This window comes from Astyanax mexicanus, chromosome 16 (assembly GCF_023375975.1).
Source record: "Astyanax mexicanus isolate ESR-SI-001 chromosome 16, AstMex3_surface, whole genome shotgun sequence".
NCBI classification, from domain to species: domain Eukaryota; kingdom Metazoa; phylum Chordata; class Actinopteri; order Characiformes; family Acestrorhamphidae; genus Astyanax; species Astyanax mexicanus.
In genome coordinates, this window is record NC_064423.1 from 3763805 (window position 1) to 4917237 (window position 1153433).

The window sequence follows — 1153433 nt, forward strand, 5'->3', positions numbered from 1 at the left end:
TTTTGATGGAATTCCATGAAATTAAATGATCATCATTATCATTCATTCAATCATCGTCAGACTCTTTGATGCTTACTCCATTCCAATCCTGGCTGCCATTGGACGGAAGGCAGGATACGCACTGGACAGGCCACCAATCCATCGCAGAGCCTGTTGGAGGAAACTGGAGCACGCAGAGGAAAAGTAATGTGGAAATGAGGAGAACATGCATGCATGACTTCACACAGAATGCTGTTGGTGGACTATTCTCAGTCCAGCAGTGACTCTGAGGTGTTTAAAAACTCCAGCAGCACTGCACCAGCACAACACACACTAACACCTCATACACCACCACCATGCTAATCATTGCTAATCACTGCAGCGCTGAGAATAATGATAGTGACCCAAGACCCAAATAATAATAATAATAATAATAATTAGTAGCTGTATCTCTGTGGTGTTTTTCTCTACTGTGGTTATTCTGAGTATTAAAGAACAGAATGAAAAGAGGATAATAATAAAGTATACAGAGAAACAGATACAGGATTACAGTCATTTCAAGTGTAATTGTCATATAACTACAAAATTGTAATACTTATATTGGATAACGCATGTAGAAAGGATGTAGAAAGGAGGTCGTCATAACGTCATGCTTGACTGACCAATGTGTGTGTGTATGTGTTTGTGTGTGTGTGAAGCAAATGAGCAAATGAGTAAATAACGAGTTGCACTGATCTGAATTCAGCTTAATAAAATCATTTATTGTGCTCCAGAAGAGTAAATCCTATTTAACCAGAAATAAAGACAAAATGACAAATAATCTACATTACAACTGCCCTCTGATATGGTTCCTATGAACAAGCGTTTTTGATCATCCCTTTCTGAAGCTTAGACAGAAGAACCAAAAAAAACTAAAGAAAATTAAAGAAAAGAAAAGAAAAGAAAAGAAGAAACAATAAGAAAATTATATGGTTTGGTTGCTGTTTGTAAATGGCACTCAATATTGTATTACATTCAGTCATGAGGCTTTGTCCTGTTATGATTGTTTATGATTGTTTATGAGTGTGTGTGTGTGTGTGTGTATACGTGGAACTGAGCTCTGGAGTCCTAAATGGTTACAGATGTATCCCAGCTTTCACCTTGGCCCTACACGCGATTGCACGGCGCGATTGCTCGGCGCAAATCCTCCGAGCGGCTCCCGGTATGAGCGGCTCATTAAATTTGAACAGTGCTGAAGCGGGGCCTCGTTTGGAGAGGACGGCTCAGGGCAGGGCTGCTTTGCATATTCATACCTGTATTGATTGAGTGCGTGGGGCTGCGCCGGGGGGCTTTTAGTTAATGGTACAGTGTTTTGGGGGGTGGCGGGTGGGGGGCTGAGGGGGCTCGTTCCGCGCTGTATTTACCACGCTTTAACGGGGGCCTGAGCGGGGAGCCCGGGGAGGCCGCTGTAGACGGGAACATCTTGTTTGGGACTTGCTGCGTTTCACAGGTCGCCGGGGCGGAGGGAGAACTGCATAATTCGCTCCTTTTTTCTTCGTCCTTCTGTTTTTACTCTCCCTCTTTGCCTCGCCGGAGTTTCGCTGTGTGTCACTGCGACTTTCCAACTCCTAGAACTTGTGTTTCTATGAACTTGTAGAGTGAGTCATTAAAGCGATATTTCAGTTCATTTTATTATGTTTTCTGATCTAACCCTCGATCTGCTGTGCCTGTATCATAGAGTCGATTAGCATAGAGAATACCTTCAAGACATTTCCCTGAAAAGTAGAATAGAAATTCAGTTGAAAGTATAATTTTCTCCCCAACCCACTCATTAGGACTCTCAAATCACTAGTGATAACCCAAAAAAGGAGTGTAAAGACTAGCACACGCCTCCTCCGACACGTGTGAAGTCAGGCTCCGCCTCTTTTTGAACTGCTTTGATGAGTAGCATCGGAGGAAAGCGCAGCAACTCGGTTCTGATACAACAGCTCACAGATGCAGCCTTGTGCTGATCCACATCACCCTAAAAGTGATGAGAAAGAAAGAGCGCCATCTACTGTACCCACCCAGAGAGAGCAAGACCAACTGTGCACTCTCAGGGCTCTGGCAGCTGATGGCAAGCTGCATGACCGGGATTCAAACCAGGGATTCAAATCTCCCGATCATAGTGGAAGCACCTCCTGATGTTTTTTTAGTTCTTCTAGTTTGTTTTTTGTTTTTTTAAGTTCAAGGACACATTTTTAATCACTTATTATCTGTGTTATATGAATATACAGTATGCTACAGATGGCCTGTCACAATAGCAGCCACTCTACATTACAGACTTTATGTGCAATACATGCACATAAAATTGATTGATTGATTTTTGCAGTCCTCAGTTTCGCCCATTGTGTTTACTGGTCTCACTAATCTTAGTTAAAAGCTAAAAAGTAGCATGTGTAAAACTAACACGTCTCTTGAAGAAGCAAAGTGAATAAAATACTGATAACCTGATCTAAACATGATTCGATCCATCAAAAACTGTGATTTTTTTATTAACAGAAAGTTTTGTGATCTGATTAGAGCCCTTTAAGATAAACAAGCTGGTATGTCGATGTGGACTTTGCTTAAAAATAGTGTTTTTAATATTTATATTTACTGTATGTCTGCATTCCAAATGTAAAGTGTGATTACATCATTATTCAATGCTAATATATGATTATTATAAATTATATCAGTGGCATAGAATAATCTATTGGATAACATTTTCTATGAATGCCATGTCTATTAAACTCTATAAACATATTCATAACATATAAAAATACATTTATAGGGCTTTATAAACATGGCTATAAATATTTATACAAATGTATAACATATTATATATAGCCATGTTTATTATTATGTATAATTACAATTATGATATATTGTGATTATAATGCATCATAAGCTGTCCTCGTAATATGTTGCACATCTTAATGAAATTATCATATATCTGTCACTACTTATATATTATATATTCCCGATAATGGACATCAGTCACTTTACTTAAAGTGTATTATTAATGAATATTAGCCATTATAATATTTAACTTAAGAAATTCTAGAACATTTTGTTAACATCTTATAAACACAGCTAATTATGCATAATGATCACAATTTACAACGTATAATAAATATGAATAAAAATTTTTGTACATTTTTATACATATGTATAACCATGTTTATAATGCTTTATAAATGCATTATAATGTGTTATGGGTATGTTTATAGAGTCTAATAGACACAACATATTTATAATATAATTTGTGGTACACTTTATTATCTATAAAAAATAAAACTATAAGTTATTGTGACAGGCCTAACTACAGACACAGCAGATAAAGAATCTGGGATGAAAACTGTTGGAATATTGATCATTGATTTTTTAACCCTTTCAGACCCGAATTATGTTCCAGTGATGGAAAAAAAAAAATAAGAAAGCTCCTTTATACGGCTTCTTTATAAAGTGTTTATAAATAGTTTATAAAGGAGTTTATTAATGGTTTAAATGGTTCATAATCCATTAATAAGCAGTGGCAATACTTAAATAGAAAGAGCAACATTTTACTTTGTCTTTTCTATCAGTCACTGATAACATTTCTGTTAATAACTTTATTTATTTAACTATATATAAATATATATTTTTTACATATGTTGTTGTTACTGTTGTTCTTTCTATTTATGTATTGTAAGTGCTTTTTAAAATGTTTTTTAAAGTATTTAAAGTATAACTTCATTTATAAGCATTAATCCTAAACTCCTTTATAAAATATTTATAAACCCTTTATAGATATTATGGTAACAATGTCTATGAATGTATTTATAAGACTCTATAAACATACTCATAACACATTATAATGCATTCATAAGGCATAATAAACATGGCTATACATATTTATAAAAATAAATAATTCTTCATAAACGTTTATTATTTATTTATTTATTTATTTATTTATTTATGCATCATGAACTGTGATTATAATGCATTAATAGCTGTGTTTATAACATGTTATGACTGTATCATGACTAAAAAAGCTTCCAACTTATAAACACACCCTCAATAATCCTATAAATATATTTTAACCACTCAGCAATCATACTTGTCTTGAGTATAATATTAGTTATAGTCAATTATAATGTATTATAGCACTCTAAGTAAAGTGCGAGACTTTCACTGTTGGACTATATTACTAACAATATATATTTACTATTTTAACATAAATCAGCTTTTAATGTATTAGCTTATAATGTATTATGACAACAAGTCATAATGCATAATATACATGGCTGTAATGGGTTATTTTAATTTTTATAAATATGTATAGCCATGTTTCTTATGCCTTATGAATGCATTATAATATGTTATAAATGTGCTTATAGAGTCTAATAGAGAGGACATTCATAGAAAGTGCTACCTATATTAGAATTATAATCTATATAAAAAATAAATCCAGTTAACTAAATGTTTTAATCCTAAACATGATTAAAAATATTCTAAATTACAAAAAATTGCTAATTTGTATTATTTATTATTTTTTTATAATAAATGGGGCGTAGCTACCATTTCATTGGTTGGTTTATGATCTATTTTAAAAGACTCGATTAGTGTTCTCTGCAACAAAACATTAAAAAAATGATGTCTATTGTAATAAAATAATTTCAGGGTCTGAAAGGGTTAAAATCTTGATTTTTTTATTATTCTTTCTGGTTCTTTCCCCTTAAAACTAGCAGCATCTTTATGTTAAAGCTGAAATACAGGCAGCTGGTTAACACTGACAGTAGAAATGGAAAGGTGGCTGGATTCTTATCTGTGATAATGGAAAAATTAAGCTTTTATATTTATAGAAGCAAAACAAATCAGAGAAAACACAGTGTGTGTGTGTGTGTTGGGGTGAATGTTGGGCTCTACTAGTACGGATTCTGGACCCGGCACAGTCCTGGTTTTCCTGCTGCACTCGCAGGACGCAGGGTGCAGGACGTGGCGGGTGAGACACAGAGAAATTCTATAATAAGCATCCATCATTAAGTAGTGCTACAGCATGACTGACTTAATAAAGGAAGGGCATGAGCAGAAAAAAAAAAATCAATCAATGCAACCAATCACCAATCCAAGAGAGCTCAAGATATGCAGGACAGTTCTCAGCAATATATACCTTCATTTCTTCATTCCTTCACACTTCACAACCCCAGGGCATCAGTTAAGCAGGGGGATCTTTCTTATAAGTAAACCCCCGAAAAAAAAAAAAAAAAAAAAAGAAAAAGAATAAGACTTAAATAAACAACGCAGGTCGCAATGCATTTGACTGTCAAAAGCCAGAAATGACAAACAAACAAACAAACCCCAAAATAAAACATAAAAAATAATTAAAAAAACCAATGTGTTACAGCAGAGACCGATAAATGCGCAAATGAAAAAAAAAAAAAAAAAAAAAATTAAAAGAGTACAATGAATGGATCCCACACATGGGATCTCAAACAGCAAGTGATTCACCACTATTAAAAAGTTTTACCAACACACATTGTACAAAACTAGTCCTTATAACCAGGTTCACTCAAGCTAGTCGTGAATGCACTCTATTTTAGCGTATACCCGCCCCGCCCCCTCCCCCACATCCAATCACATCCGTCCCTCCCACCGCCTTGGCTTGTCTCAACGTAATTCCGATTTCGGTAGGTTTGTGAGCCAATCAGAGCAGAGTATTTCCTCAAACAAATCCAAATGGGGACGAAAATTATTTCTCTCTTTTTCTTTTTTTTTTTTTTTTTTTTTTTAATAATGACTTAATCAGCAGAACAGCCACCAAGCAGATAAATTGTCATGCGCTTCGTGCTAAAAATATCCAGCTTCCCTTTTTTTGTCCTCCAGTTCTTCGTATAGACAGCACTTGTGTGATGAAGCTGTATTATCTGCCAGGAAACCAGTGAAATTCCCACCGCTAAATGAACTGCTGGCAGAATTAGTTTTTTTTGTTTGTTTTTTTATGTTTTTTTTTTTTACGTTTTTTCTTTTTTTACTTTTCCAGTACTGACGCCCCCAGTCAGGGCTTAAACAGCATTGGTGCTTTGTGTACATATCTAGATATGTAAATAGATTCTATACAATAAAACTGTTCCCAAAAAATAAACTGACAAAAAAGATTCCAAGACATTTGGTGAATGTCTCTATTGTGCATATTTTTCCAGGAGTTCCTGCGCTCCTCTTTTTACTCCGCTTTGCGAATGTTTTATTCCGTATCTTACAATTCCTCATCCGCAGTCATCCGCAGGAGAACACGTGCCTAAATTGGGTAAGCAGCGTCTCCTCTCTACTCCAGAGAGAGTAATCTACAATCCGATGCCTCAGGAAAACAATATGCTTTCTTTCATTTACAAAGAACCTCCCACACGCCGTTCCCGTAGCCCGCCGCCCGTCGCCTGCCGCCGCCGCTGCTGCTGATGCTGAATCTGCTGCTGCTGCGGCTGCCGCCACTGTTTCTGTCGCCGCCGCTATTGCTGTTGTTTCCTCCCTGGGTAACTGAATCAAGTCGTCCTTCCAAGCAACCTGGAGTGATATCTTTCCACCAGGAAATGACCCTGGCTTTGTCACAGCAACAGCAGGAATGGAAAAGAAAAGGGGGGAAAAAAGGAGAGAGAGAGCGACATCCATCTGTTTGTTTTTCATTAAATTTGAAATGTTTCCGCACATTTTCTCATTCCTTTTTTCTAATAGAAAATGATAGTTTTTCCTCCCAGGGAGCCACAGAACAAAAAATCCCAGTGTGTTCCTCGAAACAGCGAGCGCGCACATACTCTATAGTATATCTCCCAATATATCCAAACATATTCCCGGGCTCGTGTGGTACGTTGCGTTGCGGTACGGTAGAGTACGGTGCGGTACGCCTGTGGGTGTACGTCAGTTTGTGTATTGTCCAGAAGTTAATCTATCTGTGTGTATGTGTTTTCTTTTTTTTTTCTCTCATATGTGTGTGTGCTTGAAAGCGGCGCCACGTTCGAGGCTATACTCTGGTGGTGGAGTGTGAGTGGGGGTGCGGGTGAGGCAGTGTGTTGTTCTGTCCGCTGGGGTAGCTGTTGAAGGGGTGCAGCGAGCTGAGGCCGGGCATGCTGTTGGGGATCATGGTGATGGTGTTGGGGGTCATGAGCGGGATGTCATCGGGCGAGCGGCGCATGGCCAGCGTGTAGTCGGGCGGGCAGGCAGTCCTGAGGACCACCTCGTGCGGGTGCATGGCCTCGCGGCACTCGCGCTCCAGGTCGCTGTGTTTCATCTGCAGGGACATGATCTCCTCCTCCTGGGTGTGAGGCAGCTCGTTGGCCGTGGTGCGCTGCGGGCTGCAGCGCCGGTGCACCTCGTGCCGCCGCTTGTCCTTCTTGTAGTAGAGCGCGGCGAAGGCCAGGATGTTGAGGAAGAGCAGCGAGGCGCCCACGGCGATGGTCACGCTCAGCTCCGTGGAGTAATCCCGCTGGTCCACCAGGAAGGGCTGGTTCTGGTTCTGGTTCTGGCTGTCCTGCGTCTCCGTCGGGAAGGGCGTGGGGAAGGGACGCTTGGTGATGGCCGGGTTCTTCTTCGCCGGACGTGGCGTGACCTCCGGGGGAGGCACCTTGGTGGTGGTGGAGATGAGCTGGGTGCCCTCGTTGAGGCTGTGCAGGTGAGGGACCAGCTCCAGCCAGAGGTTGACCTTGTTGGCGCGGTAGTGTTCTTTGACTCGAGGCTTGAGGCCGATGTGGAGGTAGAGCTGGTCTTTCTGGTTGTAGCGTGTCCAGGCCACCTCCTCGAAGCGGTTGGGCTTGGTGTGGATGAACTTGGTGTCCTGCGGCACAGGCTGGTTGGGATCCCTGCAAGAAAAGAGAGGCAGATCGTCGTTAACATCCCTTCTACTTGTGCAAAGTCAGCATATAGAAAACTGCGTTCGCTGTGAAAAAGCCCATCGATCTTATTAAGATTCCATGTGCAATGTGCAAAATGCCAATTCATTGTTATATATGAAAGTCATTAGTGGTCATAGGGTCCCACGGGCTGCGTGTGGCTGCGTGTCAGAGAAAAGGCTAATCTTCTTTATTATTGCCAGAGAAAACAATTACTGACATGGAAATACGCTTAAAGGCAGCGAGCAGAGATACTTAATATTCTCCGGGTGAAAATAACTTGACGATCTCTTGACAAGTGCCGCTGCTTCTTAATTAACAGGGAAAAAGTTAGAGGACATAAATTACACGTTTGCAAGTGGCGCAAATTGATTCGTCACTTAAACATCCAAGATGAGTTTAAAAAAAAAGGACTACAAGTTCACGTAACGAGTACACGCTGAACAGTCATACATAACTAGAACGATTTAAAAAGTCAAGATAATAATCAGGACATATCAGGCTCATAAATATAGGCTGTGACCGAAATGGCTCCCTACTTCCTCATTAGTGAGGGAGAGACTATTTAGTTCACTAAGTAGTGATTAAAGATGATTTAATTCTGACGCTTCCTCATTAAAAACATACGCTCACTTCGCTCACTTAAAAACAAACACACCAAAGGCTGAACTCAAGCCTGTTCAAAACTCAAAAACTGAATTAAAGCTAGTAATCTCACAGTTCTACCTTGTTTAGAAACATAATCCACACACTAATAAGAAATGTGTGAGATTAACAGCATCTAGCAGCTCATAATGTTGCCAGATTGGGTGGTTTCAACCAAATTTCGAGCTGTCCTTTGACGGGTAGGCAAAAATACGTTTTAAGACTGGAAATTTAACTCATCAGTATCACAGATACTGTATATAACCAGGCAGAGATAGAGCTTTTAGTCCTGCTGATGGAAACGTTACTCATCAGTATTGTAGATAGATAATGCTAACTTGCAGAAACAGAGCTAGTCCTGCTAATGGAAACGTTACTTATCAGTATTGTAGATACTGTATATAACCAAGCAGAGACAATTCTAGTTCTGCTGATGGAAACGTTACTCATCAGTATTGTAGATACGGCAGATAACCAGGCAGAGATAGAGCTTTTAGTCCTGCTGATGGAAACATTACTCATCAGTGTTGTAGATACTGTAGATAACCAGGCAGAGATAGAGCTTTTAGTCCTGCTGATGGAAACATTACTCATCAGTATTGTAGATACTGTATATAATAAAGCAGAGATAGAGCTTTTAGACCTGCTGATGGAAATGTTACTCATCAGTGTTGTAGATACTGTATATAACCAGGCAGAGATAGAGCTTTTAGAACTGCTGATGGAAACGTTACTCATCAGTATTGTAGATACTGCAGATAACCAGGCAGAGATAGAGCTTTTAGTCCTGCTGATGGAAACGTTACTCATCAGTATTGTAGATACTGTATATAACCAAGCAGAGACAATTCTAGTTCTGCTGATGGAAACGTTACTTATCAGTATTGTAGATACTGTATATAACCAAGCAGAGACAATTCTAGTTCTGCTGATGGAAACGTTACTTATCAGTATTGTAGATACTGTATATAACCAAGCAGAGACAATTCTAGTTCTGCTGATGGAAACGTTACTCATCAGTATTGTAGATACTGCAGGTAACAGGCAGAGATAGAGCTTTTAGACCTGCTGATGGAAACGTTACTCATCAGTGTTGTAGATACTGTAGATAACCAGGCAGAGATAGAGCTTTTAGAACTGCTGATGGAAACGTTACTCATCAGTGTTGTAGATACTGTAGATAACCAGGCAGAGATAGAGTTTTTAGTCCTGCTGATGGAAACGTTACTCATCAGTATTGTAGATACTGCAGATAACCAGGCAGAGATAGAGCTTTTAGACCTGCTGATGGAAATGTTACTCATCAGTATTGTAGATACTGCAGATAACCAGGCAGAGATAGAGCTTTTAGACCTGCTGATGGAAACGTTACTCATCAGTATTGTAGATACTGTATATAATAAGGCAGAGATAGAGCTTTTAGACCTGCTGATGGAAACGTTACTCATCAGTATTGTAGATACTGCAGATAACCAGGCAGAGATAGAGCTTTTAGTCCTGCTGATGGAAACGTTACTCATCAGTATTGTAGATACTGTATATAATAAGGCAGAGATAGAGCTTTTAGACCTGCTGATGGAAACGTTACTCATCAGTGTTGTAGATACTGTAGATAACCAGGCAGAGATAGAGTTTTTAGTCCTGCTGATGGAAACGTTACTCATCAGTATTGTAGATACTGCAGATAACCAAGCAGAGACATTTCTAGTTCTGCCGATGGAAATTTGAATTTGAAGTTTGCATTGGTTATTATATATAGTTATTATAAATATTTACTTATTTTGTTGCTTCCAAGTTTATCTTTATGTACTGTAATAACTTTTCTTTTGGCGTTAGTTCTTGTGCCTCATATATAATACAAACATGCAGGTAAAATAATTTAAATGTATTTTTTTTTTTTTTTTTTGTAATTAGTAATATTTAGGATAATGTATTTTATTTAAAATCATGTTGGAATGAACCCTGTAATACTTTTGATCTGCTGAACATCAGCTGTTTTTTTAGGTGGTTTTCTCTGCATTTTGGTGGATTTGAAACACGTTTTACCCATAAACAACCTATAGTTTTATTTTACCCAGTGACTTGGTTTTATCTGGACGCCAATGTAACAAATCTGGCAACCCTGGTGGTTCGCCGCCCGCTCCGTTTGTTCGGCTGTCTGTTGCTTAGTAGCAACAGAGACTTGCAATGCATTTTGGGATGCATTTAGCTCATGTAGTAAGCAGGGATGTGTACTACAAATCATGATGCATTGTGGGATTTTATAGTGCGCTCAAAATCACGTTCCAAATCCACTTACTCAACAGTGCCCTAAATAGTAAGTAGGAAGCCGTTTCAGTCACAGCCCAAGTTATGAAACATAAAGTAACTGTTCTCCATGCAGCTTCATTTATACTGTACAGTTTCCTAGCAACAGCGTACACAGTAAAAGGGAAATACAGTACATGTAACATACACTGACATTACAAGACAAAGGCAAGACATAACAAGACAAACATACTAAGGAACACTGCACTAACTTGCAGAATTTATTTGTAGAATTGTCTTCTGCATTGAAAGTGTAATTAGTGTCCGAATTTAAGTCGCCTGTCTCTTTAAATGGACATTTTTAGCCAGATGCCGCCAGTCACGATCATTAGCTCCCACTGCGCTGTCCACTGACATTTACCTGAGTTAAATGCCCACACATCTTCACAAAAGGAATAGTCCATATCCATCTGACACCCACTAACAGACCTCACTTCAACTCCCATAATTCACAACTAACTCAATCAAAAGGTAGCACCTCAAAACTTATACAGGCGTTGGCATTTTCAAGCATACTCAGAGGTGAGCAGATCTATTTACCAGTGATTATAAAGGCAAACAAATGTAAAAACTAGTCTGAAATCATAAAATCTTCACGTAATTTCTTACAGAGTAAAACAAGCAAATATATAAATTGGCTAAATATATCTGGCCCCAATGTACCAAGTAGCATGGGAAATATACTGAGTCACTTGTGCCAAAACCCCAGTTGCATGAATTGGCCTAAGCCACATGTGCCAGCACTCCGGTTGCCAAGTTTAATATGGGAATTGGCCCAAGCTACTTTTGCAAATTCCCTGTTTGCCGAGTGTAAACCACATTCAGCCCAATTTCAACATGGCCAATGCCAATATATATTTATGTTTGATATTTAATTGGGTAAAACCAAAATGAAAACAAAGAAACAAAGCCACATTTCCCGCTGTGGCGGGACAATACAACTATATTATATAAATATCATTGCTTTATCAGGCGGATAATTATGTGGCATTCCATAATATCTAATATTATTGTGTTATATTAACAACTCCACGACTAGATATTCTCAAAGTTTAATTTTTAACTTTTAAACTTTGAAATCTTAAAATGCTAGCTACAGCACAGGATAAATGGTCTATTTATTGTGAGAAAACTTTATTTAGAACAGGAGAGAACATGAAAAACTACCAAATGGGCAGCAGTTCTCACATAAATTGGCAAATCTCTGGTGAAGATCCTTATCCAACTTTCAACCCAACACCAATTACACCAGTGGAACTGACACAACTAAATCAACTAAATCCCATTTATCAACAAACACATAACACACACACAAACACACAACCCCTACAAACCTCCAAATGAGTGGCAATTATCTCATAATATGCCAAATCTCCAGTGGAGACCCTTATCCAACTTTTAACCCAACACCAATTACACCAGTGGAATCGCCACAACTAAATCAACTAAATCCCATTTACCAACAAACACATATAACACACACACATACAAATACACAACCCCTACAAACTTCCCAATGAGCGGCAATTCTTTCATAAGATGCCAAATCTCTGGTGAAGATCCTTATCCAACTTTCAACCCAACACCAATTACACCAGTGGAATCGCCACAACTAAAATCAACTAAATCCCATTTACCAACAAACACATAACACACACACACACACATACACAACCCCAACAAACTTCCCAATGAGCGGCAATTGTTTTAAAATAAGCCAAATCTCCAGTGGAGACCCTTATCCAACTTTCAACCCAACACCAATTACACCAGTGGAATCGCCACAACTAAATCAACTAAATCCCATTTACCAACAAACACATATAACGCAAACAAACACACACATATACAACCCCTACAAACTTCCCAATGAGCGGCAATTCTTTCATAATATGCCAAATCTCTGGTGAAGATCCTTATCCAACTTTCAACCCAACACCAATCGCCACAACTAAATCCTATTGACCTACAAACACATATAACACCCTTAAAAATTCAAACAAAAAATAAGGGACGTGCAGAACATGCTGGGAGGGAAGCAAAATCAAGAAGCAGAGCCTTTTAAACCAATTACAGTCTGGGGGGATGAATTTTAACACCAAAAAAAAAAGACTTACCCGGTTTTGGCAAAGTTAGTCCAGTAGGTCATGACCACAGCACTGAGCATCACGTCGTTCTTGGAGAAGTTGCAGGGGAAGAGCTCGGTGGGTCCGATCATGGGCAGGCCGAACACGTAGGGGATCTCGTCCCCGTGCGCCGCGTCCGCCCACGCCGGCACCTGCTCCGTCTGGCAGTGGTGGTAAAACGCGTAGAAATAAGTGGGAGATCCGAAGCTGGAGTGCAGGTCAGCGGTGGCCACTGCAGGCGCCACCCACTGGTGGTCAGTAAAAAGGGCCAGCAGGGTCTTTCTCCTGGTTTCCGGGTTGTGACGGTCCGCCCAGTCGGTGTACATGAACTTGATGGTCTCTCGCAGGATGTCCTTGCCCTCCGGGTATCCGTACAGGTCGTCCACGAAGCTGGACACGGCGTAGTCGAAGTCGTTGGCCTGCACGCCGTTCTCGTTATCCACAATGAGCTCCACGAACTTCAAGCCCTCGCCCTGGTTGACCCCCAGCATGATGTCGTAGTTCAGGAACTCCCCTTGCTCCATGAGGATCTGCGGGTCGTCCGGAATGACGTCGCCGTCGATGACGGGGCCGAAAGCGATGTGGTAGCGCGCGGGCTGGATGTCCTGCTCCACCAGCTCCTTGTAGTGCTTCTTCTGCAGACACTCCACCAGTTCCACCGTGTCTTTCAGATTGCAGCCCACCTTCTTGGCCAGCATGCGGGCGTACTTAGCAGGCTGGAAGCTGACAGCCCAGCTGGACAGGGCTGTACCACTCTGGGCGATAGCTCTCTGGAAGAGGCCTGTGAAGATACAATGGGATGTATTTAAATATCAAAATATCATCAGCTCAGAAGATAAGTAAAGTAAATATATAGAAAATACTACGAGGAACGACAATTGAAAGAAGACAAAAGACATAAGCAGACACATGCCATGCAATAAGAATGCATGAGAAATACAAGAGGACATGAATTAAAAAAAGATGAATATTGTAATTAATAGAAATGGCATTTCAGGTCTTTATCTTTAGAAAATGTCAGATTGTATATAAATGTGAGAAAAAGTGAAATTGTACCAAATGTGGTCTAAAATTGTTTATTGTATTTTGCATTTATAAAATAGATAATTTTAAAGGACCAATATACTATGTCTTCTTCTAATTAATTAAACATGAATTTGGATTTAAAGAAAAATGCTGAGCTTTTTTGAATTGTATAATTGTATATTAAGAATGGGAAATCTGTTTGTGTTTTAGCCTCTGATCCCACCTAATGCCACTTCCTCACTTCCTCGATTTCCACACTCCGGGTTGCCATAGCAACCATGGTAATTCATCACCACTACTAGTAAAAATGAGTATTTTTTTTTTTTAGTCAGTTCAACATTTGAGTGTCACAATTATACCCAATAGTATGTAGCCGGATTCCTGAGGCAGTGAGAATTTGAGATAAAGTAAAGTAAAGTGACCCAGACTAGTTTTAAGTATTAGACTAGATAATGCAAGTAAACACAAAATGCAGTTTTTAAATAAAGGGTTTTTTTTTGTATTAAGAGAATAAAATATACCAAACCTACCTGGCCCTGTGTTAAAATGTGTTTCTTCCCTAGAACTAATAACTAGTTGGGCCACCCTTAGCAGCAACAACTGCAATCAAGAGTTTGCGGTTACTTGCAGTGAGTCTTTTACAGCGCTGTGGAGGAATTTTGTTTCACTCTTCTTTGTAGAAGTATTGTAATTCCACCACATTGAGTGATTTGGTCGTATCACAGCATCTCAATAGGAGTAAGGTCAAAGTCTTCACTTTGTTTTTTTCCTCAGCTGTTCAGAGGTGGATTTGCTGGTGTGTTTTGGGTCATTGTCCTGCTGCAGAACCCAAGTGCGCTTCAGCTTGATGTTATGAACATATGGCCGGATTTTCTCCTTAAGAGATCTTTATTTATAAACTGCATTTAGTGTTTGTTTGGGTTGTCTATTAACACAACTTAGCTCTGAATCATACTAATTATTCTGTGCCACTGCAAAAGTTCTGGACCTAATCGTTGGGCTCATTTAAGAGGTCCGGTGTTTTTAACCTGGAAACCTGCATAAGCTTCACATCCACTCTTTACAGTGTTGGGAAAAATGGCGTTACAAAAGTCATTTTACACACTTGCTGTAATTTCTAACATATGGTTCTTGTATTACTGCAATTGTAGTTTTTAAAAAATAAAAATATTCAGTGAAACATATTAGGTGTCAGTAACAGAGAAGGGCTTGGTTTCCCAAATAGTTCTTAACATTAGGATTATTCTAAGGTGGTTAAAAAAGCTTTACACTCAGCACTATCTCTCCATGTTAGGATGTTTTAGTGCTAAGATACGTCTGGGAAACTGACACAAGAACAGTTGGTATTGTTCCAATTCTACTACTTAAAGAATACTAAACTCTACTACACTGATATAAAAATCTGCTATGATTTGTACGTTTAAGCATTGAAGGAACACATCAAATTGTGTATTATCAAATGTATATAAATTATTTTTATAATTGGTGCATGCCAAGGAGGAACATCAACCCTTATGCAAATACCTCAAAAAATAAAAATAAAAGCAATGTGCATGGATGAATTTGAGCTCTTTGATTAGCAAAATGAGAATTTTTGAGTATTACTTATTTTTTAGCTTTCCCATTTTCTTACAGTTTATCTAAGTCCCACTTATTTAGCTAGGCCCCACCCATTCAGCTCCTACTCAGCTGTATATCCCCCATCACTAGTGAAGCCACAACATCAGGGGGGGTGAAGACTAGGACACGCCTCCTCCGATACATGTAAAGTCAGACTCCGCCTTATTTTGAACTGCTGCTGATGCTGTAGCATTGCCGAGTAGCATCACAGCAGCGCTAACACTTGGAGGAAAGCGCAGAGACTCGGTTCCGATACATCAGCTCACAGACGCAGCCTTGTGCTGATCCACATCACCCTAGGAGTGATGAGGAGAAAGAGAGCCATCTACTGCTTTAGACCGCTGGACCACTTAGCGTTCTTTTTTTTTAACTGTATTATTATTATTACAATATCTAACATGTTATTATTATTATTATTATTATTTATTATTATTATTTTTTTTTGCTGCTTCAAAAGCAGATGAACCAACATGTAAACCAACAAAATGTCTGAAGTCTGACTGTTATAGTGGACATATAACAGTCTGGCAGTGTGGACAGTGTGCCAGTTCCTGCTGGAAAATGAAGTTGAACTTGTAAGCTTAAAAATACAGTGGATCAACACCAGCAGATGACATGTCTCTGGTGGAAACTTCACACTAGACCTCCAACAGCTTGGACTGTGTGTCTCTCCACTCTTCCTCCAGACTCTGATCCCTTGATTTTTTAAAACAAATGAAATGTAAAATTTGTTGATGATCAGTGATGGTTTGTTTGGAGAGACATGTCATCTGCTGGTGTTGATCCACTGGGTTTTATTATCAAGTCTAAAGTCAGTATATTGTAAAAAAAAAAAAAAAAAAACTTAAAATAGATCACTCTGTGTGTAATACATCTATATAATACTGTATATATATATATATATATATATATATATATATATATATATATATATATATATATATATATATATATATATATATATATGTATATATCAATTTTCTAGTTTCTATCAATTATTCCACATCTAGCAATTGACATTAATCAATGAACCACAATGCTTGGCGGTGCTGCAATAGCGTGTAATTCACAGGTCAATGGCGAGGGCATCTCCAGGTTCATTGGAAAGATGTTGATAATGTCAAGGCATGCTGATGTGGAGAGACCTTTGCAGTTCTGTCTCCCATGCAGAGACACAAATGGAGTTAATTAATTACCCTTTCCATGTCAATGGGTTATTTCTACAGGAAAAATGCTACTGTTGAAGTGTGAAAGCGTGCTCGTGGAAAGCGTGACGATCGGGATGAACTCTCGCTGAATAAAGATGAGCCGAGAGAGACCGATTCGGATACATTTTTCATAAGCAACTGGTTTCAGGTCAGACTGATTTAGCCCCTTAAAGTGTGCCAGTGGAGGTGGAAATGATGAATGATCTGTTCTAACGCGGGAGCAACGAGTGGGCTGCGACTTTGCCCGTAACCTTGATGCTTTGACAATTTTGGATCACACATGCATTACTGGGACTATCTGTAAAACCCATGGCAAATGTTGTAGTTATCAAGATCCATAGCAGTAATGGCTGCAGATGATAAATGAAAGCATGGTTGAGGAATATGAATCTGAACAGTGATGCTGAGCACAACGAGCAGATACTAAACTACAAAATAGTCTACGGATGGGTGCCGCTGCTGTACACGACTGCTTAACACTGCAGCGTATTCCTTCTACAACTTTACCCGGACCTGTCTACACGGAGCAGGGTATTTGGATAAAAGAAGAAGATGAATAGAGCGTTCCCTGAGGATTTCCTTTGTGAAGTTTGGAAGAATGTGTTGTAGTTATCAAGTAAGTTCTTTTAGCACACTTTCAGAGTACACAATGGTGAAAAAAAAGGTTAAAAAAGCTAATTCTGTCATTGAAATAAGATCCCTGTGAGATTAATCAACTGATTTTATTGTTTTAATGTGTACGTTTGACCATCGGCCACTAAAAGGAACATACCCCCATCTCTGCAGACACAACCTCTTAGATGCCCTGTTTTTATTTTTTTATTATTTTAACCCGTTCTGTACATAGCAGATGAACACAGTGACATTTGAGAAGTAAAATGAAGTTTTCAGATATCAAATAAATAAAAAAAAACAAGTTCATATTCATAAAACAAGTTTTAAGAGTTAAGAGAAAATCAATATTTGGTGGAATATCTCTGGTTTTTAATCACAGTTGTTGTTGTTTTTTTCATGCATCTTGGCATCATGTTCTCCTCCACCAGTCTTACACACTGCTTTTGGATAACGGTTTGTGATCATCCATCTTCCTCTTGAATATATTACAGAGGTTTTTAATTTGGTAAAATCAAAGAAACTCATCATTTTAAGTGCTCTCTTGTTTTATTTCAGAGCTGTATACTAGTGCATCTAAAAAAAAATAGAATATAATTGAAAAGTTCATTTATTTCAGTAATTCAGTTCAAAATGTGAAACTTATATATTATATAGATGTATTAAACACAGAGTCATCTATTTTAAGCATTTATTTTTATTTTTTTTATTGTTGATGATTATTTTGGCTTACAGCCAATGAAAACCCAAAAATCAGAATCTTAGAAAATCTGAATATTATATAAGACCAATTGATATTTATGGCAGTCTGGGCAGTCTGCCAAATCCTGCTGGAAAATGAAATCCATAAAAGTTAAAGTCAGCAGAGGGAATCATGAAGTGCTGTAAGATTTTGTGGGAAAACAAAACTGCACTGACTTTAGACTTAATAATAAAACACAGTGGATCAACACCAGCAACATGGCTCTGATATATGATATACAGTATTTAAATTAAATTGCTGATCTGAATGACCAATGATTTTGAAATCAAGGGAAATTATGAAAATTATTAGGGTTGCCAAAATACTCCAGGTTTTTCAATTCCAACTAGGAATACAGGTACGTTGTGTAAGTTCTGTCAGCACACGTTGACAGAATAGGATAGAATGAAAAAATTGAGGAACTCAATAAAACCAAAGATTCCATGCAAATTAAAAGGGTATGTATGAAAAAAGCAAAAGCACGATGCATCCCAAACACGTACTGCATTAAAACAGGCCTGACAAAAAAAACAAAAAAAAACGCAGAAACGACAGAGCATGCAAACACCGAAAAATGGTCAAAAGTTGCAACCTCTGCATTATACCTTTGGTCGAATTGCTCCAGCGGTTACCTTCAGAATAATGGGACAGAGTGAGGAGGTTCACGCAAGAGGCCCCGGCCCCAGATCCAAAAACAGTAATGCGTAAAGGGTCACCGCCAAAAGCAGCGATGTTTTCACTAGTCCAGCGCAGGGCCTGGATTAGATCTAGGAGCCCGTAGTTCCCTTTGGCCGCCTGGTCCCCCGTGCTCAGAAAACCTGCAGAAACAGAATAAAAAAGACAAGAAAAATAGGTTATAAAAACAGCGCTTGATCATTGCTCCATTATGTTCAACACTGTTTAGATTAGTGTAGAAGAGAGACAGAGAGAGAGAGAGAGAGAGAACAACAGAAAGAGACAACAGCAGAAACATCCTCGCTCTCCACTTAACAATCCTTAATTGCTGTGATGACAGTTGGCCACCTCTGGAGAGCCGAAGTAACGGCCTCCTAATGGGTGTTTATATGGTTCAGCTCACGGTTTACCTGACCTCCCCTGACAAACAAAATAGAGCCTGGTGACATCATTAACCAGGAGAAGAGCCTCGCTGGCTCTGCACTTTTGGTGTGACCTTCTTTGTGTCTCTTGTCTTCTTCCCTCCATCTTCATCAGGGTTGGTAATTGCATGCTAATTACTATGCTATTTTTTTTGTGTGTTCATGATACTGATCCGACAAATAATCCAAGAAATACATGTACCTGCTCCTGAACAGTGCTACCAAATACAGGATGCTACAGTTAGATGAGTGCTAGATGGCGCTATCTTATCGAGAGTAATAAAGTAAAATAAATGATGTTCAGAAAAGAGACATTATATTTTGACATATTTAGCAGATTTACTTAAATATATATATATATATATATATATATATATATATATATATATATATATATATATATATATATATATATATATATATATATATATTTATTATTGTCTATTACAACTACAATTATTATGTTCCAAATCAAACATGAAAGCTTTTTTTTATGTAATGCTTGAATAGAAATCATCAGGATTTAGTGGTGTAATGTGAGGTGTTCAGGTGTGTTCAGGTGAATTTCTGGTGTATTGCTAGCTTGGCAATGCAAAACACTGTCAGGCCAGGTGCTCCACTGACTGATTTGAACAGTGACAACAGGCGACAGTCAACAGATGTTCATTGCTATCTTGTCAATGCAAGGTGTGCCATGTGCGCTTAACGCACTTATGCTCCCTAAATGCCTTTTGAGCATGTCAAGCTGCACAAGGCATACTTTCCCTGTCGTTACGATAGCAAAGACACACTTACACCACCTAAAACCTAAACCAACCTGCATGGATGTTTTATGGTGCATCTAACCAAAATATGCTCAACTATTTATGTCGCGTGCTGTGTTAGCACTGTAAGCATCATCCATCCATCCATCCATCCATCATCCATCCATCCAACTCATCTATAACAATCATCTCATCTCCTCGTATATGTTTTAGCATAAAATATCAAATATGCTCATCATGATTGGCAGTTTAAGTGATTGGCAGTTGGTTACAAGGTACCAGCCCTCATTTGGGTTGATAATCAATCATCATAATTCACTGGTTGACCAATGATTAACTTTGAAGGCGGGCTGTAAGACTGTACTGCTAGTTTCTGAGCCTGATATAATTAATATTTTTTTTTACTTTTAACTGATTGGTTGGGCAAGATGCACATTTAGATGGACTGCCGCCAGCCTTGACTGTTTCTATGACTGATTTAATGAGTTACAAATAGATTGAAGTGTCAATAAACTGTTCATTCATCTAAAATCCAGAACTCAATAAACGTTCCTAACGTGAAATCAGATTTCCTATTCGAAATTCCAGCATCCCAGTTGAAACTGAACGCAGCATTATTGTAAAATGTTAATCATGACAGTACAGAAAAGACTTTTTTAGACAATTTAGGCAATACATTATGTGTTTTTTTTTTTTTTTTTTTTAGCTGTGGACAATAGGCCTGTCTCATGTCTTCGCTGACTTAAATTACCTCCACAATACAATCACACACTCACACACTGAAGAATAGCATCTGAGTGCGTCGCACAACCTAATTATACGTATGTCTCCTTTTGAACCACTGTTATATAAAAGCATTGTAACTGAAACAATATGACGACTCTGGGGAGGAGGAGGAGGAGGAGGAGGTGGAGGTACACACACACACATACACACACACACACATACACCATTGGAATGATGATTTTAAAGCGAGACTGCATTATTTGCATTTTATTCACACAGTTAAAAACACACCAATGACTTCTTGCGCCCTGTGAATGGTGGTATTGCCACCCTAGTCTATAGTCTGAAATTCACTGTAGAACAGTCAGAATAAATTCCCTGGGATGTTTAGGACAAATGGACCCCAGACAAGTACTGTAAGCTAAAAGTATAAAAGCAAAATAGTAAAAAAGCCATTTACACTCACTCACTTATAATAATACTGTAGAATATCTTCTATATACTAAATATTCCTCTGTTATACATTGCAGAGTACAGCAGAACACTAACTGCTTTTTTGTATCATCCTGCAAATCAGTCAATGTATTAGTTGTCATAAAGACAGGACCTGCACCCAATGGGATTTTGTCCCAATCTGTTCATAACTACACCACATAGTGTGTTAAAAATTACCCCAAAAGCACAGTGTCGATTCATCCAAGAGGTCACAAAAAAACCCATAACAACATCCAAAGAACTGCAGACCTCACTCGCCTCAGTGAAAGTGCCACTAAACCCTAAACCATATATTTTTTCTATTAATAACTGAAATGTGTTCCTGTGTTTCTGTCATGCTACAAATTAGGACTGGAGTGACATGTTGATATATTCAGAGTGTGTTAAAAATAGTGCACCACCTTTAGAAGTGAGCTTTTTATTTGCACTAAGGAAAGCATGTTAGAGTGTGATTTGGGATGCAGCCATTGGTTTACCAAGACTTTTTAAACGATTAAAACTTCATTTTCATGTTTTTGGACAGAGAAACATTAATATGCATTAATAAATGCTTTATACATGGCTGCATTTGCAGCACAAGCATCTTGCTGCACGTTAACTGTTAAAAAAAGAGGAGGAGACTGACTTCATATGTATCAGAAGGGGCATTTGCTGGTCTTTAACCTCCTAGTGTTGGGGGCATTACTAGTGACAGTGGAGGGGGTAGTACATATAAATAGGGTTTGGGTAATTGACCAAACACAAACCAGTAAAGTAATGGTAGCATGCTGGAAAGTTCATTTTGCTTGGGTGCCATGCAGTTCAGTATATGTCTTCATAATAACTAATCTGTATAGCATCAAAAAATCCATAAATTGTCTTCTGGATGAGATTAGAGGAAGCATGCAAACAAACATTGAACAATGTGGAACAGTGGTGAACCTTCCCAGGAGTGGCTGGCCGACCAAAATTACCTAAAGAGTGCAGTGATTACTCATCCAAGAGGTCACAAATGACCCCATAACAACATACAAAGAATCAAGGACTTTTAATGCTGAACCACCTCTTAAAGCTTACTTAAAGCTTCAGGTCCATATCTACAGGAGTTGGACAGTGAAACTGAAACACCTGGTTTTAGAGCACAAAAATGTATAGTGGTGACGGACAGTTCTGGTGGAAACAGGAGAGTTGAGGTGCACATTGAATTCTGCCGTGATTTGATCAGCCGTGGTTTAATGTTTTTTGGATACAATCCAGGTTAGCACCCGAACATCCCTTTCAGACAGCTTCCTCTTACAGCGTCCACAGTTAATCCTGTTGGATGTGGTTGGTCCTTCGTGGTAATATGCTGACATTACCCTGGATACCGTGGCTCTTGATGCATCACAAAGACTTGCAGTCTTGGTCACAGATGCACCAGCAAGACATGCACCAACAATTTGTCCTCTTTTGAACTCTGGTTTGTCACCCATAATGGTGTGTGCATTGCAATATTTAGAGCAGAACTGTGCTCTTACCCTGCTAATTGATCCTTTACACTCTGCTCTTACTGGTGCAATGTGCAATTAATGATTAGTTTCATTGTTCAACCCCTGTACATGGCTTATATATAATACTGCTGCTACGTAATGTAGGCTGATTCAATAATTGCATTGAATATCTTAATTTTGTTGGCATTACTATTGCACGTTACACTGTTTTTCCTCATAAACACGCACACAGGCGTGACCCACAGTGTGGCACCGAGTTCTCTGTTCATTTTAATTAATGGAGTTTTGTTGCTACATCAAAAGGCTGATCTCCTGAACGTGGACGAGATCTACAATCATACATTTAATTGATTCCATTTAGCCAAAGTGTTGTGGAGCCCAATCAAAGGGGGGCAGGCAGAGGCTCGAAAATGATTAACAATCAGCTGGCAGACAGACAGGCAGCAGATCTGACCGTGCAGACAGGCAGCAACACACTTTCCATCCTCACACTGACAGAGACATCACACCATCCCATCACACTATCACCGCATGCATATATACTGTGTGTGTGTGTGTGTGTGTGTATGTATATATGTATATATATATATATATATATATATATATATATATATACAGGGATGATATATATATATATACAGGGATCAAGAGCCACGGTATCCAGGGTAATGTCAGCATACCACCAAGAAGCACCAACCACATCCAACAGGATTAACTGTGGACGCTGTAAGAGGAAGCTGTCTGAAAGGGATGTTCGGGTGCTAACCCGGATTGTATCCAAAAAAATAAAACTACAGCTGATCAAATCACGGCAGAAATCAATGTGCACCTCAACTCTCCTGTTTCCACCAGAACTGTCCGTCACCACAATAAATCATTGTGGTCTAAAACCAGGTGTTTTAAGTTGGTTGAGGAAATAGGTTTGCTATAGTTTAAGATGCAATTCAATGTGTTTTGTTTAGCTGACTTAAAAAAATCATATTAAGGAGAACTTGAAGACAATTTTAGGTTTGTTTTCAGTTTTAGCCACACCCCCTAAGAATGGACAGGACCAATAAAAAAAGGCTATTCATTTTTGGCCCCGCCCTTCAAACAGTCTCTGAGTTTTCTGAGTTCCACTGATTCATCCTTCATCCACATCATAATCACAGTTTATCTGTTTGCTGTTTTATTTCCCCTGCTTTCATCTCATGGTGGTCGGGTGGTGCCAGATTAACTGTTTGGAACAGATGGTTTGTGCGTTCGTCGTCAGGTCTTTGGAGATGGATGACGGCTGTGTGGTGACAGAGGGGGGTAAAAATATGAAGGTGTTGCCACACTGTAAATATTTTTAGGGACACAAACACTTTGACGGGCTCTATTTGTTCCCCTAGCGTTTGGGAACAAGCAGAATGAACTAATAAAATACTGCCACCGCCGCAGCTGCAGTGTTTTCCTTCAGAAAAAAAAGAGAAAAAGAAGAAGAAGAAGAAGTGCCAAGAGCTATTATAGAACGTCCCAAGGACTCATCCGGCTTCTGCTGCTTCGATCTGTCGGCTAACCTTGAAAAGAGTGGAGAATAATACTATACCTCTCTGACACTTCCGACGATACAATGGGAGGGGATCCCAATTTGCTTCTTACTCTGTCACTTTTTTCTTTCCTCCAATGAAGTGAAGATTAATCCAACACCTCAGCTGTACACAGTAAAACTGACACTGACACTACACAAAAAAAATACTGCAATAGTTCTACACTATACACTATATAGTGTCATATATTAACTCTATGTAACAGTCTATGTTACCAAAAAAATCAAATAACACACAATGAATGATCACTTAATTTAATTTTGTGTATAAGTAATTTATTTGTAAATAATTTCCTTACATGCACCGTGTTATTTTGACAAAACTATTAAACTATATCCTTTCCTCCAATTAAGTGACAATTAATCCAACAAAACATCCCTTTCAGACAGCTTCCTCTTACAGCGTCCACAGTTAATCCTGTTGGATGTGGTTGGTTCTTCTTGGTGGTACGCTGACATTACCCTGGATATCGTGGCTCCTGATGCATCACAAAGACTTGCTGTCTTGGTCACAGATGCACCAGCAAGATGTGCACCAACAATTTGTCCTCTTTTGAACTTTGAAATTTTTTTACCCCCAAAGAAATCGTTATTAAAAACGTTATTCAGTTCTATTCAAAACAGGTGTGGATATTGTAAAAGGGCTGGTTATGGGCAGGACCAAGACATCAGCTCCGCTCCGCTCCGCTCTGCAGCCTGTGACCTCGAGGCAGCCCTCAGGGGCGGGGTTATTTAAATGAGTAGGCTGTCTCTCCACAGTCTTTCTCCCTCCTCTGGTCTCTACTGCGCAGATCGCCAACATGGTGGAAGATTTTCATTGAATGAATGGGAACGGGGACACGACGTCCATCTTTTTTTACAGTCTATACAGTAAAAACAGTATATTTTACAGTATATATATATATATATATATATATATATATATATATATATATATATATATATATATACTGATTCAATATATATTCAGTTATCATCTAGCTTTAACTCATGGCTTTGAAGATGAATAAACTTAAACATATTGCATAGATTTAAAACTTAACTGAGTCAAAACAAAATGAAGACTGGGTTAAGTTGAATGAACCTGACTTAGTTAAAAGTTAAACCAATTAATATTTTTTTACAGTGATGTGGAGAGTTAAATTTTAGCTTTGAGACGTACAGAAACACCAGTTATGTTGATGGTTTAACACTGAGGGTTGTTAAAATAACTCCAAGGGCATCAAAAAAGGCCACATAGTGATTTAAACACTAGATTTTGTTGTCTATTGGCATTCAGAGAGAAAATTATTATAGAACGAGTTGCTTGGAGATAAAAAATAAATCAGTTCTTCTTTTTCTTTTGTTTCTGAATCGTGATGTTTGACCCACAGATACCCATCAGATATTTTTTATTCATCTATAGTATAGAGAGTGATCATGTGGTAGCATGCCTGTCTGGAAGCAGAGCGTAGATTCCCGCCGTGCACGGCGGCTGGTGTGTGTAGACGTGGTCACGGCCTCATTTTTAAAGCAGAAGACGCGTGCGTTCACCGCGTTTATCAGGACGCGCTTTCATCACGGCACAACAATCGCCTCAGGCCTTTCAGAATGACACACTTCTGGTGTTAAATGTTATTCATATTTAGAGCGTTTGCCATGACAGCCACACTAGGGACCGTTTTTTTTTTTTTTTGTTCTATACTTGATATATGAGGTGATAAAGCAACAAATTTGCATAAAACAGAGCAGGAAGCTGGAGATAACAGCTGCTTTTATTGGATCTCGAGTTGTTAGGGCTCTTTTCAGGAACGGAATGTGCACATTTTCATGTGAACATGGACTTTTTGTATCGCAAAGTGTGATCTCCATGAATCTTAAGAACTGCCGCTGCCACACAAAAGCAGAACATTACCATGTTTGTGGTAATTTTAAGTTGTTTTTCAAAGTCGTTGTGTAAAGCTTGTCTTTTAAACTGATTTCTATAGAAATAGTTAGTTTTGAGATACAATGTTTTCACATGACAGTGACAGAAGAATGCACTGAAGGAACAGTATATGCACTGGAAGAATACTATATTATTTGTTGCATATACCTGTACATCCCAATTGCATATTTATTTTTTGTACCTCTGATTTCTACTTTTTGACAAACATGTGTATCTGGCAATGATTTAGTATTTAATAATAAACGGACCAATAGAAACAAGAAAACCCTAAACAACTTTGAACACTATGTTTCTATATTAATTGTTTTAATTGTTTGTTTTTTGACCTGGTGTACAATGACATTGTATTTGGTTTGTAAGCGCTGCATCACTGCTAGGTTACCTTGAATTCTGCTGTGATTTGATCAGCCGTGGTTTTATGTTTTTTGGATACAATCCGGGTCAGCACCTGAACATCCCTTTCACACAGCTTCCTTGTACAGCATCCACAGTTAATCCTGTTGGATGTGGTTGGTCCTTCTTCGTGGTATGCTGAGCTGAAATTACCCTGGATACCGTGGCTTTTGATGCATCACAAAGACTTGCTGTCTTGGTCACAGATGCTCCAGCAAGACGTGCACCAACAATTTGTCCTCTTTTGAACTCTGGTATGTCTCCCATAATGTTGTGTGCTCTAAACTGTGCTCTTACCCTGCTTACTGAACCTTCACACTATTACTGATCTTACTGGTGCAATAATATGCAATTAATGAAGATTGGCCACCAAGCTGCTCCAATTTAGCCATGAGACATCTCACACTAAAATAACAGGTGTTTCAGTTTCATTGTCCAACCCCTGTACTGTAGCAAGAGCCCATTCATTTCTTGCCCACAACAGGGGCAGCCAATAGCCAGCAGGGGCAGTTTGTCTCTTTTTTGGCACTCTAAATGGGCAAAAGGGGTACCCTTTTAGTCTGCAAGTCAGATAAATAAGGGGATAGAATCATTTTAGTTACAGAGCCTCGTGTGGTTAAACAGAGTACTGCACTGGAGATCATTATTCCGAAAATGATTAAACTAATGAACTGTGTGCCGGGCCTGAATTCCTGGCACTGAACAGTATCTATATCCCAGAGGTCCCAGCACGCTCCAGTCTGTGGAGGTTAACAAAAGTGAACCTTTTTTTTTGTGGGATCCAGAGTGGATTTGACTTGACAGACCTATTCCTGGTTTTACAGCTTTGATATGCAGAATTCTGAACCTGGAAACTGCTGCCCCAGGCAAAACACTTTCACTTACTATTTCCCCCCCCGCTCTCTTTTCAGTACATTATGTTCAAGTAATGCACATTCTCCTGTGAGTCTACCCCCTCACTTTCTCCTCAGAGACCTTGAAACAGGCCAAACACCAGCCAATCACGCTAAAACCCTCGGAAATGAAAATAAACAGCAGCTGAAAGCGTATGCATATGTGTTAGTGTCTCCATTGCAAATGCAAGCCAAACAAAGGCGACGCAAGAACCATCTTCCCCTGGTAAATATGAGTAATGAAAGTTCAATGTACATTTCAATAATGGAGCAGATTGTGGCGTTAAACCTGCAGCTGGAATGGTCGGTGCATCACTTTGCATACATTAGCTCTGTCAGATCTGTATCATGCTAATGCCGTTCTCATATTCTGGTTCTGGAGGGATGCTAAATTAATTTCTTCAGGCTATGCTGTCAGTTTGCTTCTGTAAATGAACATATCTAACAGACTTACTTAAAAAAAAAAAAACATTTTAAAGAGCCACTAAACCCTAAACCATATATTTTTCCATTAATAGATAAAATGTGTTCATTTGAAGTAATAAAACATACTTAAAATTATAAACATTTCCTGACCTTTAAAAAAACGCTTTTGTTGTGGTAATTTCTGCCTCTGCAGCTCCTCTCAGGTTAAACTGTGCTACAGGTGTGAATAATGTTTCCGCGTACTTTGGTACACAGACACAATATCACAATATGCAGATCAGTCAATCGATAATAATCAATAACACCGCCCCCTGCCGCTGACGTCCAATCACCTGCGTCTCACATCTCGCTATCAGAGGCACACTGCTGCTGCTGCAGCTCAGTCAATCTATCAGCTCTCCCTCTTGCCCCACCTCTAAACCCATACATCACCCAGTGCCCCTCCTAAACTACCCCTCCTATTTTTAGCCTTCATAACTTCATACTTCTCTCATTGTCCAGCAGGATTTGGCACACTGCCCACACTGCCAAAAATTTAAATTTAAAGCCAATTAATCTTATATAATATTCAAATTTTATGAGACACTGATTGTTCGGAATGGTTTTCATTGACTGTAACCATAAACATCAACACTAAAATAAATAAAGGCCTAAAATGATCACAAACATAAGACATGCATATGCATTCCTATACCCAAGTAAAGTCAAGTTTAAATTCCTGTAAAAATGTTGTCAAAATTATATTTTGCAAAACATAACATGACGCAAACTCCTAGCATGTTAGCATACCCTTGTAAAAAGGACGTATACTTAAGAGCATTAAAAGTATGTTCAAATTAGGTAAAGAAAACTAAAAGTGCATTTTTTTTATTTAATATACTTTATGAAAATACCCAATAAACATACTTTCTGTGTATTTCCATAACATGTATTTTAATACATTGTTTATATATATATGTATTGTATATATATGTAGTGGCATTATATAATAATAATACTGCTTTTTTTTCCCCAGTAGCATTAAGGTGTATACAACATTGTACACAATTCGCACAATTTGATGCTTTTATGTTGTGTTTAAGTATAGCTTAATTACAACTAAAATATATTTAAGTTGCCATAAGTTTAAGTATACTTAAGAGCATTAAAAGTAAGTTCATGTCACGTCTGGTGCTGTTAGCTCCTCTGTCCCTTCCACACCCAGCTCTAACGGAGGTTCTCAGGTTAACAACTACACTACCCAGAATGCACCACCCGCTGACATCACGCACTCACCTGATCACGTGACACCTCACCTGCTTCCACCAGGAAGCCCCGAATACTGATTACTGGCACTATAAAGGTGCAAGCCAAACAGACTTCATCGCCGCGTATTGTAGGTTATCCTCGTACAAAGCGTTACTTATCTCTTGTCTCAGTTTACTTTGTGTATGACCTTGCTTTTTGTTTCTCGACGCCGATTTTTGCCTCTGCCTTTGATATTGGATTGTTTGTGTATGACCTGGACTGTGCTTTCACCACCGCCTCTTGGATTATCTCTGATACTGGATTGCTTGTGTATGAACTCTGGACTGTCTCTCGTTTATGGTATGGTTTTGTCTGCATTGCTCTGTCTACTGGTAATTACCCCTGTTTCTGTATCGACCCTGATTATATCTGTTTATTATCATAATAAACATACTTTGTTTTTATCAGTATCTGCGCTTGTCTGCTATTCTGTTCTGACCATGACAGAATACGCGGCCAAACTAAATCAGATAGCAGATACTGAGGCTATTAGATCTGGTTTAGCCAACCAGGGGAGGCTACTCGGTCAGCACCAGCAAACGCTCGCTGGTGTGACCCAAGCTGTTTCTGAGCTAGCCCGCCAGCAAACCACGCAGCAGCAACAACTAGCTGAGCTGCTAGCTCACCTCAGAGGCGTAACTGAGCCTAGCCCTAGCCCGTTAGCTGCCCCCAGTATGCCTAACGCTAACTCTTCTGTGTCTGGATTTTCTGTCTCTAAACCGGAGTTGTTTGATGGGGATCCGGAAAAATGCAGCGGTTTTCTTTTACAATGCTCCGTGTTTTTCAGTAATTCACCGCCTACAACCGATAAAGCTAAGATCGGTTTTATTATCTCACGGCTTTCTGGTAAGGCACTCGAGTGGGCTACAGCTATTTGGGAAGACCTTTCTGGGGCTAGTTACACTGACTTTTTGGCTACTTTCCGCTCAGTTTTTGATCATTCGCGTTATGGACAGTCTAATGGAGAACTTTTGCTGGCTCTCAAGCAAGGTCAGAAGCCGGTGGCTTCCTACGCTTTGGAGTTTCGCACTCTCGCAGCTGGTAGTGGGTGGAATAACGCTGCTTTAATCAACGTGTTTAGATGCGGACTTAACCCAGATGTACAGAGGGAATTAGCCTGCAGAGATGATTCACTGACCCTGGATCAGCTCATCTCACTGTCGATCCGGTTGGATCAACTTCTCTCGCGCCGACCCAAGACCAGTCCTCGCACTCAACACACTCCTGTGTCTCTGCCCCGCGCTCCCACTCCAGAGAAAGCTGCGCTGCCTGCCCCAGAGCCCATGGATATCCAGAAAACCCGGCTAACTCCAGAGGAGCGGCAGCGTCGAATCCGGCTTCGCCTATGCCTTTATTGTGGAGAGGCCGGGCATTTCAAGGCTGAGTGTGGTCTCCTGACCCGACCTGTGAAAGCTCCAGCCCTGGGACAGCGCGTGGAGTGCTCTCCACGCGCTAACGTGGTACGTAAGCACAACACAATACTTCGCTCTAAATGTTTTTCTTTGCCTGTAAATATTATGTTACCTACTGGTATGCTCTCTGTCCCAGCGCTTGTAGATTCCGGGTCGGAGGGGAACTTCATCAGCCAGGACCTAGTTAAGGAGCATGGAGTGCCCACCAGAGAACTTCTACGTCCATTAGCCATCCATGCTGTTGATGGAAAGACTGTCCGCTCCAAGCCGGTTACCCTGCAGACTCTGCCCATCACTCTACAAGCCAGCGCTCTCCATTTTGAGGAACTACCGCTTTTCGTGCTTCCCTGCACCGAGCATCCAGTTATCCTGGGCATGCCATGGCTGAAGACCCACGATCCCACTGTCTCCTGGCGCGATGGGGATATCACGGTTTGGTCTGCTCATTGTCATGAACATTGTCTAGCTTTGGATAGTTTAATCATTCAGTCTACTTCAGTAGAAAGTCCTGATGTTTCTGATCACGTTGTTGTACCCGCTGAGTATTCAGATTTTTTGGAAGTGTTTAGCAAAGATAACGCTACTAAATTGCCTCCGCATCGTCCCTATGACTGTGCTATTGACCTAGTGGAGGGTGCCACCTTACCCAAAGCTAGAGTCTACCCCCTTACGCTCGATGAGGAAAAGGCTATGCGTGATTATGTTACTGAAGCTTTGGCGCAAGGTTTCATTCGGCCGTCAAAGTCCCCCGTCGGTTCTGGATTCTTCTTTGTAAAGAAAAAGGACGGGGGACTGAGACCATGTATTGATTATAGAGGTTTGAATGCCATTACCAAGAAATTCGCTTACCCATTACCCCTCATTCCATGTGCCCTTGAACAACTGCGTTCAGCTACCTACTTTACTAAGCTTGATTTGCGTAGCGCTTACAATTTGATCCGCATTAGGGAGGGGGACGAATGGAAAACCGCGTTCACCACTACTAATGGCCACTACGAGTACCTAGTCATGAGTTATGGTCTCGCTAACGCACCCGCAGTATTTCAGTCGTTTATGAACGATGTTTTTAGAGACATGATTGGCAAATATGTGACACTTTTTATAGACGACATTTTGATCTATTCCTCAGACTTAGATTCCCACGTGCAGCACGTGCGCTCAGTTCTCCAGAGACTGTTAGAAAACAATCTTTACGCTAAAGCCGAGAAATGCGAGTTCCACCTTCAAAGAGTCGCATTTCTCGGCTATGTCATCAGCTCCCAGGGAGTTCTTATGGATGACTCTAAAGTAGATGCCGTAACTAGCTGGCCCGTTCCCCAGTCTATCAAAGATCTTCAACGTTTCTTAGGATTCGCAAACTTTTACAGACGTTTCATACGTAACTTTAGTAGCATAGCTGCCCCCCTTACGGCGCTCACTAAAAATGCCACCAGAATTCTGAAGTGGTCCCCTGAAGCTGACCAAGCTTTTCAGAAATTGAAAGCCGCTTTTGTCTCTGCCCCCATCCTGACACATCCTAATCCAGACTTACCCTTTGTTGTAGAAGTCGATGCTTCTAATACCGGCATCGGAGCAGTTCTCTCCCAACGCAGTGGTTCACCGCCTAAGCTTCATCCTGTAGCCTTTTTCTCAAAGAAAATGTCACCAGCGGAGCGTAATTATGGGATAGGGGATAGAGAGCTGCTGGCTGTAAAACTAGCTCTAGAGGAGTGGCGTCACTGGCTGGAAGGTGCTGCACATCCATTCACCGTACTTACCGATCACAAGAACCTAGAGTATCTCCGTACTGCTAAACGTCTAAACCCCCGTCAAGCTCGTTGGTCACTGTTTTTCTCCCGATTCAATTTTTCGATCTCGTTTCGTCCAGGCAACCGTAATACTAAGGCTGATGCCTTATCTCGTGTTTTCAGTTCCCCAGACGACACATGCCATGCTTCCGAACCCGAACACATTCTGCCACCCACTGTCAAAGTAGCAGCTATTAGATGGGAACTCGATGACCTTATTCAGCAGAGTCAAATTAACACACAATCTCCGGAGGGTTGCCCTCCTCACAAGACTTATGTACCTGAACAATTTCGTGATCAACTTATTGGCTGGGCACATGCTGCTCTTACTTCCGGTCATCCAGGCGTTACACGTACATTGCAACTCATCTCAGCTCGGTATTGGTGGGAAACCATGCGAGCTGACGTTCAAACGTTCGTAGTTTCATGTTCAGTCTGCGCACAATGCAAAACACCAAAAACCCTTCCAGCCGGTAAGCTATGTCCCCTGCCTGTGCCTGAACGACCATGGTCACATATTGCTGTAGACTTTGTTACTGATTTGCCTGAATCTGAAGGTTACACAACTGTCCTTACAGTGGTAGACAGATTTTCTAGGGGAGTTAAGTTTATCCCTTTTCCTGCACTTCCTACTGCTCTTCAGACCGCCCAAGCTATATACACACACATTTTCAGACATTATGGGGTTCCGGAGGACATTTTGTCAGATAGAGGTCCTCAATTTACTTCTCGGGTATGGAAATCATTTTTTGAACATTTGGGAGTACACGTGAGTCTCACTTCTGGGTTTCACCCCACTAGTAATGGTCAGTGTGAGAGAGTTAACCAGGAGTTGGGAAAGTTTCTAAGGCTATACTGTTTCAAGCATGCTTCTGAGTGGTCACAATATTTGATTTGGGCTGAAATAGCTCAAAACTCCTTAACTAACTCCACGTCTGGTCTCACTCCCTTTCAGTGCATTCTGGGTTATCAGCCTCCGTTAGCTCTGTGGACAGCGTCGTCCACTGAGATTCCCGCTGTTGACGACTGGATGAAGCGGAGTGAGCAGGTGTGGGAGGAGACTGCAGATCTCGGAGGTCTTACGGAAATATAAGGAGCAGTCCGACAGACACCGTGGTACCACCCCCCAATACCAACCCGGAGACAGGGTGTGGTTGTCGACCCGGGACTTGAGGTTTGAGGGGGCCTGTAGGAAACTGCTGCCTAAGTATATTGGCCCATTTAAGGTGTTGTCTCAGGTTAACGAGGTGACTTATAAGATTGAGTTGCCTGCTCAGTACAGGGTGCATAACTCGTTCCATGTTTCTCTGCTCAAGCCTCTTGTCCCAGGTCCGCTTGCTGAGGGTGTTCCAGATGACGTGCCGCCCGCGGCAGTGGAGGGGGAGGATTCGTCTACCTATGCGGTTCGAGAGGTGTTGGATTCACGCAGGCGTGGCGGTGTGCTCCAGTACCTCATAGACTGGGAGGGTTACGGCCCTGAGGAGCGTTGCTGGGTTGCCGCCGGTGACGTGCTGGATCCTGCTCTACTGGCCGAATTTCATGCCCGTCATCCTGGTAAGCCTGCTCCTAGACCCCGTGGGCGTCCCAAGCGCTCACTCTCTTCTTCGGCTCCGGTGCGTAGGGGTTCCCAGTCTCGCAACCCCCGCCTGCCCGTCACCTCTGAGGCTACGCCTGGTCCTCCCGCCGGTACTCCCTGCCCGTCGGGTGGACGTCGTCGTGGTCGTCCCCGTTCCGGCTCCGTTCCGACTCCCTTGGGGGGAGGTACTGTCACGTCTGGTGCTGTTAGCTCCTCTGTCCCTTCCACACCCAGCTCTAACGGAGGTTCTCAGGTTAACAACTACACTACCCAGAATGCACCACCCGCTGACATCACGCACTCACCTGATCACGTGACACCTCACCTGCTTCCACCAGGAAGCCCCGAATACTGATTACTGGCACTATAAAGGTGCACGCCAAACAGACTTCATCGCCGTGTATTGTAGGTTATCCTCGTACAAAGCGTTACTTATCTCTTGTCTCAGTTTACTTTGTGTATGACCTTGCTTTTTGTTTCTCGACGCCGATTTTTGCCTCTGCCTTTGATATTGGATTGTTTGTGTATGACCTGGACTGTGCTTTCACCACCGCCTCTTGGATTATCTCTGATACTGGATTGCTTGTGTATGAACTCTGGACTGTCTCTCGTTTATGGTATGGTTTTGTCTGCATTGCTCTGTCTACTGGTAATTACCCCTGTTTCTGTATCTACCCTGATTACATCTGTTTATTATCATAATAAACATACTTTGTTTTTATCAGTATCTGCGCTTGTCTGCTATTCTGTTCTGACCATGACAGTTCAAATTAGGTAAAGAACACTAAAAGTGCATTTTTTTATATTTAATATACTTTATGAAAATACCCAATAAACATACTTTCTGTGAAAAAATAAAAATAAATAAATATATATAAATATATATATATATATATATATATATATATATATATATATATATATATATATATATATATATATGTAGTGGCATTAAATGATAATAATACTGCTTAAAGAACACTTTAGTGTACTTTTTTTCCAGTAGAATTAAGGTGTACACAACATTGTACACAATAGACAAAGTAATAAAAATGTAAAATATACTTCAAGTGTATTAAATATATATATATATATATATTTTTTTTTTTCTTAAATCTACTTCAGTTTGCAGAAGTAAAAAAACTCAAAAGCACAATTTGATTTGATGCTTTTATGTTGTGTTTAAATATAGCTTAATTACAACTGAAATATATTTACGTTGCCATATGTTTAAATTTAGGATATATCTAAGTAAAAAAAAAATACATACTTAATAAACTTTTCTTTTACAAGGATAGTCATAATGTTTAGCACGTTGCAGTGTTACAGGACCAGGAAAGGTTGCCAGGGATGCGTTTAACAAGATGCTTAAACTTAAACTATCGATGGCTGTGGATTTAAAAGAAAAATAAAATCATGCATATTTACGCTGGAGTACGTGAGCCGAGGCGTACGCGCGGTTTCTGGTGTTGAAGTCTGAGGAATCGGTGATACTTTAATTACCCCGAGCCCCAGTCGAGCAACACTGAGGGGACTAATGAAGGCTAATGTAAACACTTGCACAGCATTTCTTCCACATGGGTGCCTTTGTTTAATTGATGCGCTGTATCCACTGACAGGACTAAATAAAACAGAGGTACTCTAATAACCCCATGGAGACACCACAGGGCCTCGGAGTCGTAACAACCTCACGCACCTCCAAGCATTCTAATAGCTGGGAATGGATTCGTTTTTATAATTGGATTATCTGTGTGTGCAGTTTCAGAATTGTACAAAAGGCCAGACAGAAATGTATGTAATATATTTATACAGAGAATTGCATGTGCTAACACTTATAGACAATTACACTTTATTGCATGAGCAAGTATTTAAAAAAATATATAGAACCGTAATGAAGGGCCATGTGTGTCTAATCAGACTTAAATCAGACTTTGTTTTTACTTATTGAGCTAAAAATAAATGTTTTAAAATACACTGACATCCCAAAATCCATGAAATAGCAATAGATAAATTGATCAAGCTTTGAAAAACACCCATATGTACACGGTATTTGGAATTTTTCATCATCTGTTTTCTCTAAGGCTTTTTTGATAATACTTTCTAGGAATGTTATGTCTATTAGACTCAATAAATATACACATAACAAAACAAATCTGAATCAGTTTCTCTGATTTTGCTATTTATAGGTTTATGTTTGAGTAAAATGAACATTGCTGTTTTATTCTATAAACTACAGAAAACATTTCTCACAAATTCCAAATAAAAATATTGCCATTTATTATAGCATTTATTTGCAGAAATAACACAAAAGATACAGAGCTTTCAGACCTCAAACAATGCAAGAAAAACAACAAGTTCATATGCATAAAGTTTTAAGAGTTCAGACCTCAAACAATGCGGAATAACTCTGTTTGTTCACAGTGTAATGCATCTTGGCAACTTGCTCTATCACTCCTGGTGCAAAAATTCAAGCCGTTCAGTACAAGAGAGAAAGATTATTTTTACCACACTACACTTTTATTGTATGTGAAGGGAATTTGGTAAAAAAAATATATGCTTTATTTAATATAGCATTATGCTGTCTGTTTTTCTGAGCTGGATTACTTACAGAGTTGATGACATGTGATGCTTGTTGCTGGTGCTTGCTCTTACAACTCACAACTCATAGCATCTGATGTACACGTTTACTGTACCTAAGGTAGGCTAGGGAAATGACTACACACTGATGGTGACTATCATAAGCAATTGGAAGAGGCAGCCTGTATGTAAATATATATGGTGCAAGAAGCCAATGAAAAATAAGCTGCCAATGGGAACAGAGGCTGAACTCAATTATTATAAGTTGATTTAAGATTATCCAGTATATTTATTCCTTACAACAGATTTTATTAATTTGAGTTTAAACAAATTTGAGTTTAAACAAATTGTGTGTTTATCAAGTTATTGAGTGTTTCATCGTGGGTATCAGATAGATGGAATGTTCCATTTCCAAATATATGAAGTTCATCGTTTACAACCTTTAGAGTGTCAAAAACCTTTATGTTGGAAATGTGTCATGGAGGGCATTACCACCCACAGTGGACAGTATATATTTTTTTCTTAAATCTACTTCAGTTTGCAGAAGTAAAAAAACTCAAAAGCACAATTTGATGCTTTTATGTTTTGTTTATATATAGCTTAATTACAACTAAAATATATATTAAGTTTAAATTTAGTATATATTTAAGTTTATTATATTTAGTATATATTTAGTATATATTTAGTATATATTTTAGTATATATTTTAATTAAAAAAAAAAAAACTTTATGTTGGATGAATGCGCCATGGAGGGCATTACCACCCACAGTGGACAGTATAGTGTTTTAGTGTGTGGTAGTAATATTATAAATGATTGTGACTGGCAGTGTCTGGCTTGAATTGACCCATCCACACATCCACATTTAGTGTTGGACACCCCACACCTATACCTCACAAGTGCATCCAGCATTTCCTTAGCTTTTATGCAGTTTGACTTGGCAAAAGTCACGGGACATTATACTTTTATACAGTTGTATAAGCATTGTACACAATAGACAAAGTTGTAAAAATGTAAAATATACTTCAAGTGTATTTAAAAATATATATATATTTTTTTCTTAAATCTACTTCAGTTTGCAGAAGTAAAAAAAATCCAAAGCACAATTTGATGCTTTTATGTTGTGTTTAAATATAGCTTAATTACAACTGAAATATATTTAAGTTGCCATAAGTTTGCATTTAGTCTATATTTAATTGTATTATATTTAGTATATATTTAGTATATATTTTAGTATATATTTTAATTTTTAAAATATATTTAGTATATATTTAGTATATATTTTAGTATATATATATATATATTTTTTTAAAAACCTTTAGAGTGTCAAAAACCTTTATGTTGGAAATGCGCCATGGAAGGCATGACCACCCACGGTGGACAGTATAGTGTTTTAGTGTGTGGTAGTAATATTATAAATGATTGTGACTGGCAGTATCTGGCTTGAATTGACCCATCCACACATCCACATTTAGTGTTGGACACCCCATACCTTTACCTCACAAGTGCACCCAGCATTTCCTTAGCTTTTATGCAGTTTGACATGGCAAAGGTCATGGGACATGATAGCTTTTATACAGTTGTATAAACATTGTACACAATAGACAAAGTTGTAAAAATGTAAAATATACTTCAAGTGTATTTAAATATATATATATATATATATATATATATATATATATATATATATATATATATATATATATTTCTTAAATCTTCTTCAGTTTGCAAAAGTAAAAAAACTCAAAAGCACAATTTGATGATTTTATGTTGTGTTTAAATATAGCTTAATTACAACTGAAATATATTTAAGTTGCCATAAGTTTAAATTTGGTATATATTTAAGTTTATTATATTTAGTATATATTTAGTATATATTAATTATATATTTTAGTATATATTTTAATTAAAAAATATATATATTTAGTATATATTTATATACTTTAGAGTGTCAAAAACCTTTATGTTGGAAATGCGCCATGGAAGGCATGACCACCCAAAGTGGACAGTATAGTGTTTTAGTGTGTGGGACATGACATGTCATGGGACATGATACTTTTATACAGTTCATCTCCCCTAACTTTTGCCATGCCCGGGCGGCTCTGCATGTTTGCATATTGCAGTAGCAGTTGCACATTCTCCTTGTTGAGTTACAGGTTCACTCTGCACAGCTTCTTTTATTCTCCTGCAGCCATATATTCAACATGATGCAATTATAGATACTTGTTGACAAACGGAGACAGATTTACAAGACAGCTTTGGAGCCGGGATAAAACAGTGTGCACGCTTACATGTACATCAACGGCAGACGGCTACGCTGCAAACTCGACAGATACGCCGCTGACATCAGTCAGAGAAGGTTACAAAGCAATCATTTTTTATTTATGGCAGCAAAAAAAAAAACGAAAAAAAAAAAAAAAAACGTAAAATAAAAGTCATTATGTAGGACAGGGGCGAAAAAAAATACAGTTAGCAGCGTCAACAACATGAAATGGCTCCTCTCGAACCGTGGCTGGCTATGCAACATGCATGAAACGGTGCAACTGCTCGCGCCGCCGCAGCCGCAGCCGCCGTTCGCTCGCTCGCTTTGAGGGATGGCGCTCTGTAGTCGCAATTCTCCAAAAACCTGATCTGAATTGTTAACCAGCTTCCTTTCCATAGAAAAGAACAGCATTTGCATACAGATAACAGGTTTCTGCGGCATAACACACACACACACACACACAATGACACACACATATAAACACACACACTCGTACACATACGCTGTGCCGCATACACACATACACAGATGACACAGTCACATATGCAGCCCAGCCGGCAAACAAACACCAGCGTGAGATGAGAGCGAGAGGCAGAGGCACAGTGAGAGTGAGAGCGAAAGAAGGAAGAGAAAAAGAAGAAGAAGAAGAAGAAGAAGAAAAGGCAAAAAGGCAGAGAAAGGCGGAGAAAGTGAACGGCGACGCCACCGCAGCTCGAGAGAAGGAGGGATAGAAGCCCTTTCACGAGGAGTGAAGTCTAAAGATAGCCCTCCATCTTCCTCTTCCTGAGCACAGGCTGAAAATTCTCCTCCGCTCTGAGACGAGTGACTGAGCGAGAGAGGGAATGTGCGAGTGAGGGCGCGAGTGCATTTCTGGCCCGAAAGCCGCGGAAACACTGACCCAAAAACTAACCTTAGCTAATGGAGGACGTTGGCATATTACAGACTTTGTGTTGATAACGATCCAAGGCCCATCTGGGGCTGGAGAAGAGACGGGGCCTTCCCCCAGCGCCGGGCAGAAATGACTTCAGAAACCTGTGAGGAACCTGCAGGCAAGGTCTCGCTAATGAGCCCAGACGAGGGAGGAAATGATGTCGAGACGAGGCCCTGTCGTCCGTCCGCGCTCCCTCCAGTAACAAACACGCGCCTTTGAAAATGTCATGCCAGTTCTGGAGCACAGGCACGGCTGCCCACTGCCAGGAAGAGAGTCCAACAGTGAGACACTGCGTACAAAAAAACGTACGAAAAAGCGTCTTACGAAGACGCCACTCTCCTAAAACACAAACACGCTCCCTCGGCTTTGAAGATCCGAGTTCAGTTCTGGGGCATGCTCTGTATTTGGAAGAAGAAGCTCTGAGCTCTTCGGTATTTTAAGTGCACTTCAAATATGCCTCACACACACACACACACACACACACAAGAGCATAAGTTACTTTAATTATCCACATTCTGAAATGTTTGGCATCATGGACGTTCTTTTCATCTATCTCTCAAGTTCTGCTCTTGAGTGTGGCGCCAATATGGACAGAGAGCACATACAAGTTTCTTTACAATATGACTTAATACATCTTAAATTAATGCAACCCATAATGGACTTTTAGGCAATGCCAACTTGTAAGCAAGGCATAGAACATGGGTCGAAGTAGCATATTTATACATTTATAAAGATACCTTTGTCCTTAATACTGTAACTGGATGTATAAACACACAGAGTTTTCAAACTATAGATTAAATACAATATAAAAAATAAATAGAAGTGGAAAAAAGAAGGAAATATTGATATAAAAAAATATTGCAATGTTTATTTAAGCAATGCTTAACTGATTCCCAAAAGCACAGCACTGATTGTTATATATTGTAATATTTATAATATAGTTTATATGTACAGATTGGAAGCAAAAACTGATTCATATGGCTCTGTTTTCAAACCCTGCACTGTTCTGATTGGATAAAAAATATTTGTTACGCATATTATTATAAAGAGGTTTTAAAAAATCACAATAAATTTCTAAAATATGTGGAATCATAACCCCTCTTTTGTAATACATATATTTTAAAGCCTAAAAATGTTCGATATTAAAGATGCAACCATTTCTTGACACTGTCAGTCTGTCTGTTCTGGACTCTGAACTACTCAAAGACTCCAATTCCCAGCATGCACTCACACCAGACTTCCGTGACTTCCCTGATCGATCATGTGATGCTTCGGCGTTCCCGCTCCCCCACTTACTGATTGATGGCACCTGGCCTGTCTAGTATAAATGTCCCTTAGTATGCTGTGTTGTCTGCCGAATCTAGTTAGCTAGCTCTTCTCCAATGCATTTCCTTTTCTTTACTGCCTTTTGCAATTGAATTGTTTTTTTGTTTCCGACTCTCAACTTTTTCCTTGCCCTCTGAATTGTTTATTCCATTGCTATCAATTTTTGCGTATTTTTGACTACTCTTTTTCCTTAGCCCCCTTTCTGCTGGATTTAGCATGTTTAACCCTGTTTTTGCCTGCCTTTTGTTAATTTACCCACACATACAGCATTGTCTTAATTCAGTTTAATGTGAGTCTGAAATAGAGAAGGATGTATAAGTAGAGGTCTTATAAAGACAGGTGGAAGCTGATGATTGGTCGAGACATAAGTGATTTAAGTGCATTTGAGTCTCCTGGTAGAACTTGAAGACTGCTAAATGCACTGGAGGCCTTTCACTTATCACAGCAGCCAATCGATGCTTTGATGGAAATCGTACAGAATTAACCCTGTTTCTGAATCAGTTTCTCTGATTTTACGTTTGAGTAAAATGAACATTGTTGTTTTATTCTATAAACAACAGACAACATTTCTCCCAAATTCCAAATAAAAATAATTAGTCATTTACAGCATTTATTTGCAGAAAATGAGAAATGGCTGAAATGTCAAAAGAAAACAAGTTCGAGGAAAACAAATTCAAATTTAAAGTTTAAAGTTTTAAGAGTTTTAAGTGTTCAGAAATCAATATTTGGTGGAATAACCCTGGTTGGTTTTTAATCACAGTTTTCATGCATCTTGGCATCATGTTCTCCTCCACCAGTCTTACACACTGCTTTTGGATGAAACACCAGACAGATAGGGGTGACGCTTGCCGAATAAAAGGTAAAGACTGGTTTATTAACAGAGCCGTAAACAGAATAACACAGCCAGAGAACAGATCGAACAGAACTCACAGTGTAAGCAGGAGACGTAGTACAGGAAACAGTCCAAGATCCGAAGCCAGAGAGACAGTCCGATAATACAACAAATCCGATAAGGGCAAAGACAAAAGGCAAAATCCGTAATACAGGAAAAAGGGGCATAACAAAAGGGCAGTCAGAAAAGGGTTTGGAAAAACGCTCAGTACGCAACATGAGTCGACAATACCTCGCAAAGAACATATGCTAACAGAACCCTATATATAAAAAACATAGAATTACTATGAACCGGAACAACTTAGAACACAGGAGAGTCTGAACGGGGGAGCGTGACGCGATTGGGTGAAGGTGAGCGGCTGACAGTGACGTCATCACCAGTGGGTTCATGGGAAATGGAGTTTGGAAGTGTGAAAGGAGAGACTGGAGACGTAACATTGGATAACTTTATGCCTTTACACTCTTGGTGCAAAAGTTCTAGCAGTTCAGCTTGGAGGTTTGTTGGCTTGTGATCATCCATCTTCCTCTTGCTTATATTTTTTTAGCTGATTTTTATTTTATTTTTTTTACATTTGGTAAAATCGAAGAAACTCTTTGTCTGTATACTGTACGTTTATCGTATCAAAATGACCTGTAGCTGTGCCATAGATGCATCATTCCACAGAAACAACCAACGCCATCACCAACACCCAAAAAAACACACCGTCTCCATCTCTTATCCATCTGTCAGAGTGCGAGAGCTGCAGATGCATTTGACGAAAAACAAGAGATGAGCTGTCAGGCTGAAGGAACAGTATTGAATGGTATCTCAGAGACCAGAGCGGTTAACCGTGTTTGACAGCTGCGGCGGACGGAGCCAACACCTGAGCTGCCTGCACCAATCGGAGCCCTCTGAGCCGGCCTTGAACCCGCAGCCGATGAAGCGCCAAAAAATCCCTGTTAGTGCAGTCTGACAGCTGACCAGATGAAATGTCACTGGCTGCTCAGCCAACCCCGGCGCTGCGTCTCAGGCAGGGGTTAGACACAGCTATCGATCCGTCCTCACACTGCCGCACGTCTGTTCATAATTATCTTCATTATTCAGCGCCCTCCAGCCCGCGGCCAGCTAAATCTCTCACTGAGACTCTCCCTACTAAAGACGACTCGGAGGGGCAGTTTCAAACAGAGCGGTAACACTTTCTATGAACGTCATCTCTATAAGACTCTATAAACATACTCATAACACATTATAATGCATTCATAAGGCATTATAAACATGGCTATACATATTCCTAAAAATGTATAATTCATCATAGCCATGTTTATTATGCATCATGAACTGTGATTATAATGCATTAATAGCTGTGTTTATAACATGTTATACATCAATACCAAGAAACTCAGTCCCATCTTGCAGACTGTATCATAACTAAAAAAAAGCTTCCAACTTATAAACACACCCTCAGTAATCCTATAAATATATTTTCAACCACTGATAAATTATTCTTGCCTTGAACATAATATTAATGATAGTCAATTATAATCTATTAATTTGAGCTATCATCTTTCAAAGGGATCTTCTGCTTCTGCTCTACTTTATTCCTCTTTACCTACAAAACCCTCTCTATATACGGATAACCAAATGGTTCTCAAAACACTCAAAATTGGGTATCAATTTATACGGCACTTCAAATTTGTAGCTGTCTCTCCATTGGGTTCTTTAAAGCTCCACTAGGTAGGATTGATATTTTGCGCTCGTGGGCTCCCCCTACAGTTGTAGAGTGTAATAAATGTTTCAGGCGGATAAGTTTCTCTTCCTCGTTTTCTGGCTTTCACAGACATATTCGGTCTCTTTCCAGCTTCTGCCAGAGTGTCTGTATGTTAGTTTGTAAAGAATGAACCAGTAGTCCTTGTAGAACTGTTAGAACTAAAGATCGGAAAGCAGGTCGCAGTTCTCGCGAGCGTTGGTCGCGGCCGCCTCGGAAAACTTACAGAGTCTGGTTTGAGCTCAAAGGAGCTCCGGCACAGACACGAGAGCACCGCTATTCCTCCTATTACACCTCAATGCAGCGCTGCAGTGAGTTTCAAGCTGTAATTTTACTTCTTTAAATATTTCAGTAATCAAGGAAATCCTACCTAGTGCTGCTTTAATTAACAATCCTCCGTTACTCTCAGACTTAACATTTTTAGTTTGGCATTTTAACAATTTAAACATTTATATGAAGATGGTGTTTTTGACAGTTTTGCTAATTTATCATCTCGCTGTGGCCTCCCTGTTACTCATCTGTTTCGCTATTTTCAACAATGGGAAACAACACTTTCCTTTATTCCTCATAATAAAGAGTAAACTAAAAGACAATCACATGACTAATCATTTTCGTTGTGTTTTTTCTTTGTTCAGCAGTGTTTTTTATCTTGGAACTCTCCCATGAAGACTCTTTTTCACATTTTCACCCAGTCTCTTATTTCTTATTATTGAATCATTAACTCTGACCTTAACTGATGTGAGTGAGACCTGCAGCTCTTTAAATGTTGTTCTGAATGTAAAATTCACTTTATCTAAACAGCTCACTTAGGAGGCTTATTTCCGCTGCAGAGCACATCGTGAGGAATGTACTTTCCAAACGTTCTATTGCAGACGGCACTTCCTCACTTTCTTTCCAGACGCGAAGCGAAAACATCCGAGTCAATTTGCCCTTTAAACTGCTGTAAATGACAAGGACACAGAAAGGGGTGTCGCCTCCCAAACAAAACTCTCTCCTGAACAAAGCGACGGTGGCGGAATTATTCATGGCCAAACATGTATCGGCTCTGTATCAACGGCAGAAATCTAAACAGTTAATGTCACGCTCTGACATCTGTGTGATAAAAACCTCGACAAACTCCAGCGCAGAATTCTTTGAACTGTCGATCAGGGACAGGTAAAATTCACAGGTAATTCAGATGCGTCTCTTGCTTTCGTTTCTTGCTCTTATTTGCCTAAAAAAAAAGGGGAAAAAATGTGATGTTCAGATAATATCTGGGTATACTGGATTTTGACCGGAATTTGTTTTTATACTTAACAGAATGAGGTCTGATCTGATTTTACTTTCCTGATTTTAAAGTCACCTGCATTAATGTAGGCCTGCCACTATGACAACGTTTTTGTCTGGACAATATATTATTATATCCTATAAATAATTAAGCTAAGCTAATATAATTTTCATTTTAAGATACTTTTAATTAATAACTTTAAATGAAGAAAATGTCAGTTAATGATTCAATATTAAGAATAAGAATAAAGGATCTGGACAACTTTAAGCTGTAATAGATGGAACCAGACATTCTTTACTAGAAAGTTTATTCATTCATTCATTTATTCATTCATTTATTCATTTATTTAATTATTCATTTTATAATAGTGTCTATATCTTATCGTCTAAGGGGTTTTAAGTAGGCGGTGATGTGCTCAGGGTCCTGCATCATCACAACTACATTATATATATATATATATATATATATATATATATATATATATATATATATATATATATGTGTGTAAATATATTTTTAAATTATATTATTATTTTATACAAAATCTGCTACTGCTTTAGTTTTTTTGTAAAATAGACCAAAGCGTACACATTGTTTAGTTCTTGCAAAATGTTTGAAACAGTTATACTTACAAGAAATTAAGCTTTAACATTTATTCAAATTAATAAAATAGTTTTCAGAGTGGTCTCCGGTTGATCCATAGGTCTAAGGCACTACCAATATCGTCAGGAATTCGCTGGTTCAAATCCCGGTCATGCAGCTTGCCATCAGCTGCCGGAGCACAGAAGATGGGTAGGTACAGTAGATGGCACTCTCTCTTTCCCCTCATCACTCCTAGGGTGATGTGGATCAGCACAAGGCTGCATCTGTGAGCTGATGTATCAGAACCGAGTCGCTGCGCTTTCCTCCGAGCCTTAACTCTGAGATGCTCCTCGCTAATGCTACAGCATCAGCAGAAGTTCAAAAAATGTATTGAGGAGAAAATGGGATACAAATAATAAAGAGTACAATAATATATTTACTGCGCAAATACCCTTAAATATTTTGGTATTGATTATGGGCCATATTGCTCACCCCTATCTGAAAAGTCACATTTGTCAATAAATGGTCATTTTAAAAATACCTACTGGAGTACAAACAAAAAGACAAACACAAACTAAGGTAAAAATAGAGACAAAACATCCAGCCAATGCAGAACACAGAGAGAGAAAAAAAGCAGATATTATAAAGCAACATTAATTAGGAATGTTTCATCTCGCTCCCCTTTTAGAATGGTATCATTTATTCATATTTGTGGTGCTCCTGCATTATGAATGATGCATAAGTCAGCCGGTCCTGTTTGATTGTATTAGTATTGCAAAAATCCTGATGGATTCTGCTCCATCAAAGGGCCAATCTAAAAGACTTGAGGCGAGCTTGGAAATGCTCAAATCTAACAGGCTGTTGAAAATTTAAACAGAGACAGAGACCTTCTTTGGGGACCGGCTGTCAAACCTGTCTTAATATGTGATATGCACAAACAGCCAGCACTGCGGCACATGCTGGAGACTTGGCTCTCAAAGCCAGAGAACAGCAGGTCCCTTTATTATTACTTCTCTTCAAATATCTCTGCACACACACACGCACACACACACACTCACAGAGACTCAGTTGCGGAATTTGTCTTCTCCTCTGAAAAACACGTTTTTTTTTTAAACACTCAAACACATCAGACAGCCTCGCTTTCACATATTCCCAAACTTATTTGGAAAATGATATCAAAGAACATGATTATTACCTAAAATATGACAAATTATAGCTGATATAAAACCCTGGCTTTGTAACTTTTAACTCTTAAACTTCAACTTCTCTATAAAGCATTAAACCATATCAATGAACTGATATTTTATTGGTTACAACATATTATATTGAACATATTCAGCAATGCATATAATAGTAGTGGTAACACTTTCTATGAATGTCATCTCTATAAGAGTCTATAAACATGCAGTTATAAGGCATTATAAACATTAAAAAAATAACCTATTGCAGCCGTGTTTGTTATGCATCATGAATTGTGATCATAATGCATTAATAGCTGTGTTTATAACATGTTATTCGTCTGTATCAAGAAACTCTGTCCCAGCTAGCAGAATTATGTATTATGACTAGAAAATAGCTTACAAACACTTATAAACACACCCTCATTAATAGTTATAGACACTTACAATGTATTATAACAGGTCTTTATAAAGCGCTCCTAGAAAAGTGACAGACTTTCACTGTGGGACAATTAAATTATTAATGAGAGATATACCCTATACTATTTTAACATACATATTATAAGCATATAATAAGCTTATAATGTATTAAGATTAAATTCATAATGTATAATAAACATGCATATAATGGGTTATGCATTTTTGTAAGTAAGTATTTAAAACCATGTTAATAATGCCTTATAAACACATTTAAATATGTTTTGAATGTCTTATGTTTTATATGTTTAATATGTTTTAGAGTCTTATAGAGATAACGTTCATAGAAAGTGTTACTATAATAGATAATCTTACACAGGGATTCTTGTGACCCAGTTAACCCACCACAAACAGCTGTTTCACAGCTCACGTGAAAAGGTATCCACGTATTTAAACACATTTTTAAGTGCATCGAATGTAACCTATTTGATAATTAGTATTAAGTAAAGTACCCTGTTTAAATATTAGTGCATGACGAGTAACATTCCAAATAGCACAACCATTAGCATAACTAGCTTGAGTTATTTTTAGTTATAGTTATGGGAGAACCACTGCTTTCTTAGTAGTGTTTGATGGTCTCTCTTGTTCTAAATCAAGCTTAGAATTGAATAAAAATCATTTATTCGGTGGTATAGCTTAAAACATTTTATAATGTCTTTTACATACTCTGATATATAGTTTTGGGTGAAAAGATATATTTAAAAGATATATTAAAAAACATATTTGGGTAAAATTTGTTAGCAGCCGAACATCCCTTTCAGACAGCTTCCTCATACAGCGTCCACAGTTAATCCTGTTGGATGTGAATCTTACTCTGCTAATTGAACTTTTACACTCTTACTGCTCTTACTGGTGCAATGTGCAATTAATGAAGATTGGCCATCAGGCTGCTCCAATTTAGCCATGAAACCTTCAACACTAAAAAGACAGGTGTTTCATTTTCAGTTTCATTGTCCAACCCCTGTATATGACTCTATACCGTGTTGAATTAACTCTTGTAGTAGAGTTATTTTAATGTTATTTTAGGGTTGTGTGTTATCTAGGACATCACTAAACTCAACTTAGTTTAAGAGTTATTTTAACACTTTACACAATTTTGCTGTGTAGTGCTTAATATTTTGGTGTGCTCGGTCCGCTGTCCAATCAGCGGCTTCTCTAGCCTTTCCACAGATGATGTTTTAGCCCTTCTAATTCTGGAAAACTGCTAAAATAGGCCAGATAGTTCCAAGAACCAAAGGACTAAAGCTGGAAACAGCACACTTCAGGACTAATCCCAATCCCAATCATAGCCAAAAGCAAAATGAAAAACATCATACGGGCAAACGCACAAGAAATATCTCGATCAGTGAAGAGAAACTGGGAGAAAATCCCGACATCCTGCGCTATCCGTGGTGCATTTGGCTGGAGAGAGGGGCTGGCTGCAATTGGGCTGCAGGCGACACAGATGAAGGACCTGAGGAGGTGCATTATCCCCGTGGCTGTTTCCCTGAGACGGAGAGCCGTGGCAGACAGCGAGCCATTGCCTAATGTCCCCATGCAGCGAGGAAACAGCATGCCATGCAGCCGAGCTCGCGGGCAGGCCGCTGTAAAGCCAGCAGATCTACGAGCCCCCAGCCCGGCCTTCAGCGGCTGCACAGTGATGTATAAGGCACCAACTGGGCAATAATTCCCGGAGCTACAAAGAAAGTTGGATCAGCCAGTGCTTTTCTCAATCTGGAGACGCTGGGAACATTCTGACACTTTCTGGGCTGCCCAGACAAGCTTATTGGGTTTGATCTGCCCAGTAGGAACAGACACTGGGCAGGAGCCAGACCCGGAGCAGGCCAAGCACGGCCCACACTGTGATTAACCGCATTCACCCGGGTAGAGGGCCGGACTGCCTCCAATTAGCACCCCAACCAAAACGGGAAGAGCAAGCAGCCCTTTCTATTTGGACAGTAGACAGAAGTCTCTTGGTGGGAAACAAGTCCAAGATAAACTCTCTCTCTCTCTCCCTCGATCGCTTGTTCGCTCGTTCGCTCGCTCGGTTCTCCCCAGCCTCTCCACTGCAACATTACTGCCCTAACAAGAGCGGAAAGGTGCGATCGTTCAGACTGGGATGGTGGTGGAAAGAAAGAAAGAAAAAAAAGCTACTAAAAAAGTAGTATTGGCATCTGCATTCAAGAGAATCAGGTATGGGAGATGGTACACTGCTTCCACCCCTTCCTAGGACCAATGATTTGTGATTAATGTGAGAATTGGAAGCATCGGGAGAACATGCTGATTGCATTATCCTCTGGTTTCAATCGTTAACAGTAAATTACATGTTCCTGCAAAGGTTTTTTTTTTAAAAAAAGCAAGTGAAGGAAGTTCCAGTTGAAACTAGGAACTGTCCAAGTTCAATCCAATCCAGGCAGATTTAAGGGTATGTTAATCCTAATCCATTACATGACTTTCCAAACCATCCCTGATCATCAGTAAAATTTTCATTTTTTTTTTTCATTTTGATTTCATTTGTAAATCAAGGGATCAGAGTCTGGAGGAAAAGTGGAGAGACACACAGTGCAAACTGCTTGAGGTCTAGTGTGAAGTTTCCACCAATCAGTGATGGTTTGGATAAAGAGACATGTCATCAGCTGGTGTTGATCCACTGTGTTTTATTATCAAGTTCAAAATCAGTGCAGAGATTCCTGCAACATTTTAAAACTTAAAACCTTAAATTTCATGTTTTCCTCTCCTGACAACTTTTATGGAGATGTGGATTTCATTTTCCAGCAGGATTTGGCACACTGCCCACACTGCTAAAAGTACCAACTGGTCTTATATAATATTCTAATTGTGACTGTGACACTTAAAATAGATGCCTGAAATAGATCACGCTGTGTGTAATGCATAATACATATATAATACATTAGTTTCACATCTTAAAATGAATAACTAAAATACAGTGACTTTTTAATGATGATTCACCAGTATAGAAGCATTTACTAAAAAAAAATAAAATATATATTTTACTACAGTATTAATTAACAGCACATCTTATTTACTCTGTGGCGCCATATTATTTTTTATTATACACAGAATTAAGCCACTCAGATCGGATCAGTGAGCAAAATTACCTAGTTGAAACTTTAAAAAAAATAAACCGTCTGTGTCACGTCTGGTGCTGTAGGCACTTCCTGTCCTTCCACACTGGTCTCCAACGGAGGTTGTCAGCCCAACAACTACAATACCCAGAATGCACCACCCGCTGACAACACACACACTGCTGATCACGTGACACCTCACCTGCCCCGGCCTGTTAGCCCTGAGTATTAGCCACAGTATAAAAGTACTGCTCAGACGCCCTTCGGCGCCGCGTATTGCCTAGGTTTCGTCCGACATTACAAAGCGTTATTCTCTGTGATTATTTTCTGTGTATGACCTTGCTTTTGTTTTTTGACTACCGATTTTTGCCTTTGCCTTCGTTGTGGATTTTTTCGTGTATTACCCTGGACTGTTTATCGTTTATGTTTTTCGGATCATCTTTGATACTGCCTGCCTTGTGTATGACCATTGGATTGTTTATCGTTTCTGTTTTTGGATTGCCTCTGATACTGCTTACTTCGTGTATGACCACTGGACTGCCTCACTATCCTGTTAAGCTCTCCGCTCCCAGGTATACCTTTACTGGTGTTTTGTTTATACTGCTAATCTCATTCTCTGTACCCTGTGGGTTTTTAATAAAAACCTTGACTGGTTCCGCGAGTGTCTGTATTCTGTGCCCCACCATGACAGAATACGCGGCCTCACGTGAACAGACAGCGATCTCTGACCAGTTAAAAACAGGGTTGATTAGCCAGGGACAACTTCTCGGTCAGCACCAACAAACCCTCGTTGGTGTGACTCACGCTGTTACAGAGCTTGCTAGCCAGCAAGCTAATCAGCAACAACAGCTGACTAGCATCCTCGAGCACCTACAGGGATTAGCTTCGGCTAACGCTAGCTCTACTGCTAACCCTAGCCCCATGGCTAACACCAGGCCTCATAACCCCAGCGCTTCTTCCTCCGGATTTTTTGTGTGCAAACCGGAGTTATATGACGGTGATCCGGTGAAGTGCAGCGGTTTTATTTTACAGTGCTCTGTTTACTTCAGTAACTCTCCAGTGACTACTGATCAAGCCAAGATAGGCTTTATTATCTCTCGTCTCTCCGGGAAAGCACTCGAGTGGGCCACTGCTGTATGGGATAGCATTTCGGTGGCTAGCTACACGGATTTTTTGGACACTTTCCGCTCTGTGTTTGATCACTCGCGTTACGGTCAATCTAATGGAGAGTTACTGCTCGCTCTGAAGCAAGGTCACAAGCCAGTCGCTACGTATGCTCTGGAGTTTCGGACACTAGCTGCTGGCAGTGGATGGAATGATGCAGCGCTTCTTTCAGTGTTTAAAAACGGACTCAACCCAGACATTTTAAGAGAGTTAGCTTGCCGAGATGAAGCACTCACTCTGGATCAACTCATTGCTCTCTCGATTCGCCTGGATCAGCTGCTATCTCGTCGTCCCAAGTCCAGCACCCACGTAGCTTCTGAACCCCATCCACACGTCTCTGCCAGCGGTTTCAGTGGTTCTACATCTGCTCCGGAGTCCACACCTGAACCCATGGACATCCAGAGGTCCAGACTGTCTGCTGCCGAACGCCAACGCCGCATTCGTCTCCATCTATGTCTCTACTGTGGAGAGAAGGGTCATCACAAAGCTGAGTGTGGTTTCCTGACCCGATCCATGAGGCCTCCTGCGACGGGAAAGCGTGTGGAAAGGGTTCCACGCGCCAACGTGGTACGTAACTTGACTCCTTGTCGTGATTCTAAGAATTTCTTTTTGCCTATGATTTTAAGTTCATCCACTGGTTCTTTTCCCGTTGCAGCACTCGTCGATTCCGGATTGGAGGGAAACTTCATAAGCCTGGAATTGGTGAAAGAACACAACATCCCCACGAAGGAGCTCCGTCGCCCCATCTCTATCCACGCCGTTGATGGGAAATCGGTGCGCTCCAGACCTGTCACTCTCCAAACTGTGCCACTCTCTCTCCAAGCCAGCGCTCTCCACCACGAGGAACTGTCTCTGTTCGTGCTTCCCAGCACGGAACACCCGTTGATTTTGGGCATGCCTTGGCTCAAGACGCACAACCCTCAGATTTCCTGGCCTGAAGGGGACATTACGGTTTGGTCTGATTTCTGTTTTGAACATTGTTTAGCCTTTTCTGATATAGCCTTACAGTCCACTTCAATTGAAAGCCCCGAAGTCGTAGATCCTCCCGTACTTCCCTCTGAGTATTCTGATTACCTGGAAGTATTTAGTAAGGCTAATGCTACTAAGCTGCCACCACATCGCCCCTATGACTGTGCCATAGATCTTATTGAAGGTGCCACTCTTCCTAAGGCTAGAATATATCCTCTCACTCTTGACGAAGAGAAGGCTATGGCTAATTATGTGGAGGAGGCTCTTGCGCAGGGTTTCATTCGCCCGTCTAGGTCTCCTGTAGGTTCGGGCTTCTTTTTTGTTAAGAAAAAAGATGGTGGTCTCCGTCCTTGTATTGATTACCGTGGTTTAAATGATATCACCAAGAAGTTCGCTTACCCGCTCCCTCTCATCCCTAGCGCTCTCGAACAATTACGTGAGGCTAAGTACTTCACCAAGCTCGACTTACGCAGTGCCTATAATCTCATTCGCATCCGTGAGGGGGATGAATGGAAGACTGCCTTTACTACCACCAATGGGCACTATGAGTACCTGGTAATGAGTTTTGGTCTAGCTAACGCACCGGCAGTCTTCCAGTCATTCATGAATGACATTTTTCGCGACATGATCAACAAGCATGTAGTCCTTTTTATAGACGACATTCTGATCTATTCCCCAGATTTAGAGTCCCACGTTCGTCATGTCCGCTCCGTACTTAAACGTTTGCTAGACAACAATTTGTATGCTAAAGCCGAGAAGTGTGAGTTCCATCTCCAACGGGTCACATTTCTCGGCTATGTCATTAGTCCCCAGGGCGTCCTCATGGACGACACTAAAGTTTCCGCAGTCACCAATTGGCCCGTTCCTCAGTCCATAAAGGACCTCCAACGTTTTTTGGGCTTCGCTAATTTCTATCGGAGGTTCATTCGCAATTTTAGCAGTATTGCCGCTCCGCTTACTGCATTGACTAAGGGGGCCACCAAGGTACTTAATTGGTCGCCTGCAGCTGAGGCTGCTTTTGCTAGGCTTAAGTCCGCGTTTGTTTCAGCCCCTATACTCGCTCATCCCAAACCCGATTTGCCCTTCGTGGTCGAGGTTGACGCTTCTGACTCTGGGGTGGGGGCCGTGTTATCACAGCGCAGTGGTTCTCCTCCTAAACTTCATCCCATAGCCTTCTTTTCTAGAAAGATGTCTCCTGCAGAACGCAATTATGGCATAGGGGATAGGGAACTGCTAGCTGTCAAACTAGCTCTCGAGGAGTGGCGTCACTGGTTGGAGGGGTCCGCTCATCCGTTTACTGTTCTCACGGATCATAAGAACCTGGAGTACTTACGTAATGCTAAACGCCTCAACCCCCGCCAAGCACGCTGGTCACTGTTTTTCTCCAGGTTTGATTTTTCTATTTCGTTCCGACCTGGTAACCGTAACACCAAGGCGGATGCGCTGTCACGAATCTTCTGCACTCCTGACAGCGCATCTCAGTCCTCTGAGTGTGAGCGTATTCTACCTCCAGACGTTAAAATAGCAGTTATTCGCTGGGAGTTGGATGATCTGATTCAGCAGGCTGCTGAACGGTCACCTCCTCCTGAGGGTTGTCCACCTCAGAAAACTTTCGTTCCCTTACAATATCGTGATCGTCTCATTAGCTGGGCTCACTCTTCTCTCACGTCAGGCCATCTGGGTGTCACGCGCACCTTACAGTTAATTTCGGCTCGTTATTGGTGGGAAACCATGCGAGCTGACGTACACACTTTTGTAGTCTCTTGCTCGGTATGTGCTCAGTGCAAAACGCCAAAGACCCTTCCAGCCGGTAAGCTAGTTCCTCTACCCGTTCCAGAGCGACCCTGGTCTCATATCGCGGTAGACTTTGTCACGGACTTACCTGAGTCCGAAGGGTACACTACTGTTCTCACGGTGGTAGACAGGTTTTCTAGGGGGGTTAAGTTTATTCCTTTCCCTGCTCTACCTACAGCTTTACAGACAGCTCAGGCCATCTACTCTCACATTTTTAGACACTTTGGTATCCCTGAAGATATCCTTTCGGATAGAGGCCCTCAGTTCACGTCTAGAGTATGGAAAGCCTTCTTTGAACATTTAGGGGTTCATGTGAGTCTTACCTCAGGGTTCCATCCCACTAGCAATGGGCAGTGTGAGCGTGTCAATCAGGAGCTTGGTAAATTCCTCAGACTTTACTGTCACAAACATCCCTCCGACTGGTCTCAATTTCTTATATGGGCAGAAATTGCACAAAACTCCCTCACTAACTCTACCTCTGGTCTCACTCCCTTCCAGTGCATTCTGGGGTTCCAACCTCCGTTAGCTCCGTGGACAGCCGTGGCTACTGAGGTTCCGGCAGTAGACGACTGGATGAAACGGAGTGAGCAGGTGTGGGAGGAGACTCATCAGCAGGTCTCGGATGCGTTACACCAGTACAAGGAGAGGTCTGACAGACACCGAGGCAGTACCCCCCAATACCAACCCGGGGATCGGGTTTGGTTGTCTACACGGGACTTGAGGTTTGAGGGAGAGTGCAGGAAGTTGGTACCTAAATACATCGGTCCCTTTAAGGTGTTGTCTCAGGTTAACGAGGTTACCTATAAGATTGAGCTGCCAGCTCAATACCGTGTACACAACTCATTCCATGTGTCTCTTCTCAAGCCTCTTGTCCCAGGTCCGCTCGCTGAGGGTACTCCAGATGACGTTCCGCCCGCGGCAGTGGAGGGGGAGGCCTCGTCTACGTATGCGGTGAGAGAGGTACTGGATTCTCGCAGGCGTGGTGGCGTACTCCAGTATCTGATCGACTGGGAGGGCTACGGCCCCGAGGAGCGTTGCTGGGTTGCTGCCGGCGACGTGCTGGACCCTGCTATACTGGCTGAGTTTCATGCCCGTTACCCGGGCAAGCCTGCTCCCAGACCCCGTGGGCGTCCCAAGCGCTCGCTTTCCTCGTCGGTTCCGGTGCGTCGGGGTTCCCGGTCTCTCAGCCCCCGCCTGTCCGGTACCTCTGTGGCGACTCCAGTTCCTCCCGCCGGTGCTCCCTGCTCGTCGGGTGGTCGTCGTCGTGGTCGTCCTCGTTCCCGTCCGACTCCTTCGGGGGAGGGTACTGTCACGTCTGGTGCTGTAGGCACTTCCTGTCCTTCCACACTGGTCTCCAACGGAGGTTGTCAGCCCAACAACTACAATACCCAGAATGCACCACCCGCTGACAACACACACACTGCTGATCACGTGACACCTCACCTGCCCCGGCCTGTTAGCCCTGAGTATTAGCCACAGTATAAAAGTACTGCTCAGACGCCCTTCGGCGCCGCGTATTGCCTAGGTTTCGTCCGACATTACAAAGCGTTATTCTCTGTGATTATTTTCTGTGTATGACCTTGCTTTTGTTTTTTGACTACCGATTTTTGCCTTTGCCTTCGTTGTGGATTTTTTCGTGTATTACCCTGGACTGTTTATCGTTTATGTTTTTCGGATCATCTTTGATACTGCCTGCCTTGTGTATGACCATTGGATTGTTTATCGTTTCTGTTTTTGGATTGCCTCTGATACTGCTTACTTCGTGTATGACCACTGGACTGCCTCACTATCCTGTTAAGCTCTCCGCTCCCAGGTATACCTTTACTGGTGTTTTGTTTATACTGCTAATCTCATTCTCTGTACCCTGTGGGTTTTTAATAAAAACCTTGACTGGTTCCGCGAGTGTCTGTATTCTGTGCCCCACCATGACAGTCTGTGATTTTTTTTTCTTTTAAATATCATATTTAGTGATTGGTAACATCAAGAAAAAAATAGCAAAACATTTGAGATTTAAGCTAAGACCCTTGAAACTCATTAAACATAAAATAAATGGATGCACTAAATATTGTAAAACCAAATAAAAAATGTATTGTGTGTTCTGACAACAAAAAAATACAAAAAATAAAAAGTACAGTCTTTAATTAATATCATGGTGAAGAGGGAAACTTAATAAAAACCTAAAAAAAAAAACATGTTCAGTCTTTTGTATTTAACTTTTTTTTTCTTTTTTTATCATTTTAGTGACTCCCTAATAAATAATAAAAATACAGAAAACAGATAATTATTTTAATGTCTAGAAGTGATTATATATCTTCTGCATATATACTATATCTTTTGCTATTATACTGTTTATCGTAATGAACAACTAAACACTAAAACACTAAATTAAGGGGAAATGGTCTGTAGAAGCTGTTAGCTTTAAGGTAATTAATTACCTGCCATACACATTTTTCTGATACATTGTTTATGTGCTGCATATTTTGCACTGATAAATGCTCAAAGTAGCTCCACACCTCCTTGCTAGAATCTGGAGAGCCCTGACATTTAAAACGAGGCAATAAAAACTTAAAAAGTGCAGAAGAACCTTATTAAAAACCACTGTTTCCCTCCCATTACGCTAGCTTCATCTCCGAGCGCCGCCATCACTGTACTGATAATAACATAGACATATATACACATAGACTCTGCATAGCGTAGCAGCTGAATTGCTAATAAATAATAACAATTCAGAAAACAGATAATTAATTTAACATCTAGACGCGATTATTTATCATCTGCATTGTTGACTTGCTATTAAATTATTCATCGTAATGAACAACTAAACATTAAAACACTAAATTAAGGGGAATGGACACTCCGTTTCAAGCTGTTAGCATTATGGTTATTAATTATCTGCCGTACACATTTAATGACCTCTGCTGTAAACATATACAACATTCCTCCAAAAATGATCAGAGCTTGTTTTTCTACTCATAGCTGTGAACATCCCTCTCTTCCCAGCGTGAGCCAAACATTACACAAACAGACAATTAGCCTGCCACTGTTCCGGCATCCGCCGCCTCGGAAAAAAAAAAAAAACCCGCGTGAGCTCCAACGCGCCAGCTTCCCCGGGAAAAACGGAGGCCTGAGCATCTCTACACACCCCGGCCTCGTGTTTACCTCGCTGAGAGAGTGTGTGTTTAGGGGTCCAGTAGAATATGAACCAGTGTGGGGGCGGGAGAGCTAGGGCTAAAGCTGGAGAGAGATAGCATAATTATTGTTTTCTGTGTGCACTCAGGAACAAGGAAAAGCCAGTGAAGAAAAAGCCTAGGCTATATTCACACTCTATTCATGCTCATGCTCACCCCCCCCCCCCCCCCCCCCAACCCAACCCTTCGATTTTAAATGAGCACATTTGACAATGCAGAAAGTGCTGATTCTTGTCAGTGTCCTGCTGAGCATTCGGACAGAGAGAACAGGTCAAAATGAGCTATTGTGAGGGCCGGCACTCAATCTGAATATGACTCAGAACGGCTAAAGTGCTGCACAGACAAGTTTTACAATTAAACCAAGAAATCACGGCTCGCCCTGATGGCGCCGGGGGCACAGAAAAAAAGCTTCCATAGCAATACGAGTGTGATTCTACCATTAAACAGCATCACTGTAATATCTGTTCAGGGCATTTCTGGTGCCAAGAGCATGGTCACCCATGTCTACTGTACTTAAAATGCTGTGTCTGTATCTACTGGAGTAATATTTTTATTCACTATTAAAGTACTTAAGTACTAAAATGCTGTATCAGTATCTACTGGAGTATTATTTTTACTTCACTACTGTTATGACTTTAGTACTAATATACTGTATTTGTATCTCCTGGAGTTTTATTTTTACTTTACTACTGTACTTAAGTACTAGAATACTGTATCTGTATCTACTGGAGTATAATTTTCACTTCGCTACTGTACTTAAGTACTAAAATACTGTATCTGTATCTACTGAAATATTATTTTACTTCACTACAACAACTACTACTGTAGTATTATTTGTACTTCACTACTGTACTTAAGTATTAAAATGATGTATCTGTATCTATTGAAGTATTATTTTTATTTCACTACTGTACGTAAGCACTAAAATGTTGTATCTGTATCTACTGGAGTATTAATTTTACTTTACTACTGTGCTTGAGTAGTAAAATCTGTTTCTACTGGAGTATCACTTTTTGCCCAGATAAATGGCTTTTTTCCACCGTTATCCAGCTCAAAGTAGCTCCACACCTAACCTTGCTAGAATCCGGAGAGCCCTGACTATTAAAACGAGGCATTAATAACTTAAAAAGTGCAGAAGAAGCTTATTAAAATACACAGTTTACATCCCATAAAGCTAGCTTTAGCTCCGAGCGCCGAACTGAAAATAACATAGACATATTTATTGGGGCAAATTATGCTCCGTATCACCCAGTCTGAAGGGGGTTTGGACAAACTGTTATAGGTTCTGGATCTCTGAACGCTGTGTGAGAACGGAGGTGTGCTATTCACGAATGATAAGTACTTTTTATCATGTTTTACTACAACAAAAGTCCATTTTACACCAAAGTTTACCTTTAAAAGGAAGAACAACTGGCACACTGATTGTTGATTTTTTTTTTTTTCATGTTACGTCTAAAATTAACCACACCCATGATTAATTAAGATAATTACTGCATGCCTTTTGCTTGTTTCGAGCCGTGAAAGGTGTATTGTTTGTGCTCTCACGATAGCAAAGAGACAACAACATGACCTAAATCTAGCTGTGCTATGCACAATTGACCAGTGTGCTATAGATCACTAAAATAGGATCTGTAGTTTTGCACTTGACCTTTTTTGCTAACATAACTCAAAACAACACAAGACAGTTACATTACAGCAGTTGCATGCTGAACCATTGCTAAAAAGTAGCATAATTATATCATGCACTACTATATTTATCATTTTAATGCAGAAAGAGAATATTTTTAGTGTTTTATAGTGTTTTTAGCTGTGGGTACATTAAAGAAATGAGAAAATGTCAGACCTTTTTCACAGACACATTTAAAAAGCCTCCTATTGAGCTTTCTCTTTTCTTTTCTTTTTTTTTTTTTTGCTGCAAAAAAATTCAGTCTGAAATACAGAGCTGAACGAACACTGTAGATTTCTAATGCACTCTACAAGAATGAGCCGGTGAGGTAAACCCGAGCTGATATTTACCTCTTCCTGAATGCAGCCATAAAATATTAAATCCTCAGTGGAAAATCTGAGGCAAATCTCGACAATAACAGTCTGCAAATTAGGCATTGTATTAGGATTAAGCCATGTCGCCAGCTCAGCTAGCATTAGCGCATCAGCATTAGCGTGCTGCCGCTCTACTGGAAAGGCAGGAATCTGTTCTGAGAAGTGATATGCAGAGATTTTCAGAGTGCACTGGAAATATCCCGCACGGCTAACCCCGGCAATGGCTTTGCCCCGTGGCAACTCTATCTAGTCCCTTCCATTTTAATGGGAATAAACAAAGCGAAGGCATAAAACATGCCAAGAGACACGCTGAGTCAGGGCTGCCACCGCCATTAGGCCTGATTGACTCTCAGCACTCATATGATATTAGTGCGCTGATGGCAGTCGCTGATTGTCAAGCTTAAATATTGCCTATCTGATGGGAGAGCCAACACATTCCAGCTAGCGTGACTCGACTTTGCTGATTTGAGAGAACACTGGCCTTGTTGCATGCAATAATGTCTGCATTCTATTTATTTATTTATTTTTTTTTACATTAAATCATACAGTAAATAACTGTTTAATGATCCAATTTTTAGTGTCAGGTCAAGTCAAGTAGTTTTACTGCAAATACTGCATAAATACACTTAAGCTTTTATTTAATAATAACAGCTCTTATACCACAGTTGTCATTTCCGACCCTGCAATTTTAATTGGCTGGGAGGCATTTTATGAGTGACAAAATATTAGCCGATAATGCACTGTAACCAAAGCTCTCCATGTATTACCCCGCTACATACACGCAACCTAGCAAAGATGCAGCGCTTACAAACCAAATACAAACAGATGAACACCACTGGGAGGTGCTAGATCCTATAAGCACAGGTCAGAAACGTCATGTCTCCAATAGGCGGCGCAGGCAAAGACGTGGTCCCACAAATAAATAAGCCCAGTGGTTCGAAAATATGCATTATTACACACATTATTAGCCACTAATTTTAGGTTAGGAGTTGTTATTATTAAAATAAAAGCTTGGGACTTGTGTCTACGACTGCATCACAGCAGTGCCAATATGACACGTTATAGCACTCCCTCTCGTGTATTACTGCTTAATTAACCTGATATTTGTAGCTAATAATGTGTGTAATAATGTTTATTTTCGAATCGCTGGCGTTTCTGCACTGTGCCTATAAGATCCAGCAGCTCCCAGTGGTGTATAATGACCAGAGGTGGAATGTAACGATTACATTTACTCACGTTACTGTAATTAAGTAGATTTTATGAGTAATTTGTAATTTTTTAAGGGCACAATTTGTTACGTATTTCCATAAATGCCCAATCCACATGTCTGACCCTCACATCCACACTAAACCCCTCCTCCCTCCGCCCACTGCTCTGTTTTTTTTTTTTTTCATTTAAAACGATTATTTTTTTTTACATCAAATAATTAAAAGTAACTATGTAGCTTTTACTCAAATTACATTTATTTTATTTATTTATATATATTTTTTATTTTATTTATATTATTTATTTTACATTAGTATTTTTTTACTTTTACTCGAGTAGATTTTTAGAAGGCTACTTTTACTCTTACTTGAGTAGAATTTTAGCAAAGTAAAGTACTTTTTCCACCTCTGATCATGACGTTGCACTTGTCCAGTAAGGTCAACAAGTTGACTGGCACTCCAGTCCTCCATCCCTCCATCCCTCCACTTCCCCACTCCTCCATTTATCCTCCTGCCTCAGTCTTCCTCGTGGCCCAGAAGAAAGTGCTGGAGCTCTACCTTGCAATGTTCCCCATAAATTTGCACTCATTAGCATGTGCAATCAAAGCAGGACCTGCTGCTGCTGGAAGTTTGGGCAGGAGGCTTTGGTTCTTCTCTGCACTCCTGGGGTCTTTACTTGCTTGAGAAGCCTCAACTGTTTAAACAGCCTCCTTTCCTTCCTTCTTCTGCCGTGTGAACTCGAAAGCTGCGTCCATCGAGACCCGAACCAAAGCATCGTAAAAAAAAAAAAAAAACACAGCAACTCGACTCAACTCAAACTGCCTGACAACCCATCCAACCATGCTTGTTCATCATTTACATCCCAGTTTCTCGCCGAGGTAGCAGGAGAACGGGAGGAAAAAAAAAAAAAAACAGAAAAAAATGGATTTGGCTTCAGAAGCCAGATGTAGACATGATGGATATGGACGCTAGAGGAAAGGCTAGCTCTCCACCCATGTATTTTAAACAGCTTTACCCCACGCTATCCGCACCAGAACGCAGCCCAGCCACGAGGACTGACAACACACAGCGTGAAGCGTGTTAGCCGCCGCGAGCACTGGGATGTACCTACCGGCAATTAAATAATAATGGCCTTTTATTCCAGCGTCCCAGCCTGCGAGTTAGGAGATCCAGCCCAGCTTACCACTGCAGTAAATAAAAGCAGAGGATCAAACGACTCGGTGCCAAGCAATTTCAACCGGATTCCCACAGAGATCCGGCAGAAACACGTATGGAGAGAATCAGGCAGCCTGACGCCTACCCGACACGTGGGCTCGGTTAATAAAACATCGGTCTATCCTCAGCTCAGGACTGGTGGCCTTCAGAGATGCCATAAAACAGGGGTGTCCAAACTTTTTTTGTTGGGGGCCAGAAGGAGAAATATATTTGAAGTTACAGGCCACAGACTCTGTAATAAAACAAATAATGAAATTTACCACTTTACATAATACTTTTTTCCTGATTACTTTCAATTACACATTTTACTTGACTAACTGTATCTATCTTTGACAGTGTTGTGTAAACTAAGATTTTTCAAATTGATGTTTAATTTCATGATGTCTCTAAATATTAAATTCCTTAATTACGGCAACTTTTAGACTCTTTGCCCCGTTTTTCTGCGCTAGAAATGTGCACTCTCTCCACTTTTAGACTCTTTGGCCCGTTTTTCTGCTCTAGAAATGTGCACTCTCTCCACTTTTAGACTCTTTGGCCCAGTTTTTCTGCTCTAGAAATGTGCACTCTCTCCACTTTTAGACTCTTTGGCCCAGTTTTTCTGCACTAGAAATGTGCACCCTCTCCGCTTTTAGACTCTTTGGCCCGATTTTCTGTGCTTTAAATGCGCACTCTCTCCGCTTTTAGACTTATTTTTTTCGTTTTTCTGCTCTAGTAATGCACACTCTCTCCGCTTTTAGACTCTTTGGCCCAGTTTTTCTGCACTAGAAATGTGCACCCTCTCCGCTTTTAGACTCTTTGGCCCGTTTTTCTGCTCTAGTAATGCATACTCTCTCCGCTTTTAGACTCTTTGGTCTGTTTTTCTGCGCTTGAAATGCACACTCTCTCCGCTTTTAGACTCTTTAGCCCCGCTTTTCTGCGCTAGAACTGCACACTCTCTCCGTTTTTAGACTCTTTGCCCCGTTTTTCTGCTCTAAAAATGCGCACTCTCTCCACTTTTAGACTCTTTGGTCCGTTTTTCTGCGCTAGAACTGAGCACCCTCTGTCTATTCTTTATTTGTTTATTTGTTCTATTATTTATTTAATCACTTCTTATCATTTTTAACATTTTACTTTACTTTTTCTAATATCTATTAACTTATTTTATATTTTATACATTTTTTACTTTTTATGTGTCAAATTCTTTTTTAAATTATTTTTAGAATTTTCTGTTTTACATATATATATATATATATATATATTTTTATTAAAAGTTGATTTAAAATTAGTACTTCTTTTATTTTTATTTTTTATTTTTTTACTATTTTATTTCTTATTATTTCTAATCTAATTAATTATTAAATGTGTTCAATCCCTTTGATGTTATAAATGCTCTGCAACACTGTAAATGAGGGTCACCCTCAATGTTTTTCCCAAATGAAAATAAAGGTTCATTGATTGATTGATTGATTAATTACATTCTGAGGATGTGCAAAACCAACACACCAAACAGATAGAAGACAGATTCAGCAAGCAGCCATCATGCACAGATAACAGAACGTATATATCTCCAGCCTCACCCACAGAGCTGATCCTTAACGACCCTCTTCACGCACTTGGCAAGTGGGAAATATAAACAACAGCCACACTAGGCGTGCGCTCTCGAGTAAATAAAAGACTGCTCTGTCTCTCTGCAGCCACAGTTTCTTCCCACTCAAGGACATGAAGATGAGCACGATTTATGGGACATGATGGAATCTGACAATCCAGCCCAAACACACATAGACCCGAGCATATGAGAGGAGTCAGCGCCCGGCGAGTCATTATAAATCATCTTGGCAGAGAGCGCTAACAAATTAATAGCTAATCTTTGCCTGCTTCTGCGCGTTCTCAGCGTTTCCTCTTCTGAAAGGTTAATTGAGAAGGGGACAGTAACTGTGTGAGTCATGTGACACGGACCATTTCTAACAGCAGAGACGTTCCTGCCTTTTACACAGGGAGCTTAAAACACACGGAAACTGAGAGGGAAAGGGAGAGAGCGAGAGAGAGAGAGAGAGACAGAGAGAGAGCGAGAGAGACAGTAAGACAGAGAGAGACTCTACTATTGGCCCTACATTTTTATTAATTTTATTGTTTTTTTATCACTACTTACCCTGTAAATAACTTAAATTCTGTTTTTCTATTCTGTTAATTTAATAATTTATAATTCATTATCATTATGATTTTTTATATATTTGTTCATTATTATTGTTAATCACTTTGGCAGTACTGTATATAATAACAACTGCGCCAATAAACACTAATGAACTAAACTAAGAGAGAGAGAGAGAGAGAGAGAGAGAGAGAGAGAGAGACTCTACTATAATTGTTGAATCCAGTATGTCCTACATTTTCATTAATTTTATTATTTTTTCTTTTAAATTTTATTTTATCACTATTTAACCTATAAATAACTTAAACGGGTTAGTGACAGAGTTAGTGACAGAATAAGAAAGAAAGGGAGCCATGTAGAGAGATAAAATAGATGAGATGAGAGAGAAAGAGAGATGCAGACAGAGAGAGAGAGAGACAAAGAAATAGATAATGAGAGAGACACTGAGATAGAGATATAAAGAAAGAGATAATGAGAGAGTCAGAGAGAGATAAAGATAAATAAAGAAAGTGAGACAGATATATATATATATATATATATATATATATATATATATATATATATAAAGAAAGAGACAATAAGAGAGACAGTGAGACATAAAGAGACATAGAAAAAGAGATAATGAGAGAGACAGTGAGACATAGAAAGATATATAAATAAAGAGATAATGAGAAAAACAGTGAGACAAAGAGAGATAAAGAAAGAGATAATAAGAGAGACAATGAGACAGAAATATAAAGAAAGAGATAATGAGATAATGAGACAAAGAGATATAAAGAAAGAGATAATGAGATAATGAGACAAAGAGATATAAAGAAAGAGATAATGAGAGCGACATTGAGATACAGATATAAAAAAAGAGATAATGAGAGAGACTGTGAGACAGAGAGAGATATAAAGAAAGAGATAATGAGAGAGAGGGTGAGACAGAGAGAGATATACAGAAAGAGATAATGAGAGAGACAGTGAGACAGAGAAAGATATATAAGTAAAGAGATAATGAGAAAAACAGTGAGACAAAGAGAGATAAAGAAAGAGATAATGAGATAATGAGACAAAGAGATATAAAGAAAGAGATAATGAGAGAGACTGTGAGCCAGTGAGAGATATAAAGAAAGAGATAATGAGAGCACCACTGAGATAGAGAAAGAGATATGAGATAAAGAGATAATGAGACAGTGAGACAAAGAGAGATAGTGGGACAGAGAGAGATATAAAGAAAGAGATAAAGACAGAGGCAGTGAGACAGAAATACAAAGAAATAGATAATGAGACAGTGAGACAGAGAGATATATACATAAAGAGATAATGGGAAAAACAGTGAGACAGAGAGAGATATATATAAAGAAAAAGATAATAAGAGATACAGTGAGAGAGAGAGAGAAAGTGAGAGAAAGAGAGAGTTAGACAGAGAGAGATGGAGAGAAGAAGAGAGATGTAGGCAGTGTGAGAGAGAGACAGTAAAAGAGAGTTAGTAAGATAGATAGATAGAGAGAGAGAGAGATAGAAAAGGAGAGATGGGTGAGTGGAGGGATGGGCTGGAATGTGGAGCGAATCATTATTTCTCCTGAAGATCTCCCACTCGAGTGAGGGATGGAGGATAGAGGTGTAGATGAGAGGGGGAGTTGGGCGGAGAGGAGAAAGCAGAGCAGGAGGAAAGCTAGCAGCTGCTCTGGGACGAGTCCAGTGCCTGATCTTCAGCCCGCAGTGCCGTGATTCAGCTCTGCACAACAGCGAGGGCACTGCGCTCCAAACAGACAGAAGGGGGGATGGAGATGAGACAGTGAGACAGTGAGACAGTGGGCATGGACCCAGACACTGTGGGACTGGAAGACTGACCGTTTCCTCACATAACGCGCCTCGAGCTCACCGGATTACTCCAGTTTAACACAAAGCTTCCGCTCTCCTCAAGCTGCCCGTCATTAGCCCACATTCACATCTACATTAGCCTTACTTTCATTTAAATAAAATAAACTGCAGTGTTATATACACATTTAATCAGTTTAATTCCCATCCTGTCTAATCCACATCGCCCAATTATACTGACATTTAAAAGATGTCTCAATCAGATACTCAGTTATGACATTTTATTATCAATTTATCTACCATCTCAAAAATCAAAAACGTCCCAAATGCATTTAAATGGTATCCTGGCTTTTCTTTGCTTCACTAAAATTAAAGTGTAAATTGTAAAATTAAAGAGATTTTTTAATTTATTATATCAAAGCAGATACTAAAAGGCTACCCTATGTGTTTTATATAAGCATGTACAGATCTCTGTAAGGTTTAAAAGCCAAATGAATGAATCAATCAATCAATCAATCAATCAATCGTTTAAATATTTATTTAATCAATCAATTAATAAATCAATCAATCAATTAACTAAGAATTAAGTAGACTAGTTCTTAATTAAAATAACTAATCAATTTAATAAAACACTTAAAAAAGGACTTCACCCCACATGCAGTTTTCTTATATATTTATTCTCAAATGAAGAAATGCACTTTTACATTAACTCTTATTAATAATCAGATTAAAACTTTGATTATAACCACCAATTATACCCTGTTCATTTCTTCATAAAGGAATGTATCCAGCTTTTCTAGAAATAACTTTCCCTATTGGTCAGGTAGAGCTGTCTACTAGATTTTGGAACATTGCTGTGAGAATCTGATTGCATTCAGAATGCAATACCCATCTTATCCTGTCCAAAAGTACTAGATAGATCACTATCCATCATTCCAGAGAACACAGTTCCACTGCTCCTCAGGGGTTTCCACACCTGGCATTATATGTGGTGTTAATAGGTTCAGGTTTATCTACTCCAGAGGGTCCTATTCTTTTGGCAGTAGCTGGGATGGAGTGAAGAAGGGGTGTCCACAGTAGACTCCCTCTTTGTTTGCATATATTTTCCAGACATGGACATGATATGAATCTGACACTTGTTCTTTATATTGTATTAGACTTTAATGACAAATGGACCAATGGAAACCCTCAAAAAATGCATTTACCACATTAAAAGGTTTTTTTTTAGTCTGGAAAGTCCAGATCTACCAAATAGCACCCGACATGTTTTATTGTCCCTAATGCATGGTCTCAATCAGTTTCAATCATCACCGTTTCTTTTATATATTTAATTTATTTATTTGTTTAAATATTTTTTTAGAATAAATAATACATTATAGCCAAGCACTGTGGCCAAAACAGTAGTCATTTACATACAACTCTAGAAAAAAGTTAAAAGAGCACTTCTCTGATTTTGCTATTTATAGGTTTATGTTTGAGTAAAATGAACATTGTTGTTTTATTCTATAAACTACAGACAACATTTCTCCCAAATTCTAAATAGAAAAAAATTATATTCTATTCTGTTAGAGCATGTATTTGTCTAAAATAACAAAAAAAAGATGCAGAGCTTTCAGACCTTAAGAGTTCAGAAATCAATATTTGGTGGAATAACCCTGGTTGTTTTTTAATCACAGTATTTTTCATGCATCTTGGCATCATGTTCTCCTCCACCAGTCTTACACACTGCTTTTGGATAACTTTATGCTGCTTTACTCCTGGTGCAAAAATTTAAGCAGTTCAGTTTGGTGGTTTGATGGCTTGTGATCATCCATCTTCCTCTTGATTATATTCCAGAGGTTTTCAATTTGGTAAAATAAAAAAAAAACTCATCATTTTTAAGTGCTCTCTTGTTTTTTTCAGAGCTGTATATCAGTCATCCATCAATTATTGCCATTGTTTTTCCAAAAAAAAGCCAAAATGATTATTTTAAAACTCAAAATATAGAATTAAAAGGTAGAAAAAGGACCAGCTTGAGGTTTAAGCACAGATTCTTTAGTTTGTTACTTTTTTTCATAGACAGTGCTGTCTCAGACAGAATCTACAAAAATCCTCTTCCTCACTTTACTTCAGCCACATCTCACTTCCTCCAGCACAATGCCTCCCTCACCTCCGCCGCCTCCCTCACCCGTCCAAACACCGGCAGCCCCTTTATTCTATAAGGTCAAGTGCAGCTTCTCCGTCCCAGTGGCACGCAGGGCGGGGCAGAGTCATAAATTATGGGCAGAGAGAGAGAGAGCTCCACAATCAGCCAATTAACTCAGAATCCAGAAAGGCCAATGCAATTTCATCTCCGCAGTGCTGTACTGGCACCAGCCACAGACTCATTACAGCTGCCTGCCTGCCTGCCTTTCCCACGCAGCTTCAACCCGCGTCCAATGCATGCACGCACACACATTACACATTTTATACATTTCAGTTTCGGAATCAGTTTCTCTGATTTTGCTATTTATAGGTTTACATTTGATCAAAATGAACATTGTTGTTTTATTCTATAAACTACAGACAGCATTTCTCCCAAATTCCAAATAAAATATTGTCTTTTAAAGCATATATTTGCAGAAATTCAAATTCTTCTGCAAAGAAAACAAGTTCATATCCTCCTGAGACCCGAACATTTGTCCGGTGTGCATTTTTTATTTATTATTTCTATGTGGGATCAGTAGAACTGAACCAGTTTAAAAACTAAACTTTGTCTTTGTACAGAAAGTCGTTTTTGCAAATAGCATTGCCCTAATAAGGACACAATAGTTTATTTAAAGATTTAAAGATGATCAGAAGAACCCAATTAGTCCAAAACAAAATTTGATCTATCTATAGTAAGTAAATAAACTAGTTTCAAACGTTAAATTGGATGAGAATGTTTACCTGGCCCGTGTTTCTGTCTGAACTGGCTGTAGAAACCTGTGCCTGGGATTCCCACCATCTTATTTTTAATCAATTATATGTTGGAATGTTGTCAGGCGACCACCAGATGGTACAGGCAGTGTCTCCATATAAGGACGAAGGGTTAACGTTTAAAAATGTAGAATCATGATGCAGAAATGCGGAAATATAACGTCCTCATAAGGGGACACACGGTCTCAAGAGGATATTCATAAAGTTTTAAGATTAAAAAAAAAAAACAACAATATTTGGTGGAATAAACCTGGTTGGTTTTTAATCACAGTTTTCATGCAACTTGGCATCATGTTCTCCTCCACCAGTTTTACACACTGCTTTTGGATAACTTTATGCTTTACACTCCTGGCGCACAAATTTAAGCAGTTCAGCTCGGTGGTTTGATGGCTTGTGATCATCCATCTTTCTCTTGATTATATTCCCTGCATGCACACTTTAATACATGTATACACACACACATTATATACGTTTATATAATATTAAATATACTATATATTTATTAGGACTGGTAATAGAAAACAATAATATTGTGTTAATCAAACACAATATTATGAAACTGTATCATTTTAAACACAGATTGAAAACTCACAACATCAAGGGCAAATATAAAAAATAAAATAAATAAATAAACTAGCCACAGACTAAGATAAATTTTAACCAATGAGATGGAAAGACTAAGACTAAGTGTAGAAAAGGAAAAGATCTGCTCATGATCTCAAACATACCAGCTCATCTGTGAAACATGGTGCAGGTAGTGTCATGGCTTAACCCTTGTGTGGTGTTCGGGTCTGTGGGACCCGTTTTCATTTTTCATCAAATGATACTAAAAAAATATTTTTTCTAACTCAAACTCATTGGCATTGGCTCATTTTTTGTGAAAAACATATATCAAAACACATTTTCGATAAACACACACTGTACACCCCCCCGCCCCCACACACACACATTTATATTACATACAGTATGTTTGGCCAAGGGCTAATAAACATTGCTTCATTTGTAAATTAGAAACTAAACAAATTTTCTACTCATATCTTGAGTTTAATTCATTTTCTTTTACATTTTATTAAAAAAACTAATAAAAAAAGAGTAGCACTTTTTGAAAGAAATGTAACATTAGAAAGGTAAAGGGCAAATATTAACCATGTAAGCTGTTTATATTGCTTGCAATTTAGGTGAAGCAAGCATGTGTAAAGCATTTTAATGTAAAACTGCTTAATTTTGCTGAATTAAATACAAGTAACAAAGTAAACGAGTAACAAAAATATGAACACCACACAAGGGTTAAGCTTGCATGACTTATTCTGGGACGGGCTCATTAATCTTCATTGATGCAAAGTGAACTCTACAGAAGTCTACAGAAACAGTTTGGATGTGAATTTAAAGATGAAGGATGAAACCAAACTGATTGGGAGTTCATTATCATCTTTATCATGCTGCAAGATAATGACCCAAAGCATCACAGAAGAAGAAGGAATAATTTACTTTAAATTAACTTTAAATTTACCAGTACTTTTGCTTATAAGAAAAATGGTTGGGATCTGAGAAAAGTTGCTGAATCTTCTGAACCGTGTATCAGATCCATATGTACAAATACCTGGGAATTAAAGCTATAATAAAAATGTTGATAATTTGGCTCATATTCATCTTTTAATTTCAAACCCAAGTGTTTTTAGTCTACAGCAGAAATAAATAAAAAAATGACCTCACAGTTCCAATATTTTCGGGAGGGCCTGTATGTTTTTTTTTTGTTTGTTTGTTTTTTTTTCCTAAAAAAACTTGAAAATAAGTTTACGATATATATTGCTTGTAGCATACAGGTACTCCTTGGTCTCAGAATATAGGGGTTATAGCATGTCATGGCACTGTGTTCATGTTGATACCGGTACAATAACACAATAAGTCAATTAGCCAGACAATGCTTACTTATATGCATCAGTCATTCATCAATTATTGTCATGTTTTTCTATAAAAAAAGCATCCAAAGAGCAGTGAGGGTTAACAAACCTTGCTCAAGGGCACCAACAGTTTTTTTTGTGGTTTTAAAGGGTTAAAATTATAGTACATTTATAAAAAAGGAACACAAATGTAGTTCAAAATCCATTTTTACAAATGTTAGCAACAGAAAAACAATACCTGAAAACCTGATTAACACACACTCAATGTAAAATCACCAGACTACTGATATTACTTCACAGAAGGATCTCTCTCTCTCTCTCTCTCTCTCTCTCTCTCTCTCTCTCTCTCTCTCTCACTCTCTCTCTCTTTCTCTCTCCGTCTTTCTGTCTGTTTCTCTCTCATTAAATGTCTTTTCTTCTGCTCTAATCACTGTGACTGCAGGCCGGAGGACAGGGTCAAGGCAAGTCCTAATTAAATGAAAAGAAAAAAAGAAAAGAAACTGTTAAAAAAAAAAAAAGCACCAAACTTCATTTTTTTTAACAAATGAATCACATTCTTGATTGTAATTGGTGTAAAACAGAAATCCGCCTGTATGATAAAAGCTTAAACACTTAATCGCTTTAATGATAAGAGCTGGTGTAAGTTTTTAAGCTAATTTAACTCTCCATTTCTTATATCGTAGCGGTTAGCGGTTAGCGGTTAGCCTGGCTGTTTCCTGTCTCTGTATAAACCATCATAACAAAATGTCTTTTTTTTTATTATTTTTCTTCTCCAGCTACTTATACAGCTTTGGCTTTCATCAGGGTATCTTCTGCTCACAGCCAATGTGTGTGTGTGTGTGTGTGATTGTCCAGCGGATCCAAATGGCAGCGTGACAGCAAGTCCGGATTAAGAGCTGGAGCGCAGTTTTAAACCGGACCATCGTCTGTTAGCTCTGGCTCAGCACGCAAATGAAGCATGATTACAATGGCAATGACAAAAGTAGATTATAGGCAGAGCTGCCCTTGCTTTTTTCATGCATTTTTAAACGCGTCTTAAGGGCTCGCGGCGGAGAGGTGAATGAGACAATGACGAATGTGGCATCGGCAAAGACAGAGACACAAAGCTCATCCTCAGCTGTGTAGTGTCCAGTGATGGTATAGTTACTTTGAAAAAGTAATCTGATTACTGATTACTGATTACTCCTTTAAAAAGTAACTTAGTTACTTTATGGATTACTTGATTTTAAAAGTAACTAAGTTACTTTACAAGTTACTTTATTAGTTACTTTCAGCAGCTGCAGACAGTTTTGCCAATACTCCCTTTATTGAAAAATGCATTTTTAACAGCAACAATGTATCTCTAGACATTTAAAGTTAAACTATTTCCTGAAAAAAAATAAGTTATTTTATAAAAATAAAAGACCATTTCTATTGAATTGAACTTAACATAAATATATATTTTTTATAAAAAATATAAAAGAAAGTAACACTTTCTTTGAATTCCATCTCTACAAGACTCTATAAACATACTCATAATAAACATGGCTATACATATTGATAAACATTTATAATTTATTATAGCAATGTTTATTATGCATCATGAACTGTGATTATAATGCATTAATAGCAGTGTTTATAACATGTTATACCTCAATACCAAGAAACTCAGTCCCCGCTTGCAGACTTCATCATGACTAAAAAAGCTTTCAACTTATAAACACGCCCTCAATAATCCTATAAATATATTTTTAACCGCTCATAAATTATTCTTGTCTTGAATATAATATTAGTTATAGTCAATTATAATGTATTATAACAGGTCTTTGTGCGCTCTAAGTAAAGTGCCAGACTTTTGTTGTAGGACTAGATTATTAATGATATATATATATATATATATATATATATATATATATATATATACACTATTTTAACATATATATATATATATATATATTATAAACACAGCTTATAATGTTTAATGATCACAGGTCATAATGCTTAACAAACATGGCTATAATGGGTTATGCATTTTTATAAACATTTATAGTCATGCTTATAATGCCTTATGAATGCATTATAATATGTTATGAATGTGGTTATAGTGTCTAATAAAGATGACATTCATAGAAAGTGTTACCAAAATAAAATATGGTCTTGCTTGATTTCACTAAACATAAATACTTGTTTTTATAAAAAAATATAAAACAAAGAAAGTCTTTCTTGACCTGACATATGCTCTTACCTGCTCTTAATAGGTCTATGTGTTGTACAACAAAAAATGTTCATAAAGTTCTTTGCACAAAATCACTTTCACATAAAGATAAAGATCTCACCAGCTCTATTCTTACCAGAACGAGCCATTTAAGGGCTCTGTCACTTTTATGCAAATAAGCTGTTGTGCAACATGACAAAACATATAGAAGCACAAAGAGATAAAATCTCAAAACTCATTATTAGTAGTAAAGAGTGGTAATAAATCTCTACCTCAACTGCTGAATATCCACGAACAGTACATGGATACAGATTCCTCCCTCAGAAGAAGCCTGCTGGCTAATCCTGCTTGGTACCACTTTAAAACAAGACTACCTTTATAAAGGGTTTATACATGGTTTACAATTAGCTTATTAGTGATTACTCATTAGGTTGTAAATGCCTTAAAAATCATTAATAATCAGTTATAACACATACGTAGAAAGGGCAACAATATAGATGGCTGTGGGTTCACTATTTGGCAAACAACAGGTCATTGTTGCCCTTTCCACTGTATGTGTTATAACTGCTTATTAATGATTTTTGAGGCATTTACAACCTACTTAGTAACCATTAATAAACTAATTGTAAACCATTTATAAACCCTTTATAAAGGTAGACTTATTTTAAAGTGGTACCTCCTGCTTTGTACTGTCTAAGGAGCTCAAACTAAATGAAGGAGATGGGAAATTTAGTTTCTTTAAATGATCTATTGATAGATGTGTGGTTTCGGTGATTCTTACTACTATATAAGTTCAGCTTAAATCATTGATTTGAGTTATTGCTTGGTATTCTTAGCCCTGGATCATTGTGAAAGAAAGCAAGTGTCAAACACCATATTACAGTAATACATGTTCTACAAATCCGAATGTTACGCAGCCGGTTAAGATCTGCCTAAATGTGACAGACTGCACTCATCCTTCTGTGTTGTGCAGGATGAGTCACACGCTACTGACATAATAGGGGAGTATAGTGGCACCATATCAGATTGGACGTGTGAATTGCAGAGCATGATGGCAAATAAATTACAATGCAAGCGCAGTGACACACAGCAGAACAGAACATATCAGTTCAGATGACTGGCTTCCGACAAGCTGATAAAAAAAAACAGCACAGCATAATAAACATAATAAATAAAAAAGAACATCTAGAAGGCAGCTACTGGAATCTGAATCTGTAGAGATTGATGTATTATTACATATATACACTAACATTATAAGCCATTGTGACAACTGTTTCTCTGTATAGTGCTAGGCCTGTCACGATATATCATTGCAGAAGTTATCATGATACACAATATTTTTGTAATTTTACATGATAAGAGAATTGAATTAGCAGGGTAAGAGCACAGTTCTGCTCTAAATATTGCAACGCACACAACATTATGGGTGACATACCAGAGTTCAAAAGAGGACAAATTGTTGGTGCACGTCTAGCTGGCGCATCTGTGACCAAGACAGCAAGTCTTTGTGATGCATCAAGAGCCACGGCATCCAGGGTAATGTCAGCATTCCACCAAGAAGGACCAACCACATCCAACAGGATTAACTGTGGACGCTGTAAGAGGAAGCTGTCTGAAAGGGATGTTCGGGTGCTAACCCGGATTGTATCCAAAAAACATAAAACCACGGCTGATCAAATCACGGCAGAATTCAATGTGCACCTCAACTCTCCTGTTTCCACCAGAACTGTCCGTCACCACAATAAATTATTGTGGTCTAAAACCAGGTGTTTCAGTTTCATTTTCCAACCCTTGTACTTTAGTCCACACTGTGTGTATGGAGTCACAGTTATTAAAGCATGACTGGAGCTAAAATATTGTTCACTATTATATATGTAAACAAAATTACAAATTAACACAAAAGATATCAAAACAATATCACGGTTATCAAAAATGATTGAGATCAGCAATTTATATATTATGATATTAAATATATATATATGGCTGATATTACATTTAAGACAATCTTTACATCCAAAAGCTGCAAATACTCCATATCATCTTATATCTGTTGGAACACAGCACATATATTATTCTTTTTTTTTTTTTTTCAACATTCAGACACAAACAGCGCAGCCTGTGCACTGCTGGAGCCTCCCGTACCGTCAGCCAGCGTTCCTGAAAGATGTTCATAAGGTGCGCCCGCCTCGCGGGAACCCCCGGGAAACTCAGGGTTTCTGGGCCTGCTCTCTCCTCGCCTCGCCGTGCTTTAAATCCAGCGCACTGCCTCTATCTGATGGGCTGAGTTTTTAATTACTCTAAATCTCGGCTCTCCTCTGCTGGCATATGCTTTGGTCTTATTTACTCTCCGCGCATTCTGCAGCACGGCATCAATAATTCTCTAAGAACCTCCGCGCATTTCCAGAAAGAAGAAACTCCGGCTCCATAACTTTATTTTGTTTTCCTTCCTAAACGCCGGGGCTCTTTCGGCAGCGTGGAGGATTAATTATTCGGGTGACATTTCCTTTAAGAGGACCCTGGCAGCCGGGCGATGTTTCGCATGAGGCGAGGGGGATCAAGCGCTTCTACTGAATGGATTTTTTTTTTTAAAGAAATAAATAAAAATACAAGCAAATAAACAAACACAGACCAAAAAACTCATTAGTTGTGGTCATCTGAGGTGACGTGTGGTCTCTGCTTTCAGTTTAGTGGAAGGAGTATTTTAATCCTCTTCTGAAACACAGATGCCGTGAAGAATTCTTCAAAGCTTCTTTGTTTCTGAAGAGGATTAAAATACTCCTAAATAAGCAAATACCAGGTATGTACCAACTGTTTTTCCATGCACTTCACCCCGGCCGCCATTTGCCGTTCTTTTTGTAGGTCACTTGATGTCATCCTGAAGCACCCAAAGCAATGGTTGCAAAAAAGCTTGCAAAAGTATTACATTTTGTCACCTTACAAACAGTACAAACCTAAATGCATTTTTTTTTATTATTTTAACTGTTAGACCAAGACAAAGTAGAAAATAACTGTGAAGTGGAATGGAAATGATACAAGATTTTTAAAATGTAATCAAATTCAAATCTAAAAAAAAAAACATGTTAACATTAGGTCTAATTCTTAATGTAATCCAATTACCGACAGTGCCCCTCATAATCCAGTGCACCTTATGTATGAATTCTACCAGTCAGGTATTAAGGAGCAGTAAAGCCACTCCAGGGGATCGCTGGTTCGAATCCCGGTCATGCAGCTTGCTATCAGCTGCCGGAGCCCTGAGAGGGCACAGTTAGTTGTCGTGCAAAATAATATTTAGCTTCCTTTACTCTGAATAAAATAAATAAAAATCCCCTAAATAAAATCTAGTGCAATCAGTGGCCTTTCCAAATCCCTTAATTGAAGTGAATAGAGTCCAGCTGTGTGTAATTTAATCTCAGTATAAATACAGTACATAGTCATGAACTCAACAAATATGGCCTTTGTGGAAAAGTGACAAGAAGAAAACCACTGTTCAAAGAAGAACATAAAAAGTGCTTGTGGAAAATGTGGTAGAAGGTTCTGTGGTCAGGTAAAACCAATGTTCTGGCCAACTTTCTGGCCTAAATGCAAAGTGCTATACGTGGCATAAAGTCATCACCCTGAACGCACCATCCCCACTGTGAAGCATGGTGGTGGCAGCATCATGCTGTAATGATGCTTTCCTTCAGCAGGGACAGAGTTGGACAGCTGGTCAGATTTGATGGGAAGAAGGATGGAGATAAATACAGGACAATCCTGGAAGAAAACTTGTTGTAGTCTGCAAAAGACTTGAGACTGAGAAGGAGGCTGACCTTCCAACAAGACGATGACCCTAAACATCTGTGGTGAAGCCTGGTCTCAACTTGCTGCAATATTGCAATGCGACACTACACTGTAAACCAATGGAAAAGAAGCTGAGGTAAGTTGGTTCAAATCAAAGATCTCAAAATGTTCAGATAACTAAAAATAGTTGAGTAATGTTTAGAAATATCCAATTTTATGTAAAAACAGACTTAATTAATTTAAGTTTAAACAACTTATAGGTTTAGAGTGTAGAAGCATTACCGCATTACCGCATTACTGCATTACGAGCACAACAAACCGCCGAAGCTCCAGCTCATTGGCGCAGATGGCATTTGGCTGGCGAGATGTAAGCGAGGATCTCCACGCTGAAGTGGTTGCTGGGATGTGAGAGGGGCTTAAAGCGTCTGACTGATGGCCCACGCTGCGATCGCCGGCCTGGGGGAACTGCGGCGTGAATGGAGAAGATTTGAGGCCGGCTAGGAGACTGCAACCCGCCCTAACAGACTGCAAAATCCACCATAAACAGAACAGCCGCTCTCCAACTTAAAGCACAGGCGCTGGCTTTAAACTCTGTTTAAGGCGGAATTCTCCAGACTCGGGGTGAAAATGATGGCTTGTAATGGGGGGAGGGGAAACACTGTTGAACTTAAGTCATGGTTAGGAGGATAAAATGAGTTTTTAGCCGCTTCTGGGGCTTACAGCAGGACGAATGGTGCTAGGCGGCGTTTGATGAAAAAGTCAATTGCGTTCGCAGAAACGTGTGATTAGGGAAAAGATGAAAAAGAAACTTTTCAAGCGGCCAGGCTTCGAGAAAAGTGGTAAGACCGCATAGCAATGCCTCTCTATTTTTTTTTTCTGACACCATTCCAGCTCTGAAGAGCAGAGATGTTCAGTTCTTCCTAAGAGAAGATCTGAGGATTTCCAGAGATACTACAGATTATATCACTCAATCTTCCACATTTTTTAAAATTAGTGGTGTCAATCGATTGACAAAAAGTGTATCGCGTTAAACATCACAACAACAACATCACAATTTGTCACACTTTCCTTCACCTTAAGACTTAAAGCTTTTGATAATAATGGATTTTAACAGTAAATCTAAATCTAAAAAAATAAATGAATTTATGTTAATATTTGTGGTGTGTAACTGCTTAAACATTTACACTATTAATCACAACAATATTCAGTGAAATAATCCTGATTCAAATCGCTGCTGTCCAATAAAAAACTGGAATCTCCAAAACAGTAAATTTTTTTACAGGACTTCTTCCTTAAAGAAGATCTAGAGATTTCCAGAGATACTACAGATCCTATTACTCAATCTTCCACATTTTTTTTTATTAGTGGTGTCAATCGATTGACAAAAAGTGGATCGCGTTAATCATAACAGACACAACATCACGATTCAGGATTAAATTCTCAAAATGAAATCTATATTTTTATACTTATATTAGTTGAGTTTAACTTCTTAAAAACTTATTAAGTATTAATAACAACAATATTCTGTGATTTAATCATGGTGCTGTGATATAATTGCTGGTGTCCAATGAAAAACAAGTATCTTCAAAACAGCAACGTTACAGAAGAGAGAGAGAGAAAAAAAATCTAATCCTTCAGTGGAAGTCAAAGTAAAAAGAGTTTATTTTAGATCATTTCTAAGTATTTCTAAGTATTTCTATTGCTCTGTTCATCAAGACATTTTGGCACAGTGTCAGGAGGGAGAAAAAGAGTAGAGTAAGTTGTTATTTTTTTGTTTTATATTAATATCTCAGGGTAATTTTGATTATGTTTAAATTATATTTTTCTTAATGTGCTGAGTTACTGATTAAAACTGAGACCTTCAACTTAATTTGTGCTTAAATGCACGAATAGTGCTTAAATGTATACCATTTTGTTTGTCATAACCATCAGGAGAATGATGTTTTCTATCATTGAGTACACTGGGACCATTGAGTTTTTTTTTTTTTTCGTTCTTTTTGGTGCTAGGGACAGTGGTGTTAGACAGGGAAATGTCTATTGAAAGGTCCGATAGATCATACAGCCTAAATTCTGACAACTGTTTGATTTTATGTTCTGATATTTTATATTTATATATATGTGGATTTTACAATAAAAGAGTTTCTTTAGGTAATTTGGGGGAATGTGCCTGTATTGTCAGTTTGGTTGTTTTTATCTTTTTACCTCTGGATGTGTGTTCTTGAGCAAAAGTAAATGGATGATGAACTGTGTTTATGAATTTCAGAAGGACTTTTAAGACGTTTTGGGTGGAAGTGGTTCCTCTGTGGAATTGAGTATTTGGAGTGTTCGTATTGGATGTTTTGTAATCATGTGTGTTTTAAAAGCAGGAATGCTATTAACTTTTGTTTTTTAACCCTGATGAAGGCCTGAGCGCCGAAACGCGTTGGTTATTTTTGTATTGTCAATAAATCTGAAATTCTCCAGTCAACAAGTGCTGCTGTTTTTTACCATATTTATATATATATATATATATATATATATATATATATATATATATATTCACTATAAAAAGAAAAATACATTTACTAATTTTTAAATTGTTCTTGTGAGAGGAGGCAGTCAAACTTGGAGCGTTTTGTTTGTGGTAAGAACGTGATCCAACCTCGATCAGACACAACTAGCAAATATACTACACATTTTATATGGGCTAAACAGCTGTTCAGGTGCAGTTTACCTTGATTAATCTCTCTGCTGCCTGCTGCTCCATGCCAAACTGTTTTCACACTGAATGTCGTTTGTGCAGCGTTTCGCAATTTGCGGCTGTGCAACTTCGCATACTGCACAGTTATCCTATTGAAATAACTGTGTTTAAAAGTGCAGCGCTGGTCTGGAACACACCTTCTTGCACCTTTTTCTATTTACTTTAATTTTTTGCTTTGCACCAGACAACTCTGACCAATCAGAGGAGACAACACTACTGCATTTTTAATTTGTGTGCATTTTGGTTTGTGCCTGTGTGAAAACAAACCAAACCGAGGGGGACAACTGTCCAAGCAAATGAACTCATCAACAGATTGAGACCAGATAAACGGAATACAATTGTGGAAACACCCTAAATTCCACCATAAATAAACAGTAATTGAAGGTGTCTTTATATTGCTAAACACCCCTATTAATACATACTTTGTAAACCTTGTCACTTTCACATCAATTGCATAGTTTATCATGTCAAAGTTCACCACCCTACTTTTATTATTCATTATTTATTATTATTATTATAAAATCCTCCAGGGGGATACTGTAGCTGCTGAGCTTAATTTAAATCTCTTCCTCACTCTCACACACAATGTGCATGATGAAACATTTAGTATGCTATTACCACGATACATATTGCCATTGCATACAGTTATGCCAGTGCCGTTGCTACAGTATTTATTGCTATAATTAAGCTTATCGGCTTATTACAATTCACTGCAATTCACATTCATTCCAGCATATCCTCACTATCCTGCCCTAATTTGATTGTGAATTGCAATTTAGCTTAAAAAAAAATAAATAACAGCCAGGCGTATCACTGTCTCCAATATTTGCAGATCCTTGCCTTCGGGGGGCAAAGCGAGCGGCAGTAGCTGGATCCAGAAACCTCCTCCTCCTCTTTTCCTCTTTCTCTTTCTCCTCCATCACTCGCTCACTTCAGAAAGGAGAAAGGAGCCAGAGACACTTCCTGTAGCCAGGAAGGAGCCAGGGGGCAGCATTTAATATTTCAACACAAGCCTTACTTCGCTTGGGCTGACAGGTAGAGGAGCAGGTGTTGGCAGCATAGCCACAAGAGTTGTACCCAAAAATCACTGGAGCTCAGCCAGATATAAACATGGAAAGTGCACAGGCACAGATAGAGGGGGGAAAAAATAAAAGAACGAAGAGAAAACAGGGAAGGAACAAGGGAGAAAAGCAACCGAAGCTGGTGGAAATAAATAAAATAGAAAAAAAAGAATAAAAGAATAAAAGAAGTCCTCCCAGGGACGGTCCGCGATTGCTCATTCCGCGGTGACGCCGGTCGAGGAATGCGAGGATCGCTATAAGCTTTTACTGCCGCTATTAAACATGTATTAAGGGAAGCACACTGCCTAGGGACAAGTGACATGCATTTCATAGCATAAATGTCACCTCTTGCAGCTCCTGGTATTTGGGAAAATGAAGGTTCTCTCCGGGGGAAAGGAGTTCATTCATATTACATTTTTGCGAGCTGCCGTTAGATTGGCTGAGACTCAAGAGCATCATTATATTCTAGCATTTCAAATTTCAGGCTTGGGTTGGAACCCATTCGTTATGAAGGGCATGTCCTGAATGTTTGAGGAGTCTTAGGAACGTTTCACACCTGAAAGTCTAGAAAAGTCTAGAATCCAACCCACCTACATTATAGTAGATTTGGTATAGTTTTAGTCTGGCCAGTTTTGGCTTCACACTCTAGTTTAGTAAGTGTTCCCACTAAATAACCAAAGAAATGTCTGTTGGACAAGCTGCCTGGTGTTGTACCGAATCCAACTCCCTGGGAGAATCTGATCATGTTTAAGTGATTCCTTTTATTTCTGTTTATAATAAGAGTTAATCTACAGTTACAGTAGATACGGGAATCGCCAGCCTAATCTGTTAAACCCATGCTGTGCTATGTGCTCTTTTTCGTCTTCTATTGTTTCATCCAAACCGAGACCACCGTTTTTGATTCCTTTAGTTCATACCAGTATTTGGGAAAATGAAGGTTCTCTCTGGGGGAATGTATTTCATTCATATCAGATTTTCAAACTGCTATTAGACTGGCTGAGACTCAAGAGCATCATTATATTCTAGCATTTCAAATTTCAGGCTCGGGTTGGAACCCATTCGTTATGAAGGGCATGTCCTGAATGTTTGAGGAGAAAAAGACGTACACACACTTGTCCATTGGTCTGAGTTTCACGGTCTTAGGGACGTTTCACACCTGAAAGTCTAGAATCCAACCCACCTACATTATAGTTACTTTATATTAGATTTAGTATAGTTTTAGTCTGGCTAGTTTTGGTTTCACACTGCAGATTAGTCAGTTTTTGCACTAAATAAGTAAAGAAATGTCAGTTGAAAGAATTGACAGGTGTTGTACCGAATCCAGGTATCTGAGAAATTCTGACTCCCTTTGAGTGCAGGTGGATTGTACAGCAGAACACTCTGATTGATTTTATTTCTGTTCATAAATAATGGTTAATCTACAGTTATAGCACATACAGTAATCACCAGCATAATTTGCTGAAACCCATACTGCTTTTGTTTTATGTTGACGATAGCCTTCATCCAAACTTTTGAATCTCCTATGAAAATTGAGGTTCTCTCTGGGGGAATGTAGTTCATTCATATTAGATTCTTTCAAACTGCCATTAGATTGGCTGAGACTCAAGAGCATCATTATATTCTAGCATTTCAAATTTCAGGCTCGGGTTGGAACCCATTCGTTATAAAGGGCATGTCCTTAATGTTTGAGGAGAAAGACGTACACACACTTGTCCATTGGTCTCAGTTTCACGGTCTTAGGGACATTTCACACCTGAAAGTCTAGAAAAGTCTGGAGTCCAACCCACCTACATTATAGTTACATTATATTAGATTTAGTATAGTTTTCGTCTTGCTAGTTTTGGTTTTACATTGCAGATTAGTCAGTTTTAGCACTAAAGAACTAAAGAAATGTCAGTTAAACAAGCTGCCTGGTGCTGCCTGAGAAATCTGACTCAATTCAAGTGATTACTTTCATTTCTGTTTATAATAAGAGTTAATCTACTGTTACAGTACAGGTAGATACAGGTATCACCAGCATAATCGGCTGAAAGCATACTGCTCTGTGATGTGTTCTTTTTCTTCTTCTATTGTTTAATGTTGACGATAGCCTTCATCCGAACCGAGATTACCATTTTTGTGTCCTTTAGTTCATACCAACATTTGGAAAAATGAAGGTTCTCTCTGTTCAATCATAATACATTTTTGCGAGCTGCCATTAGATTGGCTGAGACTCAAGAGCATCATTATATTCTAGCATTTTAAATTTCAGACTTTGGTTAGAACCCAGTTGTTATGAAGGGCATGTCCTGAATGTTTGAGGAGAAAGAGTGTGTACTTGCCCATCAGTCTCAGTTTCACAGTCTTAGGGAGGTTTCACAACTGGTTTTACACTCTGAAAAGTCTAGAGTACAAACCAAGGTTCATGTGGCCAAGGTTGTTCCATTATATATTGATTATAGATTTATTCGGGTCAGTTTTGGTTTCACACTGAAGTTTAGTAGGTGTTCCAAGTAAAGAACTAAAGAACTTCAGAAATGTCTGTTGGACAAGCTGCCTGGTGTTATACCAAATCCAACTCCCTGAGAAAATCCAACTCAATTCAAGGGATTACTTTAATTTCTGTTTATAATAAGAGTTAATCTACAGTTACAGTAGATACAGGTATCATCGGCATAATCTGCTGAAACCATACTTCTCTGTGATGTGTTATTTTTCTTCTTCTATTGTTTAATGGTGAAGATAGCCTTCATCCAAACTGAGACCACTGTTTTTGGGTCCTTTATTTCATACCAGTATTTGGGAAAATGAAGGTTCTCTCTGTTCAATCATAATTCATTTTTGCGAGCTGCCATTAGATTGACTGAGACTCAAGAGCATCATTATATTCTAGCATTTTAAATTTCAGGCTTAGAACCAATTATGAAGGGCATACCCTGAAAGTTTGAGGAGAAAGATACACACTTGCCCATCGGCCTAAGTTTCACGGTCTTAGGGATGTTTCACAACTGGTTTTAAATTCAAACCAAGGTACAAACCAAGGTCCATGTGGCCAAGGTTTGTTACATTTTAGATGTAGTATAGATTTAGTCTGGTCAGTTTTGGGTTTAGACTGGAGTTTAGTAAGTATTCACACTAAATAACTTTAGAAATGTCAGAGTGCCAGGTGTTTTACCGAATGCAACTCCCTGTGAGAATCTTACTCTCTTTGACCTCAGGTGGGTTGAAAAGCAGTATCTACTCTTATTTTTTACATTTCTATTTATTAGTAATGGTTAATCTACAGCTATAGCAGATACAGTAATCACCAGCATTATCTGCTGAACCCATACTGCTGTTATTTAATGTTGATGATGATTTGCCTTCATACAAATCGAGATGACGTCTTTTGGTATCTCAAAAAATTAAGGTTCTTTCTGGGGGTAAAGTAGTTCATTGATATTAGATTTCAAGCATGGATTAAAACCCATTCATTATCAAGGGCATGTGATGATTTAAAAAAAAAAAAAGAAAGATATATACTTATCCAACAGTCTAAGGCGACATTTAACAGCAGGTGTGAACTAAAGTCTTGATGAAAGAACCAACATTTGGTGTGAACAAATAAAGTGGTCTTGAGGTGCTCCAGATCGTCTGAAATTAACTAAAGAATAAACTATAGAAGAAGAAAAAATGCTTGTAGGTGTTTCACAAAGCACTGGTGATTCCTGTATCTACTGTAACTGTAGATAAGCACTTATTCCCTCTTTCTATAGCCGGATGCAGGTGCAAATAAAGAGGATTCAATCTTTGGAAAAGAGGCGCAATTTGTCACAACACCTGGAAATTCAACTTAACAAACTGAGAACATGCTACAAACCAATCAGGGTCAAGTATAAAGATAATGCCATGTGATGGAAGTACGAAGTAAGGTTTTACTAAGGTGCGATCGGTCACTATACTGAGGTGTGAAACCGAAACTAAACGTACACAATGCAATGCATCCAATGTAGGCTACACAATGAAATGAAACAAACCCTTAAACTATGGTATAGACTTCCAGGCATTAAAAAGAAATGATGAAAGAGATGCTAGCATATGCTAAAATGTACCTAAAGAACCTACAAAAGAGCCACACTAGAATAAGATAAGCTTTCATTTTCCTCTTACCAAGAGGCAAATACCGCACCCTCTTCCTCTCTGATTCCGCTCACTGATTAGAACATGCAATAAACGTATGCCTCAGTGCAACGTGCCACATACCTGCAGCCTACAGCGCTATTGCATAACACGCATTAATAAACATTTCAAATATAAAGCACATCTGCTTTTTTCCCATCTGAATGTGAATTTAGGCAGCTGATAACTACGCGGAGAGCTGAGGTGATGAGTACGCGTGGGTGTGCACATGTAACGCTGAGGCAAAGGTGACGCCGGGCTCTGAAAGCGATGGTTACGTAACACCAGCGCCAGCCTGTCACAGATGTACCGAAGCTCCGATGTAGCATTAGCGGTCCCCGGATCTGCAGAGTGTGCCATGTGGAAGCATTTCCAGGTCAATACTTCCCTTCGTCTGGATGAAATTCCTGACCGCAGCTCCATGTGCTGCACACTTCTGCTTCTTCTGGGCTCGCTCGAAACGTCCGTGAGTCACCAAGGTGAAGGATCACACTGCCTGAGGTAGATCTGTGATACTGGAGAAAAGCCAATGTGACAAGTCAAAAGCAGTGTGTTGAGGGGGAGGGAATGCGTGGAGGGAAGCCTGAAAGTCTTCCTACCAACTGGGGGAGTGTAGTGTCATTAAATATACTTTTATATATTAGCCATATTTTAGGAAAGAGTTCCTACTCAGAGGTGCTTTAAAAACAAAAAATGACAAAAGCATAGGAATCATAGCTTTGTAGATTAATACTAAAGTCCAGAGTTAACGTGGCAGTCTGTATTATTTTGTTTCTAAGCTGAAAACAGAAGCATTTCCGAGTGGAGAATGAAATAAAATACACAATAAAAAATATAGTGTTTAATGATACCAGTGTGCTGGAACAACCATCCCTGCTAAGCCTGCTAATATATTAATTCTAAAAACTGCGGTGTCGGGTTGTTTTTCACGGAAGTTCTTCTTCTTCTGGCCACATCACGCGTCTTTACGTACTTAGCTCAGTTTTACTGAAAGCGAGCAGCTCAGTAGCTCATTCACTCATATTCACCTCTCTTTCTCTCTCTGACTGAACATAACCTGGAATCGGATTCATCGTCCTCTCTGAAAGGAGACCGCATCACACTCACCCAGTTGAAAAAGATTTTTCCGCATGCTCTGTGCAATTACCCATTGTCACCAGAGAGGGCAATAAATCGCAAAACTTACAGACATCAGTTTTAAACAAACCAGAATTTGACAGCTTTGCACTTCTCTGCTGGAATTTCTCAGTCAGCTTTATGAGGTAGAGTCACCTGGAATTCAGGCTTTCAGTTAACAGCTGTGCTGAACTCATCAAGAGTTAATTACTTGAATTTCTTGTCTCTTAATAAAGTGTTTGAGAGCATCAGTTAAAGTAAAGTAGTGAAGAGGTAGAGTTACAGGTATACAGTGAATAGTGAATATTTATAGAGTAATGTTCTAATACAGGTTATAAGAAGCAAAAACTACTTTATTAAGTAAAGAAAAAACTACTTTAAGAAATAAAGATCAAGCAAGAGCACGAGTTTCCTCTGTTGTACAGGATGAATTCATCAGAAACACTTAAATTGTGTTTCTTCATGCCCATGATGCAAAGAGTTTCCGTCATGGTGGAACCCAAGACATGCTGTCCTCAAGTTGAGCAGATACCACTGAAGGGCCAGGTTCTAAACCATGGGTGAAGGTAGAACAAACCTAAGCCCATCAAAGCCTTTAAATCAAGAACATGTCTTGTGCTCATTTCCCCAGAGATCCAGTGAAAAGATCTCAGGAAATCCCATGAGAGACCTCTGTGAGGTTCAGCTCTGTTGAAGCATATCAAGCTCTACCAGCCAGTTGGCACCAGCAGTGTGGTTCAGAAGCGACTAAAGCTTGGATGAAACCTTCGCTGAGGAAACTTCTGTTGCTTCTGAGGTCAAGAAGTGCAAAGGCTGCTTTTGTAGGCTTTTAAGAAACTGCCTGTGAGGAACCAGATCATTTTCAAGGCTTGACTTTATCTGGATTTTATATGAAAGAACAGGTGCCATATAAAGTGCTGCCCCACAGCTGAGCATTGAGAAGGTCCTCAAGCTTGGGAACACCAAACCAAACCAGACTAAACCAAACGGTGCCACCATAAACTGCACTGATGATTATTCATTTTCAAAGGGCAGAAAAATTCAAATATTTATAATAAAAAACTCAGTATAGTCATTATGTAGCAGTTTTACATCAACAATAAACAGAACACTAAATAAATTAACATTGCAGTTCCTGTATTCTCTAGAACAAAATGTTAGATCATATCCTTTACTCCCTTACTCACTCACTTACTCACTCACTTACTCTCTCACTTACTCACTCACTTACTCTCTCACTTACTCTCTCACTTACTCTATCACTTACTCACTTACTCACTCACTTACTCACTTGCTTACTCTCTCACTTACTCACTCGCTTACTCTCTCACTTACTCACTCACTTACTCTCTCACTTACTCACTTACTCACTCACTTACTCACTCACTCACTTACTCACTTGCTTACTCTCTCACTTACTCACTCGCTTACTCTCTCACTTACTCACTCACTTACTCTCTCACTTACTCACTCACTTACTTGCTTACTCACTTACTTACTCTCTCACTTACTCACTTACTCTCTCACTTACTCACTCACTCACTTACTCTCTCACTTACTCACTCTTTCACTCACTTATTCATTTTCTCATTTACTTTCTCCCTCACTCATCTACTCACACACTCACTCACTGTCTCATTTACTTACTCACTCCCTCACTTACTCAGTAAACCACTCACTCACTCCCTTACTCACTTACGTACTCCCTCACTAAACCACTCACTCACTCCCTTACTCACTCACTCCCTCACTTGCTCACTCACTCTCTCCCTACTCACTCCCTCCCTTACTCACTCCCTTACTTCCACTCTTCCTCACTCACCCACAAAACCACTCACTCCCTTACTTACTCACTCCCTCACTTACTCACTCACTTACTTAGTCCCTTACTCACTCACTCACTTACTCACTCACTTACTCACTCACTTACTCTCTCACTTACTCACTCACTTACTCACTTACTCTCTCACTTACTCACTCGCTTACTCACTCACTTACTCACTCGCTTACTCACTCACTTACTCTCTCACTTACTCACTCACTTACTCTCTCACTTACTCACTCCCTCACTTACTTACTCACTGCTTCACTCACTTATTCCATTCCTCACTCACTCCCTCATTCAATCACTTCCTCACTAACCTACTCTTTCATTCACTCCCTTATTTACTCTCTCCCTCACCCACTTCCTGCCTCACTCATTCATTTTCTCATTTACTTTCTCCCTCACTCATCTACTCACACACTCACTCACTGTCTCATTTACTTACTCACTCCCTCACTTACTCAGTAAACCACTCACTCACTCCCTTCTTCACTTACTTACTCCTTCACTAAATCACTCACACACTCCCTTGCTCACTCACTCCCTCATTTGCTCCCTCACTCACTTGCTCACTCACTCCCTCCCTTACTCACTCCCTTACTTCCACTCTTCCTCACTCACCCACAAAACCACTCACTCCCTTACTTACTCACTCCCTCACTTACTCACTCACTTACTTAGTCCCTTACTCACTCACTCACTTACTTACTTACTCTCTCACTTACTCACTCACTTACTCACTCGCTTACTCTCTCACTCACTCACTTACTCTCTCACTTACTCACTCCCTCACTTACTTACTCACTGCTTCACTCTACTCACACACTCACTCACTTACTTAGTCCCTTACTCACTCACTCACTTACTCACTCACTTACTCTCTCACTTACTCACTCCCTCACTTACTTACTCACTGCTTCACTCACTTATTCCATTCCTCACTCACTCCCTCATTCAATCACTTCCTCACTAACCTACTCTTTCATTCACTCCCTTATTTACTCTCTCCCTCACCCACTTCCTGCCTCACTCATTCATTTTCCCATTTACTTTCTCCCTCACTCATCTACTCACACACCCACTCACTGTCTCATTTACTTACTCACTCCCTCACTTACTCAGTAAACCACTCACTCACTCACTCCCTTCTTCACTTACTTACTCCTTCACTAAACCACTCACTCACTCCCTTACTCACTCGCTTACTCACTCACTTACTCTCTCACTTACTCACTCACTTACTCTCTCACTCACTCCCTCACTTACTTACTCACTGCTTCACTGCTTCAATCTACTCACACACTCACTCACTGTCTCATTTACTTACTCACTCCCTCACTTACTCAGTAAACCACTCACTCACTCCCTTCCTCACTTACTTACTGCTTCACTAAACCACTCACTCACTCCCTTACTCACTCGCTCCCTCACTCACTTGCTCACTCACTCTCTCCCTACTCACTCCCTCCCTTACTCACTCCCTTACTTCCACTCTTCCTCACTCACCCACAAAACCACTCACTCCCTTACGTAATCACTCCCTCACTTACTCACTCACTTACTTAGTCCCTTACTCACTCACTCACTTACTCTCTCACTTACTCACTCCCTCACTTACTTACTCACTGCTTCACTCACTTATTCCATTCTTCACTCACTCCCTCATTCAATCACTTCCTCACTAACCTACTCTTTCATTCACTCCCTTATTTACTCTCTCCCTCACCCACTTCCTGCCTCACTCATTCATTTTCTCATTTACTTTCTCCCTCACTCATCTACTCACACACTCAATCACTGTCTCATTTACTTACTCACTCCCTCACTTACTCAGTAAACCACTCACTCACTCACTCCCTTCTTCACTTACTTACTCCTTCACTAAACCACTCACTCACTCCCTTACTCACTCACTCCCTCATTTGCTCCCTCACTCACTTGCTCACTCACTCTCTCCCTACTCACTCCCTCCCTTACTCACTCCCTTACTTCCACTCTTCCTCACTCACCCACAAAACCACTCACTCCCTTACTTACTCACTCCCTCACTTACTCACTCACTTACTTAGTCCCTTACTCACTCACTCACTTACTTACTCACTTACTCTCTCGCTTACTCACTCACTTACTCACTCGCTTACTCACTCACTTACTCTCTCACTCACTCACTTACTCTCTCACTTACTCACTCCCTCACTTACTTACTCACTGCTTCACTGCTTCACTCTACTCACACACTCACTCACTGTCTCATTTACTTACTCACTCCCTCACTTACTCAGTAAACCACTCACTCACTCCCTTCCTCACTTACTTACTCCTTCACTAAACTACTCACTCACTCCCTTACTCACTCGCTCCCTCATTTGCTCCCTCACTCACTTGCTCACTCACTCTCTCCCTACTCACTCCCTCCCTTACTCACTCCCTTACTTCCACTCTTCCTCACTCACCCACAAAACCACTCACTCCCTTACTTACTCACTCCCTCACTTACTCACTCACTTACTTAGTCCCTTACTCACTCACTCACTTACTCACTCACTTACTCTCTCACTTACTCACTCGCTTACTCACTCACTTACTCTCTCACTTACTCACTCGCTTACTCACTCGTTTCTCACTCACTTACTCACTCACTTACTCTCTCACTTACTCTCTCACTTACTCACTCGCTTACTCACTCCCTCACTTACTTACTCAATGCTTCACTCACTTATTCCATTTCTCACTCACTCCCTCATTCAATCACTTCCTCACTAACCTACTCTTTCATTCACTCCCTTATTTACTCTCTCCCTCACCCACTTCCTGCCTCACTCATTCATTTTCTCATTTACTTTCTCCCTCACTCATCTACTCACACACTCACTCACTGTCTCATTTACTTACTCACTCCCTCACTTACTCAGTAAACCACTCACTCACTCCCTTACTCACTTACGTACTCCCTCACTAAACCACTCACTCACTCACTCCCTCATTTGCTTCCTCACTCACTTGCTCAATCACTCACTCACTCTCTCCCTACTCACTCCCTCCCTTACTTCCACTCTTCCTCACTCACTCACTCAACCAAAAAAAAAACACTCACTCCCTTACTTACTCACTCCCTCACTTACTCCCTCACTTACTGAGTCCCTTACTCACTCCCTCACTTACTCACTCACTTACTAAACCACTCGCACCATCACTTACTCACTCATTCACTCACTCACTACCTAACTCACTCACTCTCTCACTCAGTCCCTCACTCACTAAACCACTCGCACATCACTCACTCCCTTACTCACTCCCTCACTCACTAAACCACTCACACCATCACTCACTCACTTTCTCACTCACTCACTCACTCACTCACTCCATCTCTCACTCACTCACTCTCTCACTTCCTCACTCACTCTCTCACTCACTCACTGCTCTGTCACTGGTCCTGGGGGGGTCGTGAGTGATGAAGAGCTGTAATTGTGTGTCAGCTCGCCCCGTGGTGTGGGCAGCATCATGCACGGCTGGCCTTCTCTCCCGTTCGCCTCTATCTCTCGCTCATTACGCTCTTCCAGTCCTGCTGGCTGTGCTGCTCTCCGGGCGGCTACTTCATTAGCGTGAATGTGGCATAAGGAGGAGGAGAGAAAAAGAGAGAAAGAGAGAGAGAGACATCCAGACAGAGACATGAAGAGAGAGAGAGACAGAGAGAGAGAGAGAGAGAGAGAGAGATGGACAGACAGAGAGAGCCCCGAGCAGTAGCCTTTCTCTTCCCCTTCCCCGCCGCCTCGCTTGCCCTGTCGACTATAATAGACTATTGATTTTCAATCCGCCGTCGGATCAGACTCTGCTTTTACCGTTCACTCATGATATTAGCTGTCTATTAACTGCAGGCTCCCAGGCCTAACAGCTTGTCAGCATGCTGGCATTACCCCCTCCTCAACCACGCTACCACGCTCCAATCAACTGATTAGACTCAAGAGCAGTGCAGTCCAAAGCAACACTTCACCGCTCTACAAGAGTTGTCTTTAACTTAATAACATGAAGGTGGGCAGCTCAGGGCAGCAGCGAGCTGTGTGCACTCCAGCAGATCATCAAACTAAGTGGAATTCTGTGTTCAGTGAATAAAACGTGGAATAAAATGGTTTTGTCACAATCGACACAGTTGCTTGTTAACGTTTATTGTTATCCATGTGCTCTATATTCTTGGCCGTTACTGTGCTGATTGAAACGATGCGGTTAAATATATACAGTATCAATAGTTATATGTGGTAACACTTTCTATGAATGTCACCTCTATAAGACTCTATAACCATATTCATAACACATTATAATGCATTCATAAGGCATTATAAACATGGCTATACATATTTATAAAACTCTATAATTCATCATAGCCATGTTTATCATGCATCATGAACTGTGATTATAATGCATTAATAGCTGTGTTTATAACATGTTATACGTCAATACCAAGAAACTCAGTCCCAGCTTGTAGACTTGTACCATGACTAAAACAGCTTCCAACTTATAAACACACCCTCAGTACATAAAAGTACATAAAACTCCTCACGTGTTCATTCATAGTTTTGATGCTTCAGTGAGAATCTACAATGTAAATAGTCATGAAAATAATAAAGAAAAGGCATTGAAAAAGAGAAGGTGTGTCCTCGTGCAGAGTATAAGACACGGCCTAGATATTCAAACCCAAGACTCCAGCGCAGAGAAGCAAGCGTGCTAACCACTACACCACCCTGCTGCTTAGTGTTCTGATGGCAGCATCCTGAAGCAGCTACTGTAGGTAAAAGTGTGTAATAGAGTGTAAGACAGTGAGTGATTAAACACAGTGTTTAAAAACTCCAGCAGCACTGCTGCATCTGCCGTGTCTGATCATTTTTGTTTAGGTCTTGATTCAAAAAGTCAAAAAGTCTGAAATCACAAGTTAAAACACTTCTAAATAAAGCTGCAACTAATGATTATTTTGGTATTCGACTAATCTGATGATTATTTTTCCGATTAGTTGATTAGTCAGTGATTATTTTATATTCTGTCCTCAATCTCTAAAATTGATTGAAACAGCTGAAAATGAGATTTAAAAGGCATTTAAATGTCTAGATGTTGTTTAAATGTGGAAATTGCTGATATTTAGTGAGAAAATATGTTATCTGTTGAGTTTGGGCACTTTTGGAGACACATTTACCCTTTAACTTCCACTGCGCTTCTGTCCCACAAATTAACGATTAGTTGACAATTTGATTTATAATTTTATCGATTAATCGTTGCAGCCCTACTTCTAAATTGCATTTTTTTTTTTGCTAAATAAAAAGAAAATACAGCTATATCTGACCTCTAGCACTGTACACTCTTAGTTTAAGTCGCTATACTGTTTTTCTTTTTTTTTTTCGTAATGGCATAAATGAGACACGTGAGAAAAAAAATAGAAATAAATATACTGCCTGGTTCACTATAGAATCACTGTAACCATCACAGCAAATTGCTCTGCTGCTCTCTGAGGAAAGGTCAGAAACGACAGGATGTGTGTATATATTTTACATAATTAGGTGGCGAGGAGTCTATAAAATAAGGCTGAGCATTTTGGGAATGTGTAATTATGTGACATTGATCCGAGTAATTATGTTCATATGCAAGTTTACCCAGGTAAGAAATGCAGACTTCTGTTTAATAAAGACAAGAAATGCTAATGCCTAGCAAACGATGTTAGGAGTTATAATCATTTCCGTCATGTGATATAAACAAACCAAAATACTCTTTCTACGTATGTGTTATAACTGATTATTAGTTAATAAACTAATTGTAAACCATTTATGCTGTAAAGTTGCACCAGCAGCTCATTTAAGGGAAAAGGAATGTTATTTTATTTTGTATGCCAAGATAGCAATGAACGTCTGACTGTTGACCTTTGTCTAGGTTGTATTCAGTCAGTGGTGCAACTGTGTTTTCTGCCGCCAAGATAGCAATACACCAGAAATGTACCTGAACACACCTCATTTCTAGACCACCACACCCATCAGTATAGATATATATTCACAAGCACTGTTGCTATTTCAATGACGCAGGCTCAAGACCTTAGACAGAGTATGAGTCTATAAACTAACTAACTAATTATGTGACATTGATGCGGGTAATTATGTTCATATGCAAGTTTACCCAGGTAAGAAATGCAGACTTCTGTTTAATAAAGACAAGAAATGCTAATGCCTAGCAAACGCCTATATGTTAGGAGTTAGAATCATTTCCGTCATGTGATATCATGTAATATCTTGTAATTTGATTTAATATTAATGTCAAGGAACACATAAGGAATCATGTAGTAACTTAAAAGTGTTAAACAAAACAAAAATACTCTTTCTACGTATGTGTTATAACTGATTACTAGTTAATAAACTAATTGTAAACCATTTATAAAGCCTTTATAAAGGTAGTCTTATTTTAAAGTGGTACCAAATATTTTAGTTATAAGAATTTAATTTAAAGTTTAGTTTATGGTTAAATATTACAGTCCTGTTTTTAAGCCATGATATAACCATGATATTATTTTCAGGGTATATCGCCCAGCCCCCAACCAAACCTCCCAACCATATAATATATATATTATACAATACAATATGTTCTCCAAACCCAAGTCTCCAGGTCTTACTTTCCAAAATTTCTACATGCCTTTGGCATCACTGTGAGAGTGTGTGTGTGTGTGTGTGTGTGTGTGTGTGTGTACTGTACATGTGTGTGTGTGTTACACTCTGAGAGTCGGAAGCTAAGTGCTAGCTGAGCCCATGAAGTGCCGGTGGACCTTGGTGATTGCTAATAGACCTATAATGAAGCAGAACCTCATCTCCGCAGCAATAACAGTGAGCAGCACTCACGGAATTTAAAACAGATTTAAAATAAAGCAAAAATAATAATAATAATAATAGTAAAAGTAAATGATAAAATAAAATGATTAGTGATATAAAATGGTAAAATGAAGAATAATGACTAAATAACTTAAAAGTAGGAACAATAAAAATTAAAATAAAATAAAAAAGAATACACTTAGTTAAATCAGTCACATACTTTCTAATGGTGATTAGAAAGTAAAAGTTAAATGAGCAAAAAGATTCAGAGATTCAGGGTGTAACAGTGCATACTTCACAGATACACAGTTACACAGTTATTACATGGATTGTTAATGTGTAACTACACTACTAGTTACAATACTTTTTATTTATAAATTATTTTAAAGTGGGGCTTAAAATGAATACATGTTGTGTACATGTTAAAAGTTACTTATTTAATAATTTACTTTTTATTATTGTCATAAATGTTCTTTTAAATTTAACCCTTGTGTGGTGTTCATATTTTTGTTACTCGTTTACTTTGTTACTTGTATTTAATTCAGCAAAATTAAGCAATTTTACATTAAAATGCTTTACACATGCTTGCTTCACCTAAATTGCAAGCAGTATAAACAGCTTACATGGTTAATATTTGCCCTTTATCTTTCTTATGTTACATTTCTTTCAAAAAGTGCTACTCTTTTTTTATTAGTTTTTTTATTAAAATGTAAAAGAAAATGAATTAAACTCAAGATATGAGTAGAAAATTTGTTTAGTTTCAAATTTACAAATGAAGCAATGTTTATTAGCCCTTGGCCAAACATACTGTATGTAATATACATGTGTAGGGGGGGGGGGGGGGGGTGTACAGTGTGTGTTTATCAAAAATGTGTTTTGATATATGTTTTTCACCAAAAATGAGCCAATGCCAATGAGTTTAAGTTAGAAAAAATATATTTTTAGTATCATTTGATGAAAAATGAAAACGGGTCCCACAGACCCGAACACCACACAAGGGTTAAAGTACTACAGTACGTTGGGAAGCCCAGTCAAAAACCCACTCTACTGCCGCACCCCTCCTCCCAACCTATCTGAGATAACATCTCTGACCTTGTTCCCAACATCATCTTAACAGACCTGAGTGACACTACTGCCTATTGATTTTTCAGGATGGCCTCTGACTGCTCCGAGGGCCCGGTCCCCCCTGAGGCTGGGAGGTATAAAGCTCAGCCCCTGTGTGCCTGCTCCTCATTGGCTTAACCTCCAGCCAGCGGTGGGCTGGGGTGGGCTAGTGGATACAAAACAGATCTGCTGTCAGAAGAAGCGAGGCCAGTTATACTCTCACCACGTCCAGATCCTTCAGTTCGATATCATTTCAACATAAGAGATCATAAATCATATAAAGACACGAGAAAAGACGCTGTGTATTGGTCCCTGATCCAATAAAAGTCTATACAAGACTTATATATTATTATATTGGACAATACTCAACAAGTTAAATATGAACACCACACAAGGGTTAAGTGGATTCTGCTTGCTTCAGTATTTTTCTTCATTTTTCTATTACATTTTTTCATACATTTCTACATTGCAGATTATTATTAAAGCCATGAAAATGACAAAGAGACATGTGTAGAATTTAGTAGTAAATAGTAAAAAAAAAAATGTCTTAGTCCTCCACATTAATCCCCTGATCTAAACCTGATGAACTGAGACAGTGATTTAATTGGGAGGAACGTGTGGAATGTGTTATGATTTAAAATACATTACAAAACCGTTTAATGTTTTAAAATACATTGTAACATTACTACCCAGCTGGCACACAACCGAGCTTCAACGTTGAAATGTGGTTGAAATATGACTAAAGCAATGTATATTGTTGTTTCAACGTTGAATCAACATTTAATGTTCAAACACTGAAATTTTAACGTTGAATCAACATAATGTCCTCAACCTTCTGCCTTTTAAATCAGCATTTTACATTTAATCACCATATAATTTCTAAAAACAGTTGGATGGAGGAATGAAACAGTGTTTTACTTCTATTTGCAGTAACTGATTTTTAATTTAACATCATGTTCATGTTCTAATAGTTTTACTGTTTTAGTGTTTTTCAGATCAGATGTTGGATCAGATTGGTAGTGGTGATGAATAACTTTTGTTATACTCAGCTTTACTACAGTGATGTAAGTTTATTGTTAACACTTTGGTAACCAGAGGATTTTCTCATTTTAGTGAGCTATGGTTAATTGAAGGTTGAACGTTTGACATTGAAACGTTGCTATATCAACGTTGATTCACTTTTCAAAATCAACAGTTGATTAAACGTTGATTCAACCATAACATCAATTGATTCAACATTGATTCAACGTTGAAATGTTATATATAGAATTTAAGAAAACCTGCACATCTCCTCGAGTCGTCTCTTTCTTGGTGCAGTGCTGTATAGTATGTGGGCATGTGGGGAAAATGAAATTCCTCCAGGCCAGACAGTGGGATTCTCTGACATATGTCTAGAGCAGATCTCCTCCTCCTGCTGGCCATACGCTGGAGCTCACACCCACAGTGCAGGCCCACCGTTCACACTAGCACAAGCTGTTCAAGGCCTGAGGTCACTACCCTTCTTTAGGTAGCAGTTAGGAGTGAGTGTGTGAAACGGCTACAGAGTCCAATTTACAAACACTGGATTGAGTTTACTGACACATACACTGCTCCTCCTCATATGCAATATTATTGTGGGTTGCCAGATCTGTAGCTGATCATAGAATATATACAGGGGTTGGACAATGAAAGTGAAACACCTGTCCTCATTTTAGTGTGGGAGGTTTCATGGCTAAATTGGAGCAGCCTGGTGACCAATCTTCATTAATTGCACATTGCACCAGTAAGAGCAGAGTGTGAAGGTTCAATTAGCAGAGTAAGAGCACGTCTTGCTGGAGCATCTGTGACCAAGACAGCAAGTCTTTGTGATGTATCAAGAGCCACGGTATCCAGGGTAATGTCAGCATACCACCAAGAAGGACCAACCACATCCAACAGGATTAACTGTGGACGCTGTAAGAGGAAGCTGTCTGAAAGGGATGTTCGGGTGCTAACCCGGATTGTATCCAAAAAACATAAAACCACGGCTGATCAAATCACGCAGAATTCAATGATGCACCCCAACTCTCCTGTTTCCACCAGAACTGTCCGTCACCACAATAAATTATTGTGCTCTAAAACCAGGTGTTTCAGTTTCATTGTCCAACCCCTGTATATATATATATATATATATATATATATATATATATATATATATATATATATGTATATATATATATACTAGTGCATCTCAAAAACTTAAAATATCAGTAAAAAGTTACTTTATTTCAGTAATTCCGTTCCAAAAGTGAAACTCATATATTTTAAATATAGATGTATTACACACAAAATTATCTATTTTAAGTGTTTATTTATTTTATTGTTGATGATTATATGGCTTACACACAATGAAAACCCAAAAATCAAATTAGAATATGAAATAGACCAATTGGTACTTTTGGCAGCAGTGTGGGCAGTGTGCCAATTCCTGCTGGAAAATGAAATCCGCATCTTCATAAAAGTTGTCAGCAGCAGAGGGAAGCTGTAAGATCTGAAGTGCTGTAAGATTTTGTGGGAAAACAAAACTGCACTGAATTTAGACTTGATAATAAAACACAGTGGATCAACACCAGCAGATGACAGACATGACCCTCCAAACCATCACTGATTGGTGGAAACTTCACACTAGACCTCAAACAGCTTGGACTGTGGGTCTCTCCACTAGAGACTTGGTCTCTAAAGCAGAGGAGTGAGTGAGTGGTCCTCACTCTCTGATGCTGGGGGGAGGCACTTCACTCTTTAGGCCCTCATCCGAAAAGGAAGAGGTGACATTAACGCTCTGCCTCTCTCTTTCTTTCGGTCCACTCCCCTGTCTCTCCCGGCTCTGTACTAAGATTAGACAAGCTGTTGCAATCCGGGAGAAACACAAGTAAATATATTCACTCAAAAGGCCTGTCCTCCAGCGAGCATCCTTTAATGACGAGGTGCAGAAGAATCCAGTCCTGCCAAGCCGTCCAAAATGATCTACAGAATTATGATCCGCTGCCGTCGCTTGAAAGCATATTTCTGCATAAATTAAACTTAAAACTTCATACTTTTTTCTACCAATCCAAAAATCAAATCAAAGCAAATCAAATATATATATATATATATAAAAAAAAGACAGACTTGGTCATTCATCTATTATGGAAAATAATCCAATGTTACATATCTGTGAGTGGGAAAAAATACACAGGAAAGCTGGCAGTTTTCAATTAACTCTTCATGAGATGATTCAGAGTTAATTCAACATCATGTCCTATTTTATCTCTATGTAACTCTCATCAGTGTTAAAGCATTTTACCCCACAGCGTGAAAAAAACAACTTTCTAAATTGTTAATTCCATTTTTTTTTTAGTTTGTTTTCATTTATTTTAGTATGTTTTTTAGATTTTTTATTTTTTTTTTATCCTATCGAAGCTTTATTTAAAACAAGAGAGACCATCACAAACTGCCACAAAATGCAGTGATTCTTCCACAATAATACACTAATAACTCTTGGGTGAAGACCCTTATCCACCATCCAACCCAACACCAAGAGAGTGAATAAAACACAGAATCCATCAGAAGAACCACCACAACTAAATCCCATTTACCAACATACCCATATAAAACACACGCACACACACACACATATACAGGATAACCCCCAAAGAAGAATAATGGTGGGAATGAAGCAGAATCAATAGGTGGAGCCTGTTATTTAGAGTTAAATTTTACCTCAAAGAAAGTTAAAACACGTTTACACTGTGGTTTTAACCCTATTTTTAACACTAATTGTTAATAAGTCCTACATATCGACTTGTTGGCCCCTATACAAAAATGTCCATTCCAAACTTTGACCAGTCTTTGTTAGAGTGGCTTGAGTGCTTTGGGTCATTATCCTACTGCATGGCCCAAGTTCTCTTCAGATTCAACTCAAAGACAGAATGCTCCATCAATGGTGGCAAGATTAACTAGCTGAGCAGCAGCAGAACCGATGCGGACAAAAGGCCTTTAGTTGCTTTAGAAGTTATTTTGGGTTCCTTTGTGAGCTTGCAGACTATTACTCGCCCCTTTATTTGTAGACTACCTGTCTGACTGTGTATCGATGGATTAAAGAGTAAAGGTTTTGTAAGCTTTTAATATCTCTTCTTTTAAAGGTGCAAAAAAAAAAAAATTCTCCTCGCACTTTTATTAGTGATACATTCTAAATGTATTTAGTTTTGTAGTCTGTTTAACATTTATAACATCCTATACTGTACTGTACTTAGTCTGATTCATTTTTTTATGGATTCACATTGCAATTTTAGGACTTTTCTGAAAGATTTAGATCACATATATGCAGAAATATAGATAATTGTGAAGACGCACTAAAGAGTTTGGCTAAAGAGTGTGGAAGAACAATGAAATTTGACAATTGTCTATTGTTCTACATATCCAGGCATAGTTAAGCATAGTTAAGCAAGTCAAGAACTCTATTTTTTTTTTCATTCTACATTCTTCATTGTCTACACTGTCCTCACACAAAGAGATAAAGACAAACTGTAGCACAAAGCCGGTGTCAGAAGGCTGAGCACAGCTTGGCGTCCGGGCCCCGTGCTGCCACTGCTTTATCAGGACCTTGAAAAGTGTGAAGGTTTGCGGAGATCCTGAGCAATGCGCAGGAGGCGCCATCCCAAGCCAAGGCTAATTAGCAGCCCTTCAGACGGCCAGCGTGGAAGGGAGGCGGGCGCGATCGGGGAGGGGGACAGTTCTCAGCATGGCCCCCTGAAATACAGATGAAAAGCAAGACCCCGGGGACAGGCTCTAAAACAAAACACAATCTGGCCCCAACCCCATACCTGAGCCGGGAGGCTGCGCCGTGCAGCCCAGCCAAGGCACACTGCTAACTGGGCAGCAGACATGAGCTTCCTGCTCCAGCCAAAGCTATTACATCCCACTTCACCCAGCCCAGAACAGCAGAAGGTGACTGAGAGGTGGCAGGAAGCAGCCAGCTAAAATACATGGGAGGACAAAACGTAATTGGCAGGATAACCAGCATCGCCTGCCCAAAAAATACAATCTAAAAAATACTAACTAACAAAGCCTATCTGGCCGTTCTGCCAAATCTACTTCCTACACACTGATCCATATCAAATTCCTATAGCCAAGTCGGTACCACTTTAAAATAAGGCTTCTTAATAAAGAGTTTATAACAGAGTTTATTAATGGTTATGAATTAGATAACCATAGATCTTTCCAGATCCTGATCCTACTTTATCTTTTCCGCCAGTCAGCTGATAAATATTATTGAATGTCAGTTTAGCCATTTGTAGTAGTCATAGTCATACTAAATGTAAATGTTATTATACCACAGTTAATTAGTTTCTATCCTGCAATGCAATTGGCTGAGAGGCGTTCTATGAGTGCCGTTATCATCTGGAAATGCACTGTAACTGAAGCTCTCCATGTACTGTAGTATAAGTACATGTACTTATACTCCGCCAAATACCGGTAACCTAGCAACGATGCAGCGCTTACAAACCAAACAGCACAGCAGCTACAAACAGAGCAGCAATGGAACTATTTTAACTGGCTGGCGGAGTTTTTATAACAAAAAAGATTCTATTTTCTCATCTTCTTTAACTTTTTTAATCTTTAATAGTGATAATGGAACTGTGGTATAATTGCAATAATACATGGGAGGACAAAACGTAATTGGCAGGATAACCAGCATCGCCTGACCAAAAAATGACTTCCTACACACTGATCCTTATTAAATTCCTTATTAAAAGGGTTTATAAAGGAGTATATTAATGGTTATGAATTAGATAACCATAGTAAATGCTTTAATAAACCATTAACAAGCAGATCTTTCCAGATCCTGATCCTACTTTATCTTTTCCACCAGTCAGCATCAACATACCTTATCTGATAAATAATGTTAAAAGTCAGTTTAGCCATTTATAGTAGTCATTGTAAATGTAAATGTTATCATACCACAGTTAATTAGTTCCGATCCTGCAATGCGATTGGCTGAGAGGCGTTCTATGAGTGCCGTTATCCGCCGTAACAGTAACGCACTGTAACTGAAACTCTGAAAGGCAACCGAAATACTGAAAGGCATAGGCTGCTCTGAGTGTCAGGTTTTTAGTATCTACATGTATCCTAGAGGTGTGATTATTGATTATCAAGACAAATAACTCCACCTGATGGTGTTTTTACATGTATTTTATCAAAGTACAAATTAATAATGCATGTAATGAACTCAAATCATCAATATTCTTATGCTTTCAACTCATATACACTCTAGTCTAACCATTTTTGAAAATATATCTTAGGTGTGAAGATATTTAAACTCTATACATTCAAAAATAAGGCGCTTGGTAAAATTTTGACCAAAACATGATCAGTTCCAGGAAAATATAACAATTCTGCTTCCTTTTATATTTTAAATGATTATATTTTTGAGCAGCTGTATGTCTTCTGGAGTAAAAGAGATCAGGGCATGTGTCTGTCTGATATAATTACTGTGTTATAAGACCTGAAAGAGGAACTGAAAACAAGAACAGAGAAAACACACCAAAACAGCCTAGAGTTCAAAGGGTTAAATATATATTTATTTTTACATTTTCTGTTACAATTACAATTAATTCTGCTTTTCAGTAATAGTAATGTTTATTGTCAACATGAAAGCTTTTTATGTAATGCTTAGAAGTTTTGTCAGGCAGACAATTGACAAAAATCCTGGCCTGTTAAGGGATTCATTAATAATTAGTTGAGACATCCTGTTGTAAGTATTGTCAATTAGTATGCTTATCTATGCAATTCCCTACAACAGGGGTGTCCAAACTTTTTTTGTTGGGGGCCAGAAGGAGAAATATATTTGAAATCACGGGCCACAGACTCTGTAATAAAACAAATAATGAAATATACCACTTTAAATAATACTTTTTCCTGATTATTTTATTTACACACCATTTTACTTGACTTACTATCTTTATCTTTGACAGTGTTGTGTAAACTAAGATTTTTCAAATTGATGTTTAATTTCATGATGTCTCTTAATATTAAACTCCTTAATTACGGCAACTTTTAGACTCTTGCCCTGTTTTTCTGCGCTAGAAATGCGCACTCTCTCCGCTTTTACATTCTTTTACACCGTTTTTCTGCGCTAGAAATGCGCACTCTCTCTGCTTTTAGACTCTTTGGCCCGTTTTTCTGCGCTAGAAATGCGCACTCTCTCCGCTTTTAGACTCATTGGCCCGTTTTTCTGCGCTAGAAATGTGCACTCTCTCCGCTTTTAGACTCTTTGGCCTGTTTTTCTGTGCTAGAAATGCGCACTCTCTCTGCTTTTAGACTCTTTGGCCCGTTTTTCTGCGCTAGAAATGCGCACTCTCTCCGCTTTTAGACTCTTTGGCCCGTTTTTCTGCGCTAGAAATGTGCACTCTCTACGCTTTTAGACTCTTTGGCCTGTTTTTCTGCGCTAGAAATGCGCACTCTCTCTGCTTTTAGACTCTTTGGCCCGTTTTTCTGCGCTAGAAATGCGCACTCTCTACGCTTTTAGACTCTTTGGCCCGTTTTTCTGCGCTAGAAATGTGCACTCTCTCCGCTTTTAGACTCTTTGGCCCGTTTTTCTGCGCTAGAAATGAGCACCCTCTCCGCTTTTAGACTCTTTGGTCCGTTTCTGACACCTAGCGTTCAAACTTTGAATCTCACATTATAAAAACCTGCTTAACAGCGGGCCAACTTTCATTCTATTTCTAAAATACCTGGCATAAAATACCTGTAGTTTGGACACCCCTGCCCTACAATCTTCACAATAGCAAAAAGAACACAATAGCATTAAACAATTTATTCTATTATTCCTCACTAGCGTCAGTGTTTTATATTAACAGATATGGAGCTATAAGCACAGATTTCTTATTATTTAAAATCCTAAAAAATGCAATACAGAAATGCTTGGTATAAACAGAGGAGAAGTGGAAGCCCTCCAGAAAATTCAAAAAAGAGGCTGAACTGATGCCAAAGATGGCAAAGTGGCAGTCAGTAGGAAAAAAAACCCACTGGTGTAAAACCCACATGCATCTTCCACCACAGTGCTTCCTCCACTGAGTTCTTGAGAACAGTTTGTTCAGGGTTCCACCCACTCCACAGGACTGCAGCTCATTTCTCACAGAGCTTTTCACCAGCGAACCCCTGCTAATGAAACCCTGCTAAACACCTCAGCCTGCAAACAACAAGAACAACATGGATACACACACCCACACACACACACACATGCCTCAGTTTCCACATATTCCATTCTGTCTGTACAAGAGACTCTAAAAAAAGATGGACGCCGTGTCTCCGTTCCCATTCATCCAATGAAAATGAAGCCAAAATCTTCCTCCATGTTGGCGATCCTGAAACCCGAGTCTGTAGAGCGCAGTAGAGACCAGAGGAGGGAGAAAGACTGTCGGGAGACAGCCTACTCATTTAAATAACCCCGCCCCTGAGGACTGCCTGCACAGAGCTATACACAGTCTATGGTCCCGCCCATACAGTCATTGGTCCCACCCCGGCTAGGTGTAACCCAGCCCTTTTACACACCAATAACCACACCTTTTTAAATAGAGCTGAATAATGTTTTAAAAAACGAATTCTGTGGGGATATGAAAATTGGTGGGGTTACACAGCTTTCTGCAACCGAACAGCAGGGGGCGCCCGACCTGTGGTGGCTTCACTTTTGAGAGACAATGCTCTGTCCAGCTATACACAGTCTATGGTCTGTACAAACAAAACACTTCATAATAACTTTCATTAATATATATATATATATATATATATATATATATATATATATATATATATATATATATATATTAAATGATGATCAGTAGATGATGTGAACAAAGAATTAGTTTATCAGAATTTGAATATTAACAAATGCTCACGCACGACGCTTATTTATCAGCATAGATATTCATGTTAAAAATGTTAGTAAATCATTAAAATTTGAACATTAATCAATTGCAAATAAATATGAATTTTAAACCAGGCAAATCAATTGCAGTTCATGTTGCCAACACTGCAAAAAAATCCATTGGCAAAAACTAGACAAAATATATGCAAAATATATAAGACAAATATATGTATATTAAGCAAAAAAATCTGCCAATGGGGTAAGCAAAATTTTCTTAGTAAGATTTCTTACAAAAAGCAATGGCAAAGTCTCAAAATGAGTGAAGTAACACAAAACTAAATCAAGCAAAAAAGTCACTGTTTTTGGAAACAAGAATCAGAATAACTTGATTGCTGCTTGATTTTGCTTATTTTGAGTTCAAATTACTTAAAATAAGGTACAAATTCTAAGCAAGAATGATTAAGATAATTATCTCTAAAATAAGCAAAATAATCTAACACTTACACAATGCTTAGTAAGACACAAAAAAGTCTTATCAGAGAAGAAAATAAGATTTATTACCTTAAATTTAGAAAATTTCACTTGTTAAGTTTTTTGCATTCATTAGTATTTACAAATGTTAAAAATATCTGTTATTATTCATTAGTTAATGGTATATATTATTGAGAGTTATTCTAAAGTGTTTCCCAAACAAAGCTAACCGGTCTCCTAATCACATCCAGCGATTTTTTTATTTTATTTTATTATTTTTTTTTTTTTTCAGGCTCGGCATGCGGCGCGAGCAGGTGGCGCAGCGGGTGGCGGAACAGTAGAAGCCCTCCGACCGTCCCCCAGGTCCCCTCCCGTGCTCTCGCACGCAGAGCCCAAATGCAATTTATGGCAGGAATCAGAAAGTTTGCAGCTCAGCTCTTGGGCTGGAGAAATGGGGTTATCACCTCCATCTCCACGCTGGTGGGGGACGCAATAAAATCATAGCACAGCGACGGGGCCCCGGCAATGAGATTTGCAGGACAGCTGTAAATGTTCAATAGCTCTCTTTCTCTCTCTCTCTCTTTCTGTCTCTCTCTCTTTCTCTCTGACGCAAGGGCACTCTGGCATTTAACGCCACTTCCCCCCGATGGCAGGAACTTTTACATGCATGTGTTTGGGAGCCATACAATTTAATACAGGGCTCCGGAGCCGGTGCACATAATGCAGTTCAGCACACACACGCCTGTCTTTCCCTGTGGGCTGGTGGGCTGGTCACAGATTAAGGTCAGTCCCAGGATTCTTGGACTTGCCATTTACAATGTAATTTGATCAGATTACAAAACAGAACACAATTATTGTATGTGAATTAGGACATATTAGAATAATAATATACAACTAAAAGCATTTACTAAAAGCTACTGTATGCATACAGTCATTGTTAAATATTTATAAATTAAATATTAGTTATAAATATATTTGGCTGTGATAACACTTTGGGCTGTCCACTGTGGGCGGTAATATCAACCTTCTATGACATATTCCTGGATTGAGAAATGTTAACTGATCACACTTTTCCCATAAATCTGTACCCACTATCAGACCTAAATCCAACTCTAATAAATTACAGGGGTTGGACAATGAAACTGAAATAACTGTCATTTTAGTGTGGGAGGTTTCATGGCTAAATTGGAGCAGCCTGGTGGCCAATCTTCATTAATTGCACATTGCACCAGTAAGAGCAGAGTGAGAAGGTTCAATTAGCAGGATAAGAGCACAGTTTAGAGCATACAACATTATGGGCGACATACCAAAGTTCAAAAGAGGATAAATTGTTGGTGCACGTCTTGCTGGCGCATCTGTGACCAAGACAACAAGTCTTTGTGATGCATCAAGAGCCACGGTATCCAGGGTAATGTCAACATACCACTAAGAAGGACCAACCACATCCAACAGGATTAACTGTGGACGCTGTAAGAGGAAGCTGTCTGAAAGGGATGTTCGGGTGCTAACCCGGATTGTATCCAAAAAACATAAAACCACGGCTGATCAAATCACGCAGAATTCAATGTGCACCTCAACTCTCCTGTTTCCACCAGAACTGTCCGTCACCACAATAAATTATTGTGCTCTAAAACCAGGTGTTTCAGTTTCATTGTCCAACCCCTGTATATGCTATATATGTTGGGAAATGCAACTTTTTATACCTTACATCTTTATTTTATTATAAATTGTATGTTTTTAAAATGTTTTCTTTCTTTATTTTTAATTTAAAAAAAAATGTTTTTTTTTATTTGTTATTACTCACAATATTGGCAATCCAGTTAATTTAGTCATATCTCACATCTTTTTTTTTACCAATCATTATAAGAAGTATAGTCATTATCCATCCATTCTCATTAAATCTCTTTTAACACAGATGATTTTAACACAGCATTTTTTCTTTCTTTTTTTTAACACACTTGATAAAGAGCTTCCTCCCGTATCCAGGCCGTGTATAAATGGCTGTGTGATGTTCGTGGCTCTGAATAGAGAGGTTTAGAGGTAAAGTGCTTAAAGATCAGAATCTACCTCAACAGCACACAACAGTGACCGCTAAGCCATCCATCACGCCGGAAGACCTGGCTGAGCACATCATATTTGGTGAGACAGATGCTTCATCTCAATAAGAGGCTCCCTTTGCTATTGCATTTGGAAAAGGGATGAATATGGAAATCCATTTGGAAGGGATATGATATTTTTTATTGCCTGGCTAGCGTGACACAAACTGTATCAATATCCCCCTATCCCGGCATAATGAATCACGGGCGAAGTGCATCGCGCCGCATCTTAGAAATGGCAATGCATAAATAATGCAGGATATCGGCTTTCGCGCGCCGCGTGTCCGCGTTGGCCCGCGTGGCCTAAAATGGATGGTGTTGTGGCATAACAAGGTCTTACCGTCATGAAAAGCTTTCAGACAAATGGTGTTTCATCCTCTCTGATAAATTACGAGTCTCTGGAAGGGAGAAGAATGCGGACTCTAATCCCGCTACACATACAGTACAATAACGCGGAAAGGGACGCAACTTTTGCTCTCGCGTCCTTTCGAAAAGAAATGGTCATTTTTTGGGTTGTGTGGACGTTTTGTGTCATTTTGCTGACAAATAGAAGGTGCTCAGTACAGAGAACTCTCTGTATGGAGGCTTGTGTGGGAACCTTAGAGGCGAAACACTCTCGTACACACTCTTACACACACACTCGTAAACACACACACTCGCGCAAACTCTACCACTGAGCCATTAGGACAGTACCAGGCTACCACCTCTCAGCCACACAGTTTCCTAGCAGCGACCAGAACATCTGCAGCTGCCTCCCGCCACTGGGCATAAGCATGGAGATAAAGGTGGAGGTGGGCATGGAGATGAAGGTGGAGGTGGGCATGGAGGTGGAGGTGAAGGTGGGCATGGGCAGGGTGATGGGGAAGGAGTTTGGAGCTTTTTTCAGCTCTGCATAGGAAGGAAGTAGATACATAATCACACTCATAATCAAACTCATATTAACTAATCTATATTAAGCTGGTGGTTCAGTTTCTAGTCACGCTTTACACAACACACGTTGAGTATGCAGCTTACCATCAGCTGCCAGAGCCCTGAAAGAGCACATTTGGTCTTGCTCTCTCTCTCTGGGTGGGTACAGTAGATGGCGCTCTCTCTTTCCCCTCATCACTCCTAGGGTGATGTGGATCAGCACAAGGCTGCGTCTGTGAGCTGATGTATCAGAACCGAGTCGCTGCGCTTTCCTCCGAGCGTTAGCACTGCTGTGATAGTACTCGGCAATGCCACAGCATCAGCAGCAGTTGCGACAGTTTATTGTATTGTTTCAGCACATGCCCATTGACATCTGTTGGATCACCACTGTTCTACATTTTTGTCGATTTTTAGCTTACTACACAATTTAAACATCCCCTTACACTGTGTAATATGTTCTTAATGAATGGACCAAAATAAATTCTTCAAAATGACCTAAAATTATTTTTTTTACACTGACTTCCATTAAAGGTTAAAGTTTTATCCTTCTCCTGTAAAGCTGATAGTTTGAACTGCTGCATTTAGCCTACATTAAACTTCTTTTAGCAGCAGAGACAGGGTTTACTTGCTCTTACAGCCTTCAACACTGAGACCAGGCAGCGGTATCGCAATTTATGTATTACCCATAGCAGAAGGTAGTTTGCGGGGAAATGGCGTGTTAAAATAAGCTATGTGGGATGAACCGCTAGCTGATAGCGCCCTGGGTTACTGGAACACTCAGGATTCCTCAGTCTAGTGCTATCTGCTGGCATTTATGTCCCGCTAGCGCTGTGGTTAGCGGCTAATGCTAGAGCTGGAGAAACTTCACTGAAACCTCACCCTTAGGCTAAATTCTAATCTAAGCTTACTGTAAATAAATATCTCAGCTACTCATTTTCAGGTTAGTTTGACTTAATGAGCTTAGAGAGTGTTTATGTAAGCTTAATTAATTTAATTAACAGTACAGTTAGATTTGACAGAGTAAACCTATGATGAGCGTTGAAATGCTGTATATTCAGATTACAGATTCAGAAACACGATCCCCAAGCTTGTAAGATGCTTAGGGTTGATTCATGGTTGAGGTCAGGGTTAGGGTTAGGTTCTATACAGAACCATTCATATTTAATTTAGGGTAGATTTAGATTAAGGTTAGAATTGGGGTAAAGTTTTAGGGTTTATTAATGATTGAGGTCAGGCTTAGGGTTAAGTTTTACAAAGAACCATTTACATTCAGTTTAGGGTAAGGGTTAGATTAAGATTTAGATTAGGGTTAGGTTTTAGGGTTGATAAGCGGTTGAGGTCAGACCTGATGTTAGGGTTAAATGTAATGTTTAGGTTAAGGTTAAGATTAGGGTTAGGTTTTAGGGTTGATTAAAAGCTGAGTTTAGTCTTAGGGTTAAGGTTAGATTTATTGGTTTAGGTTAAGGTTAGGATTAGGGTCAGGTTTTAGGGTTAATTCATGGTTGAGGTTAGATTTAGGGTTGGGGTTAGGTGTTCGGTTAAGTTTGATTGTTAATCATTTACAATGCATTTGCATTTAATAGACATTTAGTTGAACGTTAGTTGAGCGTCTATGAGGCATCTGCAAATGAACCATCCAAGTAAAGTTAAAGTAACTTAATTCATTTAACTAATAGTACAGTTAGATTTGACAGAGTAAACCTATGATGAGCGTTGAAATGCTGTATATTCAGATTACAGATTCAGAAACACGATCCCCAAGCTTTTAAGATGGAACAGAGGCACGCAGGGTGAGGTACAGAAGGTGTAATGGCCGGGGCCACAGGGCTCACCTCTGCAGGTAGGGGTCCAGCTCAGTAGCTGATTGTGCAGCTGGAGGCAGGACGAGCAGGAAGAGCAGGAGAGGCAGGAAGTCAGGCCGGGCGCGGAGTATTTGACCAACACGGCGAGAAAGCTTCTTAATCTCTCCTCTTCTATAATCCTCAAGCAGACTCCCTGCACAGCCGCAGCATCAACACAAACACCAGCACACGCCCGCTAATGCCCGAGCTGCTCTCGCATTAGCCTGCCCAGCGGCGGGCAGAGCGGAGGGGGAACAGCAGGTCCAGCTCTGGAGGAGGAAGCTGGCCTGACCTGCTGAACTGCATCTGGGCAGGCTTTATACATGCAGACCGCCGGGACCCAACTCCTCGTCTTCTGCATTAGCGCTCAGAGTGCCAGTGAGTCTGAGCGTTTGGGAGAACTCCACAGCTTGTGGATTCTTTGATGTTAAAGAATTTAACTGCTCTCGCTGCTCTGGGGCGAGACCAATTAGTGTAAAGGCGAGCTTAGCGTGCTTTAAAACACTGCCAAACACATACAGTACAGTGTGAACGCAAGTCCAGAGTGTAAAAGTCAAAAAGCCCATAAATTCTAACTAAATGTCAAAAAAATTGGAAAATGTAAAAAAAAAGCAAATTTAATATAAAAATCTGTGTTTTTAGTAACTTTACTTGGATGGTCTATTTGCAGATGCCTCATAGGCGCTCAACTAACGTTCAACTAAATGTGTATTAAATGCAAATGCATTGCAAATTATTAACAATAGAAGTTAACCCTACACCTAACCCCAACCCTAAATCTAACCTCAACCATGAATTAACCCTAAAACCTAACCCTAATCCTAACCTTAACCTAAACCTTAAATCTAACATTAACCCTAAGACTAAACTCAACCTTTAATCAACCTTAAAACCTAACCCAAATCTTAACCTTAACCTAAACATTAAATTTAACCCTAACATCAGGTCTGACCTCAACCGTTTATCAACCCTAAAACATAACCCTAAATTGAATGTAAATGATACTATACAGAACCTAACCCTAAACCCAACCCTAACTAACCCGTACCCTAAACTGAATGTAAATGGTTATTTGGTTGTTTATAAAACTTAACCCTAAGCCTGACCTCAACCATTAATCAACCCTAAAACCTAACCCTAATCTTAACCTTAATCTAAATCTTACCCTAAATTAAATATGAATAGTTCTGTATAGAACCTAACCCTAACCCTAAACCTGACCTCAACCATGAATCAACCTTAAAACCTAACCCTAATCTTAAACCTAATCTAAACCTTACCCTAAATTGAATGTAAATGATACTATTTAGAACCTAACCCTAACCCCAATCCTAAACCTAATCATTAATCAACCCTAAAACCTAACCCCAATCCTAACCTTAATCTAAACCTTACCCTAAACTGAATGTAAATGATTCTTTATAGAACCTAATCCTAAACCTAACCTCAACCATAAATCAACCCTAAAACCTAACCACAATCCTAACTTTAATCTAAACCTTACCCTAACTGAATGTAAATGGTTCTTTGTGGAACTTAACCCTAAGACTGACCTCAAACATTAATCAACATTTACCCTAATCTAAATCTTACCCTAAAGTGAATGTAAATGATACTATTTAGAACTTAACCCTAAGCCTAAGCCTAATCATTAATCAACCCTAAAACCTAACCCCAATCCTAACCTTCCTTAATTCTAAACCTTACCCTAAATTAAATGTGAATGGTTTTGTATAGAACTCAACCCTAACCTACCATCCAGCACTCGCTCATTGATGGTGCGCGTTATAGTCCCAAAAATATGGTAAGTATAGCTTAATTTAATTATTTCTGCTTAATTGAAACTTAACATGAAGCTATAAATAATGCGAGTAGGAATGTCTGCAGTTGATCATAACATCAAACAAAGTCATAAATCACTTTATCACAGAAGCTTTAGAGATAAAATACATTTGCCTCAGGCAAACAGAGACCACTGTACTACAAAAAGCTGTATAACGTACTATCTCCACACTACTGGATATGAGAACATCAATCAATCAATTAATGAATCAACCTTTATTTTCAATCGGTATTACATTGAGGGTAACCCTCATTTTCAATTTATTTGAGTGTTTAGAATTAAAAGGAACTGCAAAAAAAATTTCAATTAAAATCAAGTATTTAATTAAGTGAGCTAAAATGAGGAACTATATAAACAAAACAATCAAAATTAAATGGTAAAAGCGTTAAAAAAAAAACAAGCAAACAATATAAGATTTAATTAAGAAAAAATAAATTCAGAAAAAAAAATAATTTAGAATAAAAGGATAGGTGGACAGGCTAAAATGTAAAGCAACAAAATAAAAAAGAGAAAAAAATATAATAATAAAATAAATAAAATAGAAAATAAGAGGATTAAAACAAAAATTAAATAAAACAGGTAAAAGGACAAAATTAAGACAAGGAAAACAATAAATAAATAAAAAGATTAAATGAATACAATAAATTAAAAGTAAGGCCATATATGGCATGGAAATACAGTGGAATAGAATACCAGGTACTCTAGAATTAGTTCACTCATGGGAAAGTAGGTCACGCGCTGCCCGGCGTCGACTGCGTGCACGTCTACAGTACGTTCCTCAGAGATGAAGAAGAAGAGCAAGAAGAAGAAGAAGAAGAAGAGGAAGGTGTGACGGTTTGGCGTTTGTGTGGTTTCAGGGCTGTAAGCACAGTTTACATCACTTCCTGCATAAATTCTCAGCGCTGCTGTGACCGGTGCTCCAGCGCGGTGTTGTGGCAGCTCCTGGCAGCGAGGTGACAGCAGTGGGGAACGTTAGGAAACAGCCTGCAGTGAAAGCTCTGGTTGCTTCTGATTATTCTGAGTTGAAACAGAGAAGCTGTTGCACACATTCAAACAGAAGAACTGCAAGGCCGAGCGAGTGAGCTGAGATTTATATCAGGAAGGTGAAGATTACAGGGAATACAGCTAAATGGAGCGGGTTGCATTTTGCTTTACTTCCCTTGCCTGTGTAGAAAAGAGTTCTTTGGGAGATTTAACCCTTGTGTGGTGTTCATACTTTTGTTACTTGTTTACTTTCTTACTTGTATTTAATTCAGCAAAATTAAGCAATTTATCATTAAAATGCTTTACACATGCTTGCTTCACCTAAATTGCAAGCAATATAAACAGCTTACATGGTTAATATTTGCCCTTTACCTTTCTTATGTTACATTTCTTTCAGAAAGTGCTACTCTTTTTTTATTAGTTTTTTAATAAAATGTAAAAGAAAATGAATTAAACTCAAGATATGAGTAGAAAATTTGTTTAGTTTCAAATTTACAAATGAAGCAATGTTTATTAGCCCTTGGCCAAACATACTGTATGTAATATAAATGTGTGTGTGGGGGGGGGGGGGGGGAGGGGGGGGTGTACAGTGTGTGTTTATCGAAAATGTGTTTTGATATATGTTTTTCACAAAAAATGAGCCAATGCCAATGAGTTTGAGTTAGAAAAAATATTTTTTTTAGTATCATTTGATGAAAAATGAAAACGGGTCCCACAGACCCGAACACCACACAAGGGTTAAGTGAAGGCGATTGTTGTTAAATATAGGATTAAAACAACTTCAACTCATAACTAATCATTATACCTACACATATATTGGCAATTCCTACTGTAATAATAATAATTTTATTAACGTTTAATTAATACACTTACAGACATCTAATGAGGCAGATTATACTATGATAAGGCTCTATGGACCTATAAGAATATATATTTTTATAGGGATTAACTAAATATTTGGCAACCAAACATAGCAAAAAAAAAAAAAAGCTTTTTGTTGTTTAAATAAGTAAAAAGACTAAATAATATATAGCATGTCTTATAGCAAGTCATATTGCATTGTTTTTTTTTCTAACTAGAATTAGAATAGCACTACTTTAGTAAACAACTGATTAGAAAATCACTACTGAATTAAATGTATAACTCAAACAGCACTGCTGGGCTAAATATTTGATTAGAATAGCACTACTGAGGTAAATGTGTGATTAGAAATGCACTGCTAAGGAAATATTTGATTAGAATTGCACTGTTGAGGTAAATTCATGATTAGAGTAGTACTACTGAGGAAAATGTATTGTAAGCATAGAACTGCTGAGGAAAATTTATAATTGGAATAGCATTACTTTAGTAAATAATTGATAGGAATATCACTACTTATGTAAATATAACACTAGAATAGCACTGCTGAGATAAATATTTGATTAGAATAGCAGTGGAAGAGCAAAATATTGATTAAAATGGCAGTACAGAGGTAAATTCATGATTATAGTAGTACTACTGAGGAAAATGTATTGTAAGCATAGAAATACTGAGGAAAATGTATAGTTAGAATAGGACAACTTTAATAAATAATTAATATGAATATCACTACTTATGTAAATATAACACTAGAATAGCACTGCTGAGATAAATATTTGATTAGAATAGCAGTGGAAGAGCAGAATCTTGATTAAAATGGCAGTACAGAGGTAAATTCATGATTATAGTAGTACTACTGAGGAAAATGTATTGTAAGCATAGAAATACTGAGGAAAATGTATGATTAGAATAGCACTACTTTAGTAAATAATTGATTAGAATATCACTACTGATAAAGAAATATCTGACTAAAACAGCACCGCTGAGATAAATACTTGATTAGAATAGCAGTGGAAAACTACTGAGGTAAATTCGTCATTAGAGTAGTACTACTGAGAAAAATGTATTGTAAGCATATAAATACTGAAATAAATGTATAATTGGAATAGAACAACTTTAGTAAATAATTGAATAGAATATCACTACTGATAAAAAATATCTGATTAAAACAGCACTGCTGAGATAAATATTTGATTGGAATAGCAGGGCACTATCGAGGTAAATTTATTGCTGCATTACTGGGGTAAATGTATTATAAGCAAAAATCACACAAAAAAACTCTCATTTAGGTGCATGTCTAAGACAGTATTTTACAGGATAGAATTGTTTAAAAATATTCATGCTGCATTATGTTATATTTGTTGTAAATGAGAATACACATTATTCAACTGTTCAAAACTAGTTAACATGTCTAGAGAAAAAGAGAGAGAAAGAGAGAGAGAGAGAGAGAGACATCACATGTAATAATAGAGCAGCTTAACAATTGAGTGTAACACTGGAGATGACTGTTCGCAGAGTGCTTTGGGAGCTTCTCGTTGTGTGCCCACTCCGAATCAATTCTAGCAGAAGCAGAGGAGGCCCTGGCAGGATTAGGCAGTACTACAGGTCTTAGCCAATTAAACAAAGGGGAGGCGGAGCACGTGGCGAAGCGCATCTCTCTAGTCCACTCCAAGCACACGGACAATAAGCACAAACGATTTCCTGCAGCCCTCTGGGTGTTGAAACAAAGCTCGGGGTGCAGAAAGCGGCTCGGCGGTCGGGCCGAGCAGCGCTCGCAGTGTGTAAACAGCTCTGGGCCGGTAGCTCTGGGCCCCCGTAGGTCTGCCTCCAAACCAGAGCTCTCAACATGGCACCGACTCCGCCAACCGGACCCACATTATCAAACGGCCATGCCATTGTTCAGAAGCCCAGTGCTGAGCCCGAGCTCTCTAAACCCATGCTCACCACGAGTCCGGCGCTCAGTAAATCCCCCCTACATGTTTTGTTTGGTCTGCTCTCAGACTTGGATTTTAAGGACTCAGCGCTCTCAGATTCACAGTGTTGTCTCTCTGGTGTTTTTAAGAAGTCTTGGGTTTAGCAGAAACGGCTTTGCCTCAGTGAAATTACAACGGACGTCATTATGACTCCACTGAGAACGTTAAGAAAGAGCCTGGAGTCAAAGGTCTGGTTGCTTCCGATTATTCTGTGTTGAAGCAAAGCAACTGCACGTGATGCACACATACAAACAAAAAGAACTACAGAGCAGAATAGCTCTACTGAGGTAAATTAATGATTAGAACAGCAATACTGAGGTAAATATATGATTTTAATAGCACTACTGAGGTAAATTTATGATTAGAACAGCACTACTGAGGTAAATATTTGATTGGAATAGCTCTACTGAGGTAAATTCATAATTAGATTAGCACTACTGAGGTAAATGTTTGATTGGAATAGCTCTACTGAGGTAAATTTATAATTAGAATAGCACTACTGAGATAAATGTATGTCTAGAATTGCACTACTGATATAAATGTATGTCTAGAATAGCGCTCCTGATATAAATATATGACTAGAATAGCACTACTGAGATAAATGTATGTCTAGAATAGCACTACTGACATAAACATGACTAGAATAGCACTACTGAGATAAATGTATGTCTAAAATATATCTAATGAAATAAATAATTGATTAAAATATCACTAATTAAATTAATAACTGATTAAAATAGCACTACTGAGACAAATATATGACTAAAATAGCACTACTGAGATAATTGTGTGTCTAGAATAGCACTACTGATATAAACATATGACTAGAATAGCACTAATGAGGTTAAAATATGATTATATTGCATTATTGGGGTAAATATATTATTGGCAAAGAAAGAGAGTAAAGGAAGGAGTGGATCAGTGGCGGCTGAGTCTTGTCGCCTCACCTCGCTCGTCTCTCAAGGTGCCGTTAAGTAACTCTCCAATTACTTTTAATAATTGTGTAATCAGCCACGCCTGACGTGTGAGAGGCTTTAATTAAGTTATTAATTAGTTGAATAATGTCATTTTTTTTTTTTTGCTCTCGCGTAAGTCGCCCTCTCGACTGGCTGAACGAGGTGTAATTAACGTGTTAGTGAGGGGGATCCTCCTGCAGCGTTCTGTCCTGGATCTGCTGGTGATTAGTGTTAACACGTTAACGAGCAAGAGTGCGCAGCAACGCAGAGACAGAGCACAAATATCACTGATATCACAGTGTTAGTGTTGTGTAAATACTCTGCGGATGGCGGTAGTGCATTACATGATTGAAAAGGCTGTGGGAATCAGCTGAAGCCTGTGTGCCGGGTTATCAAATACTCTATATATTAGATACATATATATATATAGTGCTCTGTGTGTATTGGATTTGAAATTCCTGCAGAAGAATATATCTTGTTATCTGAGTGGGTTTTGGATGGAGGGAGTTACTGCTGGTGGTGTGTTATTGTTTGTATTGCTTTTGTGAAGAAGTCCAAAGCTCCTGCAGTTATAAAATGACCACGGACTCCTTATTGGCAGGTTTATTGCTGCTATTCATGCTAGAAGTGAATCTAGAAACTTTAATATCCTTATAAAGAAGAAAGGCATGTTTTTGTAATGAATGCTGGTATGCGAGTCACTAGCAGTGAAGGTATACAGGTACAATGGCACGACAGTTTTCTTTTATTATTGGTGCAATTTTTTCATACTTACAGTTTTTCAGATTATTAAATAAACTTTACTAGGTAAATATTAAAAGCATTGTTTGATTATAATTTCATTTATTAAGGGAACAAAAAAAAAATTTAGCTCTTTGTAAAACAGATGCTTTGCCAGGGACAGTTACACTGACAACCTTATGATATACGCCTTAACTGGAGCGATCCTGATGAGGGCCAGTTTCATCATAATGTTTTAACCCTTGTGTGGTGTTCGTTTGGGTCTGTGGGACCTGTTTTCATACACCCCCCCCCCCCCCCTTCACATTTATATTACATACAGTATGTTTGAACAAGGGCTAATAAACATTGCTTCATTTGTAAATTTGAAACTAAACAAATGTTCTACTCATATCTTGAGTTTAATTCATTTTATTTTACATTTTATTAAAAAAACAATAAAAAAAGAGTAGCACTTTTTGAAAGAAATGTAACATAAGAAAGGTAAAGGGCAAATATTAACCATGTAAGCTGTTTATATTGCTCGCAATTTAGGTGAAGCGAGCATGTGTAAAGCATTTTAATGTAAAACTGCTTAATTTTGCTGAATTAAATACAAGTAACAAAGTAAACGAGTAACAAAAATATGAACACCACACAAGGGTTAATAAGTTCCTGAAATGTTGAAGATTGACTGACCTTCATTTCTTAAAGTATTCATTTTTATCTTTTTTCCAACTTAATTGAGTTGTTCTTGCCAGAATATGGATTATAACATTACTCAAATAGGGCTTCACGTGAAATTAACTAATTTTATGCCAATAAATCAATATATTTCCTCTCTGATAAGCGTTTTGTCTCAATAGGCATTGTAAGTGTTAAGTGTATTTAGCTTAGGAATAATTATCCTATGATTTTGAATTTTCAACGTATTTTAAGTAATATGAATCAAAATAAGCACAAAACTGTCACTAATCAATTTATTCTGATTCTTATATTAAAATTTAAGGTGATTTCTGCTTGATTTAAGTCTTACTTTGTTCATGTTAAGACTTTGTGGCTTTTTTGATGAGAAATATTACTAAGAAAAATTTGCTCACCCAATTGGCATTTTTCTATTATTAGTATATGTATATATGTCTTATTTGACATATATTTATTCTAGTTTTTGCCCATTGATTATTTGGAGTGCATATGTTTTCCTTCATAGTTTGGATGATTTTAGTATTATCAACAATGCAGAACACTTTAGAATAATGAAAAACACTTTCAATTTAAGGAATTTAATGTGTGTTCAGGCTTCTTGTTCTTCACGGTACTGAAGGCTGTAATATCTTGCTAAAAATATGCTGCTGGCTCATGAAAAGCGAGTGGAGTCTGGTGAGAGACTTGATCAAAGGAAGGTTTCTATCCAGTTCTAATGCTGCCATTTGGCCGACCTCCAAATCCCTAAACCTGGAACAAGGTTAGTGCTCTAATCTCCTCAACATGCTGAGATTTCTGTGTCAGAAAACAAAAATGACAGAGCTGAGATGCTGATGTGCTCGAGAGCGGCGACGGCGGCGGCGGCTGCGTCCATCCACGTCCTTTCAGTATTCTTCTCTATTTCTATCCCTCTTTAAAAACTCCTCCTCCAGAACTGGGAGTAAGAGAATGGCTCTGACGTCGATTTCTGAGCTTTCACTACAGACAACTAAATCTTAGCAAATGAGTGAAATTTTCTAAATTTAAGGTAATAATCTTATTTTCTTCTCTGATAAGACTTTTTTGTGTCTTACTAAGCATTGTGTAAGTGTTAGATTATTTTGCTTATTTTAGGGATAATTATCTTAATCATTCTTACTTAGAATTTGTACCTTATTTTAAGTCATTTAAACTCAAAATAAGCAAAATCAAGCAGCAATCAAGTTATTCTGATTCTTGTGTCCAAAAACAGGGACTTTTTTGCTTGACTTAGGTGTTACTTCACTCATTTTCAGACTTTGCCATTGCTTTTTTTTAAGAAATCTTACTAAGAAAATTTTGCTTACCCTATTGGCAGATTTATTTTGCTTAATATACATATATTTGTCTTAATTTGCATATATTTTGTCTAGTTTTTGCCAATGGATATTTTTGCAGTGTAGTGGTTAATTAAAGAATTTATTATGGTTATCTAGTTCATACCCATTAATATACTCCTTTATAAACCCTTATTAACATTTTACATATATAACATTAACAATTTACATATATTTGTCTTAATTTGCATCTATTTTGTCTAGTTTTTGCCAATGGATTTTTTGCAGTGTTAGCAGTGAATCATCAGCCCTGGTTCAGCTTCATACACTGCAAATACATCCATTGGTTAAAACTAGACAAAATATATGTAAATTTAGACGTTATTTATGCCTATATTAAGCAGAAAACTCTGCCAATGGGATAGTATAATTGTTCTTGCTAAGATTTCTTTAAAATATTTATTTTAAAAAACATGAAGAGTCATGTCTGATATCTGCTGGTGTTGATCCACTGTGTTTTATTACCAAGTCTAAAGTCAGTGCAGTTTTGTTTTCCCACAAAATCTTACAGCACTTCAGATCTTACAGCTTCCCTCTGCTGACAACTTTTATGGAGATGAGGATTTCATTTTCCAGCACGACTTGGCACACTGCCCACACTGCCAAAAGTACCAACTGGTCTTATACAATATTCTAATTTTCTGAGACGCTGATTTTTGTGTTTTCATTGGCTGTAAGCCATATAATATAATATCTACAATAAAATAAATAAACACTTAAAATAGATCACTCTGTGTAATGCTGTACATTCATATAACATATGAGTTTCACATTTTAAACTGAGTTACCGAAATAAAGTAACTTTTCATTGAATATTTTTTGTACTGTATGTAGTTAGTGCTAGAACACTCTTTTTTTCTGTTAATTGATTTACAATAATATAGAATGGACACTTTTTTAAAATTAACTTTATATAATTATTTTATATATACAGGGGTTGGACAATTCTGCCGTGATTTGATCAGCCGTGGTTTTATGTTTTTTGGATACAATCCGGGTTAGCACCCGAACATCCCTTTCAGACAGCTTCCTCTTACAGCGTCCACAGTTAATCCTGTTGGATGTGGTTGGTCCTTCTTGGTGGTATGCTGACATTACCCTGGATACCGTGGCTCTTGATGCATCACAAAGACTTGCTGTCTTGGTCACAGATGCTCCAGCAAGACGTGCACCAACAATTTGTCCTCTTTTGAACTCTGGTATGTCCCCCATAATGTTGTGTGCATTGAAATATTTAGAGCAGAACTGTGCTCTTACCCTGCTAATTGAACCTTCACACTATTACTGATCTTACTGGTGCAATAATGTGCAATTAATGAAGATTGGCCACCAGGCTGCTCCAATTTAGCCATGAAACCTCCCACACTAAAATGATGACAGGTGTTTCAGTGTTATTGTCCAACCCCTGTATATTATAAATATATATTTATAAAAGCATAAAACGACAAGATTTTACTGATCAAGCCAAATTTTTTCAGCTTTTTTTCTGATTTTATCATTTTTATTCTACCGTTTTATCATTTTGTTCATAACTGATTGAATACAAAACCTCAGTGATGATGCTGTGTGAGAGAAAATATATTCCATATCCCTGCGTTTCCATGGATAAATACCCCGGTGCTGGTTGTGTGTTGGTGAATGTGGCTCTGGCAGTGTCCGGCGTGTCATTAAGGAGAGGTAATGAAGCTATTAGTGTGTTCTTAAAGGTCAGGCTGAAGACTGCAAGTCACAAAGGGAGAGACAGAAGGTTGATGGAAGCCGATTTAGAGATTCATTACGACTCCAGGCTTGCCTCATTTATCTTTTCATGCATCTAACAGCACAACGCCGCAAGACGCCGGGATTTTCACTATCATTTCACTACTAATTTGTTGTGTTTGATCACATGTAGCAGCGACTGCATATGAGACTGAATGCTGTGGGTTCATTTGGGCTTCGTTATATAGAAATTAAGGAGAAAATATTGGGCATGTTGTCAAATTTGCAACTAGAGACTGTACAGTAGACAAGAGTCATACTCTCATTTTTAACTCACGCCATTATTTTAACTTTATAGTAAGTGGGATTATATATTTCATTTGAATGGTCCTATCTATTGTTGCATTGCAATGCTCATTGCTATCTAATACCCCACCAACAGCTTGCATCGTTAAAATAGCAACAGAGCTTCTAAAAATATACCTACGCCGATGGGTGTGGTGGTCTGGAAATCAAATGTTATCAGGTATTTTTTGTTTATTGCTATCTTTGCTATGGAAAACACAGGTGCACCACTGACTGAATACAACCTAGACAGACATCAACAGTCAGACGATTTCTCATTGCTATCTTGGCATAAAATCAGCAACACAGGCAAAAAACCCTCAATTCTTTCAGCAGTAAGACTAGAGGCAGCATGTCCTCTGCTGATGTATGATTGTGCACCATTGAAATAGCAATCCGCCAAAGTCAGAGCAAACCTGGCTCTTAAAGAAACAGGCAAGTGTCGCAATAAGTGATGGGTTTATTGCACGTTATGCCGAAAACATTAGTACATGCCTTTTTGTGTGTTTTGAGTCGCACAAGGTGTACTTTTCCAGCTGTTACGATAGCAAAGACTCACTGACGCACTCTAAATCAAGCTGCGGACTTGGCTGTTGGCAGCTCGCCGATAGATCGCCAAATTTTACCGCGAACAGCCCAAAGCCGGTGTTCATTTTCCACCATTCTACGGCACATTGTCAGTTTTCTGAAGGTTATTTTTGAAGTCTTTAACCGACGCAGCATATTCTCCTCATCACCTGCCTATTATTTCAAAGCCTGATTAGCACAGGATGACTCTCGCCGCACTCAATCCAGCCACGGAGCGATTACGCGGCGACAATGTTAATGAAATTAGTCCTCTAAATCTTTTTCGCAGAGCTTTGCCGAGTATCTGCGGATCCTCAATCCGCCGCATATCTTTCAATAGACTTTTTCTCCAGAGGTCTAATAGAATTTCTGACAAAATCCAGGGAATTTAAATGAACGGCGGCGGCAGAAAGGAAGAAAGGGGAAATTTTCTCATGGGCCACAGCCATTATAAATCATGTGTACAGTCCTCCTTTGTTTTTCATTTGAAGTGTGCCAGCTCGGGCCTGGAGCAGAGCTGAAAGGAGGCTATGGAGAAGGGATGGCAGTCTGTGCCTATGATTAGGAGGGAAGCCATTGTACCGGAACACATTTACAGACATTTAAAACTAGCTCAACCATTAAAATTAGCATTTGTGTGGGCCAGAGTGGCCCTGGCTGCTAATACAAAATTAATCCTTTACAAATTCATATGGACTCCGCAGAACTGAAACACAATAACGACGTTCTTTATGAAAGTTCATTCAATTAGGTCCCTTTCCAGGACAAATTTGATGGCAAGCTCAGAATAAATGAGGATGAATTGCCTTGGCGCTCGCGGCGTTTCAGGGCCGCGCGGCCGGTCGGACGGGCCACTCTAAACATGAAACATCCTCGGGAAGTGCTTTATTACCACAACAATGCACGTCATTTCATATGTGCATATGTGGCTACTGAGCCCAACGAACGGCAAACCGCAACAAGTTAAGAGGGGAATACAACAGTCTACGCTCACCTTGAGGTTTTTTTGGGTCCCAAAATTTTTCTACGTTTTTTTTGGGTCAAAATTTTTCGAAGTCAAAATTTTTTTTTTCTTCCTCCAGACTCCAGATTTTAAAAAAAATAAAATGTAAAATTTACTGATGATCAGTGATGGTTTGGATAGAGAGACATGTCATCTGCATCATTTTTTTGGGTCAAAGTTTTTTTTGGGTTAAAATTTTTCAAAGTTTTTTTTTTGTCAAAGTTTTTTTGAGTCCCAAAATTTTTCGAAGTTTTTTTCGAAGGTTTTTTTGGGTCAAATTTTTTTTTCTTCCTCCAGACTCTGCTCCCTTGATTTAAAAAAAAAAATAAAATGTAAACTTTACTGATGATCAGTGATGGTTTGGATAAAGAGACATGTCATCTGCTGGTGTTGATCCACTGTGTTTTGTTATCAAGTCTAAAGTCAGTGCAGTTTAGAAGTTTTTTTGGGTCAACATTTTTAGAAGTTTTTTTTTTGGGTCAAAGTTTTTTTTGAGTTAAAATTTTTCGAAGTTTTTTTTTTTGTCTTTTACCTATTTTTTTTTCTCTTCTTCTAAATCTTACAGCACTTCATATCTTACAGCTTACCTCTGCTACTGACAACTTTTATGGAGATGTGGATTTCATTGTCCAGCAGGACTTGGCAACCTTTTACATAATATTCTAATTTTCTATTTGAGACACTGATTTTTGGGGTTTCCATTGACTGTAAGCCATGATTATAATCATCAACAATAAAATAAATACATACTTAAAATAGATCACTCTGTGTGTTTAATACATAATATATATAATATATGAGTTTCACATTTTGAACTGAATAACTGAAATAAAGTAACTTTTCATTGATATTTAAATTTTTTGGGATGCGCAAGTGTCTAAGCACTATCTAAATTAGCCGTGCCGTATTCGCTCGTCGGAGTGTGACCGGGAGCTGTGAGCGTGAGCTCGGCTGTGAGAAAGCTCCAGACACACTGTCAGCCCCAATATCAGATGTGCAGAACCCTCATTAAGAGCTCTTGTCAAAAACATTGTCTAGAGATGAAACGGACCCCTCAGAGCATTAGCGGCGGTCACCAGATAAAAATCAAAGAGGTGTATGAGATAAGATCACACAATAAAAACAAATAACCCACTGCTCTACGAATTATAGAGCTGTCTTTCAGAGCAGCCAACAGGTCAGGGCCACTCTCTAACAGAAAAGAACTAAAATAAAAAAGATTAAAACTCGTTTAACATCTAACGTCTATAAAGAAAGTGTGTTAAATAGTATTAAAAATATATATGAGAATATTAAAAGAACAATTTCTGTTTCATATACTTCAGGAAAATACATCATTTTTGGAAGAAATGCCTTTTAAAATATGCTTTAGTACAGTTCCTATAATATATACTAACATACACTGCAGAAAATAGACAAAATATATGCAAATTAAGACAAAAAATCTGCCAATGGGGTTAGCTAAATTTTCTTAGTAAGATTTCTTATAAAAAGCAATGGCAAAGTCTCAAAATGAGTGAAGTAACACAAAACTAAATCAAGCAAAAAGTCACTGTTTTTGGACACAAGAATCAGAATAACTTGATTGCTGCTTGATTGTGCTTATTTTTAGTTCAAATTACTTAAAATAAGGTAAACATTCTAAGTCAGAATGATTAAGATAATTATCCCTAAAATAAGCAAAATAATCTAACACTTACACAATGCTTAGTAAGACACAAAAAAAAAAAGTCTTACCAAAGAAGAAAATAAGATTATTGCCTTACATTTAGAAAATTTCACTTGTTAAGATTTAGTTTTTTTAAGATTGAGTGTATGTGGTCCTTCATAGTCTGATAAATCACTTCACTATTCATTTACTATGTAGGATGGTACAGTACATTTAGTATGCATTTTAATGTGTATATAAAGTTAAAATGCTGATGCTATTCACTGTAATCCCAGAAGTTGCTTGAACTCAAATGATTTAAGTCTGTTTTACATAAAAAAATTGAGATTTCTAAACAATACTTAACTATTTTGAGTTAGTTGAACATTTGTGGGCACATATACTGTACTATTCAAACTGAGATCTTTGAGTTGAACCAACTTATAATAACTGAGTTTAGTCTGTTTTGCCATAGGCAGCCTCTTTTCCATTGGCTTCTGTCACAATCGATTTGCATACTGGGTGTGTCCAACAGTTTCTGACTAACACTCACCATCAGTGTGTAGTGATTCCCCCGGGGCTACCTTAGGTAAACTTGTAGATCATATATTATGATTAAATACTTGGTCTCTGTGTTGTAGCTGTAGAACGAGCATCATTTCCTGAGCTGCAGTAACTCTGTGTTCTCGCTGTGCTCTCAGTACTTTTAATTCTTTACTGTTTTCTTTCATCTACTTTTCTATGAGTGTTTAAAATAATAGTTGAATTAAACCAGAAAGAAGACTAAATACAAGTTCAGGAAAATATTAATTTTAAATATATGTATATGTATTTGTTAAGTTCACTGTACTTAAAAATTATATTACATGAACTTAAAATTTATTAGGTAATCTGTTACAACGAAAGTTTTGAATTTAGTCAACTTATCGGGTTTTACACACTTAACCCTTGTGTGGTGTTCGGGTCTGTGGGACCCGTTTTCATTTTTCATCAAATGATACTAAAAAAATATTTTTTCTAACTCAAACTCATTGGCATTGGCTCATTTTTTTTGAAAAACATATATCAAAACACATTTTTCGATAAACACACACTGTACACCCCCCCCCCCCCCCCCCCTTACACATTTATATTACATACAGTATGTTTGGCCAAGGGCTAATAAACATTGCTTCATTTGTAAATTTGAAACTAAACAAATTTTCTACTCATATCTTGAGTTTAATTCATTTTCTTTTACATTTTATTAAAAAACTAATAAAAAAAAGAGTAGCACTTTTTGAAAGAAATGTAACATAAGAAAGGTAAAGGGCAAATATTAACCATGTAAGCTGTTTATATTGCTTGCAGTTTAGGTGAAGCAAGCATGTGTAAAGCATTTTAATGTAAAATTGCTTAATTTTGCTGAATTAAATACAAGTAACAAAGTAAACGAGTAACAAAAATATGAACACCACACAAGGGTTAAAAAAAAACAACTTGCATTTACAGGCTATTTAAAGTATAAACAACTCAAGTAAACTGTGTAGATTTAGCTATGATTTGAGTACACTTAAATAGCAAAATAAAGTGAACTTAACTTGAAAATAATAACAGTTATAATTGCTTAACTTATTCAAGGCAACCGGTTTCCTCATTTTCGACTTATCACATTTTACAGTGTACTATGTACTTTTCATCTTATCAAAACTGAATTAAATTCACTTTTCTCTGCACGTCTCTATTCGTCTCTATTCGTACTGTTGATGAAAGTTGATATAAGAAGCCTCCTCATCGCCTGTGACGAACACCGAGGCAAACTCTAATCTCCTCAAACTTCAATAACCATTTTCAGTTCGCTCCTCAAAGTGAACAAAGAGGCTCACACTGAAAGCTAACAAAGGCGCTGTTCCTTCCTCGCTTGTCAAATGATCATGTTTTACTTCCGCGCTGTTCCTTTGTCTCTGATTTGTAATAGAATTGTATGTGGGGAAACTGAAAAGGCGGAGGGGAGGTGCGATGGTCCCCACAGCTCCTCCGCGCTGAAAAGCCCGGCGATTACAAATGAAAATTTCAATTTTCCAAAGTGAAGACAGCTACACAAAAACAACCATTTGAGCCTGAAAAGAGCCTTGAATTACATTTCTGACAAGAAATAAAAACCTCGATGGCCGTGCGTATAAAAAAGTGGGAAAAAAAGAGAAGAGCGTAAGTGAGCCGAGCCTGAACAAAAGCTATTTTTCTCAAGTTAGTCATTTCTCAGGAGGCAGGAACTGATGTCACACTGTACAGTACGGCAGAAGTGATTCCAGCAGAGCTGATTATTTATCAGATTACACAATTTGAGCACTATTTGGTCCAATTAAAAAAACAGACTCTGGTTGGTTTGTACCCTTAGTGTGAAAACAGTAATCGGGAGACCTGCTAGTTGAGCTAATCTGCTGATTAGACACAGTTTAATCTGATATATTAGCTGCTCCATGCTGTTTACATGCACAGTCTGTGCTGCGTTCACTGCTGCTATGTATATCATCTCCAATTAAAAACACTTTAAAAGTCTTTAAAAGCACAGCTGCAGATTTTCAGTGTTCTGTGTTCTTTCTGAAAGCAGCTTCACCCTGAGAGCTCTGACCAATCAGAGGAGACGATACGCTCGAGTGGTTTATTGGTGCGCATTGTGGTGCGTTTAGGTTTATGCCTGTGTGAAACCAAACCAAACAGAGGGAGAAAAAAACGCTCCAAATAAACAAACCGTAGAAAGAAAGAGGCAAGAAATTCAAGTAATTCATTTTTGACTGACGAGTTCAGCACAGCTGTTAACTGAAAGCCTGAATTCCAGCTGAGTCTACATCATAAAGCTGACTGAGAAAATCCAGCAGAGATATGAAAAAAATAATCATCTAAGCACGAGGTGCTACTTTTATTTACTTTTTTTTTTAATAATAAAAAACTACTGATTTTAAGGTGTGTATTTTGACTGGTAGTGTACTATTAACACTATTTTTTTAACAGTCAGTAGACAGAAAACTAATATTATAACTTTACCAATCAGTTACTTACAAAGACTGTGTGATTTTTATGAAATAAATGATGTACCATAGAAACAATGTAATAATGTAAAATTTGATATATATAATCTGTAAACATAAACAATTATGCAAAAAGTTCGGTAACACTTCCTATGAACCCTGTATTCATAATGCAGTATGAGTGCATTCATAATGCACTATATCACATGCATAATACCTTATAATAACTGTAATAAGCCTGTATAATAGCTCATAAGTACTTACAGTGACATTCATAACACAATTTAAACTATAAGTGTAAGGTTTTATAAAGAAAGGGCTTACAATATGCCTTATAATTTCTGTTTATAAAAAAAAAAAACATTGTACAGTGTAGTGTTGTAATGCACTATAACACATAACTGCTTTATTTTGGTATAATAAATTATAATATGCAGCTATGATTTCTCAAATTAAGCTTTTATAAAAGTATGTAGCACATTATAAAGCCTTATATACAGTCATTACAGACTTTAAGTGAAGTGAGTACTTGAAGGCACTTGAAAACACACTTAAAGCAGGTAAAGAGCACTCATAATGCTCTATAAGACATTACAGTGAGGCATAATAAAATGTTCTTTATGTTTAAAAAGCATATAAAAACTCTCTTCACTTAAACTCAGTAATTACTGTATATAAGGCTGTACTTTTTAAAAAGCTTAATTTGAGAAATCATAGCTGCATATTATAATGCATTATACCAAAATATACCAAATCTGTGTTATAGTGCATCACAACACTACATTGTACCACGTTTTTTTTTTTTTTATGAACAGATTGAAGTCCTTTCTTTATAAACCCTTATTCTTGTAGTTTATAATGTGTTATGAATGTCGCTGTAAGTACTTATGAGTTATTATACAGGCTTGTTAATAGTCATTATAAGGTATTATGCATGTCATATAGTGCATTATGAATACAGGACTCATAGGAAGTGTTACCAAAAGTTCTCTTAGAACCCCACAGTAATAGAAAATCGGTAACACTGTCTATGAATGTCATCTATATTAGACTCTATAACTACCTTCATAATATAATATAATGCATTCATAAGGCATTATAAACATGGCTATCAATATTTAAGCATTATGTGATTATTGTGATATTGTGATTATAATACATTATAAGCTATTCTTATTATATACATGTTAAAATAGTATATATCTATCGTTAATAATCCAGTCCTGCAATGAAAAAGTCTGTCACTTTACTTAGAGCGCACAAAGACCTGTTATAATACATTATAATTGACTATAACTAATATTATATTCAAGACAAGTATAATTTATGAGTGGTTAAAAATATATGTATAGTATTATTGAGGGTGTGTTTATAAGTTGGAAGCTGTTTTAGTCATGATACAAGTCTACAAGCTGGGACTGAGTTTCTTAGTATTGACGTATAACATGTTATAAACACAGATATTGACGATTCATAATCACAGTTCATAATGCATAACAAACATGGCTATGAGGAATTATAGAGTTTTATAAATATGTATAGCCATGTTTATAATGCCTTATGAATGCGTTATAAAGTGTTATGAATAGGTTTATAGAGCCTTATAGAGATGGCATTCATAGAAAGTGTTACCAGACAATCTAATACAAAATAGAATGCTTTGAGGACTTTTTAGTATACCACTATTATCATAATATATATATATATATTTTTTTATCAATTTACAATTTATAACAATATTAACAGAAATATTGGCACAGCATGGCACACCCCTAATATCTTGCCAAGTCTTGCCGAGGATAATAAGGACAGTATAGAGAGAGAGAGTACAGAATTTGCACGCCATCAGCTAATAGGAGACATCCTTAAGCTGCATCACTTATCAGTCCAGTTCCACGGAAATACGGAGAATCTCTGTATCTTAAGCAGACTTTAATCTACATGACTTATTAAGCCCGAACCAGAGGAGGAAGCAGAAACGCTGGCATCTCATGCGGGGGCAAGGAACCGCTCCCATGGCTTCGCTCCAAAAATCTAAAGAGATTTCCTGCATATTTCAGACGGGGCCTTCTAAATATTACATGTAAAGCTCTCTTCCTCTTCTCATGAAGATAAAATGAAGCTGAATGATAAAATGGATGTGAGCAGCATGCTCACTGCCTGGGGATGGAAACGCTCCTCCTGCATTAGGTCGTGTGAAAAGTGCCTCAAACACTGGAACAGAGACGAATATAGACCACACCGCACGCTCTAAAGTTCACAGGTAGTTTCTGTACGAGAGCTTTAGTTACCTAACGAGAGAAAGCAGGCAAGCCTGGATTCGCTGGACTGCTATTGGCTGAATAAAATCCTCAGTGGCATTTCAACACTACAGGTTGGTAGCGTTTCATGTGACCCTGCCTGGTAAAGGACTTTCTAAATCTTTCTCTCAGAGACTTTAGATTAAGTGTCTGATTGCGCTCATTGCTATCTTACACCCTGTGTGCCTGCAGCATTAAAATAGTGTCAAATAGAGTTTAGGAATAAATCTGCACTGATGGGCGTGGTGGTCTGGAAATGACATGTATTCAGGTAAATGTCTGTCGTGTTTCTTGTCTGTCGAGTATCTTGGCGATGGAAAAATACGACAGTCAGGTGCGCCACTGACTGATTAAAACCCTGACAATAGTCAACAGTCAGCCGCCCAATTCTATCTTAGCCATGCATGAGCACTGCAGCTTACAAATCCAGCTTTTACATCAACACATCAACAGTAAAAAATAAAGAATAAAATAACATTACTGTTCCCTTAAATGAACTCCTGGCTCAAACTCCTCTGCTGAGATGCACAAAAGCGGCACGCTGTTAAGATATGAATGCGCCAAAGTCATAGCTCACCTGCTTCTTAAAGGGAATGGCCAGTAACACATAGATTGGTTTATTTCACATTTCCTATGCCCAAAAAACACACCCATCATTAATGAAGAGAATTAGTACATCACGTAAGCCGTATTTTTTGAGTCCTCAAGGTACCAAACACACCATAAATCCAGCTGTGCAATACACAATTGAGCAGGGTGCTATAGATCACTAATTTAGGGCCCATTGACTTTGATGAACATATCTTGTGACTAATGCCAAGGTACAGATGCTACAGATGCTAACTAACTCTAACTTACAGTGATACTAAAGTGAGATACTTTAGTGATACTTACAGTGAGATTAAAGAAAATCGAGGATTGTGTAGAAGATGTAAAATCATGGATGTCGCACAACTTCCTCCTATTAAATAGTGATAAAACAGAAGTTCTCCTATTAGGCCCCAAAGCTGCTAGAAATAAATTATCAGACTTAATGCTAAATCTGGCTGACTTCTCAGCCACCCCTGGTTCAGCAGCTAAAAACCTTGGAGTTATCATAGATTCAGATCTAGCATTCGATAAACACATATCTAATGTTACTAGAACAGCTTTTCTACACCTCCGTAATATTGCCAAGCTAAGAAATGCCCTATCACTGCATGACGCAGAAAAATTAGTACATGCCTTTATTACCTCAAGGCTAGATTATTGTAATGCGCTACTGTCTGGATGTTCCGGCAGTAACTTAAATAAACTTCAGCTAGTTCAAAATGCTGCAGCCAGGGTCCTTACTAAAACTAGAAAATTTTACCATATTAGTCCAGTACTATCAGCACTGCACTGGCTTCCAGTCAAATTCCGCATAGACTATAAAATTCTCCTGTTAACGTATAAAACCCTACACGGGCTCGCTCCTGAGTATTTACAAGACCTCATCTCCTGTTATGAACCACCGCGATTACTCAGATCTCAGGGTGCTGGTTTATTAGTAGTTCCTAAAATTCAGAGGAGCTCTGCAGGAGGAAGAGCTTTCTCTTATAAAGCGCCTCAACTCTGGAATAATCTCCCCGAATATGTTCGGGACTCAGACACAGTCTCAATCTTTAAGTCTAGACTGAAAACTTACTTGTTTAGTTTAGCTTTTGGTAATTAATGTTTTTCCCTTTAGATAAGGCTGCAGATTCAGGGGTTCATGGACAGAGGAAATTGTGGTAAACTGAGATGCTGGTGCTGTTGTTCTCCCACTGCACACGGTCACTCAGGTTTGTGGACGGTGGAGTGGGTGGATGCCAGTGTTTCAGGGTGCCTCCATGTCTATGTTACCTTCTGGCTCTCTGCCTTTAGTTAGGCTGTTTTATTCAGTTCTGCCGGAGTCATTTGCCACACTCTGATAATGTTTTAATATTCTCAGTTTTGCATAAATCCAGTAAAAACTAATTCCATCTCTCTGCTTTCCTCCGAGTTACTGACTGCCCACCTGTCTGACCCGATACCGATGTTGGACCCTCAGGCTCTCGCGTCTCCTGTCCAGCCAGACTGATGGAAGTTTCTGAAGTCAGCTCTTCTCCACCACCACCACAGATCAGCTGCTCATCGACCATCTTACTCTCCACTACAGATTACATCCAAGCCATTAGTGGCGCTATTACACTCCTGAGTACATAAAACCTATATGGATGTAAAAAAGACTTTTTAAATTTTAATTTAAAAGCCGTTTGACCAGTGGTAGGATGGTCCCCCCTTTAATGTGAGTCTTGGTCCTCCCAAGGTTTCTTCCTCCTCCTGCAGCTCTGAGGGAGTTTTTCCTTGCCTCCGCGCTCACTGGGGGTTCTGTATTATGTATATTCTATGTTTAATGTTTTGCCTGATTCTTTGTCCTGTAATCATGTTTCTGTAAAGCTGCTTTGTGCCAACACCTGTTGTAAAAAGCGCTATACAAATAAATTTGATTTGATTTGATTTTATTTGATACAGAAGCTAATCGCACAATAGCAAAGCTAAACCAAAGCTAATTCTACAATAATGATGCTAAAACTACAAAAGCAATGATAAACAAGGGGCTGGAGGGCAGCAATGCTATGTAGCTGGTAGAGCCATTCTAAACCCTGTCCATTTCAACCTCATTCACAGTATAACACCACACAACCTATACAGGTAAGGGTTATCCCAAGTCGTTCCCAGAGGTAACACTATGTATGTCAGTGTAGTCGCTGAATTTACAGCACAGCCATACTGTATACAATATATACAGTACCAGAACAAAGTTTAAATACACCTTAAATTTGTGATTTTTCATTATTTTAAAATGTCCTGCATTGTAGATTAATACTAAAGTCATCAAAACTATTAAGAAAAACATGCAGTTAACAAAAAAAGTGTTAAACAAACCAGAATATCTTTTATATTTTAGGACCTCTTGCATATTTCTCGGCTGGATTTTCTCAGTCAGCTTTATGAGGTAAAGTCAGCTGGAATTCAGGCTTTCAGTTAACAGCTCAAAAAAAGCATGAAAAGAATGTTTAAGAAATGAATGTTTGTCAATCAAAAAAAAGAAGAATTTCAAGAACTTTGAAAGTATCCTCAAGTGCAGTCGTAAAAAGAAATAGACCATCAAAAACGTTATGATGAAGGAACTGGCACTCATCAGGACCAGCCCAGGAAAGGAAGAGCAAGAGTTTCCTCTGTTGTACAGCATACAGGGGTTGGACTATGAAACTGAAACGCCTTTCATTTTAGTGCGTGAGGTTTCATGGCTAAATTGGAGCAGCCTGGTGGCCAATCTTCATTAATTGCACATTGCACCAGTAAGATTGTGAGGACTGTGAAGGTTCAATTAGCAGGGTAAGAGCACAGTTCTGCTTAAAATATTGCAATGCACACTACAACATTATGGGTGGCATACCAGAGTTCAAAAGAGGATCAATTGTCGGTGCACGCCTTGCTGTTGCATCTGTGACCAAGACAGCAAGTCTTTGTGATGCATCAAGAGCCACGGTATCCAGGGTAATGTCAGCGAGATACCACCGAGAAGGAAGAACCACATCCAACAGGATTAACTGTGGACGCTGTAAGAGGAAGCTGTCTGAAAGGGATGTTCGGGTGCTAACCCGGATTGTATCCAATAAAAAAAACAAAAAAACAACGGCTGATCAAATCACGGCAGAATTCAATGATGTACCTCTTTTTGTCCCGTTTCCACCAGAACTGTCCGTCACCACAATCAATTATTGTGGTCTAAAAATGTGAGACCACCTGTTGATTGAATGTAAAAAGTGCTACTGGCTGTAATTCAAACATAACCCGAGGACACAGTACCGATAAGCGCAGATGGGCAGAACACCATGCCTTCAGAATGTGCCGACACAGCTAAACATTCGTCTGAGCCGACCAAAGACTTCCATTAAGCGGTGAGACGTACAGTATGATTAATCAGAGCGCGGGACGAGTGTTTTTCTTCCCCCGGCTTTGTGGAGAGTTCACCGAGCTCTCTCTAAAAATCCAGCGCCAGCGTCCGATCAATGACAAAATGGCTCACTTGAGGTGCATCACGCAAGGCCCTGACCACTTAACCGTGGATTTATCAAAGAAAGATGCTGCAGTCTGCGCTCACACTCGCTTTTGCGTGTGTGTGTGTGTGTGTGTGTGTGTGGCAGCATCCTTGGATTTTTTATTATTTATTTTTTTTATCCAGAGCACAATGGTGAAAACAACCTGGTGCTGCCCGTTAGATTAATCTCCGGCGGAAAGCAGCAAGAGAGGCCATGGGACGCCCTCCCGCCACTCAGCCTTCCCAGCAATACGAGGCAATTAATTAACTTGACACATGTAGAAAGCTATTAGGATCAAATTTCAAGAGCGCAAAGGCAATTTTAACATGTCTAAAAGGTTTCAATCTGAGACGGAGGGTGGAAAAAAAAAAAAAAAAGAAAAGAAAAAAACGAGTGCGCTGGTGGGGAGGGGGCGTCGGTTATGGAGACGTTTCACTTAGCACGTCAACAACAGTTCTTGGACCGGCTCCTCTTTCTCGGGGAGTATCCGTCACATGGTGTCAGTGTCAGAGGAGCAGCGGTGAAGTGTCCTCCAGGGCACTTCAGCCCAGATGAAGGTACAACTATCAAAAAGCCCTTTCTGGCTCTCTGCAGGACAGGGCAGCGTGAGACCCACACCGTACGCATCACGCGCTTCAGCTGGAGGGGGATCTCCTACTGTATGGAGCCGCCGAGAGGAGAAAAAGAAAATATGTAAACTTGTAACCTTAGAAACAGTTCCCTTGGAAACAAGGAGGGGAAACGGCAGGTTCTTCTGCGAAACGGCAGGAAGAGTGGAGCACAACCTAATGACAATTTATTTTATATTTGACTTCATGCATTTGCCTTCGATATATTTCCTGTTCTATCCAACACACACAGAGAAGATACAGTGGTGTCAGTGTTCACAGATCAAGCATAACATTATGACCACCTCCTTGAGCATGTGGGACACATTGTAGTTCTATAATAATTGCGGTTCTGAAATTATTAATCTTGTAGTATCTGTTTCTCTGTATTTCTCTTCACCTTGTTCTTCACCAGAGAGCAGCTATTATTATTATTATTATCACTATCATTATTTTTATTATTTGGGTGTTTTTGGGTCATTTTATTTATTCTCAGCACTGCACTGAAGTGAGTAACACTGATTAGCATTAGCATGAGTGAATAGATCAAATGCAGCAGTGCTGCTGGAGTTTTTAAACAACTAAGTGTGGGTGTTATATGTCAAGTCAAGAGAGTCAAGAGGCTTTTATTGTCATTACATCTGAGTACAGGTACACAGTGTAATGAAATTACGTTCCTCCGGAACCATGGTGCAACATAGAACAACAAGCAATAGACAACATAAAGTGCAGGAGTGACGACAGTGCAACATAAAATATAAAATTATAACACTAAATAACAATAAATACAATAAATACAAAAGACGAGACAATTTAAGACAGGACAGTGCAGTACCGATACGGTATAATAGAGTTTAGTGAGGATAAGGTGCAGAGATGTGTAACATACTGTAACATATAGAACATATATAATCACAGCAGTTACTGAGGTAGATAGTTTATAGTTTTTAAGTGTGCAGCAAATATTGCTGAAGGAATAAAGACATGTCAGTCACTGTGTGCAGAGTGGGTGTGTGTGTGGGTGAAGTTCAGTGTGTGGAAAGGGGGCTGTGGGTGTTCAGTTCAGTTTTGTGTAAGTGTGTTGTGTGAGTGGTGGGTGGGGTGGGGTGGGGTTCAGTTCTGTCTCTGTGCATTGAGAAGTCTGACTGCCTGGTGGATGAAGCTGTTGCAGAGTCTTGTAGTGGAGGCTCGGCTCGGCAACAGCTTCATGTGTTTGTAGATACAGTAAGTGGGATTTAGTTGTGGTTAGTTAGTTTCTCTGACAGAGTGTTTTGTTCACTCTCTTGGTGTTGGGTTGGATGGTGGATAAGGGTCTCCACCCAAGAGTTATTGAGTTATTGTGGGAGAATCGCTGCTTTTTTGGCAATTTTTGATGGTCTTTCTTGTTCTAAATAAAGCTACCTAAAGCTTAGATAGGATAAAAAAGTTCAGAATTTATTCTGTGGTATAGCTTACATTTTATAATGTTATATAATATAGATACTCTGGTATTTTGAATTTATTGACATTTTAAAAGGTTTTTTATCCTGTTGGGTAAAATGTGTTAACACTGATAAGAGTGACATCAAGTTAATAATATATGACTATCACATACAGTGGTAGAGTTATTTTAACTCTATAGTAAGAGGGACTATATGTTTTATATCTAGGACAGTATTAAATTTAACTGTGTATGGGGGTCCATGTAGCCAAAAAAAAAAATCTATATGGATAATGGACGTAGAAACAAGCATAAGGCCATAATGTTATGTCTGATTAAGTCATTATTTAAAATCACTTACTTCCTTACGTCCCTCATCTGCTGACTTATAACAAATAGAAGGTATAGATCCCTCCTTCAAACAAAGTCTGCTGGATAATCCTGCTGTGTACTGTCCGACGTTTAAGAGCGGTGATTGGTGCATACATATATGTAAAAAAAAAAAAAAGATTTAAAAAAAGGTTGTAATTATTAAAGATGTGTTATTTTTCTCATTTAATAGTTTAATAATTATATCAATGGCATAAATCAAATAAGTATTAAAAAATACCAATACTTTTATTTATTGCAATAAATTCTGAAATTATTATATATGGTAAAATTAATAAAATGTTGAAACTGAATTGAATTGAATTGAATTGAATTAAATTGAATTGAATTGAATTAAATTGAATTGAATATGATTTCTACTGTCCACAGGAGCAGCACACACATAAAACACACCTCACACATCATATACGATAAAGTAATAACGAGCAGCAACCATAACCATCCCACACCCACACACACACCTTCAGAAACACACACACACACACACACAGCTCAAGTGAAAACAGTTCAAATGCATGAATACCATGACATACACAATAAACGCAAACAAGCCTTCAAGGCAGGCGAGCGAGCTGTATATTCTACCAGCATGTCATAATATGAACACAATCATCCGTCTGACATCTCTGATAAATGTACCGCTATATCTGCCTGAGTGAAACACAAAAATGAAGGAAGCAATAAAAAATCATGACAACTAGGGGTCTGAGAAAATATCAGTATTTACAGAATACAAGTATTGTGATATTATGTTATGTTTTTGACTATATTGATGGTCAAAAACACAATATACATTATTTAATCTTAGGTTAGATGTAAAGATTGGTGTCAGAAGTGGCTCGTTTGGTGTTGTGTTTAAACCCTAAAAAACATTCAGATGAATCACAACAGTGTTCTGTATTAACCCTTGTGTGGTGTTCGGGTCTGTGGGACCCGTTTACATTTTTCATCAAATGATACTAAAAAAAAAATATTTTTTCTAACTCAAACTCATTGGCATTGGCTCATTTTTTTGTGAAAAACATATATCAGAACACATTTTCGATAAACACACACTGTACCCCCCCCCCCCCCCCCCCCAAAACCATTTATATTACATACAGTATGTTTGGCCAAGGGTTAATAAACATTGCTTCATTTGTAAATTTGAAACTAAACAAATTTTCTACTCATATCTTGAGTTAAATTTATTTTCTTTTACATTTTATTAAAAAACTAATAAAAAAAGAGTAGCACTTTTTGAAAGAAATGTAACATAAGAAAGGTAAAGGGCAAATATTAACCATGTAAGCTGTTTACATTGCTTGCAATTTAGGTGAAGCGAGCATGTGTAAAGCATTTTAATGTAAAATTGCTTAATTTTGCTGAATTAAATACAAGTAACAAAGTAAACCAGTAACAAAAATATGAACACCACACAAGGGTTAATCACACATGTTCCTTCCTTTTTTAGACATAAAGGTGACATATTATACCACTTTTTTTACACAAGTAAGTATACAGTAGTTCTATGATCTATACAATACATGTAAGTTCCAGTCTCTTTCGAGTATAAGTGTTTACCATACGATACTGATAGCTGTGTCACGAACACGAACAAGCTAATTTAAACGCTTAACTGTGATTAAAACACAAAACTCTTTATTTGAAAGTATTTACATCGCCCTTATGACTTGCCACAAACAGTAGGTACAGATCCCTCCCTCAGACAAAGTCTGCTGAATAATCCTGCCAAAATGACCTCAACCAAAATGATCAAAATGGCATTTCTTCGACTGATCTAGTTTGCTGGGTTCTGGTGGGGGTTGATGGGTGAGGGTTGGTGCCAGGCTGGTTTAATGTAGGATTTTTTATTGTGATGTCAAAATAAGGGAGGAGCATCCAAATGGCTCATATAAACACATGATTCCCTTTGAGCTTTTAATAGTGTATATTTGAAATTTTAATGTAAACAAAATAATTAATGTTAGATTGGCAAAGTGGAATTATACTTAAGCAATAATACACTCGAGGTTCCTGCTATAACATGTAATATTGGCACACGTTATAGCTTGAACCTCGAGTGTATTATTGCGATTATACCGCAGTTCCATTATCGCTGTTTATTGAAAGATTTTAAAGAGTTAAAAAGAAGGAGGAGATAGGACACTATGCCAGTTAAAATAGTTCTCCATTGCTGCTCTGTTTGTAGCTGCACTGTTTGGTTTGTAAGCGCTGCATCGTTGCTAGGTTACCTGTATGTGGCGGAGTAAGACATGGAGAGCTTCGGTTACAGTGCATTACCGGCTGATAACGGCACTCATAGAACGCCCCTCAGCCAATCATATTGCAAGGTCGGAACTAACTGTTTTATACTACTGTATATTTATTGTAGTGGGTCAATCACCTATATTAATTATTAAGCATTAGTCAAAGTAGAATCCTGTGATTAATTATAAAAAATAAAAATAATGTTATTCAAGTGATTCAATGTGATTACTTAGCGTTTAAAACTAATAAACATTAACGTTACAGTAAGTTTACAGATTAATCGCTTGCACTAATTATTTACTTTTTCTTTTAGTTATATTTTCTATAAATATGATAAGTGTGTTATTCATACTATGCCAATTAAACTGTGATTTTTTTCCCCTTACATTTGATTTTTAAAAATCGCAATATATCACCTTGCTGACAGTATTGCAATATATCTTATATTAATTTGAATATTGAATCATAAACCCATTAATGACGACCACAAAAAAAAGAAAAAAAAAAAAAAGGAAACGTGACTCCAGAGTCCTCAGTGGAGTGCTGCGTTAATAACGCGGTAAAGCTGAGATGTAATTCTTTAATTATCAGAGGGAGTCGAATTTCCTACTTAAGATGCGGAGCAGATATTCGGGTCTCGGAGGTTGAGAGATATTCTCAGTCATATAAATGCCATTTTCATGATGAATGTGCATAGCTAACGAGGCTATTTTTAGCGTGGCACGTGTTAACGCCAATGCACACGAGCTGGCACCCAGCCAGACATCTGCCACCAGGCTGCAGCATCATTCACCAAGTTGAATCATCTCGCCCGGCCGTCGCCATGCCCTCACGCAGTGCAGCCGTGCCCACTTACCCACGCACCGCGTACTGTATCTATCACACTACTGTGTGTGGTGTGTGAATGTGTGTGAGTGTGTGTAAGCATGTGTGTGTATATGTGTGTAAGTGTGAGTTTCTACACTGTAAAAAATGCCCTTTAAAATTACAGTATTTAACTGGCAGCATTTTACAGTGCATCTCCTGTCTACTATCTAATTTATTTAACATTAATAAATCAAGCTACCGTGATTTATGACACACTGAAACTATAAGACACACAGGATTATAAGGTGCACTATCAATGAACGTCTATTTTCTGATCTATTTTCATACATAAGGTGTTGCTAGCCGGGGTTAGCAGCAGGCTACAGGCCGATAATACTCACCTCTGAACGACTAAAGAGCTAGGGCTTAGCGCGATTAGCAGGTAATGCTAATACTGCTCCAGCAGTGCTAGCTGGGGTAAGCAGCAGGCTAAAGGCTGATGAGAAACACACAACTGTTTTAAATAATAATAATAATAATAATAATAATAATAATAATAATACACTTTATTTATATAGCACCTTTTATACAGAAAAATGCAGCTCAAAGTGCTTTACATAGAGAGAAAGAGAGTAAGCAATAGCACGCATGCACAATAATCAAGCAAGACATAAAAAAGGAACATTAATAAAATATAACACTTAAAAACAGATAAAATAAATCAGAACCAAATAATAAAACAGTTATAATATATAAATAAAAAAGAAGGGTCTAAAAATCCGCTAGAAAATTAAGAATAAGGTCTCATTAAAAGCTAATGTAAAAAGATTTTAGCTTTTCCCTAAAAATAGTAACAGAGGCTGCTTGACAAATATTTATCGATAGTCTGTTCCAGATTTTTGCCGCATAAAATCAGAAAGCTGCTTCTCCACTCTTTTTGAGTTTCATACAGGGAATCTGGAGGAGCGGGTAATGTTAATGCTGCACCAACAGTGCTAGCTGGGGTTAGGAGCAGACTACAGTCTGAAAAAAATAACACAACTGTTTCATATAATACCAAAAGGAAAGGAAAGCCCTGGAGGGAAAGACTACACACTGAAGGTCAGTGAGGGTTGGAGGACATTCTTACTAAGCAAAAAATGTATTATGTGTATGTAAAAATAACTTCAGTAAAAATAACTATTGCTTTTTCACCGGTATTTAATTGTTATTTTGCAGTGCATCTGCTGTCATTCATTTAACATTAGTTAATCAAGCAGAGAGTTCCTGCATTGCAGTTCTCAGTGATAAAGGCAACGGTAACTTGCTCTAATGACCTACAACACTGTGACCAGGCAGTTAACCATCATATAAAACAAACAAAAATGTTTAATACCCAAAGAAAGTTAGCCCTGGAGGGAAAGACTACACACTGAAGGCGAATCGAGCTGGGGGACATTCATATTAAGCGAATAAATTGTGTCGGGAGCCAATGGGAACTAAAAAAATGCACTATGCATGTTTTTATTATATACAACTGCCGGCACTCAGAGGGAGAAAAATTGGCCCTGCTCCCTCCGGATGGGTAGATGGCGCTCTCTCTCTCCCCACATCACTCCTAGGGTGATGTCCGCAGCACAGGGCGTCTGTGAGCTGATGTATCAGAACCGAGTCGCTGAGCGTTAGCGCTGTGATGCTACTCAGTAATGCTGCATCAGCTGCAGCTGGAAAAGAAGCGGTGGCTGACTTCATATGTATCGGAGGAAGCATGTGTTAGTCTTCACCCTCCTGGTGTGTTGGGGCATCACTAGTGATAGGGGGAGCCCTAATGAGTGGGTTGGGTAATTGGCTGTGTAAATTGGGAAGAAAATGGGAAAAATTTTAAATAAAATGATTAAAAAAATAAATAAAAATGAAAACAGTTTACAGTAACAGTGCATGTCTGCTTTACTGCACCATACATGAAAAAGGAAAAAAAAAAACAGCTGGACTCCACTGTGATGCTGCTAAAATATTTTGCACTTGCTTTAATTGCCCTTATTTGCTGCAATAAATTAATTTGGAGGGGGGGGGGGGGATGCAAATGTGCATGAATAAGTTACTAGATAAACCCATTTCACAGTTTAACAGCTGGGAGTTGTTTCTGTAATTTCCATTTTAAATGGAGACGACACCAATACACACATATTTGGGCTCTGCATCTTCGAGGAGGATTAATCAAATTGCCGCTTCGCAAACATGCCTCTCTCTTCCCCTGCCAGCGAAAAAAACACACAGGCAATTTGATTTCTCATCAATGGAGGAGTGACGCTCTGCACTCAGCCTGCCTCTCCTACGCTAATGCCGGATTATGCAATGAGGCTTGGCGCCGCCGTGTGCTGGTGCCATGCTTGTGACGTGTGATAGTGTCACATTCACGCCTCTACTGTATATACATGTATCTGCCCTCAAACAGCTTGCCTTATTAGATTACTAGAGTACTTGAAGGTCAGATTATATACAAACACAAGTGTCGACTAACTAACATGAATTAATGCATTAGTTACCATGAACAAAACATGAGGTAATACATTAACCCTTGTGTGGTGTTCATATTTTTGTTACTGGTTTACTTTCTTACTTGTATTTAATTCAGCAAAATTAAGCAATTTTACATTAAAATGCTTTACACATGCTTGCTTCACCTAAATTGCAAGCAATATAAACAGCTTACATGGTTAATATTTGCCCTTTACCTTTCTTATGTTACATTTCTTTCAAAAAGTGCTACTCTTTTTTTTATTAGTTTTTTAATAAAATGTAAAAGAAAATAAATTTAACTCAAGATATGAGTAGAAAATTTGTTTAGTTTCAAATTTACAAATGAAGCAATGTTTATTAGCCCTTGGCCAAACATACTGTATGTAATATAAATGTGTAGGGGGGGGGGGGGTGTACAGTGTGTGTTTATTGAAAATGTGTTTTGATATATGTTTTTTACAAAAAATGAGCCAATGCCAATGAGTTTGAGTTAGAAAAAAAAATTTTTTTAGTATCATTTGATGAAAAATGAAAACCACACAAGGGTTAACAATGCTTAGAAAATGTTAATTAAACACGGAATTACAGCATTAATTAATGTTATTTTCACATGAAATGTAAATGAACTAACTTTGCTAGACTAGATAACTAGCAAAACAACCTGCCAATGGTGTAAGCAAAATTTTCTTATAAAGTATTCTTAGAATAAGCAATGACAAAGCTTTAAAAAAGAGTGAAGTAAGACTCAAATCAAGCAAAAATATTTAATTTTCTAGCTTAAATTTCTACACAAGCATCAGAATAACTTGACTGGTGATTTTTTTTGTGTTTAATTCGAATTCAAATGACTTACAATAAGGTGAAAAAAGTCTAAGTAAGACTGAATAGAGGGAATTATTCCTAAAACAATCTTAATCAATTTATAATGCTTAGTAAGACTAAAAATTCTTATAAGAGCAAGAAATAAGATTTATTGCTTTAAAACTAGATCATTTCACTTTCACATTTCACATATTTCATTTTTTAAAATAAGCAAATTTTCTTAATTTAAGGCAATAAATCTTATTTTCTTCTCTGATAAGACTTTTTTTGTGACTTACTAAGCATTGTGTAATTGTTAGATTATTTTGCTTATTTTAGGGATAATTATCTTAATCATTCTTACTTAGAATTTGTCCCTTATTTAAAGTCATTTGAACTCAAAATAAGTACAATCAAGCAGCAATCAAGTTATTCTGATTCTTGTGTCCAAAAACTTTTTTTTTTTTTTTTTTTTTTTTTGCTTGATTTAGGTGTTACTTCACTCATTTTAAAACTTTGCCATTGCTTTTTTTTTTAGAACTCTTACTAAGAAATATTTGCTTACCCCATTGGTGGATTTTTTTTGCTTAATATACATATATTTGTCGTAATTTGCATATATTTTGTCTAGTTTTTGCCAATGGATTTTTTGCAGTGTAAGCATTTGATAAGAAGAATAATAAATAATTTACACTTCATTAATACTGTTAACCCAATGTAATGTTGGTTAAACAATTAACAACTGCATTAGTTCATCTTTATGTCTTTTGCTCATGTAATTTTTGATGCTCTGTAATTGTCAAATATTTAATAACTATATATTAGTTATAAACATAATTGGCTGTAGTGCAGTGGTAGCCAGTTACTTGTTTTATTTATTAATGTCCTTCATCTAACATAATATTTAAATGATTTTAAATTTTTACTTCTGCCTACCACTTACAGTATAGAGTACAGTGCAGTGATAGTAATCTCAGCTAAAAACAAAATCTTACAGCACTTCATGCTTTTCTCTGCTGACAACTTTTATGAAGATGCAGATTTCATTTTCCAGCAGGACTTGGCACACTGCCCACACTGCTAAAAGAACCAATTGGTCTTATATAGTATTCTAATTTCCTGAGACACTGATTTTTTTTTTTTTTAATTGGCTTTAAGCCATAATCATCATCAACAATAAAAGGAATAAACGCTTAAAATCACATCTATGCTGTAACCAAAGCAATATATTATATAATCGTTTTTTTTTTTTTCTTTTTTTGTACTTACGAACATTTAACTGTATGTTAAGAGTTGATTCAGAAGTGCAAAAAAAAAAACATGATGTTCAATTATAGTAATAATGCTTTACACCCCCGTCATATAGGTATATCCGTTAATAAAAAGAAATGAAAAATAATAAATACAAATTTTAATTTTAATAAAGGCATGTCATGTGAACATCTTTGTCAAAACTTCTAAAGCTTTTTAAATTTGAATTAAAAATATTTTCATTCATGTTCTCAAGCAGTGTAAATTCAGTTTTCAATCAAATTAATTGATTGATTTACTTGATGAATAGTGACCACGCTATCCTGCAAATCAGTGTCCTCTGCTTATATTATAGAGGACGATGGGTCTTACATCACGCTGCTGATGTTGTCATTCTCTTGTCACGCGTGGAGACGCTCTGTATAAATGAGCTGCTCTCAGGGAGACTCCAGACCTCGTAAAGCCGCGGGCTGCAGGCCAGCGAGACTCAGCGAGACGCAGCGAGACGATGCTCGGCGAGGGCTGAAGGCTGAGGGCTATCGGGAGGCGGGACCAATCCCTGCTTTACTATTCCAACATCTCCAGCAGCTCTTACTGACAATGAGGAACACCTCGCCCATTAACTCGGACCACGGCCGGGGACCCACGGGCCAGAGCTGCTATTCAGATTCAAACTTGGGTACAAACACACACACACACAGAAAGAGAGAGATGAGCGCACACACTCACACACACACACACACACACACACACTTCTAATAGGCTGACACACAGTGCTAATGTGTTCAGTGGAGACTCCCTGCAGAGTATCAATTTGACTGTTTCCATTGTCAGAGCTTTAGAAATGTGCCCTATTCCAAATGTCAGCCGAGGTAATTTTAGAAACCAGGAGACATGGAGCTAGACAGTTGTGCCTCAAAAACATCTAATCAAGTCTCTCTCTATCTCTCACACACACACACACACACACACACACACTCACACACTCACACACTGCTATTCCAAAACAACCTGTGTGACAGATCACCATTAAACCACTGATTAATCCACCCCCCCTCCAGGGTCCGGGCTTGGCTTCTCCGAGCTCTCACACACACACACAACATCATGACCTAAATACTGCAGCCCTACTGAGCTCACTTCAGCAGTGGAGGCACTGGAGGGGGAGTATATATATATATATATATATATATATATGTGTGTGTGTGTGTGCACGAGTGTCTGTGCAAGTGTGTATAAGTGTGAGCTGTATTTGTGTCTATGTGTGTGTGTGTGTGTGTTACGCCTCCTCGCTCTTGGGCCGAACCGCTCTGCCCACATCATGTGGCGATTCCAGGCTGACCTGAGCTCAGCCCCCACTCCAGATCGAGATTGACACGAAGGGGCGAGCGAGCGAACGAGCAAGCGAACAGGCGAACGAGTCAACCAGCAAACTAGCAAAAGAGCCAACGAACAAACAAGTGCCCACACTTTAACACCGCCACCGAGTTTGTCTTCCCCGCTCCCTCTCCAACCTTGAGAGTTTGGAGAGTTTAGGCCAAGGCTGTAACAAATTAAAGCCACTTTAAATAGAGCCGGTAAAATTAATCTCCACCACCACCGCAGTGTTCCCCAAATGCATCATTTGCTCACACTCACAATCTAACACACACACACACGCATACAGTACACACACAGATCACGGTACGCACTACATCAAAGCATCAAAAATCTCATTTACACGTTTTCCTTCTTCAGCCCAAGTGCAGATTAAAAGTAATAAAAACTATAGGTATAGGTCATTGGATAGGTTAGTCTTAAAAGAGCATTAAACCGCCTGATTTTGAAAGACTAAAAACAGGAGGGGTAGATTGGGAGGGGCACTGAGTGATGTATGGGTTTAGAAGTGGGGCAGGAGGGAGAGCTGATTGATCGGCTGAGCTGCAGCAGCAGCAGTGCTCCTCTGATAGAAGTGACAAAGTGATGGTTGGACGTCGTCAGCAGGGGAGCGGTATTATTGAATATTGATTATTATTAATTAACTGATCTGCATATTGTGATATTGTGTCTGTGTACCAAAGTACCTCACCTATAGCACAGTTGAACCTGAGAGGGCGCTGCAGAGGCAGAAACAACCCAATAAAAGCGTTTTTTTTTTTTTTATGTAAGAATTGTTTATAGAAAATTTTAAGCAGGACTGGTGAGTTTACTGCTTTAATTACTTTAAAGAAACATATTTCAGCTTTTAGTAGAAAAAAAAAAAAAATATATATATATATATATGGTTCAGGTTTTAGTGGCTCTTTAAACTGCACAGCCTACAACTAGGCTTAATCCCTGTCCTGAACACCAACCCCAAGGTCAGCCCTATTTTACTGATCTATAGATGAGCCGTCAACTGCCCTTTATGCTTGACAGTTTGCTTGATTTATGGCATGTCAGTGTGTCTTTGCTGTCATAATGACGGGAAAAGTACACACTTTGCATGGCTCAAAACGTGCATTCTCTTAATTGAACATTGGTGTGCTTTGGGTATAACATGCAATAAACCAATCGGCATGTATTGTGGTGGATTGCTATTATAATGGTGCAGTGTCCTTGTGTGCATAACATGCGATGGGAGTATGTGCATTGGGCATGTAGAAAAGCTAGATAACTAGATCTAATACTCTGTGAGGGACAGAGAAAACAGCGGGGTATTTACACAAGACAGGCCCAGTGCAAACAATCAGTATCTGGGGGAGTAGGAACGCTGAAGAGTTCGGGGCAGAAAAACTGAATAAGTTCTGACCCTATGTTAAGAGTGTACCAAGTGATTGCACTTAATATTTTTTGAATAGCAAACAAGCTCCAAGGGAACTAACCATGTGGTTACACGCTAACCAATAGCCTTAGTAACGTCCCAATACTAAGCTAGCATGCTAACTGCAAAGCAGAACAACACGTACTGGCTTTAAGCTGATTTTATAACTACAAGCTAAACTGAACTGAATAAAGGAATCTGCCACAGTCTGTGGAGAACATTACTGGATGTGGCTGAGATCTTGTCAATGATAAATGCTCTCTTCCCGAGAACTGCTGCTCAACCTGACATAGCTAACAAATGACAAAACGCTCACCAGAATTAAACTAATGGATATATTTCAGTCCTGAAGCAACAGGTAAAGAACTATATACAGTACAAAGCACCATTTCTATCTATTACTGCTAATAATATAAATATCTATTAGCGTGTAACAATAATAGCAAATATAACATATTCCCCTGCACTACCACTCTCTCAATCTCAATCTTTCTCTCTCTCTCTTTTTATCTCTCTCACTAACTCGCTCGTGCTCTGCTCCTTTGTGCCAGGGACAAACGTGCTAAGAGTAGTGGCCCTGGCCTACATTTTACAGTTCATTTAAAAAGACAAGCTGCATAAAATATGGAGTAACATCTTGAAGATCCATTATCTCAACACGTCCCCTCTCCCACACGAAATGAGTACACGGAGTCGTGTGCACACGCATGAGCACAACAGCTCCCCTACAAACTGGGAGAGTTCACCGATGAGTTAAAAAAAACAAAACAAAAAAAAACCACAAATCTCTTCAAGAACACAGGAGAGAAACTCTACGTCTTTCAGTTAACAGCTGTGCTGAACTCGTCGAGAGTTAATTACTTGAATTTCTTGCCTCTTATCTTAATGTGTTTGAGAGCATCAGCTGTAAAGTTGTAAAGAGGTAGAGTTGGTAGTCGCAAAAAAAAAAAAAACATCAAAGACGATATGATGAAACTGTCTCTCATCAGGACTGCCCCAGAATAGGAAGAGCAAGAGATTTCTCTGTTGCATGGGATAAGTTTATAACTTAAAAATAATCGATTTTTTTTTCTTTTGTTTTGCCTTCTCAATTTTTATAATCTAGGAGGTCTTTATTTTACCTTATTTCAAAATTTCAAAATAAATGACCAATAGAAATTCTCTAAATGTTTTTTCTATTCTGCATTAACTTAATACCATTAATAAGTTAATACCGACCCTGCAATGTGATTGGCTGAGAGGTGTTTAATGAGTGACGTTATCAGCCGGTAATGCACTGTAACCGAAGCTTTCGTTGTATTACTCCATCACATACAGGTAACCTAGCAACGATGCAGCGCTTACAAACCAAATACAAACCAAATGCGATGTCATTATTTATACACCACTGGGAGCCACTGGATCCCATAGAGGCACCATGCAGGAACGTAAATGTCTTTAATTGGTGGTGCAGGCAAAGACGTTGTCTTTTTAAAATAAATAAAAAATATGCATTATTACAAACATTACCAGCCACCAATATCAGGTTAAGAGTTGCTATTATCAAAATAAAAGCTTAAGTGTCTATATTTTCCACTTAATAAAGGGTATTTTAAGCTGAATGTATTGTGGATTCTTGTAGTTTCGCAGGTTTTTCCGCTGGGGGCGCCGAAGTAAACAAAACTTCCAAGTCAAACCAGTGTTTAATATTAATCTACACAGATTTCTCTCCTGAAAACCATTTATTTGGGTGAGTAAAGCACATCCGTTCATTTGCAGTAAGCTCAGATTCCACCACATTACTTTTCCCGTTGTTACGATAGCAAAGTCACACTGACATGCCCTAAGTCAAGCTGCACCGTGGACGGCTGACAGCACAACACAGCAACAGCAATAGCGTTACCGACTCCATCAGCATGGACTCCCGTCTGTCACTTATTCACTACACCCTGCGGCACTCCAGCCAAACAGCCACAGCAAAAAATAATGCATTTATAAAAACGTCTTTGTGACGAAAAGAAAAAGGAGAAAAAAGAAAGAAAGGCATAAGAAAGGAAAGGTAAAAGAAGAATCTGAGCTAATGCACCCCATCGCACTTACGGTCTCTTAGCAACTGCTTCTTTCTGGAGTCTTGGTTGACAAGAACTAGACAAAGTGAGAGAGAGAAAGAGAGAGAGAGAGAGAGAGAGAGAGAGAGAGAGAGAGAGAGAGAGAGAAAGAGAGAGAACTACTTGGCTCGGTTTGATGCTGGGTCTTAATTACTCTTGATTTGAGCGGTTATTGTATATGCTAGAGGAGGCCATGCTATGGGAGTATTCATGCTCCACATCTCGAGCCTGTGGACTCCAACAATCATCATTTTATTCACACTGAGAAGCATTCGCTCGATATAGAAGCAGAAAGAGAAAGGGCTGCTATTCACCAGCTCTGACCAATGAAAGAGAAGATGCAACTACTCTGCTCACTATACAATTAAATAGATATTATACAGATTTGACGTTTGCACTATTTTACAACCAGACAATTCAGTCTATAAACGTTAGGGATGTATCAAATATTTGGCAACCGAAATTAATATGACTGAAAATATGATTAATACCAAGCAATAACCCATAACTCTATTTTTTTAATTCACATTGCAATGTTTTCTCCAGCATCAGGAGTAGAAGACCCACAATCCACCAGTAAGAGCACTGTATTTAAGAGCACTGCTGTGTACAAGGCCAGGAGTTTGGGAGAGAGCCAACCAGAAGAAGAGCTATTACAAAAAAAGTTCAAGTTATTTTTTACAATCTTATCATCACTTGCTGCATCAAGATCAATATTAGTTTACTACTGCTTCCCAAACTGTCTGTTTTCCAGCTGAAAGAATGCAAATGCATGTTTAGAATAGCACTACCGAAGTAAATACATGATTAGATAAATTAAGTAAAAGAAGTAAATTTATGATTAAAACTGCACTGTTGATGTAAATGAATGATAAGAATAGCACTACTAAGGTAAATGTATGATTAGAATAGCAATGTTAAGGTAAATTCATGATTAGAATAGCATTGTTAAGGTAAATTCATGATTAGATAGATAGATAGAAACTTTATTTATCCCGAAGGAAATTTAGGATAGCATTGTTGAGGTAATTTCATGATTAGAATAGCAATGTTAAGGTAAATTCATGATTAGAATGATTAGAATAGCACTGTTAAGGTAAATTCATGATTAGAATAGCACTGTTAAGGTCTATTCATGATTAGAATAGCAATGTTAAGGTAAATTCATGATTAGAATAGCAATATTAAGGTAAATTCATTATTAGAATAGCATTGCTAAAGTAAATTAATTAATGATTAGATTAGCAGTGGTGCGGTAAATATATATATATTTGGTAACACTTCCTATGAGCCCTATATTCATAATGTATTATAAATGCATTTATAATGCATTATATGACATGCATAATACCTTATAATGACTGTAATAAATCTGTATAATAACTCATAAGTGTTGCAATGCACACAAACACAGATTTGGTATATCTTGGTATAATGCATTATAATATGCAGCTATGATTTCCTAAGTTAAGCTGTATATAATGACTGCATATAAGGCTTTATAATGTGTTACGCATTATATAAAAGCTTCATTTTCTTAAATCATAGCTGCATATTATAATGCATTATACCAAAGCATACCAAATCTGTGTTATAGTGCATTACAGCACTACATTGTACAATGTACAGTGTACAATGTACAACAACAGGTATTATAAGGTGTTACAAGCCCTTTCTTTAGAAACCCTTATACGTGTAGTTTATAATGTGTTATAAATGCCACTGATAGTAATTAGGAGTTATTATACAGACTTGTTACAGTCATTATAACGTACTATGCATGTCATATAATGCAGTATAAATGTATTTGAATACAGGGTTCATAGAAAGTGTTACCATATATTTTTTTCATTGTGGTGCATGAAGTATATTCTGGTTAGAAGCAGAATATGCCATTTGACAGCTCTAACAGCTCTGACCAGTGCAATAGAAGAGTTTGAAATTAGAAGAGAGTGAACTGATATTATAGGGATTTTACACTTTTTTCTGCTCTGCAACCAGCTCTCAAGGTATCAATAAAAGCTTTGTGTCCTGAAGATAAAAGCTGATGTGATCTTCTGGCTCCAACAATGCAGCTAAAAATGTCTGTGAATCCTTAACCCTATTCACTCCCAGTCTTTTTAATGGCGGTCTGGTCCAAACCATAGAAAATCAAGGCGAGAGCCACATTTACAAGGAGGAGCAAAAAATAAAGAGAGCAATCAGACTCCGCGGAGACATGTCTCTTTTTAGAATCCTTCCTCCAGGGTGAGAATAAAAAGGTGAAAGAAATACTCCTTTCTCTTGAATGACCCTGATTTTATATCCCTTTTAAAAGTGAGCTTCCCTGTACATTTCATTTAGCTTAACACTAGCATCTCCCACACCAAGCTGATGAGATGGAGCGCCATATGCTGTTCATTCCAGAGCAGTGTATTACTGCTAACCACTTTGTTAACACTTCCTATGAACCCTGTATTCATAATGCCTTATGAATGCATTTATGAATGCATCATATGACATGCATAATACCTTATAATGATTGTAATAAGTCTGTATAATAACTCATAAGTACTTACATAGACATTTATAACACGTAGAGGGTTTATAAAGAAAGGGTTTACTATGACTTATAATACCTGTTCATAAGAACATTGTACAATGTAGTGTTTTAATGCACTGAAACACTTAATATACCAAAAAGATTTGGTATATTTTGGTATAATGCATTATAATATGCAGCTATGATTTCTCAAATTAAGCTTTTGTATAAGTGCGTAACGTATTATAAAGCCTTATATACAGCCATTACTGACTTTAAGTGAAGTGAGCTTTCATATGATTTTCAAACAGGAAGTTATAGTAATAGTGTCAATAGTATATTAAAAAACAGTCATTTATTTTAGACAAACATTTATTGTTGCCTTTACAATATGATTTTTTTACCGTACTGTATGTACTGTATATAGAGTATGTATACAGATTATGTATATAGAGTATGTTTATAGAGTATGTATGTATTCAGTCATGTACATCTATGTAGTTTACAACTGTAAACTTATCACAACTAGCCGACAGGTATATTTGATGACTATATTATATATATTCATCATATATCATGCATATATCATGTGAATGTTTTCATGTCTTTAGTATGAATCTATGAATCAATGTAGAAAATGCATTAAATGAAGAAAAAAAGAAAAACACTGAATAAGAAAGTGTGTGCAAACTTTTGACCAGTACTGTATCTTCTTGTATTTGGGACATTTCAGGATTTTGGTACATTTCCTGTCCCACCACTTAAATTTCAAATGTACATATCCAAAATATCTAAATGACTATTTTTTGTGAAAAATGTACTTGTTATAAGACAAACTGTAAAATATGGTGGAAAAATAAGCTGCTTAGATATTATTCAAAAGACCGAATACCTTTGGACCACCTCAAAAAATGGCCGTTTTCTCTTGTCCCACACATTGGGTGACCAAATCCTTCGGCAAATTTAACACTTAAAATAAGCTCTAAATAAATGACTTCCTCTTGTATATTGTTGATCTGCATCTCCTTTACTTATGAAAACAACTTCTTTGGTCTACATTGTTTTGCATGTTACAGTTTTTATGCTATTAAGTTGTGTCCCACAACATGCGCTCAACCCTGTTACCATAAGGAATTTTACCTGCAGAGAAAGAGTTACAAATATTTATCTACTGGCACAAAGGAAGTGACATCACAAGGACATTTTCTGCCCACATGGCAAGACCAAGAGTAAGTGCTCTAACAATTTTTAAGTTTTTGTCCAAATATGTTTCTCCAAGTTGTGTGTGTCACTCAGTGAACGCAACCCTGTTACTCATATTGTAAGACTAATAATGAGTAGAGTAAAATTTACTTTATATACTTATATAACCATGTTTGTCCTTGATCTTGTTTACATAGCTAAATTTTACAGTTAGCATCTGTTCCTGGGGTAAACCACAACTTAGCCTAGATTTGCAACCCTGTTACTCCCAACCCTGTTACTGTAAGTTACCAAATATATTGCATAATCTAATTTATAAAACTGCTTTGATACCTGAGCTTGACAAATCAAACTTTTTGAAAGTCTATTACCTGTATTTAATAAATATATGACTAAAAATGATCAAATTGAAGATCAAATTTTCAGAAGTGACCACCCCTGAAATGTACCAAAATCCTGAAATGTCCTTCTAAATCTACTGTACTTTCAGCAAAAAAAAAAAAAAAACTACTCCAAAATAACACAATATTCATGAAAAATAATATAAACTCTGAAGTTGTGAAGTCAGAACTGCTGGTTTGGAGATGCTGAAGATCCACTCAGCTGTCTTCCTCTTGTCTACTTCTATTGGAGACAGACAGAAGAGAGAGAGAGAGAAAGAGAGAGAAAGAAAGAGAGAGAGAGAGAGGCTTTGAATATGTAAACTACGCCACTGAAGCTGAGTGCGCATCCACATATATTTGATCAAATCCAGATTACTTCGGCCTCATTGCTCCCTCAGAATTGTGCTATATCATGAGGGATTCTATTAATTAAGCTGACATGATGCTTTAGGAATGAAGAGGAACAAAAGGGGAGGGGCTAAATGAGAAAGGGAGGACGAGAGACTGAGACAGAGAGAGAGGACAGAGGACAGAAAGAGAGAGAGAGAGAGATTTGTAACGCGAGCTGAATTCTAAAGGGAAAACTCTCCAGCTGCAGCGCTTCCTTCTGGGATTTTGCATCAAACCGATTTGCAGCCAATCAAACGAGGGAGGCGGAATCGAGCGCTTTGCTTTTGTTTAATGGGTAGACGCGACTGAGGCCTGGGTCAGACCCACACTCGGCAATTAAGACCAGCTTTGATCTCAATCTGCCAGCGAGGAAACAAAAACCTCCCCATTTACAAGCATGCACTGAGCACAGATTACAGTTTTTAAAAAAGTCATAGCAGGTTATAACAGGGTATGCAGGTACGGGGAATTAAATGAATATATATATATATATATATATATATATATATATATATATATATATATATATATATATAGCATGTGACATAAACTTGTAACACCAGACAGGTAGGAGTGACGCTTGACGAATAAATGGTAAAGACTGGTTTATTAACAGAGCCGTAAACAGAATAACACAGCCAGATAACAGATCGAACAGAACTCACAGTATAAACAGGAGACGTAGTACAGGAAACAGTCCAAGATCCGAAGCCAGAGAGACAGTCCAATAATACAACAAATCCGATAAGGGCAAAGACAAAAGGCAAAATCCGTAATACAGGAAAAAGGGTCATATCAAAAGGGCAGACAGAAAAAGGTTTGGAAAAACGCTCAGTCCGCAACATGAGTCGACAATACCTCGCAAAGAACATATGCTAACAGAACCCTATATATAAAAAACATAGAATTACTATAAACCGGAACAACTTAGAACACAGGAGAGTCTGAACGGAGGAGAGTAACGCAATTGGGTAAAGGTGAGCGGCTGACAGTGACGTCATCACCAGTGGGTTTATGGGAAATGGAGTTCGGGAGTGTGAAAGGAGAGCCTAGAGACGTGACAAAACTTGAGTAAAAATCTTAATATTATATAATAAATTTCTGTATTTTAAAATAGCTGGGGTCTAAAAATTTACCCCAAACATAAAAGATGTCAGTAAATTTGAATGTGTAACAGGAGGGCTAAACCCCAGCTTTAGTCGTATTTCTGATTTTAATAAAAAATAATGCAAATACTCTCTCAGTCGCAGTCTGTACAGATGATGGTGGTGTTTGCGTTTGGAGGGTGGAATTGGGGTAAAAAGGCAGATGCAGTCAAACTCTGGAGCTTTGCTAGTATTAAAGATGGAGGTGGTTCTATTCTGATATGCCCTAAATATATATATAGAACTATATCTTAACAGCGACAATAAGCGGCACGGCACGGCACGGCTCGCACGAAAATGCTTTGTCACCATCCGTGAGCTGTAACTCACGCACGCTTCCTCTGTGACAGAGTATAAAAAGCACTAACTTCACATCCGCGCAGCTGCCAACACCCTCTACGCCGGAGTGCTGGGGACAGATAGCACACGAGGCTTCTTCCCTCCGAGCCTGGGTCTGATGCTCCCGCCCGCACAGCACAGCACAGCACAGCACAGCACAGCAGAGCCGAAAGCTGGAAGTCTGGAAATGCATCCATGAATAGATTACATAAATGATGACACACTGTAGAGGGAGATCTGTCTGCGCAGGCTTTTTAGATAAAAGCAGAAACGGAGAGAACGCCGGGCCTTAACGGAGTCAGTTTTCTCCTCCATCCACTTCAATCAAAGGGATCCGCTAAAACGCTGCGCTATTCGGGGGCAGGCCCGGCCTAAAGATAGGAGGCGTGAGGGCCGAGGGACTACATATTTTCTGAAAGGTCTAATGTGTGATCTGAGGAATCGGAGGAACGCCGCGCTTCTAATATAAGATCCGTCATAAATTAGGCATGCCCTTCCCCCTCTCTCCCCCACCACCCCTCCACGTCCTCCTCTCACTCTCGGCTCTTGGCGCAGGTATCATGAAAAAACGCAATGAATTATGCATGCCATCCACTGCAATAATAAGTTCACTCCAAAAGAGAGTTCTGTTTTGATTTCTTCTTTTTTTTTTATTCCTTTCACTCTTTTTCTCTATCTCCACACACATTTCACATCCATCTCGCCGTGCTTTGTGAAAATGAAAAAAAAAAAAAAAAAAAAAAAAACACACGCACACACCATATGGCTGTTACCCAAGGACAGCGAGGAGGAGAGCTGGTGTTCGGGCCTGTTAACTTCATTGCGCACACAATGCGGTGTGTCAGCTCCTCAAAAATGAAACGACTGATGTGCAAATGGCGCTCCGCGACAATCTGCGGATGACGGCTCGCCGGGCCGCGCGAGGTCAGACATGCCTCCGTCACCGCCACCTCCGCTGCGCCTCGCTGAATTCGAAGCAACTGAAGGCGTCCTGTGATGCTGCTGGCTGTCCTGACCATTGGTGTAGGTTACGTTTTTTTAGGGCCGGGTGTGTGTAAGAGAGAGTGTGTGTGTGTGTGTGTGTGTGTGTGTGTGTGTGAGACTGTGTGTGTGTGCAAGTGTGTGTGTTTGAGAGAGAGAGAACAGAATCTGGAGGAGCTGAGAGCTGAGAGCTGTCTCAGTGGACTGATTGAGTTCTGCTCCCTCTGCTGGCCATGGAAGCTTACTGATATTCAGCTGCCACTGATTCCTGCCACTGGCACAGGAACACACACACTTTTACACACACACTTTTACACACACATAATCGACACACGATTCTGTAAGCAAAAACTAAAAAAAAATAATATCAGGGTCTGTTTTTGCTGGTACTTGTTATCTGTAATATGTTGCTTATATAAATGGACAGTTCAGAATACATAGAACAAAACAATTATTAAAGAAAAAATGGGTTAAGTAACATCATACAGAGGTTACTGTGGTTTACTGTCGTTTATGATCCAATCAGCAACATTTAACCTAAAAAAAACATGAAGACCAGACACCTAACAGCTACAGTAGATTACTGTGAACGTTTATGATCCAATCAGCAACATTTAAACCCCAAAAACATGAAGATCAGACACCTAACAGCTACAGTAGATTACTGTGATCGTTTATGACCCAATCAGCAACATTTAAACCCCAAAAACATGAAGATCAGACACCTAACAGCTACAGTAGATTACTGTGATCGTTTACGATCCAATCAGCAACTTTTAACCCAAAAAAACATGAAGATCAGACACCTAACAGCTACAGTAGATTACTGTGATCGTTTACGATCCAATCAGCAACTTTTAACCCAAAAAAACATGAAGATCAGACACCTAACAGCTACAGTAGATTACTGTGGCCTTTTATGATCCAATCAGCATCATTTAACCCAAAAAAACATGAAGATCCGACTCCTAACAGCAACAGTAGATTACTGTGGCCGTTTATGATCCAATCAGCAACTTTTAACCCAAAAAAAACATGAAGATCAGACACCTAACATCAACAGTAGATTACTGTGGCCGTTTATGATCCAATCAGCAACTTTTAACCCAAAAAAACATGAAGATCAGACACCTAACAGCTACAGTAGATTACTGTGATCGTTTACGATCCAATCAGCAACATTTAAACCCCAAAAACATGAAGATCAGACACCTAACAGCTACAGTAGATTACTGTGATCGTTTACGATCCAATCAGCAACATTTAAACCCCAAAAACATGAAGATCAGACACCTAACAGCTACAGTAGATTACTGTGATCGTTTACGATCCAATCAGCAACTTTTAACCCCAAAAAAACATGAAGATCAGACACCTAACAGCTACAGTAGATTACTGTGGCCTTTTATGATCCAATCAGCATCATTTAACCCAAAAAAACATGAAGATCCGACTCCTAACAGCAACAGTAGATTACTGTGGCCGTTTATGATCCAATCAGCAACTTTTAACCCCAAAAAAACATGAAGATCAGACACCTAACAGCAACAGTAGATTACTGTGGCCGTTTATGATCCAATCAGCAACTTTTAACCCCAAAACAACATGAAGATCAGACACCTAAGGCCCACAACACCTCCAGATAGCTCAGCAGTGAATTCTGGCATAGTAAAGGACAAGCAATCTAAAGCCTTTACACACACACACAACCACACACACACTTCCTCTAGAGCTGTGTATGTATTGCAATACATTGCAATACTCTAAGCAAGGTGATTAATAATTAATATTTTAACGCATAAGAACCCAGACCTGTTTCTGAATATTGATACCAAGTTCAAAATTGAATCATCTTTTTTAGAATTCAGTGAGCATCTCGTTCATTCATTTATTTATCTTTTTTTTTATTCTAAGCACACGACTGTAAAGGTTTTAAGGTTAAAATTCTGATGTAACACTCATGTTAAAAAAATACTTAGTTTGATAATCTGAAACCCAGTTTTTAGGGCTTTAAACATATGTCAAAATAAACTGCTGTCTACCACCCATCTTTGCAGGCAGACTATGAATTTGATAGACAGACAGACAGACAGACAGACAGACAGACAGACAGACAGACAGACAGATAGATAGATAGATAGATAGATAGATAGATAGATCTATCTATCTGTCTATTGCATCTGTGACCAAGACATCAAGTCTTTGAGATGCATCAAGAGCCACGGTATCCAGGGTAATGCCAGCATACCACCATGAAGGACCAACCACATCCAACAGGATTAACTGTGGATGCTGTAAGAGGAAGCTGTCTGAAAGGGATGTTCGGGTGCTAACCTGGATTGTATCCAAAAAACATAAAACCATGGCTGCCCAAATCACTCCTGTTTCCACCAGAACTGTCCGTCACCACAATAAATTATTATTCAGTTTCATTGTCCAACCCCTGTATATATATATATATATATATATATATATATATATATATATATATATATATATATATATATATATATGCTTTATCTCTGCAATTAAAGAACATCTATAGACGACGATGTTGCTAAGAAGTTAAGACAAATAGACCTACTGGACCACCTTACCTGGCAGGCTAAATGGACGAAGCCTTGCTGCCAGCGTCTTTAACACTCTGACATTTAAGCCAGTGCACACTTGCTTGGTGGGTGGCGTGTGCAATCAGTAGCACGCGAAGCCTGTGGCTAATTTGCTTTAAAAATAGGCTGGCAGCGCGGGGCCGAGCGAGGGCCGCCATAATGGAGGCCCTGCAGATGCCTGCCATTATACTGCCGGCCCTCCTGCGTGGCCAAACACACAAACAGAGGCCCATTCTCTCTGCACAGCTCAGCGGCTCCAGCTGCCACTGTCTGCATGCACACACACACACTCTCTCACACACTCACACACACATACAAACCCTCCTCAGTCTCCCCTGCTAGAGCCCCCCCCCCAGAACTGGGAAACCACAAAATGGTAAACCCACTTAAAAAAAGCATCACACACAGTCTATACCCCCAGCCTACGGCCGAGTTAGCAGCACTCCGGGTCCTTACATCGCTGCTGTTATTGGTACCCTACGACTCCGTGGCAATAACCGCCGTGTAACAAGGGAAAAAAAGTGCAATATTTTATATTTAGGCCATCGCACAGGGCAGGTGAGGTTGATTGAAAAGAAATTACAAAGACAGAAAAAAAAACAAAAAAACAAAGCAACATCTGTTGTTCCTGGGTGGGGAGGCATTATCCAGCCGATTGAATGCACTTTATCAAATCCAGACCAAAACAAATCACTTTAATCAAGCCTTCATCACCAGGAGCAACGGGGAAAATAAATAAATAAATATACAGCCAGTCAGACAGTGCTTTAAATTAACCTCAGTGTCTGCACAGCGTCTGCCCGTGCCTCGGTCTCAGATGGAATATTAGGTGGAGGAGGCTGTCAGAGCAGGAGCTCACACGGATGAGCCTCAGCCTGGAGAGAACATTAAACCCCACACCTCTGACGGCTCAGTCAGCTTAATCAGAGAAGGGCTTCTGATGGCTTAATGAGATAACTAGCATGATATGCAATTTCACAAGCTTTGGGCAAGAGACGGGGGATGCTGAGGGAGAACGGTGGAGACAGACTGAGAAAGAACTCAGAGAGAGAGAGAGAGAGAGAAAGAGAGAGAGATACTACTATATTATTCTTTTATTTCCTATACTCTTTGTGCTATCCTATACTCCCCTAAACTCTACCCTAAACTAATTTATACATTTCAATACTACCATATTGTCGCTGTCCAATAAAAAAAAAACACTTATCTCCATTTTTGTGGATTTTTAGTTTCCTACATAATTTGAACAGACAAACTGTCCCTTACACTGTGTCATTTCTCGATGAATGTGTCACGTCTTAGCCCTGTCTCATGTCTCTGTGTGTCTTCCCCACGTGACCTGTGCCTCTCTGTGTCTCCTGTCAGTAGATTTCCACCATGTGTTTCTCATTTGTAGCTCCGCCCCTTCCCCAGGTGTTTCCAATTCTAGTGTGTTTTATGTTACTATAAATAGCCCTCCTCTGCCACCTTGTCCTCCGTCGGTCTTTGCACCTTCCCATGTCGTTTTGTCTCTCAGCGTTTCTCTGTGTTTTCATATCCCGTTTCCTAGTTCAGTGTTTATCTCGTTTTACTTCTAGCTCCTTGTTTATTTTGCTTCTTTTCTCCCTTGCCCAGTTTAGTTAATCCTGTCTTGTTTTAGTTCCTTGTTTGTTAGTATTTGGTTTATTTTATTATTTGGTTATCCTTGTTCTGTTTAGTTATTTTAGTCTTGTTTTAGTTACTCGTTTGTTTCTTTAGTCTCCCTGTTTTGTTATCATTAACCCCTTATTTGTTTTGGTTATTGGTTATTTGTGTATCTTTGTTTCATGTTACTTGTTCCTTGTTTTCTTGTTATTTATTTATTAAATTATTATTTATTTTCACCCTACCTGCACTTGTGTCCGCCTCCTCGTCTCCCTGCCTGGGTCATCCGTGACAGAAAGACCGACCAAACATGGACACAGCAGGTTCTGCGTGGACTGGCACCAGGATGGCGATTCGCCGTACTCCAGGCGGGATCCCGGCGCAGGAAACCTCGAGGCCTCATGGACGCCGCAGGCCTCGGGGTAAGCGTTCTAAGGGGTCCCGCCAGCCTGAAAAGGAGCCCTTTTCCGGGGAGGATTTTCTTGGGGGGGGCGCTAAGGGTTGGTGCGGTTAGCCTCGGTGCCTCCGTGTACCCGAGGCTCAAGGAGCGGGATCCGTGGGACTTTCTCGGGTGCGCTCCCAGCAGCTCTGAGGACGAAGAGGAGCTCTACCCTGCACCAGCCCGCACTCCATTGCCGTTCCCCCCAGGGGCGGTGCTCTACCCGGCTCTCGGCCGCACAGCTCCTAAGGCCATCCCAACTCCCGTGACTCTCGCGGCCAAGCCGCCACGCTCCGTGAAGCCCGCGGCCGAGCCGCGCTCCGTGACTCTCGCGGCCGAGACGGCGCGCTCCGTGACTCTCGCGGCCAAGACGGCGCGCTCCGGGAAGCCCGCAGCCGAGACGCCGGGCTCCGGGAAGCCCGCAGCCGAGACGCCGCGCTCCGTGACTTCCGCGATGGCAGTCGAACTGCGCCCCGTGTTCCCCGTGGTTGCTGCCGAACCGCGCTATATGGACCTCCAACCCGGCGAGCCAGCCGCGAGCAGAGACTTTCCCCGCGCTGGACTCAGCCGGAGAGAGTAAAAATCCGGTTCGGGTTTTTGCAACAGCTGCAGCGCAAGCTCCTCAGGCGGAGGAGCCGGCTTTCATGGCGGCTGCAGAGCTGGATTCCGCCGCTGCAATCCAGTCTCGCTCTGTGACTCTCTCCGCGGCGACTCAGCCTTGCTCCGGGATTATTACCGCGGCGAACCAGCCGCGGTCAGTGACTTTCCCCGCAGCGGTCTCTACCAGCGGCCCCGCGCTGCCTACTGTGGACTCTGCCGGCGAAGCTGCAGCTCCGGTCCGGGTTTTTGTTCCACCCGCAGTCTCAAGCCCTGCTGCTGCTCCGCTGGATCTGCACACACCCAGCTCCGAAATTCTCTCGGCGGCCACGCCCATCTCCGAGGTGTCTTCGGCTGCTGAGCCACGCCCCCGGACTCCTGCCGTGTCTGCAGAAGCTGCACAAGCCTCAGTCTCTGCAGAAGCTGCTCAAGCCTCCGTCTCTGCTGAAGCTGCTCAAGCCTCCGTCTCTGCTCCAGCTGTTCAAGCCTCCGTCTCTGCTCCAGCTGTTCAAGCCTCTGTGTCTGCTCCAGCTGTTCAAGCCTCCGTGTCTGCTCCAGCTGTTCAAGCCTCCGTGTCTGCTCCAGCTGTTCAAGCCTCCGTGTCTGCTCCAGCTGTTCAAGCCTCCGTGTCTGCTCCAGCTGTTCAAGCCTCCGTGTCTGATCCAGCTATTCAAGCCTCCGTGTCTGATCCAGCTATTCAAGCCTCCGTGTCAGCTCCCGCTGCCAGAGTCGCCGCGCCGCCAGCACCAGCTCCCGCTGCCAGAGTCGCCGCGCCGCCAGCACCAGCTCCCGCTGCCAGAGTCGCCGCGCCGCCAGCACCAGCTCCCGTTGCCAGAGTCGCCGCGTCGCCAGCACCAGCTCCCGCTGCCAGAGTCACCGCGCCGCCAGCACCAGCTCCCGCTGCCAGAGTCGCCACGCCGCCAGCACCAGCTCCCACTGCCCGAGTCGCCACCCCACCGGTTCCTGCTCCCGGAACTTTGTTTCATCCCAGGTCCCATGTACCCAGGCAGGCACCGAGGTCCCCGGACTTTGTCCCCAGTACTGTGCCCAGGCTGGCTCCTTGGACTTCCCCTCAGACATTTGCCAGTCCTGGGCACCCTCCCGTGTTTCTGGTCCCTGTGTCTCTCCCCGTTTTGGTCCCTGTCTCTGTCTATGTCCCTGTACCCGTGTCTGTCTCTGTCTCTGTTCCCGTCCCAGTTACAGTGTTAGTTTCTGTCCCTGTTAATGTCCTCGTCCCTGTTCCCATGTCTAGTCCCGTCCAGTCTCCGTCTCCTGTCCAGTTGCCCGTCCAGTCTCCATCTCCTGTCCAGTTCCCCGTTCTGTCTCCGTCTCCTGTCCAGTCTCCGTCCACCGTCCAGTTCCCTGTCCAGCCTCCGTCCCCTGTTCTGTTTCCAAGCCCTTTCCAGTCTGCGTCCTTGTCTAATGTCCAGTCTCAGTCTCCGTCTCCTGTTCAGTCTCCGTCTCCTGTTCAGTTTCCAAGCCCGGTCCGGTCTCCCATCCAGTCTCTGTCCTCTGTCCTGTCTCCGTTTCAGTCCCCGGTCTCGACTCCTGTTTTCCCCGGCCTCTCCCTGCCGCCAGCCCCCGGGGTTCGTTTTTACGCGCCTCGGGAGCTGCGGGTTTAGGGGGAGGCTTCTGTCACGTCTTAGCCCTGTCTCATGTCTCTGTGTGTCTTCCCCACGTGACCTTTGCCTCTCTGTGTCTCCTGTCAGTTGATTTCCACCATGTGTTTCTCATTTGTAGCTCCGCCCCTTCCCCAGGTGTTTCCAATGCTAGTGTGTTTTATGTTACTATAAATAGCCCTCCTCTGCCACCTTGTCCTCCGTCGGTCTTTGCACCTTCCCATGTCGTTTTGTCTCTCAGCGTTTCTCTGTGTTTTCATATCCCGTTTCCTAGTTCAGTGTTTATCTCGTTTTACTTCTAGCTCCTTGTTTATTTTGCTTCTTTTCTCCCTTGCCCAGTTTAGTTAATCCTGTCTTGTTTTAGTTCCTTGTTTGTTAGTATTTGGTTTATTTTATTATTTGGTTATCCTTGTTCTGTTTAGTTATTTTAGTCTTGTTTCAGTTACTCGTTTGTTTCTTTAGTCTCCCTGTTTTGTTATCGTTAACCCCTTATTTGTTTTGGTTATTGGTTATTTGTGTATCTTTGTTTCATGTTACTTGTTCCTTGTTTTCTTGTTATTTATTTATTAAATTATTATTTATTTTCACCCTACCTGCACTTGTGTCCGCCTCCTCGTCTCCCTGCCTGGGTCATCCGTGACAGAATGGACCAATAGAAACGCTTCAAAATGACCTAAAATAAACTCTTTTTACATTGACTTCCATTGAAAGTTTCCAAGGTTTTTTGGAGATAAGTGTTTTTCATTGGACAACGATGATATATACTCCCTTATATTACTCTGTAATTCTAACGCAACCCTTTACTCTCTATAATACATTAGACTACCCTATACTGTGGGTTTTATTAGCCTATACTCTCTATACTACCTTCTACCAACATACATGTATACCCTGCTATTATATTATATGCCCCTTTAATCTATATTTTCACTAATACTACCATGAACCATATATTACCCTATAGCTTTAGTCCATATACTCCCTGTACTACCATATAATACCTCATTCTTCCCATAGTACCCTACACTACCTTATACAACTCTATCTTACCCTTTATTCCCTATACTACCATATGCTACCCTACACTACCTTATACCACTTATTCTCACAATACTACTCAATACTACCCTACAATAGTTTACACTATACTATACCTCCTATACTTCTTGTACTATTCTATACTTGTATTATCCTACACTCCCTCTACTTCCCTACAATTATGCTATCCTATTCTATATGCTCGGATATTCACAACAATAAACAAGGAACAATTATGCCTACACCATTCCTTTCCCTACTTCCCTACACTCACTGTAGTACCCTATATTCCCAATATCTTCATGTACTCTTTATGCTACTCTATACTCCCTATAGTACTTTAGACTACCCTATAGGACTCACTACACAACCCTACACTATCTATACTATATTTTATTCAAATATACTATGCAGTGCTCCCCTAATCTACCATATGCTATAGACAATGAACATTTACCTCTATAACAAAGATTTCCCCACTACACTATACTCCCTATCCTACTGTAAGTTGTTGATACATTCTAACAATGCCAAATTAAAAGCTGGTCTAAAAAGTGGGCCTGCACCACTCTCACAGAACTGTCTGGTGGGGTTGTACTCCCAACATTTTTGATGGATGTGATTGGGGAGACACTACTGCACTTTGCTTTGCTTGTCTTGCTCTTGTCTTGTCTCTGAACTGTAAAATGCCATATGAAGACTGTGACTTGCAGTAAAGATAGTTTTGCTAAAAGCAGATCTCTCTCTATTTTGCTTGTTTAGATACAGGGGTTGGACAGTCATTTTAGTGTGGGAGGTTTCATGACTAAATTGGAGCAGCCTGGTGGCCAATCTTGATTAATTGTACATTGCACCAGTAAGAGCAGAGTGTGAAGGTTTAATTAGCAGGGTAAGAGCTCATATCAGTTTTGCTCAACATTTTGCAATGCACACAACATTATGGGTGACATACCAGAGTTCAAAAGAGAACAAATTGTTGGTGCACGTCTTGCTGGAGCATCTGTGACCAAGACAGCAAGTCTTTGTGATGCATCAAGAGCCACGGTATCCTGGGTAATGTCAGCATACCACCAAGAAGGACCAACCACATCCAACAGGATTAACTGTGGACGCTGTAAGAGGAAGCTGTCTGAAAGGGATGTTCGGGTGCTACCTGTTTCCACCAGAACTGTCCGTCACCACAATAAATTATTGTGCTCTAAAACCAGGTGTTTCAGTTTCATTGTCCAACCCCTGTACAGCTCTTACTTACAAGAGAGAAAAATAAAAAGAGAGAAAAACATAGTAAGAGTGAAAAAGAGAAAATGCTGAAAGTGAGAGAAAGAGGGAAAGAGAGAGAGAGAGAAAGAGAGAGCTAGGCCAGATCCCCAGATTGTTGTTTAGGGGTCGTGGGTTGTGACAGTTTGGTCCTGAGGGTTAAACCCAGGTTATAGCATTAGCAAAAGCTGCACAGCACAGTGTGACAATCTTAGCGGGAATGAATTCCTGCAGGAGAGGTCTCAGTGCATTCATCATCTCCACCGGCCCACCGCCACACACTCACAGGGAATAAAATCTCCCTGGCTCTGCCCTCCATTTTGCAGGTCGCGGACCGGAGGATGAACTGGGCCCGGCTACTGCTGATCACCAGTGGTCAGTCGATAGTTGTTTCCCCCCAACGTGGAAATGAAAAGTCAGCTTTAATAAATGGGCAAATTCATCTGGAGTGCCACTTTGACTCCCCGCCCCGGATGCGGTGTGTACGCGCCAAGACAAGCTCTTTATAAAAATACAGATGACCCCTATGTTATGGGCCAGCGGCTGCCGGCACTTCAGCCCGACGTTTCTGTAAAACGATGCTCCTAGCATGGAGGCAGTGTCTGTGTGTGTGTGTGTGTGTGTGTGTGTGTGTTATTGTACTGAGATGAGAACTCATTCTTTATTGCAAAATAAAACAGAGAGAAATTGAAGATCCTTAACCCTTAACTCTTCAGAACTCTTCAGTTTAGTTTCTGCTACTCGAGTCCTAATGTAATTACACAATTCAGCTTTTAATGACATATTGAGTTTGAACTGAACTAAATCACATTCTACTTACACTCTTAAAAATACAGGTGCTTCACATTTCTTTGGTTCTTTGTAGGTTCTTTGATTGACACCAGAAAAGAACCACTTTTGGGTCCTTTAAAAACAACAGGCCTTTTTCACAAAGGTTCTTATATAACAAAGGTTCTGATATGTGTCACCAGATATGTGTTTTCTTATTCAAGATCTGTTCAGTTCAAAAGCATCAGTGGAATCATCATGATAAGTGTTGTAAAGTGTTGTGAATAATTGTATGCTTTAAAAAAATATATATATATATATATATATATATCATAGACATGAGTTAGGAGTTATCTAATTTGGGAACATTCTTATAAAAGTTGAATGAGGACCAATATTTATAATAGAGTTAGTGTGACTAAATGTTAAAATGTTTAAATTTAAATTCTGTTTAAATGAATAACAAATTAACCAGCACTTTCTGTTTGTTGTTTTAGGCCAATTTGACTAAAAAAAAGCCCAAAAAAGTTTAAAAAAAAAAGGGTCTACAGATCAATATGAAGCACTTCTCAGTTCATTTGAATGATAATAAACATTGGGCATTAAGGCATGATTAAAATCTGCTCTCCTCCTTACTTCTGAGCCCCTTAATTCAGCACAAATTTAGTTAATGTGTGTTTTTTAACATTCGGAAGTCTAGACCAGAGTCCACATCCACGTTAATGTGTTTTTTACAATTTTTAAAACCAATAAATAACTTTAACCATTACTGTGCTCATCAGCTATGTGGGTGGAGTCTCCCTATACTTGACACTGATTGGTTGGTAGATTGTACTGCTACATAATGTACATACCAATGAACTTGATAATAAAACACAGTGGATAAACACCAGCAGATGACATGACTAGTGTGAAGTTTCCACCAATCAGTGATGGTTTGGAGAGACATGTCCATCATCTGCTGGTGTGGATCCACTGTGTTTTATTATCAAGTCTAAAGTCAGTGCAGTTTTGTTTTCCCACACAATCTTACAGCACTTCATGCTTCCCTCTGCTACTGACAACTTTTATGGAGATGTGCATTTTATTTTCCAGCAGGACTTGGCACACTGCCAAAAGTACCAATTGGTCTTATATAAAATGGTCTTATAAAACACTGATTTTTGAGTTTTCATTGGCTGTAAGACATTATACAACATTTAATTCTGACCTTACAATCTCCACCAGCAGCAGCAGTAGCAGCAGCATTAGCTTAGCACAGGCTAGCACCCAGCCAAAGCACACTCAACCGCAGCCCGTCAATCTTGCTTGCTTGTCAATCCATCAGTCACCTCGGCAGCAGTCTTATAACCGGAACAGTAACCAGTCAGGCTAGGCTAAGCTAAGCTAATGCTAAGCAAAATCAAGCTACGCTAACCTAACCACAGTCCTATAGGAACAGCTAGCCTCCCAGCTAGCTAACCAACACTACCAACTACAGCTAACTGTCACTATTCTCACCTTCGGCTCGGGTCTATGCCCAAATCACAGTTGTGATGTTATTTGTGATAACACACTCCCTCTCATGTTCTATTGCTTAATTTCTATCAATGATAAAAGAAATAAACGCTTAAAATAGATCATTCTGTGTGTAATACATTTATATAACACATGAGTTTTACATTTTCAACTGAATTACTGAAATACAGTAGCTTTTCCACGTTCTTCTAGTTTTTTTTAGTCTTTTGATGCATTTGTATTATAATTCCTTATACAAAAAAATCCTTATACAACTAAATAAATGAATACCTCCTCACACATCTCTTCACACATCTCTATATACGAGTACAATGTGATTATATATGCTGTCCAGGTCCACAAGAGAAAGCGAGCGGATCTCATCGTTCTTTGCACTCCATCGCCATCCAGACCCAGATGGTGTAATAAGTCCATAAGCTATCAACAACCAGGCCAGGTGTCAAGCCCCTCCCACACTGCTCGCTTTACATCTCTGCAGCATCCAGTCATCCAGAGTGTGTGCATCAATTAAGCATAACATTATGCCCACCTCCTTGTTTCCCTTGTTTCTACACCCATTATCACCTATTTCTCAGCTCCACTGATCATTTAGGAACACTTATAGTTCGATAATTACAGACTCCGGCAGTACCAGCAGCACAACACGCACTAACACACACCATCACCATGCGACAGAGAGTGTCTCTGCAGTGCTGAGAATGACTCAATACCCAAAAAATAATAATAAAAAAATATTTATATATTCTCATTATGCTCGGGACCGACCACAGGCAGAGCTGAAGAAGGGCAGCGATGCCGTCTCGTCAGATAGGAGATAAATAACAGCGCCAGGAACAGCATGCAGTTCATTCATGTGTTATTTGTGCGAATAACACATCAGTGTTATATATATGCTTTACCCAGTAATTCAGAGCTAAAAAACAAAAGGTTAGAATTAGTGGAGGAAAAACACCACCAGCCAAGTACAACTAAGATAGGTACATGTATTTATTATTTAAAACAGTTCTGTTCACACTAGTTAAAAAGTAAAAATCCACCCTGTACCCAACTCTGTGTGTAAGTAACTACAGGTTTACATAGGACCTCCGGTGGATTTGGCGTTTTACAGAGGCTCTAAGACTCTAGGTCAGTGGCTGACTGCACTTATCCAGGCATTACACATGTTGTAAAGTAATATATGACATTGCAAAAACTGTTATTAGTGTAAAAAAATATTTAATAATAATAATAAGAAGAAGGAGGAGGTGGTCATAATGTTAAGCCTGATTGGTGTATACTGTATATTGAAAACTCAGTATCCAATTCTGAACTCAGAAAGACCTTACAACAGTCCTAACTGCGTTTGTCTGCTCTCAGAATGAAGTTCTTCTCTTAACATTCAGAGAAATTTCACCGGCTTCATTCGTTTTATCATACCTGTCCAAATTGGTGCTCGGATCAGTGGAGACTGGGGCAAACGCAACACAATTTTCCGAGAGCAGAGGTTAATAAAAGCCTGGCCTCTGATTGAGAGATGAACCGCGATGTCAAGTGAGGGCAGACTATTTTAAATACAAAGCCTGAACGTTCCCTTTCCGCCAATACGGACGTGAGGCCAAATTACGGAGTACAAAAAAACCCCATACTCCGCATCCCATCATTTGAGCTTGACCTCTTAACACTCGTCTGAGAAAAAGTTAAAATTGTATGAGAACGGGAAGATGACTTCCAGCTGAATGTCCTATTACTACCGCCCTTAAAAAATAGTGAGGAGAAAAAGAAAAAAAAAAGTAAAAGAAAGTAATTCGCCTTTCCCCAGAAGCGAAAATACAGAGGTCTTGATGGAGGCAAACATTAAGTCAGGCATTTTCCAATACCCCGCACTGCTCTCCGCGCTTGCCCCCGCCGTAACTTTTCGCATCCATTGTTGATGGCAGATCCGAGCCCGGCGCGCCGCCCCGCTTTATATTTCATCTTCAAAACAGAAATGAGATTGTGTATTACCTTCATCATAAAAATGCATATTCCGATAATTCAGAGGCTTTCACGCTCGGGCCGGGCGTCGACTGCGCCAAATAATTACTACGGTCGATCTCGCTTTCACCTGCAGCAAAGCATTCTGTCAATACCCCACTCCCCTGTGGAGATACAGACCTGGCAGCCTCCTCAACGTCATTAGCATATATGCAGGCCAGGCCTCGATCTGATTCGCTTGTGTGTGTCTGATGTGACTGAACAGGTCACATCCATCTATTACCCTCTATCAGGCTTCACTCTAACTACTATAATTTACAGCGTCCTTGCCATGAGCACACTGGACAGTAGGCAATACCACTCACAAGATAACACCTCACAATGCGTACAAATGCGTCTGATTACGACCTGGATCACGACCTGATCATCTGTTTCTTATCCCCTGCAGATTCTTCAATTAGATGGATGCTCTGCTCTCTGGATTATAATCCCTCATTCCCTTATAGTTTATATATTAACAGCAAGCCTCAAGCCAAGAAAGCTGTGAAAAGATGGAGTGAGTGGGAAAGCAAGAGAGAGAAAGAAAGAGATAGAGAGAAAGAGAAAGAGAGGATGAAGTATCATACAGTATGATGTACCAGAAGGCCTTAGTAGGGTTGCCACAACTACTTGTGATAAACTTAATTGTAAGAACAGTGCCATTCATACACTGACATTCCAAAAATTACTTTTGGAAAGTCTCATGGAAACATGTGGACAATACTAGACAGAAATGAAATGTCCTATCCATCTGCACTAGGAACTATCATTTGCTTTTGTTTAAGCACACAGCCCAGCATTCATTCTCACTCACAAGATAACACCTCATAATTTATACAGGAGTGGGTGTTCCCAAGACATCCTCTCGGTTTTATGTTTTTTGGATACAATCCGGGTTAGCACCCAAACATCCCTTTCAGACAGCTTCCTCTTACAGCGTCCACAGTTAATCCTGTTGGATCTGATTGGTCCTTCTTGGTGGTATGCTGACATTACCCTGGATACCGTGGCTCTTGCTGCATCACAAAGACTTGCTGTCTTGGTCACAGATGTTCCAGCAAGACGTGCACCAACAATTTGTCCTCTTTTGAACTCTGGTGTGTCACCCATAATGTTGTGTGCATTGCAATATATTGAGCAGAACTGTGCTCTTACCCTGCTAATTGAACCTTTACACTCTTACTGCTCTTACTGGTGCAATGTGCAATTAATGAAGATTGGCCACCAGGCTGCTCCAATTTAGCCATAAAACCTAAAATCCCACACTAAAATCACAGGTGTTTCAGTTTCACTGTCCAACCCCTGTATTTCTAACCTCTAACGCTATACAAACAGAATATGTGAATCTGTATTTCCCTGCTCTGCACTTATATTTATCGTTTCTTTTTCAGTAGAGGAAGATGAAAATGCCTCCTTCAGAGTTTCTGCTCCGCTGGTATCTCCTCTCGCCTCCCGCTTGTTCTTGCCTCTCCAGTGACACGGATCCATTCCGAGTGTCTTGCCAATGTTCTTTGACAGCAGAAATTCCCAATTTATTAGCCGCCACTCTCCACCACCCTGGAGCTTTGGTAATTGATATGCCAATTGTGAGGTGCTTTTAATGTCATCACTTCCCCCCGCGGCGCACTAGGGCTGCAGGATCTGAGCGCGTTCTGACCGTGGCCTGAGAAAAGCAAGCGGCACACGTTTAGGCTTGTGAATCCAGCTGTCGTGATGAAGTTAATTATGCTCAATCAAAGGGGCTTTGAGATTTACCGACATCAGCGATTAGATCTACAAGCAGCAGAAATGCTGGGGAAAAAATATTATTTAGCAGCTTCAATAGTGAGTGCTCTTGTCACAGACATTCTGAGATACAACAGCTTTTGAAATAAATAAATAAATAAGTAAATAAAACTGATTTTACGATGGTAAATGTAGAAATTTAGTGCATAATTGTATATATGATCTAAATACACTGCGTGGCCAAAAAAAGTAGCAACCAAAAAACACATTCTAATATTTCATTGGACCAGATTTAGCTTTGGTTTCGTGATACATTCACTGTGGCATTGTTTCGATAAGTTTCTGCAATGTCACAAGATTTACGTATTTCAATCCAGTTTTACTGGATACATTTTTTTTTTTTTTTACCAAGATCTTGCAGCAGCATTGATGACGGTAGAGTCTGACCACTGCACAAAGCAGCTCTTCTCCATCCAGAACATCCCAAAGATTCTCAATGAGGTTAAGATCTGGACTCTGTGGTGAACTCTCTCTCAATCCATGTGTGAAAATGATGATCTCATGCTCCCTGAACCCTGAACTCTTTCACAATTCCAGCCTCATGAATCCTGACATTCTGTCATCTTGGAATTTGAAGAAATACATCCATTGATGGAATAACCTGGTCTATATTCAGTAAATTCAGGTAGAGTCAGCTGACCTCATTCTTTCAGCACATACTGTTGCTGAACCTAGACCTGCAGACCAACTAGCAGCAGCCAATCACACGCAGCATACTCTCAACCAAAAACAACTGCCTACCTAGAGGACTGAACCCAGCACTAGGAGAATTGACCAAGAACAGATTACCAATCCATAACTACGGTGCCTTTTGTTCATTCATCATAATAACTAGAAAAAGACACAGATAAATCTGTATCTATTAAAAGTGTAAGGGCCATATTTTTAGCGATCTATAGCTCATTATGATATCTTGAGGGCACAAAAAATGATGCCTTGCACAACTCAAAACACGAAAAAGACATGTACGAATTCTCCTGTGTTTTACTACCAAAAAAAACATGCCAGTAATTTACACAGGGTGCAAGATAGCAATAGACATTGCAATGCACCTTGTCCAGGGAGTACGATGGGACCCTAAGTCTTTCCGTTAAAGAAAAAAAAAATACAGATGAATCCAGAGAGCTTCAAAAGACTCTTGGAAACTGGAGAAAACCGCTACAGGAAGACAGGAAGTCTGGCTGACCCACATGGCAACAGCTTCAGCCTTTAGCTCAGATTAACATGATTCGTCTGAAACTGAAGTCTCAGTTTCAGGTTAAGTGCAATAATAAAGGCATTACTAACATGATAGAATAAAAAAAAGTAGTAGCTTGTCTGGGTCATACTGCACTGCTACAGGACCACGAAAAAATAGCCCTTACTTATTTACTGCATTCTCTTACAAAACAACTTTAAAGAGGCTTAAAAAAAAAAGAATCGCCCAACATGTTATCCCGAATTAGAGAGCGGGGGGCAGCCGAGGTAGCCTTATTTACTTTACAATTATTACAGAAATTCGCCGTCGCTGGACACCAATTAATTTGATGCTCCTCTTACTAAACCCAGTCAGGGTGAAGAGAATGTGTTGTTCACAGTCGCATCCCCATCATATTAAAAGCCTCTATTCCCACAGCAGTTGGCTGGGCGCCTCAAAAAGTGCTGCTTAATGAAAATGAAAATTGCTCTCCTTCCTCCGTATTGATTTTGCCCGGCTTTAAACCTGGGGAGGTCACCATCAGATCTGTGTAACTTATTTTGTGATACACAACCTATTACTCCAATTAATTTAGCTCCGGGCGCACACCTGAGTTCCATCCAAGAATAAACACCTGCGGGGCACTCCAAGCTCCAAATGGATTTTTTTTTTCTTATTTTAATTCATTCATTTATTTATTTATTTATTTTTTTTATCTGGAGGAGGAGACCCCCGAGCAGCGGAGGCATTCTGATTTCATCCTTTCTGCATAATAACAACATATTAGTACTCCATCTCCAATCTTAATGGACACATCCGAAGATAATTATGGCTCCCCCAAAGCTATTTGTGTTGAGCGAAATTGAAGAGGCTGTATGTCAACCCTCATCTCCTACTTCATCTAACTCCAGCGAAGTTTCCTCACCCTCAAGTGCAAGAGTGCCAAAATGCTGGCGCCCGCTCACAGTGTTGTCTTGATTTTAATTAACGGAGGTGAAAAGGAGGCTACAAATTAGCAGAGGCTCGGACTGTGACTGCATTCAACCAGTCCATCAGTTTTTTTACGCTGCTAGCATTTAACATTCAGATTCCGCCTGCTGATACTGAAGAAACAGGGTTCTTTGTGGGGGATGTACATGGGTTGGACAATGAAACTGGAACACCTGTCCTCATTTTAGTGTGGGAGGTCTCATGGCTAAATTGGAGCAGCCTGGTTGCCAATCTTCATTAATTACACATTGCACCAGTAAGAGCAGTAAGAGTGTGAAGGTTCAATTAGCAGGGTAAGAGCACAGTTCTGCTCAAAATATTGCAATGCACACAACATAATGAGGACAAAAGAGGACAAATTGTTGGTGCATGTCTTGCTGGAGCATCTGTGACCAAGACAGCAAGTCTTTGTGATGCATCAAGAGCCACGGTATCCAGGGTAATGTCAATGTCAGCATACCACCAAGAAGAACCAACCACATCCAACAGGATTAACTGTGGACGCTGTAAGAGGAAGCTGTCTGAAAGGGATGTTTGTATCCAAAACTGTCCGTCACCACAATAAATGATTGTGCTCTAAAACTAGGTGTTTCAGTTTCATTGTCCAACCCCTGTATGTGTGTGTTTATGTGTTATATGTGGTTGTTGGTAAATGTGAATTAGCTGTGAGAGTTCCACAAGTAGTACATTATTATTTAGGCTTTTGGTGTTGGGTTGGAGGCTGGATAAGGGTCTCCACCAGACAGTTGGTATATTGTGGCGTGGAAGAGGAAGTAAGACCCATGAGACTCATGCTGAATGCTCAACAGCTCCTTTATTGAACCGGCTTGCCACTCACTTACAGTCTTTAACAAGACTAGGAGAGCTAAAACCATCCCCACAGAGCTCAAATAGCCCAAAGGCCACCAACCCAGCTGTGTGTCTCCCAGATGGCAGATCCAGAGTGGTGCCCACCCTCTCTGCATAACCCCTCCCAAGGGAGATGCCCCACCCCTGTCATCCTCGCACACAGGAGAACAGAAACATGCCCGCAGGCAGCCACACACACAACCCAGAGCCGCCACAATATTATGAGAGTCAGGATTGCTGCACCACACCTTGACTGATGATTCCTCCTGTTCTGAATAAAGTTTGCTCAGGATAAATATTAAATAGGTGTGTTATGCTTTGGTATAGTTAACATTGAGTCAAACTGAGGAGGCTAATTTTTTTTTTCTTTACTCTCGAAAGCTAAAGTGTTGTCTTGCTTTTAATTAAGGGTGGTGAAAAGGAGGCTGCAAATTAGCAGAAGCTAAGACTTTACAGTGTCCATGCTGATTTAACTCCACCAGTCTATAAGTTTAAATCTGTCATGATTTCTGAACCACAGCTAGGAACAGCTTGCCGGCTAGCATTTAACATTCAGATTCCGCCTGATAATATTGAGGAAGCGCTTGCCTGTGACCCGCGATCGAGCTCGCCGGACTTCATTTCCACAGAATCCGATTAGGCCTTCTGTCAGTCACGGCTAGAAGATACAGAGGAGCCAATTTATGCATATCAGGGCCGGCGCCTCGTTCCTTCACAGACAACCGCCTTTGTTGCTTTGATTGGTGCCCGTGTGCTAAACAGGTCTGAAATTAATTCTTAATATCTGCTTTCTTCAGCTCGCTCCTCCTCGCAACGGACCGGAGTGAAATGTCACAAGCTGTGGTGGAGTCGGCAAGCAGGCCACCCATCGCCTCTTAATTGGACCGGGCTCCCGACAGGCTGGTCGGGACTTAATAAAAACACTGTTATTTCCTTTAATCTTCACACGTTTAATGATAAAGGGACCGGGCTGCTCAAAGGTCAGCCGTGCCGGATGGAAAAAGCAGGTAAGCAGGCCAAGGAACGGCCAGATCGAATCGGCGCAAGCTTTTGCTAGTGCTCCCCGGGGGCACGCTCGGATGAAATGTGCGATAAGTACAAAAAAAAAGGTTTTCGCAACTTCGTGACTCCTGAGCTTGTTAAGCTCTGTCACTCGTACCGCATTACGCCAGCGATTCCTACTGTCTGGGGTAGAAACATTTTCTTTAATACCTACCTGTTGAATTGGCTTGAAACTGGAGCTGGATGTGAAAATGAATGTGGATCGGGATCCACTGAGCATATAAAAAAATAAAAAAAATCCAAGGTCCAAAGACTGTGGCACTGCAGTAAGCACTGTCAATCTTAAAACTACTGTTTTCTCATATCTGTAACACTTCCTATGAACCCTGTATTCGTAATGCATTATAAATGCATTCATAATGCATTATATGACATGCATCATACCTTATAACGACTGTAATAAGCCTGAATAATTGCTCATAACAACTTACCGCAACATTCATAATACATTATAAACTACAGAAAGTATATAGGGTTTATAAAAAACGGCACATGATGCCTTACAATAACTTTTTATAAGGTATAATGCATTATAATATGCAGCTATGAATTCTCATATCAAGATTTTATAAAAGTGTGTAACACATTATAAAGCCTTACAGTCACTACTGACTTTAAGTGAAGTGAGTATTCATAGGCTTTTTAAATGGAAAGTAATTTTTATGCCTCATTATAATGTGTTATAGAGCATTATGAGAAAGTGGAAAACCTTTTTTAAGTAAATGTTACGCATTTTTTTGTGTATCCTGGCCCAAACACTTCCACCACCTCATCCATCATTCACTGCAGGTGCTGCACGTAAAGAGCACTGCAGCTCTTCAGAGAGATTCTGAAGAGCTTTGATTGTCCACATTTTCTTCTTCTGCCGTTTGTTTGTTTCCTCCAGCCATCAACCAGAGCCAAATGACCCCCCCATCCGCCCTGCGCCGGACAGCTGCAGAGTGTTGAGATGAATTCTCTTCCAGAGTGAAGAATGAACATGCAGAACTGATTAATGCTGGGCCAGTGTAAACCCAGATTACATTTCCAGCTTAGAGTGGCTTCCTTACAGCCTAACCCAATTAAATCATCCTATCACAGCCCCCGCTCACAGACACCCACCACCGCAGCATCCTGAGCAATGCTAACTGCTGCTCTAAAGAAAGTGAACAGGCCACTACTAGATAAACTCTACCCAAAAACCATGTGCTACAATTCTTTTTATTTTACTTTTTTTGTGATTGCAGATGGTTTAAACCTAAGATATGTCATGTTTTATCTGCTCAACTTATTTTATTTATTAATATACAGTTGGAAGAAAATGTATGTGAATCCATTGGAATTATTTGGATTTCTGCAGAAGTTACAACAATAGACAAACACAGTCTGCTTAAACTAATACCACAAAAATATATATATATACAGTATAGGCGTGGTAAAGTCCTGTAAAGGTGACTGCAAGAGCACAGCTCAGAATGATCAATGAGGTGAGGAAGAATCCTAGAGTGTCATATGTGATATATAATAATAAATTAAATTAGGTAATACATTATATTAGACAATCTAGGGTTCAATATGTCTTTGATCACATTAAGGAACATGTAAGAAATAATAAATGATCATTAATTGAAATCATGATGTGGAAAAGCGCTCACTTTTTTTTACTTCTGCTGAAAAGAAACTCTCTCACCTTTCAAATTGTGAAACAATTTTTCTAGCCTTATGTTTTTGAACTCACTTAAAACTGGAGCTGGATGTGAAATTTGAGCTTCACTGTACAAAAGAACATGTCTAGACTGTGGCCCTGGAATAAGTATAATAGATTATTACGTTATTTAAGGCAAAGTAAAAAAAAAAAAGCTTAATTGCAAAGAATTCATTTTTTTCCTTTTTAACTCTGTAGCTTTTAATAACAGATTAAAAGAATAAAAAAATAAAATAAAAGAACCAATGTACGATAGTCTTATTTTACTTGTATTTTGTATTCAATTTGTTCATTCTATCTTTTAAAATTTTGAACGAGATTGTCCTTTAAAAATTATGTTTTTAGAATTTAAGGAAAAAAATGCTTAAAATCACTAAAATATCCCCAGACTCTATAAAAAGAAAGATATTGAGGCCTGAACTTATAAAATTATTTACATGTAAAAAAAAAAATATGATAATGATAATGATAATAAAAAATAAATAAAATAACTAATATTAGTAAATTATTTAGTTATAGTCAATTATAATGTATTATAACATGTACAACTTTGTGTGCTCTAAGTAAAGTGCCAGACTTTCATTGTAGGACTACATTATTAACGATAGCTATATATCTATATATACTATTTTAACATATATATTATAAGCACAGCTTATAATGTATTATGACCACAGGTCACAATGCTTAATAAACATGGCTATAATAGGTTATGTATTTCTTTATATATATATATATATATATATAGCCATGTTTATAATGCCTTATGAATGCATTATAATATGTTTTGAATGTGGTTATAGTGTCTAATAAAGATGACATTCATAGAAAGTGTTACCATGATATGTTATCTGGGATTTAATGTTATCAGTGTTTAATTGATTTTTTTTAGTGTGAATATTAATTCCACGGTAACACTTTCTTTGAATGTCATCTCTATAAGACTCTATAAACATAGTCATAACACATTATAATGCATTCATAAGGCATTATAAACATGGCTATACATAATTTAAAAAATGTATAATTCATCATAGCCATGTTTATTATGCATCATGAACTGTGATTATAATGCATAAATAACTGTGTTTATAACATGTTATACATCAATACCAAGAAACTCAGTCCAGTGTGCAAACTGTATCATGACTTAAAAAGCTTCCAACTTATAAACACACCCGCAATAATCCTATAAATATATTTTTAACCACGTATACATTATTCTTGTCTTGAATATAATATTAGTTATAGTCAATTATAATGTATTATAACAGTAAAGTGCCAGACTTTAAAGCACAGCTTATAATGTATTATGATCACAGGTCACAATGCTTAATAAACATGGCTATAATGGGTTATGTATTTTTATAAATATTTATAACCATGTTTATAATGCCTTATGAATGCATTATAATATGTTATGAATGTGGTTATAGTGTCTAATAAAGATGACATTCATAGAACGTGTTACCATGATTGTTACCATGTTATAATTTTTTTTCAGTGTGAATATTAATTCCACCACAGAGCAATATATATATATATATATATATATATATATATATATATGTATATATATATATATATATATACATATATATATATATATATATATATTTATATTACGTTATTTATAACCCACTAACTGTTCCAATTTAGCATGTTTGTCTAAGCTCCTCTGTATTAATGTTTTAAAGCACTGATAATCTGTTTGGTCAACACAGAGGATAAGTAAGATTTAATACACAGGCAAGGCACTCGAAATGATCAGTCTATTGTCTCCTTTCAGCCGTTCTGTTTCTATTTAACATTGTCTTGTATGAGATAACCCCCTTAAAAGAGCATTAATCCAGCCCAGCAGGACAAGATAAACATAATGGATTTAATAATCAGCAGTTTATTGATGAATTCATTTGGAGGCTTCAACATTCAAGACTTCTGTTTTTTTTTTTTCAAGCCTTATCACCAATTTGTCCAGATTTCCATTGAAGGAGGCAAGACTTGCTCGATGTGCCCGAGGCCAACTCTTAAAACAGCTCCTTCTCCCTGAACACGGGCTCCGCTGTTTTACTGTAGGCTGGTATGCAAACAGAAATGAATAATTCTCTTTGAGCCTGCTCCTCTCCTCTCTGGATTACTGAGTTACTGAGGGAAGAACTGGCTGTTTTGGCTCCATGGCAAAAGCTACTTCTGTATGGCTTAAGGTCAAAATGGAATCTGAACCCACTGAGTTGCTGAGAGCCGCAGGGGAAGAGGCAGGGTGTTTGAGAACTTGCCCACACTGGAGGGGGAATGTTCCAGCTGCTTACACAACTCAGCTACACAAGATATGCTGTTCTGTAGCTTAGTATGACCCGATATCACCGGAATAACGTTCATCAATTCATTCCTGTATCTGTTTCTCTGCATACTTTATTATTATCCTCTTTTTACCCTGTATCTGTTCCTTTGATGGTAAGAACCCCACTAGTTCATGGATTGTATATCCAAATACTGTTAGACAGCAGTTCTTTTGGAGTTTTTAAACACTTCAGTGTTACTACTGTACTGAGAATAGTCCACGGACCAGCAGCATGACATGGACAGGTCAGAATGCAGTAGGTCAGAGGTCACTAATTGGTGAAGCGTGGTCCGGGTCCGGACCCAAACCGATAAACTACTGAGAAGGATTTAATTTAATTGCAGCACAGTAAACTTACAGACCACAGACCAATCAGTTGTAAAATCACCAATCAGATCTGTGCAGGTGCGAGAGCATGGAGCAGGTACAGGCAAAGCAGGCGGTGAGAAGTCAGAGAATAAAGCGAGAAAAGCTAATACAGATGGTGCGCACCAGAAAAAGAAATGAAACTACTAACAGTAATGTAACAGAGCAGTGTTACTTGAAGGAATTAAAGAGAAACAACCAAGACAATAGTCCATAGTGCAAAATATTCCACTTTACTCCACCTGATCAGAACTCCTCAGCAAGAAAAAAACTCTCTCCTCCCAAAACATCCCTACCTCAAAACTAAGGCAGTCCCCAGAGGACAAAAAGCATTGGCAACTTCCCCCCTCAGTTTTAGCCACAACATAATAAAGTCTAAAAAAAAATAATAAATAAACACACCGCTGCTCACGCAGGGGTCAAACCCGTGTCGCCAGGCTAGCGGTCTAATACACTACCACTGCCCTGGCTAGTAAATTGGGACACAGTCATAAAAACTCTGTTATAAGGAGAAAAAACGGAAAAACTAAAGTCACGCCAAGCGCAACCAAGAGAGACCGGGGAGGGATGTAAACAAAAGCTCTCCAGAGAAGCCTTTTATTTTTTATTTTTTTCCATTATATTTCCATTATATTACCTCACGGACCATATGTTTCATGGTTTCAGGCGACATTTGGCCCTCAGACCGCCTATTGCCAACCCCTGGTATACAGTATATAATACCGAATCATAACGCAGTGGGTAAAAAGTAGTTGACGTCAGTGTAGTATGATGTCAGAACAATGCCACTCAGAATCTCATTCTCTCATAATCTGTGGCTCATCTCTCATTACTGTTCCTGAATCGCTCACTTATGTAAGCTTTAGAAAATTCCCAGCGAATGAACCTGAAATTCTGCACAGATCTGCTGGAGTTCTGGCTGCAGATTGTGCTTTAGCTAACCCTTCCATCCAGAGACAAAAGCCGACCACCCCCCCCCCCCCCCCTCCTCCTCGGGTCTTTACACGGCAGCCAGCCAGCGTGTCACGAACAGAAAGTGTTACTCAGCAGCAGCAGCGGTGGCGGCAGCGGCAGTGCTCTCTCTCTCTTCAACATCATTTAAATTCATCTGCTGCCCATAGGCAAACACACACATCACACATATACACACAGATATACACACACATGCCACTCACTTAGCACCAAACCCCTTCTGATAAGCACAATTAAGAGGAGGCACGAGTGTTTTACGCAACAATCACAACATGGGATCGGACAGAGCGACGGTGGCGATGGTGGCGACTGGGACATGGGTGGTTCTGTTGGGCTCCACAGCTGGTTGGCATCAGAACATGCGACCGTTAAGAGAAACGCCAGCTCTCTCTCTCGCTTCTCCTCCTCTTCACGCTCGTTTATAATCACCGCCTGTGCCCAGGAAGCTTCTCTTAACCCCAAAGTCTCTCCAACTAGTCGCCGGTAAAAACTGCCCTGGATCACATGGCTCCGAAAAGAACCGAGGTTGCCCTGGCAACTGGACAATGATGAATTAGCCTGTCGGAGGCCAGCAGTCTGTTGCACACAGCTCCCGTACGAGACGGCCGCTCCGAGCAGCGCTTTCCTCCTGAATCTGGGGCTTTATCCTGCTTCAACTCCTCTACCGACCTGATACCACAGATACACGAGACCCCTAGCAGCAGAGCAGCAGCATATTACATCCACCGTACGCATTAAATGCTTCAGATAGGCTGTATTACCTGTATTACTTACAAATGATGAGTTTCTCTGATTTTACCAAATTGAAAACCTCTGGAATATAATCAAGAGGAAGATGGATGATCACAAGCCTTCAAACCAAACCAAGCTAAACTGCTTGAGTTTTTGCACCAGGAGTAAAGCAGCATAAAGTTATCCAAAAGCAGTGTGTAAGACTGGTGGAGGAGAACATGATGCCAAGATGCATGAAAAAAAAACTGTGATTAATTGCACTAATCGTTGATTTCTGAACTCTTAAAACTGACTGTGAATATGAACTAGTTTTTTTTGCACTATTTGAGGTCTGAAAGCTTTGCATCTTTTTTGTTATTTCAGCCATTTCTCATTTTCTGCAAATAAATGCTCTAAATGACGATATTTTTATTTGGAATTTGGGATTGTTTTCTGTAGTTTATAGAATAAAACAACCATGTTCATTTTACTCAAACGTATACCTATAAATTTCAAAATCAGAGAAACTAAAGTGGGCTCTTAATTTGTTCCAGAGGTGTATTATATAGTACCTCTTTTTACACAAATTAGCAGATAGGTCTATAGGCTATAAAACAAAACATATTATTAAAGTTATTTGCACTAAATTACTCTCAGATAAAGATAAAGATTTTGCCAGATCTGTTCTTACCAGTTACAGTCTCTTTAAGAATAATACATTTTAGGGCTCTTTTGTCACTTTAATGCAAATAAGCTCTTTCTGGCCATACCACATTTGCGCTTTTCTGTGATAGAAACACAAAACTCATTATTTGAAAGTACTTACATCTCCTTTCTCTGCTGACTTCCCACAGACAGTAGGTACAGATCCCTCTATCAGACGAAGTCTGCTGGCTAATCCTGCTGTGTACTGTCTGAGGTTCTCAACCAAAATGACTAAAATGGCATTTACATTTCCTTATTAGGACATCACAGTCAATAAGGGAGCTCTTTCAAATGTTTCTCTAAGATATGTTCTCCTGCCTAGTGATGAGGTTAAAGCAACAAAAACAGTAAAACAGTAGACAAGAATAAAAACTACCTTTTTGTACTCTGGAGATGGGTGTCCCCATCTCCAGTGTTCTGATACTCACTGTACTGAGCTGAGTGATGGTCTCTTAAGAGGGGTATCTGGTTAGTGTTCTGATTCTCACTGTACTGAGCTGAGTGATGTACTCTAGAGAGGCATACCTGGTTAGTGCTCTGACACCTCCTACACTGGACTAAGTTATGGACTCTTGAGAGGAAAATCCAGTTATTGTCCTGATACTCACTACACTGGGTTGAGAGATGGGAGGGACTTTTGCCATTGACTAGATTGACTAGAAGTACAGCAACAACTCCTTTAACACATCCCTTAAAACCTTTTTAGTTTTTTTTTTTTCTTAAAAATTATATAAATGTCACAATTAGAATCTTAGGTTAGTTTCACAAACCCTAAATATACCATAATGTTTTTTTATGTTTGTTTTAGGATAACAAATACCAATAAACCCATGGTTCAATGTGTTAGGAAAGCTTTTATAGACATTTTATTAAAACATTTCATGATAAAATGTAACCACTGGTATCATGGTATGAAATTGTCCTATTGTGCCATCCCTTAAACAGGTCTTAGATTGGAGCAGCAGGTTTAGCATGGACAGAAGCCAGGACAGAAACAGTAACTCGACAAGACACCTGTTCAGAGCTAAGCAGCGGCTTTGAGCTCTATGGTTTGTTAAACATGACTGAGGTGCTGCTCCACTGTATCCGCTAAACTAACGTCCCTCAGGCTTGGCTAACTTCCCCTGCTCTCGTTTCTGTCAAACGATGTGGAGAGGAAACGCCATTTATAGTAGGCTTCAGAACCATGGTGGCCATCTGGAGCCACTTTATTTAAACACAAAACTCTACGGTCGCCAAAGATGGCCAACTTAAATGTCGCCCACAGATGGTGGACATTTAGGATAATGTTTCCATACATCAAGGTACAAACTGGGGTCAGGGAGTTTAAAACCAAAAGACAATTCCCTTTTCACTTATGTTAACCAGCATCTGCAGATACATTTAGCTATTATGCTAAGACTTGGAGCTATGCTGGTAATTGATTTAGACTATGTCCTGCAAAGTACTTCAATCGAATTCATCTGGCTCATCATTATCAATCCAGGAAAATGGTCTACAGATGCAATTGTGCTGCTTTAATTACATGCTGTCCTAATTTCATTAAGGACTCGCATTGAAAACAATGATGCATTTACTGCCAGGAGGGTTTGGAGATCATTGGAGTCATGGGTATGAATATTCATAGGACTGGCATATGTTTTTTGCATATGTTTCATAAAGTAATGTAGGTACATTGCTTAGTAGAATGTTTTCTGATTGTTACAGTTAATTTTTCTATTAGCATAGACTATAACAGATTATAATGCATTTTTAAAGCATTTTGTGATTATACTAAGTGATTATACATATTAATAATAATGTATAACCCATCTTTGCCATATTTATTATGCATCATGAATTGCAATCAAAAAACGTTAATACTCGCTGTATTTATAACATGTTATACATCATCATCAAGTAACTCTGTCCTGACTTGATGACCTTATGCCTTATGACTAAAAGTGCTTATAAACACTTATAAACACACCCTAATATAATAATATAATGTATAATACTCTAAGTAGATTTTTAACCACTGATAAATTATATGCGCAGTTAATATAAGTTATAATCACTTATAATATATTATAACTGATCTTTGTCCTCTCCAAGTAAACTTTTTTTATTAATATTTACAGCCATGTTTATAATGCCTTGTGAATGCATTATAATATGTTATGAATGTGTTTAAAGAGTGTAATAGAGAGGACATTCATAGAAAGAGTTGTCGAAGGTTCAATTGGTGAATGTTTTTAAATGTTCTTTTAATGCCAGTATAGCCATGTTTATTATGCGTTATGAATTGTGATCATAAAACATTATAAGCTGTGCTTATAATATGTATGTTAAAGTAGTATGGAGTATATATTAATAATCTTAATAATTAACAATCTAATTGTCCCACAGTGAAAATGTGTCTTTTTACTTGGAGTGCTTTACAAAGACCTGTAATAATACATGGCATAATATAATTAAAGTATTAATGAAGGTGTGTTTATAAGTGTTTATAAGTTTTTTTAGTCATAATGCATAATTCTGCAGGCTTGGTCTAAGTTTCTTGGTACTGATGTATAACGTGTTATAAACACATATTATTAATGCATTATGATCAAAATCCATGATCTATAATAAACGTGGCCATGATGAGTTATGCATTTTTTGTATATTTACATTTATAAATACGTATAGCCATGTTAATAATGCCTTATGAATGCATTATAATGTGTTATAAGTATGTTTATAGAGTGTGTTATAGGCTAATCTCTCTGAAACCCTTTTAAAACATTGCTAAACATTCTTACGATGTTCTAAAATGCTACCTCTGACTTAAAGACATAAAGATCAGCTGTTTTGCCAACATTCCTCTCGTCACAGGTTACTTATTCCACAGATTTCAGAAGCCGCAGCATCATTCCTGGACCTCCATTTCCAAACTCGCACGCGCTGGAAAATAAACCCAGCATATTTTGACATAAAAACAACCCGGGGGCAAGTAAACATATGTGAAGATGTGAAAATTCACATCTCCTTAAACACGCCTTACCGAGCCTTACTTAAATAAGATTAGATCATAACATCCCGCGACCCCAATTAACTCAGACAGCGCAGAGCACAGAGCAGCGTGACGCCTCACTTTCCCCCTCCAGCTTCCTTCCCCAACTGTAATCGAACTGCCAGAAAGGGACAAAACAAAAGGCAGACACCACCCGAACGTCTTTCCCCGCTGCTGCCCACGTCTGATATCGATGACAGTGTTTATGAGTTGGGTGGGCAGCTCGAGGCACGGACGGAAAAACAACTCTAAGCGTTTTTTAATAAACAGAGAAAGCCGGGGGTTTGATTTTGCGGAAATGTGCGGCGCAACTGTACCACGCTCTAAATCCCAGCAGAGCACCCAGCTCATCACCAGAGTACCAACCGCTCCCACTCGTCTACTGTATTAAATATGATAAAGTAGAAGATCAAACCAAGCTGAACTGCTTGAATGAATTTTTGCACAAGGAGTAAAGACATGAAGTTATCCAAAAGCAGTGTGTAAGACTGGTGGAGGAGAACATGATCCCAAGATGCATGAAAACTGTGATTAAAAACCAGGGTTATTCCACCAAATATTGATTTCTGAACTTGGTTATGAACGTTTTTTTTTTTTTTTTTTTTTTTTTACATTATTAAAGATCTGAAAGCTCTGCATCTTTTTTTTGTTATTCCAGCCATTTCTCATTTTCTGCAAATAAATGCTCTAAATGACAATATTTATTTATTGTTATTCGGAATTTGTGAGAAATGTTTTCTGTAGTTTATAGAATAAAACAACAATGTTCATTTTACTCAAAAATAAACCTATAAATAGCAAAAATCAGAGAAACTGATTCAGAAACTGAAGTGCTTTCTTAGTTTTTTTTTCCAGAGCTCTATAATTCACACTGTCAAGTAGACTAAAGTAAGCAAAATGATGATAAACTTAAAGGTGTTAAACAAACACACAAAAAAAAGTCTGTGAAGAAGTATTTAAATGCTCTTATCTGTGGAGCTGTTTGTTAACTTGTGGTTTCTGAGGCTGGTAACTCAGAAACTGAACTTACTCTGTACATTAGAGATAACTCTTGTTCTTCATACCCTGGGGCTGTCCTGATGAGTGCCAGTTTCATCATAATCATGTTTTTGATGGGCAGATTTTCCCAGTTCAGTAAAAACTCTAAGAACCTGACAGGTGATCCAGTCACTGACCAGAGCGAGCCATATTTAAGATAGCATGTGGAGAGTGAGTTATACACAAATAACTTCATATAAAATTCTAATAAATCAATTTAATAAAAGATTCTAAATCCTGCTCCAGCGTGTGAATACCTGATTCAGTCCTGGTTCGTCTCCTGATGTGTGTTTTTCTCCCCTGAAGCCAGACTTGATGTATTGATTGAAACTGCTGCAATCATGCTGTAGATATGTGCAACATTACTGTACCTGACAGGTTTTCCAATCAGAGCTGCAGGACAGAGTGTATTCCTGCTCCAGCAGAACTGAATACAGCCAACACAGCAGACAGTCGGAGGAACCTCCAGGGCTGGTTTGAGAAGCTCAGCTGTTCAGTTTCCCCTACAGTTAGCATGATGATGTAACGTCTACACTATACTTATCTCACGTCGATGCTACTGCGAGTTACTGCTGGTACTTTTTTACAGTGTGGAAAACCAGAGTGTACGCCAGTGTACGCTGCTATATTATTAATATTGTTACAAACTGTAAAAAAAAAAAAAGCTTTTTTTGACTTTGTAAATATAATTACATTTATTTAAGTACTATCTACAACACTTTCTATGAATGTCATCTCTATAAGGCTCTATAAACATATTCATAACACATTATAATGCATTCCTAAGGCATTATAAACATGGCTATACATAATTATAAAACTCTATAATTCACCATAGCCTTGTTTATAATGCATCATGAACTGTGATTATAATGCATTAATAGCTGTGTTTATAACATGTTATACATCAATACCAAGAAACTCAGTCCCAGCTTGTAGACTGTATTATGACTAAAAAAGCTTCCAACTTATAAACACACCCTCAATATTCCTATAAATATAGTTTAAACCACTCATAAATTATTCTTGTCTTGAATATAATTTTAGTTATAGTCAATTATAATTTATTATAACAGGTCTTTGTGCGCTCTAAGTAAAGTGCCAGACTTTCATTGTGGGACTAGATTTTTAAAGATAGAAATATTCTATTTTAACATATATATTATAAGCAGAGCTTATAATGTATTATGATCACAAGTCATAATGCTTAATAAACATGGCTATAGTGGGTTATGCATTTTTATAAATATTTATAGCCATGTTTATAGTGCCTTATGAATGCATTATAATATGTTATGAATGTGGTTATAGAGTCTAATAAAGATTATAAAGGCATTCATAGAAAGTGTTACCGTACAGACTATTTACTTAAGAATTTTACATAAAATGATATGCACTTCTTGGTGTTTCTTTGTAATCGTTTGTCGTCAAATATATTTGTAAGTCTAATTTAGTCTAAATGCCATAATAAAATTTACAACGCTTTTGTAAAAAATATATATTTTTGTTAATAGTTAGTAGTTAATATGTAACAATGTGTACTTCATCAGTAGTTACATTGTAGTTACATGGATTGTTACCATGTAACTAAATAGTACTTAGGGACACTTACTATAAAGTGGGACCCTAGTGTTAAATTATCTTTAATGGAAAGCAAATGTGCTTCTTTTATATCATTTATTAACTTAAACTTTTTTTTTGTTTTAACCCCTCATGCTTTGTGACTTTTATTACAACCCTAGAGATTAATTGCTAATTACTAATTGGTAAATCCATGCAATGCAAAGCAAACTGACTGAGATTTTAAACAGCCAGGAACAAACCTAAATCTAAAGGATCTAGAATGAGTTTAGTAGGTTAAAGGGTGTAGCAGCATCAGGACAAACATTTGCTATTCTCATTGGTTCTCTCCCGTACCAGGTTCAATGGCAGCCTGTCATCTGGCCACTGTGGTTTAGAGGGTCCAGGTCGCTGCAGCAATAGGTGACGGACCTGCCAGCTTTTCTATCCCCCGCTGCCACTCACGCCCCCACTATAAAGTGTAGCCTGTAGGGTCTGGAGCATGCCCAGTGAATTACAAGCCTCATTGCTCTACTGTGTATGGCCCAGTGAGCCACCACCGATACCAAGCCTGCATGCTCTTACGCCTTTGTATTCTTCCCCATAGCCTGGGGGAGGGAAATGTTTACACAGACGGGTCTCTCTCTCTCTCTTTCCATTATTCTCTTTCTTCCTCTCTCTTTCTCTCTATCTCTGTCTTTATAAAGTGTGGAGAGTGATGAGGCTCGGGTTCAGCCCTGGACCCTCTTTTCTCCCTGGTGTGGCTTGGCTAATTCTTCACTAATCACAGTGAAACAAGTGTCAACAGTGGTCATCCTCAGCTGCGGCCCTCCTGCACCCGCCATCAGCCTGGCAACAACCCATTTGACAGCAGGAATTACACAGTGAGATATGTGGAATGCCTAGTCCAGAGCCAGGCTACCAAACCTTTCTGGTGTTTAGACACCAACCGCAGTGAAAGGATTTCCTTCAGAGAAGGTAAGTAATTGACGCTGGTGGCAGCATAATTGCATGCAGTAACCATTGTAAAAACAGTCTAGATCAGGGGAAACGAAAACGTACCACCGGTAAGTCATTGTTTAGGAACATACATCTTGTTTTTTTTAAAGGTCAGGACCCCACAGGACCACCACATAGCAGCTATTATGTTGGTGGTGGGTCATTTTCATTTTTAAAAAAAAAAAAAAAATTCAGTTTTTAAACTTCTCAGTGTTTCTGCTAAACTAGAAGAACTAGAGGGTGAGCAACACGAACTGTGCAGAATATGATTTATATCTTCTGTCTCAAGCTTTCCTGTATCTACAAAGTGGAGCAGCTAGTGTTTAAAAACTCCAGCAGCACTGCTGCTCTGTCTGATCCATGTCATCAGCTAAGAAGCAGCAATGTGCCCTATATGCTATCCAACCTGCTTTGCAGCTTAGGATGCCAGCCCACAACTTTTACATGTTAACTAATAATTAAAATAGCTAGCGGACTCTACAGCTACCAAACCAAAGTGAAACAATAACATGGTCAGAACACAGCTGCTTGAACATTAATGGATCTTGGCAAAAACACAAGTAACTGCATTACACACCTTTTCAGTTTTGGTAGGAATGACTCCACCCAACAGGAAGTCGGCCATTTTTAAATATTTGTATTTTACAAGCATTTTTTGCAAATTTTCACAACCTACTCCTAGGAAATTTGTTGAAATGTCTTGGTATTTGGCAAAAATAAACTTAAAACATATTTGATTTAATAGTTTGGTGAAGGAATAGTCAATATCTCAAATAAGGACGAAATGGTAGACAGTTGAATTGTTTGAGATGCCATATCAAATCAGGAAGTTGACATCTAGCTAATGCTGGGTGTTTTGAGGACGTTACAATGGAGGACAGCTCACAAAATTTGACAGGCCTGCTTATCTGAGGCTGTCCCTTGATCTGGGATTAAAAGTTCATATATATATATATATATATATATATATATATATATATATATATATATATATATATATATATGTGTGTGTGTGTGTGTGTGTTAATCAGCTCTATAGTGCCGCATACATTTAAATGTATATTAGACATGTTTAGCAGAATATAAAACTCTTGAAAATTGTGATTAGCTGCACATTTCATTAAAAATCACATATAGGTCCAACTTTTACTGGTTTCTTGGCTTGGCCCCCGTACATCCCCCTGTTACAGCGGGACCCCTCGTTAAAATTGATATTGATTTCAAAATGAAAAAAAAAATTGCAATATAATACTATATCAACATTTTCTTACACCCGTAATAAACCATATATATACCAGATAGCAGAAGCACAGCAAGCAAGCTAAATGGGCAATCTTAGCCAGGTGCCATCTGTAAGGCAAAAAGCAGGGCTATGTGTTTACTTCAACACTGAATAGTGTAGATATGTTGATAAGGTCAGCCTGAGAGCATCAAGGGCCAGAGAGGCAAAGCACAGCTATCCACAGGAAATCGATGGCCACTTCCAAGATGTTGTTGACATATAGCGCATCTGTCAGGGCATTCAGGCCACCACTCTCTACAAGACACCATCACCTGCCTGTGTGATGATGAGCTATTTTAACTGACCAAATCTGATTTCGTTCAGGCTGCTGACCTGAACAACATACCTGTCTCAGAAGATGTGCTAACCAACTAGCAGATGTTCTCAGAGATATATTCAATGTCTCTCTTCAGGCAGCATGAAACACATGGGTTGTCACTGCCAGACTCTGCAAAAGCTTATTTCCACAGGTCATTAGACTTCTTAACTAAGGAGTTCCCAATCTTTTGCAACTTGTTGGCCACTTGACCCACCTGAAAAATGATCTGCGGCCCATGTTTAAATCTGCAAATTGACCGGTTTAATTCTATTACAAGTACAGCAGAACAATCAATTAAATCAATAGTGTGATTAGAGTGATGTTTGCCTGTGGGACAAAGGTTGCTATGTCATAGTGTGTACATATGTAGCCTAGTATTGCGTTACATTTGCATTGCAGCCAATGGAGCATTTATAACATCCCCTTATGAACCCATATTCATTAGTGTGTAGTCAGTCCTCTCTTTTGTAGCTCAATTCTTTACATCTACCATGTCATTATCTTTAATTCACATATTTAGTACTATGTCATGCTATGAGATAGATAAATTGATAAAGGGAAATATGGGATAAAGGAATCAGAGACTGTGTTGAAAGGAATAAAAGTAGAGAGAGATAGTACAGGAGGCCCTGCAGGGAAAACTTTTTTTTTTTTATTTTGAAAATCCATCCCTCGCATTGTTTGCTTGGTTTGTTTGCTTGTTTGCTTGTTTATTTGCTTGTCTATCTCTCTATATATTTGTTTACCTCAACAGATCCAGGCAAGGCAATACTCTATTTGCTTTGGAAGCCCAGATACATTGGGCTTTAGTCAACTTAAGGAAAAGCCCATAGAGTACATACAGTTTATCTGTTCATTATTCTCCATAGTTGTCAATCTAGTTCAGCATTAAAACCAATAGTGAATTTAAGACTGAGAACAAGCTAATGCAGTGTTTCTACATAATGATTGTTTATAAGCAAAAGCAGTGCAAATATATTTTAAGGTAAAGTCACCACAGGTCTAGTGACTCTGCTGGATGGTTGCAGTATGGTGTGCAGCTCTGCCCATAACCATGTCTTTGAATGACAAAACATCTGTCCATTTTTTATCTAATTTCTGACCTCTTTTTTCCATCTTTAGTGTCTCAACAATTCCAGCAGTTAGCTTAATAGGGCTACATTCTTTTTTTTACACAGAAATCAGATTTTTTATGTTATTCTACTTTATTATGAGCATGCAAAACTATACTTAGAAATGAAGTAATTGGCTGGAACAATGTTTAGAAATCTTGTGTAAGAAAAATGTGTTTACCACATTGGCAGATTCTGTTTTGCTAAATATAAGCATATCCAATAAAATGTACATATACATCTCTGGAAAAAAAAATAAGAGACCACTTCAACAAAAAAAGATGCAGAGCTTTCAGTCCTTAAATAATACAAAAGAAAACAAACGTATAAGTTCAGAAATCAATATTTGCTGGAATAACCCTGGTTTTTAATCACAGTTTTTTTTCATGCATCTTGGCATCATGTTCTCTTTCTCCACCAGTCTTACACACTGCTTTTGGATAACTTTATGCTGCTTTACTCCTGGTGCAAGAAAATCAAGCAGTTCAGCTTGGTGGTTTGATGGCTTATGATCATTCACCTTCCTCTTGATTATATTCCAGAGGTTTTCAATTTGATAAAATCGAATCAATTATGTACATGTGTGATTAAGGTGCAGTTGCTACTGACATTAAAACTCCAAAATATTTAGTATAGTTAAACTATGTAGTAATAAAATTGACAGAAAATGGAGCATAGCTCACAGTCATTGGTTCTCTAAGTGAATCAATATTGCACATACATTTACAGATCTGTAATCTGTAGCTTATTTTTAGAAGATTGACACATAAATTTCCTCTGCTGATAAGCCTTTTCTTCTGAAGACTTCCCGCTGGTCACCATTAATTCTCCTTAATGCTACATTCAGTGCACGTTTTTTTTTTTTTTTTTTTTAAACAGATGATAACGTTAATTGCTGGCCAAGAAGTGCCGCGCATGTCGGCGGAGTCAGTGGTGGGTCGTAAACTGTAAATCTGCTGCTTTCCGTCTCTGTAGAGCCCTCTCTTCATCTGACATGCAATAATACCAGAGTGCTTTCGGGCAAAGATTATCATATTGGAGTGCACTTGGCCATTTGTGTGTAAAAACTGGTGGAGCTCTGGAACAATCAGCGTCAGGCCATGAACCTGCTCATTTTCCTCCTCCTCTCCTTCTGCTTTTGGACTCCCTCGTTTTTTTTTTTTTTTTTCGTGGGCTCGTAGAGAAAGAGAGAGAGAGAGAAAGATAAACAGCTCAAGTGTTGTTCCTTCTTGCCCGAGCAAGATGACCAACACGAGTGCTTGTTCCATAATCGGTTCCTGTCATCTCATTTCCATCTCTGGGCTTGGGAAGGCTGGTCTAACGGTCACTTGTTTTCTAACGGTAACTTGGAGTATTCTTTTGGTGGAGAAAAGCAGAAAAGCACTCAGCTGGCACCCTGGGCTCAAGGGAGATTGGCAATTTAGCTCCTGCAGAATTGTCAGAGGTTTCTAAATTCAATTCATTAGCACCGGGGACATTTGCAATGCATGCGGAGACCCTTTTGACGCTCAGCGCAGTGTTCCAGGCGTAAGCGTGTGCCACCGAGGCCCTTTAATTGTGCACTAATGACACAGTAAAGCTGATATTGACCTCGCTGTAGTGCTAGAAATCCATTACCCATTCATTCTTCCGGGGATCCCCAGAGGAGAAAAAAAAAAAATATATATATATATATATATATATATATATATATATATGAACTCTCCCTGAACCAGATGGAGGCTCTCTCTCTCTCTCTCTCTCTCTCTCTATATATATATATATATATATATATATATATATATATATATATATATATATATATATATGTATTTATGCTGAACCAGATGGTGCCTCCATATATACTGTATTACTGTGTGCTGTATAGCTGAGACACACAGTATGAGTGTTTTGTGAAAACTTCACATCACATAAACATAAATACTGTGCATAAAAAAACAATATAAAGCTTCCAAAGGTTATTTATTCTTCCTGGACACCCCACCCATCAACCAACCAAAAAAAAGGGTTAATTATGGCAGGATATCGGGGCTAAAAGTAAGGAAAATGATTAATGTTCTCATTCTATTCTTTTTTCATTCATTTTAAAATGTCTAGTTGTGTCTCTAGTATTATTAAATGCCACGTGAGCTGGTTTTTCAAAAAAAAAAATAAATAAATAAAATAAAAAATGTTCTGGTGATTCGGTGTAACACTGCTTTAGTCCAGTAGAGGAGTGGTGGGGCACTTGCTCATGAATATTCATACATGCAAAAAATATTGCCTCTGATTGGCTAACAGCACTGCCACACCAATAGGCAGACAACAGTTATAAATGTTTTATAATAAAGACATTTTCACACTAATTACAGTCTTTGCAATGTCATATGTTACTTTAAAACATGTGTAATAATGCCCTGCCAAGTGCAGTTTAGCCACTGACCTAGAGTCTTAGAGTCTTTGTAAAATGATAAAATCCACCGGAGATCCTATGTAAAACCTATAGTTACACACTATAGAGGTGGGTAGTCCAGATCTAGAAAGTACAAATCCACCCCAGGGTTTGTTGGCTGAGTCACAGCACCGCCGCCCAGGCAGTAGGGACAAAACCCTGGAGTGTATTTTTACGTTTAACTAGTGTAAAAAAAATAGAATTGTTTTAAACATACACCTACATATCTCAATTGTACTTGGCAGGTGTTGTTCCATAGACAAATTCTAACCATTTGTTCCTCTGAATTGGGTAAAGCATATATATATATATATATATATAACACTGATGTGTTATTCGCACAAATAACACAGTAATTAACTGCCATGCTGTTTCTAGCGCTGTTATCTGTTATCTGATGAGATGGCGTCGCTACCCGGCTTCAGTTCTTTCTGGAGGCGGTGCCGAGTTGAGGTGGGCGTGGCCATGAATGCTAATTCACGGGTTGATGTAGACACGGTGCTTTTTTACTGATCGACTCGTTTTTCTGAATATTTTCTTTTACTAGCTGCTGCAGACAATGGAGGCTGAGGAAGAGTTTCATGTGCAGCATCATAAACAACTTAGACAGAACTGTAGTATTTCACAAACAAGAAGAAAAAGTGCATTTTAGCGTTAAACAAGTATGCACTAAAGCAAATAATGCTCTAAAGTAAATAATGCACAGGCAAATAATCACAAGCATTAATGCATAAAATTGACTGCCCATTTTTTCCAAACACAACAAATTATTTTGTTTTAGCTGCTACAAAAAAAAAAAAATAATAATAATAATAATGTTGCAAGCTCTGATTTCTGCCAAAGGGGGTAAATCTTAGTATTGACTCTGTAAGGTCTAAACATCAGCAAAAAAAAAAAAAAAAAAAAAAAAAAAAAAAAAAAAAAACAGATGCATGATTTTATACAATATATATACATGGCAAAAAATAGTAACTCAAAAATGTGTTGCTTGGTCAAAATTGTAATAATTTAATAATAATGTAATAATAATGCTCTGTAAACTGTGTGAAATATAGCAGAACATTGGGGCCAAAAATAGGGAAAATTATTCATAGGGAAAATGTAGTATAGCCATTTTTTTTTAAATAATAATTACAATACTGCATTGTGCATAAATATCACTGAGCCTTTCCAACATATAACCATTTAGTAACCTTAATTAAATACCAAATATGAGTCAAAGGGATTCTTTTTTTTACATAATATAAGGATAAAATAAGGGTTAAATTAGATTAGATAGATTATTTATTGATCCCTGAGGGGAAGTTTTGGACATCCAGCAGCGGGTATACACAGTACACAAAAGTTACAAAGGAAGGATAAGATATAACAATATTCATAAAAATACAATACAATATAAAGTATAAAAAAGGTGCTAAGATAAAAAAGTCTTTAATATACTAAAATTTAATATTTGTAGCATTTTCTCCAGCCCTACAGGAGAGCATAACAAACAGAGACTTTACTGCTTCTCTGGCTCTGAAGCCACTTTGTGTTTTAGAGCTTTAACCTTAAACACACATGGCTTCCCCCTAAAGGTGCTTCAGTTCAGTTTACCTACAGTGTGAGATTCTGCTCTTCACAGCACTTTCTCTCACAATACCGAGGAGAGATCTGACTCAGAGCCAGAGACTCTTACAGCTGAAATCTTATTACAAACTTTTATCAGAAAGTATTTTATCTCACTGCTGCTTCAGAAAAAAAGAAAAACAAATCAAACACACAAAACAGAGGCTGCGTCCAGAAACTGTTGCTACTCCTCCTTTCCTACTCCTCCTCTCCTACCCCGGAAGAGGGTAGGAATGGAGGGAAGGAGCTGTAATTGGGGAAATGGGACAGCTGAATCACAACGCTCACTTTCAGCACATGTTTCCGAACATTACTATCACTAAAAATAACTACTATCAAGCTGAAAAATCAGATATTCCAAAAAATCCTGCTTACTACAAGGCACATTTTTGGCTAATAATAAATAAATAAAAAAAATAAATAAAAAAATAAATAGATAAATAAAAATTATATATATATATATATATATATATATATATATATATATATATATATATATATATATATATATATATATATTATAAACAATATATGTATGTATATGTATAACGTTACAAATAGGGTCATTAATATAGTTTTACTGAACATACAACTAACATGCAACATCTAAACTATAAATTATATTACTGCCTTACTGGCTGTTTAATTAGATAAGAAACCTAGTTAATTAAAACATTTATGACCTATATTTGTGCGTTGCCTTCTCCATTCCCACGTGCTCTGTGGGCGTGGATGCAGTGACGTCATTAAAAAAAATCCTTAAAAGTCTTCCGGGGGGAGTAGGATGCTTTTATGTACCCTCCGTTGGAAGCCTCCTACAGGAGGATTTTAAGCAGCTTCTTTCATCTCCTACCGTTTTCGGACAGGCGGTAAGATGGCGTCACGAAATCAGTTTCCGGGTCACGGAGGAGAGGAGGAGGATGGGTAGGAAAAAAGGAGACACTTTTGGGGTTTCTGGACGCAGCCAAAGTCCTTATAAACAAAGCAGTTCACTTGGCGACCATCTATGTAACGTGGCCATGCAGTTATTTTCAGCACAAAAAAGTCCATTTTTAAACCTGTTATGTCTGCTGCACCTGTGCAGATCTCCCCAACAGTGAAGAGTGGCAAACAAAGGAGTGGCCAACCCCTCCCCCCTATCTCTTATTAAAATGAGCAAGCTGATTGGCTCATTGGCTTCTTGTGTTGAAGGGCAGGATCTTACCCTAGTAAAAGGCACCAGCAGTAGGATATGGAACAGAGCTCTAACTGGAGCACTGAGCCACCAACCAGTTTTTTTGTATTATTATTATTATTTTTTCTATTGCATTGGTAGCCTGTGTGTAAAATGGACTTTTGTTGTAGTAAAACATTATAAAATGGCCCACCTCCGTTCTACCACAGCGTTCTAAAGTTGCATTATAGGATGAAAACATTTTTTAATAGTTTTTAATAAGCTTCTTGTGCACTTTTTTAAGTTATTAATGCCTCGTTTTAAATGTCAGGGCTCTCTGTATTCTAGCAAGGTTAGATGTGAAGCTACTTTGAGCTGGATAATGATGTAAAAATCGATTTATCAGGGTAAATTATGCCCCGTTTCACCCTGTCTTAAGGGTGTTTGGGGATGAACTGTTAAAATTTCTGGATCTCTGAACGCTGTGGGAGAACAGAGGTGTGCTATTCATTAAAGATAATTACTTTTTATTATGTTTTACTACAACAAAAGTCCATTTTACACCAGAGTTCTCCTTTAAAGAGATATATATTTAGATTTGTCTTTCCTCTCTCTTTCTCTGTTTGAGCAAAATTATTCTTTATTCATTATCCTGTATGTCACGCAGCCTTGTCCTCCTTCCACACTACCTGACTCCATTTCCCAGAATTCCCCTGATTATGACATCAATAACAACCTTTCACCTTTACCCAATCGCGTTACGCTCCAACGCTCTGATTCACCTGTGTTCTGAATTACTTCCTGTTCATTCTTGTCTAGCTTCCTGTATTTAAGGCATCCGTTTGTAAACAAACTCCGCGAGGTATTGTCGACTCATGTTGCATACTAAGCGTTTTCCTGTTTACTGTTTTTGCCTTCTCGTTACGACCCTGTTTTCGGATTATCGGTTTAGGTCTTTTGTTTTGCCCTTTCTGGATTTGATGTAGGGTTGGACTGTTTCTCGGTTTCGAACTCGGACTGTATTTTTGACTACGTCTTCTGTTATCGGTGAGATCACTGTTTGCCTGGCTATTCTGTTAGCAGTATCTGTTAGCCTTCCTGCTAATAAACCTGTTTGTACTTTTAACTCGGCTCGCGTCACTCCTCACTACCTGGCGTTACACTGTACTGTAGGCTTTTGTCTACAACTTCCTTTAAAAAAAAACAACAAGCAAATGTGAATTCCTGGCAGAACTGTGAATCGTTGGAAAAAAAAGAAAAAGAAAAAAAACAGCTCTGGACTCTCTCTGCCCTTTCTGCTCGGCGTCATTCATGCCGTGATAATCAAGGAGTTATTAAGGACAAAGATAAAATTACAAGACAGGATAAAACAGTGTTACACGGGGAGGCTGACAATGAAATCGATATGAACAGCGGAGAGCGCGAGAGGAAGGAGGAAGCACTTTCATGAAAACATCATCAACAACAGGAGAGCTATTGATTTCCAATGATGCTTTAAAAATGCTGGATGGTCCTTGCATATTTCCCACTACCACCTATACAGGATGCACGAACAGGAATTACACATTTCCATGTGCACTGTACGAGTATGAGGTTGTGTGTGTTTTCTTGTGCACTGAGCATAAATAAGGACTTTATGATGAACTGTAATACATGTGTGTAGAGAAATGCATTACTTCACTCTGGAGACTGCTGGGAACAATGCAATTTTCGTTTTTATTATCTTTGTTCTAAAATATCTGAGAGAATTTTTTTTTTCCTACATAGTAAATAATGAATAGTGAAGTGTCTATCTATCAGACTATGTAGGAACACATAAGGAATCATATAGTAACTTAAAAACAGTGTTAAACAAACCAAAAATACTCTGTGAGAAAGTATTTACAGTAGGTGCTCTTATCTGGGGAGCTGTTTGTTAACTTGTGGTTTCTAAGGCTGGTAACTCTGATTAACTGATCCTGGGGTGGTCCTGATGAGTGCCAGTTTCACCATAGCATATTTTTGATGGTCTATGCGATGACTGCACTTGAGGATATTTTCTTGCAAGTTGGAAGTTCTTGGATTTTTTTGGATTAAATGACCTTCATTTCATCTTAAAGTATGTAACGTTTTTCTTTATTTAGTTGAGTAGTTTTTGCTTCTCATAATCTGGATTAGAACATTACTCAACAAATATTCACTATTCACTGTATACCTGTAACTCTACCTCTTCACTACTTTACTTTAACTGATGCTCTCAAACACTTTAATAAGAGACAAGGAATTCATTAACTAATTAATTAACTCTTGATGAGTTCAGCACATCTGTTAACTGAAAGCCTGAATTCCAGGGGACTCTACCTCATAAAACTCAAAATGCGCAAAACTGTCATTTAAGTAAGTGCTAAGTGCTACTAAATGTTTACTAAATGATTCTATGATAAATAATACCAATTTTTTCCTAATTATAGTTTGGATGAGTTTAGTATTAATCTACAATGCAGATACATTTAGGGTGACTGGTACTTTACATATTGTTGCACTCAGCAAAAAAAAAAAAAAAAAAAAAAACTTAATGTACTATATTTACAGCAATTGAAATTAACAAACAAAAAACGACTTATTTATTTGTTTCAGTGGAAATAATAAAACTATTGAATTCATATTCAAGTCATTTTATTATAAAATTTAATTCATATTAGCTAAAAAAAAAAACTGCAAAATGGGGGATATAAGCATAATTGTATAGATTATATCATTGCTGTCCAATGAAAAAAAAAATCTTCAAAATTATCTTCAATAAGACCTTGTAAACGTTTTATTGAAGTCAATGTAAAATGAGTTTATTTCAGGTCATTTTTAGGTATTTCTATTGGTTTATTTATTCATATTTTAATTATATTTTAAGACATTTTGGCACAGTGTAAGGAACAGTTTGTGTGTTCAAATTATATAGTAAACTAAAAATCCATAAAAAAATGGAGATCCTTTTTTTTTTTTTTTTTGTATTGGACAGCGACGATATGTACCCGCTGTGGATGTTAATGTCTCTTTATAATGAATTACATCACACAGTTTCAAAAACTGCACATCCTACAATGAGCCATGAGCCATTGCCATTAGAATTTTGCCCAGTGTTCAGCCTTATTCACAAGATATCACCTCACAACTTATACAGTTGTGTGGGATTCCAAGCCACTCCCCTGAATTAACATAATCTGAATTATGATCCGTTGCCATACTGCTTTTTCATGACTCATTCATGTCAGTCTAATCATACAGTACATAATAATAATAATAATAATAATAATAATAATAATAATAATAATAATAATAATAATAATAATATATTTAGTATATAATTTCTATAATTTATATAGCACTGCTGTTTAGCTCCAGTCAATGATAATTTCTGAAATCATCACTGTATAATCGAAATTCCTGCCGCAATAATAACGATTCACTCGTAAACGCTTCCCACAAAAGCCTGGCTGATAATGACGGGGCTTTAATGAAACGATAGAGGGAGGAACACCGTAAAAAAAAAAAAAAAAAAGAAAGCAAGAAAATAACTTTCATCTCCTAATTATTATTGATTTGACACGTTGCGCTGTACTAATGTGTACAGCCTCTCGCTGTGGTGCTCCAGAAGTCATTAAGATCATTTTACAAAGCCTTGCCAATATGAATAATTAAAACAATACATCAGAACATGATTTTCTTGGGGTAGTTCCATTTAAAACGTGTTAGCGTGTTTGTGGCGTTGTAAACGGTCACGAAGCGCAGTCTGTTAATACTATTAAAGCGAATTAAAGCTTTCCGAATGGCGTTGTGTAGAGGATAATTAGCGGATGTACGGGGGTTGGAGAATGAAACTGAAACACCTGGTTTTAGACCACAATAATTTATTGTGGTGACGGACAGTTCTGGTGGAAACAGGAGAGTTGTGGTGCATCATTCTGTGAATTCTGTCGTGATTTGATCAGCCGTGGTTTTATGTTTTTTATTGGATACAATCCAGGTTAGCACACGAACATCCCTTTCAGACAGCTTCCTCTTACAGCGCCCACAGTTAATCCTGTTGGATGTGGTTGGTCCTTCTTGGTGGTATGCTGACATTACCCTGGATACTGTGGCTCTTGATACATCACAAAGACTTGCTGTCTTGGTCACAGATGCACCAGCAAGACGTGCACCAACAATTTGTCCTCTTTTGAACTCTGGTATGTCACCCATAATGTTATAGTGTGCATTGCAATATTTTGAGCAGAACTGTGCTCTTACCCTGCTAATTGAATCTTCACACTCTTCACACTCTTGCTCTTACTGGTGCAATAATGTGCAATTAATGAAGATTGGCCACCAGGCTGCTCCAATTTAGCCATGAAACCTCCCACACTAAAATGATGACAGGTGTTTCAGTTTCATTGTCCAACCCCTGTAAATTCACGAGTAGCTGTTTGATGAAGTGGACTGAAGAGAAAGGAAGACTAGAGTGAAATAAAGCAGGTCTGTGATCAGTAACGAAGGGCACGTACGTCCCGACAGTTCCCACCAAGGTCTATTGTAAGTCTTCTGGTTTAAACAGCCTCCTCCCATGGGCTGGCCAGTCACATTTAATACACGGAGGAACATTTCAGGTCACGGCCTAACATCATAAACCGACACAAAGTGAACAGAAATCCACTTTGTGGACTCCTGGCCAAGGTGAGAGTCTGTCAAACTTTTGGCACAAAACACAATTACTGTTCACCTACGTGGTCTGGGTGCACCGACTTTGCTCCAGACGATTACGACAAAAAAATCTTCGCTAAAAATAAAAAGAGAGTACAATACAAGCTCTGGACGAGCTCTGTCACTGACAGCACTCATATAAGGATATTAACTCAGCCTGTTAATGAATATCAATATACAGCTCTGGAACGAAAAATAAGAGAGCACTTAAAAATGACGAGTTTCTTTGATTTTACCAAATTGAAAACCTCTGGAATATAATCAAGAGGAAGATGGATGATCACAAGCCATCAAACCACCAAACTGAACTGCTTGAATTTTTGCACCAGGAGTAAAGCAGCATAAAGTTATCCAAAAGCAGTGTGTAAGACTGGTGGAGGAGAACATGATGCCAAGATGCATGAAAAAAAACTGTGATTAAAAAAACACCAAAGAGTTATTCAACCACATATTGATTTCTGAACTCTTAAAACTTTATGAATATGAAATTGTTGTTTTCTTTGCATTATTTGAGGTCTGAAAGCTCTGCATGTTTTTTTGTTATTTCAGCCATTTCTCATTTTCAGCAAATAAATGCTCTAAATAACAATAATTTTATTTGGAATTTGGGAGAAATATTGTCTGTAGTTTATAGAATAAAACAACAATGTTCATTTTACTCAAACATAAACCTATAAATAGCAAAATCAGAGAAACTGATTTAGAAAGATTCAGAAGTAGTCTCTTATTTTTTTTTACAGAGCTATATGTACACCATGTCTCTAGAAAATAATGTACTTTATTTTTAGCTTACTGTATCAATCTAACATGTGGAAACATCTTCCCATTCAATGTTTTGCTTTATTTTTTCATTTAATATATTTTCTCTTGTAGGTTAATATTAAAGACATGAAAACAGTTTCCAAACACATATGGAATTAGGTAGTTAAAAGTAAAAAAAGGGATTGTACTCCACAATCCCCTGATCTTATTGTTGATTATTATAAGGCTTACAGCGAACAAAAACCCAAAAAATCAGTGACTCAGAAAATTAGAATTGTATATTATAAGTCCAATTGGTACTTTTGGCAGTGTGGGCAGTGTGCCAAGTCCTGCTGGAAAATGAAATCCACATCTCCATAAAAGTTGTCAGTAGCAGAGGGAAGCTGTAAGATATGAAGTGCTGTAAGATTTTGTTGGAAAACAAAACTGCACTGACTTTAGACTTGATAATAAAACACAGTGGATCAACACCAGCAGATGACATGTCTCTCCAAACCATCACTGATCATCAGTAAATTTTACATTTCATTTGTAAATCAAGGGATCAGAGTCTGGAGGAAGAGTGGAGAGACACACAGTCCAAACTGCTCAAGGTCTAGTGTGACGTTTCCACCAATCAGTGATGGTTTGGAGAGACATGTCTGTCATCTGCTGGTGTTGATCCGCTGTGTTTTATTATCAAGTCTAAAGTCAGTGCAGTTTTGTTTTCCCACAAAATCGTACAGCACTTCATATCTTACAGCTTCCCTCTGCTGCTGACTCTAACTTTTTTTATGGACATGCGGATTTCATTTTCCAGCAGGATTTGGCACACTGCCCACACTGCTAAAAGCACCAGTTGGTCTTATTTAAGATACTGATTCTTTGAGTTTTTATTGCCTGTAAGCCAAATAAATAAATGAATGCTTAAAATAGATCAATCTGTGTTTTAATACATATATAACTGATATACTTACGTTTTTGAGATGCACGAGTAGATTTACTGAAACATAAATTATTCACCGTTGATTCAATCGTGAATAAACGTTACCTATAAGAAATGATGGGGAATGGGGAATGAACTGTTCTCTAATAGGTCCTCTCCTAAGCTCTGCTTTAAACACAGCTGAAGCGCTCCTGTGCGGTGCTGGGGGCTGCTGGGAAGAGTAAGGAAGCCCTCCAGCAATGTCTTTCCGAGGATTTTGCAGGAATCCCAGAGTCGGGAGTTAATCATGTGTCTCGTCACCGGTAGTCCGCCCTCTCTGCTTAGCGAGAAAAGGGAAAATGTCACGGCATCTATATTCCACACATGATAATAACTTCTCCTCACAATGCTAGGCTAAGCTGCGCGGAGGAAAATAATTCCTCTTTTCACGTCGCAGAAAGACGGGGGATTTGTTGCCAAAGCTGCAGACAGATACTGCTGGGGGCTCCGGAGCTCTTCCTCGCGATGCCTCGCGATGCCTCGCGTGCGGGGGCTTTTATACCGATCGTCCCCAGGTGACTACTAGCGGCAGACACCTCCGCCGGAGCCTCCTTGGCAAGAGAAATTCGCCACTCAAGGAGAGAGACTATTAGAGCCTATTACCCTGAAAGGTCCCTTCCCGGGCTTTGGCCGGAGATGGATGGTGCATAGCAGGATTTTGTCATCTGTCACAGGGAATTGATGTCAACGTGTCAGGTGCAAGAGGTTATATGGAGGGAAAGCAAAATGGTGTAGGTATCGATCTTAGCGGAGCGCGGACGGCGCGCGGCGGCTTAGCCCTCAGACAGGACTACAAATAGTTGTGTTGTAGACGGAGCCCAGAGCAACAACACAGACAGATCATAAAGGGGAACAGAGGAGGTGTCCTGTTGTTTTTTTTAACCGAAATAGAAAAGAAAATACATATAAAAAAATACAAATATTCACCTAGGTCCAATCCCATTTCTCATTTTACCCTTGATTTACTCTTAAATTTTGAGTGTCACCCTTGTCCTTGGAACTGAGTTAGAAAGGCTCTTCAAAAACTCATTGCGTCATTGTTGGGCATGATAGGACACATGAATCTTACCAGAAATAGCTTGGGGAAATGTTTAGGATGTGACAAAAATGGTATATAACATGACAAAAATGGTAAATCACGTAACAAAAATGGTAATTCACATTCAAAAATGGTATATTAAGAGACAAAAATGGTAAATCACGTAACAAAAATGGTAAATCACATGCCAAAAATGGTATATTAAGAGACAAAATGGTAAATCACATGCCAAAAATGGTAAATCATGTAACAAAAATGGTAAATTACATGCCAAAAATGGTATATTAACAGACAAAAATGGTAAATCACGTAACAAAAATGGTAAATCACATTCAGAAATGGTATATTAAGAGACAAAAATGGTAAATCACATTCAGAAATGGTATATTAAGAGACAAAAATGGTAAATCAAGTAACAAAAATGGTAAATCACATTCAAAAATGGTATATTAAGAGACAAAAATGGTAAATCAAGTAACAAAAATGGTAAATCACATTCAAAAATGGTATATTAAGAGAAAAATGGTAAATCACGTAACAAAAATGGTAAATCACTTTCAAAAATGTATATTAAGAGACAAAAATGGTAAATCACGTAACAAAAATGGTAAATCACATTCAAAAATGGTATATTAAGAGACAAAAATGGTAAATCAAGTAACAAAAATGGTAAATCACATGCCAAAAATGGTATATTAAGAGACAAAAATGGTAAATCACATGCCAAAAATGGTATATTAAGAGACAAAAATGGTAAATCACATGCCAAAAATGGTATATTAAGAGACAAAAATGGTAAATCACATGCCAAAAATGGTATATTAAGAGACAAAAATGGTAAATCACATGACAATGATACATCAAATGACAAAAATGGTATACCACATGACAAAGGTTGTATATCACGTGACAAAAATGGTAAATCACATGAAAAAAATTGTGTATCATGTACCATAGTTAAATTTTCTATTGAGGCACATATTAAAGCAATTATTCATTTTTTTTTCTCAAATAAGAATTTTTGTTCTACTCCGGACTGTAATTACTTAGCTTATTTTAGGAAAAAAAGATCTTAATTGATTAATTAATCTTAAGATGGAAATCTCACCTTATTTTAAGTCATTTGAGCTCCAAATTACACAAACACAAACAGTCACCTGTCAGTTTATTCTGATTCTTGTGTCCATATTTAAGCCAAAAATCAATCATTGCTTGATTTAGCTCTTGCTTCACACTCATTATGAGACTTTTGATGTTCATTTTAAAATCCTAGGCTCTAGTTCCATTTTTTTGAGTGTTTTGAGTTGTTTTTTGTATCATTTTTATTACCTTTGTTTTTTTTTTTACCTATGATTTTATGATTATTAGTACATTCTTTTTTATTTTATTTATTATTATTATTATTATTATTATTATTATTATTATTATTATTATTATTATTATTATTATTATTATTATTATCTTATTTTACCTTATACCTTATATATCTTGTTAAAATGCTGGGTCTTTTTTTTTATTTATTACTTTTCTTTGACAATCCCTTCCCTGTGTATCAGCTCGGCTACACTGTAAATGAGGGCCACCCTCAATGTACTCTGGGTTTAAATAAAGGTTGATTGATTGATTGCTTGATTGATTGTGTGTAATGTAAATATAAATGTATCAACATTTCTATTCAGTAGTGATGTCAATTAATTTGTAATATTACTGCTTTATATCTTATTGTTGTACATTTTTTAGTTTTTGTAGATATTGTTGTAATTTCAGGCAAGTCAGGCAAGCAAAGCTACTTTTCTTTATCTTGATTCTTGAGTAAGATAAAGAAAGAGAGAGAAAACGCGAGAGAGAGAAATAGAGAGATAGAGATAGATATAAATACAGTGAGAGTGAGAGTTGTGTGGTGGCGTAAGGGGGGTTGCTGGCTTCTTTCTTGTGCATTTGCACAACAAAAGGTAACCGATAGTTTCCTGATGGTTGGGGAAAGGTAGAGCGATGAAATTTCAGTCAGCCTAGTGTTGACAGAATTGTGCTGGATAAAGAATGCCCGCAGAACTGGGAAGCGAAAGGTGGTCAGCGGCTGGTGCAAGATTTGCACGGCGCTCCGGGGAAAGAGTATTTTTAGCAGATATCCAAAGCCTTCTCTTTTGCAGGCCGGTCAGAAAAACGCAGTCAGGGGCCAGAGCTGCTGGGCATACAGCGGCTTCCTGGCATACGTTCATTCCCTCGCTTCTTTCTCTCTCTCTCTCTCTTTCTCTCAGAGACACACACACTCTCACACACACAATAATTCCCATCACCTGTTTTTTTTTTTTTTTTTTTTCCCAGAGAAAGGACATCCACGGGCTCTGTGGTCTGAAAGCAGCCATGACTTTGCCAAAAGGGAGAGCGAGGAGAACGAACACAAAAGACAAGGAGAGCGGCGGAGCTGAGGAGATAAATGAGCCCCTGCGCTCGATCGCTCACTTATACGCTCCCTCATTATGCATATGGGAATGCGAGCGGGAAGGATGAACTCGTTTACAGTTAAGAGGGTGGAGGTAGAGGTGATTTTAGAGGGATCAGGTGCGGAGCTCCCGGGCCCGAGCCGGCAGTGGACTTATTAAACAAGGCCAGCCTCTGGCCTCGCCGCCCAACCTCCAGCCGCGCCACAATTCACAGCCTCCCTAACGGCCAAGCGCTATCACCTCTAAAGCTCATTGAGAGTGACAGAGGTTCCAGGACAAACGATGGAGGATTACACCGGATTCAGCGCCCGGCTTTTCGGGTTTATGATCGCATAATGTGGGGTTAAAAGAGAGAGAGAGAGAACAACAACAAAAAAAAGTCACCTATTAGCAACTAAAAGTCAGTATTTAACTAATTAAGCTTAAACACTAAGCTTAAATCACTCTTAACCTTGACTTTTATTGATGGTGACTATCTGATCATTAATGTTCTTTATGACTTAAAGCCCTATCTTTAAGATGTGTCACGATGTTCTTTGCTATCTTACACCCTGCCAACAGTCTATTTCCACACCTTCATTCTGCATCATTTAAATAGCAACAGTGCACATGAATATATCTGCAATGATGGGTGTGGTTCAGGTACATTTCTTTCATGTAGCTATCTATTTTAGCAGCGGAAAACACACACTGACTAAATACAACCTAGATAGACATCAGATGAAAATCCGATGGTCATTGCTATCTTGGCAACCCAACCCAACATCGATATTAGCATCTATAAGTCAGTATTTAACTAATTAAGCTTAAACACTAAGCTTAAATCACTCTCAACCTTGACTTTTATTGATGGTGACTATCTGATCATTATGGCCCTTTACGACTTAAAGCCCTATCTTACACCCTGTGCAAGATGTGTCAAGATGTTCATTGCTATCTTACACCCCGCCAACAGTCCATTTCCCCACACCTTCATTCTGCGTCATTTAAATAGCAACATTGCACATGAATATATCTGCAATGATGGGTGTGGTTCAGGTACATTTCTTTCATGTAGCTATCTATTTTAGCGGCGGAAAACACACACTGACTAAATACAACCTAGATAGACATCAGATGAAAATCAGATGGTCATTGCTATCTTGGCAACCCAAACCAACATCGACAATTAACAGAATACTAAAAAAAACTGTAATAGCTGTTCCCCGAAATGACCTGCTCATACACCTTCACAGTGTAAAATGCCAAGTCAGAAGGCACCTGGCTCTTAAAGGGAAAGGCACATGACAGGCCAATCCGTTTATTTCACATTATGCTTAAAACACACCCATGATTAATTAGGAGAATTAGTACATTGCACATTTTGATCTGTGCAAGGTGTACTTTTCCCGTTGTTACAATAGCAAAGACACACTGACACGCCCTAAATCCAGCTGTATAGTGTGCTGTTCAGGGATCGACTGTGGATTGCTAAAATTGGGCCCAAAGTGATTAGCCTAAATTGATTCCACTCATCACATAGTCATCAAACCCTTTGTGGTCTAAATCAGGAGTTTAAGAGCACGGCAAGACAGTAAGCCAGAGTGGAAAATGAGGGAATGATGAAAAAATAAAGAAGTGTTTGGAACATAACTCCTTATATGAACTGATTGTACACATATTTTGTACACAAACTCAAACTCCCAGAATCCCCGGCGGTGATTAACGTCAACCGGCTGCCCCTGTGCACCACCCTATATAAACCTCAGTCAAACCAGACATCTCTGTTGCACCTTTGTAAAGGATTGACTGGTACCAGCAGGTATAAGAAAAGAAAAGATAAGAAAAGCAGATCTCAAAAGAAAACAAAAAAACAAGAGTTCAAAAATGTAAAATAAAAAGACATCCCAGAATGCTCTAGTTAAGAGTTTATGGTAACACTTTACTTGGATGGTGCATTTTATGGCCTTGTTGATGCTTAACTGACATTCAACTAACACTGAATTGAATGTCCATTAAATTTAATTAAACCCTATGTTGAATGTTAATGATTCAAAATAGAACCTAACCCTACACCTAACCCTAACCTTAACCCTTAATCAACCCTAAAATCTAACCCTACACCTAACCCTAACCTTAACCCTTAATCAACCCTAAAATCTAACCCCACAGCTAACCCTAACCTTAACCCTTAATCAACCCTAAAATCTAACCCCACAGCTAACCCTAACCTTAACCCTTAATCAACCCTAAAATCTAACCCTACACCTAACCCTAACCTTAACCCTTAATCAACCCTAAAATCTAACCCCACAGCTAACCCTAACCTTAACCCTTAATCAACCCTAAAATCTAACCCTACACCTAACCCTAACCTTAACCCTTAATCAACCCTAAAATCTAACCCCACAGCTAACCCTAACCTTAACCATTAATCAACCCTAAAATCTAACCCTACACCTAACCCTAAACTTAACCCTTAATCAACCAAAAAAACGAACCCTACACCTAACCTTAACCCTTAATCAACCCTAAAATCTAACCCTACACCTAACCCTAACCTTAACCATTAATCAACCCTAAAATCTAACCCTACACCTAACCCTAACCTTAACCATTAATCAACCCTAAAATCTAACCCTACACCTAACCTTAACCTAAGTTTAAAATCTAACCCTAAACCCAATCCTAAAATATTAATTATTAAAAATTATAATACCTTTCAGTTAATTTGCATTTAATAGACATATAGTTGAATGTTAGTTTAATGTCAGTTGAGCATCAAAGAGGCCATCAAATGGACCATCTAAGTTAAGTGTTATCGAGTTTACATACACTGAGAAACACTGTACCATTACTGAGCTGAAAAACATGGGAGTATGCTGTTAACATGACTACTTGAATAATCAGATACAAGTAAGTACAGTAATCCAATAACGAACAGACTTTTGAGTACTTTTGAGTGCATGTAAATGCGCAATTAGTACACAGTCATTATTATAATATATTATATTATAATCGAATATAATGTATTATAACTGACACAGGAAAGATTATATCAGTTGGAGGTCCTGAAAGTGGGTTTTGATTGATTTTTGATTGATTGCTCTGATTGAGTCTTGTGGTGACCTATGCTGTGGATGGTTGATGGGTTACAGTAGTGCTGTATGTAGGGGTGTGTTCTGCAGGAGGGAGGGATACAGACTACAGACGAGCCACCATCAGTACGGTCAGAATGATGTGATACCTATTTATATATCAAAGTGAGGTCAAATCAAGAGCTGTAACCTTGAGAACAGCGTGACTCTTCAACCCTATGTATCCACAGCATGCCATGGAGGCAAGTAAGTGCCAAGTACTAGCCAGATCTCTTACAGAATACACAGTAAAGAGCTGTTTTTACAGAGCTTTATATATATATATATATATATATATATATATATATATATATATATATATATATATATATATATATATATATATATACAGTTCCTCTTTTTCAAGGCGTTTTCTTTATTTTCATGACTATTTACATTGTAGATTCTCACTGAAGCATCAAAACTATAAATGAACACATGTGGAGTTTTATGTACTTAACAAAAAATGAGCTGAACCTCCACAGTCACCGGACCTGAACCCAATTAATCCAGATGGTTTGGGGTGAGCTGGAGCACAGAGTGAAGAAGGCAAAGGAGCAACAAGTGCTAATAAACACCTCTGGGAACTCCTTCTCCTTCAAGACTGTTGGAAAACTTTTGATTTCAGGTGGCCACCTCTTGAAGCTCATTGAGAGAATGATGCCAAGAGTGTGGAAAGCAGTAATCAGAGCAAAGGGTGGCTCTATTTTGAAGAAACTAGAACATGAAACATGTTTTTTTTTTAGTTATTTCACCTTTTTTTTGTTAAGTACATCAAACTCCACATGTGTTCATTCATAGTTTTGATGCCTTCAGTGAGAATCTACAATGTAAATAGTCATGAAAATAAAGAAAACACATTACTCCAGAAGCTCGCTGGAAGCTCAAATTGACGTCACACCCGGATAAAGTGCAGAGGTTCAGAGGTTATTTCCAAAAATGAAAAGCACTGATGAAAGAGGGAAGTAAATAAACAGACAGAAAGCCAATGGGAGCAGAGCAGGGAGAGAAAGTGGGGAAAGCATTACCTGCAAACAGAGGCCATCAATCTGACAGCAAATTCCGGGAGCCCACCAGCTCCACTGTACTTTTAAGCCTGGTGTTTTTATAGGTTGTCATAAATATGGCCTCGGCTTGTGAACTTCGATTGACCTCCAGGCACACTGCAGTCAATATCTTCCATTGCGGGATCATTGTGGCTGTTAAACCAGTTCCAATCTGTCCCTCTCTCCCAGCTTAGCGCGACTTAGAAAGAGGCTCCCTCGCTGCAAAAACAATAAAGGAAATGAATATCGCTTTTCCTGCGTTTTTACTGCTCCACCTGTTGGGCCGAACTGTCAGAGAGGTACAGTACAAATCCTGAATCAGAGACAGAATAAAATCTTAAAAAATAATAAAAATAACAGGAGCTGTGAAGGGCGGGCAGGTTCAGGACAATGAATCGAGATGCCTTTTTTCATGGAACTTCCCAGAAAGCCTAAAAAAAACTGCTTTAGAAACTGCTTTAAAAAACTGTGCTCTGCGAAGTCAGAGCACAAAAACCGCAGGACAAAATAACAGTCACACAGTTATTTACTGCTCCGTCCCAAACAGTCCAAACAGTCAACGTAAGACTTATATCCTATATACTTTCTGATATTGACCATCAGTACTCATGAGACTGCTTTTACAAAGCTGCACCGGTGCAGAAGAGATTATACGACGCAGCCATGAGAGGAAAGCTAAAAGCTCTTTGGCGGGTGCTTTTGTAGGGGCGCCCCATAGTATGGACTGCTGGAGGTCTCAAGCTTAATCAAAGTGAGTAACCTTATCCACACACCCTCCCCTATACACACACACACACACACACACACACACAGCGCGGTCCTTCGCTACTGGAGTCGGAGGCAATAAATAGTTCATATGACATGCTTTTCAAGGGTGATTGGATACTTTATCTTCACCACCTACACAGTCATCTGCTACCATAACACTAGACCACTAGTCCCTATAGCGCAAAATAAAGAGGCATCTATCTCCCCCCCACCTCCCCCCCACCCCCCCCGCCGGATCCGCCGCACTGTGTGGGTTTCTCTACGATGCTGTGTTATGTTATATCGATCCTGCGATATTGCTCCACTGCATCAGTCCACACAGGTCTTTCACTTGCAGCGGCAGTTCTGTGTCTCTCAGCTTGTCCAGAAATGCGTGTGGAAAAAGCGCGTCTATCTTTTAAACATTATTTTTTCTGATTTTTCCCATTTGTTGTCCCAATTTTGGCTATCCAATACTGCTGATGCATAATTGCCTGAGCGACTATAGCCCACTCGGAGGAAAGCACAGTGATCCGTTCATAGATCATAGATCATAGATCCGTTCATAGATCCCCAGTGCATCCTTCTTGAAACATGTTTAAAAAAGGGGGAATAATGTTTCCTGATTGTAGGGACAGCATGATGCACACTTTGTATGGGGATTACATCATAATTCTTTTTTCTTTTTTTAGAATAGTCATAGTAACTGACTATGGAATAAAATTGACACTAGGTCTATATCCTGTCTTGTTATCTCGTATTTAATGTGGACTTAGGAAATATAATGAAATTATCATAAAAACAAAACAAAATCCAGATCAAGTATGGTCAAATACAGTGGCATGAAAAAGTAATTGCCCCAACACAAAATGAACTTAATCCTGCCATTTATCAGCCTGCTTGGCTTTCTATACAGTAGTAGTCTTTAATTCAATGCTATGCTTTGATAAGGATGCTTTTAATCAAACTGAGTGTAGAACCCAGTTACCAGAGTAACAGCCTATAAACCTTTAAAGTATGATTAAAAGTAGTAATATGATTACTCAGTACATATAAATATTTGCACAACATTTAGATGCCAATTTATAAATCAGTATCAGTTTCAGTATGTTGGTGGTTACGTTGGATGGTAGTATGATGACCTCCATTGAACTGCCAACATTGACGCCCCAATGAACAAACATACATGTACACACCATCAAACACAGTGCACTAGTGCACTACCATGTAATAAATCAAGTCAATTGAGCCGTAAGACCTCCATAACTATTCATAAACCGTGACCATGAGATGTTCCAGGCAGGGCATTGGCTCGCCTCCGGTCATACGGTGTTCCCTCTGTTCTGTGCGGGTGGTTAAACCGTCATGCCCTTTGGCATTCCAGCCCGGTTCTTGGCGGAGTTCTGGTGACAGACACATTTACACACCGGCCACACGGAAACAACTGCCTGGGATCCCTGACTTCTCTCATAACGCTGACCCCCACAGCTCACTCGGCACTGACACCTGCCTGCCAAGGAAGACATCACGGCGTGTCCGTATTGTCAATGAAGAGAAAAGCACAGGGTGAAGGCACTGCATTCCAGAGCCGCCGACTCCCACGCAGACCTTAAACGCTGCAACCAGACGCTTCAGGGCAAAACATCTAAATCCAGTCCGAGCTGCCTTTCCTACACTTATCCACGCTGCTCTGGGTAGGAGCTTTTTTTACGGGTGGTGCCAGAAGTTTGTCCAGAGGCTGTGTAATGAGGTTTTAGCATCGCGGCGGAGTCTCTAGGCCGAGAGAGAGAGAAAGAGACTTGTGCTGCATGCAAAACAGATAGACAATTAAGAGGTATGGGCTTATTTGCTGCTGAGGGGGCCTGGAGCGGAAAGGTTAAGCGAAGGATCCTCCCAGAACCATCTAATGAGCTCGCCGAAATGCCGGCGCTCCCCTCGCTTCAGTCCCACATGTAATATTGTTCATTTTGAGGGCTGGGGGTAAGGGAGATGAATGCTAAGGGTCAGCAGTCGCTGTAACCATCAGGCTCCCTCTCTTTTCCATAAGCTTGTCATTTTTTAAGTGCTAATAAATTGCTAAATCGTCGTGCTTCTCACGTACTTTCGGCGGAGATTCACTCAGGCAACAACAGGTGCGTGGAAATGCGGAGGGCTATTAGCACAAATTAAAAGAAAAAATATATATAAAATAATATATCCAAAGATTACAAGCGAGGTGGTGAAATAATAGATGATTACTTATGTAACATATAAATAATGAATAAGATAAAGAGGTAATACTCATACAGCAACAACAACTATTTACAACGATTGTATTAAAATATACACAATTATTTCTGGTCATATTACATTAGAATTATGTAGCAGTATGGGGGCTTACTGGTTAGCACATTCGCCTCTTTTCAAACTGCTGCAAATTACATTACATTACATTTATCAGACGCTTTTGTCCAAAGCATCTTACAATAGTGAAGTACAAAAGTAATAGAAGTTAAAGGTAAAAACATCTTTAGACAGAGCCTAAAGGAGGTTGAAGGGAAATAAAGGGATAGAGAAGTGAAGGAGGGGAAGAAGGAAATGAGGTTAGGAGTAGTTAGTGTGTTAGAGGTGTTAGGAGAGTAAGAGCTCTTTAAAGAGCTCTGTAGTTTCTTAAAGATAGCGAGGGAAGCTCCTGATTTTCCATCAGCAGATGGCAAATTGCAAACTAATGCAGCATCACAAGTTAGCCAATGCACATTGGAAGTAAGCGCCGGATCCCCAGCTCTGGTACATCAGCCAATGTTGACCGGCATCACAAAGGGATTAACAAAGGCTTAAGAGAGCACAACCTACCCACCAAGAGTTATCAATGCTATAGCAGTTGTGGTCTCTCTGACTCTGGCTACGAAGGAAGGCTATGCTGTAAAATTATAATTTATCTAAAATCACTCAAAAGTCTAAAATGTTCAGTAGAGTGATTACCACAGTGCATTCCTTATGTGTTCCTTCATAGCTTGGATGACTTCAGTATTAATTTATAACGAAGGAAAAAAAATCAGCATTTTTTATCCAGCATTATTTCAAACATTAAAGTGGCAGTCCATATTATTTTGTTTCTAAAATGAAAGCAGAAGCATTTCTAAGTGGAGAAGAACATGGATAATATATTGTGTTTAATTAATGGTCCCAGTGTGCTGTGTGAACGACCATCCCTGCAAATCCTGCTAATATATTCATTCTAAAAACTGGGGTGTCGAGTCGCTTTTTGCGGGAGTTCTTCTGGCCACGTTACGCATCTTTACAAACTTTACACGTCACACATACAGCCTCTAAAAGAGGATCCGGCTCAGTTTTACTAAACGCGAGCGGCTGGTGGAGTAATGGAGACTTCAGAAGAGGAAACTCAGAGCTCAGTAGTTCCTCCATTCACTCATAGTAAAATCAAAGAAAGTAAGAAGTGAAGTTTCTGACTGAGTGCTCTCTCTCTCTCTTTCTCTTTCTCTCTCTGTCTGACTGAACATAACCTGGATTTGGATTCATCTGCTCTTAAAGAAGGAGACCGCATCACACCCACCCAGTTTAAAATGATTCTTCCTCCGCATGTTCTGTGCAATTACACATTCTCACCCGAGAGGGTACTAAATCCCCCAAATCAAAAACTTACGGGCATCAGCTTTAACTAAAAATTAAAGAAAGCGATACAGAAGCCATTTATTTTCACTACAACCATGGAAGGTTCAGATAGAGGTCTCCTGCTACATTGAGGGGCATGCATTAACAAGATACAGTTCAAGTAACACGTCCCGCTTTAACACCTCTCGTCTGACTGGAAATGCACTGTCGCTTTCACTACTAAAAAGCCCAGTGTGAGAGCGTCTGAAGGCAAATTCCAGTTGATCTCGCAGGCAGTCAAACTGTGCCGTGCAAAAAAAAAAAAAAAAAAAAAAAGCAAAGGAGCTGAAAGGGTGTTGATAACGTCAGCGGGAGCCGAGAGCCTTTCACCCGGCCACCGCATTGCCCGGGCAGTGAGGGGGCAGCCATGAATCATGCGGCGGGGCTTCGCTGCCAGCGGCGGGGGCTGCAGTCACCCGAGAGCCCTGTGCATGCGCATCATCTCATAAAGAACAGAGCTGAGAACTGAAATGTAGCAGCGGGAGAACAGAGAGAGGCATCAGCAGGTCCTCGCAGGAGATCACCCACGAAGAGAGGATGATGACGACGACGCCCTCCACCACCGAGGAAGAAATGGAAGTTGGCTAACGCTAACGAGATTCGGCTTGTAACATCGGGAAGGCTCGGTTGCTACAGTTACGTTATATTGAGCAGCCTGGCTTTGGGTGGAACTGTGACAGAAAAGACTCACACTGCGAGAGAAAAAGAAGGAGAGAAAGAGAGAGAGAGAGAGAGAGAGAGAGAGAGAAGAGAGATGAGACAGCTAGCAAAAAAAAAAAAAAAGATAAAAAATTTAAAATCCCACAGTTCTGTCGTTGTAACTATCAAAGCCTGTGTGTGTGTGTGTGTGTGTGTGTGTGTGTGTGTGAGGGGGGTGCAGCTAATAGGAAACTACTCTAAAAAGAGGCACTTTTTTGATAAGAGCCAGCGCACTGTGTAATCATAATGGGAAAATAATTAGCACGGACAATTACGTCAAGTAATGGAAAATGCCTCGGCTCGGCAGGGTGACTGGTGTTGCTTAACACTGGTGGGTACTGTAATCTGCCAATTACTGTCAGATCTGGATCTGAAAACTGTGTACAGCTCTAGCTGGGGGGGGGGGGGGATTGGTAACATGACATTGGAAACACACATTAACAACAATTTCACACACACAGGTGACAAGTGTGCCGTACAGTGTGTGCCGTCGCTGTGCTGTACAAAAAAAAAAGGATCGACATTTTAGTTGAAAAATAGTCAATTTTTTAGGGACAACAAATTAATGGAAATGGAAATCCGAAATGAACCTAAAATAAACTCTTTTTATATTGGCTTCCACAGAATGGTCCTGATGAGAGCCAGTTCCACCATAGCATCAATGAGGGTCTTCGCAACTGCACTTTTTACTGACCTTTGTTTCTTAAAAAAAGTCTTTTCTTTACTTAATTAAGTAGTTTCTGCCATAATATGGATCAAATAGGGTTCATAATGCATTATGAATACAGGATTCATAAGCAGAGTTTTTTTTAATGTTCCAAGAATCTTCTAGATTGTGTGACATACAGTAATAATACAGTTTCCATCACTTTATTAGAATGCTTTTCGCATAATGTTCCCAGCTAGAGAAGTACTAACATTATGGAAATGTTAAAAGTAACATTCCCACAAAAAAATAAATAAATACAAAATATTTTAACAAAAAGAGCCAATCAGCTAGCGGCTGGTGCTGAAGCAACAAAGGATTGGTCTGTAGAGTGCTGGTGTGCAAGCATTCCCTCATATTGGAGATCTGCGCAAGAGCAGAAGCCATAACAAGGCAAAAAGACATTGCATAGATAGTCTCTGACAGAGTAAACTGACTTTTCTACCTAAAGCCTTAATGAAACTGTATTTCTTCAGCTACCAGCTACAAGGAAAAAAATTTAATATAACATACATTATATTAATATATATATATATATATGTATGGTGACAACTAAGTGTCACACCTGGCGCTGAAAGCATTCCTATCTCTCCCACACTCAACTCTGCCTGTGATCTGCAGCCTGATCACATGACACAGCACATGACACTTTCAGGAAGCAGATCACCTGAGTACAAGCCACATGGTTTAAGGCCTATATAAGGGGCTCATTTCCTCGCGGCCATTGCTGAGTATTGACGGTTATATCCTCGTACAATGTGTTTTCCTATGGCATGTATACATGTTACAGTACATCTCGTTCTTGACCTTGTTTTTTCCGCCAACCTCGATTCTCACAACCCTTTGATATTTGATATTTCTACCCTGATATGATATCTCTTTGTTACTGGTTTGTTGCCATTGTTGACCCTTTTCTGTTTGATCATCCTTTTATCTGTTACTTTACTTTGCTTTTTTATTAAGTTCTTTTTTTATCCACATCTGTGCTTTCTTAAATTCTTAATGCAAAATCGTTCACAAACTACAGCACTGACAGCAAAATCATAACGGCACAATCTGTGGTGGCATCTAAAGAACAGGTGTGACAAATGCCACACATGTAAGTGAAATGAACAACACTTCATATACCTCCAAACAAGCTTATCAATATCCAGGGCAAGATGCCCAAACAGCAACCAATCTAATTTATGAAATTTCCGAGCCTTTTCCAAAGTAATAACTCATCTTGTAAACTGTCGGAAAGCTACTGGAGCCCAGTGTTTTTATTTGCCTGTGACAACCATCTGTTTCCTCATAAAGTATTCTGTGACAAATTGGAAATACACACTGGTGGAGATGACAAGGACGCTGTGCTCTTCCTGGAGAGGTTGATCTGCGCTGCAGATTTTACTCTGCTGAAGTCACGTACAGAGAAAAGCAGGGGAATCTGTCTTATTCATTTTCTTAAGATATGTTGAGCAATACTAAGCATTTAATTTGAGATTTTGACTAAAAAGACATCAGGTTCATTGAATCAACTAAAGCTAACCATTTTAATAGAAAATTACAGGTAGAGTAAATGATCTTAGAATGATCAATCTCTCAAATTCTTTGGATTTTGGATGATTTTTTGGGGAAATTGCATCGTTTCAGCAGCACATATAAAAGGAAAAGAGTGCAAAAAGTACATAAAAAATAAATAAGATTAAATTTAAGAAAAAACATACATACAATGGATGAGTAAAATGTGGAGTGCATTCATAACTTAAAGTATCTAGTGCGCCGCCTGGAAAGGTGGTGGTTATAAAGCCTCATGGCTGAAGGCAGGAAAGACTTGCGGTATCTCTCCGTTCCACACCCCAGGTGTAGAAGCTGAAGATCACTGAAGGAGCTGCCCAGTCTTGTGACCATCTCCTGTAGTGGGTGGGAAGTGTTCTCCATTATGGTTGCCAGCTTGGCCAATATCCTCCTTTCTCCCACTACCTCCACTGGGTCTAGTGCATGGCCCAGTACTGAAGTTGCCTTCCTGATCAGCTTGTCCAGTTTCTTCCTCTCTGTTGCCGTGCTGCCACTTCCCCAGCAGGTAATCCCATAAAAGATGTCTGATGACATTAACGTTCTGATAACGTCATTGCAACATCACTTATATCAATGCTTTATTTTTATTTTTTTATATATATTTTTTTTTTAGTTTTGTGAATGTTACTTTAAACATTTCCCTAATGTTAGCATTTGTCTAGCTGATGCAAACGTATTCAATTATTATATTTAACTATTACTGTAACGTTAACGGCTTAAAGACCTTTCTAGAATCTTCTTAAAATGATGTTAAACATTCATATAATGTTGTTCTCTGTGTATAGCTGGGCAATATCTGTTCCTAGATCAGTGAGATCAGTGTAGCCCTTATTCCCACCAACCTGGCATCATTTATTCAATGTCAGTCCAGTTTTGATGGTTATGAGAGTGCTACAGAACGCCAAAACAGAACCACCAGACTCTGAGAACACAGAACGAGACATCATCAGGATGAAAGTCAAGGGAAACAGAGATGTTATTCTGGGATAATCAGGATCTTGACTTGCTTTCACTGCTTTATTACCCTTTCCTGTACAGTGGATAATGAGATGGAGGCCAGCTGATCCGATTGTCTGGAGACATACGGCCACTCTTACTGGGGCAGTGGTCCAACTTTTCACTCAGATTCAATCAACATTGGATCTTTGGAGAAAGCAAGCAGTTCCTAAGGATTGTACAGCAGTAGACATGGGGGAATGGGAGGCGCATGCATATAGCCTTTGCTCAGATTGATGTGGAAGAATCACTGAAGGGGGAACAGTTGGCGTCTAAAAATAAAGGCTCTGAATGGGCTCTATGGAGCGATGAGACGCCACACAAGAACCACTTTTGGTTCCCTTAAGCATCCAGCCTTCAATCTGGACCATCAGGGGGTCCCTGAAGAAACAATCTGAGAACAATTGTCCAAAAAAAAAAAGCCTTTCCTAAACAAGATGTGCTAATTGGTTCTATTTCAATTAGACATTTACCCTAGATCTGTATTATCCAAGCTTAAAACAAGGCACGCATCTGATATGAGAATTGGATACCATTTATACAACCCAATACCAGCAGTCTGTTATCTTAGTAGCATATCGTCATCAAATGAAAACCTATACTGTAACACTTTCTATGAATCAGGCATCTTTAAAGCATTATAAATGCATTCATAAAGCTTCATAAACCATTCATAATGCTTTATAACACTTGACATGCCTTTCTAACTATACATAATTGTTTGTAATCTCAAACATAAAACGTTATACCACACAGTATAACGCTTTATATTACAAAGCAATATAATGCATTATAATATATTTGTATTGGCTGTTCTTAACATTGTCGGTGAGACCTGTTTAATAAAGCGCAATAGATGTTGAGTTCATTCACATAATGCTTTATCAAGATCCACAGCGATGCCTTCCCTCTAATTGTTTCTATTTCAATTAGACATTTACCCTAGATCTGTATTATCCAAGCTTAAAACAAGGCATGCATCTGATATTAGAATTAAATATCATTTAATTCTGATATCGATTAATAATCCATTCATACAACCCAATACCAGCAGTCTGTTATCTAAGTAGCATATCATCATCAAATGAAAACCTATACTGTAACACTTTCTATGAATCGGGTATCTATAAAGCATTATAAATGCATTCATAAAGCTTCATAAACCATTGACATATGCCTTTCTTACTATACATAATTGTTTATAATCTCAAACATAAAACGTTATGCCACACAGTATAACGCTTTATATCACAAAGTGATATAATGCATTATAATATATTTGTATTGGCTGTTCTTAACATTATTCGTAAGACCTGTTTCATAAAGCTTAATAGATGTTGAGTTTGCTCACATAATGCTTTATCAAGATCCACAGCGATGCCTTCCCTCTAACTGCTATATGTTATAAGGGTAGTGTGGTAGAGTGAGGTAGAGGTCCACAGTGAATGGAGACACCAAACTACTTCTTATGCAGCCAATCCAAGTGCAGAAAAAAACTTTTGAGCAGATTATTCTCCTAATTTAAAATCTTAATCTATTGTATTCCACACTGATGTAGGGATATCCAACAGTGCTATCCTTAATCACATTTGTTGTCCATATTGAACACTCCTATATTGGATTGTGTATCATGTATCAACCAATATTCAATTATTATTATTATTATTTTTTTTTTTTTATGCATTGCTACTGATGCTACTGGACACCATTACTAAAGCACTTTTAGGAACGGTTATTTTTAAACACAGTTAGGCGATGCAGGTTTTTTTTTACCTGAAATGGCCGGGGGGTTATACCACTCCGTCTCTCTCTCTCTCTCTCTCTCTCTCTCTCTCTCTCTCTCTCTCTCTCTTTCTCGCACTTCTTCCACTTTCTCTCTTTCCTAAGCAGTATTTGGAGGTCGAGTGAACTTCAGCACTTGGGAGAGAGGCCGTCAGAGAGGTCCCCACTGTGAATATACTGATCTACTTCACACAGCCAGACAGCTTACCCACTTGGGCGAGAACTAAATTAAAAGCATGGCGCGGGCGGGCGGGCTGTACTCGCAGGAGATTATGGGCCTGCCGGCACTGCCTCGCCAGCTATCACGCACCAGCCTCTCTAATACAGTGCGCTGTTTACCCAGGCTTTGGAGCTATTCCCCAGGAATTAAGCCCTGCCGCTCACCTGTCACTCACCCGGGCCCCTGCTCTCAGCCGCCTGAAACCCCGACAGTGTGAACGCCGCTACTACACTCAGATAGTGAACCATCTCCCCAGGCCACCAAGTTAACCGGGCACCCCCTGGGGCCGGGAACAGGAAGAGGCGCATCAGAGCCTGGTGGATCTATTATACCCCTGATTCCCTGCTTTACCCACTTTTCTTACTCGTCTCCCTGCTGGAGGTTTATATCTCTAGTTCCTCCTTAATGCTAAAGGGCATCAATGTTGGAAAAACAAGCGAAATATAAAAAAAAAACAGGAGAAAAACTAGCATTACGCTAAAACTAGTAAAATACTGAATAAATACTATATGAATCATATTTTTCCATTTTCCTAAAACTCTTAGTAAAAGACAAAAAAAAATGTAAACTAAAATAATTGATGTCAGATCTACAGTATATTAAAATAAAATGCAAAATAAGATTTTTTAAATGTTTTGTTGCCCAGATCACTATTTGACGCCTGTTGTCCATCAGAATGTATCATAAACCAGCCAATGAAATAGTAGCGTAGCCCAAAAACAAACACAAAAAAATCAGCAATTTAGATATTAGAGCATGTCACCATTAGGAACAAATGAGAAGAACAAATGAGAAGTCATACAAGCTCATTTTTACCAATTCTTTGTGATTTAGAACACTTTTTATCATGTTATAGAAATAACTTTTAGTTAATTGGATTTATTTTAATATAGATTTATTATTAGCAAAGTCGTGTCTTATTCTGTGTGCATTACAGACATAAAACAGCATTCTTATACTTTTCCATCACTGAAATGGTTAATTTAACTGGTACAAGCTTTAATGAAGGAAAGAAAAGCTACCACTGCACATTTGGTGTAATGAGATTTAATCCATATTAAAAAAAAAATGATATCACATAAAAAAAATAAAAAAAATAAAACATCACTAAATACATTAATTCATCACCCGGCTCTGAAAAAGAGTTGATTGCAGCAAGATGTTTGAATTAAATCAATGTTTAGTAGGTAAAGTTAACGTACTGTAACTGTTCACATACGTCTCCCAAATTCCAAATAAAAATATTGTCATTTAGAGCATTTAATTTGCAAAAAATGAGAAATGGCTGAAATAACAATAAAAAAGTTGCAGAGCTTTCAGACCTCAAATAATGCAAAGGAAACAACAAGTTCATATTCATAAAGTTTAAAGAGTTCAGAAATCAATATTTGGTGGAATAATCCTAGTTTTTAAATCACAGTTTAAAATCATGCATCTTGGCATCATGTTCTTCTCCCTCCACCAGTCTTACACACTGCTTTTGGATAACTTTATGCTGCTTTACTCCTGGTGCAAAAATGAAAGCAGTTCAGCTTGTGAACATCCGTCTTCCTCTTGATTATATTCCAAAGGTGTTTTACATTTGGTAAAATAGTTTTTAAGTGCTCTTTTATTTTGTTTATTCTAGAGCTGTATTTATAGCATTTAGCAGATTTTTTTTTTTTTTTTTGCCCACCTGCTCACTGGCAGGTGGTGGGTGGTGTTATCCACTGCATCACCGCATATAGACCACATATACGACTGTGTAGTTACTGAAAAAGTATATCTCCAGCCTTTTCTTTACTTAAGTACTTTTTCTTCTTCTTTTTTTTTTTTTTGATAAAGAATGCATTTAGGAGAAGAGCGGAAGGAACTATGACACATTATTATTTGTGCAAGTGGTGGTTGATGCTGTATATGCCTGTGTACATGAGTGTATGTGTGTGTGTGTATACGTGTGTGTGTGTGTGTACGCACATAGTGCGAGTGACTCACTCAGCAGCGGGTGATTAATGACCACTTGGGGTTGGCATTCTGTTAATATGGTGGGAGGTATGAAAATTGGATGTACCTGTTAATACTGGTTTTGACTAATGATCCCTCCCGTTAGTCATGCACAAAGGGGGACTAATGAGGGTGACGTCTGGTTATTAATGAAGCAATACAATGTTTATCATGCACCATGTTGCTGGCAAATGAATGGGTGTGAAATTTGATCTATTTGAATGTAATTGAGGCACATCTATCCTTAGATTGCTTTTCTTAGGGCCAGAATGAGGAGGGCAGAGAGAGAGAGAGAGAGAGAGAGAGAATGCTGCTGATTAGTTTCTCTGGAGTATGACAGTCAGGCCATGCCTCTAATTCACCATTCATTCATCATTTCCCCATCATCCATGCTTAATGTGATCAACAATCACATTAGATGCAGGGGAGCTGATTAAGACACTTGCCACCTATGGTCTCTACATCTTACTCCACAGCTTCCACTGTGATCTCCTCATCAGCCAGAGACACAAAACAAACATTCAGACAGACGCTGCTGTAGCACTGAGACAGAGGTTATCATCGTTAACGAAAACGAACGAAATAACCAAAACTGAAACTAATAGAAACGGTAATTAAAACAAAAAAGGCTAACTAACTGGAACTGAATGGAGAGCTTATAAAACTACACTGTTTAAAAAAAAATAGCCAAAAAAAAAACTGTCACATTTAAAACAGATATAAACAGTCAAAAAAAACAAAAAAAAAAAAACGGTTATTGTATTTGCTATGATTAACAACTATTACTGTCATTTTACAAGGATTGTCTTATAATTACCTGAAATCATTCACTTTTAAAATATTTTCATTCTTTAAAAAAGCATCATACACTCCTTTTTAAAACGGAATAATTAGTCATTTTACAAGAAACTGTCCAATAATTACATGAAATCATTCACTTTTAACATATTGTAATTCTTAAAAAAGCGTCAAACACTTTTTATTATTAAACAGAATTATTATTAATTTTTCCCTCTGCTGCTGACAACTTTTATGGAGATGAGGATTTCATTTTCCAGCAGGACTTGGCACACTGCCCACACTGCCAAAAGTACCAATTGATCTTATATTATATTCTAATTTTCTGAAACACTGATTTTTTAATGTTTTAATTTTTATTGGCTGACCCTTTGGCTGATTCTCTTAAGACCCTACATCCTCAAAAGTGGACATTCAAATTCTGCCTCTCTGCACCTTGATAACAAATTATTATAATAATTTTTATGAAGACATATAGAGATACTGCCCATAAAAACTAGTTTTCACATAACAACTTTATACTCAATTGATTAAAAAAAAAAGATGGCGGGAATCACACAATTTTTTTTACAGCCAGTTCAGGCAGATAAATGGTCCAGGTAACAATTCTCATTTAATTTTATTTTCGAAAGTAGTTCATTTTATTCACTGTGTTGGGTCCTTTTGTTTCCAAACGGCAAGGATCAGTTTTTATTGTTTTACTACTGTCCCCATATAAGGACATTGTTTTTTTTTTTTGTTTTTTTTGCAAAAAATTATTTCCTGTTCAAAGTCGAAGTTTAGTTTTTATACTTGGTAGGTTCTGCTAATCTCAAATTGCTAGGATATAATATATGGGTTTCATATTTTAAACTAAATTAAAGTTATGAAATGAAATACAGGAATGTACTAGTATACATTGTGTGACTGATTTGTGATTTTCTATAATTAAAAACTCCACTGTTAGCTCCATTGCTACCTATTTTTATTTTTTGTATTTAAACAATATACAATCTGTCCGTCTGTTCTTAGCCAGAATCCTAATGAAGAGTGTTTTAAATAAAGCCCAGCCGTGCCCCGGCTCTGACTCGCATAAATCTCCGAAAGCAAAGCGGCACATCCTTCATCCGGCTCCCTCTCTCCCAGGCAACGGCCTAAAATGCTCCTTCTGTGACAAGGGGATGAAATTGAAACCCAGTCATCTGTTTAAATATCCCAGTTATTGTCAGATACTAATGAAAACAATCTTTCAGTGTTAAATTTGAATGGGGAAAATTGCATTAAAAAAAAACATAAACCAACAGGGCCTGACTGATGAAATGGGCGGGGGATGAGGATGATGACTGCATGGCTGCACCGCGTTCCCCGCTGATACGGCCGCGCCGCCGCTCAGTCTGCCAGGCTGGAGTGTGATTTCTGCTCATTGAGGAAAAGGCAATTCTCAGGCAGCTCGCTGTGCTGTGTTCTGCTCGCTTTCTCTCGTACCAATCCGGCTAATGACAATGAATTACAGTACGACTGCAATCCCACCAAGACCTGCTGCTTCACTGCTCCTATTCCCAAACTCAACGGCTTTGTTAATCATATCATTTCGCCCGGAGGAAACTTTCGCTTAAATGAGAACACAAGTTCTGCCTCTTATAAACAATAGCCCTAGACCCGATCGCACATAAATAAAAAAGGAGTGATGTAAATTACTACCATCGTACTGAAACCTCGCCTCAATATTTAATAGTTTCACACCATTTCCAGACAAATGGACCAATTTAAACACACAATAAAAATGAATAATAATTGCATTAATCATTTTATGAACTCACCAAGAAGAATTCGTTTTTTTTTGGGGGGGTGCAATAATAACATTTAGAGTTATTTATTCATTTATTTATGTCTGTTTTTTTAAACATACCTGTACACCATTATTAAATGTTTGAGACAACACCCACTGTAGTAGGTCTGACAATACAGAATATGGCATTGCAATAAGACAAGATAAGATAATCCTTTATTAGTCCAAAAGGGGGGGGAAATTAACATTATTACAGCTGCAAAAGGGATAGCACGGCACTCAGTATAATATATATAATAGAAATAATAAAAGTAAAGAACTCTTAAGACTATTTAAAACAAATAATTTAACAATTTAAATGTTTAGAATTACAATAGTCTCCAAACCATCACTGATTGGTGGAAACTTCACACTAGACCTTGAGCAGTTTGGACTGTGTGTCTCTCCACTCTTCCTCCAGACTCTGATCCCTTAATTTACAAATGAAATGTAAAATTTACTGATGATCAGTGATGGTTTGGAGAGTCATGTCTGTCATCTGCTGGTGTTGATCCACTGTGTTTTATTATCAAGTCTAAAGTCTAAAGTGCAGTGTTTTCTCTTCAAAAAAAAAAAAAAAACCTTTTATGGAGATGCAGATTTCATTTTCCAACAGGACTTGGCACACTGCCCACACTGCCAAAAGTACCAATTGGTCTTATTTAATATTCTAATTTTCTGAGATACTGATTTTTGGGGTTTCATTGGCCGTAAAGAATAATCATCAACAGATTTACAGCTGATTTACAGATAAAAACTGGAAACCACTGAAAGACTCAAACAGTAACCAAGCAATGGGCAAACATAGCTCTTCCAATTGGTGGAGATGGATCAACATCTATTAACATTTGAGCTTTTATTTCCACATATTAACATCTGGATCTGATACACATATAGCACCTTTTTCTTATGAGCAAAATTAGGAACATTTGAAACATGTGACTGTCAGGTGTGTTTTCTTATTAATCACAAAAAAAACAGTGCTAAATGTGTCCACTCAGTTTCAGATTTAGATAGACTTAGGTAGAGTAGTAAACCACATAAAAAAACAGAGAGCTGTCAGAATCTATGGGTGAAAAACATGCTGATAGAAGATGGAAAATCAATCAGACACCATTAGAGCACAAAAAATATTCATACCCAGAACAACTGTTGGGTATATCCTGAAGAAGAAAGTCGTCACTGGTGTACTAAATAAGCGGTGATGAACAGGTACACCAAGGAAAACTACAGCAGTTGATGAAACAAAAACATTTATGAGTTCTGTAAAGAAAAAAAAAAAACTAAAACAACTGTTACTGACATTAGAGGGCATTCAGAGGGCAGGAGTGAAGATATCACAATCTACTGTTCACAGAAAAAAAGCTTAATGAACAAAAGTACAGAGGCTTTACCAGAAGATAACAAGGTAAACAGGAAGACCAGGCTGGAATTTACCAAGAAGTACAGAGACTAAAGCCTGTGGACTGATTATGGTAACTGATGAGGCAAAGATTAATTTCTACCAATACGATGGAATGACTAAAATTTTGAGAAAGAAAGGGTCTGTTCGTGATTTCAAACATACCAGCTCATCTGTGAAACAAGGTGATGGTAGTGTTAAGATTTGGGCTTGCATGGCTTACTCTAGGACCCAAGTGTTTTCAGTCTACAGCAGAAATAAAGAGATTTACCTCATTGTTTCATTACTTTTGGTTGAAGAGTTTGTATTTATTTAAATTTGTTTCCATTATATCATATGATTAAAAAAATCATGAATAAAAACCATACATTCTGGCGTTCACAGACATGTCTGTCTGTACCTGTGCTGAACACACAAAGGTCATGCAGTGTACTAAAAACCTCTTTTTCACTTCCTCCCAGAGATGGGCAGTGTGTCGGAGCTGTTGAGCAGGTGTGAGGTGGCACGCTTTGTGCCAGGATAGCTGTAACTGTCGCCACTTTCACACCGCGAGAAAAAAGTGTCGTCTCTCAAAACAGCCCAAAAATAGCCCGAACCTTAACAAGAGGGAGGCTCAGCGCCGGGCGACCGGCTCCCTCACTTCTAGCCGATCGGCTGGTTTTCCTGCAGGGCGGGGGATTGGCGGGTGGTGAGGGGTTGGTTGCGGTAGGGAATAGCTAACCCGGTTCTAGTGTGTGACAGCTCTACAGATGACATCACCGTGTCAGCGCTGGCAGGAGTCTGGCAAACACGGCAGAGCTGAGTGGAGTAAATCTGGTGACTAAACCTCGTGATTTAGGTGAATGGATGACTTACAAGCTTCTCGCGGATAAAAAGCCAATTAACTCGGCAGCAATTTCCAGAGGCAGATTTGCCTCGTGACATTAAGCGCAGACATATGGTAAAGTTGCATGTAATTGGATTACGGTGATTAATACGGCCCGGCGTTGGGAATGTGTAAAAACGTATGAATCACGACTAAACCGGCCCACTCTCACTCCGCCGCTGCCACGACAGCTGCCAGTCACCCGCAGACACATTCTGCTGAACGGTAGCAGCAGAGTGCCTCTGCTTCATTACCGCGTGCTGCTCATTGTTTTCATTTCTCACTGCACTTTATTTCTAGATACAACAAATCGTTTCTAAACGATCAATGGTGAACAGAATCACGGCGTTCCCTGCACCGGTCGCCTGTACAAAGAAATGGAACGAATAAAACGTCTCTTTGTCAAGTGATAGAATATAACAAACCAACATCAAACATATCACGACACAAACAGTCCGAGAACTGTTTCCGCGCGCCTGAAAACAGCGGCTCATTCATAATGTGGACACATCTGCAAGTTATATAAATAAAATTACTGTAAATTAGGCTGCATCTGTGAGCTGATGTATCAGAACAGAGTCGCTGCGCTTTTCTCCGAGCGTTAGCGCTGCTGTGATGCTTCTCGCCAATGCTGCATCAACAGCAGCAGTTCAAAAGGAGGCGGAGTCTGACTTCACATGTATCGGAGGAGGCGTGTGCTAGTCTTCTTTACCCTCCTGGTATTGTGGCATCACTAGTGATAGGGGGGGATATACAGCTGAGTAACAGCTGAATGGGTGGGACAACTGGCCAGATAAATTGGAAAAAAATAGGGGAAAAAAATAATTGTAAAAATATTGTATACCAATCTTATTATATTATATTGAGAGAGATGGCAAGCTCAGGTTTCATAAAATGAAAAATCCACCCCAGATCCACATCCAAATACCTGAATGGCGCCCTCACTACTTGATGCACACAGAGTGCATTATTATTATATCATAATATATCCTGACAGGATCATAACTACTGGTGATAGACACAACTTTTGGACACACCTTCTCATTCTATGTTTTTGATTTATTTATTTATTTATTTTTCTGCATTGTAGATTAATATTAAACGCTATAGTATTGGAATTAGCCACTAACCCTGCTAAGCGCTAGATTTTTTGCCATGTAGTCTGCATGTTTGGAACAAAGTGTTAGCTTATAGCATCCTGGCTTACTGGAGAACTCAGGAGAGAAATCTGTGCAGACTCACATCCAGCACTCCTTTGACTTTAAAGATTTTCTTTTTTAAGAATTACAGTTTCCCAATTAGAGGCGAAACATGGCAACACCCTTGTTTCTTACTAATTCCGCTTACAATGCACCTTATAATCTGGTGCACCTTCTGTATAAAACTAGACCAAAAAAAAATAAAAAAGACATTCATTAACAGTGCACCTTATAATACGGTGCGCCTTATTGTGCAAAAAATAAGGTACGCTTCTACGATATCGCCACTGTACTTTGCCTACTAAACATTTAATTTGTTATACAGCTTTTACTTAAATGGTGCTTGTTAGTTCTGTCATTGTTTTTCACTACTAAAGACTCCACTTCCCAGGGTGCACCATGCCTGATCACTTGATGCTTTTGCGTTCTAACTCGCCGGCCTTCTAATCATTTTCACCTGGTCCCTCTAGTATAAATAGCCCCATGTTTCAGTCACATGTTGCACGGTATTGAATCTATTTTTCATAGCTCTTCTACTCTGCATTTCCTTCTTTTATTTGTCTTTTTGTTATCAACCCTTTTTTGTTATCGTGTATTTGACTGCGCTTTTGCATAGACTTTTGTTTTTTTTTTTATTTTGTATATTTTTTAACTACTCATAATTAGATACCCTGTGTATGACCTCTGATATGTTGCTTGTCTCTGCTGCCCTTTTGTCGCTGACCTTGCCTGTCCCTGACCGTTCTTATAGGTTTAGCCCCTTACTTAATAAACTGCGTGTTTGGTATCCACGTGTGTCTGTCGTGTGTTTGGCCATCGTGAATCTGCTCACTGGGTTTATTTCTCGACGGATAAATCAGGATCAAAACCGCTGTGATCCCTGCAGCTTTCTTGTGCACAAATAAATGCAATAAAACATCGTTCTGTCAAGCGATGGCATGTGATAAACCAACATCAAACATATCACACAGCATAACACAAACACGAGTCTGAGAAGCGATTCAGCGCGGCAGAAGCAACGGAGCCCGCTAATGACGCCTCCCGCTCTGGAGTTGAAAATGGCAGGCAAACAATGTGTTCTGCATATTGACTTTGTTGGCTAAGTGGCCGGATTGTAGGTAGGAGAAGTGCTGACATTTAAACAGCTCCACCTGCCAGCTTTTCTTCTATATGCGAGGCGTTTAAAACACACAGCAGGCCGAACGGCGAGTAAAGTGCTATTTATATTCATCATAGGACACAGCGCGGGATGTAAAAGGCATTAAGCGGATGCAGAAAGCCAGAAAGAACAATGGGCTTTATCTGGGGACAGTAGCAGAATAGCCAAATCCACACAAGAGCCATTTCTCTCGGACAGAATGGTAATGACCGCATTTGAATGACAAACGCAGTGATATTTTTATTCCGGCTAAATCCTGTTAGAACAGGACACGACACCTTAAAACAGCCCGCCCGCTATTAAAACCATTAAACCCTCCTTCTGCAGAAATAAGTGGCTGAAGATTAGTGCCAAAAAAAAAAAAAATAAATAAAAGAAATAGTGAGAAACAGTAAAATGATACTGTCTAATGATTTTTTTTTCAACAATAACCTACAATAAAGTGCTCGGCTTCAGACGCTCCACGAGGCCAGAGACACAGCAGTCGGAGCTCGTGGCGACACCAATAACAAGCCATTCCAGCAATTTTACGACACCATAAACCCAGACCTTCAACCAGCGCCTTCCGTCCCCCAGCTCTGAATCTCAATTCTTAATGTTCATTCCGTTCCATTAATCTCTTTATTCAGCTCAACCTTGCAAAACAAAAACAACATCCTCCGAGTTAATGGTTTCTATTCGCTGCAATTAATGATCTCTGGAAGACTGTCAACACAAAACCAGCAACCACTGAACCGCCTGCGCGCTGAAGGTGGGGGGAGGGGGGGTTTTACTCTCTATCTGTGATATCTGTGATATCTGTGATATCTTGATACTGTAGTTATATCTGTGAAGATCAGATGGTAGGATAATGATGAAGGATGCTGCTGCAGGAATCTGTGGAAGTGATTGAAACCCAGAGGTGGAAAGCAATGAATTACTTTTACTTTTTTAGGAGTAATTTGTATTTTTTTAAATAGTTTTTAAAATAGGTAATTTTACTTTTACTCAAGTACATTTTGACACAAGTCATTTACTTCGCTACTTTGTAAAACTCCCCGTTACTAAGTAAAAAATAAAATGCTGGGGAAAAAAAAAATTGTTGCGGATGCACCAGCTTTCAAAACTTCCACATCAAACCTGCGAAAGCATGTGGTGTAAGTATGTTTATCATTAAACAATCTGCTTAAATCTAAAAAAAAAAAGTAAATAGCAGTTAAATCATAGCAATGGCAAGTTAAAAAAATATAACAATAAAAAAACAAAACAGTTTATAGTCACCTATATAACCATAACTTTTTAATAGTAAAGAAAAAAAATGGATCATAGAAACCTATGCCACTTGTTCTTGAAAATGTTTATGGGGTGGTCTGAACAAATACTGCCTGAAAGATCCACATTATTATGTGGAATAATAGTTCATTAAAAATAGTTAACTTTTACTCATACATTTTAAATTGAATACTTTTTTACTTTTACTCGAGTAGATTTTTAGCAAAGTAAAGGTACTTTTACTTAATTACAAATTTTCAGTACTTTTTCCACCTGATTTGAGTGATCTGGACAGGTGAGCTAATACTTTAGCAGTATGCAATTTGGTGGGTCAGTTTGACACCAGATTGTTTTAGTAAAATGTACAAAACACCAAAAAACACCAAAATTTTATACAGATTGGATAATATTAACCCTTGTGTGGTGTTCGGGTCTGTTGGACCCGTTTTCATTTTTCATCAAATGATACTAAAAAAATATTTTTTCTAACTCAAGCTCATTGGCATTGGCTCATTTTTTGTGAAAAACATATATCAAAACACATTTTTGATTACATTTATATTACATACAGTATATTTGGCCAAGGGCTAATAAACATTGCTTCATTTGTAAATTTGAAACTAAACAAATTTTCTACTCATATCTTGAGTTTAATTCATTTTCTTTTACATTTTATTAAAAAACTAATAAAAAAAGAGTAGCACTTTTTGAAAGAAATGTAACATAAGAAAGGTAAAGGGCAAATATTAACCATGTAAGCTGTTTATATTGCTTGCAGTTTAGGTGAAGCGAGCATGTGTAAAGCATTTTAATGTAAAATTGCTTAATTTTGCTGAATTAAATACAAGTAACAAAGTAAATGAGTAACAAAAATATGAACACCACACAAGGGTTAAGGGTCACAATGGCATGCAATTGTTTTTAATCCTACAGTAAAATGAACTCTTTAAGAGTTGAATTTAACACTATACTAGATAACATATGGTCCCACTCACTATAGAGTTACAATAACTCTACCACAAGAGTTAATTCAACAAGGTATGGAGTCATATATCATTAACTCAATGTAACTCTCATCACTGTTAACACATTTTACCCTACAGGACAAAACTTTTTTTTTTTATTCAAAACTATAAACCAGAGTATCTATAAAACATTATAAAATGTATTAAGCTATACACAGAATCAGTTTAGAATTTTTTATCCTATCTAAGCTATATTTAGAACAAGAGAGACCATCAAAAACTGCTATAAAAGCAGTGATTCTCCCAAAATACAATAATAACTCTTGGGTGGAGACCCTTATCCACCATCCAATCCAACACCAAGAGAGTGAATAAAACTCTCCACTAAATCCCATTTACCTACACACACACAACACACACACACACACACACATATATATATATAAATAATAACCCCAAAGAAAGAATAATGGCGACTGCAGAGCATGCTGAGAGCGAAGCAGAACCCAACTTTACAACACTATACTCATAATAAAGTGAGAATTACTTCTGTAGCTTCGTGCAATAAACCTGAAAACTTAACATTTTCCATTGCTGGGGTCAAACTGGCCACATGGATAAAAACAGGAGGGTTAATGGTTTTCAGTAGATATAATTAATGATCTGTGTTAAAGATCAGAAGGCACTGAGGCAGTGATGAAGCTCTCGGCTCCTCTGTAAAGAGGGTGTCGGTGTCTGTGAGGAAGCTGCTGCAGAATCTGCAGAGGGTTTTTAACATCTGTCCACTGGCCAATCACTGAAATCCTCCCAGCCCAGACTTCCTCTCTCTCTTTACTCACTGCTGCCTCGCATTACTGCGCCAGGAAGTGCTCGGACTTCAGTCCTCACAGACGCTACAGTATCCTCCTAACAGCCTGTCCCTCTGAATCATCCTCCACATCCTTTACCTTCTGCACTAAGCCCCCATCACCAGCCTGATACTGGCCACTACACTCAACCAGCCTGATATTGGCCACTACACTCAACCAGCCTGATACTGACCACTACACTCAAAAAGCCTGATACTGACCACTACACTCAACCAGCCTGATACTGACCACTACACTCAACCAGCCTGATCCTGGCCACTACACTCAACCAGCCTGATACTGACCACTACACTCAACCAGCCTGATACTGACCACTATACTCAACCAGCCTGATACTGACCACTACACTCAACCAGCCTGATACTGACCATTACACTCAACCAGCCTGATACTGGCCACTACAGTCAACCAGCCTGATACTGACCACTACACTCAACCAGCCTGATACTGGCTACTACATTCAACCAGCCTGATACTGGCCACTACAGTCAACCAGCCTGATACTGACCACTACACTCAACCAGCCTGATACTGGCCACTACACTCAACCAGCCTGATATTGGCCACTACACTCAACCAGCCTCATACTAGCCACTACACTCAACCAGCCTGATACTGGCCACTACACTCAACCAGCCTGATACTGACCACTACACTCAACCAGCCTGATACTGACCACTACACTCAACCAGCCTGATACTGACCACTACACTCAACCAGCCTGATACTGGCCACTTCACTCAACCAGCCTGATACTGACCACTACACTCAACCAGCCTGATACTGGCCACTACACTCAACCAGCCTGATACTGACCACTACACTCAACCAGCCTGATACTGACCATTACACTCAACCAGCCTGATACTGGCCACTACAGTCAACCAGCCTGATACTGGCCACTACACTCAACCAGCCTGATACTGGCCACTACACTCAACCAGCCTGATATTGGCCACTACACTCAACCAGCCTCATACTAGCCACTACACTCAACCAGCCTGATACTGGCCACTACACTCAACCAGCCTGATACTGACCACTACACTCAGCCAGCCTGATACTGACCACTACACTCAACCAGCCTGATACTGGCCACTACACTCAACCAGCCTGATACTGGCCAATACACTCAACTAGCCTGATACTGACCACTACACTCAACCAGCCTGATACTGGCCACTACACTCAACCAGCCTGATACTGACCACTACACTCAACCAGCCTGATACTGGCCACTACATTCAACCAGCCTGATACTGACCACTACACTCAACCAGCCTGATACTGACCACTACACTCAACCAGCCTGATACTGACCACTACACTCAACCAGCCTCATACTGACCACTACACTCAACCAGCCTCATACTGACCACTACATTCAACCAACCTGATACTGGCCACTACACTCAACCAGCCTCATACTGACCACTACATTCAACCAACCTGATACTGGCCACTACACTCAACCAGCCTGATACTGACCACTACACCCCTTCAGCCTGATACTGGCCACTACATTCAACCAGCCTGATACTGGCCACTACACTCAACCAGCCTGATACTGACCACTACACCCCTTCAGCCTGATACTGGCCACTTCACTCAACCAGCCTGATACTGGCCACTACACTCAACCAGCCTGATACTGGCCACTACACTAAACCAGCCTGATACTGACCACTACACTCAACCAGCCTGATACTGGCCACTTCACTCAACCAGCCTGATGCTGGCCACTACACTCAACCAGCCTGATACTGGCCACTACACTCAACCAGCCTGATACTGTCCATTACACTCAACCAGCCTGATACTGACCACTACACTCAACCAGCCTGATACTGGCCACTTCACTCAACCAGCCTGATGCTGGCCACTACACTCAACCAGCCTGATACTGGCCACTACACTCAACCAGCCTGATACTGACCACTACACTCAACCAGCCTGATACTGGCCACTTCACTCAACCAGCCTGATACTGGCCACTACACTCAATCAGCCTGATACTGGCCACTACACTCAACCAGCCTGATACTGGCCACTACACTCAACCGGCCTGATACTGACCACTACACTCAACCAGCCTGATACTGACCACTACACCCCTTCAGCCTGATACTGGCCACTACATTCAACCAGCCTGATACTGGCCACTACACTCAACCAGCCTGATACTGACCACTACACTCAACCAGCCTGATACTGACCACTACACTCAACCAGCCTGATACTGGCCACTTCACTCAACCAGCCTGATGCTGGCCACTACACTCAACCAGCCTGATACTGGCCACTACACTCAACCAGCCTGATACTGACCACTACACTCAACCAGCCTGATACTGGCCACTTCACTCAACCAGCCTGATACTGGCCACTACACTCAACCAGCCTGATACTGGCCACTACACTCAACCAGCCTGATACTGGCCACTACACTCAACCGGCCTGATACTGACCACTACACTCAACCAGCCTGATACTGGCCACTACACCCCTTCAGCCTGATACTGGCCACTACATTCAACCAGCCTGATACTGGCCACTACACTCAACCAGCCTGATACTGGCCACTACATTCAGCCAGCCTGATACTGACCACTACACTCAACCAGCCTGATACTGGCCACTACACTCAACCAGCCTGATACTGGCCACTACATTCAGCCAGCCTGATACTGACCACTACACTCAACCAGCCTGATACTGGCCACTTCACTCAACCAGCCTGATACTGACCACTACACTCAACCAGCCTGATACTGGCCACTACACTCAACCAGCCTGATACTGGCCACTACACTCAACCAGCCTGATACTGACCACTACACTCAACCAGCCTGATACTGACCACTACACTCAACCAGCCTGATACTGACCACTACACTCAACCAGCCTGATACTGACCACTACACTCAACCAGCCTGATACTGACCACTACACTCAACCAGCCTGATACTGACCACTACACTCAACCAGCCTGATACTGACCACTACACTCAACCAGCCTGATACTGACCACTAGATAGAAATCCCTGATTTTACAGCAGATCTGGACGAAAGAATCAGAATAACATGACTAGTGACTTTATGTTTTAATGTTTAAAATTAAATTACTAAAAATACAATGAGAATCTTTAGTAAAACTGATTAAGAAAAGATAATTCCTAAAATAAGATAAATCTTACACTTACCATTATTATTTTTTTTAATCTTCATCAAATTCTCTTAAATCTGACAGTATCTGACATTTATCATGTTTGCCTATCAATGTTTTTCCTTTAAATAAGACACTAAAAGTGTCTTATTCCGTTGGCAGGTATGTTTGCTTGTGTTAGCCTTATTTTTTTGTGAAAAACAACCAACCAACCTGAATTAAGCATATACATTAACATATCATTTTATGTAAATTATCTCAATGTAAGAAATACTAGACTACATTTAAAAGGGTTTCACCTGCTAAGATATTATTTCTTTGTAATGTATCAGCTATTTTTTCTCACCTTCGAAGCTTTTTAGAAAAAAGCTTTAGAAAAAAAGAAAATGAGAAAAATGGATATTATATTAAAAAGAAAACTCTAATAACTAGTTAAATCTTTCGGACACAATTTCCCTTTTTTCTACAAATGATAAAAAAAAAAAAACACGGAGAGTCCATGTAATGATTCTACATTTAATTTTCTAATTGTTTAAGGCTAAATTGTAAATTAAAAAAATCTACATGAATGTTCTTTTTTAAATTGGGTTTAATAAAAATATATTTATTTTCTTTATAATTTTTGCTAAATTGCTAGTTTGTAATTTCATTCCCTCAGAATCCATATTTCAGGGAAAATGAAAAAAATATATATATATATATAATAATTTTTGCATTTTCTGCAATGTAAACTTGGGTTATGAAGTCAGATTTGGTGAGAAAATCATACAATTTACAAATGTTTAAAGATTCATTTTTTAATTATTTTGTGAAATTTTAGATTGTGAAGGGCAGAAATGAAAACAAGAAAATTATAGCAAATAAAAAATATAAAAAATAAAATAAAAAGTTTATGTCTAATTCTTTGTGTGTGTGTGTGTGTGTGTGTGTGTTTAGCCTCAAACAGTCAGGAAATGAAACTGATAAACATTTGCTGATCGTGGAGCCAGGTCTCCTCTAAAGAGAGCAAATTATAGGACACATTTATTTTAATCTGGACAGCCTCCCGTCTCTCCAGGAAGAAGAGAGAGTCTATCTGACGTCACGGCTCTTTAAAATGGATTGTTGCTAAATATATGAGAGTGTGCATCTCGCTGCAGCTATAAAAGGCCCCCTGATTTATTTTTCAATCTCATGACTGCAGCCCTCACATCCTCGGCTTCTCCAGGGGGCAGTTACAAAGCTGCTGTGTAAAAAACCTCCCGCCGCGTCCTGTTGCCCTGCTGGGAATCAGGGACTAATATTTCTAGTCACCCAGCATCTCAACCTCCCGACCAATCGCTGAGTAAAGCAGCCGGGCTTCAGATCATCAGAGAACAGATCCTCAGCAGCACTAATCGCCCGGCCGTGACTGGATATTGAGTCAGCATTAGGAACACATGGACAAACTGCAAAAAACACTGGTGCAAATCTCCACAGCGTCAATATTCCTCAACCACAGCATCCCATAATGATGAATTACTGTAGTGGTTACTCTAAAATGCTACAGTAATATTACTTGTTATTTATAACAATAATAGTATTAAAAATATTATTTAAGAATTAACTGATTTTATTTTATAACAATTTGATTTGCTGGTTTTATAGGACTCCAAAATCTGGTTTATGCAAATTTAAAAATACATTTTTTACATTTCAAGCTTGACCTCCCCTTACAATAAAATACTACAGTAATATCACTTGTAATTTATAACAATATTATTATAGAAAGGAATCTTCAAGGATTTGGGGGTTTTATTTAATAACATTTCAATTTGCTGGTTTTATACGACTCCAAAATCAGGATTATAAAAAAAATTGAAAATACATTTTTCCCAAGTTTGACCTCCCATTACTCCAAAATGCTACAATAATATCACTTGATATTTATACCATTAATAGTATAGAATGTGCTCTTCTAGAATTAACTATGATATTTATTTTCAGTTTTATTTGCTGGTTTTATAGGACTCCAAAATCTGGTTTATGCAAAACTGAACTGATATTTTTTCTAGGTTTGAATTTTCATTACTCCAGAATGCTAGAGTAAAATAATGTCATACTTACGTTATTAATAGTACAGGAAGGGATCTTCAAGGATTTTGGGATTTTATTTAATAACAGTTCAATTTGCTGGTTTTATAGGGCTCGAAATTCTGGTTTATGCAAAACTAAATAGACATTTTTCCCAAGTTTGACCTCCTATTACTCCAGAATGCTACACTAATATCACTTGATAGTTATATAAATAATAGCATGGAAAGGGCTATTTAAACATGTAATGATTTTATTTAATAACATTTTGATTTGCTGGTTTTATAGGTCTCCAAAATCTGATTTATGGAAAGCTGAATTTATATTTTTTCTAGGTTTGACTTCCGATTACTCAAAATTGTTAAAGTAATATCACTTGAAACATATACCCTGAATAGTTTATAATGTGATCTTTATGAATGTAGTGGTGAGATATATTAACCATTTGATTTTTAACGTTTTATACAACTCCAAATTCCAAAAACCGTAGTTCCTCACAGTAAGCACCATGCATGACATCCAGCTTTTATACAATGTTGATTATAAGTATTAAAATTCCAGAAAGTTCCAAAACGAAGATATAAAAGAGTAAAAAAAAACAGGAGTAAGGAGAAAAAAAGGGTTTGGTTAAAGAAAAAATTGAAGAGAAATCAAGGCTGAAGATGACAACGACGTCCCTGCACCAGGGCAGCGCATCGCTTTGCCAGGGAAAATGAGTTATAATTAGAGTGATTAATATCAATGATTAAATGCTCTTATTAATGATGATTCATGTAATTGAATTCAGCGGGATGCAGTGTGATGGCGCTGTAATTTCAACATGCAAATCAACCTGTGTCCTCGGCGCCGCCACGGCAAACCCGCAGGCTAAGACTCGGGCGCACCAGCGGCCTACACTCGTATTTATTTTCCCCTGTTTTGGCACGGGCAAAGGGGGCTGGCACAACCCTTCCATTCACGCCAGATCTCTGCCCCCATAATCCTCCATATTGTGTTGATTTTTCCAGCAGGAAAGAATGACAAATGCCATGCTGTAGTGGGGGGGAGGGGGCTGACCTTCAGAGGGATTTCTGGATTTAGAAAGGTATTAGACTAGTCAAAAAAGAACAATGCCAGATGACTCTACCACTCTACTCTGACAATAGTGCATAGCAAAAAAAAATCCATTAGACTGTAGTTATGTAGCCATATACTTTCTTTTCTGGTGATAACTAATATTGATATTGCCATGTACTTGAAATAGGTAGATAGGTACAGTAGGTAAGTTGGTTGGTAGGCTGGTAGGTAGGTAGGTAGGTAGGTAGGTAGGTAGGTAAGATGGTTGGTTGGTTAGTAGGTATGTAAGTAAGATTGACGGTTGGTAAGTAAGTAGTTAAGCTGGTAAGTTGGTAGGCTGGTAGGTAAGGTGTTTGGCTGGTTGGTTGGTAGGTAGGTAGGTAAAATGCTTAGTTGGTAGGTAGTTAGATAGCCAGGTAAGATGGTTGGTTAGTTAGGGAAAGGTTAGGGTTAGTTGGTTGGTTAAATGGTTGGTTAGTTGGTTGGTTGGTTGGTTGGTACGTAGATAAGTAGGTAAGTAGGTCAGTTGGTTGGTAGGTAGGTAAGATGGTTGGTTGGTAGGTAGGTAGGTAGGTAGGTAGGTAGGTAGGTAAGACGGTTGGTTGGTTAGTAGGTAGGTAAATAAGATTGATGGTAGGTAAGTAGATCAATAGGTAGGTTAGTTGGTTAGTTGGCTGGTTAGAAGGTAAGTAGGTTGGATGGTAGGTAGGTAAGTTGGATGGTAGGTAGTTAGGTAGGTACGTGCATTGGTTGGTTTGTTGGTAATGTTTCAGAAACATTGTGAAGGATTGCCTTTAAAATCACAGTCATAATGTTCCAGGAATGTTCTGAAAATAACATAATATTTAATTCAAAATGTGAAGAGAATGTGTCCCAAATAATGTTTCAGAGAGACTAACTAACATACTAACTAATACTAACATTATGGAAATGTGAAAAGTAATATTCCTAAACAAACAAACAAAAAAATTATATATATAAAACACTGACAAAAGTGACGTTGCAGCGATATTGACAGATTTAACATGCTAAGAATGTTCAGAAATGTTCAGAAATCGTACGACTAACTGAACACAGGTTAGCTGGGGAGAAGCTCTGAGCAGGTAACTGGAGATATAAATCTTTATCTGGCGGGTAAAGCCTAACCGATGATTAACTGCATTTGTGGGCAATTTACAGCTGTAGATCCTCTCCGCAGCAGAATAAAAAATGAGCCTCAGTAAAGGATTCAGGCAAGTTACAAGACCCATGATGAATGGCTTCAAGGTTCTGTGGTGTCTGGTAATCTTAATCCCCAATAATCAAGCATGTTAAGAGTCTGGGCAGGCAGCAGAAACGGGCAGGCAGGCAAGCTTCTAAAGCTCCAAACCTCAGGATATTTCCCCCCCTCTCCATCCACACACACAGCACAGAGGGATCACTCTATCCCCATGTCAGAGTGTCTGTTTACAAATTCAGGTTCACCATGATGAGAAAGGAAGGGCTCCAGCCATGGGAAAGTATCTCAGAGCTTTGGGCCAAGTGTAATCCCCTGAAAATACTAAATGCTTATTCCAGTTATCTCGCGCTTCCAGAGCCGACAGGATACCGGACGACACGAGCCTCAGGGACTTCGACAGGACCTGCCAAGGATACGTTTATTCCAACACTAAACCGCGCCGCTTTGGCCCGTGTCGTCCGTGACAATGTCCTTGCCGATGTCCATCTCACATGTGCGGCGAGAGCATCGGTGCGCGATTACAGAAAAATAAATGTCATACCTCCTTCATCCAAACCCGGCCATCTGTTGGAAGCGGGCGTGTTGCTGAAAGTGCTGACCAGCCATGGCAGTGGGCATCTTGTTCCCAGTGGGAAGCAGCTTTGACCTCTAAAATGTGGCACGAGTTAAAGGGCCAACAAATTGGCATGCGGTGCCACGTCAGCAGGAGCCGCCACTGCCCGTCAGGCAGCAGCAGCTGACAACAGCAGCAGCAGCAGCAGCAGCGTATTTTACACCGCTAGTAAAAAAAAAAAAAAACAGCAGATTTAACCAAAAGTGCATGAATGAATAAGTGAATGAAAAGTGTGAGACCAGTACAGACTGATTATTTAAAACAAACAACCTACGAATGCAGACAAACGTTGCTGTAAATTCAATATTTTTCCCATTTTCTCCCAAATTTTACACGCCCAATTACCCAACCCACTCATTAGGACTCCCCCTATCACTAGTGATGCCCCAACACACCAGGAGGGTGAAGACTAACACATGCTTCCTCCGATACATGTGAAGTCAGCCACCGCTTCTTTTCAAGCTGCTTTCGAGCACCATTGCTTGGAGGAAAGCGCAGCGACTCGGTTCTGATACATCAGCTCACAGATGCCCTGTGCTGCGGACATCACCACCCCACCCGGACAAAGCAGGGCCAATTTTGCTCCCTCTGAGCGCCGGCAGCTTGATGGCAAAGCTGCACGAGCGGGGGTTCAAACCTGCAACCTCCCGCTCATGGTGCCAGTGCTTTAGACTGCTAGACCACTCAGCGCCCGTGTAAATTAAACATTAATAAATGATATACACTACCGAATAATACAGAGCTCTAATTCTTCTCTTCTCTGTTGAAACTGAGACTTCAACAGTGCAAACAAGTTAAACTGCTGAGCTAAAGGCTAAAAGCTAAAGGCTAAAGCGGTTGTTTCCATGTGGGTCAGCCAGACGCGACTCTTCCTGTAGCAGTTTTTTCTCCAGTTTCCAAGAGACTTTTTTTAAAGGTGTAGGAAACAGTACTCACTGTTCTCTGGAGTATCTCAGCAGATATTGAATCTAATTATTTAACATGTAATTAAACAACACAGAACAGATCAACATTTGGCAGATTTTATAAAAAAAAAATATTATTAAAATACTATTACATATCCTGAGTATCCTTAGCTAATTTTCCATGTGTATCCTAATAGTAAATCTAATTAAAGACCGACACAGTTAAAAAGACCTAAAGATCTAAAACTATTACTATATTTTATACTTAAAGTGTATTCCTTAAACCTAAAAAAAAGTATACTTTTATGGTAACGCTGTATAATAACCTTCATTAATATATTTTAACTAATGATCAGTTGATGCGAACGAAGCAGTAGTTCATCAGAATTTAAATATTAACAAATGCTCACACATGACACTTTTTTATCAGCATGGATTTTCATATTTAGAAATGTTATCAAATCATTAGCTCATCAGAATTTGAACGATATTTTAAACGAGGCAAATGTTTATTAATTGCAGTTCATGCTGCCAATGCGTTCATTAGTATTTATTAGTACAAATGTGATAGCAACTTTTTTTTTTATTTTCTTAAAAAAAAACGAAAAATAATATTAGTTAATTAATCATTAGTTAATGGTATATTAATAAAAAAGTTATTATAAAGTGTTAGCACTTTTATACACTAAAATTGAGCAAATTTAGTCCCAATAAGTATTGAAAGAGTACACCGACTGTATTTACGCACTTCCTGTGTGTGTAGACACTCCCTTTCTGTCAGGAATTGCCGCTTGTAAAAGTGTTTCCCGCCTTGTAAATTTTTGTAAATTAGTTTTCTTGAATGTAACTATTTTTCGTATGTAAATTTGATACATTTTTGTTTTATTTTGTTTTCTGACATGTTAATTTGTTTTACACTTCCTGGTTTACATGGTATTATCTTTCCAAAAATAAATATTAACTTGTGCTCAAGACCAGCTGACACTGAAAGCCTTGCTTCGCCTTTGGAAAAGTCATTCCTATTAGGAATTACATCCCCATATTAGATCCAACATTCCTGACAAGGCCAAAGGAAGCTTTTCGTCCACTCCAGCCAGAGCATGTGGAGCTGTTCCCTCTTCACATCTTTTTTAAGCGACAGCACCACACCCACCTCCACCCCCTTCACGACCGCTCTGGCTCTGAGCCTCTGAGCCTCTCGTATAGTTGATTTTGAAGGTGTTAAACATATCCGTCTGTTTTCCCCGGGTTGAAGTATCACAGCCGCGCGAATCCCAGCGAGAAGCTGCATCATCCGCAGCGGCAGTTGGTCTCCACCGAGATGCCCGGTAGCAGGGCCGAGCTAATCCCTGGTTCCATGGCAGAGATGGATGCCTCAATGTGCATCCATCCATCTGTTGGTGCCCCCCTGCCTATCCCCTCGCAGCAGCTGCTGTCGGCCAGCAAAATGGATGCAGCAGCAGGCCCAGGCATGAGGGTGGTCATCGTGACAGGGAGCCCCCAGCTAAGAGATAACTCCTGTTGGCTCAGAGCTGTAAATTACAGGAGTTACACATGAAACACGGCTTCCAGTGCAATTTCCCAGCCGGGGTCCTGATACAGTAAATAAAACCGCGGGGGCAGGGCCAGATCTTACACCCTCCCAAATCAGATAAGCATCTCCTCGAATAATGCCATTACTTACGCTCGCCGGGGCCGGCAGAGAGCCGAGAACCGACTTCACAAAGCCTCGAGAGGGCCTGCCGTCTGAACGCCCGTGCTTTAGACCAAGATTGGAGAGTTTAAGAAGTTCTCGCCGGCTTTCAGCTTTCAATTACAGTGACACTGCCTAAATAATACTAGCTACCTGTTAATAGAGCCTGGAAATAGTCGGCTACTCACACTCCTGATAAAAAAAATACATAAAAATACATTTTAAAAAGTAAAAGTACAAGTTCTCTGAGTTCCAATCCCAGATCATGCTGCTTGGCATCAGCAGCCGGAGTCAGAGAGACAGCAAGAGAGCACAATTCTACTGTAATATTTGTCAACACAGGCATCTATTAGCTTTTAGCTTCTCAGAGCCAATCAGCTTGCTGTTTAAACCGTGTGCAGCAGTTATTGAATAAGCCTCATTTTGACATGGAGATCTGTGCAGGGGGAGTAGCCAGAATAAGCTATAAAGACTGTGTGTACAGTTACTACTGAATACAAATAGAAGATGCCACTTATTTATGATTAATCATTGCACATTATACAGTAATTATTTGATCAATTTTGACCCCATAATCCTGCAATAATTTACTCTTTTTACAGAACATTAGGACGTTTGGGTTTTGAGCATTTTTAGGTTTTTTTTTTTTTTTTAGCATTTTCAACAGTTTCAGTACAGTTTCAGCAGCAGTTACTGGATAAGACTCCCTGTCGACTTGGAGATCTGCGCAGGGGCAGTAGCCAGAACAATCCAAAATATCATATTTTCACGCATTTTGCATTTAGATCAGCATTATGAACATGATAATCATGATAATAAGACCTTAAGTTCAGAGTATTTTGGTCTCTCACCATTCAAACAGATAAGAGGCTGGTCTTGCATAAGTGTATATTGGATATAACAGCAATTGACTTTTAAATTCCTATGAAGACTTTATATACTGCTGGTCACGAATAGAAGAAGTCACTCATTTACGACTAATCGTTGCACATGCAGTAATTATTTTATCAATTTTGACCCCGAAATTCTGCAATAATTTACTCTTTTTACAGAACATTGGGATGTTTGGTTTCCTTAGCATTATTATTATTATTATTATTATTATTATTATTATTATTATTATTATTATTATTATTTTTTTTTTAGCATCTTAACAGTTTCAGTACAGCTCAGATGTTCAGAAGGTAGACTACTTTTTATTTATATTGAAATGGATACTCTTTTTCACTTCTTCTCTCTCTCTCTTTCTCTCTCTGTCTATCTGTCTATCACTTACACATCACTTACACACACACATTGCAGCTTCTTTTAAGTTCGCAATTTTTCCTATTTTGCCTGTTTTTTTAGCTTTTTTTAGTCAGTTTAGATGTTTAGAAATTCGATCACTTTTTATTTTTATCAAAATGGATACTGTTCTGCGTTCTCTCTATCTTTCTATCTCTCTCTCTCTCTCTTTCTCTCTCTCTTTCTTTCTCTCACTCTGTCTATCACCCACACACACACATACATACGCACACCTACACACACACACATTGCAGCTTCTTGGAAATTTGTAATTTTTGCTATTTTACCTGTTTAATCCACGCATTTATCTCCTTTACAGAGAACCATTTTACTATTAAACATTAAACACTATTAAACAAACATTTTTGAATACAAATACAATCCCACTGTAAGGATCGTATATTAAGTGTTTCTCAATATAAGAAAAAATCCTAATCATTATAAATTGCAGCAAACTGTGTGATAAAATCATTATTATTATTATTTTTTTTTTCTTTTTTAATCCATCAACAGCCCTCATTTCATTAACATTATTATTATTATTATTATTCCTTTTTTAAGATTTATTATCACCCATAAAAGAAGCATCTCCCCTGATATCTCTGGTTAAAGAGGAGGGTCAGACACGCTCATGTTTTCTAAGCCAGCCCACCCTCAGGTAGTGAGCAAGAGTTATTAAAGGGACACGCTGTGCACTCGAAGTAGAAATGAAAGAAATGAAAGGGAAAAGGAAGGGGGGGGCGAGGGAAAAACGAACGCGAGCAAGTATCTGGGGTATTTATTTCAAGGGAGACGAAATTAATAAGCATGAGAAATAATAATCCGCAATGCAGGGCCACTTGGAACGATTACAGGAAAAACGCCAAAACCAATTATTTCCAGAAAACAAAGAGCGGTACTGAAGATGTGAAAAGCAGGTGAACAAACAGGCGAGCGCTCCTGCAGGGAAACGCACCTTTGACAGAAGTGAACCCACGCTGGCTGCGTCTGCGGCGCGTGTCTCACGCTGACGCGCTGACAGGACACGCTCGCTCCTCCGCTGAATGTAAGCAGTCAGACTGCCGCCGTTTACACACAGTTAGCACCCCGGCTGTAAACACATTTGTCATCCACGTACAAAAGAGACATTGTTCTTGGTCCGCTGCCATCAGGTATTATAGAAAGAAACAAAAAACTTATGCCTGGAGATGATTGACTACACGTCCACTTAACAAAACGGCTCGGGAGAATGTGTGCTTGAACCTTCTGCACTTTTAAAATAAAGCTACAGACTCAGAGCCTCAGCAGACTAAAGCTAAATACTGTATTTAACCACAACATTTACTGTAGACGCTTTTATCTGGGGAGCTGTTTAACTTGCTGAACTTACATTGCAACCAACACAGATACCATAGCAGTATACCATCTTAGCGACCATCTAGCAACACCTTAGCAACCACCACAGACACCATAGTAACACCTTAGCAACCACCAGGAAACACCTTAGCAATCCCCTTAGCAACAACATAGCAACCACTTTTTTAATGCCATAGAAACCCCCATAGTGAATAGTGGGAGCAATTTCAACAGCGCAACACAGATACCATATCAGTATACCATCTTAGAGACCACCTAGCAACCACTTAGCTACACCTTAGCAACCACCACAGACACCATAGTAACACCTTAGCAACCACCAGGAAACAATTAGCAATCCCCTTAGCAACAACCTAGCAAGCACTTTGTAATGTCATAGAAACCCCCATAGTGAAAAGTGGGAGCAATTTCCACCTTCTAAACAATATAGGAACCACCATAGACACCATACCGACACGATATAAACCACTTTAGCAACACCATAGCAGCCATCATGGACACAATAGCAGCACCTTTAGCAACCACCTAGCAACCACTTAGAAACTACATAGCAACCAACACAGATGCCATAGCAATATCTTAGCAACACCATAGCAGCCTTCATGGACACAATAGCACCATCTTAGCAACCAAACTGCATAGCAAACAACACGGATACCATAGCAGTATCTTATCGACCACCTAGCAACCCCTTAGCAACCGCCTTGCAACCACTTTGTAATGCCATAGAAACCACCATAATGAACAATGGGAGCCATTTTAGCTGCACAACCATCCTGCATTTCCTTCAGGAAATGCACTTTTCTAGTTTGCAACGTTTTTCTTCATAGTTTAGAAGAATTCAGTATTAAACTATTAATGCAGATTTTTTTAAATAATTAAAAAGCATAGTCAAGATATATATAACCATTTTTTTCACTCGTCGTCCGTATTTGAGAGCTTTAAACTGTTCATGAGTTGTTTTTTTACCACAGACTTAAAAGAGCCTTGCAAAACTAAACTAAGCACCTCCTCGAGCGCCTCCATACTGTAGAAAAACTCATTTTCAACAGGATTTGGCACATAATTTACACTTTCTTTCTATTTGCATTGGATTATTACAGCCTCAGGTTATTTTTAAACCTTGTATCACCAGAGGTAAAAGGTGCTGGAAAATGTTCTGCTGCAGAAGTCTGCACAGTTGGTAATAACTGACTGACATTCGGATCACAGTGTCCGATGACCAATCAGGAGCTCTGTAGGAGAACATGTCATTAAACGGAATCGGTGGTTCAAACCGTGCTCCAGTTTTGGCACCTTAATTGTTCTCCAGGGCTAGCCTCAAACACAGAGCACTCCAATTTATTTATAATCCAATTTATTGATTGGATTTGGAGGATATTTGGAAAAGGCTTGACTCAAAGAACGTGGCTAATCAATCTCCTTGATGGAGGGGATCAGGGCGAGCGGGGACACTGCCAAGAAATATGGCCGCCGGTGGTGGTGGCCCTGTTTTAAACAGGCCCTTATGCAAGCTTGACTTGCTGCCAGGGTACAGTTTTATATGGAACGGCATGATGAGTGCGACTTGCTCCATAAATCCACAACAATACTGATAATGATGCACAGACAGCTGTGTGTGCGTCAGTCCATTAAGGCTTCCCATTAACACAGCGTCTTCCTCTCCCCAACATGCAGGGGAGTCGGCCTTATCCAAATTCCAAACAGCAACAGCACAAATTAAGAGCTACGGAAAGTGTGCGCATATCGGCCTCCTGCTGCCTCCGGATGCATTAAATAACTATCACTAAATGATACGCGGTAGAGATGCACTGAATATTTGGCAACCGAAATGACAGTATATGGCCATAAAATAAATGATTAAAATATTTTTGATTGGAGAAGCATAATCTCACTCTGAAAAAAAAGAAAAGAAAAAAAAACAACCTTCAACTCAAGGATAAAAAAAGAAAATTAAGACTGACTAAGGAATAAGTATAACTGTTCTACAGTGCCACAATTATTGCCATTATTTGAACCATTTATGTATTTTTTTTCTACTGTAGTTTATAAAGTGAATAAAAGTATATAGAAACCTTTAATGATTAATTCATCACTTCCTGTTTCCCTGTGGTACAAATTTGGTAATACACCATGACCTTTGTAACACCATGAGTGTGTCCCAATTCAGGGGCTGCATCCTTTTAAGGACGCGGTCTATGAAGGTGTGTCTTTTGAAGGATGGGTAGGCTGCGATGGCAGTACTGAAATGGGACACTCTACCCTACGGAGTATTTCCTGTTTCCTGTTTGAGACTCTACCCGCCACAACTAAAGTCAGAGCTGAGAAATGAACCAGAGATTCTGATTCTCGTTTATCTTCAGACCACAACTGTGCACTTAAGTAACTGTGTTGCTTAAATGTTTTAAATGTGAACGAGTGGAACTGAACATAACAAATAAAAGGGCGTTTGAAATTAAGTTGAAAAAAGAGAATAAATGCATATTTATTATCTTCAAATCATATCAGACTGAAAACTACATTAAACTGTCTGATAAGCAAATATGTTCATGTTGGTGCAATATATTATTATTTTATTTTATATATTTATATATTTATATATTTTATATATATATATGTATATATTATGTAGTTTGTAGATATTTAAATACTATATATACTAATCAATTAATATATACAATATATAAGTGTATTATAAGTATATATACGTATTTATATATCTATAGACTACATAATACTACATATATAAACTAAATAATACATATAATATAATTACAATATAACTAAATAATATATTATATAAATAATAATATAAATAAATATATGAATAAGTATTTATATATCTATAAACTACATATTTTACATAATACAGCTGAAAGTAGGCTGCATCGGCCTTCAAATGAGTCCTTGAATTGGGACACACGACATATTTATTGGAAGCCAATAAACGTTTCTTAACCAGGGGTGCCAATAATTAATAAAAAAAAGAAAAGAAACTATACTTTTTGTTTGGTGTTTGGCCATAGCATTAAAAATGCTAAAGAACTTACAACCACATTTTTTTATATGATGATAATGATAATAATATGATGATAATAATCATCAGTACCTAATGATATGCATAATCTACATTCTTCTCTATGTTAAAGAAGATGCTACCACCTCCACGTTTTTGACAGTATTTGACAGCAATCCAAGACCTCAGCTCAACTCTACTGAAACTGGATGCAGCCGACTACCCTTCAGTCCAATTCAAGCCGCATTCCTTCCCTTTGCTGAAGAAAACTGAAGAAAACTGAAGAAAAGATAAGAGTTCAACATCTTAAATAATTTAAACGTAACTCCTACTCCAGCTTTCATTTCAGAGGCTGGGAAATCTTCTCGCAACACTCACAATAAAACAACATGCCCATAAAAAAAGCAGACAAAAACAGAAGCTTCCTCTTATTTGTTACAAAACCCCCTTTTTCCTTTATGAATAGATAAAGATGTGCTGGAAGTAGGTCTGACTTTCAGGCTGCATTCTCAGCCCATGTGCTTCACTAAAAAAATAAGCCGAGGACTGAGAGGAAGAGAAAAGAGTTTTATTTAGTTTAGTTTTTTTTTTTTTTTTTTGTTATTGCTGTTATAGAAAAATATTGTTATAGAAAAATTGGCTATGATTGGAGTAAAGGTCAAAGTAGAGCTGGGCAAAACTTCAGTATCAATAAATGTATTGTAATAGAAAATGTTTCAACACCAGTTATATGATTTTTAAACACATTTTCTTGTATTTTTACGTCACTCAGAACCTACCAATGGCCTGCAATGGCCTGCAATGGCCTATAAAAGATCATTTACATATCATATGTCATAGAGCAGTGCTTACTCAATCAACTAGTACAATGAACTTTACCTCTTATCTACTGTGAGCCAGCTTCTGCCAGAGTGTCTGTATGGTAGTTTGTAAAGAATGAACCAGTAGTCCTTGTAGAACAGTTAGAACTAAAGGTCGAAAGGCAGGTCGCAGTTCTCGTGAACGTTGGACACGGCCGCCTCGGAAAACTTACAGAGTCTGGTTTGAGCTCAGAGGAGCTCCGGCACAGACACGAGAGCACCGCTATTCCTCCTATTATTACGGATTTTTGACATATACATGTACTGAAATCTTTTGATCAACATATACAACATATATGGGATTGTATATAGGATTAACCCCTGCTCATTCACACTTAGCTTGGTCACCAAAAGTCACCAAACACAACAGATTCCATTCCATTTTCTCACAAAATATCAGAACATCTCACATTTAAAGCTTTAAAAACTTTAAACCCCATGTTTCGCTGTTTCTATCGTTCCCAAGTGCAATAGGATTGGTAGATTTGCCAACCAATGAGAAAAAAGAAGCATTAGATTCATTACAGCTCTAGTGTTCATATCAGTATCCTTATCAGAACTATATTGCATTGACTGAAATGATAAAATATCACAGTATAAACCATATTTAAACATATTTGTCAGCAATATATCATAGTAATAAAAAGCTGTGCTATTTATAAAAAGTAAAAAAAAAAAAAAAAACTAGCTAAAAATCAGCTAAACTGCTGATAAGGTGCATTTTAATCTGATATATTAGCCAGATAATATACTGCTATAAAGAAACGCTGTCTCTGCTGCTCCATGCTGTTTATACATGCAGTATGTGAAGCGTACACTGCTCACATCCATGTGACTCCATTGATAACAGTTTTTAAAAGCTTGGCGGCAAATTTTCACCATTCTGTGCACAGATATATGCATTGGAACACAGAATATTCTCTCTATATGTATTTTCTTGCTCTTACAAGGCAGCTCTGACCAATCAGAGGAGACGATGTGCTCCCATGGTTTATTGGTGCGCATTTTGGTGCATTTACCAACTACAAGTGTAAAAAAAACACCCTTAGACAAAGTGAAATCTGCACCAAATTAAAATAGTAGAAAACCACACCCTGAGGAAAATGACAAAAAAAACGACAAAATATATTCTAATACAAGCATCAATCCCAGACCCCAATTCAGGTCCTCACCAGCTCATCAAATTCAGAACCTCTACAGTGACCATCACTATCACTGTGTTCATCAGATCAAAGACATCAGAAGAGTCGATCATCATCATCATCGTCAACGTCATCATCATCACTATAATCACTATCATCATCAGCAGCAGCAGCTGATCACCAGGAATCGATAATGGGCGGAGCTTAATAACAGACCAATAAACAAGCTCTTACCTAGTACGCCGAGCCGGTAGTTCAGGGTTATGACGATGACGTTGCCATAACTGGCCAAGATGCTGCCGTCAAACATATTTCCAGTGCCTTCCATATAAGATCCACCATGGATGAAAACCATCACTGGCTTGGGGCTCCCACTTTCACGGATGTCTGTGAAAAGGAGGAAGAGATCATTCAATAACGAAGTACAAATGACTTTTGAAGATACAATCAACTTTTTTTTTTCTTTCTGGCCCTCTTATTGGTGCCAATTTGCCACATTGGCTTTGCTATTTAGAGTAATAGTGTAAGAAAAGTTCAAATTCAGATTTTAGATGGTCAATTTCCTATGCAACAGTTTTAGATGTTAGGTTTCTGGTAATTAGAGATGTTTAATATAATTTAAAATGTTTATTTTTTTATTTATTCTCTTCATTTTAATACTTTTAAGCCATTATTTCAACTTTTTTGAAGCTTACATCCACACTTTAGCTTGCTACTAATGTTATTATTATATCAATAGATGTTGTTCCATTGGTTCAATGTAGGTTGATGATTTTTTTTGTTGGTCGGAAAATAAATTATGTTAAGTAACCTATCTCAAATGTAACGTGTCAACATCTCATAGATAGATGTAAGATACTAATATTTAGTTGCGTTTATGAGCTGTGGTGCAAATAAATGTCTAATAAACTTCATAAACTTCATTTATGCCCACATAATGGTAAATTCAATATCTACATCTAATGCTTGGTTTGGATGCCTTCCGGAATTTCATTTTTTAATAAAATGTAATGTCTGTCTGATTGATATGAGAGTCCAACATCTTTCTGATATTAAATTGATGTCTGGAATCTGGAATGGAGTCATTAAGACTCTATTAGTCGCAATGCTCCCAACACTAGGAGCGTAGGGACAAGCACACACCTCCTCTGATACATGCGAAGTCAGACCACGCCTCTTTTTTGTCAAACTGTGGTTCAAGATCTCAATTGACCATTGAGTGTTTATCTGTAAATATCCCACCTATGCTGCTATGCATATTCTTTATTATTAACTCTTTATTGATGTGTATGAAAGTTTAGAGATTGATAGTTAATTCTGCTGTACTTAATAAAGGAAATAATTTATCATATCAATTTGTCAATCTGTCTCTAATAAGGCAGTCAATACACTTGCAGTGTTGAGTTGAGCCACAGAGCCTTTCAGGCCACAGTATCCAGAATACAGTTTCAAACCATTGCTTCAGGCCATAAGCAGTGTTAGCCTATAGTGTTGGACCTCAGTATTAGGCCATAGTGTCGGGCCATGTACAATATATAGGCCCATATATAGTGTCAGCTCATAGTCTCAGACCATTGTGTTGGGCTACACTCTTAGGCCATAGTGTTGGGACACTTTATCACACTGTAGTGTTGGCCCAAAGTGTTGGTGTTGGGCCATGAACTATACAGTGTTGGGCCATGGTGTTTTAAGCCATAAGTAGAGTTGGGCTACGCTGTTTGGCTATAGTGTCGGGTCATAGTTTTGGGCTATAGAGGCGGACCACAGTGTTGGCCCATATATTGTGTCAGCCCATAGTGTCAGATCATTTTGTTTGCCTACACTGTTAGCCGACAGTGTTGGGACACTTTATCGGGCTGTAGTGTTGGCCCAACATGTTGGTGTAGGGTCATATATAGCGTCGGGCCATAGTGTCAGGCCATAAATAGTGTTGGGCTACACTGTTTGGCCATAGTGTCAAGCCATAATCAGAGTTAGGCTACATTGTGTGGCCATAGTTTTGAGCCATAAAGTTGGAACATAGTGTTGGGCCATATGCCATGTATATATAGAGTCAGCTTATAGTGCAGGCCATTGTGTGGGGGTACACTATTAGACTACAGTGTTGGGACACACTATTGGGTCATAGTGTTGGCCCAAAGTGTTGATGTTGGGTCATATATATAGTGTCGAACCATAGTATCAGGTCATGAGCAGCTTCGGGCTACAATGTGTGATTATAGTGTCGGGTCATAGAGTCGGACAATAGTGTTGGGCCATATATAGTGTTGGGCCAAATATAGTGCCAACCCATCATGTCAGGCCATTGTGTTGGGCTACACTGTTAGGCCACAGAGTTAGGACACAATGTTTGGCCACAGTATTAGGCCAAAGTGTTAGGCCATAAGTAGTGTTGGTCTACACAACCAAACTGCCATATACAGTGTTGGGACATATGCCATGCTGTATATAGTGTGGGCCCATATATAGTGTTTTTGGGTTATAGTGTCAGGCTATAATGTAAGACTGCACCTTTAGGTCACAGTGTTGGGCCATACAACATATAGTTTTGGCCATAGTATCTGATTTCCCTGTTAGGCCGTAGTGTTGGGTTAAAGTGTTGGGACATATTAAGCATTTTTTAAGCAACTTTTATTTTTGTCTAAAGATATTTTGTCATTTTCTTATTTTTTCTTTTTAATGTTTTCTTTTTCCAGTTTCATCAGCACAAAGCACTGTGTTTTTAAACTGGCATTTTATGGTCTAATAACAAAAATAGTTCCTAGTAGGTGTTCTAGTAAGCGTGAGTCTAGTAAGCCCACCTCCCTGAGGACCCCATCTCATCTGCTCCTCCTAAATGACCTTCCTTTGTAGCTTTTCCAAGCCATGACGGCCAGGAAAGCATAATTTTGACTCCCGATTCTGTGAACAAAGCCTGGATCAAGCTTTTTAAAATTCACATCGAGCTCTTATTAACATGTAGCTTGGGCCAAGAAAGCCGCTATGGGCGAGCGGATCCGGTTCACCTGGGAGGCATTTTCAAAACAAGAACAATGTCGACGATCACTTTCATCTCGCACAAAGCAGACAGCCGTTACTCCATGGGTGCAGGGGATCCACACAAATCTCTGATAATTTATTGAAGTTTGGTGTTCAGGGACACTCTTCATGAGGCCTCATAAAGCGAAGAACAAATGAAAAAAGCAATTATTTTCCAAAATGTTTTCTCTAGGCCTGGAGACGAGAGACTTTTAGCTAGTCCCAATCCTCATGGTTTCTTTCTCATTTGGATATTTCTGGTCTGAGTTTCCTCGTCTTTGAGGAGTTCTCACTTCTCACGTCCTCCCTTCAGTTCAGGCTAATATTATGTGAGTGTGTGTCTCCACATACACACACACACACACACACATTTTTCAGACTACAGTGTGTGTGTGTGTGTCACAATATGTAAATGAAAGTGAGAACATGTGAGTTAGTGAGAATATAAAAATGTACACGTCTTTATATGAATAATCAAAGAAAAGCCAGACAGCAGGCAAAGCAAATCGGGTTCTCAACTTTTTTTTCTTTTTCTTTTTTTTTTTGCCTGAATCACATATCTGCATCCTCACATCTCCCATTCACTTTGATGAATTAATTGAATCACTCCAGAGCAGTTGGATCCACAAAAGTGCATAAACTAGCACAGCAAGGACACAGGAGCCCAACTGAATAATGGCAGATAGCAATTCCTTAAAGAAATGAATGATGCTGTTCATTTCTTACTCTGTATGATCGAGGCGGTGGAAAAAAATGCTTAGAAATCTCACAATGAGAATGAAGGTCCATATTTACGGTATTTTTTATGATCTATTATGAGAATAATACATCCACTTAAATAATGGTCTATCAGAAACCCATACAGTCAGACCATAGTGTTGGACCATAGAGTTGAGCCACAGTGTTGGGCATAGTGTTGGGCCATAGAGTTGGGCCATAGTGTTGGGCCACAGTGTTGGACCATAGTATTACACCATAGAGTTGAGCCACAGTGTTCGGCATAGTGTTGGACCAGAGTGTTGGGCCATATGGTTGAGCCACAGTGTTGGACCATAGTATTGGACCATAGAGTTGAGCCAGAGAGTTGGGCATAGTGTTGGACCATATCGGACCATAGAATTGAGCCACTGTGTTGGGCATAGTGTTGGGCCATAGATTTGGGCCATAGTGTTGGGCCACAGTGTTGGACCATAGTATTACACCATAGAGTTGAGACACAGTGTTGGGCATAGTGTTGGACCATTTCGGACCATAGAGTTGCGCCACAGTGTTGGGCATAGTGTTGGGCCATAGAGTTGAGCCCACTGACTTGTGCCAAAGTGTCATGCCAACATAATTGTGTTGGTCCAGAGTGTCAGGCCAAAATGTTGGACCATAGTATTAGGCTACACTTTGGGCCAGTATGTTAAGCGACAGTGTCAGGCTATGGTGTTGTCCCATTGTGTTGGGCCATTCTGTTTGGACATGGAGACATACCATAGTGCCGAGACATAGAGTTAAGCCAATCACTGTGTTGGGTCATAGAGTCAGGCAACAGTTTCAGGCAAACACCATTGTTTTGGGCCAAAGATTTTAGCCATCATGTCAGGCCACATTTTTGTGGAATAGTGTTGGACCATTGTGTTGGGCCATAGAGTTGAGCCACAGTGTTGGGCCATAGTATTGGACCATAGAGTTGAGCCACAGTGTTGGGCCTAGTGTTGGACCATATCGGACCATAGAGTTGAGCCAGTCTTGGGCATAGTGTTGGACCATATCGGACCATAGAGTTGAGCCACAGTGCCGGGCCATAATTTTGGACCACAATGCTAGGTCATAGAGTCGGGCCAGATAGTAGTTCCTTAAAGAAATAAATTATGCTGTTCATTTTGAGACAGAGATAAAGATGTTTTGACATCTCATAAATGAGAATGAAGGCCTGAATAATGCATCCATTGAAATGATGGTCTATTAGGAACATGCAAAGAGCATAGAAAAGATGATGCTCCCTCCATGACCTGTTTTGCCAGTATACTATCTAAATCTGCATCATCCACTTGTCTGTTGGATAAGGATGATTAGGCGAACAGAGGCATGTAGACGGAGAACAAAAGACGAAAGAGAAGAAAAATCTCTTGACTATAGAAGCTATAAATGCTGATCAGCTCAACATCAGTGTAATGTTGAGTATGGGAGTGAGTATGCTTGGTATTAATATCAAAACACTTATTTCTGCTTCTTCTTCTTCTTCTCCTTCTTTTTTTTCCCTCTTTGTTCTTGGGCTATTAGAGCGCAGAACACTTTCAAAGTCAAACGACACGGAGAAGTAAAAAGTCAACGTGACGCAAGCCCTCCGCGCTACTTCGCCCGATCAAAGGGCTAGTTTTGAAATAAGCTTCAGTTTCTCCAGCATAAATCCTTTTAATTGAGTCATCCAGTCCACCCCCACCAGCCTCGGCTCCTCTCAGCGTGTGCCGGTCTCCAGTGGAGCACAGGGAGCTCGTCTTTGCCGGCTGAAGAAGGTCCGTCACGACGCAGCGGCAGCGGCATCAGCATCGGCATCAGCGCCCACTGCGTGGCTCCTCCTGACGAGGCTGTGAATCCAGGGCTGCGCTGCTGTTCATGCGCAGATGCTCAAATCAAAAGTGTGAAGAGTGGGCGACCCTCGAGCAGCTCTGACCTGATATTAGAGGTGGCATTATGCCTCTTCAGCTCGCGGGGAGCCATTCTGCCTCAAAGAGGAACCGCTGAGAGGCTAATAAAGACCAAGCAGGACAAAGATTGGCAAATTACTGCAGCAAATTCCCAGCTTCCCAGTAACCAGAGGAGTTCCAGAGGAACAGCTGAGGGTGATGAGCTTGGATTGGTTGTGGTGAGATGCTGGCTTTAATCTGAGGGGCCAGATTTGTGTGGGGTTCTGCTCAGGCTTTTAAAAACCATGGTGCTTTTCAAGGAAAGCAAGAAGTTCCACAACGGCTCTCGCTTTGTGCTGAAGAAAAACCTACTACCTTGGTTCAAGCTTGGAACCACATTTTTTTTTTGGTTTTATAACCTATTTTTGGTAGTTGAAATGCATCAAATGGTTTAATTAGGTACATAATGTGTACTTTGATGGAAAAGTGTAAAATATAGAATAGACTTGAGAAGTTTTGATTGATTACATCGTTTTTTGTGATGAAAATTCACATAATTTGATAGGAAAGCGTGATCGGACTGTCAAATAGGTCATTAGGTCTCATTAAGTATAGAATCAACTTATGCTAAAATGTATAAAGTATGAATATGACCTCAAAAAAAAAATACTATCACTAAGCCAGTATGTCAACTTTGTTTTGTAAGGATATTTAACCATTTTATATATTTGTTAATATTTCAATCAGTTTTTGCTCTTTAAAAGCATTAATTGCATAAAAATGCATTATTTTGCTACTATATGATCATTATATCAGTGGAACGAAATGGTATTATGATATCATGATATATTTTATGAATAAAATTGTTTATCACAATATAACATAACCATCAGTGAGTCAACTTTAAAAAAAATATATAAAAAACTGTATATTACATATTCAATGTCTGAATATTTAAAATAATGCTAATTATATATATATATATATATATATATATATATATATATATATATATATATATATATATATATATAAAATAACTGTCCAATAATGTTATGTTATGTCATCATAATAGTGGAACACAATATTCTTCTTTTTAAATTTCCTGAGACAATATATCATCTAGAAAAATGTGAGTACTTATTGTGACATCACTATGTGTAATGACCAATTCCCTAACTACTATTGGTTTAACAGTACATGTAGAGGGAACTAATTGAATTTATGCAAAATGATCAGCAAACACTTAATGTTATAGTTCCACTTGGACTTTTCTTCACGGAATTTCTGAGATAATGCTGTTGGCATCAGCAGCCGGAGTCCGAGAGAACACAGTTGGCCGTGCTATAAGTGGTAATGAAGTTGGTCAGTAAGTGATTCACTTAAGGCTCTGGCTTCACATGTACAGTATCAGAGGAGGCATGTGCTGGTCCTCACCCTCCTAGGGATGGGATAATATATATTTTAGTAAAAAATAAATAAATAATTTGGAAATACATATAGAGTACCAGTTCTGTTTATTTATTTTTTTATTCCTACATTGTAAATTAATACTAAAGTCATTCAGACTATGAATGAACACATAAGGAATCATGTAGCAACTTAAAAGTGTTACAGAAATACATTTAAGTACTCTTATCTGAGGTGCAGCTAACTTGTGTATTTTCTTAGGCTGGTAACTCTTAGTAATCCTTTCCTGGTGGCGGCCCTGATGAGGGCCAGTTTCACCATTATATCATTTTTGATGTTTTTTTTTTTTTTCGCGAATGAACTTGATGATATTTTCAAAGTTCTGACATTCATTTTTTTTTTTTTTACTTCTTTTGTTAAGTATTTTTTTTCTTCTCATTATATAGATTAAAACATTACTCTATAAATATTCACTATTCACTGTATACCTGTAACTCTACCTCTTCACTACTTTACTTTAACTGATGCTCTCAAACACTTTATTAAGAGACAAGAAATTCAAGTAATTTATTAAAAACGATTTCAGCACAACTGTTAACTGAAAGTCTGAAAGAGTTAAAAATATAAAACATATTCTGGAGACTTTTTTGTTCTTAGTTCGGATGAGTTTAGTGTTAATCTACAGTGTACATTTTATAATAATGAAAATTTTTTTTTTTTTATTTAAGATGTGTTTTTTTTTCAGTTCCTGGATTAGACGGTTTAGCTGAGTGTATTCAACAACAGCTGCCATAATTAATATATATATATATATATATATTCATATGTATATATATATACATATATATACATACATATATATGACCCATTATTTTACTATCTGTGATAGTCATTACACACATAGGGTATAGTATATAGTATACACACAGAGGCTACAGTATATATAGTATAAATATATTAGATGGTCTGAGCTCGTGAGGTTGGGACTGTGCTGTTTAAAATGCCGGACCCGGTGAAAATATACTATAAACACATCTCGCCAAGTTCCAGGCCGGCACTCTGCCCAGCACATTGTCTCCCACGCTTAAGCAGATTATTCTGTGTGCTCTGAATTTTTGATGGAGTTAATGCGCGCCGCTCGCCAGGATTCTCACTGTATATTTGTGTCGCTCTAATCTTTTGATGTGCAGATCAAAGCCATCCCGGCTCTTTCCTGGCTTTAGCTGCCTCTAATTGGTGCTTATTTCACTTGATTATACAGAAGACAACCTTCGTTAAGTTTGTGATCTGTCATTAATGAGAGAGGAATTTGTGCATCGCAACAAATCGGCTCGAAACTATAGATCCATATGTGCACTTTTTTAATTTTAAGTTTTAAAAATACGTTTGAATAGAATAAAAGTGGATTTTTCTTGCACTATAAATCGCAAATTAGTTTGAAGTTAAATGAATAGTGTCTTTTGTATGTAAAACTAAAAATTCCCAAAGAATACCGTATTTTATTGGCCGTACTCATCATATTATAAGGCGCAGTATCAATAAATGTCTATTTTATGGTCTATTTTCATATTTTTTATACATAAGGTGCATTGGATTATAAAGCACTATGTAGGTGACACTAGTAAGGAACAGGGGTGTCGCCATATTTCCCTTCCAATTCAGCAGGTGTCACCACTGAGGGGGTTGGTGAAAAAAATACTGTTTATTTGGGTGAGTAAAGCATATATTTATAATATTTTAAAGTGGTTAGCAGCACTTAGCGCTAGTAAACGCAGCACGATAGCACAAAACAAAGGAACCCTGAGGAGTCCAGTAAGCCAGGGCGCTATCAGCTAGCGGTTCATCCCAGTTAGCTTGTGTTAAAACTGCAAACACGCAGACTACACTTCTGATATGCTCGCCTCTTAACATGAAATGAAAGAGCTAGTGCTGCAGTTAGCGGCTAATGCTAATGCTGCTGCACCCAGCCTTAGTGCTTTAGAAGCACCAGATTATAAGGAGCTCTGATGATTTTTGGAAAAATTAAAGTATTGAAGGTGTGCCTTATAGTGCAATCTGTAGTATCAAATGCAAACCTTAAATTATTAACATATTAATAATATGTTGGCATTTTATTGGCATTGGCAACTTCTTTTTCATTGGCTTCTAGAACCATCTATTCGCAAACTAGGCGTGTCCATCAGTCACTGACACTCACCGTCTGTGTGTAGTCACTCCCTCAGGCTACTTGCAGATAAACTTGCAGATCATACATAATGTTTAACTGTCTGTCTTTGATGTTGTTTGGCTGTTGTAGCATATTTTTAATTCTCTTTTATTTTTATTAATTTACTGAATGATGCTGTCAGCACTTGACAAATGTACAGTAGCTGTAATTTTGTTCAAGAGTAAAAATAGGTTTAAAATTGATGCTGTGATGAATTTAATGATTCAATTAAATTCTGTGTTAATTTTTAAAATTTAGTAGTAAAAACAAAACTGTTGTTTTTAATATCTAATCTTTTTTATGAATATTTCAAATTAGTATTAGTAACTTAGAAAAAAAATTAAAAGAAAACTACATACAACTCTACAATAATATGAAGTAGAATTATAGTGCAAAGCAATTGATTTTAAACAAGTTTTAAGTTAACTTAATTTTTTAAAAGCAACTGGTTTCTTTTTTTTTTTTTAAGTAAACTCAACTTATCCAGGCTTACAGTGCATATTTCCAAAAAAAAAATAATAATAATTTGAATAATGGACAAGTAAGCTCGTAGCTTTTAGTATGTAGAATATTATTGACTATAAGAACATATATTGTTGCATAGGAAATCAAATGACCTTTCAGCAGCCTTGTATTCGCTGCATCTTTTGGCTGATTTTAACAGATTTTGTTACTTCAGCTTTTTTAATTGTGTAATTTTTGAAACGTAGAAAGGTTGAAATCATGCAAAAAAGTGTTAAGATTTTGGTATTAGGGTTATTAGTTTTTTGCATATATAAATATATATATATTTTTTTCTCAGGTGGGATGCAACATGTACAAAAAAACTGAAAAGAAAACTGAAAAAGAATTCAAGCAAAAACCTATGGAAGGTTAACAATTACGTGTCTGGAATGACAGGAGACATGTGACATACTCTTAGAACATCAAGCAAAAAAGACAAAACACATCCAGCAAAAAACTAGGAAGAAAAAGAATCTTCACTCTCAAAAAAAGGACAAGAAATTTAAGAAAAAGAAAGAAGAAAAAAATCGGAGGGTTCCGTTTGTCATGCAAATCAGTTTGGCATCAAAAAAAAATACCTTCATCCTCTGCACCGTCATTATCACCTAAATCATCACTCTGTTTCTTTGTAAGAGGACCTAGGATCAAGAATGGAGAAGATGTAGGAAACAGAGAATACAAGAACACACAAGCCTTCAAAAAGCTTCAGCTTCAGAGATACAAAGAGTGTGATTTTTTCTTTTCTTTTTTTCTTTTTTTAGCGCCATTTTTACAAAGAAAAAAAAAAAAAAAGAAGATCTAAGCAATCAGATATTCAAACATTTTCCAAAGCTAGAGTCAAACACTCTTTAAGTAAATAAAGAAACAATAAAGAAGACTGGATGTCCTGGATCATCTGAAAATCTGATGCAAAAATTAAAAAGTCTCAAAAATACTTCTGTACGAATTTTTTTACGCACATTCATTTTTCAACAAGTTGGTTTTAGCAGTTTTTAGCAGATTTTCGAGAGTCAAAAAAAAAAATTCAGAGTAGTCAAAAGGTAACAAAGACACAACATTTTTTCTTGATATTCTTTAAACATTTCAAGCAAAATCAGCACATTTAAAAAAAAAATACAATTAGATCTGGACAGCCAATAACATCCCTCTGCTTGAATCTTTATGTTATCACTGATTATGAATTAAATATCAAAAATTAAAATTCAATTCGTGCACAAATTTGTATCCAAATCTGAAAAGAGTAAAGGAAATAATTAGGAGTGTGACGAGATATCGTGGCACGAGATCTCATGAGATTAAGACGTGACGATATTTCTGGACAAGCTTAAACCTCAGGGGTCTCATTGGAAAAAAAATTAGTTTAGTGTGGATTTTAAAGCAGGATCTGGCAACACAGTAGTGATAGCAGCGAGTGTGGTGTCTGAGCAGTGAGAGCAGCTCTCAGCAGAAGAGGAAAATTCAGGTATTTGTATAGAAGATGCTTCTGCTACTTTTAAGTTGTATGTCTGGCTGCATTTTGGCTCCAGTGGAAACAATAAACGGTAACAGAGTGACCAACAAGACACAAACCATATATAAATACTGTAAGTAAATCCTACACGTGACTGTTTCATAGACAGCTGTACTAATCCCTTAGCTCTGTACTGTATTTAAAAACATGTTCTGTCTCTGTTTCACTTCAAGCATAGTCTTAATATGACTGGTTATGGTTCTGCATAGTTAAATTACAAGAGATTTAGGAGAAAAAAACACAAACCATAGTCTTAATATGACTGGTTATGGTTTGCACTTATTGTTTGCACTATATAAGAGCTAGAAAAGTTTTATTTTTATTTTTTATTCTTATTTCTATTTCTTATAAAATCAATGTGTGAGAGAAACCAGTCTGTTAAGTTTGCGTTTTATGATTTTGTCAAATAAAACTCTAGTTTTCAAGCCATTTTTCATTTTTGAAGTTTTCTTTAAAATGTTATTTTTAAATCTCGTCTCGTCTCGTTCTCGTGAACCCAGTATCGTGTCTCGTCTCGTCTTGTGATATTAGTGTCTCGTCACACCCCTAGAAATAATAGAAAATCAAATAATTTAATTTGATTTCCTTAAAGCCATTCAGGGCATAATAATCAATAATCATAATTTGCACTTTAAAATAGTCACACAGAGGGTCTGTAAGAGGCTGCTGCAAAAAACAGTAGTTATTTAGAAATCCACTGCATTATAACATATTAACACACACACACACACACACACACACACACTGGCTTCTACACAACATGCACACACACACACACACACCTCACACACTCACACACACACGTATACAGATGCATTCCTATACAGTAAAGCACACATAAAGCCAGCCGAGGACATGCAAGGCCTATCCGTGCACATGCAAGCGCCAGGCCACGTAACATGACGATGACTTCTCCTCCTAATAGTATAACCCAGGAGACTGCTCTCTCCCTCTCTCTCTCTCTTTCTCAGGGACAACAGGACGGACGGATGGACGGACGCAGGGAAGGACAGCATGCGCATGCACTGCTCTGCGTCCATTTCATTCAGTGAAGCTTAGTTATTTTCCATTCCCCCTGTTTGCCCAGCATGAGACGTCTCCTTAATTCCTCCAGACTGGCAGAAAACAACAGCAGGTGTTATGAAGGAGGAGAAAATCAATGTTAATGTCGTAACGTCGCTCTTCTGCAGCTCTGCCGGTTGCTCTGAAACATAAATGTGGATGTAAAAAAACAACCCAAAGATGCTTATTCAGGCTGAAAGCAACAAGAGCAAAAAAAGAAAAGTCAGAAGTCAAAAAGACACAGCACAAGTTTTTGTTATATATATATATATATATATATATATATATATATATATATATATATATATATATATATATATATATATATATATATATATATATGTGTGTGTATATAAATACAGCTCTGGAAAAAAAAAATAAAGCACTTAAAAACCCCTGAAATATAATCAAGAGGAAGATGGATGATCACAAGCCATCAAACCACCAAGCTGAACTGCCTGAATTCATTTTTGCACCAGGAGTAAAGCAGCATAAAGTTATCCAAAAGCAGTGTGTAAGACTGGTGGAGAAAGAGAACATGATGCCAAGATGCATGAAAAAAAAATGGGTTATTCTATTAATATTTATTTCTAAACTCTTAAAACTTAAAACTTTATGAATATGAACGTGTTATTTCTTTGTTATTTCAGCCATTTCTCATATTCTGCAATAAATGCTCTAAATAACAATATTTTTATTTGGAATTTGGGAGAAATGTTGTCTGTAGTTTATAGAATAAATCAACAAAGTTCATTTTACTCAAACATAAACCTATAAATAGCAAAATCAGAGAAACTGATTCAGAAACTGAAGTGTTCTCTTATTTTTTTTTTCAGAGCTGTACATATATTTGACACATACAGAAAAAAATAATACTTTGACAATCCACATGTAATCATACTGTACCCTGAATATACATTATCAAAATTGATTATATATAAATGGTTGACAGATCCTTACTTAGGGCAAAAAGATTATTTTGCGTCATCAATTATCAGTTATTCACAGTCAAGTCACAATAAACTGAGCATCATATAGGTGTCAAGTAATAAAAATACCCACGTTACTCCTGTTTCATTTCAGCTCGTTTTCATTCCGGATTCTCATCCTTCAATAAAACCCCAATCCAGATAAATCTCTCCATCCAGATAGAGTGAATCTGATTGTGATTGGATGTAGAGAAGTATAAACCTATACCATTCTGACTCCCTATTGGTTTATACTGTGATCCATCACACCTTCAGACGTCCACACGACCCCCCCCCCCCCCACACACACACACAAACACACACACACACACACACACACACACACACACTCCAGCAAGAACATAGCAGACGTATGTAGTCTAGTATGAAGATGATCTGTGCAGAGACTCAAGAGAACTCCAGATAAACTGCAGTCCAACTAAACTTCATTTATATATTTACATTCTACTGTATATAAAATACATTCATTTACAATGGAGCATATATGCAGCTGAAACACTAGAGAACAGCCTTGTGCAAAATCAAATTATATTATCAACATTAACATTTTAATATTTTAACATTATAGATAGTCATTATGGCTTTTAGTAAAATGAGATTTAGGGAGGGGGGGTTGTGCACTATAGGACTCTGTGGGCGTGGCCTAAGCTTTTGTTCTTAATGGCTTTATTTTTTTTCCTCTTACATTACTTTTACTTTTATACTTTAAGTCGTTTTGAAAGCAGTACTTTTTAAACTTTTACTTAAAGAGTAAAAAGCTTGAGTTGATATTTCTTCAACTTCTACAGAAGTATTTTATTAAACTCTAGTATCTGAATTATACTTCTACCTACAGAGTAATGAATGGTGATTAGCAGTGATTAGCATGGTGGTGGTGTATAAGGGTGTTAGTGTGTGTTGTGCTGATGGTACAGTGGTACAGTGGATCAGGTGCAGCAGTGCTGCTGGAGTTTTTAAACGCTGCAGTGTTTACTAACTGACTTTATTTTTCTTGCGTACTAAATGGTAAAATGGGTGTAGAAACAAGAAGATGTATGTTCAATTAGGACAGTCAGCAAACAAACAATTTAGGTTGTCCAGATCCAAACAGATGCCATATATAAAAAAAATATATATAAACAATAAATTGTAAAAATAGATTGTTTCCCCTCCCCCTCAAGGCTAGTCTGATATTCTACCTTTCTTAATCTGGTAGCATTTCACTTTACAGATAGCTAATAAGTGGGTAATAATATAGCAATATTGTGGTAACAAGTTGTCTTTTATTACACATTTACATATTATCATTAAAATGTAACTTATTTTTCATGAAAAACTTGGAATACAATTATCGTGACTTGAGCCAAGTAATCTTTGCTCATTAAAATAAGGCAATTTTACCTTAAAAATTATATTAATTTTTGAACTTTGCTTAACTAAAACAGCAAGTACACCCAATATTGTGTGTTTACTTTGTTTAGCATTTGTTAAAACATTGCATAGAAATGCATCTAAATATGAGTAGAATTAATAACACTTGAGCCCAGGAATCTTTTCTCATTAAAATAATAACATTTTACCTAAAAATTATATTATCTTTGAACTTTGCTTAATTAAAACAGCAAGTACATTCTTATATTTAATTTGTATGTATTTTGGTTAGAAACTTATTGAAAAATTGCATGTAAATGCATATAAATTTGAGTAAAATTAGTGAGACTTGAGCCTTTAACTTACGGATAAATATAACTTGTTACCATAATATAACCATATTATTACCCTTTTATTTACTAGTGATTTATTAATCAGTAACAAGCAGGAAATTGATATTTAATTTATGAATAAATATAACTTGTTACCTTAAGATTAGCATATTATTACCCATTTATTAGCGATCTATAACTAGTGACTTCTTAATCAGTAACAAGTAGGAAAAAAATATTTAATTTATGAATAAATATAACTTGTTACCTTAAGATTAGCATATTATTATTATCCACTTAATAGCGATCTATAAGTAGTGACTTATTAATCAGTAACAAGTAGGAAATTGATATTTAATTTATGAATAAATATAACTTGTTACCTTAAGATTAGCATATTATTATTATCCACTTAATAGCGATCTATAAGTAGTGACTTATTAATCAGTAACAAGTAGGAAATTGATATTTAATTTATGGACAAATATAACTTGTTACCATATTATTAGCATATTATTACCCATTTATTACGGATCTATAACTAGTGACTTATTAATCAGTAACAAGTAGGAAATTGATATTTAATTCATGGATAAAAATAACTTGTTATCATAATATCTGCATATTATTACGCATTTATTAGTGATCTGTAAAGTAAAGTGCTACTTTGAATCTTTTTTTTTTTCAGTGGTTTATATCTTCAGGTTAATCAACACAGAGGCAGATTGCTTGGGCTCATTACCGAATTTAACAAAACGCAGAGCGCCTCGTCCATTTATCTCCATCAGACATAATCCATTAAGACAGGACCTTTCCCCGGCAACAGCCCGCGCACAACGCAGCCAGAATCTGCCCAAATTAAACAAATGGCAAATTCCAAATATCCAAATACCAAGTCCATTCTGATAAAACCGGCAGCGGAGAAACAAGTAAGCCGACACAATACCATCAGTTCTAATGAAAATGACCTCAATATCCCAGCCTGCTCGCCTCTGCTCCTCTGCAGCTCCTAACAGAAAGAGATTTTTATCTGAGCGTAATTGCTTTGAGAACAAGCTTCATTATCTGGGGTTCAGGAATCACAGCGAGGACGACTCCACGCCGGCTGATGTGATGAGGAGGAACTGAAAATCCAGACCTACGGAGGTTTAGAACGAGCTACACCCAGATTCAGACATCTCAAACATGCATCATCTACAGCGATAAAGAAACAGGAAGCAGAACTGAGTCTCTAAATGCATTGTCAATACATTTATTAATACAAATAAAAACACTGATTAAAACTTGATGTGGTTGTAACATTGTGTACAGTATATTTGGTCTAGCTGGTTTTAATCCGTTTCGTGCAGCGGTTCAGTTATATTATTTTTTTAAATTTTGCTTGATTAAAACAGCAAGTACATTCTTAAGTAATAGAATACAAGAGGGAGTGTGTTATCACGAATAACATCACAGCTGTTTCATCAAAATGAATAAATAAAATAAAATAAATCAAAGAACTTTAATAAATTCAGTTTGAATATGCTTTAATATGGACTGTGCCTTCCGCAAAAAAGTAGTTCCACAACTACTGTAACAGAACTGAAACTTAACTACAAAACAGTGTATAGTTTATACAGACTAACACCACGAAAGTTAGCTTGAAATCAAAATTTGGAATAAGCGAAGTAACATATGGTAATGTAGGAACTGTAAAATTATGCTAATACTCTCCTCTCCTGCTCCGTGGAGTCGTCTTCAGGTGAAAGCTGCGCATTTTTTGAGCATTTCTGCTTGTTTTGCTGGGTGGTGTTGGTTTTAGCTAGCCGGCTGGACTGTGGTTAGGTTAGCGTAGCTTGCTTTAGCTCAGCATTAACTTAGCTTAGCTTAGCCTAGCCTGGCTGGTTAAGTTACCGTTCTGGCTGTCAGACGGCATTAGCCGAGCGATTTTCCTTCCCTTTTTTCAACAAAAGACGAGTCAGCGCTGCGGGCGAGGGTGCCGTGTTTGAGTGCTAGCCTGTGTTAAGCTAACGCTGCTGCTGGTGCCGTGTAACTGTGCTGTGTGTATATACGCTGTTACTCGGAAACGCGTCGGCGGAGTGATACAAGTTTAGTGTGAGAAGGCGGTGATGTTATCACAAATATCAGCACGGCTAGAACACTTCTCAACCAATCAGATTGTGAGGGCGGAACTAACTGTTGTATAATTATCAATCAATCAACCTTTATTTTCACTCCGTAAATACATTGAGGGTAACCCTCACTTTCAATGTAGCCGAGCTCGCATCAAATTAAAGGGATTGAAACTTAAATTTACATTATAAAAACAAGCAAACAAAAATAAAATAATTCAAAATAAAAGGATATGTAAACAGGCTAAAATGTAGAGCACTAAAACAAAGAGATAAATACGTAGAATAATACTATAATATAATAATATAGACAGTTAAATAAATAAAGGACTAAAATAACTACAATTATAAAAAAAGCAATTGAAAAAATATATTCACAAAAAAAGTTAATAAAAAAAAGAAAATTCAAAAATCCTTAAAACCAGGCTGAGATGTTTGTAATAAAGTAAAAAAAAGTTTCCTCTATTCAATTTATCATGCATTCTTTATTCCAGCGCCCCACGTTACAGCTTTGTCACCCCTCAAACACACAATTAAATATCCACTTTAAAAACTTAAATTATTGTTCTGATAAATTGGATTATTTTTTTAACGGATTGACACCACGAGTTTTGATACAAGAATTTTACAGAAATCCCAGTAACTGATGGACTTTCAAGCCTTTTAGTTTATCATGTAGTTTGCATAATCTTGCATCAATATCAGTAAAACTGATGCACACAGAAAATATCAGCTTTTAAATAGCTGTCACTATGTGTACTGTGATCTCTTTATTAGCATTTGTGCTATATGTTTGTGCTTTAATATTTCTCACCTTTTTTATTATCTACTATTTTTATTTTTTTGCTATTTATTCACTGGTCACAACCTACCATAATCATAACTCCTTATCTTATCTTACATATACATTTTTTTAATATATATTTTTTTAGTACTTTTATATTTTTTCTACAATCTTTTGTATATATAGACTTATTATTATTTGATTATATATTTTCCTCACCTGTTTCTCTGTCCTTTCCTCTGTGCAGCTGAACACATTGCAAATTTTCACCATTATGGGATTAATAAAGGATTATCTTATATTATGTTATCTTCTCTTATCTCTACAGTAGTGAGCACCATGCATGAGAGGGTTAATCAAAAAGTTTGTGTAACTTTTCTCACTAGATCGACTCACAAGAACACGGATTAAAACTGGTATCGAGTCTCTGTGACATTTACCCTGCACCCCGCAGAGTGAGGAGGTCCTGCGTCCTGCCCGGATCCGAGTCAGAGACTAGTGTCTCGTCTCAAACAGCTCAAACAGATGAGTTTGGATGGTGGGTGTGGGAGGGGTCACTACATCAGTGCCCTCCATCACCCTCTCTGTCAAAGTGACGTAGCAATACAGGTTCGGGGGGAGAGTGCAGTGAGCGGAGTGAAGAGCATTAATCCAATTGACCAGAGGAGAGGGACACTGTCTCCACACCTGTCCACTCCCTCAGTCTGGGACTTCATCATTAAAACCCCCTTCAGAACCTTTCTGACCCGAGCAAATGGGTTCACCAGCTCTCGCTCTCTTCAGGAGAAACTTACACTCGCGCAAACGCTCAAACTTCTTCCCTCTGCTCTGCTGTCACTGAGCCGTGGACTGATTTATCATCGGCGGTCCTCAGCGGCACTGGCATATTCCTCCTGATGCTCACTATTGATCTGCTATTCAGCCTCGGCTGATGAACTGCTGCTCCAAGCCTTACGCTACATTTGCACCTCTCCGTTGTGTCAATGCATCAGTGGGAAGCGTCGTCTCCGTCAGACACAGTTGAGTCGCGCGGTGCATCTTGGGTCGGGAACGTCGAGCAATGAAAAGTTGAGCCTATGAGAACTTTGCCAATGCAAATTGTCACTGTCCAATGAAAAACAAGTAACTCCAAAACAGCAAATTTACAGGAGACAGAAAAAGCCTATATGTTTCTCACTAACACTAGTGTTATGAAGCTCAATCTAATATTTATATTTATAAATAAACATTTATTTTTATTAGTTTATAGGAAATAAATAAAACAATGCTTGTATAAAACAATTTCCCTTTTTAAAAAAAAACTATTTAATTGGATGACACATGGAGCCCCATTGTTACGCCAACATTTGACCAGTTATAGGGGACCATATGGTTACGTGTTGATGCGACGGAGCAGTGTAAATGCAGATTATCCTAACTGAGCTTTATTAAAAACAAAAACAGTGGTTCTTCCATAACTATAACTAACAATAACTCTTGGGTGGGAAATAAAGGGAAAAAAAATATGAAATAAAACTTGTATAAAATAATTTTCCTTTTTTTTATATATATAATTTAATTGGATGATGCATGGAACCCCATTACAAAAAAAAAGTGTTATATGTCATATTTTAGAAATAAAAAATGTCAAAATAAGTCAGTGCTCAATTTTATATGCATATAGCAAAATAAACACATGACATCCCTATCAAACATAAACCTATAACCTATATACATATTAGCAATAAAAATAACTTTAAATTACAACAGAGGCTTCTTATTATTTTGTAAACAAATGTATAGGCTTATAAAAGGCTTATTTAGGCTTTATCAACTATAAATAAGTTAGTTACAATCATAGACTGTGTATATATATATATATAAGTGAATTCTACATCCTTTATTTAAATGCAACAGCTAGTGTAACCTCTGCTTATATTGTTACATTTTTATATCCCCACAGAATTTATTTTTTAAAACTTTATTTAGCTCTATTCAAAAAAGGAGTAGTTATTGTAAAAGGGCTGGTTATGGGCGGGACCATAGCTCCACTCTGCAGCCTGTGACCTCGAGGCAGCCCTCAGGGGTGGGGTTATTTAAATGAGTAGGCTGTCTCTCCACAGTCTTTCTCCCTCCTCTGGTCTCTACTGCGCTCTACAGACTCGGGTTTCAGGATCGCCAACATGGAGGAAGATTTTGGCCTCATTTTCTTTAAATGAATAAATTAATCGCTTCAGCCAGACTAATGAAAATATTGTATAAAGTGAATTTGCTTAAGGTGGTGGAACAGATTAGATGTATTACCGCTGCTAGTCGGATCCACTGAACCATGTTTTCTGCTTCTACTTGTGGAAGCTTCAGGTGCGCTCATTCTGCATCTAAAATGTTCAGAGGAACTCCGAGTTCTGCTCGGTTATGGTGGGTTTTAGATGCGGAGGAAAGCGCAGCCGAGTCTAGCGCCAAGTTTGAATTTGGCTTCGCATCATTTTAGATGCGAAGCAGATCCAAGCCTAGCCTAGCCTAGTCTAACTGGCTACGTGCCTGTGTGATTACGTCATCATGCACTGACGTGGACCAGCTACGGAGGCTGATTGTGTTTAGCTCTGCAGCAAAATGATGCCAGTTAAAAAACGCCTGTCCGTAACAGATTCTGTAACTAATACATATTGATATACCACAAAAATGACATCACCGATATTAAAACATTTCTTATCGCGATAAATACCAAAATCAAATGATTGTCCAGGCCTAATTATGCCCATATGTGACCAGTAGGAGAGAGCAGTGAGTTTATGTGCGCTGACGGGACGGAGCAGGGTAAATTCAGCATTAGGCCTCTTTAATACAAGCATTTTCTTAAACTCTACTCACTACTCAACTAATTCCACTGGCTGCTCCTACTCTACACATCCCACCACTCCTGGAACCCCCGGCAGATGAACTCTCAGCAGTTGAGGTAATTATTGTTTAAGACGGATTGATTTCAGATTGAGCGCATTGACAACTCCAGCCATTCATCAAGAACCTCAGCTCACACTTCACTACCTAAACATCCAACGGCGAAGCCGAGGCCGATCATAGGGTAAAAAGCACTGAGCAGAAAATAGCTAGCCGCTGAACTTCCTAATGAGGTCACGGCAACCGTCCACACTCCATAATCTTGTTTAATGCAGATCAGTAATCCAGTACAAAAATGTTTCAATAAATGTTCTTTGGAGACCAATGAACTGGACATGAGAAGATTGATCCAAGTCTATTGGCCTGAGCCTAGAGTTCAATAAACGCTGACCAATCCTGTCAGCCGGCCTGGGCTCAAGCAACAACACCGCGCTCCAGCAGGACACTTTAAACTCGACGTGACAAGCGAATTCAATCCATTCAATAAACGCACTGAAAGACTTATCCGTCTTCTAAACAGATGACTCCAGAACCAAGGAAAGAACCAAGCAAAGAGTCAATATTCCCTCAGCCAGGCTATGTTGCACACAGGTGATGCCATTACGCTCCTTCTGAAAGTGAGACGGGGTCTAATGAGCGCAGAGTGCGAGAGTCATCAGCGTCATTCAGCGGAAAGCTGTCAGTGAAAAAAAGACACAGGTTCTTAATGAACCGTGTAAACAGAAGCTCAGGTGTTTCATCAGCCTCATCTCTAGCCCACCCCCAACTTTCATACACTATATTCACCAGAGAGAGAACTCCACTCACTACAGCACTCCAAAATACACAACAGTCTTTAGGCAGCAATGCGTAGAAGTAGTTATGGGTAAGGTTGTCTTGATTTGGTGTATATTAACTATTCAATTTCTTCTTTGGGGTCCCCCTTTGGGACCCCTATTTACTGTTTAAGTAGTTTTATAATTAATATTTATTGTCTTTCTTAATTTGATAAAGAAAATATGTAAAAAAAAAAAATAAAAAAAAGTTTAAAATGTTTAAATGTCAATGTTTTTTTTTTTTTTTAATAATGCTGTTTTATATGCATATGTTTAAAACATACTAAGAAATATTAATATTTTACACACATTTATGAGTAAGAGTCCAGATCTTAACCTCATTGAGAATCTTTGGGATGTGCTGGATGGAGAAGAGCTGCTTTGTGCAGTGGTCAGACTCTACCATCATCAATGCTGCTGCAAGACCTTGGTGAAAAATTAATCCAGCAACACTGGATTGAAATAAATCTTGTGACGTTGCAGAAGCTTATAGTAGCTGTTTTATGCTTGGTAAAAGTGCTTTAAAAACACCCTAATTAAAAGGTCACGAATTTAATTTAATGCAGGTTTAGATGCACAAAACATCATCACTTGTTAGATAAATATCACAATACTTCTTTGTACCAATTTTACCATCCACCACTAGATATAAATGCCTCCAGTTCTTTTCCTAACACACACACACACACTCCCGGTTCCAGACCGCTGAGGAGGAACTGACGGGATGGGCAGGGGAGCATGCGGAAGAGATCCTCACGAAGCAGCGCACTCCAATGAAAACATCCCCCCGGCCGTATACCAGAGTACACACCCATACTGCCGGAGAGTCCTCCACCAACCGACTGCTACACCACTTCTCATACGCCCCAGCTAAACAAGCCCCGGGCAAGCAAACAAGCAAGATGCAGCCGCTAAAAGCTTCAGCACAGAGAGAGAGAGAGAGACAGAGAGAGAGAGAGAGAGAGAGAGAGAGAGAGAGAGAGAAAGGGAGAGACAGAGAGCGAGAGAGAGAGAGAAGAGCAAGAAGAGTAAGTTATGAAAGAGAAAGGGCGAGAGAGCAGCACAGAGACTTACAAAGGAAAAAAAAAAAAAATCAGCAAGAATCAGAGAGATGGGATACGAGGGAGAGAGAGAGAGAGAGAGAGAGAGAGGCAGAACTGGACACCCAGAGAGGCCAGACTGTGCTCTCACTGTGAGCTGGCAGTGGTGGAGACAGAGCTGCACTTCCTCACAGAGTGTCCAAAATACCACTCCATCAGGAGTTTATATTATAGGAAATTTAGCAGCGTCGCCCCCGAGTTCCTACACTGCACTAATACACACAAACTGCCCTACATACTGGGAGAGAGCAGAGAGCTGATCACACTAGCTGCCCAATACATTACAGCCTGTCACAATCTGAGAGACAACCAGTGAGACCGTCCACCAATCACTAATATCTGTACTTATATCTGTAATACGTTCTGTACTATTACTTTCACTTCTATTAATCTAACTTTAACATGCTTTATTACTACTTTTACTTCTTTTCTTTATTAATAACTCAACCTTTTTAATATTACTGTTTTTTTTTTTTCTCTCTAATCTGTAGATTTACTTATGTATTTTATTTTTGTTATTATTGTTAGTATTTATTTATTATTATTTTTATTATTTTATAACGTCTGTTTACTTGTATTATTAATTGCTTTGGCAATAGTGTATGTAATTACATTCATGCTAATAAAGCACCTCTGAACTGAACTGAGAGAGAGAGAGAGAGAGAGAAGGAGTTAAAGAAAGAGAGCTGAGAGAAAGAAATAGAGAGAGAAAGTAAGAGAGAGAAAAAGTGAGAAAGAAGAGTAAGTTTTGAAAGAGAAAGGGCGAAAGAGCAACACAGAGACTTAAAAAAGGGAAAGCTCAAAAAAAACCCAGCAAGAATCAGAGATGTGATACGAGAGAGAGAGAGATGTGATATGAGAGAGAGAGAGAGAAAGAGAGAAAGAGAGAGAGAGAGAGAGAGATGTGATACGAGAGAGAGAGAGAGAAAGAGAGAGAGAGAGATGTGATTCGAGAGAGAGAGAGAGAGACAGAGAGATAGAGGGAGAGACAGAGAGAGATGTGATACGAGAGAGAGAGCGAAAGTGAGAGAGAAATAGAGAGAGACGAGTAAGTTATGAAAGAGAAAGGGCGAGAGAGCAGCACAGAGACTTAAAAACAGGAAAGAAAGAACAGCAAGAATCAGAGAGAATTGATACCAGAGAGAGATGTAATACGAGAGAGAGAGAGAGATGTGATTCGAGAGACAGAGAGAGAGAGAGAAAGAGAGTGAAAGTGAAAGAGAGAAAAAGAGAGAGAGAAGAAGTTATGAAAGAGAAAAGATCAGAGAGCAGCACAAAGACTTAGAAAGGGAAAGCGCAAAAAAAAAACCTCAGCAAGAATCAGAGATGTGATACGAGAGAGAGAGAGAGAGAGAGAGAGAGAGACATGCGATATGAGAGAGAGATATACGAAAAGATAGATAGAGCGAGAAAGAGAGAGAGAGTGAGCATCAGAGGGATGTAGAGATAACAAGAATCAGAGGAAAAAAACAAAACCCCCCACAAAACTTGGAACGCTGTGTAAAATGTAGGGCAGCAGCTATCGAATATTTCAGTAATCAAGTATACTATTAAAGATTCATCAGATTAATTGATTAATCAGATAAAGCATTTTTTTGCTTGGTTAAAAAGCAATTATAAATACACAAGACACAATAAGGTGACCGAATGAATCATTGGTTTCCTTGGTCCCATTTCACAATAAGTGTCTGTAATAACTAGTAGTTACATTTTAACGATTCATGTAATAACAGTGTAACTACTGGTTAAGTACACAATAACTGATTTCAGTTCTACAGGTTATGTAATTACACCTAAATATGAGTGCCAGTTGAATAAAGCACAATAATTTAATCTCAAAATAAATTCTAAATTAGGATGTTTACGATTTACAATAATCACAGCCCAGACACGAGCTGCTGGGAAATTTAAATGTATATACAACTTATTATATATATATATATATATATATATTTTTTATGCACTAAAGCCTGAGGGCCCGAAGATCACCATTTGGTGCATCCTTACCTCACATGCCTTCCTGTTTCCAACAACCAGTTGGAAAGTAATCTTTTGATGAGAAAATGTATTGTATATGATAGGATATCCAATGTCTTTAAACTTGAGTCTTTAGTAATTTTATATTTTGAAGCGTTTTCAGAATTTTAAATCAGATTGATGAACCTCAGACATTCCATATTAGCTTTTTATAGACTCTGGGCCAAATTTTAGTGATCTATAGCCCACCGGTTAATTGAGGATCACTGGATTTAGGGTGTGTCAGTGTGTCTTTGGTATCGTGAGGGTGCAAAAAATACACAGCTTGCGCAGCTCAAATCTCGCAAAAGGCATGAACTAATTCAGGTGTCATTCCCTTTAATAGTCAGGTGAGCTCTGACTTTGGCACGTTCGTATCTTAACAGTGTGGTGCTTTCGTGCGTCTCAGCAGAGACAGATACTGAGCTGCTCGTTCACACAGTGAAGATAACTTATTTAAAGGAACAGTAATTATATTTTATTCTTTATTCTGTTTATTGATGAGTTAAAAGTCAGGTCCGTGCTCTGCAGAGCTTCCAGTGCACCCATAGAAATGGACTCTGATGATTACTGTTGTCAGGGTTTTAATAAGTCAGTGGAGCTCCTGTGTTTTCCACTGGGAAGATATATAGAAACACACAAGAAATTTACCAGAACACACCTCACTTTCAGCAGACCACCACACCCATCAGTGTAGATTTATTCCTAAACTCTGACGCTATTTTAACAGCTTGGGAGCAAGGTCTTTAAAACTGGTATGATTTATTTTTAACCCGAGTCATGTTAGTTATGTATGAGATGTGATGCTGCCATCAAGTTCTCAATGAGAAAAGTGTTTTTATTCATTTTTTTTTTGTCATCTTATTTTTGTGTTTCGATTGTGAATATGAGAAATACCTACAGTACAGGCCAAAAGTTTGGACACACCTTCTCTCTCTTTTTCAATGTGTTTTCTTTATTTTCATGACTATTTACATTGCAGATTCTCACTGAAGGCATCAAAACTATGAATGAACACATGTGGAGTTTTATGTACTAAACAAAAAAAGGTGAAATAACTAAAAAACAAAAAACATGTTTTATATTCTAGTTTCTTCAAAACAGCCACCCTTTGCTCTGATTACTGCTTTGCACACTCTTGGCATCATTCTCTCAATGAGCTTCAAGAGGTGGCCACCTGCAATGAAAAGTTTTCCAACAGTCTTGAAGGAAGGAAGGAGTTCCCAGAGGTGTTTATTAGCACTTGTTGCTCCTTTGCCTTCTTCACTCTGTGCTCCAGCTCACCCCAAACCTCAAATCTGGATTAATTGGGTTCAGGTCTGGTGACTGTGGAGGTCAGGTCATGTTTTTGTTAAGTACCTAAAACTCCACATGTGTTCATTCATAGTTTTGATTTGCCTTCAGTGAGAATCTACAATGTACATTTTTTTACACAGCATCCCAACTCAACTTTCTTTTTGGAAAATGGATTTGTACAATAAAAGAAAGAGACAAAGAGAGAGAGAGAGAGAACTGCTGCTAGCGAGACCTTTAAAAAGCGTTTACTATGCAGCGTTTTATTTTTGTTTCCTGATTCTATTTTCTTTTTCCTCCCATCCACTTTGACAGCATCTATTACGGCGGCGTTTATAAAGAAAGAGGGGATTCTCCTGGAGGAATTAAGTGTTATTTCTAGCAGGCATTGTCAAACAGAGCCGACGTCAGCTTCCCCCCGTGGCAGCCGTGTCAAGTGGGCATCAACCCCGCTCTCCGCACACCACTGTTTTACATGACAGCATCATGTTGACAATCCTTTCACCTCCTTTCTCTCTCTCTCTCTCTCTCTCTCTCTTTCTCTGTTTCTCTCATTCTCTCTTTCTCTCTCTCTCTACCCCTTATGTCTTGCACACTTCTAATTCTGGCATAAATTCAGCATCAAAAGGCTGCTCTTCTCTGCCACTAATTCCGAGCTTCAACAGCATGAATATTTCATTCCACTACATGAACGCAGCCTCAGTGTTCCTCCGCTAATGATGCAGGGAAACATCACGGGCCGCCATGAAGACGTAGCAACGGAGGGAAAGCGAGACGCGCGGATGCGAGCGAGGCCTTACAAGGAGCGCTCATAAATAATTCATCCCGCCCAAAATGGCTGACATTCTGGGGCTCTGAGGAGAAAAGGGTTTTCGGACCCAGTGAACGGAGATCTAAAAGCTGCCTTTTGAAAATATCAATAGCTGGAGCCGCGAGCACCGGGGTTATTTTCCTGGAGAGTCCCCGTGGAGAGCAGGAGGGAAGAGGGGAAGCAGAAAAAAAAAAGAGAAAGAGAAAAAAAAGAGAGAGAGAGAGAGCGAGACCAAAATGTCACGGTGGCCTCAGATTGCGAGTGGACCCGGCGCTCATTAGAGAGGAGAGAGTGACAGGGCTTAAAGGCAGGTAAGATTTGTGAGGGGGGATTTCATTAAGAGCTGTCAAAGTCATAACCACCATCACAGAGAGATGACAAAGCTCGTAATGAGCATGCTCCCCCAGAAAAAACGCAGGAAAAAGAAGAAGAGTCCCGTAGAATCGTGGAGGAATCCTTCGCAAACACTCAAATCCGATAGCCTGCTAGCCTAAAACAAGACCAGACACAAAATCTACCTACTGTAAAGTATATTACCACAGCGCACACCTGAGGGCCTGAAGATCACCAACATAAAATAAAAACAGCCTCGTTACTCCTATTTCAATTTAGCTGGTTTTCATTCCAGCTTCTAATCGTTCAATAAAACCCCTATCCAGATAAATATCTCCATCCAGATAGAGTAGAGAGAGTCTGATTGTGATTGGATGTAGAGAAGTATAAACATTTACCATTCCGACTGCCTATCGGTTTATACTGTGATCCAGCAAGAACATAGCAGACGTATGTAGCCTAGTATGAAGATGATCCGTGCAGAAACTTCAGTCCAACTAAGCTTTAACTTTAATATATTTACATTCTACTAAATAAAATACATTCATTTACAATGGAGCATATATGCAGCTGAAACACTAGGGAACAGCCTAGTGCAAAATCCCAAATTACATTATCAACATTAACATTTTAATATTTTAAAATGTGGTGCACAATAGGACTCTGTGGCGCCACCCAAGCTTTAATTCTTAATGGCTTTATTTTTTCCCCTTACATTACTTTTACTTTTATACTTTAAGTAGTTTTTAAATCAGTACTTTTTAAACGCTTTTACTTAAAGAGTAAAAAGCTTGAGTTGATACTTTTTTTAACTTCAACAGAAGTATTTTATTAAACTCTAGTATCTATACTTCTACTTACAGAGTAATAAATGATAAATGAAGACTCTGCCTCTTTAAAAAGTATAATAATCTAATTTTAAACCCAGTCATGTGAGTGAGTAAGCTGCCACTATGATGACCAGATTGCTGGTTCGATTCCAATTCATGCAGCTTGCCATCATTTGCCGGAGCCCTGAGAGAGAGTACAATTGGTCTTGCTCTCTCTCTCTATTTGAGAGGGTACAGTAGATGGTGCTCTTTCTTTCCCCTCATCACTCCTTGGGTGATGTGGATCAGCACAAGGCTGCGTCTGTGAGCTGCTGTATCAGAACCGAGTCGCTGCGCTTTCCTCCGAGCGTTAGCCCTGTGACGCTACTCGGCAATGCTACAGCAGCAGCAGCAGCTCAAAAAGAGGCGGAGTCTGACTTCACATGTGTCGGAGGAGGCGTGTGCTGGTCTTCACCCTCCTTGTATTGTGGCATCACTAGTAAATGCTGAATGGGTGGAACAATTGGACCTAAAAATTAAGTATTATGTTCAAATGTTAAGTTAAGTACTTTATTTAGTATTTTATATAGCTTCATTTTAGTACAGGTAAGTACACACAGGTAAGTAGGACTTTTGTACTATTTTTATACAAAAAAAGTTCTCTTTAAATATACTGATTAATGATGTGGCTACAAGAAAACTTTAGCATAAGTGCACTATTACTAGCATATTATTCAACATCTAGTTCCGACCTCACACTCTGATTGGTTGAGAAGTGTTCTAGCCGTGCTGATATTTGTGATAACATCTCGGCCTTCTCACACTAAACTTGTATTACTCCGCCGACATGTTGCTGAGTAACGGCGTATTTATACACACAGTACAGTTTTGAATCATCACCTCCACAGGCAGCAGCATTAGCTTAGCACAGGCTAGCGCTTAGCCACGGCACGCTCGCCCGCAGCGCTGACTCGTCTTTTGTGAAAAAAAGGGAAGGAATATCGCTCGGCTAATGCCGTCTGACAGCCAGAATGATAACTTAACCAGCCAGGCTAGGCTAAGCTAAGCTAATGCTGAGCTAAAGCAAGCTACGCTAACCTAACTACAGTCCAGCCGGCTAGCTAAACCAACACCACCCAGCAAAACAGGCAGAAATGCTCAAAAAATGCGCAGCTTTCACCTGAAGACGACTCCACGGAGCAGGAGAGGAGAGTATTAGCGTTATTTCACTCTCCTAACATTTACCATCTTCACTTACTTGCCTTCGGCTCGTGCTTAGTATACTTTAATCTTTTTTTTTTTTGTTCACTAGGGATTGGTGCAATGCAGCTGACAGTATAGACAATACTTAGTTTTAAGCACCTAACAGTAAAGTAAGACCTGAAGAAGCAGCAGTTCAGAAGGTCATCTGTGCTCAGTATGAACGTTTGCTGGCAGCATATTGTTGTGAAGGATGACTGCAGGTCATTGAGAACGCCATTAAATCAGAAACGGCCTCCATCCACCAGTAAAAAAAACACAAGCAAACAGACAATACGATAACAGGGCCTTCAGAGAGGACCCTCGATACGGCTCCAAATCTTTTAAAAAGACACATTCCCAGCCAGCGTGAAGGCCGCCGCCCTTTTGTGCTACTATGAAAGACCCAGGAGTGCAGTCAATCTTCATCCTGCGTCCGCGCCGCCGTACAACACGCTTTTACATCCAGAGCCTTTTTTTTTTTTTTACGAGACTCCAATCAAACACTGCTCTCAACAGCGATTTGACTTTTCTCAGCTTATCGCCGGGATCTCTGCAGACGCATCACGCATTCTGAGGAAAATGCCACCGAGTCCGCACAGGGGTTCCACTGAAACACAGAAAGCATTTATAGGCACTGTGCGAACACACACCCAAAAAAATCTAAATAAAAATGCAGAAGCAATATATAATGCCTGATAAACAATTTTTTTTATAAGTGTTGACTAACTAACATGAATTAATGGATTAGTTACCATGAATAAGACATGACGTAATACATTAACAAAGCTTAGGTAATGTTAATTAAACACGGCATTAAACTACAGCATTAATTAATGTTACTTTCACATTTTACAAGTGAATCATTTGTTAATATGGACAATAAATCATATACTTTATTATCATATACTTTATACTAATGTTAGATAAACAAGTTACAACTGCATCAATTAATCTTCCTGTCATTTGCTTGTGTTCAGCAGTGATACGTACGGTTAAATATCGTTAAATATATTTTATTAAGTAAATATTAGTCTGGATATATACGCAGTATGTGAGTGTTGTTGGAATTCAACTCACATGTACACTGTAAACCCAGAGGTTGTTTGAACTCCATTTAAAATGAAATAAATTTGGTCTGTTTTACATAAAATAGGAGATTTCTAAACATTACTCAACTATTTTTAGTTAGTTGAACATTTGTGGGCACAGATACTGTACTATTCAAACTGAGATCTTTGAGTTAAACCAACTTATATTAACTGAGTTTAGTCTGTTGCCATTGGCAGCCTCTTTTCCACTGGCTTCTGTCACAATCGATTTGCATACTGGGTGTGTCCAACAGTTTCTGACTAACACTCACCATCAGTGTGAAGAGATTCCTCCCAGACTAGGTTAGGTAAACTTGTAAATCACATGTTATGATTAAATACTTGGTCTCTGTGTTGTAGCTGTAGAACGAGCATCATTTCCTGAGCTGCAGTAACTCTGTGTTCTCGCTGTGCTCTCAGTGCTTTTAATTCTTTACTGTTTTCTTTCATCTACTTTTCTATGAGTGTTTAAAAAAATAGTTGAATGAAACCAGAAAAATAACTAAATACAAGTTCAGGAAAAAAAAAAAATATATATATATATATATATATATATATGTATATATATATATATATATATATATATATATATATATATATATATATATATATATATATGTATTTGTTAATTTCACTATACTTAAAAATGATATTACATGAACTTAAAATTTATTAGGTAATGGGTTACAACAACAGTTTTGAATTTAGTCAACTTATCAGGTTTTACACACTAAAAAAAAACACTTGCATTTACAGGCTATTTAAAGTATAAACCACTCAAGTAAACTGTGTAGATTTAACTATGATTTGAGTACACTTAAATAGCAAGCATAAAGTGAACTTAACTTGAAAATAACAGTTATAATTGCTTAACTTTTTCAAGGCAACCGGTTTCCTCATTTTTTTTTAGTAAGATCAACTTCTTACATTTTACAGTGTAGAAATTGTAAATATAAACCATGATTAACCAATAATACCTATGTTAAGCATTATTAACATCTGTTAAACATTACTAACCACTTATACAGACAGCTCTGATCAGTAAAATAAATAAATAATTATACCTGATGTAAAGTGAAAGTGGAATAATTCTAATTTATATAGAGATGTCTTTCCAATAGAAGTAAAAATGTAAAATGTATTTTATATTAGTTAACTGACATCAGTAAATAAAATAAGTAACTGGCTACTAACACTGCATAAGTGTTTTCACAGCCAAATATATTTATTACTTAATATTTAATTAATAAATATTTAACAATGACTGTATGCATAGCTGCAGCATATAAGCAAATGACAACAGTTGTTACTTGTTTACCGAACATTAGCTAACATTATTAATTAAGTGTATGATTTATTGTTTATAATGCTTAGTATACTTTAATCTATTTTTTTTTCACTAGGGTATATTCACAAGTGCTGTTGCTAAGTGTAATACGATGATTCCATTAGGCAGAACTTATTCCAGCCTTACCCAAAACCTAAAGTAGATAATCAGAGATGGTCATCTAGTGATTTCTATCCCTCCTTCTCATCCTTTCATCCCTGCTACCACCTACGGCTCGCTCTATCCATCAGCCTGAGAGTACAGGATCTCGCCTCTCAATCGTCTGTATCCAGCTCTGCAGGAGCTGATATTGGTCTCAGAGTGAGGGGAAGTGCAGGGGATGAAGAGGATGGGTGGAGGGAGGGGTGGAGGGGAGGGGGGTGTAGGACACAGAGTTTTTTTTTTTATGTTGTCTTTTTTTTAGTGTAGCTTGTCAGTCACCACCTTTACAGCGCTCCTGCACCACACCAAGAACATCTCAACAAAACCCAGACAAACACATTGTACCATCCACCACCTTCCACAACAGAGGAGATAAGAGCTTTCTACAGAACTTCACGACACGAGTCAAAGCACACTTTACTGCCCCTGAAAAGAACACCTCCTCAGGCACGACCTGCCAAACTGCTGCCTTTCATTTCACGCTCTAAATTACAGTATTTCAGGGACACAGAGTTTAGAACAATGTCCCGGTCCTGAAGTAGCACTTCTGCTATGCTTCTATTCAACACAACTTTGCCATAACCATCGACTCTCTCTCTCTCACACCGACAAAGGTTGCTAGGAACCTGGGTGTCATGGTTGATGACCAGCTTCTCTTCACGCACCATGTGGCCTCAGTTGCTCGATCCTGCTGCTTTGCGCTTTACAACATCGGAAAAATTCGACCGTTTCTGACGCAACAGGCCACCCAACTCCTGGTACAAGCTGTGGTAATCTCACGCCTCGACTACTGCAATGCCTTACTAACTGGCCTCCCGGCCTGTGTAGTAAAACCACTACAGATGATTCAGAATGCAGCAGCACGTTTGGTCTTCAACCAACCAAAACGGGCACATGTCACTCCGCTGCTCATTGAGCTCCACTGGCTACCAGTTGATGCTCGCATCAAATTCAAAGCTCTTACAATCGCCTACAAGGTGATGACAGAACAGGCTCCTTCCTACCTGCACTCGCTCCTGAAGGCTTACGCTACCTCCCGGCCGCTGCGCTCCTCCAATGAACGTCGCCTCGCTTTACCAAACATTCACACAAAGCAATCCAGACTGTTCTCATACAGAGTTCCCCAATGGTGGAACAAACTACCTTCCACTACCAGATCAGGAGAATCTCTCACTATCTTTAATAAACTCCTGAAGACAGAGCTCTTCAAAGAGCACTTACTCTCCTAACACCTCTAACTAACTAACTAATTCTAACCTCATCTCCTTCTTCCTCTTCTCTACTCCTCTATCCCATTATTTCCCTCTGACCTCCTTAAGGCCCTGTCTATAGATGCTTTATTTTTAACTTCTATTATTTTTGTACTTAACCTCTTCTATTATTTGTACTTCAATATTGTAAGTCGCTTTGGACAAAAGCGTCTGCCAAATGTAATGTAATGTAATGTAATGTAATGTAGAAGCTTTATTCCAAGTCACATGATAATATCTGAAATAATAATACTATAATGGAAGAACAAGCTATTTATGTGTTAAATCTGGTGTATCAATGAGAGGTACAGTGCAATAAACTGTAATCATGATTAAATATAAACATATTACACATGCTTTTGTATTTTTACATGGGTCTCAACTGCTCCTATAAACACCAAACCTGTCACGCCCTCGCTCTGTTTCCCTGTGTTTTCCCTGTTTCCCTGTGTGTTTCCCCAGTATTTTTCCGTCACGTGTCTGTAATTTGTAGCTCCTCGTTACCTGTCTCCCCAGGTGTTCATTGTTTCATGTTAGCATAAATAGTACCTTTTAGTCTATGTTTGCTGTCGGTCTTTGCACCTTCCCGTGTTGTCTGTCTTGCCATGTTATAGTTTATCCCTCGTTCCTTGGTTATTTGTATTTACACGCTCTTGTTTATTTCTAGTTTGTTGTTTTTCACGTTTAGTTCCTGTCTGTTTCCTTGTTTATACCTGTATATATTTATGTATTTATTTATCCCTAGCCCTGTTAGTTTATTATCTGTTTAGCTGAGCTCTTTGTTTGTTTCCCTGTTTGTTTATGTTTGTATATTTTTTTTCGTTATTTCCTTATTTGTTTGTTTATTTATTTGTTATTTATTAAAGTCTGTCTTACCCGCATTTATGTCCGCCTCCCGTCTGCTCCCTTCATCACAAAACCAAAGGTGAAAAGGAAAAAAAAATAATAATCATCTATTTCCTGTGAATCAGCTAAAAGAGTGTTCAAGGTCTAAGGAATCGCAAGCGTCTATGAGTCGTTTAGATGATTCCCTTATGGTATTTTGTGACACAATAAGAAAACCTGCATGAAATCACCCTGGAACCACTCCTCACCCATCAATCCCCCACCAGAGTTTTGGTTTAGAACCTCAGACAGTACACAGCAGGATTAGCCAGCAGACTTCTTCTGAGGGAGGGATCTGTACCTACTGTCCATTGCAAGTCAGCAAATAAAGGAGATGTAAGTACATTCAAATACGTTTAAATTAGAGTTTGTGCATCTGTTGCAGTTCAGCAAGAACTAGAGCTTAGATCAGACCCCAAAAAATCCAGCCCGACCCAAGTCAAGCATGTGGAAGTTCTTTCTGAGTCTGAGCCCGATTTAGTAAGCAGAGCGTTCAAACTGTCCTTTTTAACTACAATTCCAAGTTGTACATTACTATATGTTTATGACTTCTGCCCCTAATAATTTCCATTGTCACAGTGCTTTTAATTTTATAACATTTTGGATTTTTTGATTATAACATTCTAACAGTATGATCAGTTTCTTTGCTAAATCGTGATTATCATGCAATAGCAATAGGCACATCGGATTGTAAGGCGCACTATCAATGAACGTCTATTTTCTGGTCTGTTTTCATACATAAGGCGCACTAGATTATAAGGCACATTAAGCAAAACTAGTAAAGATGCCTACATTGAAGTGAGCAAGGATGCTGCCATGTTTCCCTTCTAATGGGGAAGCACCTAAGTAAAAAAGCATTTTTTTTCAAAGTCAATCGAGCACTGGCTATTAATCTACACAGATTTATATTCTATAAAACTGTTTATTTGGATAATTAAAGTGCTTCCGTTTATTTACAGTAAGCTTAGATATACAATATTTTGTTAAAGGGTGAGTTTTCAGTGGAGTTTCTCCAGCACTAAGGCTGGGTGCAGCAGCATTAGCATTAGCATTAGCCACTAACGGCAGCATTAGTCAGACATTAATGCCTCCAGATAGTGCTAGACTGAATGCTGTCAGTTGGTGTTTCATCCCACATAGCTTGTTTTAATGCGGCATACAAGCAGAATACAGTCCAATATACTCGCCTTTGAACTGAGAAAGAGCTAGTGGTGTGGTTAGCAGCTAATGCTAATTCTGCTGCTGCACCCAGCCTTAGTGCTGGAGAAACTTTACTAAAAAAAAAAAACTTTCTCTTTATAATACTCCTTAATACCTGACCGGCATAATTCATACATAATGTGCATACACAAAGACTCACTGATGGTTTTTGAGAATATTAAAGGATTTAAGTTGTGCCTTTAATTCGAAAAGTATAGGATATAAAACCAAAAAAAAAAATAAAAAAATAGCATTAGAACGAAGGAAAGTGGTGGGAAATCTCGGCCTGAGTTCGGACAGAAAATCTAAACTCTAGTTTGGACTAGCTTGTTTATGTTTTCTGCCCCACATCTAAACCCATACATCATCCAGTGCCCCTTCCACACTACCCCTCCCACATTTTAGCCTCTTTTTTTTATTTTAGGCTGAGGGTGGATTCAGCTAAAACCAGGGAGTTTAGCTATACTTTAATGGTGCTTTAAAGGTGAATTCTAGGTCACTTTGATCAACATCAGTCTGGTCTGTTAAACACAGTGTGGTTTAGTCTGTGGAAATGTGAGCTTAGCAAGAACACCAGGCAGGAGTGGAGGAGGAAGAGGAGGAGTGGAGGAGGAAGAGTAGAGGAGGAGTGGAGGAGGAAGAGAGCCATGTTCAAAAGGGCTCCGGCATCAGTAGGACAGCAAACGGGCTAATTTGCCACAGCATTATATTTCCCCATCATTTCAATTTCAAAGTGCCGCATTACCGAGAGGCAGGGATGAAAGGGGAAAAAACGAGAGGCGGGGGACTGAAGTGCATTCCCAGCACAGGAGACCGTCATCAACATCCTTCAAGCCTGGTCCCTCTTCTCCAGCTACATATCAGTAGAATTATTCGCCGTCTCGCCGCAAAACAAATTCAAACACCGCCCGCTTCCCCCCTGCCGCCCACACCCAGGGATGCCTTTGATATGGGCCAACAAATTACAAATTTTGTTTTTAATCAATATTTCATGCCCAGATATTTCATCCAATCTTTCATGCTTGGCTTCTTCCGTGACACGGCGAAGAACGCGAGCGCGCTAAGGGCCAGCGGATATGTTGGCTCAAAAAAAAAAAACAACCAGTATTTTCGCCTCGGTTTTGATCTCGTAAGTCATCCACCTCCTCTTCCTCTTTACAATAACGCTGCCCTGCAAAACCACCAGTATCACGGCAACAAGCGGGCAGATTTGCCTAATGGAGAAAATTGCTACTCCACATAGCGAAATCATGCTGGTTGAAAACAGAATAAATCACACATACACACACAGAGTCGTCGACCGGCAATAAACAATATAAATATTACCAAAAAATAAAATACCATTTAAAAATGATTAGCTTCTTTTATTTTACCAAATTGAAAACCCTCTAGAATATAATCAAGAGGTAGATGAATGATCACAAGCCATCAAACCACCAAGCTGAACTACTTGAATTAATTTTTGTACCAGGAGTAAAGCAGCATAAAGTTATCCAAAAGCAGTGTGTAAGACTGGTGGAGAAAGGGAAAAAAACTGTGATTAAAAACCAGGGTTATTCCACCAAATATTGATTATTTCTGAACTCTTAAAACAGTATGAATATGAACTTGTTGTTTTCTTTGCATTATTTGAGGTCTAAAAGCTCTGCATCTTTTTTGTTATTTTGTTATTTATTTTGGGTGAAATGTTGTCTGTAGTTATCTGAATAAAACAACAAAGTGAACTTGGGGTGGGTTGTATATTATGATTAACTACCTGGCCTCAATGTTGTTGGCTGTAAAAGCAAGCATTTTTTAAATATATATATATATATATATATATATATATATATATATATATATATATATATATATATATATATATATATATATATATATTTATATTATATATAATATATAATATTTTGCAAAATTAAATTACAAATCTACTGTGTAACATTTGAAGTGCATCTCAAAAAATATATTTATTTGAAAGGTTACTTGTTTTAGTAATTCAGTTCAAAATGAAACTTATGTATTATATAGATGTATTAAATGCACAGTGATCTATTTTAAATGTTTTTTTTTTTTTTACTTTATTGTTGATGATTATGGTTTACAGCCAATGAAAACCCAAAAATCAGTGTTTCAGAAAGTTAGAATGTTATATAAGACCAATTGGTACTTTTGGCAGTGTGGGCAGTGTGCCAAGTGCTGCTGGAAAATGAAATCCACATCTTCACAAAAGTTGTTGTCAGCAGAGGGAAGCTGTAAGATATAAAGTTCTGTAAGACTGCATTGACTTTAGACTTGATAATAAAACACAGTGTATCAACACCAGCAGATGACAGACATGACTCTCCAAACCATCACTGATTGGTGGAAACTTCACACTAGATGTTACGGAGGGAGATGTTTATATTTTTCTTTGTTGCCTTCCTTTTTCTAAGCTACCTCACTTTTGCGCTCTCCTTCACTCTTTCTATCAGTCCTGCAGGTTACCTGTGAGAGGGAGGAGCTGATTGATTGATCCTGGTCCTGCGTCACTATAAAGCGCTGGCCGATGTGGAGTGCAGCGCGATACCCGACCCATTCAACCACCACGCCGCCCAGACCAAACCACCTGTCGTACTATTCTGATTGTTTGTGCTGTCGTGAGTCAAAACGGAGCTGTTTAGATAACTAAAATATGTTCCTTAACTTTGTTATACTACTTCTGTAAATACACTTCAAATAATACTAAAAGCCAAGGTAGCACTGTAGGGGATAAGGCCTGTTTCTTTGGGAGGGGGTTTCTTTTCTCCTGTGTTTTGTTAGTTAGGGAGGGAGGGAAGATTTATGTATTTTTATTTCTTTTTTTTTGTTAGGTAAGTGAGCTCTAAATTTCTAAGTTAGTTTTGTTTGTTTGTTATTTTAGGCATTTCTTATCCCTGACGTAAATGCTACTGATTATTATAAATAAATCATTTTGGCTTGTATTTCTGTGGTTGGTATCATCTTTGGTCTGGGCTAAAAATGCGTGAGCGGGTGTCGTCCTAGCATATGTTACTGGTCTGGCTTTCCAGGCCGTAACATAATTGGGGGCTCGTCTAAACGCCTTTTGAGCCTGTTGTATGTGCGTTTTTATTTGGTTGGCAGTTTTTTTTTTGGTGTGGGGCGGTAGAGGTAAGTGTTAATTATGGCTTCTGGTACCTTTAATTTGACCACTTTCACTCTCTGTCCTTCTATAGAGGAGTTCCAACGGTGCCGTAAGGTGGATTTGTTGCGGATTGCTGACTTCTTTGAAGTTTCTGTACCTGGTGGAGCGTCAAAGCACGTGATCCAAGCTGTGCTTTATACTAAGCTGGTGGAGCTGCAGGTATTGCCAGAATCTGCAGAGCTTGAATCAGTTGCACGTGCGGTCCTTGGGGTGGGCGGGTCAGAAGCGTCTGCGGCGGTGTCGGATCCAAGTCCTGGCCTGGATCAAGCCGCTTCTCCGGAACAGGTAATCCCTCCAGGGGAAGACGTACCGGCTGTAGGGCCATCTCAGCTTTTTGCTGCTGCTCCTGTAACATCTCAGGCTGATGCTGTTTTAGCTATACAGCTTAAAGAGCTCGATCTTAAAGTTAAAAGGCAGGAGTATGAGACACAGTTAGTTCGGCTCCGGGCTATTGAACTTGAAACTGATCGTATGCTGCAGTTGAAAAGGCTTGAGTTAGAGGTGGCGTCATCTGTTAAACCCGTCCCAAAACCGAGGCTTTTAATTTCTCCTGCACCTGCTGCATCTAGCTCCCCAAGTTCTGTAAACGCTTCTGCTGTGGATCCTGGAACGCCAACAGGTATTGCAACCCCTGCTGTTTTTGATGTTAGCAAGTACATTAACTTGGTGCCTCCGTTTAGAGAGACTGAAATAGATGCTTATTTCTCTTCATTTGAGCGCATTGCTGCTGTGTTAAAGTGGCCAAAAGAAGTTTGGTCTCTGTTGCTCCAGAGCAAATTTGTTGGGAAAGCGCAAGAGGTGTGCTCTACTCTTTCAGTTGAACAAAGTTTAAATTATGATCTTGTGAAGGTTACGGTCTTACGAGCTTACGAGTTGGTACCAGAAGCCTATAGACAAAAATTTAGAGCCCATGTAAAAACTGCCAACCAAACGTATGTGGAGTTCGCTCATGAAAAGAGAGCCCTTTTTGAAAAATGGTTGTATGCAAGTAAAATCAGTGACATGGAACAGCTAAAGGAGCTGATTTTATTAGAGTCTTTTAAGGAGTGTATTTCGGATAATATTGTTGTATACTTAAATGAGCGAAAAGTTACTTCAGTTGCTAATGCTGCTGTATTTTCTGATGAATTTGTTTTGACTCACAAAACCGAGTTTTCTCCTTCATTAGGAAGGGAAACGAAAGCGCGCCGTGTTGCTGAAAAGAGTAGTGTTCCAGTCGAGACTATTCGTAGCGCGTCTACTAAAATAAATACAGCACGAAAAAGTGATAGTTCAGGTGATTCTCGAGTGTGTTTTTATTGTTTGGATCCTGGTCATCTTATTGCAGACTGCAAGGCTTGGCAAAGTAAGAAAACCCCCAAGAGAGGTGGTAGTGGTGCTAAAAATGTTGGCTTTGTGCAGAAAGCAGCTGGTCCACAAGCCGATTTTGGTAAAGCGGATCCTAGTTACGCACCTTTTTTATTAAATGGTTTCGTCTCCTTTGATTGTGACAGTAGTGAGTGGGCGTCTGTTACTATTCTTAGAGACACTGGGGCCGCTCAATCCTTTATACTGGATAGTGCGTTGAATTTTTCTGATTCCTCGTCATGTGGGGTAAGCGTGCTGGTACGCGGCATGGAGCTGGGCTGCATGAAGGTCCCGTTACATACCGTGTACCTTCGATCAGGGCTCGTAACAGGACGGGTAGAATTAGGTGTGTGCTCCAAATTGCCAGTGGATGGTGTAACCCTGTTGTTGGGTAATGATTTGGCTGGGGGAAAAGTGTTCCCTTTACCTGTTGTGGTTGACTCGCCGGAAGGAAATGTGAGTGAATCCTCTGAATTGTTTCAGAAATTTCCCACGGTGTTTCCTGCATGTGCTGTGACGCGCGCACAGTCTCGTAAGCTGGATAATGATTTTAATTTGGCCGATACGTTCATGCTTTCACCACAGGAGACTGTGGAATGTGAAATTAAATTGCCATCACACAAAGCTGAACCTTCTTTGAATTCTGAAGGGCACGGTACTTCTAATGCTTACTTTGGCAAAGAAAAACTGGCTCAAGCTCAGAAATTAGACCCTTCTTTAACTAAGTGTATTGACTCTGTGGTAGAGAGAGAAAATATCGATCGCTGTAATTTGGCTTATTATTGGGATGATGGGGTGTTAATGCGAAAATGGTCACCAACCGAAAGTAATGCACGTCAGTGGAATACAACTCACCAACTTGTTGTCCCTGCTTCTTACCGTTCGCACATCCTGGCTCTTGCCCATGATCATGTTCTATCCGGTCATTTGGGTATTAATAAAACGTACGAGCGCATACTTCGTTATTTCTTTTGGCCGGGGCTAAAATCCGACGTTCGGGAGTACTGTCGGTCTTGTTCAGCTTGTCAGGTTGCAGGCAAGCCGAATCAAAACATAGCTCCTGCTCCATTACATCCTATTCCCACAATAGGTGAGCCTTTTGAGCGTATAATATTGGACTGTGTCGGGCCATTGCCAAAATCTAAGTCGGGCCATCAGTATCTTTTAACTATAATGTGTGCGGCCACGCGATTCCCCGAGGCTATACCGTTACGCACAATTAATGCCAAAGCTGTGACCAAAGCTCTTGTAAAATTCTTTTCCACTTTCGGTTTGCCGAGAGTTATTCAGACTGACCAGGGGACAAATTTTATGTCCAAGGTGTTCTCGCAGATTCGAAAACAGCTCGCCATTGAGCATAAGTTCTCTAGCGCATGGCATCCTGAATCCCAGGGCGCTTTGGAAAGATTCCATCAGACATTAAAATCCATGCTGCGCACTTTCTGTTTAGATACAGGTAAGGAATGGGATGAGGGTATTCCCTTGTTGCTGTTCGCGATCCGGGAGACCGTGCAAGAGTCGTTAGGGTTTAGTCCTGCGGACTTAATTTTTGCGCACACGGTTAGAGGTCCACTTCGGCTTCTTCGCGAAGAGTTGTTGTCTGAAAGATATGTGCCGACAAACGTGCTGGATTACGTTAGTGAGTTTCGTGACCGTCTTCAGCATGCTTGTAAATTTGCTCAGACACAGCTGGGTTCAGCTCAGGAGAAAATGAAGAAGAGGTTCGATAAAAAGTCTGTACCCCGCACGTTCAGTGAGGGTGATAAGGTACTTGTGTTGCTACCAGTTGTGGGTTCTGCTTTACAGGCTCGGTTTACCGGTCCTTATGTTGTTGATTCAAAATTGAGTGAAACCAACTATGTCATTTGTACACCTGATCGGCGCAAGAAAACTCGTGTCTGTCATGTTAATATGCTTAAACGGTATGTATCTAGAGAGAGCAATAGCGCGGTGGCAAGTGCTAAAGATAACATGCCTGACTGTGATTTGAAGGTAACTCCAGCTGCGACTGTTACTTTTAATCCTGATTATAATTGTAAAGATGACGACATTGTGATGCGTGATGTTCCAGTCTCTTGCGCACGGTTGGAAAACTCAGTTATTTTATCTGATCTTGATTCGTACTTGTCTTATTTGTCCGAGGCTGAGAAAACGGATGTCACTGACATTTTAAAAGATCATGTGGATCTTTTTGCTGACATTCCTACTAGAACCACTGTGACGCAACATGATATTGATGTTGGTGATTCCCGTCCAATTAAACAGCATGCATATCGTGTTAACCCACATAAAAGAAACCTTATGAAAGGGGAAGTTGATTACTTACTCCAACACGGCTTGGCTGTACCTAGTACTAGTCCGTGGAGCTCTCCGTGTTTGTTAGTGCCTAAACCCGATGGTACATCCCGATTCTGTACAGATTTTCGTCGGGTGAACTCAGTAACAAAGACAGACTCATATCCTCTTCCTAGGATGGATGACTGTGTCGATAGGATTGGGGGTGCTCGTTTTGTAACCAAGTTAGATCTGCTAAAGGGGTATTGGCAGGTACCCTTGACGCCCCGAGCTTCCGAAGTATCTGCTTTTGTGACCCCCGATAATTTCCTCCAGTACACCGTTCTTGCGTTTGGTTTAAAAAATGCCCCTGCCACCTTTCAACGCTTAATGCATTCTGTCTTAGCTGGTGTTGACCACTGTGAGGCGTATTTGGACGATGTTATTTTGTTCTCCTCGTCATGGGGTGAACATCTTCAGCTGCTTAGAACAGTGCTCGGCCGGTTACGTAAGGCATCACTAACTCTAAATTTGGCTAAGTGCGAATTTGGAAAAGCTTCTGTAGTTTATTTGGGAAAACGGGTTGGACAGGGACAAGTGTGTCCTGTGAATGCGAAGGTGGAAAGCATCGCTGATTTTCCCACGCCCACCACCAAACGAGAGCTGCGCCGCTTCCTGGGTATGGTGGGGTATTACAGGGGGTTTTGCAAAAACTTTGCTAGTGTGGTATCCCCGTTAACAGATCTGCTGAGTACAAAAAGGGAGTTTGTGTGGTCTGTAGAGTGTACTACTGCATTTAATTCGATTAAAGCGCTATTGTGTACTGCGCCCGTGTTGGCAGCCCCTGATTTCACACGCCCGTTCAAATTAGAAGTGGATGCTAGCGCTGTAGGTGCTGGGGCGGTGTTGCTTCAGGAGCATGCGGATGGTATTGATCATCCTGTTTCTTTTTATTCCAAGAAGTTTAATAAACACCAGGTGAAATACAGCACTATTGAGAAAGAAGCATTGGCACTGTTGCTTGCACTGCAAAACTTTGAGGTATATGTTGGGTCTAGTAGTTTGCCGGTTATTGTATATACGGATCACAACCCGCTGGTATTTTTGAACCGTATGCGTAATTCCAGTCATCGCTTAATGCGCTGGTCTCTTCTGGTCCAGGGATTTAATTTGGAAATCCGGTATAAAAAGGGTTCTGAGAATGTCATTGCTGACGCGCTCTCTCGCGCTTATAGAGAGGTTTAGTCTCAAACATAGTTTGCTCTAAAGGGTGGGGGTGTTACGGAGGGAGATGTTTATATTTTTCTTTGTTGCCTTCCTTTTTCTAAGCTACCTCACTTTTGCGCTCTCCTTCACTCTTTCTATCAGTCCTGCAGGTTACCTGTGAGAGGGAGGAGCTGATTGATTGATCCTGGTCCTGCGTCACTATAAAGCGCTGGCCGATGTGGAGTGCAGCGCGATACCCGACCCATTCAACCACCACGCCGCCCAGACCAAACCACCTGTCGTACTATTCTGATTGTTTGTGCTGTCGTGAGTCAAAACGGAGCTGTTTAGATAACTAAAATATGTTCCTTAACTTTGTTATACTACTTCTGTAAATACACTTCAAATAATACTAAAAGCCAAGGTAGCACTGTAGGGGATAAGGCCTGTTTCTTTGGGAGGGGGTTTCTTTTCTCCTGTGTTTTGTTAGTTAGGGAGGGAGGGAAGATTTATGTATTTTTATTTCTTTTTTTTTGTTAGGTAAGTGAGCTCTAAATTTCTAAGTTAGTTTTGTTTGTTTGTTATTTTAGGCATTTCTTATCCCTGACGTAAATGCTACTGATTATTATAAATAAATCATTTTGGCTTGTATTTCTGTGGTTGGTATCATCTTTGGTCTGGGCTAAAAATGCGTGAGCGGGTGTCGTCCTAGCATATGTTACTGGTCTGGCTTTCCAGGCCGTAACACTAGACCTCGAGCAGTTTGGACTGTGTGTCTCTCCACTCTTCCTCCAGACTCTGATCCCTTGATTTACAAATGAAATGTAAAATTTACTGATGATCAGTGATGGTATTTTTGATTTTTTTAAGGGTTCAGTTAACATTATTCAAAAAAAAGTGGTCAGAGCGATCCATATCTTAGCTGAATTTCTTCTCAGCAAAGCAAAAGATTAAAACCCACCATCACTCCTAAACAGAGACTTGTTTCCAAACAGCCAGAGTGAAAAACAACCAAGCAAATGCTAGAAGTGTGATTTCCATTCATGTCTGTTGGTGACAGCTAAAGAAATAAGAACTCCTTCAGAAGAAAGTTGACTTTTCCTTTTAAAGAAACATGCAGGCCGGCCTCCTCAAAAATTCTTGTTGATTTAGCTTTTTTTGAACATTCCTTCAATAATCTCTTGATCTGCTCTAAGATCATACCAGCAGAATGTATGATGTGCTGTTTCTGAGACATGCCTTCTTTAAAAGCAGAGCATCTTCGGACAGAATCACAGATCTTATAAAAGGAGAAATCACATCAGATGGGATGGAGCCGCTGACAAAGACTTAACTAAGAAGTATTCAGAGCTTGTGTAATTGTGTAATGGACTAAATGCATAATTCATAGCGGTCACGTTCATTCATCTGTAATAATATCCATCTGCACATCCAATAGCAGTAAAGAGCAGGAGAATATATCAAAGTCAGGGGAACGTGGACCAGGAAATTTCTCATTTCAGTACAATTTTGCAGGTATACTGGTGGCATTAATCAATAAAAAAAAAAAATCTGATTAATCACAACAATATTCTATGATTTAACTAATAATAACTAATCGCACTTGTTCTTCTTAAGAAGCATGTTTTTATAGTTGATATTTAAATATAAATAAAATACTGAATGTATGATGATCAGTTTTGCACATCTCTGCTGGATATTTTCAGTCAGATTTATGAGGTAGAGTCACCTGGAATTCAGGCTTTCAGTTAACAGCTGTGCTAAACTCATCAAGAGTTAATTACTTGAATTTCTTGTCTCTTAATAAAGTGTTTGAGAGCATCAGTTAAAGTAAAGTAGTGAAGAGGTAGAGTTACAGGTATACAGTGAATAGCCCTATTTAAGCTCTATATGTTCTAATCCATATTATGAGAAGAGAGAACTAAAAAAATAGTTTAAAAAAAATCAAGAACTTTGAAAGTATCTTCAAGTGCAGTCACAAAAAAGAACATTCATGATGATGAAACTGGCACTCATCAGGACGGATCCAGGAAAGGAAGAGCAAGATTTTCCTCTGTGTTGTACAGGATAAGTTCATCCGATTTACCAGCCTTAGAAACCACAAGTTAACAAACAGCTCCCCAGATAAGAGTATCTAAAAGCTTCTTCACAGTGTATTTTGGTTTGTTTAACACTGTTTTTAAGTTACTACATGATTCATTATGTGTTATGTAGTCTGGAGGTTTGTGAGATTCATTGTAGTTTTACATGCTAACTTAGCATAGCGTTTTTTTTTTAGTTAGCCAGCAGAAGAGGAAGCATGTACGCCATTAAGTCACTGTCAAACGTTCGGCCAGTTATAGACTTTTCACGGTTCAGCAAAAACAAAACGGCCGAGCCCCGGCCAGCAAAAAAAACCTGATCAATGAGCACATCTTCACAACATTCAATTAAATCAGCACCCAACCCCTGCTAATTGATCTCTCCTCTCCCGGCGTTAATGAGCACCTCCTTCGCCCCGCTGCAGGTCAGACACCGCTGCTCATCTGCTGACTCCGATACCAAACACACAAAATGACAGAGACAAATTAAAAGCACGTCGGATACAGTCAAATCACTGTACACGACTATTTCCTGATCTGATTAAAGAAATCAATGAGGAAGACTTTTAGCACAGTCATGAAGTGCTGCACAGTCAGCTGTTCATGAGCACCACTCTCTCAGTCAAGACTGTATATACAGCATATATATAAATATATATATATATATATATATATATATATTTTTTTTTACTTTTTTTACCTTTAGACCTTAAATAATGCAAAGAAAACAAGTTCATATTCATATAGAGTTCAGAAATCTATATTTGGTGGAATAACCCTATTTTTGTAATCACAGTTTTTTTTTTCATGTATCTTGGCATCGTGTTCTCTTTCTCCACCAGTCTTACACACTGATTTTGGATAACTCTATGCTGCTTTACTCCTGGTGCAAAAATGAATTCAAGCTGTTTAGTTTGGTGGTTTGATGGTTTATATATATATATATATATATATATATATATATATATATATATATATATATATATATAATGAAATGAAGCATAAGCACCATCCAGACTAATATTTACTTAATAAATATATTATGTATACTCATGTATATTCCCAATGTGAACTGTGGGCATACCAGGATTTCAAAATAAAAGTCACTTCTCTTCAAAATCAACTCTGAATGTTCTGTGGAGATTGTTTATTAGACACTATAACCACATTCATAACAAGTTATAATGCATTCATAAGGCATTATAAAGATGGCTATAAATATTTACATAACCCATTAACGCCATGTTTATTAAGCATTATGGCCTGTGATCATAATACATTATAAGCTCTGCTTATAATATGTATGGTAAAATAGTATATCTCAATCGTTAATAATCTAGTCTTACAATTAAAGTCTGGCACTTTACTTAGAGCACACAAAGACTTGTTATAATACATTATAATTGAATTGAATCTTTTTTATTCATGATACAGTCTGCAAGCTGGAACTGAGTTTCTTGGTAATGATGTATAACATGTTATAAACACAGCTATTAATGCATTATAATCACAGTTCATGATGCATAATAAACATGGCTATGATGAATTATACATTTTAATAAATACGTATAGTCATGTTTATAATGCCTTATGAATGCATTATAATCTGTTATGAGTATGTTTATAGAGTCTTATAAAGATGGCATTCATAGAAAGTGTTACCAATGTTTTCTGCTGAAAAGTGTTGCGTTTGGCGAAAACCACACACAGCTCACCGAGATAAAACGATAAAAAGAATGGTGACAACTTTATCAATCTGATTCAAATGCTAATGCTAAATCCCGCAAATTGAATGAAGCACAAAGTGGCATTTTCATCGAGCTGCTGTCAATTATACGTTTCTGAATACCATTCTGACACTACAGTAACAATGGCGAGATCACACTCCGCATAATTCCACACTGAAGCTGCACCAGATCAACATTTCATCAATTCAGTGGATTTTAAGACAGCTGAAATGAAGGCGTGCACTCAACGGTTTTGGACGTACAGTTCACTATACAAATCAGTGTAACGCACACAGCGTATACTGAACCAGGTTCACATGTCTCTCCAAACCATCACTTATCATCAGTAAATTTTATATTTCATTTGTAAAAATAAAGGGATCAGAGTCTGGAGGAAGAGTGGAGAGACACACAGTCCAAGCTGCTTGAGGTCTAGTGTGAATTTCCACCAATCGGTGATGGTTTGATATATTGGAGAGACATGTCATCTGTTGGTGTTGATCCCATTTTCTCCCCAATTTACACGGCCAATTACCAAACCCATTCACTAGGACTCCCCCTATCACTAGTGATGCCCCAACACACCAGGAGGGTGAAGACTAACTCATGCCTCCTCTGATACATGTGAAGTCAGACACCGCTTCATTGCCGAGCAGCATCACAGCGCTAACGCTCGGAGGAAAGCGCAGCGACTCGGTTCTGATACATCAGCTCACAGACGCCCTGTGCTGCAGACATCACCCTAGGAGTAATGTGGGGAGAGAGAGAGCGCCATCTACCCACCCGGAGGGAGCAGGGCCAATTGTGCTCCCTCTGAGCGCCGGCAGCTTGATGGCAAATCTATGAGCAGGGGTTCGAACCTGCGACGTCCTGCTCATAGTGGCAGCGCTTTAGACCGCTGGACCACTCGGCGCCCACTGTGTTTTATTATCAAGTCCGAAGTCAGTGCAGTTTTGTTTTCCCACAAAATCTTACAGCACTTCATATCTTTCAGCTTCCCTCTGCTGCTGACAACTTTTATGGAGATAAAAACGGATTTCATTTTCCAGCAGGACTTGGCACACTGCCAACAGTAGTGCCAAAAGTACCAATTGCTCTTATATAATTTTCTAATTTTCTGAGACACTGATTCTTGGGTTTTCACTGGCTTTTCACACAGTAATATTTAAACTGGTAAATATAAGACAAGATTACAATTGTTATTCATTAGTTTCCATACATTAGTTTAAAACCCGCCCCTATATAGCAGTGTTTAACTGTTATTAAATAAGGAATCTGTTAATGATATAAAATAAAGCATTATCAATTATGTTATTATGCCAGGTTTAATATGGTGGCAGATGGAAAAGACAAAGTAAGATAAGTATCTAAAAAGACTGTTTAACTAATGCCCTTCCTATTTGTATTGTAACTGCTTCAAATTTAACTTTTAGTATACCCAAACTAATATTCAAACATATTCAACATTTATAAGCCATTTATAAACATTTTATAAGGCTAGTCTTATTTTAAAGTGGTACTCAGGTTAGTCAGGTTAAATCAGGTCACTGTATATCTGTATTCCACTGGATCAGTTCAGTATCTCAGTGTGAGTGGTTGCTGCTTTCTATGCAGAGCCGTGTGTTTGCGTGTCAATCATGGCGTATATCAGCGCGAGTGTATACCCACAGTGCACTTCTGTAGGGTTTAGTGATGCAGGGGCAGCTCTGTTACTGTGAGCCGCAGTATTTCAGCCACTGCTCTCCACCTATTTCAGGATTAATGGCCTGTGGAGTGAAGGGGCTTCATACGGACATATGTGTGCAGCCATATTGCACAGTGAATCAAACCTCTGCCACGGACACAGAGCTTTAGTCTTATCAGATCCTGTCCTCACACACACACACACACACACACACACACACACACACACAGGCAGAAATAGCACTGACACTCAGCCGGCCACCTGCTCCAAATTCATTTTGAAGCTATTTGGTGTTTGCTTCAAACTGTATAAATATGTACCAGGGCAGCCCTGCACTGACAAAGCCCACTCTGTGCTAACTGATAAAAACTGCAGAGAGAGAGAGAGAGAGAGAGAAAAGAGAGAGAGACTCAGAGAGAAAAAGAGAAACTCAGAGAGAGAGGGGAAAAGACTTAAACATGATATTTATTTAACATTAGATCAAATAAACATGATCTCATGGGAAAACCATCAAAAACAACTAGAAACATCATGTATAGAACAGAATATATATATATATATATATATATATATATATATATATATATATATATATATATATATATATATATATATGTATAAATAAACTGTTCAGATAACCAATTAGATAACTACATAATCCTAATCAATTATCCAAATACACCTTTAAATACATTTTTGCTATAATGAACCCCGCCTACACCATGCGGGGAGGGGAACTGTGATGATGATACTTGGGGTACAGTTCAGAACAGCTTGGGATTGTTCTCAAGCCAAATCCCCCCCGCAGCTAGGTAAGAGATTAAGATGAGGGTGGTGATGGGGTGGAGGCGGGTGCGAGGTCGAAAGTCACGTATGTGAGGAGCACCTGGGAGGTATATATATATAGGACCAGGGGGAGGAGCTAGGGAACTTGAGGCGTGGTTCATATCCCAAAACTCTGTTAATTCTTAACAACACTAAAATAAAAAAAACTGAGAGTAAGACAGAAAGAGAGAGAGAGAGAGAGAGAGAGAGAGATAGAGAGAGAGAGAGAGAGATTAAGAGAGGGGGAACTAGAGAGAGACTCAGAGAGAGAGAAAGAGGGACGGAAAGAGAGACTCAGAAAGAGAGAGAGTGAGAGTCAGACAGAGATTGAGAGAGAAAGAGAGGAGGTAGAGATAGAGAGAAAGAGAGGGGGAGACTCAGATAGAGTGAGAATAAGGGAGGGGAGACAAAGCAAGAAAAAGAGAGACTTAAAGAGAGAGAGAGAGAGAGAAAAAGAATGAGTGCAGAGATGGAGAGAGAAAAATAGAGAGACAGACAGAATGCAAGGAGACAGAGAAAGAGAGAGCGAAAGAGGAAGATACTTATAGAGAGAGAGAGAGAGAGAGATGGAAGAAAAGAAAGATGAAGAGACAGTGACACTGGCAGATAATTGAAAGATAATGGGAGAGAATTGGGATGTGTAGAGTAGGAAACACCTTCCCAAAGTACCAAATACCAAAACAACATGTAAACTGTTATTTCAATAATCTGTGGAAACTGCATTTTTTGGGGTACAATCATAGACTATATGTTGTTTAGCCCTATGATATCGAAAAATTACAGTATTACAATTAATATTATGATATGGTGGATCATTGGTGGATGTGCGGATATTTGTGTTGATAATTTCTTGCATTTTTAATAAATATCACATTATACATCCCTGAATAAATATACTGCAATATATATATATTTTTTTCTGTCCAAGTATCATGCAGCCATAACATCACATGAGCAAAATCAGTTCTGTTCAGAATTTCAGTTTGATTTATGTTAAATTACTTGCCCAGTTCTAATGATACATATTAAAAAAGTGCAAAAACTACTAAAAGCAAAAAGAGCACCCAGGCTAAAGTAACCTCCCACAACCTGATACAGTCTATACACTGTAAACGTTGCATACATTGTTTGAACTCAAATGATTTAAGTCTGTTTTACGTAAAATTTGATTTTTTCTAAATATTACTCAACTATTTTGAACATTTGTGGGCACATATACTGTACTATTCAAACTGAGATCTATGAGTTGAATCAACTTATAATAACTGAGTTTAGTCTGTTTTACCATTAACAGCTTTTTTTCCATTGGCTTCTGTCACAATCTATTTGCATACTGGGTGTGTCCAACAGTTTCTGACTAACACTCACCATCAGTGTGTAGTGATTCCCCCTGGGCTACCTTACAAATAAATCAACTTCCCCTTTAGTTGTAAAAACTTGATGTTTTAATTTATGCTCAAGAACTCAAGTTTTCATTCCCCATTACTGCCTTAAAAAAGTTAAATAAACTCAACTTATCTCGGTCTTACAGTATAAGAAAAATAAAAAAAAAGGTAAATCAACTTCCTCTTCAGTTGTAAAAACTTGATGTTTTAATTTATGCTAACTTAAGTTTCCAAGGCAACCGGTAAATTCAACTTATCTGAGCTCACAGTGTAGAGGCAGTGCAGTTTCGGATCAGTTTGGGGTAAAACTCCTCAGGAGAGGTAATGAAGTAGTAAATTAGTCTCAGAAAGCTTTAATTAGTATCAAAGTGTGCCAAACTGAGATCTGTCCATTTATCAGCTCCAGAAAACCCCTCCCCTCCCCCCGCCCCAGCCGCTCTTTTTGATGACTTGAAAACCGCAGACCAATAAAAGACAAAAGGAAAATTGATATAGATTTTCTCGCTCAAGTGGCCAACGTGGATGATTAAGTAGTTCATCACGCAGAAATATAGAATTTTTCCCACAGAGGGATCGACCTGTCCTATAGATACATTAAAAAGCCAGCAGAAAATCATTCAGCATACGGTCAGCTATAGATCGCGCGGACGACGTCGACCAATTGATCATCGCTTGTGAGGCACTGCCTGTGCGGTTCTGCTGCTGCTGCCGCTGCTGCTCTGGAGGAAAAGCTTCTCTACAAATGTCTCATCTAATAATACACTAATACCTATTTATTCATATTTATTATTTACACTTATTCATTCACACAAATAACCATCACATGATTATCATTCTCCCTGATGTCTATAATTAACAGGACACAATGTTTTGACTATAGCTGATTTAGCCTGCTAGGGCTGGATGGTATAAATTATATTTAATATAAATATATATAATATATGTCTAAATACTAAATATATGATAATATAACATAACGCAATATTAGCATCTAATAATATTAGCATCTAATAATATTAGCATCTAATAATATTAGCACCTAATAATAGCAAAAATAATATCTAAGCAAGAGAAATCCTTCTTAATTTAGTATAAATATCTACCACTTTATTTATAAAATATTATAGGAATATATTATAGAAATACCTATTTATCCATATTTATTATTTACCCTTATTCATTCACAAAAATAACCATCACATGATTATAATCATTTATAATGACGTCAATAATGTTTTGGCTATAGCTGATTTAGCCTGCTAGGACTGGCTGATATAAATTGCATTTAATATAAATATATAAAATATGTCTAAATGCTAAATATATAATAATATAACATAACGCAATATTAGCATCTAATAATATTAGAATCTAATAATAGCAAAAATAATATCTAAGCAAGAGAAATCCTTCTTAATGTAGTATAAATATCTACCACTTTATTTATAAAATATTATAGGAATATATTATAGAAATACCTATTTATCCATATTTATTATTTACCCTTATTCATTCACAAAAATAACCATCACATGATTATAATCATTTATAATGACGTCTATAATTAATATTGATAGGACACAATGTTTTGGCTATAGCTGGTTTTGTCTGCTAGGGCTGGATGTTATAAATTACATTTAATATAAATATATAAAATATGTCTAAATACTAAATATATAATAATATAACATAACACAATATAAGCATCCAATAATATTAGCATCTAATAATAGCAAAAATAATATCTATGCAAGAGAATTCCTCCTTAATGCAATTTATAAATTATTATAGGAATATATTATAGAAATATTCTAATAATTAATAATTTATTTTTAAATAAGGAGATTCATGAAGTTCTTCTTAAAGTAAATTTTACAATTTTTTTTTGTGTAATCTAATGATGACTTTTTTTTTACATTAGTTGATTAGTTCATCTGATTAAAGTTCAGTATTATCTACTAATTAAGTTTTAATTACATATTTACTCACTAAATATCAGAACTTTTAACTCTATATGACATTTTCATATAAAAAATAGGTTTTTAATTATTAAATTGACCCTTTATTTTATTTTTAAGCATGTAAAGAAGTATATTTGAAAGTCTGTTTTAATGCCTATTTTGGCTGTTTTTTTTTAAATCTCCTAAAACAGGAATTTTTAATATGTTGCCTCAAGGCACAAGGCAAAATATGTTTTTCAGTGATATAAAACAGGGACCTACACACTCTGAATATATAAATATCACAAATATCATGCTTTAGAGGGTTAAACATCTTCTGAACATATAAAGAACATGTAAATCCCGTGTTCAGCTGGTTCTAACATGTTAAAGAGCTGGAGAGGATGCCAGAACTAATCGTTAACTAATCGACTAATTGAAATAAACAAAAATAATCATCATATTAGTCGACTATCAAAATAATCAATAGTTATAATCTTTAAAGTCCAATCCTGCCTTTAGGATGGCGTCACATCAATGTCAAAAGTCAGGGGCGCAAAAATACCAGGTGAAAAAAAAATTATTAACCAGCGTGTTTTAACATTTTGCGTGCGTAAATTTAACTTCTTGCAAACGCAAATGTGAAACTAGCGAGCAACAAAAAGTGAATTGTGTGCGCGCTGAACAGAATATCACTCTCAAGCTTCAGTTTTCTCCTCTCAGGTGTTTATTTTTCTCTCAAATTCACATTTTTCCTCTCAATGCAAATTATTTGCGGCTGCTGTTTTTGCTCGAGTTTTGAAAGGGGTGGTTGTGACAGTTTGGGGGCGGGGTCATGGTCGCCTCCCTCAGCGAACGCTATTGGCTGATATCTCCAGAGTCTGTGACAGACCGCCTACCTCCACGAGCCGGAGGAGGGAGGAGAAAATAGGACGGCAGGAGAGTTAGCTAACTGGCTATGCTAACGTCCAAACAACCCGTTCTTCGGCAGCTGCAGGTAATTCAGATGGCGCGCGAGGAGAACTGTGAATTCGAGCGGAAATTAAACACCCGAGAGGAGAAAAATGAAGCTCGAGAGTGATATTCTGTTCAGCGAGCACACGATTCCCCTTTTCTTTGCCTCTTGAGCTTCACATTTGCGCTCACAGGAAGTTAATTTACACACGCAAAATGTTTAAACACGTTGGTTAATTTTTTTCACCTGGTATTTTTGCGCCCCCGACATTTGACATTGATGTGACGCCACACTATAGCTACTTCTGATCATGCTATTGTCCCTTTCTCCAAAACTCTGGACTGAAAAGAAACAGTAGACGTGGTTTTATACCGTAGAAAATGAGTTATATTTCAAGGTCATACATCAACACTTAAAAACACACTCACACACACTCTGCTGTTCATTTACACGCATTGTGAATCCCTGCTGCATTCATGATCTGAATGAAGAAAGATAACAATCTTTAGAGTGCACTTCAACTGAGTAGTCTATGAGACGGCTGCATAGCTGCAAAAGGTCATATATACTGTATATATACATATATATATATATATATATATATATATATATATATATATATATATATATATATATGCAACATGTATCTATAGCAATTTATTACATTGCATTGAGGAATCTTCTACATACAGCTTTTACCTCATCTGACTTTATGAGAATAGACACGACACAAGGTTATCTGTTGAAGTTTTACACATCTTACGAGAATTACGGCAAAACACAGCTTCAAAAAAAATTGAAAAGTTACTTTATTTCAGTAGTTCAGTTCAAAATTGTAAACTCATATATTATATAGATGTATTTAACACAGAGTGATCTATTTTAAGTGTTATTTCTTTTATTGTTGATGATTATATGGCTTATAGCCAATAAAAAAAAAAAAAAGGTACTTTTGGCAGTGTGGGCAGTGTGCCAAGTCCTGCTGGAAAATGAAATCCGCATCTCTATAAAAATTACAGTCATCAGCATAGGAAAGCTGTAAGATATGAAGTGCTGTAAGATTTTGTGAAAAAAAAAAACAAAACTGCACTGACTTTAGACTTGATAATTAAACACAGTGGATCAACACCAGCAGATGACATGTCTCTCCAAACCATCACTGATTGGTGGAACTTCACACTAGATCTCAAGCAGTTTGTACTGTGTGTCTCTCCACTCTTCCTCCAGATTCTGATTCCTCCCTTGATTTAAAAATGAGATGTAAAAATTACTGATGATCAGTAAATAGTTTATCTTGGCAGTGGGTAATACAGGTGCGCCACTGACTGTTTAAAACCGTAACAAAAGTCACCAGTATAAATAAATATAAACCTCTGGAATATAATCAAGAGGAAGATGGATGATCACAAGCTGATCATCAACACAACAAGCTGAACTGCTTGAATTTTTGCACTAGGAGTAAAGCAGCATAAAGTTATCCAAAAGCAGTGTGCAAGGCTGGTGGAAGAAAACATGATGCCAATAAAAACCAGGGTTATTTCAACAAATATTGATTTGTGAACTCTTAAAACTTGTTTATAAATATGAACTTGTTGTTTTCTTTGCATTATTTGAGGTCTGAAAGCTTTGCATTTTTTTTCAGACATTTCTCATTTTCTGTAAATAAATGCTCTAAACAACAATATTTATATTTGGAATTTGGGAGGAATGTTGTCTGTAGTTTCTATAATAAAACAGAAATGTTCATTTTACTCAAACATAAACCTATAAATAGCAAAATCAGAGAAACTGATTCACAAATTGAAGTGATCTTTTCATTTTTCCAGAGCTGTATATAGAAATATGATGCCATGTTCTTTTTTTCAGTGCACAGCACTATTGTTTATGTCATTATCTATGTCTTTCTTTTTATACCGCACTGACTATAGACTAGAGATATTGTGCATGGCCCCTGCAAGTTAACCAGTAATTACTGATGGTGTATTCATACTCAGCCCAGTGTAATGCATATCAGCGCCTGACAGGGATTTCTATAGCTGTCACTGTGCTGCTGTCACGTCAGCACTGATTGGGCTGCATTGATTTGAGTTGATTTGAGCAACAGACCAGTGAGAAATGTTCTGCTTGACCAATGAAACAGATGAAACAGCAGCAGTTTGTCAGTCAAACTGAAAGAGACAAACACGCTAATGTAGTCGGCAACTAATGAAGCGAATACTGTAGGCAGCTCTCTAATATGAGTTTGTGGCCCTATTGTAGTGATCTATAGGCGAGACGTCAAACATGCACAGTGCAGCTTGATTTATGGAGTGTATAAGTGTAACTTTGCTATCATAACCACGGGAAAAGTACACCATGTGTGGATTGAAATGTGCAAAAGGCATGTAGTAATTCTTTTAATCAATCATGTGTGAGTTTTGGCCTTAATGTGACGTAAAATAAACCAAACAGCAAGCCAGCAAGCTTTTACCATTCCCTTTAAGAACCAGGTACACTCTGACCATGGCGGATTGCTATTTTAACGGTGCAACGCTTCCGCATTTCATTTTTTGGACATGCTTATTCAGACTCATTAGTTGATCGGGTCTACTAAGCATTTCTGCAGGGGCTGCAGGGATGACTACACACTGATGGTGAATGTCTGTCAGAAACTGTGGGACACACCCAGTATGCAAATAGATTGTGCCAGAAGCCAATGGAAAAGAAGATGCCAATGACAAAACACGCTAAACTCAGTTATTATATGTTGGTTCATCTCAAAGATTTCTTTTTGAATGTATACGTGCTCGCAAAAGTTCAACTAACTCAAAATAGTTCAAAATACTTGGGTAATATTTAGACATATCAACTTTTATATAAAACAAACTTAATTAATTTGAGTTCAAACAACTTACGGGTTTGAAGAGAATGATTAACACAAACTGATTAAGTGTCTGTCTCTAAATTCACCTTTTCCAGGCTTACAGTGTGAATATTTATAAAATTAATATTAAAGTAAAATGGAATAATAGCAAAAAAGTAAAAAAAAAAAAAAAGTTAAATCAAATTTCCCCTTTAGTTAGTAATAACTTGATGTTTTCATTACCCATTATGTAACTTTTTTAAGGCAACTGGTTTGCCTTATTTTTAAAGTAAATTCAACTTATTCGGGCTTACAGTGTAGTCTGACATGTCCATTAGCCATGATTGAACTCACGCAAGAATCTGGATGATGATTGGCTGGTGACTCAAATATAGGGTTGCCAATTCCACAAGTAAGACACGAAATGAAGATGACTGCTTAATCAGACGTTCTCTGAGAAAATTACAGGCTGAATTATCTACTGTTTTTTTCAGAACTCAGTGGTCCTCCGGTAAATAAAAAAAGGGTCCGGACGCACATCTCTGAGTTTCGTCTCCTCAAGTTTAATAAAATAAAATAGCTATTGGTCCACTGCCGCGCACTATAATTCCACTTTGGGCACTCGTTTCCATGGAGATCCACATTAAAAAACACAACAGCGAGTGGAAATGGAGGAGCTACTGAACACCTGAATGTCATGTGACCGAGAAAAAGCCTAAAAACTGGTCCTTCTGTTTTTCCAATTGCAGTTGGGATGCAGGAGTTTTATCACTAGAAGGAAAGTAGAAGTGTGATTTTTTTTTTCACTAGGGCTATAGTGAACATCGTGAGAGAAAAATATTGTGTAGTTTGAGCTTGGCATTAGTTTTTTTTTTATTAGTCTTGTCATTTTGAGTTTTCTCAACTTTTTTAAACTAATGTGCAGCAGCAGCAGATTTCAATCTTCTGTCTCTGACTTTACTTCTATCTTTAGGGTGAGCATCCAGCTCACACACAGTGTTTAATAACTCCAGCAGCACTGCTGTGGTTAAACTATTCTACTATACTATTTTTACAGCATCAAAAAAGCCTTAAAAACACATCACAGAGTCGAGTCGAGGAGCTAACATCGTCGCTATCTGCACACTGTCCAGCTCAGAGCCGCGGAGCTGAACCATAAAAGCTCCTGTCTCCCAGCATCAGAAGACCGGGCTCTGAGACCGGGCGCGGAGCTGAGCGTGTGCCCGAGTGAGTCACGGCGCCTCTGCTGGTGCGCGTGTGCCGGAGCAGATGCTGCTGACCCGTGCTTAAGCCTGACTCATCCGCGGCTATTCGCGGCGGCGTGAGCGGGGAAGTGAGGAAAGCGTTGGCTGAATGGATGAGGACCTGCTGCACGGCTCCACAGATGTATTCCATCCAACAGATACCCAATCCTCATTACTTTATATCACCTCAACACTGATACAGGTGAGTACGGCCGAGTTGCTATGGCAGCGTACCGCATCCGCAGCCCACTCATTACAGCTCTTTACCATTTTATTCCCTTTCTTTTCCTTTTATCTTTTTTCACATGTACCAGAGAACAAGAATGTCCTGTCCAACACTCAACACTCTGCTCTTTTTTTCTAAATGTGTACGGACAGGGGTTGGACAATGAAACTGAAACACCTGGTTTTAGAGCACAATAATTTATTGTGGTGACGGACAGTTCTGGTGGAAACAGGAGAGTTGAGGTGCACATTCTGTGAATTCTGCCGTGATTTGATCAGCCGTGGTTTTATGTTTTTTGGATACAATCCGGGTTAGCACCCGAACATCCCTTTCAGACAGCTTCCTCTTACAGCGTCCACAGTTAATCCTGTTGGATGTGGTTGGTCCTTCTTGGTGGTATGCTGACATTACCCTGGATACCGAGGCTCTTGATGCATCACAAAGACTTGCTGTCTTGGTCACAGATGCTCCAGCAAGACGTGCACCAACAATTTGTCCTCTTTTGAACTCTGGTATGTCATCCATAATGTTGTGTGCATTGCAATATTTAGAGCAAAACTGTGCACTTACCCTGATAATTGAACCTTCATACTCTGCTCTTACTGGTGCAATGTTCAATTAATGAAGATTGGCCACCAGGCTGCTCCAATTTAGCCATGAAACCTAAAATCCCACACTAAAATGATGACAGGTGTCTCAGTTTCATTGTCCAACCCTTGTACATAGTAATATTCAATGTTCAACCATTTTAAAAATAATTATTATTGTAATAATAGCAGTATTCTGATTTGAAAGCAGTCTTATTTGTATTAATTATGTTAACATATTTATTGTGAAGCTTTATTTTATGGGTAGTTTTTTTATAACTGTTAAATAAACTGTTTGCAGTTTATTCTGTATGTGTGTTAAACATATTTACATTTGTCTTTATCATACCTTCCAATGCCACCTTTACAAACTCCAACTCCCAGAATGCACCTCTCAGTCATGTGTCTTAGCCAGCCAATCAGCACCTGATTGTTAGATCAGCTTCACCTGTGTTCTGAGTAATTACTGGGATTTTTCTGTGTATAAATACAATTGTGTTTGTCCTGTTTTTTTTGCGAAGTATTGCCTCCGTTTTTCAGCTGCATACTGAGCGTTATTTCTATATTTGTCTATTTCCGTGTATTACCTATTTTTGGGCTTTTGTCTCTGATTTTATCTCGGTCTTTTTGGTTAGTTTTCTTGGCTGTTTTGTTCTGGTTTAGACTCCTATTTCTCATTTGTTGTTTATCCCTTCTGGACTGTGATTTGGCTCTAATGTTTTGGTCAGTCTTGTTTGTGGTTTGTACTGTTGTTAGTACTCAGTTTAAGCTTGTTGGTTTAGGTCTGATTATTAAAGCTACTCTTAATTTTACTGCAAGCGTCTCACTCCTGTTTGTGGCGTCATAACATTATATTATTTATTTTACATTAATATTATTGTACACAAAAAAAATCAGGTACTATTGTAAAATACCACAGTATATAAAATGCTAAAAACGTCTAAGTTTCTTTAGATAGCATATTTAGATAGACAGATGAATGTGCTAAAGAAGAAAGTCGTCACTGGTGTATTAAATAATAGATGTTGAACAGGTAGACCAAGGAAAACCACAGCAGTTGATGAAACATTAAAACAACTTTTAGTAACATCTCTGAATAATAACTGATATGTTAATCTTATGTCTCATATACATTTTTTATGTCAAATCCAAATGTTTCAAATGTTTTCAGTCTAAAGCAGAAACAAAGGGATCATCCTCACTGTTCCAGGACTTTTGGAGGGGACTCTATATTGAGAATATAAGTGATATTGTGATATCATCATTATCATGGGCAATACAATGTAATAAACTATAATACTGTGATTTCCATACCTAGTGAACGTCATTCATTTGAACTTTTTACTGTTTGTTAGTAATATCTCCAAAATATATGCTGCAAAATATACTGTTTTTAATCTGATGTTTATCCTGTGTCTTTCTTATTTGCATTGTACACAGAGGTGAGAGACCAGCCTAAAACTACACAGGAGGAACTTGTTAATGATCTCAAGGTAGCTGGGACCACAGTCACCAAGAAAATCATTGGTGACGCAGTATGGATCAGTAACAAACATTGTTAAATACAGTGTCCGACAAAACTGGGTACAGCCCTCATATTTTTATGAATATTTTATTATTTATAGTTAAAATATATAAGAGTATGCATGTTGACGTGCTGACACTGTGAAATATGCATACCTGTCAAGTCTCCCGTTTTGGCCGGGAAACTACCGTATTTTACTCCTCTTTCCCGCAGTCCTCCCGTATTAGTATTTTCCCGTAAATTTCCCGTATTATTTTAAAATGTAAAAAAGGTTTTTTATTGAGGAGAAAGGGCACTGACTGCTGTGTGCCTCTAAACCAATCATGGTGCCGGTTCAAGGAGAAAGTCCCGCCTTTCAGAAGAAACAGCCAATCAGCGGAGCGCAGAGGAGGGTCAGTGTGGGAAAGACCCAAACTGAACTGATCAGGGGTGGAGTGATCAAAAGAAAGAATTTTAAAGATTTTCAAGATTATCAATTGTGTAGCCCCTTAAGACTAATTTTTATTGATGGAATATATCTGGTCCATGTCCTTTTAGTAAAACATCATGATACTATTTTTAGGTCACCAACAGTCATTTTGCAGAATTTGTGCACCCTTTGATCAATTTTAAATCCATTAAATAAATAAAAAAATATATCATATAAAAGAGTGCATTCCTGCCAAAAAAGACATGAAATCTTTACTTTTTTTTTTCTAAATATCTAGAAAAGGGTTTTTTTTTTTTTTTTTTAATTTAGCTGTATTAAAAGAATGACATATGTAGGAATGTCCACAACATTTTAGTGTCAACAAAGATAGACCTACCAGATTCTGATAATCTAATTGTAGTTTGTAACTGGTTCACAGGTGGTTATTTTAGATTTTTTGTAAACCTGTCTTAAAATGTATAGGATACTGAACCTCGGTTGGGCTGGTGGGATAGCTTTAAGTGGACGGTGGAAAATATCCCTTATTTTTAAATCCAAAACCAACAATCCAACAATACCAAAAAGACGCTTTTATAGTGGTAATTTATGCCTCTGCAGCACCCTCAGCTCAGCCAATCAGCTCTCCCTCCTGCCCCGCCTCTAAACCCATACATCACCTAGTGCCTCTCCCAAACTACCCGTCCCCTCCCTAAAACGTTCACAGTTCCTATACAGATATTCTATTTTTCAACTCGTCCTGATGATTTCAGAGACAGAGCGGTAAAGAATGATCTGCATTCTCAGAAGCATCTTCTTTGTTTTACCTGGAGTGGTTTTGAAGGCCCTCTTTACCACAGGCTAAGCATTTCTACTCTCCATACAGGCAGCAGGTTTATTTCCACTGAATTTTCCAATTAAGTAGGAGGGGAAGTTTTCACTGGAGGTTTGTTCCTGCACTGTGACCTCGCTTCAAGTTGAACCGCCTGGAGATTTAAGCAGCTTAATTTAGGCGGCATCCCGTCGGACCTGAAGGGCGATGTCAAACGTATTCACCGTCTGCATTTGCACAGGCCTCTTATGAGCAGCCCCCTCTGTTTCCGAGTGCTGAGTCAAGGCTGGTTACTGCATGCTCAATCAGAAGCACAGAGCTTTCCCCTTCTGGACCAGATGTAGGATTTTCACTACTACAGGAACTACGAGCTGCTCAGCGCTGCCAAATCAGCTCACAAATCGGGGAGTCGAGGAAAGTGGTTAGTGGTCAGTTTAACATTTGGTTAAATGCTGCCTGGTGTGTGAATTCCCCTTAAAAAAGAGTCCCTTATGCTGCAATAGGTCTGTACTTAAGATATTTTTTATCATAAGATTATTATTATTTTGGAACCACTAATTTAATTTGTACTTAATCTTCTTGTTTGTAATTAAAATGATTAACAGTATATTCACATTTAATTTATTCATTATTAGTTCACTAGTCATGTTATCTCCGCCACTATTTAAAGAGCCACTAAACCCTAAACCATGTTTTTTTTCATTAATATCTGAAATGTTTTCCTCATTAGTAATAAAACATTAAACTAAATTAACCCTTCTATTTTTATGTTAATTTGTCAGAAACAGCAATGGTAATCACCACATCAATTGGTAATATTTTTTGGTTATGGTTAATCTTTTTATAGACCTAACCTTTAAAAAACACTTTTTATTATGGTAATTTCTGCCTCTGCAGCTCCTCTCAGGTTCATCTGTGCTGTAGGTGAGGATGATGTTTCAGTGTACTTTGGTACACAGACCCATCACAATATGCAGATCAGTTAATCAATAATAACACCCACAGCATAGTTTTATATTTTTTGCACTGTAAGAAGCCTTATGTATGAATTTTACCAGCAGTAAAGCCACTCCACTGAAGTAAGTTTAGTTCTCCAGCAGCATTAGCTGCTGACAATGCTAAGCACTAGCTCTTTCACCATTCAGAGGTGAGTATTATTGGCCTGTAGCCTGCTGCTAACCCCCGGCTAGCACTGCTGGAGCAACATTAGCATTAGCTGCTAACCATGCTAAACAGTAGCTCTTTTAATGTTCAGAGGTGAGTATTCTCGGATTGTAGCCTGCTGCTAACCCAAACTAGCACTGCTGGAGCAGTATTAGCATTAGCCAGTATCAGCGCTAAGCAGTAGCTCTTTAGCTATTCAGAGGTGAGTATATCAGATTATAGCCTGCATGTTTACCATGTTAAAACAAGCTTCTGGGGACGAACCGTTAGCTGATATGGCCCTGGTTTGAGTATACTTTTAGAAAGTAAACTGAAATACAGACAAAGTAGACAAAAATGTAAAAGTACAAGGAGACAAAGTAAACTTTTGAGTTCAAGAACACTTATTATATTAAAATTTTCGACTTTTTCACAAGGAAGCATGGTTTTCATAAGTGTAGCACCATGCAGAACTCCAGAAACATAAAAATGCAAGAGAACGCCTCTTAATTAAACTCTGTGAGAGAAAAGAGAAAAGAAAGAGAAGGAGGGAGAGCATGAATGAGGGATGAAGCAGCCATTTCTGCATCCAAATCTACAGATTTCCATCACGCCTCGCCTTGGCTCCTGATTAATGCAATCCCCTCACGAGCAGGACGGAGAGACAAGAGATATCAGCTCAAAATGAGCCTGAAACTCCCATTAAATGCTAATCTCCTTCAGCCGGCGCCCCTCACAGCTCCGCTCTCAGCCACTGCGAGGAAGAGCGGACTCTCTTACACCCGGAATAAATTGCGGCACACACCGAGAGCAATTCAAAGTTTAATAAGAAGTATATTAAGGCCTCATCTATGCTATTAAACATTATAAGTGAGAGCCTAATACCGGGCGCCTTGCAAATTGCGCCTCGGCCACCCGAATTGGAAGTGTCTGATAAAGGAAATTATGAAAATTGTAATTCAGTTAATGTAATTCCAAAACAATCTGAATGTGAGGCAGTTGTTCCGGCAGTTTCTGGGAAAGAGAAAGATAAAGCGAAAAAGGAAAGGAGTGAAGGAATTGAGCGGTCCGGCTATAAAACAGCTGACATTAGTCAAACTGTCAAAGAGACCCGGCCTACCTTAATGGCGCTTGTAAAAAAAGAAGAAGCGTGTGTTTAAATTTGAAGAGAAACTAAATTTAAGGCGATAGGTTGAAAAAGTCGGACGCTGGACATCCCGCCCCGCTCGTCTCCGGCTCGGAAACGCTTTGATGATTTATTCCCAGGGAACCGGAGGCGAGCCGTGGTGCCCCGGCTGTACGGCGCGAGCGAGCGAACGAGCGAGCGGTCAGGAGGCTGGGCGGCGCACGGCGTTCCCGGAGCGAGTGATGAAGTGATAAAAGAGGAGTGCGGAAAGATTTGTCCACGAGGGCCCCTGCACTCACCACTATTAGGTGTTCCATTGTCGCTCTGGGGAGCCGTGCATATGCTTAAAACTTCGTAATGAGGGCCCCGGGTCTGACCCTTACACCGTCGCCATGGCAACAGAGTGCCGGCTAAACCGCTGCGGCACCGGGGCCGGACGTGCGGTGCATGAAAATGGGGTTTCCACATGCAAACCCAACGTCCGCTGTCCAAGAGACTGGATGGAGCCACACGAAGCAGCGAGGGAAGCGACGGCGGCGGCGGCGGTGGTGGTCCTGCACCCTACACTGTATCCAGTATATATAGAATATTAGCTGATAACATTTTACACTGAGTTTTCTGTCTTTTAACTCAACAGTAGTCATCAACAATCGCTCCAAAACCCAAAGTACAGAGGAGTCAAATAGTGAAATAATAAGTAAAAATTTACTTTAACTATACTTGATTGTTTTTCAAACTTTTGACTTCTACTTATTACATCTTCACACGATTATCTGAACTTTCTACTCCTTACATTTTAAAAATAGCCTTTATTTTTTCATCTTGCAATACTTTTACTTTTATGCTTTAAGTAATTTTGAATCCAGTACTTTTTAAACACTTTTACTTAAAGAGTAAAAATCTTCTACATGATACTACAGAAGAAACCCTAGTATAGATACTTTTACCTACACAATAATGAAGGGAGGTGACAGAAAAACTATTGCAATGCTATTTATGATGCTTTCTGCTCAGAAAAAAAGCCAAGAAAAATACAAGAACATAGATTCATATATTAAACCAACACTCAGCTTTAGACAAAAAGCTGTATGTAACTCTATGTACATTTTTTAGTAGTGCTTAAAGTGCATAAAGTTTAGACCTTAGAAGGCAGGCTACTTTTAATTTATGCTGAGATATGGATTAAATCTCTTAACTAACTAATTTTATTATGTACCCTCTATTTCTCTCTGTAAATCCACCATCTTTACATCTACAGCTCTGGAAGAAAAAGAGAGCACTTAAAAAGGATGAGTTTCTTTGATTTTACCAAATTAAAAAACCTCTGGAATTTAATCAAGAGGAAGATAGACGATCACAAGCCATCAAACCACCAAACTGAACTGCTTGAATTTTTACACCAGGAGTAAAGCAGCATAAAGTTATCCAAAAGCAGTGTGTAAGACTGGTGGAGGAGAACATGATGCCAAGATGCATAAAAAACTGTGATTAAAAACCAGGGTTATTCCACCAAATATTGATTTCTGAACTTTATGAATATGAACTTTTGCATTTTCTTTGCATTATTTGAGGTTTAAAAAGCTCTGCATGTTTTTGTCATTTCTTATTTTCTGTAAATAAATGCTGTAAATGACAATTTTTTTATTTGGAATTTAGGAGAAATGTCTGTAGTTTATAGAATAAAAAAGTAACGTTAATTTTACTCAAACATACACCTATACATAGCAAAATCAGATAAACTGATTCAGAAACTGAAGTGGTCTCTTAATTTTTAGAATTGTAAGGTAAAAGTCACAATTTGCACCAGAAAATCGGAATCCACCCCACTCTACAGTACAATGAGGCGAAGTTTTTAATTCATATTATGATTTATGACTGATCTTACAGAAGAATTGAAGACTAAACTTTGGATTATACTGTACTGTGGGCCCAGTCGAGCCCAGTCCAGCTCCATCAACACCAAGGTCTGTCCGGAACTGGGGAACCTTTTACTGCATCCATATTAAACCCTAAATCTTGGCGGCCTGGCAGCAACTAGAGCAGAGAGAGAGAGAGAGAGAGAGAGAGAGAGAGAGAGAGAGAGAGAGAGAGAGAGAGAGAGAGAGAGAGAGAGAGAGAGAGAGAGAGAGAGAGAGAGAATAAAGAGAAAGAGTGAGGGAGGGAGAGAGAGAAGAAGGGTGACCGCTGCACTGGCCTTCATCTCAGTCACCAGACTGAAGACTCTGAGCAGTCACAGATCTGTGCTGATCTTAACCAGACCCCCCATCACACACCAGCTGCTTCACCACCAAGAAAACCACGAAGATACAGAGCAGAGAAAAGAGTGTATAAAAAAGTGAGTTCATACTCAGAGTGTCTGCAGATACTTTATTATCTTTTAAAAAGATATAAAAGTTAAAAAGTTCTTAAAAATCATTTTTACAAACATTGGGGTGGATTTTATTTGAACAATTTTGATTTCATTTTTAATGCACTGCATTGTGCAGTTACCAAATTTAAAATCCAAATGATTTAAAAATAGTGAACTCTACCTGACTCTGCCTCAGTCTACCTCATTTTGCCTCACTCTTCCTCACTCTGTTTGTTTTATTCACTCTACCCCCCTTTGTTATACTTCACTCTACAATTGCACACTCTACTTCACTCTCTCTCATTCTACTTCACCCCACCTCACTCCACCTCACTCTACCTCACTCTGTCTAATTCTACTTCACTCTACCCCACTCTATCCCACTCTTCCTCACTCTAACTAGTTCTACTTCACTTTACCCCACTTTACCTCACTTTGTCTAGTTCTACTTCACTCTACTTCACCCTACCCTGCTCTACCCCAACCTACCTCACTCTGTCTAATTCTACTTCACTCTACCCCACTCTTCCTCACTCTAACTAGTTCTACTTCACTTTACCTCACTTTACCTCACTTTGTCTAGTTCTACTTCACTCTACTTCACCCTACCCTGCTCTACCCCAACCTACCTCACTCTGTCTAGTTCTGCTTCACTCTCTTCACCCTACCCCACTCTACCTCACTCTGTCTCACTCTACTTCACCCTACCCCACTCTACCTCACTCTGTCTAGTATTACTTCACTCTAGCTCAACCTACTTTACTCTAGCCCACTCTACCTCACTCTTTCTCACTCTACTTCACCCTACCCCACTTTATCCCACGCTACTTCACTCTGTCTAGTATTACTTCACTCTACCTCACTCTACTTTACTCTAGCCCACTCTACCTCACTCTTTCTCACTCTACTTCACCCTACCCCACTTTATCCCACATCACTTCACTCTGTCTAGTATTACTTCACTCTACCTCACTCTACTTTACTCTAGCCCACTCTACCTCACTCTTTCTCACTCTACTTCACCCTACCCCACTTTATCCCACGTCACTTCACTCTGTCTAGTATTACTTCACTCTACCTCACTCTACTTCACTCTAGCCCACTCTACCTCACTCTGTCTAGTTCTACTTCACTCTTCCTCACTTTACCTCACTCTGTCTGGTAGAGTATAATTACTCTATCTTACTCTGTCTGGTTCTACTTTACTCTACTTCACTCTAGCCCACTCAACCTCCTTCACACTGTTCTACTTCACTCTAAGATTGCACTAACTCAATCTACCTTGCTCTTCCTCACATTGCCTTGCTCTTCCCTCACTCTACCTCGCTCTATATACCATTCTTACTCACTCTACCTCCAGCTTTTCTATATCGCATGATATCACAGTCTGCACTGTGAAGAGCGCCCCCTGTTTCTGCATGTGGGAAATGCATTTTAAGTCCGCTCTCATTTGTTATATTATATCAGCTCTTTAGATCTAGTGTTTATTGTTAAAACTCATATTTTGATGACAATAAAAATATGATTAAACAGCCCAGTTTTTTTCAGTTTAATAAAACAGGATCTGAAGTGTATTAAACAGAACTTACTGCAGTAACATACTGCCAGAGAAAAAGAAGAAGAAGAAGAAGAAGAAGAAGAAGAAGAAAACAAGTGAGTGGGAAAAAGAACCACAAGGAGCCAGCTCAGAAACCAACAACAAACCAATTCCAGGGCAAACAGCTGAGAGGCAGGTTGAGTAAATGTGAGCTAATAACATATGACATATTCAGACCACTGTATAAAAAAAAGAGAGACAGAAAAAGAAAGAAAGAAAAGCTCACAGTGAATTCATAATTACAACTGCAAACACTCTATAGACTGCACTGTTTTAGGATGTATATATATATGAATAGCCATTAAACAGTGTCTCAATGTGTCAAAATGTTACTGATTCTAAACATATATCTGATAATCTACACAATATATGCACTATATTACCTGGTAACATGTTATTTTATATGCAGAGGACTGATTTTTAATTTAGACACCAATAAGCCAAACCCAGCTACAGCAATTACAGCATACATAAAATCTCTCATGTTAAAATCAGTGACCTTGCTTTCATAATTGTACCCTCCTGAATTTTTATAACATGCCTCATCTATGATGAAACATATGATGCATGACTAAATAATAAATCTGCTCCTAACCATCGCAGAGGACAATGCATACATTCAGTAATGCCGCCACAAAAATAAAAAAATCCAACAGTCCATACAGTCCAACGGTTTCATACAGAGCTAATTAAAACATATATATTTCTGTATTTTTTTAAGACACACATAATGACAATTTAATAACATAATAATGGAAAAAACATATATATTTAAAATATATAATATATATATATATATATATATAATATATATAAAATATATTCAAGATATATTCAATATCTTAATTAAATAATGAATCTAACATTAATAAAACAAAAACAGCTGTTGTTTTAAAGCAAGCCGTCATAACGGCTCATTCACGGTACTGCACTCACCTCGCTATGAATGGAATTAAAAAAGCATATGGGTATGATTTAGGTTGGGAAAAATATTATATGTTATATAATATATAATATACTGTATGATGTTCATTTAAATCATAATAATTGAGTCTTTATTTTTGCACTTATTATAAACAGGAAATAATGCATTATTTAATCACAAATAAGCAAGTTAAAACATTATATTAAGAAATATTAAAAAGTGACTAATTTAAAACCATCAAATTTAAATTGTTTTAATAAGAGATCAAAAAAAATTAAATAAAGATTAAAATAAATACAATTTCAAAAATGTTTTAAAATCAAAGAAAAAACATATACATGTAAAACAAATAAAGATTACAAAAAAAAAACAATGTTATGAGTTACAAAATATAAATATGTAATAGGTAATAAAACCTACTAAAATAACCTAATAATAATAGTTGGTTAGTAATAAAAGCTAAAAGTAATTAAAAAAGTAAATAATTGAACTATTATACAATAAATCAGTAAACTCTAACCTCAATATTTTGCCCAGTGTGTTTATTTAATAATTAAGCGCAAGTACATTAATAAATCAATGAATGAATGAATGAGCCATGTCACAATAAAGAGGAAACCTGCATAGAAGCACCCTGGCAGCACCCTTTACTAGAATAAAGAATAGCCAGTAGACTTCTTCTGAGGGAGGGATCTGTTCCCAGTATTCGTGGCAAGTCAGCAGATGATGGGATATAAAAGTACTTTGAAATAAATCTTGTTGAGTTTTGTCTTCATGAATGTGAGCTTGTTTGTGTTTTGCCACTTGTGCCATTTAAGCGCAAAAGGAGGTGATTTTGGTACGGCTGTTTAGGTGCAGTTTAACCTGATTTATTACCCAGATATATTACAACAGTTGCTAAATAATGCCTGCTCCACGCTAATCTTATTCACACTGAATGCTGTGCATCTGTGTATCATATTAAAAACATTGCATTTGAAAGTGCACCAGAGAAACGAACAACAGATATGAAAACAAGCCCCAATGCTACTCATAACGTCATTATTAGACTATTATTTCTTTTTATCATATATTGATTCTAAAACGACTTTAAAATACAGTTTAATGTTTAATTTGTAGTTTTTAGCCAGCTATGCCGTTATACCATTATTTTGACAGGCCTACAGTAAGCAATAGCAGTAAGAGTGGAGGAAGGTGGTGGATAAAAATGCTAAATAAAAATTAAAAGCTAAAATAATTGAGAGACTCCAGCGATTTTTGCTTTAGTGTTTCCTGTAATGAATTAATAATGCAATAATAATATTAATATGCAGGAGCGTTAGACCTTGTGCGGTGGCACAAAGCGGCGTTTGGTGCAGATTGTGCTGACTTAAGAGTGAATTTATCAGGAAAGTGAGCAGAAGAACGGGCAGGAAATAAACTCCGCCGTCTCCATATTGTTCTGGCTTCATGGCATATTTATCAAGGTCAGTTATGTTAATCAACAGAGCAGCAATGCAATCACTGCACATTTCCCTCCCGCAATCGGAAGCGTGGATTTATGCGAGCGGCGCGGCGCGGCCGATCGCACCAGCAGACAAATGAATCCTTCAAGATGCGTTTAGGAGCCAGAGCCAATCAGCACGTAGTCCACTCTAATCCAAAGCCAACTCTTGGTGGATCTTTAGGCCCGGTTAACGCTACAGAACTTCCGGCTGCGTGGCGCCGCGAGAATATCGCCTACTCATCACTCATTACTTCTGCGCATAGCTGACGTTCAGCTGGGAAATTACTCCACTTAATCAAAATCAATCAGATGTCATGGCCGTGCATGAATTCCACACTAATGTTATGAATTACCCGAGCATTAGAGAACCATCATAATGATCCAGCTGAGCTTTACCGCGCTGATCCCCCTCTGCATTGCAGTGCATTGCACTTGGGCATCATTTGCCTAAGCTTTGCCATAATGAGCTGGATCTTCACTTGTCAACCACCAGCGTGGCTAATAAATAAACGGAGGCCGAGCGCTGCGGTTAGGGGTCTCGGGGTTCAGCAGACTGAAAACATGAAAAGTGAGGAGCTATTTTAAAGAGTTATTATAAGCTACAACATCAAGAGGAACCATCAACTGCAAAGATGATTTATGAAGTTTAATAGCGTACAAATCCTAACTTAGTAAACTAACTTAAAGGTGACATATTATGTAAAATGTAAAATAAAGATTAAAATAAATACAATTTCAAAAATGTTTTAAAGCAAAGAAAAAACATATACATGTAAAAAAAATAATGATTACAAAAAAAACAATGTTATGAGTTATAAAATATAAATACGTAATAGGTAATAAAACCTACTAAAATAACCTAATAATAATAGTTGGTTAGTAACAAAAGCTAAAATTAATTTAAAAAGTCATTAAAATAATATATAATATAATATATAATTATACAGTAAATCAGTAAACTCTAACCTCAATATTTTCCCCAGTGTGTTTATTTAATAATTAAGTGTAAGTTCATTAATAAATCAATGAATGAATGATTGAGCCATGTCACAATAAAGAGGAAACCTGCGTAGAAGCACCCTGGTTCCACTAGAATAAGGAGTTAAATTAGCCAGTAGACTTCTTCTGAGGGAGGAATCTGTACCCAATATTCATGGCAAGTCAGCAGATGAAGGGAGATAAAAGTACTTTAAAATAAATCTTGTTGAGTTTTGTGTTCATGAATGTGAGCTTGTTTGTGTTTTGCCACTTGTGCCATTTACATATTATGTAAAACTCAAGTTTTGCATGTATTTTTATTTCCACTTGGGTCTCGCCCCAACTGCCCCTATAAACACGTTTAAAAGAAAAAAAATCTATCTGTTATCTGTGAGTTAACCCCCACCCAGTAGATCTGTTAAAAAAATGTAATCTCAGTAATTTCGGTTAAAATCCTCTGACAGTAGACAGCAGGATTAGCCAGTAGACTTCTTCTGAGGGAGGGATCTGTACCTACTGTATATGGCAAGTCAGCAGATTATGGAGATGAAAGTATTTTTAAATCAATTTAGTTAAATTTGTGTTTCATACTTGTGTTTGGCCAGCAACCAACATCTTATTTGCACTATTTACAAAAATAGTGACAAAGCCCTTAAACGGTTCCTTCTGAAAGATACTGAAACTGTTAAGAATAGATCTGAGAACTGAGATCTCTTTATGTGAAAGTGATTTTGCGCAAAGAACTTATTTTAAAAAAGCTATTTTAACTTGCTTAAAAAGCTATAATAAATACTAGGGGTGTCAAGGGTTTAAACAATGTAAATCAGATTAATCACAACAATATTCTGTGATTAACGGCAAAAAAAAACACACTTGTTTTTTTTTTTAACCCTTGTGTGTTGTTCGGGTCTGTGGGACCCGTTTTCATTTTTCATCAAATGAAACAAAAAAAAATATTTTTTCTAACTCAAACTCATTGGCTCATTTTTTGTGAAAAACATTTATCAAAACACATTTTTGATAAACACACACTGTACACCCCCCTCCCCCCCCCCAACCATTTATATTACATACAGTATGTTTGGCCAAGGGCTAATAAACATTGCTTCATTTGTAAATTTGAAACTAAACAAATGTTCTACTCATATCTTGAGTTTAATTCATTTTCTTTTACATTTTATTAAAAAACTAATAAAAAAAAGAGTAGCACTTTTTGAAAGAAATGTAACATAAGAAAGGTAAAGGGCAAATATTAACCATGTAAGCTGTTTATACTGCTTGCAATTTAGGTGAAGCAAGCATGTGTAAAGCATTTTAATGTTAAACTGCTTAATTTTGCTGAATTAAATACAAGTAACAAAGTAAACAAGTAACAAAAATATGAACACCACACAAGGGTTAAGATGCAAGTTTTTATAGTGGATATTCAAATGTAAATACAAGAATGAATGTAAGAAATGTAAAATGCAATTATATTCATATTAGTGATGTCAATTAAATTGTGTTTTTGAGGGAAGGTAAAGCCATAACATGTGGCACTAGAATAAAGAATAAAGTTTTTTTTTACTTTTTTATAAACATCTTAGCTTGGTTGTAAGGATTTCTGAATTAGAACTGAATTTGCTGAGTATAAAAATCTTAGGAAGTGTTTGGTATTGCACACATGCTCACAATGAGGGGAATGAGCATTTAAATGGCCTGGGGGGAAATATTCAGTATTGTGTATACTGTCCCTTTAAGAGAATCTTACTCTAAGTGTGTAGAAAACCATGTGTGTTGGTGCTGCATTAGTTCATGTAAATTCTGTAAATATGAAATATGTAGTTCTGGAAATATAAATCAAGATTAGCTCCAGAGCATTCAGAGTTATTCAGAAAAGAAATATATACATAGATATATACGCGTTTTTTTGGGTGTTTAATTTGTTGTTGTTCCGTTACATAGCTTTAAATGACATTTGAATGTTTGTTAGTTGCAAACATCATAAATTGCTAAATATAAAATGTTTAAAAACTTTACATTTAGTGATGTTTGAGGCTGAAAAGACGTGATTTTTGTTGAAATCCGAGATCAACATTCTAACCCACAACCTGAGCCACAGTGAAGCTGACTCTGCTGAATGTACCTGACAGCTTCACTCTTCCAGGTTTAACTCAACACATACAGACTGACAGCGAGCGGCTGCAGGCAGATAAAGCTTCCATCCACAGCTTTCTTTCTTTTTTTGTATTTATTTTTCTCTCTCGACCACTTTATGCTCTTAAAACTGACACAGCGTGTACTTCCAAAAATTTTAACTCACAATGTAAAATGTTTCTTTTGTTATCTCTTCTGATATTACAATTAGGCTATCACATTTCTTTATGCCTTCAATAAAAAAATTGTGCTATAAAAATGAAATAAAACTGATGTGGAAGGACCAAAAAATATTTTTTTTGGGTAGTAGCTTATTCTGTGTTTCAATTATTCAAGTCTTTCACTCTTCATGTACAGGGGTTGGACAATGAAACTGAAACACCTGGTTTTAGAGCACAATAATTTATTGTGGTGACGGACAGTTCTGGTGGAAACAGGAGAGTTGAGGTGCACATTGAATTCTGCCGTGATTTGATCAGCCGTGGTTTTATGTTTTTTGGATACAATCCGGGTTAGCACCCGAACATCCCTTTCAGACAGCTTCCTCTTACAGCATCCACAGTTAATCCTGTTGGATGTGGTTGGTTCTTCTTGGTGGTATGCTGACATTACCCTGGATACCGTGGCTCTTGATGCATCACAAAGACTTGCTGTCTTGGTCACAGATGCTCCAGCAAGACGTGCACCAACAATTTGTCCTCTTTTGAACTCTGGTATGTCACTCATAATGTTGTGTGCATTGCAGTATTTAGAGCAGAACTGTGCTCTTACCCTGCTAATTGAACCTTCACACTCTTACTGCTCTTACTGGTGAAATAATGTGCAATTATTGAAGATTGGCCACCAGGCTGCTCCAATTTAGCCATGAACCTCCCACACTAAAATGACAGGTGTTTCAGTTTCATTGACCAACCCCTGTAAATTGTCCATTTTGACCATAGTTTTGCAAATGTTGACATCTGCAGCCTAATAGCAAATGTAATTTTCCATTACATTATATATTTTTGACTATATTCATTCATTCTTTCATTAATGGGGGATCAGACACTTAAGATTTAAAACTTACAGTGGTTTATAATCAGAGTTTGAATATTTCTTCCCTCAGCACCAATGACAGCAATTACAGCCATTATATCTTATATAAGTTTGTTTGTATCCAGCAGAAGCCAGCAGTACTAGAAGCATAAGTGTCAACAGAAGATGCAATGAAATTTCTGTATAATGAGTTTACCTACATAAAAGTTTGCTCAACCTACGGGTGCCAATTAATTTAATTTACATAAGGGGACTCATTACATTTACATTTTCATATTTGATTTATTCTTAAAAAAAAAGCATGAACATATACACCTTTTACAGCATAAATAACTAAGACAGCTAATTACACATTTTTAGCATTTTACGGTCATTACGATATTATATCTTATTTATAAGACTTCAGATATTTCCACAAGGTCTTGTACTAACGATGGGAGAATGATGATCTCATGCGCCCTGAACTCTTTCACAATTCCAGCTCCATGAATCCTGACATTTTTGTCTTGGAGTACTGCCGTGTAAAATCAGGGAAGATAAAATCTATTGATCTAGGAATAAGCTGGTCTATAGTATTCTATATATTCAGGGAGTCAGCTGACCTCATTCTTTCAGCACATACTGTTGCTGAACTTAAACCTGCAGACCAACTGCTGCATCAACCCCACATCATAGCTCCGCCCACACAGGCTTGTACGATAGACACTAGGCATGATGGGAGCAACACTTTACTCGAGCCACCGCTCTTCTTACCCTTTTTTAATGCTCTATCACTCTGGAACAGGGTAAATCTGGACTCATCAGACCTTCACATGACCTTCTTACATTGATCCAGAGTTCAATCTTTATTATCTCTAGCAAACTGAAGCTGTTTATGCTGATTATCTTCACTTGTAAGTCGTTTTCTTAAGGTTATAAAGCTGTTTAGTCCCTTTAACCCCTTGAGTTCCCTTCACTGCATTGTGCATCTGGGAAAGCTCTTACTTTCACTATTAAACATATCTATATATATGATTTCTAGTGCTGTTTTCTATACTATTTGATTTATTTCACCAAAAGTGATCGCTGATTACAATCATTAAAAAAATAATAATAATTTAACCACACTTGTTCCTGGAAGAAGATGATTCCCCACTGTCCTTCCATTTTTAATGTTAAAGCGTTCTTAAGTCAGTTCTTAACCCATTTTTTTTTTTAAACTGGTTCCAGTAGTTTAGGCTGGTTGTTTAACATATAAGAAGCTACTCCCTGCATCAGTTAGGGTTAAATAACTTGTTGCCAGCTGAAACATTACAACAACAACTGTAATCATCCATGCAGTAATTTTTATTATCCAATGGGAGGCTCTTATCCAATCGATTAGTTAAATCTAGGTGGTGTATGTAATACGTACCACAATCTTTCCTGGAAGATGATGTTTCCCCACTTTCCTTCCCATTTTTAATATAAAAGCATTAGTCCGTTCTTAACCCGATTTAAATTTTTACTTTCAGTAGTTTAATCTCTTTAGATTACAAGTTTCTCTGCTTGATGCAGGAAAATAGTTTGTCCTGAAACAAATTAAGATCTTTTCCATGACCACAGGATTCTTTGGCAGGAGTGTTTCCACATGGTTGTTTAAGAAATGAGAAGCTACTCCCTGCATCAGCTAGGGTTAAATAACTTGTTGCCAGCTGAAACATTACAACAAAAGCAATCATCCATGCAGTAATTTATTTTATCCAATCGAAGGCTCTTTTCATCCATTTGATTAGTTAAATTTAGGTGGTGTATGTAATACGTACCACATTCTTTCCTGGAAAATTATTGATTCTCCACTGTCCTTATAATTTTTGTAATAATTTAATATTTAGACAGTTCTTAACCCAATTTTAATATTTTCAGTAGTTTAATCTCCTTAGATTACAAGTTTCTCAGCTTGATCTTTTCCACTGGAACATGATCAGGACTTTCCACATGGTTGTTTAACATATAAGAAGCTACTCCCTGCATCAGCTAGAGTTAAATAACTTGTTGCCACCTGAAACATTACAGCAACAGTAATCATCCATGCAATAATTTGTATTATCCAATGGGAGATTCGTATCCATTTGCATAGTTAAATCTAGGTGGTGTATGTAAAATGTACCACATTCTTTCCAGGAAAATTATTGATTCTCCACTGTCCTTATAGTTTTTTAAATAATTTAATATTTAGACAGTTCTTAACCCAATTTTAATATTAAGATCTTTTCCACAACCACAGGATTCTTTGGCCGAAGTCTTTCCACATGGTTGTTTAAGAAATGAGAAGCTACTCCCTGCATCAGCTAGGGTTAAATAACCTGTTGCCAGCTGAAACATTAGCTGGCAACATTAACAGTAATCATCCATGCAGTATTTTTTATTATCCAATGGAAGGCTCTTACCCATTTGCTTAGTTAAATCTAGGTGGTGTATGTATGGAGTGATTCTTTCATAAACAACAGCAGGATAATCAGCTGTCGATGGGCTCTATTCCTAAGTGCTCGGGCCATGCTAACAACCTCCCTTCCAGCGGTGGACTGAAAAAAATAAATAAATAAATAAATAAATAAATAAAAAATCCACTAACAAGCTGATGAATATTTACAAGTACCTGCGCCCAGATCCGGCTCCGAAACAGCGTTTTCCGTTTTTCCTTCCGTCTGACAAAGTCTATCATCTATCAAGCGATTTGCTTCTACTGTAAACCACCCCTGAGAGGAACCTGTTTCCTCCGTCACATTCAATTAAAAGCACGCTTATTCAAGTCGGTTAGGATCAATTAATTAGTGCAAAAAGCAATTAGTTTCACACAAACTACTCGCCGAGTATAAACAATCATTCTCACAATTGCTTCATTACGCCGAATGAATTGTTTGCTTTTTTAGGCTAAAAACCTCCAGGCAAGGAAGTCCATCAATAAGCAATTTAATTACGTCAATTAAAAGGACTGACAAGTGAAAAACGATGACAAAGGAAGATGATCTTAAGGGGGAAATTTCAAGCGATGCGATCAATTTCGCTTAAGTGTAGCTCTAATGTGCTCCCCTGTGCAATACAGAGCACGAGTACAGAGACCTCAAGGCCAAAGTGCCCTTGTTACCTGATGCTGGAAGTGATGAGAGCGGTGATGAGAGACGTGACGAGAGCGGTGAAGAGTGCTTTAAAGACTGCAGACGTCGCACCGTTGCATGTTTTCCTGCATTAATCTGCAGCAGACTGATCTAGCGGACCGAATCTAACTGCGTTAAATCTGCGTTCGAACCCTAACCTGTGGAACAGAAGCGCGGATGAAGTCCGGCTTCAGAATCAAAAGAAGCGACTTTTCCTTTAGTTAAAAGCTGAAACATTTTGTCTGGCAAATTGAACAGCCGTAATTTAATTCTTCAGGCTATTACCCGCACAACACTTCAAAACAAAGCGCTGGCAAAAGAATGTAAAAGAGCAATGCAGCCTTCCTTTAAAGGAAGATAAAACGGAAAGAATAGAACAGAACGAAAGGAGAAATTAATCAGTGGGAGCCATGTAGGGGGTTCACTAACAGGACATCAAAGCCTGTTCTGATGTGCAGCAGATAAGTCCTTCAGAGTGGCGGGAAATCGGGCGAGCGAGGAGATGAAAACGCCTCACGTTGAGGCAGCCAGTTAAGCGCTGCGAAGGCCTCATAGACCGCGGGCCTCATAGACTCGCCTGTCACCCAGGTTGGGTGGCCTCGGTAATTGGAAGAAAGCCGTAGGATAGGAGCCTGAGGGACGAGCATTACTCCTCAGCCTGTGGACTAAAGACAAAGCCATTACAGAGCCAGATGTCTGCCCAGTGCAGTTTAGGTAATTGGATGCCTAAACAAGATGTAGCTCTGGGACGAGCACTCGCCTGTAAAACTGAAAGAAAACGATAAGATCACACTGAACAACAGCACGATTTTACAGTATTTATTTCTCATACTTATATTTTTATTTTATATGGAATGAGACAGCAGTGTCTTTGCATTTAATTTCATTTCATTCAAGACATTTTTGTCTCGCTCATATCCAGAGCGGCTTGCATGTTGACAAGGTTGTTATTATATTATTACAGAGGTAGACGCCTACATAAGAGTTAGGAGTGTTAGGAGTCTTGCCCAGGGACTCTTATTGGTGTAGCACAGCATCCAGTCACCCAGACCTGGAATTGAACCCCAGTCTCCCACATGATAGAGGAACTCAATGGACAAGATAAGATAAAAAAAAAAAAAAAAAAAACTTGTCAGGGCCATACATAACTGTTACTACTGGACTGCTGTTACTAATGGACTACAACTGTAGTCCAATAGTAACAGTTATGTTTGGCCCAGACAAGCTGTTTTTTTATTTTTTATTTTTTTATTTTTACCTTATCCATTGAGGTACTTTATCATGTGGGAGACTGGGGTTCAATTCCAGGTACTACAAAAAAAACAGGGATTGTCTATATATATATGTAAAATGCTAATTTTCCCTCTATCAAAGGAAAATTTGGGAAAAACTCCAAAGAAATCAAGCTCACGTAGCTGTGCACTGTCCTCATGTTCCACCACTGATTATTCAGATATGTTATACATATATATATATATATATATATATATATATATATATAAATATATGTATTTACTATAATTTAACCGATGCCATGCAAGAACAAATGGCTTCAGCGATAAGCGGCCCAGCAGCCCTAATGACTGTGACACATCGGCACACGCTGATAAACTACTCCACTGACACTCCAGTGTAGCGCCCACGTTTCTGCTTCAGTGGTGAGAGTTTTCTCACTAAACCCTAAAACACCATGTTTTGGCAAGAGCCCAAATGTGAAAACACAGAGCGGATGTGATGGGGCTGTAATATGAGGGTGCGGGGGGAAGAGAAAAGAGTGAAATAAACATAGAAAACAGAGCCGGTGGCGAATGAATAATGCAACAGAGCAAAGCAGCTAAATAAAGAAATGTGGCTTTTGTAAATAATGCATCGTTTCAGAGAAAACGTATCACTATTTATTATCCGAAATGAACGAGGTGTGTGAACGAAGCTGTCGAGCGCGGTGAGGGAGCGACCCGGTTGATCCTTTCTTTTTTATCATGCGAGCTATCGACCGGCGGCGCCGGCTCGCTCTTCTACTCTTCGTCGGGGAACGAAAAGCAGATCTGATTCCAGAGCCTCGTATCTGATATTAATCCACTGAACTGAGTTAAGTGCGGGACCACAAACGGATTATGTTTGCAACTAATAAAAAACAAGAGAAAGTAACCAGCGCTTTCAGGAGCGAGCGAGGCACCGGCGCTAATTGCTTTCCGAAGCAGCGGTGGTAAAATCTGAGCGAGCGGCGCCACAAAAAAAAGGGGGCCGGACTCTAGTTCCAGCTATAAAACCTAATTATACCTCACAAAAGCAGCCTGTTCCATTTAGAATAAAGAAACCCAGAGCAATAACGGCTATGCCATTAACAATTAGTCTCCACTGCACCTAATTAGACAGAGGAGATAAAAAACAGAAAAAAGCAGGTTCTAAATTTAAACAGTGGCCCTCATATATATCGCGGCGCTCGATACTCCCCGCTAATGACATCTAAAGACCCCCAGCACCCAGAGAGCGCTCCAGAACGGCCCCTGAATGGGTGCAAGGGGGCTAAATTTGTTTGCCAGCTTAATGGTAATAAACTCCCTTAGCTTGAACCGGCGAGAGGTTATAAACGACCGGTCCCCCCGAGGGTAAGCAGCCCTAAATGGTTCTTCATTCCAGTCTGCAGCGAATGGACTGAAGGGAAAATTGGGAAATGCATCTCCAATTAAACTTGGGCTAATGCCTGCGCGCTGTTTACTAAATTAAGCCCCAAACCATGTTCTGAGAATCGTCTGGGCTTATCCAGTACTCCAGACTTAAAGGTGAGTATTCTGCTGATGTAATTAACGAGATCCATCTTATGAATCATTAAAAGGCTCCGCTGTTCAGGAGCCATCTGGCTTTCGCTTCAGTTAGAAATACAGTACCTGTAGATATTAAATACTTTTTAATACTTATTTCTATACTTATACTCTTAAAAAAAAGGCTATAGAGGACTGTTCTATAGAAGACAGAACAGAACATACAGTACCAGTCAAAAGGAATCATCCAGTAAACATATTGAATTATTTTATATTTTATTTAAATTATTTTCTCAGTCAGCTTTATGAGGTAGAGTCACCTGAAATGTTCAGCTTTCAGTTAACAGCTGTGCTGAACTCATCAAGAGTTAATTACTTGAATTTCTTGTCTCTTAATAAAGTGTTTGAGAGCATCAGTTAAAGTAAAGAAGTGAAGAGGTAGAGTTACAGGTATACAGTGAATAGTAAATATTTATAGAGTAATGTTTTTAATCCATATCCTCCAATTCAAAAACTCTATGGTGAAACGGGCACTCATCAGGACCGCCCCAGGAATGGAAAACTAAGTTCCAGCCTCAGAAACCACAAGTTTATTAGTATTTTGGTTTGTTTAACACTCTTTATAAGTTACTACATGATTCTTTATGTGTTCCTTAACAGTCTGGATCAATTCATTATTAATTTACTATATAAGAAAAAATATATATATAAAACAATGGAATGAGAAGGTGTGTCCAAACTTTTGACTGGTACTGTACAAAACATAACATACTGTCATGATAACGTTTTTTTTTTTTTTTTTTTTTTTTAGTCAAGATATCGTCCCAGACATATTTGTGATTAACAATATTATTTACATAATGATACATAGTGATAATATAATAGCAAAAAAAAAACAATTACAGCCAATTTACATTATTCTGGAATTAGTGCTGCATAATACTGAGAAAAACTGACGTTGCAACTGAATAATTTTCCTGCAATATACAGTTTCTCTGATTTTGCTATTTATAGGTTTATGTTTGAGTAAAATCAACATTGTGTTGTTTTATTCTATAAACTACAGACAACATTTCTCCCTAATTCAAAATAACAAAAATAACAAAAAAAGATGCAGAGCACTCAGTCCTCAAATAATGCAAAGAAAACAAGTTCATATTCATAAAGTTTTAAGAGTTCAGAAATCAATCATATTTGGTGGAATAAAACTGGTTTTTAATCACAGTTTTTTCATGCATCTTGGCATCATGTTCTCCTCCACCAGTCTTACACACTGCTTTTGGATAACTTTATGCTGCTTTACTCCTGGAACAAAAATTCAAGCAGTTCAGTTTCGTGGTTTGATGGCTTGTGATCATCCATCTTCCTCTTGATTATATTGAAGAAGTTTTCAATGTGGTAAAATCAAAGAAACTCATCATTTTTTCATGTGCTCTCTTATTATTATTTATTTATTTTTTAGATCATGGAGCGATTGATTTTTTTTTTTCTTTTGCGTCAAACAGCAAAGACGTTTTAAAAGCGTACAGTATTGAATCTGGCAATGCACAAGTGCGTGTGCGTCAGCGCACTGCAATAAAAAAGCTGAAACGATGTGTTTTGAGCAGCCATAATTGGAATATAAAAAAATAAACCTTTTTCTTTCCTTAATGTGAGCTTAATTTTTGTCTTTCTATCTGAAATTAATTTTATTCTTAACCTCTGTGGTTCCGTCCATCTGTTCTGTCCGCGTACTTCCTCCGAATGAGCGTAAATTAATGGAAAGTACATCCGTCACTCAAATTTTACAACAATCAAAACCATCAGGAGGAAGAGCGCTGGGCAGCCGGAGAGAGAGAGCACTCTGCCGTCACTTAATCAATACAGCACAGATACCAATAAAGCCTGCTCCCGCTCTGCACACCACTATGCAAATAGTCAAAAGACAAGCCTGCGGTCTTTTAAAGGCCAGCAAGTTCAGCAAACAGCCTCTATACCCTTCACTAATCAAAGTCTAAAACCCTCTAAATGTTATATATGTGTATAATGTTTGCCAATGCCATGAACTATAAGGTCTTTAATTTAGCTAAGCCAATTGTCCCATCTATTTAGACACGTTATGTCAGTCTCCAACTCTTTTCAGCATTGCCGAGTAGCATCACAGCAGCGCTAACGCTCGGAGAAAAGCACAGCGACTCGGTTCCGATACATCAGCTCACAGACGCAGCCATCATGTGCTGATCCACATCACCCTAGGAGTGATGAGGGGAAAGAGAGAGCGCCATCTATTGTACCCACCCAAAGAGAGCAAGGCTCTCCAATTGGGCTCTCTCAGGGCTCTGGCTCAGCTGATGGCAAGCTGCATGACCAGGATTCGAACCAGCAATCTCTCGATCATAGTAAAAGCACTTTAGATTCTCTGCAACCCGGTGTTACTGATCTGACAGGCCATGAATTAGTTGATATTATGAGTACTGGCATAGTTCATTTTCTAAATCAGTTTGTCTGATTTTGCTATTTATATTATAGGTTTATGTTTGAGTAAAATAAACATTTTTGTTGTTTTATTCTATAAACTACGGACAACATTTCTCCTAAATTCCAAATAAAAATATTCTCATTTAGAGCATTTATTTGCAGAAAATGATAAATGGCTGAAAAAAACAAAAAATAAAAAAGATGCAGAGCTTTTAGAACTTTTAGAACTTTTAGAACTTTTAGTTCATATTCATAAAGTGTTAAGAGTTCAGAAATCTGTATTTAGTGGAATAACCCTGGTTTTTAATCACAGTTTTTGTTTTAAAATGCATTTTGGCATGTTTTCCTCCACCAGTCTTACACACTGCTTTTTTCAAGCAGTTCAGTTTGGTGGTTTAATGGCTTGTGATCATCCATCATCCTCTTGATTATATTCCAGAGGTTTTTTTTTTATTTGGTAAAATCAAAGAAACTCATCATTTTTACTTATTAGTTGTACACATGAATTTTAAAGTCATGCTTTATAAATGCGTTACTTAGGGCTTATAAATGTGTTCTGAAGCCTGTGCGTAGGCTCCCTTTAAATAAAGTGCTATCAGATAAAGTATGTATTCACACCCAGCATCCCTTCACACCCTGAGTGGCCATTCTCATTTGGCAGCCGGGGACATGACCAGATTGTCTCCTCAACTTCTATTTAGCAGCCAGCCCCTTCAGGTTGTTTTCACTCAATTTATTGCAGGGTGGCCGTAGATGTTGCATTAGTGTCTGGCAGCGAGACATGCGCCAGCCCTGCCCGTCAGATGCGGCTGCCCATATGGAATATTTGGACAGGTTTCTGAAGGTGGGCCGCTGGTGGCCGACACCTCCGTCCCCCGTTCGCTGGTACTGCCCCCCTCCCCCGGCGCGGCGAGGTGCGAGGAGACGGTCCGGCTGCTCTCGGGCCGAGGCGTCTCAGGGGAATAAGTGCGTCCGGGCAGGCAGGAGGTGCGAATGGAGAATGTTCTCCCCGGCCTTCACCATGTCTTACAGCCTCGTGTCAAACATGCCACCTGTTCTACAGTGCTCGTCTTTATCTCTGTATCTGTCATATTAAAACTCCCTCCTTTAAAACCTCTCAGTCCAACCTTTTGGTATTATACTTGGATTTCTGCATAAACTGGTCGTTAAATGCGTTCGGATCTTCAACTAGGTCACAACAATAGACAAACACAGTCTGCTTAAACTAATACCACACAACAAATAGTATATATGTTTACATGGTTTTATTGAACACAACATGTTAACGTTCACAGTGACGGTGGAAAAAGTATATGAAGCTTTGGATTTAAAAACTAGTTGATCCTCTTTTGCAGAAAAACCTCAAACAAATGTTTTCTGTAGCTGCAGATCAGAAAAATATATATTAACAGGAAAATATATACCCTTGAGCTTTTTTATTATTTTAATAATAATAACTCTTAATCTGATATTGGTGGTTTCTGATAATGTGTGTAATAATTCATATATATATATATAATTGCTGGGCTTATTTATTTGTGTTTTCATTGTGCCTCAATGGGATCCAGCAGCTCCTAGTGGTGTATAATGACATTGCATTTGGTTTGTATTTAACTTGTAAGCGCTGCATCGTTGCTAGTTTACCTGTATGTGGTGGAGAAATACATGGAGAGCTTTGGTTACAGTGCATTACCGACTGATAATGTCACTCATAGAATGCCTCTCAGCCAATCACATTGCAGGGTCGGACCACTAACTGTGGTATGGTTAAATCTGTTCGATGATCTGAAACACTTTTGCACATCAGTGTAGATACAGTAGAGAGACTGATTGACAGACAGATCCATGACCAGTGTCAACTACACCACTTCAAAGCATCACGTGTGTATCGGCTGAAGTTTGCCGAGGTTGACACTCTGTAGACAGTAGAAGAGTCCCAACCGAATCGGTCCTAACGAGGGGCAACAGGCTCTGAAGCTGCTCGTTATACTCATCCTCACCAAGAACAAGCAGCTCTGATGGACCTGACACACAGCAGATACCAGAGCTGAAAAAAAAGGACCCCAAAAATAGCCCCCCGGGGCCAAAGGCCAGCAGAAAGCTGTGCGTCACGTCTCGGCTTCGGCTTCACCAGCGACAGCCTGCGTGTCATCCTGCTTACCCCCGGACGCTCGGCTATTACAGCCTATTAATTAATAACTGTCAACACTTCTGGGCTATCTCTGGATCTTTTGTCACATTAACAAAACCCTTTACTAATCAACTCGTGACTGAGATGATCGCTGGAGATCCGCTAATTACCTTTTAATGTATGCACGCTGAAGAGACATTAAAAGTGGCGCAACCCAGCGACAAGAACCAGCAGACAGATGTGCCGTGTTAAAGTGCCGTGGCCTTCCTAATTACACACCAAACGCCAGAGATTCCCTTCAGCCTACAGGACGACTGAGTTCAAAATAAAATTTAAAAATAGAATTTTAATAGCCAAAAAATAACTGTACCATTTACAAAACAGTCAATGCTAATAATCCAACTGTTAATATCTACAGTGGCTTGCACACTGTAGATATTAGGATTGAAGTGATGGACCAACACAAACAATGTACAGGGGTTGGACAATGGAACTCAAAAAACCTGTCATGTTAGTGTGGGAGGTTTCAAGGCTAAATTGGAGCAACCTGGTGGTTAATTGCACATTATTGCACCAGTAAGAATAAGAGCACAGTTTTGCTCAAAATATTGCAATGCACACAATAATATGTGTGACATACCAGAGTTCAAAAGAGGACAAATTGTTGGTGCACGTCTTGCTGGAGCATCCGTGACCAAGACAGCAAGTCTTTGTGATGCATCAAGAGCCACTGTATCCAGGGTAATGTCAGCATACCACCAAGAAGAACCAACCACATCCAACAGGATTAACTGTGGATGCTGTAAGAGGAAGCTGTCTGAAAGGGATGTTCGGGTGCTAACCCGGATTGTCTCCAAAAAACATAAAACCACGGCTGATCAAATCACGGCAGCATTCAATGTTCACCTCAACTCTCCCGTTTCCAACAGAAACTGTCCGTCACCACAATAAATTACATTCAAACGAGAGCTGGATGTTAATCTACATAGATTTATCTCCTGAAAACTGTTATTTGGGTGAGTAACATAGCTTAGCTTTACTGAATTACAAGAAAAACATGGTGACACCCCTAGTGTCACATACTTTGAGTTAAATAAGCATTTAACATTAAATAAGCATTTAATCTGATAAACAATCTGATAAACTCAGAGGTTGTGTTTACCGTGGTTAGCGAGTAATGCTAATGCTGCTCCAGCAGTGCTATCTGGGATTAGCAGCAGGCTACAGGTCAATAATACTCACCTCTTAATGGTGAAAGAGCGCTAACTAGTGCTTAGCACAGTTAGCGGCTAATGCTAATGCTGCGCCAGTCTCGAGTCTTAGTGCTGCTGGAGAGCTAAACTGAACCTCCTGTATCACTCTGTACTTCAGTGAAGTGGCTTTACTGCTCCTTAATACCTGACTGGTAGAATTCATACATAAGGAGCACCGGATTATAAGGCACACTGTTGATTTTTGGGACCTATAGTCAAAAAAATACTGTAAGAAATAAAATAATGTTATGTAAAAGAGAATAACGCTATGGTACAGGTGCAGAACTTTGGAAGCACAGGATATGAAATGATTCCTGGCTTTTCTCTGCACAGGCCCCTCTTCCTGCCCCCTCCAAAGCAAGGACGACCCCGGCCACACACAAGGCTGGAATATAATAGATAATTTGGCCAGTAAATGGCAGGTATTATAGGAGTCATCTCCAGTCGGAGGCATATGATTTAGAAAGACACTCTGGTAATAGCTTTGCAAATTTCCTCTGCCATTTGACAACGGCTCGCCACACTGGAGCGCGGGGGGGGAAGGTTAAAAGTCAATGACTATCCATCAAAACATCAATCTCCCTTTATTCTCCTCTCAGCTCTTAAATACCAGACTCAGACAGAGAGCGCTGTTGTGTTTCCCCTCGTCCTCCCCAGGCTCTCTCTGCCAGGTCAGGGTGCTGCAGCTGCACTGGAGCGTTTAGCCTTTTCTTCTGCTGCTTCGTGGCTCGACTTATTGCGGTTTGGCTGACTGTCAGAATGTGCAGCTATCAGATGTCGGGGATATTGTTCCTTTATTGGGGATACCGTTCATTTGTTCCGGATACTGTCATTTTATTGTGCCCCACAAACAGTAGATCAGCCAATCAGAGCTGCTGTACACGATGCAGTGAATGTGGGAGAGAGCTGAAAAGAATATCTGACAAATGACAACAAATGTTCAAGTTCAATTTTTTAACGCTCTACTCACGTACAACACTAATCAAACTCAGTATCAGTTTACTACGTTTTCACAAACTGTCTGGTGTCCAACTGAAAGTTCCAATCGGAAGTTTCAATTAGAATTGCACTGCTGAGGTAAAGGTGTGATTAGAGTTGCACTGATGAGGTACATTTATACTTAGAGTAGCACCGCTGAGGTAAATACATCATTATAATTGCACTGACGAGGTAAATTCATGATTAGAATAGCAATGCTGAGGTATATTTATGTTTAAAATAGCACTTCTGAGGTGCATTTATAAATAAAATTGCACTGCTGAGGTAAATGTATGATAAGAGTAGCAATGCTGAGGTAAATGTATAAATAAAATTGCACTGTTGAGGTAAATGTGTAATCACAGTTGCATTGCTGAGGTACATTTATGATTAGAATAACAATTCTGAGGCAAATTTATTATTAAAATAGTAATGCCAAGGTACATTTATGATTAAAAATCCACTGCTGAGGTAATTGTGTGATTACAGTTGCACTGCTGAGGTACATTTATGATTAAAATAGCAATTCTGAGGTAAATTTTTGATTAAAATAGTAATAATAGCGCTAGAAATGCACACTCTCTCCTAATTTTAAGAGAGAATCCACCAGACGGACAACAGCACTCATGGCTCTTTAGGGCTGAACATTTGTTGGCACGACCCAAAACTCCAGCAACTTAACACCTCGCCCTCACACTACCCCACCCTCCTCACTCTCTCTCTTTCTTTCTTTCTCTCTCTGTCATCTTTTATCTTTCACTCCAAGCATCTCATCCTCTGCATATTACTCATCCTCACCCTTTAATTAGTGAAATGCAGAAGATTGATTGGACCATCCTTTATTATGTCAAAAACATATTTCCTCTGAACAGCACAGGGCAGCCCTGGCCCGTTATTAAGTCTGTCAAAACATCATTAGGTTCCAAAGGGATACGTATCTGTGCCAAGCAGACGAGCTGTCGAGCATAAAGCACGAGGCTGGCATGCAGAACACCGAGAACCAGGCCTACTAACCAGGAGGGCACTACACTCACCTGTGATCATTAAACCGCGGGTGTAAAAATATATATTTAATTAATTAAAACTACATTAAAAATGCAATGCATCCAGAAATTATAATCATTTTTATTTTATACAGTTTTCATGATATTATAATACATCACAATAGTCAGGACTCGACTTGGTCAGCTAGAATCCCTTCTGAAAGATTAGCTAATCAACTGTTTAGCAACCAAGCTAACACATTAGCATCCCTTTCCTCAAGTAGAAAAAAATAGCTTTTTTAGCTTTTAGCTTCCAGAGCTTTGCTAAGCGCTCTGCTAAACCCATAAATAAGCCCCTATAAGTTCCAACATTTGTGAGTCCTCTATTGGTGGATTGTGGTCTAAAAAAGCTAATAAAATATTAATACTACTAGCTTTTATATTATTATTTGGGGGGAAGTGTTCAATAAGTCGTTTTTATTTTTGTTTTGTAATTGTTGTTTTATTTCGGTATGATTAGAGTAGCAATGCTGAGGTAAAAGTATGACAAAAGTAGCACTGGTATGATTAGAGAGCACTGCCGAGGTAAATTTATGATTAGAGTAGCAATGCTGGGGTAAAAGTATTATCAGAGTAACACTGCCGAGGTAAATTTAAATACCATATCAATACTACAAGCTGTTTTAATAATGGTGTATCTGCTCGGATATTATTTGGGGGGGAAGTGTTCAATAAGTAGTTTTTATTTTTGTTTTGTGATTGTTGTTTCCTTTCGGTATGATTAGAGTAGCAATGCCGAGGTAAATTTATGATTAGAGTAGCAATGCTGAGGTAAAAGTATTATCAGAGTAACACTGCTGAGGTAAATTTATGATTAGGGTAGCACTGCCGAGGTAAATTTATGATTAGAGTAGCACAGCCGAAATACATTTATGATTAGAGTAGCAATGCTGAGGTAAAAGTATTATCAGAGTAACACTGCCGAGGTAAATTTATGATTGGAGTAGCACTGCTGAGGTAAACTTATGAATTGAGTAGCACTGCTGAGATACAGGTGTTTTAATAATGGTGTATCTGCTCGGATATTATTCGGGGGGAAGGGTTCAAAAGTAGTTTTTATTTTTGTCTTGTAATTGTTGTTTTTATTATGCATTTTATTATTTTGTTATTTATTCTGATCTGAATTTTACCACAATAATGAACTTAAACCACAGTAAAAAAAATCTGATTCTTGTGAAGAGATGTTTATTAGAGTAGCACTGCTGAGGTAAACTTATGAATTGAGTAGCACTGCTGAGATACAGGTGTTTTAGTTTTAATAATGGTGTATCTGCTTGGATATTATTCGGGGGGAAGGGTTCAAAAGTAGTTTTTATTTTTCTATAGTTTCCATATAGGCACATAGTTAAGTAATATCGACTCAAATCACGTTCTCACATTATTATTTTTTTTAATGTAACAAATAAATACTGCAATTTTAACAATATATGTATAAGTAGGTTTATTAAAGCTTTCATTATATTGTATTATGTGTCACCATTTTTATTATGCATTGTATTATTTTGTTATTTATTCTAATTTTAATTTTACCACAATAATTTACTTAAACCACAGTAAAAAAAAATCTGAATCAGATTTTTGCGAAGAGATTTATACTCCTTATTCAGGGAACATTAAGTTCCTGAAGACTACAATGAAACAGTACAGCTGTAATGTGCACTTATTTATTATTATGTTTTGTTTTTTGTCCCGCTGAAGCATTTTTTGTCCACTTACTCAAACTCAATTCATTCTCCCAGCATGTTCTGGAATTGTATTTGAGATAAATCACGAGGTCCTCTCCACAATAAATTGCTTTTGATACGGGGTAATGTGGAAGGCGCGATATTTATGAGATGTTGAGATTCAGCTCTCCATTTGTGACAAAGAAATGAATAAACAAGTGCAATATCTTCATGAGCACTTGTCAATCTGTCAGCTCGGTAACAGCACTGAGATCATTCCAGGCATGACCATCACGGACCAACCTGTTAGATGTCAGTATGAATTAAATTTAAGCTAAAGTGCACTGAAAAAAAAATAAAAATCTATGTGTTAGTAAATGTAGCGTAATTAAATCTGTGTTATTAACAACAACAAAATATGTTTCTACCTTTACATGAATATATCTAGTTTTTAATTACTCCACATTTGTTCAAAATACACGACATTGTGTATTTTTCCCTTAATATAATTTATTTATGTAATCCCAACAAATCTTTTTAGGTACACAACAAACCTGCACAACAAACTAAAGATCTTGTTATATTTACTAGGGTTTTAGTCACTACCTGTGTCAATGCTCTTTCTACAGTGTTGGTTCATGCAGCTTTCCTATAGGCTCCTGGTACCATATATTTGCATATTGGGTGTGGTCTCTCCCTTACTTACCATCTTTGTGTTGTCTGATGCCCAAAGCTAGCTTATCCTGGGCGTGCAGTAATTATAATATACATGTTGATTGGCAGGTCTCAGTGTTGTAGAGCTGTAAGAGCACATTAACTTTATTCTGTGTTTCTAGTGATCACAGTATGCTGGCTTTGAGCTACAGAGTTCACTCTTTTTACTTCAGTTTACTCCTTCAACATAATTAGAACAGGTTTGCATGTATCAAGCTATTTTCATTAAATGAATCTCAGCTTAGATAATTTAGCTGTGCATTCTTGTTTTAAAACAAGCAGTTTCAAAACATGGCATGGATTGACAAAAGTATAAATCTGTCCCTCTGTTGGACACTGCAACTTCAAAATAATAAACAATTGACTTTTGCACACAATGATTGGCCAATGCAATCTGTTGTACGACTGGCCGATGCACAAAATAATTGAAAGTGTCCCTGCCCATTCACCACACCCATTGGTTCTCCAGGCTCAAATTACTCATACTACGCTGAAGCAGCATTACCGGGGAACCAGCAGTGCGTTCGGAGGAAAGTGTAGCGACCCAGCCCTGATATATCATCCAGAAAAAGCATGGCCAATTGCGCTCTCTCGGACTCCGGCTGCTGACGGCAAATCAGCATGACCTCGAATAATAGTGACAGCATCTAATGCCTAATTTACACTTGTTTTAGTCATTGTGGCTTTCACACTATATAACCCAAATTATTCACGATTTTTCACTGATGTTTGTTGCAGGTCTATGACTCCTCTGTAATAGCCAATTGCTATAATCTGGCTACTCTCCAAAATCTAGCATGCAAAAACTAACACATGGTTCTCTCTCTATACGTGATTCTATTGGCTGTAAGTAGTTGCTGCCCTTGACTCTTGACCATCACCAGCTGGTCTATATATTAAACCTGCTAGATGTTTGCTGCATGTCTATGACTCCTCTGTAATGGCCAATTGCGCTCTCTCGGACTCTGGCTGCTGATGGCAAAGCAGCATGACCAGGATTCAAACTAGCGATCCTCGGATCATAGTAGCAGCGTCCAATGCCTGGTTCACACTCATGAGGCTTTCAATTGTTGTGGCTTCTACACTATATGACACAATTTTTTTATCATGGGACATTTTATAGTAATCTGGCTAATCTCCAAAACATGTTTTCATACGAGAGCATGCGAGAACTAACACATGGTTCTCTCTCTATACGTGATTCTATTGGCTGTAAGTAGTCAGTGCTCTTGATGCTTAACATGACCAGCTGGTCTATATATTAAACCTGCTAGATGTTTGCCAGGTGTCTGTAAATACTCTGTAGTGGCCAATTGCGCTCTCTCGGACTCTGGCTGCTGATGGCAAAGCAAGTATGACCTGGGATTTGAACTAGTGATCCTCGGATCGTAGTAGCAGCGTCCAATGCCTGATTTACACTTGTGAGGCTTTCATACAATATGACACGAAATACACTTTTTTTTACTGTATGACATCGTATAGTAGTCTGGCTACTAGAATTAATACATGGTTTTCTCTCTACTTAATTCTATTGGCTGTAAGTAGTTGCTGCTTTTGGCTCTTGACCATCACCAGCTGGTCTATATATTAAACCTGCTAGATGTTTGCGGGGTTTCTGTGACTCTTCTGAAACGTTTGCGTGAGACTCCTCTGTAACAAGTTGGCAACCATTCAGCGACAGCTTGGTGAAAACCTGATGAATGTCTTTGAGCGGTTCACACAGTGGCAAGTGATCATCAATTTGTCTCAGAGCGGAGGATTTTGTCTGCAACTCTTAAAAAACTTTTCCCAGCAGAGAAAGCTGCAACTTGTGGCTGCAGCCTTCAGCACTAACGGCAGGCAAGCATAATATTATATAAAAATTCGAATTAAGTTAACTTGGGGAAGGTAGCTTTGAGGGACAGACTACACACAGATGGTGGGAAAGGGGTGAAGACATAATGCTCTCTCTCGGACTCTGGCTGCTGATGGCAAAGCAAGTTTGACCCGTGATTTGAACTAGCAATCCTCGAATCATGGTTTACACTAGCGAGGCTTTACATTTTTGTGGCTTTCACACTATATGACATTAATTACACAATTTTTCACTGTGGGACAATGCATACTCAACTGGCTATTCTCCAAAAGACATTTTGATATATGTTCCCCACAAGAGAAAGCTGGAACTTGTTCTTGCAGCCTTCAGCCCTAATGGCAGGCGAATATAATATAATAAAAAAAAATTCCAAATAAGTAAACTTGGGGAGGTTAGCCTAGAGGAACAGACTACACACTGATGGTGGACGAACGAACGCATATATGCAAACAGATGAAGCCAATTACAGAAGGCGTGGTCTATGTTTTGATTTTTTTTAAGCCCCGCCTCCTCGCTCACAGCCGTGATAAAGACGAAGGATGTTGGTGGCTGACGTACCTGACGATTTCCACTTAGCAAAAATCAATAGCACTACAGTGGCCAGGACAATAAGAGAGGGCTAATGTGACGGACCTGTCATTAATAAGCTTCTTCCGGCCGGTGAGCTTATGCTAAGCCCGAGCTTTAAGTGGACGGAGTCAGATTGGTCTGAGCTCTTTCAGACGTCAGCTTTATCAGACCGGAGACCAATTAACCTGCCTTTCAGCGCCAAGCGGCTTCTCCAGGATCCGAAACAAAGCGAGCCCGAGGCAATTAAGCATGCGCCTGTGTGACTATTGCCAGATAAGCTACACATTTTAACAGACAGTACAAAGGCAGCCAGTCACTGAGCGCTGACACCATACACACACCAAGCCTCAGCCACAATTAATCAGAACGGCGCCACTGCAAAAACACCGAATGCAACCAGAGAGATAGCGCTGCTAAATTTCAAACGCATGGACAGGAGTGGGAGAGAGCCTGTCTCCGAATCCAGGGCCCCTTTTTTTTTTTTTCGAGGCTTTCTGCCGCATGTTATGAGGAAGGATTTGAAGAAGTAGCCAAGCTTGTCGTGCGTATTCGTAAATGCCAGCACCCTGCTTAATCAGGTCCCCGCAGTTAACACAGCTGACAGCTTAAGTGGGGAAATGACACCGAGCTATTCTACTGCAGAATACTGCCTTACATCACCCCTGCTGAGATCCCTCACACATAAACACAGCGAATAAATTCCCCTTTCATACTTACAATATTACAAAATATATAAATAAATCATAAACCCAGACCAAAAATGCGCATTTCTGAACAGGAATGAAAAGGAATTAAATGTTAACATGTACCAAATGCAGATTTCATATAAAAATAAAATGCTTTCAACATACTTAATTTAACCCTTCTGTTTTCTTTGGCGTCAATTTGAACCCATTCAATGTTTAATTTAGCCTTTAAGTTAGCAGTTCATATCATTTATTGTCTTCATATTCAATGACTTTTCCTAATTTAATGGGGACAACTGGGTAAATGTAAAATTTACACAGTGAAATGTTCCTGTTCTCTGGGGTCATTTTGTTTTATTCATTTTCTTTTTATTTTCTTGTTTTTCTTTCTTTAAAAGACCATTATTACCAAGATGATATTTTCCATAGTAACTAATAACATGATCAAGATGTATCATCAGATATTAAGGAAACATGCTGAGTTTAAGAACTGGCAGATCTTAACAGCAGAACTTTAGTCAGTATGTTCTTAGTGGAACTGTGCATTGTATTCTATGGTAACCTGTGTGGGTTGTGGCCTCCAAAGTCCCATTTCCACACTCAGGTTTGCCAGGTAAAGAACACAACAGTATGGAAACCGTGTGCTGAACAGGTAATCACTGAGCTTCAGCAAGGTTTGCTATTCATAGCTGGGTAATTTACTACCACAACTAGGGTAGCAAGGGCTTGTCGTTGCTTGCACATGTGTTTCAATCTGGTAACTTGGGTGAGCTTGGCATATGGGGAGGGAGGGGTGGGGCAGAAAACGTAAAACTTCTTTGGCCATTTTACACACTGTTGCAGTAATCTGTGTGGGTTGTGGCCTCTGAATCAACCCACCACCATTCCCAGTCCCAGTCCCATTTCCACACTCAGGTTTGCCACGTATAGAAAACAACAGTATGGAAACTGTGTGCTGAAGGACACAGGAAACAGGTGAGCTGGCTATTTTTCTGCTGAACAGGTAATCATTGAGCTTCAGCAAGGTTTGCTAACCATAGCTGGGTAATTTACCACTAGTGTAGTAGAGTCTTTTTTCGTTGGAGCAGAAAACTCTATCCAATGTTTGTAAATTGGGACTTTTGGGGCTATTTTACACACTCATCGCATTTATTATTAATTGTTCCTTTAAAATTGTGAACGATTTTTGCTCTAAATGGAAGGGAGAGCTATAAGTATGCCTTGAGGTAGGGCATGGAAAATAAAAAAGCTGTATTGTGTAATTGTATTAGGTTGATATTTGGTACTAAAGTTGCTAAATTAAAAAACAGAATATTAAAAAAAAAGATTTTAGTGTAGGCTTGTAGGTCAGTATGTTCTTATTTAAACTGTGTTGTATGTTAAATTAATCTGTGTGGGTTGTGGCTTGTGAATCAGCCCACCACCATTCTCAGTCCCAGTCCCATTTCCACATAGAACCATAGAACACAACAGAACACAAATGGCCATTTTTCTGCTGAACAGGTAATCACTGAGCTTCAGCAAGGTTTGCTAACCATAGCTGGGTAATTTTACCAATAGCATAATAGAGTCTTTTTTTCGTTGGAGCAGAAAACTGTATCCAATGTTTGGAAATTGGAACTTCTTTAGCTATTTGACACACTCTCCGCATTTATTACTAATTGTTCCTTTAAAATTGTGAACGTGTTTTGCTCAGGTTACTCAGGTTTGCCAGGTATAGAACAAAACAGCATGCAAATGGCCATTTTTCTGCTGAACAGGTAATCACTGGGCTTCAGCAAGGTTTGCTAAACATAGCTGGGTAATTTTACCAATAGCATAGTAGAGTCTTTTTTTCGATGGAGCAGAAAAACTCTATCCATGAAAAATAAAAAAAGCTGTATTGTGTAATTGTATAAAGTTGCTATATCTTAAAATAAGATTTTAGTGTAGGCTTGAAGGATAAAATTGCATTCAGCTGAAGTGATAGCCCAAATGTTCACCAGGACAACGTGCGAGCAGTCCTCCGATCTGTCTCAGGACACAGAGCAACACAAAATCCCACTGCTAGCCACAAACATTCTGCAGAAAGCGTGTCCTGCAGAAAAGGGATCAGGTGCGCTCCCCAAGAGCAATAAAACACACTACACTGCCCCCAAACCACTAAAACACCTCAATCTGCACACGGTTTCACAGTAGGGGAACTGTGAGGATGCAGGATGACCTAAATTGGCCCAGCTTTCCTTAATGACATTAAATTAAATTATGCATACAGTACAGGCCAAAAGTTTGGACACACCTTCTCTTTTTCAATGCGTTTTCTTTATTTTTATGACTATTTACATTGTAGATTCTCACTGAAGCATCAAAACTATGAATGAACACATGTGGAGTTTTATGTACTTAATAAAAAAATGAGCTGAACCTCCACAGTCACCGGACCTGAACCCAATTAATCCAGATCCAGGTTTGGGGTGAGCTGGAGCACAGAGTGAAGAAGGTAAAGTTTTATATCAATAATAACAGGGGCTTTGTCCCAAACCGCACAGTGCCATATGCAATAGTGTGTTAAAAATAGTGCACTACCAAGGCTGGAACCATTCCCAGTGGGCCGCTCTGTGTGTGGGCCGCTGAAACATCTAAAATATGATCTGATACAAGTTTTCAAATGATCTGATTTTAATACTGAATTATGCACTGATCCACAACACCCACATCAGAGCATGAATATTAGACAAAGAATCACAGAGAGTGGAAATATTTAAGCTTTTTGTAGGTTATTCTGATTAACTTCAGTGGTAAGTAAAGGAAAGGAATGTTGGGAAATATTAATAGAAAAACATATATTGATAATATCTTCCTTTGTAGACTTGAGATTATTATTTTTTAGATACTTGTGTTCTATTTGTTCTAGACAAACAGATATAGATAGATAGGTAGAACCACTCAATATAGTATTAAAAAAACTCTACACTGTGAGCCCAGATAAGTTGAATTTACTTAAAAAAAAAATTGAGGAAACCGGTTGCCTTAAAAAAGTTAAGTAATGGGTAAAGAAGTTAAGTTGAGTTTACTTAACTGTTTTAAGGCAGCTGGTTTGCTTACATTTTTAAAAAAAGGTGAATAAAAAATTGAGTTAGCATAAATTAAAACATCAAGTTATTACACCTAAAGTGGAAGTTGAGTTATTTGTAAGGTAGCCCAGGGGGAATCACTACACACTGATGGTGAGTGTTAGTTATTATAAGTTGGTTTAACTCAAAGCTCTCAGTTTGAATAGTACAGTATCTGTGCCCACAAATGTTCAACTAACTCGAAATAGTTGAGTATTGTTTAGAAATATCCAATTTTATGTAAAACAGACTTAAATTAAAGAGTTAATTCAACACTGTATGGAGTCATATATTAACTATAAAAACTATTCAATGTTAACGCATTTTACCCCACAGGGTAAAACAACTCTTCTAATATGCAATTATTTTTATTCAAGTATTAAGTTTCTTTAAATTTATTTTTGGATATTTTTTGAACTTCACCTGTAACCGTATATTACAGTATCTATAAAATATTATAAAATGTGAGCTATATCACAGAATAAATTGCTTTTTGGCTTTTTTATCCAATCTAAGCTTTATTTAGAACAAGAGAGACCATCAAAAACTGCCAGTAAATCTGTGATTCTCCCACAATAACACAATAACTCTTGGGTGGAGACCTTTATCCACCATCCAACCCAACACCAAGAAAAATAAAACACTCCATCAGGAAAACCACCACAACTAAATCCAAACAACTAATAACACCAACTCTGTGGATAGTTTGGGCTACCTAAGGTAAACTTGTAGATCATTTATATTAGGATTAACCTTTTTTTTTTTTTTGTGGGAACATTTAAATTCTCGGAAAACTGGCTGTTACTGTGGAAATAGTAAATATTTGATAAGTAGCCGATCATTTCAATCAGATGATTCAGAGAAAAGAACATGCAGTTGGGTTTTGAGGAGGTCTCCACCAGGACCATGATTAATCATGATTAATCTAACATAAGTGGTATAAATACACTTAGCACTGAATAAAAAAAACACAGTTTTAGTTTAGTTTAAGTTTACAAAAAGAATGGAAAAAAATATAGTAAGAATACATAAAGGCCAAATATATTTTTAGCATATTCTTGCATGTATAGATTACATAATTTATACATTTATTTATGACCCACTTGTACGCTTCACTGTATTGAACGTAGATAAGGCATGTAACAATATATTAGAAATAAATAATACATCTCTATTGATTGCTTTGTTTATTTTATAGAATCGTTTAGTGCTACCAACTAATGTTTTAGGTTATAATAATGTGTTAGTTGAATGTAAATTAAAATTACTTTGAAACCAATGAAATATTAAATAAATAAATAAATAAGCAAGTGACTAAGTAAGTAAGTAAGTAATTAAGGTATGAAAAAGGTGTAATAACCACAAAATGGCTTTTATGTTGTAGACTGTAAGAACAAGCTTCATTTTCTGAGCAGTCATCTAATTTAATTTAAATCTATATTAAATCTATATTTTACTAAAATAAAATCAAAAAGAAGACTAAATACGGGATACTTTTTTACAATATGCTATTTTATTATTAATCTGAAGAGGAATTATTATAAAAAGCAAAAAAAATAGAAGTCTAATTAAGTTAAGTTTTTTGTTAACACTTCTTTCAAAATTGAGGCAACACTTAAGTAAATTAAATTTATCCAGGCTTACAGTGTGTGATGTTCTCCAACCTGCGATTCATTAGCGATGTCCGCCCGCTGTAAAAGTGCAGCTTTACTTTAACACTAACAGCCTTCAAACAGCAAATTGGCTCCGAGTAGTACCAGAATCTCACGACTAGCCGACAGTCACACGCCCACAAACATGAAACAGATAACAAAGCTGTATATCCCAGCCGGAACGTGCTCTGGGTACGTGAGCGCTCATTCTGACTTGAAAAGGCCAAGAAGCCCACAGAGTCTTACACTAATTTAATAAAAAATAAGCAGACGTGCACTCGCCGCATCGCAGAGCAGCTCCAGCGAAAGCCTGGACTCTGAAGTTCGCTTTTGAATTCCAAGCTCATGGGAGTACACTGAAAGGGAATTGATCTCACAGAATCAGCTTCTCTTTACTGTATGGGGGATCAAATTACCACGTTTGTCTGGGAGTGATACGGACACTGATTTTTATTTTTATTTTTTTTTTCGTGAATAGAACGTCTTGCTCTCAAACCATCAAAGAAAAACTGGGTTTAGGCCTCTTACTTTTTTCCTGTTTCCTAATTTAACCCTGTTTTTTTCTTCGCAATTTGAAAGGCCAAGTACCCAATCACTAGCGGCGCCCCCCCACCACAAGGAGGGTGAAGATGAGCACATGCCTCCTTTATCATGTAAAGCAGGGGTCACTAATAGGCGGACCGCGGTCCGGTCCATACCCAGACGTTGTCCAATCCGGACCCAAACCGGAAATCTACTGAGAAGGATTTAATTCTGACAGCGTTCCTTTAAAGCTGTGGAACGTTTATTGTCTTTATGGTTTACGTGCTTTACAGTGAAGTAAACTCACAGACCAATCAAGTGTGCTGTAAAATCCCCAAACGCTCTCCTCTACCAATCAGAACTGTGCAGATGCGAGGGCGGAGCCACACAGGAGAAGCTTGTGGTGAGAAGTGAGAGAATAAAGCGAGAAAAACTAATACAGATGGTGCGCACCAGAAAAAGAAATTAAAATACTACAGTTATAAAACATATTAACAGTAATTTAACTGAGCGATGGCACTTGGAGGAATTAAAGAGAAACAACCGAGACAAGAGTCCAAAATATTCCACTTTACTCCACCTGATCAGAACTCCTCAACAAGAAAAAAACTCCCTCGCTCGCAGGCGCTCTCTCTACTCCCAAAACAACCCTACCTCAAAACTACATCAACCCCTAGGGGACAAAAAAAATTAAATTAAATAAAACTGCTGTTTTTAAAAAAAGCTAATATTTTGAATAAGTTCAGCAAACATTTCTCCATATATTGTATGATTTATCATTCATGTAATTATTATCATGACAGGCAGGCCTAAATCTAATATAAATAAAATTAAATAGAATAAATATAGCATTTTACAACAAAGTTAACTTACAGATTAACATTATTAGACTCAATAAATTTAGGGTGTTTCCATTTATTTTATGGTAGGTTGATAATGTAAACATGTGTAAACAGCATGGAGCAGCAGAGACAGCATTTGTTCATACAGTACACTGAAAAACATAAATCTGAGCGTTAGTAAATGTAACGTAATTAAATCTGTGTTATTAACAAAAAAAAACATATGTTTCTACCTTTACATGAATATATCTAGTTTTTAATTACTCCACATTTGTTCAAAATACACGACATTGTGTATTTTTCCCTTAATATCATTTATTTATGTAATCCCAACAAATCTTTTTAGGTACACAACAAACCTGCACAACAAACTAAAGTCTTGTTATATTTACTAGGGTTTTAGTCACTACCTGTGTCAATGCTCTTTCTACAGTGTTGGTTCATGCAGCTTTCCTATAGGCTCCTGGTACCATATATTTGCATATTGGGTGTGGCCTCTCCCTTACTTACCATCTTTGTGTTGTCTGTTGCCCAAAGCTACCTTATCCTGGGCGTGCAGTAATTATAATGTACATGTTGATTGGCAGGTCTCAGTGTTGTAGAGCTGTAAGAGCACATTAACTTTATTCTGTGTTTCTAGTGATCACAGTATGCTGGCTTTGAGCTACAGAGTTCACTCTTTACCCAGTTTACTCCTGTATTGCTCCATTATTATACTGTTAAATAATAATATACTAAATATGTTGAGAATACCCATGATTAACTTAAAATGATAAGTTATGTGAATATTACTAAAGTTTTATAAAATTGAAAGTCTGTGTTAAAATAAAGATGAATTGTTAGTTTATTTGACTAAACAGATCATTTTTAAAAAGAACAAAATAAACACTTAAGTTGAGTTAACTCAGCTTTTTAAGTCAGCAGTGTACAAGAGAAAATTAAGTTGACAATACTTAAATTTCCCATGTAGTGTCAATGGACTCTTTTAAGTTGACACTACCTGAAAAAGTATGTAGCACTACTGGAGAAAATTAAGTAGTAAATACAATAACTACTCTTGCCGTATCTACCTAATTATCTGATGCAAAAAGTTGACATGATTTTTTTTTAAGTAGAACAAGCACACTATTTTTTGTTTTAGTATAGCTGTGGCAATAAGAGTCTGTGTGAGTTTCCTTCAGGGACTCATGTGTCCTTCCTCAGTCCAAAACCATGAAAAACAGGTTTATAATAAAGTGAGTAAAATTGTATTGAAATCCAATATATGATGATTACTTTCAATATATAAACAACCTTTTTTATGAAAAAAAAAACTACATTACAATTTAGGAAATGAAAAAAGAGATATTGTTGAAATCTTGTCTTTATGTAGCTCGCCATCTGCTGCCAGAGCCCTGAGAGAGCACACAGCTGGCCTTTCCCTCTCTCTGGGTGGGTACAGTAGATGGCGCTCTCTCTTTCCTCTCATCACTCCTATAGGGTGATGTGGATCAGCACAAGGCTGCGTCTGTGAGCTGATGTATCAGAACCGAGCCGCTGCGCTTTCCTCCGAGCGTTAGCGCTGCAATGCTACTCAGTAATGCTACAGCATCAGTAGCAGTTCAAAAAGAGGCGGAGTCTGACTTCACACATGTCAGAGGAGGCGTGTGCTAGTCTTCACCCTCCTGGTGTGTTGGGGCATTACTAGTGATAGAGGGAGTCCTAATGAGTGGGTTGGGTAATTGGCTGTGCTAAATTGGGAGAAAATTGGATAAAAAAAATAATAATAATAAATAAAAATCTTGTCTCATTCTCATTAACTCTGTATCGTGTCACGGCTCGTTTTGTTTCGTGAGATCTCGTGAGGGTCTTGAGACATCCCTATGAGCAGCCCATGAAGATGGACTTGTTATGTGGGACATGCAAATCAATTTTTTAACTTTTAAATAACAATATGGAAAATCATCTCAACAGATTTGATTCAAGAAACAATTCCAGGCGCACCGAGTGGTCCAGTGGTTTAAAGCGCTGCCACTATGAACGGGAGATCGCCGGTTTGAACCCCCACTCATTCAGCTTTGCCATCAAGCTCGGCACTCAGAGGGAGCACAATTGGCCCTACTCCCTCCAGGTGGGTAGATGGCGCTCTCTCCCCACATCACTAAAGGGTGATGTCTGCAGCACAGGGCGTCTGTGAGCTGATGTAATGCTGAAAAAGAAAGCAGCTTGAAAAGAGGCTGACTTCATATGTATCAGAGGAAGCGTGTGTTAGTCTTTACCCTCCTGGTGTGTAGGGGCATCACTAGTGATAGGGGAGTTCTAATGCGTGGGTTGGGTAGTTGGTTGTGTAAATTTGGGAGAAAATGGGAAAAAAATTGAAAAAAGAAACAATTCCAGGTTGCTTGAAGTCTGAGCATGCTCTGGTAGCGTTAACATTATCAGTGGCGATGCCAACGAATCGGCATCCAGCAGCTACGATCTGTCTGGAGCTGTGGTCAGGGGCAGAGGTGGGTCTACCCAGCTTTTATCACTGCCACCTCTCCTTGTCTTGGGTGGCAAACTGCCAGCTACTGCCCTGGTGAAGTTCTTCTCTAAATGCTCCCAAAAACAAAGGGTATGCAGTGCAGCTTTTCGTCATGCCAGACTCTCGGGAGACATCAGCCCTAAAGCAGCTCCAAGTTCTCCTGGAAAAGAAGCTCTTCCCCACTTCCTGTCCTCATCTGCTCTGTGGCATAACGAGCCACCCGAGTCCAAATCATGATAATTTTACAAATGTTATGTGAGGCACTTAGTCTGGTTAAAAAAGCGTCTGGGTTCTCATGGGCTTTAAATTACGCTCATTACGCTCCACAGATTCACTCTCGCGTCAATGAAAGTCAGAGTCAGATTGGCTCAGCGCCATTATGGTGACCCTTTACTTTAGGACATCATTCATAAACTGACAGTCTTTTTCATTCTTTTTCATTCTTTTTATACCCGAATAAACGAGTTCACACCCCGGATTAAATCTAGGCTCATTTAAAGAAAGAAGGAGCTCGTCATCTCTGGTTTGTTTTCACACATAAGAATTCCATGCATCACTTTTCTGGGTGAAGTTTCACAAAAGCTTCATAAACACTTTAGCAGTAAAGAAAAAAGAGGGTTAGTGATGCTCTGCATTTCACTGGACAGGAGCTCCTCCAAACCATCAGCCATTGTGGTATTATGGGTGACATACCAGAGTTCAAAAGAGGACAAATTGTTGGTGCACGTCTTGCTGGCGCATCTGTGACCAAGACAGCAAGTCTTCTGTAAAAGTTTATCTAAGTAGCCCAGGAGGAATGACTACACACTGATGGTGAGTGCCTGTCAGAGACTGGAGGACACACCCAGTAAGCCAATGGAAAAGAAGCTAGAGCTAAACTCAGTTTTATAAGTTGCTTCAACTTAAAAACATTTTGTTTGGTTGTTTATGTGGTTGCAAATGTTCAGCTAACTCAAAATATACTATTTTATCTAAAAGAAACATCATTTTATTTGAGTTTAAACAACTTATACGTGAAGATTAAAGCGAGCTTTGATTGTAAAAATGCTTAATTATAACAAAAAAATCAATAAAAACTCATTATTTACTAGAGACAGCGATGCAAAACTGATGCTACTTCTCCAAAGCAGAGTCCAGACACAGCAGATCAATCCCATAATTTAAGCAGAAGTGTGTCTTAACAACTTTCTTATTTATCAGTGTTATATACAGTCCACAGCGCTCCTGTTCCTGTGAGAAACTAATGCAGGTGTTTCAGGGAAAAGCGACTGCTGAGTATAACTCATTCCTCTCAGCAGCACAGGGAGAAAAAGGTGTTCGGAAACAACCTCTACACTGTGGACGCCAATTTCAGTACCACACACTGTAACACTTAGAAATGGACCAAGTCTTACAATCTGCCGTTTTGACATTAAAGCTGTTCTTTAAAAAAACTAACCCTAAAAATGACAAATGCATAGTTTTTTTATTATTATTATTATTCATTTAATTACCTCATGCAACAATGAACAATGAGTGTATTTACATGCACTTAAAATTAAACCATGCATTATCAGAACACGGAAAAAATAGTCTAAAAAGCCGAATGAAATCTGGTAAAAAGAGAGCTGCGTTTTAGCATGGTAATTAGATTTTGTAATTCCCTACACTGTAAAAAATAAAACTTAAAAATGTTCAGCTTATTGTGATTTTTAAGTCAGCTAAATGACAAATACTGAATTGCACCCTAAAATATAGCAAACTAATCACCCCAACTTACTTTATTAAGTTTCGTGTTAAAAGTTGGTCTAACTAAATAATCTGTGTTGTCAAAATGTACTAATTGTAGTTGAACCCTAGTCAAGGCCAAACCAACCACTCTGCACTACTGCACATGCTCAGTTTGACACTTTTTTTATTGGGGTCTACGGAGCAATTCTGCAGGGGTTTTCACTTGATGTTAATCACGCTATTTGCATTATGGGCGTGTCCTTCCACTTCTCACTCACCATCAGTGTGTAAGCATTTTCCACAACCTGTCTTCACTTGGAATTTGCATATTTGTTATGTAATAGTAACTTCCTGGTCTCTGTGTTGAAGGCTGTAAGAGCAAGTTGTTATATTCTGTGTTGCTGAGGCCATCTGGTTACAATCATAAATTTAATTTAATTTAATTGAATCATAAAATCCACATAAATTCTAAATACCCAGTTGCTATGTTAAATTAACAAAAATATAGTGTTGCACCTGCTTTTGATTTATGTAAAACATTTCATTGGTGCAACTTATTTTTTTAGTTGGTCCTAAAGGATAGTCAGCCAAACTTGCAAAACACATTTTGTAGAACTTAAATCAGGCCAACTAAAGACACAAATTACATTTTGAATTTGGTGAGATTTTATATTTTAAGTTCCAATGCATGTAAAAAATGAATGATCTGAGCTAAAGATTTCTGGTTGGCACAACTGCATGTGGTTTTCTTCAAAACTTAAAAAACTGAGTTGGTCTCAAAACTCAAAAATCTAGTGCAGTAAGTTGCCTTAATATTTTGAGTTTTCTCAACTTTTTATTTTTACAGTGTAGTTACAAAAATAACAAGCAGAGATAAAAAGGTGTTAGGAAATAACCTTAACACTGCGAACGCCAAATCAACTGCCACACACTATAACTCTTTAGAATCAACTAAATCTTACTTTTACTTTTACTTTACTTTTTTTTACTTAAAACATCAAAAATATATCGTTTTTTTAATCCATTCAGTTTTTTTCTTTAAACAACAATTTGGTGTCAAAATGAGTGTGTGATATGCAGAGAAATGACATAACGCATAATAAGAACCCTGTAGTCCCAGTACCTTAATATTCAAGTACACTGAATAAAATAGTGTGCTTGATCTCCTTAAAAAAATTATGTCAACTTTTTGCATCAGATAATTCGGTAGATCAAGCAAGAGTAGTCATTGTATTTACTACTTAATTCTCCAGTAGTGCTACATACTTTTTCAGGTAGTGTCAACTTAAAAGAGTCCATTGACACTACATGGGAAATTTAAGTATTGTCAACTTAATTTTCTCTTGTACACTGCTGACTTAAAAAGCTAAGTTAACTCAACTTAAGTGTTTAATTTGTTCTTTTTAAAAAATGATCTGTTTAGTCAAATAAACTAACAATTCATCTTTATTTTAACACAGACTTTCAAGTTAATAAAACTTTAGTAATATTCACATAACTTATCATTTTAAGTTAATCATGGGTATTCTCAAGATATTTAGTATATTATTATTTAACAGTATAATACTGGAGCAATACAGGAGTAAACTGGGTAAAGAGTGAACTCTGTAGCTCAAAGCCAGCATACTGTGATCACTAGAAACACAGAATAAAGTTAATGTGCTCTTACAGCTCTACAACACTGAGACCTGCCAATCAACATGTATATTATAATTACTGCACGCCCAGGATAAGGTAGCTTTGGGCAACAGACAACACAAAGATGGTGAGTAAGGGAGAGGCCACACCCAATATGCAAATATATGGTACCAGGAGCCTATAGGAAAGCTGCATGAACCAACACTGTAGAAAAAGCTTTGACACAGGTAGTGACTAAAACCCTAGTAAATATAACAAGACTTTAGTTTGTTGTGCAGGTTTGTTGTGTACCTAAAAAGATTAGTTGGGATTACATAAATAAATTATATTAAGGGAAAAATACACAATGTCTTGTATTTTGAACAAATGTGGAGTAATTAAAAACTAGATATATTCATATAAAGGTAGAAACATATTTTTTGTTAACAACACAGATTTAATTACGTTACATTTACTAAAGTTCAGATTTAGTAGGGTTTGATTAAGAAAATCTGATTAAGAAAGCTGAATTTTAGCTCGGTAATCAGATTTTGTAATTCTCCAGAAATAAGCAAGCAACGTTTAACACAGCTCCTGTGAGGCGACGTCCAATCACTTTCGGAGCGAGACTGAATCTGATGATTATTGCTGCTTGATGTGTATAAAAAAATAAGGTGCCACTTCAAAATAAGACTACCTTTATAAAGGGTTTATAAATGGTTTTATTAATGGTTACTAATTAGGTTGTAAATGCCTTAAAAATCATTAAAAATCAGTTATAACACATACGTAGAAAGGACAACAATGACCTGTTGTTTGCCAAATAGTGAACCCACAGCCATCTCTACTGTTGCCCTTTCTGCGTATGTGTTATAACTGATTATTCATTATTTTTAAGGCATTTACAACCTAATTAGTAACCATTAATAAACTAATTGTATATATTGTATATATTTTATAAACCCGTCATAAAGGTAGTCTTATTTTAAAGTGGTACCAAAAATTAATAAATAAATAAATAAATTACTGCAGCATGAAGTTTTATATGATGTTTATATTATGTCTTTACTGACTGGTTGCAAAGTAAAAATCTGATTATTGCCTGTGCTTATACAAACTTGTTTTTTTTTCCCCCCCTTTATCTGATTACCCAAATTTATGAAAATGCATTAATTGGATAACTAAAAAACGCTGATGTTCTGCAGTGATAGGATTATGACATGACATTGGACATACTAGTAATAAAACGAGCTACTGTCACAACATGCTGTGTGATAACAACACAATAAACAATAAACAATAAACGGACATGACCTCATTAATATTTGGTAATAGTGATATAATGATCCATTGCTTTATGTGTATGTTTGTTCACATATATATATGCTTCAATAACTGTGACTCCATAGACACAGTGTGGACTGCATTTTCCAAACTATGATTATTACAAACGTTGTTGTCGTCTTTAAAACGGTTCGAAGAATTGGTCCTAGTCATGCAGCTTGCCTTCAGCTGCTGGAGCCCTGAGAGAGTTCCTTGTCTTAAGGCATCAGTAGTGATGGGGGATATACAGCTGAGCAGCAGAATAGGTGGGACAATTAGCCTAATTATATAAAACAAAGGTATGAACGTTTTTTTTTTTTTATGCTGTTGTTATTATTTTTGTAACCTCAGTGGAATCTAATGGTCTTAAATTCACAATACTATGATTTATCGCAATAATTAATACATTTCTGGGACGGTAAATTGTCCTATGGCAGGGGTGTCCAAACTACGGCCCGCGGGCCATTTGCGGCCCGTTTCTGTCCCGTTTCCTTTTTTGGAGCGGCCCGCGAGGTATTTTAGAAATAGAATGAAAGTTGGCCCGCTGTTAAGCAAGTTTTTATAATGTGAGATTCAAAGTTTGAACGCTAGGTGTCAGAAACGGGTCAAAGAGTCTAAAAGCGGAGAGGGTGCGCATTTCTAGCGCAGAAAAACGGGGCAAAAGAGTCTAAAAGCGGAGAGAGTGCGCATTTCTAGCGCAGAAAAACGGGGCAAAAGAGTCTAAAAGCGGAGAGAGTGCGCATTTCTAGCTCAGAAAAACTGGGCAAAAGAGTCTAAAAGCGTAGAGAGTGCGCATTTCTAGCGCAGAAAAACGGGGCAAAGGAGTCTAAAAGCGGAGAGAGTGCGCATTTCTAGCGCAGAAAAACTGGGTAAAAGAGTCTAAAAGCGGAGAGAGTGCGCATTTCTAGCGCAGAAAAACGGGGCAAAGAGTCTAAAAGCGGAGAGAGTGCGCAATTCTAGCTCAGAAAAACGGGGTAAAAGAGTCTAAAAGCGGAGAGAGTGCACATTTCTAGCGCAAAAAAACGGGGCAAAAGAGTCTAAAAGCGAAGAGAGTGCGCATTTCTAGCGCAGAAAAACGGGGTAAAAGAGTCTAAAAGTGGAGAGTGCGCATTTCTAGCGCAGAAAAACTGGGCAAAAGAGTCTAAAAGCGGAGAGAGTGCACATTTCTAGCGCAGAAAAACGGGGCAAAGGAGTCTAAAAGCGGAGAGAGTGCGCATTTCTAGCGCAGAAAAACGGGGTAAAAGAGTCTAAAAGCGGAGAGAGTACGCATTTCTAGCGCAGAAAAACAGGGTAAAAGAGTCTAAAAGTGGAGAGTGCGCATTTCTAGCGCAGAAAACGGGGCAAAGAGTCTAAAAGCGGAGAGAGTGCGCATTTCTAGCGCAGAAAAACGGGGTAAAAGAGTCTAAAAGTGGAGAGTGCGCATTTCTAGCGCAGAAAACGGGGCAAAAGAGTCTAAAAGCGGAGAGAGTGCACATTTTTAGCGCAGAAAAACGGGGTAAAAGAGTCTAAAAGCAGAGAGAGTGCACATTTCTAGCGCAGAAAAACGGGGTAAAAGAGTCTAAAAGCAGAGAGAGTGCACATTTCTAGCGCAGAAAAACGGGGCAAAGAGTCTAAAAGCGGAGAGAGTGCGCATTTCTAGTGCAGAAAAACAGAGTCTAAAAGTTGCCGTAATTAAGGAGTTTAATATTAAGAGACATCATGAAATGAAACATCAATTTGAAAAAATCTTAGTTTACACAACACTGTCAAAGATAAAGATAGTAAGTCAAGTACAATGATGTTTAAATGAAAGTAATCAGGAAAATGTATTATTTAAAGTGGTATATTTCATTATTTGTTTTATTACAGAGTGGCCCCCAACAAAAAAAGTTTGGACACCCCTGTCCTATGGTGGCGAGCCTAACCTGAACTCAGCCGAAATTTCCGCATGTGTTTCTATGAAGCAGATTCTTAACTAATAAGTGTTTCACGCTGGAGATTCAGATGCAGTGCAAGAGATTCAGATTTCATTGAGTGATTTATTTTGCTTCAAGCCACTCTGACAGAATAAGCACCATCTGCCCCATTATCATTAGTGCGAGAGAAAAAAAAAAAGAGTTCTGAATTCCTATGCAGAATACTTGAATATTTAATGTCTTTTTTTTGTTCTGTGTGAAGGGACTTGCTTGTTGGTTTCGCTTGTGGAAGAACTACATCTGCACCAGGCACATGTTCCTCACATGCTTTCAGTGTTTTCCTGCTGATGTGAATATGTTTCAAATTAGCACTAATAAATAATTAAGCGCATGCAAACTCAATACAACTGGAAGAAGAAGAAGAAGAAGAAGAAAAAAAAAAACAGGAATCTTTCTGTTTCGACTGGTTTTGCATATTGGATTTTGTGTATTCAACACAGGCAGCGGAATGGGATCAATAGCCTCACCAATTGCATTTTGTACTTGCTAAAGCCACTATTAAGGCGCTTGGCTGGATATGAATTGACTGTATTATTATAATCAGGTAATTTGGAGGAAATTTCACACACAGAGCATATTATATTCGCTGGCAGGATACACAGCGCTCATATCCCGCTAATTATACCAGTGTAACAGTATGACATGGTGCTATCATTTTTCTCACAATGTGAAATACTATAGTATGATTAAGATCTTGTCGCCCTCTCTCTCTCTCTCTCTCTCTCTTTCTCTCTTTCTCTCTCTCTTCTCTCATTCTCTCACTCTCATTAGAATCCTGTTTTACTGAAATAAGCTCATTTATAAACAGAAAAAAAAATCCCTAAAGGCTTTGCAGCACCTCTCACATCTCTCCACCCGTGTATAAATTTTACGGCATAATATTATATTCAGCAAGACAACTGATTCATACCTCAAACATAACCACAAGGCTTTAACTCCCTACTCACTGTGTCCTTCCCTCAAAACATTCAATCATTTATTGGGTTCCTAATCAGTAAGACGATGTTCCCTTCTGAGCTAAGAGTTATAAATACGATACGAAGTATAGCAATATATACAGCTCTGAAAAAAACTAAGAGATCACTTCAGTTTCTGAATCAGTTTCTCTGTTTTATTCGATAAACTACGAACAACATTTCTCCCAAATTACAAATTTGTAATTTTGCAGAAAATGAGAAATGACTGAAATAACAAAAAAAAAAAAAAGATGCAGAGCTTTCAGACCTCAAATAATGCAAAGAAAACAAGTTCTTTTGGATAAATAATTATGCTTTTCACTCCTGGTGCAAACATTCAAGCAGTTCAGTTTGGTGGTTTGATGGCTTGTGATCATCCATCTTCCTCTTGATTATATTCCAGAGGTTTTCAATGTGGTAAAATCAAAGGAACTCATCATTTTGAAGTGGTCTCATATTTTTTTTGAGCTGTATATACTGTAAATACTGTACTGTAAAATGTAACTGGTGGCAGTATTACCAGCATATTACTGTTATTTTACAGTGTATCTACTGTCATTTATTTTACTGTACATCGAGTTAAAGCATAAAACTGTTATTTAACTGTACTGTAACTATGTATTATGCTGCCACTAATCTAACTTTTCTACAATGGCTGTTTTCAACCAGCATCACACTTGACAGTAGAGAAAATGGTAACTTGCTCTTACAGCCTACAACACTGTGGCCAACCATGCAATCATAAAATAACAGAAATAGGAATGAACTAAGAAATATATCTTCAAAAACTCTATCAATATAGATTTACTATAAACTACATATTTAGAATCAAGCGACAAACTGATTTTGAACACTACCTGTGTCCCTCATTAAAGAGCTACTAAACCCTAAATGATATATTTTCCATTAATAAATGAGAAATGTGTTTCTTTGAGGTAATGAAACACAGCAGTCCTGCTTAATTTTTTTATAAACATTTCCTAATCTTTAAAAAAGCTTTTATTGTAATAATTTTTGCCTCTGCAGCTCCTCTCAGGTTTAATTGTGCTATAGGTGAGGGTGATGTTTTAGTGTACTTTGGTACAGAGAGACATCACAATATGCAGATCAGCCAATCAATAATACCCGCCCCCCTGCTGACGTCCAACCATCTGCGTCTCACCGCTATCAGAGGCACACTTTTGCTGCTGCAGCTCAGCCAATCAGCTCTCCTTCCTGCCACGCTTCTAAACCCATACATCACCCAGTGCCCCTCCCATTTTTTTAGCCTTTTTCAAATTTGAGCTAAGGGTGGAGTCAGCCCAGGGTTTAGTGCCCCTTTAAGCAGCTGATCTCCCAAAATCAATTGCTGTTTGCAGTTAGTCATTGTAATTAGGAATCTGTATTTGGATAAAACAGTATTTTACTATCTGTTAGAAATTTCTTATATAATTACATCAATTTATTACAGTGTAGTTGAGGCCAGAGGTTTACTAACACCCATCACAGGCATGAATGTCATAGCAATATTAAGCGTTAAATGATTTCTTTGAAGTTTTATTTTTATTTTTCAGGCATAATGTGTGCAACACAGGGTGGGAATTATACAAACAGGGTCAACATTTTAATCCACCCACTTAGATTATTGATTTTGTGGTACTGAAGATTTCAAAATGCCTTTTAACCTGCCAAGATCAAGGCCTCTAATCTTCCTGTTAGTGATTGTGATTGACTACAGCTGGTTGGTTCTCTGTGCCAACATAAAACGGGTTTGTTTGCCCGTACTCATTGGATTAACCTACACACAGTGCAATGGTAACGGAAAACAATAGTAATAAAAAAAAACAACAATATGAAACAAACAAAAGAAACGCTTAGTAGTAGAGCTAGTGAACTCGACTCAATACTCGGCCAGGAGCAACTGAAACAAAGGGGTATTTATACAATCACAGACAGGTGTGCGCAATCAGAAGCTCGGAGAGCATGAACACCGTAGCGTCACATGATGAGCAGAGTCAGGGAAGTCTGGTGTGAGCGCATGCTGGGAATTGGAGTCTTTGTTGTTAAGTTCAAAGTCCAGAGAAGGCAGACTTTCAGTGAAAGGACTGACACACAAAGGAACAGACCCACCACTGATTACATTTGTTTCATTGTTCAACATTTGATGAACAATGGGTGAATATCATTAAATATTAACATCATTAAACAAAGATTTACTATAAGAATGTACTGTAAGAAATATAATTGTGTAATTGACCTCTATTGCACCCCCCCCAAAAAAATTGAAAGGCCAATATTGCCATGATATTTATGTCCTTGATAGACCTACTGTACGTGAATGTCCGGCTACAACTGAGTTTACAACATTTTGGGGGCTTGTTTTGAAATAATTTGTAAAAATATACTTAAAAGCATACACTGTATTGCAGTTCTCAGCCAGTATGAAGTCATACTTCGCAGAAAAGTAAACAGCAACTTGTGCTTATAGCCGACAACACTGTATAGTATCAGTCAAATACTTATATTAAATATAGCTGAATAGGCAAGAATCCACACTGATGGTGAGTTAGGGGTGGTGGAAAATGCCCAATATGCAAATACAGGATGTCAGTGGCCAATACATCACTTTTTTGTAGGTTACTAAGAAAGTTTGTAAAGTTAGTTAATATTTACACAAAATATGAAGTAAACTCTAATAATTATTAAAACTGAAAGATCAACATTGCCATTAAATCTTTGTCCTCGATAGACCTACTGTACGTGAATGCTCCAACCACAGTTAAAGGGGCACTAACTGAAAACGACTAGGAAAATGGGAGAGGTAGTTTTAAAAGGGGCACTGGGTGATGTATGGGTTTAGGGGAGGGGCAGGAGAGAGAGCTGATTGGCTGAGCTACAGCAGTGTGATTTGACCAAATTGACAATTACAGTACATGGAAACATTATTCTCACCTATAGCACAGTTGAACCTGAAAGGAGCTGAAAGGAGGCAGAAATTACCACAATAAAAGTGTTTTTTAGAGGTTAGTAAAAGTGTATAACATTTTAAGCATGACTCGTATGTTTTATTACTTCTAAACAACACATTTCAGCTATTAATGAAAAAAATTCTTTAAGGTTTCAACATATATTATATTCTGAATGGAAAGAACATTTATCAGTACAGTATTGCCACTAAGTAAAAAGGCTCTGTAAAGTAATGAGAAATATTAAAAGCCATTTAATTTCTGCTGTGTAGCGACTTTATTACAGCTGTAATACTCTCTGAAAACTACATAACTTCCCACTTTTTAATGATCTACACATCTACAGAGAGCAGTCTCTGAGCTGTTTGTATCGATGGCCTCTAATTCTGCAGTAAACAGCCTGCCTACTTGTCACGCTGAAATAATTGCAAAGGTCTGGAAATGGAGCAGCAGCAGCAGCATTCTGAGCTCACAGGCCCGTCTCCCGCGGGGATTGATGAGCTCCGATACACATTAATATTCAAGGTGAAGTCCCTTTGAGTTTCGGGCGCTTATGCAAACCCTGCCCACCAGCTCAGGGCTTGTACAGCTCTCTCTATGTCTCGCTACTCCTCAATCTCTCTCTCTCTCCATCTCTCCATCTCTCTCTCTTTCTGTATTCCTCCCACCACCTTTCTTTATCCCTCACCTGCTCTTACTCACTGCTCTTCTTCTTCTTCTTCTTCCTGCCTTAATCAGCCACCACTATTAGCGTTTCTCCTCGCCGAAGGGAATGTGAACAACCGGACTTAAAGAAACGTCTTCATTTATATCCTTTATACTGAATTACAGCATTTTACTGTTTTTTTTTTTTTTTTCACTGTGCATACACTGTATAACATACTGCAACTACCATATTTTTTTTATTTGTGCACCAGATTATAAAGTGCACTAACATTTAATGTATATTTGCTGATCTATTTTCATACATAATGTGCACCAGATTATAAGGCACATTAAACAACACTACTAAGGAGCGGGGGTGCGCAGTTCTTCTTTAGTTGTTCGCCGACGTGTGTTTCAGAACTTCGTGTTTCGAAACGGACAGTTCTTGGCGCCTGACACTCTGGCTGAAACTCCACACTCTTTGTATTCTGATTGGCTCAACGAGAGTACATTATAATATACAGCCGATGGATTGGCAAGTGTGAGAAATACCATGTGTGGCGTGTGAGCGTGTGAACTCGCTGAGTTCAAAGCGTGAGACTTGAGAACAATGAATAATATATATTTCAGACAGCTTCCTCTTACAGCGTCCACAGTTAATCCTGTTGGATGTGGTTGGTCCTTCTTGGTGGTATGCTGACATTACCCTGGATACCGTGGCTCTTGATACATCACAAAAACTCGCTGTCTTGGTCACGGATGCTCCAGCAAGACGTGCACCAACAATTTGTCCTCTTTTGAACTCTGGTATGTCACCCATAATGTTGTGTGCATTTATTTTCATACATAATGTGCACCAGATTATAAGGCACATTAAACAACACTACTAAGGAGCGGGGGTGTGCAGTTCTTCTTCAGTTGTTCACCGACGTGTGTTTCAGAACTTTCGAAACGGACAGTTCTTCGCGCCTGACACTCTGGCTGAAACTCCACACTCTTTGACTAGGTCTGCCTAACAACAGAGCGATCTATATTCTGATTGGCTCAACGAGAGTACATTATAATATACAACCAATGGATTGGCAAGCGTGAGAAATACCATGTGTGAGCGTGTGAACTCGCTGAGTTCAAAGCGTGAGACTTGAGAACACTGAATAGTATATATTTCAGACAGCTTCCTCTTACAGCGTCCACAGTTAATCCTGTTGGATGTGGTTGGTCCTTCTAGGTGGTATGCTGACATTACCCTGGAGACCGTGGCTCTTGATGCATCACAAAGACTTGCTGTCTTGGTCACAGATGCGCCAGCAAGACGTGCACCAACAATTTGTCCTGTTTTGAACTCTGGTATGTCACCTATAATGTTGTGTGCATTGCAATATTTTGAGCCAATGTGCAATTAATGACGATTGGCCACCAGGCTGCTCCAATTTAGCCATGAAACATCCCACACTAAAATGACAGATGTTTCAGTTTCACTGTCCAACCCCTGCGTTTATATACTAATATGTTTGGTTTATTCCAATACTGTATAGATAAAGTCTATTAATATTAGTCTTTTTTTTTTGATACACAGTTTTTTTTTTTCTTCTTTGTGTTTTAGCTTTCACCAGAGCACAGGGATGAATTGCATGCTACACACACATGTATACATATGGTGTAAACACTGCATTTGTGTTTTTAGCAGAATGATGTTAGATAGGACTGAATAAACCAATATCTTTACATCTCAGTGATGAGTTATTGATTGTATAAAGTAGCAGATTGATTCCTCAGTGCTACCGGAGTGTCACAGCAGCTCAGAGAGAGGAAACGGAGGAAAGTGTGATTCCTCTGACTGGCAGAGGCCTTAAATTCCCATTAGTCACACTTCCCCGCGATCGGTGAAACTAATTATTGCTCTTAACTAGAGACCAGTAATGAAATGTTTGGGGGGAAGTTAGACACCAGTTGATTGTTGATTGTATCTCGAAAGATTAGTTTCCTGAAAGAGCTCTAAGAACTGAGATCACTGAGAGCCCTGAGAGGTCCATTTATCATTCAGATTTAATTCAGATTTATTTGATTTTTGTCTTAAACTGCTATTAAGTAGAGAGGCAGATATGAGGAAATGCAGTGGCTTTGTGATTTCTTAAAAGCAATAACTACAAAAAAAAAAAAACAATTAATTTTTTTATATAGAATCACAACTTTAATGTTTACAGACTACTAATAAACTAATAAACTCTCTTATTTGTTGATTGTATTTATGAAAATAAATAAAATAAATGGGGAACAGATATTTCTCACCTTTCCTGCAAATAGGCTCACCATGAACCACCAATTATATAAAATTATCAATCAAATTATTAATTGAGATCTTCTGTAGTTTCAATTAAATAATAAAAATATATTTGAATATAGTGTACTACAGTTTTTAGTGTGTTACAAATGTACATATTTTAAATTTGTATTTTAAATGTGTTTTTTAACACTGTATCCTATAATTTGCTTGCATTAATATTTTCCTAATTATAGTTGCAGACCATTATAATATATTTTAACTGTTATATCAATGTAATAACTACATATATATATATATATTAAACATTTTACCAATGTAGTAATTTAATAAGTATTGTAGGAAATAAGTATTGCAGAAGTATATTGCATTACATTAAACTGCACTAAAAATGCACTTCAAAGTAGACTATTTATTTCAAATACACTATGTTGTTCTTTTTGAAACAACAAACATTTGATAAAAGCATAATATTAACATACTTTTAATATATTTTAAGTAAGTACATAAATCTGTATTTACAGCATACTTAGACATTTCTCTTCAATATGTTTAAAGAACAATTAAGTATACTTTTTTATCACCAGGGTTGGTTGACATGAATTAATGCTTAGGTAATGTTAATTAAACACGGTATTAAACTACAGCATTAATTATTGTTACTTTCACATTACAATTGAATCATTTGTTAAGATGAACAATAAATCAAACTTTTACTATCATATACTTTAAACTAATGTTAGGTAAACAAGTAACAACTGCATAAGTTCATCTTCTTGTCATTTAATTTGCTTGTGTACAGCAGTTAAATAAGTTTATTAAGTAAATATTAGTCTAGATGGGGCTTGTGCTTATGCTTTATTTCATCATATGTGTCAGGGTTGACCCAGGCAGAGAGACGAGGAGGCGGACGTATGTGCAGGTATGGCGAGAAATTTATTAAATAAGTAAATAAACAAATAAACAAAGAACAGCGAAACAAACCAAAACAAACTAGGGAGACTAGAGAACAAAAATAAAACAAACAAGAGATAATAAGAATAACTAAACTAGACAGGGCAAGGGAGTAGACAAGAAAACTAAACAGGGAACTAGAAAATAAACAGAGATAAACACAGAACAAGGGACTCGGGCTAAGGCTATGAAAACACTGAGAACAGAGAAACGCAGAGGGACAGACAACGGGAGACAGTGCAAAGACCGACAGAGGACAAGTAACAGAGGAAGTCTATATAACTAAACAGGAAACACACTGGGAGTGGAAACACCTGGGGAAGGGGTGGAGCTACAAATGAGACATGAGGTAATGGAAAATCACAGGCAGAACACAGGGGCACGGGTCACGTGGGACAACACAGGCACGAGGACAGACAGGAAACAGGGCCAGGCGTGACAATATGCGCTGACATTTTTGTTGGAATTTAACTTACATGTATTAAAACATTACAAAGCACTTATACAGACAGCTCTGTTCAGCAATATAAATATACCTGATGTAAAGTGTAATTAAAATAATTCTAATCCATGTAGAGATCCACTGTATTTACAATTGAAATAAAAATGTAAAATATATAATATTATATTAATTAATTGACATCAGTAAATAAAATAAGTAACTGGCTACTAACACTGCATAAGTGTTTTCACAGCCAAATATATTTATAACTAATATTTAATTAATAAATATTTAAAGCTCACCTTCCGCGAAAATCCGATTTTTGTTTTTTGTGGAATACAGTAGGTCTCTCCGAGTTGAATGTGTACACCTGCACATTAAACTGTTTTGCAGCCCCCATTGTCTGCAGGAGCTAAGCCAAGAAATCCCCCCTCCCCCCCCTCCGAAAAACGGGTGAATTTTGAATTATCTTTCTGCCTACGTAGGCAGAAACTCACAGACCAGCCCACCTTGGCTCGAGAAACTCCCAGAGGCGGAGCTGAAGCGACGCAACATCACCGCTCATCAGTTAGGAGGTGGGAGGCAGTGAGCGGCAGAGCGGCGGAGGGGCGTCGCAGTGCTCCTAGCCAATCAGAGGAGAGATATTTGCATGCTGTTTGCATGTATGAATATTCATGAGCAAAGCTGGAATCCGGTCATTTTGGACACACCCCTAAAACAGTCCATTAAAAAAGAGCTATACAGAGACACCTGAGCACTTTTTTTTTTTACAAAAACGGCTCACATGTCATTCATTCATACTAGAGACCACAACTAGACATTTTAAAATGAAAGAAAAAACGACGGAAGGTGAGCTTTAACAATGACTATATGCATAGCTGCAGCTTACTGTATAAGCAAATGAAAAGAAGAGCAGTTCTTAATTGTTTTCCTTGTTTATCGAACATTAGTTAACATTACCGATGTAGTGTATGATTTATTGTTCATCTTAACAAATGCTTTACTTCTAACATTAATTCATGTGAAAATAACATTAATTAATGCTGTAGTTTCCTGTTTAATTAACATTACCTACGCATTGTTAATGTATTAGAGCTTAGATTCTCTGCCCGAGATTTCCCACCACATTCCTCGGGTCGGGCTCCAGAAAATAGTCAGAGATGTAGCCATCTGTTTTCTAATTCTAACGAAATAGCGAAAACTGAAAGTGAAAAAACATTTGTGTTAACTCAATCTAATAAAAACAGTAATTAAAAGGAAAAACGTAACTAACTCGAACTGTATTGTGTGTTTAAAAAACTAACTAAAACCAACTGAAATTACTGTTAGAATACCATAATTTTCGTGTTTATTTATTTATAAGCGCTGTTTTCACTCCCAGAGTTGTACAGCGGAGTTGTACAGCGGGGGGTGTTGTGCCGATTCTGTTTGCGAAGCGGAGTCGGATTCAGCAGGGAGTTGGATACGGCACAGCAGCAGCAGCGCGCGGCACCTCGTGGCTAGAATATGAGCGCGAGGAGATAAAAGAGAAACAGGAGATACAGTGTGTGAGAACATTTACCTGTGAGTAGCTCATACACCAGAACAGGCAAATCTCTCTCTCTCTCTCTCTCTCTTTCTCTCTCTCGTTTCTTAGATTGATCTCTCTGATAAGATGTGTGAAAACTAATAAAAACTAGCAAGCCCACTGTAAAAGCAAATTAAAACTTACTGAACTGTAGGAGAAAAAATAAAAACAAAATAAAATTTAACTATAATAAAAAATGAAAAATGTTGTAATCGCGTAGCTCTGGGCACATATGAACGCCTCCGCGTTTGACTTGCAGCACTGTGCGTAGCTGTTTTTAAAAATCATTTAAATTAAATAATAGTTCTATGCTTCTATGTTACAGTGTTAATTAACATAATTCTGATCATATTTCGCTCATTCAATCATAATAATAATATAATGTATTACCTCATGTCTTATTCATGGTAACTAATGCATTAATTCTTGTTAGTTAGTCAACACTTAATGTACTTGTTCCACAGGGATTTCTCTGCTATAGGGAATAGGGAATTCATTCTTCTTGCCTGTACTGTGTGTATGTATATGTGTGTGTGTGTGGACTCTGCTCTGTAGTGCCAACTTGAAATAGGCACTGGGTCAAGTGCTGTCCTTTCACTGCCAGCTGAAGGTGAACTATGCATTTAGTTAGACTCCCCTGCTCACACTCGCCATCTGCAACAGCTTGTCGCTTCAGTTCCCCTCCTCTTTTTTTTCCTTTCTGCTCTCCTCCTGGTTCAATAGTTGTCATTTACTTTATGAGAAATCGCTTTGAGCTCAGCTGGGAACGGGGCCAAGAGAAGCACACCAGTCTGTGTCTTCCAACACTCGCCATTTTAGCATAAACTGTAATTAAGGCGACTTGGCAGCGCAGTTATCACCAGTTTCCTCCAGTTCAGATGAATGGAGGCTGAGCGGACCAGCGCAAGACGAGGCTGCTGCTGCTGCTCTGGCCACTATAACACAGTTAAAATTCAGCTGCTCACTATGATAGTTATATCAGTGCGACAATAAAGTCACACACATTCACTCCAAAGGGTCCAGTGATGCTGAAAAATATTCTAAAATAAATATAATCTGAATTAAAATTCAATTAGAGCTGTTTGGAAATCAGTGGAGCCAATCAAGGCATAATGTACTGGTCATACATAGCATTTTATATCATATAAATGGTATTGAGTGGTTATTTCAACTGTAATCAAACTTTATTAATTGATATATGTGTCTATTTTACAATATACAATTCTTGAAAAGTTGGTTGTACTACTAGTGCACATACAGTCAATGAAAACCCAAAAATCAGTGTCTCAGAAAATAAGAATATTATATTAGACCAATTGGTACTTTTAGCAGTGTGAGCAGTGTGCCAAGTCCTGCTGGAAAATGAAAGTTGTCAGCAGATGGAAGCATGAGAAGCACTACACTGACTTTGGACTTGATATAACACAGTGGATCAACACCATCATTAAACATCAGTAAATTTTACATTTCTGGAAAAATCTTACAGCACTAAAATGCTTCCCTATAGTATAATAATACTATAAATGCACAATATAGTTATTTGAGTAAGGAATAATGCTACCTCATCATAATAACACAATAATATTCAATAATACTCTTATACTGTAATAAACAAATCATTTCATGATAATAGCTGTGTATTTTGTCTTGAAAGCAGCTGATATTGTATTTATTTTATTTTTCATGTTTAAGTTTTAAGTTATATATATTTATATATGTGTGTGTGTGCTAAACATTCTGAATTTTGGTATTGTGGTTGATTTCTTTTGATTACATATTTTTTTGTAACATTATTATTTTAAATAAAATTACAGACATAGTAAGTTGCTGTTGTTTAAAAAATAGACAAAATACACATTTTATAATAAGTATCAAATAACTACTTTAAATAAATACATAAATTAAAAAAGCAATGTGTCAACTAATTATTAATTGATACTAGTTAAGACATTATTAAACATTACTAAATTGAAATATATAAAGATGCATAAAAAGACATTAGTCAAGTAATTATAAGTTGTGTTTTTTTTTATTAATTAAATATTTTTTAGGGCCTTTGTCATATCACCCACTCCTAATGTCTCTATAACACAGTGAAAAACATGCGTCTTGTATTTGCTGGGTATGTATTTCATCAAACATAAACCATAGTTATTTTGTATGTGTCTCCGGTAGTTTAGGCTTTTTTCCACTGAGGCTTATTTTTCTACTACATATTATATTTATCCAATGAAGGCCTGTCATATATGTCAGCACTCTTTGCGTTTCTGTCAGTGTGACACTCAAAAGACTCAAAACATGTCCCTGTACCTGATATATATATATATATATATATATATATATATATATATATATATATGAACTAATAGACGTGTTTTCAGTTATTTTATACCTCATTGCTTTCTATTCACTCCAGGTGATGTAAATTGACACCATTTATCCATAACTTGCTGCAGTAAGACACATTCAGACAGTACCAAGCAGTTTGAATAGAGCCAAATACCACAGCATATCACGGTATATTGCTTCATTTTGGCCAATATTAAAAAAATACTGTCATCTTGATATTGACATGCTGCCAAAAATTGTCACAATATATTAGCTGTACCTACTAACTGTTTCTACAGCTTTTTGTTACAAAACTTACTCAATCTCCCATCTTTATTTATATTTAAATATATCATTTCCTGACTGCCGAAGATGGCTGAAGCTTCCACCACCATGCTTCACAGTAGATGCGCTTTTCTTGCTATGTTTGCTTTTAGTTATTTTTGCCATTATGCCAAAAACTTTGGAAAAAAATAAGAGACTACTTCAGTTTCTGAATTAGTTTCTCTGATTTTGCTATTTATAGGTTTATGTTTAAGCAAAATGAACATTGTTGTTTTATTCTATAAACTACATTAACTAAACTAAACACAGATATGACATTTCTCTCAAATTCCAAATTAAATTGCTTGTCATTTAGAGCATTTATTTGCAAAAAAATGAGAAATGGCTGAAATAACAAAAAAAGATGCAAAACTTTCAGACCTCAAATAATGCAAAGAAAACAAGTTCAAGTTTTTTTTTTAAGTTTTAAGAGTTCAGAAATCAATATTTGGTGGAATAACCCTGGTTGGTTTTTAATCACAGTTTTTTTTTCATGCATCTTGGCATCATGTTCTCTTCCTCCACCAGTCTTACACACTGCTTTTGGATAACTTTATGCTGCTTTACTCCTGCTGCACAAATTTAAGCAGTTCAGCTTGGTTTGGTTTGAGGCTTGTGATCATCCATCTTCCTCTTGATTATATTCCAGAGGTTTTCAATTTGGTAAAATTAAAGAAAATCATATATTTTTTAATTGATCTCTAATTTTTTTTCAGGGCAATATATACACTTTTAAAGATACAGTACATGGTTGCTTTAATGATCTCATCTTTGACTATTATTATATGCAGCGAAATTGACTGTTTAACTCAAACATCTCTGTTTGAATGTTCAGCTAACTCAAAATAGTTGAGTATTGTTTAGAAATATAAAATTTTATGTAAAACAAAATTAATTAATTTGAGTTTAAACAACTTACAGTATAAAGGCCTGTAGTACTGCATGGTGCAGCAGTTATACAGCGCAGTGTGTTCAGAGGTCTGAGTGTGTTCTGTCTCTTTAAAAGACTCTGCATCAGGTTGTGTGGATTTATCACAGCTGCCACCAGCGCAGTCAGTCCACACTTTAACTCACCCATACAATCTCTCTGCTGCATGCAGCACAGGCGCAGGCCCTGTAACCCTCGCATTCGGGAACAACACAGTCCTGCATTCCTGCAGAGCCTCTGTCTGCGGCCGCCCACTTCCACACACGAGACGTACGCATGATTTAGTGTAGCTTTCTGGAGCTCTATCTGATAGATTTGATCCTATCAACCTGGATATAAAAATAATGTGACGTCAGCCTAGAGAAAGACCGACTCACATGATTGGACGACAGAGCCAAGACTCGGGACCAGGCATACCGACAGCAGATGCGAATCACCAATCAGTGTATCAGTTAATAATAAATACAGTCAAATAGAGTTTCTACTTTTTTCAACAAATACAGCTTAACGTTACAGTTGTGTGAAAGGTACTACTTTAAAATAAGACTACATTTATAAAGGGTCTATACATGGTTTATAATTAGTTTATTAATGGTTGCTAATTAGGTTGTAAATGCCTTAAAAATCATTAATAATCAGTTTCATTACATTACATTACATTTAGCAGATGCTTTTGTCCAAAGCGACTAACAATAGTCAAGTACAAAAGATAAAACATTTTTAGATAGGGTTTAAAGGAGGTCAAAGGGAAATAAAGGGATAGAGAAGTGAAGGAGGGGAAGAAGGAAATGAGGTTAGAAGTAGTTAGTGTGTTAGAGGTGTTAGGAGAGTAAGTGCTCTTTGAAGAGCTCTGTCTTCAGGAGTTTATTAAAGATAGTGAGAGATTCTCCTGATCTGGTAGTAGAAGGTAGTTAGTTAGAGGTGTTAGGAGAGTAAGTGCTCTTTGAAGAGCTCTGTCTTCAGGAGTTTATTAAAGATAGTGAGAGATTCTCCTGATCTGGTAGTAGAAGGTAGTTAGTTAGAGGTGTTAGGAGAGTTAGTGCTCTTTGAAGAGCTCTGTCTTCAGGAGTTTACTAAAGATAGCGAGAGATTCTCCTGATCTGGTAGTAGAAGGTAGTTAGTTAGAGGTGTTAGGAGAGTAAGTGCTCTTTGAAGAGCTCTGTCTTCAGGAGTTTATTATTAAAGATAGCGAGAGATTCTCCTGATCTGGTAGTGGAAGGTAGTTTGTTCCACCATTGGGGAACTCTGTATGAGAACAGTCTGGATTGCTTTGTGTGAATGTTTGGTAAAGCGAGGCGACGTTCATTGGAGGAGCGCAGCGGCCGGGAGGTGGCGTAAGCCTTCAGGAGTGAGTGCAGGTAGGAAGGAGCCAGTTATAACACATACGTAAATAGGGCAACAATGACCTGTTGTTTGCCAAATAGTGAACCACAGCCATCTACAATGTTAAACTCCAGATCTTGTCAGATACTCAACTTACTTTGTCTTCTCCATCTAACTCAACTTGCTTCTCCATCTCCATCTTTTATTATCTCCATCTATATTCTCCATCAGTTTAACCATTTAAATCCCAAGTTCAATCATTCCACCACTAACTCTTTCAGTCATTTATAAACAACAGGTCATTGTTGCCCTTTCTACGTATGTGTTATAACTGATTATTAATGATTTTTTACTAATAAGTAACCATTAATAAGCTAATTATAAACCATTTATAAACCCTTTATAAAGGTAGTCCTATTTTAAAGTGGTACCGTGTGAAAAAAAAAAGTGTTTGTCCCCTTCATTTCATATTTCTTATGATTTTGTGTGGTGAACCTTTCCAGGAGTGACGGCCGACCAAAATTACACCAAGAGCACAGTGACGACTCATCCAAGAGGTCACAAAAGACCTTGCCTGGCCTGACTTGCCTGAAGAAAGGTCAGCGTTAAGGCTGCACGATATATCGTTTAAGCATCATCATCGTGATGTGCGCATGCGCAATAGTCACATCTCAGGACGTGTGATGTCACTTGAGATGACTGAATCAAACACGTCATGTTGCAACGTTTTTTTTTTTTAATTCTTGACACAAGAAGTAGATACACAGCGCTGTCTGTGTGAGAGACAGGCTGCTGCTGCCTGAGAAGCGTGAGAGGGAGGGGGAGTGTTAAAGCACATTAAAACGACTGTATGAACAATCTAAATTCAAAATGCAACCTTCGCTGCTTCCTAAACACAGATATGAAATATTAATGTGAGTAACAGTGCTCTGCACAGGAGAAAGTAATTGTGTGCATGTGATAGTCTGTTCTGTTCTAATGCAGAGACACAGTGAGCTGAAACCATGCGTGCACGTTCCCATCTAACGCTGAAAAAAAAAAAAAAAAAAAAAAAAAAAAAACATCAGATAATACTTAGCAAAGCAAACAGATTACCGGAATGCTCCTCATTTACATTACTTTTTAATAAGCTTCAGCATAATAACTCTAACACTCTTATGCTCTCTTTATTTGCTTCTCTGTTTCTTAACTGTAGCGGGTATTTTTTTACATGTGCAGAATCCTCCACTCACCCCATTTGGGTCCTGAATCAATAATCGGGGACGGATTAATGCGTACAAACTACTCTAGGCTGCAGATTTGGGGCCCATGCAATGATTAGTGCCCTCTGATTGGCCATGTTTTTTTGTTTATTTTTATAAATTTATTTTTTACCCAACCACCGCACCCTGCCTCGCCTTGCCTAGCTTTGCGCTTTCGCCAGAGACTTTATTAAAGATGGGAATGATGAGTTTGTCTGTTGCGCTGTTTGACACTGTGCTGAAGACTCTCAGACTCTCTCTTTCTCTCTTTATCTGTCTCTCACCAGTGGCGTGCAGTGAATATAGTGGGTACCCCTTCTGCAACACCCCACCCCCACCAACCTACACATAGATAAATATTACAATAACTACATATTCTCTCTGTCTTGACTTAGTTATATGAACTTTATACACATTATCAGCCAACAAATACAGCTAAAAACTACAAAATTGTCATTGTTGCCCTTTCTACGTATGTGTTGTAACTGATTATTAATGATTTTTAAGGCATTTACAACCTAATTAGTAACCATTAATAAGCTAATTATAAACCATTTATAAACCCTTTATAAAGGTAGTCCTATTTTAAAGTGGTACCGTGTGAAAAAAAAGTGTTTGTCCCCTTCATTTCATATTTCTTATGATTTTGTGTGGTGAACCTTTCCAGGAGTGACGGCCGACGACCAAAATTACGCCAAGAGCACAGTGACGACTCATCCAAGAGGTCACAAAAGACCTTGCCTGACCTGACTTGCCTTATGACTCTCAGACTCTCTCTTTCTCTCTTTATCTCTGTCTCTCACCAGTGGCAGTGAATATAGTGGGGACCCCTTCTGCAACACCCCACCCCAACCGGGAAGAATATTCTATGTCTTGACTTAGTTATATGAACTTAATACACACTAACAGCCCACAAATACAGCTAAAAACTACAAAAGTGACCCAAATAGACCCAACAATCAATGCTTAATTTTCCTACAAGTACAACTGTTCAAAAAAAGATCACTCATTTGTATGCCTTTAGTACGCCAGAGCAGCCAAAACATTAAGTAAACACAAAAACTCACCAGTCAGGCAGCCTATTAATGTGAATTAGTTTCACATTGAAGGACAGCTTTTAAAAAGGCTTTTTAATATAATATGACACAAAATCTGTCTTTTTTTACAGTCGCAATTCCATTATAGCCAAGTTAGCTAACTATTGAACTAATCCAGCACCTTCAGCACAGCGCTGAGAAGGGGTTAGACAGCCATGGCCCCGCCCCCAGAGTGAAAATCATGAATCTGATTGGTAAGATTGTCCTACGACTTTGCTAATAGCCTCATTACTACACCGACTACAATACAGACACAAGGGGGCAGGCACCTTTTTAAAAAACAGTTTTACAGACTAATGCTTTGAATTAGTTGCTGTTTTTTATTTTGGTTAATTTATGCAATACATGTTTATACTTACAATAACTATGATATAAATTCCTGATTAAATATTATGTAATGATTTACATGCACCTATTGTCACCCCTTCTCTGAAGGGTTAGAAGAGCCCCACTGCTGCTCACCAACAATGCACTGTCATGGGTAAATCAGTCCACCCGTAGGCCTGCCTTTTGTTTTACCACAAATTACATACACACAGTTTTCTACAGCTGAAATGAGGAAAACACATACAGTATATACATAAAACATCTTAGCTAGTTCCACTAAAAACATAAACCAACATCAACCATTTGTCTGTTTTGGGAAACATCTGTTATTTGGACACAATCACAAAAAGTAAAATGATTTGATTTAAATTGATTAATACAGGCCCTTAAAAATAATAACTAGTGCTGTCATTAGTTTTTTAAAATAATCATGATTAATCACACTTTTTCTCCTTCTTAGGATTGAAGATTTTAACATTTATATTAGTGGTGTCAATTACTTAAAAAAATATAACAGTAATATAATAGTCAGTGATTAATAACAATTAAAATCACTCAAATTTTGAAGGGAGACAGTAATAATTTGTATATATTTTTTATATTTTCTTCATCATACAAATCAAAACTTCTCAGACTCTACTGCTACAGGTTTCTAACGTGATGGGCATGCCCTTAGTGATTATGAGTTTCTATTGGTCAGTTTTAGACTGAACATCTACACAAAATCCACTAATTAGAGATGAGAGGCAGATGATAGATACATAACACCACCAATCAGACGCTGCAAGAGGCGGAGACTAGTGCCTTTTTAGTGCCTTTAACAGACTTTAACAGGTAGGAAGTTTTTTTCAATTTTCTGCATGATATTGCACAGCTATATCTTGTGTATTTATATTTAAGCATTACCTATAAATGTTTTATGTTTGATATTTATAAAATGTAGATGAATACAAACCCTAATTAGAATTGTAGTAGAATATATATATATATATATATATATATATATATATATATATATATATATATATATATATATAAATACTGGAGTAAATTTGCAACCATAAAAATATAGTGAATAATCATAAAATGGATTATTATTTTTTTTAATACAAATTAAACATATCATGTCCTCCAAGCCCTTCATTTTGTTATGGGTGTCTAGTTTTTATATCTATGTTCAAATTCAAAAATTTGGGGTAGATTTCTCTTGATTTCACTGATGAAGAAGAGAAGAGGCAGATTCTCCTGTAGTGTCCTGTAGTGCAGTCTCTCCAAAACCCTCAAAGTTTATAGAATGTAAACAACTTTATATCATTATTTTACTGCAGAGAAAATGGTTTTGTATCACTTAAACCTTGCAAACATTAAAAAAAAATCTATATTTTATAATCTTTAGATTAATTTTACATGTTAACGTTTTAACAATCAGTACAGATAGTACAGAAAATAACAGATTTATCCCAAAACAGATAAATCATTGATTTAATAATAATAATTGATGTTTGTTTGTTTCTATTCTATACATTCCAATACATTAAGAACACCAACAAAACCATGCTGTCAGTTTACCTACTGGTTTGTATTCTGCTTTTTTTTTTCTCACTTTCCCATTAAAAACACAGAACATCACCCCGGCGGCTCTGAGGAATCTGAGCCGATGGTTTCACAGCTGAAGGAAGTGATTTGGACTCTGAAAGCTCTGTATTGTAGTGTGTGTGTGTGTGTGTGTGTGTGGTGAGATTTGAGGGAGGAAACATTTGATTAGTGCAAATTAGATGAGTCAGAGGAAGAAAAGGTCAAAAGAGGAACGGAGGGGGATCTGGGGAGGAGGTGAAGAGCTAACCTGCATGGTCGGAGGGGTTTGTGGGGGAGTAGGCTGAGGTTAAGAGAGAGAGAGAGAGAGAGATAGACCAGATAGAACAGGAAGTTGGACCTCAGCCATGTCCGCTCCATCTGCCGTCAGAGCCTTAACTGTGATTTTCACTCTTTCTCTGTTTATTCTTCCTTTTTTTTTAAATAGTAAAGTTACAGGGCAGGATAAGGTCAAGCTGTTGTTTTCTAACTCGAATCATCATAAACAACAACATTTACTGTGAACATTTCAGGATTAGGGGTGGGAAAATTGATAATGATATTGCGATATATCTCAGAGTTTTAATTAGCAATATTTTATCGATATGTGGCATCAAATAAAGATATTTTTATTGAGAAACAGTCACTCTAAACTCCCTAAGGGGCATTTTCACACCAGCACAATTTGGTCCAGTTAAAATAAAATCTGCTTCAGTCTGTGAAGTCTACAATCTGTGTGTGTGTGTGTTATATGTGTTTTGTTACGACCCCTGGTCGTATAGTTGTTGTTTTTTTTTTTTCTTGTGCTTTTTTTCTTGAGCCCTCTGTGCTGTTTGTGTTTAGTTTTTAGTTGCAGGACCGTATCTGGCCACCAGGGGCACACTCTATGAAAGGACAAGAGAAATCCTGACCTGAGAGAGACGTTCAAGGCTCCTCCCATTTCATGACCTGGAACAACTTCCTGCCCAGACCAACCCTGCACCTCCATTTTGTATTCTATGGCTGTGACCGAAATGGCTCCCTATTTACTAGTTAGGGCACTATTGAGTATGTCAGCCATTTTTCTTTGAGTGTCCGAATCTTAAGGGGGAATTCGAAGGTGATTTTGAGGGCACTAAAAACTCCCATAATGCATCATGATTTATAGTAAACTTCGCTGCTTACTAAGCGAGCTGAATGTGTCCCAAAATGCATTGCGGCCTCGCTAATAAGCAACAGACAGCCGAAGAAACGGAGCGGACAGCGAGCCACCAGGGTTAATGGAATTAAGTTGTGGTCAGTTAGTTTCCCTTATGAAGTGTTTTATTCACTCTCTTGGTGTTGGGTTGGATGGTGGATAAGGTGGATATGAGTCTCCACCCAATAGTTATTGTGTTATTGTGGGAGAATCACTGCTTTTTGTCAGTTTTTAAGGGTCTCTCTTGTTCTAATTAAAGCTTAGATATGATTTAAAAAAGCAAAAATGTAATTTATTCTGTGGTATAGCTCACATTTTAAAATGTTTTATAGATACTCTGGTGCATAGTTTCAGGGGAAATACTCAATACTCAATACTCAAGTTCATGATCATAAAGTTTTAAGAGTTTAGAAATCAATATTTGGTGGAATAACCCTGCATGGTTTTTAATCACAGTTTTCATCATGCATCTTGGCATCATGTTCTCCTCCCTCCACCAGTCTTCCACACTGCTTTTGGATAACTTTATGCTGCTTTACTCCTGGCTTGGTTTGATGGCTTGTGATCATCAGTCGTCCTCTTGATTATATTTCAGAGGTCATTTTTAAGTGGTTTCCTATTTTTTTTCCAGAGTTGTATATGAGCTGGTCTGGAAACAGAACCTTCTTGCTGTATTTATTTTCTTGCTACAGCGTTAGACAGCTCCGGCCAATCAGATGAGACGATGTGGCTGTGGCGTAGTTTATTGGGGTGCATTTTGGTGAGTTTAGTTTTTTTTTCACCTATGTGAAAACAAACCAAACCAAAGGGAATATGCTCTAAGATAACCAACACATCAATTAAGTTGATGGACCAGAGAAATGAACTACAGGTGTGAAAATGCCTTAAGACTCGCCCCCTAATTTGATTTAGTAAAGTTTTACTCCACATGGTGGCGCTATAAACAAATGAATAGGGTTAATCTGTGGTGAAATATATTGGTCTTCCAATTCCTGGTATTTGCTTATTTAGGAGTTTTTTATCCTCTTCAGTAACACAGTTTCTGTAAAGTATTTAGAATAAATAGAATTTATATATCGAGTATCACGAAATCACAGTATCATGACATCATCTTATCGTGAGCATCGTGTATCATGATAATATCGTACAGTATCGTGATATGCACTATGATTCCCACCCCTAGCCATGATGTCACACAAGGTACTATGGATGGAAGTGTGTGTGTGTGTGTGTGTGTGTGTGTGTGTGTGTGTGTGTGTGTGTGTGTGTGTGTGTGTGTTGTGGGCTGGACCTTATCTTGATGAAGCCGGGATCGATGGGGCTAGTGTAAGCCAATGGAGCCCAGATAGCATCTGTTTTAATTGAGATTAGATTCTGCAGGTTGAACATGAGCTCATCTAATTTAAGAGTCGGCACAGCCAGTTAATTCCTCACAGATCTCATCAGTCAGGAGACCCTTTTATTCCTCTGAACTCTGACCTGGCAGCAAATCAGACAGCTCTGCTCTTTAAGAAAGGATCATGTAGAAGCAATCATGTCTAATAATAATGTTTATGGCAATAAAAATAAGACTTAAGTGGCTTGAGTGTGTTTTCGTGCTCTCAAAAATCAATTCGTTATCAGATTACTGCAGTTATCTGATTATTCAACTAGTTACTCAAGTAAAAAGCATATTAGAGATTAAGAGCAAACCAGTTTCAGGAAATCTGATTAAGAGAGCTAGCTGGATTTGAGTTCAGTAATCAGAATGGATCTGTTAAGATGACTGTATTATTTTATACACTGTTATTTGCAAATAATCAGAGCCCAGATTCACAAAAAAGATCTTAGTTTTAGTGCTAAGAATATTTTCTGACCCTAGTGAAACATTAGTTAACTAATTAATTAATTTGTTAACTAATTTGTTAAGATAAATAAATAAAACAAACAAAAAAAAAAACGTAACATACTGTGAAATGGTCATGTGATATTCATTTTTGATCATACCCCCCAGCACTTTGTCTGACCATCAAAAATCATCTTGGATGCACTCCAAAACAAAATGCAAATATCAGATTTGGGTTGCCAGTCTGAACATAGCCTTAGTCTGTGTGTACTCTTAAACAGTTTCAGGATTCAGATTATTGGCAAACTCTAACTGTGTTTACACGCATTTCATAGTCAGATTACTATACACAAGACACTACAGATCATCTGTAGTTTTTCAGTAATCCGATCAGACCATTTATATACTGCACATTTACGATGTAAAATGGTAAAACCATGTTTAATTATTGTACCAAGGTCTGTTTTTACTAATGCTCAAACTGAGAATACTCAGTTTCAGAGAAATCAGAGAATACTCCAGTCTGATTACTGATTGAGGTGAGATCCAGCTCTTTCCATATCATTATTTCTAAGTCCAATTTTAACTCCTTACTCTGATCAGAGTTGCAGTAATCTGTTATGAAGTGCATATATATAAACACACTGCATTCTGTGTGTGGGAACAGCCTATAATGATGTTCTAATGGTGTTTTGTAAGTTGGTGCTGATGGGTGTGGGTAGTGTTGATGCTGGTGTTGGTGGTTCTAGTGTTGGTGTTGGTGGTTCTGGTGTTGGTGGTTCTAGTGTTGGTGTTGGTGATTCTAGTGTTGGTGGTTCTAGTGTTGGTGGTTCTGTTGTTGGTGTTGGGCTTTTGCTGCCTTTCATTTCAGTTTTTTTTTTCTCTTTTATGTCAGTGCATACTTACCTCCTTTTCTACATATTTTCTTGCCGGGTTTCCTGGCACATTCCTTGGATATTCTTTTGACTGCAAAATGAATAGAAGACTAAAAAATAACATGGAGCTCCATCACACACAGCAGGAGCATGCAACAGCACTGAGTGACTGACTGAGACGAGGAGGGAAAGAGGTTAACATGAAGAGTTCTTCTCACTGTCTTCAAATCATCGTCATTAGCATCATCATCATCATCTTCAACTTCATTTTCATATAATCATCATCATCATCATCATCATCATCATTACTGCTGTAGCTGCTATAAATGAGCTTCTCGCTCTGTGATCCTACTTCATTGTGCCAGCTCACACAATGGACACATTATGAACTGCTGGCAGGAAAACGAACGAAGCGCAAAAAAAAAGAAAAGGGGGGAGGTCAAGAGGAGAACCGGCTTCACCTAAAATGGACGTGCGACTGACTGCACATGGGTATGTATGTGCGTGTGCTGGTGCGAGGTATGGCAAGGGGAAGTTAGAAGACGTACAGCCACACTCCCATTCGCACGGACACGCATACACACTTTTACACTTATATTTACACACAGATACATACAGACTTCCATATATTTCACCCACGCTACCATACATACTGTACATACACACACACACGCCCACAAAAGCAGTGGCATGCACACTGACATGCAGAGAGGTCATGCTTTCCTAACTCTCTACACTCTCTACACAGATACGGATACAGAGAGAGATGATCTGACGAGACAGGGCCGATCTGCCGGTCCACACAACTCACCATCCTCCGTGGGCACGTAGATGTTTAAGAAAAGGCAGTCCTCGCTCTGGTCCTGTACATAGGATGACACCACCTCCAAGCTGTTGGTGAACCACACCGGAAGCATGACGTCAGGTAATCGGCCCTCTAAAATGGTTTGGGGGCAAACCGGGGCGAACTGAGTGGCGTTCCGCACGTCCGGCCAGGACACCGGCGGCTCGGGAGGCTGGAAACGCCTCTCGCCAATAGGGGGCGCCGCGTAGGGCACGCCCAGAAACTGGATGACGGGTCCTAGGATCTCGTTGTTGAGTTCTTTTTTAAAGCCCCTCACTTTGCCGTAGACCGTGGTGACCACCGGGTCCATCTCGTCCAGCTTCTCCGCGGCGGCCGGCAGGGCCTGCAGCGCCAGGCCGAGCAGCCACAGCAGGCACGGCACGTCGAGGCCGGCGCTGAGGCTGGGCCGGGGCCGGAGCTGCAGCCGGGTGGCTCTCCAGCCACTGCATAGCCTCCGTGGCAGCTGCAGGAGCATGGTTCCTCTTCCTCCGCACCAGCAAGAGGTGCACGAAACCCCCCCCACCCCTCCCACTGGCACCAACAGGCAGCAGAAGCGGCAGCAGAAGTGCCGGGTTATAATATCCACTCAGGTAGGGACAGGCAGGATCAACGCGGGGACACTCAAAACTCAAACAGGGCCTCAAAAACTCAAAAACGCTCCACAGCAGCAGCTCGGGTGAGCGACTCGCACGGCAAGTATTCCATCCGTCATCGATCTGCTACACGCGGCCAGGCAACATCTTCACCCCGCGAGGCGCGCTATTCATCAGGTTGCATCCTATCGACAGCGCGGCTCTCCATCCTGGCCGCGGGGCGGAGGGGTGGAGCGGCGGCCATTTGCGGCGGGGCGTCCGCAGATAAATCACGCGCCCGGGTGCCGCCTCGGGTCTATATCCTGCAGGAAATAAAAAAGAATTCATTAGCATCCAAGCCAGGGGCAGATGGGGAAAGCAATTTTATTGACCGTTACAATCCTGCACGCTTGCTATCAACCGCAATGTTCAACAATCAGAGCTCACTGACAAAACACAGCCTCACACAACACACTCCCTCTCTCTCTCTCTCTCTCTCTCTTACAGAGAAACCAGTGAGGACAGAAAAAAGAGAGCTGGAGAAAAGTTTGGAGATGTGCAATCTGCAGTAATGACATACAGTAGATGCACAACTCGGGATTCAATTAACCCTCCTATTATGTTCATTTGTCAGGAACAGCAATGGTGCATGTTTAATTATCCAATAGATATCTGAAACAAAATATAAAAAAAATCCTATGTATATTTATACATATTTTTTACCAACTCCATAACCAATTAATCTAACTAATTAATATTTAGTGCAATAGTGTTCTTTGACAGGTAGTGGTTCAATTGGGATAATTCACAAATTTGTCATACAAAAAAAACACAAAAAAAAAACATGTTCAAACTTTATTAATGTTTCACTACCTTCTAAAAACATATAAAACTATAGTTTTACACAACATTGAAACATAACATCGCAATTTGGTTTTAGATTTAGTTTTTGCAAGGGGTGGTTCTTGCATATATGTGAGATGAACCATTGTCATACTATATGTTTATTTCACTAATTAAGGCAAGCAGAAGAAGTTTCATAATAAAAATAAAAAACAATTTTTCCCAGATCTTGAAACTTTAAAACGGGTCAAATCAAGTCGAAATATAACAGGAGGGTTAATATTTGACAACTACCAAATTTACTCACAAACTGACATATTGCAGTGTTTCCTCATATCATAGAGCTGTATTAACCCTTGTGTGGTGTTCATATTTTTGTTACTGGTTTACTTTGTTACTTGTATTTAATTCAGCAAAATTAAGCAATTTTACATTAAAATGCTTTACACATGCTCGCTTCACTTAAATTGCAAGCAATATAAACAACTTACATGGTTAATATTTGCCCTTTACCTTTCTTATGTTACATTTCTTTCAAAAAGTGCTACTCTTTTTTTTATTAGTTTTTTAATAAAATGTAAAAGAAAATGAATTAAACTCAAGATATGAGTAGAAAATTTGTTTAGTTTCAAATTTACAAATGAAGCAATGTTTATTAGCCCTTGGCCAAACATACTGTATGTAATATAAATGTGTAGGGGGGGGGGGTGTACAGTGTGTGTTTATTGAAAATGTGTTTTGATATATGTTTTTCACAAAAAATGAGCCAATGCCAATGAGTTTATGTTAGAAAAAATATTTTTTTAGTATCATTTGATGAAAAAGGAAAACGGGTCCCACAGACCCGAACACCACACAAGGGTTAAAACAAAGCAGGGAGCATGTAGGACATGTAGGGAGACCCAATAAACGGCAAGTTTAAGTTTTTAAGCACTTTTCCCCTTTAGCACATTAAATGAGAAAAAAAAAATAATAATAATAATAAAAATGACCAACAATGATCAGGTGATTTGCCCTCTAAAATGGTTCTTAAACTTTTTTTTATTTTTACATCCAAAATTTAAAAAGAAGTGTCTGGAAACGCCTCTCTCCAATAGGGGGCACCGCGTAAGGCCCGCCCAGAAACTGGATGACGGGTCCTAGAATGTCATTGTTGAGTTATTTTTTAAAGCCCCGGTACTTTGTAGACCGTACTGACCACCTGGTCCACATCGCAATCTGCATGTGATGGTATTGTAACAGAACTAGAGACTATGGATGCAATAAATATTTGGATGCATGAATATTTGGCAACTGAATTTTTTTTTAGAAACATTTCTATAACACCTTCCTTGGCTGGCTAAATAAGTAAACAAAAGTTCATTTTTAAGTTCTACTTGTGCAAATTAAATACAAAAAAAAGTTTACCATCACAAACCTCTAAAATGGTTTGGGGCAAAATGAGTTTCATTGAGTTTCACTAAATTGTATTCCTACACAGAACTGCGTTTACATGTCTGCACAGCTGAAAGTGATGTAAAGTGATGAAATTAAGGCATTAACGCACAATTCAGCTCAGGAAAAAGTGTTTTTTTTTTTTTTTTACCAAATTGAAAACCTCTGGAATATAATCAAGAGGAAGATGGACGATCACAAGCCACCAAACCATCAATCTGAACTGCTTGATTTCATTTTTGCACCAGGAGTAAAGCACATAAAGTTATCCAAAAGCAGTGTGTTAGACTGGTGGAGGAAGAGAACATGATGCCAAGATGCATAAGAAAAGCTGTGATTAAAAACCAGGGTTATTCAACCAAATATTGATTTCTGAACTCTTAAAACTTTATGAATATGAACTTGTTTTCTTTGCATTGTTTGAGGTCTGAAAGCTCTTTATAATAACTTTCATTAATATATTTTTAACTAATGATCAATAGATGTGAACAAAGCTTTAGTTTAACAGAATTTGCATATTAACAGATGCGCACACACAACACTTATTTGACACTTATTTATCAGCATGGATATTCATATAAAACATGTTAGCAAATCACCAGCTCATCAGAATTTGAACAGTAATAAAAAAATCACTAGTAAATACTAATTTTAAAACGAGCAAATGTTTATCAATTGCAGTTTAGGGTGCTAAAGCGTTCATTAGTATTTACAAATGTGATAGCAACTTTTTAGTTTCTAAAAATGTGAAAAATAACAGTTATTAATCATTAGTTAATGGTATATTAATGAAAGTTACGTGTTACCAAATGTTTTAAATGACAACAATTTTATTTGGAATTTTGGAGAAATGTTGTTTGTAGTTTATAGAATCAAACAACAATTTCCATTTTACTCAAACATATACAGTATCTATAAATAGCATTAAACTACAGTGTGAATGCTGTCAACACAGGACAACAGGACTGGCGTTGGGTCGGCTTGAAAAACAAGCTTAGTCTATAAGGGCTGACATTAATTTGGATCGTATTGTGGACAAACAACATCAAAAGTAGCTTAACAAAAGCCCCAAACCTCCCCGGCACTCTCACCCGGCGCAGCTCATTTTTCAAACGTGCAATCTTCTTACACAACAAAGTGATACAAGGGCGCACATATATATATATAAGGACTATTTCTGGATCCTCCACAGAAAACAAATCTTAATGAGGAATAGGGGTACATTAATAGCTGCGGGCGGGCAGGCAGGCGGGCGGCGGGTACGCCTCAGCGGGCACAGTGACACTTACATTTAGGCTCGGCCTTCGTTTAGCGCAGTAAACGAATAAGCCGCCGCTGAAGTCCCAAGGCAACACAATGGAGCGTAAGTTCAGCAACAACGGGCCGCTTGTCCCGAACGTTACGGTAAAGAGACAGGAAATTTACACAGGCCGGAAATCGCTCTCTCACGGTTCTACAAACAGCAGATCATTCTGTCTCCGACACGGAGGAGTCAGCGATTCTGCAGCAGAATACAGCAGCGTCTGTACCGCATGAACAGCAGCCGATTCACACTGACCTGCTCTCTGCCCCCCAAATAACCTTAGCCTGCTGATCCCGCTGATCCTGCTGAACAGCTTCTAAAACCCTCAGTCACAAATATGAGCAGATTATAAAAATGCCGAGCAGTAAATGAACTGATCACAGCGGAAAAAGCACACTAAAAACTCAAACTAATGCCTTTATTGTCTATAACTAGAACAAGTGGATAACTAAGATAGGGTGACCAAACGTCCGTATTTCCCAGGACATGTCCGTATTTCACGTCCTGTCCTGGGCGTCCCGGGTTTTGAGGTGTATTCTGTACTATGGATGTTTGTCCCTTCTTGTTTGTGAGAACAATAGCCTTTAGCCCAGATGGGTTCATGTGTCCAGCTGAACTATTCTACTCTGAGAAGTCCATTTCTATCCATGATTGGAATGTCACATGTGGTTTCAGCTAAACAAAGTGTTGCTTCACAAAAGGTCATTTCTACATGTATGGTGAAGCTGTAAATAGGGTGGTTGGAATTCTTTAGGTATGCAGAGCACTATAGGAGTGACTGTGAAAGACTATATAAACTGTTTAGACCACAAGACTGGGAGAGAGAGACCTGGGACACCGAGAATAGACAAGCTGTCTCCCACACTTTGCTTCTGATTGAATAAAATATTTTGTTCCGATTGAGAAGGCAGTGTGCACTGAGTATTATTTCAAGAAAGACGACTTTCCAAGAACACCCAAAGAGGAGTCCACAAAAGACAAGGAGACACAACAGTTTTTTTCAGAAAGTGAGGAAATGTCCTGGTGTTTTAAATTACCTTCATTGGACTATTAAATTTACAGGCACTAGGGCACTGCGCACGGCGCTGCGTGTGACATAATCCCTGAGACGCGTCAGTGAGAGCAGCCCTGTTCTTAAGCAGAATGTAGACAGTGTGACAGTCAGTGCTGCCAATTTAGCGACTTTTCAGCCCCTTTAGCGACTTTTTTGGTAAAAAAAAAAAAAAAAAAAAAAAAAAAAACGACTACCGACAAATCTAGCGAGTTTTTGTGGTGTTATTGGAGACTTTTGGCGACTCTGAGATAAACACACGCTCTCTTCAGCGGCGCTGCAGCGGCTGCCTCCGGGAGCCCCGCCCACAACACTCACACACCGCTCCACCAACACCGTGCCCACAGCCGCCGCTGACTGACCCCGCCCCGTATTTACTGATCAGAATGTGAATATAACTGTCTTCAGTGCGACACGAAAAAAAATATGGAATTTAACTCACACAGTCTCAGTCAGTCACTCATCTCCTCCACAGTGTCTGCCTCTTTCTAAAAAGCTGAACATCTATTGAACCATTGAACAATTTGTCTATGATAGCTTTAAAAATAAAGAAAACGTAAAAAAAAATAAAAAATAAAACAAACAAAAACCCTAAAACAAAGCGTAAATTAACACTTCCGGCTAACTGCTGCTCTTATAATAACATTTAAGAACACAGCAAAAAAAACTAATTCATGTAATTCACATAAAAATGAAGTTACTGTAAAAAAAAGGGACGGCCTATTTAAAAAGCAACAGATGTTGTTCATTTGTAACATTTCTAACATGTTTAGGATGTTTTTTACTCACTTTTTTTCACTCCCACTACCTTAATCCTTTACAGCTTCGAAAACATGCATTATGCAAATTAGGTGTTGACGTCATTTAGCGACTACCCGCCCCACCCCCCCCACCCCCCAGCTCCCAGGTGTCCTGGTTCACCCAAATGAAAATATGGTCACCCTAAACTAAGATACTGGTATATATACAGTACTTGGGTGAGGATGAGGTTGGCTAATGCAAAGAGCAGTAATTTGACGTGAGCGACGCCGTCGGAGCGTCTGACGGAAAGACTCTAGCATGTTAGAACTTTTTTTAGACCTATTTTATCGCCTAGTTTGACACATGCCGCTCCACGACCTGCTCCCTGACTCTGACCAATAGGAAGACAGAGCGCTCTGTGGCGCACAGATGGAAATAAACATGGAAAAAGAAAGCAGCACAGTGCTCCTGCAGTTCTCTAAACCAGAGAAACAGAAGAATAATCTAATATTTAATAATCATCTAATAATTTACTTCATCCATGAGATATATTCTGTTTACAGGCACTGAAACCTAAGTAGCTACATCTTTACCATACCTCAAGTTCTCTCTGGAGTAACAGTTACACAAAGCCCGTGATGTTCTCTTTGGGTGACCAAGGAGCCCACAGTCTTCATCAGCGCTACTACCATCACGCTAAGCGCTTCTGTAGCCGTGACAGTCAGATTCTATGCTTCTGCCGCACGATAACCTACGAACTCACTCAAGGACGTGGATGATGATTGGTCGGTGACTAACGTGTAGTGTTGCCAGCTCCCCAAGTACGACACAAAAGGAAAATAACTGCTTAATCTGACATAGTGAACATCGTGAGGGACAAAAATGTCGTGTAGTCTGAGCTTGGCATAAGCCATTAGAGCACTAGGGTTGTGGCTTGGATAAGCTGCCACTGTTGGGCCCCTGAGCGAGGCCCTTAACATTACTGCTCCTTACGAACTGCAGCGCTGGCTAAAGCATGGAAAATATGGTTGTTTTAACTTCCTTTCTTGTTCTTCCTTGATCTGTTTTATCTTTTTTTATACTTTGTTTTAAACTTTGTCTTAGTATTGTCTTGTCTTATCCTGTCTTTTTCTTTTCCTGTCTTGTCTTCTTTTGTTTTGCCCTGTCTTGTCTTGACCTGTCATGTCTTGTCTTATACTCGTATACTCTTGTCTTATCCTGTCTTGTTTAGTGCTATAGTGTCTTATTTATAGTCCTGTCTTGTCTTATTTTGTCTTATCCTCTTTTCTGCCCTGCCCTTCTTGTCCTGTCTTGCCCTATTTTGTCTTATCCTGTCTTGTCATATCCTATCTTGTCTATTTTTCTTGTCTTGTCTTCTTTTGTCTTGCCCTATCTTGTCTTTACTTGTCCTGTCTTTTCTTTTCCTGTACTGTCTTGTCTTCTTCTGTCTTATACTGCAGTGTCTGTTGTTTCTTATCCTCTTTTGTCTTATCCTGCCTTGAGGTGTCTTGTCCTGCCTTGTCTTCTTCTGTCATGTCCTGTCTTGTCTTATTTTGTCTAATCCTGTCTTGTCGCATCATATCAATAACTAAATTATGCTTAAACTGCGTATCTGCAGGTAATTATGCAGCTCTAGACCAGCTGATTCATCTGCAGTTTTATTTTTCTTTGACCAGCCAATCATATTTTGGCCTTGTCCTCATTTCTGCCCTCCCTTCATATTTTACAATAAACCGCCGTCTATTGACAGGAACTGACGAACGATATGCATCCAAACAAATGCAAACTAGTGCATGCTCTCAAACAATTAGGCAAACAAATAAAGACGAGGCCTGAAATGAAAAATCCACTGCATTGATTGTTACTGTAGTGTTAATGAGACTATAAAACTGCTGGGAGGGTTTTTCACAATAGAGCAGTGAGGAAAACTGCACCCAGGGCTCACCACCAGGGTTCTTCTGCTCACGTCTGGCAACCAGAGCGAACGTTTAGTCTACGGCTGGGCAAATATAAAGCCAGATAGCTTTGGCCGTAAAACGCTGTGTGTGATGAGAGGGAATGTGTCACTGATGATATGAAGGCAGATGCTGGTTGAGAGCGCGGGTTGGATTTTTTGATAATAGAGCCTTATCGCAGTGCAATGCTCGTTGCTATCTTACACCCCATGAACAGTCCATTTCCATGCCTTGCGCCTGAGCTGTTAAAATAGCATCAGAGTTTAGGAATAAATCTACACTGATGGGCGTGACGATCTGAAAGTGAATGAATGATGATGGCGAAGGTAAACTTATATAGCACCTTTCTAGAAACCCAAGGATATATGCAGGGGTTGGACAATAAAACTGAAACAACAGGAGAGTTGAGGTGCACATTGAATTCTGTCGTGATTTGATCAGCCGTGGTTTTGTTTTTTGGATACAATCCGGGTTAGCACCCGAACATCCCTTTCAGGCAGCTTCCTCTTACAGCGTCCACAGTTAATCCTGTTGGATGTGGTTGGTCCTTCTTGGTGGTATGCTGACATTACCCTGGATACCGTGGCTCTTGATGCATCACAAAGACTTGCTGTCTTGGTCACAGATGCTCCAGCAAGATGTGCACCAACAATTTGTCCTCTTTTGTACTCTGGTATGTCATCCATAATGTTGAGTGCATTGCAATATTTGGAGTAAAACCGTGCTCTTACTCTGCTAATTGAACCTTCACACTCTGCTCTTACTGGTGCAATGTGCAATTAATGAAGATTGGCCACCAGGCTGCTCCAATTTAGCCATGAAACCTCCCACACTAAAATGACAGGTGTTTCAGTTTCATTGTCCAACCCCTGTATATATCCTGTATATAAATGCAGTCACAAAAAAGAACATCAACAACATTACGATGACAGAACTGGCCCTCATCAGGTCCGCCCCAGGAAAGGAAGAGCAAGAGTTGAGTTACCAGCATCAGAAACTGCAAGTTGATAAAACAGCTCCCCAGATAAGACTCACTAGTATTTGTCTTTGTTTGAACTTTTAAGTTTACTGTATTAAGTCTACATCTTATACTATTAATGTGCAGCATGCAATTGGGACACAGCCGAAAAGAATAAAACCGCTAAAAAAGCAAAAAGCAATGCACAGTGCTGATAAAATACATGTAGGAGGTGGTGATAAGATTTCCCATGTTGTATCCAGCAGTAAGACTGCCCAGTGTTCAGTGAGAAGGAAGAAACTCTGGCACAGTGCAGGCAGACACTGGAAAAGCACCAATTATTCACATGTCCTACATACATACCGAGCCCACAAGACCAACATTAACCTAATTACAACGCAATCACAGATTCAGTCACCCTGAGGCTTTAATAAACTCAATGGATCAATAGGTTATGCAATATTTGCTATATTTTGCCAGGTGATGCTGTCTATCAATGTTCAATTTTTTTGGACATAGGTATTTGGTTTAATACAATAATATGTGGTAAATAGGGGTGGGCGATATGGCCCTAAAATAATATCACGATATTTTCTGATATTTTCACGATTTAACAAATCTCTTGGTGATATGACAAAACACTGACCAAAAAAATGCAAAAAATTATTTCAAGAATAAACTACTGCAACAAAATGAACATTAAATTGCATTATTGGATATGATATGATATGATATGATATGATATGGCACACCCCTAACTGAGATATTAAAAAAATACAGGAAATTCTTTTTCTTTTTTTTCAGATTTGATACTTATAATAATGCTCTCCAAATATCTCCATATGTCCAGGATTAAAGTAAAATAAATGATACTGGACAGATATAATCTGTCTCAAGTAGATATATAATGGGAAATGAGAACAGTGTGAGTTTTTCTTTTGCTAAAAACAGCAAAAATGTAGTACCCTGATTTGATAATAAGAGGTGGGTGATATAACACAACATTTCAGGGTATAACATTGTTCAGAATAATAAAAAATGTTGGTGATATTATTGCATAAGATACGATATGGCTCAGAAGCTTAAATCGAGCCCAAAAAATAGGAGCCCGAGCCCAATTCAAACCCAACATTTTTTTTTTGTAAATAGAGTGTTAAAACTTAAGAGTTTAAAAACATTTTTAGCTGTTTGAATAAACGAAATCTCTTTAGAATGATGTAAGTTAACATTGCAACACTGAAGAAGCATAGACCTCCTATTTAAGATTTTTATTTATTATTATATATTTTTTTTAAGAACAGCTACACAACACACAGCGCTGCAAGTCATAACGCGGGACAAGTCGAGGAGCCCCACAGCTGTGTGATTATAACATTGTAAATACAGTTTGATTTCTTATGATTTGCTTTATAGTGATTATTACACCATAGATTTATATTATATATTGTAGCATTAAAAAACAGACGCCTGCATCACAGACTATTTTCTTGAGCCCAAGTTCGGGCCGGGCCTCGGTCTGGTCAGGTTCGGGTAGAGAATCTAAAAAAAGGTACTTTATTTAAACATCATACCTCCCATTCGACCATCCACCCACCATCCCACATCACTCCACACCACCCACCATCCCCAACATAACCCTTTTTAGGGCCATTTGTAGATTAACCCTAGAACATTAACGTTAAAATTAGTAATATTCAGAGGTGGAAAAAGTACTGAAAAATCGTAATTAAGTAAAAGTACCTTTACTTTGCTAAAATTCTACTCAAGTAAAGGTAAAAGTACCTATCTAAAAATCTATTAGAGTAAAAGTAAAAAAGTACTCAATTTAAAATGTACTTTGAGTAAAAGTTACATAGTTACTTGTAATTATTGGATTCAAAAAAGGAAAAACAAATCATAAATTAAATTGTTTTTAATGAACTATTATTCCACATAATAATTTGGATCTTTCAGGCAGTATTTGTTCAGGTTTCTATGATCCATTTTTTTTCTTTACTGTTAAAAAGTTATGGTCATATATGTGACTATAAACTGTATTTTTATAGTTTTACAGTTCATTATTATTGCAATTGCTATACTTTAACTGCTATTTACATGTTTTTGAAACATTTAAGCAGATAGATAGATAGATAGATAGATAGATAGATAGATAGATAGATAGATAGATAGATAGATAGATAGATAGATAGATAGATAGATAGATAGATAGATAGATAGATAGATAGATAGATAGATAGATAGATAGATAGATAGATAGATAGATAGATACTTTATTGATCCCCGAGGGGAAATTCTTGACATCCAGCAGCAGGTGTGTATAGTACACAAAGTTACAAAAAGATAAAAAAATATATATAAATGATACATATAAATACAACAAAATAAAAAATAAAATGAAATTATAAAAGTACAGTCTTTATTTAGTAATAAAAATATTTATCACCACATGCTTTCTCAGGTTTGATGTGGAAGTTTTGAAAGCTGACAGCTCTGTCCGGCGGGGCACATTTTGTATTGCATGAGGACGTTATTGCCTTGTTATTCCACACGCAAGCACCCATGCCAATTTTAATTTTTTTTTTATTCAGACAATTGTTTTTTTCCCCAGCATTTTATTTTTTACTAAGTAATTGGGAGTTTTCGAATGTAGTGAAGTAGATTACTTGTGTCAAAATGTACTTGAGTAAAAGTAAAATTACCTATTTTCAAAACTACTTTAAAAATTACAAATTACTCCTAAAATCTACTCAATTACAGTAACTTGAGTAAATGTAATTAATTACGTTCCGCCTCTGGTAATACCATCACTAAAGTTGGGTTTACACTGTATGACAAGTTTTGGAAAACTTTTTTTAATTTTACAACATAAAACATATAAAAGGTATCATTGATGACCCTATAAAAAAGACAATTATTGTAAAGTCAGGTCATCCTTAATAGGTAATGCTGCTGGAAACTTGGTCTTTGGTCCACCCATTCCTGGGTCATGTGATCACCTGATTTAAACACACACACACACTAATATCAGGTAAATTACACTCATAAAATATCTTACTCTCTATCATTAACATCAGATAAAAATCACCTGAACGCATGCCTCTTAAAGGACCAATATATAACTAATTTTCAGTAGTAAATGATAAAATGATCAGGATGTATCATCAGATATTAAGGAAACATGTTGAGTGAAAGTACTGGCAGCTCTTGTCAGCAGGGCTTCAGCAGTACCTTCCTATTTTAAGTTTTTTTACTTCGTCCCGGGTTTTGTGTTTGTTTTATTCTCTGACTCCGCCTGCTGCTCATTCTCCAACACTAACTCCACCCCTGAGGTTGCCAGCACCCACACTACACTACAGCGAATGGTTCTGCAGCAATAGAGCTAGCAGAGCTGGTTCAGTTTTAAACCTCAGCTCCAACACATCTTAAAAAGCCTCAGCATGTCTCAAAAAAGCTCAGTGACCAAAGATGGAATATAACAAGAGTGAATATTGGCAGGGAGTTTGAACGGTGGAAAACTAGAGCTCAAATAAACTACAAGAGCGACCCAGAGCTGCTACTTTTCTCCTGAACAGGTATGCTAACTGGCTATAGCTAATTCAGTCAGGTACTTTATCACCACCACTAGATGTGCTTACTAGGGACAAGCTGTCTCTGTCAATTGCTGTATTTCTCCTCTCTCTCACAATCTAAGTTTTCTGCCTTTGTATAGATTGGGTAGATTCAGCCTGCTGAATTTGGCAACCCGAGTAACCTTCGTGGCTGGGGAGGGGTGGGCGGGGCAGACTACGCTTTGTGCTCTCAGGTACTACATAATGCACCTTTAAAAAAGCATAAATAAGAAGAAGGAGGGAATCAACGATAACATTAATAACATCAATAATCATCGCCCTGAAGCTCCCAAAGTCCCATACAGCTCAAAACAACAGCAGCAACACAATAAAAACCACATGAAAAACTTATGGGGGATGAAAATCACCCGGTGTTAGCGCTCTAGGGTTATGGTGCACATGTGAAAGCAAGTACCTGACTGTGCAAATACAAATATGCTATGCAGATATACAGTAAACACACAAAATACAGTCAGCTCAGCTAATATAGTTTATTATGTAGCTTCTCTCCTATTGCCAGCTTTTCCTCTCTCAGAGCTTCACCATATTTACAGCCAAACGCACTGAATCCCGAGTTTTAGTAGCAAAAGCCCATTAAAATTCACACACGTCCACATTAATATAGACATCCTAACGCTTCTGCTCCTCTGTGCAATTTTAGCACATTATGGGACCTACATTCCTCTCGGTGGTTAAGCTGTTATCCGAACGTCAGTCATGCATTTTGCTCGCTGGCAAAGAGGGAGAGTGGGAAAAAAAGGTAAATTACAGTGCTTCCTTAAATAACACCAATACGCCACACTGCTATTTCCTAAAATACACGCTTCCCTAGAGCGTAGCGTAGCGTAGCATATGCAGAATCTACACGCTAAAGAAAGAAAGAAGAAGCTTCACTGAGGAGGAGAAGGAGCAGGAGCGGGCAATACGGCCATTAAATTACATTATAATATTATATAATGGTGTTTTTTTTTCTTTTTTTTTTCGATAACAATACTGAAACTGTACCATATCCTATCGTACGCAATAATATCTCCAAAAAAATCTAAAATCTGACATGATTTTAAAAATGCATGTATTATATATTATATATAACCATATTCTTAAAAGCAATGTTACATTTTTTTTATTTTCTTACATCAATATTATTTCATACAAAACAATGGTTTCAATGAGTAACTTTTTTATAAAATATACTATAAAACAAGTTCAGTATGTTTCTACTGTACTGCTGTTTTGGAGATGCTTGTTTTTTATTGGACAGTGACAAAATATTATATCACGATATTTAAAGATATTTAATATTTTTACAAAACACAATATTTATGTCAGATTCTTAAAAACTGCTAATCAAATACTTTCTCATGTTCTCATAATAGTACAGTGATTTTTTTTTTCAATGTTTGCTGTACATCATTCAATAAAGCATAATTTGTTTACACTCTCTCTATTATTAAAGAAATAATCTCTATACAGTTGTGTCAGTATTTGAGCTGCACGATATTGGAAAAAAAAGTTTACATTGCAAATGTTATTTTTTCGACGATATGTTTTGATATCACGTCCTGACAGATCAAGAGCTGAGTGGAAACCCGACGAAAAAAACAGCAAAACAACATCAATCAGACCTTTAATCAGGCATTTAAATTACTTTTTAAAAGTTACAGTAAATAAGAGCATTTGCTTTTCTGAAGTTCAGATATAACTGGAAATATCTGCGCTGTAAAACTGTGCTGGACTGAGGTGCACAGCTTTTGACATGTGCCCACGTTTACAAGCACGTGCCCAACCATGTGGATGGAGGCCATGCAGTTACCTTGTGTTTACAGCCCTATCCCCCTGCTTGTGCTTCTCAGGCAGCAGCAGCCTGTCACTTACACTGACACAGAGACAGCGCTGTGTATCTACTGCTTGTGTCAAGAATCAAAACATTGCAACATGACGTGTTTGATCTAATTGACATCATTGCACGTCCAGCGATGTTACTATTGTGCATGCACACATCACGATGACGATGCTTAAACGATATATATATATATCGTGCAGCCCTTGTCAGTACTGTCAATACCACAAGAAAAACGACGTTGATACGATAAAATATCATCATACTGCCCAGGTGTACGGCGCAGCCCTGCTGAAGAGAGAGAAATCAAATCAACAAAAACTTTTAATGAAGTTTTAGTGAATATTCTCTCTGCAGGAGCTGGAGGAAGGTCTTTGATTAGCCGCTAGTGCAGCGTGGAAAACAAACGGCCTATTATTTTAGCGCGAGCTGTCAGGAGCGTGGAACATAGGGCGCAAAGGCGGGTTATTGCAGCAGTCAGTCAAACAGCTCCAACAGTCCATCACTGTGTGCTTTAGGTCCACGCGAGCTTCAGCGCTGACCTTAATGATCTCATTCCACCTCCAATAAGGCTTCGGGGAAATTTATAGGCGCCGGCTTATATGCCTATTTTCGCTGATGTGCTTAGCTTGCAGGTCAGGCCGCCACCGGGGGGAGGGATGGGATTTGGGGCTGAGTCTGAGACCCGGGCCGGTCCGGAGGCGGGGTTCGGCCCGGGGAAGCCTCCGCCCCGGCCTCGTTAAAAATTGAGTGGCGATTGTGTAAAGAAAGAGATATTCATCGTATCATCAGGCGTCTGTAAAAGCTGTCACTCGCGCTTTAGGGACGGGAGTAATGAGACGTGACAGCGCTGGCGGAGATTGAGTGAGAGTGTGTGTGTGTGTGTTTTTTTTTTTTTTTTGAGGCAACAGAGATACACCGGCTTGGGTCCTCTGTATGACTGTAGGACTTGTGAAAAGACCTTCTCAACATCCTATTGGTCAAACATTTCGAACAGTCTAGCGAGGAGTCCAACTTCCTTTTTTAGTCCAGCTTTTTGAATGAATGAATGAATGTATATATATATATATATATATATATATATATATATATATTAATATATATAGCGCCTTTCTAGAAACCCAAGGACGCTTTACAATTTACACATTTTTAACACACAGGCACACAATTACATATTAACACTCATCCACACACCGCTGAGAAGCGGCAGCCAATAGCGCACAGAGTACTCTCAACCGAAAACAACCGTCCACCTGGAGGACTGCATCGAGCACTACAGCATTTACCCTGGGCACAGTCATACATACATTTACACACACACTTACACATTTACACACACACAAGCTTACATAGATCCCACACACCTTACACATACCCACCAGATCAATTTAAAGTATTCCATTTTTCTGGGCAATTTAGAGTATCCAATCGCTCACCACTAAGCCACCGTGCCGTGGTTTATTCTGTGGTTTATTCACAAAAAATAATGTATACGCGGGTTTCTGTGTGGTCAAGCAGACTAACCCTGCGTTCACATTAGTCGCTTGTGGGCGTGTCAAAGCTCAACGCTCACATGTATCATGCTCAGGCTTCCGACAAGAAAAAAGGCTTAAAATATATTATATTGCTTCAACGGCCCTAAAAAATAAATTATTAACTAAACTGAAATCACTAAAATAATTAAAAATATTTTTATTTTAATAAGACATGGTGAATGTTTATATATATGGCGATATATATAGGTAACATTCACAATGCAGTCATGTTTATTCCCCCTTAAAAATATATATATATATATATATATATATATTTTTTTAGGGAAAATAGGGTATAAATATATGGAATCTCATGGCCACTTTATGAAATGTGAGTGTTTCCAAAACTTCAAAAAGCAGAAGCTTGAGGACCTTGGATCGCCTTGTATGTGATAGGTCCAAAGAAATGCTAGGAACCAATCGGATTAGAATGTCGCTTCGCCGTGTATTAATTAATTTGCATAAAGTTAAGGAAATTTTAACTCTGTGTCCCTATTCCAGACTTAGTCTTGAGTAAAATTACTTAGTTTCTGCTAAGAATGTAATATTTAAGTTATGTTGTTAAACATTAAGAACTGTATTGTACAAGTATTGGCTGACATACTGGATTTGGGAAGAACTGATCACACTAAATATGAGCAAATTCTGGAATCTTTTAAAGCGAGACAGGTTGGAAATATATAAAAAAGGTAGAAAAATGAGAGGTAACACATGCAAGCATAAGCGCTTTGTAAAACGCGAAGAAGGTGTACAGTATTTAGAGTGGGTGAAGCAAGTGTTGTCAATATTCTGGTGATGAGCTTTCTAGAAGTGCTGTGTGCAGGATTGATGTCAGTGTCTGGTGCATTCTGGGTATCGTAGGCTTGAGACCAAATTTAGAGAGATCTGAAGGACGCAACTAATGGATCCTTAATAGGCCTCGGTTACCCACGATTCACTGCAGCGACAAACATGTCTTTGTCTGAGAGTGATGTGGAAAGAAAGTGCAACCTATCCTCCCAGACAGCGCTTTTTCACTAATGTAGAATCAACACCGTACTGGTTTGCGACCCTAATTATGAACTGGTTCGCTGTGTTTCCACCAACAAAAGTAGGTTCTGGAACCAGGCAGGGCACAATTTGTTGACGCGACACGCGAAAGGCGACAAGCGGCAACAAATTGCGCCCTGCCGTAGGAAATGAACGGTCCCCTATCACATTTTCACTTTCCAGTGTGAACGCAGTGTAAAGCGCTTCCACTATGATCAAGAGATCGCTGGTGCAATTCCTGGGACATGCTGCATGCTACTGCTACTTGACATCAGCAGCCAGAGTCTGAGAGAACACGTTTCCACCAAAAGTGGAAAAATCTGGTTCTTGAACCAGTTTTGTTCACGCTTATAAGAACCATTGTGCTCTTTTTCAGAAAACCAGTCCATGATTCCACCAGTTTTAATGGAACCGCCAAACTGTCACATCACACATCATCAACAGAGTGATGAACAGTGGCGGTGAACAGATGCAGTCATGGTTCACAGTAAAGAAACCAAATATTCTTTGGTTCCCGCTGCAAACAAATGTTCCTGGTTCCAGAACCTACTTTTGTTGGTGGAAACACAGCGAACCAGTTCATAATTAAGGTCGCAAACCAGTACGGTGTTGATTCTACATTGGTGAAAAAGCGCTGTCTGGGAGGATAGATTGCACCTTCTTTCCACATCACTCTCTGACAAAGACATGTTTGTCGCTGCAGTGAATCGTGGGTAACCGAAGGCTATTAAGGATACATTAGTTGCGTCTTTCAGATCACTCTAAATTTGGTCTTAAGCCTACGATACCCAGAATGCACCAGACACTGACATCAATCCTGCACACAGCACTTCCAGAAAGCTTATCACCGGGATATTGAAAACACTTGCTTCACCCACTATAAATACTGTACACCTACCCCTCACTCATCTATCGTGTTGTATTGTTGATTCTCATCGTTTTACAAAGTGTTTATTCTTGCCTGTTTTACCTCTCATGTCTCTACCTTTATTATATATTTCTGACCTGTCCTGCTATCACAGATTCCAAATTTGCTAATATTTAGTGCAATCAATTCTTCCCATTGCCTACATAATATTTTATGTGCCTTTCTGACAAGGATAAGAACTTTTACAGATTTTGCCTTTACTTTATCAGTTCCTCTTGCTGATTCGTCAAACTGCTTCTTAACTCTTTACAATCCTAAATCCAGCATATCAGCCTAAATTAGATCTCCAGCCAACGATAACCAGGATGCACCAGACATTGACATCACTCCCGCACACAATCACATGACACTGCACACAGCACTTCCAGAAAGCTTATCACCAGAATATTGACAACACTTGCTTCACCCAATATAAATATTGTACACCTTCACCTCACTCACCTATCGCTGTATATTGTTGATTCTCCACGTTTTACAAAGCGTTTATTCTTGCCTGTGTTACCTCTCATGTTTCTACCTTTTTATATATTTTCAACCTGTCCCCCTATGACAGATTCCAGAATTTGCTCATATTTAGTGTGATCAATTCTTCCCATTGCCTATGCAATATTTCATGTGCCTTTCTGACAAGGATAAGAACTTTTCCAGATTTTGCCTTTACTTTATCAGTTCCACTTACTGATACGCCAAACTCTTCTTAACTCTTTACAATCCTAAATCCAGTATGTCAGCCAATATTTCTACAATACTTAATGTTTAAACAACATAACTTAAATATTCCAGTCTTACTAGGAACTTAGTAATTTTACTCAAGACTAAGTCTGGAATAGGGATTTTTTTTTGTATCTATCCACTGCTGCTTTATAAGCATTAGCTTCTTCTTCTTCAGATCATCAGACAGATGCTTAATAGGAACACATGGATGATAAATTTCAGCACAAGATTTGAAAAGGATTAATTATGCTCTGAAATTATCATCAGGATAATTCTTTACCTCTCTGATGAGCCAGTTAAGGATAAATTAGTCAAAATGATTTCTATTCTAAGACTAGAAAAAAAAGTTTTTCAGCTGTTTTTAAAGTTTTTTACAATTAAACAGAAACAAAGAAACTAAAAGTTTTAGTTGTTTAAAGAAGTTTAGTAGTGTGTTTAGGGGTTTCTATCATTTTTTATATTAGTAAGTAAAACATGTTATAATTAATGTTTTTGCATGTATTTCCATCAGAAACAATGCACTATTGGCAGGTAAATTATGCTTTGAAATTATCATCAGGATAATTCTTTATTTTTTTGTTGAATTAATCAGAAACAAAGAAACTACATGTTTTAGTTGTTTTAAAAAAAGTTTTTAAGAATATACAGTATATTATTTATATGTTAAAAATAATTAAAACATTATGTTCAATGCGTTTGCATGTACAGGGGTTGGACAATGAAACTGAAACACCTGGTTTTAGAGCACAATAATTTATTGTGGTGACGGACAGTTCTGGTGGAAACAGGAGAGTTGAGGTGCACATTCTGTGAATTCTGTCGTGATTTGATCAGCCGTGGTTTTATGTTTTTTTTATTGGATACAATCTGGGTTAGCACCGAACATCCCTTTCAGACAGCTTCCTCTTACAGCGTCCACAGTTAATCCTGTTGGATGTGGTTGGTCCTTCTTGGTGGTATCTCGCTGACATTACCCTGGATACCGTGGCTCTTGATGCATCACAAAGACTTGCTGTCTTGGTCACAGATGCGCCAGCAAGACGTGCACCAACAATTTGTCCTCTTTTGAACTCAAAACTGTGCTCTTACCCTGCTAATTGAACCTTCACACTCTGCTCTTACTGGTGCAATAATGTGCAACTAATGACGATTGGCCACCATGCTGCTCCAATTGAGCCATGAATCCTAAAATCCCACACTAAAATGATGACAGGTGTTTCAACATGTACATTCAATTCTACGCTTGTAATGAACATGCTACATGCTAAGGTTAGTGGCATAGAGTGGTTGATTTTGAGATGCTTTTCAGCTACAATAAGCAGCGAATGGTTTAGAATAAATGCTTTTGACATTTTATTCTCAGCAGAGGAATTTTCACTGTTGTGCTGTAATGGTGCTGTAATCTCACACCACTGTTCACACAGTAGCTGCGTTCCAAAGTGTGGGCTGCATTTTTCTTAACTACTGCGTCATTGGAGGCTGTTCCAAACTGAAGGATCCTTTATATATAGCCAGGAAATGGTATAGTTTTTATTCTTTTTGGCTGCGTACTGCACACTAATATTAATATATATATGAGGTACCAAATATACAGTGCCCTCCATAATTATTGGCACCCCTGGTTAAGATGTGTTCTTTAGCTTCTCATAAATTGAGTTTTGTTCAAAATAATATAGGACCACGATGGGAAAAAAAAGTAAAGTCCAACCTTTAACTCAAGTAAATTTTAAGGGGGAAATAAAATCCCTGACTAAGAAATAATTATTCTTCATAAAATCACCTGTTCCACAATTATTGGCACCCCTAACAATTCTTAGGAAATAAATTTAATAAAAGTAGAAGTCTGTCACTTCTACAGTAGTTTACGAAGTTGATCAGAGTATGTAGGAACATTTAATTAGTAATTCACAACTTCCTGTTTCCCTGGGGTATAAATATGACGTGACACAGAGGCCATTTATCTTCAACATGGGAAAGACAAAGGAACATACCATTCAAGTGAGGCAGATGTGTGTTGACCTTCACAAGTCAGGCAATGGCTACAAGAAAATCGCTACTCGCCTACACCTGTCCATATCTACTGTCAGAGGAATTATTAAGAAATTTAAAACAACTGGAACAGTGGTAAACAAGCCTGGACGAGGACGCAAGTTTATTTTGCCACCACGCACAGTGAGGAGGATGATAAGAGAAATAAAAAGTTCTCCAAAGCTCACTGTTACAGAATTGCAACAAATGGTAGCTTCTTGGGGTCACAAAGTCTCCAAAACAACCATCAGGCGCTATCTACATGCCAACAAGCTGTTTGGGAGGCATGCACGGAAGAAACCATTTCTCACTCACAATCATAAACGCAAACGTTTGGAGTTTGCTAAGCGGTACTATGACTTCAACTGGGACCGTGTGCTTTGGTCAGATGAAACAAAGATAGAGCTTTTTGGCAACAAATGCTCTAAGTGGGTCTGGCGTAACACAAGAGCTGAGTATGCAGAAAAGCACCTCATGCCCACTGTGAAATACGGCGGGGGATCAGTGATGCTGTGGGCCTGTTTCTCTTCTAAAGGCCCTGGGAACCTTGTTAGGGTGCATGGCATCATGAATGCTCTAAAATACCAGGACATTTTAAAACAAAATCTGGTGGCTTCTGCCCGAAAGCTGAAGATGGGTCGTCACTGGGTCTTTCAGCAAGATAATGACCCTAAACATGTGGCCAAATCTACACAGAAATGGTTCACCGCACACAGAATCAAGCTCCTCCCATGGCCATCTCAGTCCCCAGACCTCAACCCCATTGAAAACCTGTGGGGTGAGCTGAAGAGGAGAGTGCAGAGGAGAGGACCCAGGTCGTTGGATGATTTAGAGAGAATGTGCAAAGAGGAATGGTCAAAGATCCCTCTTTCAGTATTCTCCCATCTTGTGAAACATTACAGGAGAAGATTAGGTGCTGTTTTGTTGGCAAAAGGGGGTTGTACAAGTATTAACATCAGGGGTGCTAATAATTGTGGCACACATGATTTGATGTTAAATAATTATTTCTTAATGTGGGATTTTTTTCCTACTGAATAAATTCACTTGAGTTAAAGGTTGTATTTTACTCTTTTTTTCCATCGTGGTCCTATATTATTTTGAACAAAACTCAATTTATGAGAAGCTAAAGAACACATCTTAACCAGGGGTGCCAATAATTATGGAGGGCACTGTATGTAGTAACTCAAAAGTGTTACAAAAAAACAAAATCTTCACATACTCTGTGAAGAAGCATCTAAGTGCTCTTTTTGTGGTTTCTGAGGCTGCTATCTCTGATGGACATATCCTGTACAACAGAGAAAACTCATGCTCTTCCTTTCCTGGGGCAGTCCTGATGAGTCCCAGTTCCATCATAGTGTTCTTGATGCTCTTTGCAATGACCGCACTTGAGGATACTTTCAAAAGTTCTTGAAATTCTTAAAGTAATACATTTTTTTCTTTATTTAGTTGAGTAGTTCTTGCTTCTCATAATCTGGATTAAAATAATTACTCTATAAATATTCACTATTCACTGTATACCTGTAACTCTACCTCTTCACTACTTTACTTTAACTGATGCTCTCAAACACTTTATTAAGAGACAAGAAATTCAAGTAATTAACTATTGATGAGTTCAGCACAGCTGTTAACTGAAAGCCTGAATTCCAGGTGACTCTACCTTATGAAGCATAACATCTTTCATGTCCATAGATTCCTTTTGGATAGTTCTCATACTAATGCAACCAAAAATTAAAGAAAGAAGGTATCAGCAAATCACATTGTACAGGTGCATCTCAAAATAGAATTAAAATATCATTACAAATGACTGTATTTCAGTAATTCAGTTAAAAATTTAAATCTCAAATAGTATATAAATGTATTACACACATAGAGTGATATATTTTAAGTGTTTACCATCACTGATCATCAGTAAATTTTACATTTCATTTGTAAATCAAGGGAGCAGAGTCTGGAGGAAGAGTGGAGAGACACACAGTCCAAACTGCTCGAGGTCTAGTGTGAAGTTTCCACCAGTTCTCCTTTATGTCTATGCAGTGAATAAAGTGGGTACCGCTTCTGTAATCAACCCCCATCCCCCCACGCCGCCCACCGCTGCAGACCGTCACATGGATAAATATTACAATAACTACATATTGACATCTCTTGACTTAGTTATATTAACTTAATACACATTAACAGCCCACAAATACAGCTACAAAACATTAGGTACACACAAAAACTCACCAGTCAGGCGACCTTTTATTGTGATTTAGTTGCACATTGAAGGGCAGCCTTTAAAAAGGCTTTTTAATATGATATAACACAATATCTGTCTGATTTACAGCAGCAATTCCATGATAGTTCGCTAACTATTGAATTAATCCAGCATGAGCTCCGTTTATGACTAAGCAACTCGTAACACCTTCAACACAGCGCTGCTGAGAAGGGGTTAGGCAGCCATGGCCCCGCCCCCGGAGTGAAAATCATGAATCTGATTGGTTAGACTGTCCTTCGACTTTGACTTTGAATTGATTCATTACTACACCCTTCTCAAAATCAGCAGAAGGGGCACGCAGTCACGCGGGGGCAGAAGCCTTTTTAAAAAGCTGTTTTGATTGGTTAGAACCGCTGTCAGTCAGATAAGAGTCCTGTAGCAACTGAAAAACACAGACTAATGCTTTAAATTAGTTGTTAATTGTTTTTTATTTTAGTTTATTTCTAAAATAAATTCTTACGTTTACATTAGCTATGATATATATTTCCTGATTAAAAATGATGTAATTATTTACATGCATTTATTGTCACCCCTAGGTTAGAAGGGACTTACTGCACACCACTGTGTATATATATATATATATATATATATATATATATATATATGTATAATAAAATACTTTAGTTATGCACGGGTTTGGGAAACACTCTTTAATTAACGATCAATCTTAAATACGAGTTAACGAAGTTCTTAGTCTTACGGAGCTTTCGGGAAACCCACCCCAGATCTGGTTAGTTTTGGTTTCACTGATGGTTTCAAACCAAAAATCTTTAAAGCAAGCGACTGAGACCACCTCTTTTAGTCTGACCAAACACTGGTGGTCCTCCATTGGTCCACTATTTTGATTCGGACCAAACTGAAAAGTCTGAAGGTCTGCACCTAAAGAGGACAGACTTTAGTAGTGCTGCTATGCAAAGTCTCCACTCCAGTGCTCCGTCATACACTCTGGAGATTGAGGGATTGGAGCTCCGGTTTAAAATTACAGATGTGGAACATGCCTTGGCTGCATATGTTTGAGAGGAATTGCATTAAACCTCCAGGCGATTTGGGGCCAAACTCTCGCTTAGTTAAGAGTTCAGCTAATGGGAGAGCCCTAGCACGGGTTCCAGTTGTTAACACTCTAGTGGCTGTGGAACTCATCCAAGCCAAGAACGAAAGAGAGAGAGAGAGAGAGAGAGAGAGAGTGAAGGATGTCGTCTACTTCCAGCGCGCTCTCTCGCTCGCTCTTGAAGCGGTGGACACACATGAACGTGCATGATGGCAGATTAATTAGCTAATTTGCAGCACATGCCGTGAGCGAGAGGGTGAAAGGTGCTGCATTATTCATCAGACTGAAGATCTGCGGGCGGCGGCCGAGTCGGTGGCACGACCGACACCCGAGCAGGCGGGCGGCGGGCGGCAGGCAGTCAGTCAGTCGCTCTGTCTGTTCTCCATCCCATCATCATCTACAGCAACAGCTAGCAGAGTCTGCCCACTCACCAACAAGCGTATGAGTGTTCGAGTATGAGTGCTCTCTCGTTCACATTAGCTTTCTCTCTCTCTCTTTTTTCTCTCACTTTCTGCCTGTCTCACTCACTCGCACGCTCACTTACTGACTCAAACCTAGTCATCCCTGAGCTTCCCTCTATCAAGGGTATCAATTATACTCTTCTAAATGGCTTTTCAGGTGCAGTTTAAACTGATTTATTACTAAGATAATTACGATTATACTACTTTTTCCAATCGTGTGAGGAAAAGAGAGAGAGAGAAAAAAAGTAGAGAGAGAGAGAGAAAGGCACTCCCCCGTGTGCATATTCATAAAGCATATGCAATATGGGTTCAGATTGGCCTGTTCTCTACAAAGGGTCAGTGATTCAGCCAATCAGTTTTTTTTTTGAGTGGGCGGGCAGTGTTTATTTTTCCTCTCCTGGATGGGATGCATTCAGGAGCATCATGGTTCCCATCAAAACTCTATCAAAAAAGACAATGCAGGTTACTTCCACGCCAGACAGCACTGATAGCTCCAATCAGAGAAGATGCCATGCTCACGTGGTATGTTGGGTCGTATTTTAGTGCGTTTAGGTTTTTTTATATGCCTGTGTGAAAACAAACCAAACCAAGGGGAAGCAGAGTTTGCTCACACACCAAGCAAACACATTCTGTGCTATAGAGCTCTGTATGTTAGTGTACGAGTGCTCGCTCCTTCACATTAGCTCTCTCTCTCTCTTTCACTCTCTCTGTTTTCTCACACTCTCTACCTGTCTCACTCACTCACACATCCATGAGCTTCCCTCCATCAAGGGTATCAAATATACTCCTCATATTCGAGCTAAATGGCTGTTCAGGTGCAGTTTAACCTGATTTATTACCCAAATAAATACTATATCTATAAACAAACAAATGCTGTCTCTGCTGTGCCATGCTAAGTTATTTTCACACTGAACAAAGTACTTTCTTACTCCCTCACCAGACAGCTCATGGTTTGTTAGGGTGTGTTTTAGTGTGATTAGATTTTTGCGCCTGTGTGAAAACAAACCAAACCGAGGGGGAAGCAGAGTCTGCCCACACACCAAACAAATACAATCTGTGGTATTAAGCTCTGTATGTTAGTGTACGAGTGCTCTTTCCTTTACATTAGCTGTCACTTTCTTTCACTCTCTCTCTATCTCTCTCTCTCACTCTTTTTCTCCTGTCTTTCTCTATTTTGCACACTCACTCACTAATTCTTAGTCGTACCTGAGCTAAATGGCTTTTCAGGTGCAGTTTAACCTGATTTATTGCCCAGATAAATACTATATCTAAACAAATGCTGTCTCTGCTGTGCCACGCTAAGCTATTTTCACACTGAACACAGTACTTTCTTACTCCCACACCAGACAGCACTGATAGCTCCAATCAGAGAAGACGACATGCTCACATGGTTTGTTAGGGTGTGTTTTAGTGTGATTAGATTTTTGCGCCTGTGTGAAAACAAACCAAACCGAGGGGAAGCAGAGTCTGCCCACACACCAAACAAACACATTCTGAGCTAGAGCTCTGTATGTTAGTGTACGAGTGTTTTCTCTTTCTTTCTTTCTTTCTCTCAATCTTTTTTCCTCCTGTCCCTCTCTCTTTTGCACACTAACTCACTCACTCACTCACTTATTCCTAGTCGTCCCTGAGCTTCCCTCCCTCAAGGGTGTGCGTGCAAAAAAAGTAAAAGGTGCAAACAACACACAAAAATGGTGTTTGCATGTGTGGGAAGGCACTCGTTCGTTTTGTTCTCTTCATTTCACCTGACTGCCATCTTTGTGACATTTGCACTGCAAGGTCATCCGTGAAGCAGCATGTTGGCGTGCGAAAGCGAGCGGGCTCCGCCAACAGCCCGAGCACTCCGCTGATTCGCAGGCCTCGGGAGAAAACACACCTCCCACTCGCTCTCCGCGGGGCTCCGAGAACAGGCCGGAGCGCGGCGTGCGTGGGAACGTCATTATCATACATTCAGAAAATAATAAACTGCACAATTAGACCGCACTTCCCGTTAATGCAACCAGGGAAGAGGGCCAGCTCGCCAAACTCCGAACGCCCGAGCTCCCGCTGCAAACCGGGCCCTTTCAACCCATCAGCGCCAGCCAGTCAAGTAACCAGGAGGGCCAATTAAATTATTTGACATCAAAGTCATAATTAGTCCGTCGCTCAAGAGCTCGGAAGACGGTTAAACGCCCTCGGGGGTTCCAACTGTTAACTAGGGAGGAGGCGAAACGCAGAGATGATTCTTCATGTGTTGCTTCATTTGTAGCGATCAGAAGACAAACTCGGAGGACTCGAGAGGGCCTGGATGGTCAGTCGGAAATCAACGCGGTGATTCTGGCTTTTAGCGTTATCCGTAGCGCAGCTTTAATAACAGCAGCAGCGGCAACAACACGGACTAATTGATTCATTTGCTTGATTACGCCGTGTATGACTATGCCTCCTCGTCGCATCATAAAACATTAATATTAGATTAGCCCCTGGTTAATGATGATGCACAGTACACTTCAGTGCAGATTATACAGTTTGATAGTTTGGTTGTAAATACCTCGCCAGTGTCCACATGCAAATAATGCTAGAAATACAGCAAAGACCACTGGATGACTGGATGACTTGGTGACCAAGTCGAGAGACAAAAATGAAGCGGTCAACAAGTAAAGAAAGAAAATTACCCTTTAATGTCTTTAAGTTTAAAGGAGATCTTCTCTGTAAAATGGACTTTTGTTGAAGTAAAACATGATAAAAGTTCTTACCTTTGATGAATAGCACACCTCTGTTTGTCCAAACACCCTTCAGACTGGGTGACACAGGGCATAATTTTCCCAGATAAATCACCTTTTCTACCGTTATCCAGCAGCTCAAAGTAGTTCCACACCTCCTTGCTAGAATCCGGAGATCCCTGACATTTAAAACAACGCATCAATAATGTAAAAAGTGCACAAGAAGCTTTTGAAAACCCTAAAAAAACTCTGTTTACATGCTATAGCTCGAGCTTCAGCTCCGAGCGCCACCATTCCTGTACTGATAATGACATAGACATATATACATATACATAGTAATTGGGCCGCTCGGAGCTGAAGTTAGCGTTATAGGATTTAACAAGTGGTGTTTAATAAGCTTCTTCTGCACTTTTTAAGTTATAAATGCCTCGTTTTAAATGTCAGGGCTCTTCAGATTCTAGCAAGGTTAGGTGTGGAGCTACTTTGAGTTGGATAACGGTGGGGAAATTGTTTTATCGGGGCAAATTATGCCTTGTGTCACCCAGGCTGAAGGGTGTTTGGACAATCGGTTAAAATTTGGTGTGCTATTCATCAAAGGTAAGAACTTTTTATCATGTTTTACTACAACAAAAGCCCATTTTACACCAGTGTTCTCCTTTAATTAAAACATTTAAATTACATAGGGCTCTCTGCAATGCGGAAAACACGGACAGAATCATGGAACTGGGGAAATAAAAACGAAATCCAAAAAAACAGCAGTGACACTGTATCTTGTTGCTGGTGTTCTAACCTTCAAAACTAAAGACCAGAGTAATGTACAGACATCCTACAAATATTAATTTAATTGTATTTAAGTACCCTATTTATCCAGAGCAACTTACAAGGTTATTTTTATTACTGAGGTAAAGGCCGTTTCACAGCATTCAGTCACCCACAGTAGGAATTAAACCCCAGTCTCCCACATGATCGGGTAGTGGTGTTATCCACTGCACCACAGCAACATATCATAACAAAGAGCAGAACTTACCATATCTAACCAGCACAGTGACATCATTCTGATATCAAACATTAGCATTGTCGCTTTGCCGCTAGCATTACCGGTTATGTATAATAAATAATAAAGGACATCCTTTTTTACTATTTGTACTATCAAACTATGGTCAAATCTCTAAATTCTGTTAATATGTGCATCTCATTTTGGAATGTTTTAATCAGGACTGGTCGATTTTATTATAAAATAGCCACATATTATTGTAGAACATTATTAGAATGTTGCTCGTCAGGATAAAAGCTAAATCAGGTCAACTCTACCTCTTCACTACTTTACTTTAACTGATGCTCTCAAACACTTTATTAAGAGACAAAAAAAAATCAAGTAATTAACTCTTGATGAGTTCAGCAGCACAGCTGTTAACTGAAAGACTGAATTCCAGGTGACTCTACCTTATAAAACTGACTGAGAAAATCCAGCCAAAATTTGCAAAACTGTCATTTTAAACAAGAGTTTTACAAGAAATATAAAACACATTTTGTTTTTTAACACTGTTTTTTTTTTTTGTTTACTAAATAATAATTGCATATGTTTTTCTTCATAGTTTGGATGACTTCAGTGTTAATTAATCTACAATGCAGAACATATTAACCCTTGTGTGGTGTTCATATTTTTGTTACTCGTTTACTTTGTTACTTGTATTTAATTCAGCAAAATTAAGCAATTTTACATTAAAATGCTTTACACATGCTCGCTTCACCTAAATTGCAAGCAATATAAACAGCTTACATGGTTAATATTTGCCCTTTACCTTTCTTATGTTACATTTCTTTCAAAAAGTGCTGCTCTTTTTTTTATTAGTTTTTTAATAAAATGTAAAAGAAAATGAATTAAACTCAAGATATGAGTAGAAAATTTGTTTAGTTTCAAATTTACAAATGAAGCAATGTTTATTAGCCCTTGGCCAAACAGACTGTATGTAATATAAATGTGTGTGTGAGGGGGGGTGTACAGTGTGTGTTTATCGAAAATGTGTTTTGATATATGTTTTTCACAAAAAATGAGCCAATGCTAATGAGTTTGAGTTAGAAAAAATATATTTTTAGTATCATTTGATGAAAAATGAAAACTGGTCCCACAGACCCGAACACCACACAAGGGTTAAACTGATGAGAAAACACTTAATTTAAGGTGTTGCAATTACCTAAATTTGAAAATCACATAGAGAATTAACCAAATGAATTGGAATTAACTGCTCAGCATTAGGTCTAATATCAATATTGTGCTGTGAGCGTGGGCAGGTGTGCATGTATCTCTCTCTCTCTTTCTTTCTCTCATTTTTCTCTCTCTCTCTCTCTCTCTCTCTCTCTCTCTTTTCTCTCTTTCTCTCTCTCTCACTGCTCGAGCGGCAGGACGCCCATCGATCAGCGGCGCTCTCACGCGCTTCTGCTGATGGAGAGGTGGAAAGTGGGATTTTGACTGTGCTGATGACGGGAAGGTGGCACAGAGCCGGCGGGGGGTGGGGTGGGGGTAACACAGAGTCCATTAAGACAGTTTAGCTTTGTCCAGCACTCTGAGCCTCCCTGCGCCCGATGCCTTCTTCCCTTAAAAGGTGAGAAAGAAAAATATTTGTCTCCAAAGTGCTGAGAATAATGGAGAGAGAAAAATGAGTGCCAGTCCATTAAAACCGCAGTGCTCAAACAGAGGGAGAAAGGTCAAGTCTTTCCCAGCGTCTCCACTCGGCCAACCAAGAGCGACCCACACCAGAACCCGGCTTTCATCACGGATAAAAACATAGAGCGAGCGTAAGGGCTTCTCGGCCAGATCGAGACGACCGGGCTCTACAACAGAGTTCAGGTCTCAATTTAGCTGAAAGTACCTGTAGCTAGTGATGGGAAGATGCACTTTTTTCAGCTCCGATCCGATTCTGATATAAAACTGATATAAATCTGCCGATACCAATACCGATACAAATACCGATACTTTTAGTGCACTTTTACTTCAAGTGCATTCAATGTAAATGCATTTAACCCTTGTGTGGTGTTCGGGTCTGTGGGACCCGTTTTCATTTTTCATCAAATGATACTAAAAAAAATATTCAAACTCATTGGCATTGGCTCATTTTTTGTGAAAAACATATATCAAAACACATTTTCAATAAACACACACTGTACACCCCCCCCCCCCCCCCCTACACATTTATATTACATACAGTATGTTTGGCCAAGGGCTAATAAACATTGCTTCATTTGTAAATTTGAAACTAAACAAATTTTCTACTCATATCTTGAGTTTAATTCATTTTCTTTTACATTTTATTAAAAAACTAATAAAAAAAGAGTAGCACTTTTTGAAAGAAATGTAACATAAGAAAGGTAAAGGGCAAATATTAACCATGTAAGCTGTTTATATTGCTTGCAGTTTAGGTGAAGCGAGCATGTGTAAAGCATTTTAATGTAAAATTGCTTAATTTTGCTGAATTAAATACAAGTAACAAAGTAAACGAGTAACAAAAATATGAACACCACACAAGGGTTAAAAGTCATTCGTTTGACACACTTTATATACAAACACACAATAATTTTCTTTCAAATTAAATACTTTAATTTTTATTAAATTAAATAAAAAAATTAATATTAAATATGTTAAATATTAAATACAGGGTTCTAGACTACTTTTTTACACTGGTTGCAATGAAGACTTTTGAAGATTTTGACACGTAGCTTAGTGGCTAACAGGAGACGCTAACTGTATTTCCGAGCAGAATTAATCACATTAATCATTTTTTTCTTAGTGCTGGTTAGAGTGGGTATGATCTGTGGTTTGATATTAAATGTGAATTATGGCTTTAGTTTACTTGAGTTAGTTACTTATTACATTCACAACACTGTGTTACAACTGACAGCTCAATGCTGGCTAGGCTAACAGACTGCAGATATTAATGGAGACGGCTAACGGCTAAACTGGTGATGCTAACTGTATTTCCAAACTACAATACAATCTAAAATAAAAATAAAATAATCGCTGTTTTTAATAACAGATAGTTGTGTTTGTGCTGGGTAGTGTTGGTAGAGCCTGTGGTTTTATAGAATTTGTGGATTATGACTATAGTTTACTCCAGTCTGTAGCTGTTTGTCTACATTTTGTACTGGAATTCGGATCAGTGATGCGTTTCCTGTTTACGTTACGGCGGGTTTATTGTCTAGCTCAATCTGTGGACTGGAATATGGATCGGTAATCGGCTCGCCCGATATCCGATTAATTAAATTACGTCAATATCGGACCCGATGCCGATGTTGTACCGGATCGGTCCCATCTCTAACAGTAACAGGAACATCAACACCAAGCTAGTAGGTCTAGAGCAGAGCATTAATGGAACAAAAATACTTATTATTTTATTGGTGGATGGTCGATTATAGATTCCTCAAAGATGCTCATCTAACTTTCATCTAGCATTCAACTAGGGCTACATGATATCAGAAAAAAAATGTTACATTCCATACATTACATAATCTGTCTCTAGTAGATATATAATGGGAAATGAGAACAGTGTGAATTATTATTTTGCTAAAACATTTAAAAAGTAGAACCCTGATGTGATAATTAGGGGTGGGAGATATGGTACGATATTTTAGGGTATAATATCGTTCACGATATTCAAAAATATTGGCGATATTAATACATTTAGAGTCTGATTCAGACCTTAAATCTATTCAGAATCCCCTCAGTGATGGTTCTGTTTCAACTAGCAACTCCCCTAAGGGTTCTATACAGACCTGGCAACCTATAACTGGATCATTATTGACTTGTTACTTAATCGAGTAATCGATTAAGTAATTGTCATTTTTGTTGACTGCTAAAATAATCATTTTTTGTAAAGCATTGTAGTTACAAATCAACGGTTCAAATTTGGAGTCGACAAAATTTTATAAACAACATTGTTGATTATGATGACTAATCGTTGCAGCCCCGACTACAACCAACTGTGTAAGAATGGATGCGTGCTTCCAGAGAAAAAGAAAAAAAATCCCCCTAAGAGCATATAAATAACAAAAAGAACATGCGAATGACGAAATATAAACCAGGCAGCCCAACTATTGAGCTCTCCATCATAAAGCGCCCAGAAAATCATCCATACTTCAGAGTAAGAATGGAAAACAGGAGCACGCTTTAAAGGGCAGCCGCCGCTGTTCTTCCCCGAGCCCACTGTGCACCGCCACGTCAGCCACGCACAAATGATTACAGCAAAATAATCACTTTCCCTCGGCAAGGAAAGGAGAAACGACGCAGGAGGCTCTCAAACAGAGGCTTTGTCTGGAACTCAGCAAATGGGAATCTAAAAAGCCGGTAGGTAGAAATGCCTCACACTGAGAGAGCATCGAAAAAGACAAATATGCCTGACTCTCATTTAACTGTGGTAAATTTATAACCCGAATGATGGAATGCGCGGCTCTGTTCTCACGGGTGTTGCAGTTCCATCCAACCTTATAAAGTGACTCGCAAGATAAATTGAGAAAAATGAATTTACCAATGCGTGCCTTATGGAGTTTATGTAAAATATAGTAATTCTGTTGTTTTTGCAACAGCTGAAAATGTGAGGTATTGCATAGGGCCATGGTTCTCGATGTGGGGTCCTCAGGGGTCCTGGCAAACAGCAAACAGGCAATCTGTGAACTAATCTGAAGTTTGATATGAGCCAAAATAAACATTCTCACCAACCGTAAACTCAACTGACTCAACTAAAATCAATCAACTAGAATTCAACTAGAATAAAGACTCCAGAATCCGATTTGTGTTTATCTATCTTAAAGTCAAAGTGAATCCAGTGGGCCAAGCTCTGCCACCATGATTGGGAGATTGCTGGTTCGAATCCCGGTCATGCAGCTTGCCATCAGCTGCCGGAGACCCGAGAAAGCAAAAGTGGCCTTGCTCTCTCTGGTTTGTTTAAATAGCAATAAAGGATATGAATATATACTGTACACTGATGGGCGGGGTGGTCTGGAAATGAGTTGAGTTGAGGTCAATTTCTGCCGTATTGCAATCTTGGCAATGGAAACACAGGTGCACCACTGACTGAACACAACCGTGTTGCAAGCTTTTACATCTACAATTAACAAAAAACAGAATAAAATAAAATTATTCTACATCAACAAAAAGTATGTCATTTTTATATTACTTAAATGACCGAGCAGATCAGTTTTCTCTACTGTGAATCGTTGGACATGGTCCAGGTACTGTAGTTGCACCCCTGAAATAGCAATCTGCCAAAATCAAATGTTACAAATTAGTGCAAATTAAACGTTACAGCCAAAACACACCCATGCTTAATAAAGAAAATTAGTACATGCCTTCTGTACATTTCAAACCACACAAGGTGTACTTTTCCTGTCGTTACGATAGCAAAGACACACTGATGCGCCGTAAATGAAGCTGCATGGTGCATGGCTAACGGTTTGCCTATAGATCACTAAAATAGGGCTCATTTAAGGTATAGCACAAATGTCTATTGTCAATTCAACTAATCCCAATATTAAAAAAATAATTACGAGATAAGTCAACTACCAAAAAAATCGTTAGTTGCAGCTAGTGTTGGGCTTTATACGTATTTATCTGGTATATCGGAGGGGAATTTAGAACCACTGTGCATTTTTCATTTACAGCCATACCACTAGAGGCGCTGTGTAGAGTACTGGAGTACTGTATAGAACAGCACCACCAAAGAAGAAGATACAGCTCACAAGCTAAAACTGGAATGATGGTAGCTCAGCCCTGTGAAGTCACACGCTACATAAAAACTACATAAAACTCTGGATACGAGGTGAAACAGCCCTTTGAAAAACATTAATACTGTAGCTTATTTTTTTTTTTTTAATGCACATTGAATTTATTTGTTAAATGGTGAAAGAAGGGAATTGTGGCTGAATTTTATACTATAATGGCTTCAATAATAATATTTTTTAAATTGATATTATACTTATCTTACTTATGCTATAGAGCTTTTGAGAAATATCTCTTTCAAATACTTTTAGTATTTTAGGTCCATTTATACGTTTATGGAACTGATTAAAATATGTAGTTTTGTAAAGGAAGTTGTGTTAAAGTTGCTGGTGTATCTCTTTTTAAGGTCTATTGTTTATATTCTTCAGCTGTTTTTTTTTTCTGATAATAAAGTCTTCATACTCATATAAAGAGTTCTTCATATATTGTGTTAAGTTTCGTGGGACAAAGTAAACCTAAAAGGTAATCAAACCTTAATTTAAAGCCTTAGTGTTTTATATTACATGTACGTCACAAATGTACATTAAAGCCCAGTCATGCAAAAAATATATATCAAATCAAAAATAATAAAAATACAGTGATATAAAGTATAACCGCCAGAAACTTAAAAATACTGTGACATACATTTTTGGTCGTACCATGAGAAAAACAAAAAAAGATGTTTGACACCTCCAGTACTTCAATATAAAATGAATATCATGATTTATATTTTTCTTATTGATGCTTGTATTTAAAAAAAAAAAATTATCTGAATTGGAAAGGGTCTGGGATTACAAAAATTTTGAGAATACCAGACAGAGATAAGAGATTTGTACTCAAAATGATATCACAGTTACTGTTACTGTTCATAACTGGCTAAACTGTTGTTGTACTTTATCAGAGGCTCAAAGTTAATCAAACTTTAAGTTATTGAAGCCCAAAGAGTGACTTTCTCAGTAAATGCTAAAGGCTGTATTAAGTAGCTTCTTCAGGTTCCTTTAATAGATCTAGTTCTCTGTTCTTTTTTCTTCCTCTTTTCTCTTCCTCTCCACCTGCTGATGTCCACCTCCTCACTCATTATCAGTTCTATACTGCAGCTTGTAGCTCGTCTCAAAGGATATGACTGTTTACTGTAAGAGTTTAAAAGCAGCAAGTTTAGTTAACAACTTAGCAACCATCAGCTGTACGGTTTTTATTTAAAGATGCACTAATATGGGGTCAAATTATTGGACAATATCTGATTTATTTGTACCTTTTTAACAATTTGGCTCATTATCAAAACATCAACTCTTCTGGAATACTATAAAGACCTACAGGAGTTGGACAATGAAACTGAAACACCTGTCATCATTTTAGTGTGGGAGGTTTCATGGCTGAATTGGAGCAGCCTGGTGGTCAATCTTCATTAATTGCACATTATTGCACCAGTAAGAGCTGTAAGAGTGTGAAGGTTCAATTAGCAGGGTAAGAGCACAGTTTTGCTCAAAATATTGCAATGCACACAACATTATGGGTGACATACCAGAGTTCAAAAGAGGACAAATTGTTGGTGCACCAAGAGCCACGGTATCCAGGGTAATGTCAGCATACCACCAAGAAGGACCAACCACATCCAACAGGATTAACTGTGGACGCTGCAAGAGGAAGCTGTCTGAAAGGGATATTTGGGTGCTAACCCGGATTGTATCCAAAAAACATAAAACCACGGCTGATCAAATCACGCAGAATTCAATGTGCACCTCAACTCTCCTGTTTCCACCAGAACTGTCCGTCACCACAATAAATTATTGTGCTCTAAAACCAGGTTTTATTGTCCAACTCCTGTATATACTGTATCTATGACAATGGATATGCATAAAATCCAATGGATCTAAAAATACAACATTGATTAGGGCTGTACAAAATACTGTATCATTTCAGCATAACTTAATCATTGCAAATAGTAAATTGCAGAGCATGCAATGTCAAAAAGGCAAATAAAATCAAACATACCATGCTACAACTCTGCACTGTTCCAATTTTCCATGACATATCTTATTTATGTATTACTTATACAGTTGCAAAAAAAAAGTATTTGAACCCTTTGGGATTATACTTGGATTTCTGCATAAATTGGTCATTAAATGTGCTCAGACTCTCTCTCGGCGTGATAAAGTCCTGTAAAGGTGACTGCAAGAGCACAGCGCAGAATGATCAATGAGGTGAGGAAGAATCCTAGCGTGTCAGCTGAAGACTTACAGAAATCTCTGGCACATGCTAGCATTTTTGTTGACAAATTTACAATAAGAAAAACATTAAACAATAATGAACAAGAGTTCATGGGAGGACACCACAAAAAGCATTGCTGCACATTTAAAGTTTGCAAAAGAGCACCTGGATGTTCCACAGCACTATTGGCAAAATAGATTATGGACAGATAAAACCAAAATAGAGTTGTTTCGAAGGAACACACAACGTTGTGTGTGGAGAAATCATCCCAACTGTGAAACATGGTGGAGGGGGCATCATGGTTTGTGGCTGCTTTAATGCCTCCGGGCCTGGATTGATGTTGCCGTCATCAACAGAAAAATGAATTCCCACGTTAACCAAGACATTTAGCAGGGAAACTCATAGTATATCAGTTCAGTATTACCATTATATCACAATGTGCGCATGTGCTACAGTTAGAGCTGGGCAATATTGAAACATACAGTGAGGAACAGCAGCAGGAGCTCCTCAGATAAAGTGCTGTCCTCATTTTTCTCCAGGCACTATATACTGTGCAGCCATATTTTGAAGGGATAGTGAAAGCTGTTTAATCATTTTGATTTTGTTTGTTGACCAATCAAAATCTAATCGACCACCAAAATAAGCATTAGTTTCAGCCGAACAACTAAATATGGCAGAAAAGTTCCAAGCAACCGAGCCACTGTAATAAAGCACCTCTGGTTTCTCTCAGAGAAAAAGATATGAAGGTATTCAAAGCCTATGGGCGTCCAATCCGTCTGAAGAGAAAGATAAAAGGCTGCGGCTGAACAGATTTAACATACTAAAAAGCTTTAGGTCAGCGCTGCAGTATCTAAACATCAATAAATAATGCTGTGAAGACTGGAGCATTTAATCTGCCACATCCCATCAAGGTTATAACAGGGACTGTTCTCTATATAAACTTATACACACCTTATTTCTTTATTTTAATATTGTTTTAATGTCTTAATCAAACATAATGTCCCTGTTTGTTTAGTTTTTCATTGACATTGAACAAAAAAACACAAAGAACACAAAGTGAAATCTGCCATCTCAGTATTTTATCTATATTTATATTAAAGATTCTTGCTTCAGCTCAGTTTTAAAAGACAGCAAGAAGATAAAAAGTAAAAAAGAAAACATGTTCAAAGATGTCTGAGATGGTCCAGGGTTAACATCAAAGCTTTAGCATGCTATGATCACGCTGATGTCAGTGTCATGAGTTAACCATCACACTGTCAGAGAGATGTATAGATTTAGCAAGTCGGCTTAAATGAAAGACTAGAAATATAGAATTTGAGGCAGTTTTGGACCTCCAAGTTTTTTTTTTTTATTTATCTATTTAATGTATTTTCTACATTGTAGATCTGGGTCTGGATCTACTGGACCATCGTTTGGTTCATCTACAGTTTGAAAAGAATTTAATGATGGTTTAAAACCATCTATGAAACCAAAAACTAACTGGATCTGTGCAGATTTTCATTTAAAACTAGTAGATTTTTAAATATATTCCATATTCAGACTGAAGATTAGCTGCATTTTGTTCGTTTTATCTGATTTGCTGGTAACTGCTTCCATTACGTGATGGCTGAATTGAAAGATGTGATTATTGATTAATTGTTAAATGTAACAGTGTACTCAGGTGTCAGAAACCACAGTGACGGTATGTTTTAACAAGGGGGAAATCACTTTTTTCACAAAGGGCCATGTAGGTTTGGATTTTTTGTCCCTTAATATTAAACACCTTCATTTAAAAATAGCATTCTGTCTTTATCTGTGTTGTCTTTGACTAATATTTAAATTGGTTTCATGATCCAAAACATTTAAGTGTGACAAACATGCAAAAAATCAGGAAGTGGGCAAATACTTTTTTTTTTTACACCACTGTAGTCTTCAATATTAAATTTACAATGTAAAAACCGCCTGCACTGGGACTGTAAACGTCTGACAGTTAATATGTTCAGACTAATGAACTAATCATCATGCATGCTTTCAGATTGCTGCAGATTATTTCTAGAACTCCTGCCTCTGAGCTGAATTTCTGACTCTACAGAACATTGATGAATGTATTATGAGGCGCTGCTTCTGAGTCCGGGCAGCTGGCTACCATAGACTCAACAATGAATTCCAAAGCGTACTGTAGAAATACTTGAGCAGAATGTGAGGCCATCTGTCCAAAAGCTGTAGCGCTACTGAAAATACATCTTACAACGGGACAATGAACCAAAACTGAGCACAAATGAAAGAAAAATTAGAGAGTTTAGTTTAGTGGAAGAGTAGAGCCAGCCAATAAATAGGGGTGGGAGAAAATATCGATATCGATACTATTGGATAAACCTAGACGCTGTGAACACCCTACGACTAGAGGGCTCCAGCAGTGAATCCCGGTCATGCAGCTTGCCATCAGCTGTCGGAGCCCTGAGACAGCACAATTGGCCTTGCTCTCTCTGGGTAGGTTCAGTACAGTAGTAGATGGCGCTCTCTCTTTCCCCTCATCACTCCTAGGGTGATGTGAATCAGCACAAGGCTGCGTCGCGTCTGTGAGCTGATGTATCAGAACCGAGCCGCGCTTTCCTCTGAGCGTTAGCGCTGCTGTGATGCTACTCTGCAATGCTATAGCATCAGCAGCAGTTCAAAAAGAGGCGGAGTCTGACTTCACATGTATCGGAGGAGGCATGTGCTAGTCTTCACCCTCCTTGTGTTGTGTTGTGGCATCATTAGTGATGGGGGATATACAGCTAAGTAGCAGCTGAATGAATAACTGAATTGGAATAAAAATAAATGTATAGGAAAATCACTGAAGTTTTATTTCTCCAAATGGTGACACTTTAATCAAATGAATAAGGAATAGAGAATTGTATTGCAAGAATCACAGTATTGTGATTAATATTGTATCGTGAGATGCCCTGATCACAGTTTAACATTTTAACTAGTGCTGTCAACATCAATGCATTAATGCATGTGATTAATCTGGAGACTTTAATGCAAATTTTAAAAAAATCAGGTTCTTCCCATAATTCACAGCTGGTGACGTCCCTACTGTTGAGTTACGCATTCTCTCTCTTTTGTTATCTCAATATATCGTGTGTATCTCATCTCTACTAGGTGAATTCCATCCATGCTTTCTGTGAATCTGACCAATAGACACTCAGGAAATCACTAAGGACACGCCCATCACGTTAGAAACCTGTCAGTGTTTATGTGTAAATAGTTTACAGTTGCTGCAGTTTCTGCAGTGCTTTAGGAAAGCAGCAGTAGAGTCTGAGGGGTTTTGATTCATTTGTACGATGAAGAAAAATATAAAAATAATGCTTAGAATAATTGACTACACACTAAGAAAAGTAAGTACTTAAAAGAGTAGAAAGCTTGTCGCTGGGGCTGTACCTTATATTGAGGTACATAAAAGTCAGTAAAAGTCCTTTTTTGTACCAGTAAAGATTATAAAGATTATAAACATTATCATCAACTGAATATGGCTCAAAAACTTGATGATCCAAAATTTTCTGGCTTTATAAATTAAAAATGTGCAGTTAAAATATATATTGTTTATTAGTACAGTGATACAGAATACTGAATGTACCTTTTGGCTGCTGGTTAAATGGTACAAATTTGTACTTATTGCTGTTAGAAATGACTTTGTACTTCAGAGGGAACAAATCTGACCCTGTAAAGACCAATATTGTACCTTTGAGGGTACAATTATAAAGAGTGTACCTTTGAGTACAAAAAAGTACTCATATCGTACCTCTGTTTTTTAGAGTGTAGACAATTATTGCTGTTTATTTCGATCTTAAATGTTAGAAAGCAGAAAAAGCCGTGATTAATCGCGATTAACCCTAGAATACTAACGTTAAAATTAGTAACATCCTCACGAACGTTGAGTATACACTGTATAAAAAGTTTTGGAAGTTTTGGAAATTTTACAACATACAACATCACAAAAAATAAAAAGGTACCATGGGTGATTCTATAAAAAAAGCTGAAAAAATACTGTAAAATCAGGTCCTTAACAGGACAATCACCCAGCGTTAGCATTCTAGGGTAAATGCAAATGAATTAGGTTCCTTAACTTCCTCCCACAATGCACAGCTGATGACATATAAGTGCTTTTACTTAGTGATATAAACACAGCGTCCCTACTGTCCCTACTGTCTCTCTCTCTCTCTCTCTCTCTAGCTCAATACATCATCTGTCTTTCATCCATCTCTTATTGGTGTTTTTCACCCATGCTTTGTGTGAATCTGACCAATAGACACTCAGGAAATCACTAAGGACACGCCCATCATGTTAGAAACCTGTCAATCTACATCTTTAGGAAGAGATTAATTAGGAGATTAGACTATTGATTAGACAATTATTGCTGTTTTTCTTCTAAAATACAGGGAAATACAATCTTTCTTTTATTATTAATTGACCTAGTTAATACATTATTGATCATTACAATATATTTTTTAACTTTTGTCTAAATTCATTATTAATTACAACATGTAAAGTCATGAAACGTAGTAAAGTTTAGTCATTTCTTAACTAGTGTCAGTTACTTATTATTTAACAATGTTTATTACTGTTGTAAATACTGTTTTTTGTGACCCTTATTGTAAAGTTATTTTTTTTTTAATCATGATTTTAATCATGACTAATTGTTATACATGGCTGTCCCCAATATTATACATACTTTATGTAATTTAACATCAATTCCTTTATAAACTTTTTAATATCCGATATTCCGAACCTTAAGTGTTAGAAAGAAGAATAAAAAGTTGTGATTAATCACGATTCATCTGATTAAAACAGAATACTGTTGTGATTAATCAGAATAAACTTAATACGTTTAATCGATCAACTCCACTCATTCTAATGCAGAGACACTACTAAAATATTATCTAATCGAATCTAATCTACAGATTACAGACGTGTCAATCAAAATAAAAATAAAGACAAATAATGCAATTATTTGAAATGAAATTAGAGAGTATGACTTTCACACAAATCTCACAGGAACCTTCAGCAAAGTCTGAAGTAAATCTTTTTTTTTTTTTTTTAAAGAGACTTCACCAAGAGAAGACGAATGAGTCACACAATAAACACATATGAACTCCACGCATTCGTCTTTACATTCAGAAAGAAAAGGAAAAATGTTCCCGGGACACATTCGTCATTTCACTGTGGAACGCCGCACCGCACAGCTCAGAAAATTCCAGCACGGCCGAGCAGAGGGAGGCTCGGGCAGACTCGTAATATGATGTCAAATGCGAACGTCAAAGGAGGAAAACAAATAGGCCTAAGAGAAGGATTTCGTAATTTATGAACAGGCTGAACCAATGCAGCTGAGTCAATGCTTCCATTATTTATGAACTAGCTCCCTCCCCTGTACAGATTCGGTACCTGGACTCCAGACCTACAGGCTGAATAAACAGCTCCTCATTGTAATTCACTTCTTGCACGGCACTCGGAATAAAAAAATAAAAAAAAACCTTTTGGCTGAAGAAATGCAACCTGCGTCCTGCGTCTGAGGAAGGCACTGTATTGCTCTTTTATTCCTGATAAATAAATGATTAGCTGCCTGCCTCGATGCATTATCTAACATAAACTAATGTGCATGCCTGCGACCCTTTATTATTATTCTTCTTCTCTGTATATGTAGCTGTAGTGTCTCTAGTGCACAAAAAGAGGCAAATATATAATGTATTATTATTATTTTTATAGAACTGTAGAAAAGCCTAGACAGATTTGAAGCCTAGTTTTTGTAGAAGCACTTTTTATTTAGCTGAATGTGTTTAATGTATTCCAAATAGTCCAAATGTCCTTTATAGAAAATATAGACTATAGAAAATACCTCATCATCAATGGTTTTCACACAGCTACTGTATGAAGATAGATACTGAAGGCCCTGTATGTATGTATATATGAATGTATGCATGTATAGATGGAGAAATGAATGAATTAACTAATTAATAACTACCTATTAATTCTACTAGCTAAATCACAGAAAATACTTATATTTTATGTATATATTGTATCAATACATGCTGTTCTTCTTGGTTCATCTACCAAGATCAACTTAAATCACAGCTTATCTCAACCTTAACTATCTAACAGCTCTCTAACCAGCTGTCTATCTGTCTATATGCTATATATTTAAAGAGTAATACACTTTAATAGTGTACAACGATGCTTAACCCAAACAATACACTATATATAATACAATACAATGTATTACTTTGTTGGTTTTTATGAAATGCTGAAATGATAAAGCACCACCACCTCCTCCATCACCACCACCACCACCACCAGCATCAGCACCACTACCACCACCACCACAGACAGCTTATTATTTATTATTATTTTTTAATCCAAGCCTTCCCAAGCCTTCCAAAAGCACAAGCCCAAGTCTGTCTGTATAGCAGCAAGCCTCCATTCGAGGTCCAAGCCCTTCATTATCAGTCAATTAATATTAGCCGGAGTAATTTGTCAGATTAATTCTAATTAAGGCTGCTAAAACGAGATTCACCTTAATCAAAAGAGAATAGACCATTCTGACACAGTTTGCAGGGGGAATACATTAGCCTACATCTCTTAAACACACTTGACTGTTGGCAGTGTTGGCAGTGGGCTTGTTGGGGGGCTGCAGGTGTTATCAAATAACCAAATGGCTGATTATTTCAGCTCCTCGCCACGGTCACCCATCGAATCAACCAAAAAAAGCAACAAGAAAGACATCATTACATTCGCATTAGCACACAGCCGGAAGTGTGGGGGGGGGGGGGTTGGGGTAGTCTGCGGGAAATACAGCAGAAAAGGGGAAGGAAAAGAGGCAACTTTACACATTTTACAGAGGATTACAGTTGGCGGGTATGCGAAAAGGGGGATTCAGAGCCTCTGAATGGCTGATTTATCGAGCATGTCCTTGCCTACAGCACGTTTTAACCCAATCCAGTTTTTATTTATTTATTTATATATATATTTTTTTGCATGTGGAAATTCCTCAGCAGCGATCCATGTGCAATCTGGAGCAAAACAGACTCTAAAAGTCAAGTTTCAAGAGATTGCGTGCTTTTCTCTGCTGGTTCCTATTGCTTTGATGTATGTCTGTATGTATATATGTATGTATGAATGAGTGAGTGAATGGATGAGTGAATAACTACCTATTTATTCTACTAGCTAAATCACAGGCCAGTATTTCTTTATTTTTTTGTTAGTCATTCATTTTTTATGTATCTATATCATATAAACAAATGCTGCTCTTCATCAACCAAGATCAACTTAAGATCAACACAGCTCATCTTAATCTTGAGACGAACCAGGCTGCTAACCGGCTGTCTATATGTCTGTATGTTATTAAAAGAGTAATGCACAATAATGTAATACAACAATGCTCAACCCAAGAAATACACTATATGCTATACAATAGAATATATTACATTGCTTTTTATGAAATGCTGAGAAGATAAAGCAACACCTCCTCCTCTTCTAGCATCACCACCATTGATGGTTTCCTATTGCTTGAATAGTTTGTTTTTATCAGTTTACAAAAAAATGCAGCCCATCATGATGGGACTAAGATGATGATGATGATGATGAAGAAGATGATGCATGGATAGATAACGTTACATAGACACACATAGCTCCAGCAGCTCTAAGATAAGAAGCTCTCTATATCTAGCTCTCTAAACACACACACAAAAAAACGACAGTACAGGAAAAATAAACGATAGAAAATGCATAATTACCAAAGAGCTCCACGTATTCCCCAGTATGTATGTGTGTGTGTATATATATATGTATATATAAATATATAAATATGTATACATGTATATATATATATACACCCACCTATACTCCTTCAGACACTTCAGACTCCCTCTCCGTCTTTTTTTCCCAAATTTGGTCAGAACATTTTCTTCCACAGAAAAATCCCCCCAAAAAAGGCAAAACCTCGCAAGTCCAGCCGATGGAGAGAAAACAAAACCACAGCGCACTTCTTTCTTTCATCACGCGCACAAAAAAACATTAATTATATCGGGTCCAACTATTTCGCAGAGTCTCCCAAACCCCGATCCTCCGCACGCAGCTCCAGACTGGCGTTAATCCACAGCGCGCGCATCTCCCCGCGACACCAAAAGACGCGTCCCCGCGTGCCTCCGCCGCTACCGCACCGCCATCCGCGCCGCGCTCCGGTAAAGCCGGGCTTCCGACAGAGAAAAAAACGCTTTTATTATTCGTTCCTCCAGATGGTGAGAGCAGGGCTGGATAAAATGCAGATATCTCCACTCGTCCTCAGCACGGAGAGCAGGATGAAGCGCTCGTGGAGGCTCCAACCGTGGAGCACCGACACGCCTAGAGGCGCGCAGCGGTACTGCACGAGCTCGCGGAGGATTTTTTTTTAAAGGGACACTGAATAGTCTAAAGCAAGGGGGATCTCAACTGATCTCAGACCGGGACCCACATTTACTTATTTTCACATTCATTTGTACTGCTGGTCATTAAGTCGTGACCCACTTTTATAGAATACAAAACAAACATATTTTTTTATTTTTGAAGAAAAAAAAAATACAGCAAAATTAATTCTTCAAGAGTTTAATTAACACTGCCCCAAAATGATATATTGGAAAGAGGTTACAACATTTATTTCTCGTGTAATTGAATGTGATATGCCAATCAATTGTAAACTCTGTTTGCTGCACATTTTTCCTGATGGTTTTGGAGGGACTGAAATAAGAAGGAAGCTTGTTAGTTTTTGCCTCTATTACAGGCCAAGCATGTGATTGCATTGAACTGGAAGAACACTGACAGACCCAAGATAAACCAATGTCCAGCAACCTTGCATTGGAGAAACTGACCTATATAGCTAAAGGGAAGCTTGATGACTTTGAAGACATGTGGTTACCCTTCTTGCAACTTGTAAAAGAACTGAAAAGTGAAAATAGTAAAGATGTAAAGTTTGTATCAAGAGAGTGAGCATTGGGTTTTATGCTAAAAATTAATAAATATATTTGTGAGAAAAAAAAAAAACCACTGTCCCAAAATAGCATATGTATATCTCTGTACGCTCACTATAGTGTTAAAATAACTCCACCACAAGAACTAAAATTCAACACCGTATGGAGTCATATATCATTTACTCTATGTTAAAACTCTCATCAGTGTTAACCCATTGTACCCCACAGGGTAAAAAAAAAAGCAACTCTCAAAATTGTTAATTTAATTATTTTTAAGTTCGTCTGAATTCATTTTTGTATATTTTCTGAACTTCACCTGAAACTATCTACCACAGTATCCATAAAACATTATAAAACTTAGGGTAATTTACCTACAAATACCTACAAACACATACAAGACACACACATACATACATAATAATAATACATAATAACTCCAAAAAAAGAAAGAATAATGATGACTGCAGAGCATGATGAGAGTGAAGCAGAATCAAGAGGCGGAGCCTATTAGACAGAGTTGGATTGTTTATCACTAAGGGTTGTTAGAAAAACTCCCAGAGAGTTAAAACATGTTTATATTGTGATTTTAACACTGTGGATTTTACTGTGTATCATTCAAAAACCCATTTAAACATACACATGCATGCAAAGTGAATTTAAGAGCAATGTTGTAGCCTTATTAAATAAATAAGTCACAAATTTGATATTTTACTTTTCTGCATACACTAAGAAAAATAAGTACAGATTTGTACTTAAAAGAATATTTTTTTTGTACCCTTGTTTTTTTTGTACCAGATGGCCCTCTTTCCCCTCATCACTCGGGTGATGTGGATCAGCACAAGGCTGCGTCTGTGAGCTGATGTATCAGAACCGAGTCGCTGCACTTTCCTCCGAGCGTTTGCGCTGTGATGCTACTCAGCAATTAGGAAGAAAATGGGGGGGGGGGGGGGAGGAAATGTAACTGTCTGGCAAATGCAACTAGCTAACACTGTGTTTCTAATAAATATTAGTAGCTATTGTAGTTAAAAATGTTTATTATTGTATATATTAAATCAATCACATATGAAAGTAGATTGCTGAGTTTAGATGAGATGAGAATAATTTTATGAGCTCTATAATCTATCTAGCTAGTTAAGTATTTTTACCTGCAAACTAATTCAAGAGACCATACATTTAATGTATATGAATTTAAGAGCTTGTCTTAAGGTTGTAAAGCCCTATCTGAACGGGATTAGTTTCTCAGGGGGATGTCTGTGAAAAATATTTCACATTTCTACTCTTCTAGTTATAAAACTCCTGCATCCGGACTACAATTGAAAAGGAACAGTGAGTTTTTTTGGCTTTCTCGAGCACATGACATGTTTTTAACATGGATCTCAGTGGAAACGTAAGCCCAAAGTGTAATTACGGTGCACGGCAGTGGACAAATAGCTATTTTAATAAACGCGAGGAGGCGGAAAACTTCACTCCTTCGTTTCTTTGGTTTTACTATGAGTGAATGAGCTTCTGAGCTCTGAGTTTCCTCTTCTGAAGTCTCCATTGCTCCACCAGCCGTTCACATTCAGTAAAACTGAGCCGATTCCACTTTTAGAGGCTGTACGTGTGACGTAAGTACGTAAAGACGCGTGACGTGGCTGGAAGAAGAATGAATATATTAGCAGGCTTAGCAGGGATGGTGGTTCCAGCACACTCACACCGTTAAACACAATATGGACTGCCACTTTAAATACTAAAACCATTTTATTGTTATTTTATAGTTGTGATGTAATTCTGACAACAGCATATTAACTGCAGACTTTATATACAGTGCACATTTATTTATAGTATATTATAGTTATAGTGAACTTTCTGTTGAAACATTTGTTTAGGTGGAAATGAACCTTCAATAAAGGCTAAACTAGACTGTAGGAGCTTTGGTTTGTCTCGGTGGTAAACAGAGTAAATAGAGCTGAGCTCTGGGATTGAATTTGTTATCTGCACTGCAAAAAAATAAAAAAACTTGAAAAACGGCAAAAACTTGACAAAATATATGCAAATTAAGACAAATATATGTATATTAAGCAAAAAAAAAAAACTGCCAATGGGGTAAACTAAATTTTCTTAGTAAGATTTCTTACGAAAAGCAATGGCAAAGTCTCAACATGAGTGAACACCTAAATCAAGCAAAAAAAAGTCACTGTTTTTGGACACAAGAATCAGAATAACTTGATTGTGCTTAATGACTTAATGAGTTCAAATGACTTAAAAAATAAGGTACAAATTCAAAGTAAGAATGATTAAGATAATTATCTTATAATTATTATGCACATACAATCAGAGAAGAAAATATAATTTATTGACTTAAATTTAGAAAATATCACTTTTTTTTGCAGTGTGAGGGAAGTGTAAATAGTTTTACTGCTCTGCTTCTGGTTCTGTAGGCTGTACTGTAATCTCAATGAAGGCAGTCTGAGATGATTACCCTGGGAAAGGTGGGCAGGTCTACTACTTCTAAATATCCAGGCGAGTCTGACTCCACCTCTGCTCTCTACTGAGCAGGTTCTTGTTGAACAAAACAGCATCCATGCTACTGTATATACAGTCATTATTATAAACATATATTTTTTACAATACAATCCAGGTTATGGATTCGTGAGTCATGGATGTCAAACACAGTTATTCAACCCTGAAAACTAAAGAGCAGTTTCTGGCTGTACAGCACATCTGTGTCTCCCGCATTTCCTTTGACAGAGATATGTGAAATTGTGAGTTTTGAACTGTCTGCTCCAAAATCAAGCCTTTTACATTTCAGCTCTGACAGCGACACAGGAGGCTTTTTTTTCCGGCTTGCTTTGTTCATGGCTTTGGGGGATTTTTAAGCAGGGAAAAAAAAAAAACGCATTACAGTGATGGGATAAGACAGGACAATGTCTGTTGTGAAGTCATCAGAGATTCTATTGTCATAATAAGGGTCTCCATGAGTTATAATGAGAGCTGAGCTCCGGCTTTGCATTGCGTGGGTATGTGCAGATAGAGCTCTTCTCCAGTAAAACCGTGCAGCTCGGGCATATATCTGCTGGGCTGGCTGTACCGTGCCACAGCTTGTCTCCATCATTTGATACGAGGCAATTTACTGAGCTCTGTCTTTGTGTCGTTTCTACAGAATCATTCGGAATGGCACAAAGTATACGCCCGCAGCGACATAGGTCTTTCTGTTAGACTTTATTCGAAGGGTGCCTACTGTACATAGGGGCTTCATAACACATTCATAAGCAATGAAGAGCATTTATGAAGAAGCAACCCATAACTGTTAATGCATAGTTTATGCCAATACTTGCAACATGACATGATGTTTAAATGGTTTATAACTGAATATCATGATTTAGATTAAAATTACACTTCTATTCATTTAAAACACTATTTGCAAAGTTTTATTAGCAAAGGATACAAAACAATAAATTTGTCAAAATTTGACATATATGCATGTAGGGGTGGTCGATATGGCCCTTAAATAATATCACAATATTTCATGGTATTTTCACCATAACGATACTCTTGGCGATATGACAAAACACTAAATAAATAAATAAATAAATCAAGAATATACTACTGCAACAAAATGAAAATTAAATTTTATTATTGCATACAATTTAGGCACATTCCTAAGTGAGACATTAAAAAATACATATATTTATACATATATTACAAAGAATTTTATCAGATTTGTAACAGAAGTCAATGATCCAGAAAGTCTTGATACTAATAATAATGCACTCCAAATATCTCCATATATCCAGGATTAAAGTAAAATAAATGATGATGGACGGATATAATCTGTCTCTGGTAGATATATAATGTTTAATGAGAACAGTGAGAATTTTTCTTTTGCTAAAAATAGTAAAAAAGTAGTGCCCTGATGTGATAATAATTATGGGTTGGAGATATGGCACCATGTTTCAGGGTATTATATTTTTCACTACATTAAAAAATGTAGCCTATATTATTGTGTAACTTACGATATGGCACACCCCTATAATGTAGTCTTATTTAATTAATTAAATGCCTTGTCTTACAGCCCACCAACAGATGGATGTGGTGTGGTGTATTGCTATCTTGGCAACGGAAAACACAGGTGCACCGCTGACTAAATACAACCTAGACACAGTCTAGACAGATGTTTATTGATATCTTGGCAGTAAAATTGTGAACACAGGCTAGTTTTGCACAGAAAGCAGTGCACAAACCCATAGCGCACCCCAGAATCCTAAATAAAATAAAACAAAATAACATAATTCTACATCAACACAAATTATAAGTCATTGCTATACTACTTTTGTTAGTGGTAAATGGCCAGGTCAGTTTCCCTGCTAAAACACCAATCTGCCAAAGTCAGAGCGCACCTGGCTCTTAAAGGGAATTAAAGGCAAGAGACACGCTGATTGGTCTATTTCAGGTTATGCCCAAAACTTACACCCATAGTTAATTTGACATATATTTATTCTATGTTAACACATTAAGGGTAGGCGATATGGCCCTAAAATAATATCACAATATTTCAGGATGACAATACTCTCAATGACAAAACACTCAATTAATTAAGAGAATTAGCACATGTCTGTTGCTTGTTCAGAGCCATGCAAGGTGTACTTTTCCCGTCGTTATGATAGCAAAGACACAATATCACGCTGTAAATCGAGCTGCATGTTTGACGGCTCATCTATAGCTCGCTAAAATAGGGCCCTAAATGTTTTATGCCGTGTTACGACTACTTGCATAAGCTGCTTATAAATATTTACTGTATTAAGTGTTGTTTAATAAATGCATAACTCAATACTTAAATAATGAGTGTGTTTTCATGTTAAGCCCCTATGTATGTAGATTCGGTACCTTTTTAGATAAAGTGTTAGCAGTCTTTCTAGCTCTGTATCATCCTTATGACCTATGTGAGGATATTAACGTTCCATGATGATTTACCCAGACACATTTTCTTCTCTCTTTTTTTTTTTTTTGTGGGCACTGGCAAATGAGCCATTGAAAGTTTTTTTTTTAATGCGCCTAATTCAAAACACTATTTGCAAACTTTTATTTGCAAAGGATACAAAAAAATAAAGTTGCGCACTTTATTTGTTGTCAGTCATATATTTGAATGCCGAGATTTTTGACATATATGCGTTCTATGTTAACACAGTAAGGGTGGGCGATATGGCCCTAAAATTATATTACATTATTTCATATTATTTTCACGATAACGATACTCTTGGCGATATAACAAAACACTGAATTAAAAAAAAAAAATCCAGAATACACTACTGCAACAAAATAAAAAATATAAGTTTATTATTGCATACACTATGAGCTGCTTATACTGTAAATATTTACTAAGTGTTGTTTAATAGAAAATGCTAACCTGACTTATGTCAGGTTATTAACGCCCTTCTTTTTTTTTGGTGGGCATCATTAGTAACAAAATGTTGTTTAAAAATATCTATATAGTGTTAAGCTTTAGATAGTCACCTTTCCAGGTAAACCTTCACTTTTTAAAGGTCTTTCACTTTTTTTATGACATATGTCAGGTTATTAACACCCTTCTTTTTTTTTGGTGGCCACTGGCAAATGAGCCATTGAAAGTTTTTAATGCACCTTTCACCTTTGCACCTCTGCTATGATTCATTCCTCGCGCTGAATTTGAGAGCAGTATTTTTCCAATTGATTCACAGATCAAAGCTCAACATTTAGCCAATCATCAAGTCTTCTAATGTCTGTTAAGAGCTTCCCAACAATGTCAATTACAATGTTCATTCACTTCACTTTGGAGAATCCTGAAGCCCAGAGCCTAAAGCGTCCTCCACATCCATCCCATCTTTTACCGCCACCACCGTATCGACCTCGGTGATCGCTCCGAAACCATCGGAGACAGACCAAACATTCCCTTATTGAGACATCATTGGAGCAATTGTGTGTAATTGCGCTCGATGCAGGGAAGCTTCTGAGAACCTGTTGCCATGCCAGCCACTCTCCCATATGCTGCCGCCGCCGTCACTCATAAGCGGCGCGTCGTTCCGCAAATTGTTCATTTTTCCAGGCGCAATGTAGGACAAACATGCTGCCAGATGTTTGGGGAGCAGCTCAGAGGCTTTGGATGAAAGGCTACAACACATGCCGCCGTGGCCCCGAGCGGAAGCAGAGTGCCAAGCGAGGCGCTGGTGTAATAAACTCTCCCCCTCCGGCGGGCTCCGAGGAGCCGGCCTGCATCGCGCTCCCAGGGGCCACGGCAGAGGTGCCGCTCCCGTTTCCTCGTTCCCACCCTCCCCTACTCAATGTTTCCTCTCCCCTACTCTATATTTCCTCTCCCCTACTTACTGTTTACTCTTCCCTACTCAATGTTTCTTCCCCCCTACTCAATGTTTTCTCTCCCCTACTTCATATTTCCTCTCCCCTACTCAATGTTTCCTCTCCCCTATTCTAAGTTTCCTCTCCCCTACTCTATATTTCCTCTCCCCTACTCTATATTTCCTCTCCCCTACTCTATATTTCCTCTCCCCTACTCTATATTTCCTCTCCCCTACTCTATATTTCCTCTCCCCTACTCAATGTTTGAGCTTGCAGACAGCATAAATATTCACATCCTAAAAAAGTTTCCTTTCCTCTACTCTATATTTCCTCTCCCCTACTCTAAAATTCCTCTCCCCTACTCTATATTTCCTCTCCCCTACTCAATGTTTGAGCTTGCAGACAGCATGAATATTCACTTCCTAAAAAAGTTTCCTCTCCTCTACTCTATATTTCCTCTCTCCTACTCTATATTTCCTCTCCCCTACTCTATATTTCCTCTCACCTACTCAATGTTTCCTCTCCCCTACTCAATGTTTCCTCTCCCCTTTTATGTTTCCTCTCCCCTACTCTATATTTCCTCTCCCCTACTCAATGTTTGAGCTTGCAGACAGCATGAATATTCACTTCCTAAAAAGAGTTTCCTCTCCCCTACTCTATCTTTCCTCTCCCCTACTCTATATTTCATCTTCCCTACTCTATATTTCCTCTCCCCTACTCAATGTTTCCTCTCCCCTACTCTATATTTCCTCTCCCCTACTCTGTTTCCTCTCCCCTGCTTAATGTTTCCTCTCCCCTACTCTATATTTCCTCTCTCCTACTCAATATTTCCTCTCCCCTACTCAATGTTTTCTCTCCCCTACTCAATTTTTTCTCTCCCCAACTCAGTGTTTCCTCTCCCCTACTCTATATTTCCTCGCCCCCTACTCAATGTTTCCTCTCCCCTATTCAATGTTTCCTCTCCCCAACTCTATATTTCCTTTACCCAACTCAATGTTTCCTCTCCCCTACTCTATATTTCCTTTCCCCTTCTCAATGTTTCCTCTCCCCTGCTCAATGTTTCCTCTCCCCAACTCTATATTTCCTCTCCCCTACTCTATGTTTCCTCTCCCCTACTCAATGTTTTCTCTCCCCTACTCTGTTTGAGGTAGAAATTGAGCTTGCAGACAGCATGAATATTCACTTCCTAAAAAGAGTATGCTAGAGATGCATGGTGCTCAATAACGGCTTCTGTGGAAAGCAACCCTGGGGCAAAGACACCGCTGATGCACAGGCAGGGTGATTAGTAAATGGGTCAGGTTATAATCCATAACTGCATTAATCAAAATGAAAATGCCTCCATTTGTGATTGCGCTCCATGCCTCCAGCACCACACAAAGCCGCTCTCAGCCAGCCTCGTTTATTATCAGGGGTTCGGGTGGGTTCAGGTGAGCGGGGAGGCGAGGACTGGCGCTCTGGAATCAGCGTTCTGATCTGTGACTAATTATAGATCCATAAACATCTGAACTATTCACTCAAAATTTCATTTCAAAAGTTGTTAGATAAGATTTTGAGAGCTTCTGGAATGTCTTTACCAAAACAGAGAACCATGAAAGAAACAATATGTAGTAAATATGACAGCAAGCACCACCCAATTTCTTCACGACACAAAGCTCAGATGGGTTGCCAGATGCAAGTGCAAGACACAGGTTATCTTTGTCTGATCCTACTCTAAAAAATGTAAGTATGATAAAAAAAGCAAAAACAAAAGCAATCAAGGCACTATATATATATATATATATATATATACAGCTCTGGGAAAAATAAGAGACCACCTACAAAAGATGAGTTTATTTGATTTTACCAAATTGAAAACCTCTGGAATATAATCAAGAGGAAGATGGATGATCACAAGCCATGTTTCCTCTCCCCTACTCAATGTTTCCTCTCCGCTATTCAATGTTTCCTCTCCCCTACTCTATATTTCCTCTCCCCTACTCAATGTTTCCTCTTAGAAAGAGGGGGGGCAGCTCCCCTAGTCTGTTTCCTCTCCACTACTCAATGTTTCCTCTCCCTCTACTCTATATTTCCTCTACCCTGCTCTATATTATAAAAATAAGAGACCACCTACAAAAGATGAGTTTATTTGATTTTACCAAATTGAAAACCTCTGGAATATAATCAAGAGGAAGATGGATTATCACAAGCCATGTTTCCTCTCCCCTACTCAATGTTTCCTCTCCGCTATTCAATGTTTCCTCTCCCCTACTCAATGTTTCCTCTCCCCTACTGATTATTTCCTCTCCCCAACTCTGTTTCCTCTCCCCTACTCAATGTTTTCTCTACCCACCTCAATGTTTCCTCTTAGAAAGAGGGGGGCAGCTCCCCTAGTCTGTTTCCTCTCCACTACTCAATGTTTCCTCTCACTCTACTCTATATTTCCTCTACCCTGCTCTATATTTTCTCTCCCCTACTCTGTTTCCTCTCCCCTACTCTATATTTTCTCTCCCCTACTCTGTTTCCTCTCCCCTACTCTATATTTCCTCTCCGCTACTCTATATTTCCTCTCCCCTACTCTATATTTCCTCTCCCCTACTCTATATTTCCTCTCCCCTACTCAATGTTTCCTCTCCCCTACTCTATGTTTTCTCTCCTCTACTTTATATTTTCTCTTCCCTTCTCAATGTCTCAATGAATTTTTGCACCAGGAGTAAAGCAGCATAAAGTTATCCAAAAGCAGTGTGTAAGACTGGTGGAGCCAAGATGCATGAAAACTGTGATTAAAAACCACCAGGGTTATTCCACCAAATATTGATTTCTGAACACTTAAAACTTGTTTTATGATATATGAACTTGTTTTCTTTGATTTGTTTGAGGTCTGAAAGCTTTTCTGCATTTTTTTTTTAGTTTTCTTATTTTCTCCAAATAAATGCTCTAAATTACTATATTTTTATTTGGAATTTGGGAGAAATGTTGTCTGTAGTTTATAGAATAAAACAACAATGTTCATTTTACTCAAACATAAACCTATAAATATGAACCCGATTCTGTATATTTATTTATTTATTTATTTAATTCAATATATTTGAGCAGTTTCTCTAATTGTACACAGAGAAAGACCAAACCTGTCAATGGATGAGTGTGACATATGAGCGAGCAGAATGAGTCATTAACTAACAGAGCGGTGAGTCCTCAATCAGCGGTGAATGGAAGGGCTGGGTAAAGGCAGCCGTGTCCCTCAGTGACGGATCATTCTGCCGCTGCTCTCTGTGTCGCGTCGTCCTCGTCTGCCTTTGGCTGAGTGTGCATTTGCTGTGTGATAAATCACCTTAAAGACTGTTGCATATCTGCACAGAGCCGTGCGTTCAGCCATGTCAGATATAAATAAGAAAATGATAAACACGCTGAGAGGATGTGCCACATTTAACACATGGAAATGCAGCTTATTAAACAAACTAAAGCTAAAAGGCTGTGGTTTACTGAGACGCTGAGCATCCCAGGCCTCGGGCAAAGCCAAAAAAATAAAACGAGAGACGAGACGCAGGGCATCATTTATCCAGCACTTCAGTCTTTGGCAAGTTTGGGCATCGCATGGCCAAACAACACATTTCACATTTTCACATTTCACGTTTTTTTTTTTTCTGTAGCAAACTGTACAAACATATAAATAAATAAATATATATATATATATATATATATATATATATATATATATATATATATATATATATATACGTATATATATATATATATATATATATATATATATATATATATATATATATTTGTATCATAAAATAGTTATGCACAGAGTTAATGCCACCAGAGCAGCTCTATATACTGTAAGGCATCTTGATGGATTACTGTGATTTACCCTGCAGGGCCAACTACTGGAGCAATTTTACAAATGTTATACAAATATTAGGTGTGCTGTACGTGTATATATATATATATATATATATATATATATATATATATATATATATATATATATATATATATATATATATATATATATATATAAAGGCTTACCTTATTGTATCTTATCTAAAAAATATATATATATATATATATATATATATATATATTGTATATATACAATATATATTGTCATTTAGAGCATTTATTTGAGGAAAATGAGAAATGCATAAAGTTTTAAGAGTTTAGAAATTAATATTTGGTGGAATAAGTCTGGTTTTAATCACATTTTTTTCCTGCATCTTGGCATCATGTTCTCCTCCATCAGTCTTACACACTGCTTTTGGATAACTTTATGCTGCTTTACTCCTGGTGCAAAAATTCAAGCAGTTCAGTTTGGTTTGGTTTGATGGCTTGTGATCATCCATCTTCCTCTTGATTATATTCCACAGCTTTTCAATTTGGTAAAATCAATGAAATATATATATATATATATATATATATATATATATATATATATATATATATATATATATATATGTGTGTGTGTGTGTGTGTGTGTACAGTAGTGTCTAAACATATTTTCCCATACAGATTTCTGTTGTTTTTGCATTTTTGTCATACTTTAAACAAACTTTAATATCAGATAAATATATAAATATAACCTGAGTAAATATAAAAAAACATTTTTTAATAATGGTTTCATTTTTAAGGGACAAAACAAATCAAACCAATCTATATATATATATATATATAACTGCTTACAGTATTATCCTATATATGTTATAAATAAGTTTGTCTCAATGACTAAATTTGATAAAAAAAAAAAAAAAAAACACAATAATAAAGAAATATGAGCCCTGAGGTGGAAAAAAGCAATGTAACAAATATATTATGTATTATTTAAAAATATATAATAAAACCTAATGTAAAAAAGTGATTCCTCCTTACACAGAGTAAGCATTTGTGCTCAATTTAAAAGCAAAAACTGCAACCAAACACTTTCTGCATTAGTTAATTAGTGTCTCACATCTCAGCAGGGGAATTCTGTTCCCACTGCTGCACTCAGTAACACTGTGAGGTGTTACACTGGGGTTTTTCAACAGTGTTGCAACAAAAATCACATATATTTCAGATGAATTCTCTTTAATAATGGCCTCTTATTATGCTATAGTGCACTAAAGTGTCCTTGTAACCACATCATTATTAACCAGTATACTTAAAGAGTGCTAAAATGTAATAACTATTTTTTGTACTTAATTATACTTTAATTACAGTATAAAAATAGTACAAAAGTCTTACTTAAATTGTGCTAAATGTTCTTAAATGTACTAAAATGGAACTATTTTAATTACTAAAGTATTAAGTAGCATTTAAACTTGTTACGGCTTCATGTATGTAACCCCATATATATTTTAAATATGCTTACAGTAAAATTTTAGTATATTTAATGAGTAATACAACTGTATGACTATTATACACTGAGTATATTAGAAATATACTAAGAATTGATGTTAAATATATGTAAATATATATTTACAGTAGAGTACAAATATACTTTGTGTTCCTGTCTTTTATAAGTAACACACTTCTAGTATACTGTGCTGGGTATAAAACTGTACTAAAATTTGTAGTGTGTTACAAATTTACTTTATATATTTTTTAACTAGTAGAAGTAATATAATTTACGTTCTAAAAAGTGATATGATACATTGTACTTTAAGTGAACTACTGTAAAAGTTGTTTTAACACACTTGGCTAAACATGTATAAAAAGCATATTTGCAAACAAGTATTTTAAAAGTATACTGAGTTACATTAAACTAAATGTGTATTTTATAGTAGTCTATTTTTTTTTAAGAAACTATATTGTACTTTTATTGTAAACGTATGATCAAAGTTTACTTTCAAACATTTGACGAAAGCATAATTGTATGTTTCATAAGTTTTAAGTAAGTACATATATTTGTTGGTATATTTACAGCATACTTAGACATTTCTCAATATGTTTTAAGTACTTTTTTTTTTTTTTTTCAAAAGTAGCTACACTGCTAAATATGCCATGTTGGGTCTAAAACTCTAAAGCATGGTGGTGGTAGCATCAGCTTTACTGCATCAGAGCCTGTATATTTTGGGGGTCAGGGAAATTTCAGCTTCACACTGCACAGATACATTATATGCACTGGAACACAGAATCTTCTCACTATGTTTACTTTTTAGCTCTTGAACCAGACAGCTCTGACCAATCAGAGGAGGCGATGTGCTCACGTGGTTTATTGTTGCACAATTTGGTGCGTTTAGGTTTAGTTTATGCCTGTGTGAAACCAAACCAAACAGAGAGAGAGACTCTCTCTAAATAAACAAACACATCCACTGATCTGGACCATTACTCCATAAGGGCATGGACAACTCATCCAGGAGGTCCTAAAAGAACCCAGAATAATATTTAAAGAATTGTAGGCCACAGCCACCTAAGTTAAGGTCAGTGTTAATGATTCAATAATGTTTACCGATGAGATAAAAGCTTGATTGCAGTTGTTGCCGCCAAGGGTGGTCCAACCAGTTATTAGGTATATAGGGGGCAAATATCATTAAAAAAACTGCTTTGTATATTTACTCAGATTATCTTTGTCTGATGTTAAAACGTTTTTGATAACCTTAAAAAGATAAGTATAATAAAAAAAAGAGAAAATAAGATAAATCTGTAGGAGGGCAATACTTTTTTCAAGCACTGTATAACTAAAAAAAAAATAAGACGCTAAGTCTTCCCTACTGGAAATTCATATCCATGACAATTGCATGTCAGTGACTTATCATAACTGTATTAGGGGTGAAACGATAACTTGAGTAAATCGAGTTACTCGATAAAAAAAAAAAATCTGTGCCTCGAGTAATCGTTTATTTAATTAAAAGAACCCAGCACGAAATTTTGAGTTGACTTTTAATGTGAAACAGCCACTTAGCATTAGCGTTACACCCGCGCACAGGAAGCAGGTGGAGGAGTTTTTTGTTGAGAAGTGGGAATAGAGCGACAACTTACGAGAAAAAGGGCAATAATAATAGTAATAATGGAGCATTTTAGGCTGGACAGTTTTATTCCACAGGTCTTGATGTATTTTGGAGAACATCCTCTGTCCAAGAAGGAGAATTCACCTCTGCTGTTCAAAAGATAAGATGCACAACATAAATCACATTTTTATGACTTTTTTTTTATAGATTACACATTGCTAATGCCACCTACAGGATGACTGATGTAACAACAGCTATAAGTTTAACAACTACATAACATATAGTTTTGAGACTTACAAGAAACTCTTTGTTGAAACATAATTTTCAACTTAATTTATTAAGTACTATTATTTATTACAATTATTTAAGTACTAATTATTAAATTATTATTATTATTATTATTATTATAAGTTCATTTCTGTTTGTGTTTGCAGTTTGGAAATGCATGTTGTGAATTGATAAATATAACTTGGAAACTGTTATGTAATATTATAAATATATAATAAATATAACAAGAAAATGAAAACTTATCTAAAAATGTCTTGTTTTCTTTTGTGTCATTTTAATTGCACTTTAAGCAAGCAAAAATGTTTTATCCGATTACTCGATTAATCGAATCGATTTTGCAGTAGAGTACTCGATTACTAAAATAATCGATAGCTGCAGCCCTAAACTGTATATGTAAACATATTTCATCAGTATATTATAAACATATAAAAAAAAGAAACCAACTACAGTTAAGAAAATGAATGAATTTAAACGTATATAGTGCCTTTCTAGAAACCCAAGGACGCTTTGCAATTAACACGTTTTACACACAAGCACAATATACATTAACACTCATTCACACACCGGTGAGAAGCGGCAGCCAATAGCACACAGCGTACTCTCAACCGGAAACAACCGTCCACCTGGAGGACTGCATCCACCACTACAGCATTTACCCAGAACAGAGTGCCAATTCATATCTGGGCACAGTCATACACACACATTTTACACACACTTACACACACACAAACCTACACTTTACACATACACACCAGATCAGTTTAGAGTAATCAATTTTTCTGGACAATTTAGAGTATCCAATTTTACCTGATCTCCATGGGCCAGTTGTTCAAAGGTAATCTGATCGGATTTTGGTTATCGGATTGGATCAAATCTGGAAAACGGGTTGTTCAAAAGGGAAAGAAGCATTCTGAAATCGGATCAGATCACGTAATCCAATCCTAGTTTGTAAATGGATCAAACCTTCAGTTTCTGTTGTTCAAAACTTTTCAGTAGGATTTGGATAACTTTGATCCAAAAAAACAGGATTACCCTGATCCCAACAAGGAGTAGGATTTCAAGGGGGATTTCAGGAAGTAAATGTGGTAAAACTTTAAAATCAAAGTTTTAAAGTAAAAAAATATATATTTGTACAATTTAGTGTATATACATTTACTTCTATTTTGCACTTGACCTGTTTAACCGTTACAGTAATAAAGTAGACATTGGCTACCAATTAAGCCTTTTACTATAGTAACGTAAAAATAAAAACAATCTTGACCCCATTAAATAAACCCCCCAAAAGATTTCAATAACAAACAAAAATAATATATTCATTTTTTCATCTACGTCACTGTCTTTCATCACTGTATATTAATGTCAAAGAAACATTTATCAGATATGAAGCTGTCAAAAATTATTTCGAACAATTGCAAAGAACTCCAGAGTTTGGTCTGGTTCTTCAACAGGCTCAGGTGCATCATGAACATCACAGAGAGGGACATTGCGTCTGGTAGCAACATTGGGCAGGACAATACATGCAAGTGTTATGTTGCATGCTCCCTGTGGTTCGACTCGCAAATAGTTAAGTCATGCAAAGCGTCTCTGCAGAACTCCATTTAAACGCTCAATTGCTCGTATTGTTTTGCAATAAGCAGTATCTTGTTACTGCAAGAAAAGGAGTCATCAACCCCTGTTGGTTCTTCTATCTGTTTTTTACATAGCTGGTAATCCGGATTAGGTAATCCTGAAAACTGTGTTTCTGGATCAGGTTGATCCAATCCAATATTGCTTTGAAAAACTGGCTTAAAAGTAAGACAGATCACCTGATCCTGGATAGCAAAAAATGTGATTACCAAATCTGGATAATTTTGATCCGGATTACATTTTTTGAACAACTGGCCCCATGTGTTTGGACTGTGGGAGGAAACCGGAGTCCCCGGGGGAACCCACGCAGACACAGGGAGAACATGGAAACTCCACCCAGATAGGGACTTGAACCCAAGCCCCCAGTGCTGGGAGGCGAACGTGCTAACCACTAAGCCACCGTGCCGCCCCTTTAGACCCCTAGTTTCCAAGTTCCCTGCAGAAGTCAGTCTATCTTCAGCTGAATTCCGCAGCAGGGGAGAGTTTCTCGGTAGGATATCAGGTGCAAATATTATCCAAAAAGTGGAAAATAAATAAAAGCAAATAAAAAAAAGAGCGCAGTCTTCCTCCCGCAACTTCTACGGTACAATAACAGTAAAATATATCCAGCTCCTTTCATCTTAATTTTGCATTCAAGTCAGAAAGCATTGCTCCCTTCCAAACGGAAAATGGTTGGAGGCAGACATGTTCTGGCAAAGTGAGTCATACTGATGTCTATGGGAGTGAGACGTCAAATTCGGATCTGATGCCAGGGGAGGCAGCGGTCCATTGTTTCTGGAGAGAGGGGCAATCATTTGATATCATCAAACTGTAATGAATCTGAGAGAGGAAAGAGCTGGGGCTGAAATTAAAAGCCTCCTCCAGCACCATAAAGCAGATTCTGATCCGCAGCCCACTGCCCCACAGCTAAACTCTGATCCTGAATCTGTGACAAATGCACGGGGATATTTAGAAAACTCAACACACCTCCCTCCCCAACTTTATAGCACAACCCATACCCAGTGGGAGAAAGCGCTACAAAGGAAAGCATGAGGTAAACTGCATCATTTATTACACCAAAATATCAAACTCAATCAAAATATATTGTGGCCAGTATGTGTCCACTAGCACGACGCATCCTATCCTGTTCATTTCAATGGAGAGAGCAGCAGCTGCATGGCACGGTGCATGCTGGGTTGCGTTGGGCACAGCCCCGCCCTCCAGCAAAAAAAAAGTTTGGCAGAGCTAAACTTTATTCAAACTTTATTCAAACTTTATTTAGCCAATCAGGGAACAGCAGCTGCGAGTCTCACATACACAGAACGTCTGCCTTTCAACCACGAAACAGACACTGAAAAAAGCAAAAAATATATTTTTAGAACTATAGATTACAGCGAGGATGATTAAAAATTAAAAATCTTAAACTACAAATCTTCACTACATCTGTTGCTTCATTTGAAAAAATAAATACATAAATAAATAAAACGTCACGGACACGCCCACACGCTGCGAGCCGAGAGATCCGGTGTTCTGTCGAGTTGTGCTACCCTGTCAAACTGCGCGACCTATTTTTGTGTATATTTAAAGGTACAAATATACACAAAAGAAGCACAATATTACAGCATACATTTCCAGTAGAAGTTCACATACTATATTTGGAAAGCCTAAATCACAGTATCAGGGTAACGTTATGGTAGTAAAAGGTAAAAAAAAGTTTATTAGAATCTGTTTTTGTATTATTTTTATGTAATATTTTTTATTTTATTATTATTATTATTATTAACTGCTATTACACTTTGACAGCGTAATGTCAGTGAGTTCTGGTTGTTAAATGCACAAAAAATCCTAGAAAAAAACAGAATTATTATGAAACCACATTAGAAATAATAATAATAATGATAATAAAAAAGTAGGTTAGCATTAGCATGCACAGTTTATTAGAATCTGTTTTTGTATTATTTTCATGTAATATTTTTTATTATATTATTATTATTAACTGCTATTGCACTTTGACAGTGTAATGTCAGTGAGTTCAGGTTGTTAAAAAATGCAGGAAAAAAAACTAGAAAAAAACAGAATTATTATGAAACCACATTAGAAATAATAATAATGATAATAAAAAAAAGTAGGTTAGCGTTAGCATGCGCAGTGTCGTGTTAACGAAGCACGTATCGATGGGTAGCATCATTTGACAGAACACCAGCATGGCATGAGAATGCGTTGAAGAAAATACATTCCTCAAAATACAGCCTCACCCAGACTCAGACCCTGGTCTACCTGGTCTACAGGGCCAAACACGGGTCAAGCTGTAGGCCCTGCAGACTCGCCGCCTGCCAGAAACCAAAGAAATACTGTTACACGCTGTCAAAATATGCCAAAAATCATTGTAATACATTGTCAATATAATATATATATATATATATATATATATATATATATATATATATATATATCTTCCCTTTCCACAGCTGTTCTGATTGGAATTCACAGCAGCACAGGTAACAGCAGAGTTTATTAGAATCTATTTTTGTATTATTTTTATGTAATATTTTTTATATTATTATTATTATTATTATTATTATTATTATTATTATTATTATTATTATTATTATTATTATTATTAACTGCTATTGCACTTTGACAGTGTAATGTCAGTGAGTTCAGGTTGTTAACAAATGCAGAAAAAAAACTAGAAAAAAATGAATTATTATAAAACCACATTAGAAATAATAATAATGATAATAAAAAAAAGTAGGTTAGCGTTAGCATGCGCAGTGTCGTCTTTAGGAAGCACGTATTGATGGTTAGCATCATTTGACAGAACACCAGCATGGCAGGATGCGTTGCCTCACCCAGACTCTTCCTCCAGCGGCCCCTAGATAAAATGAGTTTCAGACCCCTGCATTATACCTAGTGCATACACCCTGGTCTACCTGGTCTACAGGGCCAAACCCGGGTCAAGCTGTAGGCCCTGCAGACTCGCCGCCTGCCAGAAACCAAAGAAATACTGTTACACGCTGTCAGAATATGCCAAAAATCATTGTAATACATTGTCAATATATATATATATATATATATATATATATATATATATCTTCCCTTTCCACAGCTGTTCTGATTGGCATTCACAGCAGCACAGGTAACAGCAGATGGAAATATTGATGCAAGGCTGATGCAAACAGGTAGCGGAGCATTCCTCCGAAACCCCACTGCTGCAGTTATGACAGCAAAGGACTCGCAGGTCCTTCACTTTAAAACCGGCAGCTGCTCGGACGCTCCACAAACAAAGAGCCTTTTCCAATTACATCAGGCCAGTGAAAGGGCTGAGGCTGCCCAGGACATATTGACCTCGCACTAAATCTTGTTTATACTGTGCCACGGGGTCAACAACTGTGGCCGCCGCAGAAGCCCACCGCACAAAACCACGACGCAACCGAGCATCTCTCTTCCATCTGCGGTGTCCTCTGTTACAGTACAAAACACACAGACTTATATAGACATACACACACATATAGATACATAAAAATTAAGTCTGAATTTGCACTATAAGCTATTTCACAATGAACAGGTAATGTTCATGAACACAGCATAAAGAGACAGTCCCAGTAAAAAAATATATATATTTTATTATATTATTGATCTATAGGTGAGCTGTCAACCGTGCACCATGCAGCTTGTTCTAGGGCATGTCACAGTGTGTCTTTGCTATCATAACGACGGGAAAAGTACACCCTGCGCAGCTCAAAACACGCAAATCATAGATGTGTTCAGGCATAACATGAAATAATAAACTCTCTGCGCTGTCTTTGGTGGATTGCTATGTCAAGGGTGCAGCTACCTGGACGTACATAAACTTTTGTTAGGGACACACTGTTACATTCCAGATGTAATGCAAAAAAAAATGCATTTAAAATTCTTAACTTTCCAGAAGGTGTTTATAAGAAAGAAAAAAAAAAACGTAAAAAAAAATATATATATAATATAATATAATATTTTTTGTCTCTGAAGGTCCTTGAGTGCCATAACTTTTAATTGATATTTATTTATTTGATATATAAATACAATTTTTAACAAACTGTAACATGACAGTTTTCCCTGCAGAAGATTGAGCAATATTCCTTTATTGATGGAATTGAATCGAAAATATGCTTTAAAAAACTGTAAAATATATATATACATGTATTCATGTAAAACCTTTAATGAAAAGTCATGTGAAATTATTGGTTTTGCACATCATATGAACTGTAAATAATAATGTTTTTCTTTAAATTTAAGGGTTTTTGTTTGTAATGTTTTTTTTTTTTTTCATATAGAGACTTAAGTCCAAATCTTATTAAAATTGAAACCTGAATTTGCACTATAAGCTGTTCCACAATAGACAGGTTGTTACGTGGGAGTCGGAGGGGTGTGAAGGAGGAGGACGTAAGTGCAAAGATAATATTTATTTTAAACAAACAAGATAAATCAAAACAAACAAAACACGGGTAACGCAAAACAACAAGGCTTGGATAATATAAACTGAGAAACACTGACTAAGAAACTAAGACGAGGATACAAGAAACACAGACTAAGAAACTAAGACTAGGCTACAATCGGACTGCAGGGATACAAAGATACAGCATACAAAATACAAAATACAAAAGACTCGACACTGAACATTCTAACAGAGGGGCTTAAATACAAGAGGAGAGTGAGAAACACCTGGGCTAGGAAGACGAGGGGGCGGGGTTACAAACAGGACACAGGTGAGAACACTGATGCTACAGGGCAGGGCTGGGGCGGAGCTAGGGTGGAGACAAATACTAACAACAACAATAGCACATGGCTGTGAACACTGACAGGAAAACAGAGGGGCAGGAGCACAAGAGACAAAATAAGGGAGAAACAGAAGACAGACATGGGCTAAGGTGTAACATTACCCCCCCTCAACGGCGCCACTACCAGAGGCGCCGAGAGAGAGGGAACAGGGACTGGACAAAAGACTGGACAGGGGGCAGAGACTGAACAAACGACCTAACAGGAGACGGAGACTGGACAGGGAACGGAGACTGGGACTTGACAGGGGGCTCAGACTGAACAAACGACCTAACAGGGGACTGAGACTGGACAGGGGACAGAACAGGAGACGGAGACTGGACAGGGAACGGAGACTGGGACTGGACAGGGGGCTCAGACTGAACAAACGACTGGACTGGGGACTGAGACTGGACAGGGGACAAGGACTTGACAAAAGACTGTACAGGGGGCTTAGACGGGACAGAGGGTTGGACACTAGACAGGAATGGAGACTGGACAGGGGGTTGAACAAAACTGGACCGGGGAACTGGAACAAATACCTGGACAGGGACAGACACAAACACAGTGACAGGGACGGGAACAGGAAAACCACCGGGGACAGGAATGGGAACAAACACAGACACCGGGACCAGGACAGGGAGAGACACGGGAACAAACATTGGTGGGTGCCCAGGACTGGCGAAAGTCTGTACGGAAGTCCAAGGAGCCAGCCTGGGCACAGTTCTGGGGGCAAAGACAGGGGGCCTTGGGGCAGGCCTGGGGGTATACAAAGTTCTGGGAGTGGGCACAGGGTCAGAGGCGGCCGGAGCCGCGGGCACAGGGTCAGAGGCGGCCGGAGCCGCGGGCACAGGGTCAGAGGCGGCCGGAGCCGCGGGCACAGGGTCAGAGGCGGCCGGAGCCGCGGGCACAGGGTCAGAGGCGGCCGGAGCCGCGGGCACAGGGTCAGAGGCGGCCGGAGCCGCGGGCACAGGGTCAGAGGCGGCCGGAGCCGCGGGCACAGGGTCTGGAGCAGTGGGTACCACGTGGGCGGCAGGCACTGCTGGTGCTGGAGCAGCGGGAGCTGCTGGAGCTGGAGCTGTGGCAGCAGGTGCTGGAGCTGGAGCTGTGGCAGCAGGTGCTGGAGCTGGAGCTGTGGCAGCAGGTGCTGGAGCTGGAGCTGTGGCAGCAGGTGCTGGAGCTGGAGCTGTGGCAGCAGGTGCTGGAGCTGGAGCTGTGGCAGCAGGTGCTGGAGCTGGAGCTGTGGCAGCAGGTGCTGGAGCTGGAGCTGTGGCAGCAGGTGCTGGAGCTGGAGCTGTGGCAGCAGGTGCTGGAAATGGAGCTGAGGCTGGAGCAGCGGATGCTGCTGGTGCTTGAGCTGGAGCTGAGGCTGGAGCAGCGGATGCTGCTGGTGCTTGAGCTGGAGCTGAGGCTGGAGCAGCGGGTGCTGCAGGTGCTTGAGCTGGAGCTGAGGCTGGAGCAGCGGGTGCTGCTGGTGCTTGAGCCGGAGCTGAGGCTGGAGCAGCGGATGCTGCTGGTGCTTGAGCCGGAGCTGAGGCTGGAGCAGCGGGTGCTGCTGGTGCTTGAGCCGGAGCTGAGGCTGGAGCAGCGGGTGCTGCTGGTGCTTGAGCCGGAGCTGAGGCTGGAGCAGCGGGTGCTGCAGGTGCTTGAGCCGGAGCTGAGGCTGGAGCAGCGGGTGCTGCTGGTGCTTGGGCCGGAGCTGAGGCTGGAGCAGCGGGTGCTGCTGGTGCTTGAGCAGGCGCGGCGGGTGCAGCTTGAGCAGGCGCGGCGGGTGCAGCTTGAGCAGGCGCGGCGGGTGCAGCTTGAGCAGGCGCGGCGGGTGCAGCTTGAGCAGGCGCGGCGGGTGCAGCTTGAGCAGGCGCGGCGGGTGCAGCTTGAGCAGGCGCGGCGGGTCTAGGAGCTCGTGACCTGGGAGTAGGCACAGGAGCAGAGGCTGGACCCCCAGGCACAAGAACTGGGGTAACAGCAGGCACAGAGTCAGAGGCGGCCGGGGCCGCGGGAACTGGGTCAGAGGCGGCCGGGGCCGCGGGAACTGGGTCAGAGACGGCCGGGGTCGCGGGAACTGGGTCAGAGGCGGCCGGGGCCGCGGGAACTGGGTCAGAGGCGGCCGGGGCCGCGGGCACAGAGTCAAAGGCGGCCGGAGCCGCAGGCAGCGCTGATTCAGAGGCGGCGGGAGCCGCGGGCAGCGCTGATCCAGAGGCGGTGGGTCCTGCTGGCGAAGAAGCCGCTTCAGCGGGAGCTGAGAGTGCGGCTGCCGCCAAGATCCGGACAGGAGCCGCAGACTCAGCAGTGGGCGTGGCTGAAAACACCGGACCGGAGCTTGCTTCCGGAGCAGGAGTCGAAAACCCGGAATCCAGCCGGGCTGTACAGCTGGGATCCGGCCGAGCTTGAGAGCTGGGAGTCGGCCGAGCTTGAGAGCTGGAAGGCGGCCGGGCTTGAGAGCTGGAAGGCGGCCGGGCTTGGGAGCTGCAGGAGCTGAGGCTGAGGCCGGAGGTGCTGGAAGTCGGCCGGGCTGGAGAGTGCGGTGGAGCTAACATGCTAGTTAGCTTAGCTGGAGCTGGGCCGACACTCTCCACCCCACGGAGAGGCGCCGGGAGCGGTTCATCCCCCCGAATTAGCTCCGCGAGGAACCGGAGATACGCCAGGTCCGCCTTCCTCGTGGCATTCCTCTTCGCTACGTCCATATTTAGGTCGAGTCTTATGTTACGTGGGAGTCGGAGGGGTGTGAAGGAGGAGGACGTAAGTGCAAAGATAATATTTATTTTAAACAAACAAGATAAATCAAAACAAACAAAACACGGGTAACGCAAAACAACAAGGCTTGGATAATATAAACTGAGAAACACTGACTAAGAAACTAAGACGAGGATACAAGAAACACAGACTAAGAAACTAAGACTAGGCTACAATCGGACTGCAGGGATACAAAGATACAGCATACAAAATACAAAATACAAAAGACTCGACACTGAACATTCTAACAGAGGGGCTTAAATACAAGAGGAGAGTGAGAAACACCTGGGCTAGGAAGACGAGGGGGCGGGGTTACAAACAGGACACAGGTGAGAACACTGATGCTACAGGGCAGGGCTGGGGCGGAGCTAGGGTGGAGACAAATACTAACAACAACAATAGCACATGGCTGTGAACACTGACAGGAAAACAGAGGGGCAGGAGCACAAGAGACAAAATAAGGGAGAAACAGAAGACAGACATGGGCTAAGGTGTAACACAGGTAATGTTCATGAGCACAGTATAAAAAGACAGTCACAGTAAAAAAAAAGATAAAAATGATATATTTTATTATATTATTAATCTATAGGCGAGCTGTCAACCGTGCACCCTGCAGCTGGATTTAAGGCAATGCAATGTGTCTTTGCTATCATAACGACGGGAAAAGTACACCTAGCGCAGCTCAAAACACGTAAATCATAGATGTGTTTTAGACATAAAATGAGATAACAAACCGAAAAATCGATGTGTTGCTCACCATTCCCTTTAACAGCCAGGTGTGCTCTGACTTTGGCGGATTGCTATTTCAAGGGTGCAGCTACCCAGATGTACATAAACTTTTGTTAGGGACACACTGTTACATTTCAGATTTTTTTTTTACAAAAAAAATGCATTTAAAAGTCTTGACTTTCCAAAAGGTGTTTATATAGAAATAACATGTAAAAAATATATCTAAATATAATATAATTTTGTTTTGTTCTCTGCAGGTCCTTGAGGGCCATAACTTATAAGATATTCAATTGATATATAAATGTTATTTTTTAACAAACTTTCAAATAACAGTTTTTCCTGCAGAAGATTTAGCAATATCCGGATTGAGCGCACTGACTTGCAGATTGCTATTATAACAGCGGAGCTACCTGGACGTGCCCAGCGCTTCTCAGCAGAGGAAACTGTGTAGAACGTGTAGATTCATTCCTAAACTCTGATGCTATTTTAACGACGTGGGCGCAAGACGTGATAATAGACTGTTGACGCGGTGTGAGATAGCAAAGAGCATTCTGACGTGCCTTGTGCCCTAGGCCATTATATTAGGGACCCTAGCTTACTGACCTTAAACTCCTGTAGACCGCCTGCTGTGTAAAGGGGTTAGCTAGTGGTTTGAAGCTTTAAGATTAGACGAAACTCAAAAAGCAATATCAAAAATGAACCCCAACACAGGGCTTTTGCATCTACTACTAAAGTATTTGTATTTGTTTGACTAGAGTTCATCCCAACTCTCCTCCAAATGTTTTCAGCTCAGTGATGCAGTTCATAAATGTCTTTCTCTGCTCCAGAGGAGCCCTCCTTCGGCTTATTCACCGCCGAGTGGCTGCCGACCAGCCCCCGCTGTCTGACTGCAGGCTTTCTTACTTGTTGTCATCGCTGTTGCGAGGCTAACCTGACCTTTAAGCTATAAACAAGAACCCTAGCATGTTACTTATGAATAATATAAATAAGGGCGGGTTTTAGTGACACTGCGAGATTGGAGTCGACGAGAGACAGGGAGCATATTAACTCTGTGAACCCGCGTGACCGATGATGAGCGCTCGTTGCTTCCGCCGGCTGGATCGGGCCTTGCCTCGCCGAGCCGAGCGGCCGAGTCGGTGGAATATATTATATATAGTGAGTGCGGCGGGAGCGAGGAGCTAGCAGGTGGAGCTGGGCGTATTTTCTGAGTGAATAAATAAAGTGCGGACCACAATGCATCAGGAAGCGGGGCGGCGCTGCTGTTTTTCTCAGTTGACGCAAGGTCAAGCAGATCCGGGCGGAATTCTGAGCAGGTCCTCTTTTTCTGACGAAAAAAAAAAGAGAAAAAGAAGAATGGTGACGACATTGAAACCACAAGCAGTGTCCTTGCAGGACAGGGGTACGGCGTCTTCGCCCGCCAGACACTAATCTGTATTCCTAAACACTTGGTCAGCCTCTGTTTCAGGAGCCGGGAGCTTTTTATCTGCTCTGATGTGAGAAAATAAAGAATCTCTTACTTGCTTTTGACAAGAGTGTGGAGAGAGAAAAGGAGAGGTGCGCAGCCAGAGTTTTTTTTTCCTCTTTTTCCTCAAACGGCGAGTTTTTTTCTTCTCATACAGCGAGTTTTTCGCATGCTACCATCTGCCAGACCGACTGAGGCTCGGCAGATGAAAAGAGAGAAGCCTTGGCGAAAAACATGGCTGAATTTGTCAACCCCATACCGCTCTGAGACGCCCTGGGGTGGCGTAATAAGTTTAAGCCTGGTGAAAAATCAACACGGCTCAGATACTGTATAATAACCTGAGCGCGAGAGATCTAAATGGATTTTGCCTTGAGAAAGATGCCTTTTAGCGCAAGATCCCTCGTCCTGTTTTGAAACCTGATAAACATCTAACATCCTCCATTTCTTATAATGAGTCAGGAAGAGCCAGGAAGAACGAGTGAAGCATGTCTCTCTATTAGATTTCCAAACCTTTTATTGATGTAATTGGGGGGTAAAAAGGAGAACTAGGAAGCTGCTGCAATGTGTAAGAGCTTGGATCCTTTCCCATCGTATAATTTATAGGTAGATTCATGTCTGTAATGGAAGTGTATCTGGTAAAATTCGTCCATAATCAGGAAGAGATACACGAAGATTATCAAAGGCCCGACGGAGCTCATCCTGCCCGTCTCTCGGGAGGATACCGGGATGATATAACTGGATTTTGCGGACTCTCTACCTTCACTCAACGTCCAATTAAGCGTCAGCCACCGGCCTACTTTGCATCACTTCCAGGCTTTGAGGAGAGGGGCTGTTTTTCTCTTCAAAGAGTCTTTTCTGCCTTCTTCTTAAACGTTGGGCATTGTGACCCTCTCTCGTGCTGCGATCCTGACATTTTATCTTAATGATAGTGGTAGATCTCACTCTTAGGGCGCAACAGGCAGCCTGGCATGTAATGAGCCCATTAAGTTGCACAAAGCTCCCGATCATTCGGCGGTGAGAGATGGCAACAAGAGAGCAGCCTGACAAAGCGCAGACGTTATTAGACGGGACGCGAGACTGCGGCGCGAGGAGACGGAGACAGCCGCGGGTGGAAGCATGACTATGAAAATTGTCACCCTGTTCTGAAGAGCCTTCAGTCCGCCGTTGCCATAGATACTCCAAGGCCATTTCTTCCATCCGGAGAAGGCTGCTGGTGACGCCACGCATTACCCCCTACACTCAGAGTCAGGTGAACACGGCAGAAAAAAATCTAAAGAGGAAAAAGGGGTTGAGACGCCTCCGCCGCCAACGTTACGCCGAGCTCAGAGAGAAAGGGAGAAGGGAGCTCAGGAAGAGAGGGAGAATGAATGAAAGAGAGAGAGAGAGAGAGAGAGAGGGACGGGCAGAATGAGAGGGGGACTGACCGAACTAACTAAGAATAGAGGCTATATGGATTTAACTGTAGATAGATAATAGTAAAGCCAGAAAGATAAAAAGGGTCCTATCATACACTCTGCACAAGGTGCCTCATGATGCTCATTGCTATCTAGACTGATGGGTGTGGTGGTCTGGAAGTGAAGTGAGGTGTGTTCAGGTAAATTTCTGCTGTGTTTCTGGTGGTTTTGGTGGTTGAAAACACAGAAGCTCCACTGACTGATTAAAACCCTGACAACAGTCAACAGTCAATCATCAGAGTCCATTCCTATAGGTGCACACAGAGAGCTGACTTTTACCTGAACAGAACATGAGTTTTACCTGAACAGTAAACAGAATTAGAAATAAAATAACATTGCTGTTCTCTTAAATGAGCTGCTGGTGTGTCTTTACAGCGTGAACCAGCAGCTCAGTATCTGTCTCTGCTGAGACGCACAAAAGCACAAAAAAGCACAAAAAAAGACGCCCTCACGATACCAAAGACACAGTTACACGCCAGATGCACGATCTGCGATTGACTGGTGCACTATAGATCGCAAAAATAGGGACCAAAGAGAAGGAAGGAGAGAGACAGAGAGAAAAAAAGAAAAACACATGCCCCTGGCATTACGTGCCACTTCACATATTGTTACTCTACATTGTGGAAAGACGTGTACAGTAATTGCAGCAATTCAAGACCAAATCTCCTAAGGAAATAGCTGCAAGAATGGCATGACAGAGTTGGAAGAGAGTGTGCATTCTTTTTTCTCTCTCTCTCTCTTGTTCGTTCGCTCTCTCCCTCTATATCTCTGCATAAATCTCAGCAGCACCCCTAGCCACTGATTAAATCTGGAACTGCAGAATGAACAAGTGAATATATTCCATTCAAAAGGTAATTAATATCAACACAGTCCCTATTCCGTCGACTTTCATTAGGCTAAATGGAGCATGTGTGCTGATTGGGGCGCCACGGCTCGATTCGCACCACGGTTCGGTGGGAGTTCGGTGAGAAAGTGTGAGAAAAAGAACGAAAACAAGGCAAGAAAATGAGACTAACCCAAGTTACTTTTCTCTTTTCACTTTATTTGAACAGTTGTGCAATGCAAAAAAAATATATACCAAAAAACATGACTGGTCCAGAACACTGCAGCTAGGTTTTTAACACATTACACCAGTTCTGGCATCATTACATTGGCTTCCAGTCTCTAATAGAATAGATTTAAAGTACTGTTTTAAGGCATTCAATGGATTGGCATCATCATATATTACAGATTGTCTCCTTATCTCCTTATGTCCTCAGTCCTTTCTTAAGATCCAGCACTTCCTGTCTGCTTAACCCTTGTGTGGTGTTCATATTTTTGTTACCCGTTTACTTTGTTACTTGTATTTAATTCAGCAAAATACTTCAAAAAGTGCTACTCTTTTTTTATTAGTTTTTTAATAAAATGTAAAAGAAAATTAATTAAACTCAAGATATGAGTAGAACATTTAAAAATGAGCCAATGCCAATGAGTTTGACTTAGAAAAAATATATTTTTAGTATCATTTGATGAAAAATGAAAACGGGTCCCACAGACCCGAACACCACACAAGGGTTAAAGTACCTAAAGTTTATAAGAGAAGAGAGGAGAATTGGGGAAGCAGCATTTTGTTTTTATGCTCCAAAAAAATGGCTTAAAAAAACTTAACCTTACCAGTTGAGATCAGATAAGCAGCATCATTAAACAGTTTTAAAAAGGAGATAAAGACATATTTTTATAAACCGTTATTAAAAAAAAATAAGCCATTTGTATTATTATACATCAATTTACATTTTAAAGTTTTATTTTTGTTTTTGTTTTTTTTTAATTATGTTTTTGTTTTCATTAATTGTATTTAATATATTATAGTCACAAAACTTTGTAACTTACTTGATATGATTATTATTTTTATTGTCCTTCTTACAGTTATTTTTTATAGTCCTATCTTAATTGTTAATTTTATCTTAGTTTTACTGTTTCTAATTTAATTTCAATTTAATGTATGAAATGTATTTTATAAATAATGTTTATTGTTATTATTATAATGCAAGTTGCGGCTTGGTCAATCTTTAGTTTATTATCTGTAATTAAGCAGCAAATTGGTTCATATGAAGCAATTGGGCAAAACATAGCATTTTTTTTTTTTACTGAAAATCCCAACACACAACAATATCAGATGTTATTATTTCTATTATCACCAACATTTATTTTGCATTTACACTAGCTATTTTTCCATTAATGTTTAGTCCAACACCTCATGCAGCCATACATTCTCTTCCCATACTACAACCATATGTTCAAGGCATCTGTCTCTCTAAGAGAGACTGGATTTTAATGGAGGGCATAAAATGTAAGGATCCCAGTGCAACAAAATAGGTATAAAAATTGTTTCCAGAGAAGAAGACCCAAAAACAGGTAACACATAGTATTTTAACCCATGCGGCACTTAAACTCAATACATGGTTTTGTATCTGAGACACATTTAAATCAGACACAAATCAGATCATTTAAAAACTACTTCAGGAGGTGGTCTGAGATGCAGGTCTGAGTAGCTTCTCAGCGCTAACGCTTGGAAGAAAAGCGCAGCGATGTAGGTTCCAATACACCAGCTCACAGACTCACAGCCTTGTGCTGATCCACATCACCCTCGGAGTGATGAGGGGACAGAGAGAGCGCCATCTTCTGCACCCACCCAGAAAGAGAGAGAGCAAGGCTCTCCAATTGTGCTCTCTCAGGGCTCCGGCAGCTGATGGCAAGCTGCATGACCGGGATTCGAACCAGCAATCCGCCAATCATAGTGGCAGCAGTTTAGCCCACTGGACGGTTCCGATACAACAGCTCACAGATGCAGCCTTGTGCTGATCCACATCACCCTCGGAGTGATGAGGGGACAGAGAGAGCGCCATCTACTGTACCCACCCAGAAAGAGAGAGAGCAAGGCTCTCCAATTGTGTTCTCTCAGGGCTCTGGCAGCTAATGGCAAGCTGCATGAACAGGATTCGAAGCAGCAATCCGTCAATCATAGGGGCAGCACTTTAGTCCACTGGACGACTCATTGCTTCCTAAAAATAAAGGACATTTAAAGACAAAATTATGATAGTTATGATATAATAGACTATATTTCATTCCTGTGGAACGAAGCATTGATTCAGTTCACCACTGATTTTAAAGAACCGTTCTTTTACTTTGTACTAAAATAAAACAAGACAAATAGAGACATAAGGCCCTGTCGACTGTTTAAACAGGAAACCTACAAGCGAAAAAAAGACTAAAATGTACAGAAGCTTCAGCAGTAAAACGGTTTAAATGAAGAGTGGAGGAGGCAGCGCTCAACAGTGACGGCTGGGTGATGAGCGCTGATTTCGCCTCATGACACATTGATTTAAGGATCCTTTTTAATTTACCTTTTTAAGATTGTACTCACTTTCCCTAGGCTGTTTTCACATGTAATCCTCTTCAGGAAAAGAGAACATTTTCTCAGAGAAAAAAAGCACAGAAAGAATGAAAGAAAGAAAGATTCCACTTAAGAAAAAGTTCTACATGTTTTTGCCGGTTTGCTTCAGCCCAACAGTGCCGAGGTCTCAGTTCAGCTCTCATAGACACAACCATCTTTAATTAGAAATCAAAGCACTGTGCTGGACAGGGTTCTGGACGTAATTGATGGAGCATGGCTGCAGCCGACGCTGGGGTTGTAATGACTGCATTCCTGCTCTTTTTACACCCACAGAGGACTTTGTTAGAAACGCTGTACTAATACTGGCTATGGGCCCTCTTTGCTCTCATGTTCCTTACACCATGAGCTTCACAAGATGTTGGAAGTACAATATTCCTTTGAGCTTCCGGTCCATGTTGACATGATGCAATTCCTGAAGATTTTTTTTTAGGTTCGCCTCCATGCTTTCATCTCCCGTTCTACCAAATCCCAAAGGTGATGTAGTGGATTCTGATGCAGAGACTGGGAAAGCCATTGAAGAACTCTGGAGAAACTCATTGTCATGTTCACGAAATATATTTGAGATATTTTGAAATGCAGTGCATTTACATACTGGAAGTCTTCCCAAGGACAAAAAAAACTTTCCATGCCACGTTGTTGAATATGCAACCAGAATCTGAGCAGTAGACACCAGAGGCAGATCCAGACTCACCTATTCATTCAGTAGACCAAACTCTTTTACCACACCAAGCATCTTATAGACAAACTTCATTAAGCATACAGCAAAGACAAATCCCAAAGGCACAAAAAGTGCTGTAGTGGATTCAGATTTAGATCCAGTGACTGGGAAAGCCACTGAAGAAAGGAGCTTTAAGGGTTTCATATACATGAATCATGTTGAAACCTGCTGGAAAGTAGGCATTGAAATCTAATATGAGGGCAATATAATTTGAGAGATGCATAAGATCAAATAATGTCAATGGAATTCAGGCATTGTTCGACATTAATAAGTAACAAAGTGTGTCAAGAAAACATTCCAACACTATTAGATTAGAAAAAAGTTCATATTCATAAAGTTTTAAGAGTTTTGAAATCAGTATTTGGTGGAATAACCCTGTTTTTTAATCACAGATTTGATGCATCTTAGCATCATGTTCTCCTCCACCAGTCTTACACACTGCTTTTGGATAACTTTATGCTGCTTTACTCCTGGAGCAAACTGAAGCAGTTCAGTTTGGTGGTTTGATGGCTTGTGATCATCCACCTTCCTCTTGATTATATTCCAGAGGTTTTCAATTTGGTAAAATCAAAGAAACACATAATTTTTAAGTGGTCTCTTATTTTCTTTTCTCCAGAGCTGTAGATTCCGACTGGTCACCTTGTGAGTAAAAGCTCAAACACAGTTGGGTTATGCAGCAGGACAGTGATCCAAAGAAGACAAGCTAGTCCATCACATATGAATGGCTCAAAATATATAAAAAAGAAAGGTTCTTGAGTGTCACAGGGGTGGGTGGGTGGGTGGGTTTTGATTAGGTGGGTGGGTGGTTAGGTAGGAACTATACCCATGGGGATATATTATACTATATAGAGGTGTGAAGCAGTTCTCCACAACATTAAAAGCTTTTCAGTGCCACAAAAAAAAAAAACATGTGTGAACCAAACTCTAAAGCTGTAAAGTGATGACTGAACACATATTAATACTTTTATATTGTCTACTATTCTTTTAAACTCCCCCAAATATACCAATACACTCTGAAAGTGTATTACTTTATCAAAAAAATTAAAACAAACATTTACAACCGGTCACTTTGTAAGTAAAAGCTAAAGCGCGGTTGGGTTTTGCAGCAGGACAATAATCCAAAACACACAAGCAAGTCCATCTCACCTCTGAATGGCTAAAAGTTCGTTTCTGAAGTGTCAAAGGTCAATGTGACAGATGTTCAGACCTAAAATCACATCTGACTCAAGTCCAAGAAAAATGTTTAATTTCTTCAACCTGATTTTGGGCGAAATCTTGTAGTGTACCAAATTAGAACCAAATTAGAACTGAATTTTATTGTCATTTTCTATTCCGTTATATAACATTCCCACTATTGCAGCAGCTGGAGTCGCTGCAAAAAATGTCAGTCACTTGATGTGCAAATCTAGTGGAGACATACCCTAAAAGACTTGCAGCTGTAATTGCAGCAAAAGTTGGTTTCACAAAGAATTGACTTGAGGGATGAATACTTTTGCACAGTGCACTTTTTAGTTTTCTATTTGTAAAAACATTTTGAATCATGCATTTTCTGTCCACTTCACAATTGTATAACTATATAATAATTTAGAATTAAAATACCAATTAAATATATTAAAGTTTGTGGTTGTAATTTTGTGGTTTGTTTATTGAATATAATTTATTCTGCTAACCAATCACAGAGAGAATTACGAGGTGTCTCTTTCCTCTGTTCTGTTTGCCAGTTCATATTCATATTCAAATGCGTACTGTCACGCCGCCTCGTTCTCCTTCCACACTACCGGACTCCATTTCCCAGATTCCCGTTGATTATGACACCAACAGTATCCGTTCTACTTCACCCAATCACATTTCGCTCCGACGCTCTGATTCACCTGTGTTCTGAGTTAGTTCCGGTTCATACCCATCTAGCTCCAGTATTTAAGTCCGCAGTATGTAAACAAACACCGCGAGGTATTGTTAACTGATGTTGCATACTAAGCGTTCTCCTATCGTTTCTCGTTTTGGCTTTATGGTTACGACTCTCTTTTTGGATTATTGGTTTGTGTCTTTTGTCTTGCCCTTATTGGATTTATTGCATGGTTGGACTGATACTCGGCTACGAACTCGGACTGTACTTTCGACTACGTCTTTGGTTTTCGGTGAGATCTTTGTTTGCCTGGCTTTACTGTTTTTTGTTATACTGCCTGTTAATAAACCTGTTTGCTTATTTTACTCGGCTTGCGTCACTCCTCACTACCTGGCGTTACATAATACCTCGCCGCTAGTGATGGCCGAATTAAATAATCTTCAACAGGCAGTCGGTAACCAGGGGAGGGTTCTCGAACAGCATAGCCAGTTGTTCGAGAGCCTTGCTAACACCGTTACCACTCTTACTACTCAGCAGTCTGAGCAGCACTCTCAGTTAGCTCGGATCACTACGAGCCTCCAAGATATTGCTAATCAGCTTGCTCAGCTGAGAGTAGCCACGCCAGCTAGCTTAGCCTCCGCTAACCAGGCCTCTGTTAGCTCTCCAGCTAGCGCTCCCAGCTATCCTTCGGCGGCGGCTTTTCCGGTAAGCAAACCCGATAAATATGATGGCTCTCCGGATTTGTGCAGAGGTTTCCTTTTGCAAATGTCGCTATTTTTTGCCAATTCTCTTGTGAGCGTCGATGCAGCGCGTATTTCGTTTTTTATATCGCGCCTTACCGGTAGAGCTTTGGATTGGGCTACTGCTATCTGGCCTAGCATTGAGCATAGCACCTACGAACACTTTCTTAGTGAGTTTAAGCTGGTTTTTGATCACCCTCATCACGGACAATCTCAGGGGGAGTTATTAGTCCAGTTACGTCAGGGAAATCGGTCTGTTTCTGATTATGCTCTGGAATTTCGCACTCTGGCTGCTGGTAGTGGTTGGAATGAACCGGCGCTACGAGTGATGTTTCGTAACGGACTCAGGGCTGATGTGTTATCCGAATTAGCATGCAAAGACGATGGATTACCCCTTGATGAACTAATCTCGCTAGCCATTAGACTGGATCAGCTTAAACAAAGCTCTTTACCTGGTCGTAGAGCTGGTATCCCTACTCCTCATCTCGCTACGCCCCGTGCATCTGGATTTACTCCTCGGCCCACTTTCAGGGAGGAAGAACCCATGCAAGTGGATGCTACCCGCTTATCGAGTGAAGAAAAGAGGCGACGACTTCAGGCTGGATTATGCTTCTACTGTGGAAGAGCGGGGCACATGTTACGCGAGTGTCGGAGCTGCCCTCCCCGAGTTCAGCGAAAACAGTCGTCAGGCTCGTCCAACGGTGGGCAATCCCATGGTTACCATGGCAACCCGGACCGTCCATATGAGCCACCTGCTTCTGACTCGGGAAAGCGTGTGGAGGGGGTTCCACACGCTAAGAGGGTAAGCCGACTAAGCTCTGACATGTTTTCACGATCATTTATTATATCTGTTATTCTGTTCTGCCAGTCCTCTTCCTGTGTTTTTCCAGCTCTGATTGATTCCGGTGCTGAGGGGAACTTTATTAATGAGCAGCTGGCCAGAAGTCTCCAGATCCAGTTCGAGTGCCTGGAGAATCCAATGAGGCTGTCTGCGGTGGATGGGACCCCAGTAGGACAAGGAGCCGTATCCCACATCACCACACCAGTCAAACTGAAAGTCAGCGCCCTGCATTCTGAGGAGACCAGGTTTTTTGTAATGAAGGACACTAGCTATCAGATTATTTTAGGACTTCCTTGGTTGAAGAAACACAACCCTCTGATTTCTTGGTCTAATTGTGAAATCATTTCTTGGTCTCCTTACTGTCATGATCACTGTATTACTGGTCCTAAATTGTTGATTCAGGCTACTACGGTAGAGAGCCCAGGTCAGGAATCACTTACACATATTCCTTCCGATTATGCAGATTTATCTGAAGTATTTAGCAAATCTCGTGCTACTCAACTTCCCCCACATCGTTCTTATGACTGTGCAATTGAACTTATTAATAATCAGATACCTCCTAAATCACGCATTTACCCATTAACTCAGGTTGAGGAATGCGCTATGGAGGAGTACGTTCAGGAAGCACTATCTCAGGGGTTTATTCGTCCTTCCACCTCTCCCGTGGCCGCATCCTTCTTCTTTGTTAAGAAGAAGGATGGAGGTCTTCGCCCCTGTATCGATTATCGCCAACTCAATGCTGTTACCAAGACATATCCGTACCCACTGCCTCTAGTTCCGGTGGCTCTTGAACAATTACGTGGAGCCTCCATATTCACTAAGTTAGACCTACGTAGTGCCTATAATTTGGTAAGAATCAGAGAGGGTGATGAGTGGAAGACTGCCTTTTCTACCACCAGGGGGCACTATGAATATTTAGTTATGCCTTTTGGTCTCAAGAATGCCCCTTCCGTGTTTCAATCCTTCATTAATGATGTACTCCGTGATATGTTAGGACGATTTGTCATAGTATATATTGACGATATCCTTATTTACTCACCTGATCTACATACTCATGTCTCTCATGTACGTGCTGTGCTTACTCGATTACTTCAGAATCAGATTTTCGTCAAAGCAGAAAAATGCGAATTTCATATGTCTACCATTTCCTTTTTAGGATATGTGATCAGTACTACTGGTATAACTATGGATGATAGGAAGGTTCAAGCTGTTGCTAATTGGCCTCTTCCCAAATCAGTCAAGGAATTACAGAGATTTCTGGGTTTTGCTAACTTTTATCGTAGATTTATACGTAATTATAGTTCAGTAGCTGCCCCACTTACAAACTTGCTAAAAGGTAATGCCCGAAAATTGGTCTGGTCAGAAGAAGCATCTGTTGCTTTCTCTTCTCTCAAGGAAGTGTTTATTACGGCCCCTTTATTGAAACATCCCGAGCCTAAGGAACCTTTCGTAGTCGAAGTTGATGCGTCCAGTGTAGGGGTTGGAGCTGTACTCTCCCAACATTTCGGTTCCCCCAGTAAGATGCACCCGGTGGCTTATTTCTCCCATAAGCTCTCCCCAGCTGAACGTAATTATGGCATTGGCGATCGTGAACTTTTGGCTATTAAGCTAGCTTTAGAGGAGTGGAGACATTGGTTGGAGGGATCATTACATCCCTTTGTAGTAATCACTGACCACAAAAATTTGGAGTATTTAAGATCCATGAAATGTTTAAACTCACGTCAGGCTCGTTGGTCTGTTTTCTTTGCACGTTTTGATTTCGTTATCACTTATCGACCAGGTTCCAGAAACACCAAGGCAGATGCTCTCTCTAGAATTTACGAGGACGAGAATTTAGAAAGCTCTGAACCCTCTACTATTCTGAAACCAGGCATTGTGGTAGCTCCCATCCGATGGGAGATCTCAGAAGAGATTGATCGGATTAACTCCACTTCACAGCCCCCTGCACAGTGTCCCTCAGATAAGACCTATGTACCTGACCAGTGTAGAGATAGACTTATCACATGGGCCCACACTTCTCTCACTTCAGGACATCCTGGTGAGACTCGAACACATGCATTATTGGAGAATCAATTTTGGTGGGAAAACATGCGCTCGGACATTCATGACTTTGTTGCTTCTTGTACTATTTGTGCTCAGTGTAAAACTCCTCGTACTCTCCCCGCTGGCAAATTAGTGCCATTGCCCGTACCTGCTCGGCCCTGGTCCCATCTTGCAGTTGATTTTGTTACAGACCTCCCTGAATCTATGGGTCAGACAGTGATCATGACAGTCATAGATCGATTCTCTCGCGGTGTTAGATTCATTCCTTTTTGTAAAATGCCCATTGCCTTAGAAACTGCTGAAGCTTTGTTTAATCATGTTTTTCGTGTGTTTGGTATCCCTGAAGATATTGTTTCCGACCGCGGTCCTCAATTCATTTCTCAAGTCTGGTCAGCCTTTATGAATAGATTAGGTATTTCTGTTAGTTTATCCTCTGGCTACCATCCTCAAAGTAACGGCCAATGTGAACGAATGGTCGTCCAAGGTCCAGGGTTCCCGTCCGTTCCGATTCTGCTTCTGCATTGCCTGTCCAGGACGCCACTGGGGGGGAGGAGGTGGTTTCCTTGCATCGTCCTCGTCCTTCGGCTCCTTCGGACTCTTTGGAGGGGGGAACTGTCACGCCGCCTCGTTCTCCTTCCACACTACCGGACTCCATTTCCCAGATTCCCGTTGATTATGACACCAACAGTATCCGTTCTACTTCACCCAATCACATTTCGCTCCGACGCTCTGATTCACCTGTGTTCTGAGTTAGTTCCGGTTCATACCCATCTAGCTCCAGTATTTAAGTCCGCAGTATGTAAACAAACACCGCGAGGTATTGTTAACTGATGTTGCATACTAAGCGTTCTCCTATCGTTTCTCGTTTTGGCTTTATGGTTACGACTCTCTTTTTGGATTATTGGTTTGTGTCTTTTGTCTTGCCCTTATTGGATTTATTGCATGGTTGGACTGATACTCGGCTACGAACTCGGACTGTACTTTCGACTACGTCTTTGGTTTTCGGTGAGATCTTTGTTTGCCTGGCTTTACTGTTTTTTGTTATACTGCCTGTTAATAAACCTGTTTGCTTATTTTACTCGGCTTGCGTCACTCCTCACTACCTGGCGTTACACGTACATATATTTTTTTGCCAGTGACGTGTCAAATGCTGCCTAAAGATTTTCACACTGACATCTTAATGTGATACGAGAGCAAGAAATTGAGGAAAATATGTAAAAGAGATGAATTAATAAATGCATGCCAAAAATAAGACATGCAAGCACGACTGAAACACAGTCGAGTCAGTAATTATTTAAACACTGACTCATTTAGTCATTTTTACACTTTAAACCACTGTGAAGAATTTTAAAAAGAGCAATCAGTGTGTGGTTAAATATAGACATTTAGCTTCACCAGCTAGTAATGATTAATAATGTCATTACTGTTAATAATAATGTTACTGCACAGTTATTAACACTAATGACAGGTAATAATCATAGTTACATGTTTATTAAGTAATGTCTCAACTAATTATTGAGACATTTTTAAATATTACAAAATGTTTATGCCTACAAAAAATAAAATAATTGAGACTAACTGTAAAATAAATTGTAATAAATAATAATAATGTCTATTGTTAAATAAAAAATAATTAAGACATTCTATCATACATATTGTTAATGAATGTTTTAATGCCCGTATTGTTATGTGTTTCAAATTATTACAAAAAATAATAATAATTGAATAATTGAATCTTTCAAACTAAGAAAAAAGTTGGTATTTAACCTATAAAAAAACAGCAAAATTGTAATGTAAAACTATATGTTGTATAATATTTTTAGATAAGCAGGTGTGGTATTTCGAAAATTATGAACATAAAGGTAAATTAGTTCAGGTTAGATAAGACTTTGATATAGAATAGCTCAAACATCTAATGATTTGCATCTAAACATTAAACACTGCTCCTCTTTTTTTAATAAATGTTTAGTCCAATTACATTTAAATATGAAAATTTAAATACAAATCAAAATTGAAAATACACTTCTACCATATCTTAACTACTTAATTTCAGGTCTGTAGCTACAGATCCCTCCGTCAGATGAGGTCTGCTGGCTAATTCTGCAGAGATACAAAAGCACACAAAAAAGTGATCTTTTTTCACAATATGTCCACTTTAGTAATTACTTGAGGCATTATTTAACCATTTAGCAATTTGATGTAGCATTAGTGTAAATCTTATATTTGTTCTAATATTCATTTGTAATTTGTAAATCATTTGTAAGACTTTGCTAATGAATATCTCAAACATCTAATGATTTGCATCTAAATATAAAACAATGCTTCTCTTTTTTTAATAAATGTTTTGTCCAATTGCATTTGAATCTGGAAATTGAAATACAAATTGAAATTAATAATACACTTCTTTACAACTACCATATCTTTAATATTTAATTTCATATCTACTGCAGTGGACTTGAGACTAATGTGCTCACATCCCCCTCATCTGCTGACTTGCCACAGACTTTAGATACAGATCCCTCCCTCAGACGATGTCTATTGTCTAATTCTGCTGCGTACTGTCTGAGGTTGTTACCCAGCAGACCAAAATGGAGTTTCTTTAACTGATCTAGTGGGTGGGGCTCTGGTGGGGGTTAATGGGTGAGTGGAGGAGCTATATCTTTATACATGTCAATATTAAACAATGCCCCTTTTTTAATAAATGTTGGTTTGTCCAATTGCAATTAAATCTGAAAATAGAAATACAAATCGAAATTGAAAATACACTTCTTTACAACTACCAAATCTCGACTACTTAATTTCAAATGTACTGCAGTGGATTTAAGACTAATGTACTTACATCCCCCATATCTGCTGACTTGCCACGGACTGTAGCTACAGATCCCTCCCTCAGACGAAGTCTGCTGGCTAATCCTGCTGTGTACCGTCTGATGTTTTCAACCCAAAAAAAATCCAGCAATTCAGCTGTCATCTGTGTGGTTTTAGACTTCCTTACGATGCACTCTGAGGTGATGACACTGTCAGTTCAGATTTGCACATATGCTGAATGCTTATCATGCTTACAAGGCCCCGCTGCTGTCGGCTAAATTATTTACTGCTGCTGCAGCGATTCCACCCACTAATTCATACATGGAACACATTAAAACTGAAGAATGGTGCACTGATGCACAATGCATATTCCCATACTTAATGAGCATAATGCATCTCATTTTAAAATAATCATGCAGAAACCATCACCTGATGTTGAGATTAGAAACAATTTGCACAACATAAGAGCATTTTGTTCCAGCGGCTTCATGAGCAGTAAAATCTTGAAGTATCTGAAAATACTGATTAAATACTTGACTTATAATTCATTAAATTCTAAAATCTGAAGGCTCTGTTCTGGGTGATGGATGAAATGAGCAATGGATGAACAATCACGGCAAATTGCAATCACCGTACAGTCAGCTGACTACAGTGTGAGAGCAAGAAAGCAGCATGGGAAGCTATTCACACGCCATGATAATTAACAATGAATAAAAAAAAGCCCCTTACATATTTATTCTGTTTTTGCATTTTTGTTATACTTACATTTTTCAGAGTATCAAACAAACTTTAATATGAGACAAATATAACCTGAGTAAATATAAAAAAAGCCTGTGTGAAATAAATGAACTGTGATTAATCACACATTTGGGAAAGCTGAGTTCAATTTCACTACTAACCACAAACAGACCTGATTACTGCCAGACCTGTAGAATCAAGAATTCACTTAAATTATAGAACCTGTCTAACAACATAAAGCAGATAAAAAAAATATCAAAAATCAACACATTATACTTCAATCTGAAATCCAAAGTCATTGATTATTTATCTATCCATCTGGAAAAGGTTATAAAGTCATTTCTAAAGCTTTGGGACTCCAGAGAACCCCACTGATTCCTCAAAAGGGCATGGACAACTCATCCAGGAGATCCCAAAAGAACCCAGAACAACATTTAAAGAACTGCAGGATCTCATTCGCCTCAGTTAAGATTGAACAGTGTTAATGATTCAATAATAAGACAGAGAGACTGGGTGAAAATTACTTCTGACATAAAACTCATAATGTACACATAATTTCAGAAAAAAAACCCCAAAAAAAGCATCATACTGAACGATATAAAACATGGTGGTGGTAGTGTGTGTGTGTGATGGTCTGGGGCTGCTGGATAACTTTAAGCTGTAATAGATGGAAACAGGAATTCTGTTTACCAGACAATCCTAAAGGAGAATCAGAATCCGTCAATCTGTTCCTTTGTGACCTCAAGCTCAGGTGTACTTGGGTTCTGCAGCAGGACAATGACCCAAAGCACACAAACACAAAGTCCACCTCTGAATGATTAAAAAAAAAAACTAAATGAAGGTTTTGAAGGGTCTAGGTAAAGTCTGATTGAGATGCTGTGGATGATCTTAAACAGTTTTAGACGTTTATGCTGGAAAATCCTCCAATGTGTCTGAATTAAAACTGTAATTCTGAAAAAAGAAATTCCTCCACAGAAATGTGAAAGACTTGTAGCCAGTTATCAGTAAAGCTTGATTGCAAGTTACCAAGGTATTATATAATTTGTTTTTAAACAAATTTAATAAACAAAATGTGTTTATTTATTTTTTTAATAATTTTATTATAATTTTCTAATTCTTTCCCATTTTCTCCCTAATTTACACGGCCAATTACCCAACCCACTCAATAGGACTCCCCCTATCACTAGTAATGCCCCAACACACCAGGAGGGTGAAGACTAGCACATGCTTCCTCTGATACATGTGAAGTCAGCCACCACTTCTTATCATTGCTGAGCAGCATCACAGGGCTAACGCTCTGAGGAAAGCGCAGCGGCTCGGTTCTGATACATCAGCTCACAGATGCCCTGTGCTGCAGACATCACCCTAGGAGTGATGTGGGGAGAGAGCGCCATCTACCCACCCGGAGGGAGCAGGGCCAATTTTGCTCCCTCTGAGCACCGGCAGCTTGATGGGAAAGCTGCATGTTAATAAACAATATTATCATTTAAAAAGTGTTATCAGTATGACAAAAAACAAATACAAAATAAGTCTCTAGGGGGGGGGGGAACTTGCCACTGTAGTTAAATCTGCATTTTTCATTTTCTTCTGTTTTCAGCAGTGAAAAAACCTGAAACATTCACTGAAACTGCACTTATTAGAAAATAAAAAGATCAATCGACTTTTGATAACCAAAGCGCCTCTCATTAGACATCTGACAAAAATGAATTTTTAAAAATGACTCACTGAATTAATTCTTTATTTAGTGCATTTCTCCAATTGGAAACAATAGTCATTTTGGGTGGGGATTCCCAGGCGCAAAGTTTAAAGACTTCAGTGATTATAATGAGCTTCTCAATTATTCCTCTTGAGTTGTAAAATTAGCTGAATTTTAGATTTGTTAGTGTCACATCTGACTGACCAGCGCTCTTTGTTTTCTCATTAGTTTTTGCCTGGAAGCTCAAAAGGAAAGAACGCAAGAGAGAATCACAGGAAACAGTGCATCTCCGTGCGCTCTAATCACGCTGTGCTCAGTCACTTGGATGTTTGAAGCCTAACTGGGTGTCACGCATGATTAAAACAAGTTGTTCATGTCTTAATAGGTTTTCACTTTTCAACTGTTTTTCTTGTTTCTTTTTTATATCATCTGAAAACTTCTCTTTTCTGCCTGTTTCTTACTATTTTTACTTCAAAAGCCAAACCATGTAGAAGCTATATGCAGCAATAGTTACACATGCTTGGAAATACCTTAAATTCAGTGGTTTCTAATGTTTTGTTTTATAATTTTATATTTTAGATTCTTGAAAGTAACTCCTCTTCCTTAGATAGAGACAGTTTTGCACATCTCTGCTGGAATTTCTTAGTCAGCTTTATGATGTAGAGTCTCCTTGAATTCAGGCTTTCAGTTAACAGCTGTGCTGAACTCATCAATAGTTAATTACTTGAATTTCTTGTCTCTTAATAAAGTGTTTGAGAGCATCAGTTAAAGTAAAGTAGTGAAGAGGCAGAGTTACAGGTATACAGTGAAAAGTGAATATTTATAGAGTAATGTTCTAATCCAGGTTATGAGAAGCTAGAACTTCTCAACTAAATAAAGATAAATATGGTCAATGCAACAACACTTCTAGAACTCAAGTGCAGTCACCGCAAAGACCATCAGAAACAATAGCTTGCACAATTGGTCTCTCTCTCTCTTTGGGTGGGTACAGTAGATGGTGCTCTCTCTTTCCCCTCATCACTCCTAGGGTGATGTGGATCAGCACAAGGCTGCGTCTGTGAGCTGATGTATAAGAACCGTGTCGATGCGCTTTCCTTCGAGCGTTAGTGCTATGATGGTACTCGGCAATGCTTCTGACTTCACATGTATCGGAGGAGGCGCGTGCTAGTCTTTACCCTACTGGTGTGTTGGGGAATTACTAGTGATAGGGGGAGTCCTAATGAGTGGGTTGGAGAAAATGGGAATGAAAATTAGAAATAAATAAATGAATAAATAAAAAAAACATGATAAATCTGGCTCTCATCAGGATCACCCCAGACAAGAAAAGGACTACATGATATATTATGTGTTCCTTCATAGTCTGGATTACTGTGTGTGTGTCAGCAACAAAAAAACAAACAAACAATTGGTTTAGAAGCATGAGCTGTTCTGACAAATGTTTAATAGATTACATTAAAAAGATAATGTGGATAGACTAAAAAATTAACATTTAATTTGATGAAAGAATACGATTTGGGCCACTTTTACCTGCTATGAAAACATAGCCTTAGATTTGAGTTCCAGTTGATACCTACAGTGAAGCTAGCTCTCCAGAAAGAGGGTGGAGACCCATGTTCTAGATCCCTCCATATGACATCCCTGGATAAAGACTCATGCTTGTTGCTATCTTACACCCCTTCAATAGTCCATTTGCACCTGCACCATTAGGATAGCATCAGAGTTAAGGAATAAATCTAAACTGATTGGCGTGGGGGGCTAGAAGTGAGGTGTCTTTAAGTGTGTAATACTTCTGGACACCATGTTTTTGGCAATATAGTGTACGTTGGTTTGGAATAAACCAAAAAACCCAAAGTGTGAACCAAACAAGGTAGGTGTGAAAGCACCATTAGCAATCTGGATTAGCCGTTTACATGGGAAACAGCCAGAGCAGTGTGATGCATTAACTCTTTTCCGAGACCACCAACATCATGGATGCCAGGTCGGGAGAAATATGACGTGTGGGTAATTGAATAATTGATCACGCATGCTAACAACATAAACATTGCTGCTGTGTATAGCTGGTGGGGGAGGGGCCAATGGGACCAATGATTGAAGACTCATTGTTGACCCATGACATGCATTCTCCTGATCTTTTCCAGATTCACTGACTGTAAAGAAGAAGTAAATCTGCCAGATACAGGCGAGACAAGAAGAACACTGCTTTCCAGTTCTTCTGTCTGGTGGTTTTAATTTATTCATTCTGTTATATATCTATCTTTTTGAGCATAAAAATGAAAGCACAGCACTTATTTACGTAAAATAATAGTACAGTACGTCCATGCATATTTAGACCTAAAGTAGGTCTCGACAGTAGGAGGGAAGTATAAGCATTTGAAGCATCTTAGACTTCAGATTCTTCCAGCAAAAACATTGCAAATTATGCAATCCAATCTTTAATCATAAAAGCACAAAATGCATTAATATCAATAAATGAGGTCATGGGTGTTGATTAGCATATGTGCTAGTTCTTACCTGAATAATATTTAGAGCGTACAGTGTATGTTGTAGCGTGTATCCTAATTCCTACTAGGACTTTAGATAACAAGAGAAAGGTGGTTATGTTCACACAGCAAGAGCTGTAAAAGGGACTCAAATCTGGTCTTTTTGGTGGCAGTGTGAATCTGATAATCCCGATTCTGATTTGGGCATGAAATCTGATAGTGTACATAAAACAATAAAACATCTAACAGCCAGATTAGAATTCATGCAACTTCTGCTGTAAGTAGAAACACTGCACATGATGAAACTCTTCCTCAACCTCCATTGTCTGCAGCAGCTAGTAAAAGAAAATATTCAGAAAAACGATCAGCAGTCGATCTGGAAAAGCACCGTGTCTACATTAACCCGTGAATTAGTATTCATGGCCACGCCCACCTCGGCTCGAGACTGCCCACCAGTAGATCTGAAGCTGGGCAGCAATGCCGTCTCGTCAGATAACTAACAGCGCTAGGAACAGCATGGCAGTTCATTCCTGTGTTATTTGTGCAAATAACACAACAGTGTTATATATATATATGTACACTATATGTACACTATATGTAAACTAGTTAAAAGTAAAAATCCAACCCAAACAAAATCCTATATGATCTGAAGTAATCTTAAAGACTGGATTTGTATCTGTTTTAAAGGTATCTCAGACCACCTTCTGAAGTGATCTGAGATTTATTACATGTTGCACACAAAATGCACCTACGATCAACTAATTATGCATGGTGTACTTTTGGCATTGTTACGATAGCAAAGACACACTGACATGCACTAAATCAAACTGTGGATATATATAGATCACTAAAATAGGGCTCCACAAAAGTTTAAAGGAACCCCCCAAAAAACTAAGAAGGAGCTCTTTTTGGAACTCTATGGTAGTTCCACACAAATGTTGGAGAAGACGAAACCGAAACTTCATGTGAAAACTTCAGCTCTTTTGCAATTGAGTGTCAGTTTAGGGCCGTGATGTTTTTAAACTAATGCCTGAGGTAGCTGACATTCAACCCAATTGTGAGAATAACCTAAAATAAACATTGGATTAACTAAGAAAATCTGGGAGAAATTAAGAAATGAAGGCTCCGAGTGGTTCAGCGGATTAAACCATTATATGCCACTATAATCAGGAGATTGCTGGTTAGAATCCTGGTCATCAGATGCTAGAGCCCTGAGAGAGCACAGTTGGCATTGCCCTCTCTGGGTGGGTACAGTAGATGGGTGATGTTGATCAGTACAAGGATGCGTCTGTGAGCTGATGTATCAGAACCAAGTCGCTGCGCTTTCCTCCGAACGTTAGCGCTGTTATGTAAGTTCAAAAAGAGGCGGAGTCTGACTTCACATGTGTCGGAGGAGGCGTGTGCTAGTCTTCACCCTCCTGGTGTTAGAGAATTACGGAGTCTTAATGAGTGGGTTGGGTAATTTGCCTTGTAAATTGGGGAAAAAATGGGATACAAATTTTAAGCACCTTTACCTGCTGTGTAAATGCAGCTTAATTGACCCAAGACTGATTTGATGTCTGTTGTTTGGCTCATCATCGTTTCTTAATGTTCTATTGTTGCGTAGTATGAGGCTGCACAATGCTAGAGGCAGCTATTTAAAATGCTTTTCTTTCTAAGCAATTAATTAGGAGCATTTTCCTCTCTTCTTCTTTTTTTTCTTCTTTGATGTGTTGCAGGGAATGAAAAATAATATTTTGGGAAAGAACAATATTTTGAAATAAAAAATTCAGTCTTTTCATCTGAAAAGAACAAATGAACGCCTATTGTTCCGTGGAGACATGGTGCACAGCAACAAATAAGTATATGTGCCAATTCTCTCTTTGTTTTCTCTCCAGTCAAGCTCAGATCCAATTATGTGCGTGCAATAAAGCAAAAAGCGAGAAGAAATCTTCCAGGGATCTAGCTCTGTTTCCTGCTTCCATCACTTCTGCTGGGTCTTCATCTGCACCACGACCCACAGAGAGCAGCAAAGAGAAGCACTGAGCTGAGCTGAGTTCACCCTGTTTACACTTGGTGACTCCGTGTGATTAGTATCTGGATGTCGTTTGGGTTTTAATTCCTAAAAAGAAAGAGAGAGTTTTATTGTGTTGAAATATTTTCTAAAGGGTTTTTTAAATGAATGTCCCTCAGTGTATAGCCCTGTGCAAATAATTGCGTAGAACCATCATAATTAAAGAAGCAGAATGATGACTTTATTTCAAACAGCAGAATTCAGTGTTAAAAATGGTTTAAATCCAGTTTTAAATAGGATTGCTGTCAAAAAATTTTGAATTTGTTAAACGCATCTTGTTTTCACTGCTATTACATGTGACACAAATGCATCTCAGAGCAACTCTTAAAGTGGATTGATTAATGGGATTTGTATCTGTTTTAAATTTGTCTCAGACCACCTCTTGAAGTGGTTGGAGATGATTGATTTTATTTGTTTTGTAAAAGCCTGTCAGACCACTTCTGAAGTATTTTTGAGAGATTGAATTTGTATGTGTTTTTTTTATAAATGAGTCTCAGACTACTTCTTGAAGTGGTTTGGTTGATCAGATTTTTATGTGTTATAAGTGCATTTCAGAACATCTCCTGAAGTGGTTTGGTTGATCCGATTTTTATGTGTTTTAAATGCTTCTAACTTGTTTTCAAACTCTCAGTCCACCTCCTGAAGTGATTTTAGATAACCGGATTTTGTATTCGTGATCAGATTTTTATTTGTTTTGAGTGTGTCTCAGACCACCTTTTGAAGTGGATTGAGATATATAGATTTGTAGCCTATCTATGATCAGATTTGTAACCATTGTAAGTTCATATCTGCTTCTGCTTCAGTTTTTTGCTTCTGAGTTTTGGCACAATTTTCAGTACGTGTGCTAGTTATTATTTAGTTTACCTAGTTAGTGAGCTAGTGAGTTATCTAGTCAGTGAACCAGTGAGTTGGCTAGTTAGTGAACTAGTGAGTTAGCTAGTTAGTGAGCTAGTGATTTAGTTAGTTTATCTAGTAAGTGAGCTGGTAAGTTACCTAGTTAGTGAACTAGTGAGTTAGCTAGTTAGTGAACTAGTGAGTTAGCTAGTCAGTAAACTACCTAGTTAGTGAACTAGTGAGTTAGCTAGTCAGTAAACTACCTAGTCAGTGAACTAGTGAGTTAGCTAGTCAGTGAGCTAATGAGTTAGCTAGTTAGTGAACTAGTGAGTTAGCTAGTCAGTAAACTACCTAGTTAGTGAACTAGTGAGTTAGCTAGTCAGTAAACTACCTAGTCAGTGAACTAGTGAGTTAGCTAGTCAGTGAGCTAATGAGTTAGCTAGTTAGTGAACTAGTGAGTTAGCTAGTCAGTAAACTACCTAGTTAGTGAACTAGTGAGTTAGCTAGTCAGTGAGCTAATGAGTTAGCTAGTTAGTGAACTAGTGAGTTAGCTAGGCAGTAAACTACCTAGTTAGTGAACTAGTGAGTTAGCTAGTCAGTAAACTACCTAGTCAGTGAACTAGTGAGTTAGCTAGTCAGTGAGCTAATGACTTAGCTAGTTAGTGAACTAGTGAGTTAGCTAGTCAGTGAGCTAGTGAGTTAGCTAGTCAGTGAGCTAATGAGTTAGCTAGTTGGTGAACTAGTGAGTTAGCTGTATCTGTTTCCAAATGTGTCTCAGACCACCTTTTGAAGTGGATTGAGATACAGTATATACATTTGTATCTATGATCAGATTTGTAACCATTGTAAGTACATCTCAGTCCACCTCTTGAAGTGTTTTTTAATAATCAAATTTTTATCTGTTTTAAATGTGTCTCAGACCATCTTCTGAAGCTGTTTGATTGACGGGATTTGTATCTGTTTGAAATGTGTCTTAGATAACCTTTTAAAGTGGATTGGGATATACAGATTTGTTTCTGTGATCAGATTTGTATTCATTGTAAGTGCATCTCAGACCACCTCCTAAAGTGGATGGAGTGATGGGACTTGTATCTGTTTACAAATGTGTCTGAGACCATCTTCTGAAGTGGTTTGAGTGAATGGATTTGTATCTGTTTTAAATGTATTTCAAACCATCTGCTGAAGTGGTTTGATTGATAGGATGTGTCTGATGTGTCTCAGGAGACCAAGGCTGGTCCACACACACACTTTCCTATTGCCATCAGCACCACATCCTTATGATGCAAGAACTTCCCAGTGTGTTAACCTCAGGGTAGGGTGGAATTTCTTCCATATAACAGAAGGAAGTCCTGCTGGGTTAATGATTAGTGGGGTCAGCCTCACTGTACCGTACCAGACGTCCACCATAGAGAGACTGTGATGTACTGAGAGAAATTATCTGAACAGACTACTTTATTATCCTTTCCAGTTATTTTAAAATTATTTTAGATTGGATTTTGTCAGTCATTGTTTTGGGTTTTTTGTGAATTTTCTGTGGATTATTTTGGATTTTTCTGTTAAAGACTTTTGCTTCTGGAATCTCTCTTTTGCTTCTGCTTCTGTTTTTTGCTTCTGAGTGTTGGCATACTTTTCAGTAAGTGTGCTAGTTATTAATTAGTTAACTTGTTAGTGAACTAGTGAGTTAGCTAGTTAGTGAGCTAGTAAGTTAGTTAGTTTACCTAGTCAGTGAACTAGTGAGTTACCTAGTTAGTGAGCTAGTGAGTTACCTAGTTAGTGAACAAGTGAGTTAGATAATTAGTGAGCTAGTAAGTTAGTTTGTTTACCTAGTTAGTGAACTAGTGAGTTATCTGGTTAGTGAACTAGTGAGTTAGATAATTAGTGAGCTAGTAAGTTAGTTAGTTTACCTAGTTAGTGAACTAGTGAGTTATCTAGTTAGTGAACTAGTGAGTTAGATAATTAGTGAGCTAGTAAGTTAGTTAGTTTACCTAGTCAGTGAACTAGTGAGTTACCTAGTTAGTGAACTAGTGAGTTACCTAGTTAGTGAACTAGTGAGTTAGATCATTAGTGAGCTAGTAAGTTAGTTAGTTTACCTAGTTAGTGAACTAGTGAGTTATCTGGTTAGTGAACTAGTGAGTTAGATAATTAGTGAGCTAGTAAGTTAGTTAGTTTACCTAGTTAGTGAACTAGTGAGTTATCTGGTTAGTGAACTAGTGAGTTATCTGGTTAGTGAACTAGTAAGTTAGTTAGTTTACCTAGTTAGTGAACTAGTGAGTTATCTAGTTAGTGAACTAGTGAGTTAGATAATTAGTGAGCTAGTAAGTTAGTTAGTTTACCTAGTTAGTGAACTAGTGAGTTATCTAGTTAGTGAACTAGTGAGTTAGATAATTAGTGAGCTAGTAAGTTAGTTAGTTTACCTAGTTAGTGAACTAGTGAGTTTGCTAGTTAGTGAGCTAGTGATTTAGTTAGTTTATCTAGTCAGTAAACCAGTGAGTTACCTAGTTAGTGAACTAGTAAGTTACCTAGTCAGTGAGCTAGTGAGATAACTAGTCAGTGAACTAGTGAGTTAACTAGTCAGTGAACTAGTGCGTTAGCTAATCAGTGAGCTAGTGAGTTAGCTAGTCAGTGAACTAGTGAGTTAACTAGTCAGTGAACTAGTGCGTTAGCTAATCAGTGAGCTAGTGAGTTAACTAGTCAGTGAACTAGTGAGTTAGCTAGTCAGTAAACTACCTAGTCAGTGAGCTAGTGAGTTACCTACTTTGCACATGAATATTTAGCATACCTCACTAACGTGAGCTTTTTAATGGAGTGAAACACTTGCTTAGAGAATAAATATAACATTAAACATAACGTTTGTATGAAATTTAATTGTAAAAGTTGTTATGCACTGGAACCTGTTTACTCTGCTGTGTTTGGAAGGATGCTTAAAGCTGGCAGGGTGGGCGTGGCCAGTCAGTCTAAAACCATCTGACCAATGGAGATTCAAGGGGAACGCCTTCTTCTAAGTCCCACCCACCCATAAAAAGTGTGCCAAAACTTACAAGCAAAAAACTGACGCAGAAGCAAACGTCTTTAACCAAAAAAATCTAAATAATCCACAGAAAATTCACAAAAACACAAAAATAAAAGCAATGACTGATAAAATGCAAACTAAAATATTTTTTAAATCACTGAGTATCAAGTATATTTAAAAATGTAAATTTGCTCTATATTTTTTCTCTTATGAATTTGCAACATACAATTTTTCCTTTTGATTTTTAAAATTTTGATTGCAGATTTTATTTTTTTTACGTAAAACTTTTGGCACAAAATTCACTCCATAACTTGGTCCAGGTATCCACCTTCACAGCCCCCGTCTGAGATTGTAGTGCAGGGCGACTCACTTAGTCGTGCTCTGATCGTGTGTGAGATATAATAACACACAGCCAGCGAGGTGCTGCGTCAATTACTGCCAGAGCACCGATAAATGAACGACAACATCGCTGCTATTTATGCTCCCCAGCAGCCTTTTAATCCACCGCCTCTGAATGACAAGACATTAATTCATCACCCATGGCAATGATGGGTGCCATGGGTAACTCTGTTACCCAGTAACCCCATATTCCCGTCTCATGTGGCCAAAGACAGCTGTACTAAAAAGCATGCATTTTTAACAGGTGCTTTGTGGCATGGGATGCATGATTTATACATGCCATTTGCGAGCTCCTCTTGAAGAATAAATGGCGCGACTCCATTAGCGCCGAGAAAGCCGGCCAGATCAAATCCGAACCGGTGCCATCGCTGCAGCATTATCAAAATGTGCAGATCAGAAATCCTCCCGCCTGAAACAACCAGGGTCTGGAAGAGGCCTTAAGGATCTAAAAATCAAGGATTTATTTAATCAGGACTGACCAGAAAATTGCACATTCTTATAAAGTTCATATATTTTTTGATATATCATAAGAATTAATTTGAATCAAGTGAAAAAAATGGAAAAGAGCCAAACATCTCGTTTACAAAACCATCCAGGGTTTTTCAGTTCAGTATTCAACATGACCTGACTCTGGGGCCCTAATAAGAGAATACATTTTCTGCAGTGAGCCTGCTACTTCCTTAATGTGGATAAAAGAAAAAAGAACAAAAAAAAGAAAAGAAATATATAAAGCAATTTGGGTAAAATCTTTTTACCCAATCTTTTATGATGTCTTTCAACTATCTCCAACTTTAACTATATGGGAATTGATGTACAAAATAATAAATGACCTTGATGTGCTTTTTTACAAATAAGTGCTGTATTTCCCTTTTATATGTGTATGTATACATCGTTTTTGTTTATAATATACCACATTTAAATGAGTTAATTAACTTTCTATTCTTGCATGAACTTTGTGGGTGGGATGGGGTGGGGTGGTTGGGGGTTATTGTTCATTTCTTTTTTACTTTTCTTCTAATTAACCTTGTTAAACAAACATTGTATCAAGTAACAATATACATATGTATGTAACAACCCTTGATTGAGTAATAAAATACAAATTTAGAATAAAAAAAAAAAGAAAATAAATTTCCAACATAAAACAAAATATGGCGTAAATTATTGCGTAATTTGCAATCTCATTATTTTGGGATGCCATCTCAATGTTTAAATGATAATATATAATTATTTTGAGATGGTAACTAATTATTTTGCAATGCTATCTCTTTGTTTTGGGATATACTTCATTATTTTAAGATACTATCTAATTGTTTTGGGATATAATAATAAAACATAATTATTTTGAGATGTTATCTCATTGTTTTAGGATATGTCAATATTTTCAGTTGCTATCTCACTGTTTTGAGATATGTCAATCTCATTGTTTTGGCATATAAGTCATTATTTTGAGATGCTATGTCACTGTTTTTGGATATGAGGATTAGCAGGATTAGCCAGCAGACTTTGTCTGAGGGATGGATCTGTACCTACTGCCTGTGGCAAGTCAGCAGATAAGGCAGATGCAAGTCATTTCAGATCATATGTTTTGTGTTTCTATAGCAGTTATCCAGGAACTAGCTTGTTTGAGTTTTGACATTACATTAACAGGTGGTAAATACTCAGCATACATATGGGGCGTGGCCAGCAACAGCTTATTTTTTAGATTAAAGTGACAGAGCTCTTAAATGGCTCATTCAGAAAAGTACTGCAACTGGTGAGAATAGAGCTGGTGAGATCTTTACTTTATGTGAGAGTGATTTTGTGTAAAGACCTTCATTAACATGTTTTGTTGTTTAGTCCATAGACCTATTCTAACTTGTGTAAAAAAGAGTTTTAATATGCTTTGCTTAATAATGAAAACTGTTTTAAGTGTCAAGAATGGGCCTTCATACCTAAATGATTGATTTATGAACCATACACTTACAGGGGTTGGACAATGAAACTGAAACACCTGGTTTTTAGTCCACAATAATTTATTGTGGTGACGGACAGTTCTGGTGGAAACAGGAGAGTTGAGGTGCACATTGAATTCTGCCGTGATTTGATCAGCCGTGGTTTTATGTTTTTTGGATACAATCCGGGTTAGCACCTGAACATCCCTTTCAGACAGCTTCCTCTTACAGCGTCCACAGTTAATCCTGTTGGATGTGGTTGGTCCTTCTTGGTGGTATGCTGACATTACCCTGGATACTGTGGCTCTTGATGCATCACAAAGACTTGCTGTCTTGGTCACAGATGCTCCAGCAAGACGTGCACCAACAATTTGTCCTCTTTTGAACTCTGGTATGTCACTCATAATGTTGTGTGCATTGCAATATTTAGAGCAGAACTGTGCTCTTACCCTGCTAATTGAACCGTCACACTCTGCTCTTACTGGTGCAATAATGTATAATTAATGAAGATTGAACACCAGGCTGCTCCAATTTAGCCATGAAAACTCCCACACTAAAATAACAGGTGTTTCAGGTTCATTGTCCAACCCCTGTAATTGCACAGCCTTAAAGGGCAGATTAACACTGTTCACCAGTGTAGGGCTAGTCTTTTGCACAGTTCTATGATTGTAATGCTCACACACCAACTTAACCTGCTAATTAAGTGATTAATGTATTTGAATGAACTTTGAATGGTTTTGTGTCTTTGTTCTACGGCATTGCTAAAATTTTATTTGAAAAACAAAATGAATTTTTGCTTTTAAAGGGGCACTAAACCCACTGATTTTAGCTGACTCCACCCTCAGCTCAAATTTTAAAAAGGCAAAGGCAGTTTGGAGGAGCAGTGGGTGATGTATGGGTTTAGGGGCGGGGCAGGAGGGAGAGCTGATTGATTGGCTGAGCTGCAGCAGCAGCAGTGTGTCTCTGACAGCGGTGAGATGCAGATGGTTGGATGTTGTCAGCAGGGGGGCAGGATTATTGATTGATTGATCAATCAATAATCCTGCTCCCAGATTCTGATTTTTTTTATCAGAATCTTGTATGTTTCTCATTACGTCAAAGGAACACATTTTAGCTATTAATGGAAAAAATATGATTTAGGGTTTATTGGCTCTTTAATAAAAAGTTCAGCTGAACTGTTTTTCCACAAACAAACAGTAAAGCACCTGGTGCCCAATGGAAGGGGTTCACAGACAACCCCAAACTTGTCCATCTCAGGTCTCTTGGGCACCGTCCTCCTGCATGTCTCTTCATGTACGAGAATAGGCATTAGCTTTGGCGGACTGGCACTTTCTGTGTATCTTCTCTAGGAGAGACTCAACATTTATATAAGCCTTACACTGCTTTTCTTTAGGGATTCATTTCAGTCAGACTTAAGATTATCAGAAAAAAATGAACCCCACCCATGTATCCTAAGGACAGGAGACACTGCTAGAGTTATAGTAGTTGAGTTAGGTCCAGTGTGTCACTCATTTACCGTGTTTGGTATGAGCTTACTCCTCTTTGTGAAGCTCACTGTGTTGGAGGTGAATACGAGTAGCTACTGAAGGTAAAGTGAGGTAACAGAACATATGCATTATATCCTCTTTAAATCCCTGTGTAAATGTCAAACCACATGTCATATATTATTGCTTTCTTTAGTCTCAGTATAATGCCAGGGCAGATTCAATTACATTTTTATTGTCTTTTAATAACCACAGTTATTCATAAAAATGGATGGAACGGCTATTGTTTATTTATATTAGCTTAATATGGTGGGTTCTTATTTTTATTACAATATACAGTATCATCTCATTCAATGCGTTTTCATTGTAGATTCTCACTGAAGGCATCAAAACTATGAATGAACACATGTGGAGTTTTATGTACTTAACAAAAAATGAGCTGAACCTCCACAGTCACCGGACCTGAACCCAATTAATTCAGATGGTTTGGGGTGAGCTGGAGCACAGAGTGAAGAAGGCAAAGGGGCAACAAGTGCTAATAAACACCTCTGGGAACTCCTTCCTTTAAGACTGTTGGAAAACTTTTCATTTCAGGAGGCCACCTCTTAAAGAAGCTCATTGAGAGAATGATGCAAAGAATGTGCAAAGCAGTAATCAGAGCAAAGGGTGGCTATTTTGAAGAAACTAGAATATAAAACATGTTTTTAGTTATTTCACCTTTTTTTTTAATTAAGTACATAAAACTCCACGTGTTCATTCATCGTTTTGATGTCTTCAATGAGAATCTACAATGTAAATAGTCATTAAAATAAAGAAAGCACATTGGAAAAGAGAGAGAAGGTGTGTCCAAACCTGGCCTGTACTGTATATCACTTTTTAATACACACTTATTGATGGTATTCTCCCATTACAAACCACTTCATGTCTCTGTCTAGACTTGAACTTCTGTCTATTAAACTGTCTGTGTTCAGTCTATTTTCACCTTTTGCACCTGGATTGTTAAAATAGCAACAGTGCTTGTGAATATATCTATGTCAGTCATCGAGTACATTTCTGGCGTGTTGCTATGTTGGCAATAGAAAACACATGTGCACCCCTGACTGAATATAACCTAGACAGACGTCACCACATGCAGCAGTGCACAGGGCGCTAAAGCAACAGTTTAGAATGAAGAAAGTCATCACTGGTGCCTGAAAATAGCATCACAGTAGAAGAATGCAAAAAAAGGTTTTATTTACTTTAAGTTTATCTGTTTCAGTACTTTTGCTCACAAGAAAAATAGTTGGTTGGGTTCAGACAGAAGTTGCTGAATCTTCTGAACTGTGTAGCAGATTCAGATGTACTGTAAATACCTGAAAAAAAAAAAACAACTGAAATGTTAATGTTTTGTCTAATAATCATCTTTAAATGACAAACCCAGACAATTCAAGTCTCTCTGAAGCTGCGGGAGTCTCCTGCATTTCGGTAGCGGCTCCCTGATGCCCGCGAGTCACATATAATCTCACGGAATTCAGAACGAGTGCCCCAAACGCGCACACAGGCCACAGACTTTTTTCCTCTAACCGCGTGTGGGAAGGAGAGAGAGAAAACAGAGAGGGTTCTGATTGGCCTGTTCTCTGCAACGAGTCTGTGAGACAGCCAATCAGTTTTTAGTGTGGGCGGGCAGTGTTTTTCCCCCCTCCCGGATGGGATTTGTTCAGTGAGTGAGAGAAAGCAGATCATGGTGGAGGCAATATTAATAATTATTGTAATATGATATGAAATGTTTTTGATGTTGTGCAATTTTTTGTGATATTGTAACTGTCAATTTTTGTCAAATAAAAGCTTTTTTTCCAAAAAAAAAAAGGAAAGAAGAGGCAGGGCCTTCCAAAAAGAAAAAAAGATAAAACTCATTTCACCTTTGAATACTCTAAATTTAATAATAAAAAAAAAAAAGTAAAATTAATTAATATAAAAGTAAAGTTTCGCTATCCTTTGGTTTTTTTTTGGCAGGGGGTGGGGGGGAGGGGTGTAACCTCCCTGAAATCAACTTTTGCAACTTGGGATGTCTGCAAACCCAAATTTTTTCAGTCTACAGCAGAAATAAAGGGATCGGCCTCACTGTTCCAATACTTCTGGAGGAGACTGTAGGTTGCTATTATATGGCCTTCAGTCTTAACTGTGACAGTTTTGAAAACAACACTAGTAAGTGCCTGGTGTTTCCTTTATATTAAGGACTTTTTTATATTAAGTTTTTTTTTTATTTATACTTTATTGAATTGTTTTAGCAAAAATCTGATAATATTCAATTAAACATTCATATTACTACATTATACAGAACAAGATGAAAAACAGATGAAAAACAGAAAAAGTCTGTCTATTGAAATAAGCCACAAAATGTCTCTCTCGTTTTTTTTTTTATATAATTTTGTTTGTAATATTTTTAACTGTCTGTTTTGATTGACATTTTCTAAAAGGCTTTTAAAATTACACATAGCACCCTAAAATGATTTTTTTTTTTTTTATTTATATACAGTACTGTGCAAAGGTTTTAGGCACCAAAGCAAATGACACTAATCCATTTATCTCAATAATATGAGTGTTTTTACTGGATAAAAGCACCATATATGATTTACACAGATGCAAATAAACATACATACAGTAAAACGTAACAAGGAATTCTCATTTTTAACTAAGTATGTTACTGTATATCCTGTGAGCCTGAAGCTGAAGAACAAAGTGTAGAGATTCCAGATTTCTCCTGGATGCTCCTCGGCCAGCATGTGTATATTATTATGTTCAGTTCCGTCAGCAGCTCACCTGATTTACCACATTTACCAATAGAATTTACCAAAACCAGGTGTTGATTAATATGATGAGATCTAGAACAAGAAATAACTCTAGGAGATGTTTTAACGGGAAAACAGGGCTGTTAAAGTTGCTCTGCTTTTGTAAAATTGCTGTTTGTATTTATTATAATGCTGAGCTAATGTGTTTTTACTAAGCTAATAATAAACATTTACTTCTCAGATAAGACATTTATTCTTTACTGAAATTCCCACAGGTGTTCAGTTATCAATCAGTTATCAATCAGAACATGAAATCTTGTTGATTTTGAGTGCTGACTGATGACTGATGATGACGTTCTCCGGTTGAGTTTTGTCTCCACCCATTGGAAAGAAAAATTAAAAAGGAGATTTCCTTAATGTCTCTGTTGTTTCTCCTAGACAGGTATGAGATTAGAAGGAAACCCAAGAGAGTTTTTACTTTAAATCTCCTGCTGCTCAGATGTTTCTCCTGAGACAAAGACTTCCATAATCTCACATGCATCTCCTCCTGAGTTTTACTACAGATCTCAATACAGTCTTACACTGTGCTCAGATTTGATTAAAAAACATAAAAGTAATAGTTTACTAAATACAGAAAAGCTTAAATAAAAGTAGACCATGAAAAGAAGAAGCTTCCAAAATGAATAGACTATACCTAAACAACGCAGAACATGAATTACACAATTTAGCATAAAAAATCTGATTTCAGAAAATCTCATGTCTCATTTTTGTCTAAATTTATTTCTCCAAGGCAATTTTAGGAGAAACATCTGTGACAAAGTTGATATCTAAATGAGACAAGGGAGAATCACAAATATGTCTCCTGAGACATCATAGAGCAACATTTAAGCAATAAAATTTTCCTCTGGGCAGACTCTGAGACTGAGTGTGAGTCACACACAGTGTTGCCAACTTAGCGACTTTGTCGCTATATTTAGCGACTTTTCAGACCCTCTAGCGACTTCTTTTGTAAAAAAGCTACTAGCGACAAATCTAGCGAGTTTTTGGCGACTCTGAGATGAACACATAATAAATAAACCAAAGCTAAACATCTACTGAACCATTGAACAATTTGTCTATGATATGTTTAAAAATAAAGAAAACTTAAGAAAATGTAAAAAAAAAATAAAAATAAAATAAAACAAACAAACTAAAAAAAAAAAGCCAAAAAAACGTAGAATAACATAGTAGTTCCGGCTGCTATTATAATAACATTTAAGAACATGGCAAAAAACTAATTTATGTAATTCACGTAAAAAAAGAATTGATTGTAAAAAAAAAAAGTGACCTCCTATTTAAAAAGCAACAGACGTTGTTCATTTGTAACATTTCTAACACATTTATGGTGTTTTTTACTCACTTTTTTCTCTCCCACAAACCTAATCCTTTACAGCTTCAAAAACATGTATTATGCAAATTAGGTGATGACATCATTTAGCGACTTCTAGCGACTTTTAGGACAGCCAATGGCCACTTTCCTTACTGAGGAGTTGGCAACACTGGTCACACACTCACTGCCATGTGTACTCTCCCTCTCCTCACCTTCTTTCTACCACTTAGCTGTTCTCTAGACAAACACTGCCACATATCTCAGCCCTCAATTGGGGATTATTGATCAATGCCAGGCGGTGTCAAAGCCCTCTGCTGAATGAAGGTGAATGCTTTTCCTGCCCACAGCTCCTCTCATTTGTTGTTCGCAGCGCTGACACGACTGAACGGTATTAACAGCCATTAATGCAGTGTGATGGAGTCATGCTCTCATTACTCTCTTATAATCCGGTAAAAGCCATCTGAGATCCGATCCCAGTCAGACTGAAGCTCTTCCACTCCTCCTCTGGCTCCTTTACCATTCCCCTCAGAGACGAAAAAACAAACAAAAAAACAAATGAGCTTCTGCTATTGAAGCACATTTACGCCAGATTCCCGTCACTGCAGGGGAACGGTAGTTTCTTTTTTAATAAATCAAGCAGTTCTACATTTATTTCACACATCAGGTGGATGGAGTCTTCTACATGTGATCCAATAAACTTTAAACTAAAATGAAGACCATCTGCTTGTCCTTGATGTCTCTCTCTCTCTCTCGCTCTCTCGCGCGTGCTCTCCCTCTCTCTTTTTTAATTTTTAATTTTGACCCAAGGCAAGCAATGTTTCGCACCAAATTCTCCCAGTCAATTAGCAGCAAGTCCACACTCTGTGGATCTGTCACAGTATTACAGTATTAGCTTCCTGGACGCTCTGTAATAGCTTGTGGTTAACCACCGGTTGTGAGGGGAATGTCAAGTGAACGACTAGAGAGGTCCCTGTTTTAAAGGGCTCATGCAGGCCTGCTGTGATAATTACATCATCGACGTATCGTACAATAAACCAACTTGACCGCAGTAACTTTGGCCATCTTAATGATACTAGAGTTTTAATGTTGTTGTATATGGAGAGGAATTGGTGCCAAATTGAAAAGCAAACACTACCATAGAGAAATGTAAATGCAATCCACAAGATGCAATGCATTTTCTCAGTAACATGCAGAATATGTGCCAAAATTATATGCAAAACCACTATTGCATTAAATTTCACTGCACTTAATCTCTTTGTTGCAAAAAAAAAAAAAAACATACACAAGAACTTACATTACAGAACTGTAGAAGTAGAAGTAAAAAGCGCTAAGTCCTTTAAATGTAGTTCTGGGTTGTTTTGTGATCTCCTAGATGAGTTGTTCATGCCCTTTTGGAGTCATTTCTTTCGGTCGACCGGTCACTCCTGGGAAGGTTCACCAGTGTTCCATGTTTTCTCCATTTGTGAATAATAGTGAATCATTGTGGTTCTCTGGAGTCTCCAAGCTTTAGAAATGACTTTATATCATTTTCCAGACTTCAGACAGGTTCTATTTAAGTGATTTATAGATTCTACAAATCTGGCAGTAATCAGGTCTGGTTGTGTTTAGTAGTGAAATTGAACTGAGCTTTCCAAAAAAAAATATTAAATGATTAATCACAGGTAATTTATGAGGGGGCAATTTTCTTTTTGTTTTACAAAGGGATGGATTGTTTTTTTTTTAGTTACATTTTTTAACTCTCCCCTTATGTTTGGGGCCAATTTGACCCCATTCAGTGTTTAAAGTCTCTGAAAATATGGTTGACATTAGTTTTGTAATTCTTATTTATTGCCTTTTCTTAATTTGATGAAGACAATACATAAAAAGTAAAATGTTTTATGTTTTAATTTCAATGTCTGTTTTATTAAGGCTGTTTTATATGCACAAAACATAAGAACTATACATATTTACTCTCATTTTTATGGTGATAAAGTCAAGTTAAAGTCTGCTTCAGTCAGTTGTGTAATCTTTCTCTAAATGTCCCTTCACTTTAGGCTCTATCTTTACACCACAATACTAATAATACTCATATAATACTAATATAACACTATAATAATGCCAGAACCACTGATAACTCATCAAATAAACATAAAGTAGCTGGCGAATAAACTAACATGTTTATTTAAATGTAATTATAATCATTTTCTGGGGGGTTAAATTGCTGGGATCATGTTGATCCAGAGGATAAGGGGGGTTAATGAATTTGAGGATAGTAGGAGGCAGTGGTGTGCAGTGAATATAGTGGGTATCCCTTCTGCAACCACCCCCTATAACCCCCCCCCCCCCCCCCCCCCCACTCCGCCGCCGGCCAACACATAGATAAATATTACAATAACTACATATTCTCTGTCTTGACTTAGTTATATAAACTTAATACACATCAACAGCCAACAAATACAACAGCTACAAACTACAAAAGTATACAATAGACCCAACAATCAATGCTTCATTTGCCTACAAGTACAACCGTTCAACAAAGATCACTAATTTGTATGTCTACAGTACACCAGGGTAGCCAAAACATTAAGTACACACAAAAACTCACCAGTCAGGCGGCCTATTATTGTGATTTAGTTTCACATTGAAGGACAGCCTTTAAAAAGATTATTTAATATAATATGACACAATATCTGTCTGATTTACAGCCGCAATTCCATGATAGTTTGATAACTATTGAACTAATCCAGCATGAGCTCCGTTTATGACTAAGCAACGCGTAACACCTTCAACACAGCGCTGCTGAGAAGGGGTTAGGCAGCCATGGCCCCGCCCCCGTAGTGAAAATCATGAATCTGATTGGTTAGACTGTCCTTTGACTTTGCAAACAGATTCATTACTACACCCTTCTCAAAATCAGCAGTAGGGTCATGCAGACACATGGGGCAGAAACCATTTTAGAAAGCTTTGATTGGTTAAAACTGCTGTCAGTCAGATAAGAGTCCTGTAGCAACTGAAAAACACAGACTAATGCTTTAAATTAGCTGCTGTTTTTTTATTATTTGAGTTCATTTATAAAATAAATTCTTACACTTACAATAGCTATGATATATATTTCCTTAAGTTAAAAACTTTTTTATATTTACTCAGGTTATATTTGTCTGATATTAAAGTTTGTTTAATAATCTGAAAAATGTAAGTATGACTAAATTGCAAAACAATATAAATCTGTAAGGGGGCAAATACTTTTTCATGCCACTGTATTTATATATATACACATATAAACTTAATGTTTTCTGCTAGCTGTGATAGTAAATATGTCACTATGATAAATTATGCAATTTTAAAAGCCCTATTTATTTATTTATTCATAAAGGGATTTTTTGTTGCCCATATGAATGCCTGAGAAAGCATAATCAGTAAATACTGCAGTCTTTGAACTTTATTTGACCTTTCTTAGAATAAACCCAGTGACAGTCCGGGGGCAGCCACAGGTCAGTTTTAGACATAAATAAATGTAACAAATAAATAAATGCAATAAATAAAAATGAATAAATGTTTAAATGACATTATTTCTAGCATTAGTGTTGATGTTGTTCTTAATTAATGCTGTTATTTTCGCCACTGATTCATGATTTAAACGTATCAGAGGTGAAACCGGGCACAGATCTGATCAGCGTTCAGATTTTCAGTGCTGTATCGAGGCTGTGTCGAGCATCACTACGCATTTCTGAGACTGGAGCTTTTAATCTGATAGGATTATTATCAAAGTTTATTAAAGCATCTAACTGGGTTACGCAAACCCAGAAGAGGACAAACGCTTATGTAAACTGTCTCTCCTCTATTAGAAATGAGCCGCTGTCACACACAGCATTTAACTCCAGCAAATCTGAACCATTCTCTTCCCAGCGAGACGCACTTCCTCTGTTTGGAGTTTACTGGAGGGACAGATGGTTGTGGATTTAAATTATTACTGACACTTTCAACAAACTGCATAGATAACCAGAATGGATTAGTCATTAAACGGCTCCTGGAGGAGAGCAGCGCCGCAGTTATCTGATCATTTAACTGGTCATGTTAACAGCATTCTTGATGATTTAATTATTTAAATCAGAGTACACAGTAAAATCCACAGTGTTAAAATCACAGTTTATCAATCAATCAACCTGTCAATCAGTCAGTCAATCAATCAATCAACCTTTATTTTCACCTAGGAATACATGAGGGTCACCATCATTTACAATGTTGCAGAAAAAAAATAAATAATAAATAAATAAATAAATACTAATTTTAAATCAACATTTAATATACATATATATATATATACACAATTCTAAATTCAGTAAAGAATTTATAAAATATAAAATAAAATAAAAGCTAAAAATTGTAAATGTAAAGTAAAACTATAAAAATGATAAGAAATTATAAAATAAAATATAATGAACTAAGAACATAAGAATCAAAATATAAAACATTAGAATCAAAAAACAGAAAAAAATAATAAGAATTACGTACAATAAATAAAATTCATTAAAAAAATTCAAATAAAAAGAAAAATATTTAAAATAATCACTGACATGTTTAAACAGAGATTAATTTTAGCTCAGTAATTCGATTTCTCAGTGCATGTACACACTTAAGCGGAGTATTCTTGAAGTTTTTTTTTTCCTATATAGTAAATGTATAGTGAAGTGATCTCAGACTATGAAGGAACACATAAGGAATTATGTAGTAACTTAAAACAGTGTTAAACAAACCAGAATACTCTGTGAAGAAACATATAGATGCTCTTATCTGGGGAGCTGTTTGTTAATTTGTGGTTTCTGAGGCTGGTAACTCTGATGAGCTTATCCTGTACAACAGAGGAAACTCTTGCATTTTCTTTTCTGGGAGCGGTCCTGATGAGAGCCAGTTTCATCATTCTAATGTTTTGGATGGTCTTTGAGGATACTTTAAAACTTCTTGACATTTTTTTCAGAACGACTGGTCTTCATTTTCTTAAAATATTTTTTTATTTACTTAGTTGAGAAGTTCTAGCTTCTCATAACCTGGATTAGAACATTACTCTATAAATATTCACTATTCACTGTATACCTGTAACTCTACCTCTTCACTACTTTACTTTAACTGATGCTCTCAAACACTTTATTAAGAGACAAGAAATTCAAGTTATTAACTCTTGATGAGTTCAGCACAGCTGTTAACTGAAAGCCTGAATTCCAGGTGACTCTACCTCATAAAACTGACTGAGAAAATCCAGCAGAGATGTGCAAAACTGATCATCTAAACAAGAGGTGCTACTTTGAAGAATCTTAAATATAAAACATATTCTGGTTTGTTCATCACATATTTTTGTTTACTGAATAATGAAACTATGAACTATATAGTGAATAGTGACTTTAGTATTATTCTACAATAAAGAACATTTTAAAATAGTAATTAAAAAATTATTTTAATTGGTACCGTATGTTAATGTGTGGATCAGAATACTGACAAAATCAAACTGTTCTGTGTTGGAGCGTTTCAGACCAGGGATGGGGCAAATTATATTAAAAGTTGGTGTCAAACTTTGGTTAAAAAATAATTGTGTTAAAAATTGTTACATGAGTTAAAAAATAATAATGCGTTACTGATACCGAAATAATTGTGCTTTAATTAAAGTTTTTATATATATATATATATATATATATATATATATATCATTTAATTTCATATAAACCTTAATACTAATTGATAATTATGTATCATCTGTATTGCTTTTGATTTATTCAAATTATTGTCTCTGTCCAATCAATTTTTAGTTTACTATACATTTTTAAAAAGACAAACTGTGCCTTATACCGTGCCAAATTTATTGATGAATGGACCGATAGAAATACAATAAAAATTAAAATTACCTACAAAAAACTCTTTTTACTTTGACTTTCATTAAAAAGTTTACACGTTTTTTTTTTCTCTTTCATGTAAAGTTGTTGCTTTGAAGATGCTTGTTTTTTCCATTGGACATCTGCATCACCACTAACATCATTAATGAATTATTAACTGATGCAACAGTGAATCAACCCTGCACTGCTTCTCTCTCTCTCTCTCTCTCTGATATGTGTATTTCTATTCAGCACAAAGAAAATATGAATGAATATCTTTATATCTTAATATCTATAACTAGTATGATAATCTGTCTATCAGAGCAAGTCATTTCATCGGACCACCCTCGAGGAGTAGTGCTGGAACTGTTCTCTCTATCCATCTCTCTTTCTATCATTCTCTTATTTCTTTTTTTCTCTCTGTTTGTAATAAGGGTCAGAAATATCTGCCTAGAGAAGAAAATACACAAATGCATTCTTCCGTATTTGGTTAAAAGCTAAAAAAAAGCATCTTCGCTAACTTTCACACCTAATTCAGTTTCCTCACGTGCGCCTGCTGCTGTCGCGCGATGCGAGTGTCCTGCCAAGAGCCACGTTTCTAAATGCAAATCCCTCCTTCCCCCCCACTATCGTTAGTGAACACGCAAAACCACTGAGACCTTTTAAAATCTGCCTGAAGTTGGAGTGATTTAAAAGGCCGTGAGCAGCAGCAAATAATCGTGTTATTGTCTGAACAGTCGTCCGCTAATCTATCATAGAGCAGGAATCTGTGCAGAAGTGAGAGTGAGACCACTCAGTGTCCCTGATTTTGCTATGTATAGGTTTATGTTTGAGTAAAATTAACATTGTTGTATTATTCTATAAACTACAAACAACATTTCTCCCAAATTCCAAATAAAAATATTCTCATTTAGAGCATTTATTTGCAGAAAACGAGAAATGGCTGAAATAACAATAAAAAAAGAGCTTTCAGACCTCAAATAATGCAAAGAAAACAACAAGTTCATATTCATAAAGTTTTAAGAGTTCAGAAATCAATATTTGGTGGAATAACCCTGGTTGGTTTTTAAGCACAGTTTTTTTATGCATCTTGGCATGTTCTCCTCCACCAGTCTTACACACTGCTTTTGGATAACTTTATGCTGCTTTACTCCTGCTGCACAAATTAATTCAAGCAGTTCAGTTTGGTGGTTTAATGGCTTGTGATCGTCCATCTCCCTCTTGATTATATTCCAGAGGTTTTCAATTTGGTGAAATCAAAAAAACTTTCCAAAGCTGTATTTAGAATTCACAGATCAATACTGGGTATATAATTCAGATGCATGTTTGATGAGATCATACACCAAACTGATTATATGAGCGATGACTGTCTGACTGTTGACATCTATCTAGGTTGTATTCAGTCAGTGGAGCGGCTGTGTTTTCCATTGCCAAGATAGCAATACACCAGAAATTTACCTGTAAACACCTCATGTCCAGGCCACCACACCCCTCAGTGTAGATACTGTATATTCACAATCACTGTTGCTATTTAACCCTTTGAACTCTAGGCTGTTTTGGTGTGTTTTTCTCCGTTCTTGTTTTCAGTTCCTCTTTCAGGTCTTATAACACAGTAATTATATCAGACAGACACATGTCCTGATCTCTTTTACTCCAGAAGACATACAGCGGCTCAAAAATATCATCATTTAAAATATAAAAGGAAGCAGAATTGTTATATTTTCCTGGAACTGATCATGTTTTGCTCAAAATTTTACTTATTACTTATTTTTGAATGAATATACTTTAAATATATTCCCACCTAAGATATCTTTTCAAAAATGGTTAGACTAGAGTGTTTATGAGTTGAAAGCATAATAATATTGATGATAGTTCCTTATATGGCTTATTAATTATTACTTTGACCAAATACATGAACAGCAGGACTTATTTTTAAGTTTGACAGCCCTAAATTAAATATATACACTATGATTGGGAGATTGCTGGTTTGAATCCTGGTCATGCAGCTTGCCATCAGCTGCTGGAGCCCTGAAAGAGTTCACAGTTGATTTTGCTCTCTCTCTGGGTGAGTACAGTAGATGGCGCTCTCTCTTTCCTCTCATCACTCCTATAGGGTGATGTGGATCAGCACAAGGCTGCATCTGTGAGCTGATGTATCAGAACCGAGTCACTGCGCTTTCCTCAGAGTGTTCGAAAAGTTCAAAAAGATAGTTAAAAGCATAATAATATTGATGATAGTTCATTATATGGCTTATTATTTATTACTTTGACCAAATACATGAACAACAGGACTTATTTTTAAGTTTGACAGCCCTAAATTAAATATATACACTATGATTGGGAGATTGCTGGTTTGAATCCTGGTCATGCAGCTTGCGATTAGCTGCTGGAGCCCTGAAAGAGTTCACAGTTGATCTTGCTCTCTCTCTGGGTGAGTACAGTAGATGGCGCTCTCTCTTTCCTCTCATCACTCCTATAGGGTGATGTGGATCAGCACAAGGCTGCATCTGTGAGCTGATGTATCAGAACCCAGTCACTGCGCTTTCCTCCGAGTGTTTGAAAAGTTCGAAAATAGACGGAGTCTGACTAAACATGTGTTAACTAGTGAATGGGTGGGTCAATTGGCCTAGCTAAAATTGTTACAGTGTTTATTATAGCTGAATTAAAGCAGTGTAGATGCATTCAGCTGAACATCACGTTTAAAGTCACGTGATTCACCACATGGGCAGAGTTAGATATTAGTATTCACCAGGGCCCTCAGGCACGGGCTTCAGAGGCCTGGATCCAGTGGAAGGAGCTGAAGGAGTGAATCACCGTGCACCCCTGGAGCAACAACTGCAGCACGGCTCAGTCTGGGCCATGAGCTGCGCCACATATGCGCAAAAAATTCACAATTCTGATGTGAGACGAGCAAACAAACCCGAGCCGACGCTCTGCCCGGCTCTCGTGGGGCTGAGGGACGACATGAAAGGAGGTGGAGAGGCGATGCGACGGCTGAAAGAGACAGACACAAAGCTAGCAGGCCGGCGCGGGCTAGGTAATGCCCTCCCAGATTCAGCTATAAAGCATTCTCATCTTCTCTCAACCTTGAGATGCGGAGGACTCTCCACTTTTTGAAGCACACGCCACGGTGCTCCTTTACAAAAGGAGTTCGCAGTGCTTTCAGCAGCACCTCATGCATATATTCCGTTGATTAGCCGCGTCTGCTTTATGACTGCAGCGACCCGACATGAGATTATGTTTTATATTTATTTTCGTTTTCCTGAAAAATAAAGCCGGAGATGTGTCCTAACCTCGGCCGATCCCTATAATAACTACAAGGTTAGCTGGAGTCGCTGTAGAGAGGAGTGATCTCTGCTTAGATTCGGGTTAGAAATCGATAGCACTCGTTTTTTTATCTTTATCGTGTCGTAGAGTGCATCATACAGTACACTCTCAACCCAAAAGTTGTTTGAGCTCAAATAAAATAATAAGGTTTAACTATTTTGAGTTAGTCTGAGTTTTGCCATTGGCAGCTTCTTTTCCATCGGCTTCTGGCACAATCTACAGTATTTGCATAGTGGGTGTGTCCCACATTTTCTGTTATGTTCAATAAGTATATACTTCCAGTTACATTTGTAAGCAAATTTAAAATGTTTTAATTTTTAATACACATCTTTAATAGCTTCCTTCACCAATAAAATGCATCTTACATGACTTTTAATTTGACCAATCAAATGCTGCTACAGTATATACTGCAAACCTCCAGCACCGAGACATTAACAGAGGTGGGCATGAAAAATGATGACTATGACTCAAACAAAAACCGTCCCCACTGTCAAGCATGGATGTGAGAACATTATGTTTTTTTTTTTTTTTTTTGGGGGGGGGGGGGGGGGGGGGCTCTTCTCTGCTAAGTACAGAAATACTTCACCACATAATTGGGAGAATGGATGAAGCCATCTATCATAAAATCCTGAGTGACAGCTTTATTCCCTTCACCAGGATATTGAAAATGGGTCGTGGCTGGGTCTTCCAGCATGACAATGACCCAAAACATACAGCCAAGGCAACAAAGGAGTGGAAAAAGAAACACAATAAGCCAGTCTCCAGAGCTAAGTCCCATAGAAAACTTACGGAGAGAGCTGAAGCTCAGCGTTGCCAAGCGACAGCCTCAAAATAAAAAATAAAAATTGCGATGATCTGTGAAGAGGAGTGGACCAAAATCGCTTAGCTCACGTCCTTGTACGCTGAAAAAAAATGATGCGTAAAATTTATTTAAAAAACTTTCGCAACTTTCTGCATTTGCTTTTTTTTATTTTTTTTTTTATTAATTTCAGATAAATTGAAGTAACTTTAACTCGGTTTTAAGACTTAAATGTTACATAGAGTAAATAAGTGAACTGAACTTCAGTCAATCCTTTCTTTTATTAAACTTTACTTAATTTCTGCATACAATATTACCTAATTACAATTACTTCATATATACAATATTACTCAAATAATTTATGATACATAATATATTATAATTTCTGAAATGTAATTATTTTTCTCTCAACACATCTCAACACATGGATGGCATGTTAAACATTCTTTATACTAGTATACTAAAAATAATATATTACATGCCGCCCATGTGTTGAGACAGTGAAACTTAATATTTGATATGTGTTTTAACTTAAATGATATATAATAATATTGTATAAATGAAGTAATTGTAATTAGGTAATATTGTATGCAGAAATTAAGTAAAGTTTACTAAAAGAAAGGGTTGACTGAAGTTCAGTTCACTTATTTACTCTATGTAACATTTAAGTCTTGAAACCAAGTTGAAGTTACTTAAATTTACATGAAATTAAATTTACTCAAAAAAAAGCAAATGCAGAAAGTTGCAAAACCTTTTTTTTTAGTAAATTTTACGCATCATTTTTTTCAGTGTAGGAAAAAAGTGAGCTCTGCTTAGATTCAGGTTAGAAATCGATAGCGCCGTGTTTTTCATCATTATTTTACTTACGAGAAACAGTGTTGTAGAGTGCATCATAGAAATAGCTTTACTGGGCTTGTGCAGCCTGAGTTTTCCATCAGTGTGCGGAGTATTTGTGTTATACAGAGCCCAGAATAAGCCCAGACACAGACAGAATAAACTGAATAACAAACACACACACACACACACACACACACACATAGAGAAGAAGTGGCTCTTCTATTTATTGTGAGGCTCGGAGAGCGTCGAATGATGTGATGTCTCTGAAAGTTAAATCATAACCCACAGATTGTGTACTATCTCTAGCTAAGCTATTTTCCCATGCTCTGGCTTTTTGCCCTCTGGAGGAAAGCTCAATGGCCCTTCAAAACAGATAATGCTTTGGCAAGACCACTGAAACAAACAAAGAGATACGTCAGTACAGAAAAGCGCCCGGCCCTGTCCTGAAGTCCATTATATATATATATATATATATTTTTTTTTTAGATATATATAAACTTTCTGACATTTCACTAGAAAAAAGGAGTGAACCAGACAATCCGTCACCTATCAGACGATAAACCAGTCGAGCGAAACCCAACATAGATACGTTAAAGAAGCCGTGCAGAATACAGCAGCCGTGAGTCACTCAGGCTAACATCACTGCTGCAGCGCTACTGAGGAGCAGGCCAGCTCAGGTGAAAGGCCTTCATACTGTCAGCATCTACTGTACAACAGGAAGCTACCTGTCTGGCAAGCTATCACTGCATCCTCTAATCCAATAATCAGGAGCACAGCCAATAGAAACAGCCCTCCTGTAGGAGCAGATCAGCCCTGGCATGGGGCGACCGTGTTCTCAGTGCTTTTTTTTTTTTTTTTTGGCCTAAATCCAGAGTCATATTCATAAGTGTTGTAATTCAATTTTTCCCCATGTCTATTCCAACAAGTCCCACTTCTTCTCAGAAGCTCAGATTAGCCAGTAGTTTAAAACAATATATTAAAAACAAGTCTACAGTTTACTACACATTACCAGTAAAGTACTACAAATCCACAGTGTTAAAGTCACAATGCAAACAACCCAGATAGCAAAAATTGCTCAGGCCAAATCTGGACGTGTGCCAATACCCTGGCAACCGAAGGTAATATGGAATTGGTCCGCAGCAAGGCTCCAGCTGCTAATTTTTATTCATTTTTTACTCCCATTTTTTTCCAATTTATCTGGCCAATTGTCCCACCCATTCAGCTGCTACTCAGCAGTAAATTCCTGATAACTAGTGATTCCACAACACCAGGAGGAAGAGAAGACTAGCACACGCCTCCTCCGACACATGTGACACATGTGAAGTCAGACTCCGCCTCTTTTAGAACTGCTGCTGGTGCAGCATTACAGAGTAGCATCACAGCTTTACTTTTTTTTTTTTTTTTTTACAATTTTATAACATTAGTCCAAAGACAGTTTGGTTAATTAAATAAAATGCTGGAAATTATTTTTTTCCACATTGTTCTCAACTTGATAATTGAAAAAAAATAATTGGCAGATTTAATTTATTATCAAAATAATCGTTAGTTGCACTTCCAGTGCCAACAACTCTGTAGTATAATTCTTTAACACTGGTGTGAATTTATGCCAACACATTTTAAAGTAGAGTTTTATAACGTAAAATTGGGAGTTTAATCCACGCCCTTACTCCTCCCACTCTCCAACCTATATAAACTGTCACTTCCTCTCTACCTGCATGTCGAACAACCTCGCACCAACCTCCTCCCCCCATCTTTATTTATTTTCTCCCTTTCTCTTTCCATATCTCTTTGTGTCTCTCTTAAACTCCTTAATTACAGCAACTTTTAGACTATTTTGCTCTTTTTCTGCGCTACAACTTCGCACTCTCTCCGCTTTTAGACTCTTTGGCCCGTTTTTCTGGGCTAGAAATGCGCACTCTCTCCGCTTTTAGACTCTTTGGTCCGTTTCTGACACCTAGCGTTCAAACTCACATTATCTCACATTATAAAAACCTGCAGGCCAACTTTCATTCTATTTCTAAAATACCTTGCGGGCCGCTCCAAAAAAGGAAACGGCCCGCGGGCCGTAGTTTGGACACCCCTGCCCTAAACCATATTTTATATACCAGTCCTGCCTAAAATTTGTATAAACCTTTCCTTACCAGGTCCAGCGGTGATGTTTCCGTGTACTTTGGTTCGCAGACACATCAATCACAATATGAAGATCGGTCAATCAATAATACGCTGACGTCCAACCATCTGCGTCTCACTGCTATCAGGGCACACTGCTGCTGCTGCAGCTCAACCAATCAGATCTACCTCCTGCCCTGCCTCTAAACCCATACATCACCCAGTGCCCCAGTGGAATCAGCAAAAATCAGGTTCTTAGTGCCCCTTTAATGATGCTCAGCAGACAGCTAGTGCTGGTCCAGAGTCACTAAATATACAGTAAATATAATAATCCTTGCCACATTTCTACTGATATGAAGCTAAATCTATTATTATGACCTAAAAGCAAGAAAAAAAGACCAAAAACAACAAAAAGAAGGAAAAAAAATCTGTGTAAAATATGATGACAGCTACATCAAATACAGATTCATTGCCACTCATGATGCTAATGTCCCAAATCCACGGTGTGCTGTATGCCAGGAGATATTAGCAAATTAGGGTACAAACCCATCTGTTTAATTTGCCATTTGGAGACAAAATGTTCCTCAACAACAGTCCTGCACAGGCTATATCACAATCCTGTGCCTCCAAATAGCCTTTAGACGAAGAAGAAGCTCAATATATCACTTAATCTTTAGACGTTGGGTGTTTTTTTGAGACTTAAACAGCAACAGCAGCTTATACTATTACTCCAAAAGTATTTGCCTTAACTTGCATATCAATTTAAGTGACATTTCACTTTTAATTCATAGGGTTTAATAGGATGGTGATCTGCAATTTACAGCTATAACACCTTTAACTTTTCTGTAAAGGCTTTCCACAAGGTTTAGGAGTTTGTTTAAGGAAATGTTGGTCACTCTTCCAAGAACAAATACTAATGTTGGATGATATGGCCTTCCTTTAGGTTAAGGTAAGGACTCTGTGCAGGCCAATCAAGCTCTTCGACACCAAACTCGAATACCCATGTCTTTATGGACCTTGCTTGGTACTCTGGTGGTCAGTCATGTTGCAACAAGAAGGGGTCATTCTTAAACTGTTTCTACAAAGTTAGGAGCATGCAATTGTTCAACATATTTTGCTTTGCTGAAGCTTTCAGAGTTCCTTTCACTGGAGCTAAGTGGCCAATCACAACTCCTACAAAAACAAAACCACGCCATAATAATAATATCCCCCCCTCCACCAAACTTTACATTTGGCCCAAAGCAGTCAGACCGTTCTTTTGAAAACCACCAAACCCAGATTCCGCCTTTGGATTTCCAGACAAAAATGCATGATTCTTCACTCCAAAGAACAGGTCTTGACTGTTTTGGAGTCTAGTGGTGGCGTACTTTGGTGCCGTTTGGTGATGTAAGGCTTGGATGTAGCTGCTCAGTCATGGAAACCCATTTCGATGCATTGGATGACCCAGCTATCAGTTACTTTTGCTCTCTTCACAAACCATCTGTTTTCCAGCTGAAAGATACAAGCTCCACAGGGCTAGGCTAGTACTCTCAGATATCCAACCCAACGCCAAGTGCCAACCACCACTTAAATATGCTGCACCTAATATATATAAGTCTGGATACATTTCATTTTTTATTTAGGTGGGCTCCTATCTAGGGTGTTGTTAACTTGCAGTTCCTGAGACTGGTAACTCTGATTAACTCATTCTGTGGCAGTCCTAATGAGAGCCAGTTTCATCAGAATGTTTTTAATGGTCCTCGCAACTGCACTTGAGGATTTTTGTGAAATATTTAGTAGTAAGTAGTGAAATGTCATGACTAGACTTGTTGCGCATGTGCAGTGTGCATGGTGCTCCAGCATGGCTAAGCTAGCATGTGCGGCTGACTGTCGACTGTTGCCAGGGTTTTAATCAGTCAGTGGTGCACCTGTATTTCCTGTCGGCAAGATACACAAGAAACATGCAAAACATTTACCTGAACACACCTCACACATTACTTCCAGACCACCACGCCTATTTGCGTTAATATATTTCTAACCTCTGACGCTATTTTAACAGCATAGGTGCAAGGCGTGAAAATAGAGTGTTGCCAGAGTGTAAGATAGCAATGAGCATCACAAAGCACTTTGCACAGGGTGTACTACATGACTCCAGGTGTTAGATGCAGGGTTTATCCTCCTCATCTTCCTTCAGAATGTTAGTAGGTCATTTGACTGGGAGGAAAAACAATGACTTGATAAGAGCTACAAAATAAAGCCGCTCGTCTTAAATAGCCTCTGACGCTTCGGACGCTTTTACCGCTGCTCAGAAAACAGGAAATGAATGAAGAACACAACAAACCAAGTAATAACCGCGCATAAACGCCGGGCACTCACGTATAATCAGCGACGCCTGTTTTTTTATCATCTGACAAAAGAAGGTGGCAATTTCAGCAAATTAGGGCGAGGCATTTTAGGCTGGAGCTCGGTGAAATCTTGGTGAAAAGGTGTCATTTTGTGTACGGCCTATAATTAACCCCCGAGCGCTCAGCCCCTGCTCTTTGTGTATGTGCCGTTTTCTTTTCTTTTTCCTTTTTTTTTTTAATATCATGCTGAATTGATTCCAGATCCTTAATTAGGTTTATCATAAAAATGTTTGTGTCTGGGGAAGGATTTACGGTACAGAACTGCATGAGATTTTTTTTAAGTATCCTAATACCAGTGGTGTGCAGTTAGGCCCTTCTAACCCTTCAGAGAAGGGGTGACACTAAATGCATGTAAATAATGACATAATTTTTAGTCAGGAAATATATATCTTAGCTATTGTAAGTGTAAGGATTTATTTAATAAATTAACTCAAATAAAAAAACAGCAACTAATTCAAAGCATTAGTCTGTGTTTTTTTAGTTTCCACAGTTGCTTAGTTACTCTTTTCTGACTGACAGCGGTTCAAACCAATCAAAACTGCATTTTAAAAAGGCTTCTGCCCCTTTGTGACTGAGTGACCCTACTGCTGATTTTGAGAAGGGTGTAGTAATGAATCTATTAGCAAAGTCGAGGCAAGTCTAACCAATCGGATTCATGATTTTCACTCCGGGGGGCGGGGCCATGGCTGCCTAACCCCTTCTTAGCAGCGCTGGGTTCAGGTCCCCAGCTTTTCCGTTCCAAAACGTGCCACCGGAAGTGTGCTGCTGAGGGATGAGAGGACCATTTGAGCAAAGCTATCCCTTTACTTCTATTCATTTCGGGGTGTCTTGGAACCAATAATAAATGTATTTCCAAGCCGTTTTCGATTATGACACAGCACGTGTTCTTTTCTACAAAAAACGGATTTTCTGCCATTTGATCCATAAGATTAATAATCTGTTCATACACACTAAGAAAAGTAAGTACAGATTTGTACTTAAAAGAGTACAAAGCTTGTCGCTGGGGCTGTACCTTATATTGAGGTACAAAAAAGTACCTTTCAGTGAAAGTCCTTTTTTGTACCCATGGTTTTTGTGCCAGTAAAGATTATAAAGATTATAAACATTATCATCAACTAAATTTGGCTCAAAAACTTGATGATCCAAAATTGTCTGGCTTTCAAATAAAAAAATGTGCAATTTAAATATATATTGTTTATTAGTGCAGTGATGCAGAATACTGAATGTACCCTTTGGCTGGTTAAATGGTACAAATTTGTACTTATTGCTGTTAGAAATTACTTTGTACTTCAGAGGGAACAAATCTGACCCTGTAAAGACCAGTATTGTACCTTTGAAGGTACAATTATAAAGAGTGTACCTTTAAGTACAAAAAAGTACTCATATCGTACCTCTGTTTTTTAGAGTGTAGCTTTAGAAAATAAAATTTTTATACAACTATGCTAACGATGACGTAAAAAGACAGCGACCCAAAATACCGTGCTGTAATGTTTGGAGAAGTTGCTCCTCTTAATTTGAAAGTACAGAGCTGATTGAATTAGAGCAGGGTCAAAGTAACCTCTTATTATGCAAATATAATACTACTACTATCAGTTATAATACATTGTAGATAGTAAGATAGTAGTAAATAGAAGTAAGATAGACTATGAGAATTATAATGTATAGATATAACTGTAATTTATATTACACATTTATTATTCTTATTACTGAGTTTCTAAATGCTTGTTATATAGACACACTATGAATATTCTTCAGTAAATCCGTGGACTAATATTGGGTATCAGTAATTATAGTCTATATCTGCTGTTTATTTAATAAAAGCCCCATTCTGGGACGGAATGGAGCTTTTCTCACTGTGGAGTAAATAGTTCTGTGCAGCTCCTATAAACAGTACGGTTGTTTGCACGGCACGCAGAAGATTCGCGTAATGCTGGCGCCTGCGCAGTCTCTCACTTTGCCGGTTAACGCCCCACGAGAAGCCGATCAGGAAGTGACACGATTGGCCTCACCTGGCTCCGTTGAAATCAGCGGGATGGCTTGGTCCAGTTAATATATACTGTCAATGGCTGGGTTAAAGGTGTTACGTGTTGCTTAGTCATAAATGGAGCTCATGCTGGATTAATTCAATAGTTATCTAACTATCATGGAATTGCGGCTGTAAATCAGACAGATATTGTGTCATATTAAATTAAAAAGCCTTTTTAAAGGTTGCCCTTCAATGTGCAACTAATTCACAATAATAGGCCGATTGACTGGTGAGTTTTTGTGTGTACCTAATGTTTTGGCTGCTCTGGCATACTGTAGACATCCACGAGTGATCTTTGTTGATCTTTGTAGTCTATTGTATAATTTTGTAGTTTTTTAGTTGTATTTGTGGGCTGTTTATGTGTATTAATTAATATAACTAAGGGTTAACTAATACAGTACAGTTTTCACTTTAACTCATGTATTCCATTATAAACCTGTATAAAACAGTGCATTACAGCAGTACAGGTACCTGTACTGGTCTGCTGAGAGCAGATGTCACGCTATTATTACTCCAATGTGCTCCGCCACATTTGATGCTACGCTTCAGTGTTCAAGGTAAAGTATTCTGCATTCAAACGCCTCTCAGATGCTCATATTTGCTGCCATTGTCATGAAATAATAACATCTTTAGAGTGTTCATTTGCTCAGACATTTAAAATAAAAGGCTTATCAAATAAAAGCTTATCAACCCTTGATTCTGATAATATCTCCAATAGAATAAATAAATAAATAAATAAATACGTTGCATTTCATGGTTTTATGCTGAGTGTGTGCACTCATTAACTTATTTAACCCCTAAAAACCATGAGGTATTACTTCAGTTTTGCTATAAAATAGTTATGTAACAGGTTAAATTGTGGGAGTTTCTTTAATATATATATATATATATATATATATATATATATATATTTTTTTTTTTTTTTTTTTTTTTATACAGTTTTGGAAAAAGAAATTAAGAGACCACTTTAGAATCTAAATCAGTTTTTCTGATTTTGTTATTTATAGGTTTATGTTTGAATAAAATGAACATTGTTTTATTCTATAAACTACAGTCAACATTTCTCCCAAATTCCAAATAAAAATATTGTTATTTAGAGCATTTATTTGCAGAATATTTCAGATCTCAAATAATGCAAAGAAAACAAGTTCATATTCATAAAGTTTTAAGAGTTCAGAAATCAATCTTTTGTGGAATAACCCTGGTTTTTATCACAATTTTTCTTTCATGCATCTTGGCATCATGTTCTCCTCCACCAGTCTTACACACTGCTTTTGGATAACTTTATGCTGCTTTAGTTTGGTGGTTTGATGGCTTGTGATCATCCATCTTCTTCTTGATTATATTCCAGAGGTTTTCAATTTGGTTAAACAAATAAAATTTATAATTTTTATGTGGTCTCTTATTTTTTTCCAATGCTGTACATGTGAGCAATCACTAAGTAGGGCTGTATGATATTGAAAACGTATTGCATTTGTTCTGCAATATATATTGAGTAGTGGTGTCAAGCGTTTAAATCACAACAATATTCTGTGATTAACTGCGATTAATCGCACTTGTTCTTCTTAAGATGCAAGTTTTTTATAGTGGATATTTAAATGTAAATATAAGAATGAATGTAGGAAATGTGAAATGCAATTGGTAACACTTTCTATGAATGTCATCTCTATAAGACTCTATAAACATACTCATAACACATTATAATTATAATGCATTCATAAGGCATTATAAACATGACTATATATATTTATAAAAAAATATAATTCATCATAACCATGTTTCTTATGCATTATGAACTGTGATTATAATGCATTAATAACTGTGTTTATAACATGTTATACATCAATACCAAGAAACTCCAGAAAGTCCAGTGTGCAGACTTGTATCATGACTAAAGAAGCTTCCAACTTATAAACACACCCTCAGTAATCCTATGAATATATTTTTAACAACTCATAAATTATTCTTGTCTTAAATATAATATTAGTTACAGTCAATTATAATGTATTATAACAGGTCTTTGTGCACTTTAAGAAAAGTGCCAGACTTTTTTTTTTAATTGTGGTACTAGATTTATTATTAACGATAGATAAATACTATATACTATTTTAACATATATATTATAAACACAGCTTATAATGTATTATGATCACAAGTTATAATGCTTAATTAACATGGCTATAATGGGTTATGCATTTTTATAAATATTTATGGCCATGTTTATAATGCTTTATGTATGCATTATAATATGTTATGTGGTTATAGAGTCTAATGGACATCACTCACATTTGTATTTCTTTAACTTCCTAAATTGTTACACTAACACTGGAAAGAGTTCAAAAATATATATAAATGAGAAGAAGATTATTCAATTAATATGACTTTTTATTATTTAATTATTATTCAGGACAGGTTAGCGTGTAGTTTTCCATTGTATTTCTTAGTGCATTACCAACACTTTATCACAATTTACTGTACAAAGGATGGTAACTTGCTCTTATAGCCTACAATATAATAGCTAGAAAAACAACCATTAAACAGAATATAACACAATACCCAATGGAAGGTAGCCCTGGTGGGCAAGATTTCACACTGATGGTAAGTTAGAATCTGGGGGACACACCCATTATGCAAATAACGTGTTTAACTGGGCGGGGTTTAATTAAATCTCTGTGGAGTTGGCCAGTATTTATCGGGTTTATTGGGATTAACACTGAAATATTCAACTCTGTCAAATAACTCCAACACGGAACACCATTTAAATCTGAATGAGTTAAAATTACCCTTTGAGATTGAAAATCAACTCTCAGCTGTTAAAAAATAGACTGTATCTTTAATCTTTAATCTTTTAAACCCCATTCCTCTGATTCCGCCACCGTCGAGCTGCTTGTCTGCTGCTCCTCGGGCGTCTGGACCTTTTGCACTGTGAGTATACCTCTGGCCCTCAGAACGCTGACCTAGAAAGCCAGCCAAGACATGATCTCCATACCAGCAGCCATTTAGCCTACTTTCCCCGACAGTGGAGGTCAGAATCCTCGTACAGAAGGTTAAGAATCAGATCACTGATGGAGAAACTTTCTGCCAGCTGCTGGAACGACTGTAGCACACAATCAAAATCCACTCAAAATCCACTTTAAGCAGCAGCGTTCCAGAAACATCATACTAATAATAATCAGACCTCCCACCTGAAAGAGCTCCAACTCTTTTATTGTTGATGATTATATGGCTTACAACCAATAAAACCCCCAAAAAATGAGTGTCTTAGAAAATGTAAATATTATTTAAGATCAATTGGTACTTTTGGCAGGTACTTTTGGCAGTGTGCCAAGTCCTGCTGGAAAATGAAATACGCATCTCTATAAAAGGAAAAATCTATCACCAGACACCGACATTACCCTTAATCCCGTCAAGTCACATGATACAGCACATGACACTTCCGGGAAGCAGATCACCTGAGTACTAGCCACATGGTTTAGCCCTAAAAAAGGGGCACATTTGTTTTTAGTCTTTGCTGAGTGTTGATGGTTCTATCCTAATACAATTTTTTATAATACTGCCTGTGTTTTTCTCTCGTTTTTGACCTTATTTTGCACTGACTTATATCTATCTATCTATCTATCTATCTATCTATCTATCTATCTATATATATATATATATATATATATATATATATATATATCTTGTTGATTATCTATCTATTTGATTTTAAGTAATTAGTTAACCTTTTAACACTCACAAATTAGCCATTTAACATTTTTTTTTCCAAAATTTTTTTTTATCATTAAAACAAAAGCTTACATCATTTCAAACACATTTCAATGTTGTTCTAGTTAGGTAATTTGCAATAAAATAAAATAAATATGTAGTGATTTTAATTACCATATAATTACCATATATTAACATTGCTGTTTTGCTTACTAATGTAAGTTATTTTAAGAACTAGTAAGTACCATCATGATTTAAGAAATGTACAATACCAGTCAAACGTTTGGACACGCCTCTCCTCATTCAGTGTGTTTTCTTTCTTTTTATGATTTTTTTACATTGTAAATTTAATATTAAAGACTATATTCAAGCTATACAGGAACGGATTTTTATCCATCACTGCTCTTGGAGTTGAGTAAGAAGAATGCAGAGGCTGCAGTATTATACCTGGCAACTTGGGGTGTGGAAATAGGACTGGGGAATGGGTGTGGCGGTGGGAGGGACCAAAGGCTAAATTTTAACATTCTGTAGTTAATTCGTCATCTGCACATCAGAAAAAGTATGCCTTGCACAGCTCAAAACCAGCAAAATTAATTAGATCTCTTAATTAATCACCGGTGTGTATTAGGCGTAACATGCAATAAGCGAATCAAAATATTGCACATTTGCTCAAAATATTGCAATGCACACAACATAATGGGTGACATACCAGAGTTCAAAAGAGGACAAATTGTTGGTGCACGTCTTGCTGCTGCATCTGTGACCAAGACAGCAAGTCTTTGTGATGCATCAAGAGCCACGATATCCAGGGTAATGTCAGCATACCACCAAGAAGGACCAACCACATCCAACAGGATTAACTGTGGACACTGTAAGAGGAAGCTGTCTGAAAGGGATGTTCGGGTGCTAACCCGGATTGTATCCAAAAAACATAAAACCACGGCTGAACAAATCACGGCAGAATTCAATGTGCACCTCAACTCTCCTGTTTCCACCAGAACTGTCCGGCACCACAATAAATTACTGTGCTCTAAAACCAGGTGTTTCAGTTTCATTGTTCAACCCCCCTGTATATTTTCTTGGGGCTTAAAATGTATCATGTTTCCTTAATATCTGATCACATATTGGTCCTTTTAATGTTCCCAAAACATCTCAGAATTCATTAACTGCTTTCTCCAAGTCAAAGCCTGAAACTGGAGTCAATGACGGAGCTTACGAGACCAGAGAAAAAGAGGGGCATACAGGCTACAGATTAATGTCTGGAGCCTTGACTTTTTGCTTAGTAGAGGAAGAGGGAAAATAAACAATTAGAATAATTACATTTCCTGTTCTAAGCTCATTCCTTAACTGGACTGATAACCCTGTGCTCTCAGAGAAAGCTTATTAGTGGTAATTATGAGTGCAGGAAAGGCTAAGTAGCTAAGGTGCATGCTACAGTATTTATTACCGCTTTCTATGAGAGCTTCGCTTTGGTTCTATTAGGTCTGGAAGGGAGAAAACAGGGCAATTTGTCAAAATAGAGAGACTATTTACAGCTAGAGAGAGTATTTAAAGACAGTTTAAAGCAAGGGGTGTTAAACTCTGGTCCTGGAGGGCCTGGATTTCCCTAATCAAGCTTCCCACTAAACACAGCAAGTAAGAGATTAGCTCAATCGGTGTGTTTGTGCAGGACAAGTGAACAAACGGTGCTGGACATTATATTTCCAAGACTAAAAGCTTAAAGCTGATTACCTGTCAGAAAATCTTATTTCTCTCGTGATGTCCCTGACTAAGGCTGAGTTTTAAAAAATCGATTAAGTTTGTATGTGAGAAGTTGAAATACATCTTAAAAAATTTGTGACACTGAGTATGCCATGCTCCTATCTCTCCCACACTCAGCTCTGCCTGTGATATGCAGCCTCCAGACTACATTGCCCAGAATGCACCACACAGCGACATTACCCTCAATCCCGTCAAGTCACATGATACAGCACATGACACTTCCGGGAAGCAGATCACCTGAGTACTAGCCACATGGTTTAGCCCTATTAAAGGGGCTCATTTGCTTTAGGTCTTTGCAGAGTGTTGATGGGACAATGTGTCTTCCTGTTGCCTGTGATTTTTTCTAGTTTTTGACCTTATTTTGTTCCCTGACCTCGATTTTTGCCTGCCCTTTAATATTGCCCTGCCGTGTTTTGACCCCTGGACTGTTTATCTCCTGTGGTATGATATCTCTTTGTTACTGCTGTTTGCCATCGTTGACCCTTTTCTGTTTGACTATCCCTTTGCCTAGTATTGTTTTAATAAAAGAAAGTATATTTTATAAAAAAATATACTTTTCGTGGCTGAATTCTGCCCAGCCATAAGGATTGAAAAACACCCTTCTTTATGTTTTTTTTTTTTTTTCTCATGTCTTTGCCCAGGCTTTACACTAAAAAGATACAGAACTAAAAGAAGTGCACTGAAGTACGAAAAGCAGAAAGTGTTGATTTGGTAATTCACGACGCAATTAAATACATCATTCTGTGAGTGCGTTTAAATAGCGAAATGAAAGTAATAAGAGTCGAGCGGTAAGAGTTAAAGCCTGACAGATATAAAGTGTATTCTGATAATGACCCATAATCAGGACCATCCATTTATTACCATTACCCTTGGCACGCATTCATGTAATCAGCATATTGCATTCCACAGGCATTCGTCAGCGGCCAAGTCGCTCCCGGTAGCAGCAGCAGCAGCAGCAGCCGGCAGAGACGGCACGGCGGACGGTGACGTCTGCAGTGGTGCGTCGCCAGCAGGGACGTAGGATGTCAATATGAGTAACCTTGGCAATGGACCCGTGAAAAGATCTACGGCCCGTGGACAAGCGTATGGCGGCACATTACTCCTCCGGCCGTGCTTTTAATCTACTGCAGTGGCCGGCGCTCGCTTTTAAACGCCAGCCGGCCTGCTGGAATGCAAAGGTTCAAGGCAGAAAGGTCACATTTCTCATTGTCTCATCTGGAGTAGCCACAGCCCCACGGCACTCGCTCGGGGTGAAGGTGAGGGGGGGGGGGGGGTTGGGGGGGGTCGCCGTGCAGCTCGACGGACACTCCGTTCAACCGTCACCTCATCAATGTCAAAACCTCAGTACAGCAAATAAATCAAGCAGTGCAATCCGTAGCCTTCTGCCCCAAATAACATTTCAGACCTTACCATATGTTACACATACATATACTGTAAGCCCCCACTGCTGTACTGACACACACACACACACACTTAAAGCACACTATAAGGGCATGTATTTAAAGGATCAAAAAAGGCATATGCTCAATTATTTATACCAATTTGTTGTCATTTTTTGTTTTATAATCACCATAGAACCAGGGACGGGTATCGATATTCCATAGCAAAAAGGCACCGACCAAAATCTCTCAATACCATAGAGTACCAAAAGGTATAAAACAATTATTTTCAAGAATGTGCCAACCACGGAGAGCGCGACAGCGAGGTAAACAAAAAAAGCGATAGCTCACTCACTCGCGCTGTCTCTCGCTCACTCGATCACTCACTCTTTCTCTCTTTGCTCACTTTCGCTCACTCACTCACGTTGTCTTTTACTCATTCGCTCGCGCTGTCTCTCGTTCACTCACTCATGCTGTCTCTCGCTCACACTCACGCTGTCTCTCGCTCACTCACTCACGCTGTCTCTCACTCACTCCCTCACGTTGTCTTTTCCTCATTCACTCGCACTGTCTCTCGCTCACTCACTCACGCTGTCTCTCACTCACTCCCTCACGTTGTCTTTTCCTCATTCACTCGCACTGTCTCTCGCTCACTCACTCATGCTGTCTCTTGCTTGCTCAGTCACTCACTCTGTTTCTCACTCTCACTCCCTCAGATTGTCATTCTCTCACTCACTGACGCTTGCATCTCTTGCATTGTCTCTTGCTCTCGCTCATTTGTGCTGTCTGTTGCTCAATCATGCTGTTTCACAATCACTCACTCACTCACTCATTCATGCTGTTTCTCACTTATTTGTGCTGTTTCTCACTCTCCCTCACTAGCACTGTTTTTGAATGCTCACTCGCGCTATTTCTCGCTTGCCCACTAGTGCTGTTTCTTGCTCTTGCGCTGTCTCTCGCTCACTTGCACTTGCAGTTTCTCGCTTACTCGTGCTGAGTCTGCCTCACTTTCTTTTCTTTGTCGCTTACTCGCGCTTTCTCATACTCGCTCACGCTGTTTCTCGCTCACTCACTAGTGCTGTCTCTCACTCACTCACTCTCGCTGATTCTCCCTCACTCACTCTTTTCTTGAACGCTTACGCTTTCTCGTACTCACTCGCACTATTTCCCGCTTGTTTACTAGTGCGGTTTCTTGCTCTCGCGCTGTCTCTTACAGTTTGTAAGGCATGCTTGTGACATTTCTTTTTTATCAGTTTTTTTTTTTTTCCAGTAAATCATTTATTAATTGCTTGAATTTAAAGCCTTGGGGTGTTCGAGACCAGAGTCCACATCAAGGTTCATGTCTTTGTTACATTGAATTCCATATATTTGATCTGTGACAGTTTTGGTTTCACTCTGCAGTTTAGTGAGTGGAATAAAGAACTTCACTACATCCTGTCCTCATAGTATCTCTATACTTCAAATTACTCTTTTGGTAAAATGCTAATATTGAGTTTGTTTTTGAATTGTCTTTTCAGGTGTTGTGCTGAATTCCAGCTCTCTGTCAGAATCTGACTACTCTTCACGTACACAGTGTAAAATATTATTTTCAGATTCCTTTTATTTTAGTTCATAAATCAGGCACACTGGTGCTAATGTTGTATTGCATATTATGCCCAAGAGACACCCATGAATAATAAAAATGATTATCATGCAGCTTTGCCATCAAGCTGCCGGCGCTCAGAGGGAGCAAAATTGGCCCTGCTCCCTCCGGGTGGGTAGATGGCGCTCTCTCCCCACATCACTCCTAGGGTGATGTCTGCAGCACAGGGCGTCTGTGAGCTGATGTATCAGAACCGAGTCGCTGCGCTTTCCTCCGAGCTTTAGCGCTGTGATGCTGCTCGGCAATGTTACAGCATCAGCAGCAGCTCGAAAAGAAGCGGTGGCTGACTTCACATGTATCAGAGATAGCATGTGCATGTGAGTCTTCACCCTCCTGGTGTGTTGGGGCATTACTAGTGATAGGGGGAGTCCTAATGAGTGAGTTGGGTAATTGGCCATGTAAATTGGGGAGAAAATGGGAAAAACTTTAAATAAAATTATAAAAAAAATTGTTCTTTTCTTTTTCGTTTTCTTTTGTCACGAGCCACACAAGGTGTACTTTTCCTGTTGTTACGATAGCAAAGACACACTGACACGCCCTAAATTAAACTGCACGGAGTACGGTTGATGGCTCGCCTAAACATTGCTTAAATTGGGTCTTTTATGTATGTCTTTTAGATTGAAACATATATGATGATCATGAAAATACAACCATGTTGTATCGCTATTGATCACTGATCAATATGATTTGCCTCAGTACAGAATCTGATAATTGTATTAGTTCTCAGATCCACAGAACAGAAAAAATAGTACACAGTGTAAAAGATTATCCTCAGATTCCTTTTATTTTAGTTCATAAATCAGGCACACTGGTGCCGATGGTTTATTGTATAAAATATAACAAAATAACAAAGAAATCTTCAAACATTGCAAAAAGAACTATTAAAAGCACTGTTATTTTTGATGTTTCGTGATGCAGTTGCCTGTTTTTTTTAGAGATATTTAATTATTTCTCTCTTGATACCCCTGCAACAACGCCAGTCTTATATCCCTCTTTTTTTTTTCATTCACATTAACACACAGAGATTCAGCAAACACAGGACTATATGTTGCTATTTACCAAATGCTTTAGAGATACAGAGTGCATTGCACCCGACGGCACTTACAAATAATAACAACACCACCGTGACATTTACATAGTAAACAGGGGAATTTCATCTATTTCTGTCTCGGTCTTCTACAGAAGGCCAGAGCAGAACACACAGAAATCCACAGGTCAAACTAATACTTCCAACAACTGTGTGCCATTACAGAAAAGGCACCAATTTACCAAATTACATAGCTGTCTGTCTGCAGGACAGGGAGACATTTCTCTTCAAACAAAGTGCCTCCGAACACATCTGATGCTACCAAACAGCAAACCTGGAGAGATATTTATTACATTCACTGACTCACCATCTACCCACAGCAATCTCTGAAACAGAGATCAGTTCTGAGTGGGCCAGTGAATGATGGAGAGGGCAAAAGAATAAAGAGACAAAACTATTAATAAAAATACAACAGCATCCAGGAGGAATGTGGATGAAATTCTTAGTCGATTTAGGTTGATCCGGGAAGAACTGCTGCAATTATTTTGAATTGTCTTTTTAACACTTAACCAATACGTGTATATGAACATAAATACCAAATGAAGCCAAAGAATTCTCCAACATGATGTCAAATCTTGTTAGATTTGTCAGATTTGTTTGTCAAAAATATGAACTGAAGCTACTACATGGGTTGGACAACGAAACTGAAACACCTGTCATTTTAGTGTGGGAGGTTTCATGGCTAAATTGGAGCAGCCTGGTGTCCATTCTTCATTAATTGCACATTATTGCACCAGTAAGAGCAGAGTGTGAAGGTTCAATTAGCAGGGTAAGAGCACAGTTTTGCTCAAAATATTGCAATGCACACAACATTATGGGTGACATACCGAGTTCAAAAGAGGACAAATTGTTGGTGCACGTCTTGCTGGAGCATCTGTGACCAAGACAGCAAGTCTTTGTGATGCATCAAGAGCCACGGTATCCAGGGTAATGTCAGCATACCACCAAGAAGGACCAACCACATCCAACAGGATTAACTGTGGATGCTGTAAGAGGAAGCTGTCTGAAAGGGATGTTCGGGTGCTAACCCAGATTGTATCCAAAAAACATAAAACCACGGCTGATCAAATCACGCAGAATTCAATGTGCACCTCAACTCTCCTGTTTCCACCAGAACTGTCCGTCACCACAATAAATTATTGTGGTCTAAAACCAGGTGTTTCAGTTTCATTGTCCAACACCTGTATGAATTAAATTTAACTCCTAAGCTGGACAGTGAATTTTCAACAGATTCAGCTCAATTTGGCTCATTGTTAATTTTATCACATGTGACATGCAGATGCGTGGCAACCGTGTGTCTGCCCAAAGCCAGGAGGCTCAGCCCCTATCAGTCCCAGCTGGCTCACATTGGACTGATTAGGTATAAAGACCCTGCTAAAGCCTTCACTGAGGAGATAAATGCTGATAGTGAAGAGAAGTCCTTTTAAGTTTGTTTGGGTGTGGTTGAGGGCATTGTTTACCAAAATAAAGGTTTGATTTGAGCTCATTCACTCCCTGTGTCTGTCTGTATCTCTCCTGTGCTTCCTGACTACCGGGTCACGGTGGCTACGCCCCTATCCCCAGGGCCATTCTTAACATTACTCCTAGGGTGATGTGGATCAGCACAAGGCTGCGTCTGTGAGCTGATGTATCAGAACTGAGTTGCTGCGCTTTCCTCTGAGCGTTAGTGCTGTGATGCTACTCAGTACGGTGGCCGAGAAAGCCCAACGCAGTGCAAATTGAAAAGCGCTGCAAAAGCACAAAACACATCCATCAAAATTACAACACAGGCGCAGCAAATAGAAAAACGCGCTGCAACTAGAAAAACGCGCTGCAACTAGAAAAACGTGCTGCAAATAGAACCACAACACAACGGAAGTGAGTCACAACACAACGGAATTTTCCCGGGGGACCTTAAAAGGTACTGTACCAGCTAAGCTGCGTCTTCAGTAACGTCTCGGACTTCACTATGTGTACAAAGGACAATAAGTGGCAAACAAGGTGTTTTGTGAAGCAGAACTTTTAATAATATGCACACAACCGTGGTAATCACAGGTAATAAACATAACTTACTTTTCAGAAGCTTGTTTGCCACTTATTGTCCTTTGTATACAGCTGGTACAGCATCTTTTAAGGTCCCCCGGGAAAATTCCGTTGTGTTGTGACTCACTTCCGTTGTGTTGTGGTTCTATTTGCAGCGCGTTTTTCTATTTGCAGCGCGTTTTTCTATTTGCTGCGCCTGTGTTGTAATTTTGATGGATGTGTTTTGTGCTTTTGCAGCGCTTTTCAATTTGCACTGCGCTGGGCTTTCTCGGCCACCTTAACTCAGCAATGCTGCATCAGCAGCAGCTCAAAAAGAGGCGGAGTCTGACTTCACATGTGTCAGAGGAGGCGTGAGCTAGTCTTCAATCTTCTGGTGTTGTGGCATCATTTGTGTGGGGGGAAAATATTAAATAATTTGTAAAAATGTGGTTTAGTTTAATTATGTGTAATTTCAGTACAGATGATTTTGAAAGAAATGTTATCTTTGTACACGGTTGAAAGGGTTAAGCGCTTCTAAGAAAAATCATCAGCAGTGGCAGCAGGACTGAGCGGTTTAGGAAAAACACAACTTTCAGCAGGCAGATCCGTCCACAACATCACGCATCATTCTGCATACTAATAGGGTTTAATGACAATCATCCCTCTGTTGTTTAGTTCCATTTTGGATACAGTTTACCAGAGAGAGGGCCTGAACGAGGTCTTTACCATGTGCCGGGTGGGCAGAGTGACAACGAGCAGGATATGAGGCATTATTAATGGTGCTGGTGACTGGTCACAGCCCCACTAATGGAGCGGCAGGGGCGCTGTGCTAGTCAGTCATGGGCAGAACAAGGGCTCTCGCTGTGCTCCACCAGATAGAACAACACAGCTAGCAAACACCCCCCCACACCAGACCCCCCCCCCCCCCCCACCCCCCCGCGTGGCTCGTAGATCAGGACTTCTCATGGCCGAGATGTGGCATCGAGAGATATCCAAATAAAAAGACACTTCATTAATCAAGCAAGCGCGTGTGTCTGCGCAGGAAACAGCTGTGTTTTAATTAACATATTGTGTTCTGGGCTCAGAACATGATTGCTGTTAAGTAGTGATGTGATGCAGTGACCCTTTCCTGAAGAAACAGCGTGTTGTTTAGATTAGCATGCAGTGCCTGGGGCAAGTCGCTAACACAACACCAGTCAGCAGTATGGCTCATCCTCATTAATGCGCAGAATGGCAGGCAGTTTCAGATTTTTTAGATGATGAGCCACCTGTAGACCAGAGAAAAACCATAAAACCTAGTGCTGCTAGTGTAAAAGAATCACAAAAAAAATCACAAAATTATAAATAAAGTACAAATTATTGTTTAATAAACAGTAGAAAATCGATTACATTGATGGACAGTCTTTGTGTAATGCTAATAAACATTGACAGATAATTATGAGATTACAAGTTACAATTTACATGCAAATTTTACAGAAAATGAACTGAAAAACAAAAATTGGCGATAAAAGATTAAAAAATTATAATAATTCCCTGTGTAAAAAAAATAATATATATTTTTCCTGTAAATTACCTGATTTCACACCTTTACATTGTGAACAAGCAGGTCTGTTTCCTCTGCAGAGAAGTGCAGAAGCGCTGCACTGTTAAAGTAGCAAAATACGCCAGTAGCAAAATAAGTCAGAGCGCACCCAGATTTTAAAGGGAATCTGAGGCAAGTGGCACACTGAATGGTTTATTTCATGTTACGCCCAAAACACACCTATGATTAATTAATTAAAGGTCACCTTCCGTCGTTTTTTCTTTCATTTTAAAATGTCTAGTTGTGGTCTCTAGTATGAATGAATGAAATGTGAGCCGTTTTTGTAAAAAAAAAAGTGCTCAGGTGTCTCTGTATAGCTCTTTTTTAATGGACTGTTTTAGGGGTGTGTCCAAAATGACCGAATTCCAGCTTTGCTCATGAATATTCATACATGCAAACAGCATGCAAATATCTCTCCTCTGATTGGCTAGGAGCACTGCGACGCCCCTCCACCGCTCTGCCGCTCACTGCCTCCCACCTCCTAACTGATGAGCGGTGATGTTGCGTTGCTTCAGCTCCGCCTCTGGGAGTTTCTCGAGCCAAGGTGGGCTGGTCTGTGAGTTTCTGCCTACGTAGGCAGAAAGATAATTCAAAATTCACCCGTTTTTCGGAGGGGGGGAGGGGGGATTTCTTTGCTTAGCTCCTGCAGACAATGGGGGCTGCAAAACAGTTTAATGTGCAGGTGTACACATTCAACTCGGAGAGACCTACTGTATTCCACAAAAAACAAGAAAAATCGGATTTTCGCGGAAGGTGACCTTTAAGAGAATTACTACATGCCTTTTGCACGTTTTGAGCCAGGCAAAAGTGTACTTTTCCTGTCATTACGATAGCAAAGACAGCAAATTGCATGGTTAACAGTCTTTAAAATAAGAGCGTTACATTTTATTTAAATTTGAGTAACACTTTACAAAAAGGGTACATTAATTAACAATACATACGACAGTAATAAACACTGTCAATTTTATATATTATTACACATTGCTGCATTTACGTTTTTTTAAGATTAAAAAAAAAACTGTTAATTAATGAGGAGTTCAGAATGTTTTGTAATGATTAATAATGTATTAACTAGTGCCAATTAATAATTATTTGAGACATTTTGTTGTAAGTCCTGTTAATTAACGTACCCTTATTGTAAAGTGTTAACAAATTTGGTTCTACTAACCAAACCTGTTAGCAGTGACATTGCCAGAAACATGAAATATATATGGCCACTTAAAATATAGCCAGATGAGACTAATCTAGCAGCTGAAATGTTTGTTACTTCATGAGCAGAGTGCAAAACAGATACAGGAAATGGTTGAAAAAAAGAAAAAAAAACAGCGAGCGAAGAGATGCGTCACTGCTGCGCCTGATTCTACACATTCGCAGTTCTATAATAGTGCTGTTGTGGCTGGTTAAGAAGGTGCTTTGTGCCCTGAGGGTGGATGCAGCGGTCAGGATGAACACCTCCATGCTGATTTGGATGGTGATTGTGCAGTACATTTGCACGGCTGTGTGAAAACTGCAGAAGAAAACTGCAGAAGAAATGAAAAACAGTGTGTTTTTTCTGAATACAGAAACACAGGAACACAGAAGTCTAGCATGGTAGGTGATATGCAGAATGTTTTATATTATAGCTTTAGTTTAGGAAATAAATTCTTAGGGCCAAAGATAAAACAACAGCTCGAAATGCGCAGAAGGCGTGTACTTATTCTCGTAATTAATCATGGGTGTGGTTAGTTTTGGGCGTAACGTAAAATAAACCAATCAGTGTGCCAGTTGTAATTCCCTTTAAGAATGAGCAGGTGAGCTCTGACTTTGGCGCGTTGGTATCTTAACAGTAGATACCAACAGAGACGAGACATGATACTAGAAAATAAAACTTTTCTAGTTCTTATATAGTTCTTATACAGTAAGTGCAAACCACAACCAGTCATATTAAGACTATGCTTGAAGTGAAACAGAGACAGAACATGTTTTTAAATACAGTACAGAGCTAAGGGATTAGTACAGCTGCCTATGAAACGTGTTGGATTTACTTACAGTATTTATATATGGTTTGTGTCTTGTTGGTCACTCTGTTACCGTTTATTGTTTCCACTGGAGCCAAAATGCAGCCAGATATACAACTTAAAAAGGGGGTATGCAGACTATGCGTCGCATTGGGGCGCTGCACTAAAGGGGGCGCCAAATAAAAGCCCCAAATAAATTTTCTCTCAGGAGAAACAGCCAATCAGCTTGCTGGTTTTGCGCAGCGCGGAGGGCTAGTAATGACAGAACGTACCCCGGGGGCGCTGATACTACGTTTGCATACGCCACAAACAGAACATAGTTGCACTCCCGCTGTGTTGCCAGATCCCGCTTAAAAAGTCCACACTAAGAGAAATAGTACATGCCTGTTGCAGGTTTCATGGTTAGATTGGAGCAGCCTGGCGGTCAATCTTCATTAATTGCACATTGCACCAGTAAGAGCAGATTGTGAAGGTTCAATTAGCAGGATAAGAGCACAGTTCTGCTCAAAATATTTCAATGCACACAACATTATGGGCGACATACCAGAGTTCAAAAGAGGACAAATTGTTGGTGCACGTCTTGCTGGAGCATCTGTGACCAAGACAGCAAGTCTTTGTGATGCATCAAGAGCCACGGTATTCAGGGTAATGTCAGCATACCACCAAGAAGAACCAACCACATCCAACAGGATTAACTGTGGACGCTGTAAGAGGAAGCTGTCTGAAAGGGATGTTCGGGTGCTAACCCGGATTGTATCCAAAAAACATAAAACCACGTCTGATCAAATAACGGCAGAATTCAATGTGCACCTCAACTCTCCTGTTTCCACCAGAACTGTCCGTCACCACAATAAATTATTGTGGTCTAAAACCAGGTGTTTCAGTTACATTGTCCAACCCCTGTATATAGAAACATAGCAGAAATGTACTTGAACACTCCTCACTGCCAGCAGACCACCACACCCATCAGTGTAGATATATTACTACACTCTGATGCTATTTTAACAGTGCAGGTGCAAGGCGTGAAAATAGACTGTTGTCGTGGTGCAAGATAGCGAAGAGCACTGCAACGTGTACAATAAGGTTCTTAATTTTTCTTAATGCTGTGGAGGAGAGTGGATCAGTGGCGTTAAATGCTCAGTAATACAGCAGACAGAGTGAAAGCTAATTGCAGCTGAAGCTGTTAATGAAATGAGCTGAAATGACACTGATGTCATACTTATTGGATGAGGTGATGGCCGTCTATGGCCAAAGCCTGTAATGGACCTTGACCTGGAGCGCTGTGGCTGAAAGGTATGTATTTGTTCCTGTCCTTCTTGTGCAAAGTCAATCAGACTTTCTTTACTTAAGTAGAAATGTTGGTTATCTTAACTTTACTGGAGTCTTTATTTTTTAGACAAATGTTTACTTCTACTCCTTACATTTTAAAAATAGCCTTGTTACTCCTATTTTATTTTAGCTTCTCATCGTTCAATAAAACCCCTATCCAAATAAATCTCTCCATCCAGATGGAGTGAATCTGCTTGTGATTGGATGTAGATTGAATGTAGATTGCAGATGTTCATTGCTATCTTGGCAACAGTGTACAAACTCAACTTTTACACCAAAAATAAGGAGAATACTAAATAAAAAAGCATTGCTTTTCCCATAAATGAGCTGTTTGTGCTCTTTTACATAAGTAGGTTACATAAGTTGGTAGCTGTGCCGTTGAAATAGCAATCCACCAAAGCACACCTGGCTCTTTAAGGGAATGATGAGCAAGTATCATGCTGATTGGTTTATTGCATGTTACACCTAAACTAAACCAAATGAGCGTTTTGCTCATTTTGAGCTGAACACAGTGTACTTTTCCCGTCGTTATGATAGTAAAGACAAACTCACATGCCCTAAATCAAGCTGCATGGTGCACAGTTCACAGCTTGCTTATAGATTGCTAAAAAAAAGTTTCTGAAGCACAAAATTTGCTAATTTTCTAATCTGGAAAATAAATGGTAACATGTGAGTAGACTCATGTCTGCTATCTAAACAAAGTGAATTTTGCAGGAAAACTGACATCTGTTGCCACAAAATACAGGTTTCTAAGCTAGATTTAGAAAAAATACTGTATTTTGTAGAGTAAATCCCACGTAAAATGTAATGTTTTGTTCCAATGACTGGACAATGGCTCATCAGCAAGAATTTGACAGGCTAAAATTCTCCTTACATCAGGTTATTCTGGTGCATCCGGATTTACAAGACCTTTCATTCTCTCCGCAGACGCTTGGATCGGTGCCCAATATGGCCTGGCCTTTGTTCTTTGGAAAGTTTTAAAAAGTGAACGCAGAGCCAGACCAGAGCTTTCGCCAGCCCGTCTCTCACATCAGCTCAGAGATGGTAAATGCTAAGCGCTGCGTGCTACAGATTTAGCCACTGGCTGAAGGGTCATGTCTGCACAGTGTGGACACACAGCAACCCACTTACCCACATCATGACAAACGCTAAACTGGAGTTTTAACAACAGCAGTGGGTAGCAAAGCTAGCTTCACAAGAACTTGATATAAATGTTTTCTGGCACACTGAACATTGTTGCAGACACCCTTACACTGCATTTACACTGCCCCCCCTCATACTGGTCACATGTGGGCATTACAATGGCGTTCCCTGCCCAATTAAATTGTTTAAAAAATGGTAAAATGTTTTATACAAGCTTTATTTCCTATAAACTAATACATATATATAATGTTTGATTGAGCTTCATAACACTATCTAGTGACCAGCATATAGGCTAAGTGATTTTTACTGAAAACCTGAGAATTAGACTGACAACTTGAAAGGACTACTCAACCAAGCAATGAAATAAAGGTTAGTCAATACAAAACATTTCAAAAATGGTACCACTTTAAAATAAGACCACCTTTATAAAGGGCCTATAAATGGTTTACAATTAGTTTATTAATGGTTACTAATTAGGTTGTAAATGCCTTAAAAGTCATTAATAATCAGTTATAACATATACGTAGAAAGGGCAACAATGACCTGCTGTTTGCCAAACCCAAAAGTGAACCCAAAGCCATCTATATTGTTGCCCTTTCTACGTATGTGTTATAACTGATTAGTAACCATTAATAAACTAATTGTAAACCATTTATAAACCCTTTATAAAGGTAGTCTTATTTTAAAGTGGTACCTCAAAATCTTTGAAAGTATCCTCAAGTTCATCACAAAAACAATCAAAAGCATTATGATGAAACTGGCACTCATCAGTACCACCCCAGGAAAGAAAGACCAAGAGTTTTCTCTGATGCACAAGATAAGTTCATCACAGTTACCAGCCTCAGAAACCAAAATCTTTGAAAGTATCATCGATATCAAATCGAAAAAGACCATCAAAAACATTATGATGAAACTGGCTCTCATCAGGACCAACCCAATAAAGGACCAAGAAGACCATGAGTTACCTCTGTTGTACAGAATAAGTTCATCAGAGTTACCAGCCTCAGAAACCGCAAGTTAACAAAACAGCTCCCCAGATCCGTTTTAAGTAACTACATGATTTCTTATGTGTTCCTTCATCGTCTGGATGACTTCTTACATTACTCTGAGTAAAATCTTTGAGAAAAGTGGATGGAGACCTACATTTACTCAAGATAAATAAGAGCCAAGGTGGCTGTAATAGTTTTAAACTAACTGTAAGGCTGGATACATTCAATGTACTTTTTTACAGCGATTTTTACTGAAAACCTGAGTTAATTACACTGAAAACTTGAAAGAACAGCTCAACTAAGTAAAGAAATGAAGGTCAATCAATATGAAACATTTAAAAGAAAAAGTTTGAAAGTATCCTCCAGTGCAGCTGCAAAACATTATGATGAAACTGACTCTCAGTTTCTCAGTGAATTTAGAATATACATATAACTTACCACCACATGCTTTCGCAGGTTATGAAAGCTGACAGCTCTGTCTGGTGGGGCAGGCACATTTTGTATTGCATGAAGACGTTATTGCCTCATTATTCTACGCGCGAGCATCCGTGCGTCGGCGCTTCTGCGCCATTTTTTTATTATTTTTTTTTATTCAGACAATTTCAGACAGTTTTTTTCCCAGCATTTTATTTTTTATTTTATTTACTCAGTAACGGGGTGTTTTCCAAAGCAGCGAAGTAAATTACTTGCGTCAAAATGTACTTGAATAAGAGTAAAATTACCTATTTTAAAAACTAATTCTTTCAATTTGGGTCTTTCATAAGGTAGCCATAGCATTCCAGGCCATGAAGGACAGTGTTAGGATACTGACTCTAACCCGTAAGAGATTCTCCTGGGTCTATATTGATAGAGATGTTCACAATTATGTCGGAGAGTGCCCTGAGGTGTCATCAATAAATCTGCTGATCCTGAAGGCGAAGCTCCATTATAGTGTATCAGGAGGATGTTACCTCTGGATATTGTATGTATTGATTTCTGGAGTGTCAAGGACAGCTCAGGTTAAAGGGATTGTGGTCAATGAACACTGTACCGGGTTAATGTTAAGTCAGTTGATCTCTTAATCTACACTGTAAACTGTCATGTAAAATTACAGTTGATATAACAGTAATTCACTGTATATTAAAATCCAGCACACTGAAAAAATTAATGAGTAAAATTTACTTTAAAAAAGTTTTACAACTTTTTGCATTAAATTTTCATGTAAATTTAAGTAACTTCAACACGGTTTTAAGACTTAAATGTTACATAGAGTAAATAAGTGAACTGAACTTCAGTCAATCCTTTCTTTTAGTAAACTTTACTTCATTTCTGCATACAATATTACCTAATTACAATGACTTCATTTATACAATATTACTCAAATGATTTATGATACATAATATATTATAATTCCAGAAATGCAAATATTTTTAGTTAAAACACACATATATTACACTGTCTCAACACACGGACAGCATGTAATACATTCTTTATACTAGTAAACTAAAAAGAATGTATTACATGCATCCATGTGTTGAGACAGTGAGACTTGGTCTGTTTACAAAATAAATCTTTGAGATTATGTAAAAATTTGAATGTGTGTTTCATCTAAAAAATATTTGCATTTCAGGAATTATAATATATTATGTATTATAAATTGTTTGAGTAATATTGTATACATTGAGTAATTGTAATTAGGTAGTATTGTATGTATAAATGAAGTAAAGTTTACTAAAAGAAAGGACTGACTGAAGTTCAGTTCATTTATTTACTCTATGTAACTCTAAGTCTTGAAATCGGGTTGAAGTTACTAAAATTTACATGAAATTAAATTTACTTAAAAAAAGCAAATGCAGAAAGCTGCAAAACTTTTTTTTAAAGTAAATTTTACTCATATATTTTTTTCAGTGTGTGTGTGTGTGTGTGTGTGTGATGGTCTTTGGCTGCTGGACAACTTTAAGCTCTCATAGATGGAAGCAGGAATTCTACTACTCTCCTGAAGGAGAATATCCGCTCAGGCGTACTTGGGTTCTGCAGCAGGACAATGACCCAAAGCTCACAAACACAAAGTCCACCTCTGAATGACTTAAAAAAAGGTCTAGTTAAAGTCTGATTGAGATGCTGTGGATGATTTTAAACAGGACGTTTATGCTGGAATATCCTCCAATAAGTTTGAATTAAAACATTTTTTTTACACAGGGACAGGTTTGGTTTGAATTGTTTTTTTTTTTCCCTTTTTTATTTACTCAGGTTTTCTTTGTCTGATATTAAAGTTTGTTTGACATTCAGAAAAAATATCAGTATAACAAAAAAGCAAAAACAAAATAAATCTGTAGGGGGCAAATACTTATTCAAGCCACTGTTATTGTAAAAATAATAATAGTAATAATAATAGTAACCAGTCATTGCAGACTGTGTCCTTCTGCTTCATTTGACGAGCATCTATTAGTCGCGTTTAAGCTCTAAAATGGATGATTGTGAGAATCGCAATTGTCTTTCCCACATAACAATTTATGCATTTTAAATCATTTCAGAAAAACACAGAGCATAAAGCGTGTCCTCTTGTGTCACCATTTGTGATTATTGTATTTTATGGAAATGCTTCAGCATGATTAAGGCTTTTCTGGCAGTTCTGGGTTATCGTTCTGAACCTTCTTTTTTGATGAGCCATCTGGACAATATATTGTACAAAATCACTCTAATAAAAACAATTCTGGCAAAAACATGTCAGACTATAATTGCTCACTACCAAGTGACTTCAGAGAGGATATGATCAGGCTAGGCCAGATTTCTAGATACACATTAAGGCCCCGTCCACACGAAGCCGGAGGTTTTTAAAAATATCTTCGTCCACATGAGCAGCATTTTCAGAAATATCCCTGTGCACAGGAAAACGCTGGAATGAACAGGGATTCTCATTTGGACGTTTTTTCAAAATTGTCCCACCAAATCTTTTTACTGTTCGTGGCAAGATTTGTACCTCCGGTCAGGAGGATCGGATTTTAGTAACGTTACCTCCGCTGTGTTTGGTAATGTGAGAGAAAAAATACATTTAGCTGTGAACATGTTATTAATACACACATTGCAGAGAGAACAGAACCACATGATCCACACCTGATCCAACAACTATTGTTGTAAAGATTGTTCAACATAGTTGTTCAGGGGAAGGATCCAAAAAGTTGTCTCAGAGATTTAACCTGTCAGTTTCCACTGTGAGGAACATAGTAAGGAAATGGAAGACCACAGGGACAGTTCTTATTAAGCCCAGAAGTGGCAGGCCAAGAAAAATATCAGAAAGGCAGAGAAGAAGAATGGTGAGAACAGTCAAGGACAATCCACAGACCACCTCCGAAGAGCTGCAGCATCATCTTGCTGCAGATGGTGTCACTGTGCATCGGTCAACAATACAGCGCACTTTGCACAAGGAGAAGCTGTATGAGAGAGTGATGCGAAAGAAGCCATTTCTGCAAGCACGCCACAAGGTGGGCTTTTGCATACCTCAGGCGACTCTGTTTGTGGCGTGCTTGTTTCACATCACTCTCCCATACAGATTCTCCTTGTGCAAAGTGCGCTGTAGTGTCCTTCCCCTGAACAACTATGTTGAACAATCTTTGTTTTTAGATCATTTGAGAGTTGTTTTGATGAGCCCATGATGCCACTCTTCAGAGGAGATTCAAATAGGAGAACAACTTGCAATTGGCCACCTTAAATCCCTTTTCTCATGATTGGATACACCTGGCTATGAAGTTCAAAGCTCAACAAGGTTACCAAATCAATTTTGTGCTTCAGTAAGTCAGTAAAAAGTAGTTAGGAGTATTCAAATCAATAAAATGATAAGGGTGCCCATACTAATTTTGGTTTAATGCATATTGCACATTTTCTGTTAGTACAATAAACCTCATTTCAGTCCTGAAATATTACTGTGTTCATCAGTTATTAGATATATCAAACTGAAATGGCTGTTGCAAACACCCAAATATTTAGAACTAAAAAAGATTAAGATTACTAGGGGTGCCCAAACTTTTTCATATGACTGTATCTGCTCTCGCTGAGGCTAGCTGAGTGATGCAGCAGAAAAACAGTGGCATTACACTACAGTGTTACTCCAAAACCACAGAACTAACCCAACTAACTGAAGAGGCTGGTGATGAGGAAACAGGCTGGATGAGGAGTTCAGTAACAGTAAATGATGTATTTTGAGTTTGTTGGTGTAGCTGGTCTGTCAGTATATCCAGGGTGGTTGTTTTACCAGTATAATTAAAGCTCATACCGACAGAGCAGCGTGTAGAACAGGCCACTATCACGGCCGGAGTCCGCTGGTGTTGCGCCGAAATGAGTCCTCTCCCGATCTCTAAGCTAATGCTAAACAAAAAGCAGGCATGCGCAGACTCGCTGTGTGACATCAGCGTTTTCAGAAAGCTCCGTTTTCACCGTCAAAATGGCTCCGCTGGAACGTTGAAAGGTGTTTTTTTTCTAAAAAGCTCCGTTTTCAGTGACAGAAAACTATGCTTTCGTGTGGACGGAAGGCCAAAACAGAGACAAAATCCCCCGTTTTTACAAATACTTGTGCACAGGGCCTCAGACTAACAATTAAATCATTTAGACAGAGAATAGGGTGGCAAGGGTTTGTGTCCAGTTTAATGCTCCAGTATTTTCCATTTTACTCAAACATTGATTACTCAAACTGATTTTGCTATTTATAGGTTTACTATAAATAGCAAAATCAGAGAAACCGATTCAGAAACTGAAGTGCTCTCTTATTTTTTCCAGAGCTGTATATATATTTTACATAAGTATAAAGTAATATCAATATTAATCTCTAATGTATGAAATAAAAAAAATAAATTAAGTAAAAGATGTAAGATGTAAGCCCTCACTGAAACAAATGATGCATAGAATTTACTTTAAAAAAGTTTCACAACTTTCTGCATTTGCTTTTTTAAAGTAAATTTAATTTCAGATAAAATTTAAGTAACTTCAACTCGGTTTCAAGACTTAAATGTTACATAGAGTAAATAAGTGAACTGAACTGCAGTCAATCCTTTCTTTTAGTAAACTCTACTTCATTTATTTTTACTGAATCAATCCTTTCTTTTAGTAACTTTTACTTTATTTCTGAATACAATATTACCTAATTACAATTTACTTAAAATACAATATTATTTTATATAATTTTAGTTAAAACACACATTTGAATATTTACATAATCTCAAAGATTTATTTTGTAAACAGACCAAGTCTCACTGTCTCAACACATGAATGACATGTAATATATTATTTTTAGTAAACTAGTATAAAGAATGTATTACATGCCATCCATGTGTTGAGACAGTGTAATATATGTGTGTTTTAACTAAAAATATTCACATTTCAGGAATTATAATATATGATGTATCATAAATTATTTGAGTAATTGTATGAATTAAGTAATTGTAATTAGGTAATATTGTATGCAGAAATTAATTAAAGTTTACTAAAAGAAAGGATTGACTGAAGTTCAGTTCACTTATTTACTCTATGGAACATTTAAGTCTTGAAACCGAGTTAAAGTTACTTAAATTTACTTAAAAAAATGCAAATGCAAAAAGTTGTGAAACGTTTTTTAAAGTAAATTTTAAGCATCATTTTTTTCAGTGCTCTTAAAGGTTATAAATTAGACACACACAGAGATCACCATTACCTCTTATTTACCCTGAATTTCACACAGCTACACTGAATAAAATAGTGTGCTTGATCTACTTAAAAAAAGCATGTCAACTTTTTGCATCAGATAATGAGGTAGATCAAGCAAGAGCAGTCATTGTATTTACTACTTAATTTTCTCCAGTAGTGCTAACATACTTTTTCAGGTAGTGTCAACTTAAAAGAGTCCATTGACACTACATGGGAAATTTAAGTATTGTCAACTTAATTTTCTCTTGTACACTGCTGACTTAAAAAGCTGAGTTAACTCAACTTAAGTGTTTAATTTGTTCTTTTTAAAAATGATCAGTTAAGTCAAATAAACTAACAATCATCTTTATTTTAACACACACTTTCAAGTTAATAAAACTTTAGTAATATTTACATAGCTTATCATTTTAAGTTAATCATGGGTATTCTCAACATATTTAGTATATTATTATTTAACAGTATAATAATGGAGAAATGCAGGAGTAAACTGGGTAAAGAGTGAACTCTGTAGCTCAAAGCCAGCATACTGTGATCACTACAAACACAGAATAAAGTTAATGTACTCTTACAGCTCTACAACACTGAGACCTGCCAATCAACATGTATATTATAATTACTGCACACCCAGGATAAGGTAGCTTTGGGCAACAGACAACACAAAGATGGTAAGTAAGGGAGAGGCCACACCCAATATGTAAATATATGGTACCAGGAGCCTATAGGAAAGCTGCATGAACCAACACTGTAGAAAGAGCATTGACACAGGTAGTGACTAAAACCCTAGTAAATATAACAAGACTTTAGTTTGTTGTGTACCTAAAAAGATTTGTTGGGATTACATAAATAAATTATATTAAGAAAAAAATACACAATGTCTTGTATTTTGAACAAATGTGGAGTAATTAAAAACTAGATATATTCATGTAAAGGTAGAAACATATTTTTTGTTGTTAATAAAACAGATTTAATTATGTTACATTTACTAACGCTCAGATTTATTTTTTTCAGTGTACACAGCTTTTTTTTTTGCAGAGAACAGCTTGATTTGTAAAGCAGGAGACAAGTGGAACACATTTGTGTTCAGAGAGCTCGACCCAGAGACTGGTGGTAAAACATATTATGGCACCACAGCTGTTCACTGCACAGTAATTCATAGGGAGGAGTGTGTGACCCCGGATATAAAAAGACACACTTTATTAGTGATAGTTGGAGGAGCCTCTGTTGAGCATACACTTTCATCAGGGAAACCTCCAGAGAGAGGACCAGCAGGGTCACAGTAATGGCTGCATTAGTAAGACCTCACGCACAGCAAAACACGGCTAACATTCACGTGTTCACTCTACTACTAGAGCTGCACGTTCACTACTGTAGTGAACAATAGGGGTGGGCGATATAGCCCTAAAATAATAACACGATATTTCATGGTATTTTCGCGATAACGATACTCTTGGCGATATGATAAAACACTGAATTAAAAAAAAAAGATTTCAAGAATACACTACTGCAACAAAATGAATATTAAATTTTCTTATGGCATATGATATGATATGATATGGCACAGCTTTAACTGAGATATTAAAAAATACAATAAATTATTCAGATTTGTAACAGAAGTCAATGATCCAGAATGTAATGATACTAATAATGCACTCCATATGTCTCCATATATCCAAGATTAAAGTAAAATAAATTATACTGTACAGATATAATATGTCTCTAATAGATATAAAATGGGAAAAATTTTTTTGCTAAAAACAGCAAAAAAGTAGAACCCTGATGTGATAATTAGGGGTGGGTGATATGGAACGATATTTCAGGGTATAATATCGTACACGATATTGAAAAATGTTGGTGATATTATCGCGTACTATACGATATGGCACACCCCTAGTGAACAAACAGAAAGAATACAAAATTAACACAAACACTATGCAAAGATATCCTTTTAAGGTAGAAGCTAGAGGTGTACAGTAATTAATTACATATAAATACATATATACATAATATTCTATTGCATTACTTGAGTAGAAATGTAGGTGGTACCACTTTAAAATAAGATTACCCTTATAAATTGTTTATAAATGGTTTATAAACTAGATTATTAAGTATTATTGATTAGGTTGTAAATGCCTTAAAACCACTGATAAGCAGTTACAACCAAATCAATTAAAAAGGCAACAGTGACCCATTGTTTGCTTAGTCATTTATGGTATATATTTTATGGTAAAGAGTTAAACATACTTACAAATATACAATATTAATATGACAGATTTAATGCTGATTGATGGAAAACACAAAGTAAGATCAGTATCTAGAAAGATCTAGAAAGATTTGACAGTAGAAATGAGTGTGGAATTACTACTTTGATGTTTTTTAGAAATGACAACTCACTGTTGTCATTTCTATTCGTGTTGTTATTTATTTTTTTATTACCTTTGCATAACTTATTTGCTTATTAATGAGTTTTAAAATATTTGCACCCTAATTAATAACCACTAATAATCTCCTTTATAAACCATGTATTAACCCTTTATAAAGGTAGTCCTATTTTAAAGTGGTACCATGTAGGTTATCTATACTTTACTAGAGTAATTATTTTACATTTTCACACAATTATGTAAACTTTCTACTCCTTACATTTTAAAATTAGCCTTGTTACTCCTATTTCATTTCAGCTCATTTTCATTTCTTCTTCTCATCGTTCAATAAAACCCCTATCAGGCCTGTCACGATATGTTGTCCAAGAAATTAATGCGATAAACGATATTGTTGGCATTTTAAGAGCATTAAATGGCACTAATATAATGATAACATAATATCGTAACAAAGGAATTACACTCTTTTAAAGACTACGCACAGCCTCGGTCTGTCCCAGCTGGCACACATTGGACATTGGTATAAAAACAGGCCTGAGCCCTATCCAGATAAATCTCTCCTCCATCCAGATAGAGTGAATCTGATTGTGATTGGATGTAGAGAAGTATAAACATAAACCATTCCGACTCCCTATTGGTTTATACTGTGATCCATCACACCTGCACACGCCCCCTCACCCCCCACACACACACACACTCCAGCAAGAACATAGCAGACGTATGTAGTCTAGTATGAAGATGATCCGTGCAGAGACTTAAGAGAACTCCAGACAAACTCCAGCCCAACTAAACTTCTTTAATATATTTACATTCTACTAAATAAAATACATTCATTTACGATCAGCATATATGCAGCTGAAACACTAGAGAACAGCCGAGTGCAAAATCCCAAATTATATTATCAAAATTAACATTTTAATATTTTAACATTAAAGATAGTCATTATGGTTTTTAGTAAAATGTGTTTTAGGGAGGGTGGGGTTGGGGTGATTAGTGCACTATAGGACTCTGTGGGCGTGGCCTAAGCTTTTGTTCTTAATGGCTTTATTTTTTTCCCCAAGATTACTTTTACTTTTATACTTTAAGTAGTTTTGAATCCAGTACTATTTAAAACAATTTTACTTAAAGAATAAAAAGCTTGAGTTGATACTTTTTCAACTTCTACAGAAGTATTTTATTAAACTCTAGTATCTATAATAAACTTCTACCTACAGCGTAATGGTTAGGAATACTTTTGAGACCTCTAGTAGAGGCAAAAGAAGGATCACTTAATTTAAGCATTGATAGTGGATCCACACAACTGAATTGTGTTTTTAAACACAAAAATATAGTTTTAGACAGAGCCAGACTGTCCGTTACGCTTATTAAGCTAGCTCTGTAAGCCCAAGAAAATGAATAAAGGACCCACAGTCTTACGCTCACATCAAGCGCCCCTTATAAATCAGAAGATAAAGAAACTATCCTTCAGGGTATGAAAAGCAGAAGAAAAGCTCAGCGAGAGTAAACTGCAGGAACAGCACTCAGGTAAACTTGTGATAGTTCTTCTCAAGGTTGGATTGTTAATATAATAGTGTAGGAACCATATTTAGAGATGCTTAGCAGCTCTCCACAACAGTTAAAGCTTTATAAAGCCACAATAAACACAGAATATTGAATACACAATGTATATAATAACTTAATAACCAATTGTATGTGTTGCTATGCCAACGTACAGCACTGCAAGTTCTCCAGCCATTGTTGCTGGTGCATTTTCATCATTATCTGCTAGGCCTGTGAGGATATATATATATATATATATATATATATGTTGTGTCATATTGCCAACCCCTAATTTATCGTGATACATATTGTCCTTGAGTTTTAGCGATATTTCAGAGTCCTAACTTTAGGCATCCTCCTTAATTCCTATTTTTAATTTCGAGCTAACGTATAAACCATACGCTGGTTTGTAGTTACAGTTCTGATACGGTTCACTTGTTGTGGAACTACTTTTTGGTGTAAGACACAGTCCGTATTAAAACACATTCGTTATACATTTTTGAGGATCTTTTATTTTCTTGATTCATTTTGTAAAAAACAAAAAATTGATGTATAAAGCAATAAAATACTAGAGGTAATGTGTTTTTGTGAATAACATCACAGCTGTGATTTGGTTGTAGGCAGGTAAATCATCATATCACACCCCTCTCATGTTCTATTGCTTAAGTAATCGTTATGCAATGGGATGCACCAACTATTTTCCTACAAAAAAAATAATATTTTACATTTTTGCATACATTTTAACAATGCCTAATTGATATTTCCCATAACAAACAGCATATTCTCTTTATGAACAACCAACAACCAATCAACAGCCTGCTTTTTTCCTTGGTTTTGGGTGTGCAGGCCTCTACAAGCAGAGATCTCTCTGTGAGAGTAAGTTCTTCTCGTTATCACCCGTTACAAATCTAATTTGAACCACCCTCATCTCCAACACACATACAAATGAATGGGCTAACTACTCGTGATGAACGTATGAAAGTAATCCATTTGCAAAAATAAATAAATAAATAATAAAAAAGGAAAAAAGAGGCATTAAACGAATTTAATCATGGCTGTCCTAAAACGCTCCTTGGCTCAATTCATTGTGGGAGAGAACAATTACATGATTGCGGCCGTCATCGTGCCAAAATGAGTAATACCCTATTACTTTGCAATGATGCTGCACTTACAAGGGACCTGGCAGCAACTTATCAGGACGACTAATGAAAGTGAGCGTAAATATTAGAGGTACACTGCCATCTACAGGAGCAAGTTCGAGAGGTCGCCTTATAGAGAGGTTGAAACTGACACTGGTGTGTGTTCAGCTCGTTTTGGTATGATTTTGTAGTTAATTAGATCGTATATTTCGATTAAAATATCATCTGGAACTCAAAATAAGGCTGCTGTGTAAAACTGTGAACAAAAATGTTTAAAATAAATAAATAAATAAATAAATAAAATAGCAATAAAATGTTTTATTGTCAATGCACTGCATTTTACTCTTAAGCAAGGCCTGCACTTAAGAAGACATCACTGAGAGTTTCTTGGATTTCTTGGGTTTCTTGAAAACCCAACTAATATTCAAAGCTACTAAAGACATATATAATCATATATAAAATGTATATGACTCGTTCAAACTCTTGAACTGCTTGAACTGAACTGAGCTGATCTAAGCATGTGCTAAAAAAATAAATAAATAATAAACTCAACGTTTGTATAGTCCTAATTTCAAGGCCACAGTTCATAGTTCATAGAAATGAACTATGGGTGAATGGGGACAAGATCTATCATCATTTTTGTGGCTTAATTAAAACAGCAATCTATGAATTGTTATATAAAAAAAATCAAAATATTTTATATCAAAAATATATATTTTAAACGACTTTAACGCTATGCTGCTGTCTGTGAGGTTGAATTGGTTTTTTCTCCAACATATGCATCCCTATGCATCAATAGCAATATATATATATATTGCTTCTTACTGGATAGTGGTCTAGATTGGCACGTTATTGAAGCCCCGCGCGCGTTTAGATCAGGACCATGGCCAGCGACCCGCAAAGAGGTACCGACTAACGAGCACGTGCACGACTTGATTCCCACGAGCGAAGAAAGGAAACCCTACTAAAAATATCTCGCTGACATTTAAACATGCATACCATACGTTGGCCAGCCGCGGGGGTGCAGTTTTCAGCAGCCAATGGCCAGTTTTTCTGTGCTGTAGAGCCCGAGGACGGTCCAAAAAGGGCTGCAACTAATGATTAATTAAGTAATCGACTAATCTGCCGATTTCTTATTTCTTTTTTTACCATAAGTCGATTAATCAGGAAATATTTTTTACGTGCCCTCCTCGTGAAAACACAAATACTGTGTCTTGACATATTCAAATGTATTTCTAACGTTAGTTAATGCAAAGTCAAAGTCTTTTTCATCATCTACCCCAGCATTTACTTTCAAAATATTAAGTTGCAGAAGTCTAGAAGTTGTTGTTAAGGCTATGTATATTGTTTATCACAGATAGTGTACTGCCAACGACATTCAACTGATGATGAACATGATTTGTGTAGTTACAAAATTACGAATAGTTAACACTGGAAATTAAAGCCAACAGTTTTTTTTTTTTTTTATAATCAACAGTGTCGATTCTGTCAACTAATCGTTGCAGCCCTTAAAACACACGCACAGAAATAGGCTACATATGTAGAAAGTACCCTGGTTTAAAATAATATTTCATTATCAAAACTCGACCTGTAAAGTAGGCTAATTACTAAAATGATGTATCCTCCAAAGTTCTGAGGCCATATTATAATCGCCCAATTACCCAAGTTATGTCAATTAAAACGACAAGATAATGCAAATAACGCTGTGTCGACGACCTGAAGATTCGATAACGTTTATTTTTTTGCCAAAGGATAATGATTTAACAATCCATAAATGCATAAAAATGCCGCCATATCAATGCACTTACCTTTCCCACAGGATTATCCCAAAGTCATGCGTGCACTGCCCAGCAGAAAATCCTGCACGTGTGGATCAATTCCACTTTGGAATTGCACATAAATCAGAAATCCCCAAAAACAGGCGCGTGGTAGACTGACACCGACAGTGGTTGCAGTGGACCGGCACTCATCACCAATTACACCACTGAGAGACAGGGAGAGTGCACGAGCTCTCACGAGCGTTGAGCTGGCCGTGGCCGACACGACTTAGTCCCGAACATCATTAGCGCGCGCGCCGCATCTCCTTATTTCTCCGTAAAGTTTCTCACTTTCCTCCAGCGCATCAGCAGCGGAGAGGTTCCGAGACTCAGTCGCACGTGAAGTTCCCGGTCACCGTCAGCGCTGTCTGTTACACAGCCATGCGTGCGGCTCGAGGGACCGACTGCAACATCCTCCGGTTAAAGGCAGCAGCAGCAGCAGCAGCAGGAGCAGCACGCGCACAAGCACGCACGCATGCACGAACGCCCGCCCGCGCGCGCGTAAACCAAGCCGTAGCCTATATGCCGTTAGAGACCGCAGTGCATCCTCTCTCTCTCTTCCAAAGTGCTGAAAAGCGCACCCTGCGCACCGGGCTCCCACGGGCGCGCGAGTGACGCAGATGATGCTCCGAAAGGTTCACGCGCATTCCAGCGCTGATTCGGGTTCTTCGTTTTTTTTTTTTCGCACCCGTATTCAGTATGCAGACACGTCCGGGGCTGCTCGTGAGAACGAACTAGCCAATCCTAGCGCGGGAACCAGGGCAATAGCAGCCAATCATAAAGATCGGGGCTGGGTTTACCGATTACGGGTGGAGAAAAATAACGCTCCCGTGCTTCTTACTTTTCGTGCTAAAATACCTGTTTATTACACAAATTTACTATGCAGTGTTAAAATACATATCACAAGAATAACACATTTTTGCCCCACAGGTAGATAAATTCTCAAAAACTTATATATTTATAAAAAAATATATATACTTATATTTTTTTCAACTTGCTCAACGACGCTTTACATTTAATTTATTTTTGACTGTTTGGTTTTTCAATGTACCCTAAATGAAGCTTTATTTGAAAAAAAAAAACAAAAAAAACTCTATTACAGCATACAACTCCAGAAACTCTCTCTGAAGAGGTGAATAATAAAGTGTGCAGTCTTACCAACAAGGGCCATCCTCACTTGGGTATTTAGTTAATAGTCAACAAACAACAAGAATATAACCCTCAATTATGCTCCAACTATTACTTATTCAGAGGAGGTTGTTTGCATTTTTCTTTATTGATATTTCTATATGGCTAAAACTACAGTTCCAGCATACGTTTTGAGAGTGTTGCCCGTCAAATACATAAAATGTAACTGTATACTCAAGGGAAGGTAGCCCTGGTGGGTAAAGATGCCCAGTATACAAAAACATTATGCCATGAACCTATAGGGATGATGTATGGGTTAATAAAGTGCTAAATTTTTTAAATACTCAAATAATAACTTTATAAAAGTAAGGGTGATGTGTATAGTTTACTATAGTGTATTTATATATTTGACACAACATTTTGATACAAAAATAGAATTTTAAAGCTACATGTTTAGGATATTATGAAATTAAATAGTTCACTAATGTTATTTGTGAAAAGAATGATGGAGAAGATAAACTCCTAGATAAGCAAAAATGTTTTATTATGATTTTAAAGCAAAGTATTTTACAGTGTACAACCTAAAAATCTGAATGCTTTTTTTTTTTGCTATATTTTTAAAATATTTTTATGTTTTGTCTGGTTAACAAAATTTAATTGATTAATATATGTTAATTACTGAATTTCAGGCATGAAATACCTTCCAAAAAATGAGACTATTTTTTTTAACCATTTTATTATGCTGCCATTCTGTCTCACGTTTAGGCACTGCGTTATTCAGGTGTTATTTTGTCTCATTGTTCCCGCAAACACACCTTTAAGATGTGCAGCAGAACAATGCCTCATTTAAGCATCAATTATGTCAAAGTTCTCCACACATTTTCTACTGGAGATGTATATTAAGCTCATAATAAATATAAGGAATTTTTGCTTGGTATATACCCTTTAAATAGAAAGCCTCTAAATTGTTTATTTATTTAATTCTAAATATTAAAAATGTATTTCATTCTAAATATTTATAATTTTACAATTAAAACAATGCAGGACTGGACATGTGATTTCTCAATAGGAACATTTCTAATAAAAGAGGCTGTGCTGGAACTTTTCACTCGAGGCAGGGAGTTCTTCCTCCCTTCAGTCTGACTCTATATAGACCAGCTGGTAACAGAGGCAGGAGGCTGTGAGGAGAGGATTGAGAATCAATCAGCCATAGACTCCAATTGCTTTAATCAGATACAGTGTCTAAAAGGAGCAGTCAGGGACCCTCACTCGTCCTGCAGAGCTCTGAAGGGGAGCAGAGCGAGGCTGTGATTCTGTGTGAAGGAACAGTTTAACCTTTCTGACTTTCAGATAGACGTGCTTTGGAATTGCCATCTTCAATGTTTTATGCATATTTTTAAAAAATATTTTTCTGCTGTTTAACCCTACTAGTTTACTTACATTATTTTTTGTACAGTGGCTTTCAAAAGTATTCATACATGTATTTTATAGAGATTTTAAGTGATAAAACAACACAAAGTTGCACATACTTTTTCAAAAATGTTATAAAATAAAAATCTGGATACAGGTGTTTGTTAGAGAACACTAGTTCTAGTTTAGTTGAGGAAGGGTGGGGGGGGCACTTTGGGGGCAGTAAGGGCACCTAAGACCAAGCACCCTTCGAGAAATCATGTGATGCTTCTCTAATTTGTGTAATTAACAGCACATTTTACTTACCTGTGGTACATAACAGGTGGTGGCAATAACTAAATCACACTTGCAGCCAGTTAAAATGGATTAAAGTAGACTCAACCTCTGTCCTGTGTCCTTGTGTCTACCACATTGAGCATGGAGAAAAGAAAGAAGACCAAAGAACTGTCTGAGGACTTGAGAAGCAAAATTGTGAGAAAGCATGGGCAACCTCAAGGCTACAAGTCCATGTCCAAAGACCTGAATTTTCCTGTGTCTACCGTGTGCAGTGTCATCTGTAACGCCAGACAGAGTGGAGCGACGCTTAAAATGAACAAACAGGTTTATTTACAGGCTGATAATCAGATATTACAGATGTTAAAGCCAAACAAAAATAATCTCACCAGAAACCAGAGCCGTAGTAGTATAAACAGTCCGTGTTCGAAACCAAAAGACAGTCCAACCAAGCATTAAATCCAAAAGGGGCAAAACAAGAGACATAAACCGATAAACCAGAAAAGAGAGTCGTAACGAGAAGGCACTAGAAGAAACCATGAGAAATGCTTAGTATGTAACCAAAGTCGACAATACCTCGCGAAGATAGAATACATAATGCAGCCTTAAATACAAAACACATGATGAGCATAACCCGGAACTTCCTCAGAACACAGGTGAATCTGAGCGTCGGAGCGTAACGTGATTGGGCGAAGAAGAGCGACTGACGGTGACGTCATAAATCATAGGATTCTGGGAAATGGAGTCCGGTAGTGTGGAAGGAGAGTCAGGCTGCGTAACATCATCGAGAAGTTTAAAGCCCGTGGCACTGTGGCTAACCTCCGTAGATGTGGACGGAAAAGAAAAATTTACGAGAGATTTCAACAAAAGATTGTGCGGATGGTGGATAAAGAACCTCGACTAACATCCAAACAAGTTCAAGCTGCCCTGCAGTCCGAGGGTACAACAGTGTCAACCCGTACTATCCGTCTGCGTCTGAATGAAAAGGGATTCTATGGTAGGACACCCAGGAAGACCCCACTTCTGACCCAGAGACATAAAAAAGCCAGGCTGGAGTTTGCCAAAACTTACCTGAGAAAGCCAAAAACGTTTTTTGGAAGAATGTTCTCTGGTCAGATGAGACAAAAGTAGAGCTTTTTGGGAAAAGGCATCAACATTGAGTTTACAGAAGAAAAAAAAACAAGGCCTTCGAAGAAAAGAACACGGTCCCTACAGTCAAACATGGTGGAGGTTCCCTGACGTTTTGGGGTTGCTTTGCTGCCTCTGGCACTGGACTGCTTGACCAAATGCATGTCATTATTAAGTCTGAAGACTACCAACAAATTTTGCAGCATAATGTAGGGCCCAGTGTGAGAAAGCTGGGTCTCCCTCAGAGGTCATGGATCTTCCAGCAGGACAATGACCCAAAACACACTTCAAAAAGCACTAGAAAATGGTTTGAGAGAAAGCACTGGAGACGTCTAAAGTGTCCAGCAATGAGTCCAGACCTGAATCCCATAGAACACCTGTTGAGAGATCTCAAAATGGCTTGGTTTGGAGAAGGTACCCTTCAAATTTCAGGGACCTGGAGCAGTTTGCCAAAGAAGAATGGTCTAAAATTCCAGCAGAGCATTGTAAGAAACTCACTGATGGTTACTGGAAGCGGTTGTTCGCAGTTATTTTGTCTAAAGTTTTTTTTTTACCAAGTATTAGGCTGAGAGTGCCAATACTTTTGTCCGGCCCATTTTTGGAGTTTTGTGTAAAATGATAATTGATTTGACTTTTTTTTTTCATTCTCTTTTGTGATTTTTCATTGCAAGCCAAATAAATGAAGATATTAATACCAAAGCATTTGTGATTACAATCATTTTCTAGAAGAAATTGAGTATTATCTGATAGAATTGCAGGGGTGCCAATATTTTGGCCAGCACTGTATAGCCAGGGATGGTATAGATACCTTAAAAAAATAATCGGATTAATGAGTACCCCTTTAAAAAGTAACTTAAGTACTTTATGGGTTACTTGATCTTAAAAGTAGCTAAGTTAGATTACACATCCCTGCGGCCTTAACATAAAAATGACAACCAGTTTTGCCAAAACTCACATTATTGGAAGCTTTGCTCCACCTTTGGGACTTGTTCTGAAAGTGTGCCGCTGTGACTCGTTTCTTTAAAATTGATGTGTATTTTTGAAGCTATAGCACTTTGTTGCCAGCACACAGTGAACAACTGGCTGTAGTCTTTGACTTTTTATGGTGAACAATCTACAATTTTTTTGAGTGTGGAAAACCATTTCACAGCACCAATAATCCTGTAGTCATTCAGATAACTCTTTCAGTTGTTATGGATCAAAAAAGGGCCACTGACTTTACTGAAGAACCCATTGACATGTGGGATTGTGCTGCATGTTCCTTTTAACGAAATGTCACTTTTGTCAAATAAAATGATTTACTTGAAGCAGAAAATGATTTAGTAGAAATGGAGCCGTTTCAGGAGGCAACAGGAAGGAAAGAAATGAAGCTGTATTCAGAAAACCTCTGAAGGTGGGAGAGTAAAGATCCAGCAACATATTCTCCTGCCTGCAAAGGTCACAGTTGTGTTAAAATCTACCTTGTGGTGGTGTAAAATGTTCAATGGAAATCAATAAAGTTCGCTCAAAATGAGCACTTGTTTTCCCTCACCCGAGGCCAAACTCAAACTTTGTGTGTTCATCGTTCATGTGTCAAATGTATCCATATCCTTGTCCTTCTAGAGATATAGTATAAAGTATGTACACACTGTAAAACATCTTTCTTTACTTATTTTCTGTGAAAAGAAAAATAAACATGAGCACAACATAAAACATAAAAATAAATAAAATAGGTTGTGCCGTCAGTTACAGCATTATTACCATTCAACATAACATTTTACATTCAGTCAAAGTGTCAAGCGCAAAAAAATGTGTTACCTTGTTAACCTGCAGTTTCTGAGGATGGTAACTCTGATAAACTCATCTTGTACAACAGAGGAAACTCTTGCTCTTCCTTTGCTTGGGCGGTCCTGATTAGAGCCAGTTTCATCATAACATTTTTAAATGTTGTGGTACCACTTTAAATTAAGACTACCTTTATAAAGCATGTATAAATGGTTTACAATTAGTGTATTAATGGTTACTAATTAGGTTGTAAATGCCTTAAAAAATCATTAATAATCAGTTATAACACATACATAGAAAGGGCAACAATATAGATGGCTGTGGGTTCACTATTTGGCAAACAACAGGTCATTGTTGCCCTTTCTATGTTTGTGTTATAACTGATTATTAATGATTTGTAAGGCGCTTACAACCTAATTATGAACAATTAATAAACTAATTGTAAACCATTTATAAACCCTTCATAAAGGTACTCTTATTTTACAGTGGTACCGAGCTATTCACTGCATACCTGTAACTCTACCTCTTCACTACTTTACTTTAACTGATGCTCTCAAACACTTTATTAAGAGACAAGCAATTTAAGTAATTAACTCTTGGTGAGTTCAGCACAGCTGTTAACTGAAAGCCTGAATTCCAGGAGACTCTACCTCATAAAACTGACTGAGCTGTCATTTACACAGGAGGAGCTACTTTGTAGAATCTAAAATATAAAACATATTCTTGTTTGTTTAACCCTTTTTTGTTTAACAAATAATTCCATTCCATTTTTTTTTAATTAGAAATGGCTGGAATAATAAAATATGTAGAACTTTCAGACCTCAAAAAAAAAAAAAAAAACGAGTTCGTATTTGTCAAGTTTTAAGAGTTCAGAAATCAATATTTGTTGGAATAACCCTGGTTGGTTTTTGATCACAGTTTTTTTCATGCATCTTGGCTTCTCTCCTCCACCAGTCTTACACACTGCTTTTGGATAACGATATGCTAATCACTCCTGGTGTAAAAATTCAAGCAGTTCAGTTTGGTCTGATGGCTTGTGATCATCCATCTTCCTCTTTTTATATTTTATTCCAGAGGTTTTCAACTTGGTCAAATCAAAGAAACCCTTTATTTTTAAGTCCAGCAGCATGTTGGACATTCTAGAGTTAATTAAGTGATGATTTTCTATTATAGTTATTGTCTATTGTTCATAAAACATGATTTAATTTAAGCTTCTGCTTTTGTCTTTTTTTTGTCACTCCGACACAAAGCCACACAGGAACACATTGATTCACTTTCAGCTTAAGTAGGGTTTTTATATCTTCCCCGTGATTGTTTTTCATTTTTAGAGAAACTTTTATTGTTATTGGTATTTATAACCGTGTCTGCAGGCAGCGTATGGATGAGGAATATCAGGGAAAAGCGGTGAATTTTGAGCAGATCCTCAGAGGCTGAGTGATATACTGTATAACAGCACAGTGCTTATGGCTGCCCAGAAGAGGCGGCGTGAGTGTGAAATATTCATTAAGATGAACATTAGGAACCATTAGCATATGCACTGAGGAAAGATACTGATTTTTATATTTCATGAGAAGATGTTCAGAACTTACCCAGTGTCTGAAGTCTTAAACAAAAACAGCAATTCCCATGCTTTAAAAAGGAAAACTTCAGAGACACTAAACCCTAAACCATATTTTTTTTATTTATTAATAGCTGAAATGTGTTCGTTTGAAGTAATAAAACATACCATTCCTGATTAAAATGTTATGAACATTTTCGGTACCACTTTAAAATGAGACTACCTTTATAAAGGGCTTATAAATGGTTTACAACTAGTTTATTAATGGTTACTAATGCCTTAAAAATCATTAATAATCAGTTATAACACATCATTAGAAAGAACAACAATATAGACGGCTGTGGGTTCACTATTTAGCAAACAACAGGTCATTGTTGCCCTTTCTATGTATGTATTATAACTGATTATTAATGACTTTTAAGGCATTTACCACCTAATTAGTAACCATTAATAAACTAATTGTAAACCATTTATAAACCCTTTATAAAGGTAGTCTTAGTTTCAAGTGGTACCTTTTCTTCTAACCTTTAAAAAACACTTTTATTGTGGTAATTTCTGCCTCTGCAGCTCCTCTCAGGTTATATAACTGTGCTATAGGTGAGGATGATGTTTCTGTGTACTTTGGTACGCAGACACAATATCACAATATGCAAATCAGTCGATCAATAATACCGCCCACTGCTGACATCAGAGGCACACTGCTGCTGCTGCTGCTCAGCCAATCAATCAGCTCTCCCTCCTACCCCGCCTCTAAACCCATACATCACCCAGTGCCCCTTTAAACTGATGGAATATTTGCTCACACAGTTGTTCACAAAGTGGTGAAACTCTCCCCATGCTTTCTTTTGAACGTCTGAATTATCAAAATTAATTTTTTTTATTTTATTTTTTTTTACTTTTTATCATCTCAACTTCTTTAGAACTGGGGTTGTAGTAAGTTGGTGTTTTTTAAGCAATAGAACACGAGAGGGAGTGTGTTATCACGAATAACATCACGGACGTGATTCGGTCGTAGATTCCTGATAACACACAACCTCAAGTGTTCTATTGCTTTTATACAACAGTTTATTTTTTTACAAAATGAATAAAGAAAATAAATCAAAGAACTTTAATAAATTCAGTTTGAATATGCTTTAATATGGACTGTGCCTTCCGCCAAAAAGTAGTTCCACAACAACTATAACAGAACTGAAACTTAACTACAAAACAGTTTATGGTTCATACAGACTAACACCAGGAAAGTTAGCTTGAAATTAATATTGGGAATAAGTGAAGATGGTAATGTTAGGAGAGTGAAATAACGCTAATACTCTCCTCTCCTGCTCCGTGGAGTCGTCTTCAGGTGAAAGCTGCACATTTTTTGAGCATTTCTGCTTGTTTTGCTGGGTGGTGTTGGTTTTAGCTAGCCGGCTGGACTGTGGTTAGGTTAGCGTAGCTTGCTTTAGCTCAGCATTAGCTTAGCATAGCTTAGCCTAGCCTGACTGGTTACCGTTCTGGCTGTCACATGGCAGTAACCGTGCGATTTTCTTTCCCTTTTTTTCGCGAAAGACTAGTCAGCGCTGCGGGCGAGCGTGCCGCGGCTGAGCACTAGCCTGTGCTAAGCTAACGCTGCTGCGGGTGTCCTGTGTGTATAAGCCGTTACTCGGCAACGTGTCGGCGGAGTGATACAAGTTTAGTGTTAGAAGGCTGTGATGTTGTCACAAATATCAGCACGGCTAGAACACTTCTCAACCAATCAGATTGTGAGGGCGGAACTAACTGTTGTATAAAGATGTATAAGTGCCAATCATAATTTTAGATACTGCAAAGCGCAGCTTCAAGATGTTTGGGAAATGCAATAGTGTAACTTTACATTGTTTTATTGGTCCATGTAATATGACAATGTGCCCATGTAAAGATGACATATTAAAAAAAAAAAATCTTATTGGCAAATACTCTTCATGGACTGTCAATTAAAATTCCAACAAACAATATTCTTGGTCTACATGACTACACACTGATGGTGATTTAGGGGTGGGCAGACATGCTCCTTATGCAAATAAATTATGCAAGAAACCAAAATGAAAGGCAGCATGCTCTAATTCAACATTCAGCAAAATACTGTTAAAGAAATTACAGTATATTTACTGTAAAATTGATATTTAGTTAAATACACTCTTTTGAAATAAGGTGTATTTCTAAAACTTTATTTGTGGCAGGTGGAATGCAATCACTGCAACATAAAATAGTAATTTGGCAGGATTTGGCAATATTTTACCATCAACTATTAACGTTATATATAAAACCCATCAATCACACACTGTAACCAATTACTGTATTTTACAGTAAATTAATACAGTAAATAACTATAACATTCTTTATTTGCACAATAGGCATGTCAGTTGACTTGCTATAAATTGTGTGTTTGTGTGTTATGTATGTGTTTGTAGGTAAATGGAATGGAAATTTAGTTGTGGTGGTTTTCCTGATGGAGTGTTTTATTCACTCTCTTGGTGTTGGGTTGGATGGTGGATAAGAGTCTTCACCCAAGAGCCAGTGCTTTTATGGCAGTTTTGATGGTCTCTCGTCCTGATTAAAACTTAAATAGTATAAAAAAATGTTTTATTCTGTGGTATAGCTCCCATTTTATAATGTTGTGTAAATATATTGGTATATAGGTTTCAGATGAAGTTCAGAAAATATACAAAAATAAATAAATAACAAATTTGAGAGTTGTTTTGTGGTTAACACTGATGAGAGTTACATAGAGTTAATAATATATGACTCCATACAGTGTTGAATTAACTCTTTAGGTAGAGTTATTTTAGTGGGACCATATGTTATCTAGTACAGTGTTAAATTCAACTCTTATATATATATATTTTTCTTTTATTTCAAAATTTTATCCTATTTTTCTCCAAATTTACACGGCCAATTACCCAAAACACTCTTTAAGACTCCACACCAAGAGGGTTATGAAGACTAGCACACGCCTCCTCCGATACATGTGAAGTCAGACTCCGCCTCTTTTTAAACTGCTGCTGATGTTGTATTATTGCCGAGTAGCATCCTAGCGCTAATGCTCGGAGGAAAGCGCAGCAACACGGTTCTAATACATCAGCTCACAGATGCAGCCTTGTGCTGATCATCCACATCACCCTAGGAGTGATGAGGGGAAAGAGAGATAGCGCCATCTACTGTACCCACCCAGAAAGAGAGAGAGAACAAGGCCAATTGTGCTCTCTCAAGACTCTGCCAGCTGATGGCAAGCTGCATGAACAGGATTCGAACCAATGATCTCCTAATTATAGTGGCAGCGCTTAGTGTAAGTAGCTAAATGAAGACTCCATCTCACCCTGATCCATCACCGTTGTCCCGTATGCTAAAGCCAGGGTTTATTATCTCAACACATCTGAACTGGGCAAACCAGAGCCCAGTGAGCCGGACAGCATGCCATTAACCTGCTGCATTAGAGTTAAATTTACTCAATAATCTATTGATGAAGCTTACTAGTCAGTTCATGTACACTGCATTATGCACACAAATTCAATATCTCCAGCAAGCATACACACACTCCGCCTGCATTGATCCCTCATGCCATGTTAATAAGAACAGCATTCTAATGCAATATGGATATCTGCATTCTGTAATAATGATCTGTTTAAATAGTCTCTAACTGTGTTAATGAGCTTATTGGTCCATGTCTTTTAACTATTAATGTTCCATAATAAGAGTTTTTACGTAATGTATAATGTATGTTTAAACATATGTAACACTGTAAAAAGTAAATATGTGTTTTAGTCAAAAGAACTAAAATTATTAAATTGATTGAACTTGGTTCAATTGGTCAGTCAATAACTCAATAAAATGAGTTCAGAGAACTTCAACCTGAAAACTTAAAAATGTTTGTTGAACCAATGAAAAAATGTGATTTGAACCCACTTTTATTCCCTAAATGTGTCAATGCTCTTTTTACAGCGTTGGTTCATACATACAGCTTTCCCATAAGGCTACAGGCACCATATATTTGTATATTGGCCTCTCCCTTATTTACCATCTTTGTGTTGTCTGTTGCTCAAAGATACCTCATCCTGAGCATACATTAACTTTATTTTGGTTTCCTATTGATCACAGTATAAGGGCTTGGAGCTATATATATATATATATATATATATATATATATATATATATATATATATATATATATATATATATATGTATGTATGTATGTATGTATGTATGTATGTATGTATGTATGTATGTATGTATGTATATATATATATATATACTGAACTAAACTGACTGAACTTAAAAGTTAATAAACTAAGTAAACTAAATTATTTAAGGTCACAGAACTTGAAAAAAACTGTTAAGTTAAATTATAGTTGTGTGAACAAAACTTAGTCAAGTTGAATGGACTTAAAATTATATACATTTACAACTTAACTGAGTCAAATCTAAATTATAACGTTACTGAATTAAGTTGAATGAACTTAAAATGTTATATATTTACAACTTAACTTAAGTCAAAGTAAAATAATGACTTGACTGAGTTAAGTTGAGCCATTAAATGTTTTACTGAGAATTAAGACAACGTAAAAAAAGGTTTAATTAGTATTAGTATTTATTAATTAACTTAAAAAGCTGAGTAAACTCAACTTAAACATTTCATTTGTCCTTTTTAAAAAAATGATCTGTTTAGTCAAATAAACTAACAATTCATCTTTATTTTAACACACACTTTCAAGTTAATAAAACTTTAGTAATATTCACATAACTTATCATTTTAAGTTAATCATGGGTATTCTCAACATATTTAGTATATTATTATTTAACAGTATAATAACGGAGAAATACAGGAGTAAACTGGGTAAAGAGTGAACTCTGTAGCTCAAAGCCAGCATACTGTGATCACTAGAAACACAGAATAAAGTTAATGTGCTCTTACAGCTCTACAACACTGAGACCTGCCAATCAACATGTATATTATAATTACTACACGCCCAGGATAAGGTAGCTTTGGGCAACAGACAACACAAAGATGGTAAGTAAGGGAGAGGCCACACCCAATATGCAAATATATGGTACCAGGAGCCTATAGGAAAGCTGCATGAACCAACACTGTAGAAAGAGCATTGACACAGGTAGTAACTAAAACCCTAGTAAATATAACAAGACTTTAGTTTGTTGTGCAGATTTGTTGTGCACCTAAAAAGATTTGTTGGGATTACATAAATAAATTAGGGAAAAGGGAAAATACACAATGTCTTGTGTTTTGAACAAATGTGGAGTAATTAAAAACTAGATATATTCATGTAAAGGTAGAAACATATTTTTTTTGTTAATATCACAGATTTAATTACGTTACATTTACTAACGCTCAGATTAATTTTTTTTCAGTATAGTTTGTTGTCTGTAATGCACAAAAAGAAGACTTAAAAATTCTACTATAAAAATTATATAGAACACAAATCCAACTCCAACTCAAATAAATTCATTTTTGTCATTTCCATTGCATTCATAAACTCTCTAAACAGTAATCTCTAAACAGTAAAAGAAACCATGATTTAAAGGCAGGCAGGCAGGATCAGTAACAAAATGGCAGTAATAAAAAAACAATTGAACACGGGGAAACCAAACAAGAGAAGTGCTAGTCAAAAACAGAGAAAGGGTCGGTAACAATAAACATTATGTACTAGGGCACGGCAAAAGAGAAGTCAAAACTACAAAAACCGGTCAGTAGTAAAAGAAAAAGAATGTGAGGCAGAAGAGCTAGAAACTAAATTCAATACCGGGCAACGAGGAACAGAAACAGGGGGGTATTTATACAAACAGGACCAGGTGTGTGTAATCAGAAGCTTGGCGAGTTAGAACACCGTAACGTCACATGACCAGCAGAGTCTGGAAGGTGTAGTGAATGTTGGAAGTCAAAGTTTTTATTGTGTGTAGTGTATACTAATTGTAATAATAATAATAATGACAAATATATTTTACTAATAACATATTAAATATAAGTTATGGTAGCTAGGTTTTATCTAGAAATGTGAAGTAGAATATTTAGACTTAAAAACTAAAATCAGATTGAAATTAAGTCTGTTTTTTATGTAAAATTAAATACTTCCAAATGTGCTGTTATAGGTTACATGTTCATATACTATTCATAAGTATTTCAAATCTATAATTTAGTTAAATTAGATTAAAAAAAAGACTAAGTATGAATAACTTTTTTCATTTCTTTGTTTATACAATTTAGTAGCATTACTGTGGTTTACAAACACACACACACACACACACACATATTATATATATATAAATAAATAGATTCATTTACAATTTAGGTAACTCAATTGAAACATGAATGACTGAAACATTTGCATTTTTATTGGATCACTTAATAGGTAAGTTGTATTTTTATTTGTAAAATCTCTTAATAGTAAAGTATATATTTTTCTTTCTTTCTTTATGTGTGTGTGTGTGTGTGTGTGTGTGTGTGTTTGTGCATGTGTGAGGTCAGAGTGAGTATTTGACCGCTCATTATTCCTGGGTCACCCTGTTCCTCTCCAGATTTACACCCCAAAAACCGCTGGAATAATTACTGGAAAAACACACTTTTGCACACACACACGCACACACACACGCGCGCACACACACACAAACATCTTGAACTCTTAACAAGATGTTTCATACAGTGTAAGAACAGACACTTACAAACGCAAAATAACTAAAAATAACTTTTCCATCCAAAAAAACAACCTGCTGAAAATTCATCTTGGTTCGCTAACTGAATTTGGAGGCACAGAACACACAGTATAAACCAATAGGGAGTCAGAATGGTATATGTTTATACTTCTCTACATCCAATCACTATCAGTTTCACTCTATCTGGATGGAGGAGAGATTTATCTGGATAGGGGTTTTATTAAACGATGAGAAGCCGGAATGAAATAGGAGTAACGAGGCTGTTTTTATTAAAATGTAAGTAGTAGAAAGTTCAGATAATTGTGTGGAAATGTAAAAAATACTCTAGTAAAATATTTAGAAATATAAACATACCTACATTTCTACTTAAGTAAAGTAACTAAGTATTTAGTAAGTATTTAGTTTTTCAGAAGACGATAACTTGAAAAGATTTTCTATGTTTTGCCACCACAAAAAGCACCAGCTAAATTTACACACTTTTTTGATGGAATATAATCACTTAGATTTTGCACACCCTTTGTCCTGATCTCTAGAATCAATAACTGAGACATCTTTGCTTGTCTTTGGAGTTCTGCAAAGAACTGGATCAGATTTTTTTTGTGAAACTGACTAAAGATTGGTTTGTTTTTGGTACAATCCCACATGCATATCTGATATGTTATTCCTGCATTTCTAAACGCGTTTGACTGAGAACGGCAAAGCTGCCTGCCTTCTGGCGAAATGGAAAATGGAGTTGCGTTGGAATCAGTTTCAGAGCTTATTTTGGCTTTTGGTCATCTTAATAGGAGCAATTGGATTTGTAATTGAAATAAACGCTCTGCTTCCCAAAGGGAGAAGCCTAGTCAATTTCAGTTGTGCTGCCCGGTTCAGAAGATTACCCAGAAATTGATTCCACATAATGAATTTCTGTGTATTTGTGTCAAATATGGTAGTTTATTATGAAATGTAATTTATCTTTTTAACCCCAAATGTCACTATAAGCGTAGGATTAACTAAAGTATGTCCAAACGTTTTTTTGGACATTTCCTCAAATAAATGCATTCAGATACTTTATATTGCACCCATTTCTGTACCCAAATGCTCACACATAATGAATGAGCAGGTTTTGCAATCCTTTGGTCCTATAACATACTAAGGCAGGTTTCTCAATGCATTGTCATAAGCCAATGCCACTTTTGAGAAGGGTGTACACTCGAGAGGGGATCTGGTTAGTGTTTTTATATTCACTGTACTGGGCTGAGTGAGGGACTCTCAAAAGTGTTATCTGGTTAGTACTCTAATACTCACTATAATGGGCTAAGTTATGGACTCTCCAAAGGAGTATTTGGTTACTGATCTGAGTCTTACTTTATTGGGCTAATTGATGGACTCTGGAGAGGGAAATCTAGTTAGTGTTCTGATTCTCACTGTACTGGACTGAGTGATGGACTCTAGAGAGTGGTATTTGCTTAGTGTTCTAATACTCACTGCACTGGACTGAGTGATATACTCATGAGAGGGACATCCAGTTAGTCTTCTAATGCTTCCTGTACTGGGCTGAGTGATGTACTCTTGAGAAGGGTATCCAGTTAGTGTTTTAATACTTCCTGTATAGGGCTAAGTGACTCTAGAGAGGATATCTCATTAGTGTTCTGATTCTCACTGCACTGGACTGAGTGATGTACTCTTGAGAGGTATATCCAGTTATTTTTTTTTAAACTCCCTACTGGCCTGAGTAATGGACTCTAGAGATGATGAATCCAGTTAGTGTTCTAATACTTCCTGTACTGGGCTGAGTGATGGACTCTTGAGAAGGGTATCCTGTTAGTGTTTTAAAACTCCCTATACCAGGCTGAGTGATGGACTTATGAGAGGAATATCTGATTAGTCTTCTGATACTCACTGTACTTGGCTGAGTGATGTACTCTTAATAAGGGTATCCAGTTAGTGTTCTAATACTTCCTGTACAGGGCTAAGTGATGGACTCTTAAGAGGGATTTCCAGTTAGTGTTCTGATTCTCACTGTGCTGGACTATGTAATGAACTCTTAAGGGGAAAATCTAGTTAGTGATTTTCACTGTACCGGTCTGAGTGATGGACTCTTAAGAGGGATTTCCAGTTAGTGTTCTAATACTTTCTGTACTAGATTGAGTGATGTACTGGATGTACTGAGAGGGGTAGTTAGTGTTGGTTAATGTTGTAAAACTCCCTATACCGGGCTGAGTGATGGATATATGAGAGGGGAATCTGATTGGTCTTCTGATACTTACTTTACATGGACTAAAAGAGGGACTCTCAAGAGGGAAATCTGATTAGTGCTGGACTCTTGAGAGGGTTTCCAGTTAGTGTTCTGATTCTCACTGTACATGGACTAAGTCATGGACTCTCAAGAGGGAAATCTGGTTAGTGTTCTAATACTTCCTGTACTAGACTGAGGGATGCACTGTATGTACTGAGAGGGGTATCCAGTTTGTGTTTTAAAACCCAGTGTACTGGACTGATTGACGTACTCTTGTGAGGGGTATCCAGTTAGTGTTTTAAAACCCAGTGTACTGGACTGAGTAATATACTCTTGAGAGGGGTACCCAGTTAATGTTCTGATACTCCTTGTACTGGGCTGAGTGATGAACTCTGAAGTAGGTTATCTGGTTAGTGGTGTTATAATTTTTTTTTTTACCTTGCTCCCTCCACTAGATATGTTAGTTTTAGACTTAAAAAAAAAACTTCAGAAACAATAAAAACTGTCAGAGTGGGTCTGAACAACAATGGGTTTCTGCTTGTCATCGCTGTCCAATAAAAATCAAGTATCTCCAAAACAGCAACTTTACAGGACAGAAAAAAACAATGTTAAAAGAGTTTATTTCAGGTAATTTTTAAGTTTAAGGGACAGATTGTCTGTTTACATTACCTATTAAACTAAAAATCGTCGAAAATGGAAATACTTGTTTTTCATTGGACAGTGATGATATGCAGAAAGTTTGTATTGATATCTTGCGCAGCTTTCTGTGACAAATGGGTTTAATTAAAGGCAGTAGCAAATGAAGAAAAAAAGATTACGTGATCTGACCAGCTCTTTTAAATGAAGTAATATCATATTGTCTGATTGCATATTAATATATTGCCAATAAATACTTTTATCTCTAGCTGTAAATGTGAATATGATAGTTTCCATTTATGGTAGCTAAGAACAGAAAGCTGAGACTGCAGAAGACACAAATTCTCCAAAATTGACTCTTAAAAACTGGAAAACTTGGTGGGCTTGTCTTGTAAACCTTTGTTTCTGCTGGATCACATGGGCATTAGGCATTGGGCGTAGGAACCGGGGTAGGAACCCTGATCACTGCCCTACAACTGTGTTTTCCACCTGATCCAGCTGATCAGCTAATAAACAGTCATTTATTGAGTTTACCTGTTAAAATCATTTAGCCCCCTATTTTAATTAAAAAAATTAAATTAATCATGTATATCCAGCAGTTTAATAGACACATCATACCATCACTTACTTTATTAAATGCCTATAAAGCAGAGGAAGCTCTAGAATATGCAGAACAGTGTTAATATGCAGTAAAATATGGAAAAACAGAGTTGAGAAACACTGATCTAACGTGACTTCTGTTCATTTGTAGTTTACAGTAAGACCACATGTCCTGACGTTTATAAAGCACAGGACCCAACGTTTTTTGTTTTTTTTAAAGAGTGGAGAAAATGTAACCAAATCTGTTATATTATTTTAAATATTAGGTGATAACTGATCATTTTTGTCATATGTATATAATTGCATGCATAATTTTTTCTAACAACAGTAACTGTAACGTGGAGTAACATGTTTAGGTTGTAAAGTCACCTTTACTTGGATGTTAACTAATAATAAACAAAATACAGAAAATTATTTGTGATTAAAAGTAATTTCCACAAATGTTGTTCTAAAAAGATATAGGGTGGGCTTGGGTTCATATTGGCAAATGTGTCTCCCCCAATATCAAGCCCGCTCCTACGCCCATGCACATGGGCATCAAAAACATGAGTCTATAGACCCAATCGTACATTTTTATTGGATGATATGCCTAAACTTATCATACTATCAAACTTCATATCTGGCAACCTTCCATATAAGCCATTTCCTCTGTGAACTGCAGCCACACTGAAGGGCTTTTAGAAAACGCAGCAGCACAGTTTCTGTAGGACATGAATCTGGGCTATGAAGTCATTTAACATGGCAGTAATTACCCTCTCTCAGGGGGCCTGATAGAAACTGTGCTCACAGCTCAAGCGTGGCCCTCGCTGGCCCTCAGAACTATACATGACCCCGACGCAGCTCAACATACTGTCACTCCTTCCACAGCACCCTTACAAATCCAGTGAGATGATGGTAGATGCCCTCTGTGAACTCTCCTTTCTTACAAATTGTTTTTTTCTTCTTTCTTTCAAAATGTACATTTATTCATCTACACTGTGAAAACAAATCTGGACACAAGGGTGCCAGAAATAAACATTTAAAAAAGTGTAATTTTCTGTAGGGTTAAAAAAAAATGGTAAATTATTGTACAGTATATATGTTTTATGTTTTAAGTAGTGGTGTCACTCCATAAAAAAATAAATAAATCAGATTAGTCACGACAGTTTCGTGATTAACTGCGATTAATAACACTTGTTCTTATTAAGGTGCAAGTTTTTATAGTGGATATTTAAATGTAAATAAAATAATTAATGTAATAAATGTAAAAAAATATATTATATTCATATTAGTGATGTCAATTAAAATACTAGTATAGACTTTTATATGTTCAAGGGGAGATTAAGCTGTACCATGGGGCGCTGGAATAAAGAATTCATGGTAAATTAGATTAAATTAGAAACTCCTTTTTACTTTATTGTAATTATTATTATTAACTTGTATATGTTATATGTCTCTCTATGTTTGGTATTGCACACATGCTCACAATTGGGGGGATGATCATTTAAATGGCCTGTGAGGAAAATATATAACGGCCAGTATTCAATAATGTGTACACTGGCCCTTCTCCTCATTTTCAGAGCTGGAAGTCTGAAAATGAGACAGGCTTTGAAGCGTTACAATTGGACACTGCACATCAGGGAATCTTCTCTGTCACTGTGTTGTCTGTGTGTCCACGCAGATTATAAAATGATTATTATTATAAATTATTATAAATTCTGTGAAATAATTAATTAGCATTTTTAAAAATAATAATGCATTACTGATTCTAAATAAATTGTGTGCATTACAGCTTTAAAAGCATTGACAGCCCTAGTTTTCACATTAATAAAAATCTTAGTCTCAGCATTGTTTCTACTGTAATGTTAATTTAAGGCATAAAACTACCCAAATATTTCCTTCCAAACTAAAAAAAAAAAATCTTTTTTTTTTTTTTTTTTTTTTTTTTTTTTTTTTTTACAGCATTAAACCTAAGCATCATGGGAACACTCAAATGTGACAAAAATGTAAAATTGCAAAATATAAAATGGCTTCTTCTGTTTTTTGGTAGACAGAAAATGTATGTAAAAAAATATCAGTAGGAATTTATCGCTAGTAATACTTTAATACAAGCAAAAGTGTTTTCATCCAATGAACACAATTGTAGGGGAATACTGTACAATTGTCCTTGAGGAAAAAATACAATTAAAAAAAATGCAGTGTATCACTCTGTTCACAATTCTCTGCCCACTTTGGACCACCCACTTTCTCTCTCTCTCATAACAGTTCTATTATAGCTGCTTATATTTTAATTTCTCTTAACCCTTGTGTGGTGTTCGGATCTGTGGGACCCGTTTTCATTAAAAAAAATATTTTTTCTAACTCAAACTCATTGGCATTGGCTCATTTTTTGTGAAAAACATATATCAAAACACATTTTCGATATACACACACTGTACAAACCCCCCCCCCAACCATTTATATTACATACAGTCTGTTTGGCCAAGGGCTAATAAACATTGCTTCATTTGTAAATTTGAAACTAAACAAATTTTCTACTCATATCTTGAGTTTAATTCATTTTCTTTTACATTTTATTAAAAAACTAATAAAAAAAAGAGTAGCACTTTTTGAAAGAAATGTAACATAAGAAAGGTAAAGGGCAAATATTAACCATGTAAGCTGTTTATATTGCTTGCAGTTTAGGTGAAGCAAGCATGTGTAAAGCATTTTAATGTAAAATTGCTTAATTTTGCTGAATTAAATACAAGTAACAAAGTAAACGAGTAACAAAAATATGAACACCACACAAGGGTTAATGTACCAGTGACTGTATATAAGCATGGATCTCTAAAAAATCTCTAAAAAGTGCTGGCTGGTTTAAATGATATTTAAACAAGTAGCAGTGTACCACTGTACTTGTAGTATTGCACTATATCTTGCTAAATATTGAATCATGATGTGTTACCCCTGTATTGTGATATAAATTGTTTCAGCTCTACTGTAAACTCAGTAAAGGCAGTCTGAGACACATGTTCTGGGAAAAGGGAGCTGGTCTACCAAATGTTTCTCTGCTGTAAATGCTCCGATTTTAAGTTCAACAACTTGGAAGATATTTTTGGCTTCCTTTTTATACAGTACAACAGAAGGTATGGAAACCACAGCATCCATGGCTTTTATAGAGTCAATGTAATGTACAGTCTAGCATTTTATTTACCAGCATATTAGAGATACAAATGCAGAGAATTGATCAGGATTTGTAATTTACAAAATTCAACATAACAACAGCAGAATTGTGGTGTCATAATGCAGAAAAACGTGTTCATTCTTGCCCACATAAATCACTTTCACCCATCCTGACCTTTAGAAGATGGATGTAACACAGTTCTGCAGACATTCATAAGCTTGCAGAACCACATACTGCTCAAGGCTTTCCAAATCAGGCCATCCAACCTGTAAAAGAACTGCACTTCTGAAGTCTAATCCTTTTAATATTAAAAAATATTAAAACAAATTCAAACAAACATCTTCACACTTATATTTACAATTGCATGAAAAAGTTTTTGCCCCTCTTACAGATGTCTTTTGCTTTAACATTTTTCAGACTATTAAACAAATTTAATATTAAACAAATATAACCTGAGTAAATATAACAATTAATTTTTAAGTGATTTTTTTATTTATTGATGGGAAAATCACACTTTTTATAAAGCTGAGTTCAATTTCACTACTAACCACAACCAGGTCTGATTACTGCCAGACCTGTAGAATCAAGAAATCACTTAAATAAAATCTGTCTGACAACATAAAGCAGATAAAATTTTCAAAAAGCAGCACATTATTAATTATACCCCCATCTGAAGAAACTCAACAACAGATGAGAAAACAAATGAGAAGTCATTAATCATCTATCAGTCTGGAAAAGGTTATAAAATCATTTCTAAAGCTTTGAGACTCCAGAGAACCACAGTGATTCACTATTATTCACTAATGGAGAAAACATGGAACACTGGTGAACCTTACCAGGAGTGACCGGCCGACTGAAATTACTCCAAAAGGGCATGAAGAACTCATCCAGGAGGTCCCAAAAAAACCCAGAACAACATTTAAAGAACTGCAGATTTCACAGTTAAGCCTCAGTTAATATCAGTGTTAATGATTCAATAATAAGAAAGAGACTTAAGTTAGCATAACTTAAAACATCAAGTTATTACAACTAAAGGGGAAGTTGGTTTAACTTTTCTATTTTTGTTATACTGTAAGATAAGTTGAGTTTATTTAACTTTTTTAAAGCAGCCAGTTTGCTAAAATTATGGGTGAATAAAAACGGGCGAGTTAGCATAAATTAAAACTTCAAGTTATTACAACTAAAGGAGAAGTTGATTTATTTGTAAGGTAGCCCAGGGGGGAATCACTACACACTGATGGTGAGTGTTAGTCAGAAACTGTTGGACACACCCAGTATGCAAATAGATTGTGACAGAAGCCAATGGAAAAAAAGCTGTAAATGGCATTTGTGAATGTATTTGTGTGAGTTCAACTAACTCAAAATAGTTGAGTAATGTTTAGAAATATCCAGTTTTATGTAAAACAGACTTAAATCATTTGAGTTCAAACAACTTATGGGTTTACAGTGTGGTGGAAAAATAATGACAGGAAGAAAGAAATTTTCAGAGTCTCTGAGTCTTGATCAGAATGAGTAACAAGATTTATTGAGAAGACACACATGTGAATACAGAGTGATCTCCTGCCTTGCAAGAGGTGCCAAGCTCTCTTTATACCTTTTAGATCCTCCCATCCCTTACTTCCCAATTATGGGCACAGTGCCACCATTGTGACACGTCAACTTCTTCTGACATGTGATATGACATAATCCCTTAGTGAGCATATCAGGCTGGTTCTCAAAACATTGCAAGCAGAAAGGAAGATGACCCTGGCGCCAGAATTTGTAGAACAACTGTGACGTGCATTCCTTAACACATACACATAGCCAGATAGAGAAAACTCTTACTCAGCATTTCAAAAAAGCTCACTGAGGGTAGAATGGTCACAGTACACATTATCATCGCATAGAACAAAAAGTAATATCATTAATAGTCGTCATTGTTTATGAATCATCACACGTCATTGATTATGAATCATTTCAATAAACACCTTCCATCACACTCCCCCCTTTGATTCTGAATCAATAATGAAATTTTCTTTTTACAGCTAATTTTCTTTACCTTCATTAAACAAACGGTCTAGCCCAAATGCAGTATCTAACTCTATTGTATCTACTGTAACTTGCAGGAAACTGGCCTTTCTTCTGCATATGGCGGAACAAAAATTAATAGATATATATATAAGAAAAGAGTAAAAGTACATCAACAAATAAAATCTCGATAGGTCAACACATTCGCGCCCCAGAGAGAGAGAGAGAAAGAAAGAAAGAAAGAAAGAAAGAAAGAAAGAAAGAGAGAGAGAGAAAGAAAGAAAATAAAGCCAGTCGAGGGCCAGAGAGAATTCCTCATACTTCATCCAAGCAGTTATACATTTTGCAAATGACATGTGATTGTACAGAACTTATCAATATGATTACGTCAGCAGAGTCCAGTTAACAGCATGTTGTCCAGTTTTAATGACGTGATTAGCTCCAGTCTGTCTGAGCAACAGATTCTTATCATGATGTTGTTCAGCACTGTGTCCTTCATGAACACAGCAGACAGTCCTTAAGTGTCCTAAAGTCTGTGAGAAGATGAGACAGAGGAAAAGAGTGGATGTAAAGATCTTCTGGCTATCTGAGGAGAGGTTTCCAGCACTTCACTCAGATAACTTGTTGTCTCCTAGTTCATATGCACTGGTCCCAGAACAGCAGAACAGCAGTGAAGCTTCTCTGCCACTCAGGGTCACATTCTCCTCACAGCTCTCACTGTTGATGAAAACACTCTGACCTTCCTGATTCGTCTCTGTTGCTGGCTCAGGCTGAGGGGTGAATCCACTGGGCTGATTGGCTGCTGGGGGTGGGTGGTGTTGATGGTTGAGCAGGTGCTGTCTGAAGCGGTCTCTGATCGCTCAGTTCTTCCAGATCTGAAACCAGTTTCCTGGACCAGTGCTGTAACATTTCAATCACAGCAGGTCCGGTGAAGACGCAGTCCAGCCATCGACCGACAGCTGGACCAAACACAGTCTCTCATCTGAGACTCTCCTAATGAAGTGCTCTGGTTCAGATGATGTTCACAGTACTGTTGCAGAGGACCCTGTCTCTGAGGGTCAAAACTCCTGTGATGAGCACCACCCCCGCCTTCTCAAACACCCAGAAAACAGCACTGAGCAACAATCAGTCAAAAGAGAAAAAATCCCTCCAAAAAAAAAAACTTTAAAAGAAAAAAATAATAATAAAAAAAAGAAATCCTGAAAGGAATTCTAACATGGTTAAAAATTGTTTAGCCTCATGAAATAACTAAAACAAAAATTATTTCCAGCCAAACGATGCTTGATATTTCTAAACTGTATAAACATTAACATTATATTGTTGTGCTCTGATGGGGACTCAAAATATAGCCAAGAATATGCAAGCAAGTTCTTCATTGCGAGAAATAGAAAACATATGGAAAGCAAAACAGAAAGCTCCATATATATATATATATATATTTTTTAAAAAAAACATCTGATGTCTCCTTGTTTAAAAGTCAGAAAGAGAGACCCAATTCACTACAGCTCGTAATAGATACAATATTAAGTTTGTCAAATTAAAGCTTTCCAAAGAAAGTAAGGTCTTTTCTTACTGGTTTCTAAAATCTACTATCCTCATTAAGAGAATCAAAAGATCAGCATAGACTGAGATACATGAGAACCACTAGAGAAATTAGATATGTGTATTCTTTAAATCTCATTCAGCTGAGACTGAGCTGAAGTCAGTCTCAATAAGAAAATAATAAGAATAGAAAAAGGCCTAAACCACATGAAGACAGAAGCTGTGTTCAGAATGGCTCACTCATTAACTCTTTCACTATGTAGCATTTTCTATTTACTAAACGAATTATGGAACAACCAAACAATAAAGCATGTTTGTCCTGCTCTGAGGACGTCTAATACAACAGCACTGCATTGCATTATAGTATATTTTGGAATTTCTAAATTTTGTGATGCATTAGGTTTTTCATAGTGAACTATATAGGGAACAGAATGTACTGCTGCGGTTTTAAACAGTACTGCAAAAATGGTTTTACACTATATAGTGCACTATTTCTGGAATAGGGAGCGATTCTGACACAGCCACACACACATTATATTCATCATTAGATTCGCTTACAGAATATCAGAGTTAGACAAATGTTAGAAACATACACACTTACACACACGCACAGACACACACACACACACACACACACACCAAATGTGATAGAAGATAGCAGAGAAGAGATGTTTTGTCTATCTCTCTCACTGCTTTATTCAACACACGCAGAAACACACACACACACATTGTATCAAAAGCCTGGAATCCTCATCTCTTTTCTGTTTCAATCAGGGATGACTTTCACAATGTGGACATTTGTACATAACTCATCACTACTATTTAAACATGAAGCAGTCTCACATATTCACTAAACTGCCATCCTCAGAATTCTACAGCATTTTCCATAAAGATAATGAAACATGTTACATTGAACAGTTCCAGCATGGCTCAATATTCTGCCCTACTTTAATATATGTATATTGGGTTAATATGCTAATGATTCCAAACCTTTGAACAACACTACATAAACACACACACACACAGACATACACATATAGTCTTGGCTCATTTGATTGAAAAGAGCTGCGTCATGAATTTTTGGATTAAATTTCAATTCTTTAGTTACTTGGGATCCCATTTTTGTTCTCTCATTCGATTTTAATGACTCAGAGTAATTTAGCCCCAATAATCACGTCTCACCTTCCTTCTTCTAACCCTACTTAATACACAATCAGTACCTTGTACTATTATAGTATTATTTATGCACTCCTCCCCACGGTCCCGGGACCTATACTCTAATGACACGTCTATCAATAGAGGCCTCGCTACGACCAGGCTAGTCTTCTCTTTACTTTAAAGATATATTTACATACATCAATAAAGGCCTCACGACCAGGCTAGTCTTGTACACCGTCATGTAACTATTCACTGTCCAGGGCGGAGTGCTGAAGGAAGGATGGAGGGGAGTAAATTAATTTAAGAACAATTGTTTACATTTAAAATTTCCTTAATGAGTAAATTAGTTAACCTGTCACTCACCACCAATGTTTGTCGATGAGGCCTGGATTTGCGAATGGGGGGGAGAGGCCGCACTTACCCCCGCGGTACTTGTCCTTTATTCTGTGGAATTTTCCCTTGCTTCTGGGGCCCAGCTGTTTTGCTGGAGAGCGTCCTCGGCAGGTGCTAGTCTCTCCCCCTCCGCCGCAAGACCATGCTCATCCTGTTCGTGACGCCAAATTGTGGTGGAAAAATAATGACAGGAAGAAAGAAATTTTCAGAGTCTCTGAGTCTTGATCAGAATGAGTAACAAGATTTATTGAGAAGACACACATGTGAATACAGAGTGATCTCCTGCCTTGCAAGAGGTGCCAAGCTCTCTTTATACCTTTTAGATCCTCCCATCCCTTACTTCCCAATTATGGGCACAGTGCCACCATTGTGACACGTCAACTTCTTCTGACATGTGATATGACATAATCCCTTAGTGAGCATATCAGGCTGGTTCTCAAAACATTGCAAGCAGAAAGGAAGATGACCCTGGCGCCAGAATTTGTAGAACAACTGTGACGTGCATTCCTTAACACATACACATAGCCAGATAGAGAAAACTCTTACTCAGCATTTCAAAAAAGCTCACTGAGGGTAGAATGGTCACAGTACACATTATCATCGCATAGAACAAAAAGTAATATCATTAATAGTCGTCATTGTTTATGAATCATCACACGTCATTGATTATGAATCATTTCAATAAACACCTTCCATCACAACAGTGAAGTGAATTTGTCACCAGAATAGTCGTACCTTAAAAACAGAGACAAATGCACTTTAGCTGTTAATTTGACAGATGGATATAGAGACTGCATGCTCCACTACTGCCTGATTCTCACATACTAACACTCTCTTAAATTAGCAACGGCTGGAGGGTATATATTTAGTTTATTTCTCTATTTTTTTTCCTCTCTGTTTATGCAAGTGCTGCCCTGACACACTTACACACACACACACACACTTACAAACACACACACACACACACACACTCACACACACAAGCACACGCCATCCAACTCCGAGTGTAGATCAATTTCAACATTTTGTTTTAAAATAGAGAAAATGCTGCCATTTCTCTGTGGGGAAAACACATCTTCCATCTGTCATTGACTGTGTCTGTCTTTTATGTCCATCTGTCTCTCAAAGGCTGTTTACTTACAGTCCTGCGAGGTTACACTAAAGTTTTCCAAGTGCATTTGCACATTAATCGGTGTGTGATGTGGGTTTGAACAGACCCAGATCTGTCCAGGTCCATCAGAAGCGTGCAAGAAGGATGCACTACTTGGAATAAAATATGGCCAGTCTTTTATGGGTTTTGCCAAGAAAAATAAATAAAAGTTGAGTTCAATCAATCGAGCCTATTAGCATCAGCGAACGCTGCATGCTTTTTTTTACTTAAGGCTAAGTGACATAAACATCCAAGGTGTCTGGTCATTTTTCTCACTTTTACTTTTGCGTTTAACTGGGTCGTTCCTTGCGAAAATATATAATAGAGGAAGCTGCTGCCCTCTTGAAGCGGCCCTAAAGCATTTTCTAATCAACTTTTATTCCCCACCAAGGTCTATTAATCTAGGGAGCCGATACTTATCCGCATGCTGATTTATCCCCATATAAATGAGGTGACATATGGATTGGATTAAGCATTGGCATGGTGTAAGGTTTATAGTTAAGGTTTATTATTTGAGCCGTTCCTCCAGAGATATAATGACGGCTTCATGAAGAAATGCATACTTCAGTTCACCTGACTTTATGATCAATGTCCACATGTTAAAAAAAAAAAAAAGCATCAAGGGTTATCTACCGTTTCCCTTCAGCTCACCTCCACCCTCTCTCTGCTCCAACAGCTCCAGTTTAAAATATACAATGGAGTTCATTAACAGATGAAATGAGAACATCTGATTTTGAGTAAATATACCCATAAATTAACTGTGATTAAACGCACTTTTTGGAAAGCTGAGTTCAATTCCACTTTTGACCATAAAACCTGTCTGACAACATGAAGCAGATAAAATATCTCAAAAAACAACACATTATTATACACCCATCTGAAGAAACTCAACAACAGATGAGAAAACAAAGTTATTGATCATCTATCAGTCTGGAAAATGATATAAAGTCATTTCTAAAGCTTTGGGACTCAGGAGAACCACAGTGAGAGCTATTATTCGTTAATGGAGAAAACATGGAACACTGGTGAACCTTCCCAGGAGTGACTGGCCGACCGAAATTACTCCAAAAGGGCATGAAAAACTCATCCAGGAGGTCACAAAAACAAAAATTCTGTATTTGTCTCTACTGGAGTATTATTTTTACTTCACTATTACTATAGTTTTTATTTTACTTCACTGTTGTACTTAAGTACTAAAATGCTGTATCAGTATCTACTGGAGTATTATTTTTACTTCACTACTGTACTTAAGTACTAAAATGTTGTATCAGTATCTACTGGAGTATTATTTTTACTTCACTACTGTACAGTGTTTTTAGGTAAATAGGATTTAGTTGTGGTGGTTTTCCTGATGAAGTGTTTTATTCACTCTCTTGGTGTTGGGTTGGTGTTGGGTTGGATGGTGGATAAGAGTCTCCACCCAAGAGTTATTGAGTTATTGTGGGAAAACCACTACTTTTTTTGGCAGTTTTCTGTCTTGTTCTCTCTTGTTCTAAATAAAGCTTAGATAGTTTAAAAAAGTGATTTATTCTGTGATATAGCTCACATTTTATAATGTTTTATAGATACTCTGGTATACAGTTTTAGGGGGAGGTTAAAAACTATACAAAAATAAATTCAAACGAACTTAAAAAAAATGTAATGAACCATTTTTACCCCCGTAGGGTAAAATGTGTTTACACCGATGAGAGTTACATACAATCTAAACAGAGGTACGATATAAGTACTTTTTGTACTTTTTGTACCCTCAAAGGTACAATATTGGTCTTTACAGGGTCAGATTTGTTCCCTCTGAAGTACAAAGTCATTTCTAACAGCAATAAGTACAAATTTGTACCATTTAACCAACTGAAAGGTACATTCAGTATTCTGTATAACTGTACTAATAAACAGTATATATTTAAATTGCACATTTTTTATTTGAAAGCCAGACAATTTTGCATCATCAAGTTTTTGAGCCATATTTAGTTAATGATAATGTTTATAATCTGTATAATCTTTACTGGCACAAAAACCATGGGTACAAAAAGGACTTTTACTTAAGGGTATTTTTTTATGTACCTCAGTATAAGGTACAGCCCCAGCGACAAGCTTTGTACCCTTTTAAGTACAAATCTCTACTTACTTTTCTTAGTGTGTAGAGTTAATAATATATGACTCAATATGGTGTAAATTGTTGAATTAACTCTAACATTTGAACTCTTGTGGTAGAGTTATTTTAACTCTATAGTTAGTGTGACCGTATGTTATCTAGGACAGATTTAAATTCAACTTTTAAAGAGTCTTAATCTGCTCTGAAAGTTAACACATATAACCACAGTCTCTTAAAGCTGGCACATATTCCACCTGATGATTTTATTATTATTCATATACAGCGCAGCAGATCCTATGGGTTTATGTCAGTTCTTACAGAAATTGCTTCGTGGCAATGTTTTTTTTTTTTTTGCTGAAGTCTGAAGGTCTCACCCAGGGTGGCTTGTTTGTATTGTTAATCAGCTACGGCCTGATGATTTTAATTAATATGATTCTGCCTACGCCTGAATTCGTTTTGCATCCACTCCCTCTGAGCTGTGCTGTGCAGGCGTCAATAGAAAACTTCAGCACAATGTAATGGAAGCTGCCTTCAGTGTGCCACCTTTAAACAAGGCCACGTCTATTGTGAAAAACAAAACACGAGTCCTTATCCTCCTTATCCTCACACACTTTTATTTTTAATGAAATCAGTACCATCAACACCAGCGTTCTACTGTTGTTCTGACTGAAATCTCTCTCTAGTTCTTTGTGATAGAACAGTGGTCCTAGTAGTACTGGTACCACTGGTGGTACTTGAATTATCCCAAGCTACAGTAAAGGTACACTAGATGCCCCTTTAGAACATTACATTATTACATTATTGCAATATCATGGATTTAAATTTGACTTTTTTTACACTTTACATTATACACATAGATAAATATTGACTTAGTTATATTAACTTAATACAAATCAACAGCCCACAAATACAACAGCTACAAACTACAAAAGTATACAATAGACGCAACAATAAATGCTTTATTTGCACACTTTGTACATCCGTTCAACAAAGATCACTCATTTGAATGTCTACAGCACACCGGGGCAGCCAAAACATTAAGTACACACAAAAACTCCCTAGTCAGACAACCTTTTATTGTGAATTAGTTTCACATTGAAGAACAGCCTTTAAAAAGGCTTTTTAATATAATTTGACACAATATCTGTCTGATTTACAGCAGCAATTCCATGATAGTTAACTAGATAACTTTTGAATTAATCCAGCATGAGCTCCGTTTATGACTAAGCAAAGTGTAACACCTTCAACACAGCGCTGCTGAGAAGGGGTTACACAGCCATGGCCCCGCCCCCGGAGTGAAAATCATGAATCTGATTGGTTAGACTGTCCTTCGACTTTGCTAATGGATTCATTACTACACACTTTTTTTTTCAAAATCAGCAGAAGGGTCACGCAGACACACACGTGGGGAAGCAGAAGCCTTTTTAAAAAGCTGTTTTGATTGGTTAAAACCGCTGTCAGTCAGATAAGAGTCCTGTAGCAACTAAAAAAACACAGACTAATGCTTTAAATTAGTTGCTGTTTTTTTTTATTTTAGTTAATTTATAAAATAAATTCTTTCACGTACAATAGCTATGATATATATTTCCTGATTAAAAATGATGTAATTTTTTTTTTACATGCATTTATTGTCACCCCTACTCTGAAGGGTTTACAGGGCCTCACTGCACATCACTGTTAATATCAGTTTCAAGATCTGCTCTATCAACCAACAGTCACCAGCAGTTCACTACAGTTTCTGCACTTCAGTCATTAGATGAGTAAGGTAGTTAAACACTGTAGTTCACTGCTCGACTCTTGATTTCCTCTGTTCAAATCCTGATTCTGAGATTCTCAGTAGGATAAAATACTGTATTAACCACAAACAATAACCTACTTACCTATAATACTAACTTACAGAATGCAAAAAATGGCAAGCAGTATGTCCAACAGTCTAAAGTACTGCTATTATGATCAGAAGATTGATGGTTTGAATCCCGGCCATGCAGCTTGCCATCAGCTGCCGGAGCCCTGAGAGAGCACAATTGGGCTTGCTCTCTCTCTCTCTCTCTCTCTCTCTTTGGGTGGGTACCGTAGATGGCGCTCTCTCTTTTCCCTCATCACTTCAAAGGGTGATGTGGATCAGGACTAGGCTGCATCTGTGAGCTGATGTATCGGAACCAAGCTATCCGAGCTATCAGCAGCAGTTCAAAAAGAGGTGGAGTCTTGGCCTGAAATGGAGGATATACAGCTGACAGCGGAGCTTCATTGAGAAGAAAAATGGGACAATTTTGTTTAATAATTGATAAAAAAAAAACAATAACAAAAGACATGACCTACATGTGTTTGTGTGGTTACACGTCCAGCTTACTGTGTATAAATAATAAGCATGTGTGTGGTACATGAATTACTGTGAAATACTGTGAAATGGCTTGTAGGTGGTAATAGGAAGTTTTAGTTTGGTCATTGTTCGTACATGTTCTAAAAAGTTTGAGAAACACTGTGATGGAAGAAAAAACATTTCCATCGTTTTTTCTTTCTTTACTTGTTTTTGTCTATATGTGATTTTGTGAAAAGACAGAGATCTTTTAATCAACACGAGCAACTGGAAGCCGCTGAAGAGACAAACAGGGCACCCTGGGAGTAAACCCACACCTTTCTCTCTCTCTCTCTCTCTCTCTCTCTCTCTCTCTTTAGTTCAGTGTGTTTTATGACATTATAAGCTAGCTTCGGAGCCGTCGCTAATGCAGACACTGAGGGGAATAGTGCTTTGTAGCTCTGTAGCTTGTTGTCACATTGTCAAATCTATCATTACAAAACCGAAATAGAACAAATAGCAATAATCTCATGTTGTATATGCACTGAGACTGTCTGTGAAGGGAAAATGCCTGCTGAAATACTGCAAGTCTGAGGCCTTAGTTGAGTTCACTTTAAAAATTTGAGGAAATCATTTGCCCTTACATTTTTTGTCAGATTCAAAATGTTAAGATTTAATGTATAAATTGTTATTAATCATCAACCATCAACCATGCGCCCCAGTGCTTTTATTTGTACTGAGAAAGGTATTTAATACAGCTATAATAATCACAACTCCAACAATTTATACCAGATTTTCACACGGTTTGGTTTCTTACACACAGCAGAGATTTAGAAATTATACAGGATGATGTCACACAATACAATAACCTGCTTTAATGCTGAAATACTTTATATCAGGGGTGTCCAAACATCAGCCCATGGGCCATTTCCTTTCTTGGAGCGGCCCGCGAGGTATTTTAGAAATAGAATGAAAGTTGGCCCGCTGTTAAGCAGGTTTTTATAATGTGAGATTCAAAGTTTGAACGCTAGGTGTCAGAAACGGGCCAAAGAGTCTAAAAGCGGCGAGAGTGAAGTTTTAGCGCAGAAAAACGGGCCAAAGAGTCTAAAAGCGGAGAGGGTGCGCATTTCTAGTGCAGAAAAACGGGTCAAAAAGTCTAAAAGTGGAGAGAGTGCGCATTCCTAGCGCAAAAAACGGGCCAAAGAGTCTAAAAGCGGAGAGAGTGCGCATTCCTAGCGCAAAAAACGGGCCAAAGAGTCTAAAAGCGGAGAGAGTGGGCCATTTTAGCTCAGAAAAACGGGCCAAAGAGTCTAAAAGTGGAGAGGGTGCGCGTTTCTAGCGCAAAAACGGCCAAAGAGTCTAAAAGCGGAGAGAGTGCGCAGTTTTGGCGCAGAAAACGGCCAAATGAGTCTAAAAGTTGCCGTAATTAAGGAGTTTAATATTAAGAGACATCATGAAATTAAACATCAATTTGAAAAATCTTAGTTTACACAACACTGTCAAAGATAAAACTAGTAAGTCAAGTAAAATGGTGTGTAAATGAAAGTAATCAGGAAAATGTATTATTTAAAGTGGTATATTTTATTATTTGTTTTATTACAGAGTCTGTGGTCCGTGACTTCAAATATATTTCTCCTTCTGGCCCCCAACAAAAAAAGTTTGGACACCCCTGCTTTATATTATGCTTTATAACAAAGACAGACGTATGCTATACATACATATACTGTATATGTATTTACATATAAATATAAAACTTAATTCATTTATAAACTTATTAATATGCCATACCATATGTCTGTCTTTGTTAAAGACCATAATATAAAGTCAATATTTCAGCATGAAAGCATGTATTGAATGTGTAACAGTGTCCTGAATCAGTACTAGATCTCTGCTGTTTGTAATAAACCAAACCGTGTGAAAATCAGGTATAAATTGGTGGAGTTGTGATTATTACAGGTGTATTATTCACTTTCCTCAGTACTAATTAACGCACTGGGGGTGCAGGGTTGCCTCCAATATGGCGGCCATGCAGTCACGCCGGCTCCAATAGAGAGCGTCAGTCGATGCGGCGTCTATGTATACATATCTATGGTGACACTGGGTGATGTATGGGTTTAGAGGCGGGGCAGGAGGGAGAGCTGATTGACTGGCTGAGCTGCAGCAGGAGCAGTGTGTCTCTTATAGCGGTGAGATGCAGATGATTGGACGTCAGCAAGGGGGGCGATATTATCGATTAACTGATTAATAGTAAAAAGTACACGAAAACATCATCCTCACCTATAGCACAGCTGAAGTCAGTATGCAAATAGATGGTGCCAGAAGCCAATGAAAAAAAAAAAGAATCTGACAATAGCAACATTTAACATATAATTTATTACTAAATTATATGAATTATTATAAGTTAACTTGATTGATGTCTTTTGTAATATATATTTACTTTGCAAAATAATCCTTCTTTATAATTTCAAAATGTAAAGTCAGGTAAGTAAAAAACAGTTTTCTTTTTTTATTATTTAGTCTATCTGATGCTACACAGTTATAAAACACTAATAGAACAGTAGATATAAAAAAGAGTCAGCAGCTCAGCTTTTTTTTTTTTGTTTTTACAGCCTACAACATCAAGGCCAGATCAAGCCATTAATCATAATATAGTATAAGTTTACCTAAGGAATCCAGGGGGGAATTACTACACACTGATGGTGAATGTCAGAGCCTGGGGGACACCAGCAGTGTGCAAACAAATGGTGCCAGGAGCCAATGGAGAAAAGAAGCTGACAGTGACATCAGAATAAACTAATAATAATTTAAAAGTTAATTTAATTGATGTTTTTTTGTGTTATATAATTACTTATTAATAATTACTTTAATTCTTCTTCAATATGTACAGTCATGTGAATAAAAACTAGTATTCTTTTTGATTTTATACAATTACAAAACACTAATAGAAAGACAATTGAATATATATGGAGAAAGAAAATGCTAACACAATAATATAATAACATATATCACCCAGTGCCTCTCCCAAACTACTTATCCTATTTTATAACCTTTTTCAAATCTGAGCTAAAGAGTGGAGTCAGCACAAATCATTTTCTTTAGGTGTATCTCAAAAAAATTAAATATCACTGAAAAGTTACTTTATTTCAGTAATTCAGTTGAAAATGTAAAACTCATATTATATATATGTTATATAGATGTATTACACACAGAGTGATCTATTTTAAGCTTTTATTTATTTTATTATTGATGATTATATGGCTTCCAGCCAATGAAAACCCAAAAAATCATTGTCTCATAAAACTAGAATATTATATAAGACCAACTGGTACTTTTGGTACTCATCAGTGTGGGCAGTGTGCCAAGTCCTGCTGGAAAATGAAATCCTCATATCCATAAAAGTTGTCATCAGCAGAGGGAAGCTGTAAGATATGAAGTGCTGTAAGATTTTGCGGGAAAACAGAACTGAGCTGACTTTAGACTTGATAATAAAACACAGCGGATCAACACCAGCAGATGATGGACATGACTCTCCATTAAACCATCACTGATCATCAGTAAATTTTACATTTCATTTGTAAATTAAGGGATCAGAGTCTGGAGGAAGAGTGGAGAGACACACAGTCCAAACTGCTCGAGGTCTAGTGTGAAGTTTCCACCAATCAGTGATGGTTTGGATAAAGAGACATGTCATCTGCTGGTGTTGATCCACTGTGTTCTATTTTATCAAGTCCAAAATCTTACAGCACTTCATGCTTCTTCCCTCTGCTACTGACAACTTTTATGGAGATGCGGATTTCATTTTCCAGCAGGATTTGGCACACTGCCCACACTGCCAAAAGTAGCAATTGGTCTTATATAAAATATAGAATATTCTGATTTTCTGAGACACAGATTTTTGGATTTCTTTAGCTGTAAGACATATAATCATAAACAAAATATATATATATATATATATATATATATATATATATATATATATATATATATATATATATATATATATATGGTACCACTTTAAAATAAGACTACCTTTATAAAGGGTTAATAAATGGTTTACAATTAGTTTATTAATGGTTACTAATTAGGTTGTAAATGCCTTAAAAATCATTAATAATCAGTTATGTTGCTGTGGTTTCACTATTTGGCAAACAACAGGTCTATGTACATTTCTACGTATGTGTTATAACTGATTATTAATGATTTTTAAGGCATTTACAACCTAATTAGTAACCATTAATAAACTAAACCATTTATAATCCCTTTATAAAGGTAGTCTTATTTTAAAGTGGTACCATATATATATATACATATACATATATATATATATATATACATATGTATATGTATATATATATATATATATATACATATATATATATATATATATATATATATATATATATATATATGTATATATACATATACATATATATATATATATACATATATATATATTTATTTATTTATTTATTTATTTATTTTTAGATGCACTAGTAAATCTGATGAGCATCTGTTTGATGTTCCAGAGAGTGAAGTACACAGAACTATTGTCCTGGTCTCCTGGAAGACGTGGCTGTTTTTTTTTTTTTTTTTTTATGCACAAGAGAGGTACAGTTTGTACTCTGGCAGAGCAAGTCCACTTAAAGCAAAAATATCCTTTCATTATGCAAGAACCATTTTTGATGATTATTTAATTGAGCATCTTTTCTATCAAGCATGATGCAAAAAAAAAAAAAAAAAAAAAAAGAGAGTGTTTATTCATGTTTTTGCATAGGGGTCCATTTCCTATTCCTATTTTCACTTTGAACCGGCCGAGAGTAAACAGACTCTCAAGGTCCCGCCTAATCAGGACGAATATGGATGAGCCGTCTCATTAATGGCAAAAGACAGAGGGAAGCATTAAAGTAATAAAAACAGCATGGAAGGATGGCCGCACACTTCAGGAGGAACGACGGATGGGTGTGAACGAGCGTTGTTGCACCAGTTTCCTTGAGAAACGGTTCACGTTTACGGCGTCTCTGAACAGATAAGTATGCGCAGGACGAGGCTGGGCGTGATGGAGAGAGATGTACTCCTGTACTGTACTGTCCTCATGCTGTCGAGCTTTACAGCTACCCTACAGCTTTACAGCTACAGCTCTACGTTCTAATGGAGGACTAACATCTCAAAGCCTGGCTCTCTGTGTAAATCACACTTTGGCCATGGCACAGAGTGGCAGCAGCACCTGGCATGAAAAGGGGCTGGTAAGTGAAAGGTGAAATAAACAGCAATTTGTATGCATTAGAGGGAAACAATATGCAGCGCAGAATAGCTGTGTTGGCTGTTCTGCTGCGATTGTCCGGCTCCACTCCATGTGCATTGTTCGACTGAGGTGCACAGGAAAATCAGGAGCGAGCTGCTTGAGTAGACAATAAACTGAAAGCTGCTGCTGTTGCTGCTGCTGCTTCATTCGCATGTGTGTGTATGCGTATGTGTGTGTGTGTGTGTGTGTGTGTGTGTGTAAGAGAGAGAGAGAAAGAGAGAGGGACTGTGTGAGTCTAAATGTGTCTGAGATGTATTCATTAATTAATGCATCACAATTGCAACCAAACAATCAATAAATCCTGTGTTTCTAACAATGAAGTGTTGCATGAATTTTACTCAACATTAAGATCAATCAAATGATCATATGATACTGTGAACCAACAATTAGTATGAAATCAAACAAATTTAAAACTATGTTTTATGCAAAATTGGATATTTCCAACCAATACTCAACTATTTTGAGTTGAGAGGCAACATATCCTCCTGAGACCCAGCTTTAGCTTGCGATTAGTTAAGAGAAATAAAAGGTACAGGAACAGCACTTTATCTGAGGAGCTCCTGCTGCTGTTCCTCACTGTATGAACATTTTTAATCAGAGTAAAATGGAGCAAAAACAACAGCAAACAGATGGGGAGGTATGGGTGTGGGTAAGGTGGAGGGGATTTAAAAGAGATATATAGTTTTTATAATGCAATATATTGTTACTGATCTATTATCTATAAAACTTTCAATAAAAACTTGATTGTAGACAAACCACAGCAAACAGCAATTATTCACTCAGAGAAAAAAAAACAAGACTAAATGGAATTGCTCAATCAATATACAGAGAAAAGTTCTGAGTACAGAATCGTTTCATTCATTTATTCATAAAAAAATTAACTGTCTTTGTACAAAAAGTAATTTCATCAAAAATTTTCTCAATATGTCCTTAAATGGGGACAAATAATTTTATTTAGTTTATTTTAATATTTTAATTCAGTGTAATGTTGCCATTTGATCACTAGATGGTACAGGAAGTGTCATGATGCGGAGAAGCAGTAACGTCCCCATATGAGGACGCAGGGTCTCATTTAATCAACTTATAATAACTGAGTTTAATCTTTTTTTCAATGGCTTCTGGCACAATCTATTTGCAGATTTAACCCCACCACCTCTTTACACTGTTTTTGACACTCGGCATCAGTGTGTAGTGATTCCCCAACCCCAGGCTACTTTAGATAAAATTGTAGATCATATATTATTATGATGATTAACTGCCTGGTCTCTGTGTTATAGGTTGTAAGAACAAGCATCATTTTATGAGCTGCAGAAATGAGAATTTTGGTGCAAACTAGATTTTTGATGTATTAAAATGGCCCCACTCTCTAACTATAAACTTTATCATGAAATATGATTATTAAAATCCTTTAGTGATTGTTGTGCGACTCCAAAGTGACACTCTGGTTTATTTCATATTACGCCCAAATCACACCCATGATTAATTAAGAGAATTAGTTCATGCCTTTTGTGCATTTCAAGCAGCATAAGGTGTACTTTTCTCGTCGTTATGTTAGCAAAGACACACTGACACGCCCTAAATCAAGCTGCACAGTAATTTATTATAAAGGGAATACAAAACAAGAAATGCACAAATGATAAAAAAGTTATACAAATATAAACAGGATAGAACAAATTAAGAGACCTGATTTCTGAACTGATTTCTGAATCAGTTTATCTGATTTATAGGTTTATGTTTGAGTAAAATAAACATTGTTGTTTTATTCTATAAACTACAGACAACATTTCTCCCAAATTCCAAATAAAAATATTGTTATTTAGAGCATTTATTTGCAGAAAATGAGAAATGGCTGAAATAACAAAAAAGATGCAGAGCTTTCAGACCTCAAATAATGCAAAGAAAACAAGTTCATATTCATAAAGTTTTAAGAGTTCAGAAATCAATACTTGTTGAAATAACCCTGGTTTTTAATAACATTTTTTTCATGCATCATGTTCTCTTCCACCAGTCTTACACACTGCTTTTGGATAACTTTATGCTGCTTTACTCCTGGTGCAAAAACTAATTCAAGCAGTTCAGTTTGGTTTGATGGCTTGTGATCATCCATCTTCCTCTTGATTATATTCCAGAGGTTTTCAATTTGGTAAAATCAAAGAAACTCATCATTTTTGAGTGCTCTATTTTTTTTTTCCAGAGCTGTACATTAAAATACAAAGAGTCCCGTTCTAGCATTTCTATTGTTCATTCAGTGTTAAAAAAAAAAAAAAAACGTTTAAATATTTTATAATCCTGCTAAACATATTTAACAGGTTCAGATTCAGACAATTTAAGATAATTTCACACTCCAAAAGGATAGATTTTGCCTGTAACATTTGAACAGTCTTAAATAATGCAATGGAACAGACAGAGCAGATTCATTAGTGCTTTGGGTTACAGTCTGGAGAAAGGTCAGTGTAATATACACACTTTTCCCTGACCAGCCTGAGTTAGATCCACTTTCAGTGGCTGTTCTAGAACTTTTTAAAGAGTAAAGTGTATATAAATGCATCATCTGAAAGGGAGGGGTTTATTAGCTGTTCTAATAACAGTATTTAATCCAGCAGGTCTTCAGAAACACATACAGCCCTTCAGAAAGCAGGTAGAGCTTATTAACACCAGAGTGGAAAAGGCAAGTGGTTAAGTGGTCTGTAAGTGGGTCTGTCCATATAACCAATGCTTATATCCATCTGTAGGAGGGGTCAGGTCCAGTGCATGGAGAATAAAGATGTATATGTACTTATTTGTACATATGCTGCTATTTATTTAGCTTGCTGACTGCTTGAGTCGCACAGTGTATTGAAACCTTGATAGCTTTTCAATACAGCAGAGTGGTAAACAATCTTACACAGCAAATTCTGCCTTTTAGAATAGACTGCCTGAGAGGTTAATCAGCTCGTATCGAGCGTATACGTGTGACCATCGAATAAACTCTACACTGTAAGCCTGGATAAGTTGAATTTGCTTAAAAAATTGGAGGAAACCGCTTGCCTTAAAAAGTTTAGTAATGGATAATGAAAACTAAAGTTACATGACTTAGAACATCAAGTTATTACAACTAAAGGGGAAGTTGATTTAACTTTTTTTATTTTTTTTTATACTGTAAGACCAGATAAGTTGAGCTTATTTAACTCTTTTAACTGAAAAAAAAAATAATAATAATCTGAGCGTTAGTAAATGTAACGTAATTAAATCTGTGTTATTAACAACAAAAAATATGTTTCTACCTTTACATGAATATATCTCGTTTTAAATTACTCCACATTTGTTCAAAATACAAAACATTGTGTATTTTTCCCTAAATATAATTCATTTATGTAATCCCAACAAATCTTTTTAGATACACCTGCACAACAAAAAAAATAGTTTTGTCTTAAGTCTTTTTTTTCATTAATTGCTGAAATATGTTCATTTGAAGTAGTAAAACCAATCCTGCTTAAAAAAAATTAGAAGCATCTAACCTTTCTAATTTCTAACCTTTAAAAAACACTTTTTTTGTGGTAATCAGAGACACACTGCTGCTTCTGCAGCTCAGCCAATCAGCTCTCCCTCCTGCCCCACCTCTAAACCCATACATCACCCAGTGCCCCTTCCAAACTACCCCTCCCATATTTTTTTTTAGCCTTTTTCAAATTTGAGCTGAGGGTGAATTCGGAAAAAAATGAGGGCGTTTAGTGCCCCTTTAAGTAAGTGATAGAAAGAAAGATCATTTATCTTCCTCTTGATTATATTCCAGAGGTTTTCAATTTGTTCAAATCAAAGAAACTCATAATTTTTAAGTGCTTTCTCATTTTTTATGACATGGTAAGAAACGGTTTTGCGTGTCCTTGCTCATTATATAATGTATGGTATTGGCTGAACTCTAGATTAATTTACCTAAATATATTTGAAGTCACGGGCCACAGACTCTGTAATAAAACAAATAATGAAATATACCACTTTAAATAATACATTTTCCTGATTGTTTCATTTACACACCATTTTACTTGACTCACTATCTTTATCTTTGACAGTGTTGTGTAAACTAAGATTTTTCAAATTGATGTTTCATTTCATGATGTCTCTTAATATTAAACTCCTTAATTACGCCAACTTTTAGACTCATTTGCCCCATTTTTCTGCGCTACAACTGAAGACTCTCGCCGCTTTTAGACTCTTTGGCCCGTTTTTTTTGCGCTGTAAATGTGCACCCTCTCCGCTTTTAGACTCTTTAGCCCGTTTTTTTGCGCTGTAAATGCGCACCCTCTGCTCTTTTAGACTCTATGACCCGTTTTTCTGCGCTAGAAATGCGCACTCTCTCCGCTTTTAGACTCTTTGGCCCATTTTTCTGCGCTAGAAACGTGCACCCTCTCCGCTTTTAGACTCTTTGGCCCGTTTTTCTGCGCTAGAACTGAGCACCCTCTCCGCTTTTAGACTCTTTGGCCGTTTTTTTTTTGCGCTAGAATGCGCACCCTCTCCGCTTTTAGACTCTTTGGCCCGTTTTTCTGCGCTAGAAATGCGCAAGCCCCTCCGCTTTTAGACCCTTTGGCCTGTTTTTCTGCACTAAAACTGCGCACACTCTCTGCTTTTAGACTCTTTGGCCCGTTTTTCTGCGCTAGAACTGAGCACCCTCTCCGCTTTTAGACTCTTTGGCCGTTTTTTTTTTGCGCTAGAATGCGCACCCTCTCCGCTTTTAGACTCTTTGGCCCGTTTTTCTGCGCTAGAAATGCGCAAGCCCCTCCGCTTTTAGACCCTTTGGCCTGTTTTTCTGCACTAAAACTGCGCACACTCTCTGCTTTTAGACTCTTTGGCCCGTTTTCTGCGCTAGAAATGTGCACCCTCTCCGCTTTTAGACCCTTTGGCCGTTTTTTTTTTTTGAGCTAGAAATGCGCACTCTCTCCGCTTGTAGACTCTTTGGCCCGTATTTCTGCGCTAGAAATGCACACTCTCTCCGCTTTTAGACTCTTTGGCCCATTTTTCTGCAATAGAAACGCAAACGCTCTCCGCTTTTAGACTCTTTGGCCTGTTTTTTGCCCTAGAAATGTGCATTCTCTCCGCTTTTAGACTCTTTGGCTCGTTTTTCTGTGCTTAAACTTCACTCTCACCGCTTTTAGACTCTTTGGCCCGTTTTTCTATATTCTTATATATATACAGTTGTGGTCAAAAGTTTACATACACTTGTAAAAAAACATAATGTTATGGCTGTCTTGAGTTTTCAATAAGTTCTACAACTCTTATTTTTCTGTGATAGAGTGATCGGAACACATACATGTTTGTCACAAAAAACAGTCATAAAATTTGGTTCTTTCATAAATTTATTATGGGTCTGCTGAAAATGTCACCAAATCTGCTGGGTCAAAAATATACATACAGCAACATTAGTATTTGGTTACATGTCCCTTGGCCATTTTCACGGCAACTAGGCGCTTTTGGTAGCCATCCACAAGCTCCTGGCAAGCTTCAGGTCGAATGTTTGACCACTCTTCTTGACAGAATTGGTGCAGTTCAGCTAAATGTGATGGTTTTCTTGCATGAACCCGTTTCTTTAGCACTGTCCACATGTTCTCAATGGGGTTTAAGTCAGGACTTTGGGAAGGCCATTCTAAAACCTTAATTCTAGCCTGGTTTAGCCATTCCTTTACCACTTTTGATGTGTGTTTTGGGTCATTGTCTTGTTGGAACACCCAACTGCGCCCAAGACCCAACCTTCGGGCTGATGGTTTTAAGTTTTCCTGCAGAATTTGGAGGTAATCCTCCTTCTTCATTATCCCATTTACTTTCTGCAAAGAACCAGTTCCACTGGCAGCAAAACATCCCCAGAGCATAATACTACCACCACCATGCTTGACAGTAGGCATGGTGTTCCTGGGATTAAAGGCCTCACCTTTTCTCCTCCAAACATATTGCTGGGTGTTGTGGCCAAACAGCTCAATTTTTGTTTCGTCTGACCAGAGAACTTTCCTCCAGAAGGCTTTATCTTTGTCCATGTGATCAGCAGCAAACTTCAGCCGAGTCTTAAGGTGCCTTTTCTGGAGCAAGGGCTTCTTTCTTGCACGGCAGCCTCTCAGTCCATGGCGATGTAAAACACGCTTGACTGTGGAGACTGACACCTGTGTTCCATCAGCTTCCAAATCCTTGCAGACCTGCTTCTTGGTGATTCTTGGTTGACTCTTGACCATCCTGACCAATCTCCTCTCGGCAGCATGTGATAGCTTGCGTTTTCTTCCTGATCGTGGCAGTGACACAACTGTTCCATGCACTTTATACTTGCATATAATTGTCTGCACAGTTGCTCTTGGGACCTGTAGCTGCTTTGAAATGGCTCCAAGTGACTTCCCTGACTTGTTCAAGTCAATAATTCGCTTTTTCAGATCCACACTGAGTTCCTTTGACTTTCCCATTGTAGCTTTTGTAGCTGAGTCTAATCACTGGGTCAAATGAGCCCTATTTAAATGGGCTCATGAGAAGTCAACAGCTGTAGTCAATCAGAATCACTTACAAGAAGTGAAGAGGCCATGACATGAAGCTAATTTGATTGACACAACTCGCTACATCACCAAAATTGACAAATTTTGTTGCTGTATGTATATTTTTGACCCAGCAGATTTGGTGACATTTTCAGCAGACCCATAATAAATTTATGAAAGAACCAAATTTTATGACTGTTTTTTGTGACAAACATGTATGTGTTCCGATCACTCTATCACAGAAAAATAAGAGTTGTAGAACTTATTGAAAACTCAAGACAGCCATAACATTATGTTTTTTTACAAGTGTATGTAAACTTTTGACCACAACTGTATATATATATATATATATATATATATATATATATATTGCAACCATTCTACAGTAGCATACTGTAATTTAATATACTCTTAAATACTATTAAAATAAAGTACACCTGATTTTTTGGAGAGTGAACAGCATCCTCTTCATCCACTCTTCAGTCTCTCTTTTTCAGGTACATGATGGCAAATTCTAATGGAGCCCAGAGCAGCATGCAGAGGATCTAAGAGCTGCTGCCTCCCAGACACCTCGGCCGAGGCAGGAGAGAGGAAACAAAGGCCAGAAAGGGAAGCAGCGACAGTGACGGGATGAGAAGGATAGAGGAGACTGGCTGTGAGAGCAGAGATGGATGGGTAGATGGGGTTGCGGGGGCGGTTAATGAACAGAGCCCCCTGTCTCCAGTGCCACGCATCTCTTTAAAAAGCCTGGTGGAGGTTGAGATGAAGTTAGCGTACGGTGACGAACAGAACATTACCCACAGAGCTCACCCGGTCCCCAGCCTCCACCTCCTCACAATTAATGTGTCAAAGCAGTGAAACAGTGGGGCCTCGGAGTGGACCTAATCTCGCCTTTCTGCCTCAAATTGACAAATGGCTCGATGTAGCTTTACAAGATGCCAACGCGCACTACCAGCTGAAGAAATATGCCACCGCAGCCGGCCGCCTCCCTGACGCTCCAGAGGTGCTTGATTTACATTTCACTAAAGCCTGGCCTTTATATATTTATTTCATTATATATGCACAATTTATAAACACATACATTTTCTTTTTATTCTGTCTAAGTTTAAAAGGAATAAGGTAAGTGCTGTTATCTGAGTAGTTAAAGGGCTCTCATGAACAGGATGCATGTTTTATTGACATGACACACTGACGCCCACTGCTTAAACACTGTGAATAAAAATGTCTGTAACACTTCCTATGAACCCTGTTTTCATAATGCATTATATGACATGCATAATACCTTATAATGACTTTAATAAGGCTGTATAATAACTCATTAGTACTTACAGTGACATTCATAACACATTATGAACTACAAGTATAAGGGTTTATTAAAAAAAGGGCTTATAATGTCTTATAATATCTGTATATAAGAACATTATACAATGTAGTGCTGCACCAAAATCTACCAAATCTGTGTTGCATTACAAAACTACATTGTACAATGTTCGGTAACACTTTACTTGGATGGTCCATTTGAAGGCCTCTTTGATGCTCAACTGACATTAAATTGACATTCAACTGCATGTCTATTAAATGCAAATGAACTGAAAGGTGAAAGTAAATGATTCTCTATTGAATATAACCCTACATTCAACTCTAATCCAAACGCTTATCTTAATATTTTAGGATTGGGTTTAGGGTTAGATTTTAAGCTTAGGTTAAGTTTAGGGTATGGGTTAGGGTTAGATTTTAGGGTAGATTAATGGTTGAGGTTAGGGTTAGGTGTTGGGTTAGATTTTGCATCACAACACTACCGCTCGGAGGAAAGAGCAGCGACTCGGTTCTGATACATCAGCTCACAGACGCAGCCTTGTGCTGATCCACATCACCCTAGGAGTGATGAGGGGAAAGAGAGAGCGCTATCTACTGTACCAACCGAGAGAGAGCAAGGATAATTGTGCTCTCTCAGGGCTCTGGCAGCTGATGGCAGGCTGCATGATCAGTGATCCCCCCCTTTGGAGCCCCCTTATACTTCACTTTGTATAAAATCATTTTAGTCTTAGTATATTACTGGAAGACATCCGAAATCAGAAATTCATCATGAAATCACGAAAACCCCTTAAATTAATTGTTCATTTCTGCTGGTTGTGATAATGTGCAGAGTCTCATTAGAGCACAGTTTGAGTTGGTCTGACTCTGATGATCAGTTAGTTACTGTCAGCTCAGAACCAGAGTCATTAAAAGAACCATTTCCAGCACCAGAAAGACTTCTCAGTGTTTCTCATTTAATCTGAATCTGCCTGGCCTTAGACATGTGTGCTGAATGCTCTTTAATTAGCAGGAAATAATGAAAGGATGTGCCGCTAAAGAGAAATAAAAAATGTGGGTGCAATGCTAATGCTGGCATCCGTAGACGCTCTGCGTAAACGCTGTTTAAAGTGAAAAGCACAAAAAGACAAAGTCTGAAATATTAGCCAAGGTAGGATAAGCCTAGCTTACATTAGATTTGCTGCACAGACTTTATAACTCTATCTTTCTCTCAGTGCAGGTTAGGATGACATTTCTAAGGTCATTAGCTTTACAGAGTCCAACCCTGTCGCCTGCTTCCTACGTCATTCTCACAAGTAATTACAGAAAGGAGAACAACACCTCACAGAACGACTCTAAATCAAATGCACAAGTCCCTTACACACAGAGGTACAGGTAAAAAAATACAACTTCTAAAAGGAAAAGTTTGAATTACTATTTTTATCAATTTGATTGAGCAAAAAGTCTTAAAAAAAACCTGAGCAACAAAACATTTTAATTTTTTAATTTTTTAACTAGTATCTGTTGTTTTGTTCAAATGATTTGGGGGTTTTATATTGTTTGTGTATGTTATACATATGTGTGTGTTTATGTGTAATGTATGTGTTTGTGGATAATTGGGATTTAGTTGTGGTGACGTGTCATTAACTATATTGGTGTTGGGTTGTAAGGTGGATAAGGGTCTCCACCAGAGTATAAGTATGATATGAAATTAATATGAGAGGACCACTATTTGTTTGGGAGTATTTTATAGGTTATCTTGCTCTAAATAATAGTTGCTTTGGATGAATAAGAAAATTATAAATATAAATAAGTTGTTTCTCTTGGGTTTTTTTTATAATTTACTTCCTTAATTTTTTTTTATGTGATGTAACGCTTTTTCTGTAGACACGCTGTTTCGTTGTTTTGGAAAAGCTAAACAGTGATTCATAAAATAATAATATTCAAAAGTAAATTAAAACTATCATTATCTGTAGTTGTTAACAGAGGTGTCAAGTAAGGAAGTACAAATACAAATGTTCATTATCTATACTTTACTGCAGAAATTATTTTTAGAAGACTTTTTACTTACATTTTTACACAATTAACTGAATTTTCTATTCCTTACAGTTAGAGGTGAAACGATTACTCGAGTAATTCGTTACTTGATTAAAAAATTGATTGAGTAATTTTCTGTGCCTCGAGTAATCGTTTATTTCATTAAAAAACTCAGCATGTGGTAATGTTGTAATTTTAATGTGACAACACGGTCAGCTTTAGGTCACCCACGCAGGAAGGAGGAGGCGGCAAAGGTTTTAATTTAGAAGAGAGTATTTTGAAGCAGCGCACGAAAAGAGCGACAACTTATGAGGAAAAAGGACAATAATAATGCAGATTTTTAGGCTGGACAGCATGCATCCGCTCTTGTATCCCACAACAGCACGTTTCTGTTGCTGCATCGTCTCAGCCGAGGACACGTTAGCGGTGGAGCCGAGAGAAGGTTAATATAACTTATAACAAATCAATGACATTAACATTAATGTAGCTTAATAACACAACGACAGCGCTGTAGAGCGCTGACTATTAAAAACACTGTCTAATGTGTGTTTAGTTTGTAAAACACAGACAATTCTGGACTGAATACAGGCTTGATGTAAATGAACACAGCGCCGAGGAGTTTATTAATAAATAAACGTCCCCGGCTGGGTGAGATGAACTGGCCACATCTCTGCTGTTCAGAAGCTAAGAAGCACAACATAATGCAAATGTTTATGCCTTTTTTTATTGATTAATAACCTATAGTTTTGATACTTAAAATAAATCCTTGTTGAAAATAATTTAGCTGAATTTAATTAAAGTACTAATTAATAAGCTATTATTATTTATTTATTTATTTATTGTGTTTGCAGTTTGGAAATGTATGTTGTGAATTTAAAAATATAACTTATCTAAAAAAGGAAATCTATTGGTCATTCATTATTAAGTGAAATGTCTTTCTCTTGTGTATTTTTAATTACTCTTTAAGCAAACAAATATGTTTTACCGATTACTCGGTTAATCGAATCGATTTTTTTTCGGTAGAGTACTCGACTACTAAAATAATCGATAGCTGCAGCCCTACTTACATTTTAATAAAAACAGCCTCGTTACTCCTATTTCATTTCAGCTTGATTTCATTCCGGATTCTCAGCATTCAATAAAACCCCTATCCAGATAAATCTGTCCTTCATCCAGATAGAGTGAATCTGATTGAGATTGGATGTAGAGAAGTATAAACATATACCATTCCGACTCCCCATTGGTTTATACTGTGATCCATCACACCTGCACACCACCACACCTTTTATTAAACGCTAGTATCTATACTTCTACCTACTGAGTAATGAATGGAGATACTTTTCACATCTTTGGTTTTTAACATGAAACTTTGATTATCTGGAAATCAGCAAAGAGCACTGGACTGCATTTCCACAGAATTGAATAACTTTGCTACAGGCATAGAGCCATAAAAATGATGCACCAAAATGTACATTACTTTATATAAAAAAGCCTTTAGATCAATAAAAAACACATCTCTTAATTGTGTAATACTGCAACACTGTTAGTCTGGATAAGTTGAGTTTACGTAAAAAAAACTGAGGAAACCGGTTTCCTTAAAAAAGTTAAGTAATGGGGAATGAAAGCTTAAGTTAGCATAACTTAGAACATTAAGTAATTAAAACTAAAGGGGAAGCTGATTTAACTTTTTTATTATTTTGGTTATACTGTAAGACCGGATAAGTTGAGTTTACTTAACTTTTTTAAACCAGCCGATTTGCTCAAAAACTTGAGTCAGCATAAATGAAAAGATCAAGTTATTACAGGGAAAGTTGATTTATTTGTAAGGTAGCCCCGGGGGAATCACTACACACTGATGGTGAGTGTTAGTCAGAAACTGTTGGACACACCCAGTATGCAAATAGATTGTGTCAGAAGCCAATGGAGAAGAAGCTGTTAATGGCAACAGACTAAACTCAGTTATTATAAGTTGGTTCAACTCAAAGATCTCAGTTTGAATAGTACAGTATTTGTGCCCACGAATGTTCAACTAACTAAAAATAGTTGAGTAATGTTTAGAAATATAATTTTTTTATGTAAAACAGACTTAAATCATTTGAGTTCAAACATCGTATGGGTTTACAGTGAAGACACACACACACATACACTGAAAAAAATAGTGTGCTTGATCTACTTAAAAAAATCATGTCAACTTTTTGCATCAGATAATGAGGTAGATACGGCAAGAGTAGTCATTGGTTTTACTACTTAATTTTCTCCAGTAGTGCTACATACTTTTTCAGGTAGTGTCAACTTAAAAGAGTCCATTGACACTACATGGGAAATTTCCTCTTGTACACTGCTGACTTAAAAAGCTGAGTTAACTCAACTTAAGTGTTTATTTTGTCCTTTTTAAAAATGATCTGTTTAGTCAAATAAACTAACAATTCATCTTTATTTTAACACACACTTTCAAGTTAATAAAACTTTAGTAATATTCACATAACTTATCATTTTACGTTAACCATGGGTATTCTCAACATATTTAGTATATTATTATTTAACAGTATAATAATGGAGCAATACAGGAGTAAACTGGGTAAAGAGTGAACTCTGTAGCTCAGAGTCAGCATACTGTGATCACTAGAAACACAGAATAAAGTTAATGTGCTCTTACAGCTCTACAACACTGAGACCTGCCAATCAACATGTATATTATAATTACTGCACGCCCAGGATAAGCTAGCTTTGGGCAACAGACAACACAAAGATGGTGAGTAAGGAAGAGGCCACACCCAATATGCAAATATATGGTACCAGGAGCCTATAGGAAAGCTGCATGAACCAACACTGTAGAAAGAGCATTGACACAGGTAGTGACTAAAACCCTAGTAAATATAACAAGACTTTAGTTTGTTGTGCAGGTTTGTTGTGTACCTAAAAAGATTTGTTGGGAATACATAAATAAATTATATTAAGGAAAAAATACACAATATCTTGTATTTTGAACAAATGTGGAGTAATTAAAAACTAGATATATGTAGGCAGGTGGTGAATTGAGAATACACCTTTAAAATGTGTGTCTGTAACTTTAAGAAACACAATCAGAAGTGTTGTCACCCTGAGAGAGGAAAGGGAGGAGCTAAGAGCATGGTAGAGAAGGAGGCTCAAGCTGCAGTGAATGGTGGTGCTCCATTTTAGGATCCATCCAGAGCCATCCTAATGAAATAAGAGGTAAAAATGAGGAAATACTGAACAATATAAGGTTTAGTTGGCCTATAACAGTAGTAGATGCCTATATTGCCTTTCTAAACATGTATTTTGGATGAATCACAACCAGATGCGGGCAGATGGCATTGTTTCTGTGGGGTAGTGTGCTCCTCGTGGTCAAGCCTTGTATTTTTCTGGGTTACAGAAGCTGTTTGTCCAAGTTCTCTTGATGAAATGCTCAAGTCTTGTTGAGTAAAGCTGTGTAAATCGAGGTGAGCTTAAAAACAAATATTAAAAGAGCTCTGTTAATGGTATTAATGTGGTATTAATGTTATTTATCTATTTTCTGTAATTAGTGCCACTACCAAATACTGTGCTGTGTTCTAAGTTAGGGTTTTACAGTGTATTAATTTTATTTTTATTGTTTTAAATACAATTTAATCAGAATAAAATACCCGTAAAAAAACATATTTTGTCATTTGGTGTGCATCCTTTCCCCGGTGACATATATTCATGTGAAGGTAGAAACATATTTTTTGTTGTTAATAACACAGATTTATTTATGTTACATTTACTAACACATCGATTTATTTTTTCAGTGTACATAAATACACGACAGTAAACTTAAAACTCCATAAAGGTGGGAGGGAAATTCATGGCCACTGAAACCCACCGTCTGACCCCCATTTATCTGTACCGGCTCTGCCTGTTAGTCACTGCTCTCAACCTGTTGTTCCAGCCCTGTTGTTCGGAGGAAAGAAAGCGAGAGAGTTTGGTTTCTTACTTCACCATAAATCATCATAACTTTGGGCTCCCCTTACAAAACATTTAAAAATCCATCTCTAAGACCCAGGACTATTATAAAATAATGAAAAATAGCCAAGGACACATTACAATCAATGCTCACCTATACACTCCAGTCTAGTCCAGTCAAGGGATTTTTATTATCATTATATAACATATTTCTGCAAAACCAGGAGAAAGTAGCTCTGGTAGGCGAGTGTTCACAATAATGGTGAGTTAGAGGTGGGACATATGCTCATTGCGCAAATTAAAGATGTTAGGGGCCAATAGGAAAGGAAAGATAAGTACCGTTTGTGTAACAAAGTTCAACACGTATACAGCTCTGGAAAAAATAAATAAGAGAGCACTTAAAAATGATGAGTTTCTTTGATTTCACCAAATTGAAAACCTCTGGAATATAATCAAGAGGAAGATGGATGATCACAAGCCATCAAACCACCAAACTGAACTGCTTGAATTTTTGCACCAGGAGTAAAGCAGCATAAAGTTATCCAAAAGCAGTGTGTAAGACTGGTGGAGGAGAACATGATGCCAAGATGCATGAAAACTCTGATTTAAAAGAACAGGGTTATTTTACTAAATATTAATTTCTAAACTCTTAAAACTTTATGAATATGAACTTGTTTTCTGCAAATAAGTGTTCATTTTACCTTAAACATAAACCTATAAATACCAAAATCAGAGAAACTGATCCAGAAAAGTGTTCTCTTAATTTTTTCAGAGCTGTATATGAAGTAAATATTACCTGCACTAAACAGCTGACAGACTATACAAAATTAAGTTACAAATTACTTAAAAAAAAAACACACTCAGCTCAAACTTGAAAAAAAAAAAACAACTAAAAAATAGGAGGGGTAGTTTGGGAGGGGCACTGGGTGATGTATGGGTTTAGAGGCAGGGCAAAAGGGAGAGCTGATTGATTGGCTGAGCTGCAGCAGCAGCAGTAGAGTGCCTCGGATAGCGAGATGTGAGACGCAGATTATTGGACGTAGTCAGCAGGAAGGCGGGATTATTGATTGATTGATCTGAATATTGTGATTGATGTGTCTGAGCACCAAAGTACACAGAAACATCATCCTCACCTATAGCACAGTGCACTGCACACTGTAAAATGTGATAAGTTGATCTGGAAAATGAGGAAACCGGTTGCCTTGAAAAAGTTAAGCAATTATATTTATAATTATATTTATATTATATTATTTTCAAGTTAAGTTCACTTTATGCTTGCTATTTAAGTGTACTCAAATCATAGTTAAATCTACACAGTTTACTTGAGTTGTTTCTACTTTAAATAGCCTGTAAATGCAAGTGTTTTTTTTTAAATGTGTAAAACCTGATAAGTTGACTAAACTCAAAACTTTTGTTGTAACCGATTACCTAATAAATTTTAAGTTCATGTAATATAATTTTTAAGTACAGTGAACTTAAATACATATACATATATATTTAAAATTAATATTTTATTTAGTCATTTAGTTTATTTAGGTTTCATTCAACTATTTTTTAAACACTCATAGAAAAGTAGATGAAAGAAAACAGTAAAGAATTAAAAGTACTGAGAGCACAGTGAGAACACAGAGTTACTGCAGCTCAGTAAATGATGCTGTTCTACAGCTACAACACAGAGACCAAGTATTTAATCATAATATGTGATCTACAAGTTTACCTAAGGTAGCCCCGGGTGAATCACTACACACTGATGGTGAGTGTCTGTCAGAAACTGTTGGACACACCCAGTATGCAAATCGATTGTGACAGAAGCCAGTGGAAAAGAAGCTGCCAATGGCAAAACAGACTAAACTCAGTTATTATAAGTTGGTTCAACTCAAAGATCTCAGTTTGAATAGTACAGTATATGTGCCCACGAATGTTCAACTAACTCAAAAAGTTGAGTATTGTTTAGAAATCTCCAATTGATGTAAAACAGACTTAATTTATTTGAGTTCAAACTAATTCTGGGTTTACAGTGCAGAGGTGGAAATTACCATAGTAAAAACTATTTTTGTAGGTTAGGAATTTTATTTGTTTTATTACTTCAAAGGAACACATTTAAGCTATTAATTGGACAAAAAAATGGTTTAGGGTTTAGTGGCTCTACACTGGTTAAATTGTAATGCATTTTCTACATGCAAAACCATGCAAAACCACACCATGCACAAAGTAAAAAGACCTGACAACAATTGCAAGGGTACTGTTGCATACCTTACAGCATGTCTGCAAGAAGAAGAAGAAGAAGAAGAATGGGACAAACTAACACCTGAAAACCTGAAGAAGAAGAAGAAGAAGAATGGGACAAACTAACACCTGAAAACCTGAAGAAGAAGAAGAAGAAGAAGAAGAAGAATGGGACAAACTAACACCTGAAAACCTGAAGAAGAAGAAGAATGGGACAAACTAACACCTGAAAACCTGAAGAAGAAAAAGAAGAAGAAGAAGAAGAATGGGACAAACTAACACCTGAAAACCTGAAGAAGAAGAAGAAGAAGAAGAAGAAGAATGGGACAAACTAACACCTGAAAACCTGAAGAAGAAGAAGAAGAAGAAGAAGAAGAATGGGACAAACTAACACCTGAAAACCTGAAGAAGAAGAAGAATGGGACAAACTAATACCTGAAAACCTGAAGAAGAAGAAGAAGAAGAAGTAGAAGAAGAAGAATGGGACAAACTAACACCTGAAAACCTGAAGAAGAAGAAGAAGAAGAAGAAGAAGAAGAAGAAGAAGAATGGGACAAACTAACACCTGAAAACCTGAAGAAGAAGAAGAAGAAGAAGAAGAAGAAGAAGAAGAATGGGACAAACTAACACCTGAAAACCTGAAGAAGAAGAAGAAGAAGAAGAAGAAGAAGAAGAAGAAGAAGAAGAATGGGACAAACTAACACCTGAAAACCTGAAGAAGAAGAAGAAGAAGAAGAAGAAGAAGAAGAAGAAGAAGAAGAAGAAGTAGAATGGGACAAACTAACACCTGAAAACCTGAAGAAGAAGAAGAAGAAGAAGAAGAAGAAGAATGGGACAAACTAACACCTGAAAACCTGAAGAAGAAGAAGAAGAAGTAGAATGGGACAAACTAACACCTGAAAACCTGAAGAAGAAGAAGAATGGGACAAACTAACACCTGAAAACCTGAAGAAGAAGAAGAAGAAGAAGAAGAAGAAGAATGGGACAAACTAACACCTGAAAACCTGAAGAAGAAGAAGAAGAAGAAGAAGAATGGGACAAACTAACACCTGAAAACCTGAAGAAGAAGAAGAAGAAGAAGAAGAATGGGACAAACTAACACCTGAAAACCTGAAGAAGAAAAAGAAGAAGAAGAAGAAGTAGAAGAAGAAGAAGAATGGGACAAACTAACACCTGAAAACCTGAAGAAGAAGAAGAAGAAGAAGAAGAAGAAGAAGAAGTAGAATGGGACAAACTAACACCTGAAAACCTGAAGAAGAAGAAGAAGAAGAAGAATGGGACAAACTAACACCTGAAAACCTGAAGAAGAAGAAGAAGAAGAAGAAGAAGAATGGGACAAACTAACACCTGAAAACCTGAAGAAGAAGAAGAAGAAGAAGAAGAAGAATGGGACAAACTAACACCTGAAAACCTGAAGAAGAAGAAGAATGGGACAAACTAATACCTGAAAACCTGAAGAAGAAGAAGAAGAAGAAGTAGAAGAAGAAGAATGGGACAAACTAACACCTGAAAACCTGAAGAAGAAGAAGAAGAAGAAGAAGAAGAAGAAGAATGGGACAAACTAACACCTGAAAACCTGAAGAAGAAGAAGAAGAAGAAGAAGAAGAAGAAGAAGAATGGGACAAACTAACACCTGAAAACCTGAAGAAGAAGAAGAAGAAGAAGAAGAAGAAGAAGAAGAATGGGACAAACTAACACCTGAAAACCTGAAGAAGAAGAAGAAGAAGAAGAAGAAGAAGAAGAAGAAGAAGTAGAATGGGACAAACTAACACCTGAAAACCTGAAGAAGAAGAAGAAGAAGAAGAAGAAGAATGGGACAAACTAACACCTGAAAACCTGAAGAAGAAGAAGAAGAAGTAGAATGGGACAAACTAACACCTGAAAACCTGAAGAAGAAGAAGAATGGGACAAACTAACACCTGAAAACCTGAAGAAGAAGAAGAAGAAGAAGAAGAAGAATGGGACAAACTAACACCTGAAAACCTGAAGAAGAAGAAGAAGAAGAAGAATGGGACAAACTAACACCTGAAAACCTGAAGAAGAAGAAGAAGAAGAAGAAGAATGGGACAAACTAACACCTGAAAACCTGAAGAAGAAAAAGAAGAAGAAGAAGAAGTAGAAGAAGAAGAAGAATGGGACAAACTAACACCTGAAAACCTGAAGAAGAAGAAGAAGAAGAAGAAGAAGAAGAAGAAGAAGAAGTAGAATGGGACAAACTAACACCTGAAAACCTGAAGAAGAAGAAGAAGAAGAAGAATGGGACAAACTAACACCTGAAAACCTGAAGAAGAAGAAGAAGAAGAAGAAGAAGAAGAAGAAGAAGAAGAAGAAGTAGAATGGGACAAACTAACACCTGAAAACCTGAAGAAGAAGAAGAAGAAGAAGAAGAAGAATGGGACAAACTAACACCTGAAAACCTGAAGAAGAAAAAGAAGAAGAAGAAGAAGTAGAAGAAGAAGAAGAATGGGACAAACTAACACCTGAAAACCTGAAGAAGAAGAAGAAGAAGAAGAAGAAGAAGAAGAAGAAGAAGAAGAAGTAGAATGGGACAAACTAACACCTGAAAACCTGAAGAAGAAGAAGAAGAAGAAGAAGAAGAAGAATGGGACAAACTAACACCTGAAAACCTGAAGAAGAAAAAGAAGAAGAAGAAGAAGAATGGGACAAACTAACACCTGAAAATACTTCTTCGCTTGGATTCCTCAGTGCCAAAACATCTTGTAAGTGTTTGGAGAGAGACTGGCAATATTACAAAGTGATAAACGCTGCTACTGTCTGCATAAAACAGACATAAAAACAGGTTGTACTTTTTAAATGATATAACTAAAACAGTATATCCGCTATCCGTCTACTATTATTTTCTATTATTTTCTACATTTTCTACATTTTGTGGCAAATTAATTGCAGCGGTACAAATTGTCCAGTTTCACACAATGAACAGTGCCGTCCTAATTGTCTTGACATTTGCAGTCATCTGCCCCAGAGAACCTGTGTATCATACATAACAAATGAAAACAAGCGCAATTATTTTTCAGATGTCGCCGCTACCTTTACTTCGCCCTGCCGCTGTCACCGTGTTCTCCAGAACAGAATAAATGTATTCAAATTAGCCCAACAGGGTGTGAACATTAAGCGTAAAGTGACAGACCTCAAACGGGCCCCAGAACGGAATCATAAAGAGAGGAAAATAAACTGTATGAGGAGTTCAGTCCATCACATACGAGTGGAATGGCCATTTTTTTCTGTTTTTAAAGTGGAGGAAAATGACTTATCGCTCTGTGTTTAAAGATGGCAGATGGGACATGAGGAAAATGCACATTTGCTGTGTGCAACTTAATGGAGAGCGTTCACCTGAAACAGGCCACTCTCAAAGTCAATCCAGTCGTACTTTAAAAAGCATTTAAAATGAGCTGAGAGCCAGTCAGCGAGGCACTGATGAAGAGGGATGTATCTTTGGCGATGATGTCGTCTCATGGACGCCTCCTTCATTTATTTCCCGGTTCCGTTACGTTGCTGTTGCTGTTCTTGCTTTCATTATGCTCTGATGGTGTTCAGTAAATCTATGGAAGTGTCAGCTCCATTACCCCTACAGTGAAGTCATATTCATATATATTCCAAAACAACCGAATACAACATATATATAATGCTTTTAAGAAGCAGAGATACATCCACATCGTCTGTACAAAGACATCTCAACTGAAAAAGTATTTGAGTCCTTCAAAATGTTCAAAATGTGAAACTCATATATATATATATATGATATAGATGTATTAAACACACAGAGTGATCTATTTTAAGTGTTTATTTATTTTATTGTTGATGATTATGATGATTATGGCTTACAGACAATTAAAAACCCAAAAATCTATGTCTAAGAAAATTTGAATATTATACAAGACCAATCATACTTTTAGCAGCGTTGGCAGTGTGCTCCAACTCCTGCTGGAAAATGAAATCCGCATCCCCATAAAAGTTGTCAGTAGCAGAGAGAAGCTGTAAGATATGAAGTGCTGTAAGATTTTGTGGGAAAACAAAACTGCACTGACTTTGATTGAGATTTGATAATAAAACACAGTGGATCAACACCAGCAGATGACAGACATGACTCTCCAAGCCATCACTGATTGGTGGAAACTTCACACTAGACCTCGAGCAGTTTGGACTGTGTGTCTCTCCACTCTTCCTCCAGACTCTGCTCCCTTGATTTTAAAACAAATGAAATGTACATTTCATTGATGGTCAGTGATGGTTTGGAGAGACATGTCCACATCTGCTTTTATTTTTGAGATGCACTACTATACAGTACCAGTTAAAATTTGGACACCCTGTGATTCCCTCCCATAATGTTGATTCATTTGAGTCAATTTTAGCTGACTCCCCCTTTAGCTCAAATTTGAAAAAGGTAAAAATAAAAAAAAAAAAACAAGAGGGGTAGTTTGGGAGAAGGCCCTGGGTGATGTATGGGTTTATAGGGGCGGGGCAGAAAGGAGAGCTGATTGGCTGCAGCAGTGTAAAAATTTCTATATTTTTTTAAGCAAGACTGGTTTGTTTCATTGCTTTAAAGGAACACATTTCAGCTATTAAAGCAAACAAATAAGGTTTAGGGTTTAGTGGCTTTTGAATAAATTAAAGCATGAATTTTTTTTTTTTAATGCCAGATGGGAATTTTATTATTTTAAAGGTTTATTTTTACGTGATTCTGAAGGTTCTTTTGCGAGTCTTTTCTTAGTTTTTTTTTTTTATTGTGTATTGCATTGGCGTAATGCCATAACCCTGTCCATAAAACGATGAACAAACTGTGCCGTCTGCTCTTCTGCACACAAGGCGTTGTTACAGCACAGTCGTATGTCTTGCGCTGTTTTTTATTAATAGTTCTCCGGTGCTGTCGTCATCTCAGGTGACTCACGGTGGTCTGTTAAGCAGGGCACGGAGCTGCAGGTTTTCACGGGCGTCAAAACTTCACAGTGTCTGAAGCAGAGCGCGCTCAAAGACTCCTAAATTCCCTTATGGCTGGTTCCTCTGCGAGCACACTTAGCTGGCTGTGTCTTAATGCTTGGCACAGAACAAGCTGGTTGTTGAGCTGGGTGTCTGTGTTCCTCCTCACAGGAACCTGCTTTGAGCACGGTGAGGGCGGGGGCGGGATCTCATCAAAGGCAGCTTTGTCACTTCTTTTCGAATAGATTTTGTATGTATTAGCTTCGTACAAGGCAGCCTAGAACTCGACAAAACAGTTCAGATAAAAATACCACGCTAGCGAGGCTTTTGAGGCACCTTGTGATGAGAGCGGTTCCACGTCGTTCTGAATTGCAGAGCTTTGTTCATCTCTCTATCTCTCTTTTTATCTCTTATCTATCCCTCTAATCTCCCTGCCATATGTTTGTGATATGTGTAGTTTTCTAACAAGTCTGTTTTACACTTTACTTACTGTTTTACACTGCAAAATGAACTGAGTTTGCTATCTGCAAACAAAATTTTTGGTGTCCCAGCATTCTAAACTGCTGCCACCATGATCAGGAGATCACTGGTTCGAATCCTGGTCATGCAGCTTGCCATCAGCTGCAGGAGCCCTGAGACGCACAGTTGTCCTTGCTCTCTCTGGGTGGGTAATCAGTGTTTAATCTTATTATGTAAAGTATACTACAATGATCAATTTCAGTCATTTCCCAAATAATAATAATAACAATAATAATAGTAAGAAGAAGAAAGAAAACTAAATACTAATATGCCTTATATATCTGGCATTTAATAAAACAATGTTTATGGTCTAAGGTGCTGCCACTATTATCAGGAGATCACTGGTTCAAATCCTGGTCATGCAGCTTGCAATCAGCTGTCGGACCCCCGAAAAAGCACAATTGTCCTTTATCTCTCTCTGGGTGGGTGCAGTAGATGGCACTCTCTCTTTTTCCCCTTATCACTCCTAGGGTGATGTGGATCAGCACAAGGCTGCGTCTGTGAGCTGATGTATCGGAACTGAGTCGCTGCTCTTTCCTCCGAGTGTTAGCTCTGTGATGCAACCCGGCAATGCTACAGCATCAGCAGCAGTTCAAAAAGAGGCGGAGTCTGACATCACATGTATCGGAGGAGGCGTGTGCTTGTCTTCTTTACCCTCCTGATGTTGTGGCATCACTATTGATAGGGGGGGATATACAGCTGAGTAGTAAGTGAATGGGTGGGACAATTGGCCTAGCTTTAATGGGAAAGAAATGAGAGAAATTTTTAAAAAATTACACTGTATCTATAAAAAGACACCTTAAAAAGACATTAAACCCAAAACCATATTTTTTTCCCATTAATAGCTAAAATGTGTTCCTATAAAGTAAAATAAAAACTTACCAGTCGTGCTTACATTTTTATAAACATTTCCTAACCTTTAAAAAACACTTTTATTGTGGCCATTTCTGTCTCTGCAGCTCCTCTCAGGTTTAGCTGTGCTATAGACGAGGATGATGTGTTCTTGTACTTAGGTACGCAGACACATTACAATATGCAAATCAGTCAGTCAGTAATACCCCCCTGCTGACGTCCAATCATCTGCATTTCACCGCTTTCAGAGACACACTGCTGCTGCTGCAGCTCAGCCAATCGGCTCTGCCTCCTGCCCCGCCTCTAAACCCATACATCACCCAGTGCCCCTCCCAAACTACTCCTCCCATTTTTTTTTAGCATTTTTTTTTATTTAAACTCCTTTTCAGGAGTTATATAGAATCATATTCTTTTGAAGTTTAATGAACAGTTTCACATTAGTTCAACATCAGTTTAACATCCAGCCAAATTTAGTTTTCTTTGCAACTCCCTACATCATTAAGCTTATTGTGAAAATCATCCAACTAATTGTGAAAATAGTTGGAAATTAATTGTTTACACTGAATAAAACATCCCTGAGTGCACTCTGCCAACCTATTCTCCATTCTGTGTTTTAGCTACAATTTTACAGAGGTTCATTGGCAAACTACAGAGATAGATAGATAGATAGATAGATAGATAGATAGATAGATAGATAGATAGATAGATAGATAGATAGATAGATAGATAGATAGATAGATAGATAGATAGATAGATAGATAGATAGATAGATACCTTTGGGAGGTTCCCTCAGGGAAATTAAAACATACACAAGGAAAATTGGAAAGAAATAATAAAAAAATACAATAGACAGTCCAGTAGTCCAGCAGAAGAGATATTGCACTTAATTATTATTATTGCACTCAGTTTAAAATCTATTGCATATATTTTATGTATGTTTTAATCTGTCTGTTCTCCTGTGACCCCTCCTCCCCTGCAAAGAGGAGTTGTACAGTCCGATGGCATTTTTACTACATATGAATTTTGTAACTAATAATATATATTGACACTTACACTAAAAGATCTGTGGTGTATTGTTATTCATTTACAGTAAATTACTATTCTTAGTATACAGTAATATGCTGTAAACTTTCTCCACAGTGAATTGCTGTAATTTTACAATTCTTTACTGCATATGTTTAGGAGTCAATTCATGATTTAGCATAGGTTAAGGGTTGGTAGAATAGTAATTTTTGTAAAGGAGAAATGAATTGAAATGAATTCTTCACGCTGGTCTTCACGTAGATCAGTGTGTATTTCCTCAGCTAACTCCCACAGTAGACCTGCAATTATTTCAATCTGCTTTGCATTTTTTTTTTTTGATTATTCAAAATTATTGAAAAAAAAAAAAAAATCAGTAGGAAACCTTGTGTTACACGACTTGCTCTTGTTAGATCGTTGCACTGTGTGTTTTATTTATTAGCCACTCTTTCTGATGAATGAACCTAATTATCAACTCAAATTATCAGCCCTCTCAAGGATAACTGTTGCTATTTAAATTAAATTCAGGGTCCATTATTAATTACCGTGCCGTCGCACGGCGGAGCGTGGGATATATTGATTTCGCCCTGCACGTGAGTGTGTGTGTGAGAGAGAGAGAGAGAGATGGTCAGTATAGCACTATACAGTAGAATGTCAATCATGATGAAGCAGATGAGTGAAAGTAATGAGCTGGAGGTGGTTGGAGACGGTGGAGTATTGCTAACACACTGCTGTTGTGGCTCGAGCTCATTGATCATCCGGCTGTAAAGTGAGTTATTGCTTCAGCCATTCTTCCCTGCAACTTAAATTCAGACGTTCACTGAGCCAGTTGTTGTAAATGAATCGCACATCTAAAACACTGTGAAGCTTTTTTCACCCCATGCTGAGGAATGAAGAGGCTCTCGGAGTGAGATTAGGATCAGCATATAAATAATACACCACCTGAGACCTTTACTGTTGTTTAAGAGATGTTTCGTTTTTTTTTTTTTTTTTAAGATGCTCCCTTTAAGAGCATGAGGTTGGTTAATAACAGTCATTTTCAGTCTAAATATCCTAAACTGTCTAATTTACACAGTAACATCCCTTGTGAAAAGAAAGTATAGCTTACCCTGCTGGCATTTCCCATCTCTACTTTAAAACATTAAAAGTATGTTCACATTAGGTAACAAATACTAAAAAGTGCATTTTCAACTTAATATACTTTATAAAAATAGTCATTAAATATACTTTCCCTGTATTTCAATAATAAGTATTTTTTAAGCCATGCTTTAAATTATACATTGTGTTTAAACATAATATATTTAGTGTCACGGCCTCGCTCTGTTCCCCTGTGTTTCAGCATTTCCCAGTGTGTTTCTCCTGTATTTTTCAGTCACGTGTCTGTAATTTGTAGCTCCGCTCTTTCCCCAAGTGTTCATTGTTTCATGTTAGTATATATAGTACCTGTTAGTCTATGTTTGCTGTCGGTCTTTGCACCAACTCATGTTGTCTGTCTTTCCATGTTTATCTCTTGCTTATAGCCCTTGTTTATTGCGCCTAGATATCTCCGTCTATTCCTTGTTTATTTCCTTGTTTATTTCACCAGTCCTGTTTAGTTATTATCTGTCTAGCTTTGCCTTTCATTGTTCTCCCTGTTTGTTTATGTTAGTTTATCTCTCGTTTGTGATCGTTACCCCTCGCTTGTTTTGGTTTGTTTCTCTGTTCTATGTTTACTTGTTTATTTGTTTCTGTTATGTATTTAATATATCTTGTCTTACCCGCATTTACGTCTGCCTCCCGTCTGCTCCAGTTTTACATTTAGTTGCATTAAAGACTTGCTTAATGTAGCATTAAGGTGCACACAATATAAGCATCAATACACAAAGTAGTACATTTACAATTTACTTTAAGTGAATTAAAAATGATGTTTAAAAAACACATACTTACTGTAAATCTACTTAAGCTTGCAGAAGTTGCACACTCAAATGCACAATTTAATACTTTTATGTTGTTTAAATATAGCTTAAATACTACTGAAATACTGTATACTCGCAATAAGTCGTTCCAAAATAATACATTTAATATGTATTTACTGTAAGTGCATATTTTAATTTTAAAATGTTTATTTCCATGTTAAGTATACTTTTAAAATGTTTACTTAGCACACTTTTCTTTTACAAGGGATGGATTGTTTACTGAAAATTTAAATTCAATTCAAAATTGTAAGATATTATGCCTGCATTGTAAATTCCTTTTTTAATTTTTTTTATTTTAAGATTAGATTAGATTAGATTAGATTATTTTTGTTATGATTAAATTTTAACTGTTGCTGATGCAGCATTGCTACCGTGTAGCATCATCACAGTGCTAACGCTAAGAGGAAAGCACAGCGACTCGGTTCTAATATATCAGCTCACAGATGCAGCCTTGTGCTGATCCACATCACCCTAGGAGTGATGAGGGGAAAGAGAGCACTGTCCAAGTATCCGTGAGGGGCACTGGGTGATGTATGGGTTTAGAAGCAGCAGCAGTGTGCCTCTGAAAGCGGTGAGATGCAGATGATTGGACGTCAGCAGCAGGGGGGGTGTGGGTATTATTGATTGTCTGATCTGCATATTGTGATTGATGTGTCTGCATCCCAAAGGAGCTGCAGAGGCAGAAATTACCACAGTAAAAGTGTTTTTTAAAAGGTTAGAAAATGTTTATAAAAAAATTAAGCACGACTGTTCAAAGGAACAAACATTTCCTGAAATGATTTGAGTAAATTCAGTTTATCCAGGATTACAGTGTGCTCAACGTTAAGAGCGAGAGAAAGAGAGAGCATTTTTCCTCCTGCTGTGTTTCTAAACACCTGGCTGTGGTGATTTACCTGGTTCTACAAAAGCAAAGTGTCAGCTTTTCAGTTGCACATGTAAAGCACAGTAAATGTGTGGGTTATTTTAGTCGGGCATTAAGAGGCCTGCCTGTGTTAGCCTGTGCATTAGCTGGAACGCCCCGTCCCGTGTGTTTGAACACAGGATGTCGAAGCACAAGAAACAGCAATTAGCGTAGCTTCAGCGCTGGCTGTGATAACCGGCAAGCTGTTGGGAGTGTTTTACTGAGCATTCCCCGCCTGAGTGAAGAGAAATCACCGCATGGTGCCGTGATGCGCCATGTCTTTATGTGCTAGTTTTATTTTTTACTGTCTGTCTGTCCGTCTTGCTGCCAGTCTCAGTACTCTTTTAATGCACTGAAAAAATTATGAGAAAAATGTATTTAAAAAAAAGTTTCACAACTTTCTGCATTTGCTTTTTAAGTAAGTTTACTTAAAGTGTAAATAGATAAGTGTAAATAGATTTTTGAAAGCTATTTTGAGCCTACTTGGAAATACAACATGGAAATACAGCAAAGGGCAGTGGTGGCCCAGCAGTTAGCATAGTGGGTGATTAACAAAGTGCACTGAAAAAAAAAATGCGTAAAATTTACTTAAAAAAAGTTTCGCAACTTTCTGCATTTGCTTTATTTAAGTAAATTTAATTTCATGTAAATTTAAGTAACTTCAACTCGGTTTCAAGACTTAAATGTTACATAGAGTAAATAATTGAACTGAACTTTCTTTTAATAAATTTTACTTAATTTATTTTTGCTGAATCAATCCTTTCTTTTAGTAACCTGATGGCAACAGCGATCTCCTGATCATAGTGGCAGTGCGATTGTGCACTTACTTAATGAAACTTTGGTACTTAAGAGTTACGCGGATTTCGCTTAAAAAAGTGATTAGATAACATTTAAGTTTTAAGTTTTTTGGAACTTACTTACAGTATGTTTAACTCTCCTATTATGTTAATTTGTCAGGAACAGCAATGGTGTTCCCTGGTCAGTTTGAAATGGTGCATGTTTAATACTGCAAAAGATATCTGAACCTTATTACTAATTATTCTATCAAATTTATTATTATTATCATTATTATTATTATTCTATCAATATCTCGTGCAATGGTGTGTCTTAAGGTAATGGTTCAATTAAGATAATTCACTCGTTTTTTATAAAAAATAAAATACATGTTCTACCTTTTTTAATCTTTAATTACTTTTACTATTACTTTTGCAAGACCAACATATTAAACAATAGTTTTATATAACACTGAAACATAACATTGCAATTTTGTTTTTGTTTTAGTAGTTTTTGCAGAGGGTGGTTGTTGCAAATATGTAAGTTGAACCATTTTCACATTATTTGTTAATATTACACTAATTAAGGCAATAATAAAAAATACTTTTAACTATTTTCTAGATATTCAAACTTTAAAACGGGTCAATTTGACCCTGAACATAACAGGGGAGGGTTAAGTGGTTGTTAAGAGCAATTTTAAAGGAATTGACTCACTTCAGGTTATTTTTTGGAACAGGCCACAAATCCTCTTAACAGCCAGTACATCCCTGGGATTCACATCTGATCACTTTAAGAGCTGGGTGTGTGCTGTTGTTGGTAAATGTTTTCTGACTGGTGTACGACCCGCTGTGGTGTCCAGTGAATTTTACATAACTGCTATTTGTGCTTAACACTAACGTGTTTTTATGCTCGGGTAGACATAATTTGGTCAGTGTTTTTCTTAAGGGCATGCAGCTCTTTTACTCTGTCCTCTGTGCTGTGTGCCCTTGGTATTACACTCTGTGAAGATCATTTATTAGACACTCAGCTGAGATACATACAGGGGTTGGACAATGGAACTGAAACACCTGGTTTTAGACCACAATAATTTATTGTGGTGACGGACAGTTCTGGTGGAAACAGGAGAGTTGAGGTGCACATTGAATTCTGCGTGATTTGATCAGCCGTGGTTTTATGTTTTTTGGATACAATCCGGGTTAGCACCCGAACATCCCTTTCAGACAGCTTCCTCTTACAGTGTCCACAGTTAATCCTGTTGGATGTGGTTGGTTTTTCTTGGCGGTATGCTGACATTACCCTGGATACCGTGGGTCTTGATGCATCACAAAGACTTGCTGTCTTGGTCACAGATGCAGCAGCAAGACGTGCACCAACAATTTGTCCTCTTTTGAACTCTGGTATGTCATAATGTTGTGTGCATTGCAATATTTAGAGCAGAACTGTGCTCTTACTCTGCTAATTGAACCTTCACACTCTGCTCTTACTGGTGCAATGTGTAATTAATGAAGAATGGACACCAGGCTGCTCCAATTTAGCCATGAAACCTCCCACACTAAAATGACAATGTTTCAATTTTATTGTCCAACCCCTGTATATAGGTATGTAAATGATAATTTTTACAATCCTGCAATAGATGCTGCTGCCACAACAAATCTGGAATTACACTTCCTATGAATCCTGTACACAGAAAATGGTAATGCTTTATAATACTGCCTGCATTTTAGAGGGTAGGTTCCTTTTACTTATGGTGTATTTTCTCTTTACAGTGTATGCTATAAAAATATTATTTGGGTTATAAAATACAGTACAGGCCAAAAGTTTGGACACACCTTCTCTTTTTCAGTGCGACTATTTACATTGTAGATTCTCACTGAAGCATCAAAACTACAAAACTATGAATGAACACATGTGGAGTTTTATGTACTAAACAAATATATATATATATATATATATTTATATATATATATTCTAGATTCTTCAAAATAGCCTCCCTTTGCTCTTATTACTGCTTTGCACACTCTTGGCATCATCCTCTTAATGAGCTTCAAGAGGTGGCCACCTGAAATGAAAAGTTTTCCAACAGTCTTGACGGAGAAGGAGTTCCCAGAGGTGTTTACTAGCACTTGTTGGCTCTTTGCCTTCTTCAGTCTGTGTTCCAGCTCACCCCAAACCATCTGGATTTCTTGGGTTCAGGTCCGGTGACTGTGGAGGTTCAGCTAATTTTTTTGTGTTAAGTACATAAAACTCCACATGTTCATTCATAGTTTTGATGCTTTCAGTGAGAATCTAAAACGCATTGAATGGGAAGGTGTGTCCAAACTTTTGGCCTGTACTCTATTTTATAACCTCATTGATATTTTTTTTATAGCATACACTGTTAATCCTAAATAAGTTAAGTCTACTTAACTTACAAATTATTTGAAGTAATTTGTTCCCTTAAAGTGGACATGAAACACTTCAAGTATTTAGTATAATTTACAAGATGAATTTTCACCCACCCAGCAGAGCAGCGAGAGATACCGTTACCAAAAGTCAAGATAAACTGACAATTTAAAGATAACAAAGCTAGCGTTAGCTACTTATTTAGCTATCTTATCATAGCTAGCCAATGCTAGCTAACTAGCTAACACTAACTAGATGAAGCTAGCTACCCAGCAAGCCTTCTAACTTCCAAACTGAACGGTTTATCAACCAAACAGCGCCTTGGTGTTTCAATATCCATGTATCATGTAACTTACATTTCATTCAGTCTTAATGAACTCTGGACTTTACATGCTAAATAGCTAAATGTATATAAACAAGCTAACATTAACTGGATGGCAGTAACAGTTACCTGCTGTTGACGGGCTGCAGGGTTTCTGCACGGACCTCCCGTAGAGAGAGAATAGACACCTCCAAAACGTCTCGCTCTCAGAAAAGCATCTGAAAAGTTCTGCTCAGGTTTCCGCAGGAAAGATCTCTGAGTAAATGCTCCACGTTAGCCTAGTTCAGCTTCATCTTCATCCATAAGCTCCACAAACAACAAGCTCTTTTCCCTAACCGTGACCGCTAGTTATGGACCTGGGCTCTTCAACCAACCAACCTCGTGACATCACCAGTGCTGCACGAACAACATGACGGCACCCTAGTGCAAACGTAACAAACATAAATAGATTATAATTTAGTGTGTAAACATTTTATATACAAAAATCCCCCCTGTGGTGATGTGTGTTATATGTTTCCATACTACAATACCCAGTATCCCTGGTGGGCGGCTGGGGAGTTGGCTGGGGGGTTTGGCTTCCTTGGCGGGTTAAGTTAGCTCACGCTGTACTAGTTAGTGGAAAATAAAGTAAACGTGGAATACTCTATGCATGGTGTTGGAGTGATTTCATGACACCCCCCAAATAAATTCCATTATATTTAATCCCTTAGTAAACTTGTACAAACTGAAATGTTTCATGTCCTCTTTAAATGAAAAACTCAGATTATAATACTGTATAAACAACCGTTTATCCTTCAACAAATTCAACAAACCACTAGTGCTCGACACTGAAAATGTGGTGAACCAGAAACTTCACTTTTTAAATTAAAGTAACTATTGCACAACTGCTCTATCTTACTTGTTTAAGTTTATTGCATTGATTACATTAAATAGTTTCACTCAACATATTCATATTGTAGTTTTTTTTTATAGCAAAAACTTCTAGTTAAGCTGAATTAACACAGACTCTTAACAGGATTCAGTGGACAAAAAAAGGGTACATTAGTAGTCTTTTCTTAAAATCCTTAAAAAAATTAAGTCACATAAATCATCTACAGAGTGAACATTATTGAGAGCACAGCAACACTGAGAGTTACTAAAGCAGCTCAGAAAATGATGCTGCTTGTTCTTACAGCCTACAACACAGAGACCAAGCAGTTTATCATACCAATATATGATCTACTGTACAAGTTAATCTAAGTAGCCCGGGGAAGGGGAATCACTACACACTGATGGTTGATGAGTGTTTGTCAGAAACTGGGGGACACACCCAGTATGCACATAGATTGTATCAGAAGCCAATAAAATAGAAGCTGCCAATGACAAAACAGACTTAAAAACTTAGTTATTGCTCAGCTGTGTTCAACTAACTCAAAATAGTTGAGTAATGTTTACAATTATCACATTTTACGTAAAAAACATAATTAAGTCTAATTTGAGTTCAAACAACTTATCTTATAGGTTTACAGTGTACTAAGAGCTGCAATACAGCAATAGGAAACTATAGCAATTTTTCCTGTGTTAAGAACAAACACACATGCCATCCTTCCCTAAATAAGCAATGATTATTCAATATATTTTATATTCTACAGTAGAGGGCATGTAAATTGAGAGTTACATGCTGGAATTAAATATAAATACAGTAAAATACAAGTAAAATAAATGTTATTAAATAACAATAAAGTAATACAATTCTGCCAAAACTGCTGCCAATTTTTTTTTTGTGTAATGTTACAGAACAGGTTATTTTTTTTACAGTGTATAACTGTAAGGATCATCAGCTCATCCAGTCTGAGCTGCTTTGCATGTATTTACTGAGCAGAAATCTTTAGGACGGGTAACAGCAGGTAACAACAGGGCATAAGGGTTAACTTCGAGAGGCTTGTTTAGAGCCGTGCATGCAGGAGTAGTCTACTTGAATCAGAAGGGAGCCTACTTCACGTCCATGAATTAATGATTGGCAGGTTTGTTTGCATGCTGTGGTGCAGGCCGGCGGTGAGGCGGGGTGAGGGGAGCAGGAGGAGGTACTCAGGATGCAGGTAGTGAACAAAAAACTGTAAGATCTTTTTCTTCCATGCATGAATTAATAAACTCAACTGCCCGTTTTTACAGATGAAGAGACCTGCAACATTTCCCAGTATGTCAGTCTTCTCTTTAAACCATAACAGGATTTCACAGTGTACAATCAGACCTCACACATACAGGTGCACCTCAATAAATTAGAATATCATTAAAAAATAATAATAATTCAGTAAATCAGTTCAAAATGTGAAACTCACAAAGTGATCTATTTTTTTTTTAAGCGTTTATTTCTTTTATTGTTGATGATTATGAAGCTTACAGCCAATAAAAAAAAACGCCAAAAAATCAGTGTTCCAGAAAATGACACTATTATATAAGACCAATTGATACTTTTGGCAGTGTGGCCAGTGTGCCAAGTCCTGCTGGAAAATGAAGTGCTCATACATCCTTCTGCTGACAACTTTTGCGAATGCGGATTTCATTTTCCAGCACACTGAAAATAATGATGAGTAAAATGTACTTTCTGCATTTGCTTTTTTTTTTTTTGAGTAAATTTAATTTCAAATAAATTTCAATAAATCCTTACTTTTAGTAACCTTTACTTATGTTTTGCATAAAATATTACCTAATTACAATTACTTTTGATACAATTGATACAATATTACCCAAATAATTTATAATACATAATATATTACAATTATTATAATTCCTGAAATTTAAATATTTTTAGTTAAAACACACATTCAAATATTTACATAATCTCAAAGATTTAATTGTAAACAGACCAAGTCTCACTGTCTCAACACATGAATGACATGTTATATATTATTTTTAGTATACTAGTATAAAGAATGTATTACATGCCATCCATGTGTTGAGACAGTGTAATTGTGTTTTAACTAAAAATATTTACATTTCAGAAATTATAATATATTATGTATCATAAATTATTTGACTAATACTGTATAAATGAAGTAATAAGGTAATATTGTATGCAGAAATGAAGTGAAGTTTACTAAAATTAAGGATTGACTGCAGTTCAGTTCACTTATTTACTCTATGTAACATTTAAGTCTTGAAACCGAGTTGAAGTTACTTAAATTTATCTGAAACTAAATTTACTTAAAAAAAGCAAATGCAGAAATTTTACTCCTCATTTTTTCAGTGCAGAACAGGATATGAACTTGTTTTCTTTGTGTCATGTTCTTGTCCTATTCTGTGTCTCATGACTATGTGTTTTTCCCCACGTGCTCTCCTGTACATGGCCCTGTGTGTTCCTCCACGGCTCTGCCCAGCTCTGTGTTCCCCTGATGACTTTTTGTAGCTCCGCCCCCTCATTACCTGTTCCCAAGTGTTTCCTGTCTCTTTTCACGTGTATAGGCTATATAGCCCTTTTGAGTTTGTGTCCAGTTGTCAGTTCTTGTCGTCAGTCAGGTTGCCTGTACTCCATGTTTCTTTGTTGTTTTAGTTTTAATTACATTTTTTTGTTTAATTGTTTTCTTTGTTTTGTTAATAAATATACCTCACTATTGTGTACACCTCTGCGTCTCCTTGCAGCACCTGACTCTTTGCATTACTGTATTTGGGGTCTGAAAGCTCTGCACCTTTTTTATTATTTTCAGCATTTCTCATTTTCTACAAATAAATTCTTAAAATGACAATATTTGTATTAGGAATTTCGTCCGTAGTTTATAGAATGAAGGAACAATGTTCATTTTACTCAAACATATACAGTACCTATAAATAGCAAAGTCAGAGAAACTGATCAGTATAAAGGGGTCTCTTAATTCTTTTTTCCAGAGATGTATATGGTAACATCACTCTTGCTGTTTTCTGTGAGGGTACATTCTGTCAGCTTTGGAAAACACTGTATTTGCATGCTAAAATATGAGTTTTAACAATTCAGTGGTGTACAAATAGGGAAACAGAACAATTATGTATATAATGTATTGTTATAATCATCCCTACTGCAGCCATTACCAAGATACTCCCAGCATTAAAAGTACTGTTCAGAGGCCTTTTGCTCTGCAGTGATTTGATGATCAGCTGTCTGTGTGCTGCACACCTTCAGAGTCTCCCTACAGGTAGAGTTTATTACTGAAAGTAGGAGTAAATGGTTTAAACAACAGTGTCATTTCTGTTAAGTGTGATATTATATTATATTACATTATCATTATCCATCTACAGCAGGGGTGTCCAAACTACGGCCCGCGGGCCATTTGCGGCCCGTTTCCTTTTTTGGAGCGGTCCGCGAGGTATTTTAGAAATAGAATGAAAGTTGGCCCGCAGGTTTTTATAATGTGAGATTCAAAGTTTGAACGCTATAGGTGTCAGAAATGGGCCAAAGTGTCTAAAAGCGGCGAGAGTGAAGTTTTAGCGCAGAAAAACAGGCCAAAGAGTCTAAAAGCGGAGGGATTGCGCATTTCTAGCGCAAAAAAATGGGCCAAAGAGTCTAAAAGCGGAGAGAGTGCGCATTTCTAGTGCAAAAAAAGGCCAAAGAGTCTAAAAGCGGAGAGAGTGCGCATTTCTAGTGCACAGAACGGGCCAAAGTGTCTAAAAGCGGAGAGAGTGTGCATTTCTAGCGCAGAAAAATGTGCCAAAGCGTCTAAAAGCGGAGGGATTGCGCATTTCTAGCGCAAAAAAAATCGGGCCAAAGAGTCTAAAAGCGGACATAGTGCGCATTTCTAGTGCAAAAAAAGGCCAAAAAGTCTAAAAGTGGAGAGAGTGCGCATTACCAGTGCAAAGAACGGGCCAAAGAGTCTAAAAGCGGAAAGAGAGCGCATTTCTAGCGCAAACAAACGGGCCAAAGAGTCTAAAAGCGGAGAGAGTGCGCATGTCTAGCGCAGAAAAACGGCCCAAAGAGTCTGAAAGCGGAGAAAGTGCGCATTTCTAGCGCAGAAAAACGGCCCAAAGAGTCTGAAAGCGGAGAGAGTGCGCATTTCTAGCACAGAAAAACGGGCCAAAGAGTCTAAAATCGGAGAGAGTGCGCATTTCTAGTGCAAAAAAACGGGCCAAAGAGTCTAAAAGCGGAGAGAGTGTGCATTTCTAGTGCAAAAAAACGGGCCAAAGAGTCTAAAAATGGAGAGAGTGCGCATTTCTAGTGCAAAAAAACGGGACAAAGAGTCTAAAAGCGGTAATTAAGGAGTTTAATATTAAGAGACATCATGAAATTAAACATCAATTTGAAAAATCTTAGTTTACACAACACTGTAAAATATAGATAAAGACAGTAATTCAAGTAAAATGGTGTGTAAATGAAATAATCAGGAAAATGTATTATTTAAAGTGGTATATTTCATTATTTGTTTTATTACAGAGTCTGTGGCCCGTGACTTCAAATATATTTCTCCTTCTGGCCCCCAGGAAAAAAAGTTTGGACACCCCTGAACTACAGTAACCCAGCTGTAATAGATTAGCACAGACATCAGTGTAGTTTACTATAGACCGCTCTCTCTTTATCTCTCCTTCTTTTGCACTGATTCTCTCTTTCTCGCTCTCACTGATTATCTCTCTCCCTCTTTCGAACTCTCTCTCCCGCTCTCAACTGATTCTCTCTCTCGCCCTCTCTTTTACTGAGTCTCCCCCCCCCCCTCTCTCGCACTCATTCTTTCTCTCTCTTACACACTGATTGTCTATCTCTCTCTGTCTCACTCTTGCTCTGTCTTTCTTTCTCTTTCTCTGTCTTTTTCTTACTGATTCTCTGTCTCTCTATCTTCTCTTTCACTGATTCTCTCTCTCTCTCACACACATTTATTCTCTCTCTCTGTCTCTCACTGACTCCCTCTCTATTTCTCTCACTTATTATCTCTCTTTTTCTCCTTCTTTCACACTCATTCTCTTTGATTCTCTTTCTCTCTCTCACTAACTCTACCTCTTTCACTGATTCTTTCTCTTCACCTCTTTCACACTGATTCTCTCTCTCTTTCTGCATTTCTCACTGACTCTATCTCATTCACTGATTTTTTTTCTCCACCTGAGAAAAAAAAAATTCTCAACTGATTCTCTCTCTCGCCCTCTCTTTTACTGAGTCTCTCTCTCCCCCTCTCTCTCGCACTCATTCTTTCTCTCTCTTACACACTGATTGTCTATCTCTCACGGTCTCACTCTTGCTCTGTCTTTCTTTCTCTTTCTCTGTCTTTTTCTTACTGATTCTCTCTCTCTCTCACACACATTTATTCTCTCTCTCTATCTCTCACTGATTCTCTCTCTCTTTCTATTTCTCCCTCTTTCACACTCATTCTCTTTGATTCTCTTTCTCTATTTCTCGTTCACTGATTTTTTTTTCTCCACCTCTCTCTCACTGATTCTCTCTTTTTTTTTCTATTTCTCCCTGACCTTCTCTTTTACTGATTATCTCTCTCACTCCCCTCACACTGATTTCTCTAACTGGTTGCCTTTCTTTCTCTCTTTCTCTCTCTCTCTCTATTCCTCCCTTGCCCACGCCCCATTTCCTGTTTGAATTTCAGCAGGCAGAAATAGATCAGCTCTGCCTCCCTGCCTACAGATTTAGTATTACTATCCCAGTGGGGAAAGAGTTGTTTTGCGGGAACATTGCAGGAGTGCATTTGGAAGATGTACTCGGTGCATCACGCCGGCCTCATATGAGTACAATTGCTTTAATTCCAGCGCTCTGCAGTGGGTGAAGCCCGTTACGTCTGGATGTTGCGTCTGCTGTGGGCCGCAATCACACCAGATCAGGGGACTGAGGGACGTCGGCTGGCGAGGAAGAATGCACCATAATGCATTTCAAAGAACTGAGCTCCTCCATCAAAGCCTGGAGCCATGCTGGAGCCGGCCGTATCCCCCAAGCACACGCTCCCCCGTCAGCGCAGGGCTGAGGTAAATTTCTTCAGATTTATTAGCGGTGAAATGAAGTTATAGCCAGAGCAATCACACGCAAAGATATTCCCCAAAGACGAATCTAAATGCAAAACACAAGAGCCCATATTCACACCTTTTCTTTATTTCATTCATATTCATGTGACTTTTTGCCCCTTTTGGACGAGCTTGGTGATATCAGTATTAGAAAAAGATCACAAAGAGACTGTGATCATCTATGATCATCTGTGCTTAATATGACCTCTCTATGTGACCTTGTTACCAGGAGAAAATAATAAAAAAAGACTTAATATGAAGCAGTAGCTCAAAACAGGGATATATATATATATATATATATATATATATATATATATATATATATATATATATATACTTTTTGTTGTTTTTTTTATTCATAATTAAAATGTTTTAAAATAATAAGAATCATCGTCATCATAATAGGGCAACTAGCAATGCAGGAGAAGTAGTAGAGTGCTCTTACCAAGTTCCTTCCATCCATTAGAACCCACATAATGATTGTATCCGGTAATATTGGTTTGGGGATTGTGCCAGTAAGTGCATTTATAAATAGATAATAAATGTATTTAATGGATATTTGTCAGTACTCGAATTATGTTGGCATATTATTGTTTAGTCAGGTCATTGAGGAAAACTCCTCTTGACCTGCTTCACATGAGGGTCAATCATAAAATTTTAGCTTTTCAACCAGGCGATACACTTACACAAAAATTAGATGTAACATACTGTAAAATAATTTACTGTATATTAACAATAATTTTTATTTTTTACTATAATAATATAATAATTTTACTCTGCATCTACTCTGATTTATATTAACCGTGAACGATGATAAGGGACATTCCAGGATTTCCTGTTCCACCACTTAAATTTCAAATGTACATATCCAAAATATCTAAATTACAATTTTTTTGTGAAAAATGAACTTGTTATAAGAGAAACTGTAAAATATGGTGGAAAAATAAGCTGCTTAGATATTGATCAAAAGACCGAATACTTTTGGACCACCTCAAAAAATGGCCGTTTTCTCTTGTCCCACACACTGGGTGACCAACTCCTTTGGCAAATTGAACAATTAAAATAAGCTCTAAATAAATTACTTCCTCTTGTATATTGTTGATCTGCATCTCCTTTACTTATGAAAACAACTTCTTTGGTCTACATTGTTTTGCATGTTACAGTTTTTATGCTATTAAGTTGTGTCCCACAACATGCGCTCAACCCTGTTACCATAAGGAATTTTACCTGCAGAGAAAGAGTTAAAAATATGTGTCTACTGGCACAAAGGAAGTGACATCACAAGGACATTTTCTGCCCACATGGCAAGACCAAGAGTAAGTGCTCTAACAATTTTCAAGTTTTTTTTCCAAATATGTTTGTCCAAGTTGTGTGTGTCACTCAGTGAACGCAACCCTGTTACTCATATTGTAAGACTAATAATGAGTAGAGTCAGAATTTACTTTATATACTTATATAACCATGTTTGTCCTTGATCTTGTTTACATAGCTACATTTTACAGTTAGCATCTGTTCCTGGGGTAAACCACAACTTAGCCTAGATTTGCAACCCTGTTACTCCCAACCCTGTTACTGTAAGTTACCAAATATATTGCATAATCTAATTTAAAAAAACTGCTTTGATACCTGAGCTTGACGAATCAAACTTTTTGATAGTCTATTACCTGTATTTAATAAATATATGACTAAAAATGATCAAATTTTCAGAAGTGACCACCCCTGAAATGTACCAAAATCCTGGAATATCCCTTATTACAGTACCTGTATTTATAGTAATTTTACAGTATATCTCTCCACGTTACTCTTAATTTACAATGCCCTCTACTTTATAATATACGGTAATTGATGGTTTTCTTTCTAGCACTTTCTAGCACATACCAGTCTTGCTTAAAAGAATTATAAATTAAATTTCCTAACCTTTAAAAAATGCTTTTATCTAGGTAATTTCTGCCTCTGCAGCTCCTTTCAGGTTATATACCTGTGCTATAGGTGAGGATGATGTGTCATCACATCACACTATGCAGATCAGTAAATCAATAATACCAATAATTACACACTACAGCTCAGCCAATCAATCAGCTCTCCCTCCTGCCCCGCCTCTAAACCCATACATCACCCAGTGCCCGTACCAAACTACCTAGAGCTTAGATTCTCTGCCTGAACCCGACCTGACCCGAGGACCGGGCCGGGCCGAGATTTCCCACCTCATTCCTCGGGCCGGGTCGGGTCGGGCTCCAGAAACTAGTCAGAGATGTAGGCATCTGTTTTTAATTCTATTTTTATTTTATATAAAGCTCTGGTGTGATAATCATAATGTTGCTAAGTAACCAATTCTTATTGTTTACGAAAACGATAATTGAAAGGAAAAAACGTAACTATTTGGAACTGTATTGTGTGTTCATAAAACTAACTAAAACAAACTGAAATTACTGATAGAATACCCTCATTTTAATGTTCAATTTATTTATAAGTGCTGTTTTTACTCGGATTCAGCAGGGAGTCGGATACAGCAGGGAGTCGGATACGGCACAACAGCAGCAGCGCGCGCCACCTCGTGTTCCGTTAGTTCTCGTTTAAAGCTCTCGCGCTAGCCGCAAAATACGACAGAAAACACTGAGAAACTTCAGAATTATGTATGGCACTAGAATATGAGCGTGAGGAGATAAAAGAGAAACAGGAAATACAGTAAGTGAGAACATTTACCTGTGAGTAGCTCATACACCAGAACAGGCAAATCTCTCTCTCTCTTTCTGTCTTTCTCTCCCTCTTTTGTTTCTTAGATTGATCTCTCTGACAAGATGTGTGAAAACTAATAAAAACTAATAAGCCCACTCTAAAAACAAAATTAAATTAAACTATAATAAAAATGAATTTTTTAAATAATAATTAAATAATAGTTCTATGCTTCTATGTTTCAGTTTTAATTAACATAATTCTGATCATATTTCGCTCATTTAAACAGCCTGAAAAACAGCCAGTTCATGGGGCGGATCGGGTCGGGCTCATAATGACAGTTATAAATATATGACTAAAAATGATCAAATTTTCAGAAGTGACCACCCCTGAAATGTACCAAAATCCTGGAATATCCCTTATTACAGTACCTGTATTTATAGTAATTTTACAGTATATCTCTCCACGTTGCTCTTAATTTACAATGCCCTCTACTTTATAATATACAGTAATTGATGGTTTTCTTGAATAGCTGGAAAACAAGCATGTTAAATTTCTAGCACTTTCTAGCACATACCAGTCTTGCTTAAAAGAATTATAAATTACATTTCCTAACCTTTAAAAAATGCTTTTATCTAGGTAATTTCTGCCTCTGCAGCTCCTTTCAGGTTATATACCTGTGCTATAGGTGAGGATGATGTGTCATCACATCACACTATGCAGATCAGTCGGATCGGGTCGGGCTCATAATGAGGTTGGGTCAGCTCTGCTTTTTTGAGCCCGATCTAAGCTCTAAAACTACCTCTTCCATTTTTTAGCCTTTTTCATATTTGACCTGAGGGTGGAGTCAGCTAAAATCAGAGTTTAGTTACACTTTAAACCACGGTCTCTTTTCATGCATTCGCAGATTGAGTTATCCCAGAATACTGGATACTAGGGGTGTAACGAGACACTTATATCACGAGACGAGACGAGACACGATACTGGGTTCACGAGAACGAGACGAGACGAGATTTAAAAATAAAATTGTAAAGAAAACCTCAAAAATGAGTTTTGTTTGACAAAATCATAAAACGCAAACTTAACAGACTGGTTTCTCTCACACATTGATTCTATAAGAAATAGAAATAAGATTAAGAATAAAAAATAAAAATAAAACTTTTCTAGGTCTTATATAGTGCAAACAATAAGTGCAAACCATAACCAGTCATATTAAGACTATGGTTTGTGTTTTTTTCTCCTAAATCTCTTGTAATTTAACTATTCATAACCATAACCAGTCATATTAAGACTATGCTTGAAGTGAAACAGAGACAGAACATGTTTTTAAATACAGTACAGAGTTAAGGGATTAGTACAGCTGTCTATGAAACAGTCACGTGTAGGATTTACTTACAGTATTTACATATGGTTTGTATCTTGTTGGTCACTCTGTTTTCGTTTATTGTTTCCACTGGAGCCAAAATGCAGCCAGACATACAACTTAAAAAGGGGTTATGCAGCCTAGGGGCGCTGCACTAAAGGGGGCGCCAAATGAAAGCCCCAAAAACATTTTCTCTCAGGAGAAACACCCAATCAGCTTGCTGGTCCGCCCCCCGGGGGGCGCTGATTCTACGTTTGCATACACCACAAACAGTACGGCTGTGTTGCCAGATCCCGCTTAATAAGTCCACACTAAACTCTTTTTTTTCCCGCGAGAGAGGTTAAAGCTTGATGAGAAATATCGTCATGTTTAATCTCGCGAGATCTCGTGACACGAGATCTCGTCACACCCCTACTGGACACAGTTAAGAGTTTACATGCACCGAGAAACCGGATTACTGACCTCTGCTTATAAACGCGCTCAATCAAGCCTGACTGATTAAGCATTCCATTGCAGTGCAGATCTTCGAGGCCTAAGGATGCAAAGATGTAAATGGTAAAACTCTTTAACTGCACAAACATTAAACTTCCCGGATTTAATTAAGCAGAGAAAATACTGCTATAAATATTTGCAGCTGCCAAAAGTTCACATGAAGTGCATTGCTTATGAGCCATAAACACTTGGCCTAGTTCTGGCTTATTTGATGTTTTGACTATGAAAATGCAGCATTTTTAGAGCCAGATGCTATACCGCTCACTTAACAGTAACAGTACATAGTGTGTGAATAACTTTGCATGAAGTGTAGGCTTACAAACTGAGCACTGTACAACTTACCCTGAGTTTAAGTCTGTAAAAAGCATCTTATCTTTCTGTGAAGCTTTAAAACAATAAAAAAAAAGCAAAAACAGGGGAAAAAATGACACAGCAACCATCAAATTTAACATGTAATCAAACACTATGTAAAAAAAATAATAATTCTGTGAAAATTAAATTAAAAGTTATCAGCAGAGGGAAGCTGTAAGATATGAAGTGCTGTAAGATTTTGTGTGAAAACAAAACTGCACTGACTTTAGACTTGATAATAAAACACAGTGGATCAACACCAGCAGATGACATGTCTCTCCAAACCATCACTGATCATCAGTAAATTTTACATTTCATTTAAAGTAAATCAAGAGATCAGAGTCTGGAGGAAGAGTGGAGAGACACACAGTCCAAACTGCTTGAGATCTAGTGTGAAGTTTCCACAGATTTTATTTTCCAGCAGGACTTGGCACACTGCCCACACTCCCACAAGTACCAGTTGAGCTTTTATGATATTCTAATTTTCTGAGACACTGATTTTTGGGTTTTCATTGGCTGTAAACCATAATCATCAACAATAAAATAAATAAAAGTGTTTCACATTTTTTAACTGAATTACCCAATTTAAATAACTTTTAAATGATATTTAATTTTTTTATGTACCTGTAATGTAAAAAAAAAAAAATCTTAGCTCTCAGGACAGGAATGATCAACAGATGGTGATAATTTCAAAACTTTTCACTACTAAAACCTACATTTTACTAAGTGAAATGATCTCATTCCAAGGTAATAAATTTTATTTGTTTTCTCTGATAAGAAGTGTTGCCTTACTAAGCATTGTGTACGTGTAAGACTGTTTTACTTGATTATTAATGATCTTATTAATTAATTATCTTATTTTGATTTGTTTTACCTTATTTTTAGTGATTTGAACTCAAAATAAAAAGCAAAATAAGTCTTGTGTTCAAATTAAGCCAAAAAATAAGCAATTTTGTCTCCCTTCACTCATTTTGAGACTTATAATAAGAGTGATAATACATACCTGTCAAGTCTCCCGTTTTGGCCGGGAAACTACCGTATTTTACTCCTCTTTCCCGCCGTCCTCCCGTATTAGTAAATTCCCCGTATTATATTAAAATAAAAATATATATATTATTGAGGAGACAGGGCACTGACCGCTCTGTGTCTTTTAACCAATCGTCACCAACAGTCATTTTGCAGAATTTGTGCAAGATTTGTTCAATTTTAAATCCATTAAATAAATAAAAAATATATCATATAAAAGAGTGCATTTATGCCAAAAAAGACATGAAATCTTAACTTTTTTTAAATATCTAGAAAAGGGTTTTTAATTTGGCTGTATTAAAAGAATGGCATATGTAGGAATGTCCACAACATTTCAGATTCTGATAATCTAATTGTAGTGTGTAAGTGGTTCACATGTGGTTATTTTAGATTTTTTGTAAACCTGTCTTAAAATGGAAGGGATACTGAACCTTCGTTGGGCTGGTGGGACGACTTTAAGCGGACAGAGGAAAATATCCCTTATTTTTAAATCTAAAACTTGACAGGTATGGATAATAGTGTTTTTTAGAAAATCTTACTCACCCTATTCTCAGATTTTCTTGTTTAAGCATAACATCTCAATTTACATATATTTATTATAGTTTTTGCTAATGGATTTTTTGCCTATCCAGTCAGTAATAGTGAAGAAAAATTACAAGGTTTATTATTTTATTTGATTATTTGATTGTTTTCAGCTCACAGTTATGCCTATACAGTTGAGATAATAAATTTTTAGTTTTTGTGTTTGTTGTTATTGTTGTAGTTTGATTCTTGTTCTGACGGAGCATTTTAGTGCTGTGATTCTGATAGAAAACTACATTTCCTGATAAATGACAAATCCATCTAGACATGCAGTACAGATTGCTCAAAAATGCAGTTCTGTGAAGCAGAGCTTTAGGCAGCTGAATTAGTCCATTTCTGCAATTAATGAGAGCAGCAGCTGTGGTGGAGGATGGAGGCTGAAAAGAGACTGTTAAAATCACGCTTATTATACTGACATTTCGGTGCCACTTTAAAATAAGACTACCTTTATAAAGGGTTTATAAATGATTTACAGTTAGCTTATTAATGGTTACTAATTAGGCTGTAAATGCCTTAAAAATCATTAATAATCAGTTATAACACATACGTAGAAAGGGCAACAATATAGATGGCTGTGAGTTCACTATTTGGCAAACAACCGGTCATTGTTGCCTTTTCTACTGTATGTGTTATAACTGATTATTAATTATTTTTAAGGCATTAACAACCTAATTAGTAACCAGTAATAAACTAATTGTAAACCATTTATAAACCCTTTATAAAGGTAGTCTTATTTTAAAGTGGTACCGACATTTCCTCGACCAATCACCATCGCTTATTAGCCTTTCTCCAGAGTGAATTACAATCATTTTACAATCCTTAATTAAAAGATAGGAGGGGTAGTTTGGGAGGGGCACTGGGTGTTGTATGGGTTTAGAGGCGGGGCAGGAAGGAGAGCTTATTGGCTGAGTGCCAAGGAGTGGGGGGGGGGGGGTATTATTGATTAACTGATCTGCATATTGTTATGTGTCTGCGTACCAAAGTACACGGACACATCATCCACATCTATACATATAACAATTACCCCAATAAAAGTGTTTTTTTAAAGGTTTGTAAATGTTTATAAAAATTTAAGCACGACTGGTATGTTTTATTACTTCAAAGAAACACATTTCAGCTATTTTAAAAAAAAATTATGGTTTAGTGCAGGGGTCAGCAATAGGCGGCCTGTGGGCCAGATGTGGCCTGCAAGCATGAAACATCTGGGCAATGAGGTTGTTTGAAGTATAGGGAACGATAAGTTAAAGGCTTCTCTGGTTAGCTTTTGTTTACATCCCTCCCCTGTCTCTCTCTCTGTCGCGCTCGGCATGACTTTAGTTTCCACCCGTTCTTGTTTTCCACCCGTTCTCAGGCTCCCTATCTCCTTATAAGGACGTTTTGTCCCTGTCGTGTCCCAATTCACTAGCTGGTGCAGCGGTAGTGTATTGGACCGCGACCTTGACAATGTTACGCCCCTGAATATAGGGAGTGAAAAAGACCACAATAAACAGTACTATTGTTCTTTTTAACTAGTCACAATGACACGGATTGGATCCCGCGTGAGGAGTGGTGTGATTAATTATTCATTCTTTTTTTTCCTTTCTTCTTGCTTTTTTCTCCTGCTTTGAGATCAACTGTTCTGCAATTGGGTTCAACAACCCTCTGGGCTGGAGAGCTACTAGTCTGTAGCAGCACTCCATCCCATTACACTTCATTTTACAAAACAGATTTTTTTTTTTACATAGTTGCAGACCCCTGGTTTAGGGTTTAGTGGCTTTTTAAAAATGCCTCGCAGTTACATTACTATAAAATTTGTATAATGTAAAAAGAAATGTTTTATAGTGTAAGTAATTACACGTTAGAAGGAGTTTATATCTGGTATCGACTGACTGATGTGAGACTGATGTGTTATTTTTTTAGTAGAAAGGGGGTTCATTACTCCCAGCGTCCTGGGACTGGAGTTTTTAATATAAAAAATGTAAGGTCTTCATTATGCAAGCAGCTGATTTGCAGAGCTTAAGACTTTGGAGAGTTTCTCCTCCTCTTCTTTTTATAGAAAACTGAACCACCGGCCAAACCTGAAGCATTGTGGAGCCAAGAATGTGCAAAATGCTGACACCACGAGAAAACAATGTCCTGTACCCAATGCCAATCTCCCGCTTCTTTTCACTATGCTGTGTGAATTAAGGGACATTGTGTTTTACATAGGCGTCATATCACTGCATATTTTAACACTGTGAACAGGAATATGTGGCCTTCCACAAACTCTGAATCTCAACGGGTTTCAGGGAGTCTCGGTGAAGAAGCTGAGCTGTCAGATCCCACTGGCAGGAGTGCCAGAACTAAAGCTATAAGTTTACAGGAGCAGAATTTATATTACATTTACATTTAAGGTATTTAGCAGACGCCTTTATCCAGAGCGACTTTAATAAAGTGCTTTATTATGTGATTATTATTAAAAATATCCAGAGCTAGTTTGTAGAGACAAGGATCAAGAGATCTTCAGACATCAATCTTTGATAATGTTTAGAACCCTAAAAGAGATTTTTATTTTTTTAGTTTAGAAACTCTTTAAAAAAGATGAGTCTTCAGTCAGCATTTGAAGACCATGAGTGACTCTACTGTTTTCACACCCATAGTGCTTTCCATCAACTTGGAACCGGCACTGTTCTGGTTCACAAACCTAATTTTGAACCATTTGCCTTGTTTCCTCCAATAAAAATAGGTTCTGGAACCAGGAACCGAAGAACACTAGGTTTTTAGTGTGATCCATGAACACTTCTGTTTACCACCACTGTGCAATGCCCTCTGTTGATGACATATGATGTGATATTTCGATAGTTACACTAAAACTGGTGTTAACGTGGGTTGGTTTGCTGAAAACACAATGGTTCTGATAAGACTGAACGAAACTGGTTCAAGAACTAAAGTTCTTTCGGTGAAAGAAAAAACTTCCAATGGAAGCTAATTCAACCTTCTCAGTACTAACACATGCCTCCTTTAAAACATTTGAAGCCAATCACCGCCTCGTTTTGAACTGCTGCTGATGATACAGCATTGCCGAGTAGCACCACAGCGCTAACGCTCGGAGAAAAGTGCAGAGACTCGGTTCTGATACATCAGCTCACAGACGCAGCCTTGTGCTGATCCACATCACCCTAGGAGTGATGAGGAAAAGAAAGAGAGCCATCTACTGTACCCACCCAGAGAGAGAGCCAGGCTAATTGTGCTTTCTCAGGGCTCCGGCAGCTAATGGGAAGCTGCACGACTGGGATTCAAACCAGCGATCTCCCGAACATGGTGCCAGTGCCTTAGTCTCCTTGGAGCCCCCTTCTGGATGCTTTATAGCAGAAATCTTCAGATTTGCAACATGACTCGAGAATGATAACAGGTCATCCAAAACTATGCCAGAACTTCGTGCTTCTCCTGTGGGAATGCCTTGAATAAAGAGAGTTTGGGGGGAGCACTGGGTGATGTATGGGTTTAGAGGTGGGGCAGGAGGGAGAGCTGATTGGCTGAGCTGCAGCAGCAGCATGCATATTTTGATGTGTCTGTGTAACAAAGAACATAAACACATCATCCTCTCCTATAGCACAGTTAATCCTGAGAGGTGCTGCAGAGGCAGAAATTACCACAATAAAAGCGTTTTTTAAGGTTAGAAAATATTTATAACATTTTAAGTAGGAATGGTATGTTTTATTACTTCATAAGAACACATTTCAGCTATTAATTAAAAAATATTGTTTAGGGTTTAGTGACTCTTTAAGAATGCTTTGCAGTTAATTTACTGTAAAAATTATTTAAAAAAATTATAGTGTAAAGAATAGAGTAGTTTAGAGTTATTTGGTCTGAACTAAATATCTGTTATTGACTGACTGATGTGGGCAAAGTGTTATTTGCAGTATTAAGGGGTTGATTGCTCCAGTAAAAGTAATCCCAGCATCCTGGGGCCGACGCCAAGGCTTCTTGCTTCTGCCGTGGGAATGCCTTGAATAAAAAAAGTGAGTTCTCAAATTCTCAAAGATGGTGAGATTGCAGTGAAGACCTGTAGTTCCTGGGATGAACAGGAGGTCATTCTTGCTGGAGTTGAGTTTCAGGTGGTGGGAAATCGTCCATAATGAGACATCAGGAAACCTGAGTGACAGAAGGAGGAAAAGAAAGATTAGCTGAATTTCATCAGCATAGCAGTGGTTTGACAACCCATGAGAAGATATCATTTCACCTGGAGAGCGAGTATAGAGTGTAGTGTAGGAAAAGAAGAGGACCAAAAAGGCGACACAACACGACTCGTCTTCAATCCCCAATCTTCTACAGTTCAGTCATGTGAATGTTTTGCTGGGTTCTCAGATTCAAAATGCTGACACTGTCCTACAAAGCCAAAAATGAACCATCTCCTTCATACTTGATGGCATCAAAGGCAGATTGGCACCAAGAGATCTTTCAGAGCTTCCAGTACATCTTGGCTCGACACACCATCACTCGAGACCCGTAGAAAACCAACATCCCAACTCTTCTCTGTCCTAGGAAACATGGTGGTGGAGCGAACTTCCTCTGGTAGCGTTTTTCCACCAAAACAACTCTGGTAAGAAAAGAAGAGGACCAAGCAGCGAGCCTTGTGGAACCCCAGAGGAGAGAACGCAAGAAGCAGATGTTGACCCCTGGAACATTACTTGGTTGGAGCGATCCTCTACAGTGATCCAATGCAGAGCGGAATGAAGTAGAGTTGAGTAGAGTGGAGCGGATTGGAATGGGCAGTCATGAAGGGCAGTCCTGCCCTTGTTGTCTGCTTTTGGCTACTGCCACTGAATCTCTGCTCTGAAGCACACCTACACTGTGTACTGTGTAGTGGCACACAGCACAAACACCTCTCCTTTTTTTTTTTTTTTTCAGGGGCGTAATAGTCTGCCACACTCACTGGTCCCTACATGCCATCCCTAATGGCGCAATTTTTTGCTGCGGTGGTCACAAAAGGCTGTGCCGTCAGATTCGTTATTATCTCAGTCTGATGTTTCCTGCTTGGAAATTCGTCCCTTTTCTCCACCATTTTTCCCTCTGTACCCTTTTTTTTTTTTTCATTTTTGCATGAGATTCCCTTGAAATATAAAGTATTTTTAATTGTTCGAAACCTCCATGTGGCCAGTGTGGGAGATACTACTGTATAACCAGAACTTTACTTTAAAAGAAATTAACTCTTAATTTAAAATAAGCTCTTAACTCCTCTTAGCTCTTAGCTCCTGCTCCCTGTGCGTGCGAGCGTACGGATTGAACTGGGTATTCGCTGTTGTAGACCGCAGGAGCGAGCGGACGTGAAAGTGATTTATGCGTAAGCAGTGCTCGGAGAGGCAGGGAGGGAGCTGGGAGGGGTTGAGCGTTGGGAGTGTTCAGTCACCGGCTCTGTGATCTTTCTCCTCTTTACCATTTTTAACAAGAGCCGCGATCCGGCACACGTGCGCTTACCGGCGTTACCGTTCAATGGAGAGAGGGGAGTGTGGCGAAATAGAATTATTGACTGTTATCACCCCTGTTTCCTCCTCAGGCACTGTGGAAAAGGGGATTAAGTGGTCAATTTACATTATTGGCAAGAGCTTTTTATAGTTCGGCACTAGTGTAGAGCACGGGTGGCATGACAGGGTTTTAAATAGCATTAAAAGGGCGTTTCAGACCTGTTCTGTGGGAGACGAAGATAAGTGCTGCATATACTCCACATTGCAGCACACATACACACTCACACTCTTACACACACTCTCTTACACAAATACACACACACACACAGAGACACATGCTCTCACTGCTGAAAGCAGAGAGCCCAATCCTATTCTCCCATTCACTGGCTCTCAGCACCGTACAACACTAAGAGACAAATGCAATTAGTATTTAATTTGATGGTTGGGCGAGAGAACAGGAAGTGAGAGATATGACAGACTCTTGGCACGCTCCACATAAGCCTACCATTAATTGACAGTCAGCCGCATTGTACTGTAGGTATTACACTTAAGCCAACAGACACAAGCAACCGACAGCTGTTACCCAGCGATAGAACAAACCTTAAGAATCTGCACCCCGACGCGGAAAACCGTCGCGTCACGCGCCCAAATCGGCTCTCGTTCACAGCACTCAAACAGGTTCGCCGCCTCCCGCTGAGTAAATGTCATGTTTACTGACAACGTTTAAGTCCCTGATGGGACGAGTAGGTACCGTGCTTAATTATTTGTAAACATTTAATTGGCATTTCCACCCGCAAGGTTAGTGCAGTTCGCCTCAGCAGGACTCTTAGGCGTCCTCATCAAGGATTAATCAGGCACGCCGAACCGAACGAGGACTCCCGACGTTCCCCTGCACATTCTCGAGCGCATCGTAATAACAACACAGGGTCCTTACTGCACTCTGATCAAACACATCCTTCACTTCATTATAGTCATTTTTTATTTCACGTAAGATGGAGATGTTACCTAAAATGATACTTTATGACTTCATGACTGGTTTATTCAAACAAGAAAGTGCAGCCTGTAACGTTACAGCCTGGAGTCAGACGCATGCGGTAAAAATGAGATGAGGCTTTAATATCCTCCTGAGACCCTGTGTCCTCTTATGAGTATGTTATATTTCCACATTTCTGCATCATGATTCTACATTTTTTAAAACGTTAACCCTTCGTCCTCATATGGAGACACTGCCTGTACCATCTGGTGGTCGCCTGACAACGTTACAACCAGAGTTGAAAAAGTACTGAAATTGTAATTAAGTAAAAGTACCTTTACTTTGCCAAAATTCTACCCAAGTAAAAGTAAAAGTACCCATCTAAAAATCTACTCGAGTAAAAGTAAAAAAGTACTCAATTTAAAATTTACTTTGAGTAAAAGTTACATAGTTACTTTTAATTATTTGATGTAAAAAAGTAAAAACAAATCATAAATTAAATAGTTTTTAATGAACTCTTATTCCACATAATAATTTGTACCTTTCAGGCAGTATTTGTTCAGACCACCCCATAAAACAAGTGGTATAGTTTCTATGATCCATTTTTTTTCTTTACTATTAAAAAATTATGGTAATATAGGTCACTATAAACTGTAATTGTATAGTTTTACAGTGCATTATTATTTTTTAACTTGCCATTGCTATGCTTTAACAGGAGATTGTTTAATAGTAAAAGTACTTACACCACATGCTTTCTCAGGTTTGATGTGGAAGTTTTGAAAGCTGGCAGCTCTGTACGGCGGGACACATTTTGTATTGCATGAGGACGTTATTGCCTTGTTATTCTACGCGCGAGAATCCGTGCCCATTTTTTTTTTATTTAATGCATGTGAAATATTGTAACCTGTTCTAAATTTTTCAATAAAGCTTCTTTAAAAAACTCAATTAGCCCCGTAAATTGGGGAGAAAGTCAGATTTCTTAGAAATTGAAATATTTTTCAGGGTAGATAAATAAGACCTGAGCTGTCCATTTGCTGGCTGGCAAACTGATGTCTGATGGATCACAGACGAGAGGGACTTGATGATAAGTGACTGTGTAAGACCTCTCTCTGACTCGTGTCCTCAGGGCACATCAGGGTCATTAGACAGGTTGCTTATTACGAAAACAATGCGTGTCCTCATGGGGACGGCCAATCGGCTTCATTCACTGCGCCATTCACAGCGCTGAACATTGATCCGGCCGAACTGACGGCTTCACCAAGTTACCCAGCAATCAGCAGGCATTGAGCGATCAGGTGGGAAGTGGCCATCCCAGTCAGCCATCATTACCAAGTTTGAGGATCAAATCTGGACTAATTACGGAGATTATCTTCAAGTGGTCTCCACACGGAGCGCAGATGGAGACAGACAGCGCTGGAGACAGACTGAATTGTCTGCTGGAAGCGGGGGAGCTGACGGCATGCTGGGCTTTAGTGCAGCTCGACACAAAGCAGGACCGCAGTGACCCTCATCCAGAACATAGTTCTGCTCAGTCACATAATGTATGAATTACCAAATGAGAACAATAATTAATAATAGGGTTCATATAAATGATGTTATGTAGCCTGGCAACAAAAGTAAATGGTCAAGTTTGGTACAGAACATGCAGTCCATGCAGTCGTTAAAAAGCTTGTGTCCATCAGCTGTATGTAAAATTGAAAATGCAATCATTGTGACATAAAAACAATGGTGTTAAAAAAAGTATTTGCAATTTTACAAATTTATTATGTTTTTCAGACTATCAAACAGAATTAAATATCAGAGTAAATATAAAGGCACTTTTTTAAAATCATAATTTTATTCACTATTTATTCAATTCAATTAACTGTGATTAATCACGCTTTTTGGTAAGCTGAGTTCAATTTCACTACTAACCACAACTCTGCCTTATTACTACCAGACTTCTAGAATCAGGAAATCACTGAAATAATAGAACCTGTCTGACAACATGAAGCGGATAAAAGATCTCATCTCATCAAAAAAAATCATCACATTATTATTATACCCCCATCTGAAGAAATAAAAAAAAAAAACAGATGAAAAGAAGTCATTGATCGTCTATCAGTCTGGAAAAGGGTTATAAAGTCATTTCTAAAGCTTTGGAAATAAAGTGGGATAAAGTATTTTTATAATCCTTACTTAGTTGAGTAGTTCTTGATTTTCATAATAAGGTTTAGACTTTTACTCTATAAATAGAGCTATTTACTGTATATGTTGAACAATCTTTGTTTTTAGATCATTTGAGAGTTGTTTTGATGAGCTCATGATGCCACTCTTCAGAGGAGATTCAAATAGGAGAACAACTTGCGATTGGCCACCTTAAATACCTTTTCTCATGATTGGATACACCTGGCTATGAAGTTCAAAGCTCAGTGAGGTTACCAAACCAATTTTGTGCTTCAGTAAGTCAGTAAAAAGTAGTTAGGAGTATTCAAATCAATAAAATGATAAGGGTGCCCATACTTTTGCACCGGTCAAATTTTGGTTTAATGCATATTGCACATTTTCTGTTAGTACAATAAACCTCATTTCAATCCTGAAATATTACTGTGTCCATCAGTTATTAGATATATCAAACTGAAATGGCTGTTGCAAACAACCAAATATGTAGAACTAAAAATGATTAAGATTAATAGGGGTGCCCAAACTTTTTCATATGACTGTAACTCTTGAGGAGTTCAGCACAGCTGTTAACTGAAAGCCTGAATTCATGAGGTGACTTTTCCTCATAAAGCTGGCTGGGAAAATCCAGCAGAGGTTTGCTAGAGGTGCTACTTCAAAGAAACTAAAATATATAACATAGTCTGCTTTGTTTTACACATATTGTCTAGTTCTTTATAGTTTTAAAACAATTTAAAAAACACTAAATTAATGGTTTTTCCATACTTTTTAGCACTGTATGTGTAATAAAAATGCATATTATTCTTATACTACATTTACACCTGTCTCCACAGTTTCATTTACATTCTTTCAGTTTTGTCTCAACAGAAATTCTTCCTCCTTCATCCCGGGTGTCTTTGTTGTCTGTTAGTCATTCCACTACACTCCTGGCCAATCATAACGAGGGTCACATTTCACATTTTGGCAATCACACACAGCCAGACCCACACATTCACTTCTGTTCCACCCTTCCCAATTTTCTCCATTACTGCCTATTTGTCACACTAACCGCTTTTAGATCCTTTAAATGCAATGTAATATTGAATTAATAGAACATTATGCAACACAAAACACCTAATTTTAAGCATTAAGAGAGCAAAGTAACCCAGTAAAATTAATTACACCCTTACAATTAGTAACTTGTTGCATGACCTCTAGCAGAAATAATTATAAAATAATAATAATAGTAATTATTATTATTATAACAATAAGGGCAGCCAAATTTTATAAAGCCTTTCAGATTTCTGTTATTTACTTTAATTCAGATATATCAGTGGACTATCAAACCTCCCACAGCATCTCTATTGGGTTCATTTCAGAATATTGAATAGGCCAGTGCAAAACATTAAGTTTGTTCCTTTGCAAGGAACATTTACTTAGGAATTATAATTATTATGTTGTTATTAATGGTGTCAATCGATAAAAAAAACTAACTGATTAATTCTGTGATTAACTGGGATTCGTCACACTTGTTCTTATTAAGATGCAAGTTTTTAAAGTGGATATTTAAATGTAAAAAAAGAATTAATATAAAAAATGTAAAATGCAATTATATTTATATTAGTGGTGTCTAAAATAAAAATGACAATAGTATATATTGTATGTTTGAGAGAATATATATATTTAAAGCCGTAACGTGGGGCGCTGAAATAAAGAATGCAGGATAAATCGGATTCAGAAAACGTTTTTATTTTTGCTTTATTATAAACATCTCAGCTTTGGTTGTAAGGATTTCTTAATTAGAAATTAATCAGTGTATATTAGAGTATAAAAGAGCGTTTTCACACCTGTAGTTGAGAAAGTTTCTATGATCTGGATCAGTTGATGAGTTTATTTATTTGGAGCGTTTTTTTCTCCCTCTGTTTGGTTTGATTTGGTTTCACACGGGCATAAAGACCTAAACCAGGGGTCAGCAACCTTTAACACCCAAAGAGCCATTTGGACCCGGTTTCTACGTAAAAGAAAACACTGGGAGCCGCAAATACTTTTTGGGCCCTATTTTTGCGTTCTATAGCACACCGGTCATTTGCATATTACGCAGTTTGATTTAGGGCGTGTCAATGTGTCTTTGGAATTGTGAGGGCGCAAAAATACGCCTTTGCCCAGCTCAAAAAGGAATGTACTAATCATCTTAATTAATCATGGGTGTTTTTGGGTGTAACGTGAAATAAACCAATCAGCGTGCCAGTCTCATTCGTTTTAAGAGTCAGGTGCGTTTTGAAAGAGTTTTTTTTTTGTTTTCTTTTTTTATTTCCAAAACTGCAGGATATGTGTGAGAGAGGATGAGTGAGAATGAGCATCAAGTGTATCTGTCAAATTCTCAAACAGCAGGATTCTATATCTGCTATGTTAAGCATCAATTATTAAGTCCGTCTTCTGAACATAATTATAAATCCTTATAAATATCAGAAAAAATATACAGTAACTAATAGTAATTAATATTTACTGTGCACATTTTTGATATTTTACTTTTGGTTCCTGAAGGCTCTGGGCGAGGTGTTTGTTTTTCCTGTGGTCTAGAAGTGTTGCGTGTGATATGTGGTATTTTGTTGACTGTTGTCAGGGTTATAATCAGTCAGTGGAACTCCTGTGTTTTCCACCTCCAAGATATTTACCTGAACACACCTCACTTCCAGACCACCATGCACACCAGTGTATATATTCCTAAATTCTGAAGCTATTTTAATGACATGTGCGCAAGACTGTTGACAGAGTGTAAGATAGCAACGAGCACCACGACGCGACTTGCCCAGGGTGTACAATACGGCCCTTTGAATTCTTGAAAAAAATAATAACATAAAAAGCAACATGCCGAGATATTTTTCTTTTCTTGCATTTCTCCATACTTGGCCTACCTGGGGTTGAAAATATCGATACATGGACGGCGTTTGGCGGGTAAACCAGCTTTCCCAAGTGTGACACTTATTTTGAGCACTGAAATATAATAAAATATCATTTTGTTTTAATATTTCAAGATTACAATAATCTTCCAATTTAGAACTATTTTTTTTAAAAAGCAACTAACACAAAATAAAATACACTTTAATTAAATGCTTATAATTTATTTTCCCAAGCCACGCGGAGCCTCAGTATTAGGATGAAAGAGCCGCTTGTTCATAGCAGTATAATATCTCTCTAATATATATCAGATTAAACTGTGCCTTATCAGCAGTTTAGCTCAATTATAAAGAAGTATATTTGATAACTGTGTGGGATCGAGACCAGATCTCACATTCTTATCACAAACAAATCACTCCAAAAAGAATAAATAATCAGTGCGTTGGGCGGAAAAGTTGGTGTCAAACTTGGTGCCATAATTACTTGCGTTTGACCTCAAGAATTGCTAGAGAACCTTCATGACATGTCTCTCCAAACCATCACTGATTGGTGGAAACTTCACACTAGACCTCGAGCAGTTTGGACTCTGTGTCTCCACTCTTCCTCCAGACTCTGATCCCTTGATTTACAAATGAAATGTAAAACTTACTGATGAAGGTTAAGGACGATGTGTTTTTATGAAAATCGATTTTCTCTGAGTTTTAATTTTCACCACTGACTCTCCCCTGAGCTTAGCCCAGCCCCTCCCTCCCTTAAGAACTAAACTAAGCTAAAAAATAAAAAATAAAATAAAAAACTGCTCTTATAATTACATTTAACAAAACGGCATTTATGTAATTCACGTAAAAATAAAGTTATTTTTAGTCGTGACTGCCTATTTAAAAAGCAACAGAAGTTCATTTGTTGGAGTTCATTTGCATCATTTCTAACATATTTAGAGTGTTTTTTACTCACTTTTTTCTCTTTCACAATGTTAATCCTTTACAGCTTCAAAAACATGTATTATGCAAATTAGGCGATGACGTCATTTAGCGACTTCTAGCGACTTTTAGAAGATTATCGGAAATCTGATATTTTGATTTTTTGATATTTTTTTTTCTTGGGCCATATCGCCCAGTTCTAGTTTGGAGAGACATGTCATCTGGTGCTTTTGATCCACTGTGTTTTATTATCAAGTCTAAAGTCAGTGCAGTTTTTTATTTTCCCACAAAATCTTACAGCACTTCATATCTTACAGCTTCCCTCTGCTGCTGACAACTTTTATAGAGATGAGGATTTCATTTTCCAGCAGGACTTGGCACACTGCCCACACTGCCAAAAGTAATAATATTGTCTTATATAATATATATATATTTTTTTTGAGACAGTAAGTTTTTGGTTTTCATTGGCTGTAAACCATATAATCATCAACAATAAAACAAATATATGATTGAAATAGATCACTCTGTGTGTTTAATACATCTTCACATTTTGAACTGAATTACTAAAATAAAGTAACTTTTCAATTATATAATTTCTTTTTTTATCTTCTCCTCCTTTATTGTGTGTACTGTACGCCTGCGCTGCTCTGCCTCCTCCCTCAGTAAGAGGAAGAACATCTTGATTGAAAGTTGTCTGATACTGTTTGCGTGTCTCTGTCCTTGTCATTAGGAGTGCCGTGATTGCTGACTACGTGCGCTGGCTGTCCGGAGACGGTGAGCCGCATATAAGCAAGCTCATCAAACTGTATTGGCAGGTGAGGACTGATGGGCCGCCAGACACGCGCAGAGGCCCGGCACCCAATCACAAGCCCAATGAATGATTATTGCTTAAAAGACTGGCCACTGACTTTCCTCCACGCATATCAATCAGCCAGAAACACTGCATAGCAGTAAAGTTTTTATTATGGATAACAAGACTACAGGGAATCGGCCTGCATCTAAGCAGGAGATCAACACTGGTAGATAGAAAATAAGAACATTTTCAATTAAATCAATTTTTTTTACAGTATATAAGTCTCAAAATGAGTGAAGTAAATCCTAAATCAAGCAAAAAATGACCTTAAATTTGGACTTTATGTTCTTAATCTCATTTAAATGACTTAAAATGAGTAAAACTTTATATGACTGAATAAGCAAACAACGCTTAATAAGACAAAAAGTCTTATAAAAAATAAGAAAATAAGATTTATTGCCTTAAAATGTAAAAATTTTACTTGCTAAGATTTATTTTTTTGCAGTGTGATGCTCTCAAACACTTTATTAAGAGGCAAGAAATTCAAGTAATTAACTCTTGATGAGTTCAGCACAGCTGTTAACTGAAAGCCTGAATGAAAGCTGACTGAGAAAATAATCCATATTATCGATACGGGTTTACATCATGTGACACAAATTATATAAAATTCATTTACAGTATGTAAGTCTCAAAATTAGTGAAGTACATCTTAAATCAAGCAAAAAATACCTTAAAATTGGACTTTATGTTCTTAATCTCATTCAAATGACTTAAATTGAGTTAAACTTTATATGACTGAATAAGCAAAGTAATCAAACACAAACAACGCTTGATAAGAATTAGATAAGATAAGAATAAGATTTAAAATGTAGAAATTTTACTTGCTAAGGTTTCTTTTTTTGCAGTGAGATGCTCGCAAACATATTAAGAGGCAAGAAATTAAAGTAATTAACATAATATTATCGATAAGGGTTGACATCATGTAATACAAATTAAATCAAATTTATTTACAGTATATAAGGCTTTTTACAACTGGTTGTAGTGGCTTTACAGAATCCTGGTTGCAGTTATATAGTAGAAACAGTGGTGTGGAAAAGTGTTTGACCCTTCATGATTTTCCCTTTTCTTATTTTTTTTGCATGTTTGTCACTCTTACATCTTTAAATTATCAAACATTTTTTTGTATATTAATTAAACATCAAAGAATGTTTTCATTATTAAGGGAGAAAAACTCCAAACCCACATGGCCCTGTGTGAAAAAGTGTTTGCTCCCCCGTTAAAAAAAAACATAATTTAACTGTGGTTTATTACACCTGAGATCAATTTCTCTAGTCACACCCAGACCTGATTACTGACACACCTGTTCTCAATCAATAAATCACTTAAAGCAGCACTAGGTAGGATTTTCTCGATTTTGATCTTTTTAAAGAAGTAAAATTACAGCTTGAAACTCACTGCAGCGCTGCATTGAGGTGTAACAGGAGGAATAGCGGTGCTCTCGTGTCTGTGCCGGAGCTCCTCTGAGCTCAAACCAGACTCTGTAAGTTTTCCGAGGCGGCCGCGACCAACGCTCGCGAGAACTGCGACCTGCTTTCCAACCGTTAGTTTGAACAGTTGTACAAGGACTACTGGTTCATTCTTTACAAACTAACATACAGACACTCTGGCAGAAGCTGGAAAGAGACCGAATATGTCTGTGAAAGCCAGAAAACGAGGAAGAGAAACTAATCCGCCTGAAACATTTATTACACTCTACAACTGTAGGGGGAGCCCACGAGTACAAAATCTAAATCCTACCTAGTGGAGCTTTAAATAGGACCTGTCATAAAGTCATTTATAAATCTTTGAGACTCCAGAGAACCACAGTGAGAGCTATTACTATTCACTAATGGAGAAAACATGGAACACTGGTGAACCTTCCCAGGAGTGACCAGCCGACCGAACAAAATTACTCCAAAAGGGCATGAAGAACTCATCCAGGAGGTCACAAAGGAACCCAGAACAACATTGTATTAATAATTTAATAATACGAAAGAGACTGGGTGAAAATAGCCTGGATTTTGCCAAGATAAAAACCACAGCTGAGCAAAAAAACATAAAGACTCGTCACAGTTTTACCAGAAAACATCTTAATGATCCACAAGACTTTTGGGGAAATACTCTGTAGACTAACAATAAGACTAAATACAAAAGTTGAACTTGTTGGAATGTGTGTTTTCCTATCACATCTGGTGTAAAATAACACTGCAGTGAAAGGGAAGTGAACAGGGAAAGAACATCATATCTACAGTAAAATATGGTGGATCTGGGGCTGTTTTGCTGTTTCAAGACCTAGAAGACATGCTGTGATAAATGGAATCATTAATTTTGCTTTCTACCAAAAAGTCCTGAAGGAGAATGTCCTGTAATCTGTTTGTGACTTCAAGCTGAAACGAACTTGGGTTCTGCAGCAGGACAATGACCCAAAACACACAAACACAAAGTCCACCTCTGAATTGGTTATAATAAACTAAACAAAGGTTTTGAAGCGTCTAGTTACAGTCTGATTGAGATGCTGTGGGTGATCTTAAACACTCCAATGTGTCTGAAATCAAGAGGAAGATGGATGATCACAAGCCATCAAACCACCAAACTGAACTGCTTGAAATTCTGCCCCAGGAGTAAAGCAGCATAAAGTTATCCAAAAGCAGTGTGTAAGACTGGTGGAGGAGAACATGATGCCAAGATGCATGAAGAAAACTGTGTTTACAAAAAACTGGGCTAATATTGATTTCTGAACTCTTAAAACTTGAATATAAACTTGTTTTCTTTGCATTATTTGAGGTCTGAAAGCTCTGCATCTTTTTTGTTATTTCAGCCATTTCTCATTTTCTAAATAAATGCTCTAAATGAGAATATTTTTATTTGGAATTTGGGAGAAATGTTGTCTGTAGTTTATAGAATAAAACAACAATGTTTATTTTACTCAAACATAAACCTATAAATAGCAAAATATAATATATTGTACCACTCAACTATTGTTCACTAGTTGAGTGAAGACAGATTGATGTTCAGAGTGTAAAATATGTACAGTGGATTGGGTTAAATATATGTAAATATATGCGTAAGAGTTTACTCACTCAGAGTTGCCTCTCTCATTTTAACTCAGGGGGAAATGGTTTTGAGTTTTTATTTACAGCAGAAAAATTAAACATTTGACCCCCTAAAAGTAGGTTGTATCTGTAACCAAGCCGCGATTTGCATTCGCTTGAAGTGAGATGAGTGCGGCGTAGCTTTCAGTGTACATCAAGAGCGTTGCCTTTTTACAAAAAATACATTTCCATCCCTCGTGGATTTTATTTCAATTCATCTGTGTGTTTGTCCTGATGGCCCTCAATAAGGGGCTGGATTTTTCATCTCCTCCGTCCCCCTCGATGTGTCCTTTCCCCCACCCAAAGCTTTTCATTTTTCACCACTGAAAGGCCCTTTCAATACAATAGCTCATTCATCTCCTCTCATAAAATTACCCAGAGACAGATCATACTGACCAATATTGATGCCTAAAATTCATTTTGTTCTTTCATTTTAAGCACCTGTTGGCATGTGGTCAGGACAGCTTGCCATCATTGATGGAACCATGAATTGTGGATTATATCAGAAAATTACAAAGGAAAAAAAAGTCAGAACATCTGTCCTTGAACTGAATCTCGAGAGAAGGTGGATCATGCAGCAGGACAATGACCCACAAAGCACACAAGTCGTTCTACCAAAGAATGGTTCATACACAGGAAATCCAGCAGGAAAAAAGGGCAAGGCAAAGGAAGTAGTCAAAATACAAAAATAGGCTGGCAACGATAAACGAAGAATACAGAGGGCAAAGAAAGAGAGTAGTCAAAAAACACAAAACGGGATGGTAACAAAGAAAAACAATCAACAAAAAGAATCAACAGAAATGCATCGTAAAAGTGGTAGCAAATTAGATTTAATACTCTGCAAAAAGCTAAGGAAACAGAAGGGTATTTACAGTATACTAAACAGACCAGGTGTGAGCAATCAGAAGCTGGGAGAGCTTGAACCATACCTGTCAAGTCTCCCGTTTTGGCCGGGAAACTACCGTATTTTACTCCTCTTTCCCACCATCCTCCCGTATTAGTATTTTCCCGTAAATTTCCTGTATTATATTAAAATAAAAAATATATATTATTGAGGAGACAGGGCACTGACCGCTCTGTGTCTCTTAACCAATCGTGGAGCCGGTTCAAGGAGAAAGTCCCGCCTTTCAGGAGAAACAGCCAATCAGCTTGCAAAGGAGGGTCAGTGTGCGGAAGCCCCCCCATCGCTGTGAGTTCAGGCAGCTAGTCGGAGCAGCTGATGTTAAAACATATCTGGATATACAGCGATTTTTCGAAAAGAAAGGTAACGGTAGGCTAATCATGTAAACTGTGATGAGAAATAAAACACACAGATTAAACCTTTTAAAATAAAAAATTACAGCTTGTGACTCAGTTTAACTAGAAATGTGGAGAGGACCGAAATTAACTGAACTGATCAGGGGTGGAGTGATCAAAAGAAAGAAGTATTAATTGAAATTATTAATTGTGTAGGACTTAAGACTAATTTTTACTGATAGAATATATCTGGTCCATGTCCTTTTAGTAAAAGCTCATGATACTATTTTTAGGTCACCTACAGTCATTTTGCAGAATTTGTGCACCCTTTGTTCAATTTCAAATCTATTAAATAAATAAAAAATATATCATATAAAAGAGTGCATTTATTACAAAAAAAGACATGAAATCTTAACTTTTTTTTAAATATCTAGAAAAGGTTTTTCATTTGGCTGTATTAAAAGAATGACATATGTAGGAATGTCCACAACATTTCAGATTCTGATAATCTAATTGTAGTCTGTAAGTGGTTCACTTGTGGTTATTTTAGATTTTTTGTAAACCTGTCTTAAAATGGAAGGGATACTGAACCTTCGTTGAGCTGGTGGGACGGCTTTAAGCGGACAGAGGAAAATATCCCTTATTTTTAAATCTAAAACTTGACAGGTACGGCTTGAACGGTGTTGCGTCACATAATCAGTAGAGTCAAGAAGGTCGGGTGTGAGTGCATTCTGGGATTTGTAGTCTTAATTGAGTGAATCCAGAGTCCAGAGCAGGTAGACTGACAATGCCAGGACTGACAGCCAGGGTTAATTTAACACTGTTAGCATTAATTTAACTGGTTCAGTTTAACAATTGGACCAAACAATTATATTTTCACAAATCTTGGTTCTACACTTCAGTGTAATATATTAGCAATATAAACTCAGAAAACTGGAGAAATCTGGAGATGAGATCTAACTTTGCGTCACTTCCATTCCCCTCTTCTGTAAACCATCAAAAAATAATTCCATTCTTTCTAACAGGGCTCTAGAAGTCACCAACAGATCGGCTCTGCTGACACAGATCAGTTCACAGTTTGTCAGAAGCTGACTGACACTGACAGAGTGTGAAGTTCACAGAGAATACATCTGCTCATCATCCACAAAACATCCCGTCCACAACAGAAGCAGGCGAAGACACTCTTACTTAGCTTTTGAAATGTGCAAGGAGGCTGTGTTACATTATTATTATTATTGCATTAGTCTAAGAAATCCTAAGCAATGACTAACTTAAGTTACCTGGAAGACTCTGCTTTCTTTGCTCACACATGGATTTCTTACTGCCCTCTAAACTTACAATTAGTTGTAAATTGATGCATGTAAAATTAAATATTTCCAAAAAATCTCTTACCTACTCTGAGTTATATAAACATTTGTGGCCACATAGACAGGGGTTAGACTATGAAACTGAAACATCTGGTTTTAGAGCACAATAATTTATTGTGGTGACGGACAGTTCTGGTGGAAACAGGAGAGTTGAGGTGCACACTCTGTGAATTCTGCCGTAATTTGATCAACCGTGGTTTTATGTTTTTTGGATACAATCCGGGTTAGCACCCGAACATCCCTTTCAGACAGCTTCCTCTTACAGCGTCCACAGTTAATCCTGTTGGATGTGGTTGGTTCTTCTTGGTGGTATACTGACATTACCCTGGATACCGTGGCTCTTGATACATCACAAAGACTTGTAATTTTCTCTTTTATGGGTTTTTTTTATCCTCTGTGATTTTATTCCTGTCCAGAATGACCATGTACGTGTTTTCCTCAGACGTCCTCTGAGAAAACTACAGGCTGAATTATCTACTGTTTTTTATCTACTGAACTCCGTGGTCCTTGAGTAATTTTAATCCCGTCCGGATCCACATCTCTGAGTTTTGTTTCCTCGCGTTTAATAAAACAGCACCAACGCTGAGCTGCCAGAGGAGCTGAACCGCTTCTACACTCGATTCGAGGCAGATCACGCTGCGCTCCCAGAGTGCGCCCCGCCCACCGCTGCGCTCCCAGAGTGCGCCCCGCCCACCGCTGCGCTCCCAGAGTGCGCCCCGCCCACCGCTGATCCCATCCCACCCTCCGTCTCTGAAGCTGACGTGCGCAGAGCTTTTCAGCGGATAAATCCACGCAAGTCAGCTGGTCCGGATGGCATTCCCGGGAGAGTGCTTAAAGCCTGCTATAGAGAACTGGCAGCAGTCTACACGGACATTTATAATACATCACTCTCTCTCTCTGTTGTGCCAGCTTGCTTTAAACTGGCCACCATTGTGCCAGTTCCAAAGACTGCCCACACCACCTGTCTGAATGACTGGCGACCTGTTGCCCTAACCTCCATCATAAGCAAATGCTTTGAGAGGCTGGTTAGGGATATCATCTGTTCCTCACTGCCTGCCACCCTGGACCCACTGCAGTTTGCATACAGGCAGAACAGATCCACTGACGATGCGATCGCCCTGACCCTGCACACTGCCCTCTCTCACCTGGACAAGAAGGACACGTATGTGAGAATGCTGTTTGTGGACTACAGTTCAGCATTCAACACCATCGTTCCCTCGAGGCTCGACGTCAAGCTCCGGGATCTGGGTCTGAACAGCACACTGTGCAGCTGGATCCTGAACTTCCTGTCAGACCGACAGCAGGTGGTGAGGATGGGCAACATCACATCCTCCTCACTGACCCTCAACATCGGAGCGCCCCAGGGCTGTGTGCTCAGCCCGCTCCTGTACTCCCTGTACACCCACGACTGCACAGCCAGACACAGCTCCAATGTCATCATCAAATTTGCTGACGACACAACAATTGTTGGCCTGATCTCAAACAACTACGAATCGGCCTACAGAGAGGAGGTTAACATCCTGGAAAACTGGTGCCAGGAGAATAACCTCTCTCTAAACGTCAGCAAGACCAAGGAGCTGATCGTGGACTTCAGGAAGCAGGAGAAAGCATACTCGTCGATCTCCATCAACGGGACTGCGGTGGAGAGGGTCAGCAGCTTCAAGTTTCTGGGTGTTCACATCAGCGAGGATCTGACATGGACAGAACACACCACACGGGTGGTGAAGAAGGCACAACAACGCATGTACTTCCTCAGACGGCACTGTGGAAAGCATTCTGACGGGCAGCATCACCACCTGGTATGGGAACTGTACTGCTCTGGAGCGGAAATCCCTGCAGAGGGTTGTGCGCACAGCGCAGTACATCACTGGGGTTGAGCTCCCAAACCTTTTGGATTTATACACCAACCGCTGCCTGAGGAAATCCAAAAAGATCATGAAGGACCCGTTCCATCCAAGCCATTCCCTGTTCTCACAGCTGCCGAGTGGAAGGAGGCTCAGAAGCTTGAAGACCAGAACCAGCCGGTTCCGAGACAGCTTCTTCCCCCAAGCAACCAGGCTGTGGAATAGCCAGTAGAACGGTGTTCTGCCCAACCCACCCCACTGACACCCATACAAACTCTGCACCCTGCACTTTACTTTACACTGCATCTATCAGACTTTCCCATATTATACAGCATTCTGCCCCCTGCACTCCCCACTCAACTCATTCCTTACCTGCACTTACTCATAGCTATACTGTCACATACTGACTACTTCCACACTATCCGCATATCTACATCTGTGCATATCTGTTCTGTGCAATATTTGTCTATAGTGTAAGTTATCATGTTTATTGTAATTAAGTTGTAAGATGTTTATTGTAAATAGTGTTTATACTGTAAGTTATCTGTATGTCCTATTTTTATATATTTTATATTATTTTATTACTCTCTTGTAAATATTATTCTTTGCGCATTGGTGGGAATCTGCACCCAAGTTTTTCACTCACATGTACACCTGTACTCTGTGACGTGACAATAAAAATCTTGAATCTTGAATCTTGAATAGCTATTTGTCTACTGCCACGCACCATAACTACACTTTGGGCACGCCACGGTTTCCACGGAGATCCATGTTAAAAACACAACAGCGAGTGGAAATGGAGGAGCTACTGAACGCCGCAATAATAAAAAATCAGTGGTCCCCCTGTTTTTTTCAATTGCAGTCTGGATGCAGGAGTTTTATCACTAGAAGAGTAGTGTGAAATATTTTTCACACACGTCCCCCTAAGAAACTAATCCCATCCAGATAGAGCTTTAGTTTCCAACATATATATCAACTTTTACATCAACAATAAACAGAATACAAAATAAAATAATATTGTTGGTCAGTTTTCTCTGCTGAGAAGCTCAGAAGCACTGCGCCATTAAGTTACCAAAATACCAAAATGTGACTGACTGATTAAAACCCTGACAACAGTCAACAGTCAGCCACCCAATCCTGTCATAGCCATGAAGATAGGCGTGAACCAGCTGGTCAGTTTCCTCTGCTGAGCCGCACAAAAGCACTGTGCTGTTAAGATATGAATGCGCCAAAGTCAGAGCTCACCTGCTCACTCTTAAAGGGAATGATCAGTGACACACTGATTGGTTTATTTCACGTTACGCTCTAAACACAAACATGACTATTTAAGAGAATTAGCACTAATTAGTGCCTTTTGCGTGTTTCGAGCCACACAAGTTGTACTTTTCCCATCGTTACGATAGCAAAGACACATTGACCCACATTAAATCAAGCTGCGCAGTGCACGCTTGACAGCTCGCCTATAGATTGCTAAAATAAGGTTTATATTGTTACGTTCACGGCGACAGTTAGATGCTTTTAACTTGCAGTTATACGTTTTACCTTTATGCACTTGCAAGAGGCCGGAGAAACATTTCCAGGACTATTATAGACTGACCCTACATGACCCCTGCAGCTCCAGCTACCTCGCACGACTGCGGCAGAACAAAATGAATCAACACATCCTCTGGTTGTCAAGGGTCATCTCATATAATCCTTCAGCATTCTCTTCAGAAGAGCTCTGCCGCTGTGCTTTCAGCCTGATTCAATACCTTTTTATATGACATATCCCTTTTGGACCCAGTCTTGCTGTACGTTTGCAAATAACTCAGGTTCCAGATCTTTTAGATCTAATTCCACTTGTCTATTTATGGCCCATGGATCATCCATCTTGTTTTGAATATGTCCGCCTGCCAAAAATCACAAATCCCTTGTCATTTTTCATCTCTGCGGAGTACTGTCTGAGCAATGGCTCAATCAATAGATATAAAGGAGGGCATAATGTTACCTTCCCCTGGATGAGATGACATACTGTATTATACTATATACAGCTCTGGAAAAAAATAAGATAGCACTTTAGTTTCTGAATCAGTTTCTCTGATTTTGCCATTTATAGGTTTATGTTTGAGTAAAATGAACATTGTTGTTTTATTCTATAAACTACAGACAACATTTCTCCCAAATTCCAAATAAAAATATTGTCATTTAGAGCATTTGTTTGCAGAAAATGAGACATGAGTTTTCAGACCTCAAATAATGCAAAGAAAACAAGTTCATATTCATTACGTTTCAAGACCTGGTTTTTAAAAACCACAGTTTTTTTGTTATGCATCTTGGCATCATGTTCTCCTCCACCAGTCTTACACACTGCTTTTTGGATAACTTTATGCTGCTTTACTCCTGGTGCAAAAACTAATTCAAGCAGTTCAGCTTGGTGGTTTGATGGCTTGTGATCATCCATCTTTCTCTTGATTATATGAAGGTTTTCAATTTGGTCAAATCAAAGAAACTCACAAGTTTTAAGTGATCTCTTATTTTTTGTTTCCAGAGCTGTAGATACCATGCTGATTCATCAAGGGAAGCAAGGAAAGCATGACACTGAGGACCATATTTAGTGATCTATAGCACACTGGTCAATTGTGCATTGTGCAGCTAGATTATGGTGTGTCTTTGTTGTTGTAACAAAGGGAAAAATACAGCTTGTGCTGCTTAAAATACACAAAAGGCATGTACTAATTCTCTTAAATAATCATGGGTGTGTTTAATTTTAACACACCAATCAGTGAAATAAACCAATCGGTGTATCAGTTGTCATTCCCTTTAAGAGTGAGCAGGTGAGCTCTGACTTTGGCGCATTCGTATCTTAACAGTTCGTATCTTACAGGCGCTTTTATGCAGCTCAGTATCTGTCTCTGCTGAGATGCATAAAAGCGCCTGCAAGATACGAACTGTTAAGATACGACTGCGCCAAAGTCAGAGCTCACAAACCAGAAATTTACCTGAAGATACCTGAACTTCCAGACCACCACACCAGACTATCAGTGTAGTTTTATTTCTGAACGCTATTTTAACAGCATAGGTGCAAGGTGTGAAAATGGACCATTGACGTGGTTTAAGATAGCAATGATCATCGTAAAATGCAATTATAAATATATAATAGTAAAATGTCTATTTGTCCACTGCCGCGCACTGTAATTACACTTTGGGTGTGCGTTTCCACGGAGATCCACAGCGAGTGGAAATGGAGGAGCTACTGAACATGATGTAATGTGACCGAGAAAAACTAAAAACTTAGATTACTAGAAGAGTAGAAGTGTGAAAATTTTTTACAGACGTCCCCCTAAGAAACTAATCCCATCCGGATGGGGTTTTAGTATACAATTATATACCAACTTTTCCATCACAGTGTAGATTTACTCCTAAACTCTGACACTATTTTAACAGCATAGGTGCAAGGTGTGAAAACGGACCACTGACGGGGTGTAAGATAGCAACGAGCATCGCAAAATGCTATTATAAATATATAATAGTAAAATGTCTATTTGTCCACTGCCGCGCACTGTAATTACACTTTGGGTGTGCGTTTCCACGGAGATCCACAACGAGTGGAAATGGAGGAGCTACTGAACGTGATGTCATGTGACCGAAAAAAGCCTAAAAACTCACTGATCCTCCTGTTTTTTTCAATTGCAGTCCGGTTTTAGTATACAATTATACACCAACTTTTACATCACAGTGTAGATTTACTCCTAAACTCTGATGCTATTTTAACAGCATAGGTTCAAGGTGTGAAAACGGACCATTGACGGGGTGTGAAAGATAGCAATGAGCATCGCAACACACCATGCACAAGGTGTACGATAGGGCCCTTCGGCTCTTTTTCAGAATTGTTTGCTGGACCAAATCAAGCTTCACATTTCACAGAAATATTGTTTCCTCGCATAAAGAGTGTGATTCATTTCAGTAGCCCCTGTTGTTTGGCTGCCAGGAAATGCTAAGGTCTACTGGGACTACCATAACAAAAGCAATCCCTGACCGTAATAATGTGTTTCTCTTTCATTCCAAGTGGATTAGAATGTGAGGTAGATTAGGCAGGGAACAGAACCTGATGCCACTCACCGTGATTTAATCAGTGCTATTTTAGCTCAGAGAAGAAAGCTATTCTTTCCTCAAGAAATGCTCAGATCCTCACGCCGATTCTGCGCTCGGTGCCAGAACAATTTAAATTAACTCTCGGAACTCCGCGCACTAAATATCCAGCAGCACAGGGAGACCATAAAATCCCATCTTACATAATCACGTCCCGCATTACATCCGTTTGCTACTATTTTCGGATTTAATCATTTGGAAATCAAATGAGCTTGTTAAGCAAAATGAAATTCATGCCATTCTCTCTCTTCCTCTACCTCTCTGTCTGTCTGTATCTCACAGGGTTTGTTGGAAATGGCTCTCAGCATGGAGGAGTATTCTCTGTCTGGTATGCCCCTCGCTGGGGGAAAGCCTCTGAGGACATAACCCTGCAAACAGAGGAGACCTTTAGGAAGCTGCACCCTGCCTTCACTGCCTATATCTTCAGTGGTAAAAGTAAAGAAAAGCTCCATATGTCAGACAATGATATATTTTAGACTTAAATCTAGCAGGACATAGAAGATGTACACTCCTGAAATAAAACTGCAACTGCAGAGAGAGACATTTGGAGTAATACTTTAACTACTGCGACTAAAGATTAGCAACACATAATCAACCACCAATATCATGTTAAATATATCACAAATATGATCAATTAAAACATACCAGTCCTGCTTAAATTTTTATTAACATTTCCTAACCTTTAAAAAACTCTTTTATTGTGGTAATTTTCACCTCTTCAGCTCCCCTCGGGTTCAACTGTGCTATAGGAGAGGATGATTTTTACCCGCCCCCTTGCTGACGTCCAATCATCTGCGTCTCACCACTATCAGAGACACACTGCTGCTGCAGCTCGGCCAATCAGCTTTGCCTCCTGCCCTGCCTCTAAACCCATACATCACCCAAACAACCCCTCCCAAACTACCTCTCCAATTTTTTAGCCTTTTTACTTTTAATCTGTGCTTGGAGTCAGCTAAAATCAGGGGGTTTGGTGCAACTTTAAGCAAAAAAGTGAGGCGGGTGATAATAGGGGACACTTTTAATTCCTTTTAATGCAGCATCTTGACTCTCAGGGGCACCTTTACCAAAACTGTAAAACTGTAAAAAAAAATTCTAATAAATTTTGGATGTTAATTTGGGAGATTAAAGCGGTTCCGTTTATCTACAGTAATCTTAGATTTTTAATGTTTAGACTAAAATGTCCAATGACTACTTTGCAAGCACTATAGGATAACAGCATTAAATGTTCTCCTGGCGTATTTTTTCTTTTTTGTCATTTGACTTCATGACCAACATTCAACCTAAAATTTAATTCTATTGAAGTTGGTGGCCAGCTGGGTACAGTAGCTGTAATCTCTGACAATCCATCAAGCGGTGCGGCTTCCTATTTTACCAAAGTTGTACTAATTCATTATGACAGATGTTTGAGCACGGTGTAACTACTACATAACTACCACTATTCCTCTTACAACTCCTGCTTTTTTCTCTTTCTTTCCTTTCTGTTTTTTTCTCTCTATCTCTTTTACATGTATGGAGATGCCCTGTTCTTGTTGCTGTGTTTTACTCCGGCTCTGCAACCCTGCTCTGATTAACATTGACACACTCAGTATCTGTTTCTATATTAGCCATAGCTCTATAGTTTGTGTCCATCACATTTTTATATTCATAATTTACTACCTGTGTCACTCCTTAACCTGTGTCTGTCCTGTGTTTTTTCCTCTTTTGGTTCTATGTGCTTCTTCCCTCTGTTTTTCTGTCTGTGTTCCAAGCCATGTGCTTTTCTTAAGGGCATTGTTTTGTTATTGTCCTGTCTCCTCCTTAGCCACACCCTGTCATCTGTAATCCCTCCTGTCTCATTTGTAACCCCGCTTCCTTGTTAATTCCACAGGTGTCCCTTGTGTGTGCCTGTGTATAAATACCCCATGTGCTCCTTTGTTCTCTGTCGTGCTTTTTGTTTGATGCTGTCCTGTTTAACCGTGTCTGGATGTTAATCTGTGTTTTGTCTACAGAGTTTTGGTTTGTTTTCTTACATACAACATACAACATTTTTGAGAAAAATAAAAGGATTTTATGAGCGCCTTGTAGTCCACACAATCTGATAATTATTATAGTTTTTACAGTATAGTATATATACTTTGTAAACATTTTTTTTTCAGTTGTTGCACAGGTTGTTTCATCAAAGAAGCATTAACTCAAACCGAGCTCTTTCATGGCATCTTTCTGAAGGACCCTGTTTGGCACCATTAGTTTTAGATGTGCAGTCTTGACATCTCAGCCTCTTCTTTAACCAATTACACGTCCTTTTTGCCTTTCGTTTGAATTGGAACAGAATTTGTAAAGGCGTACACTGTCCTATTTCTAGATCCTGCTCGGTCTAATTTGGGTTTTTGCCCCATCAAGAGGTTGTGAATGTGAGTGATTGGTGTCACACCAGCAAGCGAAGGAAAGCGAGCAGTTGTGAGTAAGAGCTGTGGATTCTGAAGGCTGGTCTGCTGGTATGCTTTCACACTCACCTTCCTCGCTTCAATTAGCCATTTCCACACATTTCTCCATTATAAAAAATCCATACTTCACCATCCAGTCCATATCTGCCATCCACGCTCTGACCTTAACCATAACTGCCTTCAAATTACCCATCCTGCAGCAATTTAGCTGCTGCATAGCTCTCTCTCTCTCTCTCTCTGTATGTGTGTGTGTGAGTGTTTCTGTCACACTGTGTGTGTGTTTGTGTGGGTGGTAAGGGGAGGCCTGAATGTTAACTAATTAATTAACATGGCCCAGAATGGAGCTTGTCTGTTGGTCTGCATGTGTTCTGGAGCCCTGCAGAGTTGGAGCTCCTGCTGGTTTTATGCTGAGTTTAAATTGTTTTGTCAGGGGAGTGAGCCAGACAGAGGAAAGAAAATGAAGCAGCAAGAGCTTTAAACCTTTCCAGGGCCCAAATTTTGCTTTCCCCTGTATTATGACGAGGTGAAAACTTACTAAATAAAGAAACGCAGTGCTGTTGGCAAGAGGTCAGCCTCCGCAAAGCACAAGTGATACACCTTTTCAATCTGGCTGGCGAATCAGAGCGCTCCGGTACTTTGAAGAAAAAAGCTGCGCTGTCGCAAATGTTACGCTTTCGCACATTAGGATCAAAGGATTCCACGCACACCTCCGGGACGCTGTTCATAATGTCTCTGAATATATTTTTGAAAGCGTTGTAGCATTCTGAGAGAAAAGTTAATATGTAGATTCACCGTGGAATCTCCTGACGCAGCAGTAAGCCTGTCCCCAAACCAAACTCTCAGTTAACCGCGAATAGATTGCACTTAGCCAAGTAGCTCGTCCAAAACCCTGGTGAAAATGGGTGAAAATCTTTATGTTAAAGGCCATTTAAGAGTTAAATTTAACACTTTCCTAGAAAACATATGGTCTCGGTCTCTTTAGTGTTAAAAGAGTTAATTCAACACTGTATGGAGTCAAATATACCCCCACAGGTTAAAAAAAAACTCTCAAAATTGTTAATTCAATTGTTAAAAATTATTTATATTATATTACCTGAACTTATATACCAGTGTCTATAAAACATTATAAAATGTGAGCTATAACACAGAATACAATCCTTGTTTTATACTATCTTAAGCTTTATTTAGAATAAGAGAGACCCCAATTACCTACAAACACATATGATACACACGTACATACAGGGGTTGAACAATGAAACTGAAACACCTGGTTTTAGAGCACAGTAATTTATTGTGGTGACGGACAGTTCTGGTGGAAACAGGAGAGTTGAGGTGCACATTGAATTCTGCGTGATTTGATCAGCCGTGGTTTTATGTTTTTTGGATACAATCCGGGTTAGCACCCGAAAGTCCCTTTCAGAGAGCTTCCTCTTACAGCGTCCACAGTTAATCCTGTTGGATGTGGTCGGTCCTTCTTGGTGGTATGCTGACATTACCCTGGATACCGTGGCTCTTGATACATCACAAAGACTTACTGTCTTGGTCACAGATGCTCCAGCAAGACGTGCACCAACAATTTGTCCTCTTTTGAACTCTGGTATGTCACCCATAATGTTGTGTGCATTGCAATATTTAGAGCAGAACTGTGCTCTTACCCTGCTAATTGAACCTTCACACTCTTACTGCTCTTACTGGTGCAATGTGCAATTAATGTGCGCCAATTTAGTCATTAAACCTAAAATCCCACACTAAAATGATGACAGGTGTTTCAGTTTCATTGTCTAACATAATAACCCCAAAGAGAAAGAATAATGGAGATTTCAGAGCATGTTGAGAGTGAAGCAGAATCAAGAGGGGGAGCCTTTTAACTCTGAATAATAATAATAATAATAATAACACAAACTCTGTGTATTGTTTGGATTGTTTATCACCGAGGGTAAAACCTGTTTACACTGTGATTTTAACACTGTGGATTTTACAGCGCACACCTTTGATAAATTGCATTAAATCACATTTTCAGGGAGAAAAAAAAGGCCTTATGCTGCATGTTATGTCGCTATTTATTTTTCTCCAAAAGAAATGACATATGTCCCCTTCACTCCATCCCATAATCCAGCAAGTGACATTCCCTGGGGTTTTTTCGCTCCCTGCTGGGCGTTGTGTCAGCGGTCTTGTTCCCTGGAGATGCTGCCATTTCCTATCTGTTTTTTTTCTTCTTCAGCGCATTAAGTAAGGGCATTCTGCACGTCGGTGTGAAGAAAAAAAAAAACGAAGCAAAATACGAGGCATATTTTAAGCTGCTGTGCTGAACTTTATTTCTTTATGTTTATTTCAGTACTCCTGCTGCATAAGGGCTGTGATTGCACATCGCAGTGTGTTTTAATTTCCGTATCATTTAGTTTCTCACAGTGGATATTCAGCTCGTTTTGGATGGAATATAATATATGCATATCCACTGCATTCTATCATTCTGTTTAGCGTGTCTCTCTGTGCTGCAGTTGCTTTTTTTTTTTTTTTTTTTTTTTTTTTTTTTTTACAACCTTTAGTCATGTGTTTTCTATACTGGAAAAAATTCAATCGCCTTAAAGGGAAAACAAGAAAAAAGGATTATGGAAAGGAAAGATGAGTTCATACATGAATTTAACAGCCTAATGGCTTTTATGTAACTGTCAGGGTGAGGTGCAGGGAAGACATGGAGGCGGACGTAAATGCAGGTAAGAAAGAATTGAATAAATAAATAACAAATAAACAAAGAAACAAGGAACAAGTTACACAAAACAAAGATACACAAATAACCAATAACCAAAACAAGCCAGAGAACATAATCTAAACCAACTAGAGCTAATGATAGTTAATAAACCGGGAATATATACAAAGGGAATAAACTAGAAATAAACAAGGAAATAAACAGGGAAAAATGAACTAGGAAAAAACAAGAAATATATATATATACACAAGAACAAAGGACTACGGCTATGAAACAATGAAACGCGGAGAGAGACAAACAACAGAGGTTAGTGCAAAGACCAACGAAGAAAAAGTGCCACAGGAAGACTATTTATAAGAACAGGAGACAATAAACAGCTGGGGAGACAGGTAACGAGGGGCGGAGTTACAAATAAGACACACGTGGTGGAAAACTACTGAGACAGAAGAGACAGAAGGAGCACAGGACATGTGGGGATAACACAAATAGATGAAGACAAAGACATGAGACAGGGCCAGGACGTGACAGTAACTCTAAGAAAAATTTTTAGAATATTTTAGTGTTATTTTAGGAACACTTTCCTTTTTTTGAGCCTTTTTTTTAGACCTTTTTGATGTTGTGACATGGTCAGTTTAACGTTTTTATTACTATGACTACTACATACTACAATACCTTCATCAATTATCATTATCAAATCATCCATTTCCTATTTTTTTTGCATATTTTTCATTCGTAAATGTTTTAGATCATCCAACAAATGTGCATATTAGTCAAAGACAACACAAGCAAACACAAAATGCAGTTTTTAAATGAAGGTTTTTATTATTATAGGAGAAAAAAAATCCAAACATACATGGCCCTGTGTGTAAAAGAGGTTTATCACACTTCACTTTCTCTAGTCACACCCAGATCTGATTGTTGCCACACTTGTTCTCTATCAATAAATCACTTAAATAGAACCTGCCTGATAAAGAGAAGTAGAGCAAAAGATATTCAAAAGCTAGACACCATGCCCATATCCAAAGAAATTCAGAAACAAATGAGAGAAAGAGAAAAGTAATTGAGATCTATCAGTCTAGAAAAGGAAAACTTGGGCTCTGCAGCAGGACAATGACCCAGAACACAGTGAACACAGACTTGGGTGGAGTGGCCTAGCTGTGGCATGACCTTATAAGGTTTATGCTGGAAAACCCTGCAATGTGCTGGAATTACAACAATTCTGTAAAGAAGAGTGGAACAAAATTCCTCCACAGTGCTGTAAAAGACTCACTGCAAGTAACCTTTTCACACAGAGCCATTTTGGTGTGGATTTTTTTTTCTTCCTAAAGAATAAAAACCTTAATTTAAAAAAACTTTTGTCTTAATTTTGATTTTGTTGTCTTTGACTGAAATTAAAACTTGTTGGATGATCTAAAACATTTATTAGCATACAGTATATTATCATAGTCATTGCCATTAACCAACTACGTCTAGAGTAGGACAGTAGTAAAAAAAAAGATTTTCTGAAACTCAGATTTCCTCAAAGTTACATAAAAGCCATTGGCTGTTAAATTCATTTAGGAACTCATCTTCTCCTTTAAAATAACTTTTTCTTGTTTTTATTCAGGTGATATTTTACAGTATAAAGTACATGACTAAGTTCACTATGTAACGATGGAGCAGGCGGGAGGCGGGCGTATATGCGGGTAAGACAGACTTTAATAAATAACAAATAAATAAACAAACCAGTAAGGAAATAACAAGAGAAAATATATAAACATAAACAAACAGGAAAAACAACAAAGAACTAAGCTAAACAGATAATAACTAAACAGAGCTAGGGAAATATACAAGGGAGAAATACGTAAATATATACAAGGATAAACAGAGAATATAAAGAAACGAAGAACTAAGGAACGTGAAATAAACAATAGCAAACGTGGCAAGACAGACAACGGAAGTAGGTGCAAAGACCGACCAAGACAAAGTGGCACAGGGGACTATTTACAAGAACAAGAAACAATGAACACCTGGGGAGACAGGTAACGAGGGGCGGAGCTACAAATTACACACATGTGATAGAAAATTAAAAGAGGAAACACACTGGGAGACGCAGAAACACAGGGAAACAGAGTAGAGCTTAGATTCTCTGCCCGAACCCGACCTGACCCGAGGCCGAGATTTCCCACCACATTCCTCGGGTCGGGTCGGGCTCCAGAAAATAGTCTGAGATGTAGGCATCTGTTTTTTAATTATATTTTTATTTTGAAATAAAGCTCTGGTGTGATAATCACAATGTTGCTAAGTAACCATTTATTATTGTTCACGAAAACGAACCAAATAACGAAAACTGAAAGTGAAACTAAACTAATTTATTTATAAGCGCTGTTTTCACTACCGCAGTTCTACAGCGGGGGTGTTATGCCGATTCTGTCCACGAAGCGGGAGTCGGATTCAGCAGGGAGTCGGATTCGGCACAAGCGCGGCGGCACCTCACGGTCCGCGGTGTTAGTTGTAAGCGCTCGCGCTAGCCGCAAAATACGACAGAAAACACTGAGGGAGCTGCAGAATTATGTATGGGACTAGAATATGAGCACGAGGAGATAAAAGAGAACTTTTACCGCTGAGTAGCTCATACACCAAAACACACAAATCTCTCTCTCTCTCTCTCTCTCTCTCTCTCTCGCATGTGAACTCCTTCACGTTTGACTTGCAGCACTGTGCATAGCTGTTCTTAAAATCCTTTTAATTAAATAATAGTTCTATGCTTCTATGTTACAGGGTTAATTCTAACATAATTCTGATCATATTTCACTCATTCAAACAGCCCGAAAACAGACAGTTTATGGGGCGGGGCGGGGCGGGTCGGGCTCATAATGGCAGTTTATGGTTCGGGTTGGGCCTGGTCGGATTTTTTTGGGCCCGATCTAACCTCTAAAACAGAGTGAGGGCGTGGCACACTACATACAGTGGTGTGAAAAGAATGTTTGCCCTTTTCATGGTTTCTTATTTTTTTGCATGGCTCCATGGCTCTCTGTAAAAAGTGTGAATTATTGCAGGAAGCTGATGCTAAACTTGGTCATTTCTATAAATTAAAGAATATGTTGAAACATTAGTATTAATATAATTAATCAGACTTAAGTTAGGGGTTAAACTGTAAATTAAAGTTAACACCTCACAAAAAAACAAGAGCACTGAAATAACTAAGAGAGATACTAAGAAACCAAACCCCACCCCCTCCCTTCAACTCCACCACCACCACCATCAAGTCGAGCTGCCCACAAATTATAGGGTCCATTCGATGTATTGACTGAAGTGACATAAAATTTCTTAATAAACTCGGGTACATGTGGAGCTGGCGTGGCAGAGAGAGGGCCGGGCGGGGAGATGGACTGCCGCCGGCCGGCTCTCGGAGCGGGGTGCAGGGGGTCAGCGTGGCTAGCTCTGGAGCTGCGAGCATGTACTGCTAAGAGGAGGAAAATCAATGCATTTGTGTAATGTATCAAAGGTTCAGGCTCCACATGGGTCTGTAAAGTAATCAGTCATCGGCAGGGGAGCGTGGCAGCTCCAGCCTTTATCAAATGCTTGGCCAAGTCCCCACTGCAGTTTCTTGGAAACATGAACAGCATAAGAAACAGGCAGAGGTTACCAGTACAAATTGACTGGGTGGAGGTGAAACCAGCTAAAATGATGATGATGTTGATGATGACCACGAAAAAATGTTGGATGCTGTCAGAAAAACAGAACATGATTCTACTCAAATTTGAAAAATGCTAAAAAAAAAAATGGGAGGGGTAGTTTGGGAGGGGCACTGGGTGATGTATGGGTTTAGAGGTGGGGCAGGAGGTAGAGCTGATTGATTGGCTGAGCTGCAGCAGCAGCAGTGTGCCTCTGATGGCGGTGAGACGCAGATGATTGGACGTGGTCAGCAGGGGGACGGGGATATTAATTAATTGATCTGCATATTGTGATGTGTCTGAGTACCAAACGAACACATCAGAGGCAGAAATTACCACAGTAAAAGCATTTTTTTTAAGGTTTGGAAATGTTTATAACAAATTTAACCCTTGTGTGGTGTTCGGGTCTGTGGGGCCCGTTTTCATTTTTCATCAAATGATACTAAAAAAAATTTTTTCTAACTCAAACTCATTGGCATTGGCTCACTTTTTGTGAAAAACATATATCAAAACACATTTTCGATAAACACACACTGTACACTGTACTATTAGTTTTATTCAAAAACTAATAAAAAAAGAGTAGCACTTTTTGAAAGAAATGTAACATAAGAAAGGTAAAGGGCAAATATTAACCATGTAAGCTGTTTATATTGCTTGCAATTTAGGTGAAGCAAGCATGTGTAAAGCATTTTAATGTAAAATTGCTTAATTTTTCTGAATTAAACAAAAGTAACAAAGTAAACGAGTAACAAAAATATGAACACCACACAAGGGTTAAGCAGGGCTGTTATGTTTCATAACTTCAAAGAAACACATTTGAGCTATTAATGGAAAAAATATGGTTTAAAGATTGAGATAAGATTGAATCTATTCTAATAATTAAGTTTAATGTACAGTCCCAAAAAATAAAAAGCAAATATCTGATTTGGCGCTGTGTTTTAGTAATGCACAGGTCTGAATGGGCCCTGCCTTCAGGAACCAGTTTCTAACTGTTCTTTCCCTGCACTTCACCCCAACTGCCATTTGCCTTTCTTTTTGTAGGTCACTTGATGTCATTCTGCAGTTGCTTCTACTGACATTCGAATACTGTTGAAGTTGAAAGTCAATCTCCAAACTTGAACCCCATTGAAAACGTATGGTATATAATCAAGAGGATGATAGATGGTCACAAGCCATCAAACCACCAAGCTGAAATGCTTCAAAATTTGCACCAGGAGTAAAAGGCTTAAGGTCACCCAAAAGCAGTGTGTAAGACTGGTGGAGGAGAGAATATGATGCCAAGATGCATGAAAACTGTGATAAAAAATCAGGGTTATTCCACCAAATATTGATTTCTGAACTCTTAAAACTTTAGAATTGTTATTTCTTAATGAATATGAACTTGTTTTCTTTTAATTTCTTGAGGTTGTTATTTTGACCATTTCTCAATTTATCTAAATAAATGCTTTAAATAACAATATTTTATTTGGAATTCTGGAGAAATGTTGTCTGTAGTTTATAGAATAAAACAATGATGTTAATTTTACTCAAACATATACCTATACATGGTCTTTTAATTTTTTTCCAGAGCTCTATATCATATGATTTTTGAAATGTAAAAAAAAGACCCCAAGCTCTATTCTCACCACCAGCATCTGAGGACTATTATTGGATCTATGAGACTTTAGGGAGGAGGATTTTGCCTGTTCAAGATTTGATCAAATGCATCAACATAATTATATTTTTGATTTGATTTGGTGTCAATCGATTAATTAGTTTTGAGCAGATTAATCACAACAGTATTCACTAAACTAGACTCACTACTAAATATTCGCGAGATCACATCTCTTATACAGTAATAAACTGTCATGATGGATTAGATCAAAGTTCAGAGTTCATCAGAGGGAAGAGCCTTTTCTTATCAAGAGTTAATTACTTGAATTTCTTGTCTCTTATTAAAGTGTTTGAGAGCATCAGTTAAAGTAAAGTAGTGAAGAGGTAGAGTTACAGGTATACAGTGAATAGTGAATATTTATAGAGTAATGTTCTAATCCAGATTATGAGACGCAAAAAAACACTCAAATAAACACATTTTTTAAAAATCAGGGTCACCCCAGGAAACAAAGAGCGAGAGTTTCCTCTGTTGTAGAGGATAAGTTCATCAGAGTTACGAGCTGTCACGGATGAGAGGGATGGAGAGGATGGATGTAAATGCAGATAAATAATTGTATTTATTAAATAAACAAGAAAAATAAATACAGAAACAAAACACGGGTAACGCAAAAAACTTATGAAAAACTTACAAAAAACAAGACTAGGATAAGGATTAAACTTAGACAAATGCAAAGAAAAATAATTAAACTAGAAACTCTAACTTTAAACAAAGAATAACTAGAAAATACAAAAACTACAGACCAAGATCACAGCAACAAAAAGGATTCACAAAGGAACACAAAACACAAACTCTACTCACAAATATACAGTCACATAGATACAAAACACTCCACAGGCAAACACTCATACAAGGGGCTATTTATACACAGGGAGGGTGAAGACAGGTAACGAGGGGGCGGGGTTACAAACAAGACACAAGGTGACAACACTAATGACTAGGGCATGGCTAGGGCGGGGCTAAGGCGGAGACAGGGACCAAAACACAACAGAAGCACATGGCTGGGAACATGACAGGAGCACAAGGGAACAAATGAGGGGAAAAACACAGGACAGACACAGGCTAATATGTGACACCAGCCTCAGAAACTACAAGTTAACAGTATTTTGGTTTGTTTAACACTGTTTTTAAGTTATTACATAATTCCTTATGTGTTCCTTCATAGTCTGATAGATCACTTCACTATTCATTTACAAAAGAGGGACAAAACATTGCATCTGCATGGCCTGTTTTAAGGCAACAGCAAGCACATTAGCTATTATAAATACTGTCTATCACGCCAAAACTGGAAAAGCTACAGGAAAGGAGGTGTGCCTTAAGCCACCAGCTCTGCCTAAGAGTCAGCAAATTTTTTCTGCTTCTTTTTTTTTATTATTATTCATTTTGACATATTCAACCTCACAGCCCTGTTTCTAACTTCAAGCAGTGGCAGTTTTCTGACTGAATAAATAGAGTGGCATGATTTGTCTGAGGATTTATTAACAGTCCATACATTTAAAAAAAAAATGGGAAATCATATGTGAAATATTTGTTCTCCAAAATACTGAAAACATTAAATTACCCCCCAAAAAATGTGGTCTATTTGATTCCCTCCAATGGTAATATAAAAAATAGAAGAAAAAAAACATTTTTGTTAGCAGAGTGTTGAACAAAACGTAGAAAGAAAGTAAAAGAGTGTAGAGACAGAGTAGTTAAAATATTAGAGGGGAGTGACCAGACTCATTCAACTTCGCTAAAGTCATATTAGCAATGCCGGTGTTGTGCTGGATTCAGCACCCCCACTGGGCAAAGCACCCCCTCTCCGGAGTGCGCACACATGTCTTCTTGGCTTTAACTTTACTTAGAAAATGGAAATACCCAAGATGCTGTTCTAAGCTACGCTGACTCAGAAGATAAAATAAAAAATAATCACGTCACCTGCAGCCTCTCCAGAGAGAGGTTGCTTTTCCTGACGAGGGTGCTGAATTCGGCACCGTAGTAGTGCCGAAATTTGCACCCCCACCGTGAAAAGCACCTCCTCTCTGCAACGCTTATGCTTCTTAATAAAAGTGGAGAGAAAAGCTTTGACTTTACTTTAAAAAAAACATGCTACTGAAAGGTGGTGCTTTTCCTGGCAGGGGTGCTGGATTTGGCACAACACCGGCAACCAGACTATTCCAACATTACTACACTGAAAAAAATGATGCTTAATTACTCCACATTTGTTCAAAATACAAGACATTGTGTATTTTTTCCTTAATATAATTTATTTATGTAATCCCAACAAATCTTTTTAGGTACACAACAAATCTGCACAACAAACTAAAGTCTTGTTATATTTACTAGGGTTTTAGTCACTACCTGTGTCAAAGCTCTTTCTACAGTGTTGGTTCATGCAGCTTTCCTATAGGCTCCTGGTACCATATATTTGCATATTGGGTGTGGCCTCTCCCTTACTTACCATCTTTGTGTTGTCTGTTGCCCAAAGCTACCTTATCCTGGGCGTGCAGTACTTATAATATACATGTTGATTGGCAGGTCTCAGTGTTGTAGAGCTGTAAGAGCACATTAACTTTATTCTGTGTTTCTAGTGATCACAGTATGCTGGCTTTGAGCTACAGAGTTCACTCTTTACCCAGTTTACTCCTGTATTGCTCCATTATTGTACTATAATATAATATAATATAATATAATATAATATAATATATATAATATACTAAATATGGTGAGAATACCCATGATTGACTTAAAATGATAAGCTATGTAAATATTACTAAAGTTTTATAAAATTGAAAGTCTGTGTTAAAATAAAGATGAATTGTTGGTTTTTTTGACTAAACAGATCATTTTTTAAAAAGGACAAATTAAACACTTAAGTTGAGTTAACTCAGCTTTTTAAGTCAGCAGTGTACAAGAGAAAATTAAGTGGACAATATTTAAATTTCCCATGTAGTGTCAATGGTCTCTTTTAAGTTGACACTACCTGAAAAAGTATGTTCGCCCCATGTAATAGATTATTTTTAGTATACGTTTATGAATCATAAATTATTTGAGTAATATTGTATAAATGAGGTATTTGTAATTAGGTAATATAGTATGCAAAAGTAAAGTAAAGTTTACTAAAAGAAAGGATTGACTGAAGTTCAGTTCACTTATTTACTCTATGTAACATTTAAGTCTTGAAAAGTTGAAGTTACTTAAATTTACATGAAATTAAATGTATTAAAAAAAGCAAACACAGAAAGTTTCTAAAAAGTAAATTTTACGCATAATTTTATTCAGTGCATAACAGTTATCTTCCATGCCCAGAATCCTTCAGCCCGGCCTTCTGTAGAAACAATGTGAGCAATCTGATCACAAGTGTCACTAGAGATGCATTTAAAATGCGAGGTGTGAACAGTAGTTCGCTTGTGATCACGTCGCCCAAGACACCCAAGATTTTAGTTCCAGGTGTGAACGGGGTCTCAGAGGGACTACATCCCTGATCCATGCTGATCAGAAAAATTAGCATCAGTAGCATCTGTAGACGACCACAGACTGCAAGCACAAACACACTCATACATCAAGTTTTCACTTCATTTGGACGGCTCGACTCACTGACTCTTTATTTTGAAGGGGGTGATTGAATTAGAGTTGCAACAGTGGCTGGATGAGCACCACAGAGACATGATTCTTATTGCATTAGTCACTCATTCTCAGGCAAAGCCAGACAAAGGAAATTCCATTACCCTGCTATTAAAAACACAATCGATTCCATCCAAAGTGGAAGCAACACATATATTTAGTGAATAATGTGTTTCACCAGAGTCAACTTGGACATCAAGCTCTCTGACCCAAAGCATACTTTATTAATGACCTGATTATTGAGTTAATTTAATAAAAAATCATACCTAGTCATTTACAATGTTACAATGTTATAAAACATTATACAACAGTTAGTTCCGACCTCACAATCTAATTGGTTAAGAAGTGTTCTAGCCGTGCTGATATTTGTGATAACATCACGGCCTTCTCACACTAAACCTGTATCACTCCGCAGATGCGTTGCCGAGTAACGGCGTATATACACAGGACAGCTTAGAATCATCAACGGCAGCAGCGGCAGCATTAGCTTAGCACAGGCTAGCGCTCAAACACGGCACGCTCACCCGCAGCGCTGACTCGTCTTTTGTGGAAAAAAGGGAAGGAAAATCTCTCGGCTAATGCTCTGACAGCCAGAACGGTAACTTAACCAGCCAGGCTAGGCTAAGCTAAGCGAATGCTGAGCTAAAGCAAGCTACGCTAACCTAACCACAGTCCAGCCGGCTAGCTAAAACCAACACAGTAAGACCGCATGTCCTGACGTCTAACGTGTATATAAGTCAAAAATCTCTATGAAACGTAAAGTTACATTCTTTTTCATTAAAAGTGAAAAAAGTGCTTTCTGTAGAAAACAACTAATACTAGTAATACTACAATTTTTTTTTTGGAGAAAATGTAAATATACAACAGAATTGGCATGGCAATACATAATAATAATAATAATAATAATAATAATAATAATTATTATTATTATTATTATTATTATTATTATTATTATTACTATTATTATAATAACCAAATCCGTTATATTATTTTAAATACTAGGTGATAACTGATCAGTTTTTATCATATGTATATAGTTCAGACATTTCACGCATATTTTTTTTTTTAACAACAGTAAATGCAATGTAAAGTAGCATGTTTTTTGTAAAGTCACCTTTACTTGGATGTAACTAATAATAAACAGAAGTACAGAAAAAAAAAAGTTGTTCTAGGAAACCATAGGGTGGGCTTTGGTTCATATTAGCAAATGTGCCCCCCCCCCCAATATCAAACCCGCTCCTATCCCCCTGCAAAGTACTATGGCTTGTACTATTGAGTTTGTAGTCAAATTACTCTAGTCTTTTTTGGGGTTTGAACAAGTGCAGTAAAGTCAGTTTCTGAGGTGGATATGCGAAGGCATATGTGATGCACAGAAGGCACAGAAGACAAAGTAGTAAATTAAATGGAAGTTTATGATAGTAATATAAATAAATATACAGTAAATATGTATATTGTTTTTCTCTAAAGTTACAGTGACAACATTAGCTGACAATGAAAAAAAAACGACATGTGATTTATCCTTTCATCAATGCGTTCTTACCTAATGGTAATGCGACAATTAACGAAACATTAGCGCTGCTCTACAGGCAATTAGGCAGCCACCGTGATGTAGTCAAATGGTTGCATATAGATAATTACAAGGGAGTTCTGATCATCAGCACTCTGTCCTTCTCAATACTACATCATCCCAAACTGCTGGCACAGGCACCGAGGGTGCACAGAGAAAATAATCCCATGAAATATTCAGCAGGGGAAAAACAACATCCCTCGTAAAGATGGAGAGAGGGACTCTGTCTCTCTCTAGCTGTCTCTCTCTCTCTCTCTTCTCTCCCCCTGTTCTCTTCTACGGTTATTGTAAGTAAACAGTAAACAGCGCAGTGTGGCTCACGATAGGGAGAAAAAAACAGGGCCTTCCCGGCTGTGAGACGGTGGCAGGGAAAAATGAAGCATGCTGGAGGATATGTATCTGTAATAAAAATGACCATAAAGAGGATGAATGACAGCGAGGATAATAGCAGGCCAAGCCGCGCTCAGGAGAAGAAGTTTGGGGGAAGCAGAGAGCAGAGCATCATTCAGACAAGTGACCTCACCAGGACAAAAACAGCCCATATGGGGAAAGAGGACGGTGGTGCTGCTGCTGCTGATGCTGCTGTTGCTGATGGAGGTTAAGGAGAGTCAAGCTCGAGGACAGGATAACGGAGGGTGTGAGTGTGAGTGAGTGTGATTTTAGTGTTAAGTTTTGCTGTAAGGAAAAGAGAGAGCTGTGTGTTGCACGGAAAATGAATAGGCTCTGTGCACGCCAGGCTTCCAGGTAGATAACACAATGTTAGCCTGTGATCAAGTCAAGAAGAAACTGTGAAAATAAAAAAAACACACATGAGAAAAGATGTGGATCAGTGTGGATGGAGTAATGCTTCGACATTAGGTCAAGTTTCAGCCACAACATTAAAACCAGCTAAAAGGAGTGTACATTCAAAAAAGTCATTTTGTAGTTTAGTCAGTTTACACTGAAAAAAAGAGGGAAATAGTTAGCTTATACTGTGTTATTATAGTTGGTGTGGTGCAGTGATGGTTGGTTTGGCACAGTGGATAACACCACCCCCTGTTCCCTTAGTTATTGAACTACCACATCATGTGGGAGACTGGGGTTCAATTCCTTGGCGAGTGAGGAAGCAGTTGGACTGGAGCGAGTCAGACAACGATTGGTTTGGGCCGAGTCAGGCAACAGTTGTTCTTTTCAGCCAATGGTTGGTCTAGGCTGATTCAGCCAGCAGTTGGTCTAGACTGAGTCAGACATTGGTTGTTTTGGAGTCAGGCGGTAGTTGGTCTGGAGCATTTCAGGGAGCGGCCTACCAGAATTACTCCAAGAATGGCAGGCCTCGCCTCTGTTAAGGTTAGTGTTAATAATTCAATAATAAGAAAGAGACTGAGTAAAATGGTCTGGTTGGTCTGGGCCAAGTCAGACAGCAGTTCATCTGCATGGAGTCAGGAGGGCAGTGATTGGTCTGAACCGAGTCAGGTGGTGGTTTGTGTGGGCCAAGACAGGCAGTGGTTAGTCTTGGCTGAGTGAGGCAACGGTTGGTCTGGCTTGACTCGGGTGGTTTTTTAAACCAGAAGAAGCCCTTCCGTTAAAATAAATAAAATAAATGCATTGAAGATCTACTGTGCATAGAGCCCCCTGCAATTTATCAAGATGATTTCCAGCCTTTGGTGGAGAAAACAAAAGCAGCCGACCCCCTTTTTCCTCTGCTTTCAGTGTGGGGGAGGCAGGCACACAACAGGAGATGCCAGGAGATATCTGACGTGATGAATTGGCTGGAAACACGGAGATGCCGTTCCAGAGCGGTAGCAGGTCTGCTAAATGGCTCGGAGGACCACCGCAGTCTGGGGGAGCTGACAGCTCCGTGCTGAGCAACAGTGTGTTAATACCCCAGAAAGCGTAGGCTTGATTATGCTGGGTGCTGTTAGCCTGTTTGGAAAGGTCACTGTTCCTCTCACACAAATGTAGTGTTCATGCTTCAGAATTATTCAAGCATTCATGAATTAATCAAAGTGTGCTTAAGTAGACTAGATAGACTAGACATGACAGAAAAACAGAGATAAATAAAGCGCAGATAAATAAACAGTGGCTACACATAAAAAGTGTCAGTGTAAGTGTGAGTTTAAGCCAGGGGTGTCCAAACTACGGCCCGCGGGGGTCTAAAAGCGGCGAAAGTGAAGTTGTAGCGCAGAAAAACGGGCCAAAGAGTCTAATAGCAGAGAGAGTGATCAGTTGTAGCGCAGAAAAACGGGCCAAAGAATCTAAAAGCAGAGAGAGTGCACAGTTGTAGCGCAAAAAAAACAGGCAAAAAAGTCTAAAAGCGGAGAGAGTGCACAGTTGTAGCGCAGAAAAACGGGCCAAAGAGTCTAAAAGCGGAGAGAGTGCGCAGTTGTAGCGCAGAAAAACGGGCCAAAGAGTCTAAAAGCGGAGAGTGTGTGCAGTCATAGCGCAGAAAAACAGGCCAAAGAGTCTAAAAGTGGAGAGGGTGTGCAGTTGTAGCGCAGAAAAACGGGCCAAAGAGTCTAAAAGCGGAGAGAGTGCGCAGTTGTAGCGCAGAAAAAGGGCAAAAGAGTCTAAAAGTTGCCGTAATTAAGGAGTTTAATATTAAGAGACATCATGAAATGAAACATCAAGTTGAAAAATCTTAGTTTACACACACTGTCAAAGATAAAGATAGTAAGTCAAGTAAAATGGTGTGCAAATGAAAGTAATCAGTAAAAAATTTATTATTTAAAGTGGTATATTTCATTATTTGTTTTATTACAGAGTCTGTGGCCCGTGACTACAAATATAGTTTCTATCTGGCCCCCAACAAAAAAAGTTTGGACACCCCTGGTTTAAGCTATATTGTCGCTGTCCAATGAAACACCATTTTTAAAATCCATTATTAAATCCAATTACTGCATACCCAGCTGGCATTTCAACTTTGAATAAATGTTGAATCAACGCTGATCGACGTAGATGTTATGGTTGAATCAACATTAAATCAACTATTGATTTTAAGAGTGAATCAACGTTGATATGGCAATGTTGTTTCAATGTCAAACGTTCAACCTTTAATAAACCATAGCTTACTAAAATTAGAAAATCAATCCTCTGGTTAACAAAGTGTTAACAATAAACTTACATCACTGTAGTAAAGCTGAGTATAACGAAGGTTTATACCCATCACCACTACCAATCTGATTACTGAACATCTGATCTGAAAAACACTAAAACAGTAAAACTATTAGAACATGAACATGATGTTAAATTAGAAATCAGTTACTGCAAATAGAAGTAAAAGACTGTTTCATTCCTCCATCCAACCATTTTTAGAAATTATATGGTGATGAAATATAAAATGCTGATTCAAAAGGCAGAAGGTTAATTCAACATTATGTGAATTAATTTGACATTATGTTGATTCAACGTAAAAATTTCAACCATTCAACCAAACATTCAATGACTTAGAGTCATTGTCTTGCTGGAAGGCGAGTCTCTTTCCTAGTTTCAAGTCTACTGCAGCCTCCAACATGCTGCCCTGTACCTGCTGAAGAAAAGCATGCCCACGGCATGATGCTGCCACCACCATGTTTCACAGTGTTGATGGAATGTCAAGACCAGTCATGGGAGTAACGGTGCTGAAATAAATGGTGTTAATATCAATTTAACGGTTGTTTTTTGTCCGTTCTTTTGTTTTGTTTATAAATAAATTTTTCCTGTGTGGTTTGTTTTGTTTAATTTCATTCCCAGACGCATTTTTTTTTTTTTTTTTTTTTTGTGTGTGTCAACATTTTGGGTTTATTTTCATTTATTATTTTTTAGTAATAATAATAATTACATAATTTATTTTCTTTTGTTCGTTTTTTTTAAGGGCCAAATGATGAAAGTAATGCAATAGTTACTTTTACTGGTAACTAGTTACTTTTATAGCGGAGTAACTCCTTTAGTAATTTAGTTACTTTTTTGGAGAAGTAAGTAGTAACCATAACTAATGTGCCCAACGCTGCTCAAGACAGAGAAAGTGTACTTATTCTAATATATATCCAAGTGTTTGTCGGCCGAGGGGGTTGGGGGGGTCTTCACGCCACTGCATTTTACCCATCCTAAGCCGTCTTACCCAGTAAAAGCTACAGTAGATTGGGGTCCAGCTTTGAAGGGTAACTACTGTTGTAGAGGACGGTGGGCGACAGGTAAAGTCTCGCAGGCCCTCTGGCCCTGTTATCACACAGCACTCGGGCTCTGAGACTAGCTTAGCTTGTTTTAATAAAGTCCAGAATTATGCATGCCAATATGCAGGGCTTTGCGTTGAATATTTATGAGACAGCAGGATGGGAAATGGAAGACGGGTGCTTTTTTGTGAGCGCATGTATAGGAACAAGGGAAAGAGAGACAGAAAGAGGAGCTGGCGTAAAGCTGGTTCTGGTATACAGTGCTGATGCTCTGTAATTGCCTCTTTACTAGATTAGTGTCGCACAGTGGTGAGCTTAGCCTAGATCAGTGCAGCGTGATGCATATGATATTGGAACCAAATCTGCCATGAATAGGGAGCCGTGGAGGCGTCCAATTAGTGTGATGTTTGCAGGAGCTCAATAGGGCATAGCTTAGATTCAGACAGGCAAATTAGTAGCTCCCCTCAAATCAAACTCATGGTAGAATAGAAATGTGTCCATATACAGTATGCATACGATGATGGTGTTAGCATATATATTGTATACATAGCTCTGGAAAAGAGACCATTTCAAAATGATCAGTTTTTACCCTCTGATTTGACTATATATAGGTACAGGGGTTGGACAATGAAACTGAAACACCCGTCATTTTAGTGTGGGATTTTTCATGGCTAAATTGAAGCAGCCTTAGCAGGGTAAGAACACAGTTTTGCTCAAAATATTGCAATGCACACAACATACCAGACATACCAAAAGAGTTCAAAAGAGAACAAATTGTTGGTGCACGTCTTGCTGCCGCATCTGTGACCAAGACAGCAAGTCTTTGTGATGCATCAAGGGCCACGGTATCCAGGGTAATGTCAGCATACCACCAAGAAGGACCAACCACATCCAACAGGATTAACTGTGGACGCTGTAAGAGGAAGCTGTCTGAAAGGGATGTTCGGGTGCTAACCTGGATTGTATCCTAAAAACATAAAACCACGGCTGATCAAATCACGGCAGAATTCAATGTGCACCTCAACTCTCCTGTTTCCACCAGAACTGTCCGTCACCACAATCAATTATTGTGCTCTAAAACCAGGTGTTTCAGTTTCATTGTCCAATCCCTGTATGTTTTTCAGTAAAATTAACATTTTGTTTTATACTATGAACTACTGACATCATTTCTTCCAGGAGAAAGAATAACCCATTACCTGGACTTTTTACTGCCTCCTTTATATACAAATTCCATGTTATGTCTGAGTAAGCCTACAGTGCATCATGCTGTGCATCATTTTAGGGTAATTTTCTCTTTTTGGGGGGTTTAATCCTCTGTGATTTTATTCTCGTCCAGAACGACCATGTACGTGTTTTTCTCAGACGTCCTCTGAGAAAACTACAGGCTAAATTATCTACTGGTTTTGATGACAGTTGGTTGTTTTACAGAAACAAAATATATTTTTAAATGATTTCTTTTATTGCATATTATTGCATAACACCTTTTTTTAATCCAGCACCTCACAAATGACCCAAAGTATTAAAAAAATAAAACTATACTAGAATGAATAAAAACTAACTAAAAGTAAGCACTTATACAAATATTAAAAACTAATAAAAAACAAGCAAACTCAGTTCAAAAACTATAACTAACTGAATTAGTGGGGAAAAAGTAAAAAAAGGAATTAAAATTAAAGTATAATGAAAAATTCTAAATTATTACAACCTTGCTGGACACACCTACTCATTCATTGTTTTAGTTTTTTCTTTATTTCATTATGCTTGAACTTGTATGTTTCCTTAAACTAAGCCTTGATCCTCTGTGGTCCTCCGGTAATTTTAATCCTGCCCGGACAAACATCTCTGAGTTTTGTCTCCTCGCGTTTAATAAAATAGCTATTTGTCCACTGCCGAGTGGATGCACTCTGTTTCCACGGAGATTCACGTTAAAAACACAACAGTGAGTGGAAATGGAGGAGCTACTGAACACCTGAAGGTCATGTGACCGAGAAAAAAAAACCCAAAAAAACTTACTGAACCTTGTTTTTTTTTTAGTCCGGATGTAGGAGTTTTATCACTAGAAGAGTAGAAGTGTGAAATATTTTTCACAGAGGTTGCCCTAAAAAAACGAATCTCATTTGGATAGGGATTTACTCACAATTTTCTAACTGCTGCCATGGCCAGTATTATGATTTATTATTACCACTAACCATTATTATTATTTTATATTATGATTATATCAGTACACCTGAGCATAATAGACTTATATGGCTGTATAATGACTCTTATCAATTCATTTATATATACAACAATTATAAAGGGGTCCCTTTGGGTTCCTTCCAAGGTTTCAAAAAAAAGTTATGGCTCATATTTTCTGTTTTTTATTTGATGATCCAAACTAAAATTTAAAATAAAAAATGGACCAGAAGCCAAACCGTAATCTTGTAATATTACGACTTTATTCTCGATGGTATCTGTTTTTATTTGGGCCACAGTTCACATTGAGAATAAAGTCGTAATATTATAAGATTAAAGTCATAATATTATGAAATTAAAGTCGTAATATCACGAGAGAATAAAGCAGTATTTTGAAGGACATGTAGTTCTAACTGCTTGGGCGCAGTTTAAGAACGGAGTACAGAGGGAGGAAAAGGAGCATTTTCTGCTCATGATCCGCTACAGGGCTGCTGTGATTACAATCAGTTATGTATATTTCTAACCTGCTGATTATTGATGCTCTGTTGCCACAGTTAGATAAAACAGTGTCTAGATTTTGAAGCCTCCCTAGTGAGTGGGAGAGCATGCGTTACTTTGTGAAGATATTCAGCTGCATTTTAGTTTTACTTTTGCGACCATAGGAACATAAATACGGTCAATTTTGTTTATGAATAAAGAAAATAAACCTTTTACTGATAAAGGATGACTGTCTATATGTTACGGTAATATGCATTTAAGGTGGAATGGAAATATGAATAGGACACTGTTGAAAAATCTAAATCAAGTTTGGCTTCTGGTCTGTTTTTTTATTTTTTTATTTCCCATTTTTTTTGGATCATCAAATAAAAAACAGAAAATACAAGCCGTTATTTGTTTTTGGCATTATATTCAAAAACAATGAAAAAATGTTTGTGTTTTTTTTCATTTTCAATTTTGGAATATTTGAAAGTCAAAAGGAAGAATGATACTCAGCACTCATCCACACACAGGTGAGAAGCAGCAGCCAATAGCGCACAGCGTACTCTCAACCGGAAACAACCGTCCACCTGGAGGACTGCATCGGGCGCTACAGCAATTTACCCAGAACAGAGTGCCTTTAGAGTATTTAATTTTTTTCTATTCAATTTAGAGTATCTAATTTTACCTGATCGCCATGTTTTGGACTGTGGGAGGAAAACTGAGTCCCCGGAGGAAACCCACGCAGACACAGGGAGAACATGGAGACTCCACCTAGATAGGGACTTGAACCCAAGACCCCAGAGCTGGGAGGCAAACGTGCTAACCACTAAGCCACCATGCTACCCATTTATTTTCTTCCTTCTTTTGGAGTCTTAATAGGAACAACTCTTTCTCTAGTGGTGCTAATGGAAATATAAAAAAGCTAAAAAAGCTAAAAACAGTTCACAGATGCCCTGCCATTTCCTCCTCCTGTTCGTCTGAGTGCCGTACGCCTTCCCTCCCTCCCTCTCTCTCTCTCTCTCTCTCTCTCTCTCTCTTCCTCTTGCCTCTCCGCACTCTCTTCATTCTCTCCATCCCACTGCAGCAGACAAATGGAGCTCAGAGGACAGCCCCATGTATATTACCTCCTTCCTCTCTTTGCTGTGATGGATGAGTGGTGTTTGTCAATTTGTCTGCATTGTCTGGCCCTCAAACCTGGCGAGCGTTTGGGCTGAATCGAGGCCCTCCGCCTCGCCGCCCTGGCAGCAGCCGAGGCCATTGACACGGCGGTCCTCATTGTGTGAGGAATGAGTTATAAAAATCATCTGCCAACAAATGATCCTTTAATTAGCCTTTAAGGCGCCGTGTTTAGAGAAGTTACGGTGGACTCGTGAATCGCGCTCTGATTATCTTTATCTCCGGCCCGCAGCTGCAGGCTCTAATGGCAGACACCATGAACACCCTTGAAGGCAAGTGGCCTGATCAGGAACGTGAGCGGAATGCAATGCAAAAGGTAAATAGAGGGAGAAAGGGAAAAGGACAATGAGTGTATGCAAATGCCACAGTGTACCCAAAACACACACACACACACACACACACACACTCACAAATATACAGCTCCAGAAAAAAAAAGAATGAAGAGACCACGTCAAAATGATCCGACTCTCTGATTTTACCATCTATATGTAAATGTTTGAGCAATATAAACGTTGTTGTTTTATTCTATGAACTACCAAAAACATTTCTCCCAAATTCCAAATAAAACTAGAAAGGAAAAGTTTAAAAGTGCACTAATAACGTTGGAAAATGAAAATGGTTGCTAAGCTAAGCTGTTTCCATTAAAGGAGTGGATGCTATCTTATTAAGTTTAGGGTAAATGCTAAAGTTAGAAAAACTTTTGATCAATTATTAAAGTCTGAAAACGTTTGGCTATATGGTGGAATATGCAGGCTTTGTCTAAGAAAGAAGTGTCCAAAAAAAACGTTTGGGTAAATACTAAAATCCAAAAACTTTTGACTAAAGGGTGAAGTACAGAGGCTTTGTCTAATAATGAAGAATCCAAAGACTTTTGGCTAAATATTGAAGTCCAAAAACATTTGGCTAAAGGGTGGAATACAGACGCTTTGTCTAATAAAGAAGTGTCTAAAAACTTTTGGCTTTATAAATTGTGGAATACAGAGACTTTGTCTAATATAGAAGTGCCAAAGAACATTTGGTTAATGAGTGGGTGCACATGCCACAGTGTACCCACAAACACACACACACACACACACACACACACACTCACAAATATACAGCTCCAGAAAAAAAAGAATGAAGAGACCACGTCAAAATGATCTGACTCTCTGATTTTACCATCTATATGTAAATGTTTGAATAAAATAAACGTTGTTGTTTTATTCTATGAACTACCAAAAACATTTCTCCCAAATTCCAAATAAAACTAGAAAGGAAAAGTTTAAAAGTGCACTAATAACGTTGGAAAATGAAAATGGTTGCTAAGCTAAGCTGTTTCCGTCTAAGGAGTGGATGCTATCTTATTAAGTTTTGGGTAAATGCTAAAGTTAGAAAACTACTGCTTAAAAGGTGGCGTACAGAGGCTTTTTTCAATATAGAAGTGTCCAAAATCTTTTGGTTAAATATTAAAGTCTGAAAACTTTTGGTTAAATGCTGGAATACAGAGGCTTTGTCTTATATAGAAGTGCCAAAAAACTTTTGGTTAAATGCTACAGTCCGAAGACTTTTGGCTAGATGGTGGAATACAGAGGCCTTTTCTAATGTAGAAGTGTCTAAAAACTTTCAGTTTAAAAGCTAAAGTCCAAAAACTTTTGGCTAAATGGTGGAATATATAGATTTGTCTAATATAGAAGTGTCCAAAAACTTTTAATTAGGTGCTAAATTACGGAAGCTTTTGGCTAAAGGGTGGAGTACAGAGGCTTTGTCTAACAATGAAGTGTCCAAAAACATTTGACTAAAGGGTGGAGTACAGAGGCTTTGTCTAACAATGAAGTGTCCAAAAACATTTGACTAAAGGGTGGAATACAGAGGCTTTGTCTCATAAAGAAGTGTATAAAAACTTTTGGTTTAATGCTACAGTCCGAAGACTTTTGGCTAGATGGTGTAATACAGATGCTTTGTCTTATATAGAAATGTTTAAAAACTTTTGGCTAAATGCTAAAGTCCAAGAACTTTTGGCTAAAGGGTGGAATACAGAGGCTTTGTCTAATAAAGAAGTGTCTAAAAACTTTTGGCTTTATGAATGGTGGAAAACAGAGACGTTGTCTAATATAGAAGTGTCCAAAAAGTTTTGGTTAAATGCTAAAGTCTGAAAACATTTGGCTAAATGGTGGATTACAAAGGCTTAGTCTAATATAGAAGTGTCCAAAAACTTTTGGCTAAAAGATGGAATACAGAGACTTTGTCTAATATAGAAATGTCCAAAAAGTTTTGGTTAAATGCTAAAGTTTGAAAACATTTGGCTAAATGGTGAAATACAGAGGCTTTGTCTAATAAAGAAGTGTCTAAAAACTCTTGGCTAAATGTAGGAATACAGAGGCTTTGCCTCATATAGAAGTGCCAAAAGAGATTTTGGCTAAATGCTAAAGTCCAAAAACAAATAGCTAAATGTTGGAATATCAATACGGTTGTCTGACAGAGCAGTGTGTAAAAACTTTTGCTTAAATATGGGCGAGAAAGCCATTACCCTGAAGCTGGTTTATCTAGCAGCTCCTCCGGACACATACAGTACATACAGCGTGATATAGAGTATGGGTTCCATGCGCAGACTGAGCTGATGTGTGTGTGTGAGATGGAATAAGAAAATATAGGTTAAATATCTGGTATGTTTTATTACTTTAAAGAAACACATTTCAGATATTAATGAGGAACAAAATATGTTTTAGGGTTTAGCGGCTTTTTAACACCAACCTTGTGGATTGTTTAACACTGAGAGGGTGCTAAGATAACTCCTATTTACACTGAATATTTGCAGGGTTGAAGGATTGTGTGGGTATAAGTGTGTGTGCATGTGTGTGAGCGGTGTATGGACTTCCTTTCGGCATTGCTGTCACCCCTGTTCCGATTAATCAGAGGCTCCTGAACTTGCAAATGGCAAGCCTGTCATACGGAAGAGGCGGCTATTTGAAATTTCTGTCCAAATTATTCTCTCATGCTAATTAGCGTAGCACTTGGCATTTGAAATCATTACTTAGAGCAGTAAATGAAAGCCCTTTTCCCAGCGAGAGGCCTGAAAAAAAAGCTCTCTGCACGGAAAGAGCACCGTATCGCCGCTTTTGAAGGCAGGGAAGGGTCTGCCTGAAGGCAGGGAAATCAGTTTTTTCGGCCCTATTTACCACAGCTTGCCTGGTTTCATTTCTGCTGACCCCCTGCTCCCCCCTACTCCGGCGCGTAAGTAACTGCTGGTGAATATTCAGCGCTGAGCGTGGATGAAGATTAATAGTGTCAGCTGTGGTAGAAACATCACAGCGGGGAGGTGCTTTGGTGCGAGCTTTAAAAAATACTTCAGGTAGAGCCGGGCTAAATGAGCTTGTCTTTGTAGTGGAGCGCAGTTCTCCTGACTGCAGGGAATCCCATCTGTATTTAATGGAACAGCTTAAGAGACAGAGGGGCTCTTCACACACTTCAGACTTACTTACTTTCCTTCCTACAAATATGAAGCTTCATAAAGCTAAAAACGACTGCTCAGACAATACCGCAAAAGTACACGGAAGTTCGCTTTAAAAAAATCTTAGGATAGATAACTAACTATAGTTGTGTTTCCTGTGATGGGTGATTGCTTGGTCACGGTGTTGTAGGCTGTAAGAGCAAGCAACAGTTTTATTTATTGCAAAGTACAGTTGCATAAAAAAGCCATTCGGTTGTTGATTTACTTCTATGTTTTGGGTCGTTGTCCTGTTGCATCATCCATCCTATGTTGAGCTTCAGTTGGCTGAGAGATATTGTAGATAAATATATTATTGAATCATTAACACTGATCTTAACTGAGGCTTTAGGGAGATCCTGCAGTTCTTTAAATGTTGTTCTGGGTTCTTTTGGGACCTCCTGGATGAGTTCTTCATGCCCTTTTGGAGTAATTTTGTTCGGTCGGCCGGTTGCTCCTGGGAAGGTTCACCAGTGTTCCATGTTTTTTCACCATTAGCGCTATAGATTGCTAAAATAGAGCCCAAGGAATTAGGTAAATATAAAATGTGATGAATTTGTGAAGTTTGTGCAGGAGCCTGGAGGCTGTGAGTGTTTAGCTGTATTTGAGCGGCTTGTGTTTGAGGATCTGAGAGACGGTAACAAGATGACAGGGTGTTGATTTTGGCCTGGGCTCTCCGGGGCCCCGCGGTGTCTGGGTCCGTGATGGTGATGAATAGTGGTGGGCCAGAAGAGCTGACACTCACACACTCAGACAGTGCATCAGCGGCCCGGTCGCTCCCAGCCACGGCCGAGTGTGTCGCCGGGGGTTACTGATGGGCCTTATTAATCACCCCATCAGGCTTCAGCACCTCAGCGCTGCTCCGCTCCCTCACACACACAAACACACACACACACACACGCTCCCACAAACGGCCCACTTTCACTCCAGATCTGTCCCATACATCATCCTCTGCCGGAGCTGGGGAGCCAAGAGGGCAGGGTCGCAACTGATCTCAGAGCAGCTACAGTACACTGTACTAAAAGCAGAAATATGGGGCTCTGAGACTGAATACATGAACACACTGTGATCACAGTTCTGAAGAAACAGGGCCAGTATATATTCTGCTTATTAATCATCTCTCAAACACCGTCACCTTTACTGAATATTGATGACGGCATGTTATAAAGGTCTTTCCTTTGTTTTATCTGCTGTAGTACTACCCCACTACAAGCCCACTACAATCCTATATACTGTAGGGTCTTATTTAGTTTTTTTTTTTAAGTATTACTTTTGTAAGAGAATTACTCGAATGCAATTCCTTTTAATATTTTTTTATGCATCCTCATTAAATTTATAGGAAAAGCAGCAAAGAAAACGACAAAGGAACACTTTTTAAGCTTTAAAATGTTATTTTTTTAAATAATTTAATTTCTAATTTTTCCCTTTTTCTCCCCAATTTAGCACAGCCACTCACTACGACTCCCCCTATCACTAGTAGTACCACAAAACTCCAGGAGGGTGAAGACTAACACAAGCTTTCTGCGATACATGTGAGGTCAGTCACCACTTGCCGAGTAGCATCACAGCACACTCGGAGGAAAGCACAGCGACTTGGTTCTGATACATCAGCTCACAGACGCCCTGTGCTGTGGACATCACCCTTTAGTGATGCGGGGAGAGAGCGCCATCTACCCACCCAGAGGGAGCAGGGCCAATTTTGCTCCCTCTGAGCGCCGGCAGCTTGATGGTAAAGCAGTATGAGCGGGGATTCGAACCTGCGACCTCCCGCTCATAGTGGCAACGCTTTAGACCGCTGGACCACTCGGTGCCCTAAAATGTGAATTTTTAAAGGAGAAATCCAATATACAAGTTGTCCAGGCCCTGAAGCAGCAAAGCAGGCCCAGGCCATCACACTACCACTACCATGTTTTACACTCAGTAGCTATATTGTTTTTTTTCTGAAATTATGTTTTTATTTTCCAATCTTCCAAAAAGTTCCACTTTTGTCACATCAGTCCACAAGTCCTGTGGATCTTTAGGATGTTTGTTGGTAAATGTGAGACGAGTCATTGTGTTGTTTTTGTTTCATGGAGACCATTTTCACCCAGTCTCTTTCCTATTATTGAATCATTAACACTGATCTTAACTGAGGCGAGTGAGATCCTGCAGTTCTTTAAATTATGTTCTGGGTTCTTTTGTGATCTCCTGGATGAGTTGTTCATGCCCTTTTGGAGTCATTTTGTTTGGTCGGCCGGTCACGCCTGGGAAGGTTCACCAGTGTTCCATGTTTTTTCACCATTAGTGAATAATAGTGAATCACTGTGGTTCTCTGGAGTCTCGAAGCTTTAGAAATGACTTTATATCATTTTCCAGACTGATAGATGATTAATGACTTCTCATTTGTTTTCTCATCTGTTGTTGAGTTTCTTCAGATGGGGGGTACAATAATAATGTGCTGCTTTTTGAAATCTTTTATCTGCTTCATGTTGTCAGACAGGTTCTATTTAAGTGATTTCTTGATTCTACAGGTTTGGCAGTAATCAGGCCTGGTTGTGGTTAGTAGTGAAATTATACTCAGGGCTAGATTTAAAAAGTGCTTTTTATATTTAGTCGGGTTTTGTTTCTTTGATATTAAAGTTTGTTTGATATCCTTAAAAAATGTAAGTATAACATAAATGCCAAAACAAAAGAAATGTGTAAGGGGCCACTGTACATATAAAATAAATACCACTTTTTTCAGTATAAATAAACGATAAATTCAGGCTTTTCAGGCTTTTAAGTAAATAGATCAAATGTAGTAATAATAATAATGTCAATGGATGACAATTAAAATTTTACAATTTACTGTGATTTAAGATTAGTGTACAAGACAGATTTATATACTTTTATATAACCCTGTACTGTTGTAGTGTGGAGTATTCTCTTTTATGAGCCTGCCCTTTCTATAGCAAAGGGACATTAAGTCTTAAAGTCCAGTACACCTCATAAACCTCACTGATCATGAAAACATTAAAATGCAGAAATTCCTAATCAGTGATCGGACCACTCCATATATTTCCCAAGTGGTGGCAGACCTTACTTTATAGAATGGCAGCACAGGAGCATGGGTAATTCATGAAGCTTGGTGACACTGCTTTGGTCTGTAATAACTTTGCACTGTTTGCAGAGTTCCAGAAATTCCTTTTGTTAAAAAAACTATATCAAGCTCTACCAGAAGGCCTCAAGGAACAAGGGTGAAAAATAGATTTTTAATATCTATAAAATATTATTTGCAAAGGATATTTAAACACATAAATTAAACTAATGCAGAAAAAGAAGGGAAAAGAGAATGGGTGAGTCACAGTATTTAAAAGCAGATGGGGCTTTAAGTTGTCCATAATGCCATTATGACTGGGAGATCACTGGTTTCAATCCCGGTCATGCAGCTTGCCATCAGCTGCCGGAGCCCTGAGAGAGCACAATTGTCCTTGCTCTCTCTGAGTCCTTAGAGTAGATGACGCTCTTTCCCCTCATCACTCCTAGGGTGATGTGGATCAGCACAAGGCTGCATCTGTGAGCTGATGTATCAGAACCGAGTCGCTGTGATGCTACTCGGCAATGCTGCATCAGCAGCAGTCGAAAAGAGGCAGAGGCTAAGCTGTGTAGTAAACTTCTTGTAGAATTACATTGATCTTAAACAGTATTTTTAGTATGGTGAATTTGTTTTTCACTTGTAGTAGAAAGCATAGAGACTATACTGTATAAACTCAGCCACACAAAACACAGTAATAGCTCTCATAGCCTTAAACATTGAGACCTGGCAGTTATTAAATAACACATACAGAATATATGTCACACTTTAGCCTGTGTCTGTCTCTGTTTTCCTGTCTTGTGTCCCTAGCCATGTGCTTTTTTGAGCATATGGCATTTGTTTTGGTTATCCTTCTGTCTCCGCCCCAGCCCCGCCTTAGTCGTTAGTGTTGTAACCTCTTGTCTCATTTGTAACCCCGCCCCTTTTAAGCTCCCACAGGTGTCCCTTATGTTTGCCTGTGTATAAATACCCCATGTGCTCCTTTGTTATCTGTCGTGCTTTTTGGTTGACTTTATGCTGTTACTCTGTTTAGATTGTGTTTATATGTTTTGTTTAGCCTCAGACCTGCTGTGTTTTTTGTCTTCAGTTTTCAAGGTTTGCTTTATGTAGTTTATTTCTTTATTTGTTATTTTAGCTTGTTTGTTTCAGTATTTTAGTTTATCTTCTGGTTCATAGTGTTTTGTTTTAGTTACCTTTTTGTTATATTATTCCATAGTGTTTTGTTATTTGTTAGTTTCTTAATGTCTAATAAAAGCGACTTGTGTTTGCATCCGGCCTCCTCCTCCATGCTACAATACAAAGCCCAAAAGAAGCAGCAACAGCCTGTAGGGAATGAGTACACACTGATGGTGAGTGAGAGGTGAGAGGACACGACTAATATGCAAATAACGCGACCAACATCAGGTGAAAAGCTCTGCAGAATTGCTCAGTAGACTTCGATTAACTAAAGAGTCAAACTGAGCATGTGCAGTAGTGCAGATTAGTTTGGCTTGGCCTCAACTAGAGTTTAACTACAATTTGTACATTTTTCCAACACAAGAAACAAAACACTTAATAGTTCTGGGTGCAATTTAATATTTCTTGTTCAGCTAACTTAAAAATCCCATTAAGGAGAACAATTGTAAGTTTTATTTTTTTTGTGTATTTTTTAGTGTATCATTACCAAAAACTTGACCAAAAGGTTTATTAATCTTGTTAATTTGCTCATATAATATATTTTCTCAACCTTCTTTATTGCCTCCATATTGTCAGTTTTGCTGAATTTGTCTTAATAAAGTCAATGTCGATATTCAACAGTTGAAGTGATTAACTTTATTTAATACTTTGGTCACACAGCTCATCCCTCACATACTGAAAACTGGTGCCTGGTGGAGCCTCTCCACTTCTCTCCACCTTGACTTCCTCAACCTTCCACCTGAGGATGCCCCACAGATGCTCAATTGGGTTTAGGCCTGAGGACATACACTCTAAAAGATAAATCTGTGTTTTAGTCAGGAGAACTAATATTATCAAGTTGAGTGAATTTACCGCTGAGTACAACTCGATAAAATGAGTTCAGAGAACTTCAACCTGAAAACTTGTAAATGTTTGTTGAGCTCAATGAAAAAAATGTGATTTGAACCAACTTTTAGTCACTACCTGTGTCAAAGCTCTTTCTACAGTGTTGGTTCATACATACAGCTTTCCCATAATGCTCCTGGTACCATATATTTGCATATTGGGTGTGGCCTCTCCCTTACTTACCATCTTTGTGTTGTCTGTTGCCCAAAGCTAGCTTATCCTGGGCGTGCAGTAATTATAATATACATGTTGATTGGCAGGTCTCAGTGTTGTAGAGCTGTAAGAGCACATTAACTTTATTCTGTGTTTCTAGTGATCACAGTATGCTGGCTTTGAGCTACAGAGTTCACTCTTTACCCAGTTTACTCCTGTATTGCTCCATTATTATAATGTCAGTATTGGCAGTTAAGTAGTAATATATTAAATATGTTAAAACAATACCTGTGTGTATATATATATATATATATATATATATATATATATATATATATATATATATTGTCATCTAGCTTTGACTGAAGTTGAATAAACTTAAAATTGTATGTATTTACAACTTAAAGCTCCACTAGGTAGGATTGAGATTTTGTGCTCGTGGGCTCCCCCTACAGTTGTAGAGTGTAATAATTGTTTCAGGCGGATTAGTTTCTCTTCCTCGTTTAACGCTTTCACAGACATATTCGGTCTCTTTCCAGCTTCTGCCAGAGTGTCTGTATGTTAGTTTGTAAAGAATGAACCAGTAGTCCTTGTAGAGCTGTTAGAACTAAAGGTCGGAAAGCAGGTCGCAGTTCTCGCGAGCGTTGGTCACGGCCGCCTCGGAAAACTTACAGAGTCTGGTTTGAGCTCAGAGGAGCTCCGGCACAGACACGAGAGCACCGCTATTCCTCCTATTACACCTCAATGCAGCGCTGCAGTGAGTTTCAAGCTGTAATTTTACTTCTTTAAAAAGATCAAAAATCAGGAAAAAATCCTACCTAGTGCTGCTACAGTGTACAGTACTTGTCTTTCTCAGAAAAGTCTTCTCGTAGAACTTAAGCATGCCTTTAAATCCTTATCTGATGCACGCGCCGATTTTTGTGCTTTTGACATACGTGAAAAAGAAAGATGACCCACAAAAGATTGCTTTTCTTATTAGCTTTGATGAGTCAGTGGAACACAGATGCTCAGAGCGGCTGCTCCATCAGCCTGAAATAAATGCGCTCGGCTCAATTCCTGCATAGCGTGCCCTGAACATCTAAGAGGTCTGGATATATCTGTGAGTAACACACTGTTGGGAGGAGAGTTTAACGCCCTGGTGTGCCACATTCTATTTCCTCCCCTTGTCCCTGAGAAGAGTGAAGGTGATGCATGGCCGGGGCTTTCATGCCGTGGTGCCGGCGAGCACGGTCCAGAAGACAGATAAAAATAATCAGGGCCTTAAAAAGGGCTTCAGGTAAATGACCTGCAGGAGCAAACATTTGAATAGCTATCAGCCGGCAGAGCGTTTGGAAGAGACTGCCAAAAAAAGGTCAGCTGGGGGTTGGAGAGGAGGCTTTCCGTCAGCGGGGGTGCATAATTTGCAGTCGGTAACGGCTGGTCTTCTGGCCCTGTGCTGTGGAGACCTTTTGTTTTGGCTGCAGCTCTGATGGAGTCTGACAGCTTTGATGGGCGTTTTGACAGCTTTTGTATCAGACGCAGGGCCTGCGGGCTGCCTATAAAACTGCACTGGTCAGAAATGGGTCTTATGAACGCTGCCCCTGATGTGTCTATGTGAGTGTATGTTTGTGTGTGTGTGTGTGTGTGTGTGTGTGTATAGGGGCGTGAATGCGTAAATGTTGTTTTTCTCTTTCTCCTACTCATTCTCTCAATATATCACTCACTCTCTTGCTTTCTCACGCAAAAGAGATGCGCGAGCTTCACAATAATTAAAGATCTAATGGTTTTATAGTTGGGAAAGCCCAGCACTGCTTTATTTGTATCGTATGTATTTTGTCTATATACTGCCTAACCACGAAAAAAGTCACACACTCTAATATTAGGTTGGACCGTCTTTCACTGTGGCATTGTTTCGATAAGCTTCTGCAACGTCACAAGATTTATTTCAATCCAGTGTTGCTGGATTAAAGATGATGGTAGAGTCTGACCACTGCACAAAGCAGCTCTTCTCCATCCAGCACATCCCAAAGATTCTCAATGAGGTTAAGATCTGGACTCTGTGGTGAACTCTCTCTCGATCCATGTGTGAAAATGATAAATGATGATCTCATGCTCCCTGAACCCTGAACTCTTTCACAATTCCCGCCCCATGAATCCTGACATTCTGTCACCTTGGAATATGGCCGTGTTCATCAGGGAAGAAAAGATCTATTGATCCATTGATGGAATAACCTGGTCTATATTTAGTATAATCAGGTAGTCAGCTGACCTCATTTTTTCAGCACATACTGTGTGCCAATCACACAGTCTGGAAAAGGTCACAAAGTCTATTCTAAAGCTATGAGAGTCCAAAGAACCACAGTGATTCACTTTTATTCACTAATGGAGAAAACACATGGAACACTGGTGAACCTTCCCAGGAGTGACCGGCCGACAAAATGACTCCAAAAGGGCATGAACACCTCATCCAGGAGGTTCCAAAAGAACCCAGAACATAATTTAAAGAACTGCAGGATCTCACTCGCCTCAGTTAAGATCAGTGTTAATGATTCAATAATAAGAAAGAGATAAAAAAAACACTGCTGACCAAAAACAACACAACCTCCCGTCTCACATTTACCAACAATCATCTTGATGATCTCCATTAGTTTGGGTAAATATTTTATTCTGTGAACTTTTTGGAGGGTGTGTGTCCGTTATATCTGGCGTTAACCTAACACATAATTTCAGAAAAGGACATCATACTGAACCTAAAACATGGTGGTGGTGGTAGTGTGATGATGCTGAATCCTAAAGGAGAATACCCATCCATCTGTTTGTGACCTTAAGCACAGGTGTACTTGGGTTCTGCAGCAGGACAATGACCCAAAGCTCACAAACACAAAGTCCACCACTGAATTACTTAAAAAAGCTAAATGAAGGTTTTGGAGGGTTTGATTGAGATGTTGTGGATGATCTTAAACAGTTTTAGACATTTATGCTGGAAAATCCTCCAATGTGTCTGAATTAAAACTGTAATTCTGTAAAGAAGAGTGAGATTAAATTCCTCCACAGAGATGAGAAAGACTCGTTACCAGTTATCAGTAAAGCCTGATTGCAGTTGTTGCCGCCAAGAGTGAAACAACCAAGTGTGTGTTTGTGTGTTTGTGTCTGCATCTGACTCTTAGTGTCCATTGCTGCATTAGTGAAGTGGGTAAGGGAGTGCATTTAGGAAGTGGGATGACTGCTGAAGGGAGTCCACTCCTCCTGCAGTGAATTTATATCAGTCCCCGGAGGAAAAACCTCTCAGACTGAATTTAGACCACATTGGTAAACAGACCTTATGCTCTCTTCAAAATCACTTCAGAAGCTCGTACCTACGACTTTAAAGCTCAAACGTATGTAGAGGGTCTTTTTTTGTTCCAGTGATTTTAAGCACCATGGGCAAATGGAGTGTTGGCATATTTGGTGTGTGCCAATTCCCTTATTATACTCAGCATCCGGTGTGTTGGTACCAGAGGAGTCAAATAATGAACGACAAATGACTCTACTGGAGTCATTATTTCTCAAACGACCTTTTACTTCCACTTCTTATATTTTCACACAATTATCTGAACTTTCTACTGCTTACATTTGAATAAAAACAGCCTCGTTTCTCCTATTTCCTTATTTCAGCTCGTTTTCATTCCTAATTCATATCGTTCAATAAAACCCCTATCCAGATAAATCTCTCCATCCAGATAGAGTGAATCTGATTGTGATTGGATGTAGAGAAGTATAAACCTATACCATTCCAACACCCTATTGGTTTATACTGGGATCCATCAAACCTTCTCAAGAGACTCAAGAGAACTCCAGACAAACTCCAGTCCAACTAAGCTTCTTTAATATATTTACATTCTACTAAATAAAATACATTCATTTTCAATGGGGCATATATGCAACTGAAACACTAGGGAACAGCCTAGTGCATCGCAACATTTTAACATTTTAACATTATAGTCATTATGTCTTTTAGAAAAATGTTTTTTGGAGAGGACAGGTAGTGCACTGCTAAATATACATAAATACTTTTGACACCTTTGGTTGATGCATGTAAGGTAGATTCCCATAGAGAGTGTTGGCACAGGCAACACAGGATGATGCCCATATTATACTAGGCAACCGGTGTTTTGATTCTTCTAAAGAGAATTCCAACCTTATTTCTTGGGATTGATCATATTTTTGACAAAATTATACAAACAAGTGTTATTTTTTTTTAATCCTGAGTTGATGTACCAGTATTATGTATGTGTCATGTATTCTTTCAATTTTCTTTTAAACAAATACAATTTAAAGTTGCTGTTAAATCAGCAGTTTTTTTTATTATTATTATTATTATTATTGACATGCCACTAACTGAAGTCGGGGCTCTTAAAAAAATTCCAGTTTTCCACTTAAAACATAAATGGAAGTTTGTGTTGGCGTGCATGTGCACTCATCTCTTAAATATGCAATATTTTCAACATGACCACCTCTTTCCTAGACTATCTCTATCTCTCTCTCTTTATCTCTTTCTCTTGCTCTCTCTCTTATTTTCTCTCTCGTTTTCTCTCCGAGCCCATCCTCACTTTTGAATCTTTTCTATTCTGTAGTATCTCCTGTCTGAAAATAGGCTTTTTAATTCATTTCTTCATTTCTTCATCGTGCATTCGCTTTCATATTTCACTCCCGCTTCTCTTTTATTGTCTGAGAGCAGAAAAAAAAAAAAAAAAAAAAAAACGCTCCTCATGCCTGGCCATCTATTCCAAAACGGGCGAGAAGGGAGGGTGCAGTCTTGTGGAGGTAATTAAGTCTCCAAGGGGGCTTCGCCACAGCCGGAGGAAAAAAAAGGCATTGATCTGTAACCCTTTTGATAGCCGGTCTGCATGCAAAGCGTGATGACTATTGTGCGCTTCTGATGGCCCGATGTGCTTTTTTCACGGCCTCCCCTCGTGTGGATGCTGCTCTTATAGGTGTGGGACTGATTGAGGACACGCTGTATCAGTGGGAGGAGACCTACCTAAAGAAAAAGAAGAAGAAGAAGAAGAAGGCTCTCAGAGCGTCCAGGAAACAGGCTGCAGAGGAGAAGAATGCTTTAAAAGGAGCCTGAAAAAGGGTCTGCGGCGGAGCTGGTTCAGCGGGGAGTTCCCCGAGCTCAGCCGCAAACAGACCCCGGCCTCAGGGAGCATCGCTCACTTTCATCTCCTCACACTACACTCAGCCCACCTTCAGCATTCCGTACTCCAGACACAGCCACTCATCTTCAGAGGGAGCCTCCAGCAGCCCCCATTACTCCACACTGACACAAATAAATGGGCTCTGCAGCTCGACCATCTCTCTGATTTAGGGTCTCCTTTTTAAACCTATACCTCCCCGTGTTTACTATAGTCACACACACACACCCAGCATCTCCAGCTGAGCTTCCCAGGCAACAGAAGGCGCAGCATCCCAGCGAGAGATGCATTAATGTGATTATTCAATTTAAGCACAGATACGAAAAAACTAAACGCTGCGTAAATGTGCTCAGTGTTTGTGCATTTGGTGTAATTCACTTAAAAGAGGTTTTTTTTTGTGGTGCTTCTATATAGAGAAATATATGAAATAGATAGAGATGTCAGGGCGCTCTCTCTTTTCCCTCATCACTCCTAGGGTGATGTGGATCGGCACAAAGACTGCGTCTGTGAGCTGATGTATCAGAACCGAGCTGCTGCGCTTTCCTTCGAGCGTTAGCGCTGCTGTGATGCTACTCAGCAATGCTACAGCATCAGCAGCAGTTCAAAAAGAGGCAGAGTCTGACTTCACATGTGTCGGAGGAGGCGTGTGCTAGTCTTTTTAACCCTCCTGGTGTTGGGGCATCACTGGTGATGGGGGATAAACAGCTCAGTAGCAGCTGAAGGGATGGGACAATTGATCCAGCTAAATTGGGAGAAAATGGGGTAAAATATATAACAAAAAAAAAGAAATAGAAATATCAATTGATGAGAATGATCAGGTTAATCACACTTTTTCTTCTTCAAAAGGCTAAAAATTTATTTTTTTAAATGAAAAAAAAAAACAAAATTATATTAGGGGTTGCAGGTGCTTAAAATGTATTAAAAAATGCTTGATATTGCATCGAAAATGTATAATCACAACAATATTCAATGTAAATCATGATTAAAGTCTTGAATCAAATTGAGTCAATGCTGCTACTTCCCTCTATTTTGGGAGGGGGACACAAAAATTGTAATAATATTGCGGTGTGTCTGGCAGACTAGAGCCGTGTTTACTTCATTATTTCAATGTGTTTAAGTAAATCAGTTTAACTGAGAGCTTTAATGAAGGATATATATTCTACATATATTCCTCATTCAACAGCCTGGAAACAGAGAAACATTTCCAGGAAAATATAGTCTAGGACTAGACTAAATCCTTATGTCTGAATATTTGTGGACACCCATTATAGAAGACGTGTAAAACACAGATTCAGCTTGTTTAGTACCTGATTATAAATTCTGGTCTCAGGATGTACGTGCCACTATTTTTCCAACATCTAAACTTTGTCACAAAACAAGGGCATAACATGCTTCCCCCACTGCCTCATAAAAAAAGGCTCTCAGAGGGTAATTTTAGTGTAGTGTACTTCTTGGACTGAAGGAAGCAGAATGGTAATTTCCACAAATTGCCCTCCATCTAGGTTGTCTCCCTCTCTCTTGTGTACAGGGACGTTGTGAAGGAGAAACCTGGACTGTTATGGACAGAACCCACAAATAGGTTTCTATATTACACCCTGTGCAAGGTGCATCGTGATGCTCATTGCTATCTTACACCCTGCCAGCAGTCTAATTTCACGCCTTCAGTCTGCATCGTTTAAATAGCAATCAGGAAATGAGGTGTTTAAGTACATTTCTAGCCTATTACTACCTTGGCAACAGAAAACACAGGTGTGCCACTGACTGAATACAATCTAGACAGGAGTCAACAGTCAGACGTTAATTGCTATCAAGGACAAGCAGTAGAGCACATACCCAACTTTTTTCTGTAAATATAATAGGTTAGTTTCCCCTTCTGAGCAGCATTGGGCACATCCAGGTAGCTGCACTGTCAAAATAGCAATCCGCCAATGTCAGAGCGCTTTTGGCTTTTAAAGGAAGTGAAGGACAAGTGACATGCTGATTGATTTACTTCCCATTTTGCCTAAAACACACCCATAGTTATTTAAGAGAATTAGTACAGATCCTTTGCACGTTTTGAGTGCAATTTGTACTTTTCCCATCATTACGATAGCAAAGACACACTGACACATCATTAAATCTAGTTGCACAGTTCACAGCTCGCTAAAGGCCTTGTTGTGAGTTCTGTCATCCTGCTTTTGGGAGGGGTACAGGGTGATGTATGGGTTTAGAGGTGGGGCAGGAGGGAGAGCTGATTGATTGACTGACCCATCAGCTTCAGCAGCAGCAGTGTGCCTCTGATAGCGGGGAAATGATAGCAGATGATTGGACGTCGTCAGCAGGGGGGCGGGATTATTGATTAACTGATCTGCATATTGTGATGATGTGTCTGCAAAAGTACCAAAGTACACAGAAACATCATCCTCACCTATAGCACAGTTATATAACCTGAGAGGAGCTGCAGAGGCAGAAATTACCACAATAAAAGTGTTTTTTTAAAGGTTAGGAAATGTTTCTAAAAAATTTTAAGCAGGACTGGTATGTTTAATTACTTCAGAGGAGCACATTTTAGCTATTAATCAAAAAATATGTTTTGGAGGGTTTAGGGTTTAGTGGCTTTTTAAGAGAATACCTGTTTAATGAACTGATCTGATAAATGAGTTTTTAAGAGTTTTATCGTTAGCTCTTTTCGTTAGGGCATTTCTGTAACTGATGCGTCCAAAAAAAAAACAGAACGTTTCAGTTTGATTTCACACTTCATTGCTTTCTGTGGTTAAGACAGCCGTAATAGTCTGGAGTGCCACTATCAGCCAAACGTAAGGGGTGGAATTGATCACGCAGCTCCAAACATGTTGAGTAAACACCATCAGCTGAGCCCTCGTCACTCACGTGCCGCCCTGCATGATCGACCATCCGGTACCAGACACACACACACACACAGTACATACACCTAAGTGCTCCCACAGCCCACACTAGAAGCTGTTTCCAAGAATCAGACCATATTGACAGCTGGGGCTCTTTCCAATACTGCATGTAACACACACACACACACACACACACACACCTCCACATTTAACTCATTGCTGATTCACTTGCTGATGCTCTCGACTTTCTGACACTCCAGCACTCAGTTAACCGAGCCCGATTATAGACACGCCCTGCCTATACCCCCCAGCCCACTGCTTAATCTGCTCTGAACAGGCCGGGTGGCGCCTGGAGGCAATTAGAGGCTGGCAGCCAGTGACAGAGGTTTGTGGAAAGTTGTGATCAGCAATAAGAGGGGCCTATTCATTTCAATGCAGAATAAATTAATGGCGCCTATTGAGCGGTCAGAGGGGGAAACCATTTGCATTGTTCCGTATTGGCATGTTGTAGAGATTAATTATACCTGTGGTGTTTTGTAATTGATAAACAATTATTATAATCCCAGCTTACATGTATAATGCATAAAGGCATACGGGGAAATGTGGTGAATGTGCCGAGCCATAGTAGGATATTAGAAATCTTTCCGTTTGTTTGTTTTGCATTGAAAACGCATTAATCTGACTGCTCAGTTTCAGCACAGGAGGAAACGGTATAAATAAATGGTGCCTAACAGGAATATATAGATGGTGCTTGTATATACAATGTAGTGAAACAAAGAAAGGAGTGCTTCCTTGATACATACCTGGCCGAGAAACCACTGTCCTCCCGTATTAGTATTTTCCCATAAACTTCCCGTATTATAAAACAATTTAAAAACCTTATTAATGAGAGATTATTGAGCCACTGAGCGCTGTATGAACGGGAAATCTCTTAACGCCAATCATGGTGCCAGTTCAAGAAAAAAGTCCCGCCTTTTAGCATAAACAGCAAATCAGCCCTCAACCCCAACAATCCTTTACTGAGTTTACCTGTTAAAATCCCCCTATAGACCATAAATCAATTATTATGTAAATCCAGCAGTGTATTAGACACATCATTACTTTATTAGCCGGAAGTACTCCCAAGTTGCCTGCTAGAGGAATATTAAATAAAGATTATTAATTGTGTAGGCCCCTTAGAACTGATATTTATTCATATTTATTTTAATAATTAGTTTCATTATGAAACTGTTATGAAAGGTAAAAGAACAATTCAGAAACAAGTGAATTGTTTACATTATTACATTGCTACATGAACTCCATTGGTGATGTACTGTTTTGCATATTTTATTGAGGAATAGATTCACTGATGGAATATATCTGGTCCATGTCATTTAGTAAAAGCTCATTTTTGCAGAATTTGTGCACCCTTTGCTTAATTTTAAAATCCACTGAATAAAAAAAATATATAACATAAGAGAGGGCATTCCTGACTAAACAAGTGAAGACTTCATGTAAATATCTAGAAAAGAGTTTTCATTTAGGCTGTATTATAAGAATTACATATGTAGGAATGTCCACAACATTTTAATGTCAACAAAAGTAGGCCTATTAGATCCTGATAATCTAATTGTAGTGTGTAAGTGGTTCACAGGTGGTTATTTTAGATTTCGTGTAAACCTGTCTTATAACGTAAATCAGGGGTGTCCAAACTACGGCCCGCGGTCCGTTTACGGCCCGTTTTCTTTTTTGGAGCGGCCCGAGAGGTATTTTAGAAATAGAATGAAAGTTGGCCCGCTGTTAAGCAAGTTTTTATAATGTGAGATTCAAAGTTTGAACGCTAGGTGTCAGAAACGGGCCAAAGAGTCTAAAAGCGGAGAGAGTGCGCATTTCTTGCGCAGAAAAGCACGTTACAGTAATTAAGGAGTTTATTATTAAGAGACATCATGAAATTAAACATCTTAGTTTACACAACACTGTCAAAGATAAAGATAGTAAGTCAAGTAAAATGGTGTGTAAATGAAAGTAATCAGGAAAATGTATTATTTAAAGTGGTATATTTCATTATTTGTTTTATTACAGAGTCTGTGGCCCGTGAGTTTGGACACCCCTGACGTAAGCTCATTAACAAAAAAATCCAGGTGTGTTGTCACATCCTTGCTCTGTTCCCTGCCTGTCTCTGTGTCTCATGTGCTCTCTGTGTTCATTTGTAGCTCCGCCCGCTCGTTACCTTCCACAGGTGTTTCTTGTTTACTGTTAGTCTTTGTGTTTAAATAGTCTCCCTGTTCCTGTCTTTTTCCTCGTCCGGTGTTGTACATTCTAGCATCAGTCAGTTTATGTGTTTCATATTTTTCAGTGTCTTCAAGTATGCAGTGTTTACTTGTTTTTTAGTCCTTTGGTTTGTTTGTTTGTTTGTTTATTATTTGTAAATAAAATCACTGACATATGTCTTGATTACAGGTGTGTTCTGATTAGACACTAGGTATTGACACTGCCCTACAAAAAGTCTAACAGAGGCTGCTCTTGGGTAGTGTACCTCTTGGTGAAAAACGTTGAGAGGAGGTGCATCTTTATCCTCCAGAGATCCAGACTTTTGCTTGGTGTTCATATTAAATTTTGGTAACACTTTATTTGGATGATCCATTACAGATGCCTCAACTGAATATCTATTAAATGCAATTTAACTTTAATTGGAAAGTAAATTATTTTCTATAGAACCAACAACCCCATAATACTAAACTCTAACCTCAAATATGAACCAACCCTAAAGCCCTAACATTGTAACCGCAACCTAAGAAATTAAATCTAACCCTAAACCTAATAAGAAAATGTTGTTAAGATTACAGTAAAAGGAAAGCAGGGTAAAAGTTTTATATTTATGTGCAGCATTGCCCACGGTTTAAAGATTAAAACCCAGCCGAAGCCTTAAATCTTTGGGTGAGCCCATCTGGGAATCACAGTGAGATTCTGAGTACTCCAAGTTCTCCAATAATCCAAAAGTTTGTGAGCAATAAACTCGTCTTCTATCAAGCTGAACTTTACCTGGCCTCAGTGTGGAATCAGCTATATATATATATATATATATATATATATATATATATATATATATATATATATATATATATATTGTAGAATCAGTGATTGGAAATCAATCCCAGGTGGTTTGGTTGAGCTGTGGGGGAAACCCTGTACCTGATCTTCTCCTTCCAGACAGTGTTTCAGGATGGCATTCCCACCTCACTCCCCCTGGGTGTGAAATATATCTGCTTTTTTCACTGCAGGGCCAAATGGATGCTATTGGACTCAACATCAGTAACTCAGCATTAGCAATGTTGACTGACTGGGCTTATGCTACATCACTAGCATGGCTCACCCAACATATATTGATGAATGGCTGGATGGATGGATGGATGGATGGATGGGTGGGTGGGTGGATGGGTGGGTGGATGGATGCATGGATGGATAAATGGATTGATGGACAAAGGAGTTTTCAACTGAGCTTATGCTGCATCACTAGCATGGCTCATGCAACACAGATGGGTGAATGGATGGGTGGGTGGATGGATGGATGGATGGATGGATGGATGGTGCATGGCTGGATAAATGGATTGGTGGACAAAGGAGTTTCCAACTTTGCTTATGCTACATCACTAGCTTGGCATTAGCAATGTTGCTGACTGGACTCATGCTACATCACTAGCATAGCTCGCCCAAGATAGATAGATAGATCGATAGATCGATAGATCGATAGATAGATAGATAGATAGATAGATAGATAGATAGATAGATAGATAGTCAATGACCCAAAGTCGATGACCACCTCCTTGTTTGTTAGGGTGTTCACCTGCAGTTGACCCATCCCAACATAAATGGATGGATGGATGGATGGATGGATGGATGGATGGATGGATGGATGGATGGATGGATGGATGGATGCATGGATGGATGCATGGATGGGTGGATGGATGGATGAATGGTGCAGGTTTTAAACTTGGCATTAGCAATGTTGCTGACTGGACTCATGCTACATCACAAGCACAGCTCGCTCAACATAGATAAATAGATAGCTAATAGATAGATAATATAGAAATGTCTCTCCATACTGAAAGCTTTATTATGTGTGTTCTTTAATTAAACAGTTCATTGCAGTATCTGCATGCCAAGCTTTAACCCAGAGTCTCTGAGTCTCTGTATCAGATGTCATGACAAGAATCAGCCTGTGAGGGAGATGAGGAAGCTCCTCTGTGGTTTTACGGCTGTTGAGGGGCTGGCTTGTTCGTGTAGATAAGGCAGGTAATTTCAGGATGCTTTCAGTATAATCCAGTGATGATGAGAAACCTGTGCCCTCCGGAGAGATCAGGACTTTTCCTCACCTTGTTCCTCTGCCAGATTAAGGGTTCTCACGGGGCTCGGTCCTTTGTTTTCAAAACGGAGACCAGATGTGGCCCAAAAACTGCTAAGAACAATAGGAAGGAGATGAGAAGAGGCCTTAGACATAAAACAAAAACGTCAAACAGAGCTGACATGGTAGTGTTAAAGTGAGTGGATTAGACACAGCAGTGCTGCTGGAGTTTTTAAACACTGCTGGGCTGAGAATTGTACACCAACAGTGTCCTTGATTTGCTGGTTTAATATAATTCCAAAATCTGGTTATGCAAAACCAAATAGACATTTTCCAAAATTTGACCTCCAATTACTTCAAAATGCTACTGTAAAATAATTTCATACTTATATCATTAATATTATAGAAAGGATTCTTCAAATATTTAATTTTCTATTTGATAACAGTTTGATTTGCAGGATTTATATGATTGCAAATTATGGTTTACGCAAAACCAAACAGCCATTTTTCCTAGGTTTGACCTCCTATTACTCCAAAATGCTACAGTAAATTAACTTCATATTTATATTATTCATAGTATAGAAACACTTCTTTAAGAATTTAATGGTGTCATTAGATAACAGTTTGATTTGCTAGTTTTGCAGACTCCCGAATCTGGTTTATGCAAAACTGAATAGATTTTTTTCCTAGGTTTGACTTCCTATTACTCCAAAACGCTACAGTAAAATAATGTCATACTCATATCATTAATAGTATAGAGCGATTTCTTTAAGGATTTAATGGTGTCATTTGATAATGGCTTGAGTTGCTGGTTTTATAGGATGCAAAATTCTGGTTTATGCAAAACCAAATATACATTTTTTTCTAAGTTTGACCTCCAATTACTCAAAAATGCTACAGTAAAATAATGTCATACTTATATAATTAAAAGTAAATAAAGGGTCCTTTATGGATTGAATGGTGTTATTTGATAATAGTTTGATTTGGGTCTCCAAAATCTGAATTATGCAAAACCAAATAAACATTTTTCCTAGGTTTGACCTCCTGTTACTCCAAAATTCCAGTAAATTCACTTCATACTTATATCATTAAAAGTATAGAAAGGCTTCTTCAAGGATTTAATTTTTTTTTTTTATAACAGTTTGAGTTGTTGGTTTTATAGGACCCCAAAATCTGGTTTATGCAAAACCGAATAGACATTTTTCAACATTTGACCTTCAATTACTTCAAAATGCTACTGTAAAATAACTTCATACTTATATCACTAATAGTATGGAAAGGCTTCTTCAAGGATTTATTTGTGTCATTAGGTAACATTTTGATTAGCTGGTTTTATATAATTCCACAATCTGGTTTATGCAAAACCGAACAGACATTTTTCTTAGGTTTGACCTCCCATTACTCCAAAATGCTACAGTAATATCTTTTGAAACTTATATAATTAATAGTATAGAAAGGTGTCTTTAAACCTGTTATGATATCATTTGATAACAGTTTAATTTGCTGGTTTTATAGGACTCCAAATTCTGGTTTATGCAAAACCGAATGGACATTTGTTTCTGGTTTGACCAGGTTTATGCATCTCCTCCACCAGTCTTACACACTGCTTTTGGATAACTTTATGCTGCTTTACTCCTGGTGCAAAAATTCAATCAGTGCAGCTTGGTTTGATGGCTTGTGATCATCTGTCTTTTTTAATTTGGTAAAATCAAAGGAACTCTTTTTTTTACAGAGCTGTATACAGAGAAACATAAAAAATACAGCCTGTAATATGGAACTACTAAATGTCCTATATCATCAGTATTTGGATAGTGCCATTGTTTTGTGCTTTAAACATATACTTCATATTTTTATATTTATATATATATATATATTTATATAAAGAAAGAAGATGTCTATTATTCATTCAGCAGTGCTGCAAGCAGAGTGAATAGAGGCTTTAAATGGCAGAGGAGTGTTTGAAATGTCATTTTCTCTGGAGGCAGACGCTGTATTTTGGGAGTTTAATGAATATTTACATGAATAAAAACAGGAGAGGTGCGGGGAAATGTGCACTGACTAACTCAGAAACAAGGAAATAAATAATCACTGGCTAAAAATAAGCTTAAAAAGAGGTTATAAAGAGTTTACCAATACGTAACCGATGGTGGATACGGTACACGGACATCGAGTGTGTCTGACAGGCGGGAGAGCGAGGGAGGGTGGGGTAGGATTCCTCTAAGAGCAGACAGGATAAACTGCATTTGCCTGGAGCCCTGGAGAACATGCCGGTAAACATCCGCTCCTGCCATGTTTCTCCACCAACGTGAAGTTGGAGGAGTATCTTTTTGATCAAGTGGCGCAGACGCAACACCGCCGCCGCGGTTTGGGAACTGAGAGACGCGGAAAAACACAGAGCCAGTCAGAAAACCTGCCGCTGGAGTGTGAACACAAACCCGCCGTGAGATCTGAGCACATCTGATCTCAGGCTTATCCCACAATCAGACCATGGAGCACAAACACACAGCTCTTCAGAATAACTTCACAGCTCGAATATCCTGGAAGCTTTGCTCCGGCACTGCCTGGAAATAGGTAACTTGATGTTCTGGGATCTCACATGAAATATTGAGGATGCAACAGCTGAAAAAGAGGTTTGTACCACGTCTGCCACATGAAGGCACCTCTGGAACCATAGGAGCTGCTTCTGAGTCTCTCTAAGCTCCATCAGTCAGTGATCCAGCCCAGTGCTTCCTCACAGCATGCTTTAAGAATAAGCCAGGGATGCACAGAAACCCAGTATTTAATTTTTTTGTACACGGTTAAATTGACAGTGTTTGCTTGCCTGCCTTCACATGCATATCGTCGCTGTCCTATAAAAAACACTTTTCTCCATTTGTGTCAATTTTTAGTTTACTATATAATTTGAAGAGACAAACTGTCCCTTACACTGTGCCAAAATTTCTTGATGAAACAGAAAATGACCTGAAATCAACTCTTTTTACATTGACTTCCTTTGAAAGTTTACAAGGTTTTTTTCTCTCTCCTATAAAGTTGCTGTTTTGGAGATAAGTGTTCTTAATCATCATGCATCATGTATTTTCTATACTTTTGAACGTTTTGTTGTATATAACACAATTAAAGAGCTGGCCTCCATCAGAATAGACCACGAACCAGCCAATGAACAAGTTTATAAACCAATGAAACAGATACAAAACCTTTTTTTAACTGGAAGTTAAAAAAACAGTGGAAAAAAATAGTACTAGAGCCATTGAGGAAAAATAACAGCTGATTTACTCATTTACTGATTTACTAATTTAATTATTGTAATATAGATCATACAGAATTTTTAATAATGTTTTCTTTACTTTTACTTTCAATATGACATAAATTAGTACACACAGGATTCAAATGCAATGGAAATAAATGTTTAATAAACGATTTAATATCTCATTTCTATATAGATTTTATAGTACAATATTAGAGTCTTCTTTTCTGTGTATTCTAGACAATATTTATTTATTAATTTATTTAATTCATGATGTCAGCCCACCCTTTACAGATATAACTCCTCTGGGAAGGCTTTCTACAAGGTTTAGGAGTGTGCTTATGGGAAATTCCATTTTTGGCCATTCTTCCATAAACACCAAACCCAGACTCCTCTATTGGATTGCCAGATGGAGAAGCATAAATCCAAATTAAAAGCATAAATCAAATTCTCATCTTCTTATTCAACCTCCCAAAAAAATATGAAAAGAATAATACACTCCGGATTTTTTTCGATTCTTCAAATAGGTTGGATTTCTTTTTCTTCATCCTCCATACTTTAGCAGCGCAACAACAAATACAAACACACGTTATAGTTTAAAAAACTCTGCGCGTCATTAGCTGTGCTCCAGGGTACAATTTAAAAGCTCCGCATGACAGTTAAAAACCTCAGTGGTTCGGTTAAAAAGCTCCGCGCGACAGTAGCTGAGCTCCGCATGACAGTTTAAAACCTCAGCGGTTCGGTTAAAAAGCTCCATGTGTCACGTCCTGGCCTTGTCTCATGTCTCTGTGTGTGTCCCACGTGACCTGTGCCCCTGTGTTCTGTCTCAGTACTTTTCCACCTGTGTCAATTTGTAGCTCCGCCCCCTAGCCCCAGGTGTTTCCCTTGTGTGCTATAAAGCCTTCCATTGTCTCTTGTCCTTCGTCGGTCTTTGCACTAACCCCTGTTGTTCGTCGCTCCGTGTCTCTTTGTGATTTCAGCCCTAGCCCTAGTTCTTGGTTTATATCTTCTTGTTTATTTCTTGTTCCCTTTAGATCCCTTGTTTATGTTTCTAGTTTCTTGTTTATTTCCGTCTTCCTTAGCTCCTTGTAGATACCCCTGCCTTGTGTTTATTAGTTTATTCCCTTATATATATATTATATATATTTCCCTAGCCCTGTTAGTTTATTTCTCGTGTCTCTTGTTTGTTTAGGTTTATGTTATTTTGTTTCAAGGTTTATTTTGGTTTGGTTATTATCTTTGCTACGTGTTTTCTTGTTTCTTTGTTTATTTGTTATTTATTTCATAAATTATTTATTTATTTCACCCTTACCTGCACTTGCGTCCGTCTCCTCGTCTCCCTGCCTGGGTCAACCCCGTGACACCATGCGACAGTAGCTGAGCTCCGCATGACAGTTTAAAACCTCAGCGGTTCGGTTAAAAAGCTCCATGCGACAGTAGCTGCACCCCAGAAAAATATATATTTTTTGAAAATGAGAATCGATTGTGAATCTTTCAATGTTAGAAACGCAATTCGAGCTCGAAACGATTTTTTTCCTGCACCCCTACTAAAAACCCCAAACAAAGAATAATGGTTGCTGCAGAGCATGCTGGGAATGAAGCAAAGTCATGAAGTTGAGCCTGTGAGACAGAATCCACTGATGGGAGTAGAATTTAAACTCCTGAACTGATTTTACTGTGTGGGAAGGAAACTAAAATATTGACCATATTCTAACCTCTGCCATTGTGAGGAGAAACCAGTAGCAGCCTATACACTGTAAACCCAGAAGTTGTTTGAACTCAAACAAATTAAGTCTGTTTTACATAAAATTGGATATTTCTAAACAATACTCAACTATTTTGAGTTAGTTGAACATTTGTGGGCACATATACTGTACTATTCAAACTGAGATCTCTGAGTTGAATCAACTTATATTAACTGAGTTTAGTCTGTTTTGCCATTAACAGCTTCTTTTCCATTGGCTTCTGTCACAATCGATTTGCATACTGGGTGTGTCCCCCAGTTTGTAGCACTCACCATCAGTGTGTAGTGATTCCCCCTGGGCTACCTTAGGTAAACTTGTAGATCATATATTACGATTAAATGCTTGGTCTCTGTGTTGTAGCTGTAGAACAAGCATCATTTACTGAGCTGCAGTGACTCTGTGTTCTCACTGTGCTCTCAGTTCTTTTAATTCGTTACTATTTTCTTTCATCTACTTTTCTAAGAGTATTTTAAAAAATGTTGAATGAAACCGGAAAGAAGACTAAATACAAGTTCAGGAAAATATGAATTTTAAATATATATGTATATGTATTTGTTAAGTTCATTGTACTTTAAAATTATATTACATGAACTTAAAATTTATTAGGTAATCGGTTACAACAAAAGTTTTGAGTTTAGTCAACTTATCGGGTTTTACAGTGTACAATAAGCATATGTTGAGTAAAAACAACTCTAGGTAATCATTGCAATAAACTTAAACAAATAAGTGTGCAAAAGTTACATTAATTTACAATGTTAAGTTTCAGCTACACCACATTTTGAGTGTCAAGTACTTTTGGTTTGTCTGTTGAACTTAAAAATTAAAGTTTGTTTAACTCCATACAGTAATTACAAATTACTAAAAAAAATGAGTTTTCAAAACTTAATTCATTTGAGGCAACGAATTACCTCAAATGATTTGAGTAGACTTAACTTATTAGGGTTTACAGTGTAGGCTTTAAAGCAGTGACCTAGAGACTGTCCTCAGGGCTGTACAGCATTCAGGTGAGGGATTGAGCCGCCCCAGGGCAGGGCATCTGAAGCATTTGAGGAGGTACAATCTGATCCGCCCCGGCACAGCCTCACTGATTACCGGTGGCATTGAAATGACTGGCATTGAGCTGCTCCTCCATTCACTGATAACAGGCCTCTGATAAGCGGAAGGTGCCACTGCTGCCGCATGGACACCGGCGAGAGGACCAGAATAATCCAGGATGAGCTCGCTGCGTCCAATCAGCAGCCCTTTCAAACTCTTCAGAAACAATAACGTCTCCACGAGTTATATAATGTGATTTAGAGAAAGAATACGTTCTTTATCGATAAAGGAAGGTCAGCAACTGACAAAATGATGTCAAGCAATGTTTCACCAGCCATTTGTCCCTTTGGTTTCTATATTTGACCTTAATAATGTTTGACTATATTAAGATGCAGCATATCCGCCCCCCCCCCAACCAACACCACCCCACCCCACCCCACCCCCACCGCCAAGCGACACATAGCTAAAAATTACAATAACTACATATTCTCTGTCTTGACAAAATTATATGAATTTAACAAACACTAACAGCCCACAAATACAACAGCTACAAACTACAAAAGTATACAATAGACCCAACAATAAATGCTTAATTTTCCTACAAGTACAACCGTTCAACAAAGATCACTCATTTGTATGACGACAGTCCGCCAGAGCAGCCAAAACATTAAGTACACACAAAAACTCACCAGTCAGGCGGCCTTTTATTGTGGATTAGTTTCACATTGAAGAACAGGCTTTAAAAAGGCTTTTTAATATGATGTAACACAATATCTGTCTGATTTGCAGCCGCAATTTCGTGATAGTTAGATAACTACTGAATTAATCCAGCATGAGCTCCATTTATGACTAATCAGCGCCATGGCCCCGCCCCCGGAGTGAAAATCATGAATCTGATTGGTTAGATTGTCCTACGACTTTGCTAATAGATTCATTACTACACCCTTCAAAAAATCAGGAGAAGGGTCCACACAGACACATGTGGGCAGAAGGCGTTTTAAAAAGCTTTGATTGGTTAAAAACCGCTGTCAGTCAGATAAGAGTCCCGTAGCAACTAAAAAAACACAGACTAATGCTTTGAAATATTTGCTGTTTTTTATTTTAGTTAATTTATAAAATAAGTTTTACAACACTATTATTACTATAATAATTAAAATAGCTATAATTTTTATTTCCTGATTAAAAATTATGTATTTATTTACATTCACACCACTGTCATATACTCTCACAAACAAAGAAAGTACAGAAATACATTGAGATGAGATATATTGAGAAAAAAACAATGAGAGCACTTTTAAAATTGATGAGTTTCTTTGATTTTACCAAATAAAAAAAAAAACTCTAGAATATAATCATGAGGAAGATGGATGATCACGAGCCATCAAACCACCAAACTGAACTGCTTGAATTTTTGCAGCAGGAGTAAAGCAGCATAAAGTTGTCCAAAAACAGTGTGTAAGACTGGTGGAGGAGACCATGATGCCAAGATGCATGAAAACTGTGATTAAAAACCAGGGTTATTCCACCAAATATTGATTTCTGAACTCTTAGAACTGTTCTCTTTGTATTATTTGAGGTCTGAAAGCCCTGCATCTTTTTTTTTTGTTGTTGTTATTTTAGCCATTTCTCATTTTCTCATTTGTCTCCTTACAACAAACTATCTAAATGTGTTTTATTGAGATTTTAAGCGATAAACCAACACAAAATAGCACATAATTTTGAAGTGGAATGAAAATGTGCGTAGATTAAAAAATGAATCGTATAAAAATCTGTAAAGTGTGATGTGCAAAAGTATTCAGCCCTTATTTACTCTGAACCCCCTAAATAAAATCCAGTGCAGTCAACTGCCTTCAGAAGTCACTTAATTAGTAATGTAGTCTCTGTATAAATACAGCTGTTCTGTGAAGACCTCAGTGGGTTGTTAGAGAACACTAGTGAACAATCAGCATCATAAAAAAAACAAGGAACTTACCAGATACCAGAGATAAAGTTGATCACTGAGATAAAATGTTAAAATAATCTATCATTTTCATTTCACTTCACAATTATGTGCTGTTTTGTGTTAGTCTGTAAGTCACTTAAAGTCTCTATAAAATACATTAAAGTTTGTAAAAAAAAAGTTATACCCATAGACTGTAAAAAAGATGGACACCGTGTCTCCGTTCCCATTCATTCAGTGAAAATGAGCCAAAATCTTCCTCCATGTTGGCGATCCTGAAACCCGAGTCTGTAGAGCGCAGTAGAGACCAGAGGAGAGAGAAAGACTGTGGAGAGACAGCCTACTCATTTAAATAACCCCGCCCCTGAGGGCTGCCTCCACAGAGCTCACACAGTCTATGGTCCCGCCCATACAGTCATTGGTCCCACCCTGGCTAGGTGTAACCCAGCCCTTTTACACACCAATAACCACACCTTTTTAAATATATGAATAACGTTTTAAAAAATGAATTCTGTGCGGGATATAAAAATTTAACAATATAAGCAGAGGTTACACTAGCTGCTGCGTTTAAATAATGGAGGTAGAATTACAGTATATTAGAAAAAAAAAACGTGATTGAAAGTTGTTTTGTTTTGCCTGTTTTGAATCCTTTGGGGATGGGTGGGGTCACACAGCTTTCTGCAACCGAACAGCAGGGGGCGCCCGACCTGTGGTGGCTTCACTTTTGAGAGGCGATGCTCTGTCCAGCTATACACAGTCTATGGTTATACCAGGCACTTCTGTCTTCTGTTCTAAATGTCCCTGTTTTATCGATTTGTTTTTAGTTAAAAATAGGTCACATCCTCTCTCACAGAACACACTTCAGCAAGATTTAGTGCTCAATTACAATTACGATTACAATTAATGCACGGGACCCGTGCTTCACGCGAGGCTGGCTGGATAAAGGTGCTCAGGTTGATGCATGTGTTGTGCATAATGGAAGAACAAATTACAGATTATTTTACCCCCTGCACCAGCCACTGAACCTGTGCGCGACAAAGCAATTTTACTCTCAGAAACGCCACCCTAGAGAGGTGCATGAAAAATTAGACTTTATAATTATCCACTCGCCTATCCCCCCAACCAACACACATCCCAGACCGCGCTTTCTAACCGACCGCCTGTTCCCCACTGCGCGCTGACAGTGTTAGGAGGAGGCCGTCTCCGCCAGGAATATCCATCTGAAGGGATTTCTTAAACACTCGTTCTCCAGGGTGAGGCCGCGGCATCTGGGAGCCTGATTGAATTCCTGAGATCTCCTCTTTTAAATGGTCGTTAGGAAGTGAGGAGGTTTTTAAAAACATGTTTAATTGGGGCGATTCATGAAGCTCACTCTGCTGAGACTTTCTTTAAAGGCATGGCATTTTTAACAAGAAAGTGTGGGCAGGATTTTACTGGTGCGCACTCGGCACCGTCACAGAAGTTAATACGGGGGTAGAATCATTTGTGAGCTGCCACTGCCTTTTGAACATATAGTATAGTGCATTTTAGCTGACTGGGACTTTTTTTTTTTTTTTGCATGGGGCAATTATTGAGTAGAGCCGTTACAAAGACAGCCAATGGCTCAGGAAAGTGGAATCAAGATCAGCAGAAGTACAGTACAGGCCAAAAGTTTGGACACACCTTCTCTTCTTTAATGCGTTTTCTTTATTGTCATGACTATTTACATTGTAGATTATCAATGAAGGTATCAAAACTATGAATGAACACATGTTTATGTACTTAACAAAAAAGTAAAATAACTGAAAGCATGTTTTATATTCTAGTGTCTTCAAAATAGCCACCCTTTGCTCTTATTACTGCTTTGCACACTCATGGCATCATTCTCTCAATGAGCTTCAAGAGGTGGCCACCTGAAATGAAAAGTTTTCCAACAGTCTTGAAGGAAGGAGTTCCCAGAGGTGTTTATTAGCACTTGTTGCTCCTTTGCCTTCTTCACTCTGTGCTCCAGCTCACCCCAAACCATCTGGATTTCTCGGGTTCTCGGGTTCAGGTCCGGTGACTGTGGAGGACAACTCATTTTAAGTTTAAGTGCATAAAACTCCACATGTGTTCATTCATAGTTTTGATTTGCCTTCAGTGAGAATCTACAATGTACAAGGTTTGGGCAATGAATCTTTAACACCTGTTATTTTAGTGTGGGAGGTTTTATGGCTAAATTGGAGCAGCCTGGTGACCAATCTTCATTAATTGCACATTGCACCAGTAAGAGCAGAGTGTGAAGGTTCAATTAGCAGGGTAAGAGTACAGTTTTACTCAAAATATTGCAATGCACACAACATTATGGGTGACATACCAGAGTTCAAAAGAGGACAAATTGTTGGTGCACGTCTTGCTGGAGCATCTGTGACCAAGACAGCAAGTCTCTGTGATGCATCAAGAGCCACGGTATCCAGGGTAATGTCAGCATACCACCAAGAAGAACCAACCACATCCAACAGGATTAACTGTGGACGCTGTAAGAGGAAGCTGTCTGAAAGGGATGGTCAGGTGCTAACCCGGATTGTATCCAGTGTTGGGTCTCTGAGTAAATCGCATGATGTCATCATTTCCACTAATTCCTCAAAATGTTAAAAAAGTGACTTTCCCTGCAAACCAGTATTGCATTATATACTTCTAGTGCTTTGAACATATTTCTATGATGTTTCAAACCCAATAATACCACTGATATCTGACCTTATAGTGTCCACAGAAAAAGTGTGAAACTACTTGCACTCAAACTAAAGCTAGATATGGTGCAAGCACATTTTACCACCAGCCGCTCGCGTTCAGTAAATTTGAGTCTGATCCTCTTTTAGAGGCTGTACGTGTGACGTGTCCAGAAGAAGAACTCCCCAGTTTTTAGAATGAATATATTATTAGGCTTAGCAAGGATGGTCGTTCCAGCACACGGATGCCATTAAACACGATACTTTGTCCATATTTTATACTTAGAAATGCTTCTGCTTCTCATGCAGCTTTGCCATCAAGCTGCCGGCGCTCAGAGGGAGCACAATTGGCCCTGCTCCCTCCGGGTGGGTAGATGGCGCTCTCTCCCCACATTACTCCTAGGGTGATGTCTGCAGCACAGGGCGTCTTGGAGCTGATGTATCGGCAATGCTGCATCAGCAGCAGCTCGAAAAGAAGCGGTGGCTGACTTCACATGTATCGGAGGAAGCATGTGTTAGTCTTCACCCTCCTGGTGTGTTGGGGCATCACTAGTACTAATGAGTGGGTTGGGTAATTGGCCGTGTAAATTGGGGAGAAAATGGGAAAAATTGGAAATAGAATTATATAGAAATTCTTCTGCTTGAAAAGCTTCTGCTTCTGCCACTTTAAAAAATCGGGATTTTCAGCAGGAGTCTTCTATAGGCTTCTATAGGACTCTATAGGACTTCGTTCATGTTCTTTTTTTTTCTACAGTATCTACACAGAATTTAAATAAGCAGAACCGTGGCACTCACTCTAGCTCCACTACAAACAGCCTGTCTCTTTACCCAGACCTAACCCTGGAAAGCTGTTTACATTCAGCCTATAGCCAGGATTAAATATTAACACATCATTTTGCAGTTCATGTCTCTGCTGACTTTACATTCCTGGGTTTGCGGGCAAACATGAAAAGACAGTAGGCGGAAAAAGAAGACGAAAGAAAAGGTGTGCTGCTGTGCTATTAGATTCAGGGTGAAGGAGATAAACCCACAGTGCAGGTTAACACCAGGCCATCAGGAGGGTCGTTAGCCGGAGGTGCAGCTTACACCCCAATCCTTCGCCTCCTGCTGCTCCTGCACTGGAGTTTCACCTCCTGTAGTAAACCCAGGCCGCTCTCCACAGCCAGGAGGGGTTTGAAATGAATTGAATAGGAGCTGTGCTTAAATATGAGCCAAATCAAACAGTAACCGCCCATTAATTTCCACTGTAGAGGCCTTCCAGAAGACCGTCCATCTGCTGGCGTTAAGTAATAAATACCTGTGCAGCAAATAAGCTCTCGCAGCAAGGGTTAACGTACCATAGAGAGCACAGCTTTATGTAAATATGCATCTGTTCACTGAGCGTGGAATAATTTGCGACCCAGAGGTGAAGCTCTTTCCCGGCGTGGTGATGAGGGCCGGGTGGAGCTGTTGAGCTCTCTGTCAATTGGTTCCATTAGACTAATCCTGATCTCAGAATGAAATGTTTTTTTTTCTCCTTTTTTTTCATTTTCTATCTGCATATTCATAACCTGCTTCATACACTACTGTATATGGGACATTGGGATATTGTGACATGCAGTGCTGTGAAAATGTATTTGCCCCCCTACATATTATCATACTTACATTTTTCCCAATTACCAAATCAGACAGCTCAGTCTTTATGATGCATCAAGAGTCACGGTATCCAGGGTAATGTCAACATACCACCAAGAAGGACCAACCACATCCAACAGGATTAACTGTGGACGCTGTAAGAGGAAGCTGTCTGAAAGGGATGTTCGGGTGCTAATAATACATATTATTATACTTTTCCCATTAATAAACCCATTTTAATATCAGTCAAAGATAAAGGTAACTTGAGTAAATATTAAAAAAGCAGTTTTTAAATGATGTTTTAATGTATTAAGGGGAAAAAAAATCAATTCAAAACTAACTGAAACCCTGTGTGAAAAAGTGTTTGCCACCTAAACCCAATAACTTGGTTGTGCTGTAGTAAATCAAGCTTTACTGATAATAACTGGCAACGACTCTTTCCCATCTCTGTGGAGGAATTTAATCTCACACTTCTTTACAGAATTACAGTTTTAATTCAGACACATTTTAAAGTTTTAGAGCATGAACAGCCTGTTTAAGATCATCCACAGCATCTCAAACAAAGGTGGACTTTGTGTTTGTGTGCTTTGGGTCATTGTCCTGCTGCAGAACCCAGGTACACCTGAGCTTAAGGTCACTAAGGAACAGATTGGCGGATTCTGATTCTCCTTCAGGATTGTCTGGTAAACAGCAGAATTCCTGCTTCCATCTATTACAGCTTAAAGTTATCCAGCAGCCCCAGACCATCACACACACACACTACCACCACCATGTTTTATATCGTTCTGTATGATGCTCTTTTTTTCTGAAATTATGTTTTAATTTTACCCAAGATATAACAGAGACACACGTTTACGTAAAGTTATCAAAAGACCATAGAGACCATTTTCACCCAGTCTCTTTATTCTTATTATTGAATCATTAACGCTGATCTTAACTGAGGCGAGTGAGATCCTGCAGTTCTTTAAATGTTGTTCTGGGTTCTTTTGGGATCTCCTGGATGAGTTGTTCATGCCCTTTTGGAGTAATTTTGTTAATCTCCTTTAGTCCGAGGATTATCTTTTGTAAGAAAATGGAGAGTGAACTTTCTTTTTATTTTAATCTTTAATATATAATTCTGAGTTGAAGGTGCTGCACTATCCTATGCTATTGCTGCACCTTTTCCATACTCTCCACAGTTTCCTGCACAGTTTCAGTTCTTACCTCAGACTTCAAATTCCAGCTTTTACAATTTCTTGGTCCAGAGAACTCTTGGTCATTTGGCAATTGTCCGTTTTTCTCCCAGATGCACCGTATGTTTATCATAAAATCAATAAAGAAGGGCCAGACTACTTTAGCGAGTGGTTATTTGAGTACTGATGTGTCCATTCTCCTCTGACCCCTCATTAACACGCAATTTCCTCCTGCAGAACTGCCTCAGACTCACACTTTAGTTCTGTCTGAAGTTTCTGAAACACAGAAACAGTCAAAGTACCATCAGGGTATCTGCAGGTAGGGGAGAGTTATATATTTCAGAATCTGGTGCACCACTGGAAACAATCTCTTGGGATCTGAATTAAGGTATTTAAGGAATATAGCTTTCTAAAAAAGTTCAGGTTAAGTTGCGCAGTTGGAAAATATATGTAAATGTATTAAAACTGTAATGATACATAAAGGGGTTGGACAATAAAACACCTGGTTTAGAGCACAATAATTTATCGTGGTGACGGACAGTTCTGGTGGAAACAGGAGAGTTGAGGTGCACATTGAATTCTGCCGTGATTTGATCAGCCGTGGTTTTATGTTTTTTGGATACAATCCGGGTTAGCACCCGAACATCCCTTTCAGACAGCTTCCTCTTACAGCGTGCACAGTTAATCCTTTTGGATGTGGTCGGTGCTTCTTGGTGGTATGCTGACATTACCCTGGATACCGTGGCTCTTGATGCATCACAAAGACTTGCTGTCTTGGTCACAGATGCTCCAGCAAGACGTGCACCAACAATTTGTCTTCTTTTGAACTCTGGTATGTCACACTTAATGTTGTGTGCATTGCAGTATTTTGAGTGAAACTGTGCTCTTACCCTGCTAATTGAACCTTCACACTCTTACTGCTCTTACTGGTGCAAGTCAAATAAGTGCTGGTTGTTAATCTACACAGATTTCTCTCCTGAAAACTGTTTATATGGGTGAGTAAAGCACTTCTGTTTATTTACAGTAAACTTAGATTTCCAGATTTCCAGTAAGGCTGGGTGCAGCCCACCAGACCTACACTGAGGAACCCTGTGTGGCAAAAAGTAACACTGCTCATCCCCCTGAACACACCATCCCCACTGTGAAACATGGTGGTGGCAGCATCATGCTGTAGAGATGCTTCTATTCAGTAGAGACAGGGAAGCTGGTCAGATTTGATGGGAAGATGGATGGAGATAAATACAGGACAATCCTGAAAAAAAAAAACCTGTTGGAGGCTGCAAAAGTCTTGAAACTGGGAAGGAGATTGAAAGACCATTGAAATATAGATTTAAGGCAGCTTTGTTAAGTCTTTAAGAATCTGCAGACACATCGTTTGGTTTTGTTTAAAAACTCAAACTCTAGCATGTTTGCACTGTTGCCTACAACCTGTGCAAGACACCGTGCAAAAAATGAGTCATCTAGTTATGTGAGTCATTTTAGGGCTGCAGCTATCGATTATTTTTGTAATCGGGTACTCTACTGAAAAATCGATTCGATTAATCGAGTAATCGGATAAAACATTTTTTTTTTGTTAAAGAGCAATTAAAAAGGCATTTTACTTAGTAATGAATGACCAATTGGTTTCCTTTTTTAGATAAGTTATATTTTTTAATTCACAACATACATTTCCAAATTGCAAATACAAATAAATAAAACACAATAAATAAATAAATACCACAATACAAAAAAATATTAGTAATTACATTACTTTCACATTAGGATTTCTTGTAAATATCAAATATAGTGTATAAATCAATAAAAAAGGCATGAACATCGTCTTTGTGTTGTGCATCTTAGCTTCTGAACAGCAGAGACGTTGTCAGTTCTGCCAGTGTTGGATCAGTGTGCTGCATTCTTTTACCACCAAGCCGCTTCTCCAAAATATATCAGGACCTGTGCAATAACTGTGACACACAAGTATTACAAATGTTGCTTTTTTCTTTATTTATATGTTGGACTACTTGGGTCTAATTACATCACTAAGACTAATAACTCTGATAATAAGTTCATGGCCGTGCATTTATGAACACTAAGATTGAAACCTATCGCACTGGGGCACATTAGACACTAGAGGTAATTAATATTTTATCCAATAAATAAGAGACACACTTCCTTTTATGAACAACAGTGTTCATACAGTTTTTATGTCACCAGCAAAATGTACTCTTAGATGAAGAAATTATGCATTTAGTTTTCAGCCAAAGTAACTTCAGTTTCGCTAACTTTTAACATTGTTATTGTTTATATTCAGAACTCCACAGCGCTGTGTTTACTGTTTACATAAAGCACGTATGAACTTGTCTCTGTTCTAATAAACTAACCACACATTATAGACAGTGCTTCTATTAATTCACACTCCAAAGCGCTGTCGTTTTGATATTAATTCACATTAATGTTAATCTCATTGATTTATTATAAGGTATATTTACCTGCTCTCTCTACGTCCTTCCGTCTCGGGTGTCCTCGGCTCAGATGGTGCAGCATTAAAACGCGCTGTTTTGGCACTGCACCGAGTACAGGTCACAGTTCGAACATAAAATGCTTTTATTCCTTTAAAATCGCTGTTTTCTCTCGCCGCTTCCATTTTTGACGCTGCTCAAACCTCCGTCTCTCTCTTCCCGGGCAGGGTGACGTAACGCTGAACGCGTTGTCAAAATAAAAGTCGCGAAAATACCGCGCGCTGAGTTTATTAATTAAATAAACGATTACTCGAGGCACAGAAAATTAATCGATCAATTTTGTGAATCGAGTTACTCGATTTACTCGAGTAATCGTTTCACCCCTAAGTCATTTTAACTGAAATTGAGAACATCTGGACTGTCTCACGCTTGCAAGCAAAGCTGTTATTTCATTTCAGAAAAATACACAATTTAAATGTTTTATCATGCTTATAAACCACATAAAACATATCTGAAGAATGATTAAAAAGTTTGGAGTTTATTAACTTTTTATTAACTAGCGTTTTCTCTTAAATTGGTTGAGTTTGTTTTTGCACAAAGGAAGAACTCAGGAACACCAAATTACATCACCACAAACCAAAGGAGAACGTTCTTCTCTACTTCTACTTCAGACTAGTGGAGGTCCTAAAGAAGAGCTCAGTGACTTTCAGAGCATCGCTGTCATCGTCCGTCACTGATCCAACAAGACAGCTCTTCAAATGTTTGATTTCCTAAAGCTGCTTAACTGAATTACACCTTTTCATCTGGCAGTCTGATGGACAAATCTGGGTTTGGTGCCCGAGTTCTGGACCAAATTTATGCTGCTGCTGGAATAACGGTTCAGGCTGTGTCCCAAAACTGAAGGATCCATGGGTTTGTTATGAGGTAAGTTCAAAATTCACATGGGGAGGTGTACATATAATTTTGACCTCACTGCATAAATATACACTGACCTTGTGACTAGAGCTTGTGAGTTTCAAACATTAAAGGGTAACTAAACCAGCTGATTTTAGCTGAGGCCAAAAAAGGCACTGGGTGATGTATGGGTTTAGAGGCGGGGCAAGAGGAAGAGCTGAATACTTTTCACACCTTTGCTCCAATCCACTTATTTCTAATCTTTAATAGCAAGCATTAAGATTAACACAGTGTTCATCCTGCTTTAATGCTCTTTGGTGAACACCTTTATCTACATTTATAACTGATGAATCAACATATACAACCATTACTTCACACATTAATACTGCATTTACATTATGAGGTGCATCATTAGGGGAAAAAAGGAGCATCACTCATTGGCTACATCCTTCTTTTATTGAAGCAGAATTAATGAATTTAGTTTCAAACATAAAACCAGTTCCCTAAAATCCATTACAAATTATTGCAAAAGATCATATATAAAGTCAATAATCGCTGAAACGGAAGAGAGACACAAAAAGAGTAACTGAATATATATATTTGGACGGGTTCGTGAAGCAGCAGGTACTAATAGAAAACGACAGACATTCAACTAAACAAATAAAGAGAAACAGACAGTTTAGGTATGACACTACCACTGAATAAAATACCATATTTACACATAAATACAAAAGAAGAATGAAAAAGAAAAAAAAAATTTATATGATTCAAATACTATTTATATACTCACTTTATTTTGGAGAATAAATATTCATTCTCTAAGCACTTTTGTCCTTTAAAAAAAAAAACAAAAAAAAAAAAACAAAAACAAATAAACACCTCTTCCCATCCCCCAAAGAAAAAAAAAGAACAAAAAAGGGGGGAAACTCTAAACTGCAGTGGTTTTACTAATATTTTACAACTGCTTTTCTAACTGTAACCGATTTATATTAAAAAAAAGTACTCGATTCTATAGCTTTATAAAAGCTAGACACTTAAGCTGTGAGACAGACACCCCCATAAAAGGTTAAGAAATACTTTCATTGGTTAATTATTAATTGGAAACAAAAACACATCCCTCTAAACAAAAAGCGTGAAAAAAAGTCAGTTATTATTAAAATGTGTGTTAATTATCTGTTAATTCAATACGCCCCAAAACATTTGACACTTACGACACACAAAAAGACACAACATTACAAGAGTAATCCTTCATTTGGCGAGTCGGAGAGCGGTGATCTGAACGTGTGAATTAAACCCGCGTGAGGTGTGAACGGGCGCTGTACCATTGTGCGGAGCTTAATTGCTGTGCTGTAGAGGGAACAGTCAGATCAGGTGCGTGGTGGACCGGCTGAAAGTGTGGTACTTCCTCTCGAATGCAGAGGACAGGTTGACCATCGATGGTGAATGAATAGCCTGGAAGAAAAGGGGCAGAAACAGAGAATTAGTGAAATTGTGCAGCATTTGCATACAACAAAAAAAAAAAGTCATAAAAAGCTTAAAAAAAAAAAGGGTGAAAGAATCACGTTCCTTTCAGTCTCTGTAAAGCTTTATTCACCAAACATGTAAATTTACCCTATACCTTTGAGCATCATTCTATTACACTGTTTCAGAAGTGAATTTCTTGTTGTGCCCACCATATTAGGGACCTAAATTAAAATTTCTGTTTTTAAATTTAGCCTTAATCTTACTTTAAAAGAAAAACAATGGTACGAAATCTTTAAAAATAGATGTTTGTAGATATGTTGTGTTTGTATATATATTTACTGTATCTTGAATGATCAATTTCTACCATATTTTATAATAATAAATGAGAATATTAAGGCTTATTATGTGACACTAGTAAGGAACTGGGGTGTTGCCATGTTTTCTTCTAATTCAGCAGGTCTCGCTGCTGGATGGTGGTGATGGTAATGAGAGGTGGCTAACTAAGTTAAGTAAAGCTAAGCTAAGTAAACAAAATTGTAATTTTCAAAAAAAAAAAAAAAAATTATATTTACTTATTTGAGTAAGTAAAGCACTACACTGAAGAACCCTGTGTGTTCCAGTAAGCCAGGGCGATATTAGCTAGCGGTTCGTCCCACGTAGATTGTTTTAACACAGTAAACGTGCAGGCTACAGTTCGATATACTCACCTCTGAACAGCGAAAGAGCTAGCGCTTACCGAAGAGGCAACACAAACAGACAAAACTAGCTAACTAGCTACCTAATTAACATATTAGCACCCATTCCAACAGTAGAGAAATTACATCTTAAGCTTTTTATTAATACGACTTGATTAGCGATTTGATTAGCTACCCAGCTAACAAGTTAGCTAAAAATCCACCTGTAGAGAACTTATAGCATATCTGCAAATTAAAAAAAAATTAGACAGATATGTGTCATGTAATCAAGTCCCCATTGCAGAGCACAGTGCAAAGCCTCCACTGCTCTCTCAGACTCCAGCTGCTGATGGTGACGTAGGATTCGTAACGAAACCTCAGATCACTGTGGCAGCGCCTTAGTCAGCTGGAACTGTTTAAATTTAAACATCAACTCTGAAAGGAGACAACAGTTTAAGCTTTAGGCCAATTACAATTGACCATGTATTTTCTTTCTCTTTTTTTTGGTAAATGTTTTGTTGCACATTAAAGTAATTGAGACCTATTATTGATCAGAATGGACCAGAAACCAGCCAAAGAAAATGTTTACAAGCTAATAAATCAGTAGCTTAGCCCCGCCCACTTCACAGAGGGAAAAAAAAAACAAAGAAAAGAAGAGCAACTCCAGTTTAGACATTAGAGAGCTAATTAAGGGCTAATTGAGGACATTAAGTGCTAATTTTTACAAGATTTTTTAGTTTTTATCATATTTATTGTATTGTTCAGGAACAGTTTCTGAAATAAAGCAATTCAATAATTTAGCGAATTGTATTTTAACTAATAATATTCTTGTGTGTATTACAGACATTACATCGCTAGAACATAATTCAGGTCAGAAAGGGTTAATAAGTAATTAGATCCTTTCAAGATTTAGGTTTTATTTTATTTGTGCGGAAAGTGAAGAAGAGATACAAAGGCATAATAGGACCGTGATTCTTTCACAAGGTTACTTAATATTAGTTTAATATAATAAAATAAAATAAAACAAAACCCATTTGACCTTCAGTGAGTTTGGCCTGTTGCATCAGGACTCTTTACTAAAGAGAACATGCACACAGACAGACGCTCACACAGCGTTCAGTCACCGCAATCCTGCATAGCAATGTGAGGGGAGGTGAGGGGCAGTGCACAGGAACATGAACCCCATTTATACCCCTCTGTTATAAATGTCTGCTGAGATCACCACCAACCAGAAACCTCTCTCCACATATACAGCTCCGGAAAAAATTAAGAGAGAACTTCCGTTTCTGAATCAGTTTCTCTGATTTTGCTATTTATAGGTTTATGTTTAAGTAAAATGAACATTGTTGTTTTATTCTATAAACTACAGACATTTTGAAACATTTTTCACAAATTACAAATATAATATATTTACATATATATTCATATATATATATTCATAAAGTTTAGGAATAACCCTGGTTTTAATCACAGTTTTTATGCATCTTGGCATCATGTTCTCCTCCACCAGTCTTACACACTGCTTTTGGATAACTTTATGCCTTAAAATAAATAAATAAATAAATAAAGCAGTTCAGTTTGGTTTGATGGCTTGTGATCATCTATCTTCCACTTGATTATATTCCAGAGGTTTTCAATTTGGTAAAATCAAAGAAACTCATAATTTCTAAGTTATCTCTCTATTTTTTATTTTTTCCAGAGCTGTATGTTGATCAGCATTAGCAATAGCATTAGCACCACTGGCACTAATTATCCTCATCTACAGTGGCATCTGTCAAGGGCTGGATATATTAGACTGCATTTGATCAGTCAGTTATCGAAGGTGATGTGTTAAAAGCAGAAACTAGGGGTGTATGAGTAAAAAGAATCCAAGCCACTTTAATAAGGGCCAAACTGTGATGGCTAGATCTGGGTCAGAGCATCTCTAAAGTGAAGGGCAGGTCCTTTGGGGTGCTTTGGGTGTGCAGTGGTCAGAACCTACTAAAAATGTTTTACGAGAAAGAACAACCAGTAAAACGATGATGAGGGTCATGGGCACCTCACAACTTACAGGATAACTTAAAGCAGGGGTGTCCAAACTACGGCCCAGGGGCCAATTGCGGCCCGTTTTTCTTTTTTGGAGCGGCCCGCAAGGTATTTTAGAAATAAAATGAAAGTTGGCCCACTGTTAAGCAGGTTTTTTTAATATGAGATTCAAAGTTTGAATGATAGGTGTCAGACACCTGCTTAACACGGGCCAAAGAGTCTAAAAACAGAGAGGGTGCGCAGTTCTAGCGCAGAAAAATGGGCAAAAGAGTCTAAAAGCAGAGAGAGTGCTCAGTTGTAGCGCAGAAAAACGGGCCAAAGAGTCTAAAAGAGGAGAGGGTGTGCAGTTGTAGCGCAGAAAAACGGGCCAAAGAGTCTAAAAGCGGCGAGAGTGGCAGTTCTAGCGCAGAAAAACAGGCTAAAGAGTCTAAAAGCGGAGAGAGTGTTCAGTTGTAGCGCAGAAAGATGGGCCAAAGAGTCTAAAAGCGGAGAGAGTGTTCAGTTGTAGCGCCGAAAAACGGGCCAAAGAGTCTAAAAGCCTCTGTTTTATTACAGAGTCTGTGGCCCGTGACTTCAAATATATTTCTCCTTCTGGCCCCTGACAAAAAAAAAGTTTGGACACCCCTGACTTAAAGGATCTGCTGCTAATGTCTCCCCTTAGAGGTCTTGTGGAGTCCATGCATCAAATTATCAGATCACAAGGCTTACTATCTCAATATAAGATAGGTGGTGCTAATGTTATGGCTGATCAATGCACAAACAAACACCCAAACACAACCCAACACACCCCACGTGACCGTCTGATCAGAAATCAGGAATTCCAGACACAAATCTGATTAGCACTGCATTTATGTTCGTAAATGTTTGCAACCAAATCCCAGCTATGGGGTAGTAAGTTAGTAGTAAGTAGGGATGCACAGAAGTGGATTATTTTATTTATTTATTTTTATTTTTTTGGGCAAAAATGTTTGGTTTATTTAAAAAATAAAAAGACATTAAATCTAAACGTATGCATTAAATAAATGTTTGAAACCAAATAATGGTCTGTAATCAGCCACAATTTAAATGATGGAACAGGAACAAAAAATGTATTTTTCTGTATCAGTTAATGATATATGAGCTGTCGATATACAGTTAATTTTTAATAATACTTTAACAAATGATGTTTTAGTGCAGATTCTGGCAGGAGTATTAAATTATATATTAATTAAATTAAATTAAATTAAATAAAGCTGTCAGCATAGCTTAATAACACTACCTTCAAAAACTGCCTTGAGCTATTTTGAGCTGTACAGGACTAGGACACTTACTTTACACTGTGCCTTTTTCTGTGTAAATTTGTTTGTCAGGTATAACTGAAGTAGCACTGCTGAGATTCAGGTACTCTTCAGATTCAGGTAATTTCCTAATTAAAATGGCACTGCTGAAATAAATGTATGATTAAAATAGCCCTGTTCAGGTAAATGTATGATAAGAATAACAGAGCTGAGGTACTTTCATGATTGGAATAGCACTGCTATAGTTAATTAAGGATTAAAGTAGCCCTGACGAGGCAAATGTATTGAGATCTGTTTGTCTGGCTGGTGAAATACAGCTCTGGAAAAAATGAAGAGAGCACTTCATTTTCTGAATTAGTTTCTCTGATTTTGCTATTTATAGGTTTATGTTTGAGTAAAATGAACATTGTTGTTTTATTCTATTAACTACGCACAATATTTATCCAAAATTACAAATTAAAATAGTGTCATTTAGAGCATTTTTTTGCAGAAAATGAAAAATGGCTGAAATAACAAACAAAAAAAAGATGCAGAGCTTTCAGACCTCAAATAATGCAAAGAAAACACGTTTATATTCATAAAGTTTTAAGAGTTTAGAAATCAATATTTGGTGCCATAACCCTGGTGTTTTTTTTTTTTACAGTTTTGTTTTTGTGCATCTTGGCATCATGTTCTCCTCCACCAGTCTTACACACTGCTTTTGGATAACTTTATGTCTTTACTCCTGATGGTTTGATGGCTTGTGATCATCCATCTTCCTCTTGATTATATTTCAGAGGTTTTTAATTTGGTAAAATCAAAGATACTCATCATTTTTAAGAGATTTTTTTTTCCAGAGTTGTATATTAGAAATTTTAAGTGTTCAATAAATATAATAAAGATTCAAAATGTAGTGTACTTAATTAGTTTGGTTTTTGCCCTTAAGCCAAATGCTAAAAGACCAAAATTTTCAGTTCAGTGCATCCCCAATAATAAGTGCCACCGCGTTCCCCCCGAGAATGAGCATTAGTAGGTGAGAGCCAGACGTGCTGTGCTCACATCATGTGGCCACCTAGAGGAGCGTCTCCCGGCGTGGGGTTCCCGGGGCTCTGTGCTGGTCTGGGGGCACCAGAAGCTCCCGGCACGGCCTCGCGGGCTGCAGCGTGACCTTGGGCACCTCCTGAGCTCGGGTGGGCACTTTAGGCTGGGTCTCTGGAGGGGCAGGCTGGCTAGCGTTCTCTGGGCAGCATGGGGTGCGCACACACATGGGCACCCGGGGCCGAGGAGCATTGTCCAGAGAGTTGGAGCGCTGCACCACTGCATTCTTACTACAGCCACTCAGACTGAACGTGGAGGCCGAGCGAGACATCTGCACACGTGCACGAACACAATACAAAACAAATACGCACATAAATATCAGACAAAACACAATGTTAGCCTGTGTTAGCACTTAAACGGCCTCTTTCATTTACAAGGTAAGAGACAGTATGTTTTAAATCAAGATGGATACAAATATAAGAGCTGCAGAAATGTTTTCCAATGTCACTTAATATAAAAAGGAAACCGAAAGGCAAATATTCTTTGTGAAATATCTTTTCATTTACTCCTTTAAATATAAAATGTGGAGTATGAAAAAGAGCTGCACTGAGAGAACAATGCAAATAAAAAAAGGCAAAATGTAAAAGTGACAATTACGTAATTATTTTCAGACCAGCTCCTCTTTTCTTAACAGTTCTACTGAAAGCATGCTTTTCAAAGTAAGCTGGTTTACAGAATTCTTTTCTTCAGAATTCTAAAATTTTAAGACTTATGGTCAGTTAGAGAAAAATGAAGGCCACTTTTACTATAAAAATGTCAAAAAGCAAAACCACCAACATATAAAGTTAACAGACTATATTGTACTTAAGTTAGCATTTTCAAAAAGCAGTATTTCAAACAAACAAGTTAACTAGCAAAGGAACTGTAAACAGGGTACAAAGCAAAATCGGGGTTGCAAAATTTAGCCCCAATGTCTATAATACCAACTATGCCAGTTAAAAGCAAGTTTAAAAAATTTAAATAAACATATATATTAATTAACGTAGTCTCCACTTAGTTTAGTCTACAAGTAAGTCATTAAGCAAATATCAAATATCATTTAGGTCTAACAGCACAATGAAATGCCAATATTGTATTTAATGTCTAAGATTAAATTAGATTTAATTAATCTAATTTAAGACAAATTACTGTATTTTTCACACTACAAGCAGCACCTGAAAGTCATACAAAAGGCACACTGGATTTACAAGGCGGATTATGCAACACTAATAAGGAACAGAGGAGTCACCATGTTTTCCTCCTAATTCAGAGATTTTAATTCTTAAAAAAATAAATAAATACATTTTTTTAAAGTCAAACGAGCCCTAGATTTTAATCCGCACAGATTTCTCTACTGTAAACTGTTTATTTGAGTAAGTAAAACACTTCCATTTATTTACAGTAAGCTCAAATTTCCAGATTTCCACTAAGGCTGGGTGCAGCAGCATTAGCATTAGCAGGTGACAGGCGCTAGTGCAGCTAATTAGGCGCTACACCTGAGGAAGTGAGTGACCTGGTAGGCCAGGGCGATATTAGCTAGCGGTTCATTCCACGTAGTTTGTTTTAACACAGTCAACGAGCAGAATATAGTATGATAATACTCATGTATAAACAGCGAAAGAGAGAGCTAGCGCTTAGCGCAGTTAGTGGCTTATATATACTACTGGATTACATTATGTAATCCATCAGTAAAGGCACTTCACTGAAGTACATGGTTAAACACAGAGATAGAAAGTAACAAATTACATTTACTCACATTATTGTAATTAAATAGATTTTATTGGTAATTTGTCATTTTTAAAGTAGTTTTCGAAACAGGTAATTTAACATTTACTCAAGTACATTTTGACACAAGTGATTTTCTTCGCTACATTGGAAAACTCCCCATTACTGAGTAAAAATTATGTAATACTGCTGGAGAACTAAACTGAAACTTCTGTATAACCAGAGGTGGAAAAAGTACAGAAAAATTACCTTTACTTTGCTAAAATTCTACTCAAGTAAAAGTCCCAACTAAAAATCTACTTGAGTAAAAGTAAAAAAGTACTCAATTTAAAATTTACTTTGAGTAAAAGTTATAGTTACTTTTAATTATTTTAATTTAATTATAAGAACCCTTTTTTTTCTTTACTGTTAAAAAGTTAAAAGGTTATGGTCATATAGGTGACTATAAACCGTATTTTTATAGTTTTACAGTTCATTATTATTTTTTAAACTTGCTATTGCTATGCTTTAACTGCTATTTACATGTTTTTTTTAACATCCAAGCAGAATAAGGTTTAATGTTCCTAATAAAAACTTAAGAACTTATCATGAAAAACATGAATAAATATAAAAAACTGTTGGTTGGAGCATGCACAGTGCCGTAAAGAAGCAAATTTTGATGGGTGGCATAACTCGACAGAACACCGGTTCCCCCGAGCACAGCTGATTCACACAGTTCAGCTGCGCTGCCATGGAGAACAAAACTCAATTTTTTTTTTAAATTCAGACAATTAGTGTTTTTTTTCTCCAGCATTTCATTTGTACTCAGTAACGGGGAGTTTTCCAATGTAGCGAAGTAAATTGCTTGTCAATGTCAAAATGAACTTGAGTAAAAGTTAAATTACCTATTTTAAAAACTACTTTAAAAACAACCAATTACTAATAAAATCTACTCAATTACAGTAATGTGAGTAAATGTAATTTGTTACTTTCCACCATGTACTTCAGTGGAGTGCCTTTATTGATCCTTAATACCTGACTGGTGTTTTTTTGGAAAATTAAAGTTTTTTAAGTGCAAAAAATATATAGTAATGCCTTTTCAGATTAAGAAATAGCAGCTCTCAAAGTGTAAGAATCCTAAAATCCCATCCTTCAGCCGTTCACACAAAGCGAGCAAGTGAGTACAGAGCAACGCAGATCTGCCTCTCACCTCAGGCTTTTGTTTGTGAGAAGAGTGATAATGTTTCCGCTCATCAGTGAACATTAACAAAGAAAAGATTCATGCATGCATAAGTAATGACATTCATACATATTACAACCATATATATCCATTTAAAACACTTTTGAGAAGGTTTTGTACGAACAGCAAAGATCCAGTCTATGGAAAATAATATAACATTACCACGGCAGCTTGAATTCCAATCTTTTTAAATGCGATCTGAATATGTAAAGTTCATCACACCTCTTTACAAAGCGCCGTACAGGGCTGACCCTGTGGCTCACGTCAGATAAGTTGTAAGAGTAACCTCAGAGAAAGGTTAAAGATTCCCGTTTTTATATAAAAGTAATAAGAAAAAAGGCAGAATCAAGGATAAAGTAAAGAAAGAAAGAAATCAGAAACACGCAAAGAGTGAAAAAGAGTATCATTACTGTCCACAATCCTGAAACCACAGAGGTCTCGTCTCTCTGAGAACACGCAGACGCAAGTTTCAATAAAAGTGAATTAATATATATATTAATGCATATGATATACGTATCTTTATATTTATGTGGAGACAGTTTGGTTAAGCTAAATTACAGATTATATAAACTGGCAGAGAAAGAGAGAGAGAGAAAGAGAGAGAGAGAGAGATAGAGAGAGACTGAGATATATATATATATATATATTCAGGCTTATTAATTAGTTATTAATCTAGAAGTGATCATAATTTATTTAAAAAAATTACATTTTAAGTAAGTTAAAATTTCAAAAGGAGAAAGAAACTGTTTTAAAATAAATAAATAATACAAATGCATGTCTCTGCTACATAAAACCACAATTGAAAATAAATGACAAACAGATATTTTTTTTTATATCATAGAGAGAATATGTGGTCTTTTTAAACAATAATATTTTGGCACATTTCTAACCGTTATAAAACTTCAGTAATAGGCAATTTATGCAGGTAAAACACAGTGGAATTGCCACACACAGGTACCTGAGGGTTTAAGAGGTTAACTAAGGGTAAACCTCTGACAGCTGCTGATGCAGTGGGGAGTTTTACATAATTGATCTGGGAGAGCAGATCTCTGGCCAAGACTAACTGCAGCCTATAGGATCCCTGCTGCTTTTTTTTTTTACTTACTGTATGTAAGCTGAGCCACATAAGAGAGTAAGATAGCCAACGCTGAAATCATTTGAGCACACTGCTGAAGCCTGATTAACACTTTACCCATACAGTTAACACCTCCATATTTCTTTCAGTTGGTAAAAGTAAGTAAAGCAGAAAAAAAACATTTTAGAATTCAGAATAATTATATTACTGTAAGTAGGGCTGCAACAATTAGTTAAAATAATCAACAATGTTAAATGTGTCGACATGGTATTTCATTGTCATCAATGTGTGAGGAGGTGGTTTACGCCCTGTGTATAGGTGGGGTAAAGGGCTAACACACACAGCTTCCCCAATCCTGCCCAAAGTCTCTCTAAAATCCACCTGTCAAAAGGTTAAACTAGCAGTCCACACTACACAAATTTAGCCTAGTTTTCCGTTAACCGGCGACAAAATTAGCTGGGAGGCAAAACAGAGATCACTCAGCGCTCACTCAGTCGTGTTGTGCGAACTAATGAACGACGCCTGCTGAACCGTTGCTGCAGACGCCCGGAAAATATTTGGAATGCTAGATATCTGACTCAGTCAGCGACTGTGAGTCAGAAGCAGCAGCTACATACAGCCAATGTGATCTCAGAAGGAGATAACCTAGGTTCAGAACACATCTGCTTAACAGGAGATGTTCATAGCATTCAGTTTTAGTCAGTAAAGACGGTAGCATTACTGCTATAAGCTGATTGGTTGGTGAGCTAGAGCACTGAGTCGCAGATCAGTCATGTAGCGTCAAAGTCGCATAAACTCAACTACTTGTGATTTCAGCACCTGGAATAAACAGTCTGAAATAAGAGATTTTTGGTGGCTGCAAAAAATGCACACATCCTTTTTTACATTTTCCACGCAACTTAAAACATGCCCAGCTTGGAGGGAAAAACGCAAACCTGGCAACTCTGGAAATATTAATATTAAAAAAAAGAGTACTTATATATTTTTTTTTCTCAGTAAAATTATTACCAAAAAAAAAAAAAAAAAACCTACACAATAGATGAAATGTATAATTTTTTTGATAAAAACATGGTCAGGTTTAAAGTAATACTTTTACCAATATTTATATCTCAAGTAAAGCCATAATTAAGTAGAATTTCCTGAGAAAACAGCATTAACTCTGCATTTTATTATTAATCTTATTAATCAGTTATTTATTAGAAGTACCCATATTATGAAAACATGTTCTACATTTTAAGTAAGAAAGGGTTAAATGAAAGGTTTTTAAATAAACTGCTTATTGTTGTAAATAATTAAAATAATAATTAAAATGTATGCCTCTGCTACATACACGAACATATTACACATATAGACAATAAACTAAACATTATATATATATATATATATATATATATATATATATATATATATATATATATATATATATATATATATATATATATATATATATATATATATATATACACACTTTACTCCTTACGCTTCAAGCTTATTGATTAGTTATTAATCTAGAATTTATTTTAGTTCAGCTGTAAAGATGCAATAAAACATTGCATGCATTGGATCGGGAGTCTCACCAATAGGAAACACTCATAAAAATAATAATAATAATAACCATAAAAATAATCACGACTAATAAACGTCAGGTTAGTCAACTTCTAAAACAGTCATTAGTTGCAGTGGTGAGAGCATGAGTTTTAGAGAATAATGGTCCACAACAAATCTGTCTAACTGCAAAACAATTAACTGTCATCCTGTCATCAAGGTAAATATATATGTAAAAGTAAGAAAGAAAGAAAGAGACTCACAGCCAGCGTGGAGCTGCTGGTCATTCGGGACATATGATCAGAGCCCGCTCCAGGACTCTTGTCATCTGGGGTACTGCTGGCCATGAAAGCCCTCTGGATCACACGTTTAGGGGTTTTAGTGAAGGAGAAGGCCCGTGTGACCTGCAAATAAACAAATATGCAAATGAATTATAACTGTCTGTCACTGTCTGCATCAACACCAGCAGATGACATGTCTCTCCAAACCATCACTGATCATCAGTACATTTTACAGTATTTCGTTTGTGAATCAAGGGAGGGATCAGAGTCTGGAGGAAGAGTGGAGAGACACACAGTCCAAACTGCTTGAGGTCTAGTGTGAAGTTTTTCCACCAATCAGTGATGGTTTGTTTGGAGAGACATGTCCTCTGCTGGTGTTGATCCACTGTGTTTTATTAGCAAGTCTAAAGTGCAGTTTTGTTTCCCCACAAAAATCTTACAGCACTTCATGCTTCCCTCTACTGACAACTTTTATGGAGATGTGGATTTTATTTTCCAGCAGGACTTGGCACACTGCCCACACTGCTAAAAGTACCAATTGGTCGTGTATAATATTCTAATTTCTGAGACAGTGATTTTTGAATTAAAATAAATAAATCCATAAAATAGATCACTGTGTTTAAAACATCTATATAATATGAGTTTCACTTTTTTAACTGAATTACTGAAATAAAGTAACTTTTCAATGATATTTTAATTTTTTAAGATGCACTAGTATATATGTGTACACAGTACCAGTCAAAAGCTTGGACAAACCTCTTCTTGTTCAAATGTGTTTTCTTTATTTTATTGATTTTTTTTTACAGATTAAAGCTATAAAAGAAGCACATGCCAAACTGTTCAGTAAAGAAAAAAAAAACGTGTTAAACAAACCATCTTTTTTTATATTTTAGATTTATGTTTGAGGACAGATCTGCAGACTCTTGGTGAGATTTTAACCTCAGTGTCTTCATGAGGGAGAGTCACCAGGAATAGTTTTCTTAGCGTCTTGAAGGAAGGAGTTCCTGGAGGTGCTGAATAGCTGCTGCTGCTTTTCCTTCACGCTGTGAAGCTCCAGCTCATCCCAATTAAATCCCCTCAAATCACCATCTCAGTTCATCAGGTTTAGATCAGGGGATTTATGTGGAGGAATAACGCTTTTTTTACTTTTTACTACAGAATTCCATGTGTGCCCTTTAACTGTTTTTTATGTCTTTAATATTAATCTACAATGTATAAATACATTAAATAAAGAAAAACATTATGCATAATGAAGAGAGTCTAAACATTTTACTGGTACTGAATGTGTGTGTGTGTGTGTGTGTGTGGGTGTGTGTGTCTTTATAACTATAACACCCCTCCCTCCCTCACCTTCTTTGATGTTTTTTTGATGGCCCTGGAGGCTCGACTCAGCGTGCTGTCCATATCCTTTGTGCTGACTTGAAGGGAGTCGGGATCAGTGCACTGAATCAGGTCTTCCTGTTTCAAATAGATGCCCCATGTTTAATGAAATACACTATTCTGCATGCATCATGAGTGAGTGCATGTATGCACATGAGTAAAAAGAAAAAAAAGAGAGAGAAAGATGTTAAAGGAAACAGTTTAAAAGAGAGGTATGCATCGCCACCTAGTGGAGGACCCTGGACAAGCAGACCAGCTAGTCCAGCATTCACCTGCAGGGCTTAGAGGAGCTTGTTCTTTAATTATAAAAGAGAAATATATATACATCTGTCTGGCTGGAGCCAATTACATGTGCCGTGTGGCAGGTCTGCGTTCGCTCTCATGCGTCAGCGCGGGGCACCTGTGGCTCTGCAGCATGTAGATAAAGCCGCCTGCCTCCGAGGTGTAAAGTTCAAGCACAATTCCACTTCTAATTACATTAATCTGTCTTCCAGCTTAACCACGCTGGACAATCTAATAGGATTAACCAGCGCCAAAAAGGCCCACGCGCACCACCTAATTTGTTGCTGTAATAAAACGAGGCGAGGCCTAATAAAATAAATAATTACGTTAGGGGCCTTGTCAAGACTCCAGACGAGGGAACTAAGGAAGGTCATTTGGGGGTAGAGCGGACGGACGTGTGCACTCACCGCGTCGGCCCTGCAGATGGTATTGGCCACTTGGCGGCAGAGGGTCTTCAGCCAGGCTGATTTGAGCGTGTCTTCGGCAGTGAGCTGGAAGCTGAAGAGGAGGTTCTCTTGCTCGGTCGGGGGACGCACAACCAGGGCGAAGGCGTTTTGACATTCTGCAGAACCAGAGTGGAACCATAAATAAAAAAAATAAAAAATACACACAAGTTTAGTGAATATATGGAAAGGGACTCTGGACAAATCAAAATCAGCAGTATTTGATCTGGTCCAGTGGTCTAAAGCGCTGCCACTATGAGAGGGAGGGCGCAAGTTTAAACCCCTGCTCATGCAGCTTTGCCATCAAGCTGCCGGCGCTCAGAGGGAGCACAATTGGCCCTGCTCCCTCCGGGTGGGTAGATGGTGCTCTCTCTCCACATCACTCCTAGGGTGATGTGGATCAGCACAGGGCACCTGTGAGCTGATGTATCAGAACCAAGTCGCTGCGCCTTCCCCCGAGCGTTAGTACTGTGATGCTACTCAGTAATGCTACATCAGCAGCAGCTCGAAAAGAAGCGGTGTCTGACTTCACATGTATCGGAGGAAGCATGTGTTAGTCTTTATCCTCCTGGTGTGTTGGGACATCACTGGTGATAGGGGGAGTCCGAGTGAGTGGGTTGGGTAATTGGCCGTGTAAATTAGGGAGAAAAAGGGGAAAAATGAGAGAGAGAGAGAAAAAGAACTGACTCTAGTTTGTTGGTACCCTTAGTGCGGTTCGATTGAGCAGGTGTGAACACAGTAATCACACTCTGGTGCGGTCGGCTTGTGGTGAGAACATGATACGGTCTTGATTCGACCCAGCTATAAAATATATTCCTTTTATTTAAGCTAAACTGCTGATTAAGTGCAGTTTAATTTGATATATTAGCCAGATAATGCTAATAACTATCACAGCTAGTGGTGTGCCATATCGTATCGTACGTGATGACATCGGCAAAAATTGTGAATATTGTGAACGATATTATACCCTGAAATATGGTGCATATTACCCCCCCTAATTATCACATCAGGGTACTACTTTTTAGCTGTTTTTAGCAAAATAAAAAAAACACTGTTCTCATTTCCTATTATATATCTACTAGAGACTAGTAGAGATTATATCTGTCAGTATCATTTATTTTACTTTAATCCTGGATATGTAGAGATATTTGGAGTGCATTATTAGTATTATTAATATCATGACATTCTGGATCATTGACTTCTGTTATAAATCTGATAAAATTATTTTTTTTATTATAATAATATCTCAGTTAGCCATGCCATATATTGCGTGCAATAATAAAATACAAATAATACAAGTCAGTGTTTTGTCATATCGCCAAAAGTATCGGTATCGTGAAAATTATAATATTATATATGTGAATTATTGTATAATGTTTAAATTCCCAATTTAGTCAAATCCAATCTAATACAGAGTTGGGCAATATGACAAAAAAAAAAAAAAAAAAAAAATTATATATATATATATATATATATATATATATATATATATATATATATATATATATATATAATATATATATATTGCATAAAACAAACACAGAGCACGCACATAGAGGTAAACACAACAGCGAAGGTGCCCTAGTGCACACAAACGGAGAGAGTGCACAGAAATGCAACGATCGTTCAAATTGACAGCACTAATCCAATTTAATTTAATTTAAATCAATGTAATGCTGATATTTATTTTTTATAACTCTTTAAACGGAAATGCATAAAGCCATATGTGTAGGAAAAGTAATTGTCGTTTAAGAACAAGCAATGTGCTTAAACGACAAAAAAAAAAAAAAAAAAAAAAAGACATGATCACTGTTTATTCCAACAAGATCCAGAAAGATGGAGTCTTTCATGGCAACAGTATGAAAATGAAATTACTTATATCGGCTGTTAAATAAATACACTGTGTATAAAATAAATATAGTTTTTTTTTTAATATATTATTTGGTTAAAATTGAGAAAAAAGTATTATTTGCGTATCTGTACCAAATTTAAGGTGTCATTATTATACCAGTATCAACATTTTTAAAACCAGGGTTCATGCACTTTTTAACAAATACATTTCTTTAAAATAGTTTTTCAAATTTACTTTTTCATGACCATTTCATAATTTTTAAAACAGTGCAGACAGACAAAAAAAACTACAATGAAAATGTATTGTAGTAGATATAAAATGAATCTGACACACAATTTTTTTTTATAATAAAAGGTGTGTCAGATTCTGAGAGCTCCATTGTGTAAAGCTAAATTACTGAATTAACTCAGAGCTGATGTATTTGTAGCTCCAAGTAGATTTTCTCCATTAATAAACTGAAACACTTTTTGTAGACCAAATTTCCATGACTTTTCCAAAACTTTCTGGGTATTTTTAGTTTTTCCAAAACTTATTAAGTTTTTTTAATTCCATGACTTTTCCAGGTTTTTCATGACCGTACGAACTCTGTAAAACAACACCCAGCCCTAGTTCTAATTCTGTCAAATTTGACCAGAACACAATAGGAGTACGTCTAAATTATAATAGCTTTGAACAGTCTTACCCTCAGTGTCCCGCAGATCCAGTACCCTGCGAATCTGAGACAGGGGCATGAGCATAATGTGCTTGAGCTGGGCCGGCGGACGGGTCTGTCCCAGAGGACTCTTGAAAGTGCTGATCACCTTATGCCTTTTCCTGGCGATCTGGACGGACACACAAGCACATAAAATGGAATTAATTCCTGCATATGCCCAAGGCCGCTAGCCATACCGTAGGTGTATGTGGAGGCTGTCAAGCGTGTGAATCATTGATCTGCAGCTTTCTAGAGCTAAACGCCCGGGCTCATTAGGGCCCCTTTAATCCTACGGCGCAGGGCCCAGATAAGTGACGCGGCAAGATGCGGAGTGAGAGATATGAATACAGAAGAGTCCGTCGATGAATAATTGAGCAGATGGCGCTCCAGCTCTCCCCTCCCTCATTAACAGGCCAGACCTAAAGCTGGGCAAACAGGACGGCCACAACACACACAAACCCCGGCCCTATCAAACAGGACCCCACACTAATCAGGAAACAGAGCAGCCGAGTCAGCAAGCAGCATGGACTGCGCATGCATTAATTATTCTTCAATTTTAACCCCATCTCCACCATGCACAGAGAGCGAACACCTACTGCCTGCGCTTATTCTGAGCGACTGGGAGGTGAGAAAAAATTAAAGGGAAGGAACTAGTGACATGGAGGAGGAAGTGAAGAGAAGTGTGTGATACAAATCAAACTGGAGAGGCCATTAAACATGAGGGAGAAGGTGGGTGTGCATGCATGCTAAAGGAAACGGAAATACTGTAGTCAAAAAAAAGAGGAGTGCATAAAAACGTATATATATATATATATATATATAAAAAGCAGTTGTGTGATTGGCTTCAGTCAAAAATTACTGATATATACAAATGACCAGGGCCTTGTGTACGAAAATACACAAGACCAGAAAATAGACGATTATTATTGGTGCGCCCCAAGATCCACTGCACCTTATAGTCCATTAAATACATTACATTACATTTGGCAGACGCTTTGGCCAAAGCGACTTACAATAGTGAAATACAAAAGTAATAGAAGGTAAAAACATCTTTAGACAGGGCCTAAATGAGGTCAAAGGGAGATAATGGGATAGAGGAGTGAAGGAGGGGAAGAAGGAAATGAGATTAGAAGTAGTTAGTGTGTTAGAGGTGTTAGGAGAGTAGGTGCTCTTTGAAGAGCTCTGTCTTCAGGAGTTTATTATTAAAGATAGCGAGAGATTCTCCTGATCTGGTAGTAGAAGGTAGTTAGTTAGAGGTGTTAGGAGAGTAAGTGCTCTTTGAAGAGCTCTGTCTTCAGGAGTTTCTTAAAGATAGCGAGAGATTCTCCTGATCTGGTAGTAGAAGGTAGTTAGTTAGAGGTGTTAGGAGAGTAAGTGATCTTTGAAGAGCTCTGTCTTCAGGAGTTTATTATTAAAGATAGCGAGAGATTCTCCTGATCTGGTAGTGGAAGGTAGTTTGTTCCACCATTGGGGAACTCTGTATGAGAACAGTCTGGATTGCTTTGTGTGAATGTTTGTTTGGTAAAGCGAGGCGACGTTCATTGGAGGAGCGCAGCGGCCGGGAGGTAGCGTAAGCTTTCAGGAGTGATCAGTGCAGGTAGGAAAAAGCCTGTTCTCTTATCACCTTGTAGGAGATTGAAGAGCTTTGAATTTGATACGAGCAGCAACTGGTAGCCAGTGGAACTCAATGAGCAGTGGGGTGACATGTTCCCGTTTTGGCTGGTTGAAGACCAGACATGCTGCTGCATTCTGAGTCACTGCAGTGCTAAGGTGGTGGTCTTTCCTATGGGGTTTTTACCATTATAGTAAAGGCAGAATAACATATAGGCAAAGAAACATATAGCTCCTATTTGATCACTGGAGGTGATTTAGTGGTCAGTGGACAGAGCGAATAAATTAAATGGGACTTAGTTTAGTTTAGTTACAAATCCTCTGCTTGCAATAACTGCATCAAGCTGGTGACCCAGTGACCTTAATACACTTTTGCTTTCTTCTTTCTCTAGGCCTTCACCACAGCCTCTTTCAGCTGGTGTTTGTTTTGGGGGGGGGTTACTCCCTTCAATCTCACTCCTCGTCTCCTTGTCTAGTTTTGGCAGTGTGTTTTGGGTCATTATCTTTAGCTTTATGATGAAGAATCTCCCAATCGGTTCGACTATATCTTTCTTTAAACTGATAGACGAAATGTTTCTGAAGAATTCTGAGCTCAATCTACATCAATGAAGATTAATGAGCCCGTCCCTGAAGAAGCCATGCAAGCATCTTTGATCTTTTGTCTCATATTCATCATTTTATTTCAAACCAAAATGTTTTCAGTCTACAGCAGAAATAAATGGTTTAGATGAGTTAGATAAGTTTAGATATTTGGTGGTCTATTTTCATACATAAGGCGCACGAAAATATAAGGTGCATTTAAGCAACACTAGTAAGGAACAAGGGCCAAACAGTAATCTACACACATTTCTCTCTTAAAAAAAATTATTTTTGGAAAATTGGAATGTATTTTTGTGTATTTACAGTAAGCTTAGATTTCCAATATTTTCAACAACGTGGTTAGCAGCAGCACCTGAAGCAGTAAGCACAAATAAATGGTGCCCGATAGCCCTACACTGAGGAACCCTGAATGTTCCGGTAAGCCAGAGTGCAATCAGCTAGCAGTTTGTCCCACATAGCTTGTTTTAACATGGTAAAGGCGCAAGCAACAGTCCAATATATTGGCCTCTGAACAGTGAAACAGCAAGTGCTGCGGTTAGCAGCTAATGCTAATACTGCTCCAGCCTTAGTGCTGGAGGAACTTCACTGAAAGCTTTCATAAATAAGGTGCATCGACGTTCTTTTGGGAAAATTAAAGGATTTTAAGTGCACCTTATAGTGTGTAAAATACAGTAAAATGATTTAAGCATTTCTTACAGGAAACATAGAGATACATTTCTTAATGAGTGAAAGTGTGAACTTGCCTCCAGACAGTCATTAAAGAGAATGAGTGTGACATTTTCGCCCCGGTCACACGGCTTGTCTCCCAAAGCAATGGTTTCCACTCTGTGCACCAGACTCCGATGAGATGACAAGAGATTGGCCTGCAAAACACAAACAAGCTACATCACTCTCTTCAACTGCATTTGCTAAGGAGTTAAAAAAAAGATTCTCTCTTCCCTCTATCACAGAGATCTACACCACACTCTGCATCCGCAAAGCCACCAGCATTGTGGATGACCCCACCCATCCCTCACACGGACTCTTCGCTCTGATGCCGTCCGGCAGAACATACAGTGGCATCCGAGCCTCCACTACTAGACTCTGAAACAGCTTCATCCACCAGGCAGTCAGACTCCTCAACACACAGAGACAGAGCTGAAACCCGTCCCACCCACCACACACCCAACACACTTACACAAAACTAAACTGAACCCACACCCCTCCCCCCCGTTTATACACACAAAGACTACACTTCACCCCCACACACACACTCAGCACACAGAGACTGAAATGTCTTTATCCTTATCAGCAATATTTGCTGCAACTCTCAAAAGCTAAACTATCTACCTCAGTAACTGCTGTGATTATATATGTTTTATATGTTTCAGTATGTTACACATCTCTGCACCTTATCCTCACCAAACACTCTATAATACCGTATACTATATAATATCGGAACTGCACCTGTCCTGTCTCTTAAATTGTCTCATCTTTTGTATTTATTGTTATTCAGTGTTATAGTTTTATGTTGCACTGTCGTCACTCCTGCACTTTATGTTGTCTACTGCTTATTGTTCCATTTTGCCCTGTGTTGGTCCCGGAGGTATGTAATTTCACTACACTGTGTACCTGTACTCAGTTGTAATGACAATAAAAGCCTCTTGACTTGACTTGACTCTTGAAGATTCAGGAAGTGGCATATTTTCACAGTTTATCTGACTGATTCAAAGTTGTGGCTTCCTCAAATATAAAACAGGACGGATTTACCTTTATAAGCCCTGTTTGGGTCTTAAAGACCCATAAGAAGAAGAGTAAAAAGAATTGACTGCACTAGATGCAGAGCTTTTACAAGGCCTGACAGAAAGAGAGAAGCATAAAGGAGCTCATTGTTCAATTAAGTGAAATAAATAGGAATGTAAGCTCCGCTGCACACAGGATAGGCCCGGCGCGCCGGCACTGTGATTTAGAGATTAGCGGATTGTTGCCGCGCATACAACTCGGGTGAGTAAACACATAAGTGACTTACGGGGCAGCCATCCACTTCATACACCACATCAAAGATCTGCTTCTGGCCCTCCGTCTTCCTCTTGTCTTCATTTATATGCCTGAGTCGAGAACAGGAAGAAGATTCATGAGGTCATAACAGGCGATTGGTGAAGAACTCATGGTGAAATGCTCATTACGACGGGAAAAACTATTTGTGATAGACATTTTTGACTCACGTCATAACCTCTTTCAGGGACTCGATGGCCTTTTCCAGGGTGATTTTATCAGGATTATGATCAGCGGTGTGCTTTTTAATATCTAAAACAGTAAAGTGCGACAAGAAAAGAAAGATTACTGGGACAAATTTTCATTGCATCCTGAGGGCAGGAGACAAAATAAGAAGATTTTTACTAATACAGATCTTTAGATGCACAGGGCAAACAAAAAAAAAAGAAGAAAGGAAAGAAAGAACTCCATTTTGTCTGACAGAATGTCTTTCCAGTGTTTTCTCTAGGATTTCAAGTTTTTTTTTTGTTCAGCAGCAGAGGCAGGTCCACGATTCAAACACGATTTGGCAGAAAACCACTGTAACAATCTGACAAGCTTGGTATCAGACAGATGCAATTTACTCTACTGGCATAAATTACATTAAAGTGTTCAGCAATACTCATCACATTTGGCAGCATTAACTGATTTAAATAAATGTTTCTTTATTTTCATTAATGAATTTTAAAGTAGTGCAGCCAGCATTGTTTGGTCCTTTTCCAGCAGATATATAATTATATATATGTGATATAATTCTGATATCATTATATATTATCCAAGACAAATGTGTAAATATTGATATTTCTTATGCAGCTAAAAGAGACCCCAAAGAACACGGATTCATACTAAGTGTGAATATGAGACATTAGAGGTGGGAGATAAAGGCTGAAAACAATACCCCTATATTTCCTGATGTGCACGATAAGATCGGAAATATATCTGGGCCATTCCACTGAACAGTGCCATTTGATTGTTGCAACTCTTCCAATTTAAACGTTTTTTTTTTTTTTTATATATATTTTTTTACCTCTGTATCTAATAACACAAATATTTAACTATTCAAAACATGTAATGGTCAATCTTAGGCAGCTTTACTTAATTTTATACAAGGTTTCTAATCTGAACATGGTTGCAAAAATTTTAAAAGCATGTTTACAAGCAAGTCCACTAATTCCTTTAATTTTTCCTCAAGCAAATAATTATTTTAAAGAAATGATTGACTGCATGTTTAAATAATTGATATTTTTGACAAAAAATAAAATAAAAATCACTCCTGTTACTGGAACTCACTCCTGTTACTTTTTATGTTTTGAGCAACAGGAATGAAATAACAGGAAATAGTTTTGAGCATAGAATTAGAAAAAAAAATGGAAAACAAACAAACAAATTGTAAAAAATATTATTTTAAAAGCATAGATGGGATTTGGACTCACAAAACAATGTAAAAAATAAAAATACACCTCTAAAGGATTTTAATAATTATATTTCATGGTAAAGTTTATAGTAAGAGAGTGGGGACGGGTAACAAATGCTATTTGTTAGTGTTCTAAGCAGTTTTTATTAATTAGTTTTAATTACACATTTTTTCCTTTTGTTATTAGGTCAATATATAAGACACTATGCTTAATATGTTTATTGAAATGTATTTTAAAGTTAGATTACCGTGCACCTTTATTTATACATGTCATTTCCTGGGGACAGAAAGCATCTGCCAATACTGATATAATCCAGATATCACTCTGCATCCCCAAAAAAATGCATTATGTTGATGTAGTACTAAATTATTTAAAAAAATATATATATATATTGAAATTCAGTGTTTCAGTGTATTCAGTAGGGGTGGGCGATAAGGCTCTAAAATAATATCACGATATTTTATGGTATTTTCACGATAACGATACTTTTGCCGGAACGACAAAACACTGAATTAGAAAAATTGTAGATATATAATATAATATAGACATTAAAAATAATAATTTGATCATATTTGTAACAGAAGTCAATGATGCAGAATGTTATGATACTAATAATAATGCACTCCAAATATCTCTACATATCCAGGATTAAAGTAAAATAAATGATACTGACAGATATAATCTCTACTAGTCTCTAGTAGATATATAATAGGAAATGAGAACAGTATGAAGTTTTCTTTTGATAAAAACAGCAAAAAAGCAGTACTCTGATCTGATAATTAGGGGTGGGTGATATTTCAGGATATAATTTCAGGATATAATACCGTTCACGATATTCACATTTTTGGCGATATTATCACGTACGATACGATATGGCACACCACTAGTATTAAATGCATATCAGCAAGAATAATGTTAATGCAAAAACACCCTGAAACATGTTTTATGATCATATCACTCACCCCTGGGGAGGGTACTGGGTGACTGTGTGTGTATACACACACATATATATATATATCTTACCATTGAGCAGCAGAGCCACACTAGGCAGTCTCTGAACAGGACGAATCAGCAGCTCCACAAGCGTCTGCCGCCCACACTCAGGTTTGGCCTGATTGATCTGGATGGGGGTTAAAAAGAAACGCAGAAACAGAAATGTGAGGGATACAGAGGACATGCAGAGCTCTCTTTACTGGAACAAGCAGAGATAATACAAATGATACCTTCAGGAAGGCGTGAAACCTCGGCTTCTGCTTCTCACACCTCACAATCGTCTCCTTACTCATCTCAAAGAAGTTGACAAACGGTGGGTAAGCCTTCACCAGCTCTCCAGACTGGAAGACAGAAAGGGGGGGAGGGGGATAGGGGGGTTATTACAAAGGCACCGAGCAGCTGTCAGCACAGACCCACCGGAAAGATCACATCTCTCTCATGCTCACATATTTCAGAATGATGTCTCCAACGCTCTTGTCTTCAGACCAGTTCATCACCAGCTCCTCCAGGTCTGCCTGTCCAGAGACATTCATCAGCATTAGTATCTGTTCTGGTGGAGTCAGCAGGCTTACCTGCTCCATCATGTGCTCAAACCCCTGCCTGCTGCTCACCTTTATGCGGGTGTGTACTTCATAAATGTCCGGGATGCTGCCGAATATGGTCTTAATCTCCTCCTGAGCCAGGATAGGGCCGCCCACCTGCCCTTCCTTCTCCAGGGGGTCCTTAAAGAGCTGAAAAATAAAATAAAAAAAAGAAAACAGGTCATTAGTGTCTAGTTATAGTAGTTTTAAACTTTATTTAAACTCTGTTTAAGTATGTTGTGAGTGCCCCCTTTTCACAGTATAGCAAAGCCAACACAAAGAATAATGTATTAAAATTGAGAAAAAAAAAGCTGCATGATATTGGAAAAAACTGACACCTTTTTGCCATATACATTGCCATAAAAAAAAAGATATATACAATATATATGCACACTGGGGCAATGAGCGGTCCAAAGCATTTCCACTATGAGCGGGAGGCCGCAGGTTCGAAACCCCGCTCATACAGCTTTCCCAGCTTTCCCTCCGGACGGGTAGATGGCGCTCTCTCCCCACATCACTCCTAGGGTGATGTCTGCAGCACAGGGCGTCTGTGAGCTGATGTATCAGAACCGAGTTACTGCGTTTTCCTCCGAGTGCACTGTGATGCTGCTCGGCAATGCTGCATCAGCAGCAGCTCGAAAAGATGCAGTGGCTGACTTCACATGTATCAGAGGAAGCATGTGTTAGTCTTCACCCTCCTGGTGTGTTGGGTCATTACTAGTGATAGGGGGAGTCCTATTGAGTGCCCGTGTAAATTGGGGAGAAAAAGGGGAGAAAAAGGGAAAAATTCGAAATAAAACGGAAGAAAAAAAAAAGCTTGCTGTAGTCATTGTTTCTGCCGCTATTTGTACAGGAAAAAAAAAAGTTGGGTAATGCGTGGTTGGTGTGGTGCAGTGGATAACACCACCACCCGTCAGTGAGCTTTTAGTTTTTGCCAAAATAAAGATATGTCGAGTTCATTCACTCCACATGTCCGTGCATCTCTGTGCTTCCTGACTGCTGGGTCAGGTCGGCCACACTCCTATCCCCAAGGGCTCGGTCACAATAGACATTTGCTTATGTCCAAAACCTGTAAATGATTGTAAGAGACACAGTGTTTAATATAAAAGCTGCATGTGAGGTTGAAGGGGGTTGCTTACTCTTAAAAAAAAAATAATAAATAATAAAAAAAATCCAATTAAATTTAAAGGAAACAGTAGTTTGTGCATCACATTGCCGTCTGCTCACAAATAAAATACTGAAGTTGTTATATATTAGAGCATTTAGTCATTTTTAATTATTTTATTTTTTTAGCAATAGCGCCCAGCCAACATTACATTAAAGTGTTCAGCAATACTCTTCACATTTGGCAGCATTAACTGATTTAAATAAATGTTTCTTTATTTTCATTAATATATTTTAAAGTAGTGCAGCCAGCATTGTTTGGTCCTTTTCCAGCATAATTATATTTATGCAATATAATTCCAAAATCATTATATATTATCCAAAACAAATGTGTGTAAAGATTGATATTTCTTATGCAGCTAAAAGAGACCCCAATACAATACAATCGGAAATGCAATCGGAAATATACCTGGGCCATTCCACTGAATAGGTGCCATTTGCTTGTTGCAAATCTTCCAAATTAAACTTTTTTTTAATATATTTTTTTAACATTTAACCTAATAACTCAAAACTTGTACTGGTCAATCTCAGGAAGCTTTACTTAATTTTATACAAGGTTTCTAATCTGAAGATTAGAAGTTACGTCCAGCCCTTATAGGAATCTGGATTAAAATCGGCTAAAGTTGTGTAGTGTAACTTCAGTTTTAGTCAGTCCTATAGACAGGGGTTTAGCTTGGTCTAGGACTAGACAGCATTTTAAATGGACAGATTTTCAATTGAAATGAAAGAATATAGTGTATATTATTTTTATTTTTTGTATAATTAAAAACTGAAGAAAACTCTTATTACAAAAAAAGAAAATATAGTCTATGACTAGGCTTAATCTCGCTCTGGGAAACTGCCTCTAACTACGTAAAAATTAAGTAAACCTATGTGATACAATATTAACCAATTGTTACAATTGGAGAGCCGATTGATCATTAAAAAAAAAAAAAAAACCACACGTTTTAAGCATCAGCATGCTGTTTAACTACGTTTTCAGTGTATATTATATAACAATGTGTGGGTGTTTGTGAGACTGTGCTTTTTATAACATCATCAACCTGCCAAGGGACTGCAGATGAAAATAAATAAATATTTGGCTAAATCGGGCATATTTAAACTATAAAATAATAGTGATTAATTAATGTGTTGTCCCTGTTATTTAAATGAATAAAATCTTATTTTAGCTCTAATGATGCTGACTTGAATGATGCAGTAATATTTACAAAACTTCTGATATACGATCTATTAATCCCGTGTATCACATACTGTGTGAATGAGGATGTAGTGTGTGTGTAAGTGTGTGTCTGTGAGAGAAAAGAAGGATCCAAGGGGCACACAGGTGTTTGGATGTAGAGTGGGCTGTGCTGACCATTCCACTGTAACGCAAATCTAATTCATTTTCTTCCCCACTGGTTTGGAGCACTGGTACAGCCTGATAAGGCTACAGACAGGCACTGTGGATTGCCAGTGTGAGCATGTGTGTGTGTGTGTGTGCGTGTGCGAGTGAGTGAGTGCGTGGTAGGAGTGGGAGAGAGACCTGCAGAACCGTGGCCAGGATATCCACGTAGTTGCTCTCTGTCTGGTACAGCTCCTTGGACACTTGCCATCTTGCTGACTGTTTGGGCAGGACTGGTGTGGAGCTTTTGGAGGGCTTTGTGTTCTCTGAAATAAACAGAGATATGAGTACATAGATAATCTCTAAAAGCACATACATTCTTCCCTCGTTTTTCATTGCCAAAAATAAAGTGTGATTATATATATGTATTACACACAGAGAGTGATCTATTTTAAGTGTTTATTTATTTTATTGTTGATGATTATGTTTTTTTTTTAGCAATGTGGGCAGTGTGCCAAGTCCTGCTGGAAAATGAAATCTGCGGAAAACAAAACTGCACTGACTTTGTACTTGATAATAAAACACAGTGGAACAACACCAGCAGATGACAGACGTGTCTCTCCAAACCATCACTGATTGGTGGAAACTTCACACTAGACCTCGAGCAGTTTGGACTGTGTGTCTCTCCACTCTTCCTCCAGACTCTGATCCCTTGATTTACAAATTAAATAGTGTACAATTTACTGATGATCAGTGATGGTTTTGAGAGACATGTGATCTGCTGGTGTTGATCCACTGTATTATATTATCAAGTCCAAAGTCAGTGCAATGTTTTTTCACAAAATCTTATGATGATTTCATTTTCCAGCAGGATTTGGCACACTGCCCACACTTCCAAAAGTACCAAAAATGGTCTTATATAATATTAAAATTTTCTAAAACACTGACATTTGGGTTTTTATTGTCTGTAAGCAATATAATCATTAACAATAAAAGAAATAACCGCTTAAAATACATCCCTCTCTGTGTAATATACTATCTATAAAATCTATATAACATGAGTTTAACATTTTGAACTGAATTACTAAAGATTTACCATGATAATTTTTTGAGATTATAGATTCACACTACATCTCTTATCCAAATGTGGCACTAATTTGCCAAATATATGCCAGCTGTATACATGTACTGCCAGATACTCCAAAAAGTATTTAAAAACTGTGTCACTGAAGTTACATTTATGTTGCTTTTCTTTGTTATGAAGATTCTACCAAAATTAATTCATGGATGGAAATTCTTTTAGAAATGATAAAAAAAATGTACTATATTAAAAATATACTTGGTTTACAGTTAGGGCTATGGTAGCTTTGAATTACTTTTCAGAATAGTAGTAAAGGTTAGGCTAAGATTTAGATTGAGGAGTACGTTATATTTAGGTTTATGTTCAGGTGTAGGTGTAAGGCCCTTTTTGATGTTTGATATTTAATTTTAGATCAGCATATACTTCTTTATTATAGGTAATTAAGTTTTTTTTTATGATATTCAACTATTGCACTGTAAATCTTATATTCAGACCCTCTCTAGCTGCTCCTGGGTCACACAGACTTCACCTGCAGTATCTGACTGAGCTGTGGAGGAATCAGGTGAGAGCTCTGTCTGCTGGGAACGCTCGGCTGACCCGCCTGAGCTTTGGATGCACATGTCCTGCTCTGCAGCCTTTGGAGTGCTGGTACAGTAGATGGACCACTCCCTGCTTCTCCTACCCTTCCTGTTCCGCTCACTCCTCCTCTTCACTGGCCTTCTCTGCCTGCGCCTGCCTTCTGCACTACGCTCTGCAACAACAACGCAGCCTTACTGTCTGATCTGCTCTGCTCGCTCTCTTTCTCTCCTTTTCAAACACACACACAGATACAGACTAGAGGTGTAACGGTATATTTATTCTGTCATATTCTGTCATGGTTTGGGGATATCTCGTCTGACATTGGAAAGAAATGGTCGCCTGTCGCTTTCCAGAGCGAATGCAGGGTTAGGCGCTTGTACTGTCTCTCTCTCGTTCTCATTTGTTGCGTCACTCTGCCAGATCTAAACCACACTGCACTATTATTACTGTCCACTCACAAAAATACTGGGAAATTCCAAAAAATGTAGCTTTATTTTAATACATTTTTAAGTGATTGACACCACTTATATAATTTAATTTTGACAATCTAATGCTGATATTTCTTAAAAAGAACTCAAAAACTAAAATGCATCTAGTAATATGCTTAAGGAAAAAGATGTCTACTTTAAGCAGTAAAAGTAATGCTGTTGTGTTTGTTCTTAATAAAGCAGCACAATCATAATCACTGTTGGGCTGCAACTAATGATTATTTTGGTAGTCAACTAATCTGATGATTATTATTTCCGATTAGTTAACTATTTCTGCTGAGGTGTTGTTTAAACGTGTAATCTGTTGTGTTTTGGCACTTTTGGAGACACAAACTAAGTTGAGTGTAATCTGTGTGAGTGAGTCATTTACCCTTTATCTCCCATTGAGTTTCTGTCCTCAGCAGTTTGTGTAATGCGGTACTGTTAAAAATGAACGATTAGTCGACAAAGAAATTTGTAGTCGACAAATTTAAATAATCAACATTGTCGATTATATCGACTAATTGTTGCAGCCCTAGCTTTTTGTGTGTTTGTTACAACAAGATCCAAATGATGGAGCCTCTCATCATGACAGTAGGAGAGAAGCCTGGTTTCAAGCATTTAATAAAAAGAGCTCGAGCCCAGTTACAAAATTGCATCCCAAAAAAATTAAAAAATGGTTATAATGAAGATTTATTGTTATTATGAAGTTAAAAAAGGTTTATACTTAAGGTGTGAACCGAATGGTAAATTTTCTGTACACTTTTCTGTTACACCCCTAATACAGGCACGCGCACACACAAACACACACACTTCTTCCTCATGCTATTCTTCAGCTCTAGTCCACAACTGCTCAGTCCCCGCTCAAACCTCCAGCAGAGCCAAAGCCAAAGAGCCTGGGTTTCACACTGTGCTTCAACACCGAGGTCAAGTATAGAGAACACGGAGAGTATATTATGGTGCGCTGTGGTTCAGCTTCAGCCTGTCTGTCTGTCTGTCTGTGTCTCTCTCTCACCTGCCAGGGCTTTGCAGGTCTCTGGGGTGTTGGAGATGTCCAGAAGGGAGCCCATAGACAGCGAGTGCTCTGCTGAGGGCCGTTTACGAGGAGGAAAGGGTGAAATCTCGGATTCTTTCGTGAGCTGGGCCAAAGTGTCCCGCAGCCGCCGTCGTTTGCGGTTACTGGTGGGCGTGGTGAGAGAAAGAAGGGACACGGCCTTCTTCATCGCAGGACTCTCCGACTGAAACACACAAAGATTACACATACAGGAGTTAGACAATATACTAAAAACACCTGGTTTTAGAGCACAATAATTTATTGTGGTGACGGACAGTTCTGGTGGAAACAGGAGAGTTAAGGTGCACATTGAATTCTGTCCTGATTTGATCAGCCGTGGTTTTATTTTGTTTTGGATACAATCCGGGTTAGCACCCGAACATCCCTTTCAGACAGCTTCCTCTTACAGCGTCCACAGAAAATCCTGTTGGATGTGGTTCGTCCTTCTTGGTGGTATGCTGACATTACCCTGGATACCGTGGCTCTTGATACATCACAAAGACTTGCTGTCTTGGTCACAGATGCGCCAGCAAGACGTGCACCAACAATTTGTCCTCTTTTGAACTCTGGTATGTCACCCATAATGTTGTGTGCATTGTAATATTTTGAGCAGAACTGTGCTCTTACCCTGCTAATTGAACCTTCACACTCTGCTCTTACTGGTGCAATGTGCAATTAATGAAGATTGGCCACCAGGCTGCTCCAATTTAGCCATGAAACCACCACTGTATATTAAACCCACTGTCATCACACATTTAAAAGAAAATTAATAATTATCAACAATAAATTAAATATGTGTTACCTTCTCATAGGAATACATGGATTCTCCAGCTCTGGCATCCATCTGGATACTTCCCCAAAACCACTAAAGGAAATAGTAATTAAATAAATGGTTAAAAACATATATATATATCCCAAATGTAAAAAATCATACAGTTATGATTGTGTAATGAAACACCACTCCTCTACTCGATTGAAAATACATAAACAAATAAAATATTTTGGAAAAAGCTAAGCATGCTTCCCTACTAAAATCACGCATAACTATCTGCCATTTGCAGATAAAGATTTTTTCAGATATTTCCAAGTGTTTTTTATAAAGTCTTTAAATGCAGTCACTGAGACAGAAGTAAAGACAGTAAAAATAAATTAAATTGCAGGTGATATCCAATCTTCTCTATTGCTTAAGAGATTGTAATCATTCATCCATTATGTGCATTAATGCCAAGTAAAAAAGGAGCTTAAAATCAGTGTAACAGTGAAACACATATTGAGGAACACAGGTCATGTTGCAGAAATTGAGAACGTAATAAATAGATTTTTTTTTGTCGGTGGTGGGGGTACATAACGGTATTAAAGACATTTTGGTGTACTCAATTAAATATATTGGTGTTATAAATAACTGTTTCAGGTAGCGAAGGTGACAGACCGGCTCAATTACTTTGTCTTTCCTTGCTAAGAAAAACATAATAGGCAATACTAAGGACAGCAAAAATTGAGGCTATATCTAACATTGTAAGATAAATTGATAACATAATCATCATGACAAGCCTCGTCAATGGCAATCGTTTTATTTCCTTAAGTAATACTGGATTCATTCCAATTCGCTACTCTTATTAATATTTTTTAAATATAATTATTCCCTTCTTTCCTCTCATAATGCTGTCATGATTTTATTTATTGGTTGGTTTCTATGTATTAAAAAGTGTAACATCAGCTTAATTAATAAAATCATAACTATCTGCCCTTAAAAGAGGCACTTAACTCTAAACCACATTTTATAACCTCATTAATAGCTTAAATATGTGCATCTCTTAAGTAATTAAACATACCAATCCTATATTTTTATAAAGCTTTCCTAACCTTTAAAAAACACTTTTATTATGGTAATTTCTGCCTCTACAGCTCCTCTCAGGTTCACCTGTGCTATAGGCGAGGATAACGTCAGGATGCTCACAATATGCAAAACAGGCAATCAAAAAATTCCGCTTCCTAGTGACGTCCAACCATCTGCGTCTTACCTTCACTAACAGCTCTCCTTTCTGCCCCGCCCCTAAACCCATACATCACGCAGTGCCCCTCACAAACTACCCCTCAATTTTTTTTTCTATATATATATATTATTCAAATTTGAGCTGAGGGTGCAGTCAGCTAAAATCAGGGTGTTTAGCTACCCTATAAATGACTAAGCAGTTTAGAAGAACTGGGGTGGGCGATATGGCTCTGAAATAACATCACGATATTTCAGGGTATTTTTGCGATAACGATATACTTGACGATATAGGAAAACAGTAAATTAATTAATTAATTTCAGGAATATAGTATAATAGTATAACAACAATCATAATGTGGCAAAATAAATAATATAGCATAAAATAATATAATGCAGCAAAAAATATTGCAGAATATTTAGTGCATGCATATAAACTGCAAACTAAAACAATTATACAATAAATACACTTAAAGCTTCACAGTAAAGAATGGACTACTTTTAAGACAGAACATCTCTATTATCACGATATGGATTTTTAATATCATGATATTTCTGTGTCACGGTATAATATTGCCCACCCCTAATTCACAGTATTGATTTCGAAGAAATATAGCAAAAAATAAGACATAAGAAAATACTGTGTGACTTCACTGGAAGCTCTAGCCCCATCTGCTGGAACAGAGCAAAGGTCCTCACCTCCTGTTTTACAACGTAGAGTCTCTTGGATGGCACAAAGGGCAGCTCCTTAATAGAGTTCTCCTCCACCACCAGGTGAGTGCATTTCTCATCTCCGACCTCCAGAAACTGGCCACCTGGAGCAGAAACACACTCTCAATTTGACCTTAAAATCATCCCTCGAGTCAAGCCCATCTCTTCTGGCACGCTCAATGGTGTGAGATTTTCATCACAGACAAAACGGAGACACTTCAGAGGTCATTTCTGAGATACAGCAGCTTCCCTGGTTTTATATAATGGAAATGGTTTTATATAATGGGGGAAAACAAACAAACAGGGCCTGTAGAGCTGAGAAACGTGACCTTTCAATCTCCTTTTATCCAACTAGGCTTGACTAAGGGTGTGTGTCCACTAGCACTTTTCTTCAGTTCATTCTGACACATTTATCGGCTGGGAGCGTGCCTGAGACGCCCACCCCCCCAACCAATAATTGAATGCAAGTGTTCTAATGTCTTTAATGGCCACAGGTGTATAAAAGCTAAAGCTACACATGTCAAATAGGGCTGCACGATATTGGAAAAGGCGTAAACACGAGGTATCTGCATGGCCTCCACATGGCAGGGCACATGCTTGTAAACGCAGCCTGTGACAGCCTGTCAAAAGCTGCGCACCTCAGTCCAGCACAGTTTTGTGCAGATATTTCCAATTAGAGCCAAAATCAAGCTTTTACCCCCCCCCCTCTTCTGAATTGGACTATTTAAGACTGTACTTGTACAGGTTATTTATTAAGGAAGGATATGGACATAAGCAAACATAAGACTCACAAAAGAAAAAGAAAAAAAAAGGAATAAGAATAATAAAAGAAGAGGTTGGGAATGGGGAGTAAGAAAATGGGAAGGGGGGGAGAAGATAGGGATAAAAAAAAAAAGATTAAATGTTGGTAGAAAGTGATTTAGTAATTAATGGGAAAGAGGGAGGGGGGGAAGAAGAAAAAAAAAAAAAAAAAAAAAAAAAAAAAAGCACATTGCAATGTCAAACACAAATTTTTCCAATGTCATGCAGCCCTACTGCTACAGCTGGGCGATATGGCCCAAAAAAAAAAAACGTTTAATTTTTTTATTTATTTTTTTTTTAATCTGATTTTCGATTTAAATCTATTTTTTTTTTAATCTCCTAAAAGTCGCTAGAAGTCGCTAAATGACGCCATCGCCTAATTTGCATAATATATATTTTTGAAGCTGTAAAGGATTAACATTGTGTGAGAGAAAAAAGTGAGTAAAAAACACTCTAAACATGTTAGAAATGATACAAATGAACTCCAACAAATGAACAACGTCTGTTGCTTTTTAAATAGGCAGTCAAGTCTAAAAAATAACTTTATTTTTGCGTAAATTACATAAATCAGTTTTTTGGCGGGGCTAAGCTCAGGGGAGCTTTGGTGGCGAAAATTAAATCTCAAAGAAAATAGATTTTTTATTAAAACACATCGTCCTTAACTGTAAATTCGAATTAATCGATAAAATCGATTAATCGCCCAGCTCTACCTACTGCTCCCTCCGTTGAAATGAATAATATGCGTCGAAGCTAAAGTGCTAGTGGACATTTACTGAAGTCTGTAACGTTAACAAAGCTTAAAAAAACACTAAGCACAAAAAGTTTAAATAAATATTATAACATTAAAAATTATATTATATACAGAGCTACAAAAAATAAAATAAAAACTCTTTGTAAATCTTCAATGGCAGCAAAGGGGTTTAAAGATGAATCTGTACCATGCTTCAGTGTCCTTTCCTCCATGTTGTTTTTCTCCTCCTCAGAGAAGCCAAGAAAGCTCAGAACGCAGTCTTGAAACGGAGGCACTTTGAAGGCGGTGCGGAACTCTTCAACGCCTGCATGGAAATTGCTGCAAGCAGAAGGTTTGCATCAGCCTCCACAGCACAAACATATCATAAACACCAGCATAAACATATGCTCTCGGCAGACACAAAATTCATACTTTTAGACTGATTCTAATGAAGCCCTGGGGAGCGCAGCAAAATAAGGCACCCTGCTCAGAGCGGGGAGTACCGCACCATCCAGACAGAGAGCAGTTCACACAGTGGAATAAACATTAAGATAGCAAGTAAATAAAACGCTGCTGTCTGAACAAAATCAGCAGGACAGATATTTTTAGCAGATTAAAAAGTCATTCAGGCTTCAGGGCTGTACAGTAAGTTACACTGCCCACAAGCACTGGAAAGCACAAAAATCTATAAACACAAACTTCCTTTTTATTCTTCCTGTCTGCTGCAGGAGTAATTTAGAGACTGTATATATGAGGTCCAAAGTTGGTAAACCTAAAGAATTTGCGTATTTACTAAACAAAAATAAATAAATTATACATTTGTCCCTTCATACTTAGTCAGAAAAGAGGTCAACTGTATTTTCTACTTTAAAATGTGACAAAACAGCAAATTCCTGATCATGAACTGTGCTTATTTCAAGATTTTCATTTTTTTTTAATTGAATATAAAACTTAAAAAAAAAAATAGGTTAAGTTTTTTGCTGTAATTCAGTTTAAAATGTGAAACTCATATTATATAGATGTATTACACACAGAGTGATCAATTTTAAGCTTTTGTTTCTTTTATTCTTAATGATTATGGCTTACAGACAATGAAAATTAGAACATTATATAAGACCAAATGGTACTTTTGGCAGTGTGGGCAGTGTGCCAAGTCCTGCTGGAAAATGAAATCTGCATCTACATAGAAGTTGATAAAGCAGAGGCTTAAAGATTCTTGTAAAACTTTAAAATCAACAATAAAACAAATAAACGCTTAAAATAGATTACTGTGTATAATACACTGTGTTTCACATTTTGAACTGAATTACTAAATTAAAGTAACTTTGCAGCAATATTATTTTTTATTTTTTTTAAATGCAACTGTATATATAACATAACATAGTACATGTATATATAAGCAGTACAGAGACTATTCGTGGTAATTACAGGGCATCTCACAATACAATATCACAGTTATCCACAATAACGTTGATATCACGATACTGTGATTCTGCGATACTTAATATACAAGCAAGACAAGACAATTCTCTTCGATGATATTTTACAGGAGCAGGGTTACTAAACAGGATTAAAAAAAACTTCTGGCTATGGATATAGATTTATGGATTTATTGGTGTCAGTTTCACAGAATTTAACAACCAATTTCCTTCAAAGTAGATTTATCCTATTAATTTAATTATAGTGCCACCATGTGGAGTATAATTTAGGTTGTCTGCCGGAGCCCAAGCTGATTCCAGACCTGAACTTAGGGACAAACAGACTAGGTGTCACTTTCATTGTTTTAAGTAAGTGAAAAGACTAAATTATGATAATAATGATACTGAACAATGATTAATATATATTATAAGTAAAACTGAAGTGTTTCCTGTAGCTTTTGAGGCTTTTAAAGCAGCTGCGGGCTCACACTCTAGTATTATAAGTATATAATAAATAATTAATAGAAATACATAATCAATTAATCTATGATATCGATATTTGTGATGGGCGCGGTCATATTACTCCACATCAAATAAAGAGAGAACCTGTGGTGAAGAATATTGATTGATAAATTCTGTAAAACTGACACCACTAAATCCATAATACCCGGTATTTGGTTATTTAGAAGTGATATATCCTTTTTTGTAAAGATCTGTCTTGATATATTGAGTATCCCACAATCACAGTATCATGTGGTGTATTGTAATATTATATAGTAAAATGCCCTGTGATTCCTACTGTTATTATACACACACTTACATTTCATCCTTGTGCTCCCAGGCCTTACGAATCCAGTCAGGGGTGAGGATGGGTGTACCCATACACACAGCCAACTACAGGGTCACAGAGAAAGAGAGAGAATTAAAGAAGGACAGATCACAAATCAAACCTGATGCATCATGTAGATATACACATAGTGCACGATTCAACCAATTTCTGAGAATAGTTCCAGTGAAAAGTGATAAATATGTCTCCCCCTAATCAGACACACTCTAAAACAGCCCTCACAACTACTCAGCTACAGTGGATGGATTTGCGGAACATCTGGAGCGGCAAGACAAATGCATACAACTGCATCCATTACAACCGAGTGCAATTACTGTAACTGCACAAACGTTCCTTTAGTATTTCCTTCAGAAACACAACAGCAAGAGAAGCATCAGCTCTGGCAGGAAAAACAGCAGCCATTTAAAAATATCACAATTCACAAATGCAACACAAAGAAAAGAATTTGCATTTAAAAACAGCACAAAACACGTCAGGTAATGGGATGAGGTCTAAAGCTCTGTCACTATGATTGGGAGACCGCTGGTTCGACTCCCGCTCATGCAGCTTGCCATCAGCTGCCGGAGTCCTGAGAGAGCACAGTTGGCCTTGATCTTTCTGGGCGGGTACAGTAGATGGCACTCTTTTCTCCAATCACTCCTAGGGTGATGTGGATCAGCACAAGGCTGCGTCTATAAGCTGATGTATCAGAACCGAGTCGCTGCGCTTTCCTCCGAGTGCGCTGTGATGCTACTCGGATCACTCGAATGTTGCTGCATCAGCAGCAGTTCAAAAAGAGGCGGAATCTGAATTCACATGTGCTAGTCTTGATAATCATGATGATGGAGGCATTACAAGTGATGGGGGGAGTACAGTGGGAAAAGCGGGATAAAAATTATATTTATATTTAAAAATAAATCAAATAAATAAATAAAAAACCTTGCTCTCTATGCTGTTATGAGGGCTCCGACACATAAATCCCCAAATCATCAGATATTAATAAGAGGCCGTTTCATACTAAACTGAAAGAGAAATATAAAGATAAAGATAAAAAATATAAAGATAATTAAATCGCTCTCTCCCTTCTTTCTAACCTTTCTTAACATCCAATACGTAGTTAGACGTAGAGTCTAATAATGGATATTTAAAGGTAAATTAATTAATCTGAGAACAGTAAAACGCAATTATTTTTATTAGTGCTGTCAGGTAATTAAAACAGGTATTTAATTACATGATCTATGAATAATTAAATTAATTGCATTTAAATCACATTTATCATTATTAAGCGACACTAGTAAGGATGCCTACATCGAGGTGAGCAAGGGTGTCGACAGCTTTCCCTGCTAATGGATGAAGCGCTTAAATAAACAAAATTCTTAAAAAAAAAAAAAAAACATTTTCTTTCAAAGTCAAACGAGTGCTGGATATTAATCTACACAGATTTTATTTGGGTGAGTAAAGAGCTTCTGTTTATGTACAGTTAGATAACCTAGTTACAGTCCAATATACTCAATATACTAAATATAGAACGAGCTATAGTGCTGCGGTTAGCGGCTAATGCTAATGCTGCTGCTCCCAGCCTTAGTGCTCGAGAAACTTCATTGAAAACTCACCCATTATAATGATTTACTGCTCCTTAATACCTGTCGCACTGTCGATTTTGGGGAAAATTAAAGGATTTTAAGTGTGCCCGCCTTGTAGTCCAAAAAATACGGTACATAAACATCCGCAATTGTGCTAAAATAAAACAATAAAATAAAATAAATTAAGAAAAAACAAGTAGGACTGGCCCTTTAAACACTCAACTTGCAGTGCTGTCAATCACAGGTATCCTGCCATACGTTTTAGAGCACCTGTTGTGCAGTCTAGCACTGAGAGCACTCCAGGTTTAGAGATGAGGGAATGAAAAAGCAGTGAACAAGTGGTTTAATAAAATGCAGGTCTCTGTCGCTCTCTCAGTCTCTCTCAGAGGAGAGAATCGGCTCTTTATATGGGCTTTGGAACAGGGCTTATGGGCTATGTGCTAGTGCTTTCAGATATTTGATCAGCCCCAATACCCACACTTCAGGAACGCAATTTTTCTGTGACGCCTTTTGGGTGACTAAAGGTTCAATATGGTCGTTAGGATGAATGGTTTGATAGGACAAGACCGCAGTCTGCGCTGCACTACCTGCTGATCATCTGAAATATTTAAAGCTATAAACTGAATATAGGATTAAAAATAAAGCCAGTGGAGCCAAAGTAAAGAATATCACTGCTGCCTCCAACATCCATCAGTTTTATCCCTGTTTTCTAATCAAGGTGCATATGAAGAACTGAGGAAATACCGACCCTGTACTTCTCTCCGTGAGTGGAATGAGCAATGAGATGGGTGACTTTAGCGCTGAAGTCCTTGCGGATGGTGCCGCCCATGTGATGCACCAGGCTGACCAGGTTTACCTGAGAAACGACAAACACAAACTCTGTTAAAACAGACAAACAGTGAGTGGAATTGGATTTATAAACGCATATTTTCTGGTCTATATTCATACATAAGGATTACACTGCATTATAAGGTGCATTTTAAGAGACAACATAAGGAACTTCTAATTAAGTTATGTAAAGCTAAGCTAAGTAAACAAAACTGTAAAAAAAAATGACTCTCTTTTAAAGTTAATCGAGCTCTGGATGTTAATCTTCACAGATTTTTCTCCTTAAAACAGTTTATTTGTGCAAATAAAGCGCTTTTATTAATTTACAGTAAACTTAGATTGGAAGGCTGGAGCCTATTTATGCCTAACCACTAGCATAATTGCTGGTATTTGCTTATTTAGGGGTATTTTATCCTTTTCAGTAACAGATGCCATTAATGATTGTAGGTCAATTTAATGAGTATCGCTGAATCATAATATTGTGATACCACATTGTGAAAATAGCGTATCATGAGATGCCAATGTGATTCCACGAACTAGAACTTAGCAATTTGATACGTCGCATGACACAAGTATTTCCAATTTAAGTATATTACAATATATTGCTTTTTTTTATCCAATAAGAACAGTGGGATCTAATGACAGTGTACAACTCCGCGGGCAGGGGTTAAACACAACACTAAATGAATCACCGTCTACCACTGATCTCAAAATGTAAACAATTAACTAAAAATCAATTCTGTGTTTTCAAACAATGTATACAATGTAGGTAAAACAATAGATCTCAATGAGACAAAATATCGATATTTTCTTACAGCCCAATATGGATTACTGTAATTATCCTATTATTCTAATTGTCATGTAATTCTTAGATTATCTAAATGTAAAAACTCATGCAGTGTTGAAAATAGAATCAACATCATCTGTCTTATGTTCACTGGACTTACCACTTCTTCCTTCTTGCGGAATCCAGTAAAACACAGCGACATATTCAGCATCGTGGTGGAGTAGAGAGGACGGGAGGAGAAAGGCAGAGGCTACAGGAAGAAGAGGCAGATATGCAGAAATAAAGACAGAAATTATCCAATCAGAACAGTGGGATCTAATGTCAGAGTATAATACTGATATCTAATTGGTGGGGTTTAAACACAACCCTAAATGAACTAGCGTCTGACACCAATCTTAATATGTTACATTACATTACATTACATTTGGCAGATGCTTTTGTCCAAAGCGACTTACAATAGTCAAGTACAATGTAAAATAAGTTTAAAGGTAAAACATCTTTGGATAGGGATAAAAGGAGGTCAAAGGGGAATAATAGGATAGAGGAGTGAAGGAGGGGAAGAAGGAAATGAGGTTAGAAGTAGTTAGTGTGTTAGAGGTGTTAAGAGAGTAAGTGCTCTTTGAAGAGCTCAGTCTTCAGGAGTTTATTAAAGATAGTGAGAGATTCTCCTGATCTGGTAGTAGAAGGTAGTTAGTTAGAGGTGTTAGGAGAGTAAGTGCTCTTTGAAGAGCTCTGTCTTCAGGAGTTTATTAAAGATAGCGAGAGATTCTCCTGATCTGGTAGTGGAAGGTAGTTTGTTCCACCATTGGGGAACTCTGTATGAGAACAGTCTGGATTGCTTTGTGTGAGTGTTTGGCAAAGCGAGGCGACTTTCATTGGAGGAGCGCAGCGGCCGGGAGGTAGCGTAAGCTTTCAGGAGTGAGTGCAGGTAGGAAGGAGCCTGTTCTGTCATCACCTTGTAGGCGATTGTAAGAGCTTTGAATTTGATGTGAGCATCAACTGGTAGCCAATGGAGCTCAATGAGCAGCGGGGTGACATGTGCCCGTTTTGGCTGGTTGAAGACCAGACGTGCTGCTGCGTTCTGGATCATCTGGAGTGGTTTTACTACGCAGGCCGGGAGGCCAGTTAGCAGGGCATTGCAGTAGTCGAGGCGTGAGATGACGACCGCTTGCACCAGGAGTTGGGTGGCCTGTTGCGTCAAGAACGGTCTAATATGTACGTAAACTAACAATTAAATATCCATACTGTGTTTTCGAAACTCAATACAATATTGCAAAACAAAATATCACAATACTTAAATACTAAAATATATTAATTTATTTTTTTACCAACTAGAGGTGTTAAAAAAAAACACAAATAAATCTGCTAGTGGCACCACTTTCTGTAAAATGCATAGTTTATTATAAATACTGTCCTTATATATTTAAAGGTGCTCATTATTATAATCAGAAAATGCTTAAAGCATATTAAGAGCACAGCCTAGCAATAATAGTGATGTCCTTCCACCCACTTTTTATGAGCATAAATACTAATGCTATTGTTTGTTCTGTTTAATTCTTTTGTCGTACTTTAGGAGCTAGATTCGTAAATTTAAAGTTATCCTTAAGAGACTTTTTAAGAATGCATAACTTTCCACTTTTTAACAAACAGAATTATTAAATGTCCTGCTGGGAGATTAAACAAACCATATTTTTTTAGTCTACAAGGTGCACCATCAATGAATGTAAATTTTCTGGTCCATAAGGCACACTGTCAATTTTTGGGAAAATGAAAGGTTTTTAAGTGCACCTTATCGTCCAGAAAATACAATAATTTTATTGATAAAATTACCGTTTTAATGCAATTTTCTGGAATAATGGATATTCCCCAGAGGGAATCTCAGTAGATAAACATTTGTTTCTGTTCGAAACCTGTACATTTATATTTTACACATTTTCTTTAACCATAATTCTGAAATACAAGGAATACGAGGACATTATGTTTGAACTGTGTTTAATATAAAAGTTGCATGTAAGGTTGGAGGGGGCTGATTACTATTCATTAAAAAAAGTAGATTAAAGGAATTTATTAAATAACTAAATTAAAGAAACCAATAGCGTGTGCATCACTTTAAATTGAGCTGTTTACAAAAAAAATAAAATAAATAAAGTTATGTAAAAACTAAAAAAATTAAATCAGGAATATATTTTGAATATTTGAAGAACATCAAGATATTTTTTCCCTCAAAATATCGCCCATACTAGGTTTAGCTGATCCAGACTGAGTCCACCTCTTTTGGTTAGACCAAATATTGGTCCTTTGTTTCAGACTGTGGCTCGCTGCCCTTTTTTCGGGTCCATACACTTTTAACAAATACATTTCTATGATTTTCCCCATGATTTTTCCATGCCTTTAAGGCATGTAAAAACATGTTGAGACACAATCTTTAATACAACATTTAAACATGTGTCTCAGATCCTGAGAGCTCCATTGTGTAGGCTTAAAATTACTGAACTAACTCTGAGCTGATGGATGTATGTTAGCTCAAAATAAATTTTTATCCATCGATAAACTGAAACACACAAGGGTTGTAGTAGTACTAATGGATTCTTAATGGCAAGACAGCTCATTGGCTATTTTCCTGGCAGGAGCGGTAATGATATGTACAGTCTTTGAAGGGGTAAAGGAGTGTTCAGATACATGCTTTTAAGTCCAGTAAGCAATAAGAACTTTAACAGTGTTCCAGGGTTGGTTTGAGTAAAAATGTCCTTTATAACTGAAGGTAGACGTAGTTGGCATCTGTCTTGATGGTACAATTTGCAGTCCAGTAATAAATGTTTAACAGAAAGGGGAGTGTGGCAGGTTTCACAATGTGGTGATTCTTCTCCTTTCAACAAAAAAAAGAGTGTGTTAACCTGGTGTGTCCAATTTGACATCTAGTATATACAACTTGATTCCATCTGTTTTCAAAATTTCAGGTGAGTCGGCAACGTATAATGGGGTGGATCTCGTAGTTTAATGCTGGTCTGTCTGGCCCATTCAGCTTGCCATCTGTTCATGACATAGGAAATCAGTTGGTGGGTCTTGCACACAGTAGCCATTAGAGCAGTACCCTTCTTTGCAGCCTGGTCCAAAAGGGTTGTAGGTCAAATTTCCATGACTTTTCCAAAACTTTCTGGATTTTTTTTATTTTTCCAAATCTTATCCAGGCCTAGAAATTGCTTTTTTCAAATTCCAAGATTTTCCAGGAATGAACCCTGCATTTTTACACCTTCCTCACGCTTTGGTTCCACCCAAAATGAAAAGTCAAAATGTCTAGACCAAACAAGGGAAGTGTGAAAATTCACTAAGCCCCAAATGTTCGGGGCACGGAGTGAAATTGGATTGTGCCTTTGACTTCATGAATTCATAAGACTTTGTAAGATTCTTCAGAAGATTTTTTTTTTTTTAAAGCAGGCCTTTGTGAATCCAGCCCAAGCAGATAGCAGCAGATATTTGGCAACCCACTTTCTTCATCAGCTACAACAAGAATCTTCAATTCCACATCCAAAAACACTGCAGCCAAAAACAAGGCAGTCAAAGCACAACAGTTCACTGCCCTTATCTGTGAGGCAGAGGAGTCAGGACATGCCCTTCCTCGCTGCTTAAATGTGTATGGCTCTAGTCTCTATATCAGAACTAATCTGGCCACAGCTGCGTGGCCAGTCGTGTGTGCACGGCACTGGGGAACTATCGCAGGCTGTTGAGCAGGTGCTGCTGCTGCTGCTTACACAGAGATAACTGTAATGCATTTCTCTGGCTTCACGGTAACAATCAAAAGCTGATTATGAATCAATTTCCCTCCGTACGGGGAAGTTTGAGCAGTGTTTACCTTGTGCTGACTGCAGGCATAAGTTAAATGATGCTTTAACATGGTCAGAATTATAACTATTTCACTGCTTGTTCAGGAAAATGAGTCACGCATGGGTGTGATGCTCTGATTGCATGCGGGTAAATAGCAGGTCTTACCTCTCCTTTCCCAGCACAGTGCAGAATCACAGGAGGACCCAGAATTCGGTTGTCATTCTTGTATAAATAGCTGTAGTCTGGAGACTGGAAGTCCTTCAGTACAAAGACAGTCTCAAACTCGGCGTTCTCGCCGTCCCCAAACTCCCTGACATTGTCTGTCTTTATGCACGGGACGTTTATGTCCTGATGGGACAAAGAGACAGAAACAAAGGGAATAAAGTCAGAGACTCGGAAAGAAAGGCAGCAAAGAAACACAAAAGATACACAAAATATTCTGATGGGAGCTGCTTGGCTGACAACACAAGTTTATTTTGAGCTCTGGCATAATTACACAGACCCTGTGAAGTGCAGGCTCTGTGAAGTCTTAATGAAATCAAACTTTTCCCATCCAAAAATCTAAAAATAATAATAAAAATAACTTTAAAATAAAAATATATATATATAAAACAGCAGCATACATTTCTTAAGAATTCAAAGCACAAAAGAACATAAAAGAATCATTCGTAACAGAAGAGCAAAGAGGCATTTTTTTTTTAGTGGTAGTGTTAAAGACTTCTGACACACAGGTATTAAAGAGAGACACACATTCCAACCAATCAGCAGAGCTGCTTGTGGAGGAACTTGTAGAGTTAAAACACAGAACACACAGGACATAAACCACTGGTCAAACTTTTTAGAAAACACCCCCAAATTCTCTATTCTTTACTGATATTAAAGCTTCATTTCAATCTAGTGAATTATATATAAAAAATGGCACAAAGTCCAGAAACCACAAGAAGTACAAAGGCCAAAGGTGAGCATTAGACTGACAGAAATTTAAAGTAAATAATTATATTATTATTATTATTATTAAATATTATTATCACAAAAACAAAGTTAGCATTTTTATCAAACAGGTCAAATTAGGATACCTTAAAGCTGATTTAAAGTAATAAATTAACTATGCTTAAAAAAAAGGAATGCACTACAAACTAATTTTTAGACTCTAAACGACACTTAGAATTTTTAATAATACTTGCAATAAAAATGACAAAAATCAAAACATAAATGTACAGTTTTGCACATAAACATAAATGTACAGTTTTGCACATAAAAAAGGAACAGTTTGTACAGGGTCCAATGGCAAAATTGAAGTTAAAAACCCTACTAAGAGTTCCCTATAATTACTGCAGCTATAACATTTTTCAGTAATTGATAATGATGTTCAATTAACACTTTAGCTTAGTTAAAGCACAATATATACACAAGAGAAATTTTTTATAAAATAATAATTTCCCTTAATTACTTATTTTAACTTAATAATAAACGACCAACCTTTTTATTATTATTTAGATTGTAGATACTGCAACAAATGGTTTTGTTACGGTACCAAAATTATGACTTGGAGGCTTAGAGAAAATAAAACTTTAAAATCTGCTTATGTTTTGCAAATGATCATGTGATCTGTGTGGTGTTTGGGCCCTTTGAGGAACTTAGAAAGTGATGGGTTGAGAGTAGACTCAACTTATTGGGCTACGAGTGGTCCAGCAGGCTAAGCTGATCAGGAGATCGCCGGTTCGAATCCGGCTTATGTAGCTTGCCGTCAGCTACCGAAGCTAAGAAGACGATGCGGTGCGATTTTTTGCGATTATTAAACACAGTGCCTTCGTAAGCGTGTTGTACAACTTTAAAAGAAGTCAATGCGAAATACTGTGCTTTTAGTTGTACAATTAAATAAACGATTCCTTGAGGCAAAGAAATTTCAAGGCGGATTTAAGGCTTTTTAAGACAACTCAAGGCCTTTATTTTAGCTTCCCAAATTCAAGGCATTCAGGATCTGCAGATACCCCGGATATACATCACATTTCCAGTTCTACCTTTTACTTGACATTACCATTTCTTGTGCATTTCTAACGGCTCTTTAACTAAGCAAAAAATAAATAAATAAATAAGCTTATGAGATGTGAAGTAAAGATTTGAAGCTGCAGGTATGTTTAAAGGTGGAGACTCAGTATATAGAAATAAAAACCCACTGCTTCCAAAACAAGTCTAAAACAAGAAAAGCTTAGAGATTTTGGAGGGAGTGTTCTAAAACTTTTGACCTGTGGTGGATGTCCCTCTTCTTGACTGAGGGTGGGTCCACTGCATGATGAAATATACAAATCAGGCAAGAGATGATCTAAGCTCTGCTTCACCACAGCATTAGATTGCAGACCACACCTAAAAACATATGCTTTAAATCATTTTCAGTACATTTGATTTCCCTCATTAAATAAATTAATAATGTGTGACACACCCTACCTGATCACATGACCCACCAAAGCAGCATGAATTAATAATTACCCATTAGACAGATTAGTGAACAAAGACACAGACATATTGCATCACGTTAGACAAGGATTATTACTTATTAAACCACACTGTGTTAAAAAAAAAAGGAAATTAAAACACATAGTGTTTTAACACCAATTCCTTCACACTGCCCCGTGCACCAAACCCTCCACCGTGAAGCAGAGCATGCAAACAGCCCAGTCTTCAAAACCTACCATATTGATTATAGATTTTATCAATTTCTCGCCTGACTCAGAGCCTGGGTCTCCTTCTTTAATCTTTACCACTGGAACTTCCATAATTTTGATTTCCTGTAAAAATGAAGCATTCAACATGAAATATGGCAACCCGCTGTTCACAAACTCAGCACACGTGAGGTCTGTTATACTGGCAACCCAGAAGGAAGATGGGGGGAATAAAAAAAATAAATAAAGGCAGCTGCAGTCCGGGGAGGGAAGTCTTTGAAAATTAATGAAGTTGAAAGCAGCGAGGGACTTCTTGTCAATTCGCTGGGCAGATACTCTGCCCCTGATTAAGCTGTGTGTGGATGTGCTGCTACTGCAGAGTGGCAGGAGGAATAGATCATTTCAGAACGTCTGTCCGTCTGACGGCTCCCTCGTTCTCTCTGAAGGGCAAAAAGTAGAAGCTTTCATGTCCTGGACACAGCGATAACTCAGCACTAACACACACACAGTAACACACACACAGTAACACACACACAGTAACACACACACAGTAACACACACACAGTAACACACACACAGTAACACACACACAGTAACACACACACAGTAACACACACACAGTAACACACACACAGTAACACACACACAGTAACACACACACAGTAACACACACGACAAATTCTCCCACCAAACAAACAGAGAGAGAGAGAGAGAGAGAGAGACAAGCCAGAACCTAACCTGACCTCTTCTGTCTGTGCATTACCCAGAGTGAAGCGTTCGTAAGGAATTTTAAATCCTCTCTTGATGGAGCTGCCTTACGGTTCTTAAGTGCGAAGTGCAGTGCGAAACCCTTTTCTAGATGGCTTTGACTTTATTCAGACCAATTACAGAAAGTTGAGCCAGTTTTTAAAAACAAACTAGAGGAATAAAGAACTGGAGTTGTGCTGAAATTCATTTCCCTTTTGCGTTCAGGCGCATTACAAAGTAAGGGTGTGACGAGACACTAATATCATGAGACGAGACGAGACACGATACTGGGTTCACGAGAACGAGACGAGACGAGATTTAAAAATAAAATTTTAAAGAAAACGTCAAAAATTAAAAATTGCTTGAAAACTAAGTTCTATTTGACAAAATTATACAACACAAACTTAACAGACTGGTTTCTCTCACACATTGATTCTATAAGAAATAGAAATAAGAATAAGTATAACAAATAAAACTTTTCTAGGTCTTATATAGTGCAAACAATAAGTGCAAACCACATCCAGTCATATTAAGCCTATTGTTTGTTTGTATTTTCTCCTAAATCTCTTGTAATTTAACTATGCATAACCACAACCAGTCATATTAAGACTATGCTTGAAGTGAAACAGAGACAGAACATGTTTTTAAATACAGTACAGAGCTAAGGGATTAGTACACCTGCCTATGGAACAGTCACGTGTAGGATTTACTTACAGTATTTATATATGGTTTGTGTCTTGTTGGTCACTCTGTTACCGTTTATTGTTTCCACTGGAGCCAAAATGCAGCCAGACATACAACTTAAAAGTAGCAGAAGCATCTTCTATACAAATACCTGAATTTTCCTCTTCTGCTGAGAGCTGCTCTCACTGCTCAGCCACCACACATGCTGCCATCACTACTGTGTTGCCAGATCCCTCTTAAAAAACCCACACTAAACTGTTATTTTTTTCCCGCGAGACAGGTTTAAGCTTGACGAGAAATATCATCACTTTTTAATCTCGTGCCATGAGTTCTCGTCACACCCCAATTACAAAGCAGTACAACCGCAAATGCTTAGTCTGGTCATTTATTCATTTACTGTAACAGTAGATTAACCCTAATTTATAAACGGATTTATAAAAGGATTCTGAGAAAAATCTTTATATTTATTTAAAATATTTACTGTTACAATAATAATTAAGATTTTCAGTAATGTTTCTTATGAAAGATGAAACCTGTTTATCTAATCCCTAAATAAAAATAAATAGCTTAAATAAATAAAAGGTGTAGGCACGGAATATCAGGCATAAAATAGACAAAAATGCTGGCCTGTTAAGGGGTTAACTTTAAAAAGAACTAAAAATTCACACAGGTACTAAAACACTAGTAAAACACTACATTTTTCATGAGGAGGGAAAACAGCCAAATATATAAAATCACAACCAAAGGTAAAAGTCGTGTACTAATGAAACAAGCAAGCCTTTACATGAACTGGAAAATTAAATACATTGTTTTGCTCAGAAGTCTTAATCTGTTGACAGCTGTTAAATAAACTGGTTCTGCACACATTCACTCATTAGATGAATCCAACCTATCAGATACTAACAATATTTATCAAACACAAGAAGATAAACCCGTCTGTATACGGGTAAACAGAAAATGCTATTAATTGAAATTCGTCTTTGTTCTGCTGACATAGACAAATCACATTAGCGGATAGTTTTAGACAGTCAAAGCATTTCCTCAGGAAAACAGGAAGTGCTGCCTGCTCTTATCAGTACACACATCTATCAGCCCAATCACAGTCCAGTCAAAAAATTCCCTAAAGGCAGGAGATTTTTACTAACTGCTTATCTATGAGCTCCGCAGGCAACAGAATGCAGATTTTTCTCTATAAACACCAAATTACACTAAAATGCATCATCACAACAGAAACAACTGGCTGTTTTTTATTTCCAATTAAGAATCACTACGTTTTGATTGTGTTGTATCAATATGTGGTGTCTGATACTGATATTGTTATTGAAACATAGCTCTAAACTCCCCAAGACTCACATAAAATCACTCACATAAACAGAGCTCACCAGCATCAGTCCCAGTTTCAGAATGAATCATTTAAGGGCTCTATCACTTTTATGCAAATAAGCTGTTTATAGCTTATAGCTATGTGGTAAGTTTACCACACGTGAGTGTTAGCTTGTGCTAAATAGGAAAACATGAACAAGCTAGTTTAGCTTAACTGTGACAGAAGCACAAAACTCAATTATCTGCTGAGTTGCCACGAACAGTAGGTACAGATCCCTCCTACAGGTGAAGTCTGCTGGCTAATTCCACTGTGTACTGTCTGAGGTTCTCAACCAAAATAAGCAAAATTGTACATCTTTAACTGGTCTGTTGGGGTTGACGGGTGAGGGGTGGTGCCAGAGTGGTTCTATGCAGGGTTCCTTATTGTGACGTCAGCTATACAAACGGCTCATAGAAGCATATGATTCCTGACACCAATCTCTTTCAGCTGATTCACAGAAAACAGGAAGGGATTTTTTTTATCTTGACCCAAATAAAAATACAAAGGAATGCAAAAAGGTAAGTTAGGCATAATATGTCTTATTTAAATGGTTTTAGTGTAGCGTAGTTTTTTAAGTGTTCTATACAGACACTACATTTATTGCAGTTTATGGCTATTTTACAACACTGTAAAAATAATAACACTTTGAAGAGTTGTCGTCATTGCATGTACTTTGCAAGCTAAGCAATGCACGTTATTTGTACAATGTTTCATAATAATTTAATACTGGTCAAATTTTGTGAAAGTATCGTAGATGATTGTCGTGCGATATATATCGCAGAATCATAGTATTGTGATATAATTGTGGGCAGTGTATAGTCATAATATCCATGCCCTGTGATTTCTACCAGTAATCATTACTGAGTGCCATTACACAAAAAAATATATATAAATATAACTAAAAATTAAAATAACAAAAATGTATCACTGTGGCTAATCTTGCATAATGTCACTATGTGTTAAATACAGTACAGGCATAATATGATTTTTCCTTATCGACAGTAAATTGCAATCAATCCCACTTTACCTCCAATGCCTTTACAAGTTCAGGATCGTGGCCTGTTTCTCCCACCAGCACTACTCTAGTCTCCACTCGGCGAAGGATTTCTGAAAGAATAAGAATAAGACAAGAATCAAGGCAAGTCTCCCAGGAAATACATATACTGTCATACGTCAAACAAAAATGGAAATCTGGGCTCCTCTGTTCAATTTAGAATAAAGTGACAGAAGCATGTTAAACTAAAATAAAGAAATAATTCAAATCTTATTTGATATATTACTCCAGTGGAGACCTCACTTACCCTCTGCTTCATCAGGAGCCAGCCCCAGGAAGGTGTGCTCCTTAGAGGTCTCTGCCATTCTGGAGTCGTACACAGACGAGTCCACCAGCAGGCTACGGGCCATGCCCAAAGTCACTATGCTGCTGTCAGCCATGGTGCTGTGACCCAATCCTGTCCAAAAGAAAATTAACAGTTACATCAAAAAGGGAGAAGAGAAAGTCGTGAACTCTATGTTCAGCAAACTGCAAACAATGACCCTCAAAAAAAAAAAGGAAACTTAACTTTTATAGTATAAAACTTTTTTCCTATGTGTAGCTATATTTAGACTCGTTGTGTTGTATGTGCTTCAGTTATAATGGGACAATTTATTCTAATTAGCAGTAAAGTTCTATTATTTCCAATATTGGAGATTGAAGTCATGCCCAGAATAAAGGAAAATTATGGGTTTTTTTTTGTTTTTTTGTAGTGCCTGCTTTCATAGTGTCCATAATAATAATATCCAACAAATGACATTAGAGAAAATTACACCCTACTTACTGTAAAACTGCTGCACTCAAACTCACTGGAACATTATGTTAATCTTCCTTTTATATTTGGGAAAATTCTGTGCCTATTCACTGTTTTAACATTTCTGAAAAAGAAATCAACATAATGTTGTGTATTATATGTAATAAGGGCAACAAGTTAAACATAACATTAATATATATATATATATTTTTTTTTTTTTTTTTTTTTTTTTTGGAAAACAGCATTTCTCATATTTTTTAATCATTGGAACATAATTAAAGTCAAAAAAAGTTAACCTACTATTAAACATCCCTATACCCATCTAGGTTAGTTAACTAATCTAACTAACTAGCTAGCCTTAAGTAGCTAACTAAGCTAGCTAACACTCTTGGCAAACTTAATAAATCTATTCAAGCTAGTAAAATAGTAGGTAAAAAGGTAGAGAAAAGAAGAGTTATCCAAAGTTTGTCTGGAAGCAACTGGAAACAGTTTAGGAATGCTACAAATAGTTGCTATGCATTGAAAAAAAAAAGTATCTCCAAAACAGCAACTTTGTAAGAGAGAAAAAAACTTCTAAATTTTCAATGGAAGTCGATGTAAAAAGAGTTTGTTTCAGGTCATGCTGAAATTTTTCTATTTGTCCGTTCATAAAGAAATGTTGATAGTGTAAAGGGACAGTTTGTCTGTTTAAGTTATGTAGTAAACTAAAAAATTAACAAAATGTAAATACTTGTTTTTCATTGGACAGCAACTAATATACAGTACATACACACAGACCTTTTATTAGCAAAAAATGAAACCTCAAATAATGCAAAGAAAACACGTTCATATTCATAAGGTTTTAAGAGTTCAGAAATCAATATTTGGTGGAATAACTCTGGTTATTAATCACAGTTTTCATGCAACTAGGCATCATGTTCTTTTCCACCAGTCTTACACACTGCTTTTGGATAACTTTATGCTGCTTTACTCCTGGTTCAAAAATTCAAGCAGTTCAGTTTGGTGGTTTGATGGCTTGTGATCATCCATCTTCCTCTTGATTATATTCCAGAGGTTTTCAATTTTGCAAGATCAAGGAAAAACATCATTAAGTGGTCTCTTATTATCTTCCTTTTGTGGACTAACACATAAAATAAAAATAATTTAAAGTTGTTAACAAGGTTAACACTAACTAACTAACTTAGCTAATTAACCAGTTAACAAACCTGTGTTGGGTAGGGTAACATGTTTATTTAGCTATATTAGGTCAAGTTTCTTAAAGTTTAAAGTTCTGATGAGCCCAAGGCCGATTTCCTCCAAGAATAAAAGGGTGTACATACATTTGACAATAACATAAAGGTTAAAATGATGTAGTTTTATTAAAAATAGCTAGTTAGTTTAGCTACTTAGCTGCTGTGTTTAAACAGTGACAGCTGTCTGCTAGTTAGCTAGCCTAGCTAAAGGTGGGGGGCTACTGGAAGCACTGCTACTAAGAAAAACCTTAAAAATAAAGCAAAAAGCAGTGGTTAAAGTTAATAAATGTGTTTAGAGAGAGGAAGCAGAGATAAGAAGACTTACCCGGGGTCAGCAAGAGTCAGGTCGGGCCCGGGGACAGTGCTGAAAGGTCTGCTGGAGCTGAGAGTTGAGCTGCCTGGCTGAGCAGCAGCAGCAGGAGGCCGGCTAGCAGCTACACAGAGTTCCCCGCAGCCTCCCTTTCCCACTGTTAAACTACCCAACACACAACAAACCGCCCCAAAAACCGAGCGATAACCCGTATAAAATAAACCACACCGCCGGACACGGGTGTGACAGAGCGCGTGGGCTGAGAAACGCTAGGAAACAAGTGTAAACATTAAATCCATTTTCAAGCTTTGTGCTCCTCCAGCAGATCCTCTCCCGTTCTGAATTCAAAACTACAGCCGCACCGAGGAGCCGCGCGCTGATTGGCTGAGGCGGATGAGGTTGGCGGAAGTGGCTCCGGATTGGCTGTTAAATTCAAACCGCGATGCAGTGGCGGGGCGCGTGCGCTGGGCTGACTGAGAAAACAGTTTATACTTTATTCAGATTATTTTATTCCGATTTGCTTTAAATCATCTCTTCACTAGTATAGAAGCTCATTCCTCACACCTAATTCACAACATTAATCCAGCACATATTTATGTATCATTATTAGCTAAGTAACTTTATTATAAGATACAAAGTTTTTTTTTTTGAGGCAAAATCTCATTATTTTGAGATACTATGCCGTTATTTTGTGATTCTATCTCATTATTCTAAAATGATCATTTATTTTTTTAAGATAACAAATCGATATTTTTAGATTATTTTAATATATCTCCTTATTTAAAGACATTTTGAGAAAATATCTAGTTATTTTGAGATACTATCTCGTTATTTTGAGATGCTATCTCATTATTTAAATATATTTTGAGAAACTATCTAATTATTTTTTTAATTTAATTTATCACAAACACTAGGTTAGCTTTTTGAGGACAGGCATTTTAGTTCATTTAAAAAAGAGGAAAAATTTAATTGAAGAGCCCTTTCTATACTAATATTGTTGTACTGTAAGTATTGAGTGACTAAGTATCAAGTATCAAACTTAGGAAAAATGTGTGTTTGGTTTTCCACAAACCAGATTTTGGAGTCCTATAAAACCAGTAAATCAAACTTTTATTAAATAAAGTCATTAAATCCTTTAAGAGACATTTACATATACTGACATTACTGTAGCAATTTGGATTAATGTGAAGGCAAACCTAGAAAAAATGTCCATTCGGTTTTGCATAAACCAGATTTTGGAGTCCTATAAAACCAGCAAATCATTGAAGAACCATTTCCATACTATTATTGATGTACAGTAAGTATCAAGTTATGTTACTGTAGCATTTTCAAGTAAAGGAAAGTCAAACTTAGGAAAAATGTCTTTTCGGTTTTTAATAAACCAGATTTTGGAGTCGTATAAAACCAGAAAATCAAGCTGTTTTATATAACAAACAAACCCACCATTAAATCTTTAAAGAGACTTTTTGATACTGTTCAGGATTTAAGTATCTAGTGATATTATTGTGGCAATTTGGAGTAATGTGAAGTCCTATAAAACCAACTAATCAAACTGTTATCAAATTACACCAATAAATTATTGAAAAAGGTGAGCACTCAAATGGCTAGCGCCAGCCCAGGCACATAACTGTATATAAGCAGACAGTAGCATTAACATAAAGGTGCTCTTTAAGCAACTGTCTTAATGTTAAATTGCATAAATGTGTTGACTTGACCACAGGCTATCCACCTGTCTGTTTATAAGAAGCCAAGAACTACAGAGGAGAAGTAAGTAAGTGAAGCTGGGAAGTCTGAAGTCTGAGTCTTCACAGAATAAATATTTATTAAGCTGCTGCTGGGACTTCACTGCTCTGCGCATCTTAAATATTAAGCCAACACAGATACCACATGACAGGCCTCTGAAAAATGAAGATGTCGCCTGTCTCCCATATCATTTCACAAAGAAGAAGACTGGCCCTTTTTTTTTTTTTTTTTTTTTCAAATGAGAGCTTCTTCAAAAGTCTGTGTCTTTGTTCTGCTCCAGCTCACCAGCGCGGCGGCTCCAGAGGCCGAGGCTCATAACCAATTCCTCCCAGGCGGTGGTTAGGGGGGGTGGCTGCTCCTGCGGCTGCTGAGGCTGCTGGGACCGGCTTCAGAGGGGCCTTGAGAAACCTGTGTCTGTGCCCGGGCTGAAGGACACACTGATGAGGACTGGAGAGATTCTCTCTTTTTGTTTTTTAGCCTCTGACTCTGAGTGACTGTGTGGCAGATTCAGCCCTTTGTTGCGACTGTGTGCTCTCCCCCCTTCTGCCTCTCCTCATAGGCCCACTGGAGCTTGAAAGCCCCCCTCTGTAGAACAAAGCCCGGTGAAGCCTGCTTTTACCACCTTCTCCTTTCTGTCACTCTCTGAGAGGCGCACCCAGCGGTCTCCCCCAGGTGGACCACCTGACATGAACTAAACGGTCGCGTGGCAGAAGATGAACGTCTATCACAAAGTCACAGTAGGTAGTCTTTCTGAGATTTCAGAGAGCTCCTGAGCGAACGGAATTTATTTAGGGAATGGAGCGCTGTAGTAAAATACTATTTGTCATAGAGTAGACAGTGTTTTTGCTGCATTTTTAAACAGCAGGTTGGATTTCACCTGCTGCGCTAAAACCTCACCTGTACCGCTAGTGCTACCTTTTATATTCCTCACATCATCAAGACCAAATGAACTTGGATTTATTCAAAAAAAAAAGAAAAAAAAGAAAAGAAACAGAAGTGCTTTTTTCAGCTGTCTTTTTCTCTGCTTCCCGTTTGACAGTTTGGCAGGAAGAAACGAAATTAGAAGAAATTAAACTGACACTTTTCAGAGCAAGGAGCGATTTCACTGCTATTAACAGATGGGGTGACTTACAAAATGAGATTCCTCAATTCCTAATCCTAACCCTTCATCACTGAATAAAATAGATCCATAGACAAAAACTATATATATTAAAGAATTTAATATATATATATATATATATATTATTATTATTTTCTTGAAATATATATATTAAAGAAATATATAAAATAATTACTGTAAAGGTAAGTGATCTTATTATATGTTATTCTCCATAATAGAGCCACTGTGAAGTCTTTATTGTATCAACGGAGGCTTGAGAAAAAAGTGAGACTCTCTCTGTCTGTCTGCACCAAAAACTAAAACTAAAACTAAAGCTAAAGCGGAGGTGGACCATGCAACATGACAATGACTCTTGAAAACGTCTAGTATATCCACCAAGAAATGGCTCGAAGGAAAGAAATGGAGATTAGTGGTGTGCCATATTGTATCGTGCACAATAATATCGCCAACCTTTTTGAATATCTTGAACTATAATATTATACCCTTAAAATATTGTGCCATATCACCCACCCCTAATTATCACATCAGTGTACTACTTTTTTTTGCAGTTTTTAGCAAAAGAAAAAATCACTCTGTTCTCATTTACCATTATACCGGTATATCTACTAGAGACTATAGATTATATCTGTCCAGTATCATTTATTTTACTTTAATCCTGGGAATATGGAGATATTTGGAGTGCATTATTATTAGTATCATGACATTCTGGATAATTGACTTCTGTTACAAATCTGATAAAAATCCGTGTTTTTTTTTTATATCTCAGTTAGGGGTGTAGCATATTATATCGTATGCACTAATACAATTAGATTTTCATTTTGTTGCAGTAGTGTATTCTTGAAATATATATATATATATATATATATATATATATATATATATATAGTATATATATATCGTATATATACATATATTGTCTATATATACGTATGTGTTTTATATGTTTATATATATATATATATACATATATATATATATATATATATATATATATATATATATATATATATATATATATATATATATATATATATCATATGTTTTATATATATTTATATATATTATTCAGTGTTTTCTCATATTGCCAAGAGTATTGTTATTGCGAAAATACCACATAATACCAATAAATATCATGATATTATTTTTAGCACCATATTGACACCCCTACTGGAGATAAAATGCTTAACTGAGATTATAAGGGAAAAGTTGTGATGCTGCCAAAATGATTTTAAGACCAGTGATTTCCTAATGGCTATTAGGTAACACTGAGTGTTCATTAATATGAGTTACATGTAAAGTCCTAGGTTAACCATGGCTAACATAACTAGTCGTTTAAAGTCTGGAAGGTTTTTTGATATTAATATTTTTCTGATATTTACACACCATGTATAAGTTTTTGGCTTTGCTTCCTGTTTTCACCTAAATGACTTTTATTGTGAAACAAACTAGTAACAGGAAGTGGTGGTGTCGGACATTTTTTTTGGGTAGGATTGCTAATAAGGAAAAAAAAAGTTTGCTCCACATCTTTCAACCTCTAAGGAAGAGATACTTCAAGCTGTTTCAAACTGTTCCTGGACCTGTGGATTGTATGTGAAACTGGGTAGGACCAATGCTTTCCTTATTTTGCTGTGCCCTGTATTTTTTCAAGATATTTTTTAATTATCTTTTTGTTTTCGTGAGATTTCGATTATTTGGTCTGATTTTTATGGATTTTGGACACTTTGGCTTCTGATTATTTTTTAATTGCTTGAACATGGACTCATGCTTTGTTTGGGTTTTGATATAAGAACTGTATAATAGTGTAGCATTGTCCATTTGTATTCGTATAAATCAGAATTTTCTGAAATGAGTTTTTGAGTGAAAAATGTCATTCCTATTCGTTACAATGTGATGCACTTACATTGCCTTTATATACAGATATTGTTTGGTTACACATTGATATGACCAAACACAGACATGCCACATGTAACAGAACTTAGTATCATGTTCCATGACTTTTGCCATGTCCCTGACATGACCAGGCCTGTTCCAAGTAGATCCCGTTGTAGTAACATGCTGTATGACATTTGTCACTGTGTTGTAGCTTAGTTTCAGAGTGTTAGCAATCTTCTCATAACCTAGGCCATCTTTATGTAAAACAGCAATGCTATTTTTCACATCCTCAGAAAGTTATTTGTTATGAGGTGCCATGTTGAATATTCAGTGGCCAGTGTCAGAGAATTGTATCCAAACAATATTCTCAAATCTCATGCTTTGAGCGCGTGACACACATACCTCAGCGAGTTCACACGCTCACAAGCCACACATGGTATTTCTCACACTTGCCAATCCACCGGCTGCATATTACAATGTATAAGAAGTGTCCGATTCAAAAGTTTTGAAACACACGTCGGTGAACAACTTAAACAACTGAGGAAGAATGCGCTTTTAATAGAAAATGCACTTATAGTATTCTTTACTTGATTTAAACCCACTTTTAAAGTATATACTTTTAAGTATACTTCTTTTTTACAAGGAAAGTGCCCTTGTGAAAAATAAGAAAATGTAACTGAGAGCGGGAATAATCGTACTCATCATAATTATATTTTAGATCTGGCACTTGTCACGTCTCTAGGCTCTCCTTTCACACTCCCGAACTCCATTTCCCATATACCCACTGGCGATGACGTCACCGTCAGCCGCTCACCTTCACCCAATCGTGTTACTCTCCTCCGTTCAGACTCTCCTGTGTTCTAAGTTGTTCCGGTTCATAGTAATTCTATGTTTTTTATATATAGGGTTCTGTTAGCATATGTTCTTTGCGAGGTATTGTCGACTCATGTTGCGTACTGAGCGTTTTTCCAAACCCTTTTCTGTCTGCCCTTTTGTTATGACCCTTTTTTCTGTATTACGGATTTTGCCTTTTGTATTTGCCCTTATCGGATTTGTTGTATTATCGGACTGTCTCTCTGGCTTCGGATCTTGGACTGTTTCCTGTACTACGTCTCCTGCTTACACTGTGAGTTCTGTTCGATCTGTTCTCTGGCTGTGTTATTCTGTTTACGGCTCTGTTAATAAACCAGTCTTTACCTTTTATTCGGCAAGCGTCACCCCTATCTGTCTGGTGTTTCAGCACTGACCTTGTTATATAATGGAGAAACAGTAATAATATATATATAAATATATAAGTGAATACATAAAGAAAGAAATTGTAATGCTCTGTTTGCAAGTTAGCACATAATTGATCACCAATAAGAAGAACTCATGAACGCAAGCTTTTTTTTTTATGCACATATTTAATCGCATGTTTAAAAATGTAGACTGGTAATACATTGTATTGTATTGTATTGTCGGTTTGCGATCACTGACCAAAGGTGTCAAAGCATTGTACAGTTTGTATTCTTTATAAATACAGGAGCGTAATGATGGTTATCATAAACTCTGCATTCCACTTTTCCTTTTTGTGCTTAGAGTCATTGAACAAAAGTTGGTCAAATGGAAAAAATGTGGATTTTGTTTTTTTGTATTCTGAATTTTTCTTGAAAATGTTACAATTGGACTGTTCTCCTTCTCGATGGTGAAATATGAAATATTTGGTGTGTAAGAATATTATACATTCACTGACATGCTGTCAAAATTGCATTTTCCTTTGTTGTTCTGTCTAGATAAGATATGAAAATATGAAGGCAGCGTTTTTTAATACAGTACACTTATTTACTTATTCTCACTGATTTATCCACTGCTTTTGCATTTGATTCCATGAAAATAAAAAAAATATATTTCCAAAGCCCAATCATACATTACCTTACATTACCTGTCTGTACAGTACAGTTGGAATAGTTGTGCTACAATAATAAAATACGAAAAGGTGAAATAACGCTTAGAAGCTGAACCTGGACTGAGATCCGATCTGAGGGAGATCTGTTGAGGAGGTTTATAAGTAGTATGAAGCTTTAAAATCAGAAAAAAAACAGAATATGCAAAACAAATAAGTCAACATGTAAAAAAAAGGAGTATATAAATCTTATATAATACACATACACATGATAGATTGTTATTTTAGTTTTTCGAAAGTGCTGCATTTCTGACCATTTAAAAGAGTTCTTCAATGCTCTTCGGATGGTTCGTTTTCCGTTTCAGTGTCTTTTGTGATCATGTAGAGAAAATTCAGCAGGACAGTACAGTAGAGTCTTTTTGCTTTTGTCTTTTTTTATTTTTATTTTATAGTCTGTTTCTCTCACTTTTTACCTCAGAATCATGGCATTACGTCCTTGGAGTCATACTGCATGGCTTTATACTGCATCTCCTTTCTTCGTCCACAGTCCTTATTTATTTTTTGTTTAAGAAAAAAAAATTCAAGATGTCAAAAATTGAACTTTTTTTTGCGCTCTGCTAAGGCACAGCAGATAGCAGATGGCCTAATGATGGTGGATGATGATTGGCGGCTAGCGTCCGTGTCATCCAATGCACGCCGTCCCAAAATGATGGAGCAGAGTCTCAGCTCTAGAATCCAAAGGCCAAAAATGATGGCACACGTTCCAGTGCAGTGTGGCTGGGAATAGCAGCAGCAGTAGAGGTTGTTCCCCACTCTTCCAGAATGGCGGGGCTCGTTCTAGTGCTCTACAGGACTCTGCAGGAGCTGCAGCGTCCTGCACGCTTCACCGCTGTATGGCACTCGAGCAAGACAGCAACAAGAACAACGAGCGGGTAAAAAAAAAAGGAGAAGATGAAGGAGAAGAAGAAGAAGAAGAAGGAGGACACACAATGCACATGTTCAACATGCAAGCCGGCTCTGCTGGGCCAGCAGCGGCCCGGCGCTCTCCTCTGTCTCCTCGGTGTCCGTGAGAGCCGCGGTGCACAGGTCACTGAAGATGTCTAAAAGCAGAGGAATGGAAGAGGAAAAAAACAGGTCTGTTATCAAGCTGTTTCCTGATGTCTGACAGTGACATTTAAAATATTAAATATGAAATCTTCAAACTTAAAGCAAAACAGAATTAGCAGTGCTAATATACAGCATGTACAACTGTAAAATGTAAAAAAAAAACAAAAAAAAAAAAACAAAGGGGTGTCAAATAGGGGTGTAACGGACCACAGATGATCTGTGAACTCGATCACACGGATCATATCTTACAGGTCGGAAAACCCAAAAGCAAAAAAAAATGATGCGCTTGGTGTCAGATAATCATATAAAGAATCATGTTTTTAGTAACCTAAAAATGTTAAACAAACCAAAATGGTCTTACGGTTTTAACTTGCAGTTTCTAAATCTGTTCACTCTGATGAACTTCGTGGGGTGGTGCTGATAAGAGCCAGTTTCATCATAACATTTTTGATGGCCTTTGTTTTTTTTCTTTATTTAGTTGAGTAGTCCTTGCTTCTCATAATCTGGATTAGAACATTACTCAAATAGAGCTATTATTCACTGTATACCTGTAACTCTACCTCTTCACAAGAATACACTGAGAATACATACAAGTTAAAACATCCATTGAGCCTTTATGATCAATTTATACGAATAAAAGAGAAAGAAACCAAGGCGAAGAAGATATTCAACAACAAATAACTTTAAGTTATAGAGAGCTTAAACCAATTGTGTTGAACAGTGATTTACAGAGCTATTACAGAATGTAACTTCTTACATGACTCACTGCTCAAAATTGATAATAAAATATGGTTTAAAAAACAGTAAAAAGGCATTATTTATCTGATTCCTGACCATTAAATTAAATTAAAAATTGTAAAGAATTTTAGAAATTATTTTCAATAGTTACTGGATTTATAATGACACTTTTTTTTCTGCTTCTTTCTACTTATTGTTTTTTATTACCAATGTTTTATTTATTTTCTTTTGTATACATTTGGAATGTATTTAGAGTGTGTTTTCTTTTTATTTTTGTGTGTATGCATAATGTCCATTTTTGTATCTTGTAACACAAGTCTGATGGTATATTCCAACTTGCAAAAGGCAAAAACGGAAAAATATGAAAATATTTATTTGTTTTTTGTACTATAGGCGAGGCTGATCACAATATTCAGCTCAGCCGATCAGCTCTACCTCCTGCCCCGCCTCTAAACCCATACATCACCCAGTGCCCCTCCCAAACTACCCCTCCCATTTTATTATTTTTTTTTTAAATCAGGGGATTTAGTTGCCATTTCATCTACAACGAAGATCTTTTTAACAATGGAAAAAGCTTTGAATTTAAGGTGGGACCAAATTTTGACTGGTACTGCATAATATACTGTAGAAAACATATAATCATAAGCTAGAGAGGCCTAGAAAAAATATAACAGTCAATACATACTTCTTTATATTCTAATAAATTTAAATAAATAGCTTTATTTATTTATTTATTTTTTTTATAAAAAAAAAATAAGAAAAAAAAAAAAAGAAGTTTGACTCAAAAACCATGATATGATCCGATCTGTGATCTGTGAGCCGTTACACTACTAGTGTCAAACCTGTCCACACTGGGTTGGTATGGCTGAAATGTGGCTTTCCATTCTTTTCCAGTCTAAACCTTTCTTTTCCATCTTATTGAATTATTTATACTCGTTTAATCAATCAGCTGATCACATGAGCTTCTGTTTGCGTTAAATGAAAACCTGCAGCCACACTGGCTCAAAGTGGACAGGTGGACAATGTGCGACACCCCTGCTGTAAAACAAACAAACAAATGGAACAAAAATAAAACAGAAACAAATAAAGGGAATTCATTAGAGAGTGACTGCAAATAAGTGTAATGCAGAAAAAAAAACCCAACACAAAGCCAATTTAGCAGCAGAAAGTAAGCAGAAGTGGTGAAGCATGAAGCCTAATGTGCAGCATATCCGAGCAACACACCCTGCTCCAACCGTCAGACCAGATTTACAGCTTAGTTTTAGTTTTAGAGTTCAGCAGCCGGTGTGATCTCCGCATACAGGTCTTGTTATGACAGGAGCAGCGTTTGCAGTGAACTGAGGGGGGGTGGGGGCAAGACTGTGAACACAGCAAGGCCAGGCAGGGGGGGAGGAATGGAGAGCATGCCTGAAGGGATGACGACATCATGCTCTACTTGTTTTCTTTTTAACCTTCAAGCACATAAAAAGAAACAAAAAAGTAAAGTAAAATAAAGAAAACTAAGCACAATATGCAAAGCAGCTCCACTGCCATACTCTCCGTCCATCCATCCACCCGTCCCCATCCTGGCATCCCCATCTCGGCATCCCCCAGCCCCCCAGCTATCTCGATGCTTTGCGGGTGTTCACAAAGAGAGGGTGCAGGTGACAAATCCTGGGTCAAAGCTCTTGGCCTCTGCCTCTGTATCACTGTATCATAACACTGGCAGTTAACACTCAGTATAATTATTAATATTCAGTCTATTATTTATTTCTAATTTCAGCCCATTTTCTCCCCAATTCAGAAGACTACAAGATCCAATCACCCAACCCACTCATTAGCTCTCCCCCATCACTAGTTTTAATGCCACATTACTGGGAGGGTGATGACTAGCACATCAGACTCCGCCTCTTTTGCAGCATCACTGATACATCAGCCAACAGACGCACTGCAAAAAAACTAAATCCTTAGCACGTGAAATTATCTATCTATCTGTTTATATATTAATATAAAACTATTGTGTTAGTGTAAGATTTAGCCTATTTTAGAAATCATGATCTTACTCAGTCTCACTTTGAATTTTAGCCTTATTTTAGGTCATTTGAAATTAAAATTAGCAAAAAAAAAAAAATAATAATAAACCTCACCAGTTGGATTAAAGCCCCACTAGGTAGCATTTTCTTGATTTTTGATCTTTTTAAAGAAGTAAAATTACAGCTTGAAACTCACTGCAGCGCTGCATTGAGGTGTAATAGGAGGAATAGCGGTGCTCTCGTGTCTGTGCCGGAGCTCCTCTGAACTCAAACCAGACTCTGTAAGTTTTCCGAGGCGGCCGCGACCAACGCTCGTGAGAACTGCGACCTGCTTTCCGACCTTTAGTTCTAACAGTTCTACAAGGACTACTGGTTCATTCTTTACAAACTAACATACAGACACTCTGACAGAAGCTGGAAAGAGACATAATATGTCTGTGAAAGCCAAAAAAAGAGAAACTAATCCGCCTGAAACATTTATTACACTCTGTAACTGTAGGGGGAGCCCACAAGAACAAAATCTCAATCCTGCCTAGTGGAGCTTTAAGTCTTACTTTAAGAATTTTAATATTGTAAAGAAATTTGCTTATTTATATGAATGAATAAAAGTCTGAGGAAATATAAAAGCTAAATAAAATCAAAATTAATATTAATGCATAATTTTGGATAATATATGATTGTGAACAGTGAAAATGTTGAGTTCATATTGAGATAAAGTAATCTGAACTCAATTCTTCGATAAAAAAACAAACAAAAAGTCAACATTTCAAGTTATTCTGATTCTAGTGTGCAAATCTAAGATACAGCATTTTTACTTGATTTAAGTCTTACTTTAAATATTTTAAGGTTTTAAAGTCTTACTAAGAAAATGTGCTTATCTATATGCATAAATAAAAGTCAGATTAAATATAAAAGCCTAATAATATATTTTTTAAATAATGTTAATGCATAGTTTTCAATAAAATATATAGGTGAACACTGTAAAAAATTTCAATCAAGTGCTTGACAGTCAAATTGTGATCTTACCTAAGTAATCTAAACTCAATTCTTCAATAAGAACCAAAAAAATCAACATTAAAGTTTTTTCTGATTCTTTTGTCCAAATCTAAGATCTAAAATCAGGGATTTTTACTTGATTCAAGTTTTGCTTCAAGAATTTTAAGATTTTAAAGATTCTAGAAGTCTTACTAAGAAAATTTGCTTAACTATATGGATGAATAAAACTAAGAGAAAAGAAAATATAAAAAGCTAATATAATAAAAATATGAATGTTAATTTTGGTCAAATCTAAAGGTGAAAATATATTTTTTAAAATAATGTTAATGCATAGATTTCAATAAAATATATAGGTGAACACTGTAAAAATGTCCAATCAAGTGCTTGACGGTCAAATTGTGATCTTACCTAAGTAAAATAAAATTAATTCTTCAATAAGCACAAAAAGTCAACATTCAAGTTATTCTGATTCTAGTGTCCAAATTTAAGATTTAACATATATGCTTTTAATGTTTTAAATGCTTTAAAATGCTTATGTATATGTAAGAATAATATAAAAGGAAAATAAAATCTTAATGTTAATGCATAATTTTGGATGAAATATGAAGCTGAATGTGGACAAAAAGTCAACATTTCAAGGTATTTTGATTCTATTGTCCAAATTTTTTAGATCAGTTATTTTTAACTTATTCAAGATTGTAAGAAATCTTACTAAAATGCTTTTTGGTAAATATATTGCAAGCATATACATCTCAATATATGTTAATGGATTTTTTGCAGTGTGTCTGTGCTGACCAACATTACATATGAAGTGATGAGGGGAAAGCGCTACCCACCCAGAGAGAGCATGACCGATTGTGCTCTCTCTCGGACTCCGGCTGCTGATGGCGAGCAGCGTGACCCAGGAATCAAAGATCATATTTGCATGGCTTTATTCAGCTGGACCACCCAGAGCCCGTAGGAATAATAAGAACAAAGATCAGTTTAAACATCAGTTTTGCAGACTCCAAGTGTCACGTGCAGCTCTCTCCTGCTCATCCCTGTGTGGATTAGAGGGAATACCAGAGTGACTGTAAATGTCCACACTTCCTGCTGTAGACTGCAGGATCGTGGGTGGGACCAGCCCTGTCTTCAGAGTATTTAGGTTCTTGACTAGCCTAGAACATGAGAAAGAACGTTGATTTTAATGGCAGCACTAAAATAAAAGTTCCAGTGGGTCAGTTTCACAAGATTAGTGTTATTTTTTTGTACGAGATATCATTGTGCACAGGAAGGTGAATGTAGTGTTGGGTTTTAAGCACTTTTAATGCTTATGTACAGAGGTGGAAAGTAACTAATTACATTTACTCGCATTACTGTAATTAAGTAGATTTTATGAGTAATTTGTCATTTTTTTAAAGTCGTTTTTAAAATAGGTAATTTTACTTTTACTCAAGTAGATTTTGACTCAAGTAATTTACTTCGCTACATTGGAAAACTCCCCGTTACTGAGTAAAAAATAAAATGCTGGGGGGGAAAAAAAAAACAAAGTTTTGTTCTCCATGGCAGCGCAGCTGAACTTTTCCCAGCAGTGTTTCTGATGCCTATAACACTATTTTTATAATTCTACCCTATTTTGCACTAGTAGTTCATTCACTAGTTCATTCATCTACTCTTTATGTATCTTTTGCACTGCTAAATTTAAATTATTATATAACTGTGTATTTGCACTTTCTGTATGGCTGACGTCAGTTATCCTCACTTTATGCACATCAACTGGTGTTCACTGTCTATTGTTCAACTGCACTACCTCCATTCTACATTACACACACACTAAAGACTGTACTTTTACATTGTACATTCTATTTTTTATTTGATTGTATTCATATGTATCTTTAAATCTTTGTTTTATATTTTTCATTTTGTAACTTTGTGTATCAATCAATCAATCAATCAATCAATCAAGGTTAGTGGGAGAAACGCTGTGTGAATCAGCTGTGCTCGGGGGAACCGGTGTTCTGTCCAGTTATGCTACCCATCGATATGTGCTTCTAGACGGCACTGCGCATGCGCCCACCAACAGTGTTTTTTTGTATGTTTTCATGTTTTTCATTATAATTCCTTACATTTTTATTAGGAACATTAAACAATCTGCTTGGATGTTAAAAAAAAACATGTGGCATGTTTTAGCACTTAAAGCACAGCAATGGCAAGTTCAAAAATAATAATAAACTGTAAAACAGTGAAAAATGGATCATAGAAACCTATGCCACTTGTTCTTGAAAATGTTTTATGGGGTGGTCTGAACAAATACTGCCTGAAAGGTCCAAATTATTTTATTTGATAATTATTTAATTTATGATTCGTAACTAAATAAAAGTAACTATGTTACTTTTACTCAAAGTACATTTTAAGTTGAGTACTTTTTTTACTTTTACTCGAGTAAATTTTAAGATGGGTACTTTTACTTTTACTTGAGTAGAATTTTAGCAAAGTAAAGTTACTTTTACTTAATTACAATTTTTCAGTACTTTTTCCACCTCTGCTTTTTTATGCTTAACATGAAATTTGGATACAGCACTTCGAGATTTCTTTGGAATGTAAAGTGCATTTCAAATAAAATGTATTATTATTATTATTATTAGTCTGAACACTGCAGTCATTTCTTAAGTATTTGTGCACACTTTCTGAAAACTGTTATTTTATTAGTTGTATTAAACGATACTGTAGTTCTATAACAAAATCTAAAAAAAATCTGGCTCTCATGCTAGTCTCTATTATCCTAAGCTAACTAGCTTAGCTAAAGTTTTCACAGAGGCAGGTTGTATTCAGTCAGTGGCACGCCTGTGTTTTCCGTTGCCAAGATAGCAATATGCACAATAGCAATAAGTCGTTCTACAAAAGAATGATTAAAGAATATATGGTTAAAGTCAAGGTCCTGACTTTTATCCAATGAAATTGTTGTGGAAGGATCTGAAGCGAGCGGATAATGTGAGGAAACCCACCAACATCTGGTGTGCAGGACTGATCAACAGTTACTTCACATTACCGATCTGATTTTTTCATGGCTGTGTAAACGTATTGAATTGGATTTTTTCAAATCAGATTTGAGTCACTTTCATATGTGGTCCTAAATCAGATCCGCGGACATGTGATGTGAATGTGAATAGTCAAATCTGAATTTCTGCATCTTTTTGCTTTTACGCATTAGCATTAGCATTAGCGCTACGTGCTTCTCTCTCGTACCCACAACACATCTCTTGGTGCAGCTGTGCAGCTATAGCTGCAAAAAAAACAGCAAAAGCAAACTAAAGCCTGGCCTTTTTTCACATCCTGGACCTGAGCATGAACTTCAGACCAGCTGTTTGCTGTTTCTCCACTCCAGCAAAAGATGCTCCACATATGAGCTGCTAACTCAGAGTCTCTCGTCTCTCTAATATGAGTTTTTTTCTTTTGTTGTTGGTGAAGAAGGAGATGTTTATACACTGTGTATCAATGTGCAGCATGTAAGACAGCGTTTGAGGAACAGATTCATTCACATTACACACAGATACAGATCACCATTAGGATAGACAAATCAGATCTGATAAAAAAAATCAGATTTAAGCAATGTAGCTTGTAATGTGAACATATCCTTAATTATTGCAGTTATTTCTGCAAAGGGAGGATTACACCAGATACTGAAAGCAAAGATTCACATACTTTTTCCACTTAAAATATGTAATATTGAATCATTTTCCTCAATAAATACATGACCTGAGCATAATATTTTTTTTATTAATTTGTTTAACTGGATTCTTTTTATCAACCTTTTAAGATTGGGATGTAAAAATCTGATGATGATGATTTAGGTGATATTTACCCACAAATATTCTAAAGGGTTTACAAACTTTCAACCACCACTTTAATTCAGTACACTAATTGCTGTTGCTGTCTTTCGAAGTGAACTTGCATCCACGTTAGGAGTGAAAAGCTGCACACGGTGTGTCTTGCTAATTAGCATTAGCATTATGCTAATGCAACGTCAGTATTGCGCACTAATGCCAGTCTCAGCTTCGGTAAAAGAACAGGCTGTCAACACAGGAGCTAAAACACACTGTACATGTAGGTGTGAATCTGTGGGAATAACACGTACAAGCGTATATATACACACACACACACACACACACACACACACACACACACACAAACACGCGCACACTCTCGCACATTATGGGCAGATGTAAGCACTTCTGTGAGAAATGTGCTTTAAACTCAAAACTTTAAAAGTGTGAACTGAGGCACATTAAACTTTTGCTGAATTTTAGAAGACGATTATATAGACTGGCTCCATGAAAAGCTGGTGAATTCTTTATAACTTTTTATAACTGTTTCGGGATGGGGTGGGTGGGGTGTGGGGAGGGGGGGGGGGTAGCGAGGAAAGGGGGTGGAGGGATGATGGGGCGGGAGGATGGCGAGCGGAGAGGGGCGCCAGACACTTGAGCGGTGCGAAAACCCAAAGATGGAAAATGATTGAAGATACTTTTAAAGATGAATTATGCATGAAGTGATGAAATATGAGTATATTCAATGCATTTTCTTAGCGCCACTTTAATTTCATAGGGTATTAGTCACCCCAAAATACACCCGCGAACGGAAAAAAAAAACGTCTCACAAAGACTCTCATCCATCGCTCGCAATGGACTCTGGAGGCGATTTCCAGCACTGGCGATGTAACCACGCTGCTTTGTAGTGCACGCTTGGACTGAATGTAGTGATTTATTATTAATTTTAGCCCCGTGTTTTTTTTATTGGCATTGTAATACATAGTTTTTAATGCGGCCCGTGCCCTCTGCTGAACTCGCTGTGAATTAAGTTTTAATTCAGGACCAGCCATTAAAAGAAAGCTTGGACTGTAATAGGCTTTCTTTCGTACAACATTACCCCCAAATAATGAATAAAGGTTAACGAGAGGCTCGTCGATGATAGATTTTGAGTGTAAAATTGGGTAGTGGGTGTAGAAGGTTTTATTGGAAGTCGCCGTGTCTGAAATGCGGCGTGTGGCACTGCTGGCTGCAGGTAAATGCGCTGTGCTCAAATCAGTTCGAGTAATTGTAAAAGTTGTTGAAGCAACATTAAGCATTTATGACATGTTTATGCCCTTAGAGCAATAAAATCATGCTGTACTTTTGTACTTGGTGCCGTGCTGCTGTTGTTATTAATCTTGGGTTTATAATGGCAGGAATGAATGAAGTTGTTAAAAAAAAAAATGCTTTTATCAATATATGTTCATTTTTCTCTCGAACATCACTCAAGTGAACTATATCCATAATAATCCATTTAAGTGTTGAGTGTCATATAAGAATAGCGCTATATGTATTGCTACGTTGCTCAAACCATATTTCTCTGATGTAGTCAAAATTTTAATAAGTAGAACTTTTCCTAAACATTACAGCTATCATTTATTTTATTTTAATCCTGGATATATGGAGATATTTAGAGTGCATTATTATAAGTATCATTACATCCTGGATCATTTACTTCTGTTACAAGTTTGATAAAATTCTTGTATTTTTTTATATCTCAGTTAAGGGTGTGCCATATCATGCCTTATCGTATGCAGTAATAAAAATATATATAAAAAAAATTGCTGCAGTAGTGTATTCTTGAGATATTTTTGTATTTAATTCAGTGTTTTGTCATATCCCCAAGAGTATTATCGCGAAAATACCATGAAATATTGTGATATTATTTTAGGGCCATATCGCCCACCCCTACTCCCATCTTTATATTATATATGTTTTTTTTCACCCCCCCCCCATCACCATTGCACTATTGTTCTATTGTTTTCTATCTCACGTACGTCTACTGTGTCCTTTTTGTATTGTGTGTATATATAGTGTCTCCCATTCTTTTATACTAGATATCATATTGTCTTTACTTGCTGTAATTTTTGGGAAGGAGAGTACCGTATTTTCAGTTCTCTGTATGTCCTGTACATATGCAGTATTGATAAATGGCGTATCTATGTACTATCTGGGCTCTTATTGGTCAAAAGTCGTTAAAAGCCTTACATTTAATTTGCCAAGCCTGCAGACGCCTGCTTGTAATAAACCTGGCGATTGGCAGACGTGTTGAATAGTGTGTGTGTGTGTGTGTGTGTGTGTGTGCGTGCATGCGTGAGTGGGAACAGGGAAATAAACACTAAGCTGTGCTGGACTGCAGCCCCCCAGCAGCAGCAGAACTGAAAACCCCTCCTGCAGGCCGTAGCTACTCTTTCCATTATACTCTGTACCCGACCACAGACTTACTTACTGAACCGTATTATGGGATAGAGGAAAATAAAGTTGAGTTGACTGTGAATCAGTGAATTGTTGAATTGGACCTTTGATTCACTGAACTGAATGTCACATCATTAGTGTGTGTGTGTGTGTGTGTGTGTGTGTGTGTATGTGTGTGCAGTATGAATGTGTGTGTGTGGAAGTGACTTGACGTTTGGCGAGGAGGAGGAGGAGGAGGAGCAGGAATAGGAAGAAGAGAAGGAGGTACGGTCCATTACTCACCAGTGGCCATTCTCAGCCTCCTGTACGAACTGAACTACATCTCCTGCCTCCAGCGAGAGCTCGTGTGGAGCGCGCGCCTCATACGTCAGCTGCACCTGAAAGCGTTCAAGCTCCCCCTGCAGGAAGAGAAGAGGGGAAAATGAGGAAAAATAATAACACAGGGGTACTCTATTATCTTCACATTAATTTCACTACTTACAGTCCTGTCACACATTTTGTTAACTGAAAGACGACAGTAGGCTAAACTGGTGTGCAGAAGGGGAGGGACAAAATATCGATATTGGGATATCATTTTCTTTTGCGATACATCATCGATATTTGGTGTTAAATGTATAAAAATTAAGTGTTTTCTAACACCCTTGATATTGAACAAAACAAAGAATGAGCAGCTGTTCCAATACTTTTGACATTCAGCTCAGAACTGCACTACCTGTCAGGTGATCTCTGTCTATCTCTGCTGTGCTGTGTTGGATGGTGGGGGGTGCACAGTAACTCCTGATCTAGAAAAGAAATCCTGATCTAAACCATTCAACTGGTTTAACCTTAAACTAGAGCTGGCCTTTTTGATTTTTGTAATTCATTTTTTTGAAGACCATACTTTGGTCATTAGTCTTCTTTTATCCTTTGTGGAATTTATATCATCTTTAATTCCTATGGGCACATTTTTAGGATCTACACATTTAAACACCTACATTTTTGAGTATCTACATATATTAATTGAGGACCTACATTTTTAGGCACCTACATATTTGGGCACCTATGCTTTTGACTGCCTACGTTTTCGACTACCTACATATTTGATCATCTACGTTTTTGATGACCTACATTTTTCAGTACCTACATATTTGAGAACCCATGTTTTTGAGCACCTACATTTTTAACTTACCTACAGTTTTCAGCAGCTTCATATTTGAGCACCTACATTTTTGATGACCTACATTTTTTTTTGAGTCCTGTGTTTTTTACTACCTACAGTTTCAAGCACCTACATTTTTAAGCACCTACATATGTGAGCGCCTATATTTTTGAGAACCTACATATTTGAGCACCTACATTTTTGAGTCCTGTGTTTTTGACTACCTACAGTTTCAAGCACCTACATTTTTAAGCACCTACATATTTGAGCACCTACATTTTTGAGTCCCATGTTTTTGACTACCTACATTTTTGAGCACCTACATTTTTGACTACCTACATATTTGAGCACCTACATTTTTGAGTCCCATGTTTTTGACTACCTACATTTTTGAGCACCTACATATTTGAGCGTCTACATATTTGAGCACCTACATTTTTGAGTCCCATGTTTTTGACTACCTACATATTTGAGCACCTACATTTTTGAGTCCCATGTTTTTGACTACCTACATATTTGAGCACCTACATTTTTGAGTCCCATGTTTTTGACTACCTACATATTTGAGCACCTACATTTTTGAGTCCCATGTTTTTGACTACCTACATATTTGAGCACCTACATTTTTGAGTCCCATGTTTTTGACTACCTACATATTTGAGCACCTACATTTTTGAGTCCCATGTTTTTGACTACCTACATTTTTGAGCGCCTACATATTTGAGCGGCTACATTTTTGACTACCTACATATTTGAGCACTTACATATTCGGGCACCTACATATCTGAGCAACTACATATTTGAGCACCTAATTTTTTTGGCACCTACATATTTGAGCACCCCTATTCTAATGCATGGCTGACATTCAATGTGTTAAAACCCAATCTAGTCTTTTAATGTTAAACAGCTCCCTCTGGTGGCAGGGACGGTGCACTGACGCACATTGATCAGATGTTGTGTCCTGGCTTTCTGCTATGCTGCTCTGATCGAGCTCCTGTTCCTGAGCAGATCTTTCCGTCTCAGCCATCAAGGCAGATTAGAAATAAAGAGAGAGAGAGAGAGAGAGGGCCGGCTGTTTAAAACTGTGGGAGAGCCACAGCAGGATAATCTCTTTTGCTTTTGGTCTATTAAATGTCAAGTCTCCTCAGCCTCGATAACCGGCGTCAGAGATAGCGAAATATCATTAAAGGGGTGTTTTCGAGGTCCCTCCCTCTCCCCGTCTCTCTCCCCGTCTCTCTCTCTCTCTCTCTTTTTCTCTCTAAAGAGATTGGGAGGAATTAGAGGGAGAGGGGGAGGATGGACGTGCAGATAAACTATGGGAGATAAACACACAGAACCCGGTGTACATTTTTGTTATTGCTGTCCTCTTCTCCGTCTGAAGAATTCGATAGCTCCTCAGCGCTGGATGGGATGGTTTCGAAGTCTTCAGTGTCCATCGAGGGTAAACGACGTTGAGTCCATCCTTGAAAAAAAAATAAAATAAGGAAAAACATACATTTTCAGTAAAAGAAAAAAAAAAAAAAAACAGGTAGAAGTGGACTAAATATTGATCATTTTTTTGTAATTTGATAACAATGGTCAGGCCAGCAGTTTTTTTCCGTTTTCTGCCTGTCATTGCACACCTAAATCTTGAGTATTTTTATTAAAGCAGTTCATAAAAAGGTTTAATGTTTAAAAAGAAATATTTAATTAAATCTACAACAAAATATTATGAATAAAAATACAAATCAAACATTTCATCCATTTTATTATATTGAATTTTATTGCGTCATTAGTTTTTATATCTATTTTGAAACAGAAGAATTTGGGCTTGATTAATTTTACCAGTGGTGTGCAGTGAGGCCCTTCTAACCCCTCAGAGAAGGGGTGACAATAGGTGCATGTAAATCATTACATAATATTTAATCAGGAAATATATGTTATAGCTATAAGCATATATTTTATAAATTAATTAAAATAAAAAAAAGGATTAAATTCAAAGCATTAGTCTGTGTTTTTAAGTTGATACAGGACTCTGCTTATCTGACTGACAGCTGTTCTAACCAATCAAAACTGCTTTTTAAAACGGCTTCTGCCGCCGAGTATATTAGCAAAGTAGCAGGACAATCTAACCAATCAGATTCACATGAACTCTGTTGGCCAGCTGTACTTGTAGGCAAATTAAGCATTGATTGTGTCAATTGTAGCTGTTGTATTTTTTTGGCTGTTAATGTGTATTAAGCTTATATAACTAAGTCGAGACAGAGAAAATGCAGTTTTAATATAAATCTTTTAATATAAAATGGTTGCAGAAGGGGTACTCACTATATTAACTGCACACCACTGAATTTTACTAGTCTGAAATTTTTAAGTGGAGTAGAGAGAATAAAGAAGCAGCTTCTCCAAAGCCTCAAAATGCCCAAGTTAATTTAATTTTTTTTTTATTTGTTTTAATACAGAGAAAAGAGGTTTTGTATCACCTACACTTGTAGCCACACAGGTCAAACCCAATGTGACTTTTACATTTAAGGCTGCGTCCCGAAAATCCCAAAAGTACCTCCTTTTTCCTACCAATCCTCCTTCTCTCCTCTGTGACCCGGAAACATTGATGATTTTGTAACACCACATTGCTGCTTTTTTGAATACCGGAGAAGACTAAATAATCCTGAGCTTAAAATCTCCCTCAAAGCCTCTTCCAATGATGGATAAACCAGAGTATCCTACCCAGGAAATGTTTTAAAGATTTTGGAGTGTCATCGCTGTGGCCACGCCCACAAAGCACCTGAGCACATGTTTTTTTTAAATTAAATTAATTACTTATTAATTAATTATTTTTTTCTAAATGTGTGTGAAGAAATAATGCAACTTTATTAAAAAAACTTAACTTAACTAAAAAAGTTACTATCAGGACCCACATCACCACATACACGCATGCAACTCTTACAAGTGAATCCTGCTGAAACACTCTTTACTCATATTAATTTAATTTAATATTAAAAAAAAAAAATTAACTTAACTAAACACTTACTTGACTGTAGAACTTATATCATCACTTATTATTATGAACAAATAAAAAAAGTGATGAAATAAAATGAAATAAAATAAAAAGTAACACACAGGGCGTCCACTTTTATTTGATTGGCCAATATTTCACATCATTTCCGAAATGTAGTATTTCCTCTGCAATGAACAGGAGTTTAAACATCCACATTTAACACGATGATCATATATTTGCTGAGTGCTGGCTGCAGCTGTGATTGGCTGGGCAGTATTAGGGGAGCTGAAAGCGAGCATTGTGATTGGCTTAATTCCTCCTCCTTCTCCTCTTCTTTTTTCAATGTCTCCACCTTCTTCAGAAAGAAGAAAGGAGTAGAAAAGGAGGAGGAGGAGAGGAAGAATGGCGGAAGGGGAAGGGGAAATGGACGGCTGCAGTGAGTCAGGGTTTCAGTTCTGTTCTGTTTAAACTAAATTACAAGGCTTGTATCACTAAACTAAAGATTTCTAAAAAAAAAAAAAAAGACCAATCAGGACCACAGGAGGGCGCTGCTGCAACATCAAAGAAAGGAACGAAGAGAAGAGAATATGATGTTAACTATTGATGAATTTGATAAGCCAATCACAACGACTGCTTTCAGCTCACACCAAATACTGCCCAGCCAATCACAGAATATACCTAAATCCATTTTTTTTGGTTAAAAAAAATTATTAATAACCCAAAAACAGGTTATTTCTAAAAAATAATTACATATTTGCCATCATTATGAAACGGAAGCCTTCTGTGTTACTGATTTATTTTATGAATCTCTTTTTTATTTCTTTAGAATATATATATATATAAGATATAATGTGTCAGTCAAAAGTTTGGGCACACCTCTTCTCTCTCAATTCCATGATCTTTTTTTTTTACATTGTAAATTTAATATATAGAAAAAAGCAGTAAATCTGGGGGTTTCTAGAAGCAACTCAAGTTGAAAGAAACCAAAAAAATCAAAGAATGGCCAAAGTGGGTGTGGCCAAAAAAAAAATCCTTTTTATAGTGAGCTGGAACTAATTCTCTGTGATAATTGCACAGTTGCAGCCACTGGACTTTCTTGATAGCTCCTTATCAAGGATGCAGAATTGCTTCTTTTTCACATGAGCATCAGTTTAGCAGAAAATAAAACTTTGGATTTGGTTAGAAACCCGGATTTGGGTCACTTTTACCTGCTGTGTGAACTTAACCTTAAAAGAGACACTAAACCCTAAACCATATTTTTTTATTAATAGCTGAAATACAGGGGGTTGGACAATAAAACTGAAACACATATATATATATATAAGATATAATGTGTCAGTCAAAAGTTTGGGCACACCTCTTCTCTCTCAATTCCATGATTTTTTTTTTTTACATTGTAAATTTAATATTAGATAAAGACTATATTAAAACTACACAGGAACACATGCTGAATTATTTTAAATAATACACCAGAATATGTTTTTTTACTTTAGATTCTTCACATTTAGTATCACATTTCTCTTTGAGTACAGATCTGCAGACTCTTGGTGTGATTTTAATCTCAGTGTTTTCATGAGGGAGAGTCACCTGGAATAGTTTTCTCAGTGTCTTGAAAGAAGGAGTTCCTGGAGGTGCTGAACAATAGTTACTGCTTTTCCTTCACTTTGCTGTGAAGCTCCAGCTCATCACAATTAAATCACTTCAAATCACCATCTCAGTTCATCAGGTTTAGATCAGGGGATTAATGTGGAGGAATAACACTTTTTATTACTCTCTAGTACAACTACATAATTTTTCATGTCTTTAATATTAATCTACAATGTAGAAAATACATTAAATAAAGAAATTAAGGAAAACATTGAGTGGTAAGGTGTGTCCAAACTTTTGACTGGTACAGTATATACTACATATATTCTAATAAACAAATAAATTAATTATAAAATGTTTTTTTTTTGTCTCTGTGGATGCCCACTGTGATATCACTCTAGAATCTTCATTGTTAGGATACTCTGGTGTATGCTCCACTGGACGAGGCTTCTGCTGTATTTTAAAAGGCTTTTAGAAAGTCTCTTTGGATATTTCAGCTCACAGAAGAGAGAATGAGGATCAGTAGAAAAAAGCAGTAAATCTGGGGGTTTCTAGAAGCAGCTCAAGTTGAAAGAAACCAAAAAAATCAAAGAATGGCCAAAGTGGGTGTGGCCAAATAAATAAAAAATCCTTTTTATAGTGAGCTGGAACTAATTCTCTGTGATAATTGCACAGTTGCAGCCACTGGACTTTCTTGATAGCTCCTATCAAGGATGCAGAATTGCTTCTTTTTCACATGAGCATCAGTTTAGCAGAAAATAAAACTTCGGATTTGGTTAGAAACCCGGATTTGGGTCACTTTTACCTGCTGTGTGAACTTAACCTTAAAAGAGACACTAAACCCTAAACCATATTTTTTTATTAATAGCTGAAATACAGGGGGTTGGACAATGAAACTGAAACACCTGGTTTTAGAGCACAATAATTTATTGTGGTGACGGACAGTTCTGGTGGAAACAGGAGAGTTGAGGTGCACATTGAATTCTGCCGTGATTTGATCAGCCGTGGTTTTATGTTTTTTGGATACAATCCGGGTTAGCACCCAAATATCCCTTTCAGACAGCTTCCTCTTACAGCGTCCACAGTTAATCCTGATGGATGTGGTTGGTTCTTCTTGGTGGTATGCTGACATTACCCTGGATACCGTGGCTCTTAATGCACCACAAAGACTTGCTGTCTTGGTCACAGATGCTCCAGCAAGACGTGCACCAACAATTTGAACTCTGGTATGTCACTCATAATGTTGTGTGCATTGTAGTATTTTGAGTAAAGCTGTGCTCTTACCCTGCTAATTGAACCTTCACACTCTTACTGCTCTTACTGGTGCAATGTGCAATTAATGAAGATTAACCACCAGGCTGCTCCAATTTAGCCGTGAAACCTCCCACACTAAAATGATGACAGGTGTTTCAGATTCATTGTTCAACCCCTGTATGTTCCTTCAAAGTAATAAAACAAACAAGTCCTTTTTCTAACCTTGTTACCGTGTACTTTGGTACACAGACACATCACAATATGCAGATCAGTCAATCAGTAATATTGTCCCCCTGCTGACGTCAAATCATCTACGTCTTACATCTCGCTATCACAGGCACACTGCTGCTGCTGCAGCTCAGCCAATCAATCAGCTCTCCCTCCTGACCCACCTCTAAACCCATACATCACCCAGTGCCCCTCCCAAACTACCACTCCCATTTTTTAGCCTTTTTCAAATTTGAGGTGAGGGTGGAGTCAGCAGTTAAAATCAGGGAATTAGTGCCCTTTAAAGAAAGGGCAAGTGGCAAATAAAACATCACATCTGAACACATTCTCTTGAGGTGAAGCATGTATCGTGCTGAAGTAGAAAAAATGCAACAGCAAAATATATATATATATTTTGCTGCATTAAAATAAGCAAAAAGCATATGAGTATAATGGACATTCATTTAACACATTGTTGCTGTTTAGTTCAACAGCAGCAATATGCAAAAATTTGAAATAAATACAAAAAAAGCTCTGGAAAAAATAAGATACCACTTTCTTGATTTTACCAAGTTGAAAACCTCTGGAATATAATCAAGAGGAAGATGGATGATCACAAGCCATCAAACCACCAAACTGAACTGCTTGAATTAATTTTTGCACCAGGAGTAAAGCAGCATAAAGTTATCCAAAAGCAGTGTGTAAGACTGGTGGAGGAAGAGAACATGATGCCAAGATGCATGAAAAAACTGTGATTAAAAAACAACCAGGGTTATTCCACCAAATATTGATTTCTGAACTCTTAAAACTTTATGAATATGAACTTGTTTTCTTTTCATTATTTAAGGTCTGAAATTTCAGACATTTCTCATTTTCTGCAAATAAATGCTCTAAATAAATTTTTTTGGAGGGAGAATTTGGGAGAAATGTTGTCTGTAGTTTATAGAATAAAACAACAAGGTTAATTTTGTTCAAACATAAACCTATAAATAGCAAACATTTTGAAAAACTGATTCAGAAACTGAAGTGGTCTCTTTTATTTTTTATTTTTCCCAGAGCTGTATTTTATGTACTGTAAATATAAGAGTACACCAGGCCAAGAACTTGTTAGTATGTGGTGTGTGGTTGCTACTAGACCCATATTGTTCACAGTTTCTCTGGATTTCCACAATCCACAATCATCAAAAGCATGAAAGCAGTAATCTGAGAGCTCTCTGAGTGTTACCTGGTTGAGAGGTGGATCTAGGCACACTGGGTTTGGTACTGGCTGTACCTTTATTTTTGCTGTCAGCTGGAAGAGCACCTCGTATAGAATCTGAGAGAAAACGCACCTCTTATTCAATAAACATGACCACAGTGTCAGCCACTGATATCAGGACCCACATCACCACATCACTACATACACGCATGCAACATTCACAAGTGAATCCTGCTGAAACGCTCTTTACTCAACATATTAATTTAATTTAATATTTAATTTAATTTTACTCACAGGTTTCCCTGCAGCACATTGAGTAGATTATAGACAAGTTGAATTGAGTATTACTCCTAAATTCCAATTAATTTTTTGGTAACACATTCTAATAACTTTATATAACATTACCATACCCATAACAAATGATTAATAACTGTTATTTGTCACATTTCCAGAAACTAAAAAGTTGCTATCACATTTGTAAATACTAATGAACGCATTGCCAGCATGAACTGCAATTTATAAACATTTTCCTGCTTTAAAATTCGTATTAACTAGTGATTTATAATTAATGTTCAAATTCTGATGAGCTAATGATTTGTTAGCATTTCTAAATATGAAAATCCATTTTAGCTGATAAATAAGTGTCGTGTGTGGCACAATCCGGGTTAGCACCCGACCATCCCTTTCAGACAGCTTCCTCTTACAGCATCCACAGTTAATCCTGTTGGATGTGGTGGGTCTTCTTGATGGTATGCTGACATTACCTTGGATACCGTGGCTCTTGATGCATCACAAAGACTTGCTGTCTTGGTCACAGATGCTCCAGCAAGACGTGCACCAACAATTTGTCCTCTTTTGAACTCTGGTATGTCACCCATAATGTTTTGTGCATTGCAGTATTTTGAGCAGAACTGTGCTCTTAATTACTGTTATTTTTCACATTTTAAGAAACTAAAAAGTTGCTATCACATTTGTAGATACTAATAAACTCATTGGCAGCATGAACTGCAATTGATTAACATTTTCCTTGGTTTCTAATTCATATTTACTAGCGATTTATTAATGTTCAAATTCTGATGAGCTAATGACTTGCTAGCATTTCTAAATATGAATATCTATGCTGATGAATAAGTGTCATGCTTGAGCATTTGTTAATATTTAAATATTTCTGATGAAATAATGCTTTGTTCACATAATCTACTGATCATTAGTTAACAATATATTAATGGAAGTTATTATAAAGTGTTACCAATTTTTTAAAATTGAAATTGCAGGAAGAGCAGGAAGCAGAAGAAGAAGAATTGGAATTCCATGAAATTCAAAGAAATTACTAATACATAATTAAGGTATATTTATATTTATGAAGTTGTTACAGTATATATTATGATAAAATGTTAATTTAAAACAGATATCATGGTATGGACCAAAATAACCAAGAAATAAAACCTTTTTTAATCTCTAAAACAGATTATTAAAATTGTGAAACTTTCAAATTGTGGTAAATTACATGCTAGTCCAAACAGTTAGGTCATTTGAGAAACTGTTGAGCATTAGATGCAACAGCGTTACCCTCTAAAGGAGTTTAATAAATTATAATTACATTAACAAAACATTATTTTATTTAATTACTTCCATTTAGAAGAAATATGTATGTTAAAAGTATGATATGTGATTAGAAAGAATGAATTTCTCTGAATTGCAATTAATTCAATTCCTCTTCCTGTACCATCCTTTAGGCTGGATTAAATTCATTTAATTCTGAAATTCAGATTTCTACAGAGCTCTGCCAGTTAGATTTTTCAGCAGGAGAAAAACTAAACGCAGCCAAAAAAAAAGAAAACACACCCCAGCATGCTTCACAAACAGCACAATAAAACAACCTCACACCCCGTGATCACTTTCAACAGCGTAACACTAAAAAAATCGAAATCTGGATGAGTTCATGTCATATGATGGTGCAACAGCGATGACTCCTGTACCCACACAGAACCAAGCATGCGAAAATATAAAGACAGATTTACATCACTATATATTCACACTCACGTTCACACCCAATCTTACATCATTCATTAGTTCAGAATGAAGAAAGAATCTCTAATAAAAAAAGGGGAAGCCCACTTAAGAATCTCTTCCGGGGTTTTTTGGGCCACCAGAGTGAACTTCTGAATGAGTCACAAATAGGAAGTGGGTAGGTTCTTCATTAGGGGTGTCACGATTCTCTAAATCCTCAATTCGATTTTATTTCCGATGTTAGGGTCACGATTCGATTCGATTCTTGATTTTATTTTTTTTTCTATGCCAGTTTTAGATTAGTCTATGGTCATTCATTGGTTTGATTCATCAAATTTACAATATCTTATTTCAAAAGGTGGGCTTGATTTAAGTGATACAAGTGATCTGTAATACACCACATTAGGCACTAATGGTCAAATTTTAATAATTTCATTAAGATATATATGTAATGCCATCTAGTGGCTTTTTTTTGGTAGCAGCAGTGTGCACTATTAAAACAGCAATGTGCAACATAACAAAATAAATAATAAAAAAATACAGGAACAGTCATGTACAAAATAATAGAACAATTAGAGCCTTAACAAACTGAACTCTATCCTACTATAACAGTTAAACATGAAAAATAAGGCTTTAAGACTTTATCTGAGAGAAAGATGCTCCTTAAGGTACCAAAACTATTAACATATTTGAGGCTAGACAAAACAACGGTTATTTTTATTTTTTCAAGTTTTTCTTTAAGAAGATGAGAATGTTCACATTCTCTGGAGAAAGAGCTGCTCTCTGAGCAGTCACAATGTCCGCGGTATCAGCTACAGTGTGCTGCGCCATTCGCGTAGCGTGCTACGTCATCTGTGTAGCACGTTTGCTTGCGTAGCTTAGCGGGAGGGATCGTCGATCCTCTTTTTGACTTAGAGGCTCGAGACCATGACATAATTTCGATCGATTTCCATAAAATATCATGACACCCCTATTCTTCATAACCCGGTTCTGATAACACATGCTACAAACACCACACACATCTGACATGCACCGAACATGCTGCTCTCTGAGATACCTCCATAGCCAAACGGCGTGGGGTCGCTCTTTATTTGGTGTCTCTTGCTTTTAAGGTTTGCAGAAAGAGGACCTGAGGGAAGTGATGGAAGCTTAGCGAGTTTTTCAAACTGACATCTTGACAATCTTCTTGTGTTTAAAAACGTACTTAAGTTTTTACAATTTACATTTTTACATTTTACAACAGTATTAATTTATTTCCTCAATTATTACATAATAAAGTAATGATGAGAGAATATACTACAACGTATTTTTGCACATTTTTTGCCATTTTCTGAGTTTCCTTATAATTACACTGGCTATTTTTTATGTTTGTATCGCTGTCATATATGTAATATTTAAAAAAAATATATCATTTAAAAAAAAGTTACTTTATTTCAGTAATTCAGTTCAAAATGTGAAACTCATATTATATAGATTATATAGATATAGTATTACACACACAGAGTGATCTATTTTATTGTTGATGATTATTATGGCTTACAGCCAAAGAAAAAACAAAAATCAGTGTCTCAAATAATTAGAATATTATATAAGACCAATTGCTACTTTTGGCAGTGTGGACAGTGTGCCAAATCCTGCTGGAAAATGAAATCCACATCTACATAAAAGTTGTCAGTAGCAGAGGGAAGCTGTAAGATATGAAGTGCTGTAAGATTTAGTGGGAAAACAAAACTGCACTGACTTTAGACTTTATAATAAAACACAGTGGATCAACACCAGCAGATGACAGACATGTCTCTCCAAACCATCACTGATCATCAGTAAATTTTACATTTCATTTGTTTTAAAATCAAAGGAGCAGAGTCTGGAGGAAGAGTGGAGAGAGACACAGTCCAAACTGCTCGAGGTCTAGTGTGAAGTTTCCACCAATCAGTGATGGTTTGGAAAGTCATGTCTGTCATCTGCTGGTGTTGGTCCACTGTGTTTTATTATCAAGTCTAAAGTCAGTGCAGTTTAGTTTTCCCACAAAATCTTACAGAACTTCATATCTTACAGCTTCCCTCTGCTACTGACAACTTTTATGGAGATGAGGATTTCATTTTCCAGCAGGACTTGGCACACTGCCCACACTGCCAAAAGTACCAACTGGTCTTAAATAAAATAATATTTTGAGACACTGATTTTTGGGTTTTCATTGGCTGTAAGCCATAATCATCAACAATACAAGAAACAAATGTTTAAAATAGGTCACTCTGTGTTTAATACATCTATATAATATATGAGTTTCACATTTTGAACTGAATTACTGAAACAGCTGTTTGGTACTCAGTAGAAAGCTATCTAACCGGCTGGTTTGAGTGTGTTGTGAGGAGTTTATTATAAAGCGATCTGGTGGTGAACGCGGTAAAACAGGTGGATCTACAGGCAGTCAGCTACCTTTAGTGCGTGTGGTGGAGGAGGCACTGAGGGTGGAGGCTAAAGAGAAGCGGCGGGGGACGTCTGTCTCCTTAGGTGCTGGTTCTGGAGTAAAAAGCAAGCAAAGGGTTAGTATATTAGTCAGCATTAAACATGGAGAGAAACGGAGCCCTTCCAACCAATAACCACGCATCGTCACTCCATCTCAAAAACAGCAACTTTACCGGAGAGAGAAGAAAGCTTCTTTATTTTCAATGGAAGTTGATGCAAAAAGAGTTAATTTCAGGTCGTTTGGGAGAATTTCTATTTGTTTTGACAAATTTTGTGAGGGATGGTTCAAATTATGTAGTAAACTTTATAAGACAAATTAGACAAAAATAAAAATACTTGTTTTTCATTGGACAGCGGCAGTATGCACCGATTCTTAATTCAGCTCTTTATTTAGATATATTGTTTATTTTTTCTTACGCAAAGGTGTTTAAATTAAAAGGTCCCACAAAGTTTAGTCTGTAATGTTTCAAAGATACTGTTTTTCTGAACCGTTCTAAAAATGTGTAAAATAATAATGTTTTGCATCTCAAAGTTCTTCGAATTTTTATGTTATGGAGATAAACAAAACTTAAATAAAAGTAATTTAATAAAAAATAGAAAATATTTATACAACAATACCAGAATATTTTAACCCGTTCCATAAAAACAGTCTAAAACATCCCAAATATCAAGTTACTGGGACCAATTTTAGCAATTTATGTATACTGACATTTAGGGTATGTCAGTTTTCTTTCCTATCGTAACGACGGGAAAAGTACACTTTTCATTTTGTATTATATTTAATGTTAATGTCAACTGGCATATGCTCTGAGTATGTACACTTCTGCGTGTACATGTGTGACTAACAAGCAGGGGTGTAGGTGCATTTGGCACGCAACGCAATTCACTGCCAAGATAGCAATAAACATTTGATGTTTCACGTCTTTCTAGGTTGTTCGCTATTTAAAGAATGCAGCTGTAATGTTCATAAAATGTTCTGCTGACCAAAAATCGTAAGCTGAGATCCAATTTTTCACAAAAGCGAGAAACTGATACAGTATGTGGTTATTTGTTGGAGGGGCTCAAGAGCGTAACAATGGAAAGAGAGAGGAAAAGCGAACAGAGCAGATTGAGCTTTCTGAACTGGAGGAGGAAGCGTGCAACTTGAGGATTCATGCTTTATGTCTGAACATTGATTGCTGCCGTCTGCAGATACGGCTCTAAGAGCAGGTATTGATTTCCTGCAACAGACAGCTTTAAAAATATACATTTTTTTTTAATCCTTAGAGTCATTTTATTTAGTGATAAATGCACAATAAATGAAGAACAGAAAGGAAATGAAGGGTGATTATGACAGACTATGGACAAAAGGTGAGCTGCGGACATAGTTATTCCACTATAATCTGATTATCGCTAATTCAAATCGCTGGTTTGAACTCCGGTCATCAGCAGCCGGAGTCTGAGAGAGCACAGTTCTATCTGTGTGGGTAGGTGGCGCTCTCTCCCCTCATCACTCCTTATGTTTTACTGGTCAGCACCAGAACCTGTTAGCGGCTGTAATGTATCGGGGGGGGCGTGTGTTAGTCTAGTCTCCACCCCCCTATTAATGGGGGCATTACTAATGATGATAAGAAGACTAAGATGTGTAAGAAGAATAAACTGGCCTTCCATAAAGGCCAAAAGAATAAAATTAGAGAGATATTATATTTTTTAAAAATCTACCAAGAAATAAAATTTTACAGTAGTCGCAAAACAAATTGTAATGGGGGAATGAAGGGTGACTATGGACGCTAGATTAGTTGCTACAGTGAAGGATATACATTATACAATTATTTGCACCTAAAATATTAATAATTGTTATCCTGGAAGCAAAACATTTACAGCAATAATATAGGTGAATTTTACTAAAACTTGCAGGCAAGCACGAGTGAGGTGGATGAGGTGGATTACTCATGTGATTTTACTCAGATTATTAAATTATATTCTAAGTGCCACCAATATATTTTAAGTAAAAAAAAAACACACAAATTTTACTTTTTATAATTGTTATATTTGTGTTAATAATGGTTATGACCGATACAATATACAGCATGTCTCCAAAGTCTGGACACACCTCTTCTTATTCATTGTGTTTTCTTTCTTTTCCAAGTTTTTTTTTTACATTGTAAATTTAATATAGACTATATTAAAGCTACATATATATAATCTAATTTAATATATATTTAGATTCTTCAAAGTATCACATGTATCTTTGAGTTCAGATCTGCAGACTCTTGGTGAGATTTTAATCTCAGTGTCTTCATGAGGGAGAGTCACCTGGAATAGTTTTCTCATCGTCTTGAAAGAAGGAGTTCCTGGAGGTGCTGAACAATAGTTGCTGCTTTTCCTTCAAACTGTGAAAGAAGCTCCAGCTCATCCCAATTAAATCACCTCAAATCACCATCTTGGGATTAATGTGGAGGAATAACACTTTTTTTTTTTACTAGATAACTCCATATGTGTCCCGCAAATGTTTTTTTTTATGTCTTCAATATTAATCTACAATGTAGAAAATATATGAAATAAAAAATAATAATAAATAACACAGAATGAAAAGGTGTGTCCAAACTTTTTTTTTTTTTTTTTTATTACTGGTACTGTATTTGCACCTCATATTGTTCAACACATACAGTAATAACTTAGGTGCATTTTACTAAAACTTGCAAAAAAAAATGCAGAGAAGCACTGATGGCCATGACCACAGTAATTCTAATCAGTTTAGGATATGGAGAATTGTATTGATGTGGGTTGATATTTTTACTCAATTATTAATTCACAGAAATCTAAAGAACGTGCATATTCAATTAATAAATGTATTTTTTTATTTTATTTTATGATTGCAATAGAATTTCACTTGGGATTTTAAAGACGTCCCTCTAAAAAGTACAAAACAGTGAACGTCTGCTGAAACAATATTCACTTTTTTTTTTAAATGTCAGGAGTGTGACAGAGGCACATTGAAACACTACACTATGACATTTGCTTGAGTGCAGGAAATTTTAGTTTTCATGTTTTCCTTTGTCTCGATGCAGAGGTTGGCCTATTTTGCAGGAATTTGAATTCCTTTGAGAGAGCGGGAGAGAGTGAGATAATAATTCTCCCGCTCTGACAGAGAGCACCTTGGGTTCCCGCCGTCTATTTAGTTGCCATTCATACTATGAAAAGAAACATCAGCGCGAGCGGTGAGATGAACGACACGGATGGAAATGACAATGATTTATCACAGCACGGACAAGGGCACTCTGCACTCGAAAGGATGGACGGGATGGAGGTGAGCAGACAAGCAGCATGGGAAGGACATCAGAGTTTTACCTGAAGGCAGAGACCTGCGATTGGACAGGCCTTGTAAGGTGAAACGCTTTCTAGCCAGAGCTGAGGATTGGTCTGAGCTAAGGCTGCCGGAAGCATCAGCTATAGAAGGCAAAGGGAGAAGCACAGCAGTGAGTGAGCAGTGTGAAAGCCAGACAGGAGACAAAGAGAGCAGAAAGGGTCCTACTGTGAAGAAGACCAGGGTTAGGAGGGCCATTTTTTTTTTTTTGCATTCACATTTGCATGATCTGTGAAGTGACATGTGACTACATGTCAGGCAGACTTTGCTTTATAGTTCTTCTTTTGCTTAAAAAAAAGCATTCAGTAAAGTTTTAGTAGAAAACACCACAAAAAAAACTGCCAAAATGCACTCTTCAGACTGCTATGACAACTGTGTGGGCGTGGCCATAATATTCTAATGAATAAGCGTGACTGACATCTGTGTGTCACTGACAAACGACAAACATTTGTTTATAGCTCGCTATTTACTGTAGCTCACTAAGACAGAAGTTGCTCAGACTCAAAGACAGGGGGCGGGGCTACTGAAGGGGTACTCCCCTCCTTATGTTGTGACATCACTAGTAATGAAGGATATAGCAGTTGTATGGGTGGGACAATTGGCCTAGCTAAATTGGGAGAAAATGAGAAAATAAATAAATAAATAAATAAATAAATAAATAAAAACAGCTCTGGTAAAAAAAAAATTAAGAGAGCACTTAAATTTTTTTTAAAAAATTGGGTTTCTTTGATTTAACCAAATTGATCACTTCTGGAATATAATCATGAGGAAGATGGATGATCACAAGCCATCAAACCACCAAACTGAACTGCTTGAATTAATTTTTGCACCAGGAGTAAAGCAGCATAAAGTTATCCAAAAAGCAGTGTGTAAGACTGGTGGAGGAGAACATGATGGATATGACAATATGCATGAAAACTGTGATTTAAAAAACAGGATTAGTCCACTAAATATTGATTTCTGAACTCTTAAAACATTATAAATATGAACTTGTTGTTTTATTTGCATTATTATTTGAGGTCTGAAAGCTCTGCATCTTTTTTGTTATTTCAGCCATTTCTCATTTTCTGCAAATAAATGCTCTAAATGACAATATTTTTATTCGTAATATTTGGGAGAAATGTTGTTCGTAGTTTATAGAATAAAACAGCAATGTTCATTTTATTCTATAAATCTATAAATAGCTAAATCAGAGAAACTGATTAAGGTCTCCTAATTTTTTCCAGAGCTGTTTTATTAAAAATAAAAATGGTAAAGAATAAAGACTATAGTTGGCATTTACAGCTGAATGCTCCTTAGTTAAATATATCACATAGCCTGACACTCCGCACTCTCAAAACTCCAGTATCACACCACCATATATCAGAAACAACTGCCAGCATGTGCTCAGAATACTTCTAACACGCCACATCAGCTGTCTTTCAGAGGGTGTGAAGGACGGATAGTTCTGTGAGCTAATTTCACTACATGCCCTTGAGGACTACTTGAGATGTCCATATCGTTTCATACATAATCAGAGCCATAATTGTAATGGAACGGCACAATCTCAGACTCACAGGTTCTCAAACACCCTCAACACATCAGCTAACACTTCAGCCGAGGGTGTGGATCTCACAGCCATGTCAGATCGGTTTCGCTCTCCCACTGGTAACGCTCTGAAAGGACGCTGGGTTTATTTGCCTCCCAGCATAGTGTTAAGATCATCGTGACTGTGAATATTTCCAGTTAAACTTTTCCTACAATCATCTCTTTGCCCTGCCCTGCTCTCAAGGGGTGGGAGAAATGCACAAGTCCCACACTTAAGTAAAAGTGCAAATACTGCAGATTCAAAACTACTACAATTACAAACTACTTCAGTTAAAGTGCACATATTCCAATAACTTAGGTAAAGTACAAAAACTCCAGTTAGAAAATACTACAGTTATAGTAGAAAAACAATTAATTACTTAAAGCAGCACTAGGTAGGATTTCCTTGATTTTTGATCTTTTTAAAGAAGTAAAATTACAGCTTGAAACTCACTGCAGCGCTGCATTGAGGTGTAATAGGAGGAATAGCGGTGCTCTCGTGTCTGTGCCGGAGCTCCTCTGAGCTCAAACCAGACTATGTAAGTTTTCCGAGGCGGCCGCGACCAACGCTCGCGAGAACTGCGACCTGCTTTCCGACCTTTAGTTCTAACAGTTCTACAAGGACTACTGGTTCATTCTTTACAAACTAACACACAGACACTCTGACAGAAGCTGGAAAGAGACCGAATATGTATACATACATATATATACATATTCCAGTTAAAAAGTATTTTAAAAAAGTACAAATAGTACTCCAGTTAAAAAGTACTAAAGTAAAAGTACAAATATTCCAAATAGTAATGGACAAATACTCCATTAAAAAAAAGTACTACAGTTATAGTACAAAAATACTTAATTACTAAAACAAAAGTACGCATTTTCCAATTTAAAAGGAAAAATACTCCAGTTAGAAAAAACTACAGTTTTACAAGAACAACACATTTCTTAAGTAAAATTATACATATTCCAGTTCCAAATTATATATACTACAGTTATAGTACAAACATACTACAGTTAAAAAGTATTAAAGACAAAGTATTTTTAGTACAAAGTACAAAGTACCTTTCTAGTTAGAAAATACTAACTGTAGTATACATATTCCAGTTAGAATGACTTACTGCAAATCAGTATGAGTGTGACAGGTGCTAAATGATTTCCTTGCTCAGGTGTGTGGTTAGAAATATAGATAAAAGCAGATTTCTGTAGAACTGTAACTCGGATGCCAATCAGAAACCAGTTTTCCTGCTTCTGCTCCCACAGCTGGTTTAATTCTGTTTTTATTAGCATGTCTGAGCTAGCCCCAGAGCTAACCAGCAGCCCCACCATTCAGCACCATTCATTCAGCTATTTTACACACAATCACTGAGTTCTCACAGAATAGCATTTTAGCATAGTCCACCACGGTCCACTAACACTGCAGAGAGTGTGTTACTCATCTAATACTACAGTACTCACACACTAACACACATGCGGTTCTTGTGAGGACTGTCCTTTTACATAATAATAACTGTATATAATTTTTCCTACACCATCATTTAACCATCTAACCACAGCCATAATCATTTTCCTTTTTTTACATTTTCTTTGAAAAGCACTTTTTTGTAAAAAAAAAAAAAAAAAGTTGTGAATGTTCCACAAACAAACATTATAAACTGGTCCTCATAAATATTTTAAAACATGCACACACACACACACACACACACACACACGTACAATTACTCCAGTTTAACAAAATCTTTAAGTAAAATTAAACAATCTTTGTACAATACTACAGTTATAGTACAAAATACTTAACCCTAGTGACCAAAATCATTTCGTTTTTCTTTTTTAGATTTTTTGAGAAACAACTCCTTTATTTGTAAAAAGTTGTGAAGACCTCCAAAAACATTTCCTCACGAACTAACATTATAAACTGGTCCTCATAAATGTTTTAAAACATGCACACACACACATTATTATTATTATTATTATTAAATAAATAAATATATATAAATAAATATTTTAAAATTACAATTTATGACACCCCACTATGCTTGTGAGGACATGGTCCTCATAATGGTAGGAAAACACGCACACAAAAAACACACTATTCTTGTGAGGACCACCTGTTCACATATTAATAATAACTGCAGCTGATTTAAAACTACACCTAATTATAACCCCTACCCTCAGTGACCAAAAGCAAATCATTTTAATCTTTTGGTTTTCTAATATAAAAAAATAAAAAAATAAAAAACATTAAAAGTTGAAAATACTACAGTTATAGTAGAAAAACAATACATTACTTAAGTAAAAGTATACATATTCCAGTTAAAAATAATTTTTAAAAAGTACAAATACTACAGTTATATTACAAATTACTCCAGTTAGAAAGTACTAAAGTAAAAGTACAACGTACTTTTCTAGTTAAAAATACTAACTGTAGTATACATATTCCAGTTAGAATTACTCAAAAAAAAGTACATATACTCCAATAATTTTTAGTATTATTATTATTACTAAATATTATGAATATTTAAAAAAATGGTAGGAAAACGCACACAAAAAAAAACACACTATTCTTGTGAGGACCACCTGTTCACATATTAATAATAACTGCAGCTGATTTTAAACTACACCTAACTATAACCCCTACCCTCAGTGACCAAAAGCAAATCATTTTAATCCTTTTGATTTTCTAATAAAAAAAATGAAAAATAAAAAACACAAAGTTGTGAGGACCCCCAAAATGTCCTCACCAACCAACTATTTATGACGTACCACTATATTTGTAAGGACATCTGGTCCTCATAAAGGTAGCTAAACACACACAGACACACACTTACACACACACAAGCATACACAACTGGAGGTCAGACCCAGGCAGACATGGGAAGTCATTGTTTGTAACTGAACTGAACTAATGGGTGGGAAACGTCTAGCAATTAACTCTAAGCAGCTGTTAATGGCTCTCAGTTTTTAGGAGGGAATAAATTAGGTTAGTGGAGGAGTTCAGGCTCCAACTGCAGTTAAAAAAAAATTAATATGGGACACAGTACCATGCTGATCCCCAGTCAGGTGTGTGAAATTTGGAATAAATAAGTTTGTACAGCATTCATTTTCAAGAACCATTCAAACATCTGTTAATTTATCATATGTAAAAAAAAAAAAACAGCTCTGGAAAAAAATTAAGAGATCACTTCAGTTTCTGAATCAGTTTCTCTGATTTTGCTATTTATAGGTTTATGTTTAAGCAAAATGAAAATTGCTGTTTTATTCTATAAACTACAGACAACATTTCTCCCAGAAATTAGAGCATTTATTTACAGAAAATGAGAAATGGCTGAAATAACAAAAAAGATGCAGAGATTTCAGACCTCAAATAATGAAAAAAAAAAAAAAAACAATATTTGGTGGAATAACCCTGGTTTTTAATCACAGTTTTCATGCATCTTGGCATCATGTTCTCCTCCACCAGTCTTACACACTGCTTTTGGATAACTTTATGCTGAAACTCATCATTTTTAGGTGATCTCTTATTTTTTTCCAGAGCTGTAATGTGTAACTTCCTTAGTTGCTTCTTTAGGTAGGCTAACATTGCTAACAAACACTGGACAATTCTCAGTCTGTCACATTCTGTAAATACTTACAAATATTTACCTACTTAATATGTGTAAAGATTTATGTTCATTCATGATATATATGTAAATAAAAAAATATATATTTTCTTGATTTTCTGATTTTTCCATTTTAGCATCTTCTAAAAAAGAAGTCTGATGGTATAATCTAACTTAATTTTAAGGGGTTTGAATACCAAAGTATCATAAATGAAAAGTTTTAGGAGTGGTGTCAGAACTAGTTATATAAAACCAAAAAAGTCTTATTAAATCATTTAGGTTATAAAAACTTTAAAAGCAAATAATACACTTCTTTTTTTATTTTTTTTTTTTTACAAAAATGGGCTAGTTTTATGTATTATAAGAACAAACCCTGCCTTCCTACATTCTGTAAATAAGTTGAGATGAAAGAACACAGATTCACACACTGTCCTGTAGTGATGCTCTCAGGATGTTTAGGATGTGTCACTTTAAATTGACTTTATAGTTTGTGAAGTAAAGTGACGGACAGAGTTTGTGCATCTTTTAAAAGGGTATGTCACACATGTGATACTGTGGGAACTTATGGGTTAATTGGATTATGTGCATCAAAAACATTGAGTGATTTGCAAAAGTATTCATACGTTTTTACATTTTGTCATTTTCTTTTTAGCATGATGCTGCCGCCACCATGTTTCACAGTGGAGATGGTGAGAAGAGCAGAGTGATGAGCAGTGTTACTTTTCCGCCACACATAGCTTTGCTTTGTATTTAGGCCAAAAAAATAAACTTTGGTCTCATCTGAATCAGAACCTTCTTCCACATGTTTGCAAAAGCCTGATAGTATAATCTAAGTTACTCTTGTTACAAGTAGAATTAATGTAATAATCAGAAAATTGAGAAAAGCTTATCTTACACTGTATTTTTCTTGGAATTCTGTTAGCAAATGAAATGAAAAAAAAAAAAAAAAAACTAAAATTACCTTACTATACTAAATGGAAAAAATTAAACAAAAAAGTTTTACACACAATTTTCAATTTTGGAATTTTGTCTAAATATTAAAAAAAAAAAATAACAGACCATTTATAGACCTTTCTGGTAGCAAAGTGTGATGGCACTAAGCTTGCAGAAGAGTACTTTTAATGCAGGTTACTTGGCTTGTAGTGAAACATGATAAAGAGTACAAACTTTTGTCAAATAGCGTACCTCCGTTCATCTCCAGTATTGTGAAATAAAGCACTTTTAATCAATGCTCCCAAAATTATTACACGTTACAAGTTTACAAGTTTGCAGTGCCTTGTTTTAAATGGAAATACCCTTGTAATTCTACCAATGAAGTATGGAGCTACTTTGAGTTTGTTAATGGTGTGAAAATTCTTGACATTTCTTTTCAAATCTATGCCCCTATCACTTGCATTGTAAGCCTGTTGGGAGCAATGGCTAAAAGCTCTGTATTTTAGAATACTGAGGGTAAATGAATATGGGCTTTTTGAGAAACGTTTGCACTGCTTATCATGATTCACTACAACCCACGTCCATTTCACACCAGACTTCCCCTTTAATGTAAAGTATAATGTAATGTAAATTGAGTTTTATAGTTTTTAAGTGTATTCTTTTGTTTAATTTGCTCATTTCGATTTGATTTGTTTTCACCCTGAAGAAACAGGAAAAAGTGGAGTTTATTTTTATGTTCAGGCTTAAGCTGTGCTGGTATTGTACACCTCAGGTACCGGATGACTCTCGGTGGTGGGCGGTAAAGGGGTCTCACCTCGTTTATGCCTCATGTTGGGGCCGTCGCTGCGCCTGTAGCCTGTCTCGGGGCTGGAGGAGTCCGACTGCCTGAGGGCCACTTTTCGAAAATTCCTACCAGAAAGAAGCACAGTGCACAAAACTTTAATGCAGGAGAACACGGTTCTGCCCAATGACTGACAACCAATGACAACCATTCACCAGTGCACAGATACAGAACACTATCTTGGGTGTATTAAGCAGAGGTGGAAAGTAATGAATTACATTTACTCAAGTTACAGTAATTAAGTAGATTTTATGAGTAATTTGTAATTTTTTTAACTATGACCTGTAAAACTTAAAAATTACAGTTTATAGTCGCCTATATGACCAGAAAATTTTAACAGTAAAGAAAAACATGGATCATAGAAACCTATACCACTTGTTCTTGAAAATGTTTTATGGGCTGGTCTGAACAAATACTGCCTGAAAGGTCCAAATTATTATTTGGAATTATAATTCATTAAAAATGATTTAATTTATGATTTGTTTTTGTTTTTTACATCAAATAATTAAAAGTAACTGTGTCATTTTTACTCAAAGTACATTTTAAATTGAGTATTTTTTTACTTTTACTTGAGTAGATTTTTAGATGGGTACTTTTACTTTTACTTGAGTAGAATTTTAGCAAAGTAAAGGTACTTTTACTTAATTACAATTTTCTGTACTTTTTCCACCTCTGGTATTAAGGCACACACACTAAATACCTCATGGGAGCATGGTAGATGTTCTCCGTGATCCTTTGATGGAGCTGGCTTGCCTCTGAAAGAAACACAGGTTGCTCAAGGTTTATATATGTTTCCAGTGCTCTAAATAATACTGTATACTGATATATAATTTAAGCATCTTCATCGTAATGTGCGCATGCACAATAGTCCCATCGCAGGACGCGTGATGTCACTAAAGGCCATTAAATCAAACATTGAATATCATTGAAAAGCTACTTTATTTCAGTAATTTAGTTCAAAATGTGAAACTCATATATTACATCGATGTATTAAACAGAATGATCTATTTTACGCTTGTATTTTTTTTATTGTTGATGATTATGAAGCTTACAGCCAATGAAACAACCCAAACATCAGTGTCTCAGAAAATATTCTCAGAATATTATATTATTTTAAGACCAATTGTTACTTTTGGCAGCAGTGTGGGCAGTGTGCCAAGTCCTGCTGGAAAATGAAATCTGCATCTCTATAAAAGTTATAAACGTCAGGCTTTAGACTGGATAGTAAAACACAGTGGATCATCACCAGCAGATGACAGACATGTCTCTTTATTAAATCATCACTGATTGGTGGAAACTTCACACTAGACCTCGAGCAGTTTGGACTGTGTGTCTCTCCACTCTTCCTCCAGACTCTGCTCCCTTGATTTATAAATGAAATGTAAAATTTACTGATGATCAGTGATGGTTTAGTGGAGAGTCATGTCCATCATCTGCTGGTGTTGATCCACTGTGTTTTATTATCAAGTCTAAAGTCAGTGCAGTTTAGTTTTCACACAAAATCTTACAGCACTTCATATCTTACAGCTTCCCTCTGCTGACTGCAACTTTTATAGAGATGCGGATTTCATTTTCCAGCAGGACTTGGTTTTCATTGGTTTTAAAGAATAATCATCAAGTAACTTTTCAGTGAAATTCTAGGTAATTTTTGGAGATGCACTAGTATCGTCCAGCCGTGCATCCTGTACACACAGAGATAATCCTGTGAAGAGTCGCTGAAATGTCACGGCAGCAATCCCCCCATCCACTCAGGTGGGCGAGTACAGTGCTGCTGCATGTGTCTGTCTGCGCGAGAGACTGTGGTAGAGCTGGTTTACTAAGTGCAGGGCAGAGATACAGGGGGGGCAGGAGAGAGCGACGCACCTCTACACGCCTCCAGCTGTCCTGTCAGCACTTTCCGAATCTCAGACACCCACATGTTCTTCACGTCCATGGAGGAAGCCTGAGAGAGAACACAAATTCATATTCCGCTGCAGCAATCTGACAGAGCACCGCCGCAGTCGCTCCACAGCGGTGCAACAGTGCCCCCTAGTGCTCAGCCGGAGACACAAAAACACCTTAAACATGGTGTGAAAAGTCTGCTGGATTTTCTCAGTCAGTTTTATGAGGTAGAGTCACATTAAAAATTCGGGCTTTCAGTTAACAGCTGTGCTGAACTCATCAAAAAATTAATTAGTTGAATTTCTTGTCTCTTAATAAAGTGTTTGAGAGCATCAGTTAAAGTAAAGTAGTGAAGAGGTAGAGTTACAGGTACACAGTGAATAGTGAATATTTGTAGAGTAATGTTCTAATTCAGATTATGAGAAGCAAGAACTACTCAACTAAATAAAGATTTAAAAATACTTTATGAAATGAAGATCAAAACTTCTAGATTATTAATTATATTGTTATGATGAAACTGGCACTCATCAGGATCGGCCCAGGAAAGGAAGTGCAAGAGTTTCCTCTGTTGTACAGGATAAATTAATCAGAGCTACCAGCCTCAGAAACCGCAAGTTAACAGTTTGAGTAACTTTTAAGCTACTACATGATTCCTTATGTGTTCCTTCATAGTCTGATAGATCACTTCTCTATTCATTTACAATGTAGAAAAAAAAAAAAAACTTTGAATGAGAAGGTGTGTACAAACTTTTGACTGATACTGATAATTAGGGCTAGTTATAAAGTAAAACAACTAAATAATAATGTGACTTTAAACAAGTGATGTGAACTTGCAACTGTAATAATGATTTGATCAATAATCAAAATCCACTTTCATAAAAAAAACAATGTTTTTAGGTTTCACAGCAAATGCAGCCCAGCAAATAAGAACATCACATATAAAAAAAATATAAGTAGATAGAAAAATAAATAAATAAATACCTGAATGATGTAAACTTCCTCTCTCCCGTTGAACCAGATTTCAAACTTTTTGACGTCTCCTTTTACATTCTCTGTGATTCCAACCGCACTCATCTGATACAGAGAACAATAAACATAGCATAAAAAATACACCGATAAATTAATCAGTACCACTTTAAAATAAGACTATCTTTATAAAGGGTTTATAAATGGTTTACAGTGAGTTTATTAATGGTTACTAATTAGGTTGTAAATGCCTTAAAAATCATTAATAATTAGTTATAACACATACGTAGAAAGGGCAACAATATAGATGGCTGTGGGTTCACTATTTGGCAAACAACAGGTCATTGATGCCCTTTCTACGTATGTGTTATAACTGATTATTAATGATTTGTAAGGCATTTACAACCTAATTAGTAGCCATTAACAAATTCAATTCGATTTTTTGACTTTTTACGATTTTCTTTCTTTATTTTATTATTGTTTTATAGGGGACGGTGGCTGCCGCTTGGTGATTTCTGTGTGCGGGCCCTGGTTGTTGGTGGGGGGGGGGGCTGGATGTATGCTCTTGTGGTCTTGGGGTGTGGGTCTGGGGGGCCCATGGTGGTGGGTGCTGGCCCTGTCCGGTTGGCTGGGTTCCCCTGTGGCGGTCGGGGTGCGGAGTCCGGGGCCCTGGTGCCCGTGGGCGTCTGTCGCCTGTTTGGGTCCCTCCCTGCGCTGGGGAGGGTCTATGCCTCTCTTGGGCGCGCCGTCGTGGGGGGTGGTGGTTTGGTCCGTGTTGGGGTGTCTGGTTGGCATTCCGGGATTCTGGGTGCCCTCCCTGTGGGGAGGTAGGGGCGCTCAGGTGGGGAAGCGGCAGTCTCCCACTTAAGACCAGTTGGTCCTGGGCTCAGGACCACTGTGTGTGTATGAGAAAGAGTGGGATGTTGAGTGTAAGTGTGTGTGTGTGTGTGTGTGTGTGTGTGTGTGTGTGTGCGTGTGTGTCATATCTGTTGTCTTTTGTATGTGAGTGGGGTGTGTATTTATGTTGTATTGCAGTGTGGGGATGGGGGCGCTGTCTTGCAGAGCGGCGGTGTCCTGGGGCCGTAGCCGCTCTACACCCTGGACTTGCCTTCCCTGTACTGCGGTTGGGTGTATGGAACTGGGTGCCTAGTGAGCCAGCAGTAGTTGGCTCTCTTCCTCTAGTCCTCTGCCCCTCGGTCCTTTCCTGGCCCTTCCCCGACTCCTACTCAGTCTAACATCGCATTACACATACAAACTCATCATACAGCTTACACACATCATATTACACATAGGGTTTTGGGGGGCAGGTGCTCCCTGCTCCTCAATTTTATTTTTGCATTTTAGACATTGAGGGCCTTTGGGGGGGCAGTGTGGTTGGGTGCTGTTATTCAGTTCTCATATTACAGCTGTCCCTCCAATTTTAATAGCACTGTAGCTTTCATTCATTCTTCTCATTATACACATTCATATCACTGCAACATGCTGGGTGGGGGAAGGAGGGGGGTCAGGTCTTCTCACACCCTGGTTTCGTGCACCCTGCCTGGGGTGTGGGTCGGGTGGTTGTTCGGGGCCGGGCTGGCTGCTTCCCTAGGTTGCCGCTGGCTCGGTACTGGTGCCCGCATGCCCGCATTAGGTGTCTATGTATGTTCTGTGTGTGTGACTGGTGTGTGTGACTGGTGTGCGTGACTGGTCTGTGAGTGAATGTGCACGTGTGCGACGGGTGTATGTGTGACGGATGTGTGTGTGACGGGTGTGTGAATGTGCATGTGTGCGTGAACAGTTGGTCCTGGGTTTGGGGCTGACTGAGCATGGACACCTGTGGGACATGGTTGCGTAGGGCGGGTTTTTGCCCTCCCTACCGCTCCACGCTGCTCTCCGCCGATCGTCACTGCCGTTCCTTGGGGGGGTGGGCGTCCGTGGGTCCATGGGTGCGTGGCCGGATGCCCTAATATGGTCTCTGGCCCGCCCCCTTGGTGGCCGTGGCCTGGGGGTGGCTTGGGCCCCCTTGGCGTGGGAGGGGGGGCCTGCCGGGTGTCGGGCTGTTCCCGGGTGCTTGGGATCTTGGGGGCCGCATGCTCGGCTCGTGCAGGGGGTGCTGGCCTGCCGGAGGGGTGGGCTGCTCGCTTCCTTTGGCTCTCTGGACTCTTGCTCTTTGCCATGGGGGCTTCGTCTGGAGTCTCCCCCGTCCTCATCTGGGGTGTGCACATGGTTACCATCGGGATGTGTGGCCGCGGGTCTTCTGGGCTCCTAATGGGCTGTGGATGGTCTGGGTCCACTGGGTTCTTCCCTATCTGCCTCTGGATCGCAGGGGCATGGTGGCGGTTTCTTGCCTCCATTGTGGTAGGCATTTCATGACATAATCCGTAACACATGACATATTTTTGCAAAAAACAATAGAATAGAAGTAACTGTGCGTGTGTGTGTATGTATTTATGTGTATGTATGAATATGTATGTATATTTATGTATGTGTGTATATGTATAAGCATATGTATAGTTAGATATGTGAGTATGTGTATGTATGTATGTTTGTTTATTTTATGTTTATTTTATTTTATTATTATTTTTTTTGTTTGTTTGTTTGTTTGTTTTTTGTTTAGTTTTTTTTTTTTCTCTCTTTTCTTTTTCTTCTTCTTGTACCCCCCTCCTGTACCTCACACTCCGATCCTTCCAACCCTGAACTCCCACAACTATATCCACACAATATATATATATATATATATATATATATATATAAAAAAATAATAATAATAATAATAATAAAAAATAAAATAAATAAATAAAAATAAAGTATTAATTGTCGTCCGAAGAGGGGGGAGGGGGTGGTTGGGCCAAAATATATATATATATATATATATATATATATATATATATATATATATATATAACAATAATAAAATATCAGAGTATATAAAAAAACAGAGTATAATAAACACTTGCTACCCTAACTTTACCCTGAAACTGTGATTTAGGCTTTACATATATAGTACATTAACTTCTTACAGGAAACCTGCTCTAATATTTTGTCTTTTTACCTTTAAATATACACATAAGAGTAGCACGGTTTCAAAGGGTAGCGCAACTCGACAGAACACCTGATGACACGGCCGCCGTGTGGACATATCCGTGTGGGCGTATCCGTGACTTTTTTTTTTTTATTCAAATGAAGCAACAGGTGTGGTCAATCATAAGATTAAGATTTTTTATCAACCTCACTGTGATCTATAGTTCTATAAATCCGTTTTCAGCTTCTCCTCCACGGTTGAAAGGCAGCTGATCTGTGTGTGAGAGGCTCGTATGTGCCTCTCTTACACACAGCGGAACTTTTCTCTCTCTGTTGAAAAACCTGAGCTACACTGTGTACACTTTTTGACCTCGAGGCTCTAGACCATGCCATAGTTTCGATCGATTTCGATAAAATATCGAAATCGTAATACCACTAGTATCGTAAAACTGCACCTGTGAGTTGTATTTCAGTGTGGCTATTCATTTTATGTAAGATCTGGAAATGTTCTAAGTGTGTTTCTGCAAACAAGCTGAACATTTCCCTGTTCGATACACCATCAGCAAACACATTATTAGGCCAACAACAGATTTTATATGCGTCTTCAAACAAAATTCAGTTTCTCAGACTCTCAAATTGTAGGAAAAACATCTGCGAAAAAGTTAAAACATCCTAGAAACATCCTAGATCAGAGGTCACTAATGGGCAGACCATGGTACGGGTCCGTGGTCCAATAGGGACCTAAACCTACTGAGAAGGATTTAATTGTGTACGTGCTTTATTGCGGCTCAGTAAACTCACAGACCAATCACGTGTGGGGTAAGATCACCAAACGCTCTCTTCAGTCAATCAGATGTGTGCAGAAGGAAAAAAAAAAATTAAAAATAAACACACTGCTCCTCACGCGGGATCGAACCCGTGTTGTCAGGGTCGCGGTCCCGCTGCTTCGGCTGTTGAATTGGGAGGCAGCCGCGAAAAAAAACGCCTTTATAAGGAGATAGGGAGCCCGAGAACGGGCGGAAAAACGAGAACGCGCGGAAGCTAAAGTCATGCCGAGCGCGACAGAGAGACAGGCAGGGGAGGAATGTATACAAAATTTGGCCAGAGAGGCATTTATTATTATTATATATTTTTTTCATCATTCAGATCAAACAACCTTACAGGTTAGAGCACTTAATTGTAACACAAGTTAACAATCGGTCCGGACCTTGGCCTGTCGAAATTTTCTCTACCTGGACCATACTGAATTCTAAAGAAATACCCCAGATGAATAGAAGTTTGCTGCTGATACAACTGATCATGGGAGCTAGAGATAACTAAACATAACTAAACACATAATACTGAATGTTTTTCACATTGTCTATATTATACAGTATTGTGTATTAGTCTTTAGACCCTAAATTTAGCTTATATTAACCCTAGTGCAGGGGTGTCCAAATTACGCACGGGCCGTATTATTTCATTTGCGGCCCGTTTCCTTTTTTGGAGCGGCCCACGAGGTATTTTAGAAATAGAATGAAAGTTGGCCCGCTGTTAAGCAGGTTTTTATAATGTGAGATTCAAAGTTTAAAAGCAGCAAGACTGAAGCTGTAGCACAAAAAAATGGTCCAAAGTGTCTAAAAGCGGAGAGAGTGCTCAGTTCTAGCACAGAAAAACGGGCCAAAGAGTCTAAAAGTGGAGAGAGTGCGCAGTTCTAGCACAGAGAAACAGGCCAAATAGTCTAAAAGCGGAGAGAGTGCGCAGTTGTAGCACAGAAAAACAGGCCAAAGAGTCTAATAGCGGAGAGAGTGCTCAGTTCTAGCGCCAAAAAACGGGCCAAAGTGTCTAAAAGCGGAGAGAGTGCGCAGTTCTAGCGCAGAAAAACGGGCAAAAGAGTCTAAAAGTGGAGAGAGTGTTCAGTTGTAGCGCAGAAAAACAGGCCAAAGAAAAAGTGCAAATGAGTCTAAAAGTTGGCGTAATTAAGGAGTTTAATATTAAGAGACATCATGAAATGAAACATCAATTTGAAAAATCTTAGTTTACACACACTGTCAAAGAAAGATAAAGAAAGTGAGTCAAGTAAAATGGTGTCTAATTGAAATAATCAGGAAAATGTATTATTTAAAGTGGTATATTTCATTAATTGTTTTATTACAGAATCTGTGTCCCGTGACTTCAAATATATTTCTCCTTCTGGCCCCCAACAAAAAAAGTTTGGACAGCCCTGCCTTAATTAAATAAAAACGCAACTAACTATTTTAACAGCAACAAAAATGTAAATCAACTGACAACCTTCAACAGCAACAAGGGCCTAAATGTTTTCTGATTAATGAATAGCACAAAAGCTATAAAAGAGTAATTAAATCAGGTTTTCGTACCTTGAGGGAATGCTTGAAACTGTATGAGGGTGATTTCTCGTGGCCTTCTGAGATCTCCTCACGCTTCTTACAGAATAAAATCACTGTATTGTACAGGAACAGATGTCTCTGCATGGGTTTGAATCGGGCCAGGTCCTTCACCTTGTTGTGGCCTTTCTTATGGTCGGTCCAGACGTTGAAGGAGCCCTGCATGAGCAGCTTTCCCAGGTCGTTCAGGTTACCCTACACATATACAAGCACGGAGAGAAAGAAAGATAACAGAGATGATACTCTTCTCTGCTTCACTATGTATTCAATGGAAATTTTAATCAGTTAAGGGGAAAGAAAGAAGAGATTTTACAATGATGTAGCAGAAATAATGTCAATTGACCACATTCCCCAACTCCACTTACGCACGTTTATGAAGAATCTGATCTTCACTAATGATTTCTTATCTTATCTTATCTTGACTACAAACGGAATGTAAGAACGTTTTCGACTAGTCGTTTTGTAGCTATCAGTTACAGCAGTTTTGTTTATTAGAAGTGTTAAAATTAAAATTATAGTTAATAAAAAAATTATTGGTCTTTTATTAAGTAGTGTCATGGTGTGCACAGAATACAGACACTCGCAGATGCAGTAAAACGGGTTGTTTATTAAAATAGCAGGTAGAAAAAAGGGTAGTCGTACAAACAAAGTTAGAGCACCGGTAAACAGAAGCAACGTAGGGATAACCATACCATGAGTGAGATACAGTCCAGAGTTCAAACACAAGCAGGCCAACATCAGAGGTAATCCAAAATCAAAAAACGTGAAACAGTCCAGGTCATACACAAAAATATCCACAATCAGAGATAATCCAAAAATCGGCGTCGAGAAAAAAACAAAACAAGGTCATACACGAAGATAACAGAGACAATAGAGAGTAACGCTTAGTAATGAGGAAAATCCAACAATACCCGGCACAGAAGTGTGTGAGAGGTGTCCTTAAATAGTGCCAGACTAATATTCGGGGCTTCCTGGTTGGAGCAGGTGAGGTGACGTGTGACTGGGTGTGTGCGTGTCAGCGGGTGGTGCGTTCTGGGTAATGTAGTTGTTAGACTGAGAACCTCTGTCAGAGCTGGGTGCGTGAGAAACAGAGGAGCTAACAGCACCAGATGTGACAGTACCTCCCCCCGAGGGAGTCGGAACGGGAACGGAACGAGGACGACCACGACGACGACCACCCGACGGACAGGGAGTACCGGCGGGAGGAACAGGAGTAGCCACAGAGGTGCCGGACAGGCGGGGGTTGCGGAGCTGGGAACCCCGATGAACCGGAACCGACGAGGAAAGTGAGCGCTTGGGACGCCCACGGGGTCTAGGAGCAGGTTTGCCCGGATGACTAGCATGAAATTCAGCCAAAAGAGCCGGATCCAGCACATCACTGGCAGCAACCCAAGAGCGCTCCTCGGGGCCGTAGCCCTCCCACTCAATGAGATACTGGAGCCCACCGCCGCGCCTGCGAGAATCCAGCACCTCTTTCACCGCGTAGGTGGATGAAGCCTCCCCCTCCACAGCCGCGGGCGGTACGTCATCCGGAAGACCCTCTGCGAGTGGACCTGGGACAAGAGGTTTCAGGAGAGATACATGGAATGAATTATGGACTCTATACTGGGCTGGAAGTTCAATCTTATAAGTAACTTCGTTAATTTGAGACAAAACCTTGAAAGGCCCAATATACTTAGGCAGAAGTTTCCTGCACTCCCCCTCAAACCTCAAGTCCCGGGTGGACAACCACACTCGATCCCCGGGTTGATACTGGGGGGTACTGCCTCGGTGTCTGTCGGACTGCTCCTTGTATTTGCGTAACGCCTCCGAAACCTGCTGGTGAGTTTCCTCCCATACCTGCTCGCTCCGCTTCATCCAGTCGTCCACCGCAGGAACCTCAGAGGACACGGCTGTCCACGGAGCTAACGGAGGTTGGTAACCCAGAACGCACTGAAACGGTGTGAGACCAGAAGTGGAGTTAGTGAGAGAATTCTGCGCAATCTCAGCCCATATAAGGAACTGAGACCAGTCAGAGGGGTGCTTATAACAGTACAGACGGAGAAACTTGCCTAATTCTTGATTAACACGTTCACATTGACCGTTACTAGTGGGATGGAACCCTGAGGTTAAACTAACATGAACACCCAAATGTTCAAAAAATGCTTTCCAAACCCTGGAAGTAAACTGAGGGCCCCGATCAGAGAGAATATCCTCTGGAATACCATAATGTCTAAACACGTGTGTGTAAATGGCTTGTGCAGTTTGAAGTGCAGTGGGCAGGGCAGAGAAAGGAATAAACTTAACCCCCCTGGAAAATCTATCCACAACAGTGAGTACTGTGGTGTAACCCTCGGAGACAGGTAAATCGGTGACGAAATCTACAGCTATGTGAGACCAGGGTCTTTCTGGTACAGGTAGAGGAACAAGCTTACCGGCTGGAAGGGTTTTTGGGGTTTTGCATTGAGCACAAACGGAACAGGAGGAGACGAAAGCGTGTATGTCAGCTCGCATGGTTTCCCACCAATAGCGAGCTGATACTAGCTGCAGAGTGCGCGTAACGCCGGGATGGCCCGAGGTGAGAGCAGAGTGAGCCCAGCTAATAAGACGATCTCTGAATTGTTCAGGAACGAAAGTTTTGTGAGAGGGACACCCCTCAGGAGGTGGTGAGTGCGCTACACTCTGTTGAATGAGATCATCTAATTCCCAGCGAATAGCTGCAATTTTGACGGCCGGAGGAAGAATGCGTTCAGGTTCGGAAGACTGAGATGCGCTATCCGGAGCAGTATAGACTCGGGATAGCGCGTCTGCCTTAGTGTTACGGTTGCCAGGGCGAAACGAAATAGAGAAATCGAATCTAGAGAAAAATAATGACCAACGAGCTTGGCGAGGATTAAGACGTTTGGCAGAGCGTAAATACTCGAGATTCTTGTGATCAGTGATAACAGTAAATGGGTGCGCGGCCCCCTCCAGCCAGTGACGCCATTCTTCGAGAGCCAGTTTGACAGCAAGAAGCTCTCTATCCCCTATGCCGTAGTTGCGCTCCGCAGGAGACATTTTTCGTGAAAAGAAGGCTATGGGATGCATTTTAGGCGGAAACCCACTACGCTGTGACAAAACAGCCCCTACCCCAGTATCAGAAGCGTCGACCTCGACAACGAACGGGAGTTCGGGCTTAGGGTGAGCTAGTATAGGCGCGGACACAAATGCAGCTTTAAGCTTATTAAAAGCTTGCTCAGCTTCGGGGGACCAATTCAGGATCTTAGTGGCTTTCTTGGTCAGAGCAGTAAGAGGGGCAGCTATACCACTGAAATTGCGGATAAATCGCCTATAGAAATTTGCGAAACCTAAAAAGCGCTGGAGATCCTTAATAGACTGCGGAACGGGCCAGTCAGTGACAGCTGAAACTTTGGTGTCGTCCATCAGGACGCCTTGGGAGCTAATAACATAGCCGAGAAAGGAGACTTGTTGACGGTGAAATTCGCATTTCTCTGCTTTGGCATAAAGGCTATTCTCCAGTAAGCGTTGGAGAACGGAACGTACGTGGATCACGTGAGACTCAAAATCAGCTGAATAAATCAGAATGTCGTCTATAAATAGGACGACGTATTTCCCAATCATATCCCTAAATATGTCATTCATGAATGACTGGAAGACTGCCGGGGCGTTAGCGAGACCGAAACTCATCACTAAATATTCGTAGTGCCCATTAGTAGTGGTAAAGGCAGTCTTCCACTCGTCACCCTCACGGATACGAATTAAATTATACGCGCTGCGTAAGTCTAATTTCGTAAAAAAGGAAGCTTCACGAAGTTGCTCGAGAGCGCTGGGTATGAGGGGTAACGGATACGCAAATTTCTTAGTTATGTCATTAAGCCCACGGTAGTCTATACAGGGTCTCAACCCCCCGTCTTTCTTCTTGACAAAGAAGAACCCTGAACCAACCGGAGATTTAGACGGGCGGATGAAACCCTGAGCGAGTGCCTCCTCAACATAGTCTGCCATAGCCTTCTCTTCATCGAGGGTGAGGGGATAGACTCTAGCTTTGGGCAGCGTAGCTCCCTCCACTAGATCTATAGCACAGTCATAAGGACGGTGTGGAGGCAATTTAGTGGCATTGGCTTTGCTAAAGACATCAAGAAAATCAGAGTATTCAGAGGGGATAACAGGAGTATCTACTGCGTCAGGACTTTCTACCGAGGTAGACTGTAAAGCTAACTCATTAAGAGCTAAACAATGTTCATAACAAGAGGGAGACCAAACCGTAATATCACCATCAGTCCAGGAAACCACAGGATCATGAAACTTGAGCCATGGCATGCCCAAAATCACCGGGTGTTCAGAGCAGGGAAGCACAAACAGGGGCAGTTCCTCGTGATGCAGAGCGCTGGCTTGAAGAGCGACGGGAAGTGTCTGACGAGTGATAGCCTTGGAGCGTACAGTTTTCCCATCCACCGCGTGAATAGAAATGGGACGGCGCAGGTCACGGGTAGGGATGCCATGTTCCTTGACCAGGTCCCAACTGATGAAGTTCCCCTCCGACCCGGAATCTACAAGCGCTGGGACACAGAACATACCAGTGGGTGAAGAGATAATAACGGGTAACGTAAAACATTTAGCTTTGTGATTAGAGATAGAATTACGTACCACGTTAGCGCGTGGAGAGCCCCCCACGCGCTTTCCCAGGGCTGGAGCCTTCACGGATCGGGTCAGGAGACCACATGCAGCTTTGCGATGCCCAGCCTCTCCACAGTAGAGACAAAGATGGAACCGAATGCGGCGTTGGCGTTCCGCTGGAGATAATCTGGACTTTTGAACATCCATGGGTTCCACTGTGGAGTCTGATGAAGCGTGAGGTAGCTCTGCTGGAGTGGGTTGTACGTGGAGGTTGGTCTTGGTTTGGCGAGAGAGCAGCTGGTCTAACCGAATGGAGAGGGAAATCAGCTGATCCAAGGTAAGGGATTCATCCTTGCATGCTAACTCCTTCAAAACTTCAGGGTTAAGTCCATTCTTGAACACAGAGATGAGTGCAGCGTTGTTCCAGCCACTGCCAGCTGCCAGAGTGCGAAACTCCATGGCATATGAAGCAACAGTTTTTTGACCTTGTTTTAACGCCAGTAGAAGCTCTCCAGAGGATTGTCCGTAGCGTGAGTGATCAAAAACTGCTCGAAACAAAGTCAAAAACTCCGAATAGCTGGTTTCAGAAATGGTGTCCCAAACCGCCGTAGCCCAGTCGAGTGCTTTACCAGACAGCCTCGAAATAATAAAGCCGATCTTAGCTTTGTCTGAGGCGGGAGAAGCGTTACTAAAAAATACGGAGCATTGTAAGAGAAATCCGCTGCATTTCTCCGGGGAACCATCAAAATACTCCGGCTTGCACACCTGAAAGCCGGAGACAGGAGAGCTAATGGTGCTAGTGTTAGCTACAGGGCTAGCGTTAGCTACAGCTAAGCCCTTGAGGTGCTCGAAAATGCTAGAGAGCTGCTGCTGCTGGTTAGCTTGCTGGCTAGCTAACTCAGTAACAGCGTGGGTCACACCGGCGAGTGTTTGCTGGTGCTGACCGAGCAATCTGCCTTGATTAAACAACCCTGATCTTAGCATATCCGCATCTGCTGTCTGATCGAGAGAGGCCGGGTATTCTGTCATGGTGTGCACAGAATACAGACACTCGCAGATGCAGTAAAACGGGTTGTTTATTAAAATAGCAGGTAGAAAAAAGGGTAGTCGTACAAACAAAGTTAGAGCACCGGTAAACAGAAGCAACGTAGGGATAACCATACCATGAGTGAGATACAGTCCAGAGTTCAAACACAAGCAGGCCAACATCAGAGGTAATCCAAAATCAAAAAACGTGAAACAGTCCAGGTCATACACAAAAATATCCACAATCAGAGATAATCCAAAAATCGGCGTCGAGAAAAAAACAAAACAAGGTCATACACGAAGATAACAGAGACAATAGAGAGTAACGCTTAGTAATGAGGAAAATCCAACAATACCCGGCACAGAAGTGTGTGAGAGGTGTCCTTAAATAGTGCCAGACTAATATTCGGGGCTTCCTGGTTGGAGCAGGTGAGGTGACGTGTGACTGGGTGTGTGCGTGTCAGCGGGTGGTGCGTTCTGGGTAATGTAGTTGTTAGACTGAGAACCTCTGTCAGAGCTGGGTGCGTGAGAAACAGAGGAGCTAACAGCACCAGATGTGACAAGTAGCCTATACAGAAATCATAACTGTTTTTTTATCAGCAATTTAGGTTGAAAAAATCCAGCTTTGTTCAGTGATTGAACTCTCTATTTAAAAACACAAAGTATGTTGCAGTTTTTTACAGTTTGAGAGCATGTTAATAATCTGGCACAGATTTTTTTTAGGATTTTTTTTTTAGATCAAATTTACGAAATTTGTGCATGGTGCAATGAGGTACTTATTTAAAGTTGTATCTCCTCTGTACAAATGTCTATTTACTTGGGGTGTGATGAAACACTTATCTGATAAGACAAGATTTTTATTATTTTTAAGTTAAAACATTTAATTGAAAACAATAATAATAATCTTGTAATAGATGTCAATCAATTTTTACTCTGATTTTGAATTATGCTATAAATTATGTTAATCATATGCAGTAAAATACAAAACAGTCTGAAAGTACTGCACTCAGTTTTACCATAAACTTTTACCCAACAACTTCACTCCTGTATGATTTCACACGAGTCTCTTCAGACTTTAGATACATTGGAAGAATCACCTCAGTGAGGGTTCTGTATTCAACTGGCAACCCCCTTAAGGGTTCTATACAGACCTGGCAACCTATGACCAAATCTCAACATGTTGGTGTTCCAAAAAAACTTTGAGAACCACAGCCATAAACAATGTTTAGACATTAAGCATGAAACATAAATGGCACAGTGTAGTGTACATTTTAGTAATAGTAATAAAATACCTCAAAGCCAGTGATGGCGATCTGGTGCATTGAGTCGTTCACTGACTTTATGATGTCCAGCATAGTGGCTAAAGCTTCCTCCAGCTCCGCCGTGCCTTCAGAGTTCTTACTGCACTTCAGCATCTCCTGACGCACATAAACAAATCGACATCAGCCATGCAAAACCCCAGAACAAACACTATAAACCTGCGGAGACTAGTCGTCGAAAAAACGCAGAGGCTTGCCTTCAGCATCAGCTGGTACTTGGTGATTCTCTGCACGGGCTTCAGCAGGTACGCATCTAACGAAAGCTTATGGTCCAACCGTTTCTGGCACTCCTGCATCAAAACCAAAAGCACAGATTTTTTGAATGAGGTACTTCTGCTTTTGAGCATTCATGCCTTTACAATAAACCTTAAAAACGAACATTAAAGAAGCATACAGGCAGTTGCATTTCTAAAGATACCCCCCAAAAAAAAGGGTAAAGCGTGTGTGTGTATACGCTCTAAAAAGCTCTGAAAGCAAAGTATAGCAATTCAGGTGTCACCTGAAAGAACATGCTGTCTCCACACTGTCTCCAGAGAGCTTCAGACCGGGGTTTATTTTGACAGTATTTCTCATAGATCTGCAGCTCTTCTTTCTGTGGGAGAGCACAGTGAGACAGCCTTTCATTTCCAATTGAAGCAGAAACCCCAGACTGTGGTGTCAGTGCACGGCCTGCAGTACGGGCTCCTGCTTTCGTCAATCATTATGACACTACTCACTCTTTTCAAGAAGCATGTTCCCACTAACTCAGGCTTCTCCACATAGTTCTCCAGCTCTTTCAGAAAAGTCCTGTGACGAGAAAAAAGACGAGAAAGAAAAAAAACAGAGAGAAAGCAAAATCAGAAAGAAGCGAATTACAATTGTATCAGGTGCTGTCAACGTTGCTGCAGTAATGCATAAAGTAATTAACATCTGAACAAATATATATATCCAGGGGTTTAAAAAAAAGAATTTGACTGACGTGACGAAAGTGGAACTTTTTAAAAAGTGTGTGTCTCATTACATCTGCCGTAAAACTAAAATAAAGCATGGTGGTGGGGCGCCGAGTGGTACAGCGGTCCAAAGCGTTGGCACTATGAGCGGGAGGTTAGTTGTCATCAAGCTGCTGGCGCTCAGAGGGAGCACAATTGGCCCTGCTCCCTCCAGGTGGGTAGATGGCGCTCTCTCCCCACATCACTCCTACGGTGATGTCTGCAGCACAGGGCGTCTGTGAGCTGATGTATCAGAACCAATTTGCTGCGCTTTCCTCTAAATTGCGCTGTGATGCTGCTCTGCAATGCTACAGCATCAGCAGCAGCAGCTCGAAAAGAAGCGGAGGCTGATTCACATGTATCGGAGGAGGCATGTGTTAGTCTTCACCCTCCTGGTGTGTTGGGGCATTGCTAGTGATAGGGGGAATCCTAATGAGTGGGTTGGTAATTGGCCGTGTAAATTGTAAAAATTAGAAATAAACAAAATAAAAAAACATGGTGGTGGTAGTGTGATGGTCTGGGGCTGCTGGATAACTTGCTGTAATAAATGGAACCATGAATTCTGCTGTTTACCAAACAAAAACCCTCAAGGAGAATCAGAATCCGTCCATCTGTTCCTTAGTGACCTCAAGCTCAGGCATACTTGGGTTCTGCAGCAGGACAATGACCCAAAGCACACAAACACAAAGTTCACCTCTGAATGGCTTAAAAAAAAAAAAAACTAAATGAAGGCTTTGGAGGGTCTAGTTAAAGTCTGATTGAGATGATGTGGATGACTTTAAACAGGACTTTCATGCTGGAAAATCTTCCAATATGTCTGAATTAAAACTGTAATTCTGTAAAGAAGAGTGGAACTAAATTTCTCCACAGAGATGTGAAAGACTTATTATCAGTTATTAGTAATCAGTAAAGCTTGCAGATTGCAGTTGTTGCTGCCAAGGGTGGTATAATCAAGTTAGTATGTTTAGAGGGAAATAATTGTTTACACATGGATGGATTTGAATAAAATTATATTAAAATATTAAATTAAATATTAAATATTAAAATTATTTTATTTTAAAGTTTCTTCGATAATCTTCAAATATCAGTGTGACAAAAAAAGCAAAAACAAAAGAAATCTGTAGCGGCAAATACTGTTTCACACCACTGTATATCCAAGGACGCTGGTTCAAATCCAGGTCATGCTACTTGCCATCAGCAGCCGGAGTCCAAGAGAGCACATTATATTACACTTATCGGATTGATGGTTTATGTTCTAATGTAACTATTTTTTTTATTATGTATTATGAATTATATATTATTTTCTTTAATATGTTCATAATGCTGATCAATGTGTATCTGTCGTTTCAGTTACAGTAATGGCAGACAAACAAACAAAAAAAAAGCCTAAAATTGAGTCTTTCATCTCAAGATATCGTGAACTTTTCATCCTGGTCAACAAAATAACTCAAGATTGGATCAGTGACGTTAGCAAAGCATTAGAACAATGTTTGAAATGTCAGACATGCCAGATCTGATAATAAAAGTCCCCTATAAAATAAAAAAAACCCTCCAAAATTTGCTCCATATTGAGCTAATTGCTAATTTTGCTGAATTATTTGATATATTGGAAGAAACAGCTCACGTAGCGTTAGCTAGCTTTAACTTGGGTTAAATGGGAAACCTTTTACCAGAAAAAGGCTAGGTTTGCTAACCTAGCTAGCTAGCTAGCTTTAGCTTACGTGGAACAGGCAACTTATCACAAGAAACGACCTAAAGTTAACTAGCTAGCTAACTGAGGTGAAATTGAAAAGTTCTTTCAGTCAGCACGGTCATTAAATTCTGGCGTTTGAAGTCACTAGCATGTAGGCTAGCTAGATAACCTCTGTAGCTATCATTTAAGGTGCGTTTGAAATGACTCTTGTTGTACCCTACTGCAACTTGATTTATATCAGTGAATGTGTTTGAATGTGATGCATTTTAAATAAATAAATTAAAAAAGTATATGTTTTCATCTTTATTTTATTTCATTTTTGTTATTCAATGTAATTAAAACTAAGTTTAAGACTTTAATACTGTAATATTTACTTTTTGCTAACTTAACACTTTAGGTGTTGCAATAACACTACATGAACAACACTAGCATGAGCAAATGTTACACTGCACAGTGTCATATTAACACTGAACATTTAGCACTTCTATCAGTGTAATTTTTACTATGTACAGTGGGACCATATATGCTCAAAAGGAGTGTTAAAGTTTACTCTTTAGGTGTTGATCCAGCACTGCTAATTTTACTGTGTATGTACTTTAGTAAATATATACATATCACTATTACTTTGTGTATTTATGGGACATTCAGGGATTTTGGTACATTTCAGGGGTGGTCACTTCTGAAAATGTGATCATTTTTAGTCATATATTTATTAAATACAGGTAATAGACTATCAAAAAGTTTGATTTGTCAAGCTCAGGTATCAAAGCAGTTTTTTTAAATTAGATTATGCAATATATTTGGTAACTTACAGTAACAGGGTTGCGAGTAACAGGGTTGCAAATCTAGGCTAAGTTGTGGTTTACCCCAGGAACAGATGCTAACTGTAAAATTTAGCTATGTATACAAGATCAAGGACAAACATGGTTATATAAGTATATAAAGTAAATTTGGACTCTACTCATTATTAGTCTTACAATATGAGTAACAGGGTTGAGTTCACTTAGTGACACACACAACTTGGACAAACATGTTTGGAAAAATCTTGAAAATTGTTAGAGCACTTACTCTTGGTCTTGCCATGTGGGCAGAAAATGTCCTTGTGATGTCACTTCCTTTGTGCCAGTAGATAAATATTTTATAACTCTTTCTCTGCAGGTAAAATTCCTTATGGTAACAGGGTTGAGCGCATGTTGTGGGACACAACTTAATAGCATAAAAACTGTAACATGCAAAACAATGTAGACCAAAGAAGTTGTTTTCATAAGTAAAGGAGATGCATATCAACAATATACAAGAGGAAGTCATTTATTTAGAGCTTATTTTATTTGTTAAATTTGCCAAAGGAGTTGGTCACCCAATGAGTGGGACAAGAGAAAACAGCCATTTTTTGAGGCGGTACAAAGGTATTCGGTCTTTTGAATAATATCTAAGGAGCTTATTTTTCCACCATATTTTACAGTTTGTCTTATAACAAGTACATTTTTCACAAAAAATAGTCATTTAGATATTTTGGATATGTACATTTGAAATTTAAGTGGTGGGACAGGAAATGTACCAAAATCCTGGAATGTCCCTTATTTTAACCCAGACTGGTCACACCTTTGCATCTGACTTTATGCCTGAATTTGCCTTGTAAATCCAGAGTAAAATCCACAGTGATAAAATCTCAGTGTAAACATTTTTTTGGCAACCTCGGTCTTCTCTTAACAAACCTCCTTTGTTAACAAACCTCCTTTGTTAAACAATCCACAGAGTTAGGGGAAATGTGTTGGGTTAAAAATGAACTCCCTAGATGAAGTTTCACCTCTTCATTTTACTATACTCCCAGCATGCTCTGCTCTGCGCTCACCAATGTTCTTTGTTTGGGGTTGTAAGAAATTTTTTATGTTGTTTGTTGGTGTTATGTGTGTCGGTGTCTGTGTTATATACGTTTGTTTAGATTAATAGGATTTAGTTGTGTTGTTTCCACTGGTGGAGTGCTATAATTCACCCTATTGGTTGTTGGGTTGGAGGGTGGATACGGGTCTACACCATAGAACTGACATCAGAAAACCCCTAAGTCCCACCCACTAATTTAAAAAAGCAAAAATAATCTGTACATATACAGATCACAGTTTTCCATGTTATATAACATGATATGTTTACACAGAAAACTTTTAATAAAATTGGCTACGTACAGAAATATAGTTATGTATCATAAACAGTGCTGCAACATGGCTGGTTTAAAAATAAAGTGTAGAGTGATATAATATTACGAGAATTAAGTTGTAATATTACAAGAATAAAGTCGTAATATTATGAGAATAAAGTCGCAATATTATGAGAATATAGTCGCAATATTATGAGAATAAAGTCGCAATATTACAAGAATAAAGTTGTAATATTACGATAATAAAGTTGTAATATTACAGGAGTGAAGTCGCAATATTACGAAAATAAAGTTGTAATATTACATATGTGAAGTTGTAATATTAAGAGAATAAAGTCACAATATTACGAGAATAAAGTTGTAATATTACGAGAATAAAGTCACAATATAATGAGAATAAAGTTTTAATATTACGAGAATAAAGACCCAATATTACAAAAATAAAGTCGTAATATTAAATGGGAAAAGTAGTCCAGATTTTGCTGTGTATTGCATTTCATGTTGGGAGATCTCGTCGCTGTCCTATGAAAAACACTTATCTCCATTTTTGTCAACCTTTAGTTTACTACAGACAAACTGTCCCTCACACTGTGCCAAAATTTATTGATGAACGGACCAATAGAAACTCTTCAAAATGACCTGAAATAAACTCTTTTTACATTGACTTCTTTTGAAAGTTTACAAAGGCACTATTCTGAATTTGTATCAGCTAAAGATGACAATATAAAGGTTGGTTGTTTACTCTTTAGCTTCAAAAACTCAACGTCAAATTTGAAGAAACGTTCGGCGTCTCAGCAGCACAGTCAAATTGCTAGAGAGGAGTCGGGTTGGACCTGCAGACCTCGGGAACTACAGCAGATCTCACGGTGTGGCTCTTATAAAAAGAATATAATTAGAAAATCCTCTGATATTATAGCATCAAACCTTAAGGAAATAAGCTATGTTTTACACCAAGCATTTTTCATGCAATTTGACTGTGTCAACAACCAATAGGAGAAGAGCTACGGGAATACGGGAAGAATATTTTAAATGACTGTTTACAGACTATTTGAAAAATAACACATTTTGCAGTTAATGTGCCTTAATGGTTCTTACTTTAATATGTAGAATATTTTTAACACAGCCAGAACTTTTATTTGTAATGCATTATATTTAATTTAAGTTATTTTAATTTGCACTACTTTTGTCTTATTGTGCAGTCTTATTTTTGATACAAGCAAGTTTAATATATTCACATTTTGCAAGAATGATATTTTTAAACTAAAACAAATGCAAATTTACAGCAGTGAAACTGTGATTCTTTACCATACGAGGTTGTAGCAAAAAAAAAGCGTGAAAAGAAGCTTAAAGGACGAGAACTAACAGCGGTGAGTCTGTCATAAATCACAGTATTGATATACACTTGATTTGTAAATTATTATGTAATGTGTATTGTATTTAAACTCTCCCAGAAGCATGATGGGAAATAATCTCAGAAAGACTCACTAGTTGCACTCCTCAGTGCCAGTTGCAGATCCACATTCTTTGTAAAATCTGAGTCTGTGAGTACAAAGTCTGTGATTGTCTTTAGATGTGAGAGGGTGTCAGACTTTATTCTGTTAAAAGTCTTTTCAGAGTCTTTTTGAAGTCGTGTAGTGCATGAACAGCATAAGGAGACGGAGAAATCCCAAAGTATAAGCACTGAGTATTGTATGTATTATATATTATATATTATATATGTATTATATATATATATATATATATATATATATATATATATATATATATATATATATATATATATATATATGAGAATCATTTTAAAAAAAAAATGGGGGGGGGGGGGTTGGTGTATAAGTAACTAATAATGTAACTTGCAACCTAGTTACTTTTAAAATCCAAAAAGTAACTGAGTTACTCTTTAAAGAAGTAATAAGTAATTAGTAATTAGATTACTTTTTCAAAGTAACTACAGCATCGCTGGAAGTTACAGTATCTAATCTTCTGACCTGGTTGTTTTTCTCAGCTGTAACTTGCGTATGAGTGTGCGCTCCATAATCAGAACAAGCCAAGACAAACAAAACAAACAGAGGGCCTATTCACCAGCACTCAGGCTGAGCAGCCACCTATTTCTGCAGCACTACGCAACTATAAACTGAAACACACCTTCTTTCAACAAAGGCTCTGTGGTAAAGCAGTTATCCTGGTGTATCCTGCATTGTTCAGGTAAACATGTTAAAAAAAAAATATATATATATATTTTTTTTTTTATCACAGTGTGTACTGATTCCACTTGCACAACTTTCAGGAATTAAAAATACATTAAAAAAATGTATAATAATAATATTCTAACTGATGAATAACTGATGAGTCTATCACAGGGAAGACAGGAAACTTTCTTGTTTATTAGTTTCTCGTATTTAGACCTCCTGTTTAGGAGGAAATAGAAATAAACTGGAGGAACCAGTACCTGCATATCTGGAACAGGCTGTCTATGTATTCATGCGAGGCCAAAAGAAGAGCATGTACTGAAATCATGTGGCATGCAAATCATAATGATATGGTGATGAAATCAGATTCTGCGTGTGCATATATTGTGCAAGTTGGGATTACCTGAAAGCCGGATAAACGCAATAAAGCTACTACAGTTAAATATCTATAGACCGCGAAACGCTTTCTTACTTGTTGTGAAAGTCCCAGATTTCTCCCAGGTTGCCAAAGAGCACATCCTTCTTGTTTTCCAGAACCGCCGGGATCAAATGAGTCATTTCTGAGTTATCCAGCGCGGCAACATAACCCTAAGAAGAGAGAGAGAGAGCAAAAAAAAACCAATAATACCCCGTTAAAACAATGTCCTGTAAAATTACACTACTTACATGCTAGGGGTGCAGGAAAAAATCGATCCGAGCTCGAATCTCGTTTCTAACATTGAACGATTCAGAATCAATTCTAATAAAAAAAAAAAATCTATTTTTAGCTTAGCTACTGTCGCGTGGAGCTTTTTAACTGTATAGCAGAGGTTAGCTACTGTCGCGTGGAGCTTTTTAACTGTACGGAGGAGGTTAGCTACTGTCGCGTGGAGCTTTATAACTGTACAGCAGAGGTTAGCTCCTGTCGCGTGGAGCTTTTTAACTGTACGGAGGAGGTTAGCTACTGTCGCGTGGAGCTTTTTAACTGTACAGCGGAGGTTAGCTACTGTCGCGTGGAGCTTTTTAACTGTACAGCAGAGGTTAGCTCCTGTCGCGTGGAGCTTTTTAACTGTACGGAGGAGGTTAGCTACTGTCGCGTGGAGCTTTATAACTGTACAGCAGAGGTTAGCTCCTGTCGCGTGGAGCTTTTTAACTGTACAGCAGAGGTTAGCTCCTGTTGCGTGGAGCTTTTTAACTGTACGGAGGAGGTTAGCTACTGTCGCGTGGAGCTTTTTAACTGTACAGGGGAGGTTAGCTCCTGTCACGTGGAGCTTTTTAACTGTACGACGGAGGTTAGCTACTGTCGCGTGGAGCTTTTTAACTGTACGACGGAGGTTAGCTACTGTCGCGTGGAGCTTTTTAACTGTACGACGGAGGTTAGCTACTGTCGCGTGGAGCTTTTTAACTGTACGACGGAGGTTAGCTACTGTCGCGTGGAGCTTTTTAACTGTACGGCGGAGGTTAGCTACTGTCGCGTGGAGCTTTTTAACTGTACGGCGGAGGTTAGCTACTGTCGCGTGGAGCTTTTTAACTGTACGGCGGAGGTTAGCTCCTGTCGCGTGGAGCTTTTTAACTGTACGGAGGAGGTTAGCTACTGTCGCGTGGAGCTTTTTAACTGTACAGGGGAGGTTAGCTCCTGTCACGTGGAGCTTTTTAACTGTACGACGGAGGTTAGCTACTGTCGCGTGGAGCTTTTTAACTGTACGACGGAGGTTAGCTACTGTCGCGTGGAGCTTTTTAACTGTACGGCGGAGGTTAGCTCCTGTCGCGTGGAGCTTTTTAACTGTACGACGGAGGTTAGCTACTGTCGCGTGGAGCTTTTTAACTGTATGACGGAGGTTAGCTACTGTCGCGTGGAGCTTTTTAACTGTACGGCGGAGGTTAGCTACTGTCGCGTGGAGCTTTTTAACTGTACGGCGGAGGTTAGCTACTGTCGCGTGGAGCTTTTTAACTGTACGGCGGAGGTTAGCTCCTGTCGCGTGGAGCTTTTTAACTGTACGGAGGAGGTTAGCTACTGTCGCGTGGAGCTTTTTAACTGTACAGGGGAGGTTAGCTCCTGTCACGTGGAGCTTTTTAACTGTACGACGGAGGTTAGCTACTGTCGCGTGGAGCTTTTTAACTGTACAACGGAGGTTAGCTCCTGTCGCGTGGAGCTTTATAACTGTACGGCAGAGGTTAGTTACTGTCGCGTGGAGCTTTATAACTGTACAGCGGAGGTTAGCTCCTGTCGCGTGGAGCTTTATAACTGTACGGCGGAGGTTAGTTACTGTCGCGTGGAGCTTTTTAACTGTACGGCGGAGGTTAGCTCCTGTCGCGTGGAGCTTTTTAACTGTACGACGGAGGTTAGCTACTGTCGCGTGGAGCTTTTTAACTGTACGACGGAGGTTAGTTACTGTCGCGTGGAGCTTTATAACTGTACAGCGGAGGTTAGCTCCTGTCGCGTGGAGCTTTTTAACTGTACGACGGAGGTTAGCTACTGTCGCATGGAGCTTTATAACTGTACAGCGGAGGTTAGCTACTGTCGGGCGGAGCTTTTTAACTGTACCGCTGAGCTCATTTACTGTCGCACTTTAACTGTTCTGTGGAGCTGTTTAACTGTTAAAAAGCTCCACGCGACAGTAGAAGAGCTCCGCGGTACGGTTAAAAAGCTCTGCGTGACAGTATGTTGCAAAAAGATTTAGTACAGTAAGGAACCTAAGTTTATTGATTTAAATAAATGTTCTATTTGTGTAAATTGTTCTTTCATCTTTTTATCTTAAACAAAATTTATAGGCCATTTTAAATTGAAAAATCGTTCCAGGATTGAAAATCGTTTCTGAATCGAATTGTGACCCAAAAAATCTGAATCGAATCGCCAGCCACTGAGAGATTCGCACCCCTAGCGTCCAACACAAAAGAATAAGTAGGATAAGGGAACAGATTGCAAAATTATTTTGTGGCATGAACTATCGCTGTTGCTGAAAATATCTTTAGAATATATATATATATATTATAAGCATTTCCACACAGGGCCCTTAGAATTTGAGCTTGATAATGGTGCACCCCACCACAGACGAGGCAGGGCAATGCTATCCTGTCCAAGCATTGTTCTGTTCTGTGGGGAACCCTTCAAAAATGCAGCTTTTTTATCATTATACTAAATCAGAAGCAAAACAACACTACAATTTTTTTTTTATAAGTTGAGCTCAGCTAATAAAAACAGTAAGTTTTGTGTTTAAAACTGTATTTCCTGTAGAGAATGTGTGTTTACTTTAACTTACAAAATGAACAACCAACTCGCATGTGTTTTAACCCAGACTGTATGAATTTGCCTTGTAAATCCACAGTAAAATCCACAGTGTTAAAATCACACATTTTTTGCTACCTACTGTAGGTGTTCTCTTAACAAACCTCACTGTTAAACAGTCCCCAACAGAGCTGGTGAATCATTTTAGTGATAAAAATTTAACTCCAGATGTTTCTCTTCTTGAGATTTAGCTTCACCCCCAGCATGCTCTGCGTCACCATTACTGTGTGTGTATTTGTGTTCTGTGTGTTCACTTAGATTAACCCTTGTGTGGTGTTCATATTTTTGTTACTCGTTTACTTTGTTACTTGTATTTAATTCAGCAAAATTAAGCAATTTTACATTAAAATGCTTTACACATGCTTGCTTCACCTAAATTGCAAGCAATATAAACAGCTTACATGGTTAATATTTGCCCTTTACCTTTCTTATGTTACATTTCTTTCAAAAAGTGCTACTCTTTTTTTATTAGTTTTTTAATAAAATGTAAAAGAAAATGAATTAAACTGAAGATATGAGTAGAAAATTTGTTTAGTTTCAAATTTACAAATGAAGCAATGTTTATTAGCCCTTGGCCAAACATACTGTATGTAATATAAATGTGTAGGGGGGGGTGTACAGTGTATGTTTATCGAAAATGTGTTTTGATATATGTTTTTCACAAAAAAATGAGCCAATGCCAATGAGTTTGAATTAGAAAAAATATTTTTTTTTAGTATCATTTGATGAAAAATTAAAACGGGTCCCACAGACCCGAACACCACACAAGGGTTAATGGGATTTTGATGGGGGGGGGGTTTGTTTCCACTGGAATACTTTTAAAAAGTGCTTTATTTAATTACTCAGGGTAATATTTTTGTCTGATATTCAAGTTTGACAAAAATGCAAAAATAAAAGGAATCTGTAAAAGGGCAAATACTTTTTCACACCACCGTATATGCTAAATACAGTGTTAAATTACAGTATAGACAGTACCAGTCAACATAATTGTAAATGAATAGTAAAGTGATCTATCAGACTATGAAGGAACACATAATGAATCATGTAGTAACTTAAAAGTGTTAAACAATTCAAAATACTCTGTGAAGCATTTAGGTGGAAGACCAAGAGTTACCTCAAGGTTACAGCTCCACAGATAAGAGTATCTGTGGAGCTGTAACCTTGAGGTAACTCTTGGTCTTCCTTTCCTGGGGCGGTGCTGATGAGGGCCAGTTTCACTGATGATTCAATGATGGCGGAGGCTGAGTATATATGCCTGTCTCAACTGGCGGCTCAATCAGCCCTCATGCGGGCCAGCTGAGACAGGCATGGCTTTGCGCTCTGGCGTGGGGCGGACCCACAACTCCCCCGCCTCCTCACGCCACATTACAATATCGTATTTCAAAAGGTGGGCTTGATATAAGTGATGCAAAGTGATACAGGTGATCTGTAATACACCACATTAGGCACTTATGGTCAAATTTAAATGATTTAATTAAGATATATATTAATTATTAACTATTAAAACAGCAATGTGCAACATAACAAAATTAATAATAAAAAAATACAGGAACAGTCATGTACAAAATAATAGAACAATTAGAGCCTTAACAAACTGAACTCTATCCTACTATAACAGTTAAACATGAACAATAAGACTTTAAGACTTTTTCAGTCCCTGAGAATGAGAAGTTTTTTTCTTTAATAAAGATATATTATTAACTTTATCTGAGAGAAAGATGCTCCTTAAGGTACCAAAACTATTAACATATTTGAGGCTAGACAAAACAACTGGTATTTTTATATTTTGAAGTTTTTCTTTAAGAAGATGAGAATGTCCACATTCTCTGGAGAAAGGGCTGCTCTTTGAGCTACAGTGTGCTGCGCCATTTGCGGGAGGAATCGTCGATCCTCTTTTTGACTTCGATGCTCGAGACCATGACATAATTTTGATCAATTTCGATTAAAATATCGAAATCGTGACACCCCTAATACACAGAGTGCATTATTAATATCACGACAAAACAAGCACCACTGCCATGTCATCATATAAATAATGCACTCTAAAAACACACAAGATGGCCCACAACAAGGTGAACTGATAAATGTACCTCCATTATGCTCTGCAGCTCTTCCACATAATATCTCTCACTCTCAATCAGCTCGTTCATAATGTGTCTGCAGAGAGAAAAAAGGGAGCAGGGAAAGAGGAATAAACATAATCAATAAAATATAACAGATAACAGTGCTCATTAGAGGTCATTAGTGCATTAGTGTCTGGAAGTCACGTCTTATTAGTAAAACCGAATTATCTTCTCTTTTGGCTTTTCAATTATTCATCTGAAGTACGATCATTTCCCAAAACCCTCATGCTTGTTGGTACCATGAGTACTCCAAACTTTTCTGTGTTTAAAACATCGTTGGCTGAACTACAGTGTTCTGTGTGATTTTTACGGCGGAAAAGTTCGCAATATTAATGCAAGTATCAAAAGTTGTGACCAAAATTGTGTTATAATTATATGTTATGTTTTATTTAAGCTATTTGTATCGTATGTACATTTTTCTCAGTCCTGTCACTGTCTGTCTGCCTGCCACGGACTCTAGAGCTCTCATAAAAGACTTCATTTCCCAGGATACACCTTCATCTAATCCCGGATGTTTCTAAAAAAAATGTGATGCCTCTGCGTTCTAGCTCACCGGCCTTCTAATTAGCCCACGTGTCTTCCTTAGTATAAATAGCCCCTGCTTTCATTCCCTAGTGGCCCAGTATTGGATCTACAGTATTTCTATACAGCTCTTCTACCTCAAGTTTCTTTGTTTTTTGACCGTTTGTTAACGTTACTCTTTTTTGCTTCTCTGTCTTCCCTTTTTGCCTAGCCCTGTATTGTTTGTATGTTTCTTTACTCGTTGACAACCTTTTTTAATTAGACTGCTCTTTAGCCTTGCCCTATTGCTGGTTCTTAAATTTTCTGTGTATGACCTCCTTGCCTGCTCGCTCTGGTATGTTGTTCGTCTATGCTGCCCTTTGGTTATTGACCCTGCCTGTCCCTGACTATTCTTATAAGCCTTATCCCCTATTTAATAAATTGTGTGTTTGGTTTTCGCGCTTGTCTGTCTTGCGTTTGGCCACCGTGACAAAATTACTAACGTTGTTACCTCCATGGTTCCTATTAACTACAGTTTTGGAATCCCCAAAATTACAGTATGTTTACTAGGAGACACAACAGCAATCATCAATACAACAAAATCAACCACCACTGCTTTACTTACAGTTCTAACCATCGCCAAGAAAACTATCCTCATCAACTGGGAGTCAAAAAACAGCATCATTATCAATCAATGGAAACAATTTTAATAGATCATATATCCATCACATATCCAAAAATAATCTGCTCAAAAAAAATCCCTAAATACAATTCAATCTTCAACCAATCCATCATAAAAAAACAGCTAAACTTAGATCCAGTACCCAACCCAACACTACTGTCTACTTAACAAATAATCTCCCTCTATTTGTGCACACACACACACACACACTAAAACACACACACTTACCAACACCTACAAAAATAAATAAAAAAGCAACACTTTGTATTATTTGGGATATTAATATTTCCCATTGTTTCCCATTAATTATTTATTTGTACTTTATTTCTTTTTTTTCCATTTATTACTAAATCACTCTCTACCAACATTTAATCTTTTTTTCTACCCCTACCTATTTCAGTTTGCTTTTATATTTGTTTTTTCCCCCATTTCCATTATCTTAATTTTTTTAAATTTTTCTCTTAATTTTGTGAGTTTCATGTTTGCTTATGTCCCTATCCTTCCTTAACGAATGACCAACAAAAATAAAGTCTTAAATAGTACTCTGAAGAGGGGGGGTGGTGGCCCCCAAACATAAATAAATAATGGATAATGGATAAAGCTACTAAGTAACTGACATTAGTTTGACTTCCAAATCATGGTAACAGAATAAAATCCTCAACCTGATCCTATTTAATTCCCTTTACATGTCCTTACTTATGTTAAGCTTTATTTAACCTTTTAATTTAGTTTTATATGGTTATATTTGTAATTGCTCTCTTTCTGAACTCAATCATGGTAAAATAACAATATAAAATTTCAGTAAAAATGGTGCTTATAGTGGGTTTTGTATCATTGCTTTGCTGTTTAAACTACAGTTGATCCAATGTTATTTTTTATAAAGTTATTACAATTTTGACCAAGACTCCACCACACACTCGCGTCTAAATTAATATATTTTAATTTCTCAAAATGTGACCTGGTAATCAGGAGTTGAAGAACTGATGTTTATGAAAAGGAAAAGAGCAAAAAAACTGTCAAATAATTATTCAAATTATTCTTCTGCTGCCCTAACCACCAGGGGCTGGACCTGCAGGGCACTGGTGAGTAGAAGAGGCGGAGTTACAGACACGCCCCCGCTCTATGCAAATCACACAGGCACAAGTCTTAGAAAGGTAATGCTGCAGGCTTGAGCACAAAAAGGAGGCGGCAGTGGATCAGGAACCAGCAGCAGCCAATCATTGAGTATCACTTTAAAGACATGCAACTATTTAGACACTGGGGCCTATCTTACACTCAAGGCACGTCACAAAGTTTATTGCTAGCTTTCACCCCACCAACAGTCTATTTTTAAGACTTGCATTTACTTAATTTAAATAGAAACTGTGTTTATGCCCCCTAAACCTAAACCCTAAAACTGGTTGTTCCACACTTAGAAGCAACAACTGCAATCAATCTCTGTGGAGGAATTCTGTTCAGTTCTTCTTTACCGAATTATTGTAATTTCTCCACATTGGAAGGTTTTCCATCATAAACCGCATAAAACACTTTTTAAGATCATTCCACAACATCTTAATAGGATTCAGGTCCGAACTAGGCCCCTCCAAAGTCTTCCTTTTGTTTTTCTTCAGCAATTAAGAGGTGAACTTGCTGTTGTGTTTTAGGTCATTGTCCTGCTGCAGAACCCAAGTTCGTTTCAGGTTGAGGTTTTAAACAGTTGGCTTGACATTATTTATTTAGGACTTTTTGGAAGACAGCAAAATTCATGGTTCCATTTATCACAGCAAGTCTTTCAGGTGCTGTAGCAGCAAAAGAGCCTCAGACCATCATCACACTACTACCACCAGCATGTTTTACTGTAGGTATGATGTTCTTTTTCAGAAATGTGGGGTTGCTTTTATGCCCGATGTACTGGGAGATTTTCGCAAAAGTCTTGTGGATCATTAAGATGTGTTCTGGCAAAATTGAAACAAGTCCTAATGTTCTTTTTGCTTAGAAGTGGTTTTGTCTAGGACCTTTGCCTTGCAGGACATTTTTGCTCAATCTCTTTCTTAAGGTGGAGTCATGAACGCTGACCTTAACTGAGGCAAGTGAGGCCTGCAGTTCTTTGAATGTTGTTCTGGGGTTTTTTTCTGACCTCTTGGATGAGTCATCACTGTGCTCTTAGGGTTATTTTGGTCGGCATGTTTTCACCATTTATGGATAATAAATCTCACTGTGGTTTGCTAGAGTCCTAAAACTTTAGAAATGGCTTTATATTCCTTTTCCAGACTGATATATCTCAATTACTTTCTTTATCATTTGATCCAGAATTTCTTTGGAGCTCTGGAAAAGATTAAGAGACCACTTCAGTTTCTGAATCAGTGTCTCTGATTTTGCTACTTATAGGTTTATGTTTGATTAAAACAAACATTGTTGTTTTATTCTATAAACTACAGACAACATTTCTCCTAAATTACAAATAAAAATATCGTCATTTAGAGCATTTATTTGAAAATTTTCAGAAAATGAGAAATGGCTGAAATATCAAAAAAAAAGCTGCAGAGCTTTCAGACCTCAAGTTCATATTCATAAAGATTTAAGAGTTCAGAAATCAATATTTGGTGGAATAACCCTGGTTTTTAATCATTTTTTCAATGCATCTTGGCATCATGTTCTTCTCCTCCACCAGTCTTACACACTGCTTTTGGATAACTTTATGCTGCTTTACACCTGGTGTAAAAATTCAAGCAGTTCAGTTTGGTGGTTTGATGGCTTGTGATCATCCATCTTTCTCTTGATTATATTCCAGAGGTTTTTAATTTGATAAAATCAAAAGAAACTCATCATTTTTAAGTGCTCTCTTATTTTTTTTTCTCCAGAGCTGTATGTTTCTAGTTTAGACACAGCATACAGTTTAGTAAAATGATGATTTGAAGCTACTGTAACTACTGTTACTAGTGTAATCAGTGTTAGCTAAGAGCTTAGTAGAGATTTTAACTTCTGTAACCCAGGCGTTTAATGTGCTACATCACACATTTGTCAAATAAACTGGATTGATGACAGGCAGGTGTACAGCTGTTGTTTAGATCTCTATAGTGAGTGAGTGTGGACACGGTTCTATAGTCTATTGAAACCATTACAAAGAAGACTCTGCCTGTTAACCTCAGTCTGTTAACAGATCAAGTGTCAGATCTGCTCCTCTGTTTGTTTTCGCCCGAAAGCTCTGAGATGAAAAGCGTCGAAACATTAAAAACACCCCAAAGCTATTCCCCCCGGCCCACAAATCTTTCTAAAGTGGGTGTAGCACATTTTTGGTACCACTTTAAAATAAAGCTCCTTTATAATGAGCTTATAATGGTGTGTAAATGAGTTTATAAATGAGTTTATTCATGTTTATTAACCCTTTCAGACCATCAGAATGAATAGATCATAAACCAGCCAATGAGCAAGTTTATAAAACACTGAAAACACTAGACATTATATCTAATGGTATAATCCAAATAACATTTTAAGATGTTAAGATGCAAAATGGGGAAAAAATCAGAAAATAAGAAAGGTTGGTTAGTGTAATATGTTAATTAGGTCCAGTTTCTGTCCAGGTTTCAATCTAAATTTAAAATTCAAAAATTGGGTTTAAAACTTAATTATTTCATTTTTCCATCCAGTACAATAAAGAAGAAATTGTTTTTTATCCAGTTTTTCAATTTGTAGTTTTTCATTTTCAGACAAAATGAAACAGATTTTTCCATTTTTGGAATATATCTAATAGTATAATCCAAATAACTTTTGTTACAAGATGCAAAAATGGATAAAAGAGAAAGAAAAAAAAGAGGATTTTTTTTTTGTTTTGTTTTGTTTTTAGATTTTTCCTAAAATTACAATTGTAAGATTTTAAGGGGCAGAGAAGGAAAAAACAAAATATTATAAAATTGGGTGAAAACTTATTCCTTCTACACTGCGCTACATTTTTACAATTAATAATGAGTTTTTAAACTCAATTTTCTCATTTTAAATGTATCATTTTATTTATATATTTATTTATTTTTATATTTATAACTGTATCCCATTTTCTCTCCAATTTACACGGCCAATTTCCCGACCCATTCATTAGGACTCTATCACTAGTGATTCCCCAACACAAGGAGGGTGAAGACTAGAACATGCCTCCTTTGATACATGTGAAGTCAGACTCCGCCTCTTTTCCAACCGAGTAGCATCACAGTGCACTCGGAGGAAAGCGCAGCGACTCCGTTCTGATACATCAGCTCATATGAAGTGAGGAGTTGTGCTCTCTCGGGGCTCTGGCAGCTGATGGCAAGCTGCATAAACAGGATTTAAACCAGCGACCTCCCAATCCTTGTAGCAGTACCTTAGTGCACTGGACCACTTGTAGCTCCTTAGTAACAGCTAAATTCTACTAATTTAATGTGATTTAGAACACATTTTAATCACGTTTTTACTGTTTAGAGATGGTTTATGAAATAAAAAAGATATATTATAAAATATAAAATATAAAATATTACACACAGGCTTTCAATGCAATGGAAATAAAAAAACTATTAAATATTTGAGTTAATTGGATTTATTTGCTATATAGATTTTATAGTAGAATTCTTCTGTTTTTGTTCCATCACTGGAGATACTTCAGGTCTGAAAGGGTTAATTAGGATTTAAACACAACCCATAAACAGAGAAAAGCAACAGTGGTCTGTTTTTTCCCTAATTGTGATTTCACATTAATTACTAATTATTAATACTGTAAAACCTTAGCTCTTTCTGAAGCTTACTTTGCTTTTCCATCAGCCAGCATTAACATATCTAATACAATAATGATATAGAAATTCTGTTTTTTTTTCTTGAGTTAATTTAATTTAATATGCATTCGTATACACCACATTATGGTAACCGTATAAATAGTTCATCTGGATAGATAAATAAATAAAGTTGTTATTATATATGGTAATGCTGACTGATGATAAAGTGAAAGTAAAACACAAAAAGCCACTTTTAAAGTTCTACTTTTAGTAAAACGGTAGTTATAGGAGCTCTGTGTTGAAGGTGAGTGAAGAGCTGATAGCTGATCTGCTGAAGGAATCCTCCTGCAGTGAACACGTGGACAGATAGTATCGACTGTTCAATCCGAGCGAGAGGAAAAGCTGCCCGTCAGGAAAATCAAGTTCTTCTTCTGAGTTCTGTCCCAACATGAACATCCTCCTCCTCCTCCTCCTCCCTCTCATTTAGACAACAAAGAGACAGGTGTCAGCAAACAACTGAACTTGAATTACAATAACACTATTCATATTCAGTGCGGCACTTTATTTTACGTGGGATTTTATGTGGACTGACTGGTAAATATGTATTTAAATAATAATAATAATAATAATAATAATAATAATAATAATAATAATAATAATAATAATAATAATAAAGATTTGGGAAGATTTTATCCTTTAAAAAATTATTACAATCACTTGTTAATTTGAATTAACCCAGAACATTATTTTATAATACTTTTACAGTTATTAAACAACATAAATGTGATTTATTTAGACTTCATGAAGATTCATGAAGGCAATTCAAATAAAATAATTTCAAAATAATAAATAACTAAAACTATATTTATGGTTTATGGTATAAACTTTTTTACAAAATGCATACATTAAAAAATCTAAATAAAAAGAAAATTGGTTGGTTAGTATAAGGTTTAGCAGTTCTATTTTCTGACTGTTTTCAAGCTAAATTTAAAATATGAAAAAAAAAATGGTGGAAAACTTCATTTCACTTCATTTTCTTTTCCATTCAGTATAGTAAAGAAGAAATTGGTTTTCATCCATTTTTTGTTTTTTGTTTTTTAGTTTTTTTTAGAAAAATTCTGAAAAAATGAAATTTTCAGATTTTTCCATTTTTGAAATGGTATAATCCGAATATCTTTTGTTACAAGATGTTTTAGATTTGTCCTAAAGGGAAAACTCAATATAATAAAATTTGATAAAATCTTATATATATTTTTTTCTTTTAAATGTAAAAAATTAAATAATGAGTTTTTACACTGAATTATTTTACATTGTATAACATATAGAAGTTTAAAGTGATAAGTGTTAAATGTTACAGTAACCACGGTGTGTAGATCAGAACTCCTCCTTGTTGAGGTTTAGTTGAAGTCTGGCCTCCCCACCTCTCTCCCTCCCTCTCTCTCGTCCCTCCCAGTAAAGAAAAGCTCAACAGCCGTCACATGTTTGCCAGCGTTCTCAGCCGTCAGCCGTGAGCAGACCTCAGCAGATTCACCTCAGAGCAGGAGCCGGGCTTCCCCCAGCCTAACCTCTGCTTCTACAGGGAGGACGGGGGTCAGATCCACTGGTGAGTTCAATCAGGAGATGGGAAGAGGGATGGATGTGGGATTTTTAGAAGTGGAAACTTTGTTTGTCTGCTGAGCAGTTTGGAATTTTTCCACATTAAACAGAGGAAACCGGGGAGAGTGTGTGTGTGTTTAGAGTGTCAGCATGAACTCCGTCAGGCTTTCAACTGGGCAGTGGGTGTGTGTAACTTCTGCTCAGTACACACAGACACACACACACAGACACACACAAAACTGTCTTTCATACACTACATGTGTATATGTGTGTGTGTGTTTGAGTCAGGCCGTGAAAAGCGAAAGCTATTTTTACTACATTCTTATCATACAGGTCTCAGTGGGGTCGGGAGCAGCGGGAGGACCGCTCATTTCTCCGTTTAAAAAGCTCCTCTATTTTCACCCAGTAGCTTTTAAAAGCATGGCAGAGGGGAGTCGTATGACCACACCCTTAACAACATAGAAACCCTGCATTGTTGGAGTTGTCTGTCTCAAACTGTGCAATATTTTAACAGCAGGACTGAGCTGAGGGTTTGAACTGAGCTGGAGAAGAGCTGAGACTCTTCTCACACTTACAGTAGTTTGAACTGTTCCTCTATTGCGTCCTCTATCGAGTCCTAGAGCTTTAATCCTAAACTGTGAATATAAAAAAATAACAATTGACACAGAGTCCAGAGTCATGTGCTCTCAATTACATACATGCTGATAGTGATTTTCTCCAGATTTAAAGCAGTGATACTTAAGATTGTTTCTATTTAACTAAAAGCGGTATTTCTGAGTGTCTGAAAAACAAAAAATAATTAACGTATTATTTCTAAAAAACAGTTTGGAATTTTTTCTGGCCATGAAAGCTTTTACTGTTTTCCTGAGTTACTGCTGTGCTGCTAATGCTGCTGATACAAGAGCTACTGCAAACACGGAGATATCTTTTCTCAGGCTTTCTAACTTTCCAAAGTATTTCTCTTTGTGATAGTGCTCTCCTCTAGATAGCATGCTTCAGCAAAAATGTCCGCAATACAAATTAATTATCATATTCATTCTAAAAACAGCGTAATGTTCTAGATCAGTTTTTACTGTTTACCTGAGTTATTGCGGGGCTGCTAATGCTGCTGATACAAGAGCTACTGCAAACACAGAGATATCTTTTCTCAGGCTTTCTAACTTTCTAAAGTATTTCTCTTTGTGATAGTGCCCTCCTACAGATTTAAAGCAGCAATACTTTACTACTATTTTTTCTTTTTAACTAAAAGCAGTAGTATTTCTGAGTAAGGAGGAGAGCAATGATTGCAATTAATGGCAATTAGTATGCTTCGGCAAAAATGTCCGAAAAACAAAAAAGAATTAATGTATTAATTCTAAAAAAACAGTGTGGACTTTTTTCTGGCCATGACAGCTTTTACAGTGTTACTGCTGTGCTGCTAATGCTGCTGATACAAGAGCTACTGCAAACACAGAGATACCTTTTCTCAGGCTTTCTAACATTTTGAAGTATTTCTATTTGTATTAGTGCTCTCCTCCAGATTTAAAGCAGCAATACTTAAGATAAAAGCAGTAGTATTTCTGAGTGGGGAAGAGACCAATCATTGTAATTAATGGCAATTAATATGCTTCAGGAAAAATGTCCGAAAAACAAAAAATAATTAATGTATTAATTCTAAAAAAACAATGTGGACTTTTTTGGCCATGAAAGCTTTTACTGTTTTCCTGAGTTACTGCTGTGCTGCTAATGCTGCTGATACAAGAGCTACTGCAAACACGGAGATATCTTTTCTCAGGCTTTCTAACTTTTTTTCATTTTAACTAAAAGCTGTAGTATTTCTGAGTGGGGCAGGGGACAAATCATATTGGCAATTAGTTTGTTTCTGTGAAAATTTGAAACAAAAATGAATTATCATATTCATTCTAAAAACAGAGTGGTCTGATAGATCAGTTTTGACTGTTTACCTGAGTTACTGCGGTGCTGCTAATGCTGCTGATACAAGAGCTACTGCGAACACGAAAATTTCATAACTCCCCGAAACTTACAGACTGTCACTTTAAAGTAGGATTTGGGATTTAGAATTGCTGCAGATTTCAGCAGAGATGTGTGAAATCTCATTTAAATACTAAAATACTGAGTTATGTAAGTTAGTGAGCCAGATTTAAAAGTACGCCGGGTCACTGTTTTCCTAGTTGACTGTTCCTTTTCAGTGTAGAGTGCTTCCAGCTTAAATTCTTAGCTGTACAAAAAAACAAAACAAATAAAAAAACCTTGATACAGATTCATGAGTCATGTGCTATCAATAACCTACTTGCTGATAGTGCAAGTAATATTTGGAGACAGAGTGGAGAAAGGACAAATATTATAAATAATTGGCAATTAGTATGCTCCTTCAAAAATGTCCGCAAAGCCAAATCAATTTCTAGTGCTTTCGTAGGTCCTCCTTTTTTCTTTTTATGGCCACGACAGATTTTACTGGTTGCCTGAATTGTTGCGGTGCTGCTAATGCTGCTGATACAAGAGCTACAGGCTTTATAAGTGTTCATCTCTTCACGTAAGCTTCAGTAAACTAAAGAAACACAGAATTAAAATGATTAAAACTAATACAGCTGGCAAACTGTAAGATAATTGTTGCTAAAATCACCAGATTTACAGTATCTGCTCCATAAATGTGATTTTTAAAGTATGTCTCTTTAGAGAAATCCCTAAAACTTACAGACTGTCACTTTAAAACAGAATTTAGGATTTAGACTAGCTGAACATTTCAGCACAGATGTGTGAAATCTCATCTAAATACAAAAAAAATAGTGTTTTTCAGATTTGGAAGTACGCTGGCTCACTGTTTTTTTTCCAGTTGACTGTTCCTTAACATAAAAAAATAGATACAGAGTCATGTGTCCTGTGCTATTAATAACCTACTTGCTGACAGTGCCCTCTTCCAGATTTAAAGCAGCAACACTTTTTTTTTAACTAAAAACAGCAGTATTTCTTAGTGGGGATGGAATAGAAATATAAAATTATGAATGGAAATAAAAAAAATATATATATATATATATATGCCAAATTGATTAACATATTCATTCTAAAAAGTGTGTGCTCTGGTAGGTGCCCTTTTTTTTTGTTTTTCTGGCCACAACAGCTTTTACTGGCTAAATGATTTACTGCGGCGCTGCTTATGCTGCTGATACAAAAGCTACAGGATTTTTCATCTATTCACTAATGCTTCAGTACACTAAATAAAAGACAGAATAAAAAAAAAAATCACCATATTTATCGGCTGCACAATGCAATTTTTTGTTAAGTATTTCTCTACATGCTAGGTGCACTTACACACTTTAACTAAAACACCTGCAGTGCCAAATTAAATAAAATATTGTCGCTGTCCAATGAAAAACACTTATCTCCATTTTTGTCGATTTTTAGTTTACTACATAATTTGAACAGGCAAACTGTTCCTTACACTGTGCCAAAATTTCTTGATGAACAGACCTATAGAAACTCTTCAAAATGACCTGGAATAAACTCTTTTTACATTGACTTACATTGAAAGTTTGCAAGGTTTTTCCTCTCTCCTGTAAAGTTGCTGTTTTGCAGATAAGTGTTTTTATTGGACAGCAACGATATTTATATTAAAATCAGTGTGGTCTGGTAGATCCAGAAGTTTTTCTGGTCATGACAGCTTTTACTGTTTAACTGAGTTACTGCAGTGCTGCTAATGCTGCTGATACAAGAGCTACTGTGAACACAGAGATATCAGAACTTTTCTCAGACTTTCTAACTTTTTAAAGGACTTCTCTTAGTGCTTGTTGCACTTACACACTTTGACTTCAGAAACCCCCAAAACCTACAGACTGTCACTTTAGAGTAGGATTAAGACTAGGTTAAGAATAGCTGGAGATTTTAGAAGAGATGTGTGAAATCTCATTTAAACACTAAAAAATACTGAGTCATGGGATTGTGAGTCAGATTTGTAAGTTCACTGGGACACTGTTTTCCCAGTTGACTGTTAGCTGTTTACCTGAGTTACTGCTGATGCTAGAGCTTCTACAAACACGGAGATATCAGAACTTTTCTCAGGCTTTCTTAGTGTTCACCTCTTCACTTATGCTTCAGTAAACTAAATAAAACACAGTTAAAACTGAATAGAGCTGCAAACTAAAAGAACGTAAAAGTTTTTGCTAAAATTAGATTTATCTGATCTAAAAGAAGACTGCAAACACTAAAAGCTACAGGATTTCTAAGTCTTCAGCACTTTATGTAGACTTAATAAAACACAGAACTAAAACTGAATAGAGCTGGCAAACTAAAAGAACGTAAAACTAAAAGAGAGTTTGGGTAAAATTAGATTTATCTGATCTAAAAGAAGACTGCAAACATTAAAAGCTACAGGATTTCTAAGTCTTCAGCACTTTATGTAGACTTAATAAAACACAGAACTAAAACTGAGTAGAGCTGGCAAACTAAAAGAACGTAAAACTAAAAGGAAGTTGTTGCTAAAAATTTGATTTATCTGATCTGAAAGGAGACTGCACACACTAAAAGCTACAGGATTTCTAAGTCTTCAGCTCTTCATGCAGACTTAATAAAATACAGAATAAAAACTGAATAGAGCTGGCAAACTAAAAGAAAGTAAAACTAAAAGAGTTTTTGCTAAAATTAGATTTATCTGATCTAAAATGAGACTGCAAAAACTAAAAGCTACAGGATTTCTAAGTCTTCAGCACTTTATGTAGACTAAATAAAACACATAATTAAAACTGAGTAGAGCTGGCAAACTAAAAGAACGTAAAACTAAAAGAACTTAACACTCTTAAAGAGAGTTTTTGCTAAAAATTACTACTGCAAACACAGAGATTTTTAAAGTATGTCTCTTTGTGCTAAATTCACTTACACACTTTCACTAGAGAAATCACCAAAACGTACAGACTGTCACTTTAAAGTAGGATTTGGGAGTACACTGGGACTCTGCACTGAGTAATAGCAATAGCTGAAATGCTTTCAGTACTGCTGGTCATATTTTTAACCCAGTCAGCACCCTTAGTATAAATAACAGCATAGTTACGGTTAACTGTTAGGACCCTTACATACAAAAATATAGATTCAGTGAGAGTATTATCAACAATTATTAGAGTTCCTGTGCTGACAGATTTCCCTTCTTAACCTTTCTACATGTCAATAAGTAAAACGTTCTTTAAACAGGCTATATGGGGGGGCGTAGGCGGATGATCCCCTGCCTGCTATAATACTGTGATTTACAGCGAGCGGCAGTACGGCCCTCATTGTCGCGTGGCCCGGCTTGGCGTAGATTTGCTGCTGTAATGATCTTTTTTGTCACTGCGAACGTTTTCCACAGCTCTCAGCATTTTCTCTGCTCTGCTCTTTAAAGCCCCCCATTGTTTCATGATACGCTGGCCTGGCGTTTGCTTTCACACAGTAAAGAGTCAGTTAAGTACCCATATACAAGGTTTCAAATTAGCTTTCTGACCCCCTCCCTTCACATCCACATGCACATCTCCATCCCCATCCACACAACCCCATACCATATATTCTCCAATTTCCACACATCAACCAGCTTTCATCAAGCCTGCTCTCAATGAGAAGCTCAGAACCTGGTAAACCGGAATATTTAAGCCATGCAAATAGATAGATAAACAGACAGACATACGTAAAAGGTTAGTTAGAACAATAAATGAGAGAGAGATAAAAAGACTGATTAATAGACAGACAGACAGACAGACAGACAGACAGACAGACAGACAGACAGACAGACAGACAGACAGACAGACAGACAGACAGACAGACAGACAGACAGACAGACAGACAGACAGATAGATAGATAGATAGATAGACAAAAAAAGGCAAGTTAAAGTAACAGACAGACAGACAAATAAATACATAGAACAGAAAGAGATATAGAAGGCTGGTTAGAACAGAAAAGATAGATAGATAGATAGATAGATAGATAGATAGATAGATAGATAGATAGATAGATAGATAGATAGATAGATAGATAGATAGATAGATAGATAGATAGATAGATAGATGCTAGTGAATTATGATTTGCTGAAATGCTGCTCTATTATAGAGAAATTAAACATTGTTTGGTGTTTTTTCCCCGCAGCGACGCACCTGCTGAAGTGTACACACAACAATGCCTAGGAGCAAAAACCATATGTGGCCTGATGACACTGCGTAGTGTAGGGAGGCGTGGGCAGGAGGACAAGCCCTTTCCCATACCTTTACCAGCATGTCTGCACTCGCGTGAACACGATGAAACTCAATCAACGGCAACTGCTGAACGTCCGTGCTGACATCAACAGGTCAGGCTCAGAGAACTGGACTTAACGAGAGAGAGAGGAAGACTTCTGACAACTTCATCACAGCAGCTACAGAATGTTTATGAACTTCAGGAGGGTGAAGAAATGTCAGTTTCTGCAGCTTATCTCCATGTGCTGTGTCCTGTCCGTGCTAATGGTCTGCTGGGAGCAGGTGGATCATCACGTCGTGAGCCACGTCAAGTCCTACTCCTACCGGTACTTGATCAACAGCTACGACTTCATCAACAGAAGCCTCAGCGTGAGCCGGGAGGAGGCCGACAGCTTCGGCAGCTTCCCGTACCTCTTTAACCCCAAGAGTACGTGTGCGGACAGCGATGTCCTGCTGCTACTTTTCGTTAAAACGTCTCCGGAGAACTTCAGGAGAAGGCAGGCCATCCGCTCCACGTGGGGGAACCAGACGTACATCAGGAGCGAGCTGGGGGTCGCCGTCAAAGTCATGTTCATCATGGGCGTCCACCCAGAACAGCATAAAAGAGACGCTCTCCAGAGGAAACTCCACGCTGAGGATCAAGACCACGGGGACTTGGTCCAGCAGGCGTTCTCTGACACCTTCCACAACCTGACTGTGAAGCTTCTACTGCAGTTCCGCTGGGCGCACGCCTACTGCGCCCACGCCCGCTTCCTCATGTCTGCTGACGATGATATCTTCATCCACATGCCCAACCTGGTACGCTACCTGCAGGACCTAAGCAAGCAGAACGTGCAGGACCTCTGGGTGGGTCACGTCCACAGGGGATCCCCTCCGGTTCGGCGGAAAGAGAGCAAATACTACGTGCCCTTTCAGATGTACCAGTGGGCTTCCTACCCCGACTACACCGCCGGCGCCGGGTATGTAGTGTCCGGAGACGTGGCTGCCAAAATCTACCAAGCCACTTTATCCCTCAACGCCTCTCTCCACATAGACGACGTCTTCATGGGCATGTGCGCCATCACCATGGGGGTCTCCCCCCAGGAACACGTTTACTTCTCAGGTGAGGGAAAAGCCCCATACCACCCGTGCATCTACGAAAAGATGATCACCTCCCACGGACACAAGGACGACCTGGCGAACCTGTGGAGGGAGGCCACGGACCCACAGGTGTACGGAGTTTCCTCAGGGTTCTTAGGTAAACTCTACTGCACCGCTGTGAAAATCATGCTCCTGTGTAAACCCTACTACTCCAATTCATACTCCTGCAAAGCAGCCTTCTCCTGATGCACTGGAACTACACAAACTATGGACCGTACGAGTCAACACAGTATTTAATTTTAATTTCACGTATTTAAATATGAGAACGATTTTGAATTTCCAGTAAAACAGTAAAAGCACCAAAGCCATTTTTACAAGAATTTGTTTACCTTTTTTTTTTTTGGAGGGAAAACTACGAAAAAGCAGAAACTTGAAATGTGGACCAACCCACCAAAGGACTGGGTTAACAGTGAAGTTCATGAAGTGAACATTCATGAGAATTATTTAACTTTTGTAAGGAATGTACTGTTACCTCTAGAAGAATGTGTTCTTTTCTTTTTTTTTCTTTTGTTTCAATTGGAAATACTGTATTGAATTAAAAATGACTTGAATGAAGTTAAATAGTAGTAGATTTACTTTTATTTCTCTACACAAAACTTTCTTCCCTTTACAAGCTCTTATGTCACGCTAGGTGACATCATGCCTATTGGAAGTAGTAAGTAATGGGAAGTAATTGAAAGTAATTACATATGATGAAATTTTTATGAAACTAAACTTGAACATAAATCTCAATATTCTTTAAATATATGACTGATGTAGTGGGTTTATGAAGCCAAAAGTAAAAAGAGCAGCATAACTGTTAGCAGCTGGTAGCCTGTCTACCAAATCCACACGAATCCACATTTTAACTCTTAACTTTTATTTGCAGTAAAACAAAGTTATCCAAGTTTTAAATTAACAGAAGTGCATCTAATGTCTACTTTCCTAAATCTAAATATCCTAAAATTCACTCCCATTACACACATATGACTTTCTCTATCACTTGAATTTTCACACAGCACAGGCCAAGGCGTTATAGTAAATCTATAGCTGTGCAAACGTAAAATTAATACACATTTAAAATAAAGTATTTAAATAAAATAAGATATATTGCCTTGCCTAAAGCCATTAGAAGGCATTTGGCTATTCTAAACTATTTTTTTGTTGTTGTTGTTATTTACTATGGGTGGATGATATAGATAATACAATTTCAGTGTACTTTTGTGAAAATACAGGCATGTCACTAATTAAACTCAACCTAGACAGATGTCAACAGTCAAAACGTTCATTGCTATCTTGGCAACACATGCATGCCGTGCACGCTTAATTCCTGTGCACCACCCCTCGTTACACACATATGAACACACATACACACATTGTGAACAGCAGTGCACAAACCCAACTTTTACATCCATAATAAACAGAATAAAGAATAAAACAGCAGTGCTGTTCCTGTAAATGAACTGCGCCTAAGAACTAGCAATCCACCAAAGCCAGAGCAAAGACCTGGCTCTTAAGGGGAATGACAAGTGACACCCTGATTGGTTCATTTATCTGTGTGTCTGTGTGTATGTTTAAGAAGTGGGGGTGTACGCAGAGCGCTGAGAGCACCTATAGGAATGGACTCTGATGATTGATTGACTGTTGTCAGGGTTTTAATCAGTCAGTGGAGCTCCTGTGTTTTCCACCACCAAAATATATAGAAACACTCCAGAAATTTACCTGAACACATCTCACCTCACTTCCAGACCACCACACCCATCAGTGTAGATTCAATCCTAAACTCCGACAATATTTTAACAGCGCCGCCGCAAGGTGTGAGCAGGGTGTACGATAGGGCCCAGAGGCGTAACTAATTATTAATCAACACTGTATTAATGTAACATTAGAAACTCTATTAACTCGACTTTTAACTCAACAATCTCTTTACAATAAAGACACACAGTGTCGCCCAGTTAAGATACGAACACACAAATGTCAGAGCTCATCTGATTCTTAAAGGGAATGGCAACTGGCACACTGATTGGTTTATTTCACGTCACGCCCAAAATTAACCACACCCATAAATAATTAAGAGAATTAGTTCATGCATTTTGTGTGTTTCCAGCACACACAAAAAAATCCAGCTGCGTGATGCACAATTGGCCGGTGCGATATAGATTGCTAAAATAGGGCCTATTAAGTCATAATTACTGTTAATAATGTACCTTTATTGTAAAGTGTTACGTGAAGAGGTTACTCTGCTGTTATTGGAGTTACTGTCTCTATAGTTATTGTCTCTATAGCACTGTTGTGAGGACTTGCTTTGCACACAGTGAAAAGAATGTCAGTAATGTGAGAATGTGGGATATTCACCACCTGTTGGACTGAACACTTGTTCATGCATGACCATATAAACATATACACACATACAGTATAACCCACCTGCTCCTAACTTGAGCGTATAGTGTGTATAAGGAGACAGCAGTGGCTGTCTGTCTTACTGTGTAAATCTGTACACATGTACACTATGTACTCTTTAATAAAACAATATAATAATTATATATATTTTTGTAACTGGCCTTTTACTTTGTCAAATAATTATACAAAAAAGATATAAAATTCCAGCAACACATTACAATAAGGTACATTATATAACAGTACTCACAACAGTAATAAACATTACAAGATGGTAATATCTTAAGTAATTGTCATTGACATTATAAGACATCAATAACCATTACACAATTTTAAAGCTCTAGAATGATGCAAATACTTTAATTAGTAATGAATTGAGACATTAGTTTAACATTTTGAAAATGCTTAATGTCGTCTGATCTAATGTCAATAACGGCTAAACTTGAATATGAAATTGCATTTGGAAATCTGGAAATTGTGAAATGCAATGAACAATAAGTTAAATAAAATACTTGTTACTGTTACTTTTGCTATAATTTTAACTGTATTGAATGTAAGCCGCATTACAACATTTAATCTGCAGATATGTCGCGGATCTATAGGTAAAGATGTAAATCTCCATTATACAGTTTTCTTAAAAATCACATTAAAACAGTGATTTTATTATATTGTATCTATTAAATTAATTAACCTACCAGCACCAATCAACACTAACCAAAATGAACTATGATAAGTTTATTTTACTTTAAGTAAATAATAATAATAATAATAATAATAATAATTAGTTAAACACCCTCTCATAAATATTGTTACTTATTGTACTGTTAATAAAAATGATCCAAAAATTATTTTTTTTCCTACAGAACAATTACATCCTTTAAAAATGTGTGCTAAAATATTATAATGACACGGATATTATTAATTACAATCCAATGTGTTTTTTTATCAGAAAAAAAAATGAAGATTTCATTTTATTTCTTATATAATAGTTTCTTTCTTAGAATGTTTATTATTTAGTTAGAAGGAATTATCTTAATTCAACTGCTCACAAATCCCACATCTCAACCTTTTCTTAGCAGCACTGAATTGAAAATAAAATACAAAAAAAGTGTTTGACTAACAAATTAAAAAACTAAACAAAACAGTATACACACTAAGAAAAGTAAGTACAGATTTGTACCTAAAAGAGTACAAAGCTTGTCGCTGGGGCTGTACCTTATATTGAGGTACAAAAAAGTACCTTTCAGGGAAAGTCCTTTTTTGTACCCATATTTTTGTGCCAGTAAAGATTATAAAGATTATAAACATTATCATCAACTGAATATGGCTCAAAAACTTGATGATCCAAACTTGTCTGGCTTTCAAATAAAAAATGTGCAATTAAAATAAATATTGTTTATTAGTGCAGTGATACAGAATACTCAATGTACCCTTTGGCTGGTTAAATGGTACAAATTTGTACTTATTGCTGTTAGAAATTACTTTGTACTTCAGAGGGAACAAATCTGACCCCGTAAAGACCAATATTGTACCATTGAGGGTACAATTATAAAGAATGTACCTTTGAGTACAAAAAAGTACTCATATCGTACCTCTGTTTTTTAGAGTGTATAAACTATTAGTGTTGTCTTAAAGATTTACATAAGACATGGACCAGAGCTTCCATTTTCACACTGAATACATTTCAGAAATGTTTCTGTTTTGTACAATCAACACTTAAAAAACAAGATAAAATAAATATAAAAACTGAAACTGGCTAATAAAAAAGCAGTGTGTAAGACTGGGGGAGGAGAACATGATGCCAAGATGCATGAAGAAAACAGTGATTAAAAACCAACCAGGGTTATTCCATCGAATATTGGTGATATTTTTATGCTCTTAAAACTAATGTATGAATATGAACTTGTTTTCTTTGCATTATTTGAGGCCTGAAAGCTCTGCATCTTTTTCTTTGTTATTTCAGCCATTTCTCATCTGATTCAGAAACTGAAGTGGTCTCTTAATTTAGTACAGAGCTGTATATATATATATATATATATATATTAGGGCTGTCAACACTAAAGCATTAACACACGCGATTATTTTGGAATCAGGAAGGCCTTATTGTTGTTTTTTTTTAACAACATAACATAACTTAAATATATTTACTTTCTTGCTCCCACACCTGATAGCTCTGACCAATCAGAGGAGACTTGATGTGCTTGATATTTACAACTTAACTAAGTCAAAGCAAAATGATAACTCGACTAAGTTAAGTTGAGCCAGTGATATTTTTTTTTCAGTGTATCTACATATGGGTGGAAGCTTTTTTTTGACTACACAGTCACTATTCTAAAACAGTAGTGTTTTGCAATGACGTAAAACTCCCCCGCAGCGTCACGGCCGGGTGCGGTTTCACAGCACATGCACACAGAATGTTCAGCACATTAATGCCTTCAGTGATGTAAATGGGAATCGGACTGGGCGTGTCTGGAATTCTCTACTAATGACTTTATAAATGCAGGGACAGTGTGTGACACTCACCTCCGCCTGCTAGACAGGCTCTCCTCTGTCTCGCTGGTCACGAGAATGTGGCTGGAGCCTCCTTGGCTTTCTTCATGCATAACTTCAATCTGAGACAGAGCACAGACAACATTTTCTTATGATGAAAACACAGAGTCACTGAGGGGAAGAGAGCTAGCCCACAGTACAACAATCATTTGAGTAGGTGCAAATGAGGACGGCGCGCAGCTGCCGAGGGCTCGGCCTTACCTTGATGCCTCCTTTAGCTTTACGTATGTTTTTCTTTCTCGCCAACTCCGCTTCAGTGGCCGGCTTGGTGGAATTGTTCTCTGAGCTTCTGCGAACGGGTGCTGGAGAGACAGAAAATATATATACACATATACTAGGGACATCAATCATTTAAAAAAAATAATAATAATAACCTTACAATTTGCTGTGATTTATCACAATTAATTATTTGTTTCCTTTTCAACATGTACTGGATTTTAACCCTTGTGTGGTGTTCATATTTTTGTTACTCGTTTACTTTGTTACTTGGCATTGGCTCATTTTTTGTGAAAAACATATATCAAAACACATTTTCGATAAACATACACTGTACACCCCCCCCCCCCCTACACATTTATATTACATACAGTATGTTTGGCCAAGGGCTAATAAACATTGCTTCATTTGTAAATTTGAAACTAAACAAATTTTCTACTCATATCTTGAGTTTAATTCATTTTCTTTTACATTTTATTAAAAAACTAATAAAAAAAGAGTAGCACTTTTTGAAAGAAATGTAACATAAGAAAGGTAAAGGGCAAATATTAACCATATAAGCTGTTTATATTGCTTGCAATTTAGGTGAAGCGAGCATGTGTAAAGCATTTTAATGTAAAATTGCTTAATTTTGCTGAATTAAATACAACAAAGTAACAAAGTAAACGAGTAACAAAAATATGAACACCACACAAGGGTTAAATATAAATAAAATCCCTTTGTGATGATCTTATAGTGCTGTAGTAATTGCCTCCCTACACATTTATTTCATTTTTGCCTTTACATTTTTCAGATTGAAAAACACATTTTAATATCAGACAAATATAACCTGAGTAAAAATGAATAATAATTTAATAGAAAAAAAATCTATTCAAACCAATCTAGCCCTGTGTAAAAAAGTATTTCCCCATCTAATAACTGCACTAATAACTGCAATCAAGCTTTACTGATAAATGGCAACGAGTCTTTCACATCTCTGTGGAGGAATTTTGTTCCACTCTTCTTTACAGAATTACAGTTTTAATTCAGACACATTGAAGGATAATTCAGACAGCATAAAACGTCCTGTTTAAGATCATCCACAGCATCTCAATCAGACTTTAACTAGACCCTCCAAAACCTTGAAGGTGTGCTTTGGGTCATTGTCCTGCTGCAGAACCCAAGTACTCCTGAGATTGAGGTCACTAAGGAACAGATCTATCCATCTATTACAGCTTAAAGTTGTCCAGCAGCCTCAGACCATCACACATACTACCACCACCATGTTTTACTACGTTCAGTGTGATGATCTTTTTTTCTGAAATGATGTTTTTTTTTTATATATATATAGTTTTACACCAGATGTAAGAAGTTCAAAACGTTCCACTTTTGTCTCGTCAGTCCTGTAAAGAATATTTACCCAAAGTTCTGGAGATCATCAAGATGTTAGTTGGCAAATGTGAGACGGGTGGTTGTGTTGTTTTTGAGACCTGCAGTTCTTTAAATGTTGTTCTGGGTTCTTTTGGATCCATCTCCTGGATGAGTTGTTCATGCCCTTTTGGAGTAATTTCAGTCGGTCAGCCGGTTACTCCTGAGAAGGTTCACCAGTATTTCGTGTTTACTCCATTAGGGAATAATAATAGTGAATCACTGTGGTTCTCTGGAGTCTCAAAGCTTTAGAAATGACTTTGTAACCTTTTCACACTGATAGATGTCATAATGTGTTGCTTTTTGAGATCTTTTGTCCTCCAAAAAAGGTAGATTGGTTTGAATTATCATTTAAAATAGTTTTTTATTATTATTTACTCGGGTTTTTTTAATGATAATTACAAAAAATATCCATTTTAACAAAAAAAATGAAAAGGTAGCAGTAGTAAAAGTTGAATAGATGTCTGTTGTTGTAACTGCACTAAGCAGATAGATGTTACATGTGTTTCAGTTTGTGGTCAGACACTGTGAAACAGATTCTGTTTCCAGTGAAAGCTGCTCCGTTTACTAACCTGGGCCGGAAGGTCGTGGGGTTTTGGGTGAAGGACGCTTGGGTGAAGATTCAGGTCGTGGAGCCACAGGCTGCACAGGTCTGCTCTGCTTAGCTGAAAGCCTCTTTAGGCTGATGTGCCTCTTCTCAAACATCTCTTGAACTTCATCCAGCCTCTTTAAAGCGCTCTGCACGTTAATCTGCACACACAGATCACACACAGATTACAGATTAATGTTGAATTACAGTGGGATACACATTTTATTTTAATACTAACTTTTACAGTTTTTTTTTTCCAATTGCTTATACATTCTTAACACCATTCACTAAACCACAAACCCAAACTGCAAATCACCTCATATCTGCTGCAAAATGACACACTGCAACCAAAATTACATACAGCATGATCAAACTCACACTTTTGCACCAAATAACACACACTTCATTCATATTACCAGATTATGGTGTAGCCAACTACACACTGTTGGGAATAATTAAAAACACTCTAATCTTTAAGAAGCTTCACAGTTTTTCCCAAATGTTTAAACACATTTCTATAAACTTGGCTCAATTTCTCAAAACTCTAAACACAAACTGAAAATTATTCACTGCTTTGTTGAAACTCCAATCAGAAGTATTTGGTTGTTAGTATGTTTTTGACTTTTTTCATGAGGCCACTGTACAAATTCAAATGCATACAAGTTCAGGGAAATATGTTGGCTTTCTGTTCTTTATATTTATTTGGTGCAGATTAGGACCCCCCCTATATAGCATTACAGTACTACATGTATATGCAACACAGATGTAAGCTGATACAGAAACATGCTGCTGAAATCTTTATTTTTCAGAAAACAAGTCAGTGCACAGCAGATATATTTACAGACTACATTACTCTTGCTTCCCCTCTCACACTTCTCACTGGCAATGTCTGCAAAAACAGGTCTGAAGATACACCAGACCAAGATGGGCTGCATGAGGAAGTTAGTGGTGCAACGCACAGTGCCAGTACTTGATGCAGCACATGGTGAGACGGAGGAGGAGCCAGGCCAGGACAAACCCCACAGTGCCAAGAACCTCCAAGCACCACAAGCTATACCCCAGAGCAGACCAGCAGAACATCGTCGAATTTTGTGGCCCGCTGCCAATAAGGAGTCAGAGTGGCGCCAGTTCGATGTAGATGTGGATGCAGCCCTTGAAGTAACAGCCAAGGGAGATGTGGAACAAAGGCTTCGGACAATGAGCACCTTCATAATAAGCCTTGCATCAGACAGATTTGGCATTAAGGAAACATGTGCCATCAAGATTACGACTGCAGCACCTATTCCAAATCGAAGAGAAGTAAAGATTGCCCAACTCAGGAAAGAACTACGGACACTCAGGAGCCAGTATAGGACAGCAAGTGAGCAGGAGAAGGCGGCGCTGATGGAACTCAGAGATGTGGTACGAGAAAAGCTAACAAGGCTTCGCCGGGTTGAGGGACACAGAAAGAGAGCCAAGGAGAGAGCCCGCAAACGTAGTGCCTTCATTGCCAATCCATTCGGGTTCACAAAGAAGTTGCTGGGAGAGAAATGCAGTGGGGGGCTCTCATGTCACGAGGAAGAGATCCACCACTACCTCAGTAACACCTACAGTGACAGCATGAGAGAGCAAGACCTCGGCCATTGTGCAGCTCTTATATGTCCACCTGAACCAAGCACTCTGTTTAACACCTATGAACCCACCCTCAAGGAAGTCAGAGAGGTCATCAAAGCTGCGAGAACAGCTTCAGCACCAGGCCCTAGTGGAGTCCCATATAAGGTCTTTAAAAACTGCCCCAGGCTTTTGGAACGTCTTTGGAGGATCTAAAAAGTCATCTGGAGGAGAGGGAAGGTACCTCAGCAGTGGACATATGCAGAGGGAGTTTGGATCCCCAAAGAGGAGAATGCTAGCAATATCGAGCAGTTCAGGACAATCTCTCTCCTTAGTGTCGAGTGTAAGATCAGTATAGTAGACATCATGTCCCAGAGAAAATACGAGGCCTCATACTTGATTATTATAACAACTTTAGTTTGAGAGTATCCTCTGGGACCTTAACATCAGAGTGGCATTGGCTGGAGAAGGGTATCATCACCGGCTGCACAATTTCTGTGTCACTGCTTGCTTTGGCCATGAACATGCTTGTGAAGTCGGCAGAAGTGGAGTGCAGAGGTCCACTGTCCAGATCTGGCACCAGACAACCCCCAATCAGAGCATTTATGGATGATCTCACGGTAACTACAACATCAGTGCCAGGATGCAGGTGGCTTCTTCGAGGACTGGAACGGCTCATGACATGGGCTAGGATGAGCTTTAAGCCGGCAAAGTCCAGATCCTTAGTCTTGAGGAGGGGAAAAGTGGCTGACCAGTTTCGATTTACCCTGGGCGACACCCAGATTCCATCAGTATCAGAAAAGCCAATAAAGAGCCTGGGCAAGCTCTTCACTGGGGACCTGAAGGATACCGCCTCACGCCAAAGTACCAGCGATGACCTCAAGGAGTGGCTCTTTTCTGTAGACAAGTCTGGGCTCCCTGACAAGTTTAAGGCCTGGATCTACCAACATGGGATCCTGCCTCGTCTCCTCTGGCCACTGCTTGTCTATGAAGTCCCGATTACCACCGTGGAGGGCTTTGAGCAGAAGATCAGCCAGTTTTTGCGCAGGTGGCTGGGCCTGCCACGGAGCTTAAGCAGCATTGCACTTTTTGGGCACAACACCAAGCTGCAACTCCCGTTTAGCAGTCTGTCAGAGGAGTTCAAGGTCACCCGAGCCAGAGAAGTACTGCTCTACAGAGATTCCACCGATACCAAGGTCTCCTCCGCAGGCATAGAGGTCAGAACAGGACGAAAGTGGCGTGCTCAAGAGGCAGTGGAGCGTGCGGAGGCAAGGTTGCGACACAGCACCCTAGTAGGCACAGTGGCTACTGGCCATGCCGGGCTAGGTAGCAGTCCCAGACCCAGCTACAGCAAAGCCAGCGGAAAGGAGAAGCGGAAGCTTATCCAGGAGGAGGTACGTGCTGAGGTAGAGGAAGCGCGCATCAGCAGGATGGTGGGCATGTCCAAACAGGGGGCCTGGACCAAGTGGGAGCATATAGCTGACCGTAAGATGACCTGGACAGAACTGTGGAAGGTGGAACCACACCATTTCAAGTTCTTAGTACAGTCAGTCTATGATGTCCTCCCGAGCCCTGCTAACCTGTTCACCTGGGGCCTGGTGGACTCACCGGTGTGCCAACTTTGCCAGAAAAGGGGATCTTTAGAACACATCCTCAGCTGCTGCTCAAAAGCTTTGGGAGACTGTCGTTACCCGTGGCGACACGACCAGGTTCTGCAGTCAGTAGCAGACACCATTTGCACAGGCATCAAGAACAGTCCCAATGCCCCTCCAAAAGAACCATCAACTTCGTTCGGGCAGGTGAGAAGCCTCAGCCCCCGAAGAAGACCCAGGGGGGCCTGCTTGCAACAGCCAGGGACTGGCAACTACTGGTCGACCTTGGAAGACAGTTGAGGTTCCCAGACATCATTGCAACAACAACACTCTGGCCAGATATGGTCTTGATATCTGGGGCTACCAAGCAGGTGCTATTACTAGAACTAACTGTCCCCTGGGAAGAACAAATGGAGGAGGCAAATGCTAGAAAGAAGGCCAAGTATGCAGACCTGGTGGCTGAGTGTCAAACCAATGGGTGGAAAGCCCGCTGCGAGCCGATAGAAGTGGGCTGCAGGGGCTTCGCAGGCCAGTCTGTACATCGGGTCCTCGGACTCCTAGGGATCTGTGGACTGCATAGGAAAAGAGCCATAAAGAACATCATGGAGGCTGCGGAGAAAGCTTCTCGTTGGCTCTGGTTGAAGAGGGGGGATGCGTGGCGTAGTGCGCTACCTGGACACAAGTCGGGGCCTGATCAACCCCGGCTGGGTCACCCGGGTGAGGGTGTCTGATGTGAGACCCGAAACACCCCATGACCCCGGGCACATCACTGAAGATGTGTCCAGGTTGCACCATGAGGTGTATAGTAGTACTAGTGCACAGCAGATATATTTACAGACTACATTACTCTTGCTTCCCCTCTCACACTTCCTTCCTCTTCCTCTTTTTCCAGCTCATAATCTCTCTCCTTCTCTTTTCTTTTTACTCTTCCTTCCTCTTCCTTTTCCTCTCTCTCACTCTTCCTCCAGCTCTTCCTTTCTCTGCATTGTCTACTGCTGTTCTGGTAAAAAGAGGAACTATGCACACAAATCCAAAAACATGAAGCTCATGTTAAACTCTAAGCACAATTCTACATGTTCTCATTCTAATATCATTCTAAATCACAGCTTTACAAATCACTAAACACAAACTGCATCATTTACAACAACTTGGTCACCTAAGAATGACGTCACTGACCTTCAAATACATAAATAATAAATACATTTTTGTTTTCTCTTTGTAAGTGAAAATTACAGTTTTGCAACAAACTACATCCAGTACAAATGGCTTACATTTGTTTCACATATACATGTAGTTCTGTAAATGCTATATGAGGGGTCCTGCACTGCACCAAATAAATATAAAGAACAGAAATTCAACATATTTCCATGGACTTGTATGTATATGAATTTGTACAATGGCCTCATGAAGTCAAAAACATACTGACAACTAAATACTTCTGATTATAGTGCTCTGAATTTATCTCATCAGTGTTTATTTGATGCTCTGCAGGAGATAAGTATATAAATAGCTGTGTGTGTTGTTTTGGTGGAATGAATCAGTTTTGCTAGAGATTTGTGGAGTTTCAACAAAGCAGTTCATACTTTTTTCAGTTTGTGTTTAGAGTTTTGAGAAACTGAGCCAAATTTTCATAAATGCGTTTAAACATTTGGGAAAAACTGTAAACTGCAGTTCTAAAACACACTTTTTCAAAACACTACAAACATAAGTTTCTGCATTTGGCACAATTTTCATGAATAAAATCTCTTGTTTTCACGAGAAACACACTGATATTCAAAACTCTAAAGTGAATTTCCCTACGATGCACGCTGGCTGGTCACATGGGCAGTGATCACACAGGTTTACAATCAGCAATCAAAGTTTTAGCAGAGCGAAACAGAAGACAGGATGCAGCGTAGTTTTTTTGTTTACTGTAACTTTATACAATAAATTAACTTTATTAAATAAATTCTTCTGTTGTTTTGTATGTAAATCACTGCATATTTGTGTTGGTTGCATTGTACTATGTGTACATTGTTTGTGTTGGAAAAATTAAATATATTTTTACTGTGTATTTGTGTGTTCAGAGTATAAAAACATTAGTATTAAATATTTTACAACGCACTTATGTATTTATTGTCCGTAGTAATTGTGTAACACTAAACAAAAAATGATGAAAGGAGAATGGTGTTTTACACTGAGAACATCAGTGTTCAACTGCTTCTTTTGATTGTCTGTTCATATGATGGTTTGTGTGTGTGTCATCTGAACACTAAAAATAGTCTTTCTAGTGAAGAGGGAACACTGTTTTGAATGTAAAGTTTCATTTTGCAGGGGAATTATAGGGTTTTGCCCATTGTGTGCGTGTTTATAAGATTTGTGTGTGGGGTTCTGAGAATATGAGGCATGTTTTTTTTTTAGAAAATGTGTGTGACCAATCCAGAAAAACTGTAAAAAAAAAAAAAAGTATTCCACAATAATTTATTTATTTATTTTTTTTTACATTCTTTCATGCATGATATATTTTTAAAAATCATGTTAATTCAACAAATAAGCTTTAAATTGTTTCATTTTGCTTTTTGTATAGTAAAAGCTTGGGCCTCATCCCCTGGGTTTTTCCAGGGGATGAGCATATACAGTGATATGATAAAGTTTGGTCACCACTGATAATCTTCAGGAATTTCCATTACAAGTCATTGGTTGTTCAGATCAGCAATTTCAGTCAAATAAACTATATCATATATCAGATGAACACAGTGATATTTGAGAAGTGAAATCAAGTTTATAGGATTTACAGAAAGGGTGCAATAATTCTTTAAACTAAACTAGGCAGGTGCAAAACTAAACAATTCGCACCCCAACAGAAAAATTACATCAATATTTAGTAGATCCTCCTTTTCAGAAATACAGAAACAGCCTTTAAACTCTTCCTAAAGCTTCCAATGAGAGTCTGGTTAAAGTTCTTCTGGTTGAAGGTATTTTGGATCATTCTTCATTATAAATCATCTCCAGTTCAGTCAGGTTTGATTCAGGTTTCTGATCATGAACAGCTGCTTTAAATCACACCAAAGATTTACAATAATATTCAGGTCTGGGGACTGAGATGATCTAAAATGATTATTCCAGAACGTTGTATTTGTTCCTCTGCATGAATGCTTTAGTGCTTTAGTAGATTTTGATCAGAGTTTAGTGTTTAGAGTGTTTAGGGTCGTTGTCTTGTTGAACTTCAACTTTCTTAACGATTCTTTAACATTGTTCTTGAAAATCTGCTGATTTTGACTGGAATCCATGCGATTCTCAACTTTAACAAGATTCCCAATACCTGCACTGATCACTCAGCCCCACAGCATGATGAACCACCACCAGATTTTACTGTGGGGAGCAGTAGAGTGTTTATCTTGGAATGCTGTGTTCTTTTTCTCCAAATAACTTTGAAAATTTTAGCTTCATCAGTCCACAGAACCTAATTCCTGAATAAAGCTGGCTTGTTTAAATGTGCTTTAGCTTTAGCATACCTTAAGCGGCTCTGTTTGTGGCGTGTGCACAGAAAAGGCTTCTTCTGCATTACTCTCCCATACAGCCTCTCCTTGTGTAAAGTGAGCTGAATAGTGAATAGTGAACGATGCACAGTGACTCCATCTGCAGCAGGATGATGTTGTAGATGAAGTCTTTGGAGCTCTGGAGGTCGATGGGTTGACTATGACTGTTCTCACTGTTCTCACCATCCTTCTCCTCTGATTATCTGAGATTTTTCTTGTTCTTCCACTTCAGGTCTTAGAACAAGAACTAGAACTGTGTCTGTGGTTCTTCCATTTCCTCTTTATGTTCCTCACAGTGGAAACTGCAGCTGAAATCTCTGAGATTTTGAGATTTTTATTTCCTTCCTCCAAAAATTATGATGTTGAACAATCTTTGTTTTCAGATCATCTGAGAGTTTGAGAGTTTTGAGGCTCCCGTGTTGCCGCTCTTCAGAGAAGATGAGAAAAGAGGAGAAAAACTTCCTGTAAATCCTATAAACTTAATTTCACTTGTCAAATATCACTGTGCTCATCTGCTATATGATATATTTAACTGAAATCGCTGATCCCAACAACAATAAATGATTTATAAAGAAAAATCATAAAAAGGGTGCCCAAACTATTATTTTTATATCACTGTATGTCACTGTACGTCCTGTGATCATGCTGTCGGGCCTAAATGTTGGCACTACCATCTGCGTCCCTAAGCAGAAATTCTGCAGTGATTCTTCAGACCAGGCTGCGTTTCTCCAGTGTTGAGCTGTACAGTGTTGTAAGATTGTGGCCACTGTACTGAGCTGTCAGTACAAAAAAACTCACTGTGGTCGTATGCTTTCTGCTCACCACAACTGTATACAGCGCATATTTCCTGTTAGCTCAGTCTGACAAATTTCCGTTCACCTCATTTGTGAAAAAGGGGGTTTTTAGTTCGCAGACCTGCCACTTTCTTTTTCTTTTTTTTTCTTTTTTTTTTTTTGCACCTTTCTGAGTAAACTCTAAAGCAGACCTGGGCATTGTACGCCCCGCAGGCCACAACTGGCTCTCTGACTGTCTCTGACCGCCCCCACATGAGATCTTCTCATTTTTTCCCATTTTCTCCCCAATTTACATGGCCAATTACCCAACCCACTCCTCAGAACTCCCCCTATTACTAGTAATGCCCCAACACCCCACCACTTCTTTTTTTTTTGCATTGCTGAGCAGCATCACAGCGCTAACGGTCGGAGGAAAGTGCAGGTGCTCGGTTCTGATACATCAGCTCACAGATGCCCTGAGCTGCAGACATCACCCTAGGAGTGATGTGGGAAGAAAGAGCGCCATCTACCCAATTGTACCCATCTACCCAAATACTCCCTTTGAGCGCCGGCAGCTTGATGGCAAAGCTGCATGACTGGGATTCGAACCTGCGACCTCCCGCTCATAGTGGCAGCGCTTTAGACTGCTGGACCACTCAGAAGGGAATTTTAGAAGGGAAAATTAATCTGTAAATCTCAATAATCTTAATGGTGTTTTAGCCTGGTGAACAGCAGAGGTTTCTTCTGCAGAGACTGAAAATGGAACAAAAACTAGTTTTACAGCTAAATAAACATAATTTAACCAGCTTATTCAACAAATACACACCAGAATTACAGAATTACAACTACCTATCTGTGGAGAAGTAAAACATTTTAGAAATGTTTGGAGGCCTATAAAATAAGCATATATAAGCAAATAGTTATCAAATGATACCACAAAAGTCTTGTAGAACATTGTTAACTGTATTATTTATGTATGTTTTCAGTGATAACGTTGAAAAATAAGACTAGAATTCGGAATCCTGTAAAACATGAAAATCAAAGGGTTATTATATCACACCACTATATTCTTAGATCGCTTTCTCATGTATTTGAAAGATACAGTATGTTTCATGGGATAATACTGTATCATTATAATGTATTATAATGTATAATGGGATAACAAAAAAAAAATCTATATTTCCCTTGTGGAAAAAAAGTAGATTAAAGTATACTAAGCATTATTATGCTATAGTGCACTGAAATGTACTTGTAGCCTCATTATTAATCAGTATATTTAAAAAAAATATATACTTATTATACTTTAATTATATATACAAATAGTACTATTTTAAATATACTTAAGTAACATTGAAACATACTACTTCATGTACAGTATGTAACCCCATATTTAAATATGTTCACAGTAAAATTATAATACATTTAATGAGTAGAGTATTACAACTGTGTCACTATTATTATAGACCAGGTGTATCAGGAATGTATTAAGGATGTATGTTAAATAAATGTGATCTATTTACATTAGAGTTCATATATGCTTTTTGTTCCTGTCTTTTGTAAGTAGCACACTTCTAGTATACATCGTTCGGTATAAAAATATATTTTAATATACTGTACTACAATTTTTAGCGTGTTTTTATTAGTATTAGTAATTTAACTTACTTTCTAAAAAGTTACATGATACATTGTACTTTAAGTAAACTACTGTAACAGCTGCTTTTAACATACTTTGCAAGACATGTACAAAAGTATATTTGTAAATTAGTATTTTAGAAGTATACAGAATTACATTAAAATAAAAGTGTACTTCATAGTAGTCTATTTTTTAAATACACTATATTGGACTTTTTTAATATATTTTAAGTAAGTACATAAATCTTTTAGTATATTTACAGCATACTTAGACATTTCTGAAAATGTTTTAAGTACAATTAAGTGTATATTTTTTTCTCCACCATTCACCAGCTTAAAGAGATTCCAGTAGTGATCTCCATGCCCAAATGAGTTAAAGTAGTGCTGCAACATAATGGTGGCCACACAAATTATAGACATTTTGGGCACAATTTGGTCATTTTGGTTTGTTCTCACTTTTGTTTCCAGTGGTTTAGACATTAACAGCTGTTCATTTTAAAGTTTTTTTGAAAAGCACAGTGTAAAAAATGTACACTGTTATACTGTAGCTGTACACTGGCTACTTAACATCGTGATAAAGTGTCATATCTTCAGATTTATCCCATTAAAAGATAAAATAAAATATTTTCAACAACATAAGACGTGTACTCACTTTTGTGAGATACTGCATTTAGCTAAATAAACAGCCCTGCATGTCTGATGCAGACGTTCAGCCAACCAGAAATGTTTAAGAATGTTTTTTTTTAACAAACAAAGAATTCTGATTCTCTTTCACAGAAAGGATTATAATAATTTGCAAGTAGAGTGCAAACGAATGCAGATCTGAGAGCGAGCTGGTGCTGCTAACCCACAAAACCCGCACACTTTTCTTTCTGTGAGTGAAAATAAAAGTACTGCATACAGTGGTAAGTGTTTCCTCTTTATGCATTCTTTTTTTTTTTTTGCATGTTTGCCAACATGGGCCTGTGTGAAAAAGTGTTTGCCCCTCCAGTTAAAACTTAACTTTACTGTAGTTTATCACAACTGAGTTTCATTTCTCTATCCTCACCCAGAACTGCTTACTGTTCACACCTGTTCTCAATCATTAAATCATTAAAAAACACCTGCCTGACAAAGAGAAGTAGACCCAAAGATAAGTGTGTGTGTGTGTGTGTGTTGAGTGCGTGTTGAGTGCGTGTCTGTGTGTTTCATGAGAATGGGTTCAGTTCAGTCTCTGTGTGTTGAGTATAAGTGTGTGTCTGTTAGGGGGAAGGGGGGTTCAGTTCAGCCACTGTGTGTTGAGTATATGTGTGTGTGTGTTGCGTGTGTGCGTTTTGAGTGTGTGTCTGGGTGTTTCATGAGAAGGGGTTTAGTTCAGCCTGTGTTGAGTGTGTGTGTGTGTGTGTGTGTGTGTGTGGATGGGGGTTCAGTTCAGCCTGTGTTAAGGGTGTGTGTTTGTGGAGGGGTGGGGGGGGATTGGGGTGGGGGGCAGTTTAGTCTGTGTGTGTTGTGTGTGTGTGTGTGTGTGTGTCTGTGAGGGGGGAAGGGGGTTCAATTCAGCCTGTGTCTGTGTGTGTGTGTGTGTGGAGGGGGGTTCAGTTCAGTCTCTGTTTGTTGAGTGTGTGTGCGTGTGTGTGTGTGTGTGTGGAGGAGGGTTCAGTTCATTTTCTGTGTGTTGAGTGTGTGTGTGTCTGTGTTGAGTATGTGTGTGTTGAGTGTGTGTGTGTGTGTGTGTGTGTGTGTGTGTGGAGGGGTTTCTGTTCAGTTACTCTTTGTTGAGTGTGTGTGTGTGTGTGTGTTTGTGTTGAGTGTGTGCGTTTTGAGAGTGTTTCTGTGTGTTTCATGAGAAGGGGTTCAGTTCAGTCTCTGTGTGTTGAGTGTGTGTATGTGTGTGTGTGTGTGTGTGTGTCTGTGTGGATCAGTTCAGCCTGTGTGTGTTTGTGTGTGTGTGTGTGTGTGTGTGTGTGCGTGTGTGTGTGTTGAGTGTGGGAAGGGGGGGTCAGTTTAGTCTCTGTGGGTAGAGTTTGTGTGTGTGTGTCTGTGTTGAGTGTGTGTCTGTGTGTGTCATGTTTTAGTTCAGTCTTTGTGTGTTGAGGAGTCTGATTGCCTGTGGGAAGAAACTGTTGCAAAGCCTGGCATTTTATTTTATACAAACATGCAAAAAATATGTCCATTTATTGTACGATAAGTCTGTAATTTAATTACTGTGACATGATTACTCTCTTTTACTGTAGCGTCCAGATGATCAGTGTTGTATAAGAACAGATGATTCCTATGATACTCTCAGAATATCGTGTCTTACAATACTAAAATGTACCACCATTCATTAACATCAAACTCGTGGAACCTTATTATCAGCAGCTCTATCAACTCTAGATCCAAAAATTCTTATAGAAATACCTAAAGAAGGTTACAGACCTTTATGTGATCAGACAGGATGATCTCGTGCTGGTTGTACAGGTCTTTTAGCTGACTGAGCTGCTGCTCCCTGGCTGAATCCATGTACTTCTGGATGTCCTGCAGTGCCGCCTCCGCACCCTCCTGAGACTGGCACTTATCCACAGCCTGAGACGCCATTAGATACACTCCACTCTCACACCAGTGGTTAACCTGAGTACACACACACATATACACACATATACACACATATTAGCACATCTATTTATTTAACTTATTAATATAACAAAAAAAATAATTGCAACCAAGCCAGGCCAAGTAGTCAAATATTTGTTGGACCACCTTTAGTGCAATTACAGCTGCAATTCTTCTGGGGTTTGTCTCGACCAGCTTTAATCATCTAGAGCAGGGGTGTCCAAACTACAGCCCACGGGGCCATTTGCAGCCCGTTTCCTTTTTTGGAGCGGCCTGCGAGGTATTTTAGAAATAGAATGAAAGTTGGCCCGCTGTTAAACAGGTTTTTATAATGTGAGATTCAAAGTTTCAACGCTAGGTGTTAGAAACTGTCCAAAGAGTCTAAAAGCGGCGATAGTGTGCAGTTGTAGCACAGAAAAACAGGCCAAAGAGTCTAAAAGCGGAGAGGGTGCACAATTCTAGGGGAAAAAAAAAACGGCCAAAGAGTCTAAAAGCGGAGAGAGTGCGCATTTCTATAGCAGAAAAAGGGCCAAAGAGTCTAAAAGCAGAGAGAGTGTGCAGTTGTAGCACAAAAACACTGGCCAAAGAGTCTAAAAGCGGAGAGGGTGCGCAGTTCTAGCGCAGAAAAACGGGCCAAAGAGTCTAAAAGAGGAGAGAGTGTGCAGTTCTAGCACAGAAAAACGAGCTAAAGAGTCTAAAAGGTGAGAAAGTGTTCAGTTCTAGCGAAAAAAAAACGGCCAAAGAGTCTAAAAGCGAAGAGAGTGCTCAGTTTTAGAGAAGAAAAATGGGCCAAAGAGTCGAAAAGTGGAGACGGTGCTTTTTTGTAGCGCAAAAAAACGGGCCAAAGAGTCTAAAAACGGAGAGAGTGCTAAGTTCTAAAGCAGAAAAATGGGCCAAAGAGTCTAAAAGCGGAGAGAGTGCGCAATTATAGCGCAGAAAAACAGGCCAAAGAGTCTAAAAGTTGCCGTTATTAAGGAGTTTAATATTAAGAGACATCATGAAATTAAACATCAATTTGAAAAATCTTAGTTTACACAACACTGTCAAAGATAAAGACAGTAATCAAGTGAAATGGTGTTTAAATGAAAATAATCAGGAAAATGTATTATTTAAAGTGGTATATTTCATTATTTGTTTTATTACAGAGTCTTCAGCCCGTGACTTCAAATATATTTCTCCTTCTGGCCCCCAACAAAAAAAGTTTGGACACCCCTGATCTAGAGACTGAGATTTTTGCCTCATTCTTCTTTACAAAACAGCTTAAACTCAGTCAGGTTGGATGGAAAGCACATCCACAAACACAGCAAATTTCATGTCTCTCCACAGAAACTCAACAGGATTTACGTCTTTTAAGTCTCTGATTAGGCCATTCCAACACATGAATATTCTTTGACCAAAACCATTCCACTGTAGCTCTGTAGCTCAGGCTGTATGTTTAGGGTCATCGTCTTGCTGGAAGGTCTCAAGGGGATGGTGTGTTCAGGGTGATGTATGGTATTCGCTATTTTTAAGAGCATTTAGAGCAATAAGTTCCAATTTTGTCTCATCTGAGCAAAAATAGATTTTCCAAATCTTTCTTTCTTTCTTTCTTTCTAAGAGTTTATCGAATCTGAGCTGTGGATCTCTGCAGTTTCTCCAGAGTGACCATGGTGGACGGACATGTCTTTGTAGGTTTGCTGTTTTGCCGTATTCCTTCCATTGAACAGTGCTCTGAGAGATGTTCAAAGCTTCTTATATTTTTTTACAACACAACTTTGTTTTACACTTCTACACATCCTTTTTTTTTACTTTATCTCTGTCTAATGTGTTTTCCTTGGTTTTTATGATGCTCTTTGGTCACGAATGTTCTCTAACAAACTTCTGTAGTCACAGAACAGCTGTGGTTATACTAAAAAATAAATTACACCCGTGAAACTCTATTTAAAAATAAGATGACTGATGCTAAATTTTAACTGTTGCTAACTTCCTACTGTTTTGTTATATTTATCTGTATATTTACATATGGTAACCCTTGTGAAAAGGAAGTATACTTAAGAGCATTAAAAGTATTAAAGTAGTATTAAAAGAACACTAAAAGTACATTTTCAATTAAAAATACTTGAAAATATGGAAATACACACACATATATATATATATATATATATATATATATATATGTATATATACATATACATATATATATATATACACATTTATACAGCTCTGTTAAAAATGAAGAGACCACTTTAGTTTCTGAATCAGTTCCTCTGATTTTGCTATTTTTAGGTTTATGTCTGAGTAAAATGAACATTGTTGTTTTATTCTCTAAAATTTCTCCCAAATTCCAAATAAAAATATTGTCATGTAAAGCATTTATTTGCATAAAATGAGAAATGTCTGAAATATAGTTAAAAAAAGATGCAGAGCTTTCAGACCTCAAAATTGCAAAAGAAACAAGTTCATATTCATAGAGTTTTAAGAGTTCAGAAATAATCAATATTTGGTGGAATGACCCTGGTTTTTAATCACATCATGTTCTTCTCCACCAGTCTTACACACTGCTTTTGGATAACTTTATTTATCCAAAATTACTTTAAAAATGTAATCAGTTCAGATTGGTTTGATGGCTTGTGATCATCCATCTTCCTCTTGATTATATTCCAGAGGTTTTCAATTTTTCAATTTTAATTTTAATGTAAAATTAAGTGTACTTTAAAATATAAACTTAAATGCACTTTTCTTTTACAATGGAAAGGATATTCCAGTGAAACACAACTAGACTAAACAAACATTCACAGCAAACTTTTAACAGTACACATTGCCCTTCAAAATGTTTGGAATAAAGATATGCTTCTCCTTCATATATACCCATCTACTCCACAGTTTAACCACAAATAAGACTTGATTAAAATATAAACACACACATTTACACTTCTCAATGACAAAAGATTCATTAATCATTAATCATCTGACCGTTATTTAAAGTGTAATGAAGGCTGCAGTGTTTAGTTATAGTTTAATGTGTCTGAGAGGTTGTGAATGTTTCTGCTGACCTTGTCCATGCCTGTATGGATCTCCAGTGATTTGGACAGGATGTCGTATTTCTTCTTGGACTCGTTGCTGAAGTCGTCACAAATGCGTCGCAGCTCCACGCATTTGGGCCGGATGGAATCCACAGCGTAGTGGTTGCTCTGGATGAGCTGGTCTCCGTGCAGGGCATGCAGCTGCGCCTTCTCCAAAGACTCCTGAACAAACGAGCACAAACTGAGCATTAATTACATGAAACTGATATTTATAGATTCATTATTAGCATTATGCTAGCTTTGGGCTACCGGGACAACACTGGACTGCAATGCAATTCATTCCCTGGGTCCTATTTTAGCAATCTATAGCTATAGGTCAATTGCAGATTGAATAGCTTGATTTAGGGCGTGTCGGTGTGTCTTTGGTAAAAAATACACCTTGTGTGTTTTTTTTTTGTGTCACAGTGGGGATGGTGTGTTCAGGGTGATGGTATTGTATGGTATTAGCTCTTTTTTGTATCATTTAGAAATTTGGTCTCATCTGAACAAGGTTTGATGTATTCCCTACATGGATTTTCTAAGTCCTTCTTTCTTTCTTTCTTTTTTAAGAGTTTATCGAATCTGAGCTGTGGATCTCTGCAGTTTCTCCAGAGTGATCATGGTGGATGGACATGTCTTTGTAGGTTTGCTGTTTTGCCGTATTCCTTCCATTAAACAGTGCCCCGTGAGATGTTCACAGCTTGGAATATTTTTTTATAACCCAACTTTGCTTTACACTTCTACTAAACTCCACTTTTCAACTTAATTTCTGACCTGTCTGATGTGTGTTCCTTGGTTTTTATGATGCTCTTTGATCACGAATCTTCTCTAAAAAAAACTTCTGAGGTCTTCACAGAACAGCTGTAGTTATACTAAGAAATGAATTTCACACATGAAACTCTATTTAAAAATGAGGTGACTGATGTAAATGTTTAACTGTTGCTAACTTCCTTTGGTCTTTGGTATCGTAAGGCTGCAATAAAAATATACCTTGTGTGGCTCAAAACATAAAAAGCCATGTACTAATTCCCTTTAAGAGTCAGGTGAGCTCTGACTTTGGCGCGTTCGTGCAGTGCAGTGCTTTTGTTTGTCTCAGTAGAGACAGATACTGACCTGCTCACCTGATCACACTGTGAAGATACACCAGCAGCTCATTGTTTTTTTGTTTTGTTTTTTTTTTAGGTAAATTTGCATCTGGATTTGCACCCTGCAGTGCATTTATTTGTTTGTGTAAAGAGCGGTGGTGTACACACGCTAAGGGCGCTCCTGCATGATTAAGATAAAATTGTGAGGCTGACTGTTGACTGTTGGCTGTTGTCAGGGTTTTAATCAGTCAGTGGAGCACCAGCCGCTATAAAAACATGCCAGAAACCCCAGCGTTTTCTAAGATATAAAAATAGACTGTGAACGTGGTGTAAGATAGCAACGAGCATGGTAACACGCCTTACACAGGGTGTGCAACAGGTCTGTTTCTTATATTAGTCACTTTGATAGATTTGTGCAGTAGATATTTTGCAATACTAATTGCAAGAGATAATTGATATTTTGTGATTATTTAAATCAAATATTAGGAAAATTGTCATAGTATAAAAAAACATCAGCATCATATTTATAAAACCCTAAATAAGGAAAACGTCTACTTTTTATCTAATCAGATCAGTGGGATCTAATAAAAGAGAACAACCTTGTTATCTAGTGGGCAGCATTTAAACACAGCACTTAATGAACCGCTGTCTGACACCAATCTTTACATGTAAACTATTATTGTTATTATTATTATTATTATTATTATTATTAAAAATCAATATTGTGTTTTTAAAAATCGATTCAGTTTTGCAAAATAACTTATTGCCCTACAACTATTTAACTTTTAATACGCTGGAAATATTTTATGGCGTAACTTGTAAATTGGATTGTTTGTGTTCTGAGCTTGTGGGGTGGCAGAATTTGTTGTTAAAATACAAACCATTTCAAAATAACAGAAGGATAAAAATCAGGTTTTTTTTTTTTTTTTTTTCATCTTCAAATCTATCTGTTGTATGTTTTAACTTTTGGTTGAAATTTTTATTTCGGAGTTCCTTTTTTTTTATTTATTTTTTTCCCTCAATATATCTCACACTTGTACTGTCATACCCGTTTTACTTCCCTCTACAACTGTGACCATTAAAAAAACTGTATGCACTGGTTCATTTTACCAGCCTTAGGCTTTACTCCTCTATATTTCCACTATTGTTCATGTGGGTTCTGTTTATCTTGGTGCTGTAATTCCCTCTTAACCCAAATGATACAAAAAAAATATTTTTTTCTAACTCAAACTCATTGGCATTGGCTCATTTTTTGTGAAAAACATAAATCAAAACACATTTTCCATAAACACACACTGTACACCCCCCCCCCCCCCCCCCCTACACATTTATATTACATACAGCATGTTTGGCCAAGGGCTAATAAACATTGCTTGATTTGTAAATTTGAAACTAAACAAATTTTCTACTCATATCTTGAGTTTAATTCATTTTCTTTTACATTTTATTAAAAAACTAATAAAAAAAGAGTAGCACTTTTTGAAAGAAATGTAACATAAGAAAGGTAAAGGGCAAATATTAACCATGTAAGCTGTTTATATTGCTTGCAATTTAGGTGAAGCGAGCATGTGTAAAGCATTTTAATGTAGAATTGCTTAATTTTGCTGAATTAAATACAAGTAACAAAGTAAACGAGTAACAAAAATATGAACACCACACAAGGGTTAAATCCCCATCATACCTAACTGGTACGCTCTCACTCTTATATTGCAATATTGTCCTGTGTCTTTTGTCTCATATATGTCTGTGATCTCATTTTATTATTTATATTTTTATTTAGCTTTACTTTAGTCAACTATCGCTTTATGTTTTTTTTTCGCTGTAACTTTGATAAGGAGGGTATCGCAATTTCAATCCTTGTACATGTACATATGCAGTATGCAGTACCACTCAGAGCCCTTTGTTCCTGAGTCCTAAATCAAATAGATCAGATTTGTTTTTTTGTTGTTTTCTTTTACTTTGTCACTGTATTTTTTATGACAAAGTTAACCACCTCAGAAGTGCAAAATACAAAAAAAGAAACATTGCTAAAAAAAAGTAATGTAGGAATTACACCATTAAAAATTTAATACAAGAAGTCACGAAAGTTTTCTGGCTACTGCGGTTGCGCTGATCTCCACATTAAGGGAGGGATCCTCCACTAGCATGCTAACCCTCCTCTGCTCTCGTCACAACAAGCAAGCTGATTGGCTGATCTAGTGGAAGCATTTTGTCTACACTAACAAATGAACAAACAGCAGGTAGAGGGGTTGGACAATGAAACTGAAACACCTGTCATCATTTTAGTGTGGGAGGTTTCATGGCTAAATTGGAGCAGCCTGGTGGCCAATCTTCATTAATTGCACATTGCACCAGTAAGAGCAGAGTGTGAAGGTTCAATTAGCAGGGTAAGAGCACAGTTCTGCTCAAAATATTGCAATGAACACAACATTATGGGTGACATACCAGAGTTCAAAAGAGGACAAATTGTTGGTGCACGCCTTCTGTAGCAACTGTGACCAAGACAGCAAGTCTTTGTGGTGCATCAAGAGCCACGGTATCCAGGGTAATGTCAGCATACCACCAAGAAGCACCAACCACATCCAACAGGATTAACTGTGGACGCTGTAAGAGGAAGCTGTCTGAAAGGGATGTTCGGGTGCTAACCCGGATTGTATTCAAAAACATAAAACCACGGTTGATCAAATCACGGCAGAATTCAATGTGCACCTCAACTCTCCTGTTTCCACCAGAACTGTCCGTCACCACAATCAATTATTGTGCTCTAAAACCAGGTGTTTCAGTTTCATTGTCCAACCCCTGTATATCTCCAGCAAAATGATGATCAGTCAAACCTGAGCGCTGTCCTCTAGACTCTTCAGTTCTTTCAGCAGCTGAACCACACGACTAACACAGTCCCCGATGTCTGTGAGCTTCAGCAAATCCTCCATCAGACAGTCCAACGACACTTTTACCTACACACACACACACACACACACACACAAAGAAACACGGTATGTATGTAAAGGATTTTACAATGGTACAGAAAAATAGTAGTATCTGTGGGACCCGTTTTCATTTTTCATCAAATGATACTAAAAAAATATTTTTCTAACTCAAACTCATTGGCATTGGCTCATTTTTTGTGAAAAACATATATCAAAACACATTTTCGATAAACACACTGTACTGTACCCTACACATTTATATTACATACAGTATGTTTGGCCAAGGGCTAATAAACATTGCTTCATTTGTAAATTAGAAACTAAACAAATGTTCTACTCATATCTTGAGTTTAATTCATTTTCTTTTACATTTTATTAAAAAACTAATAAAAAAAGAGTAGCACTTTTTGAAAGAAATGTAACATAAGAAAGGTAAAGGGCAAATATTAACCATGTAAGCTGTTTATATTGCTTGCAATTTAGGTGAAGCGAGCATGTGTAAAGCATTTTAATGTAAAATTGCTTAATTTTGCTGAATTAAATGCAAGTAACAAAGTAAACGAGTAACAAAAATATGAACACCACACAAGGGTTAAGGATGATACAGTAAAAAATATATATGTATATGAACAGACATTACCATACCTCTCTAAAGTCCTGCTCGAAGTGCCTGAGCTGCAAACACTGCTCTAACTTTAGATGATGTTTGGACCAGAACTGTTCAAAAGCATTTTCAGTCTCATCCAACTGAGCCAGCAACCTTCACACAAAAAACAACAACATTATATGGTTATTTCCTGAAATATTTAAGCTATTAATGAAAAATGTATTAAAGAAAATCTGTATAAGACCTCAGGACATAATTAGAATATCATTGAAAAGTTACTTTATTTCAGTAATTCAGTTCAAAATGTGAAACTCATATATTATATGTATATGTATTACACACAGAGTGATCTATTTTAATTGTTTATTTCTTGTATCGTTGATGCTTATTGATTATGGCTTACAGCCAATAAAAACCCAAAAATTAGTGTCTCAGAAAATTATAATATTATATAAGACCAATCAGTACTTTTGGCAGTGTGGGCGGGGTGCCAAGTCCTGCTGGAAAATGAAATCTGCATATCGATAAAAGTTGTCAGTAGCAGAGGGAAGCTGTAAGATATGAAGTGCTGTAAGATTTTGTGGGAAAACAAAACTGCACTGACTTTAGACTTGATAATAAAACACAGTGTATTCTAATTTTCTGAGATAGATGCACAGTATATTTTTCCTAAAAAACATGGTGTTGAATAGTCTTTGTTTTCAGGTCATTCGAGAGTTTTATTCTGAGGATCCCATGTTGCCGCTCTTCAGGGAAGATGCAGAGATGAGAAACAATTGTAATTGGTGCTTTATCTCTTTCTCATAATTGGATTCACCTGTGTGAATGTAGGTCAAGGGTCAATGAGAAGTTTTACCAAACACATTTTGTGTTCCAATAGTTAGTGGGTGCCTACATTTATTCACCTGCTTAATTTAGATCAAAGAATTAATGCACACTTTCTGTAAATATTTTCGTATAAACTTCATTTCACTTCTCAAATATTCGTCTGTTCGTCTGCTATATGATATACTGTATTTAACTGAAATTGCTGATCTGAACAACTAATGATTTGTAAAGGAAAATCATGAAAATTATCAGGGCTGCCCAAACCACTGTATAGGGCAGGGGTCACTAATAGGTGGACCGCGGTCGAGGTCCGGACCCAGACCGATAAACTACCAGACATCCCAAGTTGCAAAAGTTGATTTCAGGGAGGTTACCCTACCACATCCATCCCCCCCACGCCCCCGTCAAAAAAACAAAATAAAAAAAACTTGCACACACACCAAATGATAACGAAACTTTACTTTTATATTGATTAATTTTACTTTTTTTTTTTATTAAATTTAGAGTATTCAGAGGTGAAATTAGTTTTATCTTTTTTCTTTTTGGAAGGCCCTACCTCTGCTTTTTTTTTTTTTTTTAAAGCCTTTATTTAACAAAATTTGACAGTTACAATATCACAAAAAATTGCACAACATCAAACACATTTCATATCATCTTACAATAATTATTAATATTGCCTCCGCCATGATCTGCTTTCTCTCACTCACTGAACAAATCCCGTCCGGGAGGGGGGGAAAACACTGCCCGCCCACACTAAAAACTGATTGGCTGTCTCACAGACTCTTTGCAGAGAACAGGCCAATCAGAACCCTCTCTGTTTTGTCTCTCTCCTTCCCAAACGCGATTAGAGAAAAAAAGTCTGTGGCCTGTGTGCGCGTTTGGGGCACTCGTTCTGAATTCCGGGAGATTATATGTGACTCGCGGGCATCAGGGAGCCGCTACCGAAATGCGGGAGACTCCCGCAGCTTCAGGGAGACTTGGTTTGTCTGAACTACAGAGAAGGATTTAATTTTGACAGAGTTCATTTAAAGCGCAGTAACTTTTCTTGTTCACACTGCAGCGACATGGCATCGCTCCCAATCGCTTTCTCCGCCTTTCTCTCGCCGCTTTGGGGCGTGGTCGTTTATCTGCGTGGCGTGGTCTCTTTTATCTAACAAAGAGGTTTCTTAAAGCACAAAAAGACCTGAAATACCTCCGAAATCACCTCCGTTTTTTCACTCTGTAGTTTAGCCTGTAGTGTGTGTGGTGCCGAAACCCAGTCCGCGTGGCGCTGAAACTCGAAACTCGCTTCTCATTTGCATTAAGTTGAAAAGTTCTCTGTTCTCTGCCTCCGTTCTCCATAGAAAAGAGTGGGAGCCGACGTGAAAAACGCATCGCTTCGCTGCAGTCTGTGTGTTTTGCGGCGCAGTAAACGCGCAGACCAGTCACGTGTGCCAATCAGATCTGTGCAGACAGCTGCCCCAGCTAGTGAATTGGGACCAGTGATGTCAGTAACACGTTACTTTTTCCAATCCAGTAATCAGATTAAAGTTACTTATCCAAGTCACTGTGCGTTACTCTCTCTCTCTCTCTCTCTCCACCTCACTCACACACACACACACACACACACACACACACCGCTCCATTCCCCATCCCCCCTCCGCTCTCCCCCAATCACACGCGTCTCACTTCTGTTAATGAGGTACAACCACTGGTTTACTCACCGCACTCCCCTGTCTCTCTCTCTCTCTCGCGCTCGGCGTGTCTTTAGTTTCCACTCATTCTCGTTTTTCCCCCAGTTCTCGGGCTCCCTATCTCTTTATAAAGGCGTTTTTTTTTTCGGCCGCGTCCCGATTCACTAGCCAGGGCAGCGGTCTGCACAGATCTGATTGGCAGAGGAGAGCATTTAAAGACTTTACACCACGCGTGATTGGTCTGCGAGTTTACTGTGCCGCAGAGTGCGTATATCGTAAAGATAAGAAAAGTTCTGAAGCTTTAAATGAACAGTGTCAGAATTAAATCCTTTTCAGTAGTTTACTGGTTTGGGTCCGCACTGGACAACGTCTGGGTCCGGCCCCGGACCGCGGTCTGCATATATGTGATCCCTGGCCTAGACCATATACACGGTTCTGTTTTATAAAACCACTCCCTGCCCTGCAGAGAACAACAGGTTCAATGTTCAGTTTTACAGTGTTAAATATGTCAGGTCAAAAAAGACTTTCTTTATTTTATATATTTTTATAAAAACAAGTATTTATGTTAAGTGAAATCAAGAAAGACCATATTTTATTTTTTATTTTAAAAAAATTTATGTTAAGTTAATTCAAGAGAAATTGTCTTTTATTTTTATAAAAACACTTATTTTTTCAGGAAATAGTTCAACTTTAAATGTCTAGAGATACACTGTTGCTGTTAAAAATGCATTTTCCAATAAAGGCAGTATTGGCCAAACTGGTTATAATGTTTATGTTAAGGCGGCGGGAGGTGGTGTCTGCAGCTGCTGAAAGTAACTAATAAAGTAACTTGTACAGTAACTTAGTTACTTTTTAAAATCAAGTAATCCATAAAGTAACTAAGTTATTTTTAAAGGAGTAATCAGTAATCAGTAATCTGATTACTTTTTCAAAGTAACTATAGCATCACTGATTGAGATGAGGCCGGGAAAAAACGCCTTTATAAAGAGAGAGGGAGCCTGAGAACGGGCGGAAACTGAAGACACGCCGAGCGCAAGAGAGAAAGACAGGGAAGGAATGCACAAAAAGTCTGTTCAGAGAGGCATTTTATTATTATTATATATTTTTTCATCATAGTTCAAACAACCTCACGGGTCAGATGTTTCATATATATATATATATATATATATATATATATATGAAATCATAACACTAGTTAACATTGGCGACCATACTGGACTATAACCGGACCATACTGAATTTTAATTAAATACCACTGGTATAGGGCATGCCACGATGGACTGCTTTCTTCTACTCTACAGTTTTACAACAGAACATTCTTAAACAGTGCATGCTTTACACTCTAAAAAAAACGAGGTACGATATTTGGTCTTCACAGGGTCAGATTTGTTCCCTCTGAAGTACAAAGTAATTTCTAACAGCAATAAGTACAAATGTGTACCATTTAACCAGCCCAAAGGTACATTCAGTAATCTGTATCACTGTACTAATAAACAGTATATATTTAAATTGCACATTTTTATTTGAAAGCCAGACAATTTTGCATCATCAAGTTATTGAGCCATATTTAGTTGATGATAATGTTTATAATTGTTATAATCTTTACTGGCACAAAAACCATGGGTACAAAAAAATACTTTCACTGAAAGGTACTTTTTTGTACCTCAATATAAGGTACAGCCCCAGCGACAAGCTTTGTACCCTTTGGTTGCAGTTGATAAAAGTAATTTTGTCAGCAAACTTCCAGCATATCTTTGGGACTATAACCTACAGTTCTACTGTGGCCATTAAGAAAATATTCACACATTGCTAAGATCAAATGTCTGCTTCTTCTGTTAGTAAAAAACAAAGCTGTTAAGCACAGAATGCTGCCCGACCCTGTCACACTTACAGCTGCGAGATCTCGCACAATCAGCCGAGATAAACACTAAATGGTTCACACAAAAAAAAAAACAATGCAGTTACTAATCATTAATAATCATCAACGGATGCTGTGCGTGTGTTACACATTTTTAAAATTGATACATTTAGACACCTACACTTTAACATATTTGACATTAACATTCGGTAATCAGCAAAGAAATTAGTTGTACCTTGAAGAAAGTGTGGGATTGCGAAGCCTAATAAAAGTTACCAGATAAAAAGGTTCAAATGTTAGACTTTAAACCTATGAAAAAGTTTGGGCACCCTTAATCATTTTTATGATTTTCCTTTATTAATCATCTTTAGATCAGCAATTTTAGTTAAATATATCATATATATATATCAGATGAACACAGTGATATTTGAGAAGTGAAATGAAGTTTATAGGATTTACAGAAAGTGAGCAATAATTATTTAAACTAAATTAGGCAGGTGCATAAATGTGTTCTAGTAAAGGCCTGAAGTGGCAGAACAAGAAAAATCTCAGATAAGCAGAGGAGAAGGATGGTGAGAACAGTCATAGTCAACCCACACATCAGCTCTAAAGACCTACAACATCATCTTGCTGCAGATGGAGTCACAGTGCATCGTTCACTATTCACTATTCACTATTCAGCGCGTTTTGCACAAGGAGAGGCTGTAAGGGAGAGAAATGCCTTTTCTGGGCCTTTTCTGTGCACACGCCACAAACAGAGTCGCTTCAGGTATGATAAAGCTAAAGCACATTTAGATAAGCCAGCTTCATTTTGGAATAAGGTTCTGATGAAACTAAAATTGAGTTATTTGGAGGAAAAAGAACACAGCATTTAAAGATAAACACTTTACTGCTCCTCACAGTAAAATTTGGTGGTGGGGCTGATGTGGGGCTGTGGGACCAGTGCAGGTACTGGGAATCTTGTTAAAGGTAAGAGTCTCATGGATTTCAGTCAATATTAGAAGATTCTTCAAAACAATGTTGAAGAATCAGTGAGAAAAAAAAAGTTATTTGATGCTTGTTCAGTTTAATAAAAAAATAACTATAAAAAAAGAAACACAGATAACATAGAAAACACTGAAACACAAAACTGACTGACAGTAAACGTAAAACCACAGACAGGGGAAAACAGGTACAAGGGGACTATCTATACAAACAGAAAGGAACAGGAAACAAGAAACACCTGGGACCATGGGGCGGAGCTACAAATCAACAGGTGGGCGAAACGAAACAACGAAACAGTGAAACGAAACAACGTTCCTCCAGGGACCATGGTGCACATAAACACAGTGTAGACAGAACAATAGTGCAACAGTACAAAAGTGCAGACAGACAATACAACACAATACAGACAAAGAATAATAAATAACAAGACAGTGTGCAAATTATGCAGTGTGCAAAAAAGACCAGTGAGGTAGTAATTGCCTCTATTACACAGTGTGCAATAGAGTCCAGTGAGGTAGTAGGGTTTTTAGTGCTTTCCATTTTCTGGGGTAAGTGGGGTAAGAGTGTGTGTGCATGTACAGAAAAACCATCAGTTCAGTCTCTGCAGTTGAGGAGTCTGATGGCTTGGGGGTAGAGGCTGTTGCAGAATCTGGTCGTGCTGGACCGGATGCTGCGGTACCTTCTTCCCGAAGGCAGGAGGGAGAACAGTTTGTGTGAGGGATGGGTGGGGTCATTCACAATGCTGGTTGCTTTGCGGATGCTGCGGGTGGTGTAGATGTCCGTGATGGAGGGGAGAGAGACGCCAATGATCCTCTCAGCTGTCCTCACAATACGCTGGAGGGTCTTGCGGTCAGAGACGGTGCAGGTCCCAAACCAGGCAGTGATGCAGCTGCTCAGGATGCTCTCAATGGTCCCCTAAGATCATTCTGATCTTAGTCTAATTTGTCAACAATACACTTTTTTCCATTCTAAAGGCACTTTTACTTAGTAGTTTATGGGGTTTGTATCTTGCATTATTGGGTCTGTATTTCTTTTCTCGTAGGATTCTGCAAACAGGAGTCTCTGCCAAATACACGCCCTCCTCCTGAAGGCTGTTTCCACTCTGTCAGACAGACAATTGTGGATTTATCTGAAGATTAGTGAGGATTTTTCTGCCATCAGTAGAAACGAGGTCTGAGGTCTCCCTCGGCCTACCAGTCCCTCTGCGATCACTGAGCTCACCAGTGCATTCTTACTTCTTAAGTAGACTCCACATAGTTGATTTAACTAATCCCAGGGTTTAACAGACGGCTCTAATGGTTTGTTGCACAGATCTTGTGCTCTTGTTGAACAATGATGGATTTCATGGCATCTCGTCACTTATTTTTGTTTGTCATAAAAGAAATGTGGAAATATAGTAAGAAAAACTAATTATGGATGAATGGTTCAATACAGAGAAACTTAAAGTTTAAATGTAAAAACGCTTTTTTTTTTTTTTTAGGTGAGAGGAAGGGTTGTGGTGTCTACAGTTTAAACTCAGCTTAGTGCTGTTAATCCTCCTAATATATAATCACAATAAAAAAAAAAAAATACTGTGCTTTTCGTACTATAAGGCGCACCGGATTATAACGTGCCTTACCAACGAACATCTATTTCCTGGTCTATTTTTATACATAAGGTGCATTTTTTTATAAAGCGTATTATAAGAGACACTATAAAGAACTTGTAATTCAGCAGGTCTCGCCACTGGGTGGTGGTGTTGGGGGTAAGCTAACCAAGTTAAAGTGAAGCTAAGTAAAGCTAAGCTAAGTAAACAAAACTGCAATAAAAAAATTACTTTCTTTTAAAGTCAACCGAGGGCTGGATGTTAATCTACACATATTTCTCTCCTGAAATCTGTTTATTTGGGTGAGTAAAAAAACAGAAGCAGAAAAACAGAAGCTTCTGTTTTTTTACAGTAAGCTTAGATTTCCGAATTTCTCCATCACTAAGGCTGGAGCATTAGCATTAGCTGCTAATCGCTGCAGCAGTGCTAGCCGGGGTTAGGACCAGGCTACAGGCCTATAATACCTCTCTAAATGAGGAAATATCGATCATATCACAGTTAGTGGGTAATGCTAATAATACTGCTCCAGTCTCGGTGCTGTACTTCAGCAGAGTGGCGTTACTGCTCCTTAATACCAGACTGGTAGAATTCATACATAAAGAGCACCGGATTATAAAGGAAAATGAAAATTTTTGGGAAAATAAAAGGATTTTAGGTGCGCTGTATAGTGCAAAAAAATCTGGTATGTATTTAAATAATTTTTCTGATTTCTTCACAATGTAAAAAACGAACTACTCATACTCATACTAAAATATATAAAGATATATTAAATAATAAATAAAAAAGAGCCAGTGATACAGAAGCTTTATAAGCAATCAGAAAACTGTAACACAGCATTTTTTATTTATTTTTACCAACAGTAAAGAAAACTGAGGTCCAACTAACCTTTCAACAGTGGTCTGATTTTCCGTTTCATCTGGGTTCAGCTTGTGGTTTTCGGTTTTATTGGCCAGGTCTTTGATGCAAGACAACAGAGTGCTTCCTTGTTTCAATGCTAACTTTAGTTCATCCTGAAACAAAGCAGAGCACAGATTATGTTGTAGATCATAAACCCTGCATATTTCATTTAAAACACTTTATGATTATTTTTTTCATTAACAGTGAGCCTAGATGACCTGTAATTCATTAATACTGTATTCTGACTGGAGAACAGTGTTTGTGGTTCTGCGTACCTTGAGTTTATCGTGTTTCTCTGTGTGAGACGTCAGCAGATCTTTGGTGCACTGCACGTCATTGGGGAGTTCAGTTTCTGCCAAATCTGTTCCAAACTTCTGCAGCATCTGCGCTGTGCTTTTCACCGTCACCGCAAAGTTTTCAATAGCCTAGTTAACAAGACATATATATATATATATACCCCCTCTGTGTTTCTGTCATAACTAGGTTATGACAATGCAATGAACAATGACACTAAATTGTAGAAAATTACACACAAAATAACAAGTTTTTTTCATTTTATTAGTTAATAAATAATAAATAATTCATAAGTTAGTAAATAAGTTATCAAATCCTGTATATACAACTTCAAAGGTCATGCAAAACACATTTCATTATTTACTTGCTGAAACTAAAGATGGAGTAGGTAATTTTGTTAAAATAGTAGAAAAGTTTTTTTTAAGAATCACTAATAAATATAGCTGGTTTGTAATTGTTTTTACTAAGTGATTTTATATATATATATATATATATATATATATTTTTTTTTTTTTTTTTTTTTTTTTTTTTTTTACCAAACATCTACATTTTAGTAAAATCCTAACTTAAATGACTGAAAGGTTGGGGGTGAATACGATTTCATTTTTTTAATTATATAAAATAATATATAAAAATAAAGTATCACAATATCAATATCAAAAATCAGCATCTCAGAAAATTAGACTATTATATAAGACAAATTGGTACTTTTGGCAGTGTGGGCAGTGTGCCAAGTCCTGCTGGAAAATGTTCACTACTTTGCATTTCTGGTTAGATGCTAACTGTACTTTATTGACAAGTACATATAATTAAATAGAATCATTTTTATACTTTACAATATGGGTATGGTTAAGTAATATCTCAGCTAATTATTATTACTATTATTATTGAAATTAGTTGACATGGTTTATTGGTGCACATTTTTGGTGCGTTTAGGTTTTTATGCCCGTGTGAAACCAAATCAAACCAAACAGAGGGAGAAAAAAACGCTCCAAATAAACAAACTCATCAACTGATCCAGATCATAGAAACTTTCACAACTACAGGTGTGAAAACGCTCTTTTATACTCTAATATACGCTAATTGTGTTGTAATTAAGAAATCCTTACAAACCAAGCTGAGATGTTTATAATAAAGTAAAAAAAAAAGTTTCCTCTATCCGATTTATCATGCATTCTTTATTCCAGTGCCCCACATTACGGCTTTATCTCCCCTCAAACATACAAGTATATACTAGCATTTAAATTTTAGACACCACTAATATAAATATAATTGCATTTTACATTTCTTACATTCATTCTTTTATTTACATTTAAATATCCACTAAAAACTTGCGTCTTAAGAAAAACAAGAGCAATTAATCGCAAATTCGATTGACACCGCTGATAATTAATTGAGACTTTCTGTTTTCAGTACTGGTAATTATTGTACCCTTATTGTAAAGTTGTTATTTATTAAAAAAAAAATAAAAATAGTTATAAAAAAAGTTATACAAAAAAATTGAATAAATGATCAGCTCCAGAAAATCAAGAAAAGAAGTGATTTGAAAACTTCAGTCCAGACTTTAGCATGTGAGAGTGAATAATCTGATCTACAGAGTGAGCAGGTGAAGTTGAGTCGTGTGGTGGGGGCTCTGTACTCACTGTGCGATGGTGAATCCACTGACTGTGACAGTACTGCAGACTGCCCCCCAGCTCACAGGTCAGCTGAGCCTTGTCGATGTAGCCGTGCAGATCTGAGAGAGAGTTCAGCATGACGATCTGAAAAAACAACAAGAAACAAATACACTGAGTCCATCCAACCACACTATACAGTACACTATACACACTATACATATACTGTACATATACATATACTATACATATACACTGGAAAAATGATGCATAAAATTTACTTTAAATTTAAGTAAATTTAATTTCAGATAAATTTAAGTAACTTACACTCTAACTTACATAGAGTAAATAAATGAACTGAACTTCAGTCAATCCTTTCTTTTAGTAAACTTTACTCAATTTCTGCATACCTAATTACAATTACTTCATTTTTTTTACTTAATTTGTCTTGTTTTGTAATAAAAATACATTATTATTAAATATAATTAATATACATTTGCATCAATATTTATTGTTGTAATTATTAAGTAGTGTCTTTAATAATTAATAAACCTTTGCATCAATAAATATTGTTGTAATTATTAAGTATTAATTTGTAATAATTAATAAACAGTTATGATACATAAATATAAAAGTTGGCCTTCATTCAGAAAAAATAGGAAAAGCTCTCCTGAAAGGCTGAGGGTAAAATAAAAAATATTTAAAAATGTTCACAATTAAATAATTCAAATATGAAAAAGTGAAAAAAATGTTACAGATTTTTTTTTGTTTTTGCATTTTTGTCATGCTTAAAGTTTTTCAGATTATCAAACAAACTTTATAAACTTTACAAAAGAGATGAGAAAGACTCGTTTTCAGTTATCAGTAAAGCTTGACTGCAGCTGTTGTCGCCAAGAGTGAAACAACCAAGATATTAAATGTAGGGGCAAACACTTCTTCACACAGGGCTAGATTGGTTTAGATTTGAGTTTTTTTTTTCTTTTAATAAATAAAATAATTATTTAAAAAGTGCTTTTTATATTTACTCAGGTTATTTTTGTCTGTTATTAAGGTTTGTTTGATAATGGAAAAATATAAGCATGATAAAAAAGCAAAAAAATATATATTTTTACTGCACTGTATTGATGTTCTGCAGGAGAATATAAATGGTGCAACATGAATTTACTTGCATTGCAAGATAAGTTAACGTGTTTATTTTAGTTCAGGCCTCATCTGATTTTTATCTCTACCAGCGAGCAGAGAGGAAACCATGCTCACACACAGATGCACACCTACACCCACACACACACACACTTATATAGGTCAAAAACAAACAAGAATGAAGTTTAAGCTACAGTGCAAAGGTCTTACAACCACCTGCATGAATATTCCTGAGTTATTGTCTGCAGCAGCTGCTGCTGTTGTTGTCTAAGAGCGTTTTCTTGCTGGCCACAGGGGGCGCTCTTGCAATATAGAAGAGTCTGGAGAAGTTTTACCCAGAGAACCGTAACCCAGTAAACTTCTGAAGAGGAGAAAACCCAATTAAGAATCTCTCATGGGTTTAAGGACACTTCCCACACTGTAAACCCAGAAGTTGTTTGAACTAAAAAAAAAAATCAGTCTGTTTTACATAAAATTGGAGATTTCTAAACAATACTCAACTATTTTGAGTTAGTTGAACATTTGTGGGCACAAATACTGTACTATTCAAACTGAGATCTTTGAGTTGAACCAACTTATAATAACTGAGTTTAGTCTGTTGCCATTAACAGCTTCTTTTCCATTGGCTTCTGTTACAATCTATTTGCATACTGGGTGTGTCCAACAGTTTCTGACAGACACTCACCATCAGTGTGTAGTGATTCCCCGGGGCTACCTTAGGTAAACTTGTAGATCACATATTATGATTAAATACTTGGTCTCTGTGTTGTAGCTGTAGAACGAGCATCATTTCCTGAGCTGCAGTAACTCTGTGTTCTCGCTGTGCTCTCAGTACTTTTAATTCTTTACTGTTTTCTTTCATCTACTTTTCTATGAGTATTTAAAAAAATAGTTGAATAAAACCATAAAGAAGACTAAATACAGGGAAATATACATTTTAAATATATATGTATATGTATTTGTTAAGTTCACTGTACTTAAAAATTATATTACATGAACTTAAAATTTATTAGGTAATCAGTTACAACAAAAGTTTTGAGTTTAGTCAACTTATCAGGTCTTACAGTGCAGTGCAGTCAGTCCAATATGAAAGGGTTCATTTGGAGCACTTGAGCAGAATCGTAGCTCATAAACCTTTGCTGCATTTTACAATGGAAAATGTACTATTTACCTTAACACAGAACAATATCACATGTTTCAGTATTGAAGATTGGGGCACTATCTTACATCCTGCGCAAAGTGTGTCACAATGCTCAACTGCCAACAGTCTATTTTCACGCCTTCCTCCTGCGTCACTGAAATAGCAATGGTGCCTCTGAATAGATCTACACTGATGGTCGTGGTGATATGGAAATTCAGGTACATTTGTGGTGTATTGCTATCTTAGCAACAGGAAACACAGGAGCTCCACTGACTGAATACAACCTACACAAACATCAACAGTCAGACATTCATTGCTGTACTGGCAGTGGATTATAAAAAAAAAATGTGTAACTTTCTGCATTTGCTTTTTTTAAGTAAATTTAATTTCAGATAAATTTAAGTAACTTTAACTCGGTTTTAAGACTAAAATGTTACATAGAGTAAATGAGTGAACTGAACTTCAGTCAATCCTTTCTTTTAGTAAACTTTACTTCATTTATTTTTGCTGAATCAATCCTTTCTTTTAGTAAACTTTACTTCATTTCTGCATACAATATTACCTAATTACAATTACTTATTTTTATTATTAAATATAATTAATAAACATTTGCATAAATAAATATTTTTTGTAATTATTAAGTATTATCTGTAATAATAATAAACCTTTGCATCAATAAATAGTGTTGTAATTATTAAATATTATCTGTAATAATTAATAAACCTTTGCATCAATAAATATTGTTGTAATTATTAAGTATAAATTTGTAATAATTATTAAACATTTATGATACATAAATATAAAAGTCGGCCTTTATTCAGAAAAAATAGGAAAAGCTCTCCTAAAAAAGCCTTTTTAGGGTAAATAAATATTTAAAAATGTTCACAATTAAATAATTCAAATATGAAAAAAAGAAAAAGTATTTGCCCCCTCACAGATTTTTGCTATCTTAGCAACAGAAAACACAGGAGCTCCACTGACTGAATACAACCTAGACAGACGCCAACAGTCAGACATTCATTGCTGTACTGGCAGTGAATTATACAAATTGGAAATACACAGGTAACATTTCTTTCTATTTTAAAATTCTAGACAAATCATTTTTTAGAAACTAATTTTCAGAGTTTTTAGCTTTAGCTTTGGTTTAGCTCTATTGATCCCCATTCATTAAGGATTCGCTTAAGCATTTTATAATAATTTTATAATAATGGGGGATTAGGATGGTAGGCTGATTCTTGGTCACGTTCTTGTATTTTGTAAAAGATTGAAAAAAACGTAAAAAGTAAAATAATTGTGTTCTTATTTCTGCAGAAGTAGGAGCAATAGTGCTCTGCTCTTTGTGCTCAGCTTAAGATCAGTGTAGAAAAACATTTAAATGAAACCTGATTCAAAGACAGATTTCCAACACTAACTGATGCCTGTGTTTAAGATTCTCTTCTTATTTCACAATTTTCATCTTTTATTTTTATTTTTTTTTTATGTTTTTAACTGTATATTGTAAATTCTGGGCTTCTTTTAATTGATGTACCTTTGAATAAAAATAAAGGCTGATTGATTTGAGTTTTCTCCACTTTCACTGTCAATAAACTCTTAATATCTGTTTATACCTATTTAGTATATGTATATAGTGTCTGGTTTGTGGTCTGGCAGTGGGTACAGAAAGAAGGCCTGATTCTAGACCTTAGACCAGGTTGTCACAGAGAGTAAAGCTTAGTTTTGCTACCGATAACTAACAATATGTAATAAATAAATAAATAAATAAATAAATACTTAATTTACTGACATGCAACATGCAATAGAGAGACGGATGCATGCATTAGACACTATGTGGGTAATATTGTAAATCTGACTTATACAGAAATATAGAGTGGAATAGTTGTAAAACCAGACTGTGTCTGACATGAAGTTGAGCATGCTTACTCCACATGCATTACCTGTACATAACCTCCATATGCATAATTAATGTCACACAGTGCGGGAAACACGTCTGAAGCATGCTTACCGGTACCTTCATTTTAAAGTCATCGCGGTGTAATCGGATGCCGATGTCAGCTATAGCTCTTTGGAAGAAACGCGAGGGCCTCAGCACCAGGACCAGCTGCAGGTTGCCAGGGAACGCCCCCTGTTGACGACAAAACACAAACTGCACATCAAACACTTCAGATCAAAAACATATTTAAACAATATTTTTTTAAATGTATTATATTTTATTCTACTCAGTCTCACTTTTTTCCATTCTGTAGAATGAATCATAAGCATGGCAGTTATTAGTTATGCTGTAAATCCAACACTCTATGCTCTATGCTGTGTTATATATATATGTTTAATTATGAGCGACTGTACTCCATATCAGAGTTGCCAGGTTTGTGGTTTTCCTGCCAAATTGTGCTTGTTTGAAAATCCAGTCACGGGTGAAAATTCAGGGGTGGAGAGGTGCGTTTTTTTGGGCTACTTTTAAAAATTACTGCGGCCACCAAAAAAAAAAAAAAAAAAAAAAGTGTTTTTTTCATTGGATGTTCTGATGTTAAAGTTCTGATGTTAAATTAACACAGCGGGAAAATGTGTACAAGTCAACACAAAAATCAATCTTTAAAAAAAATTACAACATTAAGAACCAGGAGAACATAACAACATAAAGAAGGACAGCATGAAAAAAAGGAGAGAGAGAAATCACAATGTACACAGAAATTACCAGGCGATGAAAAAAAAATTAAAGAGAAGAGAGGACAGATCAAGAGGGGCAAAAACTGAAATTAGTAAGTAAAAGTCAGTTCTTTTTTTCTTTTTTTGCTAATTATGTTACTATTAAATGTTTAATATATGGGATATAACACTTTTATAAAATAGCTAATAAAACACTAATGTTAAAATATTATTAATGATTAAGATAAATAGCAATGCTGATAATAAATTCCATAAAAACAAAATACTATGAGTTGTACACGCATAGTCGTTTTGACATTTGCTTCAAACATGTGACAGACATACAGTAATGTGCAAAAGTTTTAGGCACCTGTGGGAATTTTAGTAAAGAAAAAGCTTCTTATCTGTGCAGTAAGTGTTTATTATTAGCTCAGTAAAACACATAACAGCATTATAATCAATATAAAAAGCAATTTTACAAAAAGCATTTACAACTTTAACAGCCCTGTTTTCCCGTTACAACATCTCCTAATCTCTCCTCCTCATCTGAGTTTAGTAGAGTTACTTCTTGTTCTAGTTCTCATCATAATTATCAACACCTGGTTTGGTAAATTACTGGTAAATGGGGTAAATTAGGTGAGCTGCTGACGGAACTGAACATATTATACACATATTATGCTGGCCGAGGAGCATCCAGGAGAAATCTGGAATCTCTACACTTTGTTTATCAGCTTGGCTCACAGGATATACAGTAACATACTTATAGTTAAAAAATGAGAATTCCTTGTTACGTTTTACTGTATGTATGTTTATTTACATCTGTTCAAATCATATGTGGCGCTTTTTTTTAGGAAAAAAACATTCATATTGCTGAGATTAATTAATTAGTATTATTTGCTTTGGTGCCTAAAACTTTTGCACAGTACAGTATATTTTGGGCTAGTTTAAGCTTCTGAAGGGTGGGTTTTAGACTGATTTTGGGCTGGATATTTTTGATGGACCTGGCAACCCTGCTCCATGTGACTAGATCTGTTTTCTATCTGTAACCTTCTGAACTCAGTAATCCCTCTTGACCCTCATCTTCTGCATTATTGATTCTGAGGTCTCTCATCCACCAGCTGTCCTCCAGTTCTCTATGTCCTATTTTTCAGTGGTGTAAAATGACAGAAAATGGACATTAAACACTGTATCATCAGTAGACGTGTCACACAGGATTTTCTACAATATCTGTATAATGTATAAATTATACTACATTTACTTTTTCTTAAAATAAATCTAAAATATTGCAACATTGGTAATGGTTAATTATTGAAATCATGGGGTGTTGTGTGGTCCAGCAGTCTAAAGCGCTGCCACTATGATCAGGAGATCGCTGATTCGAATCCCGGTCATGCAGCTTGCCATCAGCTGCTGGAGCCCTGAGAGAGCACAATTGGACTTGCTCTCTCTCTGGGTGAGTACAGTAGATGGCGCTCTCTCTATCCTCTCATCACTCCTAGGGTGATGTGGATCAGCACAAGGCTGCGTCTGTGAGCTGATGTATTAGAACCGAGTTGCTGCGCTTTTCTCCGAGAGTTAGCGCTGTGATGATGCTACTCGGCAATGCTACATTATCATCAGCAGCAGAGTGCCATATTATTATTACATGATGGATCATAGTTTTTCTGCTGAATTCTGGTGAAATATAATACAAATTCTTATTACTATTCTTATTACTATTATATACCACACCAGTCAAAAGTTTGGACACACCTCTTAGTATTTTTGTTCTGATTTGTTTTTGTACCTTAGTCTGTGTATGAGCCTTGGACTGTTTATCATGTTTGATATGTTTACTCGCTATTGCTGTTGTTTATCGGTCGTTTTGACTACTCTTTTGCCACCTACTTTATTCAATAAAGTACTTGTGTTGCATCTGCACGTGGGTTCTGTCCAGACATGAGAGACTGGATGATGTGGCCAAAATAAATTCTATATTCTATAATTCTATATTTTGGTCAATACAATATAATTCTGATATTGATATAAACAGAATAAATGGCTTTTCAGATTGTCAGGAGATATATTTATTGCCAACAGCATACACGCAATAAAAAGTGCTGAATGGAATTGTCCAATCGATCCATGATTAAGAAATCAGAGTTCTTGTGTGTGAAAACAAACCAGACATAATTAACTCCTCCCCCAAACGAGCACTGAGTGCAAACTTGTTTTCCTAATTGTGTATGTGTGTGTGTTTAGATGTGTGTGATTAAAATTCCCTGCAAAAAATAGAAAGTACTTGCAGTCCAAAAAATAAAAGTACTTACTGCTATTCGAGCCAACGAGGCTTTCACCGAACTCCATTTGTCCCGCCTGCGGTCTATGATAATTATGAAGCCGATACTGGCCGCGTCCAGACTGAAATACAATACAACAGAGAAGCAGGTTAAACATGCCAGAGAGAGGACAGTCCCGGTTACACTGTAATAAAGCACACAAATTCATTCACACAAAGCAATCCAGACTGTTCTCATACAGAATTCCCCAATGGTGAAACAAACTACCTTCCACTACCAGATCAGGAGAATCTCTCACTATCTTTAATAAACTCCTGAAGACTGAGCTCTTCAAAGAGCTCTTACTCTCCTAACACCTCTAACTAACTACCTTCTACTACCAGATCAGGAGAATCTCTCACTATCTTTAATAAACTCCTGAAAACAGAGCTCTTCAAAGAGCATTTACTCTCCTAACACCTCTAACTAACTACCTTCTACTACCAGATCAGGAGAATCTCTCACTATCTTTAATAATAAACTCCTGAAGACAGAGCTCTTCAAAGAGCTCTTACTCTCCTAACACCTCTAACTAACTACCTTCTACTACCAGATCAGGAGAATCTCTCACTATCTTTAATAATAAACTCCTGAAGACAGAGCTCTTCAAAGAGCACTTACTCTCCTAACACCTCTTACTAACTACCTTCTACTACCAGATCAGGAGAATCTCTCACTATCTTTAATAAACTCCTGAAGACTGAGCTCTTCAAAAAGCACTTACTCTCCTAACACCTCTAACATCCTAACTACTTCTAACCTCATTTCCTTCTTCCCCTCCTTCACGTCTCTATCCCTTTATTTCCCTTTGATCTCCTTTAGGCCCTGTCTGAAGATGTTTTTATCTTTAACTTCTATTACTTTTGTACTTGACTATTGTAAGTCGCTTTGGACAAAAGCGTCTGCCAAATGTAATGCTAGTAATGTAATGTAATGTAATGTAAATATAAAAGGTCAGAATTATTTTCTAAAATAAATATCATTTTGTAATAAGCCGGGAATATCATTTTTCCATTTTTTTCCCCAAATAAAAAAAACTAAAATAACATTTTCAAACTGGTAAGGCAACGCCTTGTTCACATTACATGACTGACTGGCAACACAGAATCACCAATTAACAATTTTATCTTGGTAAATCGCAGACTCATCTGGCTGATTTTTGTACACATTTTGTAACAAAAACACGCCATAAGCAAATGGACATGATGGAATGAACTAGTGATGCCATGCCAGAGAATCTCTAGAGAGGAGAATACTCACTTAAAGTGAAAAAAAAATTGAGCAAAATCACAGTTTATAAATGTCTGATCATTTTTTAAAACAAGACTATCTTTCTAAAGGGTTCATGGTTTATAAAGGAATTAATTAATGGTTATTAATTAACACCCATTAATAACCATTTAATAAATATATAACAACACATAACTAGAAATAGGCAACAGTGAGCTGAACATTTGTAAAAGGATTGACTGAAGTTCAGTTCTCTTATTTATTCTATGTAACATTTAAGTCTTGAAACCGAGTTGAAGTTTTTGAAGTAAATTTTACTCATCATTTTTTTAATTGTAGTCATAAAAACAGAAGGCAGGAGTAAGGGTGGTCACCTGGGTATGCTGGTGAGATATGTAACTACATTAATAAAATCCTCCTCAGGAAGCTCACTGAAGTCAGAGTACTCGGGGAAGGTGATGATGGGGGCGCCATCCTTTCCTCTTCCTCCTGTGTGGAGAGAAAAACACAACTCAATACAAAAAAACAGCATCAGACACTATCATCATCACCATCATCATCATCATCATCACACACCTGACATTCTCCTAATATCTGTGTGATTTTGGAGTGTAATAACATATCTTCTGGAAACCACAGAGAACTATACAGAGACAAAGAACTGACAGACAGACAGACAGACAGACAGACAGACAGATAGATAGATAGATAGATAGATAGATAGATAGATAGAGAGATAGAGAGATAGATAGATTTAGGCTAGAGGTAGGGTTGTGTTTAGGTTGTTACACATATATACATATTATACAACATATACGACTCTGGAAAAAACACGAGACCACCTAAAAATGTGAAGATGAATTTCTTTGATTTTACCAAATTTAAAACCTCTGGAACATAATATTTTTTTTTGCACCAGGAGTAAAGCAGCATAAAGTTATCCAAAAGCAGTGTGTAAGACTGGTGGAGGAGAACATGATGCCAAGATGCATGAAAACTGTGATTAAAAACCAGGGTTATTCCACCAAATATTGATTTTTTTCTGAACTCTTATAACTTGAATATGTATATGAACTTGTTATTTTCTTTGCATTATTTGAGATCTGAAAGCTCTGCATCTTTTTTGTTATTTCAGCCATTTCTCATTTTCTGCAAATAAATGCTCTAAATGACAATATTTTTATTTGGAATTTGGGAGAAATGTTGTCTGTAGTTTACAGAATAAAACAACAATGTTCATTTTACTCAAACATAAACCTATAAATAGCAAAATCTGAGAAACTTGCAGTGTGTGAACCACAATGGTGAACCACAGGGGGCAGCACTGGACTTTGAAAATGACTTTGTTTAAAAAATACACTTCATACAGACGCATTTAGGCTAGTACTTATAGTTATATGTATAGTATAACATTTTAAACATCCCTGGTCAATATTCAAACACCTCATCAGAGAACACACTACTGAACATTTTAAAGCAAAAAATAAAAAATAAAAAAAATCAAACACTGACACAAACATAATTAAAAATCACAGTTTCTTTTTTTTTCAATATAAAAAATATGGTAAAAAAAAAAAAAAAACTAGAAAAGGACGTGTACTCTAAATGTGTAGGGGGTTCTTTAGTTTTAGAACCTGTAATTTCAACAGGTTTATAAAACTACAATGAAAAAAATAAATCTGAGCGTTAGTAAATGTAACGTAATTAAATCTGTGTTATTAACAACAAAAAATATGTTTCTACCTTTACATGAATATATCTAGTTTTTAATTACTCCACATTTGTTCAAAATACAAGACATTGTGTATTTTTCCCTAAATATAATTTATTTATGTAATCCCAACAAATCTTTTTAGGTACACAACAAACCTGCACAACAAATTAAACTCTTGTTATATTTACTAGGGTTTTAGTCACTACCTGTGTCAATGCTCTTTCTACAGTGTTGGTTCATGCAGCTTTCCTATAGGCTCCTGGTACCATATATTTGCATATTGGGTGTGGCCTCTCCCTTACTCACCATCTTTGTGTTGTCTGTTGCCCAAAGCTACCTTATCCTGGGCGTGCAGTAATTATAATATACATGTTGATTGGCAGGTCTCAGTGTTGTAGAGCTGTAAGAGCACATTAACTTTATTCTGTGTTTCTAGTGATCACAGTATGCTGGCTTTGAGCTACAGAGTTCACTCTTTACCCAGTTTACTCCTGTATTACTCCATTATTATACTGTTAAATAATAATATACTAAATATGTTGAGAATACTCATGATTAACTTAAAATGATAAGCTATGTAAATATTACTAAAGTTTTATTAACTTGAAAGTGTGGGTTAAAATAAAGATGAATTGTTAGTTTATTTGACTAAACTGATCATTTTTAAAAAGGACAAATTAAACACTTAAGTTGAGTTAACTCAGCTTTTTAAGTCAGCAGTGTACAAGAGAAAATTAAGTTGACAATACTTAAATTTCCCATGTAGTGTCAGTGGACTCTTTTAAGTTGACACTACCTGAAAAAGTATGTAGCACTACTGGAGAAAATTAAGTAGTAAATACAATGACTACTCTTGCTTGATCTACCTAATTATCTGATGCAAAAAGTTGACATGATTTTTTTCAAGTAGATCAAGCACACTATTTTTTTTTTCAGTATAGAGGAAGGGCAGAGCAAAATCCACTTTTTGTTGTTTAATAATATAATTTGATAAAGCAAAATATTTATTACATTAAAAGCCTCTGGCTTATTTGGAATCTGTCTTGTCTCGAGACCTGCCAAATCCAGTGCTTCTGTCTGAGATAACATTCATTAGAAACTGAATGCTTTTTTTGTATTAATAGCTACTTTTAATTTGACCTAAAGACCTATAAATACAGTACCTAAATATTATCGCTGTCCAATGAAAAACACTTAACTCTAAAACAGCAACCTTACAGGAGAGGGAAAAAAACTTTGTAAACTTTCAATGGAAGTCAATGTAGAAAAAAAAGTTTATTCCAGGTCATTTTGAAGAGTTTCTATTGGTCCGTTTATCAAGAAATTTTGGCACAGTGTAAGTCACAGTTTGTCTGTTCAAATTATGTAGTAAACTAAAAATCGACAAAAATGGAGATAAGTGTTTTTCATTGGACAGCGACGATATACAGTTCCAGTCAAATGTTTTAGTGGATTTTCATCATTTTAAAAGGTTCTTGGTTGTAGATTAATACTAAAGTCACCCAAACTATGAAGAAAAAATATTATTACTACTATTATTTAGTACACAAAAAAGATTTAAACAAACCAGAATATTTTTTAGATTTTAGATTCTTCAAAGTAGCACCTCTTGCGTAGGTTGTTGTGCATTTTCTCTTTAGTCAGTTTTATGAGGTAGAGTCTCCTGGAATTCAGGCTTTCAGTTAACAGCTGTGCTGAACTCATCAAGAGTTAATTACTTGAATTTCTTGTCTCTTAATAAAGTGTTTGAGAGCATCAGTTAAAGTAAAGTAGTGAAGAGGTAGAGTTACAGGTATACAGTGAATAGCCCTATTTAAGCTCTATATGTTCTAATCCATATTATGAGAAGCAACAACTACTCAAGTAAAGAAAAAACTTCAAGTGCAGTTGCAAAGACTGTCAAAAATGTTCTGATAAAACTGGCTCTCATCAGGACCGCCCCACACTGAAAAAAATAGTGTGCTTGATCTACTTAAAAAAATCATGTCAACTTTTTGCATCAGATAATTCGGTAGATCAAGCAAGAGTAGTTATTGTATTTACTACTTAATTTTCTCCAGTAGTGCTACATACTTTTTCAGGTAGTGTCAACTTAAAAGAGTCCACTGACACTACATGGGAAATTTAAATATTGTCAACTTAATTTTCTCTTGTACACTGCTGACTTAAAAAGCTGAGTTAACTCAACTTAAGTGTTTAATTTGTCCTTTTTAAAAATGATCTGTTTAGTCAAATAAACTAACAATTCTTCGTTAAAATCTTTATTTTAACACAGACTTTCAAGTTAATAAAACTTTAGTAATATTCACATAGCTTATCATTTTAAGTTAATCATGGGTATTCTCACCATATTTAGTATATTATTATTTAACAGTATAATACTGGAGCAATACAGGAGTAAACTGGGTAAAGAGTGAACTCTGTAGCTCAAAGCCAGCATACTGTGATCACTAGAAACACAGAATAAAGTTAATGTGCTCTTACAGCTCTACAACACTGAGACCTGCCAATCAACATGTATATTATAATTACTGCACGCCCAGGATAAGCTAGCTTTGGGCAACAGACAACACAAAGATGCTGAGTAAGGGAGAGGCCACACCCAATATGCAAATATATGGTACCAGGAGCCTATAGGAAAGCTGCATGGACCAACACTGTAGAAAGAGCATTGACACAGGTAGTGACTAAAACCCTAGTAAATATAACAAGACTTTAGTTTGTTGTGCAGGTTTGTTGTGTACCTAAAACGATTTGTTGGGATTACATAAATAAATTATATTAAGGAAAAAATACACAATGTCTTGTATTTTTTTATTTTATTATTATTTTTGTAACAAATGTGGAGTAATTAAAAACTAGATATATTCATGTAAAGGTAGAAACATATTTTTTGTTAATAACACAGATTTAATTACGTTACATTTACTAACGCTCAGATTTATTTTTTTCAGTGCAGGAAGAGTGAGGTACAGGATAAGTTTATCAGGAGTTTCCAGCCTCAGAAACCACAAGTTAACAAACAGCTCCCCAGATAAGAGCACCTAAATGCTTCTTCACAGAGTATTTTAGTTTGTTTAACACTTTTAAATTACTACATGATTCCTTATGTGTGAATATTGTAAAATATTGTGATATACAGTAATTTCAGGGGCATATCGGTCATCCCTATAAATCAGGGGAATAGAAAAGCACTGTTCTAATTTAAAAAGTAAAAAACATATTAAATTGTTGTAACCACGTCCCCTTCATTACATTATATAACATCTGTAGCTGCTTAGAGCCTCAGATCACACGTCCATCTCCTGGCTGCAGAAAGTTACTAGCAGGCCTGGATTCAGAGATGACGTCTATTCCCCAGGAGGAGCAGCACGGGTGGGGAGGAATGGAAACGCTCCCTGTAGAGAAGTAAGACTGGGGATGGGAGAACCACCCACTTACATCAACTGTGCATCAGCTGTCTGATCTCTCAGGGATTTGAGCTGCTCCACCTCATAGATAAAGTAAAATGTAGGTTATCTATACTTTACCGGAGTAATTATTTTACATTTTCACACAATTATCTGAACTTTCTACTCCTTACATTTTAATAAAAACAGCCTCGTTTCTCCTATTTCCTTATTTCAGCTGGTTTTCATTCCAGCTTCTCATCTTTCAATTAAACCCCTATCCAGATAAATCTCTCCTCCATCCACATAGAGTGAATCTGATTGTGATTGGATGTAGAGAAATATAAACATATACCATTCCGACACCCTATTGGTTTATACTGTGATCTATCACACCTTCACACAGCCCCACCCCACAGCAGACGTATGTAGTCTAGTATGAAGATGATCCGTGCAGAGACTCAAGAGAACTCCAGACAAACTCCAGCCCAACTAAACTTCTTTAACTTTAATATATTTACTTTCTACTAAATAAAATACATTCATTTACAATGTTGCATATATGCAGCTGAAACACTAGAGAACAGCCTAGTGCAAAATCCCAAATTATATTATCAATATTAACATTTTAATATTTTAACATTATAGATATTCATTATGGTTTTTAGTAAAATGTGTTTTGTAAGCTTTTGTTCTTATAGCTTATAGCATTTTTTCTCCTTACATTACATTTACTTTTATACTTTTATAAGTAGTTTTAAATCCAGTACCTATACTTCTACCTACAGATTAAATAAATTGGAGATACGTTTCACATCTTTGGTTGCTGCAAGTCTCTAGTTTTTCATCAGTAGGCACATAATTGTCTTAATTAATCATGGGTGTGGTGAGCTCTGACTTTGGCGCGTTCGTGTCTTAACAGTGTGGCGCTTTGCTTTGTGCGTCTCAGCAGAGACAGATACTGAGCTGCTCGTTTACACTGTGAAGATACACCAGAAGCTCATTTAAGGGAACAGTAATGTTATTTTATTCTTTATTCTGTTTATTGTTGATGTAAAAGTTGGGAGCACCTATAGAAATGGACTCTGATGATTGACTGTCGACTGTTGTCAGGGTTTTAATCAGTCAGTGGCGCTCCTGTGTTTCCCACCACCAAAATATAGGTGTAAAAGGTGTAAAAATAGACTGTTGACAAGGTGAAAGATAGCAATGAGCATCATGGGTGTACGATAGGGCTCTTAATCTGCACTATACACCACACAGAAAACTGCACATTAATGCTGCCCTAAGAGTAGCATTTAGAGACTGGAGAAAACATAACATCTAGAAGCAGTTTCAGAAAAGCGCAGGCCTGAAGCCAGTTAATACTCTGGGTGTGGTGGAGCAAGATCTCAGTCTTCAGGCTGAGAGAGGAAACGATCAGAACATATTACCATTGATCAGATTCACAGCTGCTCACACATATGCTCATCTCCTCAGTACACAGAAAGGGTCAAAGGCCACACAATTACCAATACTGGATTCTAGCCTTTAGTTTACTCAAATTACATCAGAAGAAGAAATGGTGAACAGGACTAGTGCTGAATTTGAAATCAGAATAAATGATAAGGGGTTAAATAAATACAGGGGTTGGACAATGAAACTGAAACTGTCATTTTAGTGTGGGAGGTTTCATGGCTAAATTGGAGCAGCCTGATGGCCAATCTTCATTAATTGCACATTGCACCAGTAAGAGCAGTACGAGTGTGAAGGTTCAATTAGCAGGGTAAGAGAACAGTTCTGCTCAAAATATTGCAATGCACACAACATTATGGGTGACATACCAGAGTTCAAAAGAGGACTAATTGTTGGTGCACGTCTTGCTGGAGCATCTGTGACCAAGACAGCAAGTCTTTGAGATGCATCAAGAGCCACGGTATCCAGGGTAATGTCAGCATACCAACAAGAAGAACCAACCACATCCAACAGGATTAACTGTGGACGCTGTAAGAGGAAGCTGTCTGAAAGGGATGTTCGGGTGCTTGTATCCAAAAAACATAAAACCACGGCTGATCAAATCACGGCAGAATTCACAGAATGTGTACCTCAACTCTCCTGTTTCCACCAGAACTGTCCGTCACCACGATAAATTATTGTGGTCTAAAACCAGGTGTTTCAGTTTTATTGTCCAACACCTGTATGCAATATGTGCATGTTGTGGTATAGGTAATCACTGAGATGCTGAATTATTGGTGCAAAAAATGTTTAGGCTTTTGGCCTTATTAAGCAGTAAAGTAAATAGTGACAACTGCTGCTGTGAACTGTTTTAGTGAATTTAACACATAAATCAGCCAGAACTGCCAAAGTTTAAGGAAACACCAGGATCATTCTTAAGTAACTTCCAGAAAACAATTCTTCATATTTAGCATTTATTGTTAACCAACAAAACACCAGTAAATCCCCAGTTACACCACAAGGATTAACAGCGTAGACTCAGGGAATTAGTGCAGGATCTAAGAGACATCCTGTTTTTCTTTCAGAAGTGAAGGTAAAAAACACAATTATTCCTCCAGGAGAAATTCACAACAAATCTGCTTACAGTTCAGTACACTAGTGCATTTCAAAAAATGAGAATATCCTTGACAGTAGGACTGGGAGATATGGATCAAAAATAAATCTCGATATATTTTTATGAATTGCGATATACAATATAAATCTTTTGAGACAAAGCTACATGTTCCAAATTTTATATTGGTACTTTTATAATTCCTGTATATTTGAGTAGCCTTAACACCTGAAATATATAATATATAATTTATATATAACAATTCCTCAAATTAAATCTTTTTTTTCCACTTAAAGTAGCCTAAAAACAAGGCATATAAAAAAAATTACATCGTGCTTTTGGAAAAAGAGCATGTAAAGTGCTTAAGAAAAAGTAAAATAAAAAGTGCAGTTTGAGTTTTCTGTAAATCTGGGCTGAACTGGTGCCAGGTCTATTCTCATACCCATGTGAAGGAGCTGATTGGTCAGTGTGTTTAGTGAGTGAGGGGCGGGGCTAGGTGAAGCTGTGGAGACAGTGGGAGAACTGACGGAGCTCACTGTAACGCAGCGTAGTCTATATTGATATAAACGATATTGTCTCATCTTATATCGCATATGAAAATATATAGATATTTTTTTATCTCTATATATTGCCCAGCCCTAATTGACAGTTTACTTTATTCCAATAATTCAGTTCAAAATGTGAAACTCATATATTATATAGATGTATTAAACACACAGCGTTCATTTCTTGTATTGTTGATGATTATGGCTTAAAGTCAAAGAAAATCAGTGTCTCAGAAAATTAGAACTTATTGCTACCTCTGGCAGTGTGGGCAGTGTGCCAAGTCCTCCTGAAAAATAAAACTGCATCTCCGTAAAAGTTGTCAGTAGCAGAGGGAAGCTGTAAGATATGAAGTGCTGTAAGATTTTGTGGGAAAACAAAACTGCACTGACTTTAGACTTATAAATAATAAATTATAAATAAACACAACATAACTGAATGTTCTGTTTTCACATTGTATTTTTATCATTTTAGACCATATCGCCCAGCCCTAATTAATCACAAAATAATGTTATTAATAATACATTGCTTTACCTCAGTACCTCAGTACTACTATACTTCCACTATATGCACTGTTAAAATTAAATTTAAAGTTTTGAGAAAGAATAAAAAGAATGATTAACTATTTGATTTATGCCACTAATTTCACTCTACACACAACTACACACACTCCTAACTGCAGTAAAGATCACAGCAGCCAAAGTACAGCAGAGCTCCACAGCAGAGCTCCACCTCCGTACAGCAGCAGGACTGAACAGCAGTCTTACCTGAGAGCAGAGCGAACTGCCTGTGAAGCTGCTCGATGATATCCACAGCCAGCAGCGGCCGTATCTCCTGCTGCATAATCTCATCTGTACAAGAGAAATAAACAGAGAGAGAGAGAGAGGAGAAAGTGAGATACATATACATGACCTTTATATATACTGTATATAGATATATACAGGGGTTGGACAATGAAACTGAAACACCTGGTTTTACACCACAATAATTTATTGTGGTGACGGACAGTTCTGGTGGAAACAGGAGAGTTGAGGTGCACATTGAATTCTGCCGTGATTTGATCAGCCGTGGTTTTATGTTTTTTGGATACAATCCGGGTTAGCACCCGAAAGTCCCTTTCAGACAGCTTCCTCTTACAGCGTCCACAGTTAATCCTGTTGGATGTGGTTGGTCCTTCTTGGTGGTATGCTGACATTACCCTGGATACCGTGACTCTTGACACATCACAAAGTCTTGCTGTCTTAGTCACAGATGCTCCAGCAAGACGTGCACCAACAATTTGTCCTCTTTTGAACTCTGGTATGTCGCCCATAATGTTGTGTGCATTGTAATATTTTGAGCAGAACTGTGCTCTTACTCTGCTAATAGAACCTTCACACTCGTACTGCTCTTACTGGTGCAATAATGTGCAATTAATGAAGATTGGCCACCAGGCTGCTCCAATTTAGCCATGAAACCTCCCACACTAAAATGATAATAAATAATCAATTTTCAATTTGGACTATTTTTTTCCATAGCTGTATATAATCAGGGTTATGGTAAGTCACTGTTTGCAAAATAGACAAAAGTAATATGTTTAAAATCAGTATTTCTAACATTTTCTGGCTATCATAGCCTAATCATTAATAAAACATGAGATTACTGACACACTGTAAGTTTCCAGCATCAACAGTACAATCAGCCGTCTGTGTCTGAGGTTAGGCTTACGAAAAAAGCCCCAAAATGCAGCTGGGTCCCGTCTGAAATCCTGAAAGAGTTTTTATTCAGGGTTTGCCCCATATAGCAGAGACTCTCTGAACGCCCTGAACACAGTTCCTGAGCTGTTCCTCTTTTAAACAGCTGCACCCCTTTAAAAAGCCTTTCATTCACACAGTCGCTCTTCTAAACTGCTAAACTGATGCTTCAGGGCACTTTTATCTCATACTCCTCACTGCACTCGCGAGGGTCACTTGAAAACACAGTGAAGACTAAGAACAAAACCTCCTCTGTTCTGCTATAAAGCTCTGCATTAAGAGGAACTCCTTCCTTTTTACACACTGTTACATCTTATAAGAGAACTTGAAGCAATTCCACAAGCTATTACGCATTATTTACTGAATCTTTTGTGTATTTACACCCTGTTCATTTTCTGTTAGCTCAATTCTCTCATATAATAATCTATGGTGCAGACCAGTGATGTCAGTACTTAGTACTTAGCAACGCGTTACTCTAATCTGACCCTTTTTTCAGTAACGAGTAATCTAACGCGTTACTATTTCCAATCCAGTAATCAGAGTAAAGTTACTTATCCAAGTCACTGTGCGTTACTCTCTCTCTCTCTCTCTCCACCTCACACACACATTATTTAACATTTTTTATAAAAACAATGATTTATGTTAAATTCATTCAAGAGATTTTTTTTCAGGAAATAGTTCAACTTTAAATGTCTAGAGATACACTGTTGCTGTTAAAAACGCATTTTCCAATAAAGGAATTAATTGGCAAAACTGGTTATAATGTTTATGTTAAGGCGGCGGGAGGTGGTGTCTGCAGCTGCTGAAAGTAACTAATAAAGTAACTTGTAAAGTAACTTAGTTACTTTTCAAATCAAGTAATCCATAAAGTAACTCAATTACTTTTTAACGGAGTAATCAGTAATCAGTAATCGGATTACTTTTTCAAAGTAACTATACCATCACTGGTGCAGACCCTTATTCAACATCCTACTTAACACCAAAAGGGTGTATATAATGCCCCACCGGTTGAAACCACCACAACTAAATCACGTTTACCTATAAACACATAATGCCAGGTTCACACTATACAACTCGTTGTGCTGTAATCACTTGTCCTCCAGTTTTTGAGACTTTCACACTACATGACTGTTCAGGGTTCACAAATTACACATTTTTTTTCGATGTGGGAAATTGTAGACTCACCTGGTTGCTCTCCAAAAACATGTTTTGTCACGAGAACACTCCAGAACTAAACACACAAGAACTAGCGATTCCATTCCAGAGAATCTCTATAGAGGAGAATACGCACTTAAAGTGAATAGAATGATTTCATATGAAGCAACTGTGTAAAATCAGAGTTTATAAATGTCTGATCAGTTTTATACTGAAATATGTACTTATGTCCTCAACACACAGAACTGTAACTCCAGTAATACGCCTTTTAAACATGCTCTTCCTGTATCTCCAGGATCAGCTCGCTAACCAATCAGCTCACAGAAGCTGAAATGCTAATGCTTCACAGTGTAAAACCTGTTTTCTATAGATAAACTGAAATATACAGGCATGCTTTTCTTTCTTTTTTTTAGTAAAGTTATTATTCTACTTTCTAACACCATGTAGTTCCTTATTGTTTTTAATTTAAAGCTTTTAGCTTTTAGCTCTATTCACCCCCTTTCATAGAGGGCTCACTCTCGGGCTCCTCTAGAGTTTAACTGTCATTTCTTGATATAACAGGAGAGATAGAAAGTGGTCAGACTCTCCATAAATGGCTCTAATAAAGCAGAGAGTGTGTTTTGGACCCGTGGTTCTTTCTTTCTTCGATCCCATGGGCTGTATGTAGCCGCTGTTCCTGACTCCTAGTTGCCAACTGAGTCAGATATCTAGCATGCTGAATATTTGCCAGACATCTGTGAATGGTCAGCAAATTGTCTTTCAGTAGTTTAAACTATTTGACAGTGTGGGCGTCGAGAGATCCCCTCCGAGAAGAAATGCCTCCAAGGAGAATTTTTGACAGCGATCAACGAAAAACTATTAAAGACTGCAAAACTGGGCTAAAATCTGGTAGTGTGAACCTGGCATTAACACACAAACACACATAACAGCTACAAACAACACAAAACCCTTGACAAAAAAAATCTCCAACAGCTCTAATTAAAAAAAAAAATCTAACATGGCCATGGGACACAGTATGGCACTGCTGCAGTCAAACAAAAATACAACCAAGAATGCAAACCAAAGCATTAAAATTAAAGCATTGCTCGATTGCACATATGCATCAGTGTAGGAGTGTGCACACTTCAGAGCAAGGTAGGATTCAGATCAAATAAAAATGATGGTGTGAACAGCCTTAAATAAACATTAGATTTGATGAGAAAATAGGATTTGCTCCACTTTTACCTGCTGTGTGAACGTAGCCCATTTGTCACACATGCAGGATCATTCTTAAGGCCACCAGAAAATACTTTCAACACATTTACACACTAATCTACACTGCTGTAGTTCACTCAAAACACACTTATATAATGAGCCAAATACACACAACTGCTTCATCATCTGAGTTATGTAATAAAGGCTTAGTCATTATAAGAGTGTCTGAAGTTAAGCTGATCACTGCATTGCTATGTGCACCCCCCCCCCCCCCCCCTCAGCATAGCAAACAGGGCCCCCAAAGAGTTCAACTCAACGCATTATCCTTTAAGCAGCAAAATCATACTAGAGGTTCAGAAACGATAAGCCCAAGCTCTGGAAAAAAATTAAGAGAGCACTTCACTTTCTGAAGCATTTCTTCCAAATTCCAAAAAAAGTATTGTCATTTAGAGCATTTATTTGCAGAAAATGATAAATGACTAAAATAACAAAAAAAGATGCAGAGCTTTTAGACCTCAAATAATGCAAAGAAAACAACAAGTTCATATTCATAAAGTTTTAAGAGTTCAGAGATCAATATTTGGTGGAATAACTCTGTTTTTTTTTATCACAATTTTCATGCATCTTGGCATCATGTTCTTCCTCCACCAGTCTTACACACTGCTTTTGGATAACTTTATGCCTTTACATGGTTTGATGGCTTGTGATCATCCATCTTCCTCTTGATTATATACCAGAGTTTTTTTAACTGGGTAAAATTGAAAGAAATCACCATTTTTAAGTGGTCTGTTATTTTTTTACCAGAGCTGTATACTGAGATATATATTTCTTATTGGAATTAAAAACTAAACTAAATGCTAGACAGCATTGCCCTGCAAATATTGTATATCTCTTAAAACCCTAGGCCGAAGTTTAACAGTTTGCTGTGCCTTTATTCAAAGAATTTTGCAAAGAATTCAAGAAGACTTTGTGGAGGAAACTGGACACTGGGTTGCAATGAAAAATTATTTGATTCAAGCCACCCAGTCATTGTAATAAGAAATGCATTTATTGGAAAAGACAAAGACATGCATTAAGTGTAAAGGAAATACAGCTTAAAAGACACACACAGAAGACAGAAAGATGCATGCTCTGGCTCTCACCTCCCATACAACCATCTTTATACCCCTTTCCTACATCATGAAATAATTTCCCTACTTCTGCTTAACCATAGAAAACGTAAGCAAAATGTATCCTGTCCTTAAAAATAACAGGAAATGAAAATACTGTAGCATAAGCAATACTGTATGTCTGGAACAGAGAAATGAATCTAATGATCACACAGGATGTTGCAAATTAGAGGAAGTATATAAAAATCTTCATGTTGTCTTACATGCATTGGTTTGAGCTCAGTAAAATATATTAATCTTACAAAACAACAGTGTAAAATGAAATTGACTGTCTTTAAACGGGGTAAAACTTTTAGTTTCCCTTACAGCAGTCACACATGCCAGAATGTTCCTTTTTAGGAGATTCTGCGCTACTCAAATACGTCTTAAAGAGTAATTACATTTAAATAATTGGCTAAATAGCTAAAATAATAAAATATACCTGCCCTGCTTAAAATGCTTAAAAATGAGATGCAAATATTAGCAGCATTCTTATCAGATATTTGACCATATTTTTATCAAAAGCATGCTCAGTAAAGTGCAAATATAATGTAAAATAAAATAGTCCAACTGTTAAGAAAATTAAAAGTTATTTAGCATCTTTAGTATTAATTTTTACATTAATACAATCTGACCTAAAGGACTTAAGACTCAGATTAGTGGATTTGTCATTATTGACTAACTGACGTTGCTATCTGTTTTCCGAGCTGAATTAATTCACTAATTTCTTATAACAGATGGATGGTGCTGTGCTGGTTAGATTAGTAGGTTCTCATGTTTGATATAATATGTAGATTATGAGTATAGTTCACTCCAGTCTTTAGCTATTAAGCTCAGAACACTAGAATGCAGCTATTGGCTCAATGCTAGCTATCAACTGAACTCAGTTGTAGGCTAGGAGTGTGTTAGCCCTGATGCTAACTGTTTTATGAACTGAATTAATGGCTAATGTTTAAAAAATCAGATGGATGGTGCTGTGCTGGTTAGATTAGTAGGTTCTGGGGGTTAATATAATATGTGGATTATGATTATAGGTCACTCCAGTCTTTAGTTTTCGAGCTTAGAACACCAGAACGCAGCAATCGGCTCAATGCTAGCAAACAGCTGAACTCAGCAGTAGGCTAGGAGTGTGTTAGCCCTGATGCTAAGTGTTTACAAACTGAATTAATGGCTAATGTTTTAAAAAATCTGATGGCTGTCACTGTGCTGGTTAGATTAGAAGGTTCTTGTATCAATGCTAGCTAATAGCCGTAACTCAGCGATTGGTTTGGAGTGTGTTAGCCCTGATGCTAACTGTATTTCAAACTGAATTAAAGGCTAATGTTTAAGAAATCAGATGGATGGCACTGTGCTGGTTAGATTAGTAGGTCCTGGGGTTTAATATGATATGTGAATTATGATTATAGTTCACTCCAGTCTTTGGTTATTGATCTCAGTACACCAGAACGCAGTTATCGGCTCAATGCTAGCTAACAGCTGAACTCAGTACTAGGCTTGGAGTGTGTTAGCACTGGTGCTAACTGTTTTACAAACTGAATTAGTGGCTGATGTTTGATAACAGATGGATGGCACTGTGCTGTTAAATTGGGAAGTTCCTTTCATTTGATATAATATGTATTTTATGAGTATAGTTCACTCCAGTCTTTAGTTATTGAGCTCAGAATACTAGAATACAGCAATCGGCTCAATGCTAGCTAACAGCTGAACTCAGTTGTAGGCTAGGAGTCTGTCAGCCCTGATGCTAAATGTTTTTCTGAGCTGGATTAATCATTACATTTTTGATATCAGAATAGATTTGCTAGGTCCTGTTGTTTAATATAATATGTGTATAGTGTCTGTACATTACTCAGGTTTTTACTTATTAATGCCAGAACACCAGCATGTATTTATCGGCTTATTGCTGCCATTGGACAGGTTGCAAGTGATACTAAAATACTGAAAATGTGTCATAAATGACATTACCAAATCAAATAACAAATCAATTTTGATCAAGTACAGTAATAAAACTTTACAAGGCACACACACACCGACACAGACACACACACACACACACACACATCCAGAGGCATGTTCCAAAGGAAAGACAATGTGCGTCAAACAGCATGTGAATTGTTGATGTTATCTCAGAGCCCTGGGGTCGTGGCCGTTGACACGCCGCTGAGTTACAGCAGCAGGCTGTAGAGGCCTGAGGGGAAGATCACAGTGGCTGGTCTAATCCCACTGTATAAGAACAATCGCCCACCCCCCTCCCAGCACCTTCAGAAAACTACAGTTTCAAAGAGGTTACATGTAAGAGGGTGTGGCCTAAAAGAATAGAAGAAATAAGCAAATGCACGTGGGTCTTCCCAGCCCTCAGCTGTCAGGAACATTACAAACCCCAAATTGCCATATTTTACAGACTAAAATGTGCACGGTATTGTAAGATGTACTATCCAAAAAACGTCTAATTTCTGGTCTATTTTCATACATAAGGCACATTTTTACGCAACAACAGTAAGGAACAAGGGTGCCACCATGTTTCTCTTCTAATAAGCAGCAGCACTAGCCATGATTAGCAGTGCTAAGCAAGGGTTAGCGCTTGTAATGGCGCCCGATAGCGATAGACTAGACTAGGTCAGGGGTATTTAATTAGAATTCAGTACAAGTTAGAGAAAAATTTGCCATGGTCTGGACCGTCGCCATTTTTAACTTGCGTTATGATTCAGTATTATATACTGTTTACTGAAGAAGCCTAGTGTTTCTGTCAGTGTTTCATATCATCAACAACTGAAAGACAAAACAAATTACACATACTAGTATATTTTAACGATATGTATTGTTTTAAATAGGCCTGTCACAATAATTACATTATCAACCTATCATAAAATAAATGGAAACACCCTGAACATATCGAGTCTATTAATGTAAATCTGCATGTTAACTTTGTTTCAAAATGCTATTTTTTTTATTCTATTTAATTTTATTTATATTAGATTTGCGCCTGCCTGTCATGATATTTACATAAATGACAAATCATACAATATATGGAGACAGCAGTTTTATTTTATTTAATATTATTACTGTATCAGACTTTATTATGTTGTGGGTAAAACTGAAAGTTGCCAATGCTTTTTGTCCCCTGGGGGTTGCCTTAGTTTTGAGGTAGGGTTGTTTTGGGAGCAGAGAGCGCGCCTGCGAGCGAGGAATTAAATCCTTCTCAGTAGTTTATCGTTTTGGGTCCGGATTGGACAACGTCTGGGTCCGGACCCGGACCGCGGTCCGCCTATTAGTGACCTCTGGACTAGACTAAAAAAAGTCACCACCTAAAAAAAAGGTCACACACTCTTATATTTGGTTGGACCGTCTTTAGCTTTGTTTACGGCACGCTGCATTCTCTGTGGTATTGTTTCAATAAGCTTCTGCAGTTTAACAAGGTTTATTTCAATCCATTGTTGCTGGATTTATTTTTCACCAAGATCTTGCAGCAGCATTGATGATGGTAGAGTCTGACCACTGCACAAAGCAGCTCTTCTCCATCCAGCACATCCCAAAGATTCTCAATGAGGTTAAGATCTGGACTCTGTGGTGAACTCTCTCAATCCATGTGTGAAAATGATGATCTCATGTTCCCAGAACCCCGAACTCTTTCACAATTCCCGCCTCATTGATGGAATAACCTGGTCTATATTCAGTATATTCAGGTAGTCAGCTGACCTCATTTTTTTAGCACATACTGTTGCTGAACCTAAACCTGCAGACCAACTGCAGCATCAACCCCAACTTACTTACTTACTTTGTTTAGGCAGTGTATTATGATATGGTCCTTTTTATAGTTTGTTTTAAACAGAGGTGGAAAGTAATGAATTACATTTACTCACATTACTGTAATTGAGTAGATTTTAGGAGTAATTTTATTTTTTAGTAAGTATTTTTTAAAATAGGTGATTTTACTTTTACTCAAGTACATTTTGACAGGTAATTTACTTTGCTACATTGGAAAACTCCCTATTACTGAGTAAATAATGAAATGCTGGTGAAAAAAAAAATTGTCTGAATTAAAAAACAATTGAGTTTTGTTCTCCATGGCAGCGCAGCTGAACTTTTCCACCAGCAGTGTTTATTACGGATAGCGGGAGAGACGCTAAACAATTTGCTTGGATGTAAAAAAAAAAACATGTAAATAGTTAAAAAATAATAATGAACTATAAAACTATAAAAATACAGTTTATAGTCACCAATATGAAAAAAATGGATCATAGAAACCTATGCCACTTGTTCTTGAAAATGTTTTATGGGTGGTCTGAACAAATACTGCCTGAAAGGTCAGTTAATTAATTAATAATTAATTAAAAAGATTTAATTTATGATTTTTACTTTTTTACATCAAATAAATAAAAGTAACTATGTAACTTTTACTCAAAGTCAATTTTAAATTGAGTCTTTTTTACTTTTACTCGAGTAGATTTTTAGATGGTACTTTTACTTTTACTTGAGTAGAATTTCAGCAAAGTAAAGTTACTTTTACTTAATTACAATTTTTCAGTACTTTTTCCACCTCTGGTCTTAAATATATCAATATGTATCAATATATCACTATATGTTGCATTATGTCAGCATTAATATCAACCACATACTCCCCCAATATTACATAATGCTGGTATTATGTAATGTAATACATAATACCAGCAAAACCATCTTTTACCAGCAAAACCATCTTTTCAACACAACTTCTCTATAAGTATCGACTCTCTCTCTCTCTCACCGACAAAGGTTGCTAGGAACCTGGGTATTCTGGTTGATGACCAGCTCTCCTTCACGCACCATGTGGCCTCGGTTGCTCGATCCTGCCGCTTCGCGCTCTATAACATCCGAAAAATTCGACCGTTCTTGACGCAACAGGCCACCCAACTCCTGGTGCAAGCGGTCGTCATCTCACGCCTCGACTACTGCAATGCCCTGCTAACTGGCCTCCCGGCCTGTGTAGTAAAACCACTCCAGATGATCCAGAACGCAGCAGCACGTCTGGTCTTCAACCAGCCAAAACGGGCACATGTCACCCCGCTGCTCATTGAGCTCCATTGGCTACCAGTTGATGCTCGCATCAAATTCAAAGCTCTTACAATCGCCTACAAGGTGATGACAGAACAGCTCCTTCCTACCTGCACTCACTCCTGAAAGCTTACGCTACCTCCCGGCCGCTGCGCTCCTCCAATGAACGTCGCCTCGCTTTACCAAACAAACATTCACACAAAGCAATCCAGACTGTTCTCATACAGAGTTCCCCAATGGTGGAACAAACTACCTTCTACTACCAGATCAGGAGAATCTCTCGCTATCTTTAAGAAACTCCTGAAGACAGAGCTCTTCAAAGAGCACTTACTCTCTTAACACCTCTAACTAACTACCTTCCACTACCAGATCAGGAGAATCTCTCACTATCTTTAATAAACTCCTGAAGACAGAGCTCTTCAAAGAGCACTTACTCTCTTAACACCTCTAACACACTAACTACTTCTAACCTCATTTCCTTCTTCCTCTCCTTCACTCCTCTATCCTATTATTCCCCTTTGACCTCCTTTTATCCCTATCCAAAGATGTTTTACCTTTAAACTTATTTTACATTGTACTTGACTATTGTAAGTCGCTTTGGACAAAAGCGTCTGCCAAATGTAATGTAATGTAATGTAATGTAATAATGTAATTGCAATTCTTTCAATGTTGTGATGTGCTGCATTTCATAAAGCTATTCTTTTGTGCGAGGCTTATAACAGCTTTAGCAGGTGAGAAGCGTGTGGAGGGATTAACTGGCAGAACAGACACACCACAGTTCACCACAGGCCAAAGCTCACCTCACACAGTGCCATCTGTCTCCACTGCACCTGGGCTGAGTTCCAGACCCAGACAGACATCTCACCTACTGACAGTGACACTGACCTTCATCTACCCCCAGCTACTGCAAACAACACTCTGCAACCCAGTGGTGTGCAGTGAGGCCCTTCTAACCCTTCAGAGAAGGGGTGACAATAAATGCATGTAAATAATTACATCATTTTTAATCAGGATATATATATATATCATAGCTATTGTAAGTGTAAGAATTTATTTTATAAATTAACTAAAATAAAAAAAACAGCAACGAATTCAAAGCATTAGTCTGTGTTTTTTAGTTGCTACCGGACACTTATCTGATTGACAGCGGTTTTAACCAATCAAAACGTGTCTGCGTGCCCCTTCTCCTGATTTTGGGAAGGGTGTAGTAATGAATCTATTAGTAAAGTCAAAGTCGCAGGACAATCTAACCAATCAGATTAATGAAAAATTTTCACCACGGGGGCGGGGCCATGGCTGTCTAACCCCTTCTCAGCAGCGCTGTGTTGAAGGTGTTACGAGTTGCTTAGTCATAAACGGAGCTCATGCTGGATTAATTTAATAGTTATCTAACTATCATGGAATTGCAGCTGTAAATGAGACAGATATTGTGTCATATTATATTAAAAAGCCTTTTTAAAAGCTGTCCTTCAATGTGAAACTATTTCACAGTAAAAGGCCGCCTGACTGGTGAGTTTTTGTGTGTACTTATTGTTTTGGCTGCTCTGGCTCTGGTACTGTAGACATACTAATGAGTGATCTTTGTTGAACGGTTGTACTTGTAGGCAAATTAAGCATTGATTGTTGGGTCTATTGTATACTTTTGTAGTTTGTAGCTGTTGTATTTGTTGGCTGTTGATGTGTATTAAGTTAATATAACAAAGTCAGGACAGAGAATATGTAGTTATTGTAATATTTATCTATGTAACTGTCGGCCGGCGGCGGGGTGGGGGAAATGAATAAGAAATACTTATCTATATCCAGGTAGAGTCACCAGAAATTCAGTCTTTCAGTTAACAGCTGTGCTGAACTCATCAAGAGTTAATTACTTGAATTTCTTGTCTCTTAATAAAGTGTTTGAGAGCATCAGTTAAAGTAAAGTAGTGAAGAGGTAGAGTTACAGGTACACAGTAAATAGTGAATATTTATAGAGTAATGTTTTAATTCATATTATGGCAAAAAACTACTCAAATAAGTAAAGAAAAATGACTTTAAAAATAAATGAAGATCGATTAATCTAAAAAAGTTCAAGAACTTTGAAAGTATCCTCAAGTGCAGTTGCAAAGACCATCAAAATCATTATGATGAAACTGGCTCATCAGGATTGCAGTAGGAACGGAAAAGCAAGAGTTTCCTCTGTTGTACAGGATGAATTCATAAGAGTTACCAGCTTTAGAAACCACAGGTTAACAGCTCCACAGATAAGAGCTGTCACACCTTAGCCCAGGTCTGTCTTGTGTTTCTCCCTCATTTGGTCTCTTGTGCTCCTGCCCTCTGTTTACCTGTCATGTGTTTCCCAGCCATGTGCTACTGTTGTGTTTCCGCCCTAGCCCCGCCCTGTCATCAGTTATTTGTAACCCCGCCCCCTCATGATTGACCCTCAGGTGTTTTCAGTTTCCTGTTCCCCTTTGTTTCAAGTCTCCCTTGTCTAGTCTTTAGTTGGTTTGTTTGCTGTCTGTGGTCAGGTTTGTTTCAGGTCTCATGTCTTATGTCTCATGCTGTTTTCAAGTTTAGTCTTCTTTAGTTTTATATTCAGTGTAACTTTGGTTTATTTTGTTTGTTTGTTAGTGTGTTTTAGTTTGTTTATTTAATAAAATTATTATTCTGCACTTACGCCCATCCCCCCTCTCATATGTAACAAGAGCACCTAAATGCTTCACAGAGTATTTTTTTTATTTGGTTTGTTTAACACTGAATAACTTCCATACTAATTTACAACGTAGGATGAGAAAAAAAAAACGAGAAAAAGAAACACATTGAATTTGAAAGGTATTGTATTACATTCTAATCACAGCTACTGCAGCACACTAACTACTGGCAATGCTCTAATGCAGTGGTTCTCCTCTCTGGAGCTGCTTCAATTAGTGTGTTTCCCTGCTGTAACACATCCAGTTCATCTTAGTCAGAATCATTTAGTTTAGGGGTCATTAATAGGCGGACGTTGTCCAATGTGGACCCAAACCGGTAAACTACTGAGAAGGGTTTAATTCTGACATTGTTCATTTAAAACGATGTAACTTTTCTTGTTCGCTTTCTCCGCCTTTCTCTCGCCGCTTTGGGGCGTGTCGCCTAAAAGAGCAAGCAGTTTATCTTCCTCCAGCAAGAGTGTGCAGAGTTGTAGTTCAGTGCTGTGTATGAACGAGACGCTGTTATTTTTTTATCGGCCGGTGAACCCTGCTAAAACATCCAGTTCAGGACCAGCTGCTCCTCTGTCTCTGTCTCTTACAAAGGGGATCTTCAGCCTGTCCTCCGTTTTCTCACTCTGTCGTTCTGCCTGTGGTGTGTGTGGCGCTGATTGGCTACCGCCCAGCGAAACTCGCTTCTCATTTGCATAAAGTAAAAAAAAGTCACGGGCCACAGACTCTGTAATAAAACAAATAATGAAATATACCACTTTAAATAATACATTTTCCTGATTACTTTCATTTACACACCATTTTACTTGACTTACTATCTTTATCTTTGACAGTGTTGTGTAAACTAAGATTTTTCAAATTGATGTTTAATTTCACGATGTCTCTTAATATTAAACTCCTTAATTACGGCAACTTTTAGACTCTTTGGTCCGTTTTTCTGTGCTAGAAATGCGCACTCTCTCCGCTTTTAGACTCTTTTGCCCGTTTCTGACACCAAGCGTTCAAACTTTGAATCTCACATTATAAAAACCTGCGGGCCAACTTTCATTCTATTTCTAAAATACCTTGCGGGCCGCTCCAAAAAAGGAAACAGGCCGCAAATGGCCCGCGGGCCGTAGTTTAGACACCCCTGGTATAAACTCTAAAACCTCCAGAACAGGAGTACTCCAGCATCAGGATTGAGAACCACTGTTCTAATGGTACTATATAGCAAGGCCAGAGAGTAAGAAAGAAAAGAAAGCGCTTATAGTATTTCCCACAAAGTAACAGTGCCCCATATTTAGTGGAAACTCTGGAAAATTACATACAAGAGTGTAGAGTTGTGTTGCTAGTCAATGTTGGTCCAAGATCACAGTTCCAAAACACTCCGGGCACAAGCAGCACACCTCCCACTCAAAACTACAGAACAATCAAGACACTTGTCCCTGCGGTATTCACTACAGACTGCAGAGCTACAGCTGAGCTGCAGAGCCTCGAGATCTCCAGAGAAATCCACGTCCTTGATTTCTGCCTCGACTTGCACAAAACACCAAAGCAATGCCCAGTTCTGGACGTCAGCAAACCAGCAGGGCTTTTGAATTATAACTCCTGTGACTCCAGAGGGGGTATACAATTAGTGGTGTAAATTACTTTGCTCCCTCCCAGAGGCATGTTAGTTTTACACATTCTACACATATGTAAGATCAGCCTCAGAAACGGCAAAGAGCAAATGATATTCAGATATTCAATGAACACACACACACCATCACACAACATAAGGTTTAGAGCTAGGGGTGTTAGAAAATTTTGCTACTGATGTTGCATCGCGTCCCAATAATTCGTTTTGCAATACTGGATTGATTTTCAAAAGCACAGTATAATTTTTTTTTTCAGGTTTACATGTAAAGACATTTTCAGGTTCTGGTTTAGCGTTATATAGTGTTAGTGTTGTATTCTGTTGTTAGATCCCACTGTTCTGATTGGATAACTTTTCTGTACACTTTTCTGTTATTTGTTTTAAACAGCAGTAAACCGTGGTATATTTAATCATAACCCCTGTATTGTGATTTGTAAAATCACTCTAGAGGGGTATCCAGTTAGTGGTGTTAAACCATTTGCTTCATCCCAGAGGTGCGTTAGTTTTACACATTCTACAAATATGTGAGATCAACTCACATATTGCAGTCTTCACCACTAACTGAAGACTGAAAATCTACAGCTTAGATACAGAACCTCAAGATCTCCCCTCTACTTCTCTACTTGCACAAAATACAAGATTTCTGCCCAGTTCTGCACGTCAGCGAACCAGCAGGGCTTTAAACCCTCTTACCTATAACCGGTCTGGGCCGTTTAAGCATGATGTCCAGAGTGGAGAGCCCAGCAGCTCAGATTCAGCACCAGAACGCCAAATCTGTCAAACCCTGAGCACTGGATATCAGTGTTGTAAAATTATTTATTGGATAAATATTATGGTGTGTTTTCATACTAAAATGTGTTTTAAACAGCAGTATATCATGGTATATTGAATCATAACCCCTGTCTTGTGATTTGAAAAATCCCTCTAGAGGGGTATCCAGTTAGTGGTGTTAAACCTCTTTGCTTCCTCCCAGAGGCGCGTTAGTTTTACACATTCTACAAATATATAAGATCAACTCGGCCAAAACAAACGGCCAAAATAAACGAAACAAGCCTGAGGTATTCACCACTATCTGAAGACTGCAAGGCTACAGCTTAGCAGCAGAACCTCAGATATCTTTTCTCTACTTGCACAAAATCCAAGAGTTCTGCCCAGTTCTGGATGTCAGCGAACCAGCAGGGCTTTAAACCCTCTTACCTATAACTTGTCTGGGCCGTTTGAGCATGATGTCCGGACTGCAGAGCCCAGCAGCTCAGATCCACCACCAAACCAAGAACGTCAAATCAAGCTGGAGGAAAGGCATAAGGGTTTGCCAGGATAAACTTGTGAAGTTTTCTCTCCTGTCTTCATCCTGCTCTCTCTCTCTCTCTTTCTCTTTGACTCTCTCTTTCTCTCCCCCTCTCTCTCCCGTCGCTCAGTCTTGCTGTGGGAGCCGGCAGCTGTGCCGGAGCGCTGGCAGCAGACGCATATTTGTGGGAAGCGTCTGAAGGGCTTTGGTCACTTTTTCCTGCTGTTAGCGTGTTTTTCCTCCAGCAGCAGTCTGCTCTCACAAGGCTGCCTCTTTCCGGGGGCTGCCACGGCCGGCCTATCAGAAGCGAGGGAGAAAAGCGGGCAGTGCACCAGCCCTTGCCTCATGCTGGAAAAGATGGTGGGGGGGGGTCAAAACAACAGCAGACCTTCAGCCTGACTTTCCAGCATGTGCAGCAGAGGAGAGGAAAGGGGAGGATAAGCACATTATTTTAAAGCAGAAAGGAAGTCAAAGTACCAGTTCTTCTGGATTTGGCAGGATTTCAAATCACATTCACGTGCTGCGTGCGCCCGTCCCCACCCTCCACCACCTACCGATCCCGCCCACCACCTACCGATCCGATCCCTCCCACAGGGGCACTGTGTCTGGAGCATGTGCTCCAGCAGCTGCCTGGGAGAACAACACTGTTTATGATCCTAGAGGAAGTATTTCCCAAAACACCGGCACTCCGGGCTTCAGGCATTGTGAGACGCTTTCCTTCCTTCCGTCTACACTGCCTCACAAAACAGAGGGATTCAACAGAACATCAGATATCAGATTTCAGACAACGGTTCTACTCTGACAGAAGCACACAACTGACAGAAAGCCTATAGACCTGTTGTTACGTAACGGGATGTAACATTCAATTTGCTTTTGTATTTCTGCTTGGGTCTCAACTGCCCTTGAAACTCCTAGTGCAAAAAAACATCCATCTGTTTTCTGAGAATTAGCTATAAGCGTTTGGTGTCAGGAATCTTATGCTGGTATAAGCCATTTAGATGCTTCCTTATTGTGATGTCACAACAAGGAAACCTGCATAGAACCACCCTGCACCACCCCTTACCTGCCACTAAATCAGTTGAAGAAACACTAGATCAATCTGCTGGTTGAGAACCTCAAACAGCACATAGCAGGATTAGCCAGCAGACTTCGTCTGAGTGAGGGATCTGTACCTACAGTTTGTGGCAAATCAGCAGAAGAGGGAGAGTTTTGTGCTTCTTTCACAGGTAAGAATAAACTAGGTTGTTTCTGTCATCACTAACATGTAGTGAACACTCAGCATGTACATGAGGCATGGCCAGCAACAGTTTATTTGCATAAAAGTGACAGAGCCCTTAAATGGCTCAATCTTGGAAAGGAGAAAAACTGGCAAGATCTAACGTGTGTAAAAATAATATAATAATATCTACCCTTTAAAGAGTGCAAATTATTTCCATATGCTTAAAAAACATATTTTGTATATGATTAAAAAACTAATCACTAAATAATAAAATATCAATACATCTCCCAGCTCTAGACCTCTATGTCTGAAAGTGATCTTTGTCCAGGTAAATATCTGGTGTGTTTCTATCTTGGCAGCAGGAAATACAGGTGCGCCACTGACTTATTTAAAACCCAGTCAGCCGCTTAATCATACCTTAGCCATGTAGGGGTGCCACGCACATATGGACACAAATCCAGCTTTTACATTGACAATATACAGAATAAAGAATAAAAATAACATTTCTGTTCCCTTAATTGAGCTGCTGGTGTATCTTCACACCGTGAACGAGCAGCTCAGTATCTGTCTCTACTGAGACGCACAAAAGCACTGCGCAGTTAAGATACGAATGTGCCAAAGTCAGAGCTCACCTGCTTCTTAAAGGGAATGAGAAGTAAAACATTTATTGGTTTATTTCACATTATGTCCAAAAACACACTTGTGATTAATTAAGATAATTAGTACATGTCTTTTGTGTGCTTTGTTCTGCACAAGGCTTATTTTTTTGCAAACACACACCGACACGCCCTAAATGTATAAAAAAGTGCAATTGACTGGTGTGCTATAGATCACTAAAATAGGGCCCTAAGAGTCTAAACAGCAGATTCACTCTCTGTGTTCCAATACAGACTAAAGACCAATCCATTCACAGAGTTCCTAACTTAGCACTTGGTATTTATCCGGACTTTTACTGAGCAGCATCTACTTTAATGTATGTTTTGACTCTAACCTGTAGAAAACTAGATAAGAATACTTTTTAAAGTTAACAACCTAGCACTTCTAGGTTGAAGATACATTAACACAAAAATTAGATAATTTTTTAAAGGTTAAAGTTTTTTTTTTTAAATAACTGAGATTCTTACAGCACACGCAGAGTTCAGCTACTTCTAAAACTCTGCAGCTAATGTGGGTAACACTTTCTATAAATGTCATCTCTATAAGACTCTATAAACGTACTCATAGCACATTATAATGCATTCATAAGGCATTATTTACATGGCTATATATGTTTATAAAATGTATAATTCATCATAGCCATGTTTATTATGTATCATGAACTGTGATTATAATGCATCAATAGCTGTGTTTATAACATGTTATACATCAATACCAAGAAACTGTCCCAGCTTGCAGTATTATGCATTATGACTAAAACCATACCCTCCGTTATTAACGACAGATATACACTGTTTTAGCATTTTATATTATAAGCACAGCCTATAATGTATTATGATTACAAGTTATAATGCTTAATAAACATGGCTATAATGGGTTATGCATTTTTATAAATATTTATAGCCATGTTTATAATGCCTTATTAATGCATTATATTATGTTATGAATGTGGTTATAGAGTATAGGTTATGGAAAGTGTTACCCTAATGTGCTTATCTTATTTAATTTAAACTTATTAGAATTCTGTTGTTAATAACATAGGTCTAAATTGCTGTTACAACTCTTGCAGTCTAAACAATTACACTAATCCAACTTGTGTATTTGTTATTAAATTGTTTAGTCTAATCATTAAGAACAACAACTCAGACCCCTGACAAGACAATGCATGCTTGTGTCACACCCAGCTGTTATGTAACATCCAGCCAAGACAGCCAAAGTTAACCTCGGTGATGTCCCTGAGCTCACGCAGGGTATCTGCTGGTGTGGGGTAATAAAATTTAAGACTTTTTAAAGCACAACAGAAGTATTAAGTTATCAGCAGAGAGAAGCTGTAAGATATGAAGTGCTGTAAGATTTTGTGGGAAAACAAAACTGCACTGACTTTAGACTTGATAATAAAACAAAGTGGATCAACACCAGCAGATGACAGACATGTCTCTCCAAACCATCACTGATCATCAGTAAATTTTACATTTCATTTGTAAATCAAGGGAGCAGAGTCTGGAGGAAGAGTGGAGAGACACACAGTCCAAACTGCTTGAGGTCTAGTGTGAAGTTTCCACCAATCAGTGATGGTTTAATGGAGAGACATGTCATCTGCTGGTGTTGATCCACTGTGTTTTATTATCAAGTCTAAAGTCAGTGCAGTTTTGTTTTCCCACAAAATCTTATTTAAGACCTTTGAGAGATTGAGATTTTAAAAGGAATTAAGGCTTTTTAAGATATTTGAAAGATTGAGATTTTAACATAAATTAAGGCTTTTTAAACATTTGAGACATTTTCAGAATAAGAAGAAGTAACGTTTTTTAAGACCTTTGAGAGATTGAGATTTTAAAATAAATTGAGTTTTTTTAAAACCTTTGAGAGATTAAGATTTTAAAATGAATTGATGTTTTTAAAAACCCTTGAGGGATTGAGATTTTTAAAATGAACAGTTTTTTTAAGACCTTTGAGAGATTGAGAATTTAAAAGGAATTGAGTTTTTTTTTTTAACCGTTGAGAGATTGAGATTTTAAGATGAATCAAGGCCTTTTTTAAAACCTTTTAGAGATTGAGATTTTAAGATGAACCAAGGCTTTTTTTAAAACCTTTGAGAGATTGAGATTTTAAGATGAATCAAGGCCTTTTTTAAAACCTTTTAGAGATTGAGATTTTAAGATGAACCAAGGCTTTTTTTAAAACCTTTGAGAGATTGAGATTTTTAAAATGAATAGAGTTTTTTAAGACCTTTGAGAGATTGAGATTTTAAGATGAATTGAGTTTTTTTTTTAAAACCTTTGAAAGATTGAGATTTTAAGATAAATTAAGGCTTTTTAAGACCTTTGAGAGATTGAGATTTTTAAATAAATTAAGTTTTTTAAAAACCTTTGAGAGATTGAGATTTTAAGATGAATTTATTTTTTTTAAGACCTTTGAGAAATTGAGATTTTAAAATGAAGTTTTTTTTAAAACCTTTAAAAGATTGTCATTTTACGATGAACCAAGGCTTTTTTAAAACCTTTGAGAGATTGAGATTTTAAGAGGAAATTAGTTTTTTTTAAACCTTTGAGAGATTGAGAATTTAAAAGGAATTGAGTTTTTTTTTTAAACCGTTGAGAGATTGAGATTTTAAGATGAACCAAGGCTTTTTAAAAACCTTTGAGTGACTGAGACTTTAAAAGGCATTAAGGGGTTTTAAGACCTTTGAAAGATTGAGATTTTAAAACAAATTGAGTTTTTTAAAAAAACCTTTGAGAGATTGAGCATTTAAAATGAATCAAGTTTTTTAAGACCTTTGAGAGATTGAGATTTTAAGATGAACTAATGCTTCTTTAGGCCCTGTCACTTTGTGTCGAAATCCTAAAGTGAACTCTTAAACTCGTCTCTGCACTGATTTCCTTCATGTGCTCTCTGAGGGTGAGAAGTTCACACCCAGGGGAGAACCTGGTCAGTAAAACTAGCTAATGGTCAGGAGTAGCTTGTTAATGAACAGCCCTGAAGGAGGAGGAGACCCGAACAAAGCTCGTCCCTCAGCATCTGCTGAGCCACAGTTTAAGAGCACCCACCATCAACATGTGACTATTACAGCCAAAAAAAACACAAAGCACATGGTGGGGCAGGCTGTCTCATGATGCCTCCTGTCTCAGACCCATGTGGGACAACGTTGACTTTCTTTCCCCCGAGCTTCACATTCTACACCGCTCACCAAACACTCACCAAACACTGCTTTTTTATATTTTATTTCTAATTTTCTCCTATTTTTCCCACCATTTAGCTGCTACTCAGCTGTATATCCCCTATCACTAGTGATTCCACAACACCAGGAGGGTTATGAAGACTAGCACACACCTCCTCTGATACATGTGAAGTCAGACTCCGCCTCTTTTTAAACTGCTGCTGTTGCTGCAGCATTGCCGAGTAGCATCACAGAGTAACGCTCGGAGGAAAGCGCAGCGACACGGTTCTGATACATCAGCTCACAGACGCAGCCTTGTGCTGATCCACATCACCCTAGGAGTGATGAGGGGAAAGAGAGAAAGCCATCTACTGTACCCAAACAGAGAGAGCAAGGCCAATTGTACTCTTTCAGGGTGATGGCAGATGATGGCAAGCTGCATGACCGGGATTCAAGCCAGCGCTTAGACCGTTGGACCACTTGCCACCCAAAATTGATGTTTTAACAATGCAAACCTACTGTTAATGCTTTATACTCCAAAAATCACAGATTTCACTTCACAACTAAAGAGAAGAACTGCAGATGCTTATCAGGCTGGAAAAGCTACTCCAGGAGTGTTCACCAACAAAGTTCACATCAAGACCAAGGTGTGTAAAAGTCTGCAAGGGACCAAAGGAACCCAAAGGAACTTCTAAGCAACTGAAGGCCACTCTCACATTAGCTAATGTTAAATAAAAAAATTTATGAATATAAATCAAGAAATATTAAGAAAGCGCTAAAAACAATGATGGGCATGACATTTTTACAAAGAGAAAGCCACATAGAAAACAAAAGGCTTTTGAAACTATGTTTTGTGGGCGAATGAGACAAAAATTGAGCTTTTTGGTTGAAATGAAAAGCGTATGTTTGGAGAAAGAAAAACAATCCATTTGGTAGTATCATGTTTTAAACCACTTTCATCTAAGGGGCCAGAAGGAGAAATATATTTGAAGTCACGGGCCACAGACTCTGTAATAAAACAAATAATGAAATATACCACTTTAAATAATACTTTTTTCCTGATTATTTCATTTACACACCATTTTACTTGACTTACTGTCTTTATCTTTGACAGTGTTGTGTAAACTAAGATTTTTCAAATTGATGTTTAATTTCATGATGTCTCTTAATATTAAACTCCTTAATTACGACAACTTTTAGACTCTTTGCCCCGTTTTTCTGCTCTAGAAATGAGCACTCTCTTCGCTTTTAGACTCTTTGCCCCGTTTTTCTGCTCTAGAAATGAGCACTCTCTTCGCTTTTAGACTCTTTTGCCCGTTTTTCTGCGCTAGAAATGTGCACTCTCTCCGACTCTTTGGCCCGTTTCTGACACTTTCAAACTTTGAATTTCACATTATAAAAACCTGCTTAACAGCGGGCCAACTTTCATTCTAGTTCTGAAATACTTCGCGGGCCGCTCCATAAAAGGAAACGGGCCACAAATGGCCCACGGGCCGTAGTTTGGACACCCCTGATCTAAGGGCAGGAAAACTAGCCATTAGTTATTGATGAAACAATAAGTTCTGTATTATACCAGCAAAGTCTGTAAAAGTAAAATGTTGGGACGTGTTTGTGAGCTGAATCTCAAGAGAATGAGAGTGGGTCATGCAACAAGACAACGACCCTAAGCACACAACTCGATCTACCAAGGAATAGCTAAAGAAGAATAAAGTTAATGTTTTGTAACAGGACCAAGGTAAAGTTCTAACCTTTACTGAGTAGAAATGTTGTGGGCGGAGCTAAAGCAGCAGTTCATGAGAGGAAACACACTAATATTACAGAGCTGGAGCTGGTTTGTACAGAGGACTGGACTAGACTAAGTGCTAAACTTAAGGCCCAACAGAGAATAAAAATCTCAGTATTCTATCAGTATACTATTATTTTTTTACTAATTTAAATGGCTCTGATAATGCTTTGATTAAAAATGTTATTTTGAGAGCATCAGTTAACCCTTGTGTGGTGTTCGGGTCTGTGGGACCCGTTTTCATTTTTCATCAAATGATACTAAAGAAATATTTTTTCTAACTCAAACTCATTGGCATTGGCTCATTTTTTGTGAAAAACATATATCAAAACACATTTTCGATAAACACACACTGTACACCCCCCCCCCCCTACACATTTATATTACATACAGTATGTTTGGCCAAGGGCTAATAAACATTGCTTCATTTGTAAAATTGAAACTAAACAAATTTTCTACTCATATCTTGAGTTTAATTCATTTTCTTTTACATTTTATTAAAAAACTAATAAAAAAAGAGTAGCACTTTTTAAAAGAAATGTAACATAAGAAAGGTAAAGGGCAAATATTAACCATGTAAGCTGTTTATATTGCTTGCAATTTAGGTGAAGCAAGCATGTGTAAAGCATTTTCATGTAAAATTGCTTAAAAATGCTTAATTTTGCTGAATTAAATACAAGTAACAAAGTAAACGAGTAACAAAAATATGAACACCACACAAGGGTTAAAACGCCATTATCAGTTTGGCATGCCTTCCTGCCTGGGCTTTGATATCACACTTCAAGCTGAGCTAGCAGGTCTCAGGAAAAGAGTTCAGGGGACAATTCACTTAGCCCCATGGCGGCACAATTGCTGAAAATAAAACTGTATGAAAAATCAAAGCCTTGTGACGCTAATCACATTTGGTAGTAGTCAGAAACCTAGAACGTAGCAGAGGACAGGCCTTATCAAAGCACTGCTGTACACAAATAGGAATTCAACATTTCATGCTTCTCAGGGAACGTAATTGCAAGCCAGAAGTAGGCCAAGCATCCCTCCAGCCTCCATCCCCACCCCCCAAGAAATAAAAGCATATGTGGGCAGAGAGAAGGATCCACTCACTCACTCACTCACTCATGGTCTCTGCCATACACACACAACTCACACTCACACTTTATCTGGAGGGCAGCATTCACACTATTATATACTGTAGGTAACAACAAGAAATACAAAAAAATAAAAAAAATAATTAAATGAATGAAGTGAATTCTAAAGTAAAAACTCTTAAATATAAGATGTGTCTGCACAATAACTTTGTGATACAATACATATCACAATACTGGGCTTATGATACAATATATTGTGACATATTGCAATACTGTAAGCAAAGCAATATACAGTCCCTTCCGAAAGTATTGTAACAATGAGGCCAATCCTATTATTTCTGTTGTAGACTGAACACATTTGATATTTGATATACTATTTCAATAATAATAATATTTCAACTTTTATTTCCAGGTATTTACATCTGGATCTGATACACAGTTCAGAAGATAACAACTCCTCTCTGAACCCACTCATTTTTATTGGAGAATTCATCCAAACTATGTTAATAACTTTAATTTCTTGTCTCTTAACCCTTGTGTGGTGTTCATATTTCCGTTACTCGTTTACTTTGTTACTTGTATTTAATTCAGCAAAATTAAGCAATTTTACATTAAAATGCTTTACACATGCTTGCTTCACCTAAATTGCAAGCAATATAAACAGCTTACATGGTTAATATTTGCCCTTTACCTTTCTTATGTAACATTTCTTTCAAAAAGTGCTACTCTTTTTTTTATTAGTTTTTCAATAAAATGTAAAAGAAAATGAATTAAACTCAAGATATGAGTAGAAAATTTGTTTAGTTTCAAAATTTACAAATGAAGCAATGTTTATTAGCCCTTGGCCAAACATACTGTATGTATATTGTATGTAGGGGGGGGGGTGTTGGGGGGGGTGTACAGTGTGTGTTTATCGAAAATGTGTTTTGATATATGTTTTTCACAAAAAATGAGCCAATGCCAATGAGTTTGAGTTAGAAAAAATATTTTTTAGTATCATTTGATGAAAAATGAAAACGGGTCCCACAGACCCGAACACCACACAAGGGTTAAAAATATTAGTTTGAGAGCATCAGTTAAAGTAAAGTAGAGAAGAGGTAGAGCTACAGGTATACAGTAAATAGTCAATATTTATAGAGAAATGTTCTAATCCAGATTAGGGCTGGGCAATATTATATCGTATACAATATATAGCTTGACACAGAAATATCGTGATATTAAGAATCCATTTTGTGATAATAGAGATGTTCTGTCTTAAAAGTAGTCTATTATTTACTGTGAAGTTTAAGTGTATTTATTGTATAATTGTTTTAGTTAGCAGTTTATATCGTCGCTCTCCTATGAAAAACACTTATCTCCATTTTTGTTCATTTTTAGTTTACTACATAATTTGAACAGACAAACCAGTAGAACAATAGAAACTCTTCAAAATGACCTGAAATAAACTCTTTTTACATTGACTTCCACTGAAAGTTTACAAGGTTTTTTCTGTTTTGGAGATAAGTGTTTTTCATTGGACAGCGACGATATGCATGCATTAAATATTCTGCATTATATTATTTTATGTTGTACTATTTATTTAGCCAAATTATGATTATACTGTTATACTATTATTCTATATTCCTGAAACTGATATATATTTAAATTTTCCTATATCGCCAAGTATATCATTATCGTAAAAATAATGAAATATCGTGATCTTATTTTAGTGCCACATCGCCCACCCCTAATCCAGATTATGAGACGCAATAAATACTCAACTAAGTAAAGAAAAAAAAAATGACTTCAAGAAATAAAGGTCAGTCAATAAGAAAATAAATTAAAAACTTGGAAAGTATCCTAAAGTGAAGTCCCCTCAAAGACCATCAAAAATGAAAGGATGAAACTGGCCCTCATCAGGACCACCCCAAGAAAAGGAGAAGCAAGGGTTTCCTCTGTTGTACAGGATAAGTTCATCAGTTTTACCAGCCTCAGAAACCACAAGTTAACAATCAGCTCCCCAGATAAGAGCAGCTAAATGCTTCTACACAGAGTATTTATTTGGTTTGTTTAACACTGTTTTTAAGTTACTACATGATTCCTTATGTGTTCCTTCATAGTCTGATAGATCATTTCACTATACAGTACATATAAATGAATAAATAAATAAAAAGGGTGTGGAGTCTAGTACATCTAGGTGAAACGAAACCAATAAAAGACCAATAAAAGTCAAACACACACTACAAATGAAGAAGAGCTAATGCTGAAGTCGGCAGTATAAATACTGTATAGGATCAAATTCACGTCTATGTTCACGTCCCTGTTCAGACGAAGCACATGTGGACGTGTGTCTGACCCACTTCAGGCAGGTGGTTCTGATTATGCTGAGCTGTTTCTGTGGTTATCTCTGGGGCCTCTGGAGTCTAAACTGACCACATGTGTAATCCAGACATCACTCAGATTCCAGAAACATCTAGAGATGTAAAGAACATGCCACAGAGTCTAATAGACATACTGTATACCCATTACAGTGCTGTGATGAAGTACACTACACTCTAAGAAATATAAGTACATATTTGTACTTAAAAGAGTATAAAGCTTGTCGCTGGGGCTGTACCTTATATTGAGGTACAAAAAAGTACCTTTCAGTGAAAGTGTGGCAGTAAAGATTATAAAGATTATAAAGATTATCATTAACTAAATATGGCTCAAAAACTTGATGATCCAAAATTGTCTGGCTTTCAAATAAAAAAATGTGCAATTAAAATATATACTGTTTATCAGTGCAGTGATACAGAATACTGAATGTACTTTTTGGCTGCCAGTTAAATGGTACAAATCTGTACTTACTGCTGTTAGGAATGACTCTGTACTTCAGAGGGAACAAATCTGACCCTGTAAAGACCAATATTGTACCTTTGAGGGAACAATTATGAAGAGTGTACTTTTGAGTACAAAAAAGTACTCATATCGTACCTCTGTTTTTTAGAGTGTATGCAGCTGAGAGAACAGCAGGAAAATCACTATCACAGATCGTTTAAACGACCTGGCCTGTATTACACACCACAAGCATCAGCCTCACAAACCGTGTTTAAAATTCATTATGAAGGTGAAATTGTATAATTATTATTATTTTTTTTTTATTTTTTTTTTTTTACATAAATAAATTTTGCTGCCTTTGACAACTGCTTTTTTTATTTTTTTATTTTATTTTATTGTTTATCATTATTATATGTGTGTGTATATATATATATATATATATATATATATATATATATTTTTTTTTTTTTTTTTTTCCCTCTCTTCCATGAGAAGTGGAATGTTGACCCCTTGGAAAATATAATTTGTGGATCTTTTTGATTATATTGGAAGAAATGTTTAGTGTGATTGTATATTGTGTGGTGCTGTGTAAATTTGTGTATTAAAAAATAAACAATTAAAAAAAATAATAATAAATACAATTCATTATGGATATATTTTAAGGTTGGGCAGTAAAACTGTGCTCTGCTCTGTGTTTAGGTAATACAATCTGTTAATATAAGTATGATTAACCGCGACTAATCACAGAATGTTGCTGTGATAAATCCATATATATGTACAGTACCAGTCAAAAGTTTAAAAGTTTGAACACACCTTCTTGTTCAACGTTTTTCTTTATGTCTTTTATTAAATTAATTTTCTAAATTGTAGATTAATATTAAACACATGAAAACAGTTAATGGACACATATATAATTCTGTAGTAAACAGTGTTTAAAAAAGTGTAATTCCTCCAGATTAATCCCCTGATCTAAACCTGATGAACTGAGATGGGGATTTAAGGTGATTTAATTGGGATGAGCTGGAGCTTCACAGCATGAAGGAAAAAAAGATGCAACTATTGTTCAGCACCTCCAGGAACTCCTTCTTTCAAGACGCTGAGAAAAACAGCAGAAGTATCGGAACCGAGTCACTGTGCTTTTTTTTCTGCGAGCGTTAGCGCTGTGATGCTACTCTGCAATGCTACAGCATCAGCAGCAGTTCTAAAAGAGGCGGAGTCTGACCTAACATGTGTCCTGCTTTTGGGGCATCACTAGTTATAGAGGGAGTCCTAATGAATTGGTTGAGTAATTACCCTTGTAAATTGGGGAGAAAATGGGAATAAAAAAATAGAAATTTATTTATACATAAAAAATAAAACTGTCAAAAACACTGACAAATTATAGGCATAAGATATAGCCAGACAACACTGCTGAATCATCCGCTCAGCAACACACCGCTTCCCCACAGAGACACGCTAGCGTAAGAGTTTAAAATAAGAGAAAATAAAGGTTATTAGATTCAGGCCGTAATACCTGACCTTGTGAGCTACTTTCTGAAAGACGAGCCAGAAATAGACAGACTCAGCATGCTCATTCATTTCTGCGTGAAGGCAATTCAAGGTTAAAACACCCACTTTACAACCGCACTCAGCTTTAATACAGAACACCTACAATAAATACAACCTACTGCAAAATACCCACACGCATCTGCAATGAATACAGCCACCTCTATCTCACCTTTCCACCTGATCCCTCCTGTGTGGAGCGAGCTGTTATCAGTCCAACAACACCTCAGACCAGCAGACCAGCAGAGCAGACGATGAGAAGGGTCATTATTAGGACACTGTGCCTTTTGGTGCCTCATAAATTATTATTATTATTATTTTTTTTTGTATAAGCTGGTGGAGCTAAAAATCAGGGTAATTCCACCAAATATAGGTTTTTTTTTTTGTTTTCCTGAGTTAAAACATTAGTGTTGTTCCTTGTAAATGAATATGAACTTGTTTTCTTTGCATTATTTGAGGTCTGAAAGCTCTGCATCATTTTTTTTTTACTTTTTCTCATTTAAATGCTTAAATAAAACAACATTTTGTTTTACAAACGTATACCTATAAATAGCAAAATAGGAGAAACTGATCATTTTGAAGTAGTCTCTTAATTTTTCCTGGAGCTGTATTTTACAATAGATCATTTATGTAATTATTGTGGCAAACCTAATAAATAATATTAATAATAATACAAAAATTTAGTTACATTATAAATTTGACCAAATTGACACATTTTAATTGTTCTAACACTAAAAAGCAACCAGTATACCATAATACAAGATATTACACATTCTTTACTGCAACATCAGCATCACAGAGTAACTGCAAAGACTCACAGACAAATATATGTTTTTTTAGGGCTGCGAACACTAATTAAATAAAGTAGTATTGTAGTACTATATATTCTTCTTCTTATTCTTATTCTTCTTATTATTATTATAATTTTTATTATTATTATTATTTGCAACCAATTTAGTAATTTATTAGTTGGGTCTATGTTATTATACACATAATTACAGCTTCTGTAACCAAAGCTGGGCAGTAAAGCATCATTAAGCTGGATGCATGCTGGAGCCGTGGGTGAAGGAGATTCACGATAAGTTTGTAGTAAGTTAGCTCTTTTTTTTCCCTCTCACTCAATACAAACAAAATGCATCTCATGTACTTAGTGAACAAGTTAGCATTTCCCTCGATTTTACTCGATTTTCCCTCTATAGGACCTCCTCCAACTTTTTATGTTTTGTTCACCCAAATATTATAAAAATCTAATATTCCACAACTGCTGTAAGCTAACAAAATATCACCTGCATAGAAATAATATTCTATTACATCATCAAACCACCTTCATAACCATATAAGGAAAAATTATGACAGATAGTAAAATAATAATAAGGACAATAACAACTACATAGCAACAACACCATGTCCACTACGATTACAAAATTCCCAAGACTTCCTCCAACTTTCTATATGTTATGTTCACCCAACTAATTTAAAAAACGAATATTCCACAATTGCTGTAAGCTAACAAAATATCACCTGCATAGAAATAATATTCTATTATATCATTAACTTAACCGGCGTAACCAGAAAAAATACTATTTAACGACTACGCCATGTCCACACTAAGACTAAGACTAAGACTAGGACTTATTTATCATTTATCAAGACTTATTTTTCCCAAATATTATAAAAAAATAATAATCCACAGCTGATGTATGGATGTAAGGTGGGGGAGTAAGATGGGAGAGGATGGGAGGTGAGGAAGGCATACTTCTCCTGCTGACTGATTCTGTCTGGTGGCACGCGTCCAGAAAGCGGTGGTAGGACTCCATCTCCCCGGCGGAGATTCGCACCACGGAGTAGGACGCATCCCGCGCCCGAGAGCCGCAGGTGCAGCAGCGGGTCGGGAGAGTCCTGTACCCGTCCATGGCGCTGCGCTACGGGCAGTGAGCATAAGCGGCGGCGACGGTGACAGTGGCTAGTTTAAGCGAGGTCAATTCAGAGCAGGGGGAGGTCAAAGCTGATAGACGGTGAGCGGAGAGTGTCACTCACTGTACAGGATTAAGCTATTAATTCCTGCCGGGCCTCTCCTGCGTAGGCTTCACTTACTGATCTGTTCTACACCTGAGAAGAGAGTGTGTCCAGCACGCACACACACACACACATATATATAACCAATATACTACTATATCATCAATCATCAACATAACCAGCGTAACCATACAACTGAAAATGAAATATAATATAAAATAACAATCATTTTGTAATCATGACTACCCAAAAGGACTTCCCAAGACTTGACTTCCTCCTCCAGCTTTCTAATGAGTCTAGATCTGTACCACTGTGCTCAGTAATGCTTGAGTAATTACTGGCATCTTTTTCAGGTCACATTACTCTGTCTTAAGCATTATTAAGCACACAGAGCTCCTTATTCATAGGCGAAAAAACCACCCAGCGCGAAGTCGCCACATTCATAATACAGATTACAGCAGTCTAGCACAGTCTCCACACACACACATCACTCAATGTTACTTCGATCTCCAGGCAAAAATGAGACAGAGGCACACACACATAACAAGAGTCCATAAGAGGAGAGTTCCACAGTGTCTCCTGGGTCACTCCAGCTGAGACATAAAGGCTAAAACAGCTCCGACTTACACATTATAGACCCCATGGTGGAGAACGTCCCAGGCCGACCGGTCCCAACAGCAGTCCTGGGTTCGTTCCCCTCTCCTGATGTTCCCCAGCGCTCCCCAGCAGCAGCTCACCTCCGACGAGACCTTTCTACAGCTTTCTCAGAAGCCGCGGAACAAAATGCCATGGTTTACACAAATATCCTCAACAATGCCAGAAGCTCCGGGGGCTTCCCCTTCCTCTCCCACCCTGCAAAGCATTCATCACTGCGAGGGGCGTTCTGGTCCACAGTGCGTCAGAGGGAACTTCACACGGAGAGACGCTGCTCCTTTCCTCCCTCTACCCTCTCACATGGTCTCACACACACACACACACACACATAAAAACACCAGGAGCCATAGCACAAGGAATGCTCACCCCTCCCCACAAAGCCTGACACACAGAGCAGAGGACATAATGTGGCCCAAAGCATAATTATTAACTCAACTCAACTCAACTTTATTTATAGAGCACTTTAAAAACAACAACAGCTGCAACAAAGTGCTGTACATAGCAAATTATAGGATAAAACAAAATACTAGAAACAATAAGACAAATTAAAATATAGGTATCAATAAAAAAATGGTTTTAGATAAATCTATGAGCTAAGTAAAGTAAATGTTAAACAAAATAAAATAATAAAAACAGAAATAAAATAAATAATAAATAAATAAATAAATAAATAAAACAAGAACAAAGTCTTAAATTTGGTTAAAAGCCAATGAATAAAAATGAGTCTTTAGCAACGTTATTAACAGCCCTTTAAACCAGTGCTGCACAATATTAAGAAAAAAAAAAAACTAACAAAATCTGCAATACATACATATTTTGTGACAAAAGTGTTAAACAAACTAGAAAAAGGGTTTATATTTTAGATTCTTCAAAGTAGCACCTCTTGCTTGCTTTGACTGGATTCTTTTCAGTCAGCTTTATGAGGTAAAGTCACCTGAAATTCAGGCTTTCAGTTAACAGCTGTGCTGAACTCATCAAGAGTTAATTACTTGAATTTCTTGTCTCTTAATAAAGTGTTTGAGAGCATCAGTTAAAGTAAAGTAGTGAAGAGGTAGAGTTACAGGTACACAGTGAATAGTGAATATTTATAGAGTAATGTTTTAATCCACATTATGAGAAGCCAGAAATACTCAACTAAGCAAAGAAAAAAATAAACACTTTAAGAAATGAAGGAATTATAACAAATGGTATCAGTGTGTTTCTGCTATCCTGCTTGCAAATCCAATAAGCGTATTCTAAAAACAGGGTGTCTGGTAGGTCCTGGGATCTTTTCCAGCCTTGACGACTTTCGCACTAATACATTAGCTACATCTCCTTGATCACACATTGTTACACCAAAGAATTTAAGAACTTTTCACATACCGCCATACTGCAGAGCTCACTAGCTCATGCTAGCCATTTAGCATAACAGGCTAACACACTGTAAGCTTCCCCTTCCTGAGATGAGCAAACGCTCATCTCACTCTGTCTTGCCTGGAGAGAAATGAGAACAGCACTTTATCTGAGGAGCTCCTGCTGCTGTTCCTCATTGTATCAGTGTTTTTTATCCGAGGAAAATAGAAAAACTACAGCAAACAGCAATTATTCACTCAGAAAAGAGACAAATGGAATCACACAATCGATCCACAGCTCAGAGAAAAGTTCCTCTTTACCTCCAGACAAGTCTAAAATTGTTACTGAGTACAGAATTATTTATTCTGTGTGATAAAATGAGTAATTAAACTCCCTCAAACTAACATGCACAGCAAATAATAGATAGATAGTGTTATGGATGAGAGGGATACATCTGCTTGATCACACATTGTTACACCAAAGAATTTAAGAATTAAATTAAATTAAAGATAAAAAAACAACTAAAAAGATGAAAGAAAGCATAACTGTACTGAGCTTATTTTTCAGAATGCTCAATACAGTAACACCAATATTCTCACCATTAACTTACAGACCGTCGCTTTAAATCTTTAAAAGTCTTTCAGGAATGAGAGTTAAAATCTAAACCCGAAACCAAAGACTTGGTGTCTGGGATATTCAGTAACTAATTTAGCTGAGTTCAGTTTTAATGGTGTTAATTACAGGAGTAAACTGACTCAAAACAAGTGGAAAATAGCACAAACAGTGGCCTCATTGTAGTGGAACGAAGAAAAAAAAAAAGACTAAAGATTAAAGGTGAGCTCACGTTCCTCTGCTGACCCAACATGAGCCGGACTGACACGGCTGTTTCAGAACATTCCTCAGCATGGAAAACTTAAAAGCTCATAAAAGCCGGAGCTGTTTTCCCTTTCGCTGGTGTCTGGGAAGAACATCAGTGCTGTAGCAACAGTCTGAACCCGAGAAACACTCAGGCATGAGCACAAAGCAGGATCTACAGCACTGCAGCAAAGCTTATAATAAACAGGCAACACAGGCTTAAACATAGCTGTGTTAGCATCTGTAAAGTCTGGACTATTCTACACACAGTGAAGTGCTAAATAGCATAATCTAGTCCTGATAAAAATAGACCTGTGGCTCTAATCAGATTACTGTGATCTATTTCAGGAGATTCACTTATTTAGAGCTTATTTGGCTGTAATAGACATTATCCCACCCTTAAATGTGACCATACGGTGAAAATTCTGTCAATCCTTATTGTAGTACAGCTTTAATCTGAAATGCTTTTACACTGATGCGCCATATGTCATGGGACAGGAAGTAGTATTGTGTCCCATGACTTTTGCCATGTCCTTTGGATGGTCTATTGTCGTCTTTTGATGTGTGATCCCCTGCATTAAATGTGGATAGGACTTAGGACTGCGTTCTGGATGTGACTCTGTCTGTTGTCTGTTCATATGGACAATTCTAGCCAGATACTGCCGGTCACAATCATTACCATGACTGTGCTGTCTACTAGCCAGTTAGCATAACAGGCTAACACACTGTAAGGTTCCCCTTCCTCTTTATTTATTCAATTACTCTGCCTTGCATAAAGAGAAATGAGAACAGCACTTTATCTAAGGAGCTCCTGTTGCTGTTCCTCACTGTATCAGTGTTTTTTTGTTTTTTGCTGTTGTTACGTGCAAATGCACGCAGGGCATGTTTGTGTGTGTGTGTGTGTGTGTGTGTGTGTGTGTGTGTGTGTGTGTGTGTGTGTGTGTGTCTCTACAGGTACAGCCTGGGGTGTGGTCCAGGTACTGAGGTTCCACAGTGGGTGGAGCTCCTTTTATTTAAGGTCTGCCACCAGAGGGAAGAAGAGGGCAGATGGGACAGACAGACAGACACCACAGAGGGAGAGCAGTGGCCATGCTGTTTGATGGGGGAGAAACCATGTGGCCCAAACATACTGAAATGCTGCAACATACAATCATGTATTTCTGAGAATCAGTTCTAAAATGGCTAATAGCCAGTAGTATTTTGTTTGCTTATTTGTTTCTTTTTAGGTGCTGGACAGGTAAGAAGGAGCGCGCTCATACATTTTCCATCACGCAGGCCTTCTTTTGTTAAACACCCTAGGTAAGGGGCGGGCACCACTCTCTGTATGTTTTATTTATTATATTAGGTTTAGTGTAGTTAGTTTTTGTTTTCATTGTTTCATTAGATAAGTTGTTATTCTTTTTGTTAAGTTAGCTTAGGGATTTGGTTTATTTTGTTAAGTTCTTTTCTTTGGTGCCGTCCTAAGTTCAGACCTTTTTTTTTGTTTTCATTTAAGTATCTTTTTGAGAACTTTGTATTTTTGTAAATATTGGACTTGGATTTTGTCACTGTATATATTGAGCTGTGACTTCAGTAAATGGTTAAATGGAAATTTCTCTGGTCTATTGTTTTCTCCCTCACAGTTTCACACACCCATACACTCATTAAACTTATCCACAATGTTACATACCCCTCTTATCCCTAGACAAACAAATGGGGTTGTAACACTGTATAACAGCAAACAGCAATCATTCACTTAGAAAAGAGATGAATGGAATTGCGCAATCAATCCACAGTTCAGAGAAAAGTTTCTCTCTCCCCCCAGACAAGTGTAAAATTGGTCCTGGGTACAGAATAATTTATTTAGCACAAGTGATAAAACTAATACTGTAGCTCGAAGGATCATTTTAATGCACACTAAACTGAATGTATTTGTTAACTTGAGAAAGAAGAAAACTCTGGCTAATTTTAATACTGCAATGCCTCTAATGGCTTTAATAATAACATATTGTGAATTAATTTTAAACTTGTGTCTTATTTGTGGAACAGAGCTTTTGAAAAATATCTTTTTTGAATATTTAAATATCCATTATTTGAGGACCATTATACAATTATTATATTGTTTATGGAAACTATTTAAAAAGTTTTGTAAAGAAAGCAGTGTTAAAGTTTCTGGCGTAAGGTATATTGTTTGCATTCTTCAGCTGTTTTTCCTTCATATCGTTTGTAAATTTGTGGAACAAAGTAAACTCTTACTTAACTTATCAAAGCATGAATTTAAATTCTTAATGTTTTATATTATATGTACTCCTAACAGTAGAGTAAGCCACAACCCTTTATTAAAGCCCAGTCATGCAAATAATGGATGGATGGATGGATGGATGGATGGATGGATGGATGGATGGATGGATGGATGGATAGATTATGAAATATATATTGTGACCTTAAGTTTAGCCATATCATCCAGCACTATGCATAATTATCCCTGTAACACAGACAATACTACTCACACGACATGTTTGTTTCCATCTGGAATAAATAAATGTTAAGAATGTTAATCAGTACTCAGACTCAGATCAGGGTTAAAGGTCTGTCCTGCATGTCTCAGATACATTATTAACATCACTGCCCACCTAATACACTGACCTGAAACGTCTTAAGAATGTAGAGGATGAAAGGTCAGAGCTTTCAGGCTTTTAGTGAAGCAACACAGAAAGAATAAGAGCTGAGCCGAGAGAAAGAGAGGCAGAGAGGCAGAGAGACGGACCGTCTAATGGATCTATCTGACTAAATGGACATTCAGAAAAAAAACAAGGCCTTCAATACTGCTCTTACACACACACACACACACACACTGTACTGCACTGCACTAAAACCACACAACACCGAAATGCTGCCAACTGTTCTTTTTATAAACTAAAGATAAATCAGTGAACAGTTCCAGATTTGTGCTTTCCTGGCCTAGAATATTTAATTATGAGGAATATGATGAAATAAAAAACAAAGCAGGGCTGAGCAATATTGTACAAATATCAAATATAATAATATTCTTCAAATATATGAGCGATTCTCAATTTTAATTGTATTATTTTACTTCTTAGTCTGGAGATGTGGCAAATACAAACAAACAGCCTTAATAAGAGCTATTAAATATGCAAATTATTAATTATTGTACTTTTATAAAATCAAAGCCAATGTATATACAATACAACTTGTATAAAAATATATCCACCACCTACTCTAAGAGTTTATTACTGGTTTCTGACCAAAGCACAGTCCTATCTACTGAAATCCCCTCAGCTACTATGTAAAGATGCACAATCTTGATCATTCCATTTTGAAATTTGCATTAATACAGTAATTCAATTAATCAAATTAATTTGATTATCCTTCCAGATTTTATAAATAAATAAATAATGTGACTGTACACTGTTAAAAATACTGTACTGGGCTCTGAGTAGTCCAGCAGGCTAAAGTGCTTCTACTATAATCGGGAGGAGATCACTGGTTTGAATCCCGGTCATGCAGCATGCCATCAGCTGCCGAAGCCCTGAAAGAGCATAATTGGTCTTGCTCTCTCTCTGGGTGGGTACAGTAGATGGTGCTCTCTCTTTCCCCTCATGACTCCTAGGGTGATGTGGATCAGCACAAGGCTGAGTCTGTGAGCTGATGTATCAGAACCGAGTCGCTGCGCTTTCCTCCGAGCGTTAGCGCTGTGATGCTACTCTGCAATGCTGAGTCTGATGTCACATGTATGGGAGGAGGCATGCGTTGGTCTTCACTCTCCTGGTGTTGGGGCATCACTAGTGATAGGGGGAGTCCTAATAAGTGGGTTAGGTAATTGGCCGTGTAAATGTGGGACAAAATGGGATAATGGGATAATGATGTGCTAAAATGCTAGCTGTAAAATAAAAAGGGTTCAACCCATATTGTAAGTAATTATATGTTCGTAAAATTTAGCCATCTTGATATCACACTTTGCAGTAAAAAAATGCTAACTTTCTCTTACAGTCTACAACACTGCGGCCAAGCAGTCAACAATGACATAAAATATAACTGAATAACTTAATATATGACGGGCAGGTAGATCTTTTAATATGTACAGTAATTTTTTGAACAGGATGTTTTGAACTACCGGTGTCCCCTTACTAAGCAGCTGATCTCACAGCATCTATTGCTATTTTAATTTTTTGCATGTTCTGTATTTGATTCTGTATTTGTATTTGACTGTTAGGAAGGATTTCCCTGTAAAATTACATTAATTTGTATAACTGTGTGGAAAAAAAAAATCATTGTCATTGTGTTATATGTTAAACTTAATATATCTAGTGTTAAAGTGTAGTAGTGCGCATCGCATGAAAATGAGCATACAATTGGATCTGCAGTAAAAGTTTAACCTCTCTGAGGAAACCTCGTCGAGCACACAGAGTCTCTGCCACAGTCCAGCAGAGACTTATAAACAGGAAGGAGGTGCTTTAATTACCGTAACAGACTCATGTTCTGATCCTCGGTGTGTTCCCCCAAACAATCTCCCTCAGCCAATAGGAAAAGCCCATGCTCCAATCTGACAAAAAATACAACCCACCCCTTTCCTTCTCCAGGACCGACCGGCTCGCACTGAGATCATTATGCTTATCTCAGTTTCAATGTGTTATTAATCTTCATATAGCTATGTCGTCTTTGTGGAGAGCAATAATTCTGCTTCTCACATCCTCAGAGAGTTCTTTGCCATGAAGTGCCATGTTGAATATCCAGTGGCCAGTATGAGAGAATTGTGCCCGAAACACCAAATTTAACACCATTTACGCCTGAGACCTTAACACTAATGAGTCACATGATACCAGTGTTAATTTTGTTTTGTTTAAGTAAAGTTTAAGTTTTTTTCAACAAACCTTTTTTCAAGAAATACAGCATAAAATGATAAAAAAAAAAAAACAGTGACGGAACTAAATGACATTTTTGTCAACTAATAAAAAATAAATAGTGTTTGGCAGGGATGGCGTCCAATCAGAACAGAACGTTTAGTTTTGTAAAAGGTTAATATGAATAAAGATACTGTAAATAAATGGAAAATAAAGATGTTGTTTGAAATAAGTTACATCTGTTTTTGTGTACATTTTACATTCAAACATAATATATTGGAAAATTACATAACTGGTTAATAAATATTTAATTTAAGATAAATGTATAATTAATAATTTAAGGGAACTGATTAAAAAGTATTAACATGATAATTAGTCGACTAAAACTAGACTAAAACTAAAAACATTTCAGACGACTAAATTATGACTAAAACTAAAAGACATTGTAGTGGAAAGACTATGACTAAATCGATTATTATGACTGTCAAAATTAACAGTTCAATATAAAAGCTGTACACTGACAACTTTACACTGTGTTAAAGTGTCATATCTTCCCATAAAAATATATAATACAATATATTTACAAAAATGTGAGGGGTGTACTCTACTTTTGTGAGATATTGCATAATGTAGCTCATTGCATCACTGGTAATTTATCACAAATTATTACAACATTAAGTGCTATAAACCTACTTGCCCAAGATATATTTAATACTGCCCTGCTGACAAAAATAAAAATAGGAAACCTCATAAGAACAACAGCGTCATAAAGCAGATTGAGGTGGTTGAGAATGCTGAGAGGTCTCAGAGGAACAGTCAAGAACAGCCCAAAACAACAGGAACAACACACACACACAACTACAGCTACAGAGAGGTACACTCCACTAAAAGCTTTTCCAACAGCAGCCACACGGGAAGAAGATCAAAGACCTGTAGGATACTCAGACACTGGGCTTGATGTAAGGGGGGATATAAGGTCATCTCAAAGGTCAGAAAATTATTATTTGGTTAAACTGACCCCCAGTTCCACCACATTTTGCTTTAATGCTGCTCATTTTTCCTCGTAAGGACAGTTTACTGTATATTGGTGTATTGTCTTAGTCGAAAAACGGACAAATTTTCTCTTTCAATGTTTTTTCCCCTACCCTGTAAATCAGGGGTGTCCAAACTACGGCCCGCGGGCCATTTGCGGCCCGTTTCCTGTTTTGGAGTGGCCCGCGAGGTATTTTAGAAATAGAATGAAAGTTGGCCCGCTGTTAAGCAGGTTTGTATAATGTGAGATTCAAAGTTTGAACGCTAGGTGTCAGAAACGGGCCAAAGAGTCTAAAAGCGGAGAGAGTGCGCATTTCTAGCGCAGAAAAACGGACCAAAGAGTCTAAAAGCGGAGAGAGTGTGCATTTCTAGCACAGAAAAACTGGGTAAAAGAGTCTAAAAGCGGAGAGAGTGTGCATTTCTAGTGCAGAAAAACGGACCAAAGAGTCTAAAAGCGGAGAGAGTGCGCATTTCTAGCGCAGAAAAACGGGGCAAAAGAGTCTAAAAGCGGAGAGTGTGCGCATTTCTAGTGCAGAAAAATGGGGCAAAAGAGTCTAAAAGCGGAGAGTGTGCATTTCTAGTGCAGAAAAACGGGGTAAAAGAGTCTAAAAGCGAAGAGAGTGCGCATTTCTAGCGCAGAAAAACGGGCTGTAATTAAGGAGTTTAATATTAAGAGACATCATGAAATTAAACATCAATTTAAAAAATCTTAGTTTACACAACACTGTCAAAGATAAAGATAGTGAGTCAAGTAAAATGGTGTGTAAATGAAAGTAATCAGGAAAATGTATTATTTAAAGTGGTATATTTCATTATTTGTTTTATTACAGAGTCTGTGGCCCGTGACTTCAAATATATTTCTCCTTCTGACCCCCAACAAAAAAAGTTTTGGACACCCCTGCTGTAAATGAATAGATTCAGACTATGGAGGAACTATAATTTAGCTGCTCTTATCTGGGGAGCTATTTGTTAACTTTTGGTTTCTGATGCTGGTAACTCTGATGAACTAATCCTGTACAACAGAGGAAACCCTTGGTCTTCCTTTCCAGGGGTGCTCCTGATGAGTGCCAGTTTCATCATTGTGTTTTTGCACTTTCACCTTTATTTCTTAAAGTATTTTTTAAGTTCTTCACTGTACCAACATTGTTGCTAATGTAATGAAGAGACCGCTTAAAAATTATGAGTTTATTTGATTTTACCAAATTGAAAACCTGAAATATAACCAAGAGAAAGATAGAAGATCACAAGCCATCAAACCAAGCTGAACTGCTTGAATTGTTGCACCAGGAGTAAAGCAGCATAAAGTTACCCAAAAGCAGTGTGTAAGACTGGTGGAGAAAGAGAACATGATGCCAAGATGCATGAAGAAAACTGTGGTTAAAAAAACAGGGTTTTTCCACTAAATATTGATTTCTGAACGTTTAAAACTTTATGAATATGATTTTCTTTTTCTTTTTTGCACAATTCTGTATCTTTTATGTTATTTCCATTTCTCGTTTTCTGCAAATAAATGCTTTAAATGACTAAATATTTTTTTAAACATTTGGGAGAAATGTTGTCTGTAGTTTATAGAATAAAACAACAACGTATATTTTACTCAAACATAAACCTATAAATAGCAAAATCAGAAATATACAGTACATACGCCACAACTGTATTTGAGAAGGCCTGAGAGAGCCGCTGTACTAATGGGATATCAGTTGAGGAGAGTGAAGGAAGGAAGTTTTGACGTATTGGTGATGGGTTTAAAACAGGCGGAGGGCGAGGGAAGGAAGTCCAGTGACCTTCCTATTGTTCACCTTTTTACATTTGCAATAGAAGTAGGGGATTTTTTCCCCACTACGTCTCAGCTAACAATTAAAACCTAATTTTGTGCCAGTGTGTGTGTGGAGGTGGTATCACGTTTAGAATCAGCCCGCAGCCAACTTCCTGTGCTAGTAAAAATCACTGAGTCTGTGTGCCAGCAAACAGAAGCCTTAAACAATGTCACCAATTCAGAAAACTCAGGAAAATATTGTTCTGTGCTCACAAAAGCAGAACAATATTAAACACTATTAACAATGTGTTTTTTTTAACACAGCTCTGTGATTTTTAGTAAAGTGCACTTACAAAAAAACATGTAACATGCATCATTTGGTTAATTTATATTGCATGGGCATAAAATACAGTACAAGTCAGTACAAAACAAAGTTTAGACACACCTCTTCTCATTCAATGTGTTTTCCTTCGTTATTGATTTTTTTTTTATTGTAAATGTAATATCAAACACTATTTTAAAGCTATACAGGAGCACATTTGGAAATATTCTGCAAACAAAAAGTGTTAAACAAACCACAATATGTTTTATACTTTAGATTCTTATACAGGTGCATCTCAAAAAAATAGAAAATCATTAAAAAGTTACTTTTTTTCAGTAATTCAGCTAAAAATGTAAAACTCATACTTAATCATATTTCTTTTATAGTTGAGGGTTATATCTTACAGCCAATGAAAACCCAAAAATCAGTGTCTCAGAAAAATAGAATATTTTTTTTAAGAACAATTGGTACTTTGTGTGCCCAGTCCTGCTGGAAAATGAAATCCACCTCTCTATAAAAGTTGTCAGTAGCAGAGGGGAAACATGGAGTGCTGTAAGATATTCCAGGAAAAAAAAACTGCACTGACTTTGGACTTGTATCACATTCATCTTTGAGGACAGATCTGCAGACTCTTGGTGAGATTTTAATCTCAGTGTCTTCATGAGGGAGAGTCACCTGGAATAGTTTTCTCAGCGTCTTGAAGGAAGGAGTTCCTGGAGGTGCTGAACAATAGCTGCTGCTGCTTTTCCTTCACTTTGCTGTGAAGCTCCAGTTCATCCCAATTAAATCACCTCAAATCACCATCTCAGTTCATCAAGTTTAGATCAGGGGATTAATGTGGAGGAATAACCCTTTTTTACTGTTTACTAAATAATTCTATATGTGTCCTGCAATTGTTTTTTATGTGTTTAATATCGGGACGCAGCAGCTTCAGCTGATTTTAAAACAGAAAGGTATCAGCACACACAAATTAAACCCAGTGTGATTAATAAACTGCAGCTGTCTTAGTAAGTTAGCTTAATTAGTTAGATTGGTAGTCAAGGTTAAAGAAAACAAATAAACTATATATGTAATGTTCAACTTGCCCTGTACCTGATCAGCTAATAACTATTCTATTTTCAAACTGTTTATTAATTTAGAAGTACAGGACTTATTGTGAGCTATAATGAAAGAAAATGTAAATATACAACAGAATTGACATGCCAAAAAAAAAAAAAATAATAATAACCAAATCTGTTATATTATTTTAAATATTAGGTGATAACTGATCATTGTTGTCATATGTATAAAATTCAGACATGGCATGCATAATTTTTACATGTTTAGGTTGTAAAATTACCTTTACTTGGATGTTTACTAATATTAAACAAAATACAGAAAAAAAAATGATTATTTGTGATTAAAAGTAATTTCCACAAATGTTGTTCTAGGAAACTATAGGGTGGGCTTGGGAACATATTGGCAAATGGGTCCCCCCCCAAAATTAAGCCCATTCCTACACCCTTGATTGAATGAGAAGGTGTGTCCTTGCTTTAAGCACCCTGGGCCTTGTCTGCCTTTTCCTGTAATCACCTAAACTTTTAACAAATCTTCCTCCTCAGTGAATTCTCACATGACTCGTTCTGTGGTTAGCACTGTGCCCGATCCCAGGCTGAGTGGCCTGCTGTGTTAATCTTCTTACAGCCTTATTAGGCAGCAGACTCGGCCGAATACCCACATTTCTGATTGTTTTCCAGATTGAAAGCAACAACTGTGCCTGGGGTTGAGAACTGCACCATCTCCAAGGTTAAGGTACACAAACTGCTTTAACTAAACAGTTTTAACTTAAAAAAAATAAAAATATAATATTAAATGTGTTAGTTAAATACTATTTTAGTAATGTTGATGCTTTCATGCTTAATATTTAGAAACTCTGATAGAAGCCACACCTGACCTATAATTCCTAGAAATGCATCTCAGAGTGACATCATCAGCAGCCAATCAGAAACCTGAGCCAGTCAGGGGGGACCCTCTCCCAGTGAGTCATTCAGATATAATAAAGCTGAGCTCTGATTCAGTCTCATGACGCTGATCTGATGCTTTTTCCCGCTCTGATGCTGTAAGCCTTTACAATGAACAGAAAACCCGGTAATAACTCATTATTATAACTCATTTCCACTTTGATAAAACCATATAAAAGATTTCCTGTAAATAATCATATACCATGTAAATAAATGAGGGACCATATTTCATGTAGACAACTGAAAAATAGCATAGACAATGACCGTTCAGCATCCTGGTGCATTTTCCTATAAGGCTTAAGGTCATTCTGAGGGAATTCCAGTTCTGAATCCAGTAAGCGTTTCACACAACGTCATTATACACTCACTAACAAAATAAATTAAAAAAAAAACATTAACGCTTAGGGTGACCAAACGTCCATATTTCCCGGGACATGCCCGTATTTCACCTCCTGTCCCGGGCGTCATGGATTTTTTTTTTTTTTTCAAAAAGTGAGGAAATGTCCTGGTTTTTAAATTACCTTTATTGGACCATTAAATTTACAGGCACTAGGGCACTGAGCACCTCGTCCACAGTGTTGCCTCTTTGTAAAAAGCTAAATATCTATTGAACCATTGAACAATTTGTCTATGATAGGTTTAAAAATAAAGAAAACTTAAGAAAACGTAAAAACAATAAAATAAAACAAACAAAAACCCTAAAAAAAACATGGAACAGTTCAGTCTAACTGCTGCTCTTATAATAACATTTAAGAACATGGCAAAAAACTCATTTATGTAATTCACGTAAAAATAAAGTTATTGTTAAAAAGTGACGGCCTATTTAAAAAGCAACAGAAGTTGTTCATTTGTATCATTTTTAACATATTTGGGGTGTTTTATACTCACTTTTTTCACTCCCACAACCTTAATCCTTTACAGCTTCAAAACCATGTATTATGCAAATTAGGTGTTGACATCATTTAGCCAGGTGTCCTGGTTTACCCAAATAAAAATATGGTCACCCTATTAACGCTGCAGTTTCCTCAATAAACGTACACATTCACCTCAATAAATGTGAATATCATTAAAAGGTTGCTTATTTTCAGTAATTCACACTAGACCTCGAGCAGTTTGGACTGTGTGTCTCTCCACTCTTCCTCCAGACTCTGCTCCCTTGATTTAAAAAAATAAAAAAATGTAAAAGTTACTGATGATCAGTGATGGTTTGGAGAGACATGTCCATCATCTGCTGGTGTTGATCCACTGTGTTTATCAAGTCTAAAGTCAGTGCAGTTTTGTTTCCAAACAAAATCTTACAGCACTTCATATCTTACAGCTTCTCTCTGCTGAGGACAACTTTTATAGAGATGCGGATTTCATTTTCCAGCAGGACTTTGGGCAAAGTGCCCACACTGCCAAAAGCACTCTGAGACACTGATTTTTTGGGGGGGTTTCATTGGCTGTAAGCCATAATCATCAACAATACAATAAACATTCAATAATGTTCTTATTTTTTGAGATGCACTAGTACATCATGATCACGTATATAAAGATTCATCTTGGCTGGCAGTGAGACGGTTTTAAGGACATCCATTAAAAAGGGATGACAGGGCGATGGCTCGGAGAGTCGCCTTCACCCTACATGTTCCACGATCTGTCAGAGGCTGTAGCCAGAATCAGGGAGGCGGAACAGGGAGGCCGAGCCACTCCGTGAATCAATATGGTGCGCTGCTCGGGCCCGGCTCAGTTTCCATAGCAACGATCAGGGTATCCTCCGACGGATAGCCGCCGCTGCAGCACCAGAGAGTCAGGGAAGAGTGGGAGGCAGCATGGCACAATAACCTACTTCCACTGCTCCGCCTCCAGCTTCCCTTCACCCTGGAGAGGGCAAACAGCTTCAAATTCCCTTTAGGGTTTAGGATAAGATAAGAAGGCAAGAGGTTTTTATATATATATATATATATATATATATATATATATATAAAATAAATACATTACTTGTTTAGTTTGATACAAGATCTGTACAATTTTAGCCTCATACAAGAGCAACTATGATTGCAGCACTAAGGAAAATCAGTATTTAGGGGATTTCTCATTATGTAACATAGTGATGTAACTAATTAAACAATAGTTTAATGTTAAACATAAATAATGTACAATATCTTCAGTCAATTACAACACAGCTCTAATTCTAATAAAATAATGTTTTATTAAACAAAAACAAAATGGTCAGCAAAAGAAGGTCAAAAGTTGGTTAAGTTGGCTGATTAGCTTAAGCTGGATTTCACTACATGACTTTTAACATGTCTTTCAGGTTGTGGTGAGTCTGTGCTAGCTGGCTCTAGTCTGCAGACTCTGGTGCAGTCTGAGCTGACTGCCAATTAACTTTAAAATCGCATCAGACTTCAGTCGCAGTGTAAGTAGTGTAAACTCTTCACTAACTAAACCGACTCAATCAGCAGCCAATTAAACACACCTTTATTGAAGTAACCATTTATCTATAACAAAAACACAATCTAGATTTAAGTAAAGACATTTTTGAAAAGCTACGTTTTCAGTGTCCGAAAACGAAGGACTTGTGTGGATCGGGCCTGAAGCTTTTAGTTTCAGAATTGAAAATAAGGGAAGACCACCAAATAAATAGATAATTATATATATATATATAGGAGTTGGACAATGAACTTGAAACACCTGTCATTTTAGTGTGGGAGGTTTCATGGCTAAATTGGATCTTCATTAATTGCACATTGCACCAGTAAGAGCAGTAAGAGTGTGAAGGTTCAATTAGCAGGGTAAGAGCACAGTTCTGCTCAAAATATTGCAATGCACACAACATTATGGGTGACATACCAGAGTTCAAAAGAGGACAAATAGTTGGTGCACGTCTTTCTGGAGCATCTGTGACCAAGACAGCAAGTCTTTGTGATGCATCAAGAGCCACGGTATCCAGGGTAATGTCAGCATACCACCAAGAAGGATGAACCACATCCAACAGGATTAACTGTGGACGCTGTAAGAGGAAGCTGTCTGAAAGAGATGTTCGGGTGCTAACATGGATTGTATCCAAAAAACATAAAACCACGGCTGCTCAAATCACGCAGAATTCAATGTGCACCTCAACTCTACTGTTTCCACCAGAACTGTCCGGCACCACAATAAATTGTAAATTATTGTGGTATAAAACCAGGTGTTTCGGTTTCATTGTCCAACCCCTGTACTAAAATATATATATTTATATATATATATATATATATATATATATATATATATATATTTATATTATATGCCCAGTGACGTGTGTGCCCTATATTGGTTCAGATTCTATAGAAAATGTGTAGTATTAACGCAGTGTGTATGTATGTATGTTATTCAGTCTGTTTTTAATCTGCTTCCACTTTAAATGTTCTGTACCTTATTCAAAGCCTGAGGCTGAAAGCATGATCAACCTGGCTAAGCTACATAACCAGCATTACCAGCATGGCCAAGCTTGACCAAAGATCATACATTTATGTATAAAGTACACTAAATAAAACACACTACCATATTTATAAAATACGAATAATAGAAAAGTTTACTCTTTATGTAATTACAACAGTGGGATCTAACAGCAAAGTGAAAACACACCAATAAACGAACCACTGTCTGCAACCAATCTTTGCAAGAATGTAAACTGACTTTTCAACCACCAAAGACCATTTTACACTGCAATCCAAAAATCCACTGGCAGAAACTAGGCAAAATATATAAAAACTGAAATGCATATGCAAGACTTAAATCAAGTCCTGGTTTTATATTGTAAATTTGATTAAAGAAGATTAAAGAATCAGAATAATTTGACTGGTGCTTATTTTAGACAAATAACTTAATATAGGTTGGACATTCTGAATAAGACTGATTAAGGTCTATAATTATGTACTTGCAATGTTAGGTAAGACAAAAAAAATTTGTCAGAGACAAATATATGATTTATTGGCTTGAAATTAGATCATTTCTCTTTCTATTTTTTTTTTTTTTTTTCAGTGTAGACCAGCAAAACTTGACATTAAGCTGGATATAACAGTAGGATCACTTAGACAGCTACAGTACATCACAATCTTTATTTGATTTTCAATTGTCTGAAATGTACAAATGCTTATACTAGTGAAGAAATTCTGCCAATGGGGTAAGCTCATTTTTCTTAGTAAGATTTCTTAAAATTAACAATGGCAATGGCAAGCTCTAACATAACTGGTGATATTGGTGCCTATTTTGTTTGGTTTAAATGACTTAAAATAAGGTCAAAATCCTAAGGTCTATATTAAGGTCTATAATTTTACACTTGCATTAATAATAACACAAATATGATTTATTGCAATGAAATTAGTGCATTGTGGACCAGCAGAACCTGATACTGCCATTTGCCATTTGGTCCGAAATTAAATAAAGGCCTACAATGTGAATCAATCAAACCAATCCATGCTGGTATTTCTTAAATCTTTAGATTGCAGTTAGTCTGGACATAGAGAGGTTCTTTCCTGGCTCTCTCTGTGTCAGCAGCCATGCTACCCTAGCTAATCCCTTCCATCCACCACACCCCCTTTACCCCATCATCCCATTACCCCATCACCCCATCATCCCATCCCCGGAGGAGGCATCCTCCTCCACCCCCAGCCAGAAGATACACCAGACAGATGGATCGGACAGAAGATGGGAATACTCACCGACATGGGTGATCACAGAGCCCACCCTTTCCAGGAACTCCTGCACAGACATCTCTTCCTCTTCCAGCCAGCAGAGCATCTCAGGGGCAGCCTCTCCTCCTCTATCCTCCTCTCCTCTCCCCCTCTCCTCCTCCTCTCCTCCTGCAGCACACAGGGCTCCCCCCGCTCACACAAAGCAGCGGCCACTCCCCGCCGGTGATCAGCAGCAGCAGCAGCAGTGTATGTATGGATGGATGGATGAGGAGGAGGAGGAGAGGCTGAGGCTGAGGCTGAGCTGGATCCGGATCCGGAGTGATGCGGTTCTCAGTGTGTAGGTCCTAATGTTAATCATTCATTCTGAACACAGGAAAGGATATGGAGAAAAGAGGAGTTTGAGCAGCTCCTGATCCTGAACACACTGCTGTGCTCTGCTTTCCCAGAGGCTGAGTCACAAACCAATCACAGCACAGACACCCTGCCTACCTGCCTGCCTGCTCATCTGATCACATACAAAACCCGGAGATCAGGATCCACTGGAATGGAGCTGACACGCTTTAAAAACGACAAAGCAGGAACAGTAATATCAAATTATCAAATGATAATAAAAAACAGACTAAAAACTAAACTAAAAAAAGAAGAAATTAAAATAGCCCAAATTATAATTAGCCAGAGCAAATAAAATAACAAAATTATAAAGAGTACAATTTTCCTAACGCTAACATCATATGAAAACATAAAAAAATTAATTCTAGTATTACACTATTACATTATTATATGTTAAAGAAGCATTCATACAATTAACACAATAATATAAAAAATGAAATATCTTCAGAAAATCTAACCTTTTAAAAATAAAATTTTGTTTTCCTAAAACCATTGATAGTAATAGTCATAGTAAAGGAACTCCATATATATGTATTTTGTTTTTTCTTGATAATGATTAGATTTTTCTAGTATTACACTATTACTACTGCACTATTACACGTTGATAAAGCATTTGTAAGATTAATAATTAAGGTTGTTAAAAGAATAAAGAATATATTGACCTTTAGTAACCAAGTTTTCAAACGTTCTTTGTTCTTTACTTTCCTGTGTAAATATGTAGTCTAATGGTCAAAAAAAGTATAAAAAAAAACTAATAATAGCTATTAATCGTAAATTAAGTATTAAAGCCTAGCCTAGCATAATTAGTTAGCCAAAGCCAAAGAGAATAAGAAAAAGAAAATTACACACTTCTATTGATAAATGAAGATAAACTCCGCTTGACTATATAAATAAAATTAAGATTCCTCACAAAATGTTAATTAGGCTACTTTAAGCTTTGTGAAAATGATTAGGCTAAATGATGACTAGTTAGCTAAGTGGCTATATAGCTATTGAAGGAGTGTAGATAAATGTATGGGAAAGGCGCAAGGTTTGGCTGCCTCTGAATATTCATGAGCTATAAAAGGAGGCAAAGTCTCCAGACTTTAAATAGTCTGTGATCTGAGAAGTGTTTTTGATGGTGGTGACTTTTGGGAAAGCAACGAGAAAACAATTTAGACTAGTAGAAAACACGTGTAAAAACCTGTCATGTGATTTTTACCTGTCAATAACGAGGAAAACGTTTAGATTAGGTGGCTGAATTCAATGTTTTTTGCAGGGGATTATGGGCAATCTGTTCTCTACTGGAATGTTCTTAACAGGTCTCCATGGGTTGAGAGTGGAAGAGAAGGGTTAGGAAAGAGCTCAGTCAAACACATTTACTAGAGAACCCCAACACTTCTGGAGGTTTAGGGGGCTGCTGATGCCGTGCCTCGAGCCAAAAACGTCTTTTTGCCCAAAAGTTTTACAGTCAAAGACATAGAATCCAGTCTGGACTAGTGAAAAGGAAAGAAAAAGAGAAAAAAGTGATAAAAAGATATAGAATTTCCAAAGAAATCTCAAGAAACATCCAGGATTTGATGTGGTTTACTACTGTAGGACATTTGTAACCAAACATTTCTTAATTAAAAGGAATATATAAATTTGGTCACAAGTGGACTATTTAAAAATATGCAAATAATAGTAAAATAAAAATAAACAAACAAATAATAAACAAGTTACAAACAAATAATAATAATAATAATAATAATAATAGTAAGAATAATGATACATTAATAAAAATATCAACAAAATAAATTTCTCTGATTATGTTTTAAATATTATTTAATCTATTTCATTATTTATTTATTTGACATTATTCTCTATTTTAATTGAGCCATGCTGCTTATAAGGTCCTATTAAACTACTATAATTGTGTCTTTTGATTGTACTGTAATATGATAATAATTAAGTACAAGAAATTGCCACAAGAAAGGTTGGCTGCGTCTGATGGTTTAAAACAATAATAGTTAGCAAATTAAAAAGCAGTTACTGCAAATGAAAGTAAAACCACTTTTTCATCCCTTCATCCAACATGTTTTTAGAAATTGTATGGTGATGAAATATTTTTTTTTTCAACAGACATTAGTTCCACCATATTTCAAACATATTTCAACGTTGAAGGTCGGTTGTGTGCCAGCTGGGTAACAACATAGCTAGTGTTTCAGCTATAAATAGCAACATAGGGATATATAGACTGCTCCTAGTATAAAACCAGACATTATGAGCATTTCAGCACTGTAAGGGTTTTTATACCACTTTTTAACTTTGTTTAACACCAGAGCCCAGTCCAGTTCCGCTCCAGGCCAGGGTTTAGCTCCTGCTGAAGGAGATGACACATTATCATCATCTCATTAAACTGATGCCCCTGGGAGCAGAGCTGCTGCTGCCTTGGAAATGCACAATACAGGGATGCCATCTGCGCAGCTGCTATTAGCCCAGCAATTAACACAGAGCTGAAAGACCATTTATACCAGCCCTTTATCAGAAATAACCATTTTAATGAGGCAACAGCATCCAATCTGCATAATATAAGGGACATTCCAGGATTTTGGTACATTTCAGGGGTGGTCACTTCTGAAAATTTGATTTTCAATTTGATCATTTTTAGTCATATATTTATTAAATACGGGTAATAGACTATCAAAAGTTTGATTTGTCAAGCTCAGGTATCAAAGCAGTTTTTAAAATTAGATTATGCAATATATTTGGTAACTTACAGTAACAGGGTTGCGAGTAACAGGGTTGCACATCTAGGCTAAATTGTGGTTTACCCCAGGAGCAGATGCTAACTGTAAAATTTAGCTATGTATAAAAGATCAAGTATATAAAGTAAATTTTGACTCTATTCAATATTAGTCATCATAAGAGGATGGTGGACCTACATGTTGATGCTTCACATCACCTTCTAGACTTAGACTAAACCAATATAGAACAAAATGTAATCCATAAAGAAGCAAAAATCATCTTACCTTCAATATCATATGTGTGAGCCTTCTTCCTAAAAGTGTTTCTTTCCACCGACGGGATAAGTACCTATGTTTTATATGCAACGATCTGTTTATAAATAGGGGATCCATTTTCCAAGTAAAGGAAAAAGTAACAGACGAATTACGGATACATGAACAAATGACTAGCTGTTGAAATTGTACAAAAATAGCTTCGCAGGTAAATAAGCAAAAGCTGAACAAACTGAAAATCACAACATCTGACGTCATGAAACTTACTGCAGACAGATTTTTCTTTTGGTGATTTACTGTATTTGTAATTGTTATTGTTGTCAGTAAATATATCAATGGAATACAACAGATAAATATTAAAGAAAATATGAATTAATAACAGTTTTAATAATACAAAGTAATTAATTAAAGGGCACTCATGATTGAAAAAACACAATATTACATTGTAGTATATAAATACTATTCTTTATTGAGAAAAACATACATATTCAGACATACAGAATGTCAAATAATACTCCAAGAATTGCCCTCCTCGAAATAAAGAGTGAAATGCATCACAGGATATACTCTACACACCAGGACATGTATGTAAAAAAAACATTGAGACCTTTTGCATTGCTGAGATCATAGGGGGAGTATGATTTCGGCAGGCATAAAAATAATTCTGCCAAAATTATACTCCCCCCCCCCATTTGAAGCCCGATTGTTATGCAGAACAGAATATAAAATGCAGCACAGGACATACTCTCCACACCATGACATGTATGTAAAATAAATTACATGACATTCAGAACCCTGCAGTGCTGAGATCTTAGGGGGGGATTTATTTTAGGCAGGCATAAAAAATATGCTGCCAAAATTATACTACCCCCATTTGAAGCCTTTGGTATGTATTGTTTACTATTCAAGGAAAGTCAAGTCAAGTCAAGTAGTTTTATTGTCAATACTGCATATGTACAGGACATACAGAGAATTGAAATGACGTTAGTCTCCTTCCCAATTTTACAGCAAGTACAGATAATAGATATAATAAAGGAGAATGGGAGACACTATGTGTACAATACAGCAGGGACACAAATAGACATACATGAGACAGAAACAAGGTGCAGTGGTGTGGGGGAGGAATAGATATATAAATATAAGTAAATAAGTAAAAATAGATATATAATTATAATATAAAAGAGTGGGAGACACTATATGTTCAATACAGCAAGACACAATAAACATACGTAAGACAATAGTGCAATATTGATGGTGATTGAGATGGAATGACAGTATAAATAGTATATATCAGCAGTGCAAATACGGTATATGGTATATAGCTTAAGGCTGGCAAAGTGAATGGGTGCGTAAGTCCTTAAAGTTCACAGTTTAATTAAGTGGAATTAAAGTGCGAATTGACAGTGCAAGTATATCAGATATTGGGTGTGTAGTGCAAGTCCGTTTGGAAGGGACCAGTACTTTGTGCATTGTAGTGCAGAGTTTCAGTACTGTATTAGTGGGGGGGTCAGGATGCTGAGTGAGTGTGTGCTGGGGGCAGGATTGGGATGGGGGGTAGAGGGTAGAGCAGGAAGAGAGAAAGATAAGACACCAGTGAATGTGTGAATATGTGAATATGAATTAACAAGTATAACAAGTTATCCTTGTGAATGTTAAAGCTCCTAACATTTCAACACAAATCTATTTATTTAAATCTGCTACTATCATTTTTAGGTTTAGGCGACTTTATTATGCAGTAAAGTGTGAACTAGAATTAAAAAAAGTCTGCGTATAGTGCAATGACACACCGTCGAATGTGTTTTCGATTCACAGTTGTGGATTAAAACAGTGTTTAATATGTAAAACTCATCTTTATGACTAAAAAGCATGCTGCGAGAAACATTGTGTATAGTTCCTTATATTAAACTGACCTGGTTTACCCAAACTAATCACAGTGAGAGTCCTCGTTTGGCTTTTGATTACACTCTGCTGTTTGATGTGAAGGAAAATGAAAGATAATTCTGTGCGTAATTAACACACAGAAGTGACCAAAATCGCGAGTCTCTTAGTTGCGCCCGCTAGGTTACGTCATGCGTGCACCCGCGAAGGGGAGTCGGATTCTGCGGGGAGTCGGATTTCGGCACAACACCGGGATTACAAATCCAAAAACATGGAGCTCATGTGTCAACATTGTGACTCCAAACTGATAAACTCTAAACACAATTCCACATGTTCTCACTCAAATATCACTCTAAATCACAGCTTTACAAATCACTAAACACAAACTGCATCATTTACTACACCTTGGTCACCTAAGAATCACTGACCTTTTAATACATAAATTCAGTTTTTCCACATTGTATATACACGAAATGTGGATCGATGCAAACAAATCCAAAAACATGAAGCTCATGTGGCAACATTGTGACTCCTAATTAGAGCTGGGCCGATTAGTGTTTTTGGGGACCGATTCTGATTGCTGATCGTCTTTCATCTTGATCGGCCGATCGCCGATACCGATCTTGAGCGGGGCCAAATGCCACATTAGCAGACATCCCAAGTTGCAAAAGTTCATTTCAGGGAGGTTAAATTAATTAAAATGAATTAAATTTAGAGTATTCATAGGTGAAATTAGTTTTATCTTTTTTCTTTTTGGAAGGCCCTGCCTCTGCTTTCCTTTTTTTTTTTTTTTTTTTTTTGGAAAAAAGCCTTTATTTGACAAAAAATGACAGTTACAATATCACAAAAAATTGCACAACATCAAAAACATTTCATATCATATTACAATAATTATTAATATTGCCTCCGCCATGATCTGCTTTCTCTCACTCACTGAACAAATCCTGTCCGGGAGGGGGGAAAAACACTGCCCGCCCACACTAAAAACTGATTGGCTGTCTCACAGACTCTTTGCAGAGAACAGGCCAATCAGAACCCTCTCTGTTTTCTCTCTCTTCTTCCAACACGCGATTAGAGAAAAAAAAGTCTGTCGCCTGTGTGCTTGTTTGTGTGCAGTTTGGGGCACTCGTTCTGAATTCCGGGAGATTATATGTGACTCGCGGGCATCAGGGAGCCAATACCGAAATGCGGGAGACTCCCGCAGCTTCAGGGAGACTTGGTTTGTCTGCATTAGTGCCACATTAGTGCCACACAGGTGCCAGGCAAACCTGGTACAGATTCCCCTAATTACATCCACGCCTAAGCAAACACTGGTAATTTACACTGATAGAAAATGAACAGAAGAGTGTTACTGACCAAAAAAAACGCTTTTCAGGAGAGATATAAGTTATAATTAATAAATATAAATATTTATTAATTATACACACACACAGCTATTTATATGCTTATCTTCTGCAGAGCATCAAATAAACACTGACGAGATCAATTCAGAGCACTGTTATCAGAAGTATTTAGTTATGATTTTGACTTCATGAGGCCACTGTACAAATTCAAATGCATTTTGTGCAGATTAGGACCCCCCTATATAGCATTACAATACTACATGTATATGCGACACAAATGTAAGCTGTTTTACTGTATGTAGTTTGTTGAAAAACTGTAATTTTATTAAAATTTTTAATTAACCTATGTAGTACAATGATAAACATGATGAGGAAAAATCAGTTCACATACAAAGAGGTAGCAAAAATGTATTTATAATTTATGTATTTGAAGATTCTTAGGTGACCGAGGTGTACTAAATGATGCAATTTGTGTAATTTTATGTGAAAACATATGGAATTGTGCTTAGAGTTTAGCAGTTAGAAGTAGAGATGGGACGATCGATCGGCAGTGTATCTGTATCGGACGATTTTCAGCCAAAATACGGTATCGGCGATCGGCCGATATTCCTCTGATTTTAGCCGATCTGACTCAGGAGTTTAGGGTCAAGAAATATCATTCTAAATCACAGCTTTACAAATCACTAAACACAAATTGCATCATGTAGTACACCTTGGTCACCTAGGAATTACTGACCTTTAAATACACAAGTGCTGTTAAGAATTAACACAATTTTGGGATATGAACCACGCCTCAATTTCCCGAGCCCCTCCCCCTGGTCATATATATATATATATATATATACCTTCCAGGTGCTCACTTTCGTGACTTTCGACCTCGCACCTGCCTCCACCCCATCACCACCCTCGTCTTCATCACTCATCTTCATTACTCACCTAGCTGCGGGGGGGGACCTGGCTTGAGAACCGTCTCAAGCTGTTCTGAACTGTACTCCAAGCAACATCATCTCAGTTCCCCTCCCCGCATCGCGTAGGCGGGGTTCATTATAGCAAAGATGCCGTTCAGCCGATGTCGGGCCAGATGCTGTGCGCCGCGCTCGCACCGACACTCCGCCAGCGGTGTTCAGCCTAGCACAGTGTTAACTCTTAAAGAGTTCATTAACACTGTCAATGTCAGTGTGCACAAACAGCAAATAAAAAATAAACTGATTTTTAGAAAACAAGTAAATGGCTAACAGTTTACAACTGGTCTGTACCAATGGAAAGCTGAGCTTTGGAAATGGATAAAAAAGTCTGTAGTAGTGCTGAAACAGATGGTGTTACTGCTGTTACTCTCTACTACAGCAGCAGGTCTGGCTGATCCACATGGAAACAGCTAGTTAATTGTCTAGTTAGCTAATCATTAATTACACTGCTGTGGCAAACAAACAGCCCTGCTATAAATCCAGCTCAAGACCAACTGGTTATCCAGAAAATAGACATCCCAAGTAGCAAAAAATAATTTCAGGGATGTGCCCCCGGACCTGGACGTGGACCACAGAGTACAACAATAGAAAATCAAGCAAAAAAAAGAAAATCCAGAAATAGATGAAAAGAGCAAACTGGAAATAATACCAATAATAATAATAAAACAAAAAAAAAAAGAGAGAGAGAGAGAGAGAGAGAGAGAGAGAGAGAGGGTGAATAAATTATTTTTAATAATTTACTTGAGTAGTACAGTGTAAGCAGGAAACAGAGTGGGATATTTCCTGCTTTGAGTTCTGAGAAGTGCAGAGGGACAGGGTTAAACTGTATAGAGTTTTACAACTGTAAAAACTAAAATATATAATTTTCTTTTTTTTTAATAACTCCCAAACAAGCACAATATTATTTTTTAATCATTGACACACAAAGACTCAGGGCTATTTTTACAAAGATCAAACAAATTCAGGACTTTGAGGAACATTAGACACATAAACACCATCAATTTAACATAAATATTTAACAGTAAAATATTACTATATTAGATAAAAGCACTGAGCATTGCAGCATCACCTATCCCCAAATATGAAGATAGGAGAAATTAAAATAGAAAATGATCCATGCTCTCAGTCCACGACTCCTGCATTACAGCATCACTGCTCCCAGCGGAAAATTCAAGTATATTGCAGATGATTATGTAAAATAAAACATGAAAAAATACCAATAAAACAAGAGAAAAACAACTCTTCCCAACGTATCTACTGTTCCATGTAAGCTATTTGTTCCCCTCAGTGTGTATCTCCTAATGCATAAGATAATTATATAAATAAGCAAGTGCTGCACAGTGCATATTCATACCTGTTCTGTTTTTAAAGAGCTGTGTAAACATGGTAAACTTTTTTTCAGATCAAAAGATGAACTATGAACTACGATAAATCAGAATTTTAGCTTTTTGCTGATATTAACATTGTGTACTCTTGCAGTAAGGAGGTCTCACACTAGACCTCGAGCAGTTTGGACTGTGTGTCTCTCCACTCTTCCTCCAGACTCTGATCCCTTAATTTACAAATGAAATGTAAAATTTATTGATGATCAGTGATGGTTTGGAGAGACATGTCATCTGCTGGTGTTGATCCACTGTGTTTTATTGTCAAGTCTAAAGTCAGTGCAGTTTTGTTTTCCTAAAAAATCTTACAACACTTCATATCTTACAGCTTCCCTCTGCTGACTGCCACTTTTATGGAGATGAGGATTTCATTTTCCAGCAGGACTTGGCACACTGCCCACACTGAGTACCAAAAGTACCAATTGGTCTTGTATAATATTCAAATTTCTGATACACTGATTTTTGGGTTTTCATTGGCTGTAAGCCATAATTATTAACAATAAAAGAAATAAATGCTTTAAATAGATCACTCTGTGTTTAATACATCTATATAATATATATATATATATATATATATATATATATATATATATATATATATAATATGAGTTTCACCTTTTGAACTGAATTACTGAAATAAAGTTACTTTCCAATGACATTCTAATTTTCTGGGTGCTCTTGGGTAATTAAACATAATGCCTGTATGTGAAAAGGCCAGGATATTGAATGCTATTATTTTTTTTTTATTACGTTTTATTGTACTTTTATATTCCAAATAATTGCATTATTGTGTTGTTATATTATCATTATATCAATAAAATGGTCTTTAATTTGACAATAATATAATTTGTGGCATTGTTATTTTGACATACCTAAATGTTCTAAATTATGAAATTCAATACACTAAATACTATTTTTTTTAATTAATTCAGTAGCCTAATCCTTTTTTATCTCCACATTTCCTTCTTTCCCTTTTTGGTAGAGATTGTTATTGGATTAATCAGGAAATAAATATGAAATTCTGATTTATTTGATCGATTCTCGTCCTTTGATCATCTTTTGATCATCTTTTGATCTGAAACACACATTATTTCTATATTTGCATCGGAATATTACTTTGAACAGTAGCAGGCTCAGGGTTAATACACAGCAATCTTATTCAGTGTAACATTTACAGAATACAATAAAACAGAAATTACCATTATCTACATTCATAATAAGCACATAAAGGTAGTTTGTGTTATGGAAATGTTATGAGATGTTTTGTTTGTTCATATACTATGCTTATCATATTCTCTTTGTTATTGTTCATAGCTAAACAATCTCCATATGATCTCCAGTGATAAAATATTATGGTTACTTTAAAGATTAAATATTAAAACAACAATAAATAATTCCAATAGATCAACTAAAATATATAGAATAGAATTCAACATGCTAATTTTGTATAATGAGTTATTAATATCACAGTGGTCCAGTTCCAGAGATCCACTGGATCTCACAGGATTATTGATCTTACTGCTGATACAGCTGATTGTCCGGTTAGTGTAGTGTAACACTGTCTCTCTGTATGAAGCTAGGCAGTGGTAATGTAACGCTCTGTGTTAAAGTTAAAGTGATGCGCTGTTCTCTTCACTGCATCAGGCAGCTGGTGCTGGGGAGGAAGTCCTGGACGTAGGTGACCACAGCTTTGGACAGGTAGGTCATGGTGCCGTAGCTGCCGCTGGGAGCGCTGTCGTAGAAGAAGTTGCAGATACCAGTGGCCGGGTCCTTCTCCAGGAAAAACTCATTGGCCCCACTGGATTTCTAAAAAAAAAACAATAGGCGATTAATTATCTGAAAATATTTACAACATTTTAAGTCTTTTAAGACCAGCAGCTTTATTTGTTAAAACTAGTGTTGTGTGAATTGGATTAATCACTCTTTTTCAGACATACCAAGTCGCACAAATTAATTTCAGGGAGGCACCCCAGACCTGGACTTGGAACACCCCCTTCCCAAAAAACGATACGATACATGATACACCATAAAATATGTGATATGATATATGATATACAATATGATATATTATATATGATATGATATATTATATACGATATATGATATACGTTATACGATATGATATACAATATGATATATAATACACAATATGATATACGATATGATATATATGATATGATATATGATATGATGTATGATATGATATATGCGATTCGATATACGATATGATATATAATATACGATATGATATATGATATACGGTATGATATATTATATACGATATATGATATACGATATATGATATATGATACGATATACGATACGATATACAATATGATATAAGATGTGATATATAATATATGATATGACATATGATTTGATGTATGATATACATGATATACGATATGATATATTATATACGATACACGATATGATATATAATATACAATATAATATATGCTATACGATATGATATATGATATACAATATCATATTATATACGATATTTGATATACGATACGATATGATATATAATATACAATATGATATATGAGATGATAAATTATATGATATATGAGATGAGATGATATATCATATGATCTATCATATCATATATCATATGATATCATATCAGATATATGATATCATATCAGATATATGATATGATATATGATCTGATATGATATATGAGATGATATATGATAAAATGAGATGAGATGAGATGAGATAAGGTATAGCAATTGCAATGTTACAGCAGCACAGAGGAAAGGACAGAGAAACAGGTCAGGCAAATATACAAACAAATAATAATAAGTCTATATATACACAAGATTACAGAAAAATATTAAAAAATATAAAAAATACAAAAAAATACAGCTAAGATAAGGTCAGAGGAGATATGATTATGGTAGGTTGAGAGCAGTATTATTGCACAAGGACTAACAGTGAAAAAACAGCAAACAAATAGTAGATGAAAAGGTGAGAAATATTGCACGTTAAACATATTGCACACAAACAATGATTTGAATGAGCTGGAAATGTAAACAAATGTAAAATGAATACAGTAAAACAAATGTGAGTGTCAGAGCCCTGCTATATACAGTGCAGGAATTAAGGGACAGAGCTGACAGTCAGAAAACGGCAAGTTTAAGTTCATGTTTGCTCTGCTCACATTAATTAGTTGCTAAAGAAATAAAGCAGTTTCTGGAGTTTGTGCTGATGTACAAATTGTGAATACTGTTTTTAACTCTAAAACCAAGTTGTCTAACTTCCCATTGGCTGGATTAATTTATTTTTCTCTCTTCTCCACTTTACTGTTTTTTTTTTTTTTACTGTACTTCTTCTTTAAATCAGTGCAACAGAGAGACAGGAGAGAAATGTAAACAAAAGCTCACCAGAGCTCTCTTCATCTCTTCATACTGTTTTCTCTTCATTATTGTTCATTATAGTTCACACAACCTCACAGGCCAGACGTTTCATGCTTGCAGACCACATTTGCCGACCCCTGAATCACACATGCTAAGATATCAATATTTACATTGCATAAAATTCTGCGGCAGGGGGCTTCAGTACACTTCTCCTTTTTAAAGAGGCAAAAAATGTGATTAATTTAGGATCAGTCCTGGACTACACAGCATTTTGATTGTATTTTTTATCTACAACTAGGTTTAAACCCTGTCCAGGAAACAGGCCATGAATGTACCGTATTTTTCGTACTATAAGGCGCACTTAAAAACTTTTAATTTTCACAAAAATTGACAGTGCGTCTTATAATACGGTGCGCCTTTTGTATGGATTTTACTCGTCAGGTTGTAAGGAGCAGTAAACACACACTCCGTGCAGCGTTATAGAGAGTTTCAGTGCTATACAGAGTCCAGAGCCGTGCAGCTCCGAGGCTGAGCAGCAATAGCATTAGCTAGATGCTAACCGCTAAGCTAGCTAGCTTATTCACTGAGATCAGTATTATCTAAATTTTACTCGTCAGGTTGTAAGGAGCAGTAAACACACACTCCGTGCAGCGTTATACAGAGTTTCAGTGCTATACAGAGTCCAGAGCCGTGCAGCTCCGAGGCTGGAGCAGCAAATAGCATTAGCTAGCTTATTCACTGTTCAGAGATCAGTATTATCTAAATTTTACCCGTCAGGTGTAAGGAGCAGTAAACACACACTCCGTGCAGAGCCGTGCCGCTCCGAGGCTGGAGCAGCAATAAATAGCATTAGCTAGATGCTAACCGCTTAGCTAGCTAGCTTTTTCACTGTTCAGAGATCAGTATTTTCTAAATTTAGCACTTTTAATACTGCTGGAGCAGTATTATTAGAGTTAGATGCTAATCGCTAAGCGTTCACCGTTCAGAGGTGAGTTATCGGCCTGTAAGTCTGTGCTGCTTTGCCTGGCTAGCATTAGCTAGATGCTAAGCGCTAACTCTCTCAGAGGTGAGTTTTATCAGCCTGTAATCTGCTTGTTTACCGTGTTAAAACAAGCTACGGGGGACGAATCGCTAGATAATATCTCACTGTCTTACCAGAACACGCAGGATTACTCAGTGTAACGCTGTCGTTTAAGTTTGGGTTAACTTTACTAGTTTAGGTGACTAGCTAGCGTGCTAGCGGATAGCTATGCTAACGCTGGTGCAGCAAGCCTTAGTGGACATCTGGAAATCTAAGCTTACTGTAAATAAACTGAAGCACGTTACTCACCCAAATAAACAGTTTTCAGGAGAGGAATCTGTGTAGATTAATATCCAGCACTCGTTTGACTTTGAAATAGCTAGATTTGTATACTGAGACGCTCCACCGGCAAGCGACCACCCCCGGTGGGGGAAGGGAAACATGGCGCCACCCCTGTTCACTTTGATATAGGCACCCTTTCTAGTGTCACTTAACGCGCCTTATAATGCGATGCGCCCTATGTATGGAAAAATAGCAGAAAATAGGCGTTCTTTGATACGGTGCGCCTTATAGTCCGAAAAATACGGTACTGTACATGTAAAAAGAAGCACTGATAGAAATACTATAAATGCAAACCTGGTCCTGAAAGAAGAGATCATTTGCCATATGAACCACACGGTCAATGTGAATGATTCCTCCAATGCTGGGAATCTCCATATCGGCCACTAGGGTCAGCACCATGACGGCCTCCACCAGCAGCTGTCTGTACTCGGGCTGAGGAACATGGTTGAGCACAGACTCCACGTGTACAGCAAACTTAATCTCCCCTTCTGTCATCTACAACACACACATACAGACACACAGGTCAGTGAATCAGGGCATTTTTAGATTAAATAATAGCAAATTCCAAATCAATGAGTTTTCTATTTTTACTTTTTGTTAGTGTTGTTTAAAGCTGACTGACAACACCTGAATTTCAACAGCTCTAAATTAAATATCCATGTTTGAGTTTCTCAGGCACTTGCAAAGTAATACAGCACAGGGCTCCTGCCCAATCCCACTTGTTTTAGTCCCGTTACTGCCCGCTCCCGCCAAAAATCACTTCTTTTAATCCCACGCCCGCCCCCCTACATACACATTTCTGCCACTCCCAACCACAGTCCTAATGTGACTTGAATTCATTAAATGTAGTCCTTAAAATTAACTAATGTATAAAGTAAAACAGCAATATAGTGCTGGATTGCGCTGTCCCAATAATTACCACAGTCCAAAAACATGCAGACAGGTGAATTGGAGATGCTAAAATTGTCCTATCGGTGTGTGTGTGTGTCTGTCGGTCCATCCTCCGCTTTGATATTTAGCAGTAATATCTTGTAACATTTTTTTAGTTGCTTGCATTGGCTATTAACTTAAAACTGCTTTCTTTTTTCTTTGCAGTTTTCCTTAAATGCCAATCCTTCGTTTGTCCAGATGGAATTCTCAGGGGGTTCTGGGGTAATTTTCTCTTTTATGAGGGGTTTTTATCCTCTGTGATTTTATTCCCGTTCAGAACGATCATGTACGTGTTTTTCTCAGATGTCCTCTGAGATAAAAAATTACAGGCTGAATTATCTACTGTTTTTCTCTGAACTCTGTGGTCCTCCGGTAATTTTAGTCCTGTCCAGACGCACATCTCTGAGTTTCGTCTCCTCGCGTTTAATAAAATAGCTATTTGTTCACTGCTGTGCACCGTAATTACACTTTGGGCACAAGTTTCCACGGAGATCCGCGTAAAAAAACCCCAACAGCGAGTGGAAATGGAGCTACTGAACGTTATGTCATGTGACTGAGAAAGCCATTAAAAAAAAAAAATGTTCCTGCAGTTTTTTCAATTGTAGTCTGGATGCAGAAGTTTTATCACTGGAAGAGTAAAAGTGTAAAAATATGTTTTACAGACGTCCCCCTGAGAAACTAATCCCGTGCAGATAGAGCTTTACAAATACATTTCTTATTCTTATGAGTTATTCTCAGTGCTGAATGCATTTATTAAGATTTAAGCATTGATTGCAGCCTGATCAAGAACCTTGTAGTAGTGGTGGATTTAGAAATCTACACTGGATAAAGGGATTGATTTAGGAATAAAAAAAAAATATATATTAATTTAATTAAATGAATGAATATAGGCATTGCTATTATTATTATTGTTGATGTTAATGATCATTAATTGGAAATGATTGTGTGATTATTATAATTTTATATACTATTTATTAATTTGCGGGATTTTTCTACATGTATCCTGCTCCTGCATCACCTGGACTAATTAAACTCTCGGCAATAACAATTAAATTCTGTTCTGTACCAGAAGATATTCTGACAAAAAAAAAATTATATTTTTTATAACATTTGGAGTTAATTTATTATATTTCTAGAATCAAGACCTGATCTCCTAAATACTTAAATCTCACATCTACCAAATAAAAATGTGCCTTACCGGTACTTTAATTTGTTTTTATTCAATTCAATTCAATTTACATATCTACTTTTACCAGATGACATGCAGTCGTGATGTACGCACAGATTTTTATGATTATTATTATTATTATTACTTATTTACTGTATTTAATATCATTCATAGGTATCACTGTTTTCTATGTTTAGTTCTTTTTTGTAACTGATGGCTCCATGTTTAAGGTTGGGGGGAGACTGTTGAATGAATGGAGTTTGACCCTACCTCTCGTGTGGTGGAGGAGGGCAGTACATATCCTGCGATGGAGAGGCCGTGGCACTTCTGCAGGATCTTCCACACCTTCTGGTAGAAGCCCATGGGCACTCTGTTGATGGCTCCATCCAGACGACGTCTCCTCAACCACTGACCCTGCCTCTCCTCCCACTGCAGCCGCGAGTCACCTGTACCTGTGGGAGACAGGATCCCACTGGGGGTGGAAGGACTGCTGCACCTCTGCACGAGACAAGCAGAAACGCACACACAGCAAAAACACACAAAAACACACTAAAATTAGTACATATATGTGACATTTTATTTTAACAGGAAGACAAACTAACGGAAACATCTGATATAAAAGTAAAAGTAAGTAAAAGTAAACCTCAGTAATAAAATGTCTCAAACAAATTACACATTAATTCTACAATATTTTAAAATAAACAATCATGTTAATATATTTAAAAGACGTGCATTAGTCACCAAATGACCCCAAAGCAGTTGCAGCCACTGATACAGATACACTCTTAAAAAATAAAGGTGCTTCTTTAGCTTTAACTGTGATATATATGTAAATAAATAAATTAAGGTACAAATAAATCAAAGGTGATACAGATGTACCTCTTTTTCGTCTTTCAAAAAACCATGTATGAATTAAAGATGTGTGAGTGTTAAAAAAAAATAAAAAATCTAAAGAACCTGCACTTGTATTGCACCAATTTTAAAAGGTTCTTCTAAGAGATACACTGAATATTTGGCAACCAAAATTATTTGGTGTAACTATAAATGTGTAACTATAGTAGCAATGATGGAGCAAACTCATGATCAGAATTGCACTGCTAAGGTAAATGTGTAACTAGACAAGTACTGCTGAGGTAAATTAATAATTAAAATATCAATGTTGAGGTAAATTTATGATTAGAATAGCACTGCTAAGGTACTGCTAAAGAATGTGTAACTAGAGTAGCAATGATTAAGTAATGTTATGATTAGAATAGCATTTCTGAGGTAAATTAATAATTCGAATAGCACGTTAATGTAAGTTCATGAACAGAATAGCACTGCTGAGGTAAATTCATCATTAGAACAGCACTGCTGAGATCAGTTCATGATTAGAATAGCACCGCTAAGGTAAATGTGTAACTAGAACATCACTTCTGAGGTAATAGAATAGCACTGCTGAGGTAAATTTATGATTTGAATAGCACTGCTAAGGTATATTTATGATTTGAATAGCACTGTTAAGGTAAATTCATGATTAGAATAACACTGCTCAAATAAATTCAGGAATTGAATAGCACTGCTGAAATAAATTCATCATTTAAACAGCACTGCAAAGGTAAATTCATAATTAGAATAGAACTGCTGAAGTAAATTCATTATTATAATAGCACTGCTGAGGTAAATTCATAATTAGAATAGCACTGCTATTTTATAAATTCATTTAGGCTATTTATTTTTAACTATGCAAAATGTAATTAAAAATATATATTAAAAACTGTGTCCAATATTTAGCCTTGGGCCTTGTTGTTTTTGGCACAAAAGCTACAGTATATACTGTTTATATTATGGAACTAAAAGACGGTTCTTCTACAGTCTTTAATTTTTACATCTTTAATTTTTGAAGTGTATAGGTAGCAAGCTGTGGCTATTATGGCCCTTCCAAACAGTGACAATAAAATCCAATTAATATCAAACACCAATAAATAAGCTATAAATTGATGTAAAAAAAGAAAAAGACACACAGCTGTGAAACTAATAGATCATATGAAGTGACCTGATGTTTCCATTAAATTGTTATCCCACTGCATGTGCACCCAATAGCAAAAGCAACAGGCATTAGTGTGCGAACATAAATACAATCATGCAAGTGTTCTGTTAAAAAAACAGAAGCAGAAAAAGAGAAAAGAGAAAAGAGAGAGAGAAAAGAGAAAGGCACTGTGATGCTGTGAGCTCATGCTGACTGTGCTGCATCGTGTCTGTGAATCCACACAAAGAGCACCAACATGAAGATCAGTGCAGTATTACACACTCCATACTTCACTTCGCTCAGTGATTAGAATCAGAACGAGGCGAGAGAGAGAAAGGCATGGTGGGTAACGGGATTACCGTGGAGCGGGGGGATGTGACATTGCTGTTGATGGAATGACTGCCACTAGCGATCTATGAGAGAAAGAGTAGAACGGATGGGTAGAAGAGGACAGAGACGGGTTATGAATAAATGCTGTTGGAATGTGAAAGCTCCTCCTCTTCAGAAACCTTTCAGAACTGGACTTGTCCGTCCACACTACTAGAATTTCAAATTGAAATTAGATATTTAGAGCGGGTTATGTTAAACACGGGGCTTCTGAGGGGTGAAAGGTCAATCTATAAGTGGACGAGGGGAAGTTCTGGATGAGCGAGTCACACTGCAACACTGCAAAACATTCAAAACGCTGGTAGAGAAGAGAAAACCGCCATGTTCATGAACTGAAATGGGTAGTAAAGGTGGATCATGATAAAAACAGTGAAAATCAATAGGGCTGCACAATATTGGAAAAAAAAAAATATATATATATATATATATCAGGAGTCAATTATTCAACATTACTTGATCACTTTATTAATGCACTTCACCATATCAATAGCTAAGAAACAAAACACAGAAACACCTTAGCAACCAACAACAATGCGATAAAAACACCGTAGCAAACACATACACACAACTCAGTAACCAACCCCATAGACACACCTCAGCAACACCTTAGCAACCAATACTAATACCTTAGAAGCACCTTATCAAACAAACAGGAACACCTTAGCAACCAATACTAATACCTTAGAAGCACCGTATCAAACAAACAGGAACACGTTAGCAACAAACATCAATACTGTAGCAACACCTTAGGAACCAATACCATAAAAACATATTAGCAATCACATAGGAACACCATAGCATCCAACACCAATACCATAGAAACACCTTAGTAAACACCTAGAAATACCTTCACAACCAGAACCAAAACTATTGAAACACCTTAGCAATCACCTAGGAACACCTTAGCAAAAATACCAAAACTGTAGCAACGCCTTAGCAACCGAAACCAATACCACAGAAACACCTTAGCCAACATATGGGAACACCTTAGCAACAAACACCAACACCATAAAAACATCTTAGCAAACACTTACCTTCACAACCAGAACCAATACTATAGAAACACCTCAGCAACACCTTAGCAATCAGCAACCAATACCATAGAAACACATTAGCAAACACCTTGCCACACCTTAGCAAACCAACACATATACCATAGAAACATCTTAGAAAATCACCTAGGAACACCTTAGCAACCACCACCCATACCATATCCAAACTCCTAGCCACACCTTCATAACAAACACGTATACTATTAGAAACACCTTAGCAACGAATAGCAACCAACACCAATACCACAGAAACACCTTAGCAAACACATAGCCACAACAAAACAAACACCAATGCAATAGCATCACCATAGCTATCACTTAGCAACCCACATCTATACCACAGAAACACCTCAGCAACACATTAACAACCACCACCCATACCATACCATAGCAAAACTCCTAGCCACACCTTCATAACAAACACATATACTATTAGCAACACCTTAGCAATGAATTAGCAACCAACACCAATACCACAGAAACACCTTAGCAACCACCTAGCTACAACACAACAAACACCAATGCAATAGCATCACTATAGTAATTACTTAGCAACCCACATCAATACCACAGAAACACCTCAGCAACCACCTAGCCACAACACAACAAACACCAATGCAATAGCATTACTATAGCAATCACTTAACAACCCACATCAATACCATAGAAACACCTCAGCAACACATTAGCAACTGCCACCCATACCATATCCAAACTTCTAGTCACACCTTCATAACAAACACGTATACTATTAGCAACACCTTAGCAACAAATTAGCAACCAACACCAATACCACAGAAACACCTTAGCAACCACCTAGCCACAACACAACAAACACCAATGCAATAGCATCACTATAGCAATCACTTAGCAACCCACATCAGTACCATAGAAACACCTCAGCAACACCTCAGCAACCACCACCCATACCATTTCCAAACTCCTAGCCACACCTTCATAACAAACACGTGTACTATTAGAAACACCTTAGCAACGAATAGCAACCAACACCAATACCACAGAAACACCTTAGCAAACACATAGCCACAACAAAACAAACACCAATGCAATAGCATCACCATAGCTATCACTTAGCAACCCACATCTATACCACAGAAACACCTCAGCAACACATTAACAACCACCACCCATACCATATCCAAACTCCTGGCCACACCTTCATAACAAACACATATAATATTAGCAACACCTTAGCAATGACTTAGCAACCAACACAAATACCACAGAAACACCTTAGCAAACACATAGCCACAACAAAACAAACACCAATGCAATAGCATCACCATAGCTATCACTTAGCAACCCACATCTATACCACATAAACACCTCAGCAACACATTAACAACCACCACCCATACCATACCATAGCAAAACTCCTAGCCACACCTTCATAACAAACACATATACTATTAGCAACACCTTAGCAATGAATTAGCAACCAACACAAATACCACAGAAACACCTTAGCAACCACCTAGCCACAACACAACAAACACCAATGCAATAGCATTACTATAGCAATCACTTAACAACCCACATCAATACCATAGAAACACCTCAGCAACCACCTAGCAACAGCTAGAAACGAACACATATACCACAGCAATGCTGCTGAGCTGCATTACCTTCCATATCTTTCCATAACATTAAACCCCAACAGTCTTGTGATGTGATTTTTGTGCATGTGATCATTTTGATGACGCAGCTAAAACAACACTGTGCAGGCCTAGAATTCAGTGTGGTCTACTCCAGGATTTCACACTCAGGTCTGGGTAGGCCACAGTCCTGCATTTCTCCGGTTTGACGTGACAATTAGGTTACAAATTATTGAAAAAGATTAAATTAAAGTAAAATGGAAATGCTGGATCATGCAGACTCCCCACAGCTGGAGTCTGAAACCCTGGTGTATCTGATTAATGTTACAGGCATGAATGAAAATACACTGATTTAGTACGTATGTAAGCTCTGCAGTATCTAGAACACGCATGCCCAAACTTAATCACTTTTACAAACTCAACCCACGCTTATCGGCCTGGAGTCGTCAAGCTGGAAGCAAAACAGAGTCGCTGTTACATTGTACACTTAGCAAAACACATTATACACTTAGCTTCAGAGGAGAAATCCAGTGTGAAATGGACTTGGGTTGTAGTGAAACCTGATAATGAGTAAAAACTTTTGTTCTACAGCCCAACTCTGTTCTCCACCAGCTTTCTCAAATTTAGCACTTTTAGCCCATGCAAAATAATCAGAACCTGATCGTTAAATTTTAGAGAGAGCCCGCAAATAAGTCCTATATTAATGGAGTGAATGGAGCTAAATGCTAATACATTTAAAATATAAATAATAATAAACTACTTGTTCTAAATATTTCTTTAATTTTCGAAAGTCGAAAAAATGATTTTACTAAAAATGAAAAGAAAGCCAGTATCTGTATTTTTCAGTTTATCTACAGAAAAAAAAAAAAGGTTTTACACTGTGAAGCACTAGCATTACTGCTTCTGTGAGCTGATTGGTTGGCGAGCTGATCCTGGAGATACAGGTAGAGCATGTTTAAAAGGCTTTTAACTGGATAATGTTGCTATAAGCTATAAAAAAAAATTATGTCTGCAGTACTATAACATTTGATGTAGTTCTCTGTTGAGGACATAAGTACATATTTTTGTATAAAACTGATCAGACTAATCATTTATAAACTCTGATTTTACTCATTTGCTTCATATGAACTCGTTCATGTTGGACTCACTTTAAGTGCGTATTCTCCTCTTTAGAGATTCTCTGGCATGGCATCACTAGTTCTCGTGTGTTTAGTTCAGGTGAGTTCTTATGATGAAATGTGTTTCTGGTGACCCCGTGTCTCTGATCAGTCCTGTAGTGTGAAAGTTTCAACAACTGAAGGACTCGCGATAACGGCATAACCAGTCATTTAGTGTGAAAACACACTTTCACATAAAAGCACTGTATTTAGGAATGCTGGGGGTGAATGGAGGTGGACTACTCAACAAAATTTCGTAGCCGTTATCAAGTTTCACCAGATTTCTCCATTAACTTAATTTAATAATAATAATTAATTAATAATAATTCATTTTTAATTTAATAATAAATCTCTCTCTCTTACCTGTTTGATTTCACTCTTCAGCTTCCGGATACCTGTGCGCTCTGTTTTAGTAGCACCTGTGTGTCCCAGTTCATGGATGGAGATAGCTGGGCTGGTGGTGGAAGACTCAAGAGGACGCACTTACACACAACACACACAAAGAAGATGATAAAAAAACACAAATACTATTCACATACACATATAACAATATTTGAGTAACACATTTCTGTAGAGAAACATTTTTTACATGGAAGCATGACACCTACTTCTAAAAATTTGTCAGTATTAAAATCAGCCTAATTGTGGAAAAATTAAACATTTCATGTGAAATATTTTTGTAAAAAAATATACTAAAAAAACTTTATTTGTACTAGTGTGGTCAATGTACAGGGGTTGGACAATGAAACTGAAACACCTGGTTTTAGATCACAATAATTTATTGTGGTGACGGACAGTTCTGGTGGAAACAGGAGAGTTGAGGTGCACATTGAATTCTGTCGTGATTTGAGCAGCCGTGGTTTTATGTTTTTAGGATCCAATCCGGGTTAGCACCCGAACATCCCTTTCAGACAGCTTCCTCTTACAGCGTCCACAGTTAATCCTGTTGGATGTGGTTGGTCCTTCTTGGTGGTATGCTGACATTACCCTGGATACCGTTGTGTGCATTGCAATATTTTGAGTAAAGCTGTGCTCTTACTCTGCTAATTGAACCTTTACACTCTGCTCTTACCTGTGCAATGTGCAATTAATGAAGATTGGCCACCAGGCTGCTCCAATTTAGCCATGAAACCTCCCACACTAAAATGACAAGTGTTTCAGTTTCATTGTCCAACCCCTGTAAATGCACAAAATAAAACTTCTAATAATTTCTTTACAGAATGTAATTATACTCCCTTGTTTTTTTTCTAATTAATATTAGTTGAATAACTGAATAAATGCTTGACAATCAGTGTGTTTCAGTTAATGAGACTCACTGCTCCTCTCCACTCCAAACTCTTTCCCACTCAGGATGTGATGCAGCAGATTCTTCATATCAGATGGACTGAGGTTCATCAGCCCCTCTGACGCCTCCTCACCTGAAAAAATATGAGAAATCATACAGAAAAATGAAGTAACACAAAACACAACAGTAACATGTAATGCAAACATTACATGCACTTGGCTGTGCTTCTAACACACATACAAACAATGTAATTGACAGAAAACATCCTAAAAAAAGTTCTGAATTTATATAAAAAGTGAAACTCATATATTGTATAGATATATTACACGCAGAGTGATCTATTGCAAGCATTTATTTCTTTTTTTTTGTTGATGATTAGGGCTTACAGCCAATGAAAAGCCAAAAATCAGTATCTCAGAAAATTTGAATATTATATGAGAGCAACTGGTACTTTTGGCAGTGTGCCAAGTCCTGCTGAAAAATGAAATCCATGAAATCTCCATAAAAGTTGTTATTAGCAGAGGGAAGCTGTAAGATATGAAGTGCTGTAAGATTTTGTGGGAAAACAAAACTGCACTGACTTTAGACTTGATAATAAAACACAGTGGATCAACACCAGCAGATGACATGTCTCTCCAAACCATCACTGATAATCAGTAAATTTTACATTTCATTTGGAAATCAAGGGACAACTTTTATGGAGATGTGGATTTCATTTTCCAGCAGGACTTGGCACACTGCACACACTGCCAAAAAGTATCAATTGGTCTTATATAATATAAGGATTTTTGTGCTTTTAATAAAAGAAATTAATGCTTAAATAAATAGATTAATATAAATGAGTTGTAAACATTTTGAAGTGAATTACTGAAATACAGTAGCTTTTCAATATTATTCTAACTTTTTGAGATGCACATAGAGAGGACACTGAAAAATATGCTAGTTAAAAGACTGATCTCTGGTTTATATGAATCAATATCGGGTCATGTAAAAAAATCCACTCTTTAAATCCACCCCAACTAAGAACAGTGAACTTTCCCATCGTCACCTGAGCAGTGAAGACTCCGGGCCAGCTCAGTAGCCATCACCTGCATGATGAGACCGATCCGCAGACGCAGCATGTCTCCAAACAGTGACGGCTGAGAACGCACATACATGGCCAGATACACCATGATCTCCTGAAATGGGAAGCATACGGTTCATGAGATAAATATTTTGAGGTTTTACAACAGAAAATACAGATAATATATGTAATCAGAAAAATAAAACAAATAGAAGATAGAAAATTCTAGAAAAGTCAAATTTTGTGAATGCAAAAATATGGTTATTTCATATTCTGGGCTGTACCTGTGTGAGCACTGCAATGCTTATATCCTGGCCACTGGCTTCAAAGATCAATTTATTCAGTTCTTCAGGTGGAAGAGGACTAAAAAGGAAAAATGACAATGAAAACCATGAACATATTCATAGATGAAATAAAATAAATTAAATAAATCTAGCTTTTAGCTTTTATCTTTTAGTGGAGGATGTCATGCAAACAAACACTGGCGCTTAATTAAACAATTTACTTTACTTATAAAGTGTCATAACAAGCCCATGCTGTTTAAACAAATGAACGCAATTTTATCCGGCGTTAAAATATCTTTTTTTTATTCATTTTCTTAATTAACTCTAATTAACATGTAACACAATGGAAAATGACTAGTTCAATATTTGTATATAATGCACTTCAATATAGGTTTACATTAGACTGCACTGCTCTAGTCAACTTAACCCAGAAATAACAACAAAAGAATTTCAATGGTTTAAGATTTAAGGACATGCTTTACACAAGCATTTCTGGACAAGCTGAGATAGAACTGACATTTGAAGTAAAGAAAGCATGTGGAATATAACAGAATTTTTACACTAGACCAGGGGTCACTAATAGGCGGACCGCGGTCCGTTGTCCAATGCAGACCCAAACCGATAAACTACAAAAGAAGGATTTAAATTTGACAGAGTTCATTTAAAGCGGCGTAACTTCTCTTGTTCACACTGCAGCGATGCGGCATCGCTCCCAATCGCTTTCTCCGCCTTTCTCTCACCGCTTTGGGGTGTGTCGCCTGAAAGAGCAGCAGTTTATCTTCCTCCAGCAAGCATGTGCAGAGTTGTTGTTCAGTGCTCTGTATGAACGAGACGCTGTTATTTTTTTATAATCGGCCGGTGAACTCTGCTAAAACATCCAGTTCAGGACCAGTTGCTCTTCCATCTCTGTTATCTTATAAAGGGGTCTCTTAAAGCTCAAAAAAGCCTGAAAAAGCTGTAATCAGCTTCTCCTCCTCTCTCCGTTTTCTCACTCTGTAGTTCAGCCTGTGGTGGGTGTGGTGCTGAAGCCCTGTCCGCGTGGCGCTGATTGGCTACCGCCCAGCGAAACTCGCTTCTCATTTGCATAAAGTTGAAAATATCTCAACTTTTTGCTGCCGCTTCGCCTCGACGAAATGTTCTCCAACTGGACCGTACGGAATTCTAATTAAATACCCCTGCACTAGACTATGCCTAGGGTACATAAAATATATAATGCTCCTTTAAGTCTCCTTTAAGGCCTTTAAGTCTGTTATTTTCACGATGTTGATTCTGGATCAGTGTGGAAGGGCGCACTCACGCTGTGATGACTTTCTCCCTGGGTTCTGGAGGAAGACCCACAGTCAGCTGCTTATGATGGGATATCAGATCAGTGCAGGCCTGAGAATAAATCATCATTTTCAATCATCAGTGTTTTCACATGCACATAAAAACAACATATGTATGCACATAAACAAATATAATGCATATAAATTTGATATCAGTAATGTGCTATTGTTTTTTTAATGCAAGTTAATTACATCACAAAGTTCAAGCCCAACTGCCGCTAAAATCTGCCCCTGCCCCCTGTCCATCTCGTAGATGTTTTTCTGGTCTCGATCTGATCCAGCTATCAAATATACTTCTTTTTAATTGAGCTTAACTGCTGATGAGGCGCAGTTTAATCTGATATATTAGCCAGAAAATATACTGCTATGAAGAAACACTGCTTACTACATAAGCGCTGCACAGCCCATAAAAAAAAAAAAAAAAAAACACTATTTGAATGCAAAGCAGCAAATTTTCAGTCTTCTGTGTTAAATCAGCTTCACTCTGCATAGATATACAGATAAACACGCTGGAACACAGAATCTTCTCACTATATGTACTTTCTTGCTCCTGTGCCAGACAGCTCTGACCAATCAGAGGAGACAATGTGTTTGCTTGGTTTATTGGTGCACATTTTGGTGCGTTTTGGTTTATGTCTGTGTGAAACCAAACCAAACCAAACAAAGGGAGAAAAAAACGCTCCAAATAAACAAATTCATCAACTGATCTGGATCATAAAAAAACAATTACAGGCGTGAAAACGCTCTTTTATACTCAGCAAATTAAAGCTCCACTAGGTAGGATTGAGATTTTGTGCTCGTGGGCTCCCCCTACAGTTGTAGAGTGTAATAAACGTTTCAGGCGGATTAGTTTCTCTTTCTCGTTTTCTGGCTTTCACAGACATATTGGGTCTCTTTCCAGCTTCTGTCAGAGTGTCTGTATGTTAGTTTGTAAAGAATGAACCAGTAGTCCTTGTAGAACTGTTAGAACTAAAGGTCGGAAAGCAGGTCGCAGTTCTCGCGAGCGTTGGTCGCGGCCATCTAGGAAAACTTGGTCTGGTTTGAGCTCAGAGGAGCTCCGGCACAGACACGAGAGCACCGCTATTCCTCCTATTACACCTCAATGCAGCGCTGCAGTGAGTTTCAAGCTGTAATTTTACTTCTTTAAAAAGATCAAAAATCAAGGAAATCCTACCTAGTGCTGCTTTAAGTAAAAAATAAAGTAATAAAGTAAAAAAAAAATTCTCTATCCAATTTATCATGCAATCTTTATTCCAGCGCCCCATGTTACAGTTTTATCTCCACTAAAACATACAACTAGTACTATACTAGTATTATAATTAACACCACTAATATTCCTATTTCTACCACATTTCTTAAATTTATAAATATCCACTTTAAAAAACATGCGCATTAAGAAGAACAAGTGTGATTAAACTTGTTATTGTACAGAATACAGAATATTGTTGTGAATAATCTTTTTAATTATTAATTGACACATTAATAACAATAACAAAAAACAAAACAACAAAAAGTGAAACAGTGAATTTATTGCCTGTGTTACTCTGTAATCTGTGTGATACACATGCTTAATGTAGATTACATTAAAAGAAAGGATACCACTTTAAAATAAGACTACCTTTATAAAGGGTTTATAAATGGTTTACAATTAGTTTATTAATGGTTACTAATTAGGTTGTAAAAGACTTAGAAATCATTAATAATGAGTTATAACACATACATAGAAAGGGCAACAATTACCTGTTGTTTGTTAAATAGTGAACCCACAGCTCTCTGTATTGTTGCCCTTTCTATGTTATAACTGATTATTAATGACTTTTAAGGCATTTACAACCTAGTTAGTAACCATTAATAAACTAATTGTAAACCATTTATTAAAGGTAGTCTTATTTTAAAGTGGTACCAGTAAGTAAGTCTGAAATATTCCCTTAATAAAAATAAAAATATGTTTTCTCACCTCAGCCAAGACCTCCACTCTCTTCTTCAGAATGCCTGAGATATAGCGAATGAGCCCCCACTCTTTACTCGCCCCAGCTTTAATATAGAGCTCCTCCAGCAGAGAGCGCACTGTAGCTCCACACTGCCCGGATATATTAACCATCCAGTCTGCACCCCTAACCACCACACACACACACAAACACACACACACACACACAAAGAAAAGAGAATTAAACATTCCTTAATTAAGACATTAACATGTCATGATTACACTGTTTACAGTTTTTCTCAATTGGTTTGGTACATTTTTCAGATCAGAATTGAAGTTCTTAAAACAGTTCATTCAATCTCCACATCACAATTGCATTTCTCATTGTTTTTGGCCTTTTACAAATGTGTTTGTCATTCATTCTAATGTACAATTTTCAGCTGTGTTGTACTGAATATCTATGCAATTGTCTTACCCTCCAAAACATTTAGGCTTTAGGTCATTGCCGAGGTCATTATATGCAAAAGTGCTGAACAGTTTATCATAATCTCTCAGGCATCATTTATACACTTCTATAAAACTTTGTTGGTAAAGTTGGTCAAATCCTGGTCTTATAATGGCTGGAGCTGGTCGCCAGGTGCAGCCAAATATTGGAAGAACAACCGTGTCTCCGATCGTTCAAAAGCATTGCAGGGGATGATATTCAGTGTAACGTAAGTTTATAATTTTGTAGTTTTTTTCTTTTTGGTATGTACAGAGTGCTGCCAAACAGCTGTCGGTGTTTCCTGAATTTCTCAATTTTTGGACAACAAATCGCAGTGCAAACAATCCAGTAAAAGAATATTACTCGAAAAATGTTTGATTACAGTCTAATTTCTTGCTGTCAGTCTCCCACATACAGTCATGATTAACTATGTTTTGTGTAAGTTTGTATTTTGTGTGTAACACATACAGTTTTAATTGATTTGATTTGAATCAAAAGTTTGTTTCCATCAGAATATACTTACACTATACACTGTTGACAACATGACATAACATAACAGTATTTTGAGTGCCTTGTTCAGAGGCAATGACACACAGACTGAGTTTTGCTGTTTGCACTGTTTGAGAAATGCACTTGTTGTGATGCCAATGTAAATCCTGATGTAAGAAATGTACCAAATAGACTGAGAAAAACTATAATAACTCTAAACAATTATTGATCAATATATAATTATTTTTTTAAAGCAAGTAAATAACACCACCAAGTTTGAATCCAACTTCCGCCATATTTAGCCCCGCCCCTGGCCAACACGTGGATTTTTTTCTGGCTGAATGCCTATAGTTAGCTTTGTGGCAGGAGAAACATGGCACGTTTAGCATAAAAGTCTCTTAAAGGGACAGTGTACACATTACTGAATACTGGCCATTACTTATTCACAGGCCATTTAAATGTTCATCCCCCCCCATTGTGAGCATGTGTGCAATACCAAACACTTCCTGAGATTCTTGTATTCTGAAAATTAAGTTCTAATTCAGAAATCCTTACAACCAAGCTGAGATGTTTTATAATAAAGTAAAAAAAAAAAGTTTCCTCTATGCAATTTACCACACATTTTTTTATTCCAGCACCCCACGTTACAGCTTTATCTCCCTTCAAACATACAATTATATAGTAGTATTTTATTCGACACCACTGATATAAATATAATTGCAAAATGCAGAGCACCAATTTTTGGGCAGACTTTTAATGTGAAAATTACGCTCTTATCGCTAGGTCACCCACAAACAGGAAGCAGGAAGTGGAGGAGGCGGAGGTTTTTGAAGCGGTGAGCAGGTTAATTTAACATAATAAATCAGTGAGATTAACATCAATGTACCTTAATAACAGAACGAAAGCGCTGTTGAGCACTGATTATTATTAATACTGTATAATGTGTGTGTGGTTAGTTTATTACAATGGAGACAAGTTCTTCACTTAATACAGGCTTTATGTAATCAGTAAACACAGAGCTGTGGAGTTTAAAAATAAATACATTTTAAAGCTCGCGAGATAAAGTTACTCTGGCCGGAAAATACACAGCCATGAACTTACTGTATTGTCTAAGATGCACAACATAAAGACAATGTTTATGCTTTATTATTGATTAATGCCCTATATTTAATATTTACAAGAAATCCTAAGTTGAGAATAATTTAACTTAATTTATTAAATCATTAATTATTAAATTATTACTTGTGGTATTTGTGTATATTTTGTGTTTTATTCATTTCTATTTGTGTTTGCAATGTGGAAATATTGTGGAAGTATTTATATGCATTATTAAGTGAAATTTCTTATTTTATAAAAAATCTCTTATTTTATGTTTTGTCCGATTACTCGATTAATCAAATCGATTTTTCAGTAGAGTAGTCGATTACTAAAATAATCGATAGCTGCAGCCCTAAATACGTGTGAGGTGAGCTCCTACTTCATAGCATAGAGGATGTAGAGGATGTCGGCCTGGTCCTGTAACGTTGGGCATTCCTTCAGGTGACTGACCAGAGCAGCGAAGTCGGTGTTGCCTTGAGCATCGCGGGGTAAGTGCAGGTCAACACTCGAAGTCTATAAAACAAACAAACCAAAAATTAAAAAATATATATAGTCATAAAAAAAGTAAAACAGGTCCAGGATGAGGAGTCAGTATTTGGGTGAAGTGTGGAGATCAGGGTCTTTCTAGTGACCTTCTGTGGGTGAGGAGGGTGGTTCTGAGGGTGCGGGACCTCCAGCAGGTTCAGAGATTTCCTGTGTTTGTTCATGATTGGAGTCACAGGTAAATACATGGATGGCTCTGAAAAACAGAGGATAATGTATCTTAGAGAAGATCACACATATTTATGGCCAAAATAAATTAATTTATGAAAAATCATCACTTCTCACAGAACTCTTTTGCTGTTATAAATGCCTTGGAGTATGAATGAGCGATGTGGCCCTAAAATATATCACAATAATTCAGGTTTTCAGTATTTTAGTCATTAATTTAAAGAATATACTACTATCATTTATATATATATTTTATTCTATTAACTACAGGCAACATTTCTCCCAAATTCCAAATAAAATATCGTCATTTAGTGCATTTATTTGCAGAAAATGAAAAATGGCTGAAATAACAAAAAAAGTTCATAAAGTTTTATGAGTTCAGAAATCAATATTTGGTGGAATAACCCTTTTCACAGTTTTCATGCATCTTGGCATCATGTTCTCCTCCACCAGTCTTACACACTGCTTTTGGATAACTTCATGCTGCTTTACTCCTGCTGCAGAAATTCAAGCAGTTCAGTTTGGTGGTTTGATGGCTTGTGATCATCCATCTTCCTCTTGATTATATTCCAGAGGTTTTTAAACTTTAGGTGATCTTATTTTTTCCACAGCTGCATATTTACTCACTAGGCATGTTGAGTCCTTGAACCTGAGCCATGAGAGTCAGGATGTCCCTGGTGGTGTGTTCAGCACTGAAGACGTGGTGCTGCCCCCTCTGGATGGGAGGGAGATGGGACTTCGTGGCTGTGCTCTGCAGGAGCTGAGTGAGGTACTGATCAAGCACATCCTTCGAGTCGAGCACATCTACACCAGAAAACAACAATTACATCAGCATAAACCTACAAAAAGACATTTGAAACCTGTCTTATTATGTATGTCAGGGGTGTCCAAACTTTTTTTGTTGGGGGCCAGAAGGAGAAATATATGTGCAGTCACGGGCCACAGACTCTGTAATAAAACAAATAATGGAATATGCTACTTATAATAATACATGTTCTTGATAGCTCTTTATCTATCTTTGACTGTGTTGTGTAAACTAAGATTTTCAAATTGATTCAATTGAAATTAGCCCGTTTTCTGCGCTACGACTGCGCACTCTCTCCGCTTTTAGACTCTTTGGCCCGTTTTCTGCGCTACAGCTGTGCAGTCTCGCCACTTTTAGTCTCTTTGGCCTGTTTTCTGCGCTACAACTGCGCATTCTCGCCGCATATAGACTCTTCGTTCCGTTATCCACGCTACAACTGTGCAATCTCGCCGCTTTTAGACTCTTTGGCCCGGTTTCTGCGCCATAACTGTGCATTCTAGCCGCATATAGACTCTTTGGCCCGTTTTCTGCGCTACAACTGTGCATTCTAGCCGCATATAGACTCTTCGGTCCGTTTTCTGCGCCACAACTGCGCATTCTTGCCGCGTATAGAGTCTTTGGTCCGTTATCAGCGCAACAACTGCGCATTCTCGCCGCATATAGACTTTTTGGTCCGTTATCTACACTACAACTGTGCAATCTCGCCACATGTAGACTCTTTGGCCCGTTTTCTGACACCTAGCGTTTACACTTTGAATCTCACATTATAAAAACCTGCGGCCAACTTTCATTTTATTTCTAAAATACCTTGCGGGCCACTTAAAAAAAGGAAATGGGCCGCAAATTTTCCCTGATGTATGTTAATAGAGTAAAGAGTGTAAAGAGAGAGATACCACATGGGGTAAAAGTATGCTCTGTATCCTCATTGTCTTCCTCTTCATCGTCATCTTCATCTAAAAAGTTCTCATCAGAGTCAGCATCCATGAAGCTGAGCTTAGTGTGAAAGGAGGTGGTGAGGAATGTAGACAGGTTTGCCATCTGCACTCTAAACAGATAAAGAAACAGATACAGCTCTACTGTGTTTTACATAAAAACATTAAGAGTCTTCTGGGTAACACTTCATAAGAACCCTGTATTCATAATGTATTATAAATGCACTTATAATGCATTATATGACATGCATAATACCTTATACTGACTGTAATAGGCCTGTATAATAACTCATAAGTACTTACAGCGGCATTTATAACACATTATAAACTACAAGTGTAAGGGTTTATAAAGAAAGGGATTATAATGCCTTATAATATCTGTTCATAAGACATTGTACAATGTAGTAATGTAGTAGTAATGCACTATACCACAGATTTGGTACATTTTGGTATAATGCATTATAACATGCAGCTATGATTTCTCAAATTAAGCTTTTATATAAGTGCTTAACACATTATAAAGCCTTATATACAGTCATTACTATACTATATATAAAATCTTAATTTGAGAAATCATAGCTGCTATTATAATGCATTATACCAAAATATACCAAATATGTGTTATAGTGCATTACAACACTACATTGTACAATGTACTTATATACATATATTATACGGCATTACAAGCATTATAAGCCCTTTATTTATAAACCCTTATACTTGTAGTTTATAATGTGTTATGAATGTCACTTTAAGTACTTATGAGTTATTACACAGACTTATTACAGTCATTATAAGCTATTTTTCATGTCATATAATGCATTATAAAGTGCATTTATAATACATTATGAATACAGGGTTCATAGAAAGTGTTACCGTCTTTTGATACCATTAAATAACAAGGGGACGTTTGTTTTCTACAGGATTTCTTGTTTTTTCTGACCTTGCTCCACCAAAATAGCCATCTTGTAGCTTTCGCAAGGTAGACAGGATGCAGGGGTCAATGTTTTCTCCATCATCCACTATAAAAAAGAAGAAGAAAAAAAAATGTATATATAACAATATTAGAGCAGTGCTTTCCCGAAAAATCTTTATGGAGATGCGGATTTCATTTTCCAGCAGGACTTGGCACACACTGCCAAAAGTACCAATTGGCCTTATATAATATTCTAATTTTCTAAAACTGTTTTTTTTTTTTTTTTTTGGGGGGGGGGGGTTCATTGACCGTAAGCTTCATAATCATCAACAATAAAAGAAATAAACGCTAAAAATAGATCATTCTGTGTGTATTACATCTATATCAGGGGTGTCCAAACTTTTTTTGTTGGGGGCCAGAAGGAGAAATATATTTGAAGTCACGGGACACAGACTATCTTTTACAGTGTTGTGTAAACTAAGATTTTTCAAATTCATGTTTCATTTTCTGATGTCTCTTAATATTAAACTCCTTAATTATGGCAACTTTTAGAATATTTTGCCCTTTTTCTGTGCTACAACTGAACACTCTCGGTCTCGGCCCTTTTAGACTCTTTGCCCCGTTTTTCTGCACTAGAAATGCGCACTCTCTCCGCTTTCAGACTCTTTGGCCCGTTTTTCTGCACTAGAAATGCGCACCCTCTCCATTTTAGACTCTTTGCCCCATTTTTCTGCGCTAGAAATGCACACCCTCTCCGCTTTTAGACTCTTTGGCCCGTTTTATCTGCGCTAGAAATGCGCACCCTCTTCATTTTAGACTCTTTGCCCCATTTTTCTGCGCTAGAAATGCGCACCCTCTCCGCTTTTAGACTCTTTGGTCCGTTTCTGACACCTAGCGTTCAAACTTTGAATCTCATATTATAAAAAAAAACCTGCTTAACAGCGGGCCAAATTTTATTCTATTTCTAAAATACCTCGCGGGCCGCTCCAAAAAAGCAAACGGGCCGCAAATCGCCTGCGGGCCGTAGTTTGGACACCCCTGATCTATATAATCTATGAGTTTCACATTTTGAACTGAATTACTGAAATGAAGTGACTTCAATGATATTCTAATATGTATATACATATACTGACTGAAATACTGTCTTCTAGTTACCCAGCATGTTCTGTGTGATGGGGAATGTAAGTGTTGGTCTCCCAGTCATCCGCCAACAGGAGGAGAGGTACGCCAGTTCAGTCCTCAGCATCTCCACAATCATCTGATTATCCAGAGCCAGGTAGAAATGATGCTGATCAATAAACTAAACAGAAGAGAGAAGACGCAACCACAGATAATTATTTATCTTTCTTAAATTAACCCTTTAAAATTGATTTTTTGCTGAGTTTATTGGTATATTTAAAGCAACAATTTGTTATAGTTTACATTAAATTAATGCCCTAAAATCATTGTGACGCTCCACTAGAGTACAGAAGCTAGAACGGCAAATTCTCCCATAATGCCGCTTTGATTAGTTTACATAAATGACTGTATAAACACCACAGCTCTACCAAATGTCTCTACAAATGTCGTATCTATAGAATGGAATGGAAAACCAATGAAAACTAAGCTTAGCTTATATTACAAGCAATATTGCTTAATTATACTTTTTACTTGCTTAGATCTTACAGTCTCATTGACACATATTTAAACTCTTGAGACCCTACGTCCTTATATGGAGACATTTCATTTCTGTGCACTTCTATGCACCATTATACTTAATTTTTCTAAATGTTAACATCTTGGCCTTAAATATAGACAGTGCCCATAACATTTAATGGTCTCATGACAACATTTCACTCAACTGAATAAAACAACAAGATGGTGGGAATCCCAGTCAAAAGTTTCTACAGCCAGTTCAGACAGAAACGTTCTCATCCTGTTTTCTGCTAGTTTTTTTTTTACTAACTGTAGAAAGCTAAAATTTAGTTTTTGGACTTCTCCAAATGGGAAGAATCATTTTAAAATCCTAAAATAAAATTTTGTCCCGATATAAAGGACTTTCTGTACAAAGACAAAGTTTGGGAAAATTAGAAATGCAAACCAAGCAAAAGTCCAAGTCAAGGTTAAATCAGAGTTAGGCATATGTGTGGCCACACTTCTATCCTAAAAGGAACCACATGCACTCGGCTGATAATGGATGAAGACAACAGTAATATCTGCATGTCAGATAAATGTCTTGCTTTTCTCATGCTCACATTTGCATTTCAGTAACAGTATGTATCCAGTAGAGGGCGGCATGTGAAAATGTCTTAGTATAACTAATAAAGTATAATTAAAGAAAGAAAAAAAAAAAACATTTGCGTCTTTGGGGCCACAAATTCTGTTAAGTATTTACTCTTACCTGTGGCGTAAAAGTGTAGGTTCGATTTCTAATCTCATAGAACTTAGAGGTCCCCAGAACACCAATGTGCCGGTATGGGCGCCCAGTCAAATTCAGCTTCTTACAGTGTCCTGTAAAAAATCAGTAAGCAAATACAGTGAGTTAGGTTAAGAAACAGAGTGAATTTAAGCCACGCCCACACTGTGGGAGAAAACAGATCAGCTTCTAGTAAGGATTGATTACTATTTATTGTTTTTAAACTGATAATATCAACATGTCAAAACCCTGCTGTGTGGGTGAAGTTACCATATTTTCCCCACTATAAAGAGCACCGGATTATAAGGCGCATTAAGCAACACTAGTAAGGAACAGGGGTGTAGCCATGTTTCCTTCTAATTCAACAGGTCTCGCCGCTGGGTGGTGAGACCTAAGCTAAGTTAAGTAAACAAAACTGTAATTCTTAAAAGAAAAGCATTTCAGACAACTCATACAAGTCAAACGAGCACTAAATGCAAAAATACACATATTTCTGTCCTAAAAACTGTTTATTTGGGTGGGTAAAACGCTTCCGTTTATTTACAGTAAGCTTAGATTTACAGATTTTTTCACTAGGGCTGAAGCATTAGCAATAGCTGATAACGGCTAGCAGTTAGCGTCTAATACTGCCTGACAGTGCCACACTGAAAAACCCTGAGTGTTCCTGTAATCTAGGGCGATATTAGCTAGCAGTTCGTAACACATAGCTGGTTTTAACACGGTAAACACACAGACTACAGTCCAATATACTCACCTCCAAAGAGCTAGTGCTTAGCGCAGTTAGTGGGTAATGATAAATAACACTACAATTCCAGCAGTGCTAGTCAGGGTTAGCAGCAGGCTACAGTGTGATAATACTCACCTCTGAACGACAAAAGAGCTAGCGCTTAGCGGCTAATGCTAATACTGCTGCAGAACTAAACTGAAACTCCTGTATAACTCTGTACTTCAGTGGAGTGTATTTACTTCTCCTTAATACCTGGATATATATAATATGGAGCATAGGATTATAAGGAACACTGAAAATTTTTGGGAAAATTAAAGGTTTTTAACTGCACCTTACAGTGTGAAAAATACCGTACACTTATATAGCGCTTTTTTAGACTCCCAAGGTCGCTTTACAATCAAGTTTTACAATCAAGTGTTAACCACCAAGCCATAGTGTCAACTGGAATGCACATAAAGTGAATTTAAAAACACTGATTTAATGTTTTTCATGATCCCAAAACTGAAAATTGAGCTAAAAAACTGAACTAAAAGTGGCCTAAATCTATCAACAGACAGAAGGTTTAAAGACTTTACATTATCCATTATCCACAGCTAGTTGTGACCATAGGTGGAAAAGTTTATTAATTTCTTACCTGAGAATTTTCTAGTTAAAAAAAAACATTAATTTTCAATTTTCATTAGTTAGCTAGTTAACTAAGCTTTTTGTTACAGGTTCTAGCTCTTCTTTGCCCACAGGATGAGTCAGAAGAGACTTGTGTTATAAAGCGTAATGAATATTTACCCAGCTTGACGTAGATGTGGCTCAGGATGCGAGCTGGCATGACCCGGATGGGGAGGACTTCTGATACAGTCTGCACATCAATCCCATAATCCCTCAGAAGATCCCGGATCTCTTTTGACTCCGCCACAACACTCACTAAACAGAAAACATGAAATTATAAAACCCCAAATCCAGTTTCAAAGCAATGCCAAATCAACAAACACACTCTGAATCAGTGTGTGTACTCGCTTACTGTCCTCTTACCCTGAACTACAACATCTGGTTTGAATCCTGTGGAGAATCTTCTGTTCAGAGGGTCTATCTCTCCAGGAGCCAGAAAACCCTTAATAAAGAAAGGGGAAAAAATACTTAAAAAGAGACCAAGACCCTTTAAAAATAACATAAAGCACTTAAAATGATGAGTTTTTTTTTGTTTACCCAATTGAAAACCTCTGGAATATAATCAAGAGGATGATGGATGATCACAAACCATCAAACCACCAAACTGAACTGTGTGTAAGACTGGTGGAGGAGAACATGATGCCAAGATGCATGAAAAATGTGATTAAAAACCAGGGTTATTCCACCAAATATTGATTTCTGAACTCTTAAAACTTTATGAATATGAACTTGTTTTCTTTGCATTATTTGAGGTCTGAAAGCTCTGCATCTTTTTTTTGTTGTTATTTAAACCATTTCTCATTTTCTGCAAATAAATGCTCTAAATGACAGTATTTTTATTTGGAATTTGAGAGAAATGTAATCTGTAGTTTATAGAATAAAACAACAATGTTCATTTTACTCAAACATAAACCTAAAAATAGCTAAATCAGATTCAGATTCAGAAACCGAAGTGATCTCCTCTTTTTTTCCAGAGCTGTAGTTACAGTATAGTACCAGTCAAAATTTAGACACTCTTCTGATTTAGTGTGTTTTCTTTCTTTTTATGATTTTTTACGTTGTAGAGTTAATATTAAAATACTATATTATTTTTTATAAAGGAACACATGAGGAATTATTTTTAATAATAAATCAAAATATGTTTTCTACTTTAGATTCTTCTAAGTATCACATTTATCTTTAAGAACAGATCTGCACACTGGTATTTTAATCTCAGTGTCATCCATATGTGCCCATAATTATGTTCATGTCTTTAATATAAATCTACATGTAGAAAATAAATTAAATAACAAAATAAAGAAAAACACTGAATGAGAAGGTGTGTCCAAACTTTTGACTGGTTAACGGGGATGAGGTTAAATAGAAACACTGTACCTCAGCTAGCAGGCTGCCCACAATGTAGAGGGACTGGCCCCACATGTGGGGGAGCTGGCCTGCAGCCATGCGGTCCACACTGTGGGGGTTCCGATACTCATCTTCAACCTGAAACAGCACAATCACACTGTTGAGGCAATTTTTATTGTATAAATATGTATATGGTAAATATCTAAAAGGTAAATATGTACAGGGGTTGGAGAATGAAACTGAAACACCTGTCATTTTAGTGTGGAAGGATTTATAGCTAAATTGGAGCAGCCTGGTGGCCAATCTTGATTAATTGCACATTGCACCAGTAAGAGCAGAGTGTGAAGGTTCAATTAGCAGGGTAAGAGCACAGTTTTACTCTAAATATTGCAATGCACACAACATTATGGGTCACACATCCAGAGTTCAAAAGAGGACAAATTGTTGGTGCACGTCTTGCTGGAGCATCTGTGACCAAGACAGCAAGTCTTTGTGATGCATCAAGAGCCACAGTATCCAGGGTAATGTCAGCATACCACCAAGAAGAACCAACCACATCCAACAGGATTAACTGTGGAAGCTGTCTGAAAGGGATGTTCGGGTGCTAACCCGGATTGTATCCAAAAAACATAAAACCACGGCTGGTCAAATCACGATGGAATTCAATGTGCACCTCAACTCTCCTGTTTCCACCAGAACTGTCCGTCACCACAATAAATTATTGTGCTCTAAAACAAGGTTTCAGTTTCATCGTCCAACCCATGTAAAAGGTAAATATGTAAAAAGCAAATATGACCAAACAGTTTCATAATGTTTATTATACTATACACTGAGCACTAGTTTAACCTATTTAGTTTTTGTTCCCAAATGATATAACAAAGAGGAAGCATCTGGGAATGACAGCAACTCAAACAGCATGGCGTCAGCAGATATTAAGGCACATAGGGCCCTTTTTTTAGTGCTCTATAGTGCTCCAATTAATTGTGCATAATGCAGATGGATTCTGGGGATGATTTTGCGTGCATAAAGAGACATGTATGAGCTGAGGAGTTTGGTGTGGAAGAACTTGACTGGCCTGCACGGAGTTCTGACCTCAAACTTTGATCCAGGCCTTCTCGTCTGATCTCACAAATGTGCTTCTGGAAATATGGTGAGAACTTCCCATAAACACACTCCTAAACCTTGTGGAAAGCCTTCCCAGAAAAGTTAAAGCTGTTATAGCTTTAAACCCGTCACTCAGGTTCATGTGCGTGATGGCAGAGGAGCGAATACTTTTAGCAATACACTGTAGTGTAAAAAATATGTTTTATTTAGTTATTAGATTAATTACAATATTATGTGATTAATTATATTTAATTGCACTTGTCCTTCCTCTTTAGCAGCAGCTTATTTGCATAAAAATGACAGAGCCTATAAATGGCTCATTCCAAAAGAGACTGAAACTGGCAGGAATAGAGGTGGTGAGACTTTTTTTTTATGTGAGAGTGATTGTGTGCAAAGAACTTAATGAACATGTTTTGTTGTATAAAAAATTAATCTAACTTGTCTAAAAAGAGATATAATATGTTCCATTTAAAGATCTAATGCTAGTTTTAAGTAGGAATAATTTTAAAAACGAAGATCTGCATCTTTTTTTTATTGTATTATACAAATGTAACAGTTTTTGTTGTATTAATCTTATCTTCTTTTGTTCTTAATTTTCTTATTTGAATCTTTTATATCTGTTATTTTAAAATGAATAAATTTAGTTATTATTTTCTTTGTCATGTCAAGCCCTGTTTCTGTAAATGCTCGGCTACATTGAAAATGGGGGTTGCCCTTAATGTACTTCCGAGTTAAAATAAAGGTTAATCGATTGATTGATTGATTGAATTCTACAATACATTCAATAAAACTGGTACACTTGCGCTTACCTTGTCAGCTGGTACAGCATACAGTTCAGGTACCAGTTTGATGCCATGCTTGCCCCGGATCAAGATGCCCTCCAGAGCCTCCCTGTATTCCTGCACCTGTACAGTTACACACATTAAAAATAAAACTATACCGCCCCCTAGTAGAAGAGAATGGCAATTACAACTTACAATACCAGTCAAAAGACCCACCTTCTCATTCTATTTATTTATTTATTTATATTTCCTACATTGGAAATGAATAGTGAAGTGATTTAGACAATAAAAGAACACATAAGGAATCATGTAAAAAGTTAAAAGTTAAAAAAACAAAATACTCTGTAAACTTGCAGTTTCTGAAGCTGGTAACTCTGATTAGCTGAACTTGGCTTTCGGGCGGTCCTGATGAGAGCCAATTTCATCATCGTTTTTGATTATGATTTATGGTCTTTGCGGTGACTGCACTTGATGATACTTCCAAAGGTCTTAAAATGTTGTAGCATTTTTTATCTTTATTTAGTGGAGTAGTTCTTGCTTCTCATAATCTGGATTAGAACATTACTCTATAAATATTCACTATTCACTGTATACCTGTAACTCTACCTCTTCACTACTTTACTTTAACTGATGCTCTCAAACACTTTATTAAGAGACAAGAAATTCAAGTAATTAACTCTTGATGAGTTCAGCACAGCTGTTAACTGAAAGCCTGAATTCCAGGAGACTCTACCTCATAAAGCTGACTGAAAATATCCATCAGTTATGTGCTAAACTGTCTAATCTAATCAAGAGGTGCTACTTTAAAGAACCGAAATATAGTTTGGATGACTTTAGTATTAATGCACAATGCAGAACATTTTAAATAGTGAAATACTTAAATACTGAATTTAAGGTGTGTCCAAACTTTTGACTGGTACTATAACTTTAAAAGCTATAAAGCTAATGTAGACAGCTGACTGCTTTCGAACACACATTAATCTGAGATCAGTATGAAAGTGTATACCTGTACATGATCTCCATTGAAAATGCCGTCCAGTATGAGGTAGGTCCAAAACACCGGCCATTCACATTCAATATTCTCAAAGAGTTTCAGTTCTGCTGGATCATAATGAAGCCGTGTGGGGTCCTATCAACGTGATTGGGGGGGGAAAAAAAAAGAGAGAGAATACAATAAAATGTGAAAAAGAGCAATAAAATTTCCAAATAAAAATAGAAAAGGTAAAAAATAAATAAAGGTATTTCATAATTTGAATAATCCATATAGTGGATTAGAAGTGGGTCAAGTTTGTTTTAACACAGATGTTAATAAGCATACTGAAACAAAGCACTTATCTTTTATCTGAATAAGAAAATGTTGAGAGCATTGTTGTGTAACCTATCGCCTTCTCCAGCAGAGAAGACTAGCGCACTAGAGAAGACGGCTACTCACCGGGCCCACCTGGAGGTGTGCCATATTGTATTATACACATTTATATCATCAGAATTGTTTAAACAAAAAAGAAAATTATGACTGCACAATGATGGTCTCTGAGTCTAAAGCTCTGCCACTATAACTGGGAATCCCACTCATGCAGTTACGAAGTTTACCAAATGAAATGTAAAATTTACTGATGATCAGTGATGGTTTGGAGAGTCATGTCTGTCATCTGCTGGTGTTGATCCACTGTGTTTTATTATCAAGTCTAAAGTCAGTGCAGTTTTGTTTTCCCACAAAATCTTACAGCACTTCATATCTTACAGCTTCCCTCTGCTGATAACAACTTTTATGAAGATGCAGATTTCATTTTCCAGCAGGACTTGGCACACTGCCCACACTGACAAAAGTACTAATTGGTATTTTATATAATAATAGAAAAAAATTCTAAGACACTGATTTTATATTTTCATAATTTTATAAAAAATAATTTTGGTTAGTTGTTTAGTTGGTCTGAATGCGCTGTAACAGACATACCTCTTTTGGAGTTCTGTAACCATCTCTGATAAACCGACAGCATCCATAACGACCCTGCAAATATTTCACAGTTCTTTATGAAGCAAATATCATTTTCCACTACATTTAAATAAATTTGCCAACGACACATATTCAGCCTGTCTGAAAGTGTACTTAGGCCTGTCACAATAACTACAATAACTACATTATTACTACATTAGTACTATTACTGTACATTATAATTATATCAGTTGCATAAAATTGGGCTTAAAATGACAATAACACTGTTTTCTGAGATGATATACTATCCAATAAAAAACACATCGATGTGACAGGCCTAACTGTAATATGCTTTAGACCTTTAGATTTACAGGATACAGATTATTTTTTAAGACACATGAAATCCAACCTTAATCTGAATGAATTGGAAAATTATAGTGCTGTACCTGCAGCTTAGAGATGATCTCACTTTTGGTGATATTGACCAGATCAGCATCTTCTACAGCAAAAGCAGGGAAGGAGATGACCGAAAGCAGACCGGCATCAATCTCTTTAGACGTAGACGCTCGGGGCAGCATTGAGCACAAGATAGACTGATATATGGAGAAAAGCACTCGAATAAGCAATGAATAATATATATATATATATATATATATATATATATATATATATATATATATATATATATATATTATATAGGGTGCCAGGCAAAGGTTTGGACACATTTTCACATTCAAAGTTTTGTCCTACACTGTAAATTAGAACTAAAGACATCCAGACTATGAATAAACACATAAAGAATCATGTAATACCTTAAAAGTGTAAAACAAACCAAAAAACCTCTTTTAGCACCTTTTCAGCAAATCAGCCCTTGTTAAGAGGAACCGCTAAAATGTCACATCATACGTCACCAACAGAGGGCACTGCATAGCGACGGTGAACAGAAGCGATCACGGATTGCAGTAAAAAAAACTAGTATTCTTTGGTTCCCCCTGTAACTGAATGTTCCTGGTTGCAGAATCTACTTTTGTTGGTGGCAAACCTGTTTAAAATTAGGTTCCACAGTTCCACGTAGGTGGACGAACGCTACTTGAAGCATTTTGGTGCTCTTATCCGGGGTGCTTAAATTTAATTTGTGGTTTCTGAGGTAACAGCGGGAACTGTTGCTCCTCCTTTCCTAGGAAGGTCCTGATAAGAGCCAGTTTCATCATAATGTTTTTTGTTTTTTTGTTATTTACTTAGTTGAGTAGTCCTGCTTCTCATAATATATATTACAACATTACTCACTGTATACCTGTAACTCTACCTCTTCACTACTTTACTTTAACTGATGCTCTCAAACACTTTATTAAGAGACAAGACATTCAAGTAATTAACTCTTGATGAGTTCAGCACAGCTGTTAACTGAAAGCCTGAATTGCAGGTGACTCTACCTCATAAAACTGACTGAGAAAATCCAGCAGAGACGTTCAAAACTGATCATCTAAACAAAAGGAGCTACTTTAAAGAATCTAAAATTTAAAACATGTTCTGGTTTGTTTAACACTTTAACACTGTGTTTTTCTTTATCGTTTGGATGAATAATAATCTACAATGCAGAACATGTTAAAATAATTCAAAAGCCCTAAATATAAGGTGTGTCCAAACTTCTAACTGGTACTAGTATATGTATATATATTTTAAAGAAACACACAAAAACGTAATGGTTCCCTCTCTTTCAAGTAAAGTGTGTAAAATATGCAGACGTTGCAGGTGCAGGTGTGTTACCTGGCAGTGCTCCACTTCATCTGGTAGAACATGAATCACTGACTTTGGTCCCCCATGTGCTCCAAACAGATCAAGCTCATCAATGGCCTCCAACGCAGCCTAAAAACACAGGAAACAGCATATCATCACTGTTCTAACAAAACCTTTGAAAATCATTTATAATTTTTATATTTATATCAATTATAACATTTATTTATATATTATATATGCTGACACAAAAAGAACAAAAATATATATATATATATATATATGCATAAAAAGTACGTTAAAATCAATTTATGAGAAAATATTAATGGTATTACAGATGGAAACTAAATTACAAATTAAATATATGTAAATTGAGACCACCGGAGTAAGCATTTTTTTGTGAGAATTCTTAAATTAAGCAATCTCAAAGTCTCAAAATAGGCTTATATTAAGCAAAAATCACTGATTTTATGTCTTAAATTTGGACAAAAGAATCAGAATAACTTGACTGGTGACATGTTTTGCTTACTTTGACTATATATATATATATACAAATTATATAAAATACGGTGATAATTCTAAGTAAGTGTCAGTCCTGTCACTGTTTGTCTGCTTGTCACAGACTCTAGTGCTCTCAATAAAGCCTCCATTTCCCAGGATACACCTGCATCTAACCTCCCAGATGTTCCTGAACATGTGACGCCTCTTGCGGTCTAGCTCACCAGCCTTCTAATTAGTTCACTTGTCTTCCCCAGTATAAATAGCCCCTGCTTTCATTCTCTTGTACACCATTGTATATCGTCGCTGTCCAATGAAAAACAAGTATCTCTATTTAGTTTAATACATAATTTGAACAGACAAAAGTTCTTAGTGAAAGGACCAATAGAATAGAAATAGAATAGAATAGAAATACTTCAAAATGACCTAAAATAAACTCTTTTACATCTTTTACAAAGTTTAAAAGATTTTTCTCCCTCCCGTAAAGTTGCTGTTTTGGCGATACTTCTTTTCCACTGGACAGCGACGAAATACAGTGGTGTAAAAAGGTTTTTGCATCCAGAAACTGTTGCCATTATCTTGCTTTGTCACTGTCCAATTACTTACAGACTTTGCAGAGAACAACTAAAAAAAAAAAAAAAAACCTCAGCAGACTCCATCTACACTTTTCCTACCTTTGCCATCCCAACTGAGCTCCCGTTCAGCTCCGGAATTCCTTGGTTAGTCTTGTCTCCTCTCTCCCACATGCCGTAATCCTGCACAGCACAAAGCACACAGTTTCTCACGCAAAGTACTCAATACACAGCAGCGACCTCAGTAATCAGCGTTCTGAGCTCTACTTACTGCGACTTTATACGCTGCTTCAATATAGAACACCAGGTTCTGAATAAACGCCACTTCATCCAGGTTAGATATGATGCGCAGTCCTGTAAAAGAGTTCATACAGGAATAAATCAGTAATAACAAACACAAGGAACAAATCAGTGCTGGACAAAATCTGAAAACTTCATACTATTTTATTTCAGGGGCTGAAGACACTTGTTGCTGCATTTTTTTAGCAATTAATAATATTAACTTAATATTAATTCATTATTTCTCATATTGTCTTGATACATAGATGAGGTAAAGCTTAAGCTGTTTATCCTGTTGTGGTAAAATATCACACTGATTAAAATAATTTTAGACAATCAAATTGTATCTATGAAAAAAAGAACAGTCATTGTGAAGATTTTATTTTGCCAGCATAACTCTAGGTAAACCACTAAATTGCAGCTTGCCATAACAGGGTGAACACATCCACATGACAGAATATTAAAAAGTGAAAAAAAGTGATTAAGCTGGAAAAATATGATTTCTGCATAGTTTGAAGTCTTAGAAAATGATCAATAATGCATATTTTTTCATATGTTTTCTGTGGCAAAACGCACAGTATTCTAATACAATAGAATGTACTGTTTAAGTGTATTTATTGTATCACCAATTTTTAACAATAAGGCAGACTTAAAATCATTTAATTTCTGTAAAGCCATTTCGCTTAAGTGCAGTGTTTTAAGGATTATCAGTTAAGTTTCTACAGCACTGAGGTTGGAGCAGTATTAGCATTAGCCGCTAACAGCGCTAAGCGCTAGCTTTTCTCTGTTCAGAGGCGAGTATTATCGGCTTGTAGCCTGCTGTTAACCCCGGCTATCACTGCTGGAGCAGCATTAGCAACATCCACTAAATGCAGTGCTGGCTCTTTCACAGTTCAGAGGCGAGTATATCAGATTTTATCAGATGTGTTAAAACAAGCTACGCGGGACAAACGATTTCTGCTGCACCCAGCCTTAGTGGAAATCTGGAAATCTAAGCTTACTGTAAATAAACAGCTTTCAGTTTCCTTTAAAACAAAATGTTTTTTTTTAAGAATAAAGGTTTTGTTTACTTAGCTTAGCTTCAAAGGTCTTGCTACCCAGCGGTGAGACCTACTGAATTAGAAGGAAAACATGGCGACACCCCTGTTCCTTACTAGTGTCGCTTAATATGCCTTATAATCTGATGCGCCTTACGTATGAAAATATACCATAAAATATACGTTTATTGATAGCTCTCCTTATAATCCATACATCTACATGCTCTTGCTCACCTGATGCAGTCATCTGCGCCAGCACCAGCAGGTACAGTGAGGTAGCGTCCACCTGCAGGTGACCCCACTGATCATCTCCTACCACCGTGGCACAGGTGGGCGTGTGGTACTTGGCATGCAGGCAGTCCTTGGTGCTCTGTGTGTGCTTGAACTTCTCCACTTTTGCCACCTGCAGCAACATCCGCATGCTCAGAGCTCATCCTTACACAGACGGGAATGTGCAGCTTCATGCACACGTGTTCACAGACATACCACATAAACTACTCTAGTGCAGAACGCACCGTAACAAAGTGCCATCACCACAGAGACATTTATTTACACAGATAAAACAAACTAATTACACCTTTACCTGTCTCATCATACACTGCAGCAGTCCCTGCATCAGCTTCACCACACTCTGCAAAAAAATCCAAGCACTTTTATTATATTAGAATGATATTAAAAGGACAGCAAATAAATAATTAAATAAATAAATAATACTGGTAGATATATTGAAAGATAAGCTAATACATTACTTGATATTACACAAGACCTCTCTGTACTGTAAATGTTTGGCTTGTCCACACTGCAATTTCAATGCTAACACAATATATTGGTATTCTGATGCAGCGCTACTGATCATGTTATGTGGTGAAAAGAACCATACTCTCAGAAATCAGAAATGTGTCTTGTGAGATATTACACTAGGAAACCCTCAGCATTAAGACACTGGAGGAATCATTCTGCTGTGGCCGCACCACTTATTTATATATTATTATTGCCTCCAGTTTTCTCCATGCTTTCTTTTGTGACCTTCTGGATGAGTTGTCCATGTACTTTTGGAGTAATTTTGGTAGGCAGGCCACTTCTGGGAAGATTCACCAGTGTAACATGTTTTCTCCATCTGTGGTTCACTGGAGTCCCGAAGCTTTAGAAATGGCTTATAACCTAATCATCCTGCCCACTAGATTATAAGGCGTGCTATCAATGAACGTCTATTTTCTGGTGTATTTTCATACATAAGGCATGCAGGATTATAAGGCGCAAAAAGCGACACTAGTAAGAATGCATCTTTGAAGTGAACAAGGGTGTCACCATGTTTCCTTGCTAATTTAGCAGGCCTCGCACATAAATAAACTAAACTGTAATTCTTATATATATATATATATATATATATATATATATATATATATATATATATATATATATATATATATATATATATATACAGTGAGTCCAAGAAGTATTTGATCCCTTGCTGATTTTCTTTGTTTGCCCACTAATAAAGACACTATCCTTCTGCACTTTTAATGGTAGATATATTCTAACATGGAGAGACAGAATATCAAGACAAAAATCCAGAATATAATTTTAAAGAATATATTTTAATTAATTTGTATTTCAATGAGGAAAATAAGTATTTGATCCCTCTTGCCAAACACACTCAATACTTAGTGTCAAAGCCTTTGTTTGCAAGCACAGCGGTGAGACGTTTGTTGTAGTTAACCACAAGTTTAGCACACACACCAGGGGGAATTTTGGCCCACTCTTCTTTGCAGATCCTCTCCAAATCATGAAGGTTGGTGGGCTGTCGCTTGGCAACTCTGACCTTCAGCTCCCTCCATAGATTTTCGATCGGATTGAGGTCTGGCGACTGGCTGGGCCACTCCATGACCTTAATGTGATTTTTCTTGAGCCAATCCTTTGTTGCCTTTGCTGTATGTTTAGGGTCGTTATCATGTTGGAAGACCCAACCACGGCCCATTTTCAGATCCCTGGCAGAGGGGAGGAGGTTGTCCCTCAGGATTGTGCGGTACATGGCTCCATCCATCTTCCCAGTGATGCGGTGAAGTAGCCCTGTACCCTTGGCAGAGAAACACCCCCAAAACATTATGCTTCCACCTCCATGCTTGACGGTGGGCACAGTGTTCTTGGGGTCATAGGCAGCATTTTTCTTCCTCCACACATGGCGGGTGGAGTTGAGGCCAAAAAGTTCAATTTTGGTCTCGTCTGACCACAAAACCTTCTCCCAATAACTTGGTTCATCTTTCAAATGATCATTGGTATACTTGAGGCGCGCCTCCACATGTGCTCTCTTCAGCAGGGGTACCTTTCGGGCACTGCAGGATGTGAATCCATTGTTGCGCAAAGTGTTGCCAAATGCCAAGTGTTTCCTTGCAAACTGTGGTCCCAGCTGCCTTCAGGTCATTTGCTAACTCCTGCCGAGTGGTTGCAGGACGATTTCTGACCGTTCTCAGCATCATTGCCACCCCACAAGGCGCAATCTTCTTTGGAGCACCGGGCCGAGGTCTGTTGATTGTCATGTTATACTCTTTAAACTTTCTGATAATTGCACCAATAGTTGTTACTTTCACATCCAACACCTTACTAATCTTTTTGTAGCCCATTCCACCTTTGTGAAGGTCAACAATTCTGACTCTGAGGTCCTGTGACAGCTCTTTGGTTTTACCCATGTTGGAGACTTGATTCTGATTCTGTGGACAGGTGTTTTTCACACAAGTGATTAGTGAGAACAGGTGGCTTCAGGTCAGGTAACAAGTTGATTGGGAGTGTCTAACTGGTCTGTAAAAGCCAGAACTGCTAATGAATACTAAGGGATCAAATACTTATTTCACTCCATGAAATACAAATCAATTAATATATATTCCTTAGATTTATTTTCTGGATTTTCTTTTTAATATTCTGTCTCTCCATGTAAGAATACATCTACCATTAAAAGTATAGAATGATCATGTCTTTATTAGTGGGCCAACGAAGAAAATCAGCAAGGGATCAAATACTTCTTGGACTCACTGTATATATTAAAGTCAAATGAGCCCTGGATGGTAATCTACACAGATTTCTCTTATTTCGGTAACACAGAGTACTATCAGCTAGCGGTTCATTCCACGTAAGTTTTTATTAACACGGTAAACACACAGACTACAGTCAGATATAGCTACCTCTGAACGGTGAAAGAGCTGGCGCTGCGGTTAGCGGCTAATGCTAATGCTGCTGCTCCTAGCCTTAGTGCTGGAGAAAGTTCACTGAAAACTGTATAATGCTGTACTTTAGCGGAGTGGCTTTACTTCTCCTTACCTGACTGTACAACGAATTATAAATCACAGTGTCGATTTTTGTTAAAATTAAAGGATTTTAAGTGTGCCTTTTAGCCTCAAAAATACAGTACTTTGTTACTTATTTGTTTCTGAATTTCTCTGGATCGCTGCATGACGTCTAGCTCTTACATATCTTTTGGTCTACTTCTCTGTGTCAGACAGGTCCTATTTACATGATTTCATAATTGAGAACAGGTGTGGAAATAATCAGGCCTGGGTGTGAGGAAATCAAATTTTAAAAAATTAACCACAGTTATTTATATATTTTTTAGTTTTTTTTTCTATTCTACTATAGCTTCTTATCAGATCTCCTTTTCAGCAGATTATTTTACCCTTGAAGCATCATCACTGATATCAAATATCCAATTACACTGCCTGGACCCTACTGCTCAAAATAACAATTTTAATAGAACTTACTGACAGATTTACTGACCTGCTCGAGCTCATAGGCCTTGGCCTTGTCCTCGTCACGGTCTGCATTCTTACGATACGCCATTCCCAGACCCCACACTGCCAGGATGCTGTAGACATTATCCCTGACCCAGGCATCCTTCTGCTGTTCACTAGCGGGGAGCAGACCAGTCACAGGATTCTGCAGAAAAACAGACAACACGATTCACCTTTATCCACACAGACAGACTGATCCCTCAGCACTAACATTATCTTACGAATATTAAAATATATATTTAAAAGGTTAATTTAATGCATTATATTTGGGCACCTTTTTTGGTACCACTTTAAAATAAGGCTCCTTAATAAAGGGTTTATAAATAGTATATGGGGGAGTTTATTAATGCTTAATAATTAGCTTGTTAATACTTTATAAACCATTAACAAGCAGTTAAAAACACATAAAAACATGTCATACTTTGTTTATTTTCCATCAGTCAGCATTAACATATCTAAAAAAATAATATAGAAAGTCAGTTAAAAATAAAATATAAAGGTAATGTAAGGCATGTACTGATTCTCCTCATTAATCATGGGTAATGGTTTGGGCATCTTGGGCAAGGTGTAAGATAGGGCCTGATACTGATGTTGTAGTCCAGGACTAGAGTAAAAAAAAAACCCATCCAAAATATTTTGCAGAAACTAAGAAGTAGGGCTGTGACATATTGTATTGTACACAATAATAGTCATACTTCTTAACAAACAAACAAATATATATAACAATAATAATAATATTTTTAATATTTATTTTAAAGATTTTGTCCAACAGTTTTTCCTGAAATTTATTTATTTATTTTCTACAAAGATTATAATCAAAGGCATGAAAATGATTAAAGGTCACATATGGAATTCTGTAGTAAACAGTAAAAGGTGTTATTCCTCCACATTAATCCCCTGATCTAAACCTGATGAACTGAGATGGTGATTTGAGGTGATTTATTTAAGATGAGCTGGGGTTTCACAGCGTGAAGGAAAAGCAGCAGCTATTGTTCAGCACCTCCAGGAACTCCTTCCTTCAAGATGCTGAGAAAACTATTCCAGGTGACTCTCCCTCATGAAATCACTGAAATTAAAATCTCACCAAGGGTAATCAGATCTGTTCTCAAAGAGAAATGTGATCCTTAGAAAAATCTAAAGTAGAAAACATATTCTGTTTTTTTCTTTTTAACACTTTTTGTTTACAGAGACAATAGAAGAGTGTCCAAACTTTGCAACTTAGCAAAACTAAAAAACGTTGAAGTTTTTATTATTATTCCATCTCTAATGCTTTAAAACAACGTTGGTCTCCGACATCAGAATTGATTTATTCGTGCACATTGATTTTACTTTGATTCAACATTGATTTAATGTTGTATGATATGCTTTAGTACACAGTGGAACACTAAGCACACTGAATAACCTGGCTTTTCTACAGTATCTTCTCCGTAAAGGAGTCATTAAATATGTATACTTTAATCAATACTGAATGAAAGAGAGAGGCCGTGTGAAGCTGCCGCTGTGCTTCTCGAGGAATGTGAGTGGTGTAAGTTATCTAGATAATGTAAATGTTTCTCTTTTTTTTTCTGGGGCCTCTTCGCTATTTAAAGGTGACCTTTGTTCCAGCTCTGTTTATTTTAGGTCACGGCTTCCAGGACCCTTCCACTTGGTGACTTCTCTGTTTTTAATGCAAGCTTGGGACCCTAACACTCATCAACATTAACAGATGTAATGCAACCAAAACATCAACATTTATTTAATGTACTTCTGCTATTAGGGCAACAATTCAAAGCCTTTCTAAACGAATGGTGATTCAACATACTTTTGCTACCTGGGCAACATTTAAATACCTTTTTAAATAAACGTTGACTCAACGCAATTTTTTTTAAACCTTTAAATTCATTTAGATTTATTTATTTCTGCATGCTACATGGGCAACACTTTAAAACCTTTTTGAATGAACCTTGATTAAAACTACTTACAACATTTAAATGAATGTTGATTCAACATAGCTACTTCTGCTACCTGGGCAACACCTGGACAAGAACTTTCAATATGTTGATTTAATGTACTTTTCAAAAGCTTTAGGTGAACTTGATTTAATATGAGAATGCCAACACTAGCCAATGCATATGAAGCAATGCTAAAAAAAAAAGGTTGTTTAAATGTTGTTTTTCCATCATTGACGTCAAAAAATTTAATGTAAACAAACACATACTTCTGCAATCAAAACAACGTATATGCATGCTACCTGGGCAACACTTCAAAACTTCTGAAATTAACGTTAATTCAACATACTTTTTAAAACCTTTAAGTGAACATTGATTTAATGTCAGAATGCCAACACTAGCCTATTCATATGAAGCAACGCTAAATAAAGGTTGTTTAAATGCTGTTTTTTCATCACCAACGTTAACAAATATAATGCAACCAAAACATAAACGTTGATTAAATGCACCTCTAAACCTGAATGCTGAATGCTGATTTAACATACTTTTGCTTGTAATCTGGGCATTACCTAAAAATCTTTTAAATGAATGTTGATTCAATGTATTTATGCATGCTACCTCTGTAATATTTTTAACCCTTTTAAAGGTTATGCTACCTAGGCAACACTTCAAAACATTTTTAAATGAACGTTGATTCAACGTACTTTTCACAACGTTTAAGTGAACGTTTAAGTGTCAGAATGTCAACACTAGCCAATGCATATGAAGCAACGCTAAATAAAGGTTGTTTAAATGTTGTTTTTCCATCACCGTTAACAAATATAATGCAACCAAAACATAAACGTTTTTTATTGCACTTCTAAACCTTTAAATGAATATTGATGTAACGTACTTTTGCTAGTAATCTGGGCATCACTTAAAAATATTTTAAATGAACGTTGATTCAATGTATTTATGCATGCTGCCTAGGTAATATTTTTTAACCTTTTTAAAGGTTACGCTACCTGGGCAACACTTCAAAACCTTTTTAAATAAACGTTGATTTAACGTACTTTTCACAATGTTTAAGTGAACGTTGATTCAATGTCAGAATGTCAACACTAGCCAATGCATATGAAGCAATGCTAAATAAAGGTTGTTTCATCAGCGTTAAAAGATGTAATGCAAAAAAAACAATAACCGTTGATTAAACGTTGTTCGCTGTCGGGGTGATGATTAATCAGCTGTTTGATTAGTTTTAGCATATGTGTTGTTGTTGGTGTATTCGGAGTGAGGCCCGGGTACAGCAGATTATTACAGCGCTGCTGCTGCTGTAGAGTAAATAGTATATAGTACAGAGTTTAATACAGTAAAACACAGAAACTGACCTGATGGCAGAGGATCGTCTCCTGCACCAGGCGGGCGAACGCGTCCAGCCGCACCCCGGAGTTACTCCTGCTCCTCATCTTTACCCCGCTCTGCCCCGATCAGACGCCGCTCATCACCCACTCCAGCTCGGACACCGCATTTCTGCAGAGCCGCGCTCAGCCCGATGTTCTGTCCAGTTCTGCTATCCGTAGATACTTGCTTCATACATGGACTGCGCATGCGCTGACCGACACCTTTTCATTATATCCTGTGTTTTTTTGTGCTTTAAACAACCGGGACTCACTGTCAATGCACAATCTTGTAAACATAAATTATTAATAACATAACAAATACATACAATAATAATTATTATATAAAAAATATATATAATAATACAAAAGCAGTTTGAAATGAACTCTCATTTCCATAACTGAACCATGATACAGTGATTTAGGCTATCCAAATATACTAGCTACATCTACTCGGATTCCTAATGGGAACACTTTTTTGTATTTTTACAGGCCAGGATTTTTGTCAGTTGTCTGCCTGACAGTACACCACTAAATCCTGAGGATTTCTGTTCAAGCATTACAGAAAAATGTTTCGTAAATATATATAAAGTGTGTGCAAAATATGAATTTATGTAGTAAACTGTAAAACATAGACCTCACAGATGCCATTGATACATTGAATATTTAGAATTTAATTTGAATCCAACTTTTTTAGTTTTGTTGTTTGTTCGTTTGTTTGTTTTTGTTTTATTTTAGCATATTTTTATTTAACTGTCTTATTTCTGTTCCTCTTTCGTTTACAAATAATTCAACATATTTTAATGTATAGCTTTATTTGAATTTACAATGTAAAAAAATATATAATAATTTACTGCACTGAAATTGTGTACCCTTTCAAAATAAAAGTCCACTGTTTTGTTCTCCGCGGGGAGTGCAGCAGCGCTGGTGCTCCAGTGGGGGCAGTGCTGCGGATTTAAGGCCGGAATAAAGAGCCGCTGCTCGGACTGCACTGAGAGCTGCTCGCTAGCCTTTGTTTGCTAACGCTGTTCTGAGCGATAGTACACTTCTCCATCATGTCTAATAAATTAAACGCGCTGTTCAGCGACTCCTATATCGATGTCAGTCAGTACAGAGACCAACATTTCAAGGTAAGAGAAGTATAGAAGCGCTGATTTAAAATGGGAAAAGGTTTAGGGTTAGCCAGGTAGCTAACAAATACACTGTAACTTCAGCCAGCATGCTAGTTATTTAGCTAGCCGCTAGGCTAGTTAGCGTTAGCTCTTTTAAACTGTAGCTATAAGCATTGTTTGTATGTATTCATACCTGTTTTGCTTTTATTATTATATTTAATTACATAGCGTAAAATGTGGTTATATTGGTAATAAGCTCGTGAGTGTTTAAAATTTAATGTGTTATTACACGTTTAAAGAAGTAGTTAGCTTAGCGTAGTTAACCTAGCTCACTAGTTAACTACAACAGCTAGCTAGTTAGCTAACTGATAAACTGACACATATTGTGTGGATAACTATATTAATACTAACTTTTTTGATCAGTAAAATTCGTTTTTTTTTGCGTGAACGTTACTTAGCTTACCTTATCTTACACGACTTGTACCCTTTTAATGCATTTATTCCTTGTAATGTCAAGGTGGATTTATCTAAGCACATTTATTAAGCACTGAATACATCCCAATTGGTTGCATCATCCAAAAATTTATTGTTCGGTATATATTAGTCAATTTTTCGCTTTTTTTAGCCATACACGAAAATAGATTGTTCTTTGTTATTTTTGGTCTAATCATTTTGGTTGCAAAAATCGTCGTGCTCATGAAGTAAATGGTATGAGGCATTTAGAATCTGCCTGTGGTAGGTATTTAATGAAGAATAAGAACAATGCAGATTTTTGTTTTGTTTAAAGCAGCAATCTTAAAACATTTTATTGAATTTGCGTTATGTGACCATACGAAACCTGTGATTTGAGCAGTGCACATGTCGACATGTTGACTATGCTTATATGACATTATGCAGCTCTAAACTGTACGTAATGTTTTCACCTCTGAGAGACATCTGTTAACCTGTTTTAACAACGTTTTAAAACCAGAGATTGCACTGTGACTTAATCAGTCACTAATCTTGGGCTTTGCTGCTCAACTGTTTAGTTAATGATTTATCCCCCGTGCTGATGGAGCATTGTCTAAATTAGAACTACACAAAACATTGTATAAATTATTAACTTTTTTTCTCCTCATTCACTGAACTGATGTATGTCCTCCCTGTGTGCATGTTACTCGTGGCTTTTAAAACCCTTCACATTTCCCTGGTTTTCTTATGATCCACTGCATCTCAATTTTTAGCTTAATATATTGTCTTAATCTCACTCAGTTTAAAATCAAGCTCTTTCTGTACTTGTAGCAGTAAAGTTGAAGTACTGAACATGGTTAATTTCTCATGTCTTTTGCTTGTAGGGTAATCGATATGAGCAGGAGAAGCTTCTAAAGCAGAGCAACACGCTTTATGTTGGAAATCTTTCGTTCTACACGACCGAGGAGCAAGTTTATGAGCTGTTCTCCAAAAGTGGAGATGTGAAAAGGATTGTGATCGGCCTCGACAAGGTCAAGAAAACAGCGTGTGGGTTTTGTTTTGTGGAGTATCCTTTTGTGTGGAATTCCTTTCTTTTCTTATTTTTGACCACTGAAGCATTTAAAAGTTATATCTGAATACTGTAGCTAATGCTTTGAGATATCTACAGATTCACTGACTAATTATAAAGTATATTTTTAGTATATTGAGATGCATTGTTATTTACAGTAGAACTTTCTAGCAATGGAAACACTTGTTCATTATTCCATTTACCACTGTAACGAAAGTGGAACTGAAAGGAGAAATCCGGTGTGAAATGCACTTGGGTTGTAGTGAAACTTTTTTTTACCAAATAGACCACCTTCATTCAGCCCCAGCATTCTGAAATACAGTGCTTTTAGCTCATACTCCCTACAGGTTTACAATACAAGTTATAGGGGCATAGATTTTCCCATGTTAATGCTGTAAAACGGCTATTTTTCACAAGCTCAAAGTAGTTTCACACTTTATTGGTAGAATTCTGAGGGAGCTGACCTTTAAAATGAGGAACTGAGAACTTTGAAAGTGAACAGGTAGTTTATTAAAAGCACTGTTTATACACACAGTATAAAGTAGTTCTCCAGGGTGTCGCCTTTCAGAATTTATAATAATAAGTAATAAATCAACTGACAAGCGTGAACACATGCGTAGAATTTATTAGGGGTGTGACGAGACACTAATATCACGAAACGAGAAACGATATTGGGTTCACGAGAACGAGGTGAGACGAGATTTAAAAATACAATTTTAAAGAAAGTCAAAAATGAAAAATGAATGAAAAATGAAAAAGCTTGAAAGCTAGAGTTTTATTTATCAAAATCATATAATGCAAACTTAACAGACTGGTTTCTCTCACACATTGATTTTATAAGAAATAGAAATAAGAATAAAAAAAACTTTTCTAGGTCTTATATAGTGCAAACAATAAGTGCAAACCACAACCAGTCATGTTAAGACTGGTTTGTTTTTTTTTCTCCTAGGTCTCTTGTAATTTAACTATGCAGAACCATAACCAGTCATATTAAGACTATGCTTGAAGTGAAACAGAGACAGAACATGTTTTAAATACAGTACAGAGTTAAGGGATTAGTACACCTGCCTATGATACAGTCACGTGTAGGATTTACTTACAGTATTTATATATGGTTTGTGTCTTGTTGGTCACTCTGTTACCGTTTATTGGTTCCACTGGAGCCAAAATGCAGCCAGACATACAACTTAAAAAGGCGGTATGCAGCCTATGCAACGCATAGGGGCGCTAAATTTTCTCTGAGGAGAAACAGCCAATCAGCTTTCTGTTTTTGCGGAGCACGGTGGGCTAGTAATGACCGAACGTATCTCCTCCAAACCCCGCTGCTGATACTATGTTTGCATACACCACAAACAGAACGTAGTTGCACTGCTGCTGTGTTGCCAGATCCCGCTTAAAAAGTCCACACTAAACCATTTTTTCCCGCGAGACAGGTTAAAGCTTGACGAGAAATCATCAGGTTTTAATCTCGTCACACCCCTTGGAATTATGTATTTAAAGTTCAAAGCCCTTGGAATTCTACCAATGAAGTGTGGAGCCACTTTAAGTTTGTTAATAGTGTAGCACATAAATAGCTATTCCTTTGCATGGGAAGTGCTATGCCCCTATCACTAACCTTTTATAAGCCTGTTGGGAGCATCGTCTAGAAGCGAAATATTTTAGAATACTTGCTCCTTATGTTTCACTATAATTAAAATTTATTTCACTCTGAATTTATCCTTTAACAAGTTCTTTTATATAAAAAATGGCTATATTTATGTTTAAGTGATCACTCCCCCTGAGTTCTGTTACCACTGAAAAATCTAAATCTGAGGTAGTAAATTTACAATTCGTTGTTTAATATCAAACCACTTTGACTGATTTAATTATACATCTCTGGAATACCCATTAGTTCTGCTCTTGGGTGGAATTTCCCTTTACCTTATTCAACTAGAAAATGACTTGAATCAAATTATGGCTATAAAATTATATTTTAATATTGTATACAGTGCTGTGGTTCCTCAAGAGCAGCTTTTTTGCTTTCTAATTAGTGAGTTACATTTTTAGTGTATTTTAAGGCTTCAGTCGATTTTATAGTCCTTAATTTCACTGAAAGGTACTACATACGAGCAGGTGCTGAGCATGCAATGAGGTTTATTAATGGAACCAGGCTGGATGATAGGATCATAAGAACTGATTGGGACGCTGGCTTCAAGGAGGGACGACAGTATGGCCGTGGCAAATCTGGAGGCCAGGTAAGAATGTGTTTCAAAAATAAATGTACTACTGCATCTCAAAAAATTCAAATATTATTAAAAAGTTACTTTATATTAGTAATTCATTTAAAAATTTGAAACTGTGCAAAGGGAAGCATGATGTTATAAAATCTCCTCGTAGAAGCTGCACTGACTTTGTACTTGATCATAAAACACAGTGGATCAACACCAGCAGATGACATTAGAGGTGTGCCAAAAAATCGATTCACATAAGAATCTTGATTCTCATTTACTACGATTCAGAATCGATTTAAAATGTCCCAAAATCGATTCTGAGGGGCGGGTTTTAGACTGATTTTGGGCTGGGTATTTTTGTTGGACCTGGCAACCCTGGGGATAGCGCTTGTCCTTTCAAACGGAGATCTTCCAGACACACACAGAGCGTAGGTGTTTGAGAATCACCGGTAAGATGGCAGAACAAGCACTATATTACATTAGATTAACGTGTAGTTTCAATGTTTTATGGCAGAATGCTTCATAACAAGCATAAAAAAGATCGCTAGTAGTTAGTTTCAGTAACTGTTAGCTAGCTAACTAGCTAACTTTCCAGTTCCACCTTAAATAACGCTACAGGTGGCAGCGGGCTGCAGCATTTAAGGCGGAACGGAAAAATACAATAAGCTAATCAGAGCTAATTTCAGCTCCTCATCACAGAGGAATTAAGGAATGGACAATATGAATTAATTTCTCCACCTCCTGCCCCCTTTCTGAAGAAATACAACGACCTTAAATTAACTAGTTAATCAGCAGCTGCTCCTGAACTTTAGCGCTCCACTGCTATCATCACATCAGCCCAGCAGCGTCACCTACACACCACCGCTAGTAGCCTGGTAATAAAGCAGTGTTATTTATTATTTATTTATTGTTCATTAACGTCATTGTGATACCCCAGTGATTCCTCTGTCACTGAGGACCCACATTCCTGCACATTTTATTGTTTTTGTAACACATTACCTGCTCCAGGACCAGTGTATATTATGGAGGGTTTTTTTTCAATAAGATTCATAAGCCAGAAGCAGAAATTTTTATAATTCAAATCGTTTTGAATCAAAAATCGATTTTGAATCGAATCGTGGCCCCCAAAATCGGAATCGAATCGAATCGTGAGATAGTAAACGATTCCCACCCCTAGATGACATGTCCCTCTAATATATCAAACCATCACTGATTGGTGGAAACTTCACACTACACCTCAAGCAGTTTGGACTGTGTGTCTCTCCACTCTTCCTCCAGATTCTGCTCCCTTGATTTACGAATGAAATGTAAAATTAACTGATGATCAGTGATGGTTTGGAGGGACATGTCTGTCATCTGCTGGTGTTGATCCACTGTGTTCTATCAAGTCAATACAAGTAATAATGTGCCATGGGAAGAATATGCACAGATCTTAAACATGTCTTTATCCTCTTTCTTTGCTTTCCTGCAGGTCAGAGATGAATACAGACAGGACTACGATCCCGCACGAGGTGGATACGGCAAATTAGCCCAGCTACAGAGAACTACAGAAGTACCTCTTAAATTTTAGTGTTAGGATTCATGATTAGCAGGCACGTGTCTAGGCGCAAAAGATTTTAAAAAAATCTAATGTACATATTGAAGTAAATTCTTTTGAGCTAAAACTGTTCATTTGGAGATGTGATGCCTACAATGAGTGTTAAAATTTCACCAGATTTTTTCCATTTCATTTTTCTAATAAATGTTGAGGTATATTACCTTTTTATGTTCTTGTAAGAGTCAGTGTTTAACCGTTTATTCATGGCATGCTCTGATTAAACTTCAAGTCTTCAAGCAGTTATTGATTTGTTGAATGCAGCAGTCAGTTGTGTGCAATTGTGAGTGTTCTGCAGACAAGTAAATCGTTTAACAACCATTAAAACTTCAGTAAAGGTACTGCTGCATCTTACTGATGCTGATTAGGACTGTAACTAAGCACTTTGTGTAAATGTTATACTTTTAGAAATGAACAATTAGTCGACAATGAAATTTGTAGTCGATAAATTTAAATAATCGACATTGTCAATTACATCGATTCATCGTTGCAGCCCTAATCTTATTCTAGTCTAATAATATGCTCATGCCTAGTGATAAAAAAGTAAATGTATATTTTGATATTGCATTTTTTTTCATTTGTGATACATAATTCATATGCGCTAATCAAAAGAATAGGCTTTACCTGCAGTAAAGAATATTTCTTATTGTCAGTTTAATAGAAAATAAGTCCATATCGCTGTTATTTGATAAATTAGGAGTATTTTTTTCCTCTTCACTAAAATATAAGTGAGTAAAATATTGTAAAGAATTGTAGAATCACTGTATTGTGTGATGCCCTGTGATTCTCCTGTCCTGATCTTCACTGTGTTATTGGGTATAAGAGCTATCAATCAGTGACTCTTGGTGTAATAGGTAGGTAGATTAAATAGGTGTCTCATGTAATAAAATAAGCATTTTGAGCAAGTTGATAACTTCAACACAGCAAGGAAATGTGCTACAGCAGTCTCACAGCTAGTAATCTCTACAGCACGAACTAAAATATATAGAATCACTACATAAACAAAAGTGTTAAACAAACCAGAATATGTTTTATATTTATGATTATTTAAAGTAGCATCTCTTGCTCACATGACACTTTTGTACATCTCTGCTGGATTTTCTTAGTCAGTTTTATGAGGTAGAGTCTCCTGGAATTCAGTCTTTTAGTTAACAGCTGTGGTGAACTCATCAAGAGTTAATTACTTGAATTTCTTGTCTCTTAATAAAGTGTTTGAGAGCATCAGTTAAAGTAAAGTAGTGAAGAGGTAGAGTTACAGGTATACAGTGAATAGTGAATATTTATAGAGTAATGCTCTAATTCAGATTATGAGAAGCAACAACTACTCAACTAAGTAAAGACCACCCCAGGAAAGGAAGAGCAAGAGTTTCCTCTGTTGTACAGGATAAGTTCATCAGAGGTACCAGCAACAGAAACCGCAAATTAACAGCTCCCCAGATAAGAGCACCTAAATGTTTCTTCACAGAGTATTCTGGTTTGTTTAACACTGTTTTTAAGTTATAAGATAGATCACTTTATTATTCATTTACAGTGTAGGGAGAAAAAAAAAATAACATTGAATGAAATTCTATCTGCCAAAAGTACTGTGCCTGGTTGCAAAAAACACCTTAAGTATATTATTTCCTTTAAGATTGCCCTTTTTAATACGTTAAATTTAAGTGTTGCAGGAAAAATGCCCTTAAAAGTGCTCTCTAAGGGCTTTTGTAAAGGAAAAGTCATAAACCCTTAAATATTTAGATTACCTTATTGAAGTGATGCCTCACCTTAACACTGAAAACATGAAGTTTTGGAGAATATTGAGCTATATAGCCTGTATTTACTAATTAAACTATGTTTAATTAAAAAAAAAAAAAAAAACACTGGAGAGAATTAATCTCTCTCTCTCTCCTATATATATACATATATATATACATACATATATATACACATATATATATACATATATATATACGTATATATATACGTATATATATATACGTATATATATACATATATATACATATATATATACATATATATATACATATACATACATACATACATATACATATATACATACATATACACATATACATATATACATACATATACATATATACATACATATACATATACATATACACATACACATATACATATATATATATATATATTCTGAAGGGAATATGATCCACCTGTCCAAATGCACTACAGTTTTAGAAACCATTAAAAAAAAGTAAAATACACAACAGGTTATCAATAATGGTTTTATGTGGATGTTTAAATATGACAAATAGTAGTCAAACAAGGAAACCCAAGCTTCTCACTGAGGTCAAACTTTTGTTACACTTCAAGTAACTAAAAAATATAGTATCCTCACTATATTTATATTTATCTGTTGGTCTGTCAGCTGATGTTATAAACGGCCGCAGAACGAGCTGGCAAAACATCAGTACCGTGTTGACCAGCTCAAATAATCACATAAGGCTATAACGATCAAAATCCAGTCACAATTATATTCTTGTAGCAGGAGGATGGTGTGCACCCACTGCCGCTAACACAAGCTGTTTTGTCTCATCAGTTATGAAGTATGCATGGTTTACTGCTGATATAACCTACTTATTTAGTGGTCCACTTATTTGGCAAACGGGGCTCAGCCGTCGGCTGCATTATTTAAAATAAAAATAATAATAATAAAAAATAAATTTTCGTGGCCACTGTATTTCAACATGAGCTTAAAATGGTTTAAGTACTTTAGAAAGGAACTAATAAAAAAGAGCTACATGCTACAGGAACTGTCATTGCATTTGGAAAGCAAAACATTTTTTTTTTAAAAGTGTCTAGAGTGCTTCTAAAAAAATAATACAAAGATTACAAACTATATGGCTTGAACAGTTCAAATGATGGGGAATAAGCTAGAGATAGACTTGCTGTTGATGGAAGTTTTACGCCTCAAATCTGGTGCGCTCACTGCCCATATCCTCCGAAATGAAGGAGATGCACAGTGCAGTACACACAATCACACTAGGGGGCAGTGTGTGTCTGTGTAACGTTCATGAGTTACATTTTCTGACCGTACAATGATAAATAAATAAATAAAATAGAATATTAGGTGTAAAACCAGAGAGACTACAGAGAAGAGAACACCCAATTAAGAATCAAAGTGCACTTCCAGGTGGTTCCCAAAAAAACGAATGGGTTCATAGCATTTAAGTAAAATCATAGTTTAAAAATGTTCCATGAATTTTATACTGAAAATGATCTAAATTTACTCAACACAGAACCATACCAAATGTTTTAGGGACTGAAGACAATTTTAAAAGATTTTAAACCCCAGTTAGGAGCCTTTTTAAGGTTACCTGAACTAAATTTTTACAATCTACCTTCATTCATAGTTGAAAAGATTTAATCTCTCTCCTGTAAATTTGCTGTTTTGAAGATACATGTTTTTAGTTGAATTTCAGAGAAAAAAAATTGTTTGTACAAGATTTTTTTTTTTTACTAAAATAAATAGAACAAAATGCATTTAGCATTATACAGTCAGAAAATTAAACTGCTAAAAACGCAGCCCAAAGCAACATCTGAAGGAACGGCTGTTCGCATCTGTATAATGTGTCCTGGCCACTGTGGAAGGTGGAGGCCTCAAGTGGAAGCTTACTGTAACACACAGCTCACAGGTAAATATCATTAAATAACGTCGCTGTCCAAAGAAAAGCAAGTATCTACATTTTTTTTCTCCCAGTTCATCTGCCCAATTGACCCACCCATTCAGCTGCTACTGTATATTCAAACTGGTAATTCACTGGTGTGCCACACGCCTCCTCCTCACATGTGAAGTCAGACTCCGCCTCTTTTTGAACTGCTGCTGATGCTGTAGCATTGCCGAGTAGCATCAGAGCACTAACGCTCGGAGGAAAGCTCAGCAACTCGGTTCTGATACATCAGCTCACAGACGCAGCCTTGTGCTGATCAACATCACCCTAGGAGTGATGAGGGGAAAGAGTGCCATCTACTGTACCCACCCAGAGAGAGCATGACCAATTGTGCGCTCTCGGGACTTCGGCAGCTGATGGCAAGCTGCATGACTGGGATTCGAACCAGCGATCCCCTGATCATAATGCCAGCGCTTTAGACTGCTGGATGATGGATACATTACTACATAATATCTGAAATAACTCTTTTTACATTGATTTCCATCGTTAGTTCAAAAGGTTTTATCTCTCTCCTGTAAAGTTTTTTCATTGGACAGTGACGATATGAGAACTATTCATTACATTCATGATGATGCAGCTGGTTGTGCATCATCGTGATCGCCTGGCCAAACAGCAAGTATATCTCCAGCCTAACAGTCTAAATATTCTCTGGATGGTTGGAGACTGCCTTGAACAAATCTATGCACAGACACTGGTTTTACAGTTCTGTTTGGGAACATCTTCATTAACAGTACATTCAAACGCTTGCCCTTGTGAAATACTGCTCGAACCACAACCAGAATGCAGTTAAAAGTACAGAGTGTCCTTGTTTTACACATCCTTCATGCTGCACAGCTCTCACTGCATACTCGCTGTAAAGGAACCTGATTGAACCACAGAGTTTGCGATATGGCTAAAACCATTTAACCAGCTACAGAGGCTTGAGATGCAAAAAATGTAAAAAAAAAAAAAAAAAAGTAACAAGTAAGTGGATGTTTGTTTTCAGGGTTGCCACGTGGTTAAAATAAGCCTCTCAGACAGTACCTGATAAACCGTGGAATAACAGAACTTTTTTCAGATGCTGAATGTCCGACATAAAACTGGGAATGGTCAGAAAGACTGATGTTTTGGCATCTCTATCCTCCATTTCCCATCCAAAACACTGCAGTACACATTATTTCCAGGCTTATGACCATAAGCTCCTCTCCCATGAGCACCTCTCCCATTAGGTTCCTCTCCCATTAGGTTCCTACTAAAATCGCCAAGTCTGATTACCAGATAATGAGCGACAGAACATCTTCAAGCTTGGACTTGCTTATTAAAGTCAGTGAGCTTGCAGTCACACAGTTCCTTGTATATCCTTTTGCGGACTTTAGGCATGTCCTCTTGTGTGAACAGCAAAGGTTCTTTAAACGCCAGGCACTTGCAGTACTGAAAAAAAAGCAAAGGCAAAAAAAGAAAAGAAAAGAATTAGCTGATGTTTTTGCATGAGCAGTGAAAACATCACAGTAACTCCTATTCAAATATTGAACAATATACCTCTCTAAATTTTCCACATTTTTCATGTTACACCCACCAACTTAAACTTAAATCTTTATCTTGTCAGAGTTTTATGTAACAGGCCAACAACACAAAGTGGCACATAATCGTGAAGTGAAAAGAAAATAGTAGGTTGTTTTTAATTTTCTTTTTTTTTTTTAAATCAGTAAAAATATGAAAAGTGTTCATTCCGCTTTACTCTGGAACCCCTACATAAAATCCAGTGTGACCTAGGGGTGTGAGATATGACGATAACAGTTTGTGAAGTATTATAAGGTGTCTACAATAAGCCATCACAGAAAAAACGCTGGATCGTTAAGGACATTCTATCCACTACAGCAGTTATAAACCAATCAGCTCACCGGAACACCTTTGTTTACTTCCCCTCCCCTTTTTCTCACAAGCGCGAAGCTATGAATGAAAACACAGCGGCAGAGTTAGTTCCTAAAAAAGGTCGATTTCAGTAATATGGACCTGGTTTGGATTTTCCCAAGCTGACGTTACACAAACAACAGTGATATGTAAAAAATTAACCATTTAAAAAGGTGACATCCCAAACAGTACGCTGAAAATCAGGTAACCAGCAGATTAACTACACCGCAGCTAGCAGAGGCTAATGCTACAGCCGGACCAAAACAAACAACACTAACACGGTCATTCGAGAGAGGCACTTCCTACGAGAAGAGAAGTAAATGAGGGAGAGAGGTAACAGAAGCGTTTTTTAATCACTTTTTACCTGGCAAAGGACATAGTTCCTTTTAAAACAGTGGAAAACAAGCCAGAAATACTTAATTTTTTCTAGAAAAACAAAACAAAAAAGTTTTGTTCTAAATTACATTGTCAGCTAAGCAGTTGAGTCTTAAATCCTGTCAAAACATTGAATGCTAATAGTAATACTTAAATTCCAGGAAGAGTTTTTTTTTATCAGCAATTTTTTATTTAACCGCTTTTATTTAATTGTTACTGTCTTGGTCTTGCCTTGTTATTTTTGTGATAGACTAAGTTTGCTGTTTAAACACTTTACCTGAATGGTGTTTTGGTGTACCATTTTAAACCAGTGTTCATGGATTAAAATCTGTTCAAAATGTGGCTTGGCCAAAATGGTTTGGTTTTTAGTGCTGTATTTAAGAATGGTTACATTGTTTGATTTTACTCAACCAACATGAAAAGAATCGTGATAAAATCGTTATTGTGATTAAGAAGAAAATGATATGATAATTTTGCCATATCGCCCACCCCTAGTGTGACCAACTGCCTGCCTTCACAAGTCACTTTAATTCATAGTTACTAGAGTCCAGCTGTGTGCAATTTATTCTGTAAAAGCCTCAGTGGTTTGTTAAAAATATTAGCGATCAAACTGCTTAAGGAAGATCAAGGAACTCACCAGACAGGTCAGAGATAAAGTTGTAAAGTTGTTGGAAATTTGTGTAAAACAGGATTTGGTTGCAAATAAATGTAACCATCTAAATGAGAGCACTAATTAGAGTAGCAGCACAAAGGCCAAGTCACTCTGGAGGAGCTGCAGAGATTAAGGACTCAGAAAGGAGAATCTGTCCACAACACACCTATATAGCTGTGATCTCCACAAGTCTGTTTTTTGGGGAAGACTGGCAAGAGGAGTATGAAAATGCTCTTTTAAACTCAGCATATTAAGTTCTAATTCAGAAATCAGAGATAACCAAGCTAAGATGTTTATAATAAAGTAAACTATCCAATTTATCATGCATTCTTTATTCCAGTGCCCCACGTTACGGCTTTATCTCCTCAAACATACACGTTTATGCTAGTATTTCAATTTTAGACACCACGAATATAAATATAAATGCATTTTACATTTCTTCCTTCATTCATTCTTAGATTTACATTTAAATATACACTATAAAAAAACTTGAGTCTTAAAAAGAAAAAGTGTGATTAATCAAAGTTAATCACAGAATATTGATGTAACAAAAAAATTGTAAAAGTTTACAGAATATATATTTTTTTTAAAGGCACCGTACAGTATGCAGACAGCACAATGTCTTACCTCCAAGACAAAAACTCCACAATCATTATCATTCTTCTGTTGTGGAATAGGCTAGAGAAATAAGAGAGTAAATAGAAGAGGTGAATTGTCGATCTGTAAATCCTAAATAAAATAACAGTGAGAAGATAATACACAACCAGGTCAGAGATCTGGGTTTTGACACAGACCTTGCTTACAGTCATCTTCCAGCCTTTTTGGAAATTGGCGAGCTTCTTTTCCTTCGCTTCTGCTAACATGTACTTCTCAATGTTCTGTTAAAGAATTTCAAATTATAATTCAATAATAAAGGAAGTAAAAAAACAATGGTTGAACCAATGTTATCCTGCATGTATCAGTTTCCAAATTACACTTACATCAACTGCAAACTTGAACAATATTCCTTGGGAGTCATAGAAGTTTATGTTTTGCTTGGAGATGTCCACAGTTATCAAGGACCAATGGATTTCCAAGTGGAGGGGGATCAGCAGCAATCTCTTGGAGAACAAATCTACCTGTAAATCATCAGAAAAAACATTAAATCTCCTGTAAAAGTTTGAAGATCTATGAAAAATGCTCAGTATAAAACTTATTCTGCTTGCCTTAATTAGTGTAATCAATATACAGGGGTTGGACAATGAAACACCTGGTTTTAGAGCACAATAATTTATTGTGGTGACGGACAGTTCTGGTGGAAACAGGAGAGTTGAGGTGCACATTGAATTCTGCCGTGATTTGATCAGCCGTGGTTTTATGTTTTTTGGATACAATCCGGGTTAGCACCTGAACATCCCTTTCAGACAGCTTCCTCTTACAGCATCCACAGTTAATCCTGTTGGATGTGGTTGGTTCTTCTTGGTGATATGCTGACATTACCCTGGATACCGTGGCTCTTGATGCATCACAAAGACTTGCTGTCTTGGTCACAGATGCGGCAGCAAGATGTGCACCAACATTTTGTCCTCTTTTGAACTCTGGTTTGTCACACAATGTGTGCATTGCAATGTTTTGAGCAGAACTGTGCTCTTACCCTGCTAATTGAACCTTCACACTCTTACTGCTCTTACTGGTGCAATGTGCAATTAATGAAGATTGAACACCAGGCTGCTCCAATTTAGCCGTGAAACCTCCCACACTAAACTGACAGGTGTTTCAGTTTCATAGTCCAACCCCTGTATAACCCAAACAAAAGTAGTAAAAAAATATTTAAAAAATGTTTTTTTTTTCTTTTTTGAAAAATTAGTGATTATCCCGATTGAACCATTACCTGTTAGATGGAAAGAACACCATTGCACTAAATATTAATAGAATAATTAGCAATGTAGTTAGTAATAAAATATTCACACTGCTTGTAATTAAAACATGCACTGGATCAAATTGACCCGGAAACACCATTGTGGTTTCTGACAAATGAACATAACTTGTTGAACACAGCCGTGGGCACGCCTCTTCCCTACTTAATTTACAATTACAGTAAACATGTTGCACTTGTGATTTTCTCTGTATTAAATACAGATGTTCTATGGATTTACCTTCTTGGTCCACCTTTTCACTCCTTCATATCCTTTAGCTACAAGCTGTTTGTAAAAAAAACTGTTGAAGAAATGGACCTGAAAACAAACAAACAATCATATAAATCAGTCAAATGAACAATTCATAAAATTACAGCATACAAAAAAATAATAATAATAAAAAAAATAATAATAATAATAAAAAATAATAATAATAAAAAAAAAAATCAGTGAGTGTTTACATGCACAAAAAAAATCCATTCATAATCTGACTGCTGTAAAGCACGCTGTATTATAAGGCACAGTATCAATGAAAGTCTATTTTAAGGTCTATTTTCATACATAAAACACACCGGATTATAAGGCGCTTTAGGTGACACTAGTAAGGATGCTACATCGAAGTGAGTAAGGGTGTCGCCATGTTTCCCTTTTAAACATTTTCTCTGGATGTTAATCTACACAGATTTCTCTCCTAAAAATTTTTTATTTGGGTGAGTAAAGCACTTCTGTTTATTAAAAATAACCTTAAATTACAGTATTTTTTCTAAGGGCGAGTTTTCAGTGAAGTTTCTCCAGCACTAAGGATGGGTGCAACAGCATTAGCATTAGACGCTAACCGCATCGCTAGTGGGACGTAAATGCCGCACGATAGCACTAGACTGAGGAACCCTAAGTGTTCCTGTTACCCAGGACGCTATCAGCTAGCGGTTCTTCCCACACAGCTTGTTTTAACACAGTAAACAAGCAGACTACAGTCTGATATACTCACCTCTAAGCGGCAAAAGAGCTAGCGTGGTTGTTAGCAGCTAATGCTAATGCTGGAGAAACTTCACTGAAACTCCTGTATAACTCTGTACTTCAGTGGAGTGGCTTTACTGCTCCTTAATACCTGACTGATAAAATTCATACATAAGTAGCAACGGATTATAAATCGCACTGTCGATTTTTGGAAAAATTCAAGGATTAAAAAAAAAAAAAAAAAAAAAAAAAAAAAAAAAAAAAAAGATGAATCGGACCATGGTTTAGTAGATCTGGACCGAGGTTCACGCCCCCTTTTACACCTGCTACTTTAATTTGGACCAAAACTGAAAAGTCAGAAAGTGCGGAACAAACTAGGCAGATCAGAAAATTTTTGCCCTCTCCTGTAAAGTCACAATTTTGGAGATACTTGATTTTCATTGGACAGCGACAAAATAAAAAGCAATGTTTCTATTGGTGGGCTACAGTCACATTATTTACTAGGCAGGGTTATTAAATACAGCCAGGCTGCTGAGAATAGTACTGTACAGTACCTTGTGGTTTGTAGCTTCCATTATTAATTCACCATACATGTTTATGACCTGTAAAAACGTAGACAGACAGACAGACAGACGTGTGTATTAGTGAACCATCTTATGCAACAAGATTTAACTGTGTGCTTTGATGTTTTATGACACACCTACCTGGTCATTGACCCAGTTTTGGTCATCAAGAGTAGAAAGGTCCTCAAGCGCTAAAATGTGCTTGTTGTAGGTCACTTTGAAAAAATGCATCGGAGCACAAGCCAAGCCAGCCTTGTACTTCATCAATTCTGCATGTATCGTTTTCTTTCTGCACAAAGAAATAACAGAACATAAGCAGCTGATTAGTAAACATTTTTATTAATATGCAGCTTTGATTTGCATAAAGCGAAAATTTAACTTGCCTGTCGTTTAGGTCTCCGTTCAAGTGTTTGTTCAGGTACTCAAGAATATCCTCCTCACTCAGTGGAATGAAGCTCCCATATTTCGAGTAGAAATGCTCAAGGAATTCTGAGATGGAGGGGAAAAGACAGCAACATTTTTGAATAATTGAAATTTTCTTCTGAAGGGGGACTAATGCTGCCTTCAAGTCCTCCTCGGAAATTTCTACTCGCAAATTTCTTTAAACATTTGGCTCATTATAAAAAAAAACCCAGAGGTTTATTTTGCTCTACTCCAAGAGAAAGAAGCGAATAAGACCTGCATTAGGAGAGTGATGTTTTTATCCCATTAGAACCGTGAATCATACTAGACTTGCACGTTTTTTCACATATTGCTAGTGATTTTCTTAGTAGGCAAATAACAACCTGCAAGTGTTCAAGTTTTGTAAACTGCTTAAGCTTCTGTTATTGCTACAATATAATAATATAATTTATTTACACGTCCCCAACTGGAAAACTCTAGGCTTATCTAAATCTTAGATATGTTAGAGTTTTTTACTGGTAAATACGAGTTTGTGATGGGCGTTCACGTGCTCTCATCTTGTAAATATGATATTTCCTACAGAACTTGAAGGCAGGAATATAATACAACTTTTTACACAAGTTAGAATAGGCCAAAACATGTTCATAAAGTTCTTTTTTCTCATAATCACATGAAGATACAGATCTCACCAGTACTGTTCTTACCAGTTTCGGTCCCTTTCAGAATGAGCTGTTTAAGGGCTCTGACACTTTTATGCAAATAAGCATATGCTGACCACACCCTGCCCATGCCATGCCAAGCAAGCGGTAAGGGGTGGTGCCAGGGTGTAGCCAGGGGTGGTGCTATTCAAATTTCATTACTTTGATTATGTCATCATGAGGAAGCCATCCAATCAGCTCATAGAAGTGTATGATTCCTAGCACCAATCTCTTTTAAGTGACTCACAGAAAATTGATAAATGTTTCTGTTTACCCTTGGAGTGTTTATAAGGTCAGTCGAGATCCAAGTGACAACACAAAAACATGCGAAAAAAATAAGTTTCGCATAATATATCCCCTTTAAACCTAAAGGAGAAATCTGGTGTGAAATGCCCTTGGGTTTTAGTGAAGCATGATAATGAGAATGCATTTTTGTTGAATAGCTCACCTCCGTTCAACCTCAGCATTCTGAAATACAGCACTTTTAGCCAATGCTCCCAACAGGCTTACAATGCTAGTGATGGGGGCATAGAGTTACCCATGCAAAGAAATCACTAGTTTTACACCATTAACAAGCTCAAACCTTGGAGTTGGAATTATACACACTTCATGGGTAGAATTCTAGGGGAGCTGACATTTAAAAGACATCTAAAAGAACATTAAAAGTGAACAGATACACACAGTACCTTCAGCTAGTTCTCCGGGAACTGAATAGGTCAGATTGAATAAGAACAGATTGCAATATTAATTCTATGCAAATCCACCTAACAACACCTTATCAACCACCTAGCAACCACTCAGGAACAGCAAAGCAACCAATGAAGATACCATAGCAACACCATAGCAAAAACCATAGCAACCACCACACTCACTATAGCAACCACCTAGCAACTACTTAGCAACACCATAGCAACCACCATAGCAAATGGTGATTTTTAGCTGTGCAACCATCCTGGGTTTCCTTCAGAAAATGCACTTTGAGGTAATATAGAGATATTTTCAGCAACAGATGGAATTCATGCATTTTCACAGGATCTCTTGCACTGTAAGCCTGTCGGGAGCATCGGATAAAAGGGCTGTATTTCACAATGCTGGAAGAAAACGGAGGTGGGCTATTTAAAAATATGTTTCACTACATCCCAAGTCCATTTTACACCAGATTTCTCTTTTACGAGAAACAGATTTCTCTATTTAATAGTTGAAATATACATGTAACTAAAATAAATAATGTACGATTGTTAAAAAAAAACTATTATATTTATAATATTAATTTAAATGCTAATATTTCCCCTGCATGCAAAGATAGTGTCAACAACTATTCACTATAACCAACCACTATTACGTCACCAGGCTCCGTAAAAAGAGTGAATTACGGGAAACTGGCCCAAAACCCTGTAGATATCAACATGGCCATACCGTGAATGAGTTCTACAACTTCTTCACTACGGATTTCTGTTGAAGGTGGCTGAGAAACATGCGGCGGCTCCTCTGCTGCACACTCTGCAGGACGTTTACAGTAACGGTGGTCCCTTAAAGCCGTGATGTTTAAGTAAACGGCAGACACAGGATGCTCCACCTCCATGGCATCTGTATCTGCTGTATGATCCAAGACTATGATGTGGCTCTGAAGCGTAGGACCAGTAGAGTTCCCTAGGCAGTCAATGTGTGCTGTAGAACTGATATGTATGCAGTCACTGGGTGTTGTAGAGGCCTGTACAGGATCAGAATCCCTGTGTGTGTCCAAGCAGATTTGCGTTGTATTTGTTTGTGCAAGAGAACTGGGCTCTTTGCAGTCTGTGCGTAAAGTTGGACTTGTATCCTTGTCTTTACTGTGTGTTTTTGGAACGTCCTCAAGACTACGTACAAAGCCATTGTGCAAAACAGTTGAATCACTGACTAGAGGCATAATCTGATCTCCAACACTCAGTGCTGTGTTTGAGTCAGTACAGGTTCCTGGTTGCATCTCAGACACAGTCATTGTGTCCCCTTCCTGTGCTGAGACCAAGTCCACTACAGCAGAAATGATTCGTTTTTCAGTCGCTACTTCCACTTCGCTCGCGACTTCTTTCTTCCGCCGCCCTCGCTTCTTTGTGACCTGGTCATGACCCACCATGTGGGGTTTGCTGTTCGGCCCACAGCAGTCACACAACTTGGGTACACGTTTCCTCCGCGAGCGGCCATTCTCTGACATCTCAGCTGGAGCCGACTTCGCCTGGTCGGAGCCGTTATGAACTTGGACCCTCATTTCTAGCCTTATCCATTCCTCCTTGGGCCCCAATTTGCCCTTGCCCGTGTGTGTGTGTGTGTTTTTTTTTTAGCAGGTCTCCACCATTGACCTTTTCTTATGTAGATCTCAAGCTGGAAGTAGACAGGTAAGCTAAAAAAAACAACAAAGGGCTTGGATGCTGGGTCCTCAACTTCTTAGAGTGTCTGGTTTGTCCAACATTCAGCTTGTGAAGGGATCTAAAAGGGAAAGAAGTAGAGAGAGCAGTAATGTGAATGAAGCAGGTTCCTGACAGTTTGTGTTTATTACTCTACTATTGATACACTCAAAACTCCGGTCAATTATTAATTAATTAAGTAATTGAGGAACCAACTATGAATAATTCATTTGTTTATTTTTATGAGTAAAAACTTAGACAGATAGGATTTACATGCAGGACTATAATTACAGGTTAGTGCAAAGGTCGAAAAAGGTCAATTTTATTATGTACAGGCCTCTGTATTTGTAATTTATCTTATCAGTAGTTTAATTTTGTTTTGTTTTCAATCATCTGAATAGTTTAGCATTAAAGTTTCATTCAAACTATGTCAAGTAAAACTTCAACACTGAAGATTTGCAATGTTATTGTTCAGCTAACAAATATAATATAGTAAGGCTGGGTATCTCACACACACACACACACACACACAGTTACCTACCCACCTACCTACAAATGACACCACCATTGATTAAAGTGCTACCTTAAACTTAAGATCTCAGTAATGCAGTTTTTACTGGTAAAATCTCATTTTAATTATATTACAGTACATTTCTTTTCTACAGTACATTTCTTTTCTATAACGATGTACATTTAGCAACAGAGGACATAGACGTTCAAGGTAAAAACATTTTTGACAGGATCTAAAGGAAGCTAAAGGGAAATAGTGGGATAAAAGATGAAAACGGGGAAAATGAAAAGAAGTTAGAAGAAGTTAGTATGTTAGAGGTGTTAGTAGAGTAAGTGCTCTTTGAAGAGCTCTGTCTTCAGGAGTTTCTCAAAGATACTGAAGGAGTTCTTCTGCAGTTTGTTTCACCATTGGGGAACTCAATAGGAAAAGCTATTGTGAAGATCAAGCTCATCCCAACTCACCATCTCAGTTCATCAGGTTTAGATCAGGGGATTAACGTGGAGGACGAACACATTTTACTGTTTACTAAATAATTTCATATATGTCCCTTAATTGTTCTCATATCTAATATTAATCATGTTAATACAATATATAAAATTAAATTATTTAAACAATAAAGAAAGAAGAAAACTATTGAATAAGAGGTGTGCCCAAACTTTCTTAGTGGTACTGTATGTTGAATGAACGTCAGTGTAGATTCAGAGCCTCGATCATTCAAAATGTTTAAATAACGTTGACTCAGTGGGAGAATATCAACACTAACTGGTGACGCCTGAAATGAAGATCGTTCAAATGTAGTTTTTCTTTAATCAACATTAAAAGATGTAAGTTAATGCAACCAAAACATTAACGTTTATTGAATGTTTGTGTCTGCAAGAAAGGAAGTGTAGCTTAGTGTAGCTTTATCTAGGTTAGCTTAGAGAGCAGCACTTGGCAGGAATTTATTTAAAAGCTAAATCTCCATCAGTGGTTTTAACTCATTGAGTTAGTGAAATAAAGCTAGGCTTAATAAAAATAAACATTTAAGCTAATGCAGTTCAGTTCCTGAGCTAACAGGCTAGCTAAGCTAAGCTAACTAACCTCACTGCGCTGTGGTTTAGCTTAGCTTTAGCTCGGTTGTCCGGCTCTCTGCAGAGTGCAGCAGGAAACACAGTTAGTGTATAAACTGTAGTTTATTTATTATTATGCTTTAGCTTTAATTTAACTACAGCAGTAAAATAAATGAGATATACAGTTACCGTGTCTGCAGGTTAGCCTGTTAGCTAAACAGCTAACTGTGCAATGGGCGCTGGTAACAGCAGATATTAGCCGCTAGCGTTCCGGAGTTCTCCTGCAGCAAAACTACAGCTGTTTAACTCCTATAATCCGGTTCTCCGGTTCCTCAGAGCCGCTCTCTCTGCAGAACAGTGTTACAGAGAAAGATCTGAGGAGAATCTGAAGAGCAGCGGAGTTACAGCTCCGGGTTTCTGAATGTTTATAACTCGGGTTTCCAGAGCTGCGGTTCCTCTTCTCTCAGAGTTACGTTGCTTTACAGACCGACCTCTGGAGCATTACTGCCCCCTACTGAACTGGAGTGTTCAGTAAGACATGGGGGTTAGTGTGTGGAGGACAAACAGCTCTGGTATAATATATAATAAAAATAAAAATAAGAGATCGCTTAAAAATGATGAGTTTCTTTGATTTTACCAAATTGAAAACCTCTGGAATATAATCATGAGGAAGATGGATGATCACAAGCCATCTAACCGAACTGAACTGCTTGAATTTTTGCACCAGGAGTAAAGCAGCATAAAGTTATACAAAAGCAGTGTGTAAGACTGGTGGAGGAGAACATGATGCCAAGATGCATGAAGAAAACTGTGATTAAAAACCAGGGTTATTCCACCAAATATTGATTTCTGAACTCGGAATTCTGAAACTTTATGAATATTATGAATAAAGTTATGATAATATGAACTTGTTTTCTTTGCATTATCTGTTTTGGTTTTTTTTTCAGCCATTTATCATTAGTATAATAAATGCTCTAAATGCCAATATTTTTCTTTGGAATTTGGAAGAAATGTTGTCTGTAGTTTCTAGAATAAAACAACAATGTCCATTTTAATCATAAACCTGTAAATAACAAAATCAGAGAAACTGATTCAGAAACTGAAATGGTCTCTTTTGTTTTTCCAGAGCTGTATTTATTGCTTGATGTATTTCTACATATATTTATATATTTCTGTATTTATTTATTTATTACATTTCTTCATGTATTTGTTTATTTATGTATTTCTGCATTTGTATGTTAATTAGGGGTGGTCTTATCCTCATTCTAAAAATTAGACAGAAGCAACCAGTTTCTAACTACTCTAACTTTAGGTGCCGGCTCCGGGCCCCTGGTGGTCCGAGGGAATCACAGGCATTGGGGACCCACCGCGGCACAGTGCATCGGCTGGCGCCTAACTTTAGAGTAGTTACAAACCGGTTGCTTCTGACAAACTGAGAATTTAAGATATGTGCAATCAAGCATGCTTTTGTTATGTAGTTGTATTACTGTTTAATGACATGGATTTTTAGGACAAAGTGACAGTTGTATTCACTTAACCTGTAAAATTGTCTCATTCACTGTCTGCCAGGTCAATATTCCCCGCTCCTAACAGAGCTTCAACCTAACAAAGACCGACATCTTTAGCCAATCGAAAACATCCAAAACTCTTTTGCTTTATATTCAGCATCTTACCATTTTTAATCATTTTGAACACAAATGTAATATACAGTACCTGTCAAATAGTACCTCATTCAACAGGTTTTCTCTTTCTTTTTATTATTTTTTTACATTGTAAATTGTAAAAACAGCTGCATTCTCTGTCATATTGTCTAATTTAAATAGCATAAAGCTACTCAAAACTCAGTATAGATAACATACATTTTCTGACACACATATAGACAGTATACTGGTCTTTACAGGGTCAGTTTTGTTCCCTTTAAAGTACAAAGTATTTTCTAACAGCAATAAATACAGATTTGTACCTAAAAGAGTACAAAGCTTGTCGCTGGGGCTGTACCTTATATTGAGGTACAAGAAAGTACCTTTCAGTGAAAGTCCTTTTTTGTACCCATGGTTTTTGTGCCAGTAAAGATTATAAAAATTATAAACATCATCATCAACTAAATATGTGTGAAGAACTTGATGATGTAAAATTGACTGGCTTTCAAATAAAAATGGGCAATTAAAATATATATTGTTTATTAGTACAGTGATACAGAATACTCAATGTACCTTTTGGCTGATTAAAAGGTACAAATCTGTACTTATTGCTGTTAGAAAAGACTTGGTACTTTACAAAACTGACCCTGTAAAGACCAGTATTATACCATTGAGGGTACAATTATAAAGAATGTATCTCATATCGTACCTCTGTTTTTTGGAGTGAAGTCTAGCACCTCTCCCTTTAATATAAACACAAACCGGCCAACAGCACCACAGGAAGCCTTTTCAACTTCACTTTTCACGTCTTTAATATTAATCTACTATGTAAAAAATAAATTAAATAAAGAAATCAAGAAAAGCATTGTCTAAACTTTTGACTGGTACTGTATATTTAACAAAACATCAGTAGCACTCCTATATCATACTGCTTGCCATCAGCACCTCTCTCATAATGTAATGTTGGTCAGCACACGCGCACACACACACATCCCACAATATTTCCCAGGGGCTACATGTTCTGCTTACATAATCCAATCAGTATCACCAGTCAGAATATGAACTTATATGTTAACATTTATTTGTAACATTATGACACTAAACACAACATCAAATGCAATATTTACATTTTACATACAACATTTTTGTACAAAAGTAAAACTGCCACAGTGTAATAAAAATGTGTAACATAACACGTACAATGGTTTTATATATCTGGCACTTTAAACATTGATAAATCATCCTATATTTTAATTTTTAATGTTTTTTTTTTTTTCAAACACAGCACCACATTTTTTTTACTTGTTATAAATACTTGTGTATGTATTCAATTTAAACATGATGTCATATATGCAGCCCTGGCAATATGTTGTTTTTAACATCAGCCAGTGCTTATTTACTTATTTGCAAAAATGTACTTATTTTCTACAACAATGATAGTATAGAGTATAATTAGCTAATTATCCTCTAAATATTTTAACAGTGAAATTGTAATCATGGATACCTCACACTTGTGTGCATTAAAATAAATATGTTATAATAAAGTAGACTGAACATGACCTGTAAAAAATGTTAAGCTGTAATATAATATAATAATTTATAACATTATTCGTAGACAGGCGTTCATATTAAATATATGTAAAAGCAATATATGTTCTAACAGGATAACAAAAATAAACAGCACAGAGCTACTGTATCACTACATACTACACACATCAGTGCTACACATTTTTACATGATAAATCAGGATTAAATTATACATTTTAAACTTCTCTGAACAGTTCATGAACAAGGTTGTTGGTTCACATATTTAAACCTTTGATGTTCTCTTCATGCAACAAAACCGTGGCACTAAAGCACCAGTGCAGGAGCTGCTTATACTGGAGAAGACCGGAGAGAGATGCACCACAGGGAGAAGCTTTACAATGATGATGATGATGCAAATCTGTACAGGAGTCTGCAGAAAAAGAAATTAATCAATATTAGCATAAAACTACAAAAAATTCACAATAGACATTTGCAATTTCAAATGTGTTCAGTTTCTGAATCAGTTTCTCTGATTTTGCTATTTATAGGTTTATGTTTGAGTAAAATGAACATTGTTGTTTTATTCTATAAACTACAGACAATATTTCTCTCAAATTCCAAATAAAAATATTGTCATTTAGAGCATTTATTTACAGAAAATGAGAAATGGCTGAAATAACAAAAAAGATGCAGAGCTTTCAGACCTTAAATAATACAAAGAAAACAAGTTTATTTTCATAAAGTTTTAAGAGTTCAGAAATTAATATTTGGTGGAATAACCCTGATGGTTTTTTTATGCATCTTGGCATCATGCTCTCCTCCACCAGTCTTACACACTGCTTTTGGATAACTGTATGCCTTTACTTCTGGTGCAAAAATTCAAGCAGTTTAGTTTGGTGGTTTGATGGCTTGTGATCATCCATCTTCCTCTTGATTATATTCCAGAGGATTTCAATTTGGTAAAATTAAAGAAACTTATCATTTTTGAGTGCTCTCTTATTTTTTCCAGAGCTGTATATATATATATATATATATAAAGAAAGAGGAAACTGTATGCAGGAGCACCACACAGCAGATTGAGTGTAACAGATTCCACTCAGATTCCTTAATGAGAGTTAATCTACAGTTACAGTAAATACAGAATCACCTGCATAAATCTGTTGTACCCATACTGCTGACATTGTATATGACTTTGGTAATGGTTTTAGTTATTATTATTTTTTTATTGTATTTTATTGTATCTGTTTTATGACTTATTGTATATTACGCTCTGTGATTTATTTATAATATATGAAGATCCTCTTTGAGGATCCCCTTTCATTTGTACTATTTTAATGTACAATGCCCAGCCAAAAAAAGTCTCCTCCTGGATTTAAGTAAGTAAATGATCTGGGGTTGATGCTACAGTTGGTCTGCAGGTTTAGGTTCATCCACAGTATGTGCTGAAAGAATCAAAGAGGTCAGCTGACTCTACCTGAATATACTGAAAATAGACCAGGTTATTCCATCATCTGATTTTTTTTTCCATGATGGCACGGACATATTCCAAGATGACAATGTCAGGATTCATGAAGCTGGAATTGTGAAAGAGTTCAGGGTTCAGGGAGCATGAGATCATCATTTTCACACATGGATTAAGAGAGTTCACCACAGAGTCCAGATCTTAACCTCTTTGAGAATCTTTGGGATGTGCTGGATGGAGAAGAGCTGCTTTGTGCAGTGGTCAGACTCTACCATCATCAATGCTGCTGCAAGATCTTGGTGAAAAATTAAATTAATACAACACTGGATTGTAATAAATCTTGTGACATTGCAGACGCTTATTAAAATAATCAAAGCTAAAGGAGCTCCAACCAAATATTAGACTGTGACCTTTTTTTTTAATAGTGCTGACTTTTTTTGGCCAGGCGGTGTAATACACAATATAAAGTAAAAACAAGCAACTAATACAAACATTTTACTGATGCTGTAGATGAATGTGGGACTGGTGCTGTACCTCATAGCAGTGTGGCATTAAGCTGTGGAGTGTGCAGCATCCTGGCTACTGAAGGCCCACTTCCTGTTTCAGACAGAACCTGAACCTGCACCTTATAAACGCTCTCTGGCTGCAGCCGCTCCACCCTGAGAGAGAGCTGACCCTGAAACAGAGAGAGAAACAGGTCAGTCAAGACTATGATGGGAGTTTAATTCAGATATTTCAAACTACAGTTACACCCTATTTAACACCAGTAAATAACTGAAAACTGGCACAGTTCAGTTCAGTGGTGTCAGTTAATTATTCTGTAATTAAAAAAATATTATCTTAGTATTTAATTAGTTCAGCTTTAGTTTCTGCTGTAAAAAATAGGTTAAAATGTAGTATGTATGATTTCACAGACGCTGCATCATGATGCTCCAGCATAAACATCTATTTACACTCAATTATCGCGATTAATCTAGGATATTAAACATGTAAATTGTTTTGTACGCAAAGTACAGGTGCATCTCAAAAATTAGAATATCATTGTAAAGTTACTTAGTTTCAGTGATTTAGTTCAAAATGTAAAAACCATATACATATAGAATATGTGTTATTATATATATATATATTTATATAAGACCAATTGGTACTTTTGGCAGTGTGGGCCAAATCCTGCTGGAAAATGAAACATAATGAAACACAGACCAACACCAGCTGATGAAATGTCTCTCAAAACCATCACTGATTGGTGGAAACTTCACAATAGACCTCAAGCAGTTTGGACTGTTTGTCTCTCCACTCTTCCTCCAGACTCTGCTCTCTGATCAGTGATGGGTTGGAGAGACATGTCATCTGCTGGTGTTGATCCACTGTGAGTCTGTGCAGTTTTGTTTTCCCACAAAAACGTACAGCACTTCATGCTTCCCTCTGCTCACAACTTTTATAAAGATGCAGATTTCATTTTCCAGCAGGACTGCCAGCACTGCCAAAAGTACCAATTTGTTTTATATAATAATCTAATTTTCTGAGACACTGATTTTTGGTTTTATTGGCTGTAAGCCATAATCATCAACAATAAAATAAATAAATGTTAAACATAGATCACTCTGTGTGTTTAATACATCTATATCATATATAGAGTTTCACATTTTGAACTGAATTACTGAAATAAAGTAACTTTTCAATTCTATTCTAATTTTTTTGAGATGCATTATTACATTTATAAGCCTAAAGGATATTGCACACATGTTTGCATTACTTGCACTTATATTTTAATACAACCATGTATTTCACCAGCTCTTCAGAGGGCACTCCAAACCTCTTTATCCTACATAACTGAAATTTACACTTCTTGTAAAATGTGTAATAGTGAGTGGGTAACTTACAGGAGCTAGATTCAGCGACTGAGAGATGAGTGTGTCTGGAGATTGATCCACAGCACTGCTACTGCTGGAGACTTTAATCCAGGAGAACTGGAACCCTGTGATGGGAGTCTGACCTGGGGAAGCTTCAGACACCTGCCAGCTGAACAGACCCTCCACCGAGCCGTTCACTGTCTGAAACACTGCGCTCAGCTTCTCCGGGCGCTGCAGGGCTTTCTTCACCTGCAGGTGGCGCTCTAGGACAAGCATTAGAAGAGTCAATGCAGGGAAAGAGCACTTCATTTCACATTTTTACTCACAGTTTTTACTGACAGAGCATAAACATATTCTTTCAGAACAAGAGAACAAACATACATAATACAGAATAAACTAATGTGCATGCTATAGTAATTTTAAAAATAATAATAATCGCAGGAAATTGGTTTTCAATACATTTAAAAGTAATGTTTAATGAAATCTTGAGTTAATCAAACTTTTTTTTTTATTTGAATTAAATTGATGTTTGAAATATGCAATACTCATGGGAATTTAGATAAATAAAATGTTAAATAAAGTGAACAGTATAGCATACAGCCAACATAGAGTTAACATCTCAGAAAATTATTTCTTAGTTTTTAAAAAAATATTATTTCTTAGTATGCAAATAGACAGAGACATACATTTTAAGTCAAATTTATTGTGGATTAACAGATCACATATAAAAATGTTTAAATATGCTTTATTTTTAGACTTAAACTGTATTTCTTCAATCTTTAAGGCACTTCAAATAAAATAACTTTATTTGAACAGTAAAGAAAATAACAGATTTGTCAAAAAAAGGAGAAAGTGTTAATTTATGGGTTTTTTTTGTAATGACTTTCTGTAATATGAATTCTGCTGACTACGGCTTAGAAAAGCCTTTTTTATGAGACTGAACCTTAACACACTGTAAAAATCGATTTTTTTTCATGCTTCTCATTTTTTGCATTTAAATTATATTTAGATGTTTCATGCTGTTTGATCTACTGAAAGTCTCTTACTCCACTCACAGCACATTTTAGCTTGTTGAAAGCAAGTAGGATATAAATGACTTAAAACAACTTTACCAAATTAAAACAAAATTACTTAAAATATTACTTTAATAATCTCAAAATGAGAAATATTAGATGCTTAGATGACATTTAGGTGGATTTAACTGGATGCAATATAATTTCTGCAGTGTTATTAAGTGTTATTAAGTATATATATATATATATATATATATATATATATATATATATATATATATATATATTTTATATCTCACTGCAAAAATGTGTTTTATCTATGGCATCACTGCAAAGAACAACTTCTGACACATCTGTTTCTAAAAATGAAGCAGCAGAAACTGTGTCTCACCCTCCCGGGCACAGGATACGAGTTTCTTTCCCCGGCCTTTCAGTGTTGAGCAATGCGGGGTGGTGACGGAGGTCACGGCTCCTGCCCGATGCCCATGCTCTGAAAGGGGCATCACCGCCACCTTGTACTTACAGGCAAAAAGGAGGCCTGTGATGATGAAATGTGTGCCCTGCAGGATAAAGATAAAGATCAAAAGAAGACAAGGACGAATAAAAGAGGAGTAAAATATTTGTAAAGGTGAAATATAACATTTCTTAATTAATAATAATAGAGCATAAAAAAAACATGTACCTCGGATGACCAAACTAAAACTTCCAAGTAACATCTAGCTACAAGCCATTTAACAAGAAAACATGCACCACAAACGTGCATGTTTATATTCAGTAATCTAGATGTGTAAATCCACACATATTCAGCTCCAGAAAAAAAAGAGATGAAAATAATTTTACCATATTAAAAACCTACAGAACCTACAGTTAGTACAGTTGGTGCCTTTTTGGTATGGAATTGTGATACCCAGTCCTAGTTTGGACGGATGAACAGGAAGAGCTCTAGTGTGAGTTTTACTGGCAGAAATCATGTATTACTCCTTTAAGGAAAAGGACACAAAACTGCTGAAAGAGTGGGAAATAAACTAAAATAAAACTGTAATTAATCTGAGCCTCAGGAACTGCATGCTACCCTGCTCTTCTGATAGGAAATCAGATACCTTTCCTGTTATCTGGAACGTTTTTATGCCATAAAAAGAAAGGCAGAAGTTTTTGTAGCACATTTTCATTACCTTCGTTACCAGCCCATGACAGACTGCTCCTGGAAACAGAACTCCCTTGGCTGTAATTCTATTAAGTGCCATATCTCTAGATGTGAGCACAGGCTTTAATAAAAGGCTGAATAAGACACTGAACTGTTAGATGAGCAGATATTTACAGGTCGTCTGCAGGTCATGATTCAAAATGAACTGAACTGAACTGCAATAAAGAGCCACTAAACCCTAAACCATATTTTTTCAGGAATATCTGAAAAGTCTTCCTGTAAGTAATGAAATATATCAGTTATAAACATTTCCTAACCTTTATAAAACACTTTTATTGTGGTAATTTCTGCCTCTGCAGCTCCTCTCAGGTTATATAACTGTGCTATAGGTGAGGATGATGTTTCCGTGTACTTTGGTACGCAGACACATCAATCACAATATGCAGACCAGTCAATTAATCAATAATATCATCCCCTTCCTGCTGGCGTCCAATCATCTGTGTCTCACCGCTATCAGAGACACACTGCTGCTGCTGCAGCTCAGCCAACCAGCTCTCCCTCCTGCCCCGCCTCTAAACCCATACATCACTCAGCTAAAATCAAGGGGTTTAGTGCCCCTTTAAGGAGTTTCCATCACTTCTAGTTAAATGGACAGTTCTGGAAAACCACACACGAATGTATTAGTGGTGTATTAAACATTAAATAAAGATTCTAGATTTTATGAAAAAAAAAAAAAACATTGCAGATACAGAGTAAAACCCACAGTGTTAAAACAGCAGTGTAAACATTTTCGAACTTCCTCGGGTTTGAGTTCAAATTCATAGATAGATAAAAATATACAATATAGCACATAAATATACAGCTCTGGAAACAATTAAGAATCAACTTCAGTTTCTGAATCAGCTTCTCTGATTTTACTATTTATAGGTTTATATTTAAATAAAATGAACATTGTTGTTTTATTCTATAAACTACATACAACATTTCTTCCAAAATTCCTAATAAAATATTGTCCTTTAGAGCATTTACTTGCAAAAAAGGGGAAATGGCTGAAATAACATAAAAAAGATGCAGAGCTTTCAGACCTCAAATAATGCAAAGAAAACAACAAGTTAATATTCATAATGCTTTAAGAGTTCTGAAATCAATATCTGGTGCAATAACCATGGTTTTTATCATCAGTCTTACACACTGCTTTTGGATAACTTTATGCTGCTTTACTCCTGGTGCAAAAATTCAAGCATTTCAGTTTGGTGGTTTGATGGCTTGTGATCACTAATCTTACTCTTGATTATATTCCAGAGGTTTTCAATTTGGTAAAATCAAACAAAATCATTATTTTTTAATGGTCTTTTATTTTTTTCCAGAGCTGTATGTGCATAACCTCCACAAACTACATAAAAGTCCCTAAAACTAAAAATAAACAAAGAATACAGCATGCTTGGAGTAAATCTGAATATAAATCAAAAGTAGCAGTAAAATAATAATAATTTGCAATAAATTATCAGCTAAAAATGACGCGTCCAGTGCCAACCACTAACACCTGTGGTAATAAGATGAAACATGCTGAAAATATGAAGACTAGACATTAAATATTTAAAATGTACAAAAGAAGATAACAAATCTGCAACAAATTTGCTTGGCAGCTTAATTGGGAAAGATATTTGATTATTTTTCTGTTGCAGTTAAAAGAAAAGAAAAGCAACCCGAGATTCTTTTTTTTTGTGGTACCACTTTAAAATAAGACTACCTTTAGAGAGGGTTTATGATTGCTTTATAAATTAGTTTATAAATGGTTACTATTCCTTTTTTTTAAATCTCTTAATAAGAAGTTAAAAATATATATAACACATAAATATACTGTCAAACCTCAGATCTTTCTAGATACTAATCTTACTTTGTGTTTTACATTATTAATGTAAAACACAAATTAATTAAATTACTATACATTAAATGACTAAGTAAAATTAAATGGCTAAGCAAACAACAGTTGTCTGTTGCCTTTTTTAACTGTAACTGCTTATCAATAGTTTTTAAGCCATTTACAACCTAATCAAGAATAATTAATACTCTAATTTATATAATATTTTATTTAATAAATGTAATATTTTATTAAATTACATTTGGCAGACGCTTTTGTCCAAAGCGACTTACAATAATGAAGTACAAAAGTAATAGGAATTTAGATAAACCATTTTTAGATATGGCTTAAAGGAGGTCGAAGGGAAATAAAGGGATAGAGAAGTGAAGGAGGGGAAGAAGGAAATGAGGTTAGAAGTAGTTAGTGTGTTAGAGGTGTTAGGAGAGTAAGTGCTCTTTGAAGAGCTCAGTCTTCAAGAGTCTCTTAAAGATAGCAAGAGATTCTCCTGATCTGGTAGTGGAAGGTAGTTTGTTCCACCATAGGGTATAAGGGTAGACTTATTTTAAAGTGGTACCCTTTTTGCTTTAGCTAATCAAATTACAACTAGTCAACTTGTCAATTAGTCAATTAGCTACTTTTCTAAATAACTAGCCAACTATTAAACATTATTAGACATGCAACCCCTACATCAGATTGTACAGACATCATTAATATTCAAACTTCTGTAGTCAGACTTTTCTAGTTCAAACTGTCGACCCAGATACAGGATGAGAAATGGATCGTTGTGTCCAGTTTTAATATTGCGTTTGCCTCCAGCGTGGGGATATCTGGGAAGCAGTGCTGTATATATGTAGCACAGACATGATGAGTTATATGAGGCACCCTGGATGACCTTCAGTCACTTTGGGTTCAGACCAAGAGGAGCAGGAGAGGAACTGTATATTGTTTAATAAACATAGGAATGCACCGGGCAGGAAGTGTTTGCTGTTAGAGGAGCAGCAGGGTCACATGGTCTTTAAACATCAGTCACATCAGTACCACACTCACACACAGTCACTTTCAATTAATACTTAATTTATATTAAGCGGAATAAAAAAGTGATGACATATACTAGAATACATTATATCTTGTAATTATTTAAGATTATTATGGAATATTTTAAAATGTATTTTGTACTAGTGGTGTCAATAGATTAAAAAATATTTTGTGATTGACTGGGATTAATCGCACTTGTTCTTCTTAACTTCTTAAGTTTTTATAGTGGTAAATAAAAGAATAAATGTCCAAAACGTAAAATGCAATTATATTTAAATTAGTGGTGTTAATAAAAATACTAGTATATGCTTGTATGTTTATGGGGAGTTAAATTAAATTTAAAAACGTAAATGTGGGGCGCTGGAATAAAGAATGCATAATAAATTGTATAGAGGATTTTTCTTACTTTATTATAAACATCTCAGCTTGGTTTTAAAGACTTTTGATTTATAACTTAACCAATTAAGCAATTTTACATTAAAATGCTTTACACATGCTTGCTTCACCTAAATTGCAAGCAATATAAACAGCTTACATGGTTAATATTTGCCCTTTACCTTTCTTATGTTACATCTCTTTCAAAAAGTGCTACTCTTTTTTTTATTAGTTTTTTAATAAAATGTAAAAGAAAATGAATTAAACTGAAGATATGAGTAGAAAATTTGTTTAGTTTCAAATTTACAAATGAAGCAATGTTTATTAGCCCTTGGCCAAACATACTGTATGTAATATAAATGTGTAGGGGGGTGGGGGGGGGGTGTACAGTGTGTGTTTATCGAAAATGTGTTTTGATATATGTTTTTCACAAAAATGAGCCAATGCCAATGAGTTTGAGTTAGAAAAAAAAAATTTTTTTTTATCATTTGATGAAAAATGAAAACGGGTCCCACAGACCCGAACACCACACAAGGGTTAATTAGCTGAGTATAAAAAACTTTTTTACACCTGTAGTTGTGAAAGTTTCTATGGTCCCGATCAGTTGATGAGTTTCTCCCTCTGTTTGGTTTGGTTTCCCACATATATAAACCTAAACACACCAAAATGTGCACCAATAAACCCTGCGAGCACATTGTCTCCTCTGATTGGTGAAGACTAACTGGTGCTGGAGCAAGATATATAAATGTAGTGAGAAGATTCTGTGTTTCAGCACATATATCTGTATATCTGTGCAGTGTGAAGCTGCTTTAACACAGAATGCTGAAAAATACAGTGTTTTTAATTGGATGAACAATGAAGATGTATTAAACGAGTCATGAGTCATGTGGCTGCAAGCAGTGAACGCTTCACATACCGTGCTCTTAGTGTGTAAACAGCGTGGAGCAGCAGAGACTGCATTTGATTATTCCAGCGCCCCATGTTAGCTCTATCTCCCCTCAAACATAGAAGTATACACTATTATTTTTATTGACAACACTGAAATAAATATAATTGTATTTTTCTCATGTCTTACATTCATTATTTTATTTACATTTACAAATATCCACTATAAAACTTGCAGAATTGAAGAAGAACAAGTGTGATTACAATGGACAATGTTCACCACCCTCTGCAGTGTGCACCACCTCCCAGTCTTGCTCCACCGACAGACTCCGAAAGTCTTTTGTCCCTCAGGCTATTAGACTGTTCAACTCCTCTCATCACAGCAAACTGAAGACTCTGTGACACTTTCATTCCGGCAATTCTGGCCACTCCATGGACACACCCCCATCTATGGACACACTCTCAGACTTGCTGATGCCTATAACACTATTTTTATAGCTCTACCCTATTCTGCACTAGTAGTTCATTCACTAGTTCATTCATCTACTGTTTACGGATCTTTTGCACTGCTAAATTTAAATTATTATATAACTGTGTATTTGCACTTTCTGTATGGCTGATACATCTATCTATCTATCTATCTATCTATCTATCTATCTATCTATTGCAGTTAATCACAAAAAAATATTCATATTATATTTTGAACTATTTCTTTCACTGCTCCTGTGCATGTACCTCATGCTGGACCTACCTGTACAGTAGCCATTTTCTCTCTTTTGGTCACGTTACCGCCACAAACTTCTGGATACCAACTTAACAAATACGAAGAAGATGCTTTCTGACTTTCTGTATAAAAAGAAAGACAAAAATACAAAAACAAACATGAACTTCATATGAAAGTTTGTAAAATTTAGGACATGAGTAGAGTTGCAACGATTAGTCGATATAATCGACAAGTCTCGCATAGATCACATTCAACTGGGCCTGTGTCTCCAAAAGTGCCCAAACACAACAGATTATATATAATTCCTCACTAAATATCAGTGCCTGTCGCTACATGTGACTTTTTAATATTCATTAGCTGCCAGTACGTGATTGGAGTAGTAAAGGGGAGGTTCTTTGATATGTTTAAAGCAACTCTTTTGTGATTCGCGCTCTTGTGACCATGTGGGGGTGACGTCGCACGGCGAACCAATCAGTCGAGCCTTTCCTAACCACTCTTCAAAACATATTTGCAAGGTACACGCTTCTGTTGTATCAGAGAATGGTGGAGACTATTTGGACATTATTGCAGAAGCTAGCGACCAACCGGAGATAGAAAATCCTCCCCTGTCCTTAACCCTTGTGTGGTGTTCGGGTCTGTGGGACCCGTTTTCATTTTTCATCAAATGATACAAAAAAAATATTTTTTCTAACTCAAACTCATTGGCATTGGCTCATTTTTTGTGAAAAACATATCAAAACACATTTTCGATAAACATACACTGTACACCCCCCCCCCCCCCCCCCCCCCCTCACACACACATTTATATTACATACAGTATGTTTGGCCAAGGGCTAATTAACATTGCTTCATTTGTAAATTTGAAACTAAACACATTTTCTACTCATATCTTGAGTTTAATTCATTTTTTTTTTACATTTTATTCAAAAACTAATAAAAAAAGAGTAGCACTTTTTGAAAGAAATGTAACATAAGAAAGGTAAAGGGTAAATATTAACCATGTAAGCTGTTTATATTGCTTGCAATTTAGGTGAAGCAAGCATGTGTAAAGCATTTTAATGTAGAATTGCTTAATTTTGCTGAATTAAATACAAGTAACAAAGTAAACGAGTAACACAAATATGAACACCACACAAGGGTTAAAATCTCCCATTTGGAAGCACTTTGGTTTTGCGACGGAAAAAGACAAGTGGATAAAACGAAAGCGGTATGTTGTTATTGTTTTGCTGAGGTCGGCTATGTTTTCGGGCAACACTTCAAACATGCTAAGTCACCTGAAATGGCGCCACCCAAGTGCTAAGATTACCGCAACAAGAAAGAAGATCCCTGAAGTGCAAATGCTACTGATAGCTGCGTTCAGGCATCTTTCAATCACAATTCAGATCGGGCTAAAGCCATTGCAGCATCCATTGGGGCTTTTATAGCATCAAGGGTAAATAGAGGGTATTTTCAACCGCTGGGGACGTTGTAACTGCCAGCAGATCTGCCCTCACTGCTGACAATGTGGACAAACTGATTTTCTTGCCAAAAAATATGAAGATTGAGTAAAATTTAATACTGTAGCGCTAGAATTCTGGAACTAAGTGCTGCACTTTACATGTGGAAAGTTTTGTTTACTGCTTAAAGGGAATTCAATTTATTATTTTTTATTTTAATATTTTAATTTTTAACATTGGTTAATCATTTTAAATATTTCATTTAACTTAATGGTACCAAGCAGCACTTTGAATTTATTTACTGTTTCAGTTTGTATATTGGCAATTTTTTGTACCAAACTGTGACCCCTAATCCGAGGTACGTACCGAACCGTGATTTTTGCATACCGTTACACCCCTAATGTTTAGCCATTTCTAAATTTCTTGAAGCAAAGAAATAGGAGCCGTACCCACAGCAAACAGAGACTAGTCATTAACTAGTCGACTAATCGGAAAAATAATCGACAGATTATTAGTCGACTACCAATATAATGATTAGTTGCAGCCTAGACATGATCATATTATGCATGTATGGCTGGGTATAATTTAAAGGACAGAGACAAAGTCTCCTCTTCCTGTTCTGTGTCCAAGCAGCATTACATCTTTCACCAAACTCATTTCCCACACTGCACCAGGTTGTCTGAAGCCCAGAGAGGCTACATCTCCCTACATCTGCTTTTCATTTCGCAGCCATATTGATATTATTAAATCTGTCTTCATCCATCTTTTCCAGACTCTTTCCAAGAGATAACGGTAAATCAGCCTCCCCCTATTTATGATGCTTTGTGGTTTCAGCAGAATCCTTCGCTTTGAAGAGCATCACGTCTCCAAAAGAGTATTTTGGGAACATGCTTACTAAGCAAACTCAGAGTAATCTGCTGGAGAAGGTATAGAGAGGACGCCCCGGCGAGAGTGTCTATTTGTGTAGGATGGATAAAATTCATCATAAGACTCGTGTCTTTGTAACGCTCTTCAATAAAACATTAGTCACTCGGATGCTTTTGCTTGGCTCCGGCTGGTTCAAGGACGCAGGCGGATCTGTGAAATTTGAAAGGCTGTCCGGAGTACAGCGGCGCTTTGTGTAATCGACACAGAGAAAACGCAGGCAATTTAAAATCTAATTTAACACACTCGCAGCCCAACACAAACTTCCCATGAGGTCCTGATTTATGCCTTCCCCAACACCGCCGCCTGCTTACCTGAGACTCGACTCTTCCAGAACACCTTGACCTGCAGCTGATTGTCGTGGTAGTGGGGGGCGGCGGCCTCCAGGCGCAGGACGCTGGGAGAGGAGCGGGAGATGGGCAGCTCGTTGGAGAATTCTCGAGAGGGAGGAGAGGAACCTGCCATGAGAAAAAAACGAGGAGATTTACATTCATTTCAGCTGAATGCATTTTAGCTTTGACCTTCATGCTGTCCTGCAGGCTCAGGGTGCATCAGTCTCAGCACAAACTATCTGTCGACAATTAACTGAAATAAAATTCTACGGCAGAAGGTCAAGGAGGACCCACTTCTGACACAGAGACATAAAAAAAGCAATGAAAACAAAAGGAGATTCACATTCAGAGCTGAATTCATTTTAGTTGTGACCTTTCTGAGGCCTTGCATGATTGAATGGGGGAAATATTGATAAAACTAAGAAAAAATATCAAACAGTTCGAACCCCAGCTCATGCAGCTTCAAGCCATCAAGCTGCCGATGCTCAGAGGGAGCAAAATTGGCCCTGCTCCTCCTGGTGGGTAGGTGGCGCTCTCTCCCCACATCACTCCTACAGTGATGTCTGCAGCACAGGGCGTCTGTGAGCTGATGTATCAGAACCGAGCCGCTGTGCATTTCTCAGAGTGTTAGCGCTGTGATGCTGCTCGGTAATGCTGCATCAGCAGCAGCTCGATAAGAAGCTGTGGATGACTTCACATGTATCGGAGGTGTTGGGGCATCACTAGTGATAGGGGGAGTCCTAGTGAGTGGGTTGGGCAATTGGGGAGAAAATGGGAAAAATTTAGAAATAAAATTATAAAAACACAAACAGAAAATGGAAACAGATGCTAATGTGTTGGTTGTAAAAAATAATAATTTACCGATTCCAAATTCCAAATCAACTGTTTGCATTAATGCTTTAATGTTGACAGCCCTAGTTTTTATACATACTTAAAGAAAGCAGTAAAGGTAAGGTTATCTGACAATATAATCAGATAAGATTGATGTAAAGAAGTTTGTCTGGTTATAACCGTATAAAATATTAAAATGAAAAATACATAGAAATATAAAATATTCAGCCCAATTTCATTTTTCAAATTCAGTCTAATCTCTTAAATAATTGCAATTACCAACAAATACATACAACACAATAACACACACACGTGCATATTTTTAAATGTAACTGTCTTTTAATTTAATTTAATTTAATTTGATTTAATACATTTTCCATGGATACTCTGCTTATAGGTTTGGGAAAGTAACAGGGTTCAAGTTAACAAATGATTCAGAAAAAATATGTCTAGGTTTGTAAAAATAAAACCTTGAACACCCTATTTTAGTGATCTATAGGCGTATCAGTGTCTGTTTGCTATCATAACGACGGGAAAAGTACACCTTGCATGGCTTGGAATGTGCAAAAGGCATGAACTGATTCTTTTTATTAATCATGGGTGTGTTTTGGGCATATTCCATTATCTTTAAGAGCAAGGTGAGCTCTGACTTTGGCAAATTACTATTTCAGTGGTGCAGCTACCTGGATGGGTCATGCATCTTCATTCTGTTTATTGTTGATGTAAATGAAAAATAACATATGAATAAACACAGTTAATATTCATAAAAAAGCAATGCAGGTTAGTCCGGATGATGGATAAGCAGCCCCAATCAAGTCCCAAAGAAAGAAATTCATGCTGTCCTGCAGGCTCCTGCAGGGTGCATCAGTGTCAGCGCAAACTATCTGTCGACAATTACAAATAAAAAAGCTAGAGTGCAGAATGCCAAATCGATGTAACTAAGCCAAAATTCGTCTGGGAAAATGTCTTGTGGACAGATGTTTTGCTGCCTCTGGCACTGGATGGCTTGACTGTGTGCAGTCATGGAAGGCTGGGTTTAAGTCCAAGGTCATGGGTCTTCCAGCAAGACAATGACCCCAAGCATACTTCAAAAAGCACTCAGAGATGGATAGACACAGATATGGAGAGAACCCTTTAAATATGAGAACTGCAGCCGTTTGCAAAAGAAGAGTGGTCCAAAAATTTTAGTGTAGAAAGCTTTTTGATTCAGTTTTTGGAGTTTAACGTTAAATATTATATACATTTTGGTGCTTTTCAATTTTTTTTGTGTTGTTCCAACACATACAAAGGAGATAAATATGTATATAACAAAACATGTGTAACTGCAATAATTTTAATACTTTAATTTTCTTTTGGCCATGACTTGATAATTAAGAGACTCTAATTTTGCCATTTATAGGTTTATGTTTGAGTATAATGAATATTATTGTTTAATTCTATAAACTACAGACAACATTTCTCACAACCCCCCCCCCCCCTCCAAAAAAAAAATTGTCATTTAGAGCATTATGGATGAAATAATAAAAATGATGCAGAGCTTTTAGACCTCAAATAATGCAAAGAAAACAACAAGTTTATATTCATAAAGTTTTAAGAGTTTAGAAATCAATATTTGGTGTAATAACCCTGTTTTTTTTATCACAGTTTTCATGAATCTTGGCATCATGTTCTCCTCCATCAGTCTTACACACTGCTTTTGGATAACTTTATGCTTTCCACTCCTGGTTTGATGGCTTGTGATCATCCATCTTCCTCTTAATTATATTCCAGAGGATTTCAATTAGGTAAAATAAAAAAAAATCATCATTTTTAAATGCTCTCTTTGTTTTTTCTAGAGCTGTATATATTTAAATACATAGGAAATAACAAATACATTGTCGGAAGATTACAAGATAAAGAAACGGTGGTTCATTTCCATAATGTCAGCTGCATAAATTGCACCTCATTATGTACAGGTTATTAGGCAGCTTATATCTACGTAGGGTTTCAGCAGTGTTTTAATGCCTCCTGAGAGACCACAGAATGCGGATAAAAATAGAGGAAAAAGTGAAAGACGTATAAAAACGTGCACGAGGGAGCTGAAATAATTGGGGTAAAACACAGGCAATAGGCAAACATAAATGCATATTTCAGTTCTGAAAAATGGAACAGACCTGTGCATTATTTAGTCTGCCAGTTACGCACTCTAGAGCGAATAACCCAAGCCAAAGCGGCCCTCGCTCCGCTGCAGCTCTGCTAAGTGTCTGGAATTGGTTTTGGCAGAATTACTGGAAGATTTCTAAAGCATTATAAAAAGCAGAAAACAACAGCGGCGAGGGAGAACTCCTCTCTGCTGGGGAACGGCCAGGTCTCTCACGCAGCGCGGGACACGCGAGGTTAACCAAAGCTCTGCTGGGGTGCCTCAATCAGTACATCCCATAATCCTCCCTTCAGTGGCCCACAACTCAACCAGACCCAGATAAGGAGTGATTCACAGCTCTGACACAGGCCAGGAATCTGCTACTCACAGAAAAGGGGAAATGAGGAAAAATCACCTGGATCAGTTTAGGTGAGGAAGATATGGTTTGTGATATAACAATCATCTCAGTGAAGATATGCAGTGCTTTATTTTTTAAGGGCTGTAATGCTGTATGAATATTAATGACTAAAAAAAAAATACTGAAAAATAGCTAAAGGCGGGAGTGGATAACAAAGACTTTAAATACAGTAAATATTTCATCTGACAATAAGTAATTAGTAATTACTTATTACTAATACTTTTGGCATCAAACATAATATAAGGCATTGACTTTAAAAGCTCAAATAATGGATTAGAAAAGATAGAAAAAAAAATCAGCAGCTAAAATACTGTGCATTTAAGAAAAAAAATGTAGAAACTAGGAGAAACTAGGAGTGCACTGGAAAAAATGACAATATGAGGTTTATTAAATTTGCCACTTTTTTTCACCACTGTAAACCAGCAAAGTAGGAATGCAGAAACTAATCAAATAAATCGATTGAAATCAATTATTCCAATAGTTGGCAACTAATTGTACTGCACTGTCTGTATGGCTGACATCAGTGATATTCTCAATATACACAGCAACTATGTATGTATGTACACTTTTTTGTACTCAAAGGTACACTCTTCATAATTGTTCCCTCAAAGGTACGATATTGGTCTTTACAGGGTCAGATTTGTTCCATCTGAAGTACAAAGTAATTTCTAACAGCAATAAGTACAAATTTGTACCATTTAACTTGCAGCCAAAGGGTACATTCAGTATTCTGCATCACTGTACTAATGAACAATATATATTTTAATTGCACATTTTTTATTTGAAAGCCAGACAATTTTCGATCATCAAGTTTTTGAGCCATTTTTAGTTGATGATAATGTTTATAATCTTTATAATCTATACTGGCACAAAAACCATGGGTACAAAAAAATACTTTCACTGAAAGGTACTTTTTTGTACCTCAATATAAGGTACAGCCCCAGCGACAAGCTATGTACTCTTTTAAGTACAAATCTTGTACTTACTGTATGTATGTATGTATGTATGTATCTATCTATCTACCTATCTATCTATCTATCCATCCACCCATCCATCCATCCATCCATCCAATTTAATGATCCCCTGTCAACAAATACCCAACTAACTAATTGTGGTGGAAAACCCTGATTAGAACTAGCACCCCAAGTCAGAAAAGTATGGGAGCACTTTACATTAACGCCTTCCAAGAACAGCATTAGGTGCAAAATGTGCATATCTGATCTCGAAGGGCACAGCAGCACATTACTGACTGGGCTCCTGAACTGCAGAAGACAATTGGCAAAAACTAAATTAATGCTAATATATACAACACAACATCAATATGGCTTTAAATAAAAATAAAAAAAGCTCAATTGCGGATCGCACAGCTGGATTTATGGCATGTGGTATTGTGGGGGCGCAAAAAAATATGCCTTGCATGACTCGAAATGCATAAAAGGCATAAAACTAATTCTCTTAATTATTTATGGGTGTGTTTTGGGCATAACAGAAAATAAACCAATCAGTGTGCCAGTAATCATTCCCTTTAAGAAGCAGGTGAGCTCTGACTTTGGCGTGTTCGTATCTTAACAGCGCGGCGCTTTTGTGCGTCTCAGCAGAGACAGATACTGACCTGCACGTTCATGCTGTGAAGATACACCAGCAGGTAATTTTCTTTATCCTGTTTATTGTTGATGTAAAAGCTGCAGCGAGTCCGTGTTTGCATAAGGAGCCGGATGCATACTCATTGAGGACATTCCTTGTGCACGCCAACCGTGGCTAACATAGGTATGGACAGCTGAGTGTTGACTGTTGTCAGGGTTTAAATCAGTCAGTGGCGCTCCTGTATTTCCCACCGCCAAGATAGAAACATGCCAGAAATGTACCTGAATGCACCTCACTTCCGGACCACCACACCCATCAGTTCAGATTCATTCCTAAACTCTGACGCTATTTTAACAGCGCAGGCTCAAATTGTGAAAATAGACTGTAAGATGGGCCTAAGTCTTTTCACAGCTGACAATGTGCTTTTTGCTTTTTTCTGTTTAGTAATATTCAGTGCAACCTTTAGTAGACACAAATGTCCTTTATTTAGAGGCGAACCTTACCAGTGGAAGCAGCAGCAGCGGTGGTGAAGGAGAGCTGAGCCCGGCCACTCTTTAATCGCTTCTGCCCAGAGAAAGAGACGGCCTGGATCTGCACTGTGTAGCGCGTGTCCGGCTGGAGTCCACCCAGCTGCATCTCGGTCAGAGTCTGCGAATCGTGACAAAGAACACAGGTCTAATCATGATGGTGAAATACCACAGCAGAAACAATGAGATCCTTCATTTTTATTGCTACAGAGCCATTGTTATTAAAGCGTAACTGCGTACCTAGATAAACCCGTCACAGTACGAACTGAAACTCATTTTTATGCTCAAATAGTCAAATCAAACCGCAGGGCTACTGTGTTCATGCTGACTTCTGGCTTCCTGGTAAGTCATATATATCTTTTGGTTGTTTTATGATGATTGACAGGATATTTAAACAGCAATCAAAGCAGGGCTCATATCCTTTGTACCGGTAGACCAAACAGACCGACCGACCCCTGAATCTGCAGCAAAGGGAACAGAGAGCCGGCGTTTGCGACATTAGCAGAGAATAATGAGGTTCAATATGTTCCTGGACCTCCAGATAGCCAAAACATGTGTTACACAAGCATGCGTACGAACAAGACCAGAGGAATTCATGTGTGTCTAAAGCCCTCCAGTGTCACCATGGAGCCACATGTTATGACTTCCAGGCCCTGAACACTTCTGTGCCTCAGAGTCGATGGGAAATTGAGTTTCTGCTTGGACTAAACAGAGTGCATGGTGAGCTTCACTGTGCCTTTTATGTTGGAATGATGTTAGTTAGATTAGTGTGTATTAATATAGAGGCTGATTGAATATAGAGGTATTGGTGCAGCTTTAAAGCATTAGTACAACCTATTGTTTACCTACCTATTTTATTTCAAAATTTCTCCATTTTCATCCTAACAATTTATGTGGCTGATTGACCAACCCATTCAGCTGCTACTTTAGCTTTATATATACCCCATCACTGGTGATGCCACAACACCAGGAGGGTGAAGACTAGCACATGCCTCCTACGATACATGTGAAGTCAGACTCTGCCTCTTTTTGAACTGCTGCTGTTAATGCAGCATTACGGAGTAGCATCACAGCGCTAACGCTCGGACAAAAGCTCAGCAAATTGGTTCTGATACATCAGCTCACAGATGCAGCCTAGTGCTGATCCACATCACCCTAGGAGTGATGAGGGGAAAGAGAGAGCGCCATCTACAGTACCCACCCAAAAAGAGCAAGGCCAATTGTGCTCTCTCAGACACCACATGACCGGGATCCGAACCAGCAATCTCCCAATCATAATGGCAGCGCTAAAGACCTCTGGCCCAGATGCTGCAAAACAGGCCAAAACCATAATACTACCACCACCATGTTTTAAAGATGTAATAAGGTGTTTTTGCTGGAAAATAAGTCTACGTATACCTTGTATTACAAACGTGGGACACAGTGAAGGGCAATCAATCAGGCAACACCATATACACATATATACATATATATACACATGTATGAATATAATCAAGAGGAAGATGGATGATTACAAGCCATCAAACCAAGCTAAACTGCTTGAATTAATCTTTGCACCAGGAGTAAAGCAGCATAAAGTTATTCAAAAGCAGTGTGTAAGACTGGTGGAGGAGAACATGATGCCAAGATGGATGAAAATTGGGATTAAAAACCAGGGTTATTCTGAACTCTTAAAACTTTATGAATATGAACTTGTTTTCTTTGCATTATTTGAGATCTGAAAGCTCTGCATCTTTTTGTTATTACAGCCATTTCTCATTTTCTGTAAATAAATACTCTAAATGACTAATTATTTATTTGTATTTATTTATTAATTTGGAATTTGGGTGAAACACAAACCTATAAAAAGCAAAATCAGAGAAATCCAGAGCTGTATATTACAACAGGGCTTGTCAATGATTTAAAAGAGCTGACTCAAAATTTTAGCTGCTAACACTAAAGGTTCACATACTCTTGCCACTCACAGATATATAATATTGGATAATTTTCCTCTATAAATAAATAAAAGTCTAATATTTTGTTTCATGTGTTTGATTTGGTTATTCATATAAATTCTAAAGGTTTCACACACTTTAAAACACCATTATATTCCCTTCATCCTTTCTTATTTCTTTTTCAGTAGGGTTTCACCTCCCCATTCATCCACCCTCCAAACCAAAATTCATGTTTTCAATGCTTCCTTTTATATGAGGTACAAAAAACCCTCGACTTGGCCACCGGTAAATATTCCAGGTTAATGCTTCAGGATCCAACACAAACATTTTCACAGTGGGCCTCATAACAAGTGGCCTAATATTCTGTAGAACTCCTTCCTGGCTCCTGGCTGTTGTAGGCATTGGGTGAAACGCTGTTATCTTGCTGACGAGACCAAGAAAAGCTTTATCCTTAAAATATAGAGGAAGATAAAAGATGATAAATATTGAAAAAGCACAGAAGTGTGGGAATGCAGTGGAAAATAAGCAAGAATTTATGGTTATGTAAGGGTTTTATATTCATGCTAGAAAAAGTTTGATCATTTTGTGTTAAATAAAGAATTCTTAGTAGCCAGAATTCATGCTCATATGACCAAGTTCTAGAGTGGTGGTCTATTTTGTTTGCACTTCTGAATTAAAATACTTTCTAATAACACAAATCTGTTTTTAAAATTATACTTTATCATATCATGTACAACTTTTAGTACATCTACAGCACTAAAATAAATGCCTTTAAACTGGTCTCTGCTTTCAAATAGCTCTTCTTCATAGGCTACTGTTTGTTAAATTCCATGGTTTTATAAGGTTTTTATATTTATGCTGGACAATACTGTGTGATCAACTGAGATTAATCGTACTTGTTCTTTTTGAGACACAAGTTTTTTTATAGTGGATATCATTGCTGTCCAATGAAGAACAAGTATCTCCATTTTCCTTAATTTTTTGTTTACTGAATATTAATGACGATTTTACGCCAGAAATTGGGGTCACACTTAATGACGTAATTAATTTGCGTAAAAAAACAACAACAATGCATTACTGATTCCAAATTAATTGTGTGCATTAAGGCTTTAATGTTGACAGCCCTCATTAAAATATGAATTATTTGGAGCACCGTTTGTGCTCAAATTACCAAGTTTTAAAGTTGTGGTTTATTTTGTTTTTATTTTTGCTGTGTTTTCTGCATTAAAGTACTTCCTAATAACTCAAATCTGTTTTTACCAAATACTGTACATCATACATATAGCTTTCAAAAATTTCCAACATTAAAAATAAATACTTTTAAAATCTTTCTCTTAGCTCCTCCTGGTCATTTTGTGTTAAAATATGAATTCTTTGGAGCACCTTTCACACTCATATGACCAAGTCATAAAGTTGTGGTATAAGTGGTGAGATTATGAGATCGCTGGTTTCAAATCCTGGTCATGCAGCTTGCCATTAGCTGCTGGAGCCCTGAGAAAGCACAACTGTCCTTGCTCTCTCTGGGTGAGTACAGTACAGTAGATGGCGCTCTCTCTTTCCGCTTATCAATCTTAGGGTGATGTGGATCAGCACAAGGCTGCATCTGTGAGCTGATGTATCAGAACCGAGCCGCTGCGCTTTCCTCCGAGCGTTAGCGCTGTGATGCTACTCAGCAATGCTGCATCATCAGCAGTAGTTTAACCCTTGTGTGGTGTTCATATTTTCGTTACTCGTTTACTTTGTTACTTGTATTTAATTCAGCAAAATTAAGCAGTTTTACATTAAAATGCTTTACACATGCTTGCTTCACCTAAATTGCAAGCAATATAAACAGCTTACATGGTTAATATTTGCCCTTTACCTTTCTTATGTTAAATTTATTTCAAAAAGTGCTACTCTTTTTTTTATTAGTTTTTTAATAAAATGTAAAAAAAAAATGAATTAAACTCAAGATATGAGTAGAACATTTGTTTAGTTTCAAATTTACAAATGAAGCAATGTTTATTAGCCCTTGGCCAAACATACTGTATGTAATATAAATGTGTAGGGGGGGGGGGGGGGGTGTACAGTGTATGTTTATCGAAAATGTGTTTTGATATATGTTTTTCACAAAAAGTGAGCAAATGCCAATGAGTTTGAGTTAGAAAAAATATTTTTTTTGTATCATTTGATGAAAAATGAAAACGGGTCCCACAGATCCGAACACCACACAAGGGTTAAAAAGAGGCGGAGTCTGATTTTACATGTGTTATGGGGGATATACAGCTCAGTAGCAGCTAAATGGGTGGGACATTTGGCCAGATAATTTTTATTTTATTTTGTTTTCATCTTCGCAGCGTTTTTTTTCCTTTAAAATATTCTCTAATAGCGTAAATCTGTTTTAAAATGATACTTTTCGTCACATATAGCTTTCAATAACTCTTCAACGCTAAAAATAAATGTATTTTAAACCTGCGTCTCTGAAAAAGCTCCTCTTTTATAGGCTACTGTTCAGTAAAATGGATGGTTTTCTCAGACCCTGAAGTTACTGCATTGTAAAAACAAATTACCTAATCAAAACCGTTTGAGAGTTGCGGCTTTAAGGAGAGCGCTTAGGTCACGGTAAAATACGATGATCACAAGACCAGATGGTGTCTTTTTTCTGGGGGCTTTGTGGAGGAGTAAATACACTGGCTTGCGTTTTTATTTGAACACAGGTGGCGTTCGAAGTTCGGGAGTCGAACACCTGCAAGTCGGCCGCGGCCAAAACTATTTGGTCTGACCGGTGAAGCGAGGGAGTTAAACGCTTTAGGTTCTAGTTTTAGATTTAGGACTTCCTCAGGCTGAACAGGTCGCAGAATTGCAGGATAGAAGCAGGGAATAACTCCCACATGTGTGCAGATGCCAGATGACTATCTTAAGTCGAGGGTGGAGAGAGATAAATTTATAAACCTGAACGTCTGGGGAAGCTGAGAACCTTTCAGAGCTCCTGGCAGCGTCTCAGGCGCTCGTTTTTCTAATACGTATTTTCCTCCCGCAAAATATATTCGACGTAACCCCCTGCAGTTCAGGTGAGACAGAAAAATATTTGCAGAATTCGCAGCCAGACTTAGTGGGCTGTTTGGCTCCCGAGAGAGAGGAGATCCGAGCCGCACATGAGAAGTCTTACCCCGTCTGTGACCCGGCCGCTCTCCTTTCCGTTCGGGCCGCCGGCTAGCCCGCCGCGGGCGCTCCAGGTCACCTTGTAACGGTCAACTACCAGGTCACCCTCAGCGGGGGGGTCCCAGCGGAGCAGCATGCTCACGCTGCCATCAGCGTGCACGGTCTCATTCTCCACCCGGGCCTTCTGCGGGGTCTCGGGGGGTAACGGATCTGAAACACAGAGAAAGAAAGAAAGAAAGAAAGAAAGAAAGAAAGAAAGAAAGAAAGAAAGAAAGAAAGAAAGAACGGCCATTTTTATCAGACTGCTGCTTTTCATCAGGTCTGACCTGCAGCCACAAGCATATCATTTTGCAGAGAACAGGGTTGTTTTAATCATTAATCATTAAGATGTATTTTTCATTATGATACACAGTCAGTGGATTTATATGGCTGACATTATTCATTTTACATTGGAAGGTAGGGAAATGCTTGTGCAATACTTTATTTATTAAACATTACAAGTAATCAGTTGTTTTTATTAATAAACAGGATCTGTTCCACAGTGCTTGGACTGCTGGGTTGCTGGAATTGAGAGATATTTTTTTATTAATTGAAACAAATAAGAAAAGACGGCAGAGTGTCTGAGCCAGTAATCCATAAGGTCTTTTACTTTGGGCAGATATGAGGCCAAGCATTCTGATCTCAGACCGGCTGCTTGAACTTAAGTGCGGGCTAAAACACGCGAAAAGATTCGAAACGTTTCGAAACTGCGTGACGTAATGAACCCCGTTTTAGGAACAATCACGTTTTTTTTTCCCTTTTGATACGGACTTCGAAACAGTGCTTCGGAACATCGTGATTCAAATGAATCGATTCAGTTCGATTCCACATTTCGAGTTTGACATCACTAACTTGCACTTGCATTACACATTACACTACGTTACACATGTGTTCCAATTCTATTTTTTTTTTGTGGAATTTTTTTTCATGTGACAAAATCTATATCATGTTATCATGTTATCATGTAATGATGATAAACATGCATAGGTTTTCCACAGTAATATTTTATAGTATTTTCCTGTAATTGTTTTCTCTGATAAATAACAATTGATAATTAATTTATCAGAGAAAACAATTACAGGAAAATACTGTAACATATTACTGTGGAAAACCAATTAGAAAAGTTTATCATCATTACTTTCACACATATTAAGTATATTTCCATTCCAACATCCTCCTCTGTGTGTATTACTTCTGTTTTGGCTGTAAGTGTAAAAATATAAACAGCTGAAACAGCTAAAATAGTAGCTGGAAATCTGTTGTCTGTCCTTCTGTTATTTAGCTTTAGTGATCTCGGTTGCATATGGAATGTTACTACAACACTGCACTGCCATTTAGCAGCCCATAAGTGTGTATGTGTTTGTGTGTGTGTGTGTGTGTGTGTGTGTGTGTGTGTGTGTGTGCGTGCAGAGGATGAGTCTTAGGTGGGACAAACATGTGATAAATGGTGGGTTTGGTCTGCTGCTGCTGCTGGGCGGGGTGGACAAGTCATTCCCACCACAAAACACGTACGCTAAGTCAGTGGTGCAGAAGTCCTGATACACTCATAACAGCTCACACACTCCTCCTTATTTTGGAAAGTTGCTAGGCTAACAACACAGACACAACTACAATATTATTCCATTGTGATTGACTTTACTACACGTCTAGACCAGACTGTAGACCTGGGATCACTACTAATCATAATCCAATCTACAGCACTGAACAGGAGAAGCAGTACAATAGCCACATCATTGCATTTACTATTAAAGAATGACTCATATTAAAGCATGCAGGCCGGATCATGGTTTTATCATGCACTGCTCAATTCTGCACTATTACAGGACTTCATTCAGGCTACTGGAAACAAAACACCCAGAAATAAACGTTAAGAGTTTATTTTTCTGCATTTTGTTTGCTTATGTCTGTTTGCTATGTGATTTCTCCTGTAATTATAAAAGATTATCATTCCAAAGCTGCAGTAACTATACTGTAGGGTTGTCTGCTGTCTACAGTCTGCATTTCCTCTTTCTGCACCATGGTGCCACAGGTACAGCTCCAATCTGAATGGATTAGGTCCAATTATGGGAAGAACTTCTCAACTAAGTGAAGAAAAAACTAATACTTTAAGAAGAAATGAAGATCAGTCAAGTACAGTCACTGTAAAGACCATCAAAAACATTGTAATGGTGAAACTGGCACTCATCAGGACCTCTCCAGAAATAGAACAACAAGAGTTCTCTCTGTTGTACAGGATAAGTTTATGAGAGATACCAGCCTCCCCAGATAAGAGCACCTAAATGCTTCTACACAGAGTATTTTGGTTTGTTTAACACTGTTTTTAAGTTACTACATGATTCCTTATGTGTTTCTTCATAGTCTGATAGATCATTTCTCTATTCATTTACTATGTAGATAAAAAATAAAATCATTGAATCATTGAGAAGGTCTGTCCAAATATGGTGAGTCAGGTACTGTATAAACATCAATGAGCCCTATCCTAAACTTATTGCTATCTTACACTCCCTCAACAGTCTATTTTCATGCCTTGCACCTGCGCAGTTAAAATAGCGTCGGAGTTTAGGAATAAATCTACACTGATGGGTGTGGTGGTCTGCTGGAAGTGAGGTGTGTTTAGGTCCATTTCTGCTGTGTTTCTATATATTTTGGCGGCAGCAAACACAGGAGCTCCACTGACTGATTAAAACCCTGTCAATTACTCAACCCACTCATTTGGACTCCAACACCAGGAGGGTGAAGACTAGCACAAGCCTCCTCCGATACATGTGAACTCAGACTCCGCCTGCTGCTGATGCTGTAGCATCGCCGAGTAGCATCACAGCGCTAACGCTCGGAGGAAAGCGCAGCGACTCGGTTCTGATGCATCAGCTCACAGACGCAGCCTTGTGCTGATCCACATCACCCTAAGAGTAATGAGGGGAAAGAGAGAGCGCCATCTACTGTACCCACCCAGAGAGAAACAGCAAGGACAATTGTGCTCTCTCTCTCTCAGGGCTCCGGCAGCGGATGGCAAGCTACATAAACAGGATTCGAAGCAGCGATTTCCAGATCATAGTGGCAGCACTTTAGACCACTGCACCACTTGGAGCCCTTACTTTAGACTATAGTGTATTGTGTCTGAGTATTGGTATGACAATATGCAATCTGCAATCATTTTAAGAGCTACTGAATAAAATCATTATTATTTTTCTCTAGTGCAAAATCAACCTGATTTAATTAATCTTTTATTAATTGAACCCAGCATTCATATAAAAGAAGCCTGGCTTTGTTATGTGATATAAGTTTCTGTAAATGTAGAAAACCTGACCCGCTGAAACTGTACCAGCTGTGGGCCTGTAGGGTGGGCTTCCAAGCCCCCCATGCTGACTCCTGATCAAGTTTGGACTCCTGCTGGGGTCAGTCATGCTCAGCATCCCCACAGGAGCGGCGGGTTGGATTTACGCTGGGGGGCGTGCCTCGATCTGCACGCGTGCGGCGGTGCTGTGCTCTGCTTTAAGCTTCAGAGCCTAAAACTGTCACTTAGATTTTCCCTCACAGAGTCACAGAGTCACTCAGCCTCAGAGCCAAAACCTTTCATCTCCAGGTTTCCTTCAGCAATGGCAGCTATGCTCATGACCTGTGACCTCTCCTCATCGCATTCTTCATGCCCCCCTCACCACCCCCCTCCCCCAGCACTCATACGTCCCATGGCAATTTGATGAATGCTGCATGTTTGGTGACCCTGAGGGAGATGGAAACAGAGCTGTGCTCTAATGCTGTGTTTTTTTAGGATTCCGTGTTAAAGTAGCTCTGTCAGTGAATGCCAGCTCTGATAAAAGCTGTGAGAATAAAGCCTTATTTTAACACTTATTTATTTAAAGGGAATCTACACAGTAAAAACCACAGTGTTAAAATCACAGTGTAAACATGTTTTCATGTTTTCTGGGAGTTTTTCTAACAACCCTCAGTGATGAACTATTCAGAGAGTTGGTGTATATTTTTATTATTATTATTATTATTATTATTATTATTATTATTATTCAGAGTTAAAATTCAACTCTGTCTAACAGGCTCCGCCTCCTGATTCTGCTTCACTCTCAGAATGATCTGCTATCACCATTATTCTTTTTTTGGGGTTATTACATATGTGTGTGTGTGTGTGTGTGTGTGTGTTATACACTGAAAAAAATGATGCGTAAAATTTCCTTAAAAAAGTTTTGCAACTTTCTGCATTTGCTTTTTTAAATTTAATTTCATGGAAATTTAAGTAACTTCAACTCGGTTTCAAGACTTACCGTAAATATTGCATAAAGTAAATAAGTGAACTGAACTTCAGTCAATCTTTTCTTTTATTAAACTTTACTTCATTTATTTTTACTGAATCAATCCTTTCTTTTAGTAAACTTTACTTAATTTCTGCATACAATATTCCCTTATTACAATTACATAATTTATACAATATTACTATAGATAATTTTGGTTAAAACACACATTCAAATATTAACATAATCTCAAAGATTTATTTTGTAAACAGACCAAGTCTCACTGTCTCAACACATGTTAAACAATATTAAACAATACAGGGCCCATGACGTCACCAGCCCCGCCCTTAACAGCGCGCCGTCTCGCATTCGGACCGATCAAGAGCAGAGTAAGCGCCGAGCTCAACTCAAAACCCGAGGAAAACAGGAAAGCAACAGTAATCAGCCCTTTAAATCAGGCATTTAAAAAACTTTTTAAAAGTTAAATAAGAGCGTTTGTTTTTCTGGGATTAAAAGCTGGAATTCAACTGTAACTGGAAATACCTGCTCAAAACTGAAGTTACCTCGTGTTTAATCCTGCCCCTCCTTCCTCTCCCTCTCACACTTCTCAGGCAGCAGCAACTTGTCACTCACACAGACACAGAGACAGCACTGTGTATCTACTTCTTGTGACTATCACGAGGACGATGCTTAAACAATATATCGTGCAGCCCTAGTATGAACGTGTTATAAAGCCCATATGTAGGTAAAGTAAGACCATGATGTAAGAGTGTGTTAACATCTTCAGTAAGGATAAAGTAAGTCCACCATAAGAGAGTGTGTTAGTGTAAATGTTCACTGCAGGCTGAAGGAAAATACTTCTCACAACTTAACAGCAAGATAATGGAGAAAGATCTGCTCCCACACGCAAATGGAATCAATGCCGGCCAACACAACTCGGCAAGAAAATGAACAAGTGATGGTGTCCAATGATGAGAAATATTAAAAACACTTTATAAAATACTTGTGCTTGATGCAAGTCTTGGTAATTTTACTAATAAACAGGGATTTGATTCCAGTCATTACTGGCAGTAGACTCAGTATTGCCACATTCTGCATGTAATAATATTTTGAACTTGGTTTTTCAATAGCCTCACATCTTAAACGTGCCAAATCAAGCACCCCTGTGGTCTAAAATGACTCATAATACTCATTATTAATGCACAGCAATACACTAAATTGCCAAAAGTATTCATGCACACACAGTGTTGTGCGTGAACGAGTTTAAAAGAACGCGTTCATTGAACACACTCATTTTTTCGTGAACATTGAACAGGGCGAGAGAGAGAGAGTGCGGAGTGCGAGAGAGAGACCAATGACGAGAGTGAGAGAAAGCGCTGCAATTTAAAAAAATGGCTAGTGGAAGTGATGCACGGAGACAGACACCGATTCTCCTTATGAACATTTTCATCACCTGGTAAGAAACCCACAATTGCAGTGTCATGAGCAAATGTCTACAGTGAGCAGTTTTAAAGAACGTATAGTGATTTCTAGCTTGTAGTGTGAAAAAAGTATTTTTTTGAATATCTCACGAAAAAAGTAAAATGAACTGAATTTTGAACAAGTTCAGAATTAAAGTTGTGAACTTGAACTGTTCACTTTGAGCATGTATGAACTGAACTTGTTCAGAAAAGTTGTGAACTGGAGCACTACTCACACACCAAATCATTTAATTAACAAGTTTTACAATCACTTCCATGATCACAGGTATATAATAATAAAAGCAGCAGCTAGGTATGTTGGGACTGCTTCTACAAACATTAGTGAAAAAACAGGTCTCAGGCTCTCAGGAGCTCAGTGAACTCCAGCACTGTGGTACTGTAATAGGATGCAGCACCTGTGCAACAAGTGCAGTCGTAAAATTTCACTACTTACTACTAAATATTCCACAGTTTATAGTGCACAGAGGTCAACAACTTCCTGTAGCATCAATCACCAATCACTACAGACCTCCAAACTTCATGTAGTTTTAGATTAGCTCAAAAACAGTAAAGTGTAGTTAAGCAATAACATCATGGCTGTGATTTTGGTTGGGTGTGCGCTTGGTTGTTTGGTCAATCATCACAGCTTTGACGTTATTCGTGAATAACCAGAGGTGGAAAAAGTACTGAAAAATTGTAATTAAATAAAATACCCTTACTTTGCTAAAATTCTACTCAAGTAAAAGTAAAAGTACCCATCTAAAAATCTACTCGAGTAAAAGTAAAAAAGTACTTAATTTAAAATGTACTTTGAGTAAAAGTTACATAGTTACTTTTATTTATTTGACGTAAAAAAGTACAAATCATAAATTAAATAATTATTAAATTAAATAATTTAGGCAGTATTTGTTCAGCCACCCCATAAAACATTTTCAAGAACAAGTGGCATAAGTTTCTATAATCCTTTTTTTTTTCTTTACTGTTAAAAAGTTAAAAGGTTATGGTCATATATGTGACTATAAACTGTATTTTTATAGTTTTTAGTATTTTTTAACTTGCCATTCCCATGCTTTAACTGCTATTTACATGTTTTTTTAACATCCAAGAAGATTCTTTAATGTTCCTAATAAAAACTTAAGGAATTAATATGAAAAACATGGTCAGCGCATGTGCAGTGCCGTAAAGAAGCACATATGGATGGGTAGCCTAACTCGCACACAGACCCCAACTGATTCACACAGCGCCTCTCCCGCTAACCAAAATAAACACTGCATGGAGAAATTCAGCTGCGCTGCCATGGAGAACAATTTTTTTTTTTTTTTTTTAATTAGACAATTTGTTTTTTTCCCAGCATTTTATTTTTTACTGAGTAACGGGGAGTTTTCCAATGTAGTGAAGTAAATTACTTGTGTCAAAATGTACTTAAATAAAAGTAAAATTACCTATTTAAAAAACTACTTTAAAATTTTTTTCAAAAGGTGTGCTTGGCTGATTTTGGATTTGTGGGAACAGTTTGGGAACGGCCCCTATTGTAATACTTGTTCCACTTTATAAGATTGGAAAAATATCTTTATTTTGCTCAGTTATAAAAAAGGCTTGTTTTAATTATAGTTATATTTATATTTTTGCCTTGAAACTCAAATAATAACAAAGTTTTTACCTCTTGTAGAGAAGAAGTGCTTGCTGGGAGTGGTGAAGCCTCGTGTGCCCTGGCTGTTGACCGCGCTGACTCGAAACTGGTACCACCGCTGAGGCCGGATGTCCTTCAGCACGGCCCGTTCCTCCATGGTCTGGGAAAGGGAGATAGGTCAGAGCAGATTTAATTAAGACAAATGGGATGAAAGAGCACCATCATTGCTTCTTGCTGATAAGATCCTCTGTAATGACAGGTTGATGTCCAGCAGGGCTTCCTCTTTATACAGCCTGATGAAAACTGGAAACCACCGTTTGAGATGCTTCCTACTGGGAGAAAATAAAACTGACAATGGACGTCTGTTTTAAAAACCTCTCGACCATTTCATTTGAAGTTAAAAGGTCCAAGAAGAGTCATTCACTGTTACAATCACTGCTCTGGACCATCCACTCATGAGTGCGTTCATAAAAAGAGCTTTCAACTAAAAAAGTACAAATACTTACGTAAATGTAAATGTTTATAATCTATACTTTACCGGAGTAATTATTTAACATTTCCACACAATTATCTGAACTGTCTACTCCTTACATTTGAATAAAAACAGCCTGGTTACTCCTATTTCATTTCAGCTCGTTTTAATTCCAGCTTCTCATCGTTCAATAAAACCGGTATCCAGATAAATCTCTCCTTTATCCAGATAGAGTAGAAAGAATCTGATTGGTGATTGGATGTAGAGAAATATAAACATATACCATTCTGACTCCCTATTGGTTTATACTGTGATCCATCACACCTGCACACGTCCCCCAACCCCCCCCACCCACACACACACACTCCAGCAAGAGCACAGCAGACGTATGTAGCCTAGTATGAAGATGATCCGTGCAGAGACTCAAGAGAAAAACTCCAGACAAACTCCAGACAAACTCCAGACACTTTTACTTAAATAGTAAAAAGCTTGAGTTGATACTTCAACTTCTACAGTAAAGTATTTTAAACACTTCTCTTACCTACAAAGTAACACATGGAGATACTTTTTACTTTTTTTACTTTTTTTGTTATTATAACACTAATACAAGTTTTGAATTTGGGGTTCTAAAGTTTAGCTGACTGGATTTGAAATTCAACAATTGGTTTTATATTAAAGTGAGGACACACTAAAAAGTTATTGCATTGCAAAAAAAGCTAAAGAACCATGCTTTAAAGAACTAATAATTATTATTATATATAGTCCTATTAATAACTTAATTACTGCAGTTCTTTACCTGTCAGATTAACTCTAATTCTTCTCTTCAGTTCTGCTGAAACTGAGACTCAGTCCTTAATCATGTTAATCTAAAGAGCTAAAGGCTAAAGCTGCTGTTGTTTCCATGTGGGTCAGCCAGACGTCTTCCTGTAGCAGTTTTTTTCTCCAGTTTCCAAGAGTCTTTATTTGAAGGTGTAGGAAGCAGTACTCATCGCTCTCTGGCTTCCTCTGTACCTAATCATACTTTAAACAATATTTTTTAAACAATATATGATTTTCTGGGTTTTTGTTCTCATATAATTTTACAGTATACTATTTCTTCTTACAATACTGAAACATTTTTCAGCTTTTAACTCATTTGTTTTCTTTAAAGGCTCCGTCAGTCCACTGCAACATTTTGTACACTGGATTTTATACCATTTCTGGTTATTGACTGGAACTAAAGAGCTTAAATGGCAAAAATAAATAAATAAATAGGGGGTGTTCTAAAAACTTTAACCAGTAGCGTATATTACATATACAGTCATATGAAAAAGTTTGGGCACCCCTATTAATCTTAATAATTTTAAGTTGTAAATATTTGGGTGTTTGCAACAGCCATTTCAGTTTGATATATCTAATAACTGATGGACACAGTAATATTTCAGGATTGAAATGAGGTTTATTGTACTAACAGAAAATGTGCAATATGCATTAAACCAAAATTTGACCGGTGCAAAAGTATGGGGCACCCTTATCATTTTATTGATTTGAATACTCCTAACTACTTTTTACTGACTTACTGAAGCACAAAATTGGTTTGGTAACCTCATTGAGCTTTGAACTTCATAGCCAGGTGTATCCAATCATGAGAAAAGGTATTTAAGGTGGCCAATCGCAAGTTGTTCTCCTATTTGAATCTCCTCTGAAGAGTGGCATCATGGGCTCATCAAAACAACTCTCTCTCTCTCTCTCTCTCTCTCTCTCTCTATATATATATATATATATATATATATATATATATATATATATATATATATATATATATATATATATATATATATATTACACACACAAGGAACAGAGGGAAAAAATAAAATAAATAAAAATACAAAATAAAAAAAAGTAGGTATTGCACATTGCATATTATTATTATTATTCACAAGACTTGAAGAGCTCAAATGAAAACATAAAATAAACAGAATTAACTGGGGGTGTTAAGGGCTGTTTGGACCGATAATCAGCATTATTCTTAAAGGTTTCTTACTGTACTTCAGAGCCAGGTTGTGGTTTATAAAATATTCATAAAAAGGTTTGGGGGAAAAAGTCTCATAAATGCATGAGATGAAGAGTAACCTGGGTCAGAGAGGTGGAAAAAGGAAAAGGCAGAGAAAAAACTATTTATAGTCCAAAGCATGGCAACTTATTTGTGAAACAAGGCGGTCACGACCTGTACGGCTGCCTGTGAAACTTATAGTGAGTTAATTATATTAATATATATATAATTAATATATATTACCTGATTGCCAACAACTAAAATAGTAAGACTGACTGGCTTGGCATTTTTTCCAATATGAAAGCATTACTTATTGTACCAGTGATCTCAACTGTAACCCACTGCTTGTTGTAAACTGGTTTAAAGGTGTTGTATTACAGTATGGCTGCGTTACTGATATACAAAACTACAGTTATTTTATACACCGCATTACGCAGCATGTTCTTCCAAATGTAATCTGGCATCCAGCCTAGACAGACCTAGACATAATGGGTGAATATATGATTCAGAAAAGAACAGAAAGCATATATGCATGCAGCCAATTGCTTTAAACAAGAGCTGCTTTGTCAGGTTGCTTGAAACTTAAAGGCTTTCAGTGTAAAGTTATAGCAATTTGGCAGGTGACCAGAACTGCAGCTCAGGAGGTTTTACAGGCATGACTGCTTGTTCTGCGTTATACATCATACAGCTCGTACCAACGCACCACTCGCTCACTTGAAGCGATTACAGGCTTACTGTGAGTATTTACAAGTTTTCCATTAGTACAGCTGTGAAATAAACTCTGAAATCTCCATCCATCCATATACAAAACACAGTAGATTTAATTACTTTAATAAAAACTCAGCAAAACAGACACCACAGGCCCAGTCCCATTTCATATTTCGTACTCCTACCCCTTGTTTTTGAGTGTCATCCTTTATCTTGAAGCTAAGCGAAAGTGGTTCAAATTCGCCCCCCCCTAAGAAAGCAGAGGAGAGGTAAAGTTAAGGATCCTTGCTGCTTAAATTTAGAGCATCATTCCACCTTAAATGCATAAGCCTCAGTATCTGCTCACATCACATGATGTGATATTTGTAACACTTTACAATAAGAAAATAAAAATTAAAAAAAACGAAGAAAAGAGAACTTACGGCTAGTTTATATAAGACCCCAACAATCAGATTTTTTGCAGACCCTATGACTTCTGACTTTGTATTGAAACTTCCCCACTTTTATTGTAAATTGTTATTTTTCTTAAAAATAAATAAGTAAATAGATAATAAAAATGGTGATTTACGTCCTAGGGAATTCAGATTACACTGGTAAATTGTGCTACCATGGTTATTTTATTTTGTACAACACTGTCAATTGTTCGAGATGTATGGACACTGAGAGCATAATGAAAGTTTTTGTACTATCTGTTTGTTAAAATTAGTCGCAGGATATCAAAAAAATGTGATTTACTGTGATTTTATTGTGTGCCACAATAAAATCACAAATTTAAGGTGGAATGGGAAGTTAGCTAGCTGCTAGCTAGCTATTACTAGCGATTTTTATGCTAGTTATGGAGAAAATTGCCACTATACACTGAAACTACATAAACGTAAGATAAGACAATAATTAGCATAATTTTAACAAATAAATTTGCCATGATTTCCGATAACCTTTTGCATAGAGTATGCCTCTAAAAAATCTGTTTAAAGGCCCCAACACTTCCCCCCAACCTACCACTCCAGCCTAACAAGAATCAGGACATCCTACCCTAAATATAGAGGGGATTGGACTTTATACAGGGATCAAAACTTCATTGTAAAAGGTCCATGCAGATCCAGGCACAGCTAATAAAACCACAGCGGGAATAAACAGTTATATTTTAGAGACTTGCTCATTAATAGTGTTGTTGTGCTCTCACCATCAGAACAGTGTACCAGGTGGAAGCATCGTCTTCACTGGGATGAATCCCGTCGTTCCACCTCCGCTGCAGAATATACAGAACTGGCTCAATGGACACATTGAATTTGGACATCCATGCCACTTCCAGCTGCCCGTACTGGTCCTCTATAAAGGTCATGTCTTTCCTTGGCTTCAGAGGGACACCTATGAAACAAGACAGAAACACACTGGGAAACACGGACCAGCCCCAGAAAACCCCTAACGCTCCACTTGTTCCACACAGTAAAAACGTTTGGCGGGTACAGGTGACAGTAAATCCTATTAATGATGTAAAGTTACAACATAAAAAAATGCCTCAATGGAAAACAAATCACACTCGTGACTCAACATTCTCCAATGAACACCAAAACAGAAGAAGTGATATAATGGTATGTCACGCCTGTTTGTGATTACAGGGAATAGGGACTTTTCCTGCACTTTTTTTTCTGACTTAGTGGTTAGCACGTTTTCCTCACAGTGTTGGGGTCCTGGGTTCAAGTCCCTATCTGGGTGGAGTTTTCATGTTCTTCTTGTATTTGTCTGGAGTTCTACTCACAGTTCAAAAACAACATGGAGATAAGGTAAATTAGATACTCTAAAGTGTCCTGGTGTGTGATTGGGACTAGATAGGGATTGGCTCTTCAGTGCTTTATGCAATCCTCCAGGTGCACGGTTGTTTCCGGTTGAGAGCACGCTGTGCGTCATTGGCTGCTGCTTCTCACCAGTGTGTTTGTGTGTGAGTGCTGAGTGTAAACTGATTGTGTGTAAAATGTGATTGATTATAAAGTGTCCTTGGGTTTTTAGAAAGGCGTTAAAAAAGCCTAACTTAAATTATTCACAAAGCAAACAGAGTAATATATAACATATCATTTATTACATCATACATATAATTTAATGTAATATATTAGAAGGCATTTTTATTATTAGGATATAATTTCTATTATATCCCCCTCCTTGTTTCTACGTGTACTGTATATCTCATCTGCTCCACTGATCATACAGGACATTATCCTCCTTTCACCCTGTTCTTTAAAGGTCAGGACCCTATAGTAAAGACCACCGCAGAACAGCTATTATTATTATTGGGGTGGTGGGTCATTATTCTTAACGCTCCAGTGATTAGCACTGATTACCATGGTGGTGGTGTATGTGGTGTTAGTGTGTGTTGTGCTGGTACAGTGAGTAGATCAGATACAGCAGCAGTGCTGCTGCAGTTTTTAAACACCTCATTGTCACTGCTGCACTGAGAACAGACAACCAACCAGAAATACTGTATCCAGCCACCAATGTCCATGCACAGCAAAAACAGGAGAGTTGAAATTTCAGAGTTAAACAGCTGAGAGTTGATTTTCAATCTCAAAGTGTAATTTTAACTCATTCAGATTTAAATGGTGTTCAGTGTTGGAGTTATTTGACAGAGTTGAATATTTCAGTGTTAATCCCACTAAACCCAATAAATACTGGCCAACTCCACAGAGATTTAATTAAACCCCGCCCAGTTAAACACGTTATTTCCATAATGGGTGTCCCCCCAGATCCTAACTTACCATCAGTGTGAAATCCTTCCATTGGGTGATTAGACAGGGCTACCTTCCATTGGGTATTGTGTTATATTTTGTTTAATGGTTGTTTGTTTAGCCAATATATTGTAGGCTATAAGAGCAAGTTACCATCCTTTGTACAGTAAATTGTGATAAAGTGTTGGTAATGCACTAAGAAATACAATGGAAAATGGCACGCTAACCTGTCCTGAATAATAATTAAATAATAAAAATTCATATCAATTAACTAATCTTCTTCTCATTTATAATTTTTTAAAACTTTTTTCAGTGTTAGTGTAACAATTTAGGAAGTTAAAGAAATACAAATGTGAGTTAAAAAGGAACTCTTGCGTTAAGGTGTTAAATGTTTAACTATTTTGAAAGTGTTGATTTAACTCCAAAGATTGTGGAGCTATATAAACCCTGAAAAAGTGTTAAAATCAACTCTGTGGGAGTTTATTTAACGTTTGCCTTTTTGCTGTGCACTGATGAAGGATGAGTAACACAAACTGTCCAGCAAGTCTGTGCTTCTGTCCCTGACTTTACATCTACAAAGGTGGGCAGGTGAGGAAACCTGAGTGTTTAAAAACTCCAGCAGCACTGCTGTGTCAGATCAACTTATACACACACACACAGATGTAGAGCACTGCTGAGAATTGTACAACTCATTATATAGCCTATCAATCATACCTTTGAACAGGTTGGCTGGGGGTTGGCAGGTATGGCCACAGCCGTTAGAGCAGCATTTTTTGGAGGCAGAACATTCCCGGTCTGAGCTGCAGCTCTCCACACACGCCGCCGCGAATCCTGTAGCCCTCTGAGGAGCAGGACAGTCCCCCTGCTTCTGACTCTGCAGCGACAGCAGGAACTCTGCACTCGTCACACACTCGTGATGCTTCTGTTCAGATTAAGAGAGATACAGACAGACAGAGAGACACGTGAGGAGACCAAGAAACAGAGATACAGACAGACAGACAGAGAGAAACCAAGAGAGACATAAAGAGAGAGTAAAAGGCAGATAGAGACCAAGAAAGAGATATGGAGCGAGAGACCAAGACAGAGAAAGAAAGAAAGAGAGAAAGAGAGCAAAAGAGACCAAGAGACAGACAGAGAGAAGGAGGCAGAGTGAGACCAAGAGAAAGAGAGCGAGACAGACAGACAGACATAGACCAAGAGAGAAAGAAAGAGACAGAAAGAGAGATACCAAGGGACAAAGAGAGAGAGAGACAGAGAGAGACCAAGAGACCAAGAGAGACAGCAAGAGAGACCAAAATACAGACAGAGAGAAGGAGGCAGAGTGAGACCAAGAGAAAATGAGAGAGACAGACAGACAAACAGAGACCAAGAAAGAGACAGAAAGAGAGATACCAAGGGACAAAAAGAGAGAGAGAAAGAGAGAGAGAGAGAGACCAAGAGACAGACAGAAACCAAGAGAGAGAGAGAGAGACAGCAAGAGAGACCAAATACAGACAGAGAGAAGGAGGCAGAGTGAGACCAAGAAAGAGAGAGAGACAGAGAGACAGACAGAGACCAAGAGAGAGAGAAATACACAGAGAGACCAAGAGACAGAGGAGAGAGAGACAGAGCGAAAGAGAGCAAGCGAGAGAGACCAACAGACAGACAGAGACCAAGAGAGAGACAGAAATTGAAAGAGAGAGAGACAGAGAGACCAATAGACAGACAGAGACCAAGAAAGAGAGAGAGACAGAAAGAGAGAGACCAAGTGACAAAAAGAGAAAGACAGACAGCAAGAGAGAGAGAGAGAGAGAGAGAGAGCAAGAGACAGACAGAGAGAAAGAGAGACCAAGATAAAGAGAGACACAGATAAAGAGAGAGAGAGAGATACGTCTCAGCTCTATATCATCACAGAAGCCAGCATAAACAGTCTAATCACAACCTTTTTATTACCAATTACTAATAACACTGTTATTGATATCTTATTCATTTATCTATTTTGTTTTTAATTCTTCTATATGATTTACTTTTATATGTATGCTATGTAAATGTATATTTTTTATATTGATTGTTATTTTTTACCTTTTGTATATTAAGTACTTGTTTCATTGCTTTGGCAAAAGTTGTTAGAGAGAGAAAGAGAGAGAGAGAGAGAGTGCAAGAGACAGACAGAGAGAAAGACAGATAAGAGAAAGGCAGAAAGAGAGAAAGAGAGATAGAGAGACATAGAGAGAAATAAAGAGAGACCAAGAGACAGAGAGAGAGACAGATAAAAGAGAGACAGACAGAGAGAGACAGATAAGAGAAAGACAGAAAGAGAGAAAGAGAGATACAGAGAGAAATAAAGAGAGACCACGAGACAAAAAGAGAAAGACAGACAGCAAGAGAGATATGTGTATGTATGTGTATGTATATTATATGTATTTGATTTTTATTTTTTACCTTTTGTATATTAACTTCTTGTTTCATTGCTTTGGCAAAAGTTGTTAATTGCAATTCATGCCAATAAAGCTTTTTTTAAATTTAAAAAAAAAAAAATTGAGAGACAGATAAGAGAAAGACAGAAAGAGAGAAAGAGAGATAGAGAGAGATAGAGAGAAATAAAGAGAGGGAGACCAAGAGACAGACAGATAGAGACATATAAAAGAGAGACAGAGAGAAAGAGAGAGACAACGAAACAGAGAAAGACAGAGAGAGAGAGAGAGAGATACGACTCAGCTCCATATCATCACAAAAAACAGCTTAACCAGTCTAATCACAAATATTTTTAAATAATCACTAATAACACTGTTATTAATATCTTATTAATTTATCTATTTTGTATTTATTTATCTATATGATTTACTTTTATATGTATGTTAAGTAAATGTATTATTTTTATATTGATATACAAAAAGTATTTAATATACTTTATATATTAAATACTTGTTTCATTGCTTTGGCAAAAGTTGTTAGAGAGAGAAAGAGAGAGAGAGCGAGAAAGAGAGAGAGAGAGCAAGAGACAGACAGAGAGAGACAGATAAGAGAAAGACAGAAAGAGAGAAAGAGAGATAGAGAGAGATAGAGAGAAATAAAGAGAGGGAGACCAAGAGAGAGACAGATAGAGACATATAAAAGAGAGACAGACAGAGAGAAAGAGAGAGACAATGAAACAGAGAAAGACAGAGAGACAGAGAGACAGAGAGAGAGATACGACTCAGCTCCATATCATCACAAAAAACAGCTTAACCAGTCTAATCACAAATATTTTTAAATAATCACTAATAACACTGTTATTAATATCTTATTAATTTATCTATTTTGTATTTATTTATCTATATGATTTACTTTTATACGTATGTTATGTAAATGCATTATTTTTATTTTGATATACAAAAAGTATTTAATATACTTTTTGTATATTAAATACTTGTTTCCTTGCTTTGGCAAAAGCTGTTAATTGCAATTCATGCCAATAAAGCTATTTTAAATTGAAAAAAAAAAAATTGAGAGTAAGAGAGAGAGAGAGAGTGTAGTCAGCAGTCACCCTCTCATCACGCTGTGGGTGAGCCGCAGTGATACACTGGTGTTTGATGGGACGAGTGCGTTGTGGGTCCGGGCTGTATGGTGTTATTTGTAATGTACTGAACGCTGCTGCCCATGCTGGCACTGCATCACTTCAACTCTGAGACTAACAGGGTAAACACACAGCTCTGGTACTGAACACACACATCTGGCTGCAGGGTTCTGGCCCAGACCCCCTGGAAACTGTTCATTTGCAGAACATCTCCAAGAATTACTTAACCCAACATTTCTCCGGGTTGATGCAACACACATGTTGCCTCCAGTGGGTGAATCACAGAGCCGGGGAACAACAAAGGAGCCTGCGGCCTTTTTCTAATAGTGATCGACTCGAACGCTCACCAGAGTACTTATCATCTAATGGCCTTCATTTACATTACTGTAGCTATACCACAGCTTCACACAGTGCAGTGCAGGGTTATAAACCACTGCATCTCATTATAATGTTTTCTAACAGTTTTCTAACTGTGTTTTGGACTTTTCTAATACACATCATTTAAATTACATTATATTATAAATGCATTATATTTATTTACTTTTTCTGTTTGGAGAAGCATCATTTTTTTCCCTCTATAAATTAATGTTCTACAGAAACTCAACCCCAATTCTATAAAGGTTGGGACACAGTGTAAAATATAAATAAATGTAAATAAATACACACATTTTATTTTATTCAGAATAAAAAAACACAACACATACATGTTAAATTAGATATTGCCATTTTGCCATTCATTTCATTTGCCATTCATCCACTTATGTAAAAACAGAGTTGAAGAGTTTGTAATATTAGTTTATAATATCTGCAAAACAGTGTAAGAAAAATTTCTTTTTTTTCAACTTTTTTGTGCTTGTATACATACCTCTTTAATTTAATGTAAGTGTACACCAAATTCAGAGTTAATTGCCATTGAAATGCACTAAAAACAGCTCCTGGTTCCTATTGGCTATCGGCTCCTGGCATCAATTATTTGCATAATGGGCGTGCTCCAAGCCATCACCCACCCCACTAGGGTTTTCGTGAAACTCATATATTATATAGAAGCCTTTTTTATGTATTGTTGATGATTTTTATTATGGCTTACAGCCAATAAAACCCAAAAATCAGTGTCTCAGAAAATTAGAATATTATATTAGACCCATTGGTATTTATGGCAGTGTGCCAAGTCCTGCTGGAAAATGAAATCCTCATCTCTATAAAAGTTGTCAGCAGAGGGAAACTGTAAGATATGAAGTTCTGTAAGATTTTGTGGGAAAACAAAACTGCACTGAGTTTAGACTTGATAATAAAACACAGTGGATCAACACCAGCAGATGACAGACATGTCTCTCCAAACCATCACTGATCATCAGTAAATTTTACATTTCATTTGTTAAAATCAAGGGAGCAGAGTCTGGAGGAAGAGTGGAGAGACACACAGTCCAAACTGCTCGAGGTCTAGTGTGAAGTTTCCACCAATTAGTGATGGTTTGGATAAAGAGACATGTCATCTGCTGGTGTTGATCCACTGTGTTTTATTATCAAGTCTAAAGTCAGTGCAGTTTTGTTTTCCCACAAAATCTTACAACACTTCATATCTTACAGCTTCACTCTGCTACTGACAACTTTTATAGAGATGTGGATTTCATTTTCCAGCAGGACTTGGCACACTGCTAATACTTACAAAAGTACCAATTGGTCTTATATAATATTAAATTATAATATTAAAACTGATATTTGGGTTTTCATTGGCTGTAAGCTTCATAATCATCAACAATAAAATAAATAAACACTTAAAATAGATCACTCTATGTGTAATACATCTATATAATATATATAATATATATATATATATATATATATATATATAATATATTTTATTTTGAAATGAGTTACTGAAAAAAAGTAACTTTTCAATGATATTATCATTTTTTGAGATGCATTAGTGCACTTAAAATCAGTTTATTAAACTCTTTACCACAAAGATTTCTAAAGCCATCTATGCAAGCCGAGGCATTTAGAAATGGTTATATTAAAGAATGCACTGATGTCTGAGGCAGGGTGTTTGGCTCTATCTGCTGTGTGTTATTGCGCATGCACGTCATGTCTCAGATCTTGGCAGGTTGTAAATGTCTCAGGTCATCTGAACGCACTAGAGATCTGAAATAGACTGTGAGTGGAAAAGCTTACCTCGCAGAGCTTGTGAGACAGGGCTTTTCTTGTTTCCCATAATTCCTTGCATGGTTGAAGGCACTGCAGACAAACAAACAAACAGACCTAAAGGATTGCACATAACCTTTTAAAATGCCACGGCCCCTGAGTCACGCAGACAGAGCATGATCTGTGCTGCACAGGGCAGGCAAATGAATGCATCGTAAACAGAGAGATGATGTACAGGTACTGCACAGGTAAAATCTGAACTCATTTAAACTGATAAATATTGATCACACTCCTGTATTCTACTAATATACCCTTTATACTGAATACCTGTACTGTTAATATTTAAGATTAGTAAGATAACATACAAGTGAAGTGATCTATTAGACTATGCAGGAACATATAAGGAATCATGTAGTAACAGTACAAGTGTTAAACAAACCAAAAAAAATACTCTATAAAGAAGTATTTAGATGCTCTTATCTGGGGAGCTGTTTGTTAATTTGTGGTTTCTGAGGCTGGTAACTCAGGATAATCTTGTCCTGTACAACAGAGGAAACTCTTACTCTTCCTTTACTGGGTCGGTCCTGATGAGTGCCAGTTTCATCATAACATTTGTGATGGTCTTTGATGTTTTTTCTTTACTCAGTTAAGTAGTTTTCGTCATAATCTGGATTAGAACATTACTCAAATATTCACTATTCACTGTATACCTGTAACTCTACCTCTTCACTACTTTACTTTATTAAGAGACAAGAAATTCAAGTAATTAACTCTTGATAAGTTCAGCAGCACAGCTGTTAACTGAAAGCCTGAATTCCAGGTGACTCTACCTCATAAATCTGACTGAGAAAATCCAGCAGAGATGTGTAAAACTGTCTATCTAAGCAAGAGGTGCTACTTTGAAGAATGTGAACTATACCACAGTTGGTTCCGACCCTGCAATGTGATTGGCTGAGGTGTTCTCAGCAAGTAATGCACTGTAACCGAAGCTCTACAGTATTACTCCGCCACATACAAGTAACCTAGCAACGATGCAGCGCTTACAAGCCAAACAGCACAGCTACAAACAGAGCAGCAATGAAACTATTTTAACTCAACTACAGCTTATCATATATACAGCAGCGCCAATATTACACGTTATAGCACTCCCTCTCGTGTATAATTGCTTAAATATATGATTAGCTGTCTAACCCTAATGAATTAAGATGTAAGAGTAACAATTGTGTGTTAGTTGTGTGTTAATTGTGAAGGAACCCCTTAAAGGGGGACTAAGCCCCCCTGACTTTTGCTGACTCCACCCTCTGAAAATAAAATGAAATAAAAAAAAGGCCAAAAAATGGGAGGGGTAGTTTGGGGGGGGCACTGGGTGATGTATGGGTTTAGAGGAGGGGCATTAGGGAGAGCTGAGAGTGAGACAGTGAGAGTGATTTTGTGTAAAGAACTTCATGAACATGTTTTTTAAGTCCATAGACCTATTTTAACTTGAGTAAAAAGAGGTATAATATGTTTTCTAGACAACACAGTTCTATGATTTTAATGCTCACAAACCAACATAACCTGTTAAGTAAGTGATTCATTTATTTGAATTAACTTTAAATGCTTTTGTGCCTCTGTTCCATGGCATTGCTAAAATTTTATTTGAAAAACAAAATGTATTTTTGTTTTTAAAGGGGCACTAAATAGATTTTTTGCTGACTAAAAAGGCGAAGGCAGTTTGGGAGGGGCACTGGGTGATGTGTGGGTTTAGAGATGAGGCAGGAGGAAGAGCTGATTGATTAGCTGAGCTGCAGCAGCAGTGTTTTTTAAAGTTAGGAAATGTTTATGAAACATTTAGTGGCTTATTAAGATGCTACAGTTTCACATTAAAGATCCAAACTTCTCAAGAATCCTATCATTTTAATAGTGAACTACAGTGAGAAATCCAGCGTACAATCTGATACAGAGTCTCCTGCTGCAGTGTAGAAATGAAGCGTGCTTTATATAACAGATTACAGAGTGAGTCGGACAGCGCAGGGCGTGTTCTGTAAGTGTGTGTTTAGTCTCCCGTGTTCTCCTGTGTTTTCCTCTTTGCGTGGCCCTTTACTTCAGTCCCATCTAATCTATCAAGCATGTCTGCTCCCAGCAAGCCCAGCTCCCAGTCTCTCCAGACCAGCCCCTGCTCACTCACGCCTGCTCCAGTACAAACTGGAGAATATTAAGACATCTGTTGTGCGTTATCTGATGGATTATTCCGACATCTGCCACCATCTATTCTCCCCACCAGAGAAGACAGCTTTCACTTGGCTGAACCCCAAAAGGACCGCTCTGCCTCGAAGGGGGAACGGATAGTAAAAGCAGAAAAACAGACAAAGGTGTCACTTTACCACAAAAACAAGCACAACAAAGGTGTAAATTTGATTTATCGGCCACTCGTGTTGCGTTCTGTCAACAGGGTTGCGAAAGCACATATGCAGGAATTCTGAGCAAAGAACTAGAGAACATAAAATATTCTCTCTATATGCTGGATTTTGCGATATGTGCATCCATGGTTCATGTTACTGTACAAAGGGTTATGGTTTCACCCATACAAACACACAAAAATACACCTTTTTTATGCAAAAATGAATAAAGTACAAGACAAAAATTTGGACACAGCATTTATAATAGATTAATACTAAAATCATCCAAACAGAAAGAAGAAAACATATGAAATTATTTATTAAACAAAAAAGTGCATTTTCCCAGTCAGTTTTATAAAATAGAGTCCCTTGGAATTCAGGCTTTCAGTAAACAGCTGTGCTGAACTCATAGTTTAAAAAAAACATTAAGAGTTATACTGTATTTTTAGTAGCAACTCACAGTGTAGTAATGTCACTGTTAGTAATCTTATTCCCCCAGTGCCATTTCCTCAATCAGGGATGCCAGGTATGGAACAAAATAGCACACAGCAAACAGTTTGCAACCTGCAGCCATGGAAACGGGTGAGCTGTTTTTTTTTCCTGCTCAGCAGATAATCACCAAGCTTCAGTAAGGTTGCTGACCATAGCTGGGTAATATTATCCCTGCCAATAGCATAGTAGAAATGGCCATTTAAACAATAAAATGTATATATTAACTGAACAGCTACAGAGTAAGACTCGTCTCCACTTTCCAATGGGTGTCAAGCTAGCAACCTGCATGAGCTTCGCATCTGGGGAGGGTGGGTGGGGCTAAAAAATCTATGCAGTGTTTGGAAATTGGACCCCTGTAGCCATTTCACACCCTCAATTTCATTTACAATATTATTGATTGTTCCATTAATTACTTGAATTTCTTGTCTCTAAATAAATAGCTCTATTTGAGTTATGTTTAATCCATACTATGAAATAGGACTTCTCAACAAAGTAAAGGAAAAAAATACTTAAAGAAATAAAAGTCAGTCAGTCCAAGAGATAAAAAAAAAACTATGAACAAATAAGGACTACTAATAAGGAACAAGGGATGTCACCACATTTTCCTTTTAATTCAGCAGGTCTTGCTGCTCGGTGGTGGTAGTAGGGGATAAGTTAAGTAAAGCTAAAGTAAGTAACCAAAACTATCATTCTTAAGTCAAACGAGTGTATGATGTTAATCTACACCGATTTATCTCCTGAAAACTGTTTATTTGGGTGAGTAAAGTGCTTCTGTTTATTTACAGCAAGCTTAGATTTCCAGATTTCCGTTAAGGCTGGGTGCAGCAACAGTAGCATTAGCATTAGCGGCTAACCGCTAGCACTAGTAAATGCTGCACAACAGTGTTACACTGAGGAACTCTGAGTGTTCCCGTATCCTAGGCCGATATTAGCTAGAGCTTCAGTTCGATATACTTGCCTCTGAATGGCTAAAAAGCTAGCACTTAACACAGTTAGTAGCTAATGCTTATGCTGCTCCAGCAGTGCTAGTTGGGGATAGCAGCATCCTACAGGCTGATATACTCACCTCTGAACAGCGAAAGAGCTAGCGCTTAGCATGGTTAGTGGCTAATGCTAATACTGCTCCAGTCTTAGTGCTGGAGAAATTTTACTGAAACTCCTGTATAACTCTGTGCTTCAGCTGAGTGTCTTTACTGCTCCTTAATAGCTGACTGGTAGAATTCATACATAAGATGCACCGATGTTTTTAGGAAAAATTAAATGAATTTAATTGCGCCTTATTGTGTGAAAAATAAGGCAATTTAAATTAGGGGTGGGCGATATGGCATCACGATTTTTCACGATTCTTTTCATGTTGCTTGAGTACAATCAAACAATCTAACCATTCTTAAATACAGCACTAAAAACCAAACCATTTTGGCCAAGCCACGTTTTGAACAGATTTTAATCCATGAACACTGGTTTAAAATGGTACACCAAAACACCATTCAGGTAAAGTGCAATCATGCTGTTTAAACAGCAAACTTAGCCTATCACAAAAATAACAAGGCAAGACCAAGACAGTAACAATTAAATAAAAGCGGTTAAATAAAAAATTGCTGATAAAAAAAACTCTTCCTGTAATTTAAGGATTACTATTAGCATTCAATGTTTTGACAGGATTTAAGACTCAACTGCTTAACTGACAATGTAATTTAGAACAAAACTTTTTTTTTTTTAGAAAAAATTAAGTATTTCTGGCTTGTTTTCCTCTGGTTTAAAAGGAACCATGTCCTTTGCCAGGTAAAAGTGATTCAAAAACGCTTCTGTTACCTCTCTCCATCATTTACTTCTCTTCTCGTAGGAAGTGCCTCTCTCGAATGACTGTTTTAGTGTTGTTTGTTTTGGTCCTGCTGTAGCATTAGCCTCTGCTAGCTGCGGTGTAGTTAATCTGCTGGTTACCTGACTTTCAGTGTACTGTTTGAGATGTCGCCTCTTTAAATGGTTAAAAAGAGTTGTCGTGCTTCCGTCCGACGTGAGAACGACCTCTGTGCAAATTTTACATATCACTGTTGTTTGTGTAACGTCAGCTTGGAAAAATCCAAACCAGGTCCATATTACTGAAATCGCCCTTTTTTTAGGAACTAACTCTGCCGCTGTGTTTTGATCCATGGCTTCGCGCTTGTGAGAAAAGGGGAGGGGCAGTAAGCAAAGGTGTTCCGGTGAGCTGATTGGTTTATGTGCGGGCCACTAGGGTGCGTAAAAGGGCACTAGCAAATAGAGTGCTTTGGTTGAGCAGAAAACTGCTGTAGTGGATAGAATGTGCTTAACGATCCAGCGTTTTTTTCTGTGATGGCTTATCGTAGACACCTTATAATACTTCACGATCTGTTATCGTCATATCGCACACCCCTAATTTAAATAAATATATAGTGTAGCGTGAACATATGGTTGCATGGTTGCATTGTCAAGGTCAGCTCGGCCATCGCATGCACTGCCTCCATCTAACAACCACTGACAACCCTTGTGGGTCACATTCACACCCCACACTTCAAAACCCCAACCTCCACCCCCCTCCCTACTAACACTAACACACTCTGCACTCTAAACACACAACGCCTGCAAGCCATCAATGTGACAACACACTCCTCTGAGAGTGCGGAAAGGGGGCTGGGAATGCACCGCTAAAACCTCGTACCAACAAAGAGCAGCGCAGGAGAGCTGGACCCCGAGCCGGACCCTCGGCCCTGCGTCCTCCACATCAGCGCTCCCATATCCATCATGTTTAGACGGCTACGCTGTGCTTAGTCTGCCTCTGACACAGCTTATCAGCGGCTAATTTCTGTAGCGCAGGGCACTGGCTGGATCCTACGACGTGATGACGGATGGATGACAGACTATATCAGACTATATATATGGAAACAGAAGAGGGAGGAGTTGTAGGGAACAGCAGCGTATCCTACATCATCATTCCGTCTAGACAAATCCTCTTATCCCTTATTAGAAAGCAGGCTACACTACATTACATGTTTAAAGCAGGTAATTACACTATACACTGTACACTGGAGAGAAACGTCTCATTCAGGACTGATTTCAGAGTGTCTTGCAGCCTCAACACAAGGCCCTGATTGTTATTATTACAGAATGCACACTAGGGCTGCATGATACTGGACAGATTTTACATCGCAAATGTTCTTTTTTAGACTATCTTACAAATTTAGCGCAATATTAAACAATGCAGGGCCCGTGAAATCGACAGCCCCGCCCCCACCCGTGCGCTGTCTTGTGTCCGGCCCAATCAAGAGCTGAATCAGCTCCGAGCTCAACTCAAAATCTGAGGAAAACAACAAAACAACAGTAATAGGCCCTTTAATCAAGCATTTAAATAGCTTTTTAAAAGGTAAAAAAGAGCGTTTGCTTTCGTGGAATTAAAAGCATGAATTCAGCTGTAACTGGAAATATCTGCGCTGAAAAAAAACTGTGCTAGGCTGAGGTGCACAGCTATCCACACGTGCTCACGTTTACAAGCACGTGCCCAACCATGTGGATAAAGGCCATGCTTGCGGTTACCTCGTGTTTACTCCTGCTTCCCCTCCCCCTCGCGCTTCTCAGGCAGCAGCATCCCATAACTCGCATAGACACAGAGACAGCACTGTGTATCTACTACCTCTTGTGTCAAGAATTAAATAAATAAATTAAAAAAGCATTGCAACTAGGGGTGTGCCATATCATATCATACGCAATAATGTCGGCAACATTTTTTAATATGGTGAACGATATTATACCCTAAAAATATTGTGCCAAAAAATATCACCCACCCCTAATTATCACATCAGGGTACTATTTTTTTACAGTTTTTAGCAAAAGAAAAATTCACACTGTTCTCATCTTCTGTTTTATATCTACTATAGACAGATTATATCTGTACAGTATCATTTATTTCATTTTAATCCTGGATATATGGAGATATTTGGAGTGTATTATTAGTATCATGACGTTCTGGATCGTTGACTTCTATTACAAATCTAATCAAATTCTTTTATTTTTTTAATAGCTCAGGTAGGGGTGTGGCATAAATCGTATGCAATAATAAAATAAAATTTTCATTTTGTTGCAGTAGTGTGTTCTTAAAAAAAAACAATCATTAATTTATATCACCAAGAGTATCGTTATTGCAAAAATACCATGAAATATTGTAATATTATTTTAGGGCCATATCGCCCACCCCTAATTGCAACATGACCTTTTTGATTTAACCCTTGTGTGGTGTTCGGGTCTGTGGGACCCGTTTTCATTTTTCATCAAATGATACTAAAAAAATATTTTTTCTAACTCAAACTCATTGGCATTGGCTCATTTTTTTGAAAAACATATATCAAAACACATTTTCGATAAACACACACTGTACACCCCCCCTCACACACACATTTATATTACATACAGTGTGTTTGGCCAAGGGCTAATAAACATTGCTTCATTTGTAAATTTGAAACTAAACAAATTTTCTACTCATATCTTGAGTTTAATTCATTTTCTTTTACATTTTATTAAAAAACTAATAAAAATAAGAGTAGCACTTTTTGAAATAAATGTAACATAAGAAAGGTAAAGGGCAAATATTAACCATGTAAGCTGTTTATATTGCTTGCAATTTAGGTGAAGCAAGCATGTGTAAAGCATTTTAATGTAGAATTGCTTAATTTTGCTGAATTAAATACAAGTAACAAAGTAAACGAGTAACAAAAATATGAACACCATACAAGGGTTAATCATCTCAAGTGACATCACACGTCCTGCGATGTGAATATTGCGCATGCGCACATCACGATGACGATGCTTAAACGACATATATTGTGCAGCACTACAGCACACAGAGAGTTTAAAGCTGAGAGTTTATATGAAGGCGTCCCTCAGGGATGGGATCTGCTTCCTCTGCTGTTCTTCATCAGCCTCTCTCTGTCCAGAGGAGCTCAGACATGTTCTGTTTCAGAACAAAGCTGACTCTTTGGCCCCGTCAGACTATACTGAGTAGCCTCTGAGTGACTGGTCTAGCGGGACCTTTTCTGCCTGCTGAAAACCACTTAATCTTCATTGACAGAGAGAAAAAGCAGAGATTTCAGCAGAGGAAAGACAGTTATGATGCCATTACAGGAAATATATGTTTAAACGTGTTCTGTGAAGTTATTTCAAACGCCTGATCTTACTTTGGATACATTTGGATAAGTCATTGCAGTATACACTAGTTCACACTCATATTTATAGAAATAAAAACTATAATAAAACTATAAATACTTAGTCATTCACCAGCAGATGACAGACATGTCTCTCCAAACCATCACTGATCATCAGTAAATTTTACATTTCATTTAAAGTAAATCAAGGGAGCAGAGTCTGCAGGAAGAGTGGAGAGACACACAGTTCAAACTGCTCGAGGTCTAGTGTGAAGTTTCCACCAATCAGTGATGGTTTGGATAAAGAGACATGTCATCTGCTGGTGTTGATCCACTGTGTTTTATTATCAAGTACAAAGTCAGTGCAGTTTAGTTTTCCCACAAAATCTTACAGCACTTCATGCTTATCTCTGCTGACTGCAACTTATGGAGATGCAGATTTCATTTTCCAGCAGGACTTGGCTGTAAAGGCATAATCATCGACAATAAAATAAATAAATGATTAAAATAGACCACTCAAAAAATGTCTCTATGTTAAAGAGAATCAGTATTAAGATAATAAGCATAATTACTAATTACTATTATGAATAAGCATATTACTGTTTATTCTGGCAAAACAGGGAGTAATAATAGCTTAGAATAAGCAAAAAAAAGGATCCCATAGTTTCTTTAAATTATTGGTGCAGCCTCTTGTTTTTTTTACGCCTTGCGCACGCATCGTTAAAATAGCTTCAGAGTTTAGGAATACATCTACGCTGATGGGGTGGTCTGGAAGTGAGGTGTTTTCAGGTCAATTTCTGGAGTGTTTTTATGGATGGATGGATGGATGGATGGATAGATACTTCTGAAGGAAATTTAGATTTTAAATTTATATTTAGTTTAATGGTGGAAAACACAGGAGCTTTACTGACTGATTAAAATCCTGACAACAGTCAATCACCAGAGTCTATTCCTAGAGGTGCGCTGAGTGCACGTACACTCCCACTTGTTAAACACACACAATGTTCCGCGCTGTTAAGATATGAATGCGCCAAAGTCAGAGAGCACCTGGTTCTTAAAGGGAATGACAACTGCACATTTCACTGGTTTATTTCACGCTACGCCCAGAAAACACCCAGGATTAATTAAGACAATTAGTTCATGCCTTTTGCGCATTTTGGCATATTGATAAAGAACACTAAAATGCCTCCCTTTCCTGTCCCTTTACAGTAAATAGGCATTGAGTGCTGTATCAAAGCCGTTCTGGTAGCTTAATTGAATGATAAATACAGAAGTTGTAATAACTTAATCCTTCCTGTTTTTTCCTGCTGTCTTCACCCCTCCACACCTCTGATTCTCTTTTCGTCTGGTACCTGGCTGTGAGAAACCTCGGGATCCTGACGCGAGAGTCCTGAGGGAATGCGGTGCCACGGAGCCTCCATCCGAAATTCCAGAACATCACGGCTTTGTTGTTGTAACCGGAGCTTCGTTCCCAGCACTCGGGATGGGTTGGAAATATTGCGGCCGGTGCATGCGAGACTCCCGAGGGCCTCATCAAAAGTATGTTCTTCTGTCTGTGAGCTAACTTTGATCCACCTATTGACTGCTGCCCACAGCGCGCAACGCTCCTCTGGGATGCAGGAATTCAGCCGACGTGCCAGCCTATAAATTAGAGCGCGGATACAATGCCCTGTCTCCACTTCAACACTATAAGGTGAACCAGGTGCATTTCTGAGGCTAGCATATGTGAAACTCAAGACGCTTGCCGGGGAAGCCGACGCAATATTTCATCGAACAGGAGGTGTGCGTGATGATGCAGGTTAAAAAAATGCGCGACAGTAATACAGATACAGTGGTGAGCGGGAGCAAATATCAGAGTGACCCTGCGAGGGTCAGAAATGTGTTACTGTTTAAACCCGGCCTCACTGGACGGTAGTCTTCACCGATGATGGATGGGCAGCTTCATGGACCTCAGTCCGGGATTTAGACATCTATATGGTGGTAGTTGCAACAGTCATAAACCTTCTGGTTCGAGGCTTTTTTTCATTCCACTGGTTGTTCTTGTTACCAACTGGAAGAATGTCATCCCCAAGCTTAGTGGGAAAAACATGTGAGAGAGGTGTGGGCTGGAAGACATTATTGGCAATATGGAAAACTCTTCAGAAAAAGATAAAAGCCCAGTGGTCTTCAGTAAAAAGGTGGACCACCAGATGGACAGAGCAGCCAAGACCGAGCCAACCCTATCAAACACCACTCAAACAATCCAGACAAGCTGCTTTTTTATTTCAGCATCTTATCAATGACTTTATTACTGCAGTTCATCACCTGTCAGAACTAACTAACTCTAATTATTCTCTTCTTAATCCAATCTTGTTAAGCTAAGATAAAGGCTAAAGCTGCTGTTTCCATGTGGGTCAGCCAGACATCTTCCTGTAGCAGTTTTCACCCCATCACCGCTGCATGGCTAAGAAAGGATTGGGCGGCTGATTGTTGACTGTTGTCAGGGTTTTAATCAGTCAGTGGCGCACCCATTGTATTTCCCATTACCAAGATAGAAACACGAGAGAAATTTACCTGAACGCACCTCACTTCAAGACCACCACGCCCATCAGTATAGATTTATTCCTAAACTTGTGTGAAAATAGACTGTTGACGGAGCGTAAGATAGCAATGAGCATCAGGACGCACCTTGCACAGGGTGTGAGACAGTGTCCATCATGTTCCAGCACTGCTTTACTAAAGAGACAAAGGCAATTGGTTTTCTCAAAGCATTTGAGCTTATTTAACTTATCAGGTGTCACAGTGTGTAAAAATCAGGGTGGTACTGCATTTCACAGATAATCAGATAACTTAAGTAATAAGTACATAAATAGATTCTATTGAAAATTCAATGTTTCATTTTTTGGTAGCTTTGATTAACAAGATCTAATACCAAGAAAAATACAAAACCAATCAAAAGTTTGGACACACCTTTAATTTAGTGGTTTTTCATTATTAATTTTCGACATTGTTGATTAATAATGTCAACTACTATGAAGTCCTACACTATGAAGAAAAACATATGTAATTATTTAGTAAACAAAAAAGTGTTCAACAAATCAGAATATGTTTTATATTTTACATTCTTTAAAGTAGCACCTCTTGCTTGGATCTTCTGTTAGAGTCACCAGATATGACTTTCATTTATTTCAATTTAATTCAAATGTGTTTGAGAGCATCAGTTGTGTAAAGTAGTGAAGAGGTAGAGTTACAGGTATACAGTGAATAGTGAATATTTATAGAGTAATGTTCTAATCCCGATTATGAGAAGCAACAACTACTCAACTAAGTAAAGAACCCAAAACATTTAAAGAACTTTGAAAATACAGTAAAGACCATCAATAACATTATGGTGAAACTGGCACTCATTAGGAACGCCCCAGGAAAGGAAGAGCGAGAGTTTCTTCTGTTTTACAGGATTAGTTAATCAGAGTTACCAGCCTCAGAAACTACAAGTTCTCAAACAGCTCCCCAGATAAGAGCAGCTAAATACTTCTTTACAGAGTATTTTGCTTTGTATATCACTTTTAAGTTCCTACATAGTCTCAATTATGGGATGAAAATGATTTACTTTCACTGAAAATCTGTACTGTATTCATACACACTTAAAATACACATCCACTCACAGAAAAACTCGATCATACCCCAACATTTCAGAGCACAAAGTGTGTCTGTACAGTGGTATAATTACATGAATATTTCAGATGGTTTTAATGGGGGGTAGTAGGAGGTGGAATGTGTGATAAGGTTATCAGCCATATGTATTTGAGATGGTAAGAAGGATATTAAAGCGTTTAAACTCCCATGAGAAAGTGCTTTTTCTCAGGCTCACGTTTCCGGACTGACGGTGATTGTGAGCGCTGCTGACGTTTGTTTTAAAAGCGATAACTCGCTGTTTCACCAGTCGGCTACTACTTCTCTGTGACCAGTTTCTAAATCAGTAGCAAATGTTGCACTGAATTAGTTTGGAGAACTACTGCAGAATCAGGGGGGATAAAAGCACAGCTTGACCCGCTCGTGAACCCAAACAGCACACTAAGCCCAGTTTATTTATTTGCCCTTTGCTTTTGTTTATACTGCGCAGGGGAAACTTCCTCACTGCTAATGCTCTAATCCAGCCTTTTGATCAACTGCAGCAGCGCAAGCAGGAGTTCGAGAAACAGAACGAGAGCAATCCGGCCTAAACCGACAACAAGCAGCGGATTTTAGAGAGTTTTTCTCCAGGAAAAGCCAGTTTAGTCCTGCTTAAACTGTTACATGTAGGCCAAAGATTTTATCGATTTTATCGAAAAGTGACTAGCGACAAATCTAGCGAGTTTTTGTGGTGTTATTGAAGACTTTTGGCGACTCTGAGATGAACACATGCTCTTCAGTTACTGACCTCCACGCTGACCTCCCACAACACTCACAGTGCAGTCTCACACACACACACCGCTCCCCGAACACACTGTGCGTGCTGACTGTCCACAGAGTCTCCCTATTTTTAAAAAGCTATTCAACAATTTGTCTATAATAGGTTTGAAAATAAAGAAAACTTAAGAAAGCTAAAAAAAATATATAAAATAAAAAAACTGCTGTAATAATAACATTTAACAACACGACAAAAAACTGTTTTATGTAATTTGTGTAATAACGTTATTTTGAGACGTGACTGCCTATTTAAAAAGCAACAGAAGTTGTTCCTTTGTTGAAGTTTATTTGTATCATTTCTAACATATTTAGAGTGTTTTTTACTCACTTTTTTCTCTTTCACAATGTTAATCCTTTACAGCTTCAAAAACATGTATTATGCAAATTAGGTGATGATGTCATCTAGCGACTTTTAGGAGATTTTAGGGGGAGGGGAAATCGATTTAAATAGAAAATCTGATTTTTTTTTTGGGCCATATCGCCCAGCTCTAGGCTAAAGTAAGACTCAAATCAAGCAATTTTTTTATTTTCTAGCTTAAATTTCTACACAAGTATCAAAATAACTTGACTGGTGATTTTTTTGTGTTCAAATTTCTTAAAATAAGGTTAAAAGTCTAAGTAAGACTGAATATTATTATTCCTAAAACAATCTTACATTTACAATGCTTAGTAAGACTAAACATTCTTAGCAGAGCAAGATATAAGATTTACTGCTTTGAAACTAGATAAATTCACTTGCTAAGATTTAGTTTTTTTGCAGTGCACGGATCCTGTTCACATTGGCCACACCCGCACTAGCGTGGTGCAGGGGTGTGCACGTGTCTGAACTCCACACCTATGACTCATCATTTACATTTAAATATCTACTTCAAAGACTTGTGTGCAATTAATTGTAGTTAATTACAGAATATTTACGGATTCAAGAACTTTATTGTCATTTCACATCACATGTGGTAGCTACATGAGGTGAAACGAAATTGTATTCCCACGGTCCAGATCCACCGAAAAAGCAGTTCTTAAAATAGATAAATATAAAAATAAATAGAATAAATCAATCAAACTAATAATACAATATATAAGATAAATACACAAAATATAAAGGAATAGTGAAATCCAAATGTTCGTAATTAATAGAATTCTTTTTTTTTTGGGTTGACACCCTTTAAAAAATGGAACACAACCCTACCAGTAATCAACAAGCACCATAACATTACACAGCATCAGCCTTTACACTGTAGAAATGTTATTATCTCCTCATATCACGCTTAGATCTTGACCTGCCACTGATCCTTTACAAAGCGTCACCCTTCAGGCAGGTGTGGTAAACAGACTTGATGTCCCTGGATAAGATCAGGATCTGAATCCCAGTATGTGAACTCTCTATACTTTTACCCCATACACTACCGGTCCATCTTTCCCTTTATTTTTACCATTTAAGATCTTCATTTACAGTCAATAACTGGAAATGGCACATTTTTGCAGTAAAAGTTTAGCTCAAAACGTAACTTAAAACTTAAAAAAACCCTTTTTAGAAACACTTAATTGATTAACAGCTTACAGCAGGTAAGCAGCAATGAAAATAAACTGTACTTTGGAAATTTCAATTTCCAAACTCTTTGTCTATAGTAGAGCTTGGCGATTAATCGATTTTATCTATTAATTTGAATTTACAGTTAAGGATGATGTATTTTTTTTTCACCACCAACGCTCCCCTAAGCTTTGTATCATTTCTAACATATTTAGAGTGTTTTTTACTCACTTTTTTCTCTCTCACAATGTTTATCCTTTACAGAATCAAAAACATTTAGCGACTTCTAGCAACTTTTAGGAGATTTTAGTAGGGGAAAAAAATCGATTTAAATCGGAAATCTGATTTTTTTTTTTTTAAATCAAAGATTTTTTTTTTTGGTCATATCGCCCAGCTCTAGTCTATAGTAAAGCTGTAGTGCTGAAACAGATGGTGTTGCTGCTGTTACTCTCTACTGCAGCATTTACACACTTACACACTTACAGCACATTCAAACTTTCATCATCATAATAACTAGAAAAAGACACAGAATGTCCCTATATATCCAGGATTAAAGTAAAATAAATGATACTGAACAAATATAATCTGTCTCTAGTAGATATATAATGGGAAATGAGAACAGTGTGAATTTTTCTTTTGCTTAAAACAGTAAAAAAGTAGAACACTGATGTGATAATTAGGTGTGGGAGATACAGCAAAATATTTAAGTGTATAATATCGTTCACAATATTCAAAAATATTCGATACAATACGATATGGCACGCCCTCACTACTCTGTGATAGGGGTGTGACGAGACACTAATATGTGTCTTGTTGGTCACTGTGTTATCGTTTATTGTTTTCACTGGAGCAAAAATGCAGCCAGACATACATTTTAAAAATGGGGTATGCAGCCTGTGCGACGCATAGAGGCGCTGCACTAAAGGGGCGCTAAATGAAAGCCCCAAATAAATTTTCTCTCAGCAGAAACAGCCAATCAGCTTGCTGGTTTTGCAGAGTGCGGTGGGCTAATAATGACAGAATGTATCTCCTCCATCCACAACCACCCCCCGGGGGCGCTGATACTACGTTTGCATACGCCACCAACAGAACGTAGTTGTACTCCTGCTGTGTTGCCAGATCCCGCTTAAAAAGTCCACACTATTTTTTTTTTCCCGCGAGACAGGTTAAAGCTTGACGAGAAATATCGACATGTTTTAATCTGGCGAGATCTTATGCCTCGAGATCTCATCACACCCTCACTACTCTGTGACATAGAGAAGAAGGTGCTATAAGATCTGTTCAGACCTGACTCTCACCCTGGATGAATCTCATGTTAAAACACTAGTCATTAATGCTGGCAGGGTGTTACAGAAACAGAGGTTGTTGCTACAGAAGACTAAAACCATTAATATGCCAGACTGATAAATGAACAGCTGACTCTATTTCTAATATGGAAGAAATAAAAAAAAAGAGCCATAATTTATCTTCCTCAGCCCTGAACCTTCTCTTCTAGACCTTCTTTTATAAACAGACTACCTGAGTTCAGCTCTCGACCTCTCCTCTTTTAGCTTAAACATTTTCACTGTACATGAGAAGCAGGAAGGGTTAAGGGTTCAGATTTAGAATACTGACATTTACATTCTACTGGGAGAAAAAGCACATGTGGAACATCTTTCATTCAGAGACGCAGCATTGTGACGTTTCACAGCTGTGCATTAAACACAGGCTCAGTGTAAACACCTTTAAAGCTGAAATGAAAGTGCTGGAGTAATGTGGGACGAGCTGGTCATTACAGTAATACGGCGTCTCACAGAGACTACTGGAGCGAAAACGCCCAGACTGATTACTGCACTTTAAATCAGCAGATAAAAAAAACACTATTCTAACTGTGGGAACAGCCTGGGTGTTCTTAAAGAGCCACTAAACCCTAAATCATATTTTTTTGCATTAATAGCTTAAATATTAATAGCTTTGTGTTCCTTAGAAGTAATGAAACACACCAGTCCTGATTAAAATTATTATAAATATTTCCTAACCTTTAAAAAAACAATTTTATTTTGGTAATTTGTGTCTCTAGAGCACCCTCTCAGGTACAGCTGTGCTATAGGTGAGGATGATGATCACAACATGCAGATTAGTCAATCAAAAATACAGGAAAATAAAGGAAATAGATTTTTTTTATATATAGAACTAAGAAGTGTAAGTACTAAGAAATATATAATAAAAAATACTTTGCAATGTTAAAATAAAACAAAATAAACTGCTTGTTGCCTTAAATTATTTAAGTAAGTTCAACCTATCTAGGCTTTTTTACTAATTTCTTAGTACATTACACAAAATGTGTAATAAAAAAAAAATAAATATATATATATATTTATATATATTATTATTATATGCATTATAATTTCTTTATATCTATAAGCGCTGTATGTGCTGCGTTCACTGCTCTGTGTTTAATACATCTGCGCTGCATGTCCCATTGAAAACAATGTGTTCAAAAGCGCAGTGGCAAATTATCAGTGTTCTGTGTTAAAGCAGCTTCACACTGCACAGATATACAGATATACACACTGTAACACAGAATCTTCTCACTATATTCACTTTCTTGCTCCTGTTACAGACAGCTCTGACCAATCAGAGGGGACGATCTGCTTGTGTGGTTTATTGATGCACGTTTTGGTGCGTTTAGGTTTTTATGCCTGTGTTAAACCAAACCAAACAGAGGGAGAAAAAAATTGCTCCAAATGAACAAACTCATCAACTGATCCGGATTATAGAAACTTTCAACTACAGGTGTGAAAACTCTCTTTTAAACTCAGATAATTAAGCTCTAATTCAGAAATCCTTACAACCAATCTGAGATGTTTTATAATAAAGTAAAAAAAAATGTTTACTTTATTTAATTTATCATATATTCTTTATTTCAGTGCTCCAGGTTGACTTTATCTCCTCTCAAACATACAAGTATATACTCATATTAATTATTCATTAACACCACTAATATAAATAAAATTACATTTTACATTTCTTACATTCATTCTTACATTTAATTATCCACTATAAAAAAACGTAAAAACGTAATGCATCTTAAAAAGAACAAGTGTGATAAATCGTGATTTGGGTCTCCACTCTCCACACACATGCTCTGGTGTGTGTCTTTCAGCTGGGTTGTAAAAAAAGGCCAAATCCAGACCCAGCTGGGTGGAGACCCCCGAGAGATGACCACACAAGAAGTGACCCTCCACCGCTGCCCCCAGTGATTCAGCTCACTGACCAGACCCTGAGTCAATCACAGAGCGGCGGCTCACCTGCTGAACGGGGAGGGGGACGGGGGGCGAGTCCCTGCTCGGGGTCAGGAGGGGGGGGGGGTGTAGTTTGGGTGGGAGACCTCCAGCTGCTAACTTCTACCTTCTCTATTAAGCAGATGGCTCTCAGAAAGAGAGGGGGGGGGGTCATTAGAGGTTAATTCAGATCCAAACCTGTAGTGATCTGTATGAGCAGTGCTGTCTCACTGACAGGAATACACACTATCAGCTTTCAGCTTCATTCTGACTCGGTTTTGCCCAGGTGAGCCCGGATAGATTGGACTGGATAAAAGTTTGGATCTAGATTAGTAAAGACCTTAAAGAGCCGCTAAACCCTAAACCATATTTTTTCCATTAATATCTGAAATGTGTTGCATTTAAAGTAATAAAACATACAAGTCCTGCTTAACTTTTTATAAACTACATTTCCTAACCTTTAAAAAAGACTTTTATTATGGTAATTTCTGTCTCTGCAGCTCCTCTCAGGTTCAGCTGTGCTATAGGCGAGGATGATGTTTCTGTGTACTTTGGTACTTTTGCAGACACATTACAATATAAAGATCAGATAATCAATAATATCGTCTCATCACTATCAGAGGCACTCAGCCAATCAGCTCTTCCTCCTGCTTCACCTCTAAACCCATACATCACGCAGTGCCCCTTCCGAACTACCCCTCCCATTTTTTAGCCTTTTTTAAATTTGAGCTGAGGGTGGAGTCAGCTAAAATCAGGGGTTTACTTATAATTTAACACTAGGGTTGTCCTAATCAGCCTGATCCATTTCGAGTATGCTAAAGTATTTATCAACTCTCATCCAATCAGATATATATATATATATATATATATATATATATATATATATATATATATATATATATATATACATATATATATATATATATATATATATATATATATATAGACCCATTATTTAAGATAAGATGAGTTGCTGATTAATTCAGAAGTAAAATCACTTTAATTTGGTAACCATTTATATAATGAGACATTCTGTACTGATTTATTTAGTTTAGTAGTGACTTTCTCTAAATTCCTATTTTGTAATTAACAAAAAAAAACTATAGAATCTACTCTAACTATATTATCAGTTAACACTACCTAAAATGAACAGCTGACACTCAGTAAAAATAAGGTAAAATCTAACATTTCTTAGTACATTACCCCAAACCTTGATTTCCTATTGGCTCTCAGCATCGTTTATTTGCATAATGTCAGTTAATGCCGTCTGTGGTTTAAACAAACACCTGGAACTGGATTGGGATTAACATAAACATGCCTGGATTGGCCCATTGTACTTTTTGAGCCATTTTTCATATTCAAATTCAAATAAAATACTGGTGTAATGATCTTACATTGATTCATTTATTATTACTTTTAGCAAAAAAGAAAAAAAAAACGTTAAAAGTTTAATTGTTAAGAAAGGAAAATGTGATTAATGACAAAAATTATTTTAGCAAGTTGTGGGAGGAACCATATTTTAATATGAAAAAATCGTAATCTACCTTCTCAATGTCTGAGCAGTAGCAATGGCATGTTTTTTTGTTGCTAAAAGCTGCCAAAAAATGTCAGAAACTAATAAATCATTACAAACATCAATATATTACATAATATGCCACCAGGCTCTGTAAAAAGAGTAAAATTCGTGAGAATATTAATCCAAAATTGGCAAAATTATGAATCTGTATCACAATTATCTTTTATCCCCTTCATGAGGGAGAGTCACCTGGAATAGTTTTCTCAGCGTCTTGAAGGAAGGAGTTCTTCACGCTGTGAAGCTCCAGCTCATCCAAAATCATCCCAAATCACCATCATAGAAAATAAAATATTAAATATAGAAATAAAGTAAACCACCAAATGAGAAGGTCTATCCAAACTTTTGAACTTTTGACTAATACTATATATTATATATCTTCGCTGTCCTATGAAAAACACTTATCTCCATTTTTGTCGACCTATAACATAATTTGAACAGACAAACTGTCCCTAACACTTTGCCAAAATTTCTTGGTGAACGGACCAATAGAAACTCTTCAGAATGAGCTGAAATAAACTCTTTTTACATTGACTTCCATTGAAAGTTTAGAAAGTTTTTTCTCTCTCCTGTAAAGTTGCTTTTTTGGAGATAAGTGTTTTTCATTGGACAGTGACGATATACTATATATCTCTCTATATATGTACATATAAACAGCAGATAGTTTCTAAAAATGTAATTAAAAGATGTGAGGTGTGGAAAGTCCTTGGGGAGGAACTGTCTGTTAAAAAAACGGTGGCGTCCTGGCTCTGAGCTTAAGTGAATAAACAGGGAATGGTTTCAGGCTCTTAATGAGAAGCTGCTCAGCTTAGGAGGATGTGAAACGGCTCATGTTATTTTCATAAGAAGCACAACATTTACTTTACGTATTATTGGAAGGACTGTGGGAGAATTACCTCCATCTGAAAGCAATTAGAACGGCTCAAACGCTTGGTGTGAGAATTATGGCTGACCCAGGGGGGGCTTTACCTTTCTCAGGTAGCCTCCTTTTAACCTCAGTCCCTCAGGGCAAGCGCCGGAGCAGCCAGCCAAACACGCCCGGCTCAGCCAATTACTGTTAATGAGCTAACCATGTTTACTGGCTCATTACAGAGCAATTATACTGCATATCATTTAACTCTCCATCTCTGGTCACCCAGCGTGATCCGCTTGATCTTCCGTTCCATTGATTTAAGGCTGGATGTTGAAGCTCTCGCGCAGCTTTGAGAGAGATCAGAGCGAGAGAAGTGGCATGTGTCATTTAAGACAAATCCAGGCGACCAAGCAAAACATTCTGAAAGGGGAAACAGAGCAGAATTCCCTGTGCAGAAGCTGCTTAATCATTTTTCACATGTGTAGAGTCCACTTCAGATAATATGTGTGTTATGAAGTCTGAAAAAAACAACATTTTGGTGGGTAGATTGAAGATTTAAGCACCGAGCATTTCATACAATTTTTCTTTCTTTCTTTTCTTTCTTTCCTTTCAGGAACATTTTCAGGATTTATAAAACCCAACCACACGTAAAAGTGTCAGAGACAGCCAAGGATTTACACAAATTGCTAAGAAAGCTGTTACAATAATTACTTTTTAATAGTAAAAAGTTTGTTTCTTAACAAACCAGCAGCTTTTCGGCTGAATGAAATAAGCTGTACAGGGCTAGGATAGTAACATTTAGGGATAGGACAATATATCAGTAATACAATATATTGCATCGTTTCGAGCTAATTTATATATATATATATATATATATATATATATATATATATATATATATATATATATATATATAGAGCACCAAATATCATTTTTTATTTATTGAAACACAGGGGCTCTAAACTCCCTAAAGGGTAACCCTCCTGAATTTATTTAAAAGTGTCAAACAAACCAAAATACTGTGCAAAAGAAGCATTTAGCTCTTATCTGGGGAGCCGTTAACTTGTGGTTTCTGTTGTATCCTGTACAACAGAGGAAACTCTTGCTATTCTTCCTTTTCTGGGCCGGTCCTGATGAGTGCCTGTTTCATCATAATGTTTTTGATAGTCTTTGTTATGAATGCACTCTTTTTTAAAGTTCTTGAAATATTCACTATTCACTGTATACCTGTAACTCTACCTCTTCACTACTTTACTTTAACTGATGCTCTCAAACACTTTATTAAGAGACAAGAAATTCAAGTAATTAACTCTTGACGAGTTCAGCAGCACAGCTGTTAACTGAAAGCCTCAATTCCAGGAGACTCTACCTCATAAAGCTGACTGAGAAAATTCAAACATTTAAAATGTAAAATTTATTCTGGTTTGTTCAACACTTTTATGCTCTTAGCATACAATCATTATGTAAATGGCATAAAATTATAAATAAAATAACAATAAAATAGTTCATCGCACTAATCTCTAAAAAAATATTTATCTTCCAAAGATATATTGTTATTAAAACAGGTCTTGTGCAAGCTTAGGGGCAAAAATGTGTCTTTTCTGAAGAAACCTGCACACAGTCCTGAACTATTAAATGCACTTATTTAATTTAATAAACTTAATAATAAACGTCAAGCTGTAATAAAAGTAATCTAATAGCAGAACCTGTATTAAGGGTACCGTTCTCCTGTAAGTCTCAGTGAACAGGCTTTGACAGGACACAGTGAATACACTCAGTTTTTGTTGTAATGAATTTACAGTAGCTCTCAGTCAGGAGCTGTGCTTAATGTACATACATATGGTTTATATAAAGCCACTGACTGTTAGCCTTCTCTTATTAATAGAGAGAAAATGGATTTTGACTGCACTGTAGTGGTTAGGGAGCAGTGATTTACAGTATAATATTTGTGTGATATATATTTAAGTAAATTGCATTGAAATATTTAGTTGTTAAGCATTATATATTGTGCTATTAACACCAACTTTTAAATCCAGTAGTGTGCAGTTAATACAGTGGGTACCCCTTTTGCAAGCAATGGCCCCGCCCCTATAGTGAAAATCATGACTCTGATTGGTTAGATTGTCCTACGACTATTGCTAATAACCTCATTACTACTCCCTTCACAAAATCAGTAGTAGGGTCATGCAGACACAGGGGGCAGAAGCAAAAGCAGTTTTGATTGGTTATTACCGCTGTCAGTCAGATATGCATCATATAGCAATGGGAAAACACATATTAATGCTTGGAATTATTTGCTGTTTTTTTTATTTTAGTTAATTTATAAAATATATGCTTACAGTTTACAGGAACTATAATATATATTTCCTGTTTAAATCTTATGTAATCATTTACATGCACCTATTGTCACTCCTTCTCTGAAGCCTAAGCAAGGCTTACTGCACACCACTGCCTAAACCCATACATCACCCAGTACCCTCACCCTCACAAACTACACCTCTTATTTTTCAGCCTTTTTCAAATATGAGCTGAGGGTGGATTTAGCTGAAATCAGGTGGTTTACTGCCCCTTTAAAGCAACCGGTTTAATCAAGTAATGTAAGTAAATTCGACTTATTCAGGCCTGTCATGTAATATTTTTCTTTGTATCAAGCAGCAAGCGATATATTGTGCATCCCTAGTATATATTATTAATCAATGCATGAATTAATTGCTCTCTTACCTGAGAACACCTCCTGTGATTTTCACACCAACCCAGAACCTCATCACTCTGTAAAAGAATAATAAAACATTTCAATCTACCAACAGTGATCATAGACACACAACTGTAGCAACTGTAATAATACTGTGACCTACTGTTGTATCTATGTAAAATGTTTTTATTTACCGGTATTTTAATATTGTGCTGCCAGTTCACTGTAACATATAGACAGTATGTCGGTCATACTATAAAAAAGTTCATTTTTGTAGAGTTTATTAAACGTAAACATGTAAGAGTTAATTGATTTATTATTTTAACATCTAAACCTTTTAAATATCACTTTAGCATTTGTATTTTTTATTATTATTTTGTATTTGTTCACATGGTACTTTGAAATTATATATTAATGCAAACATCAGTATATTTATAGTTTTTTATATTAGTGTCTATAATAGTGCAAATATATGTATACTGCTTAGCCACTGTGTTGTGGGCCATATGAACAAGTTACCATTTTCTGTATTGTATAGTCTGTATTGATTTCCTTAATCATACTGGGAACTGTTACTGCTATAGATGCTGCTATATAACAAGTTTCATATGCACTTGCTCTCTGAATTTCATGTTGCAGCTACTTCCCATCTCTCCTATTTATATTATATATAATATGTCTATTTATCTTTATGATAAGTCAAATAACGTAAAGCATAACGTTTTGCGATGATTACTTTTATTATCACTTATATAAACCAAATGTATGCAAAGTGACCACGCAAATACATTTAATCATAACCTACTTTATATATTTGCATGAATAATTGATGAAATTACTGTAGAAACAATATTTATTGTCATATCGCACAGCACTATGATGTACTAAGAAAGGTTAAGCTTATTTTTTTTTCTTACCTAATTCTTTGTGTGTCCTGCCTGGCTGTTCAATTCCGGAAATATTTTTAATTTATATAATCAAGTAAACTCATAGTACTCATATGAAATGGATAAAAATGGCTACCTCAGATTTATTGAGTAGATTCTATGAGCATAGACTAATTTACATGTTAAATAAGAACAAGAAACAATATAAGACATGTTGCCTGTCCAAAAATGGACCTTTCTGTAGAATGACACATGTACGCTATATATATTTGTATATAAATGGTCTTTACATCATCAGAAGCATTTGTAGAATGAAAGCAGAGGAGTTTCCAGCGTGGGGAAGTACACGGGGAAAGGATAAATCAGTCTAGATGTAAAAACACAGGAATTTCTAACCACACACCAACACCGCAACTTCTCCAGGACGTCAACAGCCGACCGCGGAGACCTCTGGAAAAACGACAGTCGGGAATTAAACATGACTAATGAAGCTAATGATAGTAAAAAGTGTCTGCGTTTTGACTTAAGCTGAGGCATCACGAGCAGTTCAGACCAGGCTCAGCCACAGACGAGTAAAACTGTAAAACGCTCACTAAAATAACAGAGAAACACGCGCCGTGTCGGCCATAAACAGCAATCTACAACCAATCACAGAGCACGAGCGCAGGCACTCACTCGACCCATCAGAGCCATGCTAATTATCTCCCTTTAAACACCCCCCCAAAACCGGGTAACCATCATTTATCCACTCACTTTATTCCACTCACGCCACTTCTGAGCTCCGGCACGGCCTCTGTGAGCTCTTAATAAGCTCTTAAAGAGAAAAGAAAGCCCATTGTGCCGCAGAGGCTCTCTCTCACAGTATAGAAAAGTGATCTCTGTAGGAATGCTGAGGTGTAACATCATCCCAAGAGATTACATCACCCCTCTAAACCCTTTCTGATGAGCTTTCCAGATGAAAAGCCTCAGACCACACCTAACAGAAACAGCTTCTGTGCAAAATCAGCAACAGGTTCACATGGCAAACAGGTGAAAAACACATAAATATCAGACTGGATCCGATCATTTATAGGAAAACACATGAATTACATTAAAAACCTTTTAATCTGGGCCTGAGAGAGAGTGAAGCCTTTGATGTCCCAAAAAAACAACATGAATATTATGACTGTTCTGTTAATCATCAAAAGCTGAAGGCGTGTTTCCATCATTTCTGCGGTACATACAAAAAAATACTCTGAAAGAGGGGAAAAAGCAGATTCTAATACATTTTGTGTGTGTATTCATTAATTTATATATATATATATATATATATATATATATATATATATATATATATATATATATATATATATATCATAGCTTTATTTTTATATAAAACATAATTTATTTAATTAAATGTAAAGAGAAAAGAAAATATATTTTGACACTTCCCAGTTCCCAATGTGTAATAAGTTTACTCTGATTGAAAAGACTACACACTGAGGATGAGTTACAGGGAGGTTAGGAGGCATTATGCAAATAAATGACACCAGGAACCAACAGTGAATTGTAATAGTGAGTTGTAATGAACTAAAAAAAGTTTTTTTAATTACTCAAAATATGAAGTTTATTTTTAATGAATTAATTTTATTTTGTTTAACCCTTCTTTAACCAGTAGGTTAAATAACTCTTAAAATAATTTTTTTTTACCTTTTTTTAAGGAAGACCTGGCCAAGACGGCACACCGTTTCCAGTTACAAACAAATTATGTAGTTACAACAAAGTGTTTACGTAAAACTATTCGAGAGTGCGTTTAAGGGGAGCAATGTTTCCATCACAGAATTCTTCATCAAAGTAGAGCAAAATTCTGGAAGAGCGAGAATCATAGCAACTGTTATAACTGACGGCAGATTACACATATACAGCTCTGGAGAGCATTTCAGTTTTTAAATCAGTTTCTCTAATTTTGCTATTTATAGGTTTATGTTTCAGTAAAATTAACTTGAGTTGTTTTATTCTATAAACTTTAGACAACATTTCTAACAATGGCTGAGAAATGGCTGAAATAACAAAAAAGACGCAAATGCAAAGAAAACAACAAGTTCATATTCATAAAGAGTTTTAAGAGTTCAGAGATCAATATTTGGTGGAATAACCCTGGTTTTTAATCACAGTTTTCATGCATCTTGGCATCATGTTCTCCTCCACCAGTCTTACACACTGCTTTTGGATAACTTTATGCTGCTTTACTCCTGGTGCAAAAATTCAAGCAGTTCAGTTTGGTGGTTTGATGGTTTGTGATCATCCATCTTCCTCTTGCTTATATTCCAGAGGTTTTCAATTTGGTAAAATCAAAGAAACTCATCATTTTAAGTGGTCTATTTTTAGGGTATAAAGAGTTGAAGGGTATAAAAAATATACCAGTGTTGCTGTCTCTACAGGCTTAACAAAGGCCAAGAGACCAAATCATAAAGTACATAAAGTACATAAAGTGTCAAATTTTAACTCATCAGTTTTTGCTGTGTGGGAAGTGATACAGGCACACAATGCTCTTCAGCAGAGGCCATCAGCAGCCCTGTCCGCAATCCCGCAGCTCTGTCAGATAGACCTCGCTCAGCAGCGAGAGACAGACAGGCCACTCAGCCTGACGGCCGTCCCTTTGTTCTGCACTCGTCTACCACACGGCCAGCTGTTCCCCTGCTGTAGCTCCCAGCATAAAGGAGAAAAACACTTACCACAAAGACATGCACACCAGCATATCTAAACACTCTTTATGACATCTGACAGCAAAAATGTTGCGTGAAATTGTTGGGAGGTTAACCCCTCCGGGCTGGAGGCACGGAGCCCCCCTCTCTGGAGCTGAGCTGGAAGCTTCGCTGAGGGTTTCGGAGTGTGTACACTCTACAGCGTTTATCTTTAACTTTCTAATTCTGTCATTATCCCGATCATCGAATGACACGGTTTGATTGTAATGGTTTCTGTCTGGGCTTTTCACATACTGAACACCAAACAGAGCCCACCCTTGATCTTTGGCTGGTAGATGGAGAATCATGTTAAAAAGGCACCGCGGTCGAGCGGAGCCCCATTTGACTGGCGTATCGGTAAGAATTATGAGTGATGGTGGCAGCTGAACGCCTGCGCCCTTTCATGTGGAAAGGAAGAGTTCATTTGGAAGTGAGAGTTGGGGGGAATGAAAGAGAGCCAGTTATGAAGTCCTGCTTCACGCATGTAGTGCCAGCCGCCAGATTTAATGGCCCTATTACAACCGAGAACAGCATGCAGTTCAAAACCGTGCAACCATCCAGCCTTCAAACCACTTATAGATAGAGATAAGATGGCAAACTGGCTGTAATAACGAGACACAACACAGAACAGAACACAGGCAACTTTACAGACTTCTGAATGTGTGTATTTTGCTCTGTAATACGATCAAAGCAGGTATGAATACTGATACGGATATACAGGAGCCTCAGTGCTTTTTTAAACAGTTTAAACAGAGTTTAAACTGATCTCAGTTTTGCATCAGTGGGATTGCTGGTAAAGCTCTTAAAACAGCTGAGCCAAGCTGTGTCCAAATAGCCCTTCAGAAACGCATTTGTTTTTTAAGAGAGCTGTTTTGTCTGATCTGAAGCTCAGGGCCTCTGTAATAATGCCAGTGTGGGAGTTTAACGAAAAGGACATTTCAGGAATTCTGTATTAATTACTGCAGGAAATCAAGTAGGCCCGACTTTAACACTGCATTCAGTCATGATGTGAATATGCAAGGATAATAGGAATGCACTGAATACCTGGCAACCGAAAAATGGCAAAAATTTATATCAATATTAATATCAACTATTTAAGTTTACTTAAAGCAGATGTCTGGAAGTTTTGGGATTTGGGAGATTTAGGGCCCTCTCTGGTGAGAATGTGTAATTGCACCGACCATGCAGTAGAATCATTTTAAACTGGGTGGGTTTGATGCGGTCTCCTTTCAGAGCGAATGAATCCGAGTCCAGGTTATGTTCAGTCAGACAGAGAAAGAGAGAGAGAGAGAGAGAGAGAGAGAGAGAGAGCACTCAGTCAGAAACTTCACTCCTTCGTTTCTTTGGTTTTACTATGAGTAAATGAGCTACTGAGCTCTGAGTTTCCCCTTCTGAAGTCTCCAGTGCTCCACCAGCCGCTCGCATTCAGTAAAACTGAGCCGGATCCTCTTTTAGAGGCTGTACGTGTGACGTAAGTACGTAAAGACATGCATGTGACGTGGCCAGAAGAAGATGAACTCCAATGAAATCGAGTCGAGACCCCAGTTTTTTAGAAAGAATATATTATTAGGCTTAGCAGGGATGGTGGTTTCAGCACACTGGTACTATTAATTAAACACAGTATTTTATCCATATTCTTCTCCACTCAGAAGTGCTTCTGCTACATAAAAATACGGACTTCCACTTAAATAAACACAGTTTTATTTACTTAATTTAAGTGAGTTGTACGAGCATAGAAACATTAAAGTTTAAAGCTAATTGGTGCTGAGTGGTCCAGTGGTCTAAAGCGCTGCCACAATAGTTGAGAGATCGCTGGTTCCAATCCTAGTCATGCAGCTTGCCATCAGCTGCTGGAGCCCCGAGAGAGCACATTTGGTCTTGCTCTCTCTTTGGGTGGGTACAGTAGATGGCGCTCTTTTCTCTTATCACTCCTAGGGTGATGTCAATCAGCACAAGGCATCTGTGAGCTGATGTATCATCATTTATTTGCATGAATGCCAAAAAGAGCTACCTTCCCTTGGGTAATTGTAATATGGACAAAAGATGATTTAAGTTATGGTAACATAATTAATTCAATAAGTAAGGTAGTTAGATTTTACAGTGTGTTTTGGCATTAAGCCCTTTGACCCCAAACAATTCTTTTGGTGCATCCTTATGCTTTTAAGATATGCTTTTAAATAAAAATAAATAAAAAAATAGCGAAATCTTGACAGCTGTTCCCAAAATAGCTTGACACTTTACAGTCCCATTTCTTGGCCGTGGTGAAAATCACAACCACATTTCATGCCTCCCTGCAGCAGCGGGGTTATGATGCAGTAAGTGTGGCCATAAGTCTAATGACATTTCCCCGAAAGAGAATAATAAGCTTGTTTTTAATAATTTTCCTCAGTGGTTACGATGCTGTTATTAGTGCACAGTGAGGGGTGAAGGGAAACAGGGTCTCACTCTGCTCTTTGTGGTCCCCTTCATCCTGTAAACAAGACTTTTAACACAGTGATTTCAGCTCAGTGTTTTACTACCTACAGTGACTAAGCACACACTGACTAACTGTTGTTAAAGCTGCTGCTGCTGTTCTGACAATGTAGTAAAACAGAATCAGAGGGGTTTCAGTCAGAGGTAATTTGTTGCCTCATTTTTTAAGCAATGTTTTCTGAAAAGACAACAAAAATCTGAAAACTTTCTACAATTATACCTCATTTTTTGTATTATTTTAAATAAAACTAAGGACTAAAACACTCATAGAAGAAAATACCGTAGTGTGACGATTATACCACACCACCAACACAGCATTAGCAGCTCAGAAAACAGTAACTTGCTCTTACAGCCTGCAACATAGAGGTCAAGCCATTGCTGGAGGAAATGACTACACATTGACATTGAGTGTTAGAAACTGGGGGACACATACAGTATACAAATAGATTGCATCAACAGCCAATAGAAAAGAAGCAGACAGTGGCAACAGACTAAACTAGAGACTAAGTTATTAAAAGTTAATTCAACTCAAAGGTCCCGTTTAGAAAGTATAGCTCTGAAAAAAATTAAGAGAGCACTTCAGTTTCTGAATCAGTTTCTCTGATTTTGCCATTTATAGTTTTATGTTTAAGTAAAAAAAAGAGCATTTTTGTTTTATTTTAGAAACTACAGACAACATTTCTCCCAAATTCCAAATAAAAATATTGTCATTTAGAGCATTTATTTGCAGAAAATGAGAAATGGCTCAAATAACAAAAAAGATGCAAAACTTTCAGACCTCAAATAATGCAAAGAAAACAACAAGTTCATATTTATAAAGTTTTAAAAGTTCAGAAATAATCAATATTTGGTGGAATAATGCTGTTTTTTTAATCAAAGCTTTTTTCATGCAGCTTGGCATCATGTTCTCCTCCACCAGTCTTACACACTGCTTTTGGATAACTTTATGCTGCTTTACTCCTGGTGCAAAAATTCAAGTAGTTCAGCTTGATTTGATGGCTTGTGATCATCCATCTTCTTTTCAATTTGGTAAAATCAAAGAAACTCATCATTTTTAAATAGTCTACTATGTAAATGTCCAACTTAGATATTAGTAACAGCCACTTTATTAGTATTAACTTGCTTGTCTGGGGTTTAACTGAAAACCCAATATATTTTGATACTTCGATACAACAGAACAAACAAACATAACTCTCAATCATTCATATTCTGTGTCTGTTTTAATATAAATATATAATATAAGCCTGCAAAAGTAATGTGGTTAAGTAATGTGTAGACAGGATAAAACTGGCATAGCGCACTAGAACTAAGGGGTGTGCCAATCTCACACTCAGTATCCATATTGAGGCAAAACCAGCCAACATTACTGAATAGAAAATAGAATATCAGTGCACACAGACATGCATTTGTACAAATCACATTTTAATTACACTTCAAACCACTTCCTGGATCCAATTAAAACAGATGACATTTCTCGTCAGGATTAAACCTGTCTCGCGGGGCAAAAAAAAGTTTTGTGTGGACTTTTTAAGAGGGATCTGGCAACCCAGTAGTGATAGTAGCGAGTGTGGTGGCTGAGCAGTGAGAGCAACTCTCAGCAGAAGAGGAAAATTCAGGTATTTGTATAGAAGATGCTTCTGCTACTTTTAAGTTGTATGTCTGGCTGCATTTTGGCTCCAGTGGAAACAATAAACGGTAACAGAGTGACCAACAAGATACAAACCATATATAAATACTGTAAATAAATCCTACACGTGACTGTTTCATAGACAGCTGTACTAATCCCTTAGCTCTGTACTGTATTTAAAAACATGTTCTGTCTCTGTTTCACTTCAAGCATAGTCTTAATATGACTGGTTATGGTTCTGCATAGTTAAATTACAAGAGATTTAGGAGACAAAAACACAAACTATAGTCTTAATATGACTGGATGTGGTTTGCACTTATTGTTTGCCCTATATAAGAATATGTTTCTATTTCTTATTGAATCAATGTGTGAGAGAAATCAGTCTGTTAAGTTTGCGTTATATGATTTTTCAAATAAAACTCTAGTTTTTAAGCCATTTTTCATTTTTGATGTTTTCTTTAAAATCTTATTTGTAAATCTCGTCTCGTCTCGTTCTCGTGAACCCAGTATCGTGTCTCGTCTCGTCTCGTCTCGTGATATTAGTGTCTCGTCACACCCCAATTGTAAAGATAAATTGATTAGTTTGCAATTATTTTTGGATATTCCTATCTTTATTTATCACTCTAAAATGATAGAAACAGCTGAATCTGGTTGTGTCTGTCTGTCTGTAATCTGTTGTGTCTGTCACTTATTGACCCCATTCCTCTGAGTTACTGACGGCCCACCTGTCCGGCCTGATATCGATGAAACTCTCTTGAAGTCAGGCTTCCCCATCACCAACCTGAATATATGCTGTGTGTTCAATATTTGATCTAATTCTCTGTGCTGCTACTACAATTCTGTAAAAAAAAAAGCTGCTTTTCTACAACATTAGTTGTAAAAAGCTTTATATAAACACATTTTATTTCATTCGATTTCAATTATTGTTGAATTCGGGCTAAAGAATAAAAGATGTTATATGATTTGGTATGATATGATATGGATATTGGCAGATTCTTAAGGTTGAAATATCAGAATCATTATCCGACATGACAAAGTGGTACCATGCCACATATTATATGTGTTTGTAGGTAAATGGGGTTTAGTTGTGGTGGTTTTCCTGGTTGAGTGTTATTCACCCTCTTGGTGTTGGGTTGGATAGTGGATAAGGGTCTTAATGGTTTCAATGGTCTATCTTGTTCTTAATAAAGCTTAGGTCGGATAAAAAAAGTAATGTATTACTTTTTTTATTACTTTATATCTCATTTTATAATGTTTTATAGATACTCTGGTCTATAGTTTCTGGTGAAGTTTAGAAAACATACAAAAATAAATATTTTTAAAATGTAATTAACCATTTAGAGAGTTGTTTTACCCTGTAGGGTAAAACATATTGAGAACACTGAAGAGAATTACATAGAGTTAATAATATATGACTCCATACAGTGTTGAATTACATTACATTACATTACATTTCATTACATTTGGCAGACGCTTTTGTCCAAAACGACTTACAATAGTGAAATACAAAAGTAATAGAAGGTAAAAACATATTTTTTACCTAAAGGAGGTCAAATGAAAATAATGGGATAGAGGAGTGAAGGAGGGGAAGAAGGAAATGAGAAGTAGTTAGTGTGTTAGAGGTGTTAGGAGAGTAAGAGCTCTGTCTTCAGGAGTTTATTAAAGATAGTGAGAGATTCTCCTGATCTGGTAGTAGAAGGTAGTTAGTTAGAGGTGTTACGAGAGTAAGTGCTCTTTGAAGAGCTCTGTCTTCAGGAGTTTATTAAAGATAGTGAGAGATTCTCCTGATCTGGTAGTAGAAGGTAGTTAGTTAGAGGTGTTAGGAGAGTAAGTGCTCTTTGAAAAGCTCTGTCTTCATGAGTTTATTAAAGATAGCGAGAGATTCTCCTGATCTGGTAGTAGAAGGTAGTTAGTTAGAGGTGTTAGGAGAGTAAGTGCTCTTTGAAGAGCTCAGTCTTCATGAGTTTATTAAAGATAGCGAGAGATTCTCCTGATCTGGTAGTAGAAGGTAGTTAGTTAGAGATAAACTCTAAAAGTTTAACGCTTGTGGTAGAGTTATTATAACACTATAGCAAATGGGGCCATATGTTATCTAGGTTCTTACAGAATTCAGAATTACTGTTACTGTACTACAGTATTATTATCATATGAATCTTTTCTAAATTCTTTAAACACACTTGATTTACCCTCACAGTGCAGGATAATTTCACAGGATCTAAAGAAAAGCATGTAGAGCGTAAGATGATTAATGTATCTAAACGACTCCTCCTTTGTCTCTCTTGCTATCAAACTTGCTCTCGAAGGAGAAACTCTATCTGATCTAATTTACCACAGAAACCTCTCACACACCGGCCGGCTCTGTGTCACTCTACTCCTAACAGCCTGGATGACGTGTGATATCTTATAGTTCTCCTGAACTAAAGCATTTCTCCCTGCGCTGGATACGCTGCAGTCATTTACATGACAAATTGTGACATCCTCGGAGCTCTTAAATTAATGCACACCTGCGAGCAGAGCAGACCGCAGCCGGTTTTAAGACACTGGAGTGACAGGGGGTATAAATTATAAAGCTCCGGCTTCTCAGACACTTCTTTGTTCATGTCAGGCTGGTTAGCAGTAGTTTTACTGCCACTAAGATTGATTACATCTTTAAAAGAAAATCAAGAAGTAAAACTAAAAAACATATTCTATGCTTTTGTGAACAATGGGAATACTAAAACATATACATACTTTGTTTTTTACATTCTAAAACATACAAAATAGCAAAATAGACAGTGTTAAATGAACTCTTTAAGATTTTAATTTTTACATATGGTCCCACTCACTATAGTGTTAAAATAACTCCACCACAAGAGATAATTCAACACTGTATGGAGTCATATATTAACTCTATGTAACACATTTTACCCCACAGAGTAAAAAAAAAACTCTCAAAAATGTTAATTAAGTTTATATGTGTATATTTTTGGAAATTCACCCGAAAATATATAACAGACTATCTATAATACATTATAAAATGTCAGCTATACCACAGAATCAATTACTTTTCTATTCTATCTAAGCTTTATTTAGAATAAGAGAGACCATCAAAAACCAAAACCAAAAAAACAATGATTCTCCCACAATAACACAATAACTCTTGGGTGGAGACCTTTATCCACCATTCAACCCAACACCAAGAGAGTGAATAAAACGCTCCATCAAGAGAACCACCACAACTAAATCCCATTTACCTACAAACACATATAAGACACACACAATAACCCTAAAGAAATAATAATGAGAGTGAAGCAGAATCAGGAGGTAGAGCCTGATAGAGCCTGAAAATTCAATTTTATTTTTTGTGGATTGTTTATCACTATGAGAGTTGTTAGAAAAACTCCCAGAGAGTTAAAACATGTTTTCACGTTTACCTGTGTGTCACATATGACATAAAAGATAAGATTAGAGTCACGTTTTGGTGCTGTGTGACCATATAGCCTTAAACTAAAATCATAACTGAGATAAAATGTGCAAAATGCAAAAAGTTGCAATTTTTAATTAATCTCAGGGCTACAGCAGTGTCACATCAGTGCAATGCATCTTTCTTTTTTCCTCTAATTCACTCCTTCCTCCCTCTCTCTCTCTATCTCTCTCTTTCTTTCTCTCTCTCTCTCTCTCTCTTCATCAGTGTGGAGTGTACCTACGCCTACATTTGTAAATCACAGGCCGGAACAAGTGGGAAGTGAAGGAGAAAATTAGATCAAGGAGAAATGTGCAGACTCTGCTCTGGGTGCTGCAGTGGCCCAACCTCTGAACTGCTTCCCACCACCCACTGAGGAGAGAGGCAGGGGCTCACAGTTCACACACACACACACACACACAATCGCCACACACACACACACACACACACACTCGCCACACACAAACACACTCTTGACCCCCTGCTTTGACGAAGCATGAGGTGAGAACTGGAAACACTGACAGTCCCGCAGCAGCAGCAGCAGCGGCGGGAAAGCTGAGCGCTGTGAGGAAGTGTGAGCAGGACTCGTCACTGCTGACATATTTTACACAATGTGGATCTGATTAGCCCGAGAGCTCCGTTTCAACCCAACCAGCATAAAAAAAAGCCAGAAGATCAATTAATTCTCTCGAATCACTGCAAATACAAGCTGCCTCCAATTACCCACATACATAAAAGCCTCATCTGAGAGAGGCTACATGCTCTGCTCTCAATTAATGTAAGAAAACTCGCAGTAGTCGCCTGCAACGGGTGTTCTGCTGTTAGAGTCGTTACAGGGGGAACGGTTTCACACCCCACATTCAGCACCAGCAGCAAAAGAGCAGAAAACGAGCCGCAGTAAAGCCAGCCACACTTAGCGAAAATTGCACACCATTTCCAGTCAGTTTAGGGGCCGCCCTTATTAATGTGCCGGCGACCCAGGTGGGCAAAAGGTCCACGGAGGAAAACACCCACAAGACCAGACCACTTGTCCCAGCCAAGTTCCCTCAGCCAGGGTTTAAGTGGAACAGCGAACTTAATGACTTTCCCACCCACCAAACTGAACACTTAGGAACCAAATGGGCCTGAGAGTCGAAACACCATGCAACTGGTTGAACAGCGACTTTGTTTTAATACTGTGGGCTAAAATGATCTAAAACAAAATGTAAGCTAATGTTATTTTCTATTATTTCCATTATCGAGCCCGCAAAAAAATATATATTTTCATTTTATTTCTAATTTTTAATCCCATTTCATCCCCAATTTACACAGATAATAATCATTAGTGATGACCCAAAACCAGTAGGGGTTCTGATACATCAGCTCACAGATGCAGCCTTGTGCTGATCCACATCACCCTAGGAGTGATGAGGGGAAAGAGCGCCATCTGCTATACCCACCCAGAGAGAGCAAGGTCAACTGTGCTCTCTCAGGGCTCCAGCAGCTGATAACAAGTTATAAGAACAGGATTCGAATAAGCGATCTCCCGATCATAATGGCAGCGCTTTAGTCCACTGAACCACTCTGAGCCACACATGAAAATAAAAATGAACATTCTGACTTTGAATTAACGTTCATTTAAAGAGCGACGAAACCCTAAACCATATTTTTTTTTTCATTTGGAGTAATTAAACATACCAGCTCTGGTTACTTTTTCAATAAACATTTCCTAATCTTTAATAAACACTTTTACTGTGGTAATTTCTGCCTCTGCTGAGCTATAGGCGAGAATGATGTTTTTGTGTACTTTGGTACACAGACACATCACAATATGCAGATTAGTTCATCAATAATCCCGCCCCCCTGCTGACATCTCTCTCTCCTGCCCCACCTCTAAACCCATACATCACCCAGTGCCCCTCCCAAACTACCCCTCCCATATTTCTTTTTAGCAATTTTCAAATTTGAGCTGAAGGTGGATTCAGCTAAAATCAGGGGGTTAGTGGCCCTTTTAAAGGTTAGCAATAGTTGCCAAGTGTGTAGAATCAACGATAAATGTTCACTTTTCACTTGTATGTACTATACTTGCATTAAATATGCATAAACTGTTTGTATTCTATCCTTATAACTTACACTGTGTTCTTTTATAGTAATTACACGCTACAGTCCATCTTTCCTATTGGCTCCTGGCACAATGCATTTGCATAATGAGCATGTCATCGCAACATGCGCTCACCATCAGTGTGTAGCCTTGCCCACCAGGGCTACCTTCCCTTGGACAGTGAGGTATATTTTAGATGTATGGTTTGTATTATGGTTGGGTAAAATGTAAAAAAAAAAATAAGTATGTGAGCTATTCCTGGTTATGACTTTTAATTTTTATTTTACATAACATTTTTTTATAAGTAGTAAGCATATATTTATATTTTCCCTCCCAAGACCCTATAGCCCACACTTCTTCACTTCATAACAACACTGCAATAATTAGCATCAATTACATAGGTACTAAAACAGAACCTTGAGGAACTCCACAAGATGAGTTCTAATTTTCACTGCATAAAAGGAACAAATAAACACAAGGTTCAAGGGTTTAAACACTGCAAACAAAACATCTTAGTATTTCAAATAAAGGAAAAGTGTAAAAATATGTATATCACTGCCACAAGATTAGAAAGATTTGTTTACAGGTTTCTGACAGAACAAAAAATTATATTTACTGAGATCCACTCTGCTGATGTAGTGGATCAACACCAGCAGATGACATGTCTCTCCATCACTGATTGTAGAAACTTCACACAACTCCTCAAGCAGTTTGGACTGTGTCTCTCCACTCTTCCTGATGATCAGTGATGGTTTGGAGAGACATGTCATCTGCTGGTGTTGATCCACTGTGTTTTATTATCAAGTCTAAAGTCAGTGCAGTTTTGTTTCCCCGCAAAATCTTACAGCACTTCATACCTTACAGCTTCTCTCTGTTGATAACAACTTTTATGGAGACGCAGATTTCATTTTCCAGCAGGACTTGGAACACTGCCCACACTGCCAAAAGTAACAATTGGTCTTATAATGCTCAAATATTTAGAGACACTGATTTTTGGGGTTTTCATTGGCTGTAAGCCATAATCATCATCAACATTAAAAGAAATAAACACTTTAAAATAGATCACTCTGTGTGTTTAATACATCTATATAATATATGAATTTCACATTTTTTAAGTGAATTACTGAAATAAAGTAACTTTTTAATGATATTCTAATATTTTTTACATGTATGGGATGAGACTGACCTGCAGGTGCTGGAAGGTGGAGGTAAGCTGGGTTATATGGAGGGTCAGGCAGCGGGAGAAGCACCTCGCGCTGTTAATCCTCCCCACTGTCTCCCCGTCCTCAGACCCGAACCTCCGGCACGCGGACAGATCCAGCACACACCACAGCAGCGCGCAGACCAACCGCGAGCCGAACCGCGAGCCGAACCGGGACCGCAGCATGTTCCTGTTCTCAGAGCGAGCGGCTCAGTGTAACTTACTGCTTCAGGTCTCGGATAGACTCGGAACCGCGACCCACCTGGCGCGCGATTCCCCCTCGAGCGCGGTGGGCGGAGCTCCCCAGAGAGGCTCGAGCGGAGAGGACACGCCCACCACCACGCTGCACGTGGGCACTTCAACACTATACTGCACCCACTGTAATATAACTACAGCACCGGTCAAAAGTTTGGGCACAGCTTCTCATTCAATGTATTGCTTTATTTCTTCATTTAAATTATTTTCTAAATTGTAGATTTATATTAAAGGCATATAAACGATTTAGGGACACATTTGGAATTCTGTAGTAAACAGTAATAAAAAAGAGTGTTCTCCACATTAATCCCCTGATTTAAACCTGATGAACTGAGGTGATTTAATTGGGATGAGCTGGAGCAGAAGCTATTGCTCAGCACCTCCAGGAACTCCATCCTTTAAGACACTGAGAAAACTATTCCAGGTGACTCTCCCTCATAAAGACACTGAGATTAAAATCACACCAAGAGTCTGCAGATCTGTACTCAAAGATAAATGTGCTCAGCCCAAATTTGAAAAATACAAAAAAATGGGAGGGGTAGTTTAGGAGGGGCACTGGGTGATGTATGGGTTTAGAGGTGGGCCAGGAGGGAGAGCTGATTGATTGGCTGAGCTGCAGCAGCAGAGTGCCTCTGATAGCGGTGAGATGCAGATGATTGGACGTCAGCAGGGGTGGGGGGGGGGGGGGTGTGTCGGTATAATTGATTGACTGATCTGCATACTGTAGTGTGTCTGCGTACCAAAGTACACAGAAACATCATCCTCACCTACAGCACAGTTAAACCTGAGAGGAGCTGCAGAGGCAAAAATTACCTCAATAAAAGCATTTTTTAAAAGGTTAAGAAACTTTTCAGCTGAACACATTTCAGCTATTAATGAAGAAAAAATAATAGCCTGTTACTGTTATTTTACAGTGCTCGGAGGAAAGGCAGCGACTCGGTTCTGATACATCAGCTCACAGACGCAGCCTTGTGCTGATCCACATCACCCTAGGAGTGATGCGGGAAAAGAGCGCCATCTACTGTACCCACCCAGAGAGAGAGCAGGAACAACTGTGATCTCTCTGGCTCTGGCAGCTGATGCTTGGCTGCATGAGCAGGATTCAAACTAGAGATCTCCCAAACATAGTGGCAGCGCTTTAGACCACTGGACCACTCGGTTCCTCCTTATATTCTTAGTTTTATTAAAATTGATCTTCTTTTATTTGATTATTAGCTCTTTTCAGTGATAGATTCAACATTTTAAAGAATTTAATAGAATTAAACTTTTCATAAGGCTAAAGACGTTTTGGTCAGACCTGGTATCTGGACATGAGAAAGGGCATCTGGAGTAGAAAGCAACATCTGGCACAGCCACGGTTAAATTACACCAGTGATTTCCTCCACAGTTGTTAGTAATTTTGCAGGTGAAGCAGAAAGGGAGAGGGAATGTGAAAGTTGGGTGAAAATGTGTTGGACGCAGTTAGATGCCGTTCTCTCGATGTTAAATCGAGTTCGGTACACAACTCAGTCTTCTGTCATTTGTTCAACATATGTGTAATCAAGCTGTAATGTGAACACGTGGAGATATTCAGTTACTGACGGACGAGATCAGTGATAATGACCTCTGCTTCAGCTCAGACTCTCTGCACTGTAAACCCACTGTCTGTTTGATCTCAAATAAATTAAGTCTGTTCTATGTACAGATGTGAACTATTTTGAGTGAACATTTGCAGCCACACATACATTCAAACAGGATATTTTGGTTAAATTAACTTTAATAATAATTGTGTTTAGTCTTTTGCCATTGGCGGATTAATTTTCTTTGGCTTCCGGCACTGTCTATTGGCATACATGGTGTGTATTACAGTTTGTGAGACTTACTGTCAGTGTGTAGTCATTCCCCCCTGTACTACATTAGGTAAACTTGCAGATCATGATTTATAAATAACTGCTTAGTCTCAGTGATGTAGGCTGTGCTGTTCATTCTGTAGGGTTTTCCAAGCTATATTTAACTTTAGAAGACTAAAAAATAATGTATTGTATTTATTTGACCATAAAATAGAATTATTGTGCAAAGCAATTGCTATAACAAAATAAAAACAGTTCAATTAACTTCCAATTTATATAACAAATATAATAACAAAGTTTAAAGCCTAATTAAACCATATTGTCACTAAATTACTTTAAAGTATTTTAGAAAACTCACAGTGGCTCACAGATTCATTTTTAATAAATACAGGTAAAAGCCAAATTATTTCCAGAATAACAGAATAACAACATATAAATCAAGATCAGGAGTTCACTGTTTAAACAGATATAGATACACAGGGAAATCCAGTGTTACAATCATAGTGTAAAGGTTGTTTTGTTGTTTTGTTTTTTTACTGTGATTATTCTAAAAACAATAGAAGTTAAAAAATCCAAAGTGGATTTGTGTTGTTTGGAGTTAAAAAAAAAAACACACACAAAAAAACTGAGTGATATTTTAAATGAACACCTATGTATTGGCGAGAACTGCAAAATGCAAAATGAAATGTCTCACGATGCAGGGGGTATGATTCAATATACTGCGCTGTATACTGTGAGCAAGCTGATATATTGCACTTAAATTAAACTACAGAAAAAAACTTTCATAATATAAAGAAACACACTAACATATTTATTACATCTGAATTTAAGAAAAGTAAATTTTTTATCAGATTAGATAAAAAAAAATGGCACAAGTACAACACTGCTATCTAGTGGGGTGAGTGTAACGGTTAGCAGTTCCACTTTCTGAAAGTTTCAAACTAAATATAAAACTAGAAAATTGGGTGTAAAATTTTTCCATTAAGTATAGTAAAGAAGAATTTGTTTTTAATCCAGTTTTTCGGTTTTCTAGTTTTTCATTTCAGCCTTTTAAAAAACAAAATTTTAAGAAAAATGAAAAATGTTCAGATTTGTGAAAACTAAATATAAAAAAATGGGTGAAAACTTATTAGTTTTTACACACAATTTTACATTTTTGCATTTAGCCTCAAGTGGTTAGAAAATGAAACTGAAAAAGGGTACACTAACCTAGTGGGCAGTGTTTTAATGCAACACTAAATTATTATTACTAATAGAAAATAATAAAGATGTATATTTTACCGTCAAATATTTAAACTTGTTTACAGATTCGACAAAATAACCAAAACTGTCACATCAGGGGAAAAAAATTAGGAATTGATATGCATTTATTTCTTTTAGTGATAACAGCACTTTAAGGAAGCAGAATAAAAGCTGCTGATAAATATATAAATATATAGTTGTGATTCTGGATGTTTTGAGGGGCAACTTGGTGCTACATAACTGAAATTAAGTTTATTATAGACCAGAACAAAGACTGTGAACTAGTTTCATACAGAAGAGACCTGCTGCCCTCAAGTGTCCAAAAAGGCATAAAATACATTACAATCAAGCACTTCTTAATATTAGCATGAGATTTTACATCTCTTTATATTTAAACATTGAAAAAAATAAATTACACTGTAAAAAATTATAAATGTGTTCCAAACACACAAAATGTGAAATTAAAAACATTTTTTTTAAAACACTGAAATTTCTTATAAATAATAAAACCTTTACAATTTCTTTTACAAACATTTTTTCTCTGTCAAAAAAAAAAAAAATACTATTTGATTAAAGTAGTAATTTAACTTTAAGATTTAAAGACATTAACTGGCAAAATAAAATTATTTTAAAAATAACAATCAAAAGTAATTACCTGTGAAAATATTTAATATTTTATTTTGACAGGAATTTACTTTTGATCGTTATTTTTTACTTTTTAATACATATATTTTCTGTAACTCCTGCTCCAAGAACAATACAGTGTTCTTGACATTTTTTGTGTATTTGAATTTAATTTTACTTATTTTTTTCTTACCTATAATATACAAAGAATTTGTTTTAGAGGTATATATATATATGTATATATATATAAGCTTTATATTATTAGCTACACATGTAACTACAGATTATTACTTTTATTTTACATGCATTCTTATTGTATTGCATATTAAATTAGAAAAGCAGTACATTTATTACATTAAATTAATGTAATTATTGTAAAACAATAATGAAAAAAGTGGAAACTCCAGAGACCTCTGTATTTACAGCAATGAAAAATTTAAACTTTGCTGTTGGGTGTTCCTTGTAAAATTAGCTACATCAGTTTGTAACAGTGTACTATATTTACTTTTCTTTACTTTTAACTTAAATTTTAGTGTTTTTAAGATTTTTGATATCTGGAGATAATTCTGGAGATAATTTTGGAGATAACTGTGATCTTTTCCTGCAGTAGTAAAGTCATGTTTTGGGGTCAGAGCAGCAGAACTTGGCTTCTTTTCAAAAGCCGATGTTTTGTTAATCTGTGTCAAAGTCCACGTTCTGTTCTTTTCAAGTTTAAACAAGAGAAGAGAGCTTTCAGAAATAAATGCAGCCCAGTCTGTTCATCCTGAATAAGAAAAACAGCTTAAACTGAGAGAAAAAGAGAAGATGTTGAGGATGCAGAGTCTGGCGTGGGCATTTCTGATGCTGCAGTGTTTGGGTGCCACGGCGACCCACCTGTCTCCTGTGCCCTGCGACGACAAGAGCGTCGACAAACTGGCCCGACTCGCCATGACTTACATCAACGAGGACAGAAAAACAGGATACAAATTCGCCCTCAACAGGATTTACAACGTCCACGTTCACCCTCAGGTACGTCACCTCGCCAGGTATTGCCTCCTAATATACGGAAAAACTCAAACAAAAATCACTAAATGTTTGCTATAAACATTTTTTTTTATATTTTTGCAGTTATTTTCTAATTAAATTTGAATTTAATTCGATTTTTTTATTCTGAAAAATACAAAAAAGGAAACAAAAACATCACATACACTGTTGTTAGAGACATAAAAAAAGCAACAGCAATGATATAAGCCAGGGGTGTCCACATTTTTTTTGTTGGGGGCCAAAAGGAGAAATATATTTGAAGTCACGGGCCACAGACTCTGTAATAAAACAAATAATGAAATATACCACTTTAAATAATACATTTTTCCTGATTATTTCATTTACACACCATTTTACTTGACTCACTATCTTTATCTTTTACAGTGTTGTGTAAACTAAGATTTTTCAAATTGATGTTTCATTTCATGATGTCTCTTAATATAAAACTCTTTAATTACGGCAACTTTTAGACTCTTTGGTCCGTTTTTCTGCGCTAGAAATGCTCACTCTCTCAGCTTTTAGACTCTTTGCCCCGTTTTTCTGCCCTAGAAATGCGCACTCTCTCTGCTTTTAGATTCTTTGCCCCATTTTTCTGCGCTAGAAATGCACACCCTCTCCGCTTTTAGATTCTTTGCCCCATTTTTCTGCACTAGAAATGCGCACTCTCTCCGCTTTTAGACTTTTTGGCCCGTTTTTCTGCGTTAGAAATGCGCACCCTCTCTGCTTTTAGACTCTTTGGCCCGTTTATCTGCACTAGAAATGCGCACTCTCTCCGCTTTTAGATTATTTGCCCCATTTTTCTGCGCTAGAAATGCACACCCTCTCTGCGTTTAGACTCTTTGGCCCGTTTATCTGCGCTAGAAATGCGCACCCTCTCCGCTTTTAGACTCTTTGGCCCGTTTATCTGCGCTAGAAATGCGCACTCTCTCTGCTTTTAGACTCTTTGGCCCGTTTATCTGCGCTAGAAATGCGCACTCTCTCTGCTTTTAGATTCTGGCGGGCGTAGTTTGGACACCCCTGAATAAGCTGTCATCACTATTCTACATCTAACTGATGTACTGTATATATGGACATGTATTTGTATTTATTTTAAGGTACAAAAATTAGTGGCAAAACCTTTAATATTTTTTGTATGTTTAGGGTCCAGCTGGGAAGGTCTACTATTTGGATTTGGATGTTCTTGAGACAAAGTGTCACATCCTGAGTCCCAAATCCTGGAAGCGCTGTGATATAAGACCTTTCATGGAAACAGTAAGAAACAGTAACTCTACTGTTTTTTTTTGCTATTTATTACTAAAATATATGTGATCACTCCTGGTGTATTGTTATGGCTGAATATTTATTTTATAACATTGAATAAATACACTGTGAACCCATACTTGTTAAAAAAAAACAAACAAAAAAACAAAAGGAAAGTCTGTTTTTAAAAGGTTTTAAAAGGATAAAAATGGAAGGGGTAGTTTGGGAGGGGAACTGAGTGATGTATGGGTTTAGAAGCGGGGCAGAATGGAGAGCTCATTAATTAGCTGAGCAGCAGCTGCAGCAGTGTGTCTCTGATAGAGAGATGTGAGATGAATATGATTGGACATCAGCAGAGTTATTGGTATTATTGATAAACTGATAAACTGATAAATTGATAATCACACTAAGTCACATTAAGAAGTGCATATGTACTGTAAAATTATTTTTTAGCCTTTCTTTCCATTGGCTTATGAGACATTCTATTTGCATAATGGGTGTGTCCCCCAATTTTGGAAACTTACCGTCAGTGTGTATTCACTCTCCGCAACTTGTAGCTCATATATTGTTTTAGTGCTCAACCATGTGGATTTGAATTTATGGGCTGTAAGGGTGAGTGTAATTTCCTGAGCTGTTAACTTTGTGCTGCACTGAAAAAAATGATGCGTAAAATTTACTTATATAGTACATTATTCCCAAACAAAACTACATTCTATCTATGCAGATGTGTCTCCTTTATGTGCTAAATGCAAGAGTCAAAATGGCACCTTAGCCCATCTGTTTTGGTCCTGTCCTAATTTACAGAATTTTTGGTTACAAGTGTTTTATTGCGATGCCACAGCATCTAAAAGCTCCCTTACCCCAGATCCTCTAGTCGCTATTCTAGGCTGGTCATCAGCTATAGAACAACATGATGATTATTTTACAATACAAGCAATCCAACATGGCATGGCTATAGCAAAGAAGACAATTTTACTGGTCTGTAATTAAGAAACTGCACCCAAATATGAGACGTGGCTGAACTACTTAGTACACTGCATATGGAGAAGACCAGATATGAACGTGAGGGGAGGTTTGCTAAATTTGGGAAGATTTGGAACCCCATTCTTACGTATATAGATGACTGACAAGACCAAACTAGCAATGCCTAAAGAGAAAACGCATAAGAAGTGTGCTGCTTTTTTTTTTTTAAGAAATACGAATGGGGTGTGGGGTGGGGGGGTATGGGTGTGGGGTGGGGGGGGTATGGGTGGTAGGGGTGAGTGGGTGGTTGAGTGGGCGGGAAGATAAGTGGGTGGGAGAGGGTAGATGGGAAGATGGTTGTTTGTAAAAGTTGTAATTTGTAGGAAAAGTTGTAAAATTTAAATAAAATATTTTTTAAAAAGTTTCGCAACTTTCTGCATTTGCTTTTTTTAAGTAAATTTAATTTCAGATAAATTTAAGTGACTTCAACTCGTTTTCAAAACTTAAATGTTACATTTTTACTGAATCAATCTTTCTTTTAGTAAACTTTACTGAATTTCTGCATACAATATTACCTAATTACAATTACTTAATTTATACAATATTGTTATATATAATTAAAAATACACATTCAAATATTTGCATAATCTCAAAGATTTATTTTGTAAACAGACCAAGTCTCACTGTCTCAACACATGGATGCATGTAATACATTATTTTTAATTCACTAGTATAAAGGATGTATTACATGACATCCATGTGTTGAGACAGTGTAATATATGTGTGTTTTAACTAAAAATATTTACATTTCAGGAATTATAATGGATTATGTATCATAAATTATTTGAGTAATATTGTATAAATGAAGTAATTGTAATTAGGTAATATTGTATGCAGAAATTAAGTGAAGTTTACTAAAAGAAAGAATTGACTGAAGTTCAGTTCACTTATTTACTCTGTGTAACATTTAAGTCTTAAAACTGAGTTGAAGTTACTTAAATTTATCTTAAATTAAATTTCCTTAAAAAAACAAATGCAGAAAGTTGCTAAACTTTTTTAAAGTAAATTTTCTTTACCGTTTTTTTTTCAGTGTTCAGACCTTTTTTTATATATTAAATGAAATCAAAGAGAATACTAAATGCCAGTTTATGTTATTTATGTGGCTCTAGAATTATTGACACACAAAAAATACAATACAAATACAAATACAAATACAAATACAAACTTACAATTTATTTAGGCATAATAATTCACATAATCGAAACATATAGTATATGTACTTACATGAGTATTACTTTGCTATTATTACTGTTACACTGTTAGCTGGAACATAAGTAATATCTGAGATGTTTAGTGTATGAGAGAGAGATATTGAGCTCACTGCTGGATTACTTGTGTCGTAGCAAATCTCTGGAAACTGCAACACTACAGTTCTGCACACACCTGAGGGCTTCTCTTACCTGTACAGCTACGACTGCACTCTCGTTCCAGGTAATGATTTACCAGAGTCTGATTTACTGTATATATAATCTTTTTTTATTTTTTACATTTTTTAATTTACTTTTAATACTATTATTATTTTTTCTTTCTTTCTTTCTTTTTTTTATTCATTACTTTTTATGTGTTTTTTAATGGTCATTTTATTTACATTTTCCTATTTTTATACATATTATTTTTTAAAAAATTTTTTTTTTCCTATTTCTAATTTCTTATATAATGGTTTAAATCCCTTTTATACTGTAAATGCTTGGCTGCATTGTCAATGATGGTCACCTAAAAAAAAAAGGTTGATTGATTGATTAATTGATTGATTAAAAAGCTAATTACATTGTGTACTAATTACATATACTCCTAATTACATTGTATACTAATTACATACCCCTCTAATTACACTCTCACCCTCTTCTCTCAGATCCCCCAGAGAAGCTGCAGAGGACATGTCCAGACTGCCCCCTGCTGTTAGCTGTGGACAGTGAAACTGCAGTGTCCACTGCCAGGACCACCCTCCACAAACACAACCATCAGAGCACCCTGCCCGTCAAACTCACCATCAGCACCATCACCAGAGCCTCGCACCAGGTGCTGCTATTAATATAAATATATATAATATAACTAGTACATATTTTATTATATTATAAGTACATGTTATATTATAACGTATGTCATTCTAAATATAATGTAGTATGACATGAGTAATGTTCTATACTATTTACTTTTTTCTACATTTTACATCTTATAATTTTTACATTTTATATTTTACATTTTACATTTTTTTAAATCTCTGTAAAAACAGTGACAAATGTTTTTTTTTTTTTTTTTTTTCAAAAATGATATACTGTATATTATGATTCTTGAGAATACATGTCCCTCTCATGAAACATGTCCCACTAAGAAAAGTGGTAATTCTATTGATTGTTAATCAATAACATTAAATTACATCAATTAATAAAATTGTAATGACTAAAATAATCAATGTTATAGTCAGGGGGACCTTTGGAGTCAAGAATTCTGAACAATTGTTATTATTATTTTTGGTTGTTCAAAGTTTGCTCCACATGTTCATCACCACGGTCAGATACAGTGGTGTGAAAAAGTATTTGACCCTTACAGATTTCTTTCTTTGTTTTTGCATACTGATATTTAAAAAAAATGAAATATCAAACAATTATAATCTGAGTAAATATAAAATCATTTTTTAAATTCATTGATTAAGGGTAGAAAACTGTCCAAACCAATCTAGCCCTGTGTAAGAAAGTGTTTACTCCACAATAAATTAACTGTGATTAATCCGGATATATGCCAAATTCATTGAAACACCTTACACTTAAAAAAATGATTTTTTTTAAGTAAATTTAATTTCAGATAAATTTAAGTAACTTCAACTCGGTTTCAGGATTTAAATGTTACACAGATTAAATAAGTGAACTGAACTTCAGTCAGTCCTTTCTTTTAATAAACTTTACTTCATTTCTGTATACAATATTACCTAATTACAATTACTTCATTTATACAATATTATTATATATAATTTTAGTTAAAACACACATTCAAATATTTACATAATCTCAAAGATTTATTTTGGAAACAGATCAAGTCTCACTGTCTCAACCCATGGATGCACATAATAGATTATGTTTAGTTTACTAGTATAAATAATGTATTACATGCCATCCATGTGTTGAGACAGTGTAATAATCAGTGTTTTAATAAAAAATATTTACATTTCAGGAATATATATTATATATATTATATATATATATATATATATATATATATATATATATATATATATATATATATATATATATATATTATATATATATAATATATTATAGATATTATATATATATTATATATATTATATATTATGTATCATAAATTATCTGAGTAATATTGTATAAATTTAGTAATTGTAATTAGGCAATATAGTATACAGAAATTAATTAAAATTAAATTTACATGGAATTAAATTTACTTAAAAAAAGTAAATGCAGAAAGTTGCAAAACTTTTTTTAAAGTAAATTTTACGCATCATTTTTTTCAGGAGAAATGAACATTTAATTCACAGGCCTGTAGTGGAATTTATACACTTTTGGGAAATTTCTAGCTAAACCGTGAACACTCTTTATTTTAATGAACCAATTTTCTACTTTTCCTCATCAGATTTCTCCCGTTGCTGCCAGTTTTGTGGAGTACACAGTGCAGGAGTGCTCTGTGGCTCCGGTACAGGACGTCCTGTGTGAGCCAGCAGAAGCGGGGAAAGGGGTGAGCGTCTGCCAGAAGTCATTATTACTTAATACATATACTTACTATTACACTTAATATATATATATATATGGCTTTATTCGGGGGGAAGAATGTTGTTGGATTATTATGAAAATATGAATAGACAAAGTCTCCACTGCTGTTTTCATTTATTTACTTATTACTTTGCTTTTCCCAAATTGTGTTATTTCCACTGTGTTAACTACACTGTAAAAAAAATTCTGGCAATTTTTTTTATTTTATGATTGCAGAATTAAACAATTTACTCTGGAGAAAGATCACAGCATAATCATGCATCACTGTGATATAAGAATAGTAATTCTTACAGCTTTTTTTTAGACAATATTTCAATAAGCATATGCTTTTCTTCTGCTTACACTGTGAACAAGCTATAAATAACTAGCAAAGAAGTCTCCACAAGTTATATGAACAATGACTGAATCCCAAAGACAAAGTAGGCAAGAGCATCTACAAGAAACGCATTGAGAAAAAACACCTAAAAAAGTGAGATCTCCTTCCTCAACCAATATTATTAACCTTTAGTGCTTCAAACACATTTATATGATGTTTCAAACCAAATAATATCAGTAAATAAAGACTCAAAAGTGTCCACAGAAAAAGTATGAAACTACCTGCTTTACTCAAACTAAAGCTAGGTATGGTGTGCACACTACTTTATATAGTTTTTATTTTTACTAAGTGGTTATTTTGCACTAAACACACTAAAAATATAAACAGAAGTTTATATTTTTGTATATAGTTTTCTTTGTGTGTCCTGATTAAAATACTGAAAGGCATAGGCTGCTCTGAGTGTCAGGTGGTTTTTAGTATCTACATGTATCCTAGAGGTGTGATTATTGATTATCAAGATACATCCGCCTGATGCTGTTTCTCCATGTATTTTATCAAAGTAATAATTAATAAGCCATGTAATGAACTATATATCATCAATATTCTTATGATTTTAACTCATAAACACTCTAGTCCAACCATTTTCTATAGTCTATACATTCAAAAATAAGTAAAAATAAAAAACATGCGCTTGGTAAAATTTTGAGCAGAACATGATCAGTTCCAGTAAAATATAACAATTCTGCTTTCTTTTACGTTTTAAATGATTATATTTTTGAGCAGCCGTATTGCTTCTGGAGTAAAAGAGATCAGGGCATGTGTCTGTCTGATATAATTACTGTGTTATAAGACCTGAAAGAGGAACTGAAAACAAAAACGGAGAAAAAACACACCAAAACAAGCTAGAGTTCAAAGGGTTAAAGAGCCACTAAATAGTGGACCATATTTTTTCCATTAATAGCTGAAATATATTACTTTGAAGTAATAAATTCATTCAGTTCTTTTTAAATCAACAAATGTCCATGCTGGCCTAAATCATGGTAATTGATGGGGGGGAGGAAGAGCCATCCTACCATCCTACTGTTGAACTGGGAAAGCTGTGGCAATAAAAAGGATCAAACCGCTATAAGAAGCTTCTATTTGATTGCTTTGAGCAGATGTTATCATAACTCCATTACAACATTCATTTCTCTGATATTGTCCATGTGTTTATCTCTGTATGATTAAGTTGATAATGGTTTTTTATTTATTTCAGGCTGTTGGATTCTGCGTCGGGGCCGTTTTCGGTGCGGACCCGGGTCAGAAAGTCGTCCAGGTGTCCTGTGAAATATTCCATCCAGAGGTAAAATCAATATCCCTGTTTGTTTGTCAGATTTGTTGCTCAGTTTATGCTCTATAAAGTTTATTTTCTTGGAAGCGAAGCGCTTCCTGGCTCTGAAGGGACGGTGAATTAGATCCAGATGGAGTTGATGACAGCAAAACAACTCCACCAAGCGGGGGTCTCTCACGAGTACGGCAGAGTGGGCCAAAACTAACAGAGAGCCCTTCATAAGAACTGCAATCCATACTCACCTTCACCTCATCTATCATTCTTTCCTCTTCTTTTATCTTTTAAATTATTTTTATTCTGTTACATTCTGTTGAAGGCTTTACTGAAAATCCTAAACTTTTCTAAAATTCAAAATCTTGGATTGGCTCTATGGCTACGTTCACATTACCAGGCTAAAGTGACTCAAATCTGATCTGATTAGATTTGAGTCACTTTCATATGTGATCCTCAATCAGATAGATAGATAGATAGATAGATAGATAGATAGATAGATAGATAGATAGATAGATAGATAGATAGATAGATAGATAGCATTAGCATTAGCGCTATGTGCTTCTCCCTCGTACCCACACTGCATCTCTTGGTGCAGCTGTGCAGCTATAGCTGCAAAAAAAACAGCAAAAGCAAACCAAAGCCTGGCCTTTTTTCACCTCCTGGACCTGAGCATGAACTTCAGACCAGCTGTTTGCTGTTTCTCCACTCCAGCAAAAGATGCTCCACATATGAGCTGCTAACTCTGCATCCATTTCCCTTTATAGAGATACGAGTCTCTCGTCTCTCTAATATGAGGGTTTTTGTTGTTGGTGAAGAAGGAGACGTTTATACAGGTATCAATGTGCAGCATGTGAGACCGTGTTTCAGGGACAGATTCAGATTCGTTCACATTACACACAGATACAGATCACTTTCATTTACAGTGAATGTGAACCGTCAAGATAGACTAATCTGATCTGAGCTGACCTCACCAAAACATCCAGCCAACCTAACAACAACATAAAAACCTACCTCACCAAAACATCCAGCCGACCATACCACAAAATCCACCTGGCCTTACGAAAAAACATTTAGCCGACCTCACCAAACATTTAGCAAACCTTTCCAAACCTAAAGCCGATCTCACCAAACCATCCATCTGACCTCACCAAAACATTTAGCCATCCTCATCAAAACATCCAACCGACCTTACCAAAACTTCCACCTAACCTCACCACAACATCCAGTCATTCTCACCAAAATGTCCTGCTGGCCTCACTACAACATCCACCTAACCTCACGAAAAATCATCCAGCCAACCTCACCAAAACTTCCACCTAACCTCACCACAACATCCAGTTTATCTCACCAAAATGTCCAGCTGACCTCACCACAACATCCACCTAATCTCACGAAAAAACATCCAGCCGATCTCACCAAAACATCCAGCTGACCTCACCACAACATCAAGCTGACCTCACTACAACATCCACCTAACCTCACAAAAAACATCCAGCCGATCTCACCAAAACTTCCACCTAACCTCACCACAACATCCAGTCATTCTCACCAAAATTTCCAGCTGACCTCACTACAACATCCACCTAATCTCACGAAAAACATCCAGCCGATCTCACCAAAATGTCCAGCTGACCTCAGTACAACATCCACCTAACCTCACGTAAAAACATCCAGCCGACCTCACCAAAACATCAAGTCAAGCTCACCACAACATCCACCTAACCTCAAGTAAAAACATCCAGCCGACCTCACCACAACATCCACCTAACCTCACGTAAAAACATCCAGCCGACCTCACCACAACATTCACCTAACCTCACGCAAAAACATCCAGCTGACCTCACCACAACATCCACCTAACCTCACGTAAAAACATCCAGCCGACCTTACCACAACATTCAACTAACCTCACGTAAAAACATCCAGCCGACCTCACCACAACATCCATTCAACTTCACCACAACATCAACCTAACCTCACAAAAAACATAAATCCGATCTCACCAAAACATCCAGTCGATCTCACCAAAATGTCCAGCTGACCTCAATACAACATCCACCTGACCTCACCACAACATTCATTCAACCATACCAAGACAACCACCCAGCCATCCTCAAACATCAAGTCGACCTGACCAAAACATTCAGCCAACCCCACCACATCCAGCTGACCTCACCTCAACATATTTTAGAGCATTAACAAAACTACTACTAATAATTTTTTTACAATTTTTTTCTGGCACCAAGCTTCCAGAAATTATATATTTTTTTACAATAGCGTAGCCATGGGCACCATAACTGTCAATCATCTTATCACATATAAATATGTGTGTGTTTCTCTGCAGCGCATTGGGATTTCAGTGGCTGCTGGAATTCCACAGCTAGAAGAGAAGTCAGCCACTCGACAGGAAGCTCCACCCCCTCCACCTCCTCCAGTTACCCGTCCACATGTCCACATCCCGGCGTTCCAGGACCCCAGTCCAGCCGGAGCTCGGCTGGTAGACCCTGTTCAGCAGATTATTCCACACGGGCCGAGACCCCAGCCGCCCCGCCCCCTCGCCTCCTCCAGTGAATCCAGCGAATCAGCTGAGAGAGACTGCTCTTCATCTGAGGAGATTCCGGTCTCGGTCCGCATCGCCAGGCCTCCTCTGAACTTCCGCTACTCAGCTTTACACCAAAAACGCCAGAAACGCCAGGATCCTGCAGCCATCACCCCTCCTCTCAGCCCCACCTTCTTACCTGTGTTTCCCAGCTCACCATCACCTTTCCGCTCGTGCCCCGGCTCCGCCCGCTACACCACCGTGTAGAGATGCAGTTACCTGATGTTAAGATTAGCAGAAGCTGTGAATTATAGCGATTCTCATGACTTTAATGATCTTAATAATCATATAATTATAGTGTTATAGCAATACTGTTCTAAATGCATGCTGTAAAAAAGTCCTGTAAAATTACAGTGATTAACTGGAAGCAGTTTCGCCCATATTTTACTGTTATTTTACATCATTTCACATCATACTGTCATTTATTGTAACATTATTTTATGCTATATTCAAATTGGTACCACTTTCAAATAAATAGTTCATAAAGGAGTTTCTTAATGGTTATTAATTAGGTTATAAACCATTAATAAGCAGTTACAACACATCAATAGAAAGGGCAACAGTGACCTGTCGTGTACTAAATAATTATTCTACTTTCATTTATACTGTTAAACCTCAAATTTTACTTAATGCATATCTTACTTTGTCTTTTCATTTTTCATCAGTGATCATAACTATAATAATAACCATAATAGCTATAATAACTATAATAACATATTACATGACTTAACTGATTTTCTATATTATTTTACTAGATATGTAAAAAAAAAGTTGTTCTTCTTTCTATTTATGTGTTTATTAAGTGTTTATTAATGGGGTTTTTTAAGTGGCAGTCCATATTTTGTTTCTAAACTAAAAGCAGAAGCATTTCTGATTAGAAAAGGGATAAAATATAGTGTTTAATGGTATCAGTGTGCTGGAACCACCATCCCTGTTAAGCCTGCTAAGATATTAATTCTAAAAACTGGGGTGTCAGGTCTCTTTTTTCGCGTTAGTTTTCTTCTGGCCACGTCACACTTTTTTACATACTTACGTCACACTTTCAGCCTCTAAAAGAGGATCCGGCTCAGTTTTACTGAACGCTTGTGGCTGGTGGAGCATTGGGGACTTCAGAAGAGGACACTCAGAGCTCAGTAGCTCCTTCACTCATAGTAAAACCAAAGAAACGAAGGAGTGAAGTTTCTGACTGAGCGCTCTCTCTCTCTCTTTCTCTCTCTTTTTCTCTGGACTCAGATTTATCCGCTCTGAAAGGAGACCGCATCACACCCGTCCAGTTTAAAATGATTCTTCCGCATGCTCGGTGCAATTACCCATTCTCACCAGAGAGGGCACTAAATCCCCCTCAAAACTTACAGAAAACACTTTTAAGAGAACTTACAACTTAATTTTATAACCCTTATTTATAAACCATTTAGAAAAGAACCTTATTTTTAAAGTGGTACCATTTTTAAAATTTCCTATTGGCCCCTGTCATCATGTATAAAGACACAATCAGTGTGTTGTCATGTGGACCAGAGAAACCATTCCTAGGGTACCCAGAAACATAAGGTTTTTTTTTTTTACACTTATTTTTTTATTATTTTGGGTTGTTTAGCTTTATTTTTTGCTTTCAGACATCATGATGCCACACTTTGTAGTTAAGAGCAATGTAACTTATTCTTACAACCTACAAAACTGTGTTAAAAAAAATGTAGCTGAAATTTTCACCTTCCTAAAGGAAGCTAGTCCTGGTGGGAAAGACTACACGCTGATGGTAAATGATGGTTGAGGGGGACATGCTTAAATACTGATTTACCAGAGCAAATGTTCTTGTTCAAAGGTTTATTTTTTTTTTTATTTTAAGTCTCCTCCACACAGTTTCTACTTGGTGTATTCAAATTCTGTAAAAAAAAAAAAAAGAAATCTGTATTTTTTGGTCTCTTTATTCTATTCCATTTTCACCTAAAGTACAATAACAATTATCTTATAATAATGCTGCAATAATTTAAATAAAGGCTTGTTTAATATCTTTTCCACAGCTGATGATTATTTCTAAATCACTGTATGGTTAAAAAAAAAACATAATATATAACATGCTTTATAACATTATAAAATGCTTTGCACAGTTTGCAAATAGCATAAAAAAGAAAAAATAATTCTATGAGTATATAAGGAGAACAAAGTCACATAAATCAGACCAATATATTAAATATTGATCCAGTATTGCATATCTGTAACTGGCAAAATTATGTAAAATCCTGATTTTGCAACATTAACCCTTGTGTGGTGTTCGGGTCTGTGGGACCCGTTTTTATTTTTCATCAAATGATACTAAAAAAATATTTTTTCTAACTCAAACTCATTGGCTCATTTTTTGTGAAAAACATATATCAAAACACATTTTCGATAAACACACACTGTACCCCCCCCACCCCCCCCCCCCCCCCAACCATTTATATTACATACAGTATGTTTGGCCAAGGGCTAATAAACATTGCTTCATTTGTAAATTTGAAACTAAACAAATTTTCTACTCATATCTTGAGTTTAATTCATTTTCTTTTACATTTTATTAAAAAACTAATAAAAAAAGAGTAGCACTTTTTGAAAGAAATTTAACATAAGAAAGGTAAAGGGCAAATATTAACCATGTAAGCTGTTTATATTGCTTGCAATTTAGGTGAAGCAAGCATGTGTAAAGCATTTTAATGTTAAATTGCTTAATTTTGCTGAATTAAATACAAGTAACAAAGTAAACGAGTAACAAAAATATGAACACCACACAAGGGTTAACTGTTAGATGAACATTTCCAGTGTTTCTGCAAATCGTGTTGGAGGAATTTTAGCCCATTCCTCTTTGCTAAACAGCTTCAGATCTGTTATATTAGTGGGTTTCCTGCCATGCTGCTGCTTTAGCTCCGCCCTTAACATTTGGACTGGATTAAAGGGGCACTGAACTCATTCATTTTAGCTGACTCCACCCTCAGCTCAAATTAGAAAAAAAGCTAAAAAAATGGGAGGGGTAGTTTGGGATGGGTGATGTATGGGTTTAGGGGCGGGGCAGAAGGAAGAGCTGATTGATTGGCTGAGCTGCAGCAGCAGCAGTGTGCCTCTGATAGCGTTGAGACACAGATGGTTGGAAGTTGTTAGCAGGGGGCGGGGGTATTATAGATTGACTGATTTGCATATTGGGATTTGTGACATCATCTTCACCTATAGCACAGCTGAACCTAAGAGGAGCTGCAGAGGCAGAAATTACCATAATAAAAGCGTTTTTTAAAGGTTATGAAATGTTTATAACATTTTTAAGCTGGGCTGGGATGTTTCATTACTTCAAAAGAACACATTTTAGCTATTAATGAAAATATATATATCATTCTTTGATAGAATAGCTTATGCGCTTAGGGTCATTGTCCTGCTGCATGACCCACGTTTTCTTGAAATTCAGCTCAAAGAAAGATGCCCTGCAGTTTAGAAATGGGTCCAAGAGACATATTTGGGTAAATCTATGACTATCCACCTCAGATCATTGTGAGGTAAATTCTATAAAAAATAAAGTTTAAAGTTAGTTATATCTATAGAGTCCATGTCCATCCACCCGTGATTAGCATGCATAATCGTTCTAGCGAAACTATTAATTTACAATCATTTTTGCCTCAGCATACATCATCAAAACAACAATACAGCAATAAATTGCACTCAGGTCAGTTTTTTAACTCAATATATGTCACAACAAAATTAATTAGTAATCCAAATGATTCTTATAACTATTAAAAGGGGTTGAAAACTTTTGCATTAGCTGCAGACTGCCTTTACAAATCAAATTAACTCCAAAGCGCTGTATTATTTACTCTACGTGGTCAGCTCAGTGTTCCATTAAGCAGGTTAGTGTGGTAGTTTTCCATATCCGCCTCCACCAAGGTCACTAAACTCAAGGTCATTCACACTGAAGATTGCTTTATCTTTTGACTCTTCTCCACCTCTGTTTGGACAGTAGCAGCTGTAGGAGGATAAAACTATATTTACTTTAAATCACACTATAATTATATAAGCTATAGTGTTGAAACTTGACCCTGTTTGCAGTGACGTGTCAGGTGTTTGTGGAAAATATAAACATGTGAACATGTGATATTTCCTTGTGATATTTTTGCTGTTTCTGCAGTTCAGCTGGTGTTGTTTTCAAGATAGTTCACCATTATTCCACACGTATCAGCCAAGCTATTATCCAAATATGTCTTTGTGTATAGATAGATAGATAGATAGATAGATAGATAGATAGATAGATAGATAGAAAGCAACAGGCATTAGGCTGATATAGAGCCACTTTCTGCAGCAGAGGAGTTAAAGGCGCGTCTAAAAAAATAGAATATCATTAAAAAGTTACTTTATTTCAGTAATTCAGTAAACTCATATATTATGTAGATGTATTACACACAGAGTGATCTATTTTAATTGTTTATTTATTTTATTGTTGATGATTATATGGCTTACAGCCAATAAAACCCCAAAAATCAGTATCTCAGAAAATTAGAATATTATATTTTACGACCAATTGGTACTTTTGGAAGTGTGGTCAGCGTGCCAAGTCCTGCTTGAAAATGAAATCCGCATCTTCATAAAAGTTATCAGTAGCAGAGGGAAGCTGTAAGATATGAAGTGCTGTAAGTTTTTTTTTGTGAAAACAAAACTGCACTGACTTTAGACTTGATAATAAAACACAGTGGATCAACACCAGCAGATGACAGACATGTCTCTCCAAACCATCACTGATCATCAGTAAATTTTACATTTCATTTAAAGTAAATCAAGGGAGCAGAGTCTGGAGGAAGAGTGGAGAGACACACAGTCCAAACTGCTCGAGGTCTAGTGTGAAGTTTCCACCAATCAGTGATGGTTTGGATAAAGAGAAATGTCATCTGCTGGTGTTGATCCACTGTGTTTTATTATCAAGTTCAAAGTCAGTGCAGTTTTGTTTTCCCACAAAATCTTACAGCAATTCATGCTTCCCTCTGCAATTTTTATGGAGACGCGGATTTCATTTTCCAGCAGGACTTTATTAACAATAAAATAAATAAATTCTTAAAATAGATCACTCTGTGTTTAATACATCTATTTAATATATATATTTTTTTAGATGCACCTCCTATATTCTAATGGAAAGGTAGCCTGGGGGGATTGACTGCACACTCATGGGGAGTAAAGGAAAAGAAAAACACACACAGTATACAAACGCATGTGTGTGTGTGTTAACTGAGTATGTATCTTAACTAGGGGCGGGCGATATGGCTCTAAAATAATATGACGATATTTCATGGTATTTTCACGATAGCAATACTTTTGGCGATATAACAAAACACTGAATTAGAAAAATTATTTCAAATTTTATTATTGCATGCAATATGATATGGCTAACTGAGATATTTAAAAAAAAAACTATTTTATCGCATTTTTAACAGAAGTCATTGATCCAGAATGTCATGATACTAATAATACTAGTAATGCGCTCCAAATATCTGCATATATCCAGGATTAAAGACAAATAAATGATACTAGACAGATATAATCTGTCTCTAGTAGATATATAATGGGAAATGAGAACAGTGTGAATTTTTCTTTTGCAAAAAACAGCGAAAAAGTGGTATCCTCATGTGATAATTAGGGGTGGGTGATATGGCACAATATTTCAGGGTATAATATCGTTCAGGATATTCAAAATTTTTGGCTATATTATCACGTACGATACGATATGGCACACCCCTAATCTTAACTAGACATTTTTTTAGTTAATTTGACTTTTAAAAAAGCAGATAGAAGGAATGCTTGAGTATGTAATTACATGTAATTGTTATTTCTGTATGAATCACATTTCTAAGAAAATGGCTCTGTCACTACATCTGAAAATCAGGCAGTTCTGTAAAGATCGGCCCTGTTGACATAATCTCTGTAAACAGGTTTTCCACTGAGGCAATATCACCTTATCTCTCAGCTCTGTGTGTGGAAATCAATAGAGTAAGGCACTGTTGTGTTTTAACCTTTCTACCCTCCTACAGAAGTTAATGATTCATGTTTGGGATTAATCCCTAACTCTTTTTATTAGGAGAAAATGATCACTCTGATCACAGTCTTAACAATTATTCAATTTATTATTGTTATTCATTATTTAAAAACTATATTCATTGGATTAGCAGTGAATTGTCTTTGATGAACAGTGTAGCCTGGACAGGGGTGGACAATATTGTGGCATTTATGTTATATGTTTTTTTACTGTAATTATATGATATTATTATGTTATGGTATTACACTGAAAAATAAGTGAAACACACAACCATGTCATTTTTTAAAAGTGCATTCACATGTTGATCCAATTAAAAATGAGAATTTCCAGGTAAAAAAACATTTTTTATTTATCTAAAAGCAATTTTTTTATTATTATTCCTTACTAAAATAACAAAAAATAAATAATTTGACTCAAATAGTATTTTACTTCAAGCCAGGGGTGATTTCTTTGTTGCTGAGTGTAAAGCGGTTTTGACCCTTGAGTTACCTCACAATTATAATGTTGTTGTGTGTGGTTAATTAAGAAATAGTGGGTTTGGGTTGCTCAAAGGAACTGATAAAAATATTACATTTATTATAACTACAATACTTAACTATACATGGATGTAATAGATTTTCAAATTGTACCGCAGTTAGTTCCTGCAATGTGATTGGCTAAGAGGCGTTCTATGAGTGCCGTTATCATCCGGTAATGCACTGTAACTGAAGCTCTCCATGTATTACTCCGCCATATACAGGTAACCTAGCAACAACAGTATTTAACTATACATGGATGTAATAGATTTTTTTTCTTCAAAAACTTATAACTTAAGTGTAAAAAAATGTCTTGGTTTTTAAATCAAATTGTATCATAGTTAGTTCCGCAGTTAGTTCCACAGTTAGTTCCGATACTGCAATGTGATTGGCTAAGAGGTGTTCCATGAGTGCCATTATCAGCCAGTAATGCACTGTAACCGAAGCTCTCCATGTATTACTCCACCGTATACATGTAACCTAGCAACAATGCAGCGCTTACAAACCAAAGAGTGAATTTGTTTATAACCAAACAGATCGTATTTTTTTTCTCCGCCTCTTTAACTCAAAATCTTTCAATAAAAAGTGATAATGGAACTGTAATATAATCCCAATAATACTCTTAAGGTTCTAGGTATAACATGTAATATGTGCACCACTGTGCTGCATTCATATTTTTAAGCAATAAAATAATAATACTATAATATGTAATATTGGCACTGCAGTGCTGCGGTTGTAGGTACAAGGCACGAGGAACAAACCAAAATACTCTGTAAAGAAGCATTTAGCTGCTCTTATCTGGGGAGCTGTTTGTTAACTTGTGGTTTCTGATGCTGGTAACTCTGATGAACTTATCTTGTACAACAGAAGAATCTCTTGATCTTTCTATCCTAGGCTGGTCCTGATGAGTGCCAGTTTCATCATGATATTTTTGATGGCCTTTGCAAATGCAATTGTTCTTCAAACATTTTAGATTGGCATTAGAAGAACATTACTCAAATAGATCTTTACTTTAACTGATGCTCTCAAAAACTTTATTAAGAGAAAAGAAATTCAAGTAATTAACTCTTGATGAGTTCAGCACAGCTGTTAACTGAAAGCCTGAATTCCAGGTGACTCTACTTCATAAAACTGACTGAGAAAAAACAGCTACTATGTGCAAAACTGTCGTCTAAGAATCTAAAAAAATTAAACATTGACTAAATGACTCGATATGTTTTTATTCATAGTTTGGATGATTTTAGTGTTCATCTACAATGTAACCTTAATTGATTTTAATATTTTGACATGGCTGATTTCAGTACAGTGTTGTCTTCTTTTTCAACCTTTGACCTCGAAGATATTTGGGTGATAAGTTGATGTGTTATTCACCTGAATTCCCAATGAAATGAATAGAAAATTGCAACAAATTTCTACAAGAGCCTTTTGAAATGCATGCTATTAATCTATTAATATTCTACCAAAACATGTGTTGTCTATAGAGCAAACACACCAGGACCACATTACCCCGCTCCAATCGTCTGTCCTCTATGCCCTCGATTTCATTGACTTTGGCAGCCATCATTAATCTGTTTACTCTTGTCTGTTTCTCTGTGTTCTATAAAGGACCAAGACTGGGCTCCGGCTGGATCAGTCTCATGGTGAATGTGGATGTGCCGTGGTGATCTCCAGTTTGCACCATGAGACGGCTGTTGATTCTAGCAGCCCTGTTGCAGGTGCTGCTCGCACAGAGCTCTAATGAGACCTACCAGTGTCAGGTGGACAAGGACGATCAGGCCCTCGAGGAAGCGGTGCAGTTCATCAATGACCTACATCACCATGGATACAAATTCAAACTGGTCAAGAAGGAGAGCCGTAAACCGGAAAACGAGGTGAGTCTGAGTGTGATGTGCATTCTTTTAATTTTAGAGTTATATATGCATATGATGGTTTTACAATTACGATTACGATCTTTGATACTCAATATATCGCAAAACAATCATATAACAGAAATGATGTGCAGTATTAATTGGTATCAGTGTTACAAAATTTGACTACCAGTACTCTTTTTTTTATTCATTTGATTATAGCGCCACCATGTGGAGTAATGAAGCAGTAACTTTAGTACATCACATTGGGGGTGCAAGTCTTAGTATAAAGTTTAAAGAGCCTTTGTTTCCACTTATTCATAATGTATCAGACATTAAATCAATAGGGTGCCGAGTGGTCCAGCGGTCTAAAGCGCTGCCACTATGAACGGGAGGTCACAGGTTTGAATCCCGTTTATGTAGCTCTGCTATCAGCTGTCAACGCAATTGGGCTTGCTTCCTCCGGGTTGGTAGATGGCGCTCTCTCCCCATCACACTCAAAGGTGGCGCCTGGAGGCACGAGGAGTCTGTGAGCTGATGTATCAGAACCGAGACGCTGCGGTTTTCTCCGAGCGTTAGCGCTGGGATGCTACTCGGCAATGCTGCATCAGAAGCAGTTCAAAAAATGGGAAAAATCTGAAATGAATGTATATATATATTTAAAAAATTAAATCAATACAATATATAGCGATATTGATATTTTGTCCCACCCCTACTATATATATATAGCCTAAATTTCCACAGGACAAGTCACCTATAAACCCAAACCTCTTGCAGGGTAAAAGCTGTGACGTACTGATGGCAGTGACCTTGGAGGAGACCAAGTGCCACGTTGTGAACCCCAAACCTTTGGATGAATGTGAAATCAGGCCATTTCATGAGACAGTAAGTACGATAATCTCATATCTCTCAGTGAGCCTTAAGTTTAATTTCGTATATTTTGTAATAGAAACACTGTAAAAACATATTTATTCACTTCTCCTTCACTTAATTATTATTTTTTTATTCCAATGCTTCACCTTCAAAAAGAAAGTAACGGCGAAATGCAACGTGACCGTATGCGGGGGTGGACCTAAAACAGGCATCAAACAATTCACCTGCGACACAGAACCAGGTACTAACAGCCTCAGATTTTATCAGATTTTCTCTTAATGTTACCAAATACAAAGGATTTAAAAGGCTCCTGTTTGTCTTGTTTTTTCCCCAGTTTCAAACGTAGAGGTGGCTAAAATCTGCCCCGATTGCCCCGCTCTTCTGCCCCTGCATGACAGCAGAGGCCTGGAGAGTGTGAAAGCTGCTGTCGAGAAATTCAACAAGGACTCCGACTTCACAAAGTACTTTAAGTTACTGGAAGTAGGCAGACTGACCACACAGGTAAGGCAGAGGAAGGCTGTGTTCATGAGGAACACTGCTAGACTTAGGGTGGCATGGGCAGGGGGGGCAACTGCCCCTACACAAATAGCTCCATGCACTCTAAGGTGCCCCCTATAGTGGCAAAAAAGAGAGAAAAGGAGAGACCAAGGCACGATCGCATTTAAGCCCTTTAGCCTTACCACTTAGCCCTGCCCCCCTGTTTTGCATGTTCACGCTTATGGTTGGGGTGTACTGATTGTTTATAGGTTGTTTAGGGAAGTTCTAGGGCTTTTAACTGAGATTTTTCAGAGGAACACTCCAAACAAGAGACCAAAGAAACTAAAAATTAGAGTATTTTCCTTATAAATGATAATAAACACATATATTGCCATAGTTTAATATGTAGTTTTGATGTTTTCTACTTCTTTAATAAGCATAAAAGTAGCTATCTAGCAAGCTAAATTTCTCATTCCACCTTAAATGGTGCAACAGATGAAAACGTCCGCAGCATTTAAGGTGGAACGGCAAAATTTAAACAAAATAAAATCTAATAAAAGTTAATTTCAGCTCCCCATCACAGAGGAATTAAGGAATGGTCAATAATAATTCATTTCTGCACCATCTGACCCCTTTCTGATGACATACAAAAATCACAAAACTACTTAATCAGCAGCAGCTAGGTTGCTGAACTTTTTGAATTTGAGACATAAATAATAATAATAATAATACTTAGCAGCACAACGTTATTAGAACATTTGCCAGCTAAAAGAACACTAACATTATGTAAACGTTACAAGTACCATTTCCTAAAACAAAAAAGTAAAACAATGACACAAGTGACGTTGCAGTGATGTGATCAGAATGTTTAAAAATGTAAAAAAAAAAAAATGAAAGCACTCTAAAAACATCCTAAAGACATTTTTTAAAAAATTAAACGTTTTAGGAATATTACTGTGATGTTCCGAACTGTGAAATCTATGTTCTATAAAGAGTTCAGAAGTGTAAAACTACAAATTACAAATACTTAATTACCTTACTTAAGAAGAAATGTTTGTTATCTATACTTTACTGAAATAATTATTTTTACATTTTCACACAATCTCATATCTGAACTTTCTCCTCCTTACATTTTAATAAAAACAGCCTCGTTACTCCTGTTTCATTTCAGCTCTTTTTCATTCCAGCTTCTCATCGCTCAGTAAAACCTGATAAATTCCAGATAAATCTCTCCTCCATCCAGATAGAGTGAATCTGATTGTGATTGGATGTAGAGTATATAAGTATAAGTATACTATATAAGTATAAGTGGTATGAGTATAAACATATACCATTCCGACTCCATATTGGTTTATACTGTGATCCATCACACCTGCACCCCCCCCCCCACACACACACACACTCCAGCAAGAACATAGCAGACATATGTAGTCTAGTATGAAGATGATCCGTGCAGAGACTTAAGAGAACTCCAGATAAACTCCAGCCCAACTAAACTTCTTTAACTTTAATATATTTACTTTCTACTAAATAAAATACATTCATTTACAATGGAGCATATATGCAGCTGAAACACTAGAGAACAGCCTTGTGCAAAATCCCAAATTATATTATCAATATTAACATTTTAATATTTTAACATTATAGATATTCATTATGGTTTTTAGTAAAATGTGTTTTGTGGAGTGGAGGGGGGTTAGTAGTGCACTATAGGACTCTGTGGGCGTGGCCTAAGATTTTATTCTTAATGGCTTTATTTTTTCCTCTTATATTACTTTTACTTGTATACTTGAAGTAATTTTGAATCCAGTACTTTTTAAACACTTTTACTTAAAGAGTAAAAAGCTTGAGTTTATACTTCTTTAACTTCTACAGAAGTATTTTATTAAACTCTAGTATCTATTCTATCTTCTACCTACAGAGTAATGAATGTAGATACTTTTGAGACCTTTAACCCTTGTGTGGTGTTCGGGTCTGTGGGACCCGTTTTCATTTTTCATCAAATGATACTAAAAAAAAAAAATTCTAACTCAAACTCATTGGCATTGGCTCATTTTTTGTGAAAAACATATATCAAAACACATTTTCCATAAACACACACTGTACCCCCTCCCACCCCCCCCCCCCCACACACACACATTTATATTACATACAGTATGTTTGGCCAAGGGCTAATAAACATTGCTTCATTTGTAAATTCGAAACTAAACAAATGTTCTACTCATATCTTGAGTTTAATTCATTTTCTTTTACATTTTATAAAAAAAACTAATAAAAAAAAGAGTAGCACTTTTTGAAAGAAATGTAACATAAGAAAGGTAAAGGGCAAATATTAACCATGTAAGCTGTTTATATTGCTTGCAATTTAGGTGAAGCGAGCATGTGTAAAGCATTTTAATGTAGAATTGCTTAATTTTGCTGAATTAAATACAAGTAACAAAGTAAACGAGTAACAAAAATATGAACACCACACAAGGGTTAAAAGAAATGCACCATGTCTGTGAATTATCTTTAAGATATAGACTCTCTTTCAATGTTTTTTATGTATTTTGTTTCAGCATAACATGATGTTCGGACAGACCTACTTTGCTGAATTTGCCCTAGTGGAAACTGAGTGTTCAGACCAGACGAAACCAGAGGAAAAACCTGCATGCAAGCCCAAGTGTTCACAAGAGACTGTAAGAGCACTCAGAGAACTTTACGCTCATTTCCTGAATAAATACAGTATCTAATTATACTGGTTTACATTGGTTTACAGTCCAGTTTCTAAATAATACCCCATTTAAAAATGATTTTTATTGATGAGTGAGTATCTAGCACTGATATCTTTCCTCTTTTTTTTCTAAAGCGTCATGGATTCTGCAAATCAACCCAACTTGGAAATGGAAGCTTGACTGTGACCTGTGAGATTTATGAAGCTCAGGTATGCAACATTTCCTTCACATATTTACATATAACCACATAACCACAATTTCAGAAAAGTTGGGACACTGTGTAAAATGTAAATCAGTGTAATCATTGATTTCATAGACTCATTTTTTATTTACAATAGAATGCAGAACACATATTATACTGTATGTTAAAAGTAAGACGTTTTATGAAAATGAAAGCTGACACTCAGAATTGGATGCTGGTGATCTTCTTGTCCTCAGGTGCACTAACAGGCATGATTCTGTACTGGGGACGTTACAGGATTTTGGTACATTTCAGGGGTGGTCACTTCTGAAAATTTGATCATTTTTAGTCATATATTTATTAAATACAGGTAATAGACTATCAAAAAGTTTGATTCGTCAAGCTCAGGTATCAAAGCAGTTTTTTTAAATTAGATTATGCAATATATTTGGTAACTTACAGTAACAGGGTTGCGAGTAACAGGGTTGCAAATCTAGGCTAAGTTGTGGTTTACCCCAGGAACAGATGCTAACTGTAAAATTTAGCTATGTATACAAGATCAAGGACAAACATGGTTATATAAGTATATAAAGTAAATTTTACTCTACTCATTATTAGTCTTACAATATGAGTAACAGGGTTGCGTTCACTGAGTGACACACACAACTTGGACAAACATATTTGGAAAAAAAATCTTGAAAATTGTTAGAGCACTTACTCTTGGTCTTGCCATGTGGGCAGAAAATGTCCTTGTGATGTCACTTCCTTTGTGCCAGTAGATAAATATTTGTAACTCTTTCTCTGCAGGTAAAATTCCTTATGGTAACAGGGTTGAGCGCATGTTGTGGGACACAACTTAATAGCATAAAAACTGTAACATGCAAAACAATGTAGACCAAAGAAGTTGTTTTCATGAGTAAATGAGATGCATATCAACAATATACAAGAGGAAGTCATTTATTTAGAGCTTATTTTATTTGTTAAATTTGCCAAAGGAGTTGGTCACCCAATGAGTGGGACAAGAGAAAACGGCCATTTTTTGAGGTAGTCTAAAAGTATTCGGTCTTTTGAATAATATCTTAGGAGCTTATTTTTCCACCATATTTTACAGTTTCTCTTAAAACAAGTACATTTTTCACAAAGAAAATTGTAATTTAGATATTTTGGATATGTACATTTGAAATTTAAGTAGTGGGACAGGAAATGTACCAAAATCCTGGAATGTCCCACTGGAAAAACAGTCTGTGCTTGGAAAAACATCCTTTACTTTCTGTGAACATAGTTCACTGTGCAATCCACAAATGCATGATTAGGTTCATATCATACAAAAATTCTTTAGACTAATCAAAATTCAATCAAGTTTTAGATTTTACACAACTTGTCTTGCATTTGTACTGATTTAAGTCAATTTTTTTAGAACATTCCCATTCCTATTGTTTAGTTGTCCAGTAGCTGCAGTGCTGCATGAACCAGACAAGCTATTTTTTATTTTATCTTTATCTCATCAATGACTTTATTACTGCACTTTTTCTCCTGTCAGATTTAGTCTAATTCTTCTCTTCTCTGCTGAAACTGAGACTCAGTCCTTTATGTCCATGTTAATCTGAGCTAAAGGCTAAAGCTGCTGTTTCCATGTGGGTCAGCCAGACGCAACTCTTCCTGTAGCAGTTTTCTCCAGTTTCTAAGAGTCATCAGATAAATCAAAATTGAATACCATTTTTACACTGTTTTTACACAACATATCTTGGATTTGTACAGTCTGGTTTAATTTATATATATTTTTTTTGTTTTATATTTTAGAATTCAACACAAATTGGCTTCAAACCGAAACGCTGCGGACAAAAGAGAGGTCACCACGGCCATTCAGGTTCACACGAGCGAATGGAACACGGTCCAGGCCAAGGTTCCCATGAGCACAAGGAACACGGTAAACGTCCAGGTGATCACACTCGTCCTGCTAGTCCATCTGGCCCACCGCCCCATCCACGAAAAGACTGTTTCATCCGACCTCCTCCTTTTCACGGTGGTCCTCATCACCGTGGTCCTCCTCCTCATGGACGTCCTCCACATCACGGAGGTCCTCCACCTCACGGTGGTCCTCCTCACGGTGGTCCTCCTCGCGGTGGTCCTCCTCGCGGTGGTCCTCCTCATGGAGGTGGTCCTCCTCCTCACGCAGGCCACCCTCACCAACCGAAAGATAAAGGCCCCAAGCCCACTCGATCCCCTCACCAGCTGCTGCCCGCCGGCAAACCGACTCCTCCAGGATCTAAGGATGGTGCAGAGTTCCCCTTCCCACTCTGCCACGGTTTTGTGAAGATTCCTCCCTCCGTTTATCCTATATGCCCTTTCCCTAGCTTCGGTCCTGGAGGTCTAATATAAGCCTTGTTTTTTTAGGGAACTTTTATACAGTATGTTAAAATGAGCAGGACCTGTCAAAAAAAATTATAATGAATAATACAGTATATTTTACATTTTCATTTGCAGCAACTTCATATCATAAACACAATAAAACTCCAAATCAAAATCTTTGATAATAATCAACATGTGGTACTGTCTTCATTTTGTCTTTTTAAAAAGTGACTAAACCCCCTGTTTTTCTGACTTCTGAGCTAAAAAAATAAATGGGAGTGGTAGTTTGGGAGGGGCACTGGGTGATGTATGGGTTTAGAGGAGGGGCAGGAGGAAGCAGCAGTGTGCCTCCGATAGCAGTAGTGAGAGGCAGATGATTGGACGTTGTCAGCAGGGGGGCGTGTGTATTATTGATTGACTGATTTGCATATTGTGATGTGTCTGCATACCAAAGTACATAAACACATCATCCTCACCTATAGCACAGTTATATAACCTGAGAGGAGCTGCAGATACAGATCATTCTACAATAAAATGTATAAAAAAAATTAGGCAGGACTGATATGTTTCATTACTTGAAATTAACACATTTCAGCTGTTAATGAAAAAAAAATATGGTTTAGGGATTAGTGGCTCTTTAGAAACATATTGGATGAGAAAAAATATTTTGGACCTCACATTTTTACTGATTTAATTCAGGAAAATATGAATAAAAAGAAAAAAGATTTGTCATTAAACAATTCATAAATGCTACCAGTTAAACACTCCTATTGTTTAGTTGTCCAGTAGCTACAGTGCTGTAAGATCCAGACAATCTTAGCAATGACTTTATTACTGCCCTTCTTCTCTTGTCAGACCTTCTCTATTTTTTCTCTTCTCTGCTGAAACTGAGACTCAGTCCTTAATCATGTAATCTGATAAAGTAATACAGTAACTGCAAACCATCACTGATTGGTGGAAACTTCACACTAGACCTCAAGCAGTTTGGACTGTGTGTGTCTCCACTCTTCCTCCAGACTCTGATCCCTTGATTTCCCTTAAATGAAATGTAAAATTTACTGATGGTCAGTGATGATTTAGAGAGTCATGTCTGTCATCTGCTGGTGTTGATCCACTGTGTTTTATTATTAAGTCTAAAGTCAGTGCAGTTTTGTTTTCCCACAAAATCTTACAGAACTTCATATCTTACAGCTTCCCTCTGCTACTGACAACTTTTATGGAGATGTGGATTTTATTTTCCAGCAGGACTTGGCACACTGCCCACACTGCCAAAAGTACCAATTGGTCTTAATTATATAATATTCTACGTTTTTGAGACACTGGTTTTTATTTTAATTTATTGGCAATTTCTGACACTCACTATCAGTGTGTAGTAATCACACCCCCACCACCCTGGGCTACCTTAGGTAAACTTTTAATATTCTATATAATATTCTTTTATAAATTTGCTAAGACACTCACTTTTGGGTTTAATTTTTGGCTTTTAACCACAATCATCAACAGCAAAAGAAATACAAACATTTTCTTTTTAAAGTATATTTAATTTAGTTTGCTTTTTTTCTTTTCAACATAATACACAACAGTAGAAAACATGGGAATATTTAATTAAACAACAAAAAGAAGAGAAAAAGATACAAATACAAATAAATAAATAATTATACAGTATAATATAGTTAAAATTAAGTATGAATATGATTAATACAAATTAGGTCGACCTAGTGTACAAAGGAGTCTTTTTCCATGTAGTCAAAGAAGGGCTGCCACACCTTGTGAAACATATCCAATTTGTTTCTCAAAAGGTAGGTGATCTTTTCTAGGGGTATACAAAGAATAATTTCAGAAATCCATATTTGGAAAGAAATATTAATCTCAAGTTTCCAGGTACGAGCAACTTAAAATGTAGCTGCTATTAAAAGGATTTCAGTAAGCCTTAAAGCAGAACCATTTTTAAGGGTCGGGTTGGTAAAATTACCCAATAGACAAACTTCTTTATCTACTGGAAAAGAAATACCAACAATCTCTGATAATGTATTAAAAATTCTCTACCAGAAGTCATGTACTCACCTATCCTCACCTATAGCACAGTTATATAACCTGAGAGGAGCTGCAGAGGCTGAAATTATCACAATAAAAGCATTTTTTAAAGGTTAGGAAAGTTTATAAAAAAATTAAGCAGGACTGCTATGTTTCCTTACGTCAAATTAACACATTTCAGCTATTATTGGAAAAATATATGGTTTAGGGTTTAGTGGTGGAAACGTCACACTAGACCTCAAGCAGTTTGGACTGTGTGTCTCTCCACTCTTCCTCCAGATTCTGCTCCCTTGATTTAGAAATAAAATGTAAAATTTACTGATGTTTGGATAAAGAGACATGTCATCTGCTGGTGTTGATCCACTGTGTTTTATTATCAAGTCTAAAGTCAGTGCAGTTTTGTTTTCACACAAAATCTTACAGCACTTCATATCCAGTGTTGGGAGTAACGGCGTTAAAACTAACGGCGTTACTAACGCCGTTACTTTTTTTCAGTAACGAGTAATCTAACTAATTACTATGACTGTAACTATAACGCCGTTACCATTTCCGACACCCCGTTACTGCACGTTACTTTAGCAGCTCTATGAACTTTTATTTTTTATTTCGCTTTGCCCTGGTTAACCCCTCCTCTGTCCGGTGAACTTGAGCTTCTGGCCGCTGTGCCTGTGGTTTGGCGTGGTGAAGTGAGGCACAATTGTGACGATTTGCGTGCTCTAATCAATTCAGTGATTGCCGTGGACAACCCAAGTTCCGAATTAAGGACGTTAAGCTCTTTTTAGCTGCTCCGGTTTTTGTGGTGCTGCTGCTTTCTATTTTAGAGCTTAGATTCTCTGCCCGAATCCCACCTGACCTGAGGACCGACCCGAAATCAGGCTCCTATTTTTATTTTATATAAAGCTCTGGTGTGATAATCACAATGTTGCTAAGTAACCAATTATTATTGTTCACTAAAGCGAACGAAATAGCGAAAACTGAAAGTGAAAAACATTTGTGTTAACTGAATCTAATAAAAACGGTAATTAAAAGGAAAAACATAACTATCTCGAACTGTATTTTGTGTTTATAAAACTAACTAAAACGAACTGAAATTACTGATAGAATACCCTCATTTTTGTGTTTAATTTATTTATAAGCGCTGTTGTACAGCGGAGTTGTACAGCGGGAGTTGTTGTGCCGAGCGCGCGGCACTCGTGGTCCGTTAGTTCTTGTGTAAAGCGCTCGCGCTAGCAAGCCCACCCTAAAATGAACAGAAAAAATTAAAACAAAATAAAATTAAACTATAATAAAAATGAAAACTGTAATCACGTAGCTCTGGGCGCACGTGAACGCCTCCGCGTTTGACTTGCAGCATTGTGTGTAGCTGTTCTTAAAAATCATTTAAATTAAATAATAGTTCTATGCTTCTATGTTACAGTGTTAATTAACATAATTCTGATTATATTTCGCTCATTCAATCAGCCCGAAAACAGACAGTTTATGGGGCGGATCGGGTCAGGCTCATAATGACAGTTTATGGTTCGGGCTTGGGCAGAATGTGCACGGGCTCCGGCTGGGTCGGATTTTTTGGGCACGATCTAAGCTCTATTCTCTTTTGGTGAAGCTGTTATATTAATACCATTTTAACGGGCATTAAATTGTTGTTTTTGTCCATTATTTTGTTTTATATATACATATTTCTTTTGAGTGTGGCTTGGTTTGTTAAATTTCATCCCCAGACGCGTTTTTCCGCTTTTTTCAGTATTACAAGTTTTAGTAATTTTCTTTGGTTGTGTGGAGAATTTCGTTTTATTTTTTTGAAATTCGTTAGATTATATTTTTGTCAACATTTTGGGTTTATTTTCGTTTGTTATTTTTTGTTATTTTTCTAATAATAATAGTAAATGCATAATTGATTTCCTTTTTTTGACGGGCGAATAATAAAAAGTAACGGGATAGTTACTTTTACTGGTAACTAATTACTTTTATAGTGGAGTAACTCCGTTAGTAACTCAGTTACTTTTTTGGAGAAGTAACGAGTAACTATAACTAATTACTTTTTCAAAGTAACGTGCCCAACACTGTTCATATCTTACAGCTTCTCTCTGCTGAAAACAACTTTTATGGAGATGCGGATTTTATTTTCCAGCAGGACTTGGCTCACTGCCTACACTGCCAAAAGTACCAATTGGTCTAAATTATATAATATTCTAATTTCTGAGATACTGATACATTTGGGTTTTCATTGGCTTTAAACCATAATCATCAACAATTAATGAAATAAACTCTTAAAATAGATAAATCTGTGTGTAATACATCTATATACGTAATATATGATGTTCACATTCAGAATAAATTACTGCACTAGTATATTCGAACAGAGATCTTTGAGTTGAATCAGCTTATAATAAATGAGTTCAGTCTGTTGCCATTGGCAGTTTCTTTTCTATTGGCTTCTGGCACAATCTATTCGCATACTGGGTGTTTTCTCCAATTTCTGACACTCATTATCAGTGTGTAGTGATCACACCCCCACCACCCCGGGCTACCTTAGGTAAACTTATAATATTCTATATAATATTCTAATTTGCTAAGACACTGATTTTTAGGTTTCCATTGGCTTTAAACCATAATCTTCAACAGCAAATGAAATACAAACACTTTAAACACTTAAAATAGATCACTTTGTGTGTTTAATACATCTATATAATATATGTGTTTCACATTTTCAACTGAGAATTACTGAAATAAAGTAATAAAGTAGTTTTAAATGATATTGATTTTTTGTTTTTGTTTTAGATGCACTTGTATTTGCCTTCAAATGGATTTAAGTATTGGTAAACTCAAATAATGGAACCATGGTTTAGTATAGCCAGCATTTGTACTGTAAGTAGCAACAGAAGCATAAAAAAAAGTCACATGACTTTTGTAAATGAAGCTATTCAAAGATGAATCAATCACCATCTAATCCTGCTCACTGATCAATGGGTAGTTTGAAGCCTGTCTGTAAACAGTGAGTTGCGGGGACTGTGGGCTGATTGGAGTGGCTGATTGATTGGAATTGAATGGGATCACAGGGGTCTTTCAGAGCAGGAGAATAGGGGTCTTGTTTACTGACTGGGTGGATCCAAGGCTCAAGGCTCAAGGCTCAAGGCTGATGCTGCTGCTGGGGGTGTTGGTGGTGTTGGGGGGGCTGTGGGGGCTATAAAAGCCTTGATGCTGGTTCCCTGATCTTCGTGGTGTGTGTGAGAGTGTGTGTGTGTGTTATAGACAGAGAATGGAAGAGAGCAGCCGCAGTATGAAACGGTGTGTGCAGCTGCTGCTGCTGCTGCTGCTGCTGGCGGTCGCCTGCGCACACGGAGCCCCCGCCAACAAAACGCCCCCCAGTTCCTGCAAGGACGGCTTAGCTACGGCAGCTGCAGCTCAGGCCATGGACAAAATCAACCAGGAGCGCAGCGAGGGATACGTCTTCAGCATGGAGCGCCTCAGCAACGTCCACCAGATGCGCCACGTGAGTGTTTTCTGTTCAATACTGTAGGTTAACAGCAAAGGCTATGAGTGGGTTTGACCTTTGGGGGGACAATATTGCTAAAGTGAATAAAAACCCACCCTATAGAGACTTTTGTAGAATTACAGTTAACCTAGGCTGTTTTGGTGTTTGAGTTTTTTCTCCGTTTTTGTTTTCAGTTCCTCTTTCAGGTCTTATAACACAGTAATTATATCAGACAGACATATGCACTGATCTCTTTTACTGCAGAAGACATACGGCTGCTCAAAAATATAATCATTTAAAATGTAAAAGGAAGCAGAATTGTTATATTTTCCCAGAACTGATCATGCTTTGCTCAAAATTTTACCAAGCGCCTGTTTTTTTTTTTTTTTTTACTTATTTTTGAATGTATAGACATTAAATATATTCACATATATCTTTTCAAAAATGGTTAGACTAGAGTGTTTATGAGTAATAAAGCATAAGAATATTGATGATTGAGTTAATTACATGGTTTATTAATTATTACTTTGACAAAATACATGAAGAAACAGCATCAGGCGGATTTATTTTTCTTGATGATCAATAATCACACCTCTAGAAGCCTATGCCTTTCAGTGTTTTGATCAGGTCCAATAATATTCCAACTAATACCCAAACTGATTTACGAACGTAGATATATACTTTTAACAAATGTTATAATAAAGAGTTATTCTACAAAATGATGAGAAACCCCTTTTATTTAGGATACTCAATGGAAACTATATACAAAAATGTAAACCTTTTAGTATAAATAGGTAAAAATGTTTAGTGCAAAATTAGGACCTAGTAAATAATGCAATTTATTCAGAGAACTGAAAGTAAATGTAAATACAACTGATTCAGACTACAAGTGTTGAGTTGACTCAGACTACTATTAAAAAACTGACTTGAGTAAAAGTTCAAGTGTTCTTTAAGCTCAAGATTTTGGTACCACTTTAAAACAAGGCTCCTTTATAAAGGGTTTATAAGTAGCCTATGAGGGTTATGAGATTTCTAATGGTTAATAATCAGGTTGTAAATACTTTATAAACCACTGATAAGTAGTTACAACACATACAACTTATCCTACTTTGTTTTCAATAGTAAAAAACTAACAAATCCCCATAAAATAGTATAGAAAGTTTAATTATTTCATGTTATTTTATGTTAATATACACCAAGGTATGATTAGAAGATAAAGGAAGATAAGCATCCAGAAATATCAGAGGTTTAACAGTGTAAATTAATGTGAGATCACTATTTGGCACTGCTGTCCTCTTAAAGTACATCTATTAACTGCTTATTATTGGTATATAAAGTAACTGTAAAAGTGTAAGTAAAAGTGTAAGTAGTGAAGTAAAAATAATACTTCAGTAGATACAGATACAGTATTTTAGTACTTAAGTACAGTAGTAATGTAAAAATGATACTCCAGTAGATACAGATACAGTATTTTAGTACTTAAGTACAATAGTGAAGTACCATAAATTAATAATACTCCAGGAGATACAGATACAGCATTTTAGTACTTAAGTACAGTAGTAATGTAAAAATAATACTTCAGTAGATACAGATCCAGTATTTTAGTACTTAAGTACAGTAGTAATGTAAAAATGATACTCCAGTAGATACAGATACAGTATTTTAGTACTTAAGTACAGTAGTGAAGTAAAAACAATACTCAAGATTCCTTGCTCTCAGTTATTTTATTTGACACCAGTAATTAAACTCTGCTTTATCTGCTCTGTGTGTGTGTGTGTGTGTGTGTGTGTGTGTGTGTGTGTGTGTGTTTTGTTGGTCTGCAGGGGGAAACTGGAGTTGTGTATTATCTAACAATCGATGTCCTGGAGACCAAGTGTCACGTCCTCAGCAAGAAGAACTGGAGGAACTGCAGTGTTCGAGATATTGGTGAAAATCCGGTAATTACTCACTATTTTACACAATTTAAAGCGCCCTAGTGAAAAACATAGATTCAACTGTATTATGAACTTTATTATGCTACAATGCACATTATTGATCAGTGTGTTTAAATGGAACTATTGCACTAAAACGGAACTATTTAAAATATAAGGTACCACTCAAAAGTTTGGACGCACTTTCTCATATATTTTTTTGCTTTATTTAATTAATTTTCTACATTTTAGATTAATATTAAAAACATGAAAATAATTAAGGGACACATATGGAAAAAAGCAGCAACTATTGTTCAGCACCTCCAGGAACTCCTATCTTCAAGATGCTGAGAAAACTATTCCGTTCCGGTGACTCTCCCTCATGAAGACACTGAGATTAAAAACTCACCAAGAGTCTGCAGATCTGTCCTCAAAGAGAAAAGTGATCCATAGAAGAATCTAAAGTAGAAAACATTCTGATTTGTTTAACACTTAAGAAATAATACACAAGAAGGAGTGCTATAATGTCTAATATTGGCAGTGCCAATATTACAGGTTATAGCACAAACCTCGAGTTTATTATTGCATTTATACCACAGTTCCATTATCACTGTTTACTGAAATTTTGAGTTAAAGAGGAGGAGAAAATAGGCTCTGTTTGGTTATAAAAACTCAGTGAGTTAAAATAGTTCCATTGCTGCTCTGTTTGTAGCTGCTGTGCTGTTTGGCTTGTAAGCACTGCATCGTTGCTAGGTTACCTGTATGGAGAGGTTCGGTTACAGTGCATTACTGGCTGATAATGGCCCTCATAGAACACCTCTCAGCAAATCCCTTTGCGGGGTCAAAACTAACTGTAATATAATATAGAATAATTCTACATGTATTCCCGTATGTCTTTAATATAGCCTTTAATATTAAATTTATGTAATATGTAAATCATTAAAAGAAAGCAACACATGTCCAAACTTTTGATATATACTTTATTTAGGTGGACCATATATGTACTACTTCCAGTAATTAAACACATATTTTAAATACACTTGCAGTTAAATTAAAATACAGTCAATGAGATTTAGAACTGTGCATTTTTCCAATGTTTGTAAATTTCTCCAGTAACACTTTCTATGAACCTTTAACAAATTAAAACACATTATAATGCATTCATAACAAAACATTATAAACATGGTTATGTATATTTATAACAATGTATAACATATATTAGTCGTGTTCATTATACATTATGAATTGTGATGTTAATGCATCATATGGTACACATTAGGATTAAAATATAGGATTAAAATAACATATTTCTGTTACTTTAATATATTCCCATTATGGACATCGGTCAGTTTATATTAGCATGTACAACAACCAATATAAAACTTTATAAATTAATATACCGTAATTTATTATAATATTTTGTGGCTTTTTTAACATCTTATAAAGCTGATGTATTATGATCACAATTAATAATTCATAATAAACATAGATATGTAGTCTTAATCTTTTATAAATATTTATAGCCATGTTTATACGGTAATGTCTTTTGAATGCAATGTGTTATAAGTATGTATAAAAGTATAAATATATAGAAAGTGTTTTTTATCATTAGCATTTTTTTATCAGGGTGCAAAAAATGTAAACTTCTGAAACTAAAACTGTTTTACCTCTAAACACTAAATGTGATCACTGTGTGTGTGTGTGTTTCTCTTGTGATATTCAGGTTTATGGTCAGTGTAAGGCGGTGATGTACATCAATAGAGTTCACAGAGTGTCTCGCCTCTACAAATACAGCTGTGGAGTCCGGCCTGGTAAAAAAACAGCACAAACACAAGCTCTGTTTCTGTCTCACACAAACACCAGTACAGCTGTATGGAGAGGAAATAGTGCAAAATTAAAAGGAAACACCAGCTTGGAATAAAATGTAAATGCAATTCACAAGATGTATTGCTTTTTTCCTCACTAACATGCAGAATATGTGCCAAAAGATAATGCAAACTCACTATTACATTACATTTCACTGCACTTAATCTCTTTATTAAAAAATATGCAAGAATTTACAATTTTAAAACAAAATGCTTTAAATCAGCTCAACTGCACTGCAATTCCACTGTGTGGCTCTGCAAAAGTACAAACGCAAATCACACTGCACAGGATTGCATTTCGTCTAGGAGCAGCGCAGAATTTGTGCCAAAAAAGGTATAACCACTGTCCAATCAGAACCCACTACTGAAATTGGGGTGGGGCTGAGAAACAAGTCAGAGTAAAACTCAATAAGGGGAAGTGTTACATATATCACTGTGGAAAATCAATGCATTTTGTGGATTGCATTTACATTTTCCACTGTTCTGTTTGCTTTTCAATTTGGCACTAATTTCTCTCCATATGGCTGCATTCACATTACATTAATAATCGCTTTAAGTTAGATTTAATTTAACTAGTCATAAGTCATACGTGGTCCTGGATTATATATACAGCTCTAGAAAAAATAAAGAGAGCACTTCAGTTTCTGAATCAGTTTCTCTGATTTTGCTATTTATAGGTATATATTTAAATAAAATGAACATTGTTGTTTTATTCTATAAACTACAGTCAACATTTTTCCCAAATTCCATAAAAAAATTGTCATTTAGAGCATTTATTTGCAGAAAATGAGAAATGGCTGAAATAACAAAAAAGGATGCAGAGCTTTCAGACCTTAAATAATGCAAAGAAAACTACTTCATGCTTCATATTCATGAAGTTTTTTGAAGTTTTTAATCACAGTTTTTTTTTCAAGCATCTTGGCATCATGTTCTCCACCAGTCTTACACACTGCTTTTGGATAACTTTATGCTGCTTTACTCCTGGTGCAGAAGTAGGTTAAGCAGTTCAGTTTGGTTTGATGGTTTGTGATCATCAATCTTCCTCTGGATTATATTCCAGAGGTTTTTAATTTGGTAAAATCAAAGAAACTCATCATTTTTACTATATGGGCATGTGACAAAAATATTTAATTTAATAAATTGTATTTGCCTGTTTGCAAGCCAGAACCAACTAAAAAAAAAAGACTTATTTGCTTATTTGATTCTTTGCCGTTGTAATATTTCTTCTCTATGATAAAGAATCACTTGCATATGGCTCTTTAAAAATGTTTAAAATGACACACGGACGCACTGCAGAGCACAAACCAGAGTTTTAACTCAACAATAAACAGAATAAAGAATAAAATAACATTGCTGTTCCCTTAAATGAGCTACTGGTGAATCTTCACTGCTTGAACGAGCAGATCAGTATCTGTCTCTCCTGAGACGCGCAAAAAGCGCAGCACTGTTAAGATACGAATGTGCCAAAGTCAGAGCTCACCTGCTCACTCTTAAAGAGAATGACAACTGACACACTGATTGGTTTATTTCACGATACGCCCAAAATTAACCACACCCATGATTATTTAAGAGAATTAGTACATGCATTTTGTGTGTTTCGCGCCATGCAAGGTTGATTTTATGCACCATCACGATACTCTGCACGAATGTATCAGTGTGCCCAGGCATGCTCTTCCACTAACAGAAACATTCTCACATTACAGGCAGATAAAATATAGAGGACCAAAACTGCCAAAATTAAAAATAAATACATGAATAAAAACTTAAGTAAATCACTCAATAACAGTAATATTGTGAATAAAACGGTAAAGAATAATTAAAATGAATATAAAAATAAATACATGTACATAAAATAAATATCTTAATAAGTTCTTATTTATGGGTTTCTTTATTAACATTGTTTAATTTTTTCTTTTGATTCATTTGTCTATTTATTTACATAAATATTTTTTTATGCACTCAATTATGTGTACATAAAAAACACTTCATTATCATATAAGGACAAGGAAATAAATAAATAAATCGTGAAATAATTGAATGCAGAATCAAATAAACAAAAAAAAAAGAAACTCATAAACATATTTATTTTTATGTATAGGTATTTATTTTTATATCAATTATAATGACTACTTACAGTTTTAATCTCCATATTACTTTCAAATGATTTACTTATGTTTTTATTTATTTTATTTTTTTGGCAGTTTTGGTCCTTTTTTAGTAAAAAAGAATAAATCATCAAAACAAACAAATCTGGTCTGAGCAAAACAGCTGGAATTTATTATATTGAATCAAGTGATAGGCTTTTAATGTGAACATAGCCAAAGATAAAGTGCCTGCTGTGTTAATAATCCTAACAGAATGATATTGATACTAATAAAGACATATCTGCTTTATTTTTCAGTCCCCGCCTCCAAAATTGCAGCGGTCTGCCCTGACTGTCCGGTTCTGTTCCCTCTGGATCATGAAGAAGTCCAAAAGACGATGAAGCTGGGCATGGAGAAATTTAACAAGGAGCACATGCCTGCTAACTACTTTATTCCCCTTAACATCACCAGAGCTACCAGCCAGGTAACAGCTTTATCTAATGCCGAGCTCAGACTACACACAATTTTTGTCCCTCACAATGTTCACTATGTCAGATTAAGCAGGTATCTTCGCTACGTGTCGTTCTTGGGGTACTGGCAAGACTACACGTTAGTCACCGACCAATCATCATCCACGTCCTTGCGTGAGTTCGTAGGTAATTGCAGGGGAGGGGGATAGAATCTGACGGTTATAGCTACAGAAGCGCTTAGCGTGATGGAAGCCCTTTTGTGTTAAAAAAACTCTAGAAACATGCTCATAACACATTATAATGCATTCATGAGGCATTATCAACATGGCTATACGTATTTATAAAAATGTATAACTCATCAACAAAAGCTTCCAACTTATAATACTATATATATAAAATATATACTATTTTAACATATATATATTATAAACACACCTTATAATGCATTATGATCACAAGTTATAATGCTTAATAAACATGGCTATAATGGGTCATGCATTTTTATAAATATTTATAGCCATGTTTATGATGCTTTATGAATGCATTGTAATATGTTATGAATGTGGTTAAAAGCTAATAGAGATGACATTCATAGAAAGTGTTACCGATATCGTTCTTCTCTTTCTCTGGTCCAGAGAACTGCAGGAGCACTGTGCCACTTTCTTTTCCCATGTTTAATCAGTGCGCAACAGAGCGTTCTGTCTTCCTATTGGTCAGCGTCAGGGAGCACGTCGTGGAGCAGCATGTGTCAAACTAGCGATAAAATACAAAAAATTCTAACATGCTAGTCGGCGCCGACAAAACCAGGTCAAAATCAGGCTAAAATCATGATCCGGGCACAACACAAACAGATCTAAAAAACTAGCAGACAGTTAATAAATGACATTTCATTCACTTCTGTATTTCCTGTATTTTGCAGGGAGGGATTATGACCTTTTACAGCGTGGAGTTCACCATCCAGGAGACAGTCTGCTCCAACAACACTGATTTAGCTGAGATTTCAAAATGTGACGTCATGGTCTGCGAGTTTGCAGTAAGTAAAATTGCCTTTTTTTTTTTTTTTTTGCATTATGTGTTGTGTAGTGAATGATATACAAAATTCAGGTCAAGGACGTATCTATATACACTGCCTGGCTAAAATAAAATCTCCATCTGGATTTAAGTAAGTAAATTATGTGGGGTTGGTTGATGCTACAGTTGGTCTGCAGGTTTAGGTTCAGCAAGAGTATGTGCTGAAAGAATGAGGTCAGCTGACTACCTGAATATACTGAATATAGAACAGCTTATTCCATCAATGGATTTTATCTTCATATTCCAAGATGACAATGTCAGGATTCATGGGTCTGAAATTGTGAAAGAGTTCAGGGTTCAGGGAGCATAAGATCATAATTTTCACACATGGATTGAGAGAGAGTTCAGCACAGAGTCCAGTCCTTAACCTCATTGAGAATCTTTGGGATGTGCTGGACAGAGAAGAGCTGCTTTGTGCAGTGGTCAGACTCTACCATCATCAATGCTGCTGAAAGATCTTGAAATATTGGTGAAAAATTTAATTAATGAAACACTGGATTGAAATAAAAATACATTTTGTGACGTTGCAGAAGCTTATTGAAACAATGCCACAGTGAATGTGAGACACAATACAATGTATTATAAAAGAAATATGGCAGTAAATCATTGTTTTTTTATCCTCAGCACAAGGGTCTTTGCAAAGCCAGCCTTTCTCGATCCAATGGAAACGAGCACCTGAGTGTGGAGTGTGAAATCTTCGAACCTGAGGTAAAATTAATGAATCAGTATATAAGGCCTTGCAATGAACAATCACACAATCAAACACATTTCTACCTTATTTTTTTCGTATAATTGTACATTATTAACGGTTGCATAGTCCTAGACTATGTTTTCCTGTAAATGGGAAATCCTCATTTAAATGCAGTGTAGTAAAAGATTAACATCAATCCCTGTTAAGAAAACGGCCCTTATATTTTAATGTCATAATAAATTAAACAAATATAAGTATAAGTATAAATAATTAGCAACACTTTTTAGGAATGTCATATTTATTACATTATTTAAACATTTTAATTTAACACACAATAAAGCATTTATAAGGCAATAAAAAAAATTCTATATATTTTTTAATATTTATAAAAATGTATAACACAATATAGCTATATTTATTATGCATTATGAAATGTGATCAAAAGCTGTTCTTGTAATACTATATATAACACATCTGGGTTAAATTATTATATATATATATGTCACTTTACTTAGAGTGTAAAATGGCACAGTATGATACATTTACATATTACTATAAGCTATTATAATATGTAATATAGTGTAATAAAGTGTAATTCTAGAGTGTTTTATCACGAGTGATATTAACATATAACACCTTATAAACACAGCTAATGATTGTATGATGATTATGAACACAATTCATATATTCATATATAAGTATAATGAACATTATGCTATGTGTTATACATCTTTATAAATATTTATACTCACATTTATAATGCCTTACAAATGCATTATAACATGTTATGGGTATGATTATTGAGTCTGTGAAATTCATAGAAAGTGTTTCCGTGTAAATAAATACATTTTATTTATTTTTTTGTTAGTAGTGTCAATCGATTAAAACATTTAATCAGATTAATCACAGCAATATTCTGTGATTTGGGGTCAAACTTGTGATGTAATTAATTAGCATAAAAAAAATAGTAACGCATTACTCATCCCAAATAAAATTAGTTTGTTAACTCCTTTAATGTTCACAAAAAATGAAAATAAATAATAAAATACGAATAAAAACAAAATAAAATAAATAATAATACCTGATTTCTCAAAAAAAAATACTAAATATTAATTAAAAAAAAAAAGTTTTAACACATTTCGCTGCCTCTAGTCCAAACTTAATATATTCCATTAATTACTAAAAAGCTAAATTAATTTCCTGGCAACTTAATTATTTATATTTTAGCAGTAATTTATTATTTTATTTTTTGGTTACTGTGCAGTTATCAAGTTCATGTTATTTAAGAATGCTTTTAATGGGGCTCAGAGTGGTCCAGCGATCTAAAACCCTATACTATTATGATCGGGAGACCGCTGGTTCGAATCCCGGTCATGCAGCTTGCCATCAGCTGTCGGAGCCCCAAGAGAGCACAGTTGGTCTTGCTCTCTCTCTGGGTGAGTACAGTAGATGGCACTCTCTCTTTCCCCTCATCACTCCTAGGGTGATGTGGATCAGGGCAGTGCTGCGTCTGTGAGCTGATGTATCTGAACCGCGGCGCTGTGATGCTACTCGGAAATGCTACAGCATCAGCAACAGTTCAAAAAAGAAATTGGGATGAAAATACTTCGTTGGATCAATCTAATTCTATTAGAAATTGATGCAGCAAAAAAAATACTATTGCAAAATATTTATATTTTTGTATTTTTTTTGGTTGTTTTTGACCAATGCTTTATTATTTAGTGTGATTGATGTACGGTTATTCCTTATAAGAAATTAATTAATGTGATGCTCCTGCTTACTAATCTTATCTTCCAGGCTGCCGAGGAGGAGAAGAAGAGGCATCTGCTGGGAGGAGAGCTGGATCACAGCCACAGCAACATCGGTGATAAGTCTTTAGGGCATGACCACACTCATGACCACACCCACTCCCACACTCACACTCACTCACACGACCATGACCACGCCCAAGGCCACGCCCACGACCACGACCACAAGGCCTCGCACGCCCACGACCACTCCCAGGACTCCGGCCACCACCACACGCACGAACACAGCGAGGGTCACGGCCACTCCCACAGCCACGCCCACTCTCACGACCACAGTCACGACCACGATCACGGCCACGCCCACCACGTCAAAGCCCACAACCACACCCAGGACCAGGGCAAGCACCCCCATCACAACTACGGCCACGGCAACGAGGAAACCCACGAGCACGACCACGAACTGGCGCTGGATCACGAGCACAAACACGCGCATCTCCACGAGCACGAGCACCACCACCACCACCACGAGCACCAGCACGACACTGTGGCCAAGCGGCCCGAGGGCGTGGTCTACTTCCTCCCCTCCATGGACAAGCCCATGACCCTCCCCGCCTTCCCCCTGGAGCCCGTGGCAGATCCGGCACAGCCCACCACGCTGGCCCTGCACCCGGACCCCCAGATCCCCGGAGAGAGGGAGCCCACCATCAAGCCCTTCCCCGCCGGCCTGTCCAAAGACTGTCCTGCAGACTTCAAGACTGAGAACAAGCTCATCAAGGAGGTCTTCGCTCAGGACCCTCTCTTCAAAAGCATGTGACAAAAAAGCTGAATGTAGCTGATAATGTCCTGATGTGCAATAAAAAGAGCATGATTGGAAAAAAACACTGACTGCCTATTAATTACTGTCTGGACTAGAAATTCATCAATACAAATGAGAATGAGAATGATGTCAAGAGTGTGCAAACAGTAATCAGAGCAAAGGGGGGCGATTTTGAAGAAACTAGAATATATATATATATATATATATATATATATATATATATATATATATATATATATATATATATATATATATATTTATTTATGTTTTTAGTTGTTTCACAATTTTTTGTTAAGTATATAAAACTCCACATGTGTTCATTCATAGTTTTGATGCCTTCAGTGAGAATCTACAATGTACATAGTGATGATAAAGAAAACACATTGAAAAAGAGAAGGTGTGTCCAAACTTTTGGCCTGTACTGTATATAAGTGCATTATTTATTTACTCCTTTTCTAAAATCTAGACAGTGTGACACATGTTAATTTTTTATTTATTTCTCCAATTTATTTATTTTTACTTCACACAAAGACATATTAACAGATTTATCACATCAACTATATCACATCTTTTTCAACTTTTTTCTTCTCTCTTTTTTTACACTCTTCTAGTAATCAGGCAGATCAGACTGCTGGGATATGGGAACTCTGTGGTGATAAATGTCCCAGCGGGCATTTCAACGTTGATCAGTGTTGGTGTTATGGTTGAATCAATGTTGGATTTGGTGTTGATTAAAAAAATAGCTCATTAAAAGTAGAAAATCCTATGTAAACTAATAAAACAAGTATGGACCCCAAGTATGGTGAATAATTGGTGCCAAATTAAAAAGCAGTTACTGCAAATAGAAGTCACATCATTTTTTCATTCCTCCATCCAGCTGTTTTTAAAAATTATATAGTGTAAAATGCTGATTCAAAAGGCAGACGTTTGAGGACATTATGTCGATTCAACATTAAAATGTTAACATTAGCACAACCATTTAACATTAAATGTTGATTCAACATAGTCCGTTACGGGGTCCTGCTGGTTCGGTTCACTGGGTTCAAAGCTCTGCTAGGTCATTAGACTGGGACTGTGCAGGGTCTCTGCTTGACAAGCTAATACCAGACTTTGCTGAAGTTACATATATAACAAGTTTTTGCATTATAATTTATTATGGGGAAAATACCAAAAATACTCTAAATTACCATTATAGCCCTAAATCAAGTCTAATTAATTTACATCACTGATAAAATCTGACAAAAAAGGGAAAAACTGAATAGTTTGTAGCATTTTCCTTCATAATGCTCATAATGCCCAGCTTCTTCTGTCTAATGCACTTGCGCAGATCTCCATATTAAGGCAGCAAAGCTGATTGGTTCTTGTTGTTAAAGGGCGGGACTTTGATGTCCTTGAATGGATATCAATTGGTTGAGATATAGCCCCCTCTACAGTCCTAAACTTTCTATGTCGTAAATTGTCTATTTTGAGGTTACACTGTAATTAAAATTATAAATTATGTCAAAAGTCATAGGATATAATATTAATTCATATCCCATGACATGAGCTAAACATTTGTTTAGTATGAATCAAAAACACAGTTGGTTCATTGTAGTTATTATAACATGGTTAAGGCCTGATTTTTTCTGGTTTTAATGAGATATTATCTAAAATAAAAGTCTCTCTTTTTATGTCTTAGACAAATTACAAATATTTATTTAAGCAGAACTTATGTAGCCTGTTTTTTTTCTTTAAACACAATTTTCACAAATTTCACAATTTCCTTTAAAATAATTATTAACCTCCTGAGGCCCTGTGTCCTCATATGTAGACCATATAGACCCTGATATTTATTTTATTAAAATGTTGACCTTTTGGTTTCATATAGAGACACTACTAGCTGTACCATCTAGTGGTCACATGACAAAGACACACACACACAAATGATTAAAAACAAGACCACGAGAATCCTAGTTAAAAAAAATTAGCTTTTAATGCTTGTTAGGTCCTACTAATTCCAAATAGCTATGCAAAATTAAAAATACATACAAGGCAAAAGTTCAGGTCTCATTAGAACTGTGTGACGCCACAAACAGGAGTGAGACGCTTGCAGTAAAAATTAAGAGTAGCTTTAATAATCAGAGCTAAACCAACAAGCTTGAACTGAGTACTAACAACAGTACAAACCACAAACAAGACTGACCAAAACATTAGAACCAAATCACATTCCAAAAGGGATAAACAACAAATGAGAAACAAGGGTCTAAACCAGATAAAAAAAAACAGCCAAGAGAACAAAATCAGAGACAAAAGCCAAAAAATAGGACATACATGGAAATAGAGAAACATAGAAATAACGCTCGGTATGCAGCTGAAAAAAGGGGGCAATACTTCACAAAAAACAGGACAAACGCAGTTGTATTTATACACAAAAAAAACCCCAGTAATTATTCAGAACACAGGTGAAGCCCATCTAATAATCAGGTGCTGATTGGCTGGCTGAGACACATGACTGAGAGGTGCATTCTGGGACTTAGGGTTTGTGAATATGGAAATGTCAGTAGAAGCATTGGAAGATGTGACAAACTGAAGAGAGCCAGAGAGGAGGGGTGTCACGATTTCGATAATTCATTGAAATCGATCGAAATTATGTCATGGTCTCGAGCCTCGAAGTCAAAAAGAGGATCGATGATCCCTCCCTCTAAGCTACACAAATATCGCAGCACACTATAGCCGACGCCGTGGACATTGTGACTGCTGAAAGAGCAGCTCTTTCTCCAGAGAATGTGGACATTCTCATCTTCGTAAAGAAAAACTTAAAGAAAATACGAAAATAACAGTTATTTTGTCTAGCCTCAAATATGTTAATAGTTTTGGTACCTAAAGGAGCATCTTTCTCTCAGATAAAGTTAATAATATATCTTTATCAAAGAAAAAAACTTGTCATTCTCAGAGACTGAAAAAGTCTTAAAGTCTTATTTTTCATGTTTAACTGTTATAGTAGGATAGAGTTCAGTTTATTAAGGCTCTAATTGTTCTATTATTTTGTACATGACTGTTCCTGTATTTTTTTATTATTTATTTTGTTATGTTGCACATTGCTGTTTTAATAGTGCACACTGCTGCTACCAAAAAAAGCTACTAGATTGCATTATATATATATCTTAATTAAATTATTTAAATTTAAACTCTCTGCTGTAAAAAAAAGAAAAAAGAAAATCAAGAATCGAATCGAATCGTGATCCTAAAATCGGAAATAAAATCGAATCGAGGATTTGGAAAATTGTGACAACCTGCCATAGACATAAAAGATATAAACGTTATTGCTAAAATAATTTCTTTTTTACAGGTAATGTTTTTAATACAGTTTAACCCTTTCAAATTCAGTCCCATCATTCATCAGAACAGACATTTTTTAGCTAATCAAACAGCAGCTTATCCCTGTCCTCCGCATTAAAAAAATCACATCTGCAGACTGAAGTAAAGCATGGTAGCATCCCAGCTATGTTTGAGAGTAAACACCTTTTCCCATCATGTAAGGAGTTTTTTACTGCTTAGAAATAATTTGTGAAAATATACAAACTTATATATTAAAATGTGTGTTAAATAAAAAAGTTATATCATTAAAAATTTTATATGAAATAAATAAATGATTTTTTTAAGTGTTGAACAAATGACTGCACTGCAATAAACAGACAAAATACAAACATTATGTTTCATTTTTATTTATTTATTTGTTATTTCATGTATTCATTTACTAAATCCTACATTTTTAGCACATTACACACAGAAACAGAATTCATATATTTTTTCATCACTAGAACACAAGTCAGGTTTGAAAGGGTAAAGATGATTAAAACAGCTCTTTAAGAGTTAATTACTCTTGTACTATGTACCTCAAAAAAATAGCATATCATTGAAAAGTTACTTTATTTCAGAAATTCAGTTTAAAATGTGAAACATATATGACATCTATATGAAATATATATTATATAGCTGTATTAAACACAGAATGGTCTATTTTAAGTGTTTATTTATTTTATTGTTGGTGAATATGAAGCTTACAGCCAATGAATAAAACCAAAAAATCAGTGTTAATATTATATAATAAGACCAATTGGTACTGTTGGCAGTGTGTGCAGTGCGCCAAGTCCTGCTGGAAAATTAAATCCTCATGTTCATAAAAGTTATCAGTAGCAGAGGGAAGCTGTAAGATATGAAGTGCTGTAAGATTTTGTGGGAAAACAAAACTGCACTGACTTTAGACTTGATAATAAAACACAGTGGATCAACACCAGCAGATGACAGACATGTCTCTCCAAACCATCACTTATCATCAGTAAATTTTATTATTATTATTTAATTTGCTTCCCCTTTTTTTAGCAGGACTTGGCACACTGCCCACAATGTGTACCAAAAGTACCACTTGATCTTATAATATATATATATATAATATTCTAATATTCTGAGACACTGGATTTTGGGTTTTCATTGGCTGTAAGCTTCATAATCACCAATAATAACAGAAATAAACACTTAAAATAGATCACTGTGTCTGTAATACATCTATATAATATATATATAAAGAGTTTCACATTTTTTCACAACTTAATTACTGAAATAAAGTTTTATGATAATGATGATTTTTTTTCAATGATATTCTAATAATATTTTTTTGAGATGCACTTGTACTGGTTACAAAGCTCCCTTAAAAAAAAACAGAGCAGCTCTTTTACTGCATATGTTAAAAGAGGTCAATAGCAGATAAGGCTGCTGTTTGCTGATGGGTGCGGGTGAAAGTTCAAGGTTTGCAGCGTGACAAGAACTGTAGACATATTTGTGTCTTCTCCATCTGCTCAGCTTCAGATAAAGGAGATTTACTGAGGAAAATGATGAGAATTATTCTAGGTTTAGTCGTAAGCTTGTTTTTGCAGAATGGCAGAGCCACACCTGAAGCAGCAGCAGGGTGTTCAGACCCGGCTATGGTGAGGGCAGCTGAGGAGGCTTTAGATCAAATCAACGACCACAGAGACGAGGGATACGTCTTCTCCCTGAACAGACTGTATGATGTCAGGCAGGAGGCAAAGGTGAGCAAGTTCTGATGAAAATCTGTGCAGATTATTTTGTTAAACTTGTGTAAATTGGTTGCAAACTGATGCCAGATCTTGCTAATATAATATAGCTAGTTTTAGCATAACAGTTTTAAGGATAATGTAATATGTGTACGATTGTCACTATAATTACGGTATGTGTGAATTTAGTAATTAAGTGTTGTGAGATTTAACCTGTTTGTTTCTGAATCAAACTGACCTGATTGGTTGCTTCGCCCGAAGGAGGGCGGTGTAGAAATGATAACGCTGATGATAGATGTGCTGGAGACAAAATGTCACGTGATCAGCAGAAGGAACTGGAAGTCATGTGAAGTAAAGGAAGTTGGGGATGTGCCGGTAAGCCCTTGTGTTTTTACCTGAATATATACAGGGGTTGGACAATGAACCTGAAACACCTGTTATTTTAGTGTGGGAGGTTTCATGGCTAAATTGGAGCAGCCTGGTGGCCAATCTTCATTAATTGCACATTATTTCACCAGTAAGAGCAGAGTGTGAAGGTTCAATTAGCAGGGTAAGAGCACAGTTCTGCTCTAAATAAACCAATGCACACAAACAAACATTATGGATGACATACCAGAGTTCAAAAGAGGACAAATTGTTGGTGCACGTCTTACTGGCGCATCTGTGACCAAGACAGCAAGTCATTGTGATGCATCAAGAGCCACGGTATCCAGGGTAATGTCAGCACACCACCAAGAAGAACCAACCACATCCAACAGGATTAACTGTGGACGCTGTAAGAGGAAGCTGTCTGAAAGGGATGTTCGGGTGCTAACCCGGATTGTATCCAAAAAAAACATAAAACCACGGCTGATCAAATCACGGCAGAATTCACAGAATGTGCACCTCAACTCTCCTGTTTCCACCAGAACTGTCCGTCACCACAATAAATTATTGTGGTCTAAAACCAGGTTTTTCAGTTTCATTGTCCAACCCCTTTTTATATCATATGAAGTTAAACAGGAATGATCAAAATGGCTTTAAAAAGGAACAATGGAATAATAAAAATAATACTAATCGTCGCAATTCCTTCCATCCTTCCAGGTTTTTGGAAAGTGTGAAGCATCCATCAGCATTCAAACCACTCTTACCCTGCATAACTTTAACTGCACAATCCAGCAAGGTAAGGTGTGGTGTTAATATTGTAAAAAAAATACTGATTGACAAAACTATAGCATATATCTCAGATGCAAAACTTGAAAAGCAAGTTTATGAACCTGCCTAATTTTAAAAAGTTTAAAGAATTATTGCACACTTTCTATAAATCCTATAAACTTCATTTCACCTCTCCAATATCACTGTGTTCATCTGATATACGATATATTTAACTGAAATTGCTGATCTGAACAATCAATGATTTATAAAGGAAAATATAATAAAAATATAATACAACTGTATATTAAAGTTACAGTAGATGCAGTTTAAAATAACACTACAATGCTTGTGAAACTGCAGCCAAATACATAATTACTGTAATTTTACAAGACAGTTTTTATAGTGTGTTTCATTTAGTTGACAGACCTTAAAGCCCTATCCGGATGGGATTAGTTTTTTTTAGGGGGTCTTGGGGTAATTTTTTGTCCTCTATGATTTTATTCCTGTCCAGAACGACCATGCACATGTTTTTTCAGACGTGAATTACCTACTGTTTTTCTCTGAACTCCGTGGTCCTCCTGTAATTTTAGTCCTGTCCGGATGCACATCTCTGAGTTTCGTCTCCTCGCGTTTATGAAAATAGCTGTTTGTCCACTGCCGCACACCGTAATTACACTTTGGATGTGCTTTTCCATGGAGATCCATGTTAAAAAACAGCAGCGAGTGGAAATGGAGGAGCTACTGAACGCCATGATGTCATGTGATCGAGAAAAAAGCCAAAAAACTCACTGGTCCTTCTGTTTTTTAATTACAGTCCGGATGCAGGTGTTTGATCACTAGAAGAGTAGAAGTGTGAAATATTTTTCACAGACATCCCCCCGAGAAACTAACCCCGTCCGGATAGGGGCTTAAAACAGGAGCATTATTGATTAGAGAGAAGCTGTAGAGCCACAAACTGCTCCAACAGCAACAGATCCAAAAACCTTATATCACCTAAGTAATGATTATAATATCTGACTATCTGAGTCTCAATCTGATGAATTATGCACTATTTTATTTTTCCAGTTCCTGCTGTTGCCATTGTTGAAGCATGTCCAGACTGTCCGACAGCAGAGCGGCTGAATGAACCGATTATAATCGAGACAGCAAATCTTTCCCTACAGAAATTCAACAAAGAGACGAATCTGCCCAATCTCTTCACCCTCCTCAACATAACATCAGCTAGCATGCAGGTACGATACAGAAAAGCCTCCTGCTCAGTTTATATAGGACTATTTTTAGGCGTGAATTACAGAAAGAAAGCCTAAAAAACGTGGGTGAATTATACAAGGATAATTGTGGGGGGTCAAGTATTTCTTTGGGGTGTAAATGAAAACCAGTACAGTGAAGGCACATGCTTTACTAAACTGAAGTCTTACAAATGTCTCGCTTCCTTACTGTAATGTCTACAGCATGTAAAAGATAAATCCATTACATCAGATCATGTAGCACTTACCACACAATAACCTTTATAGTCATAAATAATATATTATACAGCAAAATCCACAGTTAATCCTGCAAAACACACACACAATGATACTGGCTGCTATCTTTCATCAGCTTTCTTGACATTCAATTTTAATTCATATTTTACAGGATCTCTCCCACAGGAATCATTTGTTATTTAATTCTAAATAAATAGAAAATAACAATTTAACAGATTTCCCTTCCGCCTTAAAACACATGCATGTTTCCCTGCATTAAAACAACATTTCTGTAAGTTACAACACAGTTTGTTTTTTAGACTGTAGTTAATAGATGATACAGTGTTTTAAGAGTTTTACACAAACAGTGCATATGCTGTAAAGCAGAACGTGGATTACCATTTGAATGTTCTGTTCCACCTTAAAAGCGCCAAAAATAGTATCCACAACCTGAAGCCTGTGTGCCGCGACAGCAGCATTCAAGGCGGAATGGCAAATTAGCAGCAATTAAGGTGGGATAGCAAATTTATGTGAGTTACTTATGTAAGGAAAAGTGTGTTTAAAGTGCATATTTAAGAAAGCTTAGTAGATAGCACTAATTACACATAACGCTGTAGCTTGAGCAGTTTGTGCACCTTAACTTAGACACGAGCCATCTAATCAATAAATCAATAATAGGGCAGCAGGCAGGTAATCTAAAGGAATGCTTATTAAGATGGAATGGTATGATCCAATTTGGGGGAGTTTGAAATCGTAGCACAATTTTCTTCCAGGTATAGATACTGCAACTGTTTTTGTAGAATTTAACATTATATTTAAGAAGCATATTTAAACGTTTTGACCCCCCCTCCCCCCCAAAAAAAAAACTATTGTTTTTACCCCTTTAGAGAGGGTTGAAGTCTTAATACCCCCTGTAATTCGCATCCTGCATGTGACCATCATCTGCCTCTTATCTGTAATTGGTGGGTTCTGTCAAAGTTTTGTGTGAAAATGACACAGGGCCTTATTTTTGGGTGTTTTCATGTTTTCACACCAGCAATATTTGATCTGGTTTCCATCTAATCCAGCTATCAAATATACTTTTTTTATTTAAGCTAAACTGTTGATTTTTAAGGTGCAGTTTAATCTGATATAATAGCCAGATAATGCTAATTACCACAGCTATGAACAAACGCTGTCTCTGCTGCTGCTCCATGCTGTTTACATTTTAAGAGCGTGGTATGAGCAGCGTTCACTGATCACAGCCACGACGCTCCATTTACTACAAGTAAAACACTGTGTTTGAAACCTGAACGAAATCTGTGTTAAAGCAGCTTCAAACTGCACAGATATACACAGAGAACAAAGAATCTTCTCACTGTATTTACTGAGTCTGAGGGGTTTTGATTTATTTGTATGATAAAGAAAATATGAAATTAAGGAACACTACAACAATAACAAGATTATTGACTGAACAAAATAAGATCAGTTTATGTTTTAAAAATCTGTTAATTGATTTGTCTTATACTCTGAATTTAATCTAAATTATTATATATATATATATATATATATATATATATATATATATATATATATATATATATATATATATATATTTTTTTTTTTTTTTTTTTTACAGTGGGTTGTTGGGCCAGCTTATTTTGTGGAATTCACCATCCAGGAGACAGACTGTGCCAAAGCCTCAACCGACGTTGATTTTTCTCAGTGTCGCCTGAAAAACGGTGCATCTGTGAGTAACATGGATGATCAATCTGCAGTCTAGACATGTGTTTCTAAAAATCATTTTTGGACATTTACATATGGTGCCAGTCAAATGTTTGGATACACCTTAAATTCTGTTTGTTAATTATCTCAAATTTGTAGATTCTTTAAAGTAGCTCCTCTTGTTTAGATGATCAGTTTGATCAGAATGATTTTCTCAGTCAGTTTTATGCAGTAGAGTCACCTGGAATTCAGGCTTTCAGTTAACAGCTGTGCTGAACTCATCAAGAGTTAATTACTTGAATTTCTTGTCTCTTAATAAAGTGTTTGAGAGCATCAGTTAAAGTAAAGTAGTGAAGAGGTAGAGTTACAGGTATACAGTGAATAGTGAATATTTATAGAGTAATGTTCTAATCCAGATTATATCCTATATTTAGAGTAGATTTTTTAATCCTGATGATCTTTCTCTTTAAGCAGAAAGGCTTTTGTTCCGGCTCTCATACTACCACTGATGATGGCCCTGAGATAAAGATCCCCATAGAGGTCAACTGTTCCATCTATAAACAAACAGTACGTAGATTTTAATAATCAAAATCTTGAATGTAATGTTTCAATTTGAAAAAGGCTAAAGAATGGGAGGTGTAGTTTGGGAAGGGCACTTGGTGATGTATGGGTTTAGGGGTGGAGCAGGAGGGAGAGCTGATTGATTGGCTGAGCTGCAGCAGCAGCAGTGTGCCTCTGATAGCGAGATGGTAAGATGCAGATGATTGGACGTCGTCAGCAGGGGGGCAGGGGTATTATTGATTAATTAATTGATCTGCATATTGTGATGTTGTGTCTGCGTACAAAAGTACACAGAAACATTATCCTCACTTATAGCACATCTATACCTAAAAGGAGCTGCAGAGGTAGTAATTACCACAATAAAAGTGTTTTTTAAAGGTTAAGAAATATAGTAAAGAAACACATTTCAGCTATTAATGAAAAAAATATGCTTTATGGCAGGGGTGTCCAAACTTTTTTTGTTGGGTGCCAGAAGGAGAAATATATTTGAAGTCACGGGCCACAGACTCTGTAATAAAACAAATAATAAAAAATACCACTTTAAATAATACTTTTTTCCTGATTATTTCATTTACACTCCATTTTACTTGACTTACTATCTTTATCTTTGACAGTGTTGTGTAAACTAAGATTTTTCAAATTGATGTTTAATTTCATGATGTCTCTTAATATTAAACTCCTTAATTACGGCAACTTTTAGACTCTTTAGTTTTTCTGCGCTAGAAATGCGCACTCTCTCCGCTTTTAGACTCTTTGGCCCGTTTCTGACACCTAGCGTTCAAACTTTGAATCTCACATTATAAAAACCTGCTAAAACCTGATTCTGTTGATGTTCTTTACTGTAGTCTGAAGATGAGAAGGAGAAATCCAAGGATGCAGCAAATCACAGAACAACTGATAAAACCCCAACCACCCAAACCCCCACCGGATCAGTACAGATTCTGCCCCCTCCACCCGTCCCAATCCCACCCAGAGCCATGGCTACCGCCAAAAACTGCCCAGGACAAAAGAGACACAACCTCGGACTGAGAACAGTGAAGCTGTGAGCTAACTGAGTGTTAAAAGTGTAGTCTGGATGTCGAAAAGCACTGTATCCACTGTCATATCGCTTAAAGAATAATAAAAGTTTGTATAGTTGTATTTGAAAGTGTATGCACATTTTTTTGAACATGAATGAATGTCATGTGACTGTCCACTGCCTCACAGTTGAAAAAAAGTATTACACTCTAATATTTGCCAAGACTGTCTTTTGCTTTAAACTACAGCACTTGCTGTGGCATCATTTTCTTACAGGGGTTGGACAATGAAACTGAAACACCTGGTTTTAGACCACAATAATTTATTGTGGTGACGGACAGTTCTGGTGGAAACAGGAGAGTTGAGGTGCACATTGAATTCTGCCGTGATTTGATCAGCCGTGGTTTTTTGTTTTTTGGATACAATCCGGGTTAGCACCCGAACATCCCTTTCAGACAGCTTCCTCTTACAGCGTCCACAGTTAATCCTGTTGTATGTGGTTGGTCCTTCTTGGTGGTATGCTGACATTACCCTGGATACCGTGGCTCTTGATGCATCACAAAGACTTGCTGTCTTGGTCACAGATGCTCCAGCAAGACGTGCACCAGCAATTTGTCCTCTTTTGAACTCTGGTATGTCACCCATAATGTTGTGTGCATTGCAGTATTTAGAGCAGAACTGTGCTCTTACCCTGTTAATTGAACCTTCACACTCTGCTCTTACTGGTGCAATAATGTGCAATTAATGATGATTGAAAAACAGGCTGCTCCAATTTAGCCATGAAACCTCCCACACTAACATGATGACAGGTGTTTCAGTTTCATTGTCCAACCTTTGTATAGCTGTCCAGTTGCATCACTTTTTACTCAAGATCTTGTTGATGATGGGATATTTGGAGCACTGAGCCAAGTCTTCTCCAGCACATCCCAAGTGTTTATTTCTTTTATTGTTGATGATTATTACAGCTTACAACCAATTAAAACCCAAAAATCAGTGTCTCAGAAAATTGGTACTTCCGGCAGTGTGGGCAGTGTGCCAAGTCCTGCTGGAAAATGAAATCCACATCTCTATAAAAGTTGTCAGTAGCAGAGGGAAGAAGCATGAAGTGCTGTAAGACTTTAGACTTGATAATAAAACACAGTGGATCAACACCAGCAGATGACATGTCTCTTTATCCAAACCATCACTGATTGGTGGAAACTTCACACTAGACCTCGAGCAGTTTGGACTGTGTGTCTCTCCACTCTTCCTCCAGACTCTGCTCCCTTGATTTACAAATGAAATGTAAAATTTACTGATGATCAGTGATGGTTTGGATAATTTGATCACATTCTGGAAGAAATACTTTATACTTTTTTGATTATGTTGTGATAATGTTTTAGATAATTACAGGACCGATTTTTCAGTGAACATCACAATATATTTATTCACCATTTACCAGATAGATCTTCATCTCTGTACAAGCAATATAGAGAGATTCTGACAGCATATACTCTTTCTATCTTACAGTATTATTTACATTAATGTACACAAATCAGAATATAAACCTGTTCCAAAGTACAACACATACTGTCTTATTCAAAAGTTTGGACACCCATGGCCAAATAACACATTATGCTGTTTTTAACTGAGTAGGAAATTATTTAACTTCTGTTGCCAAACAAACATAAATTACTGTATACCCATAGAAACACAAGTAAACCAAAAAGGTTAAATCCAAATCTAATCTAAGCAGAAAAGAAAAAAACAAAACAAATAGCGATTAATGGGGCTGGTAGTGTCGGTTGAAAGTAGCCTAAACTCTTGATTAGCAATCCAGGCATGTGACCAGAGCTGGACAATTTATCAAAGTTTTATTGTATTAAGATAAATGTTCCTATCGTATCGACTTGTATCAGTACTTTAAGGAACAATCAGTAATAAATGAGAGTGAGTGGAATGGCTAAACTGTCCGATTTCCAAACACTAAACAGAGTTTTCTGCCCCTTCCACTCAGCAACCTTACTGAAGCTCAGTGATGACCTATTCAGCAAAAAAAAAACAGCCAGCTGCAGAACACTGTTCACACACTATTGTCTCTACCTGAAAATAAGACTAGGGGTATGGCAGATTCAGAGATGACCCACCTGTACATTTTATTACAGAGAGTGTAAAAAAAAAAAAAAAAAAAATATATATATATATATATATATATATATATATATATATATATTTATATATAATGAACACAGTGTATCGTGAAAACATTTTTATCGTATTTCCCAGCTCTTACTAGTGTGTGATTACAGATATAAGGGGTATGGCTTTTTTTTTTACTTTTCATATCGATATCAGAATTGTTTCACTTTGACTGAAATTAAGAAATATATCGTAATATAGAATCACAATTTTTATTTGGTGGGTTTATTAGTTTTTTAAAGTTTTAAATTTATTTTAAAGTCCTGGTAAATTAAGCTCTGATCCTCCATACAATTTGTGTTTTGACTAGTAATAATAACATTATTTATCTCTAAAACTATTTTTTTTTTTTTTTTTACATATCTGGAATTACATCAAGTTCTCTGTAGATGGACTTTTTTATTTTAGATATTTTTGATATTTTTCCACAATCTTATGGATCTTAAGTCCTCAGACAGTTCTCTACTTTAAATATTGATACAATATTTTATATATTTCTGTACAATAATGGTGGTGGCTTTTATACCGTTTATAAAAAAAATCAGAATTATGTTGCATCGACCAAAATTAATATATATTGTAATAGAGATTTTTCTCAAATTGTCCAGCTCTACATGTGACTGATTTGGAACTGATTTAGTATGA

The 1153433-nt window shown here is 37.6% G+C and overlaps 12 protein-coding genes across 35 annotated transcripts; 6 read left to right on the forward strand and 6 right to left on the reverse strand.

The window, feature by feature from the left end:
- Nucleotides 1-5722: 5722 nt before the first annotated feature.
- On the reverse strand, nt 5723-534893 carry nlgn1 (neuroligin 1). 4 transcript variants are annotated; one of them, XM_049465753.1, is made up of 8 exons: nt 534276-534893; nt 383409-384336; nt 382629-382688; nt 261538-261597; nt 251444-251596; nt 18730-18942; nt 12908-13697; nt 5723-7808 (listed from the first exon to the last, which is right to left on the reverse strand). In XM_049465753.1, exons 2-8 carry the CDS (start codon nt 383914-383916, stop codon nt 6974-6976), a joined length of 2619 nt encoding a protein of 872 aa, XP_049321710.1. In that variant the 5' UTR covers nt 383917-384336; nt 534276-534893; the 3' UTR covers nt 5723-6973. The 4 variants fall into 4 exon arrangements, with proteins under 4 accessions (XP_049321710.1, XP_049321709.1, XP_049321711.1 ...); XM_049465752.1 differs by lacking the exon at nt 534276-534893 and adding an exon at nt 427147-427694; XM_049465754.1 differs by lacking the exons at nt 382629-382688; nt 534276-534893 and adding an exon at nt 427147-427694.
- A 165600-nt stretch (nt 534894-700493) lies between these two features.
- ect2 (epithelial cell transforming 2) lies at nt 700494-752565 on the reverse strand. Of its 6 annotated transcripts, none has more exons than XM_022669564.2 (27): nt 752222-752565; nt 750179-750328; nt 749905-749984; nt 746114-746209; nt 743589-743771; nt 739762-739851; nt 738735-738842; nt 736398-736471; nt 734368-734498; nt 732617-732732; nt 730730-730792; nt 729889-730111; nt 728357-728578; nt 726948-727072; nt 724292-724411; nt 724127-724195; nt 723911-724021; nt 723711-723807; nt 721464-721545; nt 721268-721346; nt 720003-720122; nt 717040-717178; nt 714470-714624; nt 713751-713858; nt 712383-712523; nt 706538-706847; nt 700494-701511 (listed from the first exon to the last, which is right to left on the reverse strand). In XM_022669564.2, exons 2-26 carry the CDS (start codon nt 750309-750311, stop codon nt 706551-706553), a joined length of 3162 nt encoding a protein of 1053 aa, XP_022525285.2. In that variant the 5' UTR covers nt 750312-750328; nt 752222-752565; the 3' UTR covers nt 700494-701511; nt 706538-706550. The 6 variants fall into 6 exon arrangements, with proteins under 6 accessions (XP_022525285.2, XP_022525287.2, XP_022525290.2 ...); XM_022669565.2 differs by having other exon boundaries at nt 701425-701511; nt 706551-706847; XM_022669566.2 differs by lacking the exon at nt 746114-746209.
- Nucleotides 752566-758324: 5759 nt separating this feature from the next.
- On the reverse strand, nt 758325-936286 carry mcf2l2 (MCF.2 cell line derived transforming sequence-like 2). Of its 11 annotated transcripts, none has more exons than XM_049465736.1 (34): nt 935854-936286; nt 889053-889136; nt 880469-880583; nt 878856-878946; nt 875912-876025; nt 871653-871769; nt 869991-870140; nt 869704-869828; nt 861929-862043; nt 861191-861310; nt 857263-857454; nt 854057-854248; nt 842538-842715; nt 840544-840644; nt 840316-840404; nt 820564-820630; nt 815681-815796; nt 808923-808992; nt 808706-808798; nt 808404-808496; nt 808180-808305; nt 801239-801460; nt 795894-795986; nt 794895-794973; nt 793732-793786; nt 793005-793099; nt 786080-786178; nt 782720-782803; nt 781341-781412; nt 778301-778390; nt 772400-772515; nt 770198-770313; nt 764739-764833; nt 758325-759923 (listed from the first exon to the last, which is right to left on the reverse strand). In XM_049465736.1, exons 1-34 carry the CDS (start codon nt 935930-935932, stop codon nt 759823-759825), a joined length of 3744 nt encoding a protein of 1247 aa, XP_049321693.1. In that variant the 5' UTR covers nt 935933-936286; the 3' UTR covers nt 758325-759822. The 11 variants fall into 11 exon arrangements, with proteins under 11 accessions (XP_049321693.1, XP_049321694.1, XP_049321692.1 ...); XM_049465737.1 differs by having other exon boundaries at nt 764763-764833; nt 875906-876025; XM_049465735.1 differs by having other exon boundaries at nt 875906-876025.
- ncbp2 (nuclear cap binding protein subunit 2) lies at nt 764274-995887 on the forward strand. Of its 2 annotated transcripts, none has more exons than XM_049465772.1 (4): nt 764274-764315; nt 991728-991909; nt 994008-994146; nt 995594-995887. In XM_049465772.1, the coding sequence occupies exons 1-4, from the start codon at nt 764289-764291 to the stop codon at nt 995690-995692; spliced, it is 447 nt and encodes a 148-aa protein (XP_049321729.1). In that variant the 5' UTR covers nt 764274-764288; the 3' UTR covers nt 995693-995887. The 2 variants fall into 2 exon arrangements, with proteins under 2 accessions (XP_049321729.1, XP_007252633.1); XM_007252571.4 differs by lacking the exon at nt 764274-764315 and adding an exon at nt 990218-990411.
- b3gnt5a (UDP-GlcNAc:betaGal beta-1,3-N-acetylglucosaminyltransferase 5a) lies at nt 827957-835977 on the forward strand. Its single transcript, XM_007252570.4, has 2 exons — nt 827957-828097; nt 834191-835977. Exon 2 carries the CDS (start codon nt 834463-834465, stop codon nt 835600-835602), a length of 1140 nt encoding a protein of 379 aa, XP_007252632.3. The 5' UTR covers nt 827957-828097; nt 834191-834462; the 3' UTR covers nt 835603-835977.
- phka2 (phosphorylase kinase, alpha 2 (liver)) lies at nt 945700-989473 on the reverse strand. 4 transcript variants are annotated; one of them, XM_022669549.2, is made up of 32 exons: nt 989273-989473; nt 985964-986122; nt 982782-982829; nt 982433-982601; nt 981154-981236; nt 980985-981065; nt 979846-979944; nt 978525-978671; nt 978100-978153; nt 977152-977274; nt 976173-976268; nt 974290-974397; nt 973279-973357; nt 973036-973170; nt 971511-971620; nt 970286-970430; nt 969158-969236; nt 968176-968327; nt 967105-967281; nt 966399-966505; nt 966146-966279; nt 963726-963882; nt 961741-961820; nt 960444-960522; nt 960145-960274; nt 959128-959229; nt 958175-958293; nt 957082-957105; nt 953959-954012; nt 951862-952089; nt 949788-949988; nt 945700-946568 (listed from the first exon to the last, which is right to left on the reverse strand). In XM_022669549.2, the coding sequence occupies exons 1-32, from the start codon at nt 989348-989350 to the stop codon at nt 946395-946397; spliced, it is 3711 nt and encodes a 1236-aa protein (XP_022525270.1). In that variant the 5' UTR covers nt 989351-989473; the 3' UTR covers nt 945700-946394. The 4 variants fall into 4 exon arrangements, with proteins under 4 accessions (XP_022525270.1, XP_022525271.1, XP_022525272.1 ...); XM_022669550.2 differs by lacking the exon at nt 957082-957105; XM_022669551.2 differs by lacking the exon at nt 953959-954012.
- Nucleotides 995888-997948: 2061 nt separating the features above from the next.
- Nucleotides 997949-1011272, reverse strand: senp5 (SUMO specific peptidase 5). Its single transcript, XM_007252572.4, has 10 exons — nt 1010971-1011272; nt 1008257-1009303; nt 1006124-1006229; nt 1005882-1006029; nt 1005732-1005779; nt 1004461-1004538; nt 1003306-1003443; nt 1003120-1003203; nt 1002953-1003003; nt 997949-1000818 (listed from the first exon to the last, which is right to left on the reverse strand). The coding sequence occupies exons 2-10, from the start codon at nt 1009083-1009085 to the stop codon at nt 1000687-1000689; spliced, it is 1614 nt and encodes a 537-aa protein (XP_007252634.3). The 5' UTR covers nt 1009086-1009303; nt 1010971-1011272; the 3' UTR covers nt 997949-1000686.
- A 2071-nt stretch (nt 1011273-1013343) lies between these two features.
- Nucleotides 1013344-1093594, reverse strand: anos1b (anosmin 1b). The gene is made up of 14 exons (XM_022669548.2): nt 1093300-1093594; nt 1078912-1078959; nt 1056556-1056618; nt 1051563-1051770; nt 1049312-1049496; nt 1044947-1045076; nt 1037554-1037756; nt 1032448-1032592; nt 1026975-1027118; nt 1024328-1024422; nt 1018668-1018836; nt 1017294-1017526; nt 1015945-1016086; nt 1013344-1014378 (listed from the first exon to the last, which is right to left on the reverse strand). The coding sequence occupies exons 1-13, from the start codon at nt 1093498-1093500 to the stop codon at nt 1015946-1015948; spliced, it is 1965 nt and encodes a 654-aa protein (XP_022525269.2). The 5' UTR covers nt 1093501-1093594; the 3' UTR covers nt 1013344-1014378; nt 1015945.
- A 4349-nt stretch (nt 1093595-1097943) lies between these two features.
- Nucleotides 1097944-1110539, forward strand: si:ch211-262h13.5 (CY domain-containing protein). The gene is made up of 7 exons (XM_022669547.2): nt 1097944-1098272; nt 1099428-1099538; nt 1101893-1101980; nt 1102402-1102568; nt 1104153-1104254; nt 1105861-1105947; nt 1108274-1110539. Exons 1-7 carry the CDS (start codon nt 1098069-1098071, stop codon nt 1108733-1108735), a joined length of 1221 nt encoding a protein of 406 aa, XP_022525268.2. The 5' UTR covers nt 1097944-1098068; the 3' UTR covers nt 1108736-1110539.
- Nucleotides 1110540-1116693: 6154 nt separating this feature from the next.
- ahsg1 (alpha-2-HS-glycoprotein 1) lies at nt 1116694-1123710 on the forward strand. Its single transcript, XM_022669546.2, has 7 exons — nt 1116694-1116948; nt 1117702-1117809; nt 1117954-1118038; nt 1118132-1118298; nt 1120833-1120952; nt 1121123-1121197; nt 1122970-1123710. Exons 1-7 carry the CDS (start codon nt 1116757-1116759, stop codon nt 1123546-1123548), a joined length of 1326 nt encoding a protein of 441 aa, XP_022525267.1. The 5' UTR covers nt 1116694-1116756; the 3' UTR covers nt 1123549-1123710.
- Nucleotides 1123711-1128752: 5042 nt separating this feature from the next.
- fetub (fetuin B) lies at nt 1128753-1139742 on the forward strand. Its single transcript, XM_049465762.1, has 7 exons — nt 1128753-1129042; nt 1130848-1130961; nt 1132658-1132745; nt 1135201-1135367; nt 1136273-1136386; nt 1137049-1137132; nt 1138913-1139742. The coding sequence occupies exons 1-7, from the start codon at nt 1128809-1128811 to the stop codon at nt 1139675-1139677; spliced, it is 1566 nt and encodes a 521-aa protein (XP_049321719.1). The 5' UTR covers nt 1128753-1128808; the 3' UTR covers nt 1139678-1139742.
- Nucleotides 1139743-1144473: 4731 nt separating this feature from the next.
- si:ch211-284e20.8 (uncharacterized protein LOC563738 homolog) lies at nt 1144474-1150733 on the forward strand. 2 transcript variants are annotated; one of them, XM_022669543.2, is made up of 7 exons: nt 1144474-1144746; nt 1144993-1145106; nt 1145815-1145893; nt 1146931-1147097; nt 1148947-1149057; nt 1149504-1149599; nt 1150439-1150733. In XM_022669543.2, exons 1-7 carry the CDS (start codon nt 1144549-1144551, stop codon nt 1150637-1150639), a joined length of 966 nt encoding a protein of 321 aa, XP_022525264.2. In that variant the 5' UTR covers nt 1144474-1144548; the 3' UTR covers nt 1150640-1150733. The 2 variants fall into 2 exon arrangements, with proteins under 2 accessions (XP_022525264.2, XP_049321723.1); XM_049465766.1 differs by having other exon boundaries at nt 1144475-1144746; nt 1149507-1149599.
- Nucleotides 1150734-1153433: the final 2700 nt, after the last annotated feature.

What these genes read in the sequence shown, in the direction of transcription:
- phka2 (XM_022669549.2), bottom strand. Translation starts at nt 989,350, where the DNA reads ATGAGGAGCAGGAGTAACTCCGGGGTGCGGCTGGACGCGTTCGCCCGC. An exon ending in AGACGATCCTCTGCCATCAG is followed by an intron (nt 986,123 to 989,272) that starts GTCAGTTTCTGT and finishes GTTTTTCTGCAG; the next exon opens with AATCCTGTGACTGGTCTGCT. An exon ending in GCTCAGTTGGGATGGCAAAG is followed by an intron (nt 979,945 to 980,984) that starts GTAGGAAAAGTG and finishes CTGTGTTTTTAG; the next exon opens with GCTGCGTTGGAGGCCATTGA.
- fetub (XM_049465762.1), top strand. Translation starts at nt 1,128,809, where the DNA reads ATGGAAGAGAGCAGCCGCAGTATGAAACGGTGTGTGCAGCTGCTGCTG. An exon ending in TCACCAGAGCTACCAGCCAG is followed by an intron (nt 1,135,368 to 1,136,272) that starts GTAACAGCTTTA and finishes TGTATTTTGCAG; the next exon opens with GGAGGGATTATGACCTTTTA. An exon ending in GTGAAATCTTCGAACCTGAG is followed by an intron (nt 1,137,133 to 1,138,912) that starts GTAAAATTAATG and finishes CTTATCTTCCAG; the next exon opens with GCTGCCGAGGAGGAGAAGAA.
- si:ch211-262h13.5 (XM_022669547.2), top strand. Translation starts at nt 1,098,069, where the DNA reads ATGTTGAGGATGCAGAGTCTGGCGTGGGCATTTCTGATGCTGCAGTGT. An exon ending in ACGTCCACGTTCACCCTCAG is followed by an intron (nt 1,098,273 to 1,099,427) that starts GTACGTCACCTC and finishes TTGTATGTTTAG; the next exon opens with GGTCCAGCTGGGAAGGTCTA. An exon ending in GTGAAATATTCCATCCAGAG is followed by an intron (nt 1,105,948 to 1,108,273) that starts GTAAAATCAATA and finishes GTTTCTCTGCAG; the next exon opens with CGCATTGGGATTTCAGTGGC.
- senp5 (XM_007252572.4), bottom strand. Translation starts at nt 1,009,085, where the DNA reads ATGAGGGTCCAAGTTCATAACGGCTCCGACCAGGCGAAGTCGGCTCCA. An exon ending in AGTTGTAGAACTCATTCACG is followed by an intron (nt 1,006,230 to 1,008,256) that starts GTATGGCCATGT and finishes CCTCCATCTCAG; the next exon opens with AATTCCTTGAGCATTTCTAC. An exon ending in AACGGAGACCTAAACGACAG is followed by an intron (nt 1,006,030 to 1,006,123) that starts GCAAGTTAAATT and finishes TTCTTTGTGCAG; the next exon opens with AAAGAAAACGATACATGCAG.
- b3gnt5a (XM_007252570.4), top strand. Translation starts at nt 834,463, where the DNA reads ATGTTTATGAACTTCAGGAGGGTGAAGAAATGTCAGTTTCTGCAGCTT.
- ahsg1 (XM_022669546.2), top strand. Translation starts at nt 1,116,757, where the DNA reads ATGAGACGGCTGTTGATTCTAGCAGCCCTGTTGCAGGTGCTGCTCGCA. An exon ending in GCCGTAAACCGGAAAACGAG is followed by an intron (nt 1,116,949 to 1,117,701) that starts GTGAGTCTGAGT and finishes AACCTCTTGCAG; the next exon opens with GGTAAAAGCTGTGACGTACT. An exon ending in TAGGCAGACTGACCACACAG is followed by an intron (nt 1,118,299 to 1,120,832) that starts GTAAGGCAGAGG and finishes ATTTTGTTTCAG; the next exon opens with CATAACATGATGTTCGGACA.
- anos1b (XM_022669548.2), bottom strand. Translation starts at nt 1,093,500, where the DNA reads ATGCTGCGGTCCCGGTTCGGCTCGCGGTTCGGCTCGCGGTTGGTCTGC. An exon ending in GCACTTCTTCTCTACAAGAG is followed by an intron (nt 1,037,757 to 1,044,946) that starts GTAAAAACTTTG and finishes TCTGTGTTTCAG; the next exon opens with ATCCGTTACCCCCCGAGACC. An exon ending in CGTATCCTGTGCCCGGGAGG is followed by an intron (nt 1,017,527 to 1,018,667) that starts GTGAGACACAGT and finishes TGCTTGTCCTAG; the next exon opens with AGCGCCACCTGCAGGTGAAG.
- nlgn1 (XM_049465753.1), bottom strand. Translation starts at nt 383,916, where the DNA reads ATGCTCCTGCAGCTGCCACGGAGGCTATGCAGTGGCTGGAGAGCCACC. An exon ending in GAAAATATGTAGAAAAGGAG is followed by an intron (nt 261,598 to 382,628) that starts GTAAGTATGCAC and finishes TCTTGATCCTAG; the next exon opens with GTCCTCTTACAAAGAAACAG. An exon ending in CTACCGGCTCGGCGTACTAG is followed by an intron (nt 18,943 to 251,443) that starts GTAAGAGCTTGT and finishes CTGTTTCTGCAG; the next exon opens with GTTTTCTGAGCACGGGGGAC.
- si:ch211-284e20.8 (XM_022669543.2), top strand. Translation starts at nt 1,144,549, where the DNA reads ATGATGAGAATTATTCTAGGTTTAGTCGTAAGCTTGTTTTTGCAGAAT. An exon ending in ATGTCAGGCAGGAGGCAAAG is followed by an intron (nt 1,144,747 to 1,144,992) that starts GTGAGCAAGTTC and finishes CTTCGCCCGAAG; the next exon opens with GAGGGCGGTGTAGAAATGAT. An exon ending in AGGAAGTTGGGGATGTGCCG is followed by an intron (nt 1,145,107 to 1,145,814) that starts GTAAGCCCTTGT and finishes CCATCCTTCCAG; the next exon opens with GTTTTTGGAAAGTGTGAAGC.
- ect2 (XM_022669564.2), bottom strand. Translation starts at nt 750,311, where the DNA reads ATGGCTGACAGCAGCATAGTGACTTTGGGCATGGCCCGTAGCCTGCTG. An exon ending in TCTACGTTGTAAAACAGGAG is followed by an intron (nt 730,793 to 732,616) that starts GTGAGGACCTTT and finishes TATTTCCTTTAG; the next exon opens with TGGTTTTGGGGAAGTATCCA. An exon ending in AGCTCAGTCAGATACTGCAG is followed by an intron (nt 727,073 to 728,356) that starts GTGAAGTCTGTG and finishes TGTTTATTTCAG; the next exon opens with AGAACACAAAGCCCTCCAAA.
- ncbp2 (XM_007252571.4), top strand. Translation starts at nt 990,337, where the DNA reads ATGTCTAATAAATTAAACGCGCTGTTCAGCGACTCCTATATCGATGTC. An exon ending in ACAGAGACCAACATTTCAAG is followed by an intron (nt 990,412 to 991,727) that starts GTAAGAGAAGTA and finishes TTTTGCTTGTAG; the next exon opens with GGTAATCGATATGAGCAGGA. An exon ending in TGTGGGTTTTGTTTTGTGGA is followed by an intron (nt 991,910 to 994,007) that starts GTATCCTTTTGT and finishes TTTCACTGAAAG; the next exon opens with GTACTACATACGAGCAGGTG.
- mcf2l2 (XM_049465745.1), bottom strand. Translation starts at nt 918,276, where the DNA reads ATGGACGGGTACAGGACTCTCCCGACCCGCTGCTGCACCTGCGGCTCT. An exon ending in CCCACGACCTTCCGGCCCAG is followed by an intron (nt 840,645 to 842,537) that starts GTTAGTAAACGG and finishes CTGTCTCTCCAG; the next exon opens with CACCCGTTCGCAGAAGCTCA. An exon ending in AAGCTAAAGGAGGCATCAAG is followed by an intron (nt 840,405 to 840,543) that starts GTAAGGCCGAGC and finishes GCTCTGTCTCAG; the next exon opens with ATTGAAGTTATGCATGAAGA.